General features: G+C 40.8%; 7 protein-coding genes and 5 long non-coding RNA genes across 57 annotated transcripts; 6 read left to right on the top strand and 6 right to left on the bottom strand.

Moving 5' to 3' along the window:
* The first annotated feature begins 14,964 nt into the window (after positions 1-14,964).
* On the top strand, positions 14,965-18,004 carry RPS27L (ribosomal protein S27 like). The gene is made up of 4 exons (XM_037501762.2): positions 14,965-15,078; positions 15,931-16,039; positions 16,700-16,810; positions 17,807-18,004. Exons 1-4 carry the CDS (start codon positions 15,073-15,075, stop codon positions 17,833-17,835), a joined length of 255 nt encoding a protein of 84 aa, XP_037357659.1. The 5' UTR covers positions 14,965-15,072; the 3' UTR covers positions 17,836-18,004.
* A 12,091-nt stretch (positions 18,005-30,095) lies between these two features.
* On the bottom strand, positions 30,096-44,782 carry LACTB (lactamase beta). Of its 4 annotated transcripts, none has more exons than XM_037502644.2 (6): positions 44,397-44,778; positions 43,934-44,000; positions 41,980-42,170; positions 41,351-41,699; positions 39,739-39,904; positions 30,096-30,867 (listed from the first exon to the last, which is right to left on the bottom strand). In XM_037502644.2, exons 1-6 carry the CDS (start codon positions 44,757-44,759, stop codon positions 30,318-30,320), a joined length of 1,686 nt encoding a protein of 561 aa, XP_037358541.1. In that variant the 5' UTR covers positions 44,760-44,778; the 3' UTR covers positions 30,096-30,317. The 4 variants fall into 4 exon arrangements, with proteins under 4 accessions (XP_037358541.1, XP_037358542.1, XP_037358543.1 ...); XM_054687887.1 differs by lacking the exon at positions 30,096-30,867 and adding an exon at positions 33,804-34,924 and having other exon boundaries at positions 44,397-44,782; XM_037502645.2 differs by lacking the exon at positions 39,739-39,904 and having other exon boundaries at positions 30,801-30,867; positions 44,397-44,781.
* Positions 44,783-47,732: 2,950 nt separating this feature from the next.
* On the bottom strand, positions 47,733-59,409 carry LOC129144689 (uncharacterized). Its single transcript, XR_008549109.1, has 3 exons — positions 59,149-59,409; positions 50,054-50,186; positions 47,733-47,821 (listed from the first exon to the last, which is right to left on the bottom strand). It is a non-coding gene; the product is annotated as an uncharacterized LOC129144689 (long non-coding RNA).
* A 33,278-nt stretch (positions 59,410-92,687) lies between these two features.
* Positions 92,688-119,177, bottom strand: TPM1 (tropomyosin 1). Of its 27 annotated transcripts, none has more exons than XM_037502625.2 (10): positions 118,969-119,176; positions 117,721-117,846; positions 106,061-106,194; positions 103,959-104,076; positions 102,736-102,806; positions 102,402-102,477; positions 101,383-101,445; positions 101,046-101,115; positions 99,549-99,627; positions 92,688-93,513 (listed from the first exon to the last, which is right to left on the bottom strand). In XM_037502625.2, exons 1-10 carry the CDS (start codon positions 119,080-119,082, stop codon positions 93,480-93,482), a joined length of 885 nt encoding a protein of 294 aa, XP_037358522.1. In that variant the 5' UTR covers positions 119,083-119,176; the 3' UTR covers positions 92,688-93,479. The 27 variants fall into 27 exon arrangements, with proteins under 27 accessions (XP_037358522.1, XP_037358537.1, XP_037358529.1 ...); XM_037502640.2 differs by lacking the exons at positions 99,549-99,627; positions 102,402-102,477 and adding exons at positions 101,875-101,950; positions 118,045-118,170 and having other exon boundaries at positions 118,969-119,175; XM_054687905.1 differs by lacking the exon at positions 117,721-117,846 and adding an exon at positions 118,045-118,170 and having other exon boundaries at positions 93,442-93,513; positions 118,969-119,177.
* A 27,160-nt stretch (positions 119,178-146,337) lies between these two features.
* Positions 146,338-233,505, bottom strand: LOC119238700 (uncharacterized). 2 transcript variants are annotated; one of them, XR_005123633.2, is made up of 9 exons: positions 233,413-233,505; positions 228,812-228,937; positions 227,520-227,587; positions 225,033-225,096; positions 224,806-224,929; positions 219,338-219,388; positions 209,266-209,373; positions 158,087-158,175; positions 146,338-146,634 (listed from the first exon to the last, which is right to left on the bottom strand). It is a non-coding gene; the product is annotated as an uncharacterized LOC119238700 (long non-coding RNA). The 2 variants fall into 2 exon arrangements; XR_008549102.1 differs by lacking the exon at positions 219,338-219,388.
* LOC119238699 (uncharacterized) lies at positions 232,482-266,043 on the top strand. Of its 2 annotated transcripts, XR_008549100.1 has the most exons (6): positions 232,482-232,556; positions 242,704-242,825; positions 243,349-243,421; positions 251,331-251,510; positions 259,272-259,369; positions 265,912-266,043. It is a non-coding gene; the product is annotated as an uncharacterized LOC119238699 (long non-coding RNA). The 2 variants fall into 2 exon arrangements; XR_005123632.1 differs by lacking the exons at positions 259,272-259,369; positions 265,912-266,043 and adding an exon at positions 256,696-256,832.
* On the bottom strand, positions 265,139-716,271 carry TLN2 (talin 2). Of its 14 annotated transcripts, XM_054687829.1 has the most exons (65): positions 716,166-716,271; positions 709,898-710,003; positions 709,338-709,440; positions 705,380-705,463; positions 693,186-693,282; positions 682,582-682,733; positions 675,865-675,988; positions 587,022-587,107; positions 497,169-497,246; positions 445,542-445,713; positions 443,647-443,744; positions 442,011-442,140; positions 440,849-441,001; positions 438,315-438,457; positions 436,607-436,734; positions 423,367-423,430; positions 422,252-422,356; positions 416,300-416,455; positions 412,458-412,559; positions 411,686-411,762; positions 409,100-409,280; positions 408,058-408,171; positions 405,674-405,782; positions 404,715-404,923; positions 404,075-404,173; positions 400,355-400,522; positions 398,908-399,202; positions 396,270-396,436; positions 392,718-392,846; positions 391,378-391,491; positions 389,287-389,400; positions 385,937-386,071; positions 383,619-383,747; positions 381,269-381,371; positions 372,992-373,200; positions 371,749-371,868; positions 370,575-370,772; positions 369,368-369,507; positions 363,228-363,321; positions 361,277-361,366; positions 358,694-358,816; positions 357,025-357,168; positions 355,702-355,863; positions 348,329-348,469; positions 347,708-347,889; positions 346,498-346,630; positions 343,164-343,265; positions 338,960-339,130; positions 330,669-330,815; positions 326,656-326,757; positions 324,187-324,306; positions 317,210-317,356; positions 314,057-314,223; positions 312,963-313,146; positions 309,174-309,299; positions 308,658-308,774; positions 306,570-306,755; positions 302,516-302,623; positions 289,410-289,515; positions 288,423-288,547; positions 276,353-276,478; positions 273,943-274,005; positions 273,669-273,851; positions 270,763-270,888; positions 265,139-269,769 (listed from the first exon to the last, which is right to left on the bottom strand). In XM_054687829.1, exons 10-65 carry the CDS (start codon positions 445,675-445,677, stop codon positions 269,641-269,643), a joined length of 7,629 nt encoding a protein of 2,542 aa, XP_054543804.1. In that variant the 5' UTR covers positions 445,678-445,713; positions 497,169-497,246; positions 587,022-587,107; positions 675,865-675,988; positions 682,582-682,733; positions 693,186-693,282; positions 705,380-705,463; positions 709,338-709,440; positions 709,898-710,003; positions 716,166-716,271; the 3' UTR covers positions 265,139-269,640. The 14 variants fall into 14 exon arrangements, with proteins under 14 accessions (XP_054543804.1, XP_054543817.1, XP_054543814.1 ...); XM_054687842.1 differs by lacking the exon at positions 709,338-709,440; XM_054687839.1 differs by lacking the exons at positions 709,338-709,440; positions 709,898-710,003.
* A 54,335-nt stretch (positions 716,272-770,606) lies between these two features.
* On the top strand, positions 770,607-781,804 carry LOC119238695 (uncharacterized). The gene is made up of 3 exons (XR_005123629.2): positions 770,607-776,363; positions 778,935-779,004; positions 781,435-781,804. It is a non-coding gene; the product is annotated as an uncharacterized LOC119238695 (long non-coding RNA).
* A 3,766-nt stretch (positions 781,805-785,570) lies between these two features.
* LOC129144675 (uncharacterized) lies at positions 785,571-788,327 on the top strand. The gene is made up of 3 exons (XR_008549092.1): positions 785,571-785,708; positions 787,797-787,924; positions 788,212-788,327. It is a non-coding gene; the product is annotated as an uncharacterized LOC129144675 (long non-coding RNA).
* A 3,780-nt stretch (positions 788,328-792,107) lies between these two features.
* Positions 792,108-794,107, top strand: LOC119237941 (C2 calcium-dependent domain-containing protein 4A-like). Its single transcript, XM_037501761.2, has 2 exons — positions 792,108-792,173; positions 792,344-794,107. The coding sequence occupies exon 2, from the start codon at positions 792,383-792,385 to the stop codon at positions 793,427-793,429; it is 1,047 nt and encodes a 348-aa protein (XP_037357658.1). The 5' UTR covers positions 792,108-792,173; positions 792,344-792,382; the 3' UTR covers positions 793,430-794,107.
* A 63,259-nt stretch (positions 794,108-857,366) lies between these two features.
* Positions 857,367-859,370, bottom strand: LOC119237940 (C2 calcium-dependent domain-containing protein 4A-like). Its single transcript, XM_037501760.1, is given in 2 exon segments — positions 857,367-858,106; positions 858,109-859,370. Coding segments are annotated over 2 exon segments (1,074 nt in total). The 5' UTR covers positions 858,758-859,370; the 3' UTR covers positions 857,367-857,681.
* Positions 859,371-866,122: 6,752 nt separating this feature from the next.
* VPS13C (vacuolar protein sorting 13 homolog C) lies at positions 866,123-1,060,175 on the top strand. 2 transcript variants are annotated; one of them, XM_054687747.1, is made up of 87 exons: positions 866,123-866,279; positions 877,670-877,713; positions 879,805-879,847; positions 884,619-884,714; positions 886,713-886,814; positions 898,097-898,206; positions 901,204-901,263; positions 905,427-905,486; positions 906,299-906,379; positions 907,237-907,294; positions 909,447-909,574; positions 910,927-911,033; positions 911,892-912,063; positions 913,240-913,302; positions 916,327-916,456; positions 917,023-917,117; positions 918,008-918,150; positions 918,959-919,151; positions 920,299-920,413; positions 921,049-921,185; positions 922,112-922,235; positions 923,597-923,714; positions 926,006-926,132; positions 926,927-927,005; positions 929,458-929,597; positions 932,027-932,180; positions 933,997-934,076; positions 935,489-935,548; positions 937,170-937,332; positions 938,071-938,187; positions 939,745-939,848; positions 940,053-940,220; positions 940,708-941,012; positions 942,909-943,056; positions 943,983-944,091; positions 944,832-944,965; positions 947,071-947,227; positions 948,265-948,344; positions 949,427-949,486; positions 950,699-950,855; positions 953,032-953,148; positions 954,739-954,842; positions 955,558-955,725; positions 956,925-957,229; positions 958,003-958,150; positions 961,115-961,265; positions 963,497-963,603; positions 964,599-964,768; positions 964,969-965,216; positions 966,665-966,894; positions 968,157-968,249; positions 970,343-970,708; positions 971,256-971,342; positions 973,464-973,619; positions 973,780-974,044; positions 974,972-975,132; positions 976,412-976,533; positions 977,015-977,309; positions 978,527-978,916; positions 980,661-980,765; positions 981,451-981,615; positions 983,394-983,522; positions 983,779-983,912; positions 985,735-985,861; positions 986,046-986,281; positions 992,233-992,374; positions 994,008-994,148; positions 994,944-995,025; positions 995,139-995,208; positions 995,797-995,908; positions 996,028-996,141; positions 998,078-998,217; positions 999,956-1,000,037; positions 1,001,639-1,001,752; positions 1,002,499-1,002,574; positions 1,003,542-1,003,705; positions 1,004,916-1,004,961; positions 1,006,507-1,006,630; positions 1,007,041-1,007,155; positions 1,012,245-1,012,333; positions 1,024,738-1,024,861; positions 1,027,050-1,027,133; positions 1,035,258-1,035,404; positions 1,036,190-1,036,298; positions 1,052,512-1,052,607; positions 1,057,542-1,057,653; positions 1,060,057-1,060,175. In XM_054687747.1, the coding sequence occupies exons 1-83, from the start codon at positions 866,180-866,182 to the stop codon at positions 1,035,312-1,035,314; spliced, it is 11,076 nt and encodes a 3,691-aa protein (XP_054543722.1). In that variant the 5' UTR covers positions 866,123-866,179; the 3' UTR covers positions 1,035,315-1,035,404; positions 1,036,190-1,036,298; positions 1,052,512-1,052,607; positions 1,057,542-1,057,653; positions 1,060,057-1,060,175. The 2 variants fall into 2 exon arrangements, with proteins under 2 accessions (XP_054543722.1, XP_037358515.1); XM_037502618.2 differs by lacking the exons at positions 1,035,258-1,035,404; positions 1,036,190-1,036,298; positions 1,052,512-1,052,607; positions 1,057,542-1,057,653; positions 1,060,057-1,060,175 and adding an exon at positions 1,027,452-1,029,394.
* The last annotated feature ends 40,177 nt before the right edge of the window (positions 1,060,176-1,100,352 follow it).

Genomic DNA, 1,100,352 nt, shown 5'->3' with positions numbered 1-1,100,352 from the left:
AAAATGAAAAGTGTTCCCTGAAGAAGGGACTGGTCAACTCTTCTGAATATATTAAAAATTGAAATATAGACTAAGCAATATCTGTTGAATTTGACAGTACAGAAAAACACTGGTGAGTTGGATAAGAACAGGCATCTTAGGGTGGGGGGATAGAGGACAACCTCAAGTAGACTGAAGAATGAACAGGGACTTTCATTTCTAGCAAAATAAAGATTGAACTACTACACAGAGAAATGCTAAATTCAAATAACAAATTACATAGTGACCCCACAGAAAAGAAAGAGAAATTCCTAGGTTTCTCCTCCCCACAAAAACTAGAGTAGCATGCACAGATGCTGACACAAAGTAGGGTGGATCTGGTACCCAGAATTCTTAAAGTGCAAAAAAAACTAGGTTCATCCGTGAATATTCTGAATTCTATGTTTTTCAGAAGAAGTCAAGAATTTAAATCATGCTTCTTCTCTTGTATTATTCTGTATTTTGAGTGAGGTATAAGATATGTTTGAGGGCCTCCCCAGTGGCACTGCGGTTGAGCGCTGGGTTGCGAAGCTGCCCGCAGCCTCTGCAGCGCCGGTTTGATCCCCGGCTGCTCCCTGGCCACCAGAGGAGGGTCCCGCATGGTGCGCAGACCTCTCCTGCCGCCCGCTGCTCCCCTCAGCAGTGTACTTCGGTCCTTCTGCCTGCTCTGCTCCCCACTCTGGCTCTGGTGAATTCTCTCACCCTCCCGCGCTTCTGCGTGTGCCCAGTGCTTGTATAAATAAATAAATAAGTCTTTACCAAAAAAAGATATGTTTGAGAATCACATCACACCCAGGTTGATTTCCTACACTGACATCTGAAGTTCTATGAAATGACCTGCACAATAAATTGTTTTTCAAGATGAATTATTTAAATATCTGGAGGGTATGAATTATATCCACATTGCTTCCCTAGTGACTAACACAGGCGTTGGCCTATATTAAGCACAGAGTGATAAATATGTCTGTAGTAATTAGTAAATTATAATCTGATGATTGGACTTAAATAAAATTAAACAATGGTCATGATACACTAACAGTGCTAATGATAGCCTACCTTTTTAAAAATCTTAAAGATAAATTCTTTGACCTGGTTAACACTTATAGACATAAGCAAGTTAATACCCCTTATTTGAAATCTTCTATAATAATAACATATTTGAAGAAATGGTATGATCCTGAAGGGTCTTCTGAGTCATAAAAGGAAGATTAAGTCTTGTTGATAAATTATATTATTAGTATAGTTTGTGTGCTATATTTTCATTTATTTAATAAAAACTATTTTTTAAGTACAATTCGTAAAACAACTTGGTATGGGCCATAAGAGGAATACAGATAAATCTGATAGAGACCATCCCTTTAGAAGCCTGTGGTCTTGCCAGAGAGGTGTGAACACATGTATATAATTACAATGCTAGGCAGAATTATGTTATGCTGGTAATGTGCTGTTGTGTTAGTTTATAGTTCTTTCAAAATGTGTTTATTTTTTCCCCAAACTGGTAATCCATAATTAAGCAGTGTAGTAGAACATTCCATTGCTTAGCATTTTAGATAAATGGAAGGTCAGTGACAGGATTTATTAGCTGTCAACAGCATCATCCGGCCAGCATGATTCTTTTTAAATGGCAAGACAGGACCATCCACCAAGATCTTACTGACCAGCACTAAGGGACGTACTTTGTGCATGCAAGTCACCTTAACTGGATGGGTGAGGAGATGAATCACATGATATGAGAACCTAAACTGTAGTGGGGGGGCTGTGGGCATGCTTTCAGGAAGTTAGATACTTGTGTGGGCGGCAACATAGTAGTAGAGAGGCTAAGCTGTCAACTAACGACCAGAAATGGGGGCAGTGTGGGCATACAAACTCTTCCTGTCTCTTCAGAATGGCTCTCTCTAAACAGTTATTGAATTGACGTGGGGAAATCAATGACCAGGAGAAAGATCTGTCTGCCTACACCACCGAAGTGGCCACCACCTGATGGTGCCAACTGACTTACTTATTTGATTTGGGCTATGTTTTCACTCTCACTGTAAAAAGCAAAAACAAAATAAAAAACAAAACCAAAAACCAAATTAAAGAATTTATGTAGCCATCACACAAAGAACTCAAGGAAGTATATTTTTCATGTATTAAGAGCGATGTATGAAAAGGTTGGGTTAAAGGTAATGCTGTTAACTTGAAATACACAACAACAACAAGGTAGCATCAAAATACACATTTCCTTATTTACATCTTTTGCCTTGAGAGTTTGTTGATTAAAAATACTTTTATATGTGGACATAGTTTCCTTAAAATTAAATGTTACAAATCACTGATTTAAACAAAATTGAGGGCCTCCCCAGTGGTGCAGTGGGTTAAGTGCCACGCTGTGAAGCTGTCCGCAGCCTCTGCAGCATGGGTGTGATTCCCTGCTGGCCAGGGAGATGCCCACGTGGTGCAGCAGACCTCTCCTGCCTTGCCCACTGCTCCCCTCAGCAGTGTCTTCGGTCCATCTGCCTTTTCTGCTCCCCACTCTGTCTCTGGTGAATTCTCTCACCCTCCCACGCCTCTGACCTGTACCCCAGTTCTTGTATAAATAAAATCTTTTAAAAAAATTGAGATGTGAGTTAATAAGGAAGCTCATAATTTTAACTCTTTGCATGTCACCAGGGCTGGGATCAAGACAGAGGGATCCTTTGCCTCACAGCTCCCTAAACCTTGGCTGAGCCAGTGTGTTGTCCATAAAGAGGAAGGCAGCATGTACTCAGTGGCCCAGGGATTCACGCTTCTCTTCTTCCTCCCACTTGCTCCATTTCAGGGAGGCAACAGCAGGGGCACAAACCCTGGTACCACCATCTTGAATTCTGATAGCTAACTTTTTATGGGACTCTCCAGTAAAATATTTAATCGTGTCACTTACTCACTTGGTATCTGACCCTTATACCTAGTGGAAACCATACCTACTGCCCACAATCCGTAAGCTATTTGTAGGAGACAGCAGACAGAACACTTGAAACAACAACTCATCTCTCTGTTATTATGGTAGAAGTAGAAATTATTTATAGTATCCAGATTTACTCAGATCCCAGTGTTAACTCACACTTTTGACTTACTTACTATTTGACCAGATATCATTTGCCCCTAGGTCTTGGTAAGAGGGGCCCCTATCTGGGACCCACTCTATAGGGAGCCCTGCCTTCGCTTCTTCTGGTGACTCCTCTTCACTTGGCAAGGAATCCACAGGCCAAGTAGATTTATTCACAAAGAGCTTTTTAGGTCACACTCTAGGTCAGACCCCAATTTCTCTGCATCCTGCTTCCAGGACTGGTGTGAGCCTCTTCTCCTGATCTATCCTTCCAAAGGTAGACAGTGCCAACAGTGTGAAACCAGTAGCCCAAGGAGTGGCCAAAAGGGGGTGGTGATGTCTAAGCCTGAATATGGGCTGGGCTTCTCATTTTGTGTGTGTGTGTGTGTGTGTTGTATATATTCTTCATGATGTGGACCAGGCCTTGTAGTGGGAAGGAAAGGCATCAGTGTGGACAGAGACTGTTTTCCCTGAACTCCCACATACTGGTGTGAAGTTCAGAGGAACAAGAATATTCTAATTCAGGGGCCTCCCTGGTGGTACAAGGGGTTAAATCACAGCACTATGAAGCTATCTGCAGCCGCTGCAATACGAGTTCAATTCCAGCCAGGGAGCTGACCCCCATGACACAGCAGACCTCTTCCTGTCTTACCTGCTGCTCCCCTCAGCAGTGTACTTCAATAGATCTGCGTGTTCTGCTTCCTACTCTGCACCTCTTACCCCCTGTATCTCTGGCCTACACCCCAGCTCTTGTATGTATAAATAAATAAATCTTTTTTTAAAAAAGAATATTCTAAATTCAGACCAATTTTCTAGGCCATTATAAACACATATCTGTCAAAGTGAAAAACTAGCTTTTGGCTTCAGCTATAATTTTTAAATATTTAGATACAAGATATTCTGGCTATTTCACTCTTGCCCCAGAGTGACCACCAGTACCAGAAATATGGGATTAGGCCTGCTCTTGGACTAAGTTTGGTTCTGAGTTCTTAAGTTGTTAATGTAAAAGATCAGGTAATAGAGGGTTGAAGTGTGGGCAATGGTTACTTTTCTACCAAGTTAAATGTAGTAATGCTGCCACTATGTCCCAATGTCCTGGCCTTGCTCACTGGCCTGGCAGGAGAAATCTTGTGTTCACATTTCCACTGAGAACCGAAAGAATATGATTTGGTGTTGTCAAATACTTCAAGCCCCACCCTGCTGCTTTGGTCTAGATTGCTGCCATTTCCCTGCCAAGCAACTCTTCCCAGTTGACTTCCTTAAGCTGCTCATAGTTTAGGGTTGTGTACTTTGAAGGCCTCTTCCAGGCAAAGAAGAATGAACTAGAAGGGGAATTAGGCCAGGCTTCCTTGACTGAACATCACTTCACTTCTGTAAATCCCTAAGCCTTTCTGTTTTGTCAGCTGTAAAATGAGCAGACTAATTCAGCTCTACCTCAGAAAGCAACGAATGGTAGGTTTAATTTATGATGATTGTGATGGGCTTTGTAGTGTAAAGTCATGTATAAATGAAAAGGAGCATTAATCCAAAGTCTGAAGTGCATCCTGCTTTCCACTATCACAGTTAAGCCTCTACTTCCTGACAACAGACTATTACAGACTTCAGGGGTGAGGAAGAGCACAGTTGGGCTCACTATACCTGAATCAAAAGCAGGATTTGTTGATGGGGGTAGCGCACAGAACAAGTAATCAGTGTGCAGCTCAGGTTTCCAAACGGTGGGCCAGCATGCCCCGCCCAGCTGGCAGCAGCTGATGCACTGGTTGGTGTCCGCAAGCACAGTACACAGAACAGGTGTGACAAATAATACCTAGCACTGTTCTGGAAAGGACAGTTCTTTAGGTTCTTGTAATCTTAAGTGTCACATTGAGGGGAGACTTCATTCCAGGCTCTCTCCTGTACATCTTCCTATGGTCCCTGCCTCGGTTGCTGGCTGACAGTTCACATTAGAGGTATTTTCTTCAGGGACAGTGTTTACTAAGAACATGCAACAAAGGCCAAGGCTGTCTAGGATCCATTCCATGCTTTGCATTCTTTTGTCTGATTCACAGGGGTCCTGATTCACACAGTTCACTTAAAGACATGACTACATGATTTACCCGAAGTCATGTGATCCTGCTGAGAAACATACTTGGGAATTGCTGATTACTTAAGCTAACACGGATTTCTGTCTCTCACAAGATTCATCCAACAACATTCATTTGCAGTCATTTGTAACTTTTGTACTTAGTGGACATGATAATTCCTCCCCTTAATCTCTTGGAGACATATCTCTTGGAGATTTATATAGTGTATCATATAACTACGCTCATACAGCTTCTTATTTAATGTTAGATACCTTGAGCTCCGTAAAAACCCTGAGAGGGTCTCAATCATTTTTACAATGCCCTTGACATCAGTGCCTTCCTTACAGGAGACACACACACACACACACACTTGAATACACTGAAAATGAAAAGACTTAGTAAGTGATTAAAAGAATGGAAAGGCCTAAGGTGCATTAGGAAGCTTCATTTTCACATATATATTTAAAAGTTCGTGATGAAGGATCCAAATATATGATATTGGTTGAGATCTAAGGTTTTCAGCTTCAGCCAGACTTAAATTTATATCTTAGTCCTCCAAGTTACCATTCAATGGTACTTAATTAACTTACTGCCTTAGTATCCTCATCTGTAAATGGGGATAATACCATAGCTAATAAAAATGTTTTAAAGATTAAATGAGATAATCCATATAAAGTGTCTAGCATGGTGCCTGGAATTGAGTATGTGCTCAGATGACATCATCATCAGGGATAAAGTGTTTTCAGTTAACAAAGTTTCAAGGAGAAAGCACGGCAACAGTAAGTCAGTCTAAAGGGGCATCTCAGAGCTATCTGCTGCCTTATAAAAGGCAGCAGTGACAACAGTATGCAGGTGGTAGACACTTTATGGGCTCTCCATTCAGCCTGTGCCCCCTAAAAGCTTGCCTCCACCCCCAGAGTCACTATCATCTCAAGTGTTCACAGTGGATTGGATTAGACACTCTGACCCAAACTGAGACAACCAGATTCTCTCTCCAGGGTATCTGGAATCCAGACACAGGTCTGCTGGTCAGTCACTATTGGCCTTGGAACTAGGACAGCATATAACAGGGGCTGGCATTGTCATTTTCACTATGTGTTCTGGAAAGCTGCATTTAGAGATAGGAGACTGAGGGTCAGGGAGAAGTAGAGATGAGTAACAAGGTCACCCCTGAGAGAAAAAGAAAGGTGCAAGAGAATAGCAACACACCCAGTGGCCTCTCAGGACTTTGTTCCGAGCCCCAGGAGACCCAGCTGCCCTTCCTGCCCTGGCCCATGTCCAGTACACTATCTTTGTTAGCTCAGGCCAGCTTGAGATGTATCTATTACCTGAAACCCAAGGAGCCTGGGCTAAGTGGGAGAACTGGTAGAAGACCAAGGTTACGCCAGGGATTCTGATTGCACAGGATGGTCTGACCACCTCCATGGTCCCATCACACTGATCTGTCAAAATCAGATATGCACACAAGTAATTTTTGCTAATTATAAAATTAAATGGGACAGGTTCATAGATATTCTTAAAACAAAGTTCTGTTTTATCCCTTCCTGACACACCTGCTTGTGTAGTAGGGAAGCATGTAGCATTATAGATGGCACACCCAGAATTTTCTAACCCTAGATATTTTCTACAGGGATATGTGTGCTTATAGCTGTCATGGTCACACATGTTGCCAATAAAAAAAATGGACATCAGTCTACTAATGGTCAGTCCATCCCCATTGCTGGGTCACTTGGCACTCATTTGCAGCTTTGGCTCTTTCCCAGACTCAGGGCAAAGCTTGTCACTAGCTGAAGTTTTCAAGGAGCCCTGTTTCAGTAGTCTAGTAGTTTATTCCTAAAATAAGACTTTGGCATTCATTATCTGATCAGGAGATTGTGATCATTTCTTTCCATTTCTCCATTACGCCTTCCATGTCAAGTAACTTCATCCAAGTACTTGAAATTGGTCATGATGGAAAAGTTTATGGAAATTAGCAAACACCACAGATCAACAGCATAACTCTCTTCCCAATTCATTTGCCACTGCTCACCGCTTGAGAGTCTATGCTGCCCAATGACTACAGAGCTGGTAAGATAAATGACTGCAGACCTTCTACTAAATTTTTGGACTATGTGTCAATATAAAATACATTCATATACTATTAATATACTATATTATTATAGTATATATGCATATATGTGTTTAAAGCCATATATTTTTAAAGCCAATGGTGTTTAACTGTCATGTAAGGACAATTTTAGTAGTTTAGTACAGTTAAGTAGTTTCAGGAAAGTGGAATATCAGGGGAAAATATTTGGGGAAGACTAGACTCACTACTCACTACTAGACCCACTAGACTCAACTACCTTCTGGGCTATATCTCTTTTTTCTTAGGGAAAGCCCATAAGCACCACTGCAGTGTTTACAGAGTTGATTATGCACAGTTACTTGTGGAGTGACCCAGTAACAGACTAGGAAAACATCTTCAGGACCAGACCTGGAAATGGGAGGATAAAAGATCTCTGCAGGCCAGTGCTTGCCTTACACAAGTGGCTCCTTGTGCCACCTATTGGATTTTAAAAGAAAAATCTCTCAGCTTTCATTCATTCAAAGAATCCGGCAAGTATTTTCTGCAGATGGAACATATTCAGAATCTCCCTTGAGAAAGAACTATTGTAGAAAACCTTGCAAGTTGTTATAAGGAAAGTCACTATCAGCCTAAGAATCCCAGAGTCAACTGATTTCTTTAACAAGAAGATCTAGGTACTACAGTTGGCATTTATTAAGCACTCACAAATTAAAATGCACTTAACAAATATCTCATTTTATCTTCCTATAACCTTATGAAATAGGTATATATAGTTTCATTTACACATGGAAAAGCAATTTCAAGGGATTAAGAGGCTATTAGAGTTAGGGCCTCCCCTGGTGGTGCAGCAGTTGAGCGCTAGCTAGGCTGCAAAGCTGCCCACAGCCTCTGCAGCGCTAGTTCGATCCCCGGCCGCTGGCGAGGGTCCCACATGGCATGACAGACCTCTCCTGCCGTGCCCGCTGCTCCCCTCAGCAGTGTATTTTGTCACTCTGCCTATTCTATTCCCCGCTCTAGCTCTAGTGAATTCTCTCACCAGAAGCGCACCCTCCTGCGCTTCTGACTGTACCCAGTGCTTGTATTTAAAAAAAAAAAAAAAAAAGCTATTAGCGTTAAAAAGTTTCTGTGTTGGGCTTCCCTGGTGGCCCAGCGGTTGAGCGCTGGGCTGTGAAGCTGCCTGCAGACTCTGCAGCGCCAGTTCGATCCCCAGCCACTGGGCGAGGGTCCCACAGGGCGCGCAGACCTCTCCTGCCGCCCGCTGCTCCCCTCAGCAATGTACTTCGGTCCTTCTGCCTGCTCTGCTCCCTGCTCTGGCTCTGGTGGATTCTCTCACCCTCCCGCGCTTCTGACTGTACCCAGTGCTTGTCTAAATAAATAAATAAATAAATCTTTAAAAAAATATATAATTTAAAAAAAAAAAAGTTTCTGTGTTCCTAGGAAACAAAGCTTACCTTGCCTACTGCTTTGTATATGGCAGACATTCATTAAACAGTTGTATAAATTTTTAAATGCGAATAGAACACTGTTCTTAATACCATGAGCCCTTTGACACCAGGTCAATCAGCTTTTATCTAGTAAGAACACAGAACAATTTTCATATATTTTCCCTGTATACACTTTCAAGGGAAGAAAGAACTCACTAGAATATCTTATTAACCCTACCCTGACTTAGAATTATTTCTCCAGTTTTAGAAACAAGTCAACTGGGGTGCAGTCAGAATTCAGTGGTCTTTTGTTTTTTTTCATTACACCAAGTTGAAACAGAGGAAAGACCAAAGGCGTGCATCAAGTAATATAAAGTTATGACCAGAATAGAAGGGTTCTGGATACATCGAAGGTGGAATAGTCCTCAAAGAGCAGTTGTCACACTGAGTGTCAGTTACATTGAGTTTGGCACTCAATGGACATATTCCTGCCTTTTTCGCTAGTAGACATGTGCAAAGATAAGACTGAATCCTGATCTTAGAAGCCTATGGGTGAAGACATAGACACGAGGAAAGTGAACTACAGTACAGTGTCAAAAGAAAAGCCACACAAGACAGCAATGGTTCTTGAGAAATGATTCGTGTAGGAAGTAAGTGCTGCAGGAGTTCAGAAAAGGAGAGTATATTTACATAAATTTATGCTAACTTGGGCATCTTCATAAAACAGCTTTACTATGAGCTATGAGAAGACAACGAAGTCTGAGTGATCACCTTGTCTCTAAGCAGCTCACTTTCTTCCCTGGACACCCAGGCAGACAGTAAGAGGCTTTGCAGGAAGCAATAGCTAGAGAGATGAGAAAATCAGATACCTGACCATAATGTGGGTAAGACAGTGCTGGGAGAGTTCATCTGGTTACAGAGCCTCGATAGTGTGAATATTAATCAATGTTTTTTTTCTCTGTAATTTTCCATCTTGCTACCTTTTGGCAGGCGCAGCCTGTTGTTCTCTCTGGGCTTTGCTTTTGAACATTTTAAGCTCTTTAGTGTCGTGGTTCTCAACCTTGGTGCCTCGTGAATCCCCTTGGGAATTTTTTTAAAATGCTGCTGCCTGGGATCCACACCCAAATACTGTTAATTTAATTGCTCTAGGATGCTCTTTTGGTTATTCTAATGTGCAACCAAGTGTGAATGTCATTGTTTTAAAGACCACAGACATGGTAAGAGAGAATGAGACTTGCTGGAATGGAGTATCTTGGTGAAGCAGGGGGAGTATAGAGCTTCCCAACTCTACTCTAGGGAAATAGCCTTGATTTGTTACCCTGGAGTATTAGAAATCTGGGTTCTGGCTTCCTGACAGCTCCATGGGGCAGATAGGAAGACTCCAGAGAGAATAGCAGTGCAGTGTATCTAGGCCAGTGCTTCTCATGCTGGGATGTGCATGTGAATCACTGGGGCTCTTGTTAAAATGCAGATTCTGACTCACTAGATCTGGAGTGGGACTTGAGAGTCTGCATTTCCAAAAAGTCCCTAGGTGGTCCCAACGCTGCAGGTTCACAAAGTGGCAAAAATAGCATGATTAGAACTCTCGACTGGTTTTCCCAGGATTCTCATATCCAACTCAAGCCACAACCTATTAAACTTGAAGGGTTCCACAGGAAGGGACAATGGACAGTCTTGTGGGGATCCTGTGGGACTGAGGGGCAGATGGATCCCATCTGCCAAGCCTTTTAGGTTAAAAGCAGAGGATAGGCCAAGGCAGGGAATTCCCATGTCAGGGTCCTGACAGGTCACAAATTCCCCACACAAAGGGGGCCCAACCCAACTCAAAACCAGAGGGTAAGAGAACACAACTCTTACCCATCAAAGTGTGCCTCCTGGGTGGGCACACAGCAGCGTGGAGGATGAAGCACAGACAAGGCAGGGGACACATGCAGAAAGCCTAACAGAATCCCCTAAAAATGAGTTAAAATGTTTTGCCAGGCCAGCTGTCTTTGATTGCGTTTATTTGAGCCACTATTATTTGGCAGACTTTTATGTCTCATGGGTCTGGAGACTGGAAGTCCCAGATCAAGGCATTGGTAGATTTGACGTCTGGTGAGGGCCTAGCTCCCACTTCCTGGATGACACTGTGTCCTTACATGATAAAAGGGGTGAGGGGAGCTCTGTGGGGCCTCTTTTAAAGACATTAATTCCATGTGTGGGGACTCCACCCTAAAGACCTAATCACCTCCCAAAGGCCTAGCCTTGGTAAATACCTTCACATAGGGGGTAAGGATTCAATACATGAAATGGGTGGGGGGATGGACATAAAAATGTAATTTATAGTAGCTGCCCAATGGGCGCTTGGCCACAGTCAGAAATTAAGTTGATAGGAAAATAAAAAGACACCAGACTTTGAATCTGAGACTCTTACGCCTTCTAGGTGGGAGCTTACCTGAGTGTCAAGCATCCTCATGAATGATAGATGATTTGCAGCCCCAACAGTGAGCTTTTGGGACAATAGTTGTGATCCTGATGGAGAAAGGACCTGCAGAGAAAAGGTGGACTTTCAGAAGTTGCTGATTTCAGAAACATAATAAGCCACACATGCTTTAAAATGGCCAATGGGTGGAGCATAGGAGGAAGAAAAAAGGAATGCTGATTTTTCTCTGAGCTTCTCAAAAAAATACTTAGGAAGGCAAGAACATGAAAGGTTACCTTTAGAGGCCCACCTCACATCCAGATTTTTTTTTTTTTTTAAACTAAGCTTCTTACTATATTTCTGGGAAATGAAGGGTACAAGTCCAAGGAACTTCAACCCAGGGGAAGGTAGAGATCTGACCTATTTAGAACTTGTCTTATCCACCTTGAAATTTAGTATCTGTTGGAACAACTGTGAGATTTCCCAGTGTCTTTAGTTGGTAAAGGGGAAAGGGAGTGGAGGAAGGAACCTGATGCATTGGGGGAGATTTCAGTAACATCTTGTAGTGCCAGCAAGCACAGGACAAGTTCTCTATCGATTTGGGCAGACAGGTAGAGTTCCAGAGTCCTCAGTGACTTTTTTTCAGGCTTTAATTCTCTTTCTACACCAACTGTTGTGGGGCAAACCCACAGGGAGGCAATGCAGGGAGGGCAGAGGGCCTGGAGGCTGGCAGGCCTCCTAGAACCCAGTGAATCTATACGCTTTTCTCTCATGGTCTCTCCACCACTCTCCGCCACACACCGTCCTCTGTGACATTGCCCTTATATGCCCAGTGTAGGGTAAGGAAAAATGTCAGGCTTTTCTGCCCTCCCACCATCAGGATAGATGATGGATCCTTGCGGTCCTGAATGCATGCCTGATGGCGGGCATCTAGAGTAGGGTGTGGGCCTAGGTAGATGGGATTCACCTGCGCTAAGACTGGGCTTTTTTTTTTTTTTTTTAAGGGCGGCGTCATGGGGATGCCAGTAGAAGTTGACAGAGAAGTCGAGAAAGAAGTCAAGCAGCAGAAACTGAGAGAGAAGCAAGAGAAGCAGAAGCCGAGAGAAGGGCGGAGAGCCCAGAGTGAAGACCTGCTGGGGGCTGGGAGGCCTGCCAGCCTATCGGCCCCCCAGCACCCTTGACTGCTGTGTACCGGGTAAATCCTAATAAAAGACCTGCAAAAACCACTGAGGGCTCTGATTGTTCCTTTACCCGGTCTGCTGGATCATAGAAAACCTGCTCAGTGTCCTGTCCTGACCCTACACCCAGTTTCCAGGCTCAGGTGGAATGTCCACACCATACTCCAGGTGTCCACCATCAGGTAAGCCTACTCCGAGCCCACACTTTCAAAAACCTTTTGTATTCAAGGACTCAGCTTTTGCTAATAAGCCTAAGCTAGCAATAAGCCTAAAAGCCTGTCAGAGACTAGCAGCATAAAAGCCTGACCAATTCACTTACCCTACACACCTTTTCAGACCTGGCTGGAGAGAATAGCTGGAGAGTTCTCAGGCAGTAAACAAAACTGACGGCACTTCACTGTTGTTCTGCAACCATCCCAGGCCAGGTAGGTTTATCATTGGTTCAAGCAGCTTGAAAGAGACTCTTGGAGCCCTTGGCATCATCCTCACAGGTTAAGGGAAACAGGCCAGCAGGGAGACAGCAACTTGGGCCCTGTTGTTACTCTCTATACCCTCTTTTCTCTAGTAACTGTTCTCTGACACTCTCCACCTCTCTCGGCCCCACCGTCCTCTGTCACCAAGCCTTGTATGCCCAGTCTTTCGGCTCAGGCGTACCCACTTATGCTGGCCCAAACTATGCTCCAGGTGCTACCAGCAGGCACGCGTGCAAGACCACAGGTGTCGATCATTTATGCTAATAGCAGGAGGGTAGGAAAAAACCCGATCACTTTCATTTACCCTACAACTGTTCTTTGGGAAACTAGGCAGCGCCCCATTTGCAGGACCCTTGTGAGTCCAAGGGCTCCAGGATTCTTCCTTTACCACTCTTCTCGGATCATAGAAAACCTCCTCTGTGCCTTGCTGGCACTACAGTGAGTTTTTCCAAAAGTTAAACGTTTTCATGGCTGTTTCAGTTTTTTTTTTTTTTTTTCAAACAGGGGTCTTTTGTACTTGATGGTAAATGTCAGGTAACTTTGTGTGAGTGAGCATGTGTTGTAAAATATCTTCGATTGACACATAGGACAGCTTACAGCACAATGCTGTCTCTCAAATTAGGGGAAAAAATGACAAGTCCAGATACCTGCAAACAAGTGCTTTTAATTTTCAGGGAAGACATAGCAAAGTTTCATTTACTGTTTCATAATATAAGAAATTATGACAAAAATCCCCTGTAGTTCTTCTAGATTGACTGAGACAGGCAAACACATAATATCCAGTACTTAAAGGGTTCCCAAAAAAGGGGTGATATTCTCATTTACATGTGGAATGTAAATTGGTGTGACTTGGTTGCTGATGGGTAATTGGCGTTTTATATTACAAATCTTAAAATGTGCAGTAACTTTTTTATTATTTTATTTATACAAGCACTGGGTAGAGTCAGAAGCGCGGGAGGGTGAGTCAGGGCCAGAGCGGGGAACAGAACAGGCAGACTGACGAAGAAATACACTGCTGAGGGGAGCAGCGGGCAGCAGGAGAGGTCTGCGCACCATGTGGGACCCTCGCCCGTCAGCCGGGGATCGAACCGGCGCTGTAGAGGCTGCAGGCAGCTTTGCAACCCAGTGCTCAACCGCTGCGCCACCGGGGAGGCCCTGCGGTAACTTTTGATTCAGCAACCCCTCCAGGAATTTATGCTAAGGGGGAAAAAAAAAAAATCAAAGATGTGCACAAAGATGTATCTAAGAGACCGTTTACTTTAAAAGTGTAATATTGGGCGAGGGAATATTGAGTGCAGTTGGGTGATAGGTAGAGGTCTTCATTATTGTACTCAGTTTCTATTTTTGCTGTAATAAATTACCATATAGTAGCTTAAAACAATGAAACTTCCTGTCTTGCAGTTCTGTATTTCAGAATGTGTCCTGGGTCTCATCTATGCTAAAACTGAGGTGCTGTCTGGACTGTTCCTTCTCGAGACTAGGGGAGAGTCCCTTGCCTTGCCTTTTGCAGGTACAGGAGGCCGCCACATTCCTTGGCTCCTGCCACCTTCCTTCCATCTTCAGTCACACGGCACGTTTCAGACCCTTCTGTCATCACATTTTGTCTTCACTCTTTTGTCTTACACTGTCCTTTAAAGGACTCGTGATTACATTGGGCCTATCCAAGAATCCAGAATAGTTTTCCTAGTTTAAAGTCAGTTGATAAGCGACCTTAATTCCACTTGCGATGTGGCAAGCCTGACAGGGAGCCTCACAGGGAACTAAGCCTTGCAGCGAACCTTTTTGTCTGGCAAGGCAGCATCCGGCAGAGAACTTTGTAACCTTGTAAATTAGAGACACAAGTTATACGAGCCTGTTTTATCATCTCGCTGGCACACATTAATTAACTGCTTAATTAATAATAGATTTTAATCCACAAAAGAACAGCGAGCCGTGGCATCGCCCGGTGTGCCCGCCCGCACAACGAGCCGAGAGCGTGTGGCCTGGCTGCTCCGCCGCGGGGCGGGGAAGTCCACCGCCCTCGCCCGGGACAGCCAGCCCGGCCGCCGGGCTCCTACCCAGCCGGGCGGCTTCAGGTGCACAGCGGCCCCGCGCGCAGCCCTAGTGCCGGCAGCACCCGCCCACAAACCCGCTAGTGGCGGGTAGCTGAGGAGCTCGGATAGGCCAGAGCGTCGCAGCGTCGCAGCGTCGCAGCGTCCGGAGCCGCACCCCCCCCCAACCACCGAGAGGAGCGCCTAGAGCGGCCGGCCAGCCCGCCCCGCGGCGCCGCTCCTCCCGCCGCCTCTATCCCGGAAGTTGATGTCGCGCGGCCGATCGCGTGTAGTTGGCAGGCGGTGTCGCCCTAGAGTTGAGAACACGCTGTCCTCGCTGAAGCACCAACATGCCTGTGAGTTGTTTACTCCCGGGCTTTGGGTTCGTTTTGGGCTTCTCTGTGGGGTGGCCCAGGGAGCGGGTTTACTCCGGTGGCTCCCGGGGTCCGCGGGGCTCCCTGAGGGACGCCGCTCGGTCGCTGAGATCGCGCAGTTCCTTTGCGCGCGGCGGACTCGGGACTTGCCCGGGCTGCGCCCCGTCGGGCCCTGCTTGGGCGTGCGGCGGGGAGGGCCCTGCGGTCTGGGGCCGCGGGCGGGGTTGGGGGGCGGGGGTGCAGCTCCGGCGGTAGCTTAGTCTTCTGGGGTTCCTGTGGGCGCCCACGAGGCGCGGTCCGGGGAGTCCTGTCGCTCTGCTGGCGTTTCGTAGTTCTTGCCCCCTCTGCCTTCTCTAGGAAGCGACTTCCTGCTTGTTTCCTTTTTCAAAAACCGTGTTGACAGTTTTACTTAAAAACTAACTGTGTCAAGCATAATCTCGCCTCCGCCACTCAGTTCTTGTCAGAAACACATACTGCACCCTGGGGGGGGGGGGCAGAAATCACCCCGGTTGCCGTTCTCCTTTCTGCAGCAGCGATTTCTGCTCTCAGTGGGTCCAGGACGGGATTACGTTCTTAGTTAGCACCAATTTTGTTTTGTTTTTTATTGGAGAATGTTACTCAGTTGAGTAAAGAACGAGGTTACCTTACCATATGCTTCCTAATGGTCATAAAACCCCGTTTTCAGGAGAACTCTAAAGCCTCATTAAAACTGTTGATGTGTAGCCTCAGCTGATTATGACATTTCTTTTTTTGCATGTATGTTTCACATGTGGGTAAATCCGCCGGCAGTGTGGTTTCATTCTAGTCATAATAACGTGCTTTTTTAAAATTCAGTTGGCTAGAGATTTGCTTCATCCATCCTTGGAAGAGGAGAAGAAAAAACATAAAAAGAAACGTCTTGTTCAGAGTCCAAATTCTTATTTTATGGATGTAAAATGTCCAGGTAAAATTTCAAATCTTCCTTTTTATAAAATTTCTAAAGGGATTGCTGCTGTGTTCAGATACATTAGGACTCTGTTGAGTAGATGTGGGATTGTAGAATTGGTAATGTTGTAAACGACATTTTCATAATAAATGTATTCAAATCATTTATACCAACATCTGGGGAAGATGTAAGTCCAAAGGAGATATGACATTTGACTTACTAAATCTTTAAGCTGTTCAGATGAATTTTATTTTTCCTGATGCAAAAAAGAGTATGTTGATACTTCAGCATAAAATTGTGCTGTCCAGTCTGGTGGCCATTAACCATATGTTGTTACTGTGCACTTAAAATGTGACCGAGCAACACAGAACTATTCTTTAACTGTAAAATACACACTGGATTTTGAAGCTGTAATATGGAAAAAAAAACAAACGCACCATATTTATTGCATGTTGAAATAATATTTTGGAAATACTGAGTTCAAGCAAATATATTAATTTCATCTCTTGCTTGTTAAATTTCTTTAAAATGTGGCTACTACAAAGTTTAAGTTACATATTTGGCTTGTACTTCACAGTGCTGAAGTTCTTAGTGTTTTATAAGTTCCTTAACTACAAATATGTTGAACACACTGTGTCATCTTCTGCTTTTCACTTTTAACATTGCCCTTTTTTTCAGGTTGCTACAAGATTACCACGGTTTTCAGCCATGCTCAGACAGTGGTTCTTTGTGTAGGTTGTTCAACTGTGTTGTGCCAGCCCACAGGCGGAAAGGCCAGGCTCACAGAAGGTATATCGTTTGGCATTTTGTAAACTAGTGATGAGATTTTATAATTGTTTCTCTTTCTACTATTAAAAACCAGTTTAAAATAAAGGTTAAATTCATGATTACCAAAATTATTTTTTTTCTTTCAAGTGTGCTCTTCCAGCAAAGAGTAATGTGCAATTAGATAAGCTTATATTCTTGACCTTGCAAATAACTTAATGATTATTTTTCTTAATTTGGAACACTTTATTGTATTTAGTCACTTAGTTTGCTTGACTTGGAATATTAAACAAATTAGAATGGAGCAAAAGAATAATTACTACAAACAAGAGGGCACGTGGATTTTGAAAACCACAGGACTACAATTTCTCTTGAAGATATTGTTTCCTATTTGGGACATACATCTTACAATATAATTCTAATTTACTTTTGTGCACTAAGAAAAAAAATAACATGTACATAGTGTTCCATAGTGGTACTCATAGATTTGAAATTTGCTTTTGATCTTTTGAGGAACTGTGAATTCCATGTTGTTCTCACTGGAAGAGTTATATAAATGGATTGGCAACAAATCCAAGTTCTATTTGATAAGACCTGGACAGATCTGAGTATGAAGTCAGCATGCAATATTTAGTACAGTATTCCTTTTAAAAGTTTGCAAGATTTTCAAAACCTTAAGTTATTCCATTAAAGTTTTCAGTTGAATTCATATTCTTAAATATACTTAAATATACTTAAATATTCTTAAATATACTTATTTATATTCTTAAATATACTTCATTATAGCATTTAAGAAGTGGGTGAGAGAGTCACATTAGAGTAAATTCAAATATGAAAGAAACATGGCAAATTCCTGGCAAAAAAAACCCAAATAGCTTATTTATGAATATTAATATTCCTAAATCTTGAGGTTTTTTTTTTAACCTAAAGTGTAATTTTTGACATTAAAACTATTACAAAGAAAAACTGTAACAAAGATAGAATAGACATGTTTAATATATTCTTATGATTCCTTTGCAGGGTGTTCATTTAGAAGAAAGCAACACTAATGAGCAACACAACTTCCTGAATTTGTGTTAAATCGCAGAAAGCCTTACCAGTTCAGTAATTCTAGTTAAACTACCAAAATAATGTAATTATGTTTAATTTTGTAAGGTATACAACAGTGATCTCCTATTTTGGTGTCAGTTTTTAAATAAAGTTTTGATTATGGGCAAATTCTTCTTTTTTCTTTTTTAAAAGGATATGTAAATACACTCGCACTTACATGTACTGTATGTGAATTTGGTTTTAAAAAGTATTTGATTAGTTTGTGTCTCATTTTAAGAGTAGAAACCATATGTATTTGATTTTTCGTCCTTTCCCAAATTGCTTTGATGGAGCTACATTACAAATGGAAAGAAGTCCATTTAAAAAATTTTAAATGTAGTTTTGTTGTTATAACTATGGAAACACATTTATCGAAGTATACATTTAATACTGTAATAATCAGGGCCTACCCGGTGGCGCAGCGGTTGAGCGCTGGGTTGCGAAGCTGCGCGCAGCCTCTGCGGCGCAGGTTCGATCCCCGGCTGCTCCCCGGCCACCGGAGGAGGGTCCCACATGGCGCGCAGACCTCTCCTGCCACCCGCTGCTCCCCTCAGCAGTGTACTTCGGTCCTTCTGCCTGCTCTGCTCCCCGCTCTGGCTCTGGTGAATTCTCTCGCCCTCCCGCGCTTCTGACTGTACCCAGTGCATGTATAAACAAAACAAACAAAGAAACCAGCAAACAAATAAATAAAGCATGCCTCTATAAAAAAAAAAAAAAATACTGTAATAATCAGTGTAAAGCCTTGGATTGGGACAGTAACTGTAGCTGGGGTCTGTGTGACAGGATATTCCTTTTAGGGTAGAAATTGAGAGTAGAAAGATTTACTGGGGATGCTAAATGGTATTGAGTTGTCTGGACCTGACAGGAGAGCACTCCTTACAGAAGTATATTGAGTGGCTCTGGTGTCTCATTGCTTTTAAAGTTTATCAAGTGACCCTGGGAGTTAGGAAGCGGAGTATATCTTTCTCTCTCTGGCTGCTAGCCTAGTGATATTCTTTGTTGGACAGGAAAGATAATTGCTTCTATTTTTTACTTTTAAGGCAGGCACTTAAGGTACATTTCCTACAGAGAGGTGTTTCTATAGAGATACCCCCAACCTGAGAGACTGAGCCTTTAACTACTAGTTAATATATCCGAGGAATGTTGCACAAGAACTGAAAAACTATGGAAAGTTTGGGAGGTTCCCAAACTTGGTTTATGGTGTCTTCAGAGTAATTTTTCACTGTCCTAGGGTCAGAAGAAATACCTAACAGTTACATTTATAACAGGATAGGGTCTAACAACTTTAATAGCCATTTGAAAAATACATAAAAATTAAAAGCAATAATGATTATTTTAATGTCATTCTTAATAATGGAATGAGTATATGCCTATTGGGGACTGCACAATTTATCAAAATGATTAGACTGGATGCATCTATCAGCACTGATTTTTGTATAGTATTTGCTTTTTATCACAGCACTTGGCTTCACAAAGATAAAACATCAAAACTCATGCCATTTGCAGCAACATGGATGGAGCTGGAAGGGATTATGCTCAGTGAAGTAAGTCAGAAGGGAAAAGAAAAATACTGGGATGGTTTCACTTATAGCAGGAACATAGGGAAACCATACAAGGAATCAAGAAAATAAAAGGTCAAAACTAGAGGCAAACTAAATAGGAGACATGGGGGGGTGAAGGAGGGGAGGCAGAGAGATCAAAACGAAGGGAAGAGCACAAGAGACTCATGATGGTTCATGGGTATCTTGGTGGTGGGAATTTTGTGGAAGTTACACAGAGGAGAAATCAACATACAAAAATAAACTATGTAAAAATATATAAATATGGCTTCCCTGGTGGCGCAAGGGGTTAAACACTGTGCTATGAAGCAATCCACAGCCTCTCCAGTGCTTGTTCAATCCCCTGCCAGCCAGGGAGAAACCTACATGGTGAGGCAGACCTCTCCTGTCTCACCCGCTGCTCCCCTCAGCAGTGTGTTTCAGTCAGTCTGCCTGTTCTCTTCCCCATTCTGTCTCTGGTGGATCCTCCCACCCCCCGCATCTCTGGCCTGTACCCCAGCTCTTGTATGTGTAAATAAATAAATCTTTTAATATATATATGTAATAATAAAGATAAGACATCAAAGGGAATGTGGTGACATGTAATTGAACTACCTGGAACTATCGGGTAGTCAGAAAAGTCATGACGCATTTTTGCTTGAAAAATAGAAAAAAATAGGTTATGACTTTTCCGACAACCCAATACATAGAAATTTGCATGGTATCCAAAAGATGGTAACTGTAAGGGTTTCTCTGGAGCCCCAAAGCACCTCCAGCTTACACAGTTTAGAAAGAGAACCAGTGGGGTTGATATAGAAAGAAACAAAACCTGTTGTAAGAACTAATTTAGAGTGCTAATCTGAAAATTTCCTTGGAAATAATTTTAAGTGTCGTACTTAAAAGAACATGTCAGGACTAAATTGCAGAGATCCTTGGCGCAGGAAACTGAGTGATGTATAAGTTTTACTTCATTATTAAACAGTATTAATAGGTTTGAGAAATGCTCACTAGAACCCTAGGTATAGACTTCAAGGTCTGCCATATACATTATTATATACAGTAAAATTGATAATTTACTGATTTTTAGATATAATTCAGGTACTGTGAAATTCAACTTTTTACAATATAAAAACAGTTTTTTGTTTTAAGATTTATTTATTTATTTATTTATTTATACAAGCACTGGGTACAGTCAGAAGTGCGGGAGGGTGAGCGAATTCACCAGAGCCAGAGCGGGGAGCAGAATAGGCAGAAGGACCAAAGTACACTGCTGAGGGGAGCAGCGGGCGGCGGGAGAGGTCTGCGCGCCATGTGGGACCCTCTGCCGGTGGCCAGGGTGCTGCCGGGGATCGAACTGGCGCTGCAGAGGCTGCAGGCAGCTACTCAACCCAGCACTCAACGGCTGCACCACCGTGACTTTAGTATATTCACATGCATATGCAAGCATTACCACCATCAAGTCCCAGACTATCTACAAAAAGTATCCATTTGTACTTACTTCCCCTTCTCCCAGTTGCTGATTACTAATACATTTGTATAGATACACAAATCAAATAGATACAATTTTTATTATTTTCTACCATTCTGTAGGTTATCTTTTCATCTTTGTCCTTAGAAACATAAACATTTGAAAATTTTATTGTCTATATTTTCTTTTGTTTCTTGTACTACTGGTGTCATATCTGGCAAACCACTGCCTAATCCAAATTCATGTAGACTCATGTCTCTTTTCTTCCTATAGTTTTAAAGCATTAGTTCTTACACTTGGATCTGATCCATTTTGAGTTAAGTTTTGCATATGGTATGAGGCCGGGGTCCAACCTCTCTTTTTTTAATGACTTCATAATAGTCCTTACTATGGAAGTACTATGACTTATTCAGCTTTATCCTATTCAGGACTTTGATTATAGTTTTTTTTTTTCCCCTATAATCAATGCTGCCATAATTATATTTAAATAAGTCCTTTAAAATAGTACTTTTATTTCAGAGGGTAATTTCCAGGAGTGGAATGCTGGCTAAAAATGTAAATGTAGGGCCTCCCTGGTGGTGCAGTGGTTGAGCGCTGGTTGCGAAGTTGCCCGCAGCCTCTGCAGCGCGGGTTCTATCCCTGGCTGCTCCCCGGCCACTGGAGGAGGGCCGCCCGCTGCTCCCCTCAGCAGTGTACTTCGGTCCTTCTGCCTGCTCTGCTCCCTGCTCTGGCTCTGGTGAATTCTCTCACCCTCCCAGTGCTTGTATAAATAAATAAATCAATCTTTGAAATAAAAAAAATAAAAAAATAAATGAAAGAGTATACCTTTAAAAAGGTAAATGTATTTTTTATTTTAACAGGTGATCACAGATTGCTTTCCACTAACAATATATGGAAATAGTCTCCCTAGTCTTCATCTCTTCCATTTTTGCCATTTTCATGACTATAAGGTTATCTATTATTGTTATTCTAATTTGTATATCTGATTAGTAAGGAGTTTGGGAGTGGAAAGAATCCAAAATAAGCCAAAAATCCAAAATAAGTTCCTAGAATTCTTTCTCATTTGCTTTTTCTTAACAGGAACACAACAAAATCGCCAATATCAGAAATATAGCTGCAAACAGTTGGAATTTAGTTTCCTGTTGCTTCTATCACAAATTACCATAAACTTAGTGGCACAAATTATAAGCATAAATTTATTATTTTGCAGTTCTTCTTTATTATTTTGCAGATACCTGTTTCTTCCAGAACAGGTGTCTTGTGGCTAAAATAAAGGTATTAGTGGGACTACATTCCTTCTGGAGGATGTAGGGAAAATCTGTTTCCTAGTCTTTTCTAGCTCCTTGTTATTGCCCGCATTCCTTAGTTCATAGCGCCCTATCACTGACTTCTACTTCTGCCATGACATCTCTGACTCTGAGCTCCCACCTTCCTCTTAGAAGGAGCCTAATGATTGTACTGAGCCCACCCATGTAATTCAGAATGATGTCCCTACCTCAAGAACCATGATTTAAATATAGCTATAAAGGCTCTTTTGCCATGTAAGGTTATACATTCATAGATTCTGGGGATTAGGATGAACATCCTAGGGGGCTATTATTCTATCACAGAATGCAATGTTATAAAATGCTACCCCAGATTTGAAAGCTCAAACTCTGGAAAAAGATTAAATTGCTATCTGAAATAGTTAGAGTTCATTATTACACTTTACAAAGAAATGGATTACTTTTATAGAATAATGATCCCACTCTGTATGTAACCTTTTAGGATTTCACAGCTATATTTTCACAAGTATATGAATAAAGAATTATATCAAGTTATGGTATTTCCTGTTCATCGAAGCTTAAATAACTTGGATCTTGTTTTTAAGGGGATGCCACATTACCTCACTTTTTTTCTTTTAAAAAAGTATTTTACTGATACACTATTGGTTTAAATTTCAGTATTTTGAAAGTATAGGTCCTTCCCTTTCAGGGGTAGTCACCTTAATTCACCCATCACCAAAGAACCCATGGTCCTTCACCATAATCTATTATGGTGAATCTATTCTCTCTCCTTATCCTGTTATTTCAAGGGTTGATTTAAAAGTCTGTTTTTGTCTGATCCTTTGTTTTTTTCACATGTGTCACAGTATTAGTGACACAATTCAATATTTATCTTTCCTTCTAAGTTATTTTGTTTAGCATAATACCTTCCAGTTCCATCCATGTTTCTGCAAATGCAATGAGGTTATCCTTTTTGATTGGTGAATAGTACTCCACTGTATATGTATACCACATCTTGATTCATTCATCTGTTTTGGGGGCACTTACGTTGATTTCCATACTTTGGCTATTGTAAATAGTACTGTAATAAACAAAAAACAGTGCAAGTTTTCTTTCAAATTATTGTTTTTTTAAATTCTTCGGGTAAATACCAAGGAGTAGAATTTCTGGGTCATATGACAGATCCAGTTTCAATCTTTTGAGAAGCCTGTATGCTGCTTTCCATAGGAGCTAGACCAGTCTACATTCACATAAACATTTTAAGAGGGTTCCTTTTTCCTCAACTGCACCAGCATATGCTGTTGCTGGTCTTTTTGATAGGGATTATTCTCATAGAGGTGAGAGGTGGTATCTCATTGTGCTTTTTATTTGCATTTCCCCAATAAGTGATGAACGTTTGTTCTTCTTTTTCTATGTGCCTGTTGGCCATCTATATGTCTTATTTGGAGAAATGCCTATTTAGCTCTTCCCATTTTTGATTGGATTATTTCTTTTTTTTTTTTTTTTAAGATTTATTTATTTATACATCTGGCCTGAGATACAGGCCAGATGTATGGGAGGGTGAGAGGATTTACCAGAGACAGAGCAGGGAACAGAACAGGCAGACTGACTGAAATATACTGCCGAGGGGAGCAGTGGGCGAGACAGGAGAGGTCTGCCTCGCCCTGTGGGCATCTCCACTGCCAGCCAGGATCAAACCGGCACTTCAGAGGCTGCAGACAGTTCACAGCGTGGCGCTCAATTGCCTGCGCCACCAGGGAGGCCCTATTTGTTTTCTTTTTGTTGAATTGTATGAGCTCTTTACAGATCTTTGATATCAGTCCCTTGTCAAATATTTTCTCCCATTCAGTAGGGTGTCCCTTTGTTTTAATTATGGTTTAGTTCACATTGAAGAAACTTTTCAATTTGATGTAGTCCCAATTGTTTATATTCTCTTTTGTTTTCCTAGCTGCTGATTGCGCAAATACATCACTGAAGTTTATATCACAAAGTGTTTGCCTATGTTTTCTTCTATGTATTTTCATGGTTTCAGGTCTTACTCCAAGTCTTTCATCTATTTTGAGTTGACTTTTGTGTATGGCATGAGATAGTGGTCTAGTTTTATTCTTTTGCATGTGGAGGTCAAGTTTTGCCAACACTATTTGTTAAAGAGGCTTTCCTTGTTCCAGTGTATAGTCTTTGCTCCTTTGTTGTAGATTAACTTTCCAGTTAGGCGTGGGTTTATTTCTGGGCTCTCAATTCTTCTCCATTGGTCTATGTGTCTATTTTTGTCCAGTACTATGCTATTTTAATTATGATGGCTTTATAGAATAATTTGAAGTCTGGATATATCCATGAAGTCCTCATGTATCCATTAAGAATGGATATTGTCATTCTTCCTCTTTTTTGTCAGGATTGCTTTGGCTATTCAGTCATTTGTTGTTCCATATGAATTTCAGTAATGTTTGTTCCATTTCTTTGAAGAATGTTATTGAAATTTTTATTGGGATTGCATTAAATCTGCGTATTGCTTTGGGTAGGACAGCAATTATCACAGTATTGATTCTTTCAATATGTGAGTAGGGAATACCTTTCTATTTCTTTATGTCTCCTATTTCTTTTAACAATGTCTTGTAGTTTTCTTTGAATAGGTTCTTCACCTCTTGTTAACTTTATTTCTAGGTGTGTTTGTGTGTGTGTGTGTTTATTTATTTAGTATGACATAATACCTAATTTTCTGTTTCTCTATGTTCTATCTTTTCCCTGACTGCTATCCTAGGTCTACTGTTACTTTCTTGCCTAGTAATACCTCACCTTAAAAAAAAAATTAGGGAGACTAGTCCTGTCACTTTTAGTTCAAATCCTACATTTTAAACTTTTCTTAGGGTAATAGTCATAAATATTTCCAGTAACAGGATTATTCATGATAACAGAAATTGGAACTGTCCCTCCCTTCTAGATCCAGAATTTTCAGTTTCATCCCTGCTCTGTGTTTTATGTTTGTGTCCTTATGTCCATGAATGTCTTTTAAGTTTCTCATTTCATATTTTATATATCATGCTATGTATTCAAAAGAAAGGGTATATAAATCATGACTTTACTGTGCTCTTTTTTATTGTCTATGTTAGTTTGTGTATAAATTAAAAAACTTGGGTTTTATTTGCAGCCAGTTTCACTAATTAAAATCCCAATATACATTTGTTTTTATTTATTTTGTAACTTAAACATTTCTACTAAGCACTACATCTATAAAATTGTATACCACCAAAGGTGCCTTTTATCTTATCTATAAATGTTTAGAGACTTTTTTTTTTTTTTTTTTTTTTTTTAAAGATTTATTTATTGATTGATTGATACAAGCACTGGGTACAGTCAGAAGCGTGGGAGGGTGAGAGAATTCACCAGAATCAGAGCTGGGAGCAGAGCAGGCAGAAGGACCGAAGTTACACTGCTGAGGGGAGCAGCAGGCGGCAGGAGAGGTCTGCGCGCCATGCGGGACCCTTCTCCGGTGGCCGGGGAGCAGCTGGGGGTTGAACCGGTGCTGCAGAGGCTGTGGGCAGCCTCGCAACCCAGCGCTCAACCTCTGCGCCACCAGGGAGGCCCGAGACTTTTATTTTTAATGTTAAGGCAACATAATTGTAAGAACAGGCGTTAGAGTCAGATATTTTTAGTTTGAAATGAGTTCTGTTTATGATTGTGTGCCCTTGGTCAAAATAAATAATTTGTACTTAATAGGGTTGTGAAGGTAAAATGAGACAACATATACAAGTGCTTAGCACAATGCTTGACTCATAGTAAGCACTTGACACATAGTAAACACATTCCTATAGTTAGAAAGGATTCTGTTTTGATCCTTTTAAATTAAAGGATACAAAATTAAGTACTTTCAAGTTCTGTTTCTTTTCCCAATTATTTACTCACCTCATTACCACACCAGAGCATAGTTAACTATTGCTGCAAAACAAGCTACCCCCAAATTTAGTGATTAAAATAATGAAAACCTATTATTTCTTTTTTCATATTATAAAAGACTTATTCCCATAAAATACCATAATGTTTTAGGAAATTAAAGTCATAACATATATAAATATCACATCACATTACTCTGATAAAATGAACAATGCCAACATACCCTGGATTATTGGCTTCTGTTGTAGAATATGCTTGATCTAAATGAACAGAAGGGCATGCTTGCCCTTTCATTTTTTAATTAGCCTATTACCCTTTATTTTCTTGCTTTTTCTGAAGTATAATATTAAACCAAAAACATTTGCTTTAAAAAAATCATGAGGATGAAAAAAGTTCTGTAAATTTAGAACTTAATAAAATGTATCCTTTAAAATGATCTAAACTTAGTACTAAAATTCAGTACTAAATCAGAACTAAATGTTAGTTTCATCAAGCCCTTTGTCAAGATGAACTGTTATTTCTTAAGTTTCTGTAGGTTGGTCTCACCTGGGATAATTTATGCATCTGCATCCAGCTGGTTGCTGAACTGGGCTGGAAGTCTGAGGTGACTTTAGTCACATGGCTGGCAGTGAGTAGTGGATGGGACTGGGGCAGTTTGGTGCTCTTCCTGGTGGCATTTCATGCTCCCGTAAGCTAAGCTGGCTTCCTTATATCACAGTTTTGGGGCAGAAGACTTGTGGCAAAAGAGCATGGAGACAGAAGCATAAAGGTTTCTTAAAGCTTATGCTCTGGAACTTGTGTAACATCACTTTCACCACATTCAATGGGTCAACACAAGTCACAAAGTCAGCCCAGATTCAAAGGCTATAATGTGATATCCCCCTCATACCTGTTAGGATAGTTATTATCAAAAAGACAAGAAATAAAGAAAACCTTAGTATACAATTAGTGGGGATCTGTAAATTGAACTATGAAAACAGCATGGAAGTTCCTCTAACTACTAAAATAGAGCTATCTTTGCACACCATATATTAGAAGAGGGGGTAATACCCAAAATACATAAACATCTCCTACAATTCAAAATATATATAGCCTAATTTTAAAATAGAGGACTAAAAGGCATTTCCCAGGTTTATGGTCAACAGACACATGAAAATATGTTTTACTTTGCTTATCATTAGGGAAATATAGAGCAAAACCACAATAAGATTTCATCTCATACCATTTAGAATGGCTATTATCAAAAATTTAAGAAATAATGTGGGTGAGGCTGTGGAGAAAAAGGAAGGCTTGTGTACTACCTGTGGGAATGTAAATTGGTACAGCCACTATGGAAAATAGTATGGAGGTTCTTCAAAAAGTTAAAAATAGGGCTACCCAAATGGTCTATTAATCCCAGTTCTGTGTATTACTTGGAAAATATGAAAATACTAATTTGAAAAGATATATGCACTCTAATGTTCACTGAAGCATTATTTATAATAGCCAAGAAATGCAAAGAAACCAAGTAGTGGATGATGAATGGATAAAGAGATGTAGTCTATATACACAACAGAATAGTACTCAGTCATTAAAAAAAAAACCAAGATGAAATCTCACCATTTGTAATAAAATGGATGAATTTTGGGAGAATTATGCTAAACAAAGTATGTCAGAAGACAAATATGGACACTTGTGGAATACAAAGTGAAAAAAGCAAAGGAACAAACTAAACAAAAACTGTGGGAGCTTGTAATATTATGTGCCTCAATTATTCTGTGTCTTTGCCTTGATTATTCTATGCTTTGACTCATACCAGGGCAAAAGTTCTGGTATGAGGATCTATATATGCTGAAAACAGCATGTGTAGAAACAAGGAAAGTTTGAGATAAGAAACCTCCCAGGGCAAAAGACCTGGTATGAGGATTCATACCTGCTGAAAACAGCATGTGCAGAAACAGGGAAAGTTGAAGATAGGGAACCTCTCAGGGCAAAAGTTCTGGTGTGAGGATCTATACATGCCTGTGTGAGGATCCATACATCTATACAGCATGTGCACAAACAGCAATAGGTGTTATGGCTAGAGTAGCATAAACACTGAGACTTTCCTTGCCTTTCTCCTTATTTCTCAACCTTGGCTGGGGCCAAGGTTGGGTTACACATCCCCCATACATTTGTGCATTCCTCTTTTGCCTGCTTGCTTCTTTGATCTTTTTACTTTGTCTGATTCTAGTTAAAAACAAGACTGCCCTTGAAGCTGGGCTACACTTTCTTGGTTGAGTCCCTCCGGGCTTCTCATTGTTCTGGACATGGACTTTGAGTAATCCATTTTCATGCCTCCACCACACATTGTAACAAGACAAAAACCAAGCCATTAACTCTGAGAACTGAATGATGGTTACCAGAGGGGAAGAAATAGGGAGGGAATTGGTAGAGAGGCTGATTTCTTCATAGGGAATGGTGACAGGCCATTTGGTGGTGGGTGTGGTAAGATATTTGCAGTTGCTGAGATGTGCCTCCTGGCTTCTTGGTGTTTATACCAAAATGTAAGACACAAAAATGAAAGGAAGGGCTCTAAACAAAAAGAAGTCAACAACTGGTGGCTTGTGAAAATTCTCAGATACTCCAGATGGCAAATACTGCTAAAATAAGAAATGACTTCAAGGCAAAGACAAAACTTAGGGCACTTCCAGGAAAACATGGTCTAAAGATGAAGTTGAGGATATGACTATAAAATCCTTGAAGACTTTAGAAAGAACCAAGATTTAAACAATGAAGCTCATTAGAAAATTAATAGTGTTTTATCCAGTTGTCTCAGGAGAATACCAACTTAGAAGGGGCTTACTTTGAAGAGAGTTTTGGGTATGACTTCTGTTTATTAGCCAGAACTCCAATGAGATTTGTAGAAAACTCACAAAATTTAAACAATTATATTGGAAGAAACACTGCTAACTTAGACCGAAAGGAGAGCGAGTACAAAAGAAACCCTTGGACCTTTAAAATTCTACAAGCAAAAAGGGGTCTGATAAAACTACTCACCTGCAAATGTGTACTATTTTTCAAGAAAAAAAGAATAACTCAGAGGACAAAACCAAGAGGCCAGAGGACATGGCCAAGAGTCAAGACTTCCTATTATTCACAAGTCTTGAGTGAATCAAGGAACTGCCAGTCTCTTTCTAGTTAGATTTCAAATTGCTGACTCCTTCATGTCTTCTACTTCCCACTTTCCAAACAGGAGGGTATATAGCAATGATCCTTTATATGTCATGTCACTGTATGTTACACATGTGGTGAGAAAATGACTTCAGTTTACAGGTTTTCAGATCAAGAGGGCTATACTTGAGTTGTTATATTTGAGGAACTATATTCAAGGGACTTAAAGAGATGAAATTTCTGGAGGACTTAGAGGACTTGGGAGGCAGGTTTTGCATGTGGGGAAGGACATGAATCACTGGGGCCAGAGGTCACACTGTGGTAATCAATTTCCACAATGATTCCCCCCCCCACACACACACACATACACTGATGTCCACCTCAAGACAGGCATATCCTATGTAAGCCCTCCAAGATACTATCAGTGGTGGTAGTTGTGATCTAGGGAAAACAGAAGGTATGATGGTTTGTGACTACTGAGGCTAGGTTATAAAATACATTGATATGTGTGGCTCACATATGTGTTTCTTTCTCCCTTTTGAATTATTTGCTCTGGGAGAAGTCATTACCATGATATTAAGATACTCAAGCCATCTTACAGAGAGGCCTGCATGGTGAGAAATTGAGGCTTCCTGCTACTCACATGCCAGAGGACTGATTCTAACTACTAATCGCATGAGTGGGGCTATTTTGGAAGCATTTCCTCCAGCCACAGAGAAGTCTTAAATGACTGTACCAGATCCACCCAGCTAAGCTACTGCTGAATTCTCAAGTCTCAGAAACCATGAAATAATATTTTTTTAAATTATAATGGATATTAGCTAATATGCCATGTGTCATAATCTTATTTCTGTTGTGATATTAAAGGAATATTTGGAAATTCTGTTGAATGATATTTTCTCTATATTACACATTCAAAAAGTATGTACTTTTACCAGAACATTTTATTTCAAGAGTTACACTTTTTTCAAAAAGTAAAAACAACAGTTACTTCCCTGAGTATATAAAGAATCCTACAACAAAAGGCAATTACAAAATTAAGCCATTAGAGGTACATAATATGCATTCAATTATACTCTGTTACAAATTTATTCTTAAAAATCTCCTGCATTTGGGGACTTTAATGTTTCAAAAGAAAAAAAAAAAACAGCTCATTTTGCACCAGTGATGTCAGGGATGTCTGATCTGTCTTTATCAAATTCCAGAGCAATCTTTAAAGCAGTGCCATTAAGGCCAACAGATTGCATGTTACATATGATAGAAACAACTATTCCTCTTGGGGGAACCTTGTTGTTTATCGCTTTTGCATCCAGTTCTTCAGGAAGAACCAGCAGGACACTACTGGCACCCACTGCACCTCCTGTATGTGAGGCATAATGCCGTTGCTTCCTACAAGAACCATATGTTTGCTTCTTTTCTACAACTCCCCATGCCATTGCATATTTACCCTCTTTATCCCAGGACATCTCTGTATTAGGGACTGGTGTCCAAATCATAACCATTGTTTCTGGTTTGAGATATCCGGGCAAGAGATTTTCATTTGAGTTCTTAAACATTGCGACTTGGTAACCATACAGCATTGCATTCCCAAATTTCAGAAGGTCACCCACTGTAGACAGAAATCCACCACCAGCCCATTTATAGGAGTTATCCACGTAAGGTGTGTTCACAAGGCGTCTCTTTTTATTGTAAACATAAAATCTAAAATGAAATAAGAATGGTCATTAAAATTTTAATAGTCTATTATTGACTTTATACATGAAAATGAATAGGAAATGTGTTACATGAAACAGACTGTATTTCAATGAAGTGATGATAAATTCTCAGAAACTAACCACTAATTATCAGTCTGATGCAGATCCTAATGAAATACAGACAACTGAAAAAGCTACTTGAAATTACCTTGTGAATGAAAGCATAGAAAGAAGGGTGTCTTTCTATTGGCATGGATTTCCTATGTTTTGAGTATCAAACTTTTAATATCTGCAAAAATGTAGTGATTACTATTACACATTAAATATTTTCCCTGTGCATACACAGAAATACCTATCATTTGGCAGATATTCCTACCTCTTGAATTTAATGAATCATGTACCACATGTGAATTTTGTAACTAAAAGTATACATGTTTGGAAGTTTAGGAACAAGGTTACTATTTCCAAGGTGACTAGATCTCTTAGCTAAAAACGCCACAGAAATACCATATATAATGATATGATGGGGCACTTTCTTGGTGAGAGAAGCTGGAGTTAACAAACCTCAGTTTGAATCCCAACTCATTCCTACTAACCATGCTTATTTTATATGATTAACAAACACCTATACAGTTGTTACTATGTGTCAGGCATTATCCTAAGAACTATAGTTCAATATTAACTAATTTATTCCTATAACAATGTCAGGAGATACTATTATAATCTCTGCTTTATGGATGAGGAAATTGAGGCACAGAGAGTCTAAAGAACTCATTCAAAAATCACAGAGCTTGTAAGTGGCAGACTTGAATGCAAACACAGATGGTCTGGCATCCCTAATCAATGTTACCTCACTGCCTCAGCATTCTTTTTTTTTTTTTTAAAGATTTTATTTATTTATAGAAGAAGTGGGGAACAGTCAGATCTGCCTCAGCATTCTAATTTGTAAAATGGGGACAAAAATATCTAATTGCATTGTTAGGAATATATGTATAAAGCATTCTGTATATTTTCATAGGTACTTAATAAATGACAGTTGTTATTTACTCATGCATCAACAACTAATGATGGAGTGCTTACTATGTGCCAGGCACTATTTGGGATATAAAATGTTAAGCAAAAAAGACAAGTGCCTGACCTCATGAGGTTTCTATTCTAATATAAGGTGGCTGTACCACAATTACTATAGAAATGAAATCACAAGATGACAAAAAATAAACCTGCTCTCTCCCTTCATTGTAATGGCATCTATCCCTCTTAACTCTGCCCAATTTTCCCAGGTCTTTTTCAGTTTTCACTGGTTTTATTTGATAGTCTGTTCAAGCCTGAATCAGCCATTTCAACTATTTCAGCTGTGGTCTCACCAGCACTTTTGGATTCTTCCCTTCTGACCTCACACTACCCAAATCTACCAATCCTGAACAAATCTAGGCATCCTTTTCTAGGTTCCTTATCTTCCAAGAAAGGCTCCAGAAACTCATATAGCAAAAATGACTGCTATCAATTCATACCCTTGCTAAGGGTCTTCATTGCTATTATCACACCTTTTCATTCTTTTCCTGATTATTCTCTGGTATATCCTTCATAATAGCTATTCCCAATCTCTTCCACTCCCATGCCTGGACATTAGGCCAAGACAGCAGATAAAGTATTCCTTTGTTTTACTGAAAAGATTGAGGTCATGCAAGGAAAGCTAGAGATTTTGATTTTAATCTTTGTATCAATGATATAAATGCATTCCATATATTCTTTTTTTCCTTCTCTCTGATATTTAAGAAACTTCCCTACTGTTAAGACTAATTCTACTCCCTGCATCTTTGACTGCCTTTTTGCCTCTTTAACCTTTCTCCACCAGCTATACTTCCTTGTTATTTTATATCCTTGCAGTCCACTTTCCATGCAGAAGCCAGAGAGTGTGTATCCCTCTTCTCCCATCCATTTGAAATCCTCTGAAGATTACCAATATAAGGAAAACAAAACAAAAACCTGAATTTCTTCTTATCATAACCTGCACACAATCAATGGTCCTCTACTGAGGCAGTATCAGCACCCCAAGGGAAAATTTGGGAGGCATTTTTTAGTTGTCACAATTATTACAGGGCTCTTATTGACACTTAGTAGACCTGTCCTAAATGTCCAGTGATGTATGGCAAGTCCCATATAATGGAGCATTCTCTCATACCTTGCAAGACCTTCCCACCACGTACTCCTGTAAGTTAAAAAATCTATAACTAGCTGAGCCTAGAACCCTCTCCATTTTATATATAAGCACAAAGTACTTTTTGCACACTTTTTACTTTAAATTTTCCTGGAATTTGACCATTGTGAAAAATGAAGAAAGACTAAGCACTTTATTTTGCTCAAAACTTTAGTCAGAGGTGGCCACCAAGGGCATGAGTTGGGGCACCAATAGAATACACCTGTAATTGGTCCAACCACTATGGAGAGCTGTGTGGAGATTTCTGGAACTACTAAACATAGAGCTTCCATATGATCCAGCAATTCCACTCCTAGGTATTTACCCAAAGGACACAGAAACATCAATTCCAAAGAGCACCTGCACCCCTATGTTTATAGCAGCACTGTTTACAATAGCTAAGCTTTGGAAACAACCCAAATGCCCAAAAATAGATGACTGGATCAAGAAGATGTGGTACATATACACCATGGAATATTACTCAGCATTCAAAAAAGATAATTACATGCAATTTGCAGCAACATGGATGGCGCTGGAAGGGATCATGCTCAGCGAAATAAGCCAGAAAGAAAAAGAAAAATACCGGATGGTCTCACTCATAGCAGGAATCTAGAAAACTTAAATAAGGGACCAGGAAAATGAATAACTATAAGAAAGTGAAAATCAAAATCAACAAAAAACTATGAACCAGAGACACTCAGTGGGGGTGGGGGGTGGGGAGGGGAGGGATTGGGGTCAAAATAAGGGGGTTGCAATTGTATGGGGAATATAAAAATAAAATTTATTTAAAAAAAAGAATACACCTGTATTGGTCTGTATTTTGTTGTTGGGTTTACAACACTTTAAAGTATCTTAGGTTGCATCACTATGCATCTATGCATCTTTAGGGTATTAATTTACTATGTCTTCTAATGTTGTGAGTAAACTAAAATATTGAAATATTTGTTATTTACCATAAATTATATTCCTTTTTTCTTTATAAAGTACTGAGTATATGACTTATGACTTACATTTCAGAATATTAAAGGATATATTACAAAATATTTGTTAAATTAAGGGGCAGTGGATCTAATGGCATTGGGACTCACTTTCCATTATAATTTAGTTCCTGCTTACCTCTTTGATCTCACCTACACATCTTGCCTTGTTTTTTCATGGCAGACTTATCTCTGTATTTGCAACAAGGCAAGCTACCTTTCCTTATCATTTATGTCTCAGGTCAGCTGACATGGCCTAAATCCAAGATATTTTAAATATTCTCTCCATAACCTCTTCCTGTTACTCATTCCATTGCCCTAAAGTTCTTAAATTGTTTGTTTACATGTTCATTCATATCTTCCTATGGAAAGTTTCATAAGGGCAGGAATTTTATCTGCCTTGGTCACTGATGATTACCCTATCTAAAGCAGCATTTGCTATCCAGTCAATATTACACATGTTGAATGAATAAAGCATCATTGGTTGACCAAACATTAAATGGAGACATCTTACAGGGCATTAAAGAGACAATTAAAACCACATGCTGTGGCTGCTTTCAAGAGGTTAACAGTCCTTTCAGAAAGTTTTAAATTTCAAGTACTATATGAATCACCCGGGGATTTTGTTAAACTGCTTCAGTGGATCTCGGGAGGGACCCAAATTCTGCAATTCTAATAAGCTCCCAGGTGATGCCAATACTGCTGGTCCCTGAACCTCCCTTTCAGAGGCCAGGTTGTGGCGCAAAGTAGTTCAGTTTGAAGAAGAGAACTTGAAGGATAAGTGGCAACAGGTGGTGCTGAAGGACAAGGAGGCAGATCACAAAAGACTTTTTGTGCCATGCTAGTAACTTGGACTCTTTAATTTAGAAAATGCTCTAGTTTTCCATATCCTAAGGGAGAAAAAAAAACCTTGTAATTAGCTTTTTACCCTTATTATAGTTGCCAGCTACCAGTCCTTTCTTTCTAACTTAGTAACTACATAAAATAGTCTACACTTGGAGTTTCCACGCACACACTTCATTCTTAAAATCTAATTTCTATTCCCCCATTACTAATAAATAGCTCCCTTGTGGCTTATCAAGGATCTTCTAATTCCCTGTTTATAGTCCTCATCTTATTTGCTCCCTGTGGCACTGTCAACCAGCACCTGGGTGACACTCATTTCCCTCAAACCATTCTGCTCTGAACTTGCCCTTCCACATGTCAATCCTATGATTTACCCCTAACCCTCCAAACACCGGTAGGTTCCAGTTTCCTAAGTTTTATCTTCTATAGAGAAAACCACAAATCTGCATCTGTACAATAACCCTGTTATAAATTTATAATCGAATTTTCCATTAACATCAATAGTTTCTTGGCTTTGGAGATGGCAGGGAAGTTGTTTACCAGAATTATCTGTAGGTCTCCTCCCTCCCCAAGTTATATGCTCCCTTCAAAATTCACAACTTTGGAGGGGCTATGGGCATATACTACTTGAAAAGTGACTTCTCTTTCTTTTTTCAGTATTTCTTATGACAATAAGAAATCCACCTTATAATATTAGGTGCAGCAGGGCTGGTCACAAGTATGTGCTTTGAAGATAATAAGAAAAAGTCTACAGAGATTCTTAATATGCTCTCTTGAGAACCAATGACTTGATATGTCTCAAAATGATTGTCTGAAACTAATCTTTTCCAAACCTTCTCATAGTTCTCACCATTAAATCTTGGTTGATTGTCTTTGCCTCAACTCTCATATCCATTAAGATGCTAAATCCCATTTATTCAGATTCAGCCTCTGTGTCTTATTCTTTTCCCTTCCATTCCTTTTCTTTTTTTAAAGATTTATTTTTATTTATTTATACAAGCACTGGGTACAGTCAGAAGCACGGGAGGGTGAGAGAATTCACCAGAGCCAGAGCGGGGTGCAGAGCAGGCAGACTGAAGTACACTGCTGAGGGGAGCAAGGGGCAGCAGGAGAGGTCTGTGCGCCATGTGGGACCCTCCTCAGGTGGCCGGGGAGCAGCCGGGATCGAACTGGTGCTGCAGAGGCTGCTGGCAGCTTCGCAACCCAGCACTCAACCGCTCTGCCACCAGGGAGGCCCGTTCCCTTCCATTCCTATGGCCACTCCCATACTTTAGTCCACATTATTTTCTGCCTCAATTATGATTGCATTTATAATCCCAGCCAATCAAATCTAAAAGAAGCTAAACAATAGAAACATTTTTTCATTGAAAAATCTATTTTTTTGAGAGAGCGCTGAGCTTGTAAGTGGGAGAGAGCTACCTGTAAAGTTTAGCAAATAACAAGCTGTAACTTCCTTTTAATAGTTAAGCATTTCAAGCCACTTACATCAAAGCTGGAAATTAGGAATCCTCAATCACTCTGCTATTAAATATAAAAATGTGGAAAATCCTAGACTTTAATCTAGAATTCTAAACTCTAAATAGGCAGATTCTAGACTTTAACCTCTTGATTCCTTTTCACTGAGGACAAACTAATGGCTTTTCATAAAGAATATTTTGTTTTGCTAAATAATAAACCAGTATTTCAAATTCTCAAGGAATTGATATGCTTTAAAAAAGAATGGAACATAAGCATCAGTTCTTGGGTAAGTTACTTTGTGACTAAATAACTGATGGAATGAGGCCAGATGACAATCAGCCTCTACCTACTTATTTAAGAATCTCTAGATTCTGCACAAGAACATTATATAACAGAACTGTACATCTACAAACTTAGAAATTCAAAATACTTTTTTATTTTTGAAATGTTTCCTAAATGCCTCTAGAAATAATTATATACCACTTGGTATTTTATTGTTACAAGAAGTTTTAAAATTCAAAGAATTTAAAAGGCATGTTATAAAAAACAATCCCATCTTACACTTAGCTTTAACATTTGAATTGAACCTACTACTGGAGAGCTTGTCAGTTAAAGGCATAAAAAAAGCTTTTTAAAGAACAATACTTGACTTTGGAAGACAGAAACTCTTACTATAGAAAATAGGATAAAGAATAATAAAGATAATAGAAATTAGTGGTCATTTCCATACTGTTAAAATACAGCAAACACTTCAGAAAATACCTGCTTTGTTTTTGTTCTAACGCAATTATAAGGGATTTTTGTTGCAGCTATTATGCCAAACACAGAAAATATGAAAGGAATTTAATCATAAGCAGATGCACTAAGGAATCCCCTATCAACAGACTGAATCTTTCAGTGACTAGAACATTCACCTCCATTTTTCCTTGTGGATGCTTTCTTTAAAGGATTGTTTAATTTACCTGTCTATACAGAAGATATTTGCTATACAGAATCTATATATTTGCCTTTGCAAAATAATCATTTCTGTTATTCCACTTAAGAACACCCCAATTTATTCAGAACAATATATCCAGTTAAAAACTAATTTTCCTGCACCCCTAACAGTAAAGTGTGGCCTATGGCTAATACTATGACCAGAGAAGTATATTTACACATAATAGTATTTTGAAGAGAGATTCTGAGGAAATACCTTAAATAGGTGACAGACAGAGAGGCACTATTTTAAACACACACACATACACATACACACTGTGAAGAGATAAAGATGATAATTACTTTTGGGATTCAACAACTCTGAAAAGCCTTTGTCAGAACAGTATCAACATATTTATGCTTAGGACCAAGGAGGCAATAGACTATATAACAAAGCTGGAAACTTTTGCTGGAAATTTTATTTCCAGAAAAATGGTACCATAAGAAAAAGAATAAAAATACATGTAGTTAACTAGTTTTACTTAAAGGGAATTTTTATACAATTTTTAAAAAGATTTCTTTTATTCCCTGAACTCTCCCCTCAAAAGCTGGTGCCTTTCAACTCTTTTAAAATAATTATTACCAAAAAAGAAAAAAAGAGAGAATTAAGAGTTTTAGAGGCTCAAATAGATATTGTATCAAGTAAAATAAAATCAAAGGAAATGGATAGAACATTTTCCTAGGTAACAATGTTTCCTTCTCTTCCCTGTCCTATTTTATTTCAGCAGCCCATTTAGTCTAATTCAAATGAACAAACTATCCCTTTAGCACCACTGAGTACTACACCAAAATCTAAAAAAAAAAAAACACAACAAACTAGAGATGATAGGAACCTTTAACAGTATAAATGGAAACCACACCCTTTTTTCAAAGAATTGGAGACAGAATGAAAGTAACTTGTCGTATGCTATATATTGATTTTTGTGTAAGTCAAATTAACCACTCATTAAGAAACAATGATAAACTCTCATTAAGCAGCAAATGATAGCTGCTGTGCAGTCTGTACATTCATAGATTTCAGTAAAAAAGAGACTCAATGTTCTCTCTCTCTCTCTTTCTCTCTCTCTCTCTCTCACACACACACACACACACACACACAAGGCATGCATTATCAAATATCTACATCTAATCAAAATAAGGTGATGTATCTATGTCATCTGTATTAGAAAACTTTTAAAATTTAATTGATAACCTTTGGTGTTTGTCTACTTTTCTTACGGTTCTAATAGAATATAATGTTGAACCTAAAAAGAACAAACACTGAGTCTGAGGTGGTTGCGAATCACAGGACATTTAAAAAATTAAAATTCACTGCTTGCTGCTAACCTAATTTCTTTTAGATCCCAAAAATGTCTCTTTCAGGCTGCATTTAATTCCATTGAATGCATTTAATTCTGTTAAATAAGGTAGTAATTTAAAAATGATAATTATCTAAGTACAACAGAAGATTGGGGGGGAAAGCTACTATGAAAACAGTAAGATAAAACTAAAAAATATTCCCCATTTCACCTATTTCAAATGCCATTATGCCATTTAATATGTACTAGTGGAAATAGGCAAGGTAAAAACAATAATTGGCTTCTTAAATTTGTCTAACAAACCAAACAATGAGTAAAATGAAAAACACCACAGCCATAAAATTTATATTAGTTAACTACCCTCAAAATTTTCTTCCCATGCCTCTTCTACAAAACACAAATGAGAATTATGACAAAACTTTAGTTTGATTCATTTCAATAAAATGACTTTCAAACATTTACAGTGGAGAAACCTGGCAGGTATCATCTCAACAAAAACTTAAATTACTAGAAAATCTTTTTTTCTCACTATATAATTGGATAATTTGCAAAATTTAACTAAGATCTTTAGACTTGTTAAAAGCACTGTGCCAAAGTTAATTTACTGAATGCCCTTGTTTTCAGAAAACACATTTAAATAATTTTTGGGCCAAGAGATATAATACCTACAACTTATTTCTAAATGGTTCAGAAAAAAATAACAGGTAGTTAAGTCAACAGTGGTAAAATGATAACATTTGTGGAATCTGGGGAAATGGTATATGAGTATATATTCTATGTACTATTCTTGTAAACTTTAAGTATGAAATCATTTCAAAATAAGCTAAAAACAATTAAAATTCAATAAAAGGTAAAGAAAGCATTAGCTAAAACATATAAGGGATGACTGAAGAGTACATTATAGATACCCACGAGGGATGAAATTTCAGTTTAATTATTCATGTGCTTAAGTTATTATTACTATCTTTCATCTAAGGAACTACTTAGATGAAAAAATAGACATGTAGAAAAGTTCCAAAAATGTGATGAGTTGATTTTGGAATGAAGACAAGGAAAATTTGACTGTGAATAGACAACATACTGTTAAGATGTCATAAAGCTAGATACACCAGAAGGTATTCATTTACCTTGCTCTATTGTAAATCACTGGCTCATTTTCTTCCTGCACAGTTGTCAGCATATCCAAGTCATGGAATATTTTCTGCATATAATCCAAATATTTATATCCTGAAGCTCTTTCTACTATGGCTGCCAGTAGGGTATAGCCAAAAGTTGAATATAAAAACTGACTACCTTGAGACATCATCGTAAAGGGGGGGAAGAAAAGAAAATGCTTCATTATTATTTAAAAACATGTAAAATATTTTCCCACTGTAAACTGACATACCTTAAAAGTGGAATATTTTACTTCAGAATTTAAGAAAACATCAAGGATTATTTAATAACAATTTTTGTCAACTTTGCAAAGACCCTGCTTATTCCATGTCCCTAACAATAAAATGATCAGTATTCTTGAAATGTCACATGACTCTATTCCTTTTTATGATAATAAGCAAATAAATCCTACCATAAAACAAAACAAAAATCCTTCAAACTGCCAACAAAACAAGAAGGGATAGAAAAGCAAATTTGGTTGCTTGGGTTAACTATCCACTATTTAAGAAATAGTTGTAGATGTTATTTTAATAAAATATACGTAGGGATAAAAATGTTTCAAATGCATATCAAAATACTTTATGTATGTATACACGTATGTCTCTATATTGTTTCAAATACATAAATTAATACCACTTTAGATTCCTGAAAAGTAAATTATATGATCTGTATTAAAAATAGGGGGAAACTTATTTTTTAAGATAAAATCCACAATTATACACCTTTGCCCTTATTAAATATATATGTAACACAAATTCATAGCACACTTTTAAAATGGAAATGGAATAAAAGTACATAAAGATGGTAAATTTAAAGATACTAAGTAGTTTTAGCAGGTTTCATACTAAAAGAAATTCCAAAAAATGATAATTATCTTACAGATCTTTTTTTTGGAAATAAAATTGATGAACATTAATTTTTTTAAGAAATAAAGGCACAATTTGAATTTAATTTAAATTCTAACTAAATCCTAAAATACTAGCAATGTTTTATTATGTCCAGTTTGGTCCAGATTTTATTTGGAGAACTATTATTCCAACATTTCCCCATTATTTTTTCACAAATATTTTGATGCTGAGAATGCACTAAATGACTGGGTAGCTTCTGATGAGTAAATCTGAACAAGAGGCTGCCCGGATGCTAGGCTTTGTTAAGAACCATAGACTGATGACAACCATAGACTGATGACAGAATCCATGCCATTATCAACCACATTGAATGCATTCCTGATGGTATCATTTTGGATTTTCTGAAAATTACTCTACCATAATGACTTTGTTAAGAAAAAGAATTAAGGGCCTCCCTTAAATGGTGGCCTACAGCTTAAGTCTCAGTGCTATCACCCCTAGGGCCTGAGTTCCATCTCTGGCTAGGGAGCTAGTACACATATGGGGCAGCAAACCTCTCCAGTCTCACCTGCTGCTCCCCTCAGCAGTGTATTTCAGTCAATCTGCCTGTTCTGCTCCCCACTCTGTCTCTGGTGAATCCTTTCAACCTCCCATCCCCGCAACTTTGGCCTACACCCCAGATCTTCTAGGCCAAAAAAAAAAAAAAAAATCATTAAAAAAAAGAATTAATACTCACCAGGTTTGAAAAACAAAGGGTCATTTTTAAATAGTCTAAGGGATTCAATTGAATTTTCAAACTTTTCTTTCAAATATAGTTCACCTTGTTCAAAATCATTCTTTTTCTTGCCAGGTTTTGAATTCCGGCCTTTGGTTTCATTATCTTGCTCTATCTTAGCTTTAGAAAAGTCACTCTTTTCATTACTTTTGCCTTTTTCTTTTAACTCTTTTTCTTGGTCTGATTCCACTGTCCCCTTTGTCATTTTCAAGGCTTTATAGGCTTTCTCTTCTTTCACCTTTTTCATATCCTTTTCATAATGACGAATTCCACTTAAATGGGAAATCAATAATCTTGTTGTGACAGAAACCTGATAATAAAGACGTAAAAAATCATTTATAACACCAAACTGTATAATAAAAAGTTAGTAGCATTGGAATAATTTCTCAGTAATAATTTCCATTTTAAACTGCTGCTGAAAAAAAATGTCATGTAAAGATCTTTAGCCTCAAATTTCAGAAATACACACTTAATTGTCATCTAGATGAAAGAAGCCAATTAACAATAATGAAAAACCAACCAAAGATTCTTATGAACTTTTAAAAGCCATTTAGTATGCCATTAGTAAAATAAATTGTTAGCTCCATTACCTTTTCACCTTCATATTCTTTTTCTGGGAATTCAGGAACATAATGTTGTACTGGAATATCAAGATCCAATTTCCCTGCTTCCCACAATTTGGCAAGAGCAACCATGGTGAGGCTTTTGCTGATACTGGCAATTCTCATAACAGTCTCTGGCTTGCATGGCACACGATTCTCAACATCAGCATAACCTAAACCTATTTAAAAGAAAGCAAAAAGTCACTATTAAAAGGTTTAAAGGTCAAAGGAGTCTTCAAAAGCTACAAAACTACTTTAAAACATCTTGTTCTGCTTTTATTTTTTTTTAAAGATTTATTTATTTATGCATACAAGAGCTAGGGTAAAGGCCAGAGATGCTCGGGGTGAGAGGATTCACCAGAGACAAAGCGGGGAACAAAACAGATAGACTGGCTGGAAAACACTGCTGAGGGGAGCAGCATGCGACACGGGAGAGGTCTGCCTCGCCATGTGGGTTGCTCCCTGTCTGGCTGGGGATCGAACTCATGCTGCAGAGGCTGCGGATTGCTTCATAGTGCTGTGCTTAATCCCTTGCGCCACCAGGGAGGCCCCTTGTTCTGCTTTTAAAACTGCTCAGGTAAAAGAGCCTTAGCAACACAGACAAGTTCAACAGTTTAACCTTATAATTTAATGGAATTGTATCCTGTGCATAATAACTTTCCATCTGACACAGACACTAATTTTTCTTAGCATATCTAAACAATTTGGTTATTCCACATTTCAAGTAAATTCTACAATTTTAAAGAACACATCATGGCTCTTCTTCCAATTATATTTATGCTTGTTTTTTAGTGTATTTCCATGGAGTTCCTTAAAATAATAATCCAGTAAAAATGACTGTGAAAAGATGTCCTGCAAACCCAATTGAGCTAACCATCATCAATTTAATTCACCTGCAAGCCAGAAGAAAAATTAATTTCAATCACCTCCTAGGAAAAAAAGTGTAAAGTTTGGTTTCATCATCTGGATAGGTTGAAGGCATGGAATTCTAAGATATAAAGAATTGAGATGCGAAAAGATAAGGTGTACAATGATTGTTTTTAAACAGTAAATATGGATTATGCTGGAAAATATTTGCATAATAACAAAGCCCTTACCCATAAAACTGACAAATAATTTGTAATTACAATATTTTTCATCACTAAGATTGATTAGGCTATACCTGTACTTGGGAGAAGAATCCCCTTTCTTTAAATTCAAAGCCCTACAGTTCTCATCAACTTCTAAAACTATTACTTTCTTTAAATAATATCTGAAACATTTCCTAAAAAATACATTCCTCAAAATCTGGGAGGATGAACGGGCCAATTTGTGTAAATCCAGTTGTAAAGCATGCTTTGATAAAAGTACTTACAAAATGACTAAAAATTACTGTCCCAAAACTTCTAGCTTTTCATTAGAAAATAAATAGCTGAGATCTCTGCCTAGTTAAAAAAAGGAAGAAATGAATCGTAAATTCATAAAAGGACAAGGGATAAAGAACAGTGTGTATCATCAGTACTTAGTACTGTGCATTTCACAAGGAGGGCAATCAGTAAACTGGTGACTGAATTAAAAAAGAAAACCACAGTACCCAGTTTCCTGTATGCATAAATAAATCTTAAGATAAAAAGGAAACCACAAAATTCTGACGTTTTAGCAAGTCATAAGACTTAGCTACAGTTAACAGATTGTTCTATATAAAACTTTCAGAACAATAAATCCAATCATGATATTAGAGTGGGGGTAGAACTAAGCCAGCTTTAATTTATTCATTAGTCACACTTTAAACCTGGCTGTTTATAGAAAACCCAATACTTTATTCTTGTAGACGTTTATTCCACCCTATGTATGGCTTTATGTAAACTAAATACCATTTCATGGGAATCACTTCAAGTAGTAGAAAACATCAAGATATAACTGGCACAAAACAAGCCACTGAACAGCATTTTTCTGAGCCCACCTTCTGACCAGACTTCTTTTCCATCTACAGAGACTCCAACCACTACGCCGGGTGCGCCTACCTCATCCTAAAAGCAAAGGGCAGAGGCACAATTGAGACGCGCACGCCCACCGCCTTCCCCTCGGGCCTTCCCCGGCCCCGCCCCCTAGGCCCGGGCCCCGCCCCCTAAGCGAGGCCCCGCCCACCACAGCTGCGGCCGGGCCGGCGCGCCCCGCGAGGGGGCGTGGCCAGCTGGCACCCCGCGGGGAAGGGGCGGTCCCCGAGGCGGACGGTGACCTCCGCCCGGACTTGGGCAACCGCCCAAGAGCTTCTGAGGCCGGACAGCCAACCGGCAAACGGGAAGTCTCTCTCCGAGGCAGACCGCGGGCATCCATGGCCCGGGGTGGGGCTCACTGGGCCGCCTCGGGGTCCCGTTCGGGGCCGACGGCGCGGCCGGGGGCCGGGCCCGGGTCTGTGGCCGCACCTTGATCCTGTGGAGCAGGTCGCGGCTGCTGTCGATGGCTCTGGCGAAGCGCCCGGAGGGGAGCGGCGCCGGCGTCTGTGGAGACCGCGGGGCGAGGGGCTGCTCCTGGGGCGGCGGGGGCTTGGCCTGAGGCGACGCCTCCGGGTCGTGGTCCGCGGGGGGCGGCGCGGGGGCCGCGCCCCTCAGCCCCCCGGCCAGCTTCGCCCCGAGCGCCAGCCCCAGCCCCAGCCCCAGGCCCCCAACCCAGCCGGGACCCGGCGGCCGCAGCCCCGCTCGCTGGTGGGTCCCTCGCCGCCCGGAGCCCCAGCCCCAGCCCCCGAGGGTCGCGACCCGGGTCGTCACGGCTGACAGGAGCCGGTACATGGCGTCTCTGGCGAGACGGCAGCCTCGGGGCGCGCTCGGGCCGGCGAGCGGAGGCGGCGCGAGGAGGGGAGGGAAGCGGCGCTGAGGAGGCGCGAGGGGAGGGGGCCCGGGAAGGAGGAGGGGCCGCGCCAGACTCTAGTAGTCGACGCCCGCTGGTCAGAGCGCCGAGCGCATCGAGCGCTTCCCCTTCCTGTTTCTCTTTGCCTCGTCTTTTGCTTGGTCAGTCTTCATCTTGCCCCCGCTCTTTACCCCAACGACTTCCATCGAGTGCCACCTTCTCAGGAAGGCCTTGCAAATCCCCATGGGAGTTCTCACCACACCTTGACCCAGGGTGCACGTCTCCTTAAATAATATTTAACGCTTCGTTTCTTTGAACTTAGGGGATTCCTTATCAGACTATGACCCCTTTGGAAAGCCCTGACTTTTACTTGTTGATCCTCAGTTCTGGAACAGCGCCTGGCACACAGCAGCTGCTCAGCAGGCATCTTCTTTTCCTTCACAACGCTTCCCTCTCCCCCCATCTTATCATCTCCATTATTTATTTATTTATTTATTTTTATTTAAAGAGCAGGTTTATTAGAAAAGGGATAGGACAATTGTAAAAGACACTTGCTTAGACACAAGCAGGCAGAAAGAACTGCCCCAGAAGGGACAGGTTTGCTGAGAGAGGATTGCATGGTTGCAGGCCGGCGGCCTTGAGGAGAGCTGCCTCCACTGAGGGAGATCAGAGAAGTCCCAGCTCGGTACAGGTCATGGGCAGGCAGGAAGACTGATGCCCTGCGGAGGGAGAGAGTTGGCAAAAGGAAGTACCTCCATGTCACAGGTGGGCAGACCGAGTGCTGCCCCATCTCCATTCTTCATGTCTCCTTTCTCCACTCTTCATGTCTCAGGTCCTTTCATTTCCAAAGCCCTTTTAAGATCTTTTACTTCTGAAGATTTAACTCCACACCATATCGAACATATTAAGTTATATACAGTCCTTACAGTAAAATTTTTTTTTTTTTGCCGTAGAACATTTAAAAATTTTTGCACTTGAAAAAATGTAAACCAAGAGTAACTCATGTAATTTACAGTTACTATCATTTCTGTGATCTGCAGATAACTAGAGACCCTTGCAATAAGAAAATCTAACCTCAAATTGCTACAAAATGTAAAAGATGTAATGCTAACTAAACAATCAATGACATGATGTTAATTCTGATAATACTTAAACATCTGTTTCAATTTTATAATTTTCTGTTTATATTTTTGGTGTATGTGAATATACATATGATTTTTGAAAGATTATAGTAGGCCTTAGGTATGGGGGCAGTATACCCAATGCAGAATATGATCCCGTCCTTCCTTGCAGGTGGAGGAAGGTATGGGAGAGGGAGAGAGGAGAAGGAAGAAAAAGAAAAGATTGTTCACAGACTTGAATTGACAAGCTACTATCAGCAGAAAATCTGGCACCTATCTCCCTTCCCTGCTACTTCTTTGGAAAAAGGGACACGCTTCTAGAGCTGCTTCTAGCCACAAGTCCACTACATCTCAGTGTAGTATATATTATATTGTAATACTAAGTATTATGAAATACTGCTTTTCTACTCTTGGGTTTAACACTTCAAATTTACTTCATCATTCATACACAGTGCTTTGGTGTGCAGACATCAGAGGTCATAAATATTACTATTATTCAGCTTCCTATTTCACCTTCAACCACAAGAATTAATGAATACTTACTCCTTCACAGTCCTACTTCTTTGGCATACTTGCTCCCCATACTATCTGATTTTAAAGTTTTATTTGGGTGTCTTGTTCTTTTATCCCTTAAAATTTAGATCAGGGTACATTCATTTTGGGTGACAGCTTGGGAGCACCTGTTAACTATTAGAATATTTGTAACTCATGATTCACAACACTGTTTTTAAGTTATAGATTTTAGAGTGGTGATTTTCAAAGCATGGCCTTTGGACCACCATTATTAGCATCACCTGAGAACTTGTTAGAATGACAAGTGCATCCCACCCAAATATACTAACCCAGAAACTCTGTGTGGCACTTAGCACTTTGTGATTTTAAAAGTTCACCAGCTGATTCTGAAGTTTGAAAACCAATAATATTTTGAATCTGAAAGTTTCAAAAGTTTGAATACTACTGTAAAGAAACATCTGCACACATGGAATCAAATGACTTTTGCCGTTGAATGGAAACATTTATTTAGCCCACCATTCTCCAGGTTGGCAACTTGGGCTGTGCTCAGCTAGGCAGTTCTGATTTCCTCCATGCTCAGTGATCATCAGCAATCCACACGTGGGGTAGCTGGCACCTACCTGGTATAGGATGCCGTCAGCTGACACAGCTCAACTGTGCTGCGAGATCTCTTTCTCCAACAGGCAGACCTGGATTTGTTCACCTGGTGGCTGAACAGAGATCTAAGAGAGGGAAAACAGAAGCATTCAAGGTCCCTTGAGGCCTAGCTTTGGAACTGACACACTGTCATGTCTGCTGAGTTCTATTAGCTCAAATTAGTCCAAGGTCATCCTAGATTCAAGAAGAGAAATGGACTTTGTTGATGGGAAAAGCTACAAAATCACATCGCAATGGATACTAGGAGGGTGAAGAACTGTGGCTCTTTTTTGCAAACTTTCACAATGTGCATACTGAAACAATATGTTTATTACAGCATTTTAAATAATAAAACATTGAAAACAATACAAATAACCTTTAGTAAGAAACTGGTAAAAATGTAATACATTTATATCATGAAATACTATGTATCCAATAAAGGGAAGTGTAGGGTAAGGTAAAAGTATCAGGGCCTCCCTGGTGGCACAGCTGTTGAGCGCTGGGTTGAGAAGCTGCCTGAAGTCTCTGCAGAGCCGGTTCGATCCCCGGCTGCTCCCGGGCCACCAAAGGAGGGTCTTGCATGGCGCGCAGACCTCTCCTGCTGCCCGCTGCTCCCCTCAGCAGTGTACTTCGGTCCTTCTGCCTGCTCTGCTCCCCGCTCTGGCTCTGGTGAATTCTCTCACCCTCCTGAGCTTCGGACTGTACCCAGTGCTTGTATAAATAAATAAATAAACCTTTAAAAAAAAAAAAAAGTATCAGGCTTTTCTGCCCTCCCACCATTTGGATAGATGACAGAACCCTGCCGTCCTGAATGCATGCCTTATGGCAGGCACCTGGAATAGGGTGTGGGCATATGTAGATGGCATTCACCTGGGCTAAGACTGGGCTTTTAGGGCCGGCCTCACGGGGAAGCCAGCAGAAGCAGAATGAATGGAGAAAGGAGAACCACGAGAGAAGCCGAGAGAACGCCGGAGAGCCCAGAAAGAGTGAAGACTTGCTAGGGGCTGGGAGGCCTGCCAGCCTCCCGGCTCCCCAGCACCCTTGCCTGCTGTGTACCTGGCATATGCCAAAAAAAGCCTGCAAAAGCCACTCAGGGCTCCAGCACTCTCTGCTCCTTTATTCCATCTGCTGGGATCATAGAAAACCTGCACTGGGCCCATTCCTGCCCCCTATAGGAAGGAAATGGTCTCTCTCTAGGTCAACTAAAAGAAAAACAAAACAAAACAAAATTTTTTTTGGGAAAAAGGAAAAACAGTGAATTTCACAGAACAATATCATTTGTGTATTTATTTAAAAACTCCACAGATAGGGCCTCCCTGGTGTCGCAAGGGGTTTAGCACCACACTATGGAGTATTCCGCAGCCTCTGCAGCCTGAGTTCGATCCCTGGCCAGCCAGGGAGCAATCCACATGGTGCAGCAGACCTCTCCTGACTCACCCACTGCTCCCCTCAGCAGTGTACCTCGATCAATCTGCGTGTTCTACTCCCTACTCTGTCTCTGGTGAATCCTTTCAGCCCCTGCATCTTTGGCCTGTACCCCAGCTCTTGTATGTATAAATAAATACATCTTTAAAAAAAATAAAAACTCCACAGATAGTATTACATATATGTGCTGTGTACATGTATATATTTATAAAAGTATTTTAGAAGGTCTAGTGGTTGCATATATCTAACTTACAGCAATAATTGCTCTAGAGGAGGAAGAGAAGGCAAAAATACATAGTGGTCAGAGTGGACTTTAGCCTTATTTTTTAGGTTCTCAGTTATTATTTTTTTTTAAGTTTTTTTTTTTGTTTGTTTATGCACACAAGAACTGGGGTGTAAGCCAGACATGCAGAGGGGTGAGAGGATTCACCAGAGACAGAGTGGGGAGCAGAACAGGAGTATCTACTAAAATACACTGCAAAGGAGAGCAGCAGGTGAGACAGAAGAGGTCTGCTGTGCTATGTGGGTTAGCTCCCTGGACTGGGATAGAACTCATGCCATGGCTGGTGATAGCTTGATAGGGCTGAGACTTTAACCCCTGCATCCACCAGGGAGGCCCTGGTTCTCAGCTATTTTTTAAAAACAGTTTTACAATTTTAAATATTTTAAATCATTTTTAAAAATGATTTTAGGGACCTCCCTGATGGCCCAGGTATTTGAGCACAGCGCTGTGAAGCTGTCCGCAGCCTCTGCAGAGTCCGTTAGATCCCTGCTGGCTGCAGAGCCACCCACAGGGTGCAGCAGACCTCTCCTGTCTCACCCACTGCTCCCCTCAGCAGTGTATTTCATTCAGTCTGCCTGTTCTGCTCCCCGCTCTGTCCCTGGTAAATCCTCTCACCCTCCCACACATCTGGCCTGTACCCTGGTTCTTGTATAAATAAATAAATCTTTTAAAAAATTATTATATATATATTTTCCGTGAAATTAAAATTTAAAAAGTAAAACATAAATTTGGTTCGAAGGTCATTTGAAGACAGGTCTCTTGTCAAACACATTCTTCCAGGTCTTTATGAGATCCTGTCATTCATTCAACACATTTACTAAAGACTGCAGTGTTCTGTGCATTGTGCTAGGTGTTGAGGGCTCTCCACCCTTTGCCAGGTTCCCATCATTTAATTTCTAAGTCTTACAGTTTTTATCCATATCTTTAAAGTCTCTAGTGAAAAGTTCCAGGTATTTTCTGTGTTATGGTTTCTATTTGTAGAAAATGTCTGTGACTGGTGGGCCTTTACCACATCTGTATCGGGACAGATGCATACCTCCCAGTGACCCTGTGAACCTTCTCATGACTAAACATGGTGGGTATCATCGCTTAGCAGGGATCACATACTGTGTTAGCATTGCCATTCATTTTGATGCCATACCTATATCCTCATGCAAACCCCCTTCACAGAGAGCTTGATTATAAAGCTTTCAGTGAGCAGAGGAAAGGGCCCTGTTCATACTTGCTACAAATGAATGGATGACAAGCAGAGGCTCACCCAAGATAGGCTAAGCCAGAGTCTTTCTTCCAGAACTTTGTGACGGTGATACAGGAACTCTTCAGTGTTTGATTTGGCAGATCTTGGAGAACCAGATGGCCACCTTTTCCCTCATGCACTGAAAAACAGAAAACTGGTGTGTGGAGAGGAGATGAGAGAGATGTACAGATAAGAGTCCTTATGTAAGACATAGCAATAGTTAGTTAATTAGTTAGATGAGAATAGGATCTGCTTGGGTTTCAGGTTTCAGCTTGCCAGAACTCCCAGTGTACTTCCTATTTGGGGTTAAGTCTATAAGAATCCCTTTAAATATTTAAATAATCCCCCCTATTCTTTCTTTTCTTTTTTTAATTTCAAAATAATCTGAATGGGTTACTGTTACTCTCTAATCAAATAAATTTTACCATATCATTAATGATCCCAAACATATCTTCTACATGAGGTGGCAACCTACCCCTTTTGCCTGAACTTGCAAATCTCTCTTTATGATGATGTCACATGATATAATTCTGAATGTAATGGACACTGCTGTATATGAGAAAATGTAACAGGAGAGTTTTGATAGGTTAGAATTTATTGGGGCCTCCCTGGTGGCGCAGGGGGTTGGGACGCAACCTAAGAAGCTATCTGCAGCCACTGTGGCACAAGTTCGATCCTCAGCCAGGGAGCTACTCACATGGCACAGCAGACAGCTTCTGGCTCACCCGCTGTTCCCCTCAACAGCGTATTTCAATCACTCTGCCTGTTCTACTCCCCACTCTGTCTCTGGTGAATCCTCTCACTGCCCCCACCTCTGGCCTGTACCCTGGTTCTTCTATGCATAAATAAATAAATCTTTTTTTTTTAAAGAATTTATTATTCACTTTCTGTATTTGCATATTTTCCCACTTCTAAGTAATCTATGGTCAAAAAGAAAACTGTGAAGAAAACAAACACAAAACACATTGAGTTAAATGATAGTGAAAAATACAACATGTCAAAATTTCTGAAAGCTAAAGAAATTCTGAGAGGGAAATTTACACACTGAATGTTAAAAATTAGGTGTCTTACTGCTTAGTGTCTTAAATCTAAGCTTTCACTTAGAAAAAAAGCAAAGTAAGCCCAAATAATCAGAAGAAAGGAAATAATAAAAGCGTATATCAATGAAATTGAAACAAAAAAATAGAAAAAAATCCATGAAACAAAGGGCTGTTTCTTTGAAAAGATTAATAAAGCTGACACAATGTATAATTTGAATAGCCCAATAACTATTAAGAAAATTGAATGTATAATTTAAAAACTCCCTCAAATGAAATCTTCAGGTCCAGATAGTTTTCTTAGAGAACTCTACAGAACATTTAATAAGAATTAATGTTGATTTATACAATCTTTCTAAAAATAGAAAAGGAAGGAAATTCCCAACATAAAAGTATAAAATTTTGAATCTAGGTTTATATCAAAAAATGCTCAGACTTGACACAAAAATCATGATCCATAAAAGAAAATATAATTAATTTGGACTTAATCAAAATTAAAAACACTTGTTCTGAGAAAGGCCCTGTAAAGAGGATAAAAAGACAATTTACAGAGTGGGAGAAAATATTTGTAAACCATGTTACAAAGAAAGGAGTAGTATCTAGGATATTTAAAGAACCTCAAAACTCAACATTTAAAAAAACCCAAACACTCCAATTAGAACAGGGGAGAAGATATGAAGAGACATTTCACTGAAGGGGCTATGCAGATGGCAAATAAACACATGAAAAGATGTTCAAAATAATTTCACTGGGAAAATAAAATCTCAAAACTATAATGGAATATTACTACATATCTATTGACACGGCAAAAGTAAATAGTAACAACATCAAATACTGGCAAGGATATAGAAAAATTGAATCACTCATACATTGTTGGCAGGAATGCAAGAGGTTCAGTCACTTGGAAACAGTTGGGCAGTTTCTTAAAAAAAAAACTAAATATGCAACTACCATATGACCCAGTATTTGTAATTCTGAGCATTTAGAGAAATGAGGACTTATGTTCATGCAAAAGCCTGTACAAGAATATCTGTACCAGCATTATTCATAAAAGCCAAACTGGAAGCAGCCCAGATATCTCTGAACCTGTGAATAATAGTTAAACAAACTGAGGCATATTCCTATCAAGTAATATTACTCTGCAAAAACCAGGGAATGAACTATTGATACAACAGCCTAGATGAATGGTGAGTGCAAAAAATCCTACATGTATGAATCTGTATCATTCCATTTATATAATGTTCTTGAAATGACAAAATTACAGAAATGGAGAACAGATTAGTATTTGTCAAGGGTTAAAGCATGTAGTGTAGGGTAGCAAAGTGGGTGTGGTTTTAAAAGGGCAGATGGGGCCTCCTTGGTGGCTCAGGTGGTTAAGTTGCAGCACTATGAAGCTATCAGCCAGACAGGAAGCCGACCCACATGGTGCAGCAGACCTCTCCTGCTTCGCCTGCTGCTCCCCTCAGCAGTGTGTTTCAGTCAATCCCCCTGTTCTGTTGTTCCCCACTCTGTCTCTGGTGAATCCGCTCACCCCACCACCCACCTCTGGCCTGTACCCCAGTTCTTGTATGCATAAATAAATAAATCTTTTTTTTTTTTTAAAAAGGGGGCAATATTTGGAATTCTAGTGGTGATGGAAATGTTCATTACCTTGACCACGTCAAGTCAGAATCCTGGTTGTGATATTGTCTGACAGTTTTTGAAGGATTTTACTATGGGGAAACCAGTAAAATGGTTCGTAGGATCTCTCTTATTTCCTAGAACTTTGAAAATCTATAATTTTCTCAAAATTAAAAAGCTTATTTAAAAATAAAAGATGTGGTATGAACCAGGATGGATATTCTGAAAGTTAAACACAATCATATCTAGTTCCTACTCAAAATGCTTTAAAGCTCCCTTTACCAATATGAGTAAGTACAGTCTAGTCAAAGTGATTAGACATGTGGAAAACCTGTTGAGAAAACATTTTTTTTTTCTTTCCAAAATAATTCCATGAAGAAATGAACCACATTTCCTCCCTTGACAAGTGGTGAGCCAGACCTGAGTCTTGAAATCTGGGCTATCCATACCCCACAGGGGCTAGTTAACAACTTAACTGGTCATTTGAGAAGTCTCAACCCACTGAAGAATAAACAAAGGAAGTTATCTGCTTTGCTTTAACAAATCCATTTCCAACTGGGTCAAGAGAAATGTCACTGATACTTCCATGTGGTCCAACACCTTTTCAGCACCAGCTCGCTATTAAACTAGCATGACTTCAAGGGAATGTTTAGTGACAACAGGTACTATTTCTCCAGCCAAGCCCAGTTTAGGGCTCTCTCTAGAAGCAGGATGCTTCTTGCAGCTGCACAGAGGGAGAGCTGGCATTTAGGGGTGGGGGGTTGTAGTGGCAGGATAGGCCACTGAACAGGTTTTCTATGATTCTATGCAGACCAGTCGGGTAAAGGAGGAATCCTGGAGCCCTCGGTGGCTTTCTCAGGCTTTCATTGAGCTTTTACATGTAGTGCAGCAAACAGGTACATGGCAGGAAGGGGTGCTGGGGGGCCAGGAGGCCAGCAGGCCTCCCAGCCCCTGGCAAGTCTTCACTCTGGGCTTCTCTGGCCTTCTCTCTCCCCTTCTTTCTCTCCTGTTCTTTCTCCTGCCTCTGCTTCTCTTGGTGACTATATCAATACTGAGCCATGGTCCACAGAGTAAACAACACAGCTTTCAACAATATAATAACGGCAGGGCAATCTTAATGATGGGAGGGCAGAAAAGCCTGAAAACCATTTACCCTACAGGGGTGGAACATCTGCTCCCTTTCTGTCATCTCCCTTTCCCTTCTGTCAAGCCCCACCACACCCCTGCCCCACCCACAGGATCAGCAGCAGGTGTATGGGAAGGGAGCAGACAGGAGAATGGCAGTTGCTATCTGTTCCAGAGGAGCTTGACCCTAGGTCTGGGCTGTGCTGCAGGCAGAGCCCTAGAGCGCCTACCCCCAGAGGTATGGCTGTCTATGCACATTCAGCAGGCACCTCCAAAGACCAGTATTATGCAGAGTTCAGTAAGGGCCCCCCAAGATGAGCTTGATGCTGAGGGGCTAAGTGTCCAAGGGGATTCTCACATGCATGTGGCCCCTGAAGGCCTGGGGTCCTCCCACCAGCAACAACCATAAACAAATTTGGCCAGTAAGCTGACCCCACAATATTATGGGGCCCTTGTTTAATACCAAGGAGGGGGAAGGAGTCTTACCCCCTATAGAAGGTTAATGTGCTTTTTGCCAACTCTGATAGGTTGGTTTTATGGGACATTAACTGTTTTTGATATGATTTATGCAAATAAAAAGATAAGGCATTATTCATGCCTTGTGTCCCATAGATATTAGGATTTTTATTGAAAGAAGTGAAGAGCATAAATAATTTTTTTAAATACTCTGTGGCACTCAATCAAGATGTTGTAGATATTTGTCTTTCTTTTGGGCCTCTCAAAATGCTTTTCCTTTATTGGAGAGAATTTCTTAGCTTCTGAATCTCACCTCCCCAAGGAATAATGATAATAATAGCAAATATATAATGTATATTCTCAGGCTGGCTCAGTTGTAAGAAATTTACATAGATCATTTTAGGAACTCTCAGCGGATCGTGTTATTACTGTCACTGTATACATGATGAAATGGGGGACAAGGAAGTTAAGTCATGTACCCAAATTGGCATAAAGGAGTGTGATGGCATCAGAAATTTACTTTTCCTGGCTCCCTTCATATGGCAGCAGGCGTGTGAAGTCGGCTTTACCCATCAGAGGTAGCTCTACTACCTCTGCTAAGCTGGTGGGGTGGCTTTGGGTGGTGGCTGAAACACCTGGTTTCCAGGGCAGCAGGGGCAAGGGCCTCATAGAGTACCTAACGCCCACTGGGTGGCAGGGCTGTCCCCCAGGTGCTGTTGCAGATAGCATGCCCTTTCTCAACTCCCCAGCTTCTGGAAGCACTGCAATATTATAGACTTCATGCATATCTCCTTTACACAGCTGTGCAGGCACAAAAAAGAGATGATAAAATATACAGTCCTCCCACCCAGTATGTTTCAATAAATCCCTTTTCTATTTGAAAGTCATCTGGGTTACATAATCTCTGTCATTTGCAGCTAAGAACTTGCCTGACACAAAAATCACTTCAGACTCATACTTCCTTTGCCCCACTCCAGTCTCCCTTACCTTCTACCTCTTACCAGTACCCTTGCCTTAGTTCACTGAAAAGAAAACTGTTAAATGCCACCAGGCTTTTGGGGTCTTTTCTTTCTTCTCCAGCATTCAGAGGTGACCTTCTGCATGGAGAGTTTCAGGCATCCTTTACTCCCTCCATCTTGCTCTTTATCTCTCTGTGGTAGCATTTAACCCCATGTCACAATTACCTGACTTTTTGGATTTGCCAATGATCTGTGAGTTCCTTCAGAGCAGAAACTGTTTGGGTTTTAGCCCAAGTGCTTGACACAGGGTAAACTTTCAACAAGTTTGAATGAAAACTTTATATGAATGAGTGTAAACTTCCATTTTCTCTTAGGAAAAAAATAGCTAAATTGATGTATTACGATTTGCATGGTAGTTTTAGCAGTCTGCTGCTGAAGTTTCATTCGCTGAAGGTTTTTATTTGTGGGTCTTGGCTTTGAGCTAGAGAGAACACTATCAGAAGTCTGGAAAATGAAACCAGGGTCAGGAGACCCTAAGAAGTAACTGGCCATCTGGCCCCTGAGGGAGGAGAGTTCACCATTATTATTAGACGGTCTTGTATATATCAGTGCATTTAATAGTAGGGATTATCTACCTTACAAGTAAGAAAATCGAGCTAGGAGAGTTTAAACTGTGCATATAAATAAAGTTTAATGCCAGGTCTGCCCTTTTCTTTGCCTGGCTCCCTGGAGAATTTCTACAAAGTGATTCAGGCAAGAGCGTGTGCTTTCCCTGTGAAGTTTGACAGAAGAAAGAATAGAGCTTGCTGCGTGTTCCACTCTCCTGTAGACACTTTTGTGTGCTCTTTTCAGCCCATTTCTTTGACTCCATCCTCAAACAACTACAGAATCTCCAGTGGCATTGCTGTAGGGTCTCAAAGCTGGAAGGCACACTAGATAGTACCTTGTAGGGTAGTTTTCCTGGGATGGAGCATTTTGACAGGTATTGAGCTATTTTTTTCTTATCACAATGTGGAACATGAGAAAGGAGTCTGACATGTTGTAGAAAAGGATCCAGGATGGTTTTGAAAGTCCTATAATCTGTGGGACAGTTGTGCTGACAAAGGTCCTCTCCTTGACCAAACTCTACACAGCCTCCTCTGAGCTTGCTTCTCAACTTGGTCCCAGTCTTATCTACACAAACTTGAAGGAATGGGGGCCTCCCTGTGGGGCAGGGGTTAGGGACAGTGCTGTCAAGCTGTCGCCAGCCACTGCAGCACAAATTCAATCCCCAGCTGGCCAAGGGGCTGTGGCCTCTCCTGTGTTGCCTGCTGCTCCCCTCAGCGGTGTGTTTCGGTAGATCTGCCTGTTCTGCTCCCCACTATCTCTGGTGGGTCCTCTCACCTTCCTGCACATCTGGCTGCCCCAGTTCTTTTTTTTTTTTTTATAGAGGCATGTTTTATTTATTTATTTTGTTTGTTTGTTTGTTTTGTTTATACATGCACTGGGTACAGTCAGAAGCGCGGGAGGGTGAGAGAATTCACCAAAGCCAGAGCGGGGAGCACAGCAGGCAGAAGGACCGAAGTACACTGCTGAGGGGAGCAGCGGGCGACAGGAGAGGTCTGTGCGCCATGTGGGATCCTCCGCCGGTGGCCGGGAAGCAGCCGGGGATCGAACCGGCGCCGCAGAGGCCGCGGGCAGCTTCGCAACCCAGCGCTCAACCGCTGCGCCACCGGGGAGGCCCTGCCCCAGTTCTTGTATGCATAAATAAATAAATCTTTTTTAAAAACCACACACAAACTTGAACTAATGCTAACAAATTCTAACATCACAAGGCTGCATCCCTAGGGTGACCCAAGTCCCCTAAAGGGCCTGCCTGAGAAAACTCAAGGTTGCCAAAGGCATTTGCAGTTTGTTTCAATCAACATTTGAACACAGAGCCCCTCCCTCCCAGTCTCTGTGGGAGCTTAAGAGCCTGACTGTGATAACCACCATTTAGCAAAGCCAGGTGGGTTTCACAGAGACCCCTTTTGTCATTTCCCTGACTCTGCTCAAGCTCCAGCAGTTCCCCTTCTCTATTCCTCTACACAAATAGGAATGGCAAGCTCCTTCCCCTATTGTCTGAATAAATCTGTTCTCAGTGCTTTAACTAATGTCCAGCTGTGTTTATCTTTGACAGTGCATAATGAATTGTTCAACCCAGATACCACCCTAGAGAAATGAGACCCTTGTTTTCAAAACAAGGTCTTATGAATGTGTTCACTTTGTGATTCATCAAGATGTACACTTATGATTTGTACACTTTTGTGTCTGCTTGTTATACTTTCATGTAAAAGTTTGTTTAACAAAATAAAAACCTAAAGAAATGATAATGTAGAATCATTTAAGAAATAATCCCTTAAGATCAGAAAAACTATACCTCTGTGTTGTAGACATTTTGGAGACAAAAAAATGAAGAAAATTCAGAGAATTTAAAAGTCAAAAAAAAAAAGATGGCTGACGTTACCTGACTATTTATGATGGTATTATTAAATGAAACCAATACTCTAATACTTACCTTGTGACATATAATTCTTGCTTTTCCAGAAAAAAATAATTAAAATGGTAGTAAGTGAAAAGAAATTCTGATCTGCAGTGGCAAAAACAAGTATACGTGAAGGCTACCAGGATACAGAGGAAGAATTTGAAAAATAATAAATTTTATATGTTTTAAAGTATACAATTTTGGGGCCTCCCTGGTGGCCTAGGGGTTAAGTCTCAGCACTATCACTGCTACAGCTTCAGTTCAATACCCAGCCAGGGAGCTAAACCACATATGGCACAGCAGACCTCTCCTGTCTTCCCTGCTGTTCCCCTCAGTGTATTTCAGTAAATCCGCCGGTTCTGCTCCCCACTCTGTCTCTGGTGAATCCTCTCACCCCCAGATCTGACCTATCCCCCCAGATCTTCTAGGCAAAAAAGTAAACAATTTGATAAGCTTTGACTTATGTATACAGTGTGAAACCACCACCATAATCAAGATACAGAACATATCCATTACTTCCCTTTATAATACATTCCTCCCAACCTCCTTCTCCCCTATACATTTCCCAAGCAACTATAGATTAGTTTGTTTCAAAACTGTATATATGAGATCATATAATATGTATATACTTCTCTTTTGACCCAGCTTCTTTCATGCAGCATAATTATTTTGAAATGAATACATGTTAGTTGATATATCAATAGTATTCTTTTTTACTGAGGGGTAGCATTGTATTATATGGATATAACACAATTTGTTTATATATTAACCCATTATTAGGCATTTGGGTTATTTCCAGTTTTTGATTATTACAAACAAAGTTTTGTGTGAACATCTGTTTAAATTTCTCTTGGGTATATAGCTTGGAATGGAATTCCTGGGCCATATAACTTAATCTTTTGAGAATCTGCCATATTGTTTTCTAAAGCAGCTGAATCGTTTTCATTTCCCTCCAGCACTGTATACAAGGCTGAGTTTTTTGGCCATTTTACATCTTTGGAGATATGTCTATTATACATTTGCCCATTTATATAACACTCTTGAAATGATAAAATTATGGAAATGGAAATCTGATTAGTGGTTACAAGGGGTTAGGGACTGTGGTAGGAGGAAGGGAGTAGGGAAGAAGGCGTATTTATGAAAGGGTAATTGAGAAGGATACTGGCAGCAATGTAACTATTCTTCATCTTGACTGTGATAGTGGATATATGAACCTACAATGTGACTAAATTATATAGAACTAAATATGCACACACATACATGCACACACAATGAGAAGTGAAACAGGAAGAAACAATCAGATTGGTGGATTACATTTATACCATATTCTGGTTTGGTAGTTTTAGTAGTAATTACTAAAGTTTCATTCTCTGAAGGTTTTCATTTGTAGGGTAACAACAAGACAGCATTACTTACCTGTTTGGTTAAAATCCAGAGCAATGGGGGCCTCCCCGGTGGCACAGCGGTTGAGCGCTGGGTTGTGAAGCTGCCCGCAGCCTCTGCAGCGCCGGTTCGATCCCCGGCTGCTCCCCGGCCACCGCAGGAGGGTCCCACATGGTGCGCAGACCTCTCCTGCTGCCCGCTGCTCCCCTCAGCAGTGTACTTCGGTTCTTCTGCCTGCTCTGCTCCCCGCTCTGGCTCTGGTGAATTCTCTCACCCTCCTGCGCTTCTGACTGTACCCAGTGCTTGTATAAATAAATAAATAAATAAATAAATAAATAAATAAAAATAAATAAATAAATAAATCTTAAATATATATATATATATATATATATATATATATATATATATATATATATATATAAAAATCCAGAGCAATGATAATACTAAATGCTGGAGAGGATATGGAGCATCAGGGACTCTCATTCATTGCTGGTGGGAATGCAAAGGAGTACAGTCACTTTGAAAGAGACTGTAGAGATTTCTTACAAACTAATTATACTCTTATACAAGTCAGCAATCACTCTTCTTGGTATTTAACCCCAAACAGTTGAAAATTTATGTCCACAAAAACCTGCACATGGATGTTTAAGGAAGTTTTATTCATAATTGCCAAAACTTGGAAGTAACCAAGATCTCCTTTAGTAGGTGCATGGATAAATAGACTGTCTTATGTCCAAAAAATAGAATATTATTTAGTAGTAAAGGAATGAGTTATTTTGCCATGAAAGTATGTAGAGAAAACTTAAATGCACATTACTAGTGAAATAAATGGGTTTGAAAAGGTTGCACTTCAGGATTTCAACTTTACAAACTTTCTGGGAAAAGTAAAACTACATAGACAGTAAAATACTGGAAGTTGCCAGGAACTAGTGAGAAAGGAAGGATGAACAAGAGGAGTAGGAAGATTTTGAGGACAGTGAAACTACTTTATACTATCCTGGATACATGTCATTACAAACTTGCTTAAACCCATAGAAAGTATAACACTAAGAGTGAAGGGAAAAAAAAAAAAAAAACACCTAAAGTAAACTGTGGGTTTTTAGAGATTATGATTTGTCAGTGTGGTTCATCCATCATAACAAATACACCATTCTGGGTATATTTGTGGATGTCAATAATGGGGGAGGCTGGACATGTGTGGGAGCAGGAGGAATTTGGGAAATCTCTGTACCTTTTGCTCAATATTTCTGTTTACCTAAAACTACTGTTAAAAGGGTCTTTTTTTAAAAAAAAATATGGGGCACAAAAGGAAGTAATGATGAGTACTAAAACGAACTCAAAATAGATGAACCTCAAGATAATTATGTTGAGTGAAGTTAGTAAAAATAAGCAGAAGACAGATATTGGATAGTTTGACTCATATGTGGAACATAAATACCCCCAAAAACATTTATACTCAAGGTATAGAAGGAGTAAAACGAACTCGGCAAAAAGAAGATAAAGGTGAGATGGGGGTCCCCACCTCACTGAAGAGCAAGTTACGGGCAGGACTTGTTTTGTTGTCTGAAGGTCTGAACTGGGGTGATGAATTTTGAACTTCAGTTCTTTTTTTTTTTTAAACTTTTTTTTTTAAGATTTATTTTTTATTTATACAAGAGCCAGGGTACAGGCCAGATGCGTGGGAGGGTGAGAGGATTCACCAGAGACAGAGAGGGAACAGAACAGGCAGACTGACGAAATACACTGCTGAGGGGAGCAGCGGGCGAGACAGGAGAGGTCTGGCCTGCCATGTGGGTTGCTCTGAGGCCGGCAGGGATCGAACCGGCATTGCAGAGGCTGCAGACAGCTTCACAGAACTGCTCTCAACCGCCTGCACCACCAGGGAGGCCCTGAACCTCAGTTCTATTATTGATAAGTTAGGATTAATGATAACTACACTGAAGTTTTGTTGTGATTAAATATATGTATCAAGCAATAAAAAAGATACAACATAAGCTTTAGTCAATAGATAGGCCGATCAGGGGTATGAGAATAGAACTATTTATTCCCGTCTAGTGTTATTTTTAATGACAATAAGAAAATAAGATGTCAACTACTAAAGTCCCTAGTTCTTTGCCTGCCACTTGTGAATTAATCTTCCAGTTTACACTTGCACATTTTGTCTTCCTCCCACATATCTTTCTCTTAACTTATCAACTTAATGGTTTGGTCACTGCTTCACTGACAGAAGACAAAATAGGAATTCGATCCCCATCTTCTGAAGAGCTGGCCAAGGCCTTTGTTGGATTGGGATTGATGGAAAGTTAACAAATAGCCCTGACTTGAAAAGTCATAACGACCTTTTAAAGTTAAGAAAGCAAGTCACACATGAAAGCGTTCTCACTTAGCAGTGGAAACTACACTCTTGAGAAATGCAACCAGACCTTGCAACCCTTCCATATTTGCCTCCACAGATGAACATGGAGCCTGAAACACTACTCTGGAGCCGTCGCTGCAGCTGACTGTGTCTCCCGAAATAGCCAGGAGGGCCTGATGGGGGTCCCCATTTCACTGATGAGCAAGTTATGCATAGAGGGTCTTTAATTCAGGTGATTTCTCCTGTGGCCTTAGTAACAGCTAGCCTCAGACATATTTACCTTCTGGGAAAGTGGGAAGGAATTTTTTTTAGGTTTAAAAAGAAAAAAATGAAGTAACAGACGGCAGTAGTTATCTATTTTAGTCTCACAGCTCTAAATAACTCCCAGTTGCAGATGTTAAAATATCCATAATCCATGCAGAACAGAACAGATGACACTATTTGTCCCGCCTGTGCTGCTCTGAGGGACTCTGCAATTCACAGCACTTGATGGGCTGCTGCGTAGAGTTGACCTGCCTGTGGCTCCTGGGTGCAGTCAATCACTTTGGCTCATGAAACCTTTTACAGAGTCACTATGGGACCAGGCTTAGGTGCCAGGGCCACACAAAGATGAGCAAATGGCAGCACACCCTTAACGAACTCACAGCTGGCAGAGAAGATAGGTGGTGAGCCTCTGCACATGGTGGAGCAGGCTCTGCCCTGCATGAGGGTACAGGGGTGAGGGGGAGCAGTGGGTTGAAATCCAGCCTGTACCCCTATTGCTTCTGTAACAAGTTACCACAAACTTAGTGGCAATGCAGACAACACACATTATTCTATAGCCCTGAATATTAGAACTCTGAAATCAGTTTTTCGAGTCTAAAATCAAAGTGTGGGGTGATATAGGCCTTCTGGTGGCACAAGGGGTTAAGTCTTAGCACTATGAAGCTATCAGCAGCCACTGCAGTGTAAGTTTGATCCTGGGCCAGGGAGCTGATCCATACGGCGCAGCAGACCTCTCCTGTCTTGCCTGCTGCTCCCCTCAGCAGTGTATTTCAGTATATCTGCCTGTTCTCTTCCCTATCTCTATTTAAAGATTTAAAATAAATCTTTTAAAAAAATCTGAAAAAACAAAAAACAAAAAAACGTGTGGGGTAGTGCTGTCTCCTTCTGGAGACTCTAGGAGGAGAATCTGTTTCTTTCCCTTCTCCAATTCATTTCTTGGTCCCTTCATCTATCTTCAAGCCAGCAGTTTTGCAACTTCTGCAGCTACCCTCTGGCTCTGTGCTCCTGCCTCCCCTTGTAATTATACATGGTTTATCTAGATAATGCAGGATAATCTCCCCATCTCAAGATCTTTTTTAATCCCATCTGCAAAATCCCTTTTGCTATATGAGGTAACATATCCACTGATTCCAAGGATTAAGATGCGAACATCGCTGGGGGACCATTATTCAACCTACTAGAGTTGGCCACTTTTTTCTCCCCTCTATAGCAGGAAAGGTGATACGTAAGGCCGGTCTATGAAAAGAGGCTGCTTTGGGGAACCTGAAACCAGAGCACTGGGGTGTGAATGATCTCCAAGGACAGGGCTATCAGTCAAGTGTGAGCAGCTGGGCACTGACCCACCATCCAAGAGAGACTGGGAACGTCTGACACTGACTTTCCTTTCATAGATGCCATGCACTTTTGCCAGCATGCTGCATACCTAACTCCCCATCCCTGGCATGCACAAATCATCTTGTATGATTGCTTGATGGGACCTGTCTCACCCTGGGTCCTTCTAATTGTGCCCATTCATATGGTCTGACAGGCCATGTTATAAACCAACCTCCAGCAATAGCATTAGAACCAGATATTGGCCCTTGGCTGCCTGTTCCCTGCTCTTCTCTCTCTACCTCTGACTTTTGCCCAACATCTGTAGGTTCCAAAATCGACTATGTTTCTCCTTTGTGATTCCAACAACCTATTAGAACATTTCCCTCTAAATTCTGTGTATAGATAATCTTGTCCATTCTATGTTGATTTTTGTCAGTAACCTTGTCTCAAAGTTTTGAGAATAACTTTCCTTAGCCTCACTGATGATGACTCTACAAAAAAAAAAAAAAAAAAAAAAACCCACCTTTGATTCACAGTTGCCTATATTTCCTACCCAGTGTTTACCTCCCTGAAATTCATTCGAAGACTGTTCCATGAGAACCTGTTTATGTGCTAGGGTCTGGAGCTACGATTGCGAGCAGGCTTGCCCTGCTCTCATGGAATCTATAGAGTCCAGTAGGGAAGATGCATCATTATCAATTAATCACACTCATGAATGTATAATTACAAATGGAGATAATTGCTCTTAAGGAAAGAAATATGGTTAACAAAAATTTAAAACAAAGAAAGCTGACCTAGATTGGGGGTATGCTAAGGAAACCTCGCTAGGAAGTGCCATTTGAACTGTGATCATAGGTTGTGTGGAGGGGACAGGTGGGTGAAGCTGGGAGATTAAATGTGGATGCAGGAAGGAAGGGAGGCACTATAGGGGCACAAGGGTCAAGATGAAGCTGCAGGGAAGTGAAAGGTTTTGAATTTTAGCCTAAGAGCAAGAGATCTGCAAGAAGGGGAATATGGTGACACAATGAGATTTGGGTACTGGAACAATCACTCTGGTTATAGCATGGGAAGAGTGGGGGTTGGGGGAGAGAAGAGGACAGACTTGGTTCAGAGAGAGCAGTTAGGAGGCTCACCTGGTACAGAAGTGAGACATGAAGGTGACTTGGCTAGCACAGTAGCAATGGAGGAGAGAAGTAATTGGCTCTGTATGGTAATTGGGAGGTAAAAACCAACCAGGGCATTGTGCAAGTTTGACTATGAGAGTAAAAGAGTGAAAGATTTCAAAGCAGTCTTAATGGCTTACATAAGTTCCTATTAGCTGACGTTTACATTGAATTGCAAAGAAATATTCTTTAAAGGGCAAAATGTCTGCCTTTGTATATTTTATGACAGGCCTAATGAGAACAGCTGCCTTCAGTGAGAGAGTTGCTCATCCTCATGGACCTCAGACATGACTATGGTGGTGGCTTCTGGGGGATGTTTATATGTCCAAGTTCAAGTTCTTGGGTGGCCAACATGGTTGATGCTTTTACTGTCAGGATCTAACATTCCTTGTAGTCAGGACTATCTCTAAAACCACACCACCATTCAGAGCAGCTGACCTTAAGAGTGAGAGGCTTACAAAAAAATTGGAAAATTCTGGGAATGCAACCCCAAGAATGCTGGCTCTTTTCCCCACTTGTAACTCTCTTTTGAACTTTAGGAGTTGGCAGTCATTCAAACTAAATAAATTCTGGGGTGCAAAAGTCAAAGGAGTCCAGAACAGTCTCTGCCTCATTGTTTCAAATTAGATGTCTTTAGTGGGCATGTCTCAGAATCCTTGTTCTTTTCCCCTTAGAACAGATTCTCAGGCAGAATGGGAGTCTGTGTGAATATTTTTTTCTCAACATGTTTACTATCACAAGGTAAGTGGTTGCTTCATTGAGAGATACTTGCTAAGATTTCAAACTTAAGTCTCTCTCCTAAGAATTGAAGGTGCCTCAATTAGACCACCCCAAGATTCTCAGAGCTGGACTCCTCAAGACACCCTGCTCTGGCATGAAGAGTATTGTGAGCTAAGAGTCATGCAATTGCTTGAGGACTACCAGAAGCGTCTGTCCTTGCATAAGCCCTTCCCTAATTGAAGAGATCACCACTTCCTAAGCTTCTGCCCTTTTCCTAATCAGAGAAACAACACTGCTCTCTTTTTTATGACCAAGAAGAATGTACATTGGGGGGGTCTCATCCAGTTACAGGTTTATCAGTGAACGTGTCCTCTCTATCTAAGAATATCATCTTTACTCTTGCAGGAGGACACAGTCAATTTTTTCTTGTCTCTCATGTAAAGTAACCCCATTCTCCCTTTTCCCCTGATGCCTTAGGTCCCTAAACTCAGAATAAATATCCCTGGTGTTTTCCATTATTCCTCAGGATTTACAGCCATGTAATTTCCCCATACAAGTATTATTAAATTGATTTTTTCCTTGCTAACTCATCTGATGCTGTTTTTTAAAAGATTTATTTATTTATGCATATAAGAACTGGGGTAGAGGCCCAGGTGCAGGGGGATGAGAGGCCTAACCAGAGATGTAGTGGGGAACAGAACAGGCAGATTGACTGAAGCACACTGCTGAGGGGAGCAATGTGTGAAACAGGAGAGGTCTGCTGTGCTGCGTGGGTCAACTCCCCTGGCCGGGGATTGAACTCGTGTTGCTGTGGCTGTGGACAGCTTCATAGTGCTGTCTTACCCCTTGTACCACCAGGGAGGCCCTGATGCTGTTTTGATTACTTGTCCAACCCAAGAAAAATCAAGAGGGATACAGGATGTTTTCCTTTGTGCCTCAACAGTATTCCATTGGCACCACTTGCCGTCCGAACTAAAGTTACTTGTTAAAGGGAGTGTGGCCTCTTTGGAACATTGTCAGATTCTGTTATGCAAGGGTCAGAGACCTGGCCTCCCAGCTCAGCAGAAGGGCAGTGGGGAAAGCGCGGACAGTGCCACAAAAAGAGAATAGCAGTGGCTCTGAACGGGCCATTAACTTCAATTACAAATGTGAAAAGGGGAAGGAAGGAAGAAAGCAAATTAATGCTTAATAACTATTGCAATCAATGCACATCTAAAGTTCCATCATCTTACAGTTGAGGTCTATGAACATCTGAGCCCTGATCCCTACACCCCCTACTTCATCTGTGACTACAGATCACACATTAAAGTCTGTGATTATCAACCTACACTTGGAACCGTAAAGGGTAGATGTATGGGGGTTTTGGGGGGTTAATTTTTATGACTTATCAAGCTACATAAATGTGAATATTCACTTTTATGTGATATAAGCCTCACCTCACCCACCACCCAAGTTCTAGCGGATAAGGTGTTAAAAAACAAGCTAATGTCTGTGGCAATGTTTTCGTGTATATGTGAGTCATTCCCAACTCCGTTTGTATCTTACTTGATGGCCTAGAAAACAATCTCTGGTAACTTCTCTTCTGTCACCTGCTCCGTTTGCTCAGCACACCTCCTTCTCCAATAAGGCTGTCACTGTGTTTCCTGTTTGAGCTCAGTTCCCAGGTCTAGCCTCAGTACTGCAAAGGTATACTGCTTTAGAACATGGGCACTCACTCACCTACCTGGCTCTTTCCTTCCTGGCCTCACACTATTTGGGCTTCAGGAACCAGATCCTTTGCTGATCTGAGTGGTAAGTACCTCCACCTCTTACTGGGAGGGGGAGATACTTAGATCCTCACTAGCAATCTGAGAAGTAGGACCTAACACAAGCCCCATTTTACAGTTGAAGAAATCAATGCCCAGAAAGATTAAGTGATTCATATAAGACAACCCAGCTCTTTACTTCTCTGCTTTTGATTCTGTAAGTCAAAGAATCCATTGTTCTAATTTCAATGATAAAATAGTGAAAGTTGCTAATCACTTACTTAGATGGTGAGAATTAAAGAGATATCAGTGAAAAATTTAGTGAGACTTGCACAAGTAAGGCAGAGCATTGATAGTCAACAGAATAAATTATGGACATTAACTATTACCCCAAGTGTTTTATAGTTGTCAGCTCTAGCTGTGATAACAAAATATTATAGACTGGGTGACTTAAGCAATAGTTATCTATTTTTTCTCACAGTTCTGGAGGTCGGAAGTCTGTAATCAGGATGCCATGAAGGTCAAGTTCAAGTACCGACTATCTTCTTGGTTTTGCTCAAGTGGTTGGCCCATCTGGTGACCCTTCTTAACTGGACACTAATTCTGTGCTCTTGGGGACCCACCCTTCTGATCTCAGTTCATCTTAATTTCCTCCTAACAGGCCTATCTCCAAATACAGTCACATTGGGAGTTAGAGTTTCAACATATGAATTTTGGGGGATACAATTCAGTCCATGCCATGTTTCTGAAGAAATCACCTATCTTGGGGAAAAACCCACAGAGATCATCTTTTTACTTGCACATTCCTTCCCAATAACTCATTATTCTGCTCATACTCCTTTCCTGAGGGAGGGGCACCTTTTTGTCTAGATTCTATCCTCAGGCTCCAGGAAAGGTTACTCAAACAGACTTTGATTGTTCCTTTCAAACTGTTTTTCCTGCTTTGGGCTGGTCATTCACACAAATGCCTCAGTGATTTCCCATGTAAGTCCCCCAAATTCTAAGAAGCTGGCATCTACCCTGGATTCATGCTCTGTTCTATATAGTTCACTCAGCCAATCTTTCCATCTTAATGAAAGAGAAAACACAAAATTGCAGGGCAGCTTTTCTTATCCCCATTGGACACTTTAGGTAAAGAGGATGTTGGAAAAACAGCCCCAAATGTAGACCTAAAAGACTCATAGTATCAGTGATATTTATGGTCTCCAAAACATCCCCCACAGGTGAGGTCAGAGGTTTAGCTTCTCTCTGAAAGATACTTTTCCATTTTTGTCCCAAGAGGCTTTTTTACGTATTAAGCTGTTATATTCTGGGCTCACTACAAAAATCTCAAGAGGCCCTTACTATAATACTTTTGAGAAGCTTGAAGTACAGCTATATCAGCCGGGTACTTCCTGTCAAGAAAAGTTAGGATATTTTCATGTCAAGGACTTGAATCACAGGACAAATCACAGCTGGGAATTTTGCTAGAACAGTATGACAATCTCTCAGAGGTCTGCATTAACTGGTGGTGAAGGGGTGAGAATCTACAGGAAGGAGGCCCCACCTATCCTCCACTTCAGGGTATCCGTTTTGGCTCCAGGTGGCAAATTGGAGAGTGAATTCTATTTTTGTTGCCAAGTTACAAAGTCTCATTTTCCTCAGCATAATTCTAAAAAGGATTGTCTCCTTAATTTTTTTTTCGGTTCTCCCTTAAATTTGCTCCTTCAGCATCTCACTCCACTCCCCCTAGTCTTGCCTTTGATAATGATATTGCCTCACAAAGGTTGAAGATTAAATTATATAATATATGAATAGTACCTGGTACAAGGTAAGTATTCACTAAATATTTGTTTTTCTTTTTTGTCTTCCTTCTAAAAATATCACTATCACCTCATATTTAAAGCAACTTAAAAAAGAGCAAACAAACTCAAAAGTTAGCACAAGGAAGGAAATAATAAGAATTAGAGAAGAAATAAATGAAATAGAAATAAAAAAAATTCAAAATATCAGTGAAGATAAGAGTTGATTGTTTGAGAAGATAAACAAAATTGATAAACCTATAGCTAGGCTAACAAAGAAGGGAAGAGAGAAAACTTAAATAAATAGAATGTAAAATGAAAGAGAATTTACTATAGATATCAAAATAGAGACTCATAAAGATGTTATAAGTTAATGTAATAATTTTGAAGAAATGGGGCCCCCTTGGTGGCACAGGGGGTTGAGAACAGTACTGTGAAGCTATCTGCAGTCACTGCAGCATGAGTTTCGATCCCTGGCAGGTCAGGGAGCTACCCACATGGCCCAGCAGACCTTGCCTGCCTTGCCCGCTGCTCCCCTCAGCAGTGTGTTTCAGTAGATCTGCCTGTTCTGCTCCCAACTCTGTCTCTGGTGTATTCTCTCATTCCCCACAACTCTGGTCTTGTATGTGTAAATGAACAGATCTTTAAAAAAAAATAATTTTGAAGAAATGAAGACATTTTTAGAACAACAGAGTTTGTCAAGACTGAATCAGGGGCCTCCCCGGTGGCACAGTGGTTGAGCGCTGGCTGCAAAGCTGCCCACAGCCTCTGCAGTGCTGGTTCGATCCCCGGCTGCCGGCGAGGGTCCCACATGTTGCGCAGACCTCTCCTGCCGCCCGCTGCTCCCCTCAGCAGTGTATTTCGTCAGTCTGTCTGTTCCCCTCTCTGGCTCTGGTGAATTCCCTCACCCTCCTGCGCTTCTGACTGTACCCAGTGCTTGTATGAATAAATAAATAAATAATTTTTAAAAAAGACTGAATCAGGAAGAAACAGAAAATTAGAATAGACTGAGTCTTAGGGCAAGTTAGGGATAATTAGGCAGCTTTAGGGACAGTACAGGAAGGGACTTCAGGAGAGTTAAGGAAGGCTCCAGAGATAAGGGCAACAAATTCCAAAGGGGACTAATCAAACACCCCAGGACTAGTGGCAACAGGACATTCTGGAACAAGGGGAACAAGGATGATAAAGAAAAGTATGCCAAGATAAGGGCTGGGACACAGAGACTTAGTTCTGTGCACAGAGACTTTTAGGCAGTGAGTGAGCCACTGAGAACCAATCAGAAAGAGACTGGTGGAGCTTTAGAAAATCAGGGAAAGAAGGTATATATTCCCTGAGGCACGATTCCACTTAGGCTTCTTTGTCCCTACCTGGCCTGGTTCTACCAACCTGGAAGTCCCACTTTATTTCTGTTCCTTTTCTCTTCAATAAACTTTTTCTTTCTCTAAGCAAATCTGCCTCCTCTCGCTGCTTGCCTGAGTGTCAGCAAAGTTCCTGCTGCGACTTCGTGACACACCAACCCATAGTGGTCTAGTGGCTGGGACTCAGCGCTACCACTGTAGCCTGGGATCCATTCCTGGCTGAGAGACTAGACCTGAAAACCTGAAATTATGGTATCAGACTGATCACAAATTATGGAAATGGAAACTAATTAAAAAAAAAAATACCCCCCAAATAAAAGCCCAAGATCAGATGGCTTTACAAGTGAATTTTATCAAATATTTAAAGAACTTATGCCCACTTCACTCAAATTATTCCAAAAAATGCAATAAGAGGGAATACTTCTTAATACATTCTGTGACACCAACATTACCCTAAAATAAAGACACCACAAAAATGAAAACCATACACTAATATCTCTGACAAACATTGATGTGAAAATATCAACAAAATACTAGCAAACTGAATTCAACAATATATTACAGGATCATACACTAGGACATGTGTAGAGATGATGCATATCAAACCTCATCAGCAGCAGCTTCATTTTCATCATAGGGTCTAAACTACTCGTACCAAGGTTTTGCTAGGTATTCTTCAGAACCAGGATAGGGACAGGAAACCAGCAGTGCCACTGATGCCAGCTGTGCCAGGGGCTCAAAGAGAACCTGTTTGGAGGACAGTCAGTTACTGAGCTTGCCCTATGCTGGGTTATCGCTAATGCTTATAATAATCATGGGTTATTGCTAATCCTTATAATAATCCTGGGAGATTTCCACTGGGCTGATACTGCCCTTTTAGATAACACTGTTCCACTACTTAACAGAAGATGCAAAACATCAAAACAATCCTGTCTTTTGATTTAATAATTCCAAGTCTGGGAATTAATGCACATTGTGAAAAGTTGGGAGTAACTTAATTCTAATTCTAGAAATAAAGTTCAAAACATTATGATACATCCATACTTTGTAGAATACTACAGTCTTTAATCATAAAGATTATAGTGTGTATGTATGTGTATATATATATATGGGAAATGGAATATAGTCAATGAGAAAACAATAAAATGTATGTATTCTATAATTTCAAAGATATAAAAATATTTGTTAATGTGGGCCAGTATTGGAGAATAATGTAAAATTAAACATAGTTAAGAAAAAAATAAAAACAAATATATCACATTAGGAGAAATTATACCCAAGTTATTACCTATAATCTGAATAATGATAACTAATATTTATTTAGCTCTCAGGTGCTGAGCATTGCATTAATAATAATATCATGTCCTGTGTTCTTTCTTTGTGTTATGCGCTTTATATGCATGAGTCCAAATAATTTAGTCAACAATCTTATGCAATAGGGATGATTATCAGCTCCAATTTTCAGGTGACAAATCCAAAGTGAGAGATTAAATAATCTGGTTAAGGTAAATAAACTTGATCGTGAAAGTAGAACTGAACAATGATTTCAGAGCCAGTCTTGAGAACAAAGTTAGGGAATAAGACAGTTCTTGAAAGAAGAGAGGGAAAAATGAAAGAGAGAAATCATTTTTACCTCCTTTGTCCAAAATAACTGTACGATTACCCCTATATGAATCCTTGTAACAATCGTATCAGTTAAGTAGACATACTCTTATTTTGAAGAGTAGCTCAGAAAAGTGAAATTTCTTTCTAGAGGCACCTAAAATTTCTCAGCAGGTGGCCATGATAATTATGTCATTGTCAGGGTCTGTGACTTCCTGAATATTGTACCTGTCCCAGACATAAGTCAAGTTCTCTTTTTTTGTTCATACTTCTCTCTTTTGGGTCAGGAATTCTTCATGGTACTCAGATTCAGTTATGACTTATTTCAGTTTTATGGTTCTGTGGGTATTTATGCTGTGCTTTTACAGCTGTATAACAGTTATAAGCATAAGGAGTTTATAAATAATTCCAGGTGTGTGTATGTGTGTGTGTGTGTATAATATATAAATATAAGTAACATTCAAAGTGAGTTTTATGAAGCCTAGAAGTCTAGAAGATAGATGTTTTGGAAAGTCTGTATCTGCTACCATAAACTTGATAGTTTTTTAGTGCTAAAAGACTTTTCTCAGCGGATTTGTGTGATATTAATGAATGGGAGTTTTTGAGATTGTATAACGAAAGAAGTCAACATAGAAGATCTGTGCAACTCACTGAACCAACATTTTCCAAGTGGCCAATATATGAAATTAGAAAATCCTATGTGAGCAAAAGAGCTATACAAAATGCACATAAAACAGTGGATTTTAATGAAACTGAATATGAAAAGTTCACTGATACAGTTCCAGATTCTATCATGCAATTAATGTTTAATAACCATATTTTTTGGATTTTGGTGTGATATCAAAGAAGAACATCCACAATTATCTGTAAAGTCTATTAAAGTATTTTCCCCTATTCAACCACATATATGTGTGAGGTCACATTTTCTTCACATATGTCAACCAAAACAATATATCAAAATGGGTTGAGGGCCTTGCCGGTGGCCCAGCGGTTGAGCGCTGGGTTGCAAAGCTGCCCACAACCTCTACAGCACCGGTTCGATCCCCAGCCACCGGGTGAGGGTCCCACATGGCGCACAGACCTCTCCTGCCGCCTGCTGCTCCCCTCAGCAGTGTACTTCAGTCCTTCTGCCTGCTCTGCTCCCCACTCTGGCTCTGGTGAATTCTCTCACCCTCCCACGCTTCTGACTGTACCCAGTGCTTGTATAAATAAATAAATAAATAAATGAAAATAAATCTTTAAAAAAAAATTTAATTTAATAGGTCTAAAATGATGTGCTGAGTTGTTTTACTTTTATTTCCCTAAAGGAAAGACAACTTTCAAGGGTTAGATTTTAGAGAAGAAAATTTTGGTACCAAAAAGAGAAATCCAGGCAGCAGATAATATCTTCACTTAGCACTTTGTTCAAACTAAGAAGGTAAGAAAGCCAGTGGTTCCGAGTCTCCCTTTTAGAAGATGATAATAGCCAAGCCTGCCCCTGAACCCAGCATACAGCCAGGCTTATAATATGTAGTAGAGTGGGTAGTCCTGAAGTAGTTTACCTTACTTGCCAGAATTTAGCAATGAAGAGTTTCAGTCTTGTTCAATTTCTAACCAGCAATAGGAGTTGCCAGGAAGGAATATTAGATTGACAACATGAAAGTTGATTGTCATCCAAATACTGGCATCTAGACCTGCTCAGAAGGAATTTTCAAGCAAACAAAATCTGGTGTGATGTTTATAGATGCTTAGAGAGAGCCAGGCCTCTTAGCTTTGCTATTTGTATCAACTGGTTCCCAAGGAACTTGAGTGGAAAAACTGTTCCAATTTTCTCAGTTTTAGGTTGCCCATTTTCTAGATGCCTTGCCTGAAAGAATTAATGTAAAACTCATGTGCCAGAATCTGGGAACTACACTGACAATCTCACATGGACGGGGCAATTATAATTATGAAAGCTTTTTCTATTAAAAATTCAGATACTCTTTTCACTATTTCATATTCTGATTTATATACTCCTAATGAAATGCAAAGAAATGACTAAAGTATAATTTTGATAAATTCAAAATCAGCAGTAAAATATAAAGAGAAATGCTTTCTTTACTAAGAAAACAATGGTTTTAGGGCCTCCCCGGTGGCACAGAGGGTTGAGCACAGCGCTGTGGAGCTGTCCCGCAGCCCCTGCAGTGCAGGTTCGATTCCCAGCTGGCCAGGGAGACTCCCACATGGACATATGGCGCCGCAGACCTCTCCTGCCTAACCCGTTGCTCCCCTCAGCAGTGTTTTCGGTAGTTCTGCCTGTTCTACTCCCCGCTCTGTCTCTGGTGAATTCTCTCGCTCTCCTGCACCTCTGGCCTGTACCCCAGTTCTTTTATAAATAAACAAATCAGTCTAAAAAAAAAAGGAAACAATGGTTTTAATCGCTTTAAATGTTAATGTAAGCAGAGTTGATTTTAGGCTGTGGCAAAACAAAATTATCAGGCAACTATAAATCAGAGACATTTGCAGGGGAGGGAAAAGGGGAGGGATCAAAACAGGGGAGGGGAGAGCACAAGGGACTATGGGGATGGGGCTCAGGTGAATTGGTGGTGGGAATTCTTTGGGGATCACACCTAAGAGGAGAAAGTAAACATTGTACAAAAATGAACAATGATGTAAAATATAAATAAATTATATTAATTAAAAAAAAAAGGGACACTCAATTGTTCCTCATCCTGCCTTGCCCCTTGACTTTTTTTAGCTTTTTTTTTTTTTTCCTGGTAAGAAGGTAGACTTTAAAGTGAAAAAATCTTAGCTAACCATACAAAACAGTTGTATGAAGCAGATAATGTCTTCATTTTACAGATGAAGATAGACTCCAAGAAGCTGACTTGGGACTGATTCTGTAATGTGGCTCAGAAGCAGCTCTTCATTCTCTTACTCAAGTCTTTCTATTTGGACAAAGGGTTACTCTACCTGCATTTGAAAATGAGCAAAAGTTGACATTCTTTTACTCAGACCATAGAAGTGGTCTGGGAGACACAGTGATGAAGATTTTGAGAGACTCCTGTCTCAATGAAGGCGTTAGGGAGACGCCCTCGAATGGAGAGTGTGTGAACAGCAGGTGGCAGCAGTGTCCTTGGAGATCATGATCTTACTAGATCACTGATGATTACACAGGGTACTAAAGAATACATGTCAACAGTCAGAAGGAAGACATGCAATAGGGTGAGGTATGGTGAAGAGGATGGAAGCTTCCATGCCCTCTCAAGGCATGACATTCTTTCCAAATCTCTATTTGTTCACTGACCTGGTAGCTCTCCAAAGTCCCCTCTTCAAAAGCAAGGTCAAGACACACCACAGAAGGCATCTCTGAGCTCTGACCTCTGTCCATCCCTCATCCATCTCCTGCTAAGGCTGGTGGACTATTTAGCAAGGTGTTTTCTTTTCTCTGCAAAATATCCCTGAGGAACAAATCCGGAGAAGATTGGGAAAGATGACCCAGAAGTCATTTCCGGTGGGAAGGCTCCCATCTAGATAATTTACATCATGTGCACATGTGTAGCCTTGGCATATTACCCTCTTTGTTGCTCAGTAGCCTTTTCTGTAAGGTGGGGATAATAATGACTGTGTGCTTCACAAGGTCATTGAGATAACTGAAGAAACATGATAAATACAAAGCTGCAATTTCGACACCAAACACTACTCATTAGCATTTTTCTTGTAGAGGGTTTTATCATCTCATTCCATCCTCCCTCCATGTTTTGAGATGCAGATATTACACCCATTTAATAGGGAAGGACTTTTAGGCTAAGTCAGAGAAGTAAAAAATTAGCATGAGCTTTGAAATCAAATAGTCTGGAAATCAGATTCCTCTGAGGTGTGTTCACATGCAAATTACTTAAGTGCTTTGGTACCTCAGTTTCTTTGTAAAATGTTGATAATATTACCTATCAGGTGAATTTATTATGAATATTAAATAAAACATATATGAAGCCAACTGGTATAGTTTCTCTTATATAATGAACACTTAAAATTATGTCTTTTTTTAAATTTTATTTTATTTATTTATTTATTTATTTTAGAGGCATGCTTTATTTATTTATTTATTTTATTTGTTTGTTTGTTTTGTTTATACATGCACTGGGTACAGTCAGAAGCGCGGGAGGGTGAGAGAATTCACCAGAGCCAGAGTGGGGAGCAGAGCAGCAGAAGGACCGAAGTACACTGCTGAGGGGAGCAGCGGGCGGCAGGAGAGGTCTGCGCGCCATGTGGGACCCTCCTCCGGTGGCTGGGGAGCAGCTGGGGATCAAACCGGCCCTGCAGAGGCTGCACGCAGCTTCGTAACCCAGCGCTCAACCGCTGCGCCACCGGGGAGGCCCAAAATTATGTCTTAAGATAAAAAGTTATAAGGCAAATAAAATTACAGTCCCAGAAATAACCCTGTACATATAATGATGCACCCCACTCCCCCAGTATTTGTACATAATATGGCTGAGATCATATATGTACAAGGAACTTGACCAAGGTACTACTGCCCTTAAGAAAGTGGCAGAGCTGGGTTCACACACTAGCCTGTCTCTGGGTTCCTGCTCTTCTTGGTTTTGTTTTGGGATTTTTATTACTTTACATTTATTTTCTTTGATGGTACTAATTGACAATGTCCATTCTCATATGTTACCTAACAAGAAACCATAGGACTCAAATCATAGAGATGGATTGACAAGGGAAACACAACGTACAGGGAGGCGGAGCAAAGGGAATGGAGAAAGGAATTGTGTTCAGTGAAAGGGTCCTGTTCTTTTCAGTAACCACTTCTCAACACTGCCTCTAAAATGTTCAAGGCTAAAATCCCTTCTGAGAAACTAATGAACAAATAGTTAAAATGTTGCAAGTTCAAAAATTTATACTTATATTCAAAAGCATATAAAGAAACCAGAAGTTGCCAAAACAATTCTATCAGATAGTTAAAAGTTGGAATTTTGCCTGGAAAAGTATTTCATGTGGAAAAAATTGTAATTTCTACATATTTCTGCTTGCCAATATTTTAACGGTTAAAACATTGCCATTTAAGTTGTTACAATTACAACCGGTAAATTTGGTAAAACCAACAAACTGTTCAACAAATTGAGTAAACTGATGAACTGAATAAATTTATAATTCAGTAGAGTGGTTTGTGGGGTACACTGTTTTTTTATAAATTGGCTTGTATTTATTGGTCTTTATTTTTATTTTAAATATTTATTTTATTTATTTATGCATACAAGAGCTGGGGTATAGGCCAGAAGTGTGGGGGGTGAAAGGATTCACCAGAGACAAAGTGGGGAGCAGAACAGGCAGACTGACTGAAATACACTTCTGAGGGGAGCAGTGGGTGAGACAGGAGAGGTCTGCTGCACCATGTGGGTCAGCTCTCTGGGAGGCTGGGGTTCAAACTCGTGTTTGCAGTGGCTTCTGATAGCTTCATAGTGGTAAGACTTAGCCCCTTGCACCACAAGGGAGGCCCTTATTGGTCTTTAGAAAGAAATAATATCTTTAGAAGGTTGGTTGGAGTGGTGTCACACACACAAACACACACATACACACACACACGAGTGAATGAGTACATGAATGAATGAATGAATGCATCGAATATTGCCATTAACAAAACGATATTTCCTTCTAAAGGTTAATGACTTTACATGATGTCACCATTTTAAGTTTCCAGAGACAGAAATTCGACTCCAGGATCACATTTACTCACTTCAACTCCATTCTCACAATCTGGTCGGCTGTTTAGTGGGAGCCAATGCCTTTTGGTTGGTTCAGGATTAAAGCCTATACAGGATGGCCTGGGAGTCAGAAGAATCAGGTATCAATCTCTCTTAGCTCATGTACTAACTAGCCCAGAACACTGGCCAGTCAGAACTGCTTCCTCATCTATAAAATGGTATAATTCTGATGGCTGTAAGGCCTTGTTTTCAGCATCTCTATCAAGATCTAATAAAAACAGGAAAATATTTGCCGGGAGTAGAGAAGTGCTAGATGAAGCATCAGCATCCAGAGTGACCCAGTACTCAGTGGGGAAAGAAGCGTTGGGCAGAGCTCCTTCCTTAGGGAAGGAGAGCCAAGTCTGCCCTCTGGAAGAGCCTCCCTCCTCCCTTTGCTCTTTGACTTCTTCCTTTCTGGTCACTGACACCCATGATAGAGACACACAGACCTATTAAACTGCCTCCCCCAGGTCCAGTTCACCTGTCAATGAGAAGCAGGGAAACACCAGTAGCCTTACAATACCTCCTTTCTGGCCATTTCAGAGCTGAAGTCATCTGCCTGCAGCCAGTGGAGGTGGCACAAGGGAGGCGCCTGGATCCTCCCACAGAGAGGACCTGCCTTGGAGTCCTCAGTTTGACCTCTCTTCCCTCTACCACGCAGTGCTGAGCCCAGCCTGAGAGGACTCTAAGAGGGTATCTATGGCCACCTTTGCTGCCTTACAGAAAGAAACCTGATTGTGGAGGAAAGGAGAGAACCCAGCTGGGTGTGACAGGAAAGGGCATGGCACAGTATAAGCCTGGGAACAGGACCAGACAACAAATGAGGGGGGCGAGAGATGTCTGGAGAGCACTATTTATTTCCTTTTGTTTTTCTTGAGTGAAAGAATGAAATCATTAAGAGGAAAAAAAAAAAAAAGACGCCCTGCAAATGAAAAATAGCGATCAGTATTGCTTTTTGGGCTTGTGTGGGTGTCAGGGCGCCCTGGCCACCATCAGACCTGCCACAGCAAAGTGATGCCAAGAATGTCTGCCTCTCCCTGCCGCACACCTAGGCCACTTGACCTGTGCTGAACAATAATTTATCCCACTAGCAAAGCAGTAATTTATCACCCACTCATTTTGGTTCTTTCTCTTTCACGAGAGTTACATTAGCCACATAGGAGACTTAACATAGCAGTTCACTGCATATTTGCCAGATACATCTTTCCAGAGAGCTTTAACCTACATCTCCTACATCTGAATAGCACTGAATACCCCACTCTGTGTCTGGTGAATTCTCTCACCCCCCGCACCTCTGGCTTACATCCCAGTTCTTGTATGCATAAATACATCTTTTTAAAAAAATCAACAGTTTTTAGGGCCTCCCCTGGTGGCACAGCAGTTGAGCGCTGGGTTGCAAAGCTGCCTGCAGCCTCTGCAGCACCGGTTCGATGCCTGGCCACCGATGATTGTCCCACATGGCGCGCAGACCTCTCCTGTCATGCCCGCTGCTCCCCTCAGCGGTGTATTTCATCAGTCTGCCTGTTCTGTTCCCTGGTCTGGCTCTGGTGAATTCTCTCACCCTCCCGCGCTTCTGACTGTACCCAATGCTTGTATAAATAAAATAAATAAATCTTAAAAAAAAAATCAAGAGTTTTTAGTAATTTTGCTGTTAAAGTGATTTAGTTACCTGTAACTCATTTACTATATGATTGGCTCTGATTTCTAAGTTGTATCATGCTTGCAAAGGAACTTTTAGAGTGAGAAAATCAAACTGCAGCATTATTTTCAAATACAAATGTAGAAATACCATATTTTAAAAATGAAATTGATATAATTACATATTTTATAGATGTTTAATTAAAATGTATTACTTTCAGTTTTTACTTTTGTGTTTTAGACCCAATAATTTCCCTTAACATCTCAGGTGTGTTCACAGAAATCTCTGCACCAGTGGGGCCTACTGACCATCTGGCTCACCTATTGCTCCTGGCTGCTAGAAGCCCTTCCCTAGATCTCGGCCCCTCCCCGGCCTCACTTGCAGCATATTTCTGAGTTCTTGCTTCTGCTTACCTGCTTTATTAAGTTTCAGCTGGTGGAAAATGGTCACAAAGCTCAGCATCTTCATTATTTTGAGCCACCATCACTCCTGCTGGTTGAATAAGATGAACTAATTCAAAGGTCAGTTCTTCATCAGGTCAGCACAGATAGGGTCCAATGGCCTGTGAGAGCAGATACCATGCAGAGTATGTAGCTGTGGCTTTTCTTCCTGACAAAGGAAGTTGACATAAAATTTAGCTTTAGCTCCTATGTGGTCAGTGGATGTGGGTAAACTGTTTTGCCCTAAGCATAGACAGAAGTGAAGCCATGGGCGATGCTACGGGCAGAAAAGGGTCAGCTCTCCCAGCTGGGGGAAATTTGTTTTCTTCTTCATATTTTCACCACAGTTGCAGTCAATCCAGCACTCCCTAGAGTGAGGGGCAGTCTATCAGAAGGCCCTGGAACTTTGTCTGGCTTATCCTCAAACTGACCACTCCCATTGGGTCTCTCCCATCCCCCTTGAAGCATTCTCAACAGGGAAGCAGCATAAAATGGTAAAAAGAACATTAGCGTTGCACATTGCAGCCCTGTGTTCCTATTCGAGCACTACCACTTCACAACTTTGTGTTCTTTTTGAGGTTCAGTTTTGTTATCAGTTGAAATGGGGACGGGCGGTTGTGAGTATTGACTAAGATAACCTATGCAAAGCCCACAGAACCAGTGGGAGCTTAGGACTGGCCATCGAACAGCAGGGTAAAGGGTATGTGGTTTGGCCCTATTTTAGCAGATAAAAATGCAGCTTTCATAAAATAAACATCTATACTTGTATCAAAGATAGAGGTTGCAGAGCCCTTGTCACTTCCTCTGCGTGGTATATAGTAGTTTCTCTTTCTTCTTTTATAAGATTTTTAAAAATTAAATTAAATTTTATTTTTCTAAAAGATTTATTTATTTATGCATATAAGAACTGGGGTACAGGCCAGAGGTGTGTGTGTGTGGGGTGAGAGGATTAACCAGAGAAAGTGGGGAACAGGCAGACTGACTGAAATACGCTGCTGAGGGGAGCAGTAGGCAAGACAGGAGAGGTCTGCAGTGCCATGTGGGTACCTCCCTGGCCAGGGATGGAACTCAGGCTGCAGTGGTGATAGCGCTGAGATTTAACCCCTAGGCCACCTGGGAGGCCCTTTCTTCTTTTTTAATGAGTTAGTCCTTTCCACCAATAATCTGCTTTCATGGTTCTATTTGCAACCCCACCTCTAGGGCCATGGGCACACAGTGTGACATAATGGAAAATGCTCTGGATATGTTGTCAGGGACTCTATGGCTCCTCTGCTACAAGATCTTGGGCAACTGCTTCAGCAACCCGGTCTTCAGTTGCACATCTCTAAAATAAGGTCTTTCTTTATGAAATAAAATGAAACTCCTACTTGAGTTTCTGCCCATGGAACTCCTAAAACCCTTGTACATAGGGGTGTTAGAAGCATCTCTTGTCTGTGTCCCCACTTTCTGACAGAGCTCCTAAGACCTTTTAAATTTCCCAAGTGATAGGAGAATCTTTTGTTTTAAAGAGGTTACTCTTGGCGGACACCTAGATGGGGGCTGAGTACCAGAAAGAACAAGTCCTGATGAGAACCTTGGGACTTTCAGTCCACCCGTATCCCCTCCCTCCCTTTCTTTAGAGAGGGCAGGGGGCTGAAAATGGAATTAATAGTTGATCATGCTTCCGTGATGAGGCCTCCATAAAAACCCCAATGGTGTGGAGAGCTGGGGAGCTTCTGGGTTGGCAAATACATCCATTTGATGGGAGAGTAGCACCCCAAGTCCATATGCACAGAAACTCCTGTCTCTGAGTCTTTCTGGACTTTGCATCTCTTCATCGGGCTATTCACTCATAACCTTTATTATTGCCTCTATAAACCAGTAAATGTTAACTGTTACCTGAGTTCTGAGATTTTCTAGCAAATTATTGAGTCCCAGAAGGGGGTTGTGGGGTTTAGAGTTGGTCAGTCAGAAGTACAGGTCACAACCTGGGAATTTCATTGGTGACTGGAGTGGAGCAGTATTGTGGGACTGAGCCCTTACCTTGCGGGACTTGATAGAGTCAGAACAGAATTGGCTCAAGGGACACCTGGCTGGTGGTAGAAAGCTGCTGGATGTGTGGGAAACCCACATACCTGGTGTCACAGCTTGTGAGGGTGGTAGTGTGAGAATAAAGGAGAAATGCTTGCAATGAGCTTTTCCCAGACACTTTTCCTATCCTAACATTTTTGATTTTATGATACTGGATTCAAAGTGTCTTCACATCAGGAAGATTGGGGATTCCTTGCTTAAAAGTATTTTGTAACAAACACATTATGCTGTGAAAACTAGGAGACAGAAACATTCACTGGAGCAGGCAATGTGGTGGAAGCCTGCTGCCTGGAATGAACTCCCTGCATTTCTTGAAGGCAGAGCTGACTTTGAGATAGCTCAGCAGCAATCCAGAGAGTGGCAGGAGGTTGCCAAGCTGCCACTGGCCTGTGGTGTCTGTAGAACCCTGGCAAGAAGGGAAAATGAAGCTTCAAGACTCATACTGGTGAGTCAACAAAATCATTGGGCAGTCCAGGAGATTCGAGAATCCCATAGTGCCAGGGGTATCACAACTTCCAGACTTGGCTCAGATTTCATCAACTTTCCTGACTGGGAGGTGTTGTTGAAAATCCCTGTGCTGGTAACTCTGCCCAAGTTTACCTCCCTTGAAGGTGACCAGCAGCAAAATGAGAAGTTTGGGGAGGATTCCTGTGGGGATGTGGAGAACAACACGATAATCCCACATTTACTGATAAACTTGAGGGTGGAGTGGGGGAGAATGAGAAAAACCCATTTGGAATTCCTGCCCTTGCCTGTTCTAGCCCCTGCTCCTAGACCATTTAGCTGCAGACAGATGATTTCCTGGGCATGTTTGTTGGGAGTAGCCAGAGTTAATCACTTCCTTCTCCACCCCTGGGAAAAGTTCCTTCTCTACCTCTTGCTTGGATCATAATTCAAACAGACTGCTTCCAGAGAGCTGAGATTAAGTATGGAGTGCAGCAGCGCCAAGGGTCTGAGCAACAAGAATAATGAGCAGTGAAGGGACAAGATAAAGAGCAGGTGTCTGTGGTATAACGCAGTGCCTGCTTCAGACAACCCTTGTGCAAAACTCACCCTAGTTCTGGCTGTTATCTTAGCCGTGGTCTTGGGAGGACTTGGACCCCCAGTTTCACTGCAGAGCCTAAAGACTAATTCTTTCCTTCCCATAAGCCAGGCAGGAAGAGTGGGTCAAAGATGAGAAGCTTTGCTAGGTCTATGGGTGCCTCCAGGTCTCTCATTCTCTGCCCATTCATGCAGGATCCCCCATGGGAGTGGGGGTTTGTGGGTTTGGGCTACCTGTGTTCATGTCTCCAACATGAAACGCCCTGGTTTCCTGGTGAGGAAGTCCTTCTTTCTTACATTAGAGGGTCTTGTAGAACTCCCTGCTGCTCCTCAACCCCCTCACCCTTCCAGATCCTAGGCTGACGTGAGGCTCCAAGGCTGGTAAGTGCTGCACTCACTCCCTTTCTGGACCAAGACTCCTGAGCTGAATAAGGTAGTTTCTATTTCTTCCTACCACCTACACAACATCTGCAGTTTCTAAGAGTAATGCAGAAGTTACATATCAAGTCACACTCAGAGCCCTGCTACTCCAGGTGTGGCCCACACACCAGCAGCATGGCTGGAGGTAGCGAAACATGCAGAACCTTAAGCCTGCTGCAGACCACGGCCAGAACCTGCATTTTGAAAGGCCCTGGGTGATTCCTGTGCTCACTCAAGTGTGGGCAGCTGCTAAGCTACACTTTTCCCCACCCTCCCACACTTGTATCACTTTGCTGTTCTGAGCTTCATAGCCAAAGGGTTCCAGAAAGGGCCTTCTGGAAATGCACGACTTGCTGAAACTCAAGGATGCTTAGGGTTGGCCTGCCCCTCCCAGATGGGCCTTGCTCTCTGAGGAATCCTGGGCCAAGAGCTTCTCAGACTCACTCACCAGGTTCCTAGCTGCTGGCTGACATTGAAGTAAAAGGAAAAAAAATCAGTACTGATTTCAGAAAGTGATGACAGAACTTACCTTTGAAGAAGCTTCCCTCCAGAGAAGATCCTCCCCTTTAAACATTTTGGGGAGGAGGCTACTTCAAAGAACAGTTTCCCTACAAAAATTGCTCAGGCAATATGGGGTGGTAGTGTTTCTCTTTTACAGAATGCACTCACTGTCTTCTTTCAGAACAGAAGAGCAGCAAAGAAAGGGTTTCAATGACCTACTGCTTACTGATAGCCTGGAAGGTACCAGGCCCTATACATGTTTTAACTTTTAGTCCTTCTTTCTTCCTTTTTTTAATAAAGTAACAGCTCTCAGAGGATTCCTGCAAGATTTTTTTTTTATTTAAATATTTATTTATACAAGCACTGGGGTACAGGCCAGAGGTGTGGGAGGGTGAGAGAATTCACCAGAGACAGAGCAGGGAGCAGAACAGGCAGAAGGACTAAAGTATACTACTGAGGGGGGCAGCAGGCAAGACAGAAGAGGTCTGCCGCGCCATGTGGGAATCTCCCTGGCCCGCCAGGAATCGAACCAGCACTGCAGAGGCTGCAGACAGCTTCACAGCGCTGCGCTCAACCCACTGCGCCACCAGGGAGACCCTAACCTTTATTCTTTAACACACCATAAAGGGCAAGTTTTTACAGAGAAGGAAACTGAAATGCAGAGAAGTAACTTGCCTCAAATTCCCAACTGTGACCTGGGCAGAACCAAAAATTTAACCTAGTTTTTTCAAGGATGCAAACACAAAAATACATGAAACATAATATAATGGATGGGCATTTGCCCCACATGGGTAGTGTGGTGGCATGGATGGTGGTCCTGGGTGTAGACATGTGTGAATGGGGGATTTTAGTGTGGGGTCTTCAAGAAAGTCAAGTAGCAGTGAGATGCTTGCAGAGGGGCACTCTTCAGAATGCTGGGCCATAGCATCAATGACTTAAGACTTCCTTCACACACTTATAATTCAAAAATGAAGTATTTTATGTTGTAAAAATATGGAACAGCAAGGAACTTCTAATTTTTCCAATGATGAGTCATCAATGCGTTTTTATTAAATATAAAATATTAGGTGCTTTTTTTTTTTTTTATCTCATTCTTTAGGTGTCCTGCTTTTGCCGACATGCTCAGTACATATCACACAGGATAACCCAGCTGATGGGTAGTTGATCCAGGTCTGTGTCTCCACTAGAGCATGACGGGAGTTAACCTCCACGACTTGGATTCCTAGGGACTTATCAATGACATGGAAATGCCAGCCTCAGAGCTGGGTAATGCCAGCACTGAGGCTGAGTTCTTTGGGGGTGGAGGTGACACCCTCCATTCAGAAAACCAATGGCATGTGCTATGGTTAGGGAGGGGGAGACCAAAAACTCAAGCAAGGATCTCTAGAGTGCCTGCTCTCCCCCTTCCTGGGCTTTGAGTCAAGAATGCAACTGAAGCCCCAGAACAATAGAGTGTGAAAGGAAAGATGTTCCTGGGTGTCAGATGCCCCAGCCAACCAGGCTCAAAACACAGAGCAGGTGCTTGGCTTTTGTTCTTGATGCTGGCTGGCCTCTGAGCCCTGCTCCTCACCTCAGAGCCTCTTTAGATAAAAGTCTGTCAAGTAAGAAGCTCTGGCTCTTGCCTCCTCCAGGATATCCAGGATCTGCTCAAATCCAGAATAGCAAACTTCCTCTTGCCAATGCCTGTTTCAAGGCTCCAGCTACAGAAACAGGAGCGAGGAAACCCAAGATACTAAGGATTTCATTGGAGGAAAATGATGATATGGATATTGTCTGAAGAAAACTTTCAAGTACCCTAGGTAACCTTTCCATGTCTGGAAATAAGATCAACAAACAGGTGAGCTGGGTTTTCCATGTTATTGATAAGTCTCTAGGAAACCTAGTTGTGAAGGCAAACTGGTGGGGACACAGAACTGGGTACTCGTGCCCTGGTGGGAACACAGAACTGGGCACTCTTTTCTGGAAGCCATGGGGAGGCGACTCCCTAGGAGCTGGTGATTTTGTTCATTTTGTGGGTTACTCAGTCTATACAGAGCCCTCCTCTCTCCACTGGAGAGGAGTTGTTTGTCCTTACTGTTCACCAATGCTGGATTTTAGTCCTGAAGGGCAATGAAGCCTGGCCTCCTTGTGATTTCAGGGGAAGATCCCATTGTGCCACCTACCCCTGAACATCCTGCTCTTATAAACATCAGAGGCAGCCTTGAAGGAGCAGATGGTACCATATGGTAGTCTCAAAGGTATGTATGGAAGAGACAAGAGGCAACCTTTTCTCTGAAGTCTCAGGAGGGTCTTTATCAGGGCTGATTGCAAGGACACACGATTCAGGTGTGTTTAAATAATAATACAACAGAGGTGGTCCATCATTGACAGCTAGCCGTGTAATAAAAACCCGACATGCACTATCTTATTTAACCAAAGCCTGCATGCAGGTGCTATTATTATCACTCCCATTTTCAGACAGAGAAGAAGCTTACTCAAAGCCACATAACTTGAAAGAGACAGAGATAGTTTTAAATTTCTGGTCTTACTTCAAAGCCTGAGATTTTGACCACAGTCCTAAGTGGTGTCCTTTGCAGAGTTTGTCTCCTTTATTGCTATTGCTCTCCCCTATCACTGTTCATTACAAGTAAGTAAGGGTCCTTCCAAAACTGGAATGAGAATGGCCCTGGATAGTGCTCCTGAGCCCACACCCATTATTCACTGCATCAAGTCTGGGTCCAGCCATGGGTACAGGACAGAAAGCCTTGGCTGCTGCGGACGCGTCTCTTAAAGTTCAAGTTGGTGGTTTTTGTTGGTGGGAGGAAGAAAGGGGGAGAAACAGAGGTAACATATGGAAATAGATTCCTTACAGGCCTCTGTTTCAACTAGTTTGGAAAAATTGTTTTCTTTCTTTTTTAAGAACCCAAATCCTGGAAATCAAAACGGGCTGTCCAGGCTGGAGCAGGGATCACTCTGTCTTTGGAAAAAACAGCTTGACACTATGTTTAGGGAATGCCTACACTTAAATGAAATTTTTTTTCTTCAAAAAAGTATGTTTCCATTTCTTATGAGTCAGAAAATATCCAAATCACAATGACTCTCATAGCAGTTCTAGTTATAACAAAAAAATCAGAAATAATCCAAATGATCAAAAATAGGATAACAAAGTATGGCACACTGAATAGATGCAATGTCATATTATGATACCACGAAGGCTAGGCTAGCAACATAGGAAATTGCTTATGCATTTTTTTTGAAATCAAAAAACAAAGTTTGGAATAAGCTACACATACACGTGTGTGTGTGTGTGTGTGTGTGTATATATATATATATATATAATACATATTTGTAAGCAAAACACATGGAAAATAATTTTTTTTCAAGTGGTATGAGATTATAAGTGACTTTTTTTCTTTATAGATTTTCTCTATTGTTTTTATAATGTTTTGTTACAAATCAAAAGCTTGAAACTATGCAATCAGATGGTGGCTTATATGTGTGCATTTTGACTTATATGCTTTGGAACCCTGCATCCAAATGTAGCAAATAGTTTTCATATGAACCTGAAAATTCTGCATGAAATTTACATAGTCCTTTCAATATATAACTTATATCTATTGCTGTTATGCAAATTGAAATTAATTTCTTAGATAAGAGTCTTTTCTCTCCAAATTTCCCCATGCAATGTTTATCAATAACCCTTTACCTTTCTTGGGTAGTACCCCACAATAGAAAAGCCAAAAGAACTCCCACATCCCAGCATATCCTATTAATACAGTAATGAGACCCAGTTCTCTCTGGCATATCACCTCACTTCTCATCTTTTCTGTAAGGCTGCAAAATGCTTAGCCTGAGATCCCAGGGCTCCTAAGCCATTAGGCAGGCTGAAGTCAGGCAACCCCAGCAGATCAGGCCACTGTCTTCTCCAAGTGCTGTTAGGAAAGATTACTGGGGGGGGCCTCCTCTGGGAAAAGTGAGTGTTTGCTTTACCAGAAACGAAGGCCCCCACCAGACCTTCCTACAGGAAAAGGATATTGATTTGGTCATTATTTATTTATACTCTACTCTTTGTTCTAAAGATAGAGAGATGCTCTGGGATAAAAGCAAAATTATGGTAAGATTGGGAAAATAAAAAGCAAACCCTACATTAAATGGCAAACAAGAAATGGGTAGTAGGTAAGGGGTAGAATTCTTTTTTTTTTTAATAGAGGCATGCTTTATTTATTTATTTATTTTGTTTGTTTGTTTATATATGCACTGGGTACAGTCAGAAGCGCGGGAGGGTGAGAGAATTCACCAGAGCCAGAGCGGGGAGCAGAACAGGCAGAAGGACCGAAGTACACTGCTGAGGGGAGCAGTGGGCGGCAGGAGAGGTCTGCGCGCCATGTGGGACCCTCCTCTGGTGGCCGGGGAGCAGCCGGGCATCGAACCAGCACTGCAGAGGCTGCGGGCAGCTTCGCAACCCAGCGCTAAACCGCTGCGCCACCGGGGAGGCCCCTAAGGGGTAGAATTCTTAAAGCCTGGAAGAAGCAAGCTACGATGAACAACAACAACAACAAAAATCTGGTGGCCAGAGTCAGTAGAAAAGCATCTGTAAACTAGCAGAGTAACTGCTTCTAAGGTCTGAGAGGTCAGGGTGGGTGGTGAGCTCTCCTCCACTTGCCCTGAGAAAATCAGACAGCATGCCCAAGAAAGCCTTTTCCACTGATTTTAGGTGCTCAAAAATCTTCCAGAAAGGGGGCATGATAACTGTTTTCAATGCACTCCTTATCTTTTACTCTCAATTTGTCATGTAATCATACCTTATTATAATTATTTCTTAATATCGGTACATGGCTTCCTCTAGATCAGACTCCTTGAAAGAGAGACAGCTATTATGTTTTCTGTATTCTATATACCCGACCAATTGTCCTTAAAATCATGTGTGTGCTACTAAGTGGAAGTAGAAATTTAATTCTTAGTCTCACAGGCCAAATTATGCATAATACTAATTTTCATATACTCACTAGTTACTAGAAGACAACATGGAGATCTTTCTGTGTTTATATACAAGTAGGAGAGAGTAATTTAAAATTATAACTGAAGGGGGAAGAGAAAAACACAAACTAGACACAGACCTTCTAGATAAGAGTATTTGAAGAGAGGATTAGTGAATTATATCTCTCAAAGAGAGATATGAGTGATTTTGCAAGGGTTTGAGATTAGGAAGAGCTGAGGCACATTGTCTTAACATGCACGATATTCCCATTTTTAAGCAAATCATTCTGTCTTGCTCCTTTTTTAATTTCTTGGGAAGGTACTAATGCAGACAGTCCTGGAGTGTTCTGGAAAGGAGTGCTTTGTGAGAATAGAGCAGTAAAACAAATCACAGGGACAGCGGTCTTTAAGCTGAATAAGCTAGCAATTAATTGCTTTGAGGCTGGGTTCGAGATGCAGTTAGTTGTGCTAGGTACTCTTATGAAGCCTTGACCCACCTAAAACAAAAATGAAGAACCTCATTACCTGAATGCTGGCTCATATTTCTAATATGCTAACTACTGAACTTTCAGCAAAAACACTTAACACTTTCAGGATAGTGACTCACTTCAGAGAATAGTGACCTTGACCCACCGCATGATTCAAATACTTACTTGGCAGTTGTTTTACTGTGAAATGTAGTTTTTCAACTCAGGGTGGGGTGGGAGCTTGGGGGGTGCCAAAGCAGCATGCGCTCTATCCAACAAAATCTAGCTCTTCGGAAGGCCACGGAGCTTTATTGTTCCAGTACATGTACCTGGGAGTTTAATAATCAGTCTATGAGTCTAAGCAATAAGAGTTCCACTGAAAAGACAGCATTCCAAATCCTGAGTATCTCGAATTAACAGCTCAGAACTCACCATCATAGAATGTGTTCCCCTCACCCCACCCCCAGGCAGCATCCACTCACCATGCTTGCTAGTCATGCCCTGTCAGCCCCCTGGGAGATAGAACTAAGAACCATCCCTCCCTCTAGCACACACAAAAGGCTCTTTACCTTTCCTTCATTGCTTTCCTCCGGAAAGAGCAGATTCCCCAGTGGTTCTGCCAAAGGGCTCTTCAGGAATGAATGAGGGCTCAAAAACCATTATCTACATCTCTTATAAGGCCTGGAGTATTCAGCATTTGGTCTGATTTCACTCAGCAAAACATTCAAATGCAGATGGAGAATGGAGCAACAGACATATTTTCAAGGGCCTGTGTTTTGTTTAAATATGAAGCTGGAACCTATCACTGTGAAGCATTCACTACCTCCTGTGTACAGAATTTTGACTTGAACATTTGTTTTGGGCCGTTAGTCCAATCAATAAATGCATTTTGCATTTTTTTTGTTGCTGTTGTTAAATGTGCAGTACCCTTGCAATGCAGTGAGTGGCCTCCAGAGGGATGAAACTGAGGATTTTCATTTAAAAAAAAAAAAAAAAAAAAAAAAAAGTTCCTGTTGGTTTCCCTAGGGACCCAATGCAGAAGGTTCATGGCTGAGAAGAGGCACTGGAGAGGGTGGGGCGGCATTCTCCACAGAGCAACTCCTGTAGTTTCAGCCCTGTGAGGAAATGCACAGGCACCTGAAGAGGTAAACCACCAATCCCTTTTCAGGGTGCAGACATTTCTGCCCAAAAGATAAAATGAACCTGGGGTCACACAGTAAATGATGGAGCAGCCTTCAAACCTTCCCTCTGGTTTCCAAACTCACACTTTGCTGTCCAGCCAACATGACAGCTGAACTTAACTCCATGGGCCTTCACGACCATAAGACGACTTCCGGCTCTGAATCAGCATTTCAGTTTCAGGCATCAGCCCTGGCAGGCCCTGATAAGGCTTTGACTCGACTCTTTGTTCTCCGTGGCCTTGGTAACACGTGGGAATAAAACTCACATGCAGCAGGAACTAGTCTTATCCTTTAGGTTGATGTCCATTTGTCAAAAATTTGGCATTCGTATTAGTGAACCTTCAACATAGCTTCATTCATTATTTGACATATAAAATTTATAACTCCTGTTGGAGGAATGCAGCTCTGAAAACCCTCAATGTCACAAAGTATACATAATGGAAGAAACACTTCTTGCACTGCCTGACATTTTAAATTTCTTTCCAAACTCCTGTCTCCAGTTCTGGAAATGATGACTCCCTGAGCACACCAATGATTTTTGTTTTGATTGGAGAATTCATGTTCCTTTCTCTCTTCATCACCCACCCCCAGACCCCCACATGTACATCCAACTGCAGATTGAAAATCATGCCTACAAATAGCAGACAAGTTGAAAAAAATGTCAACATACTCTCAAATACTTGTTCCAGTAAAGACATTCTTCTCCCCCACCTCCACCCCCAAGTCACTGAGGGGAAAAAAAATCAGACCCAAAGTACTGAATTCTGGATACACAAAAATTAGATTTTATTTTTGCAAATGATTATTTCTAAGGCGCAACAAATAGAGTAATTGTTCTCTTCAATACCAGTCTCCAAAAATTCAGATACATCCATCCATAAACCTCTTTATCTTCCCCACTCATTAACAAATTCTAGCACACTCATCATACATTTAAACATTTTTTGAAGATGCTTATATTCTTACCCTGTATCCTTTCTCTATGGAATTCCACTGTTACTCTGAACAGGGCAGCCTTTGTGACTATTTCTGCTACACTCTGGTCCAGCTGAGTCTCAACAATGGAATTTAGAGCATGAATCTTGAATTCTCTCTGTACTTCTTGATTTTCTAAATGACCACAATGGCTTCCAGCCTCAGAGATTCTGCACTGAAGAGCCCTAATCTCTCTCCTCTTGACCTCCCAGAGCCTCATGCTCAGATAATCATACCGGGTCAGACCCAAGATGTGCCACGTGGAGACAGGGCGTTCTCCCGTTTCCATTTATAAGATCAGGTGAAAGTATTTTTTCTAATTGGCATTATGCTTCACTAATTGATCTCATCTGATCCCTGGAAGCCAGAGGAGGTTGGCATTAAATCATTCAGCCGTGGTCATGTCAGCTACAAGTTGGCTCATTCTGCATCTTCCCAGGCTCCATCTCGCCCATCTGTACTTGCTGCGTCATGTTTCTACTTATTTTTAGCAGTTGCTTTTCTTCTGCTGTAAGATGCTGAGCCACACAACATCGGAAGGCTGACCCCAGTTTGAGAGCTATGGAACTCTGAGAGCAGTTTCACTCAGCCTCCTTGAGCCTATTTGTGTTCATAAAGTAGGGACTAATGTGAGGCTGAAAACACATTTGTAAAGTGATTACAGGCTCTGATGAAAGGTTATTAGAATTAACAGTCATCATTGGGGGCAAAGTTAGTGTTGCCCCAGCTTCACAAAGTCATTTATTAAATAGGCTCTGTTGTGGCCTCTGCACGTGTAGCAGCTGAGGACAATAGCAGTTAATGTTTATCAGGCATGCCCGAGGAGCTAGGCTACTTTATTACACAGGTTATACACTGGAGTCCCACAATAACCTGTGAGCTAGAGGTTAATTCTCCCCATTTCATAAATGGCTCAGCTTCAGGAACATGACAGGCCAGGCAGAAGGCAAAGGAGAAGGCCGATGTGGCTCCCACAGATAGAATGCTGGGGTGAGGTGGAGATAGGATTTCATCTTGCTGAGAACTGGCAGGAGAGAGCCTAGTGCTGGTAGAGATGTGGGAAGGTTGGAATCCAGAGCATTTATTTGCCTTGAGCAAGAGGACACCATTTTAGAAGCAGGAACTGTTAAGTCAGGCTTCCAGGTTTCTATTTGGCTTCTTTGTCTCACACCCTCGCTTTATGTGGAAAGGAAACTCTAAAGGGGATATTAATACTTTGGAATGAAAGCATTATATGTGCATCCAAACAAGTTTTCATTTATTTCCACTCTGTTTGCTCTTCATGAGAACACCTCCTCCCTCCTGGCCCCTACAACAAATTTAGCGAACTGATATTGTTTGTAATCGATTTGTTCCTTAAGGCTTTGAGAGCAAACTATGATATTTTCAGTTTCTAAGTCTGAGAAAATGAGTATATATTGGAATTTAGAACAGCATAAATTAGAAAGCAGAAAATCACAAAGATCCTTTAAAGCGGTTCTTTTCAGTAGCATTGTACTGTTGGGGGACCACAGTGATTGGGTGCCTAATCCACAATCTGTTGATGTGTATAACTGCTAAAGACAATGTGAGGAAAAAAATCCCCTAACCAGTAAAACCACTGGAAAAGGACTGTATGTGTGTGTGTATGTGTGTGTACAAATGGATACCCATAATGCAGAGAGTTTGGAAAGGGTCTTTTCCTACTTGGTTGTAACTTCAACAGACCAGAGATGCTGCCTTGAGTACTTCCAGGAGAACACAGCAAAACCAGATATCCCTGGGCTTTGGGAGATGATTGTTTATGCTAAAAAACCATTTGTGTGGGGAAGTAAGGTAAATCACACGATCTAAAGTTCACAAAGAAAAAGCATATAAACGACAGGACCACCAAATTTAGAAAATGTCCTACAATGTGCATTTTATTCATATCATTTTACAATGTTTACATATAACTCTTAAGAAAATGTTTTTTCTTGACCATTTCTTATGTAGTGCCTAAATCTTTCACTTTAACATGGCAAAACGAAAAGTGGAAATCCACATCGAATGCTATGCTACAAGTTGTAATGAGCTCCAAGTGTGTCAGTTAGGATAAACAGAAGTCTAGAAGAGCAGCGTGGCTTACAAACCCTTGGCTTTAGTGAATTCAGGCATACAGGATCCACAGTCTCACCTCATACTCAAGACAAAATAAATTAGTGTTGGACAGAATTCTAAATTGTACAAAACTCAATGAAAGACCACAGTGGGACCTTTTGTGGGAAGTAGCACCAGTCCACACCTGACTGTGTTTCCAACATTAACCTTCCTGTGACTATGTCGTTGGCACTTTGAGTGGGAATCTTTCTGCTTTGTGAGGAGCCCCAGACTGACTGAGCATGCTGTGCTGCTAACATCTCTAAGAAGGGTGGCCACGCCAGCCTGGGAAATGGCACATTGAAGTCATCACTGTCTTTTTGTGTGTTGTGTGTTTGCCCCACCCCCTGATCTAGCTGATATTTTGTGGATGTTTCTGTGACAGTGGTAAAAGTAAATAAAAATGCGTTAAGGGATTTCATGGTAAGTAGGTGTTTAAAAACAAAACAAAAGTTAACAATAACAACATGAAAGAATGTGGTCGCAGCTAAGAAGGTTTTCACATGTTGTTTAACTCCAGTAAAGTCTGATCCAGCATCTGATGCATACTAAGGTTTTCTTCTTTGGCATGAGCCACTTTCTCTGTGGTGGGATTAGAAAATTAAGTCATGAATAGCTGCGCTTTGGACACAATGGTGATTTGTACATTTAGGCAGGCAAACATCAATCACAAACAGGACGAGATGATTAGAACTAGGCATGCTTATAGGACATTACTCATTTCCAGACAGGGACCTATGAAGGGGGAGGATGTCTTTGACCTGAAGGAAATACAGGCACAGCAGGTTGGGGGGTACCTTCCCCAAAAGTCCACTCTGAGAATAAAATGCAGGTGAAGTTTGGGGAAGGTTCGCTGGTCCTGTGCTGTGGAAACAGGGAGAGATGCTCACAGCACTAAAGTTAATAAGAGCAGACATTTCCGAGTCACAGGCAGTTAAAAGGTCTGGAAGTTGTGCTGTAACTAACACAATCTCACAGAAAACAAAGATGATGTAAATAGGGTTTCTGTCAACTGTTTAAATTATTTGTTACACATTTAAAAAAAATTATCAACGTTTCATGCACACGTCAGTAGGACATTCTTTTACTATTCTTAGTGTTCTATTTATTCTGAGCATGACCAGATTCCAACACCATTAGACTTAATAAAAGCATACCTTTCAGATACTCAGGGACTTCTTACATGAGCTCCTGTTTTCAAAAGCTATTTTACCCAAGCATAGGTATATTTATTCATATTTTCAAACATTGTATCGGCTATTAAGAAGTCAGAAATATGAATATGTAATAGGAATATATATATTATATATAACACACCCTATATATATAATATATATATATAGTTATACACATACACACCCCTCTGCTTTGGCATTCTAACTTAAAGCAGGACTCAGCTCTCTGTAGGAAATAAAAAACAGTTTTTGGTCCTCACTATGCATCAAACAATAGGACCTGCAATTGCAAACAGGAGTGCTGAACTGATTGTTATATTTATCCATCAACATATGTAATTTTACCATAAAAGCTGTTTTGGAATTAAAGACAACTAGATTATTCCAGATATAAGAAGGAAATGCAGGCAAGGCTGGCCTTTCAGCTGATTCTTTTCATATACACTTCTGCAGAAAGCAATGGTTTTCAAGCCTATTCACTGAAGGTATGAACAGTCCGAGATTTCCTACCCACAAGTTCCATTCCTACAATTCAGCCCAAGTTCTTCCCCACTTAAGTTTAATCCTCATTCAGGGCCAGCTTTAGTTGGTTAGTTAGGCGGCGGTTTTGCTCAAGTTGCTGGTAGAGTTGATCTGTACAGGTCAGCAAGCAGGTTAGCAGAAGAGAAGAGGTAGAAGGAGAGAGGTTAGCCAGACTTGGAGACAGGGAGTTAACAGAGAACACAGAGGTACCTCAGGCACTGGTCACTTGCTGAGTAGTTCACTCTCCCTCTATAGTCAACTATCCTATGCCCAGGAAGGGTGACCAGGGAAAGGCTGACTTAGTGAGTGGGAATTTCTCTCTTGAGAGAGGAGGGGACAGGGTAGTAGAGGAGAGGGGATGTTCCTTTTACACGTCACTACACTCACTGTGTAAACTGAGCTGAATGCAGTTTTTGACAATAACTAGAGCGAGGGCTGAACGTAGGCCCAGCAATCCTTGTAGGGCTCAACTTGCCCACCTACGACTCACAGGGTTAGGATTTCCTTTCGGTGGTACCAAGCAGGGTCTACTTATGCTGCATTAGCATTTTTTGAAATGTAGAGCTAAACTCCCCATCCTTCCTGTAATCACCATGATACAGTGTGCAAATTCTGAACCCTCATCTAGCTTTGATACTGGTGTGTTACTCTCTTCACAGTATAAGATAACAAGCATTTATCTTCATTCAAAAGTGATTTAGAATTTATTTGCTTACTTCTTGAAGTGGATGGCATTCATGTTTAGTGCTAGCTGGATATAAAATCTCGAACTTCACTGTATATACATTTATACAGTGATATATATGTGTATGTCTGTATATACGTGTGTGTCTAAACAGACACACACATACACCTTTACATACTGGCATTTGCTCAGACAGTAAAGAAGTCAACTTTAAGTCAGTAAGTATCTGATTGTTCAGGGAATGCCCCCAATAATGACAAGGACCTGATATCCAATGGGGAAATCTCATGGATTCATAGTTGTTTTGAATGATAGTGATAACCTGGGTACAGAAGTTCTGCTTCGCGATTTTGAAAAGCTGCCAGTTCTTCCCCTAGGGAACATGTCCAGCCTCTGGTCCCTCAGTTGCTTGGTAACTTTAGTCATTCCTATTTTAACTCTCATAAATGATAGCAGATGGGAAGATGGTACATTCATGTTTTCTAGCTTTAACTATCTGCTAACTCATCGTCTTTGCTCATCCAAATTTCCTGAATATTCAAAAGCCCAGTCAAATATCATCTCCTCCAATAGCTCCCAGTCAGAATTATCCTCCCTCATTAGCCCTTTAGTACGACGCTAGTTCAGACTCCCTAAGCCATTTTCCCACAAGATGAACAGTTCGAGTACAAAGAACATCCTCACTACCTACCATAGTGTCGTGTTACAACTTATGGTTGGGGGCGAAATGTAAACCCTATTACAGTCACACTAGCATGTTGAACGATGGCCACAGAGGGTCAATGTGCAGGCAGCCCAAATGACAGTTGTCCCCACCACATCTCCCTTTTGATGTGTTCCACTTCAGCTGCCAGGAAACTGGTATGGCAGGGACCAGACATATAAATATTTGGAAGTACTTTCCCTCCTGTTCTACCTCCCAGATGTGTGGGGCCTCTAGTGCCCAGACTCAGAAATGCTTTTGATTTGGTCCAACTGAGGATCCCGCTGCAGCTCCAGTTATGGCCTGGATCTCTGAACTGGAAGCCTGGGTTCCAACAATTTCTTGGTAAACTCAACTTGCTATTTATCTTCGTGTCCCTATGCCTTCTTGGGTTATTCCAGATATGGCTTCCCAATTCATTAGTTTCCCATTTCCTTCATAGAATGTACTTCTACAAAGTGTGAAAGGCTCTGGGTGGGTTTCCGAAAGTGTTGTGTCTCCAGAATTAACTGAACATCTTTTGTTCAGCAGAACATCAAACTTGTCATTTTGTCTATGGGAAGAAGCAAGATTACTCAGAGAAGGACCCACTTCTATTACTCTGAATTTAAAGTAGAACAAGGCAGAAATCATGGCCAAAAAATAGGTTCAAGATGACTTAGGAAAAGAAAAATAGGAAATCATAGAAGTCTTTTTACTCTGAAGGGAGAGACATTGTCCAGATTCTAAATTTAAGAATCTCATGCTCTACCAACTGAGCGAGCCGGGCACCCTCGGATTCTAAATTTAAAAACCGTTACTATGCTATACAAACACAATTCGTAGCCCTTTAAAAGGAGTATTCTTCCTCTGCTTTGATCTCTGTGGAATTATTGACAGTTTCAGTGTGTTCAAATTTATTCGAGTATAGTGCTATATAAACCCTCTTAGGCTAACAAAACCTACACACAAAACAGACAGAAATCACCACACTTAAAACACAGGAGAAACAGAGCCAGAAAGTTAAGAGAAATGATGGAAATCAAGAAACAAAAGTCTTCATAATTTTTGAAGTTCTAATTTTGCAATGTTTAAAAAAAATCATTTAATTGCTATTTCTGATGTGAAAAAGTGAAACCCAATTAAAATAGAACTGCATTCTGCACAATTTCCACCACCTTCCTTTTAACGAAAAAAAAAAAAAAAAATCAACCTGAATGGCTATACTTAAAAATATGCACATATGAGATAAAAACAGAAAACACCAGCATTTAACCTAAAGATTATTTGTGTACAATAAATTTCAACTTGGACATACTGATCATATTTAGAAAACCTGAGATGTCATTTTATGATCAAAATGAAGGAGACTGCGTATACTCCTATTTGTAGTACGTAAGTATAAACAAAACCTTTAACTGTTCTGTTATGAAAGGAAGAACATCAGTAACTTCCACTTAGGTTGTTGACTTCAAGTTGTTTTTCACCTTTCCCAATATAGAAATTTCTAACAACATGGGATGGTTATGGAGCCCCCTTCCTCATGAGTCTTTCATTAGTTAACCACGCCCTCTAATGCAGAGTGATCTAAAAGTCAACACCCAGGGCTCAATCACACCCCACATAAAAAACCTCTGGCCGAGGTTCTCAACCCAGGCTACATATCAGAACCACTGTAATTCCTGAAAGAACACAGTACCAGGCCTCACTCTGAGCTTTGGAATCTAAACTCTGAGAAGGACCCACGCATGAGCGCTTTTTTAAAGCTCTACTAGAAACTATTGCTTCAGAAACTCTTGATATCAATAATACTCAAAATGGAGGGAAAAAAAAAAGCAGCAGCCAAAAAATTAACCCTCATATGTATGAAGCAGATTTGTAGTTTTATTCAGTGTTGAAATGAAAATGTCAATAAATAAGAAGTAAAAAGAAGAGCAAACAGAAATGGCATACACAGTGTTTATTTTACACTGAAATGAAGAGTTTCTGTACAATAGAAAGCACAGTGGGTATCTGGCAGGATGCCACAGAAAGGACCAGGGCCAGGTGGAGAACAGACAAATTGCAGAGCTCAGAGAGGTGAGGCATCCAGCTTGATGAGGGGTCTTGGGAGAAGTGAAGCAAAGAAATTTATCTGCATGAAGAGAAAAGGTGGGAGAAAGAAAAAAAGTGGTATAATGGACAAAAGGAAAACCAAACTGACAGGTGAGAGCAACACTTGGAACACAGGTGAAAAGCAGACATGCAAAACTCCCACAAGCCGCCCCCGAGGGAGGACATCTATTTTCGCTCATCAGAGCCCAGACCCCTCCTTTTAGGTCAGGGTCACTATCAAGAAAACCCATGAACAGAATTGAACACTAAATTTTAAGCTAAACCCACTTCTCAGAATATTTACTCATACTTGATGCTCAAAGTTTTCCCCACAGAATCACCACACTGGAGCATTGGAAAAGACCTTAGAGACAGATGATCCATTCATCCCCTTATTTACTAATGAGTGAAGAGATGATGGAATGCTCTCTAGTTTCTATGGTGACATCATGTCTCTAAGGTTAATGTGGAGATTCTATGACCTGTAAGATAGCAGGCACACACCACACTCTTCAAGCTACCTTTTTTCTGCCTGGGTCAAGGTAGAAAAGGTGGGCCTTGAAGATGAACTTTCCAGAGTACATGGAATTCACTGCCATATTGTTAGAATGAAGAGAGCCCTCTGGGGAACATTCCAGGTTAGAATTTAGGGTCAGAGTTTTAGTGTTTAGGTTTGGTTAGTAATACATAAATTAGTTCTCTATGCTCAAGGTCCTCAAGAATAAGACTATCTACTCCAACTTTTGCTGCCCCACAGCGATAAAAGCTGAGTCATTTACTCCCAAACTCTTATCGCACACTCTGTGTTTTATTTCCCATTTCTTTGACACAGGTTGTGGTGTGTATGGTGGGTATTTTAAATCCTTTTATGTAAACACAGAGAATGAAAGGCTTGAGGGTTGACAGAGGGTTCATTACTCTCTAAAATTCTTAAAAATGAGGAAGAGATGGTCTTTTACAGCACTATTCTTTAGCTTATATTGGGTCAATTTTCCTTTCATCAGATTCTCAATAACCTGACACTTTTGGGGTTCTTACATTTGTATCTTTTACAAAAATGATATTTCATTTACTTGAGATGTAGGAAAACAAATTTGACTTTTCTTGGGAAGTTCCTGCACAGCTGCATGGCCTTTTAATTTTACTTGAGCCTCCTTTAGTTTCCTGAAAGGATGGTGCTCAAGTCAGATTCCAGTTCATTGTTTGGTGGGAACAACTGAATACAGATTATGAAATAAATGGATTCTGAAAGGAAAATTGTGTGTACAAAACAGACTCAATCTTCTGGCTTTCATATTAGTAGAAAGTGGAAGAAACAATAACTACCCTAGATCACGCAAAAAAGAGTGAACAGAAAGGCGTAAACGTGGAAGCTCTGAAGGCACAGAGGAAGCAGCGTGAATTTATCATATTAGCAGGAGGGCACGGATGTGAGCAGGCAGGGTGGATGAACATTTACATGGAAGTCATGTCGTTGAGAGCGTGGTCCAGCTCCTCGCTGATGGCTTTGTACTTCAGTTTCTGAGCGTACAGCTCGTCTATGACCAGGAAGTGGAAGGCAGAGGTGCAAGGACATGGAGAGTGATCAAGAGATGGAGGGTGAGTGAGGGTGGCATGGGCACCATCCCAACACAGCAGCAAGAAAAGGGCAATGCATGAAGGAATTGGTGCCGCAGCAGGTGGCCAATGCAGGAGGCGTGCGTTTTGTTTTTAAATGAATTGAAACAAAAACAAAAAGACAAAACCCATTAGAAAATAAAACAAGAAAGACTCAATGTGAAAATCATAACAAATATGGTAGGTATATCAGTAAACCACGTTAAACCCTAAACAAAACTACAGCGGCTGTCCCCTGGGTGGGTAAAAGAACATCTTCCTTTCCTAGAGCTATATTTTAATTACTCTAAAGTAATCAGTCACCTGCAAGTATAAACAGTGGAAAAGAAATCCAAAGGTAATGTTTGGAAGAACAATTTGCGACTATAGCCTGTAATCCCTACCTGGCTCCACCTTTAAGCCACTGACTTCCTGACCCAACTGTAGACCACGGGGATGTTATAGAGTGCCATTTAAACTACTCCTGCGGTCTTCCCGCTCAAGTTGCCCTGTTTCTGGGTCAAGAAGCTTGAACATCAAGGAGACCCACACTTTTTATGGTGGTGCTATGACAAGCCTGCAGTTTAGTTTTTGACTAATGAAGGTTTCCCTTTGCTGCACTCTGGCAGATTGTTTTGCAACCATTTGTCATTCCTCTTCTGCACTAGCCTGGTTATCATCTGCACAGACCACCAGTTCTTTTTCTGGCTCCTCCTACCTTTGCTGTATCTATTTTATGATTTTTACCCCCCCAGAGCTGACCCTTCACAAGCCTCAGAGCTCAACATTTAGGATTTCTGTGAGACAGAACGTGTGTTACTAAAACAAGACCTAAGTATGTTAAGGGAGAAATGTTTAAGTATAATCTCAAAACATAGTCACCTATGCCCCTCTCAGGATACAGAGCATTTGCAAAGACAGTAACTTAAAAAATCCCCAAACCCTTACATTCAATTCGTATTTGAAGAAGATAGGTTGTGTCTAAAAACAAAACCACATTATTCTTACAACTAGGAGGTTATCACTAGAGATAGAAAATACACTATAGTTATTCTCACCTACAACTAGCTCATCCAAAAGGAAAAATTAACCTGCACACATCTGAAGAGAATGAAAGCAAGCTGGATGACTGGTTATAAAAAGAGATGTGCCCGGTCTGGTGGCTAACCATCACCTGTGAGCAGAAGACTCAGGTCCAAAAATTTAAGACCCATAGAATGAAAACCCCAAAGGACAGATAGGAAGAATGTGCCAGGGCAAAGAAGTAAATCAGGATGGATACATTTGGATTGGAAAATCATTTTGCCAGGTCAGTACTCAACCATAAGGATTAAATTAAAAACAAAACTTAAGATCTTACCTTCTAAGTCATCAATGCTTTTCTCCAATTTAGTTACTGACCTCTCGGCAAACTCAGCCCGAGTCTCAGCCTGTAATGATTCAATTTATTTCAATCAAAATTGGGAGCTACAATTATAGGGGAATTTACAGAATAAAAAGCAGAGCACCCACAAAATGGGTCTGAAACTACCTCTCAGTCTGTCACTACAGCAAGAGATGGAAGCTAGCACAACACATGAACTCCAGGACCACCTGAATATTCCTGACTTGGATCATCACTACTTGAAAAAGCCTGACCAGTTTCATAAAAACAAACATTTAAAATCCATCAGCTTCATCCAAAACACTTATATTACCTCCTTCAGTTTGTCAGAAAGGGCCTTGATCTCTTCCTCATATTTGTCTTCTTTCTGCGAGTACTGTAATTAGAAAGAACGGTCCAGATGTCAGGCCACAGCTTACTCTATACTAATGTCTTAGCGCTGGCCCAACCCATAGATGTTGAGGATCTCTTAGGAGGTAATGGAGACTCTGATATCAAATGGCATACTATAATATATTCTCTGTTTTCTTGCCTATTGTTTTACATGGGATCAGAACAAGGTAACTATCTATCTTGTTTTAATTGGTTTAAATTAAAGTGTTACAGATGATTCACAACTCAACATAAAATATATTTTCTGTTAAAAAAAACAAAGCAATCAGTTATCGAATAACCACCAGCAAATCACCTTGAAAAATGTGGAGCTAAAATGCCTATTGTTTTCATCAGCATTGTTTTCTCTCAGAAGAGAAAAAAGTGAGCTCTTAAAAGATGCCTTTTTCCCCACACCACACTCTTGGCATACCTTCTCAGCCTGAGCCTCCAGTGACTTCAAGTTGTTCGTCACAGTTTTCAATTCTTCTTCAAGCTCGGCACATTTGCTAATGTTTTCGATCAGAGGCAGAAAGGGTGGGAGACAAGCCAAAGGAAGAGGAGAGAAAAAGGAGAGGGATGGGAAAAAGTGAAAACTGAGTCCTAGAGAACAAAGGGCTGCCTAAAGTAGCCAAATTGTCAAGTTTTAAGAAGCTCAATTTTGCCATGGACACTACCCCCTTCTCTTTGCAACAGCAGAAAGCAGGGTGACAAAATCCGACAACTTGGAAGGGTAACAAAATGCAACAATTTGGCTTCTTTTTTGGCTGCACCAAAGAGCATATATGAAGGAAAAACAAAGGAGTATAAAGGACCCAAAGAAAGCACTTAAAGCAAGATATAAGATAGCAGAGGGTGTAGTGAAGGTGCAGTCATTAACCAATGAACCAGTAGGCATTGGAAGCTGAAAGACATCTGGGTTGCAGTTAAACCTAAAAACCACACATGAGCCATCAGTACCTTATCCTCTGCAGCCATTAATGCTTTCAAGGTCTGATCCATTATTCTTAATTGTTCTTCCAGCTGTCGAACTTGGCTGTTAGTGGACACAGGAAATGCACAAGGCCATTCTCAAAATCAGTGTGCAGGTAAGGCATGCAGTGATACACGCATTCATACACAGAAACCCCATATAAGTCCTCTGTGTTCCAGACTCTTGGCTCATCCATATCGAATGAGCACATAAGGAGCCTGAAGCTGAAATAGGTAAATGTGCAGCTGCCAGAAGGTCATGCTGTTTAGTCACTGCTCTGCAGCACCCCACACACAGCGTCCTGGTGTTGGGCCCACTTACCTTTCTGAGAGCTCAGCCCTCTCCTCTGCACGCTCCAGGTCACTCTCAATGATGACCAGCTTACGGGCCACCTGCAGCAGGCCAAACACAATACATATGCACCATGGAGCTTGTAAGTTTTTAGTGGAGGGTGTGGGGGTGGGGGTTAGATCTAGTAGGCCCTAGGAGTTCTTGTCTACAAACAAGATGCCCCTCTTTCCCACAGAATGGAGAGAAGCAGTTCTTCATCTGGGTTTTAATCTGCCAGTTACACTTAGCCACACAAGTGCAGTGCCAATGGAGAGACCAGGGGCTTCTGCTCATAAAGACCTAGGATACTTCCTTAGGAGTGGGCTGGCTCTGACACAGGTGAAGACTATAATTACACTGTAGTCACACCAAAGTGTACAAAGGGGGAGAGAGATGAAATTTACAATCTCAAAAACTACAGTATGATAAAACACGATGCGTTTTATATGGAAAAGGTGGTGGCTGCCAGGAACATGAAAAAATTCCTAAGAACTCCATCAACTTAGAGCTCTGTAGCTCAACCTCCTTCTCATGGAGATTAAAAATTCCAATACAAATAGCAAAAGAAGTTAACATGAGTAAGTAGGTGAGATGACTAATGAAGTCAATCTGTATTTAGTGGAAGAAACTGACAGAGGGATCTCTGAAGCATTTTAAAATTAGTGGGCACAGCAAACTCTCAAGATGATAAAATAATAAAATAAAAAATCCCCATAGGTTCACAAGTGAATCAACGCCTGATCATGGCCCATGCAAACACCTGATGAAAATAGAGCCAACATGATTTAAAATTTTAGTTTTTCCCTAATGTATCATAGCAATCCTGAAAAGGCTGATTCACCTGTGAACCTGTGTTGATAATGGGATTCTACCACCTTGAGGACAGAGAGTGGAAAAGGCTGCCACATCGACGGAGCAGCTGCATGGTGACTGCCTGAACTGGATTGTGCCAGGTGATTCACACTGGGAAGAAGGGCCTTCTGGGTGAGTGCATCCTGGCCAGAGTTCTTTGTCCTTATCTTCAGGTCTTTCTGAAGGCTATTGATTGGTCTGGGATAAAGGCCTGGGATCCCCAGCAGAATCAAAATAAAAACAATTTTCTGCTAAAGGAGATCGTTTCACTGAAGAAATTAAGGCTGCACACTATTCCCTTTATCCACCCACCCAAGGTCACTGCTGGGGAGTTCAAGGGGCTTTGGGCCCCAGAATCTGACCTCTTCATACTTGCGGTCGGCATCTTCAGCAATGTGCTTGGCTTCTTTCAGCTGGATCTCCTGAATTTCCATTTTTTCCTCATCCTTTTGGGCTCGACTCTCAATGACTTTCATGCCTCTGAAAATGAAGACAAGCATGAAAAATCAAGATTTAGAATTGACCTTCACATACCCCCGTCCAGTGGGGGTGAGGGGGTGTGCTTGCACTGCAGTGGTTTGTGTGGCTAAGTGTAACTGGCAGAGTAAAATAGAGCACAGAGTTATTTTTTTTTTTTTTTGCCCCAAACCATGAAGCAAGACTTTCCAGAGCTGAAGGCAGAGAAAGAATACACTTCTCTTTGTTCATTGTAAAGAAAATCTCATACTTTTGATACTGATGAAAATGGCCAGGCATCTAATGGTAAATGAAAGGTACCATGTCAGGATCTGTGTTGCAACCTGGGAGGTGTAAGATCAGGAAAAGCCAACAAGCTCTACTTGCTATAGATATAAAATGAAATTTTCTTCCCTTTCCTGATGGGATGCTTCAGCTTGAAGATGGATAAAAGAACAAAAGCAGTCACAAAACATCAGATTAAACCATATGAAATTGCTGATATTTGACCATTTTAGAACTTCAAAAGTGGCAGTTCATATGGATAAACCTCACACTTTAGAAAGAAGCTATGGGTTTTAATGAACTCTCTCAGAGGTGCTTAGAAGCAGGAGTGACACCATCTTCTATACTGATATGTATATGAGAGTTCTAAGGCAAGGTCCTGTATTATGGAAAATAACCTGCTATATCATGGATTTGTGGGATAAAAAGTCATGTTAAAATTGGATTTAATTATCAACATCTAAGTAGATTATAAGAGATCTAAGCCTTTTTTTTTTTTTTTTGAAGCACTACTACATGTTTTAGGAGAAAACATGTTTTGGTTAGTTTTGGCTTAGCCATGAACTCACTATGAGACTGGCAGGCCATGTCAGAGTCCTAGTTTTCTCATATGTAAAACCAGGGGATTAGAGTAAATGGCCTCCAACTTTCTTTTTACTCCAAAGTCTAACTTTATCACATTGCCTTTTAGGTTTTCTAACAAGTGTATTTCGGGAAGAAGTCCGTCACAAAACCACTGGTATGTGTGCACTGTACAAGATGATGAGTCATCTCAAAGAATTCCAAAACTCTTGGCTAGAAAAGAAACAATAAACAGAAGTAAATAATGGGCTGAAAACTTCAGCTCAAAGCTTTAATCCTAATGTCTGAAATCACTCTTTACCCATGGTAGCAAGGAGTAGAAACTCACTTCAAAGATGGACAAATGGAAACAATGATTGACTGCATTCACCTGCCTCATCAGTGCACAGATATACACAACTAGTTTGTGATCCCTCAAATAAAAGAACTCTCTCTAGTCTCCTCGAGTCTTTCCTGAAGTGCCTCTTCATAGTATGAACAGTTGCGTGTGGGAGAAAAAGTATTTCAGAACACACATAGCTAGTTGTCCTAGTCAATGTTAGTCATGATTTTCCTTTATTACCACAAAGCCCCAACTTGGAAAAATGAGTTAGGCAAAGCCAGGTTACAAGGGGAGTGGGCTAAGAATACATGAGTATCTTACTGTACTATGTAAGTGTGTGTCTTATCAGCATTATTAAGTCCAACATGTTTTTACAAATCCTGTTTCTGTTTTATCTATGTTTCCTTTTCTACTTATATGACAATGAGCATCCATAGTTCCTTTACCCAGATCCTAAGTCTCTTTCCTATACCTTTAAAAAAATGCATAATTGCTCTGTGGTCAGCAGGAATGAAAGAATGAAATAAATAAACAAACAAACAAAGAAATAAATATCTCCCTATAAGTGCTCTTTGCATGGTAAGCTCACTATGAAGGCAGGAACAGATTGTCTTTGTAATCTTGGGGTTTCCAACAGTACTTTGCACAATAGGTCATCCACTAATTTTAAATGAACAAAACTAATAAAGTTATACCTAGGATAAACAGAGGAAATGATCCCACTGAGAGACTACAAAATTCTCAAACTGCAAAATCAGAGAAGCCCTGTTCCACCAGGAGGGTCTGTGCTAGAAGGCGGAATGGATGAGGCATCCTCACCTCTCACTCTCATCTGCCGCTTTCTCAGCCTCCTCCAGCTTCTGCAAAGCTGTTGCCAGACGCTCCTGGGCACGATCCAGCTCTTCCTCAACCAGCTGGATGCGTCTGTTCAGAGAAGCTACGTCAGCTTCAGCCTAGGCAGAGAGTGAAAGGCATTTCAGAGTTGGAGAAAAAGCGAGGGTGGTGCCTTCCAGAAGTGGCTGAGACTAAAACACTAGTATCTGATAGGAAGCCTGGGCCCTGTGGTGTGTTACCCTGATGTACATTATAAGCACTGGTCAACTTTGGCATTCCTGGATACATTCATTTATATGTGAATGTCCACATTATAGAAATCCACAAACCCAAGTGTCATCGGACAGATGCAACATTAACAGATGCTCTCTTACTTGGTTCCTTTCTTCCATTTTCAACACACTGGCTTTACCTGAACCATTAAAGGGAGCTTCGTTACAGCCACCTCACTCGCTGGGGGCCCACGCTGTGGAGACACAGACTCACCCAGTCTCAGTCCCCTAAAACAATAGCTGTACAGCCAGCCAGAAATTGGACTCAGAAGTCTCAATTCTCTTCCATCCTGGCCACTTTCTCAAAAGGGTCTCATAGAGGAACTAAAATTATTTTAAATTTCAGCAGCTGTAAAATAAACATCATACAGAGACACAACAAAATCCAGTAACCACTTCCCCACCCCCCTTTCAGGTAACCCTTTAGAATAACGAATCACACTGTAATAGGGCCAAGACAAAATTCCCAAGTGTTTTTGACATAAACCTATTGGAATGAAAAGTCAAGGTTGCTACAAGAAAAGTTTCAAACTCCTGAGGAGAAAAGCAGTACAGATACAGTTTTCATTTGGTATCTATTTCTGAAACAAGATGTTCCTTTCTTGGAAATGCCATGGTTACTTACTGTTAAAAACACTTGTTACTACAAGCTTCAGAATACTGTTAAGACTATAATGGCTCATTATATACACTTGCAGTGGTGGCTATTTAAGAAGTAAAGATGTAATTTACTCATCAGGTACTATATCCTCATCTACACTGAATGCATACTTTTTATGGGAGGATGGGGTTTTCAGGCAGGACACTTGGGAGTATTTTAAAAATATATAGCTCCTTAGGGGCCTATGCTAGTTGGTTTCTGTCTCTATCTACATTCTTGTCATCTTTACTCATCTGTAATCTTCTTCAGTGCAGGGAAGCACAGTTCTTTGCACAGAATATGGGATCTATTTATCGGAATAAATGTCTACTTAATGAACAAAAGCAACTTTCTTAGGCCCACGATATACAGAGTTTGAAATGCACACAGTTTGAAAGAAGCTGGGATTGCAATTAAGTCTTTGAATCAAAGAAATACAAGAACACTCAGCTCTTTGCTCATCTAGATTTGTAAGATTTTCAATGCCAAATTTTGTCTGGGAAAGAGGGGTGATTAGGGCATCTCTAACCCTAGTGAAGGACTCTATAAAAGCATCCAATACACTTTCATCACATCAAAAATTAACTATGTAGTAATAACTGGCTCAGAAAAGCAGGGAGCAGTGGGGAAAGGGAAATGAATCCAAGGAGAACAGCATACAACCACAGCGGCCCAAAAAGTAAACGATTATCAGCACAATGTTAGTCATGGGCTGTGCAAAGTCTGACTAGTCAGTCATGGCTGTAGCTTTTTTGGAGAAGAGGTGAGAGGGTAATAGGGATTACACATTTCTTAAGTGTTCTTTTAAAGTCTTTAGCTGTATTTTAAAAACTGGAAGGAGGTATACGTTAAGGGTATACTTTTGGGTCAGGTCAGCTTTTATTACTTTTCTATATTTTCCATTTCCAATAAAATTCTATTCCTTTTGCGAATGGGGAAAAGCAAGAAAGTTAAAAATGAAGAACAAAAAAAAAAAAAACCACCCCTCAAACCACCACCACCAACAACAAATAATACATTCTTAGTAGAACGTCTAGTTCATATACTCAAAAGTATTTTCTTCTTTCCCCCTTACCTTATTGTTTTTCAATATGAAGGCAAATATCCTTGTTGCAAACCACAGAAATGTCAACATTTTCAAAGTCTTTTGTAGGCATCACAATCTAAGTCCCCTGCTCTGCATTCAATCTGGGCCCCAACCTTGAGGACTTTGTGCTCACAGAAAGGAAACTATTTATGCTCTGGGGAAAGAATCCTTCAGGTCCTCACTTTTCTACATAGCTGGGGCACCAGAGAGTAAGGATACAGCATCTATGCTGGTTTCTGTCTCTGCACATAAGATCTCCCTACCTGAGAGGCCTCTCCATCAATACATCTTCCCTTATTGCACCCTTTAGTTCTGGATACTGCTTTACAAATGTCACTGTAGCTCTTGCCCCCAGAGCAATTTGTAGAACCTTAGTCTTCCTGATATTAGAGGTTGTGTCCTATAGGAATATCAGCTAATACCATGTCACATGGGGTCCATAAGCAATGACCAGGAAGGGAGATCTATTTCTAGAAGCCAGAATAGGGGCACACAGAGAGCAGAGCTGCAGGTGGTCCACAAAATGGGATCTCAGTTTTTAGCTGGAAGGGTTCCTAGGATCATCCAGCAGCTCCCTCAGCTGACTAGGTATCAGAACATACGAGATGTGTATTAAAAGTACTTTCCAGCCCCATCCCTAGAGATTCTGATTTAGGAGGTCAGACGTAGACATATTCTACGTCTCTACCCTCCCTGCTCCACCTCCCACAGAAGTTGGCAAATCCTGGGAAACACTTTTGTAGCTCTTCATTTAAAAGAAAATAGGAAGGAGGGATTTTTGACTGGGAGGGGTGAAGTACGTTCAGGTCACACAGCCGTCAGTGGGAGATGAGACTCAAATCCAAGTCCCCTGGTTCTTCATGGGCTGACCCTCCTCATTTCTCCTGCAACTTCATGGAAACTCTGGACTTGGTGGTTCTCACCCTGGAGATGTTCTCTCTTCTGACACCTAAGTAAGAGGTTCTCTAGAGTAATCCCCACCTCCACTCCTCAAGGGAAAGAAAAGCTTCCTGCATAACTTGGACTAGGAGAACATTTACTGTATTGAACATCATCCACTAAACAAGTCCTCTCAATTACCTTTTGAAACTCGTCATGGCATAAAATGGAAAACTTCATAAAGTAACACAATGGGAAAGAGTTCACACCAGGACAGAGTGTTTGCTCTCAATCCCAGAAGTCAGATTTTGAAGAGGAAGAGGCAAAGATGCTGTGAGATTACAGCCCTACCTATGGGGGCATATTTAGCTCCATGTAATCTTCCCCTGGGAAAATTCTCAACTCCCATAGGCTTCTTTGGTGCTATCTTACTGGTCTGATTGCAAATTTGTTTGGTTCCCTAGAATTCACAATATGTTTACTTCCCTAAACTAATTAAGGTCATCTTTTTTTTTACTTTTTGAATTATGCCCTCTGTTCAAAAGAAGGACATCGCTCACCTTCTCTAGACTGTTTCTGGCATGTGATCTGAGTTTTGAGGGTTAGGTAGATCATCTCTAAAGTTCCTTTCATCGTTGCACCTGGGCAGTCTACTTAAGACAACCTGCAGCTGCCTCATCAGTGCAAGCTCATAGCCATGTGACCAGCTGTTAATTAAAATGCAGATGTAAATAACAAGGCATTTAGGGAAGGGTCAAGATCTCAGGGGCAAATTATTTCCAGCCTGGAAATTGACCTTAGTGTACCAGGTTGGCTTCTTCTAATAACAGCCCAAGTGGTTACACTGCAGGACAAAGCTGCAGTTTAGGATACTAGTTTCTTTAATTCAAAAGTACTCTTCATCCCAATATGCAGTGAGCTACTTAGAAAGCAGACTGCTTTATTCAGCAAAGGTTACTAATGTCTTTCTGCAGATTTGTTGGAGCCACTAGATACTCTCTACTTGTGAGATGCTTGGAATTATACATACTTGCCCTGTCACCTTATAGCCCCAAAGTACTATTATCCCCCATCCCAGATGTGCTACACAGATTAAGAGCATGCATTCTTCAACATAGCAAAATATCTCCAAATCAGATCTGAAAGAAAACTTTTACAAGGCCTAACTTTTTTTGAAATCCAGATGTTTTGGCCAATACAATGAAAAAGATGAAAAACAGCAATGGACTTTGGCTTAACAAAGGTATTTCAATAAGACAATTAAGGAGAAATGCTGGTAGGAGAATATGCTATTGTAAAAATTAATTCTCTAGAATATGTTTTTAAAATCGTGCCTGAACCAGAGTGAAACATGGGATGATCAAAGGTCACATTTCTGTATTTCATGCAAACTGTAGCTTTACAGAGGTTTCACCCAACTGCTGTGTAAGATCAAGTGACTACAGCCAAGTTAAACTTCTGCCCTTATATGGTAAGGAAAGGAAAAAAAAAAAAAAAAAACACTGATGACTTTAAGGGGCACTCCCATGGATAACAGATAAACACAACCTCCACTCTCTGTGCCAAAGCCTATAATTTATGAGGCATATTTGTATAATGAGGGAGAATGGACACAAACAGGGCACTGCAGAGCCATTGTCCTGCCCAGATAAGAAAGCAGAAATTGAGAGTATATATTTTAGTTACTGTCACCCTGGGGGTGCCACTGTGAGCACAAAAGGCACTCAGTTTCCTGGCTTCAGAAATATTTACCACCACTAAAGAGAGAAAGGGTTAGGAATTTTTGTAAATTGGTTATTTACCATGCTTTAATAAAGTTACCAATTAAGAACCTACAAGATTGTCCTTGCTTGCTGGTTACTACCCAAAAAGAAGGAAGGAGGACTATCTCCTCCTTGTTACCTTTTTTCCTTTGAAAATGACAAAAAACAACAAAAAAAACCCCACAAAAATAAAACCCTAGCGCGTCACAAGACCTAGAGTCAACCCATGCAGCAAAGTAGCCTCATTCCAACATTTGAAGAACTCACACACCTTGGAAAACAAACCAGAAATAAGGAATAGCTGCTTTTCCCAAGGTTAATGCAGATATAACAAGGCCAATTAACTACAGCCTGTCGGGACCTTTGACAATCTGAATTTAGGGCCAACTCTCCAGTGAAATAAATTTTTGCAGTGGCATATGGCTTTTTCCCTAAACCTTTATCTTTGCTGTTAAGAGAAACTATGACTTCTAGGTAACTCTCAGCTATGTCTGACAACTACCAAGAAACCACCTTAAATTAGCTGCCTTTAAGCTCCAATTTCAGAAATTAGGAACAACTATGGTCTGACCCAGACCTCAAGTTGCTGTCTGTGCCCAGTCATTTGGGAGTTTCCAATAATTACTTAAACTTGAAACCATTTAAACCAGTTTTAATATAAAACTCAAAAAGAATGAAAGCACCCTCTTCAGCTAACCAGCTCAGGAAAAGGACTTTTAAAAATGATGCACAAAGGAGAAGGTGAGTATAAAAGTACCATCATCTCTCTTCATAAAATGTATCTTTCTTATCTAATATCAATCACCAGTCACAGAGTCAAAATGGTCTCCTATATTGGACAAGGTATTCCTTTTCTTAGCAGGGTAAGGGAAGTTCTACTGACTTCTCCCATTAAAGCCACTTCAACCCACCAAACATTCCTTCCAGTATGCCCACATCCTCTTTCTATTCTAAGATTAAAATATATATATTAAAAGCATTCACACTGAGTGTTTTAAGATGCAGTGAAATAAGCAGGCCATTCCATAGGTGGTGAGTAGGAGCAATGAACGGTTTTAGTACTGGAAGGCAGTTATTCTGTCTTGCCAACCACCATTTTAATTTCTTTACACACGCTCACTCCATTCACCCTCCCAACAGGTTTGCACTATTATTACCCACATTCTACAATGAGAGACCTCAGGAGTTGAGAAGTTGGGTAATTTGTCCAAGGTTTCACAGGCAGGAAGTAGTGCAAGTCAGGATTAAATCCTGATAGTCTGGGTCAAGAGTTCTTCTTTTCACCCATCATGTTCTATCAATTTTAATGGTTCAAGGGCGGCTGCTAGCCATTCAGAGGGAGTTAGAATTAACTTATCACCTAGTCAAATTTAGAGACATCCACAGAATCTTTGCTGATTTGTCCACTACAGAAAATTACCTTATGCTTATTGATTCCTGACTCCTGTCTGTATTTAATGTAAATTTTCCTCTGATCAGGTCTTCCTCGTAAGAGAACCTTTTTCCTTCTGAGTATTTTATCCAAAACAGGTCTCGAGGTGTCTGCAGCCTGCTATGCCGCCATCACTCTTAATCAACATGATTTACTCAACTCAGAATAGGCCTCTATTACGATAATATGAGCACTTTATCACTTGTCATAAAATTCCCAAGGTGTTTTGTTTGAGTATTCTGATTTAAAACACACACATTCAAAATCAACAAATAGCAAATGCCCGAACTGCTCTGCAACCCTGTTCCTGTTTACTGGATACATTTGCCTTAGGGGTAAGGAAGGAAGCCAGGTATATGCAACATGGGGGAGGGGAAGCTGGCAAGCATATACCCAATAATCGTTGACACCTAGCCAACTTTTCCCAAGAGTTGGTAACAAAGGAACATCTATCAGCATAAGAGAACTTGGGAGAAGGGGCAGTTAAGGAAAGGTAAGGGTAAAAGGGTCGCAGAGTATGTAAGTCTATAACCCGCGCTATCAATATCTCAACCACCGCGGAGAAAGAGATTTCTAGGAAACCAAGGGTCAACGCGGATGCGGGAAATGAGCGCCTCTGGAGCCGAAAGTTGACTAGTGCCTCAGACTTGACCTGTCCGAGCCCCTTCCCCAAAGTACGGAATTCCAACTGGAGAACTGCTTCTCTCCCCACCCTTACGATAAATCATGGCCAGCAGCGCAAAGCGCACATCCCAGGAGACCCAGGGCAACATAAACATCCCAGAAACAGAGCCCCTGCTGGGAAAAAGCCGCTTCTAGAACCTTCTAAACACCACTCCTCTACCAGCCCTCAGAGCTTTTACTTCAGACCAACGAGATGGAGAGGAGAAAGGACAAGGGCCCCTCCCCAGAGCCGACGCCAGCTGGCCCAGGTGCACCAGGTGCACCCCGGGGGCGTCGGGGGTGCGGGGGTCGGGGGGCTCGAAAGGCCCCTTCTGGGCCGTGGAGGGGGGTAGACGCCTCCGGGTGGGGGTGGGTGACGGGTGGGTCCCTTACGGTCTCCCTCAGCTTCCTCTCGCAGTCCAGCTCGCGCTGCAGGCTGCCCGCGCGCTCCTCCGCGGAGTCCGCCTGCTCCTGCAGGCTCCGGATCTTCCTGCGCACGGCCTCCAGCGAGCTGCTCCCCGCCATGGCTGCGGGCGGCGGCGGGCAGGCGCGCGGGCTGCGGCTGGAGAGGGCGCCTGCTGCGTTCCCGGCGCTGCGGCTGCTGCTGCTGCTGCTGCCGCGGCCGCTCTCGGGAGGACCCGGCCGCCCCGCCCAGTCCGCGCGGCGCAGCGGCGGCGCCGAGCGGCCCAGGACCAGCCCGGAAGTCGCGGCCTCCCCGGCGGCGCAGGGGAACCGCAGGCCGGAGCGCGAACGCCGGGGGCGGGACAGCCCGGCTGGGCGGGGCGCACGCCCCGGGAATTTGCCAGCCGCGGGCGGCACCGCGCATGCTCCCGGCAGCGGGGCTGGCGGATGGGGGCGCCGCGCCGCCGCGGCACCTGGCGGGCTGGGCCCTGGCTGGAGGCCGGAAACCGCGCAAGGGATTTTACTTCACTCCTAGCGCCCCTCCCCGGCGCCGCGGTGACCCGGGGTAACGGACCTGGCTGTTCAGGGCGATGGTGCCACCTGCTGGCCGCGGGGGCGCTCCGCGCCCGAGTCCTGGACGCCCAAGCTCTGGAAGGAGAGAAGCTGAGCGAGGGGTTTTGGGGCAGGAATGTGCCCCCATAACGCGGCTGTTCCTAGTGGTAAAGAAGCCCAGAACACAAGATCCCAACCACAACCACCTTCCTCTTCCCCCACTTCACAACTCACAAAGTGAAAACCTCTAACTATTGCATCGTGGTTATACCTCCTCATCTAGATGCAGCCTCTAAATTTGAATCCGGCTAAGTTCTCTTCTGGCTGTGTGACTCTGGGCAAATAACTTCACTGGGCTTCAACTGTACAAATGGGTTTAACAGTACTACTTTCCTTGTAGGGTTGCTGTGAGGATTATGAAATAATGATTAGTGACGTGATTAGTACAATACCGTGTACGTAGTCAATGCAAAGGACAACTTTAGTTAATAAATTCGCAAGTTCTGTTTTTAAAGAGTCAGGACCCACACAAGCTGGGTGATCTCTGGCCTGCCAACCTCTAAGGGGTTCACTTTCCTCTCCATAAATAAAACCTAGGGTCCCTTATAGTTGCCACCTTTTTTTTTTAAGATTTATTTATTTATGCATATAAGAACTGGGGTACAGGCCAGAGGTTTGGGGGTGAGAGGACTCACCAGAGACAGAATGGGGAGCAGAACAGGCAGAATGACTGAAATACACTGCTGAGGGGAGCAGTGGGGGAGACAGAAGAGGTGTGCTGCGCCATGTGGGTTTCTCCCTGGCTGGCTGGGAATCAAACTTGTACCGCAGAGGCTACAGATTGCTTCATAGTGTGGTGCTTAACCCCTTGCGCCACCAGGGAGGCCCTAGTTGCCACCTTTTTTGATTTGAGATCAGTCTCTGAGATCTTCTGGAATCTGACCTATTCTGGCTGTATTAGACTACCTTGAAGAGGTACACCAAGGAAAAAGCATCTGGCTACTGATGGATGAAATCCAACGTGGACACAATCTGTCAATTCTCCACTAGGGATGCATTTTTAGTGCCTTCTAAGTCTCCCTGCTTTTCTTCCTCACTTTTCTCAAAGGTGGCCCTTCAAGTCAGTTCCTGATGTGTGGGAACAAAGAAAAAAAAAAAAACACACCTGGCAACCCCTTCCTCCTCCAAAGATCTAACAGTGAACCTGACTCATTTTCTATGGATTTTCTCACAGCCTTAACCTAGAAGCTCACAAACCCCAGCACTGGCCCTCACATCCTGTAGGTGGAGCCTGGGGCTTTGTTTCCACACAGTTGGTCTGGTCAAGGCCAGTGGTTACAACTCCCCTTAAGGAGTACAAATAGTGGGGATCAACACTGAGGGTGGGAGAACCAGGGAAACTGCTGGACTTTGCAAGTGCTTTAAGCAGCCAACTGGTGACTTAATGTCCTGCTTTTCAAACACCTGTGAAAGTTTCAGGTGAGTTCATTTTCATGATGATGTCATTATAGAAGAGTCTAGAACAGTTGTTTTTAGCTTGGCCCGCACGTTGGAATCACCAGGGTATTTAAAAAATACTAAGACCTTGATTCCACTCCCAGGGATTCTGATTTAATTGGCTTGGGGGTGCAATCTGGGTTTTGCGTTTTAAACCCTTCCGAGGTATGGGTGAGAATCACTGATTTTGGAAGCAAAGCCAACAGGGAATAAAGACTCACACAAGCAAATAGTAGAGACACCCCATTTGTGAAAGGGGTGGGGGATCAGAGGGAAAATGGAACCATTGATCCCCTTCACCTCACTTAGATGGAATAACATTCAAAACAAAGCCATCAGTGATGGTATCTTGTGAATTACAACCCTTTAAACTAGGAAGAACTTACTTCTGGATTAGGATTTGTTAAGTGTGTTGGTAAATTAGTGGAAAAAGTTTTAGTAGTAGAAAAATGTAAAAATGTTTCACATTGCTGTGTAATGACTGAAATTTCCTAATCCCAGATGTAAGATGATTCTACCTCAGGAAGCTGACCTCTCTCCTACCGCCACCTCTCTCTGGTGACATCTGTCTCTTCCTCAAGTCTTGACTGTTTTCACTAGTTACGAATCATTCCAAATATAGTATTTCTTCAAAACTTCCTTAACAGTTTCCAAAAAACCTAAACTGCCTTAAAGGGGAAGATAATCAACATACCACACACAAAAAGTGCATGAGACAGTTTTTGATAAAATTGTGGAAGAACCAAAACACAGTCTCAAAAATTTCCCTCCCCTGCTGACCCCGCCTCTGCCATCTGACTTTAAATAGCCTCTTTTCCTTTTCTGCCCCACCTCATTCCAAGGCTCCCTTAAACAAGACTTTTCAATAAAGACATGATAGCGCTACATAGTTATAATAATTATTATTTTTTTCCTCTCTTAAGAATTGTAGTAGCATTTTTCTCCTTCTCTAGCCTTCAGTCTTTCTGGGCTATTTTCAAATTCTCTGCATTCTTTTCCTTATAAGGAATATCTCTCCTTCATCTATCAGCGGCTCTTTTGAAAAAGCTAAATAAACGTCCTGCTGGAGAATTTGGGGGAGACAGACAGCCTCCATTTAGCCATAAACTGAACAGACATCTGATCTACATTATACAAATCAGGCACAGAGTTATATGTATTTTTGGACTCTTTCTAAAGCCAGGTAGTTGGTAACGTAAAGGCTTTTCTGAACCTCTTTCTCTAAACCCCCTTTCTGGGAATCTTGATTTTCCCTGGAAATTTCTTTTTGTGAGATTTTTAATGTCCTATGTCTGGATTTCTCATTTCCAAAGCACACCCTGAGATTACATTTCAAGCCTCTCATGCCACAAAAGGCCTTTACTGATTTTTCCAAGACCCTCTAGCAATTTGCATTTTATTCTCAGACAAAAAAAATTCTGCCATTGCACTTGGTGGTTCAACTTCTGGACATAGCTTTCCCTGGTGCTCATACATTCTTGGATTGTTACCAACTTCCTAAGGAATTTCTTTCCTAATTGGGCCTCTAGGTTTAATTAGCTTCTAGAAGGGAATCCAACAGTGTGAAAAGAAGTTGGTCCTTTGGAAATCTAATGCTTGGCTTGACTTTACTTAGTAGCAGAGGCAAGCTCTTCAGTTAAAAAAAAAAAAAGATTCCAAAGGGCAGCGTACAAAGTGCTGGTACAGTTTTTGCAGTGTGTGCATCACCCCTGAAACTATGTGGTGCTGTCAGGAGGCTGACAGGTGGGGGTGGGGTGAGCAGGAGGGGCAGGGGCAGCTAGCTCACTCTACCATATAAAGCACTGAGCTATATATAACTCCCAGCTTACTTTCTGGAGCTGGTGCCTGACTGCAGACCCAAGCAAGTGTCATCTTCCCAGGCAGGTCTTAAGGGCTGCATTAAGATTTCCCTAGTAAAAAGGGAGGCCTCAAGTGTCTCTGCATCCTGCCATCAACTCAGCCTTCTAAGCAAAAGTTGTACCATACCATTCCTTCAATCTAGAGGACAGGCCTTTTGTATCCTGACTAGACTCACCATGGAAAACCAGGCCTTCCCATACACCAGAGCTGGGAAAAGGAAATAACATGAAGAAAACTGGGCATTCACCGTACAAACCTTGGTGATGACACCTCAGAGGTTTTCTGCCACCAGGGAGGCAAGTTTCACCTCCAGAATCCAATTTCAGCTGCTTTGTTTTCCCAGCTTCTCACCCACCCACCTCTACCCCCAAGGGTCCAGGGCAGAAAGAAGGAGAAAGAGAGAGAGGAATGGATGAAATGTAAATAAATGTGTGCAGTAGCAGTTGGAGAAGCAGCATCCAGTGCTCTGGGCCATGGCGAGGCTGTGAGGTGTTGGGCAGGAGGAGGTGATCCTCCTCTATTGCTCTCTGTCCCTGTGGTGACCCCAGAGTGGTCACCGGAGCAGGAAGCCAGGGAGGAAATGTGTGCGTGCACTTACATCGGTGGCCTTTTTCTCCGCCAGTTCCAACTTCTCCTGGGCATCTTTGAGAGCCTCGGAGTATTTGTCCAGTTCATCTTCAGTGCCCTTGAGTTTCTTTTGCAGCGACACCAGCTCATCTTCCAGCTGGGAGTTGGCCGTGGGGGAAGTGGGGTGGAGGGGGGGGGGTGCAGCAGGCAGCGTGATCCCGCAGGGGAGGGGTGTGGGTGCACAGAACCAGGAGGACAGGGACAGCAGGAAAGAGAGGGAAAGACAGGGAGGGAGAGAAAGAGAGAGACAGAGTTAGCCATTCCTGCGCTGCACAGAGCCGCGCGCCCTGGGTACCTTGGCGGCGGTCTCATCGGCGGCCAGGAGGCTGTCCTCCGCCTTGTGCAGCTCCTCCAGCACCCGGTCCCGCTCGTCCTCCGACACCCGCAGCAGCTTCTCCTTCGCCGAGATGTCTTCCTCGAGCTGGGGGGCAGCGGCGGGCGGGCGCGGGCGGCCGGCACGGACCGGGTGTTAGACACACACACACACACACACACACACACACACACAACACACAGGCGCATGGTTGGCTGGCGTCTCTTGGTCTTGGGGGGGGCCTCCGAGTTAGGGTCCTTAAGAAACTTCCTCTCGTCTGGAGTTGGAACCGCAAGGTGGCCCGTGCCACAACCCAGCTCCCCCCAGAAGAGACTCCAGCTGAAGTCTCAGCGGGCTTAAGTTCACAATTTAGGGGTGCAGAAAACCGCCCCGTCTTTCTGGCCTTCGGGCCGTACTCTCTTCCATCCCAACTTCATTCTTATGGGGAAAAAAAAAATCCTCCATTCTACCCTTCCCCCACGTCCCAGACTCTACCCCAGTCGAAGCTTCTAATCTTCTGACTTCAGTCAGAAGTCCAGAAGAACTTCTAACATTCTCTACAACTGATCCCGTGAACCACCCACCCCCCCACCGCATCCAAAATTGATTCCCGATCCTGAGAATCAAGTGCCTCTCAGATGTGAATCGGCCGCGCGCGCGGGCTCTGGGAACCAGAGTAGGGAAATAAGCGTCCTCGGACAGGACAAAAAGTTAGAATAAGCCCGAGTCTTGCTCTCCCCTTTCGCCTTCTGAGGCGCGCATCCCTGACCGCCCTGGGCTGGGGACGACTCCCCAGCTCTCGGGTGAAGGGCTGGGAAGGGTGCCAGGCTTGGGTCTCAGGACTCGCGGCCCCGGGGCGGGTGGAGCGCCGGCAGCCCACGGGTGCGGGGCCGGGGAGGCGCAGACCTGCTTGCTCCTGTCCTCCGCCGCCTTCTTGTCGGCCTCCGCCTGCTCGGCTCGATCCAAGGCGTTTTCCTTGTCGAGCTTCAGCATCTGCATCTTCTTCTTGATGGCGTCCATGGTGGCGGTGGCGCGGGGCCCTGGGGCTGCGGCGGGAGCTGCTCGGGGAACGTGTGGGGCGGCTGCTGAGCCGGAGTGCGAGCGCGGAGCTGTCTGCTGCTCCCAGATATGTACTCTCCCAAGGGGGCGACCGCATTCCTCAAGACAGCCAATACTTTTTTGGAAAAGCTTCTTTCTCCTGCCCCCTTTCCCCCTCAGTTCCCTCCGCCCCTTACCCCCTCCCCGCTCCTCCGGCTCCTCCCGCGGGGCCGCTCGCCCATTCGCTGCGCCGCCGGCCTCCCCTCGATGGTGGATATGCCTATATATGGGGACCCGAGCAGCCGCCCGGTGGCCGGTGGCTGCGGGGCGAGGCCGCCCAGTTCCCAAACCTGCGCGCCAGGGAGAGCGCGCAGCGGTCTCGCTAGGGCCGTGGCGCAAATCCCTGCCCTCTGCCCTCGGCTCTCCCTTCTAATACCAGAGCCCCTTGCCCAGCCATTAGTGTTCCCAGCCGGGAAGACACTGGAGGCCAGAACAGCAGGGCAGGCAGTGGGAGCGCGTCGCCTACCTGAGGTCCCCGGTCCCCAGCAGTGGCAGCACTAGGCGCTCCAGACTGCGCGCACCCGCACCCGCCCAGCACTTCCCCCGCGGCTTAGTGTGTTAAGTGTCATCCCCGGAGCTTGCGTTCAGAAACTCAAGTGAAGCTGAATTAGAGGACTGGGAAGACCTGGAAACCACCCCTGAGACTTCCTCTGCTGTTGGGGTCAGAATGCCCCCGAATGGGCTAGCTGTGTACCCCTGCCCCAGGGGAGGGACTGTCAGATACTTTAAGGACACAGGACCTGGTTATAGTATTTTTGCATGTACTTGTGTACGTTGCCCTTGCAAAGGGAAGGGTAGGACCTGTGTGTTGGAGGCTAGGTGGGTGGATGAGAATTTAAGGGGAAAGAACATTTAATTTAGACTCAGGCAACTTGGTTTTTGGTCTCTATCAGCAGCAGCTGTGTGAGTTTACAAGTAACTGCAGTTTCCTTATCTTTAAATCCGGTGGTCAATGATCCCTGAGGTTCCCCCAGATCTAACTTTTAAAATCATTTTTCTTGCACTGATTTTAGGAAGTCTGCCTCTTTCCATGTTAGGAGCTCAGATACCAAAATGTGGGATGTTATCCCAATTAAGTCATTGTCTGTACAGCCATAACTCTGAGGAGGGAACATGTCCAGCACTGTTTTGTGAGCTCTGCTTAGAGTCAAGAGGATTTCTCCTACACCTTTTACTCCTCCCAGCCCCCAATGAGGGGAATGCCTCCTCCTTTCTGAGCATAGGTAAAGGGGAGGAGCAGGGACAACCTGATGAGACTGGCTGAGGCTGAGTCGGTTAGGGTCTCGTGAACAGTCCCCAAAGAACAACTCACAATCTGTACTACATGGATACTGAATACTCCCCAGACATCATCTGAGCATATTAGGCAGGCCAAACAACTTGTACATCCTTCAGAGAACGATCAAGTTCAGCTCCAGGATTTCATCAGGTGTCTTCCATTAACCCAACTACCCCAGAGGGAAAAAATACCTTGACCTTAAGGTATTAAGGTCAGAACATTAGATCTGTGTGCATAGGGGCTGCCTGGCACAGAAATTCACCAGAATCCTTTAATTACCCTATGTTAACCCAGCCACTTGAAGACTGATAAAGTTCAAGGCTTGTGGGTAATATACAGGTGCATGGACCACAGGGAGCTAATTTCCCAGCATTAGCAAGGGGACAAGAGTAGGGATTTAGAAATTAGACTCTGGCATCCAAACCTGGCTTGGTCATGTTATTGCAGTGTGACTTTAGCCATGAGCAACCTCTTAAAGCCTCAGTTTTCTCTTCTGTTAAGTTTGGGTGAAAATTCTTCCCTTTGAGGCTTGTTACAAGGGTAAAAATGAGATAAAAACTTGATAGCATTTTGTCAAGCACACAGCAAACTGCTCAGCAAATTGTGGCACGCTGAGTGGCAGTGGGTGAGTTATTTTTTTTCTCTGGGCCTCAGTTTTCTCATATATAAAATGAGGCAACTTAACTGGAGAAACTCCTAGAGGAATCGTGCATAACCTAGCAGAGAAACTCACTAAAGTTTCCTTAAATGAATGAGTGCTATGGAAAATTCATCAAAAATATCATTATTGAGCACTTACTCTCAACCAGGTACTATGTGCTGGGATTTCCAAATGACTAAGACTCATTCATACCCTCCAGGTGATCAGCATGAGCAGGAATATGAAAATTCAGAAGAGTAAAAAATAGAAATGTCCAGGTCAGAGTAGACAGAAACAGACTTTTCTGAAAAGTGGTGGCTTTTAAATAAATTTTTAGAGGAAGGATAGCAATTATCTGGAGAGGAAGGTATTGTATGAGTTAAGGGAAGGTAATTGGACTGCAGGGAGATTTGGGTTGAACCAGGACATGAGACTGGGAAGGTAGATAGGGGACTATGCAAAGTTCCAGGTTCAAAAGTCCAGGTCTTCTGGTGTGGGTAAAAACCATCCATTCCTCTCCCCTTCTGCCTATCTCACCTATGTAGAAGTCAAAGACTGTGGTATCCCTGTGCAGAAAAGGTGCTGCACAGAACCATTTTTAAAAATCCCTTAGCACCTCATCATTGATCCCTCACTGATGAGTTAACATAGCAACATAGCAAGTCCTTGGACTCAGTCATTTCCATTTCATTTCTGTTGAGATTCTGACTCATAAACCACATGACTGCACCATCCATGTCCTTAAGCACTAAAGCAAGTAAAACATCATAACTGAAACATCATGGCATCAAACAACAATTCCTTCTGTACTACACAGGACTCTTGGTCCCTGAATAGGATTGGGGAAGGAGAGCAGGTAGCCACATGTTAAAGTGTATATCTGTGTTCTCCAGCTGCCTGGCCCTGACTTGAGGACAGTACATACGCCCAGGGTCCTAGTGTTGTGGCCTGTTAGACAAAGATGGACCGGGTAGCTCAACTTCTCTCACTGCAGTTTGAATTAAAGAATCTGGAAAATATGAATTACTAGCTGTGGCTGCTGAAATACAAGGGCTTGCAATCTTGGGCTGGAGGGTGATGAAGGCTATTCTCACAAATATTTAGACTTTCTCCACAATCAGGGTCTTAGTAGGACTGCACATGCCTATTCAATTAAGTTAGGTACAGCCATTTTACTTTTTTTTGCCAAGGAAATGTGAGCAGAAGTGACTAACACTGGACACTAAGAGCTAGTACATGTATCACCATGTTCTTTTTTCAAAATGGTTGCTGCTTGTGGCTGTGATAAACAGAGCTCCCTTATCCCTGACTGACTCTTGCTGTATGTGTAGCAAGAGTGAGATATGAACCTTTGCTATTTTAGGTCACTGAGATCTGGGGGTTTGTTACTGAAGCCTAACTTGGCTTCACATGAATAGTATGTTATAACAGGCCATGCATCATCTAAGTTACAAGAAGCAGAGAAGGCTGGTTCTAGAGAAAAGAGAAGGAACAGACATAGAGATAAACGGAAGTACCACCAAGAAAAAGAAACTGGGCAGATATCACCACATTTCAATTTCAGGGGTCCCTAGCATAACACCCTTTCTTTCCTGTTGCATGAGAGTCTATTTTCCAAGAAAGTTAAAAAACAAAACAAAAACTTACCAAAAAGCTGCTGGGGGAGCCTACTCAATACTGTTGACACCAAGAATGTTTTTAGAATTTACAGATTTCTTCAGCACTTGTTATTTAATCACTTCTCAATAAATGTTTGTTGAATGACTCTCTACTGGCAACCCAAAATCAGGGAAACAATATCTAGAAAGGAAAGATGACAAAATTAGGTTTATTTCCATTCCAAATAGGGACTCTATTTTCTGAAGAATAAATGTAAGTATTGTGGAGGGGTAGGAAAAATGACCTAAGAATATTTATTGAACACTTTTTGGTGTGCAATGCAGTTAGCTATTGTTTATGGATTTAAGGAAGGTGGATAGGAGACTTGGATCTTTTCTTGTAGGAAAAGTATCTATGTGTGCTGTAGGATTAAACTCTCTCTCCAGGGGTCACTTAATGTGTATTTTCTACCCTCTAACTGTTGTCCCAAATGCTTTCAGGTCCCCCCTATAGGTGTGCTGATCACATATCTCAGGTTTTTAGAAGTGCTTGAATATTAAATATACGGTCCCTTTCCCCCACAAGAGCGCCTGTACTTGCCATCCCACATTCCCAAGACAGATAGGAAAGATGGCAATATGAGTGTCATCTGCTAATGTGACGCATTGAACAGGAATACTCACTTGAAGATATACACTAGGGCTTGCTTGTGTAAAGTAACAAAACAAAAGCCTCATTACCTGATAGTCACACCATGTTTAACAGCAATAGCTCTATCTGTGTACCGTGACTCTCTCCGAGTCAACAGTGCTGACTCAAGCAATTAAGGGAAAGTGAAGAATCTATAATTAAAATGGAAGATAATTACTTCTTCCATTGGGTTTTGGAATGCAGTGTGTTATGCTCACAGCTCATTGTCCCATGGAACATGATACAGCGTGTTCACCTCACACACAGGGAGTTTTCTTTCTCAAAGGTTTGTGATGCTACCGTCAAGGACCCAAATAGACATATGCCCTGCTTACCAGGGAGGATTTGGAGCTCTGATGAATCTCTTTAGGCCTTTGTGCTGGCTTTCCTCCTTTATTTAGTAGCACACAGCTGGTCCTGATTCTGCCGAAAGCCCTGAGCACACTTGCTACCTTGCACAAGCAACATGTTTCTCCCAGTACAAAAAATAAATAAATAAATACAAAGCCATATGAGTTTTCCTGCCCTCCATCTTATCTCCTGTTTTTCAACAGCAATAGTTTTAATCACTCTGATTCAAGGTAATTCAGCTGTCTTAAGAATGGCACTATTCCTTATGTACATAAAATTTAAGGGGCACTTTTTTTTTAAACTGAGGTAATGCTGGTTCATAACACTATATGTGATTCAGAGTACTTTCAAGTTCATTACCTCCTGCTCACAGCCTTTTATGACAGCATCAGATGAGTGCTTTTAGTCCCACTCTATAGATTAGGAAAGCAAGGGCAGTGACTAGCTCTAGATCACCCAGTTGGGAGGTGGCAGTGCAGGAAAGAGAATGTGAAAGTCCCAGCAGCTAGCAATGGTACTCTTTTTAGTAATGAGGCTGGGACTTCAGTCATGTGGCTGGTTGTATCCTGCATGGGCCAGCTCAGTATTTCACCCCACTTCTTGGTTGATGGGAGAATCTGGTATAAAAGTGTGGTTGGACCAAGGAAACCTTTTCCTACCTTCAAGTTTATGACCCAAGATAGCGCAAAGGAGATCTTCATGAAGACAGAAAAGCAGGTGCATTAATGTTGTTCCTAGAAGCTTCAAGGCTGAGCGTGTAGGGTAAATAAAAGGTATCAGGCTTTTCTGCCCTCCCACCATTAGGATTGATGATGGATCCCTGTGGTCCTGAATATATGCCTGATGGCGGGCACCTGGAGTAGTGTGTGGGCATATGTAGATGGTATTCACCTGGGCTGAGACTGGGCTTATAAGGGCAGCATCACGAGGAGGCCAGCAGAACGAGAAGGAAGAGCAGAGGAGAAGAGAACGAAAGAGCGAAAGGAGTGGAGAACGAGGCCAAAAGAGAACATCAGAGAGCCCAGAAAGAGTGAAGACTTGCCAGGGGCTGGGAGGCCAGGCAGCCTCCCGATCCCCCTGCACTCCTGACTGCCACAAAACCTGGTAAACCCAATAAAAGCCTGAAAAGCCACCGAGGGTTCCAGGACTCCTCCTTCACCCGTGTGCGCGAGTCATGGATATCCTGCTCCTGTCTCTGTCCTGCCGCTACAGAGTTTGAAATAATTGTTGGAACTCTACCCTGCTTTTCTGTCAAAACCCTTGGGTGGGTAAAGGAATGAACGACCTATCATTCTAGGTTGTATCCTGGGGGGAAATGAAGACAAATAAGTGGTCAGGATACCAACCAAGAAGTGGGTTGAAGCCATATGTAGGGTAAGGAAAAATGTCAGGCTTTTCTGCCCTCCCACCATAAGGATAGATGATGGATCCTTGAAGTCCTGAATGCATGCCTGATGGTGGGCACCTGGAGTGGGGTGTGGGCATAGGTAGATGGGATTCACCTGGGCTAAGACTGGGCTGTTAGGGCGGTGTCACGGGGACGCCAGCAGAAGCCAAAAGAGAAGCTGAGAAAGAAGTAGCAGAAGCCGAGAGAGAAGCAGAGAAGGCCGGAGAGTCCAGATAGAGTGAAGACTTGCTGGGGGTTGGGAGGCCTGCCAGCCTCCTGGTCCCCCAGCACTCCTGCCTGCCATGTACCTGGTAATCCCAATAAAAGTCTGCAAAAGCACTGAGGGCTCCAGAACTCCTCCTATACCCGGTCTGCATGGGATCCTAGAAAACCTGCACTGTGTCCATTCCTAGCCCTTACAATTAGCGTAAGTCGGCAAGATGATCCATGTAGACGGGTATTGGAGCCCTCTGAAGACCCGGAGGGACTAAGGAGTAACAGACTGTTTGCCTGTGACGATGTAGAAGTGTCATGGCGGCACAGAAGGTGGACACCGTCCAGGAGCTGCGGGATGAGACCTCAGCTGGAGGAGGAGATGCCTGAGAGGACCAGCCAACGACCCCTGAGGCAGCAAGAATCGTCGGTGAGAGAGGGCCATGATTTGGAGCTCGCCGGTGATGATGGCGGGAGAAGCCTAATGGACTTGGACTGACAATCCTGCCAGAAGGCAGAGGACCTTGGCAGGTTATGTCTTTTGGGAATCTGGGGGTGGCCAGTGGGATGGCCAAAAGCACCTGTGTATGCCCAGCAGCCAGGCGGAGGAGAAAAGCCAACTGAGAAGGCAAAAGCTGGTGCTGATGCTAAGTTGAGAAGTCCTGAATGGCTGTTAAACAGCCCGAGTATGCTGAAGACCACTGAGTCTTATAAAATCACCTGTGGGTGATGCCCTGCTCGTTGTCGAGTGAGGGTGAGTGGCTGAGGAACCTGTCCTTGGGGGATGAGTGGGGAACGTGGCTTGGGATGGAACCCAAGCCGAATGCAGAGTTTGGATCCCCGACCCATGTGCTTGTACAGTGGGTTGGCCTGAGTGCAGGGGTCTGCGAGTCGCATTGGTGGCTATGAAGGCCGAATGTTGGAGCGACTGCAAACAGAAACCTGAGGACTGGCGATTACCCCCAACAGAATAGAATCGCCAATCCCAGAGTGAGTGCATCCTGGGGGTGGATGCTGTGTGTGGCTTGTAGCCGAGACTACAGCCAGAGAAGGTCAGGAAGCCTGATGGCTCCTGGCGTGTTGCAATAGATGCTGTGAGTGATTCCCCTCCCTCGTATGAGCAGTGCCTTCGGCAGCAGATGTGGTGGCTCATCTGCTGGTACCAATAACTGTCTTTTGCCACTAGGTTGGGGCTCTGCCTGGACTTATTTGTGTTCTGTTGTATTTTGTTGTTATATTGTTAGGTATTTGCTTTTTTGGGCCATGGCTGCACTGTTTATGTTTGCTAAGAAAATTGTATATATGAAGACTATATGGCAGAAAACCCTGAGGGGGTGGACTGTAGGGTAAGGAAAAATGTCAGGCTTTTCTGCCCTCCCACCATCAGGATAGATGATGGATCCTTGAGGTCCTGAATGCATGCCTGATGGCGGGCATCTGGAGTAGGGTGTGGGCCTAGGTAGATGGGATTCACCTGGCTAAGACTGGGCTTTTAGGGCGGCGTCACGGAGATGCCAGCAGAAGCCAAAAGAGAAGCCGAGAGAGAAGCAGAGAAGACTGGAGAGCCCAGATAGAGTGAAGACTTGCTGGGGGTTGGGAGGCCTGCCAGCCTCCCGGCCTCCCAGCACCCCTGCCTGCCGTGTACCTGGTAATCCCAACAAAAGCCTGCAAAACCACTGAGGACTCTGACTCCGCCTTTACCCGGTCTGCATGGGATCAGAAAACCTGCACTGTGGTCCTTCCTGCCTTTACACCATAGCCTGGGCAGAAATATAAGTGTCCACAGGCTTTGCAGTCCAGAGACTTGAGCAAGCCTTGGGGGACTACAGCTAAGTTTTGGGATGGTTTTAATAATTACTTCCTGGCAAATCCTACATTCCTTTTGGATTGGATACCACCTGTTCATTTTTATATTTTTATACTTGGTTCTCAAGTTTCCACTGATGTCCTTAGCAAGAACATATGTGAAAGTGACCTCTACAGCCTCCTGAATGACAAGCAGAGGTCTCTGCTCTGCCTTTGCAGACTTAATGCAAAGATGCTGTGGATGTGGGCAACTACGGGGCACATCTTGCTGGGACAGACTTCTAGCTGCAATCACTCAGGCTCTGTAAGAGCTGCTGAGTTAGGAGACTCAATATTGGGATTTCTAAAATTTTGCTCCTACATCTGTGCCATGCCCATTGTCAACAGCTTATTTTGGAGTGGAGATTATTTGATTTGGAGGCCTATGGGTAAAAATAGGCAATAGACTTCTTTCGTTTTATAAAGACCTTTTTTTTTTTTTTTTTAAGCAAAACTCTTCTCCCCAAGGAATTTCTACTGAGGCCCTGGCTTCTCCTTTTAAGAGAGCCCGTTTTCTTGATTTAATAGTAATAAATCTGAAGAAATGCTTCTGTGAATGTTTTTTCTCCAATTGGCAGTGGAGAGAGGGCCATACTTATTGCTTGAGGGAGAGGAAACTGTTCATTTTCTGAGGTCCTGCAGCTCTAGGAGGGATCTCTGGGCTGCCAGCAGAGTTCGAGAAGAGGGTGGGTATTTTTAGCATGGCCTTCTTTCTTTCCTAGCACCTGCTATGATCTGTAACCCAAGGGGCTACTTAAATGCCAGTGAGATGACTGAGGACAAGGCAGCCTGAGCTAATGTCCTAAAATACTTATCCAAGGGAGGCTTTTCCTACTAAAGCCATTTAATTTCTAGCTCCATCCCTTTTTTTTTGTTCCTCCCCAAACTGTGGGGTGTTACAGATCCTGGCTGAGAGGTGTGACATCTGCCTCGGGAAGGGACTGGAGAAAACCACTGGATCTGTCTATATGCATGCCAGCCAGCATGGTGATGATGATTCTACCCTGGGCTCCCAGCCTGAATTTGCCCCTCTACTGTTCATGCTAGATGAAGGCAACAAGAGAATGTCTACACATATTTCCCTGAAGCAAAACCCTCTTTTGATAGCCATGAAGATATGTGAAGACTAGAGACAACAGCCACCTAACATCCTCGATCAAATGATGGTAATGGGGACACAAACGTCTTCCTATAGCAGATGTAACTCAATGACTTCATTATCCCCTGAAGATGATACTAGCTGGAAACAGACATATGTTTTCAAAAAGCCTGATGTATTTGTGGAGGATGGATGCATCATAGATCCTGGAGGATAATGACAAGATTCTCTTAAGATGTCTCTAATCCTGGAGTCTGATGTCAGCTCATACCATCCTAATTCCTTGGTGCCAGTGTGAGAGATGAAATACTGGTGTGATATATTCCAGAATGGAAGTTCTTATGGGCCTCTGCTGATTTCTTTGCCTCCTCTGAATTCTCCCAAACACAAGAAAGACCTGGTTGTGAAGTCAAGAACTTACTTCAAAAGGAAGTAAACTGGAACTTAAATATTGAAGTAGATTTTGTCCTCTTTAAAGAGGTTGGTTTTCATTTAGTTAAGGAAAAAATGTGATGTATCATACATATGTGATCATACATATCATGATACAATTTAGTAAAAAATGACATGTCTGAGATACGTAGTATATATCACATAGATGTATAATACATTCACACAAACAAAAAAGAGTTGGAAGTTGCAAATTAGTTTGTAACTGAATTCACTTTCTCTGGGGATGTGGGAGGGGGCCTAGGATTGAATACAGTGGTCAAAATAGTATAACTACATCTTTAAGGTTTAATTAATCTAAGTTGACTATTTTAACTAGTTTTATTTTCCCTTTTCTATTATTTAAAAATACCTTCTTGAGGATATTACAGAAAATTGTGGAGGGCTTGTCATTGCCTGAGTCTCTCAGCAGAAGGAAGACACACGTTGGCACGTATGCTACCCAAAGCCACACTTGACAGAACCACACAGTAATTAAAAGACAATTAAAAAACAAAGTGGAAATATAGGCGAAACACTACATGACATGCACCTCAAAAACATCTTTACAGACACATCACCCAAAGCAGTGATAGTGAAGGCAAAGATAAACAGCTGGGACTACATCAAATTAAAGAGCTTCTGTATAGCAGAAGAGATAATAACCAAAACAAAGAGAAACCCCACCGACTGGGAGAACATTTTTGCACACAACACTAATGATAAAGGACTGATCACAAAAATCTACAAAGAGCTGATGAGACTCAACAAAAACTAAGTAAATAATCCAATCAAAAAATGGGCAGAAGAACTAAAAAGAAACTTCTCCAAAGAGGAAATGCAAATGGCCAACAGGCATATGAAAAAATGTTCAACATCACTTGTAATCAGGGAAATGCAAATCAAAACTACCATGAGATACCATCTTACACCAGTGAGAATGGCACATATTAAAAAAACTAGCAACAACAAATGTTGGCGAGGGTGTGGAGAAAAAGGAACTCTTCTGCACTGTTGGTGGGAGTGCAAACTGGTCCAACCACTGTGGAGAGCTGTGTGGAGATTTCTGGACCTACTAAACATAGAGCTTCCATATGATCCAGCAATTCCACTCCGAGGCATTTACCTAAAGGACACAGAAACATTAATTCAAAAGGGCACCTGCACCCCTGTGTTTATAGCAGCACTATTTACAATAGCTAAGCTTTGGAAACAACCCAAATGCCCCAAAATAGATGACTGGATCAAGAAGATGTGGTACATATACACCATGGAATATTACTCAGCAATCAAAAAAGATAAACTCATGCAATTTGCAGCAACATGGATGGAGCTGGAAGGGATCATGCTCAGCGAAGTAAGCCAGAAAGAAAAAGAAAAATACTGGATGATCTCATTCATAGCAGGAATTTAGAAAACCTAAATAAGGGACCAGGAAAAAGACTAATTATAATAAAGAAAAAAAAAATCAACAAACAACCATAAACCAAAGACACACTAATGGCGGAGAGGGGGGAGGAGAGGAGGGATTAGGGCCAAAATAAGGAGGATGGGGGCCTCCCTTGGCGGCGCAGCAGTTGAGCGCTGGGCTGCGAAGCTCCAGGAAGCCTCTGCAGCTCCAGTTTGATCCCCAGCCCCCGCAAGGGGCCCACATAGCATGCAGAACTCTCCTGCTGCGCCTGTTGCTCCCCTTAGCAGTGTATTTCGTCAGTCTGCCTGTTCTGTTCCCCACCCTGGCTCTGGTGAATTCTCTCACCCTCCCGCGCTTCTGACTGTACCCAGTGCTTGTATAAATAAATCAATCTTAAAAAAAAAAAATAAGGGGGATGGGTATTATACAGGGAATATAACCAAAATGAAAATGCATACGTTGTGCAAAAAATGAAAAATGATATATGAATTATATAAAATGAAATATTAAAAAAAACCCACCAAAGTGGTCGATGATCTTCAGGGCGCCCAACTGTTTTTAAGTGCCTGTTATTTGTCAGGAATAACACTGGGCGTTAGAAGTTTTAAAATGAGCAGCACCCAGAATTTTGGCTTTCCATGAGATCCTTTATTTCTAAGTTGCTACTTGGGGTAAATTCAAATTTCAAGTTACCCACTGGAGCTGCCATTAATGTTACTTTACAAGTCACCCAATAAAATTAGTTTCATTGCTTTACCATCCTGTGTTTGGACCAAAAGCAACAGGCCCATAGCTTGATCTTTTATCAAATTTGCTGCACCAGGTTCCTAATGATTTACAGGTATTTTTAAAACACCAAATCACCCCTGGAGGAGAAAGATTTGTCTCACCATATAAAGTTATATGCCAGAGACTCTAAGGGTATAGAAGCTCTAAATGTAGAGATCAAAACTCTTTTAGAAAAAATACAAATATAAGAACATACAGCAAAATATTGACTAATTTCTTAGATGAAATTATGAGAAATTTCTGAAATGCTCTTTCTGATGTTTCACTTTTTAGTAGTAACAAATCAATAAATGTTCAAAAACTCCTTTAACCATCAGCAATAATGCCTTATATGTAAATATATGGCCTCCTAAGAGGACAATGTTGAAAGAGAATTACTTGTTAGGTTACTTGTCATATTCTGCCAGCTTCCTATTTCACAATCACAGGCTATTTGTGTACTTCTCTTAACCCTGCTCCTCATAGGAATTCTCCCTGAGGACTATTTACCTCTCCGTCAACTTTAGGACTTGGTGTATATTAACAGCAATGGATTGTCACTAGACTAGGCCTGAATGAGGCTAGGACTTGAACCCACTTCAGACAGGCTCCAGAGTTCACTTTCTTTTTTCTCTCTCTTTTTTTTTAAAAGATTTATTTATTCCCGCATACAAGAACCGGGGTACAGGCCAGAGGCGTGGGAGGGTGAGAGGATTCACCAGAGACAGAGCAGGGAACAGAACAGGCAGACTGATGAAATACACTGCTGAGGGGAGCAGCAGGCGAGATAGGCGAGGCCTGCTGTGCCATGTGGGATTCTTGCAGGCTGGCCGGGATTGAACTGGCGCTACAGAGGCTGCGGACAGCTTCACAGCACTGCGCTCAACGGCCTGCGCCACCAGGGGAGGCCCCAGAGTTCACTTTCTTAGCCAGTCCTCTAAATGCCTGATGTGAATAGACCCACAACACATGCTTATTGAATTAACAAATATTCCTCGTGTGCATTAAAAAATACAGCTGCAATGTTTTGCAGTTATGTTTCACTAAGAGCAATAAGAAAGCCAGCATCTCCTCAGCTAAGAGAAGAGAACTGGCAAAGGTCCCTCGAGCCTATTTTAAACTCTACTTACCCTCAGTCTTGACATCTGAGCAAGCACAGTGAACTCAGGGCTGGGAATGATGTACTTACCCCAAGTGTGGGGTTAGCAGAGAAACTGTTACTCATCTCTTCTCATCCAGGGAAGCTGGTGTGATTTGTGACCTTTCATCATTAGTTAAATTCCTCCAAGGTACAATTGCTGGCAGTGGCTCTCTGGTTTCTTCCATTACAGGGAGCCCACTGTGGGTTTACTCTCATCTTGATACTTGCTGAGCTGGTGGGCCTTGGGCCCTGGTATGGCTAAAGACAAATAGAAACCCTGTGTAGTAACAGCTTAGTCACTGAGAACAGGTGATTCACTACAAGGCCAGGTGTTCATGAGCCTGCCTATCTAATCCAACAGCTGGGTCCAACATACAGATTGCTTTGTGTGGGGTAAAGATGCCCTCTTGGGCTTTGGAGCCATTTGAGCAAGAGTTTGAATAGGGATGAAGCCCTTTAATCACTCCTAGCCTCAGATATTCCTCCTGCAAACTAGAAACAAGAATACTGTAAAGTCAGGAATGGACACAGTGCAGGTTTTCTGATCCCATGCAGACCAGGTAAAGGAGGAGTCAGAGTCCTCAGTGGTTTTGCAGGCTTTTATTGGGATGACCAGGTACACGGCAGGCAGGGGTGCTGGGGGGCCGGGAGGCTGGCAGTTCTCCCAGCCCTCAGCAAGTCTTCACTCTATCTGGGCTCTCTGGCGTTCTCTGCTTCTGCTTCTTTGCTTCTCTCTCAGCTTCTCTCTCAGCTTCTCTTTGGCTTCTCTCTCGGCTTCTCTTCGACTTCTGTTGGCGACCCCGTGATGCAGCCCTTAAAAGCACAGTCTTAGCGCAGGTGAATCCCATCTACCTATGCCCACACCCTACTCCAGGTGCCCGCCATCAGGCATGCATTCAGGACCGCAAGGATCCATCATCTATCCTGATGGCGGGAGGGCAGAAAAGCCTGACATTTTCTTTACCCTACAAATACCTACCCCACACAATTTATAGGAGGATTAAGTGTGATAACAGAGCTGCCACTTCCCCTCCAATATTCACACATGGGAAAGTGATCAGCAAATTACCTATTTACCCCTTGAAACAAACAAGCTTACCTGTCTTGCTACCAGATGTGTCTTCAGTATAAACTACTAATGAATGAAATTGAACTTTTTTGTCTTATATTTCACACAGAGGAATCAAGAGTACAAACTTGTTTGTTATCTTTTTGGGAAGTTGGAAAGTGCTGTTTTAAAAACATAGGCTTTAGAATTCAAACAACCTGATTTTGTTATTGATCAGCTGCATGACATTAGCCAAGTCTCTCAACCTCTCTGTGTCTCATTTTCCTCATGTGAAAAATAAAGATAAGCAATAATATCCCTTTCATCAGATTCTTGTGATAATTGAGCTATTTAATGAATGTCAATCACAGTGCCTGCCAGGTAGAAAGTTTTGATAAATACTGCTTTTTGTAATTATGAATTTATAAAAAGATTCATCAAAGTATGTGAACATGTGCACACACACACATACACATGAGCTTGTGGGCCTATGTGTAAAACATTATTTTCATACTATCTGGGGTTGTGTCCTTGGCCTTAGCTCTTCTTCACCCCAGAATTCTTCTGAGAACAAGGCTGCTCTTCTGTGTGGGCCCCCTGATTCCTATTCTTTTCCAGGCCACTGTGGATATTTATTTAAAAAATAATGCTAGGGAAATAGGACATTGAAGTCCTGTATCATTGGACTCTGAGGCCACATCAAGACCTGACCCCTGCTTGTTTTATTTTAAGACTTCTTGACATACCATAGCTACCAAGATGTATTATATAGAGGTTGCTGAATTTTCATAAACTCAACGGACTTGTGTGACTACTCCCCTGGAAATCAGGGACTGGAAATCAGGACATCATAGAAGTCCTTGTGTCTCCTTCTACATTCTATCTCCTGTAAAGGTAACTACTATTTTTGTTTCTTACTTTTGAATATTGTATAATACTGTCCCCTGATTTTGAACAGTTCAGTTACTATCTGTTTCTCCCCCAAATTATACTGTGATTATATCCCCACCTGTTTTTGATTATTTTTTTTTAAAGTGTAGCAAGGCCAGCCTTTTCTATTTATTTATTCATTTTTTTTAAAAAAAAGATTTATTTATTCTGGGCCTCCCCGGTGACACAGAGGGTTGAGTGCCGCTCTGAGAAGCTGTCCACAGCCTCTGCAGTGCAGGTTGGATTCCCCGCTGGCCAGGGAGAAACCCACATGGCTCAGCAGACCTCTCCTGCCTCGTGCGCTGCTCCCCTCAGCAGTGTATTTTGGTCCTTCTGCCTGTTCTGTTCCCCTCTCTGTCTCTGGTGAATCCTCTCACCCGCCTGCATCTCTGGCCTGTACCCCAGCTCTTACATTAAAAAAAATTATTATTATTATTATTTTTTTTTGTGGGACCCTTGCCGGTGGCCAGGGAATGGACCGGCGCTGCAGAGGCTGCGGGCAGCCTCACAGTCCAGCGCTCAACCGCTGCGCCACCAGGGGAGGCCCTAAAAAAAAAATCTTAAAAATAAATTTGTTTATTCATGCATGCAAGAACCGGGGTACAGGCCAGATGCGCGAGAGGGTGAGAGGATTCACCAGAGACAGAGCAGGGAACAGAACAGGCAGATCGACCTAAGTACACTGCTGAGGGGAGCAGTGGACTAGGAAGGACAGGTCTGCCTCGCCATGTGGGATTCTTGCCGGCCTGCCAGAATCAAAACTGCGCTGCAGAGGCTGTGGACAGCTTCACAGTGCTACGCTCAACCACGTGCGCCACCAAGGGAGGCCCGTGCAAGGTACCATGTTAATTAACTGAAGCAACAAGGCAAAAGTTCAATGACTATAGTGAGCAGTTTTTTGTTTTGTTGTTTTGTTTTGCAATCTTCCTCACATTGTGCCACTTCTTTGAGCTGCTTCTCTCTGGAATGAAGTTCAAGTTTCCTATATGCATCTCTCTAGTCTGGCATCCATTCTCTATCCTATTCATGAAAGCAAGGCTTCCTGGGTAAAGGGCCCAGGAACAGAAACTGACCAATGTATCTGATTTCCCATTACAGGATTTCAGAAGAGAGTATTTAGATGGCTCAGTTTACTCTTGGTCATGTCATGTGCATGGAGAATTAGGGACACTTGATATTAGAAGATGTAGCTCCGACCCCAAAAAGAGGAAGAGCAGGTGGAGCACAGCTTGAAGGTTCTTAGCAAGGACGATGGTCCCAATTCCAGCTCTCATAGTCTATGATTTCCTTTTCTTCTCAGATACAGATTCCTGACCCCAAAAGCCTAAATGACTTCTTTACTCTCTGCACCAAATTTGAACTGAAGCCATTAGGTAATGGCTCATGGAGGACTGACCTCAGTACTCCCCAGTGCCATTTGAGAGGCATTTAGCTCTGACGCAGTGGTCAGCTACTCAGGATGGTGGCTCTTTATTCTGGCTCTGAGGATCAGTGTGGTTTTATAGACACACATGTTCTGCAGTTTCTCCCTCTGAGGGAGGGGTGTGCTCCATCCCAGCACAGACCTGGCCCCTGAAAACTAATTTCCTGGATGCAGGGACCACCAACTGTTTATGATTACTATTATTACTGCAGAGCATTGGAATTCCCGCCCAGATTCCAAAAGTCACCCATGTGGAGGCATGTTAGCAATGGCATCCTGCATCCTGTATCACCACCTGGTCAGAGTGAGAAGCATAAAGCTGGGTCTGTGTCTTAGCTCTGATTATGTGTGGGGGGCAGAGAAAGAGGCAGGAAACTATCTGGTTTGCACACATCTGTGAGTCTATCACGTCAATTCAAAAAAAAAGTCAGACATAACTAGCATTCATTTTTATAGATGTACAAACTGAGGCAGAGAGTGGTTAAGTGTAACACAAGTAAAGCTTATTATTATTTAGAAAGTGCTTTCCTCCTTATTATCCCATTTCATGCTCAAGAAACCCCATTTTATAGATGAGCTTTTCATGGCTCAGTTTCCCAATTTGGCACAGATCCTGGTGGTGTATGTTCGGGGAAAGGATAGAAAGGCAGGTTGCTGCGCCATATTGTTTATAAGTGCTGGTGAGGTCTGGCAACTTTCTAAAAGAAGGAACAATAAAACTTTTATAGACTGTTACAGAGTTAGTTGCCCCATGAGGTGGACTCAGACTGTGTGTGTTGGGAAGTCTGCAGATCAGGGAGTGAGGCCCACAGTGGGTAACAGCCGGGCATGGCCCCCTCTGACCCCACATTAATTTCTACCTCCAGAGGCATCTACAAAGTAGGAGATAATAATACGTGCTGCTCAGGCTTGTTGCAAGAATCCAATGAGATGTGCCAATGTGTCTTATGATAGTACCTTCATTGCTATTTATACTATTGTTAAACCTAAACCTTCTCATGAGGGCATCCCTTCCCAGCTAGAGAATAAACCTTTAGGAGCAGGGGCCATGTCATCTATTTCTTTTAATCTGAAAGTGTTTAGTAATCACAAAACAATGTTTCAACCAACAAAACAAATTTTTAGTAAGGATTATTTGCTTACAGCATGAGCCTGGCCCTGGTGTCTTAGAGTGTCTTAGAGTGTCTTAGAGTCTTACCTTAGCTCCTGAAATCATAGTGAGCCAGATCTCAGTGAGCTGAAAGAAACAAGGTGGGTTTCACTTAACCTTTCCATACTTGTAAACAAAGCTGCATGGAGTCCCTGTCCTATCCCTGGTCAGGAGTGTGTTCCGTTTCATGCTGCTCAAAAGAAGTAGATTATTTTAGAATCAAAAACATGAAAAGGTGATGATAAATGATCAGGTTATTGAAAAATAAGGGCCTTTTCCTTCCTAATGCTACAAACTCATCTGCAAAACAATGGCTAGTTAACTTCCCCTGGATCCTCATGGATGGAGCAGCCAGACTTCCTGTATTTGGGTCCTTGACACCTTACCCTGGGGGATGGGGTGAAGGGCTTGCAATGAACAGCTTCTTGTATGTGACTCCAGGAATGAGAGGGAAAACATCTGGGCTTTTTGGGAAGGTCTAGGCCTAGTTAGGAGGAAGATTTGATTGTCCTAAAGGGGAAGGAGCCAGTGCTTGGGACTTGGAGGAGTGGGCATGGAGAGGATAGAAGACTTCCATTCCTAAAGGTAGCAGGTCCTCGGGTAAGAGAACTGTAGAGATATTAAGGACTTTGGTCCAAACCCCACATCTACGGAGCTTTGGCTTCTGTCCTGTGGTGGAGCTTATTATGGTGGTTGTGGATATGCTGGAGCTCCAGGTGTGGAGCTCTAACTTGCTTCCATTTTTACCTGATTCCCTCAGCCTCTGTGACTGGGTTCTTTTACCTTGCCCCACCAGACTGTAACCTTGGGAGATACAGACTGTCAATTTTACCATACTCGACTGGTCATACAGATCAGCCTCGATTCAGTAGGGTAGGTACAACATTAAGCACAAACAATAGGAAATGAGGATCATTGAGGGCCACCTTGGAGATGACCAGCACATCAAAGAACCTTTCAGCTTAAAGGCCAGGAAGAAAACCAATTATATACATACAAGATTGGTTTAATACTTTATCTATAATGCTGGAACAGTGCCTAGTATATGTCAGGTAATCAATAAACGTTTAGTGAATGAACATTTAAGGGAGCAGTGTACATTATTTTCATGAGGTGCTTTATAATTTATAAAGTACTTTTCCAGATCTTATACAATTTGATTCTCACCTCTGACAAGTGGTTAAGGTTAGTATTATTAATACTGTTTTATAGAAGTCTTGACATTATTATTAAAATGGTTTCATTTCAGATATGTAAAATATTGCCAGTCATATAGCCCCAAATCTGTGATTTACTCACATCACAAGGTCATGCTGTAACCCAGTTCACCGGGCTTTGTCCATGCTCACTGAATCTGAGGTGGGCAGCTTGATATGTAGGTGGAGTGAGCCTTAGGAGGCTGGGTCAACCCGCTTTTATGGTTTACAGAATAGATTTACTGTGAAGTTAGAGACACTAAAGGCCTTTCACTTGTTTGGGTCCTTCCAGGGCAATCCCAAACATTTTGGCACATAAAAACCATCTATGTGTGATTTCATTCAACAAGCTGTAACAAATTCTAGAAGATGGCAACCTGCTTTCTAAGAACACACAGTCATTAGTGACAATGCAGCTGTGAGCATTCTGTGAAAATATCAGGGTGTTCTCAGAATAGGTGTCAGGTCCAGCTGATTTCCTAAAACTCACAGGAGAAACCTCTTGCGTGATACCCGAAGTGATGGAACTTTTTAGTATTTTCCAACAGAGTTTTTTCTTTTCAGATTTGTCTTACAGGTGAAATACTTTAAATATAGATACTAACCTGAACTTTTCCTTAAAGAAACTCATTTTTCTTTAGCTAAACAGAGAAAATTAAGAAAAAAAGTAATAGATTACAAAATTGATGAAATGCACATAAACATTTTGAAATCAAGAAACAAATTGTAACAAGAGAAATTTCAGTGTCAAAAGTAAAAATTCAAGTACATTTTGAAGTAATAAATAGGGTCTTAGATTGTAGGTAAACCCATTTCCAGGTAGAGGCTCACATGGGTGGGTGGCGGTCTTCCCCCAAAGGAACACCTCCTTCTCAGCTTAGAGTCTGTGGGATGCAGCTTCTAACAGCTTGGGCCAGGCAGGAGACCCCAGTGTATTAGGGCTTCTGCAGGCTCACAGTCTCCCTACTCCATGGGACCCAGCCTTTCCTACTGAGCCGGGTAGGAGTTCTTAGGCAAGAGAAAATAAAAAGAACCCCCAAAGAACATTTTATACATTTTTAAAGTACATATTTGTCCCTGCCCCTCCACCCCCGACCTTGACACTGCTATCCTTCTGCAGTTTCAGAAGAATCTTTGTGGATTAGTCTAGCTGAAGTTTTTTTCTTACCATCTATAAGGAAGATTTTCCATTTTCCAAACAGGAAATAACCCTTGGGTCAAAGGAACTGTGAAAATGTTTAGTCTCCAGAAAGGCATGCAGACTTTCAGGGCAGCAGAGTGCATGCAGCTCAAGTGTGGTGAGTGCCATTGTGTCACTGATGAAATAACCTCCCTTACTTTTCCTCTGCATACCCAGCATCAAATTTCTGGCCTCCACAGTTCACAATAGCTATCTTGTGGGATGTCATGGAAAGATTTATTGGGGGTGGGGGTGAGGTGATGCTGGAATCCCCACAATTATCCAAATGGGTGGTGTAGAGCTAGCTGGCTTGGAGCTTGGAGACTTGGCTGTATTCTCAGTTTTCTTGCTGGCTGGTCATAGGCAAGTCACTTCCTCTCCTCAGTTTCCCTCATTGCACAACGAGTATGATGAAACTGACTGGTTTCCTTTCTAGGTTTGATGATTTATTTGAGCTAGGCTGTAAGGGGGCAAGGTGAGGCCTGGATTCGGGTAGTTTGTATAATGATTGATATGAAATGAGTGATAAAGAAAGGCATTCTCCTTACAGTTGCAGGGGGAATGAGAGGCCTTATTTTCAAACCCATCTTTGTATTAGAAAACTATTATCACATCAGGCCAAAGTATATCAGGGATGATCTGCCGGGGAGGAAGCAGGGATTGTGATCATTAGAGCAAAGTTAACCAGAACCTGGCTCAGGAAGACGGTGGCTGAAGTTATTCATCAAGGTTGACTAGGAAATCAGGTGAAAACTTAGGCAGAAGGCAACAAGAAGGCAGAGGCAATAAGAAGGCCAAGGTCAAAGCAAGACAGAGTGAGGAACTGAGCAATGTGAGTAATTTTTCATAGCAGCTGATGAAAAAACTTGCAACTGTGGTCCCTCCTGCACCAGCCAGGGAGCCTTTTCCTGGGTGAGGTAAGTGAGTATGGCAGGAGTGGGAAGTAAAGTTATCTAATGTTTTATATGCCTGAATACTTGTGCAAATCTACTAAAATGAGAAGAAAATGACAAGTATAATAAATTTATATTGACTTTAAAATTCACCATTACTTAGATAAAATTATTCTTTCAAAAATGCAAATCTTTATTTTTCTAAAAGTGAAATATATACAATTTCTGGGTTTTTTTTAATGATATTCTTTTTTTTTTTTTTTTAAGATTTTATTTATTTATACAAGCACTGGGTACAGTCAGAAGCGTGGGAGGGTGAGAGAATCCACCAGAGCCAGAGCGGGGAGCAGAGCAGGCAGAAGGACCGAAGCACACTGCTGAGGGGAGCAGCGGGCAGCAGGAGAGGTCTGCACACCATGTGGGACCCTCCTCCGGCGGCCGGGGAGCAGCCGGGGATCGAACCGGCGCCGCAGAGGCCGCGGCCAACTTCACAACCCTACACTCAACCGCTGCGCCACCGGGGAGGCCCACAATTTCTGTTTTTAATATGAAGTCACATATAGAATATTATGCTTCCTGAATGATGTGAATAGGCCCGCAAACACAAAGTGAAAGTATTATGATTTGTTTTCTATTGCAAAATATTCCCTAGTCATCATGTGTAACCTAACACTGCATTAATTTGTGAGTGCCTCCAGAATCACATATTGGAACATAGAGAGAAGAGAGAAACAGACACCCTAAGAAAGGATATTTCACTGCATGACATGACACTATTATGTCCATATCCGTGGGGAAGAATATAAGTTGTCTTTTAGCTAAGTACATCTGCTGCTCAAATCCTTCCCATCTCCAATCCTGGCATAACACAACCCACAAACTTTCATCACATTTGGACACAGTTTCTTTTTGATTCACAGACACAGGGCAGAAGGTGTGGAGAAGTATTTCCCTGGAGCCTAAATGCATTACTCACAAGCAGATGTTCAGGATGGTCAGCTGTGCTGACTCTAGATCCTGCTCTTTGGAAACTCTCTCTGTTCTTTAATATATTAACCTATTTCTATTAGTGATATAGTAAATCTAGTAAAACAAGGGCTCGGAGAAAGGGCCGTTTTGCCTGGGTCTTGCCCAGATGACTCAGTCAACAAATGCCAGTGTGGATGAGTGATAGCCAAAGATTACACATTCAAACAGAATCACAGATAAAGTTTCACTTTTTGGGTGTTCATTTTGTGGCTTTCCCTAATCTTTCTTCCTCCCTTATAGATAGAATTAATCACCATTCCTCAAGCCACTCCTATACCTATTTTTTATTATTATAAACATCATACTGTAATATGTGATTTAAAAATATAGTAATATTTGCTTCCCCAACTAGGTAGAAATCTTGACAGTCAAGCTGGTATCTTAATTGTCCCTCTGTTTCCTGCAGGTAACAACCGATATGTCACAGACAGGTGGGCAGATATGGACCGAGTTTTAAGAACCTGTGCTTTGGAGCCACTCCTGGACTTGAATCCGATGTCACTACTTTCCAGTTGAGTAACTTTGGAAGTTTCTTAACACTTCTAAGTATCAGTGTACTCACCTAAAAATGACGATACTGACATCCCCACTCCCCCATATGGTTGATACTTATGGTAGTATTTGTAAAATGGTTAGCACAATGTCAGCTGCTGTCGTTATTCCATTACTAATCACCCATGATATCTAAATGGAACCACCACCTTGTCCTGTCCTGCAATGTTGACACGCAGATACACGAGGCAGTGCACACCCGGACACTTACAAAGATAATCCAAGGAGACATTATTGTTAGGTCAATTTCTAAACTTGAAAGGGAAACCGAGTGTGTGGAAGGTCTGTAGGTCTTTGAGTAGACTGGGAGGGAGGAAGGATTAAAGATCTAAGCTAAAAGAGTCCTGGAACAAATGAAATGTAGATCTTCAGTTGTTATTCTCCTCCTGGAGGGTGACGCTCTCTGGCAAATATTTCCTGCACTAATGGGGTGGTGTTGAAGGCCTTGTCCTGGGCCTGTCCTGAAGCAGCTCCCTTTAGAAGCTAAGGAGCAGAACACAGGGGGAGGGGTGTAACCTGAGACCTTGCTCCAGCAGGGCCTTAATCTCAGTCTAGAGAGCACCAGCTTTCCTAGCTGCAGACCTGCTGGGGCTCAGCTCTGCCTATAAGATGACTGAGTCCTGCCCATCTGGTACAGCACACATTGTCTCTGCAACTTGGAAAAATGCACAGGCTGTCAGGAATTAGAGTGTTTTATCAGCCAGTCAACTCTCTTAATTATCTGCATTGGCCTGGAGAGGCACCTTGGGCTTTCCACTGAGCCCTGGGAGGCAGGGTCTGCACCTTATGCTCTGTGCTGTCATTGGAGCAGCCACTTGACAAACATTTGTGAACTCCTATTCATCTCCAGGGTCTGGGCCAGGTATATAGGAGATGGGAGAATGTAAGAAGGTTTTTCACTCCAGGAGCTTCCTTTCTAGTTGGAAAGAATTATGGATGCTACTAAATGGTTAACAATAAATGCACATCCTAAGTGTACTTGCTTCCTATGAAAGCAATTCTATGAAAGTGTTTGGATGCTGGGAAGCCAAAATAGAATGACAGATATTTATTGCAGAGCATCAAAGATGGTGGAATTAGAACAACAATACTGCAAATTTGTGGTTAAAAACACAGCCACTGGTACTTAAATCTCATCCTCAAGACTGAGAGCTTAGACAAGTCACTATGCAGATTTGAGCAAACAGGTGATAGAGTGCCTTCCATTTGCCTGTCCTCATACAACACCAAAACACAAAGGGGACTCCACACAGGGTGAATGCCTAGAGGCAAGGATTATTGTGAGCCCCCTTGGAGACTGGATACCACACATCAAATAAGGATGCTCATGAATGGCAGAAAGTGTCTATTTGAGAAAGACGTGGATATGTTTATAAGTCTCTGCATGGGGGGCGCGGGGGGATGGAGAAAACTGTAGGTTGGCAGTCAGGAGACTAGGCCTCATTCCTGGTTCTGCTGCTGACCTCCTGAGTGGCCTTGAACAAGTCCTGTCTCCTATTGCAGCTGCAGGCTTTTTTTTTTTTCCAATACATGAATAACAAAGACTTTTGAACCTGTCATTGTGATACATGGGTCCAAATCCTACCACTTAGGCAGTTCCTTCACCTCTGTGGACTTCAATCTCCTCATCTGTCCAAGTGAGGAAAAGAAAACTACCTCTTGTATAAGATTGCTGTGAGGAATGAATGAGCTAGGCCATGTAAAATGCCTAAGGTACTCAGTAAATATTATTTGCCATTATGAGCAGAAGTAGCAATTTCACCTCTAGCTTTCAGAGCTCTGATTCCATTATCTGCTCTAAGCTTAAGAACAAGGGGCCTAAAATTTTCTGTCTCCTACATCAGTTCTGATTCCTACAGTTCCCTCTGAGACTGGCTTTGGGTGGCTTGCTTAGGTCTCAGGGGTAGGCTGGGAGTATCTGTTTCCTTTCTCAGCATCTGATGGTCAAGGCACTTGCATGCCTGTTATAGCTGGCTGAAATTAGAAGCCACGCAAGCAGAACAACCTCAAGGCTTGAGTTGGGGCCAGTCCTTGGGACAACTCTTAAGTGTATGTGTGATCACAAGGTGACAAGAGATGGAAAAGACCTCAGACCTTATCTAGTCCCTGATATGATCACCCCACCAGCTGTTAGGGCCACCATGCCTTCCAGCACTGTTTGAGCAGTTGTCAGAAGACCCACCCTCCACCACAAGGCCCATGGAAGCTGACTGTAGATGACTACTGGCTGGAGGCCTGCCCAGGCATCATACCTACCTACCCAAACCCACTCTGTGGCCAAGTCCTACCTCCATCACTATGGACCACAGGGATGAAATTCATCATATCTGTTCGCACTCTCTCTCGCCTCAGCCAGTAGTCTCAACTTCATTCTCCCATTGGCTCCTAAACTCCATCCCTGTGTTGCTCTGCTCATCTTTGCAGCTGCTCTGGCCTCTTCACCCCTATGTCCCTTACCCTCACTACTTTAAGACAGAAAACTCCTCTGCATCCTTAGCCTTTCCTAAAACATTCCCTTTTCTCATCTTGCTGTCCACTCAGGTGGGGGCTGTTATTCTTACCCATGCCCCTCAGGGTCAGGAGATCAGTCTGCAATTTTCCTGGTTCTCCAGGCAAGTCCGACACTCCTCTTCATTTTGTGAAAGCCTCTGCTCCTTAGTCTCGCAGCATTCGGTCCCCTTATCCCTCCTTCTCCACCTCCCTCACACACCCCGTTTCACTCCTTCTTTGGTGTTCTCTAGGGTTTCCTGGTCAACCCACTCACTCACAGACCACCCAGGTTCCCAAGCTCCTGGGCACCCTTTCCACCCCAACTACCTCATTATTCTTGGGCCTTCATCATCCATGAGGATGACTTTTCCAGGAGTCCAGCCTTGACCTCAATGCCAAGAAAGCTTTCATACCTCAGCTACTCACTCTCTTCCCATCACCAACAGGGCATAACCTCCCAAATCCCAACTTACACATCTTACTCTCTGGCCATCATCTCCTGTTCTTCTGGCTTACTTCCTCAACACCCTCTACAACAATCATTTGACCTCCATGTGAACCCGACCTACTGGGCCCAGTTCTTTCTCAGTACCCATCAGTGTTCTCCTGGCTTTACTTCACTTTGTGTCTTAGATTCACTGGAATCACTCCTTACACATACCTCTGACTCTTGCTCCTCCAGACCTCCTTTGTTCTTCATCCTCTTTGCAATAGTGCTTAGCCTTAGTACAGGGTTTATTCATTTGTAGAGGTTTTAATGATACATATCTTTTTTTTTTTTTTTTGAAATTTGGGTGGTCATCTATGATGTAGGGCCATTAACAAGGCAGGTATTCCCATTTCTGTTTCACAGATGCAGTGCTGAGGTTCAAAGAGTTTAATGGTGTTTCCAGGTTTGTCCAAAGCCAAGCTTCAAACCATGTCTCCTGGCCCTAAGTCTATCTCACCTCTTTAAGGCAGCCTTTCTAGAATAGTTGGGATTTGGGTAGCTGATGAGGAGGACTGAGTGGTGTGGGGACACCCTAGCAGAAGGGAATGCTCCTAGCAATGCCGGGAGCAAAAAGGTGGTGATCCAGAGGGAGTGGGACAATGATGTTCCTCCCAGGTAGAGAGAGGCTGAGAAGTCCTCTCAGAGGCAGCCTTGCAGAGGTGTGCTGGCTGAGAAATGCAAAGTCAGATGCCTTTGGTAAAGCATACTGTCTGAAACAGAATTCCCCCAGCTTCCCAGCCTTCTGCAAATCCCATTTCTTTCCTTGTTGGGGCTCAGGGGACTGAGGGCCTGCATCACTTTGCACATCAAAGACGCCACCAGGTTTCCCGGCCCAGCTCTCAGAGGCTTTTAACCATCTGCTGACAATAAAATCGCTTTTAAATAAAAACCAAGACTCAATATTCGGCAGAAAAGGGATTAACAGGATCAGTCAGGGGATGACATCATGCTATTTTTGTTGGCACTCCTCCAGCTCAAGTGTGAGGAGTTTGGGCGTGGAGAGAGGAGATATATATTTCTTTCTTTTCAACTGACTTGGCAGCTCTGCATCTAGGTCTGGACAATCCTGGAGGCTGGAATTGCTCAGGGTCAGCAAGGTCAGGGCATTGGCCAAAACAAGGACTGAGCACACTGGGTCAGCAGGGGCAGAGCTGGAACTGGGATGGGCTTTCTGCCAAGAGTCATTCTCCCGGGGTCTTAGGGAATGAAAGTCCCTGCTTGGTGATCAGGACATGAAGTTAGAACAAAGTGGAGACAGACTAATCTATAGAACCAGGGCCTGGCCCATTCACATGCAGACCTCTGAGTGATGTCCATTAACAGCACTCAGAATGACAAGAGCAAAGAGGGCTTTGGAAGATAGCTGCTCCAGTTGTTTCCAAACTTAGTCTTATTTTTAGTTAAGGAACTGTTACTTCAAATGAGATACCAAAGGTGCCCCACTGCATACAGAAGGCTGGAGCAAGAGGACATACAAAGCTTGGAGCCTCCTATTTGAGTCTCCGTGGCTTCTGTGCTGCCTTGGAATCTAACACCAAAAATATAAATTGAAATCTCTGATCACTCATTCAGTAAATACTTTCTAAATGCCTGCTCCATGCCTGATACTTCTTCCAATGGCCGGGTGGGGTGTGTGTGTGGGGGAAGTCCATTGGTGAGCAAAACCAGGAATAGTCCTGCCTCCCTTATGGAGCTTACATTTGTGTGGTAGACAGACATTAATTAAACAATGACACAAATAAATGTGAACTCCCTTCTCCCCCAGCGTGTAGGGAGAGACTCACTTGTGTTAGTGCCAGATTTTTAGCCTGGCAGTGCTCTAGGCTCTGGACTACTGAGCCTTTGGCTGCCTTTCCAGTTTGTCGCACATGACTCTCCCACCTACCTCACAGCACTTCTGCCTGGTCCAGAAGGGAGAGGAGTGGTTGGAATTGTGAATGGGCAAGAAGCACAGGTAGAATCCTCATCCAGCTACCAAGACCTTAGAGTCACCCAGCCTCACGGGAGTGCATGAACTCACCTTGGACTTGACTGATGTTAGGTGTACATAGTTCCTCAAGTTCAGTAGGGGCCGAACATGACATTTGTTTGTGACTAGTGCATTTTGTTGGGTATTCCTGGGCCAGAGACTCACTCATTGCTTCTTCGGGTCTGGCTCCAGTACAGCTTCTCTAGACTTTTCTTGAGGGAAGACTGAAGGAACTCCAGGATGACATCTCTTCCCTTCAAAGACTGTAGGATCTAGGGGAGGAAGCAGACAAATAAAGTAGCAGTTATGGCATTAGGAGCTAGGTAGAGCCAGGGATGCCACCCAGATGTGGGGTCCTTCGTTCCTCCTCTCAGAAGGCAGTAAAAGAGTGGGTCGAGGGTTGAATTCTAATGTAAAAGAGTGGGTCGAGGGTTGAATTCTCTTCCAGTCCTCTCTGCCCCCCACACCCCCCATATTGGGAGGTCTGCCTCCTGGAATACTGAGTCACAAGACACCAGACCCCAGGCTACTGGTCCCCCTTCTCTTAGCAAGACAAATAACCTTTGCACCTCATCTTGCTGGGCTTTCTAAAATGGTCATGTCAGGCTGAACAGGCATCAGCTGAGTCCTCCACTGAAGGGTTGCAGTCACTTTGGATTTATAATATAGAGGAAGAAAAGTCATATTTCTTCTTAATTTGGACTTACCCTGAGTCTTATTTTTTTTTGGATTTTTTTTGTTTTCTCATATTCTTTTTTTTATTATTCTTCTTTTAATTTTAGATATTTTTTACATTATTTTTCATTTTTGCACAATGTATGTATTTTCATCTTGGTTATAGTCCCCATACAAAAGACTAATTATAATAAAGTAAAAATCAAAATCAACAAGCAACTATAAACCAGAGACACATTACAGGAGGAGGAGGAGGGAGTAGGATCAAAACAAGGGGGGGTGGGAATTGTATGGGGATTACCCTGAGTCTTAGAGGAAAGGCACTTAAAGTCTATCACAAGCGTGATGACCTTTTCATACACCTGACCTGGTTTACTACACCCTGAGCTCCTCCCACACTTTAGAAAGGGTGCAGGTCCTCAAAGCTGCATCCAGCTCCTTTCCACCTCCCTACAAGTTTCCAATTCTCTGCATCCAGCCTTTCCATCCCCTCCTTCTGATATTCCTGTTCTGGGACATTCATTCTGGAGTATTGCCCATTCAGCCATCTTCTCTCCAATCCCTCTCATGGCCATTTGAACCCTGGACCAGCAGGGATGAAGGGGTAGAAATTCTAAGTCCTGCAGTCCATGGTTAGTGATGGATATGGATCCTTCTCTTTGGATTTCTTTTTAACATTCCCATCAGAGTGAGTTGCATACATACAGGTTCTACCATCAAACAGCGCGATGAAATTATGAATACACTCTTCTCCCCAAAGCAGTAATTAATTTGGGGAGGTAATACTGTTTAAGCCACACAAGAAAAATTCAGCTGTTCATTGGTGTGCTGGAGGTAGCTCATACAGGCTTGAAGAGTGAATGATAAAGTTTTAGGAATTTTACAAGGAAGCTATTAAGTATTATCATAATTAAATAGTAAATTATATGAAATCATTTACTACACTTAACTATTATCTATGTTCTTTTTTTTTTTAAAGATTTATTTATTTATTTACACAAGCACTGGGTACAGTCAGAAGTAGGAGAGGGTGAGAGAATTCACCAGAGCCAGAGGGGAGAGCAGAGCAGGCAGACTGACGAAGTACACTGCTGAGGGGAGCAGCGGGTGGCAGGAGAGGTCTGCACGCCATTGTGGGACCCTCGCCCGGTGGCCGGGGATTGAACCAGCGCTGCAGAGGCTGCGGGCAGCTTCGCAGCCCAGCGCTCAACTGCTGCGCCACCAGGGAGGCCCTATTATCTATGTTCTTAAAGTTATTTATATCTACTGTATCTATATAAATACTCCAGTAATCATTTTTGTTCAATGTTACTGCATTAAAATGTTGACGAGAAAAAAATTCAATTCCCTTCAGGGCCATTGTCTGTCTGGTTTGTACGTTCTCCTTATGTCTGTGTGGGTTTTCTGTGGGCAGAAATCCTGCCTCCCAAAGACATGCTTGTTGGCTTCACCGGCATGTCTCATTTGTCCTAGTCTAAGTCACCGTCTTTGCAGATGGGAGACCTGATAATTCTGGAAATGAGAGGTATATGTTAACTGCATGGTGAACACAGATTTTACCCCAGGCTGGTGGGGAGGAGTTAAGGGAGGAAAGTGAAGACCCTTCCTTCACATTCCTGGAGGATGTGGGGCTTATGTAGTGGGATAGGTGAAGCCAGAGAATAAATCTGGTGCCTTTTTCCAGAGCATCAGTTTAATCAATGTTAAGTAATTTAAAACATTATTTCAAAAATAAAATACACATGAAAATATTATGCAGAAGGACACACAATTTGGACATATTCTTGAATTAAGAGATTGCAAAAAATTTTCTTTACTACAGCTTCAGACCCCAGGAGTATCTATTCATTTTCTCTGACATAAAAAATCCTTAGAAAAATTTGAGCAGCCCTGAGCTAAAGGTTTTGGAAATATCACAGCAAAGAACTGGACAGAGGATAGACAGGAAGTGGGTAGGGCAATCCAGAAAGTAGAGTTCCGTAGGAAAGAGCTTGGCTGAGAGTCCTTGGGCTTGAATTCTTGCTTTGTCACTTATTAGCAGTGTGCTCTTGTGGATTGGTTACTTCACTGCTTTGTGCCTCCATTTCCCACATCTCTGAACTGAGGATAGTGATGGTACCTATCTAATAGGTTGTTTCAAAGACAAATTTAAATGTGTGTGCAGCATCTGGAGTTAGTACTTGTTCTTTCCAGTTATTTCAAGCAGCAGACATAGCATGAGTAAAACCAGAGCCTGGACAGGCACATTCAAGAAATGACAGGCTGCTTCACTTGGTGTGTATGTGGGGAGAAGTGGAAGATGAGGCTGGGGAACTTTCTTGGCTCATGTGCAAGGTAACCTACTTTACATTATACCTAACTGCCCCCAGGCAACTCACTTGCCTCTTGGTTCTTCCCTGTGCAGTGAGGGAGGTAAACTTGATTCTGGTGCCCACAGTCTATGCTTTAATTCATCTTTTCTCTGCCTCTTTGCTCTATGAATACCCACACAGATCAGATCCTCACAGTTGAATGATTAAATAAGCTTTTATATGCTCACCAGTTGCCTTATGTATTAGTTTTTCTATCCCTAAAATAACTAAGAAAATTATATCTTTGATCTAAAAATCTCAGTTGAGGAGATAATTCAATTGTATAAAGTTTTTTAAAAAATTATTTTTGCTAATTTCATGACAATTATGGCACTACATTTGAGAAAGCAAGAACTCTATGTTCTTGGAGTTAAGAGAAATTTAGATTCAAATCCTGGTCCACCAGTTACCAGAATTTGTTTTTTCTTTAAATGTTAGTTTCCTGGGCCTCCCCTGGTGGCACAGGCGGTTGAGCACCATGCTGTGAAGCTGTCCGCAGCCTTTGCAGCACCGGTTCAATCCCGGCCGGCCAGCAAGGGTCCCACATGGCACGGCAGACCTCTCCTGTCTCGCCCACTGCTCCCCTCAGCAGTGTATTTCGTCAGTCTGCCTGTTCTGTTCCCTGCTCTGTCTCTGGTGAATCCTCTCACCCTCCCACGAATCTGGCCTGTACCCCGGTTCTTGTATAAAAAAACCTAAAAAATGTTTAAAAAAAAGTTAGTTTCCTCATCTCTGAAATGGACTAATTGATAATAGTACCTGCCTGATAGGGTTATTGTGAAAATTAAATGATATAGGCAGGTGAAATCTGAGAAGATGGGATAACTTCCTTTTGCCTCTGTGGGTGCTGCACAGAGATGAGGAGGCTGAGACTGGTTCTCTTCTGCTGGGCACTCTCTGCAGGTTGTGACCCTCAACCCCTTGTCACAGCACCTGTCTGACTACCCTCTCCACACTGTTCTGTCTCCCACCTTTATCCCTTTAACCCAGGCTGGTAATGATTCCATACATCCAACCTTGGTTATCACCTTCTCTTGTGTGACCCCACTCCCTCCCTCATTCTGCCCACATATTGGTATATAGATCCTTTATTCAACTCTCCTCAAATGACCTGATTTGCATGTTCAACCTGCTTCCTGTGGGGCCAGACTGATGAACTCAGTATAGTACTTGGCCCATAGTAGGTGCTCAACAAATGGAAGCAATTATTTACATGCGGAATAGGCAACTCAGTGACCTAATAACGGAAGACCTGGGCATATTTATCCAACATATTCATAGATTCAACAGGTACTCACCACATGTTATTTATTATTTCTCATTTATTATGAAATGCCTACCATGTGGCAGTCAGCCTGTTCTCTGGTCTCAAGATTGATTACAGGTTCACAATACTTCTTACCAATTTCAGCCCTTTTGCTAGTTAGTGGGTACATAGGATTCTTTAGTCAGGCTCTTCTCTTTTGCTGGGATTCCTTCGACAGAGATTGACTGAGGCAGGTTATCCTCTGAGATTTGTGAAGAATCAAGAATAAACTGGGGAGTAATTACTACCAGAAGCAGCACTACCACTCAACGCCATATCCTGTGCCCCATCTTCTAGCCTCCCCTACTGTCACTACTTGATACCCTCTATCTCTCCTCTACCTCCTCCACGCCCCCATCTTTACTACAGGTCTCTACTGGAGCCCATCTCTGTGTTAGGCACTGAACTTGACACTTTCCTTATTTCTCTTCCTCCCAGGGGTATTATGAAATTGGCAGTCTTACCTTCTCCACTCAATTACAAAATTGAGCACACATACAGCTACGAAGTGGCAGAACCAGAATCTGAATGCAAGCGTGGCTGATCCAAACTCACACTCTTGTCACATAGCTGGATGCTTCAACAGCAGTGAGACAAATCTCAGCTCTAGCTTTAGCTTGATGATACTTGCTTTCAATGCAAAATTGTGAATCTATCAAATAAGCTTACAAAATTTCCCTCTAGATTGCTCATTCTTGTCTTTTCCTTTCTCCCCATGCCCCAAGCCCCCAGGTAGGTCTAGTAACCTAAGGTCTGCACAGCCTTCATTTGCTTTCTTAAATGCCTTCATTCCTACAAAGACAATAATGTCTGATAACAGTATAAATTGTTACTCTCACTTCAACTCCAACCCCATAAAAATGCGTCTTTGTATTTTTAGTAGCATGTGGTCAGTCCTATGTATGTGGAAAGCATTAATCTTTCTTTTTGCTCCTTTCTATGGACATGGGCTCAGCCTAATTGATCAGAGATTCTTGCTCCACTTTACAGTTTTTATCTTAACAGTGTTCAGCCTGATTCTTCCTTCTAACATAGTAGTTTTTCTTTCACTTAACATATTAAAAAAAAAGCTTAAACACTTACTTTAGCCAGGTTCTAAACAATAATATTTATAGAAACATGGACTTTGTGTGTCTCAGTTTTTCTAATACATTTTAAAAGTTTGTTCATTTACAACCTACCATTATACCTTATACTCAGTGGTATGGGAGCAGCATTTTGTGAAGCAATGACTCCACAGTGGAGCCACTGTTCTGCTTCCTAACTTATGCATCCTCTAAGGGCACTGGGATTTATTTATTTATTTCAGAGGTCATATCAGTGAAGAATGAGAGCGAAAGTTTGGGGGCTTATACAATGATATAATTTGTTTGGACATCAGTTTGGTGATAAATGTCAGGGGGTTTATGACATTTAACTCCAAACATCTACAAAATAATTTCTGTGATAATGACTTCCTCAGGAGAAAAGGTCTAACATATTTCATAATACCATTTACAATTGCAGATGTTTTGGCAGCAATCTGAGACTCTGATAACTGGGATAAATAGGTTATGGTCCATCCTTGTTTATGGAATATTATGTAACTATTAAAATTTATAAAATTAATGAAAGAAGTGGGACATACACGAATGGATATTGAATATACAGTATGATCAGTATTAGGTAAAATATGCATAAGAGGAAGACTTACAAGATATAATGCTAGATTTTGGTGAAGGTTTTTGGAGAATACAGATAGTTTTTTCTTTATTTTCTACCACTTTATTATTTCCAAGTTTTAAAAAGTAAGATTAAGGGTAGAGGGCTTAAGCCATTGATAAGATAATTTATGTCTCTTTTATGTCCACTTTGTAGAAGGGATACCGGACACATATACTGCTGTTTTGGTGATAGCCCAAGTCATTCAGCTTGAACCAAAGTCTTGAAAAGAAGATAAGGCATGATGGGGGTGCATGTGTGTGTGTGTGTACATGTGAGAATGTGTTAGTGAATATATGTATGTGCATATGTGTGTATGAGTGTTTTAGTGCAGGTGTGTGTGTATATATATGTATATGTGTGCACGAGTGAGTGTGTGAGTGCATGTAGGGGTGTATCAGTTGAGTGCCTACTGAGGAACTCTACAGATCTGACTGGGAGTCCCTACAAACATGAGATACAAATAGACCCTGTGCATTTCATCATAGTTTGCATGCCAGCACCCTGGCAGCGCATGAAACACATTGTCTTCTATGAGAAATGCCCAGCCTGACATCTTAGATGACTGCCCAGGGCCAGAGGAGAGTCCATTCCCCATGGGTGGTATGCTTCCTCTTGGATGTCCTCAGGGCAGTCTCTGTGGTCACTAAGGTTCTGAGTGGCCCTGGTCAGAAAGTACCATGGGAGCCCTGAGAAAGGCACTGAACCAGGCAGTATGGGGGCTAGAAAACAAGTGTAGAGAGGACATAAATTACTAAGAATAGATAACCATTCCAACAAAGTACCTACTGCTCACTGAGTGGCTACAATGCATATGACAGTGATAGGTTACATGAATTTTATCCATTCAAGGCTGGGTTGCTCTATGGGAGTGGGTTATAGATCCTGTTTATAATGCAGGAAACAGACTCAGAGAGGTTAAGTAACCTGTGTAAGTTCACACAGCTAGGATTCACACTCAGGCCTGGACGATTCCAATGGAGTTGCCCTGACTCTCCACGAAGGGATCTCACTCTATTTGTCCTTCCTCTGCTTTACCTGGTCTGTTAAAGCATTGAGCAATTGGGGATTTGGTGATAAACCCAGCAGTGGCTCCCAGGGGATACAAATGACAAGTCCCTCTTCCACCTGCTTAAGTCAAGTTCATTCCTTCTTTGTACTTCCATGAACACTCAGCCAGAGAGAGTGAGCCAGCATCTATAGGAGGTGCTGAGATGCTGATGAATACATATGTGACCTCTTGTGGCCTCATCAGGCTATACTTTATTAAGCAGACTTGTTGATTACTTTTATATTAATAAGAAAAAGTATGGTTGGATTTCCCCCCCTCCCCCACCTCCTTTCTCCCTGGCTCCCTCTCACTCATCAGGTTTCAGCTTGGAGCACATACTTGTGGTAAAATTATTAACCCCTAAAACAGGATAGAAATGATGACAGCTGTAATCATACACATATATACACACACACTCCTTCATACCATAAAAATTTGTTGGAAATGCTGACTTAATCATATTATCCTAATTGCTAGGTTGAAATAATGATAATGATGATGGTGGTAATAATAAAAGAATCGCTCTTAAATTATTCTCAGAAATATTGCAATATCAGCTGCTATACTTATTCCCCAAGAAATAATTTGCATTTTAAGATTCAGCTTACATCAAGCAAATGGTTCCCCAGGAAGATAAATGATAATCTTTAGTGATGCTTTTCTTTGCCTGGAGTGAAATCTTATTTCTTTTTGCAAAAGCACATGAGCACCAAATTCTATGCAGGATTTGGGCTGAACATCTACATTTGCAGACTTCCAGGGGGTAGACTGGAACATGAAATCTGCTAAACATCCAGGATTCTGACTTAGAGTGGCCTCCTTCAGGGGTACATTTTAGCTGTGCTATCAGCGAGGGCCATTACTGGGTAGGACCATGGCTCTCTCATTTGCTCTATCACAGAAACAGTGGAAGCTTTTGCAGAATGCCTCTGGAAATCAGAGATATTGTTCCCCTTTAGGAAACACAAACAGTCTGAAATACTCTAGCTGTCCACTTTCTAGAGTTTATATTTGGTAAAGGAGAAAGCTATGTACACCAATAATTACTTGTGATCAAAAAGTACTCTAGGAAAGAGACATTTTGGGATTTGAGGGTATGCTGAGGTAATTACAATTGATGATAATTGAACTGGGTCTTAAAGTATGAAAAGTTCACCAGATGAGGGTCAGAGTAAGGAGACAAGTTGGGGAGGAAGAGCAAGGGGAGGAAGGGTATTCCAGAAACAACAAGCTGGATAAGCAAGAGCAAGGAGAAAATAAAAGGTATTTGAGAAATAGCATTGACCATCACTACTACAACTTTTCCTCTGTCTTCCTACATTCAGGGCTTCCATCTGCTGCCTTATCCTACTTGATGCCCCATGGTATGGAATTGTCCCTGGGTCAGAAACCATCTTTATGTTGCTCTTTGCTATTTAATATTTTGTTGTCATTCAATTATAAAATATTTAAAATGTTCATGACTATTCTTTCTATTATTTAGAAATTCTTAAATACAAGGGTTTTGTGTGCAAATGTTTTGGTTACTGAAACATAATTTCATTGCTCTTATGTCAGAGAATGTGATCTGTATATTTATCAATTCTTTAGTGCTTCTGTGGGTGACTTTTTGAACAAGAGTAAGTTAAAAGATGAGAAGTAAGCAGAGCTCTTAAAACCCTTCAAAATGAAATCTGCCATAAGCTGTATAACTCCTGCCAACTTGTTTTTAATGACATCTCCGAGCTGAACACTTACTATACTTGAGAATGTTTTTTTTTTCCCTCAGTGGATAGTTGTCCACACCCAGAACCCCTTAAAATGAAGTAAAATAATTGTAGTTCTTCCCATTATCTCTACAAACTGCTCTTTGAATGTTTTTCTTTCTTCAAATGGGTTGCTCAGATTTTATTTCTTGGGAAATGAAGGGTAAAGAAAAATGTCAGGCTTTTCTGCCCTCCCGCCATCAGGATAGATGATGGATCCTTGCAGTCCTAAATGCATGCCTGATGGTGGGCACCTGGAGTAGGGTGTGGGCATAGGTAGATGGGATTCACCTGGGCTAAGACTGAGTTTATTAGGGCAGCGTCATGGGGACGCCAGTAGAAGCCAAGAATGAACGGAAGCCGAGAGAAGAAGAAGAGAAGCAGAGAGAACATCAGAGAACCCAGATAGAGTGAGGATTTGCTGCGGGCTGGGAGGACTGCCAGCCTACGGGCCCCCCAGCACTCCTGCCTGCTGTGTACCAGGTAAATCCCAATAAAAGCCTGCAAAACCCACTGAAGACTCTGACTCCTCCTTTACCCAGTCTGCTGGATCATAGAAAACCTGCACTGTGTCCATTCCTGCCCTTTACAGGAAGACATCTGAGGACTCAGCTTAATGAGAGAAAGAGATGTTGGGCCACATTGTCACTGCTGAAGAAAAGGAAGGACGGGCTTATTAGGCAGTATTAAGATGCAGTGAGGTTTTGATGAGATCACCCATGGAGGAGGCAGGTGCAATGAATAAGATTACCCACAACCCTTTTAGCTCCCAGAGTTCCTATTGCAGAAAACAATGCCCACTGGAATGCTAATCCTGGTGTTGAATGTCCAACTGATTTTGTAGGGGGTACAGGTGCATCTTTGTTTGAAAGTGTGGTGTTCATTTTCAGGATGAGAGTATGAAAGAATGTGACCAAATTCCCGAAATACCGCACAGGGACCACAGCCATGCCCAGTAATTGCATCAGCACGGGTGCTTCCAGAGAATGCAATCCAGGGCTGGCCAGGAGGGTGTTCCTGGGACTGCTCAGGATATCATCTCTAGTAGAGGCACCTTAGGGAGATTGGCTGTTGAGAGGCATTTTTCAAAGTGTGGACCACCTGAATAAAATCACCTGGTTGGGGAAGGGGTGCAGGTGTGCTTATTAAAATGTTAATCAGGGTTCCACCCTCAACTCACTGAATCAGAATCTACTAGGGGGACCTCAGAAATTTGCTTTTTCAATGAATGGTACAGGAGATTTTGGTGCCTAGTGTAAATTGCTCTTCAAGGGCTCTCTGTAGGTACCTGAAGCTTCCTGCTAGGTAGCCGAGCTGGTACAGAGGCATATATGGATGGGCCTGAATCAGGAGTTCTGAGTCCCATTTTTATTTTGACTTGCTGTGTGACCTTAAGGAGGTCATTTCGCCACCCTAAGTCTTACTTCCTTGTCTGTTAAATAAGAGCCTTTAGAACTTTTGAGTGGAGGAAGGAGGCCAGAACTAAGGACTCAAGTCTACATTTTGGACTTACGAGTTTGAAGTGAGAGCAGGACTTCTGAAAGGTGATACTAATGACAGTTCATTTTTACTGTGTCCCAGGCAGTGTTGTAGAGATTTATGTGTGCAAGCTCATTTTATTTTCACCACAGCCCTATGAGGTACTTTCCTACAGATAAGGGAATTGAGACAAAGAAAGGTTAAGGTCACACAGGTAGAGATGGAAATGGGTTCCAAACTCAGACTCCAGAACCTTCGTTGTAAACAACAGGTACAGACTTCTCTCAGCCATAACTGTCCTGCTGGCAATCAGAAATACTGGACAGCTAAGAGGCTGATCATCAGGCAAATGGAGCCAGTTATGTGGACAGAGGAAACAAATGGAAAGAGCAGAGAGCTGGAGTGCCAATAATTCCAACCCAGGTAACACAGCTCTACTCACTTCCAGAGGACGGTAAATGTGCCTTGGATCGGGAGGGATGTGTGGGGAGGATTTGGGGGAGGCAAATTTCATAGTGTCCTCTTCCCCTCCGGCACCTCTAGGGATAATGGTTCTCACTTATCCCCTCCTTAGAGGCAGGGGTCCTGCTTGTTGTGAAACTTTGAGGACACATTTGGGAAGTTACAAAATGACCACAGAGCTACACTCCCTTCACTGAGGAGACTTGTCCAGAAGACCTGGGCCAAATGTGTCCTCAGATAGAGACTGCGCCAGAGTTTGAGAGTGAGTAAAGCAAATCCCTGGAGAAGGTTCAGTTACAGTGAGTGCTGCTTCCTATTCCTGATGAGTGAGGGGCTCAATTAAAAAATCATCAGACAAGTTAGGGAAACACTATGTTAGAGTTTAGGTGCCAAATAACAAATGAAATATACTTCTGTGAGCTTGACTATGTGAGAGTGCTTCAGTGTAATAATTATCTTCAGTGAGAATTTATTGAGCACTTACTATGGACTTGGCATAAAGTCTTTATATATATTAATTCATTTGTTTTCAATAATAACCCTATGAAGTAGGTACTATTACTACCTTCACGTAACAGATGAGGAAACTGAGGCACAGAGAATGTAACTTACCTAAACTCACACAACTGGGAAGTAGAGAGCTGGGATTATAATCTTGAGTTTATGCTCTTCACCTATGTCACACAAAAGATTAGCATTACCAGAGTAGGGGCATGCTGCTACATGCTACATACTCTGATGAGTAAATACTCACTGAAAGGATAAATTGGAAGCAGACTTAACAGGAGTGTTTTAGCCTCTTCATTCAGAGAATGCCAGTTCTCTGCCATCAATAACGTGCTCATTTTCACATTCCAGGGGAGTAGTTCTGGATCAGCAGTACTTTTTTGGTTCTGTAGTTGAAAAAATGAGGCCAAGAAAGAACAATGGCCGCACTTCAATGGGGATACCCACCTCCATCCGGTTAATGTCGGGGAAGTCACAGGCAGGGTTTCATTTCATTCTCTTCTCACATTACACCGTTGACTGAAGGCCTCAGGGATCTAGTGCAATAAATCATGTATGGAAAAAAATTAAATAGGATAACAGTAGTGATAACCAAGCAATGGGATGACAGCCTAACTCTGGCTCCTGTTGCCATAACACCACACTCTCTTCTTAATCAGATGGCATCAGGTTAGCTGGACTGCACTGCTCTGATACCTCAGGTCAATGTTGCTATCTACCTCCTATGTCTCCTGGTGAATCCAGAAGAATTCCAGAACATGTTCAGTTACTGCTGGCTGGAGGGAACTGCCCTCTCACTAGGAGGCATCAGGCCTTGGGGCAGTACAGGCTAACCTCCACAAAGGCCCATAATGCTATGTTCCTGGGCAGAGTTTGGAGGAATTACAGGCACCGGCTGTTCTCTGTCTGGGTCACTAAGAAAATTCCTGAATGGGGGCGAGGGGTGGGGAGGATGTTGGGGTATGAATGAGCTCTCCAGCTGGGTTGCCACCTGCCTTGCTCCAGACCCTGGCCTCTCTTGGACTGTATACCTAGGGATACTCTGGCCATGAGTGAGAAGCAAGATCTGAGTCTCTCTTAATTCCCAAGGCCTCTGAGGCAGTGAAGGGGGAAGCAGAGCATGGTTCCAGCTCTCACTCATCACTCATCACTGATGAGGGAGAGCTGGCCCTCTTCTGTGTATCAGGCTCAGTCCTACAAGCCAACCCAACAAACGGCTGCTCTGTGGGCTGAGTAAACAGAATTCTTGAAGATCTAGTGCACCATGGCACTCTTTATGCCCTATTTTTCCACCATTAGCACCATTAATTCCTCCGTTAGAAAACCCCTTCTAAGAGCAGCTTTGGGGCCTGAGAGTGAAAAGTCAAGCCTTTGCTGGAGATGAACCCAGGTGCACAGCTCAGTCTACATTAGGTGATGTGGGCGCTCAGAGAAGAAGATGGGGGAGGGCAGTTTTGGGAATGTGGGAGGGGAGGCAGGGGAAGAAGAGGCAAAGAAAGGGAATTAGAACTTTACAATTATGTCACCACATTGCCACAGTCTCTCTGTCAGAATACTGCTTACACCTTTGGCTGCACATTAGAAATAGATGGTCCACTTTTAAACATAACATTGAGGGCCCCCTCCTTCAAAAACCCAGATTCTGACTTCAGTGGTCTGGAGCAGACCTGGTATCAGTACTTTTTATGGCTCCCTAGGTGGTTCAGCCTATGGCCTTACAGGTTCCGACTCTGGCAGGTACATCATTTATCAATACTTCTCTGATAAATGTGGACCCAGCTCCAGTCTGTGCAAAAAGCAATTTCTTTAGTTCTTGCTAATTACTGAGGTAAGATCTCTACTTGAGGAGAATTTGCAACACTAAAGTTCTATGAATCTAGACAGTCATCTCCACAACGACCACACCTGCTTTGTTTTTCTGGTGCCTCGGCATCTCGAGAATGTTTAGTATCAGAACAGTAAAAGACAGTTTACTCATGTTTTTCTGCAATCTTTTGAGTCAGGAACGCTCATTACCACAAGAGAGTCTCATATTCCCCAACAGTAAAAGGGTCTAGCAATAATGAAGTTTGTCTTACTGGGTTGTAAAGATCACGTGGGGTTGGCATGTGAAAGAGCTGTGGAAAGTCTGATTTCAATGTGAATTGTTGCATTGCCCCCTTGGCTGCATGAGCTCCTATTCATCCTTTAAAACCCAGTTCAAGGCCTCCCCGGTGGCGCAATGGGTTGAGCACAGCGCTGTGAAGCTGTCTGCAGCCTCTGCAGCGCAGGTTCGATTCCCGGCCAGCTAGGGAGAGACCCACATGGTGCGGCAGACCTCTCCTGTCTCACACGCTGGTCCCCTCGGCACTGTTTTCTGTCCATCTGCCTGTTCTGCTCCCCGCTCTGTCTCTGGTAAATTCTCGCACCCTCCCGCGCCTCTGGCTTGTACCCCACTTCTTGTATAAATCAATAAATCTTAAAAAAAAAAAAAACCAGTTCAAATGCCACTCCTCTGTGATACCTCCAGAAGATTAACCATATATTGTAGAGGTAACTTGACTATGGCAGTTGTCCCTCTATGTTCCATGTGATGTTAGTCAATGGCTACTGTGTTCTTTTCTGCCAGACATTGGGCCAAAAGCTTTACTACAACCATTTGCTACTTATTCACCTACCTCATGAGAACAGGAGTTCAAGGGAAGAGGCTACATTGCCTCTGGCGATCTTCTGGGAACTTTTCAACAACAATGAAAATGAGAGAGCTTATGGTTCTGAGCATTGAGTAACAATTGGGGATTTAAAGAAAAATCAAGATTTTGAAGTTGGGAGGAGAAGAGTGAGCAAAGGGGTTGGTGAGTGGCTGCAGATGGTTTTATGCAGGGCAAGGCATAGTGGAAAGGTCACCTTGGACCCAAAGGCACTTTGCATTGAAGCACCTGGGCTGCTTTGGATTGAAGGCATGGTGGGTATTGGGCGAAGGCCCCCTAGCCTCGTTAGTGGAGTGAGATAATATTTCAGAATCATTAAATTGAAAGGTATAAACTTGGATTGGAAAATGGCTACAGAAAACAATAAGTTTTTTTATTGTGAAGGGTTATAGCAAAAGAGTTTAATTGCTTATAAGTGTTTTATTAGAACTTCTGAGAAGGGAGAAGACTTTCTAGTAAAATCAGTGTAATTCTGAGACCCAAACTGACACAGTATTTCCAAAGTGCCTGCTTCAGTTCTGGAAAATGTTAATAGGAATTATGGAAAGTAGGGATTCTATGGACAATGATTTTGGAAAATGCTGGGTTATACAAACTAGAGCACAAATTTTTTCTTTCTTTTCTTTTTTTACTCTAGCTTCTCTCAGAACCCTTAGGATGTCAATGTTCCTGGAAAATCGCCAAGAGGGATAAATAATAGTTTCCAAACCAATTTTAAGACAGAACTCCTTCCTTCCTTCTTTCCTTCCTTCTTTCCTTCCTTCCTCCCTCCCTCCCTCTCTTTCTCCCTCCCTCCTTCTCTCCCTCCCCTTTTTTGGCAGTACAACTCAGCAACAGTGTTCCAGAGAACACACCTTGGCACATGTGGCTGTAAATTTATTTCACCTGAGTATAAAGAAATTGTGAAAATCCTGAATATGATATCAATGAATGAAAATATCAAAATATATTTAAAAAGTTCACCAGGAAAAAAAAATGGGTCTGACTCCAGAAATGTAAAGATATTTTAGTAATAAGAAACCACAATAGTACTTTCTGACAATAGATATAAGAGAAAATATGGCCATCTGAATAAAAAATGAAAATATCTCTATCTCTGATAAGTTTCAATATACATTCCTGATTTAAAATTAAAAAAAGGTTAGAAAAACAGCTCTTTAATGGGATTAAAATTATCTTTAATAGAGTAAGATGAGTTCACTGATTTGATTGATATTTGACATGGTTCTTTAGATTGTACAGTCATTCATGAAACAAAATTGTACACGTAAAGGAGAAGATGAAATTATCATTATTTGAAGATGGCATAATTATCTTCCTAGGAAAGGGAAGGAATCAACTGAAAAAGTATTAAATTATTCAGAGAGTAAGAGCTAGTTTAACATATTCCAATTCAATTCAAATTGGAAACATATAGAAAAAAATGTTTTTACTTATTAAAAGATATTAGAGAAAATGTATAAAAGTAGCCATACAGTATTTCTGGCTGGAAATTTTGAATAAAAATTTTGAATAAATTTTGAATAATTTTCAAAATTATTGAAAAAAAGCCAATTTTATCCCTTAATTTGTAAGCTCTTTAATGTAAGAATTAATGGGCTTATTTAGTTGTTTATCACAGTGAATCTAAAATTAAGCAGAAAAATATAAATTAAAAAATAAAATAAAGCAGGAAAAAGAAATAGTTGAGAATAATTTTTAAAAAGTTGAAAAAAGTGATAATGGAAGATTTTAGCCATAAGGAATTCAAATCTATTATAAAACAGGAGTAATGTAGTAAGCACTGTGGTGTTGAATTGGCAGGCACAAGAATGGAACAATATAACCCTGAAACAAACCCTAGGACTATATATACAACATGTACATTTGTACACACACAGAGACAAATAACTGAAAAGAAATACACTAAAGAGTTAACGGAGCCATGCCTGGGTGGTGCGATTAGCGGTTCTGACTTAATTGTATTTTTTGTACTTTTCAAATTTCCTGTGATGGATATGTGTTAATTATCTAATCAGAAAAGCAATAAACGTATGTGCATGTGCATGTGTGCACATGTAAAGAATGTGCTATCTTCAATATGGAGCTCCCCTATGGAAGAGCTGGTTTGGGGCCATACTAATCTTTGCTTCTTCATTGTGAGCTGCTGCTGTGAGGCAGTGGTGCTAACAAGGCCCAGGGTTAGAGGTGGGGGTAAGGATAACAGGGCCTCTGAAGGGAAAAAAGATTGAAGAACAAAAAGGCATTGGGGGGGAACACAGCCAGCTTTCCCTTAGTCGGGAATTATGAAGCCAAGAAAACAACAGTCAAGAGCTATTTTTCTTGGCAAAGGAGGTTTGTTCTGAGGTTATGACACTGCTCTAAGGTTAAATGATGGTGAGTGGAGGAGGGAGAGATGATCATATTTGATCTGCAAAATGTACACCCTGTGATTTTAATAAGCCCTTGGCAGGACCTAAGGGGATATTGGTAGAAGTTTGCCTTACACCTGGATGGGAGCTGTAGTTTCTGGTGATACCCTGAGGACTTGCTCCCAAAGCCTGCAGAACAGGGATGGGGAGACCCGATGGCTTGTTACCATGCCAGCTGCTCAGGGGCGACTGGCCTGCATCTGTCCAGAAGTGGTGAGCTGTGTCCAGAGGGCCGTGTAGAAGCAGCTGGACTTGCATCAAGCCCTGTCTTCTGCATGTGCTGAGGGGCCTGCGCAAGATCCTTAGCCACTGCTGACTGACATCTTTCTCTGTGGAACAGAGATAATAACCCCTACACTCACACTGCCCAGATGGGGCTTTCTGAAACACTAGCTAGGAATTTAAGTTTGGGGCAGAACAAAAGGAAGAAGAAAAATGAAATGCCTAAGTAACATTTGAGCAGTAATTCCCTCTGTGAAGCTCAGATTTTATAAAGTTTTATTGTTTCTGGAATGGCAGGTCTGGAGGTAGTGGCCAGGCCAGTCACCTGAAAGAGGGAGTGGATAAAAAGGAAATACTCGGGACACTGCCTTGGGATCACGGACACTGGACAATGTTTCTTTATGGTTAAATAATCACAGACTTTCAGAACTGAAAAAGGTCTCAGCTTAACAGAGAGAGATGAGGGGATAAGTAATCAGCAGCCAAGATCATGCAGTGAACAAATAGCAAATTTTTCAATGAGGGCCCAGACTAGGGCTCCTTCCCTGACCACCTTGTGTGACTTTGAATTGGTCTGGGAAAGTCAGTTACAGGTGCTGTCATCACATGTTTTTATTTCTTTCTCTTGGTTACTTGGAACTATTATTTATGTGTCAAAGAGAAACATTTGTAAGAACTTTTAATCTTCCTTATTTCTAATTTTCCTTTAAAACACAATTTCAAACTATCTTAACTTAGGAATGAGATGGATTCATGAGATGATCCTTTGCTAAATGCTAAGAAAGGCTAGAAATAAACAAAAACCAACAAGACACAGGAGCCCTTAGATGCAAGATAAACATCCCAGTGTGTTGGATCAAGAAGATGTGGTACATATACACCATGGAATATTACTCAGCATTCAAAAAAGATAACCACATGCAATTTGCAGCAACATGGATGGCGCTGGAAGGGATCATGCTCAGTGAAATAAGCCAGAAAGAAAAAGAAAAATATCAGATGGTCTCACTCATAGCAGGAATCTAGAAAACTTAAATAAGGGACCAGGAAAAAGAATAACTATAAGAAAGAAAATATCAAAATCAACAAACAACTATGAACCAGAGACACTCTATGGGGAATGGGGGGCGGGGAAAGGAGGGATTGGGGTCAAAATAAGGGGGTTGTAGTTGTATGAGGAATATAAAAATAAAATTTTAATAAAAAAATAAACAAAAAAATAAACATCCCAGTGTTGAGCAAACAGCACAAGTCAGACTCATGAAGGGGCCACATGAGAGTGGGACTAGGGGGCTCTGGGTCTGGAAGCCAATAGAGAGTGCTAGCTATTTTGGTTCTTCTGCACATAACGGGGAGTTAAAGTACCTCAGGTCAGGAGAGGATGAGAGCTAGGCCCCCTGTGTGGGACCAGGAAGGCCTCCCCCTACCTGTGACAAGACTGAAAGAACCCAGAAATTGTGTTCTGAGGGAGGCAGAAGTGGACATGGCCATGAAGCCAGATCTGGGCAATGCCTGCCCTTGGCTCTAGGCTCAGATCTGTCACATCACCAAAGTTAGCTCCAGAGAAAACCTGGAGCCAACAATATTAGACTCGGATCTGAACTGGAACTGTTGGGTCCCAGTGGAGGCAAGAGGATAGCTGGTGGAGAGGGGGAGGAGGAAAATGCGGATGAAAAGACTGCAAGTTCAAGGACTGCAAGTTCCCAGAGGCACCTGCAAGCCTCATTCCCAAGCCAGTAGGTGAAGGATTGCTAGGAAAGATGGCCAGGGAAACTGACAATCAGGGGAAGTATTTCAGAGATACAAGGAGAAATTACCTTGAAAACCCAAGGAACTGGTAAGACAAAAGGGGATACAAGGCAAGTCCAATGGGTATGAAGAAAAATCAGCTACAAATCCTGTTAATGAAAAACATGGTTGTTGATAAACTCATTGATCAAGATCAAGTTTAGCTGGAGACAGTCAAAGAAGGAATGAGAAGGAAGAGTACTGAGGGCTTCAGCCAGATTATACACACAAGGTTTTAAAAATGTGAAAGAAGAAAAAAAAAAATAAAAAAGAAGAAGAAAAAAAAAATGTGAAAGAAACAGGAATTTAGGCTTGATTGAGAGACATTTAATATTTAATTGAATAGGAGTTCCAGAAGATGAGAATGGAGAATTATTTGAAGTGATAACAACTGAGAGTTTTCCAGATTTGAAATAAACAAAAATTGGGCGATGCAAAGCAGTGCTTCCCCAGGTGGGCCTATTGGGGTGCTCACCTCTCCATCAGTGCCAGTCATACGGTGCATGCTGTTACCTGCACTGTCTTATTTAATGCTCACAACCTTCAGGACAGATGTGACAAATCCTGTTTTCAGATGAGGAACCTGGGAGACCAGGGAGTGGACAGGCTTGCCTGATGTCATATGGTCATAGTGATGGAGCTGAACTTCGATCTCAGGCTGAAATCTCCAAGTCAGGATAGGATAACTGATTTGTCCCAGGGTGCCCAGAACTTGCCTGGCTTTAGCTCAGAAAATTCCATGTGTTAAGGAACCCCTGGCCCCTTCCTCAACTGGAAAGTTGTCTCCATAGGTCAAGGGAATGGTTTTGAGAGTTTGTCAGATCTCGCGTTGAGTTCCATTTCTACACTTCCTGACTGTGTGTCTCTGGACAACTTATTTAACCATTCTAAACCTCAATTTTCTTATCTGCCTATTGGCAATATAAGAGCCAGTATGAAGATTAATTTAAAGCTCCTAGTTCAATACCTGGCACCTGGCATAAACGCAATAAATGTTAGTTGTTGTTTACATTATGACTACACAGTCTGTGTGTTTCCACAAGGAAGCTCCACCTGCACAGGGACATGCCAGATCCTGGGGGCCTTGAATGCCTGGATTAAAGGTATGTCTGTCATTCTTTAGGCCAGTAATTCTCAACCTGACTGCACATCAAAATCAGCTGTGACCTTTGTTGCAGACCTAGACTCCCAGAACACATCCTCTAGAACTCTGATTCAGCATGTCTGGAGTAGGGCCTGTTGGTATACACTAAGAAGTCTCTGAAAATTGTTTAAATACAAGGGAAAGTTTAGCAAACATTATAATCAGTGCATTGGGCAGTTTGCTATGTATGATTATTTTTGAGTTGTAGCTATCAAAGATAACTCAAATTTAAGCCCTCTTCTAGCCAGGAGAGGAAAAAAAGTCCATTGTTTATTTTTTTCTAGGGACTTGAGTCTGGAGGAGGGTGAAACTACAAAGCCACTTATTGAGCCTCCCAAAGAATTCGAATGCACAGGGAGAGTACAGGATTCCTTTTCCTCAGTGCAGGGGGCCTGAGCCTCTCAGACAGCACTCCTGGCGGCTGTCCCAGGCTCTCACCTCTGCTGACAAAGCATTCCCTCTCCATGACCTCATCAGAAGCCGTCCCCTCCTCAGATCAGGACTTTCCACCACAAATTCTTCATCAACAGGCCCCCTGGCAAACTGGACATGTTACGGTCAGTATTATCAAACTCTGAGTCACAGTGGGGACCTGCTTTGGGGAGTGAATCATCCACAGAAACAGTCTGGCTCAGAAAGCGTTTCTTATATGTTTGGAGATTGCAAAACAGTCAACAATGTATTTTGTATTGAGAACACATGTGGACATTTTCATAAAACACATTTGGAAAATGAAAAAGCAAAATAATTCCCACTTCTATCCTTCTCCCTTCAAACTGACATAGCCAACAAAACCAAAAGGAAGTCACTAAATCAGATCTTGCTGCAATGAAGAGGTAACATCTTATCTTGTTTTACTAAGACAACATATGTAATTTTGCATTTTTCTCTCATGACATATCTGTGTATTGTTAAGGGAATCATCCATCTGCTAAAAGATAAATTAGAAATGCTGCATAAATGAGAAAACTCCAAACTGGAAGGCAGAGAGATATGGATGTTTGTGTAGGTTGTCACAAAAAGATTCAATGATCTTTGCAAAGGCCATTACTCTCTGGGTTCAGGTTTTTCCTCTGTGACAGGGTGGTGAGGTGGGTGTAGGTGGGATTAGTTTATGTTGTTCATATAGCTTCTAGCCATATTTGGCTGTTTAAATTTAAAGGCAAATTAATTAAAATTAAATATAATAAAGATTGCAAATTTTTGAAGACTGGAATTAGGTTTTTAGTAGTGAACTTAGTGTAATCTATACTGATGTTTATTTCTAATGAGGCACATCTCAAACATAAATCAAAATGCAATGTTACCTCAACAACAACAAAAATTGAATTTTCAGTTGCCCCATTAACCTTTCAAATCCTCACAAGCCACTTGTGGCTAGCAGCTACCATAACAGGTAGTGAAGATAAAAGATCCCCATCACTGCAGAAAATTCTATTTGGAGCACTGACTGGAAAGTATACAATTCCATTCTACCACTCTTCTCCTACTGTGCCCATGACAGACATTGCTAATTAATCACAGTATCCCTTCGCGCTATGCCTAGCATGTCTTCATTATCTTTCTCAAAGATCCTGGAATATGTGTGTGAGACAAAGTAGGTAATTCCAGGGACCTGATCTAAGTTCTTTTTTTTTTTTTTAAAGCATTTTATTTATTTATTTATTTATAGAGGCATGTTTTATTTATTTATTTGTTTGTTTGTTTGTTTTGTTTATACATGCACTGGGTACAGTCAGAAGCGCGGGAGGGTGAGAGAATTCACCAGAGCCAGAGCGGGGAGCAGAGCAGGCAGAAGGACCGAAGCACACTGCTGAGGGGAGCAGCGGGTGGCAGGAGAGGTCTGCGCGCCATGTGGGACCCTCCTCTGGTGGCCGGGGAGCAGCCGGTGATCGAACCCGCGCGGCAGAAGCCGCGGGCAGCTTCGCAACCCAGCGCTCAACCGCTGCGCCACCGGGGAGGCCCCTGATCTATGTTCTTAACCTTTTTGTGCTATGGTCCCTCTGGCAGTCTGGTGAAACCTATGGATTCCCCTCTTAGGAAAATATAATGGCTAACTGCATAAAACAAAATACAATGAATTACAAAAGAAACCAGTTAAGCTGATATTGCTTTCAATGCAATTGGAAAAAATGCTTGACATCATAATAGATGTGCTGCTTTTTTTTTAAATTTATTTGTATTTTCTTACACCACTGTTCATTTTTGTACAATATTTGATTTCTTCCCTAAGGGATTTTGCTACGCAAAATAAGTCAGAAGCAAAAAGATAAATATCAGATGGTATCACTTATAGGTAGAATACCTGGACAAAGGATCAGGAAAAAGACAAAACTGGATGTGCTTCTTTACTAGTACATCACATAACAAGACAAGGTGGCAGGTAATCTTTAAATTATAATGTTCCAATTTTACTATAATTTTGAAGTAGTATCAAAATAAATGATATTTTGAGATTTTGGCAATAGCTATAATGAGATAGGAAAGTGACTATGATTTCTTTGGTGGAATATCACAAATACTACCAATACAACTATGGTGTGTGGCCTTTATGCATGGTTGAATGAAATCCTAAATTTCAGGTAGTAGTTAGTGAAAACAAGGTAGCAATCTATATCTGTCTCTGAACAGATTGAATTCTCTGAACAGATCCTTTAGGGTCCCATTGATCTTGGTAAGGAATTCCGGAACCAGGTGATATGTAAAGCCCCTTCCAGATATGCCATTTTGTGACCAAATAAGATAAATGTCTTCAATCTGTTTATGCATTTAAGGCGTATCAATGTGCTGAGACTGATGTCCCTGACTAAGAGCCCCCTTTAAGAAGATTCCACAAGTTGAGGATGGTGGAGAGGTGTGTTAGGAATGCAGAGGGAAGCGGGTAGTGGAGAGTCTGAAGTAAGGGATCAGAGGAAGACTGTAGCAACCTGTCCTTCTGTCTCTTCCTGTGGTGAAGATAGGAGAAGAAACGTTAATTGTCACTGCTGACTACAGTTGACCCCATGGTCATTCCTGCCACAATGCAGGGAAAGTTAATATCAGGAACTCAACGTATGAAGCTAGAAAACAGTGAGTCAACATCTGGAAATGAAACCCCCTCCTCACAGTCCTCCCACTCTAAGACCTTTTATGTCATGACCTTCAGTGCTTTTTGACAGTTTTATGTCTTTTTCAAAACAAATGGAATGCCCATTAGTGAAAAAGGAGTTTCTACAAACAGCAGTCAGTGACGGTGTGGGAATAAATATTTATAGCTTGGGCTCTGTGACTAACATATTCTCATTTCTTACAGAGCCTGGAGCCAGGCCGGTGCCAGTGAAAATTAATTTACACAAGAATTTCTTTTCCGTTTATAAGAAACATGTGCCTGCCACTTACTTCTGGGAACCTTGACAGATCACAAACTCAAACTTACAAAAATTAGCTGGCTGCAACAGAAATACCCAAATCAAACTTGATTTCCCATTAATCAACTTTTCACAATGTTGGAGCCAAGCAGAAAATATCCCCTCCACAGTCTTCCTTCTGGCAGAATGCTCTCCCTGCCAGCCAAGGACAGGCCCTCCAGTTCTTTGACGGGGTCACTCTGGTGTATTCCGAATCCATCATTTCATTCTTTTGGTCCTTTGTCATTCACTTACCCATTCATTCATTTTGCAAATAATTACCTGTAGTTGCTGTGCTTTCAGTTTAGGATTAGACAGTTGGGGGGATGGGACTAATGTTTATTGGATACTTTCTACTGCCAGGGGCAGTACAATGTCTTTTCTCATCTGTTTTCAAATTTAATTCTCACAACTACCTACAATTTTGTAATTATTATCCCCAGTCCTAGATACGCAGAGCTCAAGGCTAAGAGAAGTAATTAACTAGTTAATTAACCAGCTATTAATAAGTACTTAGTACTTGTGACTTAAGTAATTCCCTAGAAAGAGGAAAATGCATATGACTGATTCTTCAGGAGCTTAAGTCTAGAAAGGGCAAGAGTATTGACATAGCTGAGGAAAGCTATAGCAAGGACTACAGCTATATGCAAAATAAGGGTGACTATATTTTTAAATGAGAGGACAGATAAGAAAGGTATAAGGATCACTGTGACCTGGGCCTGGCAGAGAAGGTGGGCTTCCATCACAGGATGGAGAAGAGTTGGCCACTGGGAAAGGGATGAAAGGGGACATTCCTCCAGGTGGTGAATGAAGACCCAGAATCAGAAATCAAATGCAATTTGGGAGGTGGGTGAAGCATACCATGAAGGTACAGACATGTTAAATAAAATGAGGCTATTCTTTAATATAATGCCTTACATGTAGTCGGCACTAAATAAATATTTAAAGGAACAATTGATGCAGGATAATGAAACAGTGAGAGGCTATATACTGGTGTGTAGGTGGGGGTGGGGTTAGACTAGGTTGTGGAGGGCTTTGTTAGCCTGAGGAGTGGGCATTTTCACTCACAGAAACACACTGGAACCCTTCCCCTCCCCCAAATCTAGATGGCACAGGACTTTGGAGATAAATTTGGTTTGTATAGAAGGGAATCGGTAGAGAGAAGGTAAGAACTGAAGGGGAATAGAGGATAAGGAAAAGTTTTGTTAAGATGGGGTGGACATAAACATCTTTAAGTGCCATTAGGAAGAGAGCCAGTGCAAAGCACATAGACAAGACCTGGAAGGACCTATGCAAAAACATTAACAGTGGTTATCTGCGGGGAATGGAAACAAGAGGCCTCGGAATGCTTAAAAAGAGGTCAAATGATGCTTGATGGCATTTTGTCTATATTATTGCTACAACAGTCTCTAAAATAATGTCCATTTACGCAGAGCTTCACTCAAATATGCAGAGATTTGATGGATTGGACGATGCAACTGCCTAACTATGTGGGGCAGCAGAGGCCTTAGCCTGAAGCATTTGTGATGATGGACAATGGTGGCATCGAGCATCCCAGCGGGCTCCCAGTGATTTGCACCTCCTGGGATTCTAACCTTTGTATCAGCCCTTCCCATGATGAAGCAGGGTTGTCTGTGGACCAAGAAAATATTGTAGAAGTGCAATAAGGACCAAAGCTAGATCCTAAAAGGCCTGCCACTTCAGCCGTGGTCTCTTATTCACTCTAGAGGAAGCCAGCTGCTCTATCTTAAGGACAATCAGGACACCTTGCAGAAGGGCTCACCAGGAGCGAACAGGCCAACAGCCAGCGCCAATTTACAATTCTCATGAGAGAACCAGGCTGATGTGAATTCTGTAGCCCAATCAACATGGAATATAGCCCCAGCTAATATAGTTCCAATTTTGTGAGACTCCGCCAGAACCTTCGGGTGAGCTGTTCCCGAATTCCTGACCCACAGACATCATGAGAAATACTAAATGGTTATTGTCATTTTAAGCTGCTATATTCTGGGATGAATTGTCATGCAACAATGGACAACTAATATGGGTACGTTGTCAACTTCATGGTGTCCACTGGAGGCTTTATTCACTAGACAATAGTCTAGATGCAAGAGTATGGATGTACCAATTGTGGGTTAGATGTTGTAGTGGCAGGACAGGACACAGTGCAGGTTTTCTATGATCCAGCAGACCGGGTAAAGGAGGAGTCAGAGTCCTTAGTGGCTTTTGCAGGTCTTTTATTGGGGTTCACCAGGCATATGGCAGGCAGGGGTGCTGGGGGGCCGGGAGGCTGGCAGGCCTCCCAACCCCCAGCAAGTCTTCACTCTATCCGGGCTCTCCGGCCTTCTGGGCTTCTCTCTCTGCTTCTGCTCTTCTTTCTTGGCTTCTCTTTCGGCTTCTGCTGGTGTACCCGTGACGCCGCCCTTAAAAGCCCAGTCTCAGCCCAGGTGAATCCCATCTACCTAGGCCCACACCCTATTCCAGGTGCCCGCCATCAGGCATGCATTCAGGACTGCAAGGATCCATCATCTATTCTGATGGCAGGAGGGCAGAAAAGCCTGACATTTTTCCTTACCCTACAGATGTGAATAGTGGGCCATGTGCTCAGACATCCTGCTGTCTGTCTCTCTCTCTCACACACACATGCATACACACATTGATAACATTGGATGTTTTGTAGATAATATTAAGTGCGTGTTATGTCTGACTCACATGAGTCAAGTATGTGTGCAGGTTTTCTAATGCTGTAGTTTCAGGATGTAATTTTGGAGGAAATGAACTTGAATGGTTTTAAATTGTATAATTAATGACATTCCATTTCCATGACAACTACTAATTAATCATGCCTGTTAGCGCGAACTTTAAGCCTGTGGGAGTTTTGGCCCCATAGCTCACATGGGAGAGCAAATTATGTTAGGCTTTCATTTTTTAATAAAATGACTGGTGGTGGGTGGAAAGAGTGGGATGGGGGATGGGATACTGCTCCCTGGGAACCAGTGGGCCACAAATCAGCATCTGGGCCTATCAGATCCCCTAACATCAGAGGATAGCTTTCTTTCTCTCGCTTTTCCTATGTCGGCACAGTACTTGGCATATAAAACTGGTTCAGTGAATACCTGTTGAGCAAATAACAGTTTAATAAATAGCAGTTCCATTGCTCCTGCTCCACCCTCACTGTACTCTTCAAGTTTAATAAAAATCTTTTGAAAGTTTTCAACCCCCTCTATGGCCTCCCTGGTGGCACAGGGGTTAAAGTCTCAGCACTCTCACCAGCCACTGCAGCATGAGTTTGATCCCCTACCAGGAAGCTAACCCACATGGCACAGCAGACCTCTCCTGTCTCTCTGCTGCTCCCCTCAGCAGTATATTTCAGAGATCTACCTATTCTGCTCCCCACTCTGTCTCTGGTGAATCCTCTCACCCCCACACCTGCACCTCTAGCCTACACCCCAGTTCTTGTATGCATAAACAAATAAATCTTTTTAAAAAATAAAAATTTCAGCCCCCTCTATAGAGGGGAAGTAAGAAAAGGTGTTTCACATAGGATTTGAACCATTTCCTGAGGCCAATATGATGGGCAGTGAGTTCCCTTTCTCTCTCCCACCTTCTCACACTGAGAGAAGGGTATGACATTGGGTTCTTTCCATACATACCTCTCCCTCTTCCTTGCTAGAAGCCCAGTACCTGAATGATTCAATGAAGCACCAGTAGGGTCATCCCCATCATGATGGTAGAGACTTGGGGGTATTTGGAGCTTTAGTGTAGACTCAACTGAGGTCCATTCTCATCTAACTAGGCCCTTATGATTTCATTTTGTGGCCCAGGGGTCGAATGTGGATGCTGGGAGATGCTTTGGTTTCCCAAATAAGCTTGGTTAAGTTGCCACCTATGCTCTGAAGGGAGGCAAACGTCCCTTGAGTTAAAGGATTTGTGGCTAGTCCTAGTAATTGTGCTCCCTTCTAGAAGGAAACAAAAGTAATTTTCCATCCCTATCTATTGGTTACTGCAGGACAAGGAAGCCACTTAGTCAGAAAAGCCATTGCTAGCACACCCTGGAGCATTATTTGAGCTCATTACCTGGACCTCATGATAAGAGGCAGGAATTGTTGTTGTGGGACTGGTGACTGGGGAGCACTGACAGATCACACTGCTGTGGCTACTAGCAGCTCTTTAACTTCCATAATGACTTGTAGATTCCTGGAGAGATGAATGGCTAGAGATTAGCAGGAATATTTTTCACAAATTTGGATATACTGAGGATACCAGGTCACCTGTTGCTGGAATATCTGTAGCAAGAACACTTGTTTCTAAATAGAGATACCTCATAAGAACTAGCTTATAAACAATGGCAGTAGCCACTCCCAGGAGAGGACAACACAATATAGGAGGTATAATGACTGTGTCAACCAGTCCACAGGCTATGGAGGAGTTGGGCCAAGTATATTTCCAGTGTTCTCATGTGTCCCTCTGTGGAGCACATTTTTTTAAAAGATTTATTTATTTATTATAAGAACTGGGGTACAGGTCAGAGGCATGGGAGGGTAAGAGAATTCACCAGAGAGTGGGGAGCAGAACAGACAGACCGAAGACACTGCTGAGGGGAGCAGCAGGCGAGGCAGGAGAGGTCTGCCATGCCATGTGGGTTTCTCCTTGGCTGGCTGGGGATTGAACTCATGCTGCAAAGGCCACGGACAGCCCCACAGTGCAGCGCTCCACCCGCTGCACCACCGAGGAGGCCCTGTGGAGCACATTTTGAACCCCCGGATACTCCTATGCTCGCTCTCTGCTCTGTTCTATCAAAATCATCTTTCAGTTAAGGACCTGTTATCAGTCATGCACACTATAGCAAGAATTAAAGTCATGGAAGCCTTTTCTCTGAATGTGGCTCTAATCACTTAAAATCTTATCTATGAGAGATAATCTGAATAATCAAAGGCCATATGCAAATCTTAGTTAATTCAAAAAAGTACCAATCTTGGTATTTTGAAAAAAAAAAAAAAGTTACATAGTTTTTACTTTTTCAAGAACCTTGAAAATACATTCACTTTTTAACCTTCTTATATTTCCTATTTGGGAAGTAGGCCAGATAATTATTTTATTCTCATGTTATAAAGAAGAAACTGAAGCAGGGAGCTTAAATAATGTGTACAAATTCCAGGATGAATTAATGGGTTGGCATTAGCCCAAAAGGATTCCTGATTCAGGATACAGATCTTTCCAGGGACTGTACATTTCTGTGTAGGCCAAAGACAGCTCCACATACTGGCTGTCTCTATCATATGCCAAGTGCTTCACATCTATCACAACCCACACAGCAGTCCAAGGATTGTTGTCACAATCCATAAATGCAGGCAAAAGGACAGAGGATTTGGGTAACTTGTCCAAATTCTTACAGCACTGAGATTGCAACTCAAATCTCTTTAATTCCTAAATGGTACTCTCTGCATCTTAGTGGGTTGTTTTAGAGATCTCCAACCCCTCAGCATCTAAGCAGAAGGGAATGGACATTACCCACGAGGCTACTGCTCCCAAGTCTCTAGTCCTGATGGGGACAGACAATGAGGAATCATGGGGACATTTTCAAGTCTCTGGAACTCTGAGTTGCCACAGATGTGAACACCTACTGAGGCAACTGGAAAAAAATGCAACTTTGGCTTTTCGCAACCACATCACATCTTGATTGTTATCATCTTAAAAGGGCAGAGGAGGGCAAAAACAAAATATGGAAACAGGTGGTTTCCTACGGGGAGATGGGACAAGTCCCTGCTGTGCTTGTTTATACAGGATAGCAAATGGAATGCCTCTCTCTCCTGAATGCCTCGGGCAAGAGTCTCTGGGCCTCTGAATTCTTCCTCTGGGCTGTCACAAGGCAGGGAGTCTTGTAAAATCAAGAAAGGGCTTTAGTGTCCATTGCCCCATAACCCTCTCTCCAGCTCCATGAGCCTGTTAATTAGAAAGAAAGGGTCACAGCCACTCTAGCAAAACTACCCAGCAACTCATACAACTCATTGAAATAGATCTCTCTCTCTCTGCCCCCTCTTAACTGTCTTCCTTCCTCTTCCCTCCACATCCATTTGTATGTGACAGCATATGTATTTATGAATAAACATATATAACAAATATGTACATGTTACCACTGCTGCTATTACTAGTACTACCAACTAGCTAATATTTGGTGAATCTGTATTCGTAGGTACTGCTCCAAGAAATTTACACATAATAACTCATTTCACCCTCATACTATCCCTAGGAGGTAGGTATTTTATCATCCCCTATTTATACATTAAAAAATGAGACACGGGGAAGTAAAACAGCTTGACCAAGGCTGCATATAGGTTTGAAGTCAGTCTGCCTGAATGCAATGTAGTACTTGTATCAGCACAGAAACACATTCCCACAAAGATGAGAAAGTCTGACTAACAGGGGGTGGGGAATGAAGAGGACGCAGGACCATCTGCTTGGCTAGGCCAGTGGGGAGAGACATTTTCATTGAGGAGGTGTCCTGTGGGCTGACAGCTCATCTTGGCCTTGGAAATAAAAGCTTTCCTCCCAGTTTGACTAAGGATTGCTCCTTAGTCTCTCCTTGGGTGTGGGATAGTAAGAATAGTAGTAGTAGGAATAGTGGTAGTTACAGCAGTAGTAACACTACTACTAGTAGTATAGTAGTATCACTACTAGTAGTATAGTAGCAGCAGCAGTAGCAATGATATAGTAGTAATGATTATGATGATGATGATGATGCAATGCTTAATTTGCCCAGCATTGTCCCAAGGATCCAGGGCTTTAGATTTGCAAATTTCCTTAATAACTGAAACTTAGTCTTTTAAGGACAACATCTGTGGTGATTATAGTTTATACTATGTCATTTATGCCACTCAATTCTGGGAGGCTACTCTTACTATTTCCATTGTGTATATGAGGAAACTGAGGCTCAGAGATATGAAGTTACTTGTATACTTCAGTGGCCTGGTGAGGATGGAGCTGGATTTGTTTTTGGTTTTTTTTTTAAGATTTTATTTTTATTTATTTATGCATATAAGAACTGGGGTGTAGGCTAGAGGTGCAGGGGGGTGAGAGGATTCACCAGAGTCAGAGTAGGGAGCAGAACAGGCACATCTACTGAAATTCACTGCTGAGGGGAGCAGCAGGCAGACAGGAGAGGTCTGCTGCACCATGTGGATTAGCTCCCTGGCCGGGGATCGAACTCATGCTGCAGTGGCTGCCAATAGCTTGACAGCATTGAAACTTTAACCCCTGTGCTACCAGGGAAGCCCTGGTGCTGGATTGAATCCAATGCCTGAACTTCCCACTTCACTTTGCTATCATTTTCAGTTAAAATATTTCTGAAATATGCTTCACCTATATCTTCCTTATTACACATAGCACACACAATTTAACCTTTCCTTCTTGGCTCAAGGCCATCGTTGTGAACACAGCCATTGTGTGTGGTGTGTGTTCAGGTACTAAGGAAGGACATAGTTATCAGCATGAGCCATCATCAGCTTGACCTGAACTGCTCTGCCATTCTTTACCTCCCCAGAGATACTTTTAGGGGTTATTAAGTTTTATGGGGTGATGGAGCTTTATAGCCCCATAAATAGCTCAGTCTGTTCTGTCCTTAGAGTTGTTGTTTTTTCAGATTCCCACCTTGGGAGCTCCTTTGTTCTGTCATCACTTGAAGTCAGTTGTCTGTGATTCTATTTCCATAACCTCCACATATCCAGACCATCATTTCCCCATTCTCTGGAATTTAGGGTGGAACCAAGTAGAGGTTGCCCAAGGAAATTAAGAACTGTGTTTAGAATGAAGTAAAATATGATCTGTGCCTAAGGAAAATAAAGTACATGAGCTTTGGGACAACTCCTTGATTCAGTTTCCCAGACAGTGTTCTGATTTATACCACCACCAAACAACTGTGTTCTCTCTAACCCCTAGCTTGTTAGGTAACATTTCCTCACATTACATGTTCATTCATTCATTTGTTTAACAAGGGCTAAGTAATGTCCACTAGAAGGCACTGTGCCAGGTACTGCTGAGTATACAAAGATGAATTTAATATAGGTTATATATCTATGATGCTGAGAATCTAGTAAGAGGAATAAGATATGTACTGGATAGTTAGAACATAGAAAAAATGTGCTGGAAAAATTGAGGCACATAGGAATAGAAATCATGTTCTTGGTGACCAGATGAAAAGGGTACAGGAGGGGGTCTCCCTGGTGGCGCAGGGGTTAAGCACAGAAACACTATGAAGCAATCGGCAGCCTCTTTGGCATGAGTTCGATCCCCGGCAGGCCAGGGAGCTACCCACATGGCGCAGCAGACCTCTCCTGTCTTGCCCACTGCTCCCTTCAGCAGTGTATTTCAGTGGATCTGCCTATTCTATTCTCCACTCTGTCTCTGGTGAATCCTCTCACCCCCCACACCTCTGGCCTGTACCCCAGCTCTTGTATGTATAAATAAATCTTTTGGGAAATAAAAAGGGTAAAGGAGGACTTATGTCCTTCCTGGGAGGGCAACAACTAGGTCACAAGTCTGGGCCATGGCAACCTGGGTATAGTGTAGTAACTGGGAAATGAGGTGACTTGAGGGGTGACAGAAAGAACCCAAGAACCTGGGGCATTGTACCCAAAGTAGGGATCATGGTACAAGAACTCCATGTGTAGATATTCTTCCCCATCCCCCATCTCCAAATCCTGACTCTCATATCAAGCCAGATTACAGCAGGTTGAAGAGGGAAGCAGACTCCCTTCCTTCAGCAGCAGAGTTTGGTCCAGTTGGACTCTGTGATAAAAGCAATGGTCAAGGGGCCTCCCTGGTGGCACAGGCAGTTGAGCTCAGTGCTGTGAAGCTGTCCGGAGCCTCTGCAGTGCCCGTTTGATCCCCACCAGCTGCGGAGCAACCCACATGGCATGGCATACCTCTCCTGTCTCGCCCGCTGCTCCCCTCAGCAGTGTATTTCAGTCAGTCTGCCTGTTCTGTTCCCCGCTCTGTCTCTGGTGAATCCTCTCACCCTCCCGCATATCTGGCCTGTACCCTGGTTCTTATATAAATAAATAAATCTTAAAAAAAAGCAATGGTCAAGGTCAACACCCACACTTCTCTGTGTGTAAATATTAGAAGAAGCACTTGGCACACAGTAGGTGTTCAATGTCTTAAATGAACAGGATTGACAACAGGCTACTTGAATTTAGTACAAGGCACAATTTATCCTAATCAAAGGGCAGTAAAATGTAAGAACTGGACTGTGGACAATAAGATTTGAGATTTACCTGCACTCCTATGTTTATTGCAGCACTATTTACAACAGTCAAGATATGGAAACAACTAAATGCCCCCTAAAGGATAAGTAAATAAAGAAGTCATCCTATTATTGGGTTCAATAAGATAAGAAAGTAAAATAATTTGAATAAAGTTTTGGAAAAGAGAAGACAAAATTGCCCCTTTGCCTATATTACTAAATGCATCTAGAAAACCCAAGTATTAAGTAGTATAGAATTAGTAAAAAACAACAACAAAACAGAATTAATGAGAAAAACTGGCTCTTATGAGATTAATATTTAAAAGTATTACAGCTTTTTTTCTATACTAGCAGTAGGTTAGCCATAGGTAAAATGGAAAATAACTCATTCATAATAGCATCAAAGGTATAATAAACTTAGGAATCAATTTTCAAAGGAAGGTACAAGAATTATATGAAGAAAACCTAAAATCTAATTAAAAATATTAAACAAGATCTGCACAAATGTAAAGTTATCCCATATTCTTGGTTAGAAAGCTTACTATAAGAAAAATGCAATAAAATTCTAATTAGAATTTCAATAGCTCATATGACTTATGAAAAATAAGACTAGAGGACTTACAAGATATTAAAACATAGAGAAAGCCTCTGTAATCAAAGCTCACGTAGAACTGGCATAAGAATAGATGGGTAGAACACCAGCACAACAAAATAGTCACAAAAGTTCATGGAGTTAAAATATAAGGATCATGTTTTATTTTATGATCCTTGAAAATGAAAGTCTTTTTAATAAATGATGATGACATCACCATCATTCATCTGAAAGAAAAAAAATGTTGAATCCCTACTTCATACTTTATTTACAAATAAAATCTAGATCAATTAAAGACTTAAATGTAAATAAATAAAAAATACTGAAAACTAGCAAACATGTATATATAAATGTATGTTTATGTATGCATACTTATATATATATAATATAGGGCATAGCAATATCTTTTAAACAAGACAACAACCCCAAAGCTATAACTGAAAAGATAGATGTGAATGCTTATACTAAATTAAAAATAAATGTATTATATCAAAAACCAAATGTTTAAATTGGGAGGGGGTATTTCTATCACATATGACACATAAAGCATTAAAAACTATACTAGAAAATTCTTACTATTAAATTAAAAAGATGAACAGCTCAGTGGAAAAATATAAGAAAATATTCAGGTAGGAAAATAGAAGAGCAAACCCAAATTCACTGATAGACATATAAAAAGATGCTCAACCTCAGTACCAGTCTAGAAAATGCATATGAAGTAATAGTGAGATATCATTTATGACTGGAATTGGGAGATCATTTGCTCTTGTCAATGTAACTGTAAATGACCAATTTCTTCTTTTCAAGGAGAAGGACCTATCTGGCAAGACCTATTACAAGTAAAGAAACACATCTGCCCACAAATAGATGACTGGATCAAGAAGATGTGGTACATATACACAATAGAATATTACTCAGCAATCAAAAAAGATAAACTCATGCAATTTGCAACACATGGATGGAGCTGGAAGGGCTCATGCTCAGCGAAATAAGCCAGAAAGAAAAGAAAAATACCGGATGGTCTCACTCATAGCAGGAATTTAGAAAACCTAAATAAGGGACCAGAAAAAAGACTAATTATAATAAAGTAAAAATCACAATCAACAAGCAACTATAAACCAGAGACACACTATGGGGGTGGGGGGGCAAAGGGGAAGAGGGATTAGGGTCAAAATAAGGGGGTGGGAATTATATGGGGAATATAACAAAGATGAAAATGCATACATTGTGCAAAAATGAAAATGATGTAAAAAATATATTAAAAAAAAAAGAAGCCTCCCAACCAAAAAAAAAAAAGAAAAAGAAAAGAAAAGAAACAACACATCTGTTGACACAGCAGTCTCACTGCTGTATGTGTCCACAGAAATAAAAGTGTTGGGATGTAAGGCTGGCCAGATGACAACGTTAGTTGCAGCTTGGGGTGCGGGGCAGTACGATTTGTAAATGTTGTCTTTGGAGGTTGTGCAACACACTGACATGGACTGAAATGTGTGTGGTGGCCAAACACAGGAAACCAGGACAGAGCCTCTTAGTGGACATATGGCTGAGTGAATAGGGCACAGGTATTCCATGGAATACTGGACAGTCATTAAAGAGGATGAATCAGATCTATGTTAACTGACTTAGAGGGATTTCCAGGATGTATTGTGAAATAAGAAAGGCAAGGATGAAGAAATATAGCAAAATTCCAGTTTTGTGATATGAACTATGTTCTTACCACATCATTTTTGAGTGGTCACAAAGAAACATACCAGAAGTTACTCACCAAGGAGAGGGAATGGGAAGGTGAGTTCAACAAAACCCAACTGAATCAGACCAGATAGAGTCAGGCTTGAATCAGATGTGAAGCAGACCAGGTCAAATCAGCTCTGCGTGATGGGACCTCAGTTGAGGGTTGTCCTTGCACTTTTATGATTTAAAAAGTCTATATAATTTATATTACTATTAGGAAAACATTAGAAAGATTTTTTTCATTAGGGAAGAATGACTTTTGAAGAAAGAACCCTCTTAGTTCACGAAATAGCAGTTTGGTCTCCTGGGTGGCATTTCCTGTATAGGAAGAAACATCCACTCCAGAGCCCCCTGGAAGATGGAAGCAGGATCACTGACTCCTGAGACCCCAAGGAGCCTTGAGTTTCTGGGCTCCACCCACGCCTCGGTGCATATTCTGTATCAACTTGACTTCTGACTTGGGCTCTTTCCAGAAATTTGGAAAAGAGAGAAGAAACTGCAGGAAGCAGAGTGATTGTACAGGTCCCCTCCAGGGCAGGGGACCAATCCCTGCTGTGACTTGCACAGAATTGTAAAGCAAAGTTTGTGGTGGCACAGGGCTGAGTCAAGTTGATGAGTAAGAAGGATCTCTTGTTACCCTGGTGTGCTTACTCCAGCTTTTCTCTCTCCAGGCCCCCAATGCTATGGAGCATGTAGCTTTCCAAGAAGACCTGTGGAACTGAGAAGAGAGTATGACTCTCTTCTCAGTTGCCTAAATTACAAAACACAACCCAGGCTCTCACCTGAATCTCTGCACCAGCCTCCTAGAGGACTTCTATTACCCTTCCCCTCGCTCTAACTAGAGCTCTAACCTCTTAGCCCTTTCTCCCCACAATGGTTGATAGTGGAATGGAAAAAGTCTCAGAGCCATAGTTCATCTTTGCATCTCTTTTTTTTCACAAAAAGTTTGGGATTCTTTGGGCTCTCTTGACTGCCATCCTTTTTATACTCTCTTGACTCGGTCCCCTATGCCAGGAAAGAGTTAGGTCTGATAGCTAGCTGACACACGAAAAGATCTCAAAGACACACAGATATGAGAAACAGGCCTAGGGAAGGCCCTTTTCCATTTTTTATCAAGTAACCTTCTCAGCTTTGGGGAACACTGACCAAATTCCCCACAGTGCTTTATACTAAATAGTTGCTCAGTAAACACACATTAAAATAAGACCTGTGTCTAGGGCCTCCCCTGGTGGCGCAGCTGTTGAGCGCTGGGCTGCGAAGCTGCCTGAAGCCTCTGCAGCGCCGGTTCGATCCCCAGCCACCGGCAAGGGTCCCACATGGCATGACAGACCTCTCCTGCCACGCCTGCTGCTCCCCTCAGCAGTGTATTTCATCAGTCTGCCTGTTCTGTTCCCCACTCTGGCTCTGGTGAATTCTCTCATGTTCCCACGCTTCTGACTGTACCCAGTGCTTGTATAAATAAATAAATCTTAAAAAAAAAATAAGACCTGTGTCTAAAGTCTAAGTCTATTAATCTATTATTAAAGTCTAGGATCTGTATCTAAAGTACAATACACCTCACCCACATATCAACATGGGCTCATTTATCAGATTCACAGAGCTACCCATCTTTTAGAATATGTCTCTACCAATTCTTAGGAACTTCTCAGCCCCCGACAGAATGAGACAAAGGAAGATATATTTTGAGGCTTGAATCAATGGGCAGAGAGGAATTCTAGAGGAAGAGGTAGATCCAAAGAAGTTCTGCAACAGGTGTAAGGGAATGGATTGAGGATGGGGCAAGAAGGTCATTCCAAATAGCTTGGGAAGCCCTAAAGATAGTTAATGATAATGTAACCATCACATGACAGTTGCCATTAAGTACCCCTAAGGACATGGGAGGTAAGTCAAGTTCCTTTTGGTCTGCCAGGAATGTTTGTGTTGTTCCTTTTCTTTTCTTTTTTTTTTTAATCACTTTTTTAAATGAAGTACCATTGTTTTACACCCTTGTTAATTTTTTGACAGTATAATCCTGAGAGATTTCTCCCATCAGGTGTGGTCACTGTAGCTCTCCCACCTATGCTGTTCCTTTTTATTTTACTCTTCATTCCCCAGCTTCACAAGGGATCACTGGACCAATGCCACATGACCTTAGCCCATGCTCTGGGCTGTCATGCCTGGAGTTCAGTGTCTTTCAGTAGGAGATTTGAGTGCTAGGTAAAGTAGAGGAAGGACCCTCTACATCTAACAAGGAAGGTAGCTTTGCTCAGCTAGCCAGGGTGAGGGGGCAGCAACGGAGGGAAGTCTTTAGAGAGGACTGGGATGGCAGAGAAATTGGCTGTTGCAAAACTAGAGAAGTGGGCTAAATTTGAGCCCAAGTCCTGGGCCACGTCCTTTCCACACAGCCCTAGGCTAACCTGGGGAATGAGTTCATTGCTGGCTCTAGTCTAAGTCTGATCAGCTAAGATCAGAGTGGGTTCAGTATATACTGCCTGGCTTTCTGCTCTGGGTGTTTCACTCCCCTTCTTCCCTCCCAACCTTCAACCACCCCAGATTTGTCCCAGCAGGGACAACTGGCTCACAGGTCTGCAGAAGGTCCGGCCCACCTTCTTCAAGAAGCTTTCTGGGCTCTCTTGGACAGGGCTCCCCAGGACCTTCAGTTCCTCAAGCATCTTGTCATCGTGACCCAGGGTAAGCTATTTCTGGGTAGGATCTGACACCCATCCCTTTTCTACTCTTGGCAAAGTGTCTCCTATACAGATAGGTACTAGGGAAGGTTTGAGAATCAGCTTTGAGGGTGGATAGACATAGGTGCAAATTCTGCCTCTGCCTCTTACTAGTTTTATAACCTTGAGTCAGAGGCATTCTCTGAGCATCACCTGTAAATTGGTGATATTTTTTAGTACTTTAGCAAGGGTTAAATGAAATAATACATATGAAGTACATACATCTCAGTGCCAGACATGTCCAGGCTGGCCACCATGTCTGGAAACAGGTTATGCTAGCTTGTCATGTATTGTAAAGCAATATCAATAAATTGTTTATCATGCACTGCCTGTGTTTGCTGTTTCCTGAAGCCCAGATTTCCCTTGATTATTTCCCCAGTCTCCCACCCTCATCCCCCCTCATCTACTTCCAGAAAGAACTACCTCCCAGATCTGGTTTTGGTGACCAAGGAGAATGCATAGAGGCAGTGGGCTTTGGAAATTCCCCAGGGAAAAGTCAGTTCAGAGCATCAACTGTTTTGTAGGGTTTTAACCCAGGGTTTACGAGGGCCAACAAAGCGCATGTTAGTGACCTGCTTCCTTGAGACCCCAGGAGTCAACATTGAGACCTAACTTTTCCCTGCTTGCCACACAGATTTTGAACGCTCTCAGGAGAAACAGGAAAAGTGGGCAGACTCTTAGTGTCCGCTAAATCATCGATCCAACTATGCTACAAATACTTAGTCAGCACCTACTGTACTCAGGGTAACATGCTATAAGAAGCTGCACAGGCACCGAGGACTGCCAGTTGGTTGTCCTGTTACTGTCCACTGGAGTTAAACGCTTGTTTAGGGGTGGTCAGAAGGTGCCCAGAATAAGATGGAAAACTTTTTAGGAGGAAGGGACCTTGGGAATTTAGGGGTTCCCAGGGATAGGGCCCAGGCCTCATTCAATTCTTCATTCGTAGATGGAAGCACTACATTTGGGATCATTTGAGAGGATATTGATGTTGGCAGTGGGGTATCATTTTGCATTCTTAGAGCAGGGACTGGAAAGTTTTTTCATAAAGGTTTAGATAGTAAATATGGTCTTTTATTCTCCTCCCTCTCCTGCTATCTCTCCTCCTCTTTCTCTGTACCACCTTTTTAAAGTGTAAAAACCACTCTTAGCTCATAGACCACACCAAAAAACAAGCTGGATTTGGCCTGTAGCAATATTTTGCCAGCAACTGGTAGAAATTTACCAGAGCCTGGTATCATTATGAGTAAAAACAGCAACACAGCCCACCAGCGAGGTGTGCCTCACTATATTATCATACATAATTCTCACAACAACCCAGTGAGCTAGGTGTTGTAACTATAGTACCTTTGGTAAGAGAGGAACTGAGGGGTCTCCCCTGGTGGCGCAGTGGTTGAGCACTGGGCTGCAAAGCTGCCCGCAGCCTCTGCAGCGCCGGTTCGATCCCTGGCCACCAGCGAGGGTCCCACATGACGCCCAGACCTCTCCTGCCGCCCGCTGCTCCCCTCAGCAGTGTGTTTCATAGGTCTGCCTATTCTGTTCCCTGCTCTGGCTCTGGTGAATTCTCTCACCCTCCCGTGCTTGCGCTTCTGACTGTTCCCAATGCTTGCATAAATAAATAAATAAATCTTAAGGCAGAGACACTTTCTCAAGGGCACTCAGCTGCATGTGGCAGAGGCTGCAATTGAATCTAGGTCTCTTTGACTCAAGCATCCACTCTCTTAGCCATAGTGTGGAACTAGCCTCAGCATTGCTGTTTGGGGGCACAAGGAGGCTGGGGTACAGGGAACATCCATGTGACTTATGGAAAAATGCAGAAAAAGTAGATGGGAATCAAGGAGATGGTTGATGAGCAACCCAACCCTGGCTTTCTAGTGGCTTCCCAGGTCAATTTGTATCTGGAAACCTTCATCTGGTGATTCTGAAACGGATGTACAGTAGTGAAGTCTGTTTCCCTGCCCCCACGCTGCCCTCTCCTCAGCTATGAGAAGAAAGCTCTTTTCAGTGACTTTTAGTAGCTTCTAGGGCACTAATTGAGAGCCTGGATTTTTCTCATTTATTCAATATACACCTGGCACCATGTCAACAAGGAAGTGATAGGTATAAAAGGTGGGGGATGATCCTTTTTCCTTTAAAAGAGCGTGGAAAAATAACTAATGGCACTGAACATACTTTATTTAATTTCTCTTTGCTATTGAATAAACTCAAAGTGCAGAGAATAAAATATATTTGCTGCTTTCTAGAATGAAACAGTTTGTTATTTTTAAAAAACCAACAAACTAAAACACACCCACACACATCTCTCAGGGGCAACATGAAAGAAAGGGGTAATTTCTGGATTGTTTTCCAGGGATGGGACCAGTTTGCTGCAGATAAAGAATTTTAGTGTGTGAGGTAATGTTTGCAATTTCTTAGCATTAAATAAGGAATCAAGAAGTGTGTTGGCTATTATATTTTATCCCTAAGTCCACTCAGTTGGAATGAGCAGAATCATGAAGAAGGGTCTTCCTCCTGAGGGATGGCAAGAGTACTGACTTGGGTCCCTAAGTGCTGGCTGCAAAGGCAGAAAACAGGCACAAGAGAAATACCACCCAGTTCACAATGGGGGAGGCAGAGTGTTGGAAAAATTCAGTTCTAAAAATGAGACGTCAATCAAGAACACTTAATAAATTCACGGCGATGCTGTTTCTCTGGGGGTCTCAGACCTGACAAACCTGTAACGTGGGGGTGACTTGGGGTAGTGATCACAGAATGGTCCACAGACCCTTGGGTGGTTCCTGAGACTCCTTTAGGAGTCTGAGAGACCAAAACTATTTTCAAAATGATACTGTGGCTGTATTGACATTTGCACTGCTGAGGCAATAAAGGAAAAGCAGTTTAAACATCTGGTGCCTTAGCAGGAATTAAGTCTGTGGCACCGAATGGCGCCCCCAGTCATCACCTCTGCTACAGTGCATTCACAGGCAAAACAGAAAGAAAAAGTCAGGCATAGCAGGAATATCCTTGACAAAGAAGTAAAATTATTAATTTTATTAAATCTCAATCCTTGGGTAGGTGTGTTTTTAAAAGCCTGTGTCTTGATGAGACATATGCATGAAGCAGCTCAACTGAATGCTGAAGTGCACAGTAGTCTCCAGGAAGACCAGGCCTGCAAATATTTGCATGGCAAGTTGAACTGACTGCTTTTATATGAAGACCTTTTTTATTTCCCAGAATGACTGGCAAATAGATGTTTTCCTTCACATTTGTATCTGGCAGAAATTTCCTGAGAATTGATACAATTGATACAATTGACACATTGATACAATCAGCCAAAATATGGCAACAGAACTGAATTTATCCTCTCAACTTAAAAAAAAAAATATAGCAGGGCCTCCCTGGTGGCGCAAGGGGTTAAGCACCGCACTATGAAGCAGTCTGCAGCCTCTGCAGCACGAGTTTGACCCCTGGTCAGCCAGAGAGAAACCCACATGGTGCAGTAGACCTCTCCTGTCTCACCTGCTTCTCCCATCAGCAGTGTGTTTCAGTCAGTCAGCCTGCTCTGTTCCCCACTCTGTCTCTGGTGAATCCTCTCACCTCCCGCATCTCTGACCTATACCCCAGCTCCTGTATGCAGAAATAAATAAATCTTTAAAAAAATAAAAAAGCAGGACAAAATATAGGAAACAATGGTCTTCAGACACTGACCTGCAGGCTGCTCAGTACAGTGGACCTAAGAGAAGGAGCCTGGCTCACTGCAGTTTGTAGGACACAGCACAAGGAGGGGCCCCAGAAACACTGGTAGTTTCCCCCAAGCTGAGAAAACGGAGTTGAAATTCAGAGGTATGAAGGTGGTAAGAGTTCACAGCACAAAGGTTTTGAGGGTCCCTTCGGGTTCCCTGCAATGCCTCTCTGTGGGTTTTGTCCCTCACCCCTGCACCTGTAACCTCTGGGGGCCCAAATGAACTGAGAGGAATGAGGCTCAGCAAAGTGAGGGGTGAGGGGAGGTTTGCTGGGAGAGGAGGCCTCTTTGCTTGCAGCTGACACCCCAAAGCTGAATATCAGCAGTTCTGGGGCATGCTCACTGAGAACCAGAGGGGGTGAATTAATCAGAAAGTTAACAGACTTTAAGGTATAGGGTCCCCTCACTGGCAAATCCTAACAGAGGCCTAGATATGTTCTCCCAAATCATGTTTTCACGAGGTTTATAGCACAAGTTTTCATATTATCTTATTTCAAAGGGGTCCCTATGAAATGATAGAAGCTTCAGGTTTATGAGCCCTGCTCTGCTAAGGTGGTTTCCCACCTAGGTGTTCATCTGGAGACTGTGCGACCGTTCCCTTTATGCGACACAAAGGTCCCAGTGAAGATCAGTTCATCTTCACATTCTAGTGCATGCCCTGTGCTGCCTCCCGAATTCTTGAATGCAGGGGTGAGTGTGATGGCCAGGTTCCCTGTCTTCCTGGAACATCAGTCTCACAGGGAACTAGGGAATGAAATAATTGCCCAGTAGTGATGTAGCTACTTATACACTACTTCATGTATAGCAGTGGTAAGTGCGGTGGGTGCTGTAAGGATACTCTTCTGGCGGGTGATGGTTAGAGGGCTTCCCTGGAGAAATGACATTTAAATGAAATTGTGAACAAGAACAGAGCTGGTAGACACTGAGGGGGGTGACTTTGGGGGCAGAACAGTCACTGAGTAGCAAACGCTTGGAGAGGGTGAGGCCCGTGGACAGTCTGCAGAGCTGAGGAAGGTTAACTGGGGGGTAGGGTTGAGGGGAGGGGTGTCAGGCTGTGGTGGTCATCAGGGGTCAGACACACCTGTTGCCAGCTAGTGGTAAGGATTTTAAGTATTACTTTTTAGAAGGATCCAGGCCTGGGACCAGTCTGCTTTGGAAGGGTTTCAGTCCAAATCACAGGCTCTTTTTAATTCTTTGTAATTCTCATCAAAGTCAAAATTGCCTGCATCTGGATGGTGGCCCCGCTCCAGGCCAAATTATAGGCACTGCTCTTGGAGTGTCCAAAAGCAACTCACCACTTCCTCCCACAGCACTAACCCTGTGGGCTCAGTTAGAGCCAGCCTGAAAGGGAAGTTAGAGTGGGCCAGGGACAGTGACAAGGGTCTGGGCTGATGGGTGGTGGCTAGGTCACTGGGGTGATCATTCTACACTTGATCTTAGCCAAAAGGCCGAGAAGCGATGGGGGGGGTGATCATTCTTCAGAGGACACTGTCATGGATCTGACATGCCAGGGAGTCTTGGCACCAGAACACAAAGCCCCCAAGCCCTGCTGCAAGGCTGGTTCTAGAAGAGCCACCCCAGCAGAACTGTCCTTATGCAGTATCCTAGCATCCCACAATACCTCAGCAGCTTCCTAGTACAGCTCCTGCTCTGCTGATTGCCCTGTCTCCCCTCAATCTGGTAAATCCTCACATCAGAGGTTGATTAGCATCTATGGTTCAATTTCTTTCTTTCACTCTGCCCCAAAAGGACTAGGTTGAAAAATGCTCCTTATTCTCATTATTGTCTATACATAGACTCACCTGGTGAACTATTACAAAAATGGTTGCCCATTCTCCATACCCATTTAGCCAAATCTCTGGGGTATGACTGGGGCATCAGCATTTTTTCATTTATGTATTTATTTATTTTATTATATATCCTTTTTATTTTTTTTTTAACAATATTTGCTTCCCCCCATCTCCTCAGGTTGAGTCTCCATATAATTTCCTTCCCTAAGGCACCCGTGCACCATCACCACAGTCTCCTGTTCTTCTCCCTCCCTCCCTCTGATTCCTCTTAGGCTACCCCAAGGGGCTTCTAGGAGAGAGTCAAGGTTGAGACTGTGAAGCCCAGAAGCTTGGAGGTATCTAGCATTCACTGGGGTTCCAGACCCCTCGGGTACACTCACAGAGCTAGAGAACCAGCTCCTGGACATAGATGGGAGCTGTGTCTCACTCAGCAAAGGGGGTTGGCTGTGCCCTGGGCAGGAGCTGTAGGGTCACACAACTCAGAAAGCAGCATTGAAGGCCAAGCTAATTCCCTGCTTTCCCTTTCCTGCCATCTGCCCTCAGCATACCGCTGCCTCCAGAGGCCTATGAAGTGAGATGAAAGAGGAGAGGTGAGGGCTGAGGCTCTGCTCTGTCACATCCCACACTTTCCCAAGGAACATTTCTGCTGCTCTGAGCTGGGTTCCCAAACCCAGAGGAGTTTTGGCAAGTTATTAATCCTTATTAAATAGCAAGCCATTAATCTCAATTAACTTGATTGCTTAATTAGGCAATGTCAAAAGAAGACGGAAGCCTGTCGAAATGAAAATTGCTCATGGCACACAGACAGACTGTGTGGTCTTGGAGAATCAACAGGACTCAGGAGGTCTGAGTTCTCTTTGCCCTTTTGCCAAGACCGATGTTGAAGACAGAATTTGCTAAAGCAGGGGTTGATGAATGGGCTGTTCCAGTTACAGGTCATTTGTTTTGCAGATGAGCAATATTCTAAGATTTGGAAAAAAAATAGATCCAAACTTAAAGCATACCGATTAGTCTATAATTTCTCTTTGCTACAAACTGCATCTCAAACTTGTGCTCTGTCATTAGTATTGCATTCTGAACATTGATCAGAATCAGATGGCAGTGTACATGGTAATAATAGGCACTAATGAATGTGTAAGGTTTTTTTTTTTTTTTTTTATAGAGGCATGCTTTATTTATTTAATTTATTTATTTATTTTGTTTGTTTGTTTATACATGCACTGGGTACAGTCAGAAGCGCGGGAGGGTGAGAGAATTCACCAGATCCAGAGCAGGGAGCAGAGCAGGCAGAAGGACCGAAGTACACTGCTGAGGGGAGCAGCGGGCGGCAGGAGAGGTCTGCGCGCCATGTGGAACCCTCCTCCGGTGGCCTGGGAGCAGCCGGGGATCGAACCGGCGCCGCGGAGGCTGCGGGCAGCTTCGCAACCCAGCGCTCAACCGCTGCGCCACCGGGGAGGCCCTGAATGTGTAAGGTTTTAATGTAAGTAAAAATGTTTCTAAGATCTTGAGCTGGGGTATTAGTGGTTTGTTTTGATTATTTTGCTTCATATTAATGCATGTTCATTGAGGTAAGTTTGAAAACTAGAGAAAAATGCAAGGAAGTCAAATTAAGATCACCATTATGAACAATTTTGTGTATGTTTCTAGTTCTCTTCTTTCTATATATTTAGGTATTTCAAAGATGAAGTCTCTGATATGATACTCATTGGGGATGGAGCAGTGCACTTGGATAGACCATGGTGGCCTGCTCAGATCCCCTATACTGTGGGGGTTCCAGCTCCCAGTTGCTGTGAGTGCTGGATGCTGATGGCTCACAGTTGTACTCTTCTAGGGAGACTTGTCCTTGACTAAATGGGAGCCACCAACCTTGAACGTACCCAGGAGGTTGTCCAGGGAGGTCATACCTTTCTAGCAGGGGCAGCTCAGTCAAAGATGGGCTAATACTGCATGGAACTGGAAGGGATTATGCTCAGTGAAATAAGTCAGAAGGAAAAAGATGGCTTCACTTATAGGAAGAATATATGGGAACCAAACAAGGGATCAAGAAAAAAACAAAAACAAAACCAGCAGGCAAACTATAAATCCTAATTATTCAGTAGGGGAGGGAAGAGCACAAGAGACTTTAGTGACTGTTCACAGGTGGCTTAGGGGTGGGAATTTTATAGGGATTACACCTGAGAGGAGAAAGTATACACTGTACAAAAATGAACAATGATGTAAAAAAATTATATATATATAAAGATGGGCTAATACTGAGTGCAAAAGCCTTGCTCCTTTGCCCCAGGGTACAAAAAAATTGTGGCGTCATCAATGTTTCAGAACTGCATGTGGGATCAGGTTGAGGTTGTATTTTAGCTGTTCCACCTCTATGTTTAGCTTCTTCCCCTGCCTCATCCTACAGTTTCTTACAAGTTTCTTTGGATACCACCTCAACAGGAAATGCTGGCCCAGGCTCTGCTTTTAGGTACCTGGTCTCTGACAGAGCCCTTTTCAGTTCTAGCCCTCTAGACTGAAGCATATGTCTAGAGCCTCTACTCAAAGCGAGGTCCATGAACCAGTAGCCTCAGCATCACCTGGGATTGTTAGCAATGCAAAAATCTCAGTCCTGTGTCAGACCACTGAGTTTGTATCCGTGTCCCAAGGAGACGTGTATGCACATTAAAGCTTAAGGTTTATCTATGTTGTAGGAGAGGATGAGAACACAGTGGGGGAAGGAGAGTCTTTGTTAGCCTAACTTCCACTGGAGGTCAAGTAAAGATGGAAGGCTGTGCTAGAAGTTGTAAGTATTTGAGTTGCAACCCCGTAGACAGGATATAGAATGCTTCTTTGAGGAGGCTAGAGATGGTGGAAATATGTGAGGAGCTGACAAAAATTGAGGATTCATCTTAGGCATGAAGAATGAGAGGTTGCATGATGGTGAGGGCCTGGGTGATTGTCACGCCCAGTTCCTAATTCCTTCCTTTCCACCAGCTCACAGGATGGCCTGGAGTAAATCTGCTCTCTGAGCTTCTTTCCCTCTATACAGAACAGAAGGGACTTAGATACATTGATTTCTTAAGCTGTTTTGCAGATTGCACCCTGGATGGGTCTAAGATGAAAACAAAAGTGGCTTCTATAGTTGCAATCACAAGCCTTAGGCAAAGATGACAAATTAATTAATTGAGAAAGGCAGTTGCTAGGATAAAGTTGTTAGGGATACACAGGACAAAACTTAGGACCTGTGAATAAATTTCATTTAATTGCATCAAAATTTTTTGCAAAAAGAAGTAAGCAAACAAGAAAGGCAGGAAAGATGGAAGAAAGGAGGGTGAGAAGGGAGGAAAGGTGGTTAGGAGGGAGAAAGAAGAATCAGCAAAGTTGAAATCACAGTGTGGGTACACACAGGGTCCAAGGAAATAATGGATAGGGAAGGAATTCTTCCAGCCTGTTAGATCAAATGGCATGGACAGAAAGGGCGTGATGTCTTGAATATTCACATCAAGTCACACAGCCTTCTGCACAGTTGTGTGTCTCCCAGAACTTGCATTAAATCTAGAGGTCACAGCAAAAGAGACAATAACAAAAACAAAGAGAAACCCCACCAACTGGGAGAACATTTTTGCACCCAACACTAATGATAAAGGACTGATCACAAAAATCTGCAAAGAGCTGATGAGACTCAGCAACAACAAAGAAAATAATCCAGTCAAAAAATGGGCAGAAGAGCTAAAAAGAAACTTCTCTGAAGAGGAAATGCAAATGGCCAACAGACATATGAAAAAATGTTCAACATCACTTGTAATCAGGGAAATGCAAATCAAAACTACCATGAGATACCATCTCACACCAGTGAGAATGGCACATATTAAAAAAACTAGCAACAACAAATGTTGGCGAGGATGTGGAGAAAAAGGAACTCTTGTGCACTGTTGGTGGGAGTGCAAAATGGTCCAACCACTATGGAGAGCTGTGTGGAGATTTCTGGACCTACTAAACATAGAGCTTCCATATGATCCAGCAATTCCACTCCTAGGTATTTACCCAAAGGACACAGAAACATCAATTCCAAAGAGCACCTGCACTCCTATGTTTATAGCAGCACTGTTTACAATAGCTAAGCTTTGGAAACAACCCAAATGCCCAAAAATAGATGACTGGATCAAGAAGATGTGGTACATATATACCATGGAATATTACTCAGCATTCAAAAAAGATAAACACATGCAATTTGCAGCAACATGGATGGCGCTGGAAGGGATCATGCTCAGCGAAATAAGCCAAAAAGAAAAAGAAAAATACCGGATGGTCTCACTCATAGCAGGAATCTAGAAAACTTAAATAAGGGACCAGGAAAATGAATATAAGAAAGTGAAAATCAAAATCAACAAAAAACTATGAACCAGAGACACTTTTTGGGGGGTGGGGGGCGGGAGGGGAAGGATTGGGGTCAGAATGGGGCGTTTGCAATTGTATGGGGGAATATAAAAATAAAATTTAATATTTAAAAAAAATAAATAAATAAACCCCATCCCAGGCACAAAAAAAAAAAAAAAAAAAAAAAAAAAAAAACAAATACACCGTTTGCTTAATGACTATTTTGAGTCATAGAGACTTGAAAAACAATAAATACAGGGTGAAACTAAAAAAAAAAAAAAAAAAAAAAAAAAATAAATCTAGAGGTCAGTCACATACCCTGGAGCTATGTCTACCTGGTCACATTCCAGATGCTGAATGAATGGGTTGTTTCTGGACAAACTTAAATTGGCAAGTCTGTCTTTATGCCCCCCTCAGCACCCTCTTTCCTTTGGAATTTCCCTTCCTTGCCTCAGATACATAGAGCTGCTTAAGAACATCATCTGCCAACCCCACCTGGGCTGCCTACAATGAGGTGCCTGATCAAGGCTAACCCCTATACATATGGTCAATGTTAAAGAATTTTCACAACTCTTTTTCTTCCATCAAACTTTTAGGTTAATGTCCTCCCCTGTGCCATTCAACCTGGGAGCCACAAATAGCATGTGGCTATTTATGGTTTTTTTGTGTTTTTTTTTTTTTGCAATTTATGTTTTAAATTTCAATTAATTAAAATTAAATATTATAAAATAATGTAACAATATTTTATAATGATAATTGTTACATAACAATAATGTTTCTTAGTCACACTACTCACATTAACAGAGGTTAACAGCCACTTGCAGCTACGAGGCACCATATGGTACAGCACAGATAAAGAATATGTGCTGTCCCATAATGATACCCTCAGCCAAAGGACAGTACTATTCTAAGCTACTCCTGAGCTTTAGTTACTTGGCAATATATCTGGCTCGCATATGAGCATACAGGAAGAACTCAACACTTTCCCAATTCTCACTCTTTATGTCTCCGTCTTTGGAAAGTTCAAATTTCTCTCTGTCTTCAGATGCAATATGGTATTCACAGAACATTCTGGTTTGGGGATTTCTATACCCTGCCCGCCTAGCCCTTTACTACTAATTCTTCAAAGCAAAAGTGAAGGTTTAAAAAAGTCATGTGTGACCTTCCTGGTGGCATAGGAGCTAAGATTCAGCACTGTTACTGCTTCAACCTGAGTTCTATCCCCCACCAGGGAGCTAACCCACACAAGGTGAAGCAGACCTCTCCTGTCTCACCCTCTGCTCCCCTTAGCGGTGTATATCAGCACATCTGCCTGCTCTGCTCCTCACTCTTTCTCTGGTGAATCCTCTTACTCTCCTACATGTCTGGCTATACCCCAGTTTTTGTATGCATAAATAAATAAATAAATAAATAAATCTTAAAAAAAAAAAAGTCGGGCCTCCCCGTTGGTGCAGCAGTTGAGCGCCTCGCTGTGAAGCTGTGCGCAGCCTCTGTAGCACCGGTTTGATTCCCCGCTGGCCAGGGAGAACCCCACATGGTGCAGCAGACCTCTCCTGCTTCGCCTGCTGCTCCCCTCAGCAGTGTCTTCGGTCCATCTGCCTGTTCTGCTCCCTGCTCTGGCTCTGGTGAATTCTCTCACCCTCCCGTGCTTCTGACCTGTACCCCAGTTCTTATATAAAAAAAAGTCATGTATACAAGGTTCCCCAAACCATTTCCCACTTGCCTTTCATACATGCAAATCTTGGTCAGGAGGCTTCAGAGTCTTAGAGTTGAGAGCTAAGGCCATGAGGCAAAGTTTTAGCTCCCCTGTCTTTCACCTGGCTGACAGCACATCTCTTCTCCCCTCCCCCAGCCCTCGAGTACAATAGTTATTGTAGGAGTGTCCAATAACAATGGCTATTGTACTTGAAGGGAGCTGGTTTATTCAACATGTGTATTTAGGCATAATTACCATTCCCTCCTGGATGGACGCCTCATGTATCCTTAATTAAATCTAGATTATTCAAACTACTTTTATTTAATGACACGTGCTCTGTGGTTCCTCTTGCTGATTTTGTTTTAATATGAGTTAAGATACAAGCTGGATTTCCACTTTCCTGAAGTGTCCTGGGGAGAATATGTGCTGCAGTAGAGAGGGCAGATTTCAGCATTAGTCAGCTTGGGTTGAATCACTGCTTTGCCACATGCAAGCTGCATATGGGCACACTATGTCACCTCTCTGAACTTGCTAGCTCAACTATGAGTGCAGAAATACCTGCCTTACAACACCATGGTAAAGACTCAATGAGGTAATGCAGACAAAACTGCCCACACATCTGACACATAAAAGGAACTCAATGATATTCAGCCTCTCTCCTGCTGAACTTAAACCAAGATTTCTCTCCTGCTGAACTTAGACCAAGAGCCTCTTGCTCTTTAACCCAAAATAAAATAATTGAAGTGTTTTCTAACTTTGAATGTGACTTGCAACTTTTTTTTTTTTACCCACTAATATTTGGAAGGAGGAGGGATTTATCATTTCCAGTTCTCTTCTTTCTCAACAGTGCCAATTTCTCTGCAAACTAACCCTCTATTTAGTGGCTGTGTTTTGTCATTCACAAGTTGATGTGGGTATTTATCACCCTTGGAAACAGCCCAGGGATGATCTTCTGAGGAGATTTATCAAAAGTGCTGAATTCTGACTCTTTTTTTTTTTTTAAAGATTTATTTATTTATACAAGCACTGGGTACAGTCAGAAGCACAGGAGGGTGAAAGAATTCACCAGAAGCAGAGCAGGGAGCAGAACAGACAGACTGATGAAATACACTGCTGAGGGGAGCAGCGGGCGGCAGGAGAGGTCTGTGTGCCATGTGGGACCCTCACCCAGTGGCTGGGGATCGAACTGGCGCTGCAGAGGCTGCAGGCAGCTTTGCAAGCCAGCGCTCAACCACTGCACCACTGGGGAGGCCCTGAATTCTGACTCTTTATGCCAAAGCTCCTTCTACAAGATTTGAAGCAGATGTGGATTGGCAGGTGCTGTCCTAGTAGGAAACATGCACCTATAAATGCATATTGCCAGTGTAATGCGCCTATGTCCCACAATAGGGGTCACTGGGCATAGACTGCCAGGCTGGCCACAATACTTCCCCTCTCCCTCCTACCAGCTAATGCTTGTGGCAACTCCACACACAAAGGAACCCTCTATACTCAATCAAGGTGTCAATCCAGATGGCCTGTGACAAAGGGATGGGGGAAACTCTCCTGTGCATGGTTAATGTATGAGGCGATATTCAATCACCTCCCCATGAAGCAGGAGAACAGCTAACTCTGCTCCAAATTACTGCTTTATACTCCCCACTAGAGTCAGACTATGGCTGAACAGCGACCCTGGACTGGTTCCCAGGACATTGGTTCTGCTGGTGGCCAGAGTGGAGATCTGGACTGGGTTGAGCAAGTCCATGAGCTTCCCTCAAGCAAAAAAAAGATGGCTTCAGGGCTCAGGGTTTCTGTCTCGTGCCCCTGAGTGATATCCTGGGTATCACTTTCAATCCAGCTCAACCCTGGAAAAGGCTGGCATCTATGAGGGAAGTCGCAAATAAGGAACCAGGCCAGACAGAATGAATGATGAAGAACAAGACTGATGGGGCACTGTTTTTGGCTAAGGTTGGAGACCAGAACTCAGGAAGAGAGGAGCAGCAGCCATGTCAAGGAGACTGATTTGCCCCTAAAAGTAAGTAGGCTAAAAAGAGCTGGATGCAGGGCTGCCTTTGTACAGGATGTACCTTGGCCTTACTTGGAAGCTATCCATCTACCCATTCCGGGCCCAGCTGATAACTGTCCTCCAACTCTGGAGACCTCTACATCCACCTGGGGTGGAAGGGAGAAGGCGTAAAGGAAAACAGTTCTGTGCTCTCAGGGCACAATGGGAAGAATAGTCCACTTTGTCAGGGTTCTCTATCCTCTGAGTTCAGAACTTGAAGTGCTTAACAGATATGGAGGGAAAACTACTTATGGGCAGGAGACACCATGTGCAAAATTTCACCAGTGAGGAAAATCATCATATACATGGGCAGCAGCTTGTAGTTTAGCAGACCTGGCATGTTGAACAAGGAGGCATGTCAAAGTTCACGTGTTCCAAACAAATTTCTCATTTCTACCCTCTCCCCAGATCCACTCCATGCCTCAGTCCAATTCCCTTGAGGATGAACAAAGGGAACTCTATCCTTCTAGAGACTCAGGATGACTGTTTAGGGTCGTCCCAACCCTTCCCTCAAATTCCCATTCAATCTCTCAGCAAGTGTTTTCCCTCCTCCAGGAAATCCACCATCTATTGATAGATCTAAATTGCAATCCATTATATTCCAGCTGGTCCCTCTTTTAACCCATTCTCCAACCTGCATCCCAAGGGGATGTTTCCAGAACATTATTCCACTTTTATAGCCCACTAATGATTCTCTACATGGTACAGAATAAAGTAAAAATCTCCTTTAATTGGCTTATAATGCCTTTTGTGATATGTCCCCTTCTTAATTTCCAGACTCCTCTTTCACCTCATCCCCCATACACAAGTATCATCCCTTCCATTCACTTTCCGTTTTATCAGTAACTTAGTCATCAAATATGTATTGAGTGCTTACTATGTGCCGGACTCTATTATAGGTATTGGGAATACAGCAATGTATACCCCCTTTCTCTTTTGGCTGGGACCCCACTCAATCCCCTCACACCTGCCATGTAGCTCTATCATTAGTTTACAGAATCTTGCCCTTTGCATCTTTTTACCCCATTACCTAGAACAATGGTACACCTAGGCCAAAGGAGAAATATACAAATGGTTGATAAATCAACTGTTGCTACTGAGCACTCAGCAAGATCTAAATCAATGGCACGAGACCAAGCAGCTCAGTGCTCTACTCCTTCTACTACACCATACATTCCTTTCCTGGGGTTCTCTGAGGCTTTCCAGGGGCAGGGTATGGTTCCCCATTTTCCCTGGAGGAATTTAATACATGAGACAAACTGGTGGGAGAGGGGGAGGTGGGGAAGCAGCTCAGAGAGGAGGCAACTTGCCTAAGGTTACACCATGCTCACTGAACTTGGAGGTCCCCTTGCAGCATTTGGCTCAGCACTGAGATAAGTGTACACTGATACTCCACCAGGTCCAGTTGTATCTCTCCCCCACGGCAGATCCACTTTCACCCAAAGTGCTTCATCAACATTAAAACCAGAGATGGAGATGGTGGGGCCAGGCCTGCATCCTGTTGCCCTGATAAAGGTGGAGTTTTGACATAATTTGGAGCAAACTTAGGGACCTGTCCCCAGAAATGAGGGTATCCTGGCCCAGTTTGCCTTGATAAAGCTTGGAGCTTCTCTTACCGTGTATGTTCCTCTCTCCTTTATTGAGAAAGACTCAGAGACATACACAGTACAGGGAGTTGCTGAAAATGAAATAAAATTTCACACACCATTTCCCTCTTAATAGACTTGCCAGTTTTTCTTTCTGTAGGCAATCAAGAACCAACTTTTGGACACACTATAAAGCTTTCCCTACAATAGTCTTTGCAGCCTAGTCTTACAGTTCTTTCTCCCAGGTCTATTTCCTTATAAATATTCCAAGGTGAGGCTGCCAGAGGGTGATTTATTTACAAGGGGGTATCATTTCCCACAGCTGTGTATGGTGTCCAAGTGAATGGCTGACTACAGCTCTTACCAAACTCAGCCTCGTTATCTATTTAGATGAGACCTGGGTGATTCATTCCATCTCTAGTTTCAACTCCAGCCAAGCAAAAAGATTCCTGCTTTAAAAATGTTTAGGATGTGGTGGAAAAAAACAAAAAAACCATCAAGATGACAAGTCGAACCAACAGCTGTTTTGATGGCCTTCACTCCTCTCCATGTCTGGAAGCTGTGAAAGAAAAGGCACACACACTAATGTGCCCCGACCATGGAGACTCCTCAAAGGCCCCTGACTCCCAAAGGGATCCTTACAGAGGAGATGGAGACTTACAAGTCTGTCAGAGCAGACTTGCTGAAGGACTGTTTTATCCAAAACCTTCCCAGGCGTCCTCATTGCTTCCTACCAGTTCTAAACCTTTGGGGGACTCAAGGACTCCTTTGTGATTTTCCAGGATATACCTGTGCCCATATGCAAATGATTCCACCTATGATTTCAGGAGATGCGGTTAGTGAAGGGTGCAGATCCTGGAGGAGGATAGAAGGGTCAGAAATCCCGTGGCACTGTGGGGCTCATGCCAAGTGGACAGGCTACAGAGAGGAAAGGCCTACACAGGAGAGATGCTCAAAGGTAAAGGAACAAATAGTTGACAGCATGCTTGCAGAGGAACAGTGAAGGAAGCCAATGTTTATTGAGCATCTACTGTGTTCTGGTCACTGTGATATCTGCCAGAGAGATAGAAACAGGGTGGTCCTATACCTGAGGGGTCACAGGGGAAAGCAGCTTGGTACCAGAGCACCTTAACCATGAGACGAATCAGGGCATCAGGGAGCAGCCATTCCAACATAAAGCCGGGAGGCGACAGAGGGGTTGTGATAGAAGCGTACCACCGGGCCCTGGGAAACCTCATCAGCAGGGCAGAGGATCTGCTGTCTTCTCCAGTTAGGGGCACGGTGACATCTCAGGGCTTTCAGTGGTCTCACGATTACAGGTGATTCCAAGGTCAGACACAAGGCAGGATCATGTCTTGTCTTCTGGTGCATTGACTCAATAACCAAAATAACTCAGGCTAGCAGAGTCTTTCTGCATGTTGTGGGCTGGGAAGGGGCACAATGGGAAAGCCAACCAGTGAAATGTGAGGACTCTTCCATCTAATTCAGTGCTGAGTAAAGAGTGACAGAGAGACAAAGGCAAAGAGATACACAGAGACAGAGACAGACAGATAGACATACATGTGTAGCAAGGGTGGGGCAAAGGGGGGACTGAGTGAGGTTTTTTTTAGCACTGAGGCCAGATTTTCCCCAGTTCTTGACTCAGCAGCAGGAGTAAGTCACAGGTGTCAACCACCAGGGAAAGCAGATTCTAAGTCCCAGGACCACAAGTCCTGCAGCACACATCTGCAAAGTGGCATCCCTTGCAAAAGGACTCATCCCAATGTGCTTCATGTGCTTCAAGGGGGAGTCTTGCAGGCTCCCCCTTTACTTGACTTCAGGGTGGTCCTGTGCATTCTGTCACCAGGGTTCTCTTGTCCTGGGCACAAGGTCTGAATGTGCACCTAACAGAACAGTTTTCCAGGCACCCCTTTACATACCCATCTTTCCTGCTTATCCACATCCAACCCACCCACTAAGACTCATTTCATCCCCGCTTCTTCCATTTGGAGTCAGCAAAGGTAGCACAGTTAAAAATACAATAGAATACTACTCAGCTATCAAAAAAGATAAACTCTTGCCATTTGTGGCAACATGGATGGACCTGGAGATGATCATGCTAAGAAAATAAGTTTCTACTTTTCCTCAGCTTGCGATTCTCACTTCCCTCTGGATCTCAGTGCAGGGGTTAGGGACTTGTTTCTGCTATATTGAACTGTAGGGTTGGTGGGGCCGGGTACGAGACTGAACCCTCTCCTTACTTCCCAGGTAAAAGTTCTCTACCTTAGATCTCTAAGGTGAATGTTAGTAAGAGTGTCTCTCTGACTTTCCTATGTATCTGGATGCTGCCTTTTTATCCTTTGTCAGATAAAAGAATAAAAGCAGACTTCAGGTCTGCTTCTGTGTGGGTTATTCCATATTTAGTTGCGTATCTGTTGTGCTCATGGAAGGAGTAAGCAAAAATTCTTCCTATTCTGTCATCTTGCCACCCCCCAACAATTATGAAAATAGTGCAAAATGGGCACTATTATTAAGAATACAATTTATGACAAAGGAAGTATCATAAAAAACTGTGGGGCAAAGTAGTAACATTTGGTACTATAAAAGCTGGGTAATGGTTTGGAAAAAAAATTAAGCCTCACATCTTAAACTATACAGTAAAATAAATGGTGAATTATTCTTAAGTATAAAAGAAAGTCTAGAAGCAATGGATAAATTCACAAAGGAAAAGAAAAATTAGTTTCACTATGTAAAAATAGGGTAAAATCAGCTTGTAAAATAAATAAATGTACAAACACTTGCAGCTATGTGCGAAATATTTGCAGCTAAGATAAAACATGAAGGTCTATATTTATATTGAACTCATACACATGTGTAAGGAAACTACTGAAGTATCAGTAAGTGGGGAAAAAAACCATAGATAAGTTACAAAAGAGGAATTCAACTGGTTTGGTAAAAATTCCAATCTTTTTAGTAATTAAATGAATAAAAATCAAGAACAAGGAATCCACTAAATTAATCAAAGCATTAAATTGGCACATTGCATGTAGATAAGTAAGGATAGGGCAAAATTGCCTGGTAGGAATACTAATTCAACTTTTGGAGACTAATTTCAAGTCAAGAAATTTTCAAATTGCCTTGTTCCCTTTGACTGAGCTTCTAGAAAATCATCCTAAGAAAATGAAGTTAAGTATAAAGCTATTTCTAATGAAATGTTCATCACATTTCCTTTTTTAATGGAAACATTACACATGTTACAGAAGAAGGAAGCACTGTGCATTGTGTGATAGACTGACTCACTAAACAGTTTTGCAGGCATTGAAAGGGTCAAGACTCCAGTAAGGTGGAAAATTAAGTTTAGTAGCAATTCAGGGTATCTCCCTGAGCTTCAGGTTTTCTCTCATAAATAAAATATGGATAATAATTGTACTTTCCTCATAAGGTGTTGTAACGTTTGAATAAGATAATATGCATTTAACCCAGTACCTAGACTATGGTAAGCATACAATCAATATTTGCTAATGTTTTCATTTTCATAATTGTCAGATGTAGATACCTAAAATGGAAATGAGCAATGATAATAGTTGTGTTAGGGTGGCAGGGTTGTAGGTGATTTTTTCTTTATTTTCCATACTCTGTGTATTGTTGATATATTTTGTTTGATATATTATGCTGAGGTCTTAACAGCTTTATTGAGGTATGATTTTATGTCATAAAGCTTACCCATTTGAAATATACAATTCAATGATTTTTGATATATTCACTGTATATTTAATATATTTACATATCATTTATTAGCATCACCCTGAAAGTTCCCTTGCGTGTATCTATAGTCATTCTCCATTTACACCCCAGCCCTAGGCAATAACTAATCTGCTTTTTTTGCTTCTACAGACTTACCTTTTATGGACGCTTTACATAAATGGAATTAAACAAAATGTGGTCTTTTTTGTTTGGCTTGTTTAAATTTATAATTCTTAGGAGTTCAAAAAATAGTGTGCCACTGCCATTGCAAAATAAAACCCATACATTCTCTCCACAAAGCAAGAAATGATGATTATGTGATGTGATGGACATAATACCAAAGCTACAGTGGAAATAATATTGCCATAAATAAATGTGTAAAATCAACATTTTGTACATCTTAAACACACACAACATTACATGTAGATTATATCTCAATGAAACAAAACAACAACAAAAGTGAAATGAAAAGCAACACCTTAGCATGGGTGTTCTTTACATTTTCATACAAACTACTAGTAATAGTCAGGAAACAGGCAACCGATCATAAAGAATATTCAACTGAGGGCCTCCCCTGGTGGTACCGTGGTTGAGCGCTGGGCTGCAAAGCTGCCCGCAGCCTCTGCAGCGCTTATTCAATCCCCGGCCACCGGGCGAGGGTCCCACATGGCATGACAGACCTATCCTGCCGCGCCCGCTGCTCCCCTCAGCAGTGTATTTCATCAGTCTGTCTGTTCTGCTCCCTGCTCTGGCTCTGGTGAATTCTCTCACCCTCCCACGCTTCTGACTGTACCCAGTACTTGTATAAATAAATAAATAAATCTTTAAAAAAAAAAAAGAATATTCAACTGAAGAGAGTTCAGTGATGACACTGTTTACCGAGGGACTGGTAGAGTTAAGAGAACCAACTATGCAGGTCCAAGGTCTAGCATTAGAGAAAATTTGTTTCCATATCTAGCTCTAAGGGAACAGTGGGAAGAACAGTGTTACTGGACCCTGGGAAAGCTGAGACACAAAGGTTGAGCTACCAGTGGAAACTGTGGCCTGGTAGAGCACACATCTAGGGTCAATACTGTGGCCGGCATGGAGGGAGTGTGGTGCAGGAGTTACTACCTCAACCTCATGCTGTCCTCTCTCTGATCTCCTGGTGCTGCCCCACTGACTGAGCCAGCTGGAAGACAGCAGAGTGGGAGCCCAGGTGATACAGTCCACACAGGTCAGCCTTCAGGGCAAGAGCAGGATAGAGAGAGGCCAAGAATGGGTCTAGAAGGGCAATGCAGACACACAAATACCATTTTCAACTGTAACTCTGTCCCCTCTTCCCCTTCTCTAGAGAGCATACTTAATTACATTGAAATACTGGGATCTTGGGCCTCCCTGGTTGCGCAGGTGGTTGAGTGCAGCGCTGTGAAGCTGTCTGCAACCTGAGTAGTGCAGGTTCAATCCCTGCCGGCCGTGGAGATAACCACATGGCGCAGCAGACTTCTTCTGTCTTGCCCGCTGCTCCCCTCAGCAGTATATTTCAGTCAGTCTGCCTGTTCTGATCTCCGCTCTCTCTGGTGAATCCTCTTACCCTCCTGCACATCTGGCCTGTACTGTGGTTCTTGTATGCATGAATAAATAAATCTTTAAAAAAAAATACTGGGAACTTTCCTTAAGCCCTTTCTGCCATCCTGCCTTCAATCCTTGCTCAACATCTCCAAGGGCTGGGGGTGGGGGGGGCTCCCACAGTCAGGTGGTCATTCTTCTAGCAGAGCATTAGCATATTTTGCTGTAATTATTTGTTGGCAGGACTATCTCTGACAGGAAACCGTGTTTCCCTGGAGGGAAATGATTTATTCACGGTGCCTGGAATAGTCTCTGTCACAGAGTAGATGCTCCATAAATATTTGATGAGCTGAGCGGGATCCTCTAATTCTTTTGTGTGTCTCCCACACTATTCCATAGCCCAACCCCAAAGCTGCAGACAGGCTCAGAGGATGGATCTTAGCATGTTGGTGAGTGATGAATAACTTGAAATTTTAGACATTCTCTATGAGATAAGTCAAGTTCCTCATGGGCTCAGATTTTTAGAAATAAGCAAATGGCCCAATGAAGGTGGGAAGAAAAGTTGTGACTATCTATTTGTACAGATGCAAAGTGATTTCCTTACATTTGTTAGCAGCTTCAATGACTTAATTTTCTCCATGGCTTCTATGCCACATGAAGTGAACTTCTCTAACCTTTTGCTCAGCACTGAATGGATTTTGTCTTCACTAGTTAGGGAGACATTGATCATCCATTAAATAGAGTATATGTAATACAAAAGAGTGAAATGGAGTGAACCCAAAGCATACACATACAATAATGAGAACTCAGTGAAGAGGAGAAATCTCTTGAAACTATCAGACATTTCTCCCACTTAGCTGGTTTCTCAGACTCCTGCAAAAACCTTCAAAGTGTGTGGGGGAGAAAAGACACTCATCAATTTTCATATTCAGGCAAACTTTCAGCTGAAACAGATGCTTCTGTGAGTAGCCTTGAACCCAGTGTCATTTCCTGACTGGTCACTGTAGTGAGCATTCCATCAAGGATATTGCCCTCCAAATACTGTCCATGGCAGGGAGGCCCTACAGCCTTCATGTGCAATGGCCCAGAGAATTCTGGGGGAGGCCACAGAATTGGGATGGGTGCCACAAAACAGACTGTGATAATTCTGGTTACCAGTTCATGGGGCAAAATTAGTTCTCTGGAAAGAAGAGAAGGGATGTGCATTGGGAGGGTAACTATTACTCTCTGGAAAAATGCAGAATAACATCACCAAGATTACTGTGAAAATGCCCCTTTCAGGAATAGTACAAAGGGGCAAAGTAATGCAGCCAGAAGGTGACTCTTTGAGATGGACCCACGTTCAAGTCCTTTTCTGCCACTTACTAGCTTGGGGGGGGAGGGCTGAGAATTCTTAGGAGTGCATCAAAAAAAATTCCTGTTGGGCCTCCCCAGTGGTACAGTGGTTGAGCGCTAGGTTGCTAAGTTGCCCACAGCCTCTGCAGCCCCGGTTCAATACGCGGCCACTGGGAGAGGGTCCCACATGGCGCGCAGACCTCTCCTGCCACGCCCACTGCTCCCCTCAGCAGTGTACTTCGTAGGTCTGCCTGCTCTGCTCTTCGCTCTGGCTCTGGTGAATTCTCTCACCCTCCTGCACTTCTGACTGTACCCAGTGCATGTATAAATAAATAAATAAATAAATCTTAAAAAAAAAAATTCCTATTGATTTCTTTCTAGGGAGGCAGCAAAAAAGTGGAAGGGGCAGCATGGCTATGGAATCACACAGACTTGAGTTTGAATGTACGTTCTTTTACTTATTAGAATATAAGATACCATTTTCGCATGGGATTTTTAGTTGGGTACATGGCCACCAAGCTCAAAGCTCCATTTTCCAGCCCACCATAGAGCTGTACATAACACCTAAATAAATTCTGGGATTGTGAGTGGGAGTGAGTGTGCAATTTCCTGTAAGTGTGCACTTTACCAGGAAGTGAAGAAACATGTTGCCTGTCTCCATTTTGCCTTTTCCTATTGTCTGGAAAGCAAACTTTTTAATATATATTCCAGAGGTCTTTTATTTTTTTGTTTACACTTCTCATTCCTAAGGAATGGGCTCCAGCTGCCCCTTTCATTCAGTTCTCACAAAGTGTGCTGCTCTGGGTGGGGCAGGCTGGCGCTTAAGTTGATCCCAAATACCTTTCTCTTTGGCTTCCTTTCTTTTCTCATCATTTTCTCTTACCCATTTCAGAAGCTATCTCGGTTCTTAGAGTGCTTAAAATGCTCAATACGAATGTTAATTCTCTAGCAAAAAAGGTAAAATTGTCTGTTTACAACAGTGCCAGCTGCATGCTGGGTAACACTGAACATGTTTTGTTATGGTAAGATGTATGGGGCATTCCTTGATGTCTACACTATCACCTCTCTTGTAGATTCACATGTACGTGGCCAGAGGAACAACTCCATGTTTTCTAAAACGCCTAGAGAACGTATAGCAGATGCCTTCCTCTTCCTTTTGCATTGGTCATTTTGGTGATTTACTGGAAAATGGGGGTTCTGGCCAAAAGGCTGGAATGCAAACTTGGTGGGGCACCATCTTGGATCATGCAAGTGCCCCAGCTGACTGGCAGAAGCAAACACAATTCATCCCTGGATCAATGTAGTTTCTGTTCAGTCCTCAAAGAATCCCACACATAAAATTCCAAGGCACATATGTGCATAGTAAAAGACAAGATGCAGACTAAGAAAACAATATTTTCAAAACACTTATCTGACAAAGGACTTTGTCTTAGTTAATTCAGGCTGCTATAACAAAGTACTCTATTGGGTGGATCTGAAACAGTGGGAATTTATTTCTCACAGTTCCAGAGGCCATATATCCAAGATCAGGATGGCAGCAGGATGAGTTAGGTTCTGGTGATAGCTGTTTTCTTGTATCCTCACATGGCACAGAGACATAAGGGAGCTCTGTGGAAGCCTTTGTATAGGCTAATAATTCCACTCATGGATACTCCATTCTCATGACTTAATCACCTCCCAAAGGGCTTACCTCCTAATAATATCATTGGGGGTTAGGATGTCAACATATGAATGTGGGGGTTAGGATGTCAACATTCTGTCCATGAGTCCATAACAGAATTATATCCAGAATATGAACTGCTAAAATTCAATAGTACAATAACTCAAATTAAAAATGGATAAGAGATTTGAACAGATACTTTAATCACAGTAGATACCACAAATGGCTACATGAGCACGTGAAAATATGCTCAAAATCATTACAGAAATGCAAATTAAAACTACAATGAAATACCATTTCAGGGGGCATCCCTGGTGGCGCAAGGGGTTAAGACCCAACCTATGAAGCTCGCGGAAGCCACTGCAGCATGACTTCAATCCCCAGCCAGGGAGCTACCCACATGGCGCAACAGACCTCTCCTGACTTGCCCACTGCTACCCTCCGCACTGCAACCCTCCGCACTGCATTTTGGTCAATCTCCCTGTTCTATTCCCCACTCTGTCTCTGGTGAATCCTCTCACCCCTCACAACTCTGGCCTGTACCCCAGTTCTAATATGTATAAATAAAAATAAATATTAAAAAAAATACCGTTTCATACCCATTACAATGGCTATAATCAAATACAGACAGTAACAAATGTTGGCAAAGATGTGGAGAAATCAAAATCCTCAAATATTATTACTGGTAGGAAGCTACTTTGGAAACCCTTATGGCAATTTCCTAAAAACTTAAACATAAATTTACCAGGTGTCCCAGCAAAAAAGTTTCTGAGCCCAAGTTCCTATGTATGTGCCCATGCATGCATGTGCATGTGTGTTTGTGTGGGCTTCCAAACAAGCCAATAAACTTTCTAACACCAACAAGCAATTCTCGGATACAGGCACAGGTCTGAGAATCAATTAAATTCTGGCACTAACTTCCCAGAGATAGAAACGGATTCCATAGGTTAGGAGCTCAGTCTCCCTATACTATCCTCCACTTCAGACACCAGCCAAAAGCCCAGGCTATTACTTATGCTTCTGATCAACAAACTACAGATTAGAGGTTCTCATGACCGATTCTAAAATGTCAGGAGCCCCAAGTTATTACCTATGCTTTTAACCAAATGACTGTAAGTTAAAGGTTCCCATCACCACTTCCTCAGGCTTTATAAATTTGCTGGAGCAGCTCACAGAACTCAGAAAACTTGTTCACTCACTAGGTCATCTATTTATTACAAAAGAGACTAAGGTTACCAATCAACAACCAACTGAAGAGATACATAGGGCGAGGCTCTGAACAAAAGAGTTTCTGTGCTCATACAGCTCATTGGACAACACAATAAAAAATGTGAGAACAATTGATTATGTATGGAGTGAAGAGGACAACCTGAATCTACCTCAAACTGTGTACAAAAGCAATTCTGTGTGGAGGAAGCACTAAACAATAGAAGGCAAATCCCTACATGGGATCAAATTGCATGAAAACCATACATACATACATACACACACACACACAAAAGCTTCATGTAAAAACTGGTGATGAATGAGTAAGTTCTACAGTTTAGTTAACAGTATTTACCATTGTCAATTTCTAGGTTTCCATATTGTATAATGGTTATATAAGCTATCACCATTGGGGAGAGCTGAAGGAAGGGTTCATAGAACTTTATGTACTACTCTTGAAAATTCCTGTGTATAATTGCTTACAAATTAAAAGTGAAAAGAAAGCTATAAAATGTTTAAAATATAGAATATGTTTATGGGCCTCAGTTAGAAAACTTTCTTAGCCTAGACAAAAGATGCAGAAAACAAAGGAAAAGATTCATAAATGTGATTACATTAAAGTTAGGACATGCTTCATGAAATGAAACCATAAAGAGTATAGAAATACAAGAGAAGACATGTGCCACATATAATCACCAAAACATTACTATCCAGAATACAAACATAAATCATCAGGATAAAGAAAAACACCCAACAGAAAAATTGGCAAAATGTATGACATTTTCACAGAAAAAATCCACATAGCCCAGAAGTACATGAAAAACAAAAACCAAAACCCTCACCCACAATAGCTAGTAATCAGGGATATATTAAATAAAATCCCAAATGAAATATACCAAACATATCAGTGAAAATTAAGAAAAGACTGACAGTGTCAAGTATAGGCAAGAATGCAGAGCAACATAACTTGTGTGTCCTGAGGAAGAAGTATAAAATTGTTATGCTTGCACTATGGAATCCATTTGACAATAGCCACTAAAATTGGACATGCACTTACCATATAAGCCAGCAAATCCAATCTCAGGTATAGAGAAGTCCATTCATGTGTGTGCCAGGACTCATGAACAAGAATGTTCACAGCAGCATTGCTCACTACAGGCAAAAACTGAAAAGAAGACAAATGTCCATCAATAGATACATTATAGTATATTTATAAGATGGAATATTATACAGCAATCAAAACGAACAACCCCAAACTGTTTAAAACAAAGTGAAAAAAATCTCACAGAAGATAAATTTGAATGAAAGAAGTCAGATGCTAAAGAATATGTAGAGAATGACTTCATTCCTAGAACAGGGCAATTAAGCTATATTCCTTTTTTAAAAATTAATTTATTATTTTTTTTTTGAACTGGGGGGTAGGCCACAGGTGCAGGGGGTAAGAGGATTCACCAGAGACAGAGTGGGGAGCAGGACAGGCAGATCTACTGAGATATACTGCTGAGGGGAGCATAAGGTGAGACAGGAGAGTTCTGCTGCACCATATGGGTTAGCTCCCTGGCTGTGGATGGAACTCAGGCTGCAGCAGTGATAACACAGAGACTTAACCCCTAGACCACAGGGATGTCCAATTAAGCTATATTCTTTGGTGATGCAATCACTGGAGGTAAAACAAAGAGTAATAAAATGATTACTTCAAAGGCAGGAGAGTGATTATGGAAGTGAGGATGGGTGGGATATGCTTTTTATCAGAGAGGAACAGAGGTTTTCTAGGGTACTGGCAAATATTCTCAGTTAGACTTGGGCCATGTGCTCACTTTATAATTATTCACCAGCTTGTATATATGACTTTGCTGTATCTATATTTCCCAATGAAAGAGGAAAAAGGGTGGACGACATGGCACTCTACATTTCTCCCATCACAGCAAGTATCCCCAGATTATAATTGCTTGTTCAACCATCAGTTGATTTCAATGCATTGCAGGGTACACGAGACCAGGAGCCATCTCTAATGACTGTATCATTATGGCCTTGCTGAGCACTTAGTAGGTATTCAACAATTGCTCAGTGAATGAACAGTAACATGTTACTATATGAAGTTGTGAAATGGCATTTGATTCTATAGCCTAACTTCATCTTTTGTCCAGCAGGACTCAACCAGCAATGATGACATGCATGAGGGAGCTGTGACTACAGAGAAGCAGAGTACTGAGCAGAGGAGATGGATACCGGTGACGCTACTAGGCCTGATCTGAACAAGTTACATTAGACAACTCATGATGGAAAACTACCATTCAGATGGATAGCAATCTAATGACTAGACAACTCCACCAATTAGAAACTTCAGCATGCTGACTCTCAGTGGGATGATCTGTGGCAAGATCTGTCGGGGAAGTGTGCCTGCATGGAGCCAGCTCGTGTCTAGAGAGGTCCCTGTAAAAACTTTGAATAACAACAGCAGCCTTGGTGTTTGTTTACAATTTATGGTTCCCTGCATATGACCCAACATTAAATTGCTAAACCTAACTGCATAGTAGATGATAGCATCTTCTCTTTCCCCAAGGGGACAGAGAGATGAGGAGAGAGGATGAGGGTCAGAGAGTCTATTGTTGCAAAGGCAAATTGTGGTCTAGTGGTTATGGCAGAAAGACTGCATATCTGCCTCCCAGTCTCCGGGGCTTAGAATCTGGTCACTGACTAAGCCTGAGTCATATTAACCCAGCCATGGTCATGAGAAAACGTCCAAAGGCATTGGTATTCACACATGAAACGGTCTCCATTGTGTCATGGGGGTATGTACTTGGTGACCAGTCAGTTACTCAATAAGCAGGCATTGAGTGCCTACAGTGGGCAGGTGCTGTGCCAGGCACCAGGAATAGTGTTCAGCTTAGGAAGTTCATGTCACCTTTTCAGACTAGATTGGTACAGATATAGTTCAAGAAAAGTAGACCTGGTAGAATTGATCAGTAATCTCAAGATATTGGTTCTAGAGGAGTTTCCTTGAGGATGGGAAAAGAGTTAGTTTTAGGATCAAGGAAAAGTAGCATTAAATCACATTGCGAGATTTTCTGTGGCAAGTACCCGTACAGACTGGGGAATGTAATTGCTTACAACATAAAAGTTTGGAATACTGAACTATATATAAAGGAAGACACAGATGTTTGGGGAAAGACATCTGTGTCTTCCTTTATATATAGTTATATAAACTGGGAGTTACATCAGGAAGAACAGGTGTTCTTTTTAAAGAGCAGTACTCTGATACCACTCTTAGAGACAGAATGCTTGGCTATGAAAATACACCAGCACTGCCACATCCATGGACCCACAACATCTATGGAGTGCCCCCTACTGCCCAACCATACTTGGGTAGTAGGATACACTTACACTACAACACAGTGGGCTCCATGCTGGGAAACAGCTACATGAAATACTGTGTCCTTTTTTCTAGAGTTCATATGGACACATTTTTTACTTGATCCCTCCTGCTAAACATCATGTTTGGCAAGTGATCATGTAAACATGCCAGTGATCATGTAAAAAGTATGTCAGTTAATTTATAAATGTTGACACTGAGAGGTGACAGGCAAGTATGGAGCTATATTTCTGATCATTTATAGAGTCAACTTTCTTTAATTTAAACCTAGAATTCCCATTCTATGTAATGTTTTTTGAACAGTACATAAACGTGTTCATGTGAAATGCAGGTATTTCTGACTGTATATTTACTTAAGGAATTTTATGCATTCCGAACTCTCACTTGTTTCCTGTTGAATTTGAAAGTTTTAAGAAGTATAAAAAGAGCCAAACTATGTGTAGGAGCTTTGAAAAATCATGGAATAAATACTAATTATATTTTAAATGGAAGAGTAAAGAATGTAAGATAGATTTGAAAATCCGTAATAAAGAATATGAATAAGGAATTATAAAGAAAAATAATCCTCAGAATTGAGAACATTGAAATGTTATGGGGACCGATTTAAAAAAACAAAAAACCTCAGATGAGAATATTGAGCAATCGGTAACCAATGTGGAAAACTTTAATGCAGTATACTCATGTGATAGGGAGCCCTGCACTGGGGAGCATATTATGACTGCCTGCTAAAGACTTGGACTTTAGCCATGGCAGATTTGGAAGCTAGAGTGGGTATTGTCAGACCTGGGATTTTATACAAATCCTGGTAGCCCTGTGATATCTGATTTAGAGATGAGAGTGACTGGTGTCAGGGAGGCTAAGCTGGAGAAGACTGTAATTATCCAGGCAGACAGGATGAATCTGCACCAAAGGAAGGGCAGTGGGATGAACAGAAGAGCCAGTCTGAGAAGCATGTTGGGGACAGAGCCAACATTCCCTGGTGTCATTTGGGTAATGGAGGAGAGCCAGAGGACCATGATTCTGGGGAGAGTGAGTCCAGGGCAGTGGAGGTTACAAGCTGAGGAACAGGCCTGAGATGGATTCAATATCAGGCAAGTCAAAGGGATCACACAGGGAGGAAGTCTAGAGCAAGAAAGAGCACTTAAGGCAGAAAAGGGCCTCCCCGGTGGCACAGCGGGTTGGGCACTGAGCTGTAAAGCTGTCTGCAGCCTCTGCAGCATGGGTTCTATTCCCGGCTGGCCAGGGAGAAACCCACATGGCATAGCAGACCTCTCCTGCCTCGCCTGCTGCTCCCCTCAGCAGTGTCTTTGGTCCGTCTGCCTGTTCTACTCCCTGCTCGATTTCTGGTGAATTCTCTCACCCTCCCGCACCTCTGACTGTACCCCAGTTTTTTTTTTTTTATTTTTGAATGTTATCTGTTTATTTAGAACTTTCGGTGCTTAAAATTTCAAATAAAAATGATCTGTCCAACTGCTGTAGTTTTTAAAAGTTAAGTCATTTTTCCATTCTCTTCTAGGAAATACTACAGCACAAATTAACACAGTAACTAGTAGTGAAAACAGAATTACACATAAAACATAATTTAGAAAATATATACCTCTTTTAGGTCAATAAGTAAAACATAATTGTTGGTATATACCCCAGTTCTTGTATAAACTATCTTTAAAAAAAAAAGAGGGCAGAAAAGAAGACAGTAGAGGAGGCAGAGGTTAGTTAGCGTACGATATATTTCTTATATCTTAGCAATAACAATTGCTTTATGGAGGGCCTCTAGTGCCTTGGGCCTTTGCTTATATGCCCTCTTTTCTTTACCTGCTGTATGCATTACTAACTGTTCTGTGACCTTTCCCATTTTGCCCTGGTGTTAACTTTGAACTCCTGGCTCTGGCGGGGAAATGATCTCTGGGGTTCTGCCCCTTGGTGTACACACAGGCCAGGCTGGCAGTGATTCTTGACTCAAGGGATGGACAGGATGGAATGACCCCCTTGTTACTCAGCTTCTTTGAACAATTCAGCTCTGAAGAAAGAGCACCCTTCATGGGAACCCACTATTTCCAAAGTCTGCTACTTAGTCAACTGGGGGTTGTTTCCTGTAAGAGCCCTTACCTGAAATAGTGCCCTATAATGCTCGTTCAAACAAAAAACACTTTGGAAGACATTTCACACTGTGTTTGCAATGTAGCCTCAGAACTTAAGATTGAGCTCCTCATTTGAACAAAACAAGGATAAGGCTCAGGATCTAGTCAATAGAGAATAGTCTTGCTGGAGAGCATAATCCCCAGGGCTCAGTCTGTTGCTGAGGGCAGTGTTCACTATAAAAATCTGCATAAATGTTTACAAGTCTCTGCTTAGTGTCAGGTGCTAGACCCTGGGACGTGGGCCTGGCTGCCATTCTCTTTATGCCTGCTTCAAGGAGAGGAAAGGCGAGTTTTAGAGTTTGAAAGGGCAAATGTAGGCCATCTCAGATAAGCCCTAAGGAGATAGTTAGGAAGGCAAATCCATTACAGAAAATTAAAAGCAAAAAGAACACCATATGAAAGAAGTTTACTTGTCAACCTTTTCTAAAATCCTCAGTTTCACACCTTAAAAATAAGAACATCTCTAGGAACATTTAATAAATGAACATAAATAACCAAAACAAACAAACAAAGCTTAAATCAGAAGCTTCATTTCTCTTTGGGTTTGAGGAACAATCTATATATATATTGCAGTAAGGGAGAAGAATCAAAGATTAACATGAAAATTGCTACAGTGAATTAAGGAAATTTGTATTTTTAAAAATCTGCCTTAAATTCTTATTTAACATTGTATATTTTATATAATAGAATAAGACAGATTTTAATTGTCTGTTTTTTGCTGTTTTGATATTTTAAATATTCTTCTGCAAAAATAGAGTAGAATCTTTGGGTTATTTATCTAGGCATAAGGGAAATCTATCTGTGAGATTTCAAGATTAGATGTAGACACCATTATTTAGTTGGCAGAAATTTATCAAAATGACAGGAATAAGAAAATAAACAACTATAAAAGCACAATATAAAAATGATTATTATTTATATTGGTGAGAATTTGAAAACAAGTTAAATGTATAGCAATAGAGAACTGAACAAATGTATCATGGGTATAACTGTACCAAGTAATTCTACATTATTATTAAAAATGATGACAAAGTGTATGGGGGCTTAGGTGTGAAGTTGGGAATACCTATCTTATTACTTGCCCTTTTTTCCTTAGGGATTCTGGTCACCAGAAAATCACCAGGCAAATGGGTATAAAAATAATAGCTTTATTCTAATGAGAAAAATACCAATAACTTCCAACAAAGGGCACTCTCTTATCTGTTGGCCAAGAGAACAGTAATTGAAGCCAAAGTAGAACCTCCTCTGTTTCCCCTCCTCTGTTTCCACCCCTGGATAGAGATTTAAGAATTTAACTGGTTTGAATTTAACTGGACCCACAGAACTGACTCGGAGACCAATTCCCCAGTAGCTTCATGGACTACTGGCCTGTTTCATTTACTTAACTACTATGGAAGGGAGAGAAAAACAGAAGTAGGTGCTGGTCCTTGTGCTAGGTAGATTTACCACATAGAAATAGGAAGCCAAGGAGAAGTCACATGAGTCTGCCCACAAGAACTGATCTTTAATATTTTAACCATTTCCACTAGCAAAATATGGCACAATGTTGGCCTTCACCAGAATAGTTACTTTTATATGCTTGAGAAGAGTGGGTAAGTGTTGAGAAGAAAACAGAAGTTTTTGTTCCTTCCGACACTTCCCAAAGGGGAAGACAGTGAAAGTTCCCTACTGCATTTGCTGTGGTGGGAATATGGAAAAAAAATTTACTTTCTTTATACACACACACACACACACACACACACACACACACACACACACACATTACCCCTATATATTCCCATGAAAAAAATATTTACAATATGTAATCATTGTTATTTACAATCTCATATATAAAAATGTAACATATTTTTAAAAATGTTCTTTATTTCTATTTATACATATATCTACATTTAACCATTAGCAATCACTACTTGTGTACCACAAAAAATACAAACAAAAATACTAACATTAAGGGAACCTGAGTGAAGGGTATACTAAAACTCTCTGTACTATATATGTAATTCTTCTGTATTTCAAAATAAAGTACTTAAAAAGTACTATCCTTGCAAACACAACAATGGAGGAAACATTTGATGTCATGAATATCTTCACATAAACTAGGTTTACATATACTTCCAGTCCAATCAAGATGGAGTATCAAATAGTAATTTTACCTGCCAACCTGAAATAGTAAGCTGGATAAATATATGAAGTAATAATTTTTAATATTTGGCAAACAGGGAATGAAGGTCAGTGATCTCTGAGAGCTGTAAAACAAATGAGTCAAGTCCTATAGTCCTATAGCTCCCCCTGACTTACTGCACGGAGACAGGAGAAGGAGAACCTGAGTGGAGCCATGTGTTTGTGTGTGTGTGTGGTGGGGGTGCTGTTCCCTGAGCTGTGGAGATAAAGCTGAGAATTTGGGGAGGTCAACTGGCTAGAATTCACAGAGTATCAAAGAGGAGAAAGCTGCACGTAGAGAAAATCTCAAGGATCTGTAAAGCAGACAGCTGAGTACTGAACAGCATACCCATATGAATAAACTGCCCGAGGCAGGAAAAGAACCACCCTAAAGGATTAAAAGGAACAATCCTCAGAGGTCATAGAGAGCTGAAAATAGTGCCCATTTCCACAAGCCAGATTTAAAAACTCATAATTCACAGGGTAATGGGTAGAATACATAGGAAGGTTTTTCCTCAGTAGTGGGGAATAATTAACTCAAAGTGGGAGTCCTGCTCCAAACCCACCTACAAATCATAAAAGCAAGATCCAAAAGCATCAGCTGTTCCCAAATAAGTTAACCACATTCCAGAACAAAGCTCAAGAATATTTATAGGAATACAAAAATATCCAGTATGCAACAATGTCTGGCGACAAATAAAAAATAATCAGACATGCAAAGTAGAAAAATAAGACCCACATAGAGGAGATAAATGATCAGTTGACATAGACTGCTCCATGCTGACATAGATGTTAGAGTCAGCAGAGAAGGACATTAAAACAATTATTATAACAGTATTAGAGATATTCAAGAAGCTAAAAGAAAGACTGAACATGTTAGGTAGTAACATGAAAGATATAGAAAGATTCAAATCAATCTTCAAGAGATGAAAACTACAATGTCTGAGATTAGATGGAAGATAAGACACTGCAGAAGAAAGACTAGTGAGCTTGAAGACACAGCAGTAGAAATGATCCCCAACTATTCAATAGATTTTAGAGAGAAAAAAGAATGGGGAAAAATTAACAAAGCACAAGCTCTCTAAAGGGAAAGGGGAGGGAGCTGGGAAACAGAAAAAGTTCTTTGAAGAAATAATGGCCAAAATGTTCCAAATCTGATAAAAACATAAACCCACATAACCAAGAAGTACAACAAATTCTGAGCAAAAGAAACATGCAGAAAGCTACAGTAAGACACACCGTAACAAGATTACTCAAAAACAATGATAAAGAGAGGCCTTCCTAGTGGCACAAGGGGTTAAGTCTCAGCACTATAAAGCTATCTCAGAGCCACTGCAGCTGCAGCATGAGTTCCATCCCGAGCCAGGGAGCCTTCCCACATACCACAGCAGACCTCTCCTGTCTTGCCCGCTGCTCCCTCAGCAGTGTATTTCAGTCATTCCACCTGTTCTGTTTCCCACTCTGTCTCTGGTGAATATTCTCACCACCACCCCCATATCTCCAGCCTGTACTCAAGTTCTTGTACGCATAAATAAATAAATCTTTTTTAAAATAAAGTAAAACCCAGTGATAAAGAGAAACTTTTATTTTTTTTTTTTAAGATTTATTTATTTATTTATACAAGCATTGGGTACAGTCAGAAGCGTGGGAGGGTGAGAGAATTCACCAGAGTCAGAGCAGGGAGCAGAACAGTCAGAAGGACCTAAGTACACTGCTGAGGGGAGCAGCGGGTGTGGCAGGAAAGGTCTGCGCACCCTGTGGGACCCTCGCCAGGCAGCCTGGGATGGAACCGGTGCTGCAGAGGCTGCAGGCAGCTTCGCAACCCAGCGCTCAACCACTGCGCCACCGGGGAGGCCCAAGAGAAACTTTTAAAAACAGCCAGAGACAGAAGATAAGTTATACACAGAGAACCAAACATAAGAAGCTCAGGAGCAGGGAACGACATTTTTCTTTGGGAACAATGCAAGAAAAGATGGTACAATATCTTTAAAAAACTGAAGTTAAGAAATCCCCAGAATTCTGTACGCGAGGAAGATTACTTTTTAAAACCAAAGGTGAAATAAAAACCTTTCAGACATACAAACACTGAAAGAATCCATTCCCAACAGAACCACCATATAAACAATACTGAAAGAAATTCTTTAGAATGAAAAAAAAAATGAAGCAAATGGAAATACGGATATAATCAGAGGAATGAACAATATTGTAAGTGATAATTATTTAAATATTCAGATTCTTTAAAAGATATATGACTGTGTGAGCAAAATTAACAATGCAGCATTTATGTAAAATATGTAGAATAAATGTATGTTAATAGTATAAAGGTCAGGAGTAGAAAATAATGAAACCATTCCATTGTAAAGTTCTCATACTACATAAAAAAGTGGTGTAGTTCCATTTGAAGGTAGACTGTGATGGGTGAAAGTAGGTGCTATGTGCTTCCTATTGGGACTGTTAGAGGAGAACAGATGGGAGAGAGAAGACACAGGTCAGGAACATGGAGCTCACAGCAGTAGGGGAGGCAGGCACCTGGGCAGGACCTAGGTAAGGCAGCACTGCAGGGCAGGGGAAGTGGGAAGAGGCCATAGCAGCTTTGAATAAGCCACAATTTCTAAGACTTAGAACTGAACTTACAAGTGACAAGGGTATCCTTTTCAGAATTCTCTCTCAGAGGCTTCAACTCTCAAATTCATACATAGTATTGCAGAACAGAATCAAGTTTCTACATTCCCAGAGGATGCCTGCTATTCATTGAGTAGGTACTCCATACCAATTTGCCAAATGAAGGCAAATTACTTATATGTTATCACACATATCTCAAAGGCCAGTACGTTTTGAGATGGGAAAATAGAGTTAGGTAAAATTAGAAGGAAAACGTGCCTTAACTCATGGAAAAACTGTGTAAAGAACGCAACTTAAGTGTTTCAGTAATTTTCTGATAACTCCTCCCAGAAAGAAATCCTGGATGTCTTACCCTGATCCTAAACAATGTGAAACTTAAAAGTTGACAAGTTTGAGGAGTTGGGGGCTAAACTTTATTCCTCAATAACCTGATGCAGTGGGGAGAGCAAGATCTGAAAAGTTTCATTAACACTAATACAAGTGTATTTCTCTAAGAGACCGCCACATCAAAGACTCTCAGTGGCAGTGTGAGAGACAGGTTGGTGCAGGGCCTGACCTGGCACAGCTGTGGTTTATAGGAATTAAGGGTGAACATTCATGAAGACAGGCTTAAGTTACAAGAAGCAAAGGTGAGGAACTAATTCTTTTCCTGAAAGTGAGTTTTAGAGGAGAGTTTTGAAAAGAGATCTGAATGTGACAGTGCCTTGAATTCCTCTACAGGCCGTCAGTACCAAGTAGGCTGAGAGTAAGTTACATAGGCCTGAGCATTTCTGCTGAGTGCAACATAAGGAAGCATCTTTCATCTGTTTCAAAACCAGCAAGAACGAAATACAAACCTCTGTGAGTTCTGCTCAGTGGCATATTTTGACATCTCAGGAAATCGATTCCTGCCAAGGAAAAGCCAAGAGGTTTTGGTCAGGACCCAAAGGGATTTTTTGAAACTTCTCATTAGCAAGCAAAAGAGCAATATGAAGTTTCTACCCGAGTCTGTAGACCGCAATATCTTCCTTTGCTTAAAATCAGAAAAATCCAAGAATACTTTCTAAATGGAAAAAAAGCTCAAAGTGGCATATCACAGTCTCCTGCAGCCAAACATGGGAGAAGAGGGCTACTGAGGCCAGATGTTCCAAACTGAGTCCCACATGGGCTTTAGGGAGAAAGAAGAGACTGGAATGCAACGGGTGTGGGAAGATGGGTGATGGTGAAAAGGAAAGAAAACTAGGGAAGACCTGAGATGACCAGAGGCAAAGAAGAAAACATTTACTGCACCGACACCCTGCCAGATTTTTAATATAAAGTTTCTCATTTGATTCCCAAAGCAACAATACAAGATAGGAGATGTTATTTCTATTTTCACGCACAGGGAAATTAATGGGCACCTAAAGTCACATGACTGGTCCCCCTTCTTCTGTGCAAGTGAGGGCCTTGCCATGGCCCCACGCTATAGAAGCCTTTTTCTGGCTCTCCTCTGGCTACATCATTTACCAAGAGGTAAAGAGTCCCTGGGGCAAAGGGGTGTGCCCAGTGATAGCCTACAAGCCCCAGATGAAATGAGGCTCCAGGTATCTGGAGCACTGAAATTCCCTTCCCAGGTGACCCCAAGTCTTCTTTCAAGGTCCATATAGGCCTTTTTCTTGGAACCATACTCCTGAGGGCACGTTGGGGTTTTGAGTTAGGTGCCCTGAGGTCTTGGGGGTGACCAAGTATGTGCTGTTGGCAGGGGTGTGGGGGTTAGTGTGAGGCCTCTCATGATGCAGACACTAACCCAAGGAGGGAGGGTCAGGTACAGATAGGGGAGAGGGCTGTAGGCCAGGTCTTCTCAGTCCATCATATCAGAGCAGAACTCTAAAGGGTCTGAGATTCAAATTCATAGCTGGCCTTCCAACCAGCTATATAAATATACAACCATTATGGTGGTGTACTTGTCATGGTTGAAGGGTAGAAATCATATATTTAACAGTTTGTTATATATGTAACTCTGCTGAGCACATGTATGGGGGCTTTCATTCATGCACCTCTCTGGGTTCAGGGAGTGTTGGTGGTGGGCCTGCCTATTGTCAATAGAGAGGTGGAGTTCATAGGAACTGAACACACTTCTGTCACTGCCAAGGGTGAATGCTTCCAATTGCCTCATGATGCCTGACCCCACAAAGAAGTCGGGGACAGGAATAGAGCTGCTAAGTATTTCATGGAAATTTTGTCTTATTTTAGAGAAATTTTCCCTGATGAATTCCCACTGTAGGCCCTAAGCTGCTATGAATACACTATGAGGCCCTTGGAGAGCCACCTACTCCTCTGGATTCAGTTCCCTCCTCTGGGAACAAGATGCCCCCTTTAGACTTGAGTCTAAAGAATAATAAAAAAATAAAACCTGTTTCCTAACTATACTATGAGTCTCAGCAAAAGATCTTTTAAGATTCTGAAGAGCTTTAAAGAATAGCATCAGTAAATAAAATATAAAGACCTTGATGGAATAAAATAAACATATCACTTCAGACAACTAGAAGGTGATGGTAGCAATCAGTGTCTTGAAAGGGCAGGGTCCCATGGACAGCAGATAGGAAACTGGACATCTCCAAGTGACAAGAAATGAGAGTTTTTTTTGTGGCCCTAGGAAGCAACCATTTATCTTGGAGGAGAGGGGACAGGAGACATGGGCAGATCCTAGATAGGAAGGAGGTACTTATGGGCCCCTGGTCAGCCAGGGCCTAGATTGAGGGAGGGTAGGGGACCAACTCCAAGGTAGGATCCCTTGATTGGCACACCAGGGGTCCCCCAGGTATGGGTGCTCCCATGGAGGGCCTGGGAACAAGGTTCCTGGCTCTTAACCTCCCTTCACTCTCTCCTCCTCCCTTTCTCTCTCTCTCTCTCTCTCTCTCTCATACATACACACACACACACACACACACACACACATTCTGCCTCCCTCTCCCTTCAGTTCAATCTGCTCTTTCCTATCCTTTAGCCTAGAGAACTAGCTTGGTACTGAGATCCTCACTGTGGGTATGTCTTTCCCAGCAGGCATGTAGGTCTCTTGCTCTCTACTTTGAGTCACTGATAATCAAGTTGGGTGAGAGGGAGCCCTCTCATCACAGTTCAGTGTTGAGGTGGCCTTCTGCCCCCTACAGGCCTGTGTCCTATCTCCTGGGTACACTGGGGGTGGAGGTGGGAGGAGAGTCATGAAACAGAAGGAACCTAGCTAGGCTCTAGGCCCAGGAGACTTGAGTTGACTTCTGGCTCCCCTACTGGCCATGTGCTTTTGGGCAAGATGGAATCATTCTGAGCTTCAATTGTAAGGAGGAAAGATAAGAAAAGGCATTCAAATTGTCTGCTTTAGGGCCTAGGCTAGAATGAGGACTCCTTAAATATTGCATAGTCTAAGCAAAGACTGCAAAGAAAGCTTTCTATCTTGAGTCCAGTCATGCAATTAAACACTGAATTATACATGCATTTAAGTATTTAGCATGAAGTCAGCACTTCCTTCTAAAATCATATGTATGGGTTTTCCCTTTTTATACCACCTTAACTCATTTATTCTTATAGATCCTGGTGCAGTCCAGATGAAAGGAGGTGTGGTCAAGTCTAAAGCAAGACTGTGGCCTCAGGATATATGTTCTTGGCCTCCCACATGTAAGGCTTCTTACATCTTACCCTCCATCCTTCTGCACTAAGATTAAGCAATTAAGCAATATTAGTGGAGAAAAGTTAGACAGTGTGGGAAGCAGGAAATCAATATTTGTATGTTGGGGAGAAACACTTCAGCTCAAGAAGACAGCTCAAGATTGCCTTCTGCTGCAATCTTGCCGAGGCAGATTCTATAGATTCTAAGTCAGCCTCTGTAGATTCTTAGAGCAAAACCTGAGGACACAGAGGCAAAACCCTTGGTTATAGTAGTGACAGAGGCAGGCTTGGAGCAGATGTCTATGCAGAGGCACTATGTGACCTCCTCTGGATTTCTAAGATGAACACAACATACTGTTTACTCCCTTGCTCAGTGTTACAGTCTTTGGGTGAGGGAGGATAGCAGGGAGTTAGGGTTAGGGTAGGCTAACAGCTAGACAGTACAAGATAAAACTGGGGCCAGTAGGCATGTCTGGGTAGGCTGCCCACTCCCCAGCTCCAGGTTCTGCTCACTAGAGTCCTGGACATGCGAATGGCATGTACTGGAGGGGGCCTTGGATGAATGCTGTGACAGAAATATGCATAAAGAGTCTCAAAACATAAGTGAGAGGGATGGTTTCTGGCTCTGTATGGGGTGGGGATATGGCATGGGGGATATAAATTTCACCATTTACTCCATCAGTACCTCTACATTTTCATTTTGCACCTCCCTCCTTTTTTTCTTTGGCAGATATTCCCACTTTTTTGACAGAGCATCATCTTTGCTAGAATGATTTTTGGCCCCATAATTCTTTGACATGCATCAGATTTGGAAGACTTACAGGAAAATGAGGTCATTGTACAAAAACCTTGTAATGACTGAAACCTGTGCTTTTTATGGTGGGCAGTAAGGCAAGAGTGGGGGGAGAGAGAGAATTTGGGACAAAATTACGTCAGTCCAGTCTGAATTATGCAGCTAGGAACCTCTCCTTCCTTGGGGAGGTGTGATGGCCAGGGGCCTTTTACACCTGTGGATGGGTTTCACTGATAGCAAACATTTGCACCCCTACGCTGGGAGGATGACTAAACCAACCTGCTCTTCCCAGCTGCTTTGCACATAAAATTTGAGCAAGACTGTTTTAGAAAGGCATATAATGCTGAAGCACCGCTCCAGTTCCGTGATGGCTCATATATACCTGGAAGCAGGCTGGAAATGTCCATCACAGGCACCAGACTATCAAAATTATCCCCAGTAACATGAGCTGTCTGGGGAATAAGACTGAGAGAGAGCCATTCTTATCCTGACCTCTGGAGTTGCCAATTCACATTCTAGCAGGGCAGCAGATTAACAGCTGCAGGTTCTCTCCCCACCTAGAATCCTGAATAGCAGGACACCTTCTGCCAGGAATGCCTTTGAAAGATAGTTTAAGACTATAGGATAGTCTGTGCCTATTCAACAGCTTCTTGGTTAAAAAGGAAGAAGACAATAAAGACATTTCCTTGGGTCTATAATCCTTCTCCTGGAAGGACATCATTCTGGTGCTGTTTTTTAGTATTATTTTTTTTTATTTTACATCACATATATAGCACATATATATATTTATAGCATATATTTTTAAACAATATTTGCTTCCCCCCACCCCCTTAGGTGTAGTCCCCATAGAATCTCCTTCTCCAAGGCACCCCTGCACCATCACCTCAGTCCCCTGTGCTCCTCCCTCCCTCCTTCTAATCCCTCTCCCTCCTCCTCCCCTATAGGATGTGTCTGATTTATAATTGTCTGTTTTTGCTTTGTTGTGTTTTGTACTGTTACTATTTTTTTACATTGATGTCTTATTTGGTTCCCCTATATTCCTGCTATAAGTGAAACAATCCGATATTTTTCTTTTTCCTTCTGGCTTATTTTATTGAGCATAATTCCTTATAGTTCTGGTGCTTTTTTTTGAAAGTGGCTTCCATATTTCTCTCTAGAGGTGTGCTGGGAGAATTGGTGTGGTGGTTGCCACGATGATGCAAAAATGAGACCTTTCTGGTCTGTTCAAAGTTTTTCTCTCACAGGGGTTTGACCTGATCAAATATGAGTGGAGAGAGGGAGGCTGGAGAGAGGTGTGTAGGGTCCTGCAAAGGGCCAAGGGCACAGGTGTGTGTTTTTAGCTCTGTCTCTGACATGCACATGCTCTGAGATCCTTCAGCAGATCACATAACTTCTCTTCTTTAGCCTTTATGCTGTTAACACAGGATTGATGTCTGCCTACCCCTTCCGGTCAAGATAAATATGACAAAGTACAGGGTGTAATTTGAAAGCCAAAAGTGCAACAGGATTATTATTATTTTGCTGTATAGTCAATGTTGGGTTATTCTTTCTTATGGGCCCTAATATCAATCAACATGCTACATGTAAAAAGCCCAATAAATTCATACAACTAATGTATGTTAAGAACCTACTATGTGCCAGGAATTGTATTAGCCACAGAGAATATAAAAATGAATATTGTGTGATTTTATTTTCAAAATTATTGAATTTTAAGTGCTTTGTTTGCACTTGTGGGCTGTATATATGTGAGTTAGTGAACTAATCAACATTTCACTCTTATCTGCCTTTGGAGCCCATACTTGACATATACAAATACAAAACACATACACAAAACACACACACATGTGCTCTCATCCTCACCACTTTCCAATACTATAACTACTGTTTTACCTGCAGCTGAGGTGTGCGGGGTGGGGCAGAGGCCACCTCAGAGTGCACAGTCAGCAAGATAGGTAGACGGTTGCTTTGATGATAAAGAGGGTTTTATGCCATGAACAACTGCCGCCTCAGGGTCCTTGAGGGAAGGAGAAAGCCTGGAGTCAGTTAGCTCCACCAGTTACTGATATTATTAAGTCACAAATTACAGTTTATAAATTAATTTATAATATTTCTAATACCTTCAGTAAGACAGCCTCAGATTCTCCAGCTATAAAGTCTCCCCCACCTCAGAATGCTCTTCTCCTAAGAATTAAATGAGGTACCATAAGTAGAGTGCTAAGGGAGAAGTGCCGCGCCAGTGCAGAACCCTTTCTTCCCCACCTGGATATCTTATTAATCTTGCTTAGAAACAGTGGAAGTCAATCATTCACTCATCCCACAAACACTCACTGAGCACCTGTTCTGGACCAGGCTATGCTCGAGAGGTGGGGATAGAGCAAGAGCAAACTAGTAAGGTTCTTACTGCCTGAGCTCATCTTTTTTATCCCAGGATTCTTCTCAAAGACACAGGGACGTGGAAAGCCCAAACAAGCATATTGACATGGCTCTGTTCTGACTTGGAATCGTTGGTTGGGCTTTATTTTTATAAACATTGCCTAATTTTAATTGCTGTCTGACATCTGGGAAAGAATTAAGTCATGATTTAGATCTTAATCTAAAGTATTTGTTCTCCAAATGAAATGGTTTTTCTCAACTTGCCCCAAATAGAGTGCTTATGATGGTCCCACAGACAGAGCACATGATACAGAACACATCTCAACTGCAGTTGCTAGCACTGGGAAACGCAAATGCACTGCCTACGGTTTCCTGCAGCATCACTCAGGGAGGTGCCTGGCCATGCACTGCACCTGGAGCCTGGAGAGGCCCTTAGGGGGCATAGGTGCTGCAGAATGGGTCACAAAATGGGCTTCCATCTTGGTTCTGCTAGAGTTAACCAAGGGATCTTGGGTAGGCCTGGGTCTCTGCACCTTAGCAGAGGAGAATGTCTGCCAAGGAGACTGTCATTGGCTCCACCAACTCTGGATTTTGACTTTAGTCAAAAGAGAGTTCCTTGAATGAACACACACACACACACACACACACACACATAGCATTTAACAACAACAAAAGCAATAATCTTTATGTTGATATCACCTTACCCTCTATGCTCACATTTCCTGAATCATTAGTTTTCCTTGGTAGAGAAATGAACCTATAAAACTGTCTCTGGGCCAGACTTGAGCCAGCTGCATTTGTGACTGTAAAAGTTAGAAGAGTAGAGGGAGACAAAGGAGCTGTATGTGGAGTGGGGGAGAAGGCAGACATGCAGGTTTTGCTAGTGTTATAGATAAACTGTATCAGGGTTCCTCTTGCAAGCCTTAGGGAAGAATGAGGTGAGACCGGTCAGGCCAGAACCAGTCTCCTTGGAGAGACCAGGAATTCACAGCCAGCCAGGCAGACCTGGAGGACAGGTGGTAACCACACTTTGTATTTTCCAAGGCAGCTGGCAGGCAGGCTGTTCTCAGACACATGGTGCCTGACTTCCCACTGGAGCCCCAGGGAACACAAGGCCAGCCTGGGGTGGGGCAGGTAGGGCCCTTGGTGTCCTAAAAACAGGGCTGAGCTATAATATTCAATTTTGAGACTGTTTAGCCAGACCTTCCAGTCTGGATGGTGGCTGGGCAAGTTTCCCACACTGGGCAGTGGTCTGGGGCCTCTGGTCCCTCCCTTTCTGCTTCTTCTACTAGGAACTGACAGGGTAAAGATCTGTGATCTGAAGGCACTGGAGGTAGAGCTTGCTCAGAGGCAACCAGTCTGGAATAGCAGTGGGTATCATGTGTGGACAACAGTGAAAAAGAGTTGAGTGATAGTGCCACAGGGGTGGGAGAGGATAAGGGGTATGTCTCCTGGGATTATTGTGACTCAGATGTTGACCCTGCCACTCACTTCCTGTGGGACACTGAACAAATTACCTCTCTGAGCCTGGTCTTCTCATTTGAAAACTGAGGAGGAACAGTTGGGGATTCTTGCTTATGGGATTCAGAAACAGACTGCCCCACTTAAATAAAGGAAGGACTTATGGGCTAGATACAGAATGATGGAACTGGTTGTAGAAAGGGGGCTCAGGAACATAAGGCCCCAGTGTTACTCCAGGAACTGGAAATGGCAAAATTGTACAAAGATGCCTAGGTTCTGGGAAAGAGTCAGATGTAGCACGGCCTCCAGAGCCAGTGACCTACACTGCAAAGCTTTGTGTAAAATGAAAACATGGATCCCTTGTTCAAAAAGCAGGGGATAAAACATTAAAGGAACTGAAGTATAAAGTTTTTCCTTCCAGTATCTACCATTTGATTGTCTTAGGGTTTTTTATTTGCTACTTACTGACAATCTAAGAATAGAAAACTTAAAAATTTAAACTGGTACCATCAATTCTTTTGGTCTTTATTTGTACAATGCCAGTTTTAAAAATAAATAGAGCATTTAATTTGTGTGCGGAATCACCAGCTTATTTTCAGTACCAGTGGCTATTACAGGCAAGTAACATGAGTAAGAAAGGATATACCAGAGTTCCTTGGATGTTCCTGCCTAGAACATTATGGCCTTCATTCTGCATTGGAAGCAAGTTCTGATTTGATTGGAAAGTATGGCCTGTTAGGGTTTTCAGTTCACAGACATGACATGCTTACCTTGCACTCAATGAATTCTCCAGCATGGAGGGCCCCCTGGAAGTCTGTGTTTGTGGGCATTTTTGAAGCTGTATGTATAAGAAACAGCAAGGAACATGGTCATATACTGCTAGTATGTCCTCTGTTCACCAACATTCCCCACTGTCCTTTGGACTTTACTTGCAAAACACAAGTTGGGGGCCTCCCTGGTGGCTGAGCCGATTGAGCACAGCGCTGTGAAGCTGTCCGCAGCCTCTGCAGCGTGGTTCGATTCCCGGCCATTCAGGGAGATTCCCACATGGTGTGGCAGACCTCTCCTATCACACCCACTGCTCCCCTCAGCAGTGTCTTCAGTCTGTCTGCCTGTTCTGCTCCCCACTCTGTCTTTAGTGAGTTCTCTTACCCTCCCGTGCCTCTGGCCTGTACCCCAGCTATTGTATAAATAAAAGAAAAATCTTAAAAAAAAAAAAAAGCACACAAGTTGGAAGGGAAAATTATTGTAGGGAGGAAGAAAGGGACAGGGGATTTAAAAAAGAAAAAAGAAAAACACTATGAATTTCGGGGCAGTGACAGCAGAGAGTTAAGCCAAGGGCCAGGCCCTCATGAGTTAGCCCTGTTTGTCCTGAACTCTAAGTCTTGGCTTTCAGAACACATACACCCCTGCCCCCAAGAGTCGACCAGCCTCTATCTCAGTCGGTTTGCTTTTTTCTTCTGAGACAGACTCTGCTGTCAGCCACTAAGGCTGCAAGAGCTGAGGGCTAAGGGGGGCCCAGATGGGAGGAGAAGTGTGTGCTCAGAACGTCTGCCCAGAGAGTGGGGCCACAGAGACTGGGGTACTGGGTCTGTGCTTCCTTTCACGGGCTGTAGTGTCCTTACCAAGCAGAGTATGGTGAGGGAAATATACAGCACTGCACCTGAATCCTCATTCTCTGAGAGGAAAGCTCAGTTGTGAATGCCCTGCTTCACCCAGTGAGAGACTGAGGGGTGGAAAGGGTAGGCATCGCAAAAGACCCAGGTCCTGGGCTTTGGGCTACAGGTAGCTCCCCAGATGAACTCTCCAGGGAAAATTTAGCATCCATAGAACTTGGTCTTGGGTCTGGAGCAGAGATGGGAGCCTGCTGCTCCCTCCTTCCCAGAAGCATCCCCCCACCAGCTCTGTGGGATGAGCTAACACATCTCTAAGCTCAGCCAGGATCCCCATTGGGGTCCAGAAACCTGTTATGGATCCTCCCCTCTCTCCCCCAGCCCCAACTGCAACACCCTTGGGATTTTTAGGATCAGAAGAGAATCTTTCCCACAAATCTCCAACTTACCTGGGTACTTCCTGGGGATTTTACTGAAAACTCAGCTCCACGATTTTCTGGTGAGCACTGGAGTGACCAGCTAGCCCCCTGATGGGGGTGGGAGGGTGCAGAGCAAATAGCCATGTTTCCTTTGATCTTAAAGGAAAGACAGTGAAGAAGACTCAGATTTGTTTTTTGTTCCAAAGAAACTAATAAAGACATTGCCTTTGTTACTCAGTTTCTTCTCTGCAAAATTAATGGAATGATGCTTGATATTTCCAGAGGAGGGATACAGGAGAAAAATGTAAAGACTAACCTGTAATGACCATAATGCCCTTCAACATCCCCAGATATGCCACCTAATACCTACAAGACCCTGACTCAGCCTCCATCCCTGCAGAACAAGGGCCGGTGCCCTGTAGGCCTGGTGAGGGGCACAATCATACAGAATGGAAAGTGCCAGCCAGCTTTCATAAATGGAAGTATTGTATTGCTGCTGTCACACAGGGTTTTCAAAACCTCCTGAAAAGTAGATTTGCCTCCTCTAAAGCAAACAGAATTGATAGAGACAATAACCTTTGTCTTCACTCAGTTTCAGTAATTTTACTTGAAAGAAAGAACCATTGTATCAGAGAGCAGGAAGTAAGATTTGGCCCACAAATATTTCATTTTACCAACTCTGCCTCAGGGAAACTTCTTGGTCAATCTCTCCTCCTTTCAAAGTTTTGTGGGAGCACTGATCCCTGGAGAGTCTGTCTGCCTGGGAGAAAAAGGCCCTTTCCAAACTGGTAGTAAATCCTACTGCTCAAGGAGCCCAAAGAAAGGTGAGTCGAAGCCTTAAAGGATGGGGGCAGCTGAGGAGGCATCTGCGACTTGGCCTCTCAGGATTGGGGGTGCCAAATAAATATCCCTCCTCCCTGTCCACACAGAAATACCATATACCATGCAAGGAAAGCCATGTTCCACGTTCCTTGCCTTTTGTTCTAAAATGTGTGCTTGAGGCCGAGAATATCCTGCATTCTCCACAGGCTGGACCTGTCTGACTAATGTGCTAAGGACAGGTCTGTGCAATCCAACTGCTGCAGTAGCAGAGTAAATATTTTGAGAGTTCCAATTTGGAACCATCTGCGGTGAAATCATCTCTCTGACTGGGATCAGAAAGGGAAGAAAAAAACCCACTTTCATAATCACACATCTAAGTCTCCAGCTCAGGCTGTGGAAGGAGCTATGGCCTGGTGAGCTGCTGGGTTGGACGAAGTGCTGGGCATTGTCAGGCCTGCCCCCTGGGGCCCAGCAGCACACAGGCCACCCTCATTAAGCAGCTGTGGCAGGAGGGGGCACAGCTTACATTTTTTTTTGTGGGACCCTCACTGGCGGGTCCCACCAGTGCTGCAGAGACTACGGGCAGCCTCGCAGCCCAGCGCTCAACTGCTGCGCCACCAGGGGAGGCCCCACAGCTCACACTTTGAGCACAGATGCCACCAGCAAAATCTCCTTTCATTAAACTTGCTAGGCCACTCCAGGTGAGTGAGGCCCACTTACTGCCGCTAAGGCAAAGACAAGTGAAGGAGGTGCAGGTAGTGCCTACATCCTGGCCCCATCTGACCCCACCCACAACATGTGCACACACTTCTTACAATGCCTCTGGGGATTGGAGGTGGGAGACACTAGCATCACAGAGTTGGAGTCAGGAATGTGCCAAATCTAGCAACCACAGCAAAAGCAAGTCTACCTGGCATCCTTATGTGACAGAGTGTCTGGCTCACATTTCAACTCCTCCAGAAGCCTTCCTTGCTTCTTCCAGACAAAATGCATTGGTCCTTCTTAGAAACTCACACAGTATGGACAACCAGGACCAGAAATGTCCCCATGATTAGGAAAACCTTTGATTATATGATATCTTAATTTTTATTCAACAAATATTAAACACCTCCTTGGTAACTGGAACTGAAGTAGAATCTGGGGACACAGCAATCAGGATTAACAGTTTAGAATTTAATGGAGTTTTAATTCTAGTTAGGTTGAGAAAATTTATGTAGGACTTAGACAAAAGAGTATAATGTGCCCCTTCGAAGTTGTATATGGGCTTTGTTTAACAGAACCACCAAAAGATTATTTAATGCCCCAACAAACGTACCTGTGTTTGATTCACATATTTACAATTTGATAAGAACCAGGCACTGGGAAGTTACATGTTGACTTGCAGATTTCTGGACAATGGAAAAGATTACCTCCAACATGGTTTTAGCATCCTTCAGGACAGAAACCATGTTTGTATCTAACTTAGAAATCTTAGTTTTTCTTTTTAATAGCCATAAGCAATTCCTCAAATGTTCTTGGAACCAGCATTAAGTAATCTGACTGGTTCCTTCATTAATGATTTAACAAATCTTTGACATGTGTTTATTTTACTTTTGTGTTAGAGACATGTTTTTCACTTTTGAAAATTATGGACATAAACCAGAGCAGCTGGAGTTGGTAGTGTTTTAGACAGGATGTTTAGAGAAAACCTCTTCAAGGAGGTGAAATCTGAATGTGAAGATGAGAAGGGAAGAGGCATCCCAAGATCTGGAGGAAGTTTTCCTGTTCTCCTGAAGAGAAAGAAGGGTCTGGTGTGCTCCTGGATCCTCAAGGAAATCACTGTGACTGGGGCAGCAGGCAAGGAGGAGGAAGTGGGAGTAGATGAGGTCTGGAAGGTTCAGGTTAGACTCTAGAAAGCCCTATAGCTATGCCAGGAAAATCAGACCCAGTTTGATGTTGAGAGATATACTGTCTTCATAGCAAGAAAGTAAGAGCCCTGGGGGGAGGTGAGGAGCAAGTTGGAGGGGAGGGAGTGTTCAAGCTTCCTACTTCATTGGATTGCTCTTCCTGTCTAAGTTTGGCTCAATGAGGCAATATATTGCATTAACCTGCCCTTTACCCCAAACTGCTCCAAACACAAAGCCAGTTTCTCCTCACAGCCATGCTGGCTGTTGAAAGCTGGGAGTCAACATGGGTAAGGGGTACCCTCAAGGCAGGCGAGGAAAGGTAGGAGCCAACATAGGGTTGGCAGGACAGGAACCCAAAGGGAGTGGTGGGAGTGTCCAGGACCAGGGTTAGTTATCCCAGGGGCCAGCAGTTGTTTGTAGCGACTAATGCGCTGGACTCAGGGGATTTGGTTGTGGTCCTTGCTTAAGGACCTCTCTGGTCACGTAAGAGTGTTTCTTTCCAGCTCTGAAACCCTCCAGGATTTCCTGAACAATCCAACCAACACTACCCTTCAAATCACCCCTCTTGCACAGCACTATGGAACAGCACTCCCTAGTGGAATTTTGTGTTCCTGCCATAACATCCCTCTGGGGAGCTCACCATAACCAGAGGGTTGTTTATTTCTCTTTTTTGAGGTAACACAGGTTTATACCACCATTGTGGATTTAGGAATACAGTTTCTCATTTCAACAACTGCATGTGCCATACCCTGCCCATCACCAGATGTCATCACCACCTACCACCAACCAAGCCCTAGAATTAGCTCTGTAACATAATTAGTAGCAATTATCTATTGTGCACTTAACATTGTCCTGCACGATGCTAAGTGCTTCACATCTACTGTCCTATTTTGGCTTTACAATAACACTGTGAGACAAGTATCACTATCACCATTTGACACAGGAAACAGGCATTGTGACAACATGAGGTCCCTTAGTGTGGAGGAGTGGATTCTGAGGTGAGTCATGTTCAGAATTTAGGAAACACCTGGGCACCAAAGTCCCCTGAGAACCTGGGGAAAAGGCAGGTGAGCAGTCTGTGGGCTGAGGGAAGAGACTCCAGGGTTGGCCAGAGCCCAGAATTTGGTGATAAGGAACCCTTTGTGCTGGGGCCAAAGACAGAGTAAGGGCTGTGGGAGTGGAAGGTGGAGATTGCTTTTGCAACAACCAATTAATCAATCGTCACAGCAAGCCAGGGATGTGCTGTGTTTGGCAGTGAAGGGAAGGGAGGTGATGGAAGCCAGCTGCAAAGGTCCCTGGGGCAAGGTAATGAGACAGTGTCGCTGGAAAGACTGGACAATCCTGAGGTGTGGAAGGTACCTGTGGAGAGCAGGGCTTCCTCAGGAAAGCGAGACAAGCCTTCCACAGCAGCAGGACAGAGATGAACGTGGACACGTATTTAGAGACAACGAGGATAGCTGTCTGGGCCGGTTTTTATCATAAAAAAGGGAGCTGAGGTCGATTGGTCAGGCCACGCGCGAGTGGAAGGCCAAGGAGTAAGATTGGGGGCACATCTAGGGAGCTGGAGAGGCCACAGAGTGGCTGGAGGCCCGCTGAGAGGAGGTGAGAAATAAGTTATAAGTTCGCAGGGGAGGCCACAGCTGGACCCCCTTCACTGCTGCTCGGCCTCCTGGTGTTCTCATGGGGCCCTCAAGTTTTGGAGACCACGGGTGCTGTCCTCTCCCCCTAAGAGCACAGGTCCCCTCTGCTCCCGGAAAGCTTTCTAGGTGCAAATGGAGTAAAGCGAACAAGCAACTGTTACTCATTTATGTGGGAAAATGGAGGTTTCCAGGACCCCCAAGGCAGCCCACCCCACCACAGCAAGCAACACAGCAAACCTACAAAACACTGAAGCGGTGAGGGCGGGACAGCCCTGATACCTACGCCTCGGCGAGGAGGTCTCTGGAGGCCAAGCGGCCACTCGCTGCTCAGGCGCAGCCCAGAACCTGCTGCCGTAAAGCACCTCTGCCGCAAAGCAGCTGCTTCTCTTTGCGACTTTTGTCGTGAAAGCGGAACTCTTCAGAATGCTTCGTGTACGACAACAGGTGATAACCAAGGTCTATCGTAAAAGCAAAGTGGCGTGGCTCAAACTTTCAAAAAGCAGGGGATCCCTGTAATTCTTTCGCCTTGTACTAACCTGTAGAAACTCCTAGGGCCCTGAGAGCATAGGGGGAGCCCCTGCGGGCCCCAAGGACTCCTGTGGCATAAGCGGTTAGAGCACCCTTTAACCATCTGGTATGTCCCAGCCTTCTCTGGAAACACCTGTGACCAAAGAGGGACCTGGCAGCAAAGTCCATGTTGTTCTCTTGGTTCCGTGTCTCCTCACTCCTAAAGCATTTCCCAGGTTTCTCAGAGGCACGGGATGAGGAGGTGACTTCATTTTCCAGGTGGGAAAGTTGACTATGTCAGTTTCTGCATCCTCTGAGCAGTCTGGCTCTGTGGTCTGCACCTCCCCCCTATCCCCTACTTTACAGGCTACTCCCAGCCATTATTGTGGGGTTCCGGGTGAGTCCTGGGAGGTCAGGCAAACACTTGAAACACATCTGATCTTGCCCAGTCTGGTGCCAATGGCAGACATCAATAATCTCTCCTGGTATGTTTCTCAACAAAGTGCCTTAGGCAGCAGCATTAAACAACTGCAGCTGGAACTCCAGGTGAATCTGTTTTGTCATCCCAAATGGAGGATTGCTGCTCTAGCACCTTTCCCCCACTGCCTGTAAAACAGCATGGCCTCAGGAAAAACTGAACGGGTGAGGTATGTCTTTGGCCTCTAAGCCCCTCTGCCCACAGTTCCCCTCACACAACCCCCCTCCCATCTCCAGAGTTGGGCTTTCTGTCCCTATAGCACCCTGCTCTCCCCTCAGGGTCCCGGGGGAGTTAAACATTTAAATGATCACTGAATGGCAGTAATGGGAGAAGCAATGGATTCCAATCACTGTGCACCTCTACAACTGGCTCCCTGTCTCTGAGACCTTCTCAGCTGCAAAGTGACACCTACCTGTGGATCCTTAGCCACAGGAGTAAGGCTCAGCATGGAAGTGAGCCCTGTATTTTTAAGATTTTTAAATTACAACCATTTCTACCAACCTAAGACTTTCTGATCACCAGCACCAACTTTCCTAAATGTTTTAACATAACACTTTGGAGGCACAACTTTCTAGTGTGACGGGAATAATGTAATGTTGGAATTTTAAACTTTAGACAGATTAGGGGACAAGTTAGGTCTCGTGGCACCCTTCAAATCCTACCTCATGCTACAGAGGAACTTACATTTATATGGCACTTAGTAGTCCCTGAAGGATCTGTCACTTTCTCTTAAGATCCCTGTTGCTATTTTGGTGCCATCAGCGAGCTATTCCAGGGAGGTTTTGTAACAACTCCTACTGGTAGACAATGCAAATTCCTTTTTTTTTTGTGTGTGTGTGTTCTTTTTTTATTTTCTCAGGGGATCATGATGGAGAGTGGCTAGTAGTGCAAGGATGAATGTAGTGGGTAAAAGTGTAGTTAAAGGCTGAAAATGTCCAGGCTGGCAGCAGGAAAATGCTTAGGGCAGGAGGAGCCAGCAAAGCTGAGAGGAGGGTTATTTTTAATTCCAAAGACACGTGTTTGAGAACATACAGGCGGGGCCCTGGGAGGACCTGCCAAATGAGTGTGGCCCTGAAGGTGCCAGAATGCAGCTGCTTCCCAGGGCCCCAGGCCCCTCCAGAAACCAGAGCTGGGCACTGTGTATTTTTACACAAGTTGCCTTGCTGTGCCCTCTGTCACTGGGTCCTATGAGGACGCAGTGGGAGCCCCACATCCCCTGACCTTCACAGCCAGGCTGGGTCTAACCGGAGGCAGTGCCGGTGTCCCTGGGCAGCTCATCTCCTATTGCCTGGATGCTCCCAACCTTTCCACTCACTGCTCTCGTCCCCACCCCAGCCCATATGACTGAGGGACACTGTAGAGCACCATGGCGGGTTTTTGTTGTTATTTTTGTTATTTTTAACTTCCTTTCTTTTTTCCTCTTCCCCTTGCTTTCCTTTCTTTATTCTCTATGACATAGATAATTCATATTCATTACAGAAAAATGAAAACTGATACAAGCAAAAAGAAAAATCCCTACTACTCCCTCCCTCCCTGCCCCCCTGCCCTCGGCCCTCATAGGTGGCTGAGGACAAGCACTTTTTAATATTTGGTGGATATTTTTCCTGACTTTTTTATGCATGCTTACATACAAGGCATTTTTTCAAAATATGGAATACCCCCAAGACCTGGCACTGAAGAGACCAGGATGATTCCTCATTCAGGAAGGATGTTAATGCAGCCTCCCAATGAGGCCTACAGCTCTGGCAGGGAAGCACTAAGCACAGTGACGTGTCCTGCAGCGATGTTCACCACCAGGGCACTTGCCTCTCCATCCTCACCTTTCCCAGCAGGACCATTTTACCTGTGTGACTCTTTGCTTTAGGTGGATTCGGCAACACTTTGGTGTGCCGGTTAAGAAGAGAAGCTCTGGAGCCAGGAACCTTGGGTCTAAATCTTGACTCTGCTACTAAGTAGTAACTGTGAAGTTGGGCAAGTGAATTAACTGCTTTATGTCCAGTTTCCTCATTTATAAAACAGAAATGAAGGAATGACAGGTTTTGTATGAGAATTCAGTGAGTTAATACATGTAGAGCAGCTGGAAGAATGACTAGCATGTAGTAAGTGCTCAATAAGCATTAGCTCTTATCTGTTATTCTGTCAGCTCTTATGAAACACCTCCCATGTTTCAGACACGTGTATGGCTTCCTATATGATTGGGACAAGATAATTGTGTTTTGTTTTGTTTTGTTTTGTTTTGTTTTTACTTTAGGATGTTGCTCGAGTCAATTGGGGAATGAGATAGATTGTAGGTGCTTGGATATCAGGAGACTTAACACATATATATTATGTAGTCACTGAAGGTCATTAATCTATTCAAAAGATGTTACAAACCATGTTGCTTTAATTGTGACTCTCATGCATAAACTACAGTTGTTCAAAGTGGGTCATGAGTACATGGGGTTCATCATGCTATTTTTACTACTACTTTTGTATGTTTGAAAATGTCCATATATGTTTATATATGTGTGTGAATTTGTATAATATACTGAACCTGAAAACTCCATCTCACTTAACCATCATATTTTTTCTGCATTGATTTAATTTACTTTTTTTTATAATGATTGTGAATAATTTTTGTTAATCAAGACATTTAATCCATTAAAAATGCACCACCCTTGGGGCCTCCCCGGTGGTGCAGCGGGTTGAGCGCCTTGCTATGAAGCTGTCCGCAGCCTCGGCAGTGCGGGTTCGATTCCGGCTGGCGAGAATCGCACATGGTGCTGCAGACCTCTCCTGTTGCACCCACTGCTCCCCTCAGCAGTGTATTTCTGTCATCTGCCTGCTCTGCTCCTCACTCTGTCTCTTGTGAATCCTCTCACCCTCCCGTGCCTCTGGCCTGTACCCCAGCTCTTGTATAAAAAATAAATAAATAAATCTTTAAAAAAAAAAATGCACCATCCTTGAGACATACTGGTGCCACCAGGGCCAGGGTGGTCAATAACAAGTTCTTTACTTTGGGCTGGTCATGCTCCATAGCACTGGTGACTGTGCAGAATTGTCAGCTGACAGGTGATAGGGACAAAGAGCAGACATGCTCTGGCTCCTGGTGTCAGTCTCCCCCCTGCCTTTATCCCCCGCCCCAGTATTGGCTTTCAGCCCTTATTTGGGGTTCTCTTAGTCTTCTCTGTCAGTGAGAGAGTTTTAATGTGCCCCATTAAAACCCTAAGAACAGAAGAGGTAGAGGCTAGAGACATTCATCTGGGTCAATCACAGAACATTCCATCTCAAGATTAGGGTGTCCTGACACCTGACCCTCTTCTAGGCCAGTCAGCTGCTACTCACTCCCTCTTTTGCTCTAGGTTTGGCATCCACCCCTCCATACTTTTGGCAGCAACACAGATGCCACATCCTTGTTCCTACACAAGATTGAGTTCACCTTGCTTTTGTGATCATCAGATACTCTGTTTGGATTTTTTCCCCTACCATCATTATGGCTGAATAATTGTAGCATCTAATTATTGAGTGATTATTGGGTACCAAATGCTATGCATGCATCATTGCCTCATTTAGTTCACACAACAATCAATGAGATGAATAACTATTATCCCATCTTTCTGATGAAAATTTGCAGCTTTTAGAGGTTTCAGTGGCTCGTTCAGTGTCACAAAGATAGTGAGTAGAAATTTAGATTCCAGGCTATCAGATTCCAAAACTCATGCTCTTAATTCTATGCTAATTAGATACTTTTTCCATCTCCACAAAGAGGAGAAAGGTATAAAAGAATGACTGATTTCCACTAGTCAACAGTTTTGTTTTGTGTGTGCATCATAAACTGAGACTACTGTAATGTGGAAACCCTTGCTGTCTGGGCTATGGTCTTCCATTAAGGGGGCTAAAGGATGTGTTGTACGTGCATGTTTCTAAATGTAGAGAGAGCGCGACCTACAGTGAGAGAACTGTCAGGGTAAGACCTGTATCTTGATTCAGCATTCATGGGTTCTGCCACAGCTCTGACACTCATCAGCCTGTCTAGTGTCTAGAACAATCCACTTCCAACAAGGTATCTAACCAAAGAAGGCACTAGAAAATAAGTGTTTCCTCCCACATTCCCTGGGGTGGGAGTTTCCTACAGCAGGGTAGGATAGAAAACAGAAAAGTATGCGGGTTCATTAGCGCCTGGCCTAGGCGCATGCACACACCACCATGGGGCAGGAGACACCGTGAAGCCCAACCCTCCGCTGGAAATTGGTTGTATTTGAGAGCACCGATGTTTAGGGTACTTTGGGGTTTGGCTTTCCCCACTGCTCCTGGCTTCCCCAGTCCCTTGCCTGCCGGCTCACCACTCAACCTACTTCCTGTTCCTCCTTTGCTCATCCCTCTCACCCAAACAGTAGTTTGACCCCTGCCCTCACCAGTCTTCCTTGCGCTCAGACAGGGCTACAGCCATGCCTGTTGGGCTGCAGGTGGTCCATATGTGCCCAAGGGGGTTTCTTGTCTGAGAAGTTGGGTCTCTTGTGCTGTGAACCATCTTCTCTTAGAAACTAAGATGAATCAAATGTATTCCTCACCCCTTCTCCCCACCACAGATGCCTGCCTATGTATGCCCTACACACACACACACACACACACACACACACACACACACACACACACACTCTCACAGACACATTCATAGACACAGACACATACAACACAGTGACTCCTCAGTCCTGAGCTTCTGCCTTTTTCTTCTAATAAAGGTAGGTGAGAAAGGGTCATGAGATTTCAGAGAAATTTCCCAGGGCTGGCCTCCTAGGGTGCTTCCAGTTGAACATTCATCTCTGGGGCATGAGGCTGAGTCATGCAGATGGAGGTTTCTGCAGCCCCAAGATGCATTTGTAGCCCAGTCCACATCCCAGGCCTTTAAAAAATTCACAGGTCATCCTTAGAGTTAGTGAAGGTTCCCACAGAAACTCCATTTGGTGTGGAATTTAATCGCAGAGTGTTTTTAAAGCCTCATCTGGAGGTAATTTGGAATTTAAATTACCAGGGATAGAGTATATTTTTACCAGAAGAAGGGTTTGGAATGGTTATATCCTGTTAGTTATTGATCAGCCATTTCCAAAGGATTAAAAAAAAAAAAGTAAAATGTGTTTTACCAAATATGTTAGAAAAATTCCCTCCAGGATTTGGTCATTATTAGTGTAACTGATATAAATTGTTCCACAACACTTGGGAATGTGTTCCATGACACATTTCATGAATTTTCTAAATTAACTTAAATAATACTTAGACCCCACCTACCAGGACCTCTGAAAATTAAATCCTTGCCACTTTTCAGAGCCCCTTAGTTTCCTTCATGCAGAAATCCGAGGCCTTTGGAATTCTAGAACCCTGGAAAAGATCATCAGAACTGTGATGTTTCCTATTAGTTGCCAATTGTCCAAGCCCTGGTAGACCAGTTAAAGGCTCACAGCATCCTATCCAAAACCAAAGCCACAAGGCAAGTGTCCAGTCCCCAGATGTCTCCTCCCACCCTTTCCCCCAAAGCCCTGTCACCTCCAGGGTGCTTGGTGGAAGCCCAGTACTCAAGAGTCCTGCCAGCCCTTAATGACCTCTGGACCCTTGGCACCCTCCCCAGCCCTGTTCATCTCTGAAAATTAGTGTTAAGTCTTCAGCACCTTAGACAATGTAAGGAAGGCCTCTAGTTTCCCCTGGGCAAGAGAACCCCAGCCCTCCAAGACACACAGGCCTCTAGAGAGGAAGAGGGGAAAATACCTCACATTCTTTTCCTGTGAGTCTGCAGAAGAAAAACATACATGGTTAATTTCTCAATTGCAGTAGCCCCTGGATTAGTCAATAATTACCTGATTTACTTAGTAACCCATACTCTTTGGGAAGTAGACAGAGCTGTGGACCAAAAACAGAAAATCAAAACAAAGCCTTCTTTGAATAAAAGTTTATGAAATTTCTTCTAATTTTCAGAAAGTCTCTCTAGAATACTCCTATTTGGACAGAGATGGGTTCAATCCTACACAGCGACCATTTAGTACCTTGGTGTCTAGTAGCTTGGTCTTATTGTTGTTCTTCATGGAAGAGTTGGACTTACTTGAACACTGATGAGATTGTGATAAGAGTTGACTCTGAAACTCATAAGTATGGATTAGCTTCAACTCAAACTAGCACCATATTAAGTGGTACAGCTTATGGTTATGAGGGTTGGCTGTGGGATCAAACTGACGAGAATTCTGGCTCTTTTGCTTTTTAGCTGTGTGACTTCAGGCAAGTTACTTCACCTCTCTGGGTCTCAGTTTCTTCATTTCTCAAATGAAGATGACAAAGTATCTATAGAATTATGTGAAAGTTAAATGAGAGTCAGGATGGTGCTGTAAGTTCATACTGTGAACAATACTATTGCTCCAAACATACAATTTATAGGAGGAGAAAATTAAAATGACATAGCCACATTAAAAACAAAACAAAACACAATATTAGCATCTCTGTGGATAAAAAAAAAAAAAAACAACTGAGATGCAACTAATATACCTCCTTCCAAGGGCCTCTAGTGGGATGGAACCCTTTTGCCAATGGTGATGATCAGCTTTCTTTTCATCCCTCTTCACTCTTCATAGCATGCTCCACTCATATTCTTTGAACCATTTCCTCAAGTTAACAAGCTTCAGACAGCCCTTATCTCAGATTCTGCTTTGAGGGGGTTCTATGTTAAGATAGCTACAGATTAGGAAAAAAAGCAAAGAAAGGGGGTAGTAAACAGAAAAAAAATGGCAGAAATAAAATAGATTAGTCATTATAGTAAGTGCAAACAGACTACCTATTAAAAGACTATCGGATTAGATAAAGTAAATGTAAAAAGTTTATAAGAGATATGCCAAAACAAAACTACAAATAAAGTCTGAAAATAAAATAAAAATTTAAGGGCTTGATATGCCTGTCTATGGTATTTTGTTATAGCAGCTCAAGCTGACAGACAGTGGGGGTGCTGGGCAGCTTCTGGACACTAGCTCTCAGGAGGGGTGGGTTGTGTGATCAGAGTGAAGACCAGCATCCACGTAGCACCTTTTAGGATAGGAAGAGCATGTTCTGCTGCCCTGTTTAGACATAAGAGGAAGCTCTACTGCCCCAGCTATGGTCAGGGAAGGAGATTTTGCTCCCTGATGAGGAATGAAGACTTGCAGGAGAGGAGGCTTGGTTTTTTGGGGCCTCCCCTCGCCTTTCCTGTACCCTCCCTCTCTGAGTAAATCTGCTTCTCTGTGGGGAATAATCCAATCTTCCCAACCCCACACCTTATCCCAGATTCCACTGCACCTTCTTGGGGGTCATGTAACTAACCTATATGCAGCACAAAGTATCCACCTACCCCACACATATCTCATTCATTTTGTTTTTCTAGCTTATTGTATTAAAACTTTATAGATAAAATTTCCCAAGTAGTTTTTAGCCTTTTAACATTCTTTTGACAGATGGTACATTATGGACTTGTACTGTGCTTAGTACTGAGGCTGCTGTGATGAACAAGATAGACATGCATCACTGCTTAAGGCTAATGTTGGGCCTGCTCTGTTGCAGGGCCCATATATTCCCAGGGAAAATGGCCTTGGTCAGCAGTGAGGTGTAATGACCTTTTTTTTTGCTCCCTTGAGGAACAGCAGCAGAACTGATTTCCTCTGTCAGCAGCCTCGAAAGACAAGGCCCAGCAGAGCAGAGAACTGTCACTAAAACCCTGGGTGGGAAAGATACACAGGCCAAAGAGAACATGTGGTTTCCTTTCTCGTTTATGATGGTTCTGTATTACTCCATCATGTCCTAGGCACTGTGCTGACAAAGTTCTGTCCACAGGGGGCTTACAGTCTGGTGAGGGAACTATTAAACAGTCATACAGAACTATTATTAAAATGTGTGATTAGTGCCGTAAAAAAAAGTTACACAGTGTATTAACAGAGAGACATTCTTTAACCTGAGGCTGAGTTGGATCAGGGAGGCCTTCATGAAGGCATTTAAGTTAAGACCTGAAATATCCAGGAAAAGGGAAGGGATGGGGATTAGAGAGAGGTAGCCTCAAGCAGGGATAATATGTGGTCTGATCTACAATATGCTGTGGTGGGTAGGGATCCAATTCCCAGTTCCAATTGGTCTCCCACTGGCTGTGAAACTGTGTGAATCATCTACTCTCTCTGAGTCTCAGGATTTTTGTTTTTATTCCCTCGTCTCCTATTTATAAATGAAGACTTGCTACTTTAAGCAGATGCAGTAATGTTCAGATGAAAGCAATGTTTAAGATATCATCCTGGAAATGTAAATCTGCACAAATAAAAATAAAGGATCTTTCTTATTGACTTTTCTTGAAATTCATTGCATCTGTGAAAGTGAGATTCTCTGCAGGAGAACTTCAATAGACATTTAGAAAAATGAGAGTAAAACGGGTTTTCCTTATTTGGATTCCCTACTTTATACACAAAATACACAGATTATGTACAGACGTGAGGGGGATACAGAGGGACTGGGAAACCTGGTCCCAGATGACCTTTAGAGGAAAAAGCCAACAGACGTGTGACCAGAGAGAGGGGCTTATTAAACAAACCTCACTGACAGTCCTCCCTTCTTTTCCAGATGTGCCTCAAAATGCTTTGCCAAGAATTCTAATGAGAAACAGACTCTCTCTTGCTCCGTCCTTCACCTGCAGATTTCTAAGCAGAGATATAGCTGCCACTTTTGCTAAGAATCCAAAAATGGTTTGTTTTCAATTCTCCCCTGTAGGAATTGGGGCTTTGAGAGTCAGAGAAAACATTTCAAATTTCCCTTCCTTTATACTTCAGCCAAAAAACATGGAGTCAAAATATGAAAGGGTGAAAACCCAAGACATTTAGTGTATGGTTGGGGCTAATCACCCACCGGAAGCCCTAGTAGTTAATTAGCAAAGTCCTTAAGTTGAGAGAAAGCAGAGGGACCCCATCTGCACAGAGAAATGTTTACTCTGTCATGTGAATGTCCATGTTTGCAGTCCCCACCATCCCACCCACAGACTCTGGGGTGGGTCAGTGAATCCATTGTGAAGCAAAGGAAACCAAGGCTGGGCCTTAGCTATATAAAAGTGGGTTTTGTTTTCAACCTGAAGAGACTAGCCAGCTCCAACATCTTGGATTGAGAACTTCATAACTGCATAGAGTTTTTAGACAGACATGGTCTTTGCTCTTGCCTTTTTAGCCAGAAATCCAGGCCTGCTCTGTTCTCTACAACTTATGCTTGTCTCCCCAGGGCCTGTTTGGAACCCATCTTGCTTGTTTGCTCTGCTTCCTATAACCTTCACCTGCTTGACCTGCCATAAGAGGTAGGGACTCTCTATGGATCTTCCTCCCTCAAGCCAGCACAAACCCAGCTCCATCTTTTGGGCTTACATATGATTCACATAAGATAAAGAATTCAAACATAATTCTTTACTGTTAACCATATCATCCTGTCTCTTACAACAAAAATCCTTATTTTTAAAAAGCTTCCCTTATGAACAGTCGGGATAATGATTTGCTAAAAACTGATTAGAGCTATAATCAGTCTAAGTGGTAGGACAAGCAGTTTACTATTTCACTTTGATTTTGCCATCCTTCATTCATCCCACCATACTCCACTCCTTGTCATGAGACTAGCTTACTTTTTGAATTGAGTTTCATCAACTGCCACATTTGCCAAGATACATTCCTTGCCCAGGTGTTAAAGGACAGGGAGAGAGGAACTCTCTTCAAAGCTTGTTGTTCAAATTGTGTGCCATCTGCCAGTGAATGTTAAAAGGCTAAAAACTACTTGGAAAATTTATCTATAATAAAGTTGCATTTAAAAAAATAGTTGGAAGCCAAACTGGATTTTTCATGTGTTCAAAATGATGGAGTCCAAATATCACATAAAAAAATAAAAATGCTTTAAAAAGGTCGAGAAGAAAATATCACAAAACGTGCTACAGCTGTGAAGGGTGGCAGGCTGGGAAGGAGCCTTTGGGGGACAGGCCACCCACCTCCTCCAGGTGGTTGAGCAAATCACCAAGCATCCTTGAGCCTCATTGTTGTCACTGGTAAATAGGAATGATGCTGCTTCTCTTGACTACTCTTAGAAGGAATAAATAAGGGGATGTATATAAAAGTTCTAGCATGCTCATGGTTAAACAAAAACTTTCCTCTGCCTTATGTTGCTTACCGTTCTGTGTTTTCTGGATTTTCCATGATGTGCATTTTATGCTGCTCGTGGATAAAAATATGGCCCATGTTCTGGGGACACTTCAAATAAGGTAATGTTACCCAGATTGGAAGTCATATCTGAGGTGGAAAGACTTTTAAAAGCATCCTAAACTTTTAGTACAAAATGACCTAAAAATATATCATTTTATTTGGTGAATAGACTTAATCTGCCATGTTAGAGAAGGTTTCATTTGTTAGTAAGAGCGGCTACTCCAGGCAGCACATTTCAGGGATACCATTGCCTCTCACAGCCATGCAAGGAACTTGTTTTCTGCTATGAAAAGTCCCCGAGCAGGCCAAATCCCTCTGAGAAATGAGAGTGCCCTCATATCTTCTGAAATGGTAACATTCCTCTCATCAAACTTTTTCATTAGCATCCTTTTGTAACCCATTAAGTCCTTAACAGTGGCTTTGAGGAATCCCACCTGTTTTCCATCAAGATTTCAACATAAGCCAGCACAAACATATGTGATAAGTTGATGCTAAAATACCATGACATACTCCTTGGATTTACTAGCATTTAATAAATGAAGGAGAAAGCTTCGCCTTTTATAGCCCTGAGCCTTCCAAGCCCAGAGCAGACATAGCAATTGCCTCCTGCTAAGCTTTCCATATGCATTGCTTCCAAATTCAAGGACCAGGCACCTGGGGTTACTGTGCTACAAGGACAGGAGGGCCCCTCTCTTGGAGTAACAGGCCCAATGTTTCTTGCCCTGACTAGCTCAACATACACTGGGGAACTTAAAAAAAAAATACTCAGTCCTACTAGAGATTGAGATTTAGTTGGGGTGGGTGGTGGGGGGTGTGGGAAAAGGGCCAAGTAATTACAATTTTTAAGTTTCCAAAGGCCTCTCACACATAGACAAGATCGAGGCCTGCTGGAAACAATTTGGACTATAAGCATTGTAGTGTAGGGGGAAGGACGTGGACGTTAGAGATAGGAAGCAATGTATTTACATTCACTACCTGAAAAGACTAAGCTGTATTATTTCAAGCAAGGTTCTTAAATTCTTTGAGCCTTAGTTTCTTAATTTAAAAAATACTAATCACATAAGGCTGATGTAAAGACCAAGTGAAATAATATATGTAAACTGTTGGCGTACTGGGTTTTGGGCACAGCAAGTAATCAATACTTAACTATTATTATTAGTGAGATGAATGTCAATAGCATTTCCCCTGAATCAAGTTTCCCTTGGGGAATATAAGGAATTCCACCATCGTTTTGAAGAGATAACAAACCTTTCCTCAAATCAAAGTGTCTTTCACATAACGATTGACCCAACATTGTAGAAGAGTTCCTAGCCAATGTAATAAATAAAAAGCATAAATTAAAGCAAATATAAAACTGTCTCTAGTTACAGATGGTATGGATGTCTAAATTGAAAACCCCAAGGGGGCCCTCCCCCATGGTGCAGTGGTTGAGTGCTGGGTTGCAAAGCTGCCCGCAGCCTCTGCAGCACCGGTTCGATCCCTGGCTGCTCCTCGGCCACGGAGGAGGGTCCCACATGGCGCGCAAACCTCTCCTGCCGCCCGCTGCTCCCCTCAGCAGTGTACATCGTCAGTCTGCCTGTTCTGTTCCCCGCTCTGGCTCTGGTGAATTCTCTCACCCTCCCGTGCTTCTGACTGTACCCTGTGCTTGTATAAATGTATGAATAAACAAATTAATCTTTAAAAAAAAAAAAAGAAAAAGAAAACCCCAAGGGATCTTAAATAATGCTGTTAAAAAGTTGGAGGACACAAGGTCAATCTATAAAAACCAATTGTATTTCTATATGTGAGTAATGAACCATTGAAAAGTTTAAATTGAAAAAAGTATCATTTACAGCACCAAAGCAATAATAATCATTTTTTAAGATTTATTTTTTTAATTTATGCATAAAAGAACTGGGATGTAGGCCAGAGGTGGGGGTGGGGGGGATAAGACGATTCACCAGAAAGTGGAGAGCAGAACAGGCAGATCTACTGAAATACACTGCTGCTGAGGGGAGCAGTGGGCAAGATAGGAGAGGTCTGCTGTACCATGTGGGTCAGCTCCCTGGTGGGGGATCGAATTCATGCCACAGTGGCTGGTGACAGCTTCATAGTGCTGAGACTTTAACCCATGCACCACCAGGAAGGCCCCAACAATAACCATTTATAATTAAGTATAAATGTCACAAAATATGAGCAATATCTATATGCTAAAAATTAACTTATATAATAAAAGAAATCAAAGAAAACTTATACAAGTGAAATAAGGTAATGTTACCCAGATTGTAGATTTGAAGATGAAATATTAAGGTATCAATTTTCCCCCAAATAACTGGCAGAATGAATTTTGCTGTATGTAATTACACCTCAAATTAAAAAATTGTTTGGACATGTCTGAATTGAAGAAATATGGGATCCTGTTTGATATGTAGATAGTCTTTATTCAAAGGTAGGAGTGGCAAGTGAAAGTGATTCCTCCCAAGGTCAACATGATGTTAGGGGAACTGTGTTGAGTAAATTAAGTCAGTGTTTTCAAATCCAGGTCATTTTAGTCCTAGGGATTTATCCAAAAAGGGAGTGACTGGGATTCTGGACTTATTTTCCTCATTTCAAGAAAAGGCCTAAAGAAAATCATATTTTACCTGAGATAAGGTTGCCCAGACAGAGTAAACTTTCAAATTCTTCTGCTTTGGGTTGGAATTTTTTCCTGCTGATCATATCTAATTTATAGAGAATTTTAAAAGCCAACATACAGTTTAGTGGATATAAATCCTTCAAAGGGCCTCCCTGGTGGCCTAGGGGTTAAGTCTTACTGCTATCACTGCTGTGATCTGAGTTCAATCCCCAACCAGGGAGCTAACCCACATGGTGCAGCAGACCTCTCCTGTTTCGCCTGCTACTCCCCATAGCAGTGTATTTCAGTCAATCCGCCTGTTCTGTCCCCACTCTGTCTTTGGTGAATCCTTGCAACCCCCGCACCTCTCACCTACTCCCTAGTTCTTCTACGCAAAAAAATTAGCAAAAAAAAAAAAAAAATCCTTCAAAGACCCCATGAGTGGATTTTTAGCCACACACACATTCCTTTGGGGAAGTATATCCAAACAATATTTTACTTGTCCAAGATAGTTTAGGGTCCTTCTAAGGGTAGGGAATTGCCTCTATACCCCATCCTAGAGCTCTTCAGTTCTGTAGGACCTCCAAACCAGACCTGTGGGTAAATCAGAAACTGACAAAATGACAATCCCTGAATTCTGATAGCACATGAATAGCCTCTGTCTAAAGTATCTTCCTCCTCTGCACTAGGGCACTCCTAATGAGAAAAGTACACTCCCAGGGCCAAATCTGAGCCTCTTTGCTGACAAGTAGCACACCAATTTTATTTTATGATTGTTCATCACAACAAAAGATGGTAAGGGCTTGCACCAACCAACACTAGAAAAAGTGATCCAAGCCCTCATGGAATGAGAAAATGTGGGAGATTATAACAGCAACCTTAGACCCACCTGTACTCATACCAATTAACATGCCCTGCCCTGCTCAGCTTGCACACTGCTCAAGGGAGCTTAACAGGATTAGAAGTAAATACCTTGTTGTTATTTTTAACATAGCTCAACTCTCGTAAATCTTTTCTTGGTCTCTGCTGGTAACCTCCTCATAAAGGGAGACATCCACCCTTAGAGACATAATAGGCAAGAATAGCCAGTAATTTGTCTGAGATCTTTCCCAATAGTGGCCCGTGGAGTTCAGTACCTAAAAAAGAGGCTCCTGATCTTTGGCATTTGTGCCTTTTAGGGCATGGGAGAAAGTTTATGGGCTTTGAAGTCAGATAGAGCAGGATTTGAATCCTGATTCTGCCACTAATGATGCATGGTCAAGTTATGTTGCCTCTTTCATACTTTACAAAATTGCTATAAGGATTAGAGATAATGAATGAAGAGTCTTTGACATGGAACTTGTTGCCTGGTAGATACCCAATAAACGTTGGCTACACACACACACACACACACACACACACACACACACACACACACATATATATCCATATCCATTTAAAATTTAATACATAATTTGAAGAAAAAGTGCACACTCACTTTTGAACATTTCTGAATTTGAGTTGCATCTTTTAATTGATGTCAATCAAAATTTGCTAAGGATCTATGCAAACTTAGCCAGTCTCTCCAAGTAGATCACAGAATAGAGAGCACTTAGAAACTGTGGCTTATTTGTGCCTTGTGGACGATTATCACTAGGCACTACATATCCATCCATCAAAACTGTCTGGCTGGCTTTCAAATTTCCAGTGCTATGTAATTCAATTACAGAGAAAATGATACCATGAGTTTAAACAAATAGGAAATGCACACAAAACCCAACATATTAACTATCTTTACTAAGTGTGCTCAGGAGGTCAAGTTCATGAACACAGGCTCTAAACCTACACTTTTCTGACAGTACTTGCTTCAACTAGGAAAAATCTTCAGCTCTCCAATGTGAAGAAATCTTAGTCAATTATAGATGGTGATAATAAGAGGAAAATGTCTGTGATTATATAGACAGATGAATAAATGTTCAGAAGTATTAACTCTAAAAATTGTATAATTTGATGTGTCATTTATTTTTTTCTGAAAATATATATTAAATTGATGATACCATTTTATAACATGTAAAATATCCAATAATGATACCATTTTATAATATGTTAAAAATCTCTGGTAGCTCATAAGCTCATGTTGGTGTTTTATTTGACATTGGCTGACTGCACTGATTCAAAATTAGCAGTGGCAGAAAAATATATGACCAGTGAACACATGTAACCCTATTAGTGATTAGGAAAATAAAGATCACAGTGAGATACTCTTTCATAGACATCCATTTGGAAAAAATACGTAAATTACCAAGTGTTGGAGAGAATGTGGATTTACAAGATCTTGTATAAATTCCTTATAGCAATGTGATTTTCAGTACAACTACTTTGGAAAACAGTTTAACATTTTCTCATAAAGTTGAACATGTATGGGCCTCCCTGGTGTCACAGGCAGTTGAGCGCAGTGCTGTGAAGCTGTCCGCAGCCTCTGCAGCGCGGGTTTGATCCTGGCCGGCCTGTGAGAATCCTACATGGCACAGCAGACCTCTCCTGTCTCGCCCGCTGCTCCCCTCAGCAGTGTATTTCGGTCAGTCTGCCTGTTCTGTTCCCCGTTCTGTCTCTGGTGAATCCTCTCACCCTCCCGCACATATGGCCTGTACTCCAGTTCTTGTATAAATAAATAAATCTTAAAAAGAAAAAAAGTTGAACACACACATGCATGATCACCCAGCAATTCCAATTCTAGTTTCAGGGTCTTATGCATATGTGCACCAAAAATCATGCACAAGTTCAATCATGCAATTTTACCTTGCAACTCAATCACACAAATGCTTTTCCTCCATCTGTTGTACTTCACTATTTGGGAGAGCTTTACATATGCTTCCTATTGTGTCTCACAGAATGTTAGAGGCATGTATGCAAGGGCTGAGGTTTAATAAAATAATTTTTGCTGTTTCATCAAGATATAATCTTAAGTGAAATTGCCAATTTTTTTCTGAGAATGTATGATAAAGAAGACTATAATGACTGACTAGTATAGTTCAGGGCTATTGCCCTTGATTTGTGCTAACTCATCTGCAATTTTTTATTCACCATTGCTTTTGTACCCTCAATGTAAATGTTAATAAAGTGGAAAAGGCAAACCATGTTTTAGGATTATTATGAAAATAAGTTTGGCCTTGCAGATTACCTGAAAGGATCTAGGACACCTACAGGGACAGACCATTCCCTCAGAATGTTGCTACAGGGTATTCCAATATATGAATATACTATAAGTTAACTTTTTTATTCTAACATTGGTGGACATCTGGGTGGTTTCCATTTTGAGGCTATTAAAAATCATGTGGAGCCAGTTTTTGAAATAATTTTTTCTCCCTACTTCATAAAAAATGTATTTAACTCAGTGTCTGACACACAGCAAACATTTAATAATGATCATTAAAAATAACTTTATGGTGGCATCCTCATTATGTTCTGTGTAGGATTCCTGTACCCTACCCCACACACCTATATAGTGGAATCTCTATGCCTATAAATGATGTTTTCTCAAAAAGCCATAGAAAGAAATGAATGCATAGTAAAAGACAGAAACAGGAAATTTGCCTCTTCCCTTCCCTCACCCTGTTTCCCAGGATATTCCTGAAAATTTCCTTAGCTTAAGGGCAGGGGTGAAACACCTGAAAGAATGGATGGTTCTTCCTGGTGACTGTTGCCCATTCCCCACAGAAAACAGCTCTCCTGTTAAGGAAAGGACACTGGGAGAATGGCTGATGTCTGTCTCTTGAGGCGTCAGGTCTTTCCCCATATCCTAGGATCCAGTGGTTCGGTTCTCTAGCATTTGGGATTTAGGCCCTTGAAGGAAAGACGCCACTGACAGGAATGACTGAGAGGTTATTCCTGGCAATGGTAGGTATTTCTGACATGCCCCTCACCTGTTGGCTGTGGTCCTGCCTCTCTTGGTTACTGCTTATTTTCCAAGTACTTTTTCCAGAATTCCTGCTGAATCTATGAACTCCCCATGGTCTCCTACAGATTTCTTCTTTGCTTAAGTCAGCCCATTAGTTTCTGTTACTTGTACTCAGTGACCCTGAATCCTTCACACCTTCATCAGAAGAAGCTTATTCTAAGAATCCTCTCTCAGGAGCAAGGAGAGAGCAGGCCGTCTTAGGAATCACCAACCCATTGGGCTAGCACTTTAACGCCTCACTTTCAGTCCTACTGCTTTCCCATTAGCCCCTCCCGGCATCACCTGGGCATACTGCCAGTCTTCTAATCAGGCAGTACCCTGGGAGAATAAGAGGGCATTGTGCCCTCAAAGCCTCTTTGGCTCCTACAGGCATTAGTCATGACACCTCCACTCTCCCAACACCTTGTCCTCACCTCCAATGTGGGATAAATCACATTCTCTTACAGCTGTTTGTTTATCCACCAGCTGACCCACCTGTCTCTGTCCTCCTCAGAGCTGTTGCCATCAGCGACTGATTCATGAACAGTGACCCAGGATGCAGTTTACACCATATCTGACCCCATCACCAAAATGACCTAGAGAGGAGGATAAAATGTGTTCTTTTCATGCTCCCATGAGGAGCTGGGACTGAAGGACACAGTTCGAGAGAGAGGAGTCACAGTGGAAGTGGAAGGTTGGTTTTCACAAAACAGACCTTAGGTGTATGCTTGGTAGAGGGTCAGTCTTTCCTTAGATCCTTACAGACTTTTCCAAGCAAGGGGGCTGGGAGGTTGGAGTCATCTACCAGCAAAATGTCCAGCATGAACGCGTGGTTCCAGAAATCTCAGTGGGACCCCTCAGGACAGGAAGCAGCTGGTGGGGTGAGATATATTTCACTAGAGGCAAGAAGCCCTGAGTGCTCCTTTGAGTGCCACTCCACACACAGCCACCCAGAACCCTGCACAGGCCACAGAAAGCCAGCCCTCCCAGGAGCAGTGCTACCACCCAGCAGCAGTGCTACTGATGTTGGTTTGGGGAGCCCTTCTGCTACTTCATGAATCAAGTCTTTTCTGACAACTTACACTCAAAACTGAGGGCAATCTCCTCAACCAGGTTGCTGGTGAGCTTTCTTTACCTGCATGTGATCCCTCCAAGCAAAGCATCCAAGATGGCAGTGGTGCCACCACATCTGAGCCCCTGTCCTGAGGCTTCAGGCCCCTGGGGCAGCCTGGCCCTGACCTCTCCCACAGCCCCCCACATCAGAAGGTCTCATTCACCGTACAAATATTCAGAACAGTCCCTGGCCATCCAGGTCTGTGCCTATTGCAGCTACTCCAAAGCTTTCTCATTCTTAGTCTAGAAAAGAGTTGTTTCCCAGAGGTGGTTTACCAAAGTGAGTAAGGAAGGTTAGAAGCCTTTCCTTATAATGACCTGACCCCAGGGAAGGTTAATTATGTCATAACTGAAAGGTGGGAGTGGTTCCTTCCTATGCAGCACATTATTAAATATCCCATCAATGTGGCCATGCTCACATTACAAGATTTCAAAGAATAGCTTTTTTTCTTGAATGCTCCTGAGATTACTAAGAGCAGGCTCTTACCCCCAGAAACTGGAAGGCAGAGGGTAACTGGCAAAGGAGAATCGCTCAATGGGGGGCCTCTTTTAGGAGAATTAAAATCAGACTGCTCAATTGATTGAAACTTTTAACTTTTATGTTTCTAACCTCAAAGACTGATTCCCTGGTTGTTGGCCACCAGGGATCAGACAAGAATAAGGAGGGGGCCACCCCAAGCTTTGGACTTCAATGCCCAGTGCCTCACCTGCTCCCTGTCCCACCTGACACATCATGCAACAGAGGGAAGCCTGTGCTGAGATGGAGAGACCTGGAACCTCGTGCCAGCTCTCCTAGAGTGACCATAAACACCCCATTTATTCATTAAGCCTCAACTTCTTCATCTATAAAGGAGGACAACAGCCATAAGTTGAAAACCTCTTAAGGGTGAAGCTCCATACACACAACGCATGTGCAGTGAAGTGGGAAGTGTGCAGGTCCACAATACACACTATTGTTAGTGTTACTTTAGATTGCTAAGCATGGCCATCCCTGCCTCGGAGGTGGCATGCAGAATATGCTGGCTGGCAGGGAATGTGGGCCACAGGGGACCTGCCTGTGGCCTGTGATCAGGATAGTGTGCCCACAAGCTAGGTGTGTGAATAAGGGTGGGTGGGCATGAGGTCGTGGACACCCACTCCACAAAAGGGTCTGTGTGGGTATCTATGGGCAACCCCAATTTTAGGAGCACATGTATCTCTAGTCCATCTCCTAGCTGGAAGCAGAACAAGGGACCAGGTCTGAGGCCAGGTGGGGGTGAGGGCTGCTGTGTTGCTGCCTTGAAAATTTACTGTGGGAATGTTAGCAGTCACATTCCACCCACCCCTGCAGCCTTGCTGGATAAAACCTGCTCCTGTGTCTTTAAAATTGTTTGACATCTATGAGATTGGAAACAGAGCTTCCCAGCAGAAGGCCAGCAGTAGCTATGGAATGCTGTTCTAATAGAAAACTCTCACTCTCAGTGGGTTTCAACTGATACTCCCTCTGTCAGGGAGTGAAATCACCTATTATGGTCCTGGGAAAGGCCTCGGATTCTCTAAGCTGATACCATGGCTTAGAGAAAATAGAGCTCATTTCCTCTCAGGCTGTGCATACCCATCTTCCAGGCTCAGCTAAGTGACCCTGACATCCCCTCTGAATCAGGGCTAACTGTGCACAGAGCTCAGAGGGAGTCGCTATGGCAATCTGCCCTAAGGCCTCCCTGGTCCCTGCTCCTCCAGGGTGTGCAGTGCCCATGTATCAATATCACTGTCAGAAATGGCAAAGCCTGCATTGGCAGCCAGCTCTCCACTCTGCTATTCTTTCCACCACGATCCAATGTTTCCACCGTGGCCTGATGTTGAACCATATTGTCAGAGGTCTGTACCCATTTTACTAGTTTAAGGAGAGGGCTTAAGCCCTGGCACTCCAGCTTCTCTTGGCTAGTCAGCCCCTGGTGGGAAGGCCCTTTCTTCTACAGTGGGGGCCTCTACAGCTCAAAGGCACTCCAAGTACTCCCCTCCTAGTCCCCTACCTTCAGTCAAGTGCTTCTGTTCAAAGGCAAGATCTGGAGCCAGATCTTGGAACCAGAGAGACCAGCATTGATTCCTGGTCAGGTGTTTAGTAGATATGTCACCGGGGGGCAAATTACTAGACCTTTCCCATTCTCAGTTTCCTCACCTGTAAAATGGGAATAATTGTACATTTCAAGGTGTTATAAAAATGAAATGATCTAAATATGATAGCCTACTTCAGGGCTCTCAAAGCCTGGCTTAGGGAGTTTAGTGAGTCCTCAAGATACTCTATAGACTAGGTAATTTTCCACATGTCCTTGTGCATTTAATTCTCACCATAGTCCTCTGACCAAGGTACTATTTCTGTTGCCCTCTTACCAGTGGGGGAAGCCAAGGCACAAAGAATATTAAGGGGCAGAACAGGATTTAGACAGGCAGCCTAGTCCATAACCATTTTGCTTTAACCCCCAAACACATGCAAAAAGGGCTATCACCAGGCTAAGATGATAAGTCTTTCCCAGGCTGTTGCCAGTCATATAAATATAAATAATAAAGAGCTCATAAGCTATTTATTAGGAAGAAAAGATATTTAACACAGAAAGCACTTCAAAGCCCAGATCATGCAGGCCTACAGCTGCTGCTTTATCAGACTGGTGTCTCTTGACTGACCAGGGGTGTATATATATAGCTTGGAGTTGGGCAATGTTAAACAATCTCTTCCATCTTGATTTTCCTTTTACAATGTTATTAACATTTTTGTGTCAAGTCGCATGTCCACCATTTTATTTCATTGTCAAATGGAGCCTGTGACTGAAGAGAACTAAGGCTTGGGGGGTTTAACAAGCTGGCCAGCATCACACAGAAAGGAAGGGACAGAGGACAGAGCAGGATGGGAACTTGGGTCTTCTGGCGGGCCCACAATTGCTCCTGAGTGGGTCCCAAGGCCTCCTCCAGGACATATGCTCTGCCCAGGACAGTGTGGGCATGTCTTCCTGGGACAGAAGAGTCTCCAGGCCAGAGCTTCTCCAATGGAGAAGGCAGGGCTGGCACAGACATTCTCACACTCACAAGGCAGGAAGGGATCTGGAAATTGTCTAGTTTTTAGGTCTAAAAGCAGATCCCTTTTCAAATGGAATTATACACGGAACGCCAAATCAAAAATCACTTTAAAGAAGCTCTGTTGAAGCAGGTGTGGGTTCCTGACCTTTGACCTCCCCTTTATGTGCGCCAGCCCATACTGCCCCTGGGAATTTCTGGAAAACCTCGGACAAATTAAATGTGAAAGCTACCAATCCAGCCCTTATCTCTGCTCTTGCAACTGGGAAGGCTGAGTCTTAGGGAGGGAGGGGAGTTACTCATGGACCCTTACTGGAGGGAAGATCATGAAGAAGGGTCTCCGGACACTGAGCTCAAGCTCTTTCCAGTCCCTGTGCTCTCCCCACCCCTATAGCATAACAGAGTTCAATAAATATTTGTTAAATGAATATATAAGCTTTCCTGGAAAGGCTTCCTTGTGTTGACCAAACACCCTTCATCCTGAGAGCCTCACTGATTCCTATATTGGTTCTAAGCACAGAGCAGGTACTCCATCAACATTAGTGAGCCCTGAGTCTGATGGCTTGAGAACCCTGTTTATCAGGCCCCCAGGTAGCCAGTTGAGAGGTAAATTTAATACCAGGCCTGGAGCAGTGTCACAACATTGTTACACTATAGGGTATTTATACTTCTGGTGACCTTTGAGGCCACCTTTGCTGGTCGATTTGGTCAATCATTGTAAGTACTACCCTGCCCTGCATAAGGCACTACACTGTATTTGGGAACACAATGAAGGCAGTATCAACAACCACAAGCACTGACAATATCATAGTTTGTCATGCGCAAGGCACGGCTCTGTGCTAAGCACTCCACCTGCTTTCATCAGGGCACACCTTGCCAATCTCTGCTGGCAAGCAGCAGAAACTCAGCTCACGCCAGTGTAACTGTTCATGAGAGCCTAAATGTGAAATTTCATTTAAAAAGTGCCCTTCTGGATCCCCAGGGTGTGTGAGAGGGATGGGGGTGGGGAGATGTGTCTTAGGAGGGTGTCTACTGTTTGGGAAATCATGATTCTGGGAGGCACCTTCAGGCTAGGACAGCAGTGTCCCTCCTGGCTGCTGGGCTATGCAGCAAGTCTGCTCTACAATTAAGGAAACTAAGACTCAGTGAAAGAGGGCAGTGCCAGGCTCAGCAGGGAATCTGATACCTAGAACTTCCCAGTACCTGTGCTCCCTCCAACCCATAGACCACCACAGCCCTGGGCATTGGCACTGACCTCAGCGACCTAGGCCAGGAAGGACTTCTAGTTACTGGGGGAATCGGCCATACTAGTGGTTTCGGCAGGTCCAACCCAGCTCCTTCTCTTACTGTACAAAAGGAGAGCTGCATTGATAGAAAGTTTTCAAGTCGGCCCCAAATTTGGATGTCCAGAGGCAGTTAGACTGGGGGATGCAAGGATGGAGTGTAGAGTTTCTCTGTGTCAGTTTCTCAGATGAAAAATACCTCATTCTTCCCGATGGGGAGAGACCATGTGCCCTGGAGTCCAAGTTGGCTTGGAATGCATTTCTACCTCTAAGCATATGAAAAGCATGTACCTCAGGTTCTTTATCTATAAAATGGGAACAATGTAACCTGTGTCATGGAATTTTTGTGAGTAGTAAATGAGGTAGTGTATGTGATCCGGCTGAATGGGGGCTGGTACAGCATTACTGAAGAAATATTTGCTGTTTTCATCTTAGGTACTAAAGAATCTGTTTTCACACCATACAAGCTCCATCTGTGAGAATTTGGGAACTTTCACAAAAGAAACAGTAGCCGAAAGTACAGACATTAAGAAAATCCTCTGTGCCAAAGATAAATTTGCAAGCCAAATAAATTATTTTCTTTGCAGAAGGAGTCTCCTGTTTTAAAACCAAACAAACAAACAAGAAAACCCTAAAATGCACATGGAGATTCCCTTTAAGTCATGTACTGATTTTAGCTATCCAGTCTTTTCAGGAATTTACTCATTAGATAAAGTAAAGAATTATTTCAATCTACCATCTCCAGCTCAGAATTTCTCCAGGTCAAAAACCTAAATGACCCAGAAGAGGTAGTGTATCAAGAAGATGTGGCATATATACATAATGGAATACTACTTAGCAATCAAAAAAGATGAAATTGCCTTTTGCTGCAACATGAATGGAGCTGGAAGAGCTTATGCTAAGTGAATTAAGCCAGAAGGAGAAAGACAAATACTGGATGGTGTCACTTACATGTGGAATGTAGGAAAACCAAACAAAGGGTCAAAGACAAACTTTTAAACCAGCCCTTGAAAACTGACCATAGATCTGAGGCATCAGGAAGGGTTGGGGGAGGGTTAAGAATAAGGGAATGGGGATGGGGGGGTGAGCACAATGGACTATGTGGAGGACTATGGGTGCTTTGGTGATAGGAGAGCTACAGTGACCACACCTAAGGGGTGAAGTCTTACATAATTATATATTACATATAATATTATGTATTGTGTATATATATTATATAGTTATATAGTATATAATATATAGAATACAAGTCCTTGGGATGCTGTCACCTAGCCCTGCCTGATTCCAGGTCATCCTCAGGGAACTGAAGCCCCTGTATTATGGCTCTCCCCCTCCCCCCAGGGCAGCCATTTCAGGGTTCAGGAAATGGCTGATGTGCCCTATGCTGCCAGGACTTTCATGTGCCAGGACTTTCTGATTTTATTTCAGTCTCAAAAACACTCCTTTTGTGCTTGGCAAGGTAGTGGATGAGCAGCAAGCATTTCATGAAAGAATTTTACCAATGAGGATGCTGAGGCTCAGAGGGGTAAGGAAGCTTGCCCAACCCAAATGATGGGGAATGAAGAAAACAGAATTCCAGAGCTCTCTCCTTGATTCTAAGGCTGGGGTCCACAATCTTTATACTGTAGGCCAAATTCAGCCTTCTTTTTTTTTTTTTTTTGTAGAGCCAGGCAGCCAAGAATGGCTTTTACATTTTTAAAAGGTAGTAAAAAACAAAAACAAAGACAAAGACTATGCAACAACAGGCTGTATGTGGCCTGCCAAGTCTAAAATATCCACCATCTGGCTCTTTACAAGAAAAGCTTGCCAATCCCTGGTTGAGATTATGACATATGTCCGCCTCTGAGCTCACCCGGGGATGGCCAGTGGGATGACTGGGGGTTGGTATGTTCCGCTAAAGCTTCATTATTAATAACACCCTGTACAGCAGTTCTGAATCCTTAGTGTGACTTAGGTCTTCAAAGCCTTTTGCAATCCTAGTTTTGCAGGCTTAGCCTGTAGGTGGCACATACTCATTTGGAAACACTTGTGTTTGCCAAAGCATCAGAGAGAGAAAAGGGCTTTGTGGTATATCCTGCCATGTTAAGAGTTTGCCATCAGGGCCTCCCCTGGTGGCGCAGTGGTTAAGCGCTGGGCTGCGAGGATGCCTGCAGCCTCTGCAGCGCCGGTTCATTCCCCCGCTGCCAGCAAGGGTCCCACAAAAAAAAAAAAAAAAAAGGAAAAAAACCCATAAAAACAATACCCCTTTAAGATTTAGAGGCTGGGCCAGTAACCCTCACTTTCCCTGAAATCAGAAGACCAATCAATGACTCACCCAGTCCTGTTATATCATCTTCTATTTGGTCCTTCAAAAACTCTGCAAGACTGAAGAACGTGTAGTGTTACCCTAACTAAAAAAAAAAAAAATCTTTGTAACTGACAAAACTAAGACTTGAAGAATATAGCAATTTGCACAAGTATGCAAAAGAGCGGGGTCATAGTTTGAATGTAGTGGTTTTCTAATCCAAAACATTCTGCTCTTCATGGGTGGATCATCAGCTCAGTGTATGGAAAAAATATCCAAAAACTTAAGAGTTAAACAAAAGAATGACTGCATAGCCCCAACAGATCCATCTGAGGCTGATCTAATTCCCTAGAAATATATTCTTTTGTTTTGACTTTTTCTATTTACTAGTAATTAGAATGTTGCATAACTCCACGTAGATATGAAATTGTAGGAGACCACAGTAGTGATGCAAATAACTCTTGTCTTACAGAGGTGCCATGATTTTGTCTGGTAGAATAGATTACAACCCATCAGTTACGGTTTTGTTGCCTGATAGGGAATCAATTTTGTAAATAATTTATCTTATTTCAACATTCTCTTTCAGTGATAATTACTAGTTTTCTTTATTTTTGAATGAATCTTGCCATCCTATGGTAAGTTAGACATCTTTGATACATGTTCATTATGTTTGTGACTATCATGTTTTTAGCTTTTTGAAAATTACATCTTGATATCCTCATCACAGTTGCAGATAGGACCTCAAAGATCAGATGCAGGTGATCAACCTGCAGTGATCACCACAGGAGCTTGAAAAATCTGCTGCTGGGATTAATCCATGGAGAGGTAGGCCAACGTAGTGAACACACTTAAGAGACCAAGGCTTAGCTCTTGGCTCCAACACTTTAAAGATGTATAATCTTGGGCAAACTGTATGATTTCTATCCTTAAAATTATTATTCATAAAATGGAGATAACATTATTCATAAAATGGAGATAACATTCCCATTTGCTTTATGTAAACTAAATAACATGCAACCATTGAACACAGTTGGTTGAGGAAACAATTTTGAGCCAGGTTGCCTGGCCCCACTTCTTGGAACTGCTATTATTTAGCTGTGTGAACTTGGAGGAAGTATCTGACTTTTTGTGTCTCAATTTCCTCATCGGTAATGAAATTAGCCTCTACCTTGTGGAGTCAATCAAATTCTTGGAACTATGATTGGCATATTGTAAACATGTAATGAATCTAGCTATGACGAAGGTGATGATACTTATCAAATATCTAGTAGAGTTTCTGGTACAGAATTAATACTCAAAAGTATTGGTAGATGTCAAACATCAAGGATGTCCACCATCTAGACCCAATTGTAGTCATGTAGAGGTCTGCTTACTCATGAAAATGAAGAGGTTCTGGGCCTCCCTGGTGGTGCAAGGGGTTAAGCACTGTACTATGAAGCAATCAGCAGCCTCTGCAGCATGAGTTCGATCCCCAGCCAGCCAGGGAGCAACACACATGGCGCAGCAGACCTCTCCTGTCTCGCCCGCTGCTCCCCTCAGCAGCGTACTTTGGTCAATCTACCTGTTCTGTTCCCCACTCTGACTCTGGTGAATCCTCTCACCCCCCGCATCTCTGGCCTGTACCCCAGCTCTTGTATGCATAAATAAATAAATCTTTAAAAAAAAAAAAGAAAGAAACTGAAGAGGTTCTGAAAAGTGAAGACAGGTGCCCAAGATGACCAGGCCAGACCTAGTACCCAGGGTTCAGGCCCCCAGGCCAGATTCTGTCCCCTGCAGAGAGCAAAGGAGTTAGATGCTGAAGGAGAAATACACAAGCTCCATCTCATATAATGGCTCAGTCTCCTCCCTGTACTAGTTTCCCCTGTAGCTTTCAGTGATCCCCTGCCCCTAGAAAATGTCCCCTTGCTGCTTCTGCTTCTATTTTAACTCTAGGCCTATTGAGGGAAAAGCCAGAACCTGAGCAAAATTCACTGGGGGTTGGGGGGGTCAGAAGGGACATTGGAAGGGGGGAAGAATAGGTAAAAGGCAAAACAGTTCTATTCTCTCCCACCACCCCTTGACTCCCTGGGGTCCTTAGCTCCATGCTAATGATTCCAGACAAAATAGTTAAGAAACAAACCCACACTACACCACATACCCTACATACCAGACATTCCTCTGATGGTTTGCTTGGTAGGTGATTGGCCACAGATTTCTCTAGCTTACCAGAGGCAGACATCTGAGAGCAGGGATGGAGACACTTGCAGAGGAAGTGGGAGGACCTATACTCTGGTTGCTCATCACAGAATTTACAAATAGGACAGAAATCCCAGAGTCTACAGCTATCTGCAGTCTGTCTGTTATTATTTTCACATTCATCAAGCAGGCCAAAAATTGGAAGCCAGACATTATCAATATCACACTTTCCTGGTGAGTCACAGGTTAAGCATCATTTAAATCTTCACTGAAGACCCAGTAGGAGTCTGGCAATATGTGACCGAACGCCTGTCAAACTTTCCCCACGTGACTGCTGTCTGGTCTTAGTTATGGTGCTTTGGCTAAGTCCAACTAGGTTGGCTTACACAAGGCAGGAATGTATTTGGTTAGGGACAGGGAAGTCTAGAAGAATTAGACAAGCTGACCAATAGTTATCACCAAAGATAAGATTCTTTGATCACCCTGCTATCCTTGGGTTAGATTTCATCCTAATACTAGCTCTGCCTATGATGAGAAGAAGCTTCATTTACCACTAATGTGGAAGAGGGAGAGACTGCTGCCTCCAGCTTACACTGCTGCTCATCTTCTGGGCCACAATCAGGCTGTATGCCTGTTTCAGAACCAATCACCAGCAGGGTTATCCTTGGACCAATCAGGCCCACTCTTGACTTGGGTTTCATTCCTCCTAAATATTGCTGTCCCTCTATTGGGGAGAAGAAGTAGATTGATATTGGGGAGTGAAGGACAATGTTCAGTTATACCTCCAACAGACTTGGAAGCTAAACGACTTGCTCCAAACCATGTCTATCTGAAGTCTAAAGCTCTTTTTTTGCTTCACTGTGCTGCCTTATGAGGTAAGAAAAGGGAAGGAAGAATAGAGGAGTTGAAAATCAGGTATCCTTTTGGGATATGGAGCTTCAGGAGGAAACTCTGGGTTTCTTAAAGAAACTTGCCCTTAGCTTTTTCCTTTCAATCCAGTTGGTATTTATAGTTCAGTGGAATTTGGGCCACGGGCACCATTTTATTGGGGTTAGCTCGCAGTGGCTGAGGTTCTTTCAATATTTCATTAGCAACCCCCTTCTGGCTGGGGCCCATCTTCTCAACTTTGCTGAACAATAAGTGTCACCAGGAAGTTTCTGGATATTCACTATTATTGTGTTTCTTTGCAGCTCTGTTAAGCAGGGGACATTGGGAAAGCAATTTTCAGAAAAGCCATTTTAGCAATAGTGCTGCCCAGTGGCATGGTGGGGCCATGTTAGGGTTGGGGGCCAAAAAAGGACAGGTGTGGTGTGTGGTGACTGCTTGGGGACAACTTTTTTTTTTTTTTTTTTTTTGCCTATTCAAGTTCAAATCAGTCATTCAAATCAAAATAGTGAGCACCACGCCATAAATACCGGTTGCTCATTGCATAGTCTCAGACAATCAACCTTTATCACGTATCTCATACATCCACAAGTTGGATTTAGGTGCTGGGGAGGTGACATGTGACAAGATGTCTGCCTGCGACATAGATGAGGTTGCTGCATAGATGAAATATTACTTAGTAATACTAGACAGAGTATGCTGTATGTGCTAGGCAGGAAGGGGAGAGAGAGACAAATCCCAACAGGGCTTGAGAACAGGGCTGCCTAAGGAAAGATCCTTGCAATATTTAATCCTCAAAATATGCTGAAATTAGAAAAAAGTGCTGAGTCCACAAAAACAATTAGGGTAACACCATCTATTATATGCATTCTCATAGAGATTTCTTAAGGTATTAACTTGTTGAACTTCAATACTATTATTCTTAAGCTTGATTTGATCATGAAGGCCCCCTTTTCCCTAAAGGAAGGCAGGGATGCCCTAGCTGTGTCTGTGGAACCACACTGCCCCCTGTGGTCAAAACCAGCCAGGATGCGTAACAATGTGAACAGCAAACTTGGATGCAAAGGGCTTTCCTCCCTGTGACCCTGAAACAGCCCATGATGGGCAGATCTGCTTTGTCAGGACCCATTTTCTCAACCAACATGGGGCCTCCAGGAGGCAAGCCCAAGAATGGGGCTGTCAGTTTGCTTCATGGCCCCAAACTTCTCAGCCATCATATAAGTTGATGGTGAATTCACAGGCATGAAGAATGGGACCTAAGGCAGAAGGGCATTCAGCTTGAAGGGTCTGCTGTGTCTCTTCTCTGTTTCCAAGGGAAAGTGGCCTTTGCCTCTTAAGTTTCAGGCCTCTTCATGGGTCTTTCTCTTCATGCCCAACTCCTGCCTGCATGCCAAATGTGCTTTCTGCTCCTATCTGGTAGCCCCAGCCTAACTGATTCCCACCCGTTGGGATGTGCTCCAGCCCACCCACCTCCTCGCAAGTCCCTGTGCCCTCCCAGCCTTCAACCCAACAGTGGGCACCGTGCCTTGTTCTCGCTTCCCTTGCCACAGACTGCCTTCCCCAGGATGGTCTAAGAATTCTGAAGCACAGCACCGTGCCTTTTATTCTCTTTGCATCTTCCCTCATGCTTAGGCATCCAGGCCACCTCTCCCTTCCTGCTTCCCCCTGAAGGCCCTTGCAGTATCCGGTGCTGGCAACACCTGGCTCAGGGCCCCTCTCATAAGACCCAGCCACAATTAGAAACATAGCCAGCCTGCTGGTGAACCCAGAAATCATTTCTTCAACATTCAATTCTGGACTTAACAGAATTAAACTTCTCTTTCTAAAAATAAGCCAGAGTCTCTGAGAAAGATTCCCAAGCAGAAAGGAAACTCTTATTATGGTTGCAAGTACTGAGCTTGTTACCTTCCCTCTCAGAGGCAGCATCACCCACACCAGCCCTGGACACAGAGCGCCTGGGGTTAGGACTTCTCACCTGAGGAGTCCCGGCAGCAAAACTGCTACAATCACTATTCAAAATGGAGACTGTTCAAATAAAAACATGGGTGAATTTCTCTGAATTATCAGTTACTCCTGGGCACCAGTGCTTTGGACTCAGGATAGAGTTGTGGTGTGGAAGCCAAGACCCCAAATCAGGATTGTGGAAACACGGGGTAGGAATAAAGCCAGGCTCTCTGTAATCTGCCTATTAAAGTTCATTAGCTGGGTACTCCTTCAGTGACCCTTCAGATACCCCAGTCACCCCCAGACAAATGCAAACTTCCCATCTTTTCCCCAGCCTCCAATACTCCCATCCTCCCTGTCCCCAATTACCCAGCAGTCCCTCTAGCAAGTCCTAGGCTGGGCCACTTGCACCCGTGGTTCCCACTGCTCCCCTTGAGCCATCATCCTAACTTCTATCTAATCTGCCAGGTTTCCACAGGCCGTTGGTTAAACACATACAGTTTGAGAATAACCGGAGTTTGAGTGTTAACTTGGCCTTTCACTGGCTGGGCCATCTTTATATGGTGCTCTGCTAGCTGTGTAACTTCTCTATAAAATGAGGACAGTGCCATATGTACCTGGCATGGTAGGGATTAAATGAGGGTACTCCAGGTCAGTGCCTGGCACATGGTAAGTGGACAGTGTTAGCTCTCTAGAGATGAAACATCCCCTTTAATAAAGCCTGACCTGTCCTCAGCAGTTCGGCAGCTGCCCCTAGGGAGGCTCTTTGGCTGGACTCCCACCCTCTTTCCTTGCTCTGCATTTTTCTTGCACAGCAGCTTGAGTCCTCCCTCACTCCTGAGTTGCTGAACTTTGTTACTTTACCTCTACTCCTTGGTGAATTATCCAAAGACAGACTATCTCTTCTGATGTTCCTGCAGAGCCATTCATCTCATAAGAATTCCAAGTGCCCTGGCCTGACACAGGCCCTTCGGGATGTGTTCCTGGCCCACCCCTTTGTGCCACACGCCCTGAGCTGAAGTTCTGACCTCACTGCACAGCTCGTTCCTCTAAGCAATCCACCCCTTCATAAGTCCAGGCCTCAGTATGTGCAGCTCCTGTTGCCTGGGATTCCCCACTCCTTCTATGTCTGGAAAACTCCTGTTCATTAGGAATTAGATTCAAATGCCTTTTCTTCAAATTCCAGGATTCTGCCCTCTTTTCCCACAGCCCTGGCTCAGTGGAGTGTTTGCCTTCTCGGGCTGTAACCTCCTCTGGGAATTAGGTAAGGTTCCCAGTGTCCTGCATAGTGAATGGGGCCCTCAGTGAGGTCTTTGATGGTGGACAGCCTGATTCAGCAGCACAGAGAATCTGAATTCCTACAGGCCAATTCCAATCTCACACCTGCCACCACTACCTGCCTCACAGTCCTGAACAGGCCCTCTGCAAAATGGACAAACCTCCTTCTCCATGGCTGCATCAGCTGGGGGAGTCGTCTGCCCAACCCACACAGGGGGTCTCCACAAACATTTGATCCCCTCACGCCCTCTTGGACTGCATCTCATCCTTACTTCTGTTACTAAGTCAAAGATAAAAAAACATTAGCAATTGGCCTAGGGGTTCTAAATCACCATTTAAAGAGAGAAAATAATCCTTAGTTGCTAGACATACCAGTGACACTTTCTCTGTTGCTACGGTGATTCTTTGACTTCTGCCTCTTGCAGATTAGAAAAACCTCACATTTTTCTGAGTCTGGTTTCCCCCAACAAGAGCTCTGGCCAAGAATCTGCACCTGCTCCCTACAGGATATAATAATCCCTGCCATTGAAGACCTTCAATGGCAGAGGTGGAAGCTTTTCCAGGTTGAGCCCAGAGTCAAGCTTGGAAAGAGCATTTGCATGCTGTATTCAGCTGCACAGTCTTCCACACCAGCTAGCATGTGTGGTCAAAATGCCCCGGAGCTACTTATGCAGGAAGCCTGCTTTTTTCTGAGGAAAATAATTGCATCTTCCCATTCAAGGCCTATTTCTTTTGCGTTTCCTCAGAGTGTTAGCAAAATTGCATTGAATTCAGTGGTGCCCTGTGACTTTGCCACACACACACACACACGAACGCAAACACACACACACAGCCTCTATACTCTTTTCATACTCATCTGTAACTACAGAGCCAGTGCTCCTGATGGAATTTCTCTTACATGGTGAAGACACATTCTCTTCCCTCTCTTCCATCTTTCTCCTGTTCCGACGAGACTTTCACACAAGTTCATTCCTTTAAAAGTTTATTTCTGGAGAATTAAAAAAAATAATTTATGTGATCAGATCAATAAAGACATTATGACACAGGGCAGAGCTTAGCTTTCCGTTTGCTTATGGATTTTACAGTTTGATGAAGAGGCCACTGCTGAAATCCAGTTTGGAGGATCCAGGAGATTCCAGCGGGTGACTTACACATGGACACTTATCGGGAGGGCCGGAAGATGGGTTCAGAGGAAAGTCAAATCCAAACCTCTTTTACAGAAATGTCTCTTTGCAGTTTGTTTTTATTCAGTTAATAGCAGCTCACCTCTATCTCACACCTGTTCTTAAGGTCCATGAACACAACATACCAAGAACAAGCTAAAAAAGATGGAGCAGCAGTCTTGGTCGCTTTTAAGTGGTAGTACTAGGGAACCCTGTTGGGGAAGACACCTTTTTTTCCCTGCAGAGACCCCTCCAGAGGCTGTGGAGAGGCAGGACCCGAGTCACCAGCACAGCTGTCAGGATCTTTGGGTTTCTAAACTCTGCTGCCACTTAATCTGAAGTTGACATTTCCTCCCAATTCTTTGGTTCCCATAAGGCTTTCCAAGGGGGCCGTTCCTTTGGTCAGCAGGAGGCTGAGGACTGTACAGGCTGAAAATCTGTGTTGGAGTTTTATGGCCAGAATCCCCAGAGGCCCTACAGAGCCCAGAATCTCAGAACCAGGAGAGAAGATTTAAGGGATCATGTGCCAAGGAGGAAACAAGCTCATGAGCAGGAGGCCTGTGAATCCCCAGGGAGCAGAGTCCATGATTTTTTTTTTTTTTTAACCACTGTTGCCTTGTTTCCTGGTTAACAGGGTTCACTCAGTGTGAGGGTGAAGTGGGGAGAGGATGGTGAAATTTGGTTACAATGTCTTCACAAATTAGGAATAGACTTTGGTTTTCTTTAAATTGACTGATAAAACGCCCAGGACAAGCAGGGAAAGCCTATGAAAATTCTAAAGGGCTTTGTGTCAGGAGCACAGGCTGTGGTACAGGCTGCTCATCATTTGTGGCCCACTGGCCCTGCTGTCGGTAGCCTGTGGTCCCAGGACACCTGACTTGAGGACCACCCAGGTACCTGCCTGTACTGACTATCAGGGCAACACCCAACTGGACACTGGCAGAGTTTAAACAAGGGGTGGTTGTTTAATTGAATGTGGTTTTAGCATCATTATCCAGAGACTTCTTGAAAGGCAGAACCAAGCTAAATTCAATTTTTTATTCCCTGGGTAGTTCTGAAGTCCCTTTTTGACCTTCAGGGACCAGAATTTCTTTCACAATGATTAGCGTAAGGATTCAAAACCCAGTTAGTTTCCTTCTTGGCACATCTGTACCCCCTGCACAGGAGAAATGGATTTCCTCTGGCCCATATTTACACTGAAACCATCCTCTTATTAGATGTTTTGAAATAAAAGCTACATCCCAAAATTCAACTATCTGTGGCATTTCCTTCTGAAGAACAACAAATCCCCCCTCAAGTCATGTGGGACACCTGCAGTAGCACCTATTGATTAATGCCCAAAGTATAGCCTTGCAACCATTTTATGAAATGAGAAAGGACAAATGAAGAACCAGCAGCATACTTGGTGACAATTTGGAACCGACTTCCCAAAAGATCCTAGCAGCAGAACACCCCAGACAGGAAGATACTGATACAAGTTCTGTGAAAATAAATTTTATGCCTGTTCTTTGAGGTTGACATGGACAGGCCTTTCCATTTGGCCTGTCTCTGGAGGTTTTCCTAGTGGCAAATGTAGGTTTTAAACAACTCTCAAGGCAGGGACAGAGAACTCACTGGTTCCTGGGAAGCAGGCCATGACGGGACAGGCGAAGGGGAGAGGGCAATACCACAGGTTGGAAGAAAAAAAAAGGGCAGGCCATGGAGGCCCCCAGAGTGCTGCTCCATAAAGCCATTTTCATGTCTTGACTCTGAACTTTAGGAACGCTGCTTCCTAAGATGTTCAGATTGCACTCTTATCCATCCATGGAGTACCTCTCAGGAAGAACCCCTCCTCCCCCCACCCCAGGAGTTTTTCCCCTGAGGTCTGCAGGGGTGCACCCCAGGGCAGGGACGAAGAGTTGTACTTGTCCATTGAAAGAGGGTTACCTTTCCCCTGAGAGCCAAGGCTCCCTCCTTTTCAGAGTTGGTGCCTGCCTCCCTCTACATTCCACTTGCCTTTTCCTTAGGTATTATTTCCTCTAGCTTTCTAGATGTCTGAGGAAAAAAACCAAATCAACATGTAGCACTTACAAGTCTCTTATAAATATGAAAAACTGTCAAATGTTTAATTGTATCCTATAACCATGACATGGGGGAGGGTCTGTTAAGGCAGGACTGTTGGGCAAGGTCTTGAGGTGTCACATTTTTAGGATCACAGCATTGACGTTCCCCCCTGGGTGTAACTTTGAAACTATACTGTAGATGAATTATGAGAACATGACACCACAAAATTGCAGAGAAGTGAGGAATGATCGTTCTCAACAGTCATCCCACATGTTCACCTACCTCTATTGTCCCCCCATCAGATCCTTTCAAAGACACGATAGATGCATTAGCACCTATCCACAAGTCATTCGTCTCCCATGTACTGACTTGGGTACAGGCTCAGATTAAAGGTAAAGTCAAGGCTTAAAATGTTTTTCCAAGGACAGGGTTCTGGAAAGTTAAAGAGTGGAAAAATATGAATTTCTGCAAGAGTGGCATCCAGAAGATGAACTCCGAAAATATCACGTCTTCCCTTAGAAGATATGATAGTATGCAAAACAATCTTGTTAAAGGTTTGTATTGACTTCAGGATGCATCTACACTTTAAGAATGCTGAAACAGAGAAAAATGCCCATCTTAGGATGGAGGACAGGTGATAGATTTTTTTTTAATAGATGCCTTCCAATAACGAATTCTGATGATTTTGAGTGCAGAGAAGACCGGAAAGGAGTTATCAAAAAAGTGCTTGACTCCAGCTAAATCCCCACTTTTACTATTTATGAGGGAGATGTTGTATTGATGTTCATTTGTGGGACATGAGTTTGTGTGGATGAATTTGTATGAACTGAAACAGTCTCTGTAGAGTAAGGAGCCCACATATTTTATTACAGCTCCTGCTCACCAAGCCCTGATAGCGCCCCATAACTCTGTCCTTTGGATTATGGAGGGAAAAAAAAATCACTGTTTGATTTTCTGGGCCACAGAATACAAGATGGGTCTAGACTGTACAAGGAGCTTACACACTGAGGCAAGAAAGCGTGCAAACAGGAGTAGGATTTCTTTACCCTCTGGGTAAGCCAGTGTTTCAGACATGGAAGGGGGACTTTGGTCACCCTCCTGGAGTCCACACTGGATTATATTTGTGGCTTTTATTATCTGTGTCCAACTGCAACTTCCATCTTCTCCTGAGGGAGTAGAACATCTTGCATTATCTATGACATCAGTGATTTCTCCCAAGCTGTTATTTTTTTTCCAATCAAGATTTCACAAAAGGCCCAGGAACAGGGCTAGAGAAGGGCCAACAAAAGCAAAGGTGTCTGAGAACGACATAATACTGACTTCTCCTTTTTTGGTAATAGTCCACGAAACGTGTGCCCCCCTCTCTCCTGAGATATGGTGAGGCATGAGGGGAGGTGGTGGAGGAGCTGTGGGTGGGACACTGTACCGTGTGACATGATCATGCAGTGGTGCCTGACAGGACAGAGAAGTGGGCATGAGCACTCAGGGCTCTGGGCAGGCCCCAGGGGGAGGCAGGCTGTTTCCAGGTATATGCCCAGCCTCTCAGGAACACTGTCTGTCCAGTTCTTGTAGAGCTGTTCCCTGGGGCTCACCACCTGGGCTCTGGCCTTAACCTTCATCCTCCCTCAGTTCAGTGGGTAGGAATTTATACTGCTGCTGGCGGATCTGGGCCAATTTTTTTCTAGCTTCTTCCAGTTCTCGTTCTTTCTTCAGCATTTCTTCCTGGGCAGCAATGATCTAGAAGGAAAGCAACAAACTGGATGGATCTACAACTTTCTAGGAAAACACCTTCCCTCTCCACCACTTGCTTCATGAGCACCCATGGCCTCTGCTGCAGTGGGACACATCAGTGTGCCAGGAATTGCATCTTGGTTGTAGGACCAGCCTCTGTGCCAGGGTTTTGAGACCAATGATCCAGTTGACCCAAGAAAACAAGCTGACTTCTAGACACTGATTAAACAGCAAACATCCATGTCATCTCCATTATGTATCAGGCTCACAGGAATGAATAACTTCAGTAATGGGGCCTCAGTGCTCTTGGCAGAAAATCAGTCTCATATAATAGGTTTATACCAACACATACCCCAAACTGTAAGCCTAATTTCCTGAAATCCTTCTCATTTATATGCACAAAAATGCATTCCTTCCTAAGACAGAACACCATCTATTCTACAAAATTTCTAAGAAGGGGTCACCATTCATTATCTCTGTAGAGTTCAAATACCTGGAGTGGACAGCATCTCTAAATGCATCATTTTATTTACATAATTATATTGCTGTCCTTGAATGTCTCAATTTCTATGATAGAATCCCCAATTTTTAGTTAGGTGCATGGCTCCTCAGAAAAGATTACTACATTTACCAGCCTCCTTGGCAGACAGGTGGGCCACGTGAGTAAGTGCTGACCAATAGCATGTGAGAGGACATGATACATGCAAAGCCAGAGACACGCAGCCCCTATTCCTCCTCTTCTTGGTGGCTGGAAGGACCAATGGGTATTTAACTATCTTGGATCAAGTAGACAAGGGCATATCTTCGGGGATAACAAGATATTGTTACAAGAAGGCAGATGGAATATGAGTCTCAGACACAAAGGAACCACTACATTACCTTAGACTGCTAGAGGAGGAAGAAATAAGCTTCCATCTTGTTTAAGTCACCATTATTTTGTGTCTCTGTTATAACAATGCTTATATGGGGAGTAAGCACTGTCTAGATTTAATCACAAACCTGAGCAATGCCCCCTACAAACTTTGTTTTCACTACGACATCATCATCATCAGCTTTCCCAAATGCTGCCTTCTGGGCTGCACGAACAAGATTGTCTGAAGCTCTTTTCACAGCATTTCCCGCTGCCTGGAGAGGGAACAGAACATACATTATATCATCAGAGACAGCCATTTGGATCCTGCAAGAACAGACATGAAAGTACAATTCATGAGGTTATGAATCAATTTATTAGCCAACCATAACACAGAGGTTCTCTCTAGTTAGTGTCTATCTGCTCATTTGTCCATTGATTCTACCAACATTGGCACCCATCTAACCTCAGCTCATGAAATACAGTTCCCAGACTCCAAGAATACACAAATATGAGGGAATTACAATAGGCAAATAAATGATCATAGCAGTGTGTTAATGGACACACACTTAGAGGCTGTCTTCTTGGTTGAGAGAATCATCATCCCCTGTCGCATGCAACACAGATATAATTGAGGACTTGTCTAAGACATTACTTTTTCTGATGCCTTGGTCTCACTACTCCCCCAGGACCCCGCCTTCCTGGTGCTTCTGGAGTGCTCTGAGCTTCTTTGCAGACATCACCACACTGTGTCTGCCTTTCTCTTGGGCAGTAAACAATTTGAGGTTTGGGGCTGTGACTTGAATCCCCAGGATCTGGCAGTGGTTGCCCAGGGATGGCCCCTATACTGAGTATTTTTTTAAGGGAATGAAGGGCAATGAGTGTATAACCTACCCCAGCATGTAAGGGCTGGGAATCCCCTGGTAACACAGGACATTTAGAAAAAAATTTTTTTGAGTTATAGTTGGGCTTTATGTCACATGCTCAAGGATGGGACAATTGCTAGAGAAGGGTAATGTGAAGTCTATGATTTTTTAATGTGAAGTACTAGCTCTTCAGTAGGTTCACACCAGTTTTCTTTTGGTGCTCATGAAGCATGACCCCAGGGAATTGTCTTCTGCCAGCTAAGGCATAGGATTTTCTTCTAATGGTGGCCAAGGCTTCAATAAACCTCCTATATTCCAAGCCCAGGGCCTCTCAGAGTCAACAGTTTGCACTTGGTGGTTAGCAACAGAAAGTTAAGAGCTTTTCTCATTCAGAGCTAACTGCCTCCTCTGGCTGGTGATGCAAAGCCCCCCAAGGGCTCACACAAGACAGAAAGGGGAAGCCAATTAATATCTGACAAGTAGTCATTATGTACTTATTCTCAAAATAGCTTTATGATGTCAGAAATCACTAATTCACTTTTCCGATGTAGAAACTGAGGCTAAGTAGCTTATCAAAAATCCTGTGGCCAGTAAGTTATAGAGATGGGATTTAAACCAAAGTCTGCCTAGTCCCAGAGAACCTCTGGGTCATTGTACTGTCCTCTGGGGACAGTGCCATGCCCAGTAAAGGAGTAATAATAATAATAATATGAGTGATGCTGTGTGACATCTGTGTAATCCTCAGCACTTATGAAGTACTTTCACATTTCTTTGACCCTCATAAGAGTCAATTTAGGTATCTTGATTGTTATTTTCAAATGAGGCAACTAAGGCCTGAAAAGTTCTGGCTGATGTATGTAAGATCATACACAATACATAGCAGGGGCCAGACTAGAACTCAGGATGTTTTTATCTGAGGCGTCTCCAAATCCTACAAATCACACATTCACACATCTCCTGAGGGTCCTGTGCTTATCCCAGGAGTCAGAAGAGAGAGATGGGTTTGAGAGAGACTCAGGAAGACCAATCAATAGAAATATAATTTCAAAGTAAAACAAGTTCTGAGTTTTGGTAGAACTATCCAAATATTTATGCATTTATCATTTTATTCATGACTTATACAAAGGTTTTTTTAGTCACATAAACATTTGCATTATAATGCTTATAATAATGAAAATCTAGAAAATTGGAAACAAACAAAATATCCAAAGTACAGGGAAACTCTGGCACAGTTGATGTCATCTCATGCAATTATTAAAAATGAAACTCATGAAGAATGGACCAGTTAGCATTGCAAAGAGAAATTATGAAGCCTTTTCTTTAAGGAAAAAGATATGTATGATAACATGTTAAGGGAAAAAGTGCAGACTGACTCTTGCTTTGATTACAACTAGACAAAATTATTTTGAATATAAAACAGGAAGAGAAAAAAATAATATTTGGCATGTAAAGACATGCAGGCTGTGTGATTTTTTTTTTTTTTTTTTACTAAACATGTCTTCCATAAAGTACATTTATGATGAAAACACCCAGGAAAATATATGTGCCCTGGGAAGGACTCGATTGTCACCTTTATAAGCATGTTCATTGGGTTCTGGGAAACCTTAGCAAAAGTCTCATATAAATTCCTCAGTCGTTTCACTCCTCTTTTTAATGAGCAGTGAATGGTGGCCTCCACTGAAATAGGCACCATCTTTAGTGTAAGAGACATAAGGGGAAGAATGTGGTACCCTAAGAAGCTCAGAGCCTTGTCAAAGACAGACATAAAGATAAACATGGTGGTTCAGGTGACAGGAGCCCTAAGAATGGTCTGGTCAGGCTCTCTGGCATGACAGAGGGAATTACTACTTTGGAGTCAAGGAGGGCTTCCCAGAAAAGGTGACTTTGGAGGTGAGTCATTAGGAGATGATTAGACATTCACCAGGTCAGGCTGGTGGGGAAATAACCAGGATGTTCTGGGTGAGTGAGGGCCCCATTGCAGGAGACTGGAAGGCACACATGGAGAATGTCAGTTTGGTTGGGCAGCAGGTGTAGGATGCATGGCCACACATACTAGAAAATGAGAAGAGTAGGACAGAGTTGGCTGATGGAAGGCCTGGTGGGTCATGCCAAGAAGTGAGACTGTCTCCTTTGGCGACACTTACCCGCTCCAACAGGAGTATTTTCCCACCAGCATCAGTGACCATTACCTGTAGCCGCCTCATGGCCTCTGAATCCTGATCGGCCTTCACTTTGCAGGCCACAAGCAGCTGAGCTGTGGAAGCAGCAACCTGCTTGGCGGATGAGATGAGCTTCTCCTCACTGGCATGTCCCTGAACGGAGGCATTGGCTGCCTCGCAGAGACTGCTGGTTGCAGCTGCCACCATCCGGGCCTGGGGACAGTCAACAGAGAAGTGACTCAAGGCTGAAACCTCTCTCTGATGACCCAAAAAACAAATGGGGAGGAAGGAAAAGGTGACTCACGGCTGAAATCAGTCCCTGTGACCACTGTCCGTCATCTGCAGCATTGGCAGGGATGGAGCCCACCTAGAGTGAGGAGTTTTGAAATCTGCAGTGAGAGCTAGAAGGCCCAGGGTAACAGTCTCTCAAGCCCACCTTGCCCCGGAACTAGAGAGGAACATCACTGGACACACAGCACCACTGAGAAATCCCACTAAGAGCATCAGCTGTGATGATGGAGCCTCTTTCTCTGACAAACCCCCCCACCCCCACCGGCCCCTGGCCATTCTAGGACTGCATATTCTGGCTGTTTCCACCTGGAATCCATCTGAAATGCTCACAATGGCTTCCATTTTATTGTAGGTATTGTGTTTCTGGGAAAATAGCTCAGAAATGATGGGTTAGGGCTGTCTTTACATGTTTATTTCCTTTGCTGACCATTCTCCATTTCAAACATGAGAGCTACTGAGATCTCTTCTTTCAGGGGTCAAGAAAAACTTAAATCTCTCTTGACTACTGATCCTGGATTCCACACTGTGACTTTCTGGATGATAATGTGAAAAAGGGGAGGGAGGTGTCTCCCTTCATACAACTAGGTATAGACTTAACTTGAATATTGACCATTTTATCAGAGATGGGGAGAGAAGAGGCTTGATATAAGACCACCTATGTTTTTACTTAGAAATTATGTGAATAGAGGCCTCCCTGGTGGCACAGGGGGTTAAATCGCAGCACTAGGAAGCTATCCGCAGCCACTACAGCACGAGTTCGATCTCCAGCCAGCCAGGGAGCTAACCTACATGGTGCAGCAGACTTCTCCTGCCTCACCTGCTGCTCCCCTCAGCAATGTATTTCAATCCATCTGCCTGTTCTGTTCCCCACTCTGTCTGTGGTGAATCATCTTACCCCCTGCGCCTCTGGCCTATACCCCAGTTCTTGTATGCATAAATAAATAAATTTTTTTAAAAAAGGAACTTATGTGAACAAATGAAACATTTCCTGTTGAGATAGAGGGGAAGTAGCTATGGGAGGAAATATATTTATACACATGGTAGGTGCCGGGGAAATAGAGATAAGTCTCTCAATTTGAATTTGAAATTGGGGATCTGTCAGTAATCACACACAACCTATCAGGCCTGACTGAATGTCAGGTAAAACCTCGAAGTCTGGCACATAATCTTATGGTTCACCTAAGTCCAGTGGAACCTCTATCAACTTTTAAAGTGCCTTAACCTGTAAGTTCCTGGAAAGACAGAGGCTCTGTCACATCCAAATTAGATTTTCTAGAATTTAGCAATGTGTCTGGCATACAGCAGTCCTTCATTAATGTTGAAATAAACTGAAATTTTTTGATCAGGTGATCTTCTCAATGACCCATTTTTGGTCTTTATACCCTGATCAGTCAGCAACAACTCAGTAAGTAAGGGTGGCACTATGCTAAGCCTACAGGCATAAGTAATAAGCACAAAGGGAAAGGTTGCATGCCAGTTGTGGAGATGGATATAAATCAGTATTGAATATCACACGATGGCTTATAAAGAGTAGCCAAAGTATGTGGGCTGGACTAAGACATAGCTAAGCTGTCAAGAGACTTGCTAGAGGAAGAAGGAAGCTCAGTAGCTAGGTATAACTTGCTGTCCACATTACAAGGCTTAGGTCAAGACATGATCAGATTCATTTATTTGTACACAGATAGCAAAGGCCTTTTAATAGCAAATGAAAAGGACTGACAATTATGGTAAGCAAATTTCTTCAACCCACAACTTGACAAGATTTCTGTAGTGCCTCCTTGTTTGAAAGCGGTTGGGGTGGTTCCATGTTGTACAGGAATAACAAGACACATGGAATGTTTTATACTGGAAGACCTTCCCATATCCAGGATTTAATCTAATGTACTATTAATCCTTTGGATCACTGAAAAAGAACTATGCTTTCAAGGTAATGCAGATGGAATGGGTGATGAGATGAAGCAGATCGAAGAAATTTCAGATTTAAAACCAGACTGGCCTTTTGACCAATGGGTTCAGGAAAACGCTAACTACAAAGTTGGACAACATTCATCTCAAAGGTTCTGAAAAAATGAATGGAGCCCTTGGATTTGGAAAACAGTATTATAAAGTCCCCGATGATGGTGCGTGTATAGCCATCCGCCAGGAAAATATGATAGCTTGTGTCTTTAAATAGCCTAATGTACAGTGGGACTATAAATGTCTTATTCAGGCCCTGATGACTGTCTGGAGTGGGATGCTTTCCTTAATGAGAAGCAGATGAGAGGCTGGGAAGCCAAACTCTTCATTCTGTTTGTCACGTCTCAGCAGAGTTTTTAGAGAGTTGGGCAATTCACTGAAGGAAGGCCTTGCCTTCCTTGCCTGTTGGTTTCCTTGGTGATGCCTACAGCTTCCGCATAGGCAGCCCTCACCAGTTCACTACCCACCTTTCCTTGGGCCACCAGCTCCCTCTGGGCGGCGGAGGCAGATTTGACCAGGGCACTTGTGGCAGCAGCAATGGATTTAGCAGCTTCCAAAATCTGTTCTTCAAAATCCAGAGTCTCATCTGCTTGCTATAACCAAAAGAGAATAGTATCACATGCAATTCGTATCCATAAGGGCCTTTTCTGCCAAATTACTTACTGCTTGGTGACCTGGTTCTTCATCCGTCTATTGTTTTTTGTTGACAAACCATACCCAAGGTAGAAAGGCCTAAGTTTAAACTGGCAGCATGCTGCTCCATCTGCTGCCTTCCCCAACCTCCCTCTAAAAGGTAAAAGTTCCAGCATTGACATTCTGCACAATTTTAAATCAGGAAATTCTAAGACAATTTCCCCAGAATCTTTAAAGAGACATAAGTTCACATATACTTAAAAGGCTCCATCAGCATCAATACCCCAAATCAAAATAATCATCAAAATCCAAAGAGTGGCTGGTGGCACACTCTTCCAGACCATAAGGTTCAAAGACGAGTTGAGAAAAGGAGAGAATAATTAGCTACTGACTATTAGTTATAATTAGTTATAAAAAGTCTTCATTTTTCTTGGGTAAAGTAAAAGCAAAATAGCATTTACATTTCTGAGGCTGAGCACAGAGTTGCATACCAACTACAGATCACCCAGTGATGGAAAAGAAATCCTGGCAACGTGGCTTCAAAATAGAGCTTGTTTAAGTCTCCCAGAAACCTGAAGCTCACCTCCACCCAGGAAGAACAAGGGCCACTGCTGTCGGATGTTGACAGGCCATTAAGGACTCTTCTCTAAGTTCACCCCCATGCCCTGTACTGCCAAAACCACTTGGATGCAGAAGAGAACTTTTGGAGAATGGGGCAAATGTCAAAATCTGGTCCTTGCCTGGAACATAACAATTTGGGGTGCTATGACTACATGACCAGTAAGGTCCCTTCTGTCACCAATGTCCTATGAATCTAAGTCAGTGGATTAATCCCCCCAGCACACAGAATGTCAACATGTGGCTGGTAATGATGAAGGCACTAAGAGATGACGGCCAGGTATAGCAATAGTTTTCTTTGTAAATCTGTGGTCAAATATACACAATAGAATTGATCCTTTGAACCCATGGCATAAATTCAGTGGCATTAAGAACATCTACAATGTTGTGCAATAACAGTGTGCTTTTAAGAGTGTTCACTATGTACCAAATGCTTTATTAGGCACTTCTGTGTACAATAACTTATAATTCTCAATAAAAGGGAGGGAGGCGGCACTATATCGTGATTATCTTTATCCCTACATTATAGTGAGGAGATCGAGGCCAGGGAGGTGGAGCGCTGGGCCCAAGATCATGTGGCAGCATACAGTGTCTACACTAGATCTAAACTGAAATCTCTCTGATTGCATAATGATATGGTTTTACTAGCCTAGGCCATACCTTAGGGCATCAGTGAGGGATGTTTGTGCAAAGTCAGCTCATTAATGGTCCCACATGAAACATCAGACAGGATGCTATGTGGGTGTAATTCTTTTCCTGTTCTTAATGGCTGCATGTTGGACCATCAGCGATGCCAATCTCATTTTCATTTTTGCAATCTACATCATCAAAATAAAATTTTAATGCACATCTAGTAGATCTGAAGGATGACAGCAGAATTTCAGAAGTTCTGAGACAGAAGCTGTATGTTCTTTCTTATTTCTGACCAAGTGTGTCTCTAGAAATATTCCGGTCAGAAATGGATTCAGATCCAGTGGGCTCATTTTGGATTCCTTATTATAGGATGGGTGGGGGAGCCTGTGGTAGAGGTGGAGTATAAAACTTGTTTATTAAATATAGAACAACTCCTGTGAGACACTGGCATAAAGCAAACTATTATGTACAGGTCCCAAACAAATTATAATAGGCTCGCCCATAGATATTAAGTGACCTTGAATTAAGAGCTTTTCTGAAATTCATCCTGAAAACAAAGTCAACATAAGACATATTAAGGTAGCAGGGAAATCACAGAATTTGGGGGTCCAAAGAGATACCTTCCTCATTTTGCAGATGGGGAAATGGAGGCCCTCAAAATCTCTTGGACTCCTATCTCAGGCACCTCAGCTACACTAGGTTCCAAGATCAAGTTCACTTTATATGATGGAGTAGCCCATCAGCAGATTTCTGATTTCCTGTATTTTAAAATTCATGAAATGGAGTTTCCTTAAAAGTAAGCATGAATAGAGCTTTCAAAATAATCATATCACAAATGATTTGAAAGGCCTCTCCAACATCTTCCGCTGCCCTGGAGTGCCTCGTCCCCCAACACCCCCTCCCTGCTTTTTTTTAACACAAGCTTGAAATATTTAACTTGGAAATATTTTTGACACCCACAGATTTTTTTCTTGTAACGCTGAACTGTTGTAATGTCTGCTGATGAGTTTTTATTTTTCTTCCCATAACATCTCTTTAAAGTAGACACAACAAAAACCTTATCTCTGGGAGACATTTGCTGTGACAAAAAAAGTTCTAGAGTTTCCCAAGAAAGGCTCAATAAAGTTTTCTGGATAGCAAGAGGGATGGAGGGCAAATGTTTAGATGCAGTGTAGGCAGAGTTCTACACTGTGACTTACGCTGGGTTGGTATCTTTTTGGGGGCCAGGTTTATCACTCAGACAGAATATCCCTGCTCTCTCTGCTGCTGAAAAGACATCAACATTTGATGCTTCCTTATACTATTCATCTTCTTGCCTAAGAGAAAATGGGATCTCCCTAAGCCAAGGAAACTTGGTGGAAAGCCAGTATTCCAGCCAGTGTTCCCCACTACCTGTAGTCCTCACTAACATGCAGGATGGAATCAGAGAGAAAGGCAGTGAGGGACTTTCACAATAAAGGAGACAAATGAAAATGGCTGGGTCTTTGAAGGACTGTCAAAATAAAAGGAGCACAGTTTAAAAAGTGTCATTGAGAGGAAGGGGCTATGTGTGTAAGAAATTCCAGTAAAAGGGGTCAATTATTTGATGAAGGATGGTATTGAACTTCTAGTGAATGCATGTAGTATGTAGTATATACAGACACTGATTTATAATGATCACACCTGAAACCTATATGTTATAATGCAATGTTACTTAAATTTTAAAAGTATGCAAAAACAACAACAGTGTAGGATTTATTAACAGAGCAAACCCCACTATATCTGGGAGAATAAGAAGCATAAGGACAGCACATGGAGCTGCTGCCTGGATATGAGGTGAAGGGTCTGGAGAGCCAGGCACCAGGCCAGTCCACCAGAAGGTGGACTCCTTACCGAGCTCACTCTTCCTCTACTCACCAAGAGGCTTGGATATTGTTTGGTCTCTTAAGATCCTTGTTAGCTGAGATATTTATTGACCTGATCAAAGGTTCTCAGATCTGTCCCTCTGGCATACAGAAGACAGGGCAGTGAAATACTCCTGAATTATGTTCTTATTTCTAACAATTGGAGCATTAAGATTCTTAAAATAATCTTTTGAAGATTGCGACAAATTATTTCCATATGGCTATTTATATTTCTTTATAACTTCTGGCATCAAGTGAAGACAATGAATTAAAAAAAAAATGTTTTCGCTCCAGGGGCTAAACTAATAGCCCCTGGTCTCAGTAGGTCCAGGCAGGGTCTGGGAATTTTCATTTCTAATGGAGGTATGGGCTACTCTGTAGGCAATCCTGGCCTGGACTTCAGGTAACTGAATCTAGTCTACCATCTCCTCTGGGGTACAGGTTTTGTGCATTCATGTATCTCTTGAGCACCAAATCCAGACAAGCCCATGGAATAAGCATTTGTTGAATGAATGTGTGCATTCAAAATGAGTCCCCCAAGACCCAGAGTTCTGCCAGAGGACAATTTACTTGCTATGAGAAGGAGAAAAGCATGGAGTAGGCATCCACATCAATGACAGTCCATTCTTGATTCAGGGGACAAATGTACACAGTGTGTACTGGCCTCTGCCCTGTTTAAAGCCTTGGGTTTGTTAATTGTACATCTGCCTGCATCCCTCAATTGGCATCCAGAATTTGTGACGCTGTATGATACATACATAATTGTAAATAAAGGCATTTTGCTAAGAGGCTCTCTTAACAAAACAGTATTGCAAAAAGAAACAGATGAAGACACTAAGAATTTACTCTGCCTAATGAAGGTGTTAGTCTCAGCCTCTGAGTGCTGGATCTGCCCCACATCCTTATACAACATTCTCTTCCTGTTCCCTGCCACTCAAAAAGGCCACTGGCTTCAAATGTCCACTTGCTCTAAGCAGTTGTCTTTCCTGGATTGTCTAGCAGATTCCAGCTGGGGATAGTTTTAACCTCCAACCTTGTTTTGGACACAGCTTTGAGAAAGGTTTAAGCACTCATCTGATATTTTTTCCTTTAGAAATATGCAGGGCTCCATTTCAAAAAGTTAGAGACCTGGTGAGGTCCCTGTTTGGGGGCGGGGGTGGGGGGAGAGAGACCACAGGCTGGGGTGGCTGTCTGCTTTCCACCTTGGGAGGGCGTACGAGGTCCCACTTTGCTCTGATAGGTCTAAAGTGTCAGGAGCCTGAGGGTCCACCAGGATGGAGAAAAGAAAGAAAGGTGGAGAGAGGCTCAGGAAAGGGGAGGCTTTTCCTTATTTTTATTCTGTTTTTTTTTTTTGATCTTTCAGGGATTCTGAGAATATAATCTTAGTGGCAATTCAATCACTTTCCTAAATTTACTTTCTCTCCTACCTATTTGATAAGGTTGTTGTAGTAATTAGTGTACACAGGATATCACTGACTCACAGACAATGCTTAGTAACTATTAGGAAGTCATTTCATAGTTATTTGTATTAACATCTGTAGATTTTTTTGGTTTTAAATTTTTTTTTTCTGAGCTGACTTTGGGCTAAACATTTTGGCTCTCTGTCTGAATCCTGTTTTCCACTCAATTCTAATAAAGGTCCTAGCTGCTATTTCTGATTGCAAACTAAAATAATTATAAATAAACACAAATAAAAGATAATTGAGTGTCAAGGAGCACATGACAGACCAGCACTGCTTTCAGGTTCTTCCTCAATACTCAACCAGGAGTTGGACAACCAGGCTTTTGGTCGCTACTCTATGTTTTCTGACCTTGTGACTTCGGGGAATTTGCTTCCCTTCTCCAGGTATCAATCTTTTTTCTGTTTATAATTTGAAGCACAAACTCAACCCTCCTGGGTCCTCAGCTTAGACCTATGGCAGTTTCAATGAAACCCCTTCAAGAAGTTGTTGACAAAACTAAGCAGGGACTGCAGGTCTTCTTCCTCTCTCTTAGCCATCTCCAGTGGAGTCCTGCCTGCTTCCTGGGGCACCTTTACCACCCTCACCAGGTCCGTCCTCCCATGACATGTCCCTGAGCATGTACGGGAAGAGGAAGAGCATTTTCAGCCACGATCCTGTTTCTTCCCTTCACCCACCCCCCCCTTTTTTTTTTCAAATCACAACTCCGTAACCCTGCATTTCCTTCCTCCAATAAACTTGAAGACGATGGAGCTGAAGATGCCAGGAAGGCATACCCCTGATTTTTTGCTTGTCTCCCTTAAGCCTCCTTTAAGGGATGGCCTTGCTGATATATTGGTCACTTTTCTCACAACTGGCTACAAAAACCAGATTATAACTCATGGTACCAAGTTCCCAGTTAGGAATCATGCTTTGTTATGTTCCTCAGACTTACAGAATGTTTGCTATTAAAAATAAGGTCATAATATAGCAGAAACTTAAAAAAAAATGCTTGGGATATAATTTATATTGTAAAAGTGCGAACACTTTGCAGAGGATTTTAAATATCCTTGTGGGAAAAGAGAAGGCCAACACCAAGAAGTCGCGCAACACAAGTGAGACATTTTCCTGCCAACTGGAAGCCAGAGTGGAACAGGCAGCCACGTTTCGCTCTTCTTTGTAGTAAGTCTGGCTGCTACCAGTTTGCTTCTGGTATGAAACTAAGAAGAGCCTTAGGGGAGATCTTAAAGTGAACTCAAAGACCCAAATGTGTTAAAAGTCTGATCAGCTTCTCTTTTGGAATACCCAGGGGGCATTGTCTTTGGGTCACCACTCTAACAAGTTCTAATGAAAGGGAAAACTCTTATAAGAACCGGAGTTGGCCTGATCCCCACCCCCTCACCCCTTTGGCTGACCTGGTCTCAGGGAAAGCTCCAGGGAGCCTCTAAACAGACAAAGTGGGTAACACAGAAAATCCTGCCAGATGATATCTGGGGAGTAGCCACCCTGTATACCCAAATGTGGAGCAAATGCAAGGTCATGCAGCAACTACTGGAAAAGGATGGAGTTTGCACAGTAACTATCTTGGGAGTAGTTTTCACATTGTATCCATTGCTTTATTTTTTTTTTTTTTCCAAAACAAAAATACAAGAAGTGATCTTTTAATCACTAACGATGGAAAAATTCTTGAACGTTTTGTCAGGCTCTCAAAATAAAAGCACTTGAACGTCTATCTAGGAAATACTGCCAAAGAAAAAATAGAATTCTTTTAAAAATGTGGGTAAAACTACTCCATTGTAAGCATCTTTGATATAAATTCTCTGTGTGTTTGAGGTGGGGAGTCATTGAGAACAAGTGTGGCTGAGATCCCCCACAACTTCGCTTTTTGCACCCTATATGTCTCCTGGCCTGGGACCAATTAGTGGCAGAGGAGCAAAAAGCCCTCAGTTGAGCCATGTAGAAAACACTGTGTTTGTTTCTCTTCCCCACCCCCGCCCCGAACATCTGGTTGCCTATTTCCCCTTAAACCAATTTATCAGTATAGCAGGCTGGTCAACAGAAAATTGCCAAGAGAAACAAGAAAAGCACATCAATTTTAACAAACAGACTTCACCTTAAGGTCCTTTTAAAATGATGTTTTTCTTTATTCATAATAACTTGCTGTGTCTTTTCTAGGACCATTTATCATTTCAGTCAAACTACTTTAATTGGACTCAAACCCCCAAAGGATGTTCTCTAAGTGAATGAAAGTAGGATTGATTTTGGCTCCATCTTAAAAATCGACCAAAGGAGCCTCTGATGGCACACATTGATCCCTTCTCAGTGGAAAAGGATCGCAGGGTCAGGTCCATTTTAAAACTCTGGAAGGCAGGCCTCCAACACTGTGCTTTTCTCCCCTCCCCAGGTCATCACACGTCTGCTGCTGTGACCTGTCACTGCATTTACCGCAGGCAACTTGGAGATGGTTCCTAGATGCAACTGCGTGAAATGCTCCTGTGTTGCCTGTTCAAGCCACTCGCCCACCACCTGGACAGGGTATTGCTTACATATATACACTTAGGCGTGCTCTTTAAAAAAGTACTTCTTTTCATTTCTGAAAAACTGAGTTGGTAGCCAATTGTTGTCTTTGCAGAGAGCAGTGCTCATAGTCTATTGTTGAGAGAAATCAGAACAAACTCACATATACTTCACAGGCTCTTCTCTGAGGAAGAGGCTGGAGGCAGCTGAAGGCGGCTGTTATGTGCCATAAAAATATTTCATAATCCCAAACTTCCTGTTGCAGCCAATTAGGCTATCAAATTACTCTCTGATTGTCGGCATACTCTAAATATTATCAATCTCTACTGACAAGTTAACCTATAACAGGAAATTCAACAGACAGTACAGTCTACATTACATTATCTTTATTACATAGATTTAGTTCTAACCAAGGTTTATATGAAGCCCAGTGACTCACCATCTATACAGTGGTATGGCTGATTTGGTTTACACACTTTGTTACTATGGGAGGAAGGAAGTTTACAGATTGTTGATTTGTGCTTTTCCACTGAAAACCTTAATTATGAAAATTACTAACTTCTCAAGTGAAGATAAGGACAAAAATGGACTGAAATGAAGTATCGATCTAGATGTGTCTGTAGGTCTTAAAGCTGACCTTATCCCACATCATAAACACGTACTGGAACCTTTCATTTCTTTCCCACAGAACATATTCCTTAAGGTTTCCTCACTGCACAAAACTAAGCTGTACATAAAATCTCAAGCTTTTCTGAAACATCAGTAATTATGAATTGTTTCTATAATAAACAAAATAGTAATATTGACATAGGTCTCAAATGCTACAGGAAGAAATGGAATAAAACAATGAAATGTACTGAGCACTATCTTCTAAATCTACTTGTGGTTTTAACATATTCTTTCCTATTGCCTTAGAAAACTATATTAGGAACCCCCGGAGACAGGGCAAGACACTGTAGGAATATGTTTGATATATAGTTGGATTAAATAACAACCTAATATATCAAACATATCACACAGAGGCCTGCAGAAAAGGCATCCAGGTTTGACTGGGCTTGAGCACAGGCACAGTACTGAAGGCCACCGCTGTGGGGGGTGTTCACCACTGCCCCAACTCCTTTACCTGTCTGTGCAGCACAGGTCTGCCTGCACCTGTGGAAACGGCTCCAGTAGCGATGTCGGAGGCACATGCACCAGAGCGCATCCACATTCTCATTTTGCCTCTATACCATCTTCCTAAGGCAACGGTGGATTCAGCGGTGCAAATTTGTTTGATATTCATGTCTGGGAGATTACAGGCAAAAAGAGGTGCTTGCATTTTAAGCCTCCGAGTTGGGACTATACCAGGAATCATCTTTGCAAACCATGGACAGTTCTACTTTTAAAATAGGTAATCTGAGAATGTGGTAAGCAAGAACAATTGAAACAAAAACATTGCCCGTCCCCAAAGCTATCCCTCAAAGCAGTGCAAAAGCTCCCCATGTATGGAAGGCAGGTATATTCACTGTGGACTAAGGTCCTGTGTGTTCGTGTATAGAGCTACAGGGATAGGGATGTAACAGTGATTGCTTATTCACAGTACCCTAAGGCTTTTTGTTTAATTTTTTAAGTTATGGAAAGGAATAGAGAAAATCATTTAACTTCACAACCAAGACTGCTTGATTTTGGTGTCAGACTGGGGATTTTTTTTTTTTAAACTGGGGAAGTAAATTTCTTTATAAAAGGAAAGTATTTTACTTCATGCAAATATTACCACAAAGCAGATGGCACTACCGAAATGGCACAAAAACCATGGTTTGGGGTGGACTGTTTCTTCAAATAACATAATCTGTTTCTTCAAATAACAAATAACTGTTTCTTCAAATAACATAATCCATGTGGTGGGCACTTTTGGTCAGTGGGCACAGAAAGACTTTGGATCACTTAAAGTACTCTAGATCTTTCAAGCACCCTTCCTACTATGAAGATGGGTCGACCAAAGTGGCTAACCCACATGGAGGGGATTCAGATCAACAGTTATGCTAACTTTGATCTTACTGAAGGATTCCTCAGCTTTCTGTAAGAAATTGCATTGCAAATACAAATGCTAATGTTCCCAGAGTGATCTGGGGAGTGCCCACTGGCCGGTTCCAGCAGTCATTGCTAACTTATCAAGAGTCATTATTTTTAAAATAGAGTGGGTCCACTCACTCTATTCCTAAAATTAAGGAAATTTTAAAGTATAGACTCCCCCAGCACCCCAATTTCACCAGGATTCCTGAATGTTCCCTTGTACTTGTCTCCTGATGCAAGTGTTTTTTGTGGAGTTTTTTGTAGTTATAGTGAGTATAGGATTCTGCACCCTGCTTGTTTTACTTCACATCATGTCCTGAACATCTTCTTCCTGCTACACTGTCCAATCAAAAATGCCCCTTCAAGGAGACACTCAGCCCCATCCAACTTCTTATGGCTACAGACAAAGCTGCAAGGAACAACCCTCTCTCTCACACAGAACTTTCCTCTCTGGATTTCCTCCTCAGGATAGACTCCCAGAGGAGGGATTAAAGGCTCAAATGTTCTGGACAAACCAAAAGCTCCCCCAGTGGGGCTACACCAGCTTGTCTGACACTGGGTGGGCCTAAAGGGACTGGAATGACCAAAACTTGCATACAGGGCCTGTGCACACACATGCGTGCACACACACTCACACACACACAGACACACACATAGCTCCTGGCTCGTCCAGGTTCTTTGCCCCTGACTACATCATCAGTCTCTGATTCTGCATCAGTAGAGCTGGGATGGTAGGTGACATGCTGCCTAATGGACTTGTGGTAAGGACCAGATGAGTCAATCCTTGCCACCATGCACCTAGAAGGCTAACACATGTTTGGCACTTGGTCACTGTGGATTTTTTACTCCTGTCATCAGCTCATGGCTCTGGAGTAATTTTCATTTCAGGTATTTCCCTATGAGGCAGTAGATAGAAGTCCCAGAAGCAAATAATTGCTGATGGTGATATAGTTGCTACTTACTCATTGTGGTCAGCCTCTGTGTTCTTAATTATTTCCCTTAATTGTAATAATAATCCTATGGGGTAGGGCCTCTGGTAACTTTATTTTTCAGAACAAGAATCATGAAAACAAACAGCTGGCATAGGAAACCAGGATTCAGAGACAGACAGAATTTAGAAGCACCCTGAAAAAGGACAAATGGGAAGGGACTGAATCAGGAGCTTTTAGAGAATAATGGGTGTTCACGTTAAATTGGCACCAGGCTAATTCTCCAAGAGAACTGAAAGTCAACTGACATGACTTCAGCCAATAGAAGGGCTCTCATAAGAGGTGACTTGTGGGACCTCCCCTGGTGGCGCAGCGGTTGAGCGCTGGGCTGCGATGCCTCTGCAGCGCCAGTTCGTCCCCGGCCGCTGGCGAGGGTCCCACAAAAAAAAAAAAAAAAAAAAAAAAGAGGTGACTTGTGGTAAATCAGATAAGAAACAGAAAAAACAAATTCAGCAGGAACCCTCTAAATCTTACTCCACAGTTACTTGTTTTTAAATTGAGCACATTTTTCATTCAGAATGAACTTAACTTACAAAGCAAAGATAAAAACAGAAAATGGACTTGCCCCTCTACCCACACCAAGGTCTTATGTTTGTTAAGAAAAACTTGAAGAATCTCAGACAACCTAAGACTATCAGGGTAGGACAGTAGAGAGAATCTTAAATATCCAAAAATTGTAAGTCAAATTCTTAAATTACCTCTGAATGAGAATTTTTTTTTTTAAAGAAAATCTTTTACTAAGTCTAGAATGACTAGTGGGAGATGGGTTCTAAGAATTTCATGGTTTTAAGATTGTTCCCAAGCTGATAGGGCTCATGACATGCTCAGGTACTGCTTTTGAGGGGTTCTGGTGTATTCTAGTACTCAGACTCCATTTTTTGGTCTTACAAAAAAGGCATACCTAAACTAGGGTTGATTCAGCATTTTTTGTTTTGTTTTGTTTTGAGGGGAAGGGCCAGATTTTACTTTCTAATGTACTTGGGTCCTTGGAAAGAAGTGAGCTTGCAGATACCAGTAGGGACTTGCTTGAATAGAAAGAAAAAGAGGCCTCCTCTGGTTGTACTATCTTCCCATTAAAGGCAGCCTAGGGGTGGGAAGTTACAGTTTCTTGACAGAATTGGGCTTTGCCCTTGGTCAGCACTAGCTCACCATCCTCTATTTAAAAGTTGTCTTCCCTGTTGCCCAACTGTAAGATGTCACTTTCTTTTAAATGCTATATTAACGTATACTCATGATCTTAAGTTCTAAACATCTATCTAGATGATAAACATAGATGCAAAAAATACACCAGATCATAAACTAAAAAGTCTGTCATGTGGTGGATTTTTGAGGTTCACCTTGCTATTTACCTGAAGAAAAGGAGAATTCCCAGTATTACCATTTCTCTGTTAAAAACAAAACAAAACAAAATCCAAACCAAAAAAAATGGAAACCAGAAAATTGGAGGGTGACAGTCTCAAATTTAGTAACAGGGATCTTCTATAAAGGAATCCAACACCTGCTTTATGTATAACTTACATATAATACAACTAAGTCAAGAGTGTAAGTGCCTAGATTCTTCCTCTGGATACACCCAAATGCATTTCTTTGGGTAGTTAACCTGAAAGACCCACCTGCTGAGATTTTTCACCTGTAAAAAGGTGCTGTGCAGTGGAGCTTGCTAGTCTAACCGTAGGGAAGGAGGCCAGCTCCCTGAAGCACACCGGGCTCTGTTTCACAGCCATCCACCCGAACCTTTAGATATCAGACAGGCAGCCACGCATGGACACTCACTTTTGGTTTTGCTCTTGGCTTCAGTTGCTCTAACTTCTTAGCAGCAGCCTCAATGGATGCTGCAGCCCCCAGTAATTCTGTTTCTGCAATGACGGTTGGGTCTTCTGGGTCCACCCACTCTGTTCCTAAAATCAGTCCAAAGAGGGTCATTCTTGGTACCTGTGGATCTTTGGGCACTGGCTTAGTTATAAACATCTGGATTTGCATGCAGGGGCGCACCACAGCCTACTAGTTGCATTGTCCTAAGGGATTTTTTTTTTCTAGCTCTCGCAGAGATCAGCCAGATACAGGGCGCACCTATCTGAATCTGGTTTTCTAAATGAGTTGTGTGTACAGTGCTACTACAGGAATGGTCACCAACCATAGTTTCAACAATCAAGATCTCACAGATAAGCACAGTTTGAGCCTCACTCTGACAGCTAACTGTCAGAGGCCCATGAATGTAACTGAGAATCCATAGGAGATTTGTGACTATGCTGAGCACACTGACCTGCCATTCTCTTCTCTAGGAACTCATGAAGAGCACCCGTTCACCTCAGTTCAAAGGGAAATCCATGAAAAAACCTTTCCCTGGTGATTTGATTGCTTCTTTGTGATCATGTGCAAACCATGTACCCAGAGAGCACTGTTTTATAGACATGAAGGCTATTCTCTGATTGAGCATAAATACTCTGATGAACAAAAATGGAGACAAAAATGGTGAGACACTTAAAAAGAGAAGTTCCAAATGGATTATGCCATTTAAGTAGAAGTACTTAATACAAAGACTGGAGAGAAGACACGATTCAGGAGGTAGCATTTTTAAAATCTAACTCTATTCCCATTTACAAAACAAGACAAAACAAAACAAAACAAAAACCAGCACTGTATTTTATTCCTTCTGATTCTTTTTGCCCAGAAAGGGCCTCTGTTGGCTGCTCAGATGGCTACACTAGCACTGCCTCAGAGAAGTGCCCCCATAGGATGACCCAAGAGAACCCAACCTACCTTTCATGGCTTCTGCTGCCTGGATGAGCTCAGTCACAGCGCTGGCCACTCGCTTGGAGAAAGCAGCCAGCTGGTGCTTCAGTTCTGGGGTTGGTTTCTGAAGAATCTATGGGTGAAGAACAAGTCAAATGTAAAAGGAAGAGGTAAACCATTGTGAGGGGAAGCACACTTTTACTTGTGGACACAGATGGGACATTCTGATTTCAAATCGCAACTCTGTCACCAAAGTGGCTTCAGAAACTTGGGGGAAAAACCTGTAAGATTCACTGACCTTTAGTTTTCCCATGTGAGAAATGAAAAATTGGGAACCAGGAGTTTCTCTAAGATCTGTTGTGACATATAGCTCTAAAGGTATATATACCTCATATATCACGAGGGAAACAAAGACTTTATTTCCCCTTTATCTGTACTTTTATTTGTACATAAAACAAATATACACATAGGAAATTATCCAGTGCGTGTAAGGATACTTTGGATATGAAAACTTGAGGCTACAGGCCAGCCAGGGCTTTTGACAAAAGAGAAATTGCACAGACAAAATTGTGACACAGGTGAGGTCTTGGAGATGAGCGCCCTAAGATAGCAACAAAAACTGATCATGATGTTCCTGAAAAAATAATCCCTTTCCAGGGTTATGATTGCAAGCTATCGTGGGAGAAGTTCTGAGGACTTTCTCTCTTTTGAATAGGTTCGAAAGTTTTCTTTTTAATTCATTTTCTGCCTTCTGTTTTTTATGATGTTATATAGGCTTATATGATGTTTCCTATTTAAGATACAGGAAATCCAATCCCTATTCCAACTTAAAGGACATTCCCAGACAATTTCTTCTCAAATTCATTCAAGAACGAACTAAGAAATGGCATGAGAGTGCCTCGTTATGATCTACCATGGACTGAAATTTTGAGTTACACCATCTTTCTCCTTCCTAATTTGGAAGTTCCTCTTCCAGCATTCTGTTCTGTGCCTCTGCCCTATGTTTCACAGTGGGCACCTTCAGACTACTGAACAGTAGAAATATTATGACATTTAAGAAGAAAGTCAAACTGCAGGTTCTTGATGGACAATTCTGGAGCCTCTATGAAGGGAATAAGGCATGGGCTTTGCACTTGAAAAAACCTCTGTTCAAACCTAGCTTCACATACCATTGGTTTGTAACACTGGGCAGATTACTGAGCCCCTCAGAACCTGTTTTCTTATTTGAAAAACTGGGATGATGGCTACCCTCAGGGCTGGCATAAAGATCAAATGCAGTAATACATGGGAAGTATCTGGCCTGGAACATAGTAGGTATTCATTAAATGTTGATTCCCAATTTGGTGTCCCACATCCTTTGTTCACCTGGCTAGGTATCGTACTGTTTCTCAAGAATCTGGAAAAGATGTCTTTTGGACCCCAGGTCTAACTATATTATACTGTAAGAGAAAGTTAATAAAAATATGTGGGATTGGGAGAGTTAATGGGGTGACACTCTGAAAGCCCTATACACACCAGTGCACAGAAGACATTATATTATACACTTGAACTGATTAGCCAGAGATTTTAAACATAACTTCACATGCATCTATCCTGATCCTCCTCCTCCTTACAATCTTTTAAAGTGATTTAATATTTGCTACTGTTCTACGTTTTTAGCTGTTCTATTATTCTCATTCTTTTACCCTAGGACCTACACTTATTAATATGCAGATATTAAGAACTCAGAACAGATCTGTAAATCTCTAATGAGCAAACAAATGAATGGATGAGTGAAAACCAGATTAAATACACTGTTTAAACAAGTCCTGATAACACAGCTTCCTGGAGTAGTTTTAAAAGAGCACTGGAACCATGGAGAGGTGGGGGGAGGGGATACTGGTCCTCACTTTTTTTTTTTTTTTTAAGATTTATTTATTTATTTATATAAGCACTGGGTACAGTGGTACACTCAGAAGCGCGGGAGGGTGAGAGAATTCACCAGAGCCAGAGCAGGGAGCAGAACAGGCAGACTGATGAAGCACACTGCTGAGGGGAGCAGCAGGCGCAACAGGAGAGGTCTGCGTACCATGTGGGACCCTCGCCTGTGGCTGGGGATCGAACCAGTGCTGCAGAGGCTGCAGGCAGCTTTGCAGCCCAGAGCTCAACCGCTGTGCCACTGGGGAGGCCCGGTCCTCATTTTTTAAATGTAGGTTCCAGAGTGAATATACCTGTGTAACACTGGTACATTTTATTTTTTCTTTAAGTCTCTCATTTATCTATTAAGTGGGCAAAATAACAGTCCTCACATTAGGGAGCTATAGTAACATTATATAAATTACTATGTAATTTAAAATAATGTATCATTCTATAAGAGCTACTGATAGAACTGGTCTGCTGTAGTGTGGACATCAGAATTTTTATAAGTTCCCCAGGTGATTCTTATTTGCAGCCAAAATTGTAAGCCATTGCCTTAGACTCAAATGGTGATATTTGCTACCACTCAGTTGAAAAAGGCTTGTACCACATTTGTATGAAACAATATATAAGACCAGTATATAATAGTTATAGCTTATGCTCTGAATAGCTCAGTGGTCCATAGGCATGGTTAAATGATTTCTCTCTTTTTTTTTTTTTTGGTGGGACCCTTGCTGGTGGCCGGGGATCGAACTGGCGCTGCAGAGGCTGCGGGCAGCCTTGCAACCCAGCGTTCAACCGCTGCACCACCAGAGGAGGCCCCTGATTTCTCTATAGTTGGCAACACAACATGAATAAGCAAAGCATTAAAGGTGTGGTAGGAAAAATCATATTCAGGGATGAAAGATTGAATGTTTTCCTCCTAATATCAAGAATAAGGTAAGGATGTCTATTCTCACACTTTTATGAATATTATACTGGAATTCCTTGCCAGTTCAATAAGGCAAGAAAAAGAAATAAATGACCACACAGATGGAAAGGTGAAAGTACAATAGTCTGTTCACATACAGTCTGAATGTCAATGTAAAAAATTCTATGGCATCTGTGAAAAAAAAAAAAAAACCTTCTAGAATTAGTAAGTGAGTTCAGCAGGGTCACAGGACATAAGGTCAATATACAATGATAAATTATGTGTATATAATAGTAATAAAAAATTAGGAATTGAAATCTCACTTATAACAGGATAAAACATTAAGAAATACTTAGGGTTAAATCTGACAAGAGATGGGCAAGACCTGAATGCTAGGAACTGTAAACATTTTATTGAAAATATTAAAGAAGACCTAGGTAAATGGAGATTTATAGCAGCTCATGGATTAGAAGACTCTTAAAATATCAATTATCCCCAAACCTCCCTACCATCCCAATCAAAATTATAAGTGTTTTTTTTTTCATTTTTTAAAAGAAACAGGCAAGATGATTCTAAAATGCAGATTCTAAATTAACAATCTAGTTTATTGCGGCACTATTTATAATAGGTAAGGTATAGAAACAACCCAAATGCCCAAAAACAGATGACTGGATCAAGAAGATGTGGTACATATACACAATGGAATATTACTCAGCAATCAAAAAAGATAAACACATGCCATTTGCAGCAACATGGATGGAGTTGGAAGGGCTCCAACTCCATCATATAAGCCAGAAAGAAAAAGAAAAATACCGGATGGTCTCACTTATAGCAGGAATATAGAGGATCCAAATAAGGAAAAAAAAAAACCTAATTATAGTAAAGTAAAAATCAAAATCAACAGGCAACTATAAATCAGAGACATATTATGGGGAAGAGAAGGGAGGAGGATCAAAACAAGGGTGGGAAGAGCACAAGGGACCATGGTGATAGTTCACAGGTGAATGAGTAGTGGGAATTTTACGGGGACTATAACCAAGATGAAAATGCATACATTGTACAAAAATGAAAAATGATGTAAAAATATATAAAATAATTAAAAATTAAAAATTAATGATCTAGGGCCTCCCCTGGTGGCGCAGCTATTGAGCGCTGGGCAGCCTCTGCAGTTCGTTCCCTGGCCGCCAGCGAGGGTCCCACCAAAAAAAAAAAAAAAAAAAAAGAAGAAAGAAAATTAATGATCTCGAATAGCTAAAGCCATTGTGAAGAAGAACAAAGTTGATTTCAATACTCATTATAAAGTTGTAGTAGTAATAAAGATAATATTGGTACACAGACATAGATCATTAGAGCATAAGAGAATCCAAAACTAAATTCACACCTATGGTTAACTAGTTTTCAGTAAAAGTGCTAAGGAACCTTTAATTTAATGGGGACAGGATACTTTTTTCAATGAACGGTGCTAGACAATTGGAATTACATGTGAGGGAATGAAATTTGACCCTTTCCCCTTCCTATATGCATAAATTAACTAGAAGTAGAGTAAGCTAAATATAAGAAGTGGAGTACACTAAATATAAGAATTAAGACTATATAGAAGAAAACTGGAAAATAAACTTAATAATCTTAGATCTGGTAAAGTGTCTTAAATAGAGAAAAGCATAAATTATAGTCTAAAACTTTAAAAAGCATACTTAAAAGTTTATGCTTTCAGACCTTTAAAAACATTATGCTAAGCGAAAGATACACACACACACACACACACACACCCCACCCCCACATATTGTATCATTTCATTTGTATGAAAAGTAGAGAGTAGGAAAATCTATATGTAGAGAGGAGGGATTAGTATTTACCTAGGGCTTAGAAGAAGGAGAGGCTGTCAAAGGACATGAACTTTCTTTTCAGCGGAGGATGAACATTAACTAAAGGCATATTACTTGTATACTATGTACATATACATAGTAAAAAAACAGTGAATTATATACCTTACAAGGGTGAATTTTCCCATATGCCAATTTTATCTCCACAAAGCTGTTAAAAAGAAGAGTATTGGGTGCGCAGTCCTCTCCTGCCGTGCCCACTGCTCCCCTGAGCAGTGTACTTCATCAGTCTGCCTCTTCTGCTTCCCGCTCTGGCTCTGGTGAATTCTCTCACCCTCCCGCGCTTCTGACTGTACCCAGTGCTTGTATAAATAAGTAAATAATCTTAAAAAAAAATGAGAATGGGGCGTTTGCAATTGTATGGGGGAATATAAAAATAAAATTTATTATTTAAAAAAAAATTTAAAAATTTGTAAAAATATAAAAACAAAAAGTAATAAAACACAAATTGTTAAATAAAAAAAAAAATTAAAAAAAAAAAAAAAGAAGAGTATCGGGGCCTCCCAGGTGGCGCAGCGGTTGAGCGCTGGGTTGCGAAGCTGCCCGCAGCCTCTGCAGCACTGGTTCACTCCCCAGCCGCTGGGCAAGGGTCCCACATGGTGCGCAGACCTCTCCTGCCGCCTGCTGCTCCCCTCAGCAGTGTACTTCGGTCCTTCTGCCTGCTCTGCTCCCACTCTGGCTCTGGTGAATTCTGTCACCCTCCCGTACTTGACTGTACCCAGTGCTTGTATAAATAAATAAATCTTAAAAAGAGAAGAGTATCTATTGGATATGCAAATGAAAAAATAATAGGAAGTTGGTGAAGAGCCATAGAACATGCCATCCCAAAATATATCTCTTTGGAACAGGGACTGTTTTACACAGATTATTTTGAGAAATGACAGACACAGAAGAAACTCTGAAAATAGAGTGGAAGCTACCCTTTTGAAAGGGAAATTTACATTTATAGAGGAACTCTCCAATTGTAAGAGAATGTTGATGTTAAATCACAGGAGATTACGATCAATAGAGAAGGCACTAAGTTGAAATCTCATAACAAATCTTACCCTAGTTTACCAAGCTTTTCCTGCTTTTACCACCTCTTATAACTGGTCTCCCCTCACAACACTCACCTTTCTTTTCTTCAGCTGTTATTTAAATTGGTGGCTTAGGCCACATCAGGAAACTACTCATTTTTCCCTGCGATATCGCCTGTGTATCCAAGAATTTTGTTAATAAACTTCTCTTTGTTTTTCTTGTAACAAAAACACAGGGTCTCAGGTAAGAACTCGGAAGGTTAGAGGAAAAATTATTTCTCCTCTCCTACGCTGGGATATAATCCTAAAAATAATTTGATGACCTTTGCAAACAGAAACATTCATTTCATCCTAAATAACCTGTATTTGAAATATACGATTTATTTTGGTTTTACTTTCATACTCTATCTACACATTAGTATTTTCTTAACTCTCTTCAGTGCTGTCATTTTTTTAAATAATACACATTTATCTCCCTTTCTAGACATTGTTTTAAAAACACAAGTTCACCATGAAAGAAACCATATCCAGAAAATTTACCTGACAAAGAACCCCTATCTAAAAAAAATAAAGAATGCTAAAAGTTCAACAGCAGGAAGACAAGAGCCCAATTTAAAAAGTAGGCAAAAGATCTAAATAGACACTTTATCAAAGAAGACATGTAGAAGGCAAACAGGTACAAAAGACTGACCATTCCAAGTGTCAACAGAGTTATGGAGCAATTGGATACTCTAAAGCATCAGAACTCCCTGTGGAAATGTAAAATAGCACAACAGCTTTAACAGTCTCGCTGTTTCATAAAATGTTAAAAACCTACTGGTCCTATGATACAATATATTCCTAGATATTTATATAAGAGAAATGACTATTTAGAGACCAAAGAATTGTATAAAGAATGTTAACAGTCTGATTTACAGCAATTAAAACCTAGAAACAAATTAAACATTTATCAACAAGTGAAAAACAACTTCTGGCATATCCATATAATGGACTACTACTTAGCAATAAAAGGAGACAGATTACTGACACACATAACAACATGGACAGAATTGAAACTGAGTAAAAAAAGCAGGCAAGAAGTAAGTACATGCTACATGACTCCATTTATATAAAAGCTTAGACAATGCTAACAAATACATAATAACAAAAAGCAGATCAGTAAGTGGCTAGACATTCTGAGGAATTATGGATATATAAATAATTTTGATTATGGTTATATTTTCACAGATGTATTCATGTCATTACTTAAACTGAATACTTGAAATATGCGTTTTTTACTGTACGTTAGTAATGCCTCAAAACAGCTAAAGTAAGTTAAGGGTGTGGTGGTGATGAGGTTTTTGGCGTGCCGGGTCCTTGGGTTCACTCTGGGAAAGGTTTCACCAGAGCTCCCGTTTCGGCAGCACGTGGCAAGTTTCTCCACGAGACAGAGATGGTAGTTATACTTAAAGAGCAGGTTTATTAGAAAAGTGATTGGACAGTAAAACACACTTGCATAGACACAAGCGGGCAGGAAGAGCTGCCCCTTAGTGGGGGCAGCGTGAGGTTTTATCCTCTTCTTTTGGTGGGGAGGGGCTCATCTTTGCGAGTGATCAGATTGTTAGATTTTTGCCAATTTTGGACAGCTATGCAAAACCGTGAAGGGACCAGGGTGGGCCCAATCTCCAAATCTTTACCCTTAGGCCTGTGCTCCACTCCCCATAGCAGTCTGCTCCTGCTTGCGGTCTCAGGCCTTGTGATAGGACACTGGTGCTAAGGGCCATGACCTTTACATCTAGGTTAATGGTCACGTTATTTCCCTCTACCCCACCTCCTTGTGTTTCAGGTTCTGGTCTTGGGGCACCTCCTTTCCAGTCTTTCTATTCTTGTCCTCCATCAGTTGTAGATTCACTTAAAGTGTTGAGATGAAAGGCTTCTGTCTTTAAAAGAAGAGACAGAATCACTTAAATACTAAGAAATACTCAAGAAAGGGAAGTGCTTTTGGAAAAGCTCCCTATTTAGGGAAGGCAAGAGGAAAGGAGTTCTATCTTTATGCTGTCATTCGAAAAACATGATTTTTAACAGTAGGCAACAGACAACCAAATTAAAGTTCTGCTAGGCTATGCGAGGGTATAGTGCATCAAAGATGTTACAGTGTGTACATAAGACAACCCTGTCAGTACTTGGAATGCTGCAGAGGCGAAGTGGCTGCCTCCTGTCCTGTTACACAAATCCTGTATGAGGAAACAGCAAGAAACAAGTGCAGGAGGCCAACACCCAGTCACAGGGCACCCCTCTAGCTTCATTTAGCAGCTGCCAGGGCAGCAGGGAGATGGTGCTGCCCAATTAGATCCCACTGTTGGCTGAAAACTGAATTCCCAAAAGAAAAGGATTCCCCAAGCAGGGGTTCTTGATTTGCAGTTTTTGAATTCCAAAAGGAACCAGCAGGGCCACTGTGTTTGGGAATTCTCTTAACAGTTTAAGGAACATTTTGAGTTATTTGCTGATTTTATTTTCTCAAGGGGATCCAAGATCCACAAAGGATTAAGCATGCTAAAATTAGCACAGTTGTTTGTGCTTAGACAGAGGAGAAAGGAGAATAGGGCTGCTAAGGGATACAAAGTTATTATTGATATATTGCAGAGGTTCTATACCTTTCAATTAGAAATGTGTATTTTCAACTCAAAATGGATTAAAGAACTAGACATAAGACCTGAAACCATAAAATACATAGAAGGAAATATAGGCGAAACACTACGGGATTTGCACATCAAAGACATCTTTACAGACACATCACCCAAAGCAGTGATAGTGAAGAGAAAGATAAACAGCTGGGACTACATCAAATTAAAGAGCTTCTGCACAGCAAAAGAGACAATAACAAAAACAAAGAGAAACCCCACCAACTGGGAGAACATTTTTGCACCCAACACTAATGATAAAGGACTGATCACAAAAATCTGCAAAGAGCTGATGAGACTCAGCAACAACAAAGAAAATAATCCAGTCAAAAAATGGGCAGAAGAGCTAAAAAGAAACTTCTCTGAAGAGGAAATGCAAATGGCTAACAGACATATGAGAAAATGTTCAACATCACTTGTCATCAGGGAAATGCAAATCAAAACTACCATGAGATACCATCTCACACCAGTGAGAATGGCACATATTAAAAAAACTAGCAACAACAAATGTTGGCGAGGATGTGGAGAAAAAGGAACTCTTGTGCACTGTTGGTGGGAGTGCAAACTGGTCCAACCACTATGGAGAGCTGTGTGGAGATTTCTGGACCTACTAAACATAGAGCTTCCATATGATCCAGCAATTCCACTCCTAGGTATTTACCCAAAGGACACAGAAACATCAATTCCAAAGAGCACCTGCACTCCTATGTTTATAGCAGCACTGTTTACAATAGCTAAGCTTTGGAAACAACCCAAATGCCCAAAAATAGATGACTGGATCAAGAAGATGTGGTACATATATACCATGGAATATTACTCAGCATTCAAAAAAGATAAACACATGCAATTTGCAGCAACATGGATGGCACTGGAAGGGATCATGCTCAGTGAAATAAGCCAAAAAGAAAAAGAAAAATACCGGATGGTCTCACTCATAGCAGGAATCTAGAAAACTTAAATAAGGGACCAGGAAAATGAATATAAGAAAGTGAAAATCAAAATCAACAAAAAACTATGAACCAGAGACACTTTTTGGGGGGCGGGGGGGAAAGGATTGGGGTCAGAATTGGGCGTTTGCAATTGTATGGGGGAATATAAAAATAAAATTTAATATTTAAAAAAAAAAAAAAAAAAAAAAAAAGAAATGTGTATTTTTCATATGTTTATGATCATTCCCTGGAAATGGAAGCTAAGTTTTCCTTCTATATTTTTATCATAAAATACCCTTGAAAGAGTATTTCTAATTTTCTAAGGAGACAAAAATAACTTCAACAAGTAAACAGAAGATGCTCTATCATTCAGGTGGCTTTGGAGTCATCAGCACTTGTCAACACAAAGGGACAAAAACTTCCTTCTTGCAAAAGATGACACAAAGGCTTTATGTTTTACAAAACCAGTTTTAAGGTCATTTGGCTTTTCTTCCGATTAATGATTTAATTTTAGCATCAGCTATCTTCACAACATTAAATCAAAAAAAATCATGGAGACACAGTGACAATAATTGTAGAGAAAGATGAACAGAAACTCAAATGACAGGCTTTTAACAGATATACCAGCCACCCAAATTTGCAGCATATGAACTTTTTTTTTAAAGATTTTTAAAAAATTTTTTACTTTTTTTATTTATACAAGCACTAGGTACAGTCAGAAGCGCGGGAGGGTGAGAGAATTCACCAGAGCTAGAGTGGGAACAGAACAGGCAGGCTGACAAAGTACACTGCTGAGAGGAGCAGTGGGTGCGGCAGGAGAGGTCTGTCGGGCCATGGGGACCCTCGTCGACAGCCAGGAATCTAACCGGTGCTGCAGAGGCTGCAGGCACCTTCGCAGCCCAGCACTCAACCGCTGTGCCACCAGGGGAGGCCTTGCAGCACATGAACTTTAAGAGCCCTGTTTCTCTAGTAAATACAACGAAGAATTCACAACAGAGAGCAAATCAACTAACGTGAACAGCATATCTTGCTGTGAAGTACTCTTGCCTGGACTCCAGAGGAGATAGGAGTGGAGAGGCCACACCTTTCTGAGAAATTCTAGCCCTCACAAACACCTCCCAAAAGTTTAATGTGATGTGGGGTCTCCTAGAGGCAAGTCTCCTTTTTCCTGTTTGAGAGAAAGCTGCGTGATGCCTAACATAACAACTTAAGAGGCTGTAAAGCTAGGGTCTCCAATTATGTGGCCCAAGAATAGCTCCTGTACCTTCTCTAATGTCCGCAGAGACCCAGGCACCCTCTGCCTCCTCTGGGAAGCCAACCATCCACCCACCTCCTTGGGAGTGGGCATGGAGATCAGAAGGGAGGAGCAGAGGTAGATACAGTGCTGGGTTCCTGGACAGTGGAAATGCTTTAAAATTGGCTTGGGACCCTGTGATCCTTCGGGAGAAACTTTTTCAGACAAAGGCTGACACCTGCCCTTCCTGAGGAAGGGAGACCGCCTCTTTATTGGAGAATGAACTGCTCCCATGAACCTCTTGAGGGCAGACATCCAGTTTGTGGGTACATCAGAGATGCAGCTGGGCCTCTACACAGTGATATCATGTGAAATGTCACCAAGAGCAAGGGTGAAAGCACCAGCCTGAGGGTCTTATGTGTAGGCACCTGGACCTATCAATGCAGCACAAGGTCATCAGTGCTACAGAGACACAGGTGCTGGAAAAATACGGAACTGGAAAAAGGGGTTCAATGAGGACCCTAGTGTACCTCCCTTTAAATAAATGAACAAAACAAAAACAAAAGTATGAGAGACAGAAAACAAGGATAAAGATGCTGGGAGGAAAGAACCCAGCTCTGGCCCCTCAAAGTCCTGCATCACTGCCTACTTAGAAATGGCGCCTTCCAGGTAGAGCTCAATGATGCACATGGCAAATGTGAGCTCAGCCATAAAGCCCTGGGGTTCTTAACATTCTCATTTCATTCTTTCTTTTTTAAGATTTATTTATTTATACAAGAACCAGGGTACAGGCCAGATGCGTGGGAGGATGAGAGGATTCACCAGAGACAGAGTGGGAAACAGAACAGGCAGACTGACGAAATACACTGCTGAGGGGAGCAGTAGGCGAGACAGGAGAGGTCTGCCATGCCATGTGGGATTCTCGCCGGCTGGCCGGGATCGAACCCATGCTGCAGAGGCTGTGGACAGCTTCACAGTGAGGTGTTCAACTGCCTGCGCCACCAGGGAGGCCCTCATTTCATTCTTCATGAACTCCTGTTTAACAGCTGAGGACCCTGCACAATGCTCCAAGAGGAGTTTTCGCAAGGAAAGCCCAGAAGAGACAATGGCTACGTGGCAACTTACATGGCATTGAGCTAGGATTTGAATTTGAGGTTTCTAAAACAAGGCTAATACTTTTTCCATTGTATTCTCCATTGCTGAGCTGTAACAAGGTTCCATGTGATTAAGAATATATTGCTCCATAGAGAAAAGATGCCTTTTGAAAGCCTTGCCTTGCTGGTTTTATTCTCTTTACTCTGAAATTCCTGGAGGCAGGCTCACAGACTGAACACTTTATAGCTGGTTGGGCCGGCGAGGCTCTTGCTGTGAGTGCTGACTGGCCAAGATGTTTCTTCTTGGCGTACACACTAGACACTGGTTTCTACTCACCAGGGTTCAGCCTTTGGGAGCCAGTGTTAGTGGCCCCAAACTGCTTTTGCACTGACCACAGTTTTGGGTGAAGAATAAAAAAAAGGAAACCTTAAAAGACCTAAAATGCTTAACATCAGAAAGTAATTTAAGGAGAAAGCAGTGACATGCTAGAAGGAGCACAGAGGTTGGAATAAGAATTGGGATTTGGTCCCAGGCCTGTCACCAGTAGCTGGGTGAATGCACCCAAGGGGCCAAACTTCTCTGGCTGTTGGACCACTCCTCTGCCCTGTTAGCCTTGCATGCCCTGTGCAACATAAGAAAACTTTCAATGCCCAGCAAGTCCAAGGCTTGATAATCTGTCACACATGTGTCATATATGTAAAGTGCTCTATTAGAGCTCTCTCTCTCTCTCTCTTTCTTTGGTTTGAGAAGGAGCAGGGGCAGTTATATTCTGGGAGACATCATCAATTCTCTTCTGGGGGTATCCCGGACTCCTGAATAAACTCTTTGAGGGTTTGTTCCAACTTCTTACAGTTCTAATATGGTTCCTAGGATTAGACAGGGGCAGACACACACAGACTACAGTTCCTGGTTCCCACAATTGGCTCTTAGAGTATGGGGGGAGCCAAGGCACATGGTCATAAACACCTTATCCCTCACCAGTGTCCTCTGTGTCAGCCTTAACCCAACTCCAGGCTGGGGGAAGGTCATCAGAGGAAGGGAAAGGTTGTTCTCAATGTGATCCAAGCCATTCATTCAAGGGCTGGAGGACGTTACTAGGGCTACTAGTAGGCCACCTGTAGTGCTGGTGACCTTTCCCCCTACTAGTGACAAAGGCCAGTGTGACTCTTTCAGGAGCATTCTTTGTCCTGGAAGGATGGATTGGGGCTCTGCTAATAGGACATCCTGATATATTTTTAGTGGTGGCACTGTCTGTTCTACCTGCTTAGTCCCTCACTCTGCCTGCCCTTCTTCCATGCTAGTTTTGCCTCTTAGTTGCAAAGGGAGAGTGGGTTCTTCTGCATTCTCACTGTAACTTCCTGTAGAGTACACCTGAATGTCAGTGTGCTGCGGCAGCTCAGTCCATCCTGGCCTCACAAGGGACCCTGGACAATGCTCCAAGAGGGGTTTTCCCAAGGAAAGAAGGGTCTGTATCCAAATTAGCTTTCTGAGCCCCACTGCCCCTCCTCACCACCAAGACGTGCTCAAGAAGGTCCAGGTAGCCAAGGGTGCACTCCGTTCCGTACCGCAAGGCTCTGGTGCGCACCTCCTCGCTGACATCAGGGTGGAAAGATGCTTGCTGGAAAGAGAAAGGAATAATGATTTGTTAAAATAGGCTGGTGGGGGTGAGAGGGGTAAGGTGGTGTTCACCTGCTGGATCCAGCAGCCCTGGATCCAGTCCCCAAATCTGGAACTCCCTCTGTTTTATCCCTGGTGACTTCCCTGAGAAACCTCCCCTGAGGCCCTGTGTAGAAAAGTTGGTCTGCTCCATGCTTTCCTGCTAGTTTTTCCTGCCCCGTGTCGATAGCATTCTCCGACCACAGTTTGTGTTTTGCTTTTTTCAGAGGCTTTGGGACCTGACACACTGAATCTTGTTCCTCTGTCTTTCCTTTCTTTCCCCTGCCCCTCCACCTTCCATTGAAATGTAAGAAATTCCACATACACTGTAAAGTCCAGCAAAGACTCATGATCTTGCACAGAAGACATACTGCCCCAGGGTCAGCCTGCTCTCTTTAGCAACATGAGGACTCCTGCAGCCACCTCTCTGTTCACAGGCTCATCATGCCCAGGTCCTCGCCCCATGGCCTGACCATAAAGCAGCCACAGGAGTCTCCAGACCAGGGACTTAGGTCCTGGGAAACTTCAGATAGCGAGCTCCCAAGTGCCCTCAGAGGCGTATAAATCACTCATTTCACATTCTACACGTCAAGATAAGTAACCCAGAACATATGGTTAACAGAGCATCTTGTGCTTTTTTCTTGTACTTGTAACCTGCCAACATGAATTATCATTTCAGATGACACACCCACTCACAGGGGTTGTCACTTTAAATTACAAAATGCCCAGTTACATTTGAATCCTAGATAAACATGAAATTTTCTTTTGTAAAAGTGTGGGATACTTTATTTTTATTTGCTCAATCTGGCAACCCTATTCATTTAGGCTTTCTTCCTTTTATTATCCCACTTAAGAAAGAACTTGAGGAGGCTTATAAGAATACACAAAGTAGAAAACTGCAAATAAATCACAAATCAGGACAAATACAAATCACAGGTTAGAATAATAGGAGTTCAAGGTAGAAGGAGAATCCTGGGTACCCTTCATGAATGCAGCCTTCTATTCAAGCTCCTCTCCCTGGACGAGGGTGATGGTGGGAACAGCTGTGGGTATGCCCCTAAGCTGTACCCCAGGAATGGGGATAATTCAAGTAGCCAGCACATATGAGTCTGCTTTTCTTTATCTGGGACTAAGGGGCCTCAGAGGTAAGAACTGGGTGGCCCTGCGTCTGGTTGAATGAGACAGCACCGTGGGAGGATATGGGCTATGTTGCTACTCAGTGCCACCTCTACTTGGTGGCCTAAAAGGCCCTCATTTAGAGTTGTGCGGAGCGGAGGGTGAGGGGTTCTTGTCTGCTGCTGGTGCCTCCGTGACTCGGTGGGCCCCTTTGGCAGAACAATCACTCTGAGGATATCATACTTTTTGATCCCCTAGTTCTACTTCTGAAAGTCTTATCTAAGAAAATAATCCAAAGCACAGAAAAAAACAGATCTACCCAAAGATGCCCACCACAGCCATGTTTATGCTAAAAAAATACAGACAATCTAACTATCTGACAGTAGGGAAGATATTATATTTATTAATATTTTGTGGTCATCAAGAAGTCTGTTATAATGACACATGAGAACTCAGAAACAGCCCCCAAACTATTAATTCTATTAGTTGATAGAAGATTGTGTCTAATACAAACATATGTACACGAAAGGAAGAACAGGAAAAATGGTGTAAGAACTTAGGGCATAGAGAAGTCCTTGTCTCCACCTGACAAATCAGTGATAAAACAAGCACTATCTACCTCCCTCTGCCCCAAAGGCACTGCTTGAATATGACAGCTTGGCCTTCTGCTTGGCATATCAAAGTTCTTGCTTTTATTTATTTGATTTTGTTAATTAAAAAAAATTTTTTTTATTGAAGTAGCATTGGTTTATAACATTATGTGTTTCAGTTATACAGCATGATAATTTGACATCTGCATAAGGGTCCCTTCTTAATCCACCACTCAGATGCCTGGGATTCTACAGTCTCCTCACTGCTCATCCTTTCTGGCAACATGCCTTGATTCCTGTGGACAAAGGAATGGGGAATACAGGAGACCAAAGGAAACACAAGCATGAGTGAATGTGCTGAGTGTGTCCTAACAGGAGTCTTAGTGCTCCGCATGTATACTTGTCATCCAGTCTGGCTCTGGCCTGGGAAGCTCTGGCTGCTATGTTGTCCTACAAAATGAGATCCATGAGCAAGACTGCAGAGAGGAGCCAGGGATGTATAAATGGAATCTGTATGTTGATCCTTAACCTCCTCCCTTGAAAACAGCAGAATGTGGGTTAAGAGACTTAAAAATATGAGCTGCCTTCCATTTCCAGCTTAATCAGCATCCTTTTTAGTTTAATTTCTCCTTTTCATATTTTCAACATGGAGACAAAAATACCTGACATTCATTAATTGCAGTGACCCTGGGCATTATAACTGGGGAGGCCACGAGCAGCCGAACAGACTGGTTGTGAGGTCAGAAGACCCAGCCTTAGTCCTGGCTCTCATAGCATATATTTGTGCGAACTTACCCTCTCCAAGCCTGTTTCATCATATATCAGTTAGGATAATACCCCTGGCCTACCAACTAAAGTCAAATGACAGAATATATGTGGCAGGCTTTGCAAAAGGTGCCCTGCATGTCACACATACCACAATGGCTTTCAGGCTGAACCTTGCTAGGTAAATACTATTCTCTGAGATTGTGACCCTTTGGGAGTGGTTGCTTCTGCAGATAGATTCCATTAAATGCATCAAAATGGCAAATACTCATGGCCTCAGGATAAGAATCTATACCTGGCCCAGCACACATGGTACTTCATGACAGTGGCCCTCCCATACCACCCTGCTACCCTCTCCTGGTTCCCACCCCCACACTCAATTACACCCAAGAAACTAGTACATACAGAGCCATCTTCACACCAGGACCTGCATATACATTCTTGCAGCCTGGCTGCCTGGCCCTCCTGTTACCCACTTACCTCCAACTCATCCTACTCCCTGAGGAAACTCTGAGAAGCCATCAGCAGAACCTAGCACCAGCTGCTCCACTCATATCACCACAAAGAATGGTCCTGTTCCCTCACACCCCAGGTTGTAATAGCCAGTTTTCAACTTCTGTGGTTATATCCCCTCTTGCTCACCACAGCAGAGGTTAGGGAGGCAGGTCATCCATCAATCACTGGGCAGAAGTCAGAATTCCTGGGGCAAGGTTGACCCTAACAGGGGTCAGGACTAGAGTAGGGTTGCTCAACTGGATGTGGGGGATGGAAGAGTCTTAATGCTCATTCCTCTGAATAGATAAAAAAGAAAGTAAAAGTGATCGAGTTCAGGTCTCCACAGCCCCCTTGTCAGCAGGTTCAGGGCTGCTCAGGGCAGCTGCCACGGTTGTATATGCTTCCAAGGTTCAGAAGCATTTCTCCAAGATGTCTGGCACAGAGAGTAAAAGGGCAGTCTCCCAAAGCTCTGTTCCTCTCACTTCCTCAGTTACAGCAACACGTCCTGGCACAGAGTGGTGGCCTATGGAGGCAGGAAGTGTGCTGGCGGAAGAGCAGTGCCCTTTACATTTGGAAGATCTACAACAAAATGCCCCAGTGCCTCCTTACTGCTGAGACAGTGGACTCCAGTACACTCCCTGAGAAGGTGTCCCTCCTATTAAGGAAAAACTTGAAGGAAAAGTGGGAGGGTTGTCAGCAGGCTGGCTGTCTTCTCGCAAACACAAAACTACCCTGAAGTGTCACTCCCATGGGCGGATGTGCACAGCCTTCAGCGTGCATTTTATTACAAAGTTTAAGGTAATAGCTGCTCCTGTCTACACATCCTAGTCCCTCCCTGGCTCCAGATGAAGCCAAATAACACCAGTGTGAGAGATCACTGTCCATGTATCCAGATCAATGCCAAGTCAAGCAATGTCAAGTACTTTTGGCATTTTCCTTTACCTTGCAAGCTGTCAACATATCTGCCACAGCTTTCCGGCTCAGATTGGCGGTGGCAATCACATCCTCCTGTCTACATGAGTTCCCAGCTGCCACAGCTTTGGCTGTTGCCATGGTGATGCCTTTCGTCATCCTTATTGATTCTTCAGGTGATGATGTCTTCTCAGGTACCTCTTTTGACTGGAACACCTGGAAGTTAGAAATAGAAGAGCTGAAAAATATCAAAAAGGGAAGGACAAAATAATTTATTCTTTTTTGACCAGGCTGCAGCTCAGTGCCTGAAAACTCAGCCAGCAATGGAAAGAAACTATCAAATGGCAGGAAATTAGAAATTTGAGATAGTTATATCATTCTTGCTTTCAAAATCCTATCTTGGGTAAGTCTTGCACACCTGTACTCAGTGTTCATGGAAACAAAATGGGGAGGGAGACAAAGCCACAGCCTTAACCTTAAGTTCACCGCAGAAACTGATAGTATTTATCAATCATCCATCCCAGGAAGATTTTGTGTGACTTCCCAGTTCTCTTGCGCCCTCCTTGCTGGTGCTTCAGCTATTCCAGAAACTCCACAGTCCCACTGATGGTTCTGGGGCAGGACTGACCAAAACACTTCACTCAATTCACCTCTCTCTCTTTCAAAGGAGGTGTGGTGCTGGGGGAATGAAGAATTCAGTTTCTTCTATTCTAGCCTGTCTTACAAATAAAACTGCATAATTATGTGGGGGTGTTCATGTCGAGTGCACCACAGTGACACTTTCAATTATTTAGACCACACATACTCTCTTTAGAGAAAGTGAGATAAATTCACCAGGATAAGAGAACATCCTACTGTAAGTTCTACCTGTTGGTCTAGCTAGCTAGCTCTGCTTCAAGTGCAGTCTGTCTCGTCTAACTTTTTTTTTTTTAATAATAAATTTTATTTTTATATTCCCCATACAATTGCAACCCCCCCTTTCTGATCCCAATCCCTCCCCTCCCGCCCCCCACCCCCCCAAAAGTGTCTCTGTTTCATAGTTTTTTGTTGATTCTGATTTTCACTTTCTTATAGTTATTCCAAAGGACACAGAAACATCGTCTAACTTTTATACCCACACCTGTCAGCACATGTGTCTAGACTTTTGGAGGAAACTCTCAGTCTCTGCAGGTACCTGTATATTTCAGTGTCTCCTCTATGTGAGAAGCGAGCCTAACATCAACCAAGTTTGGATTTATTAAAGACAGAACAAGACAACCAAGGCTCCATCATCAAAACTCAACAGAACTGCTCACTTCTGTTAACCCTCAGAGGCTTGTGGCCTTCCCAGGTATCTCTTCAAAGATGCAAAGCAGCTGGCACTGAAGGAATGCCCCCCAGTCTATCCTTCAAAACAAGTGCAATTTGTGATCAGGCCTCCAATTAAAAGAAACCTCAGTTTCAGCTTATTTCTGTTTCTAGAGATTAGGAACAGTTAGTTCACAGTCATCACAGGATCAGAAGAGTAGATAATACCCACATCCAGCAATACCAGACATCCTCACTCTACCTACTGGCACAAGGCAAGAAAGGACAGGGTTAATTTCCCCCAGATCCGACACCTCAAACAGGAGAAAGCTGAATTTTAAAGGAAAGTGTCTCCTGTAAATGCATCCAGGTTTTTCTAACTGTAAACCCCAGACTCCAAAATTTACAAAGTACAGCAGTGTGAATTGTAGCTGACAAAACAGGAACCAAGGGGCCTGTGTGTGGCTATACAGCAAAACACTAATCTGTAGGTGAGTACAAACAGCCAAAACTACTTTTTCTTTTGCCAGTGATCTTCAGTAATGCTTTGGTTTTGCGTTCCCATTTTAGTAGAATTAAACCTGAATAGTTCTAACTGATACATTTCAATTAATTCCTCAATTATAATTACAAATTGATCTTAGCCAAACTCAGAAAGTCAGTTACACATGGGCTATTAATTCTACAAAGCTATCAGCAGGCAGGGGAGAGCACTTGCCCAGTTCAGGTGCTCCAGGTAAAACCAGTGCCATGCTGAACAACTCAAAGAAGGCTGTGCTAAGGCCAGCTGTGGAACACTGTGCCTGAGGTTGGTGGCTGCTGGCTCCTTACCGTGAGCTCCTGCTTCATGTACTCGATGGTGGCCTCAAGTGCCCGTGTGCCCCGGGTGGCCTCGTCCTCTACTGCCTTCACAGTCTTGAGGAGGGAGGTGACATTGGTCACCATTACCTGCATAGGAAGGAGGCTAATATGAGATCTGATCCCTACGCCTTTAGCACTGAATCTAGTACCAAAAAACCATCTGTCCTTAAGAAAGGAGCTCAGATGTGTGCTCTCCCATTATTTTTCATTCTTTTAAAAAAAAATTATCAAACATTTTTATTTTGTTACATCATTGTTCATTTTTGTACAGTATTTGATTTCTCATCTCAGGTGTGGTCCTCATCAGTCTCCCACCACTACATCACCCATGAACAGTCAAAATACAGAATGTTTCATGAATTTCTCATATTGCTCTAATTTTAGTATATGTGTTGCTGACGTGAGCACGCTCCCATTATTCTTGTGTGCTTCTCATCCAGCACTCCCTCAATATGCCCTTCCCCCCTAGCTTGGACTCCACTCTACCTTGGCAGCCCCCTTGAGCTGGTACATGGAGGGGTCATCAGCTGGCTTGCTGGCAGCTCCCTTGGTAGCACCAATGAGATCTGAAAGAGCCTTGGCCACATCTTTGATGGCGTTGATCAACACCACCTAAAAGATAGCAAGAGCCCAAGTGAGTGGTCACCTGCTGGCTCCATGAAAAGCCTTTAGCCTGAGAGCAGGTTGGGAGCATGCAAGGGGCAGGACTTTAAGGCAGTGCTTCTGAGGCCTGCAGCACAGCAGAATTCCTGGGAACAACTGCTGAGATTGTGATACAGGAATCTGGGTGAAGATCCAGCACCCAGACTTTGAGAAGCTTCCCTGGGGGCACCGATGCTTCACCAGAGACAGGGTACATATAGGATGTTCAAACACGTCCTTGCTGGCAGCTAGCTGAGAGGCAACACTACTCATGTGTGCCCTGAACTCGTGACCAAAACCACGAATGTGCAAGCCTATGTGGGTGGGCTACCACAGAGGCCTTGCAGGCTGGGATTGAGGCTTGCACATTCATAGTTTTGGTCATGAGTTCAGGACACGTGGCGCAGAGGGTTGAGTGCAGCGCTGTGAAGCTGTCTGCAGCTTCTGCAGCACAGGCTCAATTGCCAGCTGGCCAGGGAGATACCCACATGGTGTGGCAGACCTCTCCTGCCTTGCCTGCTGCTCCCCTCAGCAGTATCTTCAGTCCGCCTGCCTGTTCTGCTCCCCATTCTGTCTCTGGTGAATTCTCTCACTCTCCGGCATCTCTGGCCTGTACCCCAGTTCTTGTATAAATAAAATAAATCTTTAAAAAAAAAGAATTTTCTGACTCACTCAATATGCTGCAGGCACACGGGTCTTCCCTTCCTCACCAATGGAAATCCCAACTCATTCCTACCCCAGGGCCTCTGCTCTGACTGTTCTGCCTGGAACCTGGCTCTTCCCACCACTGGGCTCAGCTCACACATGTCCTCAAAGACCTCTCTCACCCTCCCACCCCCAATACTGGAATTATATTAGCCTTCCCTGTTTTATCTGTAACACTGACCAGTATGTGAGATTGCTTTATTATTCATTTTTTTTATATACCATCTTCTTCCCTGACTTTTGCTTAGAATTGGGCCTGGCAGGTGGCAGGCACTCAGTAAATAGTTGTGGGACAACTGAATACACAGATTATCCACATGACACTGGCTGGAATAAGTATCTTCACTCTTCTATTTAACGGTATATTCGACCTGGAATCTGAAATGGCAGTCATATTTAGGAATTACATGACATCGGACATTGCATTTAAGTCTTCTTGGCCCCGAAGCCCCAATTACAGCAACATCCCTTTATTGAAGGAAATGTGGAGCCAGGCACACTACACACAAGCTTGTTTACCCCTCACTACTGCCAGTTCAATTGGGAACTACGAAGTTTGTATCCACACTCAGAGAACCTGGGAGAGTTAGAGCTGGGATTCAGACTCTGCTAAGAGTGATCTCAAGGGCCAGGTTTTAAACTTCACAAACTGTGCTCTCCAGTTCTGGTTCCTCATCTACAAATGGGATTGGCCTTCTCAATTTCAATGCACTGATGAGAGGATGAATCAAGATAGCACACATGAGAATGAATCAAACTCTTGAATCACCAGTGATACTGAGATTTGATAGCTTTCTGCCCCTTTCACCCTCTCTGTCCATTCCATGCCTTCAACCCACAGGGCGCCCGGAGCCTTAGCCAACCCCTGAACCACAGAGCAGACTGGGTTGTGACAGAACTCATGAGGAAGACTGACACGTACAGAGGTCATGCTGATTCCTGAAATCACAGCAGGAATAGAGAGGGGAGACAGAGGCACAATAAGCAAAGGTTTGCTGCCAACATCTGGTGCACTCTGTCTCACTGGCCACTGGACAACTGATGAGTGGGGATATTTTTCTGTTGGGATATTTTCCACTAGAGGTCTCATTAGTGGTTTCAGGAAATCCAGACCATTTGGGCATTAAGGCTCTAAACAAATTGATACATTTCTCTGTGTTCAAAGATTTAAATCCTCCACAACCCATTCGCTTCTCCTAAAGTGGGGCTAGGCTTGGAAAAACATGGGTTCCAACCCATGTGAAGCATTTTTAAGCTTTCTTTTCCTCTATGGGGGTAGAAAAACCACCACAGGCAATAATGCTTTGAATTTTACAGGGCAGCCAAACTGACTTCTGATGTTATCAAAAAGATATCCAGCAGAAAGGATAATATGGCAGTATACCCGGGGATATCAGGAAGAGAAGGTCACAGCAGCCATGATGGGGCTTTGTATTAACCAGAATAGCAGTTGTTCTTCATGCCAGCATTCACTCTGTTTTGTCCATGTGAGCCTGAATATGGCATAAGCAGTGAAAACTTAAGTGTTTACCCTTTGATGGTGCTGGGATAGAGAACACAGAGATTTTTTTTTTTTTTTGCTTAGATTATAAAAGTATTGTATTATTTTATTTTTTTTTTTTACATCATTTTTCATTTTTGCATAATATATGAATTTTCATCCTGGTTATAGTCCCCATACAATTCCCACCCCCCTCTTGTTTTGATCCTACTCCCTCCTCCCCCCATCCCATAGTGTGTCCCTGGTTTATAGTTGCTTGTGGATTTTGATTTTTAATTTATTATAATTAGTCTTTTTCCTGGTCCATATACAATGGAATATTACTCAGCAATCAAAAAAGATAACTCATGCAATTTGCAGCAACATGGATGGAGCTGGAAGGGAACATGCTCAGCGAAATAAGCCAGTGATTTTTGATGTTTGCACTGGGGAATGTGTGGCCCTCAGATCAACAATAGTAGAACATATTGAACATGCTGGGTGTCCAGTATGCTGGGAGTTGTGCTGTATGCTTAGCTTTCAAAGATAATAAATAGTGGTTACTGTGTTTGAGATGCTGGGGCACCAGGGTATAGGCAAATAATTTCAATGAGATGGCTAAATCCAAAGCAGATTCTCACAGGGATCTTCCTGACCCCTTGGTTTCTCTTCTCTACCTCCTTTGGAGGCAAAATTCTCAAGTGAGCTGTCTATACTTGCTGGCTTCATTTATTCACCCCCCCCCCAACCTGGTTGCTGCCACATTCCACACAGACAGCGTTTGCTGGGTCACTGATGCGCTCCATGGCACTGGGCTCTCAGACCTTCAGCTATGACTGGGTCTGTCCTCTGCTGGGTTGAATTGCTACCTCCTCTATAGATCATACCCCCGTGGGCTGGCTCCCTCAGCTCTGCACAAGCCCCCTTCTTCATGCCATATTTTTCCTATCTCATGGTTGTACCCCATCTATATGGCAACAACCCCTTAATCCACATCCCTATACGTGATAGGCCATGCACTAGTTCTACTTGCATATATCTGGGATTCCCAACTCAATATGAACCCCTGCCCCAGCTAGCTCTCTCCTGGGAGCTCCAGCTCCATACACAAGGCCATCATCTTACTGATCTAGCCTGAAATTTGGAGTCGTCCTGGCCTCCTCCCTCACCCTTATCTCCAAAGTTCGCTATGTCCATTCGCCTAGTCTGGCTGAGTCTTCTTCATAGATTCACCACAATCTGTGGGCTTGTCTCCATCCCCTCAGTCATCAGCACAGTCTATTCCACTGTCTTGCCTGGATACTCGCTTCCTACCATCTCTCAGACCATGAACACACACACATACTCAAAAGTAACTCCTTTGCCTTTGGTTACTTCTGAGGCCTGGTGTACAGTGCCCATGGGATTATGAACATACCCTCCCTCCCACTCCCCAGGTCTACACATACCTGGGTCTCAGGGTCATCAGAGCCCAAGCTGGCGGCCCCCAGTTTGACCACCTCGGCGAGCTGGGTGATGGTGGCTGCTGAAGACTGGGCTGCCTGGGCCAGCTTCTCTGGCGTGGATGCAGCCCCTGACACCAGGAGTTTTGTGTCTTCTACCAATGCCTTGGCTGTCTTCAGAATGTTCTCCCTGAGAAGGAGGGGAGAGCAGAGAAGAGAGGGAGAGAAAAAGGGCACAGTTTAGTTACTCATACTTAGGAAGGAAAAAAACTCTTCATGCAGGATTTTGTGGACAGACTTTGAAAAAGAGGTTCCTGCTCTCATCTTCCATGCAGTCAAAATTGGGAGAGGATACAGTCCAGAGTCCTAGTTCAGCAGTAAAGCTTCAGTTAAGAGAGTCAGTCCACCAGATTGGCCTGCAGTGAGACGCTAGGTCAGTTTCATTCCCAGGGCTCCATTGACCCCAGAACACACACCCACAGAGAGGACTTGTGGGTCAGGGCACATGGTCTGGGATATCTGCCCCAAGCACTGGACTCTAGAAGGGAAAACTTAACACTGGGAATCTCTTCCCTGGCCCCACCCACAAGGGAAGAGAGGAAAAAAGGTACCCAACACTTGGTGAGGAGATGGGGGGCTCCAGCAGCAAATACCGGAACCCAGCACGAACCTTCTGAGTGGGGTCTGAAGAACCAGCCCAGGAGACACAGTGGGTTCTGAGCCCCATTCCCCCAAACACGGTAAGAGCTAAATGTGCCTGCCTGGCTGCTCCCAGGCCTGCTGGGGCTGGTGAGTTAGAGACATAGCACTTTAGCTTAGACATTGAAAACCAAAAGCCCTCCTCTGCCAAAGCAGGCTGAACTTTAGTTCTGAAAGGCAAGCTCATGCCACCCCATATTTACAGCTGGCTCAAGGGGCTTCTCTTAATTACTTAGAGGGGTCATCGCATTTTCAGAGTCAGTGTGCCTTGCTGGCAGCAACCTTGGTAGCACTGGCACCTGAGCATCTTGTTGAAATCAAAATCGATAAAACATATTTCTGGCTTCTGCACAACATCTCTAAAGTCAGTGTGGACACCTCCCTGGCCAGGAGTCCCCTACCTGTGGTCTGCAAAGGTCTCATTGTTCTCAGCATTGAGGGTTCCTGCAGTCGCAAACATGATGGTGGTGTCCAAGTCGGCAATGATCCCAGACACGGCTGTGGCGGCTGTGATACATGCTTGGGTCCCTTTGTTCCCAGCCTGGAGAGCTGAGAGCACCAAGGACACCTATAGACAGAAAGGGACTATCAGGGGGAGGAGGGAAACAAAGGACTGTAACTTCAAGGTGTGCTGATTGTGAAAATGCTGACTATTCTCCCTGATCAACACTCGTGTCGGGTCCACAGCCTCAGAATACCAGCTTTCCATTTGCTGTATGATGTCGGGCAAGCTGTTTCACCAAGGTTTCAGTTTTCTCATCTGTAAAATGGGGTTATTATACTTCCTACCTATCAGGGGCTTGGGGAGGAAAAAAAGGTGGGAAATGTATCCAAAGTGTCTACCATGGTACTTGACACATATATAACATGTGGTTGAGGAGATGCTACCATGTTCGTGACACTGCAGAGAGATGAAGGATTAGGCTCCTGTGAAAGGTATGGTCATTGCTGTCCACTCTGTCTGATTTTCCATAGAATGCTAAGAGTCTGCTAACACTCTTCCTCCCAACTCTTGGTTGGAATTGTTCCATAGTGGGCTGGAACCCAGAGGGTATCACCATGTGTAACCTCTCCACACCAACACTCCCCTGAGCATCACCTGCCACCAAGTATGTCCCGTGATCTGGGGCTCCAGTAAGTTGGCTAATCAAGCTGGTGTTCACCCTGTTGTCTTCCGCATCAGAAACGCTCTAGCACCCCTGCTACTCCTTTAATGCACCCTCTCTGTTTCTAGAGCTCCCTCTCTGCCATGAATATGGCTCCCCCAGCCCAAGTACAGATCTCTCTCGGCAAAACTCACCATACCCCAGACTCTTGCCAGCCTCCTACCTCATCTTGGCAGCTCATGACTACATGAGCCAGTTCCTTACCTCTATACACACCCTGTTCCCCCTCCTCTGAGACTCCCCACTGCTTGCAATGCCTCCCTCACCCCCGGTATCCTAGTTCCCTAGTCACTGGACATTCATCAGCCACTCATCTGCCTTCAAGCTCTAGCTCAAAAGTCCCCTCAAAGAGGGACACCTTCCTGATTCCCCTTTCAAGAGAGTTCCTCTGCCTCTGCAGGATCCCACAGCATTTACCACAGGTGAGAAAAAGCATGCACCCGGCTCAGTGTCTACAAATGTTTTGTGATTACATTTTTTAAAAAGTGCTGAGGAAGACAGGGAGGCACAGCATCAATGAAAGGCACAGGGTGTGACCCCTCACCCCTCACCCCCACCCCTGTGCTGCTCAGATCTTAGCCATGACCTACATATAGATGGCAAGAGGGCAGAGGGCCAGCTCCTGAGTGCAGTCCACAAGGAAGTGTTTCTCTTCTTCCCTGGCCTGACCTGCCTTTTCAGAGTTAAATGCCACTAAGTCCAGGAAAAGACATATCAGAGTGGCAGAGAGCTGGGCTGGAAATGAGAGAGCTAGGGGAGAATGGCCAGAAGATGAGTGAATAAAGGCCAAGATAAGTAGTCAGAAGTCCGGGAGGGAGAGTCTCAGTCAGGGTAAAGGAAAAAAAAAAAAGAGTCTAGAAACAGCGCCCCACCCTTATGAAATGTGTGCAAGTTTGCAGGTGTTTACTGAGGGACAAGCACACAGAGGTGAACAAGTCAAGGGGGTCACACCTGGCAGGGGAGTAAAAAAGACAGAACCCAGACACTTAAGAAAGACACACCAGGTGGAGTAGGAAGGGCAGGGACATCCAGCAAGTTACCACCAAGAAGGCTGGTTGCTCGGAACTAGCCACCAACCCCGCTTCATATCCCAGGGGTCCTACATGAGGATCCCATGTGAGAAGTGGGAAGGCCAAGGCCAGCTCAGGCCTTCCAGGTCTTTTATCCCAGCTCAGGTCTTCCCTGGTGCTTCTGCTACCAGATCTTCCACAGGGGAACTTGACAAGAGAAATTTCAGCAATAAGGAAGGACTCTGAAGGGAGGGAGAATGTCTTCCTTGAGCTGAGATTTATTTCCTGGTACTGTGGAGTCCAGGGGAGGCCTGGGCAGTTGAGTGGGCTGTGGGCGAAGGCCAGACCGCGGCTCAGCTTCTCAAGGGGCCAGTATAGAGCAGCCTCTGTAGAGGCAGCTTCCAGGTGAGGGGTCCCCCACCCAGCCCTTCAGGCCTGCTGCCAAGCATCTGAACAGTGCAGAGCTCTATGTCAATTGGGTGCAAGTGAAGGGAAGGCAAAAGCAAGCCAGCAAAGCAGGGATGCTCTAGCCTGCGTTCTTTGCGGCTCATAAAATAGCTACCCCGAAAAATGACTCAGAAATAAGCATGGCTAGAGTAGCATTCTGTGGGAGGATAAGGAAATGTTAGAACAAGGCATTGTGAACCAGGGAAAACTTAGGAGAGTGTTGGACGACAGTTTATAGAGAAGAGAAGCTAGCATTTATTATTAAATGTTAAATTGTGTGTCTGGCACCATGCCAACCACTTTCAACACAATGCTACATTTAATCCATAGTCCTATGGGCTAAGGATTATATTTCTTTATCCTCATTTTACCAGGAAATTGAGGCTTGGAAAGCGGAGTAATTTAGCTGAGACCCTATAGCCTCACTCACTACACTGTATGCTTCTCTCTTTAAGTTTTAGGCAGCAAATGCCTTGCAGGCTCCTGCTCTTCTAGGAAGGTGTCCCATGACTCCCACCAGGGCACTTAACCCTCCCCAACTTGTTCTGTTAGGGAAGGAAGTTTCTTGCTCTGCCCTTAGTGCCTGGGAACCTCCTTGAGAAGGAAGAGCAGAGGGCAGAAAAGTTCCAAAGGGGTTGCAGGGAGGGGTTCCTGGTGCTGATTGTGACTTTGTTGGAAAGCGAGCCCTCCAAAAAGGTAGAGCACTGGGACCCTGACCTCTAGAGTACAGTTCTTCTCGTGCTTTCAATTTCTTAGGGTCTACTGGTCACCCCCCATATTGCTGGTGCACTCTGTCCCTGCGGAGACCCTGTGTGAGGGAAGATGACTAGTCCTGCCATTGCTGGACTGCTTTGGGCTCAGTTCCTGCCAGGGTCCCTCCCTGATCACACTGCAGTCATCATGGCTATGTGACCCGAGGGCTGCTCCTTACCTTCTCTGTGACCGTGCGGGCACACTCGATCAGCTCCCTCTTGGTGTAGCTGTCCGTGGGGCACACCTGGAGGGCCCCTGCCTTCTGCACCAGGAAGATGCAGCCGTGGCCCAGGTCCTGCACACGAGTGCGAATCTGGAAGCCGATCTGTGGAGGCAAGCCCAGGGAGGGGAAAGAGAAGCATGATGGCCATCGAGGTCTTCCCCATGTGGAAAATTTCCCCTACGTCCTAGGGGAGGCTGGTGAGGAAAATTCCACTGCTGTTAGGAGTCTGTGTTTGGTGAAGTATGGAATTTGGTTGATTCTGCTTCCCTTTTTAGAGACTGTAAAATGCCCACAGTGCCCAGTAAGGAAGTCTGCATCTTGTCATCCTCACCTTCCTGATATTTGTCACCATTGCTGGTTTATTGTTTATCTATAGCTAGCCACCTGATAAGAATGTTAATTAGGTGACCTCTGTGGGATAACTGGTATTCATTCAACAAGCGTTTATTGAGCCCCCAATGGGTGTCAGGGTCTCTTCTAAGCAGGTTAGGCACTCAGTTTCATTTATTCTCATAACAGTCCAAGAGGGTAATTACAAGTTTAAAATATCTAGCTTAGTTTGAAGCATATTTTAAAGTGTTCGGATTCTTGCAAAATTGGTAAGTTTACCAACCTGAACACCCGCTTCCTCAGCTGTACCCCATGGTGAGAGCAACCAGGCTGGGCCCCTGCTTCCTATCAGGCCAGGTTTGATATTGCCTTAAAAAGGTACATTTTTAGAGCTAAAGGCTCAGCATGCAGGCATTCCTTTAGTGACCTCTGGACTGTAATTGTAAAGGTACTTTGCCTAAAAGAAGTCAAATTGAGCTCCACTATGGATAGGCTGCCAGCTGTCTCTTAAAGGTATAATAAATTCCATCTCCCAAAGTTTGCATTCCTCTGGCTCTGTTTTGCATCAACTTTAATTTGATCAATATAGCTGCAATAATCTCCACTCCAGCACAGGCAAGTAACAAAAAAAGGTTTAAGTTTGAGTCAGTATGTATTACTTTCAAGAATTCACAATAGTAAGAGACTGTGGCTTATCTTTCCAGTATCTATCAAGAATAGTTACTGCCATGAATAAAACCTGGGAGATGAGGCCACATGGATGTTTTCTCCCATTATCATCCACTGGTCAGAGTCTATTGGTGACTTTGGGGAGTGAAGGGAACTGCGAAGTGTTCACTTTCAATAACTGAAATGCGCATACTGCTTTTAAGGAAAAAGGCTATTAATGTAACTCTGTAAAGTCCAAAGGACATCTAAATCAACCTATTAGAAAATTCTCTTGATTCATGGAGTTGAGCTTCTGCTTTTATGTGTGCTCTTTATTATACTTCTGGTGCTGTAAAAGCTTCACAATCAGACAGGGTGTCTTATATTGATTACCTCTACAAGGAATACAACTGAATGGCATCCCAGGATCATGCAACCTGGCAGCTCTGCAAACAGGTCTGGACCAGTGCAGCAACAAGGCTGTGCTGAATTGGGAAGAGACGCTTTCCTTCAGCCCACACAGAGGTGATGCTGGTTAAAGCACAGATCAAGCCAAAGGAGGGTGCCGCATTAAGGCTTTTCAGACCCATATTGTTGAAACCCAAGTATTCAAAGGTCAGAGTTAATGCAAAAATGAGAACTTTGCTGTCAAGAATGACCACAGATCTCTAAATGCTAAGGGCTACTGGGAAAGTCAGCTAAGGGGCAAGTGGAGGAAGAACCATTAATAGAATTTCAAAATAAAAAGAGGTCTTACCAGCTCAACCTCCACATTTATAGATGAAGAGACTGAGGCCCAGAGGTATTGATTGCCCCAAGATCACACAGCCCTTTCCTGGCCAAGCAGGATAAGAATGTAGGTCTTTAATACAGAGCACAGTTCCCTCTTTGCCCAATAAAATCTTTCCTAGAACCTCAACATATAAAACAGAAGTTTTTAATTCTTCTATGACTTAAAGTTTACAACCTTAACTCAATAAAAGGCCAACAATGAGACTGGGTGACAGAGTTTTAAAGATGAAGTTATGAAGACCATTTATAGACTCAGTCACCATCTCATCTCTGTATTTTACTTTGGATGTAGTACTGAAAATCCTGAGAGATCCATAAATAAAACAACAGGAGTTTTCTTACAGTTCCCCAATCATAGTGGGCAGGGCAGAAGCTGATTAGTCTGAGGTCTATATAGAGCCACCCAGCAGCCTGGGCTAAGGTGTCAGTGGCCCACAGTAGGTGATCATTTGGTCCAAAATACACTTGAGTATATACAGTTTTTCTAACAGTTTAAAAATAGTTAAATTATATTTTAAAAGTGAGTTGAGTCAAACATGTGCAGAAAGTCCAAAGCCCCTTTGAGGGTCAGGGGTCTGAAAGTAAGGTGTGAAATCACTGTTAAAAAATGAGCCATTTCAGGGAGCACACTCCATGTACTCCCCTACATCCTGCAGAGAGCCAAGTCAGTTTCTATTCAAAGAATGATGGGCATTGGGACATACACAGGTCTCTTAAATCAACCTCCCAAGTCACCATGGGGGCAGGAGGAAGGGACCTGCTTCTGCTGTTGAGAACCTGAATCCTCTGAGTAGATGTGATCAACGGTGGGAATACTTGCTCAGTAACACTCTCAGGCTCTCTCAGCTCCCCTCAAAAAGTCTGCTATAAAAAAAGAAAAAGTCTGCTATAAAAACAAACCCAATGTCCTGATGCTCAGTCCCTTTCTTGGAAGTGACATCATGCATGCAGCAGGGATCCTGTAAATGCAAGGCTGGAGCTAGCACAGTGGTCATGAGGGATAAAATTCCAGTTTGGAAGCACTAAGGAAGATCAGCATCAGATGCAAAGACCTGGGAATAAAATAAGGTAATACAGTTGCAAAAGCTCTTGAGGTTCTTTGTTAAGCCAGGCTTCAGGCACAGGCAGTCAGATCTGTGCCAGGTCACACAATTACCTTCTACATGCTTGAACACCTCCTTGAGGCTGGGTCACACAAACCTCTTGTATACTCAGCTGACCAATCCTATTTGGACAGCATGAAGGAGGGATGTAGTATTAAGAAAGACAAGCTGAAATAGACTTAATTCACTCATTTTCAGCAGCTAAGAGTTGAATATAACAGGGAGGAAGGGACCTCGGGATCCCCATCCTGCTCTACTCCTGTTCTCAACCCTTCACCCATGTGGGTGGGTAGTAGAAAGGGCCCTGGACCTGGCTTCCATCCTGCCCTTCCCTGGTCACTAGATATACTGGGCCTGCTAACCTAGCAGGCTTTTGCTGCCTCACCTGCAAAAGGAGACAACCAGCCTGACTTACTTCCCAGGGCTGATGGGTGACCGAATGAGTGGTGGGAGGGAAAAAACCCCACAAAGTAGAAAGTTGTGAAAAGCAGCAGCCTGGTACAGGGGACAGAGCACAGGATGTGAAGCTCAACAAACCTGGCTTCAAATTCTGACTTTTCCACATATTTACTTCTTAATTCTCATCCTCATCTACTTATTGGAAACATTAACTAATTTCTAAAGGTAATGTAAAAGGACTTCACCGTTGTAGCTGTGTGACCCTGGGCAGTTTAAGGTCCCTAGGCCTCAGTTTGCTCATCACTGAAATGGTATGGACTGGATAAATGGCTCTCATTCTTATTATTTTCCCTGGGCTCATGGAACAGTTAGAGCACTTAAATGAGAGGACAAGAGGATCAACTATTCTACTGCGATTTCACAGAACATTCTGTACTGTTGGAGGTACACTGAGAAAGGGAATGCATTTATAAGACTGAATTTCTAACAGATAAAGACTTTAAACATACTAAGCTTCTCAAAGCAACACTAAACTTCCCAGCAAAGATGAATAGCACCTCCCCTCCCCCGGCTGATCCAACTTATGACCAGTGTTTATTACAAAGGCATGTTGCTCAAAAGCATAAACTTGGGGTTTTTAAATTGGGAACTTTAGTAAAGTGCTACTTGAACCTCAAGAAAAACCCTCAATTCCCTTCTTGCTCAAATAAAAGTAAAACAGAGATCATCTTCTGGTTTTATGCCCTGAAGGATATTAGAAGCCCGGGCTTTATGAAGTTTTGGATCAAATTTCAGTTGGAAGGGCATTAAGAAATACTGATCATATTTACTGCTTAAAACTAAACACAACATACCAATTTTTCTCAGGTATTAAGAACAATCATATCTGAAACCAAATATAAATTGGCTGGGACAGTTTGGGAAAGTTGGAAAGAAATAATAGATATTACCTGACAAGCTTTACAGTTTCTCCTTATATAGGAAAAAAAAAAATGAAAAGAAAGATCGTGTGTACAACGGAGGAAGGGTAACACTTCCCCCTAAAGAAAGTGTGTTTTGGGGTGGAAAGTTTCAGAGATCTGGAGCAGACACCCATCTGATCTGGGGCAAAGGCTGTAGTCTCCCCACAGTCTCTTGACAGATGTTCCTGCCAGCTTTTAAGACAAGCAGTATTATAAAGCGGTTACAGCCAAGTGTCCTCAGAGACAATGCTGCAGCCGCGGAATCCTCCCCCCAGCATTTACATTTAGAAGCTATGGCTCATAGGACCTAAATTTCTTTCATTTTTCTAAAGAGAAATCTAATATTAAATAGCAAACGTTGCCTGAGGGTTTTAACTTTTCTGAAGAAAGAAGTTTTTCACAGTGATGTTAACAAAAGTTTGAATTTTCCATGGAAAAATAAGCATAGAAAGCTCCTGCTTTCTGTTCCGAGGGCAAAGCTATGACTTTTCCTGTAATTGTCACATTCTGGCAAAGACCAAAACGCTGACTCGGCACAGCAGACTACAGCGAAGGGTGTCTTATTTGCCCTGGATATAAATATTTGCACATGCTGTGATGTGGGGCCCTCTTGGGTACACAAATAATTCCATAGTCTTGGAATAAAAAACTACACTGTTTTAGGGATCTCCTAACCTTCTCAATTTCTCCCCAAATATCTGTCTGGCAAATGCACACAAAGAACTTTCCTTAGCAAGCCACTGGTAATTTTATATTCTCTCTGCCCGTTTTTGCTGCAGGTCACACTGCTCTTGTGCCTGGAATGTAAAATACATTTCAAGATGTCATGGCGAAAAGGGAAAACCTTAATTAAAATGTCAGCTACTACAAACACAGGACCAATAATGAAAAAAGCTTCTTGTTGTGCATAAAGCAACGTCCCATGAGTTTCCTGGATGTTTTGGCATTATTTTACATTTAGCTACAATGGTCTGAGCTGCAAAAAGAAAATCTGTTGGTTTCACACAGGGGTGGCTATGTCAGAAGACCTCAGATGTAGAAAGGGCTCCATAAGATCAGTGGAACTTCACTTGCTAACTCAGGCATGTCAACATTTAAATTGACCCAGCAAATGCTTCTAGAATTTATTTTTAAAGAATCTGGTGACAGAGATCCAAACTTCCCTTTAAATTGCAGTCTCTTAGTTATCAGTCCCCTCAAAAAAGCCAAATGTTTCTTTCTTTTGCCAAAAATTTTTCTTACTGCAATGTAGGTTGCCTTAAACTTGTTTATGAAATTCAAAATCACATGTTAATCAAATGAGTTAGAGTCCAGATGATTTTACTAAAGTAGGAATCTATTTAAAAAAATAAGACCTGTGCATAGACTCAACAGAATCCTGATGTGGGTCTCTGATCATTTTTCTTTCTTGGTAGTGACTTAACAGACTCATTATCAACAGAATTATTCATGCTACAGCCTAAATAGTCACTCACTGTAAAATGTGAAAATGCAGGCACCGTTAGAAACTTAAGTCATCTCATGCTAGATATATATGTGTGCAAGAACATATATATGATACTCCTATTTACATGCACTGTTACAACATAGGTTAGAATGTGATTTTGATTTTGGTCTTCATTTCTGTATTCTCTCTGGGAATCTTTGTTAAGACATGCTTAGACCTTGGATCCCAGGAGAAACAGCAGCACTGAGTGTCGCAGGGACAGTGACTGTCATTGCAAGGAGAAGGGAAGACCTGCCACAACCTTCTGCCTTGATGGCCCAGTTCACTGAGCAACATCGTGAGAGGGTTTTTGCCCAATAAACAGCTTGTTGAATCTCATGGAGGGCAATTACCTTCATCTTCTCAGTGTGTCTGCATTCACTCCTTTATTCTTTATCTTAGGTTGAGCTTTCTTTCTCTAAGGAGCAATGTAATACAGCTTGGAACCAGGCCCTTCTGCCTGTTAACACTGATCCAGGAGCAATCAGACCTCTGAAACTCTGTCCCATGAGTTTCCTGATGGGCAACTCAGTTTCTCAGAGTGTTAGACATGGCTTTTGGTGTCAAATTTTTACTATTTAAGACTCACATGGGTGTATACATTTCTAAGGCAAAGTCTGCAGTGGCCACTAAGGAAAGTGAGTTTAGGCAAAAAAGGACAGATAATGAAGAAGGGTCCACAGGTGGTATGGGACCTGGGTAAGTTCTTAGAAAGCCACCAATGATATTTGGGCAAGACTGTCACATAAGCAGGCTACACTTTCTTTTCTCAAGAAAGGGGCAGCTAAATCCCATGCTTGGACCTTCTAAGACTTCTGTGAACCTTCAGAAAAATAAAATAACTGAGGGGGATATGCTAAGTGGGATTAGGAAGCAAGAGGAAGATGGCAGAGCATGTCTTGTCCTTGCCATTAGGCAGTGAGCTGGGGGAAAGCTGAGCTGGCAGAACACAGTCAACAGAGGCCTTCTGTCTGACAGCCTGCCACCCGCACCATCCCAGATCCCAGCCAGTCAGCTTCACAGAGGACAGTGAGCCTGGAGCATGGCCTGGGGCTACGGGCCTGAAGCTGCGGGCTGGCAGCACCATAGCAGGTGCTAGCCTGGCTCTAGCTATAGGGCTGAGGTCTTCTGAAGTGGAGCTAGATGGAGAGTCCCCAGGAGTGGGCACCAGGGTATGTGGATTTCTGAAAACAGGGGCTTAAGGTGGCAGACCTCCTCTGGTTCCGCCGTGGCTGCTGCCATCTGGCCCTGAAGAGCCAGGTGCCCATAGTCACTGGTCATTTGTGAAGCCAGTCCTCCCAACTCCTCCGGGTTAGTAACCGACTTAGTCATCTGGAAAAAGAAAACAAGCAAGACACAAACACACACACACACACAGAGAAAAGCATGAGAACCACGTGTTAATACCACTGGAAGCCAGAGTGTTTCATTCACTTTTAAGCTCTTGACTTGCATTTGGGGCTGAACATTGGAGAGGGCAGTTCAAGCAAAGCCCATGCTGTGTCACACACAATAGGCCAGGTTGCTCTCTGGCCAGCAGGTGCCTGCTAGGCCAATGGCAACAAGCTCAGGTTCAGGCTGTGCAGCATGGAGGCTGGGCCCTTGGGTCCACTCTGGGAGGTGAGCATGGCAGCCATGCCAACCCTGCCTGGTGGGTCACCAGAGGAGTCCCCAGGGAGCCCTGGCAACAGGCATCTGTAGAGAGCTTGCAGATTTGGTCTCTGGGAACCAGAAGCAGGTCTCACATCAGCAAAAGTAGGTATGAGGACAGGCTTGTTAAGGAAATCGTGACTGAGAAGTAAATGGCTAAGCCAAATGCTTTGGAGAAAGAAACTCACAGAGAACATAGGCTTATAGTAAATTTGTGTCAAAGAATGACAAGGTTTCAGCCACAAATTTAGTTAAGAGTATATGGTAATCAATTTCTACCCTTTATCAAGATAACAATTATTTTCTTCCTGTTTCACTGAAAATCTTAACCCCAGTGGATCCTACCTAGCTAATGTGCTAACTAGTTCTTCTCTCACTAATAAAAATGGTTTAGTACTCACAACAGGAATTTTATCAAGCCACCCAGAAAGGTGTCCTTGTCCTTCTTGGGTCAGAGGCTTCCTTCCTATCCTATCTCATCTCTGGTTCTGCATAACAACCATTTCTCTCTGTGTGGCATTTGAAGACGAGATTTCTATGGGCTTTTAAGAAACCCTTTAAAATGACTCATATCCACTGAGGCGGGACAGGAATGTCCAGCTCATATAAAGCACATTTACAAGAAAGCGTCACAGTTCAGTTGAAGCTAAGACGTGGGTTCCCAAGGAACGTGTCCTGAAACCCAAGAGAGCAAAGCTGTACCAGAAGTGGCTTCACTGAATCTTGCTTCAGAGTGCACAGTGGTGCTGGGGTGACCTGCTTCACTGGGTTGAAACTCTGGCTAATTCAAGGCTCAGGTCAGTCCTCCCAGGAGCAGCAAGGTAGCTCCAGGTTGGACTCGTAAAGAATGTGGACAACAAGGATCAAGAGGGGCCGGCAAGAACCTAGCCCAGGAGATGGACCAGAATACCATGAGGCCATTCAAAATGGTTTCACCCCCCTGTTGGGCTGTGCTTCCCCACTCAGAGGAATAGGCATTGTGGGGCTGCCAGACTCTACCAGTGAGCTGCCCCTGAGCTCCCCCCAGACCCCCACCGTGTAGGACCAGCTTGGACCAGACTCCAGTCTTTTCAGTCACTGAGCTGGGCCACATTCTACCTCCCTCCCCAGCCCAAATTCTTTTCAACAACAAGGCTGGCACGATAACAGAGTTTTCTAAGAAGGAGCAGCAGCAGCCAGGGAAGCCTTTGTGGTCCAAGCTCAACCTCTAGTGGACACATGACTACATGACAAAAGCCTGACGGGGCGGGAAATACTCAGTGGCTCAGGCTGCTCCCTCCAGTTGGGAGGCTACTTTGTCCCTCAACTCTGGCTAGTGTGCAGCTTCAAAACACCTTTCAAACAGCTGAGTCTTCAGAAGTCGAGAGGAACTTTCTTACTATGTATTCCTATCAATTTAATTCTTTGTGGAGACCATTTGTCATCTTTGCACAACTTGTTAACATATCAACAACATGATATGTTAACTGTGTCTCAATGCCATTTGGAACTACAGAGTCACATAAAACTATCTGATTACAAAAAACCAAAAATATCCAAAAGGTAATTGTCTTCTGTTGTCAGGAAAATATTTAAAATATAACCATGTTGTTTCATTTTGCCTGAAAGACTGGAATATCTTGTCCAAATACCATCATTAAATCCATCAATTTGTTTTCTCTCCAAATATCTTCTTTCATAGTGTAATTTTAATCTATAAAGATGCCTCAAGTCCTTTGTGAGGTGGGTAGGACTTTTCTTTTTCCTTAACTCCACCTGTCTTCTCATTTCATCTTTAATTCTCATTCTCTCTCCTTCCTTTGCCCCCCTGTCCTCATGCCTTTAATTCCCTCTTGCAGCTTTTTGATGAGGTGAGACGCCAGCAGATTGGGGCATCTATGCCACAGGTTGCCAGAAAAACCCAGGGTAAAGGACAGAAGCTGGTGTCCGGAAGGAAACAGAAACATGTAATGGTTTCCCTCTAACACAGAGACCGGCTTGAGGCTCACTAGTGGCAGCAACAGTGGGTGGGGCAGCTCTTTTTCTTCTTACCATTTCCTGAGCTGTTACCGCAATGGCTTTGGAGTATTTAACCACAGTCGTCTGATAGTCAACAAATGTTCCCTTTGGCTCTGGAGGAGTGCCTTCATCCAGCTACAGAGGAGAGGAAAACAGCCCAAAGGTCATACAAGGCCTGCTAAAGGGTGGACTGTATTTACTAGAATTAGGAACTTTAAACAATGGAGAAGGCCTAAGAATTTCCCTGGCCCACAGTCAACAGAATCCCCCAACTTTAGCATAAGGAATTCAATAGAGGAACTTCAATAGATGTTCACCTAAGACTCTTGGGGACACAGGCAAGGAGAGGTCCCCATTTTTTTGGAGAGGAGTGAGAGTGTTTTCCAGAAGACATTTCTGCAAAGTCTGCCTTATATACAAAGTGGAGAAGATAGCCCAAGGAAAGGAAATAGCATTCAAGCAAGTGGAGGTAGGAGTGAGCTGGATATATTGAAGGAAACAAAAAATGGCAGAAGAGAGGAGGGTGAAGAGGCAGACTCTAAATCATCATGGACATCATAGTATTGCCCATAAACAGATACACCCTGGAACTCTTACTTATGATCCCAGTTAGGAAAGAGAAGGAATAGGAAGCACAAGGGATAATGGCCTCTCATCAGATTCTAAGTGCAAACAGTAATTGAGAGAGGAGTTGGAGCAAATGAAACAGTGGCTTTGTCCCTTGAAGAGTTGAGGACATATTGGTTCAGAAGACATGTTTTGATACCTAGTTTTAGATTTTAGGCTGATTGCTTAAATACTCTTAGTCTCTTATCTTTCACTGGAAACTTCCAAGTGCCTAAAGGCTACAATAAAAATCAACTGAGACTATACCCAGTCAAAAGCTACATGAAAGCAGAGGAGATGATGCCCATGATACTGAAGATGATAATGTCAATCATGACTATGATGAAGAAAAAGGCTACCCATCATCACCACCATTATCACCATTATTGTCACCACTGGGTGCTGAATGAGATTCCAGGTGAGGAGACAAGGTGAATAGAAATGAATGATGAGTGAGCAGCATGAACAGAAGAGGCTACTAAGAGTGTTGGCAATGAAAATGGATCTGTTTGAAGAAGAACCTTGACATCATGAAGGAAATGGTGGAATCTGGAGTCAGCAATGGCGTATTTGAGAAGATGTCCCTGTCCACTCTTTGCCTGATAATTTGCAGTCAGGAAAGAGAATAGCAGCCACGAGGACAAATAAAATATTTAATGGAGTCTTTAGCAACATCTACATGTCATGAACAGGCACAAGCTACAAAGTGAGTTGAAGGAACATATCACATGTAGTGCAAGCCTGGGATTTCCACTAAGATGTTAATACAAACTCCAGGCTAAATTTTTTAAAGGTTTCTTTTATCAGGGAGACAGAGGCTGTTAAATATCTTCATCACAGCACGGAGGCCCTGTGGTGACATGAGGACTGAGTTGTAGACTCACTCACTCTGTGTAAAGAGATTGGATTTCTAAGGCTCAGGCGATGTGTGAGGACCCCTCATCAGAGATAGGGTGTAACTGCTAACATGCCAGGCTGCTGGAACCAGAAGACAGCTTAGAACACTTAATCCAGTGGCCATTAGCCGTTAAAATGAACCTTTTACCAGTTTGAAGACAGTGAGAAAAGTAAAAACAAAGTGGTTTTCTTTTCAGATTTCAAATTTATTAAATTGAAAAAACTTTCCTCTAGCCTGAGATTACATAGACTTTCTACTTTTTTTGGCATTAATATATCTTTCTTCTATGACATAGATAGTGGGGTTTTGTTCACTTTGTAATTTTCCTTCCTTAATAAAAAAGAAAAAAAAAAAAACCCAAAACAAAGTAAAAAGCAGACAAGGAAAAGTCCTAGGGCACACAATTGTGAAGACTGAGAACCGCTAAATTCATGGAGTGGGGAAAATAAGGTTCAGAGTCCTTGAGTGATTTGTCCAAAGTCACTCAGAAAACTGAAAACTTTGTATCCACCTCTTAGAATCTCAAGGAGACCCTTGAGAGAATCAAGGAGACTATCCAGAGAAGAAGGCCCAGCAGTGTCAAGAATTGCTTCCAATTTAGAATCAATTCTGCTAGTCACTGCCACTGAGGATTTTAGACAATGATTCTAACAGTATTTCAAGTGTTTTAATCAAATAACCAAAATGCAGATAGAAAACGTCGGATTTTTAGTTCTTTGTGGCTTGGTGGCCCGAAGTACTTAAAATATCATTTAACACGAATTCGCTAGTGATGATATAAAGGGCAGGTAGAGGATGAATCAAAGGATGAATGAGGAGGCGGTATTGTGTGGTGCAGTGGGTGTCAGATTGGGTTTGGTAAGAATTTAGGGGTACCAATGAAAACCTCAACTGCGTACTTTGTAGAACTGAGGAAAAACAGGTTTTGTGTCTGGCCTTTGTGGAAGATGCGATTAGCAATTCCTCATAACTGCTATCCAGTAACACCAGACTTGTTTCCAAAAGAATCAAGTGTCTCCTGGATTGAGAGCACGGCTGTTGCTCCACTGGCATCAGCCAGCACAGAGCTGCTGTCATTGTCAGGAATGTGCCACAACAGGCAAGGCTCACAGGTGACCAGAAAGACTGCAGAACCTGACTTCCATCTTCCAGGCACAAGGGAATTCTTCCCTGGCATTAGAGTGATTTTTGAAAAACACCTTTTCATAAGAAGAAAAGGCTTATTATTAGGATTTCTAATGTGTACTGAGAAATGTAGAGCCATTATTTAATACCCTTGGTAAATAGAACTTATTTTCAAAGCAGTTCTGGTGGTCTAGTGGCCTGTAAACCAAACAAACAAAACCCAGAGGACTTGAAGAAGGCAAAGGTCACTCATGTTCTGCCAATGTCCATATTTGAAGCATGGGAAGGCCGCGGCAGAAATTTCTGGAGTGTTTTGACAAGGCAAGTGTGTAAAGGAGCCCCAACATCCCAAATGGGCTTGTGACTTTATCAGTCTGATGATGACTGCACAATGTTTAAGGAGAATTATTCTAATTATAGTTTCAGGCTATCATCTCTTTACGGAGATAGGAACCAATCAATCTTCTCTAAATTAGCAATTAAAGACTGCTTATTATCCTGAAAAAACATATTAATGTATTCACAATCTGACAATGGACATTTCAAAACACAGATGATGTCTAAAATTCTTGGCTATGCTATCACAGGATGGCAATTAGATGTTGATGAACAATTGTTAATTCTAATGAATATCAAACTGACAGGACTTAGTGAAGGATTCCTTAGGGAAAGAGCAAGGGATACAGGGTTGAAACTCTGCAGCTGAATTTCTTCAAGTCGTGTCACTAGATGAGAAATGATAGGGAAGTTAGTTCCTGTAGTACACTGCCTACCAAGGTTCACTGAGGGTTTCTACACACACTATGTTGTGGGTTTCTGCATCAGGTCAGCTACCAGAAGCATGGGGAGGCTTGAAAAATACAAATGGAGATTTTTAGGCTCTGCTGTATAGATTTCAAGTAAGGAGGGCTGGGCTGCGGCCCTGGAACGTGCCTTCTGAAATGCTCCCAGTAGCCAGTCCAAAGACAAACACATGGGAATCACCTCATTATTTCATTTTGGAGTTTGTTATCCACAACAACTCTATGAAGTAGAAAAGGGAGGTAAAGAATTGTTTCCATTTTATGAATGAGGAAACCAGTGATATTTCCTCCACTGCCATTGTATTTTCTGGCTGTATAAAACTGCACTGGCTTGTGAAGATACTGAATGAATAATAAAGAGAGTAATATGTGGGCCATGTGACAGGATTATCTATACATTAATCTGAACCCTAAGAAGAGAGGAGGATAGTCTGCATCAACTCTGACAGCTCCTTAGAGATGTCATCTGTGTTTTGAAATGTCCATTGTCAGATTGTGAATACATTAATATGTTTTTCCAGGATAATAAGCAGTCTTTAATTGCAAGTCTGAGTGAAGCAAAGGAGGAAATTGGGTCCAGGGGTGAAAGTGAGCTTCTAGGGGCCCAGACCCACCTTGCTCATGGCTTCTGCAATGGCATCGACCATGCCCCCCACCAGCCCCACTTCACTGGCAGCTTCATTCAGGGTCACCATGATGTCGTCCACGGCCTCCTTCATGAGCTGGGCGGCCTCTGTGATGGCGTCGTGGGTGTGCTGGGCCTGGGAAGGGAAGGGGGGCAGAACACTGTGAAAGGAAAATATGTGCTCAATTTGAAGAATCACTTCACTTCTTTTGAGAATAACCTTGAAAAGCAAAATATAAAACTGTATCTCCATAATGGAGCACAGCCAGGAATGTTACGATTTTTCCTTTCTCTTATTATTCTTGTATATTTATTTGCAAAATAGATAAAAATCAGAAAGGCAAAGAGAGAAAAAGATATCTTTTTACAGTCAAAAGAAAAATAAAACTGCAATATCAAACAGCATCTATGACATGAGTGATTTTATATTACTACATTCAGTGGGGATCAAAAGAGAATGCCACTCCCTCCTCAAAAAAAAAGTTGATGGATTTAAATAAGGAAAACTAATAGAAAGGGAACAAATGAGTTCACTACAAATGGACTTCTCTTCACAGCTACCGATACATAATAATTTCCTTTCTATAAACAAGATTGGAACATGGAGACAGTAGGCACATAGAGTTCCTAATAGGTTTTGGAACTATGTTACAAATCACAAGGCTATAAGGCTGGAGAGAGAAATGGGGAAAGTTCTCCAGAGACAGATATTCTACAGGCAGAGCAGAATAACTCATGAGTCCCCCAAGGCAGCGCTTCAGAGATGCTTTAACCAATACAGGCATTTCACATGTGTCAGGCACACAGCAGGCTCAGGGGTGAATGAATGAAGGAAAACATGAAACAACAGCAGCAGCCAGATTCCCTTAAAGACATTTCAGATGTTATCAAGATGCAGGGGGAAGAGCCAAGGTCATGGGGTCAGAAAAACCTAGGTTCTGGTTCTCGCTCCCCTGGCTACTAGCTTAAGTGGTCCTGGGCTTAGCTTTCTCCTCAGTGAAATGAAAATAATTATAAAAATGCCACACAGTGGAGTTCTGATAAGATCATATGAGTGCAGGCATCTTACATTTATACTGAGCAGTATAGTAGAGGCCCTGTGACCTTACTGGGGAAATCTGATCTAATGCTCAGTAGTTAGAATCAGAATCATACCGCACCCAGGCACTGTTCACCCATGCAGGGCCCAGGGGTACCCAGAGCCACCTCAGTCAGGAGGTGACCCCTTCAAAAGGCCAAGTAGTTGCCTCTTCACACTGGTAGATGAGAAGGTAAAGGAGCCAATGAGAGATAGTAAATGCTAACTCTTTGCAGTGATGTATAGAGGAGAATTCCAGGAAGAGGTGAGGTGAGCCATAGGAACCAGCCCTACTTCTGGAATTGGAAAGCCATAGAAATCCAGAAGAGCTCTTGAAATACTGTATTTGATGAGATGAAAAAGAAGTAAATCATGGGTGGTTATCCTGAGGCAACTTAATCAGGTTACAAACATTAATTATTGACTACTAAAATTGCTTTAGAAGGTAACAGTGAAAAGTAACATAGAGGAACAAAAATTCCTTAAATCTTTACCAGACCAGTGTCCACCTACCTATCCCTGAGGCCCTCAATGGGGCAAGAAGGTGGCTTTCCTCTCATTTCCCTTTCTTCCTGGAGTCCTGGAGACACCTGGCCCCAGACTCCTCACAACCACATCTCATCCTCTGCCTGCAGTGACTGGTCCCATTTGCTTGTTCTCTTCTTCCTCCATTCAACTCCTGGCCCTGTTTCAAGGTCCTAAATATCACCTCCTTCAAGAAGCAGTGCTTGAGTTAATTTTGTTTTCAGCCTCTCATCAACTTCTTTTTGGATTCTGACAACTCTGAGCATCAACTCTAGAGTCAGAGAGTCACCAAGACTCATAAAAGACAAGAATGTGGGGAATGATGTTGTCTGACTTCTGGGGCTAAATGGAAGAGGACACAGTTTCTGCTTGATTCTCTCTTAGGCACATGCCTTTGAAGACCATAGTCTGTGCTTTGTGGGCAGACTGCAGTGAGAGTACAGAGATGTAGGGAGGGGTGCCTAAGAAGTCTCCCCCATTCTAATCACCCAATGTCTGAGTAATTTTAGTCCAGTCACCAAACCTGGGAGTGATGGGCCTGTGAAGACTGGGTGAAGTAACAGATGTGAAGTGCCTGGCAGAGTTCTTGGCACAGCTCTTGCCCTACTGTGTCTCTCCCCACCCCAGTCTCATCTCTCCAACCAGATCAAGGGCTCCTTACAGTTCATTCTGCTTCTCTCTAGAGGCACCATGTTCACAGGAATTGAAGGGCTTGATAAAAATCACAGGTGGGAGAAAAGATAATGGGTGAGATTTATATTTATTTTCAGAGATATTTTTACCAGGTAACCTTCACAGATTATGGGTGCAAACTTCTTCTCTAGAGGAGTCATTTAGATATAAATGAAACCATCTGTTTTCATACTATGTAATAAATGGGTGGCAGAGCTGATGGTCCAAACCACGCTTGGGGGGGATAGGAACAGGTCTGGCCTTCCCTCCCCAACCGTGCTCACTCAGGCTGTGATGACATGCTTCGACTCTTCTGTCTAGACCAGGAACACCTGCCGTCCCTGCAGATGCTGGCAAGACACCACCAGCTTGGGGATACTTCATCCAATGCAAGAGCCAGTCCGTGTACCCAATGTGGTTTTTATACCAGTTTTCAAGTCTATGTTCTATATCTTAAGTCCGGTATTTTAGCATTTTACAGATGATGCTTCATCCTACACAACAAGGGGAGCCATGAATAACAATAAACATCAACCCACATAATAGCAGCAATAGCAAAGACAGCTGCTGACCTTATGAGTGCCTCATCCCCTCCCCGTGCCAGGCATCATGCTGGCCACTTTTGTGTCTCTCTCCTTTAATCTTCACAGTCCACTGGAGTGTGCGAATTGGATGCTGTTCCTGCCAGGGACCCCTGTGACACATGCAATCTGAAAATGGGAGTTTAAGCACTAGAGTTCATGAACCTGTTGGAGGACAACAGCCCCCGACCAGCTGGCCATCTGCTGGACCTACGCCTCTGGTTAAAAAAGGAAATAAGCATACGGCCAGATCAGGTCAAATTTATTAGTACTACTGAAAAAATAAACCTTAATGCAGGGAATATGCCATCTACAAGGGAAGTCTTCAGCCTATCCCCCTGAATAGTGTGCAAACAAGGAAAAGCCATGCAGGTTGTCACATGGTAAAGGCAAGGGACCTCAGCACCTGCCACCACTCCCAGAATTTGTCTGGGCCACTCTCACTCAGTGCCCTCAATTCATTTCAGCATCATTCTGTCTCAGCTCTCTCAACCACCGAGGGCTTAATACCTGCCAATGAACTTGGTTCCTGTTCACAGTTCCCATCTTTGCATCTTGGGGCTTGCCAGGCCTAGCTTGTATGTGTCTTCCAATTCCTAGAAGCTCACCACCAGCTAGGCCCTGGCCCTGGTGCCTCCCCGCAGTGTTGTATAATGAAACATTTGGCTGGTCTTTGTCTCATGTACCTGGGAGAGATCCTCAAAGCCCTTGGCATTTCCAGAGTGATCACAGGAATGTTTGTTGTTCATGCTTAGTTCAAGCATAAATAAACTAATATGTTTAGTTTATGCTTACAAGGTGATTCAGAGGGTCCTTGTATAGTTTCAGGATAAGGACCTTGTATAGTTTCAGGATATAGTTTCACCATGTGATGAGAGGGTGATGGCTGGAAACTGTACCTTTGGGCATGTGCTGAACTCACCCACTTAAGCCTACACAATGACCCCCCCCCAAAAAAAAAATCAACAAAAACAAACAAGGAACAGCAAAGCTGCAGTCATTTCTCTGACTTTGCACATCATCGGGATGGGAGGGTGACACATCCTAAGGACATGGAAAGTTCAGGTTTGGGACCTTCCCAGGTCTTACCGTCTGTATCTCTTCATTTGACTGGTTTTATCCTTTATAATAAAGCTTTAATTGTGAGTAGAGAAATTTCCTGAGCTCTGTGAATTGTTCTAGCAAGTTATCTAACTAACCTGAGGTGTAGTGGCAATCCTTGAGTTCGTAGCCAGTTATTCAGTGTGCTGGGGAAACCTGGGGTTTATGGCTAGTGTTTGAATTGAGGGCTGTCTAGTAGGGGCCTGTCTCTTACCTGGGAATTCTTACCTAATACCAGGTAATTAGAGTCAGAATCACACTGTACCCAAGCACTGGTACAGTGCTATGCCCATGCTATGCCCTCACCCATGCTATGCCCTCAGTTGTCCTGAACACTTTTAGAAACAGGTAAATTTTCTAACAGTAGATGGTAGATAAGAAAGTAAGGACAACAGTGAGAGATGGTATATAAGAACTCAAATGATTAAATGAAGGAGGAGAATACCAACAGGAGGCTATGTGAGCCACAGGAACCAGCCCTGTCTGAAGAATTGGAAAGCTATGGGAATCTAAAAGAGTTCTTCAATATGACATCTGATGAGATGTGAAATATGCAAATTGTGGATGGTTATCCTGAGGCAACTGTGCTGGAATGCTTAGCTCTTTTGGGGATAATACGGAGTAATAGGGTAATTTAGGTTGATTGCTGATTTCATGACACAGATAAAGTAAAACAAAATGTACAGATTGCTTTATTTTGACGATGGAAGTCTGAAAGGTGACCTCTCCTGTATGGAATCCTCTAGAGAGAACATCTCATACAAATACATTTTAATTTATTCAAAAAGGTAAGAATGAAGGGGTGTATTTCTCTAAATTCACTGAGAAAGACATGACTACTGGGAGCACAAAAATGCCAATAATTCTACCCACTCAAATCAAGACAAAGTACACCTTTTGGGTTAGAAGTAAAAGCTGTTTGCCAAGTATCTGCTCTCTCATAAAGTTATCAGAAGCAAACTTTGCAGATGGCAATAGTAAATCACAAAACTGCTCTGAATTCGTTGGAAAGTATAAAGGACATTTTCTCTACACCTGGGCACCAAAGTCTATAAAACACATCCTTGCCCTTGGCTGTCCCAGAGATGAATCACCTTCCTGTCCGCTTGAGCTGAGAAATTCTCTAGAAGATCTGCTCTCCTTCCCTCCTCATGATTAAGTTTTACAGATCCCAAATGGGGTTAGCTCATAGTCTGCCTCTGCTGAGAAGTCTCCTCTAATTCAGGCCTCACTGGAGCTGCTTCCTCTAACTCCAATGCAAACCACAGTTTAGTCTAAATCACATGCGCAGGCTAGCTCAGCACACTAGATTCAGTCACCCAAAGGCACAGCAGGCTCTCAATTAAGGCCCAGTTAAAGGACTGATGGGCAGTGTGGTATGGGGAGCCAACAAGCCCAACAAAGAGGTCGTTATTTCAGATTCTGGGGGGCTCCTCATGGCACAACACAAGAGAATCAGATTCCATTCTTTTTTGGAAACATAGTTGAAGTCTACTTCCAAGTGAGCCTTATTTCTTTAGTACAATGCTTCAACTACAAAGCCCAATGGAGAAGAAAGAGACATCACAGGAGTTTGGAAACAGAGAGGGCTCCAGGGGGACAGATCTCAACTTTAGGAGAGGGAAAAAACAAGGAATAATTAGAACTGCCAAACAGTGGAGAGAGCTATATATTTGCCAGCCAGCTGCAGGCAGAAGCTGGAGGGGCCCTTCAAGGATGCTGTAAGGAGGGAACTCAGTGGGGCAGGGGTGAATATAGAGGGGTTTGGTGGGGTGAGATCACACAGCAAAGCTTTTGTAACCATATGATTCATGAACACCAGATTCTGGGGCTGTCACTTAATTTCTTTTAAACAGCTGCTGTATCTGATGCAGTATCTCACTGAATCTCTGCAACTACTCTAGAGAGGTATTAATCCTTAAACCCATTGTTTAGATCAAAAGACAAAGAAATGAAACAATTTGCTAGGAAGAGGCTGAATTGGGATTTGAATCCAATATTGTCGGCCCCTAAAGTTTGTGTTATTTTTCAGCAAATAAAAGCCACTGACAACCACTTAACCACATTTTCTCCGTAAAGAGGGACATTCATCATCTAGCTCGTGCTAGATGATCCATCCATACACCACCAAATACACAGCAAACAGTTCCCAGCAAGTATTCGCCCAGGATATTAAGTTTGTGTGTTAAGCTTCTTAGGAAAAGGCCTAAAAGCCAACTTTGTAGTGTCCAAGGAAGTTTTTTGAGACAATTGGTCAGGGCACAGGTTGAACATTATCGGCGAGGAGATAGAAGTGGACACCTATTTTGCTTTAGCTCATCACGTGCCTTAGTTCACCATCCACTGAAATCTATTCCTGCTTTCAGCCACCACTTCGAAGTAGAAGGTGTCATTATAAATCTGATATGACCATAAAAGTTACATATGTTCCCAATCAGAAGGTGCCTTGGTATATAAAATTCTATGGAGACCTCTGAACATGCAATCCAAGCAGATGGACTAACATTTTAAAAATTCAGAAAACTATTTTGAATTATTCTGCTTGAAATGAAACTCTCTCAGGTAGGAGTGGAGAAAAGTGCCAGTAAATAGCCCTAGAGTAAAGACAACTCAGAACTGGATCAGGAAGTCATGTCCTGGTTCCCTTCAGTTTGAGGAGGGTGCCAAGGGTGCTGGCCCAACCTTGGGGCACCTATCACTAATCAACAATAGCCATGGCTATTTTTGTTCTTGTTCTACTCCACCATTTCATCAATAAGACTTATTTTTCCAAAAGACTCAGAGCAACTTGAGAGCACTGGCTGAATTAGTATTTTCAGCATCCCCATCATTAGGATCTTACAATTTCCAGACACATGATTCAAAATTGACCATAGAAAATGCATGTCCATGATGTGTTTCTAAAGTATGGACTGGTCAGTGCTACTGCCCACTACTTACAACAAAGGTCAGATTCTTGATTGGAAGAAGAAACTGTCACAGCATAGCTGAGTCTACCCTCCTGCGCGCTGTCCACACACACTGCACATCCCATACACAGCAGGCTGAACGCTGTGTGTTCTGCTGGTGTCACAATCTTTTCATAACCCAATGTGTGACTTTGCATGTGCTGCCCCTCTTCCCAGCATGCCTCACGCCACTCTTTGCACCAGGTCATTTCCTTTTTGAAACCAATCAGCCAATCTCTTCCCTGCAGTGTTCCCTGACCCTCTCCAGTCCTTGATCTGGTCAGAGTCAGTCTGGGTGTCCATGGGCAGAGGTTCAGCCCTGACTCCACACCCACCACTCCTGTAATCCTGGACACCTCATCTAAGGCCTCAGCTTCCACGTCTCTAAAAGAGGAACCTTCCTACCATTTTATGAAGGATCAAATTTTATTAAGATCAAGTAAGATGAGGATAGAAGATATGGCAGGTGACATAGAATCAGCAATTAATGTTAGCTCAGAAATTACTATTTTGTGAATTTGACCATTAATAAAGTCTTTTCCACTGTACCACGATATTGATTTAAAGCCTTACAGATGCAGCAAAAATACATCAAAGAATACTTGAAACATAAATCACTCTAGCTTGGAGTTAAGTATGCTACACGAATCCTTATGGTGTCTGCTCCCTGCAGTTGGCCTGTTTTAGGTGGGGATACATAAGAGCACACTGATTGTGCAGGGCAGCGGGTGGAAGGTACAAACAGCAGGAGGAGCGCCAATCTTCTCTCCAGGTACCAGAATCCTGAGGAAACTTAGAGCGCATGATGGCTTTACAAGTAAAATAATCACTCTGACATAAAGATTACCTCTGAGAGAAAATGACATGCTGTCATCATCTTTGGCCATTTAAAGTAGCTGGGTGACACCTTAGGCCAAATAAATGTTTCACTTGCAAATTGGTAAGAAAGATTTTCTTATTAAATTGTTGTCCCCAATAGTAACACACATGACACGGTGACCTTGTACAATGTTTTGCTTTAAATTTGAGTACCAGGAATGGAAACAACATTCTCTGGAAAACAACAGAGCTTTGCTTTGTGCAAACTTGGTGTCAGCACGAGGCAGGTATTGCAGGTTTTCTTCCAGTAAACCAAACATGTTATTCTGCCCCAAAGACATTTGCTACACATTCTGTCATGGAAAAAATAACTTATAACTAAGCTTAATTATATCTATTTCTTGATTTCCTCTTAAAGATCCCTAGGAAGCCCAGTAGATCATTTCCCACAGGAAACCAAATGCCACTCACCAAAAAGTGAAGGGAATGCAACAAGGCAGAATAAGTGATAGCTTCCCAGTGGTCCTACACCAGTCCCTGCCAGCCCCCACTGTACCTTGGGGTTCCCTCCACCTTCTTTGGCTGCGTACAACATCTGCAGGGCAGACTCTGCGAGTGTCTTGGTCTGGTCCAGCACTGTCATCTGCTGCTGATGATCCAGGATCTTAGAGGCGACACCAACTGCAGCTAAGATCAAGGGCTCAAAGTAGCTTGCCAGCTGTGTCACCTTTTAAGATGAAAAAGTCAAAGATACACCACGTAAATACATGTGTCTTCATCAGGGGCCCTGCCAATGGGGAGGAGGCTGGACAAGGATGGGTGGAGAGGCAGAGCTGCAGAGCTCTAGTCCCCTCACTCCACTCCCACAGTAATGGTTCCCTTCTTAGCTTCAATTTTGTTTTCTGCAGTTTTAGCTACCCATGAGCAATGGCCATCTGCAAATATCAATCACAATAAGGTACCTTGAGATAGAGACCTCATTCAAAGAACTTTATAATCATATAGTGTTATAATTTTCCATTTTATTATTAGTGATTGTTGATAATCTCTTACTATGCCTACTTTATAAAGATAACTTTATCATAGGTATGTTAAATATAGGAAAAAACAGTATAGAGTTCGGTACTATCCTTGGTTTCATGCACCCACTGGGCGTCTTGGAACATATCCCCTGCAGATAAGGGAGATACTGCATACAATATAATATCACGAATTACAGTCACCATGTTATACCAAATAGTACATACAAGCTCACCAAAGTTGACCAGCTGGGCACCACAGGGCCACATACATGTCAAACAAATGTTACAAACATTTACTGGGTGCATCCCACATGAAAGACTTTCTGGTAACTGGTTACCATATACGTTTCCTTATGTAATCTCTGCAAAAACTGCATGAAGAGGCTAGGACAGGTGAAGTAATGTGGCCAACCTCATGCAGCTGAGATGTGGAGCCAAGACAGGAAGCAGGAATTCCACTGTAAAGCCCAGGTCTTGAACACTGCTACTTTTAATTTTTATTTCAGTTCTGCTACAGTTATAATACTGTGTTTTAGAATATTGTTATTTTTTGCTTTGCATACTATTTGAAATAAAATCAGATATCCAGTAGATAAAAGGGATGAGGGATGATGGTGGGGAAAAATAAATAGACTGTGTGTAAAGATTCAACTTTGCATATAAGAAAACAAAAAAATGGAAAGACACTTATGCAAATGTTCCAATGTTCCACAGTGTTGTTTGGTAAAGTAAGAATTTGAAAATAAGCATGATGTCAAATGGGGCAGAATGAATAAATTATAGTTCATTAAAAATGAGTTATATATGAGTTATATCTATAGCTGCTATATGTGTGTGTGTGTAGTTACATGGATAGACATCTAATATTATAAGGGAAAAAGGCTGAACATAAAATTGTGTTTATATGTTTAAAATTCTTTTTGAAAGATGACTGGTACAAGTTAAAATGGAAAAATGTAGATGCACTATACTCACAACTATATAAAAAATCAGGAGCAAAAAAATAAAAAATGTAGTTAGGAAAGATGCAGAATGAAAGACGTAAAGAAAATATGCAAAATGCCAAATGCTAGAAGTAGTGGTTGTGTTAGAGTGATAGAATACAGATTACAGTAAATTTTCTCTTACTTTTTGTATTTCCTATATGTTTCTCATTAAAAAAACAGTAAAGTTAGAGAATAATGCAGCATTACTATTACCTGGCATCCAGAATATGAGATTTTAACGTTTTGCTATTCTTGCTTCAGATAACATAATCTATTCCCACTCAGAAAACCATAGAGATTACACTTTTCATTCCACTTCTCCTTTTATCTGGCAATTACTAATTGCTAAATTAGTTCCATCAAGTGTATTTAAGTTCAGACCTTTAGTCAATCAATTCCCTTAATGCCTCTTCCCATCAGGTGGAGAGAGGCTGGATGGTAGGACTGAGGTAAGAAGGCCACTTCACCTGTTCAATGGCTGTCATTGAGTCAGATACAAAGCAGGGGGAGGGAGGTGGCCTTTGGGGGGTGTGGTTAGGGACAAGATGGGGTTCCAAAAGCAATTAAAGTTCATTAGAGCTAATAGTGAGATAAGACTACTAGCAACAAATACTCTTTTACTTTTTTTAATCCTTGAATACAGTTATCTTTGAAATGGTTTTCAAAGCATTTGCACAGGGCTGCTACTGGATCAGATGACACTTTGTAGGAACCCTAAAAGGGCTCCCCACCTTCTGGGTGGAAATGATGGATGCTAGGGCAGACAACTTGGCTGGATTTCAGACCCCACTCTGCACACCACAAACACCTTTGTCAAGGCCCAGGCTGCACAACCCCAGAGCGGGGGCAGAGGGTGGACAACCCTACACATTGTGCACTGGAGAGCCTCCTCTTCCGCCCGGAAGGATACTGGGGTGACCACCAAAGGGAACACAGTACTGGTGGGTCATCAGGGGTAAGGATTCAGGATGGGTCCTCTACGTACTGACGGAGCAAAATGATTGAGGCATTCAAATCTCACGTTTTCTAGATAATTTCATCCTTTTAAAATTACATTTCATTAATGCAACTATAAAATGTCAAGGGTTGCTATGTGCTGGGAATAATTAAAACACAGATAAGCTGGTGCCTGACTTAGTCGAGGTGTGGGTGATGGGGAAAGCAAATTCTGGTTTCAGAGCCTCTGGGCTTCAATCCCCCCACCAGTTCCTAGTTGAGAAATCATGGGCACCTTGCTTCCTATAACTAGACTTCACTTTCTTTCTCCGTATAACAGGATTTTTTAACAGCTCTAAACTCATTAAGATTGTTAGGAGGATTGAATGAGGTACATAAAAGCACTCCCACAATGCCTGCTATGTAGCTCTCAATACATGGTCAGTGTCATTAGTCTTGACATACTGTAGGCAAAGGTTTTTGAAAGGATGTGACTTTTTCCTGACTTTTGTCTGCTCCCCACCTCCCTCTGTTTCCAGTGTAGTCATGGAGCACGGGGATCATGAGCTCCTCAACATTCATAGTCCAGCTCCTCTGGATAGAGGCCTCTAGGTTGCCTCTGTTCAGAACTCCCTTTTACATGGAGAGAACAGTTTAGACAAAGGACCAAGAGAAAATCTACAACTCAAGTGAGACAAATTATTTTTCCTTCAATGCCACCCTGACTTTGGAATTAATGTTCCATATATTTACAACCTTTCTGCAGACAAGGATATTTCCCACAAAGAAGTCTAGAAATTTTCTTACAAAATTTTAAGTCGTATCAAAAGTGATCACTGGAGTGATGTCAGGCTTTTCTGCCAAACTCAGTTTCTCTGACTGATGTATACAGGCAGAAGTCCCTACCTACAGGTCTACAGAGCTCTAGCCTCCAGGCCTATCCCCCACCTTCTCAAACCTCTTCTCACAGGTGGGCAAGTCCTTTTATTATCACGAAGGAACTCAACTCAGAAATGAAATTTGCCACACTTGAAAAGGTAGAAACGAACTGGCCATTTTAAATTTAAAAACCTCTCCTTAGAACCAGTAGGAAATTTAGTAGCCCCTTAAGCTATTTTATAATTAGAAAAAAGCAAGAATATTGATTTTCTGAAATCAATATCTGCAGAGATTTTGGCCATGGATTTCTTGACATGCACGCTGATACTGATGGCTGCAATGATAAATGCTAGGAAACCCCAAAGGTTGTTAAAAATCCAATTTCTGTCCTCTCTTCTGAGGCACAGGCTGCTTCACATAAGCTAACTCTCCTTCAAGGATTTGCAAAATGAACTCCAAACAGGCAAAGTCACCATTCATCGCTTAAATAACGGGGATAGGAACTCACAGCCGAAGGGTTACTTTGCCTGTTTGACTCTCCAGAGTGAAGCTGGCATGTTTGCTTTGCTTCCTCACATGTGAATATAGACTATACGAAAAACCATGGAAGAACAGTGTACTCCCCAAACATACCACCAGGATGAGGCGAGCTACCAGGGAGATCAGGCTAGGAAAGTCACTTCAGTCTCTGGCTTAGTGAACATTTAGAGCAACAGATACATACCTTGCAGTAGACTGCAACCAGAAAAATTGTGTTGCTATTTTTGTTTTAACTGCAGGTGAAAACAGATCCTGAGGTGGTGATTTTTGGAGAATAGGCCAGAGATGCTGCATAAGCCAGCATTAAATCCAGGCACAATACCTGGCTCTGCAGGCAGGTATCAACAGCACCCCCTCCCTTCCACAATCTCAGTGGTTTCCCCTGGGCCCACATTACCTTATGTCCCAACTGAGCTGCTTCTCCCCGAGCCGCTGTGGCAATGGGGTCGATAAGGTGTCCGATTTCCTGGACCACCGATGTCAGCTGCTCCTGCAGGGCCTGATAAGGAGAGGGAGCTGTCAAGTTTACCCCATGATAACTGTCCATGTAGTTGCATTGATTTAAAAAGGGCTTTGGGAAAGACAGTGGAAGCCACAAGAAATGGGCATCAAAATGCCTGGGCATTGCTAAGTGGCCATTCTACCCTGTTCTTCCCAGGGACCCTCACTCCCTAGACTTAGCCCCCATCCCTACCTTCTCTAGTTCTTCCTGTGAATGACAAGAAACAGACCTGAAGAATGCTTTTTTTCCCCATTGGCTTCTCAATCCTGCCAACCACAGTGACAGCCAATGCTACTAACATTTTTATTTTGGGTTATTAGCATAATTACTAGAAATGTGGAACATCCATAGTTTTTCAAGAATGGAAGACAACTTTGTCCAGATTGAGAGAGCTAATGGTGGGGAGTGAGGGAACATCCAGGCCACCATGTCCTCAGAATTAAGAACCCCTTGCTTTGTTGTTGTTGAGTCTCATCAGCTCTTTGCAGATTTTTGTGATCAGTCCTTTATCATTAGTGTTGGGTGCAAAAATGTTCTCCCAGTTGGTGGGGTTTCTTTTTGTTTTTGTTATTGTCTCTTTTGCTGTGCAGAAGCTCTTTAATTTGATGTAGTCCCAGCTGTTTATCTTTGCCTTCTCAACAACAACAAAGAAAATAATCCAGTCAAAAAATGGGCAGAAGAGCTAAAAAGAAACTTCTCTGAAGAGGAAATGCAAATGGCCAACAGGCATATGAAAAAATGTTCAACATCACTTGTCATCAGGGAAATGCAAATCAAAACTACCTGAGATACCATCTTACACCAGTGAGAATGGCACATATTAAAAAAACTAGCAACAACAAATGTTGGCGAGGGTGTGGAGAAAAAGGAACTCTTCTGCACTGTTGGTGGGAGTGCAAACTGGTCCAACCACTGTGGAGAGCTGTGTGGAGATTTCTGGACCTACTAAACATAGAGCTTCCATATGATCCAGCAATTCCACTCCTAGGTATTTACCCAAAGGACACAGAAACATCAATTCCAAAGAACACCTGCACCCCTATGTTTATAGCAGCACTGTTTACAATAGCTAAGCTTTGGAAACAACCCAAATGCCCAAAAATAGATGACTGGATCAAGAAGATGTGGTACATATATACCATGGAATATTACTCAGCATTCAAAAAAGATAAACACATGCAATTTGCAGCAACATGGATGGCGCTGGAAGGGATCATGCTCAGCGAAATAAGCCAAAAAGAAAAAGAAAAATACCGGATGGTCTCACTCATAGCAGGAATCTAGAAAACTTAAATAAGGGACCAGGAAAATGAATAACTATAAGAAAGTGAAAATCAAAATCAACAAAAAACTATGAACCAGAGACACTTTTAGGGGGGCGGGGCGGGAGGGGAGGGATTGGGGTCAGAATGGGGGGGCTGCAATTGTATGGGGAATATAAAAATAAAATTTATTATTTAAAAAAAAAAAAAGAACCCCTTGCAAGAAGAGAGAAGAGATATGACATAAAAGTGAGATCAACAATATGAATGCAGGACTAATTCCCAGAGAGCAGAAAATGACAGACGTGATGCTCATTGAGCTCAGCTCCAATCCTTGGCTTACTGAATTTGTTGATGAGGATGCAAATATTGAAAACAGCACCTTCAAGGCATTTATTTCCAGGTTTGAAAGATTAATCTCTCCATCTCCAATAAGTGAATTCATGCTATAAAGAAGTGTAGTTCACTGAGGGAGATGGGGAATTCAGTGGTGGAGATCACTAGGTAATAGCAGGAAAGATCAGGTCCTTTGTAGGAATCTTCAAAATCCTTTGTAGGATTTTGTTCAGATGCTGGACCTACCACACACATCAGCAAGGAATGGGGTGGTTCCTGACAAAGTGACAACGTTCTCCTCATCAGAAATGAGACAAAGGGTCTTTGCTACTTTTCCATTGAACAATGCACACAGCTTGGGGGGTTTTGAGCAGAGGTTAGTCAATGAAAGGGGCAGTCTAACATGCAAACTTAGAAACAAAATCCTGGACCAAAAAAAAAAAGAGAGAGAGAAAAGGAGAGATGGAGGCAGGTGGAGAGATGCCCATAAACTTCCAAGGATCTTATTTACCCAATCACTTCTCTTCCCACTTCCCATTCTTGACTATGTGACCCTAGTCAAGAATGCAAGAATATTTCAGCAACGTTTTCTTATTGTGGATGGTTTGTTAAATTTGCCTTAAACGTTTAGGGAGCACACACAATACAAAGGGAGTGCTTTACTTCCTAGGGAGGAAGTCAAGACAGTGAATATATTTTGAGAGGATGGTAAAAGAATGGGGCATTAGGTGTTCCAAAGTACTGGTCATCTTCATTTTTTGGTCAGATTGCACTGAGTTGGTGATAATTCATCATGCTATAACATGCCTCTTGGTAGTCACATTATACTTTAATAACCAGTTAACAACAATTTGAACATTTTGCATAGAATGAGAGTGTGAAGTGTGAAGCTGGCGTGACAGAGGCAGCTTTATTAATAAAAATGAGCAGTATCAACTCTGGGTCCACTGGTTAGAGAGAGGGGCCAAAGTTCATTGTTGATGAATTTAGTGGTTATAAGGGAAACATCAGTAAGTAGACCATCCATATTTATTAAGCACCTTCTGAGTGTCAACAGAGAGAAAGAATTAGGGGTCTTCCAACAGGCAACAACAACAACAAAAAAACATAGAGGAACAAAATAGGAAAATTCTATTCTCAACTTTGGGAAAAACAGCACCAGAAAGCAAACTGGCTCAGAAATTATTAACAGAATGAAAAGATCCCAAATACTAGATAATGAATAGCTGAGGGGAGAATCCTTTATCTCTGAATGGAACAAATTTAGTAGTTTAATGTTAGATTTGCTCATTAGTAAAAAAGTGCATTGATGAAGCATACAGAGAAATGTTCATAATGGACACACACAAGTTTGCTCTACTGGTGTGTTAAACTGAATATAATAAGCCTACCTTACTGACACACTTTTGACATTGATAATTTTTCCTTGAATTTCAGCCACATTTCAACTTTCTGTTCTAGTAGTGCATGTGATTCCTTCACCAAAACACCTCTCTACTCAGCATTTGCCTCATCCCCACCAAAAACTTTCCAGGAAGTTTGGAAGAGGAACGTGGTCCAATGATGAAACTCTAACATCAAAAACATGTTAGAACCATTTCCCTAGAATTTCCAGTGGGTTCCAAGTGTACCTCCACAGAGATATCATCCCTTGTGGCCAAGCTCTGGCTGACAGCAGCCAGTGAGGCCTGTTCAATGTCCCGTATACACCGATTGATGCCATCGATGGAGTAGTCACACTCCCTCTGTCCAGGGGCCTTGTCCCTAAAAAGACAAAGGCAAGACAAACACAGGCTCCATGTGAGTCCCACAACCTGCTCCAGCACTGGTAGATCAGAAGCCCTTGTCTAGTTTTTAACCTGACTCAACTACCTTGTTTAAGGAGTGACTCCCTGACCCTCACACTTGGCATTGCCTCTCCACATAGTTTGTACATTTCTTAATTTAACACTTATACTAATGCTACTTATTTTTGATGGGAAGAATATAGTGCCGCCCTCCATCTCAGGCTGATGCTAGTCAACTGCAAATGAAACAATTTGGATTTGGATGCTGCAATCACTGGCTTCAGTATTGAACCCTTATTTGAAAAAAGGTCCATGCTATTTCCAGTGCAAACATACGATGGTCTCTATGTTGCATACTATTCACAAAGGGCTGGGCTGTGGCGGGAATTAAAATATTGAGTGGATTTTCCTCGTAAGAAATGAAGAAAGCTACTTATGGTTCCAAGTTTCAAAAGCAATAGGAAAACAAAATATACTAAGGAATGGGATGCATCCTGTCATGGGGGGTATGAACTTCAGTCAACTTCAAAATGCTATATATTACTCAGGGTTATTTTTTCACCTTGCTAACACCAGGAGGTCAGAGACACCACAGTTACTGTGAAATCTATAATATTTTTTTTTGCTTATCAAAATAAATTAACACCAAATTCTGTTAAATAAACAGTGGTGTTCTCTGTCTAAGCTCTTAGGTACAAACAGCATGGTACAAAGGCAACGAGGGCTAGAACTAGAGCCATCAGACCTGGGGATGACCTTGGAAATCTACACACTGAATTTTCTCATCAGCAAAATGATAACAATGGCAGTATCTACCTTACGAGGTTGTTGTGATGCTCAAATAAGATTATACAGGTAAAATGCTTGGGATAGTATCTGGCATAAAATAAATGCTTAAGTTAGTTATTGTGACCAGTGCTAGCACATGTCCCAAAGAGATAATGAAAAAGATGATGTTAATGATCAACCAAATTGGTATTAACTAAGTCTTGATGGGTTTACCCTCCTTCCCTTTTCAGTGTAGGCACTTACGGTCTTTGGAGGAGAAACTAACCTGATAGATGTGATGAGACTCTTGATGGAGTCAGACACAGTATGGGAATGTCCAGCAAGCACAGACCAGGTGGGCGGGTCTTTGGGGTTGATAGCCAGTGAGCGTGCAGTGCGGATGAGGTATGATGAGCTCTCCAGCATGGTCTTGGCTGAGACCAGAATTGGTTCCTGTGCCTGTGAGCCCTGGGATAGAAGAGTAGAGAGGTTAAGGGCGGAGCACACAAACTAAGTGAATGAGTTGGTTGGAACCAACTTTTAACAAGACAGTTCCTCTCTCCTTTGGAGGGAAACACAGAGGGCAAGGAACCATCAAGGTTGACTCATATAGGGCCTAAATGATGGGGACTTGGCTCATTTGCTCCTTAAATAACATTTTTGAATGTGACACACACCAAAGATCAGCCTCAAACCTATGCACAGAGATTGTTCTCAGCATGCAAAACTTTTAAAAGATGTGTAGACATTGAGTATCATTAATCTGTGCAAACATTGTCATCAATATCAATAGTAGTACCTAATATATTGACAGAGAGCTTAGAAGTTTTAAGCTATTCATGCTCATTTAGTGCCACACAAATCCAGGAAAGAACCCCGTTTTACGTTTACTGCAAAGACCCCCTACCTCAGAGCTTATCTGGGCAGGAACACTGACAAACTCAGGGTTGGAGGCAAATGCTGTCAGGTTCTCCACAGCTTCGATCAAGGGTGCAGTGGCAATGCGGCACTTATTGCGGTTGTCTTCAGAGAAATCCCCATCCAGGGCCTGATAGAAGAAAGTTCAGAGACCTCATTTCACTGAAAAGCACAAAACAGTCCTGGGCCACAGTAATAGGAGTTGTCCCAGCAGAAGAAGGTGGTTTAACGGTACTTCTGAACATATTTGTGATTTCAAAAACAATAAGAACTGGATTAGGAGATCTCTGCCATCAAGCAGAGGGACCCAGTTAGTCACTGTAAGAAATAAAGCTGATTTGGAAACAGCCCAAATGCCCAAAAATAGATGACTGGATCAAGAAGATGTGGTACATATACACCATGGAATATTACTCAGCATTCAAAAAAGATAAACACATGCAATTTGCAGCAACATGGATGGCGCTGGAAGGGATCATGCTCAGCAAAATAAGCCAAAAAGAAAAAGAAAAATACCGGATGGTCTCACTCATAGCAGGAATCTAGAAAACTTAAATAAGGGACCAGGAAAATGAATAACTATAAGAAAGTAAAAATCAAAATCAACAAAAACTATGAACCAGAGACACTTTTAGGGGGGCGGGGCGGGAGGGGAGGGATTGGGGTCAGAATGGGGGGTTTGCAATTGTATGGGGGAATATAAAAATAAAATTTATTATTTAAAAAAAAAAAGAAATAAAGCTGAGCATGTGGCTCACAGGACAGCTGATCTCACAGTCTGTCTATTTTCCATTCACACAAGGGAGAAATGTGAATTCAAGTAGTGCCCTGCTCTTCATGCCCTATGAGCCAGGTGGCCAAACCTTGCAGCTGAGCCACTTTCTTGCTTACTTTGAGACTATAACCCTTGGGGTCTTCACCTCTATTGTGACTCTATTAAGACTGTCTATTCCCCCAGACTGTAAAAACACTTCACATTGTGTAGCACTTCCAACTTTTTCTAAGTTTTACCTGAAAGTCATTAAATAACTGACATATAAGTAGGGCTGGCATATCCATTACTCTGAAATGAAGAAAGTGAAATCCAGTGGGAAGGAACAGATTAGAACTATACCCAACAATAAGGAGAAATCTTACAAATATAGTATTTAGCTAAAGAGGCTGAACCCAAAAGGGTCCTACAGCATGATTTAATTTGTGCAAAGTATAAAAATAGGTGAGACTAATTTTGGGTGTAAGAAAATAGGTTACTCTTTGGGATAGGTAAGACTGAAGGAGCATAAAGCGGGCTTCTAGGAAATGGTCATATTGTGTTTCTTGATCTGGCCATAATTATCTAGGTGTATTCAGCCTGAAAAAATTCAGTGAGCTCCACACAAATAATGTGTGTTTTCTGTCTATGTATCTTATCTCCATTTTTTTTTTTTAAATCAGCAGCAGTTAATACAGTGGCATTGAATGATTAGTCATCCTGCTGATGAATGAATGGCCTGGATGGATGCAAACCCAAGTATGCAGCCTGCGATCCCTATCATGCTGCCTCACAAAGGGTTAACATTTAGATTTAAGGTTCTCCAACCCCAGTCTCTACCTCTTCAAAAACAAGACTGTGAGAACCAACAGCCTGTGACAGCAATAGCCACCCCCCCACCCAACTCCCGCCCGATGCTTCCCAGCTAAGGGCTACATTTGGGAAGGCAGTTATGTTTGCAGAAGAACGTAAATTTTCTTGTTAAATGACCAATTAAACTTTTAATTTAACCACTATGAGCAATATATAAAAGCCAATTTAGATAATTAGTGAACACCAGAGGCACCAGCATTACAAAACTGAGCAGATCTAAGATGGGAGCACTGCTGTTTTTTAGTGAGGCAAGAGTAGGCAGGCATGGTCAGTTTAAAGGCTATTTCTGAATAACAACTACATTCCAATCAAGCCTTGGCAGCTTGGGATAATAATTATACATCTGTAATGCTAATATTTTCAGAGGAATTCCCGAGAGTCTGGTTAATTCATCATCATTGCTAACACAGTGCATGGCTTGCCTCTGCTCACACCCTTCCCCACCATTGACCTCTACCCTAAATCTCACTGATTCAGCATTTCTTCCAGACCAATGGAAACACCTATGTGCCTGCAACTCCTTGCTTTATACTGTCGCTCATGTCCTTAGTAAATGTTGATTTCGCACCTGTTACCTGCATTGTGCTGGACTCTGGCAGTGAAGAATGAAAGGTCTTAGTACTCTAATCTTGTTGCACTATAAACATCACTGATTCCTTGAGGTTAGTCCCTACCAAGCTGCAGAGCAATTTGGAAATACATCGGGAGACAGGGTGGGTGCCATATACCAGGAGAGTGGCCTCATCCCAGGCACAACACAAAGCATGCAGATGGCACAAGTGGATGCAGGTGTCCAAGAAAATTGGGTGCTAGCAGCACCAGTGGCTAATCACACCCCCTCCATTTGGGATGATATGAAATTCTAGCTCCCTGGAAGATACCAAGCTTTCCTGTGGTGCTACTCACTCCTGTTTTTATAATGCTCCACACTCTTCCCACTCCCCTTTCTACCTTCCACAGTCCTCTCAGTCTATTAGTGAGGGAGGCATCTGAGCAAGCCACCTGTCTTTGGTTGAACTAATTTCAACTGGAAAGATGACAATCCAAGGTAAATCACAAGGAATTCTTTTCTAACTACAGTTTCATAAACTGCATCAATAGAATAAAGAAAGAAATTTTTTAGTCTTTGAGCACGTGTCTTAAAAATCAAATATCAGGGCCTCCCCAGTGGCGCAGTGGTTGAGCGCTGGGTTGCGAAGCTGCCCGCAGCCTCTGCAGCACCGTTTCGATCCCCGGCTGCTCCCCGGCCACCGGAAGAGGGTCCCACATGGCGCGCAGACCTCTCCTGCCGCCCGCTGCTCCCCTCAGCAGTGTACTTCGGTCCTTCTGCCTGCTCTGCTCCCCGCTCTGGTGAATTCTCTCACCCTCCTGCGCTTCTGACTGTACCCAGTGCATGTACAAACAAACAAACAAATAAATAAATAAATATACATGCCTCTTTAAAAAAAAAAAATCAAATATCATATACCCCTTTGGTCATTTACAGTTCAGCACCTTGAATAATGTGGGCTAAAATGCCAAGTTACATCAACTGTTAGGTTTAGTGCCAAGCAGAAATTGTGCAATAATAGCTTTTATTTTTCTGAGATGTTGGAGCATGGCCTTACCCCTTATAGCAGAGTTGCAGTTACATGAAAAAGTTCCATTATTTTTCATCATCTTCAAAAGGAAAAACAATTTCCTCCAAGGGAAGCTGCCACTGAACATCAGAAAGGATGGTTTGCGCTTGTACTATTTCACTTCTGAATGCTGCTTCCACTCGGAATCCCTGAGCCATCCAAGTAAACTGAATACACAAATCTGCCCACTGCTGCAACTTTAAGTAGCCTGGTAGTTTCCACATAGTAATTCCATATATGTCAGTCATAACAGTGACAGTTACAATCCTCTCAGTCAAACACACGGGTTCTCTCTCGACTGAGGAGAGAAAAACAGGTAATTGTACATAGTGACCAGTAGAGAGAAGCAACTGTTGTCAGGCATCCATGTGCTTCTAACTTGCCTGGCATTTAGAACAAACCCTGGCAGGAAGCAGGGTACACATTTTTACTGAGGGCAATCGTGACCCCCCGGGGCCACTGTCTCTGAATGTTCTCACTTAGCAAAAAAAAAAAAAAAAAAAAAAAAAAAAAAATCACAGGGGTCTGGGAACAATTTTTGCATGTGCATCAGAATCAAAAATTCATTTAATCCTAAATCCCTCATTTTTCTAAGTAATATAACCAATACCTAAAAAGTGTCATGCCTCAGATGAACCCAAGACTCCTGGCTTCCTGGCCCCCTTCTCTCCCAGTGATCTTAGACAAAGACAACAAGAATAAGAACCCAGAGAAGTTTAACTATTTTCCCCCTCTTTCTCTACTGAAGAAACCCACTTTTCTGAACCAAGCATAAAAATGACCAAGAAAACATATGTATAGCCAAGTTAAACTTAATTCATGAGAACTGGATCTGGTGTCTGGTATACCCTGGAAATGCTTAATCGCAAAACCCTGAGCTTTGACTCTGCTTGAGAGGCAAGGCCATGCTCCAATTTCTCATACAAACAAAAGCTGTTGTTGCACAATTTCACTTGGCACCCAAACCTGAGTGGCTACACATTTAAAACAACATTCCATTCCAGACATCTGATTTGAAGCAAGGTAATGAATCGACTGAAGAGAGAAAAACAGGAAATTGTACGTCGTGACCAGTAGAGAGAAGGAACTGTTGTCAGGCGTCCATGTGCTTCTAACTTGCCCAGCATTTAGAACAAGCCCTGGCAGGAAGCAGGGTATAGATTTATACTCTTACTGAGCAGTGCTGAGGGAGGGTTTTAAAGAACACCATCAGTAGAGACTTAAGATTCCTGGAGACACACGTTCTACTTGGGTACCAACAGCCAACGTTCCTCTGGCTGGGCTCCTCACCTTTCTTTGTGACTTAGGCTGCAGCAGCTGGGATTTAAGCATGGGCACATTCTCATTGCTCAAAACAGAAAAGCAAGGACTAAAAAGCATGAAACTTAGAGCAAAATGCAACTATGAGAACAGCTGTGTTAGGCAGGCAGGGATTTAAATATTCACTTGTTTTGCTATTTGATAGGATTTTAAACCATCCCTTGAAATAGAACATCTATTCCATATATAGCACAGTGTGCTACAATGAAATGGCCTTTACAATTTTCTTATTAGAAAATTAAAACAAAGCTCACTGTCCCTGGCAAAGCCTGCTACCTGATGGAAAAAAATAAGCACATTTTGACACGGTGAGGGATAACAGGTTCGTTTCTGCTGTTCCTGCATTGTAACAGACTCCCAGGGGATGGAGGGGAAACAGGCCTTCATCTCCACATTCCAATCACCCGCTTTCCTCCTCTCATGTTTCTGCACAGGCCTATCTGTTAGACCATCACAAGAGCTCACTTGCTGCAAGGAACTGCAAAGAGGGTCTGACACTATGAGAAGAATCTGAAAAGAAGGTGAGATCTTAACGGAGATGCTTTACACAGAGACAGGTCAGGATTTAACACCAGGGAGGTCAGGAAGGAAAGGGTTCCAGGAAATTCTATAGAATAGTTTCTCTCCTTTGCCACCTCCCTCCCACCCCCTTCTTCGCCCATCTATAAATATAGTCTGTTTTTTAATGATCAGAAAATTGCCAACTTTAACTGAAATATGTCCTTTATACAGTAACCAACAATGATGTCACTTATTTTCAACTCTCTTGCTGTCTTTTCATCTCCGTCTTCTCAAAACCTGCACACAGGCACTTTAAACACATCAAGGATTTCATCCCATGTTGGCAAGATTAATTAGACTTCTCATGCCAAAGATTTGAAGGGCATATCTGGAGTAAGAGCAGGATCAAGAGCGGAAAGAGCAGGGACTCTGGGACCTGTATGTGAATTCCAAACATTTCTTTCCTGGCTGGGTCGTCTCAGAAAGTTACCTCCTTGTGCCTCAGTGCCCCATCTGTTTATCGAGGATGATAAGCTCTGGGTGGTTGTGTGGACTGAAAGAGTAACATGCACAAAACACTTGCAACAGGCTTTATACAGCTAAGCATTTTAAAAAGTAAGCTTTATTCACTGCTAATAACAGGAATTATGGTGGTAATTGAGGTGAACTGCCAGCAGGATCCTAAGAATATCTGGGCCCTGGCTTTAATTTATTTGTTAATGTCCAACCTGTATTATTACTGCCTTCAAACAGGAATATTTTTGATTGCTTTCTTTTTTTTTCCTTTAAGACTCTGTTTAAACAGCTAAGAAGCTCCTGATTGGGCTATGCACCCTGGGCCCTCACCTGCCTAGGACCTCACCTGATGGCTCCCAATTGCTGCTGGGCTGAATGTTCTCTACTTTGCTTTTGCTTGGCCCAGCCAGTTAATTAAACTGATTTTATGTAGTGAAAAGAAAATGATATGTGTAGTGTCACATCTTCTGGGGAGACCAGGGAGAGGTCACATTACTCCAGGACTGGTCCCAGCTACAATGCAGGTTATCTTCCATGAGTATGAAAATCCCTAACTAGCTGCTCTGCACTGCATTTCCTTTCTGAGCATTGGTGTTTGCACAGACTGGTAGTTGGCTTCCCATGACACTCTTCTTTGGAGGCCTGGAGGGGGTGCTGGGCTCTCTACTGGTGGTCTCTGTTCAGGCTGTTGCTGCTTCGCTACAGGGTCAGCTACCTACTGGGTCCCAGTTCAGGGCAGACTGTGGTCTTATCGCCCACCTACCAATACCATGGCTCAGCCATTTAATTCCCTCTTCCTTTCAAGGGCAGCCTGCCCAACACCCCTCACAACTAATCTGAGGCCTATCACACAAAGATGAGGTAGGTGGCTATGGATATGGAATACTCCATTTTAAAGTTGATATTCCACTTTAAATATTGAAGAAGAGAGAAATGGAATAAACACTACAGAAGCGATTAAAGTGGTATTTTTTAGATTACAGTGATTTTCTCACAATTTCCCATTCCCTTCTGCCTCTAACTTTTCTCCTGGTCCAGGTTTACTTAGCAACAATGACAGAGCCCTCTGACAGCCCTCTCAAACTCACCCCACATAAACACACAATTTAACACAGGGCGTTTGCTACCCAAATGTGATGCCAAGAAATACTCCACAGCATCCCCTTCCAACCAGATTTCTGCCCCTAAAACTTTTTTTTTTTTTGCATTTTTTTTTTTAATAGAGGCATGTTTTATTTATTTATTTATTTATTTATTTATTTGTTTGTTTGTTTGTTTATACATGCACTGGGCACAGTCAGAAGCTCAGGAGGGTGAGAGAATTCACCAGAGCCAGAGCGGGGAGCAGAGCAGGCGGAAGGACTGAAGTACACTGCTGAGGGGAGCAGCGGGCGGCAGGAGAGGTCTGCGCGCCATGTGGGACCCTCCTCCGGTGGCAGGGGAGCAGCTGGGGATCGAACTGGCGCCAGAGAGGCCGTGGGCAGCTTCGCAACCCAGCGCTCAACCGCTGCACCACCGGGGAGGCCTTGGCCCTAAAACTCTTATGCACAGAATTTGGGGTCCTCCTTCCACTATCTAGGTTAGTAGAGCTCAGGGCTGTTGGTTTTTCAAGATATCTCCTTTAGTAAGGGACTCCTCCTCAAGAATATAAATCATGACATCAAATTAGAAGTTAATCTTCTCTAGATACAAGTCTTAGCAGAGCAGAGCTTAAATCCTGTATTCCGTTCCCCTATGTAACAGGGTTGCAAGTACTATGAAGGCCTCAGTTCAGTGACCTACCTTGATGGTCTTCACCAGGTTGGCGGTGCTGTTGGCCACTTCCTTGGCTGATTGGACAAAGTGCCTCTTGGCCACTGGGTTGGCCGTCTTGGACGAGGCAATTCGGCAGGCATTGCACAAGGCAGAGGTATGCTTGGCGACAATTGTGGCGGCAGACAGAACCTAGAAAGCATGGAGCTGCGTTGGGGGCACACCATGTTTCCCTGTGGGGGTGTCCATACATGGTCCCGAGCCCTGGATTCCTCTTTAATTCACATGTCAAGAGTCAATGTAACTGCTACCTTTGTAGCTAGGTCTGCTGCCCCCAGTGCTTAACAGCCACATGAAGCTAGTGGCCACTGTGCTAGTAGGTCCAAGTCCAGGTGAGTAAAATAAACATCAAAGTTCAGCAGCTCCTTCCTCATCCACAGGCGGGCTGTAGGTACCTTTTAAAGGGGTCTGGCTCAGAAACATCAACAGGCTCTACTTTCTAACACCAACTGCTTTCTTGAACCTACCTGATCCACTTTGCTGAAGCTGGTAGCACCTCTTTGACCTTAACTGGACAGGCAAAGACTGTCAGGCCTGCTTTAAGTCCATATGGTCCTGTATTGTCCCTTCTACCTGAGTCTTCCTCCTGCCTCAAGAAAGCTGGCCCAGGGTTCACAGTGGACATGGCAAACACAAGATGCCTCTGCTTCCATACAGGCCGACTCATTCCTTTTACTTAATAAGAAATGAGACTCCATGCTACTCAGGTGTTAGCAGTGTCATGCTGTCCCTTCTGTCTAGTCCTGAAGTGTCTCTGCACCCCTATTTATGTGCTGAAATTCTAACCCAACCCTAAGGCCTGGCTCAGTAACACTATGTCATAAAGTGAAGCTGACAGCCCCTAAGAATTTATCACACCCTCTTCTGTGAATCCCTGGCACTGTCATCATGCCCCTGTCACTGCATCTTCCAAGCTTTAACAAGACTAAGGGCCAAGGGCCTAGGAAATTGGGTCCTCCTTGTGTTGACCTTTAGTGCAGAGTACAAAAGAAGGCCTCAATACATGTCCCTGCACTGAAAGGAATCCTAAGACTCCTGATGAATCTCATTGTGATTACTGCATTCCCACTGCCTTACAGCAACCAATTTCAAATACCTACACATTTCCACTTTCACCATGCTTTGCAATATCCCCCTCCCACCTCTCAACCTGAGCCCCCAGTCATAACCCACAGTGCTGTATTTAGCCAGCTCTGAAAGAAGAGTAATTTTGATAAATTTCTCTTACTCTCCCACATTCCACCTACAAAAGCTTAAAGACTTGCAGATCTCACATCCTCATCCTGTGGTTACCTGTGAGGGGCTGCTGCTGGGATCCACCAGGTTCTGGCATGCCATCTGGATAGCCTGGTTCGCCCTGGCAAACTGGATGGGGTCTACAAGGCCCTGGTGGCCCGCCTGGCTGTTTGGATCAGAGATGCCAACCAGGTATGCTGCCTAGAGAGGAAGTAAAAAAAACACAGGGCAGATTGCAGGTCCAAGATGAGCCCATGGGGGATCATGGCCCTGTGATGACCACACAGATGCTCAGATTCCTTTTTTCAAGTGGCTCAGAGTGATCTCATCCCTCTTGCCAACATGGGTCTAAGGGATGGACAGGCCCATGCCAGCTCAGACCAGGGACATACCAGCAGAGTGTGCTGCAGGCTTCTGGGAACAAAGTCTCCTTGTTCTTAAGAAACCCTCAAAAAGTTCTTCTGGGTGTTATTTACCAGGATGGATGTCTGACTGCTTTAGTGAACTATCGTATGCCCATGAGGACAGCCAGCCTCAGCATGAAGCTGCCTCTTTTTTTTTCATTTTTATTTATGTATTTTTACAATCATTGTTCATTTTTGTACCATGTTAGAGTTCTCCTTTCAGATGTTGTCCCCATAAATTCCCACCACCAAGTCACCTGTCAACCATCATCATAGTCACTTTGCTCTTCCCTCCTGTTTTGATCGCACTCCCTTCCCCTCCCCTGTTGAATGTCTCTGATTTATAATATGAAGCTGCCTCTTAGGTGGGAAGATGGGAGAGGCAGAAAAAAAGTGGGTGTTAAAATATTTAAAAGAATCTTAAAAAACGGGGAAAAAAAGTGTGTGCTAATGACATAAAACTGTTGGGACACCCAACCCAGGGACATGCCCTACCAGAGGGATTCTTCTCTCGTAGTTTAGTGCATCATTATTTAGGCTAGTATTTCCAATAATAAGTAAAAAAAAGAGTAATATGGCTCAGAAAAAGAAAAGACAATATTTTGTCCCCAAGAGCACAAAAGGCTACAGGAGAAGATTTTCTCTTTAAAAGTCTCTGATGTGTCAGACAAATAATAGGGAGAATATCATTTTATGAGCAGGAATTTTAACTTTAATTCACTTCTCTTGAGATCTGAGGGGCAGGATGAGGATACCAAACCTCATTTCCCAAACTAGGAATGTTTGTCCTTGGTTCAGTAATATCTTCCAGGCTCAAGGCACTGTCACATGATAAATCCTTCAAGGTAAATGCTGACATTTTTGAAGCATCAGTCACAATAATTACTGGAAAGGCATAGGACTGTCAGAGAAGAGCGAGGAACATGTCCAATCAGGACTCTGCATGATGGCGTATAATTTTTTCTCTCTTTGTTCCTGATAAGAGCAATCCTAAAGCTTTAGAGAGCATTTGAATTAAATAATGCCTACTGTTCCCCCCAAACAGCATATCTGTAACAAAGACCTTAAAAAGTAAAGCTGGTCTCTGAGTCCTCAGGCTGGCTCTGCAGTGCTTGGTCTGTCTCACTGTGCCCCCAGGTTGCTTTGCTCCTGGGTTAACTCACTGATGTTCTGTCCAAATGCCCCAGGCAGTCCAGGAGCCACCACTTTTCCATGGTTTCTGTGGTGGTAGCCAGAGAAGTTAAAGTTGCAGCTCCCTCCACCTCCCAAAGGGATCTGGGTACTTCTGATATTTGTAGATGGCACAGTAGGGGAACCCTTACCTGGGCTGCGGCCTCTGTCAGTCCACAGAGAGCCTTGGATGCAATCCCCACACACTCCCCAAAGGCAGGGAGGTCCCCTGTTTTGGCATTCTGTGAAATTCCTGCCATCGACTCGCCCAGAACCTGCAAAACAACCAGTGATAATCTCTGATCAGCATTCCTTCAAGCCAAGGGGCAAAGGGGGCTACATTCCTAACTTAACATCAGGCCACTTAATTTATACTATTTGCTATTATTTTCCTTTATTTGCATGAAGAAGAGATTCAAGAAAATTTTATTGTTTATGTTCCATAAAGAGAAATGAGTATGAAAGTATTATTCTTTCACCCTAAAGCTGTCCATCTCTCAAGTAGATATGGTTAATAAACACAGATCAATACAGAAAAATTTATACAGTTCATCTCATGGTTGAATGGTCTACAGTGTATTCCCACAATATAAAAATCAGACAATCCTCTGAGCTATAAGTCAAGTGATACCCAAAAGAAGACACAACTTCCCTGATATTATTTGTTTACCGATTGAAAGTGAAATATAAATATGCTTTTGTTAAGATGTGTATAGACAGATACTCTGGACATTTTGGATGTTTCCTAATTTTTGTAAGTATTTCCCTTTATTGGGAAAACCATTGTTGTATTTTTTTTCCAGAGGTCTTTAAAATAAGAGCTAGAAGGGATTTTAATATTCAAGAGCCAACTTAGAGAGGTCAAGCACTGACGAGAAGGTCACAGAGGTGACATGGGCCGAGGCAGGGTACCTGCCAGTGTCTGGTGTTCTGTCTTCTATGGGAACTCATCAGATTCAGAAGGGCAGGTCCTACTTTCCAGGGTCATAGATGTTCAGCACAGCTCTATGGGGAGATTGGGCATTGCCAACTCCAGAAACTAATGCAGAATTCTTCATTTCTCAGTAAGTGATCTTGCTTGGGGGCATGAAATACACTCCCTAAAATTGCTTATACAAAAATAATCCAGTTTACCTAAGGACTAGTGAGACAAACAAGTTAGAAGTTATATGTATGTATAGTAACTCCCTCTTTCCTCTAAACCTCACATTACCTAAGAAGAACAAATTTCTTTGGCTCTAAGTATGTGGACAATCCATAATACCATAAAGTATCCTGTGTAGTCTTAGCCCACTGCAAAGCGAGTCCTCCAAACATCACCAGTATAGATATCACCTCCAAACTCATGTAAAAATGATGTAGGGGCCTCCCTGGTGGCGCAGGCAGTTGAGTGCTGCGCTGTGAAGCTGTCCACAGCCTCTGCAGCATGGGTTCGATCCTGGCCGGCTGGGGAGAATCCCACATGGCGCACAGACCTCTCCTGTCTCACCCTCTGCTCCCCTCAGCAGTGTATTTCAGTTGATCTGCCTGTTCTGTTCCCCACTTTGTCTCTGGTGAATCCTCTCACCCTCCCACACATCTGACATGTACCCCGGTTCTTATATAAATAAATAAATCTTTAAAAAAAGTAATGTAAACAAGCTCCTGTGCTCCAAGCACAAAGCCAGCATATAACTATTCAATGTCTCACCATTTATCTCACATGCATTTCACTTGAATCTTCTGCTTCTGAAGCAAATGCAGGAGACACTAGTATGACCATCATTGGTCACTATTTCTCAACCTTTTTCCCTTCATGTTTTTTATTTATTTATTTGTTTGTTTGTTTGGTTTATACATGCACTGGGTACAGTCAGAAGCGCGGGAGGGTGAGAGAATTCACCAGAGCCAGAGCGGGGAGCAGAGCAGGCAGAAGGACCAAAGTACACTGCTGAGGGGAGCAGCGGGCGGCAGGAGACGTCTGCACGCCATGTGGGACCCTCCTCCGGTGGCTGGGGAGCAGCCGGGGATTGAACCGGCGCTGCAGAGGCCGTGGGCAGCTTCACAACCCAGCGCTCAACCGCTACGCCACCAGGGAGGCCCTTCCCCTTCATGTTTTTAAAACTTCTCCTCTCCCAGTTCCAACACCATCAAATCAAACATTAAGAAATGAGATTTTCCTGAGTAGATTAAGAATTTTTAGGGATACACAAATAAGTGTTATCTTAGATTTTTTTCATCCTCACCCCCAAATTCCCCTTTCCCCCCTCACAATTTTCACTGCCCTTGAGAATGTATGCCATGGATGGATGGCAATAAGAACGCCAACAAGGGTCTCACATAAGCTAAGGTCACTGAAGGGTTTTCCTCAGCAGGTTAGTCACAGGTAAAGAGAATGGCTATCTGTGATAGCGCATAAGCAGGCACATTTATGTATAGTAAATTATGTATAGTGTGGCTCCTGGGCCACACAGGCAGGACCTGTTTCTTCTTAGATCTACTGGCTCAAAGATGGGGGTAGTGGTGGTGGTGGGGGAGGTGGCACAGGGTGGGAGCAACCTGTATTTAACAAGCCTCCCAGGTTATGCCAATGTACAATCAAGTTTGAGATGCACTTGAGCAGAGAGCACCACAATAAGGCTTTGTGATACATGCAGCCAAGAGGGAGGCCACAGGCAGAGGCACACAGGCAATCTACATTTTCTCCACGCCAAGAAGCAATGTGTACTTCTGAATGGTGGCACAGACAGGCTTACCTTGGAGTTTTCCATCACGCTCTCAATGCAGTCAAAGTAAGAGAGGTCACTAACAGGTTCATTAGGATTGTCCAACATCCCTTTGACAGTCTGCAGAGGAGCGCACAACATCAAAAACAAGCAAGGGTTACAGAGCACAAGAAATTCAATATAAGTGCCAACTGTCAACTTTCCCTCCACATACAGGAATCTAGGCATGGTTTTTCTTTTATTCACACATATAAATTCTTGAGGAATTGAAATCAGAGTATCCGTGTCTTCAGATTTCCTGTTAGCTACCCAAGCCTGATTGGGGTTGAGGAGCAGGATGGCATCTCCAGTTAACAGAGAGAGGACTCTCTTGTTTTTAATTTTGAAGAAAAAACATGCTGTCCACAAAGGGGGGAGATTTTTTCCTTAAGTAAATCTGAAAGGCAACATATTTATGCAAGGCAAAATATTTAATTTCTCTGTTGGATAATGCCAAGGAGTCCAAATTTCAAGGATCCATTAATTTATTTCTTCATGATGAGTAAAACCTACAGTTTTCAATTCAGCAAAGTTAAGAAAAGGCATGAAAGAAGGAAACTTTGCAAAACTGCCCCCAGGATAGTTCACTTGTTTTTAATTAAAAATTATACAAACTATCCACTATTGTTTATATCTCTATCAAGGAAATGGGCTTGCCTCTTCTTTGTCTCCAGGCCACTGAAGATCAGTTACTAGCTTTCATGTTGCAATGAAGTTTCTTCACTTACAAGGGAGGAAAGTCTGAGGATATAGCTATTCAATCTCTTCCCCAGTAAGTGAGAACATACATCACATCTGTAAAGGACCCACCAGCCTTTGGGGTACAGCCAATAAAAAGACAAAGTCATCTGAATTACAAAGGGTCAGTAAAAAATAATGGTGGAAACTGATGATTACTTAAAAGATTTGAGGGAAAAGAGGATAGCACGGACGAGCTCATTTCATTGAAGAACCTCATGCCCCATATTAGATAATCAGTTGTTTTAATAATAGCAATGCTAAATTAATCATAATTTTGGCAACAAGGATCTCACTAAGGGACAGAATTTGCATGTAGGCCAACAGAGACCATTTAAGTCAACAGGCCATGTAACATTTTTTATTTGCAAATGTAAACATCATGAACAAAATAGTCACCCGACGTATAAAACAATGTCCACAGTTTTCAGAATGCTTCAGAATGTAACTGCCATCATCAGACTGGGCCTCAATCAAACCCTTCAGTAGATGCAAGGGATATACACACTGTGCCAGATCCATGCTAATTATCCAGAAAACTGAAGGTATATTGAATATAACCAACCCAAATCCATTTGGGTTGTTTCAATGTAACTTGCATTGGTTAAGAATACTTTACTTGCAAGTAGGTACACTGATTTTGTTTAACTATATTCAATACACTGAATGCGACATACATTCAATACTAATTTTCATTTATAAACAAGTCCGAAGTATTAATATAAATTTAAATAAACCCACACTGTGTTCTGAGCCACTAGAGGTCCCACAGTCACCTTGATCATATAATAAGTGTTATTCTTGGGTTTCCTCTTATGTGCCTCCTGCATGTCACAAAATAAGATGCATGGTGAAATCATTTTTACTCAAAAAGGACATCTATCCCAGCTTTTCCCAACTGCCCTGGAATAATTACTCCAAAATGTTTTAGGTAGAGATTGTTTATCTTCAGCCCAATACCATAGGTCTCTTTGTGCTTGAAATAAGGGATCTTTTAATAAAATAACCCTTATTCTAGCAGAAATAGGGAAATAAGGGATGACAATCCCACCAAATCTAATGCTTCTTCAGTTTTCTCCCCACTTGCATTGGAACTTTGACGCCAATAGTTCCCCAGGAAAGATACTAGGCTAGGACAAAGGAGAAGCAGGTAACCTTGTGGAAAGGACATACATACATTCTTAAATCTTTTCCAGGGACTTACCTCGAGCTCCCGTAGGGCATTATCACACTCTTTCTGGCCAGGAGCTTGTTGGGTGCATAGAGTGATGAGTTGATTGATACTCTCTGTCACAGCTCTGTAACAGAAATGCAAAAAGTGTGTTTTGTTTTGTAAAGATCAATGGTAATTTTTCCAACAATACTTCACAGGTTCAATAGAAATACAACTGATTCACTTTAGAAAGCCTGGGGTCTCCGTGAGAGCTCTTCCTCAAGGCTCTGACAACCCAAAACAAACCACACCCAGGAAAGATAAAATGAGAATCTCTACCTTCCTTCTGACTATTCATTTGATTTAGTCTTTAAGAGTATTGGCAGCTCTCTTAAGTATGACTATCTTTTAATAAATTCATAAGAAAGAATTCCAAGGAAGTAGCAAATAGCGATGAGATCATATTCACATTGTCTTTTAAGAACAGCCTTTTCTAGCAGCCCATAGAACTAAGATCATATTTTGGATCGCATACATATATACTCTGTATTTATAAAACACTGTATATTTTAAAACACTGTAGACATATAGTAAACTGTCTATGATTTTAAAATCTCTTCTTTCCATGAAATCCTACATGAATGATTTGTTCCTAGTTGCTACCCCCGAATTCTTTAAACTAGCCATTTTCTTTGTGAACATTTCTAGGAGTTAGAGACCCTGCATGATTTTACATGTGTTTCTATTCTTCTTAGAATTTAAGATGTCAGTCTTGATGTCTTTTTTCTTACACTGCAAGGATTCCAACCTTCTGAACAACTCTTGCTGTTTCATCTTAGGTAAAGACATAAATAATTTAAAAAGTGTCAATCTATTTTTAGTTAATTTTTTTAAAAGATTTATTTAGTTATGCATACAAGAACTGGGGTATAGGCCAGAGGTGTGGGGGTGAGAGGATTCACCAGAGACAGAGTGGGGAACATAACAGGCAGATCGACTGAAATACACTGCTGAGGGGGGGCAGCAGGCAAGTCAGGAGAGGTCTGCTGCGCCATGTGAGTTGCTCCCTGGCCAGGGATCAAACTCGTGCTGCAGTGGCTGCCGACAGCTTCATAGGTTGCATCTTAACCCCTTGCGCCACCAGGGAGGCCCTGAGTTAATTTTTTTAAATAAGGTGTGCAATATGGTCAAGGTTCTTTTTGGGGAGGAGGGGAGACATGAAAATCCAATTATTCTAGTACCAATTGTTTAAAAGTTTACCCTTTCTCCACCAAATTTCTTTTCTTTTTTTTTTTTAAAGATTTATTTATTTATGCATACAAGAGCTGGGGCACAGGCCAGAGATGCGGGGGGTGAGAGGATTCACCAGAGACAGAGTGGGGAATAGAACAGGTAGACTGACTGAAATACACTGCTGAGGGGAGCAGTGGGCGAGACAAGAGAGGTCTGTTTTGCCATGTGGGTTTCTCTCTGGCCAGCCGGGGATTGGATAGTGCTGCAGAGGCTGTGGATTGCCTCACAGTGCGGTGTTTAACCCCTGCGCCACCAGGGAGGCCCTCCACCCAATTTCTTTTACAACTCTGTTGAGAATTAACTTGTCCCTATCTGCATGGGTCTACTTCATTCTATTCTGTTGATTTATGTGTCCATTCCTTCACCAATATCATACTGTTTTGATTATTGTAGCTTTATGCTGGTCTCAAAATTAAATACCTTTGCATTTTATAAGTGAATAAAGCAAAGAAGCTAATCCCCTAAGGGGCTGTGACAAGAAAGGGGCAGAAATGACCTATGCCTGTCTTACCCCAAAGCAGACTAGTAATCACTGTTTAGCAGGGTCATAATATCCACACTCTGACAGGGCTGCTAACAGGCAACTTAAACAAAATGAAAATAGGGCACATATTGCTGTTAATCATTAACACCACCTAATATAAAAGATGCCTCATTTTAGTAGTTAAATTAGCTTTGCAACTTTCCACAGAATATCAAATTAGATGGAAAATGATGTTGCCGATTTACAAAAGCAACCGGCTTAATTATTTGATGAGGAGATACTGCTTTGAAATCTAAATTTAGTGAGGGTGATGGTAAGAAGAAAAACATTCCTGAACTCAAGAAAGAATCCCCAAATAGTTTTTGTAAGACTGACTCTGGTGATTCATTTACTTGGGAAATAGTGGTTAATTAAGGTGTCATTGGGAAGTGCTGTATTCTTCACAGTGCAAAGTGAAACAACAAGTGAGACAGCAGGACAAATCCCTTGTTGCTGCCACCTTGCAGGGGCTAGTCCATAATGTAGTCACTCCAAGTGACACTCAGAGTCCACCACCATGTCCTGTGTTGTGGCCTTCAAGACACACCTCTGAGAGGACAGGTCCATATATGACAACATGGGGTGAAGGGTGTCTTCCTGTGACATCATCACTGGAAAGTACACTGAGAGGTCACACAAGCTTTCCATTTAGCTGCTTTCTTTCCATATTTTCTGTTTGATTTTTTGAAAACAGTTTTTATATAACAATTTTTTCCATTAAAAACTAAGTGTTTCTCATTGGTGAATCGAGAGAATATAGAGCTATTCGGGGTTCTATTCTTGTAACTATTCTGTAAATATTTTTTAAAAATTTTATATAAAAATTTGGGTTAAAAAGTCCCCAACAGACTGAGGATTTGTGGTTGGGTAATCCACAGAAATGCCAGCACAGTATCGTATGTCTGAGGGAATTGCTTGCTTAGTATTGATCCCAGACTAAGGACTGTTGTTTAGGTAACATTTATTCCCAAAACTCATTTTAGAGTCTGGAATACATAGTGAAATAAGAAACTAGTGGCCCGGAGGCAAATGGTTATGTATATTTGACCATAAAAAATAATATTTTTATGTTTCAAATCACAGCAGTTCTTTTATAAGAGTAAAGGACTGGCGGCAACCCAAGTATGCAATGATAAGGGATTGACTACATAAATGTGGAGTCTACAATAACATTCTATTAAAAGTCATAATGCATAGCATATTACTAATGTCAGAAAATAAGTAAAATAAAATTTACAACAGTATAAACAATGTGAACCCACAATTGTAGATATGACTAGAAAAATGACAGAATGACAAATATCAAAATGTTAACAGTGACTGTATTAAAGAAAGAATTTCAGTAAATCTACCAAAAATTATGAATTAACCAAGTTACATTATCATAAAAAAGAGGGGCCAAATGGGCAATATTTTCATTCTATTCTAGATACATCCAAAACGGCCTAAACTGTAGCTTTTTTTCCACAATGATTTTTAATGAGAGCTATATGAGTTTATTTTTAAAAATATTAGAAAGTTAAATGTCATAACTCTACCATAAAGAGACAGCATTTTCTTTTATCTTATAGATATTCTTATGCAGGCATATCTAGCCATCCTCGGTTTTTAAGAAATTAGCACCTACAACCTCAGAGGTTAAAAAGGGCTCTCAAACCTAAGTGTCATTTCGTATTCAGAGACACTCATTTGATTTAACTAAAGTTTGGGAGCTCTTGTGGGAAATTTAAATAGAGATGAAATTGGGGGTGTAGGTAAGAGAAGAAAAATCAAATGATTCATGCTTGTGATTACATATTAAGAGGCTTAGAGGGAAAAATCAACATCAGACATTTCCTTTCCTCTAAGGAGGTGCTTGAGAAGAGAAAGAACAAACCAAAATCCAACTGTAATTTGGGCCTGATGTGTACAAGACTTAGGGATTCAAAAAATATAGTTTGAGTCTCTCCAAGACAGCAAGTTGCTGCAATCTAGTTGGAGAAGCAAGACTATGATTAGACAGGACACAAAGAAAGTGAGCTAAAGGAAGCAGTGCTGGGTATAACAGCAGACAGGACACATGGGACTTGGGAACTCTGACAGGCCAGACACTGATGGAACTTGCAGGAAGCACAGGAAAAATTTTAAGCCTTGCCTTTGGGTGTGGGCTCTGCATGGAAGGGTGCCCCTGACATGGACTGGAGCAATCAGAAAAGTCAGATCTGAGTGAGCTCCTGATTGGATAACAGGAAGAGAACATTCTAGAGGTTAACAATAGATAGATTAAAAGACCAGTTTACATTTTTCTCTTTTATAGAATGGAACTGCTGCTCACTGGCTCCTTTTTCACAGTCCTTGGAGACAGGAGGGAGTGTGCCAGACAGGAAGCTCAAACCAAAGGGCAACTTGGAGAGAAGAGTCACTAACAAGGTGTGGGGGATCATCCTCACTAGGCATCAGAAACCAATAAACCAGGAACAAACAATACAAGTCAACTGACACAGGAGCAGGGCAGGGCTGAGATGGTCCAGGCCTGGGTCTGCACAGTGACATCCCTGAAGGGCACTTCATCTACATGAAGGGCAGTAGAGTTTGGGTGTGTGAAGAAGAGGGAAGGCAATAGGATCAGTGCTCAGCTGATCCCTAGTGCTCAGCTGCACATCCACTTATATGCAGGGCTATTGTGAGGCCCAGACAAAATGTGGGTGGTGGAGGGGTGGTGAGCAAGATCTCTGTGTATATGCTCCTTGCCCCAGCTGCACCAGGGCCAAGCCATGTTTTATTTACCCATTGCTGGGCTTATCCCATATTAGGCAGGTAATTTAAGTCTGTGTAAAGAACAAATGACTTAAGAAATTGAATGAATGCCCCCAGTCAGGCAGATCTCTACCTCCCAAGAGGAGCTTGCCTGACTCACCTCACCTGGCTGGAGCTGACCTGGTAAATCTCTAGAGAACAGATTTGCAACATGTGCCAAGAAGCCAGGAGGAATGTGCCAGCATCTTGCAACAGTACCATCCCGAGACAATCATTTTACATGATGATTTTTAAGTTCTCATTTGGTTATGAGACCGTCAGACAAGGAACTCCCTATCAGCTGCTGAAAGCCAGGACAGAGGCAAAGTTTCCCCCAGGTCCAGGTCCAGGTCCTTCCTCAATGTCACCACCAGGGGGCCTGAAGCTACCCACAGAGTCAAGGCACCAGCACCACTTTTGGATTTGTTTCCCTATCTCCTTTCAAAAGACTAATTTATACTCTCCTTTTTATTCTACAATTTAAGTGTGAGTAACACATTCTAAGTTAGGAACTGCAATCTTGAAATGATGCAAAAACTTAAAGATAATGAAAAACATCTGAATTCAGATACCTGGAAACATCAGCTGCTTTATCCAAAGGTTCTTTGTAGGAAGAAAGGGTGATCGAGAGAGGGTTTTATATCAGAAACAGATGTTCAACAGCACAGTTTTTAAAAATTAAGTAGAATTGAAGCTATGCTCTTTAAAATCACTAATCTGCACATTTTGAAAAGGTTTTCAATTATGCTATACAAACTACTGCCCTGCATTATGTAGTCACCTCTCTCACTGTTGTCACCTCTCCGATATATAAAAAAATGCCAACTAATGCTACGAAAACCACCACAGACATAAAAAACCCCAACCTCTGGGTTTAGGAAAACAAATGTGCAATTGTTAATATGAGGGCTTCCTGGGCAGTCCCTGCAGTTTCTCCACATATCAGCACTCAATCAGCAGTTATTGAACTAAATTGCCCATGTCCCTGGAGCAGAAACTGTATTATATTCTCCACTTCGTTGGTGAAAACAATAGGAAAGGAGGACACTGACATCATCCCAAACTCAGATTCACGTTCTAGTATGTTTTCAAAAACAATTTGTTCCCACCAACATCCATTCAGGTGAAACTCGAACCTTCCTGCATGTGACAAATTGGACATGTTTAAATCCATCTAATTAACATTGACGCCAGTCGCTGAAAAAGTGCTCAATAAATGCTGGCACACTAGTTGAACATTGTTTTCTCTTTTTATACTTGTGTTTTCTGATTTCTTTTCCTAAGAGCATATATTACTTTCATAATTTGAAACATGTGACACTATTTTAAAAAACCTAGTTAAGTCATCATTTCTATATATCAATGGGGGCCTTATGACTAACCAAATCCTACTGAAAAGGAATTAAGTGAAAACAGAGAGCAAGGCACATGAAAATGGGCCAATAAAATACCATTATCTCCATCACACTTGATTCTATCTCTGCCAACGTAAGGGCAGCACTGATTCTTTGCACAGTATAAGCAGCTGGGTATCGGCTATACATTTCAAACACTAGCGCTGTTTATCTACACACGAAAGCACATTTTGTCCCGCTCTTACCTTGCAGCTGCAGCCAGGAGATTTTTTGCATTGGGGGCTCCTGGATCCACAGAGAGAGACTTGGCTGCTAACAACAGCTTGCTGGATGCCATAGAGATATTCTTGAGGTTCCCTATCACTTGGATCTGGTCTTCTTTCGTCTGGAAGGTCAAAAGGGGCCAGAGTATTTAAAGGTTATCTACTTCTCCTAGGAAGTACTCAGAGCACTAGGAGAATAGCCATAATGGAAGTGAGTTATCTGTATAGGCTGCATTTAGCCCAATTACTCTGCGGATGCCTAACTTGAGACAGTGACCAGTGTCTATCTTTCTTCAAACAGATACACAGACCAAGATGCATGCAACAGGGCAGAAATCATCCCCAGTGGATCAGCAAAGAGCTGCGTTGCCTCATAAATGGAGGCTGGGGGGGGGTAGTGGGAGGAGGGAGGAGAAAGGAGGAAGAGCAAGTGCGAGAGAGCACGTCAGTGCACAGCCCAGGCCACGATTCCAGCATCTTGCTCAACAATGCTGGAGCTGGAGTGGTCCAGCAGTTCACACAACTCAGCCTGGCAAGAGCCATAGGCACTGCCTGGACATCCAGAGTTGATGGTGTCCTAGAAGTTCCTGAATCAGGAAAGAACACATTTCTCACCTAGCTTGCCATCTGAGGGACAACCTTTGTGCAGGGCAGAGCAAGAAATACCCTGGTTATCTTTGAAGGAGTTCACAGGCGCTCAGGAGAAAACAGCCCGATAAGCTGACACCAGACTGGTCATGCTCCCTTGTTCTGAACAAGAGGATTATCTATTCATCACAGGGAGGTAATTTTAAATCATTTCACACTCAGTATTAGACAGTCCCTTAAAATGGGTCCAATGAATCTCAAATCCATGATTTTTTACTATATTACACTACATTTGAAGTATACAGGATGCAGAGGTGTATTGATCTCTGCTAAATATTCTCTTTCCTTCTCCCCCACTCCCTCTAAAAAGTCAAAGAACAGATTCTGCTGGAGGACCGTGGGAAATGTTATCCTTCATCTCCAAGAGGTACTTCACACACAGCTGATAGCATCTTTGGGAATACCTTTCCTGTGAGGTCATGAAGCTTTCTGAAGCAGCAAAGAGAACATGACGGTGTGGCCTCACTTCTACGTGCCCAATTAGCCTCAAGGGTGGACAGTTCTCAGAGCAGAGAGGCAAGGGTTAATTCCAGACACCCACCTGGGCTTGGCCTGCCATCTCAATACCAGCATCGAGGAATTCGTCGAAATCATCACTGAACTTCCCGGATGCTGCAGCCAGCTCTCCACTCTGGCCCCGGGTGGCATGGACCACTTCCCCAGCAGACTGGTTCAGATCAGCTGCTGCTTGATTCAGTTCACTCTGGGCTTCCTGAAAAGGCTTTGTGCTTGGAGGTAACTACAGGGACAAGAAGGCACATCCATGAGAAATTTGACAGTGTATGAGATAAAGGAAATGATAGCAGAGGGAAGAAAAACTCTCTAGGGATACATTTCTGAATCACCAAGACTAGAAGGCCCTGTGTTCTGAGCCCATGTTATGCTGGACCTTCAATATACATATATTCGTACATTATTTATATTTATTGAACACCTATTTCAGTGCCAGACAAAGTGGATCTAAAAATAGCAAGGACAACTGTCCTTAGGAGCTACAGTCTCCAAAGGGGCAGCATCAGGATTCATTATCTGAGTGACTGGACTCCAGGATCCACACTGAACAATCAGTCTATTTTGACTTTCTTACATGGAAATTCTCAAAGCTCTAACTCTCTAAAACTGAAAAGCAGATGCTATTAAAGATCAAGTGCTAATCTTCCAAACTAATAGCCACCAATGTTGTTTATTAGTGGTCTTTGCTAATAATATAGCTATGTAGCTTTGCTACAGAAATGTCACTAGCAGAACATTAACAAGTTATGAAAAATTTTAAAGAGTTAAGATAGACTCTATAAACCTCTCTGCATACATTGCTTGTCAGGCATAAGGCAGACAAGAAACAAAGATGAACGCACACAGCCCATCTGAAGGGGGCTCACAGCTGAAATTCTTGACTACTTCCTCTGAATGAGTCTTGGACATTGCCTGATTGACACTAAGACGCCCTGATAAGAGGTTAGATGATCATATACTCTTTCCTGTCTCACTGGATAACCCCTACTACAAACAACAAAAGGGATCAAAGGAAAAGTAAACTTAAAAAGCTGCACCTGGAAACTTTGCAGATCAGAAGGAAAAAGGAAAAGGCAAATTGATGGGAGAAATAGCACTCCTACAAGAAAGATTAGCAGCTCAGAGATCCCCAGGAGGAGAAGGCTGAGAGCTAAGGTAAGTTCAGCCCCGATAAAGCCCCTCTCCAGACCAGAACCTCTCACCGAGTCCACGAGCAGCTTCTTGCTGGACTCTCCGATGCTCTTCAAGGCCACATCTACATCCTTCTGCCCAGGGAGGCAGTTTACACAGTTATTCAAAGAGTGAGAGACAGCTTTGGCCACCTGAAAAGGCAAAGAAAGAAAAACACTGTAGGAAATCAGCTTTTAGTGCAAACAGTTTCGCACATGTGACAAGGCGCAGTGACAGTTCACAGAGCAGAAAAAGGTCAGGAAATTATCAGGCAGTATCTACCGGACACTGTTTACTATGTTAAATCACCTCATCAAAGGCTGCTTGTCCAGAGCAAAGCCCCATCCTCCCACTAGGGTTAACATCCTGTCTTGGCAAAGTCTCTGACACAGTGACACAATACACCCCACCTGCTCTCCAAAGCCTCTCTCAGCCATGTGTTACGGTTCAAAAACATTCAATATTATGTCAGGTTCTAAAACAAAGTTTTCTGATAACAAAAGCAATAGAAGCAGCTCCCTTCTTGAGGGCCCCACTGAAAGGTCATGGAATGGAAGCAGGCCTTCAGTTCTCTGGGTAACAGAGAGGCCTATGGTCAGTTTCTGCTCAGCAACCCTCTAGCTCCATCACCTCCACATCTTGCTATGCCCATGAGCAGGTGGATGCTTTGAGCACCCTGAAGTTACTCACATGCTAACTTAAGGGCTGTGAGGGCTCCCTGTTTAAACAGGTATTCTCAGGTAAGGGTAAGGTTTTTGGAAGAGAGCCATACCAGTCCCTTTAATCTAACCATCTTCTTTCCAACTAACTCCTTGTCTAGAATTTTGCCTCAATAGTCTCTAGTCAACTAGTTTCATAAGGTAGTCAAATACACAGCCAAAGAGTAAAGGAAAAACAGATTTAAAAACTTTGAATGGATAGACCAAATATTTCTACCTCGTCTCCCAGGCTAGAAAAAGGACCACATTTAAGCATGCATAGGCCCAAAACCAACATCTTGTGTCCTGGATCATAATGTTTTACGGACAGATTTCAACCAGGCCTCCACAATCTCTGTTGACTGTAAATTAAGCAGATCTCACATTAATGTGGGAAGTACTTAGGTGAGGCTTACAGAAGTGAAGAGCATGTATGGACAGCATTGCTATGGCACTTCGGAAGGTTCTGAAAATATCCACTTAGTGAAATGTTCACAGTAGGAAAAAGGTGTCCAGGAGACAGGCTGCCAACAGTTCCACACTGATGCTGACCACAATTCCCAATTCCCGACCCTACCTGGGCTAGTCTCTGTTGGCTCTCTGCATCACCAGGGGCAATCAGGGCCTGCTTGGCTTCTTGAATGAGCATGGCCGAGCCTTCCATCACGTCTCGAGCAGAATCCAACATGGCATGTGCAGCTGCAGGGTCGTTTGTGGATGCAGCCACTCCACGGGCAGCCTGGGCCAATGTTTTCAGAGCTTGAGCTGTCTCTCTAGCAGCCACCCCTGGGGATAAAAGTCCACCAGATTTTTCCATTAAATTCCACCTAAAAGTCATATGTGTACTTGGGAGTAAGTCCCTAGAGGGAAGCCCCCTGGAAAAGAGAGAAACATCTGGGAATGTTCGGCACAGGTGGGCTCCACGTTTCATTTTACGAAATTTGGTTCTTGTACTTCTCAGTGAAGTAGCCCATATCACTGGCTCTGTTGATCTAAAAGAGATGTTGTAATAAATGCAATGCTAAAGACAATTTTCCTTTGGCTCCCTTTACTCCTACTACCTCCTATGTCCCTAGACCTAAAACACCAAGTCCTAGGACAACATGTAGGCACAGATTTCTGAGAGATCATTTAAATTCACTTTGCTTCCCAATTGTTTTTACTGGGATATAACTTACAGACAATAAAGTGAACAAGTCTATGTATACAGTTCAATGAATTTTTATCTACGAATACATCTACATATCTACCATGCAGAAGGAGACAACATTTCCATCATCTGTGTCCTTTCTCTGTCAATAACCTCTCCCACTCCTAGTTTATATCAACCTTAGATTAGTTTTACCTGTCTTTAAACTCCATGCTGATGGAACCACACAGTGAGTATTCTTTTGTGTCTGGTTTCTTTCTCTGACCACTGAGAGATTCACTCATGTTGTTGCATGTAGCAGTTCATTCCTTTTTCTTGCCATGTAGTATTCCATTATATAAAAACATCAACATTAATTTAACTTTAATTCTGTTAGTGGATACTGAACTGTTTCCTGTTTGGAACTACTAGGAATAAAACTATCAAGAGAGTTCTTGCACATACATGTAGGTGGATATATGCAATTGTATTTCCTAGATATAAACTAAGAGTTGAACTGCTGGGTCACAAAGTAAGTATATACAGTCACTCATTGTTTATCAACATTTCAGTTAATGACAGACCATATATATGGCAAGCAAAACTTACGAAAGTAGGCTTACCATAGCCTTGGTGTGTAGTAGGCTATATAACCTAGGTATATGTAATTATACTTCATGACATTTGCACAATGACAAAAATCACCTAATGATGCATTTTCAGAATCTATCCCTAATATTAAGCAATGCATGACTTTAGCATTAGTGGATACTACAAAACTTCTCAAAATGTTTTATCATTATACATGCCACCATCAATGTGAGATACCAGTTGACCTACATGCTAGGCAACACTTAATATTGTCAGATTTTTAATTTTAGCCATTCTGGTGGGTGTGTAGTGTTACTGAGGTTTAATTTTCATATCCCTATTGAATAATGGCATTGAGCACTATATCATACATTTATTGGTCATTTGGATATCCTATTTGTGATTGTTTATCTTGTAATTCATTCCTAAAGATGATGGAATTTGGCAAACAACTATGAATATAAATTGGTTCTTAAAAATTATAGTGCCACTGCATGTAGAATAAACATTAGCCTTCCCACACAACATAGCCAAGAAGAGGATGAGGACTAGAGATTCAGGGCATGAGACAACAGAATCGAAGAAATGCAGAATAATTGACTTAAAGATAGTAACTTTAATTGACTTAAAGATAATAACCAACCTTGAGATAATCATTAAACCTATTTCAAAATGATGCCTGAGAAGTATCCTGTCCATGAACATACTTTATAGGCAGCACCAGATCTAGAACTTAGGTTTCATAAATTTGGGTCTGATTCTCTACACTGTGCTCTTTGGGACAGAGAATTATGAGAGATTCTTGTTACAATACATAACATCCAAGTGAAATATGCAAATCAATTTCTCCCTCTCACCAAACTTTGAAGTGACTATTTTCTCAATGTTGAATGTTCTTTGGGCACCACTGAGTGTGGCCTGTACAAGTAGGGAGACTTCAGATGAATTAAAGCAAAAGTGGTCCTCTCTTTACTGAGGATGAGGCCCTATGATATAATAAAGAGTATGAAGGGTCCCAGATCCTTCAAATAAGACAGCTTTTCAGTGTTGAAGACTTGCTAATCTGTAAATATTTAGTGACTCACACAGCTGGGACATAACTATACAGTCTAATCAAGGAAAATTACAAAGCAGCCAATACATCATTTATTACATAGTACTTCCAAGTATAGCATGTGGAATGAAAGAATTTTAAACAAAGTGTTCTTTATGGCAGAGGAGAAGCCCAGAAGAGAAAATACAAAGGTAAATATAACTAGAGCAAAGGAGAGAAACAAGCTGAGTTAAATGGTCATTCCATTTTATGTTTAGTGACATGGGATTGAAGGTTATTGCTCAGAAGAATACCAGATGTGGTTAAGGCATCATCCAGCTCTGGCTCTGCTGCTCATTAGCTGTGTAGACTAGATTATTGCCTTTTCTTTCTGGGTCTCAGTTTCCCACAGAGACTGAGAGATTCCAGCTTTGACTGTTAAAAATTCTAGGCTATAATTTCTAGACCTCTCCTTGCCTTTCCATTTATCATATAAGCTCTTGAACCCACTTTGAATTGAGTTGTCTAAGACTCTGGAAGAATAAAAGATTTATCATATATAGCTAGGAACATGCCTGTGCAAAAATCATTTATTGAAAAACCATTTATAGACTCTTCTTTTTTTAAAAAAGGCAGAAAGCAGAAGAGGTGAAGTCTGAGAGGGTTGGCATTTTCATCGCCACAAGCTTTCTGCCAAGGAAATACTATGAAATCTCAAGGCACATGGTGAACCCTTTTGGAGGGACCAGGTTTCTTAAAGAGAGGAAACCTCACCCTCAGAAGGATGAAACAAGGCCACTAGAAACTCTATGGCTGTCTACGGCAGAATTCACAGTGACATTCTCAATGGTAATGATGGGAATCATGAGAGTCAGGTCTCCATGCAAACACTATGTTTCAAATGCAATTATCTTTGTAGTCATGATACCAGAACTGCCCACTGGAAATACTAAACATCAGTTTCAATAACCACAGTCCTTTGAAGATACAGATTACTTTCACAGAATCCTTACCATCTGGACCTTAATTTATATTCAGTAGTAGTCTTCAGATCACACAATGGTGATACAGTGGAATTCTTTATAATGGTAGCTATTCTCAGTCCAAATGCATGTAGATTATGTATTGAAAGCATTAAACCATACAGTAAACTCACAAGGCAAAAAGCAGGTATGACAAAATATTTTTCACTAGTCCGTGAATATCTCAAAAGATTCTATGTATTCTGTCTATGTAACTGTATTCAGCTGAGCAGAAATGTATTTTGAATACTGTGCTGGCCTACCAGAAACAGTCCAGGGGCAGCTACAGTGTAATTGTGAATATCCCTCCCACCTCAAGAGTGGGCCCAAAACAGTTGACCACACTTGTGCCTTCTCTCCTTGCTTCGCATCCATTCCTCAATTTTCCTGAAACTGCCTTTAGCAAGGAGAGGAGACACCTTATTTTTCCTAAAGCTAATGGATGCTTAAGTCCCTCTTTTTCTAAAAAAAGATTTATTTATTTATGCATACAAGAACTGAGGTACAGGCCAGAGGTGAGGGGGTGGAGTAAGAGGATTCACCAGAGACACTGGGGAACAGAACAGGCAGATCGACTGAAATACACTGCTGAGGGGAGCAGTGGGCGAGTCAGGAGAGGTCTGCTGTGCCATGTCGGTAGCTCCCTGTAGGGGATTCGAACTTGAGTTGTAGTGGCTGCAGATAGCTTCATAGGTTGCGTCTTAACCCCTTGTGCCATCAGGGAGGCCGCTAAGTCCCTATTTTTTGTGTCTTCACTTCCCTGGTTGTAGAGACACTCCTCTCTCCTGGATTCCTGGTTCTTTCTGAGGCTATGTTTCTGATTTCTTTCAAAGATTTCTATTGCTCAACCTTCTTCAATTCAATATATGGTTTCCTCAGGGGTTACACCTGATAAACTTTGTCTCACTCTATTACTCCCCATAGGCAAACTTATCTACCTCCTGGTTTCAGTCATCATCCTTTCATTAAACATTATAAAATCTATCTCCAGCCTGGCCTTCTTTGAGTTGCAGAAGCAATTATCTAGCTGCATAACACGCACCAACTTGAATATCCTGCAGGTACTTCACTCTGAATACACTGAAAGTTGAACCTGGTAGCCCTGAACTCATGCCCCCAACATACCTGCCAAGCAGTCTGTGTTCCCACCACAGTGACTCATATAATTCTTCATTCAGCTATCAGACCCAATACTGTCCAGGCTTCTTTCTGTACTCTCCTCCCTGCCGATGCCTCACTAGTTAGTAGCAACTGCAGGTCTCTATTTCTAATCCATCCCTTCATCTCCATTACCAGCCACAACCATCTCTTGGGAGGTCACACACAACAGCCTTCTCACTAGTCTCCCTGCCTCCAACTTTGTTTCCCTCTTGCCTATCTGTGCTTGGGAGAAAAGGTGACCTAAACAAAGGGCAATTGAGACTGTAACCACAGATGCAAATTCTTCAATATTTTCATTCTCTAGGTTAAATTCCAAATTATTTACTCTTTTAGATCACACCCCAGCTACTTTTCCAGTCTTATCTTCTTACTTCTCACCTGCCTGCCTTTTACCTGACCTTCCTCAGTTCATTAGGTCAGCCTTTTTTTCTTTCACCTTTGAGACCTCATATATGCTGTTCTCACCTCCACAACCACCTTATCAGTGCTTGCCAAAAATGAAATGGTGCTACTTATGGGCTGTTTTTCAGGTACCAACTAGACAGTCTGTCATCCTGGATGTTATCAGCATCAAATGATGCAATTTGTGAAGCTGTCTTCTGCCTCCACTGAAGAGGTATTTCACCATCTACACAAAATCTGGCAAGAATTCAGGAATGTGTAAGTATTTTTGAAACTTAAATCTCTCATATTCTCTGTGCTTTGTAAGGATTCATATATACTTTTCTTTCCCCTTGAATGCTAAAAGAACCCTAAACAATCCTTAAAACCCTGATCGGGTATCAATTAGACTCTGAAAATTTCCCTTACCCTTCCATTAGGACAAAATTGTGCATTCTTATTATTGTAGGTACTAAATTATACTATGCCAGAATTATTCTGGTGCTTTTATTATGCTTTTTTTTTTTTAAATTTTGAAGTAATAAATGTACATAGCTTTTTGAAAAATCAAAGAGGATTTTGTTTGTAGCGATGACAGAGTAGCTTCCTGTGGATCAACCCTCCTTCAGAGAAACAACTAGAAATGTTATAATTTAACCTAGTGTAGTTATTATGAAAAACAGCATGGAGATTTCTCAAAAAAGTGAAACTAAAAAAATTCAAAATATGGCCCAGTTATCCCAATTTGGGTATGTTCCCAAAGAAGTCCAAAACACTACTGGAAGAGATATATGCACCCCCATGTTCATCATAGCATTGTTTACAATAGCCAAGAGTGGGAAACAACCTACATGCCCACTGACAGATGATGGGGTAAAGAAGATACACAATGGAATACCACTGAGCTCAAAAAACAAAGATGAAAATCCGGTCATTTGCATCAACATGGATGAGCCTGGGGGAATTAGACATAGAATACAAACACAGTATGATTTCACTCATATGTGGTATACAGAGAAACCAAACAAATGGATGAACTAAATAAAACAAAAATAAGCCAGTTATTAGTTGTCAGAAGGGAAGGGGGCAAGGCAGAGATAAACTGGGCAAAAGGGTAGAATTGGACTTTTAGTGGTGAACTGAATGTAATATATACAAGCAGATTTTTAATGATGCACACCTGAAACTTATATAATGTTACAATGCAATGTTACTTTAATAAAATAAATATTTAAAAAACTTAATAGTTCTCTCATAATTAGGGATAATCACAGTATGTGCTGCATTAGAAAATACAAAACAAATACAATAAATTCAGAATAATTTTGGAAGATGTAAAAAAGAGAAAAAAAGAATTTTTTTTGGGGGGGGCAGAAACTGACAGGCAGATTCTAGAATTTATGTGGAAATACAAAACTACAAGTCGCTACTAACTTGAGAAACAACAAAGTTGTAGGCCTTACGTTACCAGATTGTAACACTTGGTACAAAACCACAGTAATTAGGATATTGTGGTACTATGGCAGAGACAGAAGATTAAATCAATGGAAAAGAATGGGAAGACGGGAAACTGGCTCACAAATGCATGCTCACTTTATTGATGACACAGCGGTGCTAAAGACCATTGGGGGAAGGATGCTCACTACAGTGAGTGGTGCTGCGGTAAGTGGATAGCCATGTGGAAAAACAACTAAACCTGGACCCTATTTGCACACACAAAACTCAATCCAGATGGACTGCAGTTCTAAATATGAAAAAGAAAAGACAAAGCTTCTATATTATAACAGAGCAGAGTATCTTCATGATTGTGGAACGGCAACATTTTTAAACAGGACACAAAAAAATACTAGTCACAAAGGAAAAGAACTGTATGTTGAACCATATATTTAAACTGAGTATTTGTTCATCCAGACACACCCTTAAGAGAGTCAAAAAGTAAGCCACAAGAGACAAAAGAATACATACAAGTGACAAAGGATCGCTACAATTAACAAAGAGACAAATAACTCCAAGATGTTTTAAAATAAGCAAAAGACAAAACAGGCACATCACAAAAGAAGCTATCCAAATGCCAGTAAATATGAAAAAAGTCCTCGATTGCAATTTGCATGAAGGAAATTCAAGTTAAAACTGTAATACGATGCTACTTACTACACACTTACCAGAATGGCATTGACAAAACACAGTGGTGACAAGGGTGTAGAACAACTGGAACTTTCATACACTGCTGCAGGACTGTAGCTGAATAGAGGCCCAGCAATTCCACGTCTAGGTACACTTCTAGAAAATGCTTACTGAGGATCACTACACAAGATGTACTAGGCTTGTTCACAGCAGTGTTATTTGTAAACAACTACAATACCCATCAGTAGTATAAAGAGTAACAGGCATATTCACACAATGAAATACTACAGGAAACAATAGAAATGAAAGAACTACTGCTACATATAACAGATAAATCTCACCAAGGATGCTAGCAAAGGCAGCCTAAGACAGATGGACACATACTGCATGATTCCACTTATTCATAGTTCAAAAGCAGGCAAAACTAACCTCTGTTGTTAGCAGTCATGGGTGTTTACCTCTGGAGGAGGAGAGAGGGGATATAGTGATTAGTTAGGGGGTAGAAGGGCACAATGGGAAGCTGAAAATGTTCCATTACTTGATCTCAGTGGCTTTCGGGATGCATTCAATTTGTGATAACTCTGAGGGTCTATGTGTAGGACTTATACTCTCTTCCAGGTGTGTATTATACTTCAAAAACTATGTATCAAAAAAAGACAAGTCATACTATTGTATAACAAAAGCAGTAATTCATAACCCACTGCTACCACCTGACTCCTATTCCTAGAGCCACTCACTTCTTTATACTTTCTAATGATATATTTCATATTTCTGAGTAATGGGCTTAAAATGAAACTTCTTATGTTTTTATTTTATATAGCTATAGACTTCCATATTATATAACTTGGTGCTTTTTCTAGAGTTGATAATTATATAATCTAAGACATCTGTTCAAGGTGTCTCCTACCTTCAGGCATACCTGACATCTCCAATACTCAAAACTTTCTGGGATTCTGCAGCACAAATTAGCTTGTTTCTTGTTGGCTTCCCTATCCTTGCAGACCTGTAAGTTTTGGTTTATTTGACCTTCTAAGTTACCTGTCATCTGTCTCTCTCTGTTTCCCCAAATATCATTGACCTCTTATTTGTTGCCACCTCCTTATTCTCTTTGACTTTGTTATTCCCTTTAGTTGGATTTCAAGAGACATACAGATAGTCCCAGAAGTCTATAATTACTGTTTGTATATAGTCTAATAAAGATGACCCACAAACAGTGTGTGGGGGGGAATCACATTTACCAGTCTTTGTAGGCTTGGTATCAAAGGCAATAACAAGCATGTGGAGAGTGCTTGAAAAGCATTTGTTGAATGGCTGAAAAGATTCAGGGTCATTGTCACATCAGAAAATCCCACCTCAGGCCCACCCCAGTGTCTACGTCTGGGCACATGGCATCATGAAGAGCACAAGGCTTACCCGTGTAGTGCTCATTGCCTTGGGCAGCACAGGTCAGGAGCTGAGCCATGGAGGAGCCCACAGCTTTAGATGTACTTCCCAGGTCTTGTGCACATTTTTCCAACTGAAAGGATTTCAAGAGGGGAGAGAGTTTAAAAGAAAAGAAACATCCACTGAAGTCTTAGCATAAAAATAATGCAGACCAAATGTTGAGCCTTACCTTTTTCCACCTGTACACCAATGATACCCCCCCCAAAGTGAGGTGATAAGAGGGGAAAGAACTTCAGAATAAACAAAAGTGGGCTCACCTCTGCCCTCTTCTCTCTTTCCCCAGTTGTTAGCTGTGAGAAATTAAGCACATTACTGAACCTCTCCAAGCCTTGGTTTGCTGAGATCATACTAGCTAGCGCAGAAGGTTTTCAGAAAATTACTGTAGGTATTCCACAAATGGTAGCTATTAGTATTATGCCTTTAGAAGCTAATTTGCAAAGTCTGCAACAAATCCTTACTGAGAATTAATTATGCCTTGGCAGGAAGTGGGCAGACATCCAGCTGTACCACCTTCCTGGCATGTGAGACCATTAACATTGTTCATTTTGATCATTATCCTTTGAGGACTTCTAACCAAAAGGAAATGCAATAGAAATAGAGGTTTGGAGTAGTAAATGAGATTATGAAAATGGGCAAAGTGCTTGCTTCCCATGAAGAGCATGTCATCTTGCTTTGTAAACTGAATAAATAATTCAAAAACAGTCAGCAAAGGCCTAGGGTATGGATAATTATTTGATTACTAGACAAGGACAACATCTTGGAAGAGAATTTTCTAGATACTCTGTGAGAGTGCAGGAAGGCTTCAGAGAATGTGTGTGCTTTTAACCCTGCAACATGTTCTCCAGAAGTAGCAGGCAGGGCTTTAGTTATAAAAGAGCCTAGTCCATGATAACCAACAATATGTTATATCATAGCATAAACATTTTGTAGGGCAATTTCTTTAAAAATTACATGGTGTTTCTTGTATCCTAACCTATCCGCTGTTCTATGTAAATGTAGAATGTATGACATGTGAACTTCTCTTTGACTCCTTGAGGTTCAGGAGTTTGCAAAGGGATCCCTGGATCACATTGTAAAGCGGCTAGTCTAGAAGTCAATCTTGATTTTATCAGCAGCTAGGTGACTCTAGTTCAGTGACTTAACCTCTTTGAGCCTGAGTTTTCTGTCTTTACAATTAAGGGTAACTAGATTTACAAACATTTTTCTGAGGGCTTCCTATGTATTAGGCTTTGTCCTGTGGTAAACTGTTTCTGAGGATCCTTTATATTCTTTTTTCCTGAGGTTCCCTTATAATCTAAAACTATTCAGTTCATCCAAAGAGCAGCAGAGGTTAAGAAATTACTCTCAACTTGAACACCAGGAACATGGGTTCTGGGGTCCTGCAGATCTGGATTCAGTACTTGGTGCTGCCACCAGCTGGCAGATAAACACTGGATAAAATAGTGACAACCCATGTGCCTCTGTTTTCTCAGTTATTAAAATGGGATTCACAAAGCTTCTTTATTATAGTTATTACCAGGACAAACTAGATTGATCGTGTAGGTATAGTGCTTAATATGTACTTTAGAAAATGTGGCATTTTATTATCAATATTCAGTAATGTGGGAAAGGATGTATGTACAAATTAAATGGATTAATAAAATTTTAATCAAAAAAAAAAAAAACTCCTGCTTGAGCCCCTGGGAGTATCATAACATGCTCAAATTTCTGGGGCCATCATTCCACTTGCGACTGTGGCTTTGCCATATTAAAGTACTTTACCATTGTTCTTCCTGGTGCCTCCTACTAAATGTGTTGTTTTCTCACATGATTGTTGAAAATACGTCCTGTGTTTAAAATTTCTGTATTTAAAAAATGCCCATCTCATAAATAAAATACCTAAGACATATGAACTTGTCCACAGCTAGTTGATGGATGTAAACTCAATCTAGAAGCCAGAACTTTGTTCCAAACCTAGCTCTTCCGGCTGCACTGGCCTTTTCAGAAAAAGACCCCAAGATTAGAACACAGGCCTCAAACACTATCATGTGTCTTTTTATGAAAAAAAAAACAAAAAAAACAAAAAAAACAAAAAAAAAAAAAAAAAAAAACGGATGAACAGGAACAGAAGCCTGGACACCCCCAGCCAAACTCTAGAAAAGAAGACACAGAACCATCCCCAAAGACCCACTTGAGTGATATCGACCGTAAGGCAGTTCTAAAGACATGTGGCTATTACAGTTTTCTGCATTCACAATGTGTGAAATTCAGGCACACCAGCCAATCTTCTAAAAACGCTTCAGTGAGAACCTAACATAAGGCAGAGCCCCACAGCTCTTACCGTCTCCCCTGGAAGTGGTTTCAACTGACTCTCCACGGCGGCCATCTTGGCGTCCTGCAATTCACTCTTCAGTGTCTGCACGGTACTCAGAGCTGAATCAATTTCCATAGGACCACAGGCTTCGTGGGCCTGTTAACAGAGTTAGGGATGTATGACAACAGCTGGGAAATGTGTGCCCAGTACTTTTCAATGTATGAAATGCATTTCTGCATATACCTAGTGATTTTGCAACGCTAACAATAAGAAGCAGGAGGAGCAAGCATTTCCCAAAAGAGTAAAATCCTCCTCAGCCAGAACCTTTGTCCTAAAGTCCCTAAATAATCAATCATGTATGTTTCATAACTGGATATACTTAAGAGTCTCCTTGCTGTTATTTTTTTTAACCTTTCTTTTTTTTTTCAATTTTTTTTTCTTTTTATTCACGCATACAAGAACCAGGGTACAGGCCAGATGTGTGGGAGGGTGAGAAGATTCACCAGAGACAGAGCAGGGAACAGAATAGGCGGACTGACCAAAATACACTGCTGAGGGGAGCAGCCGGTGAGACAGGAGAGGTCTGCCGTGCCATATGAGTATCTCCCGGGCCGGCCAGGATCGAACCCATGCTGCAGAAGCTGTGACCAGCTCTACAGCACTGCGCTCAACCACCTGTACCACCAGGGAGGTCCCTCCTTGCTGTTATATTTATCTCAAATGCATTTGTCTCTCAGACTAAGAGGATTTTTGGTCACCAAGTCTGGGTTCTGGACCTAGCACAGTGGACATGCACAAAGAGGCTTGGGAGCCACATGGTAGGTGAGTTGGTAAGTGAGTGAAGGAAAGAAAGAATAAACTCAGGACTCTGAGGACAAGCTGTCATCAACCTTTCTGATTCTGATTCCAGATTTCTAAAATTATAAACCAGCAACTTTCCATACTGATATTTATGAAAGAGTTTTTCCTTTTGCAATTTGCTTAAAGAAAATAACTTCACGCTCCTGACCATTTAAAACATTGTTCTCCAACTGTTGCAGTCACACAACCCCATACATAGGTTAGTAAATTATACACATGTGTAATTATTGACCAATATGTTAAATACCAGTACATTTTAATCTCTTCCAATTTTTTTAAGATAACAGTAACAGCAGCTGCAGGAAAAAATAATTGGTTGATTTCTATGTGCCAGTATCACCAGGTGAGAAAATTGAGTCACAGAGATTCATTAGAATCCCCAGTCAAAAAATTTGTTAGCATTTGAATGCAGGTAGTCTGTTGCAGAGTCTATGCTCTTAACCCTTACACTATACAGAAAAATATTTCAAAGCTCTCACAGAGTCTTCCTGCATGCAGTGGACAGTCTTGTTTGAGCCACTTTGGAGTTCATTGTTCCAGAGCAGTTGTGTAGTGTGTGTCCAAGCCTCACTCGAGACACTTGTTAAAATGCAGATGTTTCAGCTGAGTAGGTATTCTGATTTGGTTGCTTAGAACAAAGCCCTGTAACCTCTATTCTAAGTAACCCTAGGATGATTCCAGAGCAGATGGCCCCTGGACCTCTGAGAAACAAAGCTCAAAATACTTTACTGGTTATAATCTAAAACTCTGGATATTTTTCTTTAGTACATTGTTCATAAGATAATTTAAATCAACTTCTAACGTTCCTCCCTTGTTCATGTATAAGGCCGCCTAATTCTCTAAAGAGGTTGTCACAAGAAGGAAAAATGAGTTCACGCTAAAACCTCATGTTAATACTACAGTAAACAGTGTGGTAATGACATCCTTCACTAATTAGTAAGTTGCAGAGGCAGAAATTCATTAACTCCTAGTTCTGTGCTTTGACAATCTTGTTAAGTGAATGCGCCCATGTAAGATATGGAAACCTTTTGGGACAAAAAAAAGGTAATATAAATGACCCCCACAAAGTAGATATACTGCCTAGATAATTTGCTATTAAGTTGACGAGATTATACCTGAAAGATATGACCACTTATTTTGGCCCACAATTTACCTGGCACCAACAAGCTGATGATTATCAGACTCCCCTATGATTGTGAAAAGCAGTCCACTGCTTTCCCAGGGTATGGGAAGAGGGGAAGCATGACACTTAACAGAGCGTTACCAGTCTTTTGTTCTTGGAAGGTTATAACTAAGTATAGGAGATAGTAGCTATTAAGTATCCAATCTACAGGGACATTTTTGATGGCCTTATAAATGGAATAGACAACTCTGCCAAGAAATGTGTCCACATTCAGACCCTGGGAAGTGTCCAGGTGACAGAGCAGTAAGGAATTAAAAGTTCCATTCCCAATGATCTAATGCTGGGACAAGGGTCCACTTGCCTTTTGTGAGGCGGTACGTAGCTCTGCCAAGCTGGTGGCGAGGTTCTTGGCGCATTGGCTCAGCTGCATGGCTGCAGCCTGGTCACTCACAGTGGGCACTGCGGCTTTGGCAGAGGACACCATCTTGCTTCCAGGCTGTAGAAAGATGGGTGGAAGGTAAGATAGCTTCTCAGCAGCAAGAGCCAAAGAACAGGGACCTAAAAGCAAGGCTGCATATGAGCCAGAACTTACTTTGTCCTAAAACAAGGACTATTAAAACCACCTAAACTATTTGTTTATTTATCATGTTTATAAAGGCAGGAATTTAGTTTTAAATGTACATCAATTTTTTGGAAAAAACTGAATGACTAATAATAAACAAAAAAATCTAAATTACCTTGAAGTTTGCCACTTTGAATCAGATACTCTGGGACAGAACATTTGAAGAATGTTTAAAAAAAAAATGTTGCTGGAATTCCACTCCTAGGTATTTACCCAAAGGACACAGAAACATCAATTCCAAAGAGCACCTGCACCCCTATGTTTATAGCAGCACTATTTACAATAGCTAAGCTTTGGAAACAACCCAAATGCCCAAAAATAGATGACTGGATCAAGAAGATGTGGTACATATACACCATGGAATATTACTCAGCATTCAAAAAAGATAAACACATGCAATTTGCAGCAACATGGATGGAGCTGGAAGGGATCATGCTCAGCGAAATAAGCCAGAAAGAGAAAGAAAAATACCAGATGGTCTCACTCATAGCAGGAATCTAGAAAACTTAAATAAGGGACCAGGAAAAGAGAATAACCATAAGAAAGAAAATATCAAAATCAACAAACAACTACGAACCAGAGACACTCTATAGGGGATGGGGGGGGGGAAGGAGGGCTTGGGGTCAAAATAAGGGGGTTGTAATTGTATGGGGAATATAAAAATAAAATCTAAATAAAATTTAAAAAAATGTTGCTGGAGACACAGAAAGAGGCAAAATTGAGATAGTGGCTTGAAATTCTCACTTAAAACAGATTTCAAAGGGAGTTTCTTACTAAATCTATTTCTTTGTGTTGTAATAGTTTTTCAATTTATCTCAAATATAGACTACTTAAAAAACGCAGGCAGCTAAAATAAATAAAGTGACCTGTCACATCTCACAACTCAGGAAAACTTCACTATGCCTGGATGTCTGGGGTCATGTGTATATATTTTCAAAAATAAGATCATATAATTTATTCTATTCAATCTCCTTGTTTCACATATTCTTTCTTTTTAATAGCTATACACTATTGTACTGAATACATCTGTTATCATTTCTCAGTTCTATATTACTAGACATGTTTCTGTTTTTTCCAACCTAACAATAGTATGATAAACACTTTTGTAGGTAAAACTATGAACACACTCATAATTTTCTCTGTATAAATTTTTTAAACTAGAATTTCTGTGCCAATTATTGCATATATTTTTAAGGATTTTAATACACATTTTATGAAACTGTTCTTAGTAAAAACTTAATTTTAGGATCAGAACGTAAATTAAGACTAAACATTAATATTTTAATATTTAAAGATCTCATGAAAATTTATAAGAAAAACCAGCACAAATGTACAAAAAGCATGAATAATTTCACATAACCAAATAACTAAAAGATGAAAAATGTGTAACAATGTAAAAATCAAGGAAGTACAAAAGCAAACATTTACAGAGCAAACTGGCAAAAACGTATTTTTTTAAAGATTTATTTATTTTATTTATACATACAAGAACCAGGGTACAGGTCAGATGTGCAGGAGGGTGAGAGGATTCACCAAAGACAGAGTGGGGAACAGAACAGGCAGACTGACTGAAATACACTGCTGAGGGGAGCAGTGGGCAAGACAGGCAAGGTCTGCCGCACCATGTGTGTATCTCCCTCGCCGGCTGGGATCGAACCTGCACTGCAGGGGCTGCACAGCTTCACAGTGCTGTGCTCAACCTCCTGCGCCATCAAGGAGGTCCGCAAAAACATATTTTTAAAAGCTTACTTCCCCAACTTGGAAAGATGTGTTAAAAAGCATGCTTCATGAACTGATAATTGTAAATTTAGATTCAGCCAACCTTTTGGAAGGACAATTTTATAGCATTTATGAAGAAAGTTTAAAATGTACTAACTTTTGAACTGCTAATCCCATTTATATTTCAAACTCTGCCTTGTTCTTGCAGAGATCTGATGGGTCTACCATGGCAAAATCAGAACAAAAGGAATAAAGGAAAACAAGAGCAGGACAGAGTGGACCCAGAATATGTCAACACTGTACTAGCATGACCTCAAAATCCTGCAGGCAGTGGAGCAAGACAGCATATAAATTACCCTAAGGAAATAATTCAAGAGGGGTATAAAGATTTGACCACTTCTAAACACTTGTATCATAGTATCGGTTGCTTATGATGGCAAGTAATCAAAAACAACCTCTATGTCAAATGATGGGAAAACAGTAAAACAGAATATAGCCACATGATAGAGTATTATTCAAAATCACAAATACTCATAATATTACCATTAACATAAAAAACAAACTATACAAAACAAATTCTAATTACATAGCATATACACATACATAGATATGTGTACAGCTTAAATGTGAGGAAATACATGAAAACTTCCACATTCTATCTTTGCATGTTAGAGCTACAATGTTTGACAAATTAACAAATAGATGTAACACTGGCTTCTGTCACTGTAGGTGGAACTAGAAAGGGATAAGGTCTGCCCTAATCATAGGAACTTTTCATGAAATACAAGTAGACAAAAAGTATTGAGACATTTGAACACAAGAATATTTGAAAAGGGAAATTTCCCCCAAAACTTAAGATCCTCTTTTTATTTAATTTTCCTTAACATGAAGTTATCTCTCAGTCCACAAAGACTAACAAAGCTTACTAACTCTACAATTGCCACAATAAATGACTGACCTATGGAAGATGTGCCCACTATTTGTTTTTTTATCAGTCCACGAGTAATAGCAGGAGGCACTCTGGAAACTGGCAAACCTAAAGCAATACCTAGAACTCTGGTGTGCACCAAAACCTGTACCTTAATACATCCTTTCTCTCAAAGAAAAGAAATAAAGATGATAGTCCTAAGAAAAAAGTGGATTCTGTGCCACCTTCCAGGGTAATTACCCTGCATATGAGCATTTTGCTTTGCCATCCTAAATAGAACTCTCCTGGAACCAGAAACATAAAGAAGAGGACTTCAAGTTCTGCTTACTGTAAACACTGCAATGGCTATGGAACTCACTAATTCCATTTGTTTAGGATAGAGGGCACGCTCTGCCCAGTGGGGGTGCTCTGGGTACAACCAAGGTGAATGCTTCCATGTTACCTGGAGGAAGTTCTGGCTGGAGATGATGAGAGCCAGCTGGGCACTGAGATCTTCTGCTTGGGCTTGGCTCCCTCTGACCCCCTGGACCAGCTGAGGGATGTGATCAGCTACTGCCTAAGGAAACAAGGAAATTAAACTAAGCATACACAGCTTGGTGAATTACTGAAACGGTGTAAAGTGATGCAGTGATCAATGATTTGGGGGTGTGCTATCATTCCTGGGGGATGCCTATAATGGATGGTGGATTTAGCCCACTGGGTCCTTATCCACAGTGAATCCTAACACCTCTGGGTACCTTCTTTCTCACACACAAATCTGTGGTCCCAATATATTCAGGACAAAATGACTTCATAATGGAGCCTTAAAAGAATGTCTGCAGTTGCAACTCACCATCAGACTCATCAGGGTTAAAACTCAGAAACAAGGAATCTATACAACTCACAAATGGATAAACAAGTCATATGGCCCCAAGAACTGAAGACAGTGAGAGATACTCAACAACCAGTCTATTTTCAGTGCTTCAGTTTTCAGTTTCTCACTGTGCAGGTTTATATTCTGTCCATCAGCTTACAGGTCACATGGTCCCTCCCCTGTTGTCAGTAGCCCTTCTCATTTCTCAAACTGAAAAACCCAAAACCCAGGGTAGAAGAGGGAGGAGTTTTCAAGGAATTATCTTTCACAGTGCCTTAGGCCACCTTTCACCCTCTCTTTGTTCCCTTACATTTCTGTTCTGAGCCCCCACCCCATCTGATTAACTAGGCCCTCAAAGGTGCTAGTGCAGAGGTCATCTATTATATGAAGACCTGAAACCTGAAGTGCATCCCAGACTTTTTTTTTTTTCTTTTTTCTTCAGGTACCCTCTGCAGCCAGGGTTTAAAAAAGATATTTTTATGAGACTTTCCAAGGTCCTGTTCAGGACTATTGCCTCCAGTTAGTCTACTTTCCCTTTTCCATCACAATATGCTAAGTTTTCTTGACAGTGGCACCATAAGAATATGTGCCTTTAGTTTCTCTGCAAAAAGTGGAGGAAGGGTATCCTGCAGTACGTGCTCCCTGAAAACGGGAAATGCCATTTTTCCACCCCTGTTGGCAGCTGAATCAGGGCTTTAGCAAAAAACAACTCCTCCTTAGCAGAAACACCCCTTCTTTATCCACTCAGGCTGAGAACATGGTGCTACTCCATGCGGAGGTCTCGCTTCCAGAGCACACTCACTCCTCCACAGAGGGGCTGGCTGGCCTTGGAGTACCTGCAATGGGGCGTGGAGAGCTCTGGCAATTCCCCTCAGAAGTAAACGCATTTCTGAAGGAGTAGCAATGCCCCTCATATGCAAAATCATTTCAGAGGTGACTTGAAGGAGAGAGAGGGCAGCAGTTAGCTTTCCAAACCCCAAAACAATCAAATATGTTTCTCCAGCCAGTCCCCACTGCAAAACCCAAACACTTCCAGGAGATTTTAGTTAGACATGATGCAAACGTGTTGACAATGGCTACATGATTAGATTTGGGTCTGGCAACATGCAGAGGTTTCCCGGGAGAAGGCAACGAAGGGGTGTACTGCACTCTGCATAGTATGTTGGCTTCAACATGGCATTGAAGCCCAGGTCTAAGAAGAACAAACAGGCAACAACAGAAAGCACCAAAGCATGTCACTGAGGCCAGACAGGATGAAATAAATTCTCCAGGTGGAATAGGTGCAAAGCCGGAATCAATCCTGCCACAACAAGCAAAGTCAGAACGCCAAGCCCCACCTCTCAAAGGGAGAAAGTCTTTGTGGAAATTCAATGCTTCATTACTATCTCAGAGCCCTAAAATGGCCTTGTCATTGATCCTCTTTGATTCCGTCTCTCAAAAAGAATCTACACAAAGGAAAGACAATACTGGAAAAACATACTCTCCCTTCAAAAACAGACCACCCAAGTAAGAGACAAAAACCAGATGTGTGCATGTGTGTACACCTGGAACGTGGGAGCTGGAACAAACTGGATTATTGGCCTGCATGATCAATCTTAACTGAATTACTAGGACACCCGGTGTTCTGATGCTATCAGGGTCATCTACAGCAGACCTGCTCTCAGGCAGCCAGAACCTCACCTTGCAGCTCTGGACGAGCTGCTGCTGGGCTGCAGGGTTCTTGTTGGACAGGGCTGCATTCTGGGAGGCGGCAATGGTCTGTGTGGCTGCAGCAGCAGCCTGCTTGGCTGCAACCTGGAGAGAAGAGTGAGAGGCGGTAACCCAGGGTTCAAATGCATAAACACATATACCTACACATTTATGCACATCCCTTCTACTGAAGGGGCAACATTGGATAATCTGTGTATGAGAAAAGAAACTCCAGGCACAGAGTCTGCCTTTTAGATACCAATGGTCATCTTAACCTAACAGTGCCCTGTTACCTTCATTTAATCTACATTCCTAGGGATAAGTGATAAAGACAGGCAAGCTTGAAACCTCAAGTTTGATGATCATTTGTCTTTCTCAAAAAGATAACACCAAGATCATGATGGCATTGAGAAGCAGTAGCAAATCTAAATTTTTATGTGGAAAAATTCTCCCACAAGAAGCAGAGGCTGCTGTCCGGGTCAAGCACACAGGTTGGGGGCTCAATCCTTTCCTCTCCCAACACAGGGGAAGTCTTGGTTCAGAAGGTTCCAGGCTTTCCCATGGGAGCACATCATTGTGTTTATAATCTCATCTCCTTTTAAGAAAAAGGCCAGTTTTTTTTCCAGAATCCAGCAGACTACAACACATAGAGGGATTCCTCACTAAATAGGCAGGTACTTAGTCTCCAACCTCCTATAATTTAGTGTAAGAGTCTCCTGTGTACATTTATGAGACAAATTTACTGTCTCATATTGGTATCTATCACTACTTATTTCAGAAAAAACATTCTGAAAAATTAAAAAAAATTATTACTCCCTCCGACATCTCTCCATCCAAGCCTGGTCTTCATCTCCTCTCTTCTAAAGTTCAAATTTTTTTTTGCTGGGAGTCCTGAAAAAGTCACTATCTCCAACAAAATATACACATTTTCTAATGTGTATACATTAGAAATAATACACATTTTCTAATGGTCCTTCCTGAACTTGGACATCCCTCAATACCAGAAAAAAATATCCTGGTTCCTCCTGAAAAAAGGTTTGACTTCTATGCCAGATTAAATTCTTACAAATTTTTGGCTTTCTGAAACCAGAAACAAAAGCAATTTTTCAAATTGTGTCAAGATTCCTAAACCATTGTCCCCAATTATAGAATGTACCTAGATCAACATTTCAAATTGTTCATTGTACTATATTAAATCATTAAACTATATTGTTAATCTTGATTTAGTTTTCTTTTTATGGGCAAGGACTTATTAATGAGATTATTTTTTCCAAGCAGCAATTTGTAATCTAAAATGGGCATCCCAAAACCCAGCCAGCCTCTTTACTCACCTCCAATCGGTTGACAATTTTCTTCTTAATGGCGTTCTGTGCGGCAGCGTTGGTTGCCACCCGGAGACCTTCTGCAGCTTCTCTCAGTCTTTGCTGCTGGTCCTCATTCTCAGGATTGGCTGCAGCCCCCTGAGAAAATGAAAATAAAGATTTCAAGAGGTCCAGGAGACAGCATGCCATAGACACTAAATTCATGCCTTTAATTTTGCTCTTTCCTAGTAATAAAGAGCATCTGGAGGAGAGAACCAAATGCTTCAAGCAATATCTTTATGATAAAGATGTTTCCTCTTACAACAACAAAAACAACAGTCTACCAGGGGATGTTTTCAAACTGCACCACTAAACAGTAGAAATGCAATGGTAATAATTAAACACTTGAGACCACAGCCTTGTTGTTCATGCAAATGAACTTGTGGTCAGAAATCCATGGTTTAAATGATGTAAGATAAATCTCCCTGCCCATCTCTCTTAGGAAGAATTTTATTTTAATTGGCATGATAGACACCGGTCACAGCTGAAAGATTCTTCTGTCCTTTGGCACTGGAAAATGTGAATGGGCTAAAATTCTAGCATAAACACTCAGGGAGTAGAGGAAGCAACGAGGATGGGAATGCCATGTAAAACGTCTCTAAGGAAAAGTTCCAGAAAGGCCATGTATAGAAATCATATTTCTACAGAGTCAAGGGAGAGCTGGTACCCCACTGCACTGAGTTAATGAGAGAATCTGATGCCCCCATTCCTGGGCAGGTAAAGAGGAAGGCACTGTGCTGGCCTGTAGCCTCTTCCCTTATGTAACCCCACAGCCCTTTGACCATGTTTCTACATATTAAATTGTCTGAGGAATCCAAGTGGAATTTAGATGGGCAGGATTTTGAAGTAGGAAAAGCCTAAAGGTAACGCAGGGAGGGGATATAATTTTACAATACAATAACAGACTTAAAGCACATTGTCTTTCCCCATTTGCAACAAAGGTGGCAATCAAGACTTTTTGTCACAGGGCCTGAATGCTCTGTGACCAGAGCTTGATGTTTCTAGATTAACACATTTCTATGTCAGAGAGGCAGAGAAGAGAGCAGAAACACACTAATGATTGAAAAAATATTTTCTGAATGCCTACACTTTCTAAATGGCCAACTCACCAAATTTACCAATTTATAATAAATTCCTATAGGAATTCTCATTGGATGGAACAACTTGAACATGTGGACAGATGGTTTGGGCACTCCCCTTGAATAGAATCTTCTAGTCTTTCAGACTTTAATCACATTTAGCAGGCTTGATTTTGTTTCCAGTGACTAAAATACTTTATTTCTGCATGTTATATGTGAAAGGATTGTTTAGGCTATTATGGTATTCTCTTGCAAGTTTATAAAAATTTTTTTTTGGTCATTGGGTATTGTTTTAAGCTACCACCTTATCACTGCTCCAATGACACACAAACCTTAATTTTCCATTTCAAAGCAGCAGGAAACCAACATGTCTGTACTTTATCCCAATAGGGTTGCTTGGATCTTTCCTTAGTAATATCTTTTTTATGACGAATGTATACCAGATATGGGTTACCTATATTGGCCTAAAATCTTAATTCCCAATTATGACATTCCTCCTCCCACCCACCAAATTTTATGTTCTTTAGCTTTCAACAAAATTCAGGAAATTCTTGCTGAAGACAAAGTGACAACTTTTAGCCAACATTTAAAAGATTAACAAAAACATTAATGTTGCTCATCTAAAAGAAACAATCAAAGAAACAATCAAAAATATCAGTGACTCAAAATAAAACAAGCTTTGGGGCTTCACCGGTGGTGCAGCGGTTGAGTGCTGGGGTGCGAAGCTGTCCGCAGCCTCTGCATTGCCAGTTCAATCCCCGGACCCTGGGCGAGGGTCCCACAAGGCGTGCAGACCTCTCCTGCCATGCCTGCTGCTCCCCTCAGCAGTGTATTTCAGTAGGTCTGCCTGTTCTGTTCCCCACTCTGGTGAATCCTCTCATACCTCTGACCTGTGCCCCAGTTCTTATATGCATAAAAAAAAAAAAAAAAGAAACAAGCTTTGGCTAACTCGGTAAACTGAGTGAATTGGCCACTGTATCATACATCTAGAAACCAATGGGCACACTAGTCCTGGCTCAGCCTGGTTATGTGAAGGCGGATGTGAACTTGCAGAGTTTCAATTTCCTCATTGTAAAATAGGGATTGATTAAATTTTTCATGAAAGTTCTTTCTAGTCTAGGAAGTCATTTTTTTATGAACCTGAGGGTGTACTTGAGATAGCTAAGTTTAGACAAGAAGGGGAAGGAGGAGAGGAAAAGGAAAAGAGAACTAATAAATACCATTAAAAAAAATCAACCACTACACAAATTCTCATATATTTTTTTGTTAAAGGGGATGATTAAGAGCAGAGGTTCCAGGCTGCGGTAAGAGTCAGTGGACAGAGGCAGGAAGTTCATGACCTGCCTTCCCTTGGGTCTCTCATCAACCATTCCCATGAGGTATTTCTAAGAACTCTGAGTCTCTCAGGTGATAAAATGGTGAGTCAGATGAGGAAAGTGTGCACAGTTCACTGGATGTCACATACATTTTAAGTGAAGAAATTCACAGGCATGGTTGAGACACACAATTCTACTGGAGGTCAGAGACAGGGTAAGATGCAGGGATGTTTAATGAAACTAATATATAAAGAAATATATAAATATGTGATGTAGGGGGGTATGAAGCTGAAGATCACTTTTTTATTATCTTATATTCATCTTCATTTTCTATTAATTGCTCAAGATACACAAGCTAGTTGCATAATAAGCAGCAGAGGAAAACTATATCCTTATCTATTTACAACAGTTCTTGTTCAGAGGTAGGTATCAGAATTTCCGGTGGCACTTTTTTACATATACACTCCCAGTCCCACCAGCAAATCACCTCATGATTCGGTTTCCGGAGTGGCCCGAGGCTTGTGTACTTTAACACTGGGGTCTCTGAAACAGAGCCCTGGATTTAGAATCACAGTTTTTTTGATAGCTTTGCTGTCAAAACGCACAAAGCTGATCCTTCACGCTTTATTCAAATATTTAATATTTAAAACTGCCACTGGGACTCAAAGAACAGTGGAGCAGGAAGCATTCTACTGTGCAAAATTGCAATAGTTTAGTCGAGAAGTCAAATGGAGGGCAAAGTAACATTAAGGTTATGGGAAGAAACAGGGGTAAATGAATTTTCTGTTGAAGATTTCAAGTTTTCAATTAATCACCATGTTCTGCCGAAGACCAGCCTCAGCAAAACATTCAATAATGCTGATGGTGATGGCCCAATGGAAAGAGCATCCATGAAGTAGAGACTCTGTTGTCAACAGCTGAGTTAGCACTATTCTTATAAAGAATTTCTTTCAGTTGTTCCATGACCTTCTCCATTCCCACTTAAACAAGGTTAAATGTCATATAGTTATACAGGTTTTCAACAAACAAAAATGCAAACTCAGCTGACTGTTCTTAATCTTGAAGGTACCTTCCCCAGCCTAATTCATAAAGATTTTGCTTTCAATCAGACAAATCCAATGTCATACCTTTGCAGCTTCCACCATGCGAGCTGTGGAGTCAGCCAAGAGTTTTGCTGCTGCCAGAAGCTTCTTTGAATTCTCCATGTCGATTTCCGCTTCCGCATCTGACCGCATGGCATTGACAAGGTCTGAGGTGGCCTGGGCCAGGACCCGGGCCTGGCGCACCATTTCACCTAGAGGGTGGGGTAGACAAGTCTGTCTGTGTACTAAGCTCAAGGGGAACTTTGGGGGGGAGCACAGAGACTTCGCTAGTCCACTGCCAGAGAGAATGAGCCTCCATGCCGCATTCCTAAGCAATGTAGCTGGATTAGACCCAGAACTGAAAATGTTCCCTGTAGTTGCCAGGACTACCCATCCCTAACACATCCTAGTTCAATCTTTAAATATGAGGGATAAATATGACATAGCCAAAGAGAAGCTCTGGAGAGAGGGCAGGGAACAAAGTTACAAAGATTTATTTTGAATACTTATTTAGAAAATAATACTTATCTCACTTCAAAACTCACTTACACAAAAGCCCCTATAATAAACTTTTTAAGTAATGAAGACAGAAAATGTTATTTTTAAAATCTGGATTAGTTTGTATGCTAACTTATACCAGATGAGTAATATCACATAATCCACCACATTTGTGTCATTTGGCTCTCGCTAATAGGAAGCACAGAGTCCAGGGCCATGCTCGAATGCTACGATTTGCCTTGGCTCAGTTTTTCCCAATTTTCTCTTCACTCACTTTTTTCTTCCCAGTACTGGTTTTGATCTTGTTTTTAGTAATTGTGTGGTTTTATTGTACCTGTGATTTCATTGAAAATATATTTCAACTTGCTTTTAGAAGTGGGAGAGGTATAACAGTCAACATTAAAACTACTCAAATGTATGGGACTTCCTCTTCTCCCAAAGCTCATTTGAGAAGAATGCTAAAGTACTGTAACATTTAGGGAAGGGGAAAAAAAACTCTTCTAAAAGTCAAAATGAGTCAAATCAAGCTATTCTAGACCAGATAGCAGGAAAGTAAAAGGATATCAATGGAAAAATGATGAAATTTGAATAATATCTGTAGCTTAGTCAAGAGTAACATACAAAAGGTAATCTCCTAGTTCTGACAGATGTGCACAATTTAGGGAAGATGTTAAAAAGGGGGGAAAGTGGGAAGGGTAAACTGTACCTTTCTGCAACTTCTGTAAATATTAAATTATTCCAAAATACAAGGCTCATTCAAAAAGGAATCCAAATGTATGGTGCATGCCTACTATCTTAAATACTTTAACATGGACACAAGTTAATTTTCCTTAAAAAAAAAAAAAAAAAAAAGCTCCTTATAAAGTATGGCTCTGTGCTGACAAAGAAGTAGGAAAGCAGACCTCCACAAACCTCCTACTGGCGGGGCCGGGGTGGGGATGACAGGGTGGGGATTATGGAACCTTCTAGAAAGAAATTTCATAGACACATTTAAAATAAGAAATGGACATATCTATAGGTCCAGAAATTCAACTCATAGTAATTTATCCTACATGTACCCACAAAAGTAAACCAAAATACTTTTTTAATAACAATGCTTATTATAGTGGTATCTTTGTAAAACAAACAAGCAAAAAAATCTGCAAACCACCTATAAGTCCATTAAAAGATAACTGGTTAAGTAAATTATGATACATCCATAGGATGCCATTAAAAAGATATAGGCTGGCATCAAAAAAATCTCTAACATATATTAAGTGAAAATGGTTGCAAATGAGTGTATGTAACACAGGTCCGTTTACATAAAAAAGGACATTATATACGCATATACATGCAGGACTGTACGAAGATATAAAATTTCTGGGCACTGGAGATTTACATAGGTTAAGACAGTGATGGGTTGGGTCTGTGGAAACAAGTTTAAACTAACAAATTGAAAAGGTGCATTGTGTATCACAATGTTTAAATATCTTAAAAAAAATCTTTCTTGTTGGAGAGAGACTGCCTCTCCCAGGCCAGTCAATTCTTGGAGATAGTAAAGGCTCCAGCCAGGAGCATGGCAGCAAGCTAACCACCCTCCCAACCTCCTCTGTCTGGCCCCTATGACCTTAGGGGGCAATATTTCTCTGCCTCCATCACTCCAGGGCCAGGATCAGGAAACTAGATATCACCTTATAGTATAAAGCCTGCTGAAATTATTCTAACTAGCTATTTCAAAGCTGTTTATCCTCCATGCTCTACCTTTCCCATTGAAATTCCAGTAAGAGTGATGGCTAAGCTCTCCTCTCAATCCTATCTTCTGCCACCTGGCCAAAACCTGATGCTTGGCTGTACCCTGTAAGGCATGCATGAGCCCTCTCTGGGACGTGTGAGCATAACCAACTTTTTCTTTCTGTCACTCTTGCTTCCTTCTGTGACTTTATTATATCATGCACATGGCATAGTAACATGGACATTGTTCAAACAAAAGGGATTTACTGTGAATGTAAATGATAAAAAAAATCTAGTTCACTTTAAGTCTGTAAGCCCAGGATGGGCACGTGAAGAGTTTTTTTCCCAAGCCTGAGTGAGATCTTTCCAAGCCTGAGTGAGGTCTCTGCCTGAGGCAGCCATCACCTTTCTTACTCACAATCAGCACCTTAGGAAATTCTAAACCAAAATGCCCATCCACAGCCCAGGCCCTCACCAGCATCACCCATGGAACTGAAGATGCTCTCGGTGACACACATGATGGTGTCGGTGGCCTGGTCGTAGCGGCCGATGGGCTCGCCTCGGCTGGCAAACTGTCGCACATGCTGCAGGAGATCGTGCAGGGCCTGGCTGACCACGCTGGCTGCTGCGCTGACCTGCTTCAGGAGCTCACTGTCATCGGTGGCCGCCTGGCAGGCACGGACGCAGTTTTCCACAGAGCGGTCCACGAGTTTCCCCGCTTCAATCAGCTGCTCCTGGCACACAGGGGAGCTGATGGTGGGGCTCACCACCTGCAGCAAGACAAGAGTGGTCCTGAGCACTGCAGGACACCTCTTGGTTCCCAAGGCACACTGGCATTTTCACCCACTCCCTTCTGAGCTCTGACAGTTCTTTACTTGTAGGATCAGTGATTAAACAAAACCATTGCTGAGGTTTCTCATACTTTGCTATGTTATTTTCTCTCTGTGACTTTGGATGTCCTGCTGATTTAGATCTTCATAAAGGGTACATGACCATCTGTGCTACTGAAAACTACATTGATCAATTATACCTCTTCCATCTGGAACCACTGAAATGCATCTTTTAAGTTAGGACAGACTACCTAAGGAAATTCTATTTTTTTCTCCAGAAACACCTGGAACTCTGCCTCATGAAACTCTTAAGAACAGGTAGACTCTAATCGCTTCTCGGTTTTTGGCTAAGATCAAGTGAAGAACAGGTAGACTGTCATTTATCTGTGGATACTAAGGGGGTGAACAAGGAAAGCAGGAGAGAGGCCACCAAACGTTGCAAATCCTACATCAGAGGGGAAGTGCCAATATGAACCGTGTCATCCAGTGGAGAAAGGGGCACCTATCATCCTCTCATGCACAATCTCAGCAAATACACATGTGGTGAAATGGAAAGGGTGGAAAGGGCATTTAAAGTCATACAGACCTTTGCCACAAATACCCTTTCTGCCATGTTCAACTTCTGTGGCTGAAAGCTACTTCTTAAAATGTAAGGACCTCAGTTTCCTGTTCATTCATTAGGGATGAGGGATGATGGTGTCCAATGAGGTGAAGTATGACACACAGAGTGTGTATACATGATCCCATAAACTCTGCTGATTATTTCTGAACCCACTTATAATGCTGCACTGCACAATGCAAGAATCCTTTGTGCACAGGTATAAATATGACATAGAGAATGTTCAACGAGAGACATCAGAATTTGCATATAAAACTGGCAATTAGGGACAGAAAAGTACCGCTGCCTGACAACTTGGGCAAAGAACAAAGGAAAAAGTAAAATCTGGACGTTTATACTAAAATTCTTATCATATCACCCAAAAGAAGGCACCAGAATTTTAACACATTCTGCCTCTACAGCCCCCAAATGACTGGGCGCAGAAAGGAGCATGGGACACTTTGTAGGAAGACCAGGGGTGCCAGCTGGCTCACCTTGGCACATGCCACGAGCTGGGAGGTGGAGAGGGCGCACTGGGTGGCAGCAGCAATCACCCTATTCTGCAGGACTGTATCTTCAGCCACCTGGGCAACATTCTTTGCCTTTAGTACCAACATGGCAGCAGCATTGGCAACAGCTTTAGCCAAACTCATCAAAACATCCTAAGAAAAGAGAATCAAAAAGCTAGTTATTATTTTTTACACCAAATCCTTCATGGTCTGACAATAAAATGTGGTGTCTACTTAAACCTTTTATTAAAATTCCTTTTGACCTTTTTCCTTCATTACTTCAGAATAATATTTTCTCTGTTTATTTTCCTAGAATGTCAATTTACCCTTAGAGGCAATGAAAGAAAGAGACTTGCATCCTAAATAACCCAGTCTTCTATACATTCATTAAGCAACATGTATTTAAATCTAAAATAGATTAGAGGGAAAGGTTTTTATCTTAACTGCTGATTCACATTCATGCACTCAGCCAACAGTGAGAGTCTTGATCACGTCTCCTGAATAGGTGGCTGATGTGATGAAAAGGCAGAGAACATATCCACAGGCCACAAATACTATGTGCACAGGAAGGATATACTTCACGGACTCCGAGATACCATGCCCACTGAAACTTGAAAATTTTTCAGTTGGATTTCTGCACACAGTTCCAAGTAATCACCAGCAATTCCGCTACATCACTGCCTCCAGAGGGCAACGTTGAACATGCACAGACAACACCACTAGCTCAGAAGCTGAGGAGTGCTCTGAAAATAAGTTATTCTCAATGCTCTGTCACCTTCTGGAGAGGGATGAAATTATTATGAAAAGTGGAAATACATAAATAAAGTAGCTAAAAGGCAACCTCATTGATGATGCAAGGAGCTCTAAGCCTGTAAAGATTAGTTTACATTTCAACTCAACAGAAAGGCATTCTGCCTGCAGGATGGAGAATCCTTTGATTTAGCCCACCATATTTGTCACCCATCTGTGTGACCTGAAGAATAACCAGTCACATTTCATTTATTTCATGACTTTTAATACTGAAGGTAGTTTATTTGTCTTGGAAATGCCTTCCCAAACATATGAACCATTTTTATTTTCAACTAACATGTCAAAGCTTTCTCCCAGAGGAAATGCGGTCAGAAGCCTTTATTAATTCATTAGATAATGAAAAGTGCTTTTGATTCTGAATGCAAAGGGCACCCACAGAGTCTTTACAACAAGGTATTTTATGGGACAATGTATTAGAAAGAGTGTTCAGACTATATACAATTTTGTACAGAGCAAAGACTTTATATTATCCAGACGAATCACAAACCCATGAAACTACCAGGTAAGCAGATTTAAAAATGGACAAAAATGCAGCAGTCTTAAAAAGAATGATTTAGCCCAGCCCTTTTTAAGCCCTCTGATGCTTACTGGATAGCCAAAGGAAAAACGAAAGCCCATGGTACCAGGAGTTGAAGGTGCCTTCAGAATGGGGCTGGCACTCATCTGCCACATAACTTGAGAAATTGCATACAATGTGACCTCTACAGTTACAGTTCTCTGACACAGATCTCAAGGCTCGGTGAAAACCCAACTGGAATGTCACAAACTATTTAAAGGATTTTCAAAATCAACTTTCCAAAGTGGGCCCTCAGGTGACCTAAATCCATCTTTTCACACAGGGAATTTGGTCATGCAGACTCATTGTTCTAAAGGACTTTGCTTACACTTGTTTAAAGAAATTCTGTTCCTCATATTCATTTTGTCCATAAAACAAATACAGTTAGAAAGAGAACGTGATACTACAGCAATAGTTGCTGACAAGGCTTTTGTCAAAGTTTTCAACAAGACCACTATTATGTAGCCTGTGAAAAATAAATCTTTGTTAACTCTGGGAACATGCAGTACATTGTAAACCCAAGAAAAGCTTTGAGACAGGATCTCAAGAACCAGAAAAACAGTAAGAAATCCAATGTCAGTAAGCCAGGGGCTCTCCTTAACTGGAGGAGGTTGTAGGATCACTTTACTGCTCTGGTGTTTACCCAGAGACCTTACAGAAATGGAAAATCCAAGCCAGGCCCTTCACAGTAAGGGAGCCTCCACACAGGAGTGTGCCCTGAATGTGCGCCCGCTTTCCCGGCACATCTAAACAGAAACAAATATCAGGAGGCAGGGTTTGCATTTACGCAAGATAAAAACAGTTTGTCAAAAGACTAAAAGGAAAAGTCTTTAAAAATACAGAGACATATGAGATGACTTAGAGAACTGTGACTTTGCCCTCAATCTTCCCATTGGAGAAAACAATAATATTTTTGAGGAAAGTGAGTTGACCACTTGAGATTTGAGTCGAGTAAACCAGCAGAATCTCATTTGCCCAGTCCCTAAGTAGGTCTCTCCCTACAAAGAGTTACTTACTCTCAACAGCAAAGGGTAGTACAAGGGCAATTTGGGGATCTGACGAAGCGGAAGTCAGAATAGGGACACAATTAGCTGGATTTAGTGGGCTATATTTATGTGTCTGCAGTTAATTCTGGTTTTAGTTAAATTATTGCTGGTCAACCCAACATAGAAATGGTTTCCAGGAATTCTCTTCCCACCCATCATGGGCCTCACCCTCCTTCATGACATGAACAGTCACGCACTGAATATCTTGTTGTATTGCAGAGTATGAGTGAGTCCAATGGTCCCAGCACCACAGGCATGTGGAGAGTAGGGGAGAAACAAAATACCTCCATGGACAAAGGTACATATTTCATGCATCATGAATATATGGTCATAGTGTAACTGAGACAAACTGGCAGATGAAGTTTGGCAGTTCTTGATAAAAGAGCATGCAAAACTGCCACCCATGAAGCAAGAAACTTGAAAGCTAGAGGAAAGTTGAATGATGTTTTCATTCTAAATTCCCAGTGAACTTGACATAGGAATTGGATAAGGTCATCTTCCAAAGAATCTGGCCCCAAATGGTAACATTAAACAGCTTAATTTGAATGTATTTATATTACTTATAAAATTAAGTCTTAAGAGGCAGAGTAAGAAAAGAGAAGGGCATCTGCCTATAAGTATATGGGAAGAAAAGATCATCTTATTCTGATGTTTCCCAATAGTAGGCCTCGCAACTCCATCTGTGGCAGCTGGGAATGGAAGCAGACAAGTTGAGATCATGTCTTGGCTGGCAGCGCATCAAGCCAGCTGCAGACAGAGGCCACAGCTGTTCATCAGAGGACAAACAGCACATGACCTTGGTATTACAAAAGAAGGGTGACAAAGACTTTACCACTCTTGTGGTTTTGGCTCAGACTCACAAAGACCCACCTTTGAATACTAAGGAGAGTCTACATTATGTGTGAGTGCAGAGTATGGGAATGCATGTTTCCCTCTAACATGTGGACTCAGAATGATGCAACTAAAAACTGCTTCCCCACAAGACTGCTCATGAGTTGATCATTGTGAAGGTTGGGTGGTAGATACGGGGGGTGGGGGGGACATGACATTATTCTTTTCCTTCTGTGTTTAAAGAAAGCCCAGCAGGTGAAAATGCATGATCTAAGTAAAATGAGTTTTTCAATGAAAACATTTTTTTTTCCAAGTTAACACAAAAATACCTCACTTCTAAGATTATCCCCCTCACTCTTATTCAACAGAATTCAGGAAGATTTGGTTTTTCATGACTGTCTCCTTGTTTGGGAGAGCAGCACTTAGAATCCCTCCCAAGATTGTGGGCTGTAAACAACTTACTTGGAATCGCTCATCAGTCTCATTCTCTCCGATATGTCTCAGAAGATCCCCACTGGCTTGTCCAATGCTTCCAGCAGCAGTCAACACTGTCTGTCGAGGCTGTGAACAATGCACACGTATAGGTTGGAAAGAGAACACATTTCTCACACAGCGCCATCAGACAGAGCAGTGCCCGCAGAGGAGTCCTATGGTCCTGGTTCCTCCTGCCCCTACATGAGTCTCAGATCATGAGGCAGGAGATGTAAACATCTATAAATTTGTACAAGGAAATGCCCCTTGTCTCACAGGCCAGCAACAGGTAGATAGATCTGTACTGTTCAAGATGGTACTCATTCAACTGGTGGGTAATGATGTGGACTTTAGGGAAATTAGGGTGCAAAGTGCCATCTGTTTTAGTTTCTGAGCTTGCCTCTAATCAAGCACCCTTGCTGGGAAAAGGGAGGTTACTAAGTAAGAAATCACCCAGTCCCAAAGTTAAAACCATAATGTCTGCATCCAGTTCAACAACTTAAAAGCTTACAGTGTGGTAACATGCCTCAGCAGGATGCAGGGAACAGCTCAGGAACCAAGAGTCTCATGGTATCCAGATATGGCACCTGTCTCATCAGAACTCAAGTAACAGCTTGCCCCAAGAGCTTACCTCTCCAGAAGTGGGCTGCACAGCTTTCAGCAAGTCTGACACTGCTCCAGCGAGGGTCCTGGCTGCTCTGAGTAAGTCCTCCCCACTTCCCACCTCATCATCCATGAGGGCCGCCAACAGCTTCACACCCTTGGACATCTCCGTCAGGTTGGAAGAAATGGTGGTGATTGCACATCCTACAGCTGTGTAGTCAGTGTCTGCAGGGTCACCTGGATGAGAGAAGGACCAACACTATCAACATGGTGGGGAAGGCTGAGGAGAGGCCAGGTAGGCAGGAGGAAGGCGGGTACACTGGCAGCAGCTTATCACCCCCATCTTTCAGGGTTCAGACACAAAGTGCTGCGTACCCACCGTGAGAGGGACAACCCTGTCTCCAAGGTGCTGTTATTCAAAAGGTCCTTTCACCCTGAGGCCACATAGGTTGAAATACTGAGCACAAGGCCTTTCAATAGTTGAGGGAGGTTAACTTTGATCCTAAAATGCTGACACTTCACAGGGAAGCCAAGTCACTTCCTGGCCCTCACTTGACTATGTGAGGCTGGGAGTCACGTCATGTCAGGAGAAATGAGGCAGAAGGCACACAGGACGGTCCATTCACTCTAAGCCCTTTTCAGACTATAAGCTCCCCAGAAGGGAAAAACTAGCCTTGATACACCTTAAGGTACATCCAGTATATTGATGAACAATGAGAAGAGTCGAATAAGAGCTTTTTAATCATAATGCATGATATAGGCAAAAAGGAATGAGAAGTTCCCTCACATTTCTCCTGGGTCAGTGGGAGAAAATGCCTGAAGTACTCACAGTACCTAAAAATAGATTATCCTCTCATAAAATGAAAATCTGTTATTTCAATCAAAGAATAAGAATTTTTCTTTCTTTTTTTTTCTTTCTTTCTTTTCTTTTTTTTTTTTTTTTTTTTTGCAAAACCACAATACACCACAAATCCCTTGAGTACTTACCAGCCGTGAGGTTAACAACTGAAGCTGTTCCAGCTGTGATGGCATCCACTTGAGAATGGATTTCATGTTTGGATTCGTCAACTTTATTCTGAACCCATACCCTAGACGCCTGCAAAACCAGACAACTGCATGACACAACTGCTGCATAGAATTACCCAGGAAACCGGAGAAGTTGCACCATGAGTGAGACCAGCCTTTTGGCTACATGTTTCTTGCTGGGCTTCCAACAATGGGGCCCTTAAATCATTGCACACAATGTCATTACCAGACTTCAGGCTCGTTTATGGATACAGAATGCTATGTAAATCCTCAGTGTTTCTTACACTGATTACTTTTTCCTTTTTTAAGTTCTTAAAGAGAAAAATCCAATGTGGCTTTATTTAGGTAAATTCAATCAAAAAAAGATGAGGAAAATTAATGTCTCATAATACATTTGACTCATAAACAATGTCTCATAAACAACTGTAGCAAATTTTCAGCTTGTTTTTAAGGGGAAGGGGCTAGGATGAGGATGTTTTGGTTCATCAGTGTTCTGAGTCAGCACAAGGAGTATTTCCTATTACAGCATGAGTGTCATGAAGATGTGACACCTTTCTTGGCAGGATTTTGCAGGGGCAGGGGTGTATCAAGATTCCTGTTCTGGATGCAACACCACCACTAACAACTGATAGGGCGTTGGAAAATTCATCCCCAGGAGATATGTCTTATATTTCTTCTACTGTAGGAATTCAACGGTCCTTAGAAACCTTTCCAGCTGAGATTTTATGTTCATTTTAACCAATAAAATCTATATTCCTGCCATTTCTGGAGTTTAATAAAAGATCATTTACACTGATTATGATGACCCTCAGTATATAGCCTATATTACCATATAGGTACTATATTACCTATAATATACCATAGATGGTACATGGTAACATGATAATATGGTATGTTCTAATATATGTGGTAATATATATTAATATGTGTGCTGACAAACCATACAGGTAATAATTTATCACCTATGGAAGCAAAGGCATAGTTAATATACCATAGGTGCTGATTTGTTTCCTCCAAACACCCCAAAATGTTAACTAAGGTTATGATGTGTCTACACCAATATTTTTTGCATACTAATTCTTTGAAAACTGGTGATGCCAGAGTGTGAAAATCAAATATTTTAAAACTGTGCCACAAATATGTTGGATATGGGAATCAACCATCTTTATTTTCTCTAAGGTACTCCAAAGCAAATGACTTTAGGTGCTTGAGAGGAATGCCACTGAGGACAGCAGCACCCTGCATATAATCACAAGTACACAAAAGAAAAAACACAGATTTCAGGGCAAAGTAGGAGGGCAGTTATCCTGGCTGGACAAGATGAAGCTACAAGCTGTGCTTGGTTCTGGCCTCAGCAGTGGTTTTCAAACCTGGCTGCCCATGAGCATCACCTGACGAGACGAAAAAGCACTGATAACTAGGCCCTGCCCTAGCAACACTGATTTGTTTGGTTTGGGCTTTAAGGTTTGGTCTTAAAGCTCCTCAGGTGATTCTAAAGCACAAAGCAGGGTTGAGACCAGCAGTGCTAGCCAGTGCTTGCAAACTTTAATGCGCACACAAAGCAACCGGGAATCTGGCTAAAAAGCAGATTGATTCAGAACATTGGGGTAAAGTCTAAAATTCTGCACCTCTCACGAGCTCTCCTAAGATCAAGTGCTGTCAGTGCTGCTGGCCCATGGATCACAGTTTGCGTATCAAGGGGTTAGATGATTGATTCCATGTAGCAATGGTACAGCTACAGCAAGGCAGCTAATTACCATGCTCTGCTGAAAATCTCAAAAGGACAAGTAACCTAGGGGTTCTTAAAGCAAGGTCTCCAGACACACAGCAGCTCTATCACCTGAAAACTTGTTGAAAATGTAAATTCTCAAGCCACAAATCTAATGAGTAAGAGAAAATGGGGGAGGGACCCAGCAACCCTTGTTTTAACAAGCACTCAGTTGATTCTGATGCACACTCAAGTTTGAGAACCACTGAAAACAACAACAACAGGTAATACTGTATCTCCTATGGATTAGGCATTCTATGTAATTAGTCAAATCTTCAAAACCACTCTACTCATAAATGACAAAATTAAGGCTTGGAGACAGTAAGGTGCAGATTCACACAGCCACTAGATGGTGAAGCTGAGACTTGAGTCCAGATTATCTGTCCAAATTCTTAGCCCTTGTAAGGTACTGCCAAAACTCAGTAGCACCCTATGATTCTCTCCTCCTATGGGTATGACCTTGAGCCAAAGAATATCTCAAAAACACTAGGGTTTCCACTTCACCAGGCTGAAACCAGCCACAGTGCATCACCCTATTTTCTGCCAAGACAGAATGAGGACTACAAACAATATTTACCATATCCTGGCCAAGAGGTGGCAGTGAGTCAAGCTCACTGAGGTCATCCTGGGCCTGCTGAACAGCATGCATGCTCGTGTTGATGGTACCCATGAGGGCCTGCTGGGCTGAGGTCTGCAAAGGTAAATGAACATAATGCAGTTATACCACACTCTTGGCATTGACATAACCCTCTTTAAGACAAACCAGGAACAAATGAACTCTGGTTCAAGACAAAGTGACCCAAGCTACATCTGCACCATTGTCTGAACCACCTCCCATTTCAATCTGGTGGCCAGGAATAGATATAGAGGCATATTAATAGAATACTCAAGATGGGTGTTTGCAGACTGTTATAATCAGCAGAGTGTGAAGAGCTTAATTAGCTGACAAGAAGGCTCAGAAAGAGTTCTTGTAGGGGACCTAAGAGGACCAATCCTTCAGTACTAAGGTAAAAGGTCTCATGCATAGGAAATGTGTGTGGTAGAGCAGAACTCTTCTTGACCCATGTGGAAGGTTTCTACCCAAATCTACAGTCAACACTTTAGATGAAATTATTTTTGAGCTCTTGGGCTCTTTAGCTTTCAAACAGTTTATGTCTAATAGCCTGGGATTTCTGTGTAGGCCCAAGAAAGGCACAGAGTCAGGCAGAAGCACAGTGGAAGGAACCAATGATCCATGAGGTGGAAGTGTGTGGGTCATTAATGACCTGATCTATTTCTAAGACTCACCAAGGGGTATGTAAGTTAATCAGCTTGATGCTGCTGAGGCAGGGGAGCAGATTTGTATCACTCTATCACTAGTCACCTGGAGAGGTCAATGATTCCCTTCCAGCCCCTCACAGGAGACCTGTGATCCCAGACAGAGCATTATGAAAGCCATCCAATTAAAACAAGGCATGCTGGGAGTCAGGCACTGGGACTGCACAGCTGAAGAGCCATAGTTCAGATGGGAACAGGGAGAGTCCAGATTGCTCACACAACCTCTCTCCACGGCCGGTGTCCCTCCTTGCACACAAGAGGCAGCACGATGACACAAAGAGTAGGTGCACAGGAAGCCTCACCAGTGGGGGCATGTGGCCGCGGTGCATCTGCCCAACCATGACCTGCTGCTGCGGTGATGGCATGCTGCCAATATTGAAGGTCTCGGGCCCGCTGGAGCCGGAGCGCATGACAGCAGGCAGCGCCACTGAGCCGTGCTCCACCTTCCCTGTCCGATTGAACTGCTGCTGCAAGATGGTGGACCTGAAGGTACAGGTGTGGTTTGGTCATTGAGGTGGTCACTAATGTGGAATATAAACGTACAATACCTCATGTGTCACAAATGTTAGCCACTTTATGCTACAGAGGTCATTTTGAAAGAGGCTTATGTTGACAGAATTGTGAATAAAATGTTCATAAGAACCCTGATAGGACTCCTTTAATACAATCAATAATGTGAATGATTACCACCGTTCATGTATTTAATAAGTTCAGCATACTATGTAATTGGTCCTTCTTTTTTTAAAAAAAAAAAAAATACATACAGGTAGTCCTGTGACAAACTTGCAGGTCTAAATGAATGACTTGGATACATGGTCGATTATTTGAAATAGTATTCATTCAATGACAATTTACTATGTGCCAGTTCTACTCTAGGTCATTTATTCTCAGTCTGAAGGGAAAAATGTGGAAGTGACCTTAAAGAAAATCTCCCCCAGCTTAGCTCCCCCTCCCCAGGTCCAAGCCCATTGATCACAGGGGATGTTTAATGCCTCTGGAGGCTTGATGATGTGACAGACTTTGGCACCTCTCCCAGATGGTTTCAACATAAGTCTAGAAAGATTCCTAGGGCACCTAGTAAAAAAAGATTCATTTTTTCAATTCCTTGATAATGTTCTTAGAATGAATGATGAGTAGAAACAAATTAAGAAATTTGAGGGTGGCAAATCAGTGGCCCAGTGGACAGACCTGCAGGGAGCATCTGGGGGATTCTGTGTGTACACAGACTGTATGGGAGGTGGCAGGATTGGGGAGCACCTGCATGAAGGGTCAGTGGACTCTGTTTTATGGCTTGTGAACCATCACAGATCAGCTTCCCTACTGCTCACAGAAGAGCTCACAAGCCATGCTAAAATTCAAGCAGCAGGTGTCACATATCTATGGCAAAACAATGTCTGTCCTGGGGTTGACACTAGGGAGGGTAGATGTGGGACTCCAATAAGAGGTCACCTGCAGTTTGAGATCTTAGCCAAAGTTCAATCTAGGAAGAAATAGTTGGTCTGGTGATGGGGACCTACTGGATTTTTTTTCCTGCTTGCCTTGATCAGATCTCACCAGGATGCCCTAGGAGGGGGCTATAGTGGGAGGGGGCTGTAGTGGCCCTAGGCAGGGGACTTAATTCAGTACTCTTACTTAGCTGCTTCTTGGTAAAGTGTAAGTGCAGCAGAGTCCTCTGATGTGAACAGCTCACTCTGCCAGGAAGCTTACAAATTTCCATCTTATGGCCATTAACAATCTCAAGGACTTAAGGTGTTTGCCAAAGGGTAGCAAGTACTTGCAATGCACATCAAGTCTGGTTCCAACTTGTGTACTAATAGGGGACAAACAGAAAAACACCTTCAAGGTGAATGTGATGCAAATTGTAAAGAAGTGCTGGAGAGTAGAAATGTTAGAGAAACAATTACTATGACTAAGTTCAAAAATGCTAGAATATACTAGAACATCATGAGCTCTGGCTCTGCCACCTGGTTCATCACAATTTCCCTCTCTTCAAGTTCTTCATCCATTAATGGGGATAATGATATCAGACTTACATCTTACTTGTTGTAACCAAATGAGATAGCATGTTGGACACACAGAGTGAAGTTAAGATGAGTTATTACTACAATGCTCTAGGTTTCCCAAAAAATGTCACTTACTGGATGTTACTCATTTTTAACAAATCTCAGCTTCATCATGTATAAAATGGTACTAAATTAAAATTGTTCTGAATTTAAAATGATGATGATAGCAAATAATTATGTGGCAGGCATAGTTTTATGTGCTTTATTAGTAACTCAATCATCAAAATAAAACTTAAAAAATGGCACTATCATTATTCCCATTTTATAGAAGAGCTCAAGAAGGCAGAGAAAATTTATTATACCTCCAAGGCTGCTCATTTAAAAACATACCCCACATTTAACTCCAGTAAGTCTGGCTGCAGAGTCCATGTTCCTAACCACTTCCCTCTGATGCCTCATGACACATGTATCAAGAGGGACATATAACAAGCACTCCATAAAAAAAGCTCCTCCACTGGCTAGACCTCTCCCCCAAAGGTACAGAATGAAAGAGAAGCTCACTCAGCAGCCTTCTTATGAAAATAATGCAGTTTAAGAAGATTTAAAACAGAAACACAGAACAGGAATCATGAATGCTCACTGCCTTTAAAATAAAGTGAAAGACCACACTGTATGAAGATCTCCCAGAAATGCTTACCTACCCTGCCCAACAAGACATCTTGAACACTGACCTAATGACCTGGGGACCACACTTTGAGAAGCAAGACTCTTGCTTATCATTTCCTCTGGGTGAGGGACTTTAGGGCAACAGGCTCCAGAGCTGGCAGGAGAAACCCTGCTCACTTAGCAAGAAGGCAGCTCCCCTGTGCTCTTAACAATACTTACTTTTTTGGGGAAACAGACTCTTCCAACATAGTTGACTCTTCATCGCCTTCTAGTCCAAATCTATCTTTACTTTGTTTCTAGAAGTAAAACAAAACAAAAACAAAAAAATAAAAGTCAGGAGGTCAACATAAAAGTCTTTTAAAAAACACCTTTTGAAAGCAGCCACGTAGCAATAATGTTGAGTTTACCCAAAATTCCTTAAATTTAATAAGTAATGAGTAAGTAAAAGCAGTAATAATAAAAATACATTTAATATACAGATATATTGGCTTCTGTAATATTTATTGCCAAGACTTAATTTTATATAGTTAAAATTAAGATGTAGATACTAATATTCTAGTAGGACTCGGTTACATGAGTGGGCTGTATCTTGAAGTCTTAGTTAAACTGTTTTATTGTATAACACTATGGCATACAACCTCATTAATTCTGATAAAAAATAATACATGAAAAATCCAAAGAACATTTTGCAGACCACTCAATCTGGGTTTCTACAGAGGCTAGAAAATGTAACATGATTCCCTCAAGAGGAAGATGCTGAGGGTTAACTCGGCTCACTCATTAGCTAAGTGAAGCACTATTGTTCATTACCTGACAGTCAATGATATGAACTGCAGCAAAATCAGACATCCTTATAGGATGTTGAGGTCAAAGACCACACACTTGAGCAATCTTAACATCAAAGATTGAATTAGTAAATCAAGCACTTGAAGTGCAGGCTCCCAGCTAAACCAAGTCTTTATTAATAAAGAAATGCAATAAAATGAAATACCTTTTTGAGGATGATGTCAATGTAGCCTGCAATCAGCTGGGATATTTGCTCTCCTTCAGTTGTTTGTACTGAATAGTAGCTTTCCTGATATTCCCCAAAATCCTGGGGGCAAAAAACATTAAAAAAATATACATAGCTACCTCAACATTTTTATTTTTTTAATTTTTTAAAAAGCTTTATTTATTTATGCATACAAGAGCTCGGGTATAGGCCAGAGATGCAGGGGGTGAGAGGACTCAACAGAGAAAGAGTAGGGAACAGAACAAGCAGACTGACTGAAGTACACTGCTGAGGGGAGCAACGGGCAAGACAGGAGAGGTCTGCTTCACCATGTGGGTTGCTCCCTGGCAGCCGGGGATTGAAATCATGCTGCAGAGGCTGCGGATTGCTTCACAGTGCAGCGCTCAACCCCTTGCGCCACCAGGGAGGCCCTACCTCAACATTTTTAAAGGCTACGAGGTTAGGAACAAGATGGCATAGACTCACTTTACTCTGTTCTTCACCTCTAAATACAACTGAACACCCTAAATTTTGTTCAGCAAATAGTGGTTAAAGGGTTCTGAAAGTTGGCAAGGTGAATGTCTGATTCCCCAAGATTTAACATCCTTATTGTCAGGACTCAAGGAACCACAATCTGGTGAATTCTTGGATTTTCTTTCATATCCTATTACCCACCCTTTTCCCTTGCCTGGGTGGGTACTGGATAGGCCTGAAACTTGCTACCTCCAACAGACAGTTTCTGAAAAGACTATTCTCCTCTCCTCGGAGAGGGGACACCCAACAGAAACTGAGTCGGAATCAACAAACTCAGCTCCAAAATCTGGGCTCGTGTTTCATGGCAGTGAAAACCTGAGCCATTCCTATCCTCGCTGCACAGTCCAGGCAGGTGAGTGGGCTGATCCTTTTACAGATGTGGCCAATGAAGCACTATGTCTCCTGTACTCTACTCAGTGGCCTCTGACTTCCCCAACAAAGTTACCCATCAACAGTATGTGGTCCAGGCAAGTACTTCTTCTCTCACAGACAGCACCAACAGGGTTTAAACAAGAACCCCAACAATGTCATGTCATAAGAATAAAGCAGTCCAGGGCCTCCCCGGTGGCGCAACGGTTGAGCGCTGGGTTGCGAAGCTGCCCGCGGCCTCTGCGGCGCCGGTTCGATCCCCGGCTGCTCCCCGGCCACCGGAGGAGGGTCCCACATGGCGAGCAGACCTCTCCTGCCGCCCGCTGCTCCCCTCAGCAGTGTACTTCGGTCCTTCTGCCTGCTCTGCTCCCCGCTCTGGCTCTGGTGAATTCTCTCACCCTCCCGTGCTTCTGACTGTACCCAGTGCATGTATAAACGAAAACAAACAAACAAATAAATAATAAATAAATAAAAACATGCCTCTATAAAAAAAAAGTTTAAAAAAAAAAAAAAAAGAATAAAGCAGTCCAGAACAGCATTACAAAGACTCAGAAAATTAACTCTTATTGCAATCAAAGTCCACAACAGTAGCCCAGAACACTGTACACTAAACCTGAACAAGGTGGTCGTCTGCTAAAACAGAAAACTGAAAAATGATGAAAAGTAATAACCGACATAGTAACCAAAATATCCAGGATATAATAGAAAAATCACTATTCACATCAAGAATCAGGACAACTACAATATGAATAAGAAAAGATAATCATCTGATGCCAATATTGAGATGAATCAAATGTTAGAATTATCTAATAAGAATTTTAAAGTAGCCAACACCAAAAAATGCTTCAACAATTATAAATTCTCCTGAAACAAATGAAAAAAAAAGTTTCAACAAAGGAATGTGATGAAAAAGAACTAAAATGTAACAATAGAGCTAGGTGGAAAGCAGAAAGATGGAAAAAGATATAATAAGCATGAGTGACTATTAGTTGAAGATTACAGTAAATGTCAGAGCAAGAAAATCTACCAGGAACAGAACTTAATGATAAAACAATTTCTCCATTATGAACATAAAGGACTCTTAAATGGAAAGGCACAAAACAACAGTCAAAACACAGGAAGTGAAAACTGATAAGAGAGGCAAGGAGAAACAGAAAAATCCACAATTACTACTGGAACTTCACTGTCAGGAATTGACAGAGTATTAGATATAAAATTAACAAGAATAAAGATCACTGGAACTCTACCATCAACTAACAGGCTCTAACTGGCAATTATAGAACACGTCACTCTATAGCAGAATAAACATTTTTTCAAGCACTCATGGAACATTCTCCACGAATGATCATATCCTGGAATATAAAGCAAATCTTAAAATCACAAAAACACTGAAATTATACACAGTGTGCTCTCTAGCATAATAAAATCAAGGGAAAAACCAGTAACCAAAAAAAAGCCCAGGAAAATCTCCAAACACTTGGAAATTTTAGAAATTAAATAAAGGCTAGGAGTAGGAAGGAAAGAACTATTGCAAGCTTTACTCCAACTTCATAGCTTAATAAAATATTAATATTCATTCTCTCTTCTGCTTGAGATTTCTAATTCCTTTCCTATCTGTTTTTTAAACTACTTTTGAACAAAGAATGCTTAGATCTACTTATAAAAGACCAATAGTACTAAAAAGGTACATAACGAAAGAGTTGTCCCCTACCCTACCCATTCTCACCTTCACTCTACACCCCCTCACAAGGCAGATGCTTTCACTCCTTCTAATAGTTTCTTTTAGTATATCTGCTATGTTTATATTGACTTTTCTATTTTAGAAATTACCCATAAATTTCTATACTAAAAGACAAGGACTTAGTCCTCTAAACACCCATTCATTTAGATACAGATGTAACTAATTACAGGAAGCAGGAAGGTATGTTTTTTGAAGATTTATTCCAACTGGCATAAGTCTATAAATCAATCATTACATTAGATAGCAAATTACTCCCTCCAAGTCTCCTTCTTTATTCTGATAACCTATTATGAGATCTTGCCTAGAAACAAGCCAATATTTCTAGTGTTCACTAGAGCTGAAGAATAATATACCTCAGGAGTTGTGAAGAAATTTCAATGCCTTTTTTTTTATTGCTTAACTTGCCATGCAAAGTAACTGCCGCATCGATTCTTACATACCAATGTGGTATAGTTAAGACTACAAAGTTATACTCTATTAAGAGCAAATACTGAGGTTGGCAGGAGGAACTCAGAGGTCTAAAGGCCTGGAATCAACACATTCTCAATACTTTCCATGTATTTTACACTCAGCATTTTATCATATTCATCTCACTTAATCTCTGCAACTCTGTGCAACAGTATTATTATTACTACCATTTTTCAGATGAGGAAATTAAGACTCAGAGAAGAGAGGTAAATTGAGTAAGGTCACAAGATAGGAAATGACAGACTGTTTCAAATATGACCCCAACATTGGCACTGTTTCCTTTATATACTACACTCTCTTTCCAGGCACACTGGTATAACAGGGCTCAGCAAGATGTCATGATTCCTAGGAATTCCTATTACAACCAGAGATCAAGCAGGAGCCTTTGTATCAGAGCATTAAAAGTTTCCTTTTAGGGTACTCTATGGATGTCTTCAGAAATATAGAAGACTGAGACTCACCTGTGAGTGGCTCTTTGTAGTGAAGGAACTGAGATAAACTGACTTAGAGCAGCAGAGAGGAAGTGCTCTTCCTCTTGAATGAAAGAAACTCAAATTGCTGACCTCTCCCTCCCTGAACTAGCTCTCTTCCTCCAAGGACTTCCACCATTGTTCCCTCTCCACTCTGCCCTCTTCAGCCAGGGAAACACAAAGGGCCCACACTCTTTCTCCTGTGCCACACTGTCACCCAGGGTCTTGTGGGCCACCTGTTGTCCTCTGCCAGTCCCTACCAGTGTGAAGCTCTTAGGAGAGGCTGCCCAGCGCTTGACAGTGGTGAGCGGCCACTCCTGCAGCACTTCCTTGGTCTTCTCATCCACGCGCATCACCGAGTCCTTGGTGATCCCCAGGAGGCGAGGCACCAGCTTGTTCTTGCCTTTCATCTTCTCCTGAAACAGAAGACATCAACAGTCAGTAGTCTTCCTGAATACATCTGTTTTGCCAAGTAATCACTGATGTTGCAATGCTTTTTCTGTGGTCAACCTACATATGGTCAGGATTACTGGAAAAGCAGGATTTTGAAACAAGGTGAATAACCCACTAAATGAAAGTGGTGGGAGCAAAAGCACAGACATCAGAAGACTGGAAAGATCCACAAAGACATGCTTCCTGAGAAAGATGCTGTTCAGGATGGCAGGTTGCTCCTAAGACAGTCACAGAAAGAAGGGACAGAACTCAGAAGACAGCTCTCCCCCCAAAAAAGAAAGAAGTTAATTCCAACTATTGTGAAATCCAAATAACCCCACCCTCAGAAGTCAACTCAGTGAGTAATGAAAGAGGTTGACACGGAATTTAAATGTGGTACTTCGGCTATTTATAATTAACAAACTGCTAAAATCGACTCTTCTCATTACAAAGAGACCTTACTTTTTAACCTGAAATATATTTCCATTTGGATTTTTTGGGGGCATTTTGCATATCCAGCAACTCTTTTAAAAAAATCTTTCATGATTTTTAATTTTTTCAAGAAATGGCAATCAGGTCTCCTTGGTGGCACAGGAGCTTTCAGTGCTATCAAGCTATTGCCAGTCACTTAAATCTTAAAAAAAAAAAAAAAGAAGCAATCATCCTTATTAAAAATAATGCATCTCTATCTCATTCATTCCAAAACAAACTCAAGAGAAATTAGCAGCTTATAAAAAATATATAGGTGACTATATATATCACCATGAACAAAATTAAAAAATGAATGGGGAATATTTACAAAAATATGATAGCTAAAAACTTCATACAATATTTATATAGAGTGTTAGCATGACACAAAACTAGTTAGCAAAGAACAGGAATATAAGATATAAATATAAGATATGAATATAATATAAATACAAGATATGAATAAGAAATAAAGTGAATAATAAACAATTACATAAATTTTCACTTACATGAAATTGCAAAGAGTTTCTTAAATACTCAAAACTGAAGAAGATGTGAAGGGTATCACTATTAATAGGAATTTAAAATGGCAAAGAAAATGTGTCAGTACTGACCCAAAGCTTTAAAAATGTTCCCACTTTTGATATAGCTTGCTTTTAAAAACTTATTCAAAAAGAAATTATAAATGTGCAATAAAGACTATGTAACAAGAAGGTTCAAGCAGAGCTAGACACAACTTAAATTTTAACAATGGAGGATTATAAAAGTGTAGTCTAGCCAAGTAACAGACTACTTTTCAACCATTACAAGAAAAATTATAGAAAAATAACTGGACCTACATTATAGAAAAATAACTGGACCTACAGTAGTAAATTATTCACTACAGATCATAAAGAAAAAAAACTGTCATAAGCATGATTCCACATGAAAAAAATTGTAATAATTAAATTTTTTTAATTCCAATTATAAAACATGTTCGTAACATGGAAAAAATGGTGATAATGATACTCTCAAATAATTTGTATTATATTTTTGTGCTTTTCCTTATTCCCAAAATTCTGTTTATCATACATGTGTTTATATTATTGTCAGGAAAAAAAAACCTCAGAGGAATATACACATAAATCAGTTCACATGTAGTATATCTATATATGTGAGAGTCCAAGGTTACAGACACCCCAAAACAAGGTAGGAGTGCTAAATACTTGATAATACTGTCCATTAATTTTTAGAGCATCTCCCAAGTATTGATATCATCATTACCACCACCATCCCCATTTTGCAACTTGCCCAAGGCAGAGTAGTGAGTGGTTAAGTCATCAATGAACACAAATTTGAGTAGCTCAAAAAATATAAATGACTTCAAAAGCAGACTCTGTATCACTTTTCTGGTGGAAGAACTCAGAGAAAAGGCAAAAAATCCTTGTCTCCCCCTCAACCTCCCGGTTAGTTCATAAACCATTCTACTGTGAAGGTCACAGCAAACCTCCAGCTTCCTCCCAGGAGGAGGTAAGGCACCAGGAATCTGTGTGGGTGTCTGAGGAGGGGGATATGACACTGCAAATACTTTCTAGTCCTTACAAAACACTGAGAAGATTCAGATTCTTTCTAAAAAGATACTGATTCCACAAAGGATGAAATCAAGGCAGGGCGGGCAGTGCCGTTATTTTAATGTGGCTTCAGGAACCGCACAGAGATTTAGGTGGACAGGCTGCAGGCAGCTTATGTAGTCACACAGCGTTGGCAGCAGCCCAGCTGCTAGGACCAGGAAGCGGATCCAAAATAAAATATGGTTTGCAGCTGTTGCCTTCCTCCTTTCCCATCTGCAACTTTCCACTGAGCGGCCTTGGGGTGAGGGGATATAGAATTGTGAAGGATTGCCCTGACTCTTGCGGAAATCATACTGGTGTGGGAGAGGGAGCCACTGAGAACAAGCAAAGCCACTTATAGCAGCATCCATGAGAAGGTCACAATAGCAGGGAAGGGGATGCAGGAACTCAGAAAATGCTGACACTCAGCAGCAGAGACCACCATCAAGGAGTAAAATTAGTTCAGCACCTACCCACAAATGCAGAGCAGCTGGAGAAGGTTAAAAGAGGAATGGGTCAGCTCTATGCTAGTAGGGTCCTTCCCCATCTGTCTTAGACCCTTAGTGTCAGAACTGGCAGGGTGGGTAATAAGGCTCCTCTCCCTCCCTCCATCTCCCATCTCAGCCACCTTATACTTCCTTTTTCCAGTCTTTAATTATACAAGGCAGCATCCTTTTATCTTCAGAATAGGCAGATTTCAGAAGCAAAGTAAGGCAAGCTCCAATGGCTCTCTCATGTATAGATAACATGCATAAATCATACCTGCAATTCTGTCAGTTACATAAAAACTTCTCTCTCAAGGTGGCCCCCATTAGGAAGATGTCTTTCACTTGCACAACTTAGAAGCAAGAGTGTGTATGCCTGCTACCCAGGAGAGGCAGGCTTCATTAATAAGTCTGGCCCCTCCTGTAAGCACATCTCAAATATTTCTGTTGGTTCAGTCCTGGTTGCTGCCTGGGACCAAGTCTGCCTTCCTCAGGCTCTTCTTATGGGCGTGGAGATCATTGATTCTTACATCATCTGTGCCTTATATCTGGTAGTCATAACTGGGTGGAAGGCTAAGCCTTTGGCATGCTTTGGCTCTAGACCCCTGCCATGAACATGACCTAAGCCCCATGATCCACTTGCACTCACGACTGTTCTACATGGTTTAATGTCAATGTGTTGGCCGTGCATTTTGCTGTGGCATTTATACCTATTTCTTTTAATAGACAAGGTAGAAAGAGATGGTTGCTTAAAAGCAAAACCTGGTGTTAAAGACCTTGCTTGTTAGCCATTTCTTTCTCCAAAAATGATTGACAATCTACTTTGACTTAACTCATGACTCTGAGATGCACTGATTGCCCTCTAGGATGCTTTTATAGTTCAGGAGATAAGAGGCTCTATTCCCCAGGTTCTGTTGCAATAGCAGGGAAAGTTCTAAGGCAAATTTAAATGTGAAAAGGTTTACACAAGGATTTTCTGGGATGAAACAAGATCCTTTGCAGGCCAATGGAAATGCCTTATCGTTGCTTGTGGGGGTTTGATCTGTGCATGCTGTTATTACATGGACACTGGTCTAATAATTATAAATAATGAAAGAGGGCCTCCCCAGTGGCGCAGCGGTTGAGCGCTGGGTTGCGAAGCTGCCCACAGTCTCTTGCAGCACTGGTTCAATCCCCGGCTGCTCCCTGGCCACCGGAGGAGGGTCCCACATGGCACGCAGACCTCTCCTGCCGCCCGCTGCTCCCCTCAGCAGTGTACTTCAGTCCTTTTGCCTGCTCTGTTCCCCGTTCTGGCTCTGGTGAATTCTCTCACTCTCCGGCGCTTCTGACTGTACACAGTGCTTATATAAATAAATAAAAATAAATCTTTATTAAATAAAAAAAATAAATAAATGATGAAAGAAATCAATGAAGATCTAGTACCATGTTCATGGATTGAAAAACTTAACATACACTGACCTATAAACTTAAAAGAAATAAAAATCAATTTGATGTTAAGGCTCACGATGGACCTACAATGATCAATGCAGGGTGATATCAGCAAAGGAACAGCTACATAGACCAATGGAATAGAATGGAGAGTGCAGAAACAGATCCATACAAATGTATTCAATTGAATTTTGACTCTGATACTACGGCAATCCAATAGAAGAAGGATACCCTTTTAACAGACAACTTGTTAGAACATCTGGACATCCATTGGCCAAAAAATGAACCTTGATCCAAACCTCACCTTTGTATCAAATTAAAAATGGACCTTGGGATCTAAATACGAAACTGTAAAACATTTAGAAGAAAGCACAGGAGAAAATCTTTAGGGATTAGAGCTAGATAAAGGATTCTTAGTCATAAAATCTGAAAAAGATCCACAATAGTCATAAAATCTGAAAAAGATCCACAAAAGGAAAAACTAGCCCTCATCAAAATTAAGAATGCTCTTTGATCTAGTGAAGAGGTTAAAATATTTGCAAACCACATCTTACAAAGGACTGGACCTAAAATATACAAAGAACTGTAAAGACTCAAAAGTGAAAATTACCAAAAAATCCATTTAGAAAATTTACAAAAGACATGTAGAGACATTTGACTGAAGACAATATACAGATAACAAATAAGCACATGCAAAGATGTTCAAAATCATTAATCATTTGGGAAACAAAAATTAAAACCACCTCAAGATATCATTATATGCCTAGCAGAATGGCTAAAATAAAAACAATAATACCAAATGCTGGAGAAGTTGGAAGGAAACTAAGTTACTCATGTATTATTAGTTAAATGCAAAACGGTACAACCACTATGAAAAACAGTTTGGTAGTTTCCTATGGAGTTAAATATGTTCTTACCGTATGGTTCAGAAATTGAACTCTTGGGCACTTATCCCAAAGAAATGAGTACTTACTTTCACTACAAAAACCTGTACATGAATGCTCAACACAACATTATTCATAATAATCAAAAACTGGAAACAATACAGTGTCCTTTGGTGATGAATAGCTAAATGAACTATGCTACTTCCATACCATGAAATACTATTCAACAACAAAAAGGGGTGTCTTACTGATTTACACTGTGACTTGGGTGACTCTCAAAGGAAATATATTAAAACAAAAAACTTCAATCTCAAAAGGTTATATACTATATGATTCCATTTGTAGAGCATTCTTAAAACAATGAAATTATTGAGATGGCCAACAGATTAGTAGTTGCCAGGGGTTTAGGACCAGGGGAAAAGAGTAGGGGTTGGAGAGGAAGGGAGGATATGAGTGGCCATAAAAGGGTAGCACAATAGATTGTTATGATAAAATAGTTTTATGTCTTGACTATGGTGTTGATTACAAGAATCTACACATATGATAAAACTGTATAGAACACACACACATACACACACACACCAGTACATGTAAAACATTAAGTCTGAATAAAGTCTGTGAATAGTTTGTATCAACCTAAATTTTCTGGTGATGATACTCTTCTCTGGTTACTGTGGGAGGAAGAATGATGACAGGCACAGATTTCTCCATATTTTTTTTTACATTTTTATTGAACTATAATTCATATACCATACAATTCAGTCATTTAAAGTGTGTAACTAAATGAATTTTGCTATATTTTACACATCAGTGCAACTATTAGCACAGAAAACTATAAACATTTCATTAAGGGAAAGCAAGCTTAATAGCAAACTAAAGAAAAAGAGGTGGCAGAATTCAACACCCTCTTCATTCTGCCCACTCACCTTCACCAGGAAAAAGGACACACCGTATGTCCGGAGGGAGCGGGCAAGTTTGACATACTTCACTTTGGCCTCTATTTCATTCATCTCTCCACAGTTCTTGTGCTCCTGCAAAAATGATAGTGGCAGGAACCAGTTATTGTAGGTGGACTTGGTGAGAGGTAGTCACTACATGCTGTGCACGTACAGTGGCTAAGAATGCTCTACGAGAGATGCTTGTGTTGGAGACCCCTCCATGACACCCATTCCTGCTCACCAGGGGTCAACTACACAGAAAGTGCTAATGCAGAGCTTCTTAACTATCAATAGAATGAGCCAAAACTCCACCAGATTTCACAATTCATTGTAACAATTCACACATGTGTAACACAGTTGGGAAAAGGGATTTAATTTTCAACCAATTTCCCAAGGACTCCATTTCCCAAAAGGCTTAGATTCAAACCTAAATGAGAGCGACAAAAACGTTCTTCTCAGGAGAAGTATTATTCCATTATCCACCCAAAATAGAAAGTTTTCCAAAGAGCAGGATATATAAAAGTCTGTGTAACACAGTTCTTAGAAACTATGTGAGATAAACAATGTTTTATACACATAAAATTTAAATTTCAATCTCAAAATCAATTTTGATATTTTGGATTCACTAGAGTAACTGTTTGAAGGCAAAGTTAGTGATAGGGCTTTTTTTTTTTTTTTTATTGGCTGCCAGACAACTTGGATTCCAGAATAAACCTGGATATTAAGAAGGCTCAGTTTCCAAATTCCAGCTTCAAAAAACAAATTTCAGGACAAAGAAAAACTACTTGTAGCTTCTTCCTCCATGCCTTTTAATGACAAATAACCTTGTCTCAATGCTACGGAGATAATGCCTCTGAAATTAAATATATGCACATTTTTCTCAGAAGGGCTAAGTAACCTTTAACAAGGAGGTATGGATTAAGATAATAAATCTGCCCAAAGTGGAACTGTCAACTTCCATGCTCTAGAGTCACTCATCACATATTATATAAGCAGAGTACATGCACAGGGTACAAAACTATCATGTGCAGCAGCAGACCCCCTCACACTAATAAAGGAGGAAAGGGAGTGCAGAGAATAACATTTCTTTTCTTTTCCAGTACCTGAAATATTCTCTTTTCTGCTCCTCTCTGCTTGATGTATTCTTTGGGCAGGAATTCCTTTAGGCTGAAAGACAAATAAAAAAAGGTAAAGCATTTATCATTTTCTATGATGAGAAGAAAGGAGACTTTGTGAAACTCAAAGTTAAGAACTAACTCTCCCAGCGTTTTATAGTGTAATTAATAACCAACTGCTATATCCACAATGCACTTAAATAACACAGATACAATATAATCCTTTGTAAGAAAGGGAAGAAATGACTTTTCACTTTAAAAACAGTAATTTGTAGGGCCTCCCCTGGTGGCGCAGAGGTTGAGAGTTGGGCTGCGAAGCTGCCCACAGCCTGTGTGGTGCTGGTTTGATCCCCGGACACCGGCGAGGGTCCCACATGGCGCGCAGATCTCTGCTGCTGCGCCCGCTGCTCCCCTCAGCAGTGTACTTCATCAGTCTGCCTGTTCTGCTCCCCGCTCTGGTTCTGGTGAATTCTCTCACCCTCCTGCGCTTCTGACTGTACCCAGTGCTTGTATAAATAAATAAATGAATCTTTTTAAAAAAACCCAAACCAATACTTTGTATCATTAATATGTCTTTTTAAAAAAATCTAGAATAAATCTTGTATTAATAAAAATTAAGTCATTATGGGAAGAGGGGGAAAAGGAAAAAGGAAGAAGAATGGAAAGACAACTTCTTTAAATATGCCTCCTGTTAGGTTTTTACTTTAGAACTACATGAAATGATAAAGAGGGAAGAAAAACAATACCTAAAAATCATAAGCAAACTGAAACGAATTTAATACTATGTCAAGATGACAGCATAACCACAGGGAGAAAAATTATTTCAACTAACTTTGAAAAACAGTCATTTCACTACATATTCCCAGTGGGATATAAAATGAATTGTAGTATACTTGTTAAATGTTGATATCATTTTAAAACTAATGCCCATTCATCCCTTCCTCTACATATGCACACAAATATACAAACTATAAAAGTGGGGTATTACACCTAAGGAGGATGTTACAGATTATTGGGACAAAGCAAATGAGTAATTGCTAGAAACTAAGAGTTTTACATAAAACAGACAAAAATAAACACAAAAGAAAAGTTAAAGACCCTGTAATCTTTCATTTAAATTGGAATTATTGATCTGACCTACTGATTCATTTTTTTGTTTTCTGAAAAACACATCTTCTCTAGTTGTATGTCCACTGAGGAAGCCAGGGGAAGGATAACCTGCTGGTTAGGGATCCTTGAAGAAATGCTCTGGGGCCAAGAAGTGTATAAACTGTTCCTGGGTCTTTCTGTGGCTGAGATAAAGCAAGCTATCAAAAAAATGACACTAAAACCAACATCAACGCATAACCACTGACCAAAAATGGGGTGATTTTTAAAATCTTAATACAAAAGAAAAGCGAACAATACAAGGACCATCCATCTTCAACAATTATAAATCATGGTCATTCATGACTCATCTCCTCCCTCATCCCACATTCCCTCTCCTGAATTATTTCAAAGCAAATCCCAGACATCATATAATTGATTTTATGTGATGGGGCAATTTGAGCATCAGAAAGAATGATGACTATAATGAATAAAAACACAGATATATAAATCTTAATACAAAAGAATGAAATAAGTCAAAGATAAAAATAAGTATCACTGATTGCTATAACCAATAATTAACAAGTTGATGGGGGAACTTTATAATAGATGGATCGCTCTGATACTACCCAAACCCAGAGATAAATTTGAATGTTAATAAAATTGAGCTAACCAAACAACCTATGCCTCCTGACTAATGCACAGAACCATACAGCAACACCTAGCAAGTATTCTTGGCAATAAAGAATATGTAAGTACATGACGGAATCTGAATTTAATGAAGACTATAGGTCTAAAAACTAGTTTACAAAGAGAGACATAAGAACATGCAAGTGGCACCACTGGGATACAGTCAGCCAAATCCCAACACAAAAAACTTCCATAAAAAATAACCCAGTTTCTCACAACAAAAAGTTTGGTGGTGGTGGTAGTGCAAAGGGACAGTGCAACAAAACTAAGACAGTTTTAAAAATGTGTTGACCACAAAGCTATAGGAACAATGTAGGACTGACATCAGAACAGATTTAAAGGTCATTGTAACAGAGTTGAAAATCCAGAATGTAACCCTTACCTTTATGGTCAATTGATTTTCAATAAGGATGCCACGCATATTCAATGAGGAAAGAATATTTTTAATAGGGCTTCCCTGGTGGTTAAGGAGTTAAGCACAGCACTATGAAGCTATCTGCAGCCTCTGCAGCAGCTACCGCAGCCTCTCGATCCCTGGCCAGCCAGGGAGCTACCCACAATGTGTAGCAGACTTCTCCTGACCCACCTGCTGCTTCCCTCAGCAGTGTGTTTCAGTCAATCCGCCTATTCTGTTCCCCACTCTGTCTCTGGTGAACCCTCTCATCCCCCGTACCTATGGCTTGTACCCCAGTTCTTATATTCATAAATAAACATTTTTTTAAAAAGAGTATTTTCAATAAATGGTGGTGAGACAAGTGGATGTCCACATGTGAAACAATAAAGTTGGATTCCCTTCCTCATATCATACACCAAAAGTCAAAATGGATCATAGACCTAACTGTAAGAACAAAAATTTCAAAACTCTTGGAATGAAATACAGAAGTAAATCTTTATGACTTAGGGTTAGGCAAAGACTTTTTAGATATAGCACAATAACACATGTAATCAAAAGAAAAACATAGGTAAGCTGAATTACCTCAATGTGATACACTTAACTGCGAAAGTGGGAAAAGGCAACCCACAAAAGAAAAGAAAATATCTGCAAGTTATATATCTAAATAATGGAACCAGAATATATAAAAACTTTCACAGGTAAATAATAAAAGACAACCCAACTGAAAATGACAGAGGCTCTGAGCAGACATTTCTCCAGAGAAGACATACAAATGGTCAAAAGCACAGGGTAATATGGGCAACCTCAGCAGTCATCAGGGAAATACAAAGAAAAACCACAAGGCAACAGTATTGTAGATCCACTAAGATGGCTACAATACAAAATGGAGTGTGGCAAGTATTGATGAGGGTACAGAAAAGCTGGAACCCACAAACTTTGCTGGTGGGAATGTAAATTGGTGCAATTGCTGTGGAAAACAATTTGGTAGTTCTTCAAAATATTAAAGAGAAATTCTACTCTTAGGTTTATAACCAAGAAAAATAAGAACATGTGTTCATACTTAATTTGTACACAACTGTTCACAGAATATCATTCATAATAGCCAAAAGTTTCACGACAACAACCACCAACTTATGAATGGATGGATGTGGTTTACCTATGCAAGGGAACATTTATTTGGCAATAAAATGGTATTAAGTATGATGCATAGTACAACATGGCAACATGTAGTAAGTGAAAGAAGCCCATCACAAGAACCCACAATTTTTATGATTTCATTTACATGAAATGTCCAAGAAGGCAAATCTCTAAGACACAGAAAGGACTAGTGGTAACAAAGACTGGGATAGGAGGAGCAGGGGAAGTGGGGATTGGTTGTAATAGACACTGGGTTTATTTTAGGAGGGATAAAAAATGTTCTAGAATTAAGACTGTAGTTGTGGTCGTACTGTAACTATACTAAAGAACTCTGAATTCTACACTTTAAATCAGTGAGCTGTATGGTATATGAATGCTATCTCAATATAGGTGTTTTTTGAAAAAACATGCTGCAGGAAGGATCTAAGAAATATCTAAGCAGCAATACCTGACATGTTATGACCATTGTAAAACAACTTTGGACAAAAATGAGAGAGAACTAGAAGACACCAATATCACAAAAAGGAAGCTGAGTCACAGAGTCGTAAAGTGACATAGCTAAGGTCCAGGATTTGTTAGCAATAGGGACCCTCTAACCTTCCAGACTCAAGAGTGGTCCACTGAACACGCCTCACTGTTTGTTTTCCCAGGAGCACTTTTTTTTTTTAAAAAAGATTTATTTATTTATTTATACAAGCACTGGGTACAGTCAGAAGCGCGGTAGGGTGAGAGAATTCACCAGAGCCAGAGCGGGGAGCAGAGCAGGCAGAAGGACCGAAGCACACTGCTGAGGGGAGCAGCAGGCGGCAGGAGAGGTCTGCGTGTCATGAGGGACCCTCCTCAGGTGGCCAGGGAGCAGCTGGGGATCGAACCGGCGCTGCAAAGGCTGTGGGCAGCTTCGCAACCCAGCGCTCAACCGCTGCGCCACCAGGTAGGCCCCAGGAGCACATTTTAATGAAGCAGCATGAATGCTACTGCTCTGGGCATCTGAACAATTGCTCCTACACCATTAACAAAAAGATACATAGCTGAGGTCACCAAAAGTCCCCAAAAGGGGACCCCTGCAAACCCATCAGGAAGACTGTTACCCAAAAAATGCCAGATGGCGGTGCCTTGTGGCCAGGCAGGGGTTAGGATACGACAAGAAAGTCCTGTGAGTCCCCAAACTGCCCTGTACTCAAACTGCAAACTAACCCTCATTCTGTTGCAGGCAATGAAAGCAACTTTCAGAAGCTTGTGCTAGAAGTGTTACCACTGACATGGCAAAAGTCCATTTGGGAGGAGTTTACTATAAAGTGTTTAAAATATGAGGTGAGTATGTTGGGCACGTGCAGCAAGTACATCCCCCCAGTAAATCAGCAAGGTGCATGGTGTCAACATAACTCTGGAAGGCGCAGGCCACCTGTCATCACTGCCTGCAGCCAGCGGTTCCTCAGTTCAGTTGTTTTGATGACCAGAGTGGAGTTTGGAAGGCTCCTAAGCAACTGGGACATACTTACAAGGGAAACCTGTTGGCTGTCTCTGAAAAAAGGGATCAGGTTGTTAAAGGAAACTTTTCTCCTATAAAGGAAGCTCTGGCCAAGCTAAGTCCCTCCCACTGCCCCTTAAATGTTCCCACCTTAAAAGGGCAGCGGTCTACAAGGTGTGCATTTAGATTCACTCCTCCTCTAAACCCTCAGCCCACACATAAACCCAGCCTTTATATATCACCTTTTCTGAATGTGATAACAACAGATCTTGCAGTTCCACTAAGATGGCAGACCACACACAGCTCTTCTACTCTAAGATCTGTGGGAAGCTGAGTTTAGTCAAAAGACTCATGGCTCATGAGCCCCACTTCTGCTCTGGCCAGGTCAGCTGTGTTTGTTCTCCTGCCTGCTGCTGATTGTATGTCACATGATAATAAGCCACGTAATAAGCAAACATAGCCCAGAAACTGTGAAAATACACTGAATGCTTCCTAAAAAGGTAACTACTGAATGCTTCCTAAAAAGTAAATACTTGCAAAGAAGTTATTAAGTTAGATACAGGTGAGACAACTAAAATACTTAAAAAATGATAAAATCTAAAACTATTCTGCTTTAGCCTTCATGATGCCTTTAAATTCTCTCAGAGATGATGCATTATGTGTGATTCATTTAAGAGGCAATGCAGAAGTCCAAGGCACAGGTCCTACACAAAGAAAAAACTTTGGCCCTACATCTAGAGATTGATAAATGAATATATATCTTGAAAGTTAAAGGGTTTCAGAAGGGTAGGTACTATAGATTCTGTATTTTGACTTTTCGGATTATCCAATCAACAGTCTAAGCTATGTTAACAGAGATTTTCTACTACTAGTAGCTGCTATTTATTAAAAATCAAGCACTGTTTTGAGAGCTTTACATGCATAAACAGATTAATCCTGACAAAAACCCTTGGTAGAAAACATCCTATTTTAAACAGGAAACATGACGGTCAGTGGTGCAAAGATGCCCATAATCAAAGCCAATAAAGCCTTGTCTGTGTGTCCGAGACAACGTGTTCTTTGCCACTCACCACCTCAGTCCTCCCTATTATCCTGTCATCAAGAGACACCACATGCAATTGATATTTCAGAATCTTCAAACAAAGACAGGAAGAAACAGGAACACCTGATCAGATAATGATAATAATGACCACGTGGCATCAGTTTTTCAGAAACACTCAGAAGTCATTGAATCAGGGAAAGGGAATTTAATAAAAATATTTGGGAAGTAAGGTTTGCATTCAATTCCACAAATGCACTAAAACTTCATTTTCTTACATAAAATCAAAGCTGCCTCTACAATTCTAGAAAGAGGAGTCCTACGGATATTTTCTGGTCTGGCAGTAAGTGTACAAGTTCGTGGGACACAGCTTTGATGTTGGGAAACGCTGCTTCTCTCACGACAGGGACAATCACTGCCTCCTACACTGGTATTAGCACCTAAAAAGGAGAAGAGCTCCCCACCTAGGAGTACTGCTGATGTGGAAGGAAAACAAAGGCTGTCCCCTCATTCATGGGGAGTGAGGGCTTCATTACACACGCACACAAGAGCGGAGTGCACAAGTGGAGGATTGGAGGGGATGCGGGTAGAGAGGAGCAGCTGGGACAGTCACCCGAAGGACTCAGCAACACTCAGGTTCCTGATTCCAGCATTTCTGATGACTCACCAGATGACTAACGACATCTCAAATGTGGTATCAATGAAGATTCTGGAAGTCTGCTCCCAGGACAAGCAGCATCAGCACCTTCTGGGAATGTGTTAGAAGTGCTGACTTTCAGGCTTCACCCCAAAAGTGCTGAACAGGAGGCTGTGGGGTGAGGACCAGCAGTTTAACAAGCTTGTGTTTAACAAGCTCTCTAGATGATTCTGATGTATGCTATAGATCCCAGCACGGTGGGCAGAGAGCTCAAATGATGGAATCAGATATGCTTGGGTTTGAATATAGACTCAAAGATGAAAATGTTTGGGTGATTGAGTCCTGGTTAATGAGGGGATACCACCAGTGGAAGGAAGCATTGGATTGGATGGAAATGCTTTGGGAGTTAAGAAGAGTGAAGACGGCATGAGGGAAGCACAGGGAAGGGCTGGAGAAACTATTTCAGCCACACAACAGGTCTGTGCTCCTGGACCAACTGCAGTGCCATTTAGTTTTGAGACAGGTATGCCTCATTACTTAGGCTCAGACAGCTGAGGGCTGGATGAAACCAGAGGTTTGAGAATTCTGAGTTGGAATGTAACTAAGGAGGGAGATGGAAGAATGTAACCTAACCCTAGGAGGCTGCTGCTATGAGGGTCCAGTGCAGGCACCCCCCCCCCCCCCCCCCCCCCCCCCCGCCTCCTAAAGTGAAAGCAGAGTTCTACCCTATCAGGGGCGAGGACAGAAGGGAACAAAACAGAAACAACAGTGCAGAAACAGAGGAAAGCGACCTTTGATGGTATTTGACTTTTAATTTAGTGGGCATGTCAGGTAGCAGTGAGGAATAAGAAGACAAAGCTGGTAAAAAACAAAAACTGAAATCTTTGCTTCACTGCTATTTTCAAAACAGAGTCTACAGTCAAATTATTCTGACAAAAAGCACATAGAAGACCAGCTCCTAAGAAGGAATATGTGTTTGAACAGATGCCAAGAGAAAAACTGAGTTAAGACCCCCTACTGTGTCAAAGCTTTGCTTGTTGACAGTAGAATTATCTTGAGTTTGTGGGGAAATTTTTCCAAGTCCACTCTAAATTCTATTCTTCCTCAGTGGAGTTTCATACCCTGCGTTGTTTTGTTTTCTCAGTGAAATACTTCCGGGGGAATAAGCAAACAGGGTTAAGTATGCAAATTTCTTCTTCCAGTCTAGAGCTTCACTCTTAATTTGGTGGTGTCTTTTGCTTATTTTAATTTTAATAAAGTATATTTATTAACCTTTAAGACTTCATGTGTCATTCTAAGTCATAACAGTATTTTAATTACTGCAGCTTTGTAAGAAATTGGGAGAGTTCTCCATGTAACATCAATTAGCCTTCGTCATTCTCAAGCCTTGAAGAGGACATATTGATTTTTTCCTCATAGTTTTATTGAGATCTCCTTATTACTTATAAGATTAGTTTTTCTTATTACTTGATAAATGAGACATTCTTTGGAAATGAACTGAATTAAAAGTAAATTTGGATAGAGTTGTTTTTATGACATCAAGTCTTCCTCTACATGAACATAGCAAATTACTACATTTATTCAAAATTTTTATGCTCATCAATGAACTTGCTTACTTTATCAGCTAGGTCCTGGAGCTATTTTGACGTGTCACTGGTAAATTATACTTCTTGTTATTATAGAAGGCAGCTTTTTTTTTCAGTGACATTTTCTGTGTGATCATGGATAGGAATCCCATCTGCTGTTATACAATGCTCTTTTTCCCAGAGGTCTTGCAACTTTTATTAGTTCTAATAAGCTTCTCTGCAGATTGAGGGGATTATCTATATGGATAATCATGTCACCTGCAACTAATGAGTTTCATTTTTTCAATCCTAAGATAATTTTTTCTTTCCTTATTGTGAATTTTCCTTATTCATTACTACTTATTACCTGCCTCTCTGCTATAGTTCCACTAGGGTAGGAATGTTTGACAGTGTTTTCCACTGCTGTATCCCCAAAGTCTTGTAACTACCATGTATAAAGGCATGGAAGAAACCCTATTCAGTAATAACTTGCACTTACATAGAAATATATATTGAACAGTTAATATTTTATTAATTTTTGTGAGTAGGGAAACTATATTCAGTTTAAAAGTTTTATATGGCCTATTTTTATGGTCTTCAATTTTGATACTACAGGCCTGCTAGGTCTGAACTAAGGTAAGGAGGTGTTTGTTTGTTTTTTATCCTCTGAAATAAGCTAAGTTTTTGTTTTGTTATTTTGTAATTGGTACATTTTAAACTGATAAAGCAATTTCTTTTGAAATGGATCTACCCAGATTTCTTTTAGGTCTTTTGACCCTCTCTATGGTTTCTATTTCAGTATTTTCTTTTTTGACTATAATGTTTTCATTTCTTTCTTTGATTTTGTTTGACTAATTACTCGCTGGGGGAGGTATATTAAATTATTCCACTAAAATTGTATGTCTGACATTCTCCTTATAACACTGTTTATTTATCCTTTACATATTTAAGGTAATATTAAGTGTATACAGGTAAATAAATTAGTATGTTATCCTGGTGAGCTAGTCTTACCTTTATCATGACTTTCCTTATCTCGACTTATGCTTTGTTTGCCAAAGCTTATTTTCTGTGACACCACCTCTCTAGCTTTGATACAACTTATATCCTAATGTATCATTTTTCAATATCTTTAATCTAGCTTCAGTTTTTTTTAGTGTGTCTTAGAAATAACAACCAGACTTGAAAAAAAAAATTCCATTCAAAATGAGAAATTCCATTAAGTGGTAGATTTGATTACTTCTATTTAGCTATGATGCTTAACTATTTGCAAGTATTTCGCCTATCTCTTTCTGTGCATTCCATTTACCATACAATTTCTGGCTTTGTTTCCATAATTCACCTTGCAGAACTCTTATCAAGTTTGTATCTCTTTCCCACCCAAACTCCCTAAAACTAGTTTTGCAGTTACAAAATTTTTTTTCCTATTTTTTAAGCCACCCCAATCTTACCCCAACATTTTATTACAAAAAAATCGCAAACACAGAATTACACAGTGAACACTTATATGCATCACCTAGAGCTATCTTTGTTTTATAACATAGACTCAATTTTAGTGTATTGGTAAATCTAATTTTTTCTGATACCATAAATTCATAGAAAGCTCTGACTCTGATCACTTCTTAAAGTTTTCCACAATGATTTTAAGGGTCCAGAAGTTAGTGGTTATTATAATATGTTTTGTGGTTGTATTCTTTTTTTGCCAAATTCTTTGATCAACATTGCTTCGTGCAGCACACTCTTGCCGCATTTTTAGAATAATCCATAATAATTTTTACAGTCTGCACTGCAAAAACTTTGGACTCCTAAATAGGCTATCCTGCATCCAAAACTTAGTATAAAAGTTTAGAATTTGTTGAAATCAGAACCAAGTTGTAATTCTCTATAACAATAATTTCACATTGTTAATTTGCCAAGTAGGCTATAGTCTCAAAAACAGCACAGAATTAGAATCTCCTTGCACTTCCTCTATACCTCACAAACTAGAACACACACAAAGTCCTCAACAAGTTAAGGAAGAACACATGTCATGCTTTTGTTCTTCTGAACGAGTATAACGTATATATCTAATTATTAGATTGTGTTGCTTACACTTCATGCTCTGATAAAATGTCCCTTTCTGGGACTCTTTGGAGATGACTCAAGGAATAGTATTGTGCAGAAAAGGCACATGAGACTCAACTGGGGAGAAATGGCTGTTTTCTGACTTCTAGCTCTCCCTGCTTCTGAACCTATCTCTGAAAATAAGTACCTAATTTTCCCCATCTACAGAGCAGATAGGAGACATTAAATAATCCTTAAATCCCTGAAAACTCTGAAAATCTTTTATCTCGGATTTTAATTATTCTGTATCAATACCTTCACTAAGGCATCACTGAGTGCAGAAATTATTAAAGGGTCTGAAGAAAGGTGAAGCAGTCTGATGAAAAATTGAGGAAATGTTTTCACTACACATACCTCCAAGTACCTCACCCAGAAGCTATGTGGCTGAGATCTCTCCCTGACTCTCACCTGGCTCTGTGACAATTCCAACCTCTGCACTATTTATTTTAAAACTCTGAATTGTTGAAGTGGACAGCTCACATGAGAGTTACATGGGGAAAAAACATAATGTCTGGACACACAGCCAGTCAGCCAGTGGCACAGTCCAGACAAGTTACCCCAAAAAACAGGCCCTAATTATGCAACGCACAATCAGGGAAATGTGATCTCACTGTTTTGCTTTAATTAAGAGGAAAGAAACATCCACAGGAAATTTTACCTGTACGGTATGTGCAATAATGTACACAATTAAACATCTACATTAAATGAAAATGCCTCATTACCTAGACTAGGTTTGGTCTAATTATAAAGTAAATCAAATTCATAAGGAAAAAAATTGCCAGCAGGCATAATAAGTTTGTTTTAATTTGGAATCTGAGCAAGAGAACAGAGACCACTAGAGACATGGTATTTGCATTATAATCAGAAATAAGAAAACTGACTGAATACAACTGTCTAACCTTGGCTACCTAGATTATTAAGAGAAGGGACATCTTTAATGGAGTACAGGGAAGCCACATTCGACAGGCCCATAAATTGCAGTAGACACCATGTGAGCAATACTAATTTTCTCACACTGTCTATAATCTCCACACAAATGGTGAGTGGTACAATGAATTTGCCATGATATAGCCGGCACAACCAGTAACACAAAGCACCTCATAATGACATTTTTAAGTACCTTCCTACTTTTGCGGCATAGCTGGAGAGCAGAGAAAAAGGCAATGTTGCCCTGAGACTAAGCATCCCTTTGCAAGTGGTAGGGCCCAATGTCACATGTCAGAAACAAATTGCAGACAAACTGAACAAATCAGTTCTCAGATTTATGCCTCTTCTTCCATATCTATTACATAAAAGATACAGCTTTCTCAACTCTCCAGATGGCCCCGAGGATTAGCTAACCCAAAGCACAAGAGAAAAGGCATTAATGAAAGTATAGCATCATCATCTGTTAAGGAAGTCAACAGACGGCTACGTTTGGATCACCTTTCTCATCGGGACCACTTAGATTTATAGTTATAAGCATCTAAACATGGGTAAACATTTTACTTAAAAAATTTTTGGTTTATAAACGTGCTCTCCATTTTCTCCCATTCTTCATCAGTCATTAAAAGAGAAAACAGAAAATACGTTGTTTCGTCCAGGCCCTAACCAGTTCTTGGTGTTTATTCATTTCCACTGCTATAATCCACAGGCATAGGAAACGAAATTTGTCTGAGGGGAGAGCTGTGAGGCTAGAATGTGGGAATATGAAACTCCTTAAAGAATCCTGTGCTCATGATCTTTCATAAGACATGTTATGTCACAGATCTGAGAAAAAGGCAAGCTTCTTGCTGCTTTTGCACAAAGAAAACCAGACCAACTGGGTAAAAATGGGCTTGAAGGACACTTAGCCATAGGACTCATTTGGAAAATACAGAGCAAAGTAAGCGACAGGATCTGCTCAGCACCAGAGAGACTCAGGGTCACCGTACAGTATGTTATTGAACAAAGCATCACTTTGGAAAGGTCCTGGGGATTCATTACCCAAGACTAAAGTTTTTTTTTTGTAATAACTCGGGTTAGCCCAAATAGCGTGTAGCAGGACAGTAGCACAGGCATCCTCTGCTACCAGGAGAAAAGTCACATTTCCTTCTTATTCCAGGGTATATGCTGATCCCAATTAGTTTCCACCAAAATGAAAATGGGGTCAAAGGCCGAATAAGCATTTACATTACCCTCTCCCCTCAATATATTTAGACACAACACAATGTATAATCTTCTCAACACATGTCATGCTGGCATAACCTAGAGAAAAGCTGACATCCATTTATCCCTGGTCAGCATTCACATCTGGTCCCACTTTCAAAGTCTCTACAAGTTAGACTCTAGGTCATCACGTCAAGACCCTTTGGCGTGAGGTGTTGTGTTGCGTTGTGTTGGGTGTGTGTGTGTTCTCAGTCAAATGTTTCATCTGTACTAAGATAAAGCAGGAAAGGGAAGTAGTGAGTGATAAAGGAATGTCATCAAAGCAAGAAATATACAAAATCTTAGTATACACTCCCTAAGTCCCATGAACTGTGGGCCATGATGCTTTGTAGGGTTAATTTTCTTTTGAGTATTGAATCAGAAAAAAATACCCTATTAGTTTATCAGTGAGAACCAATGACTAAATGGGTGAAAAGAGGGGATCAAGCACTTCATGTATGTATCACACTTTGTGAGCAATCGAGCAATGAAAAATTCATAACATCGTAATACAGAACATAAACAATAAGTACTGTCATTCTAGTACAAGAGTCATTCATACAAAGAAAGGAAAGAAGATAAAATTTGATCCAGTTTTGAAAAGGAATGTTCTAATGGTCCGAGTTCCTTAACTCCAGAGATATCCTAGAATAGGCTAGACAATGGCTTGGTGGGGGTACTACATACAGACTGTAGACTAGAGGGAGTCACACGCTGGCTGAATTTGGAGGAGATGACCTTCATAGTCATCCCAGCACTGAAGTTCCAGGCTCTTGCTATCCCCAAGGTTTACAAATTTGATCTTGTACTTAACTGAGTAAAAGCTAATAATTCCATAATTGAGTGGCACTAGAGTGTGCATTTTGCATAGGCGCTTCAAAATTAAATAGTGAAAAAAAGAGGAGACGACAAAAGGGGGAAAAAAGAAAAACAAAAGATCAATTACTCTAAGAATCCAGGTTTGTGTTTATGTTCTACATGAGGTCCAAATTGTATCTGGGCTTGAAATCCACCAAACTCACAAGCTTTCTCAAAGGAGACAGGGTGGGAGCCGTTCAGGATATCATCCCGAGCCTGAAACACAAGAGGAAGCAAAAGCATCAGACGCTTGGGGGGAAGATACATTATCCATTGATATATTTCTGCACCCAGATGCACCCGCCCCGTGGAGCAAGGGAAAAGTGCCGAGCAACCCACAGTGATACAATCCGGCTGCTTTAGGTGACAGTAGCACAGGACTAAAGCAGATGGAAAGTCTTTGCCCAAAATGGCTTATACACAGAAAGCATCAGCAATATCGAGTGTATTAAAACTTAAGTTTGAGTATAATCTAGGAAGGGAGAAGTGAGCATGCAAAATAGAGGCAAGAGGAAATCCTTGTGAAATGACTAGCGTCAGAGGGGAGGAAAAAAGAAAGACAATTTACTTTTTATGGCCCTAAGTCACAAAGCTAACAGAGAATGTATCTAGAAATAGAATCAATCCAATCTCCATGTCAAGATAAAGGCAATCGAAGAGAGAGAGAGAAAATATCCAATACTGCAGATATTTAGAGGAAATGGTATGTCAATGCACAAACTTAGAAGCTAGAATTGCAAACACACTGTATCTGTGGTTCCCCTCCCGGTTCTTAATCCATCACTGCTATTGCTAATTATTCCCCTTCTTTCTCTTTTTCCTATCTCTAGTTAAATGACCCCACACTGCTCTCAGATGGATGCTCTAAGCTATGCTCTGAACCTCAAGACAAGCATTTTCTTATTGTCCCACTAGCTCCCTTCCTGTCCCTTTCCTCCTAGCTCTCCGTACATGCCATTCTTCCATCCAATTAGACAGGGCTCAGCAAACTTTTCCAGTAAAGGCCTAGTTAGACCTTATGGGTTATCCCAGTCTCTGCTCACATGAGCACAGCCACGGACAACATGTCAACAACTATGTAACGTGTAAGGGGATTTACCAACATGTAATACATAAATGAATGAGCAATGTTACAATAAAACTTTATTTATAAATTCAGGCAGACAGCATGGCTGCATTTTTCTGACCCCTGTCTATGTCTATGGGGAGCGAGATTAATCAAGGGAAGGAAAGAATGAAAGAAAAGGAGGAGCTGGAGATAAGAACAAAGAAATATGGATCTTTTCCTTGAACCAAAAAGAAGCACTGGGGGTTCATCTAGAGCCAAGTATACATCTTACACATTGGGAAACCGCAACATGGTAAGATAAAGGACTTGCATGAGTTTAAACAGTTTCCAATAAGGATATAAAAGGTTATTGAGAGGACAGCTTTCAGTTAATGAGAAGTACATTCACTTGTATTCTAAGATGTGAACCAAGAAAACTTTAGTGCATGTAAAATGGTAAGCCAGCTAAATGCCTTTCAAAGCCAGGAAGAGAGAAACCACCAGCCACAGGTTCTAATCAGGGAGGCCAAAGCAAGGCCAAGAGAGGCCCTCTCCTGGAGATCCTGCCTCTCATGCTGAATACTTGTCTATACCATACCCAGAATATGTGTGGGGAACCCATGAGCTGTGCCCATTAGAAACTGGATACCACAAACACAGAGCAAGGCAGAGCCAAGCTCCTGCTCACAGGACACAGTAGCTTCCTGAAATCTCAGCAACCCCAGTGTCTGAGGACTAAATACTGTACCTGAACATACAGCAAGTTCAGCTGCACCGGGTCCCTTGAGTCTACATTCTGATCCGAGTAAAAGAACTTCCGTCTAAGCAGCAACGTTTCATTTTCATCGACGCCCTGTTCTCTAAATGTTCGACTGTGGTCCAGCCAATTTACTGCAACATGACAAGATGTATGAAAGAAGTGTTTATTTTTCCTCTTAGTGAACAGGGATTTATCAAAACAGCAGTGAGATGCAGATGCAGATTTCTATAATATGTGATGTTTAGTTACAGCTAATCTTTATATTAAAGTTGTGTTTTTTAACTTTGCAAAATAATTTTACATATACCATCCCGTGAAGCAAATGAGAGAAAATTCCTTACCATTCTCAAGTTAGCTAAAGCACCACAATAAATTTACAATATGCCAGGACAACCAAGTTAGAACTTTCCTTTAAATTAGAGTAGACACTTTAGTCTCATTAAGTAATTAACATATTCTAAGCATGATGAGTTACCTTTGATCCTAAGTAGAAAAGAGGAAAACAAAAGTAATGGGGAGGAGGGGAAGAGAGGACACTAAGAAGGGGGAGTTGATAGGATCCTGTCCATGGCTCAGCTGGATCTCCCACAAACATTTGCCTGGTATCTAGGTGCACAGAAATGGATCACTCCTCAGCATCAGTCACAGCTCTCATTCCTACACTCTTCCCTGGGCTTTTTTTTTTTTTTTTTTTTAAGATTTTTTATTTTATTTATACAAGAACCGAGGTACAGGCCAGATGCGCGGGAGGGTGAGCGGGGAACAGAACAGGCAGACTGACAAATACACTGCTGAGGAGAGCAGCAGGCAAGACAGGAGAAGTCCGCTCTCCATGTGGGATGCTTGGAGGCTGGCAGGGATCGAACTGGCACTGCAGAGGCTGCGGACAGCTTCACAGCGCTGCACTCAACTGCCTGTGCCACCAGGTAGGCCCAATTCCCTGGGCTTAACACACATGTGGGTAAGTATTTACAATAAGCCTCACTAAAATATAAGCAACAATATAGCACAGGGAATGTGTTAGACTGACCTCAGTAGCTGAGAGAGGATCATACACGTAATAAAAATCCTGAGGATTTGTCTACTAAAGCCCCATTTGGAAGAAAGTATGAAACTAGAAATCAAATGAGTCAGAAAAAAAGAGAATAGAGAAAGAGCTAGAGGAAATAAAAGTCCCACCGAAAATCAATAAACGTAATGAGAATGATGACATCTTCCCAATGCAGCAGCAAGAGCACAAGCAATGAAGGACAGAGGCTGGAGAATCAAAGTGAACTGTGCATGAAGTAAGATCCCCTGAGAAGGAACCAGACAGCTGAGTACACACAGCATAGGCTTTGGGGACACATGAGGTGTACACATTGGTTTTTCCATAAATTAATTGGGTGGACACCGAAAAGGACTTTTCTATGATGGAATTATGTTACCATTTGGAAGACCTGAGGAAATAATGGACCTACGCGATTATCAATGGCCACCGACATCACAAAAAAGGAGATAACCACATATAACTTCCTGATGGAAATACATAAGGGCACATAAGGAAGAGCCCTTATTAAAAAAAACAATACACACACAATTTGTAGGGACACATACAGTCCTGTTTATCGCAGCACTATTTACAATAGCCAAGTTATGGAAACAACTTAAGTACCCATTGACAGTGGAGTAGATTAAAATGTTGTATATAACTGCAGTGGAATACTATTCAGCTATAAAAAAGATAAACTCTTGTTATTTGTAACAACATGGATGGAACTAAAAAGGATTATGCCAAATGAAGAAAATCAAGAGAAAGACAAATGCATGGAAGATTTTACTCATATGACTGAATACAGAAAAACAAAACAAAGAGGCTGGCGAAACAAACCTTAGAAATCTGACTGAAGAACTGAGGCTATTACAGGGAAGGTGGGGTGGGGACCAAATGGACTATGGATGCTTTGATAGTAGATGACATGACGACATATATTTGAGGAGGTATGACCCTATCCCCCTAAATCAATACATACGGTAAACTAATGTTATCTCAGTTTGAAAAAAAATCACACATGAATCTGATTCAGCCTCCAGCTCTTAGTAACTAAAAGGAACCGAAAAACACATTAGATGATACTGCCAATGTGCAAGAAACAAAATTCACACAGTGAAAAACTATATATCCAACAGTCTGGTTTCTTCCTCCAAAATAAAGTGTAAGGAAAAAATAAAAGAAATGAGGGGAAAAACCTGCGACTAAAAGAGGTAAGAGCAGCATAGCATCCAACCTGATTTGGAGCCCAGCTCACACTAACTGTTAAAAAAAAATGTTAGGAGAAAATGCAAGCATGATTGGTATTTTTGATATTAAGAGATTTAGTTTTTGGATGTGAAATGGTATTACAGTCAGCTTTTTTTCTGTCAGTATCTTTGCAGATTAAATGAAAACCAAAAACTCCAGCCCTGGAATATACAGATGGAAGGGAGAGGAGTGAAATGTGGGAAACACAAGTCTCCATCACACTTCCTTCTCAGACACTCACAGTCGTCGTCTGTGTGGAGCTTGGCCTTCAACTTCTCCATTTTCCTCTCATCTCGCAACAGCGTCCTGTCTTTTTTTAGTGTGCCCGTCCCTTCCTCTTTCTTTTCTTCAATTGTTTCTTGGATTAAAGAGTATTCTTCATAGTTTGTTATTCCTAGAAGACAGAAATTAGGTTACAATTTAAATAATTGCCTTATTATCGACTCCTTTCTGCTTCAAGCCTGTAATACTCCAAGGGGTCCTTGGTGACAAAGGATAGAAAAAGGACTTTCCGGGGCCTTCCTGGTGGCGCAAGGTGTTAAGATACAACCTATGAAGCTAACCGCAGCCATTGCAGCAAGAATTCGATCTCTGGCCAGGGAGCTGACCCACATGGTGCAGCATACCTCTCCTGACTAGCCCGCTGCTTCCTCCAGCAGTGTATTTCAGTCAGTCTGCCTGTTCTGCTCCCTACTCTGTCTCTGGTGGATCCTCTCACCCCCTGTGCCTCTGGCCTGTGTCCCAGTTCCTGTATGTATAAATGAATAAATCTTTTTGAAAAAGAAAAGAAAATGGCCTATCCAAGTTGAGCATCTAGGGGCCACCCAAGGAGCACACATCAAATAAGCCTACCAGGATGAGATTCAGCTAGTGAAGTCACTCAAATTGTCAAGATCAAGTCTCCTCTGTAACGTTCAAGAACAATGTAGAGATGATGTAGAAGGCATGAGAATGAGAAACAGTAAGTGGCTGAAGGGACTAAAAAAAAGTTATCTTCTTCAAATACTAGAAAGACTTCCTATGAAGGAAGACTTGCTCTCTGAGGAGACTAGGTCACTAAATCTTATATAGACTCTCACCATGAATCTTCAGGAAGATTCTGTAAGTCAGTGCCAGAGTCCCAGCAATAGCTGAGAGATTGAAGTACATGATTTCAAAAACATCATTTTCAGGATGAAAATTCCTGTAAGTGCCTAAAATGAAAATAAAAACTCTCCCTTTAACTGTGACTTAGTGAAAAGTTGGTGTTTACAATGCCATTAGTGGGGCCTGCAAATTGGGAGAATCGACATCCTTTCTGGAATTGGGAGAAATCTCTGTGTTAGAGCACATACACCACCTACACACCAAACAGGGGTGAAACAAAGAATTGAAAACCAGAGCCAAGGCAGGGGAACACTCACCTATCCTGCTGCAGATAGTAACCAGGAGCTCCCCAACAGTCTTGGAGTCGTCCACCATCACCGTTTTCACAGATCCATCCAGCATCCGGATTTTCTGAGGTCTCTGTTTCTTTTTATATTCCAAAATATCCTAGGGCAAAATCACACAAACATTTCATGCTACCCAGGAAACTATAAACACACCTGAACACACTTTTTAAAAGGAATTTTTCCCAACAGACTCTGATTTCCTCCATGAAAGATTTCATGAGGTTTCTATCACTAATGCAAAATTTCCAGTGCTAAACAATTGCTTCCATAAAGATTTCATAAAGATCTGATAGTAGAGGGCCTCCCCTGGTGGCACAGGCAGTTGAGCGCAGCGCTGTGAAGTTGTCCACAACTTCTGCAGCGCAGGTTCGATCCAGGCTGGCAGGCCAGCAAGAATCCCACATGGCGCTGCAGACCTCTCCTGCCTCACCCGCTGCTCCCCTCAGCAGTGTATTTCAGTCAGTCTGCCTGTTCTGTTCCCTGCTCTGTCTCTGGTGAATCCTCTCACCCTCCCCCACATCTGGCCTGTACCCCAGTTCTTGGATGCATGAATAAATAAATCTTTAAAAAAAAAAAGATCTGATAGTAGAGTTGCACTCAAAGTACTATTTGTAGCTCACAGTCACAGAAAATGAACCTCTGTGAAATGAAAGGCGCATACGTCCTCCCAAAAGACGAGGAGGAATCTGCTCTAATAAGAATTAACAGAGGAAAATTCTGACTTGCTTTTCAAAAGGCAGTATTAGCATGCTTCTGCAATTATCTCCTGTGCTGCTATCAGCAATTTTCAACATATAGATGTCTTGAAGGACATAAATAACACCCCCGTAATTCTCCACAATAGCTGTATATCATGGCAGAAATGGTTTTCACAATAATGACAAGGCCAAACAAGGGGAAATAAGTTAGGGAGTTATTGTAAAACAAGACTATTTTGTTTTTTTGCAACACTTCTTAAAAATAAAAATATGGAGGGCAAAATTAATTGGCGCCACATACTTCACTCTTGCTTTGTGAAATACTGGTCAATCTATTATGTTTTTCTATGTTTTTCAAAGAAAAAAATATACCAAATATCCCCTCCAAATACCAAAACCCAACATCTTGGGTTCAATACATTTTACTCGTTGCTTTTCCTCACTTCCAAAACAACAATCATTTTTTGGTGTTATTACTGTGACTGATAGTTATTAAACTCACATTTCAAATACATATTTTACAAAAACAGTGATTAATAGTCAATCTCCAGCTACCTTATAGTTTTGGTATTACCCTCAGCTACAGGGTTACTTCCCTACATACTTACAGGAAGATGCTCGCTCTTATTTCACAGCGAACCAGTCTAACAGTAGTAATTGGAACTTGTATAAACCGCTAACTCCATGATGCTTTAATTACTCTGTGGACTTTCAAAAATTTGGACTGCTGATGTTTTCTACCACTACCTCAACAGCCCTTACAAAGTGCATTACATTAAAACTATTAATAAATGTCCTTGAATCAAAATCGATGGCTGGTTCTCTTCTTTTCAGTATGATAACATTCGCTTCTATGGAAGGCCCAGGGACAAAGTGATGAAAGAACAGAAGCGAGATCAGCAGCATACCCCATTGCGTAACATGTAGTAATCCAGTGTTCTACCCGCTTCCAGCCAAATCCCTTTCCTGGGGTCTTCATCTGAGAGAAACAGCCCATAGTCAGAAGCTGGAAGACAAACAGAAAGAAAAAATGAAAGACGAAGTGGTGATGAAGCCATAGCTGGCTCCCAGGTCCCGAGCCTGCTGACTTAGAAAGCAGGTAGGTGTTCTTTACCCGAGAAATGATTCCTTTTGATCGTACCAGCAGCCACTGGAACAAAAGCAGATGAGGAGTACGGGTGGAGCTGCAAAAACAATGCCCACAGATAGCTTCACGTTCCTTAAAACCAGCAGGCAGGAGCGCTGTTTATAATTTTGGGAAACATCAGGAATAGGGCAGTGCAAATTTCCTTCTGACTGAATTTGGCTTTCCCTATCTCTTATTATGAAAAATGAACCAGGAAACCCAGGCAGCTGTGGAAAAATTAATTAAGTGAATGAATTCATAATGAAGTGACTGCCTAAGTCCAAGGTCTCTTGGGCAAAGAGGGGCCAATGGAATGTTTATACCTCAAATCACCCCTCCATCATCCCAACATAGATTATAAAAGATAAGTAGGAGGTTCTCATGAATACCTTGCACCCCACTACCACCAAATTATGAGTAACATTAGAAAATTAAATTCTGCAATCTCTAGAGAAATTCCTTAATCCGACCCAGGAAGTAAAAGAGGGTGGTGTCAGGAAGAGAGCAATATTCATTTCCTGCCTAAAGACTTCTCTCTTCCTGAATGTGATTCAAAGGAACATCAGAGTCCCAGATGCGGGCCAGTGCTCCTGCTATTTCTCAGAAAACCAACTTCAAGATCTATAAAGGTTTATACCTTCACCAGAGCCATATAATGGGTTACTGGAAAATTCACGATGTATTTTTTTCTTTGAATAACATAGAAAATATACATCATGACTTTCCTGACAATAGCTGTTCATCCAAAGATATTTTAAATTTGGGAGAAAAACAGTGATAGAAAAGTAAAGATACCAAAATGACTGGACAACCAATTCTTGAATTGAGACTGAGGCTATGAGCAAACTTTATTTTTGTTTCTGAGTAAGCTAAAAATAATAGTGTTTCAAAAAATGTAAATAATGCTTTTAGGCCAAAAGATCACCAAGTTTTGTGAGAAACAGATGTTTTTGAGAAGACCCATCCTATTATAATTACCCTTGATGTTATTTTTGAAGTTTACACTTCCAATTTCTAAGATAAGGTCTATTCACTTTCACACTAAAGACATCAATTTGGGAATAATCCCAACTTCTCAAATGTCAAACTAAAGAAAGAAATTAAATGTAGAGAGAAAACAAAAAGAAGATAGAAAACAACCAAAGGCTTTTGTTTAAACTCAGATTAATGGTGGTCAATCATTTAAACCTGTATCACAAAATGTCTTTTAATTAAATGTTTGAGATGAAGTTTATAAAGCCCCTAAAGTACTTGAAATATAAAGCCTGCCTGGATCCTGATGGCAGTTCCAATCTTGCTTAAGCTCCGAGAGCAGCATTTTCCTGCATGTGAAACAGGGCTCAGGATGGAGAAAAGCTGGTTGCTTGGGCAGCTTCATCAGTACTTCATAGGGCAAATGAGCTGGTAGATCATGAAGTGACTCATAAACTGCAGAGCACGATGCGGACATGTGGGAGGATCGTGCTGATGGGGGTAGGTGTGATAATATCGTAGCAGACATGGTCACCATCACCATAAGCCTCACATAGGAAGCAAGTAGTATTCAGACTAAAAAACTTCATTTAAAGCATGTATGCCTACAGCCTCAAGCACTTCGAGACCTCTGTTTCTTTTTTTAGCTATTCAGCAAAGGACATGCAAACATTTCCAGAAGCCAGTGAATAACCAATGGTCTACCTTGGCCGGTTTGTGCCTCAGGTACCCGCTCCCGAATGACTCGACACGCATCATACACGGCTGTAGATGGTTCAAACTGCATAGTCTTCACCACATTGCAGTGGCGGACACAAATCTTTAAGGACAGGGCCACCATTTTCCAAAATGGGTTGAAGACTTTCACTCAGAATGTCTGCAAGACACAAACAGATAAACCTTGATATTCATGATGATGATTTGACTTAAGGAAAAACACCAGACTCCACATCAGCTTTTAAAATGGAAAGAGAAATAAAGAACAGCAATTTAAAGAGACTGCTTCACATGGCAAGATTTTAAAATGGATTTTGAATATTTCAAAAAAGACAGCAGCATACAGTCTTAGAATTAGGATTACTATAGTGTGGCAAGTCGAGTCCCTCAGAAGGAGAGAAACACAGAAGTTCACCAAGCCTCCCCCTTATTTGGGGTTCCTCAAGGGACTCCTCAGGAGTGGGCTTTTTCAGATTGTCTCCAGGTGAGAGGCAGACAGCCTGAGGCATCTACATCCTTAGGAAGCTTCTGGCAGCAGTGTCAGTGTTCCCATGCCATCCCCACCGAAGAAGCTCTGGTGCCCTTCAAGGCATTAACTGTTCCACCACATCATGTACCAGAAGTGTTGGCTCCCAGGCCCAGTTCCACCACTGGGAGACTGTATAAATTTGGGCAAGACACTTTGGCCACTCTGCTTCAGTTTCCATCTAAATAAAGTAGCTACAATGATTCATCCCTGCATAAGTCATAAAGGAATTGAATCCTGAGCAAGTATCAATGCTAGGCCAATGCAGAGGTAACGAGGCCAGAAAGGCCAATTTCAAACACTAAGGGTGCTACTACAGCTTCCTACTCTTCAGGGGTCTCAAAGTGAAGAAAAGGCCAATTCAACTGGTACTCTGTTGAGATAAATGGATATTATGCTTCTTGTCTAGTTCAATGGTTTTAGAAAATATACAGGCTTAGACTAGGTTTGAACAATTTTGTAAATGACTTCTTTTTAAAATCTAAGCCCAATAATTTAGTGTATTTCCTTGTTTGTTTTTTTTTTTTTTTTTTTTTTAAGATTTATTTATTTATGCAAGCACTGGGTACAGTCAGAGGTGCGGGAGGGTGAGAGAATTCACCAGAGCCAGAGCGGGGAGCAGAGCAGGCAGAAGGACCGAAGTACACCGCTGAGGGGAGCAGCGGGCGGCAGGAGAGGTCTGCGCGCCCTGTGGGACCCTCCTCCCATGGCGGGGGAGCAGCCGGGGATCGAACCGGTGCTGCGGAGGCCGCGGGCAGCCTCGCAACCCAGCGCTCAACCGCTGCGCCACCGGGGAGGCCCTAGTGTATTTCCTTTGAATTGATGGTTTTTGGCTTATGTCTACTACCTACTCTACCTAGTGGTGACATACATAAACCCCACCCCAAGTAGCTTCTATTGATGCGTGCCTAGGGCACCCAGGGAGGAATCTTCCCTAACCTGAGATCCCTGCACAGACTTACCCCACCATCATCTTGGTAAATTTACAGGTTATAGCTATTAGAACCCTAGAGCAGCATGGGTAATATATATCTGGGAATCTCAAGCTCATGCTTCTTCCTTGCCTTTTATTAGAGAATCTACAGGTAGTAAACCTGGACCCCAGCTCCCTCTATACCTCTTTCCCACTTACGAATGCAAGTGCTAAGGAGCAATGGGGGAGCCAATAAGGAGAAAGGACACAGGCTGGCCAGGAGAGTAGGTGCCTCTAGGGCAGCGCTTCTTAGCCTGCTTGATTGATGGCTGGCTCCCTAACAACAGGTGATTTGGTCGCTTGGATACAGAAGACAGGTTTAAACAGATGCTCACAGGGTGCACACAGTCTCATGAAGCAGTCATTTAGATCATCGAGCTATAAAGTCATTTTAACCCCTGCTTACATTTTAAATGGATTTTGCCTATGAAAATATTTCTTATTTGAGAAATGCCAAGACACGCTTCTCAACAAACAGCAATGTTCACTGGGAATGTGCCCCAACTGAAGTTAATTTTCTACAGCTTGGGCAGTTGGCTGCACTGCAGATATGGCAAATGAGTTTTTAAAAAATCCAATGATTTTTCCATCTACCATGTTACTGACTTTTTTAAAGCTATGTATAAAAGGCTCTTACCAGCTCTCTTTTTATAGGCCTATTTAATCAATTGGGGGAAATAAAATTTAAACTCTAGAGAGAAACTGACAAATTGGCTATATCAGTCCCTCTTCAGGTTAGTTTGTCCTCTGGGGCTGGTGACAATTCTGGGGTCTCCTAAACCACTGAGTTCAGGAGCGTGGTTGGGATAAAAAATCAGTGGAAACGGTCATGAAACTATGTTGCTGTAGATGTTGTTTGTGGGATGCACCAGAGAGGATAGGATGGTTCGTTTCTTCCCCAGGAATAGGAAATGGAATAGGCATCCCTGTGTGAAAGCTGCCCGGATCTAGCTAATATTGGGCTTTCTGAAGAGCAAATGAATGGTCCCCCCGTAGCCAAGCAGAGAGAGATGCAATCAAAGGGACAGACAGAGGTGTGACAGGATGACTACAGCATGTCACCAAAGGACGGTGAACAATGGATCTCAGAGAGATGCTGAAGACACCCACAGGAGCAAGGAGAAAGGGAGTAAACAAAGACACAGGGAGCCCGCAGGAAAGTCTGGGAGGGGGTGGGGGCAGCAGTATGGAGAAACACAGGACAGAAGCTTGGAAAACTGGGAAATAGAAGGGAAGGAGAAAAGCAGAAAATATGTAACAACAAAGGACAATCTCTACGCAAAACAACTAGAAAAATGACGAAGCCATCGGCTGAGGGGAGGAAGCTGCTGAGGCATAGGCTGGGGTGAAAGACCTCTAATGGGTTTCTTGGGAATGTATACAGTGGAGTGAATTAGGCAGTCAAGTACAATGCCAGAGACACAACAGGGGAGGGTCATCCTATTTAAATCCTTGGGACTAGAAAGACCATTAGGGAATGGGCAAGAGAGAAAAGAGACATGGGGATGGAATCCTGTGACATCATTCTAAAATGAGGACAAGGAGAAGGAAGTGGCATGTGAGGCTGCAGAACTCAGAGAGGACAGTACCAGAAGAAGGTGTACCAAGCAGAAGGGTGAGATCAATTGTGCTAGAGGCTCACCCCAATTCAGGGAAGATGAGACCTGAGATACAACTGGCAAGTTGAGTCAAGCAACTTGGAAACCTCTAGCAAAGCCAGTAAGAGGTTAGCAGAGATAAGAGGCCAGAGCAGCATGTGAGATGGGGCGGTAGAAGGGGTGGTAGCTGTGATTTATGCTTTCAAAGATTTTTTATCCAAAAGTACACATCACATGGTGACTGCTAACTCCAAACCAACATGATATCCATACTCATGTGGTTTCCACCTCACTAAGGCCCTAGAAGCAGTGACAGGCCAGCTAAGTGCCCTGCCTGGAGGCAGGCACCTCATCACACATGATCCCCATTCTGTCCCCATCCCGCACTACCTCCTGGATCTGTGGGAGAGAAGTGAGCAAGACTTCGTTCACATAAAGGCACTGGACCAGGAATCTGTGGTCCAAGCTCAACCCCGGATCTGCCAAGACCTCAGGCCTTTTGGCCCATTGTTTCTCCTCTGTGCTCTTCAGAGAGAAGGAAGCGACCAGTTCTCGAGAAAGGAGCATTCCAGGAGACACTTCACACTTGGCCAACTATTGCCAAAGGATTCCCTTGTCTCATCCTAACATCTCATGGGGGAGCCACAGAATGAAGACCACTAATTTGAATGCAAAATAGATCTTCAACAGAGTGAAGGACACTTGAGATTCATTTTCTCAACTTTTCTATCACTCCAAAACAACTACTGCAAAAAGCATCAATATGACTACATGGAGGCATATTCTACAAAACAAAAGGAAACCAAAGCAGTTAGTTGCAAAGACAGCTGTACACTGGTTGAAGAATAGAAGGTTCCAGTTTCTTCTTGCTCTCAGTTCTCTTATTAACATTTACAACTCCCAAGCACGAAGCAAGACAAACAATCTGCTTCACAGGAATGTGAAAAAAAAATACAAATTAAGTACTTAAAAATTGCTTTATAAACTATAAAAGTATGAATAAAGACAAAGTATTGTTATCATTATTATCATGCAAGATCATCACCCATATCAGAAAACTGAACATGGACTGAAATCAAAGTGCATGTTGATTTAATCTTCACCCTAGGTTGATGAGGCACTGAGCTGTTTTCAGCACTACTCACACAGAAGGAGATATTTGTGAAAAGTAATTAAGTGTCCTGACATAAAGGTAGAAGTTGGGTGGGACTAAAGCATACCGCAATCTAGAAATATCAACTGAAGATGAGCATGTATATTCAGCACTGGTGAGAAGGGTCACTACATATCCACCAGCACTGAGAAAAACACACAACTAACAACATGCCATGATAAAGATCAAAGTTCTCTCTCCATTCAGGGTTTTCAGGGATGCCCAGCATTAGGACAGCCCCACCCCCCACCCCCCAAGCCTCACTGCTCTTTGCTCTATCCTCTGCCCTCTGCTGATTTCTGACCAGGTTTCCTTTCCTGATTTGGCTGCAAGAGAGCTCAGAGCCAAACGTGTGCTCCTCTGTAGCACTGTTCAAGTCTAATCTCTGTCTCTGTTTTCTAATTGTATGCTTGTTATTCTTTTCTTTTACCCCAATTTGAATGTATGCAACCTTGTTGGCTCGTAAGGCCTTGTTAGTTTTTTTGCTAACAAACAGGGCATATGTTTACAAAACATACACTTTCCTTTTCATAATCTCTTCTCTGACCATTTATGCACTGATTATATGTGTGAAAGTCACCTGGGTTACCCAAAAACCCATCTGTGTCATCTATTGCAAAAGATGAGCCAACAGAACCAGAGCTGAAAGCCAGACATTCTCCTTTGAAAGTAAACACTTCAGTCCCAGGGAGCTGTAAACAGCTGAGGATGATGGCAGCAGAGAAGGCTGCCCAGGCTCATTCCAGCCCACCTTGGGACAAACAAGTCCCGCTCAGCCAAGGCCTCTTCCTCTTCAAAAGAAATGCCCACCATGGGCCAAGATGAGCAACCTCCCCTCGGATCTCTGCCCTGGTGAGGGCTGAGCAGAACTCTCTCCCCGCCCTTGCCTTACCAGCTCAGGAACCTGACTTGGTTACTTGACTGTAATCTGCTTCACTCTCCTCCTCTACAAAATATATCTAAAATAATAGATCTACCTATAATGTTGTTAGAGAATTCAGTAAGTTAATACAAGTCAAAGGTACACAGAAAGTAAATGGTCAGAGTCTGTTATTCGTATTAGTCATAGGGGTTGGAGAAGCAGCATACTGTATTCAGCCACTCCTGTATCCATTCAGTACCAGATGCTATTAGAGACAAGATTCTGGTCTAGATGGAGCCAGCCTTCCAGTAACTCCATCACTACACAGTTCCTGAGTTCATTGTTTTCAAGTCACATAAAAGGTTTTTTCTAGATACCAAGTTATCTGAGAATGGATCATGGCACCTATGCTATGACCCCAGAGCTCGGATTCCCTCAACCCAAGAACGCAAAGGGGAAAATCTTACCCTATGGGACAGAGCTGACACCACAATAGGTCCCTGCCTTGGGACTTGTCAAAGCACCCTGCCCAACCAATGTATTGTGCCCAACAGAAGACATCCTGTACACTCCCCTACAGGACAGAGGTGTGCTCAGCAGGCAAGACCCCAGGCCAGGCCACCACAGCTCACTGGGACCCTGGATCTTCATGAGACTAAGAGCTACTCAGCATCCCTGTCCTGTCTTTACCAGCAGCCACTGACTCCATTATGAACCACTGGAAGACTGCTGTACCCAGTTACAATTGCTGTATCCGACCCCCTTCTTTAGTCTGGTCGCCTCTCAGCAGGCAAAATACAATCCTGTTTGATAACAGCATGCATCCCAGAACCAAATGTCAGCATAAAATATGGGCCTATATAAAAGCTATCATTCATCCGTGTTTACATCTCAGTCTCCTGTGAACTATTTTGATCTTTCAAAGAAAACCCAGGAAAGAACGTCCCCTTCTCTCCACCCTTACCTACTCTTCTCCAAGAGAGGAAGGGAGATCATTCATCTGACAACATAAAACCCATTTTGACTGGGTCAGAGTTATCTGCAGGGGTCTCAAAAGCAAAAGCCAGGGTCATACCCTCCATGGTATCTGTGCACAGGTACTGGGCTCACCCTGAACATTCAGACTCTACACACTAAACCTATCAGGTAAATAGGTGCCCATTTGTCACTGTCTAGGAAGTGAAGGCCTGTTCACGGGGAGCCAGCTATCTTCAGATAAAGGAGGGGAATAGGAGGAGAGGCAGCTGAGTGTCCTATTTCTCATCTCATCTCCAATTTGACTTTATCAGGTTTTCCTTAAAAATCTTATCACCCCATTGGGTACCTCATCTCTCTTCTCAGTGAGTGAGGAGCCCAAGGGCAGAGTTTGAGTAGAGAGACTGTCCTAGTCCCCCATGTCCACAACTTGTGACAGGGCCAGCTAACAAGAAGCTCTGAGAAAGCAATAAGTGAACAAACCGAGGCATTAAAGAGCAAAGGAAGTGAGATGATTTTCCACGTGGATAACAGTCTACTAAGGCCACATGATCATGCTCCCTTCTGCAGGCAGAGTAGAGAGACAACAAAATCAGATCATTTCTGTAAGAATCCCTTTTTAGTTCTTCAAGGAGGCAGAGGCAGTTGGATTATTGCTGGACATTGAATACTTTGGCTAGAAAGAACTATGATTAAAAAGTTAATGGTGAAGGGGAACAGCAAAAATGATTCAGTACTCACAAGTGTGAACTTAGCAGCAGGTCAGGCAGGGCAAAAAAAATCCAGCCAAGTGCCTGGGAATCAGGAGTGCTTTGCAAAACCCATGTGCGTCCTTTAACTCACACAGATATTATTACCTGTGGTGGTAAGCAAGCATCAGGTGCACACACAATACAGTATCAGTAAAACATTAGCTACGAGGGATGCATCTCCCCTACTTCCCTTTGACAGCAAGAACTACATTGTCATAGGCACCTTTGACTCTCAAGGCCCTAGCACAGTGCCCAGCACATGATAAGTGCTTAATAAATGTTTATGGAATTAATATGCATTCCATGGAAAGATTAAACAGATTTTTTCCAAATTCATCATTAGAAATTATCCACTCTAACATCATGACTAAAGGATGAATAGAGGGCTAACAGCCAAACTGGTTCTGCTCATCAACAGTCTGTTGCAGGGGTCATAGGAGCTTACCTCCTGACTGACAAGATGGCATTCCCTACCTGGTTCTTCAGGAAAAAACCAAAGTCACACTATCTGGGCATAAGAAGAAGTTGCCCAAAGGCAGTGACCATGGGAATTGCTCCCACAAAGTACCTGCCACAGAGAAGGGCTCAATGTGTATTTACTAATACAGGGATGGGGGAGCAAGTTAGCATCCCCACCTCCAGTCCAAGGAGCAAGAAAGCACACTTACAACATGGAAGACAGAAATATGGAAAAAGACTTTGATATATTTTCCATTTTTATATAGCGAATCTTGAGGCCAATCGGCTTCCCAAGGTTACACTGCTCTAAAACCACAACTAGAGCTTCCTAATTCACGACACCAACAGGGCCCACCAAGCACACTGTATGGTTAAAGCTCTCCAAGGAGCCAGACGTATCACTCCCAGTTGGTTACTGGCACTGGTTCCTGAAATTCCACTGTTAAAAATATTGTTACTCATAAAGATCTGTTCCCAGTGAAACCTTGCTATCAAACTGAGTATTAATACTAATCCCTATCTTTGAATGTTATGTTTCAGAACCGTTCAGACAAATTAGCTCAGAACCACCCTTTATTAAGGGCACATTTAATTATCAGGAAACTCTGAGGATAGAAGGGCAAGGTGCTGCAGCCCAATCCAGAACTCCTGGCACTCCTGAGAAGGGCCAGTGAGCAGGGCAGTGCAGGAGGAAGACCTCCTGAAAGGAAGGGAGCAGACACCTGTTTTCATAGCTCTGTATTTCTGCTTAGGGCTGATTTTTAATGCAGTTTAAGAGTATGGACAGTTAGGGTCAAGCTGCTTAGCCTAAGGATCAGGGATCCATCCACCCACTTTCCATCTCCCACTCACACTGTAAGAACTTTCCATCTTAACAAAACTAACTGATGCACTGTCCATCCCTGAGAAACTGCCTTGGTTATTGCAGCCTGTGAGGCCTACCTTATAAAATGCTGCATCTGGTTTCTTGCCCCTCCTATTACTCACCCTTCAAGTCCAGTGTGGGGTTTTACTTCTACAAACTCGTCTACCCCCCAGCTGGCAGGACCCCTTCTCCTCAACTCTCATCTGAAACCCTCACTCCAGCACTAGCCCTCCTGGGCCAAAGTTCCTGCTGAACAACAGGAGATGGTACAGCTAAAATTCACAAGGCGTTGAAGAGTTCCAGGGCACGTTCACAGATAACTTTCTACTTGATGTATTCAGCAGGTTAGAAAGAAAAATTGTTTATTTTTACATCTCATTTCACAGACAAAGACAAGAAATCTGGGAAGGCAGGTGAATTCCTGGCCTGCATGCAGAATATACTGTTGTGTCCTGTCAGATCACTAAGAAGGCTGTTGCCTTTCTAGCTCTCACTGTTCACCTCTGGCTACTGACAGTAGAGTACATCCTTGAAACTTCTTAGTCCCTTTGGAGCCTAACCTTTGGTCCTGCTATTTTCTTCCTCTTACATGTTAAAGAAGGCTCCAAACTGAACCCTGGTTTTGAATTCTTTGCTATCCTTATTCAAATTATTTGAGACAACTTACAAAAACAGATAGCAGAGAAAAATTAAAGGTCGGGTCCAAGAAAAAAAATAAGAAAAATAAAAGTAAAGGTCAAGACTAGGAGACTGGGAATTAATTACCATTCATTTGGCTAACTGGGAATAAACTCACACCATTATTTGTTTATTCTGACCCTTGGTGACAAGTCTGTAAAATCCCAGGAAAACACTTTCTCTAGGCTACTGCTAAGGGAGATAAACACAAGTAATGTCACTAAGGCACACACTGCCTGGATGGGTATAGACATTAGCTTTTACTTGGAAAAATTCAGAGCTTTGTTCTGTAAAGATCTGTAAAAAAAAAATTCTGTGTTTCCCAGGCTGAACCTGAAGGGTTATGAGAGAAGAACTGCACACAAGTTCTTTCTCAGGTCTCCTTCCTCGAGCTTCTACTTCATTTTAGGTTATATCAGGGCATACCTCGTGAAGGACACTCCAAAAAGCAGCATGGACTGGGAAATGTGAAGTGACAGAGGCCACCATGTTTGGCTTCACTTATGAACCAGAAGCAATCGCCTACTGCCAGCTCCCTTCCTCTCACTGACTCTGCTCAGGGAATTAATGGCTGCAAACCCACATCACTTAAAAAGGCAATAATAGTGCATGGTTTTAGCAAGGCTGAACTGTGAAGGAAAAAAAGAGAGAAAATGAAAAATGAGCACTTGCCACTTACCTATGTTAATCCATTAACCACCAATCAGAAGGGCTTTTCTGTTATAGAAAATGTGGTGTTGATGTGGAAGAATAGAAGAATCCATGAAATTTGACTAAAATTTGTATTTTTGTTGACTCAAAGCCCATCAACATGTCATAATGGTTATCTATAAAGAACTCACACACCGGATTAGATTTTCCAAAGATCATCATTTTCTATAGCCACTCATTCCAATATCATCCTCATTTTGTATCTAAAATTTGGAATGTTTCAGTTAAGCATGTAGCTTTCCCAGTCTTTGCGTAAACAGCAAGCTCAGTTCTCTTCAGTATATGTCTCTCTTTGTAGTAACTTTCCCATGGTCTGAGTGTAATTTTAAAATAGTCACACATATATTTTAAAATTTTTCTTAAATTAACATTAATAGCAGCAAACATATATAAGTGATTTTTAGCCTTTTCTCTATGTCAAGTCACTGAATCCTCAAGACAACCCTGTGTGCTAAAGAGTTTAGACTTCACCCTGGCAAGGCTGCCATCATACAGAAGTTATGTCGCTTGACAGAGGCCAGAGCTGGGGGCTCTGCATCCTACTATGTGCTGTTAAAGACAGAAAAAAACATGGAAAAGTTAAGTGTATTGCTTGTGTAAGGAGAGTGGCAAAATGGGAGAAATTATAATGTTTTTTATTAACAATTGAACTGTCACATGTTGCATTATTATGTGTCACACACAGCTGAACTAATAAGCACTTTACTTAGCAATTCTGTGTGAGAGGTCTATTTGCCCTGGATAATGAAGCTTGAAAGGTTATATCTCCTAAGTAACAGGGGGAAAAAAAAAAAAAAGGAAGGAAGAGGATGCTTATAAACCAAGATCTGTCAGGATCCAGGATTCCATGTCTGGCCCCGCCCACCCACAAGTAAGCACTTCTCACCTTTTATCACATCCCCAGTGCTTCTCCATGATTTTATATATTTGAGATGACAAGCTCTATGTATTTCTATACCCTGTCGTTCCCCTTATTCTAATTATTCAGTAATCATTTCCCACAGCACTGTAAACTTTTTAGAAACACTGCAATAGTTACTTAATAGTACAATGCAAGGTGACTTAATTTTTTTAGCTGTATCTTTGCTTTTGTTTATTATCAGTCACTTGCCAGTTTTCACTATTATCAATAAGGCTGCAAGAGCATTTTTCCATTTAAAATTCTTCTGTTCTTTACTTCAGATTATTTCTTTAAGAAATCATCAATATTTTTATAGAGCACACAGACGGTTTTATGAAAACAAGAAAAATGGAATCTGAATGTATAGCTAGCAGCAGTTTGATTATGGGTTAGCTAAATGAATATGCAGTAACAACTGGGAAAGCCAATAATCAATCTAGATTTTATAGTTCAGTCTATCCTCAACGATCCTGCTAGCAAAGATTCAGGCTACAGGGACCATAACAAAAGGCAGAGTTGACAAAGACATGAATAGGGGGAAAATATCTGGCACTGGCAATAAACCAGATTTACAGAAAAGAGGCAGAAAAAAGATGCTTTACATAAATTTTACAATATATTGCAGATAGTAGAAATGAAAGACAGAAAAAAAAGGATTAGATTAGACTTTATTAAAGAAAATAATGTGAACGCACAAGGTGTCAGTGTTCTGCTTTCTGTAAGCCAAGTCTCTATAACTGCTCAGTAGACCAAACCAGAATTACCAAAGAAAATGAACTAAATTGAAGTGTTCTGATGGAGTTTTCCTATATTTAATAAAATAAAGCCAAATCAAAAGTTGTGCAATCTCACCAGTGAGTTAAGGGTAAAATTTACCTTTTCAAGTGACAAAACCAAATCAAGTTTCATTCCATATACATAAATATTACTTCATCAACAACACAGGGAAGAAACAAACATACCCTCACAGGAGATGACATGAAAAAAGTGATGAAATTCAACAACACAGCTGAGTATGGCACAGTATTTTAAAGGATTATTTCAAGGTAATTTTATTAACTATCTGAACCTAGATTTATTCTTGTAAAACCAAGTTCAAAATATAGCTAAGCTAAAGCTGGAAAAATGAGAGAAGAAATGCAGAGACTAGTCAGAGAGGGAGACAAAGGATTAAGATCCCTAAAGAAATGGTAGGGCTGAAGAATTCCCAGTCTTTGAAAGTTTGAGCACTTCATCTACAAAAACTGTGATTCAATATTTCATCATCCGTCAGCACTGGCTTGTAAAATTGCTATTTATTGTGTTCTCCAACACAATACCTAACACAGTGTTGTTACAGAATTAATTGTGTCCCTCTGAAATTCTTATGTTGACATCCTGACCCCCATAAGCTATAAATGTGGTCTTATTTGGACATGAGGTATTTGTTGATATAATCAAGTTAAAATAAGGCCATCAGGGTGGGCCCAAATGCAAAATGAATGGTGTCTATATAAAAAGGCAATATTGGCGTAAAGAGACATCTAAGAGGGAAGATGATGTAAAGAGACACAGGATGAATTTGATCATTCAAGAGCCAAGGAGAAAGGTCTAGAACAGACCCTTTCCTCACAGCCCTCACAAGGACATCTCCTCAGATATCCAGCCTCTAGTACTGTCAGACAGCCACCTCCTGTGGGGTAAGCTATCAGTTTGTGCTTCATCCTTATGGCAGCCTTAGAAAATTAATATACTTAGCCATACTAATCATGGTTCAATTCAGATTTTAATTAGTTGAAATTTCCTAAATAAAGGAAATTAGTACAATTGTGACATGAACTGACAAACAGTATAATCCAATATATGTAGTAATCTGGGGGAAACAATATAGATGTGGTGTATATGATCATGTAAGTGTAGGATAGGGGCAGGTATTGACACAGGTAAAGGCAGAGAGGCACAAATATGAGTATATTCTGTCAAAGTCACAAAGCTAGTAAGTAATGGGGATGGGACTCTTAACGTGGGTCTATTGCCTTGCTAAAGTACTACACAACAGAACTACACTACAATGTGGAAAATGCTTACCATGGTAGGATATGCAGACTTTAGAGGTCATACAAACCAAAATGGAATTTTATTGGAATGGTAAAACTATTTTTTTAAGCTTGGTTTATATTGCTTTAGTTATTATATAATTTTTTTTGACATTTAAAGAGTCAACTGAAATACAAAATGACTTACTCTAATCCTGATGCAACTGAACGGCCTGTAAGATTCCTATACAATCCCCTCTATTGTGTACAGGGACAGGAAGCACCCCAGATCATTCTGTGCCAGTCAACTCCATGAAATACTCCACTCCTCAACTGAGTCATTTTCATGACCTTCCATGGACACTCTGCCCACAAGCAACACAATTACCTTAGGTTGCAGACATAAATGTCAAGGGCACAAGTATCTCATAGACATAGTGAGAATCATGACTCAGATCCCAGGGCTACACTGGACAAACCAGAAGGGAGCTGGAAGCTGCTCCACCTCACTGAGTGTACAGGTAACCTCACTGAGTGCTTCAGGGGAAGAAATGAGGCAGAATAAGATCAGCCCTCCACTCAGAGAGAGGAATACGTAGAAGATCCAAAGGAATTAGACACAAAAAGACCAGAGATATTTGTAAGATGAAGAAGCTTTGGGTTGAGTCAGCTAGCAATGTCAGCTCAACCCTCAACCAACAACCAGTGTGGGCAGTGGAGGGAAGGGTAGAGATCCAGTTTCCTACAAGTGAACTCACTGGTCTGTGCCTGGTAAGTTCTACTCCCTGTTGAAGACTCATTCTGGCACACCCTCTATTCCTCTCACACAGCACTCACACCTAGGGCTTAAGAGACCACCCTGACTTCACAGCCTAGCACAGAGCCTGGCAAGTTTAAGTCAGTATTCCATGAAAACTCAACACTCGGTGTTTCTGAGCCTGCTTTCCACAGATAAGGACAAGCTCCTTGAGGGACCACAATTTTAATTATCAGCACCCAGAAGATTTTCAGCAGCATTTAATCAACAGGTAAATGCAGTTCCATCTGATTTCCTTTCCTTTTATTACGGAGGAAAGAGCATCTGAGAGAAACTGTAGTTCTGTTAAAAAAAAATTAGGCCAGTTCCTTCAGATTTAAAAAGATTTATAGTTACCTTAATACTGCCACCACCCATCAGCAAGTGTAAAACATATTCCTTCCACTGTCTTGACTCATTCCAAGACAAAGCATGTTAGGGAAAAAACGGGGACTTGAAGTTAGACACTGGGGTGTCAGTGAAAATACCGCCGCTTAGGGGTTACTTGACCTCACGATTCCAGAGGGAAGCCCACTCTCTGGGTCTTCATGCAAATTTAATGAAGAACTTAGCAAAGATCTTATCACTGGAAAAGTCTAGCCATGTAGTAGCAGCTTCTATTATGAATAACTAATAAAATTCTGTTTGGAAAAAAACAAAAACTATGGAAACTCTAAAAGGTATTTCTCCTCTCCCCACCCTCCCCTAAAAATAAAACATAAGAGACAGATAATTGACAGGCATTAGGCCAAAGGAGGGGAAGGATGGGTAATGGTTTTTCACTTACAACCAGCTTAATATGACCTGCTTGAATGAATCTTTTCTTTTTTCTTGCCCAAAAGGGGGCCAGTGGAATAATTTATGACTGATTTCACATGAAGAAAAAATTTAAGCGAGAAAAGTGTTGTGGCTACTCTAGTTCTAAAATCCTATGTAGAATTAACTAAAAAGAGAGACAGACAAGTGAGTTTTGATCCAATTGGATTTTGTTCTCACTCTGTTTCTTGCTATGGCAGGAAGCCAACTACTCCAACAGAAATAATATACAAAATGCCCATTTCTTGTTTAATTGCAGTAACATTACATTAAAAGTTTTTATCAGTTTTGGGTGTGCATCATTAAAAATCAACGTGTATATACTATACCAAATTCACCACCGAGAACCCAATGTTATCTTTCACCATACCTTCGTCCCTTTCCCCCGAGTTTACCCACTGCCTTCCCTTCTGGTAACTACCAATTGGTCTTAGAGTCTAAAAGTTTATATTTGTTTTATTTAGTTCATCCCTTTGTTTTCTGCATACCACATTTGTGTGAAATCACATGATGTTCGTCTTTTTCTGTCTGACTTTTTTTCACTTCCACAAGCAGGATAACTGGATCATATGGAATTTCTATTTTTATTTTTTTGAGGAATCTCCATTCTGCTTTCCATATTGTCTGCACCAAATTACATTCCCACCAACAGTGCACCAGGGTTGCCTTCTCTCCACATCCTCTCCAACACATGCCTCTTGTCTTTTGGAGAATAGCCATTCTCACAGGTGTGAGGTGATCTCATTATTTTGATTTGCATTTGCCCAATAAGAGATGATGAACACATTTTCATGTACCTGTTGGCCATCTGTATGTTTTCTTTGGAGAAATGGCTGTTTAGATCTTCTACCTATTATTTAATTGTGCTGCTTTTTGTTGTTGACTTTTACAAGCTCTTTATATATTTTGATATTAGCCTGTCAGATATATTATGTGCAAAATTGTCTCCCACTCAATAGAGTGTCATTAAATTTTGATGCAAGTTTCTTTCACAGTGCAGAAGCTTTTGATTTTGATGTAATCCATCTTTGGAGTTGAGTCCCCAACTCTCATGTTGATGTCAGGGAGTATATTTCCCATGTTTTCTTCTATGAATTCTATGGTGTCAGGTCTTACATCCAAGTCTTTAATCCATAAAATGCTCATTTCTCCCTTTTTGTCTGTTTTTCATTTTTATTTTATATATATTTATATCCATCATTCTTCCTTTTTGTACAATGTATGCTTTCTCCTCTCGGGTGTAGTCCTGGTATAATTCCCACCAGCAAATCACCCATGCACCATCACCATATCTCTTGTGCTCTTCCCACCCCTGTTTTGATCCCTCTCCCTCCCTACATGCAGAGTGTCTCTGTTTTATAGTTGCCTGTTAACTTTGGCTTTTTATTTATTATAATCATTTTTTCCTGATCTGTTATTTGGTTTCCCTATGTTCCTCCTATAAGTGAAACCATCTGATAATTTTCGTTTTCTTTCTGGCTTATTTCACTGAGTATAATCCCTTCCAGCTCATCCAAGCTGCTGTGAATGGCATGAGTATATCTTTTTGATTACATTATGTATATACACCACATCTTCTTGATCAACCCAGTCATCTATTTTTGGGCACATAAAATGCTCATTTTTTAAAGAATGCATTCAAGGCCTTCCTGGTGGCATAGGGGTTAAATCTCAGCACTATCATGCTATCATGGCATGGTCTAAGTTGGATGCCCAGCCAGGTTGCTGGCCCACATTGTGCAACAGACCTCTCCTGTGTCGCCCACTGCTGCCCTTAGTAGCGTATGTCAGTAGATCCACCTTTTCTGCTCCCCACTCTGTCTCTGGTAACTCTTCTCACCTCCTGCACCTCTGGCCTACACCCCAGTTCTTCTATGCATAAATAAATCTTTAAAAAAAAAAGATTGCATTCACCCATTCATTCATTCACTGACCCACATAGAGTCACTGCCATTTACTGGACCAGATGTTGCTCCTTACACAGAGCAAATCCCAACTTGGCCCTCCAAAAGCTCTTATGGGGTCACTGGGAAAACAACCAACAAGCAATACAGAGTAGCAAATCTGGAATGAGTATCAACATCACCCTAATTGAGAACATCCTTCCAGTGTCTGAGAGAGTGGAGGATGAAGTCACACCCTAAGGATTCAGTGACTGAGAGTTCTTGAGGTTCCCGAAGGGTTCCAAGATTACCATGGGTCCTTCTGAGCCTTCCCAGGCAAGACCAAAGTGGGTGGGACTCAGTCAGTGCAGAAAGTCTCCAGCACAAACAATAGATGTTCAACCTCAGCACCACGTCCCTTAGCATTAGAGGTCCTGAGCACAATATTGTGTCCTATGTTAATTATCTACAATTGAAAGTCAAAAATTAGCCACTGGGGTTGTCTAGAAAGCTGTGAGGATAAATTCAAATTTCTGGGCAATAAGGAGAAGAGTGCACCAGTAACTTGTAACTCCCACTCCTGGGGACCCCGTGTTCTTGTTCTCCTACTGGTGGTCCAATGACAGGACCCACTGCTATCCCCGTGGTCTCTCACATCACCACAGTTCCCGATGAAGGTGAGAGGTTTTGTCATCATTACCATCACATACATAGATATGACATAAGAAAACCTCACTGCAGAGCTATCAAATTCGAAAAAAAAAATTTAGATAGACATGTAGATGATTATTTGTGCTACAGAAAGAATCTGGGCTTAAATAGGAATTAACAAAGGAAGTCTTCTTGTTTAGTCCTATTGGTCATCATAAATTTCTCTGGGGACTATTGTTTCTAACCCTCAGTGCCCCCCTGAAGATGACCATAAGGGCCTCAGATGCAAAAGTGCCAATCTGTTCCATTGTTTCAATGGATCTCAACTTTCTCAGGGTTGGTTCCTTTTTTTTTTTTTTTTTTTTCATTTTTATCACTCCTTATCTCAGAAAGATTTTATTTACCCCCAAACAGCATCTGTTTGTAATACAAGTTTCCAGATCCAGTCACCAACGACCTATCTCTGATCAGAAGGTATAACCATTTTCTTCACACCCAGGAATTCAAGTCAAGTGAAAAAGCACAGCTTCCCACTGCTGCTGCTGCCTGCCTATTGGATTTCTGCAGTACAGAAACAAACTTAAGGACCTTCCAAGCAGGAAGCACTGGTTTGCTTCCTAGCTCCCTGCCCAGACCTCTGCACTCCCCACTAAAGGCAGGTAAGCCTCTACCAGGGCTGGGCTCTGTGCTGTTTCCAGTGTCTCTACCCATTATCAGGGCTGCCAAGCCAAGAGCATGGAAATGCCAACCCAGGCAGACAGGGCTGAAGCCAACACTGAGCTAAAGAAGGCATTATGCAGTGAGAGACCAAGTCCAGAGAGGGAGGGAAGCTGGATAGAAGGGGAGATGTGGGCACGCGGGACTCTGCAGGTCCAAGAAGTCGATGTGGCTCTTTGAGAGCAATCAATTACATTCCCATGTTTCCACTGACTCTTACTGTTCTGGGAGAAAATTATTCAATGCCCCAGAAAAACAGATTATATAAAAAAAATTCCTTTCTTTTCTGAGTTTTCATTTCTATTTATCTTTTGAAAGACATGTATAAAATTTACTGAGGGAAAAAAAGGCCTCTTCCCTTTCCACCCCCCCCGCCCCCCGCCATGAGTCAGTCTAAATGTCAAAAGAAAAAGGCATCTTCTCAGGAAAATATAAATATTTATAGAGAGCATTACTCCATCACCCCTGAAATGTTAAACAGAGCTATTTCTCCATTCTCTTCTTTACTGATTTAGTTACGTGGTACATAGTAATCAGAAAGCAAAAAAAAAGGTAACCGTAGAACTTAAGTCACCAGGTCACGCATCAAATAAATGCAAATAAAAAAAATTCATAAAATCTCTTTGTGATATATCCCCAGAGAGCAGTAACAGAAACAAGAAATCAATGTCAAAACAAACCAGCCGCAGACCACTGGAGAGTGGCTGCTCAAGTACCTTCTTCTGTGCGGAGAGCCTCTAAGTCTGTGGAATTCCTCCTCTGAGACATGCTCTTACGGCTAAGTTCCACCAGTCTGACTGGAGACATGGGAAGAATGGAACCGCTGTGGGATGATCATAAAAACAGAAGTCCTAGGGAGTCAAGTTCTCATTTAGCACTGAAAATGTTTGGGTGGCCTCCTCAATGTTCTTGCCTTTTATTAGAATGGATGACTGAAACTCAGGAATGTATTCTGTATCTCTCTTTAGGATCTAAAGTCTGACTCTGTCTGTATGGCCTGTCCTCTTTCCAAGTACAGCCAAACTGGGCTTAAGCAAGAACTCTGATTTGCACAGTTTTCCCAACAGTTATGAAAGAGGTGCCACTGTACTATCAATAAGTCCCTGCCACCTTAAAAAAAATCTTTCTGAAAATCAAAAATTTTCAACATATCAACTGAAAATCAATTAACATAATTCAGCACATCAATAGACAAAAAAAAAAAAAAAGAACCATCAAGTCATGATAAGATATGAAGTGTCTTAAAATGCCTATTATACATCAAAGAGGTCAATACCAAAAGCCTAAATGCAGTATGAGTCCAACTATATGATATTCTGGTAAAGTAAAACCATGAACACTGACCAATGGTAAGAGGGGGTTAAACAGGCAGATCAGTGAGAATTTAAAGGCAATGAAAGTATTGCACATACTGGTATAATGATGGTTATATGTCCTTATACATCACTCAAGCCCACCAAAGGTATGACATAGCAAGAGTAAATCCTTAGGTAAACTATGGGCTTTGGGTAATTATGATGGGTCAATGTAGGTTCATCTTTAGTAAACGTACCATTTTGTGAGTGATAATAGGGAAGGCTATAGACATGATGATAATAAGGAGTTGGAATTGAATGGGAAATCTCTGTACCTTCCTTTCAATTTTATTGTAAACATAAAGTGTTCCAAAAAAGGTCTCCAAAATATTTTTTCATGAGAGAAAATTCTCAAAATTCTCATCTCTTGGGTGTATACCAACTGCCTGTTTTCCCAAAGCTGCTACATCACTTACATTCCCACCAGAAGTACATGAGGGTTCCAATTTCTCTGCATTCCCTTCACACTTAGTATTATCTGTCCTTTTTATTATAGACATGGTAGTGGGTGAAGTGCTATCTTACTGTGGTTTTGATTTCCATCACCTGATGACTAACTGTGATGAGTATCTTTTCATGTGGTGATTGGTCATTGTGTATCTTCTTTGGAGGAATAGTTATTCTAATTCTTTGAACATATTAATAGTTGTGTTATTTGCCATTTTATTTTTGGATTATGTATTCTGGATACTAGACTCTTATCAGATACATAGTTTGCAATTATGTTCTCCCAAAAACTTTCAAAATTTTGATGAAGCCCAACTGGTCTACCTTTTTCTTTTGTTATTTTTGTTTATCCATTAAAACTTTTTTTTTTTTTTGTATTTCTGCTTTTGGTGTCATTTTAAGAACCACTTCCCAATCCAAGGCCATAAAACTTATGTCTATGTTTCCTTCTAATGGTTTTATAGTTTTAGCTCTTAAATTTCCATCTTTAATACATTCTGAGCAAATTTTTTACATATGGTATGAGGTTCACATTTACTCTTCTCTATAAAATTTTAAAACTAAAAAAAAAAGGTTTTTGCCTAACTTTCACCAAATTATAGAGTTGGAGAAAAAGACTAGAGAATTCTAATACCAAAATTAATTTAGAAAAAGGAGAGAAGGTGGTAATTGATTTTTTTCCTGACAGGCCTTAAACTACCTTGTATAATTATAGAATTCTATTGGTTTGATCATTAATTAGGATGGAGCTCAGTGCTGTGATTTTCAAATGACTAGCCAAGTAAAAGGAAGACTTCACATTTAAAGGATACCATTTTCAACCAACCAAATCAAAAAAAGGCACACAATACCAGCAATACAATCTGCACTCTGCAAGTCCCTGTGGTAGAGTGTAAATATACCTAAGATGCAGTTCTTCACCGCATAGGACTAATCTATTAGTTTGGGAAATACAGTTGTTTTCCCAGGACGCAGTTCAGTCTCAAAGAGTGAAGTAGTTAAATCACATATGTCTTTTTTTAAAAAGTGAAATTTATTTTAGGAGAATATCTTACATGCCAAAGCCAACAAGACTAATGAAATATTAAAATAGAGGCACAAGATACATGCAATTTGATTTTTTTATAGTTATGAAGAACCATCCCAGAAATTCTTTTTATGTGTAGACGATCACCTCACTAAACATGCAAAAAAAAAAAATTTCCTGACTTTGAAAACTTGGACAAAAAAGATTCATTACATTAGGAATGATGGGAAGGTGCTAAAATGGTGTAGGCATCCCATTTCCTCACATATCTTCAAAGGGAAATTTCTGAGGTTTAAATGAATTAGAGACTCAGTTTTCTAACTATGACCCTAGATGCTTAACTATTTTTTAATAGTTTAATATTTGCCTTCTATTGGGTCTTCCAAGCACTGCAGAAGTGAAGAGAAGCAAATATACTCAAAAACATATTTAGGAAGATATGGGAAAATGAGTAGAAAATATATAAATTCAGCATATTCATTACTCTACAAGGAGCAAACATTTCACTAATTCCTGCTCTGAGCCAGACTGTTGCGATGAGAACAAAAATGTTGCCCTCAGGGAGTTCATGGCTTAGCCTCACATGAACATACCACACAATATTAGGAAAACTTCAGATATTTGGGAGAAAAAAAGTACAAAAGTTATAGAAACTAATACAGAATGGCAGGCCAGAAGTGTGAAGCTTGATAAACAAAAATCACAGCTGGTGACAAAGATTATTCCAAAAGCTGCTCGGGGGTCTTTCCATAGGAGAAAAATGACCTTGGAAACAGTATAATCTTGGAAAGGGTAACCTACGGTTGACATGGAAACACCATTTCAGAGTGGTATGAGAACACCCTTTATGGACCATCCATTATGTGTTAGGCATGAAATGCTTAACTTCTATACCTATCCTGGGACCATATAAAGTGACATCAAGAAAGTGCAGAACTTAGATGAGGTCCACCACCAAAACTTCTGATAGGAAAAATGGAAAATGAAAAGTTATACCATCAAATAGATAAGTCACCAAGGTTCACTTACAGGGGGAATCCTTGCAGATAAACAGGGAAGGGAGTCCCAGGAGTTGAATAAAGTACATTGGAATATGATTATTTTATGACTGATTCCTGGAAGGCCAAGACTCTGTGCTTATTTTATAGCAGTAAGCAACCTTCTACGGTAACATTTGTTCTTATGAGTAGACTGGCGCTCCAAAGGGGCTTCCAAATAAAAACAGTTCTCAAGAGCTGTCCTCAAGTTAGTAGCCACCTGTCACTTAACATCTACTTGACTACAATGCACAGAGCTTAATGGAAAGGATATTCAACATCCCTCTTCCACTGGCTGTTAGACTTTCTTCACCCATACTTTATACACAAGAAAAATCAACCCTTCTTCTAATCCTAGATCTTAATTATGAGGATCAATTATTAAGACTTAATATGCAGATCTTCATTTCAAAAATGGCCCTTTTAGGATAGACTTAGAGAAATGATCTCTATTGCAATTCAAACATACAGTAATTCTATTTAACTCCATTTAAATGCTTATTGTGTTCTGAATACTAATATTTTCACGTTGATCCTATTTCAGTGGCAATGTCTAATTGGGGTTTTGCCTATACAAAGCTTCTCCAGATGACTATGCTGTAAAATCTGCTTTAAAAGGCCAAGGAAGCTTCAGTGGTATGTGAATAGTTTCAAAACTACAATCATTGTAAGTCTTACCCCAGAATTACACAGTGAATTATTAGTAAAGGAGAAAGAAAATTACAGCCCCTCAACTTGTTAGCAAGACTAAATAGCTGCAACATGAGATTTAAATAGAGCAGTGACTCTCAATTAGAATCATTGTTAATCTTAAATTTCTTGGTGTAAAGAGCTTCAGTACACTGGTACAATTATGAAATTCTGATGTCTGTATCAGGATACAGAATAAAGAATATTCGCTTTTCATGTTGATAGTCCATGTGTGATTTTGCCTTTTTGTCATTTTCTCTATTGAAAACTAAACTCATAGCACAATTAAAATCTTAATGACTCAAATTCCAATGCTAAACACTTCAAAGCTCTGTGTGACACAAGACACAACATGATCTCTACCTGGAAAGAATTAAGAGAGGCAAACAAGCAAGCTGAAAGGGAAAATCATCCAATCTGGAAGTTTTATCAAGATGCTTTCTTAAAGAACAAAAACTTGGGGAAATTAGAAAATGCAAAGAAAATTAACGTACTTGACAGTGACAATGTACCAGCATAATGACCAATATCTAAAACTTAAACAAATAGAAGAAATTCTGGTATAGTTAAGAGACAAAAATCCTTAGCATGCATTCAGTTTGGCTCTTTCTATTTTTAAAATAATGTCTCTGACACACTGCAGTTCAATTTCACTGTTAACCTCTAAAAAGCACAAATCAATTCTTTACAATATGATTCTGAGCAGGCCAAGCCTCATCACTTATCTCAAAGATAATTGCAACCATTAAATATATGATTCTATGGAATATAAGGTAAAAGCAGAAATAAAGACTTTGCTTACCTAATGCCCTCCTTGGCTGGCTCCCAAAATTGACCAATTCCTTCTATCAGGAGGGACAAAGAGACAGCAACACAGAAATGGCATACTTATAAATTCTCCTCGTGATGAAAGCAACTGAGGAGTTTGGGGTATTACTCCGCCCTACCAAAAGCCCAAATGACATAGATTTAATATCTAACCTTCCTTTTTGCACATGTAAGAGGATGGATCACCCCCGTAAGAATTCTCTTTTGCCAAGAAACAAAATGGTCTAACTACTAGAACTGCATTAGCCTTCGGTGATAATGAAATTTTAAAAGGCCTGTGTAATAAAGGCGTGGCTATACAAGCAAGCAAGATGTTCCTTGATTCTTTTACCACCAGCACTTACCTTGGTCCTTCCTTTCAACCCCCAGAACAAGTTCACAATTCTATTTTAGTAGAGCAGAGTTTAAAATACTTATGTTAATATAATTGAGTATCTGCCAAGAGGAAAAGCATTGGTATTTATCCTTGTGCTAAAACTAATCCCAAACTCCCTAAGCCTCCCCCCCCCCCGCCCCCTCTGTGCACCATCCAGCATGAAACAACGCATGACTCATGACATCTTCAGTTTCATCTATATGTCACACCAGCAACCAAGGACACCTGATCCAAGCACAAGCTCTCACTTGGAACGGATGTAACACGTGGGCCTCTAAGAACTGGTATCTTTAACAAAGAATTCATCATCTCTGAGTTTCACTTTCCTCCCGTTAAAGTAAGTGGCGAGGACCACAATATTTCAGAGTGGACACCTCACACCCAGTGCCATCTGTCTGGGTATAAATCCCTGCCATCGGCTTACCTGTAACAGAGAGAAAGCTAACTTTTGTCCCAGTTTCTTGAGTTCAGTTGTTTCACAGAATTCAGACTTTAGAATTAGGGAAGAAAATGAGACAGGGCAGTAGTTAACAGATAAACTTACTTCCCACACTCCCGTCAACAGTGCTGAAGTCTGCCTGGGTCTTTGACTGCAAACTCTCAGGGGGCAAGAGACTACATCTTGGCAGACGTTAGTAAACTATGCTATAATTCCAGCAAAGTGGACTTTAAATACCTGTTTTTGTTTCTTATTTTACTCGTTCAAATGGATGCAAAGTCACAAAAATAATCATTTGGATTTCCCTAGGCCACAGACAACACAATTCTAGCAAAGAGAGGTAGAATTTTTGCTTTGAAAAACTATTTTGGAATCAATCATCTTGAAAGCTTCAAAGGGCATAACCAGCTCCTATTAAATATCTTCTACAGACTTACATGAACTAATGCCTCACAGGTAAACTCATACATGCTATCTTCTCAAATGCTTGAAAACTATTAGGATACATGGTTGGAAGTCAAGGGGTGTAGGCAGACAAATGCTCTCAAACTCACCCTCTGGCACATGGGAGAATGTGGCATCTGTGCATTGTTCAGGACAGAATGCAAATGAATTTCATATGGAACTCAGGCGTCCCCTCCTTATTCTCCATATCCCCTACCTCCCTCTACTGCAGATTCACACACTAATGGCCTGCAATCCTCCTTCCAGCATCCATTCCTAGCTGCCCACTCAGAACTCTGCAATCTCTAGCAAAATGTTATCACCAGGGCACAGTCTGAAAGCAGGGCTGGCAACAACGAAGCTCATAACTGGCTGGATTTGAGAGTCTTAGGCGCTAAAAAAAGACAGGTGGCTCCATTTAAAATTCCTCCCTACCCATTAGCCTCAGCCATGCTTCCCCTACAACCTCCAAAACATATGCTATGGGAGTTCCTGTCCTCTCCCTCCCCTTGCAGGGCACTGGAGCCTAGCTGTTCCCAGCAGCTGCTGGCTTCTCTCAGCTCTTCAGTGCACTGCAACCTAATAGGATGGAGGCTGAAAACTCTAAGACTAGCTCATGGCAAAAGGCATTTCCCCCTGTCCCTTGCTCTAACCAAAACCTATATCCTATTAATTCATTAATAAGGATGAATTAATTAATTCTCATAAAAAATCCTCAGCTTACACTGCAGCCACCAAGACCTGGCCCATACTCAGGTTATGGGGTCCCACTACAGGCCAGCACTTTGAAAGACACCAGTAGTGATCAGACTGAATCCAGCTCAGAAGAGCTCTCCTAATGGGTCCATTTAGGCATGAGTAACCAGAAAAGTGGGTCAGCAGGCCTGAGTCACAGTTTAAAGGCCAACGTGCACATTTGCTAGTAAAGAGCTGAGAACCACAGTTCTGTGTGGTTTGTAAGCTGCAAGCAATGACATTTGCGGATGAATCCTCCTAATCTGGCCCCACTAATACCTCTGTATCAGGCTAAATGATCCCTAGTTATCCCAAAGCTTGACAGTACTCCCTTGGGGGGAAATTTAAAATGTCACTGGTTCAAGCAGCTTTCGGGTCATCTTGCTTCAGCAGTGTAAAGCAACAGGCACTGATTAAAATGGGTTCTTAGTTCTATATTCGATCAGTAGATGTTACCAATCTTTAAATTTGCTTTTTTTTTTTTAACTAAGCCCTCTTCATGCCTGTATACCCATTGTGTTTATGTGCATAACTGTGCGCACACACACACCCTGTATAGTACACTTTATACACAGGATGCATAGAAAGGACATCAGCATTCTAGTGCTTCAAAACAATCTGACAAGGGAGCAGAGGAATACTGTCAAAACTCATCCATTACTTCTGTCTCTGTTCTTCCCCACTGAACTCTGATATTTTACTCTCCTTTCTGACCCCCAAGAGAAGATCTTATGCCTTTCAACAGCCCAATTTCTGAGACCTAGCTAAAGAACAGCACACTCACATGCCCTGACCCATGAAGACCTTCCCACTTGCAGGCCTTCCTGGGCAATCAATACTCTTCTATGGGCCTCCCTGGTGGCGCAGGCAGTTGAGCGCCGCACTGTGAAGCTGTCCACAGCCTCTGCAGTGCAGGTTCGATCCCGGCCAGCCGGCGAGAATCCCACATGGTGCAGCAGACCTCTCCTGTCTTACCTGCTGCTTGCCTCAGAAGTGTATTTCGTCAGTCTGCCTGTTCTGTTCCCCACTCTGTCTCTGGTGAGTTCTCTCTCACCCTCCCGCGCATCTGGCCTGTACCCAAGTTCTTGTATAAATAAATAAATCTTTAAAAAAAAATATTCTTCTACTACTCTGTGCACTCACTGAAAAGAAGGGCAGAGGGGCTGACTCTATTGGGTGAGAGCGTGGAACATCCTCCAGGTTCGCATAACTTTTAATCTATCAGAAAAGTAATGCTGTAAGCCATCTAAGACCAATTTCTTCAAATCTGGGCACAGATATGGAAATACGTGACCCCCTGCAAAGGGTACAAGTAGTTGCTGGTCAAACACTGTGAATCTTCGTGGGTCCGATGAAAGTCATAGTTAAATTAGTCATTTAAAGCCAACACCAAATGTGTTCTGAGTGGGATGCACAATTCACATCAGTTCTGTGACCATTTGGAGCAGCATCCTTTAAGCACAAACCTTAGGCCCCACTGACATATTAGATCTTTCATTCTGCTCTGTGGTTAGGAAAATGGGAAATTCTATAACTCAGCCATCATACTGAGCCGTCATACAACAAAGGAAAAATTACAATAATATCCCAGATACATATGTAACACTAGTGGTAAATTTGATCACTCTTCAATGGAATGAGAAATCAACATATCTTCCAAAAGTGAGTCTGTATGCTTGTCCCTCATATTTTACTCTTATCAAATTTATTCTCACCCCTAAATGAAACACAGGAACCCAAAAGAAAAAGCAAACACCAATGGTTCTACATGAAATGAAAAACTGCCTACTTGTCACACTGACAAGAAAACACACATTCTGAATTTTTGTCTACATTAATTTTGTCTATAAAACTGATTGTCCACACTGAATGCGATCTTAGTTGGTGCTGGCATAGACTACCTAAGGTTTAAATTTAAGATACATTTACATTCCATAGAGAGCAAGTATTTACATAAGAGCCATTGAGTGAACTTACAACAATTATCTCAGCAACCCAGCAAAAGCTCATTCACAAATTTATACATGGTTTTGGTAAATGGCACCATTGCTAGATCACTGGATGAGCTGTGAAAGTGATATTATCTTTTCCTTTGATTTATGAGCTATGACATTTTCAATGAAAAGAGGAGAAATCACTTTCTATGTGTGTTCAAACCAATAGTCTCCTTCATGAGTAGAAAATAATTCTAAATTGCTATACTGCTTACCTATACTCAGCTGGTTTGGAATATCCTGTCCCAAAGAGTTTTGTTTCTACTGGCATGGTAATGTTTAATTTTTTTCCACCCTAGCACAAGTTTATCAGCAGAGGGTTTAGTTAAAATCTCCACTGCCCATTCAGTCACTCGATATGGATATTAAGTAAAGCAAATCCACTTAGCGATTATGCTATGAGGAGAGGACATATTGATCATCCTGATTAGCTCTGTCAGCTGGAGTAAGAAAGACTGGCTGGCGCTCTGGGCCAGCTGTGCAGGGCACACAGACAGACAATGGGCAACATCTATGGCCTCCCAGCAATTGGTCTGGGCAGTGATGGATGCTATGTGGAAAACTTATGGGATTATTAAAGACACAGAACTGGCCCAAGAGAAACCCAAACTCCATCTTCTCTTATTAAGATAAAGTTGCATTGTGCATGATACAGTGCAGGACTAAGGCAGCTTTTGTCTCTTTTACCACTGACACAGGCCAAAAAAAATCAATTTATATATTAAATAAGAAAGACAACTCAGTAGGCAAGTGACTGTATATGTAAGGCAGAGATTATGAAACACTATTTAGCTGCATTTTAAATTAAGGACAGGATATAGAAACTGCCTCATTACTTAATATATGTTATTAATTACATTGGTTAGGGGAAGAAGGGGGAGCCGTGGCTATCTATCTCTGTATCGCATTGTGCATTTCAAGGGCACCTGCCTATAGGTGAGGGAAGGATATACCACACTCAGCCCTGAGTCTCCAGGATGGGCTAAATGGAGACAGGATGCTGGCTAACCCCCTCAACCCCCTCTCTGGACCAGAAAGCATCCCTCCAAAGTTGCAATTAAGTAGCTGGCATGAGATTTCAGAAAAAAAAAATCCCCCTTTATTTACAGAGACATGCATATGCATTTATTCACTCACACCTTTTTCCTTCCCCATTTCTTCCCGTCGATGCCCCCAAATAATTCCTACTAATTACTTAATCGTATAACCAGGAATGAATTATTTTTGCCTTCCTGATCCACCGTTTCAAATTTAAATGAATAATCATTTCCACATTAAGAATACCAATGCCTACAAATTATGGGATCACCCTGAAGACTAAATTAAATCAAGTAATGCCTGGTGAACTAGAGTTCACATTCCAAAAACGTTAGAGTTCTTCCCTTTCCTCTACCCACACTTGGGCACTTAATCCCACTGGTAATTACATCAGACCACAAAAAGTCCAGCTGCTGCTCGGTGCCTCTGGACAAGGATGGTAGACCATGTTTTCTATTGGACAGTAGTAGTGCGGTTTTCCTGGATGTGCACAAGGACATCTAAAACTAGCAGCACACTGGTTCTCCACTCCAAATGGCTGAATGTCCTGTGCCTGCCTGTGCTGGGAGGTGTCCCTGATATCAGGAGTTAGAAATTCTGTGTGGAAAAACCTCCAGTTTTTGCCAATCCTTTGGAGCAAACGACAATGGAGACCTGAGGCTCTGTTATTTTGGGCCAACTCTTCCATCTCAGGGAGCTCTTCACAGAAAATGTGAGGGTATCTGTTCCAAGAAATCTAGCCAACGAATTCCACACTGAAACACAAGACAGGATCGCCGAAACCTTTCTCAACCATTGCTGTACTTTCACCACCACCTCAGGTGAACATATCACTGCTGCATAATTAAGTTCCATGCCACGAAGATCTGAACTATCTTGATTTAAACTTCCAATATACCTTTAAGAATATGGAGCTGGGGGCTCATTGTGAGGCTGAACCAATACCACCAAGATAATGAAGAGTCACAATCACTTCTAAAGATACAGTTTTCTTTGCTCTCAATAACCATTGTGTTCAGTTTCTTCTCATCCTAATAGTGTGGGACAGCATATCGTGTCCCAAATCTTCTTGCTTTCCACTAGACACTCAAAAAGGCATAATCTTAGAGAATTGTCCTGTATCTTTTGCAGAGTTTTCAACTTGACTGTTGATGCTCTAACCTGAGTCCTCGAGCACTGATTACATGAATAAATACCTTAGAGCCACAATCGATTGTAAAGTCCCAAGTTGCTATACAAAGCAGGTTTAAGGAATTGGAAAATTCACTTTGATGGAACAACAAAGACAAAAGGCATCTATCCCCAAAGAGCACTTCCAAAGGTTAAGATTAAAAATGACTGTGGAAGCTTCTTCAAAAGGTACAAGATTCTGGTAAATTTCCTTTTATAATATATTGACTAAATTAAAATGGGAGGTGCACCAGGCGAGGAGCTTCCTGAACATGGAAAATTTTACTGCATTGATTATAAACACTGCAGTTTAAAACTTTGCTAAACTCAGAGCACCTCAAGCTGAACGTCAAGAAGAGGCTGACCTTCAATCTCCACCATGTTGTGTTGGTTCATGTGTTAGTTCCCTAAAGGGGCGATAAAAAATTACCACAAACTGGTGTCTTAAAACAACCGGAATTTATTACACCACAGTTACAGAAGCCAGAAGTCTGAAATCAAGGTGCTGGTCGGTCATGCTCCCTCTGAAGACTAAGAGGAGAACTGTTCCTTCTCTCTTTGAGTTTTCTGGGGATTCTGTCTTCACATGGCATTCTTCCCTATGTGCCCTTTTGTGTTCTCTCCTCTACTTTAAAGGATATCAGTCATTGGATTAATCTCAGCTGATCTCATCTTCATTCTCAAACAATGACACCTACAAAGGCTATTTCCAATAAGGTGACATTCTGTGGTTTCAGGTAGACATGAATGTGAAGGGGACACCATTCAGAATAATATGGTTATTAATGAAATGTCAAGTTGACCTGTTATGGCCAGAATCACCATGTTATAAAAATGAAACTGTCTGTAGAAATATGAAAATACAGAATGTTATATACATGGCTATCATTAACTGGGTAACAAGGCACATGAGTGACTTCACCTAAGAAGATAAACTGAAGATGATCTAAGAATTGTCACAATTATGAGTAAGTCCACATCAACAGCTTCCCCACTTCTCGCTTGCCTTCTCTAAAGGAATTGATATCAGAGTGAAACATGGAAATTAAATCTTTTTTTTTTCCAGAAAAAGCATACACATGTGACCTTCCTCCCCAGATCCCCAACTTAAGACAGATTTTCAGACAACACATACTACCAATAAATTCAGTCAAATTAAACATTCCAGCATCTACACAAGACTTAATCCAAACTGATAATCAGAAAATAGGGTATAGTATGGGCCACTGCTGGTATTGCTATTTTAGTTTGCTTTTCCAAGTTATTCTGCAAAAAATTAAAAGCACAACTATTCAATCCTATACACTAGTTAACATGCCATTTAACTTGCAGGGTTTAAAAGCAACTCCAATAAATACAGCCATTTTAACAATGCATGTTTTTGACTAAGGCTTTCTTCTGTATAAACATAAAGCTGGGGAAGGTTTTCAACATCTGTAGCACAGTATTTCACTGTAAACCTAACACCTCAGGGGAACCCAAACAAGAAAGCTGAAAAGAACCCCTACATGCAAGTTCTCTAGGTTAAGACACAGCCACCTTCACAATAGCGAAAAATGTTTCCAAGCAGCCTGTCTTCTCCAGGGGGTAGGATGACAAGTAATACATGGCCAGGATCTGGGAGTGGAAAAGTCTATGTCTCCATGAGAACCTCCCCACAATACACACAGAACCAGTTCACAAAAATCACATCCAAGTCCTTTCCCAGAGAGCTGCTAATGAGTCGTGTTATCACACAGTCTGGGTGATCAACTTACTTTCAGAGATGCGACTCCACTGGCCTGCCTTTCTGTCATGGGGCTGGCGGGGAGGGGAGAGTGGAAAGACATGAAATCCAAAATTTTTAATCTTATACCAGAAAATAGTGAAGTTGGACATAGATCTATGCGAGTATCTAAACTAAATATGGATGAAAGAATAGAAGACTCTCAAGTCCAATTTCACATTAAATATAACTGCAAAAATGTTTGGGTGACTTTCACCCACTGGGCTGTTATTGAGAAGCAAAATGGTTATCTGAAGAATCAACTAAGATAACTCATCCTCCTACAAGGTGCTCTCTTCATCTGAAAGACTAAAAATACTGTTTCTAGGCTCATACTTTTGATGCTACAGAGTATACTTTCTACCATTTAGAGGAAGCATAAAATCTTTACACTGTCAGCACTAAAATCTTTCTCCTTTCTCTATGCATTTGATTAAGAGGTTCCAGAAAACCAAAACAAACAGAAACCCCAATGGGGAGCCATTCAGTGTGACAGGCACCTCAAATGAACAGGAGGTTCAGCAGTCAGAGTTGCCTTACAGCAGCAGGGCTGCAGCCATGTTCAGTAGTCTTTCCATCCAAATGTGACAGTAAACACAGGGCTGCTCATGGAGGCATGATAAGGGGAGAGAGTGGCCAGTGCATCCCCTGCTTCTGTTAGATCCATGCTTCCTCTTTCTTCAAGTTAGCTAACAGCACTTTACAAATGTGCAATCAGTGGTAAGTGGGTACATCCTTATTACTAGGTCAGGAAGGTCAAAAATCAATCATCTTTTGGGAGAGAGGGTACACTGAGAAGACAAAATCAGTAAGAGTTCATCAAGAGTCTAAGGAATAGCTCCAGAAGAATATCCCAAGGATGGGTTTTTTGTCACTGAGGTAATATTCAGGAAGACCATCTGGATTGCCCCATAATATAGAGGTGGAAAACAAACTTGGCTTGACTAACTTAAGCCTTCTGCTCAGACACATTTCAGCTGCTGCTTAGTTTTCTCCAAATGCATAAAGCTGACAGGCTGAAAATAAAGCTGCTGACCCTAAAGCTGATAATGCTCGTGTGTTGTGAATTATAAATAGACCGTTCAAATAATCTGAGCCCGTGAAGCATTGCACTCAACTCTAAACCCCAAAAAGGACATTTTATATGGACGTAGTAATGCTCAGCCTATCTCCTGTTCTGGGAAGCTAAGATCTCACTGGGAGTCACACACACAGGTGACTCTTATATTCCATCAAGGCCCATCCAGAAAGCAAGGACCACACAGGTCACAAGAACAGGTCATCTCTGCAGTGCTCTTCTGAAAAAGCAGTTGCTACTCATCAAGGGCTTGCTAAGAAAATAAGAGATTAATGAAACAACTCAGATTAGATAGCAAAAGGCTTTTTTAAATAAAGGTAAGCATAATGATGTTAAGAATCAAAGAGATAGGGCCTCTTTGGTGGCGCAAGGGGTTAAGTCTCAGCACTGTGAAGCAACCCATAGCCACTGCAGCAGGAGTTCGATCCCTGGCCAGGGAGCTAACCCACATGACACAGCAGACCTCTCCTGTCTCGCCAGCTGCTCCCCTTAGCAGTGTGTTTTAGTCAATCTGCCTGTTCTGCTCCCCACTCTGTCTCTGGTGAGTCCTCTCACCGCACCTCACCCCTGCACCTCTGGCCTACACCCTAGCTCTTTTATACATAAATAAATAAAATAAAATCTTAGCAAAGAAGAATCAAAGAGATAAATGTTCAGATGAGATAGCAAAGGCCCTCAAACTCCACAGGAGATTCCTGGTGAAAGTACCCACAGAACATGAAAACTGGGGAGAAAAACACTCAACACTGCTGAAAGTCTGGGCTGCATTCCATCTAAACTTAGTTATTTTGGAAGAAAAAAAAAGTAGTAAAGAAAATACTGCAGAAAAATAAAGAAAACTTGTTCAGGCAGTATAGCTACAGTAAAGCTAAAGTAACTACATCTTTATGCTGGTAAGGAACAAACAGATACATGAAACAGACACAATGTTCAGTGTACACAGATGTCCCTACGTGATGAAAGTTTCATGGAAACACCCATGGGAAAATGAAACACTATTTAAAAAGTAGTATTGGGCAAATAGTTTCTCTGAAAAAAAATTTAGATCATAGCATATTCCACATACTTCATAATATATATCCCAATGAAATTTATACAAATTTAAAGTGATTCGAAAAACAAGGGTAGAAAATAGTGAGATCTATACAATTCACCTGAGTCAGACTGGGGAAGGTCTCGATGTAAAAAAGTAAAACATTGTTAAGTCAGAAGATAGCAAAGGGTTAAAAATAAAATAAACATGCTAATACAGGATGGTTAAGAAATTGTAATACATTTTTCACAAAGGACAAATATAAATAGCAAGGAAATAAAAAGGGAAAAAAATTCACCCTCAATAACACTTTTAAATACAAATACAAGTAAGATATTCTTTATCATGTTAGTAGAATCTGAACACTCATCACATTGGCAAGAAATGCAATGGAATACACATTTCTGTTCCATCAGCAGTATCATTTTTTTGGCAGTCAATGTGGCAATATTGTCAGCGTTTAGATGGGTAACTTCACTTCTAGTTTATTGAAAGGAGATAAAAATAAGCACAAGTATTCAGTTTTGAGGACATTCTCGCTGTTTTTATAAGCAGGATACGAAAATAATACTAACTACACACATACATATAGAACACACACACACACACAAATCCACCTAAACATTAACAGTAAATTTTATTATCCTGAAATTCTGGCTTTATAAATGACAAAGTTTGCTGTCTCGATTTCCTATAATGTATAATATACAATATACGGTCCCATAATCAACGTCTTCTGAAACAAATGGCTGAATTCAAAGCAACTCTTCTGGAGGCAGGCTACCCCACCACTGAGTGGTATCCCTATAGACTCTATTCTTGAGCCTTTAAAGCCAGTTACATTTATTACATATTCACATATTTACATATCACACAGACCAAAGAAATATGAGCACACGAGAAAGTTGCTGTTAGGAAAAACACTCAGTAGAATGCTTTGATGAATCACTAAAAACAGAAATTACTGCCAAGTTAATCCAATGAATTGAGAGAACTTTTTTAAAAATACAAAAGGAGTCTATACTTATATTATTTCAAGCAACTTTTAAATTCATTGTACTTTAAAGAGTTCAAAAATGGATACTACAGATACACAGCATGGGAGTGATTCTTGATGGAAACGTGTACAATTATTTCCACATTCAGAGACAGGAGTTAAAGACATACATATCTTAGATCAAGATTTAAGTGCATATATTTTAGGTTAAAATTTCTTGTGATTCGTAATTTTATTTTTATGTCATTTATTTATTTTTATGTTTATTGAGATAACATTGGTTTTCAACATAGTATATGTTTTAGGGGTACAGGTTGACACAATGCATGTGTATTCAAATGTGTGTTATCTCCCCATGCCTACCACCAAAGCACCAATAACACTCTGAGGCACAGTCCAATGGGCTCGCTAACCTCTTTGACCCTTTATATTTCCCCTCAGGACACCACAATTCTGCAATTAGATTTCAAGGGTTTGTTTTGGTTTGATTTTCTCTTTGTCTGTTTTGTTCTTTAATTCCACATGAGCAAAATCATTTGGTATTTGTCTTTCCTCTTCTAATTTACTTCACTTGGCATAATCCCTTCCAGTTCCACCCATGTTATCACAAATGGCAAGATTTCATCTAATTTTTGTAGCTGAGTGGTAATCCATTGTGTATACATAACACATCTTCTTTACCCATTCATCTGCTGTTGGGCACTCAGGTTGATCCTCAATTTTAAATGACCCTTTTTTTTTTTTTTTTTTTTTAGCAAACCAATTATAAGTCTAAATAAACTAACATTGACAAACTAATCTGAAGACTGGGCATGTCAAATAAAGTTTCCCTTGCATGCCTTCTATCATAGAGGAGGAACTGTTCTTTTGAGTAGAAAGGTAGAAGGGTGTTGGAGCAGGAAAAAGCAAAAATGAACAAACAGTGAGTAAGTCTAGAAACAAAGTCTATTTAGATTTCTGAGCAGCAAAATTCAAAGTCTACAGAAAATTTTAGAATATTTACATGCTCTAATGACTAATTATAAGGTCAATGTAATAATGCAAATATGTCTACCTGCTACAGAAGATTTGAAAAATAGTAAGTCATCAATTCAAGTTTTCTTGGACATATGTTCCAAAAAATTCTGGCAAAGCACAAATTCCAAAACAAAACAGCTAATATGCAATTTAGCAAGTATTCATTTAAACTAGCTGATGAATGTCATGTTTTAGCTGCAAAGAGAATACACTGGGTTTTTTGGATAAAGTAGGCTTGCCTATTTTTTTCTAGGCATAATAGACATATACACATATGAAAAGTATACAAATTTATATTTATATGTATATCTACACCTGTGAAACCATCATGATGGTAAAGGTAAAGAATGTACCCATTACTCCCAAAAGTTTTCCTGTACCCTGTGGTAATTCCTCCGTCCCAAATTTCACTTCCCACTGTCTTCAGGCAACCACTGATCTGTTTCCTGTCACTGTGCATTAGTTTGCACTTTCTAGAATTTTAGATGATAGGACTCTTTGAACTGACTATTCATTCAGCACAAAACTTTGAGAGTCACCCATGTTGTTGATATATACCAACAGTTCATTTGCCTTTATTATTGAATTGTAGTCCCTTGAATGGATGCCATAAAATTTATAGATCCTTTCCACTGTGGATGGACAACTGAGTGGTTTCCAATGTGGGGTTATTACAGATAAAATTCATAGTAACAGGTGCATGTGTTGCTATCCTGCTTTAACATTCATGTACAGTCTTGATAAAGACACAGCTTCTATTTCTCCCAGGTAAATACCAAGGAAGAGCATGTCTGGGATATATGATAGGTGCTATGTTTATTAGATTTTAAAATAAAAGGATAAGACACAAATATTGAAGAAACTGCCAAACTGTTTTACAAGAAGCTTGTGCCATTTTACATTACTACCAGCAATGTGTGTGAGTTCCATCGCCCTACATCGGCTGTATGTATGTTTTGTGGTACACAGTATCCCTTGTCTATGCAAACAGCCCACCTTCTTTAAAGGAACTAGAACATAAGGTGATCATTCTTAATAATTATGAAGGTCAATTTTAATTTCTGTGCCTTCTCTGTAGCACAGATGATAATGAAAAGCAGCAAAGTACATTGATAACATACATTTATTTACTGGGTGTTTGCCCTGTGTTTTTTTTCCTACAAATTCCATCTTAAATACCAACAATAATACTATGATGGTAAGTACTAAAATGAAACCATGAAGCCCATTTTATAGGTGAAAGAACTGAAGAAAGGAAAGGAGAGATAAGTTACCCATCGCCACAAAGCTAATGAGTAAAGGAACCAGGCCTGAACTCAAGAAGTCTGAGACCCAAGCATTAGCTCTTTTTTTTTTTTAAATAATTTTATTTTTATATTCCCCATACAATTGCAATCCCCTTATTTTGACCAAGCATTAGCTCTTAATTACTACTACCTGCATCATCCTGTTGCGATCTACACAGTACTAAATACAGCTTATTTATTTTCCTAAGCTATGTATGATCTCTATATTTTTTCCAATTCTACCTAAGAAACAATGGATTTTAAATCTTTGAGAAAATGACTGGGAAATAAAACCTGGAGTATAATTTTGAGCTTAAGAGTCAGAGCAAATAATGAATCTTTACAATGCCAACATTTCTCATAACACAGAGTCATCAGCAATGAGAGAATAGGCATTGATTAATTCAATCTAGCAGATTACAAAGTGCCAAAGTTGGTCCTATGCAGTGAAAAGATATAATTTCAAAAGCATGGCTTATTTTTAATGGGTTGCTTTTCTGAAGGAAAGAAGGGCGGGGTGGGGGGAAAGCTCATGAACAGGGAGATTCATTATCCACTGTATCTCTGACTGCTACAGTTTTACAAAACCAAACCCAGTACCAAAAGAACCTACCAAAAAAAAAAAAAAAAAAAAAAAAAAAAAAAAAAAAAAAAAAAAAAAAGCCAAGAAACCAAACCAGGGCTGGAAGATAACCAGGTTGGCAATATGTTGTGTTTCAAGAATTTCTTGGCACTAGCTGGCATCATTGTAAAGGGTGAAAACAGAGACTGATTGTGCCGCCACTTCTCTGTTTAAAGAGAGCCGATGAGTCCAACAGGGGCTGAGGACAGTGTCTGCATTAAGGATATAGTGAGGAAAACAACACTGCCCAGCAGCAGACTGCAACATCAACCACGTTATATACAATATTGATTCATAATCAAAAACAGAGGACAAATAATCAGCATCAGCAGCACTCTGATAAAAGGGAAGGAAATTGCTCTACCAGCAAGATTGTGTAAAGGTCTCTGGGACCCAAGCATTAGCTCTCATTTACCACCTACATCATCCTGTTACCATCTAGACAGTACTGAATACCGCTTATTTATTTTACTAAGCTATGAATGATCCCTAATATTTTTTCCAGTTCTACCTCAAACACAATGGATTTCAAATCTTTAAGAAAAGAACTTATAGCGAAGTTAAGAAAAGAACTTAGAGTGAAAGAGGACTGTTTAGTGACAAACCAACAGATATTTAACGTCTACTGGGTATACAGCACAGTGCTGGGAAGTAGGGGATATGTAGATGGGGCTGGGGGGAGGAGACATTAGATGTGACTAAGAAGAAACAAGAGCTCTGCTCCAATTTGGAATTCCCATCAATTTTGGGAAACAAAACAAAACAAAGATGGTGACACACACTCAATACTCACCTCTGACATCTCTGCAAACACTAAGGATAACATGGTGCCAGGTCCTTCCAACAATCTCATTGAATCCTCACAGGATTTGGTGAGGCTGGCACCTGACCATTTTACAGATCATGTAAGAGCTGGGGATGCAATGGAGTTCTGTTCACCTCCAAAGCTGATGTCGAGCTAACAGGTCAGAAAAACACTCCAGAGCCTTTGGAAATTCTTTCTGGAATGGTTGCTCTGATTAGTGAGGGCTTAGAAGACTTCCTGAAGGAAGGAGACATGAGCTTACAGAAAAGATGATGGAAGAGAGGCGAGAACATCCCAAGAAAAGGACAGGCCTTCAGACAAAGGTTAGTTAACATCTTGATGATGTGGTCAAATAAAGTTATAAACGTTTATCAGTAACTGCACAGGCCAGGCTCCAGCGACATAAAATGAATAAATCATACCCAGTCCCTGACCCCCAGACTCACCCACCTGTCGAGGGAGGCCAACATCTCCACAGAGAGTGCATCTCCCAGTAGAACCACTTAAAAGACTCACAGCCTAGAAAATACAGTGGGGCTTTCTGTTTCCCAGATGGCAAGGCACTGCTGTAAGTCCATTGCATAAAGTCAGATATATACTGGGCTTCTTCAACTTTGAAATTTTAATTTTTTCTTAAATTAAAAAATTTGCATGATTTCTAATTAGAAAAAAGAGACTTCATACATTATTTACTGCCAGTCTATCTTAAATGACATAAAAGGATATAAATGTGATCCTAAGATATAATCACACCCATGCCCAGCCTTCTGTTCTTGAAAAATTCAGTCATAGTGTCATTATGTGGGAAAGAGTAAGGTAGGTGCCTACATGGGGAATAGGAATCAGTGTCAGACAGGGAAAACTAGAAGGAATCACATGGTGTGTGACTGGATTTTAGAGTATAGATGTGAATTTATGGTTAGCGAGACAGGGAGAGAGACAAGTAGACAGACACCCACACAAAGATGCAGTAATAATAGGTGTACATAGAGATACACAGCCAATCCTCAAATCTGTAGATTCTATTTCTCTGAATTCATCTAATCACTAACATTTACTTGGAACCCCACAATCAATACTTCTGGCACTTTTGCAGTCATTTGCGGGCACATATGTGTCTAGCCAATAAAAATTTGAGTCCCCTGCATCATCCATTCCAGGTGATGCTTTACCTCACTTCAGCTCTCAGACTATTAACAAGTGTCCTTTTGCAGTCTACTCAGTGTAATGGTTCTTGCATTTATTTTATTTTATTTTATTGATGACGTTGCTGTTTTAGATGGTTCTCCACAGAGTGCTGAGGTATTGTCTAGGGTGTTGTCTTCCTAAGCCCAAGAAGACTGTAATGTGCTTTATGAAGATGTTAGATGAGCTTCATCCAGGAATCAGTTACATGTTGTGTCCCTGAGTTCAATAATAAATGAACGGCATAATAAATGTGGTGTCCTTGAAACATAAACACACATAAAACAAGGCTTAGTTAACAAAACTATGACCAGAGGCTGACAAGAACCTGACTTTGCCTTTCCCCCGAGAGCAATGGTTCAGTATTTGCTAGTGTTCACTGTGACTTTATAGAACACAGTTGCTGTGAATTACAAGAAGAAAATACATCCCCTGATTCTTTCCGCTAAAAAGGCCTATGCCAATAGCAAAGCGCACATTTAGTGCCCAGGTCTTGGCTTTGACCTCCCTTGCGCTATTAAAAGCTGTAAGGACTCCATGGAGAAATGGCTGACTCCAGAGCTGGGAAAGAGCAAGAGTAAGATGGCTTATTTAAGTCATGAGCACAGACTCTGACACCTGGCACATCTTGTGTCAGAAAGTAAAGAATGGCTCAAAAAGTGGTAGAAACGTATCAAGAGGAAATAAAGGGGTTGCTGGTGGCCACATCAACAAGTTGAACATCAAAATGATACTATCAGATAATAGCTTGCTGAATAAAATATGAAAACTTGATCCCACACCAAAGTGAATAAATAAAATGAAAGTTTGATGAGGAATGGAACACTCATGAATTTTTAGCTATAAAGGATCTTGTACAAAAGTTATTCATTAGAACAGGAAAAGGAATAGCCATTGTAGGGGTGAAACCTGGCCCATACAACTTCAGTCAGGTGATGAGGTGAGCATCATCAGTAATAGGACAAATCTAGATTGCCAAACTCCTAACAGGATGCAAGAACACAGCATCATTTCAGTGATATTCTTGACAAAGATACGTAACTTGAACTTAATTATAAGCCAAAACATAACATGGTTTCAGAAATGTGCTACAAAAAAACTGGCCTTTCATCTTCCACAAAAGTCAAGGAAAGACTCATGATCTGTGCAGACTAAAGACGGCAAAAGACTCAAAGCACAAATTGCAATATATGATTCTGATCTGGCTCTCTTTGCTATAAAGCATAAGAATGGAGTATCTCATGAAACTTGAATACTTTCTGAGGATTCGATGGTGGTAATTTTGGTAACTGCACAGTAGTTAGTTTTGAGGAAGTCCCTGAACAGGAAATACTTGCTAAAATAAAAGTCACTGGAAGTGACTGTGGATTAGGTCAGCAACTTACAATCAATGGTTCAGGGAACCATTCTTTGTGCTGTACTTTCAAGGTTTTCTCTAAGTTTGTGATTATTTAAAAAAAAATGTGAAGTGTTGGGAGGGAAAAATGCATAATCTAGAGCAGTAAGCACGACAGGGAGGAAGCACAGTAGAGCATTCCTCTCCAATTCTTCGTCTATTCCTAAAGCAAAGTACACCCCTCCACCATCACCACCTCTGCCAGCCCACAAAATCTGCACGGAGTGTCCACACTGACAGACCTTTAATTACTCACTTTATTACAAATCTGGCTCCTGCCCAACACTCCCCTGGTAGCTGTTTTGGCCAAGGTTACTCCTGTTTTCACTGCTGACAGAATAGTCATTCACTTTCTATTCCTTGCCTGTCTGCACAACACTAGACAACAGCAACTGTCCCCTACCTCTGGCCCACCTCCCTTTCTCAGATTCCTCCAGAGGCTCTCTTCTGTGCTTAGTCTGCAGGGTCCTTGAGTTTTCTCCTGTTCTACTTTTCACCTTTGCCTGGTGTATCTCTCTACCCTCAAGACTTACACCTGCCAAAGCGGCTGATAGAGGCCAGGCCTCTCCCTCATTCTCCTCATCTAACTCTACACTGTATCTCCCCTGCAAGATCTTTTACATACCAAATCCATCTTTCTCAAAAGTCACCTCTCCAATTGCTGCCACCCACCCCCGCCCCCGCAAACCTGTACTGCTGAACCCACTGATGCCAACATCCATCCAACTCCCAAAGTCAGAAACGGAAGACTCATCCTTGACTCGACTCTGTCTTGCACTTCACATCCAACCACCCAAGTCCTGGTCATTTTAATGCCTATGTATCTTTCAAATCTTCCCTCTTCTCCTACTTAGATACTATCAACTCCTACCTAAATTAAGGCAACAGCTTACCAAATGAGTCCCTACCTCTATTCTTACTGCCCTAGAATACATACTTCAGCCAACTTCCTGAAGTTTCTTTCTAGACCCCAATCAGTTTAAACCCATTAGTGGATTTCCACTGCCCTTAGGAAAAAGTTTAACTCTCTTACCAGCAATTAACAAGATCAACTTGTCAATTCCTTAACCCCTCTGTACCAACTATATTAAATACTTTGTTTCCATCTTGCACATAATAATTCTCCTAAGATCCAGCAAAAAGGCTGGCCCTTTTCCATGTTCAGTAAATGTTATTAACTCAAAATCCAATCTTCAGATATACAAAAGTACTAAATGTGTAACTCAAATCCTTGTTAAAGGCTTAAGAAAATTCAGAGAGGGTATGTATAAAATTATTAGCCCAAGGGTAATAAGCTCTTGGAGGTCAGACATTAAGGAGGAAGAAAAGAAACACAGTCAACAGGTAGTGGTTCTTGCCATCACAAGCCACAGCATGACTTGAATCTCTACATGAATGTTGTGTGGGGCCACGCACAAAGGTCCAGGGGACAGCAGGTCTGTTGTACACAGGGGCCCAATAATCCCTAAGGAACAAAGAACACATTATGAAGATAACCTCTCTAGAAATTCACTTGGCACAGTATAGTGTAGTGAATCTTTTATAATTCCTCGACATCCCCCTAAAACTACACTAAGATACCAGCATTCTGGAAGCTTTGCTGAAGAATACAGGCTAATGTGTTCCCACTTACTTTAGGTATTGCTGGGAAGTCAAGGGGAGGGTGGGAAGCAAAGACATTGGAATTAAGGCCATTTCAGTTTAAAATGATCACTGAAATAGAATCAGTAATCCAATTATAAAGGAGGGGTGGCACAAGCAGGCTGCAATCAGCCTTTCAAGCCTCAGAAGGAGGTCTTGATGTCTGGATGACAAATAAGCAACTACTATGACTTCTGTGACCCTGTGATGCCTCAGAAGCCTCTAAAGCATTGAGAGAATTTTTCCCAGGAGGCGAGATGAAATCTAAGAGGAATCCAAGGGCACTTGAAGGGCAGAAGGCCCATAAGCATTAAAAGAAAGCAAAGTGGCCCACAAGCTGAGAATGGTTTCTACATTTTTAAATGGTTGAGAGAAAATTGTATTTCACGATACATAAAAAATTATGAAATTCACTCAGGGCCATGAGTGTGGAAATGACTGTCGTGAAGAGACACAAGCAGCCTAACCACCTGGAAAACACTTCAGGAGATGAGAAAGGGGAGCAGACCCTCCAGTCACAGGTGGTAGTGGGACACACCACACTGATGCCTGCAGCCCACCACTGAGCACTGGCTGCATGTCAGCAATGTGCCAACAGAAGGCACAGGCAGAGAAAGGGAAATTTGTACAAAATCGGTAAATCTATTAAGTGGTGGGATTAGGACTTGAACCTAGGTCTGCCCAGTTTTCACATCAATGGCCTTCAGTTGCAAGTATCATTTCCAGTGAAAAACAGTGAGACTTCCTCTGGAAGAAAAAGAGAGTTCACCCAGACATATGCAGGAGAATCTGGGAGTCCAGAAGTCTGCCAGTAACACTGGTGAACAAATGCTATGTCTGCCGTATGCTTAGGTCAGCACAGCAAATACTTAAACAGCGGATAACCACGACAATATTTTGACCTACCATCTTCCTGGGGAAATAAAATACTGTTCCCCAGGCCTGCATTACACCATCATAGCAACCTTCACTCTATCTACAGGTATTCCTTTCCTAAAAATACATAATTCCAACCAAAAAAAAAAAGGTCTTGAGATGGCAAATAGTGTTTTACTAGGTTCAGGCAGTCATCAGTAACACTCTCAAATAAATACTTGTGAATTAACGAGTGACACTGGTGTAACACTAGTAATACCAGTTACTATTCCCACTACACAAGTCTATTCAAATTTCTCACATGTATCCAAGGAAGGGAAATTCTGATGAAACTGTCTTTCAAATGCTGAGTTGTAGGGGCAGACGTATCTGAAATGGTCTTTGCTGACATGGGGAATGGAGGCAAACCTGGGACTGGCTCATGTGCAGCACAGAGATGCTAGAGAGCTAAACTATGTCCAGACCCCCTATTCACGGGCAGCTTGGAGTGTGAACTGTGTCACAGGGGAAAGAGGCAGAGCACAAGGGTGTCCGGGAGAAGCAAGACATCTTGGCAGAGGAGATGGCACAGTGCCAGAGCCAAAAGCTCAAGTACTGGGTTCCTAATTCAGCAGCTTCCAACAGCAGCAGCCACGGGCAGCTTTCCCAATGCTGGTAGGAGAAATGGCTCTGGGATGTAGGGGTGGGGGTGGGGGGCATTCTGGAAGGCTCAGCCTACAGCATTATTCCTCCAAACCTTCCACAGATTCTGGAAGCACTCACCCTCTGGATTAAATCTACTTCAGCTTCAACTCCCTCAGCAGATTCTGTATCTAATGCAGGAAATGTGAGCAGTAACAAGAAGCTCATCCCTTTTACTAGTTTATTAAATTTATAAAATATTACATGTAAAATACTTAGCCACGAAGATAAAGAAACAAACTGAATTTATTTCAATTATAATATGATCCAGGCTAGGGTAATTCAGATAAACTATAGTATCACCCAATTTTATAAACCTCAACCTACACTGTAATTCACCTCATTCATAAACATGAGATAACTTGACCTACTTTCTAATATATTCAGCTCCTTCTTGTCTGCATTAATCTGCAGTGACATTTTAAAAGTTGCTCTAATAATTTTCATTATATGAAAATGCATTTTTCATTTACATCATCTTTGATTTCCCTCCCACAAACAAAATAATATTTTCTGAACAGCTAGCCTACAAACATAGTAGGAAACAAGATGTACAAATAGCTGATACAAAAGGTTTGCCAGTGAATGAAGCTCAGTATCGGGATTCTTGATAAGGAAGGGGGTAGGAGGAAGAGAAGGAAGCAAAGAATGAGATAATTCTGTCCTAAGTCCACACATACACACTGTGGAATGGTGAATTTGGCTCTCTTTGTAACAACCTGTAGAAAATTAAAGGGCACAGCTTTTAAAAGTACATATAAATTCCATCTAATCACATAATGCGCCCATGCTTCCCAACAGTTCTCCAATCTCAGATGATAAAGAAAAAGAAGAGTTCACTTCTCCGCCCACACTCATCTCTGACTACATCCACACAGCTACCCTCAGCAAGCCACCCTCTCCTGGGTGCCTCGCTTCTGGTGAAGGCCTGCTTAATCTACTGTCAGTCTTCTAACAGGTCTTTCTTGTGCCAACAAACTTTCTATGGCTCCCAAATGCCAATACTTTGGCAAACAAAGTGGCCCACAAGCTGAGAATGGTTTCTACATTTTTAAATGGTTGAGAGAAGAATTGTATTTCACGATACATAAAAAATTATGAAATTCAAAGCTCATTATGCATAAATCTAGTTTTATTGGACTCAGTCACACTCATTTATTTATGAATTGTTTATGGCTACATTTGCAGAGTTGAGAAGTTCCAGCAGACAGTTGCCTGAAATATTTACAATCTCATCCCTTACTGAAAAGGTAACTCCTGGCCTGGAGTACAGAATCTACAGTCCTTGGCCTGGCCATGCAGGGAATGGAAAACTGGATTTAACCAACCTTCCTACACCTTATTTTCTTCCTTTTTACGACAATGTTGACTCCACCAGGGCTCTCCTCCATTTCTTCCAAATATAACTCTTTTCCCCATGCTGCTCCAAAGCTCTGTTTGATTCTAACAGCTTGTGGACATGTGTTTCTCTCTTCATAAAAAGAATCAATAATATATACATTTAACTTCCATAGGTTAAGAAAGAAAAATGATTTTAAGATGCCCAAAGCTATTCTCCACAACAGTTCATAATAATAAAAGAGATAATACCCAAATGTCCATCAGTAAGGCATGTTACAGAAGTTAAGTGTAAATTCACACAACGGAGGACTATGCAGCTGTGTGAAGGGGTGAGGATTAGCTCTATGCAATACCATGCAACAAAAGCCAGGATAGATTAAGTGAATAAAGAAAGGTGGAGACAACTGTGTACAGTAAACAACTGTGTAAGAAGAGAGGGAGACATAAAGCATGCGTAGGTTTGCTAATATACTAAGGGGGGAACTGTGCAAGGATAAACTTTTTTTTTTTTTTTTTCAATTGCTAGTTATGAGAAGGGAGCAAACAGGATGGAGAAGGGTCTGGGGTAAAAGCAAACACCTCTGAATATGCTTTATGTTATAGATGACACTTTGAAATCTAGCAAAACTATTGAAAATCATATTGAAGAGGGGAGTCTAAAAACAAAATGAAAATCAATGAAACTATGCACCCAGTTGGTGGCATAATTACACAGAGAAGTATTCCAATTATCTCTAAAACACAGTCTGTGAGATAAAGCAGAACAAATATAGTACTACCAAGAACTCGGTTTCTGGGTAGATTAAAGTATACAGAATTTATAAAGTTAAAAAACACTATATATCTGAAATTTCACTTGCTCCCCACTCTGTCACTGGTGAATCTTCTCACCCACCACCCTCGACCCCGGGTACCTCTGGCCTATACTCCAGCTCTTGTGTGCATAAATAAATAAAATCTTAAAAAAAAAAAAAGGAATGTTCAAAATCAATTTTGTCTATAAGAGATTTTTACTTTAAATGCTCAAGTCAGAGATATGAAATTTTATTGAAACCTTTCTCATCCTGGAAGGATCCTGAGCCCAACCTATGTGAGCTGCCTGGCCAGTCCAAGTGGCCGACTCAGGACATCATTCTAAGTTACAGAAAATAAGCATGGTTTGTAATCCTTTCAGCTACATGCAGCAAAATCACACCAACGAACCCAGAAATAAATTCTATTTTCTCTTAGAAACCTATCCCACTAGAAATCTCCCCTTCCTCCTCTGAACATACTCTCTTCCTGCTCTTTTGTCATGGACTCTGCAACTATATCCTTTTGGAAACAGATAGACAAATGACAACAAGGCAAGTCATTTTACTCTCCAGTGACAATTTTTATTTCTGTCTTTCCTAGTTCAGGGTATTGAATTCACTTCCTCTGAACCTTAACTTCTGAGAAGAGGTGGCAGGAGGCTTTTTTATTTCACCCAACTCATCCCATGTGTCTGCACTTTTCAAAGTGAACCGAGCATTGTGGATGGCCCAGATGCCTGGAGCCAAAAGTTCTCCTGCAGGGAAGACAAGTGGTTCATTTTTTACTCCTTAGATGTAAAGTAAATGCAGGAATATATCATCTGGGGAGAATATTTAGGATAATTTTTAAAAAGACTTCCTAAACTTCATTTAAGTTCTATCCCATTTTACTAGGTGCTATCTTTTTAGGCATGGGTTAAAACTTTCACCAAGTTTTAAGTTGTCCAAATAGATTTGTCTCCCTAAATCACTTTTACCCAAGTTTCACTAGACGTACCTAAAAGTGAACATTAGTGATTTCTTCATAATGGAACCAAAATTGTCTTGTGCAGATTTCACTTGTGCTTGGCATTGTATCCTACTCTCACAATCTGTCAATAAATATTTTTTAAAACACTGTGAAGTGGTGATTGTTGGAAATTGATAGTGTAACCTTGCACTGCTTACCAGTGTCACCTTTAAATGTGGGAAATCACCTTGGATCAACATTCAATGGGGTATATACTTACCCCTATCTATTCATTAAGACTTCTTGACTTCACTAATGCCAGATACCCCTCTCCATAAAAAGACAGGGCCAGCTCCAATGATTAGCCTGGCATTCAACACTTATTTGTTGGCATAAACATAATAGATTAAGATGTTGGAAATTAAGCACTGTTTACACTGAGGTAGCACATGTTAATATCACCACCTGACCTAACAGAGGTAGCTAGGATGAACTCTACCATAATCACCCACTCCTAAATGGACTATTCATATAGAAAGCAGATGAACAGCTCGACAACACATTCTGGAGAGACTGCTGGTTCCACCACGTAGGCTTTCCCTGGAGTCTGTATAGTGAGGAGAGAAAGCAGCTGGAGAGAACACCACCTCTGGGTGAGGGCCCCAGCTATCCAGGGCGCCTGCCATCTACCCAGTCACCAGCATAACAGTGATTCACAAAGCACACATACATCAAATTATTTATGCAAAACACTGCATTCAGGAAAGAAAATGAAGTGTCAAAGGTAAACCTAATCATTTTCCAACTTTTCTGAAATAACCACCAAAACACAGCATGAATTAAGAGAACCAAATGTGCCTCACACACACATACATGTCGGGTTCTAGGAAAACATGCAGATCAATCATAACCATTACAACACACTTTTCTCACTTGCCAGTAGGATTGAGTAATAAGTCCATTTTCCACTTCAATTTCACAAAGTAAATTTCCGGAAGCAGATAAAGATATTCCTATCCCAGTCACAGAATTCTGTATAACAAGCTTCTGGGCACACAGCATACCAAGGAAGAGGCAGGGAATTAAGCAGAGTTGATTTTCCCAAAGCAGCAGCAATTTTCCAGGCATAAGATGGATGTTTGTTGAGAAAAGTGGGGAAGACAGTCTACAGACAGTGAAGCCTTTCCACAGCTGGTCGCTATGTCCCCAGTTATGCCAGATTCCCAGAAGTACTTCTCTGTGGAATCTTTGGAGGTCTCTCATGCAGATTTCAACTACTTCATCTGTGAGATGTCAGTGACAAACGCTGTTTCACGGAGCCAGTATGAGGACTGCTACAGACACAGTCCTCAAGCACCTAGGTGTCTACCACATCACGTCCTCACTACATGATGGTTAATTTCAGGTTACTGCTTCTTCAGATACCAGAGCCTGAATTACATCTTCAGGCATAGTAATCAGCTCTTCATGGTCATCAGCACTGACTTGGAGGCAGGAGATACACATAGAGATCAAAGTGTTCTGGTTAAAGATGAGGGATGGGCATTGTGGGAGTGAGATGCACCAAGGGAGACTCAGAGCCTAAAAGAACTTGAGGCTGCGTTCAAGATGGCTGGTGCCATGTGCAAGCAAGAACCCACTGAAACAAGCACTGTGGAGAGGGCAAGATGTGAGGGCATTAGACTCAGAGGAAGGAATGGAATCCCACCACACAATCTGACTGCAATGGGAGCAGCCACCTTATCCTAAAAGAAATGAAGCTTCGAGGTTTTAGAATTTAGAATCAAGTTATTGCCAATCATGGACATATTGCCAATCTTTTGACATTAAAGAACAGAATATAAGTATTACCAGTTCTGAGCATATAAAATTAAAGGTACAGCTGCTCAAAATGGAGAGGTTGGAGGGAAGTGGGTGGTAGACAAGAAATTGTGTCTCTAGGAGACAGAACAAGAATGGAGGAGGCTGCATGTGTCATCTGAGGGTGCAGGGGGTGCAGCAGCAGGATGAAAGTACGAATCAGCTACAGGGAAGAAGGGAAATGAGGATGGTCAGATTAAGCCAATAAGTGACCGCCAGACACCAAGAAATAGCCTAAAAATCTGAAAAGTGAATACAAAATTTAAACATGTGGAAATCACCAAAAAGAAGCAAAAAAATTATTTAGAGAGAAATAAAACAGGCAGCTACTTCTAAGAAGCAAGACTAAGTGAAGGAGGTAGGGCAAGACACTTTTGACTTTTCATTATAAGCTACTCCATAGTATTTTCTATTTTTAGCCATTTGCATGCATTACACTTTGACAATTTTTTTTAATGAAAGATTCTCTATTAAGACCATTGTTTAGATCACAACTTTCTCTACTTTTACCAGGCCTTCCAGTGCTATGTTGAGACCACTGCAGTTGACCTTACAGTGTGTTTACTTTAAAGTCATGTTTAAACTCCACAAATGCACCAGTCATTTTATGGTTCTAGAAAGCTGTCCAGTTCTCATTTGTTGTAAACAAAATAGAATGGCTTTGATAATCATGTACATCTTCAAAATATGTGACTTTCCAGCTAAAAAAGAATGATTTTTAAATATGCCAGTTCCTTAGGAGAATGTTTAAAAATGCACATTCACGTACTCCAGAGTCTTTGAATCCATGAAATCTAATCAGTTTTTAAACAGTGAAGGCTCAAATCGTGACTTCTACGGGAGACTTTTAACTTCGAAAAAAAATTAACTGATGAACATAATTAGTCAAAAAGCTTAAGGAAAGAGCACATTCTCTTACACCCATGGATGAGTAAATTTAATTATGAAAAACAATCTGTAATGGTTATTGTTGCTGTTATGAAACATTTACCAAGCACAGATAACAGAATAAGGACCCCAGGACAGGCCCCGGACCCCTGACCAAAGAGATGATTTTAATTAGGACAATGCTAATCAGGACTCCCAGCCACTCAGGGAGCCTGCAGGGAGATGAGAAAATGGCAGTGCCTACAGTCAACAAGCAGAGTCATCCAAAGAATCCAGCTAATGGAGGATGGCAGGAAGACAGAAGTGCATAAATGATTACATTTTTAATGAAGAAATGTAAGCACAGAACAACTTATCTGTACTGACGTCATAGCCTTTAAGTGACTGATAGAGAATGACAAATAGCTGTGTAGATCTGGCTTTGTATTTTGTGAATTCAATACTCTCCGCCTTTACAGCAGTAGAAACTAAAATTGTCCAAAGAGCTAAAAATAATGTTATTCATGTAAAAATCGGTTTTTAAATATTTTTTTTACAAGCCTGCAGGGAAAATGGAGATAAGTTCAGAATATCGCATTTACAAGTCATTAAGTAAAACACTATACAAAATATTAAGTAAAACACATGTCCCCTCCCCCATGTATTCTTTATCAATCTCCCTCTCACATGCACACACCCCTTTAATGCATCATGTTTATTCCTGTGAAGCCTGGCTGTCTCAGATTCTTAATTGCTCATCTCTACAAGATCTCACCCAGCATGGCCTGGCTTTCTGTAAGGCTCAGAATGATTGATTGATTACATTGTTCATTCATTAAATTTTATTTAGACTTAGACCAGCCCAGATCCCTTAAAGCAATTCTCCCCCCTCTGGTTTATGTCAAAATAAAAGTTACTGCTGCTATTTATTCATGACTTAGACACTTTCGGAAATGTCAAGATTTCAGATAATCTCTCTAGTCCTATACTTTCAAGAAAATATTTCTATTGTTGCTGTCATTGTTTTCCAAATGCCAGTGTTAAGGTCAGTGCAGGCCACTCCCTGGCTAACAGTCACTGGACTACAGAAAAACAAGGAGGCAGTAGGAAATGAAGAATATTGTCATAATGCTTAATACGTACAAAACAAACACAAATTCATGTGATTCCTATTCTGAGTATTAAAATATTTCCTTTCATGAACTTGTAATACATGGTAGTTTCTTTAAAATATGTTTTTAAATTATAAAAAAAATTCTAAACAGAATAAAATAGCATAGAAATATATAGTAACCCCCCCATGCATTCACCCTCCTTTATTAGTATCAACTTTGTTCACATGTAGCCCAAAAAAATAGTAAAAATTGGTCCTACTATGGATGTTTTGGTGATGGGTATGATGTGGTAACATTTATATGAGTTGGTATGTCCCTATACCTCTGCATCACCTATAGTGTTGTAAATCAGTGCTATCTTCATTAATATAAAAAAAAAGGCAAAAAGACAAAACTTATTCCTTAATTTTTTAAAAAAGGCATTTTATTCTATTGCCTTATATAATTTGTATGGTAAGGCTTTTATTGAGAAATTTTATTTCTCTGTAGTTACATGAACTTCATTCTGTTAGTTTCTAAACTTTTAGGACAAGATGAAATTATAAGCTGAGACTTTCTTCCTTTGTTTCAATAAAGGAAGAAAACCCAAATGAGTTAAAGAATATTTTTAAAAATAAAAAAAAATGTTAATCCTAAAATCTTTTTCCCTATTTCATAAAATCTGAAGTATGGGAATGATCCATCTGGGTCAGCCATACATTTCACAGATGAGAACCTGGAAACTAACAGATAAACTGTCTTCATGTGCACAGCTGGTCAGGTAAAGAATCGTTATACATGATGTGCCTCAGTGCCACCTGTGAGGGCAGGAGCACAATAAACCAACCCTTTTTAACCTACGAGAACTCAACTGAAGCATGTCCAACATGAGCAGAAGATTGACTTTTGTCTATTCCTAGGGTATTTCATATATACTTCTTGGGGTCATGCAATCCCACCCAGGGCAATCAAGGGGGAAAACCAATGATGTGCAACCAAAGTTTACTTATCTCATGCTAGAGCAACCACAAACTGTCCCTGGAGGCCTCCAGGCAACACCAAACAGTTTCAGTTCAAAGACTACTAGAAATTCCTACATTAATTCTTTGCTCAACATATCAGTACAATACAAAGATTTAAGCAAACAGGTGTGAAAGAATGAGAAATTGTGCAGTAAGGTGATAACCAGGCTACCTATCCCCTCTTCTGGGCTCCTACCTTCACCCCACAAAACTAGAAGGCAAAATGTCAAGCAGCAGTAGGATTAGTCACACCAGGCAGCTCCTCATTAACTCAAAGAAGTGTGGTACAAATCAAAGGAGACAGTATAAGCAATGACATTTAACACTTTATTAAACTATACCAAAGGGGGTTGGGGTAATTGATAGAAATAAAATAGCTGTTTTACACGACTCACCTAAATTTTCAGTTTATGTGAAGAGTCAATTTCTCTGTGGATATCCAGAAGCATCTGAGTAGCCTTCAGCAGCAATACCTACACCAGTAATAAAAATCATTAGAATTAAGTAATTTTATAAACATCAGTTTTGCAGAAAAAAAATCTATACATTTGGTCATTTCCCTCCAAACTAAGTATGAAAGGAAATAACTCAGGAAACAATGAATTTCCGCTGCAACACGTGGGCTGGGAATTTTTCTTTACCAACAGGGAATTCAGGTCCCAAGGCACTTATTTGGAAGACCAAAATTATGTTACTGTTGGCAAAGAGGCAAAACACATTATGTTCTTCCCTGCCATAGGAATGCTTAATGGCTTTCAATTTAAACAAAGACCAAATATATACATCCTCTCCCTGCCCCCAACAATGTTTAAAAGAATACTCTCAAACAGGACACTGATTCTCTTAAAACTTAGCTCTTCTTGTTTACTTTTTCCTACTTAGTTTCTAACATGTCTGCAAAGTGGTTCCTTCTTGCTTCAACTGTTGCTGTCTCATTCCCAGTTCTCTGAAGCACTGAAAACTGACCATTTAGCACCTTCCTCCATGGAAACCCAATTTGAAGCAGAGAAATACCATAATCAATACTACAAATCAACCAAGTGGCCTAGCCACAATTAACAAACCTGAGTCTGAGTGAGACATATATATGAATCAGTCAAGCAGAATAAACATCCACATTAGGTCAGTATGAAGGAGATCTAAAGACATATACTAAAATCTTGAGAGTAATTAATAAATGGTGTTTGTTAGCTCTTTGGGGGAGGGGAAAATCTTGATCTCTCCCTCTGATTAAACTCAAAACTGAATCAAATGAGTGCCAGATTATACAGATGAATAATTTCTCTAATACAGGGTCAGCCTCTTATGACACTAAAATCTGGAACTCTGAATATTAAGGATTGAGATGCTTGACTGGCTACATTTTTTTTAAATGAATGACAAAAGCAAAACAAAAATAAAAACAAATAATAAAAAGTAATAATCTGGTCAAAATATAAAAGTAGGCAAAATATGTATGAGACATTAAAAGTTACTATTCTTATGCAAAAATGTGGGGGGGAATTAATAAGGAAATGGACAAAGAGTAAATAAATGTTCCATAAAAGAAGAAATATAATAGCAATAAACATATGAAAAGATAGTCAATGTACTAACAATGAAAACATACACTTTTAGCTAATAGAGATCTCATTTTTCACTTGCCAGATTGGTTAAAGACGTGACTGACGACAGCTAATGCCTAGGACACATGTAGCCTCTTAGGCAACTGTACATGCAAAACGGCACCTCCTTGTTCCAGCAATCCCACTACTAGGAATTTGCTCAGCGTAGATCATTGTGTAAGCGGAAAGATAGAATTGTGACACTTCTGAAGAGAAGTAAATGTCTAAAATCCCACAAATAGGGGACATGTTAAGTAAACGACATAGACACTGACATTAACAGTGGCAGTCTAAACTTAACAATGTGAAACCATAGCCGTGATGTACTTCAAAGAAAGTAAAACAAGTGAGGGACGGTGTGCAGTGTGACCCCATTTGCTCATGCATCCTTGTGGCTGTTCCTGGACATTTCCAGAGATGTCTAGAAGGATGTTTATCAAGACTTTTGATTATCCCTGATTATCAGAATTTTAGGAGAATTTTACTTCTTTTCTTACACTATTTGAATTTTAGATGAATGTGAGTTATTTTTCACAAGACTCCAATGGAGATATTTAACTGTCTGCATCTCATGCTTAAGTATGAAGTGACATACTGCATGCATTTCTACTTGTGTCAGCTTTCCTGATGTTGGTGTCACACAAGAGCTTGTAGTGAACATGGATTATTAGAAAGTTTCCCTATCATCTCTGGCTCCTGTTCATCTGTCAGGGACAACAAATCACCCTTGCCACTGAGTTCTTAGAACACACCTACATCCTTTATTATCAACCTCTTTTCACTTCAGCTTTAGTTCAAGTGAGCTAGTTACTTGTGGCCACAGTAGTCCCATATGAGATAGAGCTGCTTTTTATTTCCTACCTTCCCAACCACCCCCTTCCATTTATCAGTCCTATATTTGTTGTTTGAATGAATATTGTATGAATCCTGTAAGAAAGAAGATTTATTGTATCCAGTGTCATGTAATGTTTATGACCGACAGCTGAAGTAAAACTGAAGCCAAAAGCTCAAAACTAGTACCACAAAGGCAAAAACAAATAAGCAGAATAAGAAAACTACTTTGAGACAAATAGATTCATTCCTGACTAATAAGAAAGCTAACGAATACTATTTGAATAACGATAAAAACAAAGGTAACCTACTTGTCCAGGTGGGCCATTTCTGTGGTTAACATAGTATCCATTACAATACTTTTAACCACTCCATGTGTTTATTTTAATTGGGATATATCTATATATGAAAACTGTTTTTTTCTATTAAGTCTATAAAATACAGAACTGTATTTCCATGATGGGCCTATTAAGTTTAATTTATCTCCAGCAAACAAATTTATTCTTCTCATTGCCCTATTTTTTTAAGGTTCAGAAATTCCATGGGCTACGTGAATCCTCTTAATACCAATAATTATAAACCTGGCTAAAAAGCTGTAATCCCTTGTAGATGGACAAATCCCTTCAAAGGTATACTGGATGTAAATTATAAACCTAATTAATGCACCCCCCTCCCCTTCATCCTCTGGAGGCCTCCTCTCCCTCACCCCCAAATTTCCTTAGAAGGTAAAACAGGACAAGAGCCACTACCAATCATGTGACTTTATTTTTTTGATTTATTTATTTATGCATACTGGGATATAGGCCAGCGGTGTGGGGGATGAAAGGAGTCACCAGAGACAGAGTGGAGAGCCGAACAGGCAGATTGAAGGAACTACACTGCTGTGGGGAGCAGCAGGTGGGACAAGAGAGGTCTGCTGTGCCATGTGGGTCACTTCCCTGGTCAGGGATCAAACTCGTGCTGCAGTGGCTGTGAATAGCTTCATAGTGCTGAGGCCCAACCCCTTGCGCCACCAGGGAGGTCCCCCAATCATGTGACTTATTAAATATCTGTGTCCTCAGAGAACAATCCAGATAAACCCAAAGTCCCGTGCCAGCCACTGGCCTCTCTGTTCTGACCCTCCCCTCAGAGCAGGGGCATCATTCTCAATGGATAGAGGGGAACAAGGCAAGTCCATATTTGAGGTAGAGATACATTAGGTTTTATGAGACAAAACACTGCATTTAGGGAAGGCAATGGAACTTGATCCTGGTTCTGTAATTTACTAGTCATTTGGCCTTGGGGAGTCTTATCCTGTCATGCCTCAGTTTCCTCCTCTGTGATAATGTCCACCAAAAGGCTACTATGAGAATAAAGGCCATAACACACCCTCGCTAGTCATCAGTGCTCAGTATTTAAACATGGTTGTGTTTGAGCTCCAGGTCAGTGGGAGCCACCCCCTCCCCCCCCCCCCAATTGTAGAACTCAGTATTTGCTGCCTGGTTCTAACAACACCCCTAGGGAATAGACTGTGCTGCTCTATATAGGACAATTGTCTACTTAAAATATTTATTTTTAACATGGATAATATACTTTCAACTCAATAGAAACTTGGTTTAAAGGTACCTGGATCTAATTATTTAAAAGACGTTCACTTTAAAGTAGCCTTTTCTAGATTATCATGTGATAAATCATTTGGCAGTACCTACCGTGTACCTTTTCTGGAATATTTGGAAAAATAGAAGTCTATGTGACAAAAAGGCAGGAAAAGCGACAAGTTAAAATGTCTGTTACCAGGCCTCCCTGGTGGTGCAAGGGGTTAAGCACCGTACTATGAAGCAGTCCACAGCCTCTGCAGCATGAGTTCGATGCCCAGCCAGCCAGAGAGAAATCCACATGGCGCAGCAGACCTCTCCTGTCTCGCTCGCTGCTCCCCTCAGCAGTGTGTATCAGTCAGTCTGCCTGTTCTGCTCCCCTCTCTGTCTCTGGTGAATCCTCTCATCCCCCGCATCTCTGGCCTGTACCCCAGCTCTTACATGCCTAAATAAATTTTTTTTAAGTTTAAAAAAAATTTAAAATAAAAATAAAATATCTGTCACCAATAGTAGGTCATTAGGGCTGGACTTCACTGCCTTCCCATCCCATCCTGGGTCATTTCCTTCATGTTTGGTAAGCTTAAACACCTCTGAGTCCAAAGGTACGCATCACCGAAGCAGAGCAGGTAATACTTAGTTATTCCAGAAGCTGTGGAATTGAGAGAGTCCAGGGTTCTTAACATGGTGCCTGAACTTAGAAAGTATTCAGCTGTACATCGTTGTAACAGCAATAAAGAAAGCAAAATACAGATTAAGTAATCGGAGACCATAAAGGCACTGTGAAGGTTTTACCGACTCTTGCTTTCACATTTTACTTGGCATGTTCCTGCAGGACCACAGGGCCAAGATGAAGATGTGAGGAGCCAAGGTGATCTCAACCTAGAAAGGATGTGCACCACTCTTAGGGCTGAAGCTACATTATGTGGTATAGATCTCACATGGCCAAAAACACATTTGTCCTCAGACTGCATTAATAGGCAGGCCACACTTAACAATTAACATGGCAACACCACACTCAAGCTTTGCCCTAATACTATCTGTACAGGCCTAAAAATAGGGCCACCATCCCAAGTTCTTTGTTGCCCAAAGTTAACAAAAGTGCTTTTATATAGTAAGACCAAGCACAGCAGGGAACATCTACAAAATTTCACTGAAGATGAGCAGAATACACTATTCCCAGCTTGAAGTTAATGCTACATATATTTATTATTAATTTCTTGAAATCGTAAAAGCCTAAAAGCAAGGAAGTAAACCAAATAGTTCTAGAGACATGAAGAGCCAAAGAGACAAAAGAGGAGAAATTTTGAAAAAAATTTTCCCAACTTCTTCCAACTTCTACTACTTGCCAAGGATTTGTCTCATTTGTTTTTTCTGAAATCTTTAGAACTTTTTCATTGAAAGTACAGCCCAGTGATTAGTTTCTAGCTCTGCTGGATCAGAGATATCTGGGTTTCCCTTGCTAATTGTCCAGGTAGAAGCTGGACAATGGGTGCCTGGATCAAAGGAAATTCAAGGATACTCAATTTGGAAGTATTAGTACCCAAGGCTTTCAAAGAAAGAAATAAACTGCTACCCTGCCCTTGGTAGGGGAAAGAGAAAAACTCCAGCAATCCCTTCATATTCCTCTAAAAGCAGCATTTCAGAAAACTAAAAAGAGTTGTCACCTGCAACAAAGAGTCTCAGTATAAATGTGGGACAAGCTGGTATAAAGGAAATTAAGGAGTTTGCCTACCACAGAACACTTCAGAGGCTTTAATGTGTTAATGTTGATTATGCACAAGAGGCTTCAACTTTATTTGCACACAGTTTCCTTTACTTTTGTGTTTTATGTCTGGGACAAATGCCTCACACAATAGTTTGGAAAACAATGCTCTAATTATTTGTTTTTATGCAAATAATTTTTGAAGGTTCACTTTGGCCCTCTATACTCACAGGTACATGAATAAGTTTAATCCTCCTAGAAGATCAGTTAACAATGCAAACAATACTAATGCAAGGTAGCATGAAGTGCACACTTGGGACAAGGGAAGGACTACTATTATACTGCTTACTTCACTCTGTCATTAAAAGCTTTTCACAATTGGAAACACTTGAGATGCTGTGAATTCCCTACAAGTCTATAATTCACTGTTGTTCTCTCAAAATTTTAATATAATTCACTGTTCTCTCAAAATTTTAGACACTTGCAATTAAACTACTTAGTGCTACGGAAAGTAGAGTATAAGTTCATGAGCACAGTGGTTCTACTTGTCAGAGTTGTTGTCCCAGTCCCTGAACAGTGCGTGCTCAGGATAATCAGTAAATATTTGACAATATTATTAGAGGAATGATTAAGCTATTCTTAACTGTATCATCAACTCTTTTTGTGAACTAGCCAAAATATAGAGTTAACTTTGAAATGCTTACTAAAAATAATTTCTTATTTCATTTTTCTCAAAAGATGTTCATTTTTCATTTCCTTAATCTCCTATTTTTTGCAGGTTTACACCCCACTCCATGCCCCCAAAGGATATTTCTCCTTATAACTTTTGGGTTAGAAGGAACTTTTTGTCCCTAGACCAACTTCCATATTCAGTACATTATTATAGCCAATTATTTTCAATAAAAGTCCAATTAGCTAACATTCAAGTGACTAGGAATTTCAATTAATCAGAGCTATGCTGACAGCTTCCTTTGGGGGAATGATGAAGAAACACATTCATCTTTTAGAAAGTAGCAACTATATAAGAATAAGTTTTTTTATCAAAAATTTGCTGGAAAAAGCAATTGAGCATGAAATACAGATCAAGAAATACCCGGTATTATTATCTTTCCACTACCCTTTCACTATATTCTGAACATAATGTTTAGAATATCCCTAAGATGTTGCAACACCTAAAATGAACAAATAAGAACTTAAGTGTTTTTGGCTAAACTCAATTCACTAACAAAATCTGGCAGTGTAATTTGGGGTGGGGGTAAACTGTCAAAATTTTCAAGGGGTGTTGGGGAAGAGTAGGAATTGGTGCTTAATAATTCTCCATTGGTCATTTAGAAAATTAAATTGACAGGTTCCTTCCCTATCACTTCCACCTACAGAGTAGTAATGGTTGGGGTGTTCCCATTTGGCAGTCCCTGCTTCTGGTTGGGCTGTATTCCCATCTACTGCACCAGTCCTGCCCAGTGCCACATGTATGCCAGCTTCCCTCCAACACCAGAGTAAACCGGCTGAGACAGTCATCTGACTCATGTCCCTAGCTCCCTGGCAGTAGGGCAACCTCTCTTGCCCTGGCAGTCTGTGCTCCAGCAGCACCAAGCCAATCCTCCTAAAGCCTGGAACTTCTGGGCTGCTATGGGGGCTCTGACCTCTAATTTTTTGTGCCTAAAATAGCCTTCCCATGTCCCCATTCACTTGACTGTCAATCCAGTTCCACCTATTCTGGGGAGACTTCACCGACCATATCTCTATTGCTGCACATATTTTGAAATATTCTTTTTACGTGTCTATATTCCCCACTAACCTGTGAGTTCCTAGATCACAGTATTGTGGCTTCTCATCGTTCTAGTCTCAGTCGAGAGCACAGTCACTAATATACACTGAATGCTTGATAAATGTCTGAAGAAGTAGCAAATATAGTAAAAATAGTAACTCCAAGACACTGTGGGTGGGAGTAGGGTACAAGAAGCTGGGTACAGAGCAGAATCAGACTGGGGTTGTGTGTGTACACATGCATGCACACACTGAAGAGAAGGGGTTGCCTGATTTTCTGATCATCCTCTCGAGTGCTTCAAGGTCAAGGATCCTGCTAATATGTCCCCTTTATCTTTCTCGGTGCCAGGTATTGACCAATTATTCTTCAAATCTAATTAACTTTAAGCTTCTCTCCCATTAGCCTATTGTCAATTAGGGAAATACACCATTTCATATATATGCCTTCTTTCCCACCCCAAAGCAAACAAGGGCTTTATGAAGTACAATGAGATGAAAAAGATTCCCCTTTATAAAGCTAGTCCCCCAAAATACATTTGTCTGTTCTCACTCACTCCCTTCAAAATTGGACCCTGTGGGAGAGCTCAGTCACACAAGGCATCACAGTGGAAGGTGACACAGGTAAGTGTCATTCATCAACTATCTGAGCATTTCTTTGGGAAAAGATAGGGCATGAGAGGCCGCAGTACGGAGAGAGAACATACATCCAATAGTGGACTACTATTCTTCACTAAAAAGAAATAAATGATTGGGCCACAAAAAGACAAGTAAGAAGATTACATGCAAATTACTGAGTGAAAAACCAATCTGAAAGGCTACCTGCATTCTAATCAAATGAATCTGGAAAAGGGAACACTATGGAGACAAAAGATCAGTGGTTGCCAGAGGGTGTAAGGAAGGATATTAGGCTGGTGAAACTGCCCTGTATTGTGTACTCAGACTTTTATTAAAATCCATAGAATGTGCAATATCAAATGTGAACCCTAATGTAAACTGTAGACTTTGGGCGATTATGCTGCGTTGATGCAGGTTCACCAACTGTAACAAATGCACCTCTTTGGTGGTGTTCAAAATTGGGGAGGCTGTGTATGTGTAATGAGCACATATATGGGAATTATCTGTACTTTCTGCTCTGCTTTTGCTATGGACCTAAAATGTGTTTAAGGAATAAACTCTATGAATAAAAGTAAAATTGTTGAATTAAAAAAAAAAAAAACCCACCAAGCAAAGAGAAAGAGGTGAAGGACAGGGCTGTAAATAATTCCTGCCCACGGAAGCCAGGGAAAATCTTATGAAGGCTCTCAACATTGCAGGGAGAGGCCTAGGGAAAGGGTTAGAGCGACAAGTAACATCGCCCCAGGAGCCACGATAGAGTCTCCAGGGTCCTCCTGGCCAGCTAGATCTCGCTTGAATATAGTCAAGTGGTCAGGTTGAAAGAGGGCTGCCCAAGCAGCGCTCCAATCTGTTGGAAATGAGCCTGAAAACCTGCATCCTCCTCCACTATTATTCTCACTGCCTCCTGAGCCTTTAATCTGGCATTTATTCCTCCTCATTAGCACCTGGAGAACTGCTTCTATAGTGAAAAGACCCAAGCTATGGACAGGAAGAGAATTTGGCTTTCCTTAGCAATGGAAAATTCAGTAACTGTAATGGAATTACAGTTGTATGTAATTCCATACAACTGTAATTCCATACAACAGTTGTAAAATCCAGCAACTGTAATGTCCAGGGTGATAGCCAGAAGAAGGAATGGGCATCCTATTGAGAGGACATGCTCAACTCCCAGGAACACCCCTAATGGCTCATTCCTCCAGCCCTCAGAGCTCGGCTGCCTGGACACTCTAAGTTAGCACATGATGGCATAAAGCAACGGGCAGACTCAAGGTGGACCATGAAATTTCATCAGCTGCTTGACAATCTAACATAGAGACCACAAGCAAGAACATAAGGTCATTTGGAGGGATGGTGTGACTAATCAAAAACAAATTATGTCCTTGGGTATATATATATATGTAGCAATCAGGGACACTTATAAATAAGAACCTGTCACCATTCAATTTTGATTAGCAGCTATTGTATCGCTCATAATTGATGTTTCAAAAGTAATTTTACTGCCCTAATATCTCTTACCATGTACAATCTGGTCTTCATAAATTGCCACCTGAAATATTTTCCAAAAGGCAAAAATCCCTTTTCTCTTCCCTCTGTCCAGGCATCTGGCCAGAGTTTCTTTGCATATTCGTTATGCTACATTTCACTTAAAAGTAAAACAACCCCCCAACAAACAGTTCTTTTGTCAATGAACTTCTTCCTTTCAAAACATTTCAAAAATTCTCCTTAGCCATATGTCTCTTCCTTCCTGTCCTTGATCTATCACCCCAAGTACCCCCCTTCCCCAAGCTGCCTTCCTTCCTCGGTGGTTTCCCTACATTTGCCGTTCTCTGCATTTTCACAAAATCTTGTAGATTTCTCTGCAGAATTTGTTCGTTATACCGTGTTGTATAAAACACACATGCAATGAATTCCAACTTTGCTCTCTCCCCATGTGTGGTCTCTGGGCTCTGTCACTAGAATAAAACCTCTGTGAAAGCAGGATATGGAGTCACACCATCCCTGTATTCACCCAAGGATATTAGAAAGTCAAATGTATATGAAATAAAAAGAATGTTATAGTGAACTTCTAAGCACTTATCAACAATTATCAACTAAGAACCAGTCTTATCCAGACCCTCAGCCCCCTTCCCAGCCCTTACTGGAGATCAATTTGAAGCTAATACCAAATCTCATAACACTTACATGTAAATACTTTAAATCAGAAAATGCATAGTAGTTATTTTCCCTCATAAAGAAAACAACACTTGTATGTTTATCACAAAGTTATCACAAACATCTCCTTCTCTGTTCCCAGTTGCACAAAGCAAGACATTGGCAACCTAAGACACCTTCAGCAGGTCATTTATGTCTGCTGATATGCCTCAGGGCCCACACCTCTTCTCCCAAGGAGGAAACCTAGATTGAGGGCTCTGTGTGCCCAGCTCACCTTCTTGGGCATAGCTATGACTTTCTAATTCCCCTTAAGATTTTTCTGTCAGGGGCCTCCCCGGTGGAGCAGCGATTGAGTGCTGGGTTGCGAAGCTGCCCGCAGCCTCTGCAGCGCTGGTTCGATCCCCAGCTGCTCCCCGGCCACCAGAGGAGGGTCCCACATGGCGCGCAGACCTCTCCTGCCACCCGCTGCTCCCCTCAGCAGTGTACTTCGGTCCTTCTGCCTGCTCTGCTCCCCGCTCTGGCTCTGGTGAATTCTCTCACCCTCCCGCGCTTCTGACTGTACCCAGTGCTTGTATAAATAAAAATAAATAAATCTTTAAAAAAAAAAAAAGATTTTTCTGTCCATCATTTGTAGGACCAGCATCACCACCCAGGGTAATCTCACTTTGACTGGCTCTTTATCAAAAGCGTAACAATTATATATTCAATAGTATGTCCCCTCCAGGAACAAGTTTCCTTCATATTACCCTTGTATTTTAATTTTTTCCCCATCCTATCTCTTGAAATAAAAAAGCAAAAATATATCAAGCTTGACTTTCGTTCCTGGGATCTGCCTTCTGGAACAAGTAAGATTAATTTGCACACTCCCAGCTCTTGGGTGAGATCAGAATCCACCCACAACACTGACCTGCTAAAAATCACCAGGGTAGGCAGCCAAAGGCCTTTAGGGAGAGACAACTGCCCAGGGAGTCCAATGCTGTTCCCACTAAGGTAACAGTGAAATCAATTAAGGATTATTTTGAATCAAATCATCATTCAAGTATAAGCCTACTCAGGTAATTGTGCCAATTACTGACCCCACCATGGACTTTGATGCTCTATATCTGCACTAGCCAATATTATAGCAACCAGCCATAGGTGGCTGATGAACACTTCTAATGTGCCTAATCCAAACTGAGATGTGCAGTGAGTAGCAAGTACACAGTAAATTCTTAAGATTTACCATTTAAATTTAAATTTACCATTTACCATTTAAATTCTTAAGATTACCAAAAATAATGTAAAATACTTCATTATATCTTGAAATGTTAATATTCTGGATACACTGGATTAATGAAAATATATTATTAATTTCACCTTTTAAAAATCTGACTATGAGAGAATTTAAAATTATATGTATCTTGTATGTTTCTAGTAGAGTATGTCTCTAGATTCCTGTTCCTGTTCATAACAGTCTAAATGTTTCACGTCAGCCCTTAACTAATGTTATGTGAATACAATCCTAAAGCTAAAGTTCTCTTGGACTTCTTTTTAAAAATTTTTGTTTACTTCCCCTAATGTTTCCTGCCAATTCCCAATAAGTTTAAACATCTAAGTGTTCTAAAAGATAATCACAGCTACCTTGAGCATGAAATATCATATAATCATTAGATAGAATCCATTCAGTGTGAGAGTCAAAACATTTAACTACTATTTTAAAAGTAATTCCTAATTCATACTTATCTCACAGAGTATGATGAAATTTCTTCTGGTTGTTGTGACCTTAGTGTACTAGAATTTCACTCGATGCAGCTGGGAAAACATTCAAACCCACATTTCTATCACAAGAAAAGAAAGCACTGGGCATTTTCCATAAGCCAAAAGAACTACTCACCTACCTTCTCTTAGTTTCAAAAGGTGAAATAATAAATAACTGATTAAGTGTGGATTTGAATGCCGATCAAACAAATATTACACCTAACCTCTGAAAGTCAGCAGACTTCAGAGTACTTCCCAGGTTAAAAGAACAACAATCACAACAACAAAAAACAAAAAAACAAAAAAACCAGCACAGTTTTCTGATCTGGGGTCAAAAAAGCTGGACTAAGTTAAAAAAAAAAAAGTGACTCTATAGAAACTGATGATCTAAGTTAAACCTTCAATTATCTGAGCTAATGCTACCCAAAAGGAGGATCAGCCAATAACCAATTTGTGACTTGCCCACAATACAGAAATTGAGAGTAAACATTTCAGAACTTTTATAACAATTTGACAACATAACTTGTTAGATGAATTTAATTTTTTAAAACGTGTTTATTGAGGCATGAAGCTGTACTCCCAAAATTTGCACAGTATTATCATCCAATGTTAAATCAATAAAAAAATTATTGAAAAAACACACCAGTTAAAAATATAGAAATTAAGGGCCTCCCCAGTGGCACAGCGGTTGAGCGCTGGGTTGCGAAGCTGCCTGCAGTCTCTGCAACGCCAGTTCGATCCCCGGCCACGGGGCGAGGGTCCCACATGGTGCGCAGACCTCTTCTGCCGCCTGCTGCTCCCCTCAGCAGTATACTTCAGTCCTTCTGCCTGTTCTGCTCCCCGCTCTGGTTAATTCTCTCACCCTCCCGTGCTTCTAACTGTACCCAGTACTTGTATAAATAAATAAATAAATCTTTAAAAAAATATAGAGAGAAATTAAGTTCAAAAGTGCATATATTTAATAAGCTTTTTTCCTAATAAATGTTTTATTGAATTTTACAAAAGGATGTCAGCCCAAAACAGATAACAAATCAAAGAAATGGTCCTTCCTTTCAGAAGTACTGATCTACTTTTGGTGGGAACCGCCATCTTCCAGGAATTCACCAAATTGACCAACACAAATTGAAGAAGCCATGAGACAGTTCCATGTTCTCTAGGCATTTTTGAAACATGGAGTTGTTCCTTTGGCCACGTACATGCGAATCTTCAAGAAAGGTGATAGTGTAGACATCAAGGGGATGGGCGCTGTTCAAGCAGAAGTACCCCTCACATTACCATGGCAACACTGGAAATGTCTGCACTGTTACCCAGCACATGCAGCTGACGTTGTTGTAAGCAGACGAGGGCAAGGTTCTTGCCAGAGGATTAATGTTCATATTAAGCATATTAAGCACTCTAAGAACTGAGATAGCTCCCTGAAATGGGAGAGAGAAAATGATCAGAAAAGAGAAGAAGCCAAAGAGAAATGTACCTTGGATCAGCTGAAGCGCCAGCCTGCCCCACACAGAGAACCACACTTTGTAAGAACGGATGGAAAGGAGCTGCTGGAGCCCATTCCCTAGGAATTTATGGCATGGTAGGTGTGAAAAAAAAGAAAATAGACCTCTGGATGATTTTTAAAAAAACAAAACAAAACCAGAAACACTGCTCTGTATCAACTCATCAGAAGCCTCAGTTTTCTAGTCATCTTACTCTGCATTTGCAGCAGAAAGTAAGGAGAGCAACGGGAGCTACAATGCTATATTTTTAGGAAGACAGAAAACTCCACCTAGAAGAGGGTGCCCAAAGCAGAACTCTTGCCATGAGAGTCAGAATTACAATCTATAACACTTTTCTACTTTGTATCCACAATGTCAATTTTCTTCTATTATGAAATGCCATGGATTATGAACTATGGTGTGATATGCTACAATGTGGATGAGTCCTGATTTCAGAATAATAAAATATATACCAACTTCAGGTTAGCAAAAATGTTACGCTTCATTATACACACAGAGAGAAATGAAACAATTGTATTTTTTCAAGTTGAGGCTGACAGCTGAGCATTTCTATGTAAGTAAGTAGCCCATTAGCACCAACTGAGCACAAAGTGCCCCAAGAGCAGAAAAATGAAGAGGCAGCCCTGAAGAATTCACAATCGAGGTGGGAAGAATTCACAATCGAGGTGTGATGGCCCCACAATAGTCTTAGTAACTTAACTTTCTTCAGCCACCCATACTGGTGATCACTGAGTTACATTAACTCCTTCAGCATGGAGCACCACCTACTGGGTTCCCAGGAAGGTCCTCCCTACTGCCTCCAGCACAGGTTAGGGGCCTGGGTCTGTCTGGCAGCTGTGCCCTATCCAGATGTTAGAGAAGCTTGGCAGCTACTTGCCCTTTAAGTCTCAGTGTTCTCACCTCCCTCAGGATTACGGGGAGGGTGGATTTTGCTGCTTAAGATTGGAGGAAGGGGATACCTGGGGAAAGGAGATGCTGTGAGGGAGTGGGAAGGTGTAGTTCATCTGCCCCAGCGCTCTTTCCTCAGGCTGCACATCAGTAGGAAGAGAGGAGGGAAATCAGGCAGGTGGCACCTCAGAGAACTTTTTCCACAAGAGATGGAAAGGGGGAGCATTCTTTATGAAAACCAGGTGCTGTGAAGGAGGTTCCGACAGGGACCATGGGGTGGGAGAGGGAGCAGGGCCATGGAGAGGATCATCAAGGCAAGAGTGACTCAGGAAAGTGACCTGGAAATGCTGGGAGCAGCCTCCATGCTCAGAGCTGGCACTGACAGAATGCTTGGCCAGTACAGTGTATGCATTTGCACATACTCGAAGACCTCCAACTGCTGCCACATGCACAGGCGTGGACAAGTTTGGCTACAAACAAGCTATAAAGGCTTTATCTCTGGGGTGGAAGGACTGAGAGCAGTTCACCTAAGGGCAGGTATGTGGGAAGCGGCAGCTAGCAGAGCATTTCTCTTGAAAAAACAACTATGTTCAGGTCCAAGCCAGAGAACGTAGACTGACGAGAAAAAAAGCAGGTGCTTATTATGTCCCTACCAGGTGCCAGGGAATAGATGCAGCACCTCCACATTTCAACATCTTAGACACACAGAGAGTAAGAGATGGCTGCCAATGTTTGCCCTGCCCTTGAGTGTGGTGATCAAAGGAAGAGGGGTAAAGTAAGTGATTTATCAACCAAATGCAATGGCTATCAAACGTTAAGCCATCTTCAGGTGTAATGTTCTTTTTATTTCTAGACATGATAATACTTGTATTTCAGAAAAGAGCCCACAGTCTTTTAGAGTTGCATACTGACACATACAGACATGAAATGGTGGGATATTGAAGATTTATTTCAAAATAACCAAGTGGAAAAGGAAGGGGGTTTGATGAAACAAAGGGGGCATGTATGAATTAACCACTAAGGCTGGCTGATAGGTACAGGAGGGCTCAGGCTATCCTTTCTATTTCTAGAGATAAGTGTAATTTCCAGTTAAAAATCCAAACAAGTAAGTAGAAAGCAACATAGAAAGGTAAAGTACACTGTTTTTTACACTAATTGTGTTAGTATGAACTTACTACAAAAACTCAAAACTATGAAACTGTGTTTAAGTGACAAAAACACTAAGGCTTAAAGGTAAACCAACAACTCTATAGGGACAGTCTTTTAAGTTTTCTTAAGAAGCTGGAGTAGCTGACTGTGCAGTCACGCTTGAGAAAGCCCAGGAACTACATGTGCAGAAACTGTGTATCACCTTGACATCCAAGTTCAGCACCTTCCCTTCGGGTGACATGAAGTGAGTTTGACTGATTCACAGGCATGATAGGCAATAGACTCCTGTCATGCTTTGCTGCCCAGCTGAGGAATCAAGCAACAGAAAGATGCCAAATGTCAGACCCATCTCCCCAGCACCCTCAGTGTGACTGGAATCCTCATTTTAAAACCACCAGAGGAATAGCAATAAGCCTGCGAAGGAGAATAGCTAATACGTGCTCTCAAAGTTCAAAGCCAAAAATGTTGACTTCATAATCACCCTTTGCCCTCACTTCTATGAGACCTACATTGTAGCCACATTTAACACAGTTGGGGTATAAGGTGAATCTCAAGGACTTTGAATCAATTTTATGAGACCCAAACACACATGCATACCCTTCCATTACCCAACTCAGAGGGTCTTGCTGGCTAACACTTTGGGGAGAATGGTGGTTCTCAATCAGGGTGATTTTGCCCCCTACCTCCCACCGGGAACTTCTAGCATTGTCTGGAGACATTTTTGGTTGCCACAACCTGGGAGGGGTGCAGTTGGCATCTGATGGCTAGAGGCCAAGAATGCTGTCAGCATCCTCCAATGTACAGGACAAAAAATTACCTGATCTGAATGTCAACTGGCAGAAGTTGAGAAGTCCTGGCTTATATAAAATAAAGGGATATGGGAATGGTAAGCCTTGGTCTTGAGAGAGGGAGGGAGAGTAAGTGAAAGAAATAACGCTATCTTTTATAGTCCTTTATTTACATATTCTACCAATATTCTTGAACAGATGTGCATCTGACGCCATGCCCTCTGGTATAGCTATTTTGTCCACTAACAAGAGGGACCAGACACTCGAGAGACTGTAACTGCCAAGACAAACATTTGCTCTTTTCCAACGGCCATGTTTACTCAAGATTATTCTGCTCTTGGTAAACTGGTAGCCAACTGGCTGTTGACACACTTGGAATGGAGCCAAGGAACAGTTTGGCACCCTTTCCCAAGGATGGCAAGGGGAATGTGGTCCAAGAAGACCAATTTCTAAAAAACCACCTAAGTTTTCAGATGGAACCACTTTGAAACCACATTAGAAACAACTTCCTACCATTGGGGCCATCCTGTTAGCATTTTCAACACCACCAAAGAGCTATGAGAGGAGGAAAAAGAAGGGTAGTGTCATTAGGAAACCACATGGATGGGAAAAGGAGGGAAGAAGAAAGAGAGACAACAATTATCACCAAAGGATTCAACAGTGCTTTGACCTACAGGCAGCGAAAGGAAAACAAACTCCCACGTAATTATTGCCCCATCAACTGTAGTTTTAAAGCCAGGAGAGACTATCTTTAGCTTGATTATTAACCCTGAAATCTAACCCACAACTGATCTTTACAATGATCAGTGGCTTCTCATTTGAATGTTACTGTTTACATTCACATATGTAGAGCACTTGTACCATGGATAATCCAGTAACTGAAATTCTGCTGTGCCTATCAACACAATCTCAAAATGCCTCTCCATTGCCATAGAGCTGTTTTTCACAGTCATTCCCCTTTGCTGAAAAAGAATTCAACTGTGGACACAATTACTACCAAGTTCACCATTTTGCAGAGGAGCAAAGAGACTTTTGACTCAAGACTGCACCAACCTCACAGGTGAGTCGTCCCTTCAATAAAGTTGGGGCATCAAAGCGTGCCTGAGAATCCTGATGTCCTGGCAATGTGGGCATCAAATGCTTGGGCTAATGTCATCTCTGGGGGGAACTTTCTCAATCTCCCTGATTCCTCCTTGAAAGGATTCAAGGCACTAGACCAAGAAAGTCAGGCTAGGGATGCCTGCCCCACATGCCATGTCTTTGGGGGCACAGAGGCAATGTGAGAACCAATCCTCATTTCACACACCCAACCTCTGGCCTATAGAGGTTGAATGCTGAACTGCTACCTCCCCAGCCCTCCCAAAAAAGAAAAAAGATATGCCCACATCTCAATCTCTGGAAAATTGAGCGTGGCTTAATTTGGAAAAACAGCATCTTTGCAGACATCACTCAGTTAAAGACATTGAGGAAATAACTTGGATTACACAGATGGGCCCCAAACCTGATGAGAAGTGTGTCTATACCAGCCAGAGAAAACAAAAAGCGGAAAACAGAAAACCAAATATGGACAAACATGTATGTATGAGGTGAATAGCTACAAAGTAAAGAATGCCTGGAACCACCACAAGCTGGGAGAGTCAGGAAAGAGCCTCCCCTAGGAGGGAATGCTCCCCTTCAGAGGGAACATGGCTCAACAGACACCCTGATTTTAGACTTCTGACCTCTAGACTATGTGAGAATAAATTTCTGTTGTGAAAGAATGGTAGCAAATTATGCCACCCCAAAATATGCTGCCTTGGTATAAATATTATTTTGACCTATGGGGAAGTAAACACCACACATGCAGGGAGAGGCTTTCTGTGAACTCCCTTTATGTGTTTAAAGATAAGTCTTCCAAAAGGAACTCAGTTGTATAAACCCCATCCCAGGGAGTTTCATCAACCAGGGAAGATTGACTCATCACAGGAAAAGAGAACTGAAGTCAATACCACACCCAGGCAAAACCAGTCAGGGACTATCCTATGACCCATCTATTCTTCTGAGGGTCCATTCACGGTACCTAAAGATCACTTAACTGTTCCCTAATAAGTCTATACCCCCCTACCCCTCACCTTTCCCTTCGAAGATGATATTTAAGCCTAAATTCTAAAGCCACCTCTCTGAGTTACTCACTTTTACTGTGATATAGCCTATGCATCCATGAGGAATATGTTAATAAACTTTTTTTCTGTTGTTTATATTTCTTTTATGATAAGGGATCTCAGCTAAGAACTCTGAAGGAAAATTTTATTTTTTCTCCCCTAAATAAGCCACCAGGTTTGTGGTAATGGGTTAAGGTAGCCCTAAGTATTACAGGGTCTAACACCATACCTGCACCCCAGAACAGCCAGTCCAGGGTGCAGCTGGGCATCTCCAGGTGCTCCTTCCTGCAGCTGCTAGGGGCACCAAAGACTAGGTTTGGATGGTGATCAGAAGGGAGGGAAGGGGTGGAGAGTGTCTATGCCCTGCTCTAAAAGCTCAGTTCAAGACGCTTCCCAAAGGACTGGGAGTGTCTCAGTCTGTGAGAAGGTAACAACCCCCCCCCCCCAAAAAAAAAAAAAAACCCAATCATTTCCCAAAGAGTCTTGAGAAAAGCAGAGGCCTGTGGACCCTCAGACAAGAGGCTATCATCAACCATCTTTGCTGACGTTTACTAAGCATGTCCCACAGGCTAAGCATTGTGCTTTCAACAACATTAAGGAGCAAGGAATCATTCTAAGTTTTGATTTCATCATTACTGTGACTTCTTCTTGAATTGCTGCCTATGCAGACCTAAGAAAACCTTGTGCATTGTTACACCTAACAGAGACTGTCCTGCTGATATGCCTCCAGAGAAGAATGGAGCATGGACAGCTTGAGCAGTCCACTGTAGGTCACTCAGCTAGTGGGTAGAAAAGCCAAAACATGACCGAGCCCCAGAGATAAGCCCCCAGCCCATACTCAATCCTGGCTCACTGTGGGCCAGGAAATTCATCAGTTCCATTCCCTGCCAGGGCAGCCCACCTCAGCTTCAATGCTACAAGGGCCATTTGTTGCCCAAATCAGCTGCAGCCTAGCCCCATCCTTGACCCTCATTCTTTACAGGAGTTTAATTAGACACATAAAAAAGCTAACACCCTGGGTCAATAGCTCATAGAATTCAAAAGAATGGACATCTAAGCAAAAAATTACATCACAATATCTACAGAGAACCAACGGAAATTCCAGAGGTCCACATCAAGTGCCTGGTTCAGCTACATCTCTGGACAAAGTTACTGATCTCCCATAAAGGCAGGCATCTCACATTCAAGCAATGACCTCTCATTGGCATTCAATGGCATTTTCTGAAATGCCAACCCCCTCTGCAAGGACTTATGGGCTGTATTAACTACAAGGTTATTTCTTTTTTTTTTTTTTAAACATTTATTTATTTATTTATACAAGCACTGGGTACAGTCAGAAGCACGGGAGGGTGAGAGAATTCACCAGAGCCAAAGCGGGGAACAGAACAGGCAGAAGGACCGAAGTACACTGCTGAGGGGAGCAGCAGGTGGCAGGAGAGGTCTGCACGCCATGTGGGACCCTCGCCCAGTGGCCGGGGATCGAACCCGCGCTGCAGAGGCTGTGGGAAGCTTTGCAACCCAGCGTTCAACCACTGCGCCACTGGGGAGGCCCAAGGTTATTTCTTTTTAAATATCTTTACCGAAGTAACAATGTTTTAAAACATTATTTAGGTTTCTGGTGTACAGCATTATATCTCAACGTCTGTATATATTACATCGTGATGGCCACCAAAAATCTAGTTTTTACACTCCACCATACAATTAACCCCCTTTACCTCATTTACCTGCCCCCCCTTCTCCCGTCTCCTGTGGGAACCACCATTTTGTTCTTAGAGTTAAAGAATTTGTTTTTGTTTTGTTTTGTCTGACTCCAACTTCCTACTCAAATTCACCCACACCATGACTCCAGGAGTCTCTTTCTGACACAAACAGGATCAGGACCATTTCAGTCAGTGCCTTTTTTAGGAAAATACTTTGACAAATATATTTCAAATGTCTTTAAAATGCCCTGTCCCTGGAACCAGTAATCACAGTGATGGAGACACACCATCAGGGAATAATCTTAGACGCAGACATGCTTTCACATATAAAGATACTCAATAATCATTCTTTATGTTGATAAGAACTTAGAAGCAACTCAGTGATCCAAAATAAGGAGCTAATTAAGATAACTGTGTTTCCTGCTCTCAATTGGATATTAAACGGCCGGAAAAACACTGTTTATGAGAATTGGAAAAGATGCTTGTTCTATAACAAGTGGAAAAAACAGAAAGCAAAATTGTACTTATTGCATGACCACAACTATGTCAACTCAGGATTCAAGCAACCCCATAACTGGGAAGGGGCAATCTGATAAGAGGTTAAGTCAAAATATAAATTTTTCCTGAGTGTTGGGTTCATTTCTGAGAGTTGAGAGGAAGGGAGTGTTTCTCTTTTTATTTGTTATACATTTTTCTACAAGGAATATTTATTATAATTAGAGAGAAAAAAATGAATGTCATTTTTTTTTAAATGAGGGCCCATTGCTGCAATAGCTCTTCAAAACAAAACATAACAGGCCTTTAACAAATATGCACTTTCATCCCTTCATAATCACCTCCCCTCCACTCCATGCACCCTGCCTTCTGGACACATTTCATTCCTCAACATTCCTAGCATCTGCCTCCTACCCTCCACTGCAGTGTTTTCCACATACTCATAGTGTTTTCCTTCTTTCTACCATTGGTTTAAAGGCTCCAGGGATCCACTTTGAGTCATCCTGTAACCCCAGTGTCTTGCACAGTCTGTGGCACATCCTAAGGGCTCAACTGATGTTTTTTGAAGGAATGAAGGATCACTGTAGCCTCCATCCTAATGTTTCTCCCAACCACTAGCCTCTCCTCTCCCCAGCTACCCCACAGCAGTTAACTATTCACACCTGCCTTTCATAAAACATGACATGTATACTGGATCTAACATAACATTTGCCATGATATGTTTTAGTTCTTAAAAAAATCAGCAGCAGCCACATTAGATAAACAACCAACACTTATATTTGAGTTTACACGTGTTATCTCACTTTTCTTCACAGTAACTCTAAGGGGTATCATCCCCACTTTGCAGATGAAGAAATGAGATTTTAAAAGGTTAAGCAACACACTTATTCCCACAGTTCAGAAATGGCAACATGATCTGTTCCCAAAGCCAAGGCCTTGACAATAGCATGCAGGGGACAAGACCCAGTTTGTCCATCCTCTGTAATGAACTAAAAACTCCTTGAGGGTAGGAAATACATTTTACTACTCTTTGAAAGCCAGCCAGCACTACTGCATATAACAGACACCCCCATTCTTCTGATTTGAAAAGTAGGAAGGTGGTTTTAGTGATTTATTACGTGCGATAACTCTAGACATACCCACTGGGAGAGGGTCTCCTGGGGAAAAGCAAGGATAACCAAAACAGATTCAAGTTCATTCAGATTAACACATGGCTATGTAAGGAACTGCAGGGTCCAAATAGTCTTACAGAGTGCCCCTGAAGCAATCTAGACACACTTAAGAAGTTGAATGTTAATTGTTGCTCTTAAATATCTGATAGCATAAACCTCCTAAGCCCTCTATTGGGCAATAATGTCTTAAATTTGTGTCATAGATGATACTTCAAAAAGCTCCTTTAGGCATATCAACTGTCACTGTAGTGCAATTTATTATAATATACTTTAATATTTTCAAGTATCCTCTGTAATTTTCTAAGATAGGTGACTTTCCCTTCTTCCAAACTACTGACAGTTTTACTATACACAAAGAATATTGTAAACACATCTCAGAATATATATGACCTTTATTCACCCCTGATGATCAAGAAAGGCCACATCAAGGGGGTGTTTATGCCCTGGGTGTTAGCTGAAACGCCACACAGCATGCAGCATAGAGACCACCATGTTATAACACTTATTAGCAGCTTGTCTGGGACTGTTGCTGGTGAATCTCTAGCAAGTAGACACACACAAATTAGCAGCTCTGAGATATACCTCTCCTCCTTGGGGCTAACTGCTAAGGTGATAAAGGGTTATTTATAAGCATTTCTGGGAATGTGTGTCAATGCAAGGAATGCAGACATGAGAGAATTAACATGTCCAGGAAAAGTCACCAAAGAATAATTTGTAAGAAAATCTATAAGGTCTAAATAACCCAGGAAGCAACTAACCTTGCCACAGTCATCTGTAGGAGAGACAAAACTTTCTCATCCATGTCTAAAATCATCCTTGTCTGCAGAATGAAATCAGGGTTGCCACTAGACTGGGGAGAGGCCAACTCAGATCCTCCCAGTAATGATTCTGAATGTCCTTCCTGCTGCCTGTAAGACCAGCTCCTCAGCCCTACAAGGAAACCAGGATATGACTTTCAACCAATCTCTCTTACATGGGACAGCCACCAGACAAGGCTTCTGAGGGCCCAAGTCTGAGTCACCATCTTGCCTCATACAAGCTGTGTGGTTTTGGTCTCTGGGCCTCTTTGATTCTCCATCCTCCTCTGTAAAACAGGACATGCACTGCAGTCATCTCAACTATTGGTAATATTAAGACATGTGCAATAATTTTAAAATTCAGAACACTACCAGGACTCCCCAGTGGCGCAGTGTTTGGAGCACTGGGCTGCGAAGCTGCCAGCAGCCTCTGCAGGGCTGATTCAATCCCTGGCAGCCAGCGAGGGTCCCACATGGGCACGCAGACCTCTCCTGCTGTGCCCACTGCTCCCCTCAGCAGTGTATTTCGTCAGTCTGCCTGTTCTGCTCCCCGCTATGGCTCTGGTGAATTCTCTTACCCTCCCGCACTTCTGACTGTACCCAGTGCTTGTATAAATAAATAAATAAATCCTTTAAAAAAAAATTCAGAACACCACCATTGAGGATACACAATCTATTATTTTTTTCCACACCCCTTAGAACTAATTTATTGGCTCAACTAATAGGAACTGCATGCCTGGCACTGGACTAGGCCCAGGGAATATAGAATAAAGGAAGGCAGGTGTGTATGCCATGAAACCACTCTCTTCCCCTTCAACTATCCCACCCAGTAGGAGAAGGCCCAGAAACAAGCACAATAAAATAGTGTACACATGGGGGGATGGTTCATCCGATGTGTTCTGGGAGGCCCTAGCTGGGGAAGCTGAAGGAATCACAGAAACCTTCCCATTTGAACCGACTCTGTGACAGCCACCGTGCCTAACACAGGAGAGAGGCAATGGCAATGGGGAATAAGGTGTAAGAAGTGTAATGAAAAGAAATATGTTAAACGAATGCCAGCACTTCAGGAAGAATGGAAGAGGCAAGACAGGAAGGAGCAGAGAAAGATATGGAGACAGGTAGGGGACTGCATTTTACCCTCACCATTCTGCTGTGACCACAAATCCAAACTGAAAAGTGAGGCCACAACCCACAGACATCAGGAGTCAGGTGACTATGACAGCAACCCCTTGCTGCACAGTTACTGTGCTCCTGGCATCCTAAAGTTAAGCAGGATATAAGGCAGCAAAATACACAGGTAATAACAAACCAAATGATCTAGGGAAAAACTCCTTAAGATCATAAATAGACAAGGGTATAGGAGAAACATATTTCCCTGATATGGGACATAAACTGGCTCCAGAGAAAAATAAAATTGTAATAATTTAAAAGAGGAGATAATTTCCCTAATCCATTCAGCTATACCTCATATGTGCTGGGTTTCAGGAATCTGAAGATGTGTAAGACACAGAGCTTGGCCTCAAGGAGCTTTTAAGTTAAAAAGAAAAGCAAAGCCATCATCTAAGAGTAAGCACCAAGAGCTAAAACAGTGGGCATAGTTTCCACGGTATCTAACAGAGATGGAGGGTGGACAGGAGGGATGAGCAGCTTCTCAAAGGAAATACTGTTTAAATCTGAAGATGGTAAAGTGTAGGGAGAAAAGAGTATTAGGGGAGGTGTTATAGGGCAGCCCAGGACATCATTTCCCCCTAACAGAGGGATGTAATACTGCCAGAGAGAGAGAGGATCGGAGACAGAGTTTCTGAGGGGACAGGATCTGGCATTTTCAGGGAAACCTCAAGTGGATCAGAAAGGCTGAGCTCAGGGGCCACGGAATATTCTGAAAAGGAGATGAGGCAAGAGAGATGGTCTGATGATGGAGGAGAACAACAGGTCATCCGGCATGGTCAGAGAATGATGTCCCTTTTGCAAGAAGAGACTTGATCTAACCATTTCCCTCTACCCATATAAAGTGCCTGGCTCACTAGTGCTTGGAAATTTTGGCAGTTGTTACTGGATTGTCAGAACTCTGCATGCACTTTGTGTTGAGTAATGCAGAAGGGCAGAGAATTTTGCCAGAGGACTCCTAAAGGACTTTAACATAAGGTAAACTCACCTGTAAATGGTCCCATGGCAGAGACCTTAATGAAGGCACCACAATTATTCCACACAAGGATCTCTGCTCTTCTGGTGAAAGCATTAACTGTTAAGGACGCTTCAGGAAACATGGACACACCCTATGAGGAGGGGCCTCAGTGGGGTGTGTTACATTCCTTTGAAAACAGGGCCCTTGCTATAATTCCTGTAATCAGACCAGAGATTGGACTGCAGAATTCTGCTTGCCATTTATTATAGTATCACACTCCTGCCCAGGAAACCCCACCCGGCTTTTGTTTGGAATTCTTTTCCTTGATTAGGTATAAGCCCTATTATTCCCGCCACTCAAAAATAACATGGATCTGATGAAGCTTCAATGCACAGTGCAGTCAGAAACTGATTTCTATGAATGAGGCTTGCTAGTTCTTTTCTTCTTGTATAAAATGTCTTTTTCATTTCCCACTCTGTATGGGAAGAGTGGGAAGCAGGGACATTTTGTACAAATGGAAAAGCAAATCGTTTTTACACTCTAGAAAGAGCCCTGGGAGCCCAGGGGAACACTCCCAGGCTGTGCACACAGCCCCTGGTTGCCTCCAGGCGGGAATGGCACTCCTTGCTGGGACACAAAGCTATCTGGCTGCTTTCCGTAAGCAATTCAGCTACATCCAGTCCCAAAGAAGGACTGAGAAACAGGCCAGAAAGTTGAAAGGTTTATACCCCAGGATGTTTGACAGTTCATACAAAGCAAGACAGAAGTCATAGGAAATATTCATTTCAAAGTAGTGAGTATTAGAACTAGGGGGAAAGGATGAATCACTTTATTATTTAGTAAATACTTGAGCAATATAAGAGACACGTTTTGCTGTTTGTCCAGTCTGAAGGGGCAGCCTCAGTTATCATGGGGCCTCCTTCTACCAAAGCTGCTTTAAGGCAGCCATTCCAGGCAGGCAAAAACCTAATGCTTATGTGGTCTGGATCTCCCAGACCAATTTTGGCTAATGGGATTCTCCCCGGTAACTGAGTTGATGGAACATTAGCTGAGTAGTTGAAAATTAAGAAGCAGAAAAAACTGGAATTTGCCCTGATGAACAGGAAGGGTGTAGTTAAACACTGAGAAAAACTTGATAATCCCCTGGTGAAATAGTCTTCATTACCACCAGTCATCTGGGCCCAGTCCACATCCGCTGGTCTCAGCTCCTTAGATGAAGCCCACACGGAACTGGGAGAGGTTGTGCTGGCAAGCAAACACGACTTCATTTTTGGTGATCTTTGTAAAATACAGCAAGTCCCAGAGGTAACTTATGACTCTCTTAACTTGCCTGCATGCTGAAAGACAGGAGACAAGTCAGTCTGCTGGGCTTCTCCCGTCTGCCTTCTTGTTCACATTAGCAAGCAGGAAAGGGATACTCATTCTCAGCAGTCCAGATGGAAATCAGAAATTACACCCTGAACTTTTGTGAGAGGTGTGCAGGGATGAGGGTGGAAGTAGAGACAGAAAACAAAGACAAAAGCAGGCCCTCAAGTAGCTTGCCATTTATCAAAGGAAATATGACATGTATAATTGACCCAATTACACAGCCTGCACACCCAAACCACCAAATAGATGAGGAAATCATTTCGAAATCCTGGATGTGAGGAAATTTTCCTTGAAAAATGCATCTGAGTTGGAATATAAAATGTCCCTACTTTAGTAGGCATGATCAATATAACTGCACAAATGTGATTTAAATTAGTGAAATGAATTACAATGATGGCTTTCTTTTCTTTTTTTTTTTTTTTAGCTGCTAATCACTATTTTCAAATGTCGTTTTGCTCAGAAACCCAATAAGCCTAAAAACAGAGTTGCTCTGGTTGAAATGGGGGGGAACAGTTGGAATCTCACCATTCTGCAGGCCACTGAGCTGCCCCCACAGAACACACAGGAACTCGGGAGTCACTGAGGGAAACCCTGCATTTAAACATGTTAGGGCCTTTGTCTTTCAGATGCATGCTGTTATTTAATATATATGTAGGGGAAACATCCCCAGTTTATAGAATCTACCAGCTAGAAAGGATGATTCAGCAAAGTAAGGGTTTGAGATTATATTCTGAGCCTTTGGCTGACACTATAAGCCTGCCTTCAGCAACCTGATAGAGACAGATCCCCAAGCACGTGAAAGCAGCATTCTGAACCATCACATCAAATGTGTTGTGTGCTATCCTCTTCCTCTTTCATATCTGATTCTTGACATTTCTAGATTCACTGCCCTGTGCAGTCCCCAAAGCCTCTGGATCCGACAACCAGTAAGGAATTTCAACCCTTCCAATTTATTCTCAAGGAATACTTAGAATATGGCTCCATCTGCTTTCAGACAATATGACTTCCAGACTTCAAAACCCCCCTCTGCCTCAGTCTCTGCTACTAGACACCTCCACTCCACTCGCATCTTTCAGAAAAATCTTGTGTTCCATGGAGGTCTTTTCAGAGATCCTGCAGAACCAGGAGTCTTCAGAATCTCCCACAGGCACCTATATATTGTGAATTCCTTAGAAAACACCTGTGTTGGAGAACCTTTATGAATCAGGAACACTATTTTGTTATCTCACATCCCACCAGCAAGTTCTTTAGGAAACAGGGCATTAAACATTTCTGTCAATTATAGTTATTTTGATATTTTCTAAGAACTAACAAATACTTTCTTATAAAGAACAGAAAATCAGAAATGTATAAGCAACCAATAGTGGACTACAAGTAACGTCACACTGAAATCAGGAAGGCCACAAGGATGCCTGCTATTACTGCTAGTCAACATTTTTTCACATCTAACCAATGCAGAGAAATGAAACAAGATAAAAGATTAGAAAGAAGGCAGTAAACCATTTATTATTTACAAATGAAACACCTGTTGGCCTAAAATCTAGCAGATTATAGATGGTCAGATACAGTTACCTTTTAGAAAATGTCATTTAAAAAAATTCATGCATAGGGCCTCCCCTGGTGGCACAGTGGTTGAGCGCTGGCTGCAAAGCTGCCTGCAGCGCCTGTTCGATCCCCGGCCGCCGGCAAGGGTCCCATATGGCACTCAGACCTCTCCTGCCGCCCGCTGCTCCCCTCAGCAGTGTATTTCGTTGGTCTGCCTGCTCTGCTCCTCGCTCTGGCTCTGGTGAATTCTCTCACCCTCCCGCGCTTCTGACTGTACCCTAGTGCTTGTATAAATAAATAAATAAATAAATCTTTAAAAAAAAAATTCACGCATAATAGCAAGATAGGATGAACTAGGAACAAGGGAAAGGAGAAAGGAAAACACCGAATAATAAACAAACCTGTAAATAATGTCTCATCGATGTTATTTTTAATTGTACTTAAGGACATTAAAAAAAAGACACAAATAATGGAGAGAACTGTATTCCCAAAATGGGAAGGTAGCAAGTCCCACTCAATCAGTTTATAAAGTCTGTAAGATCCAAACTGATTCCAACCTTGAACCAGAAGAGAAAAAACTTCAGAAGGCTTAAAAAAAATTTTTTATGAAAGAAGAATGTAGGGAAACTTATTCTGACAAAACATCATACTGTAAAGCTACAATAGTGTGGAATTACAGACACAGTCAAAAACACCACTAAACAGGATAAAGTACATGGAAAACAAACACACAGATACTTAGGACAGAATAAACTTTTTGCTCAAAATTGGTAATTTAATAGCAAGCTATTATTTCACACTATATATTCTATCAGGAAATGTAAATATCCATATAAAAATTAAATTACCGCTCTACTACTATTACACATAAAAAATAAATTCCAGGGCCTCCCTGGTGGCACAGTGGGTTGAGTACTGGGCTGCGAGGCTGCCTGCAGCCTCTGTAGCACAGTTGATCCCCGGCCGCCGCTGAGGGTCCCGCATGGCACCCAGACTTCTCCTGCTGTGCCCACTGCTCCCCTCAGCAGTGTACTACATCAGTCTGCTTGTTCTGCTCCCTGCCCTGGCTCTGATGGATTCTCTCACCCTCCTGCGCTTCTGACTGTACCCAGTACTTGTATAAATAAATAAATCTTTAAAAAAAAAAAAAAAACCACACAAATTCCAGGTGGGTAAGAGCTAGAAACATTAAAAAGTCATAAACTACAAAAAAAAAAAAAAAAAAAAAAAAGGAAGACTATCATTTTTATTTACAAAACCATAGGACAAAGTTCACAGTTACAACAACAAAATAGTTAATCCTTCTATATTTTATAGAGAAACTCCAACACAAGCCACAAAGACATTATTTACAAAGGACATTGGTGGGGGGAGGACACAATTAGCTTCATCTATTTCTTTTCACTCCAAAGCTTTCTGTAATGTCTCAATCATTCATAACAAGTGAGAATTCAAATACAGTTATATATGTTATATAGACATAGTCACATATATAACATATATAAATATAAAAACTTTCTACCTTCCTTTTGTTTTATTTAACAACAAAAAAGTTAATCTAAAGGAAAAATTCAAGTAAGTCCTTTCCTAAATATCCTCGAATTAAAAATTAGTTGAGTTATAAAAACTAAACAGTTTGGTTGCTATTTTTCAGGAATAAAAATAAGAGGAATGTAGACAACTATCTGAAATATTTTCCTTTAAACATTCTCCTTTACTGCCTCTCCCAAAGAAGTTCTAGAAGAGAAACTATGTACACTTCAAAGGGTGTGCCTCTAGGTTTTTGATGATTATCTGACTGCCTGTACTAGTAAACAAATAACATCCCTAGAGTAAATTAAGATACTCAGTGGGAAAAGAACTTTTATTTCCTAATCTATGGATAGTATTTCTTTTTCTTTTTAAATGGAATAAGAAATTATAAACTTCAAAAATGCTGTTAACTTTTCATAGCAAACGCATTGTAAGTATCTTTTTAAATCTTTATTTCTGCTAACACCTTAAATTTTCTCCATATCTAGACACCTAACTACAATGCTGAACCTAGGACTGAGGTGCAAAGTTACCATGGTAAGTGATACTCTCTTACAGAAAGTTCAATCTTCTAGTCCTGCCTCACAGTTTGGAAAAGAAACTGAAACTCTGCCAGCAGCATGACCCCTTTCTTCTCCATTCTACCAGAGAAAAGTCTGATTTGGCCTTCATAAGGTACTCTTTTTATTTTACCTTTCTCTTAAGAGTAAGCAGGGAACCCTAAACCTTTGTGATTTCTCTGTCCCACCATCGTAAAAATAGCTTATGCTACATACTTCAAAGGTCTGCAATTCTCCTAAGTTTTTCCATCAGTCAAAGCAACGAACATTTTAGTTTTTCTTTCCCAGGAGCACTTTTATTGTGTTATCTCTAAGTCATCACTCTAAGTGAAAACTGAGCTTTCTGATACAAGTAGGGCTTAAAACTCAATTGACATTCTATATCCAATATCAACAGCTGGTACAAGAGCTCACTTGCTCACCCCAGATCAAGGCAATCTCATCAGCAGGAATTCCAGTCACACTCCCGATAGTCCCCATGTTGCCTGAAACACACAAGGGAACACCATCCATTCCTCAGATGTCCTCTATTCCCCAGCTCTGGTGAAAGGAGGTGTCAGAGAATCACTTTGACACCAAAGTGTTCCTCACATTGTAATCATTCCACAAACATCTGTTGTACTAATTTATATTAAGCATCTGAACTGATCCTAGATAATCTTTACCCACTTGCATTCACTGATTAACTACTTTTCTCTGAGGAAATTGAATTCTTTAAAATCCTGTCAGCCCTACTGAGAGAAAATAATAAAATTATGAGACTAAATCCATGTTGTGTTCTGCAGTTTTGGCTACTGGCAAAAAAAAAAAAAAAAAAAAAAGGATTAAAAGATATTTATCACAAGCTACTTGCTAAGCACAAAAATTAAATACCAGTTATTAAACAGAAGCATCATTTATGAAATTTTTCTGACAGGTTAAGTATTTTATAAATAATGAGGAAGCATTTTTCCATCTCAATTATACGAAGTAATCTAAGGCATAATGCAAATGCCTGAAATTAGCGCATATTTGGTCTCTTCCATATTAAAATATGGGCAAAAGATGTGTTTATTTTTATATTCATTTTCTGAAAAGACCTGAAATAAGTTCTCAACGCTCTTGTAGAAGATGAGCAAAAAGATAAAGAGATTTTTAAGTTGTGTTTTTAAAATATCTGCATAATTTGAATTTTCTCCAATGCTCATGTCCCAATATTGCTATTTTAAAAATGTGGAAAATGCAAAATGATACTGGCAAAGACGCACTGAAGCTAGCACTGTAGTAAGTTGCTTCTGGCACTGGAAAGTGACACGATCTCTTTCACAAGGCACCTAATGGCTTTAAAAATGTTTATATCTATTGACTCAGATTGTTTTACAAGTTTTCCATAATGTAGCTGTTATGTTTTCATAAAGAAAAGCAATCTAGCTTAATACATGTATCACATTAGATCTTTAAAATGTAGGCTTTAGAAATGTAAACGAGAAAAATAATAACAGAGTCGATCTCATTATTGGCAACAGTTAGTCACTGAATTAGTGAATATTGATCTATTTCTCCAGGGAGAAATACAGGTAAGGTTCCAGTGAACTTTTTCATAATTGATCAACTGATGAATACAAAACTTTGTTTAAAGTGTGTGTGTTTCTATTTAAAGGCAGACAAACATATAGATGATTAACACTGAACTCACAACTAACAGCACTGTAACTTAGGCCTCAACACAGTTTATCTACATATGTATTTTTCTCCATAATGTACATTGTAGCTTTCTTGTATTGAGGAACACTAAAGCACACTTTAGCACTATAGTATGGCACACTTTAAACAGCAAAATCACCAATAAGAAGCACAAAAATGTGCGGAAACGTGGCACTAAACAGACCATGAAAAGGACACTTGTTTACAGTCCGAGAGCTGAAACAAGGCAGCTGAGCTTCACCTTGTTTGACCTCGGCTAGGAACAGATGTGTCAGGTGACTCAAATTTTTGCCTCTCTGTATATGTGTATCCAAAACTGATGGCAGAGGCACCAAGAATATTGATTTTAGGGTTACAAGAAAATTTTAGCAAGTAGGTTTGCAAATGTGGAATCCATGTACTTTTATCAGTTAAACAAAACTCTCAAAATATATAAACAGTAGAGTAAAAAAGTAGCTATAAAATGCTTTCTTGTCTCTGCTAACCCACTAGTTCTCAACCAGGGGTGATTTTGCTCCTTGGGAAAATTTGACTATGTCTGGAGACAAATGCTGATTGTCATAATTGACAATGACATTGAGGCCAGAATGCTGCAAAACATCCAACAATGCGTAAGACAGCCTCCAACCACAAAATGTCCAAAATGTCAATAATGCCGAGATTGGGAAACCCTGTGCAAAGAGACCTACAGCCAACATATGTTCCTGTATCTTTATCAAAGGACACTTTAATGTCTCAAACAATAAATGCCATAATATCAAGGATGAAGCAGTTTTTATACTACATTTCTAGGTGGTCCTTTCTTTTCAAACATAACTAGTGAATTTTTATTAAATGCATTTGAAGATACAAAGCAGCTGTAAGCTGTACCCAAGGTTCCTGGAACTTTCCCACTTATTCCACTGAGTTTCTAGTGCCAACCAGAGTGACTCCAACAATAATGTCCAGAACAACCAGTTTGAAATCTACTTTCTGTTTGAGCAAGTAAGTAAAAAGCATCACTGTACAGGAAGAAATGTAGTATACAAGACACTACCCAGTGGAGAACCCCGCTTACTGCCTACAGATTTCAGATTAAGTCAAGAACCTTTGAGAAGGTTCTTACGGTACCTCTTGAGGGGAAAAAATTAAAATGCCTTACCAATGTCTTATTAACGAGACTATGAATGTGGTCCAATTTAAGTCTCCCCCAAACACCCTTAACTGTATAAATGTTCTTCTCCCACTTATTGCTCCCCAAGTGGATTCGGTATTACACATTTATTCAGTCTTAAATCGATCATATTTTTAAATAATGAATCAGGCAGTTTGCAGCATGGCCTCCAAGGTTACTCCAGAGTATTCCAAAGTCACTGTGCGGATATAACAAAGATAAATAAATCCCAATGGGGAGGTGGACTGGTAGTCTAAGAATCGCACTTGCAATCTAGAACCTGAATTCTTTTTTTAAAACTCATTTATTTTATATTTATTGAGTACTTGATAGGTTGTTTTTTTTTTTACATAATTGTTCATTTTTGAACAATATTTGTGTCCCCCCACCCCCTCAGGTGTAGTCCCCATAGAGCTTCCTTCACAAATGCACCCGTGTACCATCACCTCAGTCCTCTGTGCTCCTCCCTCCCTCTCTCTGATCTCTCTCCCTCCTCCCCTGCAGTATGCCTCTGATTTATGATTGTCCATTTTTGCTTTGTTGTGTTTTGTACTGTTATTATTTTTTTTACACTGATGTCTTATTGGGTTCCCCTAAATTCCTGCTATAAGTGAAACCCACCAATATTTTTCTTTTTCCTTCTGACTTATTTTACTGAGCATAATTCCTTCTAGTTCCGTCTATGTTGCTGCGAATGGCATGAGTTTATCTTTTTGATTGCTGAATAATATTCCATTGGGTATATGTGCCATATCTTCTTGATCCAGTCATGTATTTTTGAGCATTTGGGTTATTTCCAGGTTTTACCTATTGTAAATAGTGCTGCAATAAACACAGGGGTACAGGCGTTCTTTTGAATCAATGTTTTTGTGTCCTTTGGGTAGATCCCTAGGAGTGGAATTGCCGGGTCATATGGTAGCTCCATTTTTAGCAGGTTGAGGAATCTCCACACAGCTTCCATAGTGGTTGGACCAGTTTGCACTCCCACCAGCAATGTAGGAGAGTTCCTTTTTCACCACATCCTCGCCAACATTTGTCGTTGCTTTTTTTTTTTTGATATGTACCATTCTTACTGGTGTAAGGCAGTCTCTCAATGTGGTTTTAATTTGCATTTCCCTGATGATAAGGGATGTTGAACATTTTTTCATATGCCTGTTGGCCATTTGCATTTCCTCTTTGGAGAAATGTCTTTTAAGTTCTTCTGTCTATTTCTTCACTGGATTGTTTATTTTGTTTTTGTTAAGTCCTGTGAGTTCTTTGTATATCTTTGTGATCAGTCCCTAGAGTGCAAAGATTTTTTCCCAATCACTGGGGTGTCTCTCTGTTTTGGTTAATGTCTCTTTTGCTGTGCAAAAGCTTTTCAGTTTGATGTAATCCCAGCTGTTTATGTTTTCCTTGACTTTCTTTTCTTTGGGTGATGAGTCTTTAAAGATGTTTTTGCAATGTATGTCTTGTAGTGTTTTACCTATATTTTCTTCTATATATTTTATGGCTGCAGGTCTTATGTCTAGTTCTTTTATCCATTTTGAGTTGATTTTTTGTGTATGGTGAAAGTTAGTGGTCTAGTTTCATTTTATTGCATGTGGTGGTCCAGTTTTCCCAGCACCATTTATTGAACAAACTGTCTGTGTTCCATTGCATAGTCTTTGCTCCTTTGTCAAAGATCAGTTGTCCATGCAAGTACGGTTTATTTCTAGGCTCTCTATTCTGTTCCATTGGTCTGTGTGTCTGTTTTTGTTCCAATACCAAACTGTTTTTGTTATTATGGCTTTGTAGTATAGCTTGAAGTTTGGAAGTGCGATACCTCCTTTCTCCTTTTTTTCATCAGTAGGGCTTTGGCTATTCATGGTTTTTTTGTGGTAGAACCTGAATTCTTGACTGCTTCAGTTTTAGAGCCAAGCGATTATTTCAAGAATCTTTTATTCCAGAAAGAGGTTTCAGGCCATTGTGCCAAAGTAAGACACAGATAACATCACCTGTTCTAAGTAAGCTCTGCTGGAGATGACACTCTCTGCTGCCAGATGTCTTCAGCTTTCTGTAGTCGTGTTCACCACTCACACCTACAAACTCTCCACCATCCTCAGACCACCCCTCTGCTCACTCCCGCAGGTTCCAGTTCTTCTCCTGCCCCAGCATATATTTGCAGCCTCATGCCCACAGGGCACACTCCATGGTACTGTCAGACACCTTTATCAGATCCACCCCAGGAGATGGAGATTAAAACATGATTTCCAGACCACATTCCCAAGCTACTAACCAGAATCACGGATGGCAGATTAGGAATCTAATGTTTTTATGAACACAAAAATATGTAATCAGAGGAAAACAGAAGCATGTCTGCAATGTGAAAAGTGGGTTTTCCCCCACTGTTATAGCACCATTGCGTTATCCTTATTAAGCCAATTCAGGTTTTTGTTATCCAACGTATCATAACACATGCTCATTTCGACTTTCAAGTTTATCTTTCCCTTTGTCTTTGGTCATATGAAAATTCACTGTTCCACAAATCTGTATAATGCCCCCCCAATGTACCTCATCCCTTCCCATCTCCATACGGTATGTCACTAGTTTGCCTATAATGATTCTTCTCTTGCCCTCTCTGTTATTCAAATCCCATCTGGTCTTCTAGAATTAGGGTGGAGACCTAATTCCCCTGAGGGCAGACATGTAGCACAACAATTTTCTTACCTCCACTGAGTTCAGCTCTCAAGACTGTTTTTAGGACAAGTTGTCATCTATATCCTACTTTATACGTTAAATTATCCCTTCACAAACATAGTCTCAAACTAGAATGCAGGCTCTCTACACTTTTGCAGCTTCTTATAACTGGTCCCAAGCCCAATGTCTTATGATTAGCACAAAACCAATAAATCTTTAGGCAAGTTCAAAATGAGATTTAGACTCTCTGATCACTGACTCTTAATTCACAAAGCAATGTAGAAGACAGGAATTTCAAATGCAACGCATTTCCACATTACACAGTTGGCCATGGTCCTGTCACATTTCACAACCAGACTGGCAGTAACAGCTGGATGAAAATCAGAAATTTCTCAGGCTGCCTTCCCGTCTGCAGATCATAAGACCTTCCAATGAAGATGCAAACTAACTTCAGTGAGTTCCAAAAAGTGAAGACACAGACATTTCAAACATATGTATAAAATCATCCTGGATAACACCAGAATGGAAGACATGAAAATGCAGCACAAGGCATCCCACAAAACAAAAGGACCTGATCACCTCCAAGTTTCTTGCATGATCCTATACGTATCTTCCTAAGAACAAAAGAAATGCAAAGTCTACCTGACCAAATTTATAACATCACTATGAATAATCTATATAATAAAGCAGTATCTTCAAAATAAGCATATAGTTCTAGTGATCAAGAGCTTATTACCAGGTACTCATCATCCCCTCACAAGGACTGGTAGTTTTTTTGATAAATGAACAGATTCATCATCTCAATACGCTTCTTCATCCTTTTTTTTCCTTGATTAATACAGTCCTCTTCCTGGATCCTAAGTAGGTTCTGAAGAGGTTCACAGATTGTTTGTAGGGCTGGAAAACCAACTGCAGTATTACAGATTAAGGGCTCATCAACTGAAATAGCCTTCTCCCGGCCTCTGTGTATCACATTGCCATAAGAAATTTAGTTCTCTTGCTTGCCTGTGTCTAAAAATGCCCCCAGAGTTGTGCTTCATTAGCCAGGTGGTTGCTAGAGATGGTTCTCAAAGCAACCCCTGCTCTAAGGGACTGCATTAGCAGCCTTTGCCCAGAGAATAAGCTGGTTTTGTTTTTTGCACACACTGGCCATAATGCCAAGAGGATCTTATGAGCTACTCAGGCTCCCAAAGGCTTTGAATGCAGAGAGGGCCCTCTAGCCTGTCCTTAGGACTGCACACAATGAGCATCCTTAGCACAAAGTGAGGCTAGGAAGACTGTGTTCTGAGATGCCAGTCTGAAACACCACCTCCTTTTCTGCTTCTTCTTTCAAAACCATCATACCAGTTCACAACTATGAGAGGAGCAATGAAATTCTCAAAATGAATATGGCAAAAGCAGAGGGAAGAATCCAAATGGTTGCAATTGCATCTAGGGAAAAACCAACCAATCACCACTACAAAAATCTCTGTCCACACTTTTAAATCCTTTTCAGGAAACCAACATGGGTATACATCAGCATAGCCTGGCTCACCTGCCTGGCTTTGCCAAGAGGAGCCAAGAATGATGTCAGTGTTTAGCTCCCTACTTACACTGCCAGCCAGACCAACCACACTCCAATCAGAGGACCTGCTCTTCCCCCAAGGAACAGCAAGGGTTGCTTTTCCTTTATTGAGTTTCCTGTCATCCAGAATATTCCAGCCCTCCTGATGTCCTGCATGTCTGGCTCTACTGCTTCACAGAGCCAGGGGAATATAGAAAGGAAACAAGTCCTCTGCTAGTGGCTCTTTCCAAAGCATGTTGAGAGGGCAGATAGGTCTAGAACATAAACATCCTGGACTTCATCCTTGAAATTCTAGGTATCCATGCAAATGCTTAGTGAGTGCCCAGTCAGAACAAAGCCCCAGCCAGCTCAGGCTTCCAAAGGGTTCTGAAATGACTGTGTTTCCTCATGGCACGCAAAATGATATGGATTTCAGGCTTCTGCCCAAGAACCAGAAGCATTGCTCCTTATTGATTTACTTCAACATAAAAGGGAGATGCAAATTTGCAAAAGATTTGCAGCTCTGCTGTGACTGGAACCCTGCCAGAAAACTCAGGGAAAAATACATCTACATACCAACACACACACACACACACACACACACACACACACACACACACACTAGGATAAGACATAACATTTACACACCCAAGCAAGGATAAGACACACTATGCAAATACCAAGTTAAAAAGAAGTTGCCTCAGTAGAAACATTTCCACCCTGTTAGCCTATCTTTCCCTACCTTTGTTCCTGTCTCTACTTCCACTACAACCCACTATGGAAACAGCATACCTTTTTAACTCTACCTAAACCTGCTTTTTAGAGGTTTTTTCTCCCCCAAAGAGTAGCTGATTAGAGGGAGGAAGGAGAAAAGAGAAAGTAAGGCTGATGAATAAGGAAACAGGTGTTCCAGGAAATGAAAAATGTCCCAAGCAAAGTGGGGTTGAGAATCTTTGCAAAGCTTTGAATGCAGGAAAATACATGATGCTTTCTCTCTACACCATGTGGAATTTTCTTCCAGGTGTCTATGGTGACAAAATGTTCTAGGAATACAAGAGAAATCCCATGACTTCCTTTTCAGTTATCACTGCTTATGATCTTGTAAAAGATCCATGAAAAATGGCTGAGGATATAGATGCCCCATGGGCAGCAGAGACCACATGACTGGGGTTCAGAAGAAGAAACACCAGGAGTTAGATGAGGGAGGTAGGAATAGGGAAGAGGCTTCCAGCTGGGCTTGCGACATCCAATGCACACCTGTTACAGGAAACAACCTTCCACAATATTGTTAAAAGGTTTGGAGAAACAAGAGACATTTATTTTTTCACCTTTCAAGTATACAATACAGTACTATTAATTATAATCACCATGGTATGTATTAGATCTCCGAAACTTATTAACTGAAAATTCATATTCTTTATCCAACATCCCCCCATTTCCTCCACTACCACTTCCCGCTCCATCAATTTACTCTCTACTTCTGAGTCAGTTTTTTTAGATTCCAAACATGAGATCGTACAGCATTTTTCTTTTTCTGTCTGACTTCTTTTACTTAGTATAATGCTTTAAAGTCGTCACAAATGGCAGGATTTTCTCCTTTCTTGGGGTTGAATAATATTTGTGTGTGTGTATGTGTGTGCACATTTTCAGCCATTCATCAAGGAACATCATTTTTTAGAAATTTGTAATCTGGCTTAATTAACATACAGGAAAGGGTCAAATGGACAGTAACTTGCTCTAAAAACACAAACGATTACCAACACACCACTCTAGGTAAGTCCTAGTATGACTCTCTGAGAAAGTGCATAAAAGGACCTGATACGAACCTCATTAACTGAACACTTAGCGGTAAGAAGAACAACAGTCCTATAGTGGCAGCCAGATGGGTCCTCAAAGCCCACAGTGTCTTTCTCACCAGCTGTGGGTTCTACATGTGGATGTTCCCAAGACCCCATTCTGGGTTTTCTTTTATTCAATCCTCCCCATAGATGTCCCCATGGCTTCCCACAGTAGCTCTGGATACAGCTTAAAATTATGTATTTGTACGATCATTTCTTTCATTTATTATAGCAATTATATGCTAGGGCCAAGCATGTGGCAGAGCTTCACTATACATGTGTCTCACCATTTAACTAATGCCTGTCTCTCCCATGAGTTAATGAGCCCATAACGGCATGTAATTATACATCGAGTCCCTGACATAGAGTCTAGTATAACAGGCACTCAGTAACAATAGGATGAATTCACATAATGCAACTCCCTTCTTGAGAGTTGAGCACATTGAGTTTATCAACAATTAGATGACATGGACATAGTCATACTCTTAGTGACATACAAATGCCTAAGCCGCCACTTCCTAAGAAACAACACTGATAGTGGAGGTTATTAAACACTGCCTTCAGGAGGCAACTTTATTTTTTTTTTTTTTTTTTTTTTTTTTTTTAACATGCACACTTGTTTTACCTTCACCTATGCTGTTTGCACCCAGGCTACCTGAAATGCTTTCAGAATTTGCCTCGCTACTCCTACTACTCCTACTCTTCATTTAGGTCTCTGCTAAAACGTTGCTTCTCAAAGTTTCCTCAGAGTGTCCATCTAAACTGTGTTCTTTTGCTCTCTGCTCTCACAGTAGTGCTTATATTTATATCTGTATATCTATAACTGTCTGTCTATAACTGTGTCATATCAAGTGTCCTTTAGCTGATATGGATATATTCTTTTTTTTTTTTTTTAAATAATAAATTTTATTTTTATATTCCACATACAATTGCAGCCCCCCCATTCTGACCCCAATCCCTCCCCTCCCGCCCCTCACCCCCAAAAAGTGTCTCTGGTTCATAGTTTTTTGTTGATTTTGATTTTCACTTTCTTATAGTTATTCATTCTCCTGGTCCCTTATTTAAGTTTTCTAGATTTCAGGAGGCAACTTTAAAAGCAGTGGCATTCAGATTAAAAGACTCTGGACTTAAACCAAGAAACCCAGTCCTGTCCCTGTAGTGGACACCTGTGAATGGTCTCCCCAGGACTCATTTTCTCTTAACAGTCTCTGCTTATGTTTGTGCTTACAAAGAGGCCACTTTCATGCCTCAGGGTAAGTCAAGTGGTAGAGGCCAGTCCTCTGGCCCCAGTGAATAGTTTAGGGCAAACATGTAACTTCAAGAGGTACAACCTTAGTAACTTTCAAGAACTCCGATTGTAATGCTGATTCAAAGTTGCTGGCTCTTCTATGGTTGACACAGCTCTCATTCATATGACCTAGAACTTCTGAGGCTATTTTTGCTTCTATGAGGGGAAGACAGCTTAAGGGTGAGGCCCCTGTATAGAGCAGGGTGGAGCCAAGAGAGTCCTAGACACATGAAGTAAATCCAAAGACCAAAAAGAGTCTCTAGATCAAATTATGCCTGAGGCACATCATTCCAGGGCTGGATTTCTCACTCACAAGGACCACTAAATTCCCTTTATTGTCTAATCCAATACAGAGTTGGTTTTCTTTTGCTTCCAATCAGAAGAATCCTCGTATAGGCTAGGTATGTAACAATGGAAAGGTAAAAATAGAGATGACATTTACTGTGAATGTCTTACAGATAAACCAGGGACAAGGTTGGGCCTAAGCACGATGTCTTGGATTCAAGTCCTAAATAATCTTTGCTTCTCACGAAAAGATTTACCAGGGTTCCTTTAAATAGTCTTTTCAACTAGCATATTCTACAAATTGTTTACAAATAATCTGCAACTTAGCAAAGCATCTGGGGCAGCCAGAAGTCAAATAAGTGATAATTGAGGCTCAATACAAAAAGGAAATAAATATCCTTGAAGATATAATAACATCGTTGAAGCTCCATACAAAAGGGAAATATCCTTAAAGATATAATAACAATAATGTCAAGGCACAAAGCACACACATTACCATTATATACATACATACATACAAATATGACAAAATGAAAATCAAACTTCTACAAAATAATTCAAGAAGACATCCACGGTATAAAGGGGAATACGATCAGTTGTGCTATCTTTGGCTCACTCTTTTCCCATCTCAACTCTTTCCCTACCCCCAACACACATAATACGCAAAGGGTACCTGGACAGATAAGGCAAGTGGACCCTGGGGTGAATCCCTGGGCAAGATGAAGTCAGAAAAAGGAAAGACACAGTTCTGTCCTCAAGCACTGTCCAGAATCAAAACCAGAAAAGCCAGATTGTCCACAATCAACAGGGCAAATTCTAGACCAGAACTAGGAGAAAGGGCCAAGAAAAATCTCAAAAACAAGAAATAACAGAGTGGGGAAGAAAAAGTGACACTCATCCAGGACAGCGGCCAGTGGTAACAGCAGTCAATACTTCCTGAGCACAGCACTGGGTGAGATACTACTGACTGGTGTTCAGTCTCAAGCCATTCTCATGTACACCAGTGAAGCTGTGAGTCTCACCACTTGCAAATGTTATTATGGATTTTTTTTTTATTTTTTAAAAGATTTATTTATTTACACAAGAATCGGGGTACAGGCCAGATGTGAGGGAGGGTGAGAGGATTCACCAGAGAGAGAGTGGGAAACACAACAGGCAGACCGACAAAATACACTGCTGAGGGGAGCAGCGGGCATGACAGGAGAGGTCTGCCGTGCCATGTGGGACCCTTGCCGGCCGGCCAGGATCAAACCAGCTCTGCAGAGGCTGCGGACAGCTTCACAGCACGGCGCTCAACCGCCTGCGCCACCAGGGGAGGCCCTGGAAATTTTTAAACAGATAAAAGTTAAGACAAGAGTACAACAAAACCTCAGAACCGACTCCTCATGTACCAGCTCCAAAAGTCATTAGCTCGGGGTGACTCTTGATTTATCTGTACACCCTCTAACCACTACTCACTACCAACCCTCATCCCCAACACCAGAAAAGCACCAGCAAGTCATGTCAGCAAGCCCAGGCCTAAAACTGAGTCAGTCTTTTAATTCTGATAAGATAAGCTTATGGGCGTGGTTCCTAAAGCATGTGAAGCTCCCTCCACTGGGTAGGTACAGTGTCTATGTTCTGTCATCAACAGTGACTGTGGCAGACATTCACAGACAGCAGAGTTAAGTTGCCACATTTAAAAGGTTAAGAAAAGACACCAAATCCCTAGCCCACCCCCAATTTCATCAGGGATATAGAAATCCAATGGGGCACTGTTATCCTCTGAGCACCTCAATGATTTCCCTACAAGTATATTGATTTTTGTCTTTCCAACTACATTTCCATTCTGACCCTGTGAATCCACTGCCTTAAAGCCTTCAGGAGCAAATCCAAACTGCTGCCCCCAAGCACAAAGCCCATGATTCCCCCCCCATCCTCCGCTAACATCCCCCCCCCCCATTTTGGAACATGTCTGTTCCACTCCTAGTGCCCCAACAACACTGAACATCCTGGAGCTCCAACTGTGGTTCCCAGCCTTCCACATGCATTTTTTCACCTACTACCATTTGTCTGAAATGTCTTCCACCATCAGCACCACCTGCCAAGGTCCCCAAGGAGCCTGACCAGGTGAATGTTCCTTTCCTTACTCTCTTCCTCAGAAAGCCTTTTTTGATAACCTACTCCACCCTAAGACCAGGATGGGTGCCACACCTCCACTGCCATAAAGCCTTACATATTTCACTCTTTTTACAGTGATTGGTTGTTAGGTTTGTTAACCCCAATTTTATGGAGGACTCTTGAGAACCGGAACATTTACTGATTTTTTAATTTTTTTTTTTTTATTTTTTCAGTCCCATGGACAGCCAGGACACAATGATGAGTTCATTTGGACTGAGTATAAGGAATAGTATTTAGACATGGAAACATAACAAACAGCTGGAGGTGTGGTAAATTCAAACTACACACTTGTTCACCATTTAGACTCCAGTGCCTAACATATCGTAGGGTCTGACACAAAATAGGTCTTTTGGTATAGTAATTACCGGTAGCGTAACAGCAAGAACACATTCTGAAGAATGTATTGTTAGGTGCTTTTGTCCTGGTGCGAATGTGAGAGTGTTACACAAACCTTGATGGTACGCGATGCGACCCTATCCATTTTGACTATACGGTATAGACATTGGGATCATGGTAATATGTACAATCCATTCCTGATCTAAAAAGTGAAAAGCTGACTGTAACATCTGTTTGTCAGAACAAGTCAATAATGGTAAAATGGACAACAGGAAGCACATTTTCACCTTTTGAAAATTTCCCACAATGCTGCACGGCCAGTAGATGCTCCTGTGCCCAACTGACCCACCAAGGTCATGAACCCCTGGAGGTTACCATCCATCAGGCACTGGGACTCCTTCCCTCCAGCTCCATAGGTGCCTGCTAATTCTAGTGTTTGGATATTTGAAAGACAAGCTTGCATTCACCCAGTTCATGTCCTTCATGGTGAGGCCGACACTAATCACATTCTATGTCAGGCCTTTGTCTGAAACTGACTGCAGATACCTAAACTCGGGAGCATCCCCCTGGCACTCAAGGTGTAGTATCACCCTATCACGTGGGTTGTCCTCTTCTAGACCCGGACCCATTCAGCAACGGATTGGCTAAAAATTCCACTATGAGGACTATTCAAGGCAAGTAGGTCAAGGTATCAGTCTCTCCCACCACTCAGTTTTAACACATAGATCATTTAACAGGACAGCTCTCCCCCACACCAAATATCTTACACATATAAAACAAAAATGCTCCCAGAAAAGTGTGTCTCTGTCTCTGATCAGCACTGCCTTTATAATTTGACTTGGGGGGTGGAGGGCTAGGAGGGTAGGAAGCAGGGAGTGGGCAGTAAGAAGTCATCAAATCTTCCATGCAGGTAAGCTATGACTTCTGCTTTGAGGTTAGCTTAAAATTTAGATTTCACTGCTATTCTCACTTTGCAAACCTCAACTGAATCACCCCAATTCACCCCTACCAGAGAGAATAAGCTACAAGGATACAGTACTTTAAAGCCTATTGTCGTTTTATGTTCCCCTGAATAAAGAAGTTTTATTATGATAATCAGCAGGTTATAAAGCACTCTTGCTCTAAAATAAATCAAATCAGACATACCTTCCCTCAGATTTTTTTTTAACAATTCCATTTATTCTTGGGATTTTTAACCATTTTTCAGAGTGATGATCGGTCTTAGGTTTATTGAATTACAAAGGCCCCAAGTCTGTCAAGTAAGAATATTTTTCCCCACACAGAAGGGGATGAGGGTAGGATTTAACGTTACAACTTACAGGTCCAGTCAAACTCCTTTCACCTCTTAGAAAGTGCACATTCGACCCTGTGGATATAGAAATCCCACTAAAATTCCAAATCCTCAAGGAGGAAGGACATTTTAAAGGCCCTCAAGTCCACACACCAGAAATAGAATTTGCTTTTCTCTAATTACATGTCTCTGAAGTGACCCTTCCATTCCACAATCTGGAAATAATTTATTCAGCTGACATAGGTGAGTTCCAATCTACCACTTCTAGGTTTGAGGCTGGAGACAATTTCTGTTACAGCTAATGTGGAATATTGATGGTAACAATACTTTGCAGTGGTTCTCTAAGAATTAGGGCTAATGGGGCAGAAGTTCATGGGTGCTCAACATCCAATGGCCATTATATTATCCTTCCACTACCTATAAAAGGATGGCAATGGTATTAGATTGGTAAAGAAAAAGCTCATGTTCTTCAGACCTAACAGGTAGAAAATTGTTTTAACAAGAGAAAGCATTCAAGACACTTAGGAGCTTCCTCAATACCATAAGGTAGGAAAAGTGCCCTGAAAAACTGTAACTGACTCTCTGGAGGAGTAATAAATCCCTGGAGTAATAAATAAAAAACTGTAATAAATCCCTGGAGGAGAGGAGAAGATCAGACATCAAATTTGAATTTCATAGAACTACTCCATTAAAACTATCCTTGCAACCTTATCACAAATCATCTACTATTCTGGATGAACCTAACCACCACAAAAATCATCTCGGACTATAGGGTAAGAGCAAGAACCAGCCAAGGGACTGAGCAATAAAATCACTTCTTTCCAAGAATTTTTAGTAAAACAAAATAATAATCAAGAGAGGCAGGGACTAGGGAAGGGATGAAGAGAGCTCTCCTGCATCTCCAATCATAAGACAGCATGTGTTAAAAGTCTGAAAAATGTTCCTTCAGTCCCTGTAATTTCACTTTTGATAATTCTGTCATACTAAAAAAGCTTTACATACAAAGGTATCCCAAGTATTACCTATATTCATGAAAAACTGGAAACAAGCAGTACAATGTGTGCTGGCTGTGGCACTTAATAAACTTCACTTCTGCTGTAGAGAACAAGAAAGCAAATGGATATATAGAAGTTACAAGATACGTGAAGCACAGAGAATAAGCAAGCATGCAGCTTGTGAGACATGTCATCTATACAGAAAGGAAGCAGCATACATGGTCTGAACACAGGAAGGGATTAAAGAACCATTTGATTGCCCATAAGCACTTGGAATTAGCCACTGTTGATAATACTCGTTTTGGCCCAAACTGTCTTCTGAGACAGGCAAAGAGAAGCAGTTGATGTTCAAGAGGGGCTTTGGTAAGAGATACTGGTGACCAGGGATACTCGCTCTTGCATATCTCCAACAAAGCAAGTATGTATGGGCTCCAGGCATCATCTGTACCCCAAGTTCCCACATTCTCAGAATTGGTCTTTAAACCACAACATCAGGGCAAAAGGATGTGTGGTGGAGAGAGATGAGCTATATGCACACTCCCCAAGCCAGGACACCAGCAGTGTGATTTTTCTGTCCTGATGGAACTGAGCATAATGAATTTGTCTCCTTCCCCTTGCTTCTTATTGTATATTTAAAGTGACTTAGTGAACAGAATGATTCAAACATTTTGGTTCATTCTGGGAGCCTTTGTACCTTCTAAGGTAGTGTCTTTGCAGGCTACCACAGCATCAAGATAATTTCCCACCACTACAAACACACAGTAAATGATTAGGTAAATTTTTATATATCCACTTAACAAATTATGTGTCATTTTAAATAATATTTACATAGCTTGAAATAATATTATAACAAAGTACTGTCCATATTAATTGAAAATTAAAATAGAAACTTAAATGTCTTAAATACATATTTGAAGTATCCTAATTTTATTGAAAGAAAAATGAATACACATATCAATCAATAAAATGCTAGCAGTTATTATCTCCAAAGTAATATATGCACATGATTTTTTTAAATACTTTTTATATTTTCCACATGTGTAATTTTAATAATTTGCCAAGACTATAAATGTAAATATGCACAGAGAAGATACTAGGAAGAAATCTATAAAATAGGAATTGTTGCAATGGGTTTTGCAGTGACTTATTCTTCCACTTTTATGATTTTAGCAATGATCCATCTTGTGCTTTTATAATCAAAAACACATTTTCCCTTTGAGAAAAAGGCAGGCAGTGGATAAGAACCACCTCTAAAAGACAACTCAGGAACTGAGAGTTAACCTTATTGTATTCAGCTGTAGGTCTCCAGAAACTCCAGGTTACAATAAAATCTGTTGGACAGAACTTTCTTGTCTTGCTGTGGGAGTAAGAAGAAAGAAGTTTCCTACAAAGTTCTTGAGGCATGTGTTATCTTTGGGATTGAATTACCATTATTCCCCCAATAATGTGAAGTTGTTTTTGTCTACAGTAGACATGTTGCTATTGCCAGGATGTGAGCCCAGTTACCTTTATTCTCTGGTCAAACACCTCTACCCTTAGAACAGGTGATAAGCCAGGTATGCTTTTCCTTAAGTAGGTTTGCTTTAGCACCCATAATATAGGCCAGCAGTTTCCTGATGCTGAAGCAGTAGGCATTTTATCTCCAATCCCAGGTCAGCCAGGCAGGACACTCTCTGAAGGAAACCATACTGAGCCCCAGCATACACCACTATCTTGTTTATAATCATTACCACCTAAAAGCCTCTCTGGGGAATCCAAAGAAAACACCAAATTGTACCACCAAACATCTCACACTGTTCCAGTTTCTTTGAATGCAGGAGACACGCTTTACATCCAGGTCCAAAATACAACCCCCCTCAAGATCATGTCCACATATTTACTCCCTAGAGGCTTTCCTAAGGATTAAGGGAAGCTCATGGCTCAATGTGCCTTTAGTATCAAATATGTGTATGTGTAGCTATACCTATGTACATATGTGCAAGTGTGTTTACTGCGGGTATATACATACACACACCCCCACACACACAAGAGTCTGGCAGCCCTAATTACAGACTGCTCATTGGTGTGTGTGTACACATACCACCCACACATATGTTTAAGTTGCAGGAACTCTCTACGGCCTAATCTTTCTGTTATTTATGACTTATCCATGTGAACACAAGGTAAACTACCCCCAAAACAGAAGCTGGTTTCTGTAACCCCTTCCATTGCCTCTCACACAGAAACAGAGAACATTTCCAAACTTTCCACCTGAAATAGATGATCAGCTGGAATATCTATTATAGATATTCTATCTATTACAGATTCTATCTATTATAGATATCAGCTGGAATATCTAATATCTGCCCCCTGACTTGGGGCAGAGTCTGGGAGACATTCACTTGGACTAGCAGCCTAAGGTGACAGAGATAGATAACATGATATGCAAGTTTCTTGTTTTTTTCTTTTGCTTCTGCTTAGAGTCAGGACACCTTTAAGATTTACAAGAAATTCTGCCCAGCAAAGGAGAATACCTCCTGACCCTCTGAGGGAAGGGCCACAGGGACCATTGCGACCAGCCAGGCCACCCAGAGCAGAGTCTGCACTAGATTCTGGTGTTGGCTTCACTGAGCCTTAGAGGGGACTCCCCATGGAGGCAGGTGCGCATACCAAAGTCAACGTAGGAAAACAGTGGCTACATGTGTGCATGCATTTTGTCTAAAGGAAATGCACTGATGTTTTCATAATCATCAAAAAGAAAATAGATATTGATTTCTTTCCTTAAATACCTTGTCCATTGGGTTGAGTGTATCAGTTACATAAGAAAAAAAATCTAGATGGCCAACCACATTACTGTCCACTTCCAAACCACCCGTCAGGCCCTACTTGTCATTGGGGCAAAACTATAGTCTTTAGTTTGCTCCTCTCTTCTCTTCTCCTGCTGCCACACTGGCAGCACAGTTACGGATCCAATCCTATACACAAAGAGCGCTGACAAACAGACACTGTCAGAACACCTCAGCAGGACGACAGGGGAGAGACACTGACAAAGGTCTGAGCTACAGGCAAGGGTGGGGTGTGGAGCTGACAGACAAGGATGGCATCCAGTATGTCTCAGCTCTGCTGACACCACAGCACATGTGGGGACACCTCCTGGCTAGGACTTCATCTCCTCATCCCTTTAGCCCCTCTACAGGTCCTTCCAGACAAAATAGCCCACAGATCTAAGCACACATTCCATTTTCTGCAAGATATCTGTCACTCGTTACTGCAGGTATAATAAAAAGGAACAAAGTTATAGGAAGTCAAAATGGAAAAAAAAGAGACTGCAGTTTCTGATACCTGATAGAAAGATCAAACTAAATTCTAACATTGCCACGGAAATGAAATTGTAATAACTTGAAGTATGGTTCTGCCAAAGGCCTGAAAAAATATGACCAGGGAGAGGACAGGGAGGTCCCCAGGGACCCAGCGAATGCCCCTATTTCAGAAGTGAACATGGGCTGTATTCAATAAATTCTAGTAGAACCAGGCTACATAAATCTACATGCACAAGTCAATCCTGTCCTGGTTTTAAATCACTAATCAGAGACTGGTATACATTTCAGGAGGTCCCGAGAACCCAGGACACATCATCCTTGCATTGTGCACAATCCTTCACCTAATGACACAGGGCTGGCTTTAGCAACTTAATTTTAATAAGTGGATTAAACCTTAATCCAGTGTGGGGTCTGGCTAGGAGGGTGGATCCACAGCCAGAAGGAGTAGGGCAGAAGCATGTGACCTTGAGCCAGCTCCTTGATATCCCAAGCAGCAGGTCCTGTACGCATAATACTGGAACAGCAGCAGCAGTCTCAAAGATGTTGTGACATGAATTAGTGCAGACAGACACAATGGCGGCAACTGTGGTGAAAACTATATCAGCTTGATTCTTGGCTTAGCTACTGGAGGACAATCACTAGAACTTGGTGGGTCTTTGCTTATCCTCAAGTGCAAAACGAAGGGAAGAAGGTTCTTTGCAAATTAAAATGCCTGCATTCTAAGCTCCTCTCTACATCACAGAAAATAGAAACAAACTTGAACTTTTAGACACAGCCAGTTTCTCAAATACCTATAAGGGTGAATCAATAAAAGCAAACATGTATGCATGTATGGATGGAACCCAATTGATTCCAAATGTTAAAGCTAGGAGTCTGAATTAGAGACACTGTAGAAGATGACAACAGCAATCATTTACTGACACTGGGTGCCAGGCACAGAGCTGCCTAAAATCTGTGACTTTATCTATTTCTGTGAGCCTACTGCAAGGCAGATGTCTGAAAGTCCAGACTGAGGACGAGACAAGAGAAGCAACTGGCTTTTGTCCCAGAGAACACAGCTCTCTCTGGCTCTAGAGCCTGGAGTCTTCTGTCCTATGCCCTGTCTTGGCACCACTCACTCCAACAAAGAAGCCAAAACTGTTTCTCTCTCTCTTCTCTCTCTCTCTCTCTCTCTCTCTCTCTCTCTCTCTCACACACACACACACACACACACACACACACACACACACACACACACACACACACGAAATCCCACACCCTCTCAGAATGGGAATTGTTACATTAACCAAAAAAATTGGAGTATAAAATCCTCCATTTACAAAGCTCCTATTCACATCTTTTTGAAAGCCCATGGTCTAATTTATGAAGCAACAAGACATTTTAATTTCCCAGCACTGAAAAGGCTATGTTATGAGGGTGCAAGAATGCTGGAATAGCCTAAAATTCCTATAAACAAGGCATCCCACGTGGTTTCAAGGGCTCTCCCTTCTAAGAGAGTGGAAGGTAAGGATTTATGTTTACAAAATGCTTAACTGGAAAGAGGAGCTTTCACGTCAATCTATCCTCCACTTCAGACCCTCCAAAGGAAAGAGGAGCAGCACCTAGCCCCCAGGACCCTGCTGCTCCACAGCAGACTCGCTGCTCTGCTGCTCGGCTTCTTGCAAGTTCTTCCCTGCTCGGGTCTGTGTGCTTGATACAGAAAACAAAGAACATCTCACACTCATGGAACACTGCAAAATGTACTTGCCTTTTTGTCTTAAATTTGTAGCTTAACTGGTTTTAACTTTTAAAAATATAATCTGTATGATACCACCTCTTTATAATTTATTGAAGGGTGGACATGGTAACTTTTCATAAATGTTCCACATGTGCTTAAGAATAAGTAAGCTGGGCCTCCCCTGGTGGCACAGGTGGATGAGCACCATACTATGAAGCTGTCCGCAGCCTCTGCAGCGCTGGTTTGATCCCGGCTGGCCGGTGAAGGTCCCACATGGCGTGGCAGACCTCTCCTGTCGCACCCACTGCTCGCCTAAGCAGTGTATTTCACCAGTCTGCCTGTTCTGTTCCCCGCTCTGTCTCTGCTGAAGTCCTCTCATCCTCCTGCGAATCTGGCCTGTACCCAGTTCTTATATAAATAAATAAATCTTTAAAAAAAAAAAAAAAAAGAATAAGTAAGCTTTGGGCCTCCCTGGTGGCACAGGCAGTTGAGCGCAGTGCTGTGAAGCTGTCCACAGCCTCTGCAGCATGGGTTTGATCCCAGCTGGCTGGGGAGAAACCCACATGGCATGGCAGACCTCTCCTGTCTAGCCCGCTGTTCCCCTCAGCAGTGTATTTCAGTCAGTCTGCCTGTTCTGTTCCCTATTCTGTCTCTGGTGAATCCTCTCAGCTTCCTGCACATCTGGCCTGTACCCCAGTTCTTGTATATATGAATAAATAAATATTAAAAAATAAAAGAATAAGTAAGGTTGAAGTATGGGAGCAGTGTTCTATGCATATCCACATGATTAAGCCGGTTGTTTCTCTTTCTTTATTGTTTTCTTTTCTGTTTGCCCATTTGATATCTCAATTACCAGGAAGGTGTGCTGTGTTATCCCACTAAGCCATAGACTTGTCAGTTCTTCCTTTGAAAGTCAGTCTTATTATTCTTGATATATAAATAATACATATATACAAAGCTATATTTAGGAGAAACAAGTTTAGAACTAATATATATTCTAATTTTATAATGCTGCAGATTTATAGTGTACAGGCAGCTTCAAAATCATGCAGACATAGGTATGAGTTCCAACCTTACAAACTAAGTCCCAATTTCCTCATCCATAAAAAGAAGACATACTTCACACCTCATAGGATTCCTAAGAGGTAAAATAGGTAAGTGCATGTATAATATACTTAGTGCATGTATAATAAGTGCATGTATAATATACTTAGTGCATGTATAATAAGTGCGTGTATAATATACTTAGTATATTATACTAAATATAATATACTTAGCACAGTGCCCTCCTCTGAAGCTGCTAGCTGCTAATAAAGCAACTCAAGAATCACCTAAGATTTTGTAGCTGTTCACTAGTATCAAAGTAGAACCCTCTGAGTCTTTCTTTTATCATTCAGATGGCAGGATGGGGCGTGGGAGAGGCAGGTGTATCCAAAGTGTTCATTCTAAGGCTTTACATTTGGGTAAGGACCAGGCAACACTAACCCTGTCCACACCTCTTTCAGACTGTTAAACTTCATGTCAGCTGAACACTGGATCTGCCACAACTTAATTGCAATTGCTCAGTTTGGCCTGTGCACTCTGGTATTTGTTTCCACTTGTTGACTTGAGGGCTCTGTTGAAACAGCTGCACACAATGTGCTTTACCAACCTCTGCTTCTGAGATATTTAAAGTAGGCAAGAGTTAGTATTACAACTATGCATTGTCTGAGGGCTTTTCCCAGATCCGGGATCTATGGATTGGGAAGAGCTGGCAGGGAGCTGGTGTGTGAAAGCAATTTCAGGGCAGACCATTTCGTTAGCAGCTTCCAAATCCTCCACAACATTCCCGCACATCCCAGCGGGGTGAGCGAATCTTTGTCAAAGTCAAAGTTAATTGCACATCAGAGGGAGAAGATGCAATTTTCTTCTCTGGCTTTTGAACTCTAAAATTGACGCTTGGGAGTCATTCTGTCCTGAAAATGTCAGCTGCAGGAAAAAAAAAAAAAATACAACAACAAAAAAAGGCAGAATAAACCAGCAAGGCAACCTGCCAAACAGAAGAACATTCTTAGAAAGCCTCAGGGGTTAGCAAGTCATGGATTTGCTTTTTTAAAAAAAACTCTTTTTTAAAGACACAAAATACCCATTCCTGCAGAAAAGCAACTCCTGCAAAAAAGGTTTTCACCTCCAAGTTCAATAGAAACAGGTAACTGCAGAAAGACAAGGGGTGTGCAAGAAGGGATGTGTGGGAAAGGCCAGGCTGGTGCCACCATCCAGCAAAACCTGCCCACACACTGGGCAAGCTGACCCTTAGAGCTCATTCATGAGAACTTGATAAGCAGACCACCACAACCTAAACCTTATATGGGAAGCAATTCCTTAAGGGAAGGTAGAAACCAACCAATCGTATAGTTTGCCAAACCCAGGGGAAAATAATTTTTTAATGGGGTATACTGAAATTCTATTTCTTAATCTCTTTCCCCTAAAACAGAAGGGCTATGATGTCAGACACTCCGATACCATGACTACTTTATCCTTGAGCATCTCACTGCCCTTTGTTACCGGGTCTAGTGTCAACCACTGCAGTCGCCATAAGAGACACGACTAATCCTACTCCAAGGCCCCCATATCCTGTCTGGGCCATTTTTTGCTTTCCTCCAAACCACTACACAGACATGAGAAATTCAGCCACAAAGAACAAAGAAAAGGAGGGATGTGACCAACAGGGCAACCAAAATGCTATGTTTATGATCATTTTTCCCTTCAAGCTCCAGGTACAGTAAATGCAAAGCACTAGACATACTTCATTGTCAATTTACATAAGGGACAAAGGAATGATAGTGAAAGAGAAGCTTTAAGTGGAATATTCTCCCCTCTTTCCATCCAAGCCACCTGGGCACATGCCTCTAATGTTATCCTTCACTCTGGAGTGAGGACAAAGCATGCTAGTAGTTAAATATACACGCCTCTTAAAAATTAGACAACTGCATACAAAATTAAAAAGGTTTCTTTCACACATTACAATGCAGTAAGAGTGAAAACAAAGTCAAGGAGATAGGTTGTCATATTTACCCGCCTCAGATTTTTTTTTTATCTTTCTCATTTCATTTTCCAGGTAACAGATATAACACGCTGGTGGCACAAACTGAAACTCAATTCCATCACCATTCACCCCCTCCACTGAAGTAACTCCAGGGAACATTATTTCAAGCATTTTCTATGCAAATGACAACTACCATTAGAGGAATGTCTGCTGTGTGCCAGGTACAGTTCTTACTCTTAACCTTGTACCATTCATCTTATTCTTCACAAGGTCTAACCTTCTTTATAGATGAGGAAGGTTCTGAACAGCAAGTTATTCACCCAAGCCCACTCCCACAATCTTACTAATAATAAGTACAACGTCTTACATAGCTAGATTCATGCACTTTTTAAGAAGCTAGTAGTAAATACTGAGGCTCTTGTATCTTCAATTTGATACTCCTTTTTCCATTTAATATATGGTCATTTTTCCATTTATAACACCTCCATAAAAGGGGGAGGTGCCACTTAAAGATAGGCAGAGTGGAGCAGCCAGGTGAAGCTATTATGACCTGGCAGGCAGGTGGGCTAAAAGGGGAGAAGAGTCCTCTAGGGCCCTATATGCGCCCTGATACTGCTAGGAGGGTAACACAGAAAGAGACATACTCGAAAGAGACACATGGATGAGAGGCAGGTGAGGAGGCTGATAATGTCAGCTGTTATAATGATGTAACACCTCTTTTTGTCCCAGATTTCTGGAACCTTCTTCAGACCCCCTTTTTTATGGTTCCCCATCAGAAGGTGCCTTAGACTTGTGGCACGATTTTGGGCCTCAGTGACCTCACTACAGGTGGACCCTGTTTAGCTGGCATTTACCCACGAGGGGATTGATAACTTGAAGTGTTTATTGGGAAAACTCTGATTAGAAATATCCTCCTCTCCTATTGCCTATGATCACTAGTTTGTTTTTTTATGGTTTATTTATTCATGCATACAAGAGCCAGGGTACAGGCCAGATGTGTGGTAGGGTGAGAGGACTCAGCAGAGACAAAGCTGTGAACAGAACTGAAATACACTGCTGAGGGGAGCAGCAGGCAAGACAGGAGAGGTCTGCTGAGCCATGTGGGTATCTCTGCAGCCGGCCGGGATTGAACCCGCACTGCAGAGGCTGCGGACAGCTTCACAGTGCTGTGCTCAACCACCTGCGTCACCAGAGAGGCCCGATGATCACTATAAATTCTTTCACACTTGAGTCTGCGTTGCCTTTGTGCACACAAATGGCCAGATCCCTTCAGCAAAATCAAGCTTGGGAATTCTAGGGTACCCCTCAGTCACAAGCTAACACATTCACCTCCTTGGGTCTCTGCTCTGTAGCCACACAATTTCTTTTTCAAAGAATGAAAAATTTGTTGTTCCACTGCCAACAAAGGGTGGAAATAAGAGTTATTCACAATTCTGCCTTCTTATACACTGAAGAGAGAAGCTGTGCGCGTTATCATTTCTAGCCACTTAAGGTAGTTGTGTGCTTGGGTATGCACATAAACGTTCCTCAGCTCCTGTGTCTTCAACAAACTTCAGGGAGAAACTGCAGTTTCTTCCAAGAAGCACGGACACAGACATGTTCCATTTCTGTTCAGAGGGGATAATTAATGAACATAACCTTTGGGAGGCATGCAACTTAACAATAATAAATATTTCAGATTCCCAAAGAAAGATGGAGTATATTTGCATATATTTCTCAGTTTCTGACTCAAGCCTGACCCCACCCTTTTTTTAGAAAATAAGACTTTTTTTTAAACTTCAGGAATATTTTCTTTGAAATAAAATTTCAGTTTCATGTGTATATATAATATAGTTCCTTCTAGGGACTATGCTTCACTGAAAATCAGATAGCCTATTTTATGGTTTTCAACAGAAATTAGTAGCTAGAAATTATGCTCCTCTGTGCCACTGACAAAACCCACTTTCTTTTTTCCCATCACTTTTGCTTTCTGGTCTGATTCTAGCAGTTACATACCCTGCATCAGCCTGTGAAGATAAAAATATATAGAGTCATCAACTGCCAATTCTCCATTTTGTAAAGAGGAAGAATTTACAAGGTTAACATGATTTAATATGCTACCATCATCTCCTACTAATGACTTAAACTGAGAAGGTCCAGGAAGCAAATTCCCTGAGTGTCTCATTTATGAGTCATTAGGGATGCAGCATAAAGTAAGGGTGTGAGCAGTAACAGAAAAGTCAATGCGGCACAGGCCAAAATTTTCCTGACCTGGCTCCTATCAATATTTCGGAGCTACTGACCAACATTAAACATAATGTCACCAGTCAACCCAGAATGTTTGGTTATAAGGGCCTTTTATATATAAAGCAGAGTCAAGAGAAAAGGACCCACCTGGTTTACAAGCCCCACCTCTGTGGTCAGTGCTGTGGGCTAAAGACCAAGTCCTGAATCCAAGTCCATCTGCCCTCAAAAGCTACCCTGTTTCTACTTCCCCAAGCCCTGTGCTCCCTCCTGCCTTAGACTAAACAGGAGTGTTGCTAGGCAACACTGTCAGCATTCACCAGGCACTAAGCTCCATGTAAATGCTTTATATATATTCTCATCTACATGGCATCTTTATGTGTAGGGAAAACCATAAGTCCCACTGCTTAGATGATAAAACTGAGGTCTTAAAAAGTGAAGTACTATGTGTAGGGATATGAAGTAAGTAAGCAGGAGAGCTGGCATAGGGCTACAGAGTACCTCCTGTTTCGTTAACAAAAAGAAATAGCGAACCAGGGAGATACAATAACTTATTGTTCCACATAATAGTTAACATGTAATGTGAAATGTGGTAACACATGAATCTCCTAATTCTGTTTTGCTTATTAAAATTATTTATTTATATTTTTTTTTACATCATTGTTCATTTTTGTACAATATTTGCTTTTTCCTCTCAGGTGTAGTCCCCATAAAATTCCCACCACCAATTCACCCGTGAACCATCATCATAGCCCCTTGTGCTCTTCCCTCTCCTGTTTTGATCCAATGAAAGAGTAACAGTGAGTGGCTGCCTATGTGGTAAATGGGAGTGAGCGGTTTGGCATTAATTTCCAATCTCCAGCATCAAGTCATATTAGAGGGAAAACTCAGGATGAGGTTCATCAAACAATTCTGTATCTCTATCATGCAATTGTTTACTTCACTTCCTACCTGAAATCTCACAAAATAGCTCAAGAAGACCTTGCTGACATCAAAATGATGCAAGACACAGCTACTACGAATGATTGCATAGCATAAGGCAAGTGACTGGTGATATGACTTATCACCTGCCTAACAGAACTTCTGTCCAATTAAACCAGGCAGACAGAGACTGACAGCACCGCATGCACAAGGACACCAGGTCTTCTGCTGCAGGAAGAAATGAAACAAAGGGTGGAGGGCGAAATCTTCAGACTGTAGCAGCTGTCTAGAAACAAGCATGCCCCCAAAGATGGAATAAAAAGACTTGAGACAATTATATGTCATTATCAATATCATATAGTAAATGTGTTTCCTCCTCTGACAGAAAAACTTTGTCTCATTTGTAATCAAAACAACGCTTAAGTGAAATTTAGAATTCCTCAAGTGGAGCAGCACTCCTAACTAGATGTCAGTGTAATGTGATTAGGACCAAAATAAACCTACAAGAAACCACACATAAAATAGAGACTCTAGACTAAGGAAAGGAGGGTGCTACATGGCACTGGCCAAGAGAAGCAGCAGAAAATCATATAATTCTGGATCCAACTTAAAAGTTCTCATTGCCCAAATCCAATAATAAATTGTGAGTGCATCAAGTTCATTTTCAATAATGCCTTACACTCAATCAACAAATAATAATTTCAGACTAGCTGCAATATGAGGGCCTCCCCGGTGGCACAGCGGTTGAGCGCTGGGTTGCGAAGCTGCCCGCGGCCTCTGCGGCGCCGGTTCGATCCCCGGCTGCTCCCCGGCCACCAGAGGAGGGTCCCACATGGCGCGCAGACTTCTCCTGCCGCCCGCTGCTCCCCTCAGCAGTGTACTTCGGTCCTTCTGCCTGCTCTGCTCCCTGCTCTGGCTCTGGTGAAGTCTCTCACCCTCACGTGCTTCTGACTGTCCCCAGTGCATGTATAAACAAAAAAAAAAAAAAACAAACAAACAAACAAATAAATAAATAAAATTAAAAAAAAAAAAAAAGCTGCAATATGAATGGCAGAAAAGACATGGGCTCTATCAGGACAAGTCACTTCACTTCTCAAAAATCCATGTCTCCAGATCTGTAAGGACAGATGAGTGGATTGGACAATGCACAAGGTGGAGTTGCAGTTTCAAATGTCTTCAGCTTGGGCACTGCCAGCTGCTGGCAACCTTGAATCACAGCCACATTCCATCAGAACTGCCCTTCCCCATGGAGGATCTTGTTGAGCAAGGAACTGACCAGCCTGGATTTCAGTAAGGCACCTCACCAGTGGGACATGGCAGTAAACATAGCTGCTACGAGGCAACACCAACACACATGAAGGAAAGGCAACTTGTGCCTACAAGAGGAATGTCAAGTATGTTCTATTGGGTTTATTTATACCTTAGCATCTGCCCACTGTCAAAGGAATTCATGGGAGTCTGATGTAAAAATGTGTATGAAAACAAACAAACATTAGACAGGGTAGTTAAAATGAAGATACACAAAATAAAAAGCCAGCAACCATAAGGCCATTTCTCAGTACCATGGGTCACTTATTTAGTCATTAGTACCATGTCTACACAGCAAGCCTCAGGATAACTCCCAAGTAAGTAGCCATCCTGCATGCCTTCTGGCATTCCTTCCCTCAGAATATGCATCAGCTAACAAATAGGATCCTGCAGTAGTTACATTTCAAGAAAAGGGGTAAGAGAAAACTTAAATTCCAGTGCACAGACAACACAGAAAACATGACCACAGTTGCTGGCTCTTCACCAAAGCCCAAGACTGAGAACTCTGTGAATTTCCACTGACAGTAAAATGGATAAGTTACAGCATAGTCACACAGCAGGTTATTGTACAGCAATAAAAATGAATAAATTTGTGATACAAACAACTCCATGGATGAAGTTCAGATAAAATGCTGAACAGCTAGCTATAGTTAACTGATATAATGAATTTCTTTTAGGCATTAAAAATATGAAGGACAGCCACCTACCAGGGATTTAAATTCACAAAAGTCCAGAAGTATAAATGATACAAATCTTAGCATTAGAATGGGCCTAGACCTTTGGTAGTTCAAGAGCTTCATCTGACAGATAAGGGAACAGACCGGTGGAGAGTTCAAAGGACATGGGCTCTTCTGTCCCACTTCAGTTCCTTTGAACCAGACCTGCTCCTTTCCCCATACCATCCCAAACTTACATTTCTGCTCTTCCACTTTTAAATGCAGTAGATAAAAAAATTATCTTGCTTATTTACTTTCTTCAGGCAAAGTTTTTGCCTCCCCAGTTAATTCCACACTTCAACAGAATAAAGATAGAAACTGATTTCACTCTTCTCATTAGCTATGCCAATTATTTAGTGACGATATCTGTTGAATACTCACTCGAGAGCTGCTGAGAGATTAAATGCAACTTACAACTCTCCAACTCTTCAATTATAATCACAACCTGGCATAAAATTAATTTCCATGTTTTGAAATAATACAAACTGACTTCTGTCGTCTTCCCCTCTGTCAAAATGTCAGTGCCCAAGAACTGGTAAAATCTCTCCTGCGTACTTGAAGGTCAGATTATGTTTGCATGGTAATGGTTTGCATCGTGGTAATTGCTCTGAATTAATTACCACTATTTAAGCAACCTCATCTGCCTAATATAAAGTATAAGAGGACTCAGAGAAAACAAAGCCACACTGAAACTTTGTTCTAAATATATGATAGATACTTTTAAAGGGAAATCATTGGAAAATTCTCTTCAAATCATCATACATTTGACCCTTTAACAGTTCTATTTCTTTAACACCTTGGAGGAAGTTTTATGGTCATTTTTTCATACACTACTGCCACTGACATTGGGCAAAACTTCATTCATAGCCTAAAATTTTGCTCTCGATCAAAAGAGTCTCTGGAAAGTTACTGAAAAACTGAGGAAAAGTTGGAAAAGGGTACATATTAGCGAGTAGCTTTCAAGAGATTAGTGAGAGGAGGCGAAGGGGCAAGTTACCATGAGTGCTGTCTGCATCAATTATGCAAGAAAGCGGGACTGTAAGACCTCCAAATCCTAGAAAAGGGACTGCTGAGGTTTCTGCCCATTACCTAACAAGGAACTGTGTTTCTCTTTTGCTTCAGTGAGTGGAGGGGGAGACAGGGTTAATATGTAAGAGATTATGAAGCGTTTCCTGTCCCTAGATAAGACAGACATCAGTGAAAGAGCAGCAGAGTATAACCCCAAAAGATGGGGCCACACGCTTTCACGCCAACTGAAGCTTTAGTTGCACACCACCAAACTGGGGTGTGTGGGGGGTGGTGTGCTCTTCAATCATATTTACCAAGCACCAACCGCAAACAGAGTTTCTTCTAGTTCCTCTTTAAACTGAATAAACTGGCTTCCCATGTGTCAAACATTCGGTTAGGCTCCTAACATGCCTGTCATACTCATTTTTCATCCTCACAATCACCCCCCAGAGTGGACCATTTCACAGATGGACTAACTAAAGGTTAAATAACTTGTCCAGGGGTACACAACACAGGGACAAGGGCAGGAAGTAAATCAGGTCTACATGGCTATGGATGCACGCCCCCCCCACTACCTCCAGGCGACAGGACACCCCCATCCCAAAGATGAAGGAAATCCAGAGCAGAGAGTTGTAAGACAAAGGATGATGCAACATATCACAGGGGCTTCAGCAAGTAAGATTCGGCGTGACAGGCAGGTAGTGAGGCTAGAAAAGCCCCTGCACTAGAATCACTGAAGCTGGGCTTTAGGGGAAGAAGTGACCATGTGCATAGTGACAGGCAGACCAGCACAGCAAGCGACGGAAAAACAAGACAAAGGGAGGCAAAACGGCCTACAGAGGAGCAGAGAAGGGTACTCTGTCTGGAGTACACAGGACTGGTGTGGGAAGAACAGACAAGGAAGAAACAATGATTTAGGCCGCCTTAGGAGAAGGACTCAAATCAGCTACCTGGGTTTATATGCCAGTCTGAGTTCAGTCAGGCTGCTGTAACAAAAATGCTGTAGGTCTAAGTGGTTTAAATAAAAACGACTTTTTTTCACAGTTCTGAAGGCTGGGAATCCAAGATCAAGGCACTGGTGTCTGGTGAAGCTCTGATTCCTGGTTCATAAATGGCAAGTCCTTCTTGCTCAAGTCCTCACACAATAGAAGGGGTGAAGGAGCATTCTGGGATTTCTTTTGGAAGCGAACTAATCCTTTCATGGGGGCTCCACCCTCATAACCTAAATGCTTCTCAAAGGTCCACCTCCTAACACCATCACACAGGGGCTAGGGCTTCAACATGAATGGGAAGGGAGGAGAAGGAGGGGACACAAACACTGAGTCCATAATGAAGGGTACTGAAATGACGGCTGGAAGAAAAGGATATGAGGTAAAACTGAATGTTCAAATGTTTAGGTTAAATGAATGGGAAATGGACAACATGTTGATTGTAAGTTGTTAAATCCAATTTGAACAGGAGAGGACAGCAACGTAGGGCTGCAAGGGTCCAGAGTATCCTTCCCCAAACATGCTGAGCCAACCCAGTGCAATATACCTTAGCAGGATACAGTCTCCTTCCAAGAAACAGAGATACTGTGCACAAAACACACATGAATGAAAACATTCCCTAATTTGGTTTATTTATCTTAACACAAGAAGATTCCAAGAATTTTAACAGTTGGCTTTGGGCCTGCTAAGTGAACACAATTTCAAAGTTAACTATAAGAGGAAAGAAAATATAAATTCTGAAAGGGAAAGTCATGTCTCTAGCCACTACCATCTGTATTTAGTTAGGCATCACTTAATGATGGGGGTATGTTGTGAAAATACCATAGATTTCTACAACCTTTTCATCCTTGGCAAATCCCTTGAAGTCATGGACAAATCTCTTGAGTATCTTCTTCATAAAGCCATTCACATACTCCTTGGTAACACCATCCCAATCCGAAGCAAGGTTCTTGCTGGGGTCATAGACACTGTAATCCTTCCAGAATTCTTTCAGTGTCTTCCTCAGCTGCTGCAATAGCATGGGCAAAGATCCTTAGGTAAAAGGCCTTAAATGTTGCTATAGCTCCATAATCCATTGGTTTTGTTACAGTGTGCGATTTCCATAAAAGAGGGACGGGGGTTCCACGTTCCCCACCCCGCCTAATGAAGGGTAGAGCTGAGCAGCAAAAAGGGGACTCAGAAGAAGACTTGGAGAAGACAAATGGAGCAGAGAGACATGTGAAGAAGGGCTTGCTGGCTTCTTAGCTCTGGACTTTCACCAAGGACTTGGGAAACATGGAAGGAGATATATGGTGTTCAAACATGTAAAGACACTTTGAAGTGATGCAGATGAGACCCATGGGGAGGCTGACAATGGCAGCCTTTAACTTGATTTGTACTGTGATTTTGTTCCTTGAATCCCAAACTTGTCTAGTCCCTTCTGCCCCTTTTCCATGGTTCCCTGCCAGAAAGTACCTTAGATATGTGACAAGATTTTGGGCCTCAATGGCCCTGCTTTGGGTCAACCCTGTTTGGCTGGACTTTCACCCATGAAGGTATAAGTAACTTTGAGTGTTTTATTAGAAAACTATTATCCTTTCTTCTCTCCCTGCACATTAATCTTATTAAAGTTCTTTCACATAAGACTGTTTTATTTTCATATGGTAGATGGCAGAACCCATTTAGACTATGCAGGTCTGGGGATCCTGGGGTACCCCTTCAGTCTGCCCACTAATAATTGGATCAAGGAGATGGTGTTGCATGAAGGAATACCATTTTGATATTGGGAAGAAGATCACCATTAAAAGAAGGACGTCTAGCAGCACTGTCAATAGTAAACAAAAATCTTAAAAGATCTGTTATTCAACAAACTATTTCATTTTGCTGACGGTAATTCAGGGTCATCTTGGAAGTTGACAGGGTCACCCATGACTTCTTATTACTTCTGTAGTACATGGGCAGGGCACTGTGTGCTTACTGATATGCTTGAAGGCCTTGGGGTTCTCACTGTTCAAGATCAAAGAGGGTTTTAATTTATAGTCTACAACAATGCCTTCAGGCAAGACTGTTATCCTTTCCTTCAAAGACCTGGAACCTGTCATTGACTTGGCCTCTTACGGATAAAAGTACTTTTAGGGATCCATTTCCAGAATAGAGAGTTCTAATCCATACTGAAGATTTGCTCTGCTAGTAATTTTCCTCCATGGTAAATTTACCTAGAGTCTCCAAAACTTTTTCAACTGCCTTTATTTACATCAGCACTCACAAATTCACCACTCACTTTTACATTATTTAACAAAGAATAATTGTCGAATTAAACCACCAAAATTAGCAGTAAATTCAACATCACAGAAAGATCCAGCCTTTTCTTTCAATATTGCTAATAAACTTATTGCTTTGGTTGTTATCATCATGGTGCTGCGGATACACTTCTGTGTCTGGTTCTTCAATTCAGGTCATTAGAAGTTTCTCTGTATCTGACATACACCCTTCACAAATGTGTTAGTCTCTTTACTTTTAATAAAGCAGACCTTTACATGGCTTCCATCACTTTGCTCTTGTTCTTTAAGATCACAGCTACGGTGGAAGGGGCTATGCCTGACTGGTGAGCAATGACCATCACTGATTTCCCATTTTCACAGCCTTTAATTACTTTTAGCTTTGTTTCCAGGTCAATCACTGGATGTGCCCTCTCAGTAGCAACATTGGATTTTTTATGCATAAGGCCTGACAAGAACAAAGCAACACAAGTGGAAATAATGCTATCAAGAGACACAACAAACATGAGGTACAGCCTATGTAAAACGCTTAGAATGACTATCAAGAGGCTGGGTGCAGGAATTTGGGGCCACCATCATGTATGTGGGCATCACTGACTGGAACATCATTATGTAGCACATGACAATGTATCAATAAACAGGGTATTTGATTTCATTATGAAAGGCCTCTGCAGGAATCAATGTTTTAAGTCACACTAATGGGGTCTCCTTAGAAAGAGCTACCATGCTACTTAAATCCAGAGGCTACCAAAAACAAAGATAAACTTAAAACACAGAAAAGATGTTTTCTAACAAAAGACATTTCTGAGCCAAGAGAGGCCCAGAAATGAATCTTTTGAAGAAGAGAGACAACAAGCTCATGCAGAGGAAGCCTGAGAAATGATGCTGTTTCAGTGAAATGTAGGCATTTTGCCACTGCAAGACAAAATTTCTCACTGCCATGACAGAGTCAAACCACTGAGAAATCACAAAGCACAAGTATACAGCCTCTCAGCAAGTGTGTAGAAGTGTCACCGAACGTAAACCAACCCTCAGACCTCTCAGTCTCCAGTTCTGACCCAGGACAAAGGCCTGGTGGTCAGAGGCTATTCCTGAGATCACCAGTTAGGAATGGTGCCTAAGGCCCAAGACGCCATGGGAAGGGGTCGTGGGAAGGGGTTCAGTTCCAGCCCCTTAGAGAGAGGTGTTAATCAACCAGGGTCACTGCTGATTTATGAAGGTAACTTCTCAGAAGGACACCCAAGACAGATCATCTGAAGATGAGTTAAACACGTATTTTTCTTTTAAAGACAGGCAAAACATCTAAGGAACCTGAGTTATACTATATATTTGAATTCTTTGGAGGCTGTCTACATTCATATCCATAAAACACATTTTATTAATTCTCAGAGTTGCTCCGAGGGTCTGGAGGCATCCAGTGGGCAGACGCAGGGCAATGGTTGGGTACCAGACTCTCAGGGTCTATCCTTCAGAGCCGGGAACCTACAAGTCACCCAATCACAGGGAGGGTAAACATTACTAGGAAAGAATTAGTGGGGGCAAAGAATGGCTTCAAATGGGTCCCCATAGCACAACTGCCATAACTGTCTAGTTAAGTGACATGCTAAGTCCTAGGCACAGCTCAAAACAGTAGTGTGTCTCACTAGATGTCAGGCATGATTCACTTATGATCATTGCATAGCCATTTTGATGTATTTCACTGCTGAAATTATCACAGTTATTGCAGAAAGTAAATAAGCATCAGTATATCTCCATTTTACAGCTTAAAAAACTAAACCTCAGAGACAATAAAAGTCTTGCCAGAAGCCACAAAGCTAAGGTCAAAACCTAACAACCCGGACCCTTTCTTCCCTGGCTCATGGGATCAGTGTGTCCAAAAATGGGGCCCAGAGCCCAAAGAGAGCCAATCTTAGCAGAGCATGTGTGTTCCAGGCAAAACATGCCACATATGCAAATGGGGGATGGTCACTCAACACCCCAAATGCTGTGTTGGAAGTTGAACCCCAAGGCTAAATCACTCTTGGGCATCCAGATTCCATTAGACCCCTTGAAAGTCTAAGATTAACAGATGTGGATGCTACCTGGGTATGTTTTTATTATCACAAAATAAGAATTCATAACATAAGTAGCAGAAATAGAGCATGATCATGGAATAACATGTAACAAGTGCTGTTATGCATGACTGGCTTAATAGTCTACTAAGAAACTGAGTTATTAACATATCAGTGTCACTTTTCAAAAAATGAAATTCTTAGAAGAAATAAGTTAATTACTTTTTATTAAACAGCTCTTCTAAGATCCTGATCCACTCCAAAGTCATTATGGTCAGCATATGGTCAGTATTTGGAGACAGGAAGAAGAGGATAATGTTTACTATCAGAGTTCCTAGAGCCCGGGCCCCAAAGTTTCAAATTCTAGCTCCACCACTGAATAATTATGGGATCCTAAGCAAGTTACTTAAGTATTCTGTAGTAGCTTATCTATAGAATGGAGATAAGAATGGGACCTATACCATTGGTTTTTCTGGAAGTTTAAAGAAGTAGAACACTGACATTATAATCTGGTTTATGATAAATCCACCCACAAAAGTGGTCACTTTTACCATCACATGTATGTTCAAGAGCACTAACAACACCAAGCAGAAGTAGTAAGCAGTCATTTCTACTCACAGAAGGAAAGGATAAATAGTGCCTATACTCAAGCTTTTGCTGGTCTACAAGTAATTACTACAGGGGGGAAAAATGGTCTAAACAGGAACATGAGTTCAAAGTGGTTTTTGCACTATGAGAAATTTATGGGTAAAGTTTGAGCCCATATTTTCAAAGACAATTTATAAAACTTACAAAAAATTTTCCTTCATTTTATCATATTTCAGTTATTTTTTAAGAATACATTTAGTTCCCTAAACTTCTTTTCAACTTGATGCCAGTATAGTCTCTTATTTCAAATTGCCTACCTTCAAAAAATTCTCCCTCCCTATTTACCTAAATAGTATATTCATTCATTTCTACCAAACACATCAGTCAAACCTTACACAGAGAGTCACTGTGGAAAACTTACATGGAATCTTATTCTTTGAGAGGTCCCAATTACCTAAAAAGTTTTCTATAAACAAAGAAGTCAAAAAACCTACAGCCAAAAAATAAATTGAAATTTGACCAAGGATAACAAACATTCTGTATGTCAAACAAAATAACGGCTAGTCCCATAAAAATGATGAAGCTGGTGTTCCGAGATGGCAGATCTGCAAACTGGGCTCACTGCTTTAGAGAAACACGAATGTATCTTCCTTAGAAGATAAAAAGGCAAAACTGCAGAAACAGGTTGTCAAAGACATCTGTGCTTCTTCTGCCTAGTGCTGCCTATGTTCTTGGGATGACAACTCAATTGCTTACTAAGCATGCCACGTTTTAGTATGCTTCAATTACACGGTTCCTCTGATCAACCATGTTGGTATTTAATTACCACGCAATTAACTTGAGGCATAACACAATCTCATGGGCATTTAGTGCTTTGACCATGCAAATTGACATAGCTGATCCAAAGCCCATCCCAAAGTTCTCTACCTATCTGTGCTCTGTTCTCCCAGGCATTTGTCTGGGTTATGATTATGAAAATTCCATGTAACACTAATTCTTCTCCAATTATGGCCAGAGCTCTCAAAAGACGAGGAATTTTGAGGCAGGGGCTCCCTGTAGGTACACCCCTAACTTGATGGGGACTTGGCAATAGTAGAATAACTCAAATATCAGATGGAGTTTTCAACTACATCATTAAAATCCCCAACTTTGATCATCTTTCAATGAAAGACAGCTCTCTCAGTCAGTTTATTTTAATATAAATTAATATATTTTTGTTCTGTTGACTTTTAGATCAATTCATGAATCCATTATTTGAAACAGTGGATTCAATGGTTAAGATTCCTTTTTACTCTTAAATCACTTCAATGCAACTCTGCCAATGTTTTTAAGCTACAAAGAAGTGAAGACATTTTACTATTTTCTTCATTAATTACAAAAATAATTTGTAGTTCATTCATTCCACATATGCTAAAATGACAAATGTATACACAAGCCAAAAAACAATTGTTGGGAAGAGGTTAAAGAGGTAGCATTCCACTTTCTTGGTATAATTTCTAGGAAGATTAATACACTGTTTGAATACCATTCTGCTCACACTTGATTTCAAAAAGATGTTTTTCTGCTCTACAATAGGAGTCAAATCAGCTGTTTTAACTTGGGGCTCTCGGGTGTACCTCTCAGATTGCATAGTTATTTATAACTATAGAGCAATGCCTGCTTCTGCCACATCAAAGTATGCAAGACCCCAGGGAAAGGGCATGAGAAAACATTCCTTGTTCCAGATACAATGGCAATGCGCAACTCCCCCAACCTTTCGAAGAGCTATCATATTTTAAAAAAGCTTCAGAAATAAACTAAAGGGTCTCCAGGCAGGAGGGCTCTCATCTTCCCTGGATTTAACATAGTTCCTAGGAATTTAATATGTTCGTCTGAAAAGTTGGATTCCAGTCGGGTGTTTGTAGTACAACCCATGTGATTATCCCATGCAGATAGGAATTTGCTCACCATTTCCTACTTGTACAGCAGCCCTGGGATGTCTCCTTACTCTTCTGCTCCCGCCACAAAGATGTAAGGTGGTCCAGTTGACTAGAGGGTACCTAAGCCTTTCACAAACCACCAGATGTGCTGAACCAACCACCACACTATTCAGAACCTGCAAATGTTCTCAGCGGACAGAGAGCCCTCTTCCCTTGAAGGCAACACATCTGGGATCTGGATTTGACAGCCCCTTTGCAGAAAGAGTCAAAGAGATGAAGAATTGACTCTTGAAATCTACACTCCATTGGGGCAGATCTTTATGACTCTTTTCCAAAAATATTTTCCCCAAGTATAGAACAATGTCTGCCACATAGTAAATGCTCACTAGATATCAGGTTTTTTTTTTTTAAAGATTTATTTATTTATACAAGAACTGGGGTACAGGCCAGAGGTGCGGGAGGGTGAGAGAATTCACCAGAGACAGAGTGGGGAGCAAAACAGGCAGACTGACCAAAAACACTGCTGAAGGAAGCAGCGGGAGAGACAGGAGAGGTCTGCCGTGCCACGTGGGTATCTCCCTGGCCAGTGGGAATCAAACCCACACTGCAAAGGGTGTGGACAGCTTCACAGCACAGCATTCAACCCGCTGCACCACCAGGGAGGCCCTAGATATCTGTTTGATAAAGAAAAAAGAATCAAGGAAAAGACTGACCCCAGATCTGCCAGTGACTGGTACTATCTTATAATCAACTTTAAAACATTCCATGTCCTTTGTTGAGGCCCAAGAGCCAAGTTCAGGCAACCCCAAGCAACTGATTCCTCCCACTTCACAGAAGCAGACAGGGCCTCAAACTGTATCTCACAGATTGACTTTAGGGATAAATTTTCTCCCCTTTCCACATACAAGTTGTGAATGCAACCTTAACCTAGCATGTGGGACAGGGAAACAGAATTTCACCTAAAACATGTTTGTGCATAAAATTTAAGTTTCACCTAGCATGTAATGTGTATAAATAAAACAGGGCCAATATCATAGTTCTGAGAAGCCCAGGAAGTGCTCCAGTTTGGGGCCACTGAATAAAATATAGAATAATAAGGTTCACCCAACAGCTGTGCTCCCCACCCCAGACCCTAGTTAGAGGGCAGGTGGGGCCCAGTGGGCAGAAGTCAGGGCAGAACTGCCGGAAGGACCTTGGCTAAACAAAAGGATGCCTTGCTTACTAACATGATACCACAGAAATGTTTAAATGCCAGGATTTCCTAGTACATTTTAAAATAGGTTTGTTTAAATGAATGTAAACTAGAATTATGACAATGTTTTGAGTATTGTGCATAAGCTAAATAAAATTCAATGCAAAATGAAAAGAAGATGAGCACAAGATAGTCAAAGAAATGTACCCTCCGAAGGCACCACCTAAAACACGTGGTTTCTTGTTTGTTTTTACTTTTTTTATGCCATTACCCAGCAGAAAGAGGGTAGTGAGCAGTGTTAAGAATGGTCCAGAGTCAAAAACAAAAAAACGAAAATCATTTTTTCTGCTACCCTTTGACCACTTCACACTGGCTCCCACTCATACCAATCACAATCAATAAATGGCTTACAGGAACTATCAGAGTTTTAAACTTATGTCTATAATCATTCTTAAGTTCATTTTTTTTAATGTGAAATAACCTAGGGATCAAGGTTCCCTATTACCCATAGGGATACTTAATTGTTCAAGCATCACTTGTTGAAAAGCCCGGCTTTCCCCAATGAATTATTTTGGCTGCTTAAAAGAAAATTTGCTGATCATGTACATGTGGGTCTATTTCTGAACTCTCTAGTCTATTCTATGGATCCCTAATAGGTGGACCCTGACACCAAGGGCAGCAGATGCTTTGAAGCAAACCTTGAAATCAGATGATCTAAGCCTTCTAAATGCATTCTGTCCCAAATATAGTTTGGCTACTCTGAAACTTGTGCATTTATATCTAAATTTTAGAATCAGTTTGTTAATGTCTGAAAAAAAAAGTTTAAAGTTCTAAATACCCTTCTGGGATTTTTATTGAGACTGCCTTGAACTTTTAAGTCAATTGATGATACCTTAGCCATGTTAAATCTTCCAATCCACAAAACATAGCATCCATCTCCATGTATTTAAGGAACACTTCAGGTAGCAAAAAACGTTAACATCTACAGCTACCACCTTGTGTGCCAAAGAAAGGAAGACCATTTGGATGGCAGAAAATCTCTGCAAAATCATTACCACCACATAATTCTTACATGAGATTTGCGTAAATGAATTCTACTGACAGACTAATAAAAGCTAAGAAGTACACTGTCCCAGAAACAGGCAGATGGAACCCAAACCCAGGTACTCTTTTCCCCAAATCAGATCCCAGAGTCTTGATACTGAACAGCTTGTTGAAAACTAAGAATCAAAGAGAGGCAGACAAGAGAGAGAACTGGGTAAGCTGTGTGGGCCATGCCACTGGACAACTACCTTCTTCTAGAAACTAAGGCTTCAGGAAAAAGCTCATGGGACAGAAAAGAAGGAGCCAATAGAAGACCAAAATAAATTCAGAGCAGGAATAAAAGCTTTCCAGAAAGGCCCCAGCTGGAGAAGAGCCAGGAGAGGAAACATAGGAAAACAAGGCACGTATGGGAGGTTCACAGAACACAGCCAAGGGCATATGCGTGGTCACCAGGATGCCTGGGAATTTCCAAGAAGGGAAAGACTAAAGAGCAGAGCTGGCACTGAAATTTCCTTTTGACTCCACAGAAAGGAAATCACTTGCCTAAGGGGGTGGTAGTGAGCGAGTCCACTAACCACTTAAGTGTCTTAATGTACAAAAGAATATTTGGGTTAAGCAGAGAAGTCAGTGCTAAAAGTTTTACTAAGTAGAGGACTCGAGATCAGGACAAAATAATTATAAACCACACAAAGATATGTGGATAAATCCTTGTTGATCTCATGTGTCTGGATAGTAAGATTAGATCTTTGTGCTGACTCAGGGCCAATTCCAAGGTGGGTGAGCACCTTTGTTTCACACTAAGTGACGGTCTTAGTATTTTTCTACATCTTACATATTATTTACAGTGAACACATAATTACTTTTGACATTAAAAAGATTTTCAATGGACTTTGAGGGAATTGAATTTCACTGCAGCAGAGCTGAAAAATGGCCACATAAATCGAGGTAGTGTGGATCAGAGTAGCCAGGACATCAGGCACAAAGCACCTGGCCTTGCAAGAGTGCATCTAATAAAAGTATTATTTGAAAATGCAGAGAGAGAGAGGAGAGAGAGAGAGAGAGAGAGAGAGAGAGAGAGAGAGAGAGAGAGAAAGAGAGAGAAAGAGAGAGAGCGAGAAAGAGAAAGAAAAAGAAAGAAGGAAAGAAGGAAAGAGAGAGAGAGAGAGAGAGAGAGAGAGAGAAAGGGAGAAAGGGAGAAAGGGAGAAAGGGAGAAAGGGAGAAAGAGAGAAAGAGAGAAAGAGAGAAAGAGAGAGAGAGAAAGAGAGAAAGAGAGAAAGAGAGAAAGAGAGAAAGAAACAAAGAAACAAAGAAACAAAGAAACAAAGAAACAAAGAAACAAAGAAAGAAACAAAGAAAGAAACAAAGAAAGAAACAAAGAAAGAAAAGAGAAAGAAACCTTGAGGACTTGACAACATTGTTTTCCCCTAATCATCTCTGGGTTCTGTGACAGTTAAAATGAAAGGAGTACCCTCAAAGTTCTTACCAAATATACAAGCGTAGGAAGAGAGGCAGAGGTGACATGAAAACAGAGGCCCATCTATCACCCAGGCTTTATATTTCACACTGACTTGCATTTTTGCACGTGGCAATTCTCACAGCCTGCCTGTGTGTTCACAATTACAAAACCCATCTCCAAACCTGCAGCCAGAGCCTCAGGTGACGTCTCTCTCACTTCTCCTCTAGCTGGACCAGAAACCAAACAGATGCTACAACATAAGCCTTTATCGATCAATAGAGTTGTGATAGCCAATTGTACAGTCAAGAGTACAGTTGGCTCCTCTCTGAAAGTCATGGCTGAAGCACAGCCCTCACATCACCAGACCCAGAACCTAGTGGGACTCATGCCAGGTCAGGTTCCTGCAGGTTGCACAGGGAAGCCATCTGGCTGACTCCCCAACCACTGCTTTTCCCGTTACGTGAGCCTCCTTCGAAACTCCAAAATCTAAACATTAAATTCATATACTCTGAAGAGGAAGGCAGCAATTTAAGCATTTGTTGTTGGCAACTCCATGTTTTGAAGGCATTTGAGAAAAGCATCATAAGACAGCACCAAGTGGAGTCAGTTTAAGCTACAATGCCTTTTCCCAGGAAAAAACAGTGTTCATTTTATTCTAAAAAGAAAACAACACAGCTTTGTTGAGGGGAATAGGTCCCTAGGTTCTATCAAGCTTCAGTCAGCTGAGGAAAGTTGTGGCAACGCCTTCCATTCCATGTGGCAGAGCAGGATGTTCTTAAAGGCAGACAACTGTCACCAGGCCCAGCACAGGCACTGGACACACAAAGCAATAAAGATCACAAGGCCATGCCACATGCCAGCCTATCTCCATCCCACAGATTGTGCTGTCCTCAAACTACATTTCAGTGGTCTTAAGACTTGATCCTCCAGGGAAATGATGCCCATTCATAAGGCTCCTACTTCAGAATCAACCAGAAACCTGCCATAAAGCTTATGAGATTGTTCAAATCAATCTTTAAAAATTAAATAAAAAACATGATAAAATCCATGAACTTTAATTAATAGCAGCATAAAAATGATTTACCACTTTAAAATCCGGCTGGTATAACTATACCCAGTTAAAAAAAAATAGCAACCTCTAAAGGTCCACTCATATCAGTGTGAATGGATCCTTCAAATGGTGCATCCTCCTCCCCAGGATAACTTAACAGTCACTCCTGCAATTCAGACGTCCCGTGCCATGGCAGGCAGCCTTACCCTTCAGAGGGTGACAGGATCATGAAGCGCTCTAGCCAAGAGTTAAGGTGTTCCCAGGGTAAGATGAGTACAAGCCACATTTTTGGCAGAGATAAACAAGTAAAGGTGATGTTCAGCAATTTCATTTGTACAGAGGTGGCCCCTTTTAGTACAATGCTAGTTGAGATGTAACTGATGGGTGTTTTCAATGTAGCTTTTGAATGTTCACCCCTGCCCTACACTTGGCTATACCTCAAGGCTTGTTCGACAAATGCAGGTAAAGAGAGACCCATGTGACCTACCAGAAGGGGATGAAAAGGGAATTAATAGAGCCCCAAGTCTGCCAACAGGTGACCCAACTCACTTCCTTTGGCCAAGTGGAAGCAAACAGAGACAAAAGCTCCCTTTTAGAAACCAATACTTGCCTACAGGTTTACCTGTCCCAGCTCTTTCAGCCCTTTGGAAAAGGTCATCTGTCTTCGGCCCACTGGGATGACCTATATAACATGCCCCAGAGCACATCGCACCTTGAAGCCGAATATTTCTAAACTCCCAAACTTGCACAAAATACTTTCTTCAGCAGCACACCACTAGTGAGGTACAGAAATACTCTGGCAAACCTGTGGGCATTATCGTGTTGCCAAATTCTGAACATCAAAATCGTGCTAGCATCTGGACGCTAGTGGGGTTGCAAAGTGAGAGATGATGGCCATTGAGAGACCTGTGAGAACTGTCTTCAAACAATGTCATCTTTCTTCTGCATTGTTAACAGCCCAAGAAGAATAAGCATATTAAACAGCATGGAAAAGTTACTCAATAGAGGCAGAAATTCTTTTCCCAATAGCACTCCCTTAAGAAGCAATTTCAGGGCCTCCCTGGTGTTGCAGGCGATTGAGCGCAGCGCTGTGACGCCGTCTGCAGCCTCTGCAGTGCCAGTTCGATCCCCGCCAGCCTTGGAGCAACCCACATGGCGAGCAGACCCCGTCTGTCTTGTCTGCTGCTCCCCTCAGCAGTGTATTTCGGTCAGTCTGCCTGTTCTGTTCCCTGCTCTGTCTCTGGTGAATCCTCTCACCCTCTGGTGCATCTGGCCTGTACCCCAGCTCTTGTATAAATAAAATAAATTTAAAAAAAAAATCAGTTTCACATTGTGCTGAACTCCAAGTGAGCACTGATGTAGTTGCTGATACCAAAGCAGATACTCCGGACCTTCCTAGGCCATTTGAAGGGTGATTTTTTTTAAGCCAACTTCTTTTTCCCCTTGTTTGCCTTTATGCTTGCCTACTTTGAACCTGACTTTGTTTAGGCACCAGGAATCCAGAGGCAAGTCAGAGTCCCTTGCCCAACCGGAATCCACTTTAAGTATTTTAACCCACTACAAAGGTAACCCCTCATTTTGTGGCATGGAGGCCAGCCACACGTATGGAACACTTCAGAGGTGATGGCCACTGGTTCCCCATAAATTAGAGGTCTGTGGAGTCATTTAACCAGTAACGTCCCATTGCATTCATTTTAAACAGAAAAAAACAACACCAAACCAACAGCTCACCGACCACTCTGCATGACACTCTGCTTACTTTCATCCACAACTATCATCTTGGAAGAATGTTGAACTAAGGGATGTTTAAGAAATGGTAAATTTTGGCAAACCATGTGTAATGAATTGGTATGTTGGCATCATCTTTTTCTCAATTTCAAAAAATGCATACACTTAAAGGACACCTGACTACAAGCCATTTTTCTATTTTCACTACAAAAAAGCAGGAACAAAAGCGAAAAAACACATGTCCCAGGGAGCAGAAAGAACACAATGTGGGCCTAGAAAGAAATTTTTCCTTGTCATCAGGTTTATGCCTAGAACCTTCCGTAAAGTCAGCATGGTATGTCTGTAACTATCATAACAGGTATTGGAGGCAAAGATCAAATCCTCTTCATTTAATCAGCAATGTCCATATATCCCACCAATAAATCTCTGTTTAACAATAACCTTTACACAGCTATCTTGAGAGTATATCAATTGCTTTCTGAGTTTTGCCAATCTTTTTTTTAATAATTTTTCATACCTTCTGCATACTCCCTCGCCTTAAAATGTAATGGATTAATGATCAATTAATATTGAGCCATCAAAAGCAGCTTTTTAAAAAAGATTTATTTTATTTATTTATGCATACAAGAACTGGGGTATAGGCCAGAGTTGCAGGGAGCAGGGGGAATGGAGGTGTGTGAGAGAATTCACCAGAGACAGAACGGGGAGCAGAACAGGTAGATCTACCGAAATATACTGCTGAGGGAGCAGCCGGCGAGTCAGGAGAGGTCTGCTGTGACATGTGAGTTAGCTCCCTGGCCAGGAATCGAACTCATGCTGCAGTGGCTGCTAATAGCTACATAGTGCTGAATCTTAACCTCTTATGCCACCAGGAAGGCCCTATCAAAAGAAGCTTTAAGGGGAAAAAAAAAATACTCCACATAAGCAACTTTTACAAAATACCACATGTCAGGGGTTGTTTAGCACCGAGAGGCACCTCATATTCCTGTGATGGATACCTGATACAGGTCAGACTCATACCCATCGCCACTCTCCAGGACCCAGTCACCAACCCAAAAGCATGTTTTGTGGTTTTTTTTTTTCTCTCAAATTTCCCTCTGGCAGATGAAAAGACCACACAACTGCCCCCACATTTTCTTATGAAAGCCAGTCCCTGTTGCCTCAACTCAAAAATTTTATCATTGCATATGCCTAATTCCATCACACTTGCCAAAAGGCCATACTTTCAGATTATAAGTATTCACTGAGAAGGCAAGAAAAAAACAAGCAAGTTGACAGGGAGAAAAGTGAGCACCATGGAGCTTGAAAAAGTAAAACTGCACTAGGGTCTTGGGACAAGCTTTATAGGATCAAACAATTCAAATCAAGTCACTTAGTCAGTACACAACAGTAACATAAAATGATGATTCTGAATTACCAGGAAAAGCATTGCCCTAGCACACTCTCTGAAACAAACAATTAGCCAAATTTCCAAGGTGGTTTAAACAAACTGGTTTAAAGGTGTTCAAGAGGACGAATCTATTTTCTAGAAAGTTCTCTTAATGTGAAAAACCTCATTACACAATGAACCGGATAAAGGAGGTATTTTTGAGGCAGCTTTGTCCTTTCCCCTGGTACTTATTCTCTATAGTCATGTTACTCATTATCATTGCTTCACATTATTCAGCTCCTTGGAAGCCAGACAGACCTTTCAGCCTCCTCAGCCATGAAGGATTTGTCCACAGGTTTGTAAGAAATTTAAAATAGTTACTGAAGTTATAAAAATAAATAGCCTGTGAGCCTATTAATGATCTCAAAGACACAAAGTCTTAACAATATCATAGAATGGGCTCTGGGCCAGTGAGTAATGCTAGAAGTTGCTCCAGTGTTTTTGATATTCAAATAAAATCATAAGTCTACACAAGAGATTTAGAAAAATCAAGTATAAAATTTTAGATTTTAAATTTCTCAATTAAGACAGGAAGCTCTGGGCTTTCCTTAATTTTCAAACAACTTAAAAACCACGGATGCTCAGACATCAGTGTAGAGAGGCCCGATCTTGAGGAACACAGAGAAATCCACCAGAAGAAAGAACTTAGATGGTGTGGGAATGTATTGCTATACGGAATTTCAACACAGATGTGTCTTCTCAATTATGAATTCAAATGGAAGTGTCTGTGGAGTCTCCTGGCAGAAAACTGTCCTCAGGAGTAAAGTCATACTGTAAGGAGGAGCTTGCTATCCCTGAGACCCCCCAAGGCTAGTTTAGTACTGGTGCCTACAACTAAAGGACAGAACTCTAAAGAATCATTTCAAAGGTTTGATCAAGCAAAGATACTGCTGGGCCCAGAACCAGGATTCTTTGCAAGAAGTGGAGCAGAAGCCCTGTATCCACATAAGAGTTAGGAGCAAGTGTTGAAGATTAAATAATATATAAATGAAACAAAGTGGGTGAAGAGGGCCAAAAGAAACAAATTCCTAGTTATAAAATAAATAAGTCAAGGGGATGTAATAGTGACTATAGTTAATAAAACCATATTGCACATTTGGAAGTTGCTAAGAGAGCAGATCTTTAAGAAAAATGAAACATATTAGAGAAAGTGTGTGTGTGTGTGTGTGTGCGTGTGTGTGCGCGCACACGTGCTGGACAATAGCAGCAAACCAACTAAAAGTCTCTTACTATCCATAAAAGAAGTTTCGCAAATCATCATTTTTAAAAACTGCATTTTTGCAAATAGCCCAATCCTTAGGAGGGAAGTCATGGGTAAACTAAATATGTAAGTGCATGTAGTCAATACTCCTTTGCCAGGAACAATCAAGCACTAATCAGACATTGTGCCATATGGGAATGGGGTTTCTCAACCCCTAATATACACACAATGGTTAAACAGCAGGTTTTGATAAAGGAAGGGCTGCCAGGGGGCAGCCTGAGAGTCTGCACAGCAAATACACACCCAAAAATGAAACAGACACTACAGACTTGAGGCCCACATTGAGCTGTGAGGGTAAGGGGGATCTGAGAGGTTCTCCATCCTGACTGACCATACCAAGTCCAATCCTCAGTTGAAACCCAGCTGAAATCTTAAAAGAATGGGAGTTTCCAGTCATTTCTTTTTAAACTGAACAACTGGCTCTGAGATGCAGCCAGGCTTGTAAACCAGACGCAGAAAGCATGCTGGAAAGTAGGCCTCCTGACATGTAGGCCTTGGAAATTGGTTCAGTCTCTCTGTAGCTTCAGAAGAAATCCATAAGATAGAGTCAGTTACGCTAGCCAGACCGGTCTACCATGGAGACGCCAGCAAACACAGCCACCATGGGCTGACGTGTAGTAGAATCCATTATGACCTTTTCATCCACAAGAATTGCCTTACAAAGGCAGTGCCTAGATCATTATCATAATCTGTTTAGCTTCATAAAACACACAAAGAGGAAAAACAGATTTGGGGGCTGGGGGCTACCTAAAAATTGCAGATAAAGGGTCATCCCTGATGAAAGACTGGAAAGAAGCCAAAAGGCAAACATGCAATTAACCAGTCCAGTGCCTCCAGGCTCTAATCTTTAAAGGGCTCTCCAGCCACACCCCACCCACTGCAAAGTACAATTTTGTTAATAAAAGGGATGAAGTGGAATGTGGTCCTTCAGGACTTTTATGCATAAAATTGCTTCTAGAAGAAGAAGAAGAAGTAATAATAATAGTTTATCCTCTCCAAGTGGAAAGGTGGTAGAGCTGGGCAAAATTGAAATACCATCATTTCACATTTCTATATAGCCACTTTTCATTTTAACAAGGCACTTCAAATTCTATTCCATGTATTCAGCATCCCTGGCTCTGATTTCCACACATCTCATTGAAATTTGGATGCCCTGACCACCACCTCTCCCCGCTGCCGGGTCATAGCTGGCAGAGGGCAGGAAAATATTTCAACAGGATGGTCTCACTTTATCCCTAAACTTAGAAATGCCATTCTCACAGGAGGCTTTCATGAGACTGGTTTCAGAAGCTTTGCAGTCACAGTGGGTAAGGCTGTGAATGTTCTGGGGACAAAGAGACAAAGCTTTCTCATTTTTACATATGGATCACCCCACTCCCCCGCCAAAAAAAAAAAAGAAAAAAAACAGGGGGAAACAGCAATAAGCTTGTAATTCCTACCACGTGCCGCAATATATCACTCCTGGGTCCTATGAGGGTAATAGTATAAAGAAATGAATGACTAGATAAATGACTGGAAATAACAGGATGAACAACATCCTCTCCTCCAGGAATTCAGTTTTCTATCTGGGAGACTGAAGGCACCACACAGGATAATTCCAAGAGCAGCCAAACAAATTCACTGGGCTCAGAAGTCCAGAGTCACACAACTAATGGACTCTGTGCTTGGACTCAGGTTCCAACTGCACATCAGTGTGTTCACCTTCATTCCAGAGTGCCTTGTCCTTAACAGATATGAACAAAGAGGAAGAAGGGCTAAGTTGGGGGTGGGGTTACGGGTGACTGGAAGGCATAATAAGGGGGCAGCATCTCAACCACACTTGGAGGAATTCTGAGGGACAGACATCATTTTCAATCTTTAAATCTGCTTACCAGGACTGAGTGAGCATAGAGTTACAACATCTTCTCAATTGAGTGTCTTTTATCCTCTTTCTTTGGGAAAAAAAAAAAAGAAGAAGAAGAAGAACTTCACCATTGTCGGGTAGGGATGGGAAAAGCCTAAGAGATGCTAGAAACATGGAGAGAATTTATTTTTCAATTAATACAGTGTGAGGTGGGGGCAGTCAGTTACAGATAATTTTATCACATGTATTGAAACATGACTCTTAAAATGGAGAATCATCCAGAAAAATCCCCCATGGGGACTGATCCTCTGCCTTGTAATGATTTTTCCTTCTAAAGGGAATAAAGGTTAACAAAGTGTAGCCTTTTTTCTAAATAAGGTCACACACAGTCCTTTCCTAGTCAGATATCTGCTCTGAGAATTAACATGTTCAAATCCCCTGGCTTCAATGGACATCTCACTAATCTACTTCTGGAGAGGCTAGTGCTTTTGTCTAAAACTCCCACCCACAAGACCCTGCCAGCTGAGGTTCAGCCATAAGCAGAGGTTGTAATTAAGTTTTGCCAAGAGTCCATGACCTCAGTCAGTGCTTGGGCAAGTCAGCCCCCAGTGAAAGCTGTGGGGCCAGGGTCCCACTTGGCTGCATCTACCTAAACTCTAAAGGAAAAACCACAGCTCTGGGATCTCTGAAAATCTTTGGATAACAGAAGATGCTAAAGGCATCGAGGACAAAAGCACATATGAAACCTATTAGCCAGTCTCCTGTCCTCTGGCCTCCTGTCATTTGTCATTCTGGGTATAAAGAAATCCTGGTAATAACCAGTCAGAAGGAGCTGCATTCCTAATTGAGACAGTTCTAAAAATAACCTTCATCAGTATCTTCCTTCTCTTAGACAAGGAGGTTCAGTGGTATTTACTCATATTAGACTTACCCTGCCACATACTAGTCCAGCTTATGTGGAAGAATAAAAGGGACCAAGACTATGGATTTGAAGATCCTTTTGTGACTGTGCAGAACTGGGTTCTTTCTATAAAGTGAATTTAGAGTAGAGCCATCCCTGACAATAAACTGCTCAAACCCCATCCTACACTCACAGAAATAATAGGGAAGGAGGAGAGGGGGAGGGGGGGAAGGGACTGTAAATAATTAGGTGATTATTATGAGCCAAGCACAGTGCTAGGTGCTTTATCTGCAGTATTTTGCTTAATGGCCTTCTAACATGTGGGGAGGTTACCATATTGTATAGGGGAGAAAATTGAAGCTCAAGGCTCATACACGCATTACACGGTAGAATCAAGACTTGAACCTATCTGGAAATAAGTATGGCTCTGATGTTTCTGACACATTCTACAATTTTTATATGAAAGTTCAGTTTGCTGATTACTAGCACAGCAGTTGGTCAACTGCTAGCTGTAGCTAGATTATGATTTATACCTTTTATCTTGTTCCCCAGGGATGAACTACAAACATCCTACTGGGCATCCCAAAGAAAGTAGGAGTGAACAAGAACTAAAGGCAAGTGGTTATTTCCAAATCTCGAATCCTTCCCCACCTACCCACAAGGCAAAGACCACTCCAACCCGCAGAGTTCGCCAATGTAATACAGTGGGAAAGAGGCCAGAACATCACCATGGGTTATGGTACTGTTTTCCCAAGGGTCACCTGAAATTACCTTCCAAGGATCACTACAGACCTTATAATGTGCAACAAAGTTCTCCAAGATTCTAAGAATTCCACTGTAACAGAAGACAATTATTCAGAACAATTTAATGGAAAATAAAACCTTATTTGCACATTATCATCTCTGAATTGCATAATTTTTAGATATTTTGAAGCTATAGGTGAAATTATTTTGAAAAAAAATCACAAAACGAAACTTACACATGGAAGAATTCATTATATTAGAAACAGGTTATCTCTAGAAGATAGGATTACAAAGGTAATTTTAATTTTGTTTTACTGATCTGAATTTTTGAATGTATGTCTAATAATACATATCACTTATACAATAAAAGTCATAAAATGCATCTGAATAACATAGCTTGCTCGTAAAATGATTATGTGTTGGATATTTAATAAGGCATTAAAATACATATACATACAACGAATTTGTGAGGGGGAAATCAAATTTCCCACTGGCATGGCTCCCCCTGCTCCCCAATCTCAGGCCAGTTATTTGTTCATCTTCCCTTGGCGCAATGAAGTTCCATCTATCTTATCTATCGTCAAGGACACTCCTGTCCAAGTAAAAGAACACAGGAAATATCCTCCCCTGCAGGATGGTGAGGCCTCTCTTAGCAGAAAAAAGCAGTGAAGTGCAGCATCCACTGTCATAAAGTCTCAAGCATCACAGAGTTAGAGCAGAGGTAGAAATGACCCCAAAGCAGCATGACAGGTATCAGGAAATCAGACCACAGCAAACTCAACTCAGCCTTTACAAAGCTACTGTTCTGTGTTGTCTTAGAGTCTGGATTTGTCTATGTTGTATCCATTCACTACAGACAGGGCCAATTACATTAACTCCATTGCCTTGTTTTGTGTATTCTTGATACTTTGGTATTTAGAGGCTTTATAAACCCAAGAGAGTGGTTGCGCCTCCCAGGGCTAGTCAATTCTTGGAGACACTGAAGGGGTCAGCCAGGAGCAGGTCTTTAATTCACAAATCAATCAATACAGTGTATGCACTGCACTATCACCTTATCCTGCTCTCAGGAACGAAGCCCATATTTTCCTGTGCCTTAAACCATCCCAAGCCAGGGACCAGCAGTTATTGCCCACAACTGCTGGAATTACTCAAACTAGGCAATCCTAAACTGTTTACTCTGCCCTACTTTGTAAATTAATAAAAATTGCTCCGTGGCATAGGTCTCTCCATACTGCTGTTGTGTATTATCTCTATAAATTAAGACCCAGATGCTTAAACACAAAATAGCCACCGTACCTTACAAATCAGAAAAAGCTTCCAACCAGAAAGCAAACAGCTATCCCTAAGCCTACAGGCTTGAAGTTACAGAAAGGATCAACCACTCAGGGCCAGAATCTATCAACTTGGTCACTGGATGTACTCTAGCAACCTTTATTCTGCTTGAAGTCATGGAACCACCTGAACAGCACAGGTTTCTGTGTTCCTGAGCAGACCTAGTGACATTCAAATGAGATCCAACAAGCCAAAGACAGAGCACAGCCCATGGGCCCCTTCTGGAGACAGGTACCATTTCTGCCTGCACAGAATTCTTAGCCACAGGAGAAAGACGTAGCAGATACTCATCCTCACTTTAAGTGTGGAAGTATATAATGTATTCCAGACATTAACCAAAACAAAACAAAACTGAAAACAATTTATCACCCCTAATGGGGTGAAATTCAATTACACAGAAAATTCTCTCATTCTGATTTCCTACTTCCAGGCAGATGCCTAAATAAATGAGTCACCACTGCACTTTCATATTACTTTTAATTTTTCCTAGCTCTTCTCAAAACCTGAACATCGTAGTTCAATTCCATCCCATCCTTAGCTTCCCTTCACTTCACATACACTCCAAAAAGCCTTCTCCCTACCCATGCTCACCAAGAGATCACAAAATGATGTAGTCTTTATATATTGAGACCTCAGTATAAAAAAGGTGATATGTACTTGATCAAGGTCTCTTCCTCATGAAAAATTCCACAAGTGTAAAAGTGACAAATATCAGCACCTTTAAAATTTAAGTATATACACATTCCTGAGAAGCTGCTGTGGCTACAAAGGCACAAGATAAGGAATTAATTATTAAATCCTTTTGACGAAGAAGAATGTCTTCATATTTAGTTTTCCTAAGGCTGTCTATAATTTTTACTCCAATAGGAATAAACACAACTTCTGGGAATAGCAGCCCAGGCATATTTCTTTTTCCAACCAGCTGTCTCTGGGATGCACTGAAAACCTGCTGTTACTGTCAACTCTTCTGAAGACAGACCAATCTGTCCTAAGTCACAGTGAAAACTCCAACAAAAGTTCAACCATTACAACTGGCCAGAAAAAAAATCAAAGAAATAGTTAAGAAACAAATGAACCCATAATCGATTTAATCTTAGAAACAGTCCATTTAAAAGAAAGGCCTGAGATCAGGGGCTGCATCACATTCCACTATACTGTCACCCAGATTTTTTGCAGTGTGCTAGGTAGACCAGTCAATATATCCTGTTGTTCTTGATAAGTATTATATTCTTGTGGTCATTTGTTATATTTCATGTGCAAAAGTATCACTTTTAATCGTGAAGTGGACACATGTCACTTCTATCATAAAAAGTGAGAAAAGTTGTGTCGGGAAGGTCCAACATCCAACATGAAACAGTTCACAAGCTAGAAGACATTTAAGCGGCATGAAACCAGGATAATACTGAAACTTTCCAAAACTCCAATAAGCGTGTCCTTCCCACATGGCAAGCATCTGAGTCCTGAGGGCCACCCCACAAGGAATCCCATCATCAGTGCAGGTAGAACCACCTGGCTCTGCCAACCTGAAAGGCCAACTTCACACTCGCTGGCCAAACCAGCTACACAAGGCAATATCAGACAAGATCTACAGAAGAGAAAAGGCCTAAACCAGAACCTTTAGCATTTGCAGATTTGTCAAAGGTGTGTGAGATTTTACATTCTAATTTTCCACTCCCTACGCTAATTCTAAAACAATACCAAAAGGAGCCCACTGTTCAGGGGGCATTTCTGCTTCTCTCTAGGATGGACTTTTTCTTGCCTCAAAAAACATCAAGTTCTGTTCCAAACCAGGCTACTGAATTCTCACAATGAGCTCTCTGTGGGTTCAGAGTAGCCCTTCTACCTATATTCAAGAGTTCACCTTTGTTGCAGAAAACAAAGGTTGACGACTTCAGGAAATCCAATGTACAAAAAGCGCCTGCAAACTAGACATAGCTTTAAAGAAGAGAATGTCCCACTTTAAAAGTTTCAATTTCTCTAGAACAGACAGATTAAATTATGCAAATTCAAACTACATGAACCCAAGGATGGAAACTAACTTCTTCACCAATGCTGGCACAAAATGACATGTGTTTCCTAATGCGATGTACTGAGAAAGATATAAAAGATGACTTATATAGCGTTCTTGACAAAAATTCATCTAGTCACGACAAACCTAGAAATTGGGAATACTATACAAGCCCCCGTTGCAACAAAACAACCAGCTTATTCACATCAAAAATGTGAATGTCTCCTAGTGAGAGGTTTATCCACTCCAGCTCCCTGCCATGTGACTTCCTGAGCATACCTGTGGTGAAGTCTATTTCCCTGCCTTGTTTTGGCTGATAATATGATCACATGTGCCAAATGCCATTTAAGAGCAAAAGCATGAAGAACCAGCATATCTCTTTATCAGTTCTCTTGGCATTAAAAAAAAAAAAGTCAGTGTCATGAAAAACAAAAGGAATTGTTGCTGATTATATTCAGGACAACTGAATATAATTTGTGTGAAATCTAGGCCAGGGAGAAGATCTGCTTTAAAGGACAAAAGTTGACAAGTAGCGGGCCTCCCCGGTGGCGCAGCGGTTGAGCGCTGGGTTGCGAAGCTGCCCGCAGCCTCCGCGGAGCCGGTTCGATCCCCGGCTGCTCCCAGGCCACCGGAGGAGGGTTCCACATGGCGCGCAGACCTCTCCTGCCGCCCGCTGCTCCCCTCAGCAGTGTACTTCGGTCCTTCTGCCTGCTCTGCTCCCTGCTCTGGATCTGGTGAATTCTCTCACCCTCCCGCGCTTCTGACTGTACCCAGTGCATGTATAAACAAACAAACAAAATAAATAAATAAATTAAATAAATAAAGCATGCCTCTATAAAAAAAAAAAAAAAAAGTTGACAAGTAGCAAGATCTGACTATGAACCAGTACATATGCTAATAATTTATCATTGTTACATGTCCCATTTTTACTAATTCAAATGTGTTTATGAAAAGCAACGTCCATTTCTTCTTTAGGGGTAAAGGGACATGATGGGTGTAATTTTCAGAAGGTTCAAAAAAGACGGTATGTAATAACCAGTATAGTAAATGTGGCAAAACATTTATAAAGGAGTTCTTTGTATTCTCCTAACTGTGTAAATTTGAAATTATTTCAAAATAAAGCTTTCTTAACACACAAATTTAAGTTCAATTTGCAAAGCATTTCCATGGTAACAGCTATAGCATGAGGCAAGGGCCCCTCCCCATACTTAACCCAGTTGTCACCATCTACCCAGGCGACCCAGGTCAGTGTGCACCTCTTCCGCTGCAAGCCAAGTGGATCCCTGGCCCAAGTTCAACCATTCAGATTCATCCCCTAGGAATGAGAAACTGAGAAGCTCACCCCAAGCCCAGAAGCTGTGCAGAGATGGTGTGAGAGGAGGTTTCAGAAGTGAGGTGCACATAGAAAGTCAAGACAAAGGAGCTGGGCAAAGATAAGCAGGTGGTGGCGGTACTGTAGTGAAAGACCCAAGGTTACTTCTCAAAGAGAGAGCCCTTGGTGCATCCCCAGTTTGCTCTCAGGCAGAGTCAGTGCTCCATAAAGTTAGCTGCAATCAACAGCTGCAATCAAAAACGTCCACAGAACCACCCACTTCACTTAAGCTAGCTTGCCTGGGTTTTTGCCCCTAATCAAGAACCTTGACAAGAACAGGCCTGTATTAATACAAAGAGATAAACAATTCCCATAAACTCTTAGACCATAAAGTGGTCCCCCTCCCATTCTTCTGCATATTTCCCCATAGGAGGGATGACTCCTTTTGGCCACATCCACAGCCTCCTTTCCAGGACAAACTAGCTGAAGTGAAGGGCACAGAGACCCTGTGACGGGACCACTCCACTAAGCATCAGGTAGTGCGGCAAACAACAGGATGGAGAAGACTTGGGTCCCCAGCTGCCAGGAACTGGATCTTTGGCCCTACTTCTGCCACTAAACTCTCTGTAAGTATGATAAACTACCATACTCATCTGACCTTGTGGCACACAGAATGATAGTCCCCAAAAATGTGTATGTCCTTACCTCTAGAATCTGTGAATATGTTATCTTACAAGGCAAAATGGACTTTGCAAACGTGCTTAAGGATCTTGAGATAGGGAGATATTTCTGGATTATCCAAGTGGGCCCAATGGAATAAAAGGTCCTTAATAGCTGAGACTTTCCCAGCTGTGATCAAGAGAGATCGATAGAGGGCCTGCCCTGGTGGCGCAGCAGTTGAGTGCTGGGCTGCAAGGCTGCCCGCAGCCTCTGCAGCGCTGGTTCGTTCCTGCGACCACCAGCAAGGGTCCCACCAAAAAAAAAAAAAAAAAGAGAGAGAGAGAGATCGACAGAGATGAATTTGATGATAGGAGATTGAGGTCACGAGACAAGGAATGCAGGGGACCTAGAGAAGCAGAAAAAGGTGAAGAAATGGATTCTCCCCTAGCAGTTCCAAAAGGAACCAGTCCTGCTCACATCTTGATTCCAGCCCAGTGAAAGTGGTAACACACCTATCAGACTTCTGATTGACAGAACAGAAGGATAACAGATTGTGGTGTGTAAGTCACTAAGTTTGTGGTATTGTGTGACAGCAACAATAGAAAACTACTGTATGCCTTATTCCCTCATCTGGAAATGAGTGACTCTCATCATTTTTAGAATTCACCTCTTGACCTCTCAGAAGTCCCTGAGGCATCTCTGTAAAAACCTTGAATCCAGACCAAATGATCTCTAAGGGGAGGGAATCCACAAAAGAGCTCCATGTCAGACTGAACTTATTTGGTCTTATTTGGTATCACCTGCCCTTGTTTTTTACAGTATTTCGCCATCAAAGCTCTAATTTTTTTTTTTTAGTAATAAAAATAACATCTGTCCCAAGTTACTAAGTAACTGGCAGACCCCAGTGGATAAGAGCATTAGTGTCCAAATCACATCCACTTCATCAGACAACTCTCCCCCAACCACCACTCTGCCCACTCCAGGGGACTTCTGCTCCAGTGGTGAAGTCATCAGGGCCACCTTCCAGATTTCTGAGTCATCCTTACCACTGCAGCTCTAAGCAGCAACAGCTGGACTATAAACTCAAGGCTGCTTAGTCCAGCCATGGAAATTCAGCTGGGGCTGAAGGGTCAACCCCTCCCATCCCCCCGCTTTCCCCAACATCTCCACGCAACTGCCCTTTCGTCTCCGGGGAGCCATGCACCCAGTCAAAGGACACGCTGCCAAATGTCATCGATGGGTGCAGTGACAAGCTCCAGCTACACAATGAGAGCTACTTAACTGACTGCCTCTGTTCTCAGAAGGGCATTTGAGAGCCCTTTTATAATTGAAATATTTTCATTAAACAAAACATCTGGGGGAGGCAGCTACTGTCTAACTACATTGTGGTCTCGATAATAAGGTCCATGCAGGGCTTCATGGTTGCTGTCAAGATGGGTTTGTTTTGGAGTAGAGGCAATCTGGAGCCTTTATTCTAAAGGCTTCATTTCCTAATTCTCCTAGTAGCTGGAGAATGTGTGCTCCCAGCAAGAGCAATTCCAAGGGATGGAGGCCGAGGCAGCCCAAGGCAGACCCAAGAGATAAGAGCTGTAATAACTTTGGACAATTGAAAACTGAAGAGCACTAATTAGGCTACTAAGAAGATCTACCCAGAGGTAGAAAACATCCCTTTTAAATGCAAGAACATCTGTACACCCGGACATACACTAGAAATGGTCTGTGCCCACAGCCAAGGTTCATGCCCAGGTGCAGCAATCAGTCCGACAGGATGAGGACTGCTCTATAGAGAAGGAAGCCTCTTCTAGGGTGGGCAGGTCAGCAAAGCTCACCCCACAGGGAATTTTATCAGCCTTTTATCATCCTGTCATCATCCTCTCCTGTAAAATATGAGATCTATCACAGATGCCTGACAAATGACAAAGAGAGACCATAACTCTGCCTTGGAGAAATGTGCTTCAGACAAATGTCACAGTAATTCCTAGTGCCACAGAAACCCAGCAGCAAACAGTCCAGCATGGGCACAGCAAGGGTACCAAGGAACTTCCCTCTGAGCAAGGAGGGTAGGAGAGAACTGGGCAAAGGAGATGCCAAGGGCATCAGGTCAAAGATGCCAAGGGCAGCAAAAACCAGCCTCCAGCCCAGCCCACATCTTCCCTCTCATTCACTGTAACAGAAGTGGCCCATCTCTGAGTATCTGTCACTGAACACCACCACTATGAAGGAGAACAGGAGGGAGACAGAAAAGGACGCTCCGAAGAACTGGGCAAATTGAGGGAGGCTCCCTGATGAGGCCTTAAAGGCTGAACCTCAGGTCCAGAAAAAATATCCTGGCAACCCTGGCTGGTGGGAGACTTTGTTCAAAACCCTGCAAATCTCATAAAAGTACAGTCATGTATTTGGCTTTCAAAATAACAACAATTTTAAAGATTAACAACATTCTGTGCTAGTGAGGGCCCTCACACAGTTGTTAGGAATATAAATTGTATCAATTTTTGAAAGGAACAATTTTAAAGGGACCTATCTTTTGACTCTGCAACTCTACAGAAATGCCCATAATGGTCTACAAATAATTATTATGAAAAATGTTTATTTTAATATTATTCCCCCAAAAAAAAGTGGTTGGAGAAGGGGTAGAGACCCCACTCAGCAATGGAAGAATAAAAGGTTACAGATCTTTTCATGTAAAAAAAGTAACAACATAAAAAAATAGCATGCAGTCCTTTAATAAGGGATAGATTTGTATGATCACTGAGTAAATGTCTAGGATATATAAGCTTTAAATTATAGTATGCAGAAAAATTTAATATATTATCTGTTTTTAAAAAACATATAGGACTTCTCACAGACTAAAGGTCACGAGGACTTTATATAATACAGAATCCTGATACCATCTTGAAAATTTTTCTCCTCAAAACAATGCTAACAAGGTTCACAATATCATTTACTTAAGCCAGGTAAAATATGTCTGCAAGGAAGGAGGCTGAAAACTTGCAGACTCCCAGCTAGTTATTGCTTTAATTAGAAATCATGCCTTTTAGGCTGGTTTTTAATATAGAGAAACATGCCTCTGAAGTTTCCAAATGAGGAAAAGAATTGTGATTGGTTGTCCCCATGGACCCATAAGTTCAAATGAGGTAATAAAATAAGTAATAAAACGAACTGGAGCACCCCAGTTTGCTGGAATAGTGATGCCTATGGAGATTTACCACAGGCTGCAAGCCAAATCCTTTGGTGTCTCCCACCCAACTGCCCAGTGAGCAATTGGGACATTTTGAATGACAGCATGACAGAATCTTGCCTTAAGGTAGAGGCAGGAAGCAAGGATGGATGCCCTTTGTATCTGTATACTGTCAGTACTGCATCTGTGTCTCTATCTCCTGGCATCCTAAAATGTTACGGTGCAATTTTTCCTTTTTAAGGTACAGTGCAACACAGAGAAGGGACACAGTCCCAAGTCTGGCAACCCTATGTCATAAATAGGCCCAAGAGGTTGGACTACTTGATGGGAATGTGTGGAAATGATAAAGTTGCTTTCTTCCCTTTTTACACATCTTTTTTCTAACTTTTCTTTAAAAAAAAAAAAGGATGTAAATTACCTTTATAAATTTGTAAAATAAAAAGACATTTTAAAGAAATATAAACTAAATGTAAAATACAAATCAAAGCAGTTTTACAGGCAAGAGTACACCTTTTTTAGACAGCCGTCCATCACCTTCCACTGTTTGTTCTCTCCCATGATCACAAATAATTAAAGACCCCAGAGAGGAAGACTTCTGCAGTCCCCCAAAAGCAAAGAAATACCTTCTGCTGTGTTTACCTGCAAAGGTTGATAATTACAGGACACCAAGGTGAACAGTTACAGTGCTTGCATTGGCTCAGCAGTGACTTTTCACTCACTGCTCTACAAATAAGTTGGTTTTATAAAAGCAAATGCAAGAAATGACATTGTTGCATTCATTCAACAATGTCTAGCGCACTCAAGGCTGAGTGCCCCGCCTTGGAGAATAAGGATGGATAAAGCATAATCCCTGCCCTCAGGGGTTCACTGTCTACAATTAAAGTGTCTTCAGACACAGGTGAAAGGGGCCACTTCAGGCAGCATGAATGGCCAGGATGAGAACTTCTATTTGAAACAGCTCTCCTGCAAAGCAAAAATCACCTCCCTCCTTTTCTCTGTTGAGGAAATGGGCCCAGAAAAATAGAAGCTACTAGTGTTTGGTGTCTGTGTGAGTAAACCAGGCCCAGGTGATGTGCACAGGCACAAAGGGACCACACTACAGACCAGGGACATGATCAGGCTCCCACTAGCTCCAGAACCTTAACTCTGGTTGGAAAAGCAAGCATAACGAGGAGTTGCTTTGGAGATCTATTTCCATCCCATGGAGGGTAGGTTTATCCCAATACTCCAGAGAGGAGGTAGGGGTGTGGGTTTCATAGAGTCATAGCATGATTCCTCTCTATTACTGCTGAAAACCTAAGAATGCTTTCCTGGCTGCAGAAAGACTAGCAACTAGCTTAATTTTGCATTGGGGGAATGGCTTAGCCTAGCCCAGAACTCAGCAGAGACATGAAGTGAAATTCAAGAAGCCTAATTGAAAACTTAAAATTCATAAAGCACTAGAATTGTTTATCTGGAACAGAATAGATGAATAACCCTGAGCAGAACAAGGCTGTGTGATGATTGTCTTTGACACAGAAATTCCACAGAGCGGTCAGAAAGGACTCTTTAGAACGCGCTGAATCAACACAACCCCTCACCTTCTGCTTTGCTTTCATGAGCCTCCAAGGACAAAGTATTAGCACTGGCTCTCAGACCACCAGCAGGGCCCTGCATGGGGGTTCCCAGGCCTCTCCAAGGGGGCAGGCATTAGGGTAAGGCATGATAATATGAGGAAGAACATGCTGAAAGGATATCAGGCCAAGGAAATAGCATCTGCATTTGCCACCATAAAGAGTCATTCCCTGACAGCCCATGAATAAAGGCCAGTGGTTCAAGTATTACTTGCCAGAGAGGGGAACTGGGCATAATGACAAAGAAGAGCATCAATCCTTCTGTGTTTGGCTGTGGAAGTACTCCAATGAGCCCCGTTATGACTGCTAGGGCCCAGAAGTGCCATGTCTAGAGCCACAGGTGCCATCTCCAGCACTCTTGGAGCTGGGTGTGAGAGAGGCTGGCTACAGAGGCAGCCCATGACCTAGCATGGCTGGACTCTAACTGCTGGTCGAAACCCCTCCAGCCACCAGACTCCAGGTTTACAGTTGCTTGCGAAGTAGAAACACGGAGATTACTCACGGTCTCAATGAGTCGATCTAGGAACTGTGGGCAGCCAAGTGTGGAGGGGCCTGGGCCCAGTCCAGGTGTTACCCTGCAGCAGCGCACTGGTGGAGAGAGATGACATGTCAGTGCAGTTCGCCGGCTTAGCAGATGAGCAAGGTTCTCCACCACTAAATGACACTAAAGGGGTTACTATTATAAAAAGGGTGAGAAAGGAAAGCATCAAGTGGGGTAAATGTCTCAGGATACTGTGTAGTGACACAGCTGGCAACCCTTCTGCCTTCCGTCTTGGGGGAGGCACCACCCCACTACCAGCAGCACCAGAGCAGCTTCTCTCTGCAAATCGCCCAAAGTAACATCTAGATCTTCAGTTGCAAAGGGCACCTGGAGATAATCTGATCCAAGCCCCATGCTACAGATGAAGAAAGACAAAACTCAGTAGAAAATGCCTTGCCCCAAATCAGCAGCAAGTACTAGCCAGGCCAGTATGGAATCACAGAATGAAGTCTTATTATAAATCTTACATGTGCCTATAAATTACCTTCCAAATAAAACTCACTTTCTAAACAAATGTTATTCTTACACTGAACTGAGAAGAGACGAAACAGCCTGGAGTTCCAAATCAACCATTCCTCTAGTTCTCTCTCCTTAATCCCCAAAGACTTGTAACAGTCAAAATGAACCTCCTGGTTTTCTTCAAAAACAAAATTAACAGGATAAAACAGAATCTTTCACATTTGAGCACAAGGAAAAAAATCTAAAAACTTGGAAGAGAAATCTAAAGATAAGAAATAAAGAGCAAAAGAAAGAGAAGAAGGAAGGAAGGGAGCAAGGGAGGGAGGGAGGAAGCGAGAGAAGTTGTTCACTTCACATGTGAAGACCACAGAGCAAAAATGAATGTTCCTTTTCCATAGATCAGGTTGGAGACACAGACTTAAGAAGTCAGAATCCGGGGGCCACCCTGGTGGTGCAAGGGGTTAAGACGCAACCTATGAAGCTGTTCGCAGCCTCTGCAGCACTAGTTCGATCCCCAGGTGGCCAGGGAGCTACCCACGTGGCATAGCAGACCTCTCCTGACTCACCTGCTGCTCCCCTCGGCAGTGTATTTCAGTCAGTCTGCCTGTTCTGTTCCCTACTCTGTCTCTGGTGAATCCTCTCAGGCCCCCATACCTCTGGTTGGTACCCCAGCTCTTGTATGCAAGAATAAATCAATCAAAAAAAAAAAAAAAAGAAGTCAGAATCCTCCTGGGAAATGCTCAAAGACCATAAAGGTGGTATATTTTAAAGATTGGTGGACTAAGACCTGTCAGTGGTCACTTTTTGGTAAAATGAAATGAATGATCAAAACACTGATTTTCTAGGAAATGGGTTTTCCAATCATGGTTTTTAAATTAATTTTCAACTCATTATATATTTAAACCATAGCTGCCTAAATAATCACTGCTTCCCCTGGGATTCGCGTTCAAGCTGACCTTGAGAAATCAATGTAACCTTGATGAAATCCCACCTAACCCTGCGAATCTTTAGTCAACTCATCTCTAAAAAGGGGAGTGTGGTCAGGTTAAAACTGAGGTGTCCTTCAGCTAGAGAATTCTAAAGGGCCCATCCATTGCTAGAAAATGCTGAAAGTTTATACAAAGCATAATTACTCACCTACTTTGAAGAAGTGAATGTCAGTATAAATGTAAATCAGCGAATCTCTTAGGAAATAGCTACAAAGTTGGTATAACAAGAGCTGCATTCAAACAAGAGTTTGTTTCAACTGAGACAAATCTACCCCCACCTTCACTAAATGAGTATTTGGACCCTTTCTCCAAAGGTCCATTATTATTTATAAGGCAAAAGTTTGGGTTTCTCTTATATCAAGTGGAATTAGGCAGTGAGGTCATTTATTTTGAAATTACAGAAACCATTCCAATTTTTCCCCCATTCTTGCACTCTGGTTACTCTGCATCAAGAGGGACATGCAGATTTCAGAGCAAATGCAAAGCCAGCTAGGCCACCCACAGTATAGTCAGGGATTGTACCCTGGACAATTGGAGGTGAATTTACTGTTCATTTCCCTTTCAACAGTTAGGCATGCTCAAATGTAAAAAGCTAAGGCAGACACAAGGGCAGACCAAACACATTTCAAGAAATCAACAGTCCCAGGATTCATTTGGGAAGAAAAAAAAAAATCAACCCTACTATAATGTCCACATTATTCTTTAACATAATGGAGAGAAGGATCCACAAACTCCTCTGAAAATATGACAGATCCTTGTACCTGAAAGAAGAATACAATGTATTCAGTTTCAAGGGGTTCATGAGCCCCTGAAATTTCTCTCTGAACCTCTGGTGAAAGACCCCTGCTAAGTTAAAATGTTAAAAGCTGTCCTCTTCTATAATTCTCTCTGAACCTTCTACACTTTCTTTGCAAATGGGGTTTGAGTGGCAACCCCATTTACAAAGTGACATACATGGGCAGAAGCCAGAGAGAAAAATGGGCCTCTTGAAGCATTTCTGGTGAAAAGGTGACCTCAGTTAGCAATGCTGACAACCGCTTGAAAGTGTCATCTCCTCCTGGAATCCTTCACTTCTTAATCTCTACAGGGAACTTCCCAAAGCTGAATTTGTGCTTGGTGCTCAATTTTCAAAAGTTAAAAATAGACATTGTTAAGGAATGTATCAGTTGTAAAATTAAGAAAAGCAAAGCAAAGTTAAGAAAAATATTAAAAGTTGAGAAATTTGTCACCTCTGAGGCCCTGGGGAGCTTCCTTAACCCTGGCCTTGGCTTCATAGGGTGTTTATTTCACCCTTTAGACACCCATGAATACATTTTAGATTCTTTTCTATGAGTGTCAGAGAGTAAATAATCCATTTCTTTAAAAACATTCGCGTCAGTGACAGGGACCTCCAAGAGTTACTCAGTCTCAGGCCCAGTTCAAGACACACCAATTAAACTGGAGGGAGCCCAGTGAGCTGGAGTGTTTGTCAAGGGGTGGGGCGCGCAAGAAACAGGAGTTCTGGCCCCACAGACATTCTATAAATACATTTTCATGTTTAGAAGTCCACGCCCTGGGACCGTCCTCTGCTCCGGGCTGAGGTCTTGTTGACCTCCAAGGCTGCTGGTACTGGTCTCCGTGAAGACAGTGCACGGTTCTTCCGCTTGCACAGCCAGCAGGCCATTTCCTGTGGCACATTCTGTCACCATAACAATCTCAGCGAGTCTCCCCAACAGCTGAGAAAGAGGCAAAGACCCAGCCACCTCTGCAGAACTCAGGGGAGCCACTGGCCACCTCTTCCTCAGCTTGGATCCACAGCTTTCCACAAGTCTCCTCCCTCAGGTCCTTAGCAAGACTTTCCCTTCCTCGTGAGAAGGCTGTCATTCGGTAAGTGGTTGTCACCACTGGTCAGAAGAACAGGTGGGGTGTAAGGAGACAAGAACAGTAAGTCTCAACTCCACACTCTCCCTACATATACCAATATTTTCTGAAGCAAACAAGGAAAGGATGCTGCTTTCCTAATAATTTGAGCAAGAACATGCCATCCAAAAGAGAGCGCCTTTCTGGAGCCTCACAGTAGACAAAATTGTCATTTTTATTTTTTAGCTAAAATAGCCAAAACCATGACACCAGACAGTATTTCACCCCGATTTGGAGTAACCTGCACCCCTTGCAGGACAGACACATAGTAGCTTTGTGCCTAATAAAGGAAATGTAATAATCCCTTATCTCCTGCTAACATTCACTGCTACTCTCCTAAGCTCAAGTCTGCGGTTTAAAAAAAGTAAAGCAAAAACCAAATTCAGAATAAAGAACTCACTCTCTAATATGTCACCTTCTTCAAAAGTCAAACATCCTATTTGGATGCTGCCTTCTCTCCTAGGACAACGGGCGTGGTTTTCCTGTGTATGTGTGAGCGTGAGTGTGAGGGTGTGCAAGCACACGTGAGTCTGCATATGCACATGCAAGCCCAACATTCTTCATGATTGACTCAAAACAATAGCTTTGCAGGGAAACCACGACTAAGAGCTCAGGAAAAGTAAAGGCCTGCCAATTCCAGGACAAAGGGTTTCAGCAGCTAACAAGGGAACAACATGATCTCACAGCCCTTTCCCACTGAGGCCATGCACAAGCGGGACTGTCTCAAATTCAGAGCGCTCACTTACAGGCATCGTCACTGTTTCCACCCTGGGGGACCCACACGGGAGGATGGCCAAGCCAGGAAACAGATTCCAGAGGTAGCTTTTTGATGTTTAACCCAGACAATCCGCAGACAGGGGCTCCTCAGCCAAGGAGGGGGCCGAAAAATCTCCACAAGGAAAGAGACCCTGGCTTATCCTTAGGGCATTAGTTCTTCCACCCTAAGTTAGTTCTTTTAAATCAAGGGCCTGGGCCAGGACTCAAAGTGGAGCCTCTAATGAGCAGGCCTGCATCTCCAGGGCGCTGCACTGTGCTAAGCTGTAATTCCTAGTGATTATCTCTCACACGCCAGGAGATCTAAGCAGGCAGAGGTCACATGTCCCAGGTTCCTTGTGTCTCTGCCCCCAGCATTATCACACCAGTAACCCCGAAGGTGAAGGGATTGACATTCAGTCCTGAAGGGGTGGTAGGATGCACGCATGACCCCCCCATGTAGCTGTGCTTCTGCAGCCCCTCTTTATTTACTCACACCTAAGTGCCAACCACTGTGCTAAGCACTGTGCTAAACACTGGGAGAGCAAGGTGCAAATCAAAAGGTTTTGCAGATTCCCACATCCTCCACCATCACACACACATACACACACACACGCAAACATGCACGTGCATAATTGTACTTCTGGTATCCTTGGAGAGAGGAGATAAAGACAAAAATGCTCTTAAATGAATTAATATTTAATTAACCCCAATAGTTTTTACATGCATTTTTAAAATACAAATAATAATAATAATAGTAATTCCAGAACATTATTAATTTATTCTACAGGGAATACCTGACACATGAGGATTAAGGATCCCTTGAACAACTTCTACAACACAATTAAATGAGCTGCTTCTGTTCTACCCCCAACTGGTACTGGGGTGGAGGATAAATAACAAACGAAAATAAGACATTATTTTATGGCAACAGACTTAGAGAGGCCAGGCTGTTTGAATGAAATGCTCAGCTATAGGTGAAGATTAGAAGTATTTTTTTAAATAAATCATAACCTGCAATCCCCACAGTACAACCCCAACCGGCACCACCCTCAGACAGCTCTCCTGAAATTTCCTTGGCAGGGACACCCCAACTGTTCATACTATTCCAGAAGCCCCTATTCTCTTCATCTGTCTCAATCTGCAGTTCCTTTGGGCCAAGGACTGCCCTCTCCCAGTGGTACCCACAGCACATTAGATTTATAATAAGCAAAGGTATGAAAGGGAGAATATAGTGATTCTTTAGTGCAGACCTTGTAGGTAACAATAATGAATTTGGGGGAGGAGGAAGGGTGTAACTAGACTTCCCAGCAGACTCAGTGATTTCCATGCAGGTTTGAAAACTCAGGATCATGGGCCTCCTCGGTGGCGCAGTGGGTTGAGCACAGCGCTGTGAAGCCATCCGCAGCCTCTGCAGCGCGAGTTCGATTCCTGGCCGGCCAGGGAGAAACCCACATGGCACAGCAGACCTCTCCTGCCGCCCGCTGCTCCCCTCAGCAGTATCCTCCATCCATCTGCCTGCTCTGCTCCCCTGTCTCTCCGGTGAATTCTCTCACCCTCCCGTACCTCTGACCTGTACCCCAGTTCTTGTATAAATAAATCAATCTCAAAAAAAAAAAAAGTGAAAACTCAGGATCATAATAAAAACGCAAGAAAAAATTCAACCATCTTTCCCAAAGGCCCAGCCCACGTGGGTAGCCCTGTTATCCCCATCAAACAGACTGACTGCTGCAGAAGGTGGGAGTTAGATGCAAAAGTGTTCATCTCCTTTCTCGTGCCTTTCTGTCCTGCTTCAGTACTGCCTCTGCTACCGTCTTTCTTCTTTCTCCCTGCTCCTAAAGTTCTCTGATGCATTCAGGGTTCAGTTCTAATTTCTTATCTTTGGATACAAGGCCCTTTGTACTCAGACTCCCAGCCTGATTTTTCCCAACGCATTCCCTCCCCAGCTCTCCCAGACACACACCCACCTCCAGGAACCACAAATCTGTCCCAAGTGTGTGTCTGGTGCCTGGGATTCTCCCCACCTCACCACATCCTGTCTTCTGCTCATGCAGGTTGGGGTCTGTGCCCAAATCCTTCCTTCCAGGAAGTCCAATCCCCTCATTTATCTGATATAAATCTACCTTTCTCCCAAACCAGGAACACGTTCCCCAGCCTCCAAGATGCCACCTCTAATCCTCCCAATCAAAACTCATCTTTCCTTCCCTCCTTGCCTGGCGCCTCTGTCCTGCTATGAGATCTCATTTGAGAAAGTCAGTTTCTATACGGCTTTCACACTCACTAGCATACTTTCCTGGCAGGCAAGGAGGCCACATTTATCTCTGTGCCCTATATGGCAACCAACATAAACTTTGGCACAGTGAGGACTCAAAGACCTATAAAATGCCAATTTACTGTTTCAAAGGTTCTGGTGGTGACTCTTATAATGGCAATTCCAGAATCAAACCAAGTACACAAGCAGCTTAAAAAAAGGGGTCATTTTGGTTTGGTTTTTTGCACGAACACAAGTACTGGCCCACCCATTCAGGCTCCATTTCCCAAGAGTCAAACAACTGGACTTCCTCAGAAAACAAGGTATTCCTGTGGGACCTACTAAAACCACATGCACGTTTGTTTATAAAGGATACAACTTCTGGATAACATTGTTAAAGAAAATGAATTCATAAATCTACTTACGCTAAAAGCCATAGATTTCTTTGAGACAAATCAACCCACACATTTTTTCTTCTGAGAAATTGAATGTGCTGTATGCAGTCTAGAATATAGACAGAAAATTCATTTGCTTGGGAACAGATAGAAACAGCAGTATTCTCAATGCTTGTCTGAGATGAGGTCTGCTTACATACTCTAAACAAAATAAGGCAGCAATATTTGACCCCAGTCAAGAAGCTTCTGGAATCTTTTTTCCCCTCCAAACACACAAATGTTTCTCATTTGGTCAAGTTCTGTTTCAATTACATGCCAAGACAAGACAAAGAAAAACCCCACTACCACCTACTCGCTCTCATGAAAACATTATAAATTATCTTTATTACGTCACAGAGTAAAAGTTGCCTCACAGAAGGTAATGTTAACCAAATGGTTACAGGAGCCATTGTCTCAACAACTGCTTGATTCCTAGGTGTTCTTTTGCTCCTCTGCCAGGCACTGGGCTTATTTCTTTCCAGAAAACAGATAGCACAAGAATGCGTAGACCATCTAAAGCCTTTGACTTTCATTTCTGAAGAACTGTCATCAGCATCAAAAAACAACTCCTTTGAAACACTAAGTCATTCCAGAAACAAAAATTGACTGGAGAGGGTGTCCTCGTAAGTCTAACTTGCCCCAGCTGTGAGAGGGAGTCAGTAGTGTCATTTTTCACATTGACCCCACTGGGCCAACCCCTTGTCACCATTCACTCAGAGGCATTTCAGAGAAATTCAAATCCACACTCTATCTCCTCTGGCACATTCCTTAGAGTAGGTAAACTCTGAGGCAAGATGGCTTAAGCCCGAGTGTCCCACAAAAGCACAAAACCCATCCTCTTTCCAGTCTGGTTACAGGCTCACACTACAGAATGGAAGGTGAAAGCATTCACATTTAAAAGGTAGAAAGGAAAACTGAAAGGTAGAAAGGAAAACTTGAAGTGCCTGAATTACTAAAGATTAGATGATTCCATTCTTCCTTAAGTCCTCTCTGGGGATGGCTGGGTGATCTTACCCAAGAATCTTTTTTGCTCCACCTAGAAATTTTAGAGGCAAAAGGAACTTTGGAGACCCCTGGGCCAGAGTTTACCCAACTCTCAGAACAAGTGTTGGGAAGTTTTTGGCAGCAAGCATAAAGTTTCCTTAGTTTCATTTATGACTCTGTGTAATAGCTCAAATTCCTATCATGCAAAATTTTCACTTGTTCAACATGTCCATGCTTACTTTTGAAAACAAAAATAACCTTATGTCTTCAAAATTCCCTGAGTAAAATTCAGTTTCCAATAAGAGTGTTAGGCTTATCCACTCATGCCATTGGCAGTAACATGGATGGAGGTAGAAGGGATTATGCTCAGTGAGTAAGTTAAAAGGAAAACGATCAGATGGTAACACTTACAGGAGGAATATAGGAAAACTGGAGAAAGGGTCCAAAAAAAAAAAAGACAAAACTTGTAGGCAATCACAGATCTGAGATTTAAATCAAGGAGTAAGAAGAAAAGGGATCAAAACAGGGGTGGGAAGAGTACAGTGACTATGGTGGACGGTTATAGGTGATGTGGTGGTAGACTATTTACAGGAACTACACCTGAAGGGAGAAATCAAATACAGTGCACAAATGCACAGCAATGTAAAAAAAAAAAATTAATAAAAGGGGGGAAAAAGGATGCAGCATAAAAAGAAATGTTAGGCTTATCTTATGGGTCATATACCCAACATTCATCAACCATCACTTCACCCCTTTCCAGGAGTCAGGAGTCCTGGTTCTGTCCTTCCTCCTACCGATGAGGAACTTGCTACCCAAATGTATTTGGTGACTTGACAAAGAGAGTTGGAAGCAGGATGAGGTGAGAATCCAGGTCTCCAAGTCCTTCAGCCCAGAGTTCTTTTACCCCTTGACACTATTCAGTTCACAGTCACTGCTTAATTCAGGAGGTCATGATCCACTTTAAAATCTGCCCACATATCTGCGGTCTATTAGGTAGGTTCACCTTGGTGAGTGTTCTCCTAGCTCACCCCAAGGTTCACAAAATGGGAGCCTCATTTGTCACCAGTTTCAGAATGCCAAAATCTCCTTGGCCTATGGAACAATTTGAGTTCTCCCCCACTCAAAGTGCACTATCCACATCTGTACCTATGTGTTAAAATCAGAAGCAAAAGCTGCCTGAATTGAGACAAGTCATCAGCCTCCAAAATTTACACAGAAAAGCAAAATCAAATGTACTCAAGGGAAAGCTGTCGTCCCAAATGCAATGCAACTAAGTTCAGAACTTGCAGACCACTTTCCTATAAATGACCTTTGAGCCAGTATGATCTACTGTAAAAGTTCTAGCATAAACAGTTTAGCTGTGTATTTCATACTTCACAGCAAAAGGAGAAAGGAAGCCATGCTAACATAAAAGTTATGTTTATGAATTCCAAGGGGCATCATGCCATCTAAAGGTATGATTTTCAACTGGGCACAATTTTACCCCCTCGGTGTTTATTTGGCAACATCTGCAGACATTGCTGGCTTTTTCAACTGAAAAGGGAGCTTGTTCTACTGGCATCTAGTGAGTAGATGTCACAAATGATACTAAACATCCAGTGATACACAGACAGCCCCCACAACAAAAGACATCAGGCCTAAAACGTCCATGGTGCCAAGGTGCGAACCCTTACCTAAAATAGAGGAAGCAGGAAGAACACTGAGAAGGAAGTCATGAGTTCTAATTCTTCTCCTGGTGGGTTGCTTTTTCTGGACATACCACCTGAATTCCTGGGTCTCTGGTTCATTGTCACTGAACAAAGAGATTGGTCTGTCTCAGAGATCTTCCATCCTCTCCACTGGATTCAACCACTGATTCTCAAAGCCTTCCAGCATGGCTGGCTGTACCCCAAACCTGAAGCTATTGTCTCTCACCCAGTGACCCCTGATCAAGGCATTCCCACCAGTCTTCTCTCAGTGATATCTCCATTTCTAATGGAAGGAGGAACAAGGCTGTTTCATCTTATAAGCTACCAAAAGTTCACAGAAATTAAAAGCAAAGTCTTGTGTGTGTGTGTGTGTGTGTGTCCTTCCCTCTTCCTCTCACTGCGCCATACCCACCCACCCAAGAGTACAAGAGCAAACCACTTGCCCAATCATGCTGCATAGGAATCTCATTGTCTCCATTATATAAGAGCGAAGGATTCTCCAGATCCCAAGCTGAAACAGAGTAGCTCTGCTAATGGAAAAAGTCCAGAAGAGAAAAACAGAAGGAAGTAGATGATTTTAGGATAAAAACAGTACATAGGCTTGCTAAGAGATAAAAGGTTTAGCACACCTCATTTGCAGCAATAAAAATAAAACAACAAAAACATTGATCTGAGAGGAAATCTAAGATCATTTAAGGGGAGAGGAGGAGAAAGACCAGTGAAAATGTTACAGATGGCAACAGAGGGTTAATGTCCCCGGGGCAAGGCTTCATCTCAACCAGTACAAATCCTGAAATCATAATAAAGATGCTGAAGGATTTAGTCATGAGCCCTCTCCTCAGCCATCTGAAGGAATGACAAAAATGCAGAGTGAGTGCTGGGAGCCAGAGTGATTTCAGTTTCCTTCTAACTGTGCAAAGGATTTGCATTTAAAATGAGCATTTTCTTGGACCTTCCAAGAATGTTTGATATTTGGTTGCTAACATGAACAAGAACACAACTGATCTTCCACAACACCAAGTTTCTAAATTATTTGATTGCAAAAAATGTATCTGCGGATCTTCCCACTGAAGAACACTTCTAGCTAATTACGCCTTACACGTCAGTTTTAACTTTAAATACAGTCAAATGCAGCCAATGCTAAAAATACAGTCAAATCACATTACCAAAAAGTAATAAGGATGAAAGGTACCTTCCCAGTGATGCAACTCCTATTTAAGTATTTTCACATTTACCAGGAACATAGTATCAGGAAATAAAAATTTGACTCAGAACTAAAGAGAAATCCTTAGAAAAGCTGAAGAACCCCACGAAAGATACCAAGAAGGTGGAGAGGCTGACACCCTCCCTTTCCGCTTTAATTGAACAAGGAAGGACTGAGTGCCTTCACCAGAAGCAGCACCGGGTACAGGAGCACAAGGGTGGCCATGGGGAGATGGTAGGAAAACCCCCAGGAGGACACCCGCCAGGAAGGTCACTGCGGATACTCAAGGACCTGTAAATGAATAACTCTATTCTCAGCACACACATCTAAAGAACAGAATTGCAGTTTGGGGTTTTTTAATGGAGGGAGACACCAAAGAGCATCTCCCCATTTCTCAGCCACCAAAGATGGGGTCAGAATGAGGAAATCAGTGGGTAGCTTCAGCCTGGCTCCCTACGAGGGACAGTTTTAAGTAGTTTATTAAACACAGAAGAGTCTTTTATCTCTCTTTCTCACTAATAACATTGGAGAAACACTAGAAAAACATCATGAAAAGTTCAGGAGAGGGTTAGCCTTGCTGCAGGGTGGGAAGAAGGCAAGAGGCACCCTGTTCTGGAGAGGGATGAAGACTCTAACCAGGCACAGCCATCAGCCCCACTGGAAAAAACAATGAGAATTCTTGGGAGTCTGAAGTTGTTTTAGCGTCTCCTTTCACATCCTCCTCCTTATGGGGAGTAGCTGCTCTGTGGTCAGGATAGCTTTTCACTGGGGCTAGAAGACTTCCTAAGAAGGACACTTTAATTAAAGATGAGACAAGAGGCAATGAAAGAGGAAGAGAAAAAAACCAGAGGATGCTACCCATTCTGCAACCTCCATGTGGTTCCCATTCCCACCAGAGCTTCCCATCAAGCTGGCTTTGGATTTGATAATCCTGGAAGGGTGGCCCAGGAGGATGGGACCAGCTGGCAGGAGCGCGCCCACAGCTTCAGGTCATTTTCCCTGCTGGATCTCTCCTTCAGCCTGGAATTCTACCCTCTCCTCCTCCCAAAAAAAAAAAAAAAAAAAAAAAAAAAAAAAAAATAAAAAAAACATGCCCTCTGGCTAAACAGTTTACCCCAACAGTCCCAGGGCTGACACTGCTCTATCATCCTTGCCCAGCAGACCCCTGGGCTGGGAATCTGAACCCTAGGGGTCCAAGAAGACAAGTCACTGGCTGAACACCAGGAATACGAAAAGGAGTGCCAGTTTCCAAAACAGACAACCCTAACAGAGATTCCCTTAACTGGGTGGCCTGTGGCCTTTCAGGTGTCCCAAGAGGAAGGAGGGGGTACCTTCTGTGGCCAGCACAGGGCATATTCCTGGCCCATGCCACCTGCCCTCTCCTGGAGACTTCTGTGCAACAACCGGCTACAGTGCTCCTTCGTCCATTATTTAGTTTGTTAAATGACACACAGCCCTCCCTCCCTCTACAAAGGAAAGTGTCCCAGGCCAACTTGGACAGGTCGAGCCAACACTTGGACTTCTCTGCACTCATCAGGCCGCTGAGCCAGGAGCTATCAGTCTGAGCCCTTCCTTCTGCATGGGGTACTCTTACCCAGGGTCTCAAACAACCGTGAACAGCACAATAGATAATGAGAACAAAAGCAATAAATACAAAAATGAAGATGTGGTACACATACACAATGGAATATTACTCAGCAATCCAAAAAGATAAACTCATGCCATTTGCAGCAACATGGATGGAGCTGGAAGGGATCATGCTCAGTGAAATAAGCCAGAAAGAAAAAGAAAAATATCAGATGGTCTCACTCATAGTAGGAGTTTAGAAAACCCAAATAAGGGATCGGGAAAAAGACTAATTATAATAAAGTAAAAATCAAAATCAATAGGCAAATTAGGCAACTATAAGCCAGAGACACACTATGGGGGGGGGGGGTAAGGGAGCAGGATGAAAACAAGGGTGGTGGGAATTGTACGGGGACTATAACCAAGATGAAAATGCATACATTGTACAAAAATGAAAAATGATGTAAAAAATATATAAAATTAAAAAAACAATAAAAAAAAATGAAAATGACGGACCTACAACTCCATGAGAGTGTGGATGTATCTCACCAACGTCATGCTGAACTAGCAACTGGATGACATGCTCACAATTCCATTTATATTGTCAAAACATATAAAATGAAGTCAGGGCAGCGATTATGGGGAGGAGTTGTAGTCACTGTCAGGAGGCCTGGGTTTCTGGCCATGTTTTCTCTCTTGTACTGGATGAGAATAACATAGGTGTGCGTACTTAAAAATTTATCCAGTTGTACATTTATTATTTGTGTACTTTTCCCTATGTTCCATTTCAATAAAATTTCACAAAGGAACTATCTGAGGCAAATTGGGAATCTTTTTTTCTTGAAAGAGGCAACCAAAGACTCCTTTCTGTCACCAGGACCAGCCTCCTCCCCACTGCATTCCGCAGACAAGGTGCTGCACTTGCCCCTGTATATGCCGTCGTGTGGCTGGTTGTTTGGGGGCCATGTGAACATATCCAATGCATCCTAAGACTGAAATCCACCAGGACTCACTGCTATCTGCTACAACCTCCTTCTCCTTCACATCCCAAAAATGCAAGTCTGGTACCTAATTAATGTTAGTGACTTTAAATAGAAAAGATGGCAAGAATGTCACGGCCTGCCATGGACTGGTGTGTGTACAGCCCCCAAAATTCTTATGTTGAAATCTTAACCCTCAATATGAGGTTAGGAACAGGGGCCTCTGCGAGGAAGTTAGTTCATAAGGGTGGAGTCTGAAAGAATGAGACTATTAAAAGAGGCCCCCAGAGCTCCTTAGCTCCTTTCACCATGTGAGCACACAGCTAGGAGTTGGCCATGTGTCTATGAACGAGGTGCGGTTCACAGATACCAGACACCAAAACTGCCAGTATCTTGATCTTGGACTTCTCAGTCTCCAGAGCCATGAGACATAAATCTCTATTGTTTCAAGGTTGCCCCATCTAGTCTACAGTATTCTCTTATGATGGCCTGTACAGACTGAGACACTACGTGAGGCCAGTATAGCCCCACCATGGGTCTTGGAGAGCAAAGTATGGAGGGGGTCCAACAGACTATGGTGGAAGCCCATTTGTGCCCTGGGATGGGTGTGGCATACTGACATGAATCTGAAGAGGTGTGATCCTATGTCTCTGGATTCCACACAGTGTCGCAAACCAATGTTACCTTAAAAAAAAAAAATAATCATGGATTGCCTGCTATCTCTGATAATTTCCTCTTGTTAAATCATTTCATAAATACTTATCACTCCAGGAAAATCTCATCTATGGAAGAAAGGTAAAATGAGTAACAAAGCAACAGCCTCTCTGTTTAGTCCAAAGCACAGAAAATGACACAGGCAATCTGACCTTGAAAGCATATCCCAAGAGCAAAATCAGAGGGAGCAGAAGAAAGCAGGAAAGCAAGTAAGCTCACCCCAGGACATCCACTAAGACTCAACCACAGTCAACGACAGCTTTGCACATCTCTTGCACTACAGGACCCAAATGAGCTGTCAACAGCAAAAATAAGAAGTTCAAGCTGGGCTTGCCTAGCACATCAGCACATGCCCATTCATACAGATTTGCACATACATACCCCCCCAACTCAAATTCTAATAAATCCCCTTTTCTTGAAAATTAATTTAGTAGGATATTTAGGACTTGAGGAATAGTGTCAAAGGCATTTAGTTACTGATTTCTAAAATATTTCATCTTTTTGAATGAAATACATACATCTATATTTTTGTTATCCTATTCATTTTCCTCCCCTGTGAGGTAGAAAGAGCAGATAAATTCATCACTTTATTTTTTTCAAACCATTGCTTCCAAATGTAGCCTGTATCCCGTGAATGGGGAGAGCCCTGGAATGGTGACTTAAGCATGACAGCTCCCCTCAGGCCTGCCTGTCACCAAGGAGATGGGCAGTGGGAGGAAAGCGGAAGTGGGAAAGAAGCGACAGTGCCAACTGAGCAGGTCTGAGCACGAGAGAGGCCCACTCACGCCTGCATTCACCTCACAGTTGACAATCACAGGACCTCTGCCCCTCCCAGCCCCAGCATGTGCAAGATGCTCGAGGATTGGTACAGAACCACGAGGATCAGGCAGGAGCAACTCTTGATTGACAATTAACCTGATATTTCTTAGAAGGAGAAATTAGAATCACACCAAGACTCCAGGTTCTGCATGTAGAGAGCCCACAAACTTGCCATTTCTGATGCCCATCTCAAGCAATCAGGGAAGAGAGAGGGAATGATACTGCCTAATCCTTAGCAGGGAAAGAAACAGGGAAAAGGCCCAGGCACAAGAGCAAGCTTTGTCCCCACTCGCCTTCCCCACAGTGCCCTTGCAGTGACAGAGATGCCAGCGTGGTCACAGCAAAAGCCATCCCAGGAACTGCCAGTCAATAAAGGTTTCATTGTCGACTCATGAATGTTTCCAAATCCCAAGAAGGGGAAGCCAAGGCCGGACAACTGTTGGTGAGGAACAGTGGGTCAGGCCTGACTGTCATGTCACCATCATGTCAGTAAATATTTCCCCCACCCTTCTGCAGACCTGCTTCCAAGTGATGGCTATTTACAAGAGGACAAGTTGCTCAAGTCACAACAAGTCATATGAAAGAGAAGAACAGGGAATCTGTCTTGGGTGCTCAAAGCAGGAGGTGAGGAATGAGAGACAATGGCCCAAAGCCAAGCAGTAAAGCAGGCAAAATGAAACTTGGCCACCCTCCCTCCAAACCCCTCAGAGATCCTTTACCTGGCAATCAGCCCCACGAAGGTGCAGGCAAATGTTTGCCTACGCACACTCCCACACACCTTCCCTTTGTGAAGCACCTCAGCTTGTCAGTTTTATCAACTAGAGACAGTACAAAGTGCCAACACAAACCTGCCGACTTCCTCTGCTCTGTTCCCCTGTACACCTCTGTCCCAGCAGGCACTCTCCCTGAAAGACAGGTCATCTGAAAAGGCAATTCTGCCAGCAGAGGCTTGGACCCCAAATAAAACAAGGAACAGTAACTCCTTACAGTCATCCACTTGAATGAGCCCCTCAAAAATCTCCAGGAAACCCCAAGGAGTTCCCCCTCTATTAAGGATCAACAAAGTCACAGGCAAGCTGAAGGGCGTGACAAGCATTCAGAGGCTGTGAAACCTAGTCTGTAAGGCAAGGGTGTCCTACTGTAGAATCTTCTCACACCCCAAGCCCATCCCTCAGCTTCATGGCCTAAAGCCAGAAAGAGGAGGAGCCCAGCATGTCTTCTTTCCTATGGGAGGGCAGCAGGAAGAGACAGGGCTAGGGAGAGCCTCAGCAGTGAGAGACACTGGACAGGACAATATTCTGGTCTAGTGCCAAGCCCCAGGGGACAGAAATGACCACAGATGTCTACACTTGTAGTCTCCTGGGGAGATCACAGTCTGAAAGCACAGTGACTATGTGATAAGCCCTCGTTCCCATCCCCAACCAGTGGGAAGCTAAAATTAGCCAGAGAAAGCATGTACTCAGCCCTGTGTCTCCTCCACTGCACCTGATAAGTGTCACTACCTCCTTTGGCAATAACTTGTCTTGGGGAGTGCTATAAATACCACCTAAGTCTACCCGATGTGAATTATGAATACCAGGAATAGTTTCAGGGTTTCCAGGCACTGGCTATGTGACAGGGGTATCAAATTCAAAGTTGCCTGTGTAAGACACAGAACACACAAATCCCTCAGGCCCAACCCTGCATTCTAAGCCACGGGGAGGATCCACTCAAGAGCACATGCGCTCTGGTGTGGCTAAAGCTACTGAGGTTGCTGCTGCAGCTCCAGAAATTCAAGGAGAAGCTCTTCATCTCTTGTCAAACTGCTGTAAAGCATGAAGCTAAGGGACATAAGTTCAATTATAAAAAAGGATAAGAAGGGTTTTAGATCTTCTTCTAGGGGGAAGAGAGCGCTTGAACAGAGATCTGGAGGGAAAGCAGATACTGACGGGCTGATCCCAGACTGCTACTACTTGTCTCCCCAGGGACATGCATTCAGAGGGCGCTTAATAGATGTTTGTGGAATGATCTTCAGTTCTCAGGGTTTCATTTCAGGGTTCACAACTGCAGAACCCTAAATCCCAGGATCTGGACTGACTACACTATTATGGACAAGGGTGCTTGTGAAAAAGCAGTCAGCCAGGTGAAATATCTCCAAGCCTGGAAGAGATGAGGCCCTCAGCACAGGGAGCAGGTATGAGGGGAAGGGCTCTGAAAACAAGCCTGACTGAAGATAGACACAGGAAACACGAGGGATGGCAGAGAAGGGACATCCCTGGAGAAGGCAGGCCCTGGAGTCAAAAGGGAGGGGGGCTTAGTAAACATAGTAAACAGCAAAATGCAAAGGACAGTCCAGGGGAAAGGTACCTGAGAACAAACTGTGAGATGTAGCCACTAAAGACCTTCTGGGGCCTTCCAGAATGGTGATTTTGGTAAGGCAGTAACTGTCTGCAGTTGAGGCATAGCAGCAAGAGGTACAGGTTACTGTTATTTAAAATTTGTCAACTGATATCTAAGAGTGTGGTAAACACACATCCCATACAGTTTACAGTCTCAGCCTTAACCCCTCTGCTCTGACGTCCTCCCCTGCATGCCTTCCCATCGTCTTGTCTTTGTTTACTGTTTCCCATGCAGAACAACCACACGTCTGCTTTCTGACATCTTATGGACTATGGACTTTGTAAGGCTCGGCTGAAGCTGTACCCCAACGAACCTTTCCGCCGGCTCTCTGGCTCCATCACTTGCCCTCTGTGTCAGGTATCTCTCTTCTGACATGCGAACTGCAGTGATACTGTTTCCCCATTTCATCACCAAGTCCTGTTCGCAGAATCAGGGTCTCACCTTTATTTCTCACCACAGGTGCCATAATCCTTCGCCCATGAGAGAGCCTCCAAAAAGTGATATATTGAATACCACTCTTTTCTTTAAAAAATTATTTCTCTCCCCTCCTCAGTTCCAGTTCTTTGGGCCTGTCTTGTTCGGATGACAGGCCCACCATACACCAGCCCCTGTCAAACATCCCCATCATGTTCAGGTCTCTCAGTTCCCTGGCAAGATCAGAAGCAAGGAATGAAACTCTGCAGAGAGATGGAGAAGGGTGAGAGGGACAAGACGAGATGCTAGCATCTCCCTCTCTCCTCTCTCCAAAACCCTCAACACACAACGTGCTCAGAGGAAGGTGGAGCCTGGGGAAGAATGCCCTGGAAACCCTCTCCACAGGTTTTATCCCAAGGAATTCTTCCTAGGCTTCTCTGGGTCAATCCTTCTCCAAAGGGCTGAAGAAAGGAAACCAGGCTTCCAGGATCTGAGTCAAACAAAGAAGCTGGACCTACGTGTGCTCATAACTAAACCCCCCTCAGAGACAAGGCCAACCCTCCCAGTGTCAAGCAGACATTCTCTGGAGATGAGGAAGGAAGAGACTGGGGGAGGGAGTAGAACAGACACAGCCCCCAAATTCTTGAAGCATTTGCTTTTAGGCTGCTGCCAGCCACCCCCCCCCCAACAACTAGACCTAAAAACAATCTCATACCCAATTAAGGGGTCCCCAAGTTCTCACTGAGGTTCCTGGTCAGAGGACGAGCAGTCCTGCAGGAGGGCCCCCACTCCCCAATCCTGCCTGTGTCATTCATCATGGCCAACCACACTCCTCCAGTAAGCCTGGAAGCCAGAAGTTTCATGCATTAAAATGTCAGGGCCTGGCCTCTTGGTGTTTGGGGGCAGTAGCTAAAACTCACTCTGGGGATCCCGGAGGCCTCCCTTCCTTCTTCCTTCCCTTTCTGCCTCCCTCTCACAAACATTTGCTTGAGAATTGCTCTATGAACTGACATCACTGGAAAGGAAACATTCAGAGTATAATCAGAGCTGAGTCATTAAATATCATCCAGTCCCTTAGAGGGAGAAAAAAGCCAAAATGAGCCACAAATTGCTAGGGCTTCAAAATCCCACATAAAGTGTGTATGCCTTTGCTCTGACGGAGTGGCCGTGTCCCCGGGCCTTGGGAAGCCCCTGCAGCAGGCAGCTCACCCAGTTTCTCTCAAGGACTGCCGTGGCTAGTGATGGTCTCTGTGGTGGGTCTGGCCCATGCAGAAGAGAACGAGGCCGATTTTTCTCCACCTACGCACCAGAAGGGCTCACACTGTTTGCAAACCCTGAAAACTATCACTTTCTGACCTCCAGAACACTGAGAAAGCCAGCCAGCCCCAGGAGCTTAAATCCGAGGCGGGAGGTGGTCAGTGAAAAGAGCCACACAGAAAAGGATTTTAGTGCTGACTGACTAAAGGCAAACACACTTTATCAGTTGCAGGTTTTTTTGATTCTCACATGGAAGGTTGATTCAAAGCACCACCAGAAAGAAAAGCAGAGAACAGTTGACTGTTAAACAGGAAAGGACAAGAGGGAAACTTAGAGTCAGGTTTCTAGTTTTTGACACTACATAAAAGCACTTCTCAGCAGCTGGCTCCATCAGTCAACAAGAAGACTATGGGGTGGAGGGTGCATATACACAGTTGCCTCTAGGGAACCCTTCCAGCACTCTCCCTAGGCCCTGCTAGCTGTCAGGTAGTCTAGCACCTGCACAGGAATGAAAAGCCTTGGGATAAAACTCCTACTTCTGACGCTTACAGATTACATTCTGGAAAGGAGAGAAGAGTGCATAGAAGATCAGTGGATACTTGACACCTCTGGGTCTGCAGACACATTGACAAGCCTATGCACTTAGTTTAAAATCCTACTTTTTGAATCCATATTTATAAAATCCTACCAAGAATAAGTTTGCAATGCCAAATCACCTCTCCTCTCCAAATCATGACCCATCTTCTGAGATCTTTATAGTCACCATGTGGCTTTTTATCAATGCACCACTGTGTGTTCACCATCAGTTTGCTGAGGTTTAGCCAGTAAGAATATAGGAAACCTGTACTGCAGAGAAATCACAAATAATTCCTTAGTATAAATACATCCTATGCAATATTTGGGACTTTTTCTAAGGAATTATTCACACTTATCTGAGATTTAAATTCAACTGGCAGCCTGCATTTTATCTGGCAACTCTAGTTCAACAACATGGAGAGAAAACATTGAGGCCTGAGAACAGCTGGAAGGAAACTTCCCGGCCCCAGCTGCTGGCTCATTCCACACAGAGCATTAGCTAATGCAGCGCCCTGGCCTTGCCACTCTGGACAAGGACAGGCAGAGGGAGGGAAGGGCTGCTCTGCTGGAGAGAAAAGTCAAGTCCATTCTCCTCCACTTCACTCACAGGACCGACTTAAAACATCAACACAAAAAAGCGGGGTGGGGGGGACTTATAACACAAGACAGACACAGAGGGACAAATATTTTAGAGTTCTGCTTAGGAGGCACCTAGAACACACAAATTCATGCGGATAGAAGGTAGAAATAGTGGCTGCCAGGGGCTGGGGGAAGGGCAAACGGGGAGTTAGTGTTCAATGGGTATGTAGAATCAGCCTGGGAAGAGAAGGTTCTGGAGACGGGAGGCGGGGGTGAGGGATGCACAATAGTGTGAACACAGTTAATGCCACTGAACTGTACACTTAAAAATGCTGACATGCGAAGTTTTACGCATATATGCCTCAATTTTTTAAATACTAGCCAATTTTTCTATTTTTGCTTCAGCTAGGCTTTTCCCTATCTGTGTCTAATTCATCTCTAACTTCATGGAATAGGTATTTGCTAGTAAGAATCTTATCTGGCAAGAAATCAGATCAAGAAACAGGTGAAAAGCAAGACCAAGAAGGAGAGTGAAACAAATTTGCTCAAGAAGCAAATGTGTGGAGGAAGAAGCAAATGTGCCGGTCCTCACACCCATGTGGTTCCTTCTACCCAAGAACAGGATTGCAGAATTGCCTCACACCACACTCTACTTTCTCTTTTCGTGTCCTAAGGCCCTGGCATCATCCCATGAGTGCCCTCAACAGACTCTGTAAGTCTTCCAGAAACAGAACTTGGGAGACTCAATAAAACTAATCTCCACAGGCATCAGGGAGGCCTCCGGCTGGTGGAAGTCAAGACTCACAGGCCGCCCACACCATCTCTGCAGAAACAACCATGGCTTGAGGCTCTGGACTCACCTACAGGTAAACAAGAAAGTCAACAGTGACTAAGGACAAGGAGGAAAAATGATGTCTGATCCCTTTAGGACCAAGGCACGTTCACGTGCCTGGACTCTGGCAGCCCCAGAACAGGGGTCACATCAAATGTCTCACCTCAAGAAGCAGGTCATCTGTCTTATAGGGGGCACACAGAGGTTCTCTCACTTCATGGGCCCCAGAATCCCAACCCCCTTCCTGAATTCCTCTCTCACTCTACAGTGGAGCTTAGGCATATTCAAATTTGGCAAGAACTCCTGGCAATTCTAAAGGAAGGGATTCTCAGCTTACACATAAAACACACTAAGAGAGGCAAGATTTGAGCTTTTTTTTTTTTTTTTGAAGATTTATTTATTCATTTATACAAGCATTGGGTACAGTCAGAAGCGCGGGAGGGTGAGAGAATTCACCAGAGCCAGAGTGGGGAAGAGAACAGGCAGAGTGAAGAAATACACTACTGAGGGGAGCAGCGGGCGTGGCAGGAGAGGTCTGAGCGCCATGTGGGACCCTCGCTGGTGGCTGGGGATCGATCGAACCGGCGCTGCAGAGGCTGCGGGCAGCTTTGAAGACCAGCGCTCAATCGCCGTGCCACCAGGGGAGGCCTAAGATTTGAGCTTTCAAAAAGAGGCCATGAAGTAGATGAAGAAGATGTGGTCTACATACACAATGGAAAACTCCTCGGCGATCAAAAAAGATAAACTCATGCCATTTGTGGCAACATGGGTGGAGCTTAGAAGGAAAATGCTACGTGAAAGACATCACGAGAAAGAGAACACCAGGTGGTGTCACTAATTTGTGGAATGTAAAATAACTAAATTAATAGTCAGATGAAGACAAACTGAAAAACTAGCTCTGAATAGATGACTACAGAACTGAAACACCAAGGGGAAAGTGGGAAGGGAAGAGAAAGAACAAAGAAGCACAGTGGTCTATGGTGAAAAATATGGGTGAATTGGTGGTGGGTGCACTATGGTGGTAATACCTGATGTGGGTACCCCAATATTGATCAGTTAAAAAGAATGAAAATAAAATTAAAAAGATGCCATGAGGGCTACTGTATGATGTAGGAGAATGTGCACAGGTAGCATTAGGTGAAAAAGATTGAACACACAACTGTATAGCCCACAGGGGTCTATCGACACTGAACAGATACTGACATACAAATGGAACCTGGTCCCAAGTTAACTAATCAGTATTTCTCCCACAAACACGGTAACTGTGTTTCACCATCAGCTTCGAATCTGCCTCTGTGCCATTTTTTATGCATCTGAAAGATGCCCGTTTCAGTCTCTACTCCAAGAGTAGAGAAGGACCTCCTGTCAAAGGATCTTCTCTGGGTGAAAAGTTGGTGGGCAGGGCTGGGGTGTGGGGCGGGGAGATGGGAATTCTAAAGCCACATTGTAATGTGGGCTGGGAAGCTGGCTGGCCAGAACAGAAATTCTGCAGCGGTCGGTCAGCAAAAAACAACAATAGAAAGAAGAGCAGGAGTTCTGCTACTTTAGGCAACCGGGGCCATTTAAGGTGTGAGAGTCACAGCACTTAACTGTGCGGCAGAACTGGACCGGCAACCCAGATTCGTCTTACAGCCAGGTCAAGGAAGAAACAGCAAAAAGGAACCAAGGGGGTCATGATTATAGAAAACAGAAACAGACAATCAGAAAACCACTCACATTTGATAGCAAATACTAAGCCTACAAATATGACTACATTCCACCTTTCTCTCATCCTTTCCATGTATAGCTTTGGCTGAGGTTCTGTTGGTTTTAACGGTATTTTGCCACTTTGGGGCCAAAGGCTCTCAGCACTGGACTAGTTCTGATATAACAGGTACTATGATTTCTAAATGTCCCTCCTTTCTGCCAGCTCACATTCTTTTGGGCCTCCACCTCAGCCCCAAGGCAGAGGTGGGAACAGTGAAAAGAATAGCAACAGGACCAAACTCTGGCACAGGTGATCCTTTGGAAGCAAAGGATCCTGGTAACACAAAAGACTTCCAGGGACAGGGGACCTAGCAACCCTGCATTATCACCCACTATCCTTTTGGGTTCCCTCGAGAAAGAGGTGCTTTATCTCTAAGGCTTCTCTTGGTAAGTTAAGCCACTTCGTTTCAGGCCTTGAAAACTAATGCTCCATGACACACTCTTTTTCCTACTGCCAAAGAGTTTAATACTCAGCATTTGGTATTTTACATTAAAATTAGTTATCATTTTTGCTACACATCAAAAACCAACTTCCCTCCTGAAATCTGAGGCATCACCAAGGGATCAAAAAGAATAAGAAATCACTCGGCCTGCAAAATTATGCAATTAACTCCCTTTACTCCTTAAAAAAAAAAAAAGCCCCCTAGACAAATAAAGAAGAAAAAATTGGAAAGAATGCCCCATCTTAGTTAACATTTTAAACTAGGTCAGCACTTGGATTCTTGTTTTGGGTTTTTAAAGTAAATTTCTTGCGTCAGATTTGGGGTAACAGAGAGGTGAATCTAGAGACCAGACCACTCCCCGAATTATTCCTAAAAAATAAACTTTATTGGGCCTCCCCTAGTGGTGCAGTGGTTGAGCGCTGGGCCGCGAAGCTGCCCGCAGCCTCTGCAGTGCCGGTTCGTTCCTCGGCCGCCGGCGAGGGCCCAACAAAAAAATTAAATAAATAAAAATTAACTTTATTTCTTATCATTCTTCATCTCAGTTAAATAGCCATGCTGCTCTATAAAAAAAAAAAAAAGAATAAAACTCAGCCTCTCTTTGTGATTACAAATATAATATACCACATGATTGGAACATGAATGTCTTTTCCTCACAGGGATTTCTAGTTCTAGCCCTTAAGCAGAAGTAATCACCCCACCATCTCTCTGTAACAAATAATTCTACACGGGTTTCATAAAAGAAACTTATGATGAAGAGGGCACTGGAGAGATGAGCAAACATAGAATAGAATAAACCAAATACAGAGGGAGGCTTCTTCCAGCCTGTCCAGTTCCTCCCTCCCTAGATCACTAATAGGATCATGCATTTCTATAACTGCATTTGCAAATGAGTGACTCAATTCAATAACTGCTAATTTTATAAAGGCTGGGATATACTTATTTGAGGGAAGCTATATGGAATTAGGGCCTTAACAACTGGGAACTGTTATTCTTCACTACTGTGGGCCTGGAGACTACAGCATGTGACTCTCCCAAGTCCTCCCCATGGCAAGCCCAGACCCAGAGGAATCTAACAGAAGGCAAGTCTAGTCAGGTTCACTGGACCCAACCAGAATAGGCCTGGTTTGACTTCCTGTTCATCTCCTAAATCCATGGCCTTGTGGCTTCTTAAAAATACAGGCTCCTAGGGCCTCCCCTGGTGGTGCAGTGGTTGAGCACTGGCTGCGAAGCTGCCCGCAGCCTCTGCAGCACTGGTTCGATCCCCAGCTACCGGCGAGGGTCCTACATGGCACGACAGATCTCTCCTGCCACGCCCGCTGCTCCCCTCAACAGTGTGTTTCATCAGTCTGCCTGTTCTGTTCCCCGCTCTGGCTCTGGTGAATTCTCTCACCCTTCCATGCTTCTGACTGTACCCAGTGCTTGTATAAATAAATCTTAAAAAAAAAAAAAAAAAAAAAAACAAACTGTAGATCCAAGCCATTAAAAAAAATAAAAATAAAAAATAACAGACTCCTGGCTCCTCTCCAGAGGATCTTGCTTCAATAGTCGTGGAGAGGGGTAGGCCCAGTCGACTCAGTGCAGCCAGTCCTGGGTCCAGCCCTAGCAGCCCTGTAATGATCCACTGTAGGTGAGGAGTAGCCAGCTTCTATTTTGGTGATATGAACTACACAGAGTATCAAGTTAGTCAAGTATGAGGCCAGTTTGTGGCTACAATTTTTGGCGAAAAATTGAAGGCACTGTAATAAAGGGTGGCAGAAAGTAAGTTCCCCTGATACTTTCAGAGGATTTAGAACTAGCAATGGGTTAAGTCTGTCCAAGGAGCACTTTTGAGAAGGAAAGACTGAGTCTGAGAGACTTGACATGTTAGGGGTCCTTTGTACCATCCACTCACTTGTCTTGACAACTCAGACACAGGTTTTATCTCTGCACACCTTCTCCATCCTCTGCAGCTTTGCTGATTCACCAGAGCATGTAAGTCTCAACCCAAACCACTCCATTCCTTAAAACTTTCCTTGGCCTTCCAGGTTGAAACCATCTTCCCCCACTTTAAACTTTTAACATATTTATCATTAATACCAACATCCCAAATTACATTCCATTCTGTTAGTAAGTGATGCATGATTATTTTTTTCTTTGAAGGGTTTCTTACACATAAAGTGTGGAAGACCAAAGTTTATGCAGAAATACATTCACTGTGGAGATTTATTAAAGATTCTGAGATTTAACTTTGTTTGAACCAGCATTTTCAAAACTCCACTGACTAGGAACATATTTGTTAAGGAAAACCCATTACCCTCTTGCAGAACTGATGATCCATATAAGTCAGGAAATGTTAGTCTATTCCATTCTCCTAACAATTCTGTCACATCTTCAGTCTGCTACTAAACTGGCTTAAATGGTTAACTTGTGGTATTTAGTTGTTGTTGTTGTTTTTTAAGATTTATTTATTTATTTATACAAGCACTGAGTACAGTCAGAAGTGCGGGAGGGTGAGAGAATTCACCAGAGCCAGAGAGGGGAGCAGAACAGGCAGACTGACGAAGCGCACTGCTGAGGAGAGCAGCAGGCGCGGCAGGAAAGGTATGCGCGCCATGTAGGACCCTCACCGGTGGCCAGGGATCAAACCGGCGCTGCAGCTTTGCAGCCCAGCGCGCAACTGCTGCGCCACTGGAGAGGCCCTGGTATTTAGTTTTGTGTGCATTCCCGTATCATCTTAAGCGGTATATATGAGCTAGGAGTTTGTCCAACATATTCTTGAATTTCCAGCAGTGCCAAGTCAAGCTGCTGTATAGATACTCAAGAAAAAATTGTTCAAATTGTAAGTGTGCGATCTGATGATATAAACCATATAGGTGACTTAGAATATACAACTTTAAAAATCTCAAAGTTCATCAAGTAAAGTTCCATTCATTTTCTCCTTACATAAGGAAGCTGAGGCCCAGAGATGTAAAATAGATTGTCCTAAGTCACAAAAAGTTAACAGAGCCCTGATTATAACCCAGAGGCTTCTAATGCCTTACCAAGTATTCCTTCTTTAATTTAAGTAAGTCTATCCTCTGGGCTTCAAATTGTTTTCCAGCCGGTAAAGGAAGGGAAGGTATTCTAGGGATATGAATACTAGTTAATATGACATACTCATACCAAGTACAACAAACTGAAACACAAAAGGAAGACCCCATCAGTACTAGAACTCACTAAGTTGGAGTTAAATACTCAAGATTCCAGAATGCCTACTAAGAGTTAAAAGCTATGGGGCCTCCCTGCTAGCACAATGGGTTGAGCGCAGTGCTGTGAAGTTGTCCGCAGTGCTGTGAAACTGTCTGCAGGCTCTACAGCGCAAGTTCGATTCCCAGCCGGCCAGGGAGATACCCACATGGCATGGCAGACATCTCCTGTCTTGCCCACTGTTCCCCTCAGCAGTGTAATTCAGTCAGTCTGCCGGTTCTATTCCCCACAGTGTCTCTGGTGAATCCTCTCACCCTCCACACCTCTGGTGTGTACCCCAGTTCTTGTATAAATGAATAAATCTTTTTTAAAAAGTACACTATACAAAGAGTTAAAAGCTATAGAGCTCAGTATCAAGAATATCAAGAAAAGACAATGACATTTGTATTTTATAGAGCATAGTAACACACTTGACTGTTGTCTATTAGAACATCTCATCAAAAATTTCAACATTTATTTCTTAGAGAGCTGAATTTATACATATTAGGCCTGATTACAGGAAATGCTACTAAGGTATGAGAGGGTGTGTCTGCATGCACATGTGCATATGAGTCTCTGCTTGTTTCTTAAAAAGTCTAGTGATGAGGGGCCTCCCTGGTAGTGCAGGCTGTTGAGCGCAGCGCTCTGAAGCTGCCTGCAGCCTCTGCAGTACTAGTTGGATCCCCGCTGGCCTCGGAGCAACCACAAGCAGACCTCTCCTGTCTCGCCCGCTGCTCCCCTCAGCAGTGTATTTCATCAGTCTGCCTGTTCTGCTCCCTGCTCTATCTCTGGTGAGTCCTCTTACCCTCCCGCGCATCTGGCCAGTACCCCTGCTCTTGTATAAATAAAAAAAAATAAATCTTTAAAAAAAAAAAAAGTCTAGTGATGAAACTGTGGTACCTTTTATTCTCCACTAGCCTGAAAATAACATGGAATCAATTCTAGTATATGCACCAGAATCACTGGGGGGTGGAATTTGCTAAAGTAGAATTAAGGATTCCCAAGTTAGAGGTATGTGCACCTACAGAGCCCACAGGCAGAATGAGAATTACTCCTCTGGAGATCTGGGGTATGCTGTGTCTCACTTGCAGATGCTGCCTCATGGGCACTTCAACAATTCCTCCAACAAGGCCACCTCCATCCCCTGTCCCACAACACCAGCTTCCCCTGTCCCCAAATTCCTGCAGTTCCTGACCCACATGGCCCACACTGAGCATTCCATGGGCATGATACATAGCGACTAAAAGTTTGCTAAAGTATAAGTTGTGGTGCTTTGTAGTTCCTTACACAGGTTCAGTGGTTCTCACTCCACACACAAACACAATGGACACAAGACTGGAGATTAGAGCAATACTGTAGAACCCATGCCCTGTGCCAGGACCAGCACCAATGCACACCCAGCAGCAGCTGGCTCTATTGCAACTCCTTCTGCCCCACTCAGTAAAACATATTGGAAGTCACACAAGGGAAAAGCAATCTCACTGTAGGAGTCATCTCACTTTCTTTTTTCCAGTAGGTCATCAAACAAGTTGATGCCTTAATCAGTAATTAATAACAAATCACTTTAATGCCCCTCACAATTGGTCATGGCAAGTTATAGTGTGTTAGAACACTAAAGTTAAGAACTGACTTTATGAATAACTAATAGCTTTATGCCAGTGTTGGAAAATGAGACAAAATAAAGAAATGATGGTCCTTTAGAAAGTAGAAATATCATCAACTGATTCAAAATATTCAAGGCCTATGTTACTGTATTTCACAGAGTAAGTAATATACTATGGAAATAGTCACAAATTCTCAAACACAAAGGCCTGCACAACCAGATGACTAATATTACTATGTTTCTTTCAATTATCTGTTATATCATTCACAAGTACCACACCACGCATGGGGCCAGCCATCTGAAGACATGGGTCATGTGGGATTTGTTGCTTCCACAGACACAGCTAAGGCAACCAATGACCTCATGTCATAAAAGACAAAGGTCATTCCTCAAACCCCCTCATCTGACCCTATCAGCAACTCCTAGAATGACGAACCTCACCTATTTGAATACTTATCCAGATACCTCCTTCCTCTCTCGTTATGCCTTTTTAGTCTCCTATACAGGTTCACACTGCTCCACCATTATCATTAAGAGTTAGGATTCCTCCAAGGCTCTCACCAGTAGGTCCTCAGTAAAAGTTTTTTGCCAGATGGTGAATTCTGTTACCACCCATGGATGTACTGCCAGAAACCAGATTTCCATTTCACAGGAATGTAAATGTATAGGATATAGACTGATTCCCAGGTTTTCCAACCAGTAAGTAAACCCAGGCAAAATGAGAGTGATAACTTCATACCCTGCTCTCTTCTCTTCATTCATTTTTTGTCTTGGATTTGGCATCGTAGTAGATTTTCATTAAATCTATTTTAAGGTAGATGGGAATAAATATTGCTCAATAGGAACACAAATCCTTCTTTACAACCTTAATAAAGAGCTCATTCATATGCCAACAAGGTTTCCTTTTGCTCAAGTCTTAACATTTTAACAAAGGATGCAGAAATTCTTCCAATAAAGGTCATTGTCCAACAGAAATTGTTTGTCAATGATGATAAAATTACATTTTTATATTAGAACCAGTTAAGGAAGCAGGAAGGGCGTGCACAAAAGCCAAACACTGCAAACAGAAGTATTAGAAAGCAGTGGTTAAAACTGGGTTTTTAAAGACCAAATTATTAATTGTGGTAGGCTGAAAATTGGCCCTCACCCAAAGATGTTTCTGTCCTAGGCCCCCAATTCTGTGAATATGTTACCTCACAGGACAAAAAGGACTTTATAAAGGTGACTGAGTTGGGGAACATGAGATGGTAGGTATCCTGGATTATCCAGTGAGCCCAAAAGAAACACAAGGGTTCTTTAAAGAAGGGTCACAGTCAAAGGAAAATGAAGTAACTGTGGAAGCAGAGGTCAAAGAGAAAGTTTGAAAGATGTTATGTTGCTGGCTTTGAAGATGAAGGCTCATTTCAAGGAATGCCTGTGGCCTCTCGAAGCTAAAAAGGCCAGGAAATGGGTTCTTCCCTAGTCCCTCCAGAACCCTTGATTTTAACACCTTTTTTGAAAATTGGATTTTTGGACTTCTGAGCTCCAGAACTATAAAAGAACAAAGTTGTGTTACTTTATGCTAATTTTATGGTAATTTGTTATCATCAAGAAGTTTTGTTTTGATTTTGGAGATTCAATACATGTATCTTTGAATTACTGAAGCTCATCTTCAATGAGAAAAACAACTTTTCCTCTAAGAAGAAAATATTACACTGATTTTTCAGAAGTACAACTGACCCTTGAACAACTTGACAGTTAGGGCACCAACACCCCATACCATGCATGCAGTTAAAAATACATATAATAACTTTTGTCCCCCAAAATGTACTAATAGCCTGCTGCACACCAGAAGGCTTACCATTTGTTTACATTTCTCTACACTGCTAATGGTGCCAGGTAAAGTGTGTATTTTTGTGTCTAAGTTTTGATAACTGTTTATATTTGTATACATGCTATGGTAGTAAATGATAAAATAGACTATTACCCACATATATTTTATGATGTCACTTTTTAATTACTGAATTTATGATGTCACTTTAATTTTTGATATTTCAGGTTACCTAGTCCATCTGTGTTTTTTCAAATTGTTGTAAATCTCAAAATTTTTCCAAAGTATTTATTGAAAAAAAGTCAGTATATAAATGGGCCTGGACCTGCACAATTCACCCGTGTTGCTCATAGGTCAACTTTACTTTGTTAAAGTAAAATTTCAACTTGTCAGCTTCCATGAGAATATTTAGAACATTTCTAAAGTCATTTATGCCTTTAGTTGTGACGCTGCACCACCTCCTGATAAACTGTCCAGGAAGCAGATAAAATTAAGTTACACATCAGGTCATGCCTATGGGCAAGTTTGCAGGTCTCCATGGTGAAAATATCCACCATGGCCAACTCGGGCTACCAACATGATGTCACTGAATACCAAGTTGAAAAGAGATTGTGTCAGTGTGCAGGAGCCGGCACTGGCCAGCTGGGCAATTAAGTCCATAATTTTTTTTTTTTTTTTTTTTTTTTTAAAGATTTATTTATTTATTTATTTATACAAGCACTGGGTACAGTCAGAAGCGCGGGAGGGTGAGAGAATTCACCAGAGCCAGAGCGGGGAGCAGAGCAGGCAGAAGGACCGAAGCACACTGCTGAGGAGAGCAGCAGGCGGCAGGAGAGGTCTGTGCGCCATGTGGGACCCTCCTCCGGTGGCTGGGGAGCAGCCGGGGATCGAACCGGTGCTGCAGAGGCTGCGGGCAACTTCGCAACCCAGCGCTTAACCGCTGCGCCACTGGGGAGGCCCTAAGTCCATAATTTTGACTCATAGAGTCCTTAATATATGCCTCATCCTGAGAAGTGATAGGGTACTATGAGAACTATTTTATAAACATTCAGGAAACAGTATATTTCTCTTCTCAGACATCTGTACATTAAAGCCTTTGACAAGTTCTGCAGATTTCCAAATAAGTTTAATAATCATACTTTAGTTCAGGGTTTCGCACTGGTGTTCAGGGATAGGTTCATGTGAAGTTCACACAAGTCAGAGAACCCTATAGGAAAAAGAATGCAAGCTTCCCCACTCCCATATCTAAATGTAGAATATTATTCCACAATTATTATTCTCAAAAAATATTCCATAAGTTAATGGTAACAGTGTTCCCACATCCCAAAAACTAATCTACTGATTCACACCAAACAGTAACACTCTACTTTCAGATAACAGGAGAAACCTGTACAAAACTAGGTACAGGGCCTTGGAAAGGACCCCGTATGTGACGGATCCTGAAGCCTGGGTTTCATGGCAATCCATTCCTGTTTGTGTGGGAATTCATTTCCTCTCCACATCCAACAATTCACTAGTTTAACAAAGGAAATGTTCACTAGTTCACATCAGGAAATGCTCCCCTAGAGCATGAATGAGAAGTGGGCAGAAAAGAGAGAAAGTAGTAAACAAACTATTCACACCCAGGTAGCCAGAAGCTGGCATTGTCTCCACGGGCCATTTTCCAAAAGATAGAAGCAGCCTTGCTTTACAGACCACACCTTCAGATTCATATTTGCTGTAATAGTCATTCAGTTGTTCTGACATTTGCTGAACACCATTGGGGAGGACACAAAAATGGCTGAAATTGCCTCAAGGAGCTAACCCGCTGAAGGGGGAAGAGATGTGCACCCAATCATATAACAGCATATTTTAGAAGAGAAGAATCAATCATAAACAGAATTTGGGTGGCCGGTTAATTCCTGCTCTCATGAACCAGGAGGCCACAGTCAAGGGCAAGCCAGGGAAGGAGGGTAGCAAACTAAAGAGAGGTTGCCGTGGAAACACTCCCAGAGATGGGGACAGCCAGCACTGTCTTCTCTGTCCTTGGCACAAGTGTCCCTCTAATATCCTTTGGGCTAGTGGTCTATTTCCAGAGAAAGACATTCCGCCATTCAGTTATATTTACAGATTCACAGGCAGAACCACATTGCCAAGATGCACCTCATCAAGAAGTGGAACCCATCCTTATCCTTTATCATTAGGCTTGTGATAAGCAAGGAGAAGGGACAATTCAGGGACAATTTGGATTCTCAAGTTTAAATGCAAGATGCACTATACATTAACATTAATTAGATGCTAAAATCTAAGTGACATGCTACCTCCAAGCAGTGAAAGAATCAAGCTCATGAGAGGCCCAAACTGAGACCTGAAGAACAGGATGGCACACGAGGTTGAAAAGACCAGAGAGCAAAGGCATAAAATTGAGAATGAACTTGGGACAGACAGCACGGTGTCTGACATGTGGGTTCTTTATGAATATCTGTTGAATGGCTAATACAAACACATCTGAATTGAGTGAACTGAACAGATCATCCAGGTATATTCACTTCTCAAACCCAGTCACTGTACCTGGAGTTCTGCGTAATATCAAAGTCCGGTCCCAGGGCAGAGCTTTGCTGCCCCTTAATTCTGAGACAGCTGGTAAAGAAAAACACCATATACCTTGTTGTTCCTTCACTATTAGCTTCTGATTTCACCTCAAAGCTAGCTTTGAAACTGCAAGTTCACTGAAATCAAGGTCAAAATCTCAATGTTCCCACCAGGCAACTCACTCCCAAGAAGACCAACACTACTAAGAGGCTTTTTACAACCAGAGGCACTGATTGCAGCCATTCACCAGGAACAAACACTATCCCCACTCTGAAGATTCCAAAGGATCTCTATAAAAACTGGGTTAAGTTAAAAGTCTTGCGTCCAGGATCAATCTGGGTCCAGGGTGAAAAACAGGTTTTCTACCACACCTGGCAACTCCCATGGAATGTCAGCTGCTGCCTCTGCTAGGGCTGGTGGTAAAATGTCATGTTCTTCCAGCAATATCTGCTGTGGACACAAGGCAAAGTGCTGGCACATGCGCTGTGCATAGGCTTCCCTTGCTATACAAAAGTATAGATATGAAACCTTTTGTAAGCTGAAATGGCATTAAAAACTTTTTGTGTTTGTCTCCAAATCCCAAAATAACCTATCAGAGCATACCAAATAACACATGACCTACAACATTAACATAGTAAAGGCAACAATATGATATATACACAAGTCTGTATAAAAACACCAGGGAAGGAGGCTGGCAGGCCACTCTCACTGCTCATGGCACACAAAACCTCTATAATGGTTGCTGCAAAACCAAAGCCAAACACACTTTCTTCACTTTTTGCCTTCTTTTGTAGAAGCAAACATCTTCAGATTACTTTTGTTTAGCAAAAACAGAAACTAAATAAGGCACAATGTGAACTTTTGAAAAGTAGGGGCTACTTACTATTCCTGATCCTAATACCATTAAATTGCCTATCTATATTTTGTCTATGTGCCTATACATATATTTATAGCTATACACTATCTTTTTCTGGTTAGTTCTTAAGAAACAAGTCCTATAACAAATTATTTCTGAATTGCAACCATACTGCTAAATCCTCTGAATACAAAAGAAAAAGAAAATTGAAAGTAGGAAGCATGACTTCAATCTGAGTCCAACATGTGTCAGCACACCAGCTGCTGGGAGGCCTAGTGGGCAGGAGACCCTACCCTCCCTAGAGATTCCCCACAGAGGTAGGAAGGTACTTCCTCATCCTGGTCCTTGATTATCACCTTAGTACCTGCCACCTGGACTTTTATTTAACAAGGACTGCAGCAAGATGAGGGCTGACCCTTAAGAGGCAGTTTGGGGGATTTTAATTCCTCAAGATGACTCTTTTTCGTAGGCTCCATCCTGATGATAGTGATGCCGGCTCCACCTAACTCCCAACTTCTCTCTTGCTCTCTCTACACTATAAAAAACACAGAACTGATCAATGACATGCCAAATTGTATGGGCCATAATATATGCTGCTGTAGCCCAGAAGTAAGGAGACTAGCAACTCCTTGATGTTTCAAGAGATGGCACAGGTTTAGAGGCAAACTTTAACACGTAAAGTTGTGCTTCCATCCAGAGGCAAATGAGGCCTAAGGGTATTTGCACTGGGAAGCATTCCATGATACTGTGCTTTCCCAACAAGGCTATCTTAATTTCCAAGGATACACATATCTCCACAGGATAAAGTGGAAAAACCTCCATTGAAATATCCTGCCAAATACTCAAAAAGTGAGGAGGTCGTCTGGCTGCTCCACAATGCCCCTTCTGCGTCCCATGAAATAACCACTACTGGATTAGGTCATGCTGTCGACTATTTCTGAGCAGCAAACAACGGCTCACCGCCAGACATCCTGGAATTAAGTTCGACTTTCAGACCAAGGCTGGCTTGCAACAGTTCTCTGAATGCTTTTTGGCCCTGAGCTCATCCCACTACATCCTCTCTAAAATGCCTGCCTCCCCCCCCCCCCTCCCCGAGCTATCAAGGACTGGGCAGCTCCCACCACAGGCAAGGGTGGGAAAAGGATGTACTACAGATGTCTGGGGCTCCTCCTACACCCTACAGCCTGTAAATCAATTTGTTGTACTGCCAGTTATAGCATAAATGATTCATAGCTGTGTTAATCAATACATTTTTGCAGATGCCACTATTAACTCTGATCATTTCAAAGGGAAAATATAGTTCAGGATGTAGAGGCCACTGTAGCAAATTGGTGGACACAAACACATAAATTCTATTGTTTTTTGAAAGACCAGAACTGAAAAACAAAAAGGCATGTAGCTACATAGGGGAGAAAATGTGCCTAATCTAAAATGTATCCTAAGTATGGTAAAGCAGGGATGTGATTAGACTTATAGGCAAGGATGACTTCACAAAGCAAGAGAACTCTGACTATGTCCCTTGCCCAAATTTACCTCTGCCAAAAGACACTTAGGGGGCAGGCTAAAAGAGCACCCTTCTTTATAATTAATGTTTCAGTTCACAATTGGCAAACAGGCAGCAAGAGGGTAATGCTGTGGCCATACATATGGTAATCCATCACCATACTCTTGACGATAAAAGCCAATTTTGCCTCATGATTTCTCTCACTTCTACCCCTCAAGCAGTGACTCCAAACCTACTTGTTTATCTCCTTAACTTGTAATGCTGCTGTTAGCCAAGGTGCTAGTCAGAAAGTCTTCCTACATCTCTGACAGGCTGCATGTAAGCATGGAAGATATTCTTTTAAGAGGTTTTGATAGTATTTTTCCTAAAGCAGTTTATAATCAATAAGAGATGAAACAGAACTGTGCAAATAACAAAAAGCCAACACGATAAAAGTCCATTGAACAAATACGTTGGGGATTCTGCTGAAATGTTAGAGCATATACACAAAAGAAAAAACATAGAATCAAAGAACCGTGGAGCAAACAACCAAATCCATAACAAAGCCCATGAGACTCAATAACCCAGCTTCTTCAAGCTCCCTGAGCCACCTCAGGGGCTTGCTCTAGCCACAATGACCTTAGCTTGTTGCTCCAACATTACAAGTTCCTTCCCACTCCAGAGTCTACCTTAGGGCCTTCCCCAGCAGTTTCCTCATGGAGAGGGCTCTGCTTCCTCTCCATTAACACCCTGCCACCACCCCACCATCCCCCCCAAAGTCTGGACAACTCCCACTGAGGCTATAGTTTTCCACTTACATACATTCTCTCAAGTAAATTTTCCCTGATAGCCCTCATTCCATCCCACCCCAGAGTCTGAGTCCAACATGAGCCAGTACAGCAGCTGCTGGGAGGCCTAGAGCAGGGAAGGGTTTGTGGTCCTTCTTCACAGTCCTCCTGTAGTTTTCAATGACTCTTTAAGTAAATCCCACATCGTGCTACGTATTTGATGAGCTCTATGAGGGCAGGACAGATCCTATTATGTCCACCACTATACCCCAACACACAGTGCAGAATCTGGGACATGTAAATTGGAAATGTAACGGTGAATTGATAGATCTATGGATGAATGAATAAGTGACAAGGCAGACAACTTAATTAGAATTGAAGCAATTTAGTGATTTGTGATGCAGAGGGAGATATTAAGTCAGGAGAGGTATGTGTGATTTAAGTTTGGAACAAAAATTAGGCACAAGAAATATCCTGACAGAGGAGAGAAGGCATATAAAAAGATATTGATGGAGCATATACAAAACCAGAAAGTCATAAAAGAATCATAAATTTGACCACATGTACAATTAAGTTTCCTGAGGGAAAAAGCTAATGCAAACAAAGTCAAAAGGGGTTAAGTATTTGCAGGATATAACAGAAAGCCAATTTCCATAATAAATAAAAAGCAAATACAAATCAAGAAAATATCCAACAACATAATAAAAAAGAAAAAAATACAAAGAAACAAAAAAATTATATAAATGACAAGCATATTAAAAGATGTCCATTGGTCCTCCCTATTCATTGGGCGCAGGGGTGGAAGTCTCAGTGCTATCAAGCTATTGCCAGCCATTGCAGCATGAGTTCGATCCCCAGCCAGGAAGCTAACCCACATGGTGCAGCAGACCTCTCCTGTCTCACCCGAAAAGATGTCCAAACTCAAACACAATAAAATAAGTGACATGAGATATATCCTTTTACCTAGAGGACCAGCAAACACCAAAAAGTTTTAAATGCAGTTGGTAAGGGTATAGGGAAACAAGCACTCATACACGGTTTGTCGGACAATTAAAACTGGAACTTCTTTGGAGGACAGTTTGACAATATCAAATTAAAGGTGAACACTCTGACTTGACCACTGCATTTGTGGGAATTTATCCCACAGATGTTACTCACACTTGTGTATCAACAATAATGTGTAAAATATTGAGACTAAAAATGAACTAAATGTCAGTCAATAGGAAGCCAGTAAGAGATCCAATGAAACAGAAAACTGTTGAAGAATACTGTTAAAGAATGAGACTGACATACTGACATAAAATAATTTACAATCTTAAATTTAAAAATAAGTAACTTTCATAAGAGAGTGTGGAGTAGTCAATCCATTCAGGGATGGAAAGAAATGGCAAAAGGAAGGGAGAACGTATACTCAACACATACTCACACTATTTCTGGAAGAACACCCAAGACACTGTTAAGAGTGGCTGTCTTTAGAATGAGATGTTGGTTTCCAGGGCACAGAGCTTGGAGGGAGAATTACTTTTCACTTCAACACCTCTCAAATGTTTGAAATTTTACCACATCTGACATTTACCTTTTGAAAAATTAAAATTATATTAATATTTATGTAGTATACAAATTATAGAGTAAGGATGAGAAACTAGACATGAGACCTGAGGCCCTCAACCTTCATATAACCAGGGCTAGAATCAAGAAGGGAATGCTGAGAAGATGCTCCTTCTGTCAGTTAATGGCCCCTTAATGAGCCAAGACTCTGGGTGATAACCATGATTCAAAAGCACAACACACAATCCACCCTGTGAGTACACTGCAAGCAAGCAGGTAATACAGTCACAGTTCACAATTAAGAGAACTTAAACACTGTTTCAAATTGTGTCTGAATTGAATTGAAAAGCTTCAAATACTTGGGATTTGCTGACACTAGAGATAAATGCCATGTCCAAGAGGTCAATAGAAGTGAGTCAGCTGGGACAGGAAATTTGTCCTCTGGTTCTCAGAAGGCTCTGGAGTTTTAAAAAGTTAGGGAGTCAGTTCTCCTGAAGCAGAGGATTGCCAGAGACTCCAAGTGAGTCAATTGAATAGGGATGTAAGAAGTTACAAAGTTAAAAGGCTCCATCAGGCTATCCTTTGGATCCTACAGCAGACAGCCACAGGTAACAGCCTCAGAATGACCCCAGCTCCTCACTCGAGGAGCACAGTACACATCTCACCACTCTGCACCTCTATGTGTATGTGGGGCCCATTCCCCCACGCCTCATTTGATTTATCTTTTGACTATCTGGAAATAAAAGCTGAGTGACATAAGGTGTGGTCTATTACAGAAATTTTGTCAAATACCTCTGGGGGAGAACTCCCAGATGCCTTACCTGGCAAGGGCTTCTCCTTGGTGCTTAGTAAAATCACAGACCCTTCTCAGTCTCCTGTCAGGGGTAGATGGGTGGGGTGTGCATGTGCATGTGCATGTGCGTGTGCGCGTGCGCTCAATCTTGCAGGGGTGGGGGAAGAGATGAAGAGGTCTGGAGTCAACAAGTTTTACAACAAGCACAAAAATTCTGTGAACACACATTCTCATGAATATACCAAAGGAACTAAAATGAGCTATGGTCAAGTAATAGTCTTAAATACAAGCATTTAAACAAGCTCAATATGTTCTAGAGAGTCAGCAGCAATGTAGTAAAAGCTCAATAAAGCTCCGCCTGCAGTTTCATGGCTTCCAAGAAGCTAAACTTCAAAATATTTAAAATTAAAAGAAATTAAATAAAAAACATATTAGCATGCCTGTGTTTTCCCAACCATTTCACAAACATATTGTCTCATATGTATCTCCTGTATGTGGTACCTTATATACTCCCAGCCCACATCAAGCCTGGCTGAAGATGTTCACAGTACACAGCAGTTGCTTGATGAGTGAGCAGAAAAATGTTTTCTAGAAATATGAGAGGGCAAAAAAAGTAAAAACAAACATTTCATTCTTGTTTCCATGTATGATGGTTAGAATATAAAATTCAGAGTGGATCCCAGCACTCCAAAGCACAGAAATACTGGAAATTGCAGAAATGTCTAACTCAATGCTATTTATTTTCCCCACTGTTTTTCTTTTCACAGAGGATTATTTTCACATAATGTTGATTCTACTTTTCTAGAGATTATCTCTTAAGAAAGATCTAATGACAATATAATAAAAATTTCTGGGCCTCCCCGGTGGTGCAGCGGTTGAGCGCCGGGTTGCGAAGCTGCCCCGCAGCCTCTGCTGAGCCGGTTTGATCCCCGGCTGCTCCCCGGCCACCGGAGGAGGGTCCCACATGGCGCGCAGACCTCTCCTGCTGCCCGCTGCTCCCCTCAGCGGTGTGCTTCGGTCCTTCTGCCTGCTCTGCTCCCCGCTCTGGCTCTGGTGAGTTCTCTCGCCCTCCCACACTTCGGACTGTACCCAGTGCTTGTATAAATAAATAAAAAATAATAAATCTTTAACAATAAATAAATAAAATAAAAATTTCTTTAATTTTTAAACACACACATGCATAGACCCTAAATGCACATAATCCAGCTGTTGCTATAGATACACCTCCATGAAAGGAAGGTACCATCTTCCTCCCCGCCAAGTCCATGAAGCCACTGTGAACTACCAGTCCCAGTATGAACTACCAGAACCAGACTCCCTGGGTGGAGGAGCTACTGGGAGATGGAGGATGAGTGGAACAGCCTGGTGAACCTATATAACACAGAAGGCAGTGGGCCCACCTCTTCAGCTTTTCCAGCTCCTACCTGCACCCTGGTACTCCTGGAAGGAGACAGCTGGAGGGGACTCAGAGGAGACATGTGGAGGAAAGACAAGTAGAGATACTTGGAAGAAACATGTGGGTGACAGACACATGGGGAGGCTACCCCTGGTCCTTGGCAGAAAAAATGGCAGCTGGTATCTCAACCCCATTGTGGATTCTATGTTATATTTTGAATGGTGACTATTCTTCCATCCCAGCTCTCCAAGACCTACCTAACACCTTTCTTGTGGTTCCTCGCCAGAAGGTTCCTTAGACTTGTGGTAAGCTTTTGGGTGTAAGCAGTCAACCCTGTTTGGTCAGGCATTTGCCCATGAGGGTTATGGGTAAAAATGGGAGTTTAACTGAGAAACTATTATTTGAAATCCTTTTCTCTCTTTCTCAATGCACACTAATAATATCAAAAATATTTCACACTAAGAATATGCTCCCTTTGCCTTTCTGCACATGGATAGCCCCATCCCTTTCAGAGCATATACCCTTTAATAGTCTGGGGTCCCTGAGTACCCCTCAGTCACATGTGATTACACCAAGATGAGGCAAGCTATGATTCTCAATCACAAGTGAACGTCACCTGCACATCTGGAGGAAAAAATACAAGTCCCTCCCCTGAAGGTGCACTGTAAGTGTCCCTTTCAGCAAGGAGTGGGCTTCCAGTTATACCTAGGGCCTGAAGTGAAGCTTGGTTAATTAAGCTTGTACTCGTAGTCCAATATTTTGTTGCATAGAAATGAAACCCAGAAAACAGTAACACCAAAGCCAATGAGACATGAAAAATCGGATATGCATAAGCTGTAGGTCTTCCATTTCTAGACAGTTTCCATTTGCTTACATGTACATACTTAAGGACCAATGATGCAATCTTCCCTTTTGCCCTCAAAATACTTTTCCAAATGTAGAAATCTATACAATCCGTATTTGCTGAACACTAAAGATTCCTTAAGGATCCAAACGTAAAAACCACCATACTCAAATGAGCCACTTGTCGATGTTCGGTTTCATACTTCCAGAATCTGGGACTACTTTCAGGCACAGGACCTGTGAAACCCAGCACAAGCAGTACAGCCTCGTGTTAACAACCTTCAACGGGTTGTCCTGGGGATAGGATGCTTGTTTTAATTGCCTAATTATGTAATGATCTAGTCTCAGGTGTAATATGTCAGTGTACAGTCAAATTATATCCACAAATATGTAGGTGAGAGTGTTAGAGCTTAATTAGGTGTTTACCCTAGGACTGTGCTACTCTGATCTCAGATTCAAAAACTTAATGCTACTAAAGTAGGTTTTTACTGTTTACTTCAACATGTGTCACTTATGTAAATAAAGATATTTCCTACCTCCAGGTAAGAAAGCTGTACATACATGTGTACACACACACACACAGCGCCCAGCGTCACCCCAGGGGAGTATGACTAAGGCTTCAGGGATTCTGGGTATGCAGAGTCTTCTGCTTAAACCTGGGGAGACCTGCAGAGAGATATCCCCCTGTTGAAGGAAGGGCTTCTCCCCTCCTAAGCCTCTCTGTGGGTTCAACAGTCAGCTCAAGGTCACCATTTTTCAACAAGTAGTCAATCTTCCAGCTTTGTGTTTGATAGTCCAAATGACGACCATCATCCTAGGAAGAATTTCCACCCTTCTCCCCCCAAAAATTGTTTTGCTTTTCCTGCTTTACAACCTTTCCCATCTCCCTCAAGAAGTCTTTGAGCTTCCAGACAAAACTGGTCTCTGCAATGGCTAAAACTGAGTATCATTCAGAAACTGTCCCAAGCAATTTACCCTGAATTACTCATGTTCTTAGATTACCTTGAAATTGTTACCTCTAACAATCTCACTGCTTGACTATAAGTATTAGGCCAGGTTTTATACTTTGCTCATGACCCACATGGGTTTAATTACTACATAGGACACCAGTAGAGGCTCAATAAATACTGAGCAGTTGACTGAGTCTCACAACAGTGGGAGTGAGTTCTCACCGGAATACATGTGAACTTCTGTAGAACCAAAGCCTCCTTCCCCCAAAATGTTGGTGTAAATCATTAACTCAAGTGCTAAACTTCCCCCAGGACAATTTGCTACCCCCCAGGTAATCCAGGTTAAGTGCCATTTAGAAGACAGAAGTCTAGGAAAGAAGATAAAAGCTGAAGTCCTAATTGGGGCAACATTGTCCAAGCAGAGAGAGTTTGGACAGGAAATAGCAGCTAAGAATTGGTTTTGTTAGCTTTTCTGTGTTTTAAATGGAACCATGATTGACCCAATAAAACAGATGTACTGTTTTTCAAACTCAAAACAAACTTGCTTTCTACCTAAGAGACAAAAATTGTTTAACTTCCCAGACAGTGGTTCCCCAAAGTCAATTAAATTGCAATGGAATTTTCTCCTTTTGAAACACCAATGGCATAAAATATTGCTTATGCTAGAAGTATAGTAAAAGTGTGCAGAATATATGACAGTCACAAAAATCTAATGTTTTCTTTTTTAAACCTGGATACTTCAGTATGTTCCAAAAGCTGAATGACAACTTAAGTAAATTAGTTTTTTAGAATATCCCCCCCTTAGAATTAGAATAAATTCAAAACTTGTTACTAGCTCAGATCAGGTTTCAGGAAATCTCTATACTTATAGTGATTTGGGATATCCTAACTGGGGATCCTGGAACACTGACTTCTAGGATTAAGTAAGACATTTCTCAGGAAAGTATCACAAATTTTGTCCGGAATCATCCTGCACAGGAAATTGAACAGAGGTGCAAATACCCCTGCATTTAGTTATGTTTGCTTCTAAAATGCTGCTGGTATTAAATGGCCAACAGGTATATAAGAAAAAATGTTCAATATCACTTATAATCAGGGAAACGCAAATCAAAACTACAATGAGATACCACCTTACACCAGTAAGAATGGCACATATTAAAAAAACTAGCAACAACAAATAATGGCAAGGATGTAGAGAAAAGGGAACTCTCCTACACTGCTGGTGGGAGTGCAAACTGGTTCAACCACTATGGAAAGTGGTGAGGAGGTTCCTCAAACTACTATAAATGGAGCTACCATATGATGCAGCAATTCCACTCCTAGGAATCTACTCAAAGATCACATAAACATTTATTCAAAAGGATGCCTGCACCCTTATGTTCATTGCAGCACTATTTACAATAGGTAAGATATGGTAACAACCCAAATGCCCAAAAACAAATGACTGGATCAAGAAGATGTGGTACATAAACACAATGGAATATTACTCAGCAATCAAAAAAGATAAACTCATGCCATCTGCAGCAACTTGGATGGAGCTGGAAGGGATTATACTCAGTGAAATAAGTGAGAAGGAAGAAGAACAATATCCGAGAGTTTCACTTATAGGAGGAACACAAGGGAAACAAACAAGTGATGAGAAAAATAATAATAATAAATGAAAAAACAAAATTAACAGGTAGCTATAAATCAGAGACATTCTACAAGGTAGGGGAGGGAGTGGGATCAGGACAGGGGAGAGACGAACACAAGGACTATGGTGATGGTGCACAGGTATTACAGGGGCTACACTTGAGAGGAGAAAGAAAATATTGTACAAAAATGAAAAAAGATGTAAAATACATACAAATAAACTTTAAAATAAAATAAAATGTTGCTAGTATTTTTGATACTAGTGTGCCCCAAGTTTTAAGAATTCACAATTAGGATAAAAATGACCAGTCATATGGTGTGTCTTCACCAGGAGAAAGCCAGAGCATCTTCCAGCTTCTATCCCCAAAACTAACCTAAATTTGTTAGAGGACCTCAAGACAACTTCCACAAAGAAACATAAAAAAGACAACTTCCAATCCAAGTAGTCTGCTTTCTCAAGGTTCTCTGAAGTAGGTGGTAGTTAAATGCACTGAGCAGAGTGAAGATCCCTTCTGAACTATAAACCTGGCATATCCAAAAATTAAAAGGTAACTAAATTCTGGACAGATGACATAAGTCTGCAGTAGGGTAGGGGTGGGAGGAAGTTCTTAATGAATCCACGCTTAAGAGAAACCACAACACAGAGCTGGTTGTATGTGATCATAACAGGTGCTTCTGAAAATCTCTAAGACTTCAGATTTCTAAAGCTCCTGAAGGGAAGGAGTCAAATCTTTTCACAAACCTATTAATCACTTCATCCCCTTGGCTTCCCAGGACAGCCAGGTCAGATATCCCAGGTGACACCAGCATACCAGGCATCTCCTCCAGCTCATTCCTAAAATAGCACCATTGCAAATGACTGTGTTCCTACAGTGGATGCTTCGGGCTCACCCTAATTCCCAGACCACAGCAGTTAATAATGGCGGGTCACCTGTCAAAGTTAGCAAGCTGTTCTAATGCTTCTATTCACACAGACGTCTTCCCTAAGAAGCCATCAGTTTCCATGCGAAGCACTTAAAAACAAGGATCCAGTCCAATCCCAAAAGGCTGTGATTCTGTGAGTGCAGGTGGGTTTCAGAAATTCATTCTCAAAGGTTCCCCAGATGATTCTAGATCAGCCAGGATCAGGACTCAAGGCATTCTAAATTCATATTAGCCAGAGGACCTTACCTATAGGAACTAGTGGCATTCTCAGAAATCCTTTTTCAATTTAACACAGGACATATGATATTTGGTATATTCATAAATATATGGTCACCTTTCCCAGAAGTAGCTACCAGGTGCCAAATGTCAATCTTTTAGAGAATTAAGCACAAATCACTTTTAAATGGGCCTTTTCTCTTCGCAGAAGCATTTCCCACATTAAGCAATGGGAAAGAATCTAAGGAGATTCTGCTGTTGACTATAGAAAGCCAAAAAACCCACTCTGATTACAGCAGACAAGGGGTGGCCAGTAGTCAAGGCAGGTTGGCTTCCCGAGCTATCTTCCTTGAACAAAGTTTACAATCCTGCTCCTACTGTTGTTCTTAAAATAAATTCTAGAGACACAAACATTCTACATTAAACACAGACCACAGAAACCAAATAAAGAAGGAAATGTCTGTGCATCCACAAAGACAAACAAAAAAAAAAACCTTTCTGGTTGTAAACCTGTACTGTTTCTATTAACACAATTCAAGTTGCAAGTCAGTTGTCATTAGACTTACAGATACCAAGGCCAAATGTGACTTCCTCTATTCCCCTTCCATCACACTGCCTAATCCCTGCACTTCTCTGTAGAACAAATCTACATAGGAAAGGTAACATTTGAAACTATTAAACTTTTTTTGTCTTCTAATAAATCAAAGAATCTCCCATTGTTTCTAAGAACATTGTGTTCCTTTTCAGAGGAACAGGTTGTGAAAATGAGTCTGAGGAAAAGCAGAGACCCTCAGAATGGGACTAGCAGAGGGAAGGCAGGGAGGGATTATGATGGATGGTCAAGAAAATGAAGCTAAGAAAATGAAAATAAAGTCTCCCCAAGGCATGGGCCTACAGATCCTCCCTTCTAAGAGGCAAGCTCAGCCTAAGTAAAGGGATGACAGGTTTGTCAGTCATTCTACCAAGATTTATTGGTTCCTTCCAAGGATCCAGCCCTAGGTCAAGCCCTTGGAAAAATTCTCAGGGAGCTTTTAAGCAAGAATGGACAGTTACAACAGTGTATAAAGGGCAACAGGATAGGCAGTCAAGGAGTCTTCCCAAGGCAGAGGTCCCAGAGCTGAGAACTGACTTACATATTTGTCAAGCAGGTAAAGCAAGCAGAAGATACTGCCAAGTATGGGCATGGAGGCAGGGCAGGACTTACAGATCTGAACCCTCAATGCTGTTGTCCACAGGCAAAAGGAGGTCAGGAGATCTGAAGGGATGGTGTGACCAGGACGGCCTGTCAGAGAATCCTCTTTAGCTTGATAGGGCAATAGTGGGAGATGGCAGGGTGGTTGGGGGCTGTGCCCAAGAAGGCACCAGGGGCAGGTTTCTGCTGGAAAAGACCCCTAGAGGCTTGGTACAGACTTGTATTTGGCCCCATCACAAAAGAGAAGAGAATGGGTGGAGGACCTAGCAGTAAGGAAGGAAGACTGGGCTTATTTTGAGAGTAAAGCCCAAAGGCGATGCTTTGAAAAGTTAGCAGAGGCAAAAAAAAAAAAAAAGAAGTTTCCAAGCTCAAGGGCAACACCAAACACCATGCCATGAATCTGATGCAGAAGACATAGAGAACACCAAGACTCATTATGCTAAGACTCCCCAAACAACTACATCTCTCCTAAGAAGTCTAAGATTCACCTTGTTCACAATTTCTCTGCAGAACAGACTTTCGGGTTCCACTACAAAGTTCCCATTACATAAAAAAGACTCGGTGAATAATGATTAAATCTGTGGTTCTCAACCAGGGTGATTTTGCCGTCCATGGGAGATCTGACAGTGTCTGGAGACATCTATCATTGTCACAACTGGGGAACAAGAGTCCTACTAGCATCGAATGAGTGGCAGTCAAATGTCAATTGTGTCAGGGTTGAGAAACCCAAGGTTAAATCAGTAAATACATTTTAGAACAGAGGCAGCATCATTTAGAACAGCCTAAGCAGCAGAGCAGGCACCTCTGGAACTCCTAGGAGATGACCTGGGAACCCACAGGATTGGACCTGCTGCAAAAGGCAAGAGTTCCAAGCTGATCTCATCTCCAACCTGGCAGAGGTGAACAGGGTCAAGTTCCGCCCATCTCAATGCTGCTTTTCTCCTCCACTGCCTTCAGCACCCACTTGGGGGTCTCAAGTCACTAGGGAAATAAAGCGTCATCTAAGGATGGGGACCAAGTTATTAGAAGCTCGGCCAAGGAGGACAAAAACAAGGCAGGCTCATGTAGACAGAACTTATTTTGCTCCCAGCATAAACCTCAGCAGGACATATATATACAACAGTTCCTGGGAGATGTACAATCCCTGCCTTCTTTTTTGACCTATAATTCCTAACACTTGCAAACAAGAAGGAGGCTCATGCACAGACCTCAAGATCAAAGTGCACAGAAATCAACCCCACCCGCATCACTGACAATGCCCTCGGAAGCCCCAAGGCCAACAGCGCCTGGTCCTCCTAGACAACCCTCATTACACACATATTGTTGGCTCTGCCTCCTGAAGAGCCTTCTGAAACAGCCCCCTCTTTCCTCTCTAGCCCTTTTGCACCAGTGATCTGGGACTCCATCATTTCTCATTCAAGAGACGGCAACACCTCCAGAGCAAAACTTTTCAAACTTTTGTGAAAAGCTATGAATGGAGAGGAAGCATCTGAGAGGCTTGTTTTAAAAGCAGATTTAGTGGCTTGGGATGGAGCAAAGACTGCCATTTTTACCAAACTCACAAGGTAGTTCTGATCCAGATGCTTCCAGTCCCCACCTAGCTCAGCTTTCCTTGGAATCTTAGCCCGTGAAGAGCTGGCACTATAGTCAGCTCTGTCCCCAGCACTCACCACAGGCAGGGCCTCCCAGAAAAATGTTTGCTGAGGGAATTAAAAAACAAATACATAGCTTGAAGACCAACTGGAAACCACAGAAGACAGATAGGATTGTAGCACCAGCTTGCTCTGGGAGTGTGTCTGCGTGTCTCTCTCTCTCTCTCTCTCTCTCTCTCTCTCTCTCTCTCTCTCTCTCTCTCTCACACACACACACACACACACACACACGCACGCACACACACGCACACCATGATACCAATGATCTGACTAGGAATGAGTTGTGGGTTTAGGCAAATTGCCACATTTGAGGATTAGTTTCCATTATAGAATTCACCAATTAGAAAGAATCCCAAGCCCTACCAACAAATGCCACAGCAGAAGTCCCCTCTCTCCAAGAAGCTGCTCTCCTCCCCGCCAAGTCAGAGCCAAAGGTCTGAGCTACATATCCAGCTCCCAGAGTAAGTCAGAGGCTCCAGGAGGCAGCAACGGCTTTGCTTCTCTGCATCTCCCAAAATATCTGGTACAGTGCCTGTTAGGTGTTTGCCAAAATGGTAAAATGAAAATGGGGGAGGGGAAAAGACCCCCACTTTAGGCCATGACACAAGCACTTGGCTGTCCCACATGAAGGCATGATGAGAGCATTCAAGTATCACTTCTAAAGCCCCATCATAGGCTCTCCAGGACCTTCACTAGAAAGAGTCTTAGGACAAATGCTTCCAACTAAATGAATATGGGGTGTGTTTTAGTAACCACTTCCCAAGCACTGGACAAAGGAAACTCCCATAACTAGCTCTGCCACCCTCACCCAAAATTGGTCAAAAGGCCTTAGAGAGAAAGTCAAGACCACAAACAAATTGGTGGATTCAATGTCTCCTCACAATTCTAACACGAGTCGGTGTTGACAGCTCTCCGTGGACTTCTTACAAGACATTGACTTCTTACATTGGGGTGGTGAGTGAGTTCTCCCAAAAACAATCAGGGCAAGTTAATTGCAGCAGCTACTACTAAAGGCAACAATGCAAAAACCACATGCTGAATGCATCAAGCAAAAGGCAGGGAGACTGAGACTCCAACCCTGGGCGTCAGCAATTTCCATGTTTCATTAAATCCAAGGATGATGTAGTCCACGCAAGCATTTCACACCACTTACACAACAAACCACAACTCTGCCGTCCTACAAATGAAAGAAAGCAGGTGAACGCCAAAGCAGGAGAACCCCAAAGTCTACTCCCTAATCCAATCCACAGCACTAACATATGGACACAAGTGTATGCTGGTCTCTCCAGTGCTTTACGGAAACCTCCCTTGTTAAACCTGCCCAATATCTGGAGTGCTGAGAAGGGCTGGTCTCATGACTGATTCCATTGACATCAATGCCACTACCTCTACTATGAGACGAGACCACGTGGCCTTGTGGACATATATCCCAGGGAGAAAATTCAAAGCACACAAGAAGACCATGCCAGAGGTCATTGGGCTTTACTCGTCCCATAAGTAAAGCTCTAACTGCACATCAGAATTATCCAGGGATATTTTAAGAAAAGCAGGAAGCCCAGGTTGCAGCCTTGGCATCGTAGACTAAACTGGTCTCAGGTGGGGCACTGGTGTGATTTAAGGGCTCCCAAGTGACCCTAATGAGCAGCCCGATGGGGACTCACTAGCCAGGCCCCAGGAGGAAGCCAGCTTTGCAACCAGAGGAGCACAGCGGGGATCCAAGACGTTAATGGGGTGGCTCCACAGCTAGCTCTTCTGCTGTCCGCTGTCAGCATCAGAGTCCACTTTCCTGCCCCCTGCAGACCTCACACTCACAGAAAACAGTGCCAAGCCTGTCCGAGGGCTTCACCACTCAGCTTTCTGTCCATCTCTTTCCTACAGACAATCACAGTTGTGAGTGCGCCTTCCTAAAAGCTCAAGCCATGACCATCAGTTTGGGGAGTGAAAAGTGCAGAAAAGCACAATTTATGGGGCTCCCACAACCATCCCATCACTACAATCTTTAGGCTTAATAGAAATGGTGAGCGCTTACTCTATCCCAGGCTTTACAAGCATCATATTCAATCCCAGCACAACCTACTGAAGCTGTTACTGTTATTATCCCCATTTTACAGATGAGGAAAATAAGCCTTGGACAGAAGTTATCGAGTGTCTCACAGGTGTCAAGAGAGCCACAGTTTCAATTCAGAAACGAGGGCTTGTAATCACTCCTTTCCCTAACACCTTACTCCTAACATCTGGTCACCACTAACAAGATCAGCTGTGGCAGAGAGGGAACATTATCAAGTGAAATCAGAGTCCACTAAAGTACTAAATACGATGTCTTAAAAAATCTGTTTCTTCAGGAGACACAAGGAAAATCTGATTTTTACTGACAGTTCGTGTGGAAAAGATTCAGGGGCTCATGGGGCCATTCCTCCATACAGACTTACAGGCCCCCATTACAGGCCAGGCATAGAGCTAGGCACTGGTGATGTGGAGATCGCATCTGGATAACTTTTCTTTTTTGTAAGATTTTTTTTTATTTTCTTTTTAAAGATTTATTTATTTATACATACAAGAACTGGGGTACAGGCCAGAGTTGTGGGGAGGTGAGAAGATTCGCCAGAGACAGAGCCAGGAACAGAACAGGTGGACTGACTGAAATACACTGCTGAGGGGAGCAGAGGGCAAGTCTGCAGAGGTCTGCTGTGCCATGTGGGTTGCTCCCTGGCCAGCCCAGGATTGTGGCTGTGGCTAGATTCAGAGTTGCGTTTTAACCCCTTGCCACCTTTACTTTTTATTTATGCATACAAGAATTGGGGTACAGGCCAGAGGTGTAGAGGATGAGAGGATTTAGAGACAGAGTGGGAAGCAGAAGAGCTGGTCTGACTGAAATACACTGCTGAGGGGAGCAGCGGGCAGGGGAGACAGGAGAGGTCTGCTGCACCATACGTGGGTCAGCTTCCTGGCCAGGGATTGAACTTGTGCTGCAGTGGCTGTCATAGCTTCATGGTGCTGAGACTTAATCCCTTGTGCCACCAACAAGGCCCCTCTGGATAACTTTCTAAGAGCTAACACGATCGGGGGCTGCATTAGGACAACCTCCAGGTCACAGCCGCCAGTACCTCGCTCTCTGCACAGGGCCAGCCGTGCATAAGACCTCAACACAGCTGTATGTGGACTTGTCTGACTGACTGTGTGGTTGAGGTTGGTTTTAAAGAATGCCCCAAGCTCCACCCTACAATCTTCTAAATCAATCTTTAGAAGAAGGTCCTGGCACTGCCAGCTTCCAATTCTAAAGCTGGGTTGAGAAAGTTTTCAACCAAGAATGAAAACCAGTAGTCAAAGGATAGAGCCAAGATGAAAAATCCGGAAACCCACACAAGGAGTTGTTGAAGATGGATTTTTTTTTAAGATGTAAACATTTATTTTGTTTTATTTTATGCATAGAAGAACTGGGATATAGCCCAGAGGTGCAAGGAATCACCAGACACAGACTGGGATGCAGAAGAGGCAGATCTACTGAAATACACTGCTGAGGGGAGCAACGGGCAAGACAGGAGTGGTCTGCTGCACCATATTTGGGTCAGCTCCCTGGCCAGGGATCGAACTCAGGCCATCACGATGACAGCATTGAGATATAACCCCACGGATATCAGGGAGGCCTACTGAAGATGGATTAAGAACAACTGTGTGTAGCTAGAATAAAACATGGCAGGAGGAAGAGAATGAGGCATGGGGGCTTTCCTGTAGAAGGCATTTTGATATGGGGTGCCAAGGGACAGGATTAGGACCCTTGAGGAAATGACAGTGGGAGAACAACAACTCAGAAGAGAAGGAATTCTTGGTATCCTCATTTTGGAGGCCTCCAGGATTCTCATAACTCTGGTTATCATGCTCTGAAAAACCGCAGAGCAGATGACCTACAACTCAGATCTTTCAAGAAGAAACAAGTTTCACAATACCGGGATTTTAAATTAACAGCAGCTAACTACTTTCAATCTTCCAGACAAGTAATCTGAAGTCAAGTACCCATTAGTGTATATCAGGGGAGTATATCATATCCCTGGTCCCCATCTTCACTCCAGATAGCTGCACTTTGTTTTTTTTTTTTTTTAAACATAAATGGATATTTGATCATTTCATAGGACATGACAATGTGATGTGAAAATTAATACTTAAGTCATAATAAAAATAGAGAATGGGCTTGAATATAGTGTTTGGGGTTAATTAAAAATAAAACAGGATTTGAAAGATAACAAATAAGCTTAAAGCAGCTTTTCTAATAAATCTTTTTCCTAGTTATTCTTTATTTTTTTATTAAATAATAAATTTTATTGTTATATTCCCCATACAATTGCAGCCCCCCCATTCTGACCCCAATCCCTCCCCTCCCGCCCCTGCCCCCCTAAAAGTGTCTCTGGTTCATAGTTTTTTGTTGATTTTGATTTTCACTTTCTTATAGTTATTCATTTTCCTGGTCCCTTATTTAAGTTTTCTAGATTCCTGCTATGAGTGAGACCATCCGGTATTTTTCTTTTTCTTTTTGGCTTATTTCGCTGAGCATGATCCCTTCCAGCGCCATCCATGTTGCTGCAAATTGCATGTGTTTATCTTTTTTGAATGCTGAGTAATATTCCATGGTGTAGATGTACCACATCTTCTTGATCCAGTCATCTATTTTTGGGCATTTGGGTTGTTTCCAAAGCTTAGCTATTGTAAACAGTGCTGCTATAAACATAGGGGTGCAGGTGTTCTTTGGAATTGATGTTTCTGTGTCCTTTGGGTAAATACCTAGGAGTGGAATTGCTGGGGAAAGCACAAATAAACAGGATCATCAATGAAAGAGGAGAAATCACAACGGACACAGCAGAAATCAAAAGAATAATCAGTAACTACTATGAACAGTAATATGGAAACAAGTTTAACAATCTAGAGGAGATGGACAAATTCCTACAACTCTACAATCACCCAAAGCTAGATAAAGAAGAAATAGAACACCTAAACAGACCAATTACAATTAGCGAAATTGAAATGGTAATCAAAAACCTCCCCGAAAACAAAAGCCCAGGACCTGATGGATTTACAAATGAATTCTACCAAACATTCAGAGACGAATTAGTGCCTATCCTTCACAAACTCTTCCAAAAAATTGAGAAGGAAGGGACAATACCAAACACGTTCTATGAAGCCAACATTACACTAATACCAAAACCGAACAAGGACAACACAAAAAAGGAAAACTACAGGCCAATCTCCCTAATGAACACTGACGCAAAAATCCTCAATAAAATTTTAGCCATCAGAATCCAACAATGTATCCATAAGATAATTCACCACGACCAAGTAGGATTCATTCCCGGGACACAAGGATGGTTTAACATCCGAAAATCAATCAACGTTATCCAACACATCAACAAAAAGAAATATAAAAACCATATGATAATATCAATAGATGCTGAGAAAGCTTTCGACAAAGTGCAACACCCATTCATGATAAAAGCCCTTGAAATTCTTGGGATACAAGGAACATACCTCAACATCATAAAGGCCATCTATGACAAGCCAACAGCCAGTATCATTCTCAATGGTGAAAAGCTGAAAGCAATTCCATTAAGATCTGGAACAAGACAAGGATGTCCACTCTCACCACTGCTTTTCAATATAATACTGGAAGTCCTAGCCAGGGCAATAAGACAAGATAAAGACATCCAAGGAATCCAAATAGGAAAAGAAGAAGTCAAACTATCACTATTTGCAGACGATATGATATTATACATAGAGAACCCCAAAAACTCCACAGAAAAGCTAATTCAACTCATCAATCAGTTCAGTAAAGTGGCAGGATACAAAATCAACACGCAAAAGTCAGTAGCCTTCCTATACACAAACAATAAATCTGAAGAAGAAGAAATCAAAAAAACCATCCCTTTCGTTATTGAAACAAAAAAAATCAAATATTTGGGAATAAACCTAACAAAAGAGGTAAAGGACCTATACAAAGAAAACTATAAAACACTGTTAAAAGAAATAGAAGAAGACACAAAGAAATGGAGAGATATCCCCTGCTCATGGATTGGAAGAATAAACATTATTAAAATAGTTATTCTTTATTAACTAACTTTTTTTATATCATTGTATCCTCCATAGTTCTTCAGCCACCTTATCACCCGTGAACCATCACCACATTCCCTTGTGTTCTTCGCTCCCCAGTCTTGACCCCATCCCACCCCCTCCTTTGCTGTATGCTTCAGTTCTACAGTTGGCTTGCTAGTTTTAACTTTTTCTTTTTTTTTTTAAGATTTATTTATTTTTATACAAGAGCTGGGGTACAGGCCAGAGTTATGGGGGTGTGAGTGGATTCACCAGAGACACAGCAGGGAGCAGAACAGGCAGACGAACCGAAATACACTGGATGTTTTCTGAATAACCAACTAATGCATACCCAACTAATTTTTTTAAAGTCAGATCTGGTTAGCCATTATCATCCAAGCGACATGAAATTCTTTTGAAAATATTTATTCAACTCAAACCTCATTAACTTTTAAAATAAGCATTTTCAGAAAGTTAAATGCAATTCCATGAGCGGGCAGGATACCTCACCTGGCCCACAACTTCACTGTGGCTACATTAAGTTCTGGACCACAAAGGGATTCAGCATATCTGCTATAAAGTGAGTCCATGTTTTAAATTTCCCCATTTTATAAAGCTGATTGGTTTTCTTTGTTCTTCAATCGAAGATCCAACATAAAAAATCAGAACAGGGCCTCCCCTGGTGGCGCAGCGGTTGCGCACTGGGCTGCAAAGCTGCCGCAGCCTCTGCAGCACCAGTTCAATCCCAGGCCACCGGCGATGGTCCCACATGGCGCGCAGACCTCTCCTGCCATGCCCGCTGCTCCCCTCAGCAGTGTACTTCGGTCCTTCTGCCTGTTCTGCTACCCGCTCTGGCTCTGGTGAATCTTCTCACCCTCCTGCACTTCTGACTGTACCCAGTACTTGTATGAATAAATAAATAAATGTTTTAAAAAAAAGTCAGAACAGAGTAAAGATGAATCAACAAGGAACCTCGAAGAACCCTGGTGGAGGTCCATGTTTCAAAAAGCAGATTACTGGAGATGAGTTGCCCATGGAATTGTCAGGAAATAAATAATTCAGGCTTCCTCCTGAAACAGCAAAACCTTTACAGAAAGGATGCTGTCTCAGACTTGACCCCAGGAAGGCTCTTCTGAGATAAGGAGAATGCTCCAGTGGTTTGGTGTTTGTAAGTGGTCCGCTCTGCCTCTTACATAAGCAGACCACTGAGGAAGACTCCAGAAAGCATCACTCTCTCCAGGAACTTCTGGCACCAGCAATTTCCTGGAGGCCATCCAGTTAGTTTCAGATACCAAGGTCTAAGACAGCACCATCAATAGAAATAAAAAGCATATCATACAAATGATTTTAAATTTTCTAGTAACCACATTTTTTAAAAGTAAATAGAAACAGGTGAACTTGCCTTGTAATATATTTTGTTTCATCCAGTAGATCCAAAATATTATCATTTCAACATTAATCAACATAAAAATCATTGAGATATTTTACATTTTTATGCCAACTCTGTGAAATCTAGTGTGTATTTTTACATTTACAGCACATGTCTTAATTTGGATGTAAAATCTTCATCAGTAATACTTGATCTATATTTCAATTTCATAACGTTTGCAGATGAAAAGCCTGATTCATGTATCCAAGTTATTCCAAACGTACTTTAAATTCTTCCAATAACCACAATGAGAGCCTGCTTTCAAATTTTAGTTTAAATGCGTTCTTAAGAAATCAGAAATTCTGTTCCTCAGTTCTAATAGCCCCCATGATTGAACTCTAGTTCATTTCAAGTGTTCAAAAGTCACATCACCTGTCGCTAGTAAGACAGGACAGGACTAAAATGTCTTCTTGTCAAATTACTCCTTACCAAAAGCTTCACTTTCTTCATCATCAGAAGGCACAAGGGCTCTCAAAGGACAAAAGCTTGAGGGGTTTGTTGTTATTGCTGTTGTTGATGGCTGGAGTGTTTTTTTTAATCACTGTAACGTTCTTTTTTTTTTCCAAAATTATCAACAGTTTTTATTTTTTTTTATTTTGTATATTTTTACATCATTTTTCATTTTTGCACAATGTATGCATTTTCATCTTGGTTACATTCCCCATACAATTCCCACCTCCCTTATTTTGACTCTAACCCCTCCTCCCTGCCCCGCCCCCACGGTGTGTCTCTGGTTTATAGTTGCTTGTTGACTTTGATTTTCACTTTATTATAATTAGTCTTTTTCCTGGTCCCTTATTTAGGTCAAGAAGATGTGGTACAAATGCACAATGGAATATTACTCAGCAATCAAAAAACATAAACTCATGCAATTTGCAGCAACATGGATGGAGCTGGAAGGGATCATACTCAGCGAAATAAGCCAGAAAGAAAAAGAAAAATACCGGATGGTCTCACCAATGTCCTTTCTTAAGGATGAATGGGGGTCTAATAGGTACAACCAGGAGAAGAGAGGAGTCTCCAAGAGAAAGGAAGTACAAGCTGATCTCAAGGAGCCAAACTCCATTCAGGGTATAGAATAGTCATTGTCTTTGTTCTGCTTCTTGATCTTCCACTTATTAGTGAGATCATATGGTATGTTTTGGTTTCTCTCTGACTTATTTCACTTAGCCCAATGCAGGTCCTTCTATGTTGCCACAAATTCTTAAATTATGAGAACAAAACGGTGGTAACCAGAGAGATAAGGAGAAGGGGGATGGGTAGATTGGGTAAAAAGGGGGTCAATGATATGGGGGCAATGGGACGTAGACTTTTGGTGATGATCAGAATGTACTGATGTATACAAATGTCGAATTATAATGCTATACATCTTGAATCAATGTTACTTCAAAAAATATTTGGTCCCCACAATCTTGCAAGTGGCATATCACTGAGTGAATTTAACGAATAAAGGAACCCAAGACTGGACACAATGGGGGAACTGCCCGAAGCAACACAACTTCTGAAGAACACCCTTCCTTTCTCCTGATGCCACAAGATCCAAGAATGGGGGGTGGGGAAGGAGCATGCTGTGTCCTTTACATTTAACATCAGGTAGACTATAAGATGCATCAGAATACAGGCAACCAGAGACAATAAAACCAGGGCACTCAGATAAGAAGACACTGGTTTGAAAGTGAATGGGAAGGAGGAACAGAGGGAAAATAAGGGGGGAACCTGATAACCCTAGCTCTACCCTTGTGTCCCACTAAATATGTAATTCCTCCAACATTACCACCTCATTGACCAATTTCTACTGCCAGGGGCTTGGAATCCTCAGATTTTAGCTCTGAATTCACAAACCTCTATCTAGACTGGATTCAGTTCTTCCAGAACTCAGATGCCAAATCAGAGGTCTCCACAGTAGGACTGAATCAGACAGGGAAATCAATTTTCCGATCTAGTAATTGAAGGGTGATCAGGCAACTGAAGCAACATCTGAGAGGAAATTCTGTATATAAACATTGTCATTTAACTCAAAGTTTCTTGGAGAGTCCTTAATAAGGCCATGGTAAAGCAATTTTCTAAGCATCTTCGAGCATTAGAGGAAGCATAATATGCTTGATCTAAATGGCATATAAAATATTTACCACTTCCTCTAGAGAAAACCCAGAAACTAAACTGTTGAGAAATCATAAAGATTCTTCCTGATTCTGAGGGGAAAGAGACAAAAGCATCTTAGAAAGCCAGTCAGAGGGGAGGGAGACAAATTAAACAATTTTAATTAATTTATGGAGACAGAAAGAACAAGGATCAGATATCACCTGTCAGATGCAGAATCATCCCAAGACCTTCCTGCCTTGGGAAGGAGGTAGCTTTGCCAAGGGGTGCTCTAGACCCGATGCCATCTCAGAGACAGTCCCCAACTTGGGCTCCAGATGCTGGTAACTTGTATAGATGGACTAGTTAAGTACTGGCCCTGTCTGCAAAGGCTATCTAGTCAGGGGGAGCAAAGATATGTCAGCATGGAAACAGGAAAGGGGGTAAAGCCTTCAAGGTAGAACTCTAGTTCAGACTGTTCTTTTCAGATGAGGACCTACTGTCTAGAGATAATTCCAAGGATAAGGTTAATGTCCACATGGGGGAACAGGGGAGTCAGAGCCCCCGTTTCAAAGAGGAGCTACCTCTTTGAAATGTAATCAGGGAAGGTAGTTTTCTTCTCTCAGTCTCCTGGGAGAATATGGAGCCTAACTTCAGCTGTCACCTGGCTGCAGATTGCAAGCCCTACCTCCAGCAGTAAAGACAAAATACATTTAGCAATTTTATCTTGAGGATAGGAATATAATGCATTGTATCCATTTAACTATATAAAAGTATAAGATTTCTTTCCATTTTTGCAATCTCTAACTCTGCCCTCCCTGTGGTAGGTTCCCTGGGATGGGCTGCCCATTTAATGCTTATTCGCTAATAAACATTGTTTTCTTTCCCATTATCTTCCAGGAGAGGTGTTCAAGGTTGAGAAATTTTGTTTTTCATTGTTCTTCCCCAGCACTGCTCACTGAATCACCCAGTTCCACCCAGACTTGACCTTCTTGAAGGCAGTTGTAAACTAACTACAGCTTCAACTAAAAGGGGGGAAAATTGTGGTTTTATAATGTGATTTCTCCTATAAACTCATCTACAATTCAAATATCCTAAAACAAAAAATAGAACTGTGTCCTCTGAACACAATCTCTCAGATCAGCACCCCTCACCCCTGCACACACATACTGCCTCCTCCTCCTCTACACCCCAAGACCAGGAAAACAGTCCCAGTGGGTCACAGAGTCCCTGAACTATCTGGCTCCAGCCCTTAGTACATACTGTTCCCTCTGCCAAGAAGGCCTGGCAGTGCCCCTTCGTTTGGGTAACCCAAATCAGACCAGAAATTTTGTCTTATTCAGCTGAGTATACTCCCCAGCACAGAACAAGGGGTGAATGAATGGAAAACCGCAAAAGTTTCCCTTTTCCCTCAAAATCAAAGTCAATAGTATCTCAACATTCAGTTTGTTTCTGTTGGAAACACTTGTTCCACCAGGAAATGTTTCTCAAACACAGAGTTCTATTTCCATTTGTTACAATGAAAAAGTCCTTTGGAGAGAAGTATGCTCATCAAACACTTTTGCTATCACACAGCCAGCAGAAACACAGGTGAAAAACATCCTGTCTCAGCCTTGCTGCTTGCTATGATACTTCTCAGCAGAAATCTGTCTCTCCGTGAGGCCCTCGGCAGGTTTTGGCACCTCTCCCACCCTTTCCTCCCTGAGCTCTGTCCATCTCCTGTCTGCCTGACAGCTCATGGCTGGCAAAAGCATGCTGGAGAGTAACAGCGCTTACATTTACCCCTGGAGTCACAAACAGAGCATGCTTTTTGCAGAGCTCATACAGAGAAGAGCTGGACTGTCCTATTCCTCCAGACTATGGACTGCCGTTAATTATTACTGAGCACTAATGGAAATCTAACTTTATTTGCCCCATCAACTTGGCCTGGGTTACCAGAACAAGAAAGCAACCCAACATGAAATGCTGTGTGTAGGGTAAAGAAAATATCAGGCTTTTCTGCCCTTCTGCCATCAGGATAGATGATGGATCCTTGTCCTGAATACATGCCTGATGGCTGGCACCTGGAATAGGGTGTGGGCATAGGTAGATGGGATTCAGCTGAGCTAAGACTGTGCTTTTTAAGGGCGGCGTCACGGGGACGCCAGCAGAAGCTGAAGCAGAGAAAGCAGCAGTAGAAGCCGAGAAAGAAGCCGAAGAGAAGCAAAGAAGCAGAAGCAGAGAGAACGCCAGAGAGCCCAGATAGAGTGAGGATTTGCTGGGGGCTGGGAGGACTGCCAGCCTCCCAGCCCCCCAGCCTGCCATATGCCTGGTGAACCCCAATAAAAGACCTGCAAAAACCCACTAAGGACTCTGACTCCTCCTTTACCCGGTCTGCATGGGATCAGAGAACCTGCACTGTGTCCTGTCCTGCCTTTACACTGTGGAAAAGGACCTTTCAGACAATAGTTCCAAATGGCTTCTGTTGCTTAAGAACCGACCAGCCCACCATGGAACAGCAGCTCTCAAGCTTTGGTGTGCATCAAAATACCCCACAGAACTTACTAAAACACAGGTTCCCAGGCATCATCAGAGTTAAGATCCAGTTGGTGGAAAATGGGCAACTTTGATATGTTCTCAGGTGACATTGGGACTGCCCGTCCGCACATCACATTTTGAGTAGCCCTGCCGAATGAACACACAGCTCAGCTACCCATCCAACGACAGAGCCAGGAGACAGCTTTCTATCAGGCTGACCTTGTAGTAGAGCCAGGCCCATTGGTTCTCAATCCCAATTCCCCTGGAACACTGGTATTCTACCACTAAAATCAAAGCATGGACTTGCCTCCAATTTTCAAAGCAAATTAAACCTCTGACACCGCTGACTGCTTCCTTCTATTATAATCTAGAATCTTTGATTTCTCAACAACTTACATCTTTATTGTTAATAGTGTACTGAGTTCAACCAATATGGTACTTGACTGAGAGGTTGTAAAGGTCTTGCTGACACAGCCAACACCACATGGAAGGACACCAAAATGCAGTGCACTTTGCCTCTAGCTTAAGTCTAATTTCTCCAAGGCATCTCCTTTGACCACTGCAGCTGAAGCTCTAATCATTTAACAACCCTGTCCCTAAACCACTGAACAAAAAGAAGGGTTTGGGTCCCCTCAAAACTCAGTCTAGTGGACCAAATCCAATGAGCACACACATTAAACCATTTTAACTGAGGCAATGTATAATCTATTGTTAAACTGTGTGGCATAAACATTACAGACCGGATTTTCCCCACAAGCAATTATGCATTGTAGAAATAGCTACCTCCTCCTCCTCCCTACACATTGGAGCCCTTTAGGATCCACTACTAAGCTGAAAGCCTCACTATATAGGTTTAGTCTTCCCAAAATTTAAATTTAAAATGTAATACACATCTGTCCCTGCAAACTTGGGCAAGTGCATATAAATCCACAGTACAACTTGGAACACAGATATCCTGCCCATTTCCAGAGCAGAGGCTCCCACTCCTTTGTGCCACAGGGCACTCCATCTGCTGCCTTCAGCCAAGAGAAGCGCCTGCTATAACATCCCCAATAACCCAATATTTACTGGCTGGTGACTTTTCTTTCCTGATCTTTATCCCTCATATGTGAAAGGTAGTGTGATCTATGGAAACTGCAGAGGGAAATATTCTATAAGTACATAAACAAATAAACCATTATGCTATCTTTAAAGAGGAGTAGGCCCAGCACATCTGGATCCAATCATTGTAAAGTTTCATTTTCTCAGCATCTTCCCTCCCAGAAAGAAGGCAGCAGGGCATAAGACACAGAACACACAGCTACCCAAGCTCCCTGGATCCTGACCCAGGTTTTGCCACTGGCCCAAAATGTGACTTTGTGCAGAGTCCCTGACCTTCTTCAGAACTTAGTTTTCCAGAGTCTTCCAGGTCATAACACCAGTGTTAACTAGTAATATGATCCACGTGTTGATTAATTTATGAGGACCTTCACTCTTCCACTTGATTATATCTGCAAAGATTCCAGTTCTCCTGGGAGAAGATATGGCCATTGTTCCCTTTTCTGGAGCAAGTCATTCTCTCTTTCCTCCCTTCCCTATCTTCCAAGCCTGGGGTCTCTCCCCTTCCCCAGTTCAGCTTCTCCTAGCAGGGCTGTGATGAGAAAGCACCCCTGGAGAGTTCCTCAAATGGGCACTGAGCTCTCTCCAACTAATGTCTAGCACAGCAGGCCTTTAGTTCCTCAAATAAGCTTCTAATTGTCTTTTTGGAAATGTGTGTGGATGCTTATTTCAAGCCATTTGGCAAATGCCTTGCCGGGTATTTTCTCTGACATTGTTCTTGGAGAAGGATTTAAGAGTCTAGAGGAGCATTAGAAAAATTGCACTCAATCTGATCCTGTCCTTGGATGGAGATAAAACAAATTTTTCAGGGACCCACTGCTGGTATGATAGAAACCCCCACAGGTCTCCAAGAACTCAAAATTGCTATCTTTTTACATTCCAATCTAAGTCATCCCCCAGGGACAGCAAGGTGTCTGACAGTGTTAATGGATACTGAGAATTATGACACAGTTGAGTGGTTCCAGGCTATTCTCCTGGCCCCATGCATCACTCTTCCCAGGTGCAACATTAACAGGACAGCGAGAGCCCTGACATCAGACTGGGTCCAGACCCTAAAAGTCAGTGAGAACCTTAATCAAGACCACGTGGGATGAGCACTCAAAATGGAGTCAGACAGCGGAGTTCAAATCCCAGGCCCACCATTTCTTCCAGTTTTTCAAGAGGTCATCAGACCTGGTTACAACCACCTCATTGGTTAAAAATGATGACAGGTGTCCCTACCCACTAGGCGAGCCCTGCTGCAAATATACTGTGATAGACATTTAGCTCAGGATTTTATTAAATGCTGGTTCTGAGTCAGTAGGGCTTGGTGGAGTCCAGACATTCTGCATTTCCATAAAGTCTGCAGGTGATACAATGTTGCTGGTTCATGGATCAACTTCAAATAGAAAGGACACAGAAATGTGTGTATGATCTAATGCAGTGTTTCCTGGTAAGAGTCTTATCCCTGATAAGAATCACATGGGTTGCTATTAAATACACAGATTCCAGGACCCCAACCCAGACCAGCACAGGCCTGGTAAGCTAGAATTTTAACAAGTACTCAGGTGAGTTCTATTGTCAGAGAATTTTGGAGTCCCTGGTCAAGTTCATCCACAGCTCTCATTGAAGCCTGTGGTGTTCTTGGCTTCTTTTGCTAAGAGAACTGATGCCACTATTAATTTCAGTTCACTTAAAATCTAAAATAACCTAGCTCTTGTTTCTGGAGGTATACAAAGCACAGTTAGAGAGAAGTTCTCCCTCAAATTTTCCCAAGCCTTGATATACTTGATGTAGTGCCAGCAAGGCACAGTGCAGGATCTCTATGATCTGGGCAGATGGGTAAAGGAGAGTCCTGGAGCCCTTGGTGGCTTTTCAGGCTTTTATTGCTCTTTTTACTAGGCAGGGGCTGGGGGACCTGGAGGCTGGCAGGCCTCCCAGCCCCCTGCGAGTCTTCACTCTTTCTGGGCTCTCTGCCATTCTCTCATGGTCTCTGCTTCTACTTCTGTTGCTCTTTCTCGTTCTCTTCTTGTTCTCTCGTTCCCCTGCTCATTCTGTTGCTCTGCTGGCATCCCCGTGATGGCGCCCTTATAAGCCCAGTATCAGCCCAGGTGTGTCCACCTATGCGTGCTCGCACCCTACTCCAGGTGTCCGCCATCAGGCACTCATGTAGGACAGCAGGGATCCATCATTAATGCTAATAGCAGGAGGGCAGAAAAGCCTGACACTTTTTCACTTACCCTGCAATTGGAAAAGGATCATCTTGGTAGAACTAAGCTCTGGCAGCCCCTGAGGCACTGAGGAAGGACTGAAGACATCCCTATCTCAGACCAATTAACCACAACTCAGTTCCCAGGCTAGAAAACTCTGCTCCTATCTCGGCTTCATTAGCCAATGAGCAAAACCAACCAGCACAGCCCTCCAATGCATCTCCCTACTGGTTCTATGATGATCCAAAACTGAGAAGAAAAAATAAACTCCAATCCTAAGTGTACTCATGAAGGGTAAATGAGTCTCAGGCTTTTCTGCCCTCCTGCCCTTAGGATTGCCCTGAGGATGGGGTACCTGCATTTGTTACATTGTTATAAGTTGCATTGTTTACTTCTGTGGGCCATGGCAGCAGAATTGAGATATTCACCAAGAGAAGCAGAAGCAGGAGAGAGAAGGCCAGACAAGGCCAGAATGAAGACTTGGTGGGGGGTGGGGGGGCGCCGGGCGCTAAGGAGGCCTACTGGCCTCCTGGCCCCCCAGCACCCCCTGCCTGCCATGTACCTGGTTGCTGCACTACATGTAAAAGTTCAATAAAAGCCTAAGACAGCCACCGAGGGCTCTAGGACTCTCCTTTACCCCATCAGCATAGGATCATAGAAAACCTGCTCTGTGGCCTTCCTGCCACTACAACCCACATCTATCATCTCCTCTCTCTCTGAATCCTTGCAACAAGTCTTCAATTCCTCTATTTTGCTGAAGACACGAAAGCTTACAGAAGTTAGGTGACTCACCCAAGAACACACTTTGAATGGTGGCCATTGTGTAAAAGGTTTCCACATCCTTTGAACACTCCTTTGGTTTAACAGCCCTTGTCCATGCATTCCTTCCCAGACTGTGCTTCCCATGAGGGCAAGTCTGTGTTGTTCAGGACTCATCCACCACGCACCTCAGACACTTAGAAAAATAACTATCAAACTGAAGAATATCTTCCAAGTCAGGGATCTTCCACAATTATAGGCTGCCTCTAGAACCGTAACAAGCATACAGGTGCAGCTTGGCTTAAAAGATTCCAAATTTCTAACATGAATTTACAAGACACACTTGCAGAAAGGACAGTGAAAAGGGTGCGAGCCTGGAAGGGAGATGGCCTGAAGGATTCTTCGCCCACTTTGGCCTTGCTGCCCTCACATCTGCGCAAGCCACTTGGCCTCTCTGAATTTTCATTTCTCCATCAAAATGATGGTGCATTCATTCCCCAAAGCTTTGAGTACACTGCCATGTACTAGATGTGATGCTAGGATGAAAATTATCAAGAAGAATGGAGAGGCCAATTGCATCCCTTAGTAGCCCTGCGCCAGTCCACTCCTCCACCCCAAGAAGCACCAACCAGATAAAGCACACAGAACAATTTTCAAACAAGTAGGAAACAAAGAAGCCTGGGGAAATCATTTGCATCACAAAAGGAATCTTTCCTCAGCAAACTAATCCACAAAAAGGATGGCTAAAGTGACAGGTTCCCCTGATACATTTTTGAGTGAGGTTTATTGAAACATTATTATACACCATAAATTTCATCCTCTTTAGGTGCACAGTTCTATCAATTTTGACAAACATGCAGTTCCTACTGCAATGTTAGAAATAGTTTATCGTCCCTAACTTTTTAAGAATGTTACATAAAATGGGTCTCCCCTGGTGGCGCAGCGGTTGAGCGCGAAGTTGCCTGCAGCCTCTGCAGCGCTGGGCGGGTTCGATCCCAGGCCACCAGTGAGGGTCCCACATGGCGCGCAGACCTCTCCTGCTGTGCCCACTGCTCCCCTCGGCAGTGTATTTCTTCATCAGTCTGCCTGTTCTGTTGCCTGCTCTGGCTCTGGTAAATTCTCTCACCCTCCCATGCTTCTGACTGTACCCAGTGCTTGTATAAATAAATAAATACATCTTTAAAAAAAAATTAAAAAAAAAGGAATGTTATATAAAGTGAAATGGGCATGTATGGCCCAATAACACAAAATTAATTTCAACACCTCTTTTGAAAAGTGAAGGTTCCATTCTGCCACAAGGAAGAACACAGAAGTGAGAATCCTGTATCCAAGGAAGAAAAAAATCAATTTTCAGAAATATCTGCAAGGCATACAGCAAGGTACCAAGGTCAGTGCAACTGAATCTCTTTTACTAATAAGAGTGAGGCCCATTCTCCCAACCTGCCCCCTCATATGAGAACACTTAACTTTAAAAAAAAAAAAATATGCACAGAGAACCCAAGAACACAAATGGATTTCTACCAAAGGTCATCTTTAACTACTTGGGTAGTCTGAAACCCACAAAGCTTTCTGGAATTAACTCTAAAAATATCTAACAAATTTCATATACTATCAATGCTCCGAAGGACTTCACCTGAAAAAGGAACATAACTTTTGTTTTAAGGCTTCTTAAAATGAACTACCTGTGTTTATGTAAAAAAGGGAGGGAGAGTGATTATTCAAACAGCATACTAACAATTTATTAAAATTACAACTCCGCTACAGAATGAGGTCCTGGTAACTTCCAGACAAGACAACAGCATTATAAACAGAAAATGGAAAATGACCCTGTAAACAATCAATCGAACAGTGTTTATGATCTTATATGGTGACTCCATTCTGATAAAAAGCAGAACTGATTTTCAAGTTCCTGCTCAGTAACACTCAAACTTCAATATACCCCTTATAGTGAAAAATATACATTCTTGGGCCCCACACACATATACCAAATTTTAAATCTATGGGAACTGAGTAGCTAGTCTGTTTAACCTTAATCCCAGGTAATTCTGATGGTGATGACCAACTGATCAAATGCAGCCCTAGCTAAAAGGGCTTGTATTTTGTTATATAACCCCTAATATAAAGTTAAGATGGTGAAATACCTTGGGCATTGATCCGGAGTATTGGTTACAATCTATATAGGTTAATGAAATGGTCAAGGCTTAGAAATGTTTTCTTTACTCAGAGAGAATGTCGCTGTATCATCAACAGATAAGCTACATGTGATGCCCAGACCAGGGGCTCAGAATTTTGAGCCCACCTTAAAAAGAAAAATCTCTAGGGACAGGGTCCAGAAATCTGTTTTTAAAATTTCTCCAGGTGATTCTCTTACACTGGGTATGCGCCAGCACATTTTCGTGAATGTGAATACATTGCTAGCAATAAATACTTAATAATCACAAATGTGTTCTTGCCTTATCTTCTTTCTGGTTTTATTTCTGCTTTGATACCTTGGTTGCAACCTCAGCTTCCGATTCAGTATTCCAATTTGAGCTCTTTATTTGTTACCACACACCCTCAAGTTAGTCCCTGTCATACAAGGTACATTTCAGCAACACAGAAAGTTCAAGTTCTAGTCAGATTTACTTTCCATTAGCTGAGGAACAGTGAGCATGGCCTTGACAACTAAAGAGCTCAGACCCTGCACCTCAGCATGATGGCAGAGGTTCTGTATAAGAGGAGAGCCTCTGGGGCTTGAGAGTATCAGCATTTCAGTGAGCACCTTTCCGTGATGCCTCCAAACAAGCCATCAACAAAAGTCAAATAGGAACTTGGTGTTATTGGTTAGGTTCCCCTCTAAAATATGTCCATGATAGGGCCTCCCTGGTGGCGCAAGGGGTTAAGCACCGCTCTATGAAGCAATCCCCAGGCTGCAGCATGAGTTCGATTGCTGCCCAGCCAGGGAGCAACCCACATGGCGAAGCAGATCTCTCCTGTCTCACCTGCTGCTCCGCTCAGCAGTGTGTTTTGGTCAGTCGGCTTGTTCTGCTCTCCACTCTGTCTCTGGTGAATCCTCTCACCCCCTGTGTCTCTGGCCTGTACCCCAGCTCTTGTATGCATAAATAAATAAATCTTTAAAAGTGAAATGAAGTATGTCCATGGTAGAGGGCATTTGTTCTCATATATTAGAGTGCATCAAAAAATCTCCAGGGGAGACAAGAAAAAAATACAGATTGCTTGGTTGCAGACTCAGCTTCTGATTCAGAGGTATTCCAGAGGGTCTCCCAAATTTGTATTTTTTAACAACCTCTCCAAGAAATTCTTATGCATTTCAAAGTTTCAGTATCACTGGAGTTTTAGGAGAAATCTATGATATAGAGAAGAATCCAGTATTCAGTGTTGGAAACCTTGGTACACCTCAGCTTTCTCAAAATAGAAACAATACCTGCCCTACAGGGTTGTTACGATGGCAATATAAATACAAAGCCTTGGTAAACAGCAAAGTGCCAAGGATAGGTCAGTAAAACTGGCAGGTACAAAATTCAGCAACTCTTAACCCACCAAGGTGACCTTAGCCTAAAAAGTACTTCACAAACAAGCATACTGTGTCGGATGTCTGATTCTACACACATCACTTTAACAACCTGTGTTAGTGTTAAATTGTGTCCCCTCAAAAATTATATGGAGTCCTAACTTCCTAGTACCTCAGAAAGGTATTAGGGTCTTCACAGAGCTGATCAAGATAAAATGAGGACATCACAGTAGACCCTAATCCAAGATGACCTGTTTCCATATTTTTAAAAAGTGGGAAATTTGGACATAAAAACAGAGAGACACTCTACCAGTCAGGGAGGGGGACCTGGTACAGATGCCTCCCTCTCTCATGGCCCTCAGAAGGAACCAACCCTGCTAACACTTGCATATTGGCCTTCTAGCTTCCAGAACTGAGGGAATACATTTCTGTCATTTGAAGCACCAGTTTGCAGCATTGTGACAGCCCTAACAAACTCCAATAATCTATCAGCTTCCAGTGCAAGAGAAACAGGCCTTCTCCTGTTCCTTTTGTGAGGAACACTTGGCCACCCCCATTTGCTTCTCAGGGTCCACAGGGTTTGTTCTAATATCTTCACTGGGTACATTCTTCAAAGTCCATATAAACTACTTGCCAAGTCCACAGAAAGGCAGGACAGCACATCACTGCAGGCTGTGCTATGTAATTGGTTAGGAGACTGTAGCAAATGTCACAAAAGCAGAGCTCCAAAACATCTGCAAGTTCACCAGCAAGAACTGGCAAGTAATCTACCATCTTATAAAAAACATCCACACCCATCCCTGCACAGCCAACTCATACTCTTCTTCCTTCCGTCAGGGTAACCGTCAAGGCTAGCTGCTGGCTTCCAGCTTCTCTGAGAGCAGGCTAGCCACCCTCAGCATTCAGGCATCTAGGGACAGTAACAAGAATACCCTTTAAAGCCCCCCAAGAAGGTGATTTTCTCAAATTGAACACAGCTTTCATTTCTGCATAAGAGGGACACAATCCACTGGGAAAATGTCCCTAAAAGAAAAGACAAAAGTCCTTTCGATACACATTAAAACTGGAACACTACTCAGTAACCAGAGGGGATATAGGAGCAAACTGAATGTTGAGACAGTTGTCCTGTACCAGACAGGAGAAGTGTCTGTGCAGTGTGCAAAGACAGCAGGCGATGACTGCAGAGTGACTGTTCCCAGTTCCCCCTATACACTGTTCTGGGGCAACCTCTCCTAGTGAAAGTTAAAAAAAAACACAGGTGTCCAGGTCCTGTTCTCACAGATTCCAATTCAGTGAGTCAGGTGAGGTTTAGGAATTTTTAAAGAGCTTCCCTGGAGATTCTATTGCATACCCAGGGCCAAGAACCACAGCCATGAATTAAAGTCAAGGTTCAACAGGACATCCCAGAAAAGCAGAGAGCCTGTTGGTGGTGTTCAAGTGGGATTCCAATGCCAGCTTTGCAAGTGGCCCCAGGCAAGTCTCATCCTTTCAGGCCTCAGTTCCTTCCAACTGAGGGCAGGAAAGGCTATCTTGGATTTATTAAGGACTCCCTTTAAAAAAAAAAATACTGACAATAAGAATACATTTACCGGGCCTCCCCGGTGGCACAGCGGTTGAGCACTGGGTTGCGAAGCTGCCTGCGGCCTCTGCAGGGCCGGTTCGATCCCCGGCCACCAGAGGAGGGTCCCACATGGCACGCAGACCTCTCCTGCTGCCCGCTGCTCCCCTCAGCAGTGTGCTTCGGTCCTTCTGCCTGTTCTGCTCCCTGCTCTGGCTCTGGTGAGTTCTCTCACCCTCCCGCGCTTCTGGCTGTACCCAGTGCTTGTATAAATAAATAAATCTTAAAAAAAAAAAATACATTTACCATTCAAATCACTGTAAATATCCTCCAAAGACATGTGCCCTTTCTTCTTGGATGCACTGAACCCAAGTGCTCTGTGGCCGGGCCTCAGGCAGATGTCTTGTGCCCAGGAGAGTTCATTTAACCTGGTAAAGGAGGGCCCAGAGTGACAGGTGTGGAGCCAAAAGAGAGCCCTGATAGGAGAAAATTAAGCCTCTTAAAGTGCCCACAATGTAATTTCTCAAACCCAGGAATAATCCTAGCTCCCCTTGGAAGATTTGCCAGGCATGACCTCAGGCCACACTCAGGAAATATCTTCACTTATCGGTCCTGAACACAGGTGTCAATTCATTAAGTGGCTGTCTGGAAGCAAGGCGAAGAGAAAAAGAGTGGAGTTTTAATTCAAATTCACTAGGCTTTGGGCTCTCTACCTTGGCTGCCCAGGAGGGCAGCAATAAGAACCAACAAACATCCCCACAACTCTGCAGGAATTCACTCCACACTGTCTGAGAGAAAGGAGACATCTGTCTACACGGTCAAGTGGACTCTGGGGACAAGTGATGCACCAAAACGACTCACCAGAACATCAAGGTCAATGATAAACACTTCAGACAAGTGAATTTACCAACTTCAACCCAGGGACAAAAGCTACCGAGTGGACTGCTTAAGAGGCCCTCTTCAGAGATAAAAACGAGAAGCAACCATTTGTGTCCCTCTAGCTGTTCCCTGGCTGTGCTTCTAGCACTCAGCAGTATTTGGCAAGGAGGAGCTTCATTCATTCCAAACTTGAACCCCTAACTCTCAACACCTAACCTTAAAAATACTGCACCTATGAGACATGGCTTTTCCACCTCAACATTTCTCTCTTCCTCAGCCCATATCTGGGGAAGATTCACTTTTATTCACCCAAAGCTAACCTCTGTAACCAGCAAATCTTCATCACACACTCACTAAAATTTTCTTGTTGAGTACGATGTGCCCCGTGTTGTTGCAGACACTTGTGGGGACAGAGTCAGAGATGGTTTCTCTTATGAAGTGTATATGCTGGCGTCACAAGATAGACAAATGAATGCCGCATGTATAGCCAGGGAAGGTCACCTGATATGAAAACTAAAAAGGCAGAGCCTGGTGACCGTGCTAGGGGAGGCCAGGAAGACCTCTGAGGTGGTGACAGTGGCGCAGACCTGTACATGAAGAGAAGTATGGGAGAGCGCCTCCTACCTTCAGAAACCACGGGGTGCGGTAGAGCAGGAGCTGGAGTTGGGGGCAGGGAAGAGGGGTGTGCGAGCTCGTGGTGTGCAAGCCAGGCGAGGGCAGTGCAGCCAGCTGGCTAACTGCTGCTAAGAGGCTGTGGAACCTGAGGTCCACCGACCACCAGAAATCGCCGGCACACGACAACGTGTGGTTTCAGCGAAGGGGTGTGGCTTCGGCGAAGGGGTGTGGCTTCGGCGAAGGGGTGTGGCTTCGGCAAAAGGCTGTGTTTTAGGTGAAGGGGTGGGGCAAAGCCAAACTTGGGAGTGGGGTTCAAGCCTGAGAGAAAAGGAAGGAAATGGAGATGAGCAGGGGAAATATTTATGGCAAGGAAGAGCAGGGGAGTCTGAGAACAGCTGACTGGGATCAAGGGTCAAGAGTGTCTTGCTGTTGCTGCGGATTTTTTTTCTTAAGATGAGACATATTCGTTTCTCCTGGGGATTATCCATCAAAGAGGGAAAACTGAAGATACAGAAGGGAAAGGGAATACATGTGAGTGAAAATCCTCTGCATGTCAGCAGAGAGCAGGATCCGATGCACATGTGGTTACAATGCTGTGTGGTTACCCACGCAGGCACCTTAGCAGATTTAGCATGGGAAGATGATGAAACTAGTTAATTGCTTCCTTTTTCTTAGTGAAATAAGCCAGGTCATCTGCTGAAGAAAGAGTGGGGAGGGGGGTGTGATAAGAGGAAGAAACAGTGGACCTGGCAGTGCCAAGAGTTCCCCTTGAGGTTTGTAATCTTAAATCTAAAGGAGATAATGCATATGGCTGTGTGTTTTCTCAGGCCAGGTTCGCCAGCCTGGGGCAGGAGCAAGATGGGGGTTTCCCAGGAAGATGAAGAGAGAAAGGGTGAAAAGTGTGTGCAAACAACAGAGCTGTAGGTCAGGAGGTTTGCAGATGAGGAGAAGAAAGGGATGATGGACTGTGAAAATGAGGAAGAGTCACAGGCCAGAGACAGTTGCAGGGTGACGGCTAGGTGGAATAGGGAATAAAGTAAAAATGAAAAGGTGAGGTTCACATTGGAATACTTCTAAAGATTTCGGCAGAGGAATGATTATTGGTAATGGTAAGGTCTACAATACAGATTTTTAAATCAAGGGTTGCAAGGTTAGTGGGCAATGAAATCAATCCAATGGGTCATGACCAGCATATTTTTTTTTTTTTTGCTATTGAAACAACAGTAACCAGTCCTCCAGGTAACTGATACATTCTAAAGTGGAAAACACTGATTTAATCTAAAACATGGAAATTGTGCAGCAGAGTGGGTTGAATTTCTGGGTCTCCCATCAGGATCCACTGGTAATGTAGACAGAGCTTCCACTGCTTTTGAATGTTTGGTTTTAGCAATAACTACCAAGAACTCATGAATCATACCAAGTTTCAAAAATGACATTAAGAGGCAAGACTGGGGCCTCCCTGGTGGCACAAGGGGTTAAGATGCAACCTATGAAGCTATTTGCAGCCACTGCAGCACAAGTTCAATCCCTGGCCAGAGAGATATCCACATGGCGCAGCAGACCTCTCCTGACTCAGCCGCTGCTCCCCTCAGCGGCGTATTTCAATCTACCTGTTCTGTTCCCCACTCTGTCTCTGGCGAATCCTCTTCCCCCCGCACCTCTGGCCTGTACCCCAATTCTTGTATGCATAAATAAAATAAATCTTTTTAAAAAAAAAAAAAGAGGCAAGACTGAAAATGGCACAGGTGGCGCAACCAGCTAAGGAGAATAAAGCAGGAGTCCTGGGTTCAATGCCAGCCCAGGCCTGAACTAAGATAATCAAGTTTAAGGATATGCTGCTCCCAGCTAGGAAGGCTCCTCACTCGGTCAGAAAGATTTCTCTAATGTCAGTCTAAAAACTGACACTGGGCTTTCCTCAGAATGGGATCAGACAAAATCAAGGAAAAGGAGTGTCTACTAAGAGTTTTCATGATCTCTTTATTTTCCCTATTCTCCAGAGGATAGAGGTAAACAGCTTTTCCTGAAGCCTTTTTTTACACTGAAGGGATTTACTAAAAGTTGGGGAATCTTAATATTGCCTCAGATAATTCACTGAAAGTCCCCAACAAAATCAGAGATGGTTGCAGAAGGCATCTGAGAAAGCAAGTGTGACACTGCCCAGATTTTGTTTCCAAATTGGCTCCAGAAGAGTTTCCTATTCACTAACCAAATAATATGTGTGTTTTCATAATTGAAAAGCTTGAGTGTCTGAAGAGTGAACAAATGGAGGTATAAATAAATTAAGTTAATCACCACTACCCCTCCCTACTGCAAGTTTTAAACAGCACTAAGTTGTTTAAAATGATGTTTTATGTATCCTTCCATATCTTTCTCTAAGAGCCATGCTTCTTTTTCAAGTCAGAAATAGAATCATTCTACATATGATACTCTCCAACTTGCTTTTATTGAGGTATTAGAAAAGTCATGATGCATTTTTGAAAAAATATGTCATGACTTTTCCAACAACCAAATATTACACTTATAATATGGTCATTCTTGGCAAAATAATCCATAGTATGGGTGTACCCTATCTTATTCATACCACTGATGGACATCCATGTTGCATCTAGTTTACTTACTAAAATAATCCTGCAATAAACATCTTCATACACTGATTCTCACAAGCTGATGTTTTATTTCTGTAAGACAGAACTCCAAATATGGGACTGCTGGGCCATAAGGTATGCACATTCCAAAGTTTCATAGAAATTGTCTGCTTTTCCTAAAGGTTGCAGTGATGCATGCTCCCATAGAGTCTGTCAGTTACCCCCAACACAACTAAGAAGTTATCTACCTTTAAAACATGGATTAATCAGACAGACAGAAAACATACATCTCTGTGTTAAACTGTACTTCCCTAACCAAATTGCAGGTTGAGGATATTTTCACATTCATTGACTATTTGCATCTTTTAGGAATTGCCTGTTCACATCCTTTGCACATCTTTCTACTGTGGTGTCTTTTAATCACACATTCATCATCTCCACCACCCCAATCTACTAGATACTTAAAATACAAAAGAGTATCACCCTCAAGGAACTAATGGGTATGTTAGTTATGTGTATGTTATGGGAATGTGTATGTTATGGGAATGAAATACATGGTAAGCACTCAAAAACATTTGCTGAACAAGTGACTAGGAGACCAAGAATTTTGTTTGTAGAGACTGCAGCAAGAAGCATGAAAAGAAAATACAAATACTCATTACTTGTTCTGCAGATTCAGATTTGCATCACTTTGGCTGAAATTAAATTGTTAAGAGAGGAACAAAACCATGGTCTTGGCACTGATTCTGAAAACCACTATGAAATGGGTGACAAATAAGCCCAGACTTAATTCATAACCTAAGGGACACATAAATAAAGACTCACAACCAAAGCATTTTATATGCAGCCTAGTCCAACAATCATCATTCAAACCACCTGCCACTGGAGTCCTAGGTTGTTAGAATGGTCAAATGGATAGGAGAAACATACCTTAACAACTTGTTTCCTTTTTTGATTTTTGTCTCCATTCCCTTCCCAGATCCTTTGCCTTTCAAAATCACCAGCTTACTGGGGAGAGGAGAGGGAGGAGCCTATTGGGAGCCTTTGACAGAGTTCAGATTCCTTAACTCTTAACTTTAGGCAAAACATCTGGTTTTATCCACCATTTATCCCCATTATTTGTAATAGTTCTGTTTGGTTTATGTTTTAACTAGTTTCCTTATTAAAATATAAAAGTAATAGGATTAAAAAGTTCTGGGGGAAAGTACTGTAATTAAAAAGGCACCGGTTGGGGATGTTAAGCTGTAATTCTGGCCCTGCTTATTAAGTTTTCCTCCTTGTCTTTTAAATTTTTTTGTATCCAATAAAAATAACTTTGAATTATTTAACTCTTTTTTAGTACTTCCTGTATTGACCAAACACCACACAAAATCTCCAAGAAAACATAATGACTCAACAGTTCTGGAGCAATAATGTCACAGATCACAAGTTTTAGACACTGTCCCAAGAGTCTGGGCATGCCACACACACCACAACATACACACCACCCGGCTTGGTAAATTGACAGGCAACTCTCCAAAACACATAGGCGTTTTCTAACCTTTTGAAGTTACAAAATCTTCTTAACAGGAAAAAAATGCAGGAACTTTGATCAAGCCATGAAATTATAATAAGAATCAGGCAAGAGGCAACAAAGCACAAGTTAAAATACTTTGTTAAGAGAGGCATGAAAAGATAGATAAATGCTAAGGTAGTAGACTTGGGAATGAAGATTGAAGGGTTTGCAATGAAATGTGTTTTTTTAATTAATATTTAATATAATGTTTAACACATGCATAAATTATATGGCACAAATGTAGTTACAAAACATAATGCTAAAATGTATAAACACACCTTTAGATATGTAGATTTTTTTTTGAGACTAGTATATAAAATTGTATACTGTTTCCCACCTATAAACATCCATAACTGTTCTTAAGAAACTAATGATCTCCGGGAAGTGGGGAAATCAGCATAATTTTGAGACATAAAAGGAAGAAACTGGACTAAAAAATAACATGCAGATATCCCTTTCTGAAAACTCTTTAAAACATTTTAAGAAACAGTTTGAAGAACCCTCAACATTAAGTAGGTTTAACCTACACCTGTAACGAATATCCCCAGTAATTCATTCAACAAGACTAAATTTTTTAAATTCACTTTCTCTTTGATATAAGTACAACAGCAATGCTAAAATGAAACTCTAATACTTATTAATAACTGAAGGTTTCCTGAAATGGATTGCATTCTGTCCTAAATTAGTTATGCTAGTTTTAGATAAACTTATCGCAGGCACTGGGTGTTTTCCACAATTCTATGGCTCTAAGAATAATTTCTTCAAAGCATTTAAGCAGTTCTCTCTCCTCTCTCAAAGCCACTGGTCACACCTACTGACCCCTCCTCAGTTTTTGCATAGATACCCTAAATCAGCAATCAAGGAAGATGAAATCTTGGACACTCAATGGCTGACATTCACACTGCAGGCTCTTAATTAAGTGGACAAAGGAGCAGCCTAATCACTGACATCCCAGAGCAAGTCTCCCTGATGAAAGACGTCCTCCTTCCCCCACCCATTTCTGTGATCCCTGAAGACTCTCCAAAGCAGCAGCTCTAAAGTGCTGACATAACCTCAATACAGTGGCATCTTTTCAGCTAGACATCCAAGAGAAAGACTGGCACGTTCCAACGCTCAGCTGATAGTAGATAAGCAAATACGCCCTTCTCCTGCCCCTTGGCAAACAAAGCAGAGATCACAATCTATTTCAAAAGCAGATTCCCCACAGCTCCCGCCCCAGCCCCCGCCCACGCCCCCTCCAGAGAAGTTGCTGAGTCCAAGCTCTGGGGAAGGGAAGAGAGTGCACCCTGACAGATTGCCACAACTCGGCACAACCAAGTACTACGAGGAGCCAAAGTATGTAGTACTTAATGTAATTTTGGCCCTGCTTGGAATTTATGTATATTTTGGGGTTCATGTCTCCTGGACACCATCACTGCCCTCGTGTCTTTGTGTCTTGGAGAACGCCAGCACTTCGGCTCATTCCTCTCTCATCTTGTGGAAATAATCAGAGTTAGTTTCCACTATGACACGGGGATCTTTAATCAATTCTCTTCTTCCAAGTCAACTTCAATTCTTCGCGGGCGGCAAAAACCCAAGTTTCCCTAGGCGTCACCCGAAGCCCCAACTTCAGCAAACGCCTCCCTTACCTCGAATCCACGAGCTGGCATCGCGGCAAGAGCCAAGCACGCAGCCGCGGCCGCTGTCGCCACCACAGCCACTGAGGCGATAAGAGGCTTGGGCTGGTCTGTGGCCCCAGGACGACCGCAAGCCGGGCCCTCGGCCCAGATTCGCAAACCCGAGCACCTCCTCTCCTCAGGGAGTAAGCTCCGGTGTGCAGCGGGAGCGCACACGGGAACCCCGCGCCGGGAAAAGGGTCTGTACGCAGCACCCGGCCCGGGGACGCCGCCAAGCGCACGGCGCCGGTGGAGCGCCCGGGCAGCCGCGGCGGCGGCGGGGAAGAGGGGCGTGTTCCTCGCGCCTCTGCACCCGAACGCCGCGTCCCGGCGGGACAGGGGAAGGAGAAGAGCCGGGCTAGCTGTCCCTGACGGCGACTCTGCCTCTGGGCCTCAACCGGGCCGAGCTGGCCTGGCTGCGCGTCGCAGCCCGCGCGCCCTTGCGGGACCCGCCACCGTGCGCGCAGTGCGCGGCCACCTCGGTGCCCGCCTCGGCGCGCAAACTTTGCCGACGAAAACCTCTCCAGCCCTGGCGCCAGGGTATCCCCGGGGCCCAGAAACTGTTCGCCCCCTCCCCTCCGCAGCCAAGACCCACTGAAAATATGGCGCCCTCGAACGTCGTTCCTCAGTCCCCTCAGGGAATCCCGAAATGCCAGTCTCCAGGACCCCCGGCTCTCCGTGAGCGCGAAATTTCAGCTCCAGGGGTCGAGCAGGGACAGGGCGCCGCGCGTCCAGCGCGAGACCAACGGCGCTGAATCCAGTCCTGCCCTCGCTCTTGGCTGGGCGCTGCTCCTGTCCCTCAGCGGCCGGCCGTTCGCTGGTGGCGAGATTACCAAGTAAAGGGGGAGTCGTGGTACCGGCAGATCTGAGACTCTGGTACTGAGGAAGGGGGTCGGCACCGGCGGTCTCTCTGCCTGGAGCCTCGGCCGGAGACTTGTTTGCAAAGTGGCGCTGGAGTCGGAGCGGCCAGTGCTGGAATGAAGCCGCGCAGCCCGCGCCAACTCTCCTGGCGCGGGGGCCCGGCCAGGGCTGAGGGGACACACCATGCAGGCGAGGCCGCTCTGCAAAGCCCAGTTACCGGAAACCCAGCGGGAGCCCCGGAGGGGACCGGCTGCCCACGCCAGGAATCCTCTCTCGGGCGCCGGCTGTGAGGCTGCAAACCGCTGCGCCGGGGTCGAGTGCAGCGCAACATACATGTGCAATAGACAGGTGCATTAATTTCATTTTATTTGTATTCTCCTGCAAAAAGCCTTCCTGGAATATCAAATCTGGGAGCTTTGCAGGGCTTTTTCTGCATTGGCATCACTTACGAAATGCAGAAGGGAGGAAAAAAAACACCCACATTTTCCTTTGGTTGAGAGGGAAAAGACGCGAAATTCATGCAACGTGCATGCAGCTGGGGGAAGAGGAAAACCCGAGTGCTGCGTGCGCCTTACCGGGGGATGCATTTACTGTCTCATTGCAGAGCGCCCGCTCCCGCGTGCAGCCGGCGGACCCCGCGCGCCGGCGACCGCTCCGCTCCCACAGCCGCCTCAGCCGCTGCCGCCGCCGCTGGGTCCGGGCGCGGAACAAGAGCCGAGGGCGAGCGCGAGCGCACGGCCCGCGAGCGCCGGGAGGGCAGGAAGCGCGTCATCACTCGGGGACGGCGCGGCCCCGCGGTCCGGTTGCGGCGCCGCGCGCCGCTCGGACCGGGCCAGCGCCGCGCTGACACCTCCGAGCCTTTCTTGGGTCTCTACCCAGCAGCCTGGTGTGGGGAGGGTCCGCGGACAAGGGCGATGAGTCCGCGGAGTTGTCGCCGGGAAGGAGGGGCGCGGGCTCACCCCGCCTTCCCAGACCTCAGGCTGCACTGTAATGGGGCAGGAGGGAGGAGGACGGAGGGGACGCGACTTCTTGGGGAACGGGGCCCCTGAGTCCTCGGAGCGTTGGCCACTATGCAGGCCTGGGAAGGAGCGAGGTGTGTGGGGCTCTAATAAGAGGACCGGCGGATTGGGGGGTTCCTGCTGCGACGCTGTTAGCGGGAACCAGCGGCTGGGCTGTCCTGCTGCTGGGGTTGCCTACGCGGACATGGAAACTCTGCTGTTCACGGGTCACTTAAGACGCATGAGGGCTGGGAGAGAGCGAGGACGTTCTCTATTAAATTCTTTTTTTTTTTAAGATTTATTTATTTATTTATGCATACAAGAGCTGGGGCATTGGCCAGAAATGTGACGGGTGAGAGGATTCACCAGAGACAGAGTGGGGAGCAGAACAGGCAGATTGACTTTAGTACACTGCTGAGGGGAGCAGAGGGTGAGACAGGCGAGGTCTGCTGCGCCATGTGGGGAGCTCCCTGGCCAGGCGGGATCGAATTCGTGCTGCAGTGGCTGTTGTTAGCTGCATAGGTTGTGTCTTAACCCCTTGCGCCAGCAGGGAGGCCCTCTCTATTAAATTCTTAAGAAAAATATGTTCTGTTTTCTATGCTCTTGAAATAGAGTCAGATATGTGCCTCTTTACATTGACATAGTCATTAGGAATTGTATGTCATAGAACAATGTATGTCATGGAACAATGTGAAGATTATTAAAGGAACGAGAAGACAAATCACAAAATACTATGTAGCAGGTGATCCCCATTTTTTAAAAACCATGCTGTGTGGATCCAAACAGAGAAGACTGTAGATAAACACTAGGGCGTTAACTAGGTTTCAGTGTTTGGTGGTCTTAGGATGAATTTTCTTTTTTTCTGCTTAGTTTTAGTAAGGCACACATTTAACAAACTATCTGACCCCCCCCCATCCCAATACAATACTAGGAAAACCCCCTCTTCCAAGAAATTAATAGCAAATTTCTTCAGTTACAAATAAAACTACATTTTAGTATTTCTCAGGGCATGAAACTGCTTACCCTATAAACTGTAGAGTGAGTTGATTTCCTAAATTGAAATTATCTTGGAGAAGCCCATTGGGACACATTAAGATTGTACTTCTTGGGCCTCCCCCGGTGGCGCAGTGGTTGAGCGCTGGGTTGCAAAGTTGCCTGCAGCCTCTGCAGCGCCGGTTCAATCCCCGGCCTCACTGGGTGAGGGTCCCACATGGCGCGCAGACCTCTCCTGCCGCCCGCTGCTCCTCTCAGCAGTGTACTTCGGTCCTTCTGCCTGTTCTGTTCCCTGCTCTGGCTCTGGTGAATTCTCTAGCCCTCCCGTGCTTCTGACTGTACCCAGTGCTTGTATAAATAAATAAATAAATCTTTAAAAAGAAAAAAGCTGACTTATTAAAAAAAAAAATCAGAACAGTACCTGCTCTCCTTTAGGCTGATGATCTTGATTTTATTATGACTGAAAAAAATAATACATGCATACATTTATGTGTTCTGGTGCAACTTTGTAACTTCTTGGATAACAAACTATAAATCAAAAAGTGGTGAGAGAACCAATTAATTGCCACTTGAGACAGTTCTAAAAGAGTTGCAAGACACACTCTAATTGCACAAGTAAAATGTTTCTGTTCACACCTTTTTAAACATTCACCAGACTCACTGAATAACTGGCACTGGCAACGGATGTTGGTTAAAAAGTAAGTGCTTATTGATTTCTACAAGAAATTGGTTATAAGCTCATTAAATTAATGCCACCTAAATTGTCTCTCGCTCTACAAAGAACATTTTTATAGCTCAAATACAGGGTTTACTTAGGTAAGCTCATCATGACAGAACAATTGGTAACAACTAATTTTTCCCTTCTACTTATTTTCATAGGCCCCAATGACTTCCATCAAGCATCTCAAAATGAGCCTCCCCCCACCCCCGTAATCTGGATTTCAAGATATTCTATTTAATTTGCCCTTCTCAAAGTATACCTATGCTGTTTCACTGCCTGACAGTGATATGTTATTCAATATTAGAAGCAAAGCTCTGTAAAAGTAGGGTGTTTTCCCTGTACCTCTGTACCTAAAAGGACCTGCACATAGTGGGTGCCTAATAAATACTTAATGAAAATAGCATCATTGTTCACTCTCTACTTGACCAGTTCCTGAGATATTTGAAAAGTCCTCTCTCCTATTAGACTGTTACTATATTCTTGGGTTGCTAAGATCTTGCAGTCATAACCTTAGTTCAGAGAAGTAATTTTACTCTTTTTAAAACACTAGCCAAATCCTAAGACTTTCAGAGCAGCAGTGGGGTGCTCTTAGATCATGCCCAAAAATCTCTGTATATCTGTGCATTGCTTATCCAATTAGTGTTATTTTGTGGCTCTCTGAGATTCATCAAGCTCTTTTTCCCAGGGAGAAAGAACATCAGTCCTAGAATTTTCTGGCTTTTGACCAACTGATTTTGGACACTTCATTTATTACCTCTTCTATAACTGCAAAGGCATTTTTCTGTTTCATTAGAAAAGCTAACTGGACTCATTCTGTTGCCTAGCAGTATATTTTTCAACAACTTCAATAGAAGTAAAAATTTACCAGCAACCTGTGGTAAACTCTGAAATTGACTCCTCCCAAGACCTACGAAGATAAATATTTCTAAATTTAGCTTCAACCTCCTAGTAGACTCTCTCTATGCTAGTGACAGGGATCACAGTTCATTATAGGACAGCAAAACAGATCTGATGTCTTTTTCAAAACAGGTTCACATTCTTGCACTTTGTCTCTGCCCAGCAGAGGAAAAGATGGTGGCAGTTTATCTTTGAGTATATCTAGGACTTGAAGTAAAACTCACCCCAATTTACCAAGCAATTTACCAAGCCTTTATAGTGTCCCTTTTCCTGCCAAGTAGGTCATTAGGAACTAAAAATTTTGTGTAAAGCATTTTGTGTGAATAAAGTGAAGCATCTGGAGAAGTAAATTTTAAAAAATAGCTTCCAAAGCACTTATATATCCATCTGGAAATAAAACTCATTTTTTCTATAAGCAAGATCTGTAAACACCAGGCATTACTTGGTGCTAAAGAACCAGATGTTAAGAAATTGCTCCTCTACTCCATTGCGCTTTAAGTTTTAACCTCCTGAATTCCTGTCTGTTCATGCATTTATGGGAGCAAACCCAACAGTTCATCTTGAGAAACAAAAAAATATATTCCACCAAATATTTTATTTCACTTTTGTTTATAAGAGCATATTTTAAGCTGAGTTAAGATATCTTCTAAGGTTTCCTTGATACAATACACCAACAGTTCATGATACATATTCCCCTTTCAAAATTGTTTATGTTCACTCCCAAGAGCAAGGTGGAAGGAGGAACCACATTTTCTAAAAATTGCCTATTACTCAGAACCAGAGCCGAAAACAACACTCAGGCTTCTATTTTCATTTGACATCCTTAGGTTTATAGAAATGTCTCCACCTCTTTTCTAATTATAAATTCTAGGAAAGAATGTTACCTAATAATTGTGGAGGGAATATTATCTCAGTTTTCAGCATAGCATATAGCTGACAAGTTACTTTCATCTTTTTTTTTTTTTTTTGGTAAGACAGATATTTGACATTTTGCAAAAATTAGTATTTTTTAGTTTTTTAGTTATCTCTATGCACGGGGCCTCAGCTCATTCCTGACGATTCAGGATGGAATGATAGATGCATATTTAAATGTATTTTAAAAGAGGAAATTGCTTGCAGAGATTCAGGAAATGATAGTTACAATTGTACCCAACACAGGACATGCTTGAAATTAATTTTTCCTTTCCTGTGGCATATAAAACACACCATGGAAGGTTCTTTAAATGTCTCTGAAGAAGTATGCTGTCTAAAAGAACACCAGTAATTATCATGCTAAATTGGATCTGTCTTTAACCCAAATCAAATGGTTCGTACAAACAGTATGTGAGATAGAATGTTTCTCTTTTAGTTGGTTGTCCATTTATTTGAAAACACATGTTTGGGATTATTATACTATAGATAAAAATATATTTGAAGGGCCTCCCTAGTGGCACAGGGGTTAAAGACAGTGCTTTGAAGCTCTTACCAGCCACTACAGCACGAGTTCCATCCCCTACTGGCCAGGGAGCACAGCAGACCTCTCCTGTCTCCCTGCTGCTCCCCTCAGCTGTGTATTTCAGGCACACTGCCTGTTCTGTTCCCCACTCTGCCTCTGATGAATCCTCTCAAAACCCCCACACACCTCTGGCCTACACCCTAGTTCTTGTATGCATAAATAAATAAATCTTTAAAAATAAACATATATATTTTAATTTTTTTATTGTGGGTCATCAAAACTTATTAAATGCCTAACTTTTGAATCTCTGGTCATTTGATAATTTTTTTAATGTCATATAAATATTTTCATGACATCTTCTGTATTACCAAGATATTATAGACTTTTAAACTTTAAAAAAAGTGTTTTAATCTGTGATCTTAGCAAATTGTTCCTCTATCAGTAAAATGTTGCATAAGATTGGTTTCTTTGGTTCTGGAGATGTTTTTATTTATAGGTTCCTTAAAGTCTTGAAAACATTTTGTTTAGGCATCAGGCCAACTTTAACTTTAAAATAATAAATTTATTGTCATTTGGAAAATAGCATTATAAATTTACCTCAAGTGGAATAGATTTGTTCTAAACAAATAAGATGAGCAGATCATACCTAAATCATTCATTGTTTTTATTACATAATTCAAAGTAATGAACTCAAATGTAGTAAATGTTGGTAGAAATGTATTAGATAATTTACACATAACTTAAAAGAGCTAAGTGATTACTTTGGGTCTACATCAAAGACAAAATAAAAATATGCAGTTTAATTGTTAATTTCTTTAATTCACATCAACGAATATTTATTAGATTGGTCCTATGAACCATTGTGAAGAAAACCACTTTCCCTCCCAACTATGCAGAATCTGAGTAAAATGCAAGCCTTGCCTTTCAAGAGGGTTAGTGAGATTAGAGAAGCCACATCAGATATTCAAATCGATAAGAAGACTTTAAAAGTCTTCTAGTCCCTGCACTCAGAGTAACAAGCTCCAGAGATTTGAACACACCACAAAAAAAATTTTTTTTCCTCACAAGATCAGTTCTAGGCACATAAGAATAGCAGGCGTCCTCTTCTCCTATGTTCTATTGTCCAGAGAAGCCCAAAACTCATGTCTTAGGAAGGCCTTGACTCTCTAAAGTCAACTGTTGTATAGGACTTCTGAAGAAATGACTCAGACATTATTTGTCTTGCCATTTTGAATATTTTACTTCCTACCAGATCTATCTCCTAGACTTTAATCAGTGAAGGAAATTTTGATTGTCTTTGGTTTACCTCAAAAATCCACTGAGAGGGGCCTCCCCGGTGGCGCAGCGGTTGAGCGCTGGGTTGCGAAGCTGCCCGCAGCCTCTGCGGCACCGGTTCGATCCCCGGCTGCTCCCCGGCCACTGGAGGAGGGTCCCACATGGCGTGCAGACCTCTCCTGCCGCCCGCTGCTCCCCTCAGCAGTGTACTTCGGTCCGTCTGCCTACTCTGCTCCCCGCTCTAGCTCTGGTGAAGTCTCTCACCCTCCCGCGCTTCTGACTGTACCCAGTGCATGTACAAACAAACAAACAAATAAATAAATAAATAAAAATACATGCCTCTTTAAAAAAAAAAAAAAATCTAAAAAAAAAAAAAATCCACTGAGATTTGTCAAACTTTTGACATTACTGCATTGCTCTATCTTTATCTTGACAAACTCATACTGTTCAGCATTAGTCAGAATCACCTTTGCAAAGACTAAAGTTGTGATGATACAGAGCCATGTTAGATGGAAGGTGAAAAGAAAGGAACTATGCATTCAGGTGCTTTGTAAATCATCAGCTGTTAATGTTATTTTTTAAATATTTTCCCCAGTGTGATCTGAATTAGATTAAAGCAAAACAAAATCTCCAACACCAACCTAATGAGCTCAAAATTTTCTACCCTGAGATTATATAGCAATAAAAGGATAACATTTCATCTTCCCCAATATCAGAACAATTATTTGCACAAATATCAATTCAAAACCCCAAGTCTACTATAGAAAAATAGAGCTCTTTATAATAATCAATGGGATGAAGTGGTATTTTAATATCACCTAGCTCTTTAATTCCACTCCATGCCATTCAAACTTTTATTTAATGATCCTTATTACTATAGTACCAAAACAAAGTGTTCCAGCACACACTCTACATTCACTGAGTTTTAGTCATACTCTGGACTGATGACTCTCTTCCTTTTTTATTCATGTCATTAGACACAGCTAAATATATTCCTTAATGAATTAGAAAGATAGTCAACGTAAAGAGTTGGTCATTCTGAGATTCTTTTTTGTGCCTAAAATAAAAAATAAAGTAGTAGTGAATTCATATGAAATTGTATCATTTTGATGATGCCAAGTGTCTAACTCACCTCTTTGTTGGTAAGACCCAGCACCCATGGCAGCAGGCACTGAACATGTGTTTATTAAATAAAATTCTTCACTGACCTAATGACAGATTAACTCCTCCAAAATGTGGTCCACAATTGCCCAGTTTGCAACCAATGAATGACTGGGGCATTGGGGGGAAAAAACCTCATGAGAGTTGAATTTGTGAAAATTAATTTCCCCCTTTTTGTAATATTTCCATCCTCTCTTGAAAAAGTCATTTGAATTGTCTCCCTTCTATCCTTGTCCCGAGTTACCCAGTTCCTCTCTTCAGAAGCAATCACTTTTACCAGTTTCTTAGGTAACATTTTATTAATTTTTTTTTAACTAGTATTGGTCTAGCTAAGGAATGTAGGATAGATTAGAGGAAAAAGGCCTTGGAGACAGGAACACCTTTTGTGTAGAAGAACTTGGGTGTCGGCTAGAGGTGGCAGGGGGTGAAAGGATTCACCAGAGATGGAGTGGGGAGCAGAACAGGCAGATTTACTGAAATACATTGCTGAGGGGAGCAGCAGGTAAGACAAGAGGTCTGCTGCACCATTTGTGGGTCAGCTCCCTGTCATGGGATTGAACTCAGGCCATAGCAGTGATGGTGCTGAGACTTAGCCCCCTAGGACACCAGGGAGGCTCAGTTTCTTGGGTAACCTTTCAGAACACTCTGTCTACAGAAGCCAAAAACATGTTCACTTTTTTTCACAAATGGTAGCATACTCTTATGCTACTTTGCTCTCTCTGCTATTCTTTGTAGGTAGAATGTTTTCCTCCTTAATTTTATAAGCTATTATGAAAATTTTATTTTTATTTACTTTCTTTTAAAGATTTATTTATGCACACAAGAACTGGGATACAGGCCAGAGGTGTGGGGTGGTGAAAGGATTCTCCAGAGAGTGGAGAACAGAACAGGCAGATTGACTGAAGTACACTGCTGAGGGGCGCAGCGGGCGAGTCAGGAGAGGTCTGCTGCACCATGTGGGTAGCTCCCTGGCTAGCCAGGGAATCAAACTCGTGCTGCAGAGGCTATGGATTGCTTCACAGTGTGGTGCTTAACCCCTTCTGCCACCAGGGAGGACCCTATTATGAAAATTTTAAAACACAACAAAAGGAGAGAGAATTGTGCAATTAATCTCATGAATCCCATTTTGAACCCATTGTCAACAGTCTCAAGATATTATGTCTTGCTTTGTCTAGCCTTTATTTTTATGTGCATATTTTAAAGAAAATCACAGAAAATATATCATTTCACCCCTACTTGTTAAATAAATTCTACTCTCTAAATCATATAGACTTTTTTTTAATAAAAGCAGAATACCATTATCACACCTAATAAATAATAATTTCTTGGTATCATCTGCAGCCCATTCTATGCTTAAATTTTCCTAATTGTCTTAAAATGCAGGCCATTAGCTGTGTTTCTTAGATGAGATGAAAAGAGATTTTAAGAAATAAAATCTCTTTTCATCTAAACAGCAAGAGTATCCCATTCTTATTTTTCCTAAGGCACTGATTCAATGAAAATTGTTCAATTGTCCTGCAGAATGTTCCACACTCTTTATCTACCTCTTTTATGGCATAAATGTGATCCTCTATCCCCCTATTTCTTGTAAATGGGAGATTTGTTCTAGCAACTTAATTAGGTTTGGGTTTAACTTTTGGGCAAGCATACTTCACAGCTGGTGCTTCATCATGCTTTATAGCTTATGTTTCACATAAGGGGGCACTATCAATGTCAACTTGTCCACATTTTAGTGAAGTTGAGGTTGACCAATATTGTAAAGTTCCCATAAGCCTTTTATCAAGTGTTTTCATTCATTGATGATTGTTACTTGACTGTTGGTGATTCATTAAGGGTTACAAGATAGGGATATTTTAGTTCTACCTTTAGTGTGTGAAAGAATACAGCTAGTGACAAACGACTTTGTTGCCTGAAAAGTTTCACATCTTAGAATTATTGGGCTAAAATACTTATAACAAGGCTCATGAAAATACATTTTCTCAAGAATTGGTATGAAGGAAGTTTTAAATACCTCTAAATTCCATCCAGTTAAAAATTTAAAACCCATAGTTTTAAAAGCTTTGGCTATTTTGGGTCTTTTTTTAAGGTTTCAAAAGTCTAAGTCCATCTAGGAGCAGCTGATACTGTCATTTGGAAGGGGGGCAGAGACATTTTCTATAGTTATGTAACACTCTAAATATAATCTATTGGGAATTCTTCCCATTTGCATAATAGAGACCATCATATCTACAGGAAGAAATTTTCTCACCCAATCTGAAATTAATTATAGAATTATTCCCTTTATAGAATGTTAAAAAGATGGAAACAATCCTCTCTGGAGAGGAAATCTCCAGGGAGATGAATATTTCCAGAATTGCATATAAAGCTGAGCAGAGAACTACTGAGTGACTGGGTGGCTTTCTAAGCTTTGGGCCTTTCTCTAAAAGGAAGTGTGGCTATCGTTCAAACCAAGCCTCACTGGACTGCTCACTCAAATGTTAGACCTACTCCAAGAGATTCAGACTTGCTAAGTCTCTTCCTTTAAAAGTATCCCAGGTATGGACCTCCCTGGTGACGCACAGGGTTAAGCACCGCACTGTGAAGCAGTCCACAGCCTCTGCAGCACGAGTTCGATCCCTGGCCGGCCAGGGAGAAACCCACACGGTGCAGCAGACCTCTCCTGTCTCTCTACTGCTCCCCTCAGCAGTGTACTTCAGTCAATCTGCCTGTTCTGTTCCCCACTCTGTCTCTGGTGAATACTCTCACCCCCCACACCTCTGGCCTGTACCCCAGCTCTTGTATGCATAAATAAATCTTTAAAAGAAAAAAAGCATCCTAGGTAATAATGACTGTTAACCTAAAAACCACAATGAGGAAAACCCCACCATAACTGCTGGAAATTGTGGTCTCATACCCAAACCCACTGAGCATTGCCCAGCAGAACTGATTCTTAACACTATTTTCCTCTGAAGGGTTTTCTTTTTGTTTTTTAAGATTTATTTATTTATACAAGAACCAGGTTACAGGCCAGATGCATGGGAGGATGAGAGGATTCACCAGAGACAGAGCGGGGAACAGAACAGGCAGACTGACAAAATACACTGCTGAGAGGAGCAGCGGGCGGGACAAGAGAGGTCTTCTGCCTCGCCATGTGGGATTCTCGCCGGCCAGCCGGGATCAAACCTGCGCTGCAGAGGCTGCGGACAGCTTCACAGTGCAGTGCTCAACTGCCTGTGCAACCAGGGAGGCCCGAAGGGTTTTCTTAAGAATCATAGTCCTTTACCGCATGGGGTGAAGATGTATGCATTCTCCATACTTTTCATGCAAATCAAAGAGAGTGCCTTCTAGACAATCAGCATTAGTGCTCCCTACAGCATGGGCTGGTCCATGCAGAACATCTCTCAACCTGCCTTGAGTTCAACGTGTCCTTCAACGACTGCTTTATTCTCCACCCTGTCCCCATTTCTGTCATTCTTTCTGTGTCCTGGAGAAGTTTTGATCCATAATGAATGACAAAATGTGCCTGTGAGAGTACAAGAGCAGCAAAGGCCGAGCCTGTATGGGAAATGAGGTCATATGCTATGCAGGGGCTTAAGGGGCTTCTGGAAGCAGCTAGAGAAATGCAGAGTAAGGAGCAGAGGGCAGTTACAGATGGTGGTGGGGGACTACTTTCTGGAAGATGAAAGGTACTAAGAAGTCTAGCAGCAGGATAAATGACCCAATGCCACTGGAAGGGAGGTCTGAGATTTCAGAGGCAACTAGAAGAGAAGTGAGGAGAGCCCACTAGTGCATGAGGTTGGGAATAACCATCTCCATGGGGACTCTGATAACAACCTCATTCAGTGGTGAGTTAATGAGGCAATCTCACCACAATCCACCCCCACTACCCCAAACAACATACTCCTCTATTGGTCTTTGAGCTGGATAACGAATCATTTACGAAAGAAAAAGCTCCAAGCATCAAATGTGGGAGGTGGGGGGTCCTGCCCGCACATGCCTGCTCCACTCTCTCTGCAGGGACCAGGGCACAAAGACCCTGAAGGCGCATGGGGCAGCAGACTCCCCCTTGGATCGACGAGGGTAACTGAACTTGTGAGGAGGGTTGGAGAGAAAAACTGTCCAAGGGGCCTCCCTGGTGGCGCAAGGGGTTAAGCACCATACTATGAAGCAATCCACAGCCTCTGCAGCATGAGCACGATCCCCGGCTGGCCAGGGAGCAACCCACATGGCGCAGCAGACCTCTCCTGACTCGCCCACGGCTCCCCTCAGCAGTGTACTTCGGTCAATCTGCCTGTTCTGTTCCCCACTCTGGTGAATCCTCTCACCCCCTGCTTCTCTGGCCTGTACCTCAGCTCTTGTATGCATAAATAAATAAATCTTTAAAAAAAGAAAAACTGTCCAAGATGAATATTTTAATTTCTTTACATGGTATATTAAAAAACTCAGATTCCAGGAAAGTTAAGATTAGACCGGAAGAACCACCAGAATGAGACAATATCAAAGAACTGTGAGAGTGTGCCTAGTCAGAAGGGTTAATGGGCAGATGAAATGTTGGAGCAAGAGATTCAGGGGCATGAGATCAGGAAAAAGCCAACCTCCGATTCCACCAGAATGAACCAGAGAGGCACATGATAGGGAACAGGTGGGATGCTTGGGTGCCTTCACCCTATATATGTCTCAGAAAAAAATGCAAAACAAACAGATGGATGTTTTAATTAATTCACTTTTCAATGTCAAAAACTTCTAGCAAAAGAGCTGGGTTATTCAACTATATGTGTTTTTAATATCTAGCACCATGGTAGGCACATGGAAAGCTCCCAATAAATTTCCCAGAATGAATTAACAAATTATGGCTGACGTTCAAGTCAAGTAATAGGTTTCGTCAAGCAAAGTAAGTGATTCAGACTCTTTGGACCACAGATATTTCCAATGCCATCCCACCACCAATGCTCCCACTGTGTTTTTAATCATAGCATGCATACTTGATTTATAGTCACATATCTGTCTGGCCCACCAGGTCAAACTTCCGATGACTTGGTTGAGGGCCCATATTTTACTCATAGTCAAGTTCTCAGCTCTTAGGATAACACCTGGTACAAAGCAGATACTGAGTAAATAGATCTGCTGAAGAAATGACTGAAGGAACAAGCTAGTAACTTACCAAAGGACCCAGATCTTTAATATTGACTCTGTTCAGGGTCACCTAAGCAGTTTTTCCTGTTTTGCTCCCCCTACCACACCTTTCTCTACACATACAATGCACCTTTATGTGTTTGAAGAAGTGACATATATGGGTGGGGTGAAATGAGCTGGAAGATTCATTCTAGAAGAAAAACAGCCCATTAGCAGCCATACTGTCATTTGGAGAATAGCATTGCTGTAAACTACAATGATGTTTTACCAAATAACCCTGACAGAGGCTGGATGTCACCAGCGTTGTCGTTGTCTGTTGTTCATTCTGGTGGTTTCTTACCTATATGTTCTATATGTGTTTTTTGGGGGAACAAGATTCAGAAACTATTTCTCATTTCCACAATATGCACAGCTAGGGCATACCTTTCCTTCAGTAGAGATGGTGGCCCCCACATTGCCACACACAGAAAGACAAGTGATGAAGCATGTAGTTGCTCTGAGGTGCTGAGGGGAATCTTTGTAGTCCCGTGTCTTGACTGCCAGTTTGCTAAGGATTAAAACCCAAGATATTAATTTGAATTTAATTCTTCTCCATTTGAGAACCTATTTGGTAGGGTTTCTGTTTCATAATATACCTGGTTCTATTTAAGATGAAACACATCAGTCCTGTCAAAAGTAATTACTTCCAAAGGGGACAGCTTATTAAAAGGTATATAAGGACTGAAATGGGAATCAGGAAACCTCCATGGCTCCATTGTAGATACTTCCATTCGTGTCCCTTCACTTTTAATATCAGAGTATTTGCATTTGTAAATTGAGCAGTCTGACTCAAATAATCCATGATCCCACTTCCAGCCATTAGTGGAATAGCCCTACAGATGTGTCATTTCTCCTCACATCTATAAAATGTATAATCAGTGCAATTGACCTGACACTTATAATCTATTGCCTTGTACTGTAGTTAATGCACAGGTCTTGTTTCCTCAATGAGTGTTTAAGTTCCTTTATGGCTGAAATGCCGCTTACACTTTGTAATGTTTGCTGTGGTGCATCCAATGAGGTGCTCCTTCTCCAGCTGCTGGGAGTGTTGGTGGCTGATGACTGTCGTTTGAGTCCCTCTCCACCCCTTCCTGCTTTGAGGGAAGTGTGTGTGTGTGTGTGTGTGTGAGAGAGAGAGAGAGAGAGAGAGAGAGAGAGAGAGACAAAGACAGAGAGTGAGAGAGAGAGAGAGAGAGAGAGAGAGAGAGAGAGAGAGAAACAAAGCGAGAGAGAGGTGACCAATTGATATGGGAGTACAGTAATAACAGCCAAGAGGAGACAACTCTGAGGACCTTCCCTTGGGATCTCCAAGGTCATTTTTGACTACACTGCAGTCCAGTCTCTGCCTCTGTCTATGCTGCATCCCTCACTCCCTCACAAGTGTGGTTCCTGAGAGCATTTCCCACTTGACCTGCATACAAATCTCAGAGTCTACATCACCCAAAGCAAAGAAAATCAAGGAAAAGATAAACACCTGGGATTATATCAAACTGAAAAGCTGGGCCTCCCCGGTGGCGCAGCGGTTGAACGCTGTGTTGCAAAGCTGCCTGCAGCCTCTGCAGCGCAGGTTCGATGCCCGGCTGCTCCCCGGCCACCGGAGGAGGGTCCCACATGGCGCGCAGACCTCTCCTGCCGCCCGCTGCTCCCCTCAGCAGTGTACTTCGGTCCTTCTGCCTGCTCTGCTCCCCGCTCTGGCTCTGGTGAATTCTCTCACCTTCCCACACTTCTGACTTTACCCAGTGCTTGTATGTATAAATAAATAAATAAATCTTTAAAAAAAAATAAAATAAAATAAAGCTTATTTAAAAAAAAAAAAAGCTTCTGTACAGCAGAAGAGACATTAATCAAAACAGAGAGACACCCCAGTGATTGGGAAAAAAATCTTTGCACTCCAGTCAACTGACAAAGAACTCACATAGCTCAACAAAAACAAAATAAACAATCCAGTCAAGAAATGGGCAGAAAAACTTAAAAGACAATTCTCCAAGGACCTTCCCTGGTGGCGCAGTGGTTGAGCGCTGGGCTGCGAAGCTGCCTGCAGCCTCTGCAACGCCGGTTCGATCCCTGGCTGCTGCCGGGTGAGGGTTCTACATGGCATGCAGACCTCTCCTGCCACCCGCTGCTCCCCTCAGCAGTGTACTTTGGTCCTTCTGCCTGCTCTGCTCCCTGCTCTGCCTCTGGTGAATTCTCTCACCCTCCCGCACTTCTGACTGTACCCACTGCTTGTATAAATAAATAAATAAATCTTTAAAAAAAAAAAAAAGACATTTCTCTAAAGAGGAAATGCAAATGGCCAACAGGCATATGAAAAAATGTTCAACATCCCTTATTATCAGGGAAATGCAAATCAAAACCACATTGAGATACCACCTTACACCAGTAAGAATGGCACATATCAAAAAAACAAGCAACAACAAATGTTGGCGAGGATGTGGTGAAAAAGGAACTCTCCTGCATTGCTGGTGGGAGTGCAAACTGGTCCAACCACTATGGAAAGCTGTCTGGAGGTTCCTCACTCTACTAAAAATGGAGCTACCACATGACCCGGCAATTCCACTACTAGGGATCTACCCAAAGGACACCAAAACAGTGATTCAAAAGACCACCTGTACCCCTATGTTTATTGCAGTACTATTTACAATAGGTAACACCTGGAAACAACCCAAATGCCCAAAAATAGATGACTGGATCAAGAAGATGTGGCATATATACACCATGGAATATTATTCAGCAATCAAAAAAGATAAATTCATGTCATTCGCAGCAACATGGATGGAACTAAAAGGAATTATGCTCAGTGAAATAAGCCAGGGGGAAAAGAAAAATACCGGATGGTTTCACTTATTGCAGGAATATAGGGGAACCAAATAAGACATCAGTGTAAAAAAAATAATAACAGTACAAAACACAACAACGCAAAAACGGACAATTATAAATCAGAGACATACTGCAGGGGAGGAGGCGGGAGAGGGATCAGAGGGAGGGAGGGAGGAGCACAGGGGACTGTGGTGATGGTGCACGGGTGCATTGGTGAAGGAAACTCTATGGGGACTACACCTGAGGGGGTAAGGGGAAGCAAATATTGTTTTAAAATAAACAATAATATAAAAATATTTTTAAATTAATATAAAAATAAAAAAGGCAAACATATAGAACATCAAAAAAAATGAAAAATGATGTAAGACTGATTTCGGGCACATAATCACGTTCCTTGTTACTTCGCCATCTCTCCCACATGCCCAACCCACCCTTTGTGCAAGGTGAGCTAAAATGAATAGAAGTCCTTTGGGACCACTGAGGGTGGAAACGAAGCTGCTGCTGAGAGAAGCCCTGTTCTTTGTCTCCACAAATACTGAAACTGACAGGGTTTCTCTTGGGGTCCAAGTCTCCACTAGCTAAGCCAAGAACAGAGGAAATGCTCTCCATAAGCAAGGCACCATGAGTGTTTTGTTCCTGCTCATCTTTTCATGTGCATGTCTGCTTCCTGGCAGTGGCTGAAGTAGAGGGACTGGGTCCTACACAACTCGAGTAAGTCCAACAGAATATTTAAAAATTGGCTCATCTTCTTGGGCTTCTAAAGCCAGAGAAAAACCTTGGTTTCAAACTGCTTCCTCTTTCAAATGAAAACCAGGAGGAAACTGATCACACAGTGACGGTCTGGGATCCATCAGCATAGATGGTGTCAAGGTGCTCAGTAAAGCTTGCTGTTCTCTTCCATTAAAAAGGGAAACATTGCTTTAGGCAACCACTGGCTACCCACATGTTCTAATTCATTTGCTTTGTTGTTGTGCTTGTGAGCGTGTTGTGTCATTTTAACTAGATTAATTCAGGATCGGCACGCACAGCCGCACACACATCTTTACCTTTGGTGCCAAATGACTGCATCCTATCATCTCATGTTCACATAAACCTTTCAAATGAATACTTGCTTTTATTATGCAATATCATTTCCTTTCTGCTGTACACTTCCCTTCTATAGTGAAGAGTATCTGTGCCTGATTTTTTTTTTTTTTTTTTTGCTCTTTTCCGTTGTTGTTGGTTGATTTGATTTATAGAAGTGTAGTCCTTTGAAATGATAAGAAAATGAACTTCAGACTTGGGGCATATTTAAATAATTCAAACATTGTCTGATACTGTGTGGTTCCAAGTGGAAAGAAGAACAGTCGACACCAGAAAATTTCCTGCTGGAATTCTGCCAAGGAATAACTGGCCGTCCTGGGGAGGTCCGTCAATATGGGACTTTGCTGTTTGTAAATTTAATAAACGGCTCACATCTGCTTATAATATTATGGAAGTCTATGCTAGAAGTACTTCATACACAAAGCACATGGTTTATTTTACAAATTGATCGATGCTTTCTGTTTGTAGGATTTGTCAGGGTGTACGGGAGGAAATACTACACCTGTATTTACACTTAAAGGTCTAGGTCACAGCAGACGTGTCCTGTTTGTGCTTTGAATCACAGGTGATGTGGCAGAAACCATGGAAATCATCTAGTCCCTCCTGAGCACAGCACAGCTGAGACCCAGAAGAGGTCAGGGACTCAGCGGCAGTTAAACAAGAGTTTCCGACAGAGTTGGGGCTCAGTGGGTGCCTCCTCCCTTTTCTCTTCTCCCTTCCTCTCTCCCTTCCTCCTTTCTGTTCTAGCTCCCTGCTTCTATTTTCCTGCTTCTTTCCTGCTTCTCTCTGTATGGACTCAGCTTACACTCCTCAGTTTGTGGCATATATCCTTGAGCTGGGCTAGGTCCCTGCACATTGGGTCCACAGGGAATATTTCCTCCCACAGAGACAATCATTCTGATGTGTTCAATATGCATCAATTTTTATGAATCTTGGAAAATGTGTACTCCTTCCTCCCCACCTGACACTATGCTTTGAGATCCCTCCAGGCTGTTATGTGTCTTCAGCCCACTGCAGGGTTTTCCAAGGCTGTGTCACCCTGCCTCCAGGTTGCTTTGTCCCACACTGGGTCTAGGACAACCAATCTTGGCTCACTTGCTCTCTCAAGCAAAAGCCATATTTCCCCTAATTAAATTTACAGGGCAGAAAGAATCCAAGGACTGTAAGTGATGTAGCAGTGGCTTCAGTAACCTTTCACCTGTAGATAAATTACTGGTATGATTTAATACAATACAGACATAAAGTGTTCAAAATCTGTTTTTATTCAATCAAAATTGGTAGAGTGCTTTTAAAATGCTTTGCCAGCACTAACTTCAGTTCTCAAGAGAAAAATATCTTCACTGTTAAAAAAAAAAAAAAAAAGAAAGAAAGAAAAAGTTGGCAGGATGACAAGGGAATGAACCATTTTTCTAAAGGGCTATTTGGCAATATGTATCTAAAGCCTTTGATCTAGTAATTCCACCTCTAGGAATTCATCATAAGGCAATAAAGAAGAAGTAGGTACAAAGATTCATCAAAGAATGTTCACAGCAGCATTATATATAATTGTTAAAAAAAAAAAAACTGGAATCAAACCCAAAGTACCACAATAAAGGATAAGTTGAATTATGGTTTATCTATTAGTTGATTCATTCAGTACCTATTTATTAAGTTCCTGCTGTGTGCCAGGCACAGTGCTAAAGGGTGGGACTATAAAGAGGATCAAAATAGACAAGGTCCCTTCCTGGAAAACAATGAATCATTAGATCTAATGAACTGAGAGCACTCATGATATTATAATGATAAAAACAGGTTATAAGAAAAATATTATTACAATGTTCAATATTTTATAGATTTATAGGCATAGAAAGTTATTTTTAAAAAAGCAAGTGTGTCCCTATGAGTTCAGTACAAAAATAACATAGAACTTTTTTAAAATATAGTCACACAAAGCAGCACTGTCCCAGAATAGCCAGTTCCCCCTCTCCCTGCAGCTGGAGGCAGAAAGAGGCCCCAGGCTGCGACATGTCCTTGGGGCACCATGACTCCATCTTGGTGAAGCAAGTAATCCTTGGGCCGTGGAGCTGGAAGCTGAAAGGGCTAAGTTACAAACCAGACCTCCTGAGGTCAAAAATAAGCTTCCCTTTCTGTTCATGACTTGTTTCCCACCTATCAAATGATGGTGTTGCATTTAGGGCCCCCTATGACCCCCTTTAGTTCCAAAGTTCTTTCTTTTTTCATGCTTGTGTTTCACAAACCGTCATTTTCCTATTTTCACCTGTATTGTGACATGTTTGTGTTCTTTAACTTTCTGAATGACGGAATTGGGTCACTACTCCACCAGTTTGATTGCCACCATGCTACCCGTGGAAACCGCTGGAAATACCTGATAACCCATGATGAGAAGAGGGGAGTTGTGCAGCACCCCTATGCCTTCAGGGCATTCTCCACCCAGCATGTGTTTGTAATAAATAGTGAAACTGCTTCTGACAATCATACACAAAACAGTTGCGATTTTCATAGTTATATCCCACATCCTCTTCCCATTAAAAACATTTACTTAAAAAGTTAATTTTCTTCTAAAACTGAATTTAAATTTTTCTTTTTTACTTTAAAATTAGCAAGTCAAATGCTGTTTCCAAGTGAGAGCATATTATTCCATCAAAACCCACGGAAACATTTATTATTAACTTCCTTTATAATAAAATTATTTAAAAACACCCTTTCTGATTGCCACTGTCTCATGATTAGACTTTTAACTGTTAAAAATCAAACATAGTTCCATTTTAAAAGGACAGTACCTAGGAGAGTTCAGAGCAATTGCAGTATCTGCTGGAAGTTCTGATGGGCATTTCTTAGTGCAATGTTTCACTTGCTTCTCTGATGGCCAACCTTTGCCTAGTAATTCTGGACTTCCTCGATCAATCATAATTTTAACTGATACAATATTTGATTACAGCATCTTATGTAAGTATTAGTTCAGTTTTTCTAAGAGTTTTGTCTACAGACCTTTGACAATAGACACAACTCATCACGCTCTCTAAAAACACAGATTCCTGCCTGCAGTCACCCAAGATGCCAAAAGGAAAGATATTCAAGAGGAAGAAGGTAGCCCTGGCTCTTGTCATTGAAGAAAGAGGAGGCTCAGAAGGTAGTAAATCCCAAGTAAAAGGCCCAAGAATTGTGGCATTGGACAGGGCATCCAGTCCAAAAGGGACCTACCTGCTTTGTCAAATGGCTCTGCTCCATCAGGCTGCAGTTGCAAAAGGTAAAGAGAGGCCTGAAGGACATGGAGGACTCAAACTCTTGTTCTCCATCTTTTAGTCAGACATCATTGATGGTGTTTTTGGAAAAAATTTTGGCCAGCTAGAAAACTGTGGAGAATATTAAAAAATAAGAAGAAAGCATATTCAAGTCTGTACCCTGTAAGAGTATTCTAGCAAAGACTCCCATTATTCCTGAAGAGCTTACCTGAAGATTAATAGTTTACCTGTTTAAGGGTCTCCAAGGAATCAGGAGACAAAGAAGGAGGTGATGTCATGAAAGTAAGACAGAATTATAAAAACATTCCAGGCACTGATTGCAAGGGTCTAACTCTGGGGGTTGAGAAAATGGTAAGAAGCCAAGCTTTCCTCCCCTTGGTATGATAATGACCATGTACCATGGGGGGACAATCCAAAGGAATAATGTAGAAAGTCATTACAACTCCCTTTGAAAACCTGCATTTCTTCACCCATGTCTGTGATGTCAGGTTTATCTCATACTTCTAATACAAGGTGTCAGTAAGTATCCAGTGTAGTTTATTTTCTTTCCATAGAATTTAATAAAATTTTAGGAGTCATAAGCAAAGGTCAAGTCTTTAACATACAGTCATTCTTAGTTCAATTTTTTCTTAGAGCATATTTTTGACACATAAAATTATCTTTTATTTGCTAACAACTCATCTGAGACCTTTGTGGTACACTCCATCTTTTGATTCTATGCACCTTTCTTTTTTATCACTAAGAAGTTATGGGCATTTCTTGATTAAAAGCACTGAACTTTTAACTCACAGTCCTTTTGTGTATTTCTGGTACAAATCATCAGAGAAACTAGAGCAATATATGATGGAAAAACAGGAGCCCAACTCTGCCTTCATGAAACTCAGGTTTAATGAAACTGCCCTGGACATAGCATCAGGAAACCTAGATCTGAAAACCCTTCCTATCACCTTGAACCAACCCCTTGAGCTTTCTGAGCATCTGCTTCTTCAACTGAAAAAGCGTAATTTTAACATCTACCTAACAGGATGTTGTGAGGATTAAATAAAATGACCTATGGTGCTGTACCTGGCAGTTTCCCAGTACACAGTTGTTGGTTTAATCCATGGCCACTGAATTAGGTTCTCTGTGTTTTCAGAGGGTCCCTCATAATTCTCTAATTTTTTTAATACGTCATTATTTAGAATGGACCATGATTCAGATCTGTGCTGTTCAGTAGTGAGAAAACAGTGAACAAGATGGTTAGCATCCTCGCTAGAGAAGAAAGTGTACTAGTAAGCAGAGAGTTATCATGATGGGGTGCCAAGTGCTGTGGTGAGAAGAATCTTTATAATGCTCATATTGTATTCACTCAAATTTGCAGCCTTGTAACTTTCATAATCTGTTAAGCCAGGTACAGGGCAATCTCAGGACAGCATTGTATGACATGACCATGACCAAGCTGGAACCAGACATGGCGTCCCCTGGGGCCCATCACAGGGAGGGCAGAATGGCTAAGCCTCATTCACCTGTGCAGGCACTGCAGAATTTTTTCCCTTATAAGATTTTTGGGAGGTGTTCCGCAACCATCCCAGGCAAGGTATGGTCACTGTCAGTTCAGGCAGCTTAAAAGAGAACCTTGGAGCCCTTGGCATCATCCCCACAGGTTTTCTAATAGTACAAAGGGGTAACAAGCCAGCAGGGAGACAGCTGCTTGGACCCCTCTGTGAATCTCTATTAACGCTTTCCTCTAATAGGTGTCCTCTGCTGCACTCCCTCCTCTGTGACGCTGCCCTTATAGCCTCAGTCTCTCAGCCCAGGTGTGCCCACTTACACATACCCACAGCATACTCCAGGTATCCACCACCAGGCATGTGTACTCCGAGCCCAAGTTCCCAAGCCCCTCCTAGATTCTGCAGGTGATAGCCTGCAGGTGATAGCCACAAAGGGCAATGGCACAAAAGCCTGCGCAATCTTCATCAACGGGTGTGTGGGGGTTAGAGGGTGGTGGGGGGGGGGGCATGTTAGCTTTTGTGCCCCCAATACCCTAGGCTAGTCAGTCCTGGATTTATCTTTTTTACTTTAAAAAATAAGTTTATTGAAATAAAATGAACACCATAAAATTCACTCATTTTAAATATACAATTCTAGAATTTTTAGAAAGTTTACAGTGTTATACAAGCATCACCACAGTCTCATTTGAGAATAATCTCAGTAGCCCCTGAAATGAATCCATTTGCAATCACTTCCTGCTCATACCACTCCCCCACCCCCAGCCCCAGGCAACAACTAGTCTATTTTCTATCATGATAGATCTGCCTATTTTTGGACATTTTATGTAAGTGGAATCAAACAATAAATGGTCACTTATTTCTGGCTTCTTCCACTTGGCATAATGTTTGGGAGGTGCATCCATACCATGACATGTGTCTATAGTATTATCTCTGTTTCTCTCAGCGCCCCCCTCCCCAAATGGGCCAAATTTCTCACAGAGTTGTTCTTGCTTTTGCCTCAATTCAAAAAACACTGCTATTATAGTCTGTAAGCAGCATCCTCAAGTGAATGTGGATTTCTTTCTCTATTTCTAGGCTGGGTAATCTTTCTCTGCCTGGTCTCTTTCTTCTGTTTCCCCCTGTCACTTTTCCCTCCTTCCCTTGCCTTACTGTCATTCTCTCATAGCTGGTCACATGCTCCCTAGAGTATCAAACACAAGCCTTGAGCGACAAGTCTGAACACCTAGATATGAGTCTGCCGTGAGTCTGCCGTTAACTAGTTCCCCTCTGAACTTTAGTTACTTCATTTGAGGGCGATAAACTAGCACACTTTTATTCATTTAGTAGAACCATTATCTTAAAATAAAATCTTAATAGAATCCCAATGCATAACAAATTAAATTACCACAAAATTTGAAATAGGGGTGAGGGGTGAAGTCTGGCATCCTGTTCATTCTGTCCTGTGGACCTCAGAGCTGAAATAGGGGTGTGTGGGGCGGGGCTGAAGTCTGAGATCCTATTCATTCTGTCCTGTGGACCTCAGAGCTCTAGGCACAGAGCTTGAAATGCCCTGAGGGGTGAGGTCGGTTCTGAATGTCTATTGTGTTTTTAAAACCTAAAATTACCTTTTTGTAGCATAGTGCTGAAGACCTGGATCTATCATTTTTCACCCGTGAACTCTTAGTCAGATTATTTAACCTGAATCTAATTTCCTCATTTGTAAAAGGTGTAATATAAACAGTGTTGTCAGTTATATGCACATTTAACTTACAGGAATTCAAGATTACAATTGGCACAAAGAAAATATGCTGGCCCTTGTTCCAGCTGAGTTCCACCAAGAGGAGGTGCTAGTGGGAGGCTGGTAGGCAGGAAGAAGGGATGTCCAGCTCCTCTTCTTGGATGAATTCTCTAGCAGTGACAACATCTCTTTCATGGCTCCATTTCAGGCAGACTAGCCCACCTTGTTCCAGTTTAACTGCAGTGAGGGGCCTGGTTATTTCTTTTTTCTATTTTTCTCGAGCCAAGATGGTAGATGCTGCTAGGAATTGGGAACCTTAGGATGCTGCACTATCTTTTGTTTGGCTTCCCAACATTTTTCTTCTGAGCAATTCTATCACCTGTGTAACCAAGTCCCTGTAATAAAGCCCTTCCATTTGAATACCTACAGTGGGTTCTGTTTCCCTGGTTGGACACTGCCAGATGCACCTAAACACTGACTAAAGACAGAAGGAGTGAAGAAGGATCTAAATAGGTCAGGCAATTCCATTAGTCATTGCTCTCATTGAGCCCGTGCCCTAGAGTGAGTGTGAAGTGGGAGCTGAGACTTAGCCAGTCTTGGGTCTTAGTGCCCCTCATTGGGCTTAAAGTCATGGAGGATTATGGTACACCCTGACCTCTAACAGCAAGCTAACTTATCTAGACACCAAACTTTATGTTCTGTACTTTATGGTCAGCAGATATGCCATAGGTGTGATTTGACCTCCCCTGGTGGCTACAGAAAACAACACACATGCAAGAGAAAGCACTGCTGAAAATCACAGCACTCTGTGAGGATTAGCTACAATTGTGACTAAAATTTCAAACAAATGTAGAGCATTATTGTTGCTTATTTCTAAGGCCATGTTTTCTAAGATCAATGCAATTCAATATCACCTTTTTATGGGACTTGAAAAATTACTTCGGAGTTTTTCTAGGGCTCACCATTGTTTTAAATAAATGTTCTATAAGTGGGAGGACATTGTACTAAGCTAACAGTTTTGTTCTTTTACTAGAAAGACCTGAAAAAGTGATTTTTTTTCTTTTCTATAAAACCCCCTGGAACTTACAAAATCATAAAAAGACCACGGTGTTCTTTGCCTTGGAGGTGAAATTGATTTGGGGTAAAAATGAGATTTTTGGCATTATACGTTAAGTGCTCAATGTCAAATTAATGATTCTTACTCTTTCCTGTATCTTCCCTCTAAAATCAACCCTAAGCTTCAACTGCAAATGGAAAAGGACTTCACAATTCCATTTCTCTCCCCTTCAAGTCAGAAAGATGATTTTTGACAACTGCAGGGTTTTTTTACATTGCTGCACAAACCCACAAGTTTTATTAATGTGAATTAAGCCCCCACAAATGTCTTCCTTTCAAAATACAGCTCTTGTAGACACCATTTTGAAGACACCATTTTACAAGACTGTTCAAAGCTTTAATCCAATTGCTTTACTGCCTGGTCTTTTAGGACATTCTAAAAGATTCTCTTTTTGATTCTAAGAGGTAAAGAAGCTAATGGAACACCAATATAAGCTTGCTTACTCTGTTACTGATTTCCATTTTACAAACTAATGATGATGACGATGGGATGAAAATGGTGGTGGTACTCCCCATAAGATCACTGTTTTGGGTTTCTTAAATAAAACTTGAGAAAGAGTTGCTAGTCAAACCACATAAAATTTATTCCCTGGTTGCTGCACTTGACAAAATTGTCTCTCTGGTGACACATGCCCAGCTGGACTCATAGAATGATGAAATATCCGTCTTCTCGTCTGATCTTTCTTTTGGCTGTTAATTTAGCAGTAGATCTGAATTTCTGTGTAGGTGTTCAACTTTCCAAGTGTTTCTTAAAAAATGCAATAAAAAGCCCAAATCAATTTTCTGAATTGCCTGAAATGCAGTCTTTTCAATTGAGACAAGCATTGATGGATGTTGCTAGATTCCTGTCATCCTGTGGGGAAGGTGGGGCTTGGCAGGGAAGGGGAGGGCTAGGGAGGAACAAGCTGGATCTGTTCTGTTTTACACAGGGCTGAAATCTTACAATACATGCCATGTAATCAGGCTGAGGACAAATAAGCCCTATGAATAAATTTACAGTGAATTGACCTACATATCACATGAGATAAAGCACATTCAAGTCATTAAATGAATTTCTCCCTCTGGTTCATTAGTTCTCAGCATGCTCTGATCCTTTACCCATTTGTCATATAGCTCATGAAAGCTGAATATGGGAAAAAGAAACTAAATCATTGCGTCCATCTCTTTACCAGGTCAGGACATGTTCCCCGCAAAGAAATTATTACAGTGCTGGAGATTGAGTGGCTCTCCTCTTAATCTTGCCTAAAAGACAAAGAAGAAACTATGCTCATCATATTGGCCTTATGGCATTCTGCCAAGCCCAGTGCACATTAGCAATGATGTGCCCATACTCATATTTACCCAGGAGAGTCCTGTGCTAAGAACTTAGAGCGCCCTGCATTATGAGCACCCTCGAGAATGGGTCTAGTGATGGTTCTGAGTATGAGTTGATGATTAAAGAGGATGGCCTTTAAAAAAATCTTACTTGAAGCTCAAACACACTCCCTTTACTCTCTAAAGATACTTATCAGTAGCAGGGAAGGTTTTAGGTCAGCCTTGGGTAGCAGTCATCACACCACGTAGACCTATTTTTAAATAACGTTGCTCTTGGTGTGGAACCGGTGGTGTTTCATGAAATTGCCAGTCTGCTTTGTAGAGTCTGGAAACACACTGACATTATAACATTAGGTATTTTAATGGGCCTGGGAGCTGTCGAGTGCAGTCTTTTAATAAATGAGGTCATACATGCAATTACGCTTAGGAGAGAGAGCTCTCAAAGAAGAAAAAAAGACCAACATAAGTAGGACTCATTAAGTGTCATAAAAGGCTGCCTCCAAAGCTCATGGCATCTTAGTTGGCACTAGTGATGGTACAAACAATGGAAGGAAAGAAGTGCACTGGGAAGACCAAAGCTATATTGTTCAGAATTTTGGCCACTAGCTAATGAGACACAAAGGCAAAGTGGAGCAGGCTCTGAAGTGAGTAATACAAGAGATCCTTATCAAAAGTGATTCTATTTAAGTGACAGGTTGAGACAAGCTCTGAGCTGGGGGTTAGGGATATGGAGAGGATTACTACACTCTCCTGTCCTCAAGGAGGCCGCTACCAGTAATGACTGAAAATTTGGAGCTATGTAAAAAGAAGGCTAGGTACTCAAGGAATTGATACTACAAGCAGAATTAAATCCAATGTATGGAAGCCACAAAGACTCTAGCTCAATATGAGACTGAAATTTCCAACATTAGATACCTAATGGTATGATGGACAGCTTGGAGACATTGTGAGATCCAGGCTCTTAGGTGGTGAGAATGTAGGATTGTGGAGGTGGTTATTCACAATTTACCTTACCAAGTACCTGAACACCAGTTTTTTTTCCCTACCATGTCCCAAATTGTATGGGAATACTGGTAAATGGAAACCAAAGGCCCTTCTCTCATGGAGCCTGTGCCTAGTAGGAAGAGAGAGACCTGAATTGAATAATCACCAAATATATGTGTAATGTAACTGGTAAAGTTTTTGAATGGAAAGGCACATGACATTGAAAGAGCAGATTAAAGGGTGTTTCACAGCCTCCCCGGTGGTGCAGTGGTTGAGCGCTGGGTTGCGAAGCTGCCCGCAGCCTCTGCAGCGCCAGTTCGATCCCCGGCTGCTCCCCGGCCACTGGAGGAGGGTCCCACATGGCGCGCAGACCTCTCCTGCCGCCCGCTGCTCCCCTCAGCAGTGTCCTTCGGTCCTTCTGCCTGCTCTGCTCCCCACTCTGGCTCTGGTGAATTCTCTCACCCTCCCGCGCTTCTGACTGTACCCAGTGCATGTATAAATAAATAAATAAATCTTAAAAAAAAAAAAAAAAAAAGGGTGTTTCACTTTGTAAGATAGGTCTGGGAAGACTTTGGCTTGAGAAAGAAGGGGCATATGGCACAAGTATATAGTATATTCCAGAAACTCTCTCTATGATTAGAGGCCAGAATGGCAAATTTGTCACCAGAGGTTACTACTGATGTGTTCCTCTGCTATTATAAAACTTTTACCTGGGCTCTATGTGGCTTCAGTATGCAGATTAACTTATTGGTGTCTGTATAATTTCTAAGGAAGGAGTCTGCAACTCTCATTAGATCCTCAAAAGGATATATGCCCCCAACCCCCAATTAAGAATGCTACTACTAGAAAGAGGCCATCAGGCAAGTTTCATTTTTGTTTAACAGAGATGTTAATTAATCTTGGCAGAGGACTCATCCAACAGTACCTACAGTCTTGTAGAATTTGAAAAAAATTATTTAGTTTTAGCTATAAAATTGACAAGACAATAATAGTAACTTATAGGGTTGTTGTAATGATAAAATAAGTGAATATTTACAAGCACTTAGAAAAGTGTTTAATAACCAGTCTCAAAACATGTTCATAAAATAACCTTAGTTCACGTGTCTCCTGCCAGCCTCAATCCCAAGGGGAAAATCAAGGTTTGTAAGTGAAGAACAGGAGACTCTTGACAAGCAGCCCAGACCTCCTAAATAATTTCTAATACAGGATCTTCCCTAGGGCAGCATGCTATCCCTACCTGGGGATCAAAATGTATCTAGGTCATTTGAGGAAGGAGACAAGAGGATGTTGAAACACTAAATAAATTGCTTGTAATTTTGCAGCTAGTAAGCAGTCTTTGCAGTTAAAAAAAAGAGAATTATATGGGACAGACATACAGATACATTCATGCATACATGCACACCTATATATGCCACATTCCACCAAGAAATGATCTAATTTTCTATTTTTTTCCCAACAGCAAGAGAAGGAATTACTTCTAAACCAAAATATCCAAAAACACACAGGATATGTAACCAGAAAGAATTATGATTGTCTTCTTCTTTCTTCACCACCACCCCCCTTGCCAAGAAGAAGAAAAAATTATATATATACACACACAGATGGTCCCAATTTACGATGGTTCGACTTAAGATTTTTCAACTTTACAGATGGTGTGAAAGTGATATGCTTTTGGTAGAACCCGTACTTCAGATTTTGAATTAGGACATTCTGTTTTTTGCTTTCAGTACAGTATTAATTACATGAGATATTCAATGCTTTATTATAAAATAAGCTTTGTGTTACGTGACTTTGCACAGCTGTAGGCTGATGGAATTGTTCTTAGATAAGCTAGCTGAGCTGTGATGTTGGGTAGATTAGGCATATGAAATACATTTTGACTTGTGATTTTTCAACGTTTGATGGGTTTATTGTGACATAACTCTCTGGTAAGTTTAGAAAGATCTGTACATAGTATGTAAGTGTATACATCATATATATGTAACTCACACACACACATATATAGGTGATAGAATAATGCAATCGAATTATGTTATTTAAAAAGGACTTTAAATAGTTCAGACTTGAAGACTGTTGAAAAAGCATTTGCATACTCAAATCCCAGGTTTTTTCTTATTTTCTTTCCATCTCACAACACAGTGCTGTGGGTCCTAGCTCTGCACAAACTAAAGAAAGGAATGAATTCAGGTCTATCTCACAAGTACGTCTGGAGCACCTAATCTGTGGTATAAAAACCTTGTATAAACATGGAAAAAATCAACAGAGTCGGCCTCTTGTTACCTTGTCTGTCAAACAAGGTGCCTGAATAAGCTCTGGGATCTGTGATTCCTGTGTTGTTGAAGTATGATGGAGCAATTATTTGCAATCAAAAATTTTTCAGAAATACCTATCAATAGCCTTGATGATGACCAAATTGCTATACAATTCCGATCCTCTCAATGATGCTCCCTCCAGCACTTAAAATTCAAATGATATAAACGCCATCATTAAAACTAAAAACAGGGCCTCCCTGGTGGCGCAGTGGTTGAGCACTGGGTTGCGAGGCTGCCTGCGGCCTCTGCAGCGCCGGTTCGATCCCCGGCTGCTCCCCGGCCACCAGAGGAGGGTCCCACATGGCGCGCAGACCTCTCCTGCCGCCCGCTGCTCCCCTCAGCAGTGTACTTCGGTCCTTCTGCCTGCTCTGCTCCCCGCTCTGGCTCTGGTGAATTCTCTTACCCTCCCGCGCTTCTGACTGTACCCAGTGCATGTATAAACAAACAAACAAATAAATAAATAATACATGCCTCTTTAAAAAAAAAAACTAAACTAAAAACATATCATTAATAGTGATGTGTTATTAGTATAGTGCTCCAAAACACCAAGAACTCTTCGCAACAACTGTGGGTCAAAAAGCACTGCTAATCTCATCCCCATTTCTAAAGATAGGGAAACAGTCTAAGAAAGAGAAAGTGTGGCAGAAGACTCAAACCCATATCTCATGTAATTAATACTGTAATTAATACGGTACTGTACTAATGAGGGCTCTTTCTGCCCATATTCTACTTCTGAAAGGCTTTTGGTCATCACCCCCACTGTGTGTGCAGGTATCCTCTTCCTTCCTTACGGGCAGGGTACAGTCTTCCTATTTCCTTTATTGCAACCATAACATCTTGTCCTCATTCAGTGGACACCTGCTTCACTGTGCTGCAGAGTTGACCCATGTCTGTTTGGTGGGTCTTGGGGGATGTTCTTGGGTGGGCCAGGATGCTATAGATAGGGCAAGAGTAAGCCATTGAAAATGCCTCTGCTTAAAACCTGTTTCCCAGGGAAAGAGACCACAGAGGCAGGGCCTCTGCTGCCTGCTCTGGCAGCTGTGTTCCCTGGGCCAGAAGCTGGAGACCTGAGCTCTTTGTCTGCTTTATCCCAGCATCAACAGGCCCTGAATTGTTCATTTGACTCTCTGAAGGAAGCTTGTTATCAGCTGGACTTGTTCTCTTTAAAGTTTTGATCTCAGCAAAGATGAATCATCATTTTAAGTGCTTATGTGTGTGACTCTGAGAGACATGTAGCCAGGGCTGCAGGGCCAGCCCCTCATCCCAGCCAGCCGTCCAGGGAGAGCCCCTGTACAGACACATCTGAGCCAGTTCCAACTAGACTTTCCAATAGTAATAATAATAAAATGTGCTTGTTTTTAGGTGGCAGCAGGAATACTTTTTAATGCCCAGTCGCACTCAGACAGGCTGGGGCAGGCATGACTGACCTTCCGTCATGGCTGAGAGAAGGGAGGATTAGGAATGGGAACTCAGGGTTCATAGAATTATTAAATTGCAAAGTTGAGACAGAAATGCAACCCTATGACCTCCAAATTCTACAGCCTTTGACCCTGTCATCTGGTCAGGTTTATCTTAAAGATTCTGCCCTTTTGGTGACACAGTGTACTTCATTACCTAGCCAGACCCTTACCTTGTCTTTAAGCAAAGGCCTGTCTTCTGTGATCAAAGGCCCGAGTCCCGAAGTGGCCTTCTTCTCTATCAGTCTCATCAAATCTCTCACTGTCTTTCTAAACAGAAAGTAATAGAATTAAATGCATTTGCCAACTGATATGAATCAAAGAATAATTATTTAATGTGCTTATCAAGGTGAAGGTGGTGTCATGAGAACAATTTCTAGCATGAGGGAGTGTGTGGAGGCTTTCACACAGCACCAAACAATTCTCAGACACCAGCAGGGTGACTGAGAATTCAGTTCCACTTAGTTCTGACACTATCTACCCGGAGACAGCATTAAATTCTACAGGTTAAGGGCTCAGTCTTCCAAGACTGCCCTCCACTCAGATAACATTTGCAAGCCTACATGGTTACCTGTGCTCATGACTGACTGCAGTCACAGGTTCCTATGACACCTCCTCAGGTTTGATTAATTTTCTAGAGTGGCTCTAATCATGTGGTTGACTCTTCTGCCAACTAGACTCCATCCTTAGATGCTTACAAAAGTTGCCTCATTCATGTATCACTCTCAACACTAAGGAATTCCAAGACTTTGGGGAGCTATGAGCCAGAAACTGTGGATGAAGATCAGATTATTACCAATTTTATAAGTGAGGAAACTGAGCACAGGCAGGCTAAATAATTTCCCCAAAATTACATGGTTGGAAAGTGAAGGAACTGGGGTGTTCTTGCTAGTACAAACAGTGCTTCAGTACATAGCTTTGTACTTTTCTCCTTTGCAATTGCAGAATAAATTCTTTGAAGTGGAATGATGAGATCAAACAGAAAGGACATTAGACATTTTAATAAATCTTTTCCAACATCCCACAAAAAATGATTGGACAAATTATACTCCATCAACCATGTATGCTGATATATTTTCTCTGATATCTTTGTCAGTCTGGTAAGTAAATGATCTTATTTTAATTTCCATTCTTTAGTTAGTAGTGAGGCTAAGAAAGAAATGAGGCAGAGGTGCTGAAGTAAAATGGGCTTCCTTCAGCCAGGGCTAGAACAAGGGGTAGGGGTGCAAAGGGCTGTTTCTGAGGAAAGCGAAGAATCAGACTGGGTCTGGTGAACCATAATCTGTAGCTCAGGCTCTTTGGTGACACACAATTTCCATCTCTCTTTAGCTAGCACACTTGGATGGGCTTAAGAAAGGCCATTCGGTCCTCACCACAGGCAGGCCAACCCTCCTGATCCCCCCACACCTCTCCTCCCACCTTGCCTCACCTCTCCCCTGCAGATGAGGACAGCTGACATCTTCAGAACTTTGGGACACCCCCCCCCAGAGAATGAATAGCACCCCTTTCTGCCCAAACCGCTGTTCTGATAGCCTCCTTATTCCAGTTTCTGGCTCAGAAACCTGTTTAGATTGGGTTTCCTTTCTGTTATAGACACTTTTATTCTCAGTTTTCTTGAATTTAACTGCTTTGGATGTTTAAAAATAGAGTCAACATCTGTTTTGCAATTCTCCTGAAGCTGGGTCACTGTTTTAGCCTTGACAGCTGGTCCTACTTCCACAGTTATAGGGGCTCCACCTCCACGGTGTTTCCTGCAGGGGCGCTTCTCACTCTGGCATGCCCCAGAATCACCCAGAATGTTTGTTAAGCATGCATATTCCTGGGCCGCTCCCCACACCCACTGACTCAAAATCTCTGTGGGTGGGATCCCAGGTGTGCATATTTTTTAACAAGATGCTGGGCGGCGGGGAGGGGGGTTTCCCTGATGTATAACCAAACTCAAACCAATGATCTATAGGGGAGGAGATCATGGGCTCTGCACCCAGGTGTGGGCTACAATCCTGGCTCTGCGTGACTTTAGGAGAGTTACTTAACTGCTCTCTGCTCCAGTTTTCTCATCTGTAAATTGGGGTTGGAGGAGTATCCCTGGGGAGATTGTTGAAAGAAATGAACAAGGATATGTGTGCAAATCACTCCTAGAACAGTGTCTTAGCCCAAAAAGAGCTTAATAAAATTATTCTCATGCCCCAGTGAGGGTTCAGGCTCTCTCAGGTCCTGCCTCCTATGGCTAGGGGGTTTCATTTCTGAACAGGGTCTTTGTGATTGTGACTGAGCAGGCTGGACATATAAGGCAACACAAATATCAGTTTACATGTATCTCTACCCTTTTCACCTGGGCAGGGGGCTGGACTTCAGGGACAAAGGCCCCAATGATGGCAGCCAGAAGATGTGATCTCACTAAAAAGCAATGCAGAACAAAGTCTGCCAGACACGGCATATTGCAGGAGCCTGTCTACTTCCAGAGATCCCAGCTGAGGAAGAAAGGTTTCAGAACTGTGCATTTTATCTTTCCATAAGACAGGCAGCTTCTCTGGGCAGGGTCTTGCTCTGCTGCTCCCTACCCTTCATATCAAAGCAGAGGACATGGAGTGGGAACTCAAGGAAACTAGTTGTGTTGCCCTAGTCTTCTTCTCCCAGCCAGCCAGAGGTCAAAGTTCCTCTCCTGGTGTTTGAATACTTTACTGAAATAACAGCGCCATCTCCAGTGTTCCTTTGCCCCAGCCTCATTATGGTCCAGACATTACTTTTCTCTCATTCCACAGTAACCCCTGTGGGTCGGCTAGACTTAAGTGGTGTGTTCAGCCTCCATTATAGTTACCTGCAGTTCTGCATTCCTACACAAGGTCAGAACTGCCCTTCAGAACCAGACAATCAGCTGTAGGAGCAAAACCTTACAAGGTGCCTTTCATACCAATCAAAAGCAGAAAGCTTGATCACCCTGGGAAGAGTATGCATCAAGAGGTATGGCCGGAGGGCCTCCCCTGGTGGTGCAGCGGTTGAGAGCTGGGCTGCGAAGCTGCCCGCAGCCTCTGCAGAGCCGGTTCGATCCCCAGCCACAGGTGAGGGTCCCACATGGCGCACAGACCTCTCCTGCTGGGCCCGCTGCTCCCCTCAGCAGTGTATTTCGTCAGTCTGCCTGTTCTGATCCCCACTCTGGCTCTGGTGAATTCTCTCACCCTCCCGTGCTTCTGACTGTACCCAGTGCTTGTATAAATAAATAAATAAATCTTTAAAAAAAAAAAAAGAGGTATGACCGGAACGTCCAGAGGGCTGATGATGGATGCATAAACTTACTCCTGACTTATACATCATGAGGTATGACCGGGAACAGCCAGGGGGCCAGGACCAATGTATGCCAAGGGACCCCAGAAGCTGATCAGCCTTGTTGATAAGATTAGGCTGGGGGTCTGGGGTCCAGTTTTGATTACAACACTTGGTTATCAAGCTGAAAAAACGGTCAGCAGACTCATATTCCCCCAAGCCCTAGATGATATTCCTGAGTTTCACCCATACTTTTCTCCTTGTCCTCCTAACACACATAGCTGATGCTATATGATTATTCTATCAGTAAAAATTGCCAGGATCTTGCTTTCAAGCAGCATCCTGCATTATGTGGTCTGCTCCACAACTCCCATGTCTTTGTCAGTGTGATGATGCCTGACGCAACATCCCCCCTACATCTATATTTGACAAAAAGTGCTGGCACAGGTTAAGCATGCCTCATACCTCCTCCCAGAAACTTCATGAAACAAACAAAAAATGTCATTATTTGCATTTTTCAGCAGAGAGAAACAAGGTTCAAAGAGTCCTATAATGCTTAAATGCACACAGCTAATGGATGGTGAGGTGAAGATTGAACCCAGGTCTGTGACCTCAGAGTACATTCTTACCCACCTTACCCTTATGTTATGGATAGGTTTCTGCCTCTCTGCCCCTTGCAGCATCTGGGTAGTGAGTGAGGCTGCACAATGTTCCCTGCTGTCCATTTTTTTCCCATTCTCCCTATGCAGGCTGGTCTGTTTGACACAGCACTGTGATTTGACACAGACTCTGAGGCTGTACCCTTTGCTAACTGTGTGACCTCAGATGAGTTAGTTAACCTCTCTGGGCTTGACCGTCATCGATAAAATCATATTCATAATGCAAACTATTCATGGGGTTGTTGTGAGGATTATGTGTAGGGCTTACTTCAGTGCCAGCACTAGTAATTTATAATGTCATCTATATATGGTAGTCCCCTCTTATCTGCCAAATAGAGTTAGGTTTTGTTTTCTGTGGTCGCAGTTAGTTGCTACTGTCAACTGTGGTCCAACAGTACTAGGTACAATAAGACACTCTGAGAGAGAGACCACAGAATAACTCTTCATATAACCTTTATTAGAGTATATTATAATTGTTCTATTTTATCATTAGTTACTGTTAATTTATTACTGTGCTTACCTTATAAATTAAACATTATCATAGGTATTACACATACCTGAAGGAAAAACAGTATATATCAGGGTCAATACTATTTGCAGTTTCAGGCATCCACTGGGGATATTGAGAGGCATCCTCTCCATAGATAAGGGGGGACTACCTTAGTCATTTATACTGTTTATCCTACATCTTCACTTTTTAGAACAGGAGTTGGTAATCTATAGCCTATCAGCCTAATCAGGCCTACCATGTGTTTTTGTATGGCCTGTGAGATGAGAACAGTTTTTACATTTTTAAATGGTTGGAAAAAATCAAAATAATATGTTGTAGCATATAAAAATTAAAAGTAAACCAAATTTCAGTGTCCAAAAATAAATTCTTATTGAAATAAACCATGCATATCACTTATGGTTACTTTCACAATGGCAGAATTGAGTACTTGCCACAAAGAGTATGACTGACAAAACCAAAAATATTTATTATTCAATCTTTTATGAAAATGTTTGCCTACCATTATTCTAGGGTATAGAGGAATTGTTCACAAGGTTTCTACATGACCCTACCCTGACTCCAAGTTCAAGAAGGGGCTATTGAACTTGAAGTCCTGGCAGTAAATAAAGAGCAGCAAGGTTCCCCTGGAACTGCAGACCTCTTTGGAAGGAACAGGTTATGGAATATTGCCATAGTGTCAACTTTGCACACAGTAGGGAAGCAGATAAATGGAGTTAGGGATAGAAAAGTAAAAAGAAAATAAGGTTAGCGGAGACCAAGAAGGACCACCATCTTCTCCCAGCAGACCCGCTTTATCGCCTGGCTTCTGGACAACCCAAATCTCCCTTGCAGCTAGCAGGAGACGTGAGAAAGTCCAGGACAAGAAACTATAAGCAGAAGAGCTATACCAACTTTCAGAACGCTTCTTTAAAAATAGCTAGCACGTGTTCTTCACTCCCTCTTGGCTCCGTTCTTCACCCGGTTGCCTGGGAGATGGTTGGTCTTCTAACATCCATGTTGGATCATGAAGACAAGAACAGTGATTTGGAAGCAGCCTGGATTCCCAGGAGTCTGAGGAAAAGAACCACCACTCCAAGCTTGAATTTCCTACCTCCGGACTTATATAAGACAAGGAAAAGCAGTATTTGCTGAAGTCATTGTTATTTCGGTTTTTTTACTCTGAGTCAAGTGTAATACTAACTGATGCAGTCTTCCTGGTATCTTTTGGTGATGAGATCCTTTTTCCTTTCCTTCCCACTTTTATTTTAATAGAGTTTACCTGGGTCAAAATGTGGCACACTGTTGGGATGGGGGCAGTTGTTACTGGAGACTAAGGAGGTGATGAAGGCATGCTATGCATCTTTCAGCTGATTTTGTACTTGCCTCTGTTAGTCTGGCAAAATGATGGCAGTACCTTCTCTCATCTTAGCAGGTAGCTGGCCACACACAGGAAGTTTTAATTTATTTTTAATTTCTTAAGCTAACTGTTTTCATTATCTTCATTTACTCTCTGATAGTTACCCAAGTACTGAAGGCAAGCCCTGTTCTTTATAAAATAGAGAACTGGTCACTTCCCCTCCTACTTTAAAACTTTTGTCGCTCAGTATCTCACATTGTAAAGCAAAGACCAAAGTCGTTAGTCTGGCCACAAACCCCCTCACAACCTGGCTAAAGCCAACCTCTTCATTTTCTACCTCACACAGAAAACCAAATGTTAGGTAATGGGAGGGCGGGAAGGGACGGAGATGGGGCCTGTTACTGCAGGGTATTGCATGTCTAGGCCACTAGAGGGAACCCTTCTCAGAGTTAAAAAGCTAGAATGAGTGTGTGAGTGAGTGAGAGAGAAAGTGTGTGTGTGTGTCTGTGTTTGTGTTTAGTGGTGCTGGGGAACTAGTTCAAAGCTTGACTACCAGCTTCTTCACCCAAGAGCAAGTGGTAGAAGATGCTTACCTGGATTGGGGCCTTGGGTATTACTCGGACAGGTTGGATAAGATCCTAAAGATTTGGAGGTGAGAATAGAAGAGAGAGAGCACTGGAAAATCTGATCTGAATCTTGTTTGCTCTCTTAACACTATACAAATTCAAGAATGTAATAGATTAGGATGCATTTTTTTTGAGTTAGGGCTCAAATTCTCTGCTCTCCTGTTTCGGGAACTAAGGAATCAAATCGATTTAGATATCACTGCATCTCTTTCTTTCTTCCTTTTTTTTTTTTTTTTTTAAGATTTATTGATTTATTTATACAAGAACCAGGGTACAGGCCAGATGCGCGGGAGGGTGACAAGAGTCACCAGAGACAAGCGGGGAACAGAACACTGCTGAGGGGAGCAGCAGACAAGACTGGAGAGGTCCGCGGTGCCATATGGGACCCTCAAAGGCCGGATCGAACCGGCGCTGCAGAGGCTGCAGACAGCCTCACAGCACAGTGCTCAACCACCTGTGCCACCAGAGGAGGCCCTGCATCACTTTCTTTCTATCTAAACATACTATCCAAACTCAGGAACCAAATGGATTAGGATAGTGAGGGATATTTATACTTTATATTTTAGGAAAAAAATACAGTAAGATATATGCTAACACATTTTTTTCTATTGGATACCTAATGTGTCAGTATTTTATAAAATACTATAGAACTTCCGCCCGCTGCTCCCCTCAGCAGTGTACTTCGGTCCTTCTGCCTGCTCTGCTCCCCGCTCTGGCTCTGGTGAATTCTCTCACCCTCCCGCGCTTCTGACTGTACCCAGTGCATGTATAAACAAAACAAACAAACCAGCAAACAAATAAATAAAGCATGCCTCTATTAAAAAAAAAAAATACTATAGAACTTGTAGAACTAAATTTTCACTTGAGTCTTATTTATTAAAATAGTGGTTCTTTTAGACTACTTATATGTTTTATTCTCTAGAATCAGAATGATGGCAACATGGTTTGAACTTGTCATTTTAAACCATTGTTTTGTCTATTATAGAATTAAGTTCAATTTCCTCAAGTTATTGTTCAAGACCTTCAAAATTACCATAGTTTCCTATCCAACCAAGTCATCTTACTGCCTATCCACATATATCCTTCATTTCTTGTCTTTATCATCACAGCTCTCCTTGATAGGAACTCACCTCTTTTGTTCCTTTTCCTTCTAAATATAATCCTTTCCTTAGAAATGTTACTCTTCTGAACTGTAATCCCTAGAATCTACACCACAGTCATTAACACTGTAGAGTATATTACATCTATTCGTCTTCTGAAGTTGCATGCACATAAGCCTTGTTCCTTAACAAAATCATAAACAACCTAAAGATGAGTAGTGGGTCATTTTTTTCTTTGCTCTGCTTTTTAAATTCTTTTTTTTTAAAGATTTATTTTTTTTTTATTTATACAATAGCTGGGGTATAGGCCAGAGGCGCGGGAGGGTGAGAGGATTCACCAGAGACAGAGCAGGGAGCAGAACAGGCAGATAGACTTGAGAGCACTGCTGAGGGGAGCAATGGGCATGACAGGAGAGGTCTGCTGCGCCATGTGGGAATCTCCCTGGCCGGCCGGGAATTGAACCCCTGCTGCAGAGGCTGTGGACAGCTTCACAGCGCTGCACTCAACCTGCTCTGTGCCACCAGGGAGGCCCTGCTTTTTAAATTCTTTATTCAGGGTCAGGTCAGTAGCAGACTTTCAACCAATATCTCGCAATCACTGTTAAATTGGGCCACTTGTTCAAAGGCAGACATTTGACTTAGAAGCACACCAGGAGCAAATGGGAACCAGAGATAATAAAACACTGTGAAATGCAATTTCCTGTTTTGGGTAATGCCCAAGTCAAATATTTCTACCATATCTCCTAGGAAATATAGAATGAATCAAATTTGGAAAATGTAAGGAGTCAAGCTAAATGGCTACTAAGGAAACAGAAACAAAACATCAAGTTTTCCTAAACACAGATCCCCACAGGTGACAAGGGGTAGAGTAAGGCCAACCTTCCATGTGCTGAGCATTGGTTGAGCCCAGAGTCTGCCTACACCTGTGCGGGTGTGGCATCTCTTGCCAGTCTTCCCTTTGGTTTCCGTTAACAATGAAGTCTGCAGGTGAGATACTGATTGGAGGTACAGCCAAGGCAAAAGGCCAACGAACAGGTAGCAGGTCCTGTGTCTGGAGGGTGCTGTGAGGTCTTGCGTGTGGGCTGTCAGCTCCAGTCCTGCCCTTCCAGAGGGCCTAGCCTGACAGGGTGTGGGCCAGATGTGAGTGTGCAGACTATATTTTCCAGATTCTCTTGCCACTGCTTCTGGTTGGAACATACCTTTAAAAGGCACTGGTAGGAGTGGAAAGTCAGAAGAAGAAACCAGCCCACACTGGCATCTGTGCTTGGAGGGTCTCTGGAAGCAGCAGCAGCAGCAGCAGCAGCGTGTGGGCTCCTGACTTCTGCCGAGGATGGCCAACAACTCTATTAGCAGAGTGGTGATGCTTCAGCAGCCCAACAGCAAGGTTCAGCATCCTGTCTGGGTCCTCCCCATTCTCCCTGTGCTCCTCCACATCCTTCAATATGTTTACAACCAGTTTTCTGTATGAAATCCTGCTCTGTATGTAGAGCAGGTGCTGATTTCCCAACTGAACCCCACTAATAAAGGTGCCAGGATCCAAAACAGAAGGCCATGGAGAGGTCAAAGGGCCAGGTATAAAACAAAGATGACAGAAAAATGAAGAAATGCAAGGTAGAAGACATATGAGATCTGGAGGACAGCCATTTGCAGGAAACTTCTTCTGTTCAAAGGCTATTAAGTGAGCCATTAGTAAGGGACCAGCAGGGTCAGGTCAACATCTGTGCGAAGAGATACATTAAGGGCTATTTGAGAAGAGGTTCAGAAGGAGGAATGGAGAAGACACAGAGGCAGGGTGGAGACAGGAGGGTGAGCTAAAAGGCCTGGGGTAGCTGGATTCCCAAAGTCACTGCCATTGCACTGTGTGGCTTAGGGCAGGTCTTACGGTGTAGACTGATGAGAGAAATGGATTTTAAGAACACATATTGGAGTTAAGGTGAATTGATAATGCACTAATTTGATAATATATCACAGTTAAGATGGATTTGATCAGATTTCAAAACATTCCAATTTTGTCTGAGCTGTAGGTTTGGTATTAACACCCAATAGCAGGTCTTTCCTTCCTTGGAGTTTGTCAGTCACTAGGGTGCATTTGCTTTTAACAAATAGCATACTGTAAAGGTGGTGGAAGTCACTTCCAAAAATAGGGTAAATACACTAAGAAGGAGTATTGGGGGGAGGGGAGATGGGGAAGTGATTCTAAGGCCAAGGGTCCCCGGGAGCTGAGAGCTAGGTCGCACTCGTCAGAGGGATGGGGTGGGAAAGGGGTCAGTGTTCATTAGGACTGAATCTCAACTTCAAACTCAGAGATAGGAGAAATACTGCATTTTCTTTCCTTTCCTTACATAAACTTAATTTTTCCTCTAAGTCCACTTCTCTCTGGGCAGTCATTCTTAGGGCCATGCTGCTTCCCGAGGTAGGGCAAAGGCTCTGGTCATTCTGGGGTGAGATGTCCCCAGGTGCTAGTCAGCAGGCACCAGTCTGTGTTGCACCATCAGGTCTACTGGCTCTGCTGGACCCTCCCTTACTTGAATACTGGGGTCTTTGGCAAGCCTGGAGTCCCAGCCGAAGAGCCAGCCTCCCTGGGCACAAGCAGGGCTTCCTCTGACGTGCTGCCACCACCTTGGGCTCAGCCGGAGAGCAGGACACTGGTCTTGTTTCTAAGTGGGAATCCCAGACCTCTCTCTCTCTGAATTTCCTTTGGGTCTGAGGCAATTCCTCCTTCCCCTTTTGCTCCATGCTTCCTTCCAATCCCTCCCTTTCTTCTCAGTAGGCCTACACTTTTTGAATAAAAGCTAAGAAGGTAACTATCACTTCTTGCCCTGTCACACATCTCCACTGAGGTGAGGAATCAGGGTCTTCTACCTGCTCAGGTGGAGGAGGAAGGGGAAATATAGGGAGAAAAATATAATTTCTCCAAGCCTTCTCCTGCCGGAGTTGAAAATGTTAAAACTATCTATCATTTCTGTAACATTCCTGCCAATAAGCCCTAGTCTGAACTTAACCATGAAGAAACAATCAGACAAACACAAATTGAAGAACCATCTCCAAAACAACTGCCATGCCCTTCAAAAATGTCAATGGCACGAAGGAAAAAGGAGAGGAGATGCTCCCGAAAAAAGGAGAATCAGAAAGACCTATGTCTAAATGCGATGGTGATCTTGAATTCAATGAGAGTCGGTGGGGAGGGGGGGTGGGGGGGATACTAGAGAGAACATTGCTGAGACCATTGTTAAAATCTGAGTACCCTCTATATATTACATAACGGTATTAGATCGATACTGAATTTCCTCAGCTTGTTCATAGTATGGTGGTTTTATAAGGAAATGTCCTTGTTAAGATACACATTGAAGTATTTCAAGGTAAAGAGGTAAGATTTCTTCAACTGACTCTCAAGTGGTTCAGCAAAAAGTTTATATCACATTTATATATACATGTATACGTAACTATAAATGATGTATATGTTTTATACATACATACATACACACACATATATATATGGCAAACTGAGACCAAATGTTAACCATTGGTGGCATAAGGGAATGCTGGGTTGTTCACAGAGGACACAGATCCACAGCAACATGTTAGACCCAAAGTAGACAAAAGTGATAGAGGCACCCAGTCCAAAATGCCAAGATGGGGACAGAGCCAGTAATGTGACACATGAGAGATACTCACAGCAATATGAAGCCTATGTGGAGGGTGCAGAGTTGGCATGGGTGGAAGGGTACATGGCAAGGGTAAATGGCAATTAGATCCAGTTTAGGAAAAGTTACAGAGATGGAATGTGTCCGAGGATGCTGGAGAATTCGCAGGACTCTGTTGAGTGGTATGTGGGTTCAAAGTAGAGAGTTCATTGATCTAGTGCATGTCTGGGGTTGGCTTTGGATGGGATGTTGGGAAGATAAAGAGCAAAGAGGAAATGTGACATGTTTTGACCACTAGTGGTAAAACAACTTCCAATTGTTTCATGAGATCTGGACAAGCAAAGCAGGAGTTAGGAGACTCCAAGTGGAAAACTGGCTGTGGTCTAGACAGTGCTGGCAGGGTCCTGTACAAGTGGCTGCATCTCCTCCAATGGCAGCCTCTTTGCCAAGGCAGTTAGCTCAGATGGAGGATGAGAACAGGCAGGCTCACTGCAGTTGGACCTGGGACTGCATATCAAAAGCCAATCTAGAGGCTGTAACAGACAGGTGAAGTGTTGGCCACGCATGACAGCTGTCATCAGGGATCATGAACTGCTCACGGACTGCTGCAATCTTCTGCCTGAATGTGGGCAGGAGAGGTAGGTGACAGAGCCCCAGGACCCCTCTGAGGAAATGCTCTGTGGTGTTGGGGGAGATGCAGGTGTGCACGGGGCTGGTAGGAAAAGGGCCTAGGGTCTGTGAGCATCATTAAGTTCAAATCCCTGAGAGGCACCTCCAGGCTCTCATCCCAGCTGGGCATGCCTGGAACCTGCTGTTAGCTCATTACTGTGCCCAGCAGGTCAGGAGCAACATTGCAAAATGTTCCTAACCTGAGTCAGGGATGCTGGAGCAGTAGAAGCTAAGAGAGTAAGTGAGGCTGCTTTCAATCTCCACTAACCATCTTCCCATGGAGCGAGTGTCCAGGACAATGTGTCTACCTAGTTTAAAATTCAGTGTTTCCGCAGAACCCAAAGAGCGGAGAGAGGCGCAACAAATACTAATATGGTAGCTTTATGGTGCAATGGATATGGAATCGACTGTACATTTAACTCAACAAATTCAATTCTGTATTAGAGGTTCTTATAGAAGGGAGGGAGAAAGAGAAAGTGTGAGAGAAAGCCATACCAGGGTGAGGGTGAGAGAAAAAGAAAACAAAGCTCTGGGACCTCACTACTACTCTTGTCTCTTTACCTTGGTGACTTCTTTGCAGTTTGTCCTTTCAGGCAGCACTATTCAAATATCCTTTGCACGTGTCTTTTCTTCCTTGCCAGAACCCTGCATTAGACAAGAGTAAAAGTTATTAGGGCCATATGTAACACTCACATCCAATGCATTTAGAGGACAGTATTAACCCTAAATGTCTTACCTGGAGATTGCAAATGAACCTGCAGCTTAATAAGTACTTACCTTTATCAGTAGAACAGCAAAGTCAAAACCTAACCCTTCTGGTGACTGATCTATCTATCTATGCCGAAACTGATCTATCTCTCTATGCCTAGACTGTCTAGGCATATTTATCCCAGAAAGCTGCCGCTGGGCTCTGTGTGTGTATGTATAGTCAATCTTCTAGGTTATGGGGTCACCTACTCAGGTCCAGGACTCTTCACTCATAGTTCTAGATGTTGCATATTATAAGTGGTAAGCCTATGATTATAGACTAGAATTTTCCCTTTCATCATGGCCCAGAGCACTGAGGTTCTGGGTGTATTTGTATATACTGTCTCAAAGAGTGTAAGCCAATTTCTTAACAGAGAAGACCCTTGGCAGTTGGAATTAGAGAGGACTTTTCCTTTCTACTTTGTATATTCCCTGCTTGGCAAATGATTTTAAAGATTTTTATAATCATAAAAGAGATATTGAGTACTATGGAAACCTCTTGAAATTTTGATTTTGCATGGCATGCATCATTTATTCAATGTTACTCTTATACTTTCCAACAAATTTGGTGATCCTGTTGTGTGTGTGTATGTTCTAAGAACAGAATATGCTTAAAATATATCAAGAGCCTTCCCTAGTTAGCTACTGTTCATTCACAGGCCTCACGTTAACACTATGTAGTATTCACTCAGCAGGAAACAGGCCTCAGCTGTCCTGGGAGAATTGGTAACTGGGGCAAATTGGTCTAGATGACACAAAAGTTTGAGCTTCATGGGGTCCCCTACTACATAAAGTGGGTGGAGACTAGATAAGCTATAAGAGGCTCATATATTTCATGAAATATTTCCCTTTCGGGCAGCAAACCACAATCTGTCATACACTAAAAATACATTATTATGAAATTATTGTCCTTCAGAATATTGGAATTTAACTTCATTCTAATGACTGTACTAGCCTATATGAATACCCTCATCTTAAGGATCCAGGACTTTAATAAGCATTAAAAGTGATCACCCTCAAGCATTTTTGAAATGTACCATAAATTTTCCATTCACACACCAATTGTCTTTTTTTTTTTAAGATTTATTTATTTTTATACAAGAACTGGGATACAGGCCAGAGGCACGAGAGGGTGAGAGGATTCACCAGAGACAGCGGGGAACAGAACAGGCAGAAGGACCGAAATAAACTGCTGAAGGGAGCAGTGGGCGAGACAGGAGAGGTCTGCCGTGCCATGTGGGTTTTCTCCCTGGCTGGCCGCAATCAAACCCGTGCTGCAGAGGCTGAGGACAGCTTCACAGCGCTGCGCTCAACCCATTGCACCACCGGGGAGGCCCTATTGTTATTTGTTTTTAATGTGTATTCAGATTTTAAAAATTTTTTGAAACTGTCGTTCTTGAAGAAAGCTAGAGTTAGGAGGACCTCAGAAGCTTTAAGACAGTCACAGAACAGCAATCAGGGGCGGGCAGATAACAAAGAGCTGGCACTCTGGATCAGATGGAACTGGTTTGAATCCCAATTTATTGTTGTGTGTCTTTGAGTAAATCATTTAACTTTGTCAGGAAAATAGAAACCGTAAAAATAGAATTTTTCCAGAGAGAATACAATACAGTGAAGTAGTTAAACTGGTGCTGGGGAAAAAAACAAAACACCTTAAACTGAAAAATAAGCTGGTTACTGGAGGGAAAAGGAGAGAGGGGAGAGGGAGTGGGAGAAGAAAGGGACGGGGCACTGGCATGGAGGATTGGTGGAGGGTGAGTGAAGCATGTGCACATAAGGTCCTATGAAAATGTATCCCAAAATTTTACAGATAAATAGATGAATGACCAAATAAAATTTGAAGGGTAAAATGGGTTCTGGAGGACCTCCAAAGCAAAAGGTAACACAGCACAAACTACAGGTGTACCTATGCCCCCAGGTCTGGGGTCTGAAGTGTCCAGAATCCAGAAGCTGGGAGGAGGGACCTTGCGTAGCCTATACCTTTGATGTGAAGGGCAGTTCCTAGGAAGACAGTTGACAAGAACAAGCAGCAAAGGAAGGGACAAGTCTCTTCTCCCTCCTCCTGGCACCTCTTGTGTGCAGAGCCTGTCAGGCAAAGCAGAAATATGATCTGTGGGGTCCCAGCATCTAGGGTACAAAGCAACTTAGAGGATGGGTGTGTCTGCACCCCTCCCTGAGAGTCAACTTCTTCAACAATGAATTAGAAATGATAAAAGCACTTACCTCAAAATTTCATTATGAAGATTAAATGAAATAATGAATCTAAAGTGCTCAGCCTCGAATCTGGCAATTAGCAAGGCTCCATGTTTGGTGGCTCATTGTTAATAAATTGTATTAAGGTCAAGACAGATGCCAATAAAATCAGTGTCAAATAACAAAGAGACATTTACTTTACATGCAAATTATTTACTCACGTGTGGGGAAATCACTTGGTGGGGTAGAGGAGAACACAGAGGGAGGGGAGAAGGGAAAAACTGCCTAATTTAGGAACTACATTGATTATTTCTAGTGTACACGTTGGGTACATTGATGACCTAGAAGCTAGCAGTGCCAAATCTTGACACTCTTGTTTGAGTAGGCTGAATTCAGAGATATCAGTTGATGATTCTCTGGAACACCCAGAGCCTGGTTGTGAGCACACATGACCAGCCCATGAGCTGCTTCCTTCCATCAGCACCTCTATTAGGCGAGGACTGCAATGTCGCCCTCATGAAGAGGTCACACGGATCAGCACTTAATCTGGGTTTCACCCAGTAATTCTCAATGTGGACAGATGTTGGAATTGCCTGAGGAACATTAAGAAAGTGATGCTCAGGCCTCCCCTGGTGGCACAGGTGGCTGAGCGCAGTGCTGTGATGCTGTCCATAGCCTCTGCAGCGCCGGTTCTATTCCGGCCAGCCGGCGAGGGTTCCACATGGCACGGCAGACCTGTCCTGTCTCACCCCGCTGCTCCCCTCAGCAGTGTATTTCATCAGTCTGTCTGTTCTGTACCCTGCTCTGTCTCTGGTGAATCCTCTCACCCTCCCGCACATCTGGCCTGTACCCCGGTTCTTGTATAAATAAATCTTTACAAAATAAATTAAAAAAAAGAAAGTGATGCTCGACTGCATCCCTAGAGATTCTGATGTAATTGAGCTGGATGGGGCCTGGTAACCAGGATCTCTAAAATCTCAACAGGCTTGAGAACCCAGTTCTAAACAAGCAAATCAATTTGAGTTGGTGTACTAGGGTAAATGAAGATTGCTCAGGCTTCTGTTCTGTTTGCCTCCATGGCTATCACCTGTGGCAAATGCAGGAGGCACTTGGGAGGGTGGGCTGGCACACATGCCTGACACCTGGAGTATGGTGTGGGTGTGCATTAAGTGGGCATGAGAGACTGAGCATACAGGGGCAGCATCACAGGATGAAGGGCAGCATCGGACCCTGTGAGAGTGCAGGAGAGAGAGGCCGACAATGCCGGAGAGCCCTTCTGGCCCCCCTGCCTGCCCTGCACCTGGTTGCCTCACTACAAATAGTGTTGAAAGATCACTAAAAGCCTAAAAAAGCCACTGAGGGCTCCAGGACTCTCCTCTGCCTGCTCTGTCCTACTACCTGCCTACATATACTACAATTGGTATTGTCAGAATTAACATATCAATTCAATTTTTGAAAGAATGGTTTTATAAAGAAATAATTAATAACACATCAATTTTTTTAACTTTAGAAAAAGAAAGATAAAGCATGAAACTTGACTAAAACAGTTCAAAGTAAGAAAGAAGTAAATACTTAATACCTCTCCCAGGGCTCCTAAATTAGACTCCTGGGGACCTAGATTGGAATCTGGAATTTTACAGAGCTCCCCAAGTGATTCCGGTGGTCACGTCAGCTGGGAAACCCTGCAGGTAAATGACAATTAAGTCACTTTCAAAATTCCTCTTGATATTAATATTATTTGGCTTAACTTGCTGGGTATTAGGACTATTGTCAAGCTGAGTCTCCAATATGTTTGTGTACAAACATGAGATAAACACTCACAATTTATCAGTACCTATCAATATTTTTTTTGCTGATTTTTTTTATCCACATGGAAAAAAAAATCAGAATGAGGTAGTGTCTAAGGTGCACATAAGGAAACCATCCTTGAGTCTTAACCTCCATTTTCTCATTGCAAAGTATCTCACAGGTCTTTGCATGTAGTGTCAGGTAAAACACACCTTCCATGTATTTATCTGATGAGGATGAGAGAAAAGTTTTAAGCAGTAGCTCTGCAGAGAGGAGTAATAAAATGCAGTATAATTTAAATATTTGCATCCTGTAAGGAGCCTTTATTTTCTAAAAGAAAACAGAGCAAACCTTGTTCACTGTGACACTCCCAAAATTTCATGTTGAGGGCCTCTGATCTCCTCAAATCCGTCCTTTAGGAATAGCCAACTAATTAATCTTCTCCCAGACGCAGATGCTTTGGAAAAGTGATAATTAGGAGGTAAGCAAAAAAAACAAAACAAAACAAAACAAAAAACCTTTCATCTCAAATATTTACTAATGAGTAAGAATGTTCATTTGTTCATTTTACCTCAAAGAAATGAGGTAGGTCCCAGAAGACCAAAATTGGTACATCCAGTCTGGTTTCACAAAGCTCTCCTTTCTTTTTCTTTTTCATCTAAATTTCTTAGATAGTATCTTGTTTTGGTAAGCACTGGATGTTTGAAGTGGCCTTTGTTTTGGTTCATGGTTTGCAACCTTAATTATAACAATTAAGCCCTGGTAAGGTCATACCGCCAGATGAGAATGATCACAATCTATACTACACCTTATTGAGTGGCACCTGCTCACCAGTTGGGAGGCCATAGGAGGAGCAGCTTCCCCCTACTTCCGACCCATCATCCCAAGACTCAAAGACAGGGTGGGGGCAGGGTGAGATTACAAAGGAAGAGGCAGGAAAATGGGGTAAACCTTCTAGACTTCTAAACATTTTCAAAATAAATCTTTTTTGAAGAGCTAATACCTGCATAAGGCACAAAATTCAAAAGACATAAAAGGGTCAATAGTGCTTCTGAGTATACTTCTCGGAGACACACTACATGTAAACAGAGAGGCAGGGCATGCACAACTCCAGGGAACCCAATTCCCATAGTTTAAAATTTTTATTTTTTTCAAGACCAAGTCTTTTTTTTCTATTATATAAATAATATATTTCCTTGGGGGAAACATGGAAAATACTGAAAAACCCAAAGCACATAAAGATAATCTGTAATCCCTGCCAACTAACGATAACATCTACCTACATTTGGATGTGGTTCCTTTCAGTTCTTTAAAAAACACATACATTAGCTAAGTGCATTAAATAATATAATTGCATTAACTAATTGCATTTTTATTCCCATCTGCTAGCTACTTCAGCCCCCCACCGAAACCCAGGCCTAGCCAGGGCCCAAAGAAAGCTTTGATTCATTTGGATTAGGAATGCCTGGGGTCGTTAGGGCCCAACCATAATTGTAATTTCCTGTTCCTTGAGCTTTAGCACCAGTCCTGCCAACTGGGCAGGGGATGGAGGGAGGGCTGCAGTTATAGTCAACAGACACTACCAGGACTTTCTGGTAACTTTAAGCAACTACTGAACAAAATTGATCCCCTTATCCTTCTTGGGTTTTTAAAGAGAGTAGAGGTAGTTTCCAAAAACCTTATACCAATTAAGAGATTTTCATCTATTCATTTTGAGGTGAAAAGTGGGCAAGGTAATTTTTTCAAAGATTTACACTTATTCAATATAAAAGGATTAGCTTTCATAATGTTCTACTTTTTGAGGTAAAATTTAAAAACGATTTTCTTAACGATACCAAAAAAAAAAAAATCCACCTCCAAAACAACAACAAAAATCTCCTGTTACAAGTTAGCTACCCTGTATCTGTGGCTTAAATTATTTTTGAAATTTTAATGACCTATACAATCTGAAAGCTTCAGAATCATAGGGACATCTTATTGGGCAAAAACTCCTGGGGAAGGCTCTGTTACTTATTCATTTGCCTGCTGTAAGGACAGGAACGGGCACAGTGCAGGTTTTCTGATCCCATGCAAACCAGGTAAAGTAGGAGTCAGAGTCCTCAGTGGTTTTGCAGGTCTTTTATTAGGGTTCACCAGGCACATGGCAGGCAGGGGTGCTGGGGGGCTGGGAGACTGGCAGTCCTCCCAGCCCCCAGCAAATCTTCACTCTCTCTGGGCTCTCCGGCGTTCTCTGCTTCTGCTTTGCTTCTTTCTCGGCTTCTCTTTTGACTTCTGCTGCTGCTGCTGCTTTCTCGGCTTCTGGCGTCCCTGTGACGCTGCTCTTAAAAAGCACAGTCTTAGTGCAGGTGTACCCACTTCAGGTGCCCGCCATCAGGCATGCATTCAGGATCACAGGGTTCCCTCATCTATCCTGATGGCGGGAGGGCAGAAAAGCCTGATACCTTTTACCTTACCCTACACCCGCCTTACCCAAGATGTTCAATATGTTTGCCACATGGTGCCACTGGACAGAGCTGGCAGGGTTGGGGGGACTGGGGAAGTTGATTGGACTCAGGTTGCCTGAAACTCTGGTTCTGAGAAACATACATCTGATACTTTGTGTTATTGTCTACCCCAACAGAGGAGCTCTAAAGTCTTTATATCTCCGAATTTCTCATGGGGACATTATAAGTATCAGTATTCTCATTTTATGGAAGAGGAAATGAGGATTCTGGGGATTAAATTGCCTAAAACCACATAAATGGTGAATTGCAAAATTTAGATTATAATCCAGAGTAGTTAGATTCCAGACACATGACATCTCCCCTTTAGACACACCAGAATATAGATCAGCAGTTGAGGACCCCTGATTTGGACAATTTGGAAATTTCTTTATCTTTCTTCCTCTTCCCCCAAACCATGAAAAATGCTAAAAGAGAGGAGGAGGGGTGCCTTAAACCTTCAATGCCACTTTGATTGATGGCTCTGAGCCCTTTAGACACAATGATTCCATTTAAAAATCCAATTGAAGAAAAAATCTTAAAGAGCTAATTTAATGATGTATAAAAGTAGCAGATGAATTATCTCTGTTCACCCTCCGGTTCCCTTTCTGCTTTTTCTCCTTCTCCACATTTACCAACTTATACCCTAACTGGCCTTAATTTGATTGAACAGGATCCCTTAAGGCTGAGTAATAAATGTTTATTCACAATTGTACGTGCAAAGCACACATTTAGGACCAGGCGTCTTGAATTATAAGGGACAAACAAATCACCCGTAAAACTGATAAAAATGCAGAGTCCGATTCAATAGGTCTGGGGTGGTGCTGGGGATTCTGCATTTTGGTTTTTTTAAAAGATTTTATTTATACAAGAACTGGGGTACAGGTCAGAAGCGCCGGAGGGTGAGAGAACCCACCAGAAACAGAGCGGGGAGCAGAACAGGCAGACAGACCAAAGATACTGCTGAGGGGAGCAGTGGGTGAGACAGGAGACATCTGCCACGCCATGTGGGTATCTCCCTGGCCGGCAGGGAATTGAACCCGCGCTGCAGAGGCTGCAGACAGCTTCACAGCACTGGGCTCAACCTGCTGTGCCACCAGGGAGGCCTGATTCTGCGGGTTTTTTGTTTTTTTTTTTTTTTAGATTTATTTATTCATACAAGAGCTGGGGTACAGGCCAGAGGTGTGGGGGGCGGGGTGAGAGGCTTCACCAGAGACAGAGTGGGGAACAGAACAGACAGATTGACTGAAACACACGGCTGAGGGGAGCAGTGGGTGAGTCAGGAGAGGTCTGCTTCGCCATGTGGGTTGCTCCCTGGCCGGCTGGGGATTGACCTCATGCTGCAGAGGCTGTGGACCAGCTTCATGGGTTGTGTCTTAACCCCTCACGCTGCCAGAGAGTAGGTACTGAAACTGCTGCTCCTTGGATGACTTACTGAGTAGTGACATCTTAATTTTTCTAACTAGGTAGCTTTTGAATTGGGTCTCACAATAAATAAAACCTTTCAGGGAAGATGGGCTTTGGGGTTTTTCACCACAGCATGGTTCCATCCTGACACTGTGCAATGGAAGGCTATGTGTGCTCTGAAAGGAACTGGGAGCCTCAGCAAAAAGCAGTACAGTATGTTTTTATTTCTCTTCAAGTGACTTTCTGGGCTTTTGAAGTCACATCAACAGTCAGTTGCCAACTTGATTTCTAACAATGGCTCTTTACGGAACCTCCACTTTTACATTTGTCTCATGCATAAAATTGAATAGTGAATTACCCACTTAATTAAGATTGTGGAGGTAGACCTATCAACCTATGTAGTGGGTCATAGTTTTATATATGATCATATAATTCTTGGTTTTGCTCTGGGCCTTCTTTCTTTAGGATCATAGAACTGTCTTCCTGAAAGAGCTGTAGCAGTCCTCTAATATCACCTTACAGAAGAATTGTGGTCCAAAGAGGTGAGTGACTTGTCCAAGAAGACATACTGTCCCATCGTGCCAGAATCCAGACATCCTCAGTCCGAGGGCACTGGGACAGGGCATGGGGGGCGGGCGTTTCGTACTAATTGTTGCAGGCAGTCCAAGGTGCTGGAGTTCTCCTCTGTGTCCTGTGATACTTCCTGTGAGGAGCCTGTGACATTGCTGTCTTCATTTGTATACCTTTTAGGAACCCACAGACTACAAGCAACTAGGGACTTATCTAGCAAAGAAGGTTGGGAAAATTTACTAGACAATCCCAAGCTTGGCTGGATGGGCTGCTATCAGCAGCTGCCATCTCTGAGGTCTCAGTGGTGGAAAAGTCAGGGGAAGGGAAGAGCATAAGAACTTACGTGGTTGCCAAGACGAACAGAAAGCACATGTGAGGCTGTGTGACTAACTGCCCCCATGTTTTTGCCTTGTAAGCTCTAGCACATGGGAAGGCAGTCTAATGAGCTGCCACTTGTTGTGAATTAGCACTTCCCCAGAACATGAACGCTGGTATTCTGGTGGGTTCTATGTTTAGCATTACATGTCTGGATATTGGCAATGACTTTTAAGAATTTAAAAAAGAAAATGCTTGGGAAAGAAAATTTCTTAGTGTAAATTGTGACTGAAGCAACCTTCAAAATATTTTCTCTTTATTAAGTATGTGACACTTATTAAGTACCTGCTGTATGCAAAATAAATACAAGTCCTGTACTTCCTTCCTTTCCCATCCATTCATCCTTCCATCCTCCCATCTCTAGACAATTTGGTGTTGGCTGAAAATACAGACGTGCGGGGAAACAAAGGTTAGTAATCTGACATACATGGAGCCACATTATTAAATAATTCAAATGAATAAAACACATGTAAAAGCATTTCTCGAAGTCTGTCCCACAAAACGCATATTCCATGAGACATGCTGGTAAAACCAACCAACCAAAGGAAGTTCTGTGCTTTTATTTAATTGGGGGAATGCCCTCAAGGTTGCATATGGAATCTACCTTTTACAGATGTAGAATGCCCATTCAGGTATTAAAATCTCTGAGAAGTACTTTAGGAATGAAACATTTAAATTTTGATTAAACTTAAAATATGCTCTGCAGAGGATATATGTTTGAATAATTTTCTTACTGCCCTATGATGTGGTAAGTACTGAAATGACCTGAGTAAGCATTTAGAAACTTAAGGGAAATTTGACAGGATAGTTTGTTAACCCTAATAATATAAAAAGGGGTGTCTTTTTGTGTGTCTTAAGTCCACTGACTTTGATTCTGTATTTATTACATTTTACAAAAAATCTGATCTGAGACAAATTGGAAATAAAACGATTCTTCATCTGAGACAATTTGAGAAACACTGGCTTATGACAATTTTTCCAGATGTTTTTGACCAAAGAAGTCCTGTGATAGGCCACTTTGTAAGGAAATTGCATTTGGCGCTCTGTATTTTGGGACATGCCAGTCAAAAATTTAACCAGACATATTCAATTTTTCCTTAACAATTTCCAAAGCACTACAGGATTTTGAGTACCTCAAGCTCATAATTTGGAGCAGCAGTTTTTACTGTGCTAGATACAGCTGGGTTGTAGTTTTCATCACCAAACACATGTCCACACAGATGACCAGGCTGCAATGTTTACCGTGTAAAGTGCCCAAGGCAGCATATTAATGGTCAGAGACAGTCCTCGACAGCCTGAGCAATGAGACCAATAAATAAAATTTGCAAAAAAGCAAAAACATAAAAAAAAAGGAGAGACATGAGGTGAAACACTTTGTGCTAATTAAAATTTCATGCGCTGTCAAATCAAGTGCTCATATTTAAAATAAATTTAAAACTGTCATATATGAAAATTTTATTTCATTTTATCATTTCTTCAAATCTGAGCTGAAAGGACTTTCTTTTTAAAAAATATCCTTATTTCCTTCCAAATTACCTCAGCTCAGTGCTAATTTAATCTCTTCATTATTAATTCAAATCTGCAAAGTTAAAATAAACCAATTTCTCTCTGGATCTTGAGAGGAAAAAGACATGATTTTATTTTAAAATGTATCCACACGATTTCCCTCTGCAGTCTGGGTTCCTTCTCTTCTGTTTACTGCCGTGTATCTTAGGACTTTGTTTCCCAGACCCTCTTGTCTTTGGGCTTCTGTAGCGCAACCATCCTATCCCGGGTGGGTTCATTACCGGTTCTAGCAGCTATGCTGGCGTCCTCACGCTCTCCGCTGCTCGTCGCCACCGTCCCTCTCACTCTGCCATGCCCCGTCGTGCTCCATCACGCTCCGCTGCGCTCCTCCGTCCTCCGCAACACGCCACGCACGCCACGCACGCCACGCACGCCACGCCTTTTGGCCTAGTGCGCATGCATGGTGGGAGGGCGGGAAAAGCCTGACGATTTCCCCCACCACCACCCACGCGTACATACCCCACAGCTTTACAGTAGGAAACCCCAGAGAAAGACTGGGACAGAGGCACGGGGAAGAACTGGTCCCTTCTGGGTTCTGTGGCAAGGTTCCTACAGTGAGGATGGCTCCCAGCACCTGAAACCTGGAGCCTCTTCCTCAGGCCCTCAGTCTCGCTGGTCCAACACCTCTAGTGTGATGTCAGCACCTGCCCAGGCCTCTGACTTGACATTTTCAGCTTTGGCTGGCGCTGGTGGTCCCAAAGCTCTACCTGACATCCCCAGCAGCAGGTCAGAGAGGGTGCATCCGGTAACCCTCCCTCCCCTTTTCGTTCACTAGCCCTAGGCGTGATTTCCTCCAGTAACTGACACTTGTGTTATCTAATCTCCCCCCTTCTATCCTTTAAGCCCTTTCAGTACCTTAGTGACTAGTTGCCTGTATTAATCCTTTCTGTTTGAAATTCTAGCAAGGCACTCACTGGAAAACCACTCTGAAGAAAAATTATATTAATGCCCTATTTAAATAGGGTATTAGTGAATATGTGTTTATATGCCTATGTAGTGATACAGTACATGCATATGTATTTTAATATCCAGAAAACACTGCCCTTGAGACTAAATGTTAAACTCCACAGACAAGAAACATCTCCCTCTACCAAAATTTTTATAAAGATGTAATTCGGGGGCCTCCCTGATGGTGCAGGCAGTTGAGCGCCGCACTGTGAAGCTGTCCACAGCCTCTGCAGCGCTGGTTCTATCCCAGCCGGCCGGCCAGAATCCCACATGGTGCAGCAGACCTCTCCTGTCTCGCCCGCTGCTCCCCTCAGCAGTGTATTTCTTCAGTCTGCCTGCTCTGTTCCCCACTCTGGCGCGGGTGACTCCTCTCACCCTCCTGCGCATCTGGCCTGTACCCCGGTTCTTGTATAAAAATAAATAAATCTTAAAAAAAAAAGATGTAATTGAACATAAATTAATGAAACTAACAAATAAACAAAATTGTAGCTAATCTGGTGGTGGATAAATTGGAGTGAAAATCTGTATTTTACAAAATATGTAATAATAGATGCTGGCTCTCCAAATGGATTATTTAATGTATTTTCCTAGGGTTTCACTTCAAAATGTGTTGAGTTAAAATTTCCCAAAGTGTGTTCCTTAGATCATTTGTCTTTGCATAGGAAAAAAAAGGGGGGGGTCTCAAATATGACATCAGTGTAAAAAAATAATAACAGTACAAAACACAACAAAGCAAAACCAATTATAAATCAGAGACACTGCAGGGGAGGAAGCAGGAGAGGGATCAGAGGGAGGGAGGGAGGAGCACAGGGGACTGAGGTGATGGTGCACGGGTGCATTGGTGAAGGAAACTCTATGGGGACTACACATGAGGGGGCGAGGGGAATCAAATATTGTTTAAAAATGAACAATGATGTAAAAAATTTTTAAAAATTAAAAAAATAAAGAAAAAGCGGTTCTGTGTTGATGCAAATCTGGGATTTAGAATATATTATACCACTCCATTCTGAGATTCACATTGTATGTTAGCGCCTGTCTGTCAGACTGTTAAAATACTATAGATTGGGAAGCTAATAAACAGAAATGTGTTTCTCAGAGTTCTGAAGACTGGAAGTACCAGGTCAAGGGGGCACGATGGTTGGTGCCTGGTGAGAGCCCCCTCCTCAGTTGCTGACTTCTCCATGGGACATCATTTCATGGGAAGGGTTAGGGAGCACTGTGGGGCCTCTTTTGTAAGAGCATGAATAGAAAACATGGTGTCCACCCTCATGACCCAAACACTTCCCAGAAACCCCACCCCCAAGACTACCACATCATTATTAAGATTCCACCCAGAAGGACACATTCAGGCCAAACCTATTAGCATGTAAATGGCTCTGAGACAACCTGCAGTAGAATGAACTGATTAATTTTGTTTAAATACAATTTTCCAGAAAGTAATTGCCATTCAGATTTTTTTCTACTTATCAATTGTTAATGGCCATATTTTAGAAGTTATTATGGACTAGGCATTTTGAAACAATTATTTTCATTAATCCACTGCGTCTCACTCTCACACACACACACACACACACACACACACATTCTCCTCTTTTAAATTGAGATATAATTGACAACACTGTCGAAGTTTAAGGTATATAATTTGATGATTTAGTTAACAACTCTATCACCTCACATAATCACCTTGTGTGTGTGTGGGTTGAGGCCATCTAAGATCTACTCTCTTAGCAACTTTCAAGTATATAATGCACTATTTTTAACTAGTGATTATGATGCATACTAAACTCCAGAACTTATAACTGACAGTTTATATACTCTTTGACCAACATCTTCCCATCTCCCAATCCCTGGCAACTACCATTCCACTCTGTTTCTATGAAATCAGTGTTTGCAGATTCCACATATAATTGAGACCATACAGTATTTGTCTTTCCTGTCTGACTTACTTAACTTAGTGTAATGCCCTCAAGTTCCATTCATGTTGCAAATGGCAGGATTTCCTTCCTTCTCGTAGCTGAATAATAGTCATGTGTGTGTGTGTGTATGTGTGTCTGTGACATTTTCTTTATCCATTCATCCATCAATGGATACTTACATTATCTGTTTCCATGTCCTGGCTATTGTGAATAAAGTGGGGAGGGGTACAGACAATGATTTCATATACCCAGAGGTGGAACTGCAGGATTATATGGCAGTTATATTTTCAAATTGTTGAGGAGTCTCTATACTGTTTTCCATTGTGGCTGCACCAATTTATACTTCCACCAAATTGCACAAGGGGAGGCCTCCCTGGTGACCTAGGGGTTAAGTCTCAGCACTGTTACCAGAGGGCCTGAGTTCAATTTGGGCCAGAGCTAACCCACATAAGGTGCAGCAGACCTCTCTTCTCTCGCCCTCTGCTCCCCTCAGCAGTGTATTTCAGTAGATCCGTCTGTTCTGCTCCCCACTCTGTCTCTGGTGAATCCCCTCACCCACCCCCACACCCACCCCCGACACCCTGCATTTCTGGCCTACACCCCAGTTATTCTATGCAAAAAAAACAAAACACAACAACAACAACAAAAACCCAACAAACCCAAAGTACACAAGGGTTCCTTCTTGCTACTTCCTCACCAACATATAATATCTCATCTTTTTGATGATAGCTATTCTAACAGGTGTGAGGTGTTATTATTTCATTGTGGTTTTGATTCAATTTCCCTGATGACTGGTGATTATTTTTTCATATACCTATTGGGCAGTTAGGTATTTTCTTTGAAAAAATGTCCATTCAGTTCTTCTGCCTATTTTAAAATCAGATTATTTGGGGTATTTTTGCTATTGAGTTGCATGAACGGCTTATAGGCATTTTCTACCCTAATATAAGTTGCCTGTTCACTTTGTTGATTGCTCCTTTTGCTTTGCAGCAGCTTTTTAGTTTAAGATGGTCCCATTTGTTTATTTTTGCTTATATTGCATATATTTTTGGTATCATATCCAAAAAATCATTGCCAAGACCAACATCAAAAAGTTTTCCTTTATATTTTTTTCTAGTGATTTTACATTTTCAGTTCTTACAGTTAAGTTTTTAATTCACTTTGACTTAACGTTTGTTTAAGTGGTGTTAAGACAGGGATCCAATTTCATTCTTTTGCATATGAATATCTTGCTATTCCAACATTTGTTGAAGAGATTATCCTTTATCCCACTGAGTATTCTTGTTAAATATTAGTTGACTGTATATGACACACACACACAGACACACACACTGTTCATCTCTATTCCTTAGCAGTCATTGCTGTTCTTTGTATCAAAGGAAATGTTAGGTGAAAAAATAAGTATTTGATTATGTGTTATGCTTATCTGCTTATATATTTCACTCTATACCACATTTGGTTCCTCAATATTTTAATTATAAACATTTCCTTTTATTGCATAGATAGTGAGTATATTGTTTCCTTTAGTTAATGTTGGCAATGCAAACATGATTGACAGCGTCTACCCCAGAAATGCTTTTCTGACAAAATGTCTGGGAAAAAATAGCATCATAGAAAAGTTGTAGGACTGACAAATTCTTTGGTGTTTTCCACATTTGTGTTTAAATGCAACAGTCATCTTAACATGATAAATAAAAATAGCCAAAATCCTCAAGGAAATAAAAGCAAAGCCTAATGTCTTTGTGCCTGGAGCTGCAGGGTAATAATTGGACCAGCACAATATCCTGTGAGCCAAATGATCTCTGGAATATTGAGCTATCCTAAACAGACTCCATCCAGATCTCAGAAACCCTGCAAGACTTCCAGTGAAGGTAAAGAACCACAGCACAGGAAAGGATACTATCTTCTTCTTTAAATGTTAAATTAGCTGTTAGAAATAGGATTTTAAACATCTGTTCATGTACAATCAGGTTTTGGCCCAACCTGCAGCTCCAGATATCTAAACACAATTTGGAAGTTGAATCTGGATGATTTCTGATAGGAGCCATGATTTGAATTTGGCTGAAAATTCTCAGTCTGACTTTCCAGGACAGGCTGATTGATGATGGCTGCCGGGCAGTGCTTAGGCCAGGTCTGGCCTGGCAGCGCCTGCTTCTGTTCATTTCCATTTCTCTCCCTTTGTTTGGGCCTCTGAGATGCCCAGGAACTAACAGGTGCTTGGGGCAGGCAGAAAGGCCTGGCAGGAACAGGTGGCCCAGCCTGTGTCTCGTCAGTGCCAGCTCCAACAACTGGTCAAGGGTTAGAAGAATGGCAGTGGGGCAGAAAGCCCAAAATGGGGTAGGAGGAACCATAGTGACAGGAGTGGAAGTAGAGCCAGGGGAGAGAAGGGGAGAGAAATGAGGGCGGGTAAAACCTGTTCAGCTGCTTAAGGGATTTTTTTTTAGAGTCACTTCACACCAGTGAATCATGGGAGCTCATGCAGAAGTAAAAGTATACACAATAATTCTCTTAAATATGTGGCCACCTAGTTGGTTTTCTTGTCTTCTGATCCTGTAATCCCAAGCAGGGTTTGAAACCTGATAACTTTTACCGACTCCACCAGAGGTAAACAGACTATGGACATTCCCCAGGTTTGGAAGTGAGCTCCTTAGGTGTGCTCCCCTTGGGAGGGTTGGTTAAACCAGGGAATTCTGGTTTCAGACAGACTTGCAAATGTCCCCAGGAGCAGATACATAGTTTTCTGGGTCCTGGCCCAAGCCCCTGACCAATGCCTTGGAATTCTCCCAGCACTTCTATTTAGTTCAGGCCTTGAAGTGGGGACACCTCTAGGGCTCCAAGTGATCTACCCACTTGCACTTCAAGTTTGTGACACATTTTTGGAGGACCACCCTGGTGCTACTGGAGTCCTTTGGCCAACTCCCAGAACAACCTGGGAGGTGCAGCTGTTAGCCAAAGTTAAGGGGTGCTAGACTCTGAAACTTCCCTTGCCTCAGGTCAGGACAAACTCTGAGGTACAGCTTATCCTCCAGAGCCCCCTGCAATATCAGATTGCTGCTACCTGCTGTAGGTTTAGCACAACATCACACCTTTCCTTGTCCCGCTTCCTCACCTCCTTACCAGTGTGTCCTGGAGGTTCTTCTTAAATCAATCATTTGTACCGAATTTTCATTCTTGGGTCTGTTTCTGGGCAGCCCAAACTATGACAGGTAGTTTTTTAAATCCAGGTATTCTAGAGGAGTAGTTTAATGCATTAATGATCTGGCTCTGATTATTTAAGAGCAGTCCCATTAAAGAGCTGCCCTGGATGAAACTGAGCTTAATCAAGGTATATTTGGGGGTTCTTTCATCCTCTCGAAAAAAACTTCTTGGGTCGGGGCTCTAAACAGAAACAAGAAAAAGTTCTTAAGCTCCTTAACACAAGGACTGGAGGATAAAAGGAGACAGTCTAGGGCTGCCTCTGCCTCGGGGAGGGGAAGGGAAAGAAGGTGGGGGAAGGGTATTGACAGGCAGAGCAGGGTCCCAGGTACTTGGAGGGTTCTCAGGCAATTACTTGGGTCAATGAGGCTGTGGTTTTAAAGCAGAGGAACTGCTCACATTTCTGGCAACTTTTTACCATTGCTCCAATTTTCTCTCTATAATGAGAATGCATACTAGGAGAAGTTAGAGGCTGAATTATTTCAGAGATTTCAGCAATGTTCCCCACAATTTAAAAAGCACCACCTATAATAGGAATTAAAAAAAAAATCCTTTCAAATGGTCTTTTCCTCTAGGAACACAGGTGTTTTGTTTTTAACTCTGCGATATTACTCCATTATATATTTTTAAAAGTTAAGTATGAACAGACACCATTGACTGAATATAAAAGGAAATGTAAACAATTTATACCTCCAGGCACCATTGAGAAGTTAGGGTAGAAAATGAAAAGCCTGAATAAATGGAGTCAATTCACATTTATGTTAAATAGTCTGAGGCCAAAGTACAAAGAACGTGTTATTAATTTATCTTAAATGAGTACTTAGGGCTAAAAACATAGGGTTTTGTTTTTAAAATGTGATGAAATACAGTCTCAAATTAATTCTATGGTCCTAAATATACATGATCACTCACTTTTTTTTGCTCAGTGTGAGGGGGAAAAGATAAGGGTATTAAAATGCATGAAATCTTTTTTAAAATTATGTTTTCATTGTTGTGAAGTACAATAATACACCAGAGAATATGTAATGCATGTGTACAGTTTGAAGAACGAAAATAAAATGTGTACCCCGGTGTGCACTGAATGCATTAGAAATAGAATATACTAGCACTCTTGAAGACCCTTGAATCTTCTCCTCTCCTCCATTGCATCCTTTTATCTCTTTTAATAGATAACAGGTATCTTAAAATTTGTATTATTCATTACTTTGCTTTTCCTTATAACGTTACACATAGGTAAAAAGACTTTAAACATATTGTTAAGCTTTCATAGGAGGGAAACCACATTGCACATGCTTTTCTGTTACTAGTTTTTTTTTTTTTCTTTCAACACTACTTGTGAAATTTTCATTGCACCCCATTATTCTATTGGGAATGGACTATCATTTAAAATCCATCCTGCTCTTGATGGGGCTTAGGCTGCTTCTGATTTTGTAAAATTATTAACGGTTTTTAAATGCTCTTAGGAATGTTTTCTTGGAGCACATTTTGAAGCTTGTCTAAGGTATACTTAGGAGTGGAAATAATGGGTTTCCGGGTATGTGCATCTTTAATTTTATACACAATGTGTAGGTTCCAGCTTAACATGAGCAAAACCTGCCGGAGCCTTACCTCAGCTCTGTGGCTCTAATCTCTTACCTCCTGTGCAGGATGCCCAATTCAGAAATGTGGAAGACTTAGCACCTTCTGGGGCAAGCCTCTGACTGCTGGTAATGAAGCTTATGGATAAAGGTTTCTCCCTTTCTTTTACTATTTGCAGTTGCAGATGCATTTCATACAGCTTCTCAAATGAGGGTCCAGCTACGTCCTTGCCTGCCTCTGACTCTATGCCTGCTTTATTCCCTCTTTCACCCTTGCCCTGCGATCACACTCTGAAATAGGATGCTTTGCCTAACACGACTGTACTTTCAGGAAACTCAGGCTATGAAATTTTATTCTGTTAGAAACTTTTACTGCTATGCACTTTCTTCTGAAAATTATTTGTACCTCAGCATATTTTGATGAGTGTGATCCTTTTGGGGAAGGGCATTCTGAAACTTTCCTAATTTTCACTATTATTTTATCAACCTATTAATTATTAATATGCATGTCCATATTTTTAAATATATGGATTTTAAAAATTATTATTAAACTTTTAGTTACATTATGACAAGAGGATGTCAAATTACTGATTCTATGAAATTTATTTATTTTTTATTTATTTATTTTTTTACATCATTGTTCCTTTTTGTGCAATATTTGATTTTCCCCCAGATGCTTTGAAATTTATTGAGACTTGCTTTAAGGCTTATGACATGATCAGTTTTTATAAATGCTTCATTTTTGCTTGAAATAAAAGCTTTTTCTTAAATTTTATCACTACAATTTTCTATATTATTACCTCTCCCAATCTTCTATAAACTTGCTCATTGCTTTTCTGTGTGTTTAAGCTGCCAGTTCTGAGAGAGAGATATTAATAATCTCTTACAATGAGGGCAAGTTAGTCAATTTCTCTTGGACAGTCCATTTTTGCTATATGTACTTTTGCTTTATATAGTTAGCCAAGGTTAACCAGGCCTAAAAAATGAGCTGAGGACAAGAAAATGGTTACTTCAGCATTTCAAATTCTCCTAGGCTGTTTTAAAAGGAAAGAAATGGGTAAGCCTCAGCTGAGTTAGTTCTTTTTAAAGTAATGGGTGAACAAGGTAAGGAAAATCCCATTTGTCTGGAAAGCTCTGGATGAACATTCTATGTGAATATATGGGTTTTTAACATAACGAGTTCGAAACCTTTTTTAAAAACTGCTTTTTCTCCTACCCCTTTGTTTTTTAAAGTTTCAGAGCTATATAAATTTAAAAGAATAGTACAATGAAAGCACATAAAACATGGACACCCTTTTCTACAGTCACCCAGTATTCATGTTTTGTTATACCTGATTCCCCCTCACTCCACTTATTTTTTTAAGTCAAACCATTTGAAAGAAAGTTGCAGACATCACAACTCTTCACCTCTACATGTTGGTTTCCAAGAACAAATTCCCAAAGAACTCACAACACACTATGACATTTAAAATGTGGGTATCATCAATACAATAAATAGGATCACCTATAATATAGTCATATTCAAATTTGCCCAAGCTAAACCCCAAAATGACCTTTGTATTAAGTTTTTAATTTAAAAATTCAGTATTTAATTACGTTCCCATTGCACTTGTTTTTAGAATAGCTCCCGTTGCCCATCTTTTTATTTTCAACCTTTCAAAATTCCCTCAAGCACCCCCCCCTTTTTTTAAAGATTTATTTATTTATTTATTTATTTATTTATTTATACAAGCACTGGGTACAGTCAGAAGTGCGGGAGGGTGAGAGAATTCACCAGAGCCACAGCGTGGAGCAGAGCAGGCAGAAGGAATGAAGTACACTGCTGAGGAGAGCAGTGGGCCGCAGGAGAGGTCTACACGCCATGTGGGACCCTCCTCCGGTGGCCGGGGAGCAGCCAGGGATCAAACCGGCGCTGCAGAGGCCGCGCACAGCTTCGCAGCCCAGCACTCAACCGCTGCGCCACCGGGGAGGCCCCAAGCCCATTTTTACTCCATCTCTTCCCCTACCACTAAATCCCAAATACAGAACTAATTTCTTTTACATTTTATGAATGTAAAATAAATCAAATCATATAGTCTTTTGTGTTTAGCTTCTTTCATTTAACATAATGCTTTTGGGATTTATCCATGTGGCATATATCAGTAGTTCCTTTTTATTGTTGATTAGCATTTTATTGTATGGGTATTGCAAAGTTGCTTATTCCTGAACCAGTTGATGGACCTTTGGATTACTTCTACCCTTTAGCTATTAATAATAAATTTGCTATGGACATTCGTGTGAACTTCTTCACATTTCTCTTGAGTAAATACTCAGGAATGGGACTGCTGGGTTGTATGGAAAGTATATGTCTAGCTTTATAAGAATCTGCCAAACTGTTTTCCAAAGAGGCTGTACCATTTTGCACTCCCACCATCAATGTATGAGAATTTTAGTTGTGCCACATCCTGGGTAGAACTTGGTATTGCCAGTCTTGATAATTTTGGATATGTGAGTAGGTATGTAGTAGAATCTCCTGGCAGGGTGATGCTAAATTTAATTGTGTGGTTACGGCAGTGACCGCCACATCTCTTCTCTTGAAATTTTCCTTTTATTCTTGATTAATAGGTCATTTTTAGGTGATACTTTGACATCTTGCATGTTTTCTTTCACTCAATGAGTTTAACGTTGATATTTTTTTAATTAACTTTTACATTGGTGACTCAAAATAGTGACTAAAGAAAATTATAAATTATTTTCTACATTTATGAACTGATATTCTTTTGTAAGAAGAGTTTCTTCCCTTTGCATCTCCACCTTATTTCAGTATTTTTTTAAAACTTTTTTTTTAAATTTTTTTGTTATTTATTTATATAAGCACTGGGTACAGTCAGAAGCGCGGGAGGGTGAGAGAATTCACCAGAGGCAGAGCAGGGAACAGAACAGGCAGACCGACAAAATACACTGCTGAGGGGAGCAGCGGGCGCAGCAGGAGAGGTCTGCGCGCCATGTGGGACCCTCGCTGGCGGCCAGGGATAGAACCGGCGCTGCAGAGGCCGTGGACAGCCTCACAGCCCAATGCTCAACCGGTGCGCCACCAGAGGGGAGGCCCATTTCAGTATCTTTTTTATAGAGCTCATTATAACCCATTTCCATCACTAATAGTTTTGATGTTCAGATTGTCTTGCATCACTGAAGGAGGCCCTTCACAGTGGCTCTTGTGTCCTTTAACATATCTCTGTCCATCTTTGAGCCTGTCCCTGCTCTCTGGAACAATAAGCTTTTCCAGGTCCATCTTACACTTTCCTCAAGTCAGCTATTTCTTGAAGGAAACCTGGCCCCTTTCAGGCTGGGTTGGCACAATAAAAAAAAAATTCTGGGCATCTTAGCTTCTAGCATGTCATTGTTTCTAAACTCATTTAGTGAGTAGACCTGAAACATATATGATACTTTAAAAAATAATGAGTTTATATTGATGCCAAAGTGGGTTCTTTCCCACTTTCTTGCATTTCTAATTCTCCCACAATGAGAATCTTGGCTCCCCCAATATCAGAATACTTTTTACTACTCAACAAATAGACACAAAATAAGTTTCAGATTATACTATTTGCTTTACTAACAAAACTACTAAGTTAATTCAAGATTTTTGTAGTTCTTTTTGTCCTCAGGATGATTTCAACTCAGATTATATATATATATTTAAAGATTTATTTTTATTTATTTATACAAGCACTGGGTACAGTCAGAAGCGTGGGAGGGTGAGAGAATTCACCAGAGCTAGAGGGGAGAGTAGAACAGGCAGACTGTCAAAGAAATACACTGCTGAGGGGAGCAGCGGGCGGCAGGAGAGGTTTATGCCCCATGTGGGACCCTCGCCCGGCAGCCGGGCAGCTTCGCAACCCAGCGCTCAACTGCTGTGCCACCGGGGAGGCCCTCAGATTATATTTTAAATAATTGTTTGAATTAATTATTTTTATCTGGTGTTATGTTAGCAATTTGACATACAGTTTGACATACAGTTAAATAGTGTCTTTTTTTAATTTTATGGTTTTGATGGAGGAAAAGAATAGAAAAAAACTAAAACTAAAAAAGGAGGCACCACAAGACCAGAAACCTGGCTCACACAAGGAGGTGGGAGCAAAAGAGATTAGCATGACCATAGACACAGTTGTCAAAACTAGCATCCTGAGGTGCCCATGACACTAGTATCCTGAGGCACCGACGCCTTGAAAGAATCGGTAAGGTACAGAAAAGGAGAACCAGGCCAAATTTCTCACAGGTGGGGAAACTTTATTGTGCCCCCAGGAGAGATTCAAGGACCCAAGGGGGGGGGGGTCAATGAAGTCGCACACGTTGCCAGGGGGAGGCAGGCTTTTATAGGGTGAGGAGAGGTCAGGTGGGAAACTGGGTTTGCACATCAGGAAAAAGTTTGTAGGGCACGAAAAGATTTGTAGGGCAGGAAGAGGTTTATTGTCTGATTTTTCTAGGTGGGCTTCCGCATTCCTGCCTCCTGCATCGACCTTTCACGCCTAGATTACAAAGCATAACATCCAAGCAGGTATTAGACTGCTGTCTAGAGCACAGCCCCAAAGATAAAAATATGGAGACTGAGCCCAACAGACCCCAAAGGTAAAGATATGGAGATCAAGCCCATTGTAGAATCTCCAGATTCCTTTCAAATTCTGCAGTTATACAAAATTAGCAACCAACAGACAGCTCATAAGGAGTGATCCCCTCCCAAACAGAAGTAGACTATATCAGTGCAGTCTCTGCACTGGCTCGGGGCAGCAATCCCCACTGCCCACCTGTGACTATGCAGGTGCCTCTTTTCACCAACTCTCTCCCTCTGCAGGGCAGCAGCCTTCTTGCCTGCCCATGACCTGTCAAAGGCTGCCCGCCTGCAACCATGCAGGCCTCTTAGTAAACCTGTCCCTTCTGGGACAGCTCTTCCTGCCCACTTGTGTCTATGCAAGTGTCTTTTACTGTTTTAATCCTTTCCTAATAAACCTGCCCTTTAAATATAACTAACATCTTTCTCTTGTGGAGAAACTCGCTGCAATTTGAAAACTTGCCGCATGTCGCGGAAATGGGAGCTCTGGAGAAACCTTTCCCAGAGTGAACCCAAGGACCCCACACTCCAAACCCACAGACTCCAAAAACAACAGTTTGATTCCTTCATCTTTTATTTCTGAATGTGGAAGACATTTTCTTGGTTTAGTAATGTGGGCCTTCTCTTCAACATACCTGATAAATTTTTCAAAACATCAGAGAACATTGTACCTGGTACAGACATGCCAACCAATGTTGGTGTGTGGGTCAATCTATTTTAGAGGACAATTTCTAGTGACAACCACAGGACTCTGTGACATGATAAGAACAGTTATCATTGCCCTCCCATGTGATGGTAAACTCCTTCAGAACAGGGACAATGTCTCCGAATTCCTAAAACTTACCAGATGATCCACACAGACAAGTTGTTCAATACATTTTTATTAAATGAATGCAGATGAACAAACAGGTGAGTAGGAGGGAAGAAAACCTGAACAAGCCAAAATGATGGGACACCACCACTAAATTAAATTTAATGAGATTAAATGAAGCACAATATGTATTTATAAAAGAAAAACACTTGTACAATGTATAGAGTGTGGGAATCCTGACTTACTAACAATATGAAAGGCCCAAGATTTCATTGACTCAGCATATTATAGCTCACAAAGCTCAGAATCCAATATGTCAGACTTCACTGAAATGATACTTTCTGTATTTGTATAAGATCCACTGCCCATTGCTCGGTGAGATGACCCTGATGCGCTGTGTTCAATTCTAAGCTACATACTTTCACAGCAGAATGTTGAGAGTGTTTTGGCAGTGTGACCATGAACCTGAGGGTTCTGAAAACCACATCAACGAACAAGAGGGTGGAAGGTACAGGGGAACACTTCTCTTGGAGAAGATTTTGAGAAGAAATTAGAGCTCTTCAAAATATGAAAGACATGGAGAAAAAGATCAATAGCAGAGTAAGACCATTTTGAGTAACTTACATAGGGTAACTCTAGCCTAGCAGAAGAAAACATTTTCTTACAGAGTTAAACAGAAAGGGGATGAGTTACCACAAGTTGGTGAACTCCAAATACGGTGAGGTCCTTGGGGTTATCAATTGCTGGCTGTGACCATCTTTCAGGAAAGTTAGAAGGAAATGTCCTGCTTTCAGTTATTCCAAATGTCCTTAAGAAACTGTCCAATGGAAAGATCCCATATTCCAATCTGCTGAGTTAGTGCTGTCATTAAAGAACATTTGTCATTCATAGTAAATAAATTTCCCTAAGAACGGAGGATTATCTTCACATATCAATAGGTAAGATTTCTGAGTCTCCCACCATGTAATTCTAAACTGTTAATCAAATTTACATCACAAAACACTGATTTTTGAAATGTTCCCTATAAAAAGGGCTCCCTGATCAAATCCATTTTTAAATACTGCTAAAATGTACTCTGAGAGATTCACAGTCAATCAGAACATATTTGTGGGTCTGAGAAAATATTTAAACAAACTCAGCATTGCCTGATCTTAGTGAATAATGGAACATTATTTACTTTTTAAAAAACACACTAAATACCTCTTCTTCCTTGGTAATGTTGCCTGCTTTTCTCCCTTTTTGGGTCTCATTTGAGTGCATCTTCACTATGCTGTTTCTGAGAGACTGCAACCTCAAATACAGTTCTTAAAATTGACCACGAGATGGCTCTGCTTGTCTTACAAAAGAAAGCTGTTGGCCCCAGTTCAGGAAGGGGTTGAGTCATGCTCCAAATGGGTGGCTCGGCCTCAGGGAACATTAGCATGTAATCTGTGCACACAGGTTCAGTTAGCACCACTGTCACCTGACCCAGGTAAGTGAAGTTTTCACCAGAATGTTGCAACAACTGGGTTTTTCTGCTTGTCCCTTCCAGGTTTCCATTTTGAGGACAAATTTCCACAGGGCTCACGAATAACAATCTTTCAGGTCAATGAAGAACGAAGCACCTGCAATCTGCGATTACACATCCTGCCAAGCCACTATTTGCAATTAAGCACATTTTCATTTCCTTCAAGGTCTTTGAGAACAAAGAGATGTTGAAGCAGGAAGTCAGAGCCGTTGGCACTCAGCTCTTTTGCATCCTAACCTCCGACTTAAGCCTCAGAGCTGATGAATTCATTTTAATTAGCAGCAGCAGGAGCAATTCAGTGGTGCTCGGGTCCTGATTGCACCATTTTTGAAGAATTGATTTTTGCAGGTGTATGCATTTTTAATGAATGGGGAAAATAATTATTGTCCTCAAGGCGAAGAAAGGGATATTTCTCATTGAGTTGAAAGAACTCCTATGAGCCATACTGAGGGTGGGCAAGAAAGGTTAATGGTTTCCAAGGGTTCTCAGGTTACAAATTCTAAGATCTGTGCTCATAGACAATACCTTCAGAAAAACTTCTCCACATCTTTGTATCAGCTTTTTTCTACATAACCCAATCTGTTGTTCCTTTGTAAGTCCTCTTAACTTTAGGATTTCATTCATTCATTCAAAAGAAATACTTAGCACATACTCTTTGTAAGCAAATATGCTTACAAAGCCCCACTGGGGCTTTGAAAATGAATTACTTTACCCTGGAGGTTGGGAAGAAGATAGATAAGTACATAGAAAGTAGCAAGTTATGAACCAAACTTTCAACAGGATGGAGAATATATGCTGAATATGGCAATGTCCACCAGAAGATGCTAAACTATTGCTAGAACCCTCCATGGTGAAATGGAAGAGACTGCTTTAAAATTTTCTCCTGAAGGGTTATTTGCACTCAGTCACCTTTTGAATTGTCTACAGGTTTTCACAAATAATTGAAGAAGGAAATGAGGATCAGTGGTCACCTAAGTCTTTGTCCTCTGGGTTCCAGAAAAGATGTTACTGGCCAGAAAGTAATAAATCCTAGGAAAAGACCTAGGAAATTCAAGTGACAAAAGTGTAAGCCTCTATGTCAGTTGATCAAAGAAATTCTTGATTCATTTCTGCCCAATAGGATATGATACTTGATAAAGAAATTTGTTTTTTCCAAATGGCATTTATTTCAATTTTTTCAGTACTAAAATTTTTAAACATTATAGTCTAATGAACATACATTTCCCATATTTGTTTGCCTTATCTGTGTGTTCCTCAATGTCTTTTAAATGTGTTTCCCCTCAGACTAGGATCCAATTAAATTCCATGCATTGTATTTGGTTATTGTCTTTTTAGCTTCTTTTAATCAAGCTTCTTGCCTCTAAAACAAAACATTGACCTTTTTTTTAAGATTTATTTATTCATGCATACAAGAACCGGGATACAGGCCAGATGTGCGGGGAGGGGGTGAGAGGATTTACCAGAGACATAGCAGGGAACAGAACAGGCAGACTGATGAAATACACTGCTGAGGGGAGCAGTGGGGGAGACAGGAGAGGTCTGCCATACCATGTGGTTTCTCCCTGGCTGGCCAGTGATTGAACTCGTGCTGAAGAGGCTGCAGATTGCTTCATAATGCGGTGCTTAACCCCTTGCACCACCAGGGAGGCCCCCCAAAACTGACTTTTTAAAGAGACCATAACAATTGTTTTGCAGATCATGTAATGTTTCACATTCTGGATTTCCTCTTGATTTTTTTTTAAAAGATTTATTTTTATTTATTTATACAAGCACTGGGTACAGTCAGAAGCGCGGGAGGGTGAGAGAATTCACCAGAGCCAGAGCGGGGAGCAGAGCAGGCAGAAGGACCGAAGTACACTGCTGAGGGGAGCAGCGGGCGGCAGGGGAGGTCTGCACGCCATGTGGGACCCTCCTCTGGTGGCCGGGGAGCAGCTAGGGATCGAACCGGTGCTGCAGAGGCTGCGGGCAGCTTCGCAACCCAGTGCTCAACCGCTGAGCCACCAGGGAGGTCCTCCTCTTGATGTTTTAAAACTTGTCCTACTTAAAATTACAAGCTGAGCTGCCAAGTTAGGCATAAAGATGACCCCCATCCCCCAACCCCGCCACCATGCAGTCTCTTTGGCTTAAATTTTCTACATAGTATGTCTTTAGTCCTTTAGTCTTCCTCCTGGGTATCCTTATACATGGCTGGTGGAAATGAAAAGTGGTATAACCACTTTGGAAAAATAGTTTCCTAAAAAGTTAAACATAAGTTTACCATATAACCTAGAAACCCCAATCCTAAGCGTCTAAAACATAAAATCATATGTACATGAATGTTCATGGCTGCTATATTCAGAATGGCCAAAAAGTTAAGACACCCAAGTCCAGCAACAGAAGGTACATAAAATTTGGTATATCTATCTAACAATGAATATTATTCAGCAATAAAAAAAAAAAATAATGAACTACTGAGGTCCCTCAAAAAATTAAAACAATAGAACTACTCTGTGATCTAGTAATCTCACTTCTAGCTATGTAGCCCAAAGAAGGAAAAAGAGTTTCAAAGATATTTGTGCATCCCAAGTCATAGCATAGCATTACTCACAAAAGTTAGAGAAAGAAGCAATCCAAGGATCCACTGATGGATGAGTAAACAAAATGTGGTATTATTCAGCCTTAAAAAGGAAGTTCTGTCACATGCTATAAACTGGAAGAACCTTGAGGATATTATGCTAAGTGAAATAAGTCAGTCACAAAAAAAAGAAAATACCATATGATTTTACTTTTATGAGGTCTCTAAAGTAATCAAGTTCATAGAAACAGAAAGTAGAAAGGTAGTTACTAGAATCTGCGGATAAGGAAGGGGAGATTTATTGTTTAGTGGGCCTAGAGTTTAAGTTTTGAGAGATGAGAAAATTCTGGAGATCTGTTGTATAACAGTGTGTGTGTGTGTGTGTGTGTGTGTGTGTGTGTGTGAGTGCGCGCGCGCGCATCACTACTACTGAAGTGGACATTTAAAGGTGGTTAAAATCGTAAATCATGACATGTGTGGGTTTTTTACCATGACTTAAACAATTGTTTCTCAGAGTAGTAATTGTGTGAATGAATCAGCATGGCATTATTTTTGTAAACCACTGTGATCACCAGTCTCCGCTCCATGTTACACACTCTCTAAGGGCATACAAATAAGGGCACATAAATAAAAGATGTTCCTAAGAGTGAAAAATAAATTAATGAACTACTTGCTGATAAATGCCACAAAATGGATGAACTTCAAAAGCATTAGGCTAAGTAGAAGAATCTAGACACAAAAGTCCACATATTGTATGATTTCATTTATATGAAATGTTCAGAAAAGGCAAATCTATAGAGAAAGAAAGTGTATTAGTCACTGCCTGGGACTGGGGTTGGAATGGAGATGAACTATAAATAGGCACAAGGGATCTAATGAGATGAAAATGTTTAAAACTGGATTATGGTTTGGCCTGCACGAGATCCTAGGTTCGATCCCCAGTACCTCCACCAAAAAACAAAAACAAACAAACAAACAAAAAAAACACTGGATTATGGTATAGTTATACAACTCAGTAAAAATTACCAATTGCACACTTAAATGGACCAGTATGCAAATCTTAGTTTCTCATCTTAGTTTTCAACTTTGTCAGAAGTGCTTAGTCAATTACTAATTGAACATTCGTTTTCCAACATTTAAAACATTGCTGACTTCTCTCTTCTGCTGTCGTTTCCACTCCCACTTTGGATTTATCCCTTTTCATTCTAAATTTTGGTAATGGTTCTGCTGTTCACCCCTGGGAGTTTCCAGAGAGCATCCCACATCTACATTAGGAGTGGCCTCTGCAATCACTGGGGTCACATACTGAGATCTGAGATCAGTTCACTTCACAGTATGACTGCATTGCTACACAGTCAGCAATACTGCTAGCCTCGCTCAAATGAGGAGGAGCTTTGGTCATAGGCTTATGTACCTGAAAGCCCATGTGCCACCCAGAATCCTCCTAAAAATCTCCTCTTAGTTAAATTCTCCATCCATCATAATAATCTTGACACAATGAAGCATCAGTGAAAAGTGGGGAAAAGACCTTCATCCCTAATTCAGACATAGGTGTTCCTTTCAGGTCTCATTTGATATTTTCTTCCTCTAGGTGCACATGATTTAGCACACACACCTGCTTCTGAGCACTGGAAAGGCCTCTGAGGGGGTTGATAGTTCCTGACATCCTGACTTCAACCATAATTGCTTAAATATGTAGGTTTTGCCCCAAGACCCTGGCATCCATTGATAACACAAATATCAGAATGACAAAGCCTTTAACTCAGAGAGGGTAAAGGTAACAGAGCCCTGCTCTGAATCTCGAACCATGACTTCAACACAAAGGAAGTCATATGAATATTTTAACTACAAGATTAAAAACAAATAGGATGTGGAGCATCATCAGATGTTTTGTACCACATATTGTTAGAATGCTGTGAAAGAGACTAGGGAAGATTAACACAGACTAAGGCAGGTTTTGTTCTGTATCGCTGGCCCCTGAAATGAGAACTTCCATGTTTTCCCTTTGTTCTTAGCGTCCCTCAGGATTTCTTTTACTAGTCATGCTGGTAGGGGGCTGTGGAGGAAGGGAGGGTACATGCCTGGTATGGGAATCTGCACATACACACCTAGCGTAGGCTACATGCACAGACTATATGACCAATGATCTGTTCTCTTTAAACTAAAACTCTTGTTTTAAACTGAGAATCCTGCCCCAAAAACACCCCAAGGAGTGCCAGACATTGACACCAATAGAAATTAACCAAGCAGATCAGGAAATACCAAGGTCAAGATAACCAGGAGGCTGATAACAAACTCTGGAGGCTGTACATGACGAATACCAAGAACATCAACTATGACGAGCTGTCCTGATGAAACAATTCACTTATGACTTTTTTTGGTTAAACTCAACATAAAACAGCCAGCTCAAGATGAGATGGCAGAACAATCCTTCCATTCTCTCAAATCAATGATCAGCAGTCTGAAAAATAAAAGTGCTTATAGATTCAATTCCTGACTCTGCTTATTGACTTTTTGGTAGTGACAGGCAGCAGAAACTAGGCTATCCCCTGTAGCAGTGTGATCCAGGTCAGCCATATTCCCAGAGATGATATTTGAAGATGTTGTAACCAACAAGAGGTAGGCTCTGACTCATCAGGGGATGGTCCCCAAGCTTCCTGCTGTGCCAGGCATTCATCCTTGGTGGACTATAGTCACATCCAGGATGCAGGAGAGGAGCTGGGACTGCTGGGGCTGGAGGAACACTACGGAGGTTTGGGGCAACAGCTATTAACTGCTTGGTTTGGAATTGTTTCAGTAGGTTATCAAAAGGTAGGGCCATGCTAGTGCATTATGGATGCACATGACCTTGTCAAGGTTATGTTCCTTCGCTGTAAAATGGGGTTAATTTCCACACTGACTGCCTTGTAGAGGTGTTGAACCAGATATGTAAATATTCTCTGAGCACACAGTAAAGTCCTGCATAACAGACATTGAGATTAGAGTTCTTGTCTTGAGGGCAAATGTGCTTTCTTTTGGGCAGGGGAGGGCTTTCCCAGTTAGGGAGGGTTCCCTGGGGCTAAGGTTTTCAGAGGGACAAACTCTAATTGGGGAGAATCCAGTGTTCCAACAAAACTAAAATTGATTATGGCCAGTAGGGTTTAAGAGAGCTCTCAACAGGTGTTAGAGCCAGAGTATGGGGTACAAAGACTAAAGCCTGGAGAAGGGGGAGCAACAAGGCCCAGGGACTGTTTCCCACAACTATTAAAATGGAAGAGAAGCCATTGTTTGAGGATATGTGATAAATGGCAAGTGTGTTTCAGAGCATATTGTAATGAAGCAATATCTTTTTTTTTTTAACTTTTTTTTAAAATTTTTTTTAATAGAGGCATTTTTTTAAATTTTTATTTATTTATTTATTTATTCATTTGTTTGTTTTGTTTATACATGCACTGGGTACAGTCAGAAGCGCGGGAGGGTGAGAGAATTCACCAGAGCCAGAGCGGGGAGCAGAGCAGGCAGAAGGACTGAAGTACACTGCTGATGGGAGCAGCGGGTGGCAGGAGAGGTCTGCGCGCCATGTGGGACCCTCCTCTGGTGGCCGGGGAGCAGCCGGGGATCGAACCAGCGCTGCAGAGGCTGCTGGCAGGTTCGCAACCCAGCGCTCAACCGCTGCGCCACCGGGGAGGCCCAAGCAATATCTTTTTGATTATCTTGATTTATTCATTGAATACAGAATACCATGACAGATGAGGATGTGCTTTTCAGACGTGGTATTGCTATCACCCTATCCTTCTAAAGCATTTTTTTTTTAAGATTTATTTATTTATTTATACAAGCACTGGGTACAGTCAGAAGCTCGGGAGGGTGAGAGAATTCACCAGAGCCAGAGCGGGGAACAGAACAGGCAGACTGACGAAATACACTGCTGAGGGGAGCAGCGGGTGCGGCAGGAGAGGTCTGCTGCGCCATGTGGGACCCTCGCTGGAGGCTGGGTATCGAACCGGCGCTGCAGAGGCTGTGGGGCAGCTTTGCAGCCTCGTGCTCAGCCACTACGCCACCAGGGGAAGTCCCTTCTAAAGCATGTTTATCAAGCAATTTCTTGTTAAAACAGAATGTAGTTTTCATATTATGTTTATATAAATATTGTTCACCTCGAACCAGGTGGGGTGCCTTAAGTGATTCTTTTGTTGCACAAACTTTCTATTGCTGGAATTAGTAGGTGCCTTTCTTCCAAACTTTTTTTTTAAGCTCCATTATGGTTAATGGCCTAATATCGCCTGGCAATCTCTCAATTTGCTATATGGTCAGTCCTATGATATAACCTATCATTTTCTTTTGTCCCTCCTCCTCTCAGCAATTCCCCTGCCCTAATTTCCTGCACCAGTCTAACCTGGCTGTTCTGTAGGCTTGTTGTACAGCCACCATCCTGACCTTTACCACCAGTCCAGAAATTCCCCCAACCTCTTTCATAGTTGGATCTGCTCTATCCCGAATCTCATAGCTTCCTTTTTAAGCTATGCTGTACATATTCCATATGTCCCTCCAGATCCATTCTTGACTCTGTTCTGGATCCCAGAAAGTTAACTTGTATGAACTACCTATAAGGGCCTCTTTGACCTCCAGATTTTAGCTGGGTTCATCCAGTGGGAAGCACTGCTAGTAGATTGGTGGGCAGGAGGAGAGTGAAGTAGGGTATTGATTACCCACGTACTTTCAGATCAGATTGATATGGGCTGGCTGCATCCCTCTACCCAGGCGACAACATCTTTCAGGTGACCCTCTATATAAAGATGCTCTTTCAGGTAAATAACAGGATCTGTTCCTTTACCTTGCTCTTTTCAAACCCAGAAGTGGTTACTTTTCAGAGGTACTGTACCATACCTTGCAAATTCCCTTAAACTCTGCAATCACCTATTAACCCCTACTCAAATTTCACGGTGTGAGTGTAAAATCTGCTTCCTGCCTGGGTCCTGAATGCTTCATTGGTTTACCCCTCTCTTTTGCTGGAATACCACATGAACAACTTCCTGAGAAACTGTGCTAGAAACAAATTTGTAAGACTTTGTGGATATTATGGTTGACTAGACAACATCCACTGTACCCCAGATAATGAATCCAAGCCAATTATATTCTACTTTCATGCCAGTGACTGGTTCAAAAATGAGCATGGGACCCCACTTAGATAAATGAGATATAAGGAGAAGTCTTCAGGGAGGATTCTGGTGAAAGTTTTCTTGTTCCTAACAGAATCTCAAGAGGCGTCTGACATCTGAAATATTTGTGCTTATCTTGTTGTTGGCCAGGGCATAAATAAATAACAAAAATATCAGAGGAGGATGAAAATGAATCCTGGAGCCAAATCTATTTCTGAACTTCCTTTATGCAGGAAGATTTTTTTAAAGGTTTTTTTTTTTGGTTTAATTTCGTTTGAACCAGTTTTTCTATAAATAGCTGCCAAGATATTCATTGCACATCTAAACATGTTTTTATTTTAACATCAAATTTTAATGATAGTTTATCTAGATGTAGAATTCTAGACTAAAAACTATGTCCCACCAGTATTATGTAGTAGCTTTTCAGATAGACTCTGAAGTGAGATTTCAAAGGCTCCATTCCTGACTCAGTCACTAGTAGTGTCTCTGTAAATCCACCCTGTGTGACAAGGATTGCCAGATTTAACAAATAAAATACAACATGCCCAGTCACATGTAAATTATTTCCAATTGCCCATGCAATGTACTCTGAAAAAAAATATTAGAAGTATCTACATTAAACGACCTTGTATTTCTCTGATGATTTGGCTCTCCTTGGAGATCCTTGTTTTGTGGAATTTGCTTATGAAATTCTTTACAGTAGGCAGCTCTCCTGCCCATCTGAGACTATTCAGGTGCCTCTCTCTTTTTCTCCTTTTCCTAATAAACCTGTTCTTTAAAAATGTGTGTGTTGCGGGAGGGGGTGGATTCCGTATAGTAATAGTCTAAGTTCCATTGGTTCTAGAATGGTCACATTGAATCCATTTCATTCTTTTATCTACTGAACATGTGTTAATGAGCAATCACATTAAACATTAGCCTGATGAACCAGTTTACTGAACAAGGACAGGCATAAAAAGTTAATTCTGAGAATTGCTCTCCATGTTTGCTGAACAACATATTATCATCTTTCATTGTATAAATTGCTTTTCCATTCTTTAGGATAGCATTGAATCTCTTTGATCAATGACTTTTTAAAAATGTTTCTCATTGACTTTTGTCCCTTTTTTAAAACCACTCATGAAAATTTTACTTATCCCAAGCTGGAAGAGTATTTAGTGACTCCCTGTAGAAGAATAAAATTCTTAAAGGGATGAAACCACTTCAAAGGATAGTCATAACAAGTGGCATAAATATTCACTTCAAATAGAAAATATACTAGTTTATAAATAAGACTCCTTTTAAGAACAATCATAACATTTAAATGGATGGTTTGCTGCTATTTTTTTCAATGCATTCAACAAATTCCTTTAAGCCAGGAAGTTCTATAATAAAGCTGTTTGCTCTTCTTTCAACATAATCCTGTGCATAATCATATTACTTAAGAGATATTGAGAATTATGAACAAGAAATAAGTAGGTGCCACTCAGGGGATTATTGGACCCTTTTCTTTAGCATTTAACTATTATTTCAGTGCTTCAAATAAACTGACATTCTCACATTTGTTAAAGAGAGCCAACAAGGTTTACTAGAAAAATAAAGAACACAATGTCAACTGTGTCAGAGATAAGCAAGGCCACCCACACTCAGAAATTTACTTAAAGCTCGTAGGACTCAGTACACAGTTGTATTCATTGCGAAGACTTATTATGACAAAGGAAGGGTACAAAGCCAAGTGGGAAAAAGACACCAGCAGAGTCTCAACTAACCTACATGCAGGCTCCCTTATGCTCTTTTCCTCCCATGGAGGGGTCACACAGAGAACACTATTCTCCTAGCAATGTGTGTGCAACATTTCTGCCTTGGGAAGGCCAACAGTGTCTCAGTGCCCAGGTTTTTTTTTTTTTTTTTCAATAAATTTTTAAAATTTCAGAATAGTTTTAGATTGACAGAAAAATTGTTAAGATAGTAGAGTCCCCATATATCCACAATTCCTCATTGTTAACATCTTCCATGAAAATATTATGTTTGTCATAATTAATGAACCAATATATTGATATAGTCTTATTAACTAAAACCCAGACTTTATTCAAATTTCCTTACTTTTTACCTAATGTCATTTTTCTTTTCAAAGATCTCATCTAAGATACCATATTTGTCATATCTTCCCAGGCCCTTCCTGACTGTGATGACTTCTCAGACTTGTCTATCAATCCAAAGTTATTTCTAATTAGTGGTGGTTATTTTCTGAACTTTTGTTAAAGAATAATTTTTCCCTTTCTTGAATTTGAAAAAATAAGTACTTATTTGTTAATCTCCTCTTTTGGTCCCTTAGCAAAACCTGCAGGAGGAAACCAAAAAGAATTGTCCAGATCTTTATCTGGGGTAGAGAGGACTGTATATGGTTTTGAGTTAAGTGTTGCTATTTAAGTAATGTAAGGACCAATAATAGTGGTAGAAGAAAAGCTCTAATTGCTAAAATCTGAATTAAAAAAAGATGAATACAAGACATTTAAGGTATTCTGACCAGTTTAACATAGGATGCAGGAAGAAATTATACAGGACATGCTCTTCATATACAGGACATCCGGCAACCCTACCTTGAGATGACCAACCCAGGACTTGCCTCTCATCTGGGCAAGGTTTGTGCTAAACCTGAAGTTGTGGGCAGCTGGGTTGATCCCACCAGGCCTGGGACCTCCAGCAACGGCAATCTTTCTCCTTTTTTTCCTGGACTTCCTGGTCCTGGCATGAGCCTTTGCTGGGGTCCACATGTTTTCAATATTTTCCATTCCTGCCTGTATTACAACAGTTTACCTCAAAAATGCATCCTCTCACCAAAGGTGCACACTTCTAGTGAGAGTGCTGCTTCTGATTCCACCTTCCAACAACACAGGCAGAGAAGCTGGGAGCCAATCAGTTGCTGCCTGCTGCTCCACCCACTGGAAGTCAGAGAAGAGGACAGGAGAGGCCCTGATCCCAAGCGAGGAAAGGGCTCTTAAGGCCCTCTGGCCAAGACTGAAAAGAGACAGACATCAGTGAGGCCAGACAAGGAGTCAGTGTTTCTTGATTAGTGAATGAGCAAGGCAAGAGAGTTCCAGGGAGACTCTGGGTAGAGAGACTCTGACGTGCTGGGGGTTCGGGTCTCTGTAAGGCTTTAGGACTGGGGCTTGAGAACAAAGGAAACTTTATTGGCTGATGAAGCAGGGCTCATGACCATGTCCAAGTTGAACATCTTACAGAGGTTGTGTGCCCCCAACTCCAGGTTGCTTGGGTCTGGTCTCCGGGTCCTTGACTCCCTTTTTCTCATAGCAGCCAACTTGATAAGCTTGGAAAAGTAACTCAGGAGGAAAAGTAATAAGAACAATGCACCAAGGACATTTATGGCAGCAGGTGTCCTGATGTAAGTCATCAGGTTTTTAACCTCTTATTTACCAGCAGCAAAGCTAAACTGCAAAATTTCTGCAAAGTTTTTTCTTTGAGTCCTGTCCTGTCCTTGTCTTGGGACCCTTTATGTTAAGAACAGGGGGCTGAGTGAGTGGAGGTGACCCCAGTCCAGATTGCTGCAGAAAGACATATGTGCCTGCAGGATAAATATTTGTCAGGCTTTTCTGCCCTCCTGCCATTAAGACTGATGATGGATCCCTGAGGTCCTGAATACATGCCTGATGGCAGGCACCTGGAGAAGGGTGTGGGCATATGTAGGTGGGTTCACCTGGGCTAAGACTAGGCTTATAAGGGCGGCGTCACAAGGACGCTAGCAGAACAGAACACCAGAAAGAGAATTAAGTGAGGGAGACTGGAAGAGAAACGGCAGAGTAGAAGCAGAGGCCAGGAGAGAACACTAGAGAGCCCAGAAAGAGTGAAGACTCACTGGGGCTGGGAGACTTCCCGGCCCCCCGGCACCCCTGCTTGCTGTGTACCTGGTAAACATGCAATAAAAGCCTGGAAAAGCCATTGAAGGCTCCAGGACGCCTCCTTCACCAGTCTGCTCGGGTCATAGAGATCCTGCTCTGTGGCCTTCCTGCCACTACAGCCCGAAATGTCTTCTCAGTCCAAGGAGAGGAGCTGCAGCCTCGAGGTCCCCCAAAAAGCCTGGATCCATGGCAGGCAGGGGTTTCTGCTGGGTAATGTCTGAGACTCGAGTCCTATCTCTTCTATCTCTTCCACCCCTCTGACCTTGGCCAAGTGACTTTGCCTCTCCGGGCCCCAGGCCCCCACCTGTACAGTGGGCACATCAGTAGTGCCTGTCTTTCAGGGTCCTTGTGAGTCTCAAATGCTGCACATTTAGATCATCTGGGGGTTTGGGGACACATCCCACCACGCACCCACTAAATGTGCTGGTTTCATCCCTGTGGGTGCCTCCTGGTCTCAGCATTTATTCAAAGCTCTCCAGGTGATCATCACTGCTGAGAACCACTGCTCTGGTAGGAAAGGTTTTCCGAAGCCTCTTTCCAAAGGTCTCTTTGCTGGTGTCGACTGCTCAGTGATGATCCAAGGCTCTGCACCACCCCTCCCCCTGAAAATATGACCCCAGGATGCCTGAGGTCCACGACAGGGCTGGAGGGAAAAGCCCTCCAAAGGGCAGCAGGTCCCGCAGGTGTGCCCAGCAGCATCAGAATTTCCAAACCAGTCCTGCCAACAGACAGATGCTCTGGGCTACCAGCCCTGTCCTATGCCAGGACCCCACAAACCTCCCCTGATGACCCCCCTGCAGAGTGGGCCAGGTTGTTCCCAAAGGGACCCAGCCTGTGGCTGAGTAACAGCTTCCCCTCCCCAGACCCAGGCCCTGAGCTCTTTCTGGGAAAATGTATAAGCATATACACAAAAGGTGTGTATGTTTGTTCCCCTGAAGCTGTTCATGGACACAAAATCAACAGCTCACAAAGGAGACGTTCTCAGATGCCTGCCAGAGCTTGCTTGTAATAATTGCTGTGTTCTCGGCCCCCGGGTACAGAGTTCTCAAGTCTCCTTTTTAAGTTTCTGAAGAGGACAGACTTGTTTCTGACCTTCCGGAATCTGCAGGACTTGATGGAGAAGAGAAAACAGACTTTCTGGATAACAGAGTGGAAGCTGACCTCTCTATATGCATTCATTGAAAAAACATTTACTAAACTTGTTCTAATATTCTAATTATCTATTGCTGCATAACAAACTACTTCAAACTTAATGACTTAAAACAAGAATAGGTTTGTTTTTTTTCATGGCGCTTTTGGTGACTGGGCTCAGCTAGACCGCTTCCACATTGCAGTCACACAGTGGTTGGGACTAGATTCATCTTGAAGAATTCATGTCCGCTTGCCAGTTGATATCAGCTAGAACCTCCCCTGGAGTTGTCAGCTGAAACCTCTACATGCTGCCCGTTTCCTCATAGCCAGGTGGCTAAAAGTATCCCGAGAGAGAGAAAGTTAGACCTAGCCTTGGAAGACACATGACACTATTTGATGACAGGAAAGTCAGACTATGCAGACATATTTTAAAACTACCACATACTTCTGTGTGCCAAGCACTAGATAAGGCACTTGGAGTGGTGAACCATACAAACACTGCATTTATGGTGCTTATCATGTGGCTGCAAACAAGAATAAAATATTGCCAATATGTACACAATTGTGAACGTTCATAGTGCCATGGAACATGAGTACAGGGAGCAAGAGAAATTTATCCCCCATTTGTATGACCTAGACCAGAGATAATTCCCTAAGGAAAGATATTGAACTGCTAGCAAGACTTGTTCTGTCTCAAAATATATCTCAAATCTGTCTACTCTCCTACTTTTCTACTGTCACCCCAGGCCCCAGCATCTCTCTTCCAGCTGACTGCACTAGCCAGAGTGATTTTTAAAAATAAGCAAATTAGATCAGGTTGCATTTTTATATCACCTTTTTTAAGTGTACAATTTGATGAGTTTTGACATATGTATACACCCATGAATTCACTACTACAATAAAGATGTACATATCACCCACAGTAGTTTTCTCATGACCTTTGCAAGCCAGTCCTCCTTCCCCCCGTGCACATTTTGGCAGCACATACACAATCCTTCCTCCCCTATCTCCCATGATTTTGCTTTCTGTCACTTTAATCTAGTTTGCATTGTCTAGAACTTTATATAAATGAAATCATAAAGATGTACTATCTTTGGTATGGTTTGTTGATTTCATCCTGTTATCAATAATTTGTTCCTTTTTACTATCGAGTAGTATTACTTTGTATGATATACCATTATTTATCCACTTACTTGCTGATGGACATTTGGGAAATTTGCAGTTTTTAGCTGTTACAAATAAAATCGCTATAGCATTCATGTAGAAGGTCATGTGTGAATGTAAGTACATTCATTTATCTTGGGTAAATATGTGAGAATGACTGGATCATATGGTTGATGTATGTTTAAACTTTTTAAGAACTTATCAAAATATTTTCCAAAATAGTTGTATTATTTTACATCCCCACCAGAAGCTTCTGAACTTTTCAATTACCCCATATTCTCTCTAACATTAGGTATAGCCTTTTTTACTTCAGCTTTCTAATAGTTATGTAGTGGTAGCTCACTATGGTTTTGATTTCTGTTTCCTGATAATGAGGTGAAGCATCTTTTCATGTGCTTATTGTCAAGCTCATACATGCACAAGACAAAGCTGAGGGCTGTATGATCAATTTGTAAATACGTTAGTTTTTTTTTTTAAGTCTGTTTTTTTAAAGATTTATTTATTTATTTATACAAGCACTGGGTACAGTCAGAAGTGCGGCTTGTGAGAGAATTCACCAGAGCCAGAGCAGGGAGCAGAACAGGCAGATGGACGAAGTACACTGCTGAAGGGAGCAGCGGGCGACAGGAGAGGTCTGCGTGCCATGTGGGACCCTCGCTGGCGGCCGGGGAAAGAACCGGCGCTGCAGAGGCTGCGGGCAGCTTCGCAGCCCAGCGCTCCACCTCTGCGCCACCGGGCAGGCCCAATACATTACTTTTTGATTTAGATTTAACATGGACAGTGAATAGAAGAGTAAGCCAAAGGAGCCAGCTCAACATGGCCAAAGAACAATACTGGGATAAAAGGAGTCAAGCGACTATAACATGAGTGGTATAACACCAGTTGCTGTGGAGCCAATTTTAGACTATAGCCAAGAGTTTTTTCTATTTTATAGCCCTGTTTTGAGAGGAGTGGGATAGAAAGCCCCACACTTCCATCAGAAGCCAGGAAATGAGGAGCTGTGTTGAGGGGAATTGCCTCCAGGTTCTCATCAGCCTCCTGTTCTCTCTTATTCTAGGAGGATTGTGAGGCAGTTAATCAAGACTCAGAGAGGCTGTGCTTCAACTCTTTGCTTCTGTGTTGGCCAGAGCACCATGGCAAACTGTTCCTTTGTGCTCACTCACCATTCCTATATCTTCTTTGATGAAGTGTCCATTTAAAAAATTAGGTTGCCTTGGTGTGACTGAACTATCTATCAATGTTCTTTAACTATGTACCTATAAGTCCTTTGTTGGATATTATGTTTTGGAAATAATTTCCCCTAATTGGTGGCTTCTTTTTACTTTCTTGGTATCTTTTGTAAAGTTAAAGTTTTACTTTTTATGATGCCTAGTTTATTAATTTCTGGATGTCTAATTAAAATCTACCCATCTTTAAATTTAACAGCTGAGAAGACTTTTTTTAGTTAGCTATGATATAGTAGCAATTGCCTCAAAGAGCTTTCAATATCATAAATTGAATTTTATCTATTTTTACCTCACCTGTTCTCCTTTTATTCTTTAAGAAGTAAATTAGTTCTATTTTTAAAATTAGTTATTTTAATGACTGAAAATAATGACTATTCGGCATTCTTAATTCAAAAAGCATGCTTTGAGTTGAATAAAGTTCTTTTATAAAGGAAAAGCATATATTGAGCTTTTTTAAATTCACAAGGCTTCTCACTCCTCTTAAATAATGGACTTGCAAATGTACCAAAAAAAATTTTTTTAGGCTATTTAAAAGGACGTTGGCTGCAATGATTGTAATAAGGTTACAACCTAAGAATCCATCAATATATTAATGGAATAGCATGCAGCTATCAAGAACGAAGGGAAAGATTCCTATGTACATCATTTCAAAAACATGAGTGGAAAATGGAATACATGTATATACATACAAATATGTAAAGACAGAGGAAAGAAATGAAAGATGAATAAAAGTTGTGAGCAGTTGTTACTTGTAAAGATAGGTAAGCAGGAAATGGGACTTTTGCCTTTTACTCTGAATTCCTCGTAATTTCTTGATATTTATGAGACCATTCCTTTTTCATTACTTCCATTCAGAGAAGTTGTAGCAAATACACTACTCCTTCTCAACTGTCTTTGGCATCCAGGAAGCATCCACCTTGATATCCCACCTTAGTGAAGAGTAACGGACAATGCTAAGATCCACCCTTACCTTTTATCCTACCATAATTATCTATCCTTAAATCTTTTCCCCTATAGTCTGTCAGGTGAAAATGGGTAGAGATATACCCCAAAGGTTGCCTTGAAGCTTTTCAGAATACTTATCCATGAATATTTTGAAATAATTATGAAATAAGCGAGGTGAACCTCTTTAATACTCTTAGAAAATAAAACTGATTCAACTCAGTATGACTGCACAATTCTCCGAGGTTTCTCCTTACTTTCCTTTTACCCCAAACTGAGGAGTTGGGGTTCTAGGCAGAATCTGGAGTACAGCGCGGTAAGCTCTGTTTTTTCCTCCCATCTCCCAGCCCGCTGTGTTCAGTAGTCCCCTTAGACTTGCCTACAAGTCTGAGGTGCCTACAATCCACAGGCAGTAACGAAAGGCATGTGGGAGGGTTCGAGCAGAATTTCTCCTGGCTCAGGCACTGATTGTATGGTGATGTGTGGGCTAAGGCCAGGAAAGGCCAGGCTCCACAAAGAAATCCTGAGGTTTAGCTGCTGGTTCTTGGAGGCCCACATGGGGGTAGTACAACGTCCGGTCTATCAGAGTAACTTGGAGCAGTTCCACCTCCTTCATCCCAGAACTAGGTGAGCAGCAAATTCACTCATATTATCACAGATGAATTCCCTGGAGACAAAAATCCTAGGCACAATGCACCTTTATCTCTCAATACATTTTTGTTTACTACAGGGATTGAAATTTTCCTTCATCTTGCTTCCTAAGAGAATTATATTATTTTAGAGTTGTCAAGGGCCTTTGGGGAGCCATGAGTTCATCCCCTCATTTTACAGATGAGGTCACTGAAGGTTAGGGAGCTGAAGTCTTGCTCAGTGTCAGATAGCTGACAATAATATAACATTAGGCAAAGTTGCAGTTTTGCCACCTTCAGCTTGCAGGCAGTCAGTTCACCTTCTGCCCGTGGGTACATGTCACAGATTTTCCCCAGTAATTTCAATTTCAAATATTCTATCTCACAGATAACACTTAACTTTGCTACAGCTTTACACCCACTATGTGAGGATGACTCTGTTGATGAAACCCAAGGTTTAACTCTCAAATTCCAAATCTGAAACTTTGGAAATGTTAGAATATAGTTGGGAATCTGATGAAATCTAGGCACCTTCTCCCCAGAGAAATCCTAGTCATGTATACCGATACACTTAAGGCCCACCAATGTGCACAAAACACAAATTCAGAACCCCTGATCTACAAGTAGACACTTCAGTATTGATCGCAGAGGATGGAAACATTAAGGTGGACAAGGCCATGCGGAAGCTGGCAGCACACAAGCTATAAGCACTGTAAATACAAGTAATGTCATGTGCTTCACCCCCTGCAAAGACCCTCTTTTCCTCCTGACAACTTTGCAGGTGACCACCTAGCATATCAGTTTTTCCCAGAAGGAAGTAGAGGAGCAATAGTTCAGGCGACTCTTCTACTTTGCTGGAAAATAGCAGAACCAGTACCAAAATAGAGCTTCTGGGTCCCAGCACTTTCTTGGCTACATGAGACGCAGTTTTGTCTCAGGATCCTTTCTGAATGCCAACCTTTTTCCAGATGTAGCTCTCTTTAGGTCTTAGTAAAAAAATTCTTGAAAAGCAATGTCAGGAAGAGGCCCAAAGTTATGTAGACCTATAGCTACCTTCAGGACTCATTCTCTAAGACACTAGGGAAGTTCCCAGAATGAACTGGTTATGACTCAGGATGAATTCTCACAATCACAAGGGTGGGCAACTTTGAGGGTCTTTTAACTTCAGTTAACTGTTCCCCTCTCTAAGGATGTATGAAGTTTGGTTTTTGATAATGGAGCAGGAGACAAAACAGGATAGCCCTAGGCATCTGAAGAAAGCTGGAAGAACAATGCTGCATCAAAATGGGAGTTGGAAAGCTGGGAAATAAACAGCCACACTTCAACAGGACAGGCTATGAGAAAGCGCCATACAGACCCGAGATTCCCTCCAGAGAGAAAATGGTCCACTTAAAGCTTGCAGGACAAGATCCCAGTATCCATCTGTAAGTCAGATTATTTTAGAAATGACACCATTAACCTCCCTCAAGAATGGGAGAGAAATGCTGATCTCCAAGAGCCTCAGGCTCCATGTCTAATGATCCTCTAATTTTCCCTTTAAAACAGCCCAAGAGCAGGGAGCTTTTGACAACTTCTCCCATATCATCATGTATCTGCCTTTCCCTTTGTTCCCCTTCTGTGGCAAATGGATTTTCCTGGCACAGGACTGATTTAGAAAACATCTGCTGATCCTTCAGACCTCTAGGGTACTTCCTAAGTATAGACTCATTTCTTTCCTTCCCCTGCCACAATCAACTATACCTCATTTCCAAGTTATTCCTCCAAACTTTCTCTATGTCACTACTTCATCTACAGTTAATATGTAGAAGTAGACTGGTTCTAGGTAACATTTTTTTTTCTAACAGTGGAATGACATGGAAATTAAGAAACAGGGACCAACTGAAGCAGGAACACAACACTATCCATGAGGACTAGTTCCCTGGTGTGCAAAAGGAGTCCATTCTGTGCCTCTTGCATGTGGGAGGGACAAATCCCTCCTGGGGTTTGAAGGGCCCATTCAGGGAGTGATTTGCATCTGGCATTACCGTGCCTTTAAATAGAAACAGGTAGGTCAAAGAGATGCTATAAAGGAGTGAGTGGTCTTATTATTCAGCCTTGTTTCTCAAAATTTCTTCCTTTAAGCACCCCAGTCCTCAACCATGTCATGTATCTACACTCCAAGCCAAGATAACAAATTGACTCCCTCAGAAGACTGACTTGTCTGAAAACCTTCCTTATGCAGTCCTGGCCCAATCATGGGAAGTCCCCAAGGAAAATTCACAATAGTGTCCTTCTCCCCTAAGATTATTCTCATGAAGGATGAAATCAAAGATAACTATCTAGTTCACCACAATTTTACCTTATTAGAATTTTCATAACCCTGTGTGAGAGCCTCCAAGGGCAAGAGCTCTTGACCTACGACTTTTAGGTTTTATATACATATATAATATGTATATATAATATATATTCTTTTTTGCCTTAGAATAATTTCTAGTAATTTGAGTATTATTGAGTTGAGTGTTATTTTCATCTTTATTTTCTTTTTGGTAAGAACCAACCAAGTTATTGAAAATTTCTTTCCCCCTTTTTCCTTCAAGACCAGATGTTAGATGTTGAAAGAGATGGAGAAACTTGTGGACCACCCAGCAGAGCAGGGCAGGGCAGATGCAGGAAAGGGAAAGTTGGTAGCTTTGATGCAGTTACAAATAACTGGTCTCTCTGATAAGCATTAACAAGTTTAGCAAGTTTGTCTTTCCCCTATTCCCTGCAATTTCCCCTTGTTTGACAGGTTTTCTTTATGGCCCGGTCTCTCAGATGAGCATTAACAAGTCCTCCTGCACTTCAAGGAACAGGGAGTCTCAGCAGACTCCAGCCCATCTCCCTTTTTTTTAACTTCGTATAAATACTCCTGCACTCCGCCAAAGAGCAGGACCATGGTCCTTCAGACACGAGTCTGCTGCCTTCCTCATTTGTCGACAAATTAAACCACTTTCCTTTTCCTCAAACTCTGTTTCCTTTTATTGGCTGAGAGAAACTGAGGGCCAGTGTTGGTACCAGCTTCATTCCCTCTCCCCCTCTGTCCTTACTATCGAGTGAGAGCAGGAGATCCCCACTGTGGGCTCTTACAATGTAGCCCTAAAAGTAACACTGATTACCGCAAGGGGAATAGCAGTGCCTTTAGGGGTGTGACATTGCATCTAATACCTACATCCTTTGACATCATGCCCAAATGATGTCTTACTATATCATCTTACTTATCTTACTACAAAGATAAATCTAGACCCCATTCTAAGTCCTTCTCCCACCTCCAACACACACATACAAAGAAGAACATTTGGGGATAGTCCTGGTCCTCTAAATTCTTCTCAATGTAGCCCAAAGCCATCTATAACAGAGATTTCAGAAACGTTGCATAAACTCTTCTCTTGAGATACAGGGAAAAATCCAAAAAAAAAACAAAGAACAAGTTATATTTTATTTTTGTCTTTGTGAGAGTTAACTGACTGCTTCCTGAAGGGTAATTGAGGATTGGCTTGAATAAGAGGAGACAAAATATACCTGCATCTGAGAGGAGATCACAAAGAGACTGACTGTAGGGTAGGAGGGGAAGCAGAAGACAAACACCGATATCAGGGAAGTGCTCCAAATACAGCTGGTAGAGATGCCACCACCCACAGAGGGCAGGTGCCAAAGCAGAAGGGACGAGAACCCACAATCCACCCATAAGTCAGTGGTTTCAGAAGTGACGCCAAGAAAGCGGAAAATATGTAGACCCCACACTCTTCAGGCGATATTCTGAACCCTGAGGAATTCTCCCCTGGGAAACAGGTTGGAAGCAAAAATGGAAACCTGTGCATCTGTCTGACCCATAGTGCTAACTATCTGGCTTCTTATCCAAAGAACTTAAAATGGATTTTGACAGATTGGAGCTGAGGACACAAGTTGTGTGAGGGAGGAGGCTGCTATGTGGGCGAGTGCCAGGGAGGTAAGAGAGAGCAGGAAAACAACCTTGTAGGTTTCTTAAAGAGATCTGGGGCAAGTCCTGAGGAAAGATAGTAACCACAGTCTAGGGATAGAGCACAGCATGTCCCAAAGCAGGGATGATAAGAACCTACAGTCCACCTGTATTTTAGAAATTTTAGAAATGAATCCATTCCTTCTCTTCTCTAGAAAAAAAGGAGGTGGGTGCCTCCCCAGAGACCTGGTCCATGTTCCTGAGAACCGCTGCACTCTCCCTTAAGTTGGAGATAGAATGTCACAATGAGGAAAGGTGGGCTTTTATCCCTTGCCTTATATACCTGCCAAAGAACACTTGACCTTTGGTTTTAAGGGAGGTGAAGACAAAATACGAAGGCACTTGTTGACTGAAAGGAAGCCTTGGAAAATGCTTCTACATTAAAAAAAAAAAAAGGTTGGGGGGGGGGAGGCATGGAAGAACTAGGAAATAAACAGCCACACTTTACAGAAGCTCTAGAGAAAAAGACCTCTCTGAATATATGGCCCAAAAAGGACAGCTGCAGGAAAGTGTGGCTTGTCTCAGAAGAGGCACAATGAGAACCCTCCACAAGCTGTAGAGATGCAAGATGCCAGCAGTCACCCCTCTCCCGAGGCAGGGGAAGGTGGCACCGTCTCATATCCTCCCTGGGGGCACAACTTGGAAAGGCAGCAGCAGGGAAGGGCTCTGACTTCACTTACTCTGAGTTATGCGGCCTCTTGTGACAGGAAACCAAGGACTTAAGTAGACAGGAGGGATGATGTGAAGATCAAGGAACTGGAAACCTCATTGGAACCTGCTCTAGAGAATGCTGACAGCATCCACAGGGGCAGAGGAGGAACTGGGGGACAGCACCTAAAGTTCATAGACTCCGGGGCAAGCTAGGAAAAGCTCCAAATGGAGACCATAGTGAGGCCATCCACAGTACAGCAGTGGACTTCCAAAGAAGATGGGACGTAGACGCATAATTTGGTGTTTTCTTCTCTTATCAGATTACAATGACAATACACAGGTGTGTGTGCGTGCGTATGTATGTATGTGTGTAGTTGTGTGTTGTGGTTGTGTGTTTTCATCCTCCTTCAGATCTGATTCCGGGAAACCAAAAAGTAATCTCATAATTTGCCCCACAGGTGGCAGCAGCCACCTGCCAGGAGCCACTGACTGGATCAACACTTTCAGGGGAGCCCAAAACTTTAAGGACCTGAATCTTTAGCTACTACTCATGTCACTGGGCTCCCTCCCCAGGAGAATCTCAACCAACAACAGGCAGCTGTGGACCTAATTGGGGGGGTTGAACTCAGTCTTTCCCCAACATACACACAGGATGCCCTGCCCCTGCCCCCTCTTGCACCCAAACACAGTACATTGGCATTATCCCTGCCCTCTCCAGGTATCTCATAATTCATTATCAAGGAGCAAGGGGTTAACTTCATTCCTCTTTTGCCGTCTCTCTCCCAGTGCAATATGGCATACCATGTCCCTCAAGAGTTTCTAAGGAAGCAAGGAAGGGGGAGGAGGGAGGAAGCTGGAGAAGGTGCAGCGCATACCTGCTGTGTCTGAACAAAAGGAAGAGAAGAGGATCCTACTAAGTACTCCTTTCTTCCTCTTGAAGGAACTTTCTGACCCTGTGCCTTTTTATTTTTCTCCTTTTAGACCTTATCCTTCTTCCAGTGATCAATTCTTTCTTGACCTTTGTGTCTTTCAGTTTCATTTCTACTCCTGTTTGCTTTCTAGACATTTTCATGATTCTCTTTTTTTGTTCTCTGCATACCTCCTCTTTCTCTCATTTTTTTCCTATTTCACTTCTTGTTCCTTATCTGATAACTCCCTCCCAACCCCCTCCTTTTAAGTAGAAGTGACAGGACCTCAGGAGAGCAAAGAGTAAAAGAGTAGCTGAGAGAAAGGACACCATTTAGTAATTTCCCTAGGGGCAGGGCACATTCATCCTCCTGCCCCTTCCTCAGCCCAAGGAATCACAAATGATCATGCAAGGGTTGTCCCACGCCCACCCTCCTCTGGGCTCTTCTTGGCTGTCCTTTGGGTCATCAGTGACCATTCACAGAGGAGCCAGATTTTTAGGCACTACATGACTTTTGGTGTTCCTCTGTACTATCTAAAAAGGGATATCCCGGGCCCTATTTTTGAGCAGCAACGAAGGCCCATATTCTACAAAAACTAAGACAATGCCCTGTTTTTTTTCCCCATAGAATACTTCCCTAGAAGCTGCCATCTGAGAAGTTCATATACCCGGATGTAGCCTTGGTTCAGAAGTTTGTAGGCAACTTTGGAAGACATGCACAGAGGCTACTCCTAATTAAGTGATGGATGCCAGCTTCACCTCCTGAGTCCAGCTCCACTAACAGCAAAAAACCTTCACAGGGCAGGAGCTGTGTCTGTCATCTTTGAATCCCAGCATTTACCAGGGGTGCCTTGCTCAGGAGTTTTTCTGTTTGAAGAACATAATTTCTCTAAAGGCACTGGCAACAAAATAATTTCTCTAAAGGCACCAGCATTTAAAATTCACATTCTGAAGCATTATAATCCACATAAAAGTTTAAGGAATGAGCAGTTGCTTCTTGTACAGAATGAGGTTGGAGAGGTAGAGTGTGTGGCTACTGCTTGGATGGTAGAAAAGCCCAATTTCATCTGGAGCCCCAAAGGGTGAGTTTTTAGAGTTCACTCTGTGAGGTCCTGTGCAGGGACACGGAGCGGAGTGCACAAAGGAGTCTCTCCCCTTTGAGAACCCTGAATCTATAGCTGGGAAGAAGATGTAAGCAGACATGAAAAATGCCATCTAGGGTCCCCACCTGTCTGGCACATTACCCTGGATCCTACTATCCAGGCACCAGCTGCTTAAATGGAATGAACAGTCCCCTGACAGATTCAAATTCTTCCATCCTCTGTGAAGAAACTTAAATGACTATTTCCAGGGGAATTTCTTGAAGTGATGCCTATGGGTTTCATACTTGGATTCTTATTTAGCTGGTCTCATGTTGATTCTACCTGCTTTAAGTTCCCCTTGAGTAGGGCCTCGGGCTTCATGTGCCCCCCAGTTCCTCGCAGGTGTAGGGCAGAATTCAGTACTTATTTTACCAAACTTTCAACTTCTCAACCCTTGTGATTTAACCCTTGTTATTTGTTCTTGAAACTTCAGTGGCATCTACATTTATGTCCACTTCATATTTGCTTCCATCTTCATTTTGCACTCTGCTCTGAACCCCAACAGATATATGTTCAGCCATACTGGGGTTGTTTTCTAGCTCCTCTGAACTCAGTCAAGCCTAAAACCTTTTATGACCTTTTCCAAGATCCCTGCTACTCAGGGCCTGTTCATTTTTGGCATTGGATAGGGTAGGGAGATGTTTTGATGGTGGGTTTTTGGGGGGAGACCAACAAGATTTCTGCCCTTCCCAAAAGCTGGCTCCTAAGTTTAATGGCCTATGATTAAGGAACTGAAATATCATCATTATCTAATTTCCCAAGACTAAACAATTGCCCTTTAGCTAAAAGCAAATGTTTGGATCAAAAGACTTAAATAAGAGCAGTATTTGAGAGCTAAAAGAGGAAAAGAAGAGAACAGAGGGAACTCAAAGGAATTCCATGAGGGTAAGAGCATACCTGATGTTTCATGGCCCACTCCCTGCACAGCTGTCACTGTGCAGATGTCTCCTAGGAACAGCCCAACCAGGACAGAGGGCCTGGACTTATTTCAGTCCTTCTGTCTATTCTCTTCATAGCTCTCACCTTATGTCTCTCTGTAATCTTTTCTGGTGTCATCCCTCCCTATACCTTCTCTTTTTTGCTCACATGCCCTCCCCTCCTGTTTGCCTTGCTCCTTTTTTAATCTTTCTCTTGGTCTCTTGTTGTGCAATGGCCTGCACTTATATGAACAAAGGGCAGCAGAGAAAGGGAGTATTTTTTCTCTAATTTTTGAGCTGCCCCTTTGAGCCAGATTGATACTGTAGTTGATGCTCCATTGTCAACTCTTTTTGGGCTCACACCAAGCTTTTCATATTCCCTCCAAACCCCATCTTTAGGGAAGCTCTAATGTCACTGGACATAGTAATCTTAACCTCTGTCCTCCAATGAAGAATGTTCATGTCCCATTCCCAGAAGGCTGCTGACCACGGAATGTACCAAATGTCAAGACTGGCTTCTTCCACATAAACCCTTATCCCCCTCCTCTCAAATCGATATCACTCCCCTCCCCACCCCCAATTCTTGTTTTAGGAGCCTCCTCCCCGAATCCAGGTCACAGGCTAACATCTCTGCTCATTCCCAAACCTATCTCCAAGGCAAAACAATTGCATGATATGAAATATCCCAAAGACTGACTTGAAGACCACAACACAGACGTTAGCCCTAAAACAGACAGTCCTCGGAGTTCAACAGGGGAACCCATATCCTATTAGAAAGCAAAATTCATTGCTACACTGGACAAAGAATTCCTTGAGGTTAAAGTCCATCCACTGTTTAATTCCAAAAGACTCAGAATGAGCCCAACACATGGAAAATTCTCCATAATTGATTGAAGTGATTTCTGCAAACACATTAGAAAAATAAACCAGTCATTTTGTATATATGGTATGTAGTTTTGGCAAAAAGAAGAGGGAAAAGCATATGGTGGTATTTCATGATGCAAAGTTTATTTTTTTTTTTTTTTTTTTTTTTTTTTATAGAGGCATGCTTTATTTATTTGTTTGCTGGTTTGTTTGTTTGTTTTGTTTATACATGCACTGGGTACAGTCAGAAGCGCGGGAGGGCGAGAGAATTCACCAGAGCCAGAGTGGGGAGCAGAGCAGGCAGAAGGACCGAAGTACACTGCTGAGGGGAGCAGCGGGCGGCAGGAGAGGTCTGCGCGCCATGTGGGACCCTCCTCTGGTGGCCGGGGAGCAGCCGGGGATCGAACCGGCGCCGCAGAGGCCGCGCGCAGCTTCGCAACCCAGCGCTCAACCGCTGCGCCACCGGGGAGGCCCATGATGCAAAGTTTAGACTGGAGTGTGGGATCTGTATGGGAGAAGGGGATGGAGCTGGGTAAAAATCCAGTATAGAAGATACTCATGGTTGCAGCAGACTGGGCACTGAGGTTCATTTCTAGTAACCCCAGCTGCATCTGGGAATGGACTGATTTGTGACCTGAACATCAAGATCCCTGAAGGACAGAGAAGTAGATTTTCCCCTACCACTGTGGTCAAGAGAGCTACTTGTCAGGGTAGAAAGTACCTTAATATTGAAATTATTTGCCTTCCTTGCAGTCTGTATTCAACATCTATTAAATCCAATCATACATTTCCCCCTAATTCAATGTATTTCCTCTTATTCTTTTTTCCATTGTAAAGTTTGAATTTTGGGGGTTGATTAAGGCCATCACATATTAACCATATTCATAGGCTTCCCAGACTTGTGCAGCTCACATCTACTCTCTAAGGGTGGAATCTCTTTCAGACTACACTCTACACAGGAAAATGTAGGCCCAGTTGCAGTTCAAGTTCTCAGCTGCCAAGGTTTTTGAGTTTCAACTTGACACTGCTTTCTAAGGGTTAGAGGAGTCCCTTTTACAGTAAAGGTCCTTTAGAAAGTCTATTATCTTTACTACCTCCTTTGAACTAAGTGTAACTAAAATGATGGACAGTTGTTTCTAGAAGAGAAAACTCCATAGTCTAGTGGGTCAGAAGTCAGGTTCTACATGGGTTCTTTAAAAAGTTTCCTGGGAGGGACCATCAAATATCTTAGTGATATTTCCAAGTTTTTCTGCAAGGGTACTAGGGCTTCTTGGCAGGAATTCTGGGCATGTTGGTCATTCAGCAAGGACAGACCCAGGCCCTTTAACTGTTCATTCTTCCACAAAGCTTGTTATGTATCACAGTACCTACAACATGCTTCTCACTGAACTTGGAAGTAGACATAAAGGGAGGGAAGTAGCTCACATTCCTTATGCCAAGGCTCTCTCTTGCCTGAGGTGGCTTCCAGAAGCTGTTCTTTCTTCAGTTCAAATGTCTAATGTTTCTGGCTTCTAAGAAAGCCCAAAGTTCTAACTTGCCCGACTGCTTCTTCCTGCCTGATGTTTCTATATTGTTCATATACCTATTTTTTTTTTTCAATTATGGTCAAACACACATAACACAAAAGTTATTATTACTGACATTTAGCACATTCACAATGTTGTGCAGCTATCACCACCAGCTCGTTCCAGACCATTTACCACCCCAAAAGTCAAGTCTGTATTCATTAGGTATTCCCCATCCTCCCTGCTCTCCAGCTCCCCTCCTCCCAACCACTAATATACTTTGGTCTCTATGGATTTGCTTATTCTAGTTTATTTTATAAAAATTGAATCATGAAATACAACCTTTTTGTGTCTGGCTTCTTACTTAGTAAAAGTAAGTTTTCAAGGTAGTATTTTATAGTATTTGTCAGTACTCCATTTCTTTTTACAGCTGAATAGTAGTCTACCATACTATACCAATTTTGTTTATACATTAATCAATTAATGGACCTTTGGGCTGTTTCTAACTTTTGGCTATTATATTTAGTGCTGCTCTGAACATTCATGCACAAATTTTTGAACACCTGCTTCAATTCTTCTAGGTGTTAAGTCTAGGAGTGGAATTGTCCAGTTATATAGTAAATGGAATAACTTTTTTTGAAAGAACTGTTTTCATAGTGCCTACACCCTTTTATAATCCCATCAGCAATATGTGAGGTTTCTAATTTCTCCACATCCTTACCAACAATTGTAATTTTTCTTATTAAAAATTATAGCTATCCTAATGGATGTTGAGTTTTACCTTTATTTGCATACTAGACAGCTATTTCTAGACGAGGCCACTCCATAAGTTCTGACAGGTCAGAAGTCAGGTTTTACATGACTTCTTAACAAGCTTCCTGGTAGGGGCCATGACTAATGAGATTTAACATATTTTCGTATGTCTTTTGGCTATTTGTACATTTCCTCTGGAGAAATGTTTAAGTTCTTTGCCCATTTTTAAATTGTTTCCTTTTGTCTTCATTATCAAGTTGTATTTTTTATATTTTCCAGACAATAGACCCTTACATATGATTTTAAAATATTTTTCCCTACTCTGTAGGTTGTCTTTTCTTGATAGTGTTGCCTAATGAACAAAAGTTTTAATTTTTGATGAAATCCAATTTATTTATTCTTGTTTGTACTTTTGGTGTCAAGTCTAAGAAACCATTACCAAATCTAAGAAAGAAAATCTATCCATTTTCTTCTAAGAATTATATGATTTTAACTAATAGATAGATAATTGATCCATTTTGAGTTTATTTTCATATATTGTGTGAATTAAGGTTCCAACATCATTCTTTGGTTTGTGGCTATTTAGTTATCCCTGAAACATTTGTTCAAAAGATTCATTCCTTATCAAATGGTCTTGGCATCCTTGTTAAAAATCAATTGACCTTAGATTTAGAGCCATATGTCTGGAATCTAAATTCAACTTGATTAATCTATATATCAAGTCTTATTCCAATGCACATTGTTCTGATTGCTGTAGCTTTGTAGTAAGTTTTGAAATCAGAAAGTTAAGTGTTAATACTATAATTTTGTTTTTCTCTTTCAAATTTATATTTTTTGGGGCTATTTGGGGGTCTCTTACAATTTCATCTGAAATTTAAAGTGAATTTCCCATTTTTACAAAAGGTTATTTTTTAAATAAGGATTGCATTGAATCCTTGCATTACTTGAGGTACTGTAACTCTATTAATACTTATTCCAATCCACTAACATGGGATGTCTTTCTATGTATTAATGTCTTATTTAATTTCTTTTAGCAATCAATGTTTTATAGTTTTCTATAGACAAGTTTTGTACCAACTTGGCCAAATTTACTCCCAAGTATTTTATTATTCCTGATACTATTGTAAATGGAATTGTTTCCTTAATTTTTTGTTTGGATTGGTCATTGCCAGCACGTATAAATACAACTGATTTTTAATCCTGTACCCTGCAACTTGGATGAATTATTTAGGATTTTTTAGGATTCTAAAAAATTTTTTAGAATTAGATTTTTTAATTCTAATTAGAATTAGAATTAGAATTAGATTAGATTTGAATTAGAATTAGATTAGAATTAGAATTAGATTTTTTAGGATTTTTTAGGATTCTAGATTCTTTAGGATTTTCTCTATATATGGGATCATATCATTTGTGAGTAGAGAAGGTTTTACTTGTTTTAAATTTGGATGCCTTTTACTATTATTTTTCTTTCTTTTTTTTTTTGCAGAAGCAATTATCTTCACTTTTATTTTGTATTTATATTATTTATCTACCGTCTATTCAGAGTCAGGCTCAATAAACTTTACTGAAAAAATAATCACATTAATAATACATTCTCTATATGTCAAAATTATTTTCACAAAAGTGGTGAACTACCAATTCTAACAATAGCTCCACATCAGCCTTATGAGAAAGGGGAGTTATTGATTGAAAGCAGAGTAGCTTCCTACAGTGGGTAAGTACCATAAGTTTTATTGAAGAAGATGAAAACCACGTAGGACATTGTCACGAGGCTTGCATGCTTACTTTGCCTGGAACTTTCAGTACAATAATGAATAGCAGTGGTAAGAATGAGAATCTTTCTGGTTCCTGGTCTTTAGGGAAAAGGTTTCAGCCCTTTACCATTGATATGTTAATGATGGCATCTTTCATAAATGCCTCTAATTAAGCTGAGGAATTTCCCTTCTACTATTCCTGAATTTTCTGAATTGTTTTTATCACTAACAGATGTTGAGTTTTGTCAAATGACTTTTCTGCATTGAGATGATTATATGATTCCCTCATTTTATTCTATTAATGTGGAATATTAGATGGATTGAGTTTTATGTTGAATTATCTTTGCATTCTGGGATAAATCACCATATTCTTTTTATTACTCTTTGCTGTTCTACGTCTTTATCTATTCTTCTATGTTTTTTACTTAATTTATTTCATGCTGTATTTGTATATATTATTTTTGTATTCATGTTTCCCCACATTTGTTACTCTCTTTGGTGCCATTGTTTTATTACTTGTATGTTTTGCTACTGTAATCTCATATAATTGCCTTACATTCCACTAATAGGTAGGTTAGAACCAAATTAGCAGCAAAGGGCAGGAGGACTCAAGGAGGATACTAGTTGATCAATTACTAGGCTAGAGCATACTAGCTTAAATTGAGATGAGGATTCATTGTCCATCTTGCCCATGCCAATCCTTGTGGATTAAGAATGCTGATCCTCGCGGAAGCTGGTAAGATTCTTGCCTAGAAGAATAGAGAGATGTGCTATCTTTAGAATCTTGATATGGACTACTGAGGGGCTCCTTGACCAAAGAGGACATGTCTTATGGTAGCATTAGAAGAACAGGGAAGCTTAGAAGTAGCAAGTAAACCTCACTCCTTAAAAAGCTAACCCAACCCTTGCTAACAAGGCATGGCATTAGAGTACACCACTGGAGCTTCATTTCCTTAGAGGAAGGGACTGGACTTTCTTAAAAAATTAAACATGTTGGAAGGTAAATAATCACATCTTTTATAAAGGTAGATGAGCAAGTTCTGAGAAAGAGGGGAGAGAGTATAGGAAGGTAAAGGATACGTGGGTCCAGGGTGAATTCTCAGAAAGGGATGCAAAAGAACCCACCTTCTATAATCAGGATGTGAATTAGGGATGGTATATGCCAAGATTTGTCCAGGACAAGTCATGAGAGACAGTCTTCAAAAGGGACTTTACTAGCAGATCTCACTTCAGAATGGGGAAAAATTCAGTTTCCAGGTTCCAATTAGATTATGCTGAGGCTTCCCCAGTTCCGATCAGCAGGAAGGATTAAGTAATTTTTTTTAAAGATTTATTTTTATACTAGAACCAGGGTACAGGCCAGATGCACGGGAGGGTGAGAGGATTCACCAGAGACAGAGAGGGGAACAGAACAGGCAGACTGACTGAAATACACTGCTGATGGGAGCAGCGGGTGAGACAGGAGAGGTCTGCTGCCCCATGTGGGATTCTCGCTGGCTGGCCGGGATCGAACCCGCACTGCCGAGGCTACGGACAGCTTCACAGCGTGTTGCTCAACCGCCTGTGCCACCAGGGAGGCCCAAGGATTAAGTATTTTAAAAAAGCTAAATTCTCACCTAAATTGGCATCATCAATTCTCAGCCTTCCTACATAAACCCTTGAAGGAGAAGGTATCTGGTCCCAATCTTAAGTTGCACTATATACACCCCCAGATTTGACCTAAAATGGGGACTCCCTGTTCTTTTTTTCTCTAAAATCTGTTCTTGGTTTCATGAAAAATGCTCAAATTCTCTTAAGATTGACTGATTTAAGTGGGGAAATACTAACCCCTAAACCAAATACATCAATTGTACAAGATATCAGAAAGATTGTTTTAATCACGTTTTCCTACTTGAAATGGTCTTTGACTACTAATTTGTAGTCATTCCACATCTGATTTTAGGTGACTGAGCCATTTTTCTGAAAAGCCCACATTTGATCCCAAGGGTGACTTCAATAATAAATGCCATGAGGTCTCCTTTTTGCCCAGTCCCTGTCAACCAGGGGGATGAACATTCATTCCTGAAGGGGGAAGAGAGGAAACCAAGAGTGATCTCACTGCCACGTATGACTTTTAAGTGAGAAACTAGAGTGACTGAATCCCTGCATTTAGAAGGAGAGCTACCTCCAGAGCCAATGATTTGGGGATCTCTCCCTAAAGTAGTGCATGTGTGAATTTAACTGTGTTAAAAAAAAAGTAACTTTCATACAGTGACTTTAGATTCCTTCAAACGATTGACACTAGTGATGTAGAGGAAAGGGATGGCCACTGGGACCTAAAAGTGGGAAGAGGGTGCTGAAGGAGCAGCAGGAGGGCCCTGACACAGGAAAACCCCTTATTACATTAACCCATCTGATAATGTCACCAAGAGGACAGCCCCAGTCACACAGGGCAGGCACTACCAACCTCAGTGGAAGGCCTCCCCAAGGCAGCCAAGTCCAAAGCCTGTTCTGATCAGATCATGAAGATGGGGAGACATGTCAGGTATCAGAATGTACACTAGAACTTCTCTCCATTTTAAGCCTAATCAGGAACATTCCTGATAATCATCAAGCCTTCAATTTCATCTATTAGCTTGACTAGTGAGGAAGGCTTGTGGGGAGTACATCAGGTCGCACTCACCAAAAGCAACTTGTGCAAAAAGTTAGCACAGCAGATGTTAGGTATATCAGACAGAAGCCTGCATGCAGGGTTGGCCCATTGGTGGGGGCACTTACAACACTGGGTTTTGGCAACTTGGATTTAGGATTCCCACCACCCTAACTGATGATAGGAGTGACTTCCTAAACTGAGTGCCTAAACATTTGTGACAATGATATGGTTTGTGCTAAACATCTGCTTTCCTTCTGTAAGTCTGAGATTTTGATACATGGCAGGCAGAGGGAAGTAGAAGTCTATTTCACATGTGGCCATGACTCATTGCTAGAGGAATTAAATTTGCCCAGTGTGACTGTGTTGGGAGAAGACTCTGGACATGACTCCATGCATCTTCTCCTAAGTTTCGTATATCCTCTGAATGTAATAAATCACAGCCATGAAGACATATATGATGAGTCTTGGGAGTCCCTCTAGCAACTCACTATACCTGAGGTATAATTATACCCCCCTATACACCACTCACTTCATTTCTTTCATTTGATTGGATCTCACACTGAGACATACTTGGGGGTGCAGGGTGGGGAAAGAAAAATTTTCTGTCCTTCAGTCCCAATACATCCCCCATTGTCCCATTCTGTTTCTGCTCCATTCAGGCACATCCTTTAAACTGATTTTCTCATATCTCCTCTCAATTTCAGAAAGAAATTTAAGAATTTCAAGAAACAAATTCTAAAGAGGGTCACCAGCTAGGACAGAGATGACTAGGGGTGTCGTGTTTGTTCTGGAGATGATCTTGCAGTGTGCAGCAGCATCCTTCCTGTGTGTTGGTTTCTGAGACCATGAGTCTCAAGTTCTCAGTTTTCACTGTCTCCTTTTATTTCAGTCTCCCTCTTCCACATTCCTGCCTCCCTATTCTTTCAGCTGTAGTGTCCACCTACATTTCTTGTATGTTCTGGAGCTATCCCCAAATCTGCATCTCTGACACATCTCAGTACCTGAATATTCATTTGTGGGTCTTCTTCTGTCATAGCTGATTACGTTTCACAGAAGTGCCTTCTAAGGAAATCCAAGTACATGAGCAGAACTTTTTGAAGTATCCATTTAGGAACAAAGAATGACTTGTCTTCCCTGCTGGGCCGTAGTGAGTCAGAAATGATTATCTAGATTGTACCCACTCTGGTCAAAATCTCTGCTCCAACCTGGTTGTCTGCAAGCTCCCCCACTTGCAGCAATGAAGAAGCTATCTGTAAGGGGTCTGTGTCTTGACCCAGCACACAAATAACATAGACCGAGACCTCCAGCCTTCAACAAAACACATCATTAAGTGGTTTCAAGCCTTATGCCTGACGTGACCAAGGGCCAGCCTTCCCAAAGTGCTACCATCTTGATTAAAGACTTGGACACCCCACCTCTATATCCTTTTTGGCTGGCCCTGTGGGGGTAGGTGACAGAGACACAGTCACTGTGTTATAGGACAGGGAGAGGGGCACCCCAGACCCCCACAAACCTGCCTATTCTAAATGGGTTCTGCCATCCGCCGCATCAACACAAAACATATGATGCTTTAATGGGAAGGAACTTTAATAAAAACTAGGAAACAATACAGGTAAGGCAAAGAGTCTAGTTTCTAAATGAAGCACCCAAAGTTACCCATCCCCTCGTGGGTAAAACTCCATCCATATGGGGTCGGCCCAGAGCAAGGCCCCAAAGCCTGCCACAAGTCTAAAACATCTTCCAGTGGGGACCCACAGAAAAGGGTCACAAACAACCGGACAAGCCCGGAAGGAAAAGAGCAAAATCAACATCCAGATAAAAGCTGCCATGGTCACCTCCCCACGGGTCTCACCCACATCTGTGTCACCCAGTCCACAACCCAAAAGACAAGCGCAGTTTCTTCACATGTCTCTAGGCTCCATGTGCCTCCTCCAGGTCTCCTTGCTCCATCCTGCTTCCTTCCTCAGTCTCTTCTGCTTCTCCTCTTCCTGCTCAGCTCCACCCTCCCTTGGGTGGGGCAGGGAACCTCCCCCTTTCCTGGGGACCACCCTGTTACAATTGGTATTAAAACAAAACAATAACATCCCTCCTTACCATGCCCTATAGATCACTAGATCCATATATCATTTGATCAATGCCAATAGATCATTACTAAAGAGGCAGAGATGATACAATAATACTCATGTGCTGTCCTCATACCCTAAGCTGTCCTCACTTGTAGCTAGTGCTTCTAGGGTTTTCAAACAGGGCCCCAGGGCTTCCTAGGAGGGCTTTCAGGGATTTCAGATGGGGTCTCCAGACTTTTAGAGATTTTAGGATTTCATGTTAAGATTTCAAGGAGTTCCTTGCAGGAACTGTCTTGATGTAAAGCTTCCATGCAAGGCCTACAGGGCTCCCTGGTGAGGCCATATATTTATTTTGTGGGTTACTTAGAAGTTGTAGGCAACAGCTCACACAATCAAGACTGGGAGAGTAGCTGATTATTACTCATCAGGGAGCTTCTAGAAGGTCCTATTAGCATATGCTTTCCTCAGTCACCTCTTTCATTCATTCATTCAGCAAACACTTAAAGAGTACCATGTTCTAGTCACTGAGATGAGTCACACTCAAGTAACATAGCATCAGCCTCAAAGATTCAACAGACAGAGCTGCGGCTCAGGGTCTCCTGCATGGCGGGGGGACTGCCACCATATGTCCCTGTCTCCACTCCCACAAAGTCCCTTTTATGTAGCTTTGGTTCCTTCCCAGGCTGAACAGCTCTGCTTCGTCTTTCAGGTCCAAGGCTGGGGAGCAGCTACTCATGCCATCTCTGGCAGAGTTTTGTTCCAAGCACATTTAGAGTTTTCTAACACCTCTATGGCATGGCACAGGAGAGAAAATCTGTACAATTCCCAGGCCTCTGGCAAGTCTGGCTAAACTGTGAGGCAATGGTAGGGCTCTTCATCCAAGAGAAGGAATTTGAAATAGCCATTAATCTAAACACCAGTCCTACCCAGCCACAGTTTGTTGGCCTAGTAGCCTCAATTTCCACCACATTTCCGAAGTTATTCCTGGGAAGAGTTTCCACAAGCCAGTGGAATATTTCTCTAATGAAACTCAGTGAGTGGGATTAAGCCCCTCCCATCTTCCAGAGCCTTCTCCAGTCTGGACCGTCTATCATGCAGCTGAGATTCCAACCACCTGCAGAGGTGAATTCAAGGAACTGTCTCCCATAAAACAAAAATCCCCAGGAGATTTCTAGCCTCCATCAGAGTTCTCCACTTCCTGACAGTGAGATATCAGCTTCCTTGAGAAATATAGATGAAGAGAGGGCTTTTACTTTTGGAAAGGAGAGAAAGCACAAGGTGGCACTGGACCCCAGAGAAGAAGCAAGGACTTGAAAGGCATAAAAAGTCATCAAATCTTTATAGCATAGCTGGCCTTCAGGTCAACTCTGAACAGGAGACCCAAGCCAAGTACTAAAGGTCTCAACTACCAGCAGGGGATACTCTAAGAGAAATAGGACCAGGGTCCGACCAGTATGGCAAGCTGGCAAAGGGTTAGCTTATGGCTCCCTTCTAAATATACAGAAAAGGTATCCCCCGAGACCCGCAATACCCTTCTTTGTTCCTTGTTTATCTCCAAACTTCCTCCCTCCAATAGACCAGAAAGCCCCTGATGGGGTCTTTGAAAGTATATGACATCACAAAGGCTACCAGCACTATTGCTGGGAGGGACTCTGCCAGGAGACAGAGATAGAAGAAACAATAGCTAACTCTGATAGCTGTTTAATATCTAATTATACTAAGCATTCTATATATGTTCAACTCATTTTACCTGCTCAGCATCCCTATGAGGCAGGTATTATTTCATTCTCATTTTACAGGTGAGAAAACTGAGAAACAGATTTTAACTAACTTGCACAATGTCACACAGCTGGTATAGGAGTACGACCTGAAGTGGGTGTCTGGCTAGAGACTCTGGGCTCTAATTAATACCTGCACCTCTCTGTTTTGACTGGGAATTTCTTTTGTGAGACTTATTTCTCATCAATTTTTTTTCTTTTCAATTTTTCTTCCATTGGATTAGGTTAGGTGCTGAAAATGGCTCTTGGCCCCCTCAGTCCTCTTGGGACAAACTTTTCTTTTTTTCATTTCTGGCCCATTCAGTTGACCCCTTCTCATTTGACCTTTATTCTCTTTCCCCTTCCCACACTTGATGCCATGCAAACATCTTTTTCTCCTTCCTCTGGAGCTAAGAACTGAGGGAGAAGTCTGGTGTGCCTAGAAAACCAACGAGGACAGACAGCCTGTATGGTCAACAGGGTCTCAGATTTACTGTCTGAATCTACCCAGGTCTCCAGCATCTTGGAGGACTCTCTTACATTCTTTCATCTCACCTCTTCCTCTGTAGGCAGGGAAGGGGAGAGGAGGGGCCTGGAGTAGTCCAGCCACTGGTGCAAATGGGCTGAAGGGGGAGGGGAGGGAGGGGGAGGGGAAAAGGAACCTCCCATCACCACCAAAGTCTCTCTTCTCTGGGGTTCCAGATCTGAGATTTGGCAGTTTATGGGCTGTCAATGCACTTCATAAGATCAGCATCAGTCCCGAGTCCTAGGGTAGGGGGATGGGGGGGGGGGTTGTAATTCAGAGTGCCTTCTCTGTTACAATTTTCCTTATTTGGAACCAGCTGAGTGCAGCATCCCAGTTCCTCTGAGTGGGGATCACCTGTATTAAGGGGTTAATTGCCCCAGGGCCCAGCAGAGAAGCAACTTTGGGTAAGTGCCAGACTTTATAAGTCACTTCTTGCTCTGAGTCATTGTCTCTCATTGTTCTTTTTTCTGCTATCACTCTCCTGGTCTGTTGGTCCTCCCATTCCGTCCATTGTCTGTCTCCATTGTTCCCTCTAGGAAATACTCCCTGATCGAGGTGCCTCTCTTGTGTGTGCTTCCACCCTGTGTTTCTAGGCTGAAAACAATGATCACGTGTACCGCACTTGCCTATTTTCCAATACACCTCCCCCATTTGACTTTGCTCTTTGAAGGCAAAGGTTTACTTGCAGACTTTCTGCCCATAGAACGCATCAGAAGACTGTTTCTGGCATCCTTCCCGGTCAACTATTCTCTCCTGCACATCATCTACTGAAATGTTGGCTCATTTCTGCCTAATTTGGGGATTCTACAAACCCAAATACTATCTGCTTCCTCTTCCAAGTCTTAAACTACAATCCTCTAAGGGTATTTCACCTAAACCCCACCTTTAAAGCTAGAGTTGCCTCTCTTAGATTTGATGTGTCATCAACCCCCTTAGGACTAGGCAGATGGGGCTGATTTGGGAGTTAGGAGGAAGAGGCTGCCCCTGGAAACTGGGGAGGAAGATATGAGTGGAGAAATGTGCTGAAGGAAAGTTGAGGGGATGATACTTGACTGAGGGACCACTCTGCCTGGTAAGAAAATCCCTCCTGGAAGAGACAAAAGGTCCCCAGCACCAAAGCCTACTGGGCCATTGAGAACGACTAGCACGGTGGGGTTAGGCACTCAGGGAAAGGGATAGAGGCAGAATAACACCCCTTAGGATCACAACTGGAGAAGGGGGTGGTGGTGGGGCACTTTGGGCATGGAGAGTAAATCAGCCTTGCTGGGGAGGCAAGACTGCAGGCAGAGGTCAGGACAGACTGGGCTCTGTCACTGGGGTCTTTCTGCCATGGAGGAGGTGGGAGTTTGACTGGGTAGGAGGGCACAATGCTTAGCGACCTTATTTCTGATGTGCTTCCTCTCAGGGAGTTTAGAAAGACCTGGCAGACAGTCAGCCAGCCTTGTATTGGGAATGGGTAGGTCCTTTTCCATCGGGCCTCACTGGGCAATGAACACTTAGGATCTTGGGTCAGTCTGAGACACACTCTCCATGCCGCCTGGGGGAAGATGGACCTTCCAGCTCTGGTTAGATTTCCTCAGTACAAAGGACCCTAGACCCTAGCACTCCTATGGGACCGTGAGGGTCAGAAGGCACTCTTCCTCAGGGTCTGTAAAGGACTGTCTGAAAATCAAAGCATCTGATCCCTGTCTCATATTGAGTCCATGCAAAGAGTTGGGGATACAGATGAGAATAAGCACATGCGAAAGAAGGTCATAGGCTCCAGGATTAGACAGTAGTGGAAAAGCCAGAAGAAGGCTTCCAGCTCTCATTAATTGAGCACCAACTATGTGACAGTCACAGGTAAGGTATGGTAACCCTTACAAGTATTACTAGTCCCTAGAAGGGAAAAGCCAGAGATTCGATGTTGAAATAGCTTGCCTGAGGCTATACACAGTAATAGATTGGAGAGCTTAGATGAAAGCTGGCCCAGAGTCTTAAACTCTGCACTCTGCCAGATTATTCTGAATACTTCAGTAATCTTAAATTGGAATCTGGCCTTACACTGACTAAGGAATGGGGAAGGAACCCAAGGACTGCATAAATAAAATTGGGTGGAGGGAAATCCCTTTGTGACAGTGAAATCTGCTTCCAGTTCACTTCTATGCGTGCTTTTCTTGCACACACACACACACACACACACGTATACTACGTGGGTTAGCTGGTCCCTCCCTTGGGAAGGTACAAAGAATCACTCAGGTAACCTTTGTCTCCCAAAACTTGATCACAATCCCCAGTAACCTTTCCACACCAGTTCCCCTCACCCTGGCCTAAGTACCCAGGTCCCTTCTCCTGGTTGAGGAAAGGCCTGGGGTTATTAAGGGAGGGTCCCTCCAAAGAGCAAACAGATGTCCCTTGATCTGTTTGTCAAGGCTTGATCTGTTCCTCCTTGTGCCCACAGTCTCTTCATGTCTCTGACCCTCTTTAAATTGAAAATATCTTTAAAATTATATTTACATTGTAGAAAATGGATAATAAAAAGATGGAAAACATTCATTTCATCACTTATAAATAACCACCTCTCAGTTCTGACATCTCCCCCCCTTCACCCTGGGAAGAAATACGGGTTAGAAGCAAAGAGGAAGTTATACATTACTGCAGTTTTTGTAAGAAACAAGTTGTGTCTGTTGTTCAAGTCACTGAAGTGTTCAAAAGACTCAACCATACTAGCTTTTGTACTTGTAATTAAAGCAATATGGAGGATAATTAATAATTAAACCTGTAGTCAGTAAGTAAATATTCAAGTAAAAATGTATTTTTTAGAAACTGGTATTTATTAAATGAGTTTAATAAACCTAGCACAAAGGACAATGCAGTGGTGAGAACTGCTCTCTATGAGCAGAAGTCTTTTGGATTTGAAGAAAAAATAAATAAAGGATATTATGGTATATAACTGACACCTATATGTCAACATAGAAAAAAAAGTGCCAGAAAGCACTAGGAGGAACCAGAAACAGGTGAATCACAGAACAGATGCCTCAGATGTTTCAGAACAACGGCACACAAGAGAGGTGGTGGGATGGCCACCTTTGCTTGGCCCAGATGAGGGTGAGAAGGGTAACTGGGAACAGAGGCAGGAACAGGCGAGGAGAGCCTCTGGGATAGAGTGGAGAAGGGAATGGGAGAGACTCATTTCTGGGGAGGACGGCGATGAGAAACCCACACCTGACCATGATCCGGACAAATTTCACATTGTCCATCTAATTCAGAGGAAGAAATGAGGCTTGGGCAGGTGTGAGGGCAGAAGAAGTCTGTCCCAGTCTGCCTCTCCAACTCCAGTTTGGAGCTCATCTCCCGGTGCCCAGTGGGCAGAGCGGGACCCCGGCAGCTGTGTGGGGCGATGGGGAGGGAAGCTGTTGCTGGGCCGCCAGCAGTGGAGCTTCCGCAGGGCACACCCAACGTTTGCGTCCTGCAGCCCCAGGGCAGAGTCCAGTAACGCTCGGAGCAGGGGCTTGATGCACAGAAGCTGAGTACAAGCGGGTGGGAGGAGCTGCCAAGGAGAGCAGCCACTCGCTGCAGCTGTTGGCCAGCCTGACGCGCTGTCATCACCCGCGGTGCCCCTGCTCACTTGTCTGGGAACCCCCTGGCAGCCGTTGAAGGCGTTGGCCACCGGCTGCCCCAGCTTCCTTCGGTTAGGCTCGGGGGCGGGCGCGCCCAGGGTTGTGGGCATCACATTGAGCGAACGCCCTGGCGCGCGCAGCAGAAGGGTTGGGGGGCTCTGTAGGGTTGGAGAGCCCAAAACTTGAACTGTTACTGCGACCTTGAACTGTAGCAGAGCCATATATTCTTGTGGTGACAGTGGCCTTAGGAAAAAATTTCTGTCTCTAGGATGTTTAGAGCAGAGCTGCTCGAGTTTTCTTAAATAATGTGACTGGCCTATTGATGGCCTTTGGGGTGGGGTGGGGTGGGGTGGGGTGGGGTGGGGGGGTGGGGGGGAAACGCCTGAAAAATTTCAAACCCTGTATTGGGAAGTGGAGAGGAGTCTACAGTGGATATTAAATTGGATGGAATTTGTAGTTATGTCCGTAAATACTGAGTTTCAGCTGCCACCTGGCATATAACCTCTTAATTCAAGGCTGAGGAATTTTGGGGGGGGTGGCTTCTGACCACAAGAAGGGAGCAGACAAGCTTCCTGTTTTGTGAGTGATCTCCTTGAGACCCCAGTCATGAATTTAATGAAGCCTAGAAACAATTAGGGTTCTACCTATCCAGGCCCTGAGCCCAACTCAGTTTCCTGTCACCACCAGACAGGCCCAAGGGTGTCTACCATCCAGGACTTAGCTCTTTTCCTTCTGTTCCTTTCTTTTCCCTATCAAAGCCCTCTCAGTCTCTCATCTGTGATATAATAGTGTATCCCCTTCTTACTGGATAGGAGGAAAACTAATTCCCAAAGTGACTTTAAAATCACTTTGATGTCATTGGAGAAGTCACTAAGCAGTTAAGAGCGTTGCTACGTTCAAGGAATTAAATGAATATTGCCTTTCCTGAGTTTCCCCGCCCTCACTGAAGAGTTCCCTTTGCTTTCTAATTAGTGCAGCATTCTGCCTTATCGGTTAATTCCGGTGTCGAGCTGCTAAAGGCTCTGCAGTTAGTCTGGTAATAAGGCAGACATTTGTGGTGGTCCTAAATTGGAAGCCAGAAATGGTACTAGACTGAATTTGGGTGTGGGCCCACCATAGTAGCCGAGCATTGTGTGGGATTGGGGAAGAGTGTTTATCCTTAGTCCAGGATTGGGGATGTGAAAAAGATTTTAGGTAAAAGAAAACCAGGCGTAGTAAGAAGGGCTACCTTTAAGTTCCTGTGGTGGGGGTACACTTAAGATCTACTTTATAACAGGTTACACCTATATATGAATGTTCAATCCATGGGCAGTAGTAATTACAGAAGACTTACCACAGTTTTTGGGAACCTAACAAGAGAGGTTGGGACATCACTGCATTGATAGTCCTGACTTAAGGGACACATTTAAAATTAGAAAAAAAAAAATATTTCTTCCTTTCTCCTGAATTAGTACCTTGACTATAAGTGGTCTTGGAAGATAGGAACAATATTGCAAAGATAACTAAACAGCTGTCCAAATGGAATTTTAAAAAGTGTTGAGAATTGGGGATCTAATCTTGAGATTGAATACTTTTCAGTATATAAGATCTGGCAATTGGTGTCAGTCGCCAGGAAGGAGTCTTAGGTGGAAGATGATAGGTGATTATCAGTTAGGCAGGTAGTCACCATAAATAGCATCTCCATGGTCTGCTCAGATACTCTTCCTAATAGGAAATGTATAAGGTGTGTAATGTTCTAAAGTGGAAAAGTCATTTTTGGTAATAATGCTTCTTTGATCTCCTAGCTTTTCCCTCCTTTTTAGCATCACCAAAGTGCCTAGAATTAGCTTACGCAGTTTATCACCACACTAAAAGCCTAGGTGGTAGAGTACTGAATTCTTAGGCACACAGGGGTTGGATTAGGAAGCATCCTAAGTTGCATCCCTTCCTCTAGGACAAGAGATCCTCTGAGGAAGCCTAACCCCTTCCCATGATTGAAGTCTGGAAGAGGGAACTTGCAGAGGTACCATCTCTGGAAAATTGGGATATGATGAGAAAATGGGGTAGGACCATGAAAGCGGCAAATGTTCAGCAAGGACTTCTCCAGGCTTGGGATGCTAATTGGGATATTCGCTCAAAACAGGTCTTGGAGCTGTCTCTTTGGAACAGTGTGCCAAAAGACAAAGCAGTTGTTTACTTGTTGGTGGGGAACAATCCCCAATCCAGTTCCTAGGTTGATGGTAATTGGAAGAGCTTTTGAGGTGACATTGATGAAGCCAGAGAGTAAGTTAGAAAACACCCGAACGAAATGTCTTATCCTTTGGGATAAGGCATGGGGGAAAGGAGTTTACTTCTATTTACTGGACCTATGACCATGCCTTTGTGGCTGGTCAGATGATAACTCTTCTTCTTATCTAGTGCCTCCCCTTTCACTTAACCTTAGGTCTGTCTGAGCCTTACAATAAAAAATAGAAGAGGCAGAAAAGGGATGTCAAAACTAGAGTAAGTAAAGGAGAAACATACTGTGAGATAATAGAAAAAATTTAAATGTTAGGGAAGTTGGGCTATGGCAACAGAGATAAAGGAGAAACAAAATCAATTTAAGCAGAGATAAGATAGATGGGGAAAAACAAAGAATTAAGAAGAGATGAAAGGCAGTGACAGAAACTTCTAAAAAACCAGAGACACAAAACAGACAAAGCCTCTTTTCCTCCTTTTTTCCCTTCCTCCTTTCTTCCTACAAAATTGAGTGTCTACATTGCCATGTCCTGTCTAGGCACTGAGGATGAAAGATGAACAGGACTTCTTTCTGGCTCTAGAAGAACTCCTGTGTGGTGGGGACCTAGTGCCACGGCTGACTGCTGGGATTGGGGTATAAAGTGGGTTTCCAAGGACTGCCTTTTCTGTATATGTGTAAGGAGAGGATGGGATAATGGAGACCCCCACAATCCAGAATGAGTTCTGTAGTTACTTTTGTAACTGCTCTTGGTTTGAAGGTAGATCACCTGACGTGAGGGCTAGGAATTCAGATTCTCATGGCTTCTCTTTGGGTGATGGTAACTGGGCTATACAGGTACTAGGGAGGAATGTGTTGCATGTCAGGGTTAGGATGTTTCCTGTGTCCCCAGGGCCACACCACAGGCACCTCTTCTTTCCCAAAAGTGCTGCTGAGTTGTCCAGCTGCAACTCTCCTTGGGTTCTCTCCTGGCTGCCATGTTGGATGCAAAAGGGAATTGTTACTTGGAAAATGCAAAATAAAGAAGGAACACCTTTATCACAAAATAACAAAAAATAAAGAAACTAATGTAAAACATTTTAGTAATCCAAACTTCAGGGGCCCCTGAAGTCCAAGAAGCCCAAGGACCAGGAAACAAATATCCGTCTTAGAAGAGGCCACTGATATTTAAAGATGAGTTAAGGGTCTTTGCTGAAGCTGGGGTAGGACAGAACAAAAACCTTTACTCTGGATGAGAGAGCCTCTTTGGAAAGGTACTTTTGTACTGGTTAAAAAAGTCCATATCAAAAAAAAAAAAAAAAAATCCATACCCGGGTTTCCCTGGTGGTGCAGGCAGTTGAGCACAGTGCTATGAAGCTGTCCACAGCCTCTGCAGTGCCGGTTTGATCCCCACTGGCCACAGAACAGCCCATATGGTGCGGCAGACCTCTCCTGTCTTGCCCACTGCCCCCCTCAGCAATGTATTTCGGTCGTGTGCCTGTTCTGTTCCCCACTCTGTTTCTGGTGAATCCTCTCACCCTCCCGCACATCTGGCCTGTACCCCGATTCTTGTATAAATAAAATAAAAATAGAATCTTAAAAAAAAACTCCATACCCTTAAGGTGCAGGGTGCAGAGTTCCCAGAATGTGGGTCTTCTGAGTCAAGATTTGTTACACATCTAGGTTTGAACTGTAAATAAAAAGGCATTGAAGAGTAGCTATGAGTTTCCAGAGTTGTTGGGTGGGTAGACAGGTTGACAGTTTAGGATTGGGTCTGGGAACCCTTTCCAATGTGATCTATTTAGAAAGTATTAGCTGATGCTTGTGAGGGGTTTAAGGCTGCTGGGGCACAAAAGAACCAAGGCACTGGCTTTATAGACACCATTCACAGACAAAGCTGGGTGCAGGACGTTAGTTCAATTACTGTCATTTTAGCTAACATCTGAAGTGCTTGGTGGACCAAGTTCCTATAAAGGGACAGTGCTTTAAGCTGGACAGATACCTTTACTAAAACAGCAGTACCACCATATTTTTCTCATTTGCCATGGGCCACTGAAACTCCCACAAAGTTGCGACGATCCTTGGATAACATTTAGTTTCTACTGACCCGAGCCTGGCTCTATGACCACAGCAATGAAGATGTGGAGTCACAGAGCTTGCTATTCTCTGTTTCTTTATGTAAACAGCCAAGAGAGGAGTTCAGGTCATCAAGAATAAGGACACACACTGTGGAGATTCTGAAATCTCTAGTTGTAGGATTAGGGGTCTCACCTGGTTTTTCACTCCCAGAGATGATGGCCAGTTAGCAAATTCCCAGCACCTTAATCTTTCATAATTAGGAAGTTTGCTTTCTGGCCTTTATATTTCCCTTTTGTTATATATTTTGCCTGTTATAAGATGATTTTAACTCTTCTCCCAACTAACTTTCAGCTTTTCCTTAGGAAAAGGTCAGATAATTCACAACTATGATAGAAAAAACAAAAAACGCTCGTGTCTTAGCATCTCTGGTATCTGGTTTTGTTTTGTCTTATTTTTCTTTAAATGGTTTTTAGTTTTCTGAACTCAAAACCCTGTTTTTCTAATGACATCCTTTCTGGTAACTTGCCTGGCAACAGTGCCTGGAGAATGCAAATCATAAATAGCATGATGTGATGGAATCTGGAATCTGTCATAGTCCCTTCAACAGTTTTGCTCGATTTAAAGAGAACTACTTTTAAAGGACTTGCCATTGAGCTTTCCCTGAGTAGCTAGGGAGTCAAGGTTTGACTGACTCTAAAATTAAAAATATTAGATGTCAAGATGATTTGAACAATGATTTAAAAAAAAAAATTCCTGTGTTCCAACAAGTCTTGGCCTGCCATTAGCCTTGTGAACTTTGGCAGATTTGCAGATACCTTTGGCTTGTGGTTTCATAGGAAAAACTGGAATATTAATACCTACCTCACAGGGTTGTTGTGAGAATTAAACGTGCTCTGTTAATCTATCATGTAAATTTTTGCAATTTTTTGAAATTTAAGAGCCATTAAAAAATATTCTCTGGTTACAGAGCAGATATGTTGGCATTTTCACATCAGAGCAAGGGTTTTTGTTGTCATGTATAGTTAAACTGCTGTAGCAAAATTTTATTTCTATGTAAATATTTTTGTGTGAAGGTCCATAACTTTGATCAGCTTTCTAAAGGAGGTCCGTTACTAGTAAAAGTTAAAAAGTACAGTGCTTCATTGTTGGAATGTTGGATTCAATAACTTCCAGAGGTTTCTTCTTCATGTCTGCAGCAGCAGTTGCAATGTTTTTTAGTGAAATTCTTAATGTGGTCTGATGACTGTATACACGTTTGCAATTGGTAGTTCAAGTCTTAAAGATATGGTCACGGTAGCCATTGATGATCTAATTGTAATGCTAAAATGGGAGTAAAATTGTTAACTGTGGCCCTAAGAAAGTTACCTACCTCATGGAGGCTGTTACCTCATTTGTAAAGTGAAGGATTTCACCAAGATGATTTCTAAAGCTCCTAGTTTGAATTCTCTAGGAAAGTGACAGCAAATCTGGACTTGGATGGAGTCTCTTTGTGGTAGCAACAAAGCAGGCTTTGTATAAGAGGAAAGAGTAAGAGTGAGAAGGAGGCAGGGAGAATTCAAGGGGCCCATCCTTGGTGAAAAGGGGAAGTTCAAGGTGCTGGAGATCCAGTGTTATCAGGACAGGAATTGCTGGTGAACTGCTTCTTAGCACCTGAGATTCTGATGGACAGACTCACCTTTTACCCTGGAACTGATTTGCCAGCATGCAAGCTGCCCCTGAGTGAGAAAATACAGCATCTTCCCTGCACTCACAGAACAGTCCAGTACTCACAGGATCAAATGCCTGGGATCTTCTCATCTGCCACGACAGGTGGTTTGTGTACTTCAGGAAAATACTGCCCTCCAAAAATGCCTTAAGACACAAGTAAGTCCTAGGGGTATCAAGGTTGTTTGGAGAATTTTAACATTTAGGGTAGATTGGAATTCCTACCCCCTCATGGGGAATTTTAAGCATTAAATATTTGTGCATTTTAAAAATTACTAGTGATACATTATTATTAGCTAATGTCCATCATTTACATTAGGGTTCATTATTAGTGGGGCTTTTTTAAAATCTGTTTTTTAAACACCTGGATTGAGACTATTTGTGTAAGTAAAATAATTGACTCATCATTACAGTAAGTATAGATTTAACTGCCAAATTACCAAATGGTTCTTTAAAGTGATGGTATCATTTTACATTCCCACTAGTAGGGTATGAGCCATCTCTTCTTACTAGCACTTGATAATAGTCTTTCCAATTTTAGCCATTCTAGTGAGTTTAAAATTATCTCATTGTGGTTTAAATTTGCAATTCTCTAGTAATTAGTGATGTTTTGGTAATGTTTGCTAGTCACATAGGTTCTTTGGTGAATTGTCTGTTCAAATTTTTGGTCTCTCCCTGTCCTTTGTTTATTACTGAATTCGAGTCCTTTTATAGTCTAGATATAAACTTTTTTTCCAGCTGCATCATGCAGTATTTTCTCTCAGCATACGACTTGTCATTTCATTTTATGCCATCTTTTAAAGAGTAGACAGCTTAAATTTTGATAAAGTCCAGTTTATCATTGTGTTTTTATGGGCTTTGATTTTGGTGTAGTATTAAATCATTGCTTATCTCAAAATTATGAAGGTTTTCTTATGCTTTCATCAAGAATTTTTATAGTTGTAAATTTTACATTTAAGTCTATGGTGTTCATTTTGAATTGTGTATGATATAAAAATGTGTATATTGTACTTTTAAAGTATTGCTCGTTTTTTTTTTTATATTGATATCTAGCTGTTCCAACACCATTTATTGAGAAATCTATTGTTCTCCATGATTTGCTTTTAAAATTTTGTCAACGATCATCACCCACAAATATGTAGTTCTATTTCTCTCTCTCTCTCTCTCTCTTTTTTTTTTTTTTTTGCTGTTTCAGTTACAAGTATTGCATATCTCTCGTAAAATACCAAATAGTTGGTATTTCTTAATGTTTATATTTCTTACTGGTAGTAATGGTATTTTAAAAATTTTAATCTCTGATTGCTACTGATATTTCAAAGACAATTGTTTTGCATATTGATCTTATATCTTGCAAACTTGCTGAAGTTACTTATTAGTTATACTAAAGCTTTTGAAGACTCCATCAGATTTTCTGCACAGGCAGTCCTTTCATCTGTAATTAGACCATTATTTCCCTTCCAACCTGGAGGTCTTTTCATTTTTTTTTTTTTTTTTTTTTTTTTTTATAGAGGCATGTTTATTTATTTATTTGTTTGTTTGTTCTGTTTACACATGCACTGGGTACAGTCAGAAGCGCGGGAGGGTGAGAGAATTCACCAGAGCCAGAACAGGGAGCAGAGCAGGCAGAAGAACCGAAGTACACTGCTGAGGGGAGCAGCGGGCGGCAGGAGAGGTCTGCGCGCCATGTGGGACCCTCCTCCGGTGGCCGGGGAGCAGCCGGGGATCGAACCGGCACTGCAGAGGCTGAGGGCAGCTTCGCAACCCAGCGCTCAACCGCTGCGCCACCGGGGAGGCCCGGTCTTTTCATTTTCTCACCTCATTGCATTGGTTAGAACTTCCAGCACAGTGTTGAATAGAAATAGTGAGTGGGAACATGTTTTTCTTATTCCTGAACTTAGGAGAAAAGCATTGGGTCTTTAGTAATTAAATGTAATGTTAGATTTTTTTAAGATATCCTTTAATCAGATTAAGGAAATTCTCTTACTACTTTACTGACTTTTTGATCAGGAATGGATGTTGGATTTTGTCTATGTCAAATGCCTTTTCTGTATCCTCTGAATTTTTTTTAAAAAATTAACTCCTTGGACTAGAAATAAGTGGGAAATGGGTTAAATTTTTTAGAATAATACCTTTATCTTGTAATTCTCTAGGAGTCAGCAAACTTTTTCTGTAGTATATATTTTTCTGTAATATTTCATAGAGTTAATAGTTTAGGCTTTGCAGGTTACATGCAGTATCTGCCACTTCTTTATATATTTTTAACATTTCTTTAAAAAAATAGACTATTCTTAGCTTACATCAATTTTTTTTTTGGTGACCAGTGAGCTAAAAGTGTTTTTTTCATTATTACAGTTAGCAAGATAGTTGTAAAAAGAAGCAGAAGCAACAACAACAAATGTGGCCAGCAAGGCACAAAATAGCCACTACTGGCCCTTTACCCCTCCAAAAAAAAAAAAAAAAAAAAAAGAAGAAGAAGAAATGCCTTTGCCAACACCTCATTCTAGAATACTGTTACAAAATATTCCAAAAGGAACATTACATTTTCATATATTGTATATGGCACAATTAAGCCAAGGATAGCAATTTCTCCTCATCTGCAGCATTGTTCCCTAAACTGGGAATTTTTAAAACAAGTTTGATTAAAATGTGTGATAGGAAGCAGCAGCTAATGATGTCAATTTCTTTATTAGGCTAGAGATGAATTGATGGGAACTATTCTTGATTTCTCAGATTACAGAAGAAGACTTGGCTTCTCTGAAAGTAACCCTGACTGAGACTTGGTTCTTTGGACATAGACAAGGTACAGCCTGGCTAGATGTTCAGTCTTTAATTCTCCCTCTAAATACATATAACTGACACTTCAGCAGCAGTAATTGCATCATAGCATTGTTCTAGGGCTTTATCCTCTGGGCCTGTCTCCGTGTCTATAGAATGGAGACCATAATGTTACTAATACCTTTCTTACCAGTTGCTGAGGGAATTACGTGTGGTTAGATAACTAAGACGTTCATCCAGTGGGGAAGCCAGAATCTGGCTGCTCTAGGATGTGCTCTAGTACATGAGTCCTCCTCCCTCAGCTTCCACACAGTCTTCTTCCCCAGTACTTCTAGGTTGTCACAAAGACTGATGGACATGAGATGTTACAGAATAGTCTAATTTGACACCTTTTTAATGAACTACATGACTTAAGCACTATTAATGCAGTGTTCAATTTTAATTTGTAGTATAAACCAATGTCTTTTTAAATCTTGATTTAATATCACTTTAAGAATTCAAAATTTGGGTCTCCCCTGGTCACGCAGGCAGTTGAGCACTGTGCTATGAAGTTGTCTGCAGCCTCTGCAGAGCCAGTTGGATCCCAGCCAGCCAGGGAGGGTCCTGCATGGCGCGGCAGACCTCTCCTGTCACGCCCGCTACTCCCCTCAGCAGTGCATTTCATCAGTCTGCCTGTTCTGTTCCCTACTGTCTCTAGTGAATCCTCTCACCTACCTGCACATCTGGCCGGTACCCCAGTTCTTGTATAAAATAAATAAATAAATCTTTAAAAAAAAAAGAATTCAAAATTTGGGGCCTCCCTGGTGGCGCAAGGGGTTAAGACACAACCTATGAAGCTAATCGCAGCCTCTGCAGCACGAGTTCAATCCCTGGTCGACCAGGGAGTAACCCACATGGTGCAGCAGACCTCTCCTGACTCGCCCACTGCTTCCCTCAGCAGTGTACTTCAATCTGCCTGCTCTGTTCCCCACTCTGTCTCTGGTGAATCCTCTCACCCACCACACCTCTGGCCTGTCCCCCAGCTCTTATATGCATAAACAAATCTTAAAAAAAAAAAATTCAAAACTTGATCAGTGATGACTTCAGAACAGACTTGTAATTTGGTGTAGTCAAAAGAACTTTCCCTAGTTCACTTTCTTTTGGCCCAATATTGCCCACTTTTTGTTTTTCCAAAGGTCTCTGTTGGATAACCACTGATTGCTTATTAATGATGACACTGAATACTTTCAAAGATCAAGGAACAACATAACCAAAGCCAAAATATGTCATTCATTGTAAACTACCTCCCAAACTTATTCTCCCTAATGCATGTTTTCTCAAGGACATGGATTTTCTTCCTTTGGAATGGTCAGGGATCCATGTGTCCAGTGGTCAGTTCCAGACAGAGCCTCCTACTGAGTTAATCCGGTGGCTAGTTCCATGCACTGCCATGGGCTGGACTTTATTTGGTTCTCTTATAGGCTCGTGGTTCTACATATATGCAATGCTTTCTAATCAAGCCTCTAGCTGAAAGGCTTTATGCACAGTTAAGTATGTAGCTCTCATTTTACCAGGCAAGGGGTTCAGTGTTTGACATATGAAGGCATGAGAGAAAACTACACAGTTATCAGCCATTTTGCTTTCAAGTTTTTAAAGAATTCATGTACTCTTCCAGGTTTCTAAAGCCTTTCCTTTACCCAGATTTGTCTTTTCTCAAGTACTCAGTGTCTAAGACTCAGAGTCTTTCCATGGGAAGTCTCATCTTGATATCTTCAGTTATTGTTTCCTGAAGTGTATTGTCTACTTAACATAGCTTCAGTGTTATCTCTAACCAGGAGTATCTACTATTAATGTGTGTGTATGGTGGGGGAGGGTTCTACTGTAGAAGTAATATACCGTCCTTTTGGCAAATACAGAAAAATACATACTCTAAAATAGAGGAAGATTAGAATCATCTATAATCCAAACCATTCAGAGGCAAGTTGCTGATAACCTTTTAATGGCTATCCCACAGTGTTTGCATGCATACACACACACACACACACACACATTATTTACAGAAATTTGATCACAGTATAATTCTGCTTATAGATTTTTTTCTCAGCTTATATTTTTCTGCAAGATTGAGTTTTAAAATTTTTTTTTAAAGTTTACTTATTTATTTATACAAACACTGGGTACAGTCAGAAGCACGGGAGGGTAATAGGATTCACCAGAGCCAGAGTGGGGAACAGACAGGCTGACTGACGAAGTACACTGCTGAGGGGAGCAGCGGGTGGGAGAAGAGGTCTGCGCACAATGTGGGACCCTCGCTGGCGGTCTGGGGTTGGAACTGGCGCTGCAGAGGCTGCGGGCAGCTTCACAGCCCAGCACTCAACCGCTGCACCACCAGGGGAGGTCCTCTGCAACATTGATTTTTAATGATCTATTACATAGGTGTGCTTTTACTTAATAAGAAATCTGCTGTTTCCCACAGGTCCCATTCCACGAGGATTTTCACAACAAACATGAACGACGAGAGAAACTGAGAACAGGACCCCATGATAAGATATTTCGCTGTCTCTCCATAAGGAGGACAAGTGTGGTTTTGTGGTGAAGTGTGGGTTACGTGGTTATGTCATGTAGGGTTTAAATATGTACATTTCCACTCATGGAACAAATGGTTCCAATGTATGCTCAGCACCAAGGTGTATAAATGCTGCACTAAAACCTTGAGCTCTCTGCCCTCTCACAATGTGAGCTCTTCACTGTGATACTAAGGCTCTTTAATAAAGAGTACTTTGATAACATACCATCGGACAAAGTATTTGTTTGTATAAAATATCTTTCAAAAACAATACAAATTGAATCATCTATACATATTCCATATGTATAGATAATGGTTCCTTCATACCTTGGGTTACAAAACCATTTTAGAGCCTTCACCTGCAAAGGTAGCTAGAAGTGTTCTGTATCAATCATTGGAGGTGTTTCACTATTTACAACAGTCCCAGGACCCCAAGATATAACTCTTAAGAAATAGGGTCAGAGGCATGTGGGTAGCTTTGGTCTTTAGCCCAATGGATTTCTTTGAAGATGCCTCTATTCAGATGCTAAATTTTCAAATTCAGGCAACCACACATGTCACTCCACTCATCCTTTACTCCCCTGCTCCAGTGAAGGTCAGTGCTGCTCTCAACAGTTATGTGCAGCATACCCAGCCTCCCAGGTGCTTTCTCCTTGCCCAAGTTGCCTCTACATTGCAGATACCAAATATAAGTAAAATGACCATATCTTCTCCTACCAGAACTGGAAATCCCAGGAATTCCAATGGATCCAGATTCCATCTTCACCTTGGACAGTAATCCTTACAGCTTTGTTGGGTCTCTGCTATTCAAAGGGGAAGGAAGGTGGGGTTCTTCAAACTGGCTCATCTCCACCTGCTTTGAATCATAAGAATAATGCTTTATTTGCAGCTATGATCAGGAAAAATGACTCAAGGCAAATGCCTAATTGTGATTTTATAGAGGCTTTTTTCTTTTGCTAAAGCATCCCTGTCATCAATGAAAAACAACTTATGTTTGTGTCCAATGTTTTCCCATCACAGAATAGGAGCTTCCATTTACTTAGCCCATTCTACTACATAGGCAATATAACTAAATGATTGATACAATATAACTAAATGATTGATACAACATTATTTAATCCTCACAACAACGCTGGTGTTAGGTATCTTCACTCCAATGATTGCAAATGATAAAACTGAAGCACTGAGAAGTTCTATTTGTCCAGGGAGACAAAGTCATTAAACTTCTACTTTGTGTAATGAAAGAAATAAAATTACAAAATTGGAAGTGTCAGGGGGAAGCTTAAAATTTAGCACCTCTACTGCAATTTTCATTAAGATTTTTGCTGCTTATCTGTTGGTTGTGAGATAAGGATGGAGTGGGACAGAATATCACTTCAATGTAATTTCAGTATATCAGCATTAGTACTTATAAGTAATATGGGGATTTTGCAAAACATGGACAAGATAACTCCCCACCTCCTCCTGCAGAGAACAAATTCTATAATCTTGGTTTTCTTTCATTAGAAGACTTATTGATCATTTTGGCCACTACTTACTGGGAAGTCCCTTCCTTTGCCCACTGCTTTCTTAAAAATAGCCACTTTATGGAACATGGAACTTTAAAGAGTGGAGGCACAAATCACAGCAGATTGGACCAAAATTCTTTGAAGAAATTGTATTGAAGAAACACTGTAATAGCAGAAAAACTGGCATTAAAATTTTTTTAAAGTTAATGTTGGTTTACATCATTGTTTGTATTTCAGAAGTGTAGGATCTCCCCCCTCAGATATTGTTGATATAGTGTACCCATAGTCCACCACCACAGACCTGTTGTGCCCCCTCCCAACTTGGTTCTCAACCCCTTTCCCCGCCTCCTCTGATTGTCTCAGTTCTATAGGCAAATTTCAAGAATTAAGGGCAGTTTGGTTTTATCAGAACCTTTGTTTGGTTTCTCCATATTCCACATATAAATGATACCATCCCGTAAAAATCTGGCATTTTAAGAAGAAAAAGTTGAACCAAGTTTTATCCTTTCTAATGTTTATTATGGAGGGGAAAAATCTGTTTTCACAACTCTTCACCTCCACTAAAATTTCCTTAAGCAGCAAATTTTGTTCTTTAGCAAATCTCAGAAAGTCTCAGGGATGAGACAGGGCCCTGACCAAATGTTGAACATTTTGTATTTCTCTGAGTTAAGAAATAGACTTAGAAGAATATTCTAGTGCAGAAATAGAAGTGTAGAGACTATCTCCAGTTACTATGCTATGGACAGTTTACTGGGTGATCCTTCCTGGGTGCTACCAGCATTGAAGTTCAGATGAATGGATGGTAGGTACACCACTTGGAATAATGTGGTTGAACCTGGTGAATGTCATTTATCTCTAAAGTTCCATGTTAAATACCACTCTTTCCTACACTATTTCCTGTCTCCCACAAACAAAACTGATCTGCTTTGGGTATTTCAAAACACTTGTCACAGACCTCCATACTTTGATCTAATAGGTCTGTTTTCTCTCCTAAACTGAGTTTTGGGAAAATACAAACTAATAAGACTCATCTCTGATTTTACAATACCTAGTGGCAGATTATGAACTAAGTTGTTGAAATTTATCTAATACCAAGGAAACTGATAACCTAAGTGATACCTCTCTTTGGGTTTTTTCACTCCAACCCTTCCTTGTCCTTTGTCCCCCAGAAGCCTGTGACCATCTCCTCCTAGGTTATCTGCCTACCCTTGGACAAGGCTTCTCAGGCTGAGTGTGGACACATCAGAAGTACCATACACTAGCTAGCTTGTACCACTCAAGATCTGGAGAACTGGTGTAAGCTGAAATTTCTTGGGGTTTTGCACTTTTCAAAATCCATGTTTTTAGTTTTTTGGGTTTTTTGGGTTTTTTTTTTTTTTTTTGTATATTCTAGTTCATGTGAAATTTTTTTCGTAAAACTTCTGGAAAATGTGTATAATTTCATAGTTCCAGAGAGGGTAGTTTGAGAAACATGGTGCTAAGTAGTCAATCACCCATAATTGATTACAGCTTATTGTGAATGACTTTCTAGTATCAGAGGAATTTCTAAAATCTAGATGCAAAAGAATTTGGGGAATAGTAACCAGCCAGTAATCACCTCATTGTTCTAAGAAAAGTTGTTGCTCATAGGAATTTGGGAGTTAGTTTGGGGACCAAATTTCACTCTGTTGATAATTACTGATACAAAACAAAATACCTCATAGACCACTGAGAAGATGAAATGATAATTGAGTTGTAATTAATGTCCTCTGAAATTCAATGCACATTATCTAGTATTATAAAAGAGTTTATCCCGGTTTAATTGATTTGTATAAATTGTAAACTTGTTTGTGCTTTTCCATATAAACATCTGCAGGCTGGAGTAACCATTGGCTACATCTTAATTTTGGACACTAAAAAAACATTATTAAAAATAAGAAAAAGGGCCTCCCCTGGTGGCGCAGCGGTTGAGTGCTGGGCTGCGAAGCTGCCCTCAGCCTCTGCAGCGGCGGTTCGATCCCTGGTCGCCGGTGAGGGTCCCACATGGCACGACAGACCTCTCCTGCCATGCCCGCTGCTCCCCTCAGCAGTGTATTTCATCGTCTGCCTGTTCTGCTCCCCACTCTGGCTCTGGTGAATTCTCTCACCCTCCCGCGCTTCTGACTGTGCCCAGTGCTTGTATAAATAAATAAGTAAAATCTTTAAAAAAAAAATCAAGAAACAAATTATCCAAAGACAATATACTATGTCATGAAGAGACATCTTCCCAAATCAGTGATTTCCTTCCTTGAGAATGGGTCAGAATCCTTCTGTCAAATGTCCAATTCAACTCAACATATAATATGTGATGCAATGAGGCAGTTGTGCAGCAGATAATGGGTTTGGAGACTTTCCCCAGAAGATGTTAATGACTTTCTACAATAGGTTGTTTCCTTACCTTGTCCTGACTTGACAGATTTCAGTTATATATATTATCATATCAGTTTACCCTTGAACAACACAGATTTGAACTGCACAGGTCCACTTATACGAGGACATTTTTCTACCCAAGGTGCCACATTCACAGATTTAATCAGTTGTGGGTGTTGGTTGTTGAAATCCCCGGAGGCTGAACTTGTGGATGCAGAGGAACTAAAGTGAGTTGAGCATCTTTGAATTTTGGTTATCTGTGGAGGTCCTGAAACCAATCTTCTGTGGGTAAGTTTTGGGGGACTCACAAAGTACACAAGTATTTTCAATTGTGTAAGGATTGGAACTCGTAATCCCAGCATTGCTCATGAATCAACTGTGCACCAATTAAGCAGTATGGGTTGTATTTTGTCTTGCAGGCCCCACAGTTCATTTGATGTGCTCATTGACAACCAACTACTCCTTTCAGTGGTTGTCCTATGAAAGCACTAAGTGAAATTACGTCTGGCAAGTTTCCTGTCAGGTGGTTTTGCATTTGGTTTTATTTTTGAGGGGATATTTCAGAGAACTGCCAAGTATCCGAATGAGCACTATACCAAAAAAAAGATGAAATTATTTTATTTTTACCTGCTATACCTAAAATTGTACACATTTTTATTTTCTTTTACTAATATTTGGCATTTATATTTCATATACCGGTTCTTTTATAAGTGGCATGTGATTAGCTTAATTTTTTTATCCAGTCTGACCATTTATGATTATTAAAGATATAATATTTAAAATATTGAGGTATTTTACATTTTAAATAACAAATCTTTAAAACATTATATGTCTTTTATTTTTAAATCATATGTCAGTTGGAACTGGATACATTTCAGATGCTCAGTAGTCACATGTGGCTAGTGGTTGTTGCTTTCAAGAGCAATCTTTTACTCATAACTAGGCCTCTCCTACCTCTCCCAGGCTTTGAAGTACAACTATTAATACACAAACTCCCATTTAAAGCCCTACTGGCCTGCCAGGGATCGAACTCGTGCTGCAGAGGCTGCGGATTGCTCCCCTTGTGCCACCAGGGAGGCCCTTTAGTGCCATTTTTAAAGATATTTTTTCCACATTACAGATGGTCCCCAACTTACATTTTGACCTTCTCCCAGGTTAGCGATATGCCACAGGATACTAAAACGGCAGGCCCCAGAGCTGTGAGGGCAAGACTCAAAAGCAAAGTTGCCAGAACAAGTCCAAGCACCTCTGGCAGGAAGGCCCAGTAGGACTCAGTAAGCAGGGAGAGAGATGCAGAGTGCCAAATGCACCACATAAGCCGAGCCCATCAAGGGGGCAACACGGCTGCCGGCTGCCGTTGTCTCTGAAGACAGTTGGACCAGAACATTAAAGCCACAAAGAGCAAAGACCAGCAAATGCATCTGCACAGGAATCTGCTCCTGTTCCCCCGGCCAGTGGCTACTTTACTCCTTCCTCCTTCCCACCAGCAAATGCGCCATTTAGATGTCTGGTACACAGCATGCTGGGAGTTGTAGTCAGATGACTGAGGTGCTGAAAAGGCTCGCGCCACCTCTAGAAAAGGAGTCTAACGACCTGAAGACTTAGTCACGAATTAGACTACTTAATTATCTGGAGAAAGAAATCACAGGGAGAATCAAGACACCCCTCAAGGACAAAAAGAGATTGTTGTTTTTTATTTTCATTTGTTAGCTTGATGAACACATCTTTTTAATGGTACTAAGAAATCTGCATGATTTCTGAATCTGCAAATCAGCATGATTTAGAAACTAGTTTTTTTTTAAGCTGTTTTATATGTTTTCATAAGCCATAATTTTGAATGTCAATGCTTAATGTGTTGTATTTAAAAATACAACAATTTTTAAAGTGTAACATGGGGACATTAACCCAAAGAGATTATTTTAGTAATAATCAGAATTTGCTCCTATGTGTCTGGTGCTTTCTTATCCTAGCTCTAATCCTTGAAAAATTGAGGTAGTAGGTACTGTTACTCTCACTTAGTTGATAAGATTGGCACTCAGAGCATTTAACTAACGAGATCAAGGTCACACAGAAAATGGCAAAGCAGGATTGTCAATGACAAAATTCACTGCCTTGCCTTACCTTAGCGCTAAAAGGATCAGGGGAAGGGGTATATAACAATGTTTGAGCAGTCATAGAGGAGGAAGCAATGTTTGAGCATCGTTCCAGAAGAATGATGGGGAGTTTTGAAGGTGACGGGGTTATGGTGGGGGGAGCACAAATCAAAGGCAGGAAAGTGCGTTATTACAGTACTTTCAAGAAACAGCAAATAAAGGGTGGGTTGTAGTTTATGACCAACAAAGTACCTTCACTTACAAGTTTTCATTCTATCTTTAGGAGGAATATCATCTTTCTCATTTTACAGATGAAAACATATTGGAGGTTCCTTGACTTGCTCAAGGACACAGAAAAAGTCAATTACTGAACTGGAGCTCAAAATCAGTTGTTATGATTCCAGATCCTGGGTTTGTTCAGTAGAGCTGTGGCACTTATAAAACTCCTCACTTGTTTTCCATTCTAAGCTGATTACTAGCTTTTCAATATCTTTCTTATCCTTAATTTTTTTCTGTCCCAATTATTTTACCTACTTGTTTTCATTTTACCTGATCATGTTTTATATATTTTTGTAAGCTTGTTCGAACTAACTTTCAGTGAACCAAGGTATAAATTAATAAAAATTGCAATACCCACAAAAAGAAAAAAATCAAAAGATCCTAACCCTAACACATTGTTGTTTTATATTTCCTTCCAGGTCTGGGACTTAGCAAACCACATCTCTGTCCAATGATCACGTGAAGGGATACATAATTTTATATTTTGCTCTTTCATGGAATGCTCCACAAGAAACTTATTTCTGCACTGCTTCAGTCTCCTGGATGATTTGCTATGTATGTATTTTGTTCTGTAAAGGGGACATGGCCATTCCCATACCATGGACATTCAAACTGGCTCTTGCTGGCTGGTGGACCATGAGGAGCCTGTACAACTTCTCACCAGCCCAAGCTATTCTGCTGGAGCCCTTTCACACTTTGCCCTTCCCATTTCGAGAGCATAAATATTGACATGCTTATTTGTGACCTCATTCAGAGGTTTGCACATTTTTTTTTTTTTAAAGATTTATTAATTTATTTATACAAGCACTGGGTACAGTCAGAAGCGCGGGAGGGTGAGAGAATTCACCAGAGCCAGAGCCGGGAGCAGAGCAGGCAGAAGGATCGAAGTACACTGCTGAGGGGAGCAGCGGGCGGCAGGAGAGGTCTGCGCGCCATGTGGGACCCTCACCCAGCGGCTGGGGATTGAACCGGCGCTGCAGAGGCTGCGGGCAGCTTCGCAGCCCGGCGCTCAACCGCTGCGCCACCGGGGAGGCCCCGGTTTGCACATTTTTTAAAAAAAAATTATTTATTTTATTTATATATGCATAAAGAGCTGGTTTGTAGGCCTGAGGTGCAGGGGGTGAGAGGATTCACCAGAGACAGAGTGGGGAGCAGAACAGGCAGATCTACCAAAATACACTGCTGAGGGGAACAGCAAGCAAGACAGGAGTCTCCTGTGCCATGTGGGTCAGCTCCCTGGCCTGGGATCAAACTTGTGCTGCAGTGCTGTGAATGGCTTCATTCACCGGAAAGACCCATGTACATCTTTTCTATTTTCACCATCTCAGGCTGTAGTCATAAATTCCCTGGGTGTTTGTCATGCAAATCACCTCAAATCCTATTTTGAAACAAGTATGGTGCAAATAAAGGGCATGAAAACATCCCTGGGAGGACAAGGACTCTGTTGACAAATGGTACAGTGCTACTATGCATGACTAGTGATGTCCTGTTTGTGACAACTACATGCTCTCATCTAATAGGGGCATGTATAATCAACAAGGGGTTAGTTTCAACTCAAGCCTTGGAACTAGGGTTTCTATATATCTAGTCACCTCAAAAAAAGATGGGTTCAGGAACAAAGGTTTTGCGGGGGATACTGGAGGAAAGTACCATAAGAACATAGGATAATGTGCCATCTGGATCTGGGGTTGAGTCCCAGTTCCACTCTTACTGGATGTAAGACTGTTATTTATCATCTATGACCCTCAGTTTCTACATTTCTACTTTCGTGAGAGGGTTGCTCAGAGATAAGACCCAATCCATAGTGAGTGTTTAGCAAATAGTAATGTTATTATTAGGAATGTTTCTTTCTTTCAAAGCTCTGAATACAAGATGACAGTGAACCTTATGTTGTCACAAGGCACCAAATAAGGAAACAATGGCAAGATCAGGGTTTCTACCAAGGGGTTGTTTTTCACTGTCTCCCAGTGCAATTTTCAGAATCAGGAAAGAAACCAGGCCTCTAACTATGGGTACAGCCTGCAGCTATGGGTTTAAATAAATGAATGATTGGAGTGTGTCCTGGGCATGTAATTTAATTTCCTTGTACCTTATTTTCTTTTCTGTAGAATAATGATTCATGGAAAACTAATGGTTTGGAAAGCCCTGTAGAGGCTTGTTTATAGCCATACTTACGTTGTTTATGAACATGGAAGTGCTGGTAACAAGTCGTGTTTTCAGTGACATTTACCCACAAAGAAAATTTGTTTGTGGGTTCATGTGACGAAGACCCTCAGGAGAGTGAAAACCATTTTCACTGAGGTGTAATTGTATGAGCTGGCACACTGTCAGGACATAATGCAGGTGTGCTCTGCTTTAGAGAAGACCATTTGACCACGAACTTCAGGTTGTCCTGAAGAGACCCCTGGGACTCCCCTGCTTGCAAGTGTGGCTTAGCAGGAATGATTACACTCCCTGACTTCATACTGATCTATTTAACAAAGCAAATATTAGAGGAGACCAGTGATCAATTAAGAAAGAAAGCATTTTTAACTCAGGGGAAACATTTTCTTTTTCTTTAAAGATTTGGAAGTAATTGGACATAGTGGAAAATACATAATAGCAGACTGAGTCGTTTTAAAAATTAACATTGTAGTTATAGAGAAGTATACAAGACACAAAATGCCTGATACACAGCAGATTTGGTGAATTATACTGAATTGAGTCAAGAGATGGAAAAAGGAAGGAAGGTAAGAATTATAAGAAATAGCAAGAAACTAGGACTTATGATATGTGGGTTATGATTCATAGTTTGAATGATCCCAGAAAGGTCCCTTAACCTGAGCCTCAGTTTCTTATCTGGTAAATAGAAGCAATGTCTACCACCTGGTTTGTTTTGTTATGAGAACAAAATTGAATTACGCAGTTAGAGAAATATGTGGTTAACAGTCTGATAGTCATAATACCTGGATTGTAGATCAAGATAATTCAACACAGTATAACTCATCAAATATTTACTGAGCACTTACTATTTGCTCGGCATTGTATTCCCAGGTGCTGGAGTTGGATAAGAGATAAATAATACAGCCTGTCGCTTGTCTTTAAGATAGGAAAACTGGGATGGCAGCAGACCCAGGTTTTGGCTACAGTGATTTTATTTTTCCATATATAAATAATAGATTCCCCCAAACTCCATGCAGTTGAGACCCAGTTTACTGGGGGAGACAACCCTGGGAGCCATAAATTCCAAAGCAGCATGCTAATTGCAGCAATAGCGGCTCATAGAATGTGTGTGCAGGGAATGTGACACGGAGTGGGAGTTAGACAAAGGGTCCTGAAGGGGATGATGGTCTGGCCAATACAAGGAAAACAAACAGGAGTTCCTACAGAGGGGAAAAGAGAGAAAGGGACTTTCAGATAACAGGAAGTATCACATGCTAAGCCAAATAAACAGGAAATGGCTACTCTATTGGCTAACTCTATTTAACCTTTGTGGAATTTCCCAAATTCCTCTGGGTTATCAGTTTCCTCATCCTAGGAAATAAAAAGTTGGGGCTTGGAAGGAGGAAACCTACATCTTTCTGTAAGATACTTTGTAACTGGATACCTCCATGCAGGAGCAGAAAAAGGTGGCTGGGAAATGTCGAGTGCTAGAAGTCCCATCTTTTGTAATGACAGAATTGAAATGACAGAATTCAGAAATTTTTGTATACATTCATTCACCCACTTCACCATATTTATGGTGTTTACTGAGTCAGGTCCTAAGCTATTAAACAGGTCCAGCACAGGGAGACAGAAGTGTAAATAAATCAGGACGCGAGTACCATGGAAACTACACTGGATCACAGGCTGTGGAGCGTGGGGGCAGGGCACCGAGGCTCCCAGGGCATGTAGGTACGTGCTGGGTGACAGGATTTAGCTTCTAGCAAAAGAAACTTCCTGTTTCCTCATCCTGCTTTACCTTCTCCAAGAGATCGCCAACACGTTCAGTCGCCAACATTTTCAACTGTCGGTTCTCTCCTGGCAGGGCCCCCAGGCGCCCTCTTAGCCCCTGCAACCTTTCCACAAGCCTGTGTCCGTGGTTCCTCGTCCGTAAAACGGATGCGGATTCCGGGGCTCACCAGGGGGTGCCTGACCCCCGCCTCAGGCACACCAGAGCATCCGCTGCAAGCCGCCTCCCCTCCCGCGTCTGCAGGAAGCGGGGGTGGGGGGGAGAGCCGGGAAGGCAGGCTGTCCAGGGCCTCCAGGGGTTGCGCCTCCCGCCAGCTGGGCGGGACTAGGGTTCCGGGTATAAGAGGAGCGCCACTGTCCCGGCGGCAGTGCTGAAGCTGGCGCCGCCGCTAGACCAGGAGGCAGCAGGCGCTGAGTTGGCAACGACACCCCGAGGGACTGAAGAGGAAAGGTCTGGTTTCCACTTATTAGTTTACTAAGTGTCAATGAATGGAAGGCGGGCGGGTGTCTGCGGGCTTCAGAACTCGGCCGAGGCTGACTGGAGTTCGTAGCTGGGAAGGGTCCACCCACGTCCCCAGGGGCTGCAGGCGCCCAAACTCAAGCAGCTTCTCTCTCCTGCAGGAGCGCTTTCCCCCGCCACTCCCGGTCGCAGGTGGGAAGATGCGACTCCTCGGGAAACTCCGGGCCTCTGCTCCCCAGCCCGCCTTCTGCAACGTTCTCACCCCCGGCCGCATCCCCGAGTTCTGCATTCCGCCGCGGCTGCCAGTCCCTTGCGCGCCCGAGTCTTGGCCCCGGGCCGCTGCATTGCCCCGGCGGTGCGCGGCCGAGCCGGACCTGTGGCCAGGTGGACCCGACGAGGGCGCGGGGCGCACCGACTGGGACCCGCGCTCGCAGGCCGCGCTCTCGCTGCCGCACCTGCCCCGCGCGCGCACCGCCTACGGCTTCTGCGCGCTGCTCGAGAGCCCGCACACCCGCCGCAAGGAGTCGCTCTTCCTCGGCAGCCCCGGCGCCGCCGCCCTCCTGCGCGCGCCCGCCGCCCCGGCCGCGCCGCGCCCCCGCGCCCACACCTACAGCGGCGGCGACGCCCCGGGCCGGCCCCCGAGCGGGGCCCCCGCCGCCCCCGCCGGCGGCCCCCGCCCGCTCCGGGACCCGCTCGCGCCTGCGCCCCGCGGCCGCCGCCTCCTGCGCGCCCCCGAGGGGCTGCTGAGCCGCGCGCGGCGGGCCCGGAGGAGCCTCGGCCTGGCTCGCGCGCGCTCCGTCTCCAGCGGAGACGAGGACGAGGCGCCCCCGGCCCCCTCCGCGTGCCCGCCGCCGGCCCCCGCCGCGCTGCCCGAGCTCCTGGAGGCCGAGGGCACCGTGCCTCTGGGCCGCGCCGGGGGAGCCCTGCGCCTGGCCCTGCAGTACAGTCCGGCCGGCGGCCGCCTGCGCGTCCGGCTGCTCGGCGCGGAGGGCCCGGCCGGAGGCAGCGCCGAGCCCCGCGCCGCCGGCTGCCGCGTCAGCTTCGTCCTGCAGCCGCCGGGCAAGACGCGCCGGCAGCGCGGCGCCGTGGTCCTGCGGAGCCGCAAGGCCGTCCTGGACCAGGACTTGTGCTTGGACGGGCTCTCGGAGGACGAAGTGCGCCGCCTGGCCGTGCGCGTCAAAGCGGAGCACGCGGGCCGCGGCCTGGAGCGGGGCGAGCTGCACTTGGGCTCCCTCCTGCTCCCCTGAGGACCCGGGTGCTGCCCTCGGGGCGCTCCCGTCGGGGCGCGTTCTGCCCGCTGGCCACTCGCCCAACTGCAGCTGCTTTGTACAAAATAAATGTTATTTATTTATTTATTTTTCTACAACCGGCCGTGCTTTATTGACATTTTAGTTCTTAGGTGTGTGCCGTTATTTATTGGTAAGGAAGGAAAAAACCAATGAGCGCCTTCTCTTCACAGCATTCAGTTCGCTTTCCAGACCATTTCTATATTAAAAGGCACAAGTGTTGGTTTTTCCTCCGCTCCTGCCTTTATCAACGTCCAGGGGTCTTTTTTTTTTTTAAAGCTATTTAGAATCACGTCCCGCGTTAAGACTCATACACACAGCGTAACATATTTTACACGGCATGGCAAAGGCTCTCGTTCTTGTTCTTGCACACGCGTGAGACCTGTAATACGATACCTTGGTGGAAAAATATTCCTTTTTTGATAATAAAAGACCAGGATTTTTTGGGAAAGTGAAGTCTTTAAAAGTTGCTCAGGAAAAGGAAAACAAAGTTGGTGAGAGATCTCGCAATGAAAGGCTGTCCCCCTCTGCTTCTCCAGAAGGCGCCCTGGGAAATCTTGCCACATCAGAAGAGAAATCTTTCCTGCTCTGTAAACAAATTGATGTTTTTGTGGCATTGTTCCTACCTAGCTAAGTCTCTAGTTACGTAGTAATTAATGGCTTAGTAATAGGATTTCTTGGAGGTGTCCAAAAGTTGTCTGTTTGTCAGACTGGGTTCTAAGAGAGTTTCTTATCTGATGTATTTTTATTTGTTGGTTTAAAAGTAGCTGTTTACACCCAAGAGGGTTTGTTCCATAATGTTTCCGAAAATAAATTCCTTCACTTATCCTTTTTTTCCCACTCGTTTCCCCCTGGTTCTGGAGGGAAGCGGGGAAGAATGGCAGAATAGATGGCTCCAGGAGACAGGATTGAGGGAAGGCCAGGAGTGGGAATTTGGAACCCTCAGGATCCCTGTGGCAAAGCCCCAATAATTTACTGTGCTCTCATTGTGCATCAGAAAGCCTTTTAGCTCTGTTACTCCTGAAATTAGGTTCTATAAAAATGTGGTCAGATAATAAAATTCCTAGCTTTTAAAGTTAACTTCAATTTAGAAATTAATCAAACAATTCATGGAACTGAGAAAATGCCAGCAGTGACTTGCCCAAAGCTGTGTATTCGTGACTGACCATACTCAGGTGAGAACCAAACAGACCCATGTACTGCAGAGCACAGACCTCCACTGTGTTCTCAAGGTACTCGTTGAGCCCTTACTCTGTTACAAGTTCTATGCTAAGTCCAAGGGATACAGCTATGAACAAGACAGACAAGGCTGCTTTTTTCACACAACTTCTTTTTATTTAGAGGTAACTAAACAATGGCATGTTTTATTACTACAGAGTGTGGTGACTATGATGAAGACAAAATCTAGGGAGGGTGACAGAGATTCTCAGGGCTGGGGAAGCAGCAGGTGGAGCACCCTCAGAGAGAGAGTGCTCCACTTAAAACAAATCCCCTTTGACAGAGTAGTCTCTGGCATTTGTGACAAGTACCAGACGACTTAATCTATATTTTTAAAGATTTTTTTTTTAATGCATGCATGCAAGAACTGGGGTACAGGCCAGAAGTGCCAGGGTGGGGGTGGTGGGAGGATTCACTAGAGACAGAGTGGGGAACAGAACAGGCAGATTGACTGAAATACACTTCTGAGGGGAGCAGCCGGCAAGACAGGAGAGGTCTGCTGCTCCCTGGCTGGCTGGGGATCTAACTCGAGTTGTTTTTCTCTTTTCAAGAGTATTGGGTATGAAGACAGCAAGAGTTAAATGAGATCATGTGTTTCGTCACATTGAGGTCCATGTTAATATGGGCAGGCACACTTTTGTTGCACATCTCTCAGGCACACGCAGATGAGTTTAATTTTACAGAATGACTTTATGTACATCTGAAGTTCTGGTCTTAAGTCTGTAGAAAGGGCAGTCTTCTGGATACAGGCCTGGGTGACTGCATTAAATGACATAAACACAAAGAATCTTTCCACTCCACTGCTTGTGCACTTCAGACTCCATCTGCCATGTTCCAGAGAGAGGAATAACAGTTCAGCTCATGAGTGTTTCTAAACTCCAACCACTGTGGTGGGGAGTTCTCACCTATCTTTGCAAAAATGTACCATCATCAGATTTCATTTCCTGACACTCTGCTTTTATTGTAAACAAAATCCTTCTGTGTCTACACATCACTCAGAATTCTAGCATTAAAATTTAAGACCCACTGCTGTCTCTCCCTAGCCCAGTTCCTCCAGACTTACCCTGCAGAATCCCTCTTCCCCAGCTTTCCTCTGTCATAGGGGAGGGTCCATGTGCTGTACCACAAAAATGTCTTCTATCTTCCAAATAGAATTGTGCTGCTTGAATTTTTCATCAGGGGCATAAAATGAAACACTAAAATATAAGTAACAAGCCATCAAACATGCAGAGTTGCTGAAGAAATGGTTAATCCATAAATGTAAATACTTGATGGAAAAAGCTTATACACAAGAACAGATAGCTGGGGAGTAGAGGCAGGCATATGAGACGGTGTCTCCTAATTGGAAAAGGTCGATATTGATGAAAACACACTAGAAAAACTCGGAGTTTGTGAAGCTCTGACACCTTTGCTAACACTGTACTCCCTTCACTGGGCCCTTAGTATTTGGAAGGGCTGCAAAACACTGCTGTTTCATGGAAAGTGTGACAATGACACACAGTACTGCTGCCGGCCTGTGGTCACCCATTTTTCCCTGTCAAATCCTCTCAGATTGTGTGGGGAGTACTCGCTACACCATTCTTCCTCTCACCCCACGATCCCCCAGGTTTTGTTTTTCCTGACCTTTCATGAGGCAAGGACAGAAAGAAGAAAGTTTAAAGATAAGCCATGTCATATTAAACAGTTTAGGAGTCTATTTGAGCACCAAATTGGAAGTGGCAATCTTGCTTTGGTGGTTGTGAGAGCAAGGTTGTTGTGAATGAACACCCAAGTATGTAACAGGGCATATATGATATGCTGAACTGGTGTATCAAGGAATTGAAACACCACATGCAAACAACAGTAAGAAAGCCAAAGGAAGCTTATTTAAAGATACAGGCCATTGCTGGATCATAGGTATTTACCCAAAGGACACAGAAACATCAATTCCAAAGAGCACCTGCACCCCTATGTTTATAGCAGCACTATTTACAATAGCTAAGCTTTGGAAACAGCCCAAATGCCCAAAACTAGATGACTGGATCAAGAAGATGTAGTACATATACACCATGGAATATTACTCAGCATTCAAAAAAGATAAACACATGCAATTTGCAGCAACATGGATGGCGCTGGAAGGGATCATGCTCAGCGAAATAAGCCAGAAAGAAAAAGAAAAATACCGGATGGTCTCACTCATAGCAGGAATCTAGAAAACTTAAATAAGGGACCAGGAAAAAGAATAACTATAAGAAAGAAAATATCAAAATTGACAAACAACTATGAACCAGAGACACTCTATTGGGGGTGGGGGGCGGGGAAAGGAGGGTTTGGGGTCAAAATAAGGGGGTTGTAATTGATGGGGAATATAAAAATAAAATTTAAATTAAAAAAAATAAAAAAAAAATAAAGATACAGGCCAGCTCTCCAATGCAAGGGTTAAAGAAACAGGCTAGCTCCTGCCAGCAGCAAGCAAGCCTAAAAAGATTTATGCAAGAGCAGATTGGGCCTCCCCTGGTGGTACAGCGGTTGAGCGCTGTGCTGTGAAGCTGCCTACAGCCTCTGCTGTGAGGGTTCAATCTCCGGCCTCCGGGTGAGGGAACTACATGGCGCATAGACCTCTCCTGTCGCCCGCTGTTCCCCTCAGCAGTGCATTTCGTCAATCTGCCTGTTCTGTTCCACACTCTGGCTCTGGTGAATCCTCTCACCCTCCCGCGCTTCTGACTGTACCCCAGTGCTTGTATAAATAAATAAAATAAATAAATCTTTAAAAAAAAGAAAAGAAGAACAGATAGCAGAGCAGCTCCTTCACAGAGCATCTCAAATGTTCCCACTGGAGAAAACAACTTTGGGGTTTTCATAGTTAGGCTCATGTTTTGGGTCTAGGGGATGAGCTGTGGTGATTGTGCAGTATCTTAATTGGTCAACTTTGGCCAATGTCCTAACACAGATTAACCAGTGATAGCGTCATGGGTTTTTTTCTTTCCTTTTTACATAATTTTTCATTTTTGTACAATTCATGCATTTTCATCTCAGCTCTAGTCCCAGTGAAATTCCCACCACCCATTCACCCGTGTAACATCACCATAGTCCTTTGTGCTCTTCCCACCCATGTTTTGACCCTACATCCTTCTCCCCCTGCTGCAGAATGTCTCTGGTTTATAGTTGCCTGTTGATTTTTATTTTCACTTGTTATAGTTACTTTTCTTTTGCCTGATCCCTTATTTGGATCCTCTGTGAGGGCTTTTTTTCTTGTTATTGTCTTTTCTTTCTTAGTATATCTCATTGTGTCTCCTGGGGGTCCCATGTTTTCCAGGGTCCCATCCTTATCCCTCTTGTTATATCTCCCATGGTCCAGTTTCTATTTTTCTGTCAAGGTCTAGGCCCTCATCTAGGTGCTCTCTGTTGACAGGAGGTAGGGAAATGCCATAGAGAAGGGGAGGAAGCAGAGTAATGACTGGTTGGCTGTAGTCTAAACCCTAATTGACTGTGATTGGTTGTTCTTAGGTCTCAGTTTTGTAATCTTGAGGCATTTACAGGCTTAGATTTTGGTTTGCTCACATAGGCCACCATAGCATTAGCGCCATCTCAGTCTAATGGCCTCCTGGCTTAATTAATTTAATGAGAATATGTGCGAAAGGGGAGGGGAGGAGAGAGGAGGGGAACCCAGGGCAGGGAAAAGGAAGAAATGTTTTTGAACTTTTGCTTTTCAATTTTGAATATTTGTGTTAACCTTTTTGATACAACAATTTAAAAATGTGATTCTAAGTTAAATTTATTTTAATGACAGATATAAAGAATCTCCCACATTTCAATTCAAATAAAGGAGTGGCTCATTGTCTGTAGCCACAAAATAACAGAATTTATTTTTCAAACCTACTTATCAATTTGCAAAAGATTTTTCTGGACTTCTACAAATAAATTCCCATTATTTCTGATTATTAATTGTGGAGGATCAGCTCCTCCATGGTGCTCTGGTCACTGGCATGCATCCACGTAGACCATGAAGGCCAAGGCTGGAAACCACAGCTGACGGGTCTTGCCGGAACACCAGGTGATCCTCCTGGGACATTGGAGGATGGGATGCCTGCAAGGAGTTGCTGAGACTGTTGCTGCCAGCTCCTGTATGCCCTGGGTGACTGCCCGTCCTGAAACAGTTTCCCATACTCTTCCCGTGTATGTTGTATGTATGGAGGTGATCCTGCAGTGACTATAGAAGAAACGTGTCAGTGTCAGTCATTTGGTGCTCAAATCAAAAAGAAAAAATGGGGCCTCCCCTGGTGGCGCAGCGGTTGAGCGCTGGGCTGTGAAGCTGCGAAATTGCCCACAGCCTCTGCAGCGACGGTTCGATTCCCGGCCACCAGCGAGGGTCCCACATGGTGCGACAGACCTCCCCTGTCTCACCCGCTGCTCCCCTCAGCAGTGTATTTCGTCAGTCTGCCTGTTCTGTTCCACGCTCTGACTCTGGTGAATTCTCTCACCCTCCCGCGCTTCTGACTGTACCCAGTGCTTGTATGTATGTATGTATAAATAAATAAATAAATAAATAAATAAATAAATCTTAAAAAAAAAAAAGAGCAAAATGGAGGAAGCTCACATAGAACTTCAGATAGTTGTGGAGGAGTGGGAGGGCACTCAAACCAAATTAGTGATACTGTCACTAACTTTCCTTCCCCTCTGTAATCCTTGAATTTTCTATAACCTATATTCCATAAAAGGAATGGTTTTGCTATCAATCCCTAGACTGACAGTACACAGCCATAAATTTCTTCCACTCAACGTAAAATTAGGGAGTCCTTTTTTTTTTTCCTAAGTCTCTTAACTAAAAAAAACGAAAAGAAAAGAAAAAATACTGTTAAAATAAAAAAAAGCAACAACAAACTAGTCTTGATATAGTTAATGATCTGGGGGTGGATGGAAAGGAATAAGATTAAAGTTCATATTTTAACCTTAGTTTTGGGTTTACTGAACAAATATATGACTGGATTAGATGCCCGCATATTCTATCAGCACACACTAAAGAACATGGATATTACATGGTTTACATTAAAAAATAATGGCTTGGGATATTGATCAAAGAGTACACATTTGGGCCTCCCTGGTGGTACAGGGTTAAAGACAGTGCTATCAGGCAATTGCCAGCCACTGCAGAATGAGTTCGATTCCCTGCCAGCCAGGGAGAAACCCACATGGGACCGCTGCTCCCCTCAGCAGTGTGTTTCAGTAGATCTGCCTGTTTTGCTCCCCACTCTCTCTGGTGAATCCTCTCACCACTCCCCCCCCACCTCTGGCTTATACCCCAGTTCTTGTATGCATAAATAAATAAATCTTTAAAAAATATATACATTTTTAGTTATATGATGAATAAATTCTGTGAACATAACTATAGTTATGACTATAGTAATATTTGATTTGTCAGAGCTCTATTTTTGAACCTGAAAGAATTATCTTTGGTTAAGTATTTAATCTTGCTAAATCTTGCTCTACTAACATTACCAGATTATTTTAAATATCAAAGAAAATGAAGGTCTGTTCATAATAGCCCTGGAACTAAGGTAGAGGCAGCTGTGAGAAACCTAGCGGTCACACCCAACACTGAAGGCAGGGAGACTGGCACAGGGGAAGGGAGAGAGACAAGTGACCTTGGGCCATGTGGATTGTGGATTTACGGTATTTGGCACTTCATAATAGTAATGGTGATGGAGCTGTTGACAAATATTGAGTGTTTACTATCAAGGCACCATGCTGAGGACTTTATATGCATAGACTGATTTCATTCTCACAACAATCCTAAACCATGAGGTGAAGAGAAAGCTAAAGCTCAGAAATAAAAGCCTAGTTTCCACTGTGAGGCCTGTAGCCCAGGTTGCACAGGTTAGCAGTTCAGCACTGGGCTTTGGAATTGCCACCCCAGCTGAAGCCAATGGCTGTTACAGGTGGTGCCCCCTAGAGGGGGGCCCAGGTGAGGATGAACAGCCCAAGGGAAAATACAGGCACCATACTGGTAGGGGTTGGAGACTGATAGAAAATATAAAGAACTGCAGAAGTAGCCCTAGGGATTCAGCATCTTGAGAGATTATTCAGCATTTTTGGGATTTCAGTGGTTGTGGAGTCAGCCATTCCTGGCCCCACCATGCCAGCCTTCTAGAAGGCTGTTGCGGACCTCTGAAGGACATGGAGAGGCTTCCAGCAGCCAACCTCAGAGTGTTACAGGGCAGGGAGAGGGGCAGCCCAGACCCCCCAAACCTGCCTGCTCTAAATAGGTTCTGCCATCCGCCGCATCAACACAAAACATATGAGACTTCAATGGGAAGGGACTTTAATACAATTAGGAAACAATACAGGAAAGGCAAAGAATATAGTTTCTAAATCAAGAACCCAAAGTTAGCCGTCCCCTCATGGGTAAAAGTCTGTCCAAATGGGATTGGCCCAGAGCAAGACCCCAAAACCTGTCACAAGTCTAAAGCACCTTCCAGTGGGGGCCCACAGAAAAGGATCAGAAATAACCAGACAAGTCTGGAAGGAAAAGAGCAAAATCAAAACCAAGACAAAAACCGCCATTGTCACCTCCCCACAGGTCTCTCACCCACGTCTGTGTCACCCAGTCTATGACCAAAAGGCAAGCGCAGTTTCTTCATGGGTCTCTCGGCTCCATGTGCCTCTTGCAGGTCTCCTTCTGGCTCTCCATCCTGCTTCCTTCTTTCCTCAGTCTGCTCTGCAGCTTCTTCTCTCCCTGCTCAGCTCTACCCTCCTTTTTGAGTGGAGCAGGAAACCTGAAACCTCCCCCTTCCCTGGGGACCACCCTGCCACAAGAGGAGAAAAGTTCAGAGGCACTGCAAGTAGCCTAGTGAGTGAAACTGTTCCTAGCTTTGCTGTTACAGCCTCAGGGGAAGGTGAAGACCCGGAGCTGGGCTCCTCACTGTGCTGAGTGAATGTGGCCGCTTGTTGAGTTGCTAGCGCCTGCAGCAGCTGCTGTTTCCAGTGGTGCTCGTCTGGTGCTGTGCTGGCACATCTCAGCAATTCAACGAGCTTCTCAGCCTATTGTCTGGCTGTCACATGCTCCAGGCCCTCAGTGGCGGGAAGACACATCTCAGGACCATGGCTTTCTGTTCAGGATAGGAATTCTACGTCTTCATTGGCAGGAAGACACCATCAAGACACCTTTTGCTTTAGGCCTTTGAAACACTGGACACTGCTTTGGGTGAGAAATGGCTACTAGTGGCCTCAGTGACTCTTTGTTTTCCCTAGTTTGTTAAATAAATCCCATTATTTAACAGCGGGGGAATTTATGCGCTGGTTTGAACTAGTTTCTCCCCACCTCTTAGCAAGGAAGACTTGTATTCAGACAAATGTGGTAAAGGCAAAGCAATTGTCTCTGGAAGTGAGGTCCCAGTTAGTCTGAACCTGAGTGATTTTGCAATTGTGTTCAGGTGAAGAACTCAGACAGTGCCTGGTAAACTATCTGGGCACTGTCCTTGGCCAGTTCTAATGCCCCTTATTGCCCGGTATCAGAACCAACTGTTTCTCTTCACTTGTGAGCCAGGTGACCCTCAGAGATTTACGTTTCTTCTGTGTCTCAGTTACCTGATTCTGAAATAAGGATGTAAAAGCATCTACTTTGGGGAGTTCTTGTAAGGATTAAACCAATTAATCTGTAAAGTACTTGCTTCTTCCAAACCTCTGTGCATAAATCAGGCACCTGGGCTGACTTGAAAGGACATCCCAAGAGCCAGAGTGGGGCCTCACTGTTAACTGGAAGTCTGGAAACCCATTTCTCTTGGCTGACATTGCCTGAGGTAGATTTCTGTCCTGGCTGCTGACCCTGTCCTAGTGTTGACTGCCAGCTCCTGACCGGGTACCCTGGACCTGCACTGCCTTGGAGTGAGCACCATGCCAAGTTCTGCAGGCTTCATTCACATGAGGAGTGTTTCCTGCCTTTGGGAGAAAAGAGTGTGAGGCGAGAACTCTGTGAGCCCCAAGCTGTTGCGTCAGTGACACATACACTGAGGAGTGAGGTGGGGAGCAATTCTGAATCAGATGAGGAACAGATAATCATTTATGATTTATTTATTTTATTTATTTTTTTTTGGTAGAACTGGGGTGTAGGCCAGAGATGCAGGGGATGAGAGGATTCACCTGAGGCAGAGTGGGGAGCAGAACAGGTGGATCTACTGAAATACACTGCTGAGGGGAGCAGTGGGCGAGACAGGAGAGGTCTGCTGCACCATGTAGGTCAGCTCCCTGACCAGGGATCAAACTCAGACCTTACAAAGTTTAGCTATATTATACTTGTTCCCCCAGGCATTAGACTGAAAATGTAAATCCTGCACAAATTAAGGCTTACAGAGAATGTCCTGATGCAATTCACCCTGAAGTATAACTACACCAGAAATCAAATATACTTGTTTCAGAATTTTTTCTGGAGATCGATCTCTAAAGGACTCCTTTAAAAAAATAAAATAAAATGTAGATACAACTTTTGAAAGGAGACCAAAGAAAATAACTTGTAAAACAACACAGGAGCAGAAGCAGGGGATAACTTTGAGAGCTGAGAATGGAACATCTGATGTGGTTTTGTTTCCATGTAGGTCACGTGACAGGAAACGCCAAACAGCTTAATCAATTCTCTTCTTTGTGTTTCCATTCATCATAATGTGGTCATGGTCACAATGTCATTTTTGTTCCAGTGGACCGAGATCCAGAAAGTGAAAGGATTAGTGGAAAAACAGAGGAGAGGGTAGAGGAAGGAAAAGAAGGAAGCTTTTCCGTTGCGCTCAGCTTACCACAAATTGCATTACTCTGGACAGCATTTCCCTTTTACAACAGGCCATTGTGGGCTTTCTTCTTCTGAAGAGGAGAGAATGTTTATGGGACAGTGGAGATGGCTTGTAGAGCACATACTCTCTGTTGCCTTCAAGGAGCAGAGAAGGTAGTAGAAGCCCTGTCTATAAGGAAAGACAACGTAGAAGGTAACCAGTAGAGGAAGAAGCAAAGATAACGCCCTGACCAGACTTTCAAGGACCATTCCTGGCACCCTTACTTTGTGTTTTCTCCCCTGGCTCCCTGAGTGGTAGCACCACTGGGAAGGGTGCTGGGAACCACCCTTAGGGTTTAACTCAGCTCAGCTTCTGCATAAGAGGTAACTTTAAGAGCTTTAATCTCATCAGATATTCCAGTCTCAGCTGTTAATATTATTCATGGCTTCAACTTTGAGGGGACTATGAGGAGAGGTCGTCCTGGTAGGGGATTTGATGTTCATAGATGTTAACCCAGGGGTCTAGGCTTGTATGGGACATAGAGATACCTGTACTGATGTGGAGGCTGAGGAAGCCTGATATGCCTGGGAGGCTGGGTGTGCAGAGCCAAGGCCAGGGCTGCAAAGAAGGAGGTTGCCATATGGTAGAAGCCTGCCTCAGGATAGAGAGGGCATGTCGGTTTCAGGGGTGAGAAACAAGAGAAGATCCCACTAGGAGGAGGCCATTTGGGGGCAAGGCCTGGTGTAGGATCTATGCCCACAAAACATTTGTCCTAGATCTGCTTTCCTATCCCCTCCCCCACATCCTCAAGGTCTGTTTCCAGGAGCTTATATGGGAACTGCATATTCGTAAAATGGATTCTATTTTTACACCCTCCTACATTATGCTTCTGAGAATGCTTGTATATTTGTTTGGTCCTCAATTGCCAGTGTTTCTACTAACGTTGTCCATTTCATCCTCTCCTCCACAAGCAAACATTAAATGCAAGGGAAAAATTTTTATTGACATGGATTCTCCCAGAATTCCTACTTATAATTTGGTTTTTCTTTTTAAGGATTTCCCTACTATTGGAGCGAGGCAGAATAAAGTCAGACCATTGAAGTTCCATATAAGAAAGGTCATCCACTTACTACCTGTGAGACCTCAGGTAATTTACTTAAATTCTATCAGCCTCAGTTTTCTCATTTGCAAAGTAAGGGTAATAATAGTAACAATACACATCTAATTTAAGATTATACTAAGAATTAAAGATAATACATTTAAAGACCTTGACACATTATGCCTGAAATAGAGTAATGGATGATTGTATTGTCTTAAAAGTGGTCAATTCAGAGGCCTCCCTGATGGTGCAGGCAGTTGAGCACAGTGCTGTGAAGCTGTCCGCAGCCTCTGCAGTGCTGGTTCCATACCTGCCGGCTGCGGAGCAACCCACATAGGGGTGCAGACCCCTCCTGTCTCGCCCGCTGCTCCCTCAGCAGTGTATTTCAGTCAGTCTGCCTGTTCTGTTCCCCACTCTATCTCTGGTGAATCCTCTCACCCTCCTGCACTTCTGGCTTGTACCCCGGTTCTTGAATAAACAAATCTTAAAAAAAAAATAGTGGTCAATTCAGTATTTTTAAGACCTTGGTAAACAGCCCACAGCACAGTCCTGGGAATCTGTAATTCTTACATCATGAGAATTGGCTCAGAACTTACAGAGCTTTCAGGCATAACTTGTTTGGGGGGAAGTTTAATGTTTCATGAGTTTTCTGGATGTAAGAATCAGAATAAACTCAGTTTTCACTGTGAAATGAGATCCTGCTTATTATCTGTCTTGACATGTTAGAATTTAAAAGTCCATGAGATCAGGATGCAGGTCTTGTCTTAATTTGTTTAGTGCTTTATCCCCAGTACCTAGAACAGTTTTAGGCACATAGTAGGCACTCAATAAATATTTCCTGATAAATGTATGTATAGTCAGATTATTTCCAGTAAACAACTTAAGGAAGCAAGGACACACATATTTATCTCTGTCTTTCTTTTTAGATCTCTGAAAATATTGGTAACCACAGCATATGTAAATAGGCGTGTGTCTCTCATGGCCTGTGTGGGAGGACACAGCAGTAGTTGGGGGTAGAATACCAGCTTGTGGGCCTGGAAAAACTCCCTGTGTGTCACAGTGCCCCAGAAGCATCATAAAATTATGTAGGATACCTTAAGAGGGGCCCCAAAGTAGCTGAGAACAAGCTTGCTCACACAGAAAGGCCAGTATCAGAACCAGAAAGAAAGGTGAGGGAGGTGTGTGACAAGAGACATGATAAGGGGGTCCATCAGCCATGAGATTAATTCATCAGAATGAGGACCTGATGAAGACTAGTCAGCAAAGTCAGCCTCCCTTGACAAGGGTCTTGGTACAGACACCTCCCCACTGGAAAGAGGGTTGAAAGATGGAGCAAGGTGGGAATTCTTGAGATGACGGAATTTAAATTGTGAATTCACCTGGTTTAAATGTGGCAATACTGAGTGCTTAGATGCAGTACATATATCCACAGGCTTTATGCAGGAATCCCACCAGACAAAAAACTTTCATGATCTGAAGTCAAGTGTTTAAAATGGGAAAAGTAACATGGGAAACATAACAAAATTTTAAAACATGTGCTCTCTAAAACCCTTGTGAGTTGGTTTGGTCTGGCAGGTGCCAAGGTCACAGTTAATTTGATAACTAATAATTTATCAGAAATGCAGCTGCTTGTTGGAATTATAACTGCGTTGAACTTTGGTCTGAATTGGCAGTTTCTGGAGAAGCAGGTGGCTGAGTTGAAAACTTAGGCTTGAGTTACACAAGGCAGTGTCTGCCTGGTTTTCAATGGGGTATTATGACTTTACGGGTAATGACATGTGGCTGCTGCAGGTGCCACTTAAGCAGGTTTGTGATGCTCATGTGGGTGACATGAGGCCCTTAGGGCTCATTTTTGTTGCCCTTCCTTTCCCACAAGTGCACGGCAGGCTGCATTGTCCAGCTGTAGGCAGAACATGTCAACTGGGAATCTGGAATGGGTGATACTCAGGTGTTGTTGAAGATAAGTGGGGTGTATGAATAGGAGAGTGTGTGCGGGGCAAAATTCCAGGTCTCTGAATGGAATGGGAAACATGCATGAAATGAGACCAGAGTAAGAACTGGGGGTTCCAGAAGGTGATTGGTTGATAGCAGCAATAATCCCAGGTTTCAGACCTGGGCTAAAACTAGCTGCTAAGAAGATAATACTACCCTCAGCAGTGTGTCTGGTCAGCAAGGGTGACCCTGTACAGGTCCTGCAGCCTTAATCAGGAAACAGGCTGGGTTTGAGTGTATCAGTATCTGTATCTGTTGCCTTGGACTGCAGTGTAACAACACATAGCTCTGTGTCCCATCATCCCAACTAGACTAAAGGGCAGAGACCATATGGTCTACTTCTTTGTATCAAGCACCCCACTTATCTTTTTGTTAATGTTTAGTTAGTGTATGCTATGGATTAATGGGGCTTGGCTTGCTCAAGTTATAAAAAAAATTTAGAAATGCCCTTCTAGATCATTCACTAATACAAAGAAATTATTTGCTGATTTCCTACATGACAAAAGACAAGAGAATAATCATGGAGCTGGAAACAAGGTCTAGGAGGTGTCACTGGGAAGGGGAAGTACAGTGGGTCCTGCAACGCTTTATTGTAACAATGATGAGAAAAAAATATTCCTTCTCAGCCAGGGCCATTGTGTGTTCTCCCCAAGTCTGTGTCACTGGATTTTCTCTGGGTACTCTGGTTTCTTCACACATCCCAAAGATGTGCATGTTAGCTTCATTGCCATGTCTGAATCATCCCAGTGTTAGTGAGTGAGTGAGTGAGTGAGTGTAACCTATATTAAAGGGGCTTCCCTGTCTAGGTATGGTTCCTGCCTTGCTCCTAGGCTACCTGGATAGGCTCTAGCCACCTTGAGACCCTGAACTGGATGGAATAAGTGGGTTGAAAAGTGAATGAGTGAATGAATTAATATAAATGAATGAACAAATGTTTGGTTAATATTAGAAATGCTTTGGTCTTTATTTAGAAGCTTAATGATGCTTTTGTGACAAGAAATATACCATAGTAACTTAAACTTTTTTTTTAAAGATTTATTTATTTATGCATAAAAGAGCTGGGGTACAGGTCAGAGATGCAAGGGGTGAGAGGATCCACCAGAGACAGAGTGGGGAACAGAACAGAGAGACTGACTGAAACACACTGCTGAGGGGAGCAGTGGGCGAGACAGGAGAGGTCTGCTGCTCCATGTGGGTTGCTCACTGGCCGGGGATTGAATTCGTGCTGTAGAGGCTTTGGATCGCTTCATAGTGCAGTGCTTAACCACTTGCACCACCAAGGAGGCCCAGTAACTTAAAATTTTGTTCATATCTGTTAGTCTGTGGCAAAACTGATTTTATTATATGCCATTTCACTAAAATTCATAGACCTTATTGATGGCAATGACATTACATGAGAAGTTATTATTCATGAGACAAGTAACTTGCAGTCAAGACAGGGATTACAAGAGACACTTGAAGGTGCTCTTACTCTTCCCTGGCACAGACCTCCCCCACCATGGAATTTTTCTGAAAGATGAATCTAAAGGTAGTACTGGACTCCAGGCTCTCCACCAATTCTCAGGTCTCCAATATTTACAGTCACGGCACATACGCCTTTTGCTTTAGGTTTTACTTATAAAATACTCCATGTCCCTTTTCTCCCACAAATCCCATGCTCAAGACCCCTCTCCACTGGAAATTTTGAATTCTACCAGTTGGAGGACAAGGCCCAGACCTCCTCCTTTGTTCCCCATGATTGTTAATTTAAGGGCTGGCTAGACTTTGGCATGGAATGATTCAAAGGTAATGAGAGAGAAACAGAGACTCTTCATCTGGGCCCAAGAAGGCCAAAGGATTTGGTGCTGGCCTTCCCTCCAAAGTCCCACAGGAGCCACAGCCAGAATTCCAGGGCAGGGTTGGGGAGGTAGAGAGGAACTGGTAAGCAGAGAATGGGGGAGGGTCTGAGGGAGAGCTAGTGGTCAGACCAATATTGAGGGAAGGGTAGAAAGGAGGGTAGAGCTGGTCAGGTGGGTTGCCTTTATTCATAGGCAAAGGTCCAGAAAGACATTGAAGCTCTGATAAGATCACAGGTTACCTTTGTTCATTTCTTAGAAGATGGAAAGAACCCATGAAATCCCAGCATAGAATCTGAAGGAATAGTATCTCGTATCTACATAATTCCTTCACAGTTGGTTACCTCCATATTAACGCCGTGATAATACTTTTCGATGTCTAGTGTGACAACATGGAAAGCCTTCTAGCTACAACTTGAGGGGCTTGGTCTTGATGTCATTTTGCGAAAGTATTGGGTTCAGAGAATGGGTCCTTGCTTCACCTTTGAGAAAAGTCTCATCAGACCTCCCCTTTCAGCAGCATGCCGTGAGTTTCCCCCCAAGGCTGAGATGTGTAGTTATATTCAAAAGGGTAGGCTTATTATTTTAAAAAGGAAATGAAAGGAAAGGATGCTTCCATTGACAAAAGTAGGCAGAAAGAGCCACATCTGAAAGGGACAGGCTTGCTAAGAGATGCCTACATAGATATAGCTGGGCAGGAGACCCGGTTTTGCTAGTACAGAATTGTACTGATATAGTGTTCTTTTGGGGAAGGATTCATTCCTTTGTGGAATGATTATCTTTATTTATTTATTTGTTTGTTTGTTTTAAAGATTTATTTATTTATTTCTACAAGCACTGGGTACAATCAGAAGCGCGGGAGGGTGAGAGAATTCACCAGAGCCAGAACGGGGAGCAGAGCAGGCAGAAGGACCGAAGTACACTGCTGAGGGGAGCAGCGGGCGGCAGGAGAGGTCTGCGCGCCATGTGGGACCCTCCTCTGGTGGCCGGGGAGCAGCCGGGGAATGAACCAGCACCGCAGAGGCTGTGGGCAGCTTCACAACCCAGCACTCAACTGCTGCGCCACTGGGAAGGCCCTGATTTTCTATTTTTAAATGACTTACTAATAGGGTATGACTAGGTTGATTTGTGTAAGGACAAGGGATTCTCTACAATGGCCCTCCATCTCCACATCCCCACTTGGTCTGCGACCCGGATACTTTCATAGCATCTGATACTTGCTATAACAGTTGAGGGAAGAATTTTTCATTTCTATAGCTGGCTTAACAATGATGCAAATCATTTGGTCTCCTACTTACAGTGTCTGGTCTTTGATGTCTCATTCCTAAATTTTCTACTCTTTTCCATCAGTCTTGTCACTGGTAAGCTACTTATTGCCCTGTGCCTCAATCTACTTATTTGTAAAACAGGATAACAATTGATCTCAATGTGCTGTGAGAAGTAGATGAAATAATCTAAAGCTATATTTTAAGAAACTCAAGAGCTGAAATCATTAGCGTTAAGAGGATCTATTTCCCCAGCCGTGGGAAGATGTGGCTTTGGAGGGATGTTATGCACAGAGATCATGCATGAAACACTCATATTCTGAATGTATTTAACATGATGTTTGAACTTTTCTCTTTTGTGTAAAATAAAAAATATCTCTTGGCCTCTGAGGTCAAGATTTAAATGGTAGAGAAAGATATCAACAAAATGTGTGAGACTATGAGCAGAACCCAGGAGAAAGCCATGATCCTATTACCTTACCGCTGCAACCTTCTGAAAAGATATTTACATTTCCATTGGTTATTAGCGGACACGTGTTTTTCACAGGAAAAAAAAAAAAAGGCTTTCCAGGTATTGGTTAACAGGCTACTTGAGCCACATTTCTTAACCAAGCATGTTTTTGTTTTCCCACAGAAACAAAATCTCTGCTGCTATTGTTTGCTGATAAGCCTATTACTATGTCACCTCTTTTTAGTGTTTGGTAAATAGTATCTTTATGGGATATTTTGAACGACTAATGCTTCAAAGAATTCTGATGACATAGTTGTGCTGTTCACATAGTGTTACCTGCATGCACCTCCATCACAGGGGCTTCAAGGACTTCCTTACAAATTGTCAAAATGCTTGAGAGTGAACGGAGATTTTGAATAATTAAAATAAAAAATGGTCCTTAAAAGGCTGGGTTAACCTGAATGAGAAAAACATTTAAATGTTACACCAGTAAAGCTGATAAAAATTCATTTCAGAAAGTATGAAAATCAGGAAAAAGTCACTATCCTACCACCTTACCACTGCAGGAAGAACCTCCTATATTCCCTTCCATCTCTGTTTACATTCTTTTCAGTTACAGTTATACACTTCATACAACTTTATCCATTCCCACATTGTCACAGTCTTCATAATTATGGTTTTAATGGACATAGTTTTGTTTTCCTGCTTTGTTCCCTTGTCCCAAGACAGGTTTAAATTTCCTTATCATCACAAAAATAGTCTTCCTTGTATCTTTATTTTATTTATTTATTTATTTATTTATTTAAAATGGACTTTTTTTTTTTAAAGATTTGTTTTTATTTATTTCTACAAGCACTGGGTACAGTCAGAAGCGCGGGAGGGTGAGAGAATCCACCAGAGCCAGAGCGGGGAGCCGAGCAGGCAGAAGGACCGAAGTACACTGCTGAGGGGAGCAGCGAGCGGCAGGAGAGGTCTGCGTGCCATGTGGGACCCTCCTCTGGTGGCCGGGGAGCAGCCGGAGATCGAACCGGCTGCGCCACTGGGGAGGCCCTGTATCTTTATTTTAAAGAGAAAGATTTTGTATATATAAATTTCACTGGAAATATATACATGCATTTTGAAAAACAGCAAAGCTCAGGGAAAATTGCGTATGGAATGTAACTTTCGAAGTAAAACATCCTCTTTGATTACAGCAAGTATTAATTTCTGAGACTGCGCTAGTTAGGAAGGACTGAAATTTTACCAACAGCAAAGCTTTTGTGATCTTGTTAGCAATTCTTTAGCAGCTTCCTCTTTTTCCTAGGAATTCTTGTCTTTCCCTTACCACTTCTTGATCTATTGAGAAATTGTTTCCAATACAAAAGTTGTTTCTAACCTGGAAGCTAGGGCATATAGATCAAGTTAGAACTGTAGCTATCTAGTTCAACCTCTAACAAGTACACCCATAGTTAAAAGACAAGATGACACTTGTAATAAAAAGACACATGTAATAAAAAAAAAATTCAGATTATTTGAGGAAAAATAGATTCCAGCTGGGCAGTGCCAAACCAGAAGTGACTAGGGGCGTTCCACAAACATGAGCTTGGGGAGAATTTTTTATAGAGAAAAAGAAGCAAAGTAAGGACACTATTGGCTGTCACTTAAAGCTGCTGTTGGTTGCTTGTGATTGGTTATCTTTGGTCTTAATTTCAAGACCTTGAGGCTTTTACAGGCTTAGATTTTGGTTTGCTCACACAGGTCACCATGCATGAGAGCCACCTCGGTCTAACATCCTCCCTGTTTAATTAATTTAACACCATTTAGAGGATCCAAGGAAGGTTTGCTACAACCCCTTTAGACCTGGAGCCAGAATTTAACCTTAGTACTAAACTACTCTACTAAATTACTTCCAGATTGAAGTCATTGGTTTGTTGAATCCATTTATGTCTGTAAATTAGTTTCTACAACTGCCTGGGGCAGGGTAATATTATGCATTTTTATGTCCCTATCCTATTAGTACATAAACATAGGTATTTCTTGAACAAAAATGCAGATATGAGCAAAGTATTTTAATTAAGTTCCTCTGATAGGGCCTAGGGAGGGAGATGAGAAGGGCGCTATGCCTAGTTTAGGAATCTGCATATACACAGGCTCCTCTAAGAGTGATGGACACCATTTTTGTCAGAGACTGAGCCATCCCAGGAGTAAAGAGCTCTAAATCCAGATGCCAGCAGAGGGGGAGCACCATAAAACTCCAAGAAATTGTTAACTACCTGGAGTGAAGGCCACTCACTGATAATTAACTGTCTTTGTTTAACTCACTATAAAGTAGCCTTTATGAGTTAGAAATGAGGTGTTAAAATGGTTTTCTTGGAGCGTGATGCTTGGCCATTCTCAGAGTAGCCTGCTGATCTAATTAAAGTGCATATTAAAGATTCAAACTCTATCCTTTGTCTTTTGGTTTCCACCATCCCATCGTGGCAGGCAGAAAGAATCCGGTATTTTTCAGCAGCATCTCCGCCATTCATGTTTCTGAACCATTTCCCAGTTCTGATACTAACTCCTTCCTTCCCACTTTTAGGGTGGCCAAGTCCTGCCTTTCCCTCTTTTTACCTGCATACACTAAGCACTCTGGACCTTGCCTGCCATAAAATAGGTATTCAACAAATTTAACATGTGATGAATGAAAATTATGAATTCTTACCCAGCACTGTACTGAGATGCAATACAAAGTGTTTCACATCAGACTTCCTTTTAGTTCCTTAATTTTATAAGGTATTTTCCCCATTTTACAGAGGAAAAATAGGAAGACTCAGAGAATAAAGTGCCATTTATCCATGTATGACAGGCTTATAATGAGCCCTCCCCACCAGATGTTCACATCCCAATCCCCAGAACCCAGAATGATGTTACCTTATATGGCAAAAGGAACTTTGCAGATGTAGAATCTGAAGATGGGGAAGTTATCCTAGATTATCTGAGTGGGATCAGTGTAATCACAAGGACCCTTATAATTGAGAGACAGGAGGGTCAACTAGATAGAAAGAAGGTGACATGATGATGGAAGTGGAGGGACAATTGGTGATGTCATTTAAGGTCACAAGCCAAGGAATGTGGGCAGCCTCTAGAAGCTGGAAAGGCTAAGGAAATAGTTTCTTTTCTAGAGCTTCCAGAAGGAATGTAGCTTGAGTTTAGACTGTAAAGCCATTTGGACTTATGTCACTAAGTTTGGTCATTTGGTATAGCAGCAAAAGGAAACTCACACATCGCTGAAAGGTTAGCATTCATAAAGACAATCTTCACAGCAGCTTAATCTTTTCTCTCTGTTGCCCTTCTGTGGTTCTTCCCTGGCCTGAAAGTCTCATACAGGTCCCATAACTTCTCTATAACGAAAGTTCCCAGTTTCCTTGGTCCTCCAAATGGTCTCAGCTCAATAAGTAACATGTTCAGTGCTATGTAATTGCACCACTAGGGAGACCCTGTACTTTATTTTTTATTTTATTTTATTTTATTTTTAATAAAGTATTTATTTTTTAAGATTTGTTTTTATTTATTTATACAAGCACTGGGTACAGGCGGAAGTGCGGGAGGGTGAGAGAATTCACCAGAGCCAGAGCGGGGAGCAGAGCAGGCAGACTGAGGTACACTGTGAGGGGAGCAGCGGGCGGCAGGAGAGGTCTGCGTGCCATGTGGGACCCTCCTCTGGTGGCCGGGGAGCAGCCGGGGATCAAACCGGCGCTGCAGAGGCTGCGGGCAGCTTCGCAACCCAGCGCTCAACCGCTGCGCCACCGGGGAGGCCCTGTAATTTATTTTTTAAACACAAACACACAAACAAATAAATTACAGCTCTCAAACTGAAAGCTCCTTTTTCCCAGCCAGGAGCTCCTGTACCTGCTGGCAACTTTGACTGTGCTTTTCCCATAGGATTTACCATACATTCAGATGACTGCAGAGTTGCGGTGGAGAGGAAGGGAAGGCAAAGGACAGAAAGAGACTTATTAGGTCAGCATCTATCTGATTTTACTTTTATCTGACAAGGCAAATGTTTAGGACAACTTTTTTGTGCGTTTCTTGGACATGTGCATCCAGCTTAAAAATCTTTTCCCTGCAATGCTTTTGTGTGTTGGGAGGGTGGAAGAGAAAAGGGGAGGTGAGATATGTATATTCTGGCTGGTCACTTAGTAGCTCCTTCTTCTACCCCTTAGTGCAACCACAGTGTACCCCCGTCCTTTAGATCTCAGGGGTTCCAGGCAATTTCTTTCTGCCAGGGCTTCCATCTGGTCCTGGGCAAACACCAGTACATGCTCGGAGATCCAGGAGTGCATTGCATTCCAGCAGTGTACCCATGGTGCCCTCCCAGGCTGCTTCTCCCAGAAATTCTTCAGCTGTCTTCCCCACAATGAAGCCTTCTGAGCAAGCCCTTCATGCATACTACTAAGCTTGAAAGGGAACCCCACCAGCTTTTAACACACCCTTCCACTATGAGTGATTGTGGGAACTCATAGCAGGCTGGCAGTTCTCTAGAGATGTTCCAATATCCAAATATCTACCTGCTCTCTAGCTTTAATTTTTTTAGGTTTGTAAGTGCAAACAGGGTTTAAACCACTTCTTTTGAGATCAAAATTGACACTTTGCCCTGCTGCCCTTATAAGTAATATGTGCATCTAGTGTGATAACTGCTGTTTAGTTCATTCATAAAAATTATTGGTAATTTTCAAAAAACCTCAAATAGCCAAAGCTCTCCTGAATAAAAAGAAAGAGAATGGAACTATCACACGCCCATACTTCAAACTATACTTTAAAACCATAATAATCAAAACAGTGTGGTACTGGAACAAAAACAGACACATAGACCAATAGAATTGAATTGAAAACCCAGAAATAAAGCCACATATATATGGACAACCAATCTGTGACAAAGGAGCAAAGACTATGAAAACTGGACCACCACATGCAAAAGAATGAAATTAGATTACTACCTAACACCATGCACAAAAACCAACTCTGAATGGATTAAAGACTTGAACATAAGACCTGAAACCATAAAATATATAGAAGAAAACATAGACAGAACACTCCATGACATATATCTCAGAAACATCTTCAAAGACTCATCCCCTGAAGCAAAGAAAGTGAAGGAAAAGGTAAACAGCTGGGACCACATCAAACAAAAAAGCCTCTGTACAGCAAAAGAGACAACAACCAAAACAAAAAGATACCCTACTGAGTGGGAGAAAATACTTGTATGCCTTAAAACTGTAAGGGATTGCTTTCTAAGGTTATGAAGAACTCACATGACTCAACAAAAACAAAACAATCCAGTCAAAAAATGCGCAGAACTTAAAAGACACCTCCAAAAAGGAAATGCAAATGGTCAACAGGCATATGAAAAATTGTTCAGCATCAGGCCTCCCCTGGTGGCGCAGCGGTTGAGCACTGGGCTGTGAAGCTGCCCGCAGCCTCTGCAGCACCAGTTCGATCCCTGGTCAATGGAGAGGGTCCCACATGGAGTGACAGACCTCTCTTGCCGTGCCCACTGCTCCCCTCAGCAGTGTATTTCGTCAGTCTGCCTGTTCTGTTCCCCGCTCTGGCTCTGGTGAATTCTCTCACCCTCCTGCGCTTCTGACTGTACCCAGTGCTTGTATAAATAAATAAATAAATCTTTAAAAAAAAATTGTTCAGCATCACTTATAATCAGGAAAATGCAAATCAAAACTACAATGAGATACTACCTTACACCAGTGAGAATTGCCCATATTAAAAAAAACTGGCAACAGCAAATACTGTTGAGGATGTAGAGAAAAAAGGAACCCTCTTACACTGCTAGTAGGAATACAAACTGGTTGAACCACTGTGGAAAGCTGTGTGGAGAACCCCCAAACAACTAAAAATGGAGCTCCCATATGACCCAGCAATTCCACTCTTAGGGATCTACCCAGAAGACACAAAAACATTAATTCAAAAGGAAACCTGCACGCCTATGTTTATTGCAGCACTATTTACAATAGCTAAGATATGAAAACAACCTAAATGCCCCCAAAAAAATGACTGGATCAAGAAAATGTGGTATATATACACAATGGAATACTAGTCAACTGTCAAAAAAGATAAACTCATGCCATTTGCAGCAACATGGATGGAACTGGAAGGGATTATGCTCAGTGAAATAAGTCAGAAGGAAAAAGAAAAATATCAGATGGCTTAACTTATAGGAGGGATATAGGAGAACCAAACAAGGGATCAGGGAAAAAAAAAACAAAAACAAAACTAGCAGACAAAGATAAATCAGAGGCACTCAGCAAGGAAGAGGGAGTGAGAGGGATCAGAACAGGGGAAGGGAAAGCAAAAGAGACTATGGTGATGGTTCATGGGTGACTTGGTGGCGGGAATTCTATGGGGATTACATCTGAGAGGAACAACAATGTAAAAAATACATATATAAAAAAATTATTGGTGACTTTAAGGTGATCTTTTTCATAGGTGAGGTATTGTGTGGTGTCAGGCACTATGCTAAGTGCTTTAGTTCATTGAATATGAATTCCTTAAGGTAGAATAGGTAAAAGTAGTCCCAATTCCAAAGGATTTACTCAGAGTTGTAAAGTCATTTCCAGGATCTGCAGACGGATCTGGGGAAAGCCATTTCAATTCTCTGAACTTTGGTTTCCTCATCTCTGAAAGAAAGATCAGAATGGGCCCCATAGGGTTGTTGTGAGTATGAAGGGAGGTAGATATATATTAAAATAGCTCTGTAAACTCTGAAGTGTTGAATACATGTGACTTGCTATGACTGCAACCTAGGTTCTATGTGTTTGTTTAGACTAGGCTGCAGGGTCCCTCTCCTACCAGCCTTGTAAATGCCTCGGCCTCTTGGAGAACCCAGAGGAGCCCTGCTATGCCCACAGCCACAGCGCTCTTCCTGTGCCTTGTGACCTGCACTCACCTGGGGAGAACTGCCTGGCCCTGGGGCTCAAGTTGCTGGGGGTGTTGGTGGCTGCTGGGAAACCAAGAGGAGGCAATGAAGAAAAAGGGACAGCAGGTCAGGGAAAAATAGGAAGTCGGTGCCTTTGGATGATGACGGGGATTTTTTTTCTTTTTTGGCTAGGAGATAAAAGTGTTTTTGTTAGTTTAAGGGAAGCAAAGGGCTCGTGGCAGTTATCAGAATGAACTTTATTTGTGGATGGCTCCAGACTTTGAGACCTGGAAAGCACTGGCACTAAGCGAAGCTGAAGTGTTTTTACCACAGAGGAAAATCCCTGAAGTCTCCTGATTATCGCTATAGTGCTAAAGTCTGCAGAGGGAACAAACACGAAGGCCAGGCCATTTCCCACGTGAGGAAGTCACAGGGATGCTGCAGAGGCCCTGTCACTTCTGTTGGGCTTTGGCTAACATAAAACTTGTGGGAGTATAGGGGTGAAGGGGCTGGGGGCCTTGAGAGTGTCAGGCATGAGGCCCATTCCTCTCTCTGGTCTGCAACAAACTACCAGTGATGGCTATTCAGGGACCAGGTAATGGTTTCTCTTTGTCCCAAGGCATCAAAGGTGAGTTCATAGACACAAACTCTGTATCCCTCTTGCTGACCTGCTGCCTAGTCCAGGTTCAAAGCCCCATGTGAACTAGCTGACCTCCACATCATATCACCAGCCACATGCCCTTCACCATGTCACTCTCTGCAAGTGCCCTTTTAAATGTTTATATCATTATTCCTGCTTGGCATAGCCATGAAGCCTTCTCTGTGCTCCCAGTAGAGTCAATACATCCTCAAAGTTCTACAATTGCTGCGACCTACACATTGATGTCCATTTCCTTCCATGGCTTGAAGGCAGCGTCTGCATCCTTTTATTTTTACAGTAAATTAAATGTCCAATCCCCTTTGGAAGTATCCTGATAAACAGAAAAATAGATACTATTTAATCTGTTTTCCATGACATTATTTCCAACACTGGAATATTAAAAAGTCCAGCTCATCTTCACTGATGTGATATGCCCCGTACTAATTCCAAAGAAATTTACTAGAAATTAACAAGTTGATTAACAAGGAGAAAATGTGTAGTTTCTCCCTCCAAAATATTTTTGTTAAAAGTAACAAGAAAGGGAGACTTATCCTACCAAATATAAAAATGAAATGAAAAATTGTAGCAAGTAAAATGATGTGGTATTGACATTGTACTAGAATTAGAGATTGAAGAATCTGAAAAGAAACAACAAAAACAGGACCCTGCATATTTGAAAATAAATTTTATAATAAAGGTGATATTTTAAAAATTTGGGAAATCAACAAATTAATAACATTTATTAAATTTTACAAGACAACTCAGTATGCTTTTTATAAAATGAATTTATCCTTAATTGGTTTGTGTGCATATATGATGATATAATCATAGGAAATGTGGGGCCTTACCTCTTGTCCAGGGATTTATTCACTTAATATCTTTTCATATATTGCGAACTTTTAGAGGGAACAGATTAGATTAGAGGATCTTAGGCTTAAAAAGATAAACAGTTTTATTATATTTACATAATGACGTAAAAGTGAACACATAATATGATTGGTTGATTGGGATGCAGTAACAGTGAGCTTGCTAGGCACTTCTGGTAGTAATTGCAATTCTACTCAGACCAGCTGAGCATGGTAAGGACCAACTTACCATGGTAATTTCAATTACCATTTATGTTACTCTTCCTAGACTTCTCTTTTGAGATCCACATTTCTAACTATCGATCTAATTTTAGCCTTATCTGTAACATTTTAATTTCTTAACAGAGAGCTCACTAGTGTATTTAATGAGCAATTAGAAATAAATTTAACCCCCCTATTCCTACATTTGGAGGGAAGCAATTCTTTTAAAGGACGGAATCCAGAGCATAGGTGTCACAAAAGTTAGTATTGGATAGAGATGAGTGGAGTGGTATGCGCAAAGATATAAGAAAATTAATGTGCCCAATATAATCATAGTAATAGGCACATCCTTTCATCTTCTGCATCAGTGGGATGGCCTTTTTCTAACCTTTGCAAGTGTGGTGAGAGTACTTCTCAGGTATCACGGAAAGGTCCCAGGCCCCATCTATTGATCACTTAAATTTGGGGAACTGGTCCTAAGCAGCAATCTCTAATAACTCAGTAGACTGAATTCTGTGAAACCTCTTCTGATCTGAGCATAGAAATGCTGCTAGCATGTTAGTCCTGTCTTCACGAACTGCATCGATATAAAGCACAGGTGATGCTACTTAGCTTGAAGCACTAAGAAAAGAGCAGACAAATTAGAAAGGAGATCATTTGGTGAGTCAGGAAGTGTGGAACAGAGAGGGTGGAGAATTGTATGTAATGGGAAAAGTTACCGACCAACTACCTGAAAGATTTGCCTCTTTGTAGTTCTTAATCCCAATTGAGATTCTTAACTATTCTCCTCATATGTAAAAAAAAAAAAAAAGATAAAGAAATGATTTCCTGTTTCATTTTGCCTACAATGTCATAACTTCTTTAATTCATTAGTAATACTAAAAAATAATTGTGTCTGAATTTTCCCAGGGATGCTGCATATCAAATTGCTTGTCTATAATATCAACAACTGAGGAACAGTCAATATTTGATCGGCCCTACGTTACTTGAGGTTGTAAATCATTATCAGTAAAACACATATAGTTTTCTAATCCCTGAATATGCTTACTTTTTTTATTGGAGACTTCATCATAGTTTTTTTGTCAAGAAGGAAGCCAAAGTGAACATCCTCCTGAACACAGTGATTACAAACAGTTCCTGAGGAAGAAATCTCAGAGTATGAATACTAATTTCACTTGCAGTCAGGTGATCTGGCAAGAAGTTCAACTTCTTTGCATCTGTTTGCTCATACTGTATAATATGAATAATAATAGTGTGGGCTGCACATAGTATGGGTTCTGTTGTGGGGATGAAATAAAACAATCTATGCAACATACTTTGCATAGTGCCAGGATTGAGTCAACACTGAATGCATCCTGGCCCCACATAACTTTCATATTGTAAACTAGCATTAAAAGATGCTAGGTAATCCATGAACTATTGAAAAATAAACCAGAAGTTTAGAACTTGAAAGGGATGCTGGCAATCATTTATACCAGGATGATAAATCTAACCTATTGTCCATCATTTTTCCCCATCAGCTCCCATGACACACATCTCTAATCAATTCCAGATTCTTTTTCACTGAACTCAGGAGTTCAGAATCCTCAATATGGTGTTTTATGTGATCACTAATTGATTGGAGGTGAACCTTGAAATGAAACCCATATGCCCCCCCCATAGTTATATTCAACAGGAGAGGAAGTAAATGGAGAGGAAGTAAAATTTCTAATGCAACATGGTTGATTAGAGTCAAAACTTGGATAAAAATACAGTTTCCTCTTGCATAGTTAACTCATCATTAAGAAATTCTTTAAAAATGTGAGTAACCACTACTGATAAGCCAGAAATTATATATTTTTGGTGATGAAATATTTGTGGACTTGAGTTTGCTTCATTAAAACCTGCTCATAATAGTCCATATGGAATCATTAAGGGAAAGCATAATAAATGTTGGTATCTCTAACAAGACTCATAGCACAAAGCAGCGTTTGCTCCAATCACATTTTCAGGATTAGATTATTTTGCGTATTTGCCTGAGGAGTTAGCATACTTCCTTGTCTAACAGGCTCTCCTTGTGTGTCTGTAAGGCTGATGTCAAGGGGTTCAGTCTGACACTGGTGAACCACAGATGACCCAAACCTGCATGAAACCATCTGCAATGCCAAACCAGTGTTTTACCCTGTTTGATGTCATGGCCTTAAAATCAGATTTGCTTGCTTCATTCTTTTGTTGTTGAACACACTCTGGTTATTGTTCTGCTGTTTAGGTAAAGGGGAAAGATAAAGAGCCTCTATCCTGAAACCCCCATGTTATAAAAAAATCCAGGCTGACCGTAAACCAGCCCTTGGGCAATTGGTGGCCAATGAAACCCAGAGCCAAGTAGGTCGTCCAACCTGTTAAGGCTAGAGCTGGTGGACTAGCTTATAAAAGTGCTTTTCCACTCTCTTTGGCAGGGATGCGAGGAAAATCTTACACTTAGGGAGATCAAGGAAATCAATCTTGCCTATAGCTCCATGGCTAATGAAAGGCTGTATCCCAGTATGGGCCATGGTAAATGTCGTTGACCTAGATTCTGTGCTGAATCAATACCATGAAGGGATGCTGACCCAATTTCTGCTTGGCCTGCATTTGGGGTTGCCTAGGTTGCTGCCTATAAGAAACAAAAAGACTCCATGGGTAAAAGACTTAGGGTTAATTGCCCAATTACTCCACTAAGAACCGCAGAAATTAAATGTGAGTCTGAGCCTTAGATGACCTTAAATAATATCAGACACAGTTTGAACTCTTCTATTTTACGGAAATTTGGCTAAAACAAGTATCATTTTTACCTAGGGATGGCTGTTACTGCCTGAGATCACTGTGGGGTTGGGGGCAAAACTGGAAGTTAAGATGGATTAGTAGGAATGGCACATAGTGGCATCCGGTATGGAACGGGGGACAGGAGTGGGCTGAGTGCTGGGTACCCTGAGTAGGAAAACAGTTTAGAGCCCCTTTCCAAAGAGCTGTCAAACATCCACTTAGAAGAGCAGTCGGCCAGGGGAAGAGTGGCGAAGCTGATCTGTCATCGCTGAGAGCCTCTCCTTTCTGGGGCAGGCCATGCAGCTCTGGTTCCAACCTTGCAGACCCCCCTCAAGGCACAACTCCAATGGTAGCCAAGGTATTTATTGTCTGTTGTTACCAGAGCACACCCTTTGGGGTTTTATACCCCGTGTCAAGCAGCTGATAATTACACACAGTACAGACATGAGCTCCAGTAACTAAGATTTTCTCCACATCGTTGCATTTGGGAGGATAAGCCGGTGGTGATGTTAGTGCCCCTTAAAGAGGGCTGCCTTGGCCAATCCCTGATGGGTTGGGAGAACCAGTCATGCCAGGGAAGGAAGCCAGGATCTCTGCTCCAGGCCTGCATGCTGGCTCAGCCACCAGAGAGGAGGGTCTCTGCAGGCTCCATGCATGGTGGACAGGATTGAAAAGCTGAGTCATACAAGGGAGGCTGCAGGCCTCGGCTCGATAAACTATGGCCTTGCTGTGCTAAGTGCCCTTGAGGTACAAAAATTTTAAATGTGATAAAAATATAATTTGTTTTAAAAATGATCCTGGTGGCCTCCCTGGTGGCCTAGGGGTTGAATCTCAGTGCTATCACCCCCGGGCAGGGAGTTTACCCACGTATGGTGCAGCAGACCTCTCCTGTCTCTCCTGCTGCTCCCCTTAGGAGTGTATTTCAGTAAATCTGCTTGTTCTTCTCCCTTCTCTGTCTCTGGGGAATCCTCTCCCTCATCCCCACACCTCTGGCATACACTCCAGTTCTTCTACTCAAAATAAATAATTAAAAATTAAAACGTGAGCATGGGCATTCTCACACCAGTGACAGTTTTTTTTTCCATGTTAAATTTGGGTCATTGACTTCATGCCACTTTTCTGCTTTCCTGACCCCCTGTCCTTCATTTATTCAACACATATTTATAGAGCACAGTTCTAGGTGTTGAAGGTGAGACAGTGAAGAGGATAAACCATCTCTTTGCTCTCTTGGACAGTATGTTCTAGTGAATAGATTGGCACTAACCAATAAAGACACAAGTATACATTAGATATTGACAGACAGACAGATAGATGCATGTGCACACACACATTTTTAAGGTGGTGCTGAGTCTCTCCTGCCTTGGGGAGGAGGGATTGAGGGGCCAAAGATTCATGTCTCCTTGGACACTGTGTGTCTTTGGACTTAGAGTGTGAATTCTCTCCTCTCCACGAAAACTTGGGCTAGAATAAATGTCCCTTCAATGGGAGCAGCTCAGGAGTGGGGAAGTGTATGGACATCAGAAGGTAACACTGCCATCCTGGGTCCCTGATCCCTCATGCTGACCTTCCTTATCCCAGAGAGCCCATTTTTGAGCCTTGTTGGGTCACAGAGAATGGTTCTGGTGGGACAGAGTGAGGTGAGAGCAGCCCACACTCAGGGCTTCCTGTTTGTCTCTGGTTGCTTACTGACCTTTCATCTGGATATCAGTTTAGCAGGGTGGTGGGATGGCAGAATCATCCTTGTAGTGAGTGAAGTGACAACGATCCTGGTTTTGTGCTCAGCCTAGGGAACTTCATCTCTGATGACCTGGCAGCAAGGAGTGGGTGGCTGAGGGGGAGGGGAGAGGGAGGGAAAAAAGGGGAGTAAACAAGTCTAGATGGTATTGGCAGCTCAGTAAAGGACCATGGGAAGTGGCTATATTTGAATATCCTCTTCCTGTCTGTCATCTGCTGTTTATGTAACTCCACAGGCTAATGGGTACGGAATTACTTTTTATGGTGCTGAAAGTTTTCTGCAATTAGAGAGTGGTGGTGGTTGCACACCTTTGTGAATATACCGAAAACCATTGAAGGGCACACTTTCACAATGTTATCATAGATTATTTATATCTCAACAAGTTCAGCAAAAAGAGGGCAAGGAGAGATTTGGTCTTCTGACTTTAGCTTTATGTTCTTCCCATTACACCACAAACACTTCTTAATTATGTTACTTTATCTACCATCTAAAGAAAACACCATAAATTAAAAAACCATTTGACTAGCTCTGTCCTAGGGTTTCCAGGCACCTTTCATCCCAGTTCAGATAAAAATAAGCATTGTACTAACAGGAAGTCAGGGTCAACACCCTGACACAATATTGTACGGACACAATAGCACAATCGTGAACTACCAAAAGAACAACACGTTTCTGAATCATCAGTGCGACAAGTGAGCAGAAAGAAGACAAGTTTCTGAATCACAGATGTGACACAGTACTTATGGAAATGAGAACAAATTACATTTCCCAAACTGTTGAATTCTGGAGGGGCCTGCGAGGTGATTAAAGTCAATAACTCCATATTCTAAATACAAATGACAGTACCAGCATGAAGGGAAAGAAGGTAAACTTTTTTTTTAAGATTTATTTATTTATTTATACAAGCACTGGGTACGGTCAGAAGCGCGGGAGGGTGAGAGAATTCACCAGAGCCAGAGCAGGGAACAGAACAGGCAGATGGACCGAAATACACTGCTAAGAGGAGTAGCGGGTGAGATAGGAGAGGTCTGCCTGCACGCCATGTGGGACCCTCACCGGTGGCCAGGGATCGAACCGGCGTCACAGAGGTTGCAGGCAGCTTCACAGCCCAGTGCTCAACTGCTGCGCCACCAGGGGAGGCCCAAGAAGGTAAACTTTTATTGGGAGGATGAAAGGGACTTTCCACTGCTTCCTGAAAGCACAGTTCAATTCCTAGAATCCAATGCAGCTGTGGAGCTTACAATGATCACCCCTGGAATGACCTCATAAAGGAATTCCCTGATTACTCCACTTAGACTTATAAGGCCTAAGGGACATCATATCCCTTTTCTGAAGCTCAGTTTCCTCATTCATATAATGGGGATATTAATAGTTCATTTCTGGTAAGGTTGTGATGAGGATTAAATGAAAGACTGCATGTGTGCATGGCCTGCACAGGGTTAGAGATCAAAAAATACAGGGGCTCTTGGCAATGAGATAGCTAGGGGAGACCTACGTCCCTGCTTCAGCAGATAGAGAAGCAGCAGTCAAAAAAAGAGATTTATGATTTCAGATGTAACTGAATGAATTCCTGTTTTATGGCCTACCCCATAGGTTGCCAATGCAGTCCTAAAGATATTGTATATTATCCTAAAGATAATACACACAGGGCCTCCCCAATGGCGCAGCAGTTGAGCCCTGGGCTGCGAAGCTGCCCGCAGCCTCTGCAGCGCCAGTTCAATCACCTGCCGCAGGGAGAGGGTCCCACATGGTACAACAGACCTCTCCTGCTGCGCCTGCTGCTCCCCTCAGCAGTGTACTTCATCAGTCTGCCTATTCTGCTCCCTGCTCTAGCTCTGGTGAATCCTCTCACCCTCCCTTGCTTCTGACTGTACCCAGTGCTTGTATAAACAAACAAACAAACAAATAAATCAATCTTTAAAAAAAAAAGATAATATACACAAGGGTTTCACAGAAGCATGAAAGAGGATAGAGCTTCCCAGAGCCATTGCCCAAAGGACCCACCATATAAACCATCTTCTGCCTTGTATTTTGAAATCACAAGTCAGTTCATGACATACTAGCCTGTTCACACATCGTGGATTTGTTTCCCTGGACTTTCAGGAGGAAGTTGAGGCCACCTGCTGTGACAGTGAGCCCTTGATATTGCCCAGCTCCACTACTTGGAGCTGCTGGACACCGTTCCACAGAACACCCTTACTTTTATGTGTAATTAAGATAAAATAGTAAGGACCATTACTAAACCATCAGTACTTTCTGTATATTAAGTAATAACTCATTAAAAATGTTTCAGAATATGTCTCTAGTATAGCTTCAATGATAAACTTATAAGTACAGTTACTTTATAAGCATGCTAGGGTTAGTTTGTTTTCCTTTTCTGGTTTTATGACTTAAAGCTGGTGACTCTTGTCATCAACTCCTACATTGTCCCAAGTCCCCCTTAACCACATGCCTTAATTCTCTTCTTTCTCACGAATGGGGAAAATGCAGCCAAAATGCCAGAGTGTGCTTTTTCTTGTCATTTTTAATATCTCCTCAGGATGCTTTGGAAATACCTTAATTCTAGCTCTTCCTCCTGCTCCCCATATGGGCGTCCTTACTTTTTTCTCTCCAGCAACCCATTCCCCCCTAATTATATCCAAAGAAGTGACTTGTGATTCTCTGGTTGCTAGAGGATAAAAGCAAATATACAAATCCCCAAATTTGGCAAAAGGACTATGCATAATGAGGATGGAATTATCTTACTTAATTGGGGACAAAATGAGAAATGCTAATAACATTGTGAGAGAGAGAGACATGAGAATCTACATTCCTGCCTATAAAGGTGTTTCCTCTTTGAGAGCAGGACTGTAATTTTTCCAGCTCTGTATCTCTAGTGGAGAAACTGGGTCATTGTAGATTTCCTAGTGTTTGTTCAGTGGATAAAAGAACAAATGCATTTGTAAAGATCGAATCAGGCTGACTATAGAGCAGGATGACCTTAGGCTTGAAAAACCATGATAATGACTGTTTCTGTTTGGTTCAGAGCTGGAGGAACTTCAAAGACATGAGTCTATTGTTTGGAATAGATGATATAGTGTTTACGGGGGAAAAGAAAAAGCACAACTGCTTTTTTAACCTTGCCATTCCATCAAGGTTAATGAGCTGCAGAATGAAAACACAGGGACTAGAAAGTGGAAGTCCAAGACAGGAGAAATGAATGGAAAAAACACTTATTCAAAAATGGATAAATTCATATCCTGTTTCATGAAATTTTTATGTAAATAGATATGCAAATGGAATGCTTATCAGCCATTGGTCAGAAACTTTGAAATGTGCTAAAAGATGGGAGATAAGAAAGCACTGCCCTGATTGTAAAAAAGAGGAAAGAAGGTGTCTTCTAGAGCTCTAACTGGAATTGTTAAGAGAACATTTTGGGAACTCAATCTAAGGAGCAGAAATTCACCAAGAGAAAGCAGTGGGTCACTGTCAGTTGTGCCCAATGAACTTGATTTACTTTTTAAATGGGAGATTTAGGGCCTCCCTGGTGGTGCAAGGGGTTAAGCACAACACTTTGACGCAATCCGCAGCCTCTACAGCACAAATTCGATACCCAGCCAGCCAGGGAACAACCCACATGGCACAGCGGACCTCTCCTGACTCACCTGCTGCTCCCCTCAGCAGTGTATTTCACTCAGTCTGCCTGTTCTGTTCCCCATTCTGCCTCTGGTGAATCTTCTCATCCCCTGCATCTCTGGCCTGTACCCCAGCTCTTGGATACATAAATAAATAAATCTTTAAAAAATACATAAGTCTCCCATGTCAGGTCAGGAACATACAACAGAAATAGTGAATCTGGATTGTAACAAAGCATTAAACAGACTCATAATAACTTGAGGATAAGATGAAGAAATGCTGATTAAATCATGAAAGAGATTATCTGCAACTTTTTGAAAGATGGAAACTGAAATATTATTGAGTAAAGAATGGATGACAGACAGGAGTTTTGATGTTGAGCAGTCATGTTCAATGTTCATATTCATGACTTGGATGCACACTACCTTTTATCAAATTTGAGGTTTATATAAAGATGCAGGACAGTGAATTTGATGGTCGAAATTGGACACAAATAATTTCAGTAAAGTGGAACAGTAGCTTGATTTCAATGAGGTGGAATGTCATGGGTATAAATGTAAAGTCTTGCATTTTGGCTTTAAACATTAACAGCCTAAGTGGAGGATGATAGACACAGGAACTGAGGGCATCCTGTGTGTAGTCAAGCAGAGCTTCATTGATAACGAGCTCTGTGAGAGCCAACCCTGTGCTCTGGTCACCAGAAAATTAAACTGAATTTAAATTTCAGAACCTTGTTGGAAGTATTATATCCAATAACCAGGTAATAATTAAGGAGGTTAAAAAAGTAAAAGTATGGTGCCTTTTACTTTTAAAAAAGTAAAAGTATGGTGCCTTTATTTTGCAGGGAAGACACTATCTGGAGCACTGGGTTCAGTTTTTGATGCTACAAGTTGAACGGGACTTTAATACACTGGAGGATGTCCCAGAGATAGATGCTAGGAGGACCTGGGGCCCTAAGACACTCTGTAAGATGTTGTTGAATGTCCTGAGGATGTCTAGCATCTAAAAGGAAGACTTATGGGAAAATGAAAGACATTTTCATATATCTGAAGAAGAAGGCAGGACTAGAGGTGAGTGAGAAAGGCATTGAGGTCCTGACAGAGCTGTCTGAAATTGGAGAAAGGTGATAAGTTTCGTGTCACTGGCGCTCTCAGATGAACAAGGCTGAGACAAATGTTGTGAGAGTCAAATCCTGGGGAGCATAGACACAGGTGAGCCAGAGCCCAAGTACCCAATGGTGAGGGTGGGGCTGGGCTGTGGGTGGGACTTGAGGTGCTGGGGGTGGATCCGTGGGCACTGTGCCACTGTTTGTTGTCTTACACATCACAACTTTGACCACTGGGTTTCAGTTGTTAGCGTCTGTGACCCCTGTATCATACTTTTCTAACCTTCCAACACGTCTCCTTAAACATAAGGAAATGCTTCTCTTTGTAAGAACCCAAGGTGGTGGCCACTTCCTTTGCTCCCCAAGGGATGTCCTGTCTCCTCAAGGGTTCAGTTTCCTGAGAATCAACCCTGTTTCCTTCCAGTACAGTTCCTGTGTTTTTTTTTTTTTTATGTGGTTTGAGGAGGTTTCATGTAGGAAGAAGGTGCCTGTGAGTGGGAAGGTAACATTGGCTCCATAGGGATAGGGGTGGAATGTGTTCGCCCAAAGTTGGACAGTCATTCTTTCGTTCCACGCTTGGGAAATGTGTACTAACCCTTTAAAAACAGGGCTTCACGACCTCATTGGGAATTCTCTGCATTTTATCCTCCTATTTACCATGTCTTAGCTCAGGAGAGAGAAAACACAGTCTGTCCATGACATTAATATTAACATGTACAGAGGGAAACATGAATAGTAGTTAACTCTAACAGAGAAAAACATATACTAGTGATGAGAGAAATGGGAGTGAATTACTCTGGCAGTGACTCAATAATTCTGCTGCCTCAAATAAATCATTTGTAGAGGCCAAATAAGTATTAATACAGAGTATATTGTCCCAAACAGAGGGACAAATATGACATTCTCTAATAGCTGTCTTTGTCATTTATGATCCAAAACAGATGAGCTTTGGAACATGTAATTTTATTGCTGAAATCAATAAAGGCTGGCCTCAGGCCAATGCTCAGAATAGCTGCTACAACTGTCTAGCAGATGGAAGGATTGCAGGCCTCCTGGACTGGCCCCTCCTCTGTTGGCCCAGACTCAAGCCAGGCTCTCAACCTACCATGAGTAAGGCACCCTCCTTTCCCCACATTCATTGAGGGGCTTCCCCAGTGTGGACCCACACTGCAGTATGATATAAAGTGGCTTCTCTCTTTCTCAAAAGCCAAAGCAATCTTTATTTATCCATGCTCCACACCACAGGTTGAGTCACAAAGGCCATGGGTCATTTCAGGATGCTTCTCCCCCATGTGGAGAAAGGATTTCATGTTGACTCCTTGTTGAGGCCTGCCACTGCCCTCAAGTTTGGGGTGTGGGAGCCTCCAGGCACTTTGGGGTAGAGGTGAGCACACTGATCTAGGAGCCTGAAGTTTAAAATTCTCATTATAGTTCTGCCATTAGTGGGCTATGTGAATGGGTAAGTCACCTTACTTCTCTGGGCCTGGTTTCTTCATTGGCATTGGACTGGGATTAAGATCAGAGGCCTGAAAGCCATCCTGCAAAGATGCTTCTGGGGTTCTGCAAACTCTTGAGTCAAATTTCATTAAAAAATGATAGTGTCTTCAAACAGTATTAAAAGATAGTGAGAATAACCAAATAGATGATTTTCTAATTCTCACCATAACGATGCATGAGTGCATTGATTTGTATTTCTGTGTGAAGCTATCCTGTGGCCTTGGAAAAGGTCTCACCTGAACGTCTGCATGTTTGTAAATATCTTGTAGATGACTATTGACCTGTAAGATTGCCACTTCTCACTAGTCTTATCTTTCAATAGGGGCTGCAGTGTGCATTAGCTTAGCTCAAAAATGTGTGTTTGGCAACAACCTCATTACAGATTAATTCCATTTGTCAATAACTTGTGTTATAACAATAATACAATACTTGAGGCAATACAAAAATATATTACAAATCATTTATCATTTAAGCAGTTATTGTGATTTCTTGGGGCTTATTGCCATATATGTGTGTGTGTATATATATATATGGCGGTTTGGGGGAGAGGGGAGAGGTGAGACAGAGAAAAGTCTTTTAAGATTTTTTTTTTTAAAGATTTATTTATTTATACAAGAACTGGGGTATAGACCAGATGTGCAGGAGGGTCAGAGGATTCACCAGAGACAGAGCAGGGAACAGAACAGGCAGACTGACGAAATACACCGCTGAGGGGAGCAGTGGGCGAGACAGGAGAGGTCTGCTGCGCCATGTGGGACCCTCGTTGGCCGGCTGCAAAGGCTGTGGACAGCTTCACAGCATTGCGCTCAACCGCCTGCACCACCAGGAGAGGCCCAGTCTTTTAAGATTTAATGAAGGTTTTATCTAAATGTCTCCTGAGACTGACAGAAGAGCTGTTAGAAGACTGGAACCATTAACAATTATCTGTGTGGCAGGGTTTTTTGAACACTGAACAACTAATCCTACAACAAAATAAGTTACTAAAAATAATAGAAAATCTTACTGTCTACATTTTGATGTCCTAATTTCAAAATAGACTCTTGTTGATATTTTTCAGCTTATAATGAGCACAGATTATAAATTTGAACTAAAATTTATATTTATAAAATAAATATCAGGATCCAAGGTAAGATTCAGTTTGAAAGGAAAGAGATGTCTCCTCTTAAAAATGCTTGCATTCCCTTTAGAGGATAACCCTACCTACACTGCCTTTCAAACTGGGACCACCATTTTAAGAAGGGGACCCCTATTTGGTGTGATTTAGGCCATCAGAGAGTCCTTACTATTGATATGGTTTTCCTTATTTTAAAATATATCTTTTCCATGATGAGGCTGAATAGTTACCAAGCCATATTTCTGGAAGAAATGTCTAGAGAATTAGAAATTCATATGAAGTGGAAAAGATTGAAATTAGAACCTTCACAGAAAGTAGGTTTTGGCTGCTCCAGTGACTCTGGGTACATAAATAGGGTAGAAACGGGGATTTTCAAGATTAGTGGCAACTGGAGCTTTTTCATTTCCTCCATGGTTTTGGTAGCAGAATTTTTGTTTGAACTCTGGGGAAAATAATTTTCTAATGATTAGGGGGTGAAGTGGGAGGTCGGCATTTATAGACTACCAACCACACTCTCACATGTGCCATCTCTGAATCATCACAACTCAGCAAGTTACTTACTATTGTTTCCAAATTACAGATGAGGAAATTAAGACATTGAGAGGTTAAATAATTTGCTCTAAGTGATCTGTCTGGCAAATTGGCATTGAAGGTGTGGTGGTGTCTTCAAATTGCACTTTTGGGGGAGGACAGAGCTTATAGCCTCTCTTTCTTTTGCTATAACTAGGAGGCCAAGTTTGCTACTTGAGGTTTGTGCTCACAGCCAAGACAGTTGACGGTGGAGGGCAACAGGCCCTGAACTTGTTAGCAGTGAGGTTGTCCTTCCTAAGGAGTCACACTGTGGTCTCAGTTGAGTCTCATCTCTTGGTTTTAGCCTGTGGAAGTGTTGATTAAGCAACTGGCAGGGAAGAGCCGAGGGAGAAGCTGGATGACTCTGAGTTGCTCTCCTATTGCTGTGGAACTTTGTTTCTGATTGATAATAGTCACAGCTCTTTGCCTGGAGTCAGCACCCAGATGATTCCAGTTTCTGATTTAGCCAAGGTGTGGCAATGTTATATTCTGTGCAAGAGTCTTTTGAAAACTTTTGATTTCCATCCCCTGACCTGGAGCTCCTGGGGCAGAGATTGCCCATTCAGTGCCCTGCCTCCCCCCACCCCAATACCAGGCATGACAGCTTTCATACACAGCTGCTCCCTGCAGAGATGGGACCAAGAAAAGTGCACCAGAAGACAAAATCTCTATTGGTGATTTTTTTGTAATCAGGGTTGCAACTCCTTCACCTAGTACCTACTAGGTGGCCAATGTCTTTGTCTTGAGTAATTTAGTAAGTGGAAATTGAATGTCGCAATGACCATGGAAATGTGCCACTTATTGTAGCTCTCCTGGTGGTCGGAGGAAACTAACCCACAGACCCTTTGGATCCATCACCATGTTCGCACAAGGCCATGTTTCCTGTAGGCTGCTTCCAGCCAAAGACATAACATGGGGGGAGGGTCACTTGTGGATTCCCACTGCTGTGAGATGCAGGCCTCCTCTGATTGTGTGACTTTGGCTTGAGGACACGCTGCCTGCCACTTGTAGGCTGAATTGTGTACCCCAAAATTTATGTGTCAAAGAGCTAATCCCCAGCACTGCAGAATTCTGACTCAGAATGTGACTACATTCAGAGACAGGTTCTTCAAAGAGGGATGAAGTTACAACAAATAGTTATAGTGGGCCTTAGTGCAGTACGACTAGTGTTCTTATCAGAAGAGGTCTGCCACCTCGAGGCATAGATCTATACAGAGAGGAGAGACGGACACACGGAGAAGTTGGCTGCCTATAAGTCAAGGACAAAGGACTCAGAATGAAGTCAATCCTACCAACATCCTGATCTCAGTCCCAGACTGTAGGGAAGTTTCTGTTGTTTAAGCCACCCAGTCTATGGTCCTTTGTATGGAAACCCTAGTAGACTAATTTCAGCCTAACTTAAACGTTCTTAGAACTGTGCGACAGTCTGAGATTCTTCCTCCCCAGTACCTCTCCTTCTACCTCCCCTTTCACTAGGGTAGACCTGCATTGGGATCTGCAGGCATTCTTGACATTCTGGCTCCACCTCCTCCTCTTTCACAGGTGTTTCCTCCAATAAATCTCTTGCATATCTATCTCAGCATCATCTTCTCAGAAAACCCAAATGTTAATACTGAGTGACATATTTTTTCAAAAATTAAGATCAAGATTATTTTAGACTTAAGTCCCACTTGCCAGTATAAATAGGTTTTCTGCCCTGACATTGATCACCTTGCTGTTGGGGGTGCCTACCTTGATTTGGGAAGGAAAGGAAGGGAAATGACCCCTCTCTGTTGGATTTCTAGTATGACAGAACTGGAAAGGACCTCGAGATTATTGCTCAGTTCCCACCCCTCAACTCATACTCGGGGAGCCTGAGCACCCAAAAGGTTAAAGTGTCCAGGTGACTCACCCAATGTCACAGAGCTGACAAAGGTCTCTTATTGGCAATTTCAGGGATTATGAAATACATCCCTGAAATAGCAACTGTTATTTTAAATGATGTGTTTGGATAACCTATGAGTTACTTGTTCCTTCTAATAGTTATCTATGGCTCTTATTTATGAAATACTAGCTTTCTAATCATACACATGATCAGAAGTATAGATCCCTTTCTCCCCTTCACCAATACCTGAGGATCTTTCTAAGCACAAGGTTCTGATAGCCTGAGAGTAGGTAGATTTTTCATAAGATTTCACAGAGGATATATATGAACTCATATATATATATATCTATATATATATATAGATATATATAAAGTATATATATAATGATTTAGTAATAACATTTTTATAGAGAAAATAAAAAAAAAGATAGTTTTTCCTTTAGTATGGATGATTTTTTTAAAGATTTATTTATTTATGCATACAAGAGCTGGGGTACAGGCCAGAGATGCAGGGGGTGAGAGGATTCACCAGAGAGAGAGTGAGGAACAGAACAGGCAGACTGACTGCAATACACTGTTGAGGGGAGCGGCGGGCAAGACAGGAGAGGTCTGCCTCGCCATGTGGGTTGCTCCCTGGCAGGCCAGGGATTGAACTTGTGCTGCAGAGGCTTGGATTTCTGCATGGTGCGGTGCTTAACCCCTTGTGCCACTAGGAGGCCCCTAGAATGGATGATTAAAATAGGTTTTATTGATACTTTAGAAAAGTTTATTTCAACCTCATAGCTTATTATTTTATTTTTATATATTTTACATCATTATTCATTTTTTTTTACAATGTTTGCTTTATTTTCTGGGGTGTAGTCCCCATAGAATTTCTACCGCCAGTTCACCCGTGCACCATCTCCATAGTCCCTTGTGCTCTTCCCTGTTTATTTTTGTTTTGTTTTGTTTTTTATTGATATTATTTTTCCCTAATGCCTTATCTGGTTCTCCTATATTCCTCTTATAAGTGAAACCATCCAATATTTTTCTTTTTCATTCTGACTTATTTCACTGAGCATAATCCCTTCTAGCTCCATCCATGTTGCTGTGAATGGCATTAGTTTTTCTTTTTTGATTGCTGAATAGTATTCCATTGTGTATATATACCATATCTCCTTGATCCAGTCATCTATTTTTGGGCATTTGGGTTGTTTCCAAGTCTTACCTATTATAAATAGTGCTGTAATAAACGTAGGAGTACACCACATCATAGCTTATTATTGATAATGTCATGTTATATTTTTAGGATTGCTGTCAAATTGAGTAAGCTGAAGCTCCATTATCTTCATGGTAAATCTCTTATCTCATTTCTTTCCCTGATATAAACAACATATTAGATGATGCCTCCCAGCCTCTTAAGATCTATATTGCACTTTGCATAAATTGCTGTTCCAGGCTGTTTAAAAAGTAAAATGCTGTCTCTGAGGTTTCTGGAAATTATTGTGGGATATCCCAACATCTAGTCACCCTAGTTCTACTGACAGTATTTTTTATTGTTCCTCACCCTCCTCATTATTAGTCCATGTAGTTAGTTGACTGGGACCCACCCCTAAAACTCCAGCTTGGAGCACATGTCCTATACCAAAGACCAGCAATACATTGTATTCCTCTTGGCCACCACAGTTTGCTCTGGGATGGGCATGAGACTCAGTCAGATATTCAACTGATCATTTGCTGAAGCTTTTAGGGATAAGTCATTTGCTCTCTCATGAGAAGGTGCAAGGTCTGATCAAGTATAAAAATTGCCTGAGGGATTTCAGGACTGTGTGAGCTGGCTTGGAGAAAGGAAGAAAAAAAAAAAACCTGGGCTAAATTTAGCCTTCTTTGTATTTGGGGAAAAGGAGTTCATGTTCCTTTGTTAGGTTGACAGACATCAAGGTCACTGCCAAAAGAAAGGAGACACCAAAAAGGGAATTGAAGATTATGGATACAAAACTGAATTTGATTCTCTTAGAAATGGGAAGACATCCAACTTCTTGATCTCTAAGAGTAAACGAAGGACACAGTCAAGGGCAAAACACCCTGATTTCCCCAATAACAAAAAGTTTTATAAACATTAACCAAAGGCTCATCTATTTCAAGCCACATTTTATTCATGAAATGTTTGAATTGAGAGGGCTCTTCTTAAAAAAAAAATACTAAAATCTTTTTAAAAATGTGGAAAATACTAAAATCTTTAAAAAAATTGGAAATACTAGAAATTTATTACTAAAAAATAAACTTTATATTCAATTGGGAATCTGACATATGACATAATCTTGCTTCTCAAACCCCTCATGCCACTAGGAATAGCCATCTATACAGAGAGACCATGGAAACTCAAGATGCATTAGCCATTCAACCTTATGAATTCCCTCCATACATCGTATATTCCAATTATATATATCAGTATACTTTTGTGTATATATTTTCCCCAGTAGACTACAAGTTCTTTCAATAGATCTAGTTTATATTGCATTCTTGACATGTAATGAAAACTCAAAATAAGGTAGATAAGTTTGGAAACTTACTGTTCTTTCACTGGCTAACTAGCTATTCATGGACAAATTATTTTAAGCTTTGTGAAAGTTCTTAGCACACACTAATGCTGACTATATTCTCTTCTCCTTAAATGAATGAAGCTGAGGAAAAGGTGGATAATTTCCCAGCAAGCTATTAAAAACAGTTGTGACAAGAAACCATTACTTTTGGAGTCTTGGCACAAGAGTCTTATATGCCAATCCTTCTTCAGTCAGAAGGAACCATTTCTGGAACTCATCTCTCAAATCCAGCTTCATGTTTGGCAGGAGAGCTGTAACCCATAGCAACTTCTAGCTGTGGCGGATAGAACGTTATATAGGAGGAACCACGTGGCTGAGTTCTATCCACAACTGATTAAATATTTGAGCAACTCATTTTATAATGTGACTTCACTAAGTGCCTACCTATTGCACAGAACCCATTGGCAATTAGAGGACTCAGAAATCATCTCAGAAGGCAACCACACATCCTTCATTGCTTAAAATAGAAAAATCACTAATGCTCTCTTGAAGGACGCAAATACAGATGTTGGGACATATGTCATTTTTAATGACTCAGCCAGAGACAAGGCCAGATCACTGGGACTTCTCTGAGGTTGCCCAAATGTAACATGACAAGCAGTTATAAAGCAAGATTTAGAACTCCTATTTGGGTGGTAAAACCCAATGAGTGTAGCTAAGATTGGGGTTTACATTCATGTTAAGCTACTGGAGAATAATCACTTACTTTTGAGCTGTTCATGGGTGCCTGACTTCCTCTGACGTCAATGAATTAGGCAGACTTCCTTCTGAACACACTGAAAAAAAAATCTGAGTTGGAATTTTCCACTATTATGAAACATATTGGGTCATGACCAGAATTTTTTTTTTTAAGTAAATGGAATGGAATGGCATAGAACAGAAAACATCAGCATGTATCACATATAGTAATAATAAGAGATGTTCCCTGCAACACTCATTTTAGGTTCATATATGAAAGGTATTATGACATAAATGTGTTGTTTGCTATGGGTCATGGTGAAAAAAAAGACTGGGTTGAAGGATTCTTTTACTTTCAAGGTCATTCACCAAATGTTTGTCTTCATTAATTGCCACAAATACTTCATTGAAAGTACTATCACAGTTCATTTTGGTACTATTGTTTGTTAGATACCTATTAACCCTAACAGGGTGGAAAACATTTCACATAACTTATTTTCAAGTCAAGCTTTACTATGCCTATCTTAGTATTGTCAAATTGAAGGTTTAAAACCATCCCTTCACATGTCCAACATCATGCCCCTTACAGATATCTCAATCAAAGCCCCATCCTCTTTTCCTATGCATAGCAGCTTAATAAAAAATATAATACAGCACAACATTCTAATGAAACAATAATAAAAGTGCTCTTAGATCTGTTCATTTGGACTTGCAAGATATTTGAGGCCTATGGATGTGATTATTTGGGAGTTTGGTCTGCGCACACGAAGGTCTGGATCTTTTGGAAAGATGGAGACCAAAGAATGGAAGTACAACTGCCCGTGCCTCCTAGAAATGACTCTAAATTCTAGGGAAGATAAAAGTAGAACATCTGTATAGACTCCGAAACTAGAAAAGTGTCCTCTGTATTGCAGACTTAGAGGAATTTCGGTCATATACTGACTGAGGATCAATTATACAACTCTGTTTTCTGAGAAAGTAGCTCTATGTCATGGGAAAATCCTAGCAGAAGCCTCCTCCCTGGTTCATACACTCTTTAATTTAGAGGGTTGATCTCTAAATCTAATTTACTTTCATCCTACTCCTCCCAGAACTTCTTCTCCTAATGCTTAGGAGATACGAGGGTGGGTTTGCCTATCCTGGGCTTATTTGATTTTAGGAAGCTTCCATGTTCCCATCCCCTTCTTAGTTCTCTGTCATTGAGGGGGAGGGACATAAGGAGTAGAGAAGGGGAGAGAAGAGAAGCTGACTCTTGCAGGCTGTTTCTCAGGTTCCTGCCTCAACTGGCTGCTATTAGTAGGAGACAATAGTGAAACAAGATTAGCAGGTAGAAGAGAAAAGCCAGAGTATTTCTTTCCCTTGATAACTTAAGGGGCATTTCCAGCACCAACTGTGAGTGAGACCATCCGGTATTTTTCTTTTTCTTTCTGGTTTATTTCACTGAGCATGATCCCTTCCAGCTCCATCCATGTTGCTGCAAATTGCATGAGTTTATCTTTTTTTATTGCTGAGTAATATTCCATTGTGTATATATACCCCATCTTCTTGATCCAGTCATCTATTTTTGGGCATTTGGGTTGCTTTCATAGCTTACCTATTGTGTATAGTGCTGCAATAAACGTAGGGGTGCAGGTGTCCTTTTGAATTAATGTTTTTGTGTCTTTTGGGTAGCTACCTAGAAGTGGAATTGCTGGATCACATGGAAGCTCCATTTTTAGCAGATTGAGGAAACTCCACACAACTTTCTATAGTGGTTGGATCAGTTTCATGGAGAATAACTTTCTATGTTATAATACTGCCACGTGTCATTTAAAACAAATCTAGCTATAGTATATTAAAAAGACTTTGTGGGTCATATACCTCAGTAGGTGATAGGGAATAAAGGATGGGCTGGAAAAAGAACAATCATTCAGGAATAGAATGAGGGCTGTTATCAAAGTAGGAAGGAAAAAAAAAAACAGACAACATCCAAATAAAAACATAATTTCAATATTAAATTTCAAAAAGCCATTATCCTATATAAATAATTCCAAATAAGTGCCGGTAAAGTTGCAGATATAAAAAAGTGCCATGAGATTCTTACATATAATGTATATTCACATTTTAACAAGATTTAGATCTAAATCTGCTAAGTAGAGTCTCTAATCTCTTTTGTTCATTTTTACATAGAACAGACCAGCACAGGTGTGTGCAGCAGAGAAAGCACCTGGCATGAGTTGCCACAACGATCAAGGGCTCTTGGTATATTTCCAAATAAAACAAAGTACAAACTTTCCCTGATTTGCATAGCAGTTATATTCTTAGAAAACCAGTGTGAAGATTAAATCATTGTAAAAATGGCTCCATGTTATATCTAAAACACAGGTAGGTTCTAGGCACAGATAATCATAAAAAGGTTTTCCCATTATGTGAACACCCACTGGAACATTCAAGTTGTATTAGACTAGGGAAAATCCTTTATTGTATAAGACTGTCCTGCCCATTGCATGTCATTTCAGAACCCTCAATGTAAACAACGTTCCTACAATCATTGTACAAACCAGTGAACTCCTTGAGTGATCAAAATGCCTTCTGAGATATGGTACTAACTCATTGAGAATCACTATTTTAATCCATGAAATGATCTAACCTGCCTGTTCCTTAGCTGTTCCACAAAGAGCCTGTCACCCCTCAGTTCTCCCATGCAGCTCAGCTCCCCTCCCCAGAACTGAGCTGCTAACTGCTGACCTGTGCCAGGCTGACATGGCTTTCCCAGGATGTGATCAGCTGCTGTGGATTTGCACATCTTTCTCACCTACTCTTCCTCTTGCAACATGTGATATGGGGTCCATGACTATGAGCTAGAGAGAGTGGGAGCAGAGATGCCTGACATGTACTGAGATAATGTAATACATTGAGATGATGCAATACACTGAGATGATGTAATGCATTGACTCCTAAACTTTTTATCATGAATACAGCAACCATTTATTCAGCAGGACTCTTTTTGCAGCCCCTCACCTGTTCAGTAATTTAAGGGTTGGAAACCTCTTTCAGGTTGAATGCCTATTACCCAGTTCCCCTATGGACCTCCCTTATGTTGCTGCTACCCTATACGGTAGTGGTGATGGTGTCTTTCTACTAATTACTAAGAGGCACCCTGTAAACTCTTTTGTAGGAAAATGCCATAATATCCTGATTGTGGCATAATAAATCCACAGATCCGTACTGCATGAAGTGTGAACTTTGCCCTCTCCCACCCCACAGTCAAATCTGCCCAATCTTGGAAGGAGTCCTGGTCTTTTCTGTCTATAGGATTCAGGCTACTCCTACCTCCTGGTCACTGCTAGTTGTAATCATTCCGACTGTGTATTACATGAATAAGCAGCTATTGATCTCTCTCTATGTTTATTACATGAATAAGCAGTTATTGATCTCTCTCTATGTAAGATTCTGTGTTCAGCACTGAAGAAAAATATAAAAGGGATCAAGAAGCGGTTCCTTGGGAAACAGCATTTCAGTTTGTGAAAGGAAGTGAGAAATATATTGTCCTGGCTGTTGCTTTTGATCAGTCACTTGGGGTTAGATAATTTGTTTAGCTGTATTGCAGATGGTTTTAAAAATCCTCAACCACCGTCCTACCAATATTAGAGTAATTGTGTGAGATGTGAGGGTTTGGAGAAACATGTAGGCAACTTAAACAATTTGAAAATAGGTGCTAATATGATTTCTTTCTACATCAACATAACTGCTTTGGAATCTGAGCCTTGCTGGGGCATTGTAACTCTTGCTTATAGACTGAGTTTTGTCTTGAGGCCAGTTGGGAGATATACTATTTTTCAGTGTGTCCACTGAGCTTTTCCTTCCAAATGGTTTCCTGGTGAGTTCCTTATATTTTCAGTCAATAATGCACGTGGGATGTGCCCTTCTCAAGGAAAGCTATGAAACTTGTAATAAGGAAAAAATTGATGATTTCAATTAGTCCTCTGACATAAATGCAACATCTATATTTTACTTTAGGAGCTCTTCAGCACTGCACTTATGATTTAACTGTGTTAATAAAGTTGTCCTCATCATAGAAAGACATACAAACCATGTAGAAATCCTTAGGAAATTGACATGTGATCCTTCATTGAGCTAGTCAAGACTCTCATTTGCAAACAATTGAAAAGAATTTATTGACAGGATATTGGCTTTTTGTGGGGTCTTTAGGGAGTCTACAGAACCAGGCTTGGAAAGTGAGGTAAACAAAGAGATTCCATGTAATCAAAACAAGAGCCCCCAGCATACCCCCCCCCCACTCAATCATGTCCATAAAGATGCTGACGCAACTACCACAGCCTGAACACTGGTTCACTGCTGGCCACCCTGCCACAGAGAGCAGTGCACAGTCATCCTCAGCTCTGCTTGTCTGAGTCCATATCTGGGGTGTCTGATTGTGCACACTAGGTCATGGGATCCTTTTGCAGTTACAAGGAAGACTGAAAAAATGAATCTGGCCTTTTCAGCTTCTGTGGGGACAGTTCAACTCTGCTCAATCTTGAGTGAATTCTGAACCACAGGAAGAAAATTTAGATGATAGTCCATTAAAGACAAGCAAATATTTGTTTCTTTTATGGGATGAATAAGGGCAGTAATCGGGATGTAGATGTGTTTTATCTTACTCAACTGATAAACTTCATCACTTTTTAGATACGTATTCCTCCTTTTCTAAAAAAATGAAAAAAAAAAGTCCAAGTGTAGCTTTGGCAATGTTGCTCCAAGAACTTATGTTTAGGAAAATAATGCATATTCCTAGCTTAAGATGCTAAGACCTGGGAATGCAAATTGAGGCAAGCGCTACTGAAAATATTGTGAAGGTTCCTCAAGAAATTAAAAGTAGAACCACTATGTAAGCCAACAATTACACTTTGGGATATATATCCAAAGGAAATGAAACCACTATCTCAAAGAGATATCTACACCCTTATGTCTATTGCAATTTTTTTTTAAAGATCTTATTTATTCATTTACACAAGAACCGGGGTACAGGCCAGATGTGTGGTAGGGTGAGAGGATTCACCAGAGACAGAGTGGGGAACAGAACAGAGTGGGGCAGACTGATGAAATACACTGCTGAGGGGAGCAGCGGGAGTGACCCTCGCTGGCCGGCTGGGATAGAACCCATGCTGCAGAAGGCTGTGGACAGCTTCACAGCACAGCGCTCAACTGCCTGCACCACCAGGGGAGGCCCTATTACAATTTTATTTGTAGCCAAGATATAGAAGCAAACTGAGTGTCCATTGAATGGATAAAGAAATATTTCTACACACACATCACTTATATACATAGATATACATACATAATGGACATAATGGAATATAATTCAGTCATAAAAAAGAAATGCCATGGATGGCATTTGAGGCCATTATACGAAGTGAAGTAAATCTGACAGAGAAAGTCAAATATTGCATGATCTCACTTGCATGAGGATATTTATACTCATGGATACAGAGAACAGTTTAGTGGTCACTAGTGGTAGGGATAGGAAGTGGGCAAAAGGTATAAACTTCCAGTTATAAGATAAGTAAGTCCTGGAGATACAATGTGCAGCATTACTAAGAAAGAAGATCTTAAAAGTTCCCATCACAAGAAAAAAAATTTGTAACTGTGGTATTGCAAAATAACTAAACGTGGCAGTTATCATTTCACAATATGTACATGTATCATTATGTTGTATGCCTAAAACTAAAACAGTGTCATGAGTCAATTGTACCTCAAAAAAAACCAAAAACTAAAACAAAACAGCACTCAAGTCACCATGCCTTTCATTATTTCATTGCCCCGGTCAAGACTGAATGTAATGCCCTGTTGTCCACCAACAGTGAGTCCCAGCCACTCCCATGTCTTTGCAGGGAGCACCCAGTCCCAATAGGTTCCTCTGCCTCAAGTGAATGAAAACTGGTCAAGCAGTATATCAAATTCTTGTCCCGTTAAACACATGCTGTAGAGCGTGTGGAACTCTGACAGCTTTCCTCTGCATCATCAAGGGAAAGACAGCCACAAAGGGAATGAAACAAATGTGTGAACTTCAACCTGTGGGCCCCCAGGTTAAAATGGGATCTGAATGTTTCAGGTTAAATCACAGCCACTAAGTGGGTTATTGCATTTTTTAAAAATTATTTATTTATTTATACAAGCACTGGGTACAGTCAGAAGCGCAGGAGGGTGAGAGAACTCACCAGAGCCAGAGCGGGGAACAGAACAGGCAGACTGACGTAACACACTGCTGAGGGGAGCAGCGGGGGAGTCAGGAGAGGTCCGACGCGCCATGTGAGACCCTCGCCTGCGGCTTTGCAGCCCAGTGCTCAACGGCTGCGCCACCAGGGGAGGCCCGGTTATTGTCTTTAAAAATAAGTATGGAATTAATTATATTAGCTCTGAAATAAAATCGTACCTCAAGAGATACTAACTTGGGCTAGATATTTTTTGGCCATAGCTTTATGGCCTCATTGCACACATTTTTTTTAAGATCTATTTTTTATTTATTTATGCATACAAGAACTGGGGTATAGGCCAATCCTCTGTGGTGAGAGGATTCACCAGAGACAGAGTGGGGAGCAGAACAAGCGGATCAACTGAAACACGCTGTGGAGGGGAGCAGTGGGTGAGACAGGAGACGTCTACTGCGCCATGTGGGTTAGTTCCCTGGCTGGGGATCAAACTCATGCTGCAGTGGCTGGTGAAGCACTATGAAGCTAGTGCTGAAACTTTAACCCTTGGACCGCCAGGAGGCCCCCTGTTGCACACATTTTGCTTTGGCTTTGCTCTTGCATGACAACAGCGGAGGAAATACCATAGCTGCTAAAGGGCATCTGTGCTAAAGAGGACAACCATGTCCTCCTCTAATGGCTTGCAGGCAGTGAGCCAGCTGGCGTGAGAACCAAACTGCTCCCTTCCCAATTCTTAAATGACTCAACAATTGTAAGAACAGATTATGTAGTACTAATTATAAAGCTAATAGTGCTGGGCAACTGTATTATTTCATATAATTCATATTTCCTACTTCTCCCAAAGGCAGCCCCCACTTTTTTAACCTATTTCTTGGGTTGTTGGAATAGAGTAGAGCACATCTGAGTTATTATAATGCTCAAAGCAATCATATATCTATTTCACCAGTAAGTTCAGAGCCTCTAAGGAAGGGCTTTGATCTTTGTCAGTGTTTTAAGCAGAGGCCTCAGAAGCTTTTGTCACAATCAGCAGAGATAAAGAACTGTCACAATGACTAATAGGCCTTTGATGCCTGACCTCTTTATATATTTATTTATTCACTTATTTTTAATTTTTGTCCATGAGTTTTTATTTATATAGTTCCATGAGGACAAGCCATGGAACTACCAGGAGGACAAGCCAGAATGTGGAGGTGTTTGTTAGAATCAAAAAACATTATAAATATACAGGTCAGGGCCTCCCTGGTGGCGCAGGGGTTAAAGACAGTGCTATCAAGCTCTCACCAGCCACTGCAGCATGAGTTAGATTCCCAACCTGCAAGGTACCTGACCCACATGGCACAGTAGACCTCTCCTGGCTGCTCCCCTCAGCAGTGTGTTTCAGTGGATTTGCCTCTTCTGCTCCCCACTCTCTCTGGTGAATCCTCTCAACCCCTACCCCGCATCTGTGGCTTATACCCCAGTTCTTGTATGCATAAATAAATAAATCTTTTTTTTAAAAAAAACTATACTTTGAAAAAAAAAATATGGTCAAATGGAAATTTATTTGCAGTGTTCTAAGGCCAAATGGAAATTTAGTTTTCAATCATCTCCTCTAACAAAAAATTTTCTTTCTCTGAACCTTGTCAGAGTCAATGCTATTTTAAAGCTCCTTTCATTGCATCACAGAGAAACAAACATGAGAATAAAAAGGTCCAGCTCAAGAACATCACAAAGCAAATGCTTGTGTGTCCATCACAAAGCAGAATGTGTTTATATGTAAACCTGCAGACAGCTATTGTAGCAGCTCTTTTTATAATCACCCCCAACTGGAAACAACACAAATGTCCTTCAATGAATGATAAACACTGCATGTCCATACATTAAAACAACTAATTATTATAACATGCAACAACTTGGATGAACTCAAAGGCATTATAGGAAGTGAAAGAAGCCAGTGTCAAAGGTTACATATTGTGTGATCCCATTTATATGATGTTCTCAAAAAGACAAAATTATGGGGGGCCTCCCCAGTGGCACAGCAGGTTTAGCGCAGGGCTGTGAATCTGTTCTCAGCCTCTGCAGCGTAGGTTCGATTCCTGGTCAGCCAGGGAGATTCCCATATTGCATGGCAGACCTCTCCTGTCTTGCTCGCTGCTCCTCTCAGCAGTGTATTTCAGTCAGTCTGCCAGTTCTGCTCCCTGCTGTCTCTGGTGAATCCTCTCACCCTCCCGTGCCTCTGACCTGTACCCCAGCTATTGTATAAATAAAAAATAAATTAAAAAAAAAGACAAAATTATGATGATGGAAAATAGACCAGGGGTAAAGGGGACTATAAAAAGTTAGCATGAGGGACATTTGGGGTGATAGAACCCCAAAATTCTGTTTGTTATGGTAGTTACACAAATCTACAAATGTGTTAAAATTCATCCAACTGTACACCAAAAGTTGTTTTTTTTTTTTTTTTAAGATTTATTTATTAATGCATACAAGAACCGGGATACAGGTCAGATGTGCGGGAGGGTGAGAGGATTCACCAGAGACAGAGTGGGGAGCAGAACAGGCAGATCTACCGAAATACACTGCTGATGGGAGCAGCCAGTGAGACAGGAGAGGTCTGCTGCGCCATGTGGGATTCTTGCCCGCCGGCTGGAAATGAACCAGAGCTGCAGAGGCTGTGGACAGCTTCACAGCGCTGTGCTCAGCCGCCTGCAACACCAGGGGAGGCCACCAAAAGTTTTTTACAAATGCAATTTTATTGTAAGACAATTTTAAAATTAAGAGAAAAGAAATGGAACATGGTTTCGCCCCAGATGCCCTCTTGGCTACCCCTCCCAATAACTACCCTTCTGTTCCTGAAGAGTACAGCCCTTATTCACTGATATTTTAAATAGCTGATATTGCCTGCTTTGGCTTATCAATATGTTTAAAGCCAGTCTGACATCTGTCAGATATCTGGTAGTGTTTCAAATCCTAAGAGTTCAGGCTGTACTTGTTAGCATTTGAGCGTTCAACAGATTTCATTCAAATTGGTGAAAATAACAAAACACAACCTCAAGAAATATTTATTAAATCAATAAGTTTAAGAGTTGGCATAAAGTCCAACAGATATTTTTGAATCACCCACACATTATTGAGTCCACTACCACTTTACCTCCAATCATCAAAAAAAGAAATTGAAATAATCTGTAAATATGCTTTACATAAAGTATGTTCTTTAAAAAATTTTTTGACAACTTGTATCACTATATAGTTAACAGAATGCTTCTCTCTTCTCAGATAAGAACTATTTAAGAACTATGTAGGGCAATAAAATTTAACAAGTGACCAAAACGTGGAATAAAAACTTAGACCTTTGAAAAAAAGGAGTTTATAAGGTTCACAATGATCTGATTAACATTTTAAATTCTGTTTAATGTTGACAGAATATTCTCTTTGCTTTTTTGTTGTTTTGGTTTTTGTTTCCTAGTCAATTTACATAGTAACTTTTCTATCATCATAAAGAGTATTTTTTTTTTGGTTATTAATAACGTGTTCCCTCTGGCAGTTAAGTAAGCTTATTTTTATGTAGTAAGGGTGGGTGTTAGGGGACTGACATCTGTTGTTTTTGTCTTACGTCTCTGAGCTCTCTCTTCTGGGAAAGTACCCCCCTCCTCAGAGACCTCCACTTCTCCATGAGGTTCTTCATACAAACACCAAGTACGGTTCTCTTGGTCACAATGAGTGGCCCAGGGAGGGTCACATAACTAAGCTGGGTCAGCTAGAGACTTCCCTAGCTCTTCTTTCCTCAGGCAGCACTAGGCTAGTTTGATATATGCTGGAAATGCTGGCAGCCATGGCCTCCACCCCATCCACTCTGCTTTATGAAAGAAGTGTGAGCACAGCAAGAAAGAAGGCGATGGAGAGAGTGAGAGCGAATCTAAGACTATGGTTGCTCTGGTTAAACATCTTTTTTTATTTTAAGATTTATTTATTTATGCATATAAGAACTGGGGTATAGGCCAGAAGTGCAGGGGGTGAGAGGAGTCACCAGAGACAGAGTGGGGAATAGAACAGGCAGACTGACTGAAATGCACTGCTGAGGGGAGCAGTGGGCAAGTCAGGAGAGGTCTGCTGCGCCATCTGGGTTGCTCCTTGGCCAGGGATGGAACTTGTGCTGCAGTGGCTGCTGATAGCTTCATAGGTTGCATCTTTTTTTTTTTTTTAAAGATTGGAAGACGGTTACATTTATTTATTGGCAGTTTATTTATTTTTTTAAAATTTATTTTTTTTAAATAAATTTTATTTTTATATTCCCCATACAATTGCAATCCCCTTATTTTGACCCCCAATCCCTCCCCGCCCCGCCCCCTACCCCCTATAGAGTGTCTCTGGTTCATAGTTTTTTGTTGATTTTGATTTTCACTTTCTTATAGTTATTCATTTTCCTGGTCCCTTATTTAAGTTTTCTAGATTCCTGCTATGAGTGAGACCATCCGGTATTTTTCTTTTTCTTTCTGGCTTATTTCGCTGAGCATGATCCCTTCCAGTGCCATCCATGTTGCTACAAACTGCATGAGTTTATCTTTTTTGATTGCTGAGTAATATTCCATGGTGTATATGTACCACATCTTCTTGATCCAGTCATCTATTTTTGGGCATTTGGGTTGTTTCCAAAGCTTAGCTATTGTTAACAGTGCTCATAGGTTGCATCTTAACTCCTTGTGCCACCAGGGAGGCTCCTGGTTAAGCATCTTTTGAAGATTTCTGTTCTTGTTCAATCTCTATCCTGGTTGACAATACCCTTGAGCACTCTCCTTGCCAGTTATGCACACTGTACCCATGTACACAATAATAGTAAGAGCAATAACAGTGAATACTCAGTCAGCTTGTTTATGATGTATTAGGCTATGCTAAACCTTTTACTCTTGTTATCATACATTCTCACAATCACACCAGAATTTTTCCCCAGAAATTTTGTAGCCTCAGTTACTAGCCCCAGTTTATTGCTGAGGAAAAAACACAAAGAATTTAAGAAATGTATCCAAGGTCAGCAAGTTACTCAGAGGTTGAAGTAGGACTCAAGCTGAGGAAGTCAGACCCCAAGTTTGGAGGCTTCCAATGCAAGAGAGAGGCAGACACAGAGTTCACACCTCCTCCTTGAAGCCTCCCTGCAGGATCAGGCTTCACTGAGCTCCTGGTGTGTCAGCTTTATTTACCATCACAGGGTTATGGTTGGAGTCTGCTCAGCTTTGGCCTCCACCTAGCAGAGCGACTTCAATCTTAGTTTCCTTGTTTGTAAATGGGGGTAAAAATAACTCCTAAGCTTTAGGGTTTTCGATGTATATTATTACATCATGTGCAAATTGTGAAGTGTTGCTTATTTTGCAATTTGGATTCCTTTTATAGCTTTCTGCTCTTTTATAGCTTTAACTGCTCTGGCTAGGACTTCCAATATTATATTGAACAGTAGGGATGAAATTGGACATCCTTGCCTTGTACCAGGGCTCAGACGAAAAACTTTCAGTCTTTCACAATTTATTGTGATGTTTGCTGTGGCTTGTCATAGAAACCTTTATTATGTTACTGAGTGTTCTATTTTTTCCCTAGTTTGGGGTGTTTTGTCATAAATGGATGATGACTCAAAAAAATAATACCTGCTTATTATCGTTACAAGTTTTAAAATGTTAATATATGTAAGGAAATTAGAGCAGGATCTTCCATGTGAATCTTGCTAACTAGTGTTAGCTGTTCTCATCCTGGTGTTCTCCAAATGTTGCCTCTCCAGCTAGAGCTTAAGGTCTGTGAAGCAGGGTGTTTCCCCCTGCATCCTCTAAAGAGGCTGATGTGGTAGGGAGCACACAGTAGGCATTGGTGGGTTAAATATTTGTTGGTAAAGCCTGCTAAGTTTTAACTCAGTGTCCCTTCTCAAGCATTAAAGATGCATAAAAACGCGCATTTGAAATTGTGCTTTTTGTGCCCTAGATTCCTATTATTTATGTCAGTAGAAACCCACAAGTAAACATTTCTGCCCTACAAAGATTAGAGTTGGAGACCTGGAAACTTCCCAGTCCTGGATCAACATTGGGAAAGCTGACATTCTTCCCAGCAACTGCTCCAATAGGAGGCAGCTTGGGGGTGGAGCGGGGACAACAGGGGACGGGAAATGTGTGCTCTGAGAAAACAGTCAACTCTTTCAAAATATCACCAGCAGAGTAAAACGCGTCATGTCCAGCTGACATTTCCATTTATTGAAGAGATGCAAACAAATGATTCGGTAAGAGCTTTAGTCTGTATTGAGTCAGTGTTAATTGCCCTCAGGACTCGACTTAGTGAAATCACAAAGATCACCAGGCTTAAGCTAGTATAGTCATTTTTGAGATGAACAGTTTTGTCATTTGTGAGCTGGTGACATCTATTTAGTAGATAATTTCTCTCAGGCAAGAGGCCTTGCATGAACTCAAATGGTCAACTCCAAATTCTTAAGAAGAGAAAAAGAGCAAAGCACAGGAGATTTGCAGAACTGGCTTTAGAAACTTTACCTGCCACCTGGATGTGGCTTCTCTATTCTTCTCAACACGTTGCTTCCGATAACCTTTACTAATTGATCACACTTTAAATCACATGGTATTTGAGATAAATCCTATTTGTCATCGTGGCTTAAATTTGGATAATTACAGAAATAATAGATGTCTATGGGGAGAGATAATTTAGGCAATGGGCTGTATATGCCCAAGAGCAGATTACACGCAGTTCTCTATAAGGTTTGACCTCAAAGGACAGAAGGACAAATCCATCAAACTTTGTGATCCTTTGTAATTTTGCTAACTGGTCTCTTTGCTTTCACCCCATGGCCATCTAGTTTCTTCTCACTGCAGCCTCATGAGTAGGTCTATTAAAACAAACTCTGTCAGGCTACTTCTTGGCTCAAAACCCAGCTCAAAACACAAATTCCTGGCAAGACTCAAGACCTTGCACAATCTAGCCTCACTACTTCTCCAGTCTCCTCTGCACCAATGCACTGCTGCCACCCTAGCGTCTGCACTGCTCCTCCCACAAGCAGATACTTTTCCAAGTAGGTCTAGGCTGCTCTCTGCCCAGGGTGCTTCCTCCTCAGGTATCCGTTAGTGGTGTCCTCACTGCCTTTTCAAATCTTCTGACAAATCTCACTTTCTTGTGAGGCCTTTCCTGCTCCCTTCCTTATCACAGCTTCCCCTACACCCACAGGGGCACCCTGAATCCCCTTCCTCTAGTTTCTTTTTCTTTTTTCTGTTATATGTAACATTCTAACATAACACATGATTTGTTGATTTACTACGTTTACCGTTTTTCTGCGTTTCCTTTTCCCTGGCTGAAATTCCCTAAGGACAGGGATATTTATCTATTTTATTCACTGATGATGCTTAGTCACTTTCTAAGACACAATGACACAAAGATTTGTTAAATCAATGTGTGAATGAATGAATGAACAAATGAATGGGTTTCTGGGCCCACCCCCTCTTCATCAACCAGAGCAACTTCTTTAAAATTACCTTTGATGTTAGGCTTCTGCATAAGGTTCTGTTTGAAAAGTTTCAGCAGCTTAAAAATCCATTTGGAGACCACCACTCTGGCCCATCCTCCTTCTATACAATGCCCCCACACTCCCCTCTTGCACTGGGCCTAGGGGACACACATCAAGAAGACCAGCCCTCTCCCCTGACTTGTAATCTCAAGCCTTCCTTGGTCGGTTTCACAATCATCAATCCCACCCAGATGTCTTCCGTGCTCCTGCCTTCCATCTTTATGCCTACTTTTCAAGAAACAGCAGCTCACAATTAATCTAATCAAGAGATTCACTGCTAATAAAGAGTCACAGGAACTGGGTTTTGAAAAACCCCTCTCTGCAAAGCTCTGATTACCACAATTGACAGGCTTGTAAGTGTGTGATAAGCTGGGTTTTCTATTTCCAGCCTGACCTCCCAGTATGATTGGGTTATTGATGCTGCTTTTTCTAGTCATTAGCTTTTATATCATTTTTTTTTTCCTCTGGCAACGCCCAGTTCCTAGAAATTTCGCAAGCATTTCTCACAAATGCAAAGGTGAGTGAAGTGGTAAACATCACCATCTGTTTTGTTTTTCTCTCCAGGTTTCTCCCTCCCACCCTACCCCCCTTTTTTAATTCCTTTCTGGTACCTCAGGGTGGAAACTGTTGGCCAATCGTCCAGGCTATCATAGACATGCTTTATGGAGTTTGTCTTATTTCTAAGTTTAAGTGAAAAAGAAAAAGAATTCCACAAAGGTGTAACTTATGCTTATCTCAGTGAGATCTTGGTAACTTAGGAATGAACAATTTGACACAGAGAACCCACACATTACAGTGCTGGTGACAGAGCATCGTAATGGTAACACTCCTTCCAGGATGGTAGGTCACAGGCTGTGACCAGGATGACATTTGCAAGGCTGTTCCCTGGGCAGGGATGCTCTTTCCTGGGTCTGGTTTGGTTGCCTGAGCTGCCACAGTGTTATCACCATCGTCCCAAATCTACCACACCTCTGTGTTATGTCATTTTCATGTTACCCTCCTTGTGCATTTACTTTTTTAAAAAACTCGTTCATTGTCTACCTCCCACCCTAATTGGAAAGTAGACCCCATGAGAGCTGGGACCGGACTGCCCTGTTCCTGGCTGTCACCCAGTGCCTGGAAGGCTTGCTGTAATCAAGTAGACATTTGTCTTTACCCAATAGTGAAAACAATTGTACCTGATTGAGATTTTCTAATCCCTGGGTTTCCTCACCATCCTTTTTTTTTGCTGCCACAGTCCTTCCTAGCCTGTGTAATTCATCAAAGAGAGCTAGGTGAAGTTGAACCAGGCAAGGCCTTATGAGAGAGACTCACTCATGCATGTAGGAACCAGTGCTGGAAAGAATTGAGCCTGGCTTCGTGAGGGCAGTTAGGAGGAGATATTGAAAGGGCAGATCCAGGAGGAGGAGAGCAGCATCATAGCTTGTTCTGGGCTGGGCTACATCTGGGAATGGGCAGACAGCTTACCCTCCAGTGTTCCTGCTGCCTCTCAACCTTCTCCTTCCAGGAAATTGTGAGAGAATCATCAGTTGGGATCTAAGGCTTTTTCTTTAGCATGATGCCTCATGGTCAATGTGCTGGCCTGAGTGTAGTAGACACAACTCACCAGTCCATGATACAGTCCACCTCTTCAAACAGGATGTGGGGCACCTCATCCTACCTGCTCACAATTTCTTTCATTAGGCTCTCTCAGTGATACCTGTATTTTAGTTTTAGGTGCTAAGAAGTTGTAGGGTAAGGTAAATGATTGTGAGGCTTTTCTGCCTTCCCGCCATTAGGATTGATGATGGATCCCTGCGGTCCTGAATGCATGCCCAATGGCGGGCACCTGAAGTAGGGTATGGGCATACGTAGGTGGGATTCACCTGGGCTGAGACAGGGCTAATAAGTGTGACATTGCGAAGCAGAACTACCAGGAAGAGAACCAGCAGAGAAGCAGAGGCCACAAGAGAACGCTGGAGAGCCTAGGAAGAGTGGAGACTTGCTGGGAGCTAGGAGGCCTGCCAGCCTCCTGGCCCCCTGGCACCTCTGCCTGCTGTATACCTGGTAAAATCTCAATAAAACCTGAAAAAGCCACCGAGGTTTCCAGGACTCTTTCACCAGTCTGCTCGGATCATAGAGATCCTACACTGTGTCTTCCTGCCACTACAGAAGTCAACAAGTCAAATTGGTCAGCAGGTGGCAACACGATCACCAAAGGAGTGCCCAGGGACTGTTGGAAACCTAGGAAGGAGTGTTTTCTCAACTCATTGTACTAATCTTGCACCCAAAACTTACTTCTTTTTCTAAAGCTGTCCTTCTGTTTTTTTTTTTTTTTTCCTCTTTTGGACCAAAATCCTGCTCACCTCCTGGGTACCCAAAATCTAGCAGAGACTCTGTGGTCACATGCACATAGTTTCAAACCATTTTTCCCTCTTCACCAACTATAGGACCATGTTTCTTCTCTGAGCTTCCAGATCTACTTATAATGTCTTTACACATACACTGTAGCACAAAGGGACCTAACACTGACTGTATTAGTGTCTGTAGTATATTGTTTGGAACATGGTGAATATTAAATAAATGTCATGTCTATTCTCATTTCCTGAATCCCTCTTTTAAGAATACTTGTCTATAGCATGATTGTTTATAATACTTAACTGGCATCTTGTACAGTTTCTCCTATGACTCATGCAAGTATATTTTATTGATAAAATCTTCTAGATATAGGGTCCCTGCTACAGAATGAGCTCCTATTGTACAGCTAGAAGCCAGGAGGAAAGTCCAGTAATATCATCCATTATGAAAAAGCTAAAAATAGGCCTAATATTTGTTGAGTGGTTCTATAAACCAGGCACTGTGCTGAGGAGTTTGAATACATTATCTCCTTTAATCCTTGCAGAGATCCTGCATGGTAGGTAAATTTACTGCTTCACTATTAATGTAGAAATGACATTTAGAAAGGCTAAATGACATGACTAAGAGACACAATAATAAATGACAGCTGAGATCTAGAAACCACATCTACCTGATTTTGAGTTTAAACTTTCTTTAACAAATGAATTTACTGGCAACAATCAACACTTGTATAGCAGCTGCAGAGTAGCCATAGCCCATCATTCAATCCCAGATTGATAGGGTGGTGGCTTTGACTAATAAATGCTAGAAATTGACTCTATGACAGTGTTCTGGCTCTGATGTCACTATATAGCTCGTATTTCTGCTCCAGCAGCTGTAGGGTGATACAGAAAGGAAAGGAGGGATTGTCAACTCCTTGACAAAGGCGACTTCTATTAACCTACCTAGAAGAAAAGAGTGTCTCTAAACCCATTTCTATTCAGACTTTTTTCTAATAATATAATTGTTATTTCCTTTAATTCACTCTCATAAAATTCAATCCTAGTCTATGAAAGATCTCTTTTATCTGGGTTGGTTTTAAATAGCTAAATGAATGACTTTAGAAAAATTAACTCAGTAATTCTTATTGAACTTCAAAGCTACTGAATTGGCATTGGGTAATTTAAAATTCTGATGTTCTAGAATTCTTAAAAAGGACCCAGATATTTTACAGCCATCTTATACCAAGATAATACTGATTATATTGCTTTGAAATTCTGTCTTAAATGTGGCCTTTGCCTAATTGCTTTTGCTGCTTTATCATCAGAATTCTTAGGTACATGGTTTTATTTTATTTATTTATTTGTTTGTTTGTTTGTTTATACATGCACTGGGTACAGTTAGAAGCGCGGGAGGGTGAGAGAATTCACCAGAGCCAGAGCGGGGAGCAGAGCAGGCAGAAGGACCGAAGTACACTGCTGAGGGGAGCAGCGGGCAGCAGGAGAGGTCTGCGTGCCATGTGGGACCCTCCTCCAGTAGCCGGGGAGCAACCGGGGATCGAACCGGCACCATAGAGGCCGCGGGTAACTTCGCAACCCAGCGCTCAACCGCTGTGCCACCGGGGAGGCCCGGTACATGGTTTTAATAACATGTAGGTAAGAAACAATAGAAAATCTGAATATATGCTTCTTTCAAGAGGTCTTTACGTGTACAAGTGTCAGCCAGGATGTAGAGCAAACAACTCTAATGTGTTATCGGGGGAAATTAAAATGATATCACCGTTTTGGAAAATAGTTTGTCAGTTTCCTTAAAAGTTAAATACAATGTTATCTCCAGGTACTTACCCAGGAGTAATGAAAGCTTATGCCTACATAAAGTCTTATATAGGAATACTCACAGCAGTTTCAGTCATAAAAAAAACCTTGAGTCTAAACACCTATAAACAGGTGCTTGAATACTGATGCTGGATGTCTGACCTCCTGAATGTGGTGAATTTCTCTTATCTTGGAATGAGCTGCAATATGTAAAGAGCTTGGAAGTTGTCACTTCATTCTTACAAACAGAAAAAAGCTGGACTGAAAATTAATGATAGCATTTGCCCCAAAACAGATATTCTAAGTGAACTTTTTGAGTGCTTTTTTATCCGTGTGTGTGTGTGTGTGTACACTTAATGATTTGATATCATAGTACCCATTTTTTGCTCTTTCTTTCAAATATCTTTGACCAAATCTAGTATTTTGGCTTAAGTACTGGGAATGGAAATGGGGAAACATTTGTGAATTGTGAAATTGTGTGTAAAAGAAAATTAAATGCTAAAGAAATTATCTAAAGTATATTAGGTGTAAAATGCACTGTCTTTATAAAACCAAGTGACATAACTTCATTTTTTCGATTTGTACTTAACATTGTTTAAACTGGCATAGTGTCTGTGTGTTATGTAAGGCTTTTCTTTGAATGCGTTCAGATATTTTAACCAGAAAGAGGCAAGGTCATGACATGTCATTTGTGGAAAATATGTGAATGCTTAAAGCCCAGTGAGAAACATGAGGGTTTTAAAAGCAATTTTCTGCAACCAACAAGCCATTGCCACATACCCTAGCTTCACTATTACTGGGAAATATTTTTCTTTTCCTTTTTTAAATGCAAAACACTTTTTGGCATTTTCTACACACACATAACTGTAGTGAGTTATTTTTGTGATGTGAGTGTACACTATATCATCTGATAAGAACATACTGAAGATGATTGGATTCTAGCCTTGGATTGGTTTTTAAATAGCCAAGACGGTCCACAGCTAAAAATATAAATGCACTGACAAATCACACGAAGGGTCCACTAGAGGGCAGCAAAGTGCAAATCAAATTTAAATTTGCCCCCTGAAAGGCTGATGTTAGAGCACAAAAATTTTGTTTTGCAAATAAGTTTTCTCAAGTGCCAAAAATTAGAATTCGCTCAATGATGTAAAATAATCATGCACAAAATATTTCACCTTTCTTGGAAGTAGTGGTCCAAATGCTCATTAGCTTTAGCAGCAAAGTGAGAATAGAACTGGTCCTAGTCCCAGCTCTTTCACTAATTGTGGTTTGGGACAAGCTACAATTTACTTCTCTGACCTTCTTCTGTAATACATGGATTTGCACAAAATGATTCTTAAATTTATTTTTAACTCTAAAATTCCATGATTTTATGATTTAAGATTCTTTCAGTCAGCTAAAAGTCTTGTTAAAAAAATCTTCTTGATCAGATTGATCTATTTAATCATGTGTGACTTGACACTAATGAAGATTCCGTTTGGAAATACAGGTAATTCATAGAAAATTAGGCCATGAAATTCATTAGTTTCCCTTCTTGGAAAAATCTACTTAATAAAATGACACTTTCGCTTATTGCTCATTTGTAATCTAGTAACAGTGGTGATTACAATATTTTCTGTAAGAGTTTTTATTATTTAAACTATCAATGTGATTGGTTTTCATTAAAAAATAGAAAACCGGGCCTCCCCGGTGGCGCAGCTGTTGAGCGCTGGGTTGCTAAGCGGCCTGCAGCCTCTGCAGCGCCTGTTCGATCCCCGGCCACCGGTGAGGGTCCCACATGGCAAGCAGACCTCTCCTGCCGCCCGCTGCTCCCCTCAGCAGTGTACTTCCATCAGTCTGCCTGCTCTGCTCTCCCCTTTGGCTCTGGTGGATTCTCTCACCCTCCTGTGCTTCTGACTGTACACGGTGCTTGTATAAATAAATAAATAAATCTTAAAAAAAAAAAAAAGAAGAAAACTCCACACTGATATTTCATATATAGCCAAATTTTCACTCTCCATTTAAATTTCTATATATGTGCTCAATACTATATTAAAGTACTATATATGAAATTCAATATTGGTTATACTATCAAATTCTAAAATCATGAAGAAGTTTATAGTTTAAAAAAATGGTTGACTTGAAAACTAAGGAAATGGTGCCTTGAGTGGGTGGAAGAGGAGGTGATAGATCTCAGCTACTGTTATGTCATCCTTCATTTGGTCAGCCACTTGGAGCTTCTTGATATGGTTGATATTGACAGTGAATGAATTCAGTTATTCTTCACATTTGTTCAATGGTTGTCATTGTAAATACCCACTGCAATAACCCATTCTCAGTTTATGGTTAAGTTGTTACTGAAACAAACTCTTTTCTAAATAGCATTTTTCATGAACACCAATGGATAAAATTGTCAACCGTTTAATGAAAACAGAAACCACTTCTGAATCCAGACTGATAATACAGTCTTATTTGACACCATACTACATATTTACATGTTTTTCAGCCCTCATTTAGGACACATATTTCTTCTATGTGCACAGAAAGGAAGACTTGTAGCTGGCAGACAGTGAATGTGAGGGGTAAAGGAAAATTATTCTTTAAAACAGAATACTCATGTTATTACCATCAGAAGCCAGAGGTAGAACAATGTCTCAGTACACTCTTGGGTCCCTGCCCTGGTGTGCTAGCTCAGCTGGTGCCTTTTCTGGGACTCTGAAACTACTTAGCTTCTTTTTAAAACAGAACTTCGAGCCTAGTTCATCTCAGGTCTTGAAGTTATCAATATCCACAACAAATTACTTGGTTTCAACCAATTTGCTTTCCCACTGGAAGGTGAAGAAATGAGAGAAGACCCCATCCCCAGAGTCAACCACTTCAGATACAAGGTGCAGTCTCACGACATTAATGAGAGGAGTGCTTCAGACACTGGCGTTAATTAGAGTGACTGAGGTACTGACTGCCTGGGCGCAAGTCCTGACTGCTCTTTATTGGGTGCCTCCGTCTTCTCATGTGTAAAACAATGGCTGGACCCACTTTGAAGTCTTGTTTTGAGAATTTAACAAAGTAGTGTCTGTAAAATTATGATAATTTTAGCTTAGAACGTTCACATTCTATTTCTTCAGTACTTTCCCAGCAAGATGTAGCCAAGAGTATCAGAGTGAAGTTGCTAATAATTCACTTGGACAAGACACTTCATCTCTTCTAGTCTCTTTTTCTTATCCAAAGTGTTAAACATGCATCAAAATTATGTGTGCTCTAAGATGGTCTGGATGAATGTTGTGGGCTGAATAAACTTCTAAATAAGGAGATTGGATCAAACACAATTCCAAGACACCCTCCACTTTTTACGCTTCTGTGAGTCCTTATTGCCCAATAGGAACTTCGGGGGAACATATGAAATGTAATGGGCTACTATACAGGAAACACTACTGCAGAACACCATGCCATTTGTTGGGGGGGAAAGTTAAAAGAATCCACACAAAATATTACATCGTTTACTGTGATATTAATTCAGGACGATCTCTGCTAACGAACTGAAAGAGAGGCCAAAAAGAAGAATAAATACACGTTTATTTTGTACATAGCAGCTGTAGTTGGGCGAGTGGCCAGCGGGCAGAACGCGCCCCGACGGGAGCGCCCCGAGGGCAGCACCCGGGTCCTCAGGGGAGCAGGAGGGAGCCCAAGTGCAGCTCGCCCCGCTCCAGGCCGCGGCCCGCGTGCTCCGCTTTGACGCGCACGGCCAGGCGGCGCACTTCGTCCTCCGAGAGCCCGTCCAAGCACAAGTCCTGGTCCAGGACGGCCTTGCGGCTCCGCAGGACCACGGCGCCGCGCTGCCGGCGCGTCTTGCCCGGCGGCTGCAGGACGAAGCTGACGCGGCAGCCGGCGGCGCGGGGCTCGGCGCTGCCTCCGGCCGGGCCCTCCGCGCCGAGCAGCCGGACGCGCAGGCGGCCGCCGGCCGGACTGTACTGCAGGGCCAGGCGCAGGGCTCCCCCGGCGCGGCCCAGAGGCACGGTGCCCTCGGCCTCCAGGAGCTCGGGCAGCGCGGCGGGGGCCGGCGGCGGGCACGCGGAGGGGCCGGGGGCGCCTCGTCCTCGTCTCCGCTGGAGACGGAGCGCGCGCGAGCCAGGCCGAGGCTCCTCCGGGCCCGCCGCGCGCGGCTCAGCAGCCCCTCGGGGGCGCGCAGGAGGCGGCGGCCGCGGGGCGCAGGCGCGAGCGGGTCCCGGAGCGGGCGGGGGCCGCCGGCGGGGGCGGCGGGGGCCCCGCTCGGGGGCCGGCCCGGGGCGTCGCCGCCGCTGTAGGTGTGGGCGCGGGGGCGCGGCGCGGCCGGGGCGGCGGGCGCGCGCAGGAGGGCGGCGGCGCCGGGGCTGCCGAGGAAGAGCGACTCCTTGCGGCGGGTGTGCGGGCTCTCGAGCAGCGCGCAGAAGCCGTAGGCGGTGCGCGCGCGGGGCAGGTGCGGCAGCGAGAGCGCGGCCTGCGAGCGCGGGTCCCAGTCGGTGCTCCCGGCGCCGTGGTCGGTCCCTGCTTCTTCGCCCCAAGAGTCCGGGAGTGCAGCCGGGGCCGAGCAGGGCGCGAGTCGTGGGGGAATGCAGAACTCCGGGATGCGGTCCGGGGTGAGCACGTTTGTGCAAGTGGCGGGTGTGACCGCCGTGGTTCTGCTGCCCCGACCTTGGAAAAGCCCGTTTCCGCCCCGCAGGAGGCGCTCGGGATCCAAACGGAGCCGCTCCAGGAACCACATCAGGTGGTAGATGTCTGTTCTGGCTGACCCTCCGCTGGAGCTGATGGGGTGGCAATACACAAGTGCACACCGATGGTCAGAGTGAGCCCTGCAGGGCGCAGCAATTCCTGTCTGTGTTCTTCTTTCGAGGTACTTCTTCCTCCGGGACTGCCCCTCACTCTGCCATTGCAAAGTATGTTTCAGTGATCGGAAAACAATCTTTTCTTGTGTAGCCTCTTACATGTACATTGTGGGGCTTATTACTTTCATCTAGATCCGTCCTGGTTGGCCTATGGCTGAGATTCTCAAAATGTTGCTCTCCAACTTTGGTCCTTGGTGCCCAACGGCGCTTTGCTTGTACAATCGTTTCTTGAATACTTGAAACCTGGATGAATGCACTCTAGTCCTCAGAGAAAATTAACATTCTGTAATAACTATTCAATATTATTCCCTCCTGAACACTCCAGCTTGCTCTTCTCTTTTAGGCACAAATATCCTCAGGCGACTCCCCGCGGGTATTAAACAAGGTTGTGGGTCCCTCCTGTGGTACCTGGATCCGGAGTCAGATGGGTCTCAGTGCCATTACGCTTGGGGTACCCATTGGGAGAAGGGCGAAGGCTCTGGGAAGTTCAAAGCGAACGCGCTGGGTTCAGCACAAATACAGCAGCGGGAGCTTTTATACCTGCGGTCTGCAAAGTTGGCCAATGGTGGAGTGTCAGCTGTGCTGCTTGGTAACCTGATGCCGGGCCTTCCCCCTTGCCACGTGGCTGGATAGCAAAGCAAACTTAAGAGATCCAGTTATTTCTCTCCTTTGGGCGGGGGACGTTATCTCCGGAAATTCTGAACATGTTTCAGTTTCCTCACGTGCAAAGGAGTCAGGACTATAGAGCAGAGTCCTTGTGAGGAGTCCTTGTGAGGATTGACGGACAGAATGAACGTGAATGCACAGAAGCTCCTGGCTTCTTCACCCACCATTAAAAAAAGAGGAAGAGTCGGATTTGTTTTATTCTTACCTAGTAGCCTCTAGCAAATCTAGGCTTGGTTGCCTACCTTTTTGAAGTTCCTTGCCCGCTTTCTGGTTTTCAGTTTTAATTTTGAAGTTTTTTTCTTTGCTGTTTTTAAACTCCTCTGGGTAGGGAGCGGCTTATGGAGTGCTGGTAATATTCCATTTCTTGATCTTGGCAGGGTTACAGGAGCATATCTTATGTAAAAACTATCATCTAGCATACATTTAAGAATTGCATTTAAATTTGTGTGTATCTAATGTCTCACAAAAAGAAATAACAACCAGCTTCTTAAGTCGTAAGTCTTGATTTTTCATCAGGGGAAATAGACTGCTGCATACAACTTGGGTTTTTGGAACCATTGATTGGGGGCACCCTGACCACATCTGTCCTTCCTAGATGGTACTTACCTGAGAGATCCTATACTTTCCTTTTGAAAACTGATTTGCATTCATTCTGTAAGAGCTGCATCCAGCTAGGTGGAAGGAGATGAGGCATTTTTGTTCAGCTTTTGGAAACCTGCTGTTTCTGCCTAAGACACTGCCTTGTAAATTAATTTCCTCTCCAGATACTGTTTAACAAATTAAATTGATTTCATGCAAAGGTGATGGGGGGTGGTGGGGAGGAGATGTGCATTTCCTTTTCAAGATATAAATACACAAACACTGTGCTTGATGACTTAATATAGTCTAGAATTGTTACATAAATCCTGCAAACTATTACTCCTAGTAACTTATCCAAGTTCACCTAGTGATGGAAAATGGAGGAAATAATACATATTAGTGGACATAAATGAGTTGTTTGGGGGATTAAATGAATCTAATAATGTAAAATACTTAGTACTGTGCTTGACGTATGTGCCAAAAGCATAGAAAGTGATTAATACAAATATATTATTAATACAAATATAATGTGTTTTATATAACAGTGTTATATGTATATAACATAAATGTTATAATTTGTTATAATTATATAACATAAAATAATGCTATATATTATAGAAAGGAGGTTGTATAATGTAATGGTTAAAATAATCTGAAATCAGGCTCAGTCTTGATTTCAGGATGTCAGATTGCTATATGACCTTAAGCAAGTTTCCTTAATTTTTTTTTTTAAAGATTTATTTATTTGTTTGTTTATTTATTTATACAAGCACTGGGTACAGTCAGAAGCGCAGGAGGGTGAGAGAATTCACCAGAGCCAGAGCAGGGAGCAGAGCAGGCAGAAGGACCGAAGCACACTGCTGAGGGGAGCAGCGGGCGGCAGGAGAGGTCTGCGCGCCATGTGGGACCCTCCTCTGGTGGCCGGGGAGCAGCCGGGGATCGAACCGGCGCTACAGAGGCTGCAGGCAGCTTCGCAACCCAGCGCTCAACTGCTGCACCACCAGGGGAGACCCTCCTTAATGTTTTTAAAGCACAGTATCAAATGTAAAATTTAGGGGGTTGCAACTTTGAGAAGTAATGGGATTCTTGAACCAGGAGATTTGGGAGATTGTGGAGAGCTGGTGTTCCTCTTCTGATAATAATAGTATCTACTTCTAACTTTTCCTTAGTGTATAATAAGATAATGCTATGAAGATCTTAGCACAGACCCTGTCATAATGTCAGATATTATATTTATAGTCATTATAGAAAAAAGTGTACATTAGTTCATTTATTCATTCAAAGTAATATTGACTGAATGTTTCCTGGGTTTCAGCCACAATGCTAGGTGGGTGGGTCTAGGCTGTACAAGAGCATATAAACTGCACATCTATTATATGAGGAATGAAATAATGTGGATAGAATATTCCATCTGGCTGAGGCAGGAGTGAGAAAAGACTGCTAGACACTTTATCTATCTCTATCTCTATCTATCTATCTGTCTACATCCTTGGGGGGAAGGGTAGGGTTGTTGGGTCCCTGGGTTTACCATATCCTTGATTACCTACTGTTTTGTCTTTATATCATCTCTGATCCTATACAAAATTCTTGGGCCAGTGCTATGGGAGAATGATTGCCAGATTATATACTTGGTGGTCATGTGCATGTATTTTGACTCAGCTTTTCTCAGGAAACAAGATGCATTTAGCTCTGCAAGTCAAAGTCTAGAGATTCCTTGGTTAAAATGGTGAGTCTCACAATCTGAGAAATTAGCTGAGAAGTTGTTAACAAGGTCTGTGTGGTAGAGAAAGGAAAAAAAGGACTAGGGCATGAGAAATTATTTAGGGGTGAAGAAATACAGACTTTAGACTGAATCTGTCCCAGTTTCAAATCTGATCTGTAACATTTTAGATATGGAGCTGTGGGCAAGTTAATTAACTTCTTTGAGCCCAAGATATAATATGCAGCTAATAATATCTATCATATGAGATTGGTGTGAGAATTAAAAATGTATAAAATGCCTGGTACACAATAAATGCTGACTAACTGCTACCTGTTTCTTATTACACAGTTCTTCCTAGCCAAGGATTAGCTGATTCATACATTGACCTCTTTAAAAACATTTCTCTTCTTGGCCAATCAAAGCAGATTTGCTTTGTTTTTATTAACAATTCATCTTCTCCAATAACACTTAAGCATTTCCTGTATAAGATTTCTTGAAAACAGGAGAGACTTAGCCTGGCACAGCTGGTCCCCCGTGACCATATTAAACCTTATGTTTTACTTACGTCGGAAGTATGAGTCATGCACTATTTAGGAGGATGGTGTAACAGGACCAGTAATGGAGCTGGAAAACAATTCTATGAAGTAAGCATCAGAAGATCACACACCATCATGGCCAGACATGCTCTGGAAGGAGAAGGAAACTGAACAACTTGAAGCAGACTTAACTAATAGTCATGCACTGTTTAATGATGTGGGAATAGTCTGAGAAACATGTCATTAGGTGATTTTGTTATTGTGTGAATGTCACAGAGTATAACTACACGAGTCCAGATGGTTTAGCCTACTACACACCTAGACTATACACAAGGACCACTGTTGCATATGTGTTCCTTCTTTGACCAAGATGTTCTTATGCACTGCATGCCTGCCTACAGGAGGTTGGATGTCAAGGAAAAATAAGAGTTGGCAAGCAAATATAATATGGGCAGTCTGGCTCATCCATCTCATTGACTACAACTAGAGTATGGAATCATGGAAAAAGCACAGACTAGGGAATCAAGACACTTGGGTTTTATTGCCGATAGTTACTAAACTTGTGAGACTTTGACATAGCCTTTAATTCTCTCTGCATTCAGTGTCTCCATCTGTCAAATGAGGAGGCTGGGTTTACCTGATATTTTCCTTCTGACTCTAACATCTTGCAATCCACTTCCATGCTTTCTCCCAGTTAACTTTCCTGAGAGTCTATGGTGCCATGCTTATTTTCTCGCTTGCTCTTTCATTTCCTTCCTTCCACCCCCACACCCATATCTCTTTTGCTTTTCTCAACAAACACCAAGGGTGGAGAATGTGATGTGTGAAATTATAATTAATTAGTTTTCAATTTTTAAGCAACAGTTGACCATTTTTTAGCTGTGCCTCATTTTGATTTTTAACAGAAATATTTTGCTCATCTGTTTTTATTGCTCAATCCCTCTGTAGTTCTGCAGTTGTCTTTGTTGTCCTTCTCATTGTACTTAATTGTACAATGTAAAAGCATGCATAGGCATTATTCTTTTTTAAAAAAGATTTATCTTTATTTACTTACACATATAAGAACTGGGGTGTAGGCCAGAGGTGTGGGTTGCTGTGAGAGGATTCACCAGAGACAGATTGGAGAGCAGAACAAGCAGATTCACTGAAATACACTGTTGAGGGAGCAGTGGGCAAGACAGGAGAGGTCTGCTGTACCATGTGGGTTAGCTCCCCAGTGGGGGATCAATCTCATGCTGCAGTGGCTTTCAATGGCTTGATAGTGCTGAGACTTTAATCCCTGGGCCATGAGGGAGGCCCTGACATATGCATTATTCTTCAAAAACTGTAAACTACTGTAGAAGCGCAAGGAATTATTATTACACAAAGTTTGGCATTGTCCATATTACTCACTAGGTTACTATCTCTGTTCCCTTTGTTTTACCACACTACTCTGTGGCATCTTTCATATCTTCTTGCACTGTTATTATATACCCTTAACTTTTTATGGTACATAGTCCAACCACAACATGCATTTTATATATATATATATATATATATTATATATATTTGCATTTTCCTCCATGTATCAATGATGTGAGTATACAAGGGGGATTGTTGGAAGCACGAGAAGCAATTTGGGGTAGACTGAGAGTTTTTGAACACTGGAGTTATTGGGTGTTTTTCAGCAGGTGGATAACCTGAGCTCACCTGTGCATTGGAAAGCTAGATCCCTGTGGCAGTGTGTAGCTATGGTGAGGGGAAAAATATGAGTCCAGGAGACTGGTTAGAAGGTGATTGCTTGGCCCTGGTGAGATGTAAGGAGAATTTAGGAAATATGGAAACAGTAGACTAGAAAAGTATGGCTGTTAATTGGTTGTGGATGATGAAAGAAGTCCAAAGGGCCTCCTAGGCATTTTGTCGGGTAACTGAGCCTGGAAAAACATATGGCTGAGGTTTTATTTTCTTGGTACAGGAGTGGCGGATGGGAGCCTACATTATTTGTCAATAATAATTTTATCTTTCTTTTATATCCAGTTTACACACCAGTTCTAGACTTTTTTCTTTCTCCAATGGAATTAAAATTTTAAAAAATGATTTTTTTTTTTGATTCTGTGTAAGGCAGATGGTCTTCTTAGTCTGTTCAGACCACAATAACAAACCATCACAGGAATGGTTTTAAAACTGTTACGGAGCAGCCCCAATACAAAATGGGTTGCCTAGCTGTGGGTCCTCGCCTGTGCGCTTAAAAGGGACTTATTAATACTCCACTGCAAGCACACACAAAAGGTTAATAAAAGGTTTATTTACAAGGGAAAGGGAAATGAGGAAACGTACAACTCAGGGAGAAAATAGAGAAATAAAGTCTTAAATGCGTCCTACCCGATCTGCCGACCTGGAAACCCAATGGCACTCTGAGAGCTGGCGGGCGCTAGGAGCTGGCAGAGAGGAGCCGAAGGGGGCCCCCCAAAGCCCACGTATCTGGTTTTATACCAAACCTGGCTGCTTAACCCCACCCTCAGGTTCCAGCAACCTTCCCTTTGGTGGTGATGGGATTTGTATTTCCCAATGTCCTGATGGCTTTGGTCTGGAGTGGGGGTGGAGTCCACAAAGACTGTATGGAATTAGCTTTAGGACATCCTTTTCCCCCTAACAAAACAACTTTCTTTCTCACAGTTGTGTAGCCTGGGATATCAAAAGATCAAAGTGCAAGAAGATGCAGTGTCTGATAAGGCATCAATTCTTAGCTCATCAATGGCCATCATGCTACATTCCCACATGGCAGAAGGGGTAAGGAAGCAGCGCTGTGTGGTCTCTTCTACAAGTGTGCCAATTGCTTTTATGAATGCTCGGAATACCGCCATACTGGGGATTAGGATTTCAACACAGTAGTGGGGGAGTGAGGTCGGGTGTCACAAACATTAGGTCCATAGCAGTTGTTTAATAGCAACTCATGTATACTTTTTCAGACCATATATGCATTATATATGCATATAATCTCAGCATTTTCACTTTTATTTTTACTTACTACATTTCACTGCTTTTTGAACTATATTGAAAAAAAAAAAGTCCAGTTCTCTAAAGAAAATTGGCTTGTCAATGTGTGGTTAAGTTTCACTAAGACAGAGTCCTTACATTATACGTTATTTTCATACTGAAGTCCTCCTCAGAACTAAGCAAATCAAGCACATAGGAGAGAAAAAGAACGAGTTCACAACAAAATGCACATTCAGGTCTCATTCTACCTGCCCTCTTATGATGAGGTTCTATTCTCCCTCCTCCCACTTTAAAATTATTCAAGTATGTTTTAATAAGCAACTGGCCCCTGGCGGAGTTGAAATAACGCAGAACAAGGACGCAGGGTCTCTTTTTCCTCACCTGACCCACAGGTGAAGGGGTGACCGCTTGGGGGGCGCCCATGTTGGACTCAAAGCCTAGAAAGTGCCTGACTCCCAGCGGGTGGGGCAGGACCCGGCGCCTCCGGGCTGCTTCGCTCAGGACCACCGAGCTCTGCGGCCCCGAGTGGCCGCAGAGACGTCCCTGCGCTCTAACCCCTGCCTTCCCTTTCTCCTTTTCACTCGTCTCGCCTCGCCTCAGGCGGGCCGAGCGTAGGGCTGCGGAGGCCCACAACCGGGAAGCCACAGGCCCGCGCGGCTGCGGCGCGGACCGCGCACGTCCGGGCCCCTGGCGGCGGCGGCGCGCCTGCGCACAGGCCGGTCACGCGCGCGGCGCGGGGGCGGGCCGGCGCCCGGGGGGCTGTCATTCGCGGCGCGGGTCGCCGCCCTCAGCTGCGCCCGGCGGTTCCGGCTCCTCCCTCTCCCGCCGCCTCAGCCCCAACCATGGTGCTGGAGTCGGTGGTCGCGGACCTGCTGAACCGCTTCCTGGGGGACTATGTGGAGAACCTGAACAAGTCCCAGCTCAAGCTGGGGATCTGGGGCGGTAAGCTAGAGGGCGCGGCCGGCGGGCTGCGGACGCGGGCTGAGGGGCCCGCGTCGCCGGCTCTTCCCGCCGCGGCTCCTGCCCGGGCCCTGCTTCCTTCGCCTCCCGAGACTCCGCCTCCGGGGCGGGCGCCCGGTGGGCCCCCTCCTTGGGTGGCAGGTGTAGGGCGTCGGCTGGGCCGTGCCCGCCTCCTCCGCCTTTGGGGCCCGGGGTGCCGGCCCAGGGTGGGGAGATGCCGCAGGCTCACCCCGGTGCTGCCCGAGTTGCCGCCTTCCGCCCCTGAGGTCAGGTCCCTAGCCGTGCCCCCCGCTGCCCGCCTTGGGGTCCTCTCTGCTCTCAGCGTCACCCTTTTTGCTCCACAGCATCAAAACAAACAAACAAACCCCCCAAACAAACAAACAAAACCCCTCAAAAGCCCTTTTGCTGCCGCTCTACTTGGAGTGAGGATCTATGCGTGGTCGCACACGATCAAATAAAGTGGCAACGAGGAAAAGAAAAACGAAATTGGGTTTCGCAGTTATCTTTTTTGGCTTATCATAGCTGACTGGGAGGGTTTGGTGAGGGCGCTGCAGGAGAAGATGATTATGAAAGGCCTGTCAAGTAGGGATTCTTACTCTTCCCACTTTCAACTTCTGAGAAGGTGTTTTCTTTCCTTAATTAAAAGTGCCCTCCCTCATTAAGACTTTCAGTTTTATTTTGGAGCAAGAGAAAGAAATTCAAGCCACAACCAGCATCATCTCTAGTTAGGTATCTGCTTGGTTGCAAGCCCGAATTTGACGCCAACTTTTCTATCCTAGAGATAATATAAAAGTAGACAGTAAATGGTATGCTTGCACACTCTTCACAAAGCTTAATGTTTTTTTTTGCACTGATTGCTTGTTACGCTCTTAGGTCATTGTGGATACTTATTTTACAAAAGACTTATGGAAAATATTGTCATTTTTTGGAGAGAAAAATCCAAAGAACAACCCAAATGGATGGAGCTGCTTCTTTATTTCAATTGAGGTCACATTGGTTTAGTTTTAATTCACTTAACAAATAGTTGTAGACCTGCGGTGCCCCATAGGATAGCCTCTAGCCACTGTGGCTATTGAACACTTGAAATGTAGTTAGTACGAATTGAGACAAAAATGCAGACTGAGTTTTGAATATACTTAGTAGGAGAAAGAGTAATAACCAAATAATTTTTATGTTGATTTCATGTGGAAGTAATATTTGAATATTTGGGTTAAATAAAATGCAAAGTTAAAATTAATTTCCCGTTTCTTTTTACGTTTCAAAAATAAAATCTGACTGCTAAAATTTATAATTATAGATGCGGACCATGTGTTTATATTAGATGATGTTATGAAACTGGGAATGTGACCCTAAGTTGTGGAGGAGCCTGCTTTTAATAGGTTATAGTTATTTGACTGGTTCAGTGTGCTTTGCCCTGTAATACATATTTTGTTTATGTGCCCTTGCTCCACACTGAAGTATAATGCAAGATAGAGAATAAAGATGGAAATGTTAAGGGCCTTCTGCAGGGGTCAAATGTTTCTTCAGGATACTCCCAATACTATACATTATTCCTTTTAGTTTGTAAGCAGTATTTGAAGCCTGAAAGACACTGGGCTAGCATTTAGGAGACCTGCGCTATAGATAGATGGTTGATTGGACAAGCCATTTACCTTACTGTACCTTAATCTTCATTTTAATTTAAATTTAATGGAAAAGAATCATGGCAGGTAGTAATTCCCCGGGTAATCACTACTTAAAATCATTCATATTATTGTGTCCTATTTAAATCTCAGGTTTTTTTTTTTTTTTTTTTTTTTAAAGATGTTAAGTTCATGGATACTTTTGACTCTTCCTTCCCTACCAAACCTTATTTTGTTTCTTCTTGTTTGTTAAAATTAGGAGCTGGACTAGGTAACATCTAAAGATCCTTCCAGCACCAATACTCTGTGATTCTAATTGTAAATGTTTTTACTGTGAAATTATGAAATACACTGCCTGAGGATTTTGAAACTTTTTATATTTGAAATTAAAATGCCATAATTTTATGTCATTTCTCCCCCTATATTTGGTGAAGTACAGGGTATCACATTTTTGTACATTTTTTTTTTTAACGTATAAGGTATTGTTCCAGTTGCCAACATCAACTTTATAATAGGCTTACACAAATAAACTCATTTCTTTTAGAAATGTTATCTAGTGGAAGTCCAATCAGGAAATCCCTTGGGTTTATCAACCCACATCTCTGTTTCAAACTTTCAAAAATGAAAGTTTTGCTGCCTTTCATTTTTGTGGTAAAGGGAACCAGAAGTCATGAGCTTTACACTTACTTCCCCCATTACAATGGAATGAGAAAATATGTGAGTTGTCTATTCCTATTCTTTGAAAATATTCCTGAAGAAATTTATCTTAAGCTTTTGATGCCAAACAAGTAGGAATATTCAGTTAATTTATTAAAGTAGCATATATTTATGAAGAGCATTCTATATAATCTTACTTGAAAACTATATAGCAACTAAGGTTTATATATCATTGAGTTTGATTTTTTTCATATTCAAATTCCACATCTTCAGAAAGGAAAGAATTCAACTTGTAAAAAATTTTCGCAATTGATCTTATAATTTGGGAATCATTGGTAAACTTAATTGATACTTCTTAATTAGAGTACTTGACTAGTCTAAGGCAGTGGTTTTCAACTGGGGATAATTTTCCTCTTAAGGGGATATTTGACAATGTCCCAGATGATTTTTGGAATTCACATTGAAGGGTAGAGGTGTGCTGTTTGTTTAATGGACCCCAGAACTACTGTAACAGCCTACAGTGCATGGGATAGCTCCCTAACAAAGAGTTATCCAGCCCAAAATGTGGGAAAAAATCCTTCTCTAAGGAAATTGCAATTGTTTCCTGCATTTCTAGTAGACCTTTTGAGTACTAAATAAGTTGTAGCAAGGAGCAAAAACTCACAGACGTGTGTGCCCCATGAAATTTATAGCTTAAGAGAGAAACATGTCTTACAAGTGACTAAAGGGTCACCTGTCAGTAAAAATGCATTTTCTTTGGAGGATATCAGAAGTAGTTTTAAGAATCAAAATGTGTTAGCCATAATTTGAAAATGGTTGTGTTGTGCATACATTCATACTTTGTATGCATTCACAGTGAAATAGACAAGAAGCAAAATGTAGAGTGAGAAGGAAGGGGACTGTTAGTGCAATGTCTAGAATCAGAAAGTGTGCTATGAATATTGCCTTTGAATTTGAGAAGTAAAAAAAAAAAACTTCCATTTTCTGTGTTTGTTTTTTTTTTTTTTTTAAATGCCAAGCAGTCTCTATGTAATTCTATGTAATTTAAAAAGTGATTGAAGCAGAATGGTCTTTAAAAAGTTCTTGCTATTGTAGAAAAATGAGGCCTGTTTATTTATTAGCTTTGGGACTCAGGGCTAAGCTTTTTAACTTTTTTTTTTTTTTTAAAGATTTATTTATTTATTTTATACAAGCACTGGGTACAGTTAGAAGCGCGGGAGGGTGAGAGAATTCACCAGAGCCAGAGCAGGGAACAGAACAGACAGAACGATGAAATACACTGCTGAGGGGAGCAGCGGGCGGCAGGAGAGGTCTGAGCTCCATGTGGGACCCTTGCCCAGTGGCCAGGGATCGAACTGGCACTGCAGAGGCTGGGGGCAGCTTCGCAGTCCAGCGCTCAACTGCTGCGCCACCAGGGGAATCCCCAGCTTTTTAACTTTTTAAGCTTCAGTTTCCTTATCTGGAAAATGGAGAAATAACACTGTGAGGTAAATGAAAGTCCTTTGTAATGATAAGAGTTAAACTGGTAATTAATAGGGTAGTAACAGTGATGATAAACCTGAGTGATGGAAAACGGCCTACTTTTTTTTAAAGTATGTTTCTTCTGTTCTTCAAACTTCAGGGTTCTCATATTGAACAGTGAGATAATTTTGTGTAGAGCTAATACCACATGTCTGAACATTATTTTTCAAACAAATTTATTAAAAGAAAAAAAAAACCTGTTTGCATTTGAATTTACACTCACTGTAGTTGTATTGCCTGCCAGCTAGTTTGTAAGTCAGATTTTCATAGATTCAGAAAAGTGCTTTGTGGGCATGTTGTTGCTTATGCAAGTAGGAAGGTTTGCCTGGGGTTTTGTTCCCTACAAACTGGTATCCAGAAATAAAACATACAGCCCTTAGCTATTTGAGGTGTGACCAGGATGTAATTGTTTCAAGAGTAATGCATATTTGAAAATGGTTTCACCACTGGATTTACGCAGTATTGTTGCAATTGTAGAGCCTTTGTCAGGAAAATCCTCCATTCACATTTCTGTTGTTCACTCTTCCGTTTGACAGGTGAAATATACGTAGAAGCTGGGTGCAAGGGTGGCTACTTGCCCAGGAAGAAGTAGGAGCTAGTTGGGATGCCCTCAGAGGCTATAGCTCTGTAAACTAGGCTGGGCTTATAGCTAGATACCATCCTTCACCTCACCCTGCCCCATCTCCATCAGCTGCCAGATAATTGTTGGAGCAGAGCAGCAGCAGGAAGGAAGAATCCTGGGATTTAATTCCGTCTCCCATTCTGCCTAGTTGTATGGCCTAGTTGTATGGCCTTTGGCAAGTCATTGACCAGTGACCACTAGTTTCTTATCTGTAAATGAGAGGGGTAGACAAGGTCATCTCTTTTGACTTTTACCGTCTATGATTTGAACAAAGCCAGTGCAGTATACCTCCTTCATGGTGAGAAATGGTAGTCAAATAATATATCTTTACTTCTTTTTCACTCAAGCCTAGGGAACAAAGAGCCAGTCATGAAATATGACAAGATATTCCAGCCTCATGCTGATATTTGTTGCTCCAAATCTAATACATTAGATTATGTTAATAGCTGTAAGAAAGCTTGAGAATGCAAGAAACAGCAGGCCTCTTTGTTCCTTTTGACTTGCCACATAAAACATAGCCAGGCCTGTCTAGGTATCTTTAAACCGGTAGAGGATTTTTTTAGTCCTTTGCTGTTGTCAACACTTGGTGTTGTGAAGGCTTCATTTCTCAACTTGCCCTATTGCCTGTAAAATAAACAAAAAGTTCATTGTAATGTAATATAGTTAGGCTCATTTATTAAAGCAGAGCTTATAATTTGAAGTGAAAATACTTTTCCACATATTTTAATAACATTATGAATTTAAAAATGCACCCTTTTCCTAGAAATAGAACTAGAAGTTGTTACTTTGGTAACCATTCTGCTAGGAAGCTCTGCTACACTACCCACTATTTAATGAGATCCCTGAAGTATACTTGAAAGGGAAAAAGTTCATAGGTACCATGGCAGCTTTCCATCTTTCTCTGCCAACACTTCTGTTTTAATAGGGAAGTGGAAAAAAAGCCAATTGTTTCCTCTCGGTCTCTCACCTTCCCCTCCCAAAACAAAGTCACTGTGAACTCCTGTTCAAAAGAGCATGGTTGGTTAATTTGGGTTGGGTAGAATCGATTGACATGAGTCACTATAATATTTTCTGTAGTATTTACTAAAACATTAGTTATTATAATAATTTGATTTGTGCTTTTAAAAACAGTTTAGTCATTTACTTTGGCCCACTTCCTTGGAGAATGAATGTATCTAAATATTTTCATATAATTTTAAATAATGAGTGTTTATATTATAGATACACAGGGAAATTTTAAAAGTACATAGCACTATATATTATTTTTTCACTACTTTACAATATGCAAATCTAGTTTCATGTGTTACAGCATGACATTTTTGTTGTTGGTTTTTCATTTTTAATTAATTTTGGGTTAATCTCTGTTTTATGTTAAGAACATGGACCAGGGAGTAAGGAGACATATATTATATTCTTAGCACTGCTGTAAATTAATGATAGAACCTTGGATAAACCATCTAATCTCTTTAGTCTTCAATTTATTTATGTTCGAAGGGGATTAGGTAGAAAGATCTTTATGGTCCTTAATTGTTCTAAATGATAGCTTATGAATTGCTGTTTTTAGAGAAATGGTGATTTTTTACAAAGTACTAAAACAACCATTTCCCAATGCCCTCTTTGCTATGTTTTCCTCTGTGTAACTGTTCTGTCTCCTGTTAATCCTCCTAACAAACCTTGACTGTATTCTACCTTTCTGGTTATATCTTTGTTAGTTGTACTGATTTTAGTTACCCTTGTTTTTGGACTTCTTCGCACTCTTCAGCGCAAGGACTGAAAGTGGATCCTCTTATACACAGACTGCAGGTCTGAGTAATTCTATTACTCTCCCTCTCTCTCCCAGTGATAGAATTATTTTCTGAATTGAAATCCTCTGCCCATTCTTCTCTGCTTTTTGGGAGCTAGTATGATGTTCTGCTAGTATGATGTTCTAGACATCTGATAATTTGAACCTTGGCTCTACCATTTACCAGGTTGACATAGGGTCAAAAATCAGAAGCCTTCTCTTTGAAAGTACAGAACACGCTTACTGCTTACTCTCACCCTTTTGGCCTGTTTGTCCACCACAGAAGAATATCATTATCACTTATTAGAACTGCTTTATTTATGTGTTACCTTGGTGTCTTTGGAACTTCATGGGATTATAGAGATTTTGAACTACTTTACTTATGTGTTACCTTGGTGTCTTTAGAACTTCATGGGATTAGAGAGAGTTTGTGTAGCAAGTTTGTTTATCTCCATTATTAGTCATTAATTTCTTTGCTTTTTTTTTTTTTTGATTAGACATATTTATCTTCCTTCTGTTTTTTTTTTTTAAATTTTATTTATTTATTTATACAAGCACTGGGTACAGTCAGGAGCGTGGGAGGGTGAGAGAATTCACCAGAGCTAGAGCCGGGAGCAGAGCAGGCAGAAGGACTGAAGTACACTGCTGAGGGGAGCAGCGGGTGGCAAGAGAGGTCTGCGCGCCATGTGGGACCCTCCTCCGGTGGCCTGGGAGCAGCTGGGGATCGAACCAGTGCTGCAGAGGCTGCGGGCAGCTTCGCAACCCAGCGCTCAACTGCTGAGCCACCGGGGAGGCCCTTCCTTCAGTTTTTTTAGGAACTTCGTATGGCCTGTATGAGTTCTTAGCCTAGGTAGTTAGCTATAGCAGTAAAGTTGTTGGCATGTATAAGGAATTACTTTTATCATTGGAGTAGACAAGGAAAACTAAATCTCAACTTTTCCCTCAGTATTCAGTTAAAAATGAAATGGCTGATTTGGAGGAGATCTGCTTTAGTCTTAGTCTTTTAAATTATTTTTATTTAAGCAGACTCTCTAGCATTCATAGGATAGATAGTGCAACTCTTGCGTATATATTTGTCAGAAAAGCATGCAGTTTAGTAGAAGTATACCTGTTAGCACAGTGCCTTACCTAGATAAGGTACTCATGTACTACCTGAATGAATGAATGAATGCACTTTTACCCTAGAGTTAATCTGAAATATGCTACTATTACTTCCTTTTTCTTTGTGTTAAGAATAGCCGCTCCTCCTTCAGTGCAAATAATATATTCTGTTTCCTTGTTATATTTACTGTTTGCTAGATAACATTCACCGTTTTCAGAGAGGAAGTATGCATTTGTGTGCTAGACTCTGAATAGTAGAAATTGATTTTCTTTAAAATGTTCCTGTAGGTAAGGTAGATATTAGATATAGGAGTAATTTACATAAACATATGGAGGTCATACTGACATTAGAATTTGCCTTTCATGTTTCCCTTTCTTAGTAAAATTAGTTTAACAATTTTAACATAAAAGTATTGTTTTATTGTTATAAAATACCCGAAGAATACTAATTTAAAAAAACATTTCTTAATTCTACCGCCCAGCAGTAATCACTATTACCGTTTTTGTTTGACAGTCTTTACATACTCTGTTAGCCATATTGGTAGTTTTCAGCATTTCACATCTTCAAAAATCATATATAGTACTTTACTAAGGAACCAAAGTGGCACTGCAGTAGAAACAGCCCTCTTTTTATAAGGACATTTATATTTTTACACACATTATGTTAGTGCCTTAACAGTAAAACTGATTACTTGTGAGCACTCATGGTGACACTTGACCCTCTAGAAGCGAATTGCTAGGTAGAATTCATGAGCAGGTTTGCAAGTCATATGAAAATTAAATCCAGGAATGTTTTTTCCACTTCATACAATTTTTTATACATTCGTAAGGATTTTTTCCAATTGCCTAACTTGCTTTCCACGATTACTTTATTTAAAAGATTTATTTATTTATGCATACAAGAGCTGGGGTACAGGCCAGAGGTGTGTATTGAGGGAGGGTGAGAGGATTCACCAGAGACAGAGTGGGGAACAGAACAGGCAGATTGACCGAAGTACACTGCTGAGGAGAGCAGCCAGTACACTGCTGAAGGAAGCCTCGGGCAAGTCAGGAGAGGTCTGCTGCGCCATGTGGCTCACTCCCTGGCTGGCCAGCATTCGAACTCGTGCTGCAGTGGCTGCGGATTGCTTCATAGGTTGCGTCTTAACCCTTGTGCCACCAGGGAGGCCCTGTGATTACTTTATTATCCTTACATTTTTGTCAGTGATGACACCTTGTCACTTCTACCTCCAAAATAACTTTTACTCTGATTCCACCTCTTCAATCCTGAAGTTAGTACTGCCTCATTCAGGTTTTACTTTCTATTCAGTGTGTAATAGAAGCTGTTGGACTGCCTGTACCCTTTCCCTTTTCCTATTATAATGTTGTAGGGTTTTCTTCCCATTTGTTTGGTTTCGTACATCCTCTTTGTTCCAGTTTTCAACAATTTATTTTATGAAATTAATAAAATGTATATGTAGAAAATGAGCTTTGCTGTATAGAAAGAATCAATATCTTTATGATATTTAATCTTACAGGTTTTTTTTTGTGTGTGTATAATTTTTAAATTGGATCCATCTGGGTATTCTTTAATCTTTGATGAAACAACATTTTGTGAACCTTTTTCCACAAATATCTAATTTTTGCTTCTTTATTAATATTATGAGGGCCTCCCCTGGTGGCGCAGCGGTTGAGTGCTGGACTGCAAAGCTTCATGCAGCCTCCGCAGCGCCGGTTTGATCCCCGGCCACCAGCGAAGGTCCCACATGGCGTGCAGATCTCTCCTGCCACCCACTGCTCCCCTCAGCAGTGTACTTCGGTCCTTCTGCCTGTTCTGTACCCAGCTCTGGCTCTGGTGAATTCTCTCACCCTCTCGCGCTTCTGACTTTACCCAGTGCTTGTATAAATAAATAAATAAATCTTTAAAAAAATAATATTATGAATGTATTATAATTTATGCTTCTTACTGGATGGTTTAGTTCTTTAGGTTGGTCCTTCTTCCTTCCTACCATAACCAATATTGCAACATCCTTGTAGCTAAATTGTTGGATAGATCCATGGTTATTCCTTAGACTAGTAGAGTAATGGTTCTAAAATATAGCTCTTTTTATATCATTCCTGTCACACATATTTCATTTCTGTTATGACCTGTCTGAACCTTTTTATCCTAAAAAACTATTGATCTTGCCTCTACCAACATTTCTGACCTTGTCACCTTTCCTTTTCTCATACCCATCAGCTACATCAAACCATTGTGGCTCCTAAAATGTCTCTCTCTTTTTTTTTTTTTTAGAGGCATGTTTTATTTATTTATTTGTTTGTTTGTTTGTTTGTTTATACATGCATTGGGTACAGTCAGAAGCGCGGGAGGGTGAGAGATTTCACCAGAGCCAGAGCGGGGAGCAGAGCAGGCAGAAGGACCGAAGTACACTGCTGAGGGGAGCAGCGGGTGGCAGGAGAGGTCTGCGCGCCATGTGGGACCCTCCTCCGGTGGGCGGGGAGCATCCGGGGATTGAACCGGCGCCGCAGAGGCTGCGGGCACCTTGCAACCCAGCGCTCTACCGCTGCACCACCCGGGGGGCCCCCTAAAATGTCTCTTACTCATGCATCTGTTTACCTTCTTTTCTTACCCACCTTGTAAATAATTCTTTGACCTTCTGGCTTAAACTTTCATATGAAGTTCTTGATTTGCCTAGGCAAAGCTAGGTGGTTCCTTCTTTGCATCTTGTGTATGCTTCTGTTGGAATGTCATTAGAATAGTTCCAAAATTTTAGAAACTTAGTCGCCTGCTGGACTTTGAGCTACTCAGTAGTAGGGATGTTGTTGTAGTCACCATCTCTTTCTAGCACCTAATTCTAGTAGGTGCTTAATATGTATTTGAATAAATCTGAGATCTGGAGAAAAGCAAATATCTAAAAGTGGCATGATAGTATTAAATGTGCTTTTTAATTTTACTCTAAAATATGAAGAAAAAGTTACTTTACTGAAAAATATCCGTGGAGAGTATAAGAACCTTAGTTTTTTTTAAAAACAAATGTGTCATGAATGACTAATAATATGCTTACATTTAATGTGGAAAGTACAGTTTTATTAAGTTTTAGAGAATTTAAGAGCGTAAACTAAAACTTTGCCTTTTTTGTGTAAGCAAGAATACTTTTTTGTATTCAGTATCAATAGTGTAGGTACAGTTTAAAATTTGAGTCTTGGGCCTCCCCGGTGGCGCAGCGGTTGAGCGCTGGGTTGCGAAGCTGCTCGCGGCCTCTGCAGCGCCGGTTCGATCCCCGGCTGCTCCCCGGCCACCAGAGGAGGGTCCCACATGGCGCGCAGACCTCTCCTGCCGCCCGCTGCTCCCCTCAGCAGTGTACTTCGGTCCTTCTGCCTGCTCTGCTCCCCGCTCTGGCTCTGGTGAATTCTCTCACCCTCCCGCGCTTCTGACTTTACCCAGTGCATGTATAAACAAACAAACAAATAAATAAATAATTAAAAAAAATAAAATAAAATTTGAGTCTTGTAATAGTATTTTCATGGCTTTCGTTTTTATAACATCATTTGAATAGATTTATAAAAAGCTATTAATTAAAGAATAATAGAACAACAAATGATAATCATTGGGAACGTAGAAAGTTTGGAGTTTTAAAAGACTAGCACGTTATTGATGAAGACAATGTTGATTGACAACATAATTAAGGAAAGAATCCTGGGTTACTGGATAATAGATCTGGCCTAGGAGTCATCTCTGTATGTCCTTCTTTTTAGATTTTGGCTTAATCATTCAAAATGTTGAGTACTTTCTATGGTTCTGAAGTTCCTCAGTCTTTAGACTAAAAGTCTCCGAATTCTTTGTCATTGTTTACTTAAGTGTTGGCCACTTTAAATATTTTATTCTCATTGAGCTAACCTAAAGTAAACTACGATCTTAATTCTCACCTAATACAGCAAGTCTTGTGCCAGTAACTTCTTAAAATCTTGAAATCTATTTTGCTCATTGTCTTCTCAGCACTTAGCACAGATCATAGTGTTTAGTATTATGACAGATTATACTAATTGGTATATTAATTTTGTGTTTTTCATTTTTCTTTTTTTAAAGGTAATGTGGCTTTAGATAATCTACAGATAAAAGAAAATGCTCTGGTAAGTTTTTAAACTGTTGCCATAACTCAGTTCATTTGGTAAGCTCTTAGAAACCCTTGGTTACTAGGTATCTGACACCAGGTGCCAGATAAAGTGGCTGAGTCATTCAAAAAAGTGTATTACATGTTTAACTGTTTGCCTTAAGAAAAATTAAGATTAAAGTATTAGAAATTTTTCCCTCTAATGTACAAACTAGTATCTCTTAGAAGATGGAATGTTTTTCTCTGATCTGATTGACCATAAAGCTTTGTAGTAGACATTTTCTTACTGAAGTAGTTTTATGCAGACATAGCTTTATGTTTTTTTCAGGTAAATAAGCCTTTGACTTTAACAATTTATCTAAGAAGTAATTGTGTTTTGGAATTACATTGACAGTCTAGTCTTATAATGTCCTGGTAATGTTAAGTATAAAATAGATTTTTCTGGGCTATAGTCCTAGAAAGTAATAATAAATTCCAACAAAACAATGTTCTCCCCACCTTCCCTTATGCTTGTGTACAGCCCATTGTACTTAATGTTAGCTTATGAAGTCACTTATGAATGAGTTTATTCTCTAACAGTTCAGGTTTCTAGTTAAAATCTGCAGTATGTTTTATTGACCTTTGATTGAAATCCTGCATTATGAACCATATACTTAGGGAGAGCTCTATACACACAGTGCTCCCATGACTCCACTCAGGGGAGACAGTTTTAGATACTGAAGATCCTAGGAGTAGGACTTTGTCACAAGGTGTAATGGCATACTTGGCATTGTGGGAAACATCATGACCTTTGGAGTCTGGCCAATACTGGTGTTTGAGTGCTGGCTCTACTTTCTACCCTCTGTGTGAAGTATATAGTTTATACTTTGTATCCTATATAAAGATCCTCAGATTTACCCTCCTTCCCACACAACTATGAGGGAAGAGCTGCACTGTGATCACTAGTGAGGCTGTCTTTTGTTTGACCTAAAAAAGCTTTCTAACCAAAGCTGCTAATTAGTATTTTGTTTCATCCTGTTCACTTTTAGAATGCTTGAGTAATCAGATGATTAGATAAATTGAATATTTTAGTTAATTGTTGTCTAAACTATGGTATTTTAGTTGCCAGATATCTGCAGTATTAGTACATATGGAGGTACACCTAGCAGAAAGGCTAATGCTGCTGGCTTAATTTTCAGTAATTCTAAAGACTGAAATTTTCATTATGATGTCAGTTATTGTTTAGTACTCTGTGACTAGAAAATTACTTGAAGATCCTAGTGGTTTGGAATCTAGATAAGTGATTTATTCTTGTCAGTAACATCTAAAGTAATGCTGATGTGCTAAATAACTTGGGAATCATCTGCTGTTTGAGATTGTTTTGTGTATTCACTGACTAAATATTTTATTTGAGAGATAATTGTTCAATTATTGTTTTCAATTTATTTACATGAAGACTCTTCTTTTTCTAGTATTTCATATAAGCTGTGGCTACACATTCCTTTAAAAGTTCATGCTATTTCCATCCAGAAATTTGGCTTAGTTTATTAAAACAAGTATCCAGTTTACTCAATTACTTACTTTAACTACAAACTTTCTCCATTGTTTCTATTTATAATTTTGCTCCTCTTTTTTTAATTTAATTTTTAAAAAATTTTATTTTATTAGAACTGGGGTATAGGACAAGGATGCAGGGGTTGAGAGGATCCTCCAGGTACAGAGTTAGGAGCAAAACAAGCTGATTTACTGAAATACATTGCTTAGGGGCAGCGGGCAAGACAGGAGATGTCTACTGCACCACATGTGGGCCAGCTCCCTGGCCAGGGATCAAATTCAGGCCATAATGGTGATAGCACTGAGGCTCAAACCCTAGGCCAACAGGGAAGTCCAATTTTGCTTCTCTTAAGACTTCTTTATCTCTTAAGTATTATTCTTTATTCAGAGTCAAAGTTTAAGTTAGCAAAAACATTTTCCTGCTAGCTATAAAACGTGTCTTTTATGAGCTACCCAAATATAGGAAATATGTTTCATTTTTTTCTTAGAGATGATTGTGTATTTAAATGATAGAAAAATGACTTTTGGGAAGCTTAATAATTTAAGATGTCTTTTAAATTTTTCCTTCCTTCTGAAGAGTGAATTGGATGTTCCTTTTAAAGTCAAGGCTGGCCAAATTGGTAAGTACTTCATTCTTCATTTGAGTTATTCTAAGTCCTTTTAGAATTTAGATTTTTTTTTATTTGTCTTATGTTGTTTAATCTAAAACTTTTTTTTGAGGCAACTTTGGTTTACAGCACAATATGTTTTAGGAGTAGAGGTTCACACCTCTTTAAATGAATTTTGCCACATCACATCCACCAAAATACCAATAGCCCTTCACCACAGTCCACTGGACCCTCTCTACCCTTTGCTCACTATACCTTCTGGTAACATTAGTTCTGTAATTGGATTCCAAGGGTTTTGTGTGGCTTGTTTTTTTTTCTCTTCCTTTGCTTTGTTTCTTTGTATTCCATATGAGTAAAATCATCTGGTATTTGTCTTTCTCCTCCTGACTGATTTTTCTTCACATAATCCCCTCCAGTTCCATCCATATTGCTGCAAATGGCAAAATTTCATCTTTCTTTCTAGCTGAGTAGTATTCAATTGTGTATATCTATACCACATCTTCTTTATCCTCTCATTTGTCATTGAACATTTAGGTTGTTTCCATATCTTGGCTATTATAAATAGTGGTATAATGAATATAAAAGTGGATATATCTTAAATTAGTGTTTTTATATTCTTTGGATAGATACCTAAGAGTTGCAATGCTGAATTATATGGTAGATCTGTTTCTAACATTTTGAGAAACCTCCGTATTCTTTTCCTTAGAGCCTGGATCAGTTTACATTTCCAGCAGCTGTGAAAGAGGGTTCCTCTTTCTCCACACCCTTACCAACACTTGTTGTTTCTGGTCTTTTTCATGTGGGCCACAGGTGTGAGGTGATATCTCATTGTGGATATGGTTTGTATTCCACTGATAATAAGTGATGATGTACATTTTTTCATTGCCTGTTGGCCTTCTGTATGTCTTCTTTGGAGGAATGTTTATTCCTATTCTGCTCATTTTTTGGGTTGGGTTGTTTTCTTGTTGTTGAATTGCATGAGTTCTTTATATATTAGCCGCAAGTTGAAAGTATGGCATGTGAATATTTTTCTGTCGTTCAGTAGGCTGTCTTTTTGTTTTATTGAAGTTTCTTTCACTGGGCTTTTTAGTCTAATGTAGTCCTGTTTGTTAATTTTGCTTTTGTTTCCATTGCCTTTGTAGTCGAGTCTTCATCTCTGTAACCAGTGTTGTGGAATGTTTTGCCTGTGTTTTCTTCTTTGTATTATGGTTTCAGGTTCACATCTGAGTCTTTGATTCATTTCACATTTATTTTTGTGTATGGTGTGAGATCGTGGTCTGGTTTCCTTTTTTTGCAGGTAGCGGTCCAGTTTTCCCAAAATCATTTGTTGAAGAGATAACTTTTTTTAGCTTGAAGCAAAATGTGAGAGGTTTTTGGCTTATGTTGATTAGAGTCTTTAGCATTTTGAGTGCAAAGTAATTATATATAATACATATATACTTTAAAATTTTTGACTAGAGTGTTGAACATTAGCTCTAATATGTAAGGGCATTTGATCTGCAATTATACTTTTAGGCATTGGTCCAGCTCACAAAATTATTTTCATTTTCAAAATTGATGTTAAAATTTGTAGTTTTTTTAGATAAATGAAACTAGTATGTATACTTTTAAATTCTAGTAAGTGAAATTTAAATGTAGCTTATTTCTCTCATGTTTTGTTCAACCACTTCCACTTGCTATATTATGCAACAGTGTGATATGGAGGATATGTTTTGGTTAAGTAGGAAGTCTTTCTAAGTAAATAAACTTTAATACTAAGATCATCCATACCTCAGCATGCATCTTTGTTGAAGAAATTTTTCGGTAGGAAATTTAATCCACAAAATCTTCCTACTGCCTGATTTTTTACCTTTTCAAAAACTATATATAAATTAATACTCTCAATGACATGATGTCACTTTAGAATTTTCACTTGACAGAATCCTTCTTCCCATCTTCATTACCCTGTTGATTTACCACATCACCTTCCTTCTTCCTTATTTTGTATTCAGGAAAGACTTTGTCTTCCACAACTCTAGCATCTTAAAGCAGTTACTTGAATACTGCTGTTTGGGTCCAGTTTATATCATGTATATGTATTCCATTTAATATAGAGTAACATTTTCATGTTTTTGTCCCTCAAAGCAGGAGACATTCCTTAGACTGAAATCATCCCTGAGACATGTACTATTTACTTTTGTTTGTCTGCTATACTGAGATTGGTAATGATAGTGGTATTAGAGTATTGTGGCCCTCCTTGCTTAATTGAAATCCTAGGGTGATGTTATGGTCACTCATTTAATCTTTTATGCATTCATGCTATACACAAGACTATGTGGGTATCTGTGGGAGAGGCAGGGATGAATATGATTTCTTTGTCCTCGAAGAAGTTATGGAGGTCTAAAATTAAGTAATTATTGAAATCACATTTCCATAGTACTGAATGAGTTTTCACAAAATAAATTTTACATTATTTGTTATATTGTTACAACTAGATTTATATTTTAATGGAAGTTTCCTAATGATTCAGAATTTCTTTTTGCTTTAACGTGTTATAATAATTTAATGACTTTCTTCAGCTTTGCTCATTGAATTATGAAAGATGTTACATGTAAGGATGCAAAGTATAGTCTGTGTTTATTCCTCTTTCATGGATTTATGTAAATTAGTAGATTTCTCTTTATATTTGAATTTGCACTCAACCAAAAAATCAGTGTGGCTAAGTAAGCTCAAGAATGTTTTGGTGTTCTAAGAACTATACATACTTGTTGGACTCCTGGATTAGCCTATTACTTAAAAATTATTTAAAAAATTTTTTTGATCTAAAAAAAGGAGGCAGTAACACAACTAACTGAATTCCAGAACCTTTTTGAAGGGTGGAAGGATATTGGGTTAGAATGAACATAAAGAAAACAAGGTTGGAGAACAGACAGTTTTTACTGGTATGCTAGTTAAAGATGCATTTCCTATTTTAGTCTTTTGCTCACTAAAGAGATGAATCAGCTTTTTGTTTAAGAGATAATTACAAATGTAGCAGTATCTGTACTCACTCTAAAATCATCATAGAAATGACCCAAAAATATCCTGGTGTGATCTCTAGACTCCCTTAGGAGCCATTTAAGAAACTCAGTAGGTTTATAAGCTGAATAAAAGTGAAAATTTAAATGGAGAAGTAATTAGAGATTTTAACCTGGGAATAGATTTCCAGGTAAAACTGGCTTGCCTGTATAGCCATCAGGTGAATCAAAATGTCTTCCCTTACATTGCAAGATTTTATTTCCTCTTCAACTTATTAAATTGTCTAAAAATTCTATGACTTTGAGCATTTTTATTTAAAAATGCCAGGGATTCTTAGTCATATTCACATATCACAGTGATTTAGTTGAGTCAGATTCTTTTTTCTTAGAAGTCTTGATCAGTGACATTGATGAACTATAGCTTTTATAGGGTTAATGTTTTTTAAATTGTGATGAGAGAAGGTATTTCATTTTGGAAGATGGAGAAGTTTGGGGGCACAAGAGCTTTGAATAGACTTACTCTAGTATTTTTTTTTTTAAGATTTATTTATTTACTGGGGTACAGACCAGAGGTACGGGAGGGTGAGAGAATCCACCAGAGACAGAGCAGGTAGCAGAACAGACAGAAGGAATGAAATACACTGCTGAGGGGAGCAGTTGGCGAGACAGGAGAGGTCTGTCTCGCCATGTGGGAATCTCCCAGGCCAGGTGGGAATCTCCCGGGCAGGGCAGGAATCTAACCGGTGCTGTGGAGGCTGTGGACAGCTTCACAGCGCTGAGCTCAACCAGCTGTACCACTGGGGAGGCCCTACTCTAGTATTGTTAAGGGCAGATTAGGACAGAACTTCCTGGAGACCTGGAGAGAATGGATGTTAGACATTGGGAAGAGTATGAGAAAAGAAATGTGGAAAGATACTAATGACAGATTTTTGTCTATTTCAAAATCTAGCTGAAAGTATGTCCTTTTTGTCTTCTCTCTCTTTCTCTGAGTAGTTTTTTTCCCCATAAAACCATAAATTTGGACTAGTTATAACTAGGGGCCTGGTTCATTTGTCTTATGAGAAAAAAGCTTTTGCAGGCTAATCTCTAAAGGACTTGACACAAATACTATTGTTTCTAAGGAAAAAATGTGTTCTGCCTTTCAAGGGATTTATAGGTAGGTATTTGAAATATGACTTGTCTTATTTGTCTGTAACTGATAATAGTAGTCAAAAATAATATACCTTCCCTTAGGGCTGGACCTCTTCCAATTGTAGCAATTTGCCATACTGTCAAAAGTCTATTCCTTTGCTACCAAGCTCTACATTGCTGTTTCAATTCCTGGGATCTGATACAGATAATAATTAATGGTTGCGTGTAGAGACACAGTTATAAGTATGGGTAGGATACCATGTGAGATAACTAAGAGTACCACGTTCTGTTTCCATCATCCTCTCCTTTAACCAGAGTGGACTTAAGCAATGAATTTAACCTCTCTGGGATTGAGTTTCCTATTTTTTTCAAAACTGAAACAACTACCTCATTCTTACGGTTTGGCAGTATTAAATAATAGTTATCAAAAAGTTTGAAAAACAGAAAACATGACGTGAATATTTATTTCTAATAGTAATACAATATGGAAAAGTTATTTTTAATCTTCAGTGTTCAAGTTTTTTTTTTAACCTGAGTATTATATTTACTATATACATGAAGGGTTTTGTTATACTTTTCTCTTAATGGAAATTGAGAAATACTTATCTTCTTGAACAATCAAATAAGAATTTATGGTTGAAATTATTTTTCTTTAGATAAATTAACTTTGAAGATTCCTTGGAAGAACCTTTATGGAGAAGCAGTTGTTGCAACCCTGGAGGGATTATATCTGCTTATTGTTCCTGGAGCAAGTATGTTATTTTAGGTTATCACCATTTAGTAACATTATGGTGAAATTAAATTGGGACCTAGGTTAAGTATTTATATGTATTTAGTAAGAGAGAAGTTAATGTAAATATACTAATTATAGACATATGCACATGTACACATACATTTTATATATACACATATATTGCCACAGTATAGATAAAAACTTTTATAAAACTTTTATAAAACATTGTAGATAAAAACTTTTTGAAATGAATAATTTTATTTTTTTTGAAATGAATAAATTTAATCATTTGTTAAATTTATTCTATTCTTTGTGACAAGTTCTTTTGTGACTAAGGCATCCTAATAAGTTGAGATGCATTTGGCAGATTTACTTTTGGGGACTCCGGTGAAGTAAGTTTTGAAATATGTAGTGATGTGTTAATCTAAAGATTTTAAGATTAGAATTTTTTCCCCATTTTGTTGTTTTTGATTGTGAGTGAATATTCTCTCAAACTGTCTAAAATATGTAATTTTTTCCATTAAGGATTATAGTATTTTCAGTTTTTTTAAAAAAGATTTATTTATTTATCCATACAAGAACTGGGGTATAGGCCAGAGGTAGCGGGGTGGTGAGAGGATTCACCAGAGACAGAGCAGGTAGCAGAACAGCAGACTGACTGAAATACACTGCTGAGGGGAGCAGCAGGCAAGACAAGAGAGGTCTGCTGCATCATGTGGGTAGCTCCCTGGCCAGGGATTGAACTCATGGTGCAGTGGCTGCAGATAGCTTCATTGGTTGCGTTTTAACCCCTTGTGCCACCAGGGAGGCCCAGTATTTTGAGTTTTAATGAGTACTTTGAAGTAATGATATTTATTTAATATTTTTCATTATTAATGTTTTTTCAGTTATAAAAACATTAATAAAAGTTTGCATATTTCAGGGAAAAATTGTTATACTATCTCTACCACAATACAAACACAATTTTAATGTTTACATTTTACTTTTCACTCTTTACCATATATATACTTGAGTTGATATAGCTTTTACCACATTAAATATACAATGAGACTACTTTTTCACTTGATTGTATATACTTGTTATGTTTCAATTTTCATGGTGATAGTGACATTTTTGAAAGACTGTATGATATTCTGTTGTGGGCTATTTCACTTTTTTTTCTATTTCACTTTTATAGTGATTATTATAAATATATCCTTCACATAGATATCTTTTGAACATTCTTTTGTATTATTCCTTTGGGATACATTATCAGAAATGAGATTACTGGATAAATAGTATATATATATATTATGATTGTTGATATATATTCTTGAATTACCTTATGAAAATCTTATCAATCTACATTGATACCAACTATTATTGCATATTACATTTTTTTTGTAATTACTCAAAATTTTACCACTCAGATGTAATATTAGAAATATCCTGATGTATTTTCTGTCTTTCCTTTTCCTTTTTATCTTCACCTTTCCCCCTTTGTATCTTTTTCCCTATTCCTTTCTTCCTTTATTATCTTTCCTTTTCTCCTTTCTTTTTGGTGTAAGTTTTATAAATAGAAATCATATATATACAAAATTTTTAAAAAAGATTTATTTATTTATGCATATAAGAACTGGTGTACAGGTCAAAGGTATGGGGGGAGGGGATGTGAGAGGGTTCGCCAGAGACAGAGTGGGGAACAGAATAGGCAGACTGACTGAAATATACTGCTGAGGGGAGCAGCGGGCGAGACAGGAGAGGTCTGCTGTGCCATGTGAATAGCTCCCTGGCCAGCCAGGGATTGAACTTGTGCTGCAGAGGCTACTGATAGCTTCACAGTGCTGTGCTTAACCCCTTGCGCCAGCAGCGAGGCCCTACATACAAATTTTTTTATAAAGCTAATCTAGAAAATACAACTGTTTATTTGACTTACGAAAGAAAATGCCTCACATCACACACACATACACACACACACAATCATGAAGCTGAATTTTTTATAATTGTATTTCTTTTTGTGTGAATTAATTATTTTTAGGTATTAAATATGATGCTGAAAAAGAAGAAAAATCCTTGCAAGATATTAAACGAAGAGAACTATCCCGAATTGAAGAAGCCCTTCAAAAAGCAGCAGAGAAAGGTACAATAAGTTTCTGTTTTAGACAGACTTAGATATAGCTATATTTTATTTTTATTAAACGCACTACAAAGAGGAAGATTTCATAAACCTTCATAGCTGAAGTTCCAAAGAAAGAATCTTATTTTTAAATCTCTAAATTTTTTATTATCATTAGAAAATTTTAGTGACTCATATAAAAGAATTATTGCTCATATCTCCATCAATTTAATTTTTCTACTCTTCTTACCCAGTCATTTTTACCATGCTACTTTTTGGAAACTTTCCAATTCTTTGTTTTTGTAGGCCTGCTGGATTTTGCTATAGGTTAATAGTTTTTTTGCCTGTATTTTTACCTGTGTTCTTCAAAGATAATGAGGTTCAGCATATTAATATGGTGAAGTAATTTTGAGAGGAAAATGTAGTATAATTCTTTCCTAACTATATCTCTTTATATTGTATAGGCTTTTTTTTTTTAAGATTTTATTTATTTATTTATTTATTTATTTATTTATTTATTTATTTATTTATTTATTTATACAAGCACTGGGTACAGTCAGAAGCGCGGGAGGGTGAGAGAATTCACCAGAGCCAGAGCGGGGAGCAGAGCAGGCAAAAGGACTGAAGTATACTGCTGAGGGAGCAGCGGGTGGCAGGAGAGGTCTGAGCACCATGTGGGACCCTCCTCCGGTGGCCGAGGAGCAGCTGGGGATCGAACCGGCGCTGCAGAGGCTGCGGGCAGCTTCGCAACCCAGCACTCAACAGCTGCGCCACCGGGGAGGCCCTAGGCTATTTTTTTTATTCTTTATTCTTTACACTTTATTCTTCAAATTTTAAGCTTCTTAACAGCTTGCCTCAAGTTTTAACTTGTGTGTGTGTGTGTGTGTGTGTGTGTGTAAAAATAAATCTGATGACTGATTTGTTTATGGAGTAAGAATAAACGTAAGGTGAAAAAAAGTAGCCTATCAAGTTATTAATTGAAGGACTTTTCTAAATCCTGAGTTTTCTTTCAAATCAAATCATATCTCAGTTGCTGATTGGATATGAGAATTACTAGTATTTTACATCACTTTTGTGTCATTTGGTGGCTTGTGTAGATATTTCTATGTTGAAAGAAGATACTTCTATTTCTTCAGAAATGTTATGATATTTTTCTTTTAAAAGGTTTTAGTTAAAAGTGATAGAAATTATATTTTAGTTTTAAGAATTCTTTCCTAAACTAAAGCTACTGATATATAATTGCATGAATAAGAAATTTATCTTCAAAATAGCTTGCTTATTAAAGTTCTTAATGATTTTTATACTTTGTCAGCCAAGTATTTTGTCTTATATAGAAATTTTGAGTCTTTGACAATATATACTAAAATGCTTAAAGTACAGATTCTATTTAGATGAAGGAAATTTTAATAAAGCCTAAATGTTTTTCCCTTTCTCTTTTATACTGAAACATGTTTTGTCTTGCTGCTGAATTTAAGAATCTGTATTATGTGAAAATGGTTTTCTTTGTTACTTTAATGTGTGAAATAAAACAAAATGGGAATTTTATTCTTGCTCCATCAACAAGTCAAAAGAGTTGCCAGATTTATTTTCTGAGACTTCATTGTGATTATTTCTTTTTATTCACTTTTGGTTCATTAGTATGTGTAGAAATAACTACAAATGAAGAGAAACCTTAGAAAGCACTGGAATTTCATTACTTTTTGAAACTATTCAGATTTAAAGTATTTTCTTCAATAATTCTATTCATCCATAGGTATATTGACACACTTAGATATGGCAATACAACATGTAATTATATACTTATAATTAATAAATAGTTGTTATATTTTCCCTTTTGAGGAAAAAACCCGAATTCTTCTTTTTGTGCGTTTTGGATGGAATTAACTGGGATTGCTAAAAAAATATTTTGGTCTTTCTTGTGAATTTTTAGGAAAGTCATGATATATTCCTGTTTCAGTAGTTGGTAATTTAATTGGGAAAGTGATAACCTACTATATATTTTGTATTGAGTGCCTGTGGAACTTTGTCCTCTGGATCATCAGAAGGGCTTGGCAGAGATACTATTAAGTATGATTTGATATGTCTATCGGGGATGAACATCTCTAGTATTAGTTTTGTGTAAATAGGACTATTGGGCTTATATAATATATAATAATTATGTTGTAGCATTTTAGATGATAAAATTTAAGTTTTTGGGGTAGAATTGAAATTCAGAAAGTGAAACAGTTCTAACATGTTAGATTTATTAGCAAGATGTTCTGAAAATAAAAGAGATGAATTCAAGGATTGGAAAGTATGTTGATAGAGATTGTTTTTCCCTAAAAGCATACAATATCACTTGATAATATGATTTATATTGCATATAAGTATTTTTTTCTAGTTTCTGTGAATATGGGTCACTTTTTCATGTGATATTATTCCTGTCATAAAAGATAATCTTGGCTTTGAGATGCTTAGCATTTCACTATTATTAATAGCTATTACTTACCATACTTTATTTTTTCAGACTTATTAGTTTTCCACTAATTTCTTGATTTTTAAAGCTCCATTACACATATGTAGGGTCTCAGAGAGCTCAGGAGAGCAAGTGATTCAGCTCTTAATTAGCAGATGATGAGAATGAAAGCAAAGTTTATCTGCTATGTAAATGTATTTTTACTTAAGTTGTTGCATTTGATATATTAGAGTGCTGCATACTACCATGTGGGGAAAAACAAAAACGGAAATATTCAGTTTTCCTTTTTTTGTTGTTGTGTAGAACTGGAGTGTAGGCCAGAGGTCGGGGGTGGGGGGTTGGTGAGAGGATTCACCAGAGATAGAATGGGGAGCAGAGCAGGTGGATCCACTGAAATACACTGCTAGGGGGAGCAGCAGGTGAGACAGGAGGGGTCTGCTGTGCCATATGTGGGTTATCTCCGTGGTTGGGGATCAAGCTCAGGCCAAAGCAGTGATAGCTCTGAGACTTAACCCCTAGCCCAGCAGGGAGGCCCCAGTTTTCCATACTTCTCAAGAGAGTCTGGTTAAGTTTAAAAATAAACTCCTTGATGTTTTTCTCCTTTTACTTTATTGTAGTAAGCTAATTTTTCTGGAAATGCTGTTAGAAAGGAAAGAGAAAGGTTAAATTCCTAATGAGGGCAAAGATTCCCAAATGCTCTAGACTCTGTATTTAAATATTCATTTTATCAAAGTAATAATATACATATACTTTCAATCAGGTAATTTTGCCAAAAAGGCAAGAAAAGTGGCAGTTACCTGTTAACCCTTCTCTACCATTGAGACCCACTCTTTAGAAGGAATGATCATTTTTGAAATATTAAGATTCTTCTGTCATCTAATTTATTAGTGTGAGGCATTATAACAGATTTTTTGTTATGGTATTAAAAGAGTTCACCTCTCTTAACATCTCCTTTTACTCTAAATTCCCCTATCTTCTCATAATATAGTTATATGGAAAATTTTGACCAGTTACTACTCAAAATTTACAAAATGGTATAGGTCAAATGATTATATTTTTTTTCCTTAGGCAGCCTTTTGTTTATCTTGAATTTATAAAGGCTTTATTTGTTTCATCTTCTCTGCAAGTATACCTTCACTGCTTCTCAGATACCACATGAAAGCTATCTGTTATATTACTATCAATGTTATTTTCTAATTGCTGGAACCCATCTATTGGTTCTCTTCTCTATATCTGTTTTCTCTTGGCAGTATCCCTTTAAACTGTTTTTTTTTTTTTTTTTCTCCTTTCTTCCTGTTGTTATTTTTTCAGTCCTGCTATCCGGTTGTCATTCTAGGACTGGTCTTCATTGCTTATCAGTGTTTAGTTCACTGTTTTCTGGGCCCCTTGTCTTTTAAAAACATTTTTATTAGCTTACTTCTTTTGTATATCAAGAACATCTCTAATAGCCTTTTTAGAAAGGATGTGCTGCATATAATTTTAAAAATTTTTTTCAGTCTGAAAGTCCTTATATTTTTTTCCATACCTTTGATGTGACTGGGGATAGAATGCTCGGTTTAAAATTAGAATTTTAAAGGCAGTGTCTTCTAACTTTCATATACTTTTGAGAAATCTGATGCCAGGCTGCTCTGCCCATTGTTGGAAATATAAAAGTTAGAAAATTCCTGGACCCCGTTGTCAAAGCCCTTATATTTTAGTTGGAAAAATAAGATGCAACTAATAATAAATAGGAAAAATTGAGTCATGTGTTAAGGGAATTCAGAATGGGCATGTCATGTTTAGCCTCAGAAATCAAAGCAGACACTGTGAAGGTATACATTTCAGCTGTATCTTTAGAATGCGTGTGCAGAAAGGAGAGAGGACATTCTAGATAGAGGGATGATGAAGGTGGAAAAGTATCGAACATATATGGAAATAGCTAATAATTTTGGGAGCTTGAGAGTAAGTAGTTCTGTGTAAATTGGGAAAAGTTTAAGTCAATTTTAAGAGATTGTATTGCCATAACAATGGTGGTGATGATGATGATAGTAGCTAATATTTATTGAGCATTTGCTACTTGTCAGTTGTTCTTCAAAATGCTTATGTGAATCAACTCATTTAATAGTCATTACTCTTTGCTGTATTTAGGAAAGCTGAAGTGTAGTTATCCTAGGTAACATAGCTAGGAAATGATAAGAGTTTCAACCTATTCTGACTCTAGGTACGATACTCATAACCCTGTGTAATTGTGAACTTTAATCTGTAGTCAGTGGAGGAGTCATTAAGTTTTCCTTTTTCAAAAATGCAGGAAATGACACAATCAGAATTGTGATTTAGAGAGGTTAAATTTGCACTGGTGCTAGGCTGGTTTTGGGGAGAGGAATGGAAGTTTGTGCTATTATTAGTGTATAGAATGCGTTCAGACAGTATATCTGAAAGGAATAAATCAAATTAAAGTGAGATCAGTTCACTTCAACTAATTCTTAAATTAGTGAAAATATATCAGTAAAATGACTAATATGGCAAGATGGTAGGCAAAAAAGAGAACCCAATGCCAGACTTTTGCTGTTTGAAAATTTGTTAAGTAATCCAGTGAGACCTTAGCTATAGTTGTATTTGTCTGCCTTGCTTAGTTTCAAATTGTTGTTTTAATTATTTACGATTTTTGTTTAATATTATGAAAATAAAGTTTGTATAATGAAAGAATGAAAATGGTATCCCTGTGAATATTTGCTTAGAAATAAATAGTTTTGGTGTCACTGAATTTTAATTGTCCCATTATTTGTCTTATAATTCTTTGAATTAAGTTTACACATTTTACATATGAAATTAAGGGTATCTTTTAAATGCTTTGCATTTTGGTTATTGCTGCCATGCGGATGCAGGCGCACATTCAGGGGAGTTCATATATGGCTTGGAAAACTTTGTTTACAAGGACATCAAGCCTGGTGCGTATGCATGGTTAATTATATTAAGCTATATAGAAAATTATATTCTCATCCATGCTTGTGCTTTTAAGTCTATTTGATGATGTGCTGTCATTTGAGAAAATATGGAAATGTAATTCATGTTTTCCTCTTTACCATCATTTCCTTTTCCCTACCTTCTGTGGCACTGGTTCATTCACTATGTATTTAGTGTCTTGTGGCAAGCACTGTGCAGATGTTGAGTGCTCATGGGATAAAGCAAAAACTATTCAATGCCCTTGTGATGCTTACAATTTGATCTTTAGATAACTTTCTAATCCTGATTGCCTTTTTGACTTTAATTCTGTAGTATAGTAGTTTCTCAAGCAATTACTCTCATATTGCAGTGGTTTTTCAAGCTATTAAAAGACATTAAATTGACTTAAAATTGATCTAATTAATTAATTAATTATTCATAGAAGAACTGGAGTGTAGGTCAGAGGTATGGGAGGGTGAGAGGATTCACCAGAGACAGAGTAGGGAGCAGAATAGGTAGATGTAGTGAATTACACTGCTCAGGGGAGCAGCAGGCAAGACAGAAGAGGTCTGCTGTGCCATATGTAGGCTAACTCCCTGCCCTGGGACCAAACTCATTCTGCAGTGGTAATAGTGCTGAAACTTAACTCCTACACTGTCAGAGAGATCCTGGACTTTTTTTTTTTTTTTTTTTTTTTTTTTTTTTTAGCAGCTTTGATAGGAGGTACTCCTCTGGCTTTCTTCTCATGTCTTTCCTGATTTCTTCACTTCGATAATAACCTCCGGAGGCACTCTAGACCACTATCCTGAATATAGCATAGTGAAATTTGCAGCTTCACAAATGTCAAATTTCAAGTTTGACAGTGTTAGGCTCTACATTTTTTGTGTCCTAGGAAATCTAACAAGTACATATATTAAAATGATAATTTCCAATATTTTAGATAATAATTTGATTTATTAAACTTGTTTTCTGTAACTTTTCAGAAGTTTGTTATACTCATTTACTGGCACTTAAAATTTGTTTTGATTGAATGATAAGCAGTGTCTGCATCTCATATTTAAGCAGTAAGCATTATAGAATTCTGCAACTAGAAACTTCTTTAATATTTAGTTTTATTATAGCAGTTGGAAGAATTTGCATGGTAAATTTCACAGCATTGAGTAAAACTACTCTGAAATAAATTTTCCTTTTAACAAATCTGCCTCTTTATTATGTCTGTCTGACTATGTTAATTTGTTTTATGGTTGCTTTGTTAAATGTAAAAGATAGCATGGGGGTATGTGTGGTAAACTCCCATTTTGTAGGTTGTAATTGAACCTGCTTTCTGTGTCAGCCAGAGTCAGTGTTTTCTGATTCTGTTATGAGTAATCTGCTTCCAAGATACAAATTCCAGTGACCCATTCAAATATCTAACAAAATCATTAGATAGCATTGCTAAAAAAAAGCAATAACAGACAGAACTCAAATAAAAAAAAAAAAACTGAATTGATTCAGAATTTACTTAAAAAAAGTTGCCTTATCCTGGATAAAATACCAGACCCAGAATATTGATGATTCTGCAGTGAGAATAGTTAATTTCCTTGATAACATTTTCATTCACTTGGTTGCATCCTAATGTGTACTTTGTGATAATTTGGTCTTTTCAGTTTCTGTCTGTATCCCTTCCTTATCTGATGTCTTTTTAAAAGTTACTTTTCTAGAGGAGTGATTTATAAAGAATCAAAATATTTTTCAAAATAATACTAAGACATTTTCTGAGTTTTCTGTGCATTGATACTTTCACTGATATGCAAAGCAGTGGTGTATAAAATTGCTGGCTGCCTTAGCCTGTGTCAAGGCAGTGGACTAGTAGTGATTATATTTTCCATTACCACATCCTTATAGTAAAAACCAAAATTAAACAAAAAAAAGGTTCATGTTTACCTAAATATGTCTTTCATGAATAGGAAAAAATTAATTTTAATAAACTTTAGCTCTTAAGATAGTACGTATCTTTTTACTATTTCTTGTGACAAAAAGGAAGTAGGCATAAGGTATTTCTGCAGACCGAGATAGGACGTTTGTCTCAAAGAAGTACAGTAGTTTGACTTGTTGGCTGAACTAATTGTTTTTTTCAGGGAGAACCATTTTTACTTGGAAGAAGGGACTGACAGATTATTTTTCAGATTTGTGTGTTTAGAGGACACTACAGCAAAACAACTTCAAGAAAAAGCACTGTACGGTATTTGTCGCCAATGATAAAATTTGAGCTTTTGAGGAAAAAATAGAATCTTTAAAATTTATATTAATGAAATGACTTAACATTTGGAAAGTTTACATAATTCAGTGAAGCAATATTTCCATATTATCAGTGCATGATGATAAATCATGCATGTGTGAAGTGTCCCTTTAAAGTGCAAGGCAGCCCAACATTTTTTTAAGAAAAAAAAATGAAAAGGAATTTTAATGATGACGTGTATACTTTCTGTATACATTGAGTAACTACCCCACATGACCTCAGTCAACACTTTTAATAACCTCAGCTGAGACAGAGGACATTGTGGGTTAGGGGAGAAAGGTCACCCATGGGAGGTTACCGGGAAAAGGATAGCCAACAAAGGTGTGGCCATTATGCAGATCTAATTCTGCCTTCTCCAGGCCAATTGGTTTTAATTCAAATAAAAGATTCATTTAATAGAGTTTCTGATTCTGAGATGCAATACCCTTTAAGAACTATTGCTTGTTGAGTTTTGGTATAGTGTTTATAATTACATAAAAAAGATGGACAGATGTTCCTCTTTTTTTTCCAATTTCTTCTCTGTATTGAGATTAGACTTTCTTCATATGCTTCAAACAAAACATCCTATCTCAACAGATGGAAAGCAGAAGCAGATCCGCAAATCCTGCTATGTTATGCTAAGCCAGACATGAAAGTGATTTGTAAGACTGTAAAGCCATGCCACTCTTCTCCCTGTAACTTTATTTGAAAAGTTATTTTTTAAATAAATGTTGTATCTGTGTTATCACATATGGTTTATTATAAATTTGAAATGAGTTAATAAAATAAAAAAAATCTCAGTTTTGATTTCCAGTTTGATAAATATCAATAGTTATAACCCTGACAAATAAAAAGCTATCTTTAATGTCCTCAAGTTTTAAGTTTGTTAAAAGGGGTCCTGAGACCAAAATGTTTGAGAACTGCTTTAGATTGTGATTGAGAATCATACATTTATTATTCATAAGATTAATTAGAAACTTTCTCTGAAGAATTTATAGATTTAGAAACTACTTGGAGGTTTAAACTACAGGGTTTAAACCTTGCATCCAACATTGATATCAAAGATAGAACAAGGAACTACAACAAATGTCAAGCCAGAAAGATAGTAGAAGGTCTAGTGCGTAGAGCAAGTTGTTGTAGAATTTAGTCCCAGGCAGCTGAAACCTGTCTGTGGGACATATGGGATACTTTTCTGGCCTAGTCCATTTTCTAAAATTTCTTTTCAAATAGTGTTTTTTTTTGAGAATGCAGTCTTTTTTCTAAATGTTTAATTTGTGAGTGAAATGTTTAATTTGTGAGTGAAAAAGACCATCACTATGACAATATATACTGATAATAACAATTTCCAGATTCTGTTTTTTTTCCTTGATTTTTTTTTTCTTGTAATTTAGGATATGATTCTTAGTTTTTATAGCGGTAGGACAATTTGCTTTAAAATATCAAGAAAAAACAAATTTAAAATTACAAGCTAAATCTCATTCTCTCAAATATCTAATATTAATTGAGTTCCTATACTTCATTATTATGTTTAGATGTATATTTTTGGATTCATTTGAACAGGTATGTATCATGCTCAGATGCTTTGTGCCCAGGCATTTGGATTAGGGTAATTCCTGTCAAAGTGAAGGTTCCTCCCTGTTGGCGTGACACCAGGGATATACCTTATACCCTTTAAGTATAGGGTACTCACTATTTAATGCAAGTCTATGTATATAAGGTACAGTGACAGACAGCCCTGAAGCTGCTCGGAGGACTTGAAGAGGGAGGGCTTCACAGAGGTGATAGTGCTGGACTTGAGATTTGGAAACCTCTTAGGAGTTTGCTAGATGAAAAAAACTTGAGGGAATTAAACTGAGGTTCAGGAAATGACTTGAGGCATTAGAAAGGTATGACTTGCTTTGGAAGCATAAGTAGTATTTCTGTAATGGTCAGTGCAGTGATGAATGGTAGGTGATAAAACAGGCTCAGATCATGAAAGGACCTTCCTTTTACGCAAAATCTTTTCCATCTGGCAGACCATAGAGAGGTTTTCAAAGACTTAAGCAGGGATTAACAGATTGTGAATAGTATTTTAGAAAGTTACCATTCTTGATATCAGTAGCAGGGTAGAAGTGTTACAGGGCAGCCCCGATACAAAACGGGTTACCTGACTGTGAGTCCTCACCCACGCGCTTTAAAGTACTTATTAATACTCTACTGCAGGCACACACGAAAGGTTAATAAAAGGTTTATTTACAAGGGAAGGGCAAACGAGGAAATGTACAACTCAGGGAGAAAAGTGGGAGACAAAGTTTTAAATGCGTCCTAACCGATCCACAGATCTGGAATCCCGAATGGCACTCTGAGAGCTGGCTGCAAGCCAGGAGCCGTGAAGCCAGGAGGCAAGTGAGAGAGCGAGCCCCCCAAGGCCCAAGTGTTTGGTTTTTATACCCAACCTGGCTGCTTAACTCCACCCTCAGGTCCCAGCCACCTTCCCTTTGGTGGTGATGGGATTTGTCTTTCCCAATGTCTTGATGGCTTTGGTCTGGAGTGGGGATAGAGTCCACAAAGCCTGCATGGAATTAGCTCAGGACATCCTTTCCCTCTAACAGAAGGATGTTCGATAGGAGGTGAGAGTGGAGACTAGAGCCAGGCAGACCCTTCTGAGACTGCTTCAGGTTTTAGAGTAGAATTGATACCTAGTAGGCTGGTGAATATAAAGGTTTATAACTTGGATAAGGTGGGTATTAATTCATATTGTGAAACTGAGGCAATGCTAAATAAAAGAGGGTGAGGCTATTAAAGGAATTATTACACTAATTTTAATGTATCGTTAAATGTATTTTTTATGTTCTTTTGTATTCTTTATATTATTAAGTCATTAAAGAATTTTGCTTGTAAGTTGTGTCATTCAGAGGAAGTCATCTGTTGGCAACCTACCCATTTATTTCATTTGTATTCCTGTGTTCTTACCACATAACTATCAAAGTTTTTCTCTGAAAGTTTCATATTTTGTCATTATTACATTTCCAATATTTTGGTAACATTGAACTTAAAATTAAACATTGTTTTGTGAAAACTTATAAATTTATGAAAGACTTTGAGTATGGATATTTTATCCAATTTTTTATGTAATTGTATCTACCAAGTTATTTTCTAGGCTAAAGAAAGTTATTCTAAATTTAAGGTTTGTGAATTTCTGTTTGTATTGAACTAATAGCTTAGTTTAGAACAGAGTGAGGTGAATATTACCAAAATTTTCTGTAAGGAAAAATTCTCTTGTTTTCCTTTGTGTCCTCTCGTCTCCTAACTTGAATTTTATCCTTTTTTCACTAAAATGCTTCCACTGAGAAGGACGTAAACGTAAAAAGCACAAAAAACATTTTAAGAAAGCTTTTAAAGGTCTTGATCGCTCAAAAGGTAGGTAAAGTAGTTTTTATGCCATGTGTTATTTATACACATTGCTACTTGATTTCTGCCTTCAAAGGTAAAATGAATGTTAGATTATAATGTGAATTCAAAAATGTTTTAAGTTTAAAATGCATATTAAAATCTAAAATAAATCTAAAATTAAACAAGGACACTAGAATAGGCTGTAATTTCCAATGAGTACCTTTGCTATCTTTTTGGTCATTGATTATGAGGGATGTGAGAATTTCAACTCTTGACCTTGTATTTTTCTGTTTTTTGTAGATAAACCAAAAGAAGCCAAAAAGGATACATTTTTGGAAAAATTGGCAACTCAAGTAATTAAGAATGTACAAGTAAAAATTACAGACATTCACATTAAATATGAAGATGATGTAAGTAATTTAACTACTTGCTTTAACTTAGTGATTGTGTATTTAATTAAGTCTTGATTTGTCTACATATGGTTTATCTGTACCCAATTTTAAATCTAAGGTTAATTTTTTTCTGCTTAATTCACTATCATATCTTCTTCCCTGTGTTAGGTTTTTTTCATTGGCCATTTATCTGTATAAACATGTCATAAAACTACCTTATGCTCCTTTCTAAAGTTTATGTAAGAGAGTTTTAGATTGTCCTTTATTATTTATTTTGATTTTTGTTTAATGTCTGAAGACTTATACTATCATAATGTTAAGGAAGTAATTTTCTTCTTTCACTGATAAAAAAATTTAGTTCCGGGGGTGGGGGGGGGAGGAGGGATTAGGGTAAAAAAAAAGGGGGGTGGTAATTGTTTGGGGAATAAAACCAAGATGAAAATACGAACATTGTGCAAAAATGAAAAATGATGTGAAAAATATATAAAATTAAAAAAAAATTAGTTCCAAGAGGTGATGAAATACTCAGTTATAATGGTAGTTGGTACAGAGTGATTAAAACATAAGTTATTTGACTGTTTAATTCTTTTTATACTGCATGGACTTGAACAACCACAACCACTTGCATACCTGTAACAATATGTTTAGAAATCAATCTTCACTTATAACTTATAATCCCCACTTATAATACTTAATGTTAGTTAAGAACTTTTACTAATTCATTTTAAGGTGTAGCATATTTTAAACTTAATATATACATTGTTTTAAAGTTTGGAGTTTTGATAAGAAACCTTGAATTTTTCATTTACCCAGGAAATTGGAAATATTATTCCATCTGTTACAAAAATGAGTTCACATTCTTATTGGTTTTAATTTGCATTGGTTTAGATTGAATTAAAGCAATAGTGATAGATATAGAACTTGTTTCTGATAATTTCCTTATGTATCTTCATACTCAGACATATTTTTAATTTTAAAAAATATGTCATCTCTGTCTTATATTGATTTTATCTTTTTTATGTATTCATTAAACTGAGCTTTGTTAATAAATAAATGTCTATAAAAACTAACTCATAACTGATCTTGTTTAAAACAAATTTAAGAAAATAAAATACACTGAACATACCATGGAAGTTAAAAAATTATTCCTAAGACTAACAGCATATTGATGAAGAACATTAGTTTGAAACTAGGCTTTTTTACTGAGCAAGTACAATTAGAAAGGTACATTATTTCTCTCCTAAATAAAATATACAGAGGGCCTCCCCGGTGGCGCAGCGGTTGAGCGCTGGGTTGCAAAGCTGCCCGCAGCCTCTGCAGAGCCAGTTCGATCCCCGGCTGCTCCTCGGCCATGGAGGAGGGTCCCACATGGCGCGCAGACCTCTCCTGCTGCCCGCTGCTCCCCTCAGCAGTGTACCTCGGTCCTTCTGCCTGCTCTGCTCCCCACTCTGGCTCTGGTGAATTCTCTCACCCTCCCACGCTTCTGACTGTACCCAGTGCTTGTATAAATAATAAATAAATCTTAAAAAAATAAAATAAAAAATACAGAAATGCATATAGTGAAATAAGTGGCATCATTTGTGTTTAAATTGATGTCAGTGACAACATATATTAAAATAAAACAAAAGGAAAAAATTTAAAAAGGGGAAAGGAATCTTACCTGCATCATCCTTTTAATGTGATTATTATTGTATCCAGAAGAATAACGGAAAATACACAGTGTAAGAAGTGGGTACTAGAAAGTAAAATAATTTATTATAAAGATTGTCATTGGTAGATAGCAATAGTTTATAAGTATACATTAGCAGCAGAGTAGTTTTATTTGTTTCTTCTGTAAAATATGTAAGTTATTTTGAACTAGATATCTGTAGGTATAAAAAGATCAGGAAAGGAAAAATCGTAATATATCTGATATTAAAAACAAAGCTTACAAAACTAATTTTGTTTTTCATCTATACCAGACCTTGGATTTTTTTATAATGGAGAAAGGCTATATGTAACTAGACTCTGGCATCCTTGTAGGCTGACTTAAAATGTTATTTTATTTTCTCTTATCTAGTTTCCCTAGATTCTGACATGACCAAAAATTCTGTATGACTTCTGGACATCTGTAAGATGTTTAAAATAATGACATTGTGTACATCAATGTACAGTGGAAGCACTGTGTATAACTTATCAAAGATCAGAAGTAGAGGAAAAGTTTAATATTGTCTGATTTTGCGTCAAGGGACTGAGGAAATTGAATCTTGGCTATTTCCTCATGAAATATTTTGGAAGTGTCCAGAAAATTTAAGGTTTAAAGAGACTCTTTGTATTTCTAAGGGTGAAACTCATTTTTTTTAAAGCATTTTTTGTTTTGTTTTGTTTTTCTTATTTAAAGATTTATTTATTTATACAAGAACCCAGAACAGGCCAGATGTGCGGGAGGGTGAGAGGATTAACCAGAGACAGAGCGGGGAACAGAACGGGCAGGCTGACTGAAATACACTGCTGAGGGGAGCAGCAGGCAAGACAGGAGAGGTCTGCCACGCCATGTAGGTCTGCCACGCCATGTGGGTATTTCCCCCTCTGGCTGGGATAGAACCCGTGCTGCGGAGATTGGGACAGTTTCACAGCACTGTGTTCATCCGCCTGCGCCATGAGGGAGACCCTCTAAGAATAAAACTCTTAAGTGTTCTAAAAATAGTTGAGTGATATTGTGGTTATCTGTCATGCCCTGTTTCATTTTTCACAGAGTACATCTTTAATGCCATACATAAAGAGACTGAATCTGTTTAGGTGTAGTTAGTGTCTTCTCACTTATAGTAAGAAGAGTCACACTGGTAAAGTATCATAATTAGTGTTGTGCCTACAAAATCTGAATAATCCCAGTTTTGTTACTGCCTTTCTTTTTCACAGAGCCATCCCGTTGTGTGACTTACTTGTAAACTCATTGCGCTGTGTTGCTACTGTAAACAGTGGAACATAATTCACCCTCATCTGTGTATTTTAATGTCACCTTTTCTTCTTTGATAGGTAACAGATCCAATACGACCTCTTTCATTTGGTGTCACGCTGGGAGAACTTAGTCTTTTGGTAATGTTGGCCTCATTCATAATTTATATGCGAAGTAGTATTCCCAAGTTAAAGGGGGAGCTGTCTAAAATTAACTATTGCAAAATCTCAGAATTCTTAGTGATACTGTTACTACATTCTCTGTTTTTGTTTTAGAGTTTAACAAATATCATTATCAAATGTTTTGAATGAATTACAAGTTGTGTTTTAAATATGTAGGAAAGGAGAAGATACATTTTTATAGTAATGTTCTGACTCTGGTATATAGGTAGATGGAATTTCCAAATAGCTTATACATGTGTATATGTTTATATGTACCTATGTTTTTATTATATTGAGATATATGCAAGGTAATTTATTTTGATTAAGTATTTTATAGTGTTGTTTGGTTTCTTTTGAAGGATTTTAAAAATAGAGAATGTGTATGTCTGGGTTGGGTAATCTTTCCCCATATATAGACAACTAACTAGTAGGAAAAATTTTAATGCTAAGGAAAGTGAACAATAAATCATATCACATACATATTTGCTTTATGATTATTTATATGGAGAGGACCTAAGTAGGAAGAGAAGGGCAAGAGAAATGACTGGCGTGGATTGCCAGAGAAACAGAGAAAGGACATGATTGCAAGGAGACTTAGAATGATAGATGTCTATAGAGAAATAGAGCTATACATTGAGTTAAAGACCAAAGTAGAAACAAAACGTTAAAGAACTGAAAAACAATGGAAAATAATCAAGGGGGTGACTATGTGATACACATTTTATCCTCTGCTTATTTTCAAAATAAATTTGAAGTAGCTTTTGATAACAAAGAAATATGCATTAGCCCCTGTAAGAAACCAGCATCTACGTTCTGAAAGTTTGAGAGATAATTGTTTAAAAAAAAGGAGATTTATTAGTCTTAAGTGAGCATAGCAGTTAACTTTAAGTGTCTGTTAGACCAAACAAAAAAAGTAAAATAGTCTTGTGCCTCATTGTCTGATAACAGGTAAACTAATGCACAAGAATGGTGCTTAGATTCCTTAATGTGTGTGTTTGATCCTCTTTATCTTTGCTCAGACTCTTCGTATTGTTTGCTTTCTGTCTTTATTATTCTCTTCCCTTTTCTCCCTGCCAGTGTTATTCAGATCTTAATTCTTGTGTGCGATATTACCTTTGTCTTTCTCATTCATTTTATATTTCCCTCTTAGAATTTACCATTCCCTCTTTTATGCACACCATTTTTATATTTTATCAAAGCCCCTATTACATATTATTGTATTGGTTGCCATGTTTTGTCTCCTATCTAAACTTCATTCATTCACTAATAGAACAGTACTCACAATTTAGTGTTTCTGTGATGATTAAATGAGAAAGTGTGCGTAAAGAATTTGGCATATGACCTCAATTATTTTCTGCTTCTATGACTGCATTGACTTGTTATGACAATAATAGCTAATCTACCTCTTTTTGTATCCATACCATTCCTTTTTCCATCTTTCCAGTTGAAACTTAACTTTTCCCCCATATACTCGGGCATTTTACTTAAAAAGTAAAAACTCTAAAACTGAAATATGACACTGCAATTGTAGGAGAGGAAATCATTCATTATCCTTGCAACCCTTATAGCTCAGAGTTTGTTCTTATGATCCACTTGTACAGTTTTGTTCCTGTATGCTGATATTCTTTCTTTATCTAGAGGTAAAATCTCAAGGGTAAAATGTTGGATGTCAGCATTGGGGACCCTGAATTCCTGCTCTGCTGTTGGGAACAGTGTGAAAGCAGTTTCTGAAGAGATTTGTGATATCTGGTTTTTTTTTTTTTTCTTGCTTGTCTTAGAACTGAGACCCACTTTGAAATTATATTACACAAAATATTAATGAAAATAAAGTTAACTATATATAATAATAAAAAAGAATTTAGTTATTATTTCTCCCCAGGAAAACAAGAGTATTGAAAAATCTCCAGGGCCTTCTCAGAAAGCATAAAATTTTGAACATATTTATATTAACAACATTTTACTCACACAAATTTAAGCTAAGGAAGACTAAGTTGACCTGATCTGTTTACCAGCTTTTTCTGTGACGCTCTCACAATAATGCTGATAATTAAAAAATACAGAGTACAGGAAATAAATTTAATTATTTTACTATCTTTTAAAAATGTATCACTTCATTTGATTGATTGATTGATTGATTGTGTTTTAAAACACCCTGTGTGATCCAAAGGCATAGGATCACACTTCCTCAGGTACATGTCACCATACCGGTTTACCACTAAGGTATCTATATTCCATCAGTCCATTGGACCCCTTCCCTACTTAGCTCTTCACCTTCCCTCTCCTGCTCTGGTAACCTTAATTACACAGACAGATTCCTGATGTTTGTTACTGGATAGGTTTTGATTGGCCCTCTGTTTTATTTATTTATATTCCAAGTATCAGTGAAACCATGCAATATTTGTCTTCTCCCGTCTAACTTATTTTGCTTAGCATTATCCCCTCCAGTTCCATTTATACTGTCACAATTGGCAAGTTCACTTTATTATCACTTATGTATATACATGTATATACACAAGTATTTCCTTGTGTATATACACCACATCTTCTTAATCCAGTTTTATGTCATTGGGCACTAAGGTTATTCCCATAACTTGTCTATTGTAAATAGTGCTGCAGTGAACATAAGAGTGCATGTATCTTTTAGAATTAGTGCTTTTGCATTTTTGGGTTACTTATGAGTAGAATTGCTTGACCACATGGTAGATTTATAAAAGCTATGCATTTAAATGGGACACACAGCCTAATTGATTAGAATTGATAGTCCAGAAATAAATGCACACATATTTGGACAGTTAGTCTATGACAAAGGAGTCAAGACTATACAATGGAGTAAGGAGCATCTCTTCAACAAGTAGTATTGGGAAAACTGGACAACCTTTGCGAAAGAATGAAACTACATTACTATCTAACACCTTACACAAAAATTAACTCAAAATGAATTAAAGTCATGGATATAAGCCCCCAGACCATAAAGTACATTGAAGAAAACATAGGCAAAATACTCCATGACACTGGTTTCAGTGATGTCTTTGTGAACTCGTTTCTAGTGGCAAAATAGGCGAATATAAACAAATGGAACCACACCAGACTAAAAAGCTTTTGCACAGCAAAAATAAACTGTCATTAAAACAAAAATACACTTGACTGAATGGGAGAAAATATTTGTCTGTCACATATCTGACAAGGCTGATGTCCAAGTTACAATAGAGATGGCCCACAAGCATGTGTAAAAATGCTCATCATCAGGGAAATGTAAATCAAAACTACAGTGAGATACCACCTGACACTTGTGAGAATGGCCCATATCAAAAAGCCCAGAAACAATACATGTTAGCAGGGATGTGCAGATAAAGGAGCCCTCATATGCTGTTGGTGGTATTACAATCTGACTTTTACATCTATGGCAATCTTCATACCTCTGATCTGGATCCTGTTCTCCCCTGTGTCCTCAAGAGCATTTTCTCCCCATCCTGCCCATCTTTTTCTTTGTTCTTTCCACCTGTTTCTGACTTTCCTAAATCTTCAACTCTCCTCCTTCCCACTTCCCCGTTCTTGTAAGCATTTAAAGACATTTAATTCTCTTTACAAAAAATTTAAAAGCCTCTCCTTTCTCCCATCTCATTGAAGCCTCATTTAAAGAGTGCTTTCCTTTGCTCTTTCTTACTAAACTTTCTGAAGGAATTTTTCTACCTTTGCTATTTTTATTTCCCTGCTTCCTTCTCACTGTCCTCTGACTAATATTCCATGAAACTGTTCTTAACAAGTTAATCAGTAGTACTCTGGCTGCTTATAAATTCAGTTTATCTCAGGGTAGCATTTAGCATTTTTGTCCATTTTGACTTCATAGTAACATGGCTCCTGTTTTTTTCCCTCCTTTTCAATACTTATTTGTTCTTTTTTAAGGAATATGACCCTTTCCAATAGTTCATAGCTTAACTTTCAGTTTTTATTCATATCCAGTTCTTTTCACAGCTCAGACACATCATCATTCAGTAAATTTGCAGTAGCTCATGTTAGCTGAATGGCTTTTCTTCCTAAGTTATTTTGGTACAGATAACAGATATTAGAGTATTGTTTTGTGACATATATACATATATATGTGTATATATATATTTTTCACAGTTTTCCTGTTTTTCTTTTAGACTACAAATGAACACTGGACACCATGCATATTAAATGAAACGGAGAAAATTATATACAAGGTATTAGACTAGATTGAAAAATTCTTGTTAATATTTTTTCTTGAAAAAACTTTGATGAGGCAAAATATGCCATTGGAGTATGAGTTAAAAGTCTAGAATGTAGTTTTTGCTCTGCTATTTACTATGTAATATTCTGTAATCACTTACCTATTTTGAGGTTTAGGATCTTCACCACGGAGGTAAAGAAACTGGATAAAATTATTTCCCATGTTGTATTTTATGGAGCATAAGGTAATGCTTATGCTCACATAAATAAGTAAGGTAAAATAAGAGGTCAAATAAATAAGGTACTAAGCTTATTTATAATAAGGTCAAATAAAAGTAATAAGCTCTACTCAGTTAAACAGGTATGTTTCATTATATTTTAAACTGTAGAACTTCCCAGTAATTTAAGTATGTTAATAAATATTGTGAACCTTCAAGAGGCTATATTTATATATAGACTCCTTTCCCCTTACTCCTCCCTGGAAACGGTCATTCATACAATTTGGTCATGTCTTTCTTATTTAGCAAAACATTTACAGTGTTTGTTCAGTACTAAATTCTCAATAAATATTTAATAATTGAGTGAATAAATCCCCTGGAAATAGTGTTCCTGAAAGCATGACTTACCAAATGCTAAATTAATAATAAAGTCTATGAAAAACATGAATATATTTACGCTCCAGTCCCCCACCCCCCATTTTTGCATTATTTCTTTTCTTTGAAAGCTCAAAATGGTGGTTGGATTATTTTGGAGGAGTGAATGTGAGCATATGGTTTCATAATCTCAATCTGCTAATTGCCTCACTTATTCCATTTTTCTTTTATAGCTTATACGACTTGATAGTCTTAGCGCGTACTGGAATGTAAACTGCAGCATGTCTTACCAGGGATCACGGGAACAGATCTTGGTAATTTCACTTTCCACCTGCAAGACAATGCTCCCTACATTTGTTTAACATACGAGGTCCTTAATGAGGACAGGATGTCAGACATTTGTTTAGGTTGTGTGTAACTAAATCAGAACTGTGAAACACAGTATTTGAAATCTGTCCTGTGTCTTTTTTTTTGAAGACCTTTGTGCAATCATTCCCTTGACAGTGAGATGAGAAACCTAGCCTATTAAATTAAAACTATGCTTAAGTTTTTTTACACTCTTATATGAATGGTTGTCATTGTGTTACATTGTGGTATTTCATAGGAGAGTGATTATTTGAAGAGTTTTTTATAGAAAGATGATACTTTTCAGATCCAAAGGATATAACCTCAGCAAATGTTTTAAGAATTTGTGATGATTTCCTGTATAGTGAGAGATTAATTCAAAATTCTGTGTTCTCAGCTAGTGTTAATAATATTTACTCAGATAAAGGAAGAATAATTAATTTTCTGAACTGATTAATTCCAAAATATTGTCTTATTTCACAGAAAGCTAAGGGAACAAATAATTTGCCTTTGTCTATAAAGTGTTTGAAATCCGTGTGTGTATGTACACACACATAAATACATTTACACACATATCTGTGTATAAATCAGAGGGGAAACACAATTTTATAATTCTGTTTCTAGATACTTAAAACTGAAAAATTATTTACTTCTTTATTTTATTCTAAAAAAATAATACCTACAAAAAATGCTGAGTGTGTTCTTGTGGACTATTACAAAGAAGGGACTAAAGATACTGGTTTCAGAGTCAAGGTTTTATTTTGTAGTGTGACTGAATATTTGTGTTTTCTTTTTCATTCTTATGTAATTCCTATTCCTTGTTTAGGATCAGCTCAAAAGTGAAATACTTAAAAGTAGCAATGTATCTCTAGACCATCAATATAGTAAGTAATGGTAAATATTTATTTGTCGTAGGAATTACATGCTTTAATATATTTTATAGATAAAGTTATTCTGACAAAGAGAAAATACTAATTTTTTTTTTAAATAATAAATTTTATTTTTATATTCCCCCATACAATTGCAAACGCCCCATTCTGACCCCAATCCTTCCCCTCCCGCCCCCCACCCCCCAAAAAGTGTCTCTGGTTCATAGTTTTTTGTTGATTTTGATTTTCACTTTCTTATATTCATTTTCCTGGTCCCTTATTTAAGTTTTCTAGATTCCTGCTATGAGTGAGACCATCTGGTATTTTTCTTTTTCTTTTTGGCTTATTTCGCTGAGCATGATCCCTTCCAGCGCCATCCATGTTGCTGCAAATTGCATGTGTTTATCTTTTTTGAAGAAAATACTAATTTTATACTTTATTTTATGATACAGCATATTTGGATTATAGCTAGTTAATTAGGAATAGATTATACCATGTACACTGCTGGAGAGTAATGAGAGAAGGGCTATGTGATTGTAGTTACCCCAAAAGTTAACCATCCTTGATCTCCATGTTTCCTTTTTACTTTATTTTCATCTTCTTTATTTTATTTTAATTTAATTTAATTTAATTTAATGCTTTTTTTTTTTTAAAGTTTTATTTATGCATACAGGAACCGGAATACAGGCTAGAAGTGTGGGGGGGTGAGAGGATTCACCAGAGAAAGAGTGGGAAACAGAACAGGCAGATTGAAATACACTGCTGAGGGGAGCAGCTGGCAAGTCAGGAGAGGTCTGCTGCACCATGTGTGTGGTTCCCTGCTTGGGGATCGAACTCATGCTGTATTGGCTGCGGATAGCTTCATAGGTTGCATCTTAACCCCTTGTGCCACCAGGGAGGTCCCTTCTTTATTTTAGGAGTTAGTTTTTCATCATTTCTTTTTTTTTTTTTTTTTTTTAAATAAACCGCTGAGATCTGGCTATTTAGGTCACCCCTCACAAGTCACTATTGCAGTGTTGAAACTTTAACTGAGCACTAGAGACTTTATGAGTAAACTTTTCAATTTCTTGGCAGCCTCACCTTTATTTACTCTTAAGTAGATCTCTGACAAAATTGCCCGCTTATTTATTTATCTTACCTGTTTTCTCCATTTCTGTTCCCTTCTTGAAAAGCTGTTTGCTTGTTTTTATTTAATATATCCCTCTGTATTTTTTCTCAGATTTCATTCCCATGTTCTTCCATATTCCACATTCTTCTGGTTCATTGCTTTCTCATATTCTTTTTTAGCTAATTGCCTTTATATGAAAGTTGCCATTTTCTCTTTATATTCATAGACCCCTCTATTTAACGGTGACATTTTTCAGATACTGCTAGCTTGGGAAGCACTTAGTTTCATTGATTTCAGTTTAATTAAGCATTCAGTTTGGTGGTGGAAGAAATAGTTCGGGGAAATGTACTTCATTCTTAGGCATTTTCTACTTATAAATAGCCTCTAAATAAGTTAAATTTTCATATAATCTTATATAAATTATACATACTGTAGGATGGCATAATTTATATAATTTTCATGCTATTCAAAGTTAAAATTTATCTTGTTACTTTGCCTTATCATTTCCCTAATACATCTTTTCATGCTACCTGTCAACTTTAAGAATATTTTCTTTGGTTGATTCTAAGTTATACATGTAATGATCATTTTCAGAATTGTGTATTAGTAAGCAGTTTATTTTCTGGGTAATTTGAATTTCATTTATGATTCTGTTCCTGAATTCTGCCAGTGATTAAGATAGAAATCAATACAGTTTTGTTTTCTCTCTAGTATGATTATTTTTAATGAAAAGTAAAATCATTAAATGTCTTATAGCAAGAAAGATAAACCTAATTTAGGGTAGATTTGTCTATATTTTGTGCATTTCTCATTTAGAAATATAAGATTCTAATTTCCTTCTTGGAGATTCTGCTTTATTGAGATTGACAGTTGGCTGAATGCAGACTACCAGATAGATAAATATTTTTTGGGTAGTGAATTTTGGTTTTTACATTTTTTCTACATATTTTTAATTATATTTTTTTACTTTCAGAGTTACAGTAGTCTCATAATTACTTACAATTGTTCATATGTAAGAGTATGTAAACATATCACTTATATTTTCCCATGTGATAAAAGTTTTCCAGCCAATTTCAGCCTCTGCAAAACTCTACATGAATCCTTACGCAGAAACAGAACTCAAAACACCTAAGCTTGACTGGAATATAGAAGTACAAAATATTGCCATTGAACTGACCAAACCTCAGGTAAGATTTTCTTGGACATTTCTAACTTTGATTAGTTTTGAATCCTGACTGCTTTTGTCCTTTGTGATTATTCCTTCTCCAGTGTTCTGGTATTAATAGTTTTTGTGGTTTGTTATGTTAAGATTTGACTCATTAAAAAAAAAAAAAGAAAAATAGTTTTAATAGTGCTCAAGTATATTTAAAAATATGTATTTTTAACAAAATAAATTTAAAATTTAAGAAATTTCCTTAGTAGAGAGTCACTTTGTAGTGAATAATATTCCCATTTAATTCCCATTTTTTGATGGAGGGGTTTAATGTATTTTTCTTTCCTCAGTGTTTAATAGTAGATATGCACTTATTATTTACTTAATTTTCATATAAACTATTTTAACAGCTCTTTCCCTTCAATTGTTTCTCAAACTCTGTAGTATGCCCAGAGAGTTTGGAGACTAGACCTGGAGAACTGAAAGCGAAAGGAGGACAGGGGATTTAGCTAATTGGGCTTTTAGTCTAGGGCAGTCCAATAAAAATATAATGCAAATCGTATGTGATTTTTAAATTTTCCAGTAGCTACATTAGCAAAGGAAAAAGAAAAGATGAACTTGTTAAAATAATGTGTTTTATTTAATCTAACATATCCAGAATGTTACCATTTTAACATGTAGTCAACATGGAAAGATATTTTACATTATTTCTCTTTCCTTAAGTATTTGAAATCTAAGATATATTTTACACTTATATTTAGGTTCAGACAATCCACATTTTAAGTGCTGAATAACCACATGGAACCTTTACATAGAATTACTTTAAGAAGCATAGTGGATGAAGTCAACTTCCCTTCTTTGTTTTGTCTAGAGTCATGTTATTTGTGTGTGTATATGTTTCTTTCCAGTTGAGCTATTTATCAGATACACAGAGTTGCTGTGATGGTAACTAGATGGGTCTTTAAATAACTCTGTTTTGCTTTAGTATGTAATAATTTCTGGAGTAGTTTGGAGATAACTACTGCTGAAAAGATGTTCCAAATCAAAATACATAGTTTTAGTAACCTGTCAGTAGTTGGTAGCATATTCCATTGTTTCTAAAATGTACATTTATTTCACATATTAATGTATCTGAAAATAGGATGTATATTATTACTAGTGGTGTGATAGTTAAATTGGAAGTACTGTTTTCTTTTGTAGTAAAACCTAAAAATTATATCACAACTTACAATTGATGTTTTAAATGATGAAATGTATTGCATTACCATACATCTATGTTATTTAATGTCGGGAAATTTGGAGTCTTACTAGAATGAAAATATAATAAAATTTGGTGTTTATTCATGTGTACAGTGTAATAAATGCAGTTTGTTCTTGTTTTGATAGTACTTAAGTATGATTGACCTTTTGGAATCAGTGGATTATATGGTTAGAAATGCCCCTTACAGGAAATATAAGCCTTATTTACCACTTCATACCAATAGTCGACAATGGTAAGTTAGTATTTTTTTAAAAATAGAAACATGTCTTATAGTTAGGGGGGACTCTCAGAGTTAAGAGACATTTAAAGCTATATAATAAAGACACTTTTTCATTTAACACACCAAAGAGGGATATCTTTTAAATGTCCTTGTTAATTTTTCATGAACGCATTCTTTTGTATTCAAGCTCCTAGATTATTCTCAAATTCTTAATTTAGCATTCAAGACTTTCAACAGTTTTTTTTTGTTTTTTTTTTTTTTTTTGGTTTTACTACTCTTTGGACACTCAGTTGAACTCAGTATTTTAATCATATTGGAGTATTATTAATTTCATATAACATCATTTGTGCTTCTGTGTTTTTGCCTCGGCATACTCTCTTCCTGAAGGGGTTTCATCATAATCTATTATGAAAAGGTTTCATCATAATCTATTATACTTAAGTCAGATAATTATATTGGGGAATTCAAATGTTACTGCTGAGCTGTTACAAGAAAACTGCTAATAAGACCAAAAATGTCCAAAAGTTATTAGAAAAAACTGTTTTCTTTTTAATTTAAATGTGTATTAACAGGGCCCTCCCAGGTGGCCTAGGGGTTTAGTTTCAGCACTGTCACCACTGGGCCTGAGTTCTGTCCCCAGGCAGGCCAGGGAGCTTACCCATATGTGATGCAACAGACATTTCCTGTCTCGCCCCCTGTTCCCCTTAGCAGTGTATTTCAGTAAATCTGCCTGTTCTGCTCTTTACTCTGGTGAATCCGCCCAACCCCAGCACCTGTGGCCTACACCCCAGTTCTTTTACACACACAAAACGTTTTAAACAAACAAACAAATAAATAAATAAGTGTGCATTAACAAAATTTGATTTGCAGGTGGAAATATGCAATTGATTCTGTTCTGGAAGTTCATATAAGACGATATACACAGATGTGGTCATGGAGCAATATAAGAAAGCACCGGCAGTTACTTAAGAATTATAAAAATGCCTACAAAAACAAATTAACCCAGGCTAAAGTATCAGAAGAATTACAGAAACAAATTCAGGTACAGTTTGCATATTATTAGTGAAAGCTATTATTAGTTAAATGATCCTTTAATGTTGGTTCTTCTACATGTGATTTGAATTAAAATAGGCTTTTAGAAAGAACAGAATGATCTCTTTTTTGAGAGAATTATGTAGGAAATTGCAGAGTAATTTTTCTCAGATTTTTTCTCTTCTTAAACCTTTTTCCCCTATCTTAGCATCATATAAAATAAAATTACTGTACATTGGAGAGAGGTGTTTGGTTCTTACGATAATGTTTAGGAAATCACTCAGAACTGTACAAATTCATGCTTATTATTAGCTAGATGTATTTTTTTTGCTTTGTCTTATTTGACTTTTTTTAAGAGTTCACAAAGTATTATTTGTAATAAAAAGCGGTATTCCTCTTTAAGATCAGAGTTCTTAAACCCTCTTTGAAATATAGCAAAACACACATTGAATACATAATTTGCTTAATACGAACATAGGTTATGTAACTATTTCTGCCACTGTTTTGTAATATGAAGGATTAATTAAATTCCTTTTTTTCTGAAGTCAGTGAAAATCACTGTATTATATATTATCAAAAGCATCAAGTTTCTCAGTGTCTCAGGTCTTGTGTTCTCATGTATAAAATGGAAACAGTATCTGTCTTACAGATTTGTGACAATTGCATGAGATTGTATATAGACCACCTGACACATAGGGCACCCAGTACATCTTACACTCTTCTTATTTTTATATTTATAAATTCCCCAAATCAGTGTCTACTTTAGCTAGCTTGTTGATTTGCAGAATTTTATATTCTTAAATTTGTGTTTTTTATTGATATTTTTAGTACAATGGCTGTAAAATAATAGAGTTAGAATGGAGAGAGTTAGAATGACAACCTCAAAGATAATGTCTAAAACAAATATTCTTGTTTCCATTTGCATATATGACTGTATATTGTAATGGTCTTATTAAAATTCTTATTTTCATATTATATTTAATGAGGATTTACTTTCTTGGAATACATTTCCTTTTATTGCAAACATTTTTAAAAAATGTGAAACCTAAATGGACATTCTAATTTATACTTATACTTTTATTAGACCACAAGTACTGTTTATGTAGATAAGCCTAGAAATTGGAAAAAAATAGTTTTTTAATCTAACGCCATTTTCCTTCATTACAAACCTCTCTTTGTTTTGTAGGACTTGGAGAAGGCTCTAGATGTCTTCAACATAATTTTAGCAAGGCAACAAGCACAAGTTGAGGTAATCATTTTTATTTACTGATTTTTTTTGTTCTAAACATCTTAATACCACTCTTTTAAATCAAGGATCAAGAAATTTAAGTTTCATGTGAAATTGGTAAATTTATTCAGGTGAGAATAAAAGTTGAATTTTCATAGGTTAATTTGTATTAGGTGAAAACAAATTAGAATATTTGGGGAAAAAACACTTAACATAAAGTTGAAAAAAATTTTTAAATTTTGGACCTCCCCTGGTGGCACAGTGGTTGAGCGCTGGGCTGCGAAGCTGTCCGCAGCCTCTGCAGCACCGGTTCGATCCCCAGCTGCTCCCCGGCCACCGGCGAGGGTCCCACATGGTGCGCAGACCTCTCCTGCCGCCCACTGCTCCCCTCAGCATGTACTTCGGTCCTTCTGCCTGTTCTGCTCCCCACTCTGGCTCTGGTGAATTCTCTCACCCTCCCGTGCGCTTCTGACTGCGCCCAGTGCTTGTATAAATAAATAAAATAAATCTTTAAAAAAAATTTTTTTTTAAATTTTGTAACAAAAACTTTGAAAACTTTCAAAGAGAAAGCAAATATCTACATAGTGTATATATATACATAGGCACTGTATGTGACCTTTTGCTCTTATACCACGGTTTCCTGAGGCTTTGTTCATTTTTTTCTCTAGTGTTTTTTCTCTCTATTCTTCAGTTTGGGTTATTTCTATTCATCTATCTTCCAGTTTACTATTTCTCTGTCATCTCCATTTTGGTATTGAGCCCATCTGGGGAGTCTTTTGAGATCATAAATTATATTTTCAGGTCAAAATGCCTATAGAGTTCCTTTTTATAGTTTCCATTTCTGTGCTAAAAATACTGATCTTTTTAAGCAATTTTAAGTGTATTTTCCTTATCTGTTTCCATATCTAGATTATGTGACCATTGGCATCTATTGATTATTTTTTTCCCTTGAATGTTGGGTACATTTTTCTAAATTTTTTTTTCACATCAAGTAATTTTGGCTTTATCCTGGATCTTGTGAATATTTTATAGACTCTTGATCATGTTCTGCTCTGGAAAATGTCTGTATTTTGTCTTAGTATATAACCTGGTTAAGTTCTTATATTAAGTTGTTTCTTGCCTTTTGTGGATAATAGTTCAAATTTGGGATGTTGGTTTGGGTCTATTTTTGTTATGCATAATATAGGAGTTAGTTTGAGACTTGTGTAGATGGTGTCCATTGCAGCTTATTTGTCATTCATTTTTAACTTGAAAATTTAAACAAGGCCTGAGTGTGTGTGTTCCATGTCTATGACAAAAGTTTTACGTTTTCTCCTTGCTTAATTTTTAGATTCTCCAACACTAACCAAGTCGCCTCCTGAATAATCAATAATGTATAAAATTTAGCTCTTTCATAACCACTTATTTTGGAATGGTAGAGCCGTTTTCACAGGCTGTATGATTTCTTTGTCCTCAAGATTCATGTCTTCTATTGAACTTAGTCGCCTGTATCTGAAAGCTACATTTGACATTTTTGAAACCACTTTCAAATTTTTCTTACTTTCATTTTGTTTCTTTTTTTGAATGTCTCTTCTTTTTAACTTTCAAGCCTTACAATGTCCTGTAATTATAGGACACAACTAATGGCATATAGCAGGCACTTAGATTAATAATAATGTTCCTAACTAAGTCTGAAATGAACGCAAAATATTGATGACTAAAAATTGATGTGCTTTTGCTGAAGCTTTGTATTCACAAAAATTTTAAAGTAGAAAGTACCACTAGATATGTAATCTAGTGATGGTGATAGAAAGTATAACTGGATCCTATCACTAGATGTGAATGAAAACAGTTAAGCTAACATTTTCTTGATGTAATTTGCTGTGTAACATTAACTTGAGGGAGGTACTATTCTTATCTTCAATTTAGATTAGGGAATTCAGGCATAGAAAAGTTAAATAAATTATCTAACTTATACTCATGAAAATTAAAATAGCACACTAATCTTTTATGCCAAGAGAATAAGTTAAATGTTTTCTCATATAGAATGTAAGCAGTTAGGATAGACACATATTTCAGCCATTACATTTCTGACTGCTGAAAATGGATAAGTAAGTTTGACAAAACATAGTTGCGACTGAGTAACTTAGACCTTTGATAGTTTTGTGGGCAGAAGAAGACCTACCTATTCCTTATTATGAACATCTATTATTTAATGTCCAGTTGCTAAAGAGTACTTATTTAACTTGGTTTAAACTGAACTGTCATTAATTAAACCGATTCTGTTTTAGAATTCAACTCTTTTCTTTTAACTTCTCATTTGAATTATTTCATTTTTTGTTACGTACAGAGGCCTATGATATGTTACCAATTTTACTACCATTTTAAAATATTTTAAATTTTATGTAGGAAAATTGTTAAAGTTTACTTATTCAGGAAATGAGCATATAAAGTCTGAATAACTTAACCACTGTTATTCTTTAGCCTGGTGTTTTCTCTGTTTTTGGTTATTTATCTACATCTCACTGAAAAATGGGCAAAGACAAGTAGTAGGAGAAAATAGTTAGGATTTATTGAAAAAAGAGGATGAAATGAGATTTAAGGATTTTGTATTTTTATTTATTTTCTGTCCTCTCTCCCTTTATATACATATTTAGCAAGCCAGTGATGTATATGAATTGTGAAATACTATTTTAAACTAATGCTTTAGAATGTGGAAGCAATTTCTTTCAGAGAGCTTTTCTTTATATATACAAAATTTGTGTCTCTTTAACTTGTAAATTTGAAGGATACATTGCTCAGAAAAATTTCACTTGAAACCTTTGTTATATATATTGTTATATTCCTTAAGAAATGTAGCCTCATCAAAATGCTCTGAGTAGATATGGAAAGTAAATTAAGGTAATAGTGGAACTACACTAACCAAATTCATCTTTACAGAATGAACTGGCTTTATTCACTTTTTGACCTTATATAGTGCTGAAAATATTTTTTGCCATATTCTAACCTGGTTATACCTGCAATGGAAGAGGGTATGTATCTTATAATTAAATTTTTAATTTTTAGGTGATTCGGTCTGGTCAAAAATTAAGGAAAAAGTCTACTGATACAGGCGAGAAACGTGGAGGCTGGTTTAGTGGGTTTTGGGGTAAGAAGGACTCTAAGAAAAAAGATGAAGAATCTTTGATTCCTGAAAGTAAGTTCTAACTCAGACAATTTATTGTATACTGCTAAGAAAAAAACTTTATAATGTTTTAATCAGTTCACTAATTTTATTTCATAATATTTTGAGATAAAAGGAGCTCTGTTTTTATTAGACATATAAGCAAATACATCAGCGTGGAACATTTTGTGTTTATCTAAGTAAAATAAAACTGACTTATTTGAGAAAGATTGTGTGAACTTAAAAAGTTTAAATTTGGAAATCTCAATACTTAGCATTCCTTGTTATTATATTTCACATATGTATTTAATGAAATTTCATTCAATTTAAAAATAGTAAGCAATTTTAAAATCCTTAGCTGAGGAGCTAAATTGCCTCAATAGTATCTCTTTGCTTTTCTTTGACCTAAGCAGACAAGTATATTATACTTTTTTTTTAATCTATTGGAAGTAATACATCAGGGGAAATTATCTGGCTGATTTTGCCTTACCATTTATTTATGTTGATTTTAGAGCACTTGTTAGTTTGATTTGACATTTTGATTATATCTGTAAAACTGGAGCATTGATTTCTTATATAACATTTTTTTTTCTTTGTAGCTATTGATGACCTTATGACTTCAGAGGAAAAAGATAAGCTCTTTACAGCTATTGGTTATAGTGAGAGCACCTACAACCTAACTTTACCCAAGCAGGTAGTTATTTAGGTGATCAAGGAGGTATTTTGTCTTTTTTTACTGTCTTGTCTTGAGTTAGGCTAAACAGGTCATTAATTTTTTAAATAATCAAAATATGCTATCATTTGTTTCTACTTTGATATTTTTAAATGTTTCCAATATGGCCTTACTAATTAAAATTCTTTCCAAGTTTAGATTTAATTACTTTATTGAATGTAAGAATAATTTGATAAAAAGTACTTGCTTTATTAATGACTTAAATGTTAGAATTTTATTGTAAAATTTTTTTTTTATTGTTAAATAAAACTCATTTATAAAAGAGTGAGCAAAACCAAAATGTATTCCTTATTTCACTTCACAAAGGAAATTTCTGTGTAACTACTATCAAGATTACCTCAAAAACTAAAAAGAAAGGAATTTTTGAGTTTTTTTTGTAAATATCCTATGTAAGTTGGCAATTTTCTGTTGAATTTTCTAATGTACTTTTTAATTGTGAGCATATAGTGCCAAAATTTACCATACCTTTTTAAATATATTTTTTAAAATGTATTCATTTATTTATTTTACATCATTGTTTATTTTTGTACAATGTTTGCTTTCTCTTCTCAGAAGTAGTCCCTGTAAAATTTCCAGCACCTGTTTACCCCTGCGCCATCACCATAGCCGCTTGTGCTCTTCTCTTCCTTGTTTTGACCCCTTTCCCCTCCATCCCCTGTAGAATGTCTCTGACTTATAGTTGCCTGTTAATTTTTTTTTTAGTCATTATTATTTTTTACTCATCCTTTGTTTCAAAATTTACCATACTTTTAGATCACTTTATAACTCAAAAATTTAAATAAGAAATTACTGAGGAAAGTAATAATCATTTAAACTTTAATAATTTTCATTAATTTTTTTTGTTTGTTTAGTATGTTGCCCATATAATGACATTGAAGTTAGTAAGCACATCTGTTACAATAAGAGAAAACAAAAATATTCCAGAAATACTAAAAATTCAGATAATTGGCCTGGGCACCCAAGTATCTCAGCGACCAGGTGCACAAGCACTTAGGTAAGTTTTTTAAAACTTAGTATTTCAATTTTTATTTCTGTGTATTACTTTAGACCAGAAAATATAATATTATTTTGTATAAACAATTTGATTTATTATAGTTCTTCTCTAGTTACTTTTCATTTTGTATGTTAGGATGGTCTTTTCTTACTTGATTCTGTATATTTAGGGAGCTATACAAGGAACTCATCATTTGTTCTAGCCTCCATTCTTTCCTTCACAGATATTTATTAGATAACTATTTAATTTATAGATTTGATACTCTGAAAGCTACACATAAGTTCCTGTTTTCAAGAAGTTTATGCTATAGTTGATAAGAGAATACTTATAAAAAGTTAATAATTTAAGAACTGTATAACATGTTAGAGAGCTCATGGTGACAAGGTAATGTATAATTAAATATTTTATATTTAATGCTATGCAAGCTCAGTTGTGGAAAAAAATAACTTGATCTAGGAGAGATAGGACTTAGGCTTGCAGAATGTAAAGGAGTAAGAGAAGCATGTATGAAGTAGGGGAGTGTTTAGTATAGCTTGTTTTTATATAACAGTGATTAGAGCTTCTGCAGTGTTTTGGAGTTGGCTAAGTGGGTTTTTCATGTGGATGAGGAGGAGTTAAGAACAAACAAAACAAATAAATCCAGATATTTGGGTAACTGAATGCCAGACCACGGAGTCTAGACTTCACCTCTGGGTAGTGAGCATTATTCTGACTCTCAAAGGAGTTTTGTAAGAGAGAAGTTTGTATTTTAACTCAATACATTGCAAAGGAACATATTTATGTTAATTTCTTTTTTCCTCAAATGTAGAGTGGAAGCAAAATTAGAACACTGGTATATAACAGGTCTGAGACAGCAGGATATTGTACCATCACTTGTGGCTTCAATTGGTGATACTGCATCATCCTTGCTTAAAATTGAATTTGAAACCAATCCAGAAAATAGTACTGCTGATCAGACCCTGGTTGTTCAGTCTCAGCCTGTGGAAGTTATCTATGATGCTGTAAGTACAAGGGGAAAGTTAATCTTTATTAAACTCTCTATACTTCTGACATAGTGTTTTCTTATTTGTTGTATTTTACTCTTAACATTTATTTCACAACTAAATTTACTAGCACCTTTTTCTTGTTTTAAAAGCGTATGTGTTTAGCAGTTAATTTTGATTTTTCACATAGTATAGATTTTTTTTCTACTGTGATGTGCACTTATCTATGCTTATGTTAAATGAAAAAAATCAAATATACTAATAAGAAAGTCTGTACTTACTGTACAAATTACTCCCCATAGTTACATACTGACTTCCTACTTCAGTTTGTTTTTATTTATTCTCCCTTATACTTCTGTATTTGGAACCAATTCAGAGAACTTTGGAATTAATTTCAAATACTGTCATGTGAGGAAAAAATGAAAAATGTTGGTGAAATTGTTGGCTCAAGTTCTGTATCTGTGACTCCATTTTTTTGTTTAGGTTCTCTTATTTCAAGTTAGACAGTAGAATGGGCTTCTACTCATTGTATCGCTCTTGGCCCCCCCATCCTATTGTTGAAATCCTGGACTTCTTTTTACTTCATAGTATAGAAGTGACTTCATGGTGTGGGTAGAAAACATTATATAAAGATTGCAGTACTTATTGTATTCTCTGATTTAAAAAGAAATTAAATTGTAATAAAATACATATAATTTACTATATTAGTGATTTTTAAGTTACAGTTTACTAGTGTTAAAATTATACATTCACATTGTCTCCAGAACTTATTTCACCTTGCAAAACTGATTTCTAAGTTTCAATTTTTTGTATAGATAAGGGCTAGACAGATTTTTATATAATCTTGCTATACTTCAAAATGTAAGAGAATCCAATCTAGCATAGAAAAGTGGAGTTTCATCTTCTGGCTAATTCAGGAGTAAAATTACAAGTAATGTGTGTTACTAAATCAACATGCCACCATAGAACATACTTAAGGTCACCTTAATTGCACACATTTGTGATCTCACCATAAACTTACTTGGGTTGTAAGGCAGAATATCTTTGGAAGTACTTGCTGAGTTTATAGCTATAGTTGTTTAAACTTTAGTTGAAACTTTAAATTTATAATATAGGAAGTACTATATATAACTTGCTCATATTTTATAACTTGCTCATTTTACAGAAAACCATCAATGCAGTAGTTGAATTCTTTCAATCTAATAAGGGGTTAGATCTTGAGCAAATAACATCAGCTACATTGATGAAGCTGGAAGAAATTAAAGAGAAAACAGCTACAGGTAAAAAAAAAATATTATGTAAGAATAACTAAACTCTCAAATTTTATTTATTCTAATATAAATATTGTGTTTAAAATAGTGCAAATGCATTTTTTTTTTTTGGTTTCAATTGAGGCTATAATAAGCAGTGGAATTGTATTTGCGTGTACATGGCTTACTCTAAGTCAAATTACCTGTTCAACGAAGTGAGAAAGAGTAAAATGGCATCCTCATTACCTGCCTGCCATTATCTTTAAGAACATCTGCCTACCAGTGAACTTGACATGGAAAACATCATTCCATCTCTGTTTTTAAATGGTTCGCTATACTGTGTCTGTACATAGTGTTTAAAGAGACATACTTTTGTTGCAGTATGGTTTCTGAACTCATGTAAACTATTTTATGTGGTTGCTTAAGTAACAAATAATGAATTACTTTATTTCTGGATAAAATACTAGCTATATTGGGATTACTGTACTATGTGATATGATTGTCATTGACCATATGCATTTTCACCTTACACACTGAAATGAGAATCTAACCTGTGAGAAGAAATGATGCTCTTCTATAATACTTTCTAAGTGAATTTCTTACTCTTGTTTTTAATAATAGGATTATATATTTTAACTGACCATGTAATCTGTTTTTTCTTTTAGGACTTACACATATTATTGAAACTCGAAAAGTCCTTGATTTAAGGATAAATCTAAAGCCTTCTTATTTAATAGTCCCAAAGACAGGTTTCTACCATGAAAAGTCAGATCTTCTCATTTTGGATTTTGGTACATTTCGGGTAGGTATATTTGAATTACTAGTGTCTGCAGCCATTTTTGCTCAGTTTGGTAGCTAACTGATAGTTTGCTGTTTTTCACCCAGAGTTCTCTTAAACTAGACCAAAATTTATATCCTGTTAACATTTTGTCAAACCTAGCTTAGATTAAGCTTTTTAGATAAATAATTTGACTATTAAAAAAGTAAACAAAATAAAAATCCTCAAAATTTCTGTAATGGTAGATGATTTTACATTGAGGACTGAATTACTGCTATCTTTTTCTCATTGGAGAGAAGCACAAGTACTTATCAAGTACTCCTGAGTTTCCAGGAGTATAAATTGTAATTTATATATTTTGACAATAGGAAATTATACACATGTGAATATATGTTTGTTAATACGCAGTTAGCAATTTAATAGAGTGAAAGAACTCTAAGGTTTTAGGTGTGAAACCTCTTAGAAATACAAACCTCTGAGAAAAAGTAAAGGTTTAAAAAAATGCAGTCCCGAATTGATTCTTGCTCTTTCAGCAAGAGGGAAAAGAAAGTAGAGATTGGATTGATTGGATCTGAACTCTAGGAACCTGATTATTATGGTAAAGAAGGAACAGAAGATGATATTTCATGGTGGATTGTAGGCTAGGTAGCAAGGGAGCGGAATCATAGAGGGCGGTAACTTTTGAGATCAGAAAGAATTGCAAGTCTAGACAGCTTATTTGAGGAGGATGAATGTATAACTGATCTAATAAATACAAATGTGCTGAACTCCTTTACCCAGATATAATAAAAATATATGCTAAAATATTATATTTCCAATAAAATATCTACAAATAGTTATCAGAAAATTATATAAAATAGTTATATAGTTAGGTTTAAGAAAGTACAACTTAAGTATGTAGATGTATGTACTTTTCTGTTAAAAAAATTGAAACTTTCCCTCCATTTTAGCTTAACAGTAAAAATCAAGGTTTGCAGAAGACTAGTAATTCATCTCTAGAAGAAATAATGGATAAGGCATATGACAAGTTTGATGTTGAAATAAAAAGTGTGCAGCTACTCTTTGCAAGAGCAGGTAAACTGTTGCTCAATTTTTAGGATTTCAAAATGTGTTGAGTATATTTGGTAAATACATGAATATGTTTGCATGTTGACAACCATTTTAAACATATTAAACGTATTACTTAAGAAAACCCAATAGGAGCCTCGTGGCAAATCATTGTTATAGATACAAATATAGGTAAATATCTCACTGTTAGGTATGTAGCCCCATTTGAATCTAAAAGTCTAGTCACTGCCTATTTTTTTATAATGTGACTATGAAACTTCCTAGGACACAAAATAGAATGAACAGTTTGTTCAAGTTCCTTTGTCCCATTGCTTTTAGGATATTTCAATTTTTTTTTATCTTGCTGCTTTATTTTGAAATATTTTGCTATTTTAGCCTAGTCTTTATTCCAGTAGTATTAAATCTACTTTTGTAGATATCTGAGGACTATAGAGTCCTAAAACTCTAAAGATAATTAACTGCTTTCCAGAAACTTTAGTATTTTTCACTACTTAAGTAAAGATTGCTTGTTCTCTGTATTTCTTTAGTTTATAAAGCAGTCTTTGCTAAATACTCAGGAGTGTACCACTTCATGGTAGGACATTGTTGGAAAAGACAGAATGTATACTCTGCTTGGAATGATGAGATTTATTAAAATATATAATGCTCTTAGTTTTTATATATTGCATACTAATATTTAATTAGTTTTTATATATTAGGAACATGTTAATTCTTTGAAGAGAAAAGCTACCATGGACCATGAAAGCATACCATAGGAATTTTCTTTTATATATACTTAATAATAATTATTTGAATTATAAATGATAAAATATGTTCAGTGATTGCCATCAGTTAAGATCTTTGTAGCATTCTTTTAGTTATTGGAAAGTGTGTGTTAGAGACCTTCATATTTGAAGAAAAGGCCTTATTACACGTTTTTCTTCATAAAAGTAATTTTGCTTGGAATTATGTGTTAATTTCCTATTTGTACTTGGGAACTCCAAAGCTCTTTTTTTCCTCTGTCATTTATATTTTCTCCCTTTTACCACTGCAACTCCTGACCTTCATCACTAATTCTGAAATCAGGGCGATAAATTCCTGGATGTTTGCCGTTTGCTTTAAAATACAAGATGTTACCTTTGTAAACATTCTCTAAATATTTGTAATTTTTCAATTTTATGATCTTTGACTTGTGTCAATCTATATTGAAAATCAAATAGGCTATTTCACTTGTATGTTGAAAAAAGTAAAAATTGTTTATTCATTGAACATGTTTGTTAACTATTTCTAATAAGTTAAAGTAGCTTTCTACATAATACCTGATAATCTAAAAATAATCATTTAATAAATAAAAATGAGTCATGTAATACTGAACATTATTTTTTAAGAGGAAAACTGGAAAAAGTGTCGATTTCAGCATCCATCAACTATGCATATATTGCAACCCATGGATATTCATGTTGAGTTGGCCAAGGCAATGGTAGAAAAAGACATTAGAATGGCCAGGTAATGTATGCATTTCCTTTATACTATAAAATCAACATTGTATCTCTGTCTTTACCAGATTTTAAAAAAGCAAAGCTAGATTTCTGATGGACAGAAAGAAATGATACCATATGACAGAAGGGCATTTTAAAGAAAATATTTGAATTATATATGTCACTTTTCTTCTTTCAGAAGAATTGGTATTTTTAATTCCTATGAAAGTTGGTTAAATATATTTTTGAGTGGATCAAATCCAAGATTCAGTGTTAACGAAATCTTTAAAAACCAATTTATTTAGATTTCTAAACTGTGTAAAACCTTGAGAATAATTTAAGGGAATGAAAAGTAGAAACTGAATTTTGAATTTAAGTGGATAATTTAAGTGATACATTTATGCTTCTTAAAAAATGCCTTATTGAAGAATTATTGACATTCATACATAATATCTATTTAAAGTAAACTACCTGATAAATTTGACACACACACAAAACAATCACCAAAGTCAAGATAATGAATATATTCATCATCCTTAAAACATCTTGTATTCCTTTGTATTGTCTTTCATCACTGCCTGTTAAATCCTATGTTATCAATCCTTAGACAACATTGATTTGTTTTCTGACTCTATAGATTTGTAAGGATTTTCTAGAATTTTATATAGATAGAATTATACATTTTTTGTTGGGTTACTTTCACTCAACATAATTAATTTGAGAGTGGTCAGTCAGTCATGTTGTATGTATCTGTAATTCATTGGTACACTAGCAAATGGATGTTAAACCAACCTTGCATTACTGAATAACTTCATTTGGTAACGATTTATTATTATTTTAAAGTACTGTAGTATTTGCTAAAAATTTTTGTTCAGAAAGTATTTTGTTCTGTATTTATATACACTTATTTGAAAATAAGTGTTAGAAAAAGATAAAAAAGGACTCATTTTTGGTATCAATGATTATCTCTGTTATGTTTCTTTTTTATTTCCTTGATTTCCACTCCCATATTTATCATCACCTACTTTCTTCTGCTTATTACTTGGGTTTCATTTTCTTTTCTTTCCTTTCTTTTTGAGTTGTAAACTTAGCCCATTGATTTGACTCCTTTAATACACATTATGCTTTAAATTTCCCTTGAAATAGTGCTTTGCTCCAACCTGCACATTTTGAAACTTGTCTGTCAGTAAGCTGGGCTACTTCTAAGACTTTATTTGTTTCCCATCTTACAACTGTCGTTTGTTGACTGATGTCAAGGAGACCATTGTTTCACATATTTTGTCCAGTTTTTAGTTATTTTGTGTGGAAAGGTTAAACAAGTGCTTCTAATGGTGATACTTTTGGTTTTATGTAATGTTTCAGAAATAATCTATAAGCATCTTACATTTTTATGGTGCATTTCAGTTTATAGAGTACTTTTTTAGAAATTTCACTCTTTTGAGGTAGGAACAGTCAAATAGCCTCATTTGAACATTAGGGATTTGTGTATTATGTAGAAAATTATTCTTTAGTGGCTAGTTGTCTATGTACTTAAGTTGTTCACAACTTAGGAAGCCAAAGATAACTAGCAACCCAAAAGAGCTCAATGAATAACAAATAGCTGCCACAAAGCTTTTGAGACAAAACTAGGGAGTTTAATGTTGAGTAGGGAAGCAGAGTAGAAGCTGGCCAAAAGGTAAGCAAATAATGAAGGCACAAAAGTGAGTTAGCAGTGAGTAAAGCATTTGTCTTCATGGAGCTTATATTTTAATCAGAGCAGAGTTAAAATAAACAAGTATACATATAATATGTCAGGTGCTAAGCAAGGTGAGGGAATAGAGAATGTGTGGAGTAGGTACTCTTTGATATTTATACCGAGAAATTTTTGATGCCAGGAAATAGTTAATGTGTATATAGTGTTTTTGGCTTTAAAAAGTAGACTGTTTGAAAGTTTGGACTATGCACATGTTGGTGGTGGGAGAATTATGGTGACCACACCTGAGGGGAGAAATCTTATATTGTTAAAAAACAAACAAGGATGTAAAATAATATGTCAGTAATTAAGAAACAAAAATTACAAAAATGTCTGCAAACCTCTACTAAATCACTTATGCTGAAAAGTAAATTAGTTCACTTAAAATGCTTCCATTTTAAAGATGGATACATTTAAATTATCTGGAAACTTGATTTACATAGAACTTCCCATTCTCTAACAATGCTTAGGAAAGGAGGAATTAATCTAATTGGATTAAATCACATTGTAGTTTTTTCTATAGTCCCCCTCTCCACATTACAAAGAAGCTAAACTCTAAATCTTACAGTTAATTATTTAATTTTTAGATTTAAAGCATCAGGAGGGCTGCCTTTGATGCATGTGAGAATTTCTGACCAGAAGATGAAAGATGTGCTATGTTTGATTAACAGTGTACCATTGCCACAGAAATCAGCACAGTCTCCAGAGAGACCGGTAAATAGATATAATTAAGAATATTAAATCTCTTTATATTTGTATATATGGTGAATTATTTTCATCTTTCTGTGAACTATTTTATTTTACAGTATTATTTAGGGCCAGTTTCACTTACTTAAATATTTTTGAGGTTTTTGTTGATTCTGTGCAGAAGTGCACATGGCATTGAATAAATAAGCATCATATCCTGTTTTCACTACAGTTTTAGAATGGTGTTTGAAAGTCAGTTTGGGGCAACAAAGGGATTAAAAATACATAAAGGAAAAAATGTCTTTCAAATTTATGAAATGTGTTTTAAATAAAATTAGATATGAAAATCTTTAAAATGTTATAAAACAAAATTATTTGTGTAAAATTTTCTTACATGTTAGACTTAAAAAGTTTAGGTCACTTTAATTGGAATCGATCTTTACAACATAAAATAAATGATGGATTTCCACTTATTTTCAAATGAAATTTGAGAGAGCCAGTTAATATTGAAACAATATTCCAGGAACCCGTAATAAAGATGCTCAGTTAGTATTGTGGTAGACAGTAACTAATTGGCAAACAATGATAGATTACCTGCTTGAGAATGTAGTTATGCCCTTGCAAATGCGGGTGGTAATCTTAATAATTAGTAAACTCTAGCCAGTCATTAGTTAGTTGATTATGTACTTTTGGGGCATATTTGTTTATTATGTATATGTTTTTCCATTTCTATCTATTCTCTATTACCTGTCTAATAGTTCCCTCATTTATATTCATTTAATTTTGTTAAATTGGTATCTAACACTCATATTCTTTGCTAGGTGTCTTCAATTCCTGTTATTTCAGATAGGACAAAAGGTCTGCTTAGTACATCACTGTTGCTGAATGGAATAGAATCAGGTAAGGACAGTAAGATCTTTACTATTCCAAGTCTGTAAATTAGTATATAGAAATAAAATTTTTAAAAAACAAGGGAATTTTGAAAGTATTATAGTAATTTACTAATTTTAGTTCCATTTGTACTACTAGCCAACGGTGAGATTTAGAAGCACTTATTTTATTTTTAGTCTAAATTTCTTCATTTGAATGAAAGGATTTTATGATTGACTGTGTTTAGGATACTAAATAATGTACTTCCCTCCTCCTCATTCCCAATCTCTAACTGATCCTTTTCTTTCTTTTTTTTTTTATAATAAATTTTATTTTTATATTCCCCATACAATTGCAACCCCCCCATTCTGATCCCAATCCCTCCCCTCCCGCCCCCCACCCCTCAAAAGTGTCTCTGTTTCATAGTTTTTTGTTGATTTTGATTTTCACTTTCTTATAGTTATTCATTTTCCTGGTCCCTTATTTAAGTTTTCTAGATTCCTGCTATGAGTGAGACCATCCGGTATTTTTCTTTTTCTTTCTGGCTTATTTCACTGAGCATGATCCCTTCCAGCGCCATCCATGTTGCTGCAAATTGCATGTGTTTATCTTTTTTGAATGCTGAGTAATATTCCATGGTGTATATGTACCACATCTTCTTGATCCAGTCATCTATTTTTGGGCATTTGGGCTGTTTCCAAAGCTTAGCTATTGTAAATAGTGCTGCTATAAACATATGGGTGCAGGTGTTCTTTGGAATTGATGTTTCTGTGTCCTTTGGGTAAATACCTAGGAGTGGAATTGCTGGATCATATGGAAGCTCTATGTTTAGTAGGTCCAGAAATCTCCACACAGCTCTCCATAGTGGCTGGACCAGTTTGCACTCCCACCAACAGTGCAGAAGAGTTCCTTTTTCTCCACACCCTCGCCAACATTTGTTGTTGCTAGTTTTTTTAATATGTGCCATTCTCACTGGTGTAAGATGGTATCTCATGGTAGTTTTGATTTGCATTTCCCTGATTACAAGTGATGTTGAACATTTTTTCATATGCCTGTTGGCCATTTGCATTTCCTCTTCAGAGAAGTTTCTTTTTAGCTCTTCTGCCCATTTTTGGACTGGATTATTTTCTTTGTTGTTGCTGAGTCTCATCAGCTCTTTGCAGATTTTTGTGATCAGTCCTTTATCATTAGTGTTGGGTGCAAAAATGTTCTCCCAGTTGGTAGGGTTTTTCTTTGTTTTTGTTATTGTCTCTTTTGCTGTGCAGAAGCTCTTTAATTTGATGTAGTCCCAGCTGTTTATCTTTGCCTTCACTATCACTGCTTTGGGTGATGTGTCTGTAAAGATGTCTTTGATGTGCAAATCACGTAGTGTTTCGCCTATATTTCCTTCTATATATTTTATGGTTTCAGGTCTTATGTCTAGTTCTTTAATCCATTTTGAGTTGATTTTTGTGTATGGTGTGAGGTAGTGGTCAAGCTTCATTCTTTGCATGTAGCGACCCAGTTTTCCCAGCACCATTTATTGAACAAACTTTCTTTGCTCCAATGCATAGCCTTTGCTCCTTTGTCAAAGATTAGTTGACCATAAATCTGTGGGTTTATTTCTGGATTTTCTATTCGATTCCATTGGTCTGTATGTCTGTTCTTGTTCCAATACCATGCAGTTTTGATGATTATGGCTTTGTAGTACAGTTTGAAGTCTAGGAGTGTGATGCTTCCATTCCCTTCTTTTTTTTTCAGGAGAGCTTTGGCTATTCGGGGTTTTTTGTGATTCCATATGAATTTCATCAATAATTGTTCTATTTCTTTGAAGAATGACATTGAAATTTTGATTGGAATAGCATTGAATCTGTATATTGCTTTTGGTAGGATAGCCATTTTAATAATGTTTATTCTTCCAATCCATGAGCAGGGGATGTCTTTCCATTTCTTTGTGTCTTCTTCTATTTCTTTTAACAGTGTTTTATAGTTTTCTTTGTATAGGTCCTTTACCTCTTTTGTTAGATTTATTCCCAAATATTTGATTTTTTTTGTTTCAATAATAAAAGGGATGGTTTTTTTGATTTCTTCTTATTCAGATTTATTGTCTAACTGATCCTTTTCTCTAGTTCTAACATCATTGATGTCTTTTAATTTTGAAGAAGAGTGTAAACTTCATGATGACAAAGATGATGTCTGTCCTGTTGTGATAGCAATTAGTGGCTGGTACAGATTGATACATGACATAAATATTTTATTGAATATTGAGTGAAAGAACTAAGTGAGAAACAATTTGAGCTATTGAAGGAAAAAGTAATAGGGTAGTATGATTTTTATGTATGATTATCCGTGGGACTTAATACACACTGAAATTTTATTCTGGTTCTAAATACGAAGATTATATCTAGTAAATGAATTTTACTTTTGAGGGATTTAATCTTCAGTATTTTTTGCTGTTTTTAGTGGACATTATTCCTAGTCAAAGAATGTTTTCTTCCTTTAGAGTCTGATGATGAGTATTTTGATGCAGACGATGGAGAAACACAAAGTGGTAAAACAATGAAGGGATCAGAACCAAAAAAAGTTGTAGAGGCTCCAAATGAGGAGCTTATTAATCTTCTACTGAAGTTTGAAATTAAAGAGGTATGTATTTATTTTGTCTATAAATAAATACAATTTTGTTACTAGACCCAAACATTAAGTATATGAAAAATGTGATACTCTGTCTCACATGCACAAACACATCCAAAATATGAAGTGTTGTTTTGTGAAAATTGGTCTTAATGATCGATATGATAGCCAACCTAATCTGGAAGAGTTTAAGACTCTTAATTAGAAACCTATTTTCAGGGTTAGAAACCTGTTTTCAGGGGCCTCCTAGTGGTACAAGGGGTTAAGTCACAGCACAATGAAGCTATCAGCAGCCACTGCAGCACAAGTTCAATCCCCAGCCAGGGAGCTAACCCACATGGCACGGCAAACCTCTCCTGTCTCACCCACTGCTCCCCTCAGCAGTTTGTTTCAGTCAGTCTGCCTGTTCTGTTCCCTCCTCTATCTCTGGTGAATCCTCTCACCTGCCGCACCTCTGGCCTATACCCCAGTTCTTATATGCATAAATAAATAAATCTTTACTGTTAAGCTAAAAAAAAAACTCTGGGACTCTCTCTTCCTACATGACTTGATTCTTTATTTTCTTCAGATATTTGCTCAAATGCTGTCCTCCCTCTCACATGAAGTTTGTCAGGACAAGTTTTTTGCTTGTCTTGGTCACTTTGTTGTCCTTAGTGACTGGCATGGCCTGATATATGGTAAATAATGCCCAATAAATGTTTTATTGAACATTGAATGCAGAGCACACTTATAAAAGTTATAAACTATTAGAATCATCTCAGGTAAAAATTCTGTTTAAAATACTTTTCCCATTTTGACTTTTTTGGGTCATTGTGATGATGTTTAAAATAGTTCTGTGGTGAAATTTACCTCATTTTTTAGTTTTGGTGTATGTTGAGAAAATTCTTCATTATGGAAATATTTATCCATGATTTTATATTTTATTTTATGACTTCATTTGAGTAATTGATTTATCTAAAATGTATTTTGTATATACATTCTGTATTGAATATCTTACTTTGTTTCCTTTTGTTTTTCAATTGACACTCCTTTTTCTCAAATATATAATTATATCATTGCTAATGTTGTCTTACTGTTGCTTTCTAACAAGTTACCCAAAAATGTAGTAGCTTAAAACATCTATTTATTTTGTTCATAATTTTGTAGGTTTGGAATTCTAGAAGTGCTGAGATTGGCATTTTTTGTATATGGTCTCTCACATAGTTTGGTGGTGGCAGTTAGGTGGTGAGTGGAGCTACGGTGACCTGAAGTCTCAGAGGGTCTGGATGTCAAGGGACTCAGTTATTGGTGTGCAGTTGATACCGACTGTTGGCAGGGATCGCATATGACCCTGTTGTCTGAAATACCTCTAGAACGTGGCAATGTTAGGATACCTGAACTTTTTACATGGAAGTTAGCTTGTCCCATTGTGAACATTCTCAAGAGGAAGTTTCATGGCTTTCTTTGACTTTGGAAGTCATTATAGTATCATTTCCTCTGAAGTGATGACGTAGTATCACTTGTGTTGAACAGTTAGTTTTTATTTATTATTTATTATTTATTATTTATTTTTTTAAAAGACCAGGTTTATTAGGAAAAGGAGAAAGAAAAATAGAGGCACCTGCATAGTCACAGGTGGGCAGGAGAATTGCCAGTCTTCTCAAATTTAAAGGGAGGAATAGATGGAATATCAAAGAACTTGCATGTTTAAAAATTAACAAGTGGGCCTTCTTTGGTGGTGCAGTGGTTGAGCGCTGGGCTGCGAACTGTCTGCAGCCTCTGCAACGCTGGTATGATCCCCGGACACCGGCAAGGGTCCCACATGGCGCGACAGACCTCTCCTGCCGCGCCCACTGCTCCCCTCAGCAATGTATTTCGTCAGTCTGCCTGTTCCTTTCCCCGTTCTGGCTCTGGTAAATTCTCTCAACCTCCTGTGCTTCTGACTGTACCCAGTGCTTGTATAAATAAATAAATACATCTTAAAAATAAATAAATAAAAATTAACAAGTTTTTTTTATTTTTTATTGACTAAATATACTAGCTGTCATTTCCAAAATAAATTTAAATACTGGCAGTATAAAAATAACATTTTTGTTTACTTTTTACTTAAATGGCAATGTTTCTTATATCATCAGTCATGATTTTTGTTTTGAAATACAGGTTTATTTAAACCATATTAAGAAAGATTGCATATGTTCCTATTTTTACTAAATTAGAAAGTAAATCAATAGTCAATATAAAGTTTCATCATGATTTTTATGTAGATCAAATTTATTCTTAGTAATAGAATTTAAGATGATAATTTCCATTCATAGTAAATAAATTTATGGTAGTAGAACTACGTATGAGCCAAGTTTCTATTATCCTCACAATGATATATATGAAGAAGGATTGTTTTTTTATTTTAAATATGATTCAAACTATTTATCACCTTTTCTTTTTTCTGTCTTAATTTTTTTTAGGTGCTTTTAGAATTTACCAAACAACAGAAAGAAGAAGATACAATTCTGGTATTTAATGTTACTCAGCTAGGAACAGAGGCCACAGTAAGAACATATGATTTAATTGCAGTGTCGTATTTAAAGAAAATCAGCTTGGCTTACCATGAAATTCAAGGTAATAGCTTTCACTTACATAATAATATTTATAATGAATAATAACTGGCACCATTTCAGGCATTATACAAATAATACTCATTTGATTTTTATAGCAGTACTATGAAGTAAGCAGTGTTTTTATCTCCAGTTTTACATATGAGAAGACTAAGAGATAAATTGGTCATATAATTTATCATACTTTTAGTATGTAGACTGAACCATGATTGAAATCCTGCAACCTTGGCCCTTCACTGTACACTTAACTACTATGATCTACTGCTTTGGAGAGTTCATATAAATCTCCTTTATACAAGAAATATTATTCCTGTTTTACAAATAAAAGAAAGGTTTGTTCTATTGAGTAGTGTACATATATCAGACACAGACTCAAATTATAGAAATTAGAATGGTGGTAAATTCATTCTTGTGTAAGCTTTAATATTTTATTAATTTCAATATACATGTTGTGTGTAATTAGATTTTTGAGAAATGAAGGAATGGATAAGTCTATAGTAATTAAAATAACTTAATATTTGCCTAATGTTTTAGTCATGTATGAAGGCCTGTTTTTTGTTAATTGTTGAAACTAAGATAAACTTCAATTTAGAACAATTTTTTTGTGTCTTTGTTTTTATAAGTACTGTGTTAAGATGAAATTTACACTTGAGGGGACGAATATATGTAACAGATTTGCTAGGTTTTCACCTATAGGGAATGTTAGGACTGGGACTGCTTCTGAGATCTCAGAAGCCGGAATTAAAGAACTGCAAATACAAAAAAATAGAATGGTGGATAAATCACTTCCTCCTATGGAGACAATTTCTTTGCACATTCACTTGAGGATATGGAGGACATCTGGTAATACTTGTTGTTTTGAATGAAAAAAAAAATTAACATTTCTCCTCCCTTGAAAAAAATTTTTTTTCTTTTTTTTTTTTTTGGGTTGGGGGACCCTCGCCAGTGGCCAGGGATTGAACTGGCTCTGCAGACAGAGGCTGCGGGCAGCCTCACAACCCAGTGTTCAACTGCTGCGCCACCAGGGGAGGCCCGAAAAAAATATTTTCTATGTAATCCTTTTTTCTTAGTCTAAACAGAGGGAAATGAGTTAAAAATATGTAATATATGAAATATTTTTTCATAGAATATTAGAGCTTAACAAATTGTTAATAAATATTTTTGTGGGGCCTCCCCGGTGGCGCAGTGGTTGAGCGCTGGGTTGCGAAGCTGCCCGCAGCCTCTGCAGCACAGGTTCGATCTCCGGCCACCAGATGAGGGTCCCACATGGCGCGCAGACCTCTCCTGCCGCCCACTGCTCCCCTCAGCAGTGTACTTCATCAGTCTACCTGTTCTGCTCTCCGCTTGTACAAATAAATAAATAAATCTTTAAAAAAAAAATATTTTTGTAGTTCAGTTTCCTTGTTACACAGCTGAGAAAGTGGAAGTTAAATAACTTTTTGTAAGGGTCGAAATGAACTAGAATTAATATATTCTGATTCTCGAACCTGTCGTCTTTCTACTGCCTTACAAATGCATATGTGTCCTTAAGTGTATATATAGAGAAGTTTTCATTATTTTGAACACAGATGTAAAATCAAATAAAAATAAGTAGGCATGCTTTTAAGTAAGTTGAATGCCAAAGGTAAGTTAACATTTTGGATTGGTTTATTTCTTTAATAGTGTTCAGTATTTAGTAACATTGAAAATATATGCAGGTAATCTTTTAAAGCCTAGTTAATATATTTTTTTTTTTTTAAAGAAGGTGACATCTAGGAAATTCCAATCTTAAAAAAAGAGCAATTTATTTGGAGTACTTTTTTTCTTTTTCTTCAATGTAGGATCCAAAAAGAAGCCTCTTTACTTAATTAGCTCTTCTGACAAACCTGGATTAGATCTTTTAAAAGTGGAGTTTATTAAGGTAAGGACAATAGACTTTATATTTTTACTGTATATTCCAAAGTAACCTCTGGGAAGAAAAAGGATGATGGTAGATTACTAAAGATTCTGTATGTGTGTATGTTATAGGTTTGAATCATAGGGATATTTGCTGTTTCTCTTCCCACTCACATCTTTTTCCTATTTCACTTAAGTATAGGATTAGGACTATTACAAAGCCACCAAGCTTCCCAAAACCTGGGGTAAAGTAGATCCTACTTCTGTCTTCTGGGACATATTCAACTACCTACGTTGAATAGTGACATTTGGCTGAGTATCTTACATCAAAAGGTATAAAGACAAATTGAATTAGGTTCAGAAGAGAACTGCCAGGATTAGGAAGGGACTCAAAAACTTATCATATGAGAAACACTGAAGGAATCTGTGGTATTTAGCTTCACTCAAGATTAATTGATTTTTAAACTTTTGGACCATAAGACTAATTAGTGGTTACCAGAAAGGAAGGGAGAAAGGGGAGACAAAAGGAGATACAGGTAAGTTGGAAAAAAGAGGATGATTTTATGGTGAAGGACAGAATTGGATTTTTGGTGGTAAACAATGTAGTATATACATATGTTGATTTTCAGTGATGTACACATGTAACTTATATAATGTTATAAAAAAAAGTAGAACAAAAACCCAGAAATATTAATTATTTTTTTTGGTTAATTGACATAATTGAACAGCTTTTTATTTAGTGTTTTTATGTGTCATGTTCTGTTAGGCACTTGGGATACAGAGATTAAAAAAAAAATTCCCTATTCTCAAGGACATTTTATACTGGGAAGAAGATAGACAAGTGAACAAAAGTTGAAATATAATTTTATTGATTCTCTAATAAAGAAGGTGACAGAGTAATGTGGGAGCAGGGAGGCAGGGGAGCAGGCCTTGCCAGAAGCTTCTGATAAGAGATAAAACACTAAATTCACTATGTAAGTTCTTTAGGTACAGAACTTGAACTAATGGGTAGGTACAATGGGGAGGTATATTTTTGGTTCAATAGGAATATCTCATTAAATCAAGTTTTTCTAAAAATTGAATTTGTAAGAAAATGAGCTTTCTTTCCCTGGCGATATCCTGAAATAAATTTGCCAAAGACTATATAAAGGAATTCAGGCAATTAGGTTATGTATGGACTGAATGACCTCTAAACCTTCCAAACTTAAGAGTTATCACGATTTCTAGCTGCAGTATCCTAGAACAGAATGTTGTATGCTTTCCCATCTTTTAAGAGGAGAATAATTGCACTATTACAATAACTATGCAAGTTATATGAATATAACTTCAAAATAATGTTACAGAATGTATAAAAATACAGTTATAATAATATGAATTAACTAGAGAACTTAAGTGATTTATTAATTCCTTCTTTATTTTCCTTTTTTTTATTTTCAGGCTGATAAGAATGGACCAAGTTTTCAAACTACTTTTGAAAAAACTGAACAAACACTTAAGGTAAGAAGTTCTAAGAGAATCATGTCATATTGAAAATAACCTACTTTGGAAGTCTCCAGTATCAATTGAGGAGTATTGAATGGATTATTTGATGAATAAGTCCTAAATTAAGCTCATAGATATTAGCTCTGTTGTTTTAACTTACTGTATCACACTGTAATTATTTCTAAAGTAGGGAATGCTATAGAGGAGCCAACTGGGTTCTGAATAAACCACTAGGTATTATTGTAAACCAATAACACCATAATTAAAAAAATTGTAAAAAAACCCCAAGCTCGGTTCTATCATTTAATGCAGGACTGAGAAAGTATGTGAAATAAAAGGAGAGATATTGAATACTTCTGGGCCAAGATAGTCATGTAGAGGATGAAGAGGCAAAATGTAGCTGTAGGTTACATTAAAAAGAAAATGAGAGATGAGTTTTAGATTACACTTTTCAGACATAGGAGAAGCTGTTGAATATTCTGAACTTTCTGTAATTTTAATGTTTACTTAGTGTTTTGAGGTAAGAGATGCTTTTCTTTAAATAAATATTAAAAATTAATTTGCTATTAGAAAGCCACATATTCTTGAAAGTAATTTATATTGTTATCTTAGCTTGCTGAATTCAATGTTTAAAATGTAGTACTTTTTTTCCCCAATAAGTTATGTATTTTTGTTTCTTTTTAAATGATAGAACTAGGAGGGAGAGTGGAAAGGATAGGGGAAAGAGAAAGGATAGGGGATTGACATGGGAGTTTTGGTGGAGGATGTGTGAAGCATGTGCATGTATGGAGATGTACACATGTAGCCCCAAAGTTATATTGATATGTAAACAGCTCACAAATTAATTTAAAAAAATAAAAAAGATAAGGCCATTATGGTTTTGGAAAATTCTTTAATGACTAAGAACTCAGTCATAATTGTACTATAAAATATTTAAAGGGCCTCCCTGGTGGCGCAAGGGGTTAAGACGCAACCTATGAAGCTATCTGCAGCCTCTGCAGCACAAGTTCGATCCCCAGCCAGAGAGCTGCCCACATGGTGTAGCAGACCTCTCCTGACTCACCTGCTCCTCCCTTCAGCAGTGTATTTCACAGTCTGCCTGTTCTGTTCCCCACTCTGTCTCTGGTGGGTCCTCTCACCCCTCACATCTCTGTACCCCAGTTATAATATGCATAAATAAATAAATCTTTAAAAAAATAAAATATTTTATTCTTATGAATGTCACATATAAAATCATTTCTGACATAGTAATAACATGTTGATTCTGGAGTTTCATGTTCTAACTTGTGTGTTTTATATTATAATAAATAGTCCATTAAAGAGCCAAAAAATATCATATGCATGTTGAATATTGTGATGGCCATGGCAAGCAGGTTATAGGCTCCATGATAATTATGCTTGGGAAATGGGGCAGTTAAGTTACTTTGATACTCAAATGAGCTTCTGAAGTGTGTAAGTTTTATTTCCTCTCCATATGTTGCCAATTTAAGGAGTCTGGATTGCAAATCTTCTCTACCTTCCTTCTAAGCTGTGGAAGGCAGTGAAGCAAGCCTAGCTGGAAGCCTTTTGGGTCCATTGTGGAGATTATTGGTGTAATTGACCTAGGAAACTCATTTTCTTCTTTAACCATTTCTAGGTGGCTTTTTCGTCTTTAAATCTGTTGCTACAAACCCAAGCTCTTCTCTCTTCTATTAATTTCCTGATGACCATTATTCAATCAGGTGACCAAAACATGAGTGATACCAAAGATATACAAATTTCAACTGAAAGGCAACAAAAAAGTTCAGCTCTGCAGAAAGGTATGAAAAATACTTTTTTTTTTGGTTTTTGTTAGGAAGGGTTTCGGAATTCTAGAGCTATCTGGGGAATCAGAGAGCTCATGTGGTTCTGTCATTACATTCCATTTTCCATACTTCTCACCAAACCAAATGATAATCAGGTGACTGATATAATGCAAATATAATTTATATTCTTTTAAAAATGTCTTGTTTTTATTCTTAACCTTTGTGGTGGTGGTGGTGGATGCCTTTTGTGGGAAATAGGGGAAGAAGACCTCTATTAACACTGAACTGTTCCTCACCTCTCTGTTTGCTTCTTTTTGGGCATCTGAAGGGGCCCCATAGAGGTTTAGTCTTCCTTTCCATTTTACTTATAAAGAAATCAAGACCTGAGACAGGAGGGTATGGATGCTGGAATAGTTGGTCAAGAGCCTAGAGTTTGGAACAGAAAGAATTTTGTTCGTATCCTGATGCTGCTATTTAAACTATGTGACTACAGGCTATCATTTGAATTCTTATTTCAGTGTCCTTATTTATTTTTGCTGTTTTTCTTGTTTTTAAATTATTAAACAGCTCACTATTAAAAGTGCAAACTCTATAGAACATATAAAACAAGAAAGTTTTTGAAATCTTTAAGAATTTGAGGATTTTATAATATTTTAAAACAAAACTGTGGGTTAGTTAATATAGGGTAAAAATCTTAATAGAGTTTAGAGTACCAGGATCTCACTGTGATGGGCTGTCTTGTTTTATTTTTAGTGATTGTATCCTCTAAAGATAGTGACATTATTGACTTCAGGCTGTTTGCCAAGTTGAATGCTTTCTGTATCATTGTTTGTGATGAGAAGAACAATATTGCTGAAATCAAGATTCAAGGTAAAAGTTCTCATGGTATTAAAAAATGTTAAAAAGATAAGTGCTGTCTTTTTTTTCAGTGCTAGAGAATATGCAAATAGAAAACTGTGAAAAACTGTGAACTGTGAAAACTGGTTCATTTTATTTTATCATGGTATAGGACAGTATGTTCTTTCAACTCCTTGGAATGTAGATGTTGGTCAGGAGCTGACCAACAAATTGAACCACACATACTAGTGTTTTGGACCTCTCTAAGAGTTGTCTTGGTGATAAAAAGGGATACTAATATCAACGAAGGGATGCTACTGATGGGCTAGGATAAGTGTCAATCCAAAATTCAGATTAAGATCTATGACTAAGCTTTATTTTGGTACAAATGTAAAGCAATATTATAATAAATAATGAAACCTATGAACCTATTCTTTTATGCAAAAGCTAGCAAAACAAATCTAGCTTTTTCGCTGACTCTTTACCAACATATTGTGAGCTGGTAAAGATAAGGATTATGTTTAATAAAATTCTTGAAGCACTTAAAAACAAGACACTAGTTTTTTTCCCTTGGTTTCTTCTCAACTGGCAGTGCATCACTAAGTCTGAAATTGCTTCATGACACTTTTATAGCTTCCATATCAATGGCTAGATATAAGGTATGAAGGGTTTACTAAATTCCCAAGATAATTTATTTACATTGGATTTAGTTTTTTTGGAAGTTTGAAAATTAAAATAATTATTTTTTTTTCTATAAGCAATTTATACTTTATTTGAAACATGGTGTTAATTCATAAATGTTGAAGATACTCAAGAAATCATTTCTGAACAGACTACTTCCCACAACATCATGGAAGCAATCTCCTTGCATGCTTTCTTCCCCCCTCCCCCATTCTCCCTCAGGAAAATCTCATTTTTCGTGGAAGTAACACTGCATTGTAACATTATATAAGCTTCAGGTGTTTTACCATTAAAAGTTAATACCCATATACACTACATTAAGTTCATTATTAAAGGTCTGATCCTAGCCTATCACCATACAATTGACCACATTACCCAATTTACTAACCTCCCTACCCATTCCCTTCTGATAATCGCTAATTAGTCTCAGAGTCTAAAAGTTTATTTTTATTTTATTTAGTTCATCCATTTGTTTCTTTGTATAACCACATGAGTAAAATCATGGTGCTCTTTCTCTAACTTATTTCACTAAGCATAATATCCTCTAGATCCATCCATTTGTTGCAGATGGCGAGATGTCATTGTTTTTTATAGTTGAGTATTCCCTTGTGTGTGTGTGTATGTTTTAATTTGCATTTCTCTGATAATAAGAGATGATGAGCATCTTTTCATGTGCTTTTTGGCTACCTGTATGTGTTCTTTGGAGATGTGTCCACATAATTTTTTTTAATGAATTTATAGGTGTCATTGTTTATAAAACTAAAAGTACCTAATATCACAACTTATTTATTAATTAGAAGTTCATTGATAAATTAAAAAAAACACAAGAAAATTATGAGTGGAAAGAAATATATTAAGATCTTATTATAATAAATTTGTAAAAATAATAGTAATAAAATTTTTTTTCAGGCCTTGATTCCTCTCTTTCTCTTCAGTCAAGAAAGCAGTCACTGTTTGCTAGACTGGAAAACATTATTGTCACAGATGTTGATCCTAAGACAATTCATAAAAAGGTAGGTGGTAGTAAATACTTAGTTTTTTTAAATTAAATATGAGATTTTGCATTTAAATATGTTTATTTTTAAAATATTAATTAAATACATTTTGATAGAGAAATGTTTATTTCTATAATAATTATAAATATAAACCCTTTTTAAATGGGATTTTACTTGTTGCCATCTTCTTGGATAGAGTACATTCAAATCTCTGCTTTTCAGGCTGTGTCAATAATGGGAAATGAAGTTTTTCGTTTTAACTTGGATTTGTATCCAGATGCTACCGAGGGGGATTCCTATACTGACATGTCCAAAGTGGATGGTGTGGTGTCACTGAATGTTGGCTGTATTCAGATTGTCTATCTTCATAAATTCCTCATGTCACTTCTGGTAAAATTGCTGTTTACATATTTTCAACCTAGAAATACTTAAATAACTTTGAATTTAATACTTAATAAACTTTGGATTTTAGAGTGTGTGTTGCCTTGATTATAGGTTGAATTTATGTATTAATGTAGAAGTCAAAACCTCTCTTCAACAGTTGAAATATGAATTCTTTAATGCTTTCTGTTACATCTGGAATTATTTTTGCTATCACATAATGAAACCTAACTTTTCAAGTACAAAGGCTGTTAAAATATTTTTTTTTCTCTTTTCCTCAGCATATAACATTAACATTGGTCCGTTGACTCATAAATATAGATGGGTAATCAATAAGTATAGGTAGATAATTAATAATTCTTTCCTAACTCTAGAAAAAATAGACTTCAACTGAAAGTTAACTATTAGGAAAAAAAATAATACATAAAAAGATCATGTTGTTAATATAGTACCTGATTTCCGTATGATTTTCTCCTTTTATACTTTGTGTCCACAGAGCTTCCTGAACAATTTCCAGGTAGCCAAAGAGGCTCTCAGTACTGCCACTGCCCAGGCTGCAGAAAAAGCTGCCACAAGTGTGAAAGATCTTGCTCAGAGGAGTTTTCGTGTTTCTGTCAATATTGATTTGAAAGCACCAGTAATAGTTATACCACAGTCTTCTGTTTCCACAAATGCGGTAGTGGTAGATCTTGGGTTAATCAGAGTTCAAAATCAGTTCAGCCTGGTGTCTGGTGAAAACTTCTTAAACCCTCCAGTAATTGATAGAATGGATGTACAGCTCACAACACTTAAACTTTCTAGGTATGTCTTTCAGTAATTATTGATGTATTTAATATTTTCCATGAAATTTTATTATCATTGAACCTCTTATCAGAGCAGTTTATTTTTTTATTTTTATTTTTTAAAAAATAACTAAGGATTCTTTTTTCTTTTTTAAGATTTATTTATTTATTTATTTATACAAGCACTGGGTATAGTCAGAAGCGCAGGAGGGTGAGATTCTTTTTTTGATGAACTTTTTATTTAAAAAATTTCAAACCTCTAGAAAATTGAAAAAATAGTACCATCAATGTGCCTATGTTGCTTTCCTTGATTCACCATTGTTTATATTTGCTTTAAGTCTGTATATGTATTATCATTTAAAACTTTTAAATTTATTTCTTATTGTGATATAAGCTACATGTAACATTGTATAGGCTTCATGTAACAAGGAAGTGGTTGGATATTTGTATATGATCTGAAATTATCACTACAGTAAATGTAGTTAATATCCATCACTGTACATACTTACAAAAATGTTTTTTTTTCTTGTAATGAGAACTTTTAAGATCTCATCTAGTATCTCTACAACTCACCATGCTGTACATTATATCCCAGGACTTATTTTATAGCTGGAAGTTAAAACATTTTTGCTAAACCTTTTGAGAACAGACATCTTAACCCTTTGCCCCTAAATTGTTCAGCATATTATCTCTTAAGAACAAGGATATTTGTCCTCTTACATAAGTACAATGCCATTGTTGAATTCTGGAAATTTTACATTGATCTAATATGCAGTTAATATTTCAGATTTTGCCAGTTGTTCTAGGAATGTCCATCATAGTAATTTTTTCCTTGATCCAGGATCACAAATGGCATTTAATTGTATACTATACTGCTAAGGGAAGGGGGAGTGTATTCTGTACTGATAGTTCTCCAGCTTTTCTTTGCTTTTATCATGCTGATAGTTCTGAAGAGTAGTCTAGTAATTTTCCAATTTGGTTTTGTCTCAGTGATTCCTCATGATTTAACTGAGCTTACATATTTTGGGAAGAAATACTGTGTAATAATGATGTGTTCATAAGGCTCTAGATTACAAATGAAAGCATGTATGATTCATTTTAAAGTAACTTAATACCATTCAAAGGGACTTCATTATCCTTAATTAAAAAGGAATGATTATAAAGTAATACTCCTAGAAAAAGAACTTTATGAAACTCATTAGAAAATGCTAATTGTGGGGCCTCCCTGGTGGCGCAAGGGGTTAAGACACAACCTATGAAGGTATCTGCAGCCATTACAACATGAGTTCGATCCCTGGCCAGGGAGCTACCCACATGGCACAGCAGACCTCTCCTGACTCGCCCACTGCTCCCCTCAGCCGTATATTTCAGTCAGTCTGCCTGTTCTGCTCCCCACTCTATCTCTGGTGAATCCTCTCACCCCTTACACTTCTGGCCTGTACCTCAGTCCTGTATGCATAAATAAATAAATCTTTTAAAAAGAAAAGAAAATGCTAATTGTCCATTTTGCCATTTTTTTCTTTAGTCTCTGTATCAAGGACATATCAGTCCTTGAACAACAGTGATGCTTTCCTCTATGTCTTCAACAACATGAATTTCTTTTTAATATTTATTCAACATTTATTTTGAATTTATTTTTTATTTTGAAATATTTTAATTGAATATTCCATTGTCACCTATTTACTATTGAAGGAAAAAATTTTCCTAATGGCTGATTTGTATATCACTTAGTATAATCTGTCCCTGAGAGCAAATTGTAGACTAAGTTAATTATAGATTGACATTAGAAGACACTCACATGGTATTTTTTTAAATCAAATCACTTCAAGCAGTAACTTTAAAGCAGTGTTTTTTGAATATGTTGCATTCCCCTCCGTTGTTTATGCATATATGTCTCAATTATGTTTTTCACTAGGACAGTGATCCAGCCAGGTATCTCCCATCCTGATATTCAACTGTTGCACCCAATTAATTTGGAGTTTTCTGTAGATCGCAATCTGGCTGCATCTTGGTACCATAAGGTGCCTGTTGTAGAAATTAAAGGACATCTTGAGTCAATGAATGTAAGTATATGAGTAAAGAAAGTTTTGTTATTGAAATTTTAGAATGAAGACATTCACAGTTTGAGTTCAAATAATGTGGTATTATTTAAGTAGAATTTGATCTTCAGTAAAATGTTATTTAAGTTTTAATTTTGCTATATACATACATGTTAGCAGAGATCTGTATGTAAATTATTAACATGTCATATGACTCATCCTGTATGTTGTATACACACTTACTTTTAAGTTAGCTCATTACTCCTAAGATAATTATAGTATTGAGGGAAATACCCATTTTTTTATATTGAAGACAGTCTTATTTCATTGATATTTATTGTTTAAAAAGTGAAATTTATGTTTTCCGAATTTGTCACTTTAAAAAAACATTACATTTCTTTAAGCATTCCTGACTTTTAGTGAGGATAATGTAATTGAGTAAATACAACTAATGTTGAATCATGAATTACATTTTTTTCCTCTGAACATTTTCTTATTTTTGAGAATGAAAGTTTTAACATCAAATTATTAGTAAGGGCCTCCCTGGTGGTGCAGTGGGGTTGAGTGCCGCACTGTGAAGCCTGGCAGCATGGTTTCGATTCCTGGCCCGTCAGGGAGATAGCCACATGGTATGGCAAACCTCTCCTGCCTTGCCTGCTGCTCCCCTCAGCAGTGTTTTTGGTTCTGCCTGTTCTGCTCCCTGCTCTGTGTCTGGTGAATTCTCTCACCCTCGTGCATCTCTGGCCTGTACCCCAGTTCTTGTATAAATAAATAAATCTTTAAAAAAATAATTAGTGAAGTACTTGAGTGGGCAGTGATTATATAATTTTTCAGTTAATGATAGGATTTTTTTCTTCCTTGTTTTGTTACCAGAAATTTATTTTCTGTATTAAAGTTGTTTCATTTTAAGGTGAAATATGTATCTTTTCTTTTAACTTAATATTTCACAGGTTAGTCTAAATCAAGAAGATCTTAATCTTCTATTTAAAATACTGACAGAAAATCTTGGTGAAGTTACTGAAGACTTGAGTAAAGTAAAACCAAAACAACAAACAACAGGTAAGGAACTGACACTCGGTGGAATTAGACATGTATCTGTTTCACAAGGTAGTAGGATGACAACTAATAAAAATGAAGTAAACAAATGCATATTTATAAATTGTTACTTGTTATTAAGAAAACAAAAAAGATGGTTTTGAATAAAAACTTAGGTTGAAATGATTTCCTTTAAGCCAAAGTCAGTTACAGGAATAGATTTTTTTCTAAAGTGCTTAAGTTAGGAGCCATAAATAAAGGTTTCTAATTGTTACCAGACTCAAGGGGTTAAGATTTGGATGTGTTAAGCAATAGATCAGACCCAAGTTTGTTGAAGAAAGAGTAGTTTAATTACCTGTGACATATGAAGGCATGGAAGTAGATGTCCGAAGAATACTTACCTGGTAGAAGATCAGAAAGGGGAAAGAGCAAAAGTAGAGCAATGAAGTCTTAGGTAATTGGATGATGGAGCACTGCGTAGCATTGGGCATCTGTGCAGGTGCTGAGGATAGAACATGATTACACATACATACATCATAAATTCAGGAAATGGCAGTTCAGTTCCTCCCCAGTGGGGATTGTAATATGCCGATGACACCGATGGCTACTTCAGGTTTTTCGGGATAGGAACTGTGGCTGCCTTGCTTTGTGGGTTGCTCAAAATCCATAGACATGGTAGGAACCTAATAGTTAGCAAGATAAGTGAATATTTGTGGAAGAAATATGTAAATAGAAGTGAATGTTTTTCTTTTCAACATCTTTAGGTGAAATTAAAGAGTTACTGGAAGTCTCTACATCACAAGACATACTTGATTCACAAGGTACTTTAACAGCTGGAGTGGAAGAAATTAGATCTGTAGATATCATTAATATTCTGCTGAATTTTGAAATCAAAGAGGTATGTAATTTTTATCTGTTTTTGTAAAATAAAGTGAGTACATAATGGATATTTCGAATTACTGTATAAAAATAAATTTATAGATTATTGATATGGATTTTAAAAAAGATTATATAGACTACTTACATCTAGCAGTAATATAAAATTTGAGAGTTTATCTAAGATGAGTTATATTTGGGGGATATAATATTCCATTGTAGCATGGCCTGTAACATGCTTTTCAAATGATTGCAGGACAGATGGAATATGACTTGCTTTGGATCTCATATAGGAAAGGCAGGAAAGGAAACAATGATGAAGGAATCCTTTGCAAACTTGATAAATTTTTTATAGAATAAAACACAGTATGTCTATTAAAAATATTTTTTACCACTATCTGTTTCTGTTGCTAATTCTTGAGAAGAGAGTATGTAGATTTTTCTTTTCTATAGTCATACATTGAGCAAATATTCATTCATTGCATGTACTAGGTGCTAAGGATCCAGAGGTAAAAGGCATAGAATCTGAACTCAAATAAGAAAATAATTAAAAAATTTTTAAGTGTTCTCATTAAAGTATGCCCCTAGGGTACAACTGGAAGTTCTGACAATAATGGTAGGGAAGAGGTACTTATATAGCCTGAGAGGGTCAGGAAAGATTTCCTGGAGGAAGCAAAAGGGGCTGGGGCAGGTTAAAAAGAGAAATAGGTAAAGCGGTCTGAATCTGTGAGAGAGCTTATTTTGATACAGGGACTTGCAAGCTCTGTCTACAAAATCCTATCATCGTTAAGTCCTTGTATGAGGTTATTATAAGCTTTTTCTGAGTTAAAAATAATAAACTTAAACAATCAGTTTTGTTTTTTCATCTGAAATAAATACTTTGAAACTAATTTCTTTCATGCTAAGCCTCCAGTGTTTTTCTGGTTTAATATCAGAGTTATTAAAGATTTTTAAGTTTTGATAATTGAAAGCTATTTGATGAATAATATTTTGCAAATAGACATCATTAACCCATTACATAGAAAACCCATTAGTCCTTTTCAGTGCCATTTGTCATGCATGTTATTATATTTTATTTTATTTTTTTTTATTTATTTATTTTTTTTTATAGAGGCATGTTTTCTTTCTGTCTTTCTGTCTTTCTGTCTTTCTGTCTTTCTGTCTTTCTGTCTTTCTGTCTTTCTGTCTTTCTGTCTTTCTGTCTTTCTGTCTTTCTGTCTTTCTGTCTTTCTGTCTTTCTGTCTTTCTGTCTTTCTTGTCTTTCTTTTCTTTCTTTCTTCATGCACTGGGTACAGTCAGAAGCGCGGGAGGGTGAGAGAATTCACCAGAGCCAGAGCGGGGAGCAGAGCAGGCAGAAGGACCGAAGTACACTGCTGAGGGGAGCAGCGGGCGGCAGGAGAGGTCTGCGCGCCATGTGGGACCCTCCTCCGGTGGCCGGGAGGCAGCCGGGGATGGAACCGGCGCCGCAGAGGCCGCGGGCAGCTTCGCAACCCAGCGCTCAACCGCTGCGCCATCGGGGAGGCCCACGCATGTTATTATAGTTCCCTTCCCTTAGGACAGTGATTGGGATGGGGGAAGCAATTTGCATTATCTCCTCAGGCTTTCATTGACTTTGTTTGACCACATTTTTGGTGATCACTGTCTGGTAAGAGGAAACTGCTGATAAACAGGGTGAAAGCCAGAGATGCTACTACAGTTCCTACAGTGCACAGGGCTGCTCCCTACTATAAAGAGATACCCAGTCCAAAATATCAGTGGTGCCTGTATTGAGAAGCCTTGCCTTAGTATCATAGAGTTGAACATTGATCTTAAAGACTTTTAGATGAAAGACCATACATCAGATTAGGACTTCTGGGAAGAAGGAAGAATCTTATTTTTTTTTTTATTTTTTAAAATTTTACCTTGAAAACCACTAATATATAGTGTCTGTACTTCAAAAGTCTGAACAAAAGTGTGCTTTTTAAAATAAGTAACACTTGGCAATTTCCAGGAATAGACAGAATAAGCATCTTTATAGATTGTGAGAATTTTTTTTGTTATTTTGTGCTGTATGATTGTTAAATTATTGGCATGACTTCATTGTCTATTAGTGAAATAGCTTGTAGTCATACTGCTACATTTTTCTAGGTTGTGATTACTTTGATGAAAAAAGCAGAAAAGAGAGGACGACCTTTACATGAATTAAATATCCTGCAGCTTGGAATGGAAGCTAGAGTTAAAACCTACGATCTGACTGCTGAAGCTTACCTAAAAAAAATTAGTATGCGATGCTTTGAGTTCACTGGTAAGTACAACTATATAGTATGTGTAAATTATTCATGTAATAGACATGTGATTCCTACCATTTTGTCACCATTAAGTATATTTGTTGGTGTCACTATGATTAGTTTTTGAGTTGAAATTTAGTACACTTATGCAAAAAAAAATCTGACATTTAAATTTATCTTATGAGTTATTTATCATAAAGTAAGAATATATTTAAATGTATTAATTTAGCACAAAATAGAATAACATCACAAAAGTAAAGTATATGCCATCAGTATGTATACATAAACCTTTAGTACTTGTAAAACATTTCCATTTTATTATAACTCTGCCACGAGAACTGATACATGTTACACACTCAGGATCCAAGTACAATACCCAGGTGTAGAGTCCAGATGCCCTTTTTGAAAAGGTGAGTTAATTTACTAGGAAGTATGACATTTTGCTTTTTAAAAATTAATTGTTTAGTTACATCAGTGTTTTTTACTTGTTATTAATACATAACTGTGAAAATAAAAATTTAACAATACAAAAATGTAGAGAGGAAAAATTCAACATTATTTTGTGTTGTGTTCTCAATCATTTTCTCTCAAATAAATACTAAGGTATTGTTGAGTGAGTATGCTTGCCCTTTCAAATTCACTTTCTAAATTTTACCAAACCAATTTTTAAAGTTGCTGTGGATGTTAAAAGTTTGCAGGAACTTCATGGGGTATTTTTAAGTAAACTTGTATGAAGAATAATTCCTAGTTTAGTTATTTTATAGCTTTGTTCTTTACTACATTATGTAATTTGTTCAAATAAGTAATACCAATAGTACCATGTATTACAGGAGTGCAATTGACTCTTGCAGGATATTGTTTTATGGAGTCTTTTTTTTTCCCCACAGCAAATTTCATTAAGGTATAATTTATATACAATAAAATTCATTCTTCTTAGTGTACAATTCATTGAATTTTGACAAACATAAATTTGTGTAACTGATTAGTTTGTTTTAAAACATATTAGAAACGTTTAAGAGACTCAATGGATCAACTCTCTCTTTTTCTCTTTTAGATTCTAAAGGAGAGCCTCTGCACATTATTAACTCTTCTAATGTAACTGATGAACCCCTTCTGAAAATGTTATTGACAAAGGTATCTGGTTTCATTTCTAGAATTTTCTAATATTTTAATATATAGTTATATAACCCCCCATATTTAATATTTCACTTTTTATTCCTACAACTTTTTTTTCAAAAAATGGTTAATTATAGTGAATTATATAAGTATCTAACAATGCTGAATAATTTCGGTAACCTTTGAGTTATTCTATTTTGTTGAATGAGTGGGAATATACAAAGTTCCATTATAACTGGAAGCAATTTTGTGGTAATCTAGATTTACTATCATTTCCCCTACTTTTAGCATTTCCTCCCAGATAAAGAATTTGAGTTTTTGCTTTTACAAATGTGAGAAATGCATGTGGCCATTTTTTTCCATATTCTTCTTTGCCATTAAGAACATTTATAAGGGGAACCAAATAAGAAATCAGTGTAAAAAGAAAATAACAATAACAGTACAAAACACAACAAAGCAAAAACAGACAATTATAAGCCAGAGATATACTGCAGGGGAGGAGAAGGGAGAGGGGAGAGAGAGAGTGTACAATGAATTGTACACTAGAGAGGAGCGCAGGGGACTGTGGTGATGGTGCATGGGTGCCTTGGGGAAGGAAATTCTATGGGGACTCAATTTGAGGGGGTGGGGGGAAACAAATATTGTCTAAAAAATGTAAAAAATGGTAAATGTTAAAATAAAAAAATAATTAAAAATAAATAAAATAAAATGAGGTAGAAAAAAAAGAACTACATTTATAGTGTTTTCATAGCATTCTTTGAAAAGTAAAGAATAGGGGCCTCCCTGGTGGTGCAAGGGGTTAGGACGCAACCTATGAAGCTGTCCGCAGCCACTGCAGCACGAGTTTGATCCTCAGCCAGGGAGCTACCCACATGGCACGGCAGACCTCTCCTGAACTCGCCTGCTGCTCCCCTCAGCAGTGTATTTCAGTCAGTCTGCTTGTTCTGCTCCCCACTCTGTCTCTGGTGAATCCTCTCACCCACCGCGTCTCTGGCCTGTACCCCAGATCTTGTATGCATAAATAAATAAATCTTAAAAAAAAAAAGGTAAAGAATAAATGTATTTTCATTGTGTGAAGTCTAATCCTTCACTATTTGTAGGCGAACAGTGATGGACCAGAATTTAAAACTATTCATGACAGTACCAAGCAGAGACTGAAGGTAAATCTAATTCACAATAAGAATATGTTACATTAATGTTTATATCTAATTTCATAGCCATCTTCACTTCTGAGATTGTGAGTTCTAAAATTAGAATGAGGGTGGAAATAATAGTAAACTTGATCTTGTAAAGAAAAGAAATGGATATGGAGATGAAATTAAATTTACAGAATGTTTGATTTCCTAAATGATTGTTTCCCAGATTTGAATTAATGACTGCTGTCATATATACAGTAATAAACGTTTTCTCCTCAAGTTTTATTATTTTGTTAGTTGTTTACATAGCTGTCATTTTTCAGGGTGCATTTTAATACTAGTATATGTACACATACTTCACTGACCCTCTGTCAAATCGCCTGTGTCCTGTCCCCTTCTGGATTATTTCATCTGGCATGATCACCTCAAGATCCATCTAATTTTGTCCTGAAAAGCACTGTTTCATGTTTTTTAATAACTGAGTAGTATTTCATTGAATATATAATCCACAATTCATTCAGTCTTATGTTGTTGGATACTTAGTTTCCATGACTTGACTATTCTGAATAATGCTGTTATAAACATAGACGTGCTTAAATTTTTTTGTATTAGAGCTTTAATTTTCCTTTGGTAAAGACATACATACTAGTGGTATCACTGCATCATATGATATTTCCATGTTTATTTTGTTAAGGTACCTCCATACTGCTTTCCATAGAGGCTGTACCAAATTGCATTCTCACCAACAGTGGTTGGGTTCCTTTTTTTTTTTTTTTTCTAATACACTTTTTTAAGGGTTTTTTTTTCACTATGATTATTTGAGCTAGTGTTGATAAATGTGTTAAGTGTATGAATTATATGTTGGTTATAGGATTAGAATAAAATTAAGGACAAGGCTAAAACATATCTTAGTACAGACATTGCTCACAGTCCTTTTGAGCATATATAACATTGTCTTAGAACCATCTGAAATGTGATTGACTTAAGGCTTGATAATACTTCTAATCTTTGCTTATAACCTAGCAACTTCTGTTAGAATTATGGACCAGTGTGGGATTGGACAGAATGTTAGTTTATTATATGGAAAGTATTAAAGTTGTTATAGTGATTTGTTTCTTTAAATTTTTTTCTAAGACCCTGGATTGAACTGTTATTTTGTTACTTGTGTATGTTGAAATTTAACATGAAAATGTTACCATATCTGAAATCTGCCTCTCTATTTGTTCATTATTGTAGGTTTCATTTTCATCCTTAGACTTAGTACTTCATTTGGAAGCTTTATTGTCCTTGATGGATATTTTATCATCCTCTGTTCCATCCTCTGAACTGTCCTCTTCTGAGAAGGAATCTGAGCTGAAATCAATTGTGGGGGAGTCCAGAAGTGTCATCCAAGGTGATATTAAATTTTGAGCCATGGTCTAATACTCTATCTGAAGTTTAATAATCAAATAATAGTTTTCGTATGCAAGTTAAGTATTTAGCCCCTTAAATAAGTTAATAGCTGTTCTGGCAGATTGGATTTGTTTCAAAAGAAAGCAAATTTTATCCCTATATTGTTATAGGGTAATTTAGTGGGGGATTTTAAATAAATGTTTAATATTAGTCATGTATTTATATTTGATTTCACTGCCTAACTTTTGCTTGAAGTTAAGTATACTTTGTACTGATCTCTTTGCAGTCTTTTCTCCAATGAAAGTGAGAAAGGAAAAAGATTAAAATATGAATACAGTTAGGCATAGTAACAAAGGCCCACTTCAGTCAGTCAAGTAAATCTATCTGGTGTTCAACAATTTTAAATGCTTTGCAAGACACACAAAGAGGAATCTCATGGAAGAGATACTCATTTCGATTTCTAATCGCTATCTTTAAATCACTTACAGGTCTGGGTGCATTATCTTCAGATATGTGACTTGTATGTGAAATATTAGATGTAATTATCCTGCATGAACGTGCATCTATTTTTAAGCCAAATATCATTTTAATTAATTAGTTTTTCTTCAGTATCATATTATGTGTATTTTCTGACATCTAATAATTTTATTTCCATACCTTTGTCAGTTTGAGTTATATCTATATTACTGGCATCTTTAAAGTATAAAACCATCAGTAATATTGTATCTGATATAAGAATCAGATTTTTTTTTTTAAACTAGAGAGCAGAGAAATATTTTTGCTATCAACTGGAGTAAAAGGGTTTTAAATTATTTTTCTTTTTGCACTTGTAATGTTAATCTTGCAGAAATACTTCTTTATATATATGTACAGTATACACACTTGCGGCTGAGTAAGTGAAAAGTCAGTGTTCAAACATATTATAAACTACAAAAAATATTAATACAAAAAATAGTGTTCCAGTTATGCAATATTGTTGGTTTTTTGGTTTGATTATATTGCTTTAAATCTTAAGAGGGGAAAAGCTGCTGTTAGCATCTTGATTATGTAAGGATTGATATATTCATTTTTTTGTTGTTTAATTGTGGTAAAATGTACATAATACATAATTTTCCATTTTAGCCACTTTTGAATGTATAATTTGGTGATATAAAGCATATTAATTTATTGTACAATCATCACCACTATGCAAAATTTTCCATGTATATACCTATGTATTTATTTATTTATTTATTTATTATATTATTAACTATAGTCCTCATGCTGTGTATTACATCCTTGTAATTATTTTGTCACTGTTAAGTTTCTAGCTCTTGATTATTTTCGCCCATTTTGCTCACTCCTCAGTCCTCCCCTGTGGTAACCACCAATTTGTGTCTATGTGTTTGTTCATTTGTTTTGTTCTTTAGATTCCACTATAACTGGAATCATATGAATTACTCTTTGTCTTGATGTCCCATGCTTTTGCAGTGTTATATAAAAAAAGTTCTTTTTCCTCAGTCAAGACAAATCTCTAAGAAATTGTAACCTAAATTTTTCAACTAGGAGTTGGACTAAAGTAGATTAAAGGTATCCATTTGACTGTGCTTTTAAGTACATGTACACATAACAAACACTTTGTACAATATATATATTTTTAACATTAACCCTTTATGTTCTTTTATCTTAATATGTATTTTGGGATTCTTCATGGAGTAACAGGATGTTATCTAGACAAATTTGTTCTATTGTTAATAACACATTAGTGACATAGTTAATATATATTTTATTAGTTATAACTATTTTAGTTTTTTGTGAATTATTTTTCTTTGATATAATACATGATATGAAAAAGAGTTTGGAATAAAAATTTGACACTAATAGAAGCCTGCAATCTTAATATAGAGAGTTTGTTTTTCCCCTGGAAGAAACACTATAGTAAAATTTCTCTCTCACATTATTCTTTTGAGGTGCTATTAACGGTTGCCTTTATTCTTAATTTGGTGGGTTCATGCTAGTTTTTATCTTTATTGGCATTGGAAAAGTTATTCACAGTCCTGATTAGTTATTTATAATCTCAGTGGAGGCCGTTTTGGTTCTATAGTTCCTGATGTACTTTTATTCTAGTGAGTTTGAGATTATTTTGTTTGATATCATCTTTGCACTTTGCTAATCACATGTCTTCTATTACTTTTCAGTATCCAGCAGTAATTCGCAAGATGATCTGTTTGATTTAAAGATCATAGCTGAATTAAATGCATTTAATATCTTTATCTGTGATCAGAAGTGTAGCATTGCAGATATTAGGATACACGGTAAGTAATTATTCCTTGGTATAAATATTTCTGTTCTTTATGTAAACCTCTGGGAAGAATGAGCTTATGCATGGTAAATTTCTCATGAGCCATATTTTAGTTTATTTACCTTAGACTTGTGTAAACTTTTCAAAGGTGTACTTTAAAATGTTAGAAAAAAGTTAATTATGTGGGCCTCCCCGGTGGCGCAGCGGTTGAGCACTGGGTTGCGAAGCTGCCCGCAGCCTCTGTGGCGCCGGTTCGATCCCCGGCTGCTCCCCGGCCACTGGAGGAGGGTCCCACATGGTGCGCAGACCTCTCCTGCCGCCCGCTGCTCCCCTCAGCAGTGTACTTCGGTCCTTCTGCCTGCTCTGCTCCCCGCTCTGGCTCTGGTGAATTCTCTCACCCTCCCGCGCTTCTGACTGTACCCAGTGCATGTATAAACAAAACAAACAAACAAATAAATAAATAAATAAAGCATGCCTCTATAAAAAAAAAAAAAAAAAAAAGTTAATTATGATTCATGACTGACATGAGACATTCCTTGTTTTTTAAAAAAGTCAATATACATACATCTAAAACTTACTCGCTTATTGTTCTGTTTGCTTTTCCAGAATAATATAATTTTAGCTGAAATTGAAAAATGAATATCATACTAACATCTCACTGAGGAAAGAAAATGTCATTATCCTTATTTCCCTTGTCTTTTGTGCATATATAGCATCAGGAAAAGTTTCTAAAAGAAATTTTGTAAGCTTTACCCATCATCTGGTTGATAAAAGGATGAGGCAGTATTATATAATGGCTCAGAATATGCTATGATTTTAGAACCAACCTGGCAAGGTTCAAATTTTAGCTATAATACGTATTAGTGACTGACCTTGAGCAAGTTAATTAACCTTCTTCTATAAAATAGAAAATGTCATAATTTTATTCATATGGTTGTTTTAAGGATTAAGTTATACATTTACATGTATTTAGGAAAGTGCCTGCTACACGGTAAGCAGTTAAAAAAGGTAAAATGTCACTTCCATTCAACAAATATTACTAAGTACTTATTTTATGGAATGTTTTGAACTCATTTCTAAGCTCAGCTACAGCAACTTTTGAAATCATTTTGCCATAGAAATTCTGAGAATAACAAATATTTTTTAGAGAGAAATCTTAGATGATTATATTTCAGGTATAGCTTACTGTAGAAAGAATAGACTTACTTATCATATTATATTCATTTATGCTTAGTTATCGAAGCAGTAGTTTTTACAATAAAATAAAGGTGAGATGACTTTTACAAATATTGTGTCTTCCTAAATGATGACTTTTTAATTTTGCCAATGTATAGAATATTTGTGTCTAGATACCTGTGACTAATTTTCTTTGAAGTTCGGTTTCTTTTGTTTTAAAATTTCTACAACTTTTATGTATGAGATGCCTACATTATTTGAAAATACTATAAACTTTATTACGTATCTCATACATGTAAGTTGATGCCTATAGTACCACCGATAGTAAATATTTTCTGTTTGCTTCATATCTTGGTAGTATAGAATTGAACTTAAATACCACTGAATTGGTTCACCTGAATTTGGTTAAGTTTCCTGTTTTCCACAGGAATGGATGCTTCTGTTTTTGTAAAGCCAAAGCAGACCGATATGTTTGCCAGACTTAAGGATATCATAGTTAACAATGTTGATTCACATTCCATTCACAAAAAGGTAATTTTAAAAATGATTTCTATATAGAAATTTATTTTAATTCTTTGGGTTTAGCATACCTTTATTCACTTATTCAGTATCTATTTATATATTAGATTGTATTATAATAGATAATATAATTAAAATTATATATTAGATTGTATTATAATCAAAATTATATATTAGATTGTATTATAATAATTTAGATTGTATGTATTATAATTATATATTAGATTGTATTATAATAGATAAATAAAATTATACATTAGCTGTATATAATATAATTTTAATTATATTTAATTTTAATTATATTATCTATTATAATACAATCTAATACATAATATATGAATATGGTCATTCATATAATATTCATTATATATTCATTAATATAATATAATATTCCTTATATGAATAGATACTGTGCTATATGTTTAGCACTTTGTTAGGGACTGGGCACCAATATGGTCACAGTTTGTTTTCAGATTGTTTATAGACTAGATGATGTGTAAAAGTTATTTCTGACCAATTAAGTGATTGATATTTCTGTTGATGAAACTATTTTTATAGAAATAGTAAAAAGTTACTGTCCAGTAAAATGCTTTAAATTTATTCTAGGTTGTATTTAAATGGTGCTTTATATATAAAGCATTCTGTAATAAGGAAACTTATTTTTAACATGGTGATAAAGGCTATATAGTTCTTTTGGTTTAATAACCACTTAATTTAATGCTTTTAGGCTGTCTCTATTTTGGGAGATGAAGTCTTTAGGTTCCAAATGAGTCTTTATCCAGATGCCACAGAAGGAAAGGCCTATACTGATATGTCTAAAGTAGATGGCAAACTTAGTCTCAAAGTGGGTTGTATTCAAATTGTTTACGTTCATAAATTCTTCATGTCTCTTTTGGTAAGTTTACTTTTTAAATATATTTATTTCTCACTGAGGTCTGTCTTTGCTTATAAATACATCTGAACCTAGATAGTCAAAAATAAGGCTGTCTAGTAAATACCCTAATACTGAAGGCAACACTACATTAAAGGAAATCCTTTACATGATGAATGACCAAATGAACTTTTGTTTCATTGTCTTGAACATATAAACTAAAAATCTTTAACATTTCCATAGTTACATGTTCTTATAATACACTTTGATGTTCTACATTTAAACTTCATTGGTGATTGTTTTATGAAATATCCTTAAGAATTATTTTAAGCCCCTTAGATGTTTGAAGGACTAATACAGGATGCGCATTGAGAATACTGCTTCCAAGAATGATCTTTTCTTCATTTGGAAAGATTTTTCTGTTTTTTTAATTGAAATTGAGAAATTTGACTTATTAATGAAAACAAACCCATAGACATTTAATCATCTTTGTTTATGCTTCAATATAATTAAGTAAACCTTGAGAAATAAACTGGCAAAACATTAGTTTCAAAAAATATACTTTATTCCTGTGACTTAGGTACAGAATTAAATCTAATTTGGGAAAAGTAAATTCATTTATATTTGAATTGGCAATGGCAGACATTTAATCATAAAAGTGATATTTTATTTTATTTTTTTTAGAGGCATGTTTTTATTTATTTGTTTGTTTGTTTATACATGCACTGAGTACAGTCAGAAGCGCGGGAGGGTGAGAGAATTCACCAGAGCCAGAGTGGGAGGCAGAGAAGGCAGAAGGACTGAAGTACACTGCTGAGGGGAGCAGCAGGGGGCAGGAGAGGTCTGCGCGCCATGCGGGACCCTCCTCCGGTGGCCGGGCAGCAGCTGGGGATCGAACTGGCGCCGCAGAGGCCGCGGGCAGCTTCGCAACCCAGTGCTCAACCGCTGCGCCACCGGGGAGGCCCATAAAAGTGATATTTTAAAGAATTGTTACCAAAATTTTTCATAAAAGCCAAGTAATTCTGAAATAGATACTATGAAAGTTAAACTATTCTTCCTTCCTGGAGGTAACGTTATTAACATCCTAGAATGTGTTTTTCTGGGCTTTATTCTTTAAAGTAAAGCTTTTCAAAATTTTGCTTTTCAAAAATAAATCCTGGGTGTTTTTTTTTTTTTTTTTTTTTTTTTTTTTGATACTCTCTAAATACAGTTTCTTCCAACAGAACTTCCTCAACAATTTCCAGACTGCTAAAGAAGCTTTGAGCACAGCCACTGCCCAGGCTGCAGAAAGAGCTGCTTCAAGCATGAAAGACTTGGCTCAGAAGAGTTTCCGCCTTTTGATGGATATCAATTTGAAAGCACCAGTTATTATCATACCTCAGTCTTCAGTATCACCTAATGCTGTTATAGCAGATTTGGGCTTAATCAGAGTTGAAAACAAATTTAGCTTAGTTTCTAAGGAACATTACACTCTTCCCCCAGTCATTGACAAAATGAACATCCAACTTACTCAGTTGAAGCTGTCCAGGTATAAATATGTAATTTTGTATTACTTACTAGAAATAGAATTTTTATAGAATGTTTTCTGGGGGTAAAATGCTCTAGTGATTTGTATTTTTCATTCTTCTAATTATGAAACATTGACTGTTGGTTTTGGTTAATGGTTAATAGTAGGGCACCTGTGCTTTGTCTTACCAAATTTGGAATATGATTTTTTTTACTGGGAAAAAAAAAGTACTACTATAATATTTATATTTATACATTATATTTAATTTACTTTGCACATACCTGTTTTTTGTAGATGGGAGAAATTGTCCAAAAATATAATAAAATTTAAGTTTTATTTCCATTTCCAAACATTGACACATTTGGGCATTTTCATTGAGTTATATAAAGAATTATCCTATACAGATGTGAAAGTGTTGCCCATATTGAATGACATGAATACTTATTTGGTTGTACAGATGGTTATTGGCAAGTAAGCTAGAACGATTACCATATGTTTGTTTAACTTCTAGGTTGAGTGGAGTTTTCCCTTTGAGTTTGAAAAAAGTACTAGTAACATAAAACTAAGTACACTTTGTCCTCCAATTTTTGGAGTATGTAACATTTGTATAACATTTGTACTAGCTGCTAGTCTTTGTGAAAGATAGTAAGTGCAAAATTATACTTTATGAAATTTGTGTCATTGAAATCAGCATTTTCCTGTGTGAAAAATGGTACACAATATGCCAGTCTTCATTTTCAAATGTAATTTTCAAAATATTTCTGAATATGAAATGAATTCTATTTATCTTTCAGAACTATTTTGCAGACTAGCTTGCCACAGCAAGACATTGAAATTTTAAAACCAGTAAACATGCTTTTGTCCATACAACGAAATTTGGCAGCAGCATGGTATGTGCAAATTCCAGGGATGGAGATCGAAGGAAAACTAAAACCTATGCAAGTAAGTCTATATCTAAAATATATGAATATTGCTTTTATCATCATGCAGTTCTAGTGTACATCAGAAGTGACAACACATTAAAAGAATATGCTTTGTTAACTGAAATTGAGGTCATCCAAGTTTCACACACTTTATTTCATGTTAGTCAGATATTTGATAAAGCCAACAACACTTGTAAGAAAAATTATTTGTAAATTTGGAATATTCTATTAAGGTTTTAAGGCAGTTTAATTGTAAGACACTGTAAAGTAACATTGGATACCACATTCAAAAAACCTTAGTAATATTTTTCTTGTGTAGAAAACTCATTTAATTAGTAAAGTAGGTATGGTTTTAAGTAAGTGAATATGTTTATTTGGTAGGCATTTAAATACAGCACTATTTTATTTTTGTAAAGATGTATTTTGTTTATTTATGTATACAAGAGCTGGGATGTAAGCTAGAGGTGCTGGAGGTAGGGTGAGAGGATTCACCAGGGACAGAATAGGGAGCAGAACAAGTGGATCGACTGAAATACATTGCTGAGGGGAGCAGCGGGAGAAGACAGGAGAGGTCTGCTGTGCCATGTGGGTTAGCTCCCTGACTGGGATTAACTCATCCTGCAGTAGCTGGCTATAGCTTTATAGTGCTGAGACTTAATCCCTTGCGCCACCAAGGAGACCCAGTACTGCACTAGTTAGAGCATGTGTAGGCTTTACAAGAAGAGGCAGGAATAGTTGAAGATGGTCCTGGGATATAGGAATCTTTTGATTTTTGTATGCCTATGTGTGAGGAAACTGTTGAAGCTAAACAGTAAGGGGGAGGTTAGGGAAGTGACTAAACAGTATGTGAAAAATCAAAATTTAGTAGTTTACTGTTTTTGATATCTGTGATTATTCCAGAGGTAGTTCTAAGATGAAACATTAAAGCTCAAAGGACCAGAGTTCTACTAGGGAAGAAATTAAAATTGAAGTCCATTGTAGGTGTCTGTGTATATGCATGAATGGCTCACTTATATGAAGAAAAGTGTCTGTTTGTGATATTCTTGTAGACTTCTCTCTTCCAAAGTTGTGGGTCTTTAAATCTTCCTTACTTTTAACAGATTACTATTTGATCCTTTTTCCTTTCTTTCAGAGATCGTATAATTATAGGTTGCTGAAAGAAAAAGTGAAACCTAAATCTCTATCAATAGGAAAATGTGGCTCAAATTACACTATATTCAAATTTTGGGCATTATAGGCCAGATAGAGTGAATGAATCAGAACTATGTGAAATGAAATGGGTATATCTTAAACAAACAAAAAAAAATGTTGCAAAATTATAGTGCAATAGGTGAGACAGTGAACAATGCTATATGTTATTTATAGAGAAACACAATAGTGGAAAATATAAGAAAGAATTCATGGGAAGAATAGTTTCGTAATACTTTGGGGTGGAGAGAAGGGAATGGGAACTCAGAGAAGTAAATTTGAGGTTTCAACCTTACCTATAATGGGAAAAAATGATCTGAAGGAAATATAGCAACTTGTTAAGGTACAGCTAGATGGTTGGTTCACTGGGGAGGATTATTGTATTCTTTACGCTTTTCTTTTATGCTGGAAGTATTTGAGAAGAAACAAGTAAAAACCAAGAAGACCAAAGTTTACCATGAAAGTATGATCATCACTTTAACTAAAAATTCCCTGTTAAGTCAGGCATTCATCCACCCATCCAGGGTAGTCTCTGTTGCCTCATTTGTGATCTCGTTCTTTCTAGACATTCCTTCTTTGGTGATAATCTGTAGAGTTCTCCTGTGTCTGCAGTGCAGCTATGAAATGGTATCAAGGAGATGATAGTGGGTAATCTCTCAAAATTGTCCTTCAGATTGACTGAAGACCAGTTTAAGTATATGATGCAATTGTTTATTTTACCAACAGCAAACCAAAAGTGGTAATGAAGTAAGTTGCATTTCTGGTTGTGATATTTTGGTTGCTATCACAGATGAACACAAGGAATTTCTAGGAGGTTAAAGTGACATTTGTATTCTAAGGAATGGGATTTGGGACAACGGAAATCCCTGTCATTATCTCATGCCAAAATATATCACTCTTTTCATTTAGGCTGGGAGTCAGGCAATTTCCTTGGTAACAAGGGGTATTGTGATATTCTAGGAGAAGGTGCTGTGAATCCTTTCATGCCTTTGTGAATTTGTGTTGAACTACTTGAAATAGGCATTTTAGACCATTGTATGTATGATGAAAATGTACAAAAGTATAATGAAAAGTTTCAGTGGCTCTTTGCTGCCAGTAGCTGCCTTTTTTTTGTTTTAGCTTCTTCATTCTTTAGCTACTTATGAAGAAAGTGATATTATTCCTATTTAAAAGATTAAGAAACCTGACTTAAGGAGGCTAAGAAATTTGTCCAACATACCTTAAAAGTTAGAATTGATCCAGCAGATCTCACTGACTCAAAAAATCTTGCTTATATTTCGGCCACACATCCCCTTTTGTATATGTAGGCAATGAACAAGCTCCTCCCTTCCTGGTCATTGCTAAATTGCAGGAGAACACCATTTTTCACTTCTTGGTGAGACAAAAAATTGAGCAGCCCTCTTCCTGTATTGAGTTTGGAGTGGAGCAAATAATGTGGAGGAAGGGGTTGGTACTGGGTGAGAAGAAAGAGAGGCAAAATGGAGATGGGGAAATAGGGAGAGGGAAGAGAGTCACATGTCCAGGAATAGAACAAGGTAGGTACAGATAAGCAGGGAGAGTGATGAAGTGCCAGAAGTCAAGGTTTGTATCTGGTCAGCAGAACTGGGTTTATACACAGGAATCTCACAGTGTACAAGATGAAGTACTTCTCTCCTGGTATTTATGATCCCAACTCTTTATCTCTCTTAGTAGAAGAACTGTTAGTTAATTTACAGAACCCCTAATTGAGACATAAACGTGATGTTCTGTACTTGTTGTTACTTTTTATTAATAAAAATTTATTGTTGGTTTCTAGGTTGCACTCAGTGAAGATGACTTAACAGTTTTAATGAAAATTTTACTGGAAAATCTGGGAGAGGCTTCTTCGCAGTCAAGCCCTACACAATCTACCCAGGATGCTGTAAGAGTAAGAAAAGATGTTCTAATTAGATCTGATCACCTCAAAGGTAAAATTGATAACATATTTTTTTTGCTTTGATGGATGGAAAAAAATTAGTTTTAATATCATCTTTATGATAAGTGATGTTTTTTTAAATTGTCCAGCAGTATAATATAGTATGAGAAGATTTTATAATGTGTTACTGTGAAAAATATGCTGGGACTTCCTCTTACAAATCCAGGGAAAGGGGATAAACTCATTGTCTATCTAAAGAGAGGGACCACCTGTTATTTCTAGCATGTGAAAGCTGCATATGTTGAATTTCATGAGGCATTGAAGTAGTATCCCTGGAGTGAAAAAAAGCAAGCTTGGCATGTAACATAGTAAGGTCCCAAAATAATTGAGAGAAAAGGACCTGGATTTCATACTTAGAAACTGGCCTCTGAGAGAGAAAGGTAGTCTTTTTTTGCTTTTAGGAAGGTATTCTTACATAGTAACAATTTTACATCTCTGGTTTTATTGGAGAATGACGTAGTGAGGTATATGTAAGGGAGTTTTCCAGATTATTAAAATAGAATTTTTAAAAAGCATTGAACTTTGGGCCTCCACGGTGGCACAGCGGTTGAGCGCTGGGTTGCAAAGCTGCCCGCAGCCTCCACAGCTCTGGTTCGATCCCCGACCACCAGGCAAGGATCCCACATGGTGCGCAGACCTCTCTCCTGCCTCCCGCTGCTCCCCTCAGCAGTGTATTTCGTCAGTCTGCTTATTCTGTTCCCGGCTCTGGCCCTGGTGAATTCTCTCACCCTCCCGCGCTTCTGACTGTACCCAGTGCTTGTATAAATAAATAAATAAATCTTTAAAAAAAAAAGGCATTGAACTTCTTAAATTAGGCATTTTTGAAAGGCAATTTTTCTAAAATTTAAGGTTCCTTTTTGTTTTCTTAAAATCGTATACAGTGTAATTTCACTTTATTTTCATTGATTAAAGATATTAATGTGAATATCATTATGTTTTAAGATTGGTAATAGGTCAATTTTCCATGGCTTAAAAAAAAGATGAAGTGCTACTTGTCCTTATAATTGATGACCCCAGGCTACTATATTTTTATAATCCTCAAATTATCAGCTGTTAATTCTGATAGCAGTTGAAAAACTGCCACTTAATAATACCATACCAACACTCTTTATCCTACAGTTAGACCTCATGTGTTTTGCAAACACACAAATGGCTAGAGTAGTGTGCAAAATAAGGTTTTTGGTTCAAGTGCATAGTTATGCATGCTCCATGTGCTTAGTAATGCCAGTGTCTATAACCCCATGTTGAGTACATTAGTAGCAAGCTTTATGTGGTTAATGATCTCATTATGTTCAGAAATAGTTTATGTTTATGCATCTAGCTATATGGTTAATATAGTACTTGGAAAACTTGTAAGCTCAGATGAAAGCTGTGAAGATGATGAATGATGAAAGTATGAATTATTCTTGGGAAGAGTGAAGAAAAAAACCCCAAATTTCTCCAAATCGGAGATACCTTTATATGGTTAAAGGCCTTTCCAGTCACTTGTAAGAACACTTTTTCCTCTAAATGACCAAAGAATACAATCAGTCTTCAAAAGGGATTATAGAATTATTTTGTAAGTGTGGTTGAAATTAGTATCTATTCTTATTTATCGATAAAGTTTCTGCCTAAAAATAAGGGAAAAGACAGAATTACTTCTGTCTCATTCACCTCAAAATCTCATTCACCTAAAAATCTCAGATTCACTTCCCCACATTATATTTGAGCTCTGTTTGACTCTGCTGATGAATTACATTCTGTTTTTGTAAAGGTAATGAGTAGGGTGATGTAGGTTATTAGAGAAAGTAAGAAGAGTCCTTGGCTAGTGGAGGATCTGTTACTGACTAGCTGTGTATTCTGGGACAAAGTATTTTACTTTTCTCTGCCTTCATTTTCATCTCTTTTTGGAATTATATAACCAGTTTGTGAAATGTTTTGATAATTTAAACTTCTCTGTAATAAGTTAGCCATTCCCTGAAGGGTCTTTTTAAAAATTTTTTTGGTATTTTTGCAAGTTCACCTCCACCTCTTATTGTGGACTACCTCTGCATTTGGCCATGTACTAAATGTATATAGAATAAATAATTTTCATTTTTATTGTCTCATGTAATATAATTTAATTATTCCTAAAAAGTGTGATAGAAATTTAGAATAATAAATTATACCAGTTTTTAAGATATTTATAAAATCATATATCTATTAAAAGCTCTTTAAATTTCATTTTTATATTTGAACCATCAGAACAAGATTTGACAGACTCAAAGATTTCTGTGGACCAGAATGTCTCTCTCCAATTTGAGTTTCACTTTGAATCTCTTTCCATTATCCTTTACAACAATATCAATCAGGTATGTAGTAAATTTCTCTAGTTACAAACGAATCCTAACTCTTGATATTAAATTTTAGAATATTGGTATTTTTTATCTAAAAATTGTGTCTATTAAATTCTGTTTGGCTTGTAGAATATACATTGGTCTTGCTCTCTGTCTTTATTTTATTAGTGTTTCTAACCTTACTTCAGGATTTGATACCTTGATTCTACCTCTCTTTTTCTTTCCAGCCTAATTCCCTCCCATTCTTTAATTGAAATATTCAAGCCTAAGCAATCAATACCTTGTACCCTCAGAGACACTTGAATTGTTTGCTTGTGATTTTTCTTTGTCCAGAATGTCTTCTACTTGCCTCCTCTTAACCTATCTGGTCCTACTCAAAATGCAAGCATCAAGTTAATTCTTACCTCCTTCATCAGTTTTTAGCAGTGCACAGTGATCTTTGATCCTTTGGATTTTTCCTGTTTATATTCTTTACTAAATCATGTACTGTTTTTTGTGGAATATGAGCGCATACACATGAATGAATATGAATAAATAAATGACTATATGTCATTTTTTGATCATTTGCAACTTACAGCATTACCTTATGAAATTCCTTGTAATGTATTTCTATTTTATTTTCTCCATTAGAATAAAAGCTTACTTAGGTCACCTACTATGCCTTATCCTTATTTATAAACATCATATTTCTATCGCTGTTTTATACAGAAGAGTTCATTAAATATTAATTAGATTAATTAATAAAAATTCCTGTTTCTTTTTATTTGCTTTGAACTATAAATGAGATAATTTTGTATATTAATGTTAAATATTGCACACATAAAAGTAGTTGCTTGTATGTATACTGTCACAGTGCATTTTCTTTCTGTTTCATTTGTGTTTTAACAATTCATGCTTTTAAAATTTGTGAGATCCATTTGCCTTTTGTATCTAAATTAAGAAATATATTTAAAAGTAATTATACATTGTTTAGAGATAATTGATTCTTTTACTTGCAAAATGTGCCACAGGAATCCAAACTTTCATTTCATAATGACAGTTTCCGACTTGGTGAACTCAGACTTCATCTTATGTCTTCCACGGGAAAGATGTTTAAGGATGGCTCAATGAATGTCAGCATTAAACTTAAGACATGCACCCTTGATGATCTCAGGGAAGGTATTGAGAGAGCAACATCAAGGTTTGTCATCTCTGAATTTTCTGTACATTATTTAACATTGACATTCCACCTGGCATTGCTCCTAGGCACTGCTGATACTGACCTATTTCCTAATCAGATTAAAAACTGAAAGGTGACAGAAAGATTATTAAAGTGTATGGGAAAATGTTCATATTTTTAGTTATTTTGGTAGGATTAAAATATGATTATATATTTTTCAGAATGATTGACAAGAAGGATCATCAAGATAGCAACAGTTCTATGATTGATATAAGTTACCAACAAGACAGCAATGGAAGTCATATGGATGCCGTTCTTGACAAGCTGTATGTATGTGCCAGTGTGGAATTTCTGATGACCGTGGCAGATTTCTTTGTCAAAGCTATGCCTCAAAGTCCTGAAAATATGGCCAAAGAAGCACAGGTTCCACTACGACAGACTGCCACAGCAAAAAGCAAGATAGAGAAAGGTTAGCAGAATTTACCTGTCATAGATAACAACCTGCTATGTATTTTAGCAAAAATTACAAACAGAAGAAAGAGAATTGAAGATTTTAAGAACATAAAATTATTTAAAATTTAAGTATTTTCTATATAAAAATTTTAGTGTACATTTTTAAGAGAAAGAGTAGATTTATACTTTATTAGGGATCAGAAAATTTCTTATCTGGTTCCAACTCTGCCATTAACATTTCTTTACTCATCCAGAAAGAATGGGAGTTAATCTGGTTTTGTAGTTGGCAGCCTGTTATAGAAAAAATCTTTTAAGTAAAATATTTGGAAGAAATCTAGCATATTGAAGAACAATTGAACAGATAAAAATCATAAGATGGGAATCTTGGTGGAGCCAGCATAACATCCTTGGGCATAAACTTAGATGCCTTCAATTCTGTAGACCAGTATGTAATAGTCTGGTTTCTTTCTATGAAAGCCACTTCCCTGCTCTATAAGCCTTTTATTCCAACATTACCAAGTAGACCAGTGATTTTCTTTGTTGTTACGTTTTAATTGTTTGGGGTCAGGGTTTTTTCTCCCTAATGTATAACTCAGTAAAATTGGAAAATTATCATTTATTGGTAAGGTCAGACTTTCATTTTTTTCATTTACCTTTAATGTTTGTTAAACAGTAATCATCTTTGATTTCTCTTATTTAGTGTATTTATGCTATTGTATGACTAGACACTGACTAGACACTGACACTGACACTGACACTGACTAGACTTCAGGGTGAAACCAAAGTAAACAATTTAATGTTTACATTTTAAAAAAAAATTTATGCATACAAGAGCTGGGGTACAGGCCAGCGATGTGGCAGCGGGGAGATGGGGCTGGGAGGATCCACCAGAGACAGAGCAGGGAACAGAACAGGCAGACTGACCGAAACACACTGCTGAGGGGAGCAACGGGCGAGACAGGAGAGGTCTGCCGCACCATGTGGGTTAGCTTTCTGGCCGGCTGGGGATCTAGCTCATGCTGCAGACAGAGGCTGTGGATTGCTTCATAATGTGGTACTTAACCCCTTGCGCCACCAGGGAGGCCCTAATGTTTACATTTTATCAGCGTTTCTTTTCCTATTTCCTATATTCCTCTCTTTTCCCCTCCAACATATCACAGTACACACTCATGTGTGTATACCTGTTTATACTTTAATTTGGATACAAAGAACTTTAGGCAAGATAATCCCTGGTAGGTTGAAGTGGGAATAATCCTTTTATGACGGGGATTAAATTGCATTATCTTATACAATCAGCATCCATTAATAATCATTTATCAGTGATATTGGGTTGATTATTAGCATTAATTTTACCATTTTTGTTAGAATTGGATATTAGAAACAACTTAGAGATTTGTAGGTAAAATGTACTCAGGTGACAAGATTTAGTTTACAACTTTTTGGTTCCTATTTTTGTTTCTTCAGATGACTCTGTAAGGCCGAATATGACCTTAAAGGCCAAAATCACAGATCCAGAAGTGGTGTTTGTTGCCAACCTGACAAAGGCTGATGCTCCCGCTCTGACAGCCTCATGCGAGTGTAATCTTTCTTTGTCAACATCAAAACTTGAACAGATGATGGAAGCTTCTGTGAGAGATCTTAAAGTACTTGCTTGCCCTTTTCTCCGAGAAAAGAGAAGAAAAAACATTACTACAGTAAGAATTACCTTATATCCTTAGTTTGAAGAATGTCAGAAATGGTTGATTCATAGAATTCTAGAATTTGAAAACTCTGTAGGATGTTAGAGATTATTTACTATTTATAAGCTTGAGATTTTATAGATAAGAATGTTGAGTTCCAAAGATGTTAAATGATTTAGCCATGACTGCTAGTAACTGAATTGGGGACTATTTCCAGACTGGTTTTCTTTACATTCTGTCATCTTTTGTTGAACAGTGTTTGAATTTTAATGCAAATCAACACTTGTTTTAAGGTGTTTTTTGTTGTTGTTGTTGTTCACCACGGTGTGCCCACTGAGGAAATGACTATTAAATCTTTGAGTTAAGGGTGAAAAAATTCAATTGAAGTCATGTGACCAAAAGAGATTATGTTTTATTGTTAAAAGCTCATTGTTCCAATTGTTTTCATGATTGTTGAAAAATATGATTTTTGTTAAGAAGTTAAATTACCATGTAAATTTTTATGTTAAATTGATAATTTTATGTTAAAGAGGATTATTATGTGACTCATTTACAGTTTTGTTTTAAAATTATAATATTTGTGAGCCAAGTGACTTGCATGAAGAAAAGTAGTGCTAGTTTAGTCTATACTTGATCATGAAACAGTCTTTGTAGGATCATTTTCTTTGGATATATCATAGAAAGCTTGTATTAATTATTCCACTAAAAGTTCATCTAATTTTTTGAAATGAAAGTTATCCACTACAAATTCTCCAGCTTTGGCATAAGATTATTTCTTTTAACTGTCAGAATATTGATTTCATAATTTCAGTAAAGCATTTAGTTTGACTATATGCAATTTATTCTAATAATTATCTTGTATGATATTCAAGACTGATCCATTTAGTTAATCATTTTGAAACTGTCATTTACCTACCTTCCCACAGTCTCTCATTTGTTTTTATAGATATCTTAAGAATAGATTTTATGGAGCTCATCACTTAAAATGTATCTTTGCAAAAGGAAGCATTTTAAACTTTTAGTAGTAACTGTGCATTGTTACTTAAGAATTTGACATAAAGGAATTGATCACAGCTTCTCAAAATCTTTAAAAATGTTCACAGACTTGTGTTCAAAGAAGCCCTGACAAGAGATTCTCAGTGAAGTTAACTTGCCTTTTTGCTTTTAGCTGTAGACTTTGTAGTTAAAGATGTCAAATTAAGTAAGAAATGCTCTTGTGTGTATTACATATATACTAAGGAAATAACTGTGTAAATGTGAACTTCATTTGCTTCTAGGTCTTACAGCCATGCTCTTTATTTATGGAAAAATGTACATGGGCTTCAGGGAAACAAAATATAAATATTAAGGTTGAAGAATTTATAATTAAAGTAAGTGCCTCTCATATTATTAGGTGAAAATGAATTCTTAATTTTCAAATAATATTGTATACTTGCAGTTATGAGACAGTATTTTTTGATACCGCTCATGTATGTATAGCATTCTATAGCCATGTATTCAGTAATTAATAAATATCTCTGACATTAACATATATTTTTAATGCAAATACTTATTTTTAATTAAAGGAGTACTTATAACTCCCTACCAATGATCAAAATAGGTTATCCGATTACATTGGTGTGTTGAATTTGGTGGGGGGGAGTGTTAATTGAGTGGGAAGAGACCTGAAGAAAGGTTAGAAAAATGAGGTTGCTGTTTTTTGTTGCATGTCATTTTTAGTTTTTTATTTGAGACATAATTTGACTGAATTTAATAACTGATTAAATGTTTTATATAACTTATGTCATTTGTAATGATTTATGGTAGAAATTAATTATTAGAATTTACTTTTTAAAATTTCTTTTGTTTGAAATGTTGAAAGAGAATCTTTGTTTTCCAGAGAAATTCAGATTCTTTAAATATTATTTTGTTACCACCTACAAATGGAAGATATAGAATACTTAGCAAAATCTATTTCTCTCTCTCTCTCAAGGATAGAAAAATGAGGTGGTTAATGCTAATTCTAATAATACCTTTACCTATATAGGTTAATGAACAATAGTGGTTAGACTCAGGTTCAAACTAATGTCATTTGAATTACCATGTAAATAACAATGTAGTGTTCTCCCAGCGTTTAAAGATAGTAGATAGTCTTAGGTTGTGTTTTAACAGATACAGTTTTTTTTAAAGAATTAAAGGAGAGGGAAATTCCTTGAACTTGCATGTACTTTTTCAAAGACACTAGGTGAAGGTGCTAGGGTTCCCATCCCCCGCCTCTTTCTATCTTTGTACGTCAATTTATTTATTCAACATTTGAAAAAATCTCTTACTACGAATGAAAAAAGTCCTATACAGGGCTTTAGCAGTACATTGTCCCTGCCTTCAAAAAATGTAACAACATATATGAGAGAAGTAAATCATTGATTTTAGCTTTCAATGCCCAATGCTAGAGGCATGCAAAAAGACATGGGACCATTTACTCACACCAGATCATCATCTCTCTGGAAGTGAGTTACCTGAACTGAGATTTTACAATCTGAAACATGTTAGATGGAGAGGAAGGGGAAGGGCTATATAGATATAACTAACAGTATGCGCAAAGGCAGAGATGTGAAAATTCCTTAAAGGACTTAGAGTAGTGGTTCCCTGTGGCTGACTGAAGGGTATGGCAGAGTTGTAGGATTAAGAGCACTAATTTTAGGTGTCATTAATAAGGCAAAAGAAAAGCAGGTTCAGTTGACAGGAAACTTTGAGAAGAAATACATACTAAATACTTTTTTATCATATTAAGTAAAGGCTTTGAGAAAGGAACAATAAAGAAATCTATTTAACTTATTTAATGTACGACTTAAACTTTGGAAAACCCTGCTTGTTAATTGATTAGGCATGGAGTCAAGAAGAGCTTTGTGTCTCAAGCTGAAGAGCATTTGAGTTTTGTTCTGAAAATTGTGAGAAATTGGAGACTGAAACTAATGATTGACATGCTCAGGTCACATTTTAGAAAAATCAGTCCACTGGCAGTGTGAGGGTTGGGTTGCAAGTGTGCTAGCTGGGCATGGAGAACATCATCCTGTCCTACTATGGCCTAGTGAGAGGAGGGAGGAGTTGAGCAAAGACATGAAAGCCAAGTGGGTGTATTTTAATGACATCACACACTTTGATTTAGTTCATTGCAGCTGGAGGAAAATGAAAAAATTCATTGCAAATTTACATTTTTTCTGTTCACATCATACTCTTGATTCTTTATTGAACAGTTTTGATTTAGGTTCTTGACAATTAACATTTAAGATAAATTACTTAATTCCAGAGTAATCTGGAGCAGAAATCAATGTTTTGAGGTTACTTGACTTGACATGATTATATGTGTTTTCTTTAGTTAGAAGTTTAATATTTTTAAATTTTTAATTAGTTTTTGCATTATATATTAATTCTTTTCATCTGAGGAAGAATTTATTCTAAAATTTTTCTCCTTTTCTTTTCAAAGATTTCACCCATAATTCTTAATACTGTGATGACAATTATGGCTGCTATGTCTCCGAAAACAAAAGAAGATGAATCTAAACATACATCTAAGGAAATAGAAAATCTTTGGGGTATCAAGTCTATTAGTGATTTTAACTCTTGGTTTCTTGGTGTTGACACGGCAACAGAAATAACAGAAAATTTCAAAGATAGTCAACATACATTGATAGAGGAAAATTGTGCTGTTACTGTGGAATCCATTCAGGTTACCTTAGAATGTGGCCTTGGGCATCGAACTGTACCTTTATTATTGGCAGAGTCTAAAATTTCGGGAAATATCAAAAATTGGACTTCCTTAATGACTGCTGCTGCTGACATGACATTAGAGGTATGACATATAGTACTGTCAGAACTGACTTCTCAAAAGTACAATTGCAGATTTAAGATATGAGCTTTTCTTGTTTGTGCATGATGTAGATAATACATCTAACATTTAATTGTTGATATATAGCAATAGTATTATTTATTTAGTCACTACTTTTTAAAGATGCTTTTGCTAAAGAATTTGTTTATGGCAATAAAGTAAGAAAAAATATATACATATTTATAGATATTCTTTATACCTGTCTTTTTTTTAAAAGATTTATTTTATTTATGCATCTAAGAACTGGAATATAGGCCAGAGGTGTTTGGGGGTGAGAGGATTCACCAGAGACAGAGAGGGGAGGATTGAACTCGTGCTGCAGTGGCTGCCAATAGCTTCATTGTGCTGAGGTTTAACCTCTTGCACTACCAGGGAGGCCCTGTATATATTCTTTATGTATATTCCTTGTGTCTTTAGGTTTGTTTTTTTAATGGCTATTGACAAAAATTATTTCCTCTTGCTAGTTATAGAAATATATAAAGTTGTCTCTCATAATTTTGTGCCTTTCCAGGTTCACTATTATAATGAGATCCATGCTGTTTGGGAGCCACTGATTGAGAGAGTGGCAGGAAAGAGACAATGGAATTTAAGGCTTCATGTAAGGAAGACTTAAAGTATCTTTGTAGAAGCACACTAAACATGTTCATCTATATTTTTTTGTTTTGTTATTCTCAAGATGTGGTGCAGGATCCTTGAGGACCTTTCAGGAGGTCCATGAGGTCAAAACTCTTCATAATAGATGTTATAGCATTTTTACTTTACTTCTTTCATAAAAATATAATGGAATTTTCCAACAATTCTATAATACTAAAAAAGAATGAATATAGAAGCAGAAATAAGAATCCGTCCCTTTTTAGAGCATGCATGAAAGATATTTGTAAATATACTCTATTTTTAACAACTTTTTTCTTAAAAATATAATTTATGTTAACATGTAGTTGTTATTTTAAATGAATTACCATTTTCTCAACCTTAGTTTATATTAGAGTATATGTGGGTAGATATAATCCATATACATGAAACTGGAATCCTCAGTGAATATAAGTGTGAGACCAAAAGATTTGAGAACTGCTATTTTATGAACTCTTTTGTTTTATATTTTTAATGGTACTTCTTAAGAACACTTGAGGGTCCTAGATACTAAAGCACATTTTTCTAAATTAACAGGAACGTGAGTTATATACCCTTAAATTATCATAGCATCCCTCTCTGGGACAATGTAACTAACATGCAGAGCTCTGAATTTGAGTAGATTCTTATTTTAAAGGGAAGAAGTCACTTATTCGCTGTTCTAATTTCTTCTCCATTAGTTATAATATTTCTGACCTACATCTCTGTGGCAGTGGGAAGCTAACAAAAATATTTTACAAGATTTTTGAAATATTCTTAGAATAAAAACTCCGATGACTGATTGAAAGCTTATATTTTATATAGGTGTTACTGGTAAAATGTTGAAAGAAAGAAACTTGTTTCCAGATGTTACTTCCAGTAAGGATTAATGTACACTTCAGGGTTATCTTAGATTGCTCATCAACACATAATGACCCATTAGTAAGGCAACACTGAGTAAATTGCTTGTTCTAGGGAATGCACAAGAGACAAATATTGTCACTGGTTTTGAGTGCATTCATGATGCAATTCTAAACATTTCTCCATGCTTTGACTACACACTAAAAAAAAGAATGCTGATGTGTGCTAAATCAAAGTGAAGCACTGAATATTCTTTTAAAATATATTTATTTATTTTTTTACATCGTTCATTTTGGTACTATGTTTGCTTTCTCCCCTCAGGTGTAATCCCCATAAAATCTCACCACCACATCACCCATGAAAAGTCATCATAGTTTCTTGTTCCCTTCCTTCCCATTTTGACCCCGTCTCCCTCCTTCTCCCCTGCTGTGTGTCTTAGATTTATAGTTTGTCTGCTACTTTTGTCTTTTTTTCTCACCTCTGTATTCTTGTATTTCTCCTATAAGTGAAACTATCTGATATTTTTCTTCTTTCTTCTGATTATTTCACTTAGTATAATCCTTTCCAACTCCATCCATGTTGTTGCAAATGGCATGAGTTTATCTTTTTGACTGCTGAATAGTATTCCATTGTGTATATATACCACATCTTTTGATCCAGTCATGTGTTTTAGGGCATTTAGACTGTTTCCATATCTTAGCTATTGTAAATAGTGTCGCAGTGAACATAGGGGTGCAGGTATCCTTTTGAATGAATATTTTTTTGTGTCCTTTGGGTAGATCCCTAGTAGTGAAACTGCTACTCCATTTTTAGTAATTTGAGGGTCCTCCACTCAGCTCTCCATAGTGGTTGGACCATTTTGCATTCTCACCAGCAGTGAAAGAGGGTTCCTTTTTCTCCACATCCTCCCTAGCATTTGTTGTTGCTGTTTTTTAAAAATATGAGCCATTCTCACTGGTGTGAGGTGGTATCTCATTGTGGTTTTAATTTGCATTTTCCTGATGATAAGCAATGCTGAACATTTTTTTATATACCTGTTGGTCATTTGCATGTCCTCTTTGGAGAAGTGTCATTTTCGCTGTTCTGCCCATTTTTGACTGGATTGTTGAAGCACTGTATGTTTTTCAAAGTGAGACTCTGAGAATCCTTAAGGTAAAGTGATTGGTTTAGGAGAATTTAACTCTATGGAGAGTATGTTAATTTTATTATTAATTGGCTAATAACTTAAATGTATCATTTATCCTCATAGGTAAAGAAGAATCCAGTCCAGGATAAAAGTTTGATGCCTGGGGATGATTTTATTTTTCTTCCTGAGCCACAAACAGCAATTCATATATCTTCAGGAGATACAATGAATATAACAATATCTAAAAGTTGTCTTAGTGTTTTCAACAACTTAGCAAAAGTATGTTTGGCATTTATTTGGAATACTTCAAATAGAATTTTGAAATGTATTTAGTTTATTGTGATCAAAACAATTTTCTTTAAAATATGTAGTCATGGTTTAATTTTTGAAAGAAATGCATTTTGTAAAAATTTTGTTGCCATGTTGTGTTCCTTTTCAGGGTTTTTCAGAAGGCACTGCCTCTACTTTTGATTACTCTTTAAAAGACAGAGCACCTTTTACAGTAAAAAATGCTGTAGGTGTACCCATTAAGGTACAGCCCAATCATAACCTCAAAGTGATGGGTTCTCCTGAGAAAAGTGATATTTATGATGTTGATGCTGGCCAGAATTTGGAATTGGACTATGCCAGCATGGAACCTTCACATCATGGGAAGCGATCTATATTGAGCCGTCAAGAAAGCTCCTTTTTCACTTTGACCTTTGGTATGCTATACTTATTTTAAGGGCAACTTTGGAATTATAGGTGTGGTCTTAATTTTTGTAAACTATGAAAAATATTTTGCTACAGATATCTTGCGGTGTGACATTTCTAAAGACTTGATCAAGTAGCTGGTAAACTCTTGTCTCTTGTTTTCTTTTAAACTTGAGAAAATTTTACTTGATTAAGAAGCATCTTAGAAAACTAGATTATTGCCGCCGCCGCCCCCCCCCCACCCCCCGCTCCGGTGGTGCAGGCCTTGAGCACAGCGCTGTGAAACTGTCTGCAGCCTCTACAGCGCTGGTTCAATCCTGGCCCACTGGCGAGGGTCCCACATGGCGAAGCAGACCTCTCCTGTCTCGCCCGCTGCTCCCCTCAGCAGTGTATTTCGTCAGTCTGCCTATTCTATTTCCTGCTCTGTCTCTGAGGAATCCTCTCACCTCCTGCGCATCTGGCCTGTACCCTGGTTCTTGTATAAATAAATAAATAATTCTTTAAAAAAAGAAAACTAGATTATTTCTACCCCCTTATATAATGCAATATGTAAAATGCTTTGAAACAGATGGGAGTTCAGTGAAGAGAGGAAATAACTATATTCAAAAATCCTAAGATACTGACAGTAACTATTACCATTAAAAGAATAGGAGATTATTGCTGTGTAATTGAGAAAATAGGGAACAAGTTGGATTTTGTCTATTTTAATGCATTTAAAACCTCAAGAAAAATTGTTTGGGGTAAAAATTTTTATTAAATAACTGATTTTCTTTCTTTGTTAGTTCCTGTGTCTTAGAATAACATTTTGTATACTCATTATCTCTATTCATGAGGAGGAATAGTTTAGTCATTATTTAGAGTTACTGATAATTATTCTGTTATAGAAAAACATAATTAAATTAATATTTGGGATGCTTCCCACCTGTGGTCTGCTCTAGTACCTCATGGATATACAGAAGTTGCAAAAATCCCTGTGTCCAGGCCTGGACGGCGATTATATAATGTACGGAATCCCAATGCCAGTCATTCTGACTCATTGTTGGTACAGATTGATGCAACTGAAGGGAATAAAGTGATTACCCTTCGCTCTCCTCTGCAGGTAATACATTAAAGTGAATTGTGTTCCTTTAAATATATCAATAGATAGTAAATCATTTTAATTGAAGATAGGATTAGAATAAAACTTCATTAGGCTAATGCAATTTATTTAGAAATAAATAGTAGATTGAAATGGTTGACATTCCATATCTAACTTGCTTTTGTAACACTTTAAATGTCTGATAAAACAAACTTGTTCATTTAAAGCCTATTTATGATGTCTCCTGGGTTTAAAATTAATTTATCTTTTTGTGTATTCCTTTAATGATTCAGAATTGAGAAGTACTGAATTAGAGTTAGTTCTCAAATAGGATAGCATTCCCTTTTCTTTGTGCATCACTTGGGAATATGTTTTCAAGTATATGTGAAGGAATATTGAAATGATGCCTCTGGAAAAATATTGCAGCATTTCGATCTGTGTAATTGTTTTATTTTCTACTTTTAAGGCTTTATCCATTTTCTTTCTCTGTGCATTATTACAGGCTTCAGTTTATGGTCAGCATAACTGTTTCTTCCTATATATCAGATAAAAATGAAAATATTTCAATTTTTGGTCATTTATCTCTTCTTTAGTACTAGCTCTGGCATATATCACATTGTAGTCAAAAAAAGAGTCATAGTACTCTTTTTTTTTTAAGATTTATTCATTTTTTTATTTATACAAGCGCTGGGTACAGTCAGAGGCGTGGGAGGGTGAGAGAATTCACCAGAGCCAGAGCGGAGAGTAGAACAGACGAGTGATGAAGTACACTGCTGAGGGGAGCAGCCGGTGGGCAGCAGGAGAGGTCTGTGCGCCATGTGGGACCCTCACCCGGTGGCCGGGGATCAAACCAGTGCTGCAGAGGCTGCGGGCAGCTTCGCAACCCAGTGCTCAACCACTGCGCCACCAGGGAGGCCCGATAGTACTCTTTAAAATACCTCTCTTGCTATTGTTTTGTGTTTTCATCACATGGTACATTGAATAATTGTTGTAATGAAGAACTATATGACTGAAATCTTCAACAATTAATGCATATTTGAAAGATATTATATACAAACATTAAATGTCATCAAATAATATATAGAACTTGTAAATATTCTAATAATTTTCTATTGCCTCTTAAACATCAAGTTTAAACATACATGTAGCACTTAAATATCCTCAAAATTTTTAATATAAAAATATCCTTCAGTTTGTTAAGCTTGAAGTTTTGTACATCTGAAAGTAATTGTTTGTAACTCACAGTTTTCATTTGAACTTTTGTATCTTTAACAATTCATGTGTCTTCTTTGTCCAACAGATTAAAAACCATTTTTCTGTTGCATTTATCATTTATAAATCTGTTAAAAATGTTAAGCTATTGGAGCGCATTGGAGTTGCCAGACCAGAAGAAGAGTTCCATGTTCCTTTAGACTCATATAGGTAGGTACTTCTTTGAATATACTAAGCTGTATAAAGTTCATAATATATATTTTTAATTCTTTGAATTGGTGAATATATTTTAGAATAATTTACCTCTTTTATTTTCTGAAGATTTGTAAAAGATTTTAAGACATATAATTTTAGAGAAATGCATTTTATTTTCATTGAATGTACCAGATACAAATTTCTTGTACATGTGACATTTAAAAATATTGAGACCTTTTTTTATTAGATTCTTTTTTTCATTTGTAATGAGGAATTTTTTCAATTTGTTGTTTACTGAATGTATTTTCCAAAAGTGCCACCATGAATTAGCTATGTGATTTAGGTCAAGTTTTTTAACCTTTCTTATCTTGGTTCCTCATCTATAAAAATAGAAAGAATAATACTTGCCTTGTAAAATTAACAGAAAACTTTTGAAGTTCTTTGTCTTAAGTTCTCAACCAAAACCTTTTTTCACTAATCTGTTTTCTTTTTGTAGATGTCAATTATTTATTCAGCCAGCTGGTATCTTAGAGAAGCAGTACAAAGAATCCACCACTTACATTTCCTGGAAAGAAGAACTTCACAGGAGCACAGAAGTCAGGTGCATGCTGCAGTGTCCATCAGTAGAAGTCAGCTTCTTACCTCTAATAGTGAATACAGTTGCTCTGCCTGATGAATTAAGTTATATATGTACACATGGGGAAGATTGGGATCCAGCTTACATTATTCATCTTTATCCTTCCCTTACCTTGAGGAATCTTCTCCCATATTCTTTAAGATTCTTACTTGAGGTATGTCTCTTATATTTTATTTGACATTTAGTGTTGCGTGGTGAATTCTGATTTTTTTTTTGAAGTGTAGTGTTTTTTGTTGAGATCAGTGTTTTTCACAGCATCTTTGAAATACTTAGATAACAACAACAACAAAAGCTTGTACATTGTCTGTTATATGCCAACCATTATATCATGTGATTTACATATAATAACATAGATAATCCTTACAATAACCCTTCCGAATAGGTACTGTTATTAGGCCTATCTTACAGATGAGGAAACTGAGTTACTGAGGGAAATGGGACAGACCCAAGTGGTAGGGCTAGAAAATGAACCTAAGCATCAAACTCCTTGCCATCAAACTCTGCTGCATCTGCCATAACATGTGAACCATAATCATCTCTTTAATAAAGCAGAATTTTTATAACTGAAAGAAAGGAAAAAGATAGTGATAAAATATTCTATCTTAATTTATTATAAGGTTAATTTTTAGGTTTTTAATCTTAAAGTTAATATTATGATTATTTGGCCCAAATTTGTATTGAACTTAATTACTTTTTGTCTTAAGAAACAATAGAGAAAAATTTCTAACAATGAAGTATAATAAATATTTTGAAATTTCTACTTGCCACAACATTTTACAATACAAGAATCTGGGAGGTGTTTGGAACCGAAATTGTCTTTGTGTTACAATGACCCATCGCTCAATTGTAGAGACTAAATTAGTTAAATGAACTAAGTAGTATTTATACAAGAGACACTTTCAGCAAGGAATCCTAATTTATTATGTTACTATCATTAATTTTTCAAATAATTGTACATTATTTAGGTAGCTTGTCAGAATAGTTTGATATCATTTCCATTTTCTTTTTAAGTGGGAACCATTAGGTAGAACATGTGAATAGAGGATAGAGCCGAAGTAGTGGTAATTAATGAACAGCAGACATAGTTTTTGAATCCAGTCATTGATTTATGGCAAAGCTCTTGATTTTTCTCTTAAAACTTAAGGCTGTTAGCCTACTAATGACCAAAAGAGCTCTGATATTGCAGGCTATTTTTTTTTTCAAGTTCTCAGTGGTTATTGGCACTCCTAATAAGTAAAAATGTCTTCACTAAAGACTTGGTAGTTCATCTGAATCTGGTAGGTTATTTATCATTTGCATAAAATATGGATGTTGCTACTGCAGAGATTTTTAAAAATTTGCTAAGCAAATTTAATTTTTGTCTGCTTTTAGGGAACAGCAGAAGTTCATGAGCTAGCAGAAGGCAGTACTGCCGATGTTTTACATTCAAGAATCAGTGGAGAAATAATGGAATTAGTCCTGGTGAAATATCAGGGTAAAAACTGGAATGGACATTTCCGTATATGTGATACACTTCCCGAATTCTTTCTTGTGTGTTTTACTTCTGACTCTACAGAAATGATGACACTGGATGTGTCAATCCATGTGAGGCGAATTGGCAGCCGTATGGTGCTGTCTGTTTTTAGTCCTTATTGGCTCATCAACAAGACCTCTCGGGTTCTTCAGTATCGTTCAGAAGATATTCATGTGAAACATCCAGCAGATTTAAGGGATATTATTTTATTCTCTTTCAAGAAGAAGAACATTTTTAGTAAAAACAAGGTATATTTATATAAAAATTTAAACAGATAAATCTCTAACCTGGAAACTTGGGAGTCATTAGCCTCCATAAAACCATGCTTACTTATTTACTAAGTCCTGTTAGGAATTAGATCCAAAGAGACTTTAAAGGACTACATAATCAACTGTGTTATCAGGAATTAACAAAAACCAATTCTTGAAGCTGAGTTTCTCTTTTTTTCCAGTGGTCCTAGAAATCTTTTGTTTTTGAAGTAACATCAGTTATGAACTTGATTTTATGTAGTTTTCCAGTGATGAAATAACATTTCAAAAGAAAAGACAGTTGAATTTCTCTTATATGAACTGAGTCCTCCTATGTAAGAAGTGCTAAGCCAAGTTTTTGAAAGAGAAAACTATACAACACCCTTTACCTAAAATGTCCACCCCCCGGACCCCTCCTCCCCCCCCCACCCCCATCAGTCAGGGGGAATGTCCTGTTGGTCTTATCTCTTCTGATAATCTGCTGTTCATCTTTTGGCATTCTGCTCAGGCCAGCCCTGTGTGTAGGATTTTCTGTCTAAAGAAGGGCTAGATATCCTCTTAGAGCAGTGGTTCTCAAATTTCAGCATACTTAGAATAATCTTAGGTTTTAATAAACAGATTTCTGGGTTCTCTCCCCATGGTGCAATTCAAAATGTTTGGGTCAGGTCACAGAACTTTCATTTCTAAAGGATTCCTAGGTAATGCTGATGGTGCTGTTCTGGGAACCATGTCTTGAGAACCATTGTGTCAGTGTTAATTACTGATTAATACAAGGTATGGTAATTACCTGTTTATGTGTATGACCTCTGGTTATTCTCAGGCCTTTTATAATCTACTTGTGTAGATGGAAGTTAATGCGAGAATACAGAAGGGCTTTTCTGTAACCCTCTATCTCCATCTCATAGCCAGAAAGAAATGCTTTACCTTCTCACCTCAATAACATTTAGTACCTCTTGTATGGCTCTTAACACATTAAGTCTTGCATCATAATTATTAGTGTTTTTCCTATTGCTCTATCTAGTTGGAAGCTCACTGAAGTCAGGAACTGTCCTATTATCTTCCATTGTGTTTATAACAATGCCTTTCATTTAGCACTCGCTGAATAATACTAAAGACAAAGATTCTTTATATGCTAAAACTTTTTTTTTTTTAAGATTTATTTATTTATACAAGCACTGGGTACAGTCAGAAGCACGGGAGGGTGAGAGAATTCACCAGAGCCAGAGCGGGGAGCAGAACAGGCAGACTGACCACTGCTGAGAGGAGCAGCAGGTGCTGCAGGAGAGGTCTGCGCGCCATGTAGGACCCTCGCTGGTGGCCGGGGATCGAACCGGCGCTGCAGAGGCTGCGGGCAGCTTCGCAGCCAGTGCTCAACCACTGCACCACTGGGGAGGCCCCTATATGCTAAAACTTTTAAGAATTTGTTAGCTCTATATCAAGTCTAATACTAGAAAATATAATTTTATATTATGATTCTTTAAAAAAAAAACAGAGTATCTCATTGATATACATCTTTAAATTTACCATACTCATTGCATACGTGAATGGGAAGGTCAGAGCCCTACTTTTACTATATTGGCTCCTCCAGTTTTTTGTGCTTCTGCTACCCACGCAATTTGGTTTTCATTATTATTTTTTGTTCCATGATGCTAAACAAATTTCTAGTGATCTAACAGCTTTTCACTAGGTAAGTTAATACAGCCTTCCAGATTTTTTATATGATGGTATGTGTTCTCTGGTATAGGTACAGTTGAAAATTTCAACAAGTGCCTGGTCCAATAGTTTTTCATTGGATACAGTGGGAAGTTATGGGTGTGTGAAGTGTCCTGCCAACAATATGGAATACCTGGTAAGATTGTCCTTGTTTATTTATCTTTGACTACATTCACTACATTTGGAGTAAACCAGCTCACTCCAAAGGATACAGAAATTTGAATCCAAAGTGAAGGTCTATTATCTACACATTTCTATGGCCACTAGTATCAAAGCAAAACCTGAAATTTATCCAAGTTTAAAACAGAGTCCATCCAAATAAGCCACTTGGTAAATATTCAGAACTACTAGAATCCTCATTTTATACCGCTTCCTCCCAAACATTTTTTAAAACTTAAATTTGACTATAAAAATTTAAACATTCTGTTGCCAGTTTTCAGGTGTTATATATGCTTTGATGTTTTTGTCTTATTAATATCAGGCATAGTAAAACAGCAAAACTTGAATTTCTATGTTTATTATAAAATAATTTATATTTGAAATGTTAAAAAGTATAAAGAGTACAAAAAATATTATTATTAGTCATCATTAGTTAAATTCCTGATTGACATTTCTTGAAGTGATTTCTGATGGAGCCACATTAAAGTACCAAAATTTTTCTTCTTTGTGTGAAGATTCTCAGTGGTGGAATGTTGTAATTAAAAAAAATATTACTTTATAATATTTTAAGAAACCTGTGTGTGAATGGTGTGTGTGTATATATATCAAAGAAGTTGCATAAAGTTCCAGGAATGATAAACTTGTTTATTTGCTATCCATAGGTTGGTGTTAGCATCAAAATGAGCAGCTTTAATCTTACACGAATAGTTACTCTGACACCTTTTTGTACCATTGCAAACAAGTCATCATTAGAACTTGAAGTTGGTGAAATTGCATCTGATGGCTCAATGCCAACGAATAAGTGGAACTATATTGCTTCTGCAGAGGTAAAATTGTTCTCTAATGTAACTGGCTCCTAAAAGTACAATAAATACAGATATGTAACTAAGCTTTGTATTACCTCTTTGATATACTATGTTGTTACTGTATTTGTGTTTTAAAATGTGATAGCCAGCTCGCAGGCTTTTTTTAATGCTGTAAGCATATATTTAAAAAAGAACTTTGTTGTTATTATTTATCCTAGCCAGACTAGGAAATGAACACCCATTCTCAATTTCTTCCTGTATGCATAGAACGTAGTTTATATACCATGAAACGTACATAAAGATAATGTACTATATATTGTCTAAGTATTAGTCAATATAATATCTCTGTATTCAAACATATAATCTTGTTGGTGAGCTTGAGAGTCATTAACTTAGCACATGGAGAAAAAAGGTACTATATGCTAAGTTATAGTGGTTGTAGAATTTCTGAATAGATGAGCTAGAAATTTCCTTGAAAATTTCTGAAAATTCAACCCCTCACATTACAGAGAAATAAATTGAATCTCATATTTCTCTAAGGTCATTGAAATTGTTAGAAGTTGAGATCATTATCTATAGCAAAATTTAAAGTTTCATAGAAGATGTAGGATTTGAATTAAACTTTCTAAGTTCAATTAAATTTGAGAAAGTGAAGAGAATGAGAAAAAGAGTGGGAAAGAGGACAGGTGCAGAGATAAGCATTAGTGCTTGAATTTATCTGAGTTTTCAACCAGACTCTCTGGCCTTGAGGATAGAACCATTCTTAAAAAGTTCTAAAATTATTTTTAAAAATGCTAGCAAAAAAGCTTAATGGGAAGGATTCTGGTTATAACACAAACAAATTGAGAATCATGAGAGGCATAGACTTCATAGACTTAGCAGCAAATAAATGCTCATTATATTTTTAACTTTGATGTGGGTTTCATAACAATATTATTTTATTCAGAAATAGAATTTATCAAGTATTCTTTAACAAAGGACCATTTTGGGTTACATTATGAATCAAAACCTTGGTTTTACACATAAGAAAAGTGAGGCTCAAAGAGTTGGTTTGATTAAGATTAAACAGCTAGGAAGATAGTGTCAGAACTTCCAGCAAAGTCTGTGATGTTCTCTCCTTGCCTTTAATTGACATTTTTGTTTATCTCACATAGTATTCTCTGTGAAAGAATTTATAGTGCATCAAGAAATTAAAATGGGATATGCACAGAAACAAATGTCATTAAGATTATAGTTTTTAGGGGCCTCCCCGGTGGCGCAGCGGTTGAGCACTGGGTTGCGAAGCTGCCCGCAGCCTCTGCGGCACTGGTTCGATCCCCGGCTGCTCCCCGGCCATTGGCGGAGGGTCCCACATGGTGCGCAGACCTCTCCTGCCGCCCGCTGCTCCCCTCAGCAGCGTACTTCGGTCCTTCTGCCTGCTCTGCTCCCCGCTCTGGCTCTCGTGAATTCTCTCACCCTCCCACGCTTCTGACTGTACCCAGTGCTTGTATAAATAAATCTTTAAAAAAAAAAGATTATAGTTTTTAAATACTCAAGATATTTAAGTATTCTTAATAGGGTCTTCGATTTCTTTTACTATGTTTATTCTGTAAGTACATTCAGGGTGTTATACCACTAGGGTTTCTTTGGTTTAAAAAATAGTTATTTTGTCAGTAATTTTAATATGAGATGTGGAGGTAATATTTTAAGAAATTTAGCAATAATCGTATTACAGTCCGATTTAGAACTGAAAACTTAGTCACTAACTTGTTTATACCACAGTATTGTTTTAAGACTGATATTAACTTTTATATTTATAGTGCCTTCCATTTTGGCCTGAAAATTTGTCAGGCAAACTTTGTGTGAGAGTTGTGGGCTATGAAGGATCCTCCAAGCCATTCTTTTATAACCAACAGGATAATGGCACTTTATTGAGCCTAGAAGATTTGGTAAGTTTACATGTTTATAAATAAAATTTCTGTCAATTTTAAAATTTGAAATATTTTATGAAAACATGTTACAGAATCCATTGGTGATCTTTTCAGTGTGCTTCCATATTAATATACAATGCTGTATATACATACATATTTGTGGATCAGAGCCAGTTAGCTTTTCAGTAAGAACTTCATGATTTTTTTTGCCTGTATAACTGTTTGAAATTCCAAATGTAAACACGTCAAACATTCATTTTTTTTTCTACAATAGAATGGGGGTATCTTGGTGGATGTAAACACTGCTGAACATTCAACTGTCATAACCTTTTCTGATTACCATGAGGGATGTGCACCTGCCCTAATAATAAACCACACCCAGTTGGACGTCCTCACATATAAACAGAGGTATGGAAAAAAGGTTCATAGAAAATCTGATTTGTTTTTACATGTCCACTTGGGAACTTGTGGAAACACTTAGGAAACACTTGGTGTTATATGTTATACATTCTGTATGTGTTCCAAATTCCCAGAATTTGGGAAGATAATATGAAAAACATACTGTTTCTTACTAATAACATTTACTAGATTTTGAGACTATAATACACTTTGAATCAAACTCATTAATAATCTGCAGCAAAACTTAAGAATATTTGTGCCAAGTGAAATAAATAAGAACTGTTAATAAAATCACATCAGTACAGATCAGGTTTTGCTGCCAAATGTCTTATGACACCAGACTTAGAGAAAAATCTTTGGGCTTTGGAATCTCTTAAATTTCAGAATTGGGTGTAAGGAACTGTGAGTCTGTTTAAGCATAATTATTCTTTTGTAATCTGGTAATGCTCAGTGAACCTCTTTCTATAAATCTTTATCTAGTTTTGTTTTTGGTAGGGATAGTAGAAGATTAAATGAGAGGACAATGAATAGATAATGGTGGTGAATGTGTAGAACAGGATGATAGGAGTTTTGTTGATCTTGTTAGTGCTGTCATTTGATTTGGGTCATGCCATTATTAAATGACATAACAAATTTTAAATCTTTATAAAATATATTTGCAAAGAATTATTTTATTTTATTATTTTTTTAAAGATTTATTTTTATTTATTTATACAAGCACTGGGTACAGTCAGAAGCGCGGGAGGGTGAGAGAATTCACCAGAGCCAGAGCGGGGAGCAGAGCAGGCAGAAGGACCGAAGTACACTGCTGAGGGGAGCAGCGGGCGGCAGGAGAGGTCTGCGCGCCATGTGGGACCCTCCTCCGGTGGCCGGGAGGCAGCCGGGGATGGAACCAGCGCCGCATAGGCCGCGGGCAGCTTCGCAACCCAGCGCTCAACCGCTGCGCCACCAGGGAGACCCTGCAAAGAATTATTTTAAATCTTCATAGAATTACTTTGCACATATAAATTCTGTATGGAAGGACATATATGCAAACACATTCATTAACTCTCCTGGCTTGAATCTACTGATATTTTGTTTATATTTTTTATTGAAATTACACTGCATTTTAATAATAGGAGTTTCAAGTGTACATCATTAAAAATCAGCAGGTATATAGACTACATTAAGTTTACTGCTAAAGAAAGCACAGATTGGGGTTGAAATCTAATTGTGCTGTTCTTTTACTTCTATTGGGAAGATTTTTGTACATATGGGTTAATGCTTCTTATACTTTAATGCTCAGTGTTAAGATCTTCTTACAATCCTATTAAATGGGGCCTAGGACTTTGCATTTGAGCAGGGCCCCAGTAATGCTGATGCTGCTAATCCACGGACCACACATTGAGCAACAGTATGGGCCCAGTTTTTTTTTTTTTCATTCCTATTTCATACATATTGCAGTTGATTAAAAAGCTAAATTTAAGCACTGAATGAAGTTCTTCTACTAGACAATTTACTGTTGACAGCCTTTTCTGCAGGTGCTTTCTCATATACAGGAGTATTTATTTATCTTAATGAAATGCATTGGTGTGATCATGCCTGGATCAACTCTGGGTAAAAACAACTTCAGAAGGGTCACTATTCTTTTACCTCAAGCTTCTAAACCATTTCTCTCTCTCTCTCTCTCTTTTTTTTTTTTTACTTTAAGGCTACTTATTTTTAGGCAGAGTTGTGCTGTATTAACAAAGCCAATTTTGTAAGATTGTTGTGTTAATCCCCTCTTAAATAAGCCAGAGGCCTGTGTTTTTCAAGGCCAAGATATTTTAATCTTTGCTCTGTTGTGTTTTAGTGGATCACAGGAAGAAGTGGTATTGCTGCCAAGACAAGCTCGACTTTTTGCCTGGGCAGATCCTACTGGCACCAGAAAAGTTACATGGACATATGCAGCAAATACTGGAGAGCATAATCTGTTAAAGGTATCATTTGATGTTAATCAGTGCTATATGAGTAACCTGACAGGAAAGGAAGCTAGACTCACAGTCTAGCTTTTTAAAACTTCTTTTTAAAACTTCTCTTACCTGTTTTAGTTACTGTAGTTCAATTTTATGTAATAAGAACTTATTGCATGTGGTTTTAATATAAAGCCTCTATTTTCTCCAGGATGAATGTGGACAGTTTCCATATGATGCAAACATCCAGATACACTGGGTATCATTCCTAGATGGGCGCCAAAGAGTTTTGCTTTTCACTGATGATGTTGCCTTGGTGTCCAAAGCACTGCAGGCAGAAGAAATGGAGCAGGCAGATCATGAAATCACGTTTTCTCTCCACAGTCTTGGGCTTTCACTGGTTGACAATGAAAACAAACAGGAAGTTTCATATATTGGGATAACCAGGTATGGAAGAAGAAAGATAAGGCATCAGAATTCTTTAAAGACATTAAGTTCACAATATTCAATTTGATGTGAATTGAATGTGACCAGATACTTGTTCTTAATTTGATACACTGTACATTCTTTCAGAAACACTAAACAGTTGTTTTCACTGCTAGTTGAAAAGATTCTTAAAAATTGACTGATATGCCTTCGCCTGCACAGTGTATGTCATCAGTTGATAAGGAAATAAGAGGGTGCTTATTTTTTTTTGTTGTTTGTGCTTTTTAAATCTATTTTAAAAACACTGAGAAATGATACAAAAAATACATACTCATGCAATAAAAATGCAGAGATAGAAGCAACTACCTTATTTTGTGCTGGAGAAATTGACATGGTTAGGGGAAGCCTGCAGTGTTGAGTCATACAGTTCATAGAAGAGGCAATAGTTGACATTTTATGTTTACATAGTCTTTAATGGGTAGTTATTTAGAACTTTTTAATAGGGATGGGACCATTTTTTTCTGGATCTGCTTATATCTGTAAGAAAAATGTTTGAATTTATTTAATTTGATTTTTAAAAATCATACTAATTTTGGTAAAAGACTCATTCTTATATGGAGGCCAGTTGGTGGAGTGGTTAATATGTTGCCATGTATAATCAGCATTGGAACTATAATAAACTTGTGTTTAATGAAGTAAAAATTAAGTAAATAAACAGGTGATGTGTGTAATACATTTTGCACATAGTATTATGCATACTATTAATAAATTATTAATACACCTGTGTATACACGAGTAATATATTCTCTTGGTTGTACATTTCAGAATTATATAGTATTTTTTAAAATAAGTATGAAAGTCATTTTTAAGTCATATAAATCTAATTTTCTCTTGTTTTTTGATGTCGCTTTTTACTTTTATATTATATATGCTATTATATTTTATCAAATTAGCCTTTATGACATTTTAAAAATTTATCTAGAAAAACTTGATCGTTTTTCTTACACACAATACTTTCAGCACACACAATAAATATGTGTGCTGAGGAAAAATAAGTCAATTACTTATGTAATTTTAAAATATAGACTAGTATTTGAGCAGTTTTAGTTGTAAAGCGAAGTTGACTATGAAGTACAGAGTTTCTATATACTCCCCAAGTTTCTCTTATTTTCCCTTATTAACATCTTGAAATTGTAGGATATGCTTGTTACTATTGATAATTAATACTGAAACAATATTATTACCTAAGGTTTATTGTTTATGTTAGAGTTAGCTTTTTATAGTATAAATTTTCTAAGTTTTGACAAATATATATAATGACATGTGTCCACCATTATAATATCATCTAGAACTGTTTCATTACCCTAAAAATCTCCTGTGTTCTACCTGTTAATATGTCCTTTCCTTCCCCAACCCCTTGGAAACCACTGATTTTTTTTTACTATCTCCAAAGGTAGCCTTTTGGAGAATGTCATTGTCATTGGAATTGCACAGTGTGTAGGCTTTTCAAATAGGCTTTTTGACTGAGAAATACCTTTTTAAAGTTTCTTATGTCTTTTTTTGTGACTTGACAACTATTTTTTTTTTTTTTTCATCATTGAGTAACTAATCCATGACTGAACATACCATTATCTGTTTACCCACTGAGGATCTCTTGGTTGCTTCCAAACTTCGCAGTTATGAATAAAGTTGCTGTAAACATTCATGCACAGGATTTTGTATAGATAAAAGTTTTGAACTCATTTGGGTAAATATCAAGAAGGGGAGTGATTGCTTGATCATATGTAAGAGTATGTTTAGTTTTGTAAAAAGCTTCCAAATTGTCTTTCACAGTGGTAGCACCATTTTGCATTCCTACTTGGAATAAATGAGAGTTGTTCCACATTATCGTCCACATTTGATGTTAATGTTCTGGATTTTGGCCATTCTACTAGGTGTGTGGTGGAATCTCATTGTTGCTTTAATTTCCTCTCCCTAATTATATGTATGGTGTCAAATATTTTTTCATATGCTTATTTGTCATCTGGATATATTCTTTTTAAGGTATCTCCAGCTCTTTTTCTTATTTTTTATTTGTTCTTTTTCTCATTGTTGAACTTAAAGAATTCTTTTTACATTTTGGATATCAGTATTTTACCAGATATATTTTACAAATATTTTCTCCCAATTTATGGCTTGTTATTTCCTTCTTTTAAGTGTCTTTCCCACACAGAGATCTTTAATGAAGTTCAACACATTTTTCCCCCCCTAGGATTGTATTTTTTTTTTTTTTTAAAGAGGCATGTATTTTTATTTATTTATTTGTTTGTTTGTTTGTACATGCACTGGGTACAGTCAGAAGCGCGGGAGGGTGAGAGAATTCACCAGAGCCAGAGCGGGGAGCAGAGCAGGCAGAAGGACTGAAGTACACTGCTGAGGGGAGCAGCGGGCGGCAGGAGAGGTCTGCGCGCCATGTGGGACCCTCCTCTGGTGGCCGGGGAGCAGCCGGGGATCGAACCGGCGCCGCAGAGGCCGCGGGCAGCTTTGCAACCCAGTGTTCAACCGCTGCGCCACCAGGGAGGCCCTAGGATTGTATTTTTTTCATTATTTTTTTTTTTTCATTATTTTTTTTTATTTATTTATTTTTTTTTATAGAGGCATGTTATTTATTTTTATTTATTTGTTTGTTCTGTTTATACAAGCACTGGGTACAGTCAGAAGCGCGGGAGGGTGAGAGAATTCACCAGAGGCAGAGTGGGGAGCAGAGCAGGCAGAAGGACCGAAGTACACTGCTGAGGGGAGCAGCGGGCGGCAGGAGAGGTCTGCGTGCCATGTGGGACCCTCCTCCGGGGGCCGGGGAGCAGCCGGGGATCGAACTGGTGCTGCAGAGGCCGCGGGCAGCTTCGCAACCCAGCGCTCAACCACTGCGCCACCGGGGAGGCCCCCTAGGATTGTATTTTTGATGATACATCTTTAAAAAGTCATTGTCAAGCCTAAAGTCACTTTGATTTTCTCCTATATTATCTTCTAGGAGTTTTATAGTTTTGCATATGATATTTAGGTCTGTAATCAATTTTGGATTAATTCTGGTGAAAGATATAAGCTCTTCATCTTGATCTATTTTTTTTTTTCTCTAGTGAATGTCCAGTTGTTCCATCACCATTTTTTTTAAAAGGATTTATTTATTTATGCATACAGGGACTGGGGTGTAAAGCCAGAAGGGGTGAGAGCACTCACCAAAGACAGAGTGGGGAGAAGAACAGGCAGACTGACTGAAATACACTGCTGAGGGCAAGCAGCCGGCGAGGCAGGAGAGGTCTGCTGCTCCATGTGGGTTAGCTGTTTAGTCAAGGATTAAACAAATGTAGCAGTGGCTGGCGGTAGCTTGATAGCACTGTGTCTTTAACCCCTGTGCCACTAGGGAAGCCCTCCGCACAATTTGTTGAAACGACTATCCTTTCCCCAGTGAATTGCTTTTGTGCCTTTTCAAAAATAAGTTGAGTATATTTACTTGGATCTATTTCAAGATTTTCAGTTCTGTTCTACTTAGGTGTTTATTCTTTCACCTATACTGCACTGTCTTGATTTCTGTGATTTTGTAGTGATCATGAAGTCATATATTACAGTTCACTAACTTTCTGTCTTCTCTTTCAATATTGTGTTGCCTGTTTTGAGTTTTTCGTCTTTGTTTATAAAATTTAGAATCAGTTTGTCAGTATCCACAAGATAAAAGTCATCATTTTGATCGGGAAGAGCTGATATCTTGACAATATTGAGTCTTCATAACCCTGTACACAGATGTTTCTATTCATTTATATGTTTGATCTTTTTCATCAGACTTGTAGTTCTCCACATGTAGATTTTGTACAAATTTATTATTTTTTGTGTATGCCTAAGAATGTCATTTCTTTGGTTTCTAATAAAAATATTTTTATTGTCAAATCCTCATTGTCAATATAATTATATAATTTATAGTGGAAATTTTATTCATTATTTTCATAGCAATGACATTGTAAATACTGCTGTTGACTAATACCAACGCTCACGTCATCTGAGAACAGTTTTATTTCTTCTATCTTGTGTACCTTTTATTTTCTTGTCCTATTGTTGTATCTAGAATTTTTTCTGTAATGTTGGACAGAAGTTATGAGTGTGGACAGCTTTGTTTTGTTTCTTATCTTAGCGAGAAAGCATATTGTTTCTCAATATCATTAAGTATGATATTGACTCTAAGTTTTTTTTGAAGATGTTCTTTATCAAGTTGAGAAAGTTCCTCAGTCTTCCTGGTTTGCTGAGGTTTTTTATTATGAATTGTTGTTGGAATCATATAATTTATAGTAGAAATTTTATTCATTACTTTCATAGTGAGAACATTGTAAATATTGCTATTGACTAATATCAAGAAGCTATGTAAATTAAAATGATATGAACTTATATTGTATTACTGTGCAAACAGTATTCTCTAATCAGGGATTAACAAAATATGGCCCATAAGTCAAATGTAGCCTGCTTCCTGTTTTGGTGCCACCCTTGGACCATAAAAGATTTTTCATAAGTTATTAACAAAAAATGTTCTGTGACACGTGAAAATTATACAAAATTCAATGTTGCGCATAAGTAAATTTTATTAGAACATAGCCTCACTTATTCTTTCATAATGTCTACAGCTGCTTTTGCACTGCTTTTCAGTGTACAACAAATCTAATTATGTAGTTGTAATTTAAGTGTTTGAGTGCTCCACATATCTTTGTACTATAACCTTGTTCTTTTACTACTTTGCAAAGAGTTGAGATCTCTCATGACCTATAGGTAGAAATATTTCTATTTATGACATTCATGCTGCACAATGTTAATACAGTTATGAGGATTTTATATATTCCTTTATATAAAAGTATGCCCTTGATGAGATATGTAACAATTTTAGATTTGAGATGAAACTTGTAGTAGCACCATATATACTCAATTATGATGAAATTAGCCATGTGCTCATCATGTTAAAACAAGAGAAGTAAACTTTTAATGTCTCGCTTATAGGGAAAAATTGTGAAATGAACTGTCAATGAATTATTTTATTTTATAATGATATTTTATCTGAGCTAAAAGAATACAGTATATATTGGTATTCCTAAACTAAGCATGCATCACAATATACCCAATTCACAGTAAAGCTATGACCAGAAAAATTGGAAAATTTAGGACAAAATATCTCATCACAGCAGAATTTCTTCATAAAAATATAAAATCTAAAGTGAGGCTGCTACCAAGTTAGTTTCTGAGTCAATCATTTATTAGTCAAGGAAGGAAAACCTTTTACCAATGGTGAGTTAATTAAATCATGTCTGATTTTAACAGCTAAAGAAATTTGTCTAGAGAAAATTAACTCAGGACCATTAATTAGCCTTTTAGGGAGAACAGTTACTTGAAGAATTGAGGCCATTCAGAGCAACATTCAATCGTCAATTAAGAACAAGGCAAATAATTTTGTTTTTCCTTAGCTCTTGATGAGTCAACAGATGTTACCAGTGCTGCTTAGTTGTTGTATATTTGAGAAGCCAATGCTGAGTTGAAGTTACTGAAGAATTAGCCTCTGTGAATAGTTTGCATAGAACTACATATGAGAATATTTTCAAATCAGTTGAAATAGTGCTAATTCAGTGCAACCTGAAGTGGAATCTTTTAAGCTCTGTTAAAAAGCTCTGAGAAAAATATGTGTGGAGCAGAAAAAGACTTAGTTGGACAAATCCATAAAGTGTAAATTTAGTGTTTAAAGCCTATGATTTTTAAATGTATTGAATATTATTTGTCATAGGTACTTTGTGGAAAGTGTTAGAATCAAGTATGTGTTATCTAACAAAAAAAGGCATATTTTGGTGTTTAAAAATCTCTTGCATAAATTCATAAGAGTTTAATTGTTGCAATAACTTGGAATTGTATAACAATTCCACGAACTTAAGTATGTATTCTAATTTAATTTTCTTTATGAACGATTATAGTTCTGGTGTTGTTTGGGAGATGAAACCAAAACAGAAATGGAAGCCTTTCAGTCAAAAACAGATTATTTTATTGGAACAATACTTTAAGAAACATCAAGTTTCAGAAGACCATGGCTGGATTAAATTAGACAATAATTTTGAGGTATGCAACAACTTTTCATGGAATTTTCTACATATATTTTGTTGGTGGTAGTGAATCACCAAAACTTTAGTGTCTACATAAAACTGTGTGCAGAAAACTAATTAGCAAATCAGTTCTTTATGTATTTGAAAGATTGGCATTACTAATATTACTACATTTTCAGTGAAAATGTTATATTGTTATTATGTTCTCTGAAACATGATTAAAATGTTTCTCTTCTGCATTTTTACAGTTTATTCTATTTGTAAGGCAAATCATTTAATGGACTCTGTTTTCAATAAGATTACTGAGAAGAGGGCCTCCCCGGTGGTGCAGCGGTTGAGCGCTGGGCTGCGAAGCTGCCCGCAGCCTCTGCAGCGCTGTTTCGATCCCCAGCCGCTGGTGAGGGCCGCCAGCGAGGGTCCCATATGGTGCGCAGACCTCTCCTGCCGCCCACTGCTCCCCTCAGCAGTGTATTTCGTCAGTCTGCCTGTTCTGCTCTCTGCTCTGGCTCTGGTGAATTCTCTTACCCTCCCACGCTTCTGACTGTACCCAGTGTTTGTTTAAATAAATAAATAAATCTTAAAAAAAAAAAGTAACAAATTTTCTAAAAAAAAAAAAGATTACTGAGAAGATTGCGAATTGAATCTTTTCCTCTCATATTTTATTTTTTTTAAAGATTATTTGTTTATGCATACAAGAGCTGGGGTACAGGCCAGAGATGCAGAGGGGTGAGAGGATTCACCAGAGACAGAGTGGGGAACAGAACAGGCAGACTGACTGAAACACACTGCTGAGGGGAGCAGCGGACAAGACAGGAGAGGCCTGCCTCGCCATGTGGGTTGCTCCCTGGCTGGCCAGGATCGAACTCATGCTGTGGAGGCTGTGGTGCCCAACCCCCTGCGCCACCAGGGAGGCCCGTTTTTCTCTCGTATTTTAAACGATACCAACGCATGTTGCTAAATAAGGCTATGTAAAATTATATATTTTAATGATGAAAAAACTAAAGAAAATTGCTCAATTAAATTCATTAAATGTGAATGATTATTAGACATGGGTAGATGTCTACAAATGAAGATGTAGTCTATATGGAACCTTATAGTATTGAAACTAAATGTTGCTTTTGCTCCAAGAAAACCACAGAAATTTGACTTGGAATTTCTGGTGTGCTCTGGTTCATACAGTTCATACAGTCATACAGTTTTGGTTACTCTTTGTCTTTCCTTTATTCACCAGATATGTTCTTTATCCCCTTGCCCATAAATGTTGGCCATGCTCAATAAAAAAAACTGTATAATTAGTGTCAGACATTAAGAAGCTATTAACTATTCATTGTTTAGTTTTGTGAAAACAAAGCTTAAGAATTAATTATGTAAAATTATCCATTACTATTGAGGTTTTTAAAAAATATGAAGATGACTTATTTTCTTTACAGTTTATATAATTATATAATTAGTTATTTTCTTCATAACTTTATTGGAAAAGTGATAATTCTGCTTCAAAGATCTTCAACTCTAAATTATCTGACGGTAGCTTTTTCAGCATGATACAGTTTAAGATCCATTTTCTTTTCAATTTAAATGGACATTCAAAATGGAGTAGCTACATTACTAGTAGTAATAGAACCTAACAAACACATGTGCTTTCTTTCCAGGTCAATTTTGATAAAGTTCCAATGGAAATGCGCCTCCCTATTCAGTGCCCTATAAAACGAGATTTTTTATCAGGAATTCAGATTGAATTTAAACAGTCTCCACACCAGAGAAGTTTGAGGGCCAGGTTATATTGGCTTCAGGTAACAATGTCATCATTGTTCAATAGATAGATATATTTAATTCAATACATATATTGAATTCAATAGATCTATTTAATCACCTTGGTAGACAGTTTTCTCTTTTAATGTATGATGCAGCATACATTGTAATGGGCATCTTTCCTTTTGTTTGTGTATTTGTTTCCTTCTTCCCAACTATCTGTGAATTCAACATATAGACCATCCAAGTTCAAAGATCTTGTGATTGTTGAGACCATTTAATTTTGCCAGTTAAACACTGAGAGTATTTTCTTGTACTGACATTGTTATTTTAAAATATACCTTTGAATTTATCACAGACTCCCCAAAACTAGATTTATTTTGTTATTCTGCAAAAGAATGAGCTTATGATTGCAGGTTATTTTGGCTACTTGCTCCCTTCTTATCTCCATACATCTCTCTTAACTACAAAATATTATTTATGACATTTTCTCTACTTTCTACCTCTCCTTAATTTCATATCTAGTCTCCAATAACATTTTATTTGCAAAGAGTTGAGATCTCTCATGACCTATAGGTAGAAATATTTCTATTTATGGCATTCATGCTGCACAATGTTAATACAGTTATGAGGATTTTATATATTCCTTTATATAAAAGTATGCCCTTGATGAGATATGTAACAATTTTAAATTTGAGATGAAACTTGTAGTAGCACCACATATATTCAATTATGATGAAATTAGCCATGTCTTCTATAATATTGTTTCTGAAACTGAAATTTCTAAATTTAATTATTTTAAATTCTGCTGAGTTAATGTTTTTTCTTTTTTTCAGGTTGATAATCAGTTACCAGGTACAATGTTCCCTGTTGTATTTCATCCAGTGGCCCCTCCAAAGTCTATTGCTTTGGATTCAGGTAAACAAAAAACAACAAAGATTAAGTTGCAATATACCCTATTTCTTAAGTTGAGTACTTTATTCAAAACTAGTATAAAGCAATGATTATATTTGTTTTCTTTCTTCATCTAGAGCCCAAACCGTTTATTGATGTGAGTGTCATCACAAGATTTAATGAGTATAGTAAAGTCCTACAGTTTAAGTAAGTAGATTCCCCTAATTAGCTAAAGGAATTTAAAATGAGAATCTACACTGAAATAAATTTTACTCTTTTGAAAATGACTTATATATGAAATTATTTCCCCCAGAAATCTTTTTGTCAAGTAATATTCTTTCTTGAAATTTACTTTAATAATAGCCTTTATATGTTTTTAAGTGTAAAATTACTTTAATCACATTCTCTCCTTTGTAACTTCATTTAGGCTATGAAAAAGTGAATTATAAATTTATAAATGATATGTATTTGTGAGGGGTGTTCTTTAAAGCAATTGCTATGGACTACATGCTACATTATCTAGTTTTGTTTGTCTCTTCTGTAACCTGGTAGGTGTAGGATTTTGGACTTTAAATACTAAGTGTTAACACAGTACAATTACTCTAGTGAAACCTTAACTCTAATGAAAAAATTCTCATTCTAAGTAGACCTTGGACTTGTTAACATAATATCTCTTCTTCAGAAATGCAAGAATAAGATATTACTGTAACTTTTGATCATAATCAGAATTTTAACATTGAAAATTTTAAGATTTTATAGACACCCTTTTCCATATTTATAAAATGTTTTTCCTAGGTATTTTATGGTCCTTATTCAGGAAATGGCTTTAAAAGTTGATCAAGGATTTCTAGGCGCTATTATTGCACTGTTTACCCCAACAACTGACCCTGAAGCTGAAAGAAAACGGGTAACAATTTTTATTTCTTGGGAAATTTTTTAGATTAAAAATTAAATTAGTCATTTTTTTAACTAACTGTAGCAGAGGAAAAAATTAAAATATGAATTTCTTGATTTAATTTTTTTCAGACAAAGTTAATCCAGCACGATATTGATGCTCTAAACACAGAATTAATGGAGACTTCAATGACTGATATGTCAATTCTTAGTTTCTTTGAACATTTTCATATTTCTCCTGTTAAGGTTTGTTGTAATTACTATTTTGAAAATTTTTCAGAATTGTGTAGGACTTTTAAATGGTCTGTATAGAAACTGATTTTAATTTTTTGCATCAAATATTTGGCGGGAATTTTGTTTGATTAATTGAAATAATTAAGACAGTTCTAACATATGTACAACAATAATTCCCACAGAGAAACCGCCCGAGCATTTTCTCTAGTCTTGAATTAATAACCCCTTTATTCAAGGAAGAAGCTGACAAAAGCATTTCTTAATTAAGCGAAGAAGTGCTCACTAACGTTTAATGTTTTGGTTGCACTTTGTAACTACTATCAATGTTTAAACAGAAAGCTATAATGGGTGTCCTAACCAGAATGTGAAAACGCTGAAGTAGTAGTATACTGTTGATGTGCTGTTTTTCACCCTTCCAAAATCTGATTGTAACTAAGGGAGTGGAAAATTGGATACCTTTCACTTGCCTGATTTTGTACTTTATGAACCCATTTCCTTTTCTCCTTTTGTTGTTCTTTTTAGCTTTTATAGGGGAAGGTGACTGCTTAGTAAACTCACAAATGCTGTCAACCGTAATACTCTATACTTGTGTAATGGGCCAGATTTATAATTAAGTAACTCTTTAAAATATTGATGATCCATTACATTCTCAAAAACTGTTTATAACACATTATTTTCAGTTGTATTCACCAATCTATCCATCTAAATGAGTGAATTTATAAAATGCAATTATAATTTTAAATTCATGTATTAATGTTAGGTTTAAAATGGATATTATTTTATATCCATATGGATTATACATAATTTCTTTTATTATGTGAAAATCAGTTATTTATGAGATTGAACAATACCTTCAGTAAATATTACTGAATGACTGCTATCAAAGCTGCAGTCAGTGGGAGATGTGAAATGACTTCATGGAATTTATAATCTAACAGAGTATTAAAGACTATTATTACCTATATATGTTTTCAGGCATAGTGAGAATTGTGCCATGAAATTGAACAATGAAGATCATAAACCATAGTTATTTTCTTATTCTGTGGTGACTGTCCTAAGGAGAGGGTAGATATCTGTCCATGTAAGCTTTCCTGATCCTAACACTCTGACTCTGCAGATGGGCAGAAATCACTATCAAAGAAAAAAGCCAACAATGAGACTTTCCTGATTTTACCCAAAGTTCACTCTATTAAGTTCTTTGGTTAAGTAAAATGGCTAGAGAATTAGGAAAGAGAGTCATCTGCTTTACTTACACATGTCAAAATTATCTCTTGTCATGTCTTCTGGCCTATTGATACTGCACAAAGTAGAAGCAGCTAAAATGGAGTGTAAAAGTTTCATGTGTCGGTAATGATTTGAAGAGATGTGTGGAAGCTAAAGCCTTATTAATCTTTAAAAAATTTGTTTAGGAACTTGCTAATTGCTCCCTTAATTATCATATTATTGTTATTATTATTTAATTATATCATAATTATTATTGCTAATTGTCACAAAAGCTATTTACCTTAATTGGACTAAAATAATTATCCCTTATATGACTAGAAGACCACTATGTGTCAGTTTATCTATTTTTCTTCCTAATTTTATTCTTTAATATAGTTTATGAAATTATTTAAAATTTATTTAATTATCACTAAACTAATAACTTCAAATATCATTTAAATTTGTTACACTATTTTAGTAAAGTGTTTTGGTCCCATGCATATGAACACAAAGAGTGTTGATATGAATAAAATTTTAACTCTCTTTTGGAACAGTCTAATTTACATTTTATAAGAAGTAAATATGAGAATTAGATATGAGTGTGTTATTGTATATATTATTCTTAACAAAGCTTTCTTTAGGATTCTGAAAGAAGCAGAGTTTGTATCTGGATGATTGGTTCCTATATTTATACATTGTTTTTGTTTTTTTAACTTTTATTTACTGAACATTATTTTTCTTCTAGTTGCATTTGAGTCTCTCTCTGGGTTCTGGAGGTGAAGAGTCTGACAAAGAAAAACAGGAAATGATTGCAATTCATTCTGTTAACCTACTATTGAAAAGCATAGGTGCTACTCTGACTGATGTGGATGACCTTATATTCAAGTAAGAATTATTTTAACTTTTGTACCAAGGTTTTGTTTTTGGATGGATATTAATTGTCTCCATTTGTATTAGAATGTTAGCTTAGAAAAATAATTCTCACTGCATACACTTGAAGAGCTTGGAAACTTTCGAAGAGTGTTCTTCAGTTCTGCTTATTTTACTCATAAAGATAGGCTAAAGAATTACATTTTTAAAAAGTTATTACTATCTAAATAGTACATGAATTTAGAATAAAATTGAATTACTTCAGTGGTATAGTAAAAATTCACCATGTTTTGAAACACAATTATATTTAAATGTATGTTGCAACAGGGAGAGATTTCAGTGTAATCATATGGCAAAGTGTAGATAATAATTCCTTGCTACATTTAATATGAAAATATTTACAGTATCAGAGACCTATAACTTCAATGAATATTCAATTGAATATTCAATGGTCTAGAACAAATAGTTTTCTTGGGGAGAGAAATTCATTTGTATCATTTCCACTTACTTGTATACTATCAGATTTGAATGATTAAATATAAAATTTAAAAATATAAATTTTTAAAAAATTATATAAAATATAAAAATAAAATTTAAAAAAGATTAAGGAAAAAATGTTTTTTTTTAAGATTTATTTTTTATTTTTTTTTAATTAATAAATTTTATTTTTATATTCCCTATAAGTTTTTATCAAGCTTACAAGTTTAAAAGCAATGGGAGGGCCTCCCAGGTGGTGCAGCGGTTGAGCACTGGGTTGTGAAGCTGCCCCCAGCCTCTGCAGCACCAGTTCCATCCCCGGCTGCTCCCCGGCCACCAGAGGAGGGTCCCACATGGCGCGCAGACCTCTCCTGCCACCCACTGCTCCCCTCAGCAGTGTACTTCGGTCCTTCTGCCTGCTCTGCTCCCCGCTCTGGCTCTGGTGAATTCTCTCACCCTCCCACGCTTCTGACTGTACCCAGTGCTCGTATAAATAAATAAACAAACAAACAAACAAATAAATAAATAAAATAAAAGCAATGGGAAAAAATTCCAATGGAAAATATAATACAAAAAATAAGCACTTCAGAACAAAATTAGTTAAAAGTCAAAGACCTGGGGAAATAAGACGAAGTATGACATAGAGGGCTAATACTCTTTTTTTTTTTTTTTTTTTTTTTAAAGATTTATTTATTTATTTATTTATACAAGCACTGGGTACAGTCAGAAGCGCGGGAGGGTGAGAGAATTCACCAGAGCCAGAGCCGGGAACAGAACAGGCAGACTGACGAAATACACTTCTGAGGGGAGCAGCGGGCATGGCAGGAGAGGTCTGTTGCGCCATGTGGGACCCTCGCCGGCGGCCAGGGATCGAACTGCTGCTGCAGAGGCTTCGGGCAGCTTCGCAGCCCAGCGCTCAACCACTACGCCACCCACCAGGGGAGGCCCGAGGGCTAATACTCTTAGTAGTAAATATTGATAAGAAAAATCCAAAGATTCTAATGTCATATTTGCCAGAGAACAATAAAATAATTTGTATAAGGACGATACAGTTGCAGGTAGATATTTGAAATGTTTAGCATTATGATAAATCAAAGGATATATGCAAATTAAAACAGATTATTAAAGATTTCAAAATAGGTGCAACACTAGTACTAGAGAGGTACAATCTAATTGTGAATTAGCAATGATTATCATTAAAAATTATGAAATTTTAAATCTTTTTTTTTCCCCAAATATAATCATAGTACCTTTGGATCTTTCTTTCTCCTCCTAGACTTGCCTATTATGAAATTCGGTATCAGTTTTACAATAGAGATCAACTCATGTGGAGTGTTGTTAGACATTACAGTGAACAGGTAATTGACTTATCATAGTAGCTCATAAGGAATGTATTTCATAAAATAACAGAACAAAATACTTATGGATTATACAATGTGCAATAATGTTTACCTCATTTTTACCTAATTTAACTCAATTCTTAATCTCATTACCTAGTAGTTTTCCTCAATGGTTAATTTCCATTTCTTTAGTTCTGTTCCCCCATGTACACCTTTCTAAGTTTCCACCAATTTCTTTTTTTTTCTTTGCAGTTATACATTAATGACATGGGGAAGGAATTGTGATTTAGGAGTGATTACAATTATTTCTTCAATGACAACAGATTCTAATCATAGTTTAGTAGAATTTTGCCAGAGAAATTCTGGTCCAGGCTAGTTCTCATGCCTCAGCTACATCGTGGTTTGAGTTTTATGCACAGAAACATACTCCTGTGTCAGAGCCTCAGAGTGGCAATGCTATCCTACGGACCTCCACAGTAGAAGGTCCTTTCTCCTGTGATATGTTTTATGGGTGTTACAAGTTTAAGTAAGGATATATTTTCATCTGTTTCTTCTTTTGGTTATTAATTATTTCCCAGATAGATTGGTTATTATTTCCCAGATAGTAATAAAAAATAAAAAAATTACTGAATTATGTATTCATTTAATAATGCATACTCAACCATAAAAGGTCAGTATAACACACTTGCCATTTTATAGTTTAGAATACTGAGACTTATCCACAGGCTCAGTGACTTGTCCAAGGGTAGATAACTTCTTAGTTCTTAATATGCGTCAAACCTAGTTCTGTCCAATTTGAAACTTGCCGCGGACCAGCACAGCAGTAGACGATGAGGCCACCTCAGGGTTGAGAGAAGCGTGCAGGGTGGTCAGGGCGTCGGCGAAAGAAATGACAAACAGACACACTTCAAGAGTGAAAATCTGAGTGTAATTTTCTTTGAGTTTGTGACCAGTATATATATATTTTCCAAAAGCACAGGAATGAATATCAATGAAATTAGCTTGCCCATGGGCTCAGTCTATCACCATCAGGGAGGTGATCTACATAACAAACAATGACCATTATTTAAGAAAGAAGGAAGTTTAGAAAGACAGATAAGGGATTAAAGTTCGTAGTTCTAGAAAGAAGGGATAAGATTTTTAGCATTCTTGTAGTGGTTCTTGGTGGTTATCTTTTGATAAGCTTCTGCCTTTTCAGGGAACTTCCGCTGAACTTCCTCTGCTTCAGGCTGTTTCCCCCCCCCCCACGCCCCCCCCCCCCAGCGCGCTGGTTGCCCAGCCGGATCTAGGGACCGTGGCAAAAGCCATTTCTAAAGATCAATGCGGGGGGGAGGTGCAGCAGGTAGGGTTTTGCTGTTCTTCCCCTGTGCGCTGGTTGCCCAGCCGGACCTAGGGCCGGTTAGCCCTAAAGGTCACTGCAGGGGGAGGTGCAGCAGAAACTCCTGTGTAAAATACTGGGATAATGTCTGGCACATAGTGAAGGATCAATTAATAGACATAGTGGTAGTTACTGTACATAACTTTCCTTTAATGACATCATTTATTCAGTAACCCCCTTTTTATTGCATCATCTTGTTCTTTACAACAGTTTGTAAAGGACTTAACTTTTTTCCATTTAGTTCTTGAAACAGATGTATGTCCTTGTACTGGGCTTAGATGTGCTTGGAAACCCGTTTGGATTAATCAGAGGCCTCTCTGAAGGAGTTGAAGCTTTATTCTATGAACCCTTTCAGGTATTGATCTTTATTTTAAGTATAGGCATAGAAAAATGAATGTTCTGGTTTTTAAAATAACATTTAACTTGTATTATATCTTGGAACTGAATAATGTTCAAATAACAAATGTATCAATTATATATTTTTTTATTTTAAAGTAATTGAGGTGACATTAAAGATTGTTTTAGAATTAACAATTAAAATATTTTTAGTGTCTGAGCACAAAACATGCCCACATTTTGCAGGACTTAATAAAGTTGTAAGGAAAAGTAGTATATAAAGATCCTTTTAAGGCTGTTTCACACTATGGAAAGGACTAATGAGGCAAAAGCTGGCTTTGTTTCATGTTCAAGCTTTCCTCTAACCTGTTCACATCCATTTAAAGGATCCAGGAGTGCAAAGCAAAGGTCTAAGAATGATAAGGCAGAGAGAATAAATGGGAGAATAAGAGAGTTGAAACTATATGGGCTCTTAGGCTCCTTACCAATGTGGTGAACTTAGTACTGGGAGACCAACTTAAGTTTGTGATTGAATTCAGTGTTTTGCTCTTACCTGATTTTTGTCATCTTAAAGGGTTTGCTGAGATCATGTGGGTTGAAAGTATCTTCAATATTTTGGTTAAAGGGTGAAAACTCTGTCTTCAGAACTCACTGTTATCACAATGTTCATGAATCACAGATTCTGTATATTCATGGAAACCCTTAAACACTAGATTAAAACTCTCAAACTATTTCAGTTTTAAATATCTAATGTTTTTTGTCCAGGGTGCTGTTCAAGGCCCTGAAGAATTTGCTGAGGGCTTAGTGATTGGAGTAAGAAGTCTCTTCGGACACACAGTAGGTAAGTATCATGTATCTGTGTGTCTATGTATATATGTAGATAGTACTATTGTTATAGGACAGGGAGAGGGGCAGCCCAAACCCCGCAAACCTGCCTATTCTACATGGGTTCTGCCATCCACCGCATCAACACAAAACATAGGAGACTTTAATGGGAAGGAACTTTAATAAAACTAGGAAACAATACAGGTAAGGCAAAGAGTCTAGTTTCTAAATGAAGCACCCAAAGTTACCCATCCCCTCGTGGGTAAAAGTCCATCCAAATGGGATTGGCCCAGAACAAGGCCCCAAAGCCTGCTAAAAGTCTAAAGCATCTTCCAGTGGGGACCCACAGCAAAGGGTCACAAACAACCGGACAAGCCCGGAAGGAAAAGAGCAAAATCAACATCAAGATAAAAGCTGCCATGGTCACCTCCCCACAGGTCTCACCCACATCTGTGTCACCCAGTCCACGACCAAAAGACAAGCGCAGTTTCTTTACGTGTCTCTAGGCTCCATGTGCCTCCTCCAGGTCTCCTGACTCCATCCTGCTTCCTTCCTTCCTCAGTCTCTTCTGCTTCTTCTCTTCCTGCTCAGCTCCACCCTCCCTTGGGTGGGGCAGGGAACCTCCCCCTTTCCTGGGGACCACCCTGTTACACTATAATGTATATTATAGTTATAAAATGCATTGTTTGTGTAAAACAAATGATTACATTTAACAAAAGAGGGATCACTTTTCTAATAATCCCTTTTAAAAGACGTGTTCCCTTGTTCTTAGGTGGAAAATAATTTAACATTGACTTGCTAGGGATTTCTTATATGTCTCTGTAGTATTAAAATATTTTTAACAAAAAAATATTTTAAACAGTTCTCTTCGATAATGTATGACTCAGAATTTTAATCACCTGTTAGTTTAAAACAATCATGTACTGTCTATTGTGGTAAGGCTCTTTAGGGAAACAATATAACTTTTCTGGGCCTTTTTACAGGTGGTGCAGCAGGAGTTGTATCTCGAATCACTGGTTCTGTCGGAAAAGGCTTGGCAGCAATTACAATGGACAAGGAGTATCAGCAAAAAAGAAGAGAAGAGATGGGTCGACAGCCTAAAGATTTTGGAGACAGTCTAGCTAGAGGAGGAAAGGGCTTCCTGCGTGTATGTCCCCTGCTGAATCTTCAAGAAACCCTCAACTTTTTAATACACTTTAGAATTTATTATTCTTTTTGGTTATTTGTAACTTACAATGCTTCTTGTGGGTAAAGGTCTGTCAGAATACCTGTAGTGATAAATTGCAGTCTTTTTTGTTTTCCTTCCTTATTATTACTGCCCTGCAAATCCCAGGGAGAAGGTAAAAGACATATGGTAAATGATGGTAACTAGTGGGAGGAGTTCTTAAAGTCATCAACTGGTATTTTTATAGGAAGAAGGTGTAGAAGTGAAGTGTTATAAAACCAGTAACTGCCTTTCCCTACTTTTTAGTACTTTAAAAATTTATACAGGTATTATATACATACTGTTTAATTACACAGGCAATAATAGATATAGTCTCCTTATAAATAATTAAGAACCTCTGAGTCTCCTTTTAAAAAGTAGCTTTATATAGGGTAAAATATTCTTTGATCACCTCTCACCTCTTCCCGGAGGTACCTAATCTTTTCATTATAGTGTGTATCCGCAGTTCTCTTTCTGCGTGTTTATATAATAAACAGAGAGTTTTCATTACTACCATTACTTGACAATTATTAAGAATATAAAAATATTACTGTTTTAATTTTGGAAATAATTTCAGGAAACTGTAACTACTTTGTGTGCCAGTGATTTGTAGTGTTGTGTATTATCTTAAAAATGCTTTATTTGGTTTTTGCTGTCCTTTAGCAAAATCTTCTATACTTAGACTAAATTACAAAACTATCTCATTAAAATTGATGATAATTAGATCCTAGTAATTTTGGGGGCTCTCTTCACTTATTTTACTGAGGCTTAAAGAAATGGAATCAACTACCCATGGTTATATAACTGATTCATGCCAGAGCCAGATTTAGAGTCTTTTGACTTGATTAACATTCTTTCCATCATAAAATTTTACTTCTGCAGGGTGCTCTATTTAAAATTTGTTATGATACTTAAAAAATCTTAGTTCTAAATTATATGTGTATTTTCACATTATCAAGTAAGTTCTCTTAAAAAATTATTGTAGTATATATTCATGTTGATTAGTAGTGCTGCACAGCTAAAACATTTGTTATACTGCAATGTTATTGAAGTGAAAAATAGAGTATTTCTAGTATGTCTGTAGAGACCTCTAGTGGTTGGTCTAAATTAAGCACCTTCCATTCTTTGCCTTCATGATTGATTTCTCTTCCAGGGAGTTGTTGGTGGAGTGACTGGAATAATAACAAAACCTGTGGAAGGTAGGTTGCAAATGTTCCCTTCCTGTACATGGTCTAAAGAGGTGATGCTTGGTAACTGTGATGTCATTGCTGCTAGGTCTTTAATTAAGAGACTCACTGACTAATTTTATATTCATAGTCTTCAATTGTTTAAGAAATGTAGATAATATACTACGATTCAGATTTTGAATGCTATTTTCAACAAGGCATAGGTAAAATAGATTCCTTTGTATGGCCAATAGTAATTGACTCACTTTTTAATTATTTCTTCAGTGCAATCCTTGTCAAAATCTCAATTCTTTGCAAAAAACTTTTATATGGGAATTCAGAGGACCTCAAATAACCAAAACAGTCTTGAAAAAGAATAAAGTTGGAAGATTTATACTATCCAATTAAAAAAATGTCTGCAAAGCTATAGTGACTTAAGACAGTATGGTACTAGCATATAGATAAATTGAATAAAATTGCAGAATCAAGCCCTTGTTTTTGGTCACCTGATCTTTGACAAGGATACCAAGAAAATTCCATAAGGGAAGAATAGTCATTTCACAACTGACTGGACATAAGCTGGATATAAACATAGAATTAATATATATGACCCAGCAATTCCACTCCTAGGTATATGCCCAAAAGATATGAAAATATTTTCACTCAAAAGTTTGTTCATAGACATGCACAGAAACATTATTCACAATAACCAGTATTTAATAGCAACCCAATTATCCATCAACTACTGCATAAGTAAATACATTGAATGTGATATATCCTATAAAAAGTAATCAAGTACTGATACAAATACAAAATGGATGAACCTTGAAAACATGATATTAAGTGGGAAAAAAAAAAACACTCCCAAAAGAGCACATATTGTTTGATTCCATTTCCAGGATATGTCCAGAATAAGCAAATCCATCAAAATAGAAAGTAAATCAGTGGTTGCCTAGGTTGGGGTTTGGGGGAGGGGAATGGAGGTAAATTGCATAGGTTTGCATTAGGAGGAAATAGAGAATAATTTCTAATGGGCAATGAATTTCTTTTTAAGGTGTACAAATTTTCTAAAATTAATTGTGGTGATAGTTACACTATTGAATATTCTAAAACTACTGTATTTGTACACCTTAATGGGTAAATTATATGGTAATTGATAATATGCTATGTAATATGGTATATTATAATTCAATAAAATATTTATTTTAAAAGAAGTATACTTTTTGAAAAGTTGACCCACATTAAAAGAATATTTTCTCATCAGTTCTTAGACCTGCAGTCACAGCTATTGATTAAACTCCTGATAAGTAGTTGTCAAACTAGTATAGGAGAATTACTAGGAGGGCTTGTTAAAACACAAATTGTGGGCTGCCTCCCAGAGTTTCTAATTCAGTAGGTCTGGCCTCATAATTTGCGTTTTAGCACACTTTAAGAGCCATTATTTTATATGTTGGGATGAAATTTTACTTCTTTAGAAAGCCAAAATCTAGAAGTTTCCTGGGTAAAAGAGTTTTGGCTTGGGCTTTTGTTAGTCCAAAGTTGCTTATTTTAAAATATATATTCTTTGTCATTTTGAAGGTGCCAAAAAGGAAGGAGCTGCTGGATTCTTTAAAGGCATTGGGAAAGGGTTGGTGGGTGCTGTGGCTCGTCCAACTGGTGGAATCATTGATATGGCCAGCAGTACCTTCCAAGGAATTCAGAGGTAACTAAGAGCACAGTATTATCTGTGTGCTAACTGCTGCTATGAATACATAAATAGGTTAAATATTTTACCTGCTGTTACCTCTTCATGACCTTTCACCAGGAAGTAATAAAAAGACACTTTTTATGGCTCAACTTTTATTCAGCATTTGCCTTGTGCTAGACACCAAGACCTCAATGAGTACATGACTTAGTCCTTGCTTTTATTATTTTGACATTTTCTTTAATATAAGGTGAGGAAGCTGGGAACACTTGGTTTTAATACTTGTCCCATTATTTTTGGCAAATTAAGTGTACTCATTATTTTTTATCAATATTAAATAATATGAATGAGGTGTTTAATAAAAATGTTTTTATTATTTTGAAAGCTTCTCACATATTTTCTTATACTTACTCTCCTGCTTTATACAGGGCAGCAGAATCAACTGAGGAAGTGTCTAGTCTCCGTCCCCCTCGCATGATCCATGAAGATGGCATAATTCGCCCATATGACAGACAAGAATCCGAGGGCTCTGATTTATTTGAGGTATGAATTCTATTCCTCATGGTCATGAATGAAATTTAACTTTAAAGATTTCTAGGGGGCCTCCCCGGTGGCGCAGCGGTTGAGCGCTGGGTTGCGAAGCTGCCCGCGGCCTCTGCGGCGCCGGTTCGATCCCCGGCTGCTCCCCGGCCACAGGAGGAGGGTCCCACATGGCGTGCAGACTTCTCCTGCCGCCCGCTGCTCCCCTCAGCAGTGTACTTCGGTCCTTCTGCCTGCTCTGCTCCCCGCTCTGGCTCTGGTGAATTCTCTCACCCTCCCGCGCTTCTGACTGTACCCAGTGCATGTATAAACAAAAAAAACCAAACAAACCAGCAAACAAATAAATAAAGCATGCCTCTATAAAAAAAAAAAAAAAATAAAGATTTCTAGGACCAGAATTTCAGGGTTGGTTCTTTAAGTTCCTGCTCCATAATCTAGGATTACACAAGGAACGTGGTTTATAGAATTTGATTATATATGTAACATGTGTAACATGTTAAATGAGAATAACGTAATTTTTTCTGCACAGGAGCAAAGCTCTTTTTTTTTTTTGTGCAGAAAGGATAATGTTAAAGGAGTCACATATTTGATCACTGTGTGGTAGTTCATTTCATTAACATTATTAACTTTGGATTCCTGCTTTGTGGCTATTTACTGGAATTTTACCGCTTCCTTTTTTCTCCAACCAAATTAATGTATTTGGACTACTCTGTAAATCTAGATTTATCCAGGTGAAAAAAAGCTGGAGGAGAGAAAAACAGATTTTTTACAATTATAATCTTTTTAAATCTTGAAAAAGATTAAGGTTTTGGACTTTTATTTTAGTTTCAACTTTACTGTACTTAAATAATATATACCTATATAAATTTCTATCTACCCTCTCTACTTCCCCCCAAGTAAATTTGTTATCATTTTCCTACTTTGACATAAAATGAAATAATTCTCCATTGTTCTTTGTCTTTGGTTTTTATTGTATGTGGTTACATTTTATCTTTCTTCATGCTTCTAACTTTATTTTCTTTCTTTTTCTGCCTACACAGCAAGAACTGGATATACAGGAGTAAATGTTTCCTATACTACTACTTGATTTCATCCTTTAAAATCAAAACAAACTGTGGTATTAATTGACTGTCTTTGATTTATTCAGATTGAGAGTGCATTTTAATGAAATTTTCTTGGCAATTTTCACCTCTATCTGAACTTTTTATCATAGTGACTTGACTGCAAAAAAAAAAAAAGGGATATTCCTGATAATACTGTACAGGAATAAGACATCAATATAAAATATCAAAGAATTCAGGAAATTAGCACTCTTTTGCATTTAGTGAGTGACCTACTGAGCTAAGAAGCAAACACATTTATTATCATTTTAAAAATTTCATTTTTTATGGTATTCATGTGCATTTCAAGTAAAGTTGAAAAAATAGAACAATTATTACACCCATCCTATTGTACATTAGTTATGTTTGTGAATCCTGATGATGAAATTACATAATTTAAGTTTCACAGATCAATTTACTCAAATTATGGGACTTTTCACTGGGGCATATGTTTTAGTAATTGAAGTATCAGTTGCTCTGGTTCTGTTCTTAAACATCAAGTAGAAACTAGCACATGAATTTTGAAATGTTCCCACAATCTCTTTCTTCTTTTTTAATCTTTTAGTGTCCTTGCTAGATAAATGGCAATCATTTTATATTTAGGTTACATGTATTCTCAGCCTTTAGCATTTATGCTGTTCAAAAATTGAATCTCCTTGTTACTTATATGTATCTCACAAGTATTAGTTTTAGTTAATATATAGAAGTTGAACATGTAATTAGGTAAATTTCTTTTTGACAGTTGAAATTTACAGATATATTTATTTTTAAAAACCTCTCCTTTTTGCTTTTTCCTTTAAGATAAGAGTGTCCTTTAAGGATTCACTATCTTAATAGGAACAAAAATAACTACAAATTATCATTTTGAAATTAGTACCTCCATGATTGATTTTCACTTGATCTTAGCCAAAAGGCTGAGAAGCGATACTATGATTAATTTTCAAAGTAATTTGTTTTCATTTCTTTTTTATAAGTGATAATAGTGTTTAATTTGATTTAGCAATGTCTTATCTAGCAACCCTCATTCTTTCCCCCAAATTGAGACCAAGTATAACCTTAGATTTAATGTTTTGTACATTCTAAAATAACGAAATTGTTAACATATATTCAGTTGAATTATGTATTTTTTAAAACTGTAGGTATCAAAAGAATACATTGAAGCATTATAAAGAAGAATGACATCCAAAGACCAGTCTAAAACTGTAGCTGACAAACTTTTCTTGTGCCTAGATAATTGAGGGTTGGCAAAAATGTCACTGCATGTACAATTTCCTATGAGAATCAAGCACAATAACTAATTCAAGATGCTGTCTTAAATCATCACTAATAATTGCCCTTCCTCCTTAGGTAAAAGTAATGGTTTTTAATTTTCCTGGATATATCATAATTTTTAAAGACATTTAACTTTTGGGAAATCACATATCTTATTAAAGTATTTTTCTTTATTTACTGTTTAGTTCTTTATGTTATTAAACTTCCCTTGTGATTTCCCTTTTAGCAACTGCATGTCAATAAGCACAAAACTTACAGAAATTTTAAAATCATTGTAGCTGGAAATGATAAGATCACATATAGTGATCTTACCTGATTTATTAGTTTTGTTGACAATGTAGTTTTTTAAACTTTTGCATATTCTTGTGGTTACCGAAGAAATAGATTGTACATTAATGTGAAGATTTGATGGTTTTCATTCCTTGGGTGGCAAGGGTAGGCATGGATAATTAAGAAATTTAGGCTGTTTGATCCCTTGCCTATCAATTGGGTACAACATTTATTGATTATGTAGATAATGCTGAATATACAAAACAAATGACTTCTGTCTTTTAAGGGCCCAAGTATAACAGAATATGTAAATATTAAAGAACACTGGTGTATAAGGATATATTCTCCTAGTTCTTACTGTAATATGGTTACATTCTAAATAATTGTTTTGGGAATCTTTGATTTATCCCATTTTCTTTTCCTCCTGAGTATCTCCTTGGATTCTTTAACACTTAGTTACTAAATCATATGCTATGTTTTCATAGGGTATGCTCTTCTGCTTATCTTTTGTTCAATTATTAGGGTAATTACTATTTATACACACATATTTATATACATATATATAATATATATTGTCAGTTTTTATTTAAAATTCAGTGTGGTTTACATACTTTTGATCATATAATATTAAAAATGTTGAGTCCTTTTCCTTTTTAGTTACATTTTCCATGTTTATAGAAATGCTTCTTTCTTAATTCTTACATTACCATCTATTGAGATAGCCTTACATTGTATATTTGATCATTCCCCAGTTCTTGATATTAAGGTTGTTTCTCTTATTTTACTAACATAATAATCCTGTATTAAACATCAGTATTCACATTGCTATTTCATATCTTGTACTTACCTTAGAATTTACTTGAAAATTGATTGCTTTGGCTAAATATTGTAAATTCTTCAAATTGCATTTTGGGAAGGGAGAGTGAATATTTTAGCAACTAATCTGGTCTCCTGCTGCCATCAGTGACTGACCATCTTACTCTGAATCTCAGAGTGTAGTGGGTTTTCAGTAGTGTTGAAAACAAAATGTCTGCTTAAAAACTTTCAATGATAGTTTAAAGCACATGAGCCTAAGAACTAATGAAAATGCATACAGGATGGAAAGCAGGTAGTAATTCTTGTATATTGAACCTCAAATCTAAATATTTTAACATACTTCAAAGCCAAAAATAAATATACTAAATTATTATATTGATTTTCCTTTTAAAGAAATTAAGGTATAACTGTTAAAAATGTAACTAATTTACACAGGTAAGATGTAAAACAAGTTACACTTTCCTCTGAGATTCATTCTGAAGATGAAACCCCAGTTCTTTGGGGAGTGATCTTCCTTATTCATAGCATTTCATAATTGACAAGGAGTGACTGGGGACCAAGGATCTTTAAAGTTTATTTAAGCATTGACATAATAGTACTTTCTCTGCTTATGATTATATTGATTATATTATCCTTTTAATGATATTGTTGTATTCTTAGTTTTAAAATGTTCAATTCTTATTTATTAGGTATGTTCATATTCTGTATTTTCTTATATATTAGCTCATCTGACCTTTAACCATGCATTATAGATACGGTGATTAATAATATTTCATTAGCATTTCTTATAAAATAACTATTTTGTTGGTATTTAATGTGTATGTTGACTAGTTTAAATCACAGTAGTTTTGAAATGAAAAATATGTATTTTAACATGCTGCTGTTTATACTTGAATTATTTTATGCTTGTAATTGTCTTTAACAATAAATTGTGCCAGCTATTTGATGTCTTAAAAACTCTTTGTAGTGATATTGTCGTTACATTTTCTTTCTGTGAGAAATATAATTTGACACATGCATGTACTTCTTTTATATATTTAACCTATAAGACCAAATATTCAGAAACATTAGATATGTTATCTTGAACTTTATTAATTGTATATCTGCCTCTATATAAATCAGTGGCCCTTAACCTTTAAGAAGGATCACAATCCTATTGAAAAAACTGATGAAAAATATGAATTGTCCTATGAAAAAGTTGCAGAACTGCGTTTTCAGAATTTCATGACATATTTTAGGTTTGTAGATCTCAAGTGCTTCTGGGACCCCAGGTTGATAATCTTTGCGGTGCTAGTGTTGCACTTTTCTATTAGTGTATGCTCATATTCTCATGAATTAAAATGTGATTGTTTCTAGTCGGTATTTTAAAATGCCTAAGTTATTACAGTATGAGATGTATCTTATCACATCATTTAATAAGCATTTGATATATATTTGTCTTTTAAGGCATAATAGAAGTTACTTATAAGCTTGCTATGAATATTTTTCTCATTTTACATGCCAATAAGTAGAACTGAAGTTTTGTTTCTAATAATTTGTTTTAAACTATTATAGTAAATTAGTAGACGTACAGTATTAGAAATAACTATCTGGATGCATTACTAGCCAAATCTTGAGTCTTGTTTTCTTTTCAGAATCATGTCAAAAAGTTAGAAGGAGAGACTTACCGGTACCACTGTGCTATTTCTGGGAGCAAGAAGACATTCCTTATGGTTACAAATAGGTATTAACTTCAAATCACATATTTTCAAATGCATATTATGTAGATCATAAAAATTTTGGGGACTACAGTAGCAAAGAATGTGGAGAATTATACTTCAACTGCAAATGTTAGTTGTCATAGAATCACAATAATACATATCTGGATAGGTCCTATGAGATCATCTGCTCCAACCTCTTATTTTGGAGATGCTGAAACTGAGACTTAACAAGGTTCAGGGACTTATTCAAGTTGGACAACTACTGAAAGACAGAATCTAGGATAGATTCCCTAAGTGCAGTAGTGATACTGATAGATATGAATTGTAAATCCAGTTATGGAAGGAGAATTCATAAATCACTTTGTCAGTGCTCATTTGTTTGCACATTAGTAACACAAACAATGGTAGCAATGTATTTAATTTTACATTATTATTATTATTATTATTAATCTTTAGTTAAAATATAAAACAACATAAAAATATAAAAAGTAGCCATGCTCCTAATACATGCAAATTTTTTGGTAGATAAATCCTTAAAACCTTGGAATCCACAGAGAGAAGAATTAAGAATAATGAAGTCCATGTGGGCAAAGTAATTAAAAATACTATATTGAAGTAATATAGAGACCATTTCCTTACTGAATACCACGGTCATTCTTAAAAATAATATTCTGTGTTGCAATTCATGAGAAATATTTTACATTTTAAGATCAAAATTTTAAATATTAGATCCTTTAATTTATATTTCTTAAAATTATTAAAGTAATCTCAGATAACTGAGTGTAAATCACTTTTTGCTTATTTGATTTTATTTTGGAACGCTACCCTATTATGAAGGATGGTATTATTAATGTGAGTTTTTTCCATGTATTTTGGAATTGGCAGACATCTTTTCCAATAAAATAACTTGGACTAAACTATTAAGTTTATTTTCCTGAGAGTTACCCTAGATCACTTATCCTAAAATGACAACTATACGTAGATAATTTTCAAAACATTCTAAAGTTATATCTTGATATTTTGTAGGACTAAGGCAAAGTACTTGCAAAAGCAAAGTCTTCATTAGATTAGATTTAAATATATTTTGATGGGAAGAAAAAAAAGGAAAACTAAAGTGACAGGATTCAGGCTTAAAGCTACAAACTTTTTCAAAGATTTGTCATCTAGTTTGCTCATTATTTAGCAAGTAAAAATGCAAAGCAATCTAGAAGCCTTTTTTTTGCAGGTTTAACACATAATCATTTATTTTTATATTGTATTCATTAGATTAAACCAAAAGCCATGCTTATTTTGCATTGTGTGTTGTAGTCAGTTGACAATGGCAATATGTTAATTCACTTTAAAATCGTATGCCTTTTATATAATTCAACACTATTAATGGAAATCAGGTTTTTTTTTTTTTAATAAACTTAACATTTGCTTGATTTAGGCATTTGTGAGAATACATTATGCATCAGGTTTTTTTTTTCCTTCAAGTAAATTGAGAAATCATAGTAATTTTATTTTTTTTTTAATTTTTTTTTGCAAATATTTTTATTGCTATTTCAAGTTTACTGATAAATATAATGATCTGGTTGTGTTTGTCAATATCCCACATCTTTTTTTTTAATTAATAATGAATTTTATTTTATATTCCCATACAATTTCAACCCCCCATTCTGACCCCAGTCCCTCCCCTCCTGCCCCCACCCCCCAAAAAGTGTCTCTGGTTCATAGTTTTTTGTTGATTTTGATTTTCACTTTCCTACAGTTATTCATTTTCCTGGTCCCTTATTTAAGTTTTCTAGATTCCTGCTATGAGTGAGACTATCCGGTATTTTTCTTTTTCTTTCTGGCTTTTTTCGCTGAGCATGATCCCTTCCAGCGCCATCCATGTTGCTGCAAATTGCATGTGTTTATCTTTTTTAAATGCTGAGTAATATCCATGGTATATATGTACCCCATCTTCTTGATCCAGTCATCTATTTTTGGGCATCTGGGCTGTTTCCAAAGCTTAGCTATTGTAAATAGTGCTGCTATAAACATAGGGGTGCAGGTGTTCTTTGGAATTGATATTTCTGTGTCCTTTGGGTATATACCTAGGAGTGGAATTGCTGGATCATATGGAAGCTCTATGTTTAGTAGGTCCAGAAATCTCCACACAGCTCTCCATAGTGGTTGGACCAGTTTGCACTCCCACCAACAGTGCAGAAGAGTTCCTTTTTCTCCACACCCTCACCAGCATTTGTTGTTGCTAGTTTTTTTAATATGTGCCATTCTCACTGGTGTGAGATGGTATCTCATGGTAGTTTTGATTTGCATTTCCCTGATTACAAGTGATGTTGAACATTTTTTCATATGCCTGTTGGCCATTTGCATTTCTTCTTCAGAGAAGTTTCTTTTTAGCTCTTCTGCCCATTTTTGGACTGGATTATTTTCTTTGTTGTTGTTGAGTCTCATCAGCTCTTTGCAGATTTTTGTGATCAGTCCTTTATCATTAGTGTTGTGTACAAAAATGTTCTCCCAGTTGGTGGGGTTTCTCTTTGTTTTTGTTATTGTCTCTTTTGCTGTGCAGAAGCTCTTTAATTTGATGTAGTCCCAGCTGTTTATCTTTGCCTTCACTATCACTGCTTTGGGTGATGTGTCTGTAAAGATGTCTTTGATGTGCAAATCACGTAGTGTTTCGCCTATATTTCCTTCTATGTATTTTATGGTTTCAGGTCTTATGTCTAGTTCTTTAATCCATTTTGAGTTGATTTTTGTGTATGGTGTGAGGTAGTGGTCAAGCTTCATTCTTTTGCATGTAGCGACCCAGTTTTCCCAGCACCATTTATTGAACAAACTTTCTTTGCTCCAATGCATAGTCTTTGCTCTTTTGTCAAAGATTAGTTGATCATAAATCTGTGGGTTTATTTCTGGATTTTCTATTTGATTCCATTGGTCTGAATCTGTTCTTGTTCCAATACCATGCAGTTTTGATGATTATGGCTTTGTAGTATAGTTTGAAGTCTGGGAGTGTGATGCCTCCATTTCCTTCTTTTTGTTTCAGGAGAGCTTTGGCTATTCGGGGTTTTTTGTGATTCCATATGAATTTCATCAATAATTGTTCTATTTCTTTGAAGAATGACATTGAAATTTTGATTGGAATAGCATTGAATCTGTATATTGCTTTTGGTAGGATAGCCATTTTAATAATGTTTATTCTTCCAATCCATGAGCAGGGGATGTCTTTCCATTTCTTTGTGTCTTCTTCTATTTCTTTTAACAGTGTTTTATAGTTTTCTTTGTATAGGTCCTTTACCTCTTTTGTTAGATTTATTCCCAAATATTTGATTTTTTTTGTTTCGATAATAAAAGGGATGTTTTTTTTTTATTTCTTCTTCTTCAGATTTATTGTTTGTGTATAGGAAGGCTACTGACTTTTGCGTGTTGATTTTGTATCCTGCCACTTTACTGAACTGATTGATGAGTTGAATTAGTTTTTCTGTGGAGTTTTTGGGGTTCTCTATGTATATTATCATATCATCTGCAAACAGTGATAGTTTGACTTCTTCTTTTCCTATTTGGATTCCTTGGATGTCTTTCTCTTGTCTTATTGCTCTGGCTAGGACTTCCAGTATTATATTGAAAAGCAGTGGTGAGAGTGGACATCCTTGTCTTGTTCCAGATCTTAATGGAATTGCTTTCAGCTTTTCACCATTGAGAATGATACTGGCTGTTGGCTTGTCATAGATGGCCTTTATGATGTTGAGGTATGTTCCTTGTATCCCAAGAATTTCAAGGGCTTTTATCATGAATGGGTGTTGCACTTTGTCGAAAGCTTTCTCAGCATCTATTGACATTATCATATGGTTTTTATATTTCTTTTTGTTGATGTGTTGGATAACGTTGATTGATTTTCGAATGTTAAACCATCTTGTGTCCCTGGAATGAATCCTACTTGGTCATGGTGAATTATCTTATGGATACATTGTTGGATTCTGATAGCTAAAATTTTGTTGAGGATTTTTGCATCAGTGTTCATTAGGGAGATTGGCCTGTAGTTTTCCTTTTTTGTGTTGACCTTATTTGGTTTTGGTATTAGTGTAATGTTGGCTTCATAGAATGTGTTTGGTATTGTCTCTTCCTTCTCAATTTTTTGGAAGAGTTTGTGAAGGATAGGCACTAATTCATCTCTGAATGTTTGATAGAATTCATTTGTAAATCCATCGGGTCCTGGGCTTTTGTTTTTGGGGAGGTTTTTGATTACCATTTCAATTTCGCTAATTGTAATTGGTCTGTTTAGGTGTTCTATTTCTTCTTTATCTAGCTTTGGGTGATTGTAGAGTTGTAGGAATTTGTCCATCTCCTCTAGATTGTTGAACTTGTTTCCATATAACTCTTCATAGTAGTTACTGATTATTCTTTTGATTTCTGCTGTGTCCGTTGTGATTTCTCCTCTTTCATTTTGATCCTGTTTATTTGTGCTTTCTCCCTTTTTTCCTTTGTGAGCCTGGCTAGGGGTTTGTCTATTTTATTGATTTTTTTCGAAGAACCAGCTCTTGGTTTCATTAATCTTTTGGATTGTTTTTTTAGTTTCAATTTCATTTATTTATGCTTTGGTTTTTATTATTTCTTTTCTTCTACTGGATTTGGGGTTTTTTTGTTGTTCTTTTTCTAGATCTTTGAGCTTCGAGATTAGGTTGTTTCTTTGAGTTCTTTCTTGTTTCTTGATGTGAGCTTCTATTGCTATATATTTTCCTCTTATTACTGCTTTTGCTGCGTCCCATACATTTAGGATATTGGTGTCCTCCTTGTCATTCAATTCAAAGAATTTTTTAATTCCCTCTTTGATCTCCTCATTAGTCCAGTGGTCTTCCAGTAGTGTGGTTTTTAGTCTCCGTGAGGTAGGAGAGTTCCTTGCCTTCTTTTTATGGTTTATTTCTAGCTTGATGCCTTCATGGTCAGAAAAGATGGTTGGTATGATTTCAATCTTGGTGTATCTGTTGATGTTTGTCTTGTGCCCCAGTATGTGATCGATCCTGGAGAATGATCCGTGTGCGCTTGAGAAAAATGTGTACTCCGTTTTTTTGGGGTTTAGTGTTCTATAGATGTCTGTTAAGCCCAAATGCTCTAGGTCCTTATTTAGAGCTTTAGTTTCTTTACTTATTTTTTGTCTTGTTGATCTATCCATTGTTGATAGTGGTGTGTTGAAGTCTCCCACTATGTATGTGTTTTCTCTGATGTCTGTTTTCAGAGAGGACAACACTTGTCTGATATATTTTGGTGCTCCTTCGTTTGGTGAGTATATGTTAATGAATGTTATTTCTTCTTGAAGTATTGTCCCCTTGATCATAATGTAGTGACCATTGGGGTCTCTTTTTATTTTTGAGTTTGAAGTCTGTTTTATCTGATATAAGTATAGCTGTTCCTGCTTTCTTTTTTGGTCCATTTGCTTGTAGGATTGTTTTCCATCCTTTAACTTTGAGCCTATTTTTATCTTTTGTAGCTAAATGTGTTTCCTGGAGACAGCAAAAGGTTGGGTTTTGTTTCTTAATCCAGGCTGCAACTCTGTGTCTTTTTATTGAAGAGTTTAGTCCATTTACATTTAGAGTTAATATTGATATGTTAGCATCTGTATTTGCCATTGTGTTTGTCTTTCCTTTGATTTAATTTATTTATTCTTTTAATAACTTTTTTTTTTTTTTGGTCTTCTTTCGTTGTTATTCGTCCCTCTGAGGTTCTGGCTTTAGGATTCCTTGTAGTATTTTTTGGAGTGGGGGTTTAGTCGTAATGAAATTCCGGAGTTTCTCTTTGTCTGGGAAGGTCCATATTCTTTCTTCATAGAGGAAGGAGAGCTTTGCGGGATAGAGTATTCTTGGTTGGCATCTGTTTTCTTGGAGTCTGTTGACTATGTCCCTCCACTCTCTCCTTGCCCGTAGTGTTTCTTCAGAGAAGTCTGATGTCAGCCTGATTGGTTTTCCTTTGAATGTTATCTGTTTCTTCCCTCTTGTCAGCTTCATTATTTTTTCCTTTTCCTGGATTCTTGGGAGTTTTACTATTATGTGTCTTGCTGTGTTTTTCCTTTCGTCGTGGAAGTTTGGTGTTCTTCTTGCTTTTTGTATATCAATTTTCAGCTCCTTCTTCGCATTTGGGAAGTTCTCTTCAATTATCTCCTGGAATATTTTCTCTGTTCCTACATCTCTCTCCTCTCCTTCTGGAATTCCTATAACTCTTATATTTCCTTTCCTCATGGAGTCAGATAGTTCCTGAAGTCTTTCTTCGTTCTTTTTCCTTCGTACTTCTCTTTCCTTTTCTGTTTTGGTTCTTTTTATTTCTGTGTCTTCAAGAGTACTTATTCGTTCTTCCATTTCATCTATTCTGCTTTCATTGCTTTTCCCAGAGTTCTTTAGTTCCTGCATTAATTCTTTGATCCCCTGCGTTTCTTTTGCTTCCCTCTTTAAGGACTCAATTTCATTCTTCTGAGCATTGTTTTCCCTCTTTAGGGACTCAATTTCCTTCATGAGTTCTGTCATTTTTTTAATCATGGCAAATTTAAATTCTCTTTCTGGAAGGCTCAGAAGTTCTTCCAAGTTACTGTTGTTACAATCTGGGAGGTGGTTTTCTTTTTGTGGTGTCCTTTTTCCTGAGGGGTTGTTAGGTTGCGTGTGGTTCTTCTACTCACTACTGTCTGTTTTCTAATTTGTTGTATGCATTGGGATACTGTGTTGCTGGGACTGGCTGGCATCTTGGGTAAGCTTCTCCGCTCCCCTCTGGCTTCTCCAGGAGCCATCTGTCGGTTTCAAGCAGTCTTTACTAAAGAAGGGTCCCTGTTCTAAAATGCCGATGTGGGGACACACTCCCCTGTGTGCTTGGTCTGCCCCGGCAGTGGGTTCCTGTTCCCCTCTGGGTTTGGACTGCAGGCCAGACGGGGCCTGGCGTGGGCGAGCTTCCCCGCGCACCTCTGGCTCCTGAGGGAGCCTTCTGCAGGCAGTCTTTACTGAAGAAATGTCCCTGTTCTAAAATGGCGATGCGGGACACACTCCCTGCGCGTCCGGTCTCAGGCACACTCTTCTGCGTGCCCGGTCTGCCCTGGCCGTGGGTGCCCGCTCCCTCTGTGGGCTCAGACTGCTGGTCTGAAGGGGCCTGGGGTGGGCTAACTTCCCAGCTGGTCACGGGCTCCGCCTTCTGCCTGTCAAGTGGTCTTTTCTGAAGAAAGGTGTTAGTGACTTTTTTTCTGGTCGCTAGGTGGCGCCAGAGATCTCACCTAGAGCCCTTGGGGAGCTGTGTTTTTCACCCCGTGTGGCAGGGAACAGAGCGGGAATGCTAAGGAAAACCTCAACGGCTTTGGGGTGCTGTGTCTGACTTGTGCCCCACCGTCGTGGAGAGCCCACGCCCCGAATTTCGTGCCCCAGGTCTCAGTTCCAAAGCCCTCAGGTCCAGGACGCGGGCTGTAGCCCAGTTAAGTGGCCGCAGCAATGGCGCCTTTTGCACCCGGCTCCCGTGTCTGGGCGCCTGGTTTCTGATTACTCAGTGAGGGACTTTCACCTCAGTGAGGGACCTTCACCTCATTGAGGGACCCTGTGCGTCTCCCCGCAAGCCTAGGTCTCGGGCGCGGGGACCTGGGCAGCCATGATCCCGATCCGCGTTTGCTTTTCCAGCGCACCGCTTTTCCGCACAAGCTTACCGGCCGGCCTGGGCTGTGTGCGGGTCTCCCGCGGTCTCTGCTGTTCTCTAATGGCGCCTGGAGCTCACCGCCGCGCGAATCCTGCAGGGTTCTCCACAGCTCCCGTTCACGGGGTGTGGTGGCTGCAATAGTTCCTTTCCACTCACAGTCCCGCTTCCTGCGTAGTTTGTTCTTGTTGGTCGTTTTAGTGTGTTGTTTTCCTCCTCTCTGTGGGTCGGAGAGTGCTGACTCTGTAGGTGGGGGAGGGGAGCAGGGTTCTGCACTTCCCTCCCTTCTCGTCCTCTTTTATGGCCACTTTCTTCTTCGGGCAGTTTGCTGGAGTCGTCCGTTTATCTTCCGTGTCCCAGTTCTCACTGGGACCTGCCGCTTTTCCTCCCTATTAACTTTTTTTAATGGGAGATCTTACTCGCAGCGTCTCCTCGCCGCCATGTTGCTCCGCCCCTCTCATCATAGTAATTTTAAATCTAGTTACTTAAGAACTTTTTAGGAGGCAATTAGTAAAATAATATTCCTAAATAGTATATTGACTTGGTCTCCTTTTACCTTTACTAGACTCTTTCTAACAGGTATATCTTTGACTGAGGTAGATAAATGTTCATCTGTTTGACCTTTAATGTCTACATACAAATTGTATTTCTTCCAAAATTAGTATTTATAAAATAGCTTTTTTATTGCTAACATTATACTTATTCAGTGTAGATGATATGAATCAGGAGTCAATGAAATCTTTTTAAAAGTACACATAGTAAATATTTAAACTCTGAAGGCTGTATGTGTTTCCCAACTGTAAACGCTCTTCTTCCAATGGGAAAATAACTATAACAATATGTAAATGAACTGGGGTAGATAAATTTTATTTACTAAAACAGGCCACAGACTGGGTTTATTCCTGGGAATGGGATCCCCTAGAATTGGCCTTTAGAAGTAGTCTCACCATCCAAAGATAGTAGCTGTTATATCAGATTTTTGCAGTTATATGTATTTTATAAGAATTATGTACCAAAAAATTGCATTATGCCTGCTTAATTAATGTAGGGGTTTTTTTGTTTTTGCCTGATAATGTATATTGTGAATACCTTCTCAAACTCTTAAATATTCCTTGAGAATTTTTTTTATAATTACATAAAATTGTATTTATAGATATCCTATAATTTATTCAAATGCTACCTTACATTCAGTTTTCTCCTTCCCAATATTTTATTATTATAAACATGTCAGTGTAGTTGTCTTTTTTTAACATCTTTCTCATTATAATTACTTCCTTAAGATAAATTTTATCAGTGTAATTGCTGATTTAAAAGTTGTGTAGGTTTTTGAGGTGCTTTTTATATATTCCCATGTTATCTTCTCAGAAAGAGTGTATCAGTTTTTTTAAAATGCAACTGACAATATATGAGTGTTCTTTCTTGTGTGTTTTGCTAAGTCTAAGAATTATCATTTAAACTTTTTTGTTTTGCTAACTTAATGGGTAGAAGATAATGTATTTGTTTTAATTACCATTTATTTGATTGCTAGTGAGTATGACTATTTTATATACTTATCCATCTATATTTTCTGTTCTGTGAATTGCTTGTTTATATTCTTTGCTCATTGTCAGTTAGTCTTTTTCTTACTGATTTTCTTTAAAGTCAGTAAAGCATTTTTTATAAATTAATGATTTTAGCTCTTTTTACCCAATGTATCATTAACATTTTAATGATTATATATTGATTTTTTCCTATCAGGCTTTTAATTTTTTCACATTGAAATTCATCCAAAATTTGATTCTAATATTTTTTTCTTAATAGTTTTTACAAACAAAATATGAGTTCTCATGACATGAATTCATTAGGCTGCAGCTCCACTTGTCAGTTTTAACAACAACATAGTATTTATTTTAGGAATTTGTTCATCTGTTTCATATGTTTGGACTGTTACAACGAAAGTACTGTTGGCTGAGTGGCTTAAACAACATACATTTATTTCTTACAGTTCTGGAGCATGGGAAATCTAACATCAAGATTCTGGCAGATTCTATGTCCAGTCAGGTCCCATTTCCTGATTCATAGATAGATGTAGTCTTTCTGTGTTCCTCACAAGGCAGAATGGGCAAGAGAATTTTCTTGGCCTCTTTTTTGTAAGGGCATTCATTCACATTCATGAGGACTCTACCCTCATAGCCTAATCATCCTCCAAAATCCCCACCTCCAACTACTATCACACTTGGCATTAGGATGCAACATGAATTTTGGATAACATTAACATAAACATTTAGTCCATTGCACCATCAGTGTATGACAGATACAGGGACACAGAGATGAAATTTATATCATCCATCTCCTCCCCCTGGTAGGAGAAAACCTACCAGTTATCAATGACCTCAGTATGGTAGGTGTTAGGGGAAAGTAATGTACAGAGACTCTGAAGACAAAGGGAAAGCTCTTGGTCCAGTGAAGTAGGAACCAATGTGTCATGGGGAAGATATTAGGGAGACATTCTAACTGAAGATGTACTTGAGCTGAGTCTTGTAGCAAATGGAGCTGTCATACAGGTGAACTAATGGTAAGCAGAGGCATAAAACTGGCACTTAGTAAGATCAGCTTGGAATGGCTAGATAGTAAAATCTTCATGGGGAAGTATTAGGAGATGAAGCAGGGGTCATAGTGTCTGCTTAGCCATTGGAAGGGTTTAGGTTTATTAATGTGATGGAAGACCACTAATTTTTTTTTAAAGTTTAATTTTTTTTTTAATTTTTTATTTATTTATACAAGCACTGGGTACAGTCAGAAACGCAGAAGGGTGAGAAAATTCACCAGAGCCAGAGGGGAGAGCAGAGCAGGCAGACTGAGGAAGTACACTGCTGAGGGGAGCAGCGGGCAGTAGGAGAGGTCTGTGCACCATGTGGGACCCTCGCCCGGTGGCCGGGGATTGAACCGGTGCTGCAGAGGCTGCGGGCAGCTTCGCAACCCAGCGCTCAACCGCTGCACCACCCGGGAGGCCCACTAATTTTTTTTTTTTTTTTAAGGCATAGTCAGTAATTGTTCAGTATCACAGCTTTCACCCAGAGGCATATGCAACAAATAAGTTTCTTTTTTTTTTTTTCTTTCTCACTGAAGGCATGTTAAGTAGGGAGTAATATGATGAGGTTTGTAGGTTAAATAGATTCTGGCAGTCATTGAATTGGAGCAGAATCAGAATGGAGGCAAGGAGAACAGTTAAAGACTATTAATTTTCTATTGCTGAACAAAATATTACTATAAAATTGACACCTTCAAACAACTCAGATTTATGACCTTACAGTCTGGTGCTGTTGAGTTGTCACAATGATTGGAGGGCACTACTGGCGCTTAGTGGACTGTGCTAGGGACTCTGGACTTCCTGCTGTGCACAGCACCATAGGCACAAGCAAGCCCAACATTTCAGTGGCACCTCTGCAAAGAAATAGAGTGCCAGGGGTCTCTTTCAGTCTCCGTGCTCCCTTAGTCACCAAGTTTATTCAACTCTCTCCTTGTAAATATCTAGAATCAAATTTTTATTTCTCCCTTTTCATAGCCACTGCCTTAATTGAGGTTCTCTCTGCTTCCTAATTGGACTATTACAATAACTTCCTATCTTGATAGTCTGCCCCACCTCTTCTCCATTGGCTACTAGAGCCATGGCTCTTAAGACACTTTATTCTGTCATTTTCCGTTGCCTGTAGATAAAGTCGAAGTTTCATAAAATTGCAAACGAAAAAGATAAAAAGCCCTTCCATTGAGATTTGGCACTAATCCAATTTTTTTACCTCTATGTATCTTCAACTAGAGACTGTACTACAAATCTTCCTTTTTTTTTTTTAACTCTTGTGTATATCAATGTGCTATTCCCTTTGTTTAGTCTATCATTTCCCTTTCCCACCAAAAGAAAGCCTTTCTTTGAAGAATCTTTTGTCTTCTATTCTACTAACATAGTCTGTCCTCTCTCCTGAGCTCCAAAAGAATGTAGTGCACATTTTGCTGTTGCATTTATCTAGCTGGGCTGTAGCATTTATTTGCATGTTTATTTCCCCCTCTAACCTGTGAGTACATCTCAAACGAAACTCTTCTTTATTTCTAACACCCCAGATAGTAGTAGAATTAATAGTTTTTCTGTTTCCCTAGTTTTGCTTTCTATAATAGAAACCTTAGAATCTAGTATGGTTATATCAGTAATTAATCTGAGCCACGGACTGGGAAATCACTGTGGATACCCTTTAAGCGTTATATGATTTTTTTTAATTGCTGTTGAGTAAAATGGGATACTCTGTGATATAGTATATTGGTGTTAAAAGTGTTCAAACTTGATATTTATTAGTAGGCCTACCATGCACCTTTGCTGACATTTGAGGTTTGTGACATTTCTGCACGTTCTTTCTTGACTGGAAAGCTTAAGTGATTGACAGTAAAGAGCAATTAATAATTTTCTAAGTAAAACATTTTCAGCATTTCTGCCTTTCTTACTTCCCAGATGAGAATATAGCCTGTTCTTTTGTGTTCCAAAAATGATTTCAGTTTTTTGGTCAGTTTGAAAACAAATGTCACTTTCCTGAATTTTGCAAGATTTGCAGAAGGGGAATTTTTGAGTCTTGTTTGTTACTTGGTAGGTGCCATATTTGCTTTTATTTGACAGTTATCTAAATTTTTTTTTTCATGTGAAGCATACCCTTTCAAGTGCCTGGTTATATTGCATACTGACTGAGTGCTATCTGTACCATCCAGCAGAAAAAATATTAGAATTAATAACTATCTTTATCACTACCTGTTTTTATTTCCTTTTGCAAAATAGGCGAGTGTTGTGCATAAAGGAAGTTGAAATCCTAGGCCATATGTCCACAGACTGGCAGTATCCATTTGAAGATTTTGTATTTCCTCCTAGTGTCAGTGAAAATCTGCTAAAAATTTCGGTTAAGGTAAGAAACTATGAGTCATTCCTTCAGAGCAAAGAATTTATTAATTGAGTGAGAACCAGTTTTCTGACTTTGTTTTATAGTTAGCTGCTTCATAAAATGTTTGAAGGCTCATTATTATATGCTGAGATGCAATGAAAGATACAGTCTTTTTTTGTATGTACTGCACTTAAGATTTATGTATTTATTTATTTATACAAGCACTGGATACAGTGAGAAGCGCTGGAGGGTGAGAGAATTCACCAGAGCCAGAGTGGGGAACAGAACAGGCAGACTGACGAAATATACTGCTGAGGGGAGCAGCGGGCATGGCAGGAGAGGTCTGTGCGCCATGTGGGATACCCGCGCCGGTAGCCGGGTATCAAACCGACGCTGCAGAGGCTGTGGGCAGCTTTGCAGCCCAGCAATCAACTGCTGCGCCGCCAGGGGAGGCCCTGTACTGCACTTTATTCTGACAGTCTTTGATTGCATCAAGTACAAGATCCAGTCTAGCCATGAGAGTTAGGGTGCTGGGTGTGCCCGGTGGCCTAGGGATTAAGTTTCAGTGCTATCATCACCTCTACAGCCTGAGTTACATCCCTGGACAGAGAGCTAACCCATGTATGGCAGGAGCAGACCTATCCTGTCTTGCCCACTACTCCCCTTAGCAGTGTATTTCAGTAAATCCACCTGCTCTGCTCCCCACTCTCTCTCTGGTAAATCCTCTTACCCCCTTACCGCTGGCACACCCAAGTTCTTCTACACCAAAAAAAAAAAAAAAGAAAAGAAAAAGAAAAAAGAGTTAGGTGCTAATACTTCCTTTTTGGTTGGCTAAAGCAGTAGTAAATAGGAGATTTTGTTTTACCTCACATGGATACCTATTTTGCTACTAGATACTATAGATACTTCTGACAACATTACTTCTTTGCTGTTTTTTAGGAGATAATTAGGAATATTATGTCTTAAATAGTCATGTTTTGTAACACTTAAAGTTATTGAATGCTAATATAATTTAAGTATGTAATAATGTTTTCATATCTTCCCTCTGCATCATTTTCTAAGGAAGAACATTTAATTGCATAATGAATAATTAGCAAAAATGATACTCCATCTCTTGCTTAGTTCCTAGACTCCCTTTACTTTGAAATACACAATTTTTATTTGATACAATTTTTTAAGAAGATTTATTTATTTATGCATACAAGAGCTGGGGCACAGGCCAGAGATTCTGGGGGGTTAGAGGGGGAGAGGATCCACCAGAGACTGAGTGGGGAACAGAACAGGCAGATTGACTGAAATACACTGCTGAGGGGAGCAACAGGTGAGACAGGAGAGGTCTACCTCACCATGTGGGTTTCTTCCTGGCCGGGTGGGGATCAAACTCGTGCTGCAGAGGCTGTAGATTGCTTCATAGTGCAGTGCTCAGCCCCTTGTGCCACCAGGGAGGCCCCTATTTATGATATAATTTTATCTTTATCTCCTTAAAACTATAAATTGTCATTGTAAAGATGGTTATTTTATAGTATGTATTTTTCCTAACCAATAATGAGGTTCTCTCTGTTACTGAAACTATCTAAAAAACATGTATCATCATAAAATTTACTTAGAGATGCACGTGTGCTATTACCATTTAATTTGTTTACTTTTCATAGAAGTTTATGAATTAAAGGAACTACCATGATACCATTCCATTTTGTATATTAGCCTTGCTTCATTGTAGAGTGTCAGAATTTAAAGAGCACCTTAATATATGAAACACAGCTTTCAAACTGGGAAGGAGTCACTCTGCATATATATTACAGTTTTCTCAGTTATCACTTTTCTTTGACATCAGTGGTGAGAATTGACTCGATGTATTTTACATTATATAAGAATTTTATCTATCAGCCAAGGGAAATGAAGGAAGGGTTTTTTGATTTGTCAGATGTGATGAGTTATCAAGTGGTGTTTCTGTAGGCTATTTATCATAGCCTGCAGAAAGCCATTATTTTATACAGATAGATGTATACTCATCCAATTTCATAAATTCTAACAACTCACATGTGGAACCACTATGCTTGTACCAAAATGATTTATTTCTTATCATACCTGAATATGTGTATTTGGTTAGTCTACTAGTTGTAAAATAGAGTTCACATTTAAGCATCCAATTAAAGGTTATGAATTTTTTTCTTTTCCAGAATAATTTTTATTATTGTTTTCTTTGAAATAGGAGCAGGGTCTGTTCCTCAGAAAAGACAGTGCCAATCAAGGCTATATCCGGAAAATTTACCTGCATGATGCCACCACAGCAGAGGTAATTTATTTTAAAGAATGCCTACTCAGTTTTTTAGCTGAAAGATTTTTTTTTAAAGGGATCTGTTAAAATTAATGATATACATTGCTCTGCAAAGACTTTTCAGTTGTAACTTTTAATTGTTGTGCAAGTTTAAATAATATACTGTGGTCTTAGTAGGGCAGAGGGTTTATTCTGCATTGCATCTATGGACTCTTTTCTTATCCTTAGCTAATGAACCTGCTTGCAGAGCTCCAACTCTTGTTTTTGTGCCTTTCTTCTCCTCCAAAGAAGCCTGTACTTGTCTTTACAATTTATAGTAAATGTTTTATTTTACAGAAAGCTTATCATGCCATTGAGGATGCGCAGTCAATGAGACACCAGCAAAAACTGATGAAGCAATCATCCCTGAAACTTCTCAGGCCCCAAATACCCTTTTAAAAATCACAGATCCAGGGGGCTGCTACTGGGAGAAAAAGCAATCATCAGTCTTGTCTATATATCACTTTTCTTTATCTTGCAAAAGAGAATTTTGCAAGCATTCCTTTAGTTTTTAGAATTTTTTTTGTAGAATACCTAGTATTGTTTTTCATTTTTTTTCTCTTTACTTTTGACTATAATTTTGTAACTATGTTAGCAGTCCACTTTTACACTGCCATCTTGAATGAGTCAGATCCTCAAACACCACTTTAAACTCAGAGTGAAATTTCCATTAATGTTAAAATTGTGAAGCAAAGGACAATTGGTTTGTTTTTAATTAAAGTCTTTATTGCAGAATAAGGAAGGAACTTAGAATGACTGGTGTTCTTTGAGAGTTTATAGGCATGGACAAATGCTGAATATTTAAAAGTAATTTGTTCAATAATTGAACCAAGATAACATTTTTGGTAAACCAGGTCATAGACTGAAGAAAAAGCCAGTAGAGAGAGAAATGTTGTTTCTTCTTTTCTCTCCAAAAAAGTTGTTTTCTCCTAATAAAAATATGCTTCACATTGGTGCTTATTTTTTCTTCTTGCACTATAAATAATAGAAAGACACCTCTGTTCTCTGTAATATAACATTCACAAAGTTTTGAAAATTATTTACTTGCTCTTTGAAAATGCACTTATATGGCACAATTATAATTTGCTGATACATGAAAATATTGCACTTTAAGTTTTTCAAGACACAGAAATATGAAAAATTCAATATTTTTATATTTCTAGAAATCATTTTTTATGCCTTGAAAGATTTTTAAGGGTATCTTAACACTTACTGGGTACCTAGAAATGTATTCTAAATACTTATTAGGAAGAAGAAAAGTCTCTAGTTGTTTTATATATATAAGTAAAATAAGGCATATATAACAATACTTTGGAAAATAATTAGTAGATGTGATTTTTGAGAAAGCAGGCCTATGAGAATCATTTCTATGCAGTATTATTTTTGTCTTTTATGCATCTTGCCTATGTTGATCAGATATATATTGCCTATTAAAACTTTGTTTAAAATGCTAAAAGTTCAGTTTCCTTGGTAAATTTTTAAGTTTGCTCATGGTTTTTAACATGGCATTTATTTCAAATCACTGAATTATGCAATGAAGATGTGGAGACATTTGGTTTATATTGTTTTGTTATTGTGTGATAATGTTTCTACTATCTTTATTCATGTTTTATAAGATGGACCTTAAAATTTTTAAAAATTTTCCTAGTTATTATTTAATATAGACTCATAAATATTTCATCTCTGATGTAGGATGGTGGTCACTGCCTTTTCATCATTTTTTTTTCTGTGAAGAAAAGTATCATATATAAAACTTCTAGCTTTAAACAGAACTTCTTTATCAGTGGTTAGAGTTTATTAAAAGAAGCCTTTTAACAGAATTTCATAGCAAGTATGCTGGTATTTTATGTCTTTGAAATTGACTTAATCAGGAATTTGAGATATCTGATTATATTTTCATGTGAATCACAGCTATTGACATGGTCCTAAATATTTACAAAATTATATTTTACTGATGGTGTGTGCAAAGCATTGAACTAAGAAAAAATAATTTATAGAAACCTATAAATTTGTCAACTCAGTTGGCTTAAAAATAAACTTTCAGACTATAAAATTTTAATTTGATTGAACCCCCTGGGACAGAAATAATTCACTGATAAAGTATAACGTCTTATGTGTTTTAAAAAATGTTTTGAAAGTGTATCACTTGCATATGAACTACCGAGAGAAATAAAATATTTGGTGCATTATTTACAGCCGTGAAAACTTTGTGGATTTATGTTAAATACTGAAATGACATTTGCTTTTACTTTGATGTCTTCCCTTTTTCCTCTTCCTATCCTGTTACAGTGAGAAGTTAATAGTTATGGAGGTTGTTAAAAGATGGGTTAAGAGGTTTTTCCTGGTGTCCTAGATCCTACTGCATATATGTGGCACAATCTGCAGTACTGGGGGAGTATAGAGAATGAATTTGACCAAAGGCCCAGCTGCAACACTTTGAAATCCATGACTGCGTTTACTCTGAGGTCATGACTTCCATGCTTTCTGTCAGTCACTGACTGGCAAGGATAGTAGGGCAACCCCATTCCTGGGAGATATGAGCTCATCTGTTAGCCAACTTTGATTTGAAAATTCTTCACAGCTTCCAGGATCTTTCTTAGACTACATAGCAGTCTGGGAGACTTCTGCCTTGTCTGCCTCTCTGTCTCTGTCTCTCTCTTTTTCTGTGTCCTCCTTCACTGGAAGATCAAACATTAAGTCTGAAGCCTCCTCCAATATTAGATTATCCAATAGAAAGACTAGGTGCACCCAAGGACTGTAGCAAAACAAATGAAAAAATTGGAAGAAGAGTATACCAAAGCTTCATAGGAAAAGTCCAAATTGGATGGTCTTTTTTACATGTGTATCGATCCAGTGCTGCCTGAATCTGTAATATTAGCAGTGCTCCCACGTGTATTTTTTTAATTATTTTTTTTACATCGTTGTTCATTTTTAAACAATATTTGCTTTCCCCCACCCCCTCAGGTGTAGTCCCCATGGAATTTCTTTCTCCAATGCACCTGTGCACCATCACCACAGCCCCTGTTCCCCTCCCTCCCTCTAATCCCTCTCCCTCCTCCTTCCCTGCAGTATATCTCTGACTTATAATTGTCTGTTTTTGCTTTGTTGTGTTTTGTACTGTTATTATTTTTTTACACTGATGTCTTATTGGGGTCCCCTATATTCCTACTAAAAGTGAAACCATCTGATTTTTTTTTTCCTTCTGGCTTATTTCACTGAACATAATTCCTTTTAGCTCCATCCACGTTGCTGCAAATGGCATGAGTTTTTCTTTTTTGATTGTTGAATAATATTCCATTGTGTATATATATCACATCTTCTTGATCCAGTCATCTATTTGGGGGCATTTGGGTTGGTTTTACCTATTGTAAATAGTACTGCAATAAACATAGGGGTGCAGGTGTTATTTGAATCAATGTTTTTGTGTCCTTTGGGTAGATCCCTAGGAGTGGAATTGCTGGGTCATATGGAAGCTCCATTTTTAGTAGACTGAGGAACCTCCAGACAGCTTTCCATAGTGCTTGGACCAGTTTGCACTCCCACCAGCAATGCAGGAGAGTTCCTTTTTCACCAAATCCTTGCCAACGTTTGTTGTTGCTAGTTTTTTTAATATGTGCCATTCTTACTGGTGTAAGGTGGTATCTCAATGTAGTTTTAATTTGCATTTCCCTGATGATAAGGGATGTTGAACATTTTTTCATATGCCTTTTGGCCATTTACATTTCCTCTTTGGAGAAATGTCTTAAGTTCTTCTGCCCATTTCTTGACTGAATTGTTTATTTTTGTTAAGTCCTGTGAGTTCTTTGTATATCTTTGTGATCAGTCCCTTATCAGTTGCATGGAGTGCAAAAGTTTTTTCCCAATCAGTGGGGTGTCTCTCTGTTGTGGTTAATGTCTCTTCTGCTGTGCAGAAGCTTTTCAGTTTGATGTAATCCCAGGTGTTTATCTTTTCCTTGACTTTCTTTGCTTTGGGTGATGAGTGTTTAAAAATGTCACTGAAATGTATGTCTTGTAGTGTTTTACCTATATTTTCTTCTATATATTTTATGGTTTCAGGTCTTATGTCCAGGTCTTTTATCCATTTTGAGTTGATTTTTGTGTATGGTGAGAGGTGGTGGTCTAGTTTCATTTTTTTGCATGTCCCACGTGTATTTCTAAGGAACAGCTAGGACTAAAAATTAATGCGCTGGACTTAAAAATAATCAAATTCTTGAAGAGCCCCATAAACTTAATACCAGTAAAATACAGTTTTCCAATTACTGCCATAACTAGAAGGAACATCTTTTTATTGGGGAGAAAATCAGTATAGGAGATTACTCATATCAGAATTTTCTCTCTTTGAGGGACAAACTCTTTCGGTGGGGAAACACTGCCAGTATGTCCAGTAGTACTGATCAAAGGGGTTTTATGCCCTGTATGTGTTGGCTCTGAAAAGAAATTGAAACTCAGTGGGGCAGAGGGAGCATATTTCTCTTGGTAATTGTGCCTATAGTGGAAGAATTTAGCCTTATTGTTCTTGAATTCGTGCTTGAAAGTATATTCAGTTACAAGAGTAAATAATTCAAATATTCAACATTGTGCATCTCTTTGAACAAAAAAGTCATTAGATAGGCTCTGTGTTGGCCTTATTTAAAAAAATTTTAACCATCCCTGTTTATTTTTTTGTAATATAGGGTTTCCCCGTCAGGTGTAGTCACCCTGATTTTCCTACCACCAAAGTGCCCACAATCTGCTTTGTGTTTGTATTGTTTCAACACACTAGAAACCCAGTCCTTCACCAAAAATGAAAACAAAAAGATTTTTCATAAGTTTGTAACAGGTCTTTGACAGCAAAATCTGTACTGAAATAACATAAGGCTATTCATGGCCTTTATTCTATTTGGTGTAAATGAGTTTGACTGCAGCAAAATGAATATGTTCTATTATGGGTGCTGTTCCAGCCTTCATTGCAGATGTGTGAGCTATGTGGTATGTGAAGCATACCGACTTTCTAAAATTTGAAAAGTTATATATTCCAACACACATCTGGTCTCAAAGGGTTCAGATAAGACACCATAGATATGTATACTGCTAAAATTATCAATTTATCAAAGTTTTTTACTGAATTTTAGAAAAATGATGAACTGTAGGAGAAACCATGAGGAACAAAAGAAGTTTCTTCCTCTTAAGACCCTGCTAATAAATATTCCATTTTACACTTATTCTGGCAAAATATTTTGATAAAGTGGTCAAAGGAATTGACATTAACATATAGGAAACTGAAATGTTGTCGAATGTCATTAAGATTTATGAGAACTCATAGCAGGAATTTAGAAAACCTAAATAACGGACCAGGAAAAAGACTAATTAATACAAAGTAAAAATCAAAATCAACAAGCAACTATGGACCAGAGACACATTGCAGCGGGGGGGGGGGGGGGGCAGGGTTTGAGGAAGGATTAGGGTCAAAATAAGGGGGGTGCAATTGTATGGGGAATATAACCAAAATGAAAATGCATACATTGTGCAAAAATGAAAAATGATGTAAGAATTATATAAAATAAAATATTAAAAAAAGATTTATGAGAACTCTCTAGGAAAATATATGAGCAGAAAAAGCCAGTTATGGTTTTTATTCCCTTTGCATTTTAATTAATAAAATACTGGTGGATGAAAGATTTTTTTTTTTTTTTGTGGGACCCTCGCTGGTGACCGGGGATCGAACTGGCAATGCAGAGGCTGCAGGCAGCCTCGCAACCCAGCGCTCAACCACTGTGCCACCAGGGGAGGCCCTGGATGAAAGATTTTTATAATTGACCTCTAAGTGAGAAAATAATTAGAGTAGTAATGACGTAAGCCACCATGATCTTCTAGGTTGATAGTATCCACTTTGACAATGAACATTTTACAAAGAGGAGTTAGAATTCTTCCTGACTTGAAGAATGACAACATGACTTCCCCCAAAATTGAGTGTAATACTTAGTTTCCTAGTTGTGGTGTCAATTCCATGATAAATAATTTTCAGTAAAAGTAGATTTCAGATCTTGGTTTTTGGGTTTATTTTTATAAAAAACATTTACCTTACATAATACCAGTTTTCCCCCCTCAGACTTTTCTCTTTTGTCATCTTCTTTATTAAGACTGCCTTCTTTATACATGTATCGTACCACCCTATTCATCAGGTAGCTTTATTAAATAGGTATTATACCACTGGTTGAAAAACTATAGCCCATCAAGGCCAAATGATCTTGTTGTAGGTAGAGTTTCATGGGACCACAGCCACACCCATTCATTTGTGTTGAGTATGGCTGTCCCTGCAGTATAATGGCAGAGCCGGATAAACATAGGAGTATTTATTATTGCACCCTTTACTGAAAAAGTTTATCAATCTCTGTATTATACACCATATAATCAATCTTAACATATGTGACAGAAACAAGATATCAAATAATTTACCCAATATCTGATGGTGAGCTAAGAGCTGAAATTAGGATCTAACATCTACCATATCTTTTTTTCTTATCTCCAGCTCCAACTTTTCCTGTGAACAAAGATACTTGTGTCCATTTTGAATGAATACGACCAATGTTGATTTCTTGGATTTCTTTTAGAATCTCATATGCGTATGCTAAGATTTTCTGTTTATTTTCTCCTCATCTATGTTTTAGGCCTAACAGTGGACACAAACATTTCCCATAATAGCACTTGAAAAATAAACCGCCCTTAGGTGTAAAGAATTTCTTTTCTTATAGAGCTCATATGTATGGTCCAATATTACTGTGGTAGCTTACAAGCAAACATAGTTTTTGAGTGTAAAAATCAGGAAATAAAAACTTAGTACACAAAACTTGCCTCTATTTCTAATGCTCAGTCAGAACCAAAAATCAAATGCCTGAGATTCTACCATGATCAAACCATTAGAGTTCTGATGCTAAAAGCAGGAAGAAAAAATGCCCAGGATCCATACTTTAACACAACTTGTAAAGGGCTCACCAAGGAAGACATCGTATTTTTAAAGCACAGTACATCATATTATAGAGTAATAATGTAATAAATGAGCAGGTGTTCAAAAATTGCATTTTGAATGGAAGCCATAACATTTTAGCTGCACCAGAGGATGCTGTTGCAACTCAGTTCAGCAAGCACTTATTGATGGTTTAAATTAAGAAACCACACTTGAACAGGACACATTTCCCCTCCCTATAGAGTGCTGTTAGAGATTCTTAACCTACTTTGACACATCTGATCAAACCCTTCCTACTTTATTCAATTCAGGGCGGTGCACACTTTCAAAATCAGTTTTCAAAAAAGGCATGAATTAGAGGCTTAATAGAGTTCTTAACTTTTTCAATAAAAATGACTTGGACTCTGCAATCATTTGAATGTGAATAACTTAGAGAAGTAGTAGTTTTTATTTTCTTTAAGCCAACATAAGGGAGTCATATATACCTGAGAGATTTTGTAGTCGTTGAATGCATGTTAGAGCTCTCTGACATTATTGATATATCTGAGGTTATTGACTACAAATTCATTGCAGGAAACAATTGCTTGTCCACGTAAGAGATTCCTGTGGTTAAAGGGTAGAGACCTAGAAAATGCTCCTTTCAAGTTGACCCCAAATAAACAAGAGTGGAAATTTTACATAACTGTTATTACTATTCAGATGGCAAATGGATACCATTGAAAATTCTGTGTGTAAGGGCCATAAAGACTGATTACTCAGGACTCAGAATGGTAAATAAGAATACATTGCTCATCCTACCTAAAATTAATTAGTCAATTAATGTTTAATTATAATGCACTGATGTTGACTTTAGGAGCACTAATAATTTTTTTTAAATGTCAGATATATTAATATATTTTTAATAGAAATAATTCAATTGAGGGTCTATATTATACTTAAATTTATAGAATTATAATAGTCCATAGTTGGACTATTATATTCATCTTCTTTTACCATATAAGGACACAGCAAGAAGGCACCATCTTGTCTGTGAATAAGCAGGCTCTCACCAGTCACCAGTTTGGCTGGTGCCAAAATCTTGGACTTCCTGGATTCAAGAACTGTGAGAAACAAGTTTGGTGTTTATAGCCATCCAGCTTATGGTATTTTTGTTATAACAGGCAAAACAGATAATCACCCACTCAGAAGATGCTCCTGCTTACCATCCTGTCATTTGAAATTTTATTGGAATTCTTGCTTTGGATAAGGATAGCAAATGTTAACTATGTGGATTCATTTGCATGGATTAATTTACCAATCAGAAAAAGGTAGGTCACTTCAGAAACTGAGATAATAAAGAACTTAACAGTTTATTAATTCACATTTAATCTCTTGATCTTAATAGCAATCCCGTATGGCAGGTTGTGGTATTCCTATTTTGAGGATGAAGAATAATGATTGTACAAGTGATTTACCCCAGTTCACATATCTAGGAAGTGTAGCCTCAGGAATTGATCTAAATAATTTTTTTCTCTATCATTTTCTCTGTAAACGTCCTGCAGAGATGGGCCTTTTTTAAGCTTGAGGGAGCAAGATGGAGACAACAAGTTATAACTGACATGGATAGCAATTTAGTTATGCATGCATTGAGATATATATATATATATATATTTACACATATATATTTACTACTTTTTTGCATGAAAATTTGATAAAATATTTTGTAGTTACTCATGACTTCAACTGCTCATATAGTTATTCTTCCATAGCAGTATTTTATATTCCCTGGGCTTTTGTATCACTTGGTCTTATATTAAGCCAATACATTTTTTTTTTTCATAGAGTAAATGTAGGTTCCTTATGTGCCAATAAACCGGCCATCTGATTCAAATCTTGTATCCCAGCTGGAATGAACTCATGCTCAACTTCGTGTTTTAGATGTTACCAGTAGATGCTAGGCTTATACTATGGGGTATCTACTTGCATATTTTCAGAGGCAAGCAACAGAAAATTCTGATTTAACTGACTTAACTGGTAAGGGGATTTAATAGCTAATATATTAGGAAATGACATGTCAAGACACAGATGTCTTCCTGTTTTGTTGATTCACCAGCATAACAACATCATCAAAGGAAGCAGACTCTTTCCAACTTTCTGCTTTGTATCCTCAACTTGGTAGCTGTCTTTTCTCAATGATCTTGGAGTGACTATGACAATTTCAGGTAATGCATCTTTTCTGTAACAAAGATTTTGCAGAAGAAATACTCAAATTTTTTTTCTTCACTTTTCAAGAACATGGGAACATTTCCCAGAAAACTCTGATAGACCTCCCTTGAGAGCTAATGTTTAGGATTGAGTCACATTTCTTATAGCTGTCACTAGCAAGACAAATGGTATTACCAGGAATGATACACAGAAATTAAGTTTTACCCTTGAATCACATGAGGGAGGGGTGGAAATCCAAACAAAATCAGGTATCTTCCAGTAAGAAATTAAAGGGAAGTAGACAAAGAAGCAGCTGTGCTTGCCGCTGTTAGCTTCAATCACTTAGGAATGAACTCAGGCTCATCTTGTCTCACACACACACACACACACACACACACACACACACACACACACACGGGAACATTGGATCATATCCCCCAATTTACTGTTGCTTTGGTATAGCAAGAGATTTGGGGTTTCTAGTTAAGATGGCATTATGCTGTGAGTCCTTTATTCTAGTTTAAGCACATGGTAGATGAAATACATGGTAGCAAAATGAGTCAGTAAAAAAATCAAGGAAAATTCATTGTATAGAAGTACAAGAAAGACTTTATGACGGTATGGCAGACTAGAGGTCTAAAAACACACCCACAAAGCACCTGGAAATATTAGATAAAATGTGTTCTTCATTGCATATAGCTGAGCTCCAAAGAAGACAAGAGAATTCCCGGTAGACCAAAATATGAAGGAAAATGAAAACTAGATCAATAAACACATGAGACAGCTTTATTGCAGCCCAAGGTGATGGAGGTCTTGTCAATTTTATTACCAATTTTATTAATCTCAAGGCTTGGGATTTAATGCCTAGAAGGTAAAGTCTTAGGCCATTGAAGGTGAGGAGTAGGAACTTAGAACCCCACATAAAATCTTGAACTTACTTTATGGTGAAATGGTAGACTAAAAAATGTTCCCACTGGCATAAAGAAATTACGAAGAATGTTGCTTTAGCCTGGTTCTGGGTGGAAATAGAATTCTCCCCTGAGAATGTATAATCAATGCCTTCTTTACACGCATTTTTGGATTGAATCCATCCTATAACATAAAAAGTACCTGGAGACAGTGTCAGGTAATACCCAATAAAAGCAAAATAAAAAAACGCCTATGGATATACCCTCAACCCAGGTTGTACATGCCTCACACATTTCACACTGTCTCATTATGATGTGTGGTGCTGAGAGTGAAAAGATTACTGGGTCTGAGTAAGTTGGAACAATGAGAAGCCTTGTAGGGGCTACGCCAAGGAAACTCCCTTAAGAAAGGCGAGTCAAGGTGCAGCCCCTTTTCCAAGGGTAGTCTCGTATTTATTTATAATCAAGTGGAAGATAAGAAATCAAAGCAGCAAGAAGACGTGGGGAATGTGTTAATGTGGGGGGAACGAGGGAGGGAGAAAGGGGAGAGAGTCAGAGATCAGGGAGAAACAGCGTTATAGCTGATCTAAGCCCAGTATCTATTGCTGTTTTCAGCATGTATAGTTCCTCATACCAGAACTTTTGCCCTGAGAGTCTCCTTACCTCAAACTTCCCCATGTTTGTACTCTGAGTGAAGGGCAAGAAAAGTAAAGCCAAACAACAGAATAATCCAAGCTCCCACATCACACAAACTGAAGATAAAGAAACGCCCCTCTTGAGAAAGAGAAAACTCAAAACTGCCAGGTTAGCTTGCCAAGAAATAGAAAGTATACAAGAGAAGAGGCAAATTTGAATAAGAACCAAACATATATCCTACAAGTGAAAAATACTGAAATAAGTAAATGAAAATCCCTAGCAGTTAATTAGATATAAATATAGCTGTGGTAAGAGTTAGTGAACTGGAAGATAGAACCAACTCTACATATTTCCTGGAATACAGCAAAAATAAAGAGAAGACATAAAAGCAGGATGGAGGGTAGAATGAGAACATCCCACTTATTTCTAATTCAATTCCTAGAAGGAGAAGATATGAAAGGTTTGATAGATGCAGGAAACAAAGTGAGCTGAGATAAATTAGAAGAAATCCAAAGCTTAGATACATTGGATTACAATTAAAGTAGAACAAACACAAAGAGGAAAACGTATGGAGCAGAGAGATTATGGACAATTAGCAGAACTGTCAAGAACAATGGCACCCACATGACTGGAATTTCTACAAATTGTTGAGAGAATTCCAGTGGTCTACCTAGTTGTCTTTAATTAGCTAAAATATCATTCAAGAGTGAGAATTAAATAATTTTTCTGATTAAAAAAAAGTTCTCCAACTCAGACCCATTCTTAAGAAACTACTAAAGAATAATCTCCAGGAAAAGGAAGTTGAACCAAGGAAGAAGGAATAAAATACAAGAAACAGTGATAACAAATAAATTTATAAACTTTCAGACTTAAAATACCATTTAAAATAGTATCTTGATGCTTAAGAAGTTTACCAAGACTTTGTAAAAAAAAAAAAAAAAAAGTTCAATATTTTTTTAAATAAATGCAAAGTTACATAATGTATTTGGATGATAACACTCATTAAAGAGAAAACATTCAAACTCATCTGTAAGTTCAGTGAAATTCTAATCAAGATCCCATCTATACTTTTCATGGAACTTAAGATCAGCTCCAAAAATTTACATGGAAGAGTGAAAGGCCAAGAACTAGCAAATTAATTTGAGAATTAAGATCAAGTGGAGGGCATGTTTTATTCTTCCAGAATTTAAATCTTACTAAAAGACTGCAATAATTAAAACAATGATATTTTTAGAGAAAGAGAAAGCTGGAATAAAATAGAGACAAAAACAGACCCATGATGTATCTATAGGCATATATAATGTAATGATAAAATAATAACAATGGTAAGTAAAACATATGCTTCTTAAAATATAAGTACCAGGCACTTTTTCTAGATGCTTTTTATATTCTAATTCATTTATCATTAAATTTTGGTCAAGCACAGCATCATTATTCATAATAACCTAAAGGTGGAAATACCTTGAAGTCTATCAAGGAATGAACAGAAAAACAAATTGTGGTGTACTTGTAGAATGGAATATTTTTCAGCCATGAAAAGGAATCAAGTACTACTGAATGTGTAACAGGGTGGTCCCCAGGAAAGGGGGAGGTTCCCTGCCCCACCCAAGGGAGGGTGGAGCTGAGCAGGAAGAAGAGAAGCTGCAGAAGAGACTGAGGAAGGAAGCAGGATGGAGCCAGGAGACCTGGAGGAGGCGCATGGAGCCTAGAGACATGTGAAGAAACTGCGCTTGTCTTTTGGTCGTGGACTGGGTGACACAGATGTGGGTGAGACCCGTGGGGAGGTGACAATGGCAGCTTTTATCTTGATGTTGATTTTGCTCTTTTCCTTCTGGGCTTGTCTGGTTGTTTGTGACCCTTTTCTGTGGGTCCCCACTGGAAGGTGCTTTAGACTCGTGGCAGGCTTTGGGGCCTTGCTCTGGGCCAATCCCATTTGGATGGACTTTTACCCACGAGGGGACGGGTAACTTTGGGTGCTTCACTTAGAAACTAGACTCTTTGCCTTACCTGTATTGTTTCCTAGTTTTATTAAAGTTCCTTCCCCTTAAAGTCTCATATGTTTTGTGTTGATGCGGCGGATGGCAGAACCCATTTAGAATAGGCAGGTTTGCGGGGTTTGGGCTGCCCCTCTCCCTGTCCTATAACAAATGGACGAATGAAGGATGAAGTATACATGTTAGAAAATGGAGGAAGCTCAAAAGCACTATAGTTAGTTTAAGAAGCCAGACACAGAAAATCACATTTTGTGTGATTCCTTTTATATTAAATATCAGAATAGGCAAATCCACAGAGACAGATGGCAGATTAGTGCATGGCGTTGTTTGGGGTTAGGGGAGAGTTGATTGGGGAGTGATTACTTAGAGGGTATGTTTTTCTGGGATGAAAAAGTTATGAAATTATGGAGAGGTTGTGGTCACACATTGTGAAGGCACAACAAAAAAAAGGTCAGTAATCAAGAATAGACTTCTGGGCCTCCCTGGTGGTGCAACGTTTGAGCGCTGGGTTGCGAAGCTGCCCGCAGCCTCTGCAGTGCCAGTTCAATCCCCGGCCTACAGGCAAGGGTCCCACATGGCGCGCAGACCTCTCCTGCCGTCCGCTGCTCCCCTCAGCAGTGTACTTCGTCAGTCTGCCTGTTCTGTTCTGGTGAATTCTCTCACCCTCCCAAACTTCTGACTGTACCCAGTGCTTGTATAAATAAATAAATAAATCTTTAAAAAAAAATGCTAACATTTCTTTACGTGCCAACGTTTAAAAAAAAAATAGACTTCCATAAATATTGCTTGAGAAACTGGTTTATTCATATGGCAAAAAATTAAATTGGATTTCCTCTTAATCCAATACAATGAAATAAATACCAGTTATGTTAAAGACCTAACTGCAAAGCAGTACTTTAAAACTAACAGAGGAAAGCATAGGATACTATGTCTATGATCTTGAGAAGCTTAAATTTTTTTGTGAAAGAAAAGACCATGAAAAAGTTAAGTCACAAGTCACAAGCCAGGAAGAATATTTGCCATCAGTATGACTGATAAAGGATTATTAGAGAATGTATGATGAGCTCCTTCATTTCAGTAAGGAAAAGACAACAATTTAATAATGAAATGGGCAGAGGTTATAAACAGACAATTCTCAGGAAAGGAAATCTGAAAGTAATCAGGAACATACTAATGGAAACAATTTTGACCTTTTACATGTGCCAGATTGGCAAAAAAAAAAAAACCCTAAGATTGAGAACAGCTGATGTTCATGGGATGCAGTGGCACAATCACAGAAAATATTGCTGATAGTGTTACAGGGCAGGGAGAGGGGGCACCCCAGAACCCCCAAACCTGCCCACTCTAAATAGTTTCTGCCACCTGCCACATCAAGACAAAAACATACACCACTGTGTAAGACCTTTATAGAAATACAATTAGTGTGCAATAAGAGAAGGGGAAGAATAAAGTTTCCAGATCAAGCACCTGAAGTTCCCCATCCCCTTGTGCATAAATGCCCAGCCAAACAGGGTTGGCCCAAAGCAGGGCGACTGAGGCTTGAAAGCCTGACACAAGTCTAAGGCACCTCCTGCTGTGGAGCCCTAGGAAAGGGGCAGAAAGTGCCAGACAAGCCTGGAGGAAAAAGCAAAATCAAAATCAGGATAATCGCTGCTGTGAGAGACCCTTGTGGGTCTCTCACTCATGTCTGCTTCACACAGTCCAAGACCAAGAAGCAAGTGCAGCTTCTTCACATGTCTCTCTGCTCCATGTTCTTCTTCCAGGTCTCCTTTTGGCTCTCCATCCTTCTCTCCTCCCAATCTCCTCTCCAGCTTCTCCTCCTCCCAGCTCAGCTCCACCCTCCCTTGGGTGGGGCAGGGAACCTAGAACCTTCCCTTTGCCTGGGGACCACCCAATTACAATGAAATGTGAAATCAAAGCTTTAGAGAGCCTCTGGTGGGTGCCCAACAAAGCTGAATGCATCCACACCAAAGGGCAGGTTGGGCAAATGTACAACCTAGAGAAACTCTCAAACAAGCAAAGAGGAAATAAATAAACATGCCAGGATATTCATATAATACAACACTTTAAATAAAAGCAATAGTATTGAGGAACTGTATATCCTTTGTGTATTAAAGAAAAGCATTCAGAAAAAATACAAACAAGCAGCTATATGAAATAATTTTGTCTCTGTCTCTATCTGTCTCTCTCTGTATATATGTATTCACACACACATAATTTAAAAAACAGAATGTTGAGTGAAAGGAACAGATCAAAAATTTTAAGGCACATGAAAATTACACATGCCAACTTTAGGACACATTTTTATGGCATAAAGTGGAATTAAAGTCTCAATGATAAATGACGAGTTTATTGGATAATCAAAGTGAGGATTCCAGCCTGGGAAACCATCCAACAGATTTTTTTCTGTGAGAACTGTTCTAACAATCACACACATGTTTGAGTTTAGTGTATATAGGTAGGAACAGTGAGTGACTGAAATTAAAATATAGTTATTCTTGACAGGGGGACTTCTGGTTCAAAGTTATTTTGACCTAAAGATATGTTGATGCTATCTCTGCACAGAGGAAGGCAGTGCTGGGATTTAATCTCTTCCTGTCTGAGGAATGCCCTCGGAAGATGCAAAGGCTGAGACCCACTGTTAAATCTTTATCAGGCTCCTTGGTCATTACTAGGGGTTGAAAGACTGGTTTTGTCTGCAGGCAGCTGGCACAGCTTTGCCACAGATCTCAAGTCTATGCAGATACCTTTGCTCTCTTGCCTGCTAGAGCAGGGAGGGACGTTCCCTGAAAACTTTACACTATTTTCATACTGGGAAGGGAGAATGAGAGAAGGAACAGGAGAGGCGAAGAATGGGCTTTTGGTATATCTACAATGATTCCTTTGTTAAAAATAAGACAGTAAGAATTATATAAAATAAAATATTAGAAAAAGAAAAACATTGGAAAATAAGCTATAAAAAAATAAGACAGTGACTGCTAGCAAAAATGGCAAAAGGTTGACACCTGTTAAATCCAGGTGGTGAGTACTTGTGTGTTTATAAGATTCTTTTTCAGGTTTTATGTACACAAAACATTTCATATTTAAAAGAAAAGAAGGGAGGAGGGGGCAAGGGGAGGGGAGAAAGAGAGAGGAGGGGAGAGGAAAAAAAGCATGGCTGGGAGATGGAGGGAGAGGGTCCCTGCTGAAGGTGTTCTGGGTCTTTGCAAACAGCAAGGAGGGGAATCAGGAAGGGGGGAGCACACTGCAAACCACCCAGGAAATGGTGCTTAAACAGAGCCAGGTGGAACACTGGGTGCATCTGCATCTCCCCACCCACAGGACAGCCCAGGCTAAAAGGTACAGACCCACAAGAAAGGACAGCAGGATGAGAGACATGGACAATTTCGATTGTAATAACTTGGCAAATTGGACAGAGCTGCTGTGAGTGGGGTTGGTGGGGGTGGGGGTGGGCTGCCGAAAAGCTGTGAGCTGCTGATGGTGCTAGGGGACTCTAGAGAGCTTTGTGAAGTCCAAAAAGTCCTGCCTTGTGTGGAACAGAAAACAGGAAGATTCACAGAAGGTTTAAGAATAATTAGATCCTTCTTCTCCTCCCCAGCCTCCTAGGATACCACACCCAGTGGTGGGCTACACTGAATATGGGGAACATTAAGGAAAAATTAGCATTCTGATTAAGCAGACTTCTATGGTATGCTGCTTCGCAAACCCCCTCCCCCAGTCCCTCCTTTATCCCTCAGACTCCCAAAACACTGACAGAGGGGTTCAGAATCCCAGACAGAAAGGTGGACATTTTTCCCCCTCTGGATTTGCCCAAGAGATTTTGGTCATTGGAGATTTTTGTCTTTCGACATCTCCCAACAAAGTGGCTGTGTCTGATTCTGACATGAAGAAACCATGGGGTACCCTGGACTCTCAGGATGAGTATGGGCTTGGGAGACCAGGCCCCTCATCTTTGGATGAACTGAGTCCCCCCCGTGAAGGAAGGACATGCCTGGGAGAACACAGAAAAGGAGTCAGAATTCATACTGCTTCAGAGAATGCAGGTATTTCTTCCTTAAGATAGAAATGCTATAAAGGACAGTAAAAATATACAAAGTCAGCTGATGTGGAAGGGGATTTTTCAGGAAATTCAATTGTGTTACATTCAGGTGCAAATGCTTCAGAAACTTAAGCTATCAAAGTATGGTCTGGCCAGGGCTCTGGGGGACCCGCTGTAATGAATTAGATAAAGTTGATTCATATCTCACATACCAAATGATTGTCAATTGCTGCTTCTAAGGTAATTGAGAATGCTTGAAAGGTAATTTAAGTGATACTTTACACTATTAATTAGCTCTACCTAACTTTTTTATTTCATTGATAGAGCAGAGGCCTGGCTTGAATTACTTGAGCAATTCAGGCTAATGAGGTTTTCTGGGTAAGAAAATGTTTCTGGGTCTAGACTGACAGGAATCTGGTCTGGATTCAGAAAGGAAGCTTTTGACCTTCTGTGGGTGCTTATATAGCACTGTGTCAGCCCAACCCTAGGTGTATCTATGTAGCATCCAATTACATATTTTGATTCGAATTCTCCCTTTTCTAAAGTAGAAATGACAGATTTGAAACAACTATGTTTCAGGGCTGATCCAATTAGTTAATTAAGAAGCCAGGGCTTTGGGCAGTTGGCTTGCTGCTCCTCAAAACATTTGCTTTTGAGTCAACATCTCTGTCAAAACAAAGATAGACAAGGATAATGTGGCCCCCTAGAGAAAGATAATCTTCTATGCATTTGCTCTCTGAGGAAACTTGCCTGTCTTTTATCCCTCTTGTGACAGAAATACCTGGAGTGCCTTTGCATAAAGAAACCTCTACTTCTACTTCCACATTGGCCCTTGTCTTTGAAGGGCCGGTCATCTAAGTAGCAGAGCAAGGCGACACACGGCCATGTTGGGATGCATGAGTAAGGAGTGGCTCAGACAAATCTCCCTGTGTTTGATTCCACTTTTTGTTATTTCCAAATTTCCTTTTTTATCTGTCAGCTTTCATAGCTCCCAGCAACTGAGAAGGAGAGATTCTGAGCTCACTGACTTGGGCAACAACAAGGCCATTGTACTACTTCTTACCTTTGCCTGGACCTCCCATTCTGAGAATGTGTCAGCTGGTTAGCTGGTGTGGACAGAAAAGATCTATTGTCATTTATCTGGAAGATGTTGCTTTTGTGAAATGTGGGCCCCCCCGAAGCCCTGGCTGCACTGACATAAGAAAGGGGCAACCGTTTTGCAGTGGGAAGGGTTGGGTAGGGTCTGACCTGAGTGTCTCCTTGTTGAGAATCCTGTGGTTGGCCCTTCCATACCTTTTTTGAAGCGAGCCATTGAGTAAAAGACCTGAGTTGCAATGAGCTTGGAGTTGTTTTGAAAGAATGGCAGGTATGCTTGTCCCTGCTGAAATTTAGAAACTTTTCTGTGGATCTAACCAGCAACCCAGTTGCTAGCACAGGTCAATTAAAGAAGCATTTATTGAGCACCTACCTTGGGCCAAACAGTGCAGTCACTGGACACCCAGAAGTGGCCAGTTTCCACTTGTCTAGGCCATTTGGCCTCAGGGAAGTTATAAAGAAACAATCAGGTATAACAAAACCTTATAATTACAATTGCTCTTGGAATTTTGAGAATAAAGTTTCCCTATTTTAACTCTCCTGCAGTAAACTTATATATTAATATGTGCATAATTATTACTAATCTAAACACACTTGAATTGCACACTTCAGAATTAACTTATGAAGCACCATCTCATTAATGCAAAAAGAAAATGATGGGCATGCTGACGGATTTAGTTACCTTTTATAAACGCTGAATTGGCTTCTTGAATTAAAATAATCATATGTGTGTCTCTTGAAAAGATATTTACACTGACAGTTTATAAATGCTAACTAAATTCCTTCCAGACCAAGGCAGCCAGGCCCTCAGACTGGAGGCATTTAATTTTAGAAAAGGTGAAGTTTAAGATTAATTAATCATTTTAAGTTTTTTTTTTTTTTACATTGTTTATAATGTTTAGTAAGTGCTGCAAGGAAGAGCCAGGAAAGTCAGTCTTTGTTTTCTTTCTTTCTTTCTTTCTTTCTTTCTTTCTTTCTTTCTTTCTTTCTTTCTTTCTTTCTTTCTTTCTTTCTTTCTTTCTTTCTTTCTTTCTTTCTTTCTTTCTTTCTTTCTTTCTTTTCTTTTCTTTTCTTTCTTTCTTTCTTTCTTTTCTTCCTTCCTTCCTTTCTTTTTTTTTTTTTTTTTGCTGGGACCATTTATTTGTGTTATTATTATTTTTTTCCCAAAAGCTCTGCTCTCAGTAAACTGGGATGTTGTGTCTCCCTGGGAGTACGTACCAGTTTTTGTTCTCAGTTTGATTTGGGTCCTCAAGGTTCCAAGTGCATCAAGGTTCCAAGTGCTGGATTGGATACATGAGAGGACCTGACAGCATCTTTGTGTGAAAACCTTTGCTGAATATTTGTACATTTATCCATCTTTCTCTTTCCAGCATTTACTTTAATTTGACCTTTCTGACTTGAAATTCTGTTTTACAAAATTGCATTTCATTCAGCCAGCATCCTCTGGTTTAGGGTACTTAAGAAGTGGGTCCTTCTTGCCAGCAGTTTTAGTATTTATGGAGGAGGCGCTGAAGCTGAGTGGAGAGACCAACTTTTCCAACACATGGGTGTGGCTCCCAGTCACTTAGTGACTCTGTTTAGTTTCCTTAACGATAACATGGAGATAATAACACCTCCTTCGTGGAGGGGTTGGGAAGATGAAATGAGATCATATGTGCAGTGTCTGGGCATGGTGCTCAGTGCTCAGAGAAACCAAGTAGAAGGTAGCCCATGAGTAAATTCTAGTTTGAGTTTATAACTTTGGATCTAGCATTGCTGTTAACTGTCCATATTCAAGCAGTGCTTTACAGCTAGTAGGTTGTATCAAAAATCAACTGCAAAAAGTATGTAGTAAACAAATATCCATAACCTTTTATGTAGTGCTTAAATAATTCATGTTAATGACTTTTAATTTACATGAAAATGTAGGCACCCATCCTGCGTGCCCACAAAATAGGCCACAGTGCATCTGCTCCAAGCATTACTGGAGGCTGGTTCATATGAATGGGTGTGTGCTGCAGAATAGATTTTACACTTTAAAGGGACTAATAAAAAGACCAAATGCTCAGCAAAAGAAGTGATGCGTTTTAAAAAGAACAGCCACTATTTGTCTCGGTTTTCAGACCTCCTATTGAAAGAGCTGTGACTGGATTTAATGCCCAGACTTGAAAGTTCTCTGCACCAGGAGAACCATGTGCAAAACACATCAAGGGAATAAGGCTTCCCAAAAACCCAACTTCATTGTTTTTCTTGGAGGTGGAGAGAGCTGCCGTTCAGAAATATTTCCAAGGTTTCTGTGAGTTGTTATGAATTGAAAGTCATTCCCTGGACTGGAAGTAGGAGGCACCAGAGCCTGCCCACTAGTCAACGTGGAAGCAGATGTGTGCTGGCAATTCTGGAGCACAGGGAAGAAAATCTGAACGAAAAACTCACTTGGCTTGCCTGGTTAGATCCGTTTTGCATCTTTCCAGACTGTTTTTTCCTTGTCAACCACTAGAGGGAGACCAGCTACCGGCTGTGCCAGTGCTCTGAGTAGGGGTCTTTTCCTGATGCTTCTGGGAAAGACAGCTGGGGTCAGCTAGAGACCAGGAAGATTCAGGGTCTACCCTGGGTTCAGACCTCCCTCAAGAGATGACCCTCTGACTCCTGGAGAGGGGGACTGTGAAAGCCCTGCACTTCAGGACTGGGATTTCAGAAACCCAAGGAGTTTTTTTTTTTCATTTTTGATCTTCTTTATCTCTTTGTTTCAGAGGGGCTCTGTGGGGATGGATTATGATGGCTCACTGGGCTTTGGGGACTGCATTTCTTGAACCCTGAATGCCGCATCCCTCCAAGCACATTTTACCTTAGGGAAACAATGGACTGCAATATTTGAAACCAGAATCCAGAAAATCCAGAACAGATGCTTTCCTTGATTAGGGCAAGATTCTGTCACAGAGCCTCTGGGTCATAGGACCTTTTGCCAGTGTGGCTCCCAAATTCATATTTAATGGGCAAGGCAGATTGTTCTAGGGTTAAAATTCTAACGAAGGGGTAGTGGTTCCTGGTGCTCTAGGCAGTCTCATTTCAGCATGCTAGACAACCTGGAGCATGGCCTGGGGCATGTCCTACTATGCTTTATGCTATGCCATGTGCTCAGCACATCACTGAATGCACCTACAACCAGAAAGCATGACTCTTATCCCTCCCACTTCACAAATAAGAAAAATTAGACTTGAACTCACATTATCTGATTCAAAAAGGATTGCTTCTATTTTCTCAGGCCTTTGTAGCAGTAGGAATTTAGGTCCGAATTCAAAGACTTTCTAAAGTCTCCTTGAATTTCAAGTGGCTGTGTGTTACCAGTAGATTGTGACGTTCCATACAGATATCCTTAGAAAATGGCAGCAATGCCTTCTTCCTCACACAGGTTGAAGGGTGTCCCTCACCAAGGCAGAAGAATGAACTTGGGCAAACCTAGCCATTCTGTTCTGTAGAAAATGAACCCAAAAGTATACAAATCAGTCCTTTTTAGCACAAGGAAATTTGTGGATAATCGTATGAAAATAGCCAATGTCCATTGCAATTACTAACTACTGTCAAGACTTTTAAGAGGAGCTCATCTCTATTATAGATTTAAATATTGCATGTGGCTTGAGACCTCATTGTTCCAGAGCATGGCTTCTGTCCTGCATAGAGGCTGCAGTTCTCACTATGGCCACAGGGTGGCGGGGTGACTTAAGCTTCTCGGGACTAAAAGCTCAGCACTATGTTAAAGTGGGCAAAATGAAACAAGGAGTTTGTTCAGGGTGACATGGACTTCCCATTTATGAACCCCTTAAAAATGGAGCAAAAAGATATCTCCCCTGCATGGCAGTGTTGTGAGACAGTGAGGAGAGTGATTCTGAGGAAGGAGAGAGGCCTTTTGATCAGGGTGCTGAGTGTACAAAATCTAATCCACCCCAGTGGGTGCTTCATTGGCAGTTGCTGAGTGAGCTCTGTTCTTGGGAATTCCAAAATCATTGTCTTTTCTTCACCCCCACCCCCATCTGAAATTTCTTTCAGGGAGCTCTGTTTTTATAAATTGTTTGCCTGTTTCCCCCCTCATTCTTTGTTAAAGGAATGATTTTTGTTCTATAAATTTTGGGATAAATAATTTCTGAGCCCCAAATGTGGACATATGTTTCTGACATGCATGGCTGCAATTAGGAGAATGGTGAGCAAACATTTAAGTTTGGGACCAATCTGGACCCTCTGGGAAGTGCCAGCACTCCTGCAAACACAGGATGGGGCCTTAGCACCTGGGCTTGAGGGAGCATTAACTGTATGCCTGCCCTGGGCATTGCCATGTAAGTGTGAGCCATGGCTGGACGCTAAGGGCCTGACCCATTCCCACAGATCCCACCAATGCCACCTGCAAGCTCTGGACTGGCACTCCTGCCGTTCTGCAAGTCCTGGATAAAGACATATAAAGACAGCAGAGGTTTTAGTGCCATTAGCTCTAGCTGTCTTAGCAAGATTAGCAGGAGCTATGTTGAATTTCAATGTGCGAACAGTTTTCAAGCACATCTTGAGGAGTAGAGGTGCCTCTAACATATTTTTTGACTTGAAATAATTAGTGTTCATATTCTCACATTTTGGATCCTGGACTAGTGTTTATGTATATGCTCATGTGCCTTTGGGTAGGGGATACACACCATGAAACTGGGTGGTATCGCTGCTAGAGCTCCAGAACCGAGGCTGTGTGTAATCAACCTCTTTCCTCCTTTAATATTTGCTTTCCATCAACATGTGTATCATCCATTTATTAATCTTTTATAGATGTCTATGGAACACCTACTGTGTGCCAGGAAAATTAAAATGAATCAGAATCATGCTTATTTTTAGGAAAAAACCCCAGGGAATCCATCCTTCAGAGGAGGATGTGGGCTGGGCTGGGAGGAGAACCCACTAGGACTCCATGTTGCCCTAAGCCCAGGTCCAAGGCCACTTGTGAGCAAGTAGGTGGCCATGGCTGCCTTAATGCCGTGTATGAGGGTGCGCTTTGTGCTTGCTAGGAGAGAGATGGAGAGGGTGACAGTGAGGGTGGGCCTCAGTAACATATCCCAGAGGGGGCAATGTGATGTGAGGGTGGAGGCAGGACCAGGGGTCCCAGACTTGAATTCTCTGTTTTTCTTTATTAGCCAGGTGACCTGGAGCAGATTATTTCATCCCATGGGTATTTGGTCTTCTAATCTATAAAACAGGTAGAAAAATGCTGTGGCTTCTCCCTCTCTGGACCAGGACACTGTTAGTGAGTCTAGCCCGTGTGGAACACTGTGAACCTTGAAGAGAAGTGTCTCCCCTGGGCCTAGCCGATCCCCAGGTTTTCCCAAGGCATCCCTTGCCTACCTGTGGCACTGAATCTCTCCCCAGGTAAGGAACACAGGCCAGGACATGCGCTTGCTGGAGGCAGTTCCAGTTCAGTTTTGAAGTCATGGGCTCAGACCTCCCTAAACCTTTCCTTTCCTCAGTCCTCTCCGCCTGCACTTATGACCCACTCTCCACAGGGTTGAGGTGCTTCCTCAAACTAGGGTCCCTGTGGGTCCTTTGCCTTTCCTGACACCCTTCCCTTCACCCAAACCTGTAGGTTTCTTAATGCCATGAGCTGGCAGCCCAGCTGATTGGGAAACGAAGCATCACGGGTAGAAACACCTTAATGTGGTACCTATCCCCACACACTCCCAACCCAAAGCACAATTCCACAGAGCCTTACAAGCTTAAATAAAGGGAAATACTGGGGTCTCATGGCAGGGCCTAGTGGGCCAGGGAGTCCTCTTACCCATTGGAGGCTTTCCCTGGTGTTTGCTTTGTGCCCTTTCAGCCATGTCCACATAAGGGCTCTCTGTCAGAAACTGACAGGTTCCCCTGAGCCCCCATGTGTCCTCAGTATGTGTGCTGCCCACCATCCTGAAAATTCTTCAGACACAGACAAGTGCTCCCAGCTCCCACATCCTGGCTGACTTTAGGGATGCAGCAGTAACTGAGATATGTCCCTGGAGGGCACGCTTAAGCTAGTCAGGGGAAACAGGCCTCCCTGCATCTGTAAAATGGGTTTCCCTGGCCCCTCAACTGAATGTTCCTCACATCCGCTGATGCTGGATCATCATTTATCCTCATCAGACAAATATTTACGAGCATGTCTTGTGTTCCCAGTACCCTGGGGGTGTGGGTGTGGTGGCAGTGGAATTTGCAATGAATAAGGCCATTTTCCTCTGGAGCTCCTAGTCTACTGGAGAAAGGGAGGAAAGCTCAATCTCCACACATAGTATATACATCACATGGTGATGGTGATATGACTTTGCCCTGGCTCTGTCCTGTGGGGCGCGCAGGGCTTGGCTGCTTCCCAGATCAGAACAGTCTCCTGTGGATGAACCCCACTTGCTTCTTTTGACATGTTCATGCTGCCTTTCTCCAGCCAGGTTCCTCATGGGAACCACAGAACACAGTTAATGATCTGAGTGACAATTTTCTCAGCTCTGCCAAGGATGGTTCGTAACTAGGACCATTCGGATGGAGAGAGAAGTGAATTCACTACATGCAGCCTATGCCTTCGGGCATGGAGCTTCCTGCTTCCTCTGCTTCTTTGTGACATGTTCTTCTATTTTCCATCCTCTTAACATTGGTTTCTCTTGCTTCCTGTCTCTTTGGAAACTTTTATTTATTAAGCTCCCTTCTTGTATTTTTCTTCTATCCTTTATCCTCCTGAGCATAGAGAGAGTAATAAAAACACAGGTGACAGGTGGTGCTTTCATTAATGGTGGGCAAAGATTTTGCTCGACTTGAAAATGCACACAAAGAGGGAGTGGGATCTAAGATAAAACACATCTGTAACCACACCATGATTGTTTTTCCAGGTTAAAACATTAAAAAGAAAATAAAATTCAGTAGCTATTTGTGCTCACGCCCCTTCCTCCACAATGGCTGACTTGGCTAATAGAACATGGTCGGTTCTCTGCCTTATCTCCACAAAGGGCAGCTTCTCCATCCATTCTTTACAGTGTTTTAGATTTAGCTTTTTGGATAGATATATCCGTACATGACCCAAAACTCAACAAGATACAAAAAGGCATGCAAGGAAGAAGATTGGCCTTCCGGAATGAATGAGGCTTGGTTGAAGCAAAACATAAGCATTTATTTGATTTTTTTAGGAGTACTGCCCAGGACACATGCTTCAAGAAGTTTCTGAATAGCGCTCCCAATTGTCTGGATGGGGTAGAACTTATATCTACATAGAAAAGGCAAGACGGTTTTCATTTATAGGGTTAGAAGTCCATCAAGCTCCGATGTGTGATTCACTAAACAAATTAGACTAGATGTCACGTGAGTTCCCATTAATTCATAACATGCAAATCAGGTGAAGGTAGCTCAGCAATGATTGGCTGAATTTCAGTCCTGGTGGTCTGTGATGGGTGGGCTTTGTTTCGTTTCTTTCAGGAAGTAGCAGTATCTGAGCACACCTGGACTACCTGCGTGTGCTGCAGCCCACCCAAAACAGCTTCCTGACTTTGTTTTAACTCCTCAGACTCAAATGACTCCAACATATTTTGTTTCTTGTCAGGGTCTTCCCAAGCCTCCTTCCCCAAGGAAGTCACTATCACCGACTTCTTGATAGACTCCTTGAGAGTGACCATGACCAATGGATCAGAATGGACAGGTGAGATGAAGCCAATTAGCCATCCTGGATTTCGGGGAAAGGGAGAAAAATGGTGGCAGGACAGAATAAGGAATTCTGACTGACGACAGCAGGGTTTGCAGGCTGACTTCAGGAATAAGAGGCCTGTGCTCATGGTTAGCAGCTCCTGGGTTCACTGCTGTGTCTTTCTCCTGCCTCCTTGAGCCCCCACCTACTTCTGTGGGGGCATGAGCCCTTTTCAGAGTGGGCCAAAGCTGTGGTTCCTAGTCACTGTAGCCCAGGAATTCTCTACCCCTGGGTGGAGTGCTGGAAGGACAAGGAGATAAGCAGGATTTCCTTCCAAAAATGCCAGGCCAAGCTCTGGCTTTGGTGCTGAAAGGGGACTTTGCAGGCCGAAGACAACGATTTGTTATTGTTATTGTTTAATATTCATCAAGTGCCTGTAATGTGTTGGATGACATTGAAAAAGATTCGAGGCTGGTAAAATTAAACTGAGCTCAGAACTGGCATGATGCCTCCAGGCCTCTGGCAAGCCAAGTTCTAGTTTCTCTATTTATCCAGAAGAATGACCTCACAAATCAGGACTGGGAAGCCCCCACCACCACAGGCTCGCTACTGGTGCTCCTTAGAAAAGGCAGGATCCTCATTATTTTATCCACCTCAGGTTAAAGAGGGGACAATACAACAGTTATCCTTAAGAACGAGACTGCCAGACAGGAAAGGTGACCTAAAAGGTGACAAAGCAAATAGTGAAAATGACATCCTGAGCCAAATCTATGACATCAACAAAGCTGAGCTTCAGTCCTGCTTTCCTTTGTTCCCTAAGCACCCAGGCTCCTCATTCTCCCTCTCTTTTCAAGACCACCTGCTAGAAAACAATTATACAATCATTTATACTAAAGAGTAAGTGACTGATAGCTAATAGTATGGAGTACTTAGTACGTGTACAATGCTAGGTATTTTCAGCTCTATTATTTCCTTTAGTACTCCCAACAACCCTTTGTGGCAAATTCTGTCTTTACTTACATTTTGCAGATGGATTTTGGGGAAATGGGGCAAAATGGTGGCAGGACAGAAGAAATTAAACTGAGCTTAGAACTGGAGTGGTGGTCAAAGTTATCTAATAGGTGAGGAGTGAACCAGTGTGCTTAACTCCCCTTATAGACTACCCTATAGCATTATATGTACCACATCTGGGAGAGGTTACCATTTAACAAAGAAGAACAACTGTAGGCCAGTGGGTTTCCGCCTTGGCTGAACATTAGAATCATCTAGGGGCTTTTAAACCTTACCTATTCCTGGGTCCCTCTCCTGAGATTCCAATTTAATTTAGTCTGGTGGGGTAGGGGGAGCAGCATTGGTGTTTTAAAAACACTCTTCATGTGACAGTAATGCACACCCAGGGCTGAAGGGCCGTGCTAATGAGGCAGACCAAAGAGAGGAGCAGAGAGAACAGAGGGAGAGGTGAGGGATGCATTTGGGAAGGCTGCTTCAAGACTTGGAGAGGTGACTGAACTAAAGAAAATTGGTCTGGAACCTGGGGGGTGGTACAAGTAAATTAACTGTGCTTCTGGGGAAAGGGTAGGGTGTGACTGGGCCAGCTGAAATCCTGGAGTCCAGGAACTAATTTATTAAGGCCACATTACAGTGGCCCTCATTCAGTTAGTTCAGGGAAAGCCCCAGAAAGTTGGGACTGCTCTAGTGTCTGCAGGGCCTGGCCTGTTTTTTTCTTCTTACCAGAAGGTGGCTTGACTGGGGGAGCTGCTCTGGAGGAGCCCTGAGGTGCCCTAGAAGAAGACCCCAGAAGAGGAAGAGGTAGTGGTGGGAAGGATGCAAGAACATGGCATGGGCGAGACCAGGGTGTAGTGCCAGCCAGCAGACACAAGCCAGGTTCTCTATTGGTTAGGGCAGATGGGTAAAGGCGATTCCTGGAGCCATCAATGGCTCTTTCAGGCTTTCATGATCTTTCTATACCAGTTGTTATGGGTCAAGCCCGCAAGCTGGCAAGGCAGGGAGCTCTTGGAGTTGGGGGCGTGGTGTGCCAGGAGGCTGCAGGCCTCCCAGTCCCTGGCAAATCTTTACTCTTTCTCTTTGGGATCTCTCTGGTATTCTCTCATGGTCTCTTTTTCTCACAGCTGTGCTCTGCCACTGTCTTCTGAGTGACGCTGCCCTGATCCCTCAGCCTTTTCAAGGGTGCCATTCTCCAGGTGTCCACAATCAGGCCCCTGTCCCACACCCACGTCCTAGTCGCTTCCTGCATTAGCACAGTGAAGGCCGCAAGTGATGCTACAGAGGGCAGCAATGTAAACCCTGAGCATCTCCACTTACCCTATACAGGAAAAGAAAGTCTGCACCTTTGAAATTCTGCCCCCAGCAGCAGACTTCCATGGTGTGGACAACATCAGGTCCAGATCTCAGAAGGGAGAGCTGATCTGGGTTTTCCTCCAGGCCATGTGGCGTGTACCTCCTCCAGATGATTCCCATCAGGGCAGAGGTGCTTGCTCACCAGTCTGTCTCCATTTGCATTGTAAGGGGCACCTGGCGGTCTTGCGCCCACCATCACTGCACCCAATCCCATGCTTAGCACAGAGTAAATGTTCAAAACCATAACCAACTTTCCCAGTTTGCTTGGGTCTGGAGAGGGGCCCTGTAAGGTAAATGGAAGTGATCAGGCTGTCTTCGCCCTCTTGCCATTAGCATCTATGATCGACACCTGTGGTCTTATCCATAGGCAGGGTGGCGGCACCTAGAGTATGGGTGTGTGTTAGTGGGCACACCTGAGCCTGGAGGCTGGGCATATGAGGGCAGCGACACAGAGGTGCCGCAGCAGAGAGCAGAGGATGTGGCAGTAGAGGAGCGTGCAGTGGGGTGCAGTAGACACCGGCGAGAGACCAGGAGAGAACTCCAGAGAGAGCCCAGAGAGTAAAGATTCGCCATGGGGGTGGGGGGTGGAGGTGGCTGGGAGGCCTGCCAGCCTCCAGGGCCCTCCCCACCTTCCCCTCTCTTCCGCCGCCCCCCACCCCACTGCCTGCCCTGCACTTGGTTGCCTCACTACAAATGGTGTTGGAAGACCATTAAAAGCCTGAAAAAGGCACTGAGGGCCCCAGGACTCCTCCTTTACCCGTCTGCCCAGATCATAGCAAACTTGCTCTGTGGTTGCCCGCACTACAGGCCCAGGATAGGGAACTTTCAGTGCTAAATTATGGAATGTGTGGGGCACATTGGGGTGTTCACCTCAGTGACCACCAAAACCTCAAAAGCACGAGCCCAGAGTGGGGGGGGGGGTGGCTGCTCTGAGGGGCCATGCCACCTGGACAGTGTGGGCCCCACCCAGTGGGAGGTGGGCTGGGTTCTTCACGGTGTCTCTGGCACGCCATGAAGACTTTGCCAAAGTTGTCGACCCCACCCGTTGCTTCCCATTTCTTCTGACAGGTGGGAAATCAATGACACCACTGAGATGGGTGCAGAGGGTGGGAGAAGGGAAAGCAAAGTGTAAGGTCAGAGACTAAGGGCTGCTCTTGTGAGCACTTATTTTATGCCACGTGCTATGGTTAGAGGAGGGTTTTGAAAACATTTATTTAAAAGAGACAGAAAAAACACACAAAAGGAAGTGTCCTAGGGCCTCCCCGGTGGCGCAGCGGTTGGGCGCTGGGTTGCGAAGCTGCCTGGAACCTCTGAGGCGCTGGTTCGATCCCCGGCTGCAACCCGGCCACCGGAGGAGGGTCCCACATGGCGCACAGACCTCTCCTGCCACCTGCTGCTCCCCTCAGCAGTGTACTTCGGTCCTTCTGCCTGTTCTGCTCCCCGCTCTGGCTCTGGTGAATTCTCTCACCCTCCCGCGCTTCTGACTGTGCCCAGTGCTTGTATAAATAAATAAATCTTTAAAAAAAAAAAAAAAAGGAAGTGTCCTATAGTCCCAGCACTATTCTGGGGTGACAGGTGTGAATTCATGAAGTTAGATGGGACAGTCCCCCTCCTTCCTCTGTACTGTCCAGTCTCAGGGTTCAGAGGGACCAGAGGTAGCAGTTTGGGGTATCCTTGTTGACTTTCTCCCATGTCACCCACATGTATTGCTGCCCAGACACATCTTCACAGATGGAGTCAGTAGGTACATTTGGTCTGTCACTGTCTCTGCTTTGTTTTTAGCATCTAAAGATGTCCATCTTTCTGCTTCAGTGGATGATCATCTTTGTTCTTTTCACTTCTGCGTAGCATTCCAGAGTCTGACTGCAGCATAATTTTTGTACCTCTCCCTTATTAGTATTTACTTGTCTCAGGTAACATTATTATTATTTTCATCTTACTATTACAGTGCCTCATTATACAATGTTTTACGTATCTTTACCTGTGTGTACAAATCTTTCTGTTGAATACATTCTCAGAAATGAGGGTATGTGAACCAGAATTCATTTACATCTTGAGCTTCACAAATACTGAAAAATTAACATCCATTTCAACAGCTATTCATTTGTTTACTGACTGACCATTTAAGTTTTCTGTTCAGATCTTCTACCTAGTTTTCCTAATTAAATGCTTGATTTTTCTTGTAACTTTATTGCAGAACTCTTTGTATAAGAGGTTTAAACACTTTGAACATTGCACTCTATTTTACTCTCCTTTTTACTTTTCAAATAAGGTTTTAATTTTGATTTGGCAAAAACCTGTGAATTTATTTCAGTTTTCTTTCTCTTCCTTAGATTTTATGTGATGGCACCACCCTTGCTAAATTCTTTGCTCATATTCTTACATTTAAATTAATGGTATGGAGGGCCAGGAAAAATCTGTAGAAATTTAGGGATAACAGAAAATAGGGATTGAGTGACAAAGTGAAAAAGATACAGCACAGGAGGAGCATAAGTGTTATAGGTGTTGCCAAGTGGAAGCCTGGCCACATTTTGTTACGGGGGAAGTTAACGCAAAAAGTCCTCCTCCTCCTTCCTTTCTTACCTTCTCAGTTCATCTTCGGGTTTGAAGAGACTGATTTTGGAAAATGTGGCTGAACTGTTCCAGCTCTGAGCACCCTGATCCTCCCGGCGTCCCTAGATGGACCACAGTCATTACACCCAGGTAAGCTAAAGCTTTTAAAAAAAATAAACAGCTCCCCCACCCCCCAAAAAAGAAGGGCAGCAGGGACTGGGAGGGGAGAAAGTGAACTTCAAGACACTGCAGGTATTTAAACTTCCTGAAGAGACCTTTACAGAGAAGATCTGATGATCATTAGCATCTTCTAATCCTGAGAATCTAATTTTGGGGCTCAGCAATGGAATATACTGAGGACAGGAATATTGTATGGTGCAGTTAACAGTAACAGAATGGAAATCATGGAAGGGGACTGGAAGTAGAGCAAGTTCTCCCTGGAATGCAAATGCCAACCTGGGGAGACAGTGCCAATGTGGAGGGCAACGGGAGTCCTATTTTAGGAGTGGTGGATAATACACAAGGGCCTAACACAAGGCTGGCGCGCAGGCAAGTTCCAGGAGTGAAGGAAGACTTCAACCATCTGGGATCAGCCGGAATCTTAGGCGGCTAAAAACAGCTAACGACATATCTTGCCTTGCTCACAATTTCATCTCCAAAGGAAGAGAAAGCAAAGAGGAAAGCTGGTCAACAAGCCTAGCAGGAGTCAGTTTGTTAGAAGACAAAAATGCCAGAAGACTGTGACCCCAGTCTTAGAATTTATTTAGGAAGGAAGAGAAGCTGAGAACGGGTGGGGGTGGTGGTGGAGGCATAGCAGTGGGGGGCACATGTGAACAGAAACCAGGCCAGTGGGTTTGGACAGAGAAGTGTGATTCTTATTCACCAAAATCTTAAGGGGTGATACTGATTATCACTCTGAAGTGCCTTTTTATCTACATAATCATAAATGACTGGGAGCAAAAAAGAGGTGGAAGAGGCTAATAAAGAATGCAAGACAGCCACACAGAAGAGGAGAGTATTAGGGCTCTCCAAAGATGACCCACAAAAGGATGGACACACACACTCACACACACACAATTTTTTTTAATTGCAGTTACACAGTTAACAACACTGTGATTCAGAGGCATAGGGTCACACCACCTCAGATTCATGTCACCACAGCGCATCCCCCCACTAAGGTACCCATAGTCCTCCACCATAGTCCACTGTTCCCCACCACCACCACCACTGACACACATAATTTTTTTAAGGATTGGCTCACATGATTATGGGGTCTGCAATGTTCAAAATCCACAGGGTAAGCTAGATTGGAAGTTGAAGTAAGAATTGAATTTGTGGTCTTGAATCCAAATTCCACAAGGCAGCAGGTTAGAAACTCAGGCTAGATTCCTGCTTGCACTCTTGAGGGGAATTCCTTCAGTTTGGGGAAAACTCAGTCTCTGTCCTTACAACTTTCTACACATTAGATGAGGCCTGCATGTATTATGATGGGGAATCTGCTTTATTCAAGGTCTGCTGATAGAAATCGTAATCTCATCTAAAAATATATTCCCAGAGACATCAAAACCATTGTTTAACCAAACAACTGGCCAAGTAACAAGAACTTAATTAAGTTAACACCGAAGTGACTGTCACAGGGAACCTGGCCAAGGTCAAGTACAAGATCATGGCAAAGCTGTAAGAGGTATCTGAGGAAGGCAAAGTGAGGAATGTCTGAGTAGTCACTGGAAATCATGATGGGGTCTCTGAAAACTGGGGCGTGGGGTTCCATGAGGAGCAGATCACTTGTCTTCTCATTTTGCTAAGAGGAAATATCTAACTTGGAGTCAGTAAGACTTCAGTGTGTAAGAGAGAGCTGAGGCTGAAGATAAGAAAAAAACCCAGTTACCTTTTAATTTATAAACCTCTAAAAAAGAACAGAATTAACAAATTGTTGAAAGAGGAACTCTCATCCACTGTTGGTGGGAATGCAATCTGATCTAGCCCCTGGGGAAAATGGCATGGAGATTTCGCAAGGAAATAAAACTGGAAATTCTGTTTGACCCAGCAATATTGCTAGTAGGTATTTATCCAAGAAACAAGAAAAATCTAAAACAAAAAGGTCTATCTACAACTAAGTACATAGCAACACTGTTTACAATTGCCAAGTCATGGAACCAACACAAGGGCCCTTCAACAAATGAATGGAGCATATATTCAATAGAATATTAGGCAGCTGTGAAGAAAGGTGAAACAGCAGCATTTGTGACAAAATGGATGGACCTTGAGGTGATGACATTGAGTGAAATTAGTCAAAAAGTGAAAGGCAAATTTCCGATGGTTTCACTCATCTGCAGAATATTAATACCCAAAAAACAATTACACACAAGCAATAGAAGAAATAAAAATTGGAACCTGGTTGTAGGGTAAAGAAAATATCAGGCTTTTCTGCCCTTCTGCCATCAGGATAGATGATAGATCCTTGTCCTGAAAGCATGCCTGATGGCGGGCACCTGGAATAGGGTGTGGGCATAGGTAGATGGGATTCAGCTGAGCTAAGATTGTGCTTTTAAGGGCTGCGTCACGGGGACGTCAGAAGCAGCAGCAGCAGCAGCAGTAGCAGTAGCAGTCGAAGCCGAAGCCGAAAGAGAAGCCGAGAAGCAGCAGAACGAACTCCAAAGAGCCCAGATAGAGTAAAGACTTGCTGGGGGCTGGGAGGCCTGCAAGCCTCCCAGCCCCCCAGCCAGCACCCCTGCCTGCCACGTACCCGCTGAACCCCAATAAAAAACCTGCAAAACTACTGAGGACTCTGACTCCTCCTTTACCCGATCTGCATGGGATCAGAAAACCTGCACTGTGCCCAGTCCTGCCTCTACACTGGTGAAAAGAAGATATTGGTTACTAGAGGGAGTAGGGGGAAAGGAGGAAGGGATGGGTGAAAGGAGCCAGATACATGGTTTGGTGGAGGAAAATAAACATAAATTTGCAAGCCTCTAGGCTGACCAGCTAAGGGTGTTGGAACTTCCTGAAGGTGCTCAGGGAACTTCTAGTGGGAATTAAGTTCACAAAGCCAGCAGGAACCAAGTAGGCTTGTGTTCAGCTTTTCATACGGGGAACACACTGGCTATAAATTGCTGGCCAGTTCCTAGAATAAATTACAAGCCAGTAGGCTGAACTTTAAGAAATAAAGCATAGTAGAGTGAGCCATTCTAGGGGGACAGGTTTGAGATCTGCAGGCACCTGTGCACCCACACCACAACCCTGGGCTCCTGTTTATTCCATTCCCCACAGTCCATTTGGGGAACTGAACAGAGAAAGAGGTAAGGGGTTTGCCCGAGACCCCAGAGCTGGAAATACAGGACTGGGGCAGTGGTAGAGCTTGTCTTCTTTGGTTTACTTCAGGGAAGGGCCTGCAAACTGTGACCATAGGCTGAATATGCTTCCTAGCTTTTTTCATATGTTCTGTGAGGTAAGAATGGATTTCTTTTTAATGGTTGGGAAAAAACACACGAAAAAGAATTATATTTTGTGACATGTGAAAAGACATGAAATTCAAATTTCAGTGCCCGTAAGTAAAGTTTTCTTGGAACATAGCCATGCCCTTTGTTTAGACATTAGGGTAGCTCTGGGGCTTTAATCGCAGAGTTGGGTAGTTGTGACAGACCTCTGACCTGAGAAGCCTAAAATATTTGTTTCCTGGCCTTTTCTACAAAATAATCTGCTGATCCCTGCTCTCTGGCCTCTTGTCCAGTTCTTCTAGAGCGCCTATGTCAAAAATTCTCTCCTCCTATTTTTGATTGCTGAGTAATATTCCATTGTGTATATGCACCACATCTTCTTGATCCAGTCATCTATTTGGGGGCATTTGGGTTGTTTCCATAGCTTACCTATTGCTGGAAGGGATCATGCTCAGTGAAATAAGCAGAAAGAAAGAGAAAAATACCGGATGGTCTCACTCATAGCAGGAATTTAGAAAACCTAAATAAGGGACCAGGAAAAAAGGCTAATTATAATAAAGTAAAAATCAAAATCAACAAGCAACTATAAACCAGAGACACACTACGGCAGTGGCGGGGAAAGAAAGGAGTAGGATCAAAACAAGGGTGGTGGGAATTTCATGGGAACTATAACCAAGAAGAAAATGCATGCATTGTGCAAAAATGAAAAATGATGTAAAAAAATATATAAAATTAAAAAAAAAGTTTGTTAAAAATTGAAAAAAAAATTCTCTCCTCCCAGAGGAAGTTTAGGGGAATGTTTGAACCTAGGAGCCAAAAAGGTGTGAAATGTTCTGCGTATTGTTGTGGCTTGAGTAAGGTGTACTGTGGAGCTTTGACAGAGAGGTGGAGACAGGGCACGGTGCATGAGGCTAAACCCTCACAGGGGATTTACTGGGTCTTTCAGACTACGGGCCCAGCTTGCAGTAGGTCTTGGCAGAATCCCTCTTGATATCCTTGTGGAGCTAATAGAGAAAATGTGGATTTGATGATGACAATTAGATATGTGTGTTGTGGGCTTGTCAACTGTACCCACAGGATTTGATTAATGAATTGCTGCCAACCTAAGGTCTCCAGTAATATGCTGCGGGGTCATGTCTTTGAGCCTGTCCTAGCTCACACTTTTATCAAATGTTGGGATAAAGGCACAGAGCATGCTTATATAGACCAAAGTAAAGTAAGCTGGCAGTGTTAGCAGTTCAAGTCTGAAGACTGGGAGTTTCACATTAATAAGGAAGCCGATTATAAACCAAAATTGTGAGCTCATTAAAAAGTAAATGCAGTGGTAAGACTAAGAAAAGAACTCTAATACTCACATCTGGAGGAACCCCAGGAGTTGCTTCCAGTTGGATAGATGTGGTAGGAACATCGTACCTGTCCCAGGTGCCACATCATAGGTAAAGGCAATCTCTGCAAGTGATAAGACCAAGGAGAAGCTTGTCCAGGGGGAATACTCTTCTGGGAACTACATCACATGAAGGATAGAAAGCAACAGGAATATCTAACTTGGGGAAGAGACCTTAGTTAGAATATTATCTTAGTTGGTGTAGGGTAAGGTAAAAGTATCAGGCTTTTCTGCCCTCCCATTAGGATAGATGATGGAACCCTGTGGTCTGGAATGCATGCCTGATGGTGGGCACCTGGAGTAGGGTGTGGGCATATGTAGATGGGATTCACCTGAGCTGAGACTGGGCTTTTAAGGGCAGCATCATGGGGATGCCAGCAGAGAAGCAGAACGAAGCAGAGAAGCAGAAGCAGAAGCAGAACCAGAACCACGAGAGAGCAGAGCAGCAGAGATCACCAGAGAACACCCGAGAGCCCAGACAGAGTGAAGGCTTGCTGGGGGACCGGGAGGCCTGTCAGCTTCCCGGCACCCCAGCACCCTTGACTGCTGTGTACCTGGTAAATCCCAATAAAAGCCTGCAAAAGCCACTGAGGATGCTCTGGACTCCTCCTTTACCCAGTCTGCTGGATCATAGAAATCCTGCCCTGTGCCCCATTCCTGCCACTACAGTTGGGATCACACAACTGATACAGGAATTGAGTGCCTGTGTCTTTATGGAAGCACAGAGAACAGTGAGGCAGGGGGTAGTAGGGAAGGGACACAGGAAAGGGAAGGCAGCCAGGAAAGGGTGTGTTTTCCAACTGGCTCCCACCACCAGTAACTGGGGCTTGATGCTGTGAAGAGACCTGGGAATTGGTGCAGAGCACACAGCTCAGTGACCCCACCCAAGGGGTGAGGCTCTGGGCCATCTGTATGCCAGCTCCCACCTGTAAATTGAGGGCGATGCCCAGGCCTCTATCCAAGGCTTTTGAGAGAGCCCCTAGACTCAGAGGTGGAGCACTGTAGTGGGAAGGCACTACGGGCATCAGAACCATCCTGGGATGTTTGAAGCACTGTGATAGGGGTGAGTTAGAGGAAGTGAACTTGTGGTGAGGAGAAAGAAACTTTTTCTAAGAATTGTAGCTACTATGAATTGGTGGCTTCACAAGACACTCTGCCCCCAATAGCAGAGCCTCGGGACCGGGTCTTTGGTATACTGTGGACGCCTGTTGGCTTTGAGGGGACTGATGCACTGAATGACGGGCTGTCCCTCACGGGGTCTAAGATGCTTTAATTGAAAGAATGAAATTCTAATTGATTATATATTTAGCACTGAATCAGGTAGTGGACGGAGACAGTGGTGGTGGAGATGGTGAAAGGCAGGAGGTCCATGAGCTTGTGTCATGCACACCACTCTTCCTGCTCCCTGAGCTGGGGCCAGGATACATGACGGGGGAAATGCAATCAATTCCAGTCCAGAGCTTTGCCCCTCCTGATTCCCAGTATCAGTGTTGGGAGCCAAATTGACAACAATTGAAATAAAGCCTGAGTTCAAAAAACAGCCCCTTGGGTGCAAACATCCATGTAGGCAACAGCAGCAGGAGTCCCTTGTGCCCATCTGTCCAGGACCCCCCTCTCCAGCTCTGCTTCAGAGGCCTGGAGGGCCTAGGACTGGGGTACCCCTTCCATGTCTTCCCTCCAGGCCCTCTGACTGAAACTCAGCTGCTCACGACAGAGGCAGCTCATTATTTTTCTGCAGTTGACTTGAAATCTGAAATCAATCGGGTATCAAATATGCAGTCCTCAGTTTGATACCATTTTTCAAAGGTACAATAACGTTCAGAAATGACACTGCATTTCCTAATTATGAAATTCTGTCGTTGTGCTCAGTCTAGGATGACTTGGCTGCAGGGTTTTCTTTTTCTATCTCTCTTCTTTTTAAGGTTTAGCATACACTACGATTATTTTAAAATTGCTTTGGAAGAATACATTTCATCACCGAACTATGAGCGTGCTTATTACCGGAGTTTGGAGGCGATTTGAAGGAAGGATAAATTAGCACAGACTCTGGAGGCCTTTGAAGGGTGCCCTTCCTCGTCCCCACCACTTCCTTCTTACCACAGCTAATGAAACCTTTCACAGTCAGGGCCTCCAGACTGCTGCCCCCTGGCTCATGGCCCACTGGTCAGGACCATGAACTAGTTGGGGATTGGAAAGGGCTGCTGGGAAATGCCTGCTGTACATCAGAACTAAGAGGAAGGATGGAGAAGGGGCAAGAAATTAACCCAAAGGTTCCCTGAAAGCCGGAGTCTCTCATATTGACATCACCCATGAGCTGAGCAACCACAAGAGCTGCAGGGAAGCCTGGGAAGCCGAGGGTGGTTTGCTCAGGAACTCGGTGCCTCTCAGCTGGTGAGGCTGTTGAGTGAGCTCCCAACACTGACAAAGGTGTCTCCAGTTAATCACCGATACAGGCAAAGGCACAGTGAATTGCACAGTGAATCTCACGCTTATGCTGAGCAGAGAAGCCAAACATGGAAGGGGCTGGCTTATGTAAAGTGCTCAATAAATTTTTGATTAAAAAATAAGAAATTAATTATAAAATAAATATAGTAATGACATTTTCTATATGTTTACTCCAAACCAGTGCAGTTTGTCCAGGTTCTGGTCACAGGGGGGCTCTTCACGTCCCAGGTCTATGATGGGAGAAAACAATATGCAAACTGTAAAGTCCTGAGGTCCCACATGAAGCCTGCAGGGTGCTGTCATCTTCTTATTTAGCTACCTTTTCCCCTCACCTGTAAGTAATCATTAAAATGTTCTTATATGTCAAATAAACAACAACAATGAAAACCAAGCACAGAAAGGGGTGTACTGTGTGGTTCTATGAATGCTTGGTCTAGAACAGGCAAAACTTATCTAGGGCCATAGTTATCAGAACTGGGGGATTTTGGGGAGAGGAGATTGACAGGAAGGGGGCTCAAGGGAAATTCTGGGGTGATGGAAACATTCTCTATCCTCATTGGGCTGTTGTTACATGAGTGTGTAGGTTTTATTAAACTGTAAGCTTTATTTATTAAACTGTAAGCTTTATTTATTAAACTGTAAGTTTCAAAAAACACTGGTGACTGAATACTGCTCAGAGAAATATAGCTAGAAGTCATAGCCAACTGAGGCCCACCCCAGATGCCCACTGGTCACTCTGCTCTTAGTTACCTCTTTCTGTTAAGAAATAGACTCACAGGGGGCTTCCCTTTATGGCTTGTTACCCTAACCACAAGCTAAATATCTAAATACTGCCCCCTCTCAGGGAAGCAGCCTGTCCTTTGAGTAATATGTCAACCCAGAGCCCATGCCATGCTCTCTGGGTGAGGAAGTGACTGGCAGGACCAGCACATCATGCTGGGGGAACAGATGTGATGACACAGGTGTGCCCCCCGGGGGCTGGGGTGAAGGAAACTACCTCATTGGTATGAGAGGATGCTTCCCAAGGAACTTTTTCCTCTCATTGCTCCTTTTCTTTTTTGGTAACAGAGACCTCTTCACATTGGCAAATTATGAATATGCAGAAAAGATGGTGTGAGACCACCCTGTGTCTCTGAACTGAGGCCAGTTTAATTCCTAGGACTCTAGTCACCGGTACTTTTCCTGCATTTTCAGCAGCACCTGAAATAGATTTCGCTTCATATGAAATGCAAAACACTGCAGAGTAGAAAGCTCACCCTGGTCTCTGATCCAGGCGAGTGTTCTCAAGCCTAGTGTTCATATTTTTTTCTCCCTTTCTTCAAAATACTGCCTTGCTAAGCCCACAGATGGGGATCATAGGATAAGTAGATGCATAATATATTACCCGGAATATTCCACCAGGCATCTTCTCTTGCAGGTCAGGAGGACTTGCAAATGGAGTCTTCTAGGTCGCCGCATTTCCATCCGAGAGAAATTCTCTCTCATAATTAAGATTATGTCAGCATTTCCATTACAGAACCCGGTGGTAAAATCCACTCTGAAGTGGAGCTGGGTTTTAAAGCTCTTGGTCTTGGAGAAAGCTCTTTTTATGATAATGGCTGTGCTGCATGTTTCCCCTTGAAAATGAGAGAAAGAAAAATGCCCAGTGAGTCAGGAGGGAGGGACAACCAATATGTTGGTGAAGGGGTACAGGAGGTAAGTCTGGCTCCGGGGTCTCCTATGTAATGGCAAGTGCATCCTTGGAGTTTCTGAGTCCAGGAAAGTGTTCCCCAAAATTTCCTCTGCTGATCCTCTCTCAGAATCACTGGGCAGTGCCTGTTGCAAATGCAGATTGTTGTTCTCTTACGGCCCAGTCTCCCTGGCCTGCCTGACCCGCCTGATCAGACATCCAGGTGAGGGCCTGGGAATGTGCCTTCTGCAACTAGGTTTCCCAGATGCTTCCTTTTTCCAGGAAAAGGGAAGCCTCCTAATCTAGGTTTTGTTATTTTGTGACTGATATTCTTGGTCAAATATCTTTACCTTATCATGTCCTATATCTGCACATATAGAATAACAGTTAACCCTCATTGACTGTTACTATGTGTCAAGCATGTTGTAAGCAGTCCTATATCTGCACATATAGAATAACAGTTAACCCTCATTGACTGTTACTATGTGCCAAGCATGTTGTAAGCAGTCCTATGAGGTTGGCACTAGAATCATCTCCACTTTTAGGATAAGGAGTTGGGGACACAGAGAGGTTAACTAGGTTGCCCAAGTCATACAGCTAGCCACGTTGTAGAGCTGGGTTTTGTGCCCAGGTAGTCTAACTCTGCCACATTGTGCTGCCTGCCTCTTTTAGGATAATTATAACTCACATCATCCTGGGTTGTGAGGCATAAAAAAGCAGAGAAGAAAAATTGCTTTGTGTGATTATTTTTTATGGTATTTTGACCAAAGTTTCTCTGAACTCTGAGTCCATGTCTCTCGCCAGTTTCCTATTGAGGACGGCCTGGGCCTTCCCAGTCTTCTGTCATGTTCTCTCCCTGTTTGCAGGGTGAATCTGTAACAGGGTGGTCCCCAGGAAAGGGGGAGGTTCCAGGTTCCCTGCCCCACCCAAGGAAGGGTGGAGCTGAGCAGGAAGAGGAGAAGCTGCAGAAGAGACTGAGGAAGGAAGGAAGCAGGATGGAGCCAGGAGACCTGGAGGAGGCGCATGGAGCCTAGAGACATGTGAAGAAACTGCGCTTGTCTTTTGGTCGTGGACTGGGTGACACAGATGTGGGTGAGACCCGTGGGGAGGTGACCATGGCAGCTTTTATCTTGATGTTGATGTTGCTCTTTTCCTTCCGGGCTTGTCCAGTTGTTTGTGACCCTTTTCTGTGGGTCCCCACTGGAAGATGCTTTAGACTTGTGGCAGGCTTTGGGGCCTTGTTCTGGGCCAATCCCATTTGGATGGACTTTTACCCACGAGGGGATGGGTAACTCTGGATGCTTCATTTAGAAACTAGACTAGAAACTAAAAACTAAACTCTTTGCCTTACCTGTATTGTTTCCTAGTTTTATTAAAGTTCCTTCCCATTAAAGTCTCCTATGTTTTGTGCTGATACGGCGGATGGCAGAACCCATTTAGAATAGGCAGGTTTGCAGGGTTTGGGCTGACCCTCTCCCTGTCCTATAACAGATTTGGCGTCCAACGTGATTTAGGACAGAGCCATCCGTGGTTAGTCAGCCCCATGGGGAAATTGGGCTTCCCTGTGGTGCTGGCTACTGACCCTCTCCCTGTCCTATAACAAATCTTTGATTCCTGAGCAGCTAATCACTGGCTAATTTACACTCAAGTGTCCATTAGTGACAGCCTGATGCGTTTGCTTTTCTGCAGATAATACCTTCATTTTTTAAAATTATTATTTTTATTTATTTATTTATTTATTTATTTATTTATTTATTTATTTATTTATTTATTTATTTATTTATTTATTTATTTATTTTTTGTGGGACCCTCGCCAGCGGCCGGGGAACAAACCGGCCCTGCAGAGACTGCGGGCAGCCTCGCAGCCCAGCGCTCAACCGCTGCGCCACCAGGGGATGCCCTAGTATTATTTTAAAAGATTTATTTAGTTATGCATACAAGAACTGGGGTACAGGCCAGAGGTGCGGGAGGGTGAGTGGATTCACCAGAGACAGAGTGGGGAACAGAACAGGCAGACTGACTGAAACAACACTGCGGGCAGGCGAGGTCTGCTGCGCCATGTGGGTTGCTCCCTGGCCCCCTGGGGATCAAACTCGTGCTGCTGACACTGCAGAAAATTTCACAGCGCTGTGCTTAACCACTTGCGCCACCAGGGAGGCCCCTACTTTCATTTTAACTTAAGTTTTGACTCAGAATTTTCTAATTGGCAGACGCCAGAATCTCCCGTCACTCTATCTCTCCTTTCCGGCCATACGTTCAACAGCGGGTTTCTGAAAGATGCAAACTTCATTAAATTAATTAGGAATTGATTCCATAGCCTCTATACATTTATATAGCTAGTCCCCACTTTTTGAAAGTTCGCGTTATGACACTTCACTTTTACGACAGACCTGTGTGAACACGGATGTCGCTGAGGGAAATCTGCAAAGGATTTCTGCTTTCACGACAACAGCCAAAAAGCAAGCCGGGCCCAGCGCTGCTTTACGGCAGCGCGTCCAGCAATGGCTGCCGAGCCGCGAGCGCCGCCTGCGCCTCCCTGAGCGGCTGCACACAGGCTGGGTGTGTACCCTGACCTTCCTGCTTTTATTATATGTTAGTGCTACTTTCAGGTTAATGTGTTATTGGATACAATATGTTATTTTGGGGATCTAGAAATATGCAAAAAAAAAAATTCCACACAAACGAAGAGTAATTGCTCTTTTGCTCGATGCCATTTTGACTTACGAAGGGTCTCAGGGTCTCACAGGAAGGCTCCACTTTTGGAGCGAGGGAAACGTGTATTTTATAAGATGATGCGTATTATTTCCGTGATTTATTTGAAATCTTGAAAGCTTCAAATGAAATCCTCCTTGTTGCCATTTTAATGGGTGAACAAGTGTCCGGAGACCTCTGGTGGGAAGGGAACCACGGTCTCTCCTCAAAGGCCAAATAACGCGGAGAATGGAGTCAGTCAGGGAGGGGCTGGGAGGGTGCCGGTTTGTGAGCTTTCGCCAAGACCAAGAGCTTTAAGTGTCTTTTTTTTTTTTTCATTTTTTTAAATCAAAGTACCAGTGGTTCATGTCACTGCTAGTATTTTAGGAGTATAGGATCTGCCATTCAGCCAGCACACACACCACCAAAGCACCCATAGTCCTCCACCATAGTCCATTATGCTCTCTCTACACCCTTTCTGCCACCCCCTACCTCCCCCCCCCCTCCCCCCCCCCCCCCGGCAGTGTCTTGCTGGATGGTGCAGACCCTGCTATTCAGCCCCCACCCCACCCCCAGGAGCCAAAGCTAGGCTGTGGAGTTGCCAGGGGGTTGGACAGTTGCTGCCGCTGCTGCGGCGAAGGAGACAAAATGACTAGAAATTGCTGGGAAAGGTGAGTATGTTTGCCTGAGAGTCATTATAAGTCCTTCACTCCCTGGAGTGTATTCCTCCCTGATTTGTTAATGGATATGCTCCCTGTGCTCTGCTCTCGTACCTGACATGTTGGGACTAATGTGCACAGAGGAGGAGTGACTTTGTGGCTTGTGGGGTGGTCTGTGTCGCCTCCTCCTTCTCCCCATACCATCTCTGCCAGTCACACTGGCCTCCATGCCAGCAGCATGCACCGGTCTTTAGCTGGTGTCTCTTTTAGGGTTTTAGTACCAAAAGTGCTGTATCTTGAGACATTCTTTGTGCTGGGCAAAAGTCCTACGAATTTTACTTCCAAAATATTTCTCAAATATGTCTCTTTCACTCTTTACCAACAACTGACTCCTCCCCTCTCCATTCAATTCATTTCAGCAGACCCTGATTCCTTGCCTCTGGTGGTGTCCCTTCAAGCCCATCCTCCCCACAGCTGTCATTCTTTCCCCACTGAACATCTATCATGTGTCAGCATGGAGATATATACTAGGAGAACAGCAGTGAAAAAGACAAAGGACCTTTTCTCAGACATCAGTGAGGTCCACATTAAGTAATAAGTCTTAGTCCAGTCCTCACTGACTCACAACCTTCAAACATTTTTTAACCCATATTCTAGTTATCATTTGCATGTTTTGGGTCTTGAACCCCTTTTATAATCGCACAAAAGCTGAATTCATGCACAAAACTGAGCTCACAACTTCAAGGGAATGGACACTGAACCCTGAGGGCCAGACTTTAAGAATCCTGGACCTGCATGATCAAGTTTGAGCCTCTTTGAACAGCACACATGGCCTTACATGATCTGATCTGTGACCCCTCTCCTGGCTGCCTCTGATCACACCCACCTGTCTCAGTGTCTGCTGTTTGAGCAACATGGAAATTCCTGAAGTTCCCTAAGAACTTCCATTTACCTGGTGACCCTTTATCAAGAACCTGTTTCATTAGACTCCGAGTCAGCGTAAATACAGAAGTAAAAAAGAATCTGCCATGGACTTTATGTTCCAACTCTGTGCCTTTCATTGTTCAGGCTGTCGCCTATCCTGGTGGCCCTCCTGTCTGTCCCCAAGAATTGGCCAAGGCCCTTTAAAAAATCCAGCTCCGCCATCTCTCTTCCTAGAAGATTCTCCTAAATGTAACCTCCCTCTTCAGAGAGGATTCCTTCTCTAGTTCCCACATTGCTTTGCAAATATCTGTTTCCCTGTCCTTAATACATAATATGATAATTTTCTGTGCATGTGGCTGTTTTGCTAAATTAGGAGCCTTTAAAGAACAGAAACAGTTTTGTTTTTGATTACTTCATCTTCAGTGCTGCTTCAGTTCTGTACTTAATAAATATTTGTTAAATGAATGAATGGCTAGGAAGGGTGAATAAAGCTAGAAAGGTGGTATCAAGTCATGATAAAGGGAGCCCTGAATGTTGGCCTGGGTGTTTTGTTCTTTATTGAGTAGCTCATGGAAGAGCTATTGGAAATGTCCCACAGAGGATGATGGGATAAAAGAAAGTCTTTGTGATTTGGCAATTTGGCAGTGGCTTCTAAGGGGTGCAGGGGGAGAGGCCTCTGCCAAGGGCAGGATCTAAGAACACGGGGTGAGGAGGCCTGGTGGGCTAAGGGATCAGGCACTTTTTAGATAATGTGATATTTACAAGGCACTTTCCTCTCTCAGTCCTAGTTTGTTCACCTGTTAATTTAGTAGGTTAATTGGGTGTGTTCTGAGAACCTGTTTTGTGTTCCTGGGTCTTTCCTAATCAATAGTGTCTCCCTGTTGCCAGTCCAAACTTGCAGTTTCTTTAGGGACCAGAGATTTACCGGTGCTTGCTAGAAATGGCCCCTGGAGACCACCAGAGCCCTTCATGCTTTGCTTAATTTGGATGCCTAGATAGATAACTCAAACTTGGAAGGCACAGGTGGGAATTTCAGGGTTGATAGGATCTCAGATGTCACCCGGGCTTTGCTAGATAATTAGGCCCCAAGTGACAGCTAGCTACATCTCCAGCCCCTTTGTCCCGAGTCAGCTTGGTTCTAGTGCCTTCATTTTTCCTTCTTGGTTATAGAAATAGCTGCTGGCTGTGATCTACCTGATGGGGATTGGTCCCTAATCAGAGCTGGACATGTTCACTTAGAAGGAATGCTGTGCAGGGAGATGAGGCCACTACTAGGCCATGATGGCTACTGCTTTAAACAGACTCAACACCCAAGAAGGAGGAGGGAACCAGAGGGAAATGGTGTCTGCAACCTTGCAGGACCTTCTGGGGTATTAGGGTTGTTATCTGAGGACCTCATAATAACCCTGGCAGGTGGCTCTTTTTCTTCCCCTTGAGAAATGAGGGAATTGAGGCTTAGAAGACAGAGGAACTTTCCTAAGTCTGAGCCAGCGTTCACCCCAGGGCTCTTTAACTGCAGGGTCTGTGGCCTTTCTAATCACTTAGGTGCAGAGACTTAGCCCCTCGACACCACAAGTGACCCACAAATGGGACTTTTAGTTATTGCAGGAAAAAAAAAAAAACAACAAAAAACTTGGACGCCATTATGAGTCATGGTTCTGCCAGTTACTTTGTGACCTTGGCAGGTGATGCCACTTACTGTACAAACTTGTTATGAGGAAGCACTGGACTAGCATGAAGCTGAGTCTAGTCACTCTCCTCAGTGGTGGGGAAGTTCTGGAGGGTAGGGTGAGGATAGATAAGTATTTGAGCAGATTCCTCCTTGACTGCTGGAACATGCTTCCAACTTGGGGGTTGTCTTGCCCACCCAACCCCGTGGCTGACCTGTCAGAGAAGGCCTTGGTTACCAGGAGTAGCCCAGATGCAAAAGAACTTAGTGTCCAGGTTTCCCTCGGAGTGGCAAGGCCACTGTGGGAGGGAGGAAAAATAGGGTTTTATTCAGGTAACTCCTTACTTCTGCCTTCCTGGGGTAGCTCCAGTGTTACCAGAAGTGAGGCTAAAGGCCTCCCAGACTTGAGGTTTGGGTGAGGTGAGGAGTGGAATCCACACATGGGGAGATAGCCAACTTTTACAATTCTCTCCCACTGTCTGCACCCCAGTCTCTGCATCTGTGACCCTTGGTGTATCCCACAGTTGTTACATAGAGTTGAAAAGGGCAGAGGTTAAAAAGTGAATAAAAGTACCAAGACCATATAGTTTTTAAGGATAGTAACTTGATGAAGCTCGAGGAAATAATTTCCTCCCTGACTTGTGAATCTATTAACATGAAAAAATGTTATGAAAGGACAATATTAAACTGTATTTTAGTGTAACTTAATGAATGATCTTTGTTTGAAAGATTCAGCACTTATTTGGAATTCTGCTAAAAAAAAATCTAGGCTATTTGATCATTGTCGATAAGGAATGCTTTTGCTTCTTTTTTCGAATGTCAGCTCCAAGAGGACATTCGTTGAGATCATGATAAAAATAGGCAGGAAAAACAAAACCTTCCTTGTCTCTTATAACGATTTTAAACATGTCTCCTGAAAATATTTTTACCTGTTGACTCTTATTCCCCAACAAGGACAAACAGCCTTTCTTCCCTATATGCTTTTTTTCTTTCCATTTTCAATATTAATTCTCTCCATGATGTCCTTTTCTAGTAACCAAAATAAGAATTTGCTTGATTATAAATAATGACACGGTACATGGTCCTGGACTAACACAGCACACCAATTCAGGTTTGATGTTTCCCTATTATTTATGGTGCTATCAGCACAGCTTCTCAATTGGATCTTGGTCTTAAATCAGGGATCCCATCACAGAACCTAATGTGAAAGAAAACCAGTTGCACCAGGAGCCTCCTTTATTTATCCTCCCTAGCTTGTCAAGCAGTGAGAAAACGGAGACTTGACATTAAAAGGTAGGCGCTGAATAACTCTGTCTGGTTGCTAATGATACTGTGAGGTGGCGAAACTCCAGCTCTTGCTGACACTACTTGGAGCAGATCTGTATTCTAGAGGAGTCAGACCCAAACTCCTTTGTCTAATAAGACACTTAGCATTTAGAACAGATAGCCAAAGCATCCTCAAGCCATTTAACATTTTATTTGAGTCTTATGGGAAATGCAAAAATGGTCAAGGAATTAGGAGAGTTGTTTGAGCTTCAAGGTTGACTCGGTTAAGATACAGTGGGGTTGCTCCTCATAACACTTGGATTTGGCATGGGGCTGGTCCCCTGAGGAGCTGTATCTGGGTCAGGTAGGTGGTCTCTCATTTCCACCCACATCTGCTGATTGTCAACCACTTGCCAGTCACTGGGTTGCATTGCAGAGAAAGATGTGGAGGTCAAAAGCCCTTGGCCTCTACCCTAACAAACCTATACCCCCAAGAGAGAGTGGCACACCAATGATTGCAATTTTTTAGGCATAGTTTTTGCCAAATTCACTGCGAGGGTAACAGGAAGGCCCGTTAGACTCTGGCTTTGGGATGTTGATGTTGAGGCAGGTTCCTAAACACGCATGCTCTCACCTCTGCTTCCAAGCAAGCAGTGGTGACCCTAAGTTCCCAACATGGTGATTTTCAAGGTTACTCTTTGTTCATAATACTCAACTAAGAGGCAAGGCAAGCCTTTTCAGTGAATAAAAAGCTTTTTCAGGTGAGATGTTGGATGAAGTTTTATGATGCAAAGATGGGTATCTTCCTGTGCTCTCCCAGACCCAGGTACAAAGACAGCTTTGTACAATGCAAGCACTCTATCTTCCCCTGGATGTCACTTACCAGACCTCGAGCCAGTAATATGATAGTAAACTGGTTCTCAGAGGTGGAAGAAAAAGCCCTGAATCACCATTTTCCATGGTGTAAATACTCCCATCATGGTAGATTTCAAGCTACCACTTAACAACTGGCTTGAAATTTTTCTGAAAATGTGATAGGCTCTGGTAAGCCACAGCAACTGACTTCAGCACACCATTGCCTGAAACCATGTTCAACCCTCATTTCTCCAGAGGCAATAATTTCTGCCTGGCCATCTTTCGGGCTGCAGTAAGTAACATAGGCCATGCCATGGACCGCATGGCACTTGGCACATAGGAGGGTCTCAGTAAATGTTGGTTTACATAAGAGAACTATAGAGTGAGATGTGTTAGTCACTACTCACTCATTCTTTCATTCACTCATTCAACATTTATTGAACACCTACTATGTGTTGGCTATCCTGGTAGGCCTTAGCAGTTTAAAATAGACTTACAAAAGAACCTTGCTTGAGAGCATCCTGCAGACCAGTGTGAGAGACAGAGCCAAGGATCAGAGCCAAGGGTAGGAGTTTAGAAATTAATCTCGTATATGAACTGTGTATGGGTCATTATAGGAGCAAAAAGGAGGGTATAGAGGGGTGGAGGATCACAGAAGTTTTCTTGGAGGAGGCAATGGGTATTGAGTTCTAAAGAGGCAAATGAAGAGAGGAAAGTTACTCTAAATAGACTACTGACCAGGATAGATTACTGACTTTCATTTCATTATTGTTCCTCTAAGGAACCTTCTCAGGTATCTTTTTCCTAAACATACCTCCTTCCCCTCACAAAATTTTAAAATTTATATGCATGAAATACACTGCTCGACAACTTATACATTTGCTTATTATATATAAAAAGAATGAGAATTTTTCTGTTTTCCAGAACCACAGGGGCAGTATTGCCCCCTGTTGATTATGCAGGCTCTGGGTCAAAAACCCCAAGGGGGTGGTTAGAAGCCTCACAATAAGCCATTAATAATTATTTGAGAAGTGAACAAATACATAAATTAATGTCTCCGTAAGTAGAAAGAACTAGTTCAAGAAGTGGGGCAGAAAAATAAAATGGTATAGGGTGAATGAAGCATTACAGGGTTTTGCTCCCATTTACGAATAAGGAAGTTAAGGCGGAGAGAGAGTATGTTGTTGTGTTATAGAGCAACCCCGATATTAAACGGGTTCCTGGCTGTGGGTCCTCACCAGCGCGCTTTAAAGGGACTTATGAATACTCTACTACAGACACACGCAAAAGGGTTAATAAAAGGTTTATTTACAAGAGAAAAAGAAATAAGGAAAATGTACAACTCAGGGAGAAAATAGGGAAATAAAGTCTTTAATGCGTCCTACCCGATCCGACGACCTGGAAACCCAAAGTCACTCTCAGAGCTAGACGGACGCCACGAGCTGGCCGAGGGCCCCAAAATGGAGAGAGCCCCAAAGCCCACATGTCTGCCTTTTGTATCCACCTGGCTGCTTAACCCCACCCTCAGGTCCCAGCCACCTTCCCTTGGGTCGTCATGGGATGTAGAGTTCCCAGTGTCTTTGGCTTTGGCCTGGGGTGGGGGTGGAGTCCACAAAGCCTGTATGGAATTTGCTTTGGGGCAGCCTTTTCCCCCTAACACTGGGGTGGGGGTGGAGTCCACAAAGCCTGTATGGAATTAGCTTTGGGACAGCCTTTTTCCCCTAACAGTTGGAGGGGTATGTTGGGTCCAGTTAGCTGGTCCTTAAATGCCAGGCTGTGATGTAAAATTCCAGAGATGTTAACCCTGAGCTCACACCAAGCGAGGGATTTCTTTGGATCTCAGGATACTCCCTGTTGGCAATGAGCCAAGATGGGGTCTGCAGACATGAAGTGGAGTTGAACAATCACTGGCTAACTTACTACACTCCAAAGTTTTAATGAAAGAACTACAATTACCAAGCTCTCTGCCTTTGGCACTTGAGAATCCATCTCAATTTCCCCTTTCTTTCTGAAGCGACAGTGATTAAGGATTCATTCTGCACATAAAACAAGTGATCAATGGCTCCTGGCAGTTGCCATTGTCTCTCCCCCCACCCCCCCATCAGTAGACAATGTATCTTGGGGAGCTGCCTGGGCCTGAGAAAAATGAGTTTGCCAGACACAGTTCTATTTTGATTTAGATCACAAATAGCTCAGCTCAGTTTTTACATTGATAACAAGGAGATGGGTTCCATTTCCTGAGTTCTGTAATCTGAGAATAAGTTCATCTCTGTTGAGAAAGAAAGAGACTGTTTTTGATATTATTTGTAATATGCTGTATCCAGATTTTTGTTGTCAAGTGGACACACAAGCATCCTTAGCCTAACTGACCTGTCCCCTTTCCTGGAACCTGGGGGATTGGTAGGGTTACCAAGCTTGGGACACTGTTTCTTCCTAAGCTCCCCAAGCCAGTCCTCACTGGTCATCATGGTGGGCATTTGTGGAAGAGGGCTAAGGCAAGGGGGAGGAACTTGAGAGGAGGAGCTGTCAGTCAAAAATCGCAACACCCAGGTGTGTGAGGTCAGGTGGGAGGGGAGCAAGTGGGTGGAAAAGGAGGTCAGCCTCCACTCGATTCTGTGGCCTGCTGAAGGCTAAAGACACCGGGTCCTCAGGTGTAGGTGTGCCACAGGGACTTGAGTCAGGAGGAAGGAGATATACTTAAAGAGGGAGGTTCAACCTCCTTACACATACTCTTCCCCAAAATGTTATCTTTCCCTCCAACCTAGTTCTCACCTCCAACCTAGTTCTGCTAAAAGGAGATTAATACTGAATTTACATCTAAGGAGCCTAATTGCAGGAAAGATCACTGACAGGTGAGAAAAGCATCAACAGAAGCAATTGTTAAGGGCTCTGGGGAAGCTTCACCATGGAGGGATGTCTGTAAGAAGAGTAGACAATGAGGGGAAGGTAGACAATTGTTTCCAGACAATCAGGGAAGGGAGCATTCCATTTAGCAGATACCATCAGGTCCTCTGGAGCTGACTGAGGTAAGGGGTGAGAGGGGAGACTAGAGGGAGGTGGGGACAAAGATAAAATAATGTCAAATGAATAGTCTCAACCATAAATATAATCACTGAAAGTAAATGTAGGAAGGGAAGAAATCGAAATGTTAGTAGTGTTTAACTCCGATAGACATGAGTGACTTCTTTGTCCTTTGTTGTTTTTTCCTATGTATTCCAGTTGTCAGTGAGCGTGAGGTACTTAATTTTTTTTAAATTCTTTGGTCTGTTTGTTTTTAAACAGCTTTACTGTATATAGCTTATATACCATAACATTGATCCATTTAGAGTATACGATTCAATGTTTTTAGCTTACTCAAAGTTTTGCAGTCATCACTACCATCAATTTCAGAACATCTTGTAAACCCCCAAAGAAATACTATTTCCATTAGCAGTCACTTCTCCATCTGTGCCATCCACTTCCAGTCCTACCTTTTGTTTCTCTAAATTTGTATATTCTGGGAATTTCATAAAAATGGGTCTTTTCTTGAAATCATTTTTCAAGAAAATGGTCTTTTCTTGAAATCATGTGTTCAGAGTTTATCTGTGTTGTAGCATGTAGCAGTGTCATTCCCTTTGGTTGAATTATATTCCATTGTATGATACACCACATTTTGTTTATCCACAATTAGTTAATGAACATTTGTAAAGATTCTACATTTTGGCTATTATGAATGTTGTTTCTATGAAGATTCATGTGTGAACATGTTTTTTATTGTCTTGGGTCTATAAATACCAGTGGAATTGCTGGACCATATAGTTACTCTGTATTTAACCTTTTTAGAAACTTTTTTGACTGTTTTCCAAAGCGACGCTACTACTTTACTTTCCCGCAGCAACGCATGAGGGTTCCGTTTCTCCCCATCCTCTTCAACACTTATTATGCACCTTTTTTATCATATTCATCTAGTTCATGTGTAGTGCTATCTCATTTGACTTCAGTTTGTGTTTTCTCTAATGATTCATAATGTTGAGTGCCATTTCATGTGCTTATTGGCCATTTGTATATTTTCTCTGGAGAAATATTTATTCAAGTCCATTATTCATTTTTAATTGGATTAATATGTCTTTCTATTGTTGAGTTATAAGAATTCTTTACATACTCTGGACACTGCACTTTCAATGACTTAAATATGTTCTCACATTCTGGAGTTGCCTTTTTGTTTTTTGACAATGTATATTGAAGCACAAAAGTTTTTAATTTTTATGATGTTACCTATTTTTCTAAGAAAATTAGACTAAGAAAGCTTGGTCTTATTTACCCTTACACTTTCTTCTAAGAGTTTTATAGTTTTAAGACATCCTGCTGAATGGGAGAAAATATTGTATATCTTGTATCCAACAAAGGATTACTATCCAAGATAAAAGTCCAAGATTTATAAAGAATTCATGCAACTCAACAACAAAAACCCCACAAATAACCTGATCACAAAATGTGCAGAAGTTCTGAATAGACACTTCTCCAACAAAGATATACAGAAGAACAACAGGCACATGAAAAAAGTGCTCATACCATTTAATATCAGGGAAATGCAAATCAAAAGCACAATGAGACATCACCTCATACCTGTGAGAATGGCCTACATCAAAAAAACACAAATAACAAGTGCTGAAAAGGGTGTGAAGAACATGAAACACTTGTGCACTGTTGCTGGGAATGTCAGCTGGTCCAGCGTCTTGGGAAACCATTATGGAGGTTTCTCAAAATATTAAAAATGGATCTACCATTAGATGCAACAATTCTACTTTTTAGGTATCAGAAGAATATAGACTAATTGGAAAAGATATACATGCTTCTGTGTTCTTTGCAGTGTTATTTACAGTAGCCAAGATATGGAAGAAACCCAAGTGCCCAAAGCTGAAGTATTCACAATAGAATACTACTCAGCTATAAAAAATGTGAAATCCTGCCATTTGTGGCAACATGGTTGGACTACAAGAAATTATACACAGTGAAATAAGTAAGAAGAACACAGCCAAACACCAAATCATTTCATTCATATATGGAATACAAGAAATGAAGCACAGGAGTAGTCAAATCCAAACAAAAATTTACCCTTGGATTCTGACACAGAACTGAGATTACCAGAGTGGATGAGAGGGTGTGAACAGAATAGAGGGACCCAATTGACCATAATAAAGGGTTGTTGGCACTTTGGTGGTGGGCATGGTGTGTTAACATACTTGGAACAAGTGTGAACCTGTGCTCCTAAAACATATATGGTGTTTTAAGTCAACATTACCCCATAACTAAATTAACTGATTAAAATAGAGGAGGTTTTTTTTCTTTTATTAATTGTTTCATTTTCTTACACTGTTGTTCATTTTTGTACAGTATTTGATTTCTCCCCTTGGGTATAGTCCCCGTAAATCCCCCACCACCATATCACCAGTGAACTTGCCTACAAGTTTTGTCCTTTTTTGGGGTCCCTTTTTCAGTTTCCTTATATTCCTCCCATAAGTGATATCATCTGATAAAATAGAGGAGTTTTATAGTTTCCACTCTTATGTCTAGATCTTTGATGTGTTTGGAGTTAATTTTTATATGTGGTATAAGGTTAAGTTCTTAACATCATTCTCTTGTATGTGGGTATCCAGCTGTACCAGCATCATTTGTTGAAAAGACTATTCTTTCTCCCATTTAATTGTGTTGGCATCCTTGTCAAAAATCTATTGCTCTTAAATATAGGAGTTTTTTTTTTTTATATATTTCTTTGCTACTTTTTTTTTTTAAGATTTATTTATTTATGCAAGCACTGGGTACAGTCAGAAGCGCGGGAGGGTGAGAGAATTCACCAGAGCCAGAGCGGGGAGCAGAGCAGGCAGAAGGACCGAAGTACACTGCTGAAGGGAGCAGCGGGCGGCAGGAGAGGTCTGCTCGCCATGTGGGACCCTCCTCTGGTGGCCGGGGAGCAGCTGGGGATCGAACCAGCGCTGCAGAGGCTGTGGGCAGCTTCGCAACCCAGTGCTCAACCGCTGCTCCACTGGGGAGGCCCTTAAATATAGGAGTTTACTTTTGGACTCTCAGTTTTATTCCATTGAGTTATATGTCTAGCCTGTGTCAGCACTTTAGTCCCATACAGTTTTGATTCCTATAGCTTTGCAGTAAGTTTTGAAGTGTGAGTCCTTGAATTTATTCTTTTTGAGTAATATTTTGAATATTCTGGGCCCCTGGAATTATTATATGAATTTTAGGATTAACTTGTCAGTTTCACAAAAAAAACCCACTGGGGTTTTGATAGAATTACATTGAATCTGTAGTGCAATTTGGGGCTTTTGTTTGAGAAGAAAGTGATCTCAAAGTGAGGCAGGATAGTATAGAAGAAACAATAGGTGGAAGCTTCAAAGTCAGGTGGACATCAGTCTCTGTCTGACCTCCCAAAAGTGCCTTGATGATTGGACGAGTTTATCTGTGCAAGGTGCAATGTCTGTGCCTGACACATAACCCCAGTATCCATCCATTTCTTGGGGGTGTTGACCAATGTTTCCAACTAACAAAAGGGAAAGTATCAGATTAGAAAAATGTAGAGGCTGGGGCCTCCCCTGGTGGCGCAGCGGTTGAGCGCTGGGCTGCGAAGCTGCCCGCAGCCTCTGCAGCACCAGTTCGATCCCCAGCCACAGACGAGTGTCCCACATGGCACGACAGACCTCTTCTGCCACGCCCGCTGCTCCCCTCAGCAGTGTATTTCTTCATCAGTCTGCCTGTTCTGTTCCCCGCTCTGGCTCTGGTGAATTCTCTCACCCTCTCGCTCTTCTGACTGTACCCAGTGCTTGTATAAATAAATAAATAAAATCTTTAAAAAAAAAAAAAAGAAAAATGTAAAGGCTGGAAAGGACTTTGGTGATTAAATTAATGCATATAGAAATTTCATTGTCTGTGACCTTAATCTTTCATTTGCCCATACAACACTTTTTTCTCTAAACCATCGACAGATTTCTACCCACCCTGATGGCCCAGTTGGAAGTAATTTTCTCTTTTCTGAATGCTCCCAGCCTTTTTTCTTCTCTGACAGCATCCAGTTGTGTTTGCCTGTTTACTACAGATTTGGGTATGGGTCTTGATTCTACTTCTAAACTGTAAGCCTGTAAAGGCAGGATTTAATTGTGTTCTCTTTGATATATTGGTATGGCAGGGCTGGTAAAGCATGGCCTCCTTCATATTCATACAGCAAGCGGTCAGATTTCCCTTCTCTCTTCCCATCATGCTTTCTCACCCCCCACTCCCACCTCGCCTACCTGGTGCTTAGTCGGCTCTGCTAAGAGTGAGATGTTTATGAACACTGGTGAGCTGACTTGACCATCAAAGGTATACTTGACCATCTGCCTTGGGGTGTGGGTGCTAAGTTCACCCTCCACACCTGGCATAGCTAAGATGCAGCCAGAAACCTCTCCAGTAGGGAGGAGCTTTCCCATTGCTTTCCATTTTGCCAGTTTGACAAATGAAAATAGTATGTCTTGACTTGTATTTCTTTCACTATTTTAATTTTGCTTCATATATTTATAAGTCACTTTTTACTTTGATTTGTACTTTTTTTGCACCTAACTGTTTCAATATGTGCATTTGAAATGACTAGATATTGACTGGTGATTATTAGGATGTTCAGTTAAATAACTATTAGGGGCTGATCAGTTAAAAGTTGGAACTGGCATAATGTGTGGGATGTGTTTATAGATGGAGACACTCATTCCTGACTTCATTCTGTGGCACTATAAATTGTGATGGAACTTTTATGCCATGTGTTCCTCATTTAATGTAAATTTTAGCATCATAGCCTTCCATGTTGAGTTATAACTGAGATTGGTTTCTCTTCATTCTTTTAATTAAGCCTCCTTGCTACTTTAGATGCTGGTGACTCTGTTGGAGTGAGAGCTTGCATTTTTTAAATATTTATTTACGGTTGCCAGTTAATTACCTAAATGTTTGATGAGGAACTGGAAGTGGGACTGGAGGAAAGAAGAAGAGGGAAATCCTTGTGTTCACTCACCACGTGGCGAGGTCCTGGTGCCTGGAGAGTGCTGTTGGGGCAGATTGGTCTCTAAAACAAGTCGAACTAGACTGCAGTGTTGAGTCCAGCATAAGGGGAGTTCAATGATGTCAGTACCTTGTCCTTGCTAAGAAACCAAGAGAAAGGCCTTATGGACAGCTTCACAGAGAACGAGGTGCTTGGTCTGAAAAATGGGTGGACCTGGGGTGAGCATGCTCTAGGTGGAAGGGACAGCCTGGGCAAAGGCCTGGTGGCACAGAAGATCCTGACACTTGGGAAGTGATAGGTAGTTGAGATGACTGGGGTATAGGGAGCATGGTTAAAATTGAATGATGAAGATGGAAAAGTGGGCCCTAGGTGCCAGGTAGAGATGTTTGGGTATTATTATGTAGGTGATGGAAATATAAAAGGGACAGCTTCCATCCGAGTGCTCAAGAAAGAAAATTGGCCTCCCTGTCTATTGACAGGCTGTGGGATGAAGTGCCAGGGCAGATAGGGCTGACTCTTGCTTCTGATTTGGAAGTTTAGGTGGATGGTGTTGCTAGGAGCTGAGAAAGGGAATGAAAGTAATGAGCTCAGGTTTGAATAAGCTGAGATTGAGGTCTCTGTGGGACATCTAAGACAGTAGGAGTTTGGAAGAGAGATGTGAGCTGAAGACAAAAATAAAAGTTTGACAAACCATCTGTGAGTGGGTGTTGAGTATAGAGGTGTATCTTAAGTGGCCTAGAGTGGTTGCAGGCAAGGAAAGGAAACACCAGAACTCATGGGCAGAACAGGAATCTCTCTGAAAGGGAGGTGAGATCAAATTCATTCCAGGTCACTTTCCTGGAAGCCTGATGTCCAGTAACATGGATGCAAAGTTGGATTTGGCAATGTAGCATTTGACTGAGAGCATATATTTGGGTTGAGATGAACCTGGGTTCAAATTCTGGTTGCAGAACTTTGTATCTAGGATTTTGGAGTTGTCACTTAATCTGAGCCTCAGCATTGGCATCTATGAAGTGGGGAGTTGATAACAGAAGTCTTCATAGGGTTGTTGAAAGGATTAGGTAAATTATTGCAGGTGGTGTACTCAGCCCAAATCCTAACCTACAGGCAAGAAATGTTACTGTTATGGTTATGATGGGTAAAAGTGGTAACCATCTATAAAACTGGTAAGATTTACATGAGAATATGCACAAACTACCATATCTCTTTTCTAGGTGTGGAGTTAGGGTGTTACATTTGGGATTTGTGTTTGTTTTTCATCTTCCTGGCACAGATCTCCTAAAACTCCTGTGGTGAGATCCTTAAAGGTATTCCTTGTTATGTTAATGAGATGCCTTTGTGTTACATTAATGAGGATGGGGCTGGTTGCCAGGGAAATCAATCCTATGATTAGAGGGTTGGGACTTTCAGCTCCATCCCCCTAATCTCTGGGAAGGATAGAGGGGTTAGGGTTTGAGTTCAATGGCCAATGGCCAATCAATCAATCAGTCTTGTTTAAGTAATGAATCTTCTATGAAACCTCAAAAGGACAGGGTGATAAGAGCTTCCTGGTTATTGATGAGTGGTATATTGAGAGGGCCTTTCCCTGTGCAACAATTCCATCCTGACTTCTTTTCATAAAAAAACCAGTGATCTTGTAAATAAATGCTTCTCTGATCAATGTGAGCCATGCTAACAAATTAATCAAACTTAGGATGGGAATTATTGGAAGATGCTATCTATGTCTGTTGGTTGGAGGCATAGGTGATAAACAAGATTTGTGATTGGCATCTGTGATGGGTATAGGGGGATAGTCTTGTAGGACTGAGTTCCTAACATGTGGGGTCTGATGTTATCTCCAGGTAGAATTGAGTGGAATTGTAGGACATCCAGTTGGCTTTGGAGCATTGCTTGCATGTGGGAACTTCTCCTCCTCCTTATTCTCCCTACACATTGTAGTTGGGAGCAGAACCTTTGATGGGGCAGAAGGCATGAACTAGAATCAGGCCAGGAGTAGTGTGGTGTGGACTTGAGTGAGGCCTGATGTCTGAACCAAGTCTGGGGGTATTCTATTTAAATTTAATGCAAGTGGATTCTGAAGTGAGGGATCTGAGACTAATTTGACACTGAAATAGTGTTGTTAGGTGAGAGTCTGATTTCTTTTTGGGTGAGGGTCCAAAAAATAAATCCAGATAAGTCTAGGTTAAGAGGGACAGGAAAATGAACATTCTAGGCATACTTGGATAGTGTGGGCTCAAATGGTAAATGCTTATTTTATTGGGAACTGTAGCATTATAGGAATGTAGGGCCTGGCCCCACCCTGAGGTGCACAGGCATGAGAGCTAGAGACTATTTGCAGATTCTTCTAGTTCATGGGAAGGGTTCTGCATGTTCACAGGCCTAACCGTCAGTAGTCCAGGACTCAAGACTACAGAGTTGAACCTGCAGATGACAGGGCACATCCTGGGCAGTTGGGACTGGCCAATTCTATGAAAATGCCTAAACTGGCTAGGAATCCATGCTTTCAAATACATTGCTTTGATAGATTAAATATTTAAAAAAGAATTGAAACATAGCCACAAATGTTGTAGTCCATAAACAACACAGAAGATGGCAACTGAGGGAATAGGCTTGATGGTCTCCTGGGCTTGGTAATAAGCAGAGGGAGTTTGAAATTAGATTTCCACACGGTGGCAGGAATCAGAAGCTCTGGGTTCAAGAGTGAGGACTGGACCCAAGTTCTCTGGGAGATATTGAAGCATTCATTGCCTGCTCTTCACAAAGGGCTGGATGAAGCTTCAGCCACTGCTTGGAGATATAGTATGTTGTAGAACTGAGTACCAAGTGGAAGGAAGGAAGGAAAGCCACGCTGTCAGGACTCAACTAGCTCTGAAAGCTCACTGACTAGATCAGTGGTATGCCCAAGGTTACCTTGAAACAGTAAACCTAAGTCCCAGTTATCAAACCTGAATCTGGGTTAGAAATCCCAAAGGAAGAAACTGAACAACTAGCAGACAAGCAGAAACAGGCAATGGGGAAACAAAAAACATTCACTGCAGATGAAATTGCTAATGAAAGTTCCAAAGCACATGGAGAAACTAATGGTAAGAACGACAAAAAACTAGCTCAGAAATCAATAGAATTTACTCTCATTGAAAGTGAATAATAGAGCAATTGGAAGGTGACTTTAAAATGAGTATTTGAGGGGCCTCCCTGGTGGCCCAGCAGTTGAGCGCTGGGTTGCGAAGCAGCCCGAGGCCTCTGCGGCGCCGGTTCGATCCCCGGCTGCTCCCCGGCCACCAGAGGAGGGTCCCACATGGCACGCAGACCTCTCCTGCCGCCCGCTGCTCCCCTCAGCAGTGTACGTCAGTCCTTCTGCCTGCTCTGCTCCCCGCTCTGGCTCTGGTGAATTCTCTCACCCTCCCGCGCTTCTGACTGTACCCAGTACATGTATAAACAAACACAAACAAATAAAATAAAGAAAGAAATAAAAACATGCCTCTATAAAAAAAAATAATGTTAAAAAAATGAGTATTTGAGGATTATCAAAGTTATAAAGGAAGGTATAACACCTAAAAATAGCCAGAAATTATGAAACAAAACAGGCATATAGAAATCAAGAATAGTTGTAGATGAAAATGAGCTAGTTAGGAACTGGATATGAAAAATACATTGGAATAGAAATATTTCCAGGGGACAAGATTAGCTCTGCATTGGATGTCCAAGAGCACTTCAATGACTTGGGAGATAACACTGCAGAATTCACCCCAAATGTTGCTGAGATAAAGAGATGGAAAATTAGGAAGAAAAGCTAATAGACATAAAGGGCAGACTGAGAGTATGGGCTTTTCTGGAAATAAAGAATTGAAGGAGTGGGGTAGTAACAGTCTTTAAGGAGATAAAAGCTGGTAAGATTCTGGAATGAAAAAAGACAAGTCTTCAGATGAGAAGCACATGCTGAACAGGAATATGCTAGAAGATGGTATCTGGCAAATGCTACTCAGTAGATCTCCCTTGGTCCCTTGCTCCCTGCCTCCACCTCTTCCTTTCTTTCTTCTTTTTTTTTTTTAATAGAGGCATGTTTTATTTATTTATTTATTTATTTGTTTGTTTGTTTATACATGCACTGGGTACAGTCAGAAGCGCGGGAGGGTGAGAGAATTCACCAGAGCCAGAGCAGGGAGCAGAGCAGGCAGAAGGACCGAAGTACACTGCTGAGGGGAGCAGCGGGCAGCAGGAGAGGTCTGCGTGCCATGTGGGACCCTCCTCCGGTGGCCGGGGAGCAGCCGGGGATTGAACCGGCGCCACAGAGGCTGCGGGCAGCTTCGCAACCCAGCGCTCAACCACTGCGCCACCGGGGAGGCCCACCTCTTCCTTTCTTTCTTCCTCTTTCTTTGTATAAAAATTGCTGAACATCTGGTATTAACTTCACACTATGTTGAACTTTACACATACAAATATAAGGGTAATTACTTCTGACAAAAAACTGAGAGTTTGGTAGGGAAGACAGATATGTCAAGTATATGTAATAAAGTTATGGGGTTGTAGCAGAAATCTGTACAGAATCTGGAAGATACCCGGAGGAAGGAAAGGTATGTGTAAGCTTGATAGAATAGGCCATGCTTCAGTGTTGTCATAAAGGAGAACATGTGAAAGAGAGGGAAGCGCACGGACAATGGCTCAGGGATCCATGCCTTTGCATCAGGGGAAACTGCAAATAGCTCTCTTTGGTTGGATTGTAGGGTTTGAAGGATCTGTATGTATCTTTCCTTTTTCAGCCATTTGTATTATGAACTCCCCAAAGCTAGGGGCTGTGGGGTCAGTAATTTCCCAGAGTCCATCTTTCAGGGTCTGTGAACAGCCCACCTTTAAAAAGTGTTGGTTGATTCACTTGCATATATGTAGCATTGCCTAAGGTGCTGGATGTATTTACCCCTCCCCTCAGCCCCAGTAATGTGTATGAAGTAGGTTTATGCTTTGTATTGGCTCCAGGAGTTAGAGGTTAAACCTCTACAAATGGATGCTTTCACACCCTGCCCACCACCAGTGCCCCACTAGGTATAACATATCATCAAATTTCTGGACAACAGAGGCTCAGTGGCTTCCATGAATGCTGTGTGTTGCCTGCATTCAGGCCCTCCTGAAACCCAAGTTCCTTGGGGCCGCAGGTCCAACAGCCTAGGGAGGTGTTAACACCCCTAGGGCAGGCTGGTCTGTCCTTGCAGGTCCTTGGCTGATTCCATGGAGTAGAGTTTCTTAGCATCTCTGTTCTTTCATCTGTCACCAGGGAATGACAGTGCCTGCCTCTTCTGTGTTTCACAGACATGTTATCAGGAACATTGGCGATGCTCTTTGATATATGGAGATGAAAGATGCTGGGTTAATTCAAAGCTTTATTTGTTGTTTTTCACTATTATTACTAGTTAAATTGCTGAACACACTTTCGACAGTCTTGTCAGAAGCTCTCCCATATGTGCTCTTCCTAGAAGAGTAAACATTGCCTTCAGAGGCTTGACTACAATTTTTTTTTGTTTTTTGGCAGTGAAAAATGACTTCTAATCACAGTATTTAGGATGATGATATTTTTGATGTATTCTATCCTCTTTCTAGCTCTGACTCTATTCTCTCTCCAACTCCCACATGTAAAAAGTGAAGGGCAGAGAACAATTCAGATGTTAGCCTTGCCTTGGCCTCCGGAGCCACCAAGAGGCCAGTGTGAGGAGGTAATCATCTGAGGGACCATGAGGAGTGGTGGTCACTCAGAAACAGATACTTCCTAGGTAGTTAGTTTCTGGGGAATATTAGAAGGATGTATAAGGTTGAGATCTAAATGTCTGACTGTTGTTCTCTCTAGAAACACCTCTGAACACAGATTTCCCTTCTTTCCTAAAGCACAAGTTCCTCAGGAGCTTGTATTTTGTGTAACCATCTCTGACCTTTAGAAAAGAATTCTTGGAAGCTAGTAGAGTTTGTTTTTAGGCTATTCTGCTGAGATTCCATCCACAGTTCTTGTAGAGGTTGTAACAATGTGTTCACATGTTGGTTTTTTTTTTTTTTTTAATTTACAGATAGGTATCTTAACAATTAATTAAGACCACAGTCTATTTTCAGCCCAGCTTCATCTCCGACATACTTTCCTCTCTGTCCAGGTAGTCTGGAGTGGCCAGGGCCATTTGGGATTTTGCTAAAGGAGAGTTGGTTGAGTGTATGTCAGTTGACTACAATCAATAAAACAAGAATTTACAGATTTCTGATTTGGACATATATGAAGAATGCCTTCTTTTGTCATCTTTATTTATTAAAGAACTATGAGAAAATTCAGGTAAAGATTAATAGACTGAAATGAAAGCTGTATATATATATATGATTAAATCAGCAAAATTCTCTTCCTGATGTGAGAATTATGACAAAAAATTTAAGATTCTCCTAATAGGAGAAAATTTATAAGAAAAAGAGATACACTTTTGAATTTACTGACATTCTTGATAATTCTTATCTCTAGTTATCCTGGGCATTTTAGAACATTCAGCAGTATCAGTTCTCTCTCCCCAGCTGTGACAACGTAAAATGTCTTCAGATGTTGCCACATGTACCCTGGGGCACAATAGTCCCCTTTGAGAACAACTGACATAACTACACTCTGGGGAGTGGAGAAGAAAGAAGCTGACATAGTACTTTTGGAAATCTGTGTTTTGACTTGATGGTTGGTACAAAGATTGAAGGCACTAAGGGCCTCAAACACACAATTTTCCTATGGGGAATATGGGTTAGCAGTTCTGAAACTGCTTTATATGTTTGTTAGGGTTGAACAAATAATTGTATTGTAAATTATGAGAAGCGGATGCTCATTGTGAGACAAAGAAATTATAGATAAGGAAAAGGAAAGCATAGAATGAATCTTGTAGTAGTGGATTGAACTCAGAATCAATAGAAACTCTTTATCTTTACCTTTTAACTCGTGTGTGTATGAATACATACTTTTAAAATATAGGCATGTGTATATATATAAAATATACATGCACATATATATACTCATACATACACAGATAGATTCAGAAATAAAGATAAAGACACTGATAGACGGAGATGAATGGGAGTGCATTTGCATGTTAATATACATGCATAAACTTTCTACCTGTCCTGTCCACTGAAAGGGCTGAAAATCAGTGACATCCCAGGAACCATGAGAAAACCTGGCACTCATATCTTGGTTATTAAATACAACTATCCATTCAAAGGCTCCTTGGAGAAGTGACTGATTCCAGGGCTGCGGTAGGGGAAAGACAAGATAGGCTTGGAACATCTTGAGGATCCAGAAAATAAGGAGGTACTAAAACAAAACAAAAAATAAAAAACAAAACTCAGGAGCACTGGAGCCAATGTGAAAAAACTCCCAATGATCAAAATTAGAATTTGAGTAACAGAGTAAATTAGGGTCGTATTGGATTATAACTCAAAGAATAACATAAATAGCCATGAGTTCATACTCATATGAAAGGTGACTAAAAAATAAATTGGGAGACAGGTAACCCTTTCATATGGAAGAATTCCACTTAATAAATGTGGGGGGAATGTGAGAAATAGAAAATCACCTTTGAAACCACAAGTATTGCTCCCAAAATGATTGCTAAAATTGAGTTGCACTAATGGATAATACAATTGGGAGATGAAAGTTTAAGGAGAGGAGGTCTAAGAATTTTTGCACAGTCTCAAAATACCTACCACCAAATATTCATTAAATGTAGATGGAGAAATAATAACTTCCCAGTGCAAAAATCTGTTAGATGTTACCTTAACCAAGTGATTGAGGTTGACATCACCAGTAATAAGACACAGCAACATCCTGCCCCCTGACATGATACTCCACAAGGATACTTGTGGCGTTCTTTCCAAGGGTGCATAAGTTCAGCATAGTAATGAGAAAACACCAGAGAGTTCAAAATGAGGGACCTTCTGCCAGGTATCTGACCAGCACTCCTATAAAGTCTGTAGCACCTAAGAGACCAAAAAAGGGTAAGGAAATGTCACAGATTGGAAGATGTTAAAGGGAGACAATAAGTGCAATATGGATTAAATCCTGGGACAGAGAAGGGACATAGTGAAAAAAACCAGTGAAATCTAAAATGTCTTTATTTTGTAGTATTGTGTCAGTGTTTATTTCCTACCTTTGGTAAGTGTATTATAGCTACATGAAATGTTAGTAAAAGCGGAGGCTGGATGAATTAATTTTTGAAACTTTTGTAATTCTAAAGTGATCTCAAAATAAAATTTTAAACATTTTCAGTTAACCACACCAGAGGAAAAACTGAATGATCATTTTAAATTTTAGGTAGGAAATGTACACTAATTGTCACACAAAATGGCAATGACAGATATGCTATCAAAAATATAGTTAAATTAAAACAAACAATCATTCTCCCCCCCACCCCCATATTTTGCGATGCTTTATAATTGTCAACTTCTTATATTTGCAATTGTGGTGATTTCTCTTACTTTACATGAACATTCATTTCTGTACTTAAATTTGCATTCTGAAATCTTGTAATCAGAGCAAGGCACAAAGGGTATGTCTGTTATATAAGCTGGTTTCCTGTACTATTCTTTCCATCCTTCCTAGCTTGGTAACTGTGAAAGGGACTGTCTTTCGCCAGTGAGGTCAGCTCTCTTTGCCTACAGTTGTAACACAGTCAAGGTGTATCTGCGGAAGAGAATGGTTAAGCAAAGTTCTTGGAATCCTGCTGACTTCAAGGACTCTGTTCCTAAATTTTCTGTCTGTTCAGTAGTCCCAGTTTATGGTTTTCTCCGTTCTTTATTATTTGGGGTGTCCAATGATGTGAAAATATTCTTGCTTTTTATTAGATTATTATTTTCAGTTCTAAAAATAAATATTCTTCCTTTAAAATTAAAAAAAAATTAGAACTTAATTATTGCAAATATTTTAGTAATTCCCATTCTTGTCTTTTCCTTATTCATGGGGATGTGAATGTGTATATTTGAAAACATAATGGTGATGATGTAATGTGGACAATTTTGTTTCCTGCTAACAGCACAATCTATTTTCTCAGTGTTTTGTATAGTCTCTGTAGATATCATTGGTGACTGCACACTCCTATTGAATGAGTCTCATAGTTTACTTAATGCAGTGATGGACTGTATTCATGGAGTATCTGCGTGTCTTTTAAAAGATGGACTAAGGAACAGCAGCCAGAAAACTTTGGTCAGATGTAGGCGCCTTAGGCAAGGACAGAGTTTCCAGTAGGTCCTTGGAGTTGTCCCTGGGAGGCGTGAGAAACAAAGGGACAATACTAATACAAAGACAAGTTTTGGTTCCAGCAAGGGTGTGGAGTTCAGCCTTTTGGTTGAACTAAGTGGTTTTCTCCTTTCAGAATGAGTGCCTAAGAGGATGTTTATTAAGCACCAGGAGAAATGAAAATGCAAATGTCTATTAACCACTAAAGCCCAAGGAAGGACAAGAATGAGACATTGCAGCTGAGAGAAAATGCAATCCATAATAATGGAGCAAACAGCATGTGTGGAGATTTCCAATGAAGACAGAGACTTGCAGCATAATTAAATCAAGTCTTTGGACAGCTGAGAAACAGAGCCGTTAATATGCTGAATCCCACTCTGCAACAGAGGAGGCCGAAGATGCATTAGAGATTAAAGCCGTGGCTTCTAGTGTCTGTGGAAGTCACACTGATCCCGTGGTCCAGCATCTCAAAGAGAATAATTGTGCTAATTAGTAACGTGAGTGATATGGAGAGCCCTGATTCTGCAGATTTGCCTCAGGTAATGGCATGCAGATGGTCATTTATTTATTTGGAAAAACAAACATTGTTTTACCAAGGGTGGGAGTAATTCAGTTAATACTATTTCGTGGACAGTTTGTCTCTGAAATAATCCACATCCTTTGAAAGATATTGATGACATTCAAAAGTCTAGAAATGCTTGGCAAGGAAAGAACAATGGAATTTACGTCATACCAACCCAGGAACTCTGTAAAAGCCAGTTAAGTCCTTTGAAACAAGGTGGTATTGGAGATAGTCAACAATCTACCAGAGGAATCCTGAGGATTATAGGGACTGCCACTCAGCTCAAAGAAAGGGCTTTGTATCAGAATCCCCAGCTCTTGCCATATATGCCAACTTGATGCCCACAATTTCGCACAGATGTTTCTAAACAAAGCTAAAATGCTATTCTACACAGTTCCACAGAGTCTGCCAGATCATAAGAGTCAGGATTCTTTCAGGGGCCTGCTCAGCTGATCAATGGAGAAAAGTAAATGAAAAAGGGGAAAATGTCTTTTCAGGGCAAAGTGAAGCAGGCTGGGGCAATTCTCTGCACCATGTTGGATTCTGACAGGCGGAGAGCTGTTCCCAAGCCAAATGAAAAGGGAGTATCATTACCCCTTTTAAAGTGACTGTTTTTCACCCAGTGGAGGCAAAACCATGTGCATTTATTTCTAATAAGGTTTTCAGAAGGGAAAGGTAATAAATCCCAGAAGTGAAAATAAGTAAGCAGCTTTGGATTCTGCCTCCTGCCATTTCTAGGACAATGTCCCATACTTTGGCATGGCACAGTGGCTCTTCCGGATCTCTGCACCTTCCAACTTCATCATCCATCGATCATATTTCGGCTGTGATCATGCCCAGCTAGCCTTGTGAATCCTAGAATTGTTAGGCTCTTTGTCAGTCTTCGAGGTGCTAAAACGATGAACTAGAAGCTTTTCTCTGTCACATGCACTTTGCCCAGGTGACCTTCCATGTGTCCTGCAATATTCAACTTGACATTTATCCCATCAGGGAATCACTGTAGGAGACAAACTCCAAAAGGAAATAGACAATGCACTCACACTAGGGTAAATCCAGGAGAGTTTAACAAAGTTATGAATAGAAACAATAGAAGTACTAGTCCCAAAAAAAACAGAATATAAGCCCAACAGCACCACCAAGTCTGAAGGGATGAAACACAAATGCGGAAGGAGAACATTATGTATAAAAGGCCATCTTGAGAGAAATCAGACCCAGCTGATCAAATGGGTACTTGGGAATGCCCTCTCTTGCCTGCATTCCATCTCTTGTGGAAGCACACCTAAATTGAAGCCCTAGGGCAAGTTGTTGAGATACGGAAATATCAGCCTGTAGGTAGGGCAGGAGAGGTGGAGAAGGTTCAGGAGAAAGGGGCGTGTCTCTGGAGAAGTCCTGTAGCACTCATTCTTCTCTTTTATAAAAATATATATTTTTTACATCAATGTTCATGTTTTGTACATTGTTTAATTTCTCCTTTGTGTGAAAGATTCATAGTCTCTGAATAGCAAACATTTCATCAATTCAGTTTTATTCACATGGGAAACCTAACCCACTAACCATTACTAATGTCCTTTATATGAAGCAGTTGGGGTGGGGCCAGGGAAGAAACTAAATAATAAAGTGACATAAAGCATACCTGTTAAGTCCTTATTTTGTAGCTGGTTTTGAGACTCATGTTGATAATCGTAGCTATTTTCTTTTACCACCAATTCCATGTTCCCTGTACTGTTTGGCAGATCAGTAAATTGGGTGGGATTTTTTTTAAGTTACTTTATTGCTGAGAATACTGAACCCTTTATCCTGTAAGAGCAGAAGGATTGGCAGTCTTGACTGGCATTCCATTGATTAAGGCAATTGGGCAAGGAGTATTGAAAAGTATGCCAGTGAGAATTTTGGATTTCTTTCTTTTTTAAAAAAATTTTTTATTGAAGTACTGTTGGCTTACATCATTGTTATTATTTTGGAGGTATATGATCTCCCCCTTCAGGTTTAGTTACTGTAATGTACTTTCTACAAAGCACCCATAGTCCATCATTATAGTCCATTTTGTCCCTCCCTCCCCCCACTTCCCTATGCCTCAGATGGATCTGTGGTCAGTTTTCAAGGATTAATTCATGAATTTGACTTTATCTAACCCTTTGTTTAGTGTCTCTATATTCCACATATAAATGACACCATCTTTTTCCTTCTGACTTATTTCTGCTTAGCTTAATCCCTTCTGGCACCATCCATGTTGCCACAAATGGCATGAATATATCTTTTCGGATGACTGAGTAGTATTCCATTGTGTATACCACACATGAAAAAAAAAAAGTTCATCGTTATTCATCAGGGAAATTCAAATGAAAACCCCAGTGAGATACTACCTCACACCTGTGAGAATGGACCATATCAAAAAGACCAAAAACAGTAAGTGCTGGCAATGGTGTAGAGAAAAAGTGACACACAGTTGGAAGGAATGTAGACTAATCCAGCCCCCATGGAAAACAATATGGATTATTTCTCAAAAGACTAAAAATGGGGCCTCCCCAGTGACGTAGCGGTTGAGTGCCGCGCTGTGAAGCTGTCCACAGCCTCTGCAGCGCCGGTTCGATTCCCTGCTGGCCAGGGAGAACCCCACATGGCGCAGCAGACCTATCCTGCCTTGCCCGCTACTCCCCTCAGCAGTGTCTTTGCTCTGTCTGCCTGTTCTGCTCCCCGTTCTGGCTCTGGTGAATTCTCTCACCCTCCTGTGCTTCTGACCTGTACCCCAGTTCTTGTATAAAATAAATAAATAAATCTTTAAAAAAAAAGACTAAAAATGGATCTCCCATATGCCTCAGTATTTCCATTCCTAGGTATCTACACAAAGAATATAAAAACACTAATTTGAAAGGAAACTTGCTCTTCAATATTTATTTCAGCACTGTTTATAATAACCAAGCTGTGGAAACAACCTAAGTGCCCCCAAACAGATGAGTATTTTCAAAGCTAATTCTTTTTGTTCTATTGGTTGTGAATAACCCATTTTCTCTTGGCAATTTGGATCATGCACATGCAAACCAGTCACTAGAATGACCTTAAATCCCTTCCCAGCCCAAAGATGAGAAACCAAAAATGATCAGGGGGAATCTTAAGATTCCTCTACATTGGAACCATAACATCCAAACCCTTTGCAACCAAAGCCTTCTGAAAGGGTAGCAGAAATTCTCTAAACAACTTATTAGGAATAATAAGAGAGCCACTCCCAAATCTACTGCTATTTTCTTGAATTCAAGTGTCCTCACTGGGAAAGCTGAAACCACATACAGACTGCTAGTTTCAAGTATGTTATTGCAGGAGAGTAGCCTAACCTCAAAAAGTTTCTCTACTTGGTATTATACAGAATACCACTTTGCAAGATACTTTGCAAGTACAGTTGCAAGATACTTCCCAGATCTATCAACCTAGCTGAGTATTAGAGTAATTAATTCCTGAGTCTGAGCCAATGTCTTGATGTTTCTTTGTTGTAAAGTGTGTACCTTGGTTAGAGGCAACATTGTATTGATTTCATTGTATGGATCTTATCTTTGATAAGATATTCTATAGGTCCATCAATAGTGGCTTTAAGCAGAATCTGGGTAAGAATGGCAAGTGTAGGGGCCTCCCCTGGTGATGCAGCAGTTGAGCGCTGGTCTGCAAAGCTGCCAGCAGCCTCTGCAGCGCCTGTTCGATCCCCGGCTGCCGGCGAGGGTCCTACATGGCACGCAGACCTCTCCTGTGGTGCCTGCTGCTTCCCTCAGCAGTGTATTTAGTCTGTCTCCCTGTTCTGTTCCCTGCTCTGGCTCTGGTGAATTCTCTCACCCTCCCGTGCTTCTGACGGTACCCAGTGCTTGTATAAATAAATAATCTTTTTAAAAAAGAAAAAAAGAATGGCAAGTGTATACCCAAATATATGTCTAATCCTGTGATGACAAAACATTGGTCACTCCATCATCACAAGGATTGATATAATCAACTTGCCGCTTGATTCTGGCTGGTTCCCTTGGGAGATAGCATTGATCTTTGCTCATGGCATGTTGGGCAATATTGAAAGTGACTAAATCAGCTATTCTAAGGTTAAGACCATGCTATTCAAAATGTGTATCGCCTTCATCCCTGCAATATAGCCACATTCTATATGAACAGTATACCTCTTGAGCTGATATCCACAGGATTGATCATCTTATCTATGTGATTATTGAGAGCTCCCTCTAAGGTGCATGCCTCTGGTGGACATTTAAGTGGACAGGTATCTTCACAATATTTACCCATTCTGAAAGGTTTGCCTCCTTGATTTCTCTCCCAATATTTCTGTTTCTATTGCCAACACAACCAACCAACCTCCCATGAGACAACTTCCCATGAGAAGAATACACCTCAGATTATTTGTACTTCTGCAAGTTACACGTTCTCTTAACCATGGTGTGTGGATAGACTTCAGGGAGCTCATGACCTTGTTCCAGAAAAAAAAGACATCTCCATTTTCACTGACATCTAGACATCTCCATTTTCACTGATATCTCTATATGAAGCTAACAAACCACATTAGTGTTAGTAGTGCCTGTGACTTTGTTATGAATAGACATCAGTCTTTACTAACACAGTACAATTGTTTGTGGATATCTTGAAATGTCATCTGTACATCATTGCTTTGGAAATATAATAGTCTGTAGACATTTTGCTAGAAGAAACATGATTGTAGTTTTCACACACACACAAATGCAGCAATGTCACTAAAGGTAGAGTTACTTGTTCTCCTTTTGGTTCCTAGATACCTATAATGTTTTTCAGTATTCTTGATCTATAATTGTTTATTTTTTAAAAAACAAATTATTTTATATATTTTTTACATCATTTTTCATTTTTGCACAATGTATGCATTTTCATCTTGGTTATAGTCCCTTTACAATTCCCACCACCCTTGTTTTCATCCTGCTCCCTTCTCTCCACCCACCAGTGTGTCTCTGGTTTATAGTTGCTTGTTGATTTTGATTTTTACTTTATTACAATTAGTCTTTTTCCTGGTCCCTTATTTAGGCTTTCTAAATTCCTGCTATGAGTGAGACCATCCAGTATTTTTCTTTTTCTTTCTGGCTTATTTCGCTGAGCATGATCCCTTCCAGCTCCATCCATGTTGCCGCAAATTGCATGAGTTTATCTTTTTTGATTGCTGAGTAATATTATGTTGTGTATATATACCATATCTTCTTGATCCAGTCATCTGTTTTTGGGCATTTGGATTGTTTCCATAGCTTAGTATTATAAATAGTGCTGTTACTAAAAATAGGGGTGCAAGTGCCCTTTTGAATTAATGTTTCTGTGTCCTTTGGGTAAATACCTAGGAGTGAACTTGCTGGATCAAATGGAAGCCCCATCTTTAGCAGACTGAGGAAACTCCACACAGCTGTCCATACTGGTTGGACCAGTTTGCACTCCCACCAGCAGCACAGAAGAGTTCCTTTTTCTCCACATCCTGGCCAACATTTGTTGTTGCTAGTTTTTTTTAATATGTGCCATTCTTACTGGTGTAAGATGGTATCTTATTGTAGTTTTGATTTGCATTTTCCTGATTACAAGTGATGTTTAACATTTTTTCATGTGCCTGTTGACCATTTCCTTTTCCTCTTTTTTTTTTTTTTTTTTTTTTTTGTGGGACCCTCGCCAGTGGCTGGGGATTGAACTGGCCCTGCAGCCCTCAACCACTGCACCACCAGGGGAGGCCCTGCTTTTCCTCTTTAGAGAAGTTTCTTTTTAGCTCTTCTGCCCGTTTTTTGACTGGGTTGTTTACTTTGTTTTTGTTGAGTCTCATCAGTGCTTTGTAGATTTTTGTGATCAGTCCTTTATCATTAGTGTTAGGGGCAAAAATTTTCTACCAATTGGTGGAGTGTCTCTTTGTTTTGGTTACTGTCTCTTTTTCTGTGCAGAAGCTCTTTAATTTGATGTAGTCCCAGCTGTTTATCTTTGCCTTCACTATCACTGGTTTGGGTAATGTGTCTTTAAGATGTTACTGAGGTGTATGTCGTGTGGTGTTTTGCCTATATTTCCTTCTATATATTTTATGGTTTCAGGTCTTATGTCCAGTTCTTTAATCCATTTTGAGTTGGTTTTTGTGCATGGTCTGAGGTGGTAGTCAAGCTTCATTCTTTTGCATGTAGCAACCCAGTTTTCCCAGCACCATTTATTGAACAAACTTTCTTTGCTCCATTGCATATTCTTTGCTCCTTTGTCAAAGATTAGTTGATCATAAATCTATGAGTTTATTTCTGGATTTTCTCTTTGGTCCATTGGTCCATGTGTCTGTTCTTGTTCCAATACCATGTAGTTTTGATTATTATGGATTTATAGTATAGTTTTAAGTCTGGGAGTGTGATACCTCCATTCCCTTCTTTTTTTTTTTTCAGGAGAGCTTTGGCTATTTGGGGTTTTGGTGGTTACATATGAATTTCATCAATATTTGTTCTATTTCTTTGAAGAATGTCATTGAAATTTTTATTGGAATAACATTGAATCTAAAAATTGCTTTTGGTAGGATGGCCATTTTGATAATGGTAATTCTTCTAATCCATGAACAGGGGATGTCTTTGCATTTCTTTGTATCTTCTTCTATTTCTTTTAACAGTGTTTTATAGTTTTCTTTGTATAGATCCTTTACCTCTTGTTAGGTTTATTCCCAAGTATTTGATTTTTTTTTTTGTTTCGATAATAAAAGGGATAGTTTTCTTGATTTCTTCTTCAGATTTGTTGATTGTGTATAAGAAGGCTACTGATTTTTGCATGTTGATTTTGTATTCTGTTACTTTAGTAAACTGATTAATTAGTTTTTCTGTGGAGTTTTTGGGGTGCTCTATGTATATTATCGTGTCATCTGCGAATAATGATAGTTTAACTTCTTCCTTTCCTGTTTGGATTCCTTGTATGTCTTTCTTTTGTCTTATTGCTCTGGCTAGGACTTCCAGTATTATATTGAAAAGCAGTGGTGAAAGTGGACATCCTTGTCTTAGTCCAGATCTTAATGGAAATACTTTCAACTTTTCACCATTGAGAATGATACTGGCTATGGGCTTGTTAAATATGGCCTTTATGATGTTGAGGTATGTTCCTTGTATCCCGAGAATTTCAAGGGCCTTTATCATAAAAGGGTGTTGTACTTTGTCGAAAGCTTTCTCAGCATCTATTGATACTCTCATATGGCTTTTATATTTCTTTTTGTTGATGTGTTGGATTTCTTTTTGTTGATGTGTTGGATGACATTGATTGATTTTGGATGTTGAACCATCCTTGTGTCCCAGGAATAAATCTTACTTGGTTGTGGTGAATTATCTTATGGATATATTGTTGGATTTTGTAGTTAAAATTTTATTGAGGATGTTTGCATCAGTGTTCATTAGAGAGATTGGCCTGTAGTTTTCTTTTTTTGTGTTGTCCTTGTTTGGTTTTGGTATTAGTATAATGTTGGCTTCATAGAATGTGTTTGGTATTATCCCTTCCTTCTCAATTTTTTGAAAGAGTTTGTGAAAGATAGGCACTAGTTCATTTCTGAATGTTTGGTAGAATTCATTTGTAAATCCATCTAGTCCTTTTTTTTTTTTTTTAAGATTTATTTATTTATTTATACAAGCACTGGGTACAGTCAGAAGTGCGGGAGAGTGAGAGAATTCACCAGAGCCAGAGCTGGGAGCAGAACAGGTGGACAGATGGAGGACACTGCTGAGGGGAGCAGTGGGTGTGGCAGGAAAGGTCTGCGCGCCATGTGGGACCCTCACCGGTGGCCGGGGATCAAACCGGAGCTGCGGCCAGGGATCGAACCCGGCACTGCAGAGGCTGCGGGCAGCTTCACAGCCCAATGCTCAACCGCTGTGCCACTGGGGAGGCCCTAGTTCTTTTGTTTTGGGGGAGGGTTTTGATTACCATTTCAATTTCACTCCTTATAATTGGGCTGTTTAGGTGTTCTATTTTTCTTTATTAGCTTTGGGTGATTGTAAAGTTGTAGGAATTTGTCCATCTCTTCTAGATTGTTGAACTTGTTTGCATATTACTGTTCATAGTAGTTT

This window comes from Talpa occidentalis, unplaced genomic scaffold (assembly GCF_014898055.3).
Source record: "Talpa occidentalis isolate TD23 unplaced genomic scaffold, MPIMG_talOcc4v2.1 talOcc4.11, whole genome shotgun sequence".
NCBI lineage: Eukaryota > Metazoa > Chordata > Mammalia > Eulipotyphla > Talpidae > Talpa > Talpa occidentalis.
The sequence above is the reverse complement of the archived record's forward strand: the minus strand, read 5'-3'. Positions and strand labels throughout refer to the sequence as shown.

Coding starts and splice junctions, on each gene's coding strand:
- RPS27L (XM_037501762.2), top strand. Junction 16,040..16,699: donor TATGGATGTAAAATGTCCAG/GTAAAATTTCAA, acceptor CCTTTTTTTCAG/GTTGCTACAAGATTACCACG. Junction 16,811..17,806: donor AAAGGCCAGGCTCACAGAAG/GTATATCGTTTG, acceptor ATTCCTTTGCAG/GGTGTTCATTTAGAAGAAAG.
- LACTB (XM_037502644.2), bottom strand. CDS start 44,759: ATGTACCGGCTCCTGTCAGCCGTGACGACCCGGGTCGCGACCCTCGGG. Junction 42,171..43,933: donor AAAAGAAGTCTGGTCAGAAG/GTGGGCTCAGAA, acceptor TCTTTTAAATAG/GTTTAGGTTATGCTGATGTT. Junction 30,868..39,738: donor GTGATTTACAATAGAGCAAG/GTAAATGAATAC, acceptor ATTTCATTTTAG/ATTTTATGTTTACAATAAAA.
- TPM1 (XM_054687914.1), bottom strand. CDS start 119,082: ATGGACGCCATCAAGAAGAAGATGCAGATGCTGAAGCTCGACAAGGAA. Junction 102,807..103,958: donor CCGACCGCAAGTATGAAGAG/GTCAGATTCTGG, acceptor GGCCTGCTGCAG/GTGGCCCGTAAGCTGGTCAT. Junction 101,116..101,382: donor TTTCTGACAAACTGAAGGAG/GTAATATAAGTG, acceptor GAATCATTACAG/GCTGAGACTCGGGCTGAGTT.
- TLN2 (XM_054687829.1), bottom strand. CDS start 445,677: ATGGTGGCCCTGTCCTTAAAGATTTGTGTCCGCCACTGCAATGTGGTG. Junction 346,631..347,707: donor AGTCTCATCACATCTATCAG/GTTAGTTTCTCC, acceptor TTGTCTTTTTAG/GGACAAGGCCCCTGGACAGA. Junction 339,131..343,163: donor CAGCTCAGTTGGGACATAAG/GTAATGTGGGCC, acceptor TCATCTTAAAAG/GTGACACAGCTGGCAAGCTA.
- LOC119237941 (XM_037501761.2), top strand. CDS start 792,383: ATGCGACTCCTCGGGAAACTCCGGGCCTCTGCTCCCCAGCCCGCCTTC.
- VPS13C (XM_037502618.2), top strand. CDS start 866,180: ATGGTGCTGGAGTCGGTGGTCGCGGACCTGCTGAACCGCTTCCTGGGG. Junction 909,575..910,926: donor TTGAACTGACCAAACCTCAG/GTAAGATTTTCT, acceptor TTGTTTTGATAG/TACTTAAGTATGATTGACCT. Junction 954,843..955,557: donor CACATTCCATTCACAAAAAG/GTAATTTTAAAA, acceptor TAATGCTTTTAG/GCTGTCTCTATTTTGGGAGA.